Here is an 835,505-nt window from a genome sequence, read left to right on the forward strand (position 1 = left end):
GACATTCCTAGAATACTCCTTGTGCTGGGGGTATAGTGCTACACAGTCCACCTGTGGGATAGAGACATTCCTAGAATACTCCTTGTGCTGGGGGTATAGTGCTACTCAGTTCACCTGTAAGACAGACACATTCCTAGAATACTCCTTGTGCTGGGGTATAGTGCTACTCAGTTCACCTGTGGGGCAGACACATTCCTAGAATACTCCTTGTGCTGGGGGTATAGTGCTACACAGTTCACCTGTAGGACAGACACATTCCTAGAATACTCCTTGTGCTGGGGTATAGTGCTACTCAGTTCACCTGTGGGGCAGACACATTCCTAGAATACTCCTTGTGCTGGGGGTATAGTGCTACAGAGTCCACTTTTGGGACAGAGCCATTTCTAGAAAACCTCCATATGCTAGGGGACTAGTGCTACACAGTCCACCTCTGGGCTAGGCACATTCCTAGAAACCTTCATTGTGCTGGGAATATAGTGCTACACGATCCATCTCTGGGACAACCCTCCTTGTGTTGGAGGTATAACACTAGGAAAACAAATGCTGATATAGAAGCATCAACTGCACCTCCCCTTATCACTGGAATGCTTTTTCTGAGTCACTTATGGCAGCCACGCTACTCTCCATTTCCTGGTAAATGTCATCTTTTGCTCATTTGAATTCAGACCTGAGGAAGAGAGTACTAGCTCGCTGAAGTAAGTGAAGAAATTACCAAGTTAGTCCCATAAAAAAGTATAACCTTATATATATATATATATATACAGTTTGGGAGCTGTTTTGTTTCTATTTGTTAACCTTTGATTTTTATGCGGTGTTGTAAGGTTACATAATCAAATATTTTGCTGAAAGTATTACAGGAGACTACAAATGACTTTTGTGGGGCAGTCATGAAAATAAAGACTTCCACTCACACACTTTCAGGGTCATTCATTATTCTGCGATGGGCCGTTATCATGACCATGCCATGCAAATTAAGGGAAGGGGAGGAGTGGGGGTGGGGTGGGATTTTCCCCATTAAGGCCGGCAGCACCGCGGGAAATAACCACCTTTTCCCGTGGCACAGCTGCACTGGAGCGCTGCGGCTGGCTGCCTACTTTTGTCCCCCCCCTCCCCCGCTCCTTTTTTTTTTTCACGACTCATAAATATAGCAGAACGATGAATCTAGGGGTTTATTTGTATGCTGCAGAATTTATACTGAAATTATTTGAACTGTTCTGTATCCCATTTTGAAATTTCTCACAGGGGAACAGGACTGAAAGCAAGTACATACAATGAAAAGGCTTAAAACGCTCTGCCCTGCCTAAATATTTCGTGAGCGCCTTTAAAATCAGAAGCAAAACGGTATTACCTGCTTTTTAGCAGGGGAGGGAAGGCAGAGGGGCTAGGAGCAGAAGGCTGACTTCTGGCTTCTGATGGGAGAGCCAATCAGCTCTCAGCCCTGGGTCTGCTGAATGCCACCAACTCCCCCGCTGGATAGTGAAACCACGGACTGAATGCTTCCCAGTCCCTGCATGGTGGTAACGCTTCCCGATGCAATAATCCGAGCATTAAAAAAACTGGGCGCTGGTTTCCAGTGCACATTTTTAATGTTCAGGTACATTTCCTTTTTTTAAATCCCGATGCAATAAGCTAATGATATGCTAATGCACTGGGAGTTAAAAATGCTAATGCACTGGGAGTTAAAAATGCATAAAAGATGTAAAAATTGAGTTTGGCACAGGCCGAACACACATGTTAACACAGGGAGGGAGGAGCTGTCTATACAAGTAGCGGCAGCCACTGCTGCCACACAGTTGGATAAATACCAACTTATCTGGCTTAAATGACAATGGGAAGCAGCTGCCAGAAAGCCAGATAAATTGGTACTTATCCTGGTGCGGGTCAACGCTCATAGCCAGATAAAGTACTTATCTGGCTCTGTAGTGGTGACCCGCCACCAGATAGCTGGATAAGTACCAACGTGTCTGGCTATCTGGCAGCTGCTTCCCACCGCTACATACACGACTAGTTGGTACTTTTCTGGTTAGGTGGCAGCAGCAGCTACTGACACTTATCCGCCCAGAGATTTTTTTTTTCCCTTTGTAATTATTTTTTTCTATAGCGCTGGAAACTTGACTCCAGCTTTGGCCCAGGCATTGTTTCCAGCGCTAAAGAAGGCGCGCTGGCCCGATGAGGTTCCTCTTCATCGGGAAGTAATACTTAATGCTGACATTTGCATGGGATTTTCATGCGAGGGCGCTAGGTACTACTTGCCTTGAGGTACGCACATTTTCTGCACGCAAAACCACTTTCTGCGTTGGGAGTAGGTTTTTCCCATAGAAAAGGCGTGCACAAAATGCAGACTGAAAGGCGCACTCCACTGAGCGCACCTTTCTGCATCTGCCTCTCTGGCTGTGTTGTGCTCCTCAAGGGGGTCGACCCAAACCCAAAACTGGAATTAACCATTATTTGAACATCTCTGTTGAACCCAAAAGAGAAAAATTTTTTTTCTGGTTACTGGGTCAGAATAAGGATTCAGAAGAAAGTCAGCCACTGCAGAAATTGCACTGCATCTCAGGAAAGAAGCGAAGCAAGCCTGGTGGTGATGCGGGTTCTTCGTCGGCACAGGGCTCTGCTGCTAATGCTGGGTACCTGTAAGAGAGCGAGATATCCTTCCAGAGGCTTGTCGGTCTGCCCCCATCTGTCTCCACCTCCGCTGCCCTACTGGCAGAACTAAAGTCCAAGGAAGGAGGGGGGGACAGTTGGGGGATCTGGGAACACTGGGAGGGAGGTGGCAGCAGGGGGATTTATTTCAGTGAATCTAAGGAGGAGGCAGAGGGCAACAGGGAACATTAACCTGTGTTAACGAAGCCCAGGGCTACCTTGCACAGAGGGGCAATTCAGCCCACTATAGTAGTGAGATGTCTGTATTGTGCTTCCAAAAAAGGCTTGGGAAGAGGGGTGAGCTGCACGGAGTGGCAGTTACAAACCCACACAGCGGCAGCTACAACCCTAAACAGAAGGCATGAGGGTAATCTGCATGCACACAGTGGTTACAACCCTTCATTTCTTTCAGGGGAGACTGGATGGACTATTTTGGTCTTTGTCATCATTTACTATATTGCTATGTTATTATGGTTCAGGAGCAGACATCTTCTTTTCATCTCTGTATCTAAGGTCAGCTTGATTCTGCAGTTCCCCAGAGGAAGAGGAATGCATCACTGAGCTGTTAATAATTGTATTTACAGACACGCTGTCCACCTTAGAATAGCCCCTAAACGTTGGCTCAGACCACTAACAACAGTCCAAATAGATGCTGAAAAATCAGAAAATGCATGCAAGATCATTTTCCGCTATTAAGATCTGAAGGCAGGATTCCATTTGCTGGGCCCTGCGTTTCAATGGCTAGTGAGGAGCCGTACAGCAGACTTTGGTTTTTGGCTCTTCATTAGTTCACCACCTTCATCACCCTTACACAATGGTCCAACACCATTCCATGGAAACCAGTTTCCACTTCTATCTCCCACCCCCCACAAGTCATCAGTGTCTCCAAAAGCCATGGATATCATGACCATGCATTAGTGACATCGACATAGGCGCTGCACCTTGAGCAGTTGATAGTATGAGCACCTGATTCCTCAGTACTGAGAATCTTCCCCAAGTAAAGTCAGGTTGAGAGGTTTAAGCACAGAATTTCTGCAATGGTTTTAGATGAAATACCGAACATTTATCATGTCATCTTCTGTCTTCACATCTTTAATCTAGATGGAAGAGAGAGCTGCGACTCATTTGTACAGGGGACTGACCCATTCTCTCTACCAGCAGCATCAATGTTGGTGTAGCACTGGGTTGGTTGAGGGATGGCCCCACGACCATTCACCCTAGGACATCACTGCTTCCCTTCCACCAACGCCAGCACTGCTGCACGCTGTTCTCCAGGGCATGCGTACATGCCACTGGCTGCACTAAGAAGGCCCCACGGTGGGAGCAGCAGTAGTGCCACTCCCTGATAACGCCAGCATGGCTGGATAGTTAAATTCCAGCTGTGCTCCCAGCCGGCACCTCAGCAACAGGTCCTCCTGCCATGCCTTAGCTAGCAGTACGTGTTGCCTGCTCTCTGCTCCTGCCTACCTTACCTCTGCCCCAGTTGCTCCAGTCCTCCTCTTCTCCTTCTTCTCCCTTGGCCTTGCTCTCATCCTTCCCAACTGCCTTCTCCAACTGCCTCTTGGATCTAACTTTGCCTGGATTCTGATGCTGCTTGCTTTCCACCTGCCCTGACCCCTTGCCTGGATACTGATGCTGCTTGTTTTCTACCTGTCCTATTCCTCTGGCCTGGATACTGACGCTGCTTGCCCTCCACCTGCCCTGACCTCGGCCTTGTTACTGATTCTGCCTGCCCACGCCTATAGGGACCCTCGCCTAAGTCCCCTAACTCACCCTGCAGGGAAGAGGCTGGTATAGGTGAGGCTCAGTTTTGGTCCCCAAGAGTCCCCCTCCTATCAGTAAGGACCCAGTTGGGTAGCGTCAACCTTACCGCAGCACAAAGGCTCACATACTGTGATAGCTGGATCCATTTGCATACCGGTTATGACATGTGCCAATGGCGAGGCTGCGTTTGCAAAGACTAATCTTCATGATTTCACGGCACAGCTCAAGAGTCAACACAAAATCATTTATGACTGCTATGACAGCTGTAGAAAAGGCTGTAGAAAAGATTTTAAAAGTTTCTGTTTACTGGGGACTAATGGCTGTAATAGATAAAGGACGAATGTAAGGATAGTCAGATGGAAGAGAAATTGACAGCAGTATGTCTGTCTTTTTAGTTCTGTGTAGAATTTTGTATGTTGTTTTATGTACCCCATTTTGGAATTTGCAGGTAAGAAATCTTTTAAAATAAAATAAATAAAACATACATTCTGACAGCAAAGATGTAGCAACTACTAATGAAATTCAGATTTCAGGCCATACAATTTGTTTTGTAAAAGTGGCATGCTTGATTACGTAACATAATATGGGTGAAACTCATTAGAACAAAATCCATGCCCTGGTTCAATGTTATTCTTTACCCGCGAGGACTGGAATGTTCTAGAATCTGACAATCAGTCGACAGACATCCGCACCAGTTCCACAGACAGCTCTACACACTGTCAGCCTGATGGACTCAGCATTTTTCCCATAGACACAAAATAGGAAAAACCCTTTAGAACATCTGGCCCTATGTACTTAGCAATGTTTAAGAAAGCCACACAATCCTGCATTGATTAAACATGCTACTTTAAAGCTGCTATAATTGAAATGCTTGGAAAAACCCCACCTCCCTGAGTTCCTGGGAGTCGCCATATTCAGAACAGTGTCACAAATGACATCACATAGTAAAGCAGGCTCTAAGCTCTCTCCCCCGTAACCCTTATCAAAGAATGGGAGAAAATGGTATTGTATTGGCTCATGCTATGATGAAACGCCATGGCCACTGTGTTATAATGGGAGAAGTTTTTTCAGTGGCAAAAACATGTATGTATTTTGAGTTAGTTAACTTTCTCAGATGCTGGGCATTAATAGGCATCTTTATTAATATCATTTGTTTATTTTGTAGAAGAATATACTATTTAAGCCCCTGAGGAAGATGTCAAAACATGCACTGTGTCGGGCAATACAGAGCATATGAACAGTGTCGCTATGACAAACAAATGATAAGTGTCTTTTGCTTAATATTGGGTTTCTTAAGCAAATATTTTAAACAGTGGTGTGTAATAAAAAAGCAAGTTTGCTTACCATAAACGGTGTTTCCGTAGATAGCAGGATGAATTAGCCATGCTGTCTGGGAAGCGTTGTGACCCCAAGTAGGCGGAGTTTCCTCAGTCATAGAGCTTTGACTCTGCGCGGCTGTGTGGTGGTGTTCCTGCGCGATTCCCTCTCCTCTTCAGTTTCTTTGTAGCCAAGCAAGAGGTAATAAATAGGATGTGTCCGTTGTGGGACTGTCTAGGGAGGAGGGAGGGATCGCATGGCTAATTCATCCTGCTATCTACGGAAACACCGTTTACAGTAAGCAAATTTATCAATGCATTCCTCTCAAAAAAGAGTAGAGAAGAGAAAGCATTCTCATGAGTCACCAAGGGATCCAAGTAAAAACCCAGATATTGACATGGAGATTCTGTCTACTCCAGAATCTCACTTTTCAGGTCACACGTTATTAAGTGAACGCTCTTATTTCAGTCTCTCCTCAGTGTCTCGATCCAAGAGACTATATCCTTCATTGCAAATTCTGTTAACTAAACGTTTTCGACCATCTCCGGTCATCCAACCACGACCTCAGCTCAAAAGAACATTGCCCGAGGATATCTTGTTGGCGGCCATTCCAACAAAGACACCTACTACACGTCTACGTATACCACCTCAAGGTACCTTAGCGGCTTCTGCAATGACAAATTTCTGAGGTTTTTAGTTCCTTCTTTAAGGATCTAGAGCAAACAAGGGAAATTCCACCATAAGATTCCCCTCAGGTCTCTCCACCTCTATCACCGATTCCTGGACCATCAGATGCAGACATACTGTATACACCAGTCCCACCACTGAGCCCTAGTTCTCAGTTATCTACCTTTTCATCGAAGCTTTCCACAGGACTACCATCTGACCCTTGTTTAAATTGTTTTTCAACAGATTTTTGATGCTGAATAGCAACATTTTTTTGCTAAATGTTTAATCAGCAAAAAAGGGACTGTTGCCATAACCTTTTATTATCACAATGAGGTACCCATTTGTGTACTGGGGATAAATCCTGTACCGCAGGGTTCAGTGTCAACGCTTAAAATTCAATTTCTTAAAATTTTAAGGAGGATTTAGAAAAATGTGACTTTTAGGGTTGATTGTGTAATGTTTCTGATGCAAGTGCAGAATAGTGTATGGTGAACTGTGTGCACAGTTTGGAGTATGTCACATGGGTTTGCCTGGTGGCAGCCCTTCAGCAAAAGGAAAATTATCAACTACATTATCTTACCTTTTAATTTGTTTGCTAAGGAAGGTCTACCGGAGCCATATTCTCCCCCAGAGGACCTAACCTATGCAAAATTGGAAAAGTGCCTGATCCTAGAAAAGAAATGATGGGGATCCTACGAATCTTCGAAACACCCCCTGAACCAACTGCATTACCACCCCACTTCGTCCTAGACAACGTTTTGCACAAAATCTGGGAGATGCCTTTTTCTACAATGGCCGCCTCTAGAAAAATAGACATAAAGTACAAGATACGTAACTCACCCATCTATGAAACTTCCCAGCTCCCTCATGACTCCATAGTGGTGGAATCAGCATGCCAGGCATTTACTTTCACGGCCCGGCGGGGAGTTGGCATGTAATTTGGTACGTTTTGCCTCTGATAATGCTGATTCCACCACTATGGAGTGATGAGGGAGCTGGGAAGTTTCATAGATGGGTGAGTTACGTATTTCTGATGCATCGTGTGATGACATTTCTCTTGAGATGATGTTGAGTGCATCGGTTGTGTGTCCTGCTTCGGCCGTGTGTCATTCTTTTTTTGTGTGCCTTGCGCCAATGATGCGCTGTGTGCGGATCCTTGCCCTAATGGTGCGCCCTTGATGCACCGTGGGCCGATCCCTGCATCGTTCTTCCTGATCCCTGCACCATTAGTGCGCCGTGCATCGTTGGGGCATCATGTGCCATCTTGTTTTATGCTTCTTTTACATCGATGATGTTGGCGCCGAAGAACGGGGTTGACCGGACCCAGAACCCTGTGACTCGGTCAAGGCATCCCCCAATCTTTTTGTACGCGGTACCGCTGCTGGAGCCCCATCTTGTTTGGAAGGCCTTAAGGGTGTAGAGACCCTGGCCAGGTACCTGTCACGGCGTGCTTCAGCTCGGTGGGTCCCAGGGAGGAAGCTCTTTTGACCTGGGCCTTACCCTTCTTCAACGGTCCCGGCAAAGAGTGAGCTGAAGTCAGTGGGGCATAGGAGCCCGTCCTCAGGTGCTCCATTTTGGCTGCTCGCTGACGTTGGGCCTTAGGAGACATGCAGCCGCAGTCTCTGCATGATGCCTGGTCGTGATCTGGGCCTAGGCAAATGTAACAATAATTATGTCCATCAGTGATGGACATAATTTTGCCACATTGGCAGTATTTAAAGCCAGATGGCTTTGGAGCCATCTGGGATCAAATATGCTAGAAATAATTGCGAAAAACCGCGCCAATGGTATGCAGTAAAAAAGCACGTGAAAGTACCCCACGACCTACCATGCGCCAAAATGGGAGATGCCTGGGAGTGGGGACTAGCCAAATGGCTGCTCAGCCTGCTGTGCCTGCACTCTCTCCTCACCTCACGGAACTCCCTAAAGATGTGAGCAGGACAGCCGAGGAAACAGTCCCTTCTCCTGCTGTTTTTCTGTCACTGACTTTTATTTTTTTTTAAGTTATAAACTTTTACCTGAGCTCAGCCCTCCCTGGCTGACAGCAGGAACAGGACGCGGCTATGGGGGGAAAGGGCTAAAGCCTTTACCGCTGAGCCCCTCTCGGTCTGCAACCGCCAATTGGAATTTAGGTCCACGAAAGTCAAGACTACTGGACTGAAGCCACTCTACTGAGGGAGGGACCGCACAGTATCACCTCAGGAGGCAAGTGGTGCTACATAGACATCTCCTTTCCAACTTTTTTTTCCTTTTCCTCATTTTTTTTTTTTAACTCACAAGCAATCCCTCGAAGGGAAATACATGTCCACCATCTGCTGGAGACGGAGAATATTGGTGGGCTGATGTCGGGGCGGGACTATATAGCTGTGATGTCAGCTTTTGCTCCGTCTCCATCTGCTGGCAGAGGTGCATAACTACTCGTTAGGATTGACCTACCCGAATGCTAAGGAATGACTCAGTTCTCTTCAAAGTTTTGTTAAGTTATAGTGTGGAAGAGTTCATAGATAAAGATTTGTCTTTTTGCAGCTGATGCAAAGACTGCAAGAAACTCCTGAAAGAGCAGGCTGAATGATGTGGGATCCAAGAAAGCTCGAGGAGTGGTAAAGCAATGCAAAAAAATGCAGTGTCATAAGCTTGGGATGCAGAAATACATGGGGACCAGCAGTATTATGATGGATAGAGGGGGAGATAACATGCACCAATCAGGAGAGAAACATCAGTGGCATCCTTCTCTAATGATTTTAAGGTTGCACAACACTACAATAAGGCAGTGACCAGAGCCACAGGGATGCTTGAGTGCTTCTGTTTCTATATTACCAGTTGAAACAAAAAGGAGGTGATGATGGCTCTGAATAGGTCATTGGTGAGACTTTGTCTGGAACATTGTGTCTAGCTCTGGAGGCTGAAACCTCCAAAGGCAGTCCAGAGAAGGGCTACCCAAGCATGATGAATTAAGATTTAAGGGGGCAATTTTCAACTGCTTTTATGCACAGAAATGGAGTTTTATAAAAATCCCTGCCTGATGTGTGGGTAAACTTATGTGTGTAAGTCATGTTCACATTATGCAGAGGCATTTCTGGGGTTAGGTTTGAGGCAGATTTTTTGCTTAAACACATACTTTTCAATTTTACAATGTGTGTATGTTTACATGGGAAATTTACACACTCCAATAATTTATGCGCATACATTTGGTGGAATAATTTTTAATGTGAAAGTAGACGTTTATGTTCCCTTTGAATACTGGTGTAATTTGTATGCATATTGGCCACACAGATTGCTTGCGATGTTACAAAATTACCAATGTCGGATCTAAATATGTATACCTTAAGGGAGACAAAAGCAGGGGTATGAGAGAGACATTCTAAAATCTCAAAGGTATACATAGTGCACAAAGCAGCCTCCCGGGGAGATGATGGAAGCAAAAACAGTAACAGAATTCAAGAAAACCAGGAATAAGCAAAGGATCCCCAATTGTAAAGTAATGATGAGAAAGCCTGAGATCACTGGAGGTTTGGATATTACAACAAGGAATGAATTAGGCAGACTGGATGGGCCTTATCATCCTTATCGACCTTTTGCAGCCCACAATCCCAGGCATGATCCCAGAAGAGTGCGGGGGCCCAGGGCAACTCAGCCAAAGCAGCTCCTCCTCTCCCAGATGTTGAAGAACAGAAGGGATTCCCCGTCTTTAGGATATTAAAGAGCAGAGAGTTGGGGAAGTAAAAGAGTGGGGGAAGGAAACTCTCTCCTGGCCCCAGGGTTGAAATCTCCACTTGGCCAGCCCCAGTGCTGCAGCTCCTGGCCCACTGGTGCTCCCCTGTTATGTCAGACATCGGGGTGAGCTACTGGGGCCTAAGGCAATCACCCTTACTCCCCCCCCGCCACCCCTTCATAATCCCAAATACCTAATCACAATTAGCAAACAAATTAAAAGGTAAGATAATGTAGTTGATAATTTTCCTTTTGCTGAAGGGCTGCCACCAGGCAAACCCATGTGACATACTCCAAACTGTGCACACAGTTCACCATACACTATTCTGCACTTGCATCAGAAACATTACACAATCAACCCTAAAAGTCACATTTTTCTAAATCCTCCTTAAAATTTTAAGAAATTGAATTTTAAGCGTTGACACTGAACCCTGCGGTACAGGATTTATCCCCAGTACACAAATGGGTACCTCATTGTGATAATAAAAGGTTATGGCAACAGTCCCTTTTTTGCTGATTAAACATTTAGCAAAAAAATGTTGCTATTCAGCATCAAAAATCTGTTGAAAAACAATTTAAACAAGTTTACACAGTTGGAAAGAAACTAGGCATATCGTTTTCAATAAATTGAAACCTTATTCAAGAGCCTGGCCTCTCTTCAGGATCTGCTCTATTAGTTTTGGCTAATCAATATGGAAGAGAATGCCTCAAAACTCATGTGCAATTGTTATCCTTATTACTTATGTTGGGGCAGGCTTTTGCCCCACTGCCTGACTCCTTCTGGAGGATACCAAAGTGAGGTGTGTGCAGCCCCGGAGGCTATACAGAGAGCTAGAGAAGAGATTTTGAAGTCCAGGCCATTTCAATGGAGGGGAGAGGAACTATATATGATTTAATGTTTTTTAGTAGATAACTTGCTGCTTTAAATGCTCAAAGATGTTTTATCTGTGTTATTAAAAAAGAATGACCAATGAAAAGAGGAAGGACATAAAAGGTTCAAGCAATGTTCATAAAGTTCAAAGTTTTATTATATTCAAGGCAAGCAAACTGTTCAAAATATCAGCATCAAGCCAAAGCATTCATGTCAGTGATTTCATGGTTCCCCTACACAGGTCGTGTTTCGAAAAGACTGTGTCAGGAGGGAGCCTAACAAAACAGTAAAAATTTGAAATCAGAAAAATTAAAACAAGGACATGTCCATCTGGAGATACACTAATATAGATATATATAGGTGGACAGATATAAAATATATAAAATATTAGACATATAGACAGGATAGTCAATGTAAGAGAGAAATTGCATAAAGTGGTCCATAATGAATTATGTCTATGCATGGGAAAGGGTTTACATTAATAAGAGTATTTTCTATGTTTGCTTCAAAAATTGTTTCTAAAGGTATCCATAGGCGTGAAAGAAGGATTAAATGTTGTGCATAACATGTAGTAAAGCAAAAATAGCCTTAAAAGTTCACAGACTTACCTACAAATGACACATATAAGATATGAGAAAAGTAGTGGTCTGAGCACTGAATCTGAAACATCATAAAGAATAAATAAATGAAGGACTATTAACACGGATTGTACATGAGAAATAGAAAGGAAATGTAATGAACATGAAAATGAAAACAACGTACCCCCCAAAAGAAAAGAAGAACATCCAGAAAACTTTCTAAAACAGGTTGTTGGATAATGTATTGCAATGGTGGACCCCTTAGCCAAGACGAGGTTGACACTACCTGAAGAGAAGATCCAACAGGTCCTTATCGTAGGGAGGTGGATCACGGAGCTGTGGTGATTCGGGCCCAAGGCAGGGGTAAACAACGGAGTCTGGTGGACAGTCCAAGGATCGAGGCAGGCAGCAGAACCCAGTGAACAGTCCAAGGGTCAAGACAGGCGGCAGAACCCAAGGGTCAAGACAGGTGGGCAGGCAGCAGAATCCAGTGAACAGTCCAAGGGTCAAGGCCAGAAATTAGTCCGAGGGAGACAGGACCAGGATGTCGGGGAGCAACGAAGAGAAAGGGACCAGGAAGCAGGAAAATATGGTCAGGAAGAACACCAGGATAGGAACACAAGATGGAACAAGGAATCAGGAACGCAAGCAGAAGAAGCAGTTTCTCCAAGGAGATGGCCTGTTGCAGAGGTAAGGCTGAAGAGCAGGGACTAGGTTAAAGTAGTCCCTGCTTGATGACATCAGATGGAACCGCGGGAAATTCTCCCACCGCAGTCCCTTTAAGAGCCGGAGAGAGGTGTGCGGGCGCGCCTAAGCTGCTGCTGGGTGTCAGGTGCTGGCGGCGTTCCTTGCTGCAGTGAAGAGGCACAATGGTGGTGGTGATGGTTTCCTGCTGCCACAGAGGAGGAGGGAACAGTCCCGAGGCCCCGACGGGTGAGGGAAGCTGGCTATGGGACTCTGCGGCTGGCGAGCACAACAGTACCCCCTCTTCTATGCCCTCCTCCAGGAGGTTTGGGCTTCTTGGGATGATGGGCATGAAACTGCTTAAGTTTTTTTATCCAATATGCTTGAGGCAGGTTCCCAAGTTTTGTCTTCCGGCCCATATCCTTCTCAAGATATCAAATACTCCCACCTTCTGTTCTGTTGGTGGATGTCCAGGATATTTATTTTATTTATTTTTATTTTAAACATTTCCATACCGTTTTACCAGTAATGTTACTGTTCACAGCGGTTTACAATAATAACATAAAATGGGAGTAAAATTAGGTAATAATAAAAGCCGAAAAACCAGAAATCAAAAGTTACACACAAAAATAAAAACAAGAAAGCTATAAAGTAAGAATAAAAATTACAACAGGGGAAGTTATCAATAATATAACTTATCGTGGTATAAAAGAAAACTGGCGTCTATTTTATAAAAACACAAAGAGTAGAAAAACATAGGAAAAATAATTGACTTAAAACATTTATGTAACTAAACAAATATTAAATATACAATATTCGTCTGAAATTGTTATTCCGGACTAAGAGTGGCCATATCTTTAAAAGCTATCTGAAATAGATGAGTTTTCAGTGCTTTTTTAAACTCCTTTGCGCTATGTATTTGCCTTAGAGGGTTCGGCAAAGCGTTCCAGAGTGTGGGTCCTACCACTAAGAAAGCTCGGTTTCTGGTTATATTTAATGTAGCATTTTTTGGTGATGGTACTTCCAACAGGTTTTGTCCTGCTGACCTGAGATTTCTCTGGGGTTTATAAACTCTTAACAAGGAACACAGCCAAATGGAGTCTGTATTATTTAGTAATGAGTGTACCAAGGACAGAATTTTAAACTGAATTCGATATTTGATTGGCAACCAGTGTAAGTGAAACAATACTGGGGTGATGTGTTCTTTTCGAGAAGTGCCTGTAAGTAGTCTAGCTGCAGAATTCATGATTAATTGCAAAGGTATAGTGGTGTTCTCCGGTAAACCAACATATAAACTGTTGCAATAATCCAGTCCAGTCAAAATCAATGCTTGTAAAATGGATTGATAATCACGAAAAAATAAAAGTGGACGTAAGCGTTTCAGCACGTGAAGTTTGAAAAACGAATTCTTCACTGTTTTTGAGATGTGTTGGGATAGAGATAAGTTGGTGTCCAACCACACACCTAAGTTTTGTGCCAGTTTCGTGACTGGAATTTCATCGTTGCCTAATTTGATACTGGTAGGGGGAGCATTTGTAGAGTCAGATATAAAACTGAGGTAGAGGAGTTCTGTTTTCTTTGGGGGTAATTTTCAAAAGGAGTTACATGCGTAAATGTAGCTACTATTGTAGCAATTTTCAAAAGCCATTTACTCAAGTAAAGTGCACTTATGTGAGTAAATCCTATAGACAAGTCAATGGCATATATTGTAGCAATTTTCAAAAACCCACTTACTCAAGTAAAGTGAATTTACTCCAGTAAACCTGGTTTTTACTCGAGTAAATGCTTTTTAAAATCAGGCCCTTTCTGTTTAATTTCAGCCGATTGTGGGCCATCCATTGCTCAATTGTAGTCATATACAATTGAATTATTGCAACTGTGTCCGTCCAAGAGGATTTATAGGGGATGAACAATTGTATGTCATCTGCATACAGTTTGAAATGAGCATTCAGGGATGCCAAAATTTTACACAACGGAAGGAGATAAATGTTGAATAATATGGGGGAAAGTGATGAACCTTGTGGAACACCTGTGGACTGTGAGTATTTTTGAGAAGAGCAGGGGCCTATGTTAATTTGACATATTCGGTTGGAAAGGAAACTTTTGAACCATTTCAAAACAGTAGATTTAATACCTATTAGTTGAAGGTCTGAAAGTAATATTTTATGGTCTAGCGTGTCAAACGCTGCAGAGATGTCTAAGAAAATTATAATATAATCTGTGTAGGAATCGAATCCTCTAAGAAAGGTGTCAAATGATGATAACAAAAGAGTCTCGGTCGAGTGCCCTTTCCTAAATCCATGTTGGTTTGGGCTTAAAATCTCATGTTCGGCGAGGTAGTCTTTAAGTTGGTAAAGGACTACTGATTCCAAAACTTTTGCTATGGTGCATAATGATGCAATTGGTCTAAAAGTAGAGAAATCTAAAAAAGAAGATGATTTGTTCTTTAGTATGGGTAGAACTGAGGTCTGCTTTAACAAGTAAGGACATTGCCCAGACTTTAGAGATTGGTTGATTATTGAACATAGTTCGTCTGGATATTGTTCAATGAGCGATCTCAGTAAAAAACCAGCACATGGATTTAAAGGGGAGGTTGATATTTTTTGCTTGCTAACGATTTTCTGGATCGCTAGAGAGGAAGTAGAGTCGAATTCTGTCCATTCTGAGTTTACTGCCTGTGAGTCATAATTTGGATAAGGTAGGGAAGCGAATTCTTGGGATATAGTTTCGATTTTTTGTTGGAAAAATTTTGAAATTTGGTCACAAGTATCATTTTGTTATGTCTGAATGAACTGTTGAACGGTCAGAGGTTAGGGATTTTACTATATTAAACAATGTTGAGGGATTATTATTGGCAAGCGCTATTTGGTCTGCATAATAGTGTTTCCTTGCCTGGTTTACCTGGTTTATCCTTTACTTGATACAGTAAGGGCTCTGGAATTTTTTGGGTGGGCCAAGATAACATCGGGGGTTTTAGGAGGGAGATGTGAAAGACGTTGTGTACCCTTAGGGCAGCTGGTAGACATAACTGGTATGTGATGGGGACTATCTGCCAGATAATGAGAAAAGGTCCAATGTAACGAGGTGCTAGCCTCATAGAGGATACCCTGAGCCGGATGTATCAGGTACTTAGCCAGACTTTGTCTCCAGGCTTGAGTTGCGGAGCTGTGTGACGATGTTTACCAGTGATCTTCTTGGCTCTAAGGGCAGCCTTCTGTATCACAGACTCAGTGTGAACCCATAGGTTTTGGAGTTCCTGAGCTGTCAGGGGAGGACACTGACAATGGCAGGGGCAGCAGCGGAGTAGGCTGTCATCCATAGACTACTTGTAATGGGGAGGCCCTAGTAGCAACATTGAAATGGAAGTTATGAGAAAATTCAGCCCAGGTTAAAAGAGCTGCCCAATTGTGCTGATGCTCATTGACAAATGCTCGCAGGAACGTCTTTAGTGTTCGATTAGTGCGCTCCGTTTGGCCGTTGGCCAAACGGAGCGCACTAAGCCGTAGTAAAATCCGTTATGTTGTATTTCTTACAGAGTGACCGCCAATATTTTGCCGTGAATTGAGTTCCTCTATCCGAGAGGATGTGTCGCCATAATCCATGTAAATAAAAGATGTGCAATAACTTGGCTAATTCTGGAGCAGTAGGAAGATCGAGGAGAACCACAAAGTGATCAATAACCACCCAGACAACTCGACAGCCATCTGAAAAGGGGAGGTCTACCACAAAATTGGTGGATAGATGAGTCCATGGCTCTTTGGGGGTTGGTAGAAGTTGAAAAAGCCCTTAGGGTCAACCTACCATCGTTTTTTGTTGAGTGCAAATGGGGCAAGAGTCCACGTAATCCCTGATGTCCTTTTTCACCTGCGGTCTCCAGTAAAATCGCTGAAGCAGATTCAGTGTCCGTGCTTGACCTGGATGACCTGTGATATGAGAATCATGTGCCCATTCTAGCACCTTCTGACAGAGATGGCATGGAACTACCGTCTTCCCAGGTAGATCAGTCATAGAGGCAGTCAGGGCATTCATGTGGGATCGATAATGTGGCCCAGGGGTTCCAGAGTATCCTCTACTTCAAAAGATCGGGAGAGGGCATCAGCATGGATGTTCTTGTGAGCTGGTCTATATTTCACCTCAAAATCATAACAGGCAAAAAACAATGACCATCGAGCCTGACGGGCATTTAAGCATTGCGCATTATGGAGATGTTCTAGGTTTTTATGGTCCAAATATACTGTAATACAATGTTGCACCCCTTCTAACCAGTGCTGCCATTCTTCAAAAGCCAATTGTTGGCTAGCAGTTCCTTGTCCCTGATTCCATAGTTTTGTTTGGCTGGCGAAAACGTCTTAGAGAAATATGAACAGAGCCGGAGAACCTCCTTGTTAGAGGTTTGGCTTAACAAAGCTCTCACTCCTTCCAAAGAAGCGTCAACTTCGAGGATGAAGGGACGAATAGGGTCCAGGTGGCGGAGACATGGTTCTTTGAGGAAGTCTTGTTTCAGATTTGAGAAGGTTGTGATTGCTTCTGGGGATCAATCCTTTGTGTTTGCCTTTCTAGGTAAGAGCCGTGAGGGGAGCTACCATCTGAGAATAATTGGGAATAAAAGACGGTAAAAATTTGTGAATCCTAGAAATCTCTGCAGAGGGCAGAGGCTGGAAGATTGTGGCCAATTTAAAATGCATTTCATTGTCTCGGGGTCCATGTGGAAACCTTTGCTGGGGATTGTGTATCCCAGGAAGGGCAAATTATCTTTCTCAAATAAGCATTTCTCCAATTTGGCGTACAATTTGTGGGCTTGAAATCTCTGGAGCACTCGACAAACATCTCGATGATGAGAGGACAGGTCCTTGGAGAAAACGAGAATGTCGTCCAGATAGACCATTACACTATTATACAGGAGGTCTCTGAAATTTCATTTATCATGCCTTGGAAAACTGCTGCAGTGCTATATAGACGAAAGGCATAACCAGGTATTCATAGTGTCCATCTCATGTATTAAATGCAGTTTTCAATTCATCTCCACTCTAAATGAGGACCAAATTGTATGCCCCACGCAGGTTCAGTTTAATAAAGATCTTGGCTCCTTGAAGTTGATCAAATAGTTCTGGAATGAGTGGAAGAGGGTATCAGTCCTTTTTAGTTATGGCATTTAGCCCCCTGTAATCGATATAGGGGCACAGCGTCCCATTTTTTTTGGTTACAAAGAAGAACTCTGCAACTGCAGGGGATGTGGAAGGCCTAATAAATCCTTTATCGAGATTCCCTCGAACATACTGAGCCAAGGCCTTGGTCTCTGGGAGAGGGAATATACCCTTCCATTGGGGTGGCATAGTTCCTGGAATCAGGTTTATGCACAGTCAAAAGGACGGTGTTCCAGTAGGATATCAGCTGCCTGTTTGGAGAACACATTTGCAAAGGTGGCGTCTTGGGAAACAGGCAGTGGAGGTCTTACAGGACAGTAGGCATGATGAAAGGCAATGAGAATTCCATCTGGACAGTTGAAGGGATTTCCAATTGAAACTAGGGGAGTGGGTTTGTACCCATGGTAGCCCTAGAACAATGGGATGTACAGCCTTCTTGATGACATGGAAAACTATTTCTTCTAAATGGAGGAGGCTGATCCTGAGGAGCAGGGGTTCAGTCATGGTGGTGATTTGTCCAGGCAAAGGATCACCATAGATGGAAGAGATGAGAAGCAGTGACTCTCTAGGAACTGTTGGAAGTTTAAGATGGTCCATCAAGGACTTCATGATAAAATTTCCCCCTGCTCCGGAGTCCACTAATGCAAGGGTAGAAAATTCATGGGCAACAGCAGTTATGGTCACGGGCAGGGTAAGCTGGGGAGAGGGAAACGCACAGCCCAGGGTCAACTCCCCTTCTAGGCTTGGGTGTTTCCCGACTTCAAAGGGCATTGAGCTCATAGGTACCCCTGTCCTGCGCAGTAGAAGCACAGACCCAGAGAGCACTGTCAAAGTCTCTCCTCTGATGAAAGGTGGCTCTGCCTGAGCTGCATAGGCTCCTCCTGATTCATCGATCCTGATGAGGCTGCAGATGATGGAGTGAGGGGACATGAAAAAGAAGGAGCCAGCTGCACAGATCTTTGTGGACCTCGTAGTTCTCGTTCCCTTTACTGGAGTCGCTGGTCAATCCTCCCGGCCAGAATGATGAGGGCGTCAAAGGATTCGGGGAGCTCTCGGGTGGACAACTCATCTTTTATTGGTGAGGATAGCCCTTCTAAGAAAATGCTCCAGAGGCTATCCTCCCTCCAGTTTAATTCCGAGGCTACAGTACGGAACTCTATGGCTTACTCTGCCAGGGTCTTCGTACCGTGGCATAGTTTTAACAGGTCAGACCCCATGGTATCCCGACGGCCGGACTCGAAGACTTACTTGAATGGCTTGACAAATTGCTGCAGGTCTTGAAGCAGGCCATCTCCTTGCTCCCACAGAGGCGATGCCCAGGCCAGGGCTTTCCCATCGAGGAGGGAGAGGATAAAGGTTGTCTTGATGGAATCATTGAAGAATTGCATGGGTTGCAGAGAAAAGTGCATAAAGCACTGACTCAAGAATCCTCGACACAACTTAGGATCCCCTGAATACCTGGGGGGAGTCGGAAGGTGGATGGTGGTTGCTGCTGGGGAAGCCATAGGAGTGGCAGTGGATGCGTTGCTCATCGAAGCAGTGGTGGCATCTAGATGGGCGCTGAGCCACTCCATTGAACCTGCTAGGGCTTCCAAAAATTGTTGCTGTTGCTGGAACTTTTGAGCAAGTCCCGGAATGGCCTGGAGACTGGAGAGATCCACAAGGTCCATGGCCTCTGCAAGCTATTGTGACAGTGGACCCCTGAGCCAAGACGAGGTTGACACTCCTTGAAGAGAAGATCCAACAGGTCCTTATCATAGGGAGGTGGATCACGGAGCTGTGGTGATTCGGACCTAAGGCAGGGGTAAACAACGGAGTCCGATGGACAGTCCAAGGATCGAGGCAGGTGGCAGAATCCAGAGTACGGTCCAAGGTTCAACACAGGCAGCAGGCAGCAGAATCCAGAGAATGGTCCAAGAGTCAAAACAGGTGGCAGACAGCAGAATCCAGAGAAAGGTCCAAGAGTCAAGATAGGTGGCAAGCAGCAGAATCCAGTGAACAGTCCAAGGGTCGAGGCCAGAAATCAGTCAGAGGAAGACAGGACCAGGATGTTGTGCAGCAACGGAGAGAATGGGACCAGGAAGCAGGAAAACACGGTCAGGAAGAACACTAGGACAGGAGCACAAGGCGGAACACAGAATCAGGAACGCAAGCAGAACAAGCAGTTTCTCCAAGGAGATGACCTGTTGCAGAGGCAAGGCTGGAGAGCAGGGACTAGGTTAAAGTAGTCCCTGCTTGATGACATCAGATAGGAACTGCGGTAAATTCTCCTGCCGCGGTCCCTTTAAGCGCCTGGGAGAGGCGCACATTCACACCTAAGCTGCTGCCAGGTGTCAGGTGCTGGCGGCATTCCTTGCCGTGGTGAAGGGATGCAATAGCGGTGGTGGTTTCCTTCCACCGCGGAGGTGGAGGGAACAGTCCCGAGGCCCCGATAGGCAAGGGAAGCCGGCTGCGGGACTCCGCGGCCAGTGAGCGCAACATAATGGCTTGGTTCTAGCAAAAGAGAATCCCCAAAAACATTTTTATTCTTTAAAAGTATGTAAATATAACAGAGCAGGAATGTAAAATATCAACTCTCAACAGCACAAAGACCCCGTCAAAGACACTGGTCAAAGTACTAGTGGGAAGGAGAGGGCAAGAGACAACAGATTAAGCAAATATAAAAGTGAAAAAATATATCAAGGATTAAGCCGATTGATACGAACCTGAAGGGGATTATGAAACTGGATAATCATCTGTGCAGAGTTGCCGGTCAGAAAAGTGAAGAGGTGCAGTAAACAAAGAATTAATGGTTAAAAGTCAGCATGGAACAAAAGCTTTTTCCCAATGCAGTCTTTTCGAAACATGGCCCGTATCGGGGGACCGTGAAATCACTGACATGAATACTTTGGCTTGATGCTGACATTTTGAACATTTTGCTTGCATTGAATATAATAAAACTTTGAACTTTATGGATATTGCTTGAACCATTTATGTCCTTCCTCTTTTCATTGGTCATTCATCTTTGATGGTTGGACTTTCGCCTATTACCTTTTTGCTTATTGAAAAAGAAGCCACCAGTGCTCTTTTGAGGACATGGGCATACCTGTACGATTTCTTCTTGAACCTTGGAACCTAACATTAAAATGTCAGTAGGGCAGTGATCACCATATGTGTTCCTGTTTGTTGCTTTAAGTGCCTGTACAAACAAGCAGGAGAGAATGTGGAATATTGATTGAAATGGTGCTGATAGGGCAAAAATAGAGAAAAAGAATACTCAAGTCAGCTTTTGTGCTGAAATTGACTTGGCTCAGCTTGTGCATACCGTGTGTCTGTCGCTGTCATTCCATACTTCCAGCATATTGTAGGTTGGAGCAGCTTGTCTTTGGCATTTACAGTAAACATACAGCATGATCAAAATATGACGAATAGGGTGCTGGTGTAAGATGGGCTAGGATGTGCAGAGGAGCCTGTAAAGAACTGGTGCAGAAAGACACAGACAGGAACCCCTCCAATATTCCGCATTCTCTCCTGCTTGTTTGTACAGGCACTTAAAGCAACAAACAGGAACACATATGGTGCTCACTGCCCTACTGACATTTTAATGTTAGGTTCCAAGGTTCAAGAAGAAAGTCACTTTTGGCAAAGGAGATGCACTTCATTTACTTTCTCAAATATCTAACTTAGGATTGATCCTCAGGCCCTGCAACCTTCCCTGTGATGTTTCCTCGCGCTCAGGGATCCCTGTGGCTATGTGAATGAATCAGGACACACAAAGCTCCAAGAGAGAAGTTCACTTTTTCCATGCTAGAGTTTCAATATGGTTACTTGGGAAGATGCATCAACTAGCAAGGAGGTGGAGAAAAACCCAGAAATTTATGAGGGAGGGAAGGGAATGGCGTTCAAGCTTTCCCTTTGAACAAGCCTGTTCATAAATGCCATTCATTGTCCCGTGCCATGTATTTGAAATCAGGCTGTGCAACCCAGATCAGATGCAGCTGCCCTAGCGTCCCTGGAAGACGAGTATACCGGCATCGTACAGGTATGCCCATGTTCTTAACACTGCTGAGATTTATTAAAGGGATTTCCCTTTAGAAACTGAGGATATTGAAGTTTCAGATTTTTTTTTGCCGGCAGGTGCCGTTCCTTGTGTGATTTATTATTGCAAGAAACCAGCAGCAAGTCTGGTACTTTTTTGGCCTACAGTGGTTTTCTCTGTCATACAAAAAATTTGGCACCCTCCAGGGAGCTATGATTTCTGTCTCTCCAAATATGAAGTAGCTGACCTACCCTGCATGACAGAGTTCTCTCAAAGCGTAACTCTTCTGTCTCTTACCAAAAGAGGTTTTTAAATGTATCTTAATATTGCTGAACCTAAGCAGGAAATTGGCCCCTTTTGGTTTCCTTGGCAAACTTGTTGCAGTAAGATTGGTCGGCAGCCCACTCTGTGCTCATAAAAGTAGTGCTTCAGTTTTGTTTCAAGCTACAGGGGAGCTGGGCATATCTGATTTCCTATAAGAGATGCAGCAGTAAATTGTGTTGTTGTTGTTGTCCTATATGTTGTTCATGGTTTAAAACAGTGGCTGCTTTTACATTTCAGTTCTAACTTGGGAAAGAACCTTTAACTTCCGAGATCCAGTTCCAAATGCCTGCTTTAAAGTGTAAAACAGTGACTCATGGCGGGCAAAGATCCAAGTTAAGGCAGCTGGTTCCTTATCTCCTTGTGACGAGACCCACCCCCCTCCCCCTCTGCCCACAAAACATCCTCACTCTTCCGCTGGGGCTTGGGAATATTGCGGCGGCTGGGACTGGCCAGTAGGCAATGCTATCTGACTTTCTCCAGGATGTCCCACCGAGGCCGATCATCAGTTGCCTTTACCAGCACTCTGACTGAAATGAAGCTACTTCTCTCACCAAGATCCAGTTTACAAATATACAGTGTGGAGGCAGCCTGGTGGCTCAGAGGCTTGCAGACACGCTGCTCTCCCTCAGTCACGCTCATCTTCTGTATACAAAATTAAGCACCGATGAATGAAAACCGAATGTTGAGTCCATTTCTTTTAATCGATAAAAACATAAAACCAGGTGCCCCAAGGATGACTGGATCTTTTTTTTTTTGTTTTGTTTTTTTTAGCACTGACCTAGTCCTCATACTTAAATGTTAAAGTTGTTTGATATTCTTAATTTTTCTGTAACATTAAAGAATCAGCTGGGTAGTTAAACTTCAACACTTATTTTTCAATTCAGAATTTCTGACTGTGTCTGCTTTTGCCTGTGTTGATTTTTATAATTACTCCCTCTCTTTTGGAAAGTTCAGAATACAAAATTTGTCATATCACCACCAAGGAAAGTTTTCTTTGTAATTCACCCATATCAGTAGGTCCTGGCCTAGTAATTGGTGCAAGAGGGACTGGAACATGAATATTGCCCTGAATACATTTCCCGAGCATACAAACAGCATTTAATTAGAGGAACTACCTAAAAAACAGATCATGGGTGCTCAAACCTTTACAGTCATGGTCTCAGCAGGCTCTCCAGCATTCAGAAAATCATCCCCCAGCCACGATGTCATGGGACTGGGACCCTACGTACTAAGACGGATGCCTCATGTTCAGCTCTTCTCTGTTTTGTTTCAGTGATTCAGAAAGAAACAGCCTGTGACTGAGATACCATGAAGGCAAAGCTTTACAATGGTAAATTCTTCTTTAACTGAAGGCAATGGTGTTCTCTTGCGCTCCTTTTTGACATTTAGGAAAGCATGTTTGGAATTCTTCCTTCGACGCTGACACATCATAAGCCTGATGGCTGGCACCTTTAAACACTGTGATACCTTTCATTGGATCAACACAAGAATTATCCACAGAGGCCACATTACTTCTTGAGGTGGTATTTGAAAGCCAAGCTGAGGGCAGCCTGCAGTTTATCCTGCCGGGAAAGAGCAGGTGGAGATGGATGGATGGAAAAATGCATCAACTGACCTTTGCATGAGATGGGACCAGAATAAAGCTCGGTTAAGGCGGAGCTAAATGAGAGAAGAAACATATCCTTACTATTTTTCTCGCGCCTGATATTGAAAGCGCGTTTGGCGCTCGTTAGCCGGTTAAGTAGGACTCATCTGGGCTATCTAGCTGTCCACTGAAAATCAGCAGCTGCTAGATAGCCGGGTAAGTCATATCCAGCTAAGTTACTTACCCGGCCAGCGCTGAATATTGGGCTCCTCGGGTCTTAGAAAGTTTGAGCATCACTTGATCCAACGCAGGCATTGTGAAGAATGTGAAAGATTAAATTTGAGGGCGTTTCTTAGGCTTCCTTTTAGGACTGAGCAGTGGTTTGGGAAGCATGAATACAAGAGAGTGGAGAGCTTGCCAGGCACCTTGGAATGCTCTCTGAACAGGTCTGCACTGCACATGGCTCAGAATATACTCTGCGGACATAAGCTCCTCCAGGACTATTAATGTCAGAAGGCAATATTTCTAGCAAGAAGTAATCTACCGCAACCCCCTCTTATCTAAGCGCTAGTGCCAGCATTTTTTGGATGTTACTTTCCAGTAATGGCAGCTTTCCATGTATAAAAACAAACACAACCAGCCCACTGCTTGCTATCTTTGATTTATAAAGCAGGTCTCTGCACTCCACATTTCTTAGGACGTAACCATCCTTTCTCCCATCTGCCCAATTACTTGGGTACGGCAAACAATCTGACTGTAACAGAGTTCTCCTTAGTGTAAGGGAAAGCCACTCATTCTAGACAAGAGCACTATATTAAGGGGCCTTGTCAGTGGTTTGTCCTCCATGGGTGCAATAAAGAAACACCCATAAACATAAGAAGGAAAGAGTTTTAATCTTCACACTGTAAGTGGTTGCCATAATCACTGTTTATCCTCCCCTCTTTCCTCTGCAAGTCTTCAGGCACCAGAAATATGTTGCTAGGACATCCACCCCAAAGGTGGCAATGTGCATATTGCTGAAGTGTTGAAGATGAAAGCTGCAATATAAATTCAAATTAGTAATAGTATTCAGTTTAAAAAAATATACTTGCAACTGAGGCAGCTCTAGATGCTTCTGATTAAAATTCAGCTGAGAACAGTTTTTAAGCGGTACTTTATCTGTGGAAACGGGCTTTTAGAGAGCTGCCATCCGTGGGTGGTGCCACACTGAGAAAAGGTATTCCCAATGACAGGGTTGGGGAGAGGCTGGCACTCACCCAACACAATGCTGCTCGGGAAAATGTCCTGCACCAATTAGCAGGTATAAACGTGTGCAGGAAGTTTTCCTGAATACTGGAGGGTAAAAAATACCTCCAGACTTTGCGCCAATGCAGGAAGTTACAACATTACCCCTAAATCTGTTCCCTGAGCAGTCAGGTTTATTGAGGTTCTATCTGCTGCTGACCCAAAGCATTACTGGAAACAGAAAGAATTTTTTCTTAAGCCAGAAAACATAATAAGCTTAAATACTGTAAGTTATTTTTCCTTCCCCAGGATAACCATAAGCAATTACCCAAACCTGAGTCCATCTGAAGAGTGTTGAAGTTGATGAGCTTTCAATCAAGGGAGCAAAACATGCCAGCAGAACATAATTTCAGTATCCAAGCTTCAGTGCAAGGTTGCTACCGCTATGTCCAAGGAGCACGTCTTTCCTCTGAGCAAGTCTAATATCCACAGTTCCTTCTTCCCCTCCCCTCCCCTCCCCTACACCCTCCGAAGGTACATAATATGATACTAGAAATATAGGATTCTCCTGCAACGGAGACGTGGCTGCACTGATCATAAATACACATTTATTTATATCATTAGAAATGCGTAATTACAGCTTTTAGTAGCATTCTTTTCCTAGAAAAGTTAAGTAAGAATGCAAAGAAAATTGTTAGTAGTCCTCTGTAACAAATTCAAACTCTATCTTAATAAGCTGAACAGAAAACCACTAGCAAAAGGCTCTTCATACTCCCACATACAGTTTTTGTTTTTGGTTTTTTTTTTGACATTTTTAGTTTTGGTTTTCTTATAAAGACTATCGCAAAAAAAAAAAAAGCCATTCAAAGAGTGGAGAATATTTAAACGTGATTATCTTTTGCCTATACACTGTAAAGTAAAATGGCCTTACCTCAAGGTTACAACTGACAGACAGTTACACTTAACAAAGGAACTTGTCAGTTATCAAATAATCCTGTTTTGCTAAAACCAGATTCACAGATCGACTAATGTTCTTGTGGAGGTTTTGTGCCAAGCAGAAAAAACAGAAAGCCCAGGTCTGTGTGAGGGTGAAGTGGAGAAGGCGCAAGCTCTTGCTATAGAGACACTGTAGGATGCTTCCTTACTGGAGACCCTTCTTTCCTTGAACTGCTGTACGGAATTATACAATCCATTTTAGACAGGGTAATGTTCACTGGGAGGAGAGTGGCTTCTTCACGTCTGCCCTATTGTATTTGGATGGCTTCGTGTTCAATCTGCATTTCTGGTTGGAGAGCCGACTGAAGAGTCTCCGCACTCTAAAGCAAAGAAACAGACATTGATGCAGAAATGTCAAACACCCACACCAAATTTCCCAATATACTCTATGCAGTTTAATCTTAATTAATGGGTAAATAAACATTCAGGGAAAGTGTTCTTGTCACTGATAATAGATAACGTTAAGTGATAGCCTCTTCTCATCCTTTCAGCCCTATCATTCCCAACAGGCTGGGGCAGTCTGAAAGCCACTACTTTTTAGTGACTGTTATTTTTAGGTATATGTTCGGTTGTTCAGTTTTATAATGCTTTTGTTATGTGGGTTATAAGTCATATTTTTATTTTGATTAAGTATGTACTCTAAGGAATCTGCTTTGAATAGCTGTGCTGATATGAGCAAGTTTAAATAAATAAATAAATAAATATTTTCCTTAGTGAACATCTCATTTTCCATTTCCTGTCATCCCAAGGACATCTCTGCAACACAAGCTTACTTATCTACCTTTCACATGCAAAATACCCAAATCCTGCCAGGGTAACAGACAGGATGACCAGCACCATAGCTCCGGTGTAACAGCACACTGTGGTACTGAGAGTCATTGGGAATGCGCTAGGGACATTTAGGCCCAGTCTTCAAAAGGATTTCCACCCGTAAAACACGGTTTTATGCATGCAAATGGGCTTCTGAAAACTGCACAGTGGTTGTGTGCATAAAAGTAGGGACAGAGGTACGTTTATGGGCACTAGAAAGAGGCAGTCCGGGGCATAGAGTTGGGGCTTACCAGTAATGCACAGTCTTTCAATTTTCACAAGTAGTTCTGTAAATCTTCAGGCATACAGTTATAGCTGCTAACGAGCATATTCAACACTGGGCTTCAAAGTGAGCTTAGGCACATAAATCTGCTTTGAAAATCTGGGCTAAAGTCTGGGGGTATTTTGTAAAGAAAATCTTTAGCCTTACATGGATCGTTGAAAATTACCTTCCCAATGTTATTTGCTAAACTCAAAACAAATAAAAAGAAAACAGAGATCAAGCAAACTTTCCACTCAAAATTACAAAATAATCAGGGATTTATGTCTCTTAGAAACATTCAAGATGCTATAAAAATCCATCAATATTAAATGGAGGATATATATAAAACTATCTGAAGGTGGTTATATCCAAAATGTAATCATATCCCCTTAATGCAGTCTGTTTCTCTTATACCAAAATATCTTTAAATCCGTCATTGAAAAGACTCAAAAGTGAAAAATCAAAAAAGTAAATATCACCTGGCAACAGCTATTATTTCAGTATCATCTATTCAGTATCAAAGATCTCTCAACCATCTTAAAAACCTTTAAGGTAAATTTTAGAAGCCCTGCATACACCAAAATTGGGAGATGCGTGTGCTCGCCTTATTTTAAATGCCACCTACAAGCATGCGTATCTCATTGTGCACACATCTCACTCAAAATAAAAATGGGGCGTGGTTTGGGTTTGCTATGGGCAGGGCATAAACATTTTGGGGAGAGGCCAAGAGATGTGCACACAAATGATTATGCTTCTGAGTGAACACCCAGGTCTAGTGCCGCATAAATTTACTTCTGCTATGGAGGAGGTGTAAGTTTAAAAAACAAAAAAAAAAGCCATTTCTTTTTTTTTTTTAAACTCGTCTTTATTAGGTCAATGAAAGCACGACCAGGTACAATAACAAAACCAAAACAAGCATGACAATCCTTCAAGTAAACAATACAAACCAAATGACCCCCTTTTTCAACATTTCTCCTGACCACCATTCCTTGTACATGCATTCCCACTCACAAACACACACACACACATCCATAAGACCATACAATTACACACCCATCAAGGACAGTCCATAATCAGATAAAACACACAGTGCACAAGAAGCCAGAAGCACTTTATCCCAAAGGGAGAAATAACTCTTCAAGAAGATAAGCGACCTCTGGCCAGCTATGTCTCTTTTCCGGAATAATTCCAGGTTTGCCATGTGAAGCATGTCTTTCCACTGAGCATATGAGGGCACCTCCTCCAATTTCCAGCACATTAAAATAACCTTCTTGGCAAGGAGGGTGGCCACAGCAAGAAATCTTCTCCCCCATTGAGGTATCGAGCACCCTTTGTCCCAAAAACAAAAGTATACAGAAAGCCCTGACCAAGAAACAGAACATCCCAACAGCTTGTCTAAATAAGCCGTAATCCGGCTCCAAAAAGGTTGGAGTTTAGAGCATCCCGTGAACATATGACCGAAGTCTCCTGGGACCACTTTGCATTTCATACAGATGTCAGAGTCCCATAATTTCATCAAATCACCCTGTACCAGGTAATATACGTTCTATGTAAGATCTTAAACTGGATTTCCCTCATACTGGCAGCAAGATAGTTTCTAGAAATTGCCAAGAAAGCATGGGATAGCAAATCCAAGGAGACTTCAGTGCCAAGATCCACACTCCATTTTTCAGCTAAGAGAGTCATGTGGGGACTAGGTAAAGCTGAAGTAAGCTGCTTCGACCAATTAGCAATTTTGTTAAATTTGGGTGGAGTCTCCAAAAAACTCTCTTTATCATCCATGGGTATAATAAGGGAAATATTGTTCTTAGAGATGCTAAGACAATAATGCACAGCTTGTTCTGAAAAGGCTCAAAACCCTCCTCCATTTCCAGGATTTTAGGACTGTCCTCCAAACCACGCTCTTCTCCAAGACTGACTACTGAAATGCTCTCTTCCTTGGGCTCCCCATCTCCTCCACCAAACCTCCAAAGATGCTCCAGAACACAGCAACTAGAATCTTAACCAACACCAACCGGGGAGCACACATCACTCCCATCCTCTGGAACCTGCATTGGCTGCCAATAAAATACAGAATCTTGCACAAGTCCCTCACCACAATCCACAAATCCATCCACAATCAGCTACAACTAGATCTTCAGATCCCTCTCAAACTATACACATCCTCAAGACCCATCAGAGAAGCGTATAAAGGAAATCTGCAAGTCCCCCCTACTAAAGCCACGCGTCTATCAACTACCAAAGAACGAGCATTCTCCACAGTGGGTCCTACCATTTGGAATAACATGCCTACAGACCTCAGACTGGAACATTGCCCTCTAACCTTTCGAAAAAAACTTAAGACTTGGCTTTTCCTTCAAGCCTTCCCTTAACTTTCTAAACCGTCGATATACTACCTAATCAGACTCCGCTTACCTGACTAGATGCCCCGCCTAGTTTCGGCATTATGTTTTCTCGTTAGTTCTGTTGTCCTTTGTCTCCGGCTACCCTAGCCCCCAAGTTCTATCTCCCTGTTCTATGTAACTTTGCCTCTTGTTAAATGGTTTATTAAGTTTGACCCCTTGTTCCATGTAAACCGATTTGATATGAATCTATTCATGAAGGTCGGTATAGAAAAGTGTTAAATAAATAAATAAATATCCCCATCCTCCTGCAACTGCTCAAAAGAATATAAGCAGGAGGAATCAGAGTCTACCAAATGAACCAGATTATGAATTCTCTTTGAAGCCCATCCCCAAAAAATGGGGCCATTTAGGCTGGGAAAAAAGTCTTGGTTGCCGTTATTCTCCACCACCAGAACCAGGCCTTGGGAAGGGCTGTGAACCAAAAAGCAGAACGCTTCAAAGAGACTGATTTACCAGGGCTCAAATGGTCCAGATTTATTGGAGAATAAGAGGCTGACCAATCAGACCTTAAGCCCTCCACATCAAATTTAGGTCGGTGAGATACCCATTTCTGCAGATGGCAAAAGAGACAAGAGGTATTTTAGTCATAAATCTTGGAGAGGAACCCCCACCAAACTTCTGGTCCAACCATAACACATCAAAACTCACCCGCGCTCTTCTATTGCACCATATAATGGAGCTTACCATACAGCGGTATATTTGAATAGTTGAGGATTTAACCCACAGTAAGAGCATTTGCAATAGGTAAAGAAATTTGGGGAGGACTATCATCTTAACCAAGGCGCATCTACCTAGTACAGAAAGTGGAAGGGCTTTCCAATGTGCCAATAAGGCCTGAACATTGCATAAGGTAGAATCAATATTCAGGGCGTAAAGCACCTCTACTGTGCGAGCCACCTGAATCCCCAGATATCTAAAATGAGACCCATCCTACATAAACGGAAAAGGGCCATTCCAGTAAAATTGAAAAGTGGGATATAGAGGAAATAGCAACAGATTTTCCATGTTATAAAATCGGGCGTACATTTGCGCACGCCGCATAGTGCGCACAAATGTACCCCGCGCGCGTGTTTAAAAATCCAGCCCTGTATGTGTATCTTCATGTTGTTGAAATGTCCTCACGAAAAATACTTAGAAGGAACACTAGGTCAACAATAATAATCCAACAAAGGCCTACAGTTAAATGAATCAAAACTCATAAAAAGAAATGCATGTTTCTAATGACCTTTTAATGTCTAGACATTAATCAATGATTTATTAATGTACTATCACAATGAGAAAGAGAGTTCAGCATTCAACTGTTCTGCCCTTCTGGACATTAAAGGCGCATTATGTGGTAAGGCTGTATTCACAATCAAATCTATGACAACTGGACTCATGGGACTGCCACTGGATGATGTGAGCCACAACGAAATGCTGAAGCTGCTCTTTAATCTGTATCTCAGAAGGTGGATCAGTATGTAGAGTTTTCCTCATTTCTCTTTCATTGCTATAATATTTACTTCTTTGGATCACTGCTTAATAAGTACGTGCATACATCACTCTACTGTCACAACAACATACGCTCGCAAAGGTTTTTATGACTGCTGAGAGATCTCTTATGATACCAAAATAACAGCTGCTGTCAGGTGATATTTACTTTTTGATTTTTCACTTTTGGGTGTTTTTCAGAAAGGATTTAAAAATATTTTGCTATGAGTAAAGGACTACATTAAATGGATATGATTAAAGGATAGTGCGCTTCAAAGAAACAGAATCTTGAGATGGGCATGATGACCTCTAGTATTATTACAATTATATATAAACTCCATTTACTATTGATGCTTTTGATGTAGTGTGGTTGCTAAATTAGTCCAAGTGAATGTGTGGAAATAAGTCAACGAACATAAAAAAATCATAAACGGATGCCATTTTATTGGATTAACTTGATCCATTTCTTGACCAGCTTTCAGGTGAAAACAAAGAAATACAGGGGGAAATTTTCAAAAGCATTTCCATGCATAAAACAGCTTTTTGAAAATTACCCCGAGGATTGTACACAGAAAAGTACACATGGAAGCAATTTCGGGTCTACAAAAAGGTGTTTCTAGAGGTGGAAGAAATCATTTCCACACAAACTTTTGATTTTTAAGAGAATGCAGATAAATGTTCGCATCTATGCTGCACTAAGGTGTGTGCAGTCTTACTAATTTTCAAAGTGGTCATATGTGCATAAGTACACTTTGAAAATTAAAGTCTGAAGTCTGCATGTACAGACTTCAGCCCTATGCAGACTGTTAGAAAACTGGGCTCATAGTTTTTAGTAACTGTTTTAAGAAAATTTAAAAAATTATAATCACCAAATTATTTGGTATATCCAACTCAGAGTATCAATATCCAGTTCTAGTATCAATGAAAATATGAGCTGCGTCATAAAACACTCAGAATGAATACATGAACTCATAACAAAATGGAGCTTAAACCAGATGTTGCCTATACAGCAGATAAAGTGAAACAAAAAACACCAGATCTGAATAAGCAGAATAGAACAGTTAGAAAGGAAACCACTGACCTGAAGAGCTTACAGTTTAACAAAAAGGATAGCATGGATGGGATAAAAAGGGTTTGGGGATAGGAGGTTAGACTGGTGACTGGGAGAGGGATACCAGAATTGGGGAGTATGGTAACAGCAGAATGACTATAAAACCCACTGACAGCATTAGATCATAAGAATCACCATGCTGGGTCAGGCCAAGATCCACTGGGCCCAGCATCCTGGTCTCTGACAGTGGCCAACCCAGATCCCAGGTACCTGATAGATCCCAAAAAGCCGATCTATTTCTTGTTATGCACTCTTGGGAATAGCAATAGCTTTCTTTAGTCTACCTGGCTAATAATGTTTATAGACTGTCCGAATCTCTTTTAAACCCTGCTATGCTCTTTGCCTTGATCACGTCCTCTGGCAACAGATTCCACAGCTTGATAGTGAAAAAATACTTTCTATGATCTGTTTTAAATCTGCTGGTTATTAGCTTCATGGAATGTTCCCTTGTTTAATACTACTTGAAAGAGTAAATAACTGACCTTTATTTACCCATCCCACCCCACTCATGATTTTATAAACTTCTATCATGTCCCCTCTCTGATGTCTCTTTTACAAGCTGAAGAGCCCTTGCCTCCGTAGCCTCTCCTCATAAATGTTCCATCTCCTTTATCATTTTGGTCACCCTTCTCTGCACCTTTTCTACTTCTGCTATGCTTTTCTGCACACAATACTCAAGGAGCAGTCACACCATAACTCGATACAGAGGCAATAGGATATATTTCATTTTGTTCTTCATTTCTTTTTGGATAATTCCTAATCTTCTATTTGTTTTTTTGATTGCTGCTGTATTTCAATGTATTGACTTCAAGGACATCAAGGTCCTTTTCCTGGGTGATGACTGTTAATATAGAACCCAGCAGTGTGTTGCTTTAGTTTAAACAATTTTATTGGTTTTTCAAATAAACACAAACATCCAAACAACAGAGGAAGGTTGGTTCCTGACCTACCCTCTGAGATCAAACAACCAACTTACAGAATACATCATCTCCTTCCACCCTCCCCAACCCCCCCTTTCTTCCCTAACCCTCGTCGTCCTGGTCAATGGAATGTCCACAGTGAACATAACTATGTTATCAATATGGGATGGTCCATCAGTCATTCAGAACCAAGCTCCGAGCCCGGTGTGGCAGTTGTTGTAAATAGAGCATCCAGGTTTTAAGAAACATCTTCCGCCTGCGAGGAGTGACATGTGAAGACAGGTTTTCCATGGTCATCAATGCATGGAATTGATTCTGCCACGCCCAGAATGATGGGGGGGTCGTCGAACACCAAACTGACAAAATTATCTTTTTTCCAACTAGGGTAGCCTTGTGTAATAATAGGCGAGAGCCAGGATCCCGGATCTGAATAGGGGAAATACAGCCAAATAGAAGCCATAAAGGAGAAATGGGGAAGGCCACATCTAGGACATCAGCCATGTAGTCAGCTATCTTGCCCAAAATCTACGTAATGGGGGGCAAGACCAAAAAGCATGAGAAAGAGTGCCCACCAAAGTTTGACACCTCTGACACAGCTCAGAGCTTGTTATAGATTGCTGAAAAGCGATTTGGGGGGAGACATAAGCTCGGCTTAGGAACTTATACTGCATTTCCCGGTAGTATTGGTTACCAGAGATCCTGGCTATCCGTCGGAAACATACCCGCACTATTTGGCAAGTGACCATAAATTCCCCATCTCGGTTCCAACGGGTAACCAAGTGTTGACTTACATCCAGTTGGCCTTTTTTCCTTAGGAGAGCATGATAAGCAGACAGAGACGGGACCTTAGCCTGGGCAAAATGCAACACCTCATCCAACGCCTCATACTCCGAAGGCAATTTAGACGGCTCGGGTAATGAGGTGATATAATGGCGAATTTGTAAGTATGGGAAGATATGAGATTTCCCCAGCCCTGAAATTTGACCATATTCCGTAAAGGTCAGGATCTTCCCCTCCCTAGACAGTAATTGCCCCAACCAGTATAATCCTTGGGTTTCCCATTCCTGAAAAGAACCGTTTTGGGAACCTGGTGTAAAGTCTACATTCCCCTTTATCGGTAGAAAGTAAGCACATACGCGTGAGATTTAAAAAATTCTGGCCAACCGTTGCCAGGTGAGCCTAAGCGGTTTAATCACCGCCGCCTGGGATAAAAAGGGAGGGAGAGATGTGGCCTGCGACTAGGACATAAGAAAGCGCCAGGGGATGGGTCATCGCTCTGTTCGCTGCCTGTACATCATCCTGCTTTGTGTCTAGCAACCATGCACGGAGCACCCGTAAGTTACATGCCAAATTATACAGTGCTAAATCAGGAAGACTCAGACCTCCATCCCCCCATCTTATCTGGAGCCAGGCCAGGGGAAGCCTCGACTTCCCACCCCGCCAAATGAACCTACGAATAGTACTATTCAGCAGATTAAGATCTTTCTTTTTCAGCCAGAGTGGTATATTTTGCAAAAGATAAAGCCATTTAGACAGTATAGCCATTTTAAATAGGTTGATATGGTCCCCCAAGGAGAGCGGCAGAGCACCCCATAACTTCAAACTTGCCCCGGTCCGCTGCAGCAAACCAGGAACATTCGCCCCATATAACCGTTCCGGATCCGAAGGGAGAAATACCCCCAAGTATCGAAGCCTACCCTCTGCCCACTGTAAGGGGAACATGTCAGGCCATTGGTGTTTTAATGTCTCCGGATATGCCAGAGCTTGAGATTTAGATTCATTCAGTTTAAATCCTGAAAAGACTCCAAAAGTCCAAATTAACCGCAGTAAGGAGGGCAGCGACCGTTGAGGGTCAGTGATAAAAACTAAAAGGTCATCAGCGAAGGCAACACACTTAAAAATAGTCTGATCCATCCAAATCCCCCGAATACCAGCGCTATTTTCAATGGCCAGCAAAAGGGGCTCCAACTGTAAAATGAACAGCAAGGGGGACAACGGGCAACCCTGTCGGGTGCCTCTCGTGATTGGAAAAATGTCAGATAAGGCGCCATTGGCTATAATCTGGGCTCGTGGGTCCGCATATAACAAATGCAACGCCTGGAAAAACCACCCCTCAAAACCCATCTTCTGCAACATATGAAATAGGTAAGGCCACTCCACCCTGTCAAAGGCCTTTTCCGCATCAAAACTAATGGTCAGGTATGGGGTTTCCATTTGCTGGCTCATTGTCATAGCAGCTAATATCTTACGAATGTTAGCCCAGGCATATCTGTGACGGATAAACCCTACCTGGTGAGTACCAATCAAATTGGGAAGAACGAGTGTGAGTCTGTCCGCCAGAATTTTCGCTAACAATTTCTGGTCGTAATTTAACAGAGAGATAGGGCGGTATGATTCAGGCGCTAAGGGATCCTTGCCTTCTTTGGAGATAAGAGTGATGTGGGCAAGGTTCATATTTACTGGGAAGGTCCCCTGCTGTACCAATGCCGAAAATACCCTTGCCAGCGGTTGAGACACCTGATTGCCCAGGAGTTTAAAAAATTCTGCAGTATAATCATCCGGGCCAGGGGCCTTGAAGCATTTGGAGCATTGGATGGCCCTCTGGACTTCCTCCACTGTGATGGGTTGATTTAGCTCATACTGTTGCACGGTGGTTAACCTTGGAAGAGAAACTCGGGTACAAAACTCCTCGCAAGCTACTGCATGCCAACCCTCGGTGGAATAAAGGGAAGTGAAAAAATCTTTAAAACTATTCAAGATTCCCGAAGTATCATTCAAAATCTGACCGGACAGCCTCCATATTGCCAGGACATAGCGGCTTGCCCTTGAAGTTGCAATCAAGTTAGACATCAATTTTCCTGCCTTATTACCGTATTGATAAAATTTGAATTTATAATACAATAAGCTCTTTTTCTCTCTCTGATGAAGCAGGGAGTTTAGAGCATACTGTTGGGAGAAATATTGGGCCCTCACCTCCTTCCTCTCTGATGCCGCCAATTGGCGACAAGTTTTACATAATTGAGCACTGAGAGAAAGGATGCGATGGTTAAGAATTTTCCTACGCTGAGCTACGTAAGAGATAATTTCCCCCCGTAGCACCACTTTCGCGGTATACCAAAACAGGATAGACTCCGACTCATGCTCTTTGTTAAGTTGAACGTACTCTGCCCATTTGGCCCTAATGTATTCCCAAAATTTCTCATCAGTAGCGAGAAAATAAGGGTAGCGCCAAATCCGGGCACGGGGACCCTGGACAGTAAAACTAAAATCTACCCAAACTGGCGCATGGTCAGAAATTACAATATTATCTATGCCCGCAGACATCACTTGAGTAAAGTCATGGGTGCTTAGAAGGAAATAGTCCAAGCGAGCACTGGTAGCATGCACTCGGGACACATGTGTGAAGTCTTTTTCTGTCGGGTGTAGCATCCTCCAAACATCTAACAAGTACAGCCCGTTCCCCAGCATTGCAGGACCTCGACCTTGACCCGGTTCCCGGCTGCTGCCCCGTTGATGCATCCAGGAGAGGGTCCTGGATGGTGTTAAAGTCTCCCCCAACCAGCAGAGTCTCAGATGCATAAGGTATCAGGTGAGCGTAGAGCCCTTTAAAGAAATTGGCATCATACACATTGGGGGCATAGACATTACACAATACAGCTTTTTGATGAAAGATTTCGGTAACCAGGATAAGATACCGTCCTTTCGCCACAAACGTTCCAGGATATCAGACGGGTGGACTTAGCCAGCACTCCCCGACAGGGAATATAATGTAAAGAATTGTATAGAAATTATAATCCTGGTGACCCTCCCAGCCAAGGCCACCAGCCATTGAAATTCCAGCTCGAGCCTTAGACCTGGCCCTAACACAACAAATTTGACCCATCCCATGAACCAACAACATTGACTCAGGACTACCCCAGCGACCCCTCCACCCCTACCTTCCCCCCCTCCCCCTCCCCTGCCCCCCTCCCAAACACCCCCTGAGACCCTTCCCCCCTTCTTCCAAGAACCTGTGTCATAGCCTTCCTATGGGAGGCTTAGAGATCCGGCCCGATGTGTCCAGGCCCACTCTATTACAACAAAGGTGCATATAAACAAGGTACCAGACAGTAACATTGGATAAAGAAAAAAATCGACCCTGTATGACTTCCTGCAGTTCCAAAGTAAAGCGGCAGTAAACAGTCCTTTTCTGCTGCCTCTGGGAGCCTCGAGCATGAGCCTCAGTTCTCCAGGATGGGTCTATTCCCCATTGGCGTCAGGGCTTCCGGTACGGCAACAAAGAGAGAAAAAGAAAAAAAAACTGAAGCGAGAAGAAAAAAAAGGAAGGAAAGAAAAGGCCGCCAGCGACATATCCCCGTCTCCCCAAAGCAGGCCCAGATGCGGCCATAGCGTTCCGTGGAGGTTGCAGCGCGTCTTGTCTTGGGGGAACTGCGGGATTAGCCGAACCAGCGTGAGAGATTTCAAGAAGCCATAGTAAAGTCTGCCATCGAGTTTTGAGGTCCCGGATAGTATAGACGAGAGTGCAGGTGGCACCCGCGTTAAAGTCCGCTGTAGTCATCCCCTTAGATCTGGGTTACGACCACATGAGTTCCCTCTGGGTGGTCCTCCCTGGTCGAGCATGGGCCACTGGATAAATTAGTGTCCAGGCCCGCCAAGTTGAGCAGTCCAGGGCTGATCAAGTGGCCATTTTATCCACAAAAATTTGGGCTCCATCCGGGCTATCAAACACATGGACCTTATCGGAGGCCCAGATACGCAGACGAGCAGGAAATAGTAAAGAAAATTTTATTCCTCGCTGATGCAGAAGGGTGCAAATCGGTGAGAAACTCTTCCGGGCTGCAGAAACCGAGGCCGAAAAATCTTGGAAGACTCTAATCTGGTGTTCTTGGTAAGTAAGAGTAGTAGCGTTGCGGGTGGCACGCCAAATCATGGATTTATGGGCCAAATTTAAATTTTGCGATAATGAGGCGCAGCCTCCCAGCATTGTTATGGCGCACCCCAAGACGATGGGCTCTCTCGATCACCAATTTCCCTTGCAACTGGGGAAAACTAAGCGCTTTTGGCAGCCACTCCGCCAACACATCACTTAGGGTGTTTTCTGCCACGTCCTCGGGGAAGCCCATAAATCAGAGGTTATCCCTCCGCGCTCTATTCTCCAGGTCATCTACTTTCGCTTGGAGCGCTGCTATTTGTTTCTCTTGCGATGCGCAAGCCACCGATCAGGAGGCCGCGCCATCTTCTAGAGCTAAATTTCTGAGTTCCGCCTGTTCCAAACGGGGGTTCAGAGCGGACAGCGTTTCTCTTACCTCCCCCAGCTGAGAGTTAATTTGCTCCCATTATTCATCCAGGGCATCTCGGATGGTGTCTTTAATGCCGTGACAATAAGTGCCGTGCCAGGGGAGGGAGATTCACTATTGCTAGATGCCGCCATCTTCCCCTCCGGGGCACGTGGTTTCTCCTTCTCTCTGCACCCACTTTTGGCAGCCATTCCGGGCGAATTTCAGCACCAGGATTTAATAGAGGTCATATACCGTCTCGATCCTCGGTCCCGCAGGTTAAGGGCAGCTTTGTACGTGGTGATGGGCCTAGATATAAGGAGTAGGTCTAGGAGCTAGAGAGCTGTGCTTCCTCTCTGCTCAGCACATCACGTGATCTCCTCCAGTGTGTTGCTTTAAATGGAATAATTTTTCCAAATATGCTTCACTTTGCACTTGTCCAAAAATTTCATCTGCTATTTAAATACCCAGTCTCTTAGTCTTACGAGGTCCTTCTGCAGTTCCTCACAATCTGCTTCTGTATGGACAACTTTGAATAATTTTGCATCTTCTGCAAATTTGAACATATCACTCATTCCCTTTTCCAGATCATTTATGAATATGTTAAACAGCACAGGGCCCAGTTCTGATCCCTGTGGTACTCCACTAATGGCCTTTCTCCATTTGGAAAAGTGTTATATTCTCAAACCTCTATGCATGGCTAAATGAGCTTTATTTCTTTTCCGTTGATAAGCGAGTGATTGAGCCATGCTGATTGGGTGCAACAGCTCGGAACTTCTCCAATAGCAGAGCTTTGCGGTCTGCCCATGCACGGATGTTCCTATGCAATTACCTCAGTCGTCATCTACGTTAGTCTTCAGTTGCGTTTTTTTCCCATGTCTCATGCAGACACAAATCTTCTCTCCTCAGTCGCTCCTTCAAATTGGGAGTATATCAAAAAAGCTCCAGGTTTCAAGTATTGCTCCTATGGGCATATCATGTCTGCAACAGACGGACACAATTATTGTTACTTATGCCTGGGCCTGGAGTATGACCAGGCTGTGTGCAGGGCCTGCGGCTGCATGTCTTCTCAGGCCTGGAGGCAGAGGCCCGAAAAAATCGCCAGGCTACATGAAGAAGCAGGTTTCTCACCAACAGGCAGCTATGCGCCCTCCCTGTGGCACTCAACCCAGTCTTCACTGGGCCCGAAGCCATAACTGTTATGTTTTGATGGAAGTTGTGAACCTCGGGCCAAGGTGAGAGATGTCTCCGCCCACAGGGAGGAGCCCTGTGGGCCTCACTGTCGGTGGGCGTGGTCTCAGCAAAGTAGGACACAGCTGTGAAAGAGACTTTATTAGGGAAAAAAGAGAAAGCATAACCCGAGGAACGGGAAATGCGATAACACAGTCCTTGAATAAATACATAGTCAAAATGGTATTGTAGATGAGAAGATCTGGTAATGGCCCGCAGCGCGGGGTATGCCGAGGAAACTGTACTGTAGATGCCAAGGAGGCAGAGGTCTGTGGTACAGGAATCAGGTAGAGGATCTTGTGTAGACGTAGCGATATCCTGTAGCACAGGATGAGTAGAGTCGATATGCTGAAGAGCGGTAGTGGCCCAAGATACACTGTGGAGGCTTCAGCAAAGTTGAAGGAATAGAAGAAGATACTCACACAAGGAAGTTCCAGCAGAGATACCCGAGGTTCGGGTCAGGATAAGTACAAGGCAGAAAGACCCTCCGAGGAGCAGCTAGCCAAGATGCAGAAGGGCCCCCATGGAGCGGGTACCCAGAGTGTCTGAATGCCACGAGGAGAATCTGGAACAGAAGATCCAAGCTAGAGCGGATTTAACAACTTGCAAGTCAGTTTAAGTATACTAGCGAGTTGACATCATTGGGAGGGGACGCCCCCGTGGTTCCCGCATGACGTTTACATAAGGAGGCCCTGCGCACGTGCGCGCCTAAGTGATGCCAGAAGTAGGATGGCGGTCAGCAGTGCCCACGCCATCCCGGGAATGCTGGGGAGGTCGGCGTTGGTTGGCGGAGGCCGCCATTCTCCCAATGATTGATGGTGCAGGGAAAAAAGAGGTGAGCATGAGAGGTTGCAGCTGTCTGTGACCGACGGGCGCAACAGTATCCCCCCCCTTAGGGCCCCTCCCCGGGGGTTTTGGCTTCCTGTGGTGAGCCAGATGAAATTGCCTGATTAGGTCTTTGTCAATAATGTTACTTGCGGGTTCCCAGCTATTTTCTTCTGGTCCAAATCCTTCCCAGGAGATAAGGTACTCCCATCGTCTCCCATGTTTCCGCACATCAAGGTTGTCATCTACCTGGAAGGTTTTTTCGTCCTCAGCAGAGAGGGGTTTCAACTCAGGTGTCTTCTTCGAAAACTTGGATAAGTTTAGCGGTTTGAGAAGGGAGATGTGGAAGGCGTTGTGGATTTTTAGTGATGATGGTAACTGTAAGCTGTACGTGACTGGACCCAGGCGACGTAGTATAGGAAATGGTCCTATATACCAAGGTGCAAATCGAACTGAAGGTAATTTGAGACGAATGAAACAGGTACTTAGCCATACCTTATCCCTGGGCTGTAGTTGTGGAGCTTCTCTGGGATGGGCATCATAAAACTTCTTAGCTTGTTGTCCAGCTTTTTGAAGAAGCCCTTTAGTGTGTTCCCACAGCTGATGCAATTCCTGTGCTGAAACTTGGGCAGCCGGAGAGGTTACTGATAAGGGCATCGATAACGGAGGTAAAGGCTGGCAACCATATACAAGTTGAAAGGGCGAAGAGCCTGTGGAAGTTGAAGGGTGTGAATTCAGTGCGAACTCTGCCCAGGGGAGCAGTTCGGCCCAATCGTTTTGTCTGGAGTTGATGTAAGCCCGGAGAAACTGCTTTAATATGTGATTCATCCTTTCAGTCTGTCCATTGGCTTGCGGATGATAGCCAGAAGTCAGATCTAGAGAAATATCAAATATCTTACAGAGAGATCTCCAGAACTTGGCTGTGAATTGTACTCCTCGGTCAGAGAGTATGTGTTTAGGCATGCCATGTAAATGAAAGATATGACGGATGAAAGGTTTTGCAAGTTCAGGAGCAGAGGGTAGTCCGGGTAATGCCACAATATGTGCCATTTTGGAAAACCGGTCAACAGTGACCCATATGGTATTGTTACCACTAGACACAGGGAAGTCAATGATAAAGTCCGTGGATAAGTGTGTCCACGGTTCGCTAGGAGCAGGCAAAGGTTGGAGAAGACCCCAGGGACAGCCGGCAGGTGGTTTCTGTCTGGTGTACGTGGAGCATGATTCCACATAAGTCCGGAAGTCTTCCTTCATCAAAGGCCACCAATAGTATCTCTCCAAGGTGGACAGAGTTCTGGATTGTCCAGGGTGACCTGCAAGACATGAATCGGGAGCCCATCTGAGGATCTTCTTCCTGAGTGCCCGGGGTATCACGGTTTTCCCGATCGGGACTGTGTGTGTGGCTGAGAGGAGCAACAGAGTAGGGTCAATGATATGCCTTGGAGTATCTGGAACATCTTCTGGTGTAAACGAGCAGGAAAGAGCATCCGCGCGGGTGTTCTTGTCTGCTGGGCAGTACCTTAAAAGGAAGTTGAATCTGTTGAGAAACAACGACCGGTGAGCTTGTCTGTGGTTCAAGCGTTGTGCATGACGCAAATATTCGAGGTTTTAATGGTCAGTAAAAACCGTTATCTGGTGTTGAGCACCTTCGAGCCATGGGCGCCACTCCTCGAATGCCAACTTCATTGCAAGTAACTCTTTATCTCCTATTCCATAGTTTCGCTCGGCAGGGGAGAAACACCGAGAGAAAAAAGAGCATGGGGGGAGAGTATGAGTGTCACTGTGCTGGCTGATGACAGCATCAACTCCGACGTCCGAAGCATCTACCTCGACTACAAAAGGTCTTCGAGGATTAGGGTGGCGAAGACATGGCTGCTGAAGAAATACTTTTTTGAGTTCCTGAAAGGCAGTTACAGCTTCAGAGGACCACTGAGAGGGATTGGTTCCCTTGCATGTCATGGCGTTGAGAGGCGCAGTCAATGTGGAGAAATGATGAATGAATGACCTATAGTAGTTGGTGAATCCTAGAAAATGGCGTAGGGCCTTTAGACCAGTAGGTTGAGGCCAGTCCCAAATGCTCTTTGATTTTTGCGGATCCTTCTGGAAACCCTGGCTGGACACTACGTATCCTAAAAATGGAACAGATTCCTGGTGGAAGGCACACTTCTCTAGTCTGGCATATAGATGGTTATCTCTGAGTCTCTGAAGAACCTTGGAAACGTCCAAATGGTGAGTCTGGAGATTCTGAGAAAAGACCAGTATATTGTCCAAATATACTACCTCACAGTCATACATCATGTATCTGAAGATTTCATTCATCATGTTTTGGAATACTGCCGGGGCATTACAAAGGCTAGGCATGACCAAGTATTCAAAATGGCTGTCGCAGATATTGAATGCTGTTTTCCATTCATCGCCCCAGCGTTTGCAAACAAGATTATATGCTCCTCTGAGATCCAGCGTTGTGAATATTCTGGCTCCTTGGAGCCGATCAAAAGGTTTGGAGATAACGGCAGTGAGTAGCGGTCCTTCATGGTGATTTCATTCAATCCACGGTATTCTATACATGGGCAAAGGGATCCATCCTTCTTGCCCACGAAAAAGAATTTGGCATCGGCTGGAGACTTTGAAGGCCATATGAAGCCCTTTGCCAAGTTCTCCTGGATGTAGGTAGACTTAGCCTTTTTCTCGGATAAGGAAAGTGGGTACACCCTTCCTTTAGGAGGGTCGGACCCTGGTACTAAGTTGATGGTGCAGTCAAATGATCGGTGAGGTGACAAAGTATCCGTCGATTGTTAGAAAACATCTTAATAGAACTGGTACTGTGGAGGTAGGCCTGGAAGAGAGGTGGTTGTAGTCAGGCAAGGCATAGGAGTCACTGCCTCTAGGCATCTTCCATGGCAGGCTTTTCCCCATTGGGAGAGTTCAAGGGTACTCCAATCAAACTGGGGCGAGAGAAATTGAAGCCATGGTATTCCGAGTACCACTGGAAGTATAGCTATGTCCAGGACTAAAAATGTAATGGTCTCAGAGTGCAGAGACCCTGTGCGGAGATGAAACAGTTGAGTAGTAAAAGAAACCTCACCAAGTAAAGGCTCGCCGTGTATGGATGATAGTAGTAGTGGAGTGGGTGTCCGAACAGTAGGGATTCTTAGGTGCTCTACGAGTTGACGGAGTATGAAATTCCCACCGGCCCTGGAATCTACGAGGGTTAGCGTGTGGAATTTGAGGGCATCCGAAATAATAGAGACTGGAAGTGTCAGTGGAGGAGACAGAGAAGTTAGACCTAGGAAGAGTCCTCTGGCGGATCCTAGGTCTGCAAGTTTCCCGGACATATAGGACAGGAAGGTATCGTGTGGCCAGGTTGTCCGCAGTACATGCAGAGGCCAAGTCTCTTTCGATAACGTCTCTCCTTTGACGTAAGGTGGCTCTGTCCTAGCTGCATTGGTTCCTCCTCCTCTGAATTGGGTGTAGGAGTGTCTGAGTAACTGGCATTGGATGAGGCTGAGAAACTCCCAATGACATCTTCCTAGAACTCTTTATCTCTTGAGAGCATTCACAGAGTCGACAATCGATTCATCCAATGAGATCAATGAGGGAGTCCAGGGTATTGGGGAAGTCACGTGCCGCTAGTTTGTCTTTGATGCGAGGGTTAAGACCCTCCAGGAAGACAGCCTGTAGGCAACCCAGGTCCCAATGTAGTTCCGAGGACAAGGTTTTAAACTCAATAACATAGTCAGTCAATGGTTTGGTACCTTGTTGTAAGTGCAGGAGAGTGGAAAACTGCCCTTAATCTTTTTGGGCCTGATTTCAGATGCTTTTTGGTGTTTATGTTTTTTTGGATGGCCCAATACTATTGGGTCGTCCAATGAGGACCCTCCAGAGCATACATCCCCTCCAGAGGACCTCACGTATCCGAAGTTTGTGGAAAAGATAGGAGCTGCGCTAAATGTAGAGATCAGGAAGATCCCAGACCCCCGTAAAGAAGTTTTCGGAATCTTAAAAATTTTGGACATTCCTTCCTTGCTGGCAGCCTTGCCTTCTCACTCGGTGTTGATTGGACTCAGCCCTCCTCAAATCTTGGAAGTCCCCTCACTCTAACTTGCTGGTGGCTAGAAATTTCAGTGTTATGGCCCAGTTCACCACCCACATGCTTCAGTAGTGGTCGAGTCGGCCATGAAGAGGGCAAAAAAGTTGAAGCTTCATGCAAACTCCCCCCCCAGGCAAAGGTAATAAAATCCTGGATGACTTCGCAAAGAAAATATTTCAAAGTTCCATGCTTACCTCACGCATTCAACATCAGTTTTATATGGTGCAGTATGTGTACAAATGTTTTCAACTCCTAAAACCCTTTGTGCGCTCCGACACGGGTGAGAAAATCATGCCTCAACCACTGCAAGACCTGGAGGAAGAAATATATCATCTCCTCTGCTCGGTTTACAAATTCTTTGAAAGCTCCTTTAGGGAAGATGTACACAAAAAACTGACAGATCTCCCTTGCTTGGGAGATAATTTGTTTGGGGACAGTAGCACAAATAAAGGAACAAAATGTGGCAGTGCAATCCCTCACTCTACCAGCCGTCCAGCCCAGTGCATTAAAATGCCAATTCTCACAGTACAAGAGACCTTTCTACCAATGGAAACCCTACAAACAGAACACACAATATAGGGCTCCCAGTTACCAAAAGCCTCACCCACAACCTCCGCAAGCAGTGCAGAGATAATGTCAGCAAGATTGTAGACCCCCCAAAACCCCTCCAACAAACAACCCCAAAGAACTAGCAGGGTTTTTGAGGATAGCTGAGCCATAGCCGATAACGCCTGTCGAGGGCAGGGTCACAAATCATTTTGCATCTTGGGCCAGGATAACTTCCGACTGATGGGCTTTATAAATAATCCAACAGGGTTACCACTTACAATTCAAGGCTCCCCCTCAGTTGCCTCGACTACCTCCACCCATAAGACACCTCAAACAAATTCCCCTATTAAAACAGGAAGTTGAGAGCAACCGGAGAGGTACTTGCTTAACCGGAGGACTACCTTCAATATCTGACTTACTTTACTTACATAGAAACATAGAAACATAGAAATGACGGCAGAAGAAGACCAAAAAGGCCCATCCAGTCTGCCCAGCAAGCTTCACACATTTTTTTTCTCATACTTATGTTTCTCTTAGCTCTTTGGTTCTATTTCCCTTCCACCCCCACCATTAATGTAGAGAGCAGTGATGGAGCTGCATCCAAGTGAAATATCAAGCTTGATTAGTTAGGGGTAGTAGGGGTAGTAACCGCCGCAATAAGCAAGCTACACCCATGCTTATTTGTTTTACCCAGACTATGTTATTCAGCCCTTATTGGTTGTTTTTCTTCTCCCCTGCCGTTGAAGCAGGGAGCTATGCTGGATGTGCGTGAAGTATCAGTTTTTCTTCTCCCCTGCCGTTGAAGCAGACAGCTATGCTGGATATGCGTGAAGTATCAGTTTTTCTTCTCCCCTGCCGTTGAAGCAGAGAGCTATGCTGGATATGCGTGAAGTATCAGTTTTTCTTCTCTCCTGCCGTTGAAGCAGACAGCTATGCTGGATGTGCGTGAAGTATCAGTTTTTCTTCTCCCCTGCCATTGAAGCAGAGAGCTATGCTGGATATGCGTGAAGTATCAGTTTTTCTTCTCCCCTGCCGTTGAAGCAGAGAGCTATGCTGGATATGCGTGAAGTATCAGTTTTTCTTCTCTCCTGCCGTTGAAGCAGACAGCTATGCTGGATATGCGTGAAGTATCAGTTTTTCTTCTCCCCTGCCATTGAAGCAGAGAGCTATGTTGGATATGCATTGAAAGTGAAGTATCAGGCTTATTTGGTTTGGGGTAGTAACCGCCGTAACAAGCCAGCTACTCCCCGCTTTGTGAGTGCCACTTACTTACTTACTTAATGGCCACTCACACAGGCCATTAAGGAACTTAAAAAGTATTACAGTGGGCTCTGGTAGAATAAGACCTGTGTTCCGGAGACACACACTGTATCAAGTGCAACAAGTACAAAATACCTTCTCTGTATTAAATTCTGAAGAAGTCCTTGAGAAAAAGATTGAAGTGTTATCGGAAAGGAGAGAAAAAACCCAATGCATACAGAAATTCCAGATCAGAAACCAAAGGAAAAAGCTCACGGTGATGGATGACTCTGTCATCAGAGGCATTAATCTCTTCCCTTGCACAAATGCAAAGAGAAAAGTGGATAACAAAACTCAACTAAATAGGTCACAAAAGGAGTCCAGGAACAGCAGTAACCTGAAGAAGAAAGCTGGAAAGCTATGTGCACAAATGCTCGTAGTTTGGGTAATAAAATCCCAGAGCTGCAAGCCCTAATGGTGGAGGCGGACTTGGACGTTGTTGCTGTCACGGAAACGTGGTTTACGGAATCTCATGACTGGGATACGGGAATACCAGGCTATAACTTGTTAAGGAAGGACAGAGAGGATAGGAAAGGGGGAGGAGTGGCTCTTTATGTCAGAAACAATATCCAAGCATCTGAGCTGCAAGGAAGATGGGGCAAAGAAGAAGCACTATGGGCAGACTTAAAAAAAGATGGGGCATCCATTTTTATTGGAGTGGTTTATAGGCCTCCAAACCAAAAGGAAGAGCTGGACAGAGATCTGGTTGAAGACATCCACAGGATAGCAAAGAAAGGAGAAGTGGTGATCGTTGGAGATTTTAACATGCCAGATGTAGACTGGAGAATCCCATCTGCAGAATCTAATAATAGTAGAGAAATAGTAGATGCCCTGCAAGTAGCTTTGTTCAAACAAATGGTAATGGAACCCACGAGAGAAGGAGCTATACTCGACTTAGTGCTCACTAATGGAGATAATGTCTCAGACGTCCAGGTGGGTGCCCACCTCAGCACCAGTGATCAACAAACGGTATGGTTTAATATCACAAAAAGGACACGGAAAAGAAGCAGAAAAACCCAAGTTTTGATGTTAAAAAACACAGACTTTGATGAAATGGGGAAGTACCTGGAGGAAGAACTAAAAGGCTGGGAGAACGAGAGAGATGTGGATCAACAGTGGACCAATCTAAAAGGAGCAATTACCAAGCCAACTAATCTATATGTTAGAAAAGTAAAGAAAAGCAAAAGAAAAATGAAACCTATCTGGTTCTCAAAGGAGGTGGCTGACAAAATAAAGGCTAAAAGAACAGCGTTCAAGAAATATAAAAGATCCCAAAAGGAGGAGCACAAAGAAGAATATCTGGTAGAACTGAGGGAGACAAAGAAATTAATCAAGATGGCAAAAAGTCAAGCGGAAGAGAGGATTGCCAAAGAGGTAAAGAGTGGTAACAAAACATTTTTCAGATACATCAGTGAAAAGAGAAAAGTTCAAAGTGGTATATTGAAATTGAAAGGATCAATGTGTGGAGAGAGACGAAGAAATGGCAGAAATATTAAATGAATACTTCAGTTCTGTGTTCACTAAAGAGGACCCTGGAGAAGGGCCGTCACTAGTTAACAAGAAACTGGAGGGGAATGGAGTAGATGTAACTCCATTTACAGTAGAAAATGTATGGGAAGAGCTGGTGAAACTGAAAGTGGACAAAGCCATGGGGCCTGATGAAGTTCATCCCAGAATACTGAGGGAGCTCAGAGATGTGCTGGCGGGTCCGCTGTGTTTTTTTTTTGTGTGATTACCTTTCGGGACCTAAGGAGCCGAGCACCCGACGTCGGAGGGAGGGGCCAGAGGGGGTTTAAACCTGCACTCCTGCGGTGAGACATCAGAGCAACTGGAGAGGTACTTGCTTAATTTCCTGCTTAACCAGAGGACTACCTTTAATATCTGACTTACTTTACCTTTTGGGACCTGAGGAGCTGAGCATCTGACGTCGGAGGGAGGGGCCAGAGGGGGTTTAAACCTGCACTCCTGCGGCTTGCCGCAGCTGCCAGCGCGGCTTTGCTCGGATTTGCCTGGATTGTCCGACTGCAGAATATTTTCTTTACACTTGTTTAATTCTCTCCGTAACTGAGATAATAACAGCATAGCGTTAAGAAGTGTCGCAGTTGCTTGAAATTTTCCTGTGAATAAATTATGCCACCAAAGAGGAAAGGGAAAATTAGGGTTTTTCCCACGGAACCTTTACCCTCGCTGACGCAGCTTGAAATCGATCGTTTCTTAACACAATTGGAGACTGAGGCTGCTGGAAACTCTATTGGAGGATCCCGTGGAGGAGAATGGGAGGCACCTTAGATGAGGCATCCTTAACCCCTAACTTGCGACCGCCTCCTGCACAACGCGGCACCGGAGAAGAAGCTGCCCAATCGCTCTCCCAAGATATGGTAGGTGTGACGGGGCTAGTGGGAACACTCTCCGAGATTGTATCTGGGGAAAGGTTTTCTGTTGAAGTGGTGGGAGTGCCCACAGTAAGTTGCGAAACATCAGAAAGAGGGAACCAGGAACCTAACTCCCCAGATCAGATAAGTCAACCGCCGTTTGTTATAACAAGACCAGAGAAGGTTACACTTGAAACTATTTGGGACGTTGTATCTGGACTGAGCTTGGCCATTAATAGGCTTGAGAATAAAATAGATCAATTTTCAAAGATTAATGATATACAACAACAAATGGCTGATTCTGTTCTTAGGGTGAATGAGAATGAAAAAGGTATTAAATCATGTCAAAAATTAAATGCTGTATTTGTGAAAGATCAAATTTTTTGTTCAAGACGTCTTGAAACAATTGAGAATCGAATTAGGCACCTTAATGTTAGAATATTAAATTTTCCCAAAATGGCTGGTGACATTTTTTTTGTTACTTTAAAAAGGTTTCTTAAAGAAGCTTTATGTTAGGATCTACTCCTCAAGAAGGGAGGAGTTAGCCATCTGTTATGCTCTACTCCTCAAGAAGGGAGGAGTTAGCAATCTGTTATGAATCGGCTCCTGTGGAGGAAGGAGTTAACAATCTGTTATGATCAGCTCCTGTAGAGGGAGTAGTAAACAATCTGTTAGGTTTTAGACTACGGAGTAGCAATCTGTTATGAATCTGTTGCTGAAGACTCCTGATGAAGAAGGAGTAGCAATCTATTACCAGCGGAGTGCTTGGAGAGGGCACTTAGCTGTAGAGGAATGTAGATAGGTGGATCCTTGGGCCGATGGCAGATGACTGAGCCCCCAGGAGGATATCCTGAGAGGAACCACCGGCTAGGCTTGGGTACAGAGACGGACACAGATAATTCTTTTATTATACAGGTTAGTAGAACCACCAGAGGTGGCAGTAATGAGCTGATATGTCCGGCAGGGCTGAAGTAGGTAGTGGAACAGCGATCCCAGGGTTGCTGAGCTGTAGAGATACTATAGATAATGAGTAGACAGGGTATGCTGTGTTCATAGCCAGAACTAGATGACAAAACTCACATAAGGTCTTTAGGAAGCTCAGTAGCTGGAAAGGGTTAGGCCCTCAAGGAGCGAGTACCTGGTTCCAGGGAAATCTCTGCGAGAGCGATGGTAACTCACAAATGTCTGTATCTGCAATAGCTTCCAGGCAGTAAAGAATCTTCAGAGTGTTCAGGAACATGGGCCCTCGAGGAGCGAGTACCGGTTCCTTTCTGAAATAAAGAAAAGATAGCGAGGCCCCCGAGGAGCAGGTACCCCTGGTAAGTCCGAGGAGGCAGAGTAGCTTGGGAGTAAAGCCGAAGCAATCCCCTTGCTAACTCGATCCATTAGCGAATACTAAGACCTTTTATATTGGAAGTGGATGACGTCATCTCAGGGGGATGCCCCCGAGGGTGCTGGTACATCAATCGGAGCGTGCGCCCTATGTCATCAGGAACATGGCGGATCCGCAATGTCGTGCCGGTCTGGGGATGCCAGAGGGAGATGGTAAGAAGACGCCGCGACAGCTAACCGTCCATCAGACCCGGAGGGAGTCGCCACAGATGTAAAGAGGGCGGAGTAAGGGCGGAGTGAGGGCGTCGAGCAGCGACGGACGCAACACTTTATCTTTTACAGATGAAGATATTCCCTTAGTTAATACTTGTTTTCCGTTAAGTAAAAAATCTTCTGTTCCGCAATCAATTCCTGCCAATTTAACCAGCTTTTTAGAAAGCTCGAGTACAGATGACCTAGACAGGATTACCTTAATAGTTCATTCATAACGCTACAAGATATAAACAAATTAATAGGTAGATATTTTCAGAAATTTCCAATACAATTCTATGGCCAACCCATAAACATGTACCCTGATTTGGCTCCTGTAACAAGGACAAGAAGAAAGGAATTCTTAGCAACAAGGACAAAGGTCTTGTCTCTGGGATTCACATTCTTCTTGCGTTATCCTTGCCGATGTGAAATAAAAAGAGGTGATCAAATGTTTGTTTTTCTACAAGTAGAACAACTTCAGCAATTTTTGGAGGCCCGGGTGCCTGTTACGTTGTCCCCGATGTTTTCAAATGATTGGGGTATATATAGAAATACCAGTTGTTGCTATACTAATGTCTAAACTATATCATTTCATGTGATTTTCTCCTCACTTATTTCTATGTCTTAGTTTGCTCTAATATTTCCTTATAATTTAAAATATACTTATTTGATTTTACAAATGTGAAGTTATTTCTATGGAAGAAGAATGATATGTGGAAAATGATTCCTTATTATTCTCTATTTAATTTTTGAAGAAATGGAGATTTGTGATTATATTTGATTTATATAAACAAAATGTTACTTTTTACATTAGTAATTGAAAAAAACTGATAAAGAATGAAAAAAAAAACAGGAAGTAAAAAGGTTGCTAGCACAAAAAGCGATTCAGAGGGTTCCACCTTCCCGCTACAACACGGGATTCAACTCCCAATACTTCCTCATCCCCAAACACACGGGAGATTTGCATCCGATGCTAGATCTCCATCCACTCAACAAAACACTGAAGAGGGAAAAATTCAAGATGACAACACTGAAGACTATTTTGCCCTTCATTCAGCAGGGCGATTGGATGTGCTTGATCGATCTGAAAGATGTTTATGCTCATATCTCAATTCACTGCTCATGCTGGAGCTACCTTTGCTTCCAAATAGACAATGCACATTACCAGTACAAAGTTCTTTCTTTTGGACTCTCTTCTGCCCCCAGGTCTTCACAAAGTGTGGCTGTGGCACACCTTCACTGCAAAGGGTAGTGAATCTTCCTGTAGCTAGACAACTAGCTGATTGTTTCGCCCAATTCTTGGGATCTTCAAAGGGACCTTCAAGTCACCGATCAATGCCTAGACGACCTAGTTTTCTTCGTCAATTACGAGAAGTCGATCCTCCAGCCAGCACAAATCCTACAATTTATAGGAGCAAGGATAGACTCCGTTCGGGAGAGAGCATTCCTACCCAAGGAAAGAGTCAAACACCTGCGACTTCTGGCACTACACTAAAAAACAAAAACAAAACAATCATGTATGTGCTGTTAAAACTACTGTCAACAGCTATCCATGTGGCACCCCTGCAACATTGTCCTCAATTCATACCATCACATCTCATTATTGTCTAGACAAGCTTTATCAGAGTCGGACAGTTCGGTGGGAAGAGTAGTTTGAACACAGTAGCAAAATAGCTAGAGCCTGCCACTTAGGTGATTGGGTTGCATATTACAGTAGCAAGAGCTCTGATTAGATATTCTGCATGAGTCTTCCTCGTGGAAAGAAGAGCCCTCAGCTTGGGATTCCCCAAACAGTATGGCTCATTCACTCGCTTATTGATGGAAAAAAGCAAGTTTGCTTACCGTAAACTGTGTTTTCCGTAGATAGCAGAGTGAATGAGCCATGCAAACCCACCTCCTTGGCAAACTCTAGAGACTTTTGGCAGACGTAGTCAGTAATCTTTCATACCAACTGAAGACTAACGTTGATGACGATGGAAGTAATCACACAGGAACATTTACGCATGGGAAGACTGCAAAGCTCTACTACTGGGGAAGGTTCCGAGCCGCACCACCGAAGGGCGTTGCACCCAATCAGCATGGCTCATTCACTCTGCTATCTATGGAAAACACTGTTTACGGTACGCAAACTTGCTTTTATATTAACAGAAAGTGTGCAGGCTGGCAGTATTATTTCCACGAGAATCTCTCTGTAATGACTGTACTTAATCTCATCATATTTTCTGAAAACCTTTCTTTCTAAACATTGGGACTGTCGAACTTAATTTCTCTCTTTCTTCTGTGATCTGTTGCCAATGAGCCATGATTTTCTTCCCATAGAACTTTACAGGTCATTCACTGTGATTTCTCATTCGCTCCATATAATTTTGCCAAATATTTGCTCCAGCATTCACAGCTTACTCAGAACTCTGGTATTTACCGGCCACTCAAGGAGCATCAGACAGCTTCTTGAGCACAGTGGGGCTGTGTCTTCCAGCATGCTGAATTTCGAATTCATGATACTGCTGTTTAAATTTTTTGAAGTAACAAAAAAAAAATCCGTATAAATTGTATGGTATAGAAATTATTTAAACTTCAGGTGGATTGCTGTGATTTCAAGACATTCACTGCAGTAGGGCTCCAATGCTATAAGTCACTGCAGAAAAATGTGACCTCTGGGTTGCCTCTTGCTGGCTGTTTTTTGACTTTCAGATCCTTTCTGCTCAGTTTAATAGTTTTAGATCATTATTTTTGTTTTTACATGTCGAGTTACCGCACAGTGAGAGCCGAGTGGGGCTCTTTCCTGTCTGACTGCATCACACAATGATTCTCCTGTTGTCTGGTGGTGTCAGCTCCTCTGGGACTCACGCTCATGCCATGACTTTTATCCCTAGAGTGCCACTCTCAAGCACAATTTCTACAAGAAGACTAGAAATGCAGCACATTTACAGCACTGGCTAATAGGCTTTCTGATTACAAAGACATGCTGGCATATAAAACATTTTAACTTGTATCTTCCACTCCCCTCCAAAAAAAGTAACAGTCCTAGAGTTTGATATATGTACAACATAAGGCAGGGTTCCTGGAGCATGTTTATGGTAAATAATAACTTGAATTTCTACAGCACATCTCATTCTCACAGGATGCAATCTCCTCCATCGTGGCTAGTCGTAACTAGTTGCCAGGTTTAGTGCTCATCTATGAAAGTGCAGAAATAGTGCCATTATTTTAATATCATAACTCTAATACAGTTGGGCAAAATGAAAAAAAACTTGACCGGGGTCAAACACAGTTTTGTGTGTGTTCAAAATCACATTTCAGGAGGTCCTCTGGCTCAAGCTGAGGTTTGCTCTCTAATCACTAGACCATATGGTCTGTCCTTCCTAGCTGAAAAGTTTGACTTGCATATGCAGGATTTTGTTTTATTTTCCTGTCTCATCTAGCAACTGTACACTGACAGTGACTTCAGTGCCACTCACCAGTGGCTCCAATATAGCACAGGATTTCACTGCCCATCAGGTACAGACTTGGGGCTGTAGAGCAACAGGATGTTATCTGTCTTCTGTACACAAAAGATAAACAAGGACCTAAGAACCTACAGGCTGGCCAGCTTCCTGTTTACACTATGGACTTTTAACCAAGGTGCAGCTCAACTGCCTGGCTACAATATGAGATTTAACAAACTTAAACCAGCTTCCTCATCTGGGCCTTCCAAAGGCCATATATATATATATGATATATATATATATATATGATATATATATATATATATATATATATATATATATATATATATATATATAATAGGATTAAACTAATGGAATGAATAAAACAATGCATCCAGTTGTACAGATTGTGATTAAATATACAACTCTCTGCAAGTGCCCTATTCTGCAAACATCGTGGAAAATGGACGTGACTAGAGAGAAGCCTCACAATATCCTGCATTTTCTAATACACTGGAGTAACTTCAGTTTATTCATGAGGTTAGCAAAGGCTTTGCCGCAGACTCTAATAAAGCACAGAACGGTGGAAGGAGTTCTTCAAGCTTAACACATTTTACAAAGTTGTGACAGCAGAAAAGTCATACAAGGGAACTGAAGAAACAGCACAGACAGGAAGGTGTTTAGATAGGAGAAACAGATATAGCTGTATAAATGCTGACATTTTAATGATGATATGATGCACTGGACTGCAGAGGTTAGGCAGAAATTAATATCTGACCACCTTCTAGTAGTCAAATGGCACAGATGAGCCAGCGCTGCCCGGTTTCAATGACTCTCCTCCAGGCTCTAGATCTGCAGGGTAGGGAGCTCTTCCCCAGCTCCTGCCTCCCACAGTTGGCTCCTGGAAAACTGCATGGGCCGGTTTTTACTTAGCAAAGTGCAAATCCAGGGAATGCAAAAGCCTTCTTATTTACTGAGTGCAAAGTTCTTAATCCACCTCTGTAACGTGCCATGGTTTGAGCCTCTCCACACGTGCACAAGTGGTTGACTTTATGGCCCTAGAGGTGAAGGCTGGCTGCATAGTGCTCTTTGCTGGCCTTGAACCTGTTTAGCAGGGACCATCTTGTCGTGCTCCTTCAAGGCCAGCAAGTTGGAGAGTGGGGTTGGACATAAGAAATTTGTGCTGGCCTCTGATGGACAGAACACAGCAGCTTCTTGTGAAGCGTGGGGGTGGGGATTGTGGCCCGTTTGTGCTCATGCTCCCTTTAACAAGAACTTGACAGCAGAAGAAAGGGGCAGGGGCAGGCTGCCATGGACATTTTCAGCGCAGGGCCTCCACTTCATATCAAGCTGCTCCAGCTACTGCCACTTTGTGAGAACAATTTATGCTCTTAAGAGTGATATTATTTGCATCAGATTTCTCAGTTTTATGGCTCGGAAAGTGAATGGGCATAATCATTTAGTACAACAGGTTCTCATAAAGTGTTATTAATAAACAATTATTTCAACACTATGGAAAACATAACATTTTAATTGAGCTCTTTCTTATTTACTTAAGTATCCCTTTCCTGATAGAAGTCACTTCAAACCTCCTATGTGGGTGGCAGCTTTGCGGCTTTCAGCTCACACAGTACCTGCTCAGATTACTTGCTTAACATCACTTTTATAAACATTCGTCTTTTTAAGTTCGACTAATTATGGACATTTAGGAGCTCTTTAGCACACCATGACATTTAGATTTGATCCATTTTCTTGGGTCACTCCTTTTCCGTTTATCTTTAGCCTGCTAATCCTGTGGCTAACCACAATATTACAAGCTAACATAAAGCTTGGGGGTCTGAAGTAAACCTGTCCTGCCTCCTGTGCTGCCTCATGACTTCGGCATGGGAGGACAGGTAGTAAGATACTGATCAGCAGCTTTGCACTGTAGCTCAAGAGACCCACTCCAGAGCCAAGAATAAAGAGTTACGCAATGCCGTGTTTTGAAGGCAGTTCTTCTGGATAATCGGGCCCATGTGTTTCTTTTTGGGGGTGTCACCCTGCATGTACTGCTACTCAGTAATTATGCTGTAACGCAGTAGAAAATATGGTTGTAAAATATAATGAAAGCCTGTGAAATTATTTACAGCTTATATTTTTTAGTAAACCAGCGTGGGAAGAGAATGTGCTTGTGAATGGACACCACTAGCGCCTTGTATTTTGCTCTCCAAACCGAAAATTTCCCTGCAAGATCTCAGAAAATGATTTAATTTTATGAATGGAGGCTACAGTTGGATGATAGACCCTTCGGGACTATCTGGTCTTGTCTTGTCTATAAACCCCCGTTACCCCAGGTCCTGTATTGGGTCATCAGTCTTGTAGGTCCTGTCAAGCTTGCCCCCTGTCACTTGTCTACCAAGGAATTCTAGCATCCGACTACTAACAGAATATTGTCCGAATTTTTCTTCCAATTGTGATTCCCCTAATGTTGTCTATGTGATACTGTGTCCCTGCCCACGTTTATACGTAGGTAAGACCAAAGCGCAAGATTAAAACTCGTATAAACATTGTAACTGTACCCAGCGTTCCCATACAGAGACACTAGTAGTGACACGTTGGCAGCAGGCACAACATGATGCTATGGATCTTTGTCTTTCTGTAATCGAGTTGGTTCCCCAATCAATAAGAGGAGGGAATCATGATAGTGTTTTACTCCAACACGAACAGCACTGGATATTCAGATTGCAGCTTTTGCAACCCGCAGGGCTGAAGTGCGACATTGAGTGGCCCACGTTTGTCTGATTTTTTTAATTTTTTTCCTTTACTATTGCTTGCTTGCTTGCTGTCATGTGGTTTTTTTTTTGTGCTGTTTTCTTGAAACTTTGTATTATCAAATTAATTGTACATAAGAGCACTTGCCTCCAATACACTGTAAATAAGTTTATATGCTAAGTTTACAAGTGCACACACACGCCTCCTGAAGATTGTTTATGCATATTTAATCTTACATGGATACCCAATTATCCATGTCGTTCAACTAAGTTGTACCCTTGCTCGTTAACTCTCTTTCCTTGTACTTCCATTTTTTTATCCAGCTTAGTATACTATCCAACTATTTCCCAGTTAGCCCCCCATCCTCGTTCATTGTAATTTCCTTTCTCAGTTACTTGTGAACCGACATGATGTGTCCTACGAATGCCGGTATATAAAAATGTTAAACAAACAAACAAACAAACAAATAAATAAATAAATTATCCCTGGCTGGCTTCGTTATGCTGTGACACCTCACTCTGCATATGATGATGTTATGAAGATTCAAGAATGTGATTTATTTCCTTGAATGGCTGATATTTTTAGGTCCCTTTTTAAGTTTTTCACTCATATTGTATATGTTTTTATTGACAGACATTTCCATCCCAATGCAGTGTATTCCACTACACACGATTTGGGTTGGGGGACGCACTGTGCTTGTTTGATCTGAAGAAGTTCTCTGAAGATTTAATAAATATTTCTTTTAAAAAAAATCGCCTCATTAATGGCATAATCCACACTTCTGATCTTCTCTTCCTTTCAGAGGTCAATTTTCACCCTGCCCACCTATGTGCAAACTGCACAGGTACCCACACACTTTCTACCTCGTTTTCCAAGAAGAAGTACCAATGTGCCTTTCCTTCCAAAATAGCCCCGGGGGGGTAAAGTGTCCATGGCCTCTGCACCTGCTTTGTGTGCTGCCAAAAGTTTACTACCATCCGTGCATGTTTATTTCCTCACCCTGCGCAAAGCATGCCACCCAAAATGCCTCCCCTCAATCCGGCTAAAGGTCCTGGGTGGCCTTTGAAGAATGTCCTCGTGCTATTTCTATATGACAGAAGAGAACCCAATACTTCCCATGCCAACATAATGGACAACAGGACCAGACTGTGTGCACCACCAGAAAGGAGGCGGTGCACACTTTTCCTCTTTTCTTTACAGTTGTTCCTTTCTTTCTTTTAAGCCTACTCAAAATACAAGTAAGATAAAAAAAAAAAAAAGTCATCCAGATATTCTTCTGTAACTGGATCAGTGACTTCACCCCAGACCTTCAGAACCCCCTGGCTTTCCTCAGTATTCAGGTTCTCTTGGATTACTCCCATCAAACTCAAGGGATTTCAGGCAGCTCTTTAGGCAAATACTTTCTATTTCTACTAGTTTGCTCATGGGACATGGGGAAATGCACAGTCTGATCTTAAAATACAAACCTGTGTAGTAGAAGAAGGGTCGGTCACCGGTGCTAACTGAACATACTGGACTTGGATATCATTTCCTTGCAGAGGGGACCCATCTACTCCTCCAGCTGTAGGATCAGCTGAGGCGACAGCGATCAGCTGCGCACCCTGTAACACCTGCAAACAAAGTGAGACAATTATTGGGACTCCACTTCCGACATAAGCTGCTCTGTAAACATCTGGGAACGGAGAACAGCTGTGGAAGCAACGTTCGGGAGAGAATGTGCACGAGTTTCCAAATATATCTGTCATTTATAAAATATAAAGCAGTTAACAGTTTTCAAGGACTCAGATGCCTGGGCTAGTTAACTGTAGCTGGTGTCAAGTCCACTACAAACAGGATGAGATGTCACCTTGTTTTACAAATTACTTTGCCCTGCTGCTGCTGCCAGTTGAAAATAGGGAGAGGATCTTTGTTTTCGTTTTTTTTAAATTATATTTTCCCTGGAAAAGTGATGTCTTTTTTTCCTACCGATTTATCTTCTCCTGTTTTTATTCTTGCCGTAATAAATATTGATAATTCTCAGGAAAAATACAAAAAAATTTTTAAAAATTAAAAACAAAGGTCTCTAACAAATGGGTATCCAGGGCAGAGTTAGTTCAAAATGATGAGATTCCAGAGCTGAACTGCTTTGAGTGTTGAGATCTGAGCCTTCACTAAAGCGGTTAACGGTCACTACCATAGCCAGAAGCCTCCAGCTCACCTGTGGCCCTAGCACACCCCTCCAGTCTCAAAATATCAGGACTACAAAAGGAGAAAGGGCAAACCGGGGACTTAAAAGAATATTTTGGGCTCCCTTTTCTTCTTAAATTATAACTGAGCACATTTCAATTTCCTTCCAATATTAACCATAGGCCCTGCACTATTTAAAGAGCAATTGTGTCCAAAGTGGAACCTTTAGGGCTAGATTCACGGCTCCACTCTGGGTGCAGGGGAAAGACCGGGATGAAGCCGGCCCTTAGTGCTTTACTGCCCACATTTGGACATTTTTTTGTTACCAACGATCACCCTGGCATTTTAACAAACAATTTCTCAACAAATTTGAGTTGTGCGGCTGCTACGTTAGACCACTTTAACAAACTGTAGGTGAGTCGTTTTTACAGGACTAATCTAATACATGTATGTACTGACCCAAAGAAGGGATTATAACCAGGGCATTATGTTAGTTTACCTGGTTATCTGGACAGGGTTACTCCTGAAACCTGCTTACCAGGCTCTTTGGAGTCTACCCGGAGCAATGCGAGGCAGCAATGCCAGATAGCTTTAACAGAACATGACTGACATGGAATTAAGTAGGGTTAGATTTATAAATCATCGGATAAGAGTGAGCATATGTGGAGTGGATGATATATTAGTTAATTCACTGGTTTATTATTATTGTCTAGGATATGGAGGGAGGGATGCTTTGTGGTTTTTAAGTTCCTACTATGTCATTTTTTTAAAACTAGTTTCTATGGTTTATTCTCATTTGCTTGGAGTTTGTTGGATAAAGTGGACTATTAAATCAAATCTAAATAAATACATAAGTATGTCTGCTTTGATCCTAAATGCTCAGCCTTGCTATAGATTTCACGTTTTGCAGCAAGTAGGAAGCACTAGGGCTTTAAGTGAGACCTCACATTGCAGCTGAAAACCCAGGGTTGGCAAGAAAGTGCGGTTAAGTAATCAACTGAGCAAGACATAGCTCTTCATCTCCTGCGGCCTCGATTTCAGAAGCGTAGGCATTTCTGCAGTGCAATCCTAGACAATTCCCAGTGCCTTCCACATGCAGCAAGAGTTCACTGCTGTGACGTACAGCTGTCACTTAAAAGGATCCGCTTACATTATAACTTAACTGAGCTTTACTTTCTTTCCCTCGGTCTATTTAAAAAACATCTTCATGCATTCATAAGAAAAGGAGAGGCCACGAACAAAGATTTGTTTCCTTACTTTCTAGAGGGTAATTTTCAGCAGTCCGCATACAGCGAAAGTCTTTGGCCAAAACTTTCAGAACAGACTAATGTGCATAGGTTCACTTTAAAAATCCCAGGTGTAACTTTCAGTGGGTGCATTTACACGCATATTTTAGAAAATCAAAACTACGCACGCAAATGCTTTCCCTGCCCCAACTCTGTCCCCACACAACCCCACAACTCGCATAGCCGGTAACTTTCAAAGGAGTGCGCGGGCGCATAGGCACGCATGCGTTGGCGTGTGCCCAGAGACCGGGAGAATTTATAACATACGTGTTAATACACTCGGGTATGTTAGAAAACAGCCTAGGCGCGCGTATGTGTGAGCCCAGTTTTGCAAGTGGGTGTGGCACAGCCGCGCAAAGTCAGGTTTGAGCCGTGCAAATGGGATCGTTTTATAACGATCAGGCTGGGGTCCACACCATGAACAGCTGCACCAGTTTGTCCAGTTTAGAGCTAGGTCCACCAACCCCTCCTGGATCTTTAGCCTGCACTCTCCTCAGTTACCGCGACCCCTCAAAACCCCTCACAGATGCCTGTTGATTTTTTTTAAACCTACACCTCCTCCATATCAGAAATATACTTACGTGGCAACAGTCCTGGGTGCATCCCGGGCGAGCACATGGAATACCCATGCCCACCCCACCCCCACGCTCCTTTTTCATTCCAAGTGAGATATTTGTGTTTTCAGGAGATGGACACGTGCGTGTCCTACATGCACACACATTTCCCAATTTTGGTGCCTGCCCGGCTTTTAACATGCACCTCATGGTGCGCACTAGAAAGTTAAATTTAAGACCCGCATGCGTGCGCACATGGTCGCACCAATTTTATAGCAAATAAGCGCGTATATGCGCGGTTATAAAATGGGCTATCCGCGCATACATGTGCACACTATTTTTCAATGATACGTGCACATGTATGCGAATGCAGTCTCGAGCACGTAAAGGGGGAGGGGTTAGTAGGTATGCGCAGCCACGCAATAGGTCTTGCTCCCAGTTCACCTTAGTAAAGGAGAGGACTCCCTAAACCACCTAACTTGCCTCCCTTTTACCCTATTAGCCTTGAGCCTTAAAACCCCGCTGATTAACAGAAGGAAAGTTATGCAGGATTGGATCCCGGCATGTGCTCGTGCGCGGAACCTACTCACCACGCCTACTACTGACTTTATGGCGCAGTCCTGGCCCGCCCATGGCCCACCCCTGCCACACCCCTTCTTTAAACAAAACTTGTTTTATGCCCGTAAGGTGGCCGCCGGTTCAAGTCACGCACGGATCACCTGGTTTTGGAGCACGTAAACCATCAAACTCAAAACAGTGTGCGCTAAATGAAAACCAGAAAAAAAACCCCCTAACAAAACCAAAAAAGGGGGGAGACGAAGACAATTAAGCAAAATGAAACAAAACAACTATTGATGGACCCCCCTACAAAATAGCAGTGCTGGCGGCACGTGGCTGGAGAGCTGAGGCTGTGCACGAGGCTACCAATTTTCCTTCAGCTTGCACTGCAATTCCTGCTCGTTCTACTCCAAAGAATGCCTCTAGGAAAGGGATGCCACATTTCCTCATTTGCTCCCGGCTATTCTATGGGACGTTTCTTTTACAAATGACTTTTTCTTTTCTGGTCAAAATGTTGACCCTTCTAAAAAGAATAAACATTACTTTAAATAGTAAAATGTTTGCCTTTTTCTTTTTAATCGGTATAAAATCTCTGTGCTCTATGCTGCCTGCTCTTCCTGTTCTGAAGTTACGTATTGGTGTCTCTTTGCTATCAAAAGGTCATATCTGAAGAAAAGAATTTTTGCTTTCAGAAAACCTAAGTCCAACTTTCAAACTGATTCTCAACCCAGCAGGCAGAAACAGAGAAAATGTGGTGTTTGCTTTCTTATTTTTCCCTTTGGTGAGCACAGTGCTAATATCCATACAGCCTGCATTTAAACCTTCACTCCTCTCCCCCTAAATCCCGGCACAAGCTCACGGGTCCTGCTGGGCACAACCCTACTTTGGTGAAGGCTGTGGCATCCCAGATTTCTAAAGACAAATGGAACAGCATTCAGATTTACAGTGCCCAAGTATAAACAGCGCTCTAGGAAATAAAATGGAGATTGAAGGTTGGATGTTGACTGGACTATTATTAGGAAGGAATTAACGGCAGGAAACTCTAAGGTCAACATTCAGTTTCTCCAGCTACGTTCAGGGCTTAGCTTGGCAAACTGCTGGTTTTACATTTCCCATTGCTCTGAATGGCTTCAGTTTGCTGGGCTGTTTAGCAGGATAAAAGTTAGCTGGATTCCTGGGCCAAACTAAGTTAGCTGGATAACTCATCCAGCTAAGTCTGGTTGTACTGGCGAGCAGTCCTAAAGTTAACCAGGTAACTAGGACTTTATCTAGATATATTCAGCAGAGTCCCTCATCGGTAGCATTCTGCTGAATATCAGTGACAATTTATCTAGCTACGTTTAGCTGGCTTAACTGTCTGCCTGCCACGCTGCTGAATACTGATCTCTATATATAATAATTAGAGAGATGCCAAGGTACATACATTTTCTTTGACCTAGCAGTTCTCCTGCTGCTACTTTGGGTTTCCAGTTCAGTTGGACCTGGCCTCTATTGGGTTATGGCACCATGAGTCTTCATTTGCAAATAGCCGCCCAGAAGTGTTGATAGTGCGCGTTACAAATTTTTTAATACTAGCCTCCCCCACCTCCCATTGTATTGCCGCTCGTCAGCTGGGGGCCACACACCAGGGCTCCTTCCAGAACCATGTAATCGTGGACTCTGTGACCAGCCAGTAGGAGTCACTGTTGCGCACTGACTGCGACTTGGCTGCCTCTGCAAAATCCCCAGCCTTGGCCAAACCAAACTATTACTATACTCTCCTCCTCCTCCACCTCGTGGCTGTTGACCCCTCCCCCAGCTGGAAGACTGCCCTGCTTCTAACGAATGTGCTTTTAAATCTCCGTACAGGTACTTGCCTTTCTTTTCTCTGCTCTGCAAGCCAGGATCCAGGGCTTGGATTGAGCTGTTTCCTGCACCCAGCCCTCCATTGGACCCTCTCCTCCTCCTCCACCTCGTGGCTGTTGACCCCTCCCCCAGCTGGAAGACTGCCCTGCTTCTAACGACTCCGCTTTTAAATCTCTGTGCTGGATGCTAAGACCCATATTGATGACATCACTTTTGAGCGACACAAAAAGAGTCATCTATAAAAATCTAACCTGGTCAAGCGTCACGCGCCTAGCGTCACGCGACAAAGGGGCCTGCCCCTTTGTTTCGCCCCTTCGTGTCGCCCCTCGCTCTCCCCGAGCAGTACCCCACAAGCACCGTACCAGTGCTAACCCAGCGCTCATCCTGCAGCAACCACCCAGCGCTCATCCTGCAACAACCACCCAGCGCTCATCCTGCAACAACCACCCAGCGCTCATCCTGCAACAACCACCCAGCGCTCATCCTGCAACAACCATCCAGCGCTCATCCTGCAGCAACCATCCAGCGCTCATCCTGCAGCAACCATCCTGCGCTCATCCTGCAGCAACCACCCAGCGCTCATCCTGCAACAACCATCCAGCGCTCATCCTGCTAGCAACCACCCAGCTAACCATCCAAAATGTATCCAGCTCTTCCAATACCAATTTTGCAACACCACCTCCTACCTAAAAGACCATCTGCCAGACAAGCCCTTCACTACAACTTGAAAACACTCACCCCTATTCTGATTGCACCAATCACCCAGCTTTTAGGCCTCACCCTCTTTTCACTTTCACTCTTCAATGCACAATCCCTAACAAAAAAATCTCTAATTTTCAATGATTACCTCACCGACGCCAAGCCAGATATTTGCGCTGTAACCGAAACATGGCTCAAGCCCTCAGATACAGCTTTAATAAACCAACTCCCTACGCTGACCTATGACTTCTTCTCACTCCCAAGACTGAAAAAAAGAGGAGGGGGAATCCTTCTGGCTACCAAAAAAAGCCTTAACTTCTCCCAACACCCATTCAGTTCTAACACAAAACTGGAAGTCGGTCTCTTCACATCACAACATCTTCAAATCCTTCTTGTCTACGCCCCCCCAGGGCTCCTAGAATCCGATGTCTCCCCCATCCTTGAAATCACCACTACGCTCATCAACCTGGATTCTCCAGCAATCATCTTAGGAGATTTCAATCTGCACATAGACAATCCTTCACCTTCTAACAGCTGCGTAACCCTCCTCACAGCCCTGTCAGCAATGGGATTCCAACAATTAGTCAACGAACCCACACACAAAGCGGGTCACACTCTGGACTTGATTTTCATCAACAAAGGCATTACTACTACATCCAATTTGAAGAACATAAAGGTCCCATGGTCGGATCACACTCTCATCTCTACCTCTTTCGCTCTGAAAGAAACCAACTCTCCTAATATCCGCTCACCTTCATTCCAATACAGGAGGCGATGCCCCCCAGAAGACCTTCACAACCAGCTGGATTCACAGCTCCCTCTATTAGATTTCACCGACCCGAACACTGCCATTCGTTCCTGGAACAACATAACAGAAAACATAGCTAACAAGCTCTGCCCTTCAACTATAAAAAAATCTCACACCAACGCCTCCAACAGACAGCCTTGGTTCACCAATGAACTTAGAAAACTAAAACAAAGCTTAAGAAAGAAAGAAGCGACTTGGCGTAAAACCCCTTGTGACAGCACCATTTCTTCATACAAATCCACACTATATCAGTACAAAGCCCTCACCTCAAAATCAAAAAAAGATTATTTTGCATCTAAGATTCACAACCTGGTCTTTGATGCTAAAGCTCTCTTCGCTTATGTCTCCAGCCTCACTCAAACCATACCGCGAGAAATCCCCTGCGACATGGCACAGTCTAAAGCTGATGAACTCGCTCAGTTTTTCCAAAATAAAATCATCAATCTTTTAACTCAACTGCCTTCCAATACCGCTGACGCCTTTCCATTATATCAACACCCAACCTTCAAAAACTCCAGCCTAAACACTTTTGAGCCCGTCTCTTCCACTGAGATACATGCCATCTTGAGAAGAATGAAACCTTCGTCTCACCCCGCAGACCACATCCCTACCAAACTACTTCTATCCATTCCAGACACAATAGCCACATCATTGACAAACATCATTAACTGCTCTCTAGCCCAAGGATCCTTCCCAGATGATCTCAAAATGGCTTCAATCTCACCACTCCTAAAGAAACCCAACCTTGATCCGAAGGACCCTAACAACTTCCGCCCCATAGCTAACCTTCCATTCATCGCCAAGATCATGGAAAGACTAGTCAACTCTCAACTTTCAAACTACATCGAAGACAACAATCTTCTCTTCGCCCCACAACACGGATTCCGAAAAAATCGAGGCACAGAATCCCTCCTTATCTCTTTGACAGACCATATCCTACTGGGCCTTGACAAAGGAAATTCATACCTATTGATCTTGCTGGACCTGTCCGCAGCGTTCGACACGGTCAACCACGCTATCCTCCTTAACCAGTTGTCAGCCATAGGAATCAGCGGCACCGTCCTTTCCTGGTTTAAAACCTTTCTCAACAATAGAGGTTACAAAGTTAAACTCCAAAACAAGGAATCCTCAAGATTCAACTCTGCCATAGGAGTCCCACAAGGTTCGTCTTTATCTCCGACTCTATTCAATATTTACCTTCTTCCTCTCTGCCAACTTCTCACCGACCTCAATCTAAAGTTTTTCCTATACGCAGATGATATTCAAATCATCATCCCTATCAAAGACACATACTCTAATACTCTTGACTACTGGGAATCATGCCACAAAAAAATCAAACAACTACTCAACAGCCTACACCTCATCTTAAATTCCTCTAAGACTGAACTCCTACTCATCTCTCCTGAGAACAACACCTCCAACAGTTCTCTTCCTACCAATCTGCCTACCACACAAGCTAGAGACCTAGGAGTAATAATAGACAACCGGCTAAACTTCAAGGCACACATCAACAAAACAACCAAAGACTGCTTCTATAAACTTCAGGTCCTGAAAAGGATAAGACCTCTTTTCCACGCTCAAGACTTCAGAACGATCATCCAAGCAGTCATTTTTTCGAAACTAGACTATTGCAATTCCCTATTGCTAGGTCTACCATCATCATACTCCAAACCCCTACAGATGGTTCAAAATTCAGCAGCCCGAATCTTGACAGGCGCAAGGAAAAGAGACCACATATCCCCCGTCCTGAAAGAGCTTCACTGGTTACCAGTCTACTTCCGCATCATGTACAAAGCCATAACCATCACCTACAAAACTATACATCAACTTACCACTCTCGATCTTCAATTCCCTCTCCAAACACATAATTCTACCAGACCTACTAGAGATGCTTATAGAGGCTCCCTCCAAGTTCCCCCAGCGAAAACGACCAGACACATCACCATAAGAGATCGCGCCACCTCCACAGCTGGCCCTCTTTTGTGGAATTCCATTCCTACAGACCTCAGACAGGAGCCCTGCCTCCCAACTTTTAGGAAAAAAACTTAAGACTTGGTTATTCAAACAAGCATTTCCGGACACAACCCAATGACGCATTCCAATGACTCCTAAAACACCACTCCTCTTGTATATAACATTTATTCTGTATACTATATTTAAATTGTATATTGTTTAACCATCTCTTTTCTCTCCTCTCTTCTTCCTTCTCCAAGTTCGGCTACCCTTGTTAAATGTAACTGTACTTTCGGACACCACAGTTCTAGTTTTTGTTTATAATGCACTCCTGTTCGATGTAAACCAGCAAGATATGTTTTCATGATTGCCGGTATATAAAAACTCTAAATAAAAAATAAATAAATTATCTTGAATCTCTTTTACCAGCTTCCTCTTGCTCTTTTTGAATTCCAGCTCGCTTAGAATCGGCTTCACTTGAGCACTGGCGTCATGAACCTTCATTTGTAGCCACCCTGGGTTTTCTCCCAACTAGTATCCCCTCCCCCATATCGCACAGGCCAGCTGTTGCAGGGATGGTCCATTGTCCTTCCAGAATTTAGCAGGTATACCCTTCACTCTTTACACCACTAGCAGGTGTTATTGTTATGGGGGGGGGGGGGATGGTGCCTCACAGGGGCTGTAAAAGCTGTCAGCCCAAAGAGCAGAATCTGGGTCTGGGATTTGAACTCAGCCATCAACTGCTATTGCTACTGAGCCATCAGGCTGGCCTTATGTATATTTCGTAGTGCTCTGGGAGTCTTTCCTTCGATTACTGCTCACTGGCCTGGTTTCACAGAGATATGAATGAGGAGGCCATAAAATGCCCCACCCCTGCTGCTGGAATCTAGCATATCAAACTCAGTTCATGGCAGCTTCAGTGCCAATGCAATAACAAATGGAGCGCTCAAGTACCCTAGGAAGCTTTGCTTATGGAACAAATCAGCTTTGTACTGTACAGTGGTGCGGTTTTCGCCTTCACAGAGATTCATCTGAAATATATTAACCATTGTGCGAAGGTGAACAAAGAAAAAAGTGTAGGGAAGCAAGTTGTCTGTCATGCTTGAAACAAAATCGTTACCACTGAAACTGCCGCCAAAGCAATAACAGCAATGAGTGTGAATAAAAGGAAATGGGGCAGAACTTCTGATCACCATCCAAAATGCAGACAATAGCTCTGGTGGAAGGTTTCTACCTCACTGACTGCTTTGGCCCCCCTCGCTTTTCTGTTCACATCAATGCAAAACACATGCCACCACTCTAACATGTTCTCAGAACGGGGAGTTTTCCTTGGCGTGTGATGGGCAAAGCTGCTGCCTAGCAACATAATTAATTGGAATCCTCCGTAGATTGGATAAAATCTCAACCAAATGTATCTGTATTGTTAATCTAGGGAGGCAGGTAGATGTAAAGCATTGAGGGTCCGATTTGCCGAGGCTTTTCTCCCCTGCTGTTTCTATGGTACACGTGAAAGAGGTGATGGGCGCACGAGAAATGGGGCTCTAACCCCAGGTCTGAAACATACGACCCATAACAGCCTGGGCAAGGCTGGGCCTCTGCTTTCCCAGCTAGTATGTAGATATTGCTCCTTCTCCTGTCTTTCGTTGCCAAAATCTGCCACTGCTAAAGTCAGCAGCTATGATATCCACTCCAGAGATGGCTGCAGGGTACTGCAGAAGTTTATATGACTGCTCAAGCATTTTTCATATAATAAATCCAAATTGTTATTATTGTGTATGAGAGCTGTCTCTCTACTTAATCTGTTTGCAGATAGGACGAAATAAAGTCTAATTATAAATAATATAAAAGCAGAACATAAAATTAGCTTAAGTCTTCCCTCTCAATATTCTTAGGGCATGAACACATTCAACAGTCACCCCAGTGCAAAGGTAAAAACCCAGAAATATCCTGCACAGTTCCTGGAACGGAAAAATACAGTGCCCTGTTACCAAAAGCAAACGGTGGAATTTAACATTTTGTTGCTCCAGCAGTGCATAGTATAATCCAGGGGAGAGATTTGGAGATGGCTGCAGATAACTCCTGGCTGTTCCCCTCAACAGAGCTGGCACAGCCGACCCTGGAGGCTCATGCCCATGCACAGCTTTATGGACCTTTCTGCGTTACTGATGGTATTTCATCTAATTGTCTTCGTGTATATTATTCTTTCTGATGTAGCTGGCATATCTGTGTTAAAAACAAGAAGCATCAGCGAGCAGTAAGAGCCCTAGTGAGCATGGGTATAATCCCAATGCATCAAGCCATTTATGGGGGAGTTACAGCGCACCGCTCTCTGGAAATCATATAGGACACATTTGTTTTTACATACAGAGGGGCCGATACAATACAGTGCGCTCAGCCCTGTACAGAAAATGTCATAATGCCTCTGTATCGCTCTATGGTGAGACCGCACCTTGAGTACTGTGTACAGTTCTGGTCACTGCATCTCAAAAAAGATATAGTTGCGATGGAGAAGGTACAGAGAAGGGCGACCAAAATGATAAAGGGGATGGAACAGCTCCCCTATGAGGAAAGACTAAAGAGGTTAGGACTTTTCAGCTTGGAGAAAAGATGGCTGAGGGGGGATATGATAGAGGTCTTTAAGATCATGAGAGGTCTGAAAACAGTAGATGTGAATCAGTTATTTACACTTTCGAATAACAGAAGGACGGCTGAGGGGATATGATAGACATTTTTAAAATCATGAGAGGTCTAGAACGGGTAGATGTGAATTGGTTATTTACACTTTCGTATAATAGAAGGACTAGGGGGCACTCCATGAAGTTAACAAGTAGCACAATTAAAACTAATTGGAGAAAGTTATTTTTCACAACGCACAATTAAGCTCTGGAATTTGTTGCCAGAGGATGTGATTAGTGCAGTTAGTGTAGCTGTGTTTAAAAAAGGTTTGGATAAGTTCCATTCCATTACTATCTTGTTTCCAGCACCTCCATGGGGAGATCACATGAAGAAATATTTTCTACCATTGCTCCTGAGTCTACCTCCTTGGAACCTTGTACTGTGGCCTTGTATTCCAGAGTATTTGTTCCTATAGGAAAGGTTTTCTTCTTGTACATTATTTATACCTTTAAATATCTCTATCATATGTCCTGACTCTCTTTTCCTCTAGCATATACATATGAGTAAGTAGCACATTTAAGACTCATCGGAGAAAATTCTTTTTCACTCAACGCACAATAAAGCTCTGGAATTTGTTGCCAGAGGATGTGGTTAGTGCAGTTAGTGTAGCTGGGTTCAAAAAAGGTTTGGGTAAGTTCTTGGAGGAGAAGTCCATTAACAGCTATTAATCAAGTTTACTTAGGGAATAGCCACTGCTATTAATTGCATCAGTAGCATGGGATCTTCTTAGTGTTTGGGTAATTGCCAGGTTCTTGTGGCCTGGATTGGCCAATGTTGGAAACAAGATGCTGGGCTTGATGGACCCTTGGTCTGACCCAGCATGCCGGTTACTTATGTTCTTATTTAGGTCCTTCAGTCTCATTTCATAAGACTTTTGGTGCAGATCTTGCACCATTTTGATAGCCCTTCTCAGTACTGGCTTTACCATTTCTATATCCTTTTAGGAGTGGCCTCCAGAATTGGACACCATATTCTAGATGAAGTCTCGCCAACGACCTGTACAGAGGCATTATCATGTCTTATTTTTCTACTGGTTATGCCTTTGCAGTCTAGCAACCCTCTGGCTCTGACCATCACTACCTCACTAACTTAAGGTCACCCCGAGGCCACTCTGCATGTTAATGCACATCAGTTTTTTATCTCCCTCAAATTTCTGGATGCAAAATGCATGATTCTGCACTTTTTTTGCATTGAATCTTAACTGCCAAGCTTAACCTCAAGCTTTCTTAGATCACTTCTCATTCTGTGATTTTCCTCAGGGGTGTCCAATCTGTTGCAGGTCTTAGTGTTATCTGAAAAAAGGAAAACTTCCTTCTAACCCATCTACAACATTGCTCACAAATATAATGAATAGAACTGGCCCCAGGACAGATCCCTCAGGCACTCCACGAATCACCCTTCTTTCCACAGAGTAAATTCCATTAACTACCACCCTCATTCAACCAGTTTCTAATTCAGTCCATCACCTAGGGACCCACTCCCAAAAGCAGGGCTGTGGGTGAAAAATGTTGCTTTTTCAAATGAACTATTGTGTTGGTAAACAAAAGCAGCCATAAAATGCAAACTGAGGAAATATGTGGCTTGGGTGAACTAATTAATTTAGTAGGATCCATGAAATGATCTTCTTTACAAAACTACAGCAAACCTCTATAGAAAATTACTTGTTGGTAAAATAATCGAAGTGTACACAGGAAAACCGGTACACAAAACCACACATTGGTATAGAGGACAACTTGTATACAAAATGATCTGGATATACATGGCACCTTGATTCCAAACAGAATTCCTTCAGAAGCATATAAGTCGCCACCTCTGGGAAGGAAGGCCCGGCAGAACCTTTGTGGCTTTTAAATTATATGAATATGTTCAAAGGATACCGAAGTAAAACAGCACTGATAAAGGGCACATGGCTATTAATGACCCCCATGGGATATGTCAAAATATTTGCTGAAAACATTTATTTCATACTTGCCAAACAAAAGCACTTATTCATTAAGGACAAACGTTCATGGACTATGAGTGATTTTAACTATTAGCACATCAATACTGCACTATTAACAAATCAGTCCATCAGCTAGCTATGCCTCTGCTCAATTAACACTATGAGGTTGATATTTAAAGGGTTTGTTTGGGTAACTTTTTGGCAAGTTGTAAATTTCCTGCCCTGCCAAGCGCATGCATTTTAGCCGAGGAAGACAGGGAGGGGGGCATTTCAGGGGCATGGCTAAAATGTATTCAACTAGCACCTGATTCAGCACCGCCACAAAAACGTAGCCCGGTAGGTCTGGTTGGAGAAAATGCTGTGCTTACCCGGGGGGACATTCCCATTCCCCAGCTTGCTTATACAGAGGGAGAACAGGGCAGACAGCTGTCCATCAAAGAAATGCTGTATGGCAAATGCTGAAAACTGGGGCTTGCTGGAATTTTTAAAATCAAAATTATGGAGTCACTTTAAAGGGGCTTTTTTTCATGCTGCAGGAGCTTCACTGAAAAATAATCCCAGAGCAAAAATATTAATAAGATCTCTATTCAAATTCAAATCAAATCCACAAGGAAGAGGGAACAGTGCCTTCCCTAAACTGGCATCATGCAAACAGCTGAGAGGGGAGATTCCAGCCTAGCCAAACTACCTAAGATGTCAGGCTCAGCTATAAAATGTATTATCTAAAAGGCAGGACAAAAAAACTCTCTTTGTATTGCGGGGAATGCCACTTTCTTAATTCTCACCGTGATATATTTACACACCTTGCCACACATGACTGATGTACTGCCGAGCCACAGTAATAACATAAAATGTGAGTGCTGCTGCTGATTCATTAGTGTGTTCTTTGTACTGCACAATTAATAATTGAGATCATGTGTATTTATGTTAACTAACTCTCCTAATGTTAGAATTTATTTTTTTGTAATGTGAATGTGGCGGAGCGTGCCAGTCACACACACACAGAACACCTTAAAGGACCGGTCCCAGGACTCTGGTCCTGGTCCATCTTAAGGCAAAGCATTCTGGGTGCAGAGCGGCTCCTCTGAGCAGGGATATAGCTTAGACTCAGAGGAGAGCAAAGGGAGCTCCTGGGAAGACAAGGAAAAGGCAGTTCCAGTTAAATACTGATTTCTTGATGTTTTGTGAAGGTAAGCAGTTTCAGATTTATGTTAAATGCTGTGAAGAATAAAGATTTGTGCAAAGAAGAGTCAGAATCCTGCATGTATTTGGCCTCCTGCAGGCTGTAAACCGCTCATGCTGTATCACATATGGGGTCAGCTTGGGGTTTTCTGCACTACGCAACTGCACAGGCAGAAGCCCAAGCCTCCAGAAAGAGGAACGAGAGAGAGAATTTTGTTTCTCTGAGTGAAAACCTGTTTGCTCTAAAACAGTTAATACAGAGCAGAGACTGGTGTTACAGAAATCTCCGAGCGGCCCGGAGCAGTGCTCTATCCAGAAAAGAAGAAAGGAAAGAGACAGTTGAGAAATCTGGGCCACATGAGGCACTGGCCAGATAAACACAGTGGGGAAAGTACACACTGAGAAGAGAATTTCCCAGGGGCCTGGCTGCAGTCACAACCTAAAAGTCTGGCGTTATATTGGGCTAAGGCCCATGTAGATAGTATGCAGAAGTCAGTAAGCGCTGGATAAGCAAGGTGGCTTTTTTTGTGTTGCCTTTTTCCTTTCTGGGGGGAGAAAAGGCGAACGGTTTGCTGGGTGCATTCCTGAACAGGGCAGGGCCCTTAAGAAAACCCCATGTGCTGCCTCACTGCTTCCTTGAAGGCAAGGGAAAGGTCTGCACCTGTGGGAGAAGACAGGGCAGCCAAGAAAGCCACTGCCAGGATTCATGGAGGATATGGAAGCTCTGCGTCAATCCTTGCTGGAGTGAGAGCAGCTGGAACACTGCTTTAAACCCCACCAGCAAGCCTGGCAGAGGCAGATGCAGACCCTGAGAGAAGGGCAGCAAGAGATTACAGAGATTGATGCAGAAGCTGCCGCAAGAACAGCCAGTACCGCAGGTGGAGAAGCAGCTGGAAACAACAGAGAAGGTGGAGAGGACTAATGAGGTGGAGAAGCCAGAGGGGCCAACTCCAGTCTGGAGAGTTTCAGAATCCCTGCAGGTTGCAGGGAAATCACCCAGTGTGCAGAAGGAAGAGACTCAGGAGCAGTCGCCAGTTGAAACTGAGACTGAGCAAACCTTCAGAAAGAGGGAGTAAGTTAATCAAGGCTGCAGGGATATGAACCTCCAATAACGGTGACCTGGGTTCAGGGGGTTCGGCAGCAGTTCTCTAACCTGGATGAGCCACTTGCAAAGAAACAGATGGCAGAACTCCCTTGACAAGGATGACGGAGAAGATCCCAAGTACTACCAAGGAACTGGGACTGGTTATACACTCATGGGGGCAGGATCCCACAGAAGTCTAACTACAGGATGGGACTAATGAACTGGACAGTGTTGTGAGTGAGACTCTGGGAGTGCCCAAGGCTGAAAAGGAGTCTTGGCGGGAGGTCTTCCCTAGGGGGAGCCAGAGTGTGTTGGGAAAAGCTTAAAAAAAACCCCCAAAAAAGCAAAAGAGACATCCCCAGGGGAAGCGGATTATGTTAGTTTCCCAAAGGTCCAAAAAATTAAGTGGGTTTTGATAAAAAAAAAAAAAAAAAAAAAGCAAAGCTGGGATTTCACCAGGAACCCTTAGCAGAGATCCTAAAAGGGTGGGGAAAGGGAGTCCTCAGAAAACATGAACAGATCACACCCAGGCTTGGTTCCCAAAGACAGAATGGGGGCAAGTACAAGAGTTAAAGCAAGAGATACCCTATGCGTTAGGGGCTCAGACATAGCTAAAGAAAGAAATAAAGTAAGAAGAGGAAGCCCCAGGGGAGGGCACGAGAAAAGAACAGGAGTGGGAGGGACATAGCCCTAGTAGGAGCAGTCACTCAACCTAATAAGGCCGAGCTGAGGGGGAGGGTATCTTAAAAGTTTATATACCACTGACTACAAAGTTATGTTCTAAGCGGTGTAAATTATTTATCCAGATATCAATAATAAAACAATTTAAACAGCACATCACAAAAAATACATTAGTTGCATACAGACATATTACATATTAATGATCAGTGTTGGAAAGCTGGGTTTTGATCAGTCGAGCTAAATGATCTTGACACCAGAAGGAATTAGGATTGCATATAGCAAATGATCAATTGCCACTAAAATAAGACTACCCTGATATACTGCAGCCATCAGAAGCATTTTACAAACAGATGATTAATAATCGCCAAACCAGCAGAGATTGTTAGAATTCTACTGCACTCCCTGACTTTTGGGGCCATCCAAAGGCTCCTTCCCAGTGCCTCTTACTATAGTTTAAGTGAAGTTTTCATGACAGTGAAAGAAAGAAGAATCACTCTTTCCCGCTATTAGCACTAACAGCATACTAATTTCAGAAAACCGACAGGAATGAAAAAGAATTCTCATTTTGCGTATCATTATCTCTTCGAGTACGCTGTGAAACCTGTCAAGGCTTCTGCTTTCCTAGTGAGTGGTTTAATATACACCGAGCGAGTGCAGTATGGTCAGTCTCAGGTTTGTTCTCGGGCTTGCAGGGCTGCTTTGTCATCAGATACTGAGCAGGTATTAAATCACACAGATCAACTTAGTTGTATCCTGGACAGATTTAAATTGCGATTCCTGTTATTTTCAGTGGACTAAACCTGAAGATCCAAATCAGAAAATAACTCACTGAAACAGCAGGAATCGCAATTTTAATCTGTCCAGGATACAACTAAGTTGATCTGTGTGATTTAATACCTGCTCAGTATCTGATGACAAAGCAGCCCTCCAAGCCCGAGAACAAACCTGAGACTGACCGTACTGCACTAGCTCAGTGTATATTAAACCACTCACTAGGAAAGCAGAAGCTACAGCTATACCTGCTCAAACACATCCCTATTTTTTTCCTTTTCTTTTTAAGGGCCTGGTAAAGCTATGACAATTACTCTTCATAGCTTACTGATGGAAGTGGATGGTGCCCAGTCGACTTGTCGTATTATGTTTATGCGATTTCCTTTCAGAAACACAACTGTTATTTTACTGGTAAATATCACAGCATTTGTTAAACACTGAACATAACAGAGGTTCAATCATTCCTGTGGCCACCAAAGCAGGAAAGGAGCAATGTAGGAAAACAGGGAGCTGTGTGTGAGGACCTTGACAGGTGGTCTGTGGGCAAGAATGCTGGCTTTCACAGGGCCTCAGACCACAATTCCTGTTCTGTTAACTCTTAGCTGCCACTGATTTTAATACGGAAAGCAGTGTGCAAAACAGGGCAATACACCCTTAAACTTAACTTTTCTTTAGGGTACTGTATATTCTAATTCCAATGAACATACTTAGGGGCAGATTTTAAAAGGCGCGCACATACGTGCCAGATTTTATAATCTGTGTGCGAATGTGCGGGCGGCGCACACAAGGGGGGAAACATTTTGCAAATTTGCGTGGCGATGAGATTGGTTCCCTCAAAGTCCACTCCAATTTAGGAGCCGACTGGGAGGGAACTTTCCTACCCCCTACCCTAACCTCCCACCCTCTAAATCCCCCCCCCCCCCTTTTTTTTTTTTTTACCTTTTTTTCTTCAGGTTACTTCATTGCCAGACCTGAAGTAACTTGTGCGTGCCGACAGCTGCCGGCACACAAGGCTCTGGGAAAGCGATGAATTGCACTGTCCCAGCCTGCTCACCCCGCTCTGATCACCCCTACCCCTCTGCCCACCCATTTGTCAGGGCCCAGCACTTATGTGCGTATTGCCACTTACGCGTGTGGCCGGGTGCTTTTCAAAATGCACGCAGGGCCCGGTCATGCGCATAAGCGGTGATTTTTACGCACACGGCAGATTTAAAATCCGGCCGTTAATGTCCTTTCTAGTACTGGAAGACAGCACCTCTAAAATAACCCGAAGCATCTGTTTCAACAGAGTTAATTATCTCAGACGCTAAATTCATACTGGAATATTAATCCAGACAATGCACTTTGTCTTCTGTGAATGAAAACCTCAAAGTTTTGAGGCTCCCAATACAGCCTCACATCACACTGAAAAGTGAACTCTGATAAGTAATATTTGGAGATAAAATATGCCATAAAAAGCTATCTTGAGATTTAAAACCTGAAGAGTTGATTATAAGTATTTCTCTTCCCCTGATTTGAATACAAAATTGCAAGGGACTTGAGTCTGTCATTCCCTTTGCTATTTTATACAGTGTAATGGATTACTTGCATAAAAAGACAATATTTGAATTCTCTCATTTATTCACCAGGCAGTTTTCTCCTGCCCCTATAGACTTGGCAACTGGAGCCATGAGCCTTCATTCACAACCACCCATGAATTGTTTCCCCCTATTTCATATCCCCTTCTGACTCATTTTAATGCAGTCGCTGGAGCAACAATTCCTGGTCGGGGGTCTGAAATCATGAGCCCTAAATCAGGCCACTAAAAAGTCATCATTACACGATGACTAGGATTTCTCCACTTCTTGTAAACGTTACCTCTGCAGCCAAGGCCAACCGGGAGAGTGGAAGCCCTAAGTCGGGAATCAAAGCCAAGTCCCTCTACATGGCAGTACACAGTCCTGCTACTGGGCCGGCCCTTGATTTATTTTTAAAGCATTCTGATAATGCTCGATATGCACGATCTTCCAAAATGGGAATGGAACATGTTTAGATACCGTGAAAACGGGTTGTATTATACCCTGAACACACAAGAACTGTACAGTAACCATTGCAGTTTCCACTTACAATCACTGCTTGCCTGGACAGAAACAAAAGCAAAAGAAAAATGTCACATTGAGATCCCCTTACAAACATTTTGGGGGGTTTTTTTCTCCTAGGTAATGCAGAAAATGTTACTACCTTCATAAGACCATACAGGAGAAGCCATCCAAATGGCCTTTTTAGGAAAGTTGGCAACTCCGCAGGTATTTCCGACTGTGCAATCACAGAATGTTTTAAAAATTCTACTCATTCAACTGATATGAGCATCAAAGCTAAACTGTAGTCTCAACACAAGCCATAATGAGCATTTTTCTAGCATGTGTCAAAAAAAAAAAATAGAGAAAAGAAAGGATCCCATCGCATTCTATGTTTATTTCTACTCCTATCTTTTAGTGCTTAATTAGCTTTCAACTTAACAAAAAAATGAACGAGAGGCACGGTTTCTTGCCAAATCCTTCGAGCAGTCTTTCGATCCTGCTTTGCAATGTATTCCTCAAATCATTTCTAGTTTTTCTACGATTAGCAATTGTCTTTCTAGTTAATTAGTATATAATAAAAACCACTTCCTGAGAACTTTTCTCTGAAAGGTAAAAACAGTAGCAGGCCACTCTAAGAAAGTGCAAACCTTTTTCAGAGTGCTCCAAGGGTTCAGGGAAAGGGTGCTGGATGCCCGGAAGGACCCTGACAGGGGCAGAATTCAAGAGAGTCTGGGGATAAGCAAGGCAGATTCCTGGTTATGGCGAAATGCAAGAATGCTCTGTGACACTGCGGCAGGAAGGGAGCTGGGTGACTAGATGGATCCTGCAGTCCTTATCTGCCCTCAGTCATTCTGTGTTTGAATCTAATACTCCTTCTGTCAAATGCAAATCTTAAAATCTAAGATTCTTTTAACAGTGCCGTTTTCTCTTTTACGCACAAACATGCTAGAGATGTTTTCTTTCCTTAAAATAAAAAGCGCTCATTAACATCAAACTGTGAATGTGTTTTCTTTTCCCAAGTCTTCGTTTTATGTCTCACGTTGGAATGTATTTGAAGCTGTGCTTTAAAGAATGAGACCTTGAATTGTTTTCAGGATTGCAAACAATTTCCCTAACATAAGAATATTTAGAACTGACAATGCATCGGGGCAGCAAATGATATTTTGCCTCAGACAATGAGAATGATCACTACTGGCATGCCAATAACACATAAACATTATGTAAAAAAGGTTTGGAGCTACAGTTTAAAAGATGATGGCTGCTTTTGATGGTTCATGGAGTGCTGGGTTCAATCAGGAGAAGGATCTTTACAAACCATCTGCCCATTGAACCTATAAGACAGATTTTATTTAATTTTTTTCTGCAGGGGGGGGGGGGGGCAACAAATATTATAAACCTATTCAATGGTTCCGTTTCTTTAAGTCCTCTCAACAAGCACTAATAAATCTTTATTTAGTGACAAGACTACCCCCATTCATACGTTCTTTCGAGTGTTAGTGTTTATACATACATACTAATAGCAAACTCACGTTTGTTCACGGACGCCATTGTAGGACAATTGCTCTTGTTGCACAGATATGTTTAAGGTGTCAGAATGTGTGTGTTCAAAAATGGTAGTTTTGCCATAAATATCAGAAATTAGAAAAATGGACAAAACAAACAGGATAGCTGTTGGCTGTCAGAGCACTGGTTACCTAAGACTGATGGGGCGTGCACCAGCACAGTAAGTGAAAAACAGTGCAGAGCTGCTCAAACTCTCAGTGCAGGATTGGAGGGCTGCAACAAGAAAATTCCTGGGTGGTCCCAGTGCAGAAGTCCAAACCCCGGCTGTGGAGGTCAACATGGCTGTGCAGCAGGCCAAGTCGATAGGCTGGGCAAGCAGACGTGGAGCTCAGCCTCAGTTTCATGAGTGCGACATTTGTTCCTCTTCTCCTCACCTGCCCAAAGTTCCTCCGGAAACAGATCGTGTGTACTGAGAGAGGAGGAAGAGCAGCTGCAGGTGCCTGAGAGTTTATTCTCTCATTGTGTCCCTGGGCTTCTGGTCTGCTGACTCCATCTGTCTCCTGTGCTGACTTTCGGAGCACAGGGGACACAGATCTGAGGCTCCCAGGGGCAGAGACAAATAGGAGGAGCCAGGCGACCGAGGCTGACATGCCACAACTGGAGAAGTCTCAGGAGACAGATGTTGCTGGAGCTCTAGGGTGAGAGAGGGCAATGAAGGGGACTGATGGCAGGAGATGTCAGCGGGGCCAAGGAGAGGTGGTGGTGGTGAGGAAGGCAGTTGAGGGAGTAGGCACAGGAAGAGCCTAAAGAATGGAGGTTCAGAAGAGCAGTGGCAGACCGTGGGGAGGTTCAAGATGTAATTGTAGCAGGCAGTCAGGAGAGGGAGGATGAAGATGTAGCCTGGAAGGACTACATTTCCTGGACTGGTTTGGGAAGTTTCCTCATTGTCTGCTGACATATTCCCCCAATTCTGCTCACTTTTCACCTAACCATGGCAATCTTTCCATGAGTTTCTGAATTTCATTTATTTAAATTTGATATCCTGCTTATTACTGAAAACAATTAAGGCAGTTTAGAATTAAAAAAAAGTAAAACAAAACATATTGGGCAGGATTTTCAAAAGGTTAAGCGCGCCGGGCCTATTTTCAAAAGGCCCGGCGACGCGCGTAAAAGCCCCAGGACATGTGTAAGTCCCGGGGCTTGCAAAAAGGGGCGGTCCGGGGGCGGGGCCAGAGGCTCCCGGCACAGTGGCCATTTGCTGCTGTGCCGGGGATCGTGCGCCGGCAGTTGGCCAGCGCATGCAACTTACTTCAGCCCCAGGGCTGAAGTAAATTTTACAGCAAGAAAAAAAAAAAAAAAGAAAAAAGTAGGGGGGAAAGGGCGGGGGAGGTAGGGGAAGGGAAGGGAAGGTGGAGTGTGTGTGTGTGTGTGTGTGTGGGGGGGGGGGGGGGGTTAGGGAAGTTCCCTCCGAGGCCGCTTCCGATTTCAGAGCGGCCTAGGAGGGAACATGTACGCCCACACGCAGGTCTTAAAATCTACCCCATTATCTAGAATAAAACTAAATTAGCATATTTATAGTAAAGTCACACTGAGGTCCAGTTTTCACTCCAAAGTAGAATTACAATTAAATATGGGACAACATCATATTTAAAAGAATCCCTCAATATATAACACTTTTATTTAGAGGGTAAACTCATTTTTTTGTTTGGGTTTAGGAGATTTGATTTATCAAGGTTATTAATAGCATGTTCTGCTCTACCATCAACCTACCAAATTAGTGTAACCCTTTCTTGGTGGATGGCACATATCCTGAAGGAACAATCATTTTAACACAAGAGCCCAAGGTTTCCACTAATAATAACCACGATGCAAAGGAAATCGACATCAAAACTAAACCAATCTCATCTTACAGAAACTATTCTGCCTGTAACGCATCAGCAAGCCCGTTGGTGTGCCCTCTCAAACAACAGGGCTGCCCGGACTGCTACATCATTTGCGATAAAATGTCTTTTTTTCACTGTTTTCTTGTATGCAATTAAAACTTTATATCCATAACTATTGAACTCCAGTTCTTAGTGATCATGGCTCATCTACATATCCGGAAGGGCCATAAAAGAATTTATAACTGGGGTTGTCCTCACATCAAGGACCCAATGTGCTGGTCCGTTCTGTGGGGATGAAGGCTTCCTGGCCCAGGCAGTAGTGTTCTCCTGTGTATGTGTTAAAATAGCTCTTCATGGCAGGCACATTTACAAACCAGGCAGGAGTCATTGGATGGGTGCTCAAATTAAAGTTTACTTAATTCCTCTTAAAAGAATCAATAGATGCAAAACACAGAAAGGTCAATGCAATACGGACACGTTAAAAACGTGTGTCCAAACTGGACGAACGTTTTTTTTTAACACGCGCACAATCACCTCTCCTGGGAACCTGATGCAATAGACAAATGAGCTGCTGTGCTATAAAGGACATGCTAGAGATAAATTGTGCATCCCTAGAACGACCATGGCATGGGTGCCCATGAGATGTGGCTGTGGGCAGGTTAAGAAAATGGATGCTCAATTTACGAGCGTCTATTTCTTCCTGTGGTAGTTATTTTACTGGCACAATATGCACGCACAATATACATGGCTCAGAGCGTGTATATTGTGGGTGCACATTGTGCGCCCCCCAATTTTGTTTTAAGTCAAGACTTGACTTTACGCCTGCTCCAGATAAGCGTAAAATTTTACAGGTTAAAAAGTGCGCCTTGGGCGCACAGGGATTTTTTGCATTGCAGGGTAAAAGCTAATAGCCTCATCTACATGTCATTTATATGTGATGAGCACTATTAGCTTTGCCTTTGTTTGGACACGTGTTTTGGATGCACTGATTCCCTTATTGCATCAGGGGTTATGGATGTGCATCCAATACACACATCCAACCACTCGTTAAGCTGTGCGCTAGACTGGGCGCACTTTATTGCATCAAAATGTCTAGATATTTCCAGTGTTTCCAGATTTACATGAGACAGGATCTGAATGCTCTATAAGTCTGTGGAAACTTCCCTCCAGGCAGGGACTTGGAACAGGGGTATCCTCCATGGTAAGGAAAGATTAGACTCCCAAGGTGGTTGGGGAATCCTAACAGTGACTGGATCCCTTTCCACAGTACCTGAGGTTCACGGGGAACCCTGAACTTCACCTGACAGTGTCCTGTGGGCTGGATGAAAACTGCGGTTGGGGGTCTTCTGATATTTCTCCCTTGATGATTCCTCTTCAAAAGATGGAAGCTGGCCTCCCAGGAGGAAAGGCCTATGCTGGAAACAGCTACCAAAAGTCTCCAGTGCAAGGGAAAAGGAGGGGGAAGAAAAATTCCCCAAAGATGGAAAAATACAAACTTGCAAAAACTTGAATCAGGATCTCTTCTCACACAGGGTGCTGCAACCTACTCTTATGCTGGTCGAAAAGGTGTACAGTCATATGGGGGGGAGTGACGTCATTGGTCGAGATTGGCTAAGTCCATAGCTCCCAACCCGAATCCATCCCAATCCCTGCATTTCTCAGAAGCATCAAGCATTTATTTAGCCCTAATTGTGCTGAACATGGTTGTTTCGAGTGGTAGAATGATGTCAAAGAAGAAAAAAGTGGATCTGAAGCACTTCTCTTTTGTGAGCATGGCGGTGGCAAACATATTGGGGCCTGATGGCGATGTGGAAAAAGAGACTGCGACGTTGGAGGCAGGCCTCGACTAAGGTGAGAGATCAGCAGTCGGTGCACCAACATGAGCCAAAATCCAAAATTGGTTTAAAGATCTCCGTACAGATATGGCTAACTTTAAAAAGGAGATTGTAGAAACAGTGGCCGAAATGCATAGTGACTTAATATATATGGGCCAACGAATGGAAGAGACTGAGTCGAGACTAGAAGAGCAGGCTTCAGATACAGTAAAATGGAGGAAGACGCGTGACAAATTAATGCTGAATAATGAAGAGTTGTCTGCATGTATTGAGGACACTAAAAACAGATCTCTCAGAGCTAATCTGAGATTTAGAGGGGTCCCAGAGAGGACTGAATTCAGAGACTGTTTCCAGATTGTGTCGCATTTGCACAGTAGTTTTGGGTTTTGATGAGGAGGCGGTAGAAATGCCTGCGATTAAGATGGAGAGAGCACATTCAAGCCAATGCAATATTGGCACGCGTTAAACGGGTGCTCCCTTAACGCATCCTGATCCACCTCTCCTGGGCGCCTGATTTAATATTTAAATTGGGTGCCGCGGTAAAAAGGAGACAGTAGGGGAAATCGTACGCCCCTAGTGCCTCCTTGGCAGCGGGTGCCCAGGAGAGGTGGCTGTCAGCCGGTTAGGAAAAGAAATGCTCAGTTTTATGAGCGTTCCTTTTCCTAACCTGACCACTGGCACACTTTTTTTTTTTTTAAATTCTCCTATTTCGGTTCCTCCAACTTAATATCGCAACAATATTAAGTCAGAGGAACCGAAAAAAGGAACAGAAAAGCAGTATTTTCTGTTTTTCTGTAATTTGTTTGGGTTCTTCACGAATTAATGCCTGCTCTGGGCAGGTGTTAATTTTTGGGGGTTAAAATGTGCACATCGAAAGCACATTTTTTTTTTTGCCATGGGCGGAAATAGGCAATAGCTTCATCAACATAAATTTACATGTGATGAGCACTATTACCTACGCCCTAGACTGGACGCGCATTTTGGATGAACTAACCCCCGTTTTGCATCGGGGGTTGAGGATGTACGTCCAAAACGCGCATCCAATCATGTGTTGAGCTGTGCGGCCTGATAAAGCACTGGGGATTTCATGTAACAATCAGCTGAGGGACATTATCATATGCTTTCACAGCTTTCCCTTAAAAGAAAAAATTATGGCCAATATGAGGAAAAAAGGATAATTTATGCTGAGAGGCTATAAGATTGAAATTTACCAAGATTTGGCTATTTCTACAATCCAGAAGAGAAGGTAGTTCCGGGAAGTTGTGGCGCAGCTGCATAACCACAATGTGACATATAAGTGGCTATTCCACTTTGGCTTGAGTTTAAGCATTATCAGGGTGATTTCCTGGGTGAAAACTGTTCCCGAACGGTAGAGTTAATGAAGCCCGCGGGCATGGAGGTAATGCAGGTTAACATAGCAAAGACAGTGCAAGAAGGTGACAAGCTGCGTGGTGAAACTCCCAGATGGCAACGTGCGAGCAAAGGCAGCAAGAGACTGCGGTGCCATTCTGGTGGGTCGGCCTCTTCTGAGGAAGCCTCGATCTAATGGAAGGTGGTCAACGTGTCACTTTAATCAAGAGCTCTTAGTTTTGCTCTTATTCTTATTACTTTGCTTTACGCTTAGTTAATGAATCATTAATTGTATTATGCGAGGAAAGGGAGAGGAATCACTTAATTAAACTGTAGCTGTGTTTGGGTTGGGGGATGGTGATCTGGTGAGATGGCATTGTTCCCTATACAAGAAGGAGTCCACAGGAAAGGAAGGTGGATGCTGATTGGAAGGGGTTGGGAGGGAGGAGGGTTAGGAGGGGGATATTAGGAATGAGGGGATCAGATGGGGGAGGGGATAAAAAGAGTCAAGGCATAAGAGTAGGAGAATGTTGGTTTGTAAATGGGGGTTTAGCAGATATTAAGGGTGGTGGCAGGGGTCAGCGTGGAGAGTGGGAGATGTCCTGAGGAATGATTGGTAGGTTGAAAATTGTTTCCATCAATACTAAAGGGCTAAATTTGCTGGTCAAGAGAAGGTTGTTTCAAGAGGTGGTGGGATTGAGAGCCAATGTAATTTTTTGTCAAGAAACACATTTGACTAAATGTAAAGAGCGTTTGTTATGAGAAAAGTCATTTCCACAACAATATATTTATTCTGCAATTGTTAAGAGTAAATACTGTGGGGTGGGCATTCTGATTTCACAATACTTGGTGGTGGATGTGCGGGCAGTCTTGAGGGATATGGAAGGCAAGTATGTCATGGTAAAAGTTATGGTGGACAATGAGATGTTTACTATGATTAATCTCTATGCCCCAAATATGGAACAGGGTCCTTTTTCAGATGGTATCTCAGCACTTTTGGAGGAGTGGGAGAAGGACACCTTATTGAAGGGGAATATTTTAATATTACTAGGTAACCCTATCTTGATAACATGGGTACCGGGGTTGTGGGAGCAAGAAGGCAATAAAATGCTCTTAGGAATTTGATATCTGACCGAAGGTTGGTTGATATTTGGAGACTGAGGAATCCCACTACCTGGAAATATACCTATTTCTAGAGATGTGAATCGGAACCAGAATCGGTTCGGATTTCAGTTCTGATTCACATCTCTATAGATGTGAATCGGAACCAGAATCGGTTCGGATTTCAGTTCCGATTCACATCTCTACCTATTTCTTGCAAACACACAAGTCCTATTCAATTTTTGATTTTTTTTTGACCAATAAAACCTTAGTAGGCCAAAAGGAAGAAGCAGACATGAGAAATATTACATAGTCGGACCATGCTCCAGTTTGGTTATCTAAAAAAGAAAGTGTAGGAGTAGGGGCATGCATTACTGGTGGCTGAATAATAGTCTGTTAAATGACAAAACCTTTAATGAGGCACGCATGGAAGACATGTGAATATTAATAATACAGGGGATATTTCTCCAGTAACTATATGGGAGTGTCTGAAGGCAGTAGTAAGAGACAAGTTAATTTTGCGTGCCACGCATCTCAAAAAAGAAAGGAAGGGTAAGAGATGGCAAATTATGCAAAAAATAGCAAAATTAGTTGAGGCATAAAAGTGTCAAATTCTCAGATCTTGAAGAGGCTGGAAGCTGCAAAAAGGAAACTACAATCTTTAGATCTAGCTTAAGTAGCTTTTCAGCTTGATTTGGTAAAACAAATCCATTTTGAATTTGTTAACACGGCAGGAAGACTGCTTGTGAGGCGCCTAAAGGAAAGTGCTACTGAAAATCATATTACCAAGATAAAAGATAGCACAGGGAAATTTCTGTACGACTCGGGAGATATCAGTAAAAGTTTCATACAGTTTTATGAGGGATTGTAGTAAGTGTACTTGGGTTTAAAAAAGGTTTGGATAAATTCCTTGAGGATAAATCCATAAACTGCTATGACGGTAATGAATAAACAATAGTAGCTTGTGATCTATCTTATGTTTGGGTACTTGCCAGGTACTTGTGACTTGTATTGGCCACTGTTGGATACAGGATATTGGGCTTGATGGACCCTTGTTCTGACCCAGTATGGCATATCTTATGTATGAATTGGCTAAATCTGTTATGGAGCAAGATGCTGAACAGCATCTAGAAGGATTGAAATTCCTGGTTTTATCAGCTAGACATAGAGAAGCTCTCAATAAAGAGATTTTGGCAGAGGAGGTGTAGCAGTCATTAAAGATCTAAAAATGGGTACGTCGCTGAGGTTGGACGGCTATACCTCCAAGTTCTACAAAACATTCCACCTGATCATTGTTAAGCCATTAGTAAATATATTTAATTTTTTGAGGAATGGAGATTCACGCTCAGCAAATGCTACTTGGCTGGGATAACTATCCTAGCGAAGGGCAGGAGGGATCCCACACTTTGTGGTTCCTATAGGACAGGGCTGGTGCGACCCATTAGGCAAACTAGGCGGTCGCCTAGGGCACCAACTATTAGGGGGTGGCGAACAGCAGCCATGTGGGGCCACAAGCTTGCAGCCGAGAGAAGTAGAGACTAGGCGAGCAGTGAGCGGCACCCATCCTGCTCACAGCCCAGAGAAGCACAGAATTGGATGGCTGCGAGCAGTGCCCATCCTGCTTGTGGCCAAGAAAAGCAAGTAATTGAAGGGACACGAGTAGCATCTCAGTGAATGAGGTTGGGGCCAGGAGGGAGAGGGAGGGGACGGGCTGGCGCAAGGCAGAAGGTTCGCTTATGCTATAGGACCATATCCTTGATCAATACAGATTTGAAAATATTGGCTAAGATCTTGGCGATGAGGCTGGGTGCAGTTCTGGAACTGATCTGAAGGGTGCAACAGAAGAATATATTGGCTGTTTTGTTGACAGTCGATGCAGAAAAAGCCTTTAGCAGGGTGCACTGGCCGTTTCTCTTTAAAGTGCTAGAGAAAATGCAGCTGGGTAGGGACTTTGTTCAATGGGTTCAACTGTTATTATGAAGGGCATAAGCTTGTATAAAGATTAATGGAGGCTGTTCTGATACATTTGAGGTAAAGAGGGGAACCAGGTAGGGGTGATCCTTGTCACCACTGCTTTTCGATCTGTCCCTAGAGCTCTTTGCAGGGAAGATCAGGAGTAATTCTGAAGTTCAGGGGATAAAAGTAGGGGAATTCGATTTTAAGATGTCTTTATTTGCTGATGATCTTCTGTTGGGTTTCAGAGCAAGAGGCATCACTTGCAGGATGATGCAATACAGTGTGGGGAAAACGGGCATTCATGACTGAGTGCCCGCTTTCCCAACACGCACCAATTGACCTCTCCGGGGCACCTGATTTAATATTTAAATTGGGTGCCACGGTAAAAAGGAGGCGCAAGGGGAAACTGTGCGCCCCTAGTGCCTCCACGGCAGTGGGAGCCCAGGAAAGGTTAGCTATCAGCTGGTTAGGAAAACGGATGGTCAATTTTAAGAGCATCCGTTTACCTAACTGACTGCACAGTCACAGGTTAGGAAAATGGACGCTAGTTAATTAAGAGTCCATTTTTCTAACCTGACCAATGGCACATTATTTATTTATTTTTTAAGGATGTCCTCCTTTTTGTTCCTCTGGCTTAATATCGCCACAATATTAAGTCAAAGTACAGAAAAGCAGTATTTTCTGCTTTTCTGTATACCTTTTGGGCTCCTCCAAAATTAATGCCTGCTCCGGGGCAGGTGATAACTTTGGGCAGTAAAAATGTGCACGTTGGGTGCATTTTTTTGAATCGGTGGAGAATTGCTAATAGCCTCATCAACATGCATTTGCATGTGATGAGCACTATTAGTTTTTTTTTTTGGGGGGGGGGGGGTTGGATGCACATTTTGGATGTGCTAATCCCCTTATAGAATAAGGGGTTGTGAACGTGCATCCAAAACCCGCATCCAACCAGGGGTTAAACAGTGCGCTCAGCTGAGCGCCACTGTATTGCATCGGTCTGTTGAGGCCTTACTGGTGGAAATGAGAAATTTTGGGAAAGTCTCAGGATTTAAGGTCAATAAGGACAAATCGAAGATCCTAAATATTTTCATGCCCAAGGAACAATTTGAAAGTCTTGGAGGTCAGCTTCTGTTCAAAATAGCTAAGAAATGGGCAAAATACTTGGGGATTAGAATAGGTCCCAAAGAAGATCAGTTATTTGGATTTAATTATGATCCTTTAATTCAAGAGGTACAAGAGACTTAGATAAGTGGGCTAGAATAGATTTCTCTTGGATGGGAACAGTGGCCATTATTAAGATGAATATTCTGCCCCGATTCTGCTATTATTTTCAGACACTCCCAGTGGCTTTCCTGCATAAGATCCTAAAATTTTGGCAATGTAAGGTGCATGGGTTTATATGGAAAAGAAGGCTGCCAAGGATGTCAAGCAGGATACTCTATCAAGGGAAGATAAGGAGGGGTCTTACTGATCCAAACTCATTGTAGTATTACTTGGCTTCACATTTGAGAACTGTAATTTATTGGAATAAGATGGGGGAGTTCAAACCTTGGGTGAGGGAAATCCTCCTTTGGAGGAGAGAGTGTGGATAGGGAGGAAACCCTTATTAGATGGTTTATCTCCCTTTTCTAGGCTTTTAGAACTTTGGGGTAAGTGGAGATTGAGGTTGGTTGGAGCAGATTCGTTTATCACCACACACAACAACAAAGATTTTCTCCTCGGGACTGAGTCAAGGAAAATCGTGAGATGGAGAGAAGGATAACCAGACCGAGGCAGGTTTGGGATGGTCAGGGTTTGATCTCATTTAATACACTACAATAGGAATACTATTTTTCCAGCAAAGTATTTGCTGGAAAAATCTTTTTCCAGCAAATACTTTGCTGGAAAAAGATTGTTTATTCTTATAATCAGTTGGCTCATGTTTTCTGTAGGAAAAAGATTGGTTTTGAACTAAAGGACAAAATGTTATTTATAAATTTTTATGAACAAGTGGATAGGCTCAAAAGGCCTATCTCAAAGACATATGCATTATTGAATACCGAGCTGAAACTGAAAATGGTACACCAATTAGACTGGGAGGATGATCTGGGGGAGCCCTGGAAGAGAGTGAATGGGATCAATGTTTTATGACAATAGGCAGGAGCTCAGTGCCTATCTTGATAAAAGAAAATGGATATAAAATGTTACATAGGTGATATTTAACATCAGTTAGACTCTGCAAAATATTTATCTTGACAAGTGATAGATGTTGGAAGGGCTGTGGGGCAGTGGGCACATTCTTGCACTTGTGGTGGGAATGCCCAGAGGTTAATAGATTATGGGATGCAGTCTTTTATGTTTTTACTGATATGATGGGGATTCCCACCACTGAAGACTCTAAAACGTGTTTCTAAACATAACAACTGAGGTGGGGAATGATTGTTGATACAAATAGTGACGGCTGCAAGATATGAAATAACTTATTGGTGGCGTAGACCAATATGCCTTCCCTTCTGGAGGTATGCATCAGGAGTGAAAGAGTATATTATATGAGGAAGCTTACAGCCATGAAAAATGACAATGGATGGCTTTGAGAAAGTGTGGTGACTGTCTAAAGTGGAAGAACAAATGCTCAGGTATGACTAACTGGGGGGAGTGGTGGTGGTGGATTGGACTGGTAAGGCGGGGGAAGTGGAAGAGTATAGAATATTTTGCTTAACATAGAGTGAATTATTTGTAAGATGAGTATTGTTCATAAGATGTTTAAGTAATGGAATATAATATGATATTGTTCTCCAGCCTGTCAATGTACAGTTTAAGTCTTATGAAACAGATGTAGTGCGGATTTAAACATACAAAAGTCTTTAAAGGACAAGTCACAATTTTAAAGTTAATTCTGTAATAAAAACTGAGATAGAGACATGGACATGAGTAATTACATTTAACATTATTGATCACTATGTTACCGAACCTTATGGCACTCTTGTAAATGTGCAAATCACAGTGTCATTCATTTTATGTGCCTTGATGTAAACCGTTGTGACGGTCTCCTCCAAACGACGGTATAGAAAAGATTTAAAATAAATAAAATAAATAAACATTCTCAAGCAGCAGACACCGTTATTACAGATTGACGGTATATAAAAGCACTGAATAAATAAATAAATAAATATATTTTCTCGACTTTGTGATTTGCAAGCTGAAGGAAATCCTGGAACAGTTACGAGATTAAGGATCTCGGGGTGGGGGGGGAAGGGATGAAAATGAAAACACAAGTTTATATTACATTATGTTATATTGCATATTGTATGGTACTTTTGGTTATTGTATTTAACTGAGATATCTTTGTTCAGATATTGTAGATATAACCTGTTTGATCATACTGAGCAGGGAATTCTGCCTCCCAGGGATGGAGCAGGACAAAATTGTAGAAACCTGGAAAAACTGTAAAATTTCTTAATATCCCTCTTCCTTCCAGCCCTATTACAGAAACTGGCAAGGAATGTGCCTCTCTACTCCTGTGTCAAACTGGGGGCCTAACTCAAAGAGCACACATGAAACACAACCTTCCCTTCTGAAACCAAACTACATCTGCCCTACTCTCACCTAGACTAGCCTCCCCCCTTGTGCCTAAGGGAGGTACAATTCCAGACAAACTCTGGGGAAGATGCTGTAAAGAATGGTTTGTCCCACTACAGTTGACTACCCAAGGGCTAGGACTAGGGACATCTAGTGGAGATCCCAAGGGGGTCTCCACATTTGGTTTTATATCAAAGTCTAGGTACACCATGTGAAGGAGAACAAAACTAGAAGATATGCCACTGTTTTCAGAAAACAGATTTTTCTGCTATATTCTATGATAAGAAAGAGACTACACACCCAAACTCTCCTTTCCGAAAGGTTGACAATAGGTAAACTTTACTATTTAAGTGGAAATCATACCCATTTCAAATTAAAAGAAAAAGTACATGGATAAAGTATCTATTAGATATTCACAATATAAATAGTACAAATTCAACTCTCTCTTTAACATACTCTGGGATGGAATGGGTCAATGTGATTGAATAAATGAAGCATTTGTGTCATTTCCAAGACTATGCTGAAATCTAGGAAACAGCCGCGATATGAAGGGTGTACCAAGACTTCATTTCCTCTTTGCTTGAAGTCAGTAAAGTCTTTTATTTGGCACTGTTTACTTATAACAAGTCCTCTTTCATATTGTAAAAATGTTTTTTTGGAATTACTTACCACTACATCCAAACCGGTACATGAGCTTGATGAAAACTATGGCTTATGTCAACATAGCAGACAACATCTCTTTGTCTCAGATAACATGAATACCACCAAAACGTTTCTTTTTAAGTAATTCATCTGGTAGTTAGAACAAGCAAACACCTTCAAATTATTCTTTTTCTTACTGGCTTCAAGTTCCATCCTGTGGTGAAATCAACGTTTGAAGTTTTGAAAAGCACCTACTACTCAGTCCTTCTGCCCTTTGCAGGGATGCTGCTGGGTTCCTTGCCATCAAAAATGTGTACATGTGAACTGCAGGCTAAAAAGCTTAAGCTCTGAATCTAACTGCAATAAATATATAGCAACCCTTAACGGCATACAGTAAGAGACTGCAAACGTATTGGACATGATCTGAGTTACTCATCCACCCTACACGTAACCTCTGTTTGTACTTCCCTTCACTGCTTTTTCCTTCATTGGTTTGTTTTATAAGTAAACTGGCTCCCATATACCTCTGTGGCATCTAAAGGAGCTACAACTTTGGAAAAAGATATAAAGTGTTTGAGAACACAAATTCTGTTTTTCCCTTTTCCTAAATCAATCCAAGGTTTCTTTTTTTGATTTCTTTAAGTTCATCTGGTATGAAAACCAAGACTAAGCTGTACTCTCTCAAGAGGAATAACAGAAGTTTCCTTCTGAGAAATATTTCTAGAACTGCACTGTTTACTTGGCTATACAACTAAACCCCCAGATTATCTGTTTTAATTTAGCACACACTGTTACATTTCATTTATTCTGTAATGTCGATTTTGAGGTTTCATCAATGTACTTGTACAAACAAATGGTGAAATGCAAGAAAGGTGAACCACAGTCGTTCTGGGTAAGGATAAAAATCTACTGAACAATGCCCATTTTTGGCTCTTGTGGTCAGTTTGTGTTCGGTATTTTTCATAAACCATGGTATTCCGTGGCTAAATGTATTTAAACCATATGGGCTTCAAAGGAATATTAACATGCCTTTTTTTCAAATAAAGCTTCATTCTTTTTCCAGCTAGTGTGCCATGACAAGGCTTACTGTACACCAAGGGTCTGTCTGAAATGAAAGTGTGCAGAGGAGACACTAAGATAAATTGGCTGCTCAGCTGCATTTGTCTAGGTTATCAAATCTCATCCACAAAACACCAAAAAATAAATCTTAAATTGTTAGGTAAGAAAGATAGAATTACAGTCTTGTACTTGACTGTTTTGAGACTAAGAGCTACTGTAGGAAAATCAAATAATTATCAACACATGGTATGAGGTGACTAAGAAATATAAAAGTCAACATTTAAAAAAACAACAGGAGCAGATGACTGAAAGACTAAGAAGGACCAAAGTCGTCATTCTATATTTGCGAGCAATAAAACATTTACTTTCCCCTTGTTGGTTAGATTCCTGCACAGACTGCCTACACAAACTGGAATCCACAAATGAAGCCCCAGTGTTGAGCTGATTTCAAAAGTTTCTTCGGCTCCTGAAGAAGGACCATCTCATACTGATTTAACTGTCAGGAAGGTTGTACGAGTTTACTGTTCTCCCCTTTGGCATACAGTGGTTGCTCTCATTTAATAATGGCCTAAAGTTTTTGTCTTAACAATATTTGTATTTTATAAATGGGATGCCAAAATCACTGCTTATAATCAACTCTATAAACACAAAAGAAGAGACAAGCTGCCTTGTCGTACTGACAGATGTGCAATAATTTTGGAAAACCAAGGGGGCGAGCTGTGAGAAATTGGACGCTAGATGGGGAGAAACATTTATTTCTCCTTGCTGATTAGATTGCTTTCTTTCTCAATCATTTTGTGCCCTCTTAAAAATGATGTATCTTTATTAACACAGCTGTTGTGTTGAGTCATAGAAGAACTTCATAAGAACATGCCAAACCGGGTCAGACCAAGGGTCCATCAAGCCCAGCATCCTGTTTCCAACAGTGGCCAATCCAGGCCAAAAGAACCTGGCAAATACCCCAAAACTAAGTCTATTCCATGTTACCATTGCTAATAGCAGTGGCTATTTTCTAAGTCAACTTAATTAATAGCAGGTAATGGACTTCCCCTCCAAGAACTTATCCAATCTTTTTTTAAACACAGCTATACTAACTGCACTAACCACATCCTCTGGCAACAAATTCCAGAGTTTAATTGTGCGTTGAGTGAAAAAGAACTTTCTCTGATTAGTTTTAAATGTGCCACATGCTAACTTCATGGAGTGGCCCCTAGTCTATTATCTAAAAGAGTAAATAACCGATTCACATATACCCGTTCTAGACCTCTCATGATTTTAAACACCTCTATCATATCCCCCCCCTCGGCCGTCTTTTCTCCAAGCTGAAAAGTCCTAACCTCTTTAGTCTTTCCTCATAGGGGAGCTGTTCCATTCCCCTTATCATTTTGGTCACCCTTCTCTGTACTTCTTCATCGCAATTATATCTTTTTTGAGATGTGGCGACCAGAATTGTACACAGTATTCAAGGTGTGGTCTCACCATGAAGTGATACAGAGGCATTATGACATTTTCCGTTTTATTCACCATTCCCTTTCTAATAATTCCCAACATTCTGTTTGCTTTTTTGACTGCCGCAGTACACTAAACCGACAATTTCAATGTGTTATCCACTATGACGCCTAGATCTTTCTTGGGTAGTAGCACCTAACATGGAACCTACCATTGTGTAACTATTGCATGGATTATTTTTCCCTATATGCATCACCTTGCACTTATCCACATTAAATTTCATCTGCCATTTCGATGCCTAATTTTACAGTCTCACAAGGTCTTCCTGCAATTTATCACAATCCGCTTGTGATTTAACTACTCTGAATAATTTTGTGTCATCTGCAAATTTGATTACCTCACTTGTCGTATTCCTTTCCAGATCATTTATAAATATATTGAAAAGCATGGGTCCTAATACAGATCCCTGAGGCACTCCACTGCCCACTCCCCTCCACTGAGAAAATTGCCCATTTAATCCTACTCTGTTTCCTGTCTTTTAGCCAGTTTGAAATCCACGAAAGGACATCGCCGCCTATCCCATGACTTTTTACTTTTCCTAGAAGCCTCTCATGTTTTCTAAATCTTATTTTAAAACCATTATTCTTTTAACTACAAAATATTTAAGACTGATGCATTATGGCCAAAGGGATTTTCATGATGGATCTAGCTGCTTGTTACAAATCCTTTGCTTGTACAATCTGCAACCTCCTCTATTTCTTCATTGGCAGAGGTTATCAATTATAATCTTTAATACTCCCCTAACACCATCAGGTTACAGATAACACACATCTTGATGATCTCACTTTCCTATTGCTAGTATCAACACATTGGTTTTTCTTTTAAACTATTATAAAGTAATTTAATGTTGAAAAATATGAAAGGTAACCTGGCTTCCAAATAAAGGTATTAACTGTTTAATAGTAAAGTCATGAAAACATCAGAAGCTATTTTATAAATGCTTTGAGAAAATAGATTAATTTACACACTGCCATTTAAGATCCTCAATTCTTCCCTACAGTTGGCAGCTTTCCTACCATTGCTTGGAGTAGGTAACGTTTTGTTTTGTTATTTACTTGATAAGCAAGGATTTAAATTGAATTAGATACTCAAATTTGACAAAAAAGGAAATGCCTTGAAATGTAGTATTTGATCTCAGTATACAAATTATTCATAATTGAACATTCAGTCTGTTCTCTAGTCAAATTGAAAATGCAAAAGAGCAGTACTGAAGAATGCTTATATATGATAAACTGCTATCTCAATACTGGAAGAAAGAATATACAGAGGAAACATACAAAATAGGTAGAATGTAACTGTAATTTTAGCATCTAAAATTAATTACGATACATTTGATCTACTGAGATCACAAAATTAACTTCCTAAATACCCTGTGTATATCTCAACAATATAAAATATGGAATTATGATTTTAACTAATTTGACCTGAGGAAGTAATTCATCCACTGAATGAATGATGTTACATGCACTGAATCTTTCTGATATTTTAACAACCATTTATAAATATAATCTTATTACACACACGTACCCATACCAATAAGATAGTAAAAAAAAATGATTATTATTGGGATCACTGAGTTGTGTTTGATTACATCTTAATATTGATCTAAAAAATGCTCAACCTTAATATTTAATGGCAACTTGTTATATGAAAAGTAGTCACTGCTCAACTAATTTGGTTTAGAAAGCTCTAAGTCTTATTAAACAAGAAGAGCAGTCTACGCTGATAACAGTGGTATGACTTTAATGGAGAAGTCGTTAAAACAAAAGTATTATTATTAAGCATTATTATTGAGTCCTGACTGCTGAGTCACAGCTCACAAAGGGAGCTAACTGGAGAATATATCTGGAAATCTGCCGTAGTTTTACACACATGTAGGAATATGTCAACTAAGCCCCGGCGACAGTTGTGTTATATGGAAACCGACTTGATTTGATATATATATATATCAAGAAAGGCGGTATATAAAAACCCTAAATAAATAAATAAATAAATAAATAACTAAGTCAGGACTGAATAAAGAGGTCTAAGGAGATCTGGAGGAAGACCTTAAATTAGAGGTGTGGCTCAGAGAGATAATGGATGTAAAGTCAGAAATGTAATCTTGTGACCATGAAGCATAAAGGTTGAGAGAGAACGTGAACCTTCAATGAAAAGAATAATCTTTATCCTAAAGAGAAGGCTGAAATGAAGACTAGTAGTAATGTAGAATTAGTCCTCACTATCTCTAGGGGCAGTGCTATATTCCATGTCATGGGATCTCCTTTCTGCTCCCCACACTAAAGAGATCTCCTTTCATTTTTTTTACGAATTCCCTCTTGGCATGGAACAACCTCCCATCTGATATCCAAGAGGCACTTCCTTGGTTATTTTCAGATGGAAATTAAAAACTGCTTATTTTCATGAGCTCATCCAATCCCCCTATTTTCACTTGCCCAATCTTTTTCATCAAGCATTTTATTTTGTTACCACTATTGTTTGTATTGCACAGCGCCCTGCATAGGGGTCTATAAAATATTTTAAATAAAAACATGATTCCAAGGCTCTTTTATGGTTCTGGGATGGGTGACCCAGCAGCATATTTCTAGTATCTTCCACCTGAATGGCATGACAGCGCCCAGCAGAGACAGTAGAAAGAAATATATAAATCCTGCTCTTTGGGACAGATCAGAGGGAAGTGGCAAGGGCAGGGGAAAGAAGAGGCCAGAGATTAAGCAGGGTCTGCGGTGACAGATTAGGCAGAGTCAGCTGGGTAGACTATTCTTGTTTGCTGTTAATTACTGTGTTACATAATTACAAGCTACTTTGAGAAATAGGAGGTGAAGGGCCTTCCTTCTGCATTAAAGGACAGAAAAGAAACGTGGGGTGCAGTATACCTAATGTAAGAAAAAGGAAATAAGGACATCCCAGAGTGAGCAAGAACCTCATTACAGCTGATAAAGCATATCCACTGAATAATAAATGATGAGTCATGCAAATGTCTGCCGGGTGGAAAGTTTCTTTTGTGAAACTCTGCAGCCAAAAAGGAGATAATTACTAAACTTTCTGTGCCAGAAATATGTTCTCTTTTTACTTTTTGTCTCTTAAATTGCTAAGGTCTGCCAGCCACACATAAAGGTAGATTTTAAAAAGTCTGTGCTGGTGTCCATGTGCACACGTTTCCTGGCGCGCGCACATGGATGCGATCATTTTATAACATTTGCGCTTTGGCGCACGCATGTTATAAAATATGCACCGGGGGGGGGCAATTTTCTAAACCAACACGCGGCAACACAAGTAGGCCTTCCCCAGTTCCCTACACCCCTACTTAACCTTCCTACCCTTTTCCCCTCTCCTCCCCGACTCCTAATCCCTCCATTAGTTTTTTTTGTTTAATACTTACTTCAACTTCCGATTGAAGTAATCTCCAAGTGCCAGCCAGCTGGCGGCGCGCACTTCCCCAGGACAGCAGCTAATGGTGCTGTCCCGGACCGCCCCTCCCCGCCCCCAACCTGCCTTCATGCGAAGTTGGGCTCTTCTGAAAATGCATGCGGCGCACGCAAGCTGCGGCCATGCATGTAACCACCCGTTTTTACGTGCGCGGCCCTTTTAAAATTGGGCCTATAGTGTCAGTTTGATGCAAATTAGATTCTGATAGCAGGTTTGTTTAACGATCCAGGCAGTGAATTTTTGACTGGATCCATCTAAATAAGGAAACAGAAATTCAAGATTCTAACTGAAGGGCTGTAAACATTTAAGTCAGAGGCAAGGATTGCACATTTTGCCAAAATCGACCAACAACTTCAATAGAAAAACGTATGCGCTCATCAGTTGAATAAAATGGTGATTTCACTGGTAAACAAATTTCTGGGAACATTTTGTTTCCTCCACAACCTTCGGTGAAACAAGTAGATTTTAAGAAACTAAACCCAAATATGCATTTATGATGTCTGTATCACGTACCGTTTGCCAGAAAAGTGCAATATACTTTAAGGGGTAGATTTTCACCCCGAAAACCTACCCCTGCGCGTGCCGAGCCTATTTTGCATAGGCTCAGCGGTGCGCGCAAGCCCTGGGACGCGCATATGTCCTGGGGCTTCGCAAAAGGGGCGGGCCGCGTGCGTGGCAGCGGTCCGGGGGGCGGGGCCGAGTGCTCCGCCCCCATTGCTCCGCCCTTGATCTGTTGGTAAAAATTAGTCTTAAACATAAAGTAATTACATGTGAGAGCTATCCATGTCCCCCAGTCTAGCCTGCCTATATGTAGCCGACTTTGAGGAGCGGCATATTTATACATTAGCATGGCAATCGTTTATTGTTCACTGGTTTAGATACATTGACGATGTATTACTGATTTGGCAAGGAACGGATATCCAGTTCTTTATGTTTATTGATTGGTTGAATCAGCTAAATCCCAACTTACAGTTTTTGGATGTCCTCATCACATATCAGGATAATCAATTTCATACGTCCATCTATCATAAGGAGACTGATCGGAACACGTTATTAGCGGATGATAGTTTTCACCCGCATCACCTTAAGAACAATATTCCTACTGGCCAATTTCTAAGACTTAGACGTCTGTGCTCTACAAGGGTGGATTATGTTACCCAAGCTAAGCAAATGATGTTGAGGTTTCAACGGAGAGGGTACCCTGGTAGGGTATTAAAAAAAGGGACTTACTTTTTCTACCACACACCTGAGACACAACTCCCATGGTTAACTGTATTTTACCATTTTCCACTATCAGTAACGATATGTCAAAGATTATTTGGAGACATTGGGGAGCTTTGGCACTTGAGACACAATTACAGAGCACTCTCCGGTTCACATTTCGTCGGGGCACAAACGTGCGAGTTAGGATAGTACATTCTTATTTCATACAGCAGGACACTAGACATAAGAGGGGTTTACATAAACCATGCGATCACTGTTCAGTATGTAAACACACCTCTGTCATGTCTGAGTTTACACATCCGGTCACTGGTAAAACTTTTGTTCTGTATGGTAATTCGGACTGCGATTCTCAAGGAGTAGTATATGTCATAATCTGTCTATGCAAGAAATTATACGTGGGGAAAATGTCACGAAAAATTAAAACGTGAATTATAGAGCATAAATCCAACATTAAGATGGGAAGAGATAAAGCTCTGTTGGTAGCTCATTGGACACAAACACCTCACTCAGTGGCTGAATTACAATTTTTTGTTATCGATGTGGAATCGCCTCCAGCTTGAGGTGGTGATTTTTCTACAATTCTCATTAAAAAGGAGCAAAAATGGATTTATATTTTGGATACAGTAGCCCCTAAAGGTCTGAATGCTGAGCTCGAATGGTATTATTTTATTTAAGTATGGGTGTGACGTCATGGGTAGTGACCGGTGATTGGATTGTGGGTTGTGTCTGTGATCGGCACGGTTTCGCGCCAAAACATCCTGTTTGGGTTTAAATTCCGTCATTTGGGACCGCACTTTGTGCTCCTGAACACCATATAAGATCTCTTATGACACAGGTATGTGAAATCTTGAGTTAGTCTGTCCTCGCTTGGCCTAGAGATTCTGTATTGGTCAGATTTTAAATCTTTTTTTGTTCACAGATCGTTGTTAAAAAATCCCCCCGAAGCAGCCAAACTGGCGAAACACGGGTCCATGTTGGGGACTACTGTTGAATACTGTGTATTACTGAAAGGAGTCACCGTGTTAAAATAAAAAACTTTGTTACCAAACCTTGCCCAAGTAAAGTTTGGCGTGTGCTTTTGGTGTTTACAATTACTTGTGCAAAGTGCACTTGTGCTCCAGCGCTTCATATTATAATTTTTGGACATCTATCATGATGTTAATACGTTTTGCTAAAGTACAAATATACAGCAAGAGTCCTACAGGTTGGTCAAAATTCATAACTGTAATATAGTAGATGCCAGTAGATAAAGATGGTTTGGTTCCCCTGGTTTACCTAGTTACTTCAGCCCCTATCTTATTGCTGGTCTTTACCCTCCCTTGTCCTTTTATCACTCTCTCTGAATCTGTCCCAAGGAGTCTTGAATTATGTCACTCTTTTGGTTATGAGGTTAGTAGACTATTCCAGGCACCCAGCAACCTCATTATAAAGCACTATTTCCTCACAGCTCACTCCTTTCAACTTATTACTTTTTCATATGAAATATTTATTGATTTTAAATAAATAAAACAAATGATTGTTGGTCACACTGCTTTCAATACATTATTTACAATAACTGGTAGGATCCTGTCATATAAACCTAATGATAGTAAAAGAAGGCCTTTAACTACCCTTCTTCCTCCTTTTCACACTCACAACTATTAAAATGAACTGTCAGCATTTGCATCCTCTCATAATATCCCGTGATTACATATCTGAACATGACATCACAGTGCATTTCTATCATATCACAGGATAAAGTAGTATGGCCGTTGAGCTGGTTCCCTTGAACAGACGTATCTTGCACTTTATTGAAGCCTGCTAGGTATATAACATATTTCTTTTCCTTCTTTCAATTTCACTATTCATATTTCTAAACAGTTATACTGATGAAGATTCTTGGGATTTTCACTGTCAACCATCTGACTTGGAGCCAGTGACACTCCCAGCAAGCCACTGACCATTTTTATTCCAGAAATAAAACATCAGAAGTAACCAAAATAACAACATTGACCAAATTTTGTATAATAGCTTTCCTAGAAACAGAATCCTAATAAGCTTTACAAACACACATATAGCCATCTCTGAGCTGGCCGTTAGCATACTGTGTGACACACTGAATATGAGAAGGAATATTATTACTGTGGAATTCCTGCTGGATACGTGTATATGGAAACACAGGAATATAATATAGCTTACTCAAATCTCAGACTTTCATTAGTGGAACCAACTCTAACAGCCAAGAGTCCTAATTCGCTCAAGACACTGGAAGGCCATTGCCAATTATTAGCGAGAGCTCATGGAGAATAGAGAAAAGTCCCAGAGGACTGGATAGGGAAATCTTTCAATATGGAAAAAGAAGGATCCAAGAAATTACAATCAGCTTAACTTTGATACAAGCAAATAAAGTGGAACAGATTAATCCATTTGTGAGAACTTTAATGGTATCAAAGTGCAAAACAACCAACATGGACTTATGAAGAAGAAACCACGCCAAATCAACCTTATGCTTTCTATGCCAGAATAAGCAACCTTGTAAGTGAAGAGAAACAGATGGGATTTATCTTGATATAATACCTGCGTGCTAAAGAAAGTCTGCAAAGTTAATCTACTGAAAATGTGTTGTGTTAAGGTGGTGATTTTCCTTCTAAGGGAAATGCTATAGGATGGGAAGGTTCCAGTGACTAAAGGTCATCTTTTGATCAGAAGGTATTAAGCACACTTTTTGAAAGACAGTTTGGCACAGCCCCTATGGGTTTGGGTTTAGGAGAACGTTCTAAAAACCCTGATTACTTTTGGCCTGGGGCTTCTCCAGAATGGCTAGGCAAAGAGGAGGATGTAGCTGTGACCCTTTCCCAGGGTTACAGGGAGGAATAAGCAGGAGTCAGGCAGCGATAGTTATCCTCTGTCTCAGGAAGCCTGAGGGAAAATGAAGACACGCTGAAGACCCTCTCCCTCCGCCCCCCTCCCCCCTGGAACGAGGAGGGAGTCGCTGGCGCCACATCAGCTGCCTGCCCACCAACAATAACACTGCTGCAGTGATGCCGAAGGCGCTTGTACCTGTGCCGTGGGGTGTGCACGTGAAGGAGTTTGCCCCTTTGTGCAGACCTGAAGTGCTTTATTCCACTGAACCCTGAATATAATTATTTCAATCATGAATCAGATGTGCTTCATCGAGCCATTGCTAGGATGGGGCCTGTATGGGGAGTAAGGAGTGCTCCAAAAAAGAAGCAAAGAAGGATCGCAAACTTGGTCTTCCCTACGATAAATACTAACTCTTCCGCTATCTCTTCCTGCTTAATTTTTATTCTGCTTCTATTAAATGTTCAGTCTCTGTCAAACAAATTCCCTTAGATTAATGACTTGCTAGAGGAACTACCCCACCCTATTTTTTTGCATCTCTGAAACCTGGCTGAATGACAAAGATAATATTCTCTTAAACCAAATTTCCCACCCTAATTTGAAGAATTGCATTTTCCTAGACCTAAAAGAAAAAGTGGGGGTTTATTAATAATTGGAAAAAAAAGAACTGAAGCTAGTACCTTATAAAGTAGAGATCAACCCTCCATATGAAGTGGCAATTCTAAAATCTTCTCAACTAAACATAGGACTGGTCTATTGTCCTCCAGGTACGCTACAAAAAGATTGCTCACCACTGACTGAATTATTCGCTAAGGTGTTTCCATCACCAGACTCTACCTTAATTGTAGGAACCTTTAACCTCCATGTAGATAAAGCACCAAGAAATGCAGCCTGTGAAACATTTCTAGAGATGATGGAAGCTTTGGGATGGTCCCAATTTGTTTCCAAAGCAACTCATAAAGTGGGTCATATTCTAGAACTAATATTTGCCAATACCGGTAACTGTCTAATCAATACTTCTCACACCAGTTTACCCTGGTCTGATCAATTAATAAAAGCGGAAATAACCTTCCTCAACCCAACTCATAAAAGTATAGATAATAATCGTACCTTCACCTTCAGGAAAAAGATAAACATAGAGGTACTTGCAGAAGCAATAGAAAAGAAACTCCTTGAGCTACATCAAACCAATGCGCCCCCAGCATTTGATTCCTGGGATCAGATTGTCAATGACATAGCTGAAAACCTTAGTCCTATCCAGATGAAAACTATTAATGAAGAAAAGAATACCTCTAAACATAAGAAGCCCTGGTACAATGATGATTTAAGATGCACAAAACAGAACCTCAGAAAAGTAGAGAAATAATGCCCATCATCTGAATCCCCAGGAAAATACGAAACTCTCCTAATAAAATACCACGTACTAACCAATAAAGCTAAAAATGATTACTATGTTAAACAGATTCATGGGGGTCATACTTAATTCCAAATTACTATTTGATGTTGTTAAACATTTAATTAAGGACCCATCATCTTCCATCTTAAGAAACTATAACTTCTCAAAAGCTGCTTACAAAAAATATGCCAATCCCTTTTAGATAAAATCAATAAGCTAAAAAATCAATTCTTTATCTGGTCGCCCACAAAAGCACCTGATGATTTACATGGCCTGGTTAAGTGGACCACGTTTGATAGAAAAACTAATCCTGAAATCAGTAAATTCATTGCTAAAATGTATTTATTTATTTATTTATTTATTTAAGGAGTCTTCTATACCGATATTAGTCGAAACATCATATCGGTTTACATCGAACTATAAGAAGGAAATTACAAATAACAGGGGATGGAAAGAGGGTACAGCCTGCTACTCACCCACGTAACCCAGTTCCAGCCAGTTCCTTGAAACAAGTACACTGTATTATCACCCCAACAATCACAACCTTAATTAATCATTCTCTCTCAGAAGGAATTGTACCACATGGGTTAAAACAAGCTGTGATAAAGCCAATTCCTAAAAATAAAACTGGAAGACTTGATGATTGGGACAATTATCGACCAATACCCAACTTGCCCTTTGTAGCTAATATACTTGAAAAAACAGTATTATCCCAACTTGTAAATCATTTGGAAGACCAAGATATTCTCTGTTTACCAGCAGCTGAACAACATTGGAATTGAAGGAAGTGTTCTCAAATGGTTCTCTTCCTTTTTATCTAATAGAACATTCCAAGTCAAATTGGGCAATCACATATCTGATACTTTCCATATCGATACAGGTGTCTCTCAAGGCTCAGCACTCTCAGAAACACTATTCAACATTTATATGATCCCACTATGCAAATTACTGGTGGATTTAAGAATTATATTCTTCCTGTATGCTGACGGCATACAGTTTTACATTCCATTCTCCAAATCAGTAGAAAATGCAGTACTGACACTTTCAATCTATATGAAAGGAATACAGCAGGAACTATTGCAAATTAAACTAACATTAAACCCTAAAAAGACTGAAATCATTTGGTTAAGTAGAATTTCTTTGATTTTTTAATTTTTTTTTTATATTCCACTTTTCACAGTTCTTTCAGCACTTCAAAGCGCATTACATTCAGGTACTGTAGGTATCTCCCTATCCTCAGAGGGCTTACAATCTAACAGGCCGATACAGTAAAATCGGCGGGAGAGCCAGCGCTCCGAGGCGAGCGCCCGCTCTCCCAACACGCGCCCAGGCCACTCTCCTGGGTGCACAGTCCAGTTTTTAAATGAGGGCCCGCGGTAAAAGGAGCGGTGGCTGTCAGCGGGTTTGACAGCCGACGCTGGCTCTCAAACCCGCTGACAGCCAAGGGTTCGGAAAACGGACGCCGGCATAACTGAGAGTCCGTTTTCTGACCCGCGGGCCGCCGGCTGATTAAAATTTTTTTTAAATTTTGGGGCCTCCAACTTAATATCGCTATGATATTAAGTCGGAGGGTGTACAGAAAAGCAGTTTTTTCTGCTTTTCTGTACACGTTCCCTGTGCTGGCAGAAATTAACGCCAGCCTTTGGGCAGGCATTAATTTCTGAAAATAAAATGTGCGGCTTGGTCAGCGGTGGCAGCAGCGGTGATGTCAGTGGCCTCTGGGCCGTGAGGGAATTGTGGTGGTGGCGGCAGTGATGACCTCCATGCCGCGCTGCAGGTAAGGGGTGAGAGGCTGCTTGTGGGACTAGTTCACAAGCAGCATCGCAACACCCACAATATGAAGCACACACCTGATACATGTAAGAGATCGTGTGTTTTCAGCAGCAGGCCAAAAACTTTGGAATTCTTTACCTGAAATATGACATGACTGATTCCAGATAGAAAGAGATTTAAATGTGAACTAAAAACATGGCTATTCAAAAATGCATACAACCTAACTTAAAACATCAGAATGTAGAGATCTACAAGTAGGACAAGAGATACTATTTGATCCATGAGAAACAAATTAACGAGAGATTGTAAGAATCTCAAATCAACGCACAGAATAATAAGAGAAATGTGTTATTTTATTTATTTCTGTATTTCATGTCTTATGTCCTTGATCTTTAATATGTATTTAAACAATTCAATTGATAGCTATTAAAGCCTGTTTATGAATACCTCCTATTTAACCCGTCATTATTTGCTGACATACCTATGAATGTTATTATTGTAAACTGTTGTGATCTTTACATGGAAGGATGGTATATAAAATGTCTAAATAAATAAATAAATAAGATCTATAGTTGGTGTTTGAAGAGTGAAAGAAAAATGTACTTTAACTGTGGTGGGAACTTGCTTGGACCAGGAGGACTACTGTACCAGCAGTAACTTGCTATGGGCTCGGTTGATTCTTGTCTGCAGAAACAGAGGGATTTCTTCCCAGAGTTGCTCAGGACATTCAGGCCGAGCGCACCGTTTAGCCCCCATTTGCCCACGCGTTTTTGACATGCTATTATTAACCCTTATACTGTAGGGGTAATAGCCAAGCCGCACATTTTACTCTCAGAAATTAACGCAGGCGTTAATTTCAGACAGCACCGGGCAAGTGTACAGAAAAGCTGAAAAAACTGCTTTTCTGTACACCTTCCGACTTAATATAATAGCGATATTAAGTCGGAGGCCCCCCCCCACAAAAAAAATCTGCCCGCAGCCCGCGAGTTGGAAAACAGACGCTCAACTTTGCCAGCGTCCATTTTCCGAACCCCTGGCTGTCAGCGGGTTTGACAACCGACGCCAGTAAAATTAAGCATTGGCAGTCAGACCTGCTGACAGCTGCCGCTTCCGCCAATAAGGAGGTGGTAGGATGCGCTAGTGTCCCTAGCGCCTCTTTATTAATGCAGGCCCAAATTTAAATAAAGAATTGCGCCCCCAGGAGAGGTGCCTGGGCATGCGTCGGGAGAGTGGGCGCTCGCCTCGGAGCGCCGGCTCTCTCGCAGACTTTATTGAATGGGCCTGACTGTAACTAATTCTGGGTGTATGGACAGTAATAGGGCCTGGGCAGGCCGAAGAAAAAGGATTATACATGGGATATGAAGTTTTTGAAAGTGATGCAACAAGCAAAGAATTGTCAGACTGTATTTTACCCTACTGTTTTGTATTTTTTTTTGTTGATTGGAGAACTCTTTACAATAAATTATTTTTCTTGTTTGGAGCACAGTTTTTCAGGGTGGACAATGGACTTATTTGGTGTGAATGCATGTGTGCGTGTCCTTGGCCAGTTTGACCTTGCAGGTTATCCTGCCCCCAGCCCATGACCTAAGAATACTTTGTTTACCCTCCCTTTGGGTGGGTTCATCCCATGCCTCCAAAGCTGAGAAAGTGGGTCCCGAATGGACCTGGGGTTACCTTGATATTAGAAAGGCATCTGATTTTGTTTCACATGATAGTTTTATAAACAAACTAAGGAAATATGATTTTGACCACAGTACAATTAGATAGATACACAAATAGTTTTCAGACAAGACCAAGCAGCAGTTATTGACTCCATCTCAAACTGTATAGATTGTTTTTGGGCAGCACAGACACAGCATCATGTTTTCATAGTTTGTTTTTTATGTTTGTATGCTACATTTATTTCTATGTCTGTTTTTTAATATTATGTATGTTGCACTGTGCCCCACCACAAACATTTTTTGAATGTGTGCGGGTTACAATTATTTAAATAAAAACAAACTGGGAGGACATAGAAACACAGAAATGATGGCAGAAAAGAACCACTGCTCCATCCAGTCTGCCCAGCTAACTTCCCACGGTAGTATCTGCTGCGTCGTGCAGGTCACCCACATGTATCAGTCATATTGAGAAGGTTCTGCAGAGGTCAGTACTATGTCTGGTACTATTCAGTATTTTTATTAACGTGGATGATAGAATAGATCGTACACTTCTAAAACATGAAGATGATGCTAAATAGGGAGGATATGCAAGTATGTTGAAATGCAGGTTTAACATTCAAAAGGATCTTGGCATTTGGACAATAGCTCAAAAATAAAGAGATTGGAATAGAACATGGAAAAATGCAAGATACTACCCTAAGAAGACATCAAATATATAAATATAAAATGGGGAATAAGGTAGAAGACTGCAGGACTGTAGACAAAACTCCGGGGGTTATCATAGACAATAAGCTGCTATAAATAATCATGCTGGAATATATGTAAGACATATGAAAATATTTTCCCATTCCACTCAGTGGTAAGAGCTTTGTTAGAGTACTACATCCAGTTTTTGGCCCAACATAGAAAAATAGATGAAGTCCAGAGGCCTAGATAATATTAGCTACAAAGAAAGGAGGAAGGAGCCTGTAGTAAATTGATAGCAGTCATCAAATACATAAAAGGAAGTTACAGTAAGGATGGCAATCATTTCTTCTCCCGCTCTAGTCTAAAATGAACAAGAAGTAATGGGCTTAATTTATAGCAGGAGAGATTTAGGTTAGACATAAGGAAGAACTTGCTAACCGCAAGGGCAATTGAGAAATGGTACATGTTAAACCAGGGAATGAGTGAAATCTCCATCACTGGAGATTTTTAAGAGCAGACTAGGCAAACATTTGTTTGAGCTAGTATAGGTATTGGTTCCTTTCTGGAGGGGGTATAGATAGTTGACTTCTTGAAGATCCTGCCAGCCATGTCATTCCATGACTGGCTGTGACTATAACTATCCCTGGTCTATTTTAAGGTCTTTACATATTTGATAACTTTGCACTGGTTTCAATATGATGTTGCATCCAGAAATGTCATTCTTTTCCAAAGGTAAAGTAATAAAATAGAACTAAATTTACATTTCAGGCACGGCTGTTTGATTGAATTTTGTGCACAAAGATAATGGCCTGGATTTATCAAAATGCACTAAATATCGCATGCGATAGGAAAAGGGATGTGTTTTATGGTAATAGGCAGTTTATCGCAATTTGTGCTAATACCTATGCAAAGTGCTAAGAGCCTAGCTGTCAGGGCTGTTCTACAACCACAGGGAGGGGGGGGGGGGAAGGAAGGGAGGGAGGGAGGGAGAGAGAGAGAGAGAGAGAGAGAGAGAGACTAGCCATAATGCCCTCATCCTAGGTAGGTATTTATATCTCTATAGGAGACCCACCTAGTAACTCGAGGTGAGGTTTAGGTATTAGTGTAGGGGTTAGGGACCACTCTGACATTCAAAGTGAGATGTACGAACAGAACAGTGCTCTCTTGTGAAGATTTGATGACCTTCGGAGTGAGGAAACTCACCCAAAGATGAGATTTGTGCAATGTTCTCTCAACCTAGCTTGTTGGACGAGTTCCACTGTTGCTCCTTGTGACCTTGGGCAAGTCACTTTAACCTCCATTGCCTCAGGTACAAAACTTAGATTGTAAGCCCTCTGGGGATAGGGAAATACCTACAGTACCTGAATGTAAAACAATGTGATATCTCAGATCGAATGTCGGTATATAAAATTAATAAAAAATAATAATAAATAAATGGACTCTCTACCTGGGTATCATCAAGCTAGGTTGAGAGAACATTGCACAAATCTCATCTTTGGGTGAGTTTCCTCACTCCGAAGCTTATCAAATCTTCACAAGAAAGTACTGTTCTGTTCGTACGTCTCACTTTGAATGTCAAAGTGGCCCCTAACCCCTACACTAATACTTAACCTCACCTCGAGTTACTAGGTGGGCCTCCTATAGAGATATAAATACCTACCTAGGACGAGGGCATTATGGCTAGGCTCTTGCTCTCTCTCTCTTCTCCCCCCCCCCCCAGTGGTGGTAGGAGGGCCCTGACAGGTAGGCAGGCTCTCCAGGAGCTTAAAACTACTAAAAACAGCATTTGCGAAAACATCGCAATGCGCGATAAAGCCCTATCGCATGCCTTTACGCAAATTGATTGCCAAGAAAAGTTTGAAGTTAAAAATTTTACCCACTGAAATAGTACCAAACCATGAAATTGCACTATTTGAATCCAATGATTTGCAAATTTGTCTGGTGTACTGTCCTCCAGGACTGCTGGAATTAAACATCTCTCCTATTATTGAATTTTTAACGTCACATGTAAACCAGAAAAACCTTCTATTATTTTAGGGGATTTTAATTTACATATGGATACGGTACCACAATCTGTAGCCTGTGTAATGCTAGTTGATGCCCTTAATGCACTAGGTTATAAATTAATGTGTAAAGATCCCACCCACAAGCACAGGCATGCCCTGGATTTAATTTTTTATAATGAATCATTAAGGGCGGACTCAGTCCCAATTATTACCCCGGTCCCATGGTCAGACCATTCCTTAATTCAAGCTTGTTTTCACTATTCCATGGAATATGGAAAGAACCAACTATAGTAGAGTCTTTTAAATGGCGACCAGCATTTAAGTCAGAAGAATTAACTAAGGAACTTACTGGAAAATTAGCAAATATCGATCAATCATCAGCTCAAGTAGCTGTTGATTCATGGTTAAACATCACAGAGGAGATAGCGAATAGAATTAACCCAGTACGGGTCAGAGATGTTCTGGCGGGTCCGCTGTGTGACCTGTTCAATAGATCCCTAGAAACGGGAGTGGTGCCGAGAGATTGGAGAAGAGCGGTGGTGGTCCCGCTTCACAAGAGTGGGAACAGGGAGGAGGCTGGCAACTACAGGCCGGTTAGCCTCACTTCGGTGGTGGGAAAAGTAATGGAGTCTCTGCTGAAAGAGAGAATAGTGAACTATCTACAGTCCGGAGAATTGATGGACCAGAGGCAACATGGATTCACCAGGGGAAGATCCTGTCAGACAAATCTGATTGACTTTTTTGACTGGGTAACCAAGGAATTGGATCAAGGAAGAGCGCTCGATGTCATATACTTGGATTTCAGCAAAGCTTTTGATACGGTTCCGCACAGGAGACTGGTGAATAAAACGAGAAGCTTGGGAGTGAGTGACAAGGTGGTGACCTGGATTGCAAATTGGTTGACGGACAGAAGACAATGTGTGATGGTAAACGGAACCTTCTCTGAAGAGAGAGCGGTTTTAAGTGGTGTACCGCAAGGATCGGTGTTGGGACCGGTCCTGTTCAATATCTTTGTGAGCGACATTGCGGACGGGATAGAAGGTAAGGTTTGTCTTTTTGCGGATGACACTAAGATCTGCAACAGAGTGGACACGCCGGAAGGAGTGGAGAGAATGAGACGGGATCTAAGGAAAATGGAAGAGTGGTCGAAGATATGGCAGCTGAGATTCAATGCCAAGAAGTGCAAAGTCATGCATATGGGGAGCGGAAATCCGAATGAACTGTATTCGATGGGGGGAGAAAGGCTGATGTGCACGGAGCAGGAGAGGGACCTTGGGGTGATAGTGTCTAATGATATGAAGTCTGCGAAACAATGCGACAAGGCGATAGCAAAAGCCAGAAGAATGCTGGGCTGCATAGAGAGAGGAATATCGAGTAAGAAAAGGGAAGTGATTATTCCCTTGTACAGGTCCTTGGTGAGGCCTCACCTGGAGTACTGTGTTCAGTTCTGGAGACCGTATCTACAAAAAGACAAAGACAAGATGGAAGCGGTACAGAGAAGGGCAACCAGGAAGGTGGAGGATCTTCATCGCATGACGTACGAGGAGAGATTGAAGAATCTAAATATGTACACCCTGGAGGAAAGGAGGAGCAGAGGTGATATGATACAGACTTTCAGATACTAGAAAGGTTTTAATGATCCAAAGGCAACAACAAACCTTTACCATAAGAAAAAAATCAGCAGAACCAGGGGTCACGATTTGAAGCTCCAGGGAGGAAGATTCAGAACCAATGTCAGGAAGTATTTCTTCACGGAGAGGGTGGTGGATGCCTGGAATGCCCTTCCGGAGGAAGTGGTGAAGACCAGAACTGTGAAGGACTTCAAAGGGGCGTGGGATAAACACTGTGGATCCATAAAGTCAAGAGGCCGCCAATGAAGAGTAGGTGACTCGCCAGAATGATGGCTACTGCCTGGAGACAATACCCTTATTCAATAAACATACACATGGTTACTGTGACTCCAACATCACTCTAAGCTTCAACAGCAAGAGGAAATGTGGAAAAACGGATTTGCACTCACAAAGACGGGAGTAGCTGGCTTGTTACGGCGGTTACTACCCCAAACCAAATATCCAAATTACTACCTCCACCTTCCTCTATTCCTGATGCCTTTCAACTAGCTTGATCACTCCATTCTTATACTTCACTTTCAATGCATATCCAGCATAGTTCTCTGCTTCAACAGCAGGGGAGAAAAAAACTGTTACTTCACACATCCAGCAGAGCTCTCTGCTTAAACGGCAGGGGAGAAGAAAAAAGGGTTCGCACTCACAAAGCGGGGAGTAGCTGGCTTGTTACGGCGGTTACTACCCCAAACCAAATGTACCTGATACTTCACTCTCGACGCATATCCAGCATGGCTCTCTGCTTCAACGGCATGGGAGAAAGACTGATACATCACGGATTTCCAGCATAGCTCTCTGCTTCAACGGCAGGGGAAAAGAAAAACTGATACTTCACGCATATCCAGCATAACTTCAACAGCAGGGGAGAAGAAAAAAGGATTCACACTCACAAAGCGGGGAGTAGCTGGCTTGTTACGGCGGTTACTACCCCAAACCAAATGTGCCTGATACTTCACTTTCGATGCATATCCAGCATAGCTCTCTGCTTCAACGGCAGGGGAGAAGAAAAAAACGGATACCTCACGCATATCCAGCATAGCTCCCTGCTTCAACGGCAGGGGAGAAGATAAACAACCAATAAGGGCTGTATAACATAATCTGGGTAAAAACAAATAAGCATGGGTGTAGCTTGCTTATTGCGGCGGTTACTACCCCTACTACCTCTAACTAATCAAGCTAGATATTTCACTTGGATGCAGCTCCATCACCGCTCTCTACATTAATGGCGGGGGTGGAAGGGAATTAGAACCAAGAGCTAAGAGAAACAGATAAGTATGAGAGAAGAAATGAGGGAAGCTTGCTGGGCAGACTGGATGGGCCATTTGGTCTTCTTCTGCCGTCATTTCTATGTTTCTATGTTTCTATACGGATGAAGGCTTCCGTCAGAAATAGGAAGGGTAATCCATGGTACACTGATCAACTTAGGGATAAGAAAAAAATCCCTTAGGAAAAAAGAAAAAATTTGGAGAAAGTTTAAAACGACAGAAGCATTAGCAAATTATCGCATAACTTTATCACAATATAAAAAGCTAATTGAGACAACCAAAAAAGATTATTTTGGAAAAAAGATTCACAAATATTCCAATGATTAAAAGCAAACAGGGGAAGATCTTAATGAAGACGGTGTAATGAAATGGCAGGTTTCTTTAAAGAGAAAGTAGAAAAGTTACTAGCCAATTTTGATGACAATACACAACAGACAATAACTCTTGACACTAAAGAACTTCCCAAGTGGGACAGCTTTGACGATATTTCAGAAATGGAAACTGAATCTTTGTTGAAAGCTATGAATCCGGCAAGCCACCCTTTAGACTCTATCGGTATAACAGATTTAAAATTAATCTCGGAGGTGGCAGTACCAATAATCACAAAAATTATTAATACATGTTTAAAAGAAGGAAATCTCCCAACCAATCTGAAAGGTGCAATTGTGCGTCCTATTCTTAAGAAGAAAAGCTTAGATCCATCTATATTGAACAATTATCATCCGGTTTCTAACCTTTCTTTTCTGGCAAAGATGGTAGAAAAGGCAGTTTTGAAAACAATTAACATATCATCTGGAATCTAATGACATTTTATATCCATCACAATTTGGTTTTAGACGTCACTTTAGCACAGAAACATTGCTTTTATCTCTTTCAGACACGGTTTTAAGAGGGATGGATCATGGGAAAGCGTATCTGCTCATTCTTTTGGATTTATCCGCAGCATTTGATACCGTTAATCATAAATTTTTAATTAGGAGACTAGCGGAAATAGGAATTGAGGGAACTGTTTTAGAATGGTTCGAATCTTTCTTAACGAACGGTTTTTTTCAAGTTTAACTGAAAAATACATGCTCCAACAAAATTAGCCTTAACACAGGGGTTCCACAGGGCTCCTCATTGTCAGCCCCTTTGTTTAATATCTACATGTTACCAGTCTGCAGGCTACTGTCAGGGCTTGGATTGAAATATTTTTTATACGTGGATGATATTCAAATTTTGCTGCCAATAGAAACATCAGTAGAGAACACGTGCAAGCTTTTATCAGTATACATGAAGGCTATTAAACAGTTGCTTAGCCAGATGAGGCTTGTTCTTAATGCCGAAAAGACGGAGATTATCATGTTGGAAAGAAAGACCTCCCTAAGAGAAATAAAACAGATACACTTGCACGACAATATCATCTTACAATTCTCAGAATTTATCAGGGACTTAGGAGTGATAATTGACCCAGAATTCACATTTAAAAGACATATCTCAACAAAGGTAAAAGAGGGATATGCAAAATTGCTAATGCTTAGAAGGCTGAAACCATTATTAGACACAAATGATTTCCGTACAGTCTTGCAGGCACTCGTGTTTGGAAGTTTAGACTATTGCAACTCACTTTTGTTAGGACTGCCAGCATCTACAATTCATCCCTTGCAGGTACTACAGAATGTGGCAGCCAGAATCTTAACAGGGACTAGAAAGAATGATCACATCATGCCAGTCTTGGCTAAATTACACTGGCTACCGATCGAATACCGAGTCAAATTCAAGGCTATGTGTATTTTGCATAAATTGATTTTCGCTGACCAGGTAGATTGGTTAAGTGCAGCAATAAAATTGCATGTTTTGTAAACCGGCATGATGTAAAATTGCATGTTTTGTAAACCGGCATGATGTGCTTCACGAATGTCGGTAAATAAAAGTTAATAAATAAATAAATAAATAAATGTTCCATAGAGAAACTTGCTTTCAGCAAATAAGGGTCTCTTAACTTTACCAAATGTCCAGTCGGCTCATCTGAACCAGGTGAGGGATAGAGCATTGTCTTTAGCAGGCCCGGGAATTTGGAATTCGCTTCCAGGAGCCTTGAGGTTAGAGCCAAACCTAAAAAAGTTTAAATGAGAGCTTAAGACCTGTTTTTTTAGTAAAGCTTATTCGAGTCAATCTTAAGTCATCTTAGACCTGCTGCAATGAATTTTAAGGTACTAGATTTGTACTCACTTTTAGTTCTTATTTGAAAAGTTATTTTAGACAGTACTGACTTTTAGTTTTTACTTGAAAAGTTATTTTAGACTGTAACAAAATGCATTTTAACAAATTTTAATTAGTATAGGATCTTTAATGTACTATCTGAAGGATTCTATGATTTGAATTTATGTTTGATTTTAGGTATTTTATAGTTTTAGTTAGGAAATTTATGTTATGTATTTTTTAGAAGTTTACAATGTATTCTAGGTATTAGGAAAATGTTATTTTAACCTGTTGTGAACCGTTGCGATGGACCCTGAGCGACGGTATACAAAAAAAAAAAAAGCTAAATAAATAAATAAATAAATAGATAAATAAATGAAAAAGGTGTAGTTAAAATTCACGTTAAAGACATGCGATATGGCTTCTCAAAACTGTGAGCCCAGCCCACTTGGCCCCAAACTCCTATTTTTCTCATTTGCATCGCACTATGCGTTATGGTGCTTTCACATGCGTTAAAGGCATTTTCGCATGCGTTAAATGTGCTTAACGCATGCAAAAATGCCTTAACGCATGCAAAAATGCCATATAGCACTTTGATAAATGACCCCCAATGTTAGAACAGGGCAAAGGTTCCCACTATGGTTCTTTTCACAAATCTTTCTTTGTATATTTTCTTCCTTCCTTAAGTTGAAAAGATAAAATTCTTGTATTAAAAAAATGCAATTAAATCAAAACTGTTGAAGCAACTTTTGCCCGAATTTATATTTAGTCTATGAATTTTTTTTTCCATCTTTAATAAAGATGGGAGGAAAGTGCATCCAGAGGGGGGAAATACCTATTATCAACAATACTACGTTACCTGGTGAAGTCTGAAAGAAATATACACTTCCTCCAGCCTGATGAATTAGGAGTTTTTTGCTTCCTAAAACACCGTCTTAACTCTGTCCCCTTGCCGCTGTGAAGATATCACAGGAAAGCTTATCCAAACTTAGAAAATGTAATTGAGTAATGGTGTTTAGCACATTTAAATAATTCCTGAACTGTTTCTCATACATACGTGCGGTCAATGTGTTCATCAGACTTGGCAAAACAAGCTGATGCTGTTTAGGATATGACAAAACTCGGAGTATGACAGAAAATATACAGATGAACTTCTTAGCAGCAAGTGCAACTGTTAGTTTTTTTTGTCTTGTTCATTCAGTTGTTGATACAATGTATTTTTAATTTTTTTTATAATTTCTTTATTGTAATTTTTTATGTGATTTTTTGAGAGGAAAAGACCTCACCATTGGCTTTCAACTGAATGTTTCATCAGATCTTTATACCAGTTAGTGCAATCATAGGTCTAAAAAACCAGTGGAATTTTTGCCAGAGAGGCTTAGAACGAGAAACAGAAATGATGTTATCTTGAAAAAGAAAAATACAGCCCTGATGCAGCATCGGCGAAACGTTGTTAACGTCGGCGTCTCACTGGTAGCTGTCATGAGCACCAATTTTACAGTCTCTTTTCAAATGGAAATAATCTGTAATTGAGAGACAAGATTCTTATGGAAATCCTTGTACAAGATAATATCCACGTACAAAGATAAGTGAAAAACTTAATTTCCTTACGGGCGAACATGCTGTTATAAACGGAGAGAAAAGAAGAGTTTTATATATTCTGAGTGTGGTTTATTCATAAAATTGTTTTTTCAAATGAATACAAAAGAAATCACAAACCAGAAAAGAATTTTTTAAAAAGAGATAATTGGAATAAAAATAAAGAGAGACTTTTTTAGACCTATGATTGCACTAACTGGTATAAAGATCTGATGAAACATTCAGTTGAAAGCCAGTGCTGAGGTCTTTTCCTCCCCAAAAAAATCACATAAGAAAATTATAATAAAGAAATTATAAAAAAAAATGTAAAAATACATTCAGGCCGATACAGTAAGGGCGCATAAGAAAAAGTGCGGCAGTGCCGGGCGCCCGCTCGTTTGCCGTGCGCACTGTTCGGATCACATACCGCTCGATACAGTATTTAAATGGCATGCAAATGCAAGCCGCGTCCAAAGCGCGTCCATGAAACGCAATCCATTTTACTGTATAGAGCGCTATTACAGCGCCTATACAGTATCCTGGGTGCGCTGGTACCTGTCATTTCAAATGTCCATCCGGGCACTCAGGTCACGGCGTGCGCTCATGCGCCTTCGCTGCTTGAGCGCCCAAATTGGACGTGCGTTCATGCACCTTCGCTGGAGGGACTGCTGGAAGCCGCTTTCGCCACCGGCTGCCCCCGGGAGGCAGGGGAGCTGCGGTGGGAGCCGCGGTGGGCGACTCGGGAGGTGGGGAGAGAGGACTGGGGCTGCTGGAAGCATGCAGTAAGTTTACTTTTGTTACAATTTCTATTTGTTTTAATAACATGTCGAGTCGATTTTCGCCCTGCGCCTTGCTTCGGGAGGGGGGGGGGGGGGGGGGGGGGGAGAGAGGACTGGTAATCCCCGATGCCCGAGCGTAGGAGAACCAGGCCACACCATGTTACTCGCTTGCTCCAACCCACCCACTTATTTGACCGGAGCCTGCCTATTGCTGTCACATCCCTCTAACGCCAGGGTCAGTGTAGGCTGTAAATTAGCAGGTTAAACACGCGGCAAAACAGTTGGTTAAAAAGGCGATAATCGGGCCGCACGTTACTTTATGGGAGGGAATAGCTAATCCGATCGTTTACATATCATATACATGCCGCGGGCGGAAAGGGATACGCGTCGATTTAAAGAAGCGGTAAAGATTGGTAAAAACAGATAGTGAATCACGGGTTAGACTTACGCGGCCAAATTGTGGGTAGAAAGCGGGTTAGAAACAGGGTAACCGCGGCCGCACTTTACTGTATCGGCCTGATTGTTTGTAACAGCAGTAACATTTAGCACACCAGCTATTTTTTGTTTGATCATTCAGTTGTTGAACCAGGAATATGTTAAAGAAAAACAATGTTTTATGTCGCTTCTCTTGCTAAGAGCATAAGAAGTTGCCATACTGGGTCAGACCAAAGGTCCATCAAGCCCAGCATCCTGTTTCCAACAGTGGCCAAACCAGGCCCATGAACCTGGCAAGTACCCAAGCACCAAGAAGATCCCATGCTACTGATGCCAGTAATAGCAGAGGCCATTCCCTAAGTCAACTTGATTAATAGCAGTTAATGGACTTCTCCAAGAACTTATCCAAACCTTTTTTAAACCCAGCTATACTAACCAATGAGTTGCTAGCATATGATAAGTGATATCCATTTAGCACAGTAAAAGTAAGAGCATTTTCACCAAATAAGTCCACAGGGAGTGTTGCCTTCCACATTCTCCAAATACTTTTACAGCACATTTTCCAGGTTTTTTTTCCTTTTTCATCAAATATAAAATTAAAGTATGAATTAGTATAGAGTCCAAAGTGTCTCTAACAAATATCTTTTGTGACCCGAGGTCTTCTTCAGGCCTGTCCTTCCCAAAAAGGATATACAAAATGGCAACACTAGATCACAGTGCAACACTTCCTTTAAGAGAGTTTTAAAATAATAGCACCACATCCACAAATAAGATTTGACCATTAACGCTGGTGGACTAACGCCATACAAGTAAAATCCGCAAAGTGCTTTATGGCAGTATAGAGAGAAGAGTACTGTATACAGCAGCTCTCTCTGGTCAGTAGAATCTCCAGATACTGTCAAAGCTCACCAGAGATGTATCCACAAATGGAACTCATCCTTTCCACTGCAAAGCAATAAGACAAAACATCTGCTTTTCCTTCACTTGCAGGACAGGCATACAAACATTTATTGTACCCAAGAGAGAGCAGGAACTGGGGCTTCTTCCACAGTTTAACAATTTTGTAAACTTCATTTATCAGATTTCAGTTTTAAAGTGCGAATCAATCCCAGAAAATAGTCACTTTGGATATATCCTCAAGTTTTAAATATTAAGGTCTCAGACAACACTGCCATTTGTGAGAGTGATTCCTTATTTGTTTTTTGTCACAGTTTCTCAGGCTCACTGCTGCCAAACATTGATATTAATGGTTATGCAACCCTCTAAAAATGTGTGTGGTGACCTATACAATGTCAAACCAAGAAATCAAGTACAGTTACAAAATGCACAGTGTTTGGCAACTGAGCATTTTTCTCAGCCTGAAACCTCCAAGACGACAAAAACTTTATCAGAGTATGAAGCACATGGGGAGTTTCCTTTAGCTAAGCACATTCGGGCCGATAGAGAAAGAAGCGCGGGAGAGCCGGCGAGCACCGGCTGTCCTGGGCACACGATTCAGTATTGGCCCGCATGCAAATGAGGGCCCGCGGTAAAAGGAGGCACTAGGGACACTAGCGCGTCCCTAGCACCTCCTTTTTGACAGAAGTGGCGGCTGACAGCGGGTTTGATAGCCGACGCCCAATTTTACCGGTGTCGGTTCTTGAACCCGCTTACAGCCATGGGTTCGGAAAACGGATGCCGGCAAAATTGAGCATCCCTCTTCCGACCCGCGGGCAGATTTTTTTTTTTTTTTAATTTTTGATTCTTTTTTATTTTTGGGGCCTTCGACTTAATATCGCTATGATATTAAGTCGGAGGGTGTACAGAAAAGCAGTTTTTTCTGCTTTTCTGTACACTTTCCCGGTGCTGGCCGAAATTAAAATGTGCGGCTTTGCTGCACATTTTGCTTTCTGTATCGCGCGGGAATGACTAATAGGCCCATCTACATGCATTTTCATGTTGCGAGCACTATTAGTTTCGGGAGGATTGGCCGCACGTTTTCGATGCATTATTACCCCTTACTGTATAAGGGGTAAAAATAGCGCGTCGAAAACACGTGGCCAAATGCGGGCTAACAGTGCGCTCCGGTGGCTGTCAGCCCCAGAGAAGGAAGATACGATTCGCTACCGACTGGCTCAAGGACCACTCATGGGGCTGGAACGCTCGACTGAGCCCATTCGTTATCACGTTGTCCATTCCGGTAATCCAGGGCAATGACAGAGAAAGCAGGAAAGCAGAGCTGCTTACCTGCAACAGGTGTTCTCCTAGAACAGCAGGATGTTAGACGTTACACATGGGTGACATCATCAGATGGAGCCCGGCACGGAAGCACACTGAGCATGCTAAGCATGCCCTAATCCACACATCCACGTGGGGTCCCTCTTCAGTCTCGAAACACAGAATTACGAAAAAATAAAATAACAAATATAGACGAAACCCAACTCTGCGGGGTGGCGGGCGGGTTTCGTGAGGACTAACATCCTGTTGTCCCAGGAGAACACCTGTTACAGGAAAGCAACTCTGCTTTCTTCTAGAACAAGCAGGACGGTAGTCCTCACACATGGGTGAATCCCTAGCTACAGACTGTCCCGGAAGATAAAACGACCAACAGACACCTAACCACGTACCAACGAACACAACAGTGGCGCTGTTGGTAACTGAGGGAGATAGCCTGAACCCGAAAACAGGGCTCTAGGCAGATAGAGGTGAATTTAGAACTGAAAGAGATTCCGGAGGACAGACTGGCCGAACCTACTGTCGCGTCAGCCATCCCCATCCAGACAATAGTGAGAGGCAAACGTATGCAGGGAACTCCACGTCATAGCCTTGCAGATCTCTTCCATAGGCACAGCCCTTAAGTGTGCCACTGAAATCACCATGGCTCTGACAGAATGAGTTTGACATGACCCCCAAGCTGCAGCCCCACCTGTGTATAACAGAATGAGATGCAGTTCATTAACCAGTTGGACAGTGTCTGCTTATCAACAGCAACCCCAAATCTATTTTTGTCAAAAGAGACAAAGAGTTGCATGGATTGCCTATGACCTTCTGTCTGCTGTAGATAGAAGGCTAAAGCTCTCTTGCAATCCAGACTGTACAGAGCCCGCTTGCCTGGGTGCAAGTGAGACTTGGGGAAAAAGGTTGGAAGGACCTCAGACTGGTTAAGATGGAACTCAATCACCACCTTGGATAGGAACTTGGGGTGTGTTCAGAGAACCACCTGGTCATGAAAAAACGTTGTGTATAGAGGGTACGTCACCAGCGCCTGAAGCTCACTGACTCTGCACGCTGAAATGACTGCCACCAAAAAGATGACCTTCCAGGTCAGGAGTTTCAGGTCCCAGGAGCTCAGCGACTCGAAAGGAGCCTTCATCAGCTGAGCCAACACCACGTTGAGGTCCCAAGACACAGCAGGAGGCTTCAGGGAAGGTTTCAACTGAAGCAGGCCTCGCATGAAGTGACCCACCAAAGGTTACCTGATGGTAAGCTCTGATCACGCTCAAATGCACCCTAATGGAGTTGGTTTTTAAACCAGCTTCTGATAGGTAGAAAAGATAATCAACCAGCTTGTGAATGGAGCAAGAAAAATGATCTAGACAATATTGCTCACACCACACCAAAAAGCTCTTCCACTTCAATCCATAAGACTTCCTAGTGGAAGGCTTTCTGGAAGCCACCAGGACCCGAGAAACATCCTCCGAGAGGTCAAGGGGCCACAGAATCAGCCTCCCAACATCCAGGGCCTGGATGTTGGGATGCCGCAGCTTGCCCTGATCCTGAGTGATGAGATCCAGGGAAGTCCCCAGGCAGATCGGTTCCCGGAGGGAGAGATCCTGCAGGAGCGCGAACTAGATCAGCCTTGGCCAATGTGGGGCCACCAGGATCATGGTCCCCTGGTCCTGGTGAAGCTTCAATAGAGTCTTCATCAGTAGAGGGATTGGAGGATACGTGTACAGAAGGCTCTGGCTCCAGCTGCAGGCAAAGGCATCCAAGGCTGGAACACCATCCACTCGATTCAGAGAGCAGAACTGAGACACCTTGCTGTTGCAGGCGGATGCAAATAGATCCACGTCCGGGGAGCCCCAGAGATGGAAGAAACGATTCGCTACCGACTGGCTCAAGGACCACTCATGGGGCTGGAACTCTCGACTGAGCCCATTCGTTATCACGTTGTCCATTCCAGCCAAGTACATTTATTTATTTAGATTTTTATATTCCGCTTTTCAGTACTTCAAAGTGTACATCAAAGCGGATTACATTCTGGTACTGTAGGTATTTCCCTATCCCCACAGGGCTTACTATCTAATTTTGTACCTGAGGCAATGGAGGGTAAAGTGACTTGCCCAAGGTCACAAAGAGCAACGGCGGAATTTGAACTCTGGTTTCCCTGGGTTATAACCCGCTCAGAGCACCATTCCTTGGGACAAGGCCCAAGACCAGACCTAAACTGCCTCCTGGCACAAGAGGAATGATCTTGTGCCCCCTACTTGTTAATATACCACATCGCGACCTGGTTGTTGGCCTGGATCAGGATCATCCTTCCAGGCATCCAATCCCGGAAAACAGAGAGGATGTACCTGATCATTCAAAGTTCCAGGAAGTTGATCTGGCATTGTGCTTCCTGGGCGGCCCAAAGGCCTTGAGTATGAAGCCCCTCCACATGGGCTCTCCACCCCAGATGGGAGACATCCGTGATGAGTACAGCCTGCACAGGGGGAGATTGAAATGACACCCCACGGTCCAGGTCGAAGAGGGTCCCCCACCAGGATAGTGTGTCTCGGAGAGACTGCATAACCTGGATGCGGACCCCGAGGCTCTGAGTGGCCTGATGCCACTAAGACCTCAGAGTCCATTGGGGCCTGCGCATATGCAAGTGGGCAAGGCGAGTAACATGGACGGTAGCGGCCATGTTTCCAAGCAGCCTCAACATTTGCCTGGTGGAGACTCGCTGGCTTTGCTGCACCACTCCTGCCAGGGATGCCAGCAACAGTGCTCTACACTGTGAGGTAGAAAGATCTTTGCCTGTATCGTGTCCAGCAGGGCTCCGATGACGTCCAACTGCATCAATGTGCTCAGGTGAGACTTTGGGTAGTTGATAATGAAACCCAAAGACTCCAGCACCCGGATGGTTAAGCTCAGGGAACGCGTCGCCCTCACCTGAGTAGTGCTTTTGACTAGCCAATTGTTCAGGTAGGGGAAAACGTGCACTCCCAACCTGCAGGTACGCCCCCATCATGGCGAGACACCACAAACTGGAGATACTTTATGTGACCTCAGAAGATCTTCACGTGGGTATAGGCATCTTTTAAGTCAAGTCCCCTTTTTGCAAGAGGGGAATCAGGGTGCCCAGAGAGACCATCTTGAATCTTTCTCTTTTTAGAAACCTGTTCAAGGCTCTCAGATCCAGGATGGGATGGAGGCCCCCAGTTTTATTTTGAATCAGAAAATACCAGGAGTAGAAACCTTGTCCCAACTGTCCTGGGGGGACAGGCTCGACTGCCTTGGCTGTTACTAGGGCAGAGAGCTGCTTTGGCGGAGAATCTGGTGGGGCATCCAACAGATTCAGCTGGTAACCCTGTCATACTATGGACAGAGCCCACTTGTCTGAGGTGACCTCTAGCCAATGATCCATAAAGAATCGTAACCAACTTCCGACTGGGGGGGGGGGGGGTGTCCCACGGCACGGGGATGGGCGGCTGGCTCCTACTCCCTCCCCACCATTCAAAACCCTGTAGTGGGGCTCGGCTGAAGAGCTAGCTGTGGCTTGGGTGCTTGCTGCTGCCTGGAACGGCCCTGAGAGTTCACTCTCCGCAGGCGGGAGCGAGACGCAGGCAGGTAATACTTCTGCTGACATTAGATTGATTGTTGTGGCCCTTGCCTCGTTGACCTCCTGTCCGAAGACGGAGGGTCAGAGGTACTGGTGGAAAGATGCGGGAGAGTCTCATGGTGGTCCCGCAACTGAGCCACCGCATCCCTCACCTTATCACCAAAAAGATTTTTGCCAGTACATGGCAAGTCGGTGAGCATCTTCTGTGCCTCCGGCTGGAAGTCTGAAGCTTGAAGCCAAGCCATCCTGCGGGCACCAATCCCGGCAGCCGCAACTCTTTCCGCCCTCTCAAAGACATTGTAAGTGGAGTGCATTCAAAACCCTGATGCACGACCACTAAAAGAGCGTCTTGCTGCTGTTGGGGCAGATGATCGGCCACCTCCTCAACCTGTTTCCAGAGATTACTGAGTCATATAGAGCTGATAAGAGGCTATTTGGGCTATCAGCATGGCATCCTGAAAGACCTTCCTACCCAGTGCATCCAGCGCCCTATGTTCCCTCCATGGGAGAGCCGAGGTGTGGGTCCGGGAGTGCTTGGCCTTTTTCAGTGCGGACTCAACCACCACTGATTGGTGGGGGAGCTGATGCTTTTCAAAACCAGTGGTATACGGGACCAGGTACACCGCATCCGCCTTCCTATTTACAGGCAGAACCATGAGGGGGTGCTCCCAAATCTTGAGGAGCAGCTCCTTGAAGATGTCATAGATTAGAACAGCCACAATCTTCTTTGGGGCATCCACAAACTGGAGGGCCTCTAGCATCTTGTGCCTAGCGTCCTCCTCCGTCAGCAGCTGGAACAGAATGGTCCACCATGGCCCGCACAAAACCTGCAAAGGTTAAGTCTTCAGGCAGGGACCTCTGCCATTCCTCTGGGGGAGACAGGTCCAAGAGAAGGCCCTCAGAATCAGAGGAGGAATCAGAGGTTTCATCAACCCAGGGGTCATAAGGGACATTGTCCTCTCTAAACTGAGCCTGGGACGAAAGCCCAGGCAGGCCCTGAGGTCTAGGCATCGTGGGCACCAACAGCCCTAATGGACCCACGGGCAAACCCAGTAGGGACAGCTGAGGAGCGGGAAAGCGCGGTGGCGCCACCAGCCTTGAAGGGGCTTCCTCTTCTGAGGAGCCATGAATGAGGACGGCAACGGGTTGAAGGAGTAACGGTGCCCCGGAGCACTGGAGTCAGCTGAGTAGGGAGGATGCTGAGAAGAACATCAAAGCACTCCAACAGCGGCTTCAGCAGGGAGACTGCGGCCACTGGGGCCAGTGGCAGCACGACTCGATATCCTGCAGGGCTCAATCCACCACCAACTGCACCCTGTGCTCTAGCTCCTCATCGAAGATTGCAGACACCAGACCCGGCTGCGCTGGAGAGGTGGCATGATCCTTTTCGGAGCCTTGAGGGAGGTCGGTACCCGGCACCGGAATCGGTGGAGCCCACCCCAGTATCGATGGAGGGTGTAACCTCTTCACCTTGGGGACACTTCAGGGGCATCGTGGCAAGAAACGGTGCCATCCCAAACCCTGCTCTGTGCGCTGATGGTGACCGATATTGATGCTTTCTCGACTTCCCATGGTGCATGACCCGGTCTTTCCCCAGCACCGAGGTAGAAGGTGAAGATCCAGACGTCCTCAACCTAGAATAGACCGAAGAGGCTCGATCCCCTGCCCCCCCCCCCCCACCCCCCAGGGTCACCCAGGAAGGATTGATGCCCATCGGTTTCTCCTGATCCTTCAGTGTGGATGACACAGATACCGACATCAAAGGTCCAGACCTCTTAGGGCCAAACAGCTTCTCCATCTTGTTGAGGCGGACCCGGGCTCCCTTGCGGATCCATCTGGTGACAGAGGTGGAACAAATGAAGACTGTGGGATGCTCCCAGGCAGAGGATGCACACGTCGTGTGGATCCGTAATCAACATAGTTCGAGGGCACCGATGAAAACTGACGATGCCATGCAAAAATAAGGCCAACGAATGGATGTTGGCCTGCGGGCCCCGCAGGACACTTCTATGGGGAACCAACTGCGAACAAGAACTTACTGCGCCGCAAGACTGACTAAGGCCAGGTGGAATCGAAAGGGACCCGGCGCAGGAACAAGGCAACAAATAGCCGAAAAATATATTAGTTTCCAGAAAAAAAGCATGAGCTCCACGACCATGAGATGACAGCTCTGCGGGAAAAAAAAAGAGACTGAAGAGGGATCCTGCGTGGACGTGTGGAATAGGGCATACTGAGCATGTTCAGTATGTCAGTCAAAGTTCTAGAAACTTTTCCATGCTTTCCATGTTTTCCATGCTGGGCTCCATCTGATGATGTCACCCATGTGTGAGGACTACCATCCTGCTTGTCCTAGGAGAAACCTGGGTTCTTCCGCCTATGCCAACCACCTTCCCTTCGGATTGAGCCCTCAGGCTCTGATGGTCGGCTGGTATGAGATAAGGGGTAAACCCTAATATCAGCAAGGAGTAAGAATCTTGGAATCAGAGAGAGGGACTGGAGCACACCAGGAATACAGGGAGGAGAACAGGCAGCAGCATTGAATGTAGAATCAGGAGATGAAGAAGTCTTCTGGATACAGGAACAGAAACAGAGTATGAGGATCGGAAAGTAGGACCAAGGTTTGGCAAGTGACTGAAGAGACTGCCTCAGTATAAATAAAGTCTATACAGTAAAAAAAGATGGCCACCAGGGGGAAAGTTAGGGGCACAGAGCTGGGAGTACTGGATAGATAATCCAAGCAGTTCACAGCGCCACCTGAAGGCTGGAGGAGAATTCAGCAATGGATTCTTACATTGCCTAAGATCAAGTTTCAGCCATGAGCTGAGGACAATTCCTTCTTAGCCTTTTGGCTTAGAGTGATAAAATATACAATACAGCCACTGGGATGAAAGTGCTAGGACCAGGGTCAAAACAGGAGGATTACATTTTCATATTGTGTGTATCTCACTGCAATCCATGGAATCAAATAGGTTGGTATAGTATGGATCCAGCAGCAACAATTCTTTCTTCTCCTAGAGGCCCATGTTCCTAATTAGTTTTCTTTTTCACTGTCTTGCTTGTTCACTGAGGACAGTTAAACTTCAAAATCTTTTTACTTGAGTATTTTTGAATTTTTTTTAACAGGAAGATACTAAAACTTACTGCACAGTATGTGTAAATTGATGCAGAGTTTTGGAAGCAAAAATGCTTACTCAAGTCTGGAATGCAACATTACTCACAAATATGCAATAGCAGACTACAGTGTATTTACTAGGATAACATAAATATTCTTCTAGTTTAATTAAAATTGTAAGTTCCTTTTTTTTTTTCACAGATAGGGGTGGTGCTGGTATGTGATGAAAACGCAAGCTGTTTTCTGACCACCCAAGTAGAATCAACCTTAATCAAAGGCACATTGAAAAAGTATTTTTTCCTTCATGAGTTCTGAATGGCCATATCTCAACACTTTCAGAGAGATCTGTCAAAATAATACAAGTGGCATTTTGCAAATAATTTGCAGAGGGGATTCCCATGTCTACGGCAAATCCTGTCTCTGTGTTAGCCCTGAGGAGGAGCGTACTGGGCCAGGCCCCAGATAGGGAATCCCCTTACCTACATGGACTCTGCTCTGCTCTCTGTCTCCAGGAAGGAGATCTTTAACCCTGTACCAAGTTTCCTCTCATCCTGCAGCCTGGATTTCCCAGCCCCAGGCTCACACTCTCTGGCCCCATACTGACCATGCACAAGCAAGCCTGACTGCATCACAAACTGACCATCTTGACAGTGGCTGCCGTAACAGTCACCTTCTTTTGGGTTCTATGATAGATTGTGTATCTCTTTCTTTTCTTATAAACAATATTTTTCAGCTAAACTATGGCTTTTACTTTTTCCATAGACAAATCAATCATGTATCATTATGTCCACATAACATGATGGGGATCAATATTCAGAGGCATTTAGAAGGATAATTCACAAGATATTTAGATAAATGCTGGTTTTTCAATATTTCCTCCATTTATCCGGCTAAAGTTTAGTCAGCTAATTCATAATGCAGCTAAAATTTAGCAGAAATATGTAGGGGCATTCCAGGGTGGAGTTAAGTTAGCCTGCTAACTCTGATATTAAGATAACTTATCCAGCTAATTCTAGTCATGCCATAGAGGAATTCAAAAGATAGCTGGTTATATTCAATAGTGTGGCTGACCACTGAATATCCCTCCAGAGTTAGCCAGATAAGTTTATCCAACTAACTTTGCAATCTGGCCAGTGACTGCATATTACTTCTGATAAATTTACTACTACTATCAACAGTGCCCATTCTTTGCTCTGTACTGGATTAATCAGTGAATCCTTGTAAAAGAGGTGTCTTTCGAAAATTGAATAAAGACATTTTAAGAGTCAGACCTGTTGCAGCACTACAAATCCAGGTTTGGATCTTCCATCAACTGGGGGCAGCCAGGCCTGGACACACTGCAGAAGTGGCACATTGAGGAACTAGGGGAAGGAGGGAAAGTTGATGGCTCCCTGCCAGTCAATGAGTAGCACAGAATGATTTGATGCTGGGAAGGACATCATGGTCATTGTTTAAGGGTGACACCTAGTAGCCAATTTAGGGCTCATGATTGCAGGGTTCCAGAAGGAGCTCTAGAGCTTGGCTCTTGCTCAGGACTGGACTGGGAGGGGATATAAACTAGGGGCGAAAACACCTAGTTAATTGCAAATGAAGGCTCCTGGTGCCAGATCCTAGTTGAGCTTGCAAGAACAAAGAAGCAGGAAGATACTGCCAGGTCAAACCCAAACAATATGCTAACAGCATCCTCTTTACCTGTGGCTATGAAGTATAAGCACATCTCTGATTCCAGGCAGAAAGGAATGATATTATTGTCCCCCCTTAAAGTCCCAATCTTCAAAGCTTGACAAGACAAGGACTCTCCCCCATCACTATAAGAACATAAGAAATTGCTGTACTGGGTCAGACCAAGCCTCCATCAAGTCTAGCATCCTGTTTGCAACAGAGGCCAATCCAAGTCACAAGTACCTGGCAAGTACCCAAACATTAAGTAGATCCCATGCTACTGATGCAATTAATAGCAGCGACTATTCCCTAAGTCAACCTGATTAATAGCAGTTAATGGACTTCTCCTCCAAGAACTTTGTGCTAGGCTCCTGCTCGTGCTGCTGAGGCTGATTCAGAAAGTAGCTCATTTCTTTCATCCCCTCTAGCCTGCAGACACACCCCTCGCTGGGAACCTGAAGAGTCTGGGACTATATACCTGGATGGGAACTAGGCTCTCCCATGCCAGTCAAATTCATGGGCCAGCCAAAGTTCTCCTTTCCTAGCTGCAAGAGCCAGAGACTGCCTAAGCAGTTAAACTTTCCAATCATCACCTTTAATTTTCTTTGTTCTTTTCTGGTTTTTACAGTTTTTGGACAAGACTCAATTCTCTTCAAGGGAAGGAGAGACTAATGTGGAGTGTGAATTTAAAGCAGACCTCTATGAAAGCTTTGAGCCTGAAAGTATTATTTTTACAGAGTAAACATCTGTTTTTCTGTTCTATAATTGCTTACTACCCTGCTGGGATAATGTAAAACGGGTGCATAACCCCAGAAAAAAATTTAGGCAGCACAGCTACCTATCCACTGAAACCTGACAAAGACTGAAGTCACTTATTCTGCAAGGAGAGAATACTTAAGTATAAGAGAGAAACTGAAATTCAAAACCATATTCCCAAAAAATGATGGCGCAGCCAAACAATAACACCGCAAACAAAGCCCTGTAACTTCAATTGCAGATCTCCTTTCTTTAAAGCAGCGCCATTGCACGGAAGCTCGGATAGTTTTTGTTTCAATATCCTGCTCTGAAAGATGCAAGCTTTCCTCACACATGGGCCCTGCCCCACCACAGGACAGGTGGAGCACAGTACACAGTGAACATGTATTCTCTTTGTTTATATCAAAGTTGTCTCTTAGGACTTGATTTTCAAAGTGCCTTACAGGCTTATGTTAAGTGGCGCTTTGAAAAGCAATTAGAGGGTTGCGCATAACCCTTCCCCCCACACTACCAAGTGGCAGGGCTCATACTTTTGATATTTGAAGTCAGGCGTGTAGATGCACCCACAGAAAGTTGCACGCTTCTGTACATGCCAGAAAGTTACTCAGGAACAGGTGTAACTTTCTGGCGCCTACTGGGCCCACCCATGAATTTTCAAAGTAGACTTGGGAACAGGGGGTCCAGTGTGAAAATTTGGGTTGATAGAAAACTACCCTCTTGATGCCAACTATCAACATGTCCACGTGGAACTAGATAAATTCTCCAGTTCATTTTTTTTTTTTAAAAAGGTCACGAAACATCCCTTAGATAGTAATACATTTTGGTCACAAATGAACTGGACCACATTTAATATGATGATCTGTATCTTTGCACTATGTTATCTAGTGCAAGAGATGAAAGTCTATGTTCACATGTTCACCTGAGTCATCCTTTGATCCTAGAGATGAAGCACTTGCAAGTTCTCTGCCAATCTACTAGGCCATCTAGAATTGCATTTTTTTAAAATAGTAAAGTGCTCCAAGGCAGAAGATTGTGAAAGATATCATTGCTTCTTTGCTGGATAAAGAAGCTCATTACTTAGCCCCATGAGGCATAAAACTAAACACTGCTTGTTATTCCTTATTATTTAATTAGCCTTCAGGATCCATGTATCCTGACAACCATTTGTACTGTAAGACTATTTGTCAGTTCAGTTTATTAAAATTAAATAAAGGTAAACTGAAGTGGTAGGTGATACCTATTTATTGGTCTAACAATATATTTGTGACTAGCTTTAGAGTACTGTGCTCCCTTCATCAGGTCAGTGTAGGAGGAGTGAAAGATGATGTCCACTCTGCATTGACCTGATGAAGGGAGCATAGTCCGTCTATGTTAATCACCTTTGATTTTCATGCTGTCCTTGGTTAAGTTGTACCTATAGACTTGCAAGCTTTTTCAAAGGGAAGTACTCCTACACTTTTACATCTGCCGTGAAGCAGCTGCAAAGTATGCATGTTAAGGTGCAAGTGGCTGTACATTATTTCCCAGCGTAATTCCTCCACTTTTTACCTGCGGTAAGGAGGAAGCAATATTAACCTCCATTTTTACGTGGCTAAACATGCATTTAGTCAGAGAAAGCTTTTAAATATTGCCCCCTAAGTTACTATATATATAAAAAAAAGGCAGATCACCTGCATACAGCTTATTTGTTAACCTTTATTTCTTTGAATCCAATTGGACTTATTAAAACATCTGAATAAAAGCTTAAACTGGAAGATATATGGTCCTCATGTTAGCTTCTATTTTGGATCCTGATTTACTGTCTGAGACGATTCTTAGGATGCCACTGGAAATGTGACGAGCCAGGATGAGGTTGCTATCGAGTATGATTTCATACTGCATGATAGAATGTAGTTTATACTTCATTTGTGTTGAAGACAAACAATGTCAAGTGAAGGAAGAAACAATCTGCTTGTCAAACATGCCTGATGTGGACAGTCTGGAAGAGAAATCTGCATTTCCTGTTATCCTTTCCCTTCCTTCCAAATCAGTTTCCCCAGGAATCCATCCTACCCTTGGCACGGCAATGCTGAGAGCTTTAATTGGTTACATCTTGCTATAATCCAAGTAGGAGCCAAAGAAAGAGCTCCAACATTTACAACGAACGAACCGCAGAGGGCCAGGCTCTTCGGTGGAGAAAGACAAATAATTTCCACCACTTCTCTGAACCCCTTACAATACGGGAAAGTTAGCAGACAAGGAAATAACGGATCCAAATCTCTCATGCAGGAATTGGAAGGCATGAAAGAAAAGTGAAACAGGAAAATCAGCTGCTCCATGTCTGCAAAGATCTCCAGTCACTCGTTTCACCTTTCTGTGACTGCCCCACGTGCATAAATTATTTTCACTCTCCCCCATACAGGGCCAGAGCGACTAAGCATTTTATCCCCAGGCACACAAAATGGGACTCTTTATTTAGTACATATCTGGGTTATGGGCAGGAGTTTGAATCTCTGCTCTGCCACCCTGAAAAAAAATTCACTTCACCTGTCTGTGCTTCAACCCACACAACCAGAACTGGATAATAAGATTCTTATGCCTATCTGCCACATGCATCCGCAAACTATGGGAGGCAGATCTTCCCATTTTAAAGGTATCAGCACCTATTATTTCTAAATGACTGCAATTACCAGTGGAGTTGCGACAGTAGTAATATCATTTACAAGGACAAATAGCCATTCATGCATATAAATTGTCTATCTGGAAATGGATATCCTTCAATACAGCTCAAAGTACGGGTACTGTGAAACAATGTGCCCGCCCTTAGCTGCATTTAAAGGAGGTGCCCTCGGAGCATCTTTTGGGCAGGATTATAAAATAACGTGAAGATTGTGTTTTGAAATGTATGTGCGCGATTTTACATACAAAAAGCAGCTGCAAATGCCCATGTGTACTGCATACTCACACCAGTCTGAAAGGGAAAAGACAAACATACTCCCCCTCTTTGAAAATTGTTGCAAAGTCTATGGCTAACCAGTCCCAAAGCTGAAAAGTGCTCCCATACTGTAAAAAGGAGGCCAGGCACAGGGAGACAAATGTGCCAATCTGTTAATCTGAAAACAAAATTGCAAGCCTCATCTGTTTTGCTCCTAGTCTTATACAGACAGATCTTTCCTGGTTATATCATGATCCTTGCAAGGAAAAGTCATAAAAAGTGCTTCAACATTCATTTCAAACGATTTGGAACTTTTAACCCTTGGAAGGCATGGATTTTCTACAGAGATTATTGGGGCCAAGCATTCTGCTGGTCTTGGGGTCAGAGCAAAGGCACTCTGCCTCTTGGCTATTAGGAAGGCCAGACAGTGAGGAATCAGGGGCCCCACTAGCTGCAAAAGAACCTACAAGGTTACAAGGATTTATAAGACCAGCTCTGCCTAGTGGATGACTGCTACCCCGTATCTCCCTCGACAAGCCTGGCATGCTGGTATGGCAGTTGCTCTACTGTGGAGTTTTGTGCCTGACATAAGTCTAAGTTTTACACTTTACGCGCCCATTGCTTGTGTCTCTGTTGAATGTGCGTGCGGGCCTGGATGCGGATTTGATTCTGTGCTTTGGGAGTGCTCCTCTACAGCATGAAGCAAAGGCATGTGCTGTCTGTATGAAGAGTAAATGACCTGCCCGAGGCATTATTTCCCTTTTCCATATTTGTCTATGAATATGCATGGTATTGTTTCACCCTTGTATCTTCCTTTCATTCTTTTTTCCACTAAATACACAAACACTGCAGCTGTCTCTGGAATGAGAGAGATTTCTCTGCTCCAGGTTTGCATCCATACTTGCTGTAGGGGTTGCCCTTTTACAGTGGGAGCTGAATGTGTTGACTTTTGTCTTGCTTTGCACTTCCTTTGGTTCTGGTACGACTAGGATAAGTCCTATCTGATTGACTTGCTCTCTTATTCAGCATCAGCGTGACATATTCTTGTTGCAGCTATAGAAGCAGCCAAAGGCACAAGCAGCACCCCCCTGAATAAAGGAGAGAGATCTCGCTCTCACTCACGAGAAAATGCCACTAGACACCCAGCAAAAGTGGAGGAGGCAGCCTCGATTCCTCACCCCCCAAAAAATCACCCCCCACAAATCAAATCTAAAATATATTTTAAGCAGCAAATATTTAACATGTTGTCTAATTTTGCTGTCCTGTGTCTTTTTATTAATAGATTCTGGGGTGTGTGAATCGGATAGATGGATGTGATTGCATGTATACAGAGTAGCTGCAGGTAGTGAGAGAGAATGTGCAGATAATGTATACTTATGATAAGGACGCGTATACATGACTAGTGAGACTGTTGGGATTTTCTTAAGAGGTAATTGCTTTTCCATTATATCAGTGTGTCCCCAACAAAGCTGGATGGCAGGGCATGAGCCCCCCATTTCGTGTAGGTCCTCAGTTCATAGTTTGTGGCATGTATTTATTTATTTATTTGTATTTATTAATTGTCTAATTAAAAAAGGCTCTAGGCCGCTTATAATTTAAACATACATAGTCAATAAAAGACAGAACAAAAACATAAAACCTAGGAAAAAAAATATTCTAAAACCCTAATCTCATTCACTGAAAAGATAAAAATCAAATTTTGCTGTACTTGGATATTAGCCAAAAGAAGATTTGTGGACCCTTGCTGCTGTGGTTAGACTGACGCAGTCTACAGAGCAGGCCCCACAGGGTCTCGCCAACAGCTGGTGGAGGTACGCAAGGAACAGACTTGACAGGAGCTTCACTTAGACTAACCCCTTTCTCCGTGGGTTGAGCCCTCGGGTTCCGGGGGCGAGAGTCTCTATGGAAGCACAGAATGCGTAGATTCAGGGTCAGGCTAAGATTGGAGGCAAGCGGCAAGCAAGAATGGTCAACGTTTAGGCAAGGGTCAATGGCAGGCGACAAGCAAGAATGTCCAGGTGAGAATCAAATTCAGAAGTCAGTCAGGCTGGGGAGATGAGGAGAAGGACTGACACAGCAGGATAGGCAGGAGAGTAAGGGTTAGATAAGATGAGGCAGGGCAGGTTGAGAGATGAGGCAGGCTGAGCTGGAGAGACAAGGCAAGGAGCAGGACCAGAACATAAGAAATGCCATACTGGTTCAGACCAAGGGTCCATATCAAGCCCAGTATCCTGTTTCCAACAGTGGCCAATGCAAGTCACAAGTACCTGGCAAGTACCTAAACAGTAGACAGATAACAAGCTACTATTGCTAATTACTATAATAGCAGTTTATGGATTTATTCTTTAGGAACTTATCCAAATTTTTATTAAACCCAGTTACACTAACTGCTGTAACCACATCCTCTGGCAATGAATTCCAGAGCTTAACTATGAGCTGAGTGAAAAAAGTTTTTTTTCTTAGATTTGTTTTAAATGAACTACTTGCTAACGTCATGGAGTACCCGCTAGTCCTTCTATTATCTGACAGAATAAATAACTAATTTACATTTACTTGTTTAAGTCCTTTCATGATTTTGTAGACTTCTATCATATCGCCCCTCAGTAGTTTCTTCTCCAAACTGAACAGCCCTAACGTCCTTAGTCTTTCCTCATAGGGCAGCCTTTCCATGCCTCTTATCATTTTGGTAGCCCTTTTCTGCACTTTCTCCAGTGCAGCTATATCTAGTGAGATGCGGTGACCAGAATTGCACACAGTATTCAAGTTGCGGTCTCACCATGGAGCCATACAGAGGCATTATGACATCCTCCATTTTATTTTCCATTCCTTCCTAATAATTCCTAATATTCTGTTTGCTTTTTTGTTTGGCACAGCACACTAGGCCAATGATTTCAAAGTATTATCCACTATGATGCCTATATCTCTGTCCTGGGTGGCAACTCCTAAGATAGAACCTAACATTGTGTAACTACAACAAGGGTTATTTTTCCCTATATGCATCACTTTGCATTTGTCCACAGTAAATTTCATCTGCCATTTGGAAGTCCAGTCTTCCAATCTTGCAAGGTCCTCCTGAAATTCATCACAATCCACTTGAGATTTAGCTACACTACATAATTTTGTGTCATCCGCAAATCTGATCACCTCACTCGTCGTACCACATTCCAGATCATTTATAAATATATTAAAAAGCATCGGTCCAAGTACAAATCCCCGAGGCACTCTACTGTTTACCTTTTTCCACTGTGAAAACTGACCATTTAATCCTACTCTGTTTCCTGTCTTTTAACCAACTTGCAATCCACAAAAGGACCTCCTATCCCATAACGTTTTAGTTTTCCTAGAAGCCTTTCATGCGGGACTTTGTTGAATGCCTTCTGAAAATCCAAATATACCACATCTACCAGTTAATCTTTGACCACAATTTTATTCACCCCTTCAAAAAAATGTAAGAGATTTGTGAGGCAAGACTTTCCTTGGGTAAATCCATGTTGGCTGTGCCCCATCAAACAATGTCTATCTAAATGTTTTGTGATTTTTTTTCTTTATAACAGTTTCCACAATTTTTTCCGGCACTAAAGAGGCTCACCAATTTATAGTTTCCCAGATCGCCCCTGGATCCCTTTTTAAATATAGGGGTTACATTGGCCATCTTCCAGTCTTCAGGTACATCGGATGATTTTAATGATAGGTTACAAATTTTTACTAATAGTTCTGAAATTTCTTTTTCAGTTCTTTCAGAACCCTGGGGTTTTTACCATCTGGTCCAGGTGATGTACTACTCTTCAGTTTGTCAATCAGGCCTAACACATCTTCCAGGTTCACTGTGATTTGATTCAGTTGATCTGAATCATCACCCATGAAAACCTTCTCCGGAATGGGTATCTCTCCAACATCCTCTTCAGTAAACACTAAAGCAAAGAAATCATTTAATCTTTCCGCGATGGCCTTATCTTCTCTAAGTACCCCTTTAACCTCTTGATCATCCAATGGTCCAACCGACTCCCTTGCAGGCTATGAAGATCTTTTGGCTAAAATAGCCTCTTTCACCTCACCTTTAACCATGCTGGTAATCGTTTTGCTGTCCTTCCACCTTTCTTAATGCATGGAATACATCTGGTCTATGTTTCTAGGATGGTATTTTTTTTTTTTAACAATGTCCATGCCTGTTGCACACTTTTTACCTTTGTAGCTGCACCTTTCAGTTTTTTCCTAATTATTTTTCTCATTTTATCAAAGTTTCCCTTTTGAAGGTTTAGCACTAGAGCCATGGATTTACTTACTGTCCCCCTGCCAGTCATTAATTCAAATTTGATCATATTATGATCACTACAGCCAAGCGGCCCCACCACAGTTACCTCTTTCACCAAATCCTGCACTCCACTGAAAATTAGATCTAAAATTGTCCCTCTCTCGTCTGAACCAATTGCTCCATAAAATTATAGTTTATTCCATCCAGGAACTTTATCTCTCTAGCATGTCCTGATGTTACACTTACCCAGTCAATATTGGGGTAATTGAAATCTCCCATTATTACTGCACTCCCAATTTGGTTAACTTCCCTAATTTCTCTTAGCATTTCACTGTCTGTCTCACCATCTTGGCCAGGTGGACAGTAGTATACTCCTATCATTATTCTCTTCCCCAGCACACAAGGGATTTCTACCCATAAAGATTCGATTGTACATTTAGTCTCTAGGGATGTGCATTCGTTTGCGACAAAATAGAAAATATAGACGATATTTCCTATTTTGTCGCGGTTCGGGGATTCCTGAAAATGATAGCAAAACCCCACGAAATTTCGTGTGGTTTTCTTATCATTTTCAGGGGGGGTGGGGGGAGAAAGGGCACATAAAAAAACCCCAAACCCACTCCAACCCTTCAGATTTAATTAATTACAATCTCCTACCCTCCCGATCCCCCCAAAACTTGCCTAAAACAAAACAAAAAAAACACCCCACCCCAACCTTCAGATTTAATTAATTACAATCCCCCACCCTCCCGACCCCCTCATTTTAAGATGGCGCCAGTCGTCCATTGCTCCTACCATGTGACAGAGGCCGGCCAATGGCACTGATAGCCCCTGTCACATGGTAAGGGCAAAGGGCCACCGGAACCATTTTGTTTACTGGCAGCCGACGGCACGAGAGCGGGAGATTGCTACAGGGACCCCGCTGGACCACCAGGGACTTTAGGCAAGTTTTGGGGAGGGGGTCAGGAGGGAGGGGGATTGTAATTAATTAAATCTGAAGGGTTGGGGTGGGGGGGGGGGTGTTTGTTTTGTTTTTTTTTACGAAATAGCACGATAAAAGTTTTCCCATCCGGGGAGTGGACCGAAATGGCCCTCCCCAGACCCAAAAACAAAACGGGGACGAAATAAATTGTATGTACACCCCTATTAGTCTCATGTAGGGTCTTTATCCTGTTGGACTCTATGCCAACACGGACATAAAGCGCCATTCTGACAACAAGATGCTCCTGTCTGTCATTGCAATATAATTTGTATCCCAGTATAGCACTGTCCCATTGGTTATCCTCCTTCTATCATGTCTCTGAGATGCCAATTAAGTCTATGTCATCATTCACTGCTATACACTCTAATTCTTCCATCTTACTTCTTAAACTTCTGGTGTTAGCATACAAACAATTCAAAGTGTGTTTTTTGTTTGTATTTACAGTCTGCTTTTCAGTTGACAGGGATCAATTGGAATCTTTTAGCTCAGGTGAGTTTTTAATTATAGGCACTTGGACTACTTTTCTTATTATTGGATCCTCTCTGTTGGGATGCTCTAACTCTAATGCTTCATTAGCATCTTTTGAAGATACCTCCCTCTGAACCATGTGCTGCTGAGTGACCGTCGGCTTGAGAAAGAAGCAGCAACACACACTACACTCTAGGATGTAGGAGACCTGTTGCTGAGGTAAGATGAGAGAATCAGAGGGGCCCTTTATAGGGTTGAGGCACCAACATCATCACTGGACGCTGTTGCCCTTTTCCCGCCACGGGCCCTTGAAAGTTGAGGACTTGGCGCACACATGTGTCTAAGGAGAGCAGAGGGAGGTGTTAGGACGGCGGCATCCATGCCACGCAGGAGAGGCCTAGCTGTCCATGGGGGCCCAACCATGAAATGTCGCTGCAGGCGTCAGGAGTAAGTGCACTGGCTCTTGGTGGCTTTGCCGGAGAGCTGACAATCATAACAACTAAGATGCTTGCATAGCTTTTAGGACTTGGCAAGATGCATTTAAATAGATTAATACTGTAATCTCTGGCACAGAAAACAGCAAGAAAGACCCACAGAACAGGATCCTTGCTGATCTCTCTCCAAGTCATTTTTTCCTATTCAATATTAATGGAATATGATAAAATCAAAGAAAATAAGATGGCACAGACTATCTCCCAGGATTTTCCATGGGATAAAGAGAAAATTAATACATTTTCTTCTATAGAAAATAATGGTTTCTGTGTGGAAAAAAGGAAAGTCCAGAATATTTTTCCTGCTCTGAGTTGGAGGAAATCTATTTAGGGTGGAGGATCCAGGGCAGTAATAAAAGTTGAATAAGAATGGGGGAAATAAGTCCCTGGTGTATTAGTATAGGGCAGTGTACCCCTATTTTCTTTTATCAAAATATAGCAAATTTATATTTTCCTACCCGAATATCTCCCTTTACAACAAATTAGTATTAAGTAGTAGCAGCAGTAGTAAGAAAACTCATATTCAGCAAGCCCTGAATCTCTGCCGCTGTTCACCAAGCAGAGGCCCCTTTGGCAGAGCTGAACTGAGTCCTCAGTTCTTTATTATACATTTCGGTGGAGTGAAAACCTTGCCCTAGTAAATAACTTGCTTATTATACTGTATTATCATGGAGCACAACACAGTTAAATGTTTAAGAAGATAGATGAAATCATTTCCTACGTTGCTAAGCCATCCTATTAGCAAATTACCTAGAGAAAAATACAAGAGCATCAACCTTACTTATATCAAGATATAACATTTTCTGGGTGAAATACTGCAGGTTAAATGCCCAGGGCATCAAAGTCTCTCTTATTAATGTATTCACTAATAGCAGTTATGGAATAATCATATTATGCTCTAAAATGTCATGAGGCAAGCAGAGAAAAATCCCTTAGTCCTGAGGTAAAGGAAAAAATGTATCATATGCATTATTTACAAAGGGTATGCTATGGTACAAACTTCAAGCCACCCTTGACATTTCAGTCCTGAGCTTCAGTTGTGCCACAGGGTTAAGTGGCACTGTTGTAATGTTTGTCATATTACTCATACAACTGGCCTTATAATGACATTTCTTTGGACACATAAAATACTGCTGTGTTCTGCTCAGTGGCCCACGCAAACCTATTCTATGCCCATTACAAGCCTGACCTACAAAGAAGCCCTTATAGATTAAAGCTGCTCTTGCTAATCATTTCAAGTTGGTGAGATTGCCTTATCCAGAACTGGGCTGCAATGTTTGACATCAATTGTTGACAGAAAAGATGTGTGACATTTTAAATCTACCGGAAAGCTTTTTCTCTGATGCTCATCCCATCATGGCCCCAATTTTCAAACTTCCCACCTATGTGGAAAATCTGCAGATACCAATCTTGCGCTTAATATTCAAACTGCAGGAATACAAAGTAACTGCCGACTTTTACATTTGTTTTGGGGCTGGGTAACATTTCACTAGAAAAGCATGCGTGCAGATATGAAAATACAATTTACATGCACTACTTTCTGATCTTGCCCAAAACATGCCTGTGGGAATGCCTCCCAAAATTCGGCTACGAGTATGTCCACTGTGAGACAACATGCACACTTATAGCCACATATGGTGGGTGGGAGGACGTTCAAAGCTGGCATTTTAGATGTTAAATAGGTTTTTACCCATATAAATGCCTTTGAAAACCATCCTCCATATTACTTTGTCTGAGACTGAGAGAACAATCGAGATGCATTCATTCATGGATCTTGAAAAAAAAGAGATGGTGTTTTCAATAGGCTTTGTATAACACAAGCCTTTAATATGGCAGTGAATATACATTCACTCCAAACTCACTGCAGGGAATGGAGCGTGGAGACGGAATTCCATTTTAATTCTAGAGCAATTAATGTTACCCTGAATTAATTATTCCAAGAGAAACAAATACTAGATTTTCAAAAGCATTTATGCATATAAACCCCTCACCATGGAAATGCAGAGCACCAAGGCAGTAAGGACCTCCATTATACACCTACGCCAGGCCCGCTAACTGCACAAATACTTTGATGAACACAATCTCGCTACTGTAATCCCTGCATTAATCACCAGTGAAATGATTATTGCAACTTTTTATTTGGTGTTTACTCCAATATTAATTGCACACATACACACAAAAACTAAAAACGAATCCATGTTTAATCCTGGGGTAGTTAGCCAGTATGAACAGAACCAGGGAAAAGCCAGATAGCACAGTTGCTTACCTGTAACAGGTGTTCTCCGAAGACAGCAGGATGTTAGTCCTCACATCATCAGATGGAGCTCTGACACTGAAAATTTATGTCAACATTTCTAGAACTTTGACTTGCAACAATGGGCATGCCCAGCATGCCCTATACCACACATCCACGCGGGGTCCCTCTTCAGTCTTCTAACATAGAATTAGATATAAATAAAAAAATAGGTAAAACTCAACTCTGCAGGGTGATGGGCGTGTTTCATGAGGACTACCATCCTGTTGTCCTCAGAGAACACCTGTTGCAGGTAAGCAACTCTGCTTTCTCCGAGAACAAGCAGGATGGTAGTCCTCACACATGGGTGAATCCTTAGCTAAAGGTAGCCCCCCAACATAAAAGGGGACCAAGAGACACACAGATCAGGTGCCAATAGTGCTATTGGCAACAGAAGGGGAGACAGCCTGAACCCAAACAATGGGCCCTAGGCAGGTGAGAATTGTGTTCTACACCTCAAACAGAATCCAAAGGACAGATTGGCCAAACCTACTGTCATGTCAGCCATCCCTATCCAAGCAATAGTGAGATGTGAATGTGTTGAGATAACTCCATGTTGCAGCCTTGCAGATCTCCTCCATGGAAACTGCTAGCAAGTGGGCCACCGATGCTGCCATGGCTCGGACAGAGTGAGCCTTGGCATGACACCCAAGATGCAGTCCTGATAGGCATAACAGAAAGAGGTGCGAACTGCTAGCCTATTCAATATTGTCTGTTTGGCAACCGCAATGCCCAACTTATTCCTATCAAAAGAAACAAAAAGTTGAGTGGACTGTCTATGAGCTTCTGTCCACTCCAGATAGAAGGCTAAGGCTCGCTTGCAGTCCAAACTGTTCAGGGCTTGTTTGCCGTGGTGCGAACGGGGCCTGAGAAAGAATGTTGGCAGGATGATGGACTGGTTAAGTTGAAAGTCTGTCACTAGCTTAGGCAGGAACTTAAAATGTGTATGCAAGACCATGCTATCATGATAAAACTTAGTGTAAGGTGGATAAGTCACTAAGGCCTGGAGCTCGTAGACCCTGTGTGCTGAAGTGACCGCCACAAAAAATATGGCATTCCAGGTCAGGTACTTCAGGTTACAGGTGCGCAGCAGCTCAAAAGGAGCTTTCACCAGCTGAGCTAACACCATGTTGAAGTCCCAAGACACAGCAGAAGGCCTTGGGGGAGACTTCAGTTGAAGCAGGCCCTGCATGAAATGTACAACTTTAGGCTGTACAAAGATGGGCGTACCATCTACACCCTGGTGGTATGTGCCAATTGCAGTCGGATGAACTAATGAGTTGGTTTCTAGTGGAAAGCTTTCTAGAAACCACCAGGACCCGAGACACATCTTCTGAAAGATCGAGTGGTTGCAAAACTAACCTCTCAACATCCAGGCTGTGAGCAGCAGGGCCTGGAGGGTGGAATGTGATCTTGTGTAATGAGATTGATCGGCCTCCAGATGGACAATTCCCGCAGGAGTAGAAACTTAGTATGCAAAGGCAGGACCATGCTGTCATGATAAAACTTAGTGTAAGGTGGTTAAGTCCCTAAGGCCAATAAGGGGCTACAAGTATCGTAGTCCCCTTATCCTCGTGAAGCTTGAAGAGAGTCTTCACTACTAAGGGAATCAGAGGATACGCATACAGAAGACCTTTGCCCCAATGTCGGGCAAAGGCATCTGAGGTTGGTTTGCTATCTGTCCTGTACAGGAAGCAGAACCAAGGCACCTTCCTGTTGCAAGGGGATGTGAAGAGATCCATGTCCTGGCTCTCCAGAGACAGAATATCCAATTCACAACCCCTTGGTCCAAAGACCACTCATAGGGTCTGATGGCACGACTCAGTCTGTCTGCTAACATGTTTATTTTATTTATTTAACATTTTTTACTATACTGGTGTATGGACCTAATCTTCACATTGGTTTACAATCTTAAAAACATAAAACAATTTCATATATAAAAAATAATTAGTAACATTATCAAAATGCAGAGTTTCTTGTAACAAGATAGCAAATCTACCAGTCGAGCCACACATCAATCATAATTTTCATTTGCTTCTTAAACACTTTGGGCCAGATTTTTAAACTTTTGCGTGGGTGTAGATTTATTCGCGCAGTTGGTCAATAAGTATTGGTGTTATATGGTCATGTTTACAGTCACGCGCATGTTATAAAATCTGGGATTGGAGGGTGCAAGGGGGTGCACACTTGTGCACCTTGCATGCGCTGAGCCCAAGGGAGCCCCGATGGCTTTTCCCGTTCCCTCCAGGCCGAAATTGGAGCGGCCTTGGAGGGAACTTTTTTTGAGATCCCGCCCACCCCCGGCCCTAACTAAAACCCCCTCTACCTTTTATTTCCGAAGTTACGCCTGCCAGCTCGCCTTCCCCGGCACAGGCTGCTGTACCGGAGGACTCGGGATCGCCCCCCAGACTGCTCCCGAACCTCTGCCACGCTCCCAGACCCACCCCTTCCTGCCCCTTTTTCGAAGCCCTGGGACATACGCATGCGCCACTGAGCCTATGCAAGATAGGCTCTGGGCAGCTTTTCGGGGGTTACATGCGTATCTTACACGCATGTAGGTCAATAAGTATTGGTGTTATATGGTCATGTTTACGGATTCCAGTCCGTACCCTAGCTGCTGAATTCTGGAGAATTTGCAAAGGTCTCAATGTAGAATGCGGTAGTCCAAGTAAAAGGGCATTGCAGTAATCAATGCTGCTAAAGATCAGGGCTTGTAACACTGTTCTAAATTCTTTTTTGTTCAGAAGTGGTTTTAATCTCCTTAGCATTAATAATTTGAAAACCCCATTTTTCATTTTTGTTTCTATATACTTTTTAAAGTTCAGTTCAGGGTCTAACACAACTCCAAGATCTTTAATTTTTATAGCCAATGTAATCTGATTATTTTCATATCTAAACTGATTGTTCTCATTACTCATTCCTCTTTTCCTTTCTAATAGCATTATTTCTGTTTTTTCAATGTTAAGACTTAATTTCATCTGTGATAATTACTGCTTTAATATATTCAAATACATTTCTGTTATTTGAAAGGCTTTCTCTAACTTATCTTTGACTGGTATTAGTATCTGAATGTCATCTGCGTATAAATAATACGACAATCCAAGGCCTGACAAAAGATGACACTTTTGTGTTACCGACCTGACTGGCATTGGTTCCCAGGTTGGCATCAGTGCCCACTGTGGCATCGCAGCCTCTCCTGCAAATATGGTGTTCATGGCAGGTTCCTCAGAGGAGGAAGCTCCACCTAGGCCTGCTGAGATGCCGAGGCCTGCAGCCCACCATCCAGCTTTACTGGTGCCTGCACCTCCTGGATGAAAGCCGAGCGTTTAGGGCCCTATCCCCTGCCACTTTCAGTGAGGATGAGGGCCCCTATGACCCTGGGGGATGACAGCACGAAGTCCACCTCCAATGGCTCTGAAGCTCTCCCATCAGAACCTTCTCCTCCAGAGGAGCAAAGGAAGCCTCCGTCTATAGACTTAACCTTCGCAGGGTTTGTGAGAGTAATGGCGGCAGCTACCCCTTTTCAGTTATTGACAGAGGAGGATGCCAGGCACAAAATGCTTGAAATCCTTCAGTTCGTGGAGCCTTCTAGGGAGATCATGGTGGTCCCGGTACACAACATCCTTAAGGAGTTACTGCTGAGGATGTGGGAACACCCCCTCACAGGGTCTCCTGTGAATAAGAAGGCTGACAGGGTTTACCTCATCCAGAAGGCTCCCCGATTTGATAAGCGACAGCTTTCCCACCAGTCGGTGGTAGTCTAATCCGCTCTCAAGAAAGCCAAGCAATCTCAGATCCATTCCTCAGTGCCCCGGGGAAGGATCACAGAGCAATGGACGCTCTTGGGAGAAAAGTTTTTCATGGAGCTATGCTCATTGTCCGCATAGCTTCCTACCAGCTGTACATGAGCTTGTACTCACAGGACAACTGGAAGTAGGTGCAGGAGGTGGCTGAGCAGTTGCCTTAGCAGCAGCAACACACCCTCATGACGCTGGTGCAAAAGAGCCTGGAGTGTAGAAAACACGAGGTCCGAGCGACCTACAGACTTTTTGAGTGGCATCGAGGGTCTCTGCAGCGGGAATCGGTGCTTGCAGAATGACATAGCTGCGGGCCTCAGCTCTCTGACCAGGTACAGGAAACACTCACTGATGTGCCATATACTGGGGGGAATCTCTTCGGAGATAGGGTGAGGGATGCCGTGGTACAGCTCTGGAACCACCATGAAACCCTCCAACAACTCTTCACCAGCACTCCGGACCTGTCCTCCTCTGCTAGGAGGTCGGAAAGATTGGGGCAAAAGTCTTTCTTTTTCCAGAGGAATTACTATCCTCTGCCCCTTTGCTCCCACAGCCATCCCAGGCAGCAGAGAGTCCCCAAGACCCAGCCAGTGCCTCAGTCAACTCAAAGGACGGGGTTTTAACTGGGTTGTAGGGAGCATGGTCCAGTTACCCATACCCAGGGCTATGGATCCACCGGTTGGGAACAAGCTGCAGTTCTTGGTGAACCAGTGGCCAGTATAACCTCAGAGCAGTGGGTTCTTTCCATCGTCCATCAAGGGTACCAATTGAATCTATTGGGTGTCCTGCCAAATTGCCCTCTGAGCAAGAGGAGGAGTTCTCCCTCCTCTTAATGGCCAGGGCAGTCAAGCCTGTTCCACCAGGGCAAAGAGGGCGGTGATTTTACTCCAGGTACTTCCTGATTCCAAAGAAAACAGGAGGACTCCATCCCATCCTAGACCTAAGGGCCTTGAACAGATTTATCAAAAATGAAAAGTTCAAGATGGTTTCCCTGGGCACCGTGATCTGCCTTTTACAAAAAGGGGATTAGCTATGCTCCCTCAGTCTGAAGGATGCGTACACAAACATCAAGATTTTCCCAAGTGACCAGAAGTATCTGATTTGTGGTGAGAAAACAGCACCCAGTATCAGGTGTTGCCAATATCAGGTGTCCCATGGGTCTTCACAAAATGCCTGGCCGTGGTGGCAGCACACCTCCGCAGGCTGGGGATGTATGTTTTCCCTTATCTGACGATTGGCTGTTCAAGAACACATCTCATGTGGGGGCTGTCAGATCCATGCACTTGACCATCCGGGTGTTGGCATCACTAGGGTTCATCTTCAAGTACCCGAAGTCCCATCTTAGCTCATCACTTCAATTGGACTTCATAGGAGCCCTGCTAAACATGGCTCAGGCCAAGGCCTTCCTGCCTCGTCAAAGGACCATCACTTTGATGACCACTGCGGCAGAGATTCAGCAGAGCCAGCAGGTGTCAGCCTGGCACACTTTGAAATTGTTGGGCCACATAGACCCAACTGTCCATGTCATTCCCTTGGCACAATTGCACATGCGTAAGGCCCACTGGACCCTGAGTTCACAGCGGCGCCAGGTCATCGCATCCAGAACTCTTTGTTCTGGTGGTGGGTACTTTTGAATCTGGAACGGGGGATCTCTTTTCAAGGTCCTCCTATCCAAATTGTCCTAACCACGGGTGCATCCATACTGGGCTGGAAAGCTCATGTAGATGGGCTCAGCACCCAGGGTCTCTAGTCTACCCAGGAAAGCTGTTGCCAAATCATTTTCCTGGAGCTCTGGGATATCATGTTTCTGCTGTCAGCTTTCAGAGATTAGCTGTCCAACAAAATTGACCTGATTCAAACCGACAACCAAGTGGCAATGTGGTATGTCAACAAGCAGGGAGGTACAAAGTCATACTTCCTGTGTCAGGAATCTGTTCAGATCTGGTCATGAGCGCTATCCCATGGGATGGTGCTCAGAGCCATGGACCTGGACGGAACGGAGAAAAAAATCAATAATTGTGGACAAAACCCAAAGGCACTCTTCACTCTAGTGAAGAATCAGACCACAGAAAATGCACAATCAAATAATGATATAAATGTGAACCTCTGCCAAGAATTAGCTATATTCTTCAAAAATAAAATTGACACTTTAAATATAAAATTAGATAAGGTGATAACGCAAGATATAACAATGATTAAAAAAGAAATATCAAGCTGGAGAAGTTTAGTTACTTCTATCAGAAGTAACTAAATTAATTCAAAATTTAAATTCTGCAAAGCATACAATAGATGTAATTCCAGTTCAAACCCTAAAACAATTAAATCATATAATAGCACCAACATTGACACTAATCATCAATAAATCCCTAGAAGAGGGCATATTACCAGAACAGCTAAAACATGCTAACATTAAGCCAATCCTAAAAAAGATACCAAAATATTAAACAACTATAGGCCAATATCAATCTGCCTAGCATTGCAAAATTGATTGAAAAAGTGGTACTCAAACAACTGAATGAACATCTGGAACAAAATGATCTAGTATATGTCACACAGTACTGAAACACTGTTACTATCATTGCAAGATACAGTTTTGAGAGGGTTCGACTCAGGCAAAGATTTCTATTAGTAATGTTGGACTTATCAGATGCCTTTGATACGATCAATCATAATATCATGTTCACTAGACTATTAGAAATAGGAATAAAGGGAAAATCACTAGAATGGTTCAAATCTTTCCTGAGCAATAGAATGTATCAAGTACATATAAACAATTCCTTATCAGATAGTGTAAAGCTGGAAACAGGGGTACCACAAGACTCCGCACTATCTGCAACTTTGTTTAATATACATATTAAACTACTGCTCATCGCCTCAGAGAACAACCCCATTACCTCTGCACAGCAAGCCCCGCCAACAATCACACAAGTGAGAGACCTAGGAGTCCTAGTTGATAATCGCCTGAATTTCAAAGCCACTATTAACAAAACCACCAAAGACTGTTTCTATCAATTACAAGTTCTGAAAAGAATTAGACCTCTTTTCTATGCCCAAGATTTCAGAACCATTCTGCAAGCAATCATTTTTTCAAAATTAGACTATTGTAACACCATCCTACTTGGCCTTCCCGCTTCATACACCAAACCGCTTCAGATGGTGCAAAATGCAGCTGCACGAATTCTGACAAATACCAGGAGAAGGGACCACATAACCCCTATTCTAAAGAACCTCCATTGGCTACCGATACACTTTAGAATAATATACAAGGCCATTCTCACCACATATAAAAACATCTACCAAATGGCTCCCATTGACCTACAGATCCCTCTCCGACTACACAATTCGTCAAGACCGACAAGAGATGCATACAAGGGTTCGCTACAGGTTCCACCGCCCAAATCTACCAGACACAGCACACTAAGAGACCGAGCTTTCTCTACAGCCATCCCACCGTTATGGAACTCCATACCCTCAAATCTTAGAATAGAACCATGCATCTCAACCTTCAAAAAAAGACTAAAGACCTGGATATTCATACAAGCCTTCCCAGACGTCAATTGATCTAATACTTACAAGCCACCCCTAATCTCCATCTACACTATGGTCGACCTTATCTCCTATCGTTTACTTGTGTAAATTAATAACCTGTCCTTTCTCTTCCTCTAAGCCAAGTTCTTATCACCTTGTTATATGTAACTGCCTTTTCAGCACTTTGTTATTGTTATGTTTACTTTGCACCCCTGTTTTATGTGAACCAGCATGATGTGACTGCTGTCTCGAATGCCGGTATATAAAAAATCTAAATAAATAAATAAATAAATAAATATGACACCACTGTGGTCCTTGGATATCGATGCTGCCAATAGCTCAGTCTTCTTTGACCCTAAGAGGCGCTCCATCTTATCGAGCCGAAGATGATGGCCTTTCGAGGTCATCTGAGCGTATTTGCAGCAACCCTGGACATCATGCGATGCCCTCAGGCAGAGGACACATTCATCATGGGATCTGTGATGGACATGGTTCTTCGGAACCAAGGGCATCGCTTAAATCTAGACATGGCCATGACGGGATGAAATAAATGGAAGCAAGATAAAAATCAATGGCGATGGACATCAATGGCCGGTGGGCACTGATGCATCGATGCCACAGGAAATCGAGTGCGATAGGAAACTTACCAATAAGTGTTGAAAACCCTGAATAGGAACACTACGGGGAGGACCGAGGGGGTCCTGGTGTCGAATGCAGCAAAGAAAATCACATTAGAAATTTGCAAAAATGGAAAGTTTTCCAAGTGATGCTAAAAAGCCAAAGTGAGCTCACTCATCATGAAGCCGCAGCACCGTGGAAAAAGAGAGACTGAAGAGGGACCCTGTATAGTTGCTTGGAAGAGGGCATGCCTAGTGTGGCAAGTCAAAGTTCTAGAAACTTTGACATAAGTTGTCTGTGTCAAGGCTTCATCTAATAATGTCACCCATGTGTGATGTCTACCATCCTGATTGTGCTCGGAGAATAGATAACTCAGAATGCAATACCACAGTAAATAATCCAGAAGTGGAAGGGTGTGTGCAAGAAAATAGTATAAAAGAAGGACTCATTAAGCTGCTTTCTAAAGCAGGTCACTCACTGTCTTGGAAAGTTTAATGTTCACAGGGCATGCACTACAATGATAAATCATGAAATACTATAAAACTATATATGAAATTCAACATACTGTATATTTTGCACCTTCATGAATTATCTATATTCTTCTGCTGAATTTTTGCTCCTCCATTCTGAGCACCCTGTAAACTCCTGTAACAGCTATATGGAGACTGTCGAATGGTGCAGTTATGGTAATTTGTCTTTTCAATGTGCATACCTGTTCTCTGGGAAGTGAGGCCAACTCACACAACATACTGTAGCCTACTGGAGATGCCACTTTACTTTTCTCCTTATAAAAAAGACAGGAAATAGAAAGAAGAGACTAGTGACAAATTGGACTATTATCACTGAATTCTTTCCTCAGACATCATAATGAATGGTCTTAGGTCGCTAATTAGTAAGGGGCTTCTTTTCTAGGGACATGGGGATTCTTAGTAAGTAAAATTCATATTTCTCTTGCTTTAGTAAGGACTCCTGAAAAGCTTCAACAAAATCATGGGATCCACCACAAAATGAAATCCCTCCAAACATCGCTTTTTATAATTGCAGTACTCCTCTGTTTGCATGGTACAATTACAAGTTCTCAGGTTTTAGGCACATTACAGCTAGACCTTAACTAAGCTAATTAAGAACATAAGAACATAAGAAATTGCCATGCTGGGTCAGACCAAGGGTCCATCAAGTCCAGCATCCTGTTTCCAACAGAGGCCAAACCAGGCCACAAGAACCTGCCAATTACCCAAACACTAAGAAGATCCCATTCTACTGATGCAATTAATAGCAGTGGCTATTCCCTAACTAAATTTGATTAATAACCAAGAACTTATCCAATCCTTTTTTAAGCACAACTATACTAACTGCACTAACCACATCCTCTGGCAACAAATTCCAGAGTTTAATTGTGCGTTGAGTGAAAAAGAACTTTCTACGATTAGTTTTAAATGTGCTACATGCTAACTTCATGGAGTGCCCCCTAGTCTTTCTATTATCTGAAAGAGTAAATAACCGATTCACATCTACCTGTTCTAGACCTCTCATGATTTTAAACACCTCTATCATATCCCCCCTCAGCCGTCTCTTCTCCAAGCTGAAAAGTCCTAACCTCTTTAGTCTTTCCTCATAGGGGAGCTGTTCCATTCCCCTTATCATTTTGGTCGCCCTTCTCTGTACCTTCTCCATCGCAATTATTAGAGATGAGCTTCGTTTTTTTCTACCGTGTCGTTTTTTTAACTTTTAGCTTTCAATTATCTTCCTAGTACAGTATCTTTCGACTCACTTGCACATCTGCTTAAACTCATGAGTGGGCAATGACCAACATTTTTGGAACCATTTCATCTCCAGTATTCTATGCTATTAATCTGACTATGGTGGGTAAGTTTCAATGCTGCAAAGAAATGGTTTTACTATTGGATGAAATAATGAACATGCTGTATTGAATGCTGATTTTCTTCAATCTGCAGTCGGTATGAAAACGACAGACAGCTTATATAGGCATGATCTATGGAGTAGGCCTTGGATATTGTTATGAGAACACTAGAGGCGGTCCCATCTCTGGGAGTTTGTGTACCCTTGGGCCACGACACCGCCGCAGAGGAGCTCCGGCAAGCGCCGTGGCAGGCGAGGAGTGTCCAAGCACGGGCTGAAGGTTCAGGGATGCTGGACCCAGACCACTGCCAAATCTGTACGCAGCAGAGAGAGTCCCAAACAACACAATGTTGGTCTCAAAAGTAGTCCTCCGATCACTTGATAGCCCTTTCGGAACCGCCACAAGGGAGCAGCGACTGCGACAGGACAGACAGTGGTTGAAGGATGAAGACATCAAATGAAGACGAGGACTTGAAGAATAGAAACGTGAGGGCGTCACGAAGACTTGGTTACTGGAGGATTGAGATGAAGACTCAGGTTGATTGAAGAGAACTGAATCGGTACTGCCACATCAAGAGCCCTACACTACCAAGCAAGGCAGGTCACGGACCATGCTTGAGGTCTCTCAAAACAAGTTACTTGAAAGTTCAGGAAAAGATATGATGAGAAGAACATCAGGAACATCAGGATCTGGACAAGACACAGGATCCGATGAGGGACCTTACTAAAGACAAGGACATGGAATTCCAACGAAGAACATGGAACGGAGTGCCAACAAGAAGCTGAAGATGAGAAGTCCTAAGGAGGACTGGCTCCTTGCGAAGGCAAGGATGACGTGAAGCCAGGCCCTTTTTATAGGGCTGAAGAGGAGACTCCCTTGATGACATCAGAGGTGAACCACTCCCACGCTGTCCCTTTAAGAAGGGAGAAGAGGTGTGGCTTTGCTGCTTAGGAGAAGGGGCAGGACCTTGGACAGCGGCTCTGCTGCGATGAAGACTGCAGGAGCAGGAACTAGGCCTCGAAGCAGGCCTCGAGGTGAGTGGCAGCATCCAAGCTGCTGAAGAGCAGCTGAGGGTGGCTCCGTGCCCCAGGGGAGATCGGGGATGCAGGCCTTCTCCCCACGGAGGGCTCAGGTAAGGTCAGTGGCCTCCGGGCTACTTAGGAATGCTGTCGGTGGCCTCTAGGCCACAGAGAGTAGCGACGCGGCTCCAGTCGCGTGAGGAGCGGGACGGCGGCCTCCGAGCCGCTCAGAAGGAAGTAGCACGGCTCTTGCTGGTGATGGACGTGCTGGCGGCCTCCGGGCCGAATGAAGTGTACTTCAGCGGCCTCCGAGCTGCTTGGAAAGTGCAGCGCAGTTCCAGCCGCAAGGAGAGGGTGACACAGCGCGGCTTCAGCCGCGTGAAGATAGCGTCGGTTGCCCCAGGCCGCAGGAAAAGCTGTAGCAGCGCGGCTCCAGCTGTGCTGAGAGGTGGCAGAAAAGGGGGGGAAAAAAAAAGAGGTGAGATACTGCCCAAACAGGGCAGAATCGCAACAGATATAAATTGGTGCCATTCCCACTGCTGCAGATATTAAAATGCCCTACTTTTGTAGAAAATGTTCAGTAGTAGGTGAAGGGCTGTGCTATGGCATCAATCATGACACTCACTGAGTGGAAAATCAATATGACCCACAGGTGCAGCTGAAAAACAGAATACTTCAAATTATCAATATTCAGCTGGAAAAGAGCTCATAAATAGGTATATCTAGCAACCGTCATAAATGGCCTCAATGCATTTGTGGCTTATTGATAAAGCCTATGATACTTAAGGCTAGTATAATCATGGGTTGCAGATAGATTTGTTTATGCACCAACCGGTGCGATAAGGCTGAGGCACAATCACTGTATGCTTTAAGTCACTAGTGTGTGCACTTACCGTGCAAGCCAGCTCTCTCTACGTGGCATTTAAGATAAGTGCACACTCACTGAGTGGGCCATCTCCTTATTTTTGCAGAGGCAAGCAGATACATTATGCCTCAGACAATTCCTAAAACAAAACAGCTCATCCTTATATCTGCTTCTTGATTGCCATCAAAATCATTTTGATGTATTTATTTTTAGATTTAGCTCAGGCCTTTTCCTTGACAGCTTAAAGCGTGTTACATCCAGGTACATAGAAACATAGAAATGACGGCAGAAGAAGACCAAATGGCCCATCCAGTCTGCCCAGCAAGCTTCACACATTTTTTCTCTCATACTTATCTGTTTCTCTTAGCTCTTGGTTCTATTTCCCTTCCACCCCCACCTTTAATGTAGAGAGCAGTGATGGAGCTGCATCCAAGTGAAATATCTAGCTTGATCAGTTAGGGGTAGTAGCCGCCGCAATAAGCAAGCTACACCCATGCTTATTTGTTTTACCCAGACTATGTTATACAGCCCTTATCGGTTGTTTTTCTTCTCCCCTGCCAATAAGCAAGCTTCTCCCCTGCCAATAAGCAAGCTACACCCATGCTTATTTGTTTTACCCAGACTATGTTATACAGCCCTTATCGGTTGTTTTTCTTCTCCCCTGCCAATAAGCAAGCTTCTCCCCTGCCAATAAGCAAGCTACACCCATGCTTATTTGTTTTACCCAGACTATGTTATACAGCCCTTATTGGTTGTTTTTCTTCTCCCCTGCCGTTGAAGCAGAGAGCTATGCCGGATATGCGTGAAGTATCAGTTTTCTTTTTTTCTCCCCTGCCGTTGAAGCAGAGAGCTATGCTGGATATGCGTGAAGTATCAGTCTTCTCCCATGCTGTTGAAGCAGAGAGCCATGCTGGATATGCATCGAAAGTGAAGTATCAGGCACATTTGGTTTGGGGTAGTAACCGCCGTAACAAGCCAGCTACTCCCCTCTTTGTGAGTGCGAACCCTTTTTTCTTCTACCCTGCCGTTGAAGCAGAGAGCTCTGCTGGATGTGTGAAGTATCAGTTATTCTTCTCCCCTGCCGTTGAAGCAGAGAACTATGCTGTATATGCATTGAAAGTGAAGTATCAGGCTTATTTGATTTGGGGTAGTAACCGCCGTAACAAGCCAGCTACTCCCCTCTTTGTGAGTGTGAATCCTTTTTTCCACATTTCCTCTTGCTGTTGAAGCGTAGAGCGATGTTGGCGTCACAGTAAGCATGTGTATGTTTATTTAATAAGGGTATTGTCTCCAGGCAGTAGCCATCATTCTGGCGAGTCACCCACTCTTCATTGGCGGCCTCTTGACTTTATGGATCCACAGTGTTTATCCCACGCCCCTTTGAAGTCCTTCACAGTTCTGGTCTTCACCACATCCTCCGGAAGGGCATTCCAGGCATCCACCACCCTCTCCGTGAAGAAATACTTCCTGACATTGGTTCTGAATCTTCCTCCCTGGAGTTTCAAATTGTGACCCCTGGTTCTGCTGATTTTTTTCCTACGGAAAAGGTTTGTCATTGTCTTTGGATCATTAACACCTTTCAAGTATCTGAAAGTCTGTATCATATCACCTCTGCTCCTCCTTTCCTCCAGGGTGTACATATTTAGATTCTTCAATCTCTCCTCGTACGTCATCCGATGAAGATCCTCCACCTTCCTGGTCGCCCTTCTCTGTACCGCCTCCATCTTGTCTTTTTGAAGATACGGTCTCCAGAACTGAACACAGTACTCCAGGTGAGGCCTCACCAAGGGAATAATCACTTCCCTTTTCTTACTCGATATTCCTCTCTCTATGCAGCCCAGCATTCTTCTGGCTTTAGCTATCGCCTTGTCACATTGTTTCGCCGACTTCAGATCATTAGACACTATCACCCCAAGGTCCCTCTCCTGCTCCGTGCACATCAGCCTTTCCCCCCCATCGAATACAGTTCATTCGGATTTCCACTCCCCATATGCATGACTTTGCACTTCTTGGCATTGAATCTCAGCTGCCATATCTTCGACCACTCTTCCAGTTTCCTTAGATCTCGTCTCATTCTCTCCACTCCTTCCGGCGTGTCCACTCTGTTGCAGATCTTAGTGTCATCCGCAAAAAGACAAACCTTACCTTCTATCCCGTCCGCAATGTCGCTCACAAAGATATTGAACAGGACCGGTCCCAACACCGATCCTTGCGGTACACCACTTAAAACCGCTCTCTCTTCAGAGAAGGTTCCATTTACCATCACACATTGTCTTCTGTCCGTCAACCAATTTGCACTCCAGGTCACTACCTCGGCACTCACTCCTAAGCTTCTCGTTTTATTCACCAGTCTCCTGTGCGGAACCGTATCAAAAGCTTTGCTGAAATCCAAGTATATGATATCGAGTGCTCTTCCTTGATCCAATTCCTTGGTTACCCAGTCAAAAAAGTCAATCAGATTTGTCTGACAGGATCTTCCTCTGTACGGTAGATACTTTCCTGTTCCCAGAAGGCTCACAATCTAAGGGGGTCATTTACCAAGCTGTGGTAGCATGCACCACATGGTAAATGCCTTAATGTAGCAATATCGCGTGATATTTTAATTATTGCATGTTATTTCCTCCTGGCACCACAAGTATAGTATTGAGCCAATTAGCATGCAAAACCATGTAAATTAAATAATGCGCTATAACACTTAAATTGTAGCTAACATTCCCTGGAAGCACCAGGTTCTAACATGCATCCTGGGGCCATGATAAAGGGGCCAATGGCCCGAATACCCCCCGAAGTGTGCAGACATAATTTTGTGTCATCTGTTCCACACATCCACCCTCCCCTCCACCCCTGGCCACTCCCTGGGGCAGCCAAAGTGGGGAAAAAAAAGAAAAAGTTTTAAGTTTAAGATCCGGTACAGGCCCTGTCTCTTGCCCCCTAGCTCAGTAGCCTTGACGGTCCAGTGAGGTCATAAGAACATAACAACATAAGAAATGCCATACCGAGTCAGACCAAGGGTCCATCAAGCCCAGTATCCTATTTCCAATAGTGGCCAATCCAAGTCACAAGTACCTGGCAAGTACCCATACATTAGATAGATTGCTTATTAATTACCATAATAGCAGTTTATGGATTTAACCTCTATTTATTTATTTATTTTATTTATACAATTTTTGTATTTATTTATTTTTATTTATTCAACTTTATATACCGACTTTCAAATAAATTTCAAGGCGGTTTACATTAGATTGAGTTGCAGTAGCGACACTCAAAATACATATACATATATAGGAAACATATCCTTGCACATCTTACATCATCAAAATTAAATTAAAACTAAAAACCATATTAAGTACAATCATAAATAAAACCCCACCATGGTAATTCCATTGGCATGGTTCACATAGAATAACACATAAAATTGATACAAAATATATAACAATGAAATTCAAACTATTAAAATACTAAAATTAATATTACAAACAATTATAAAAATCTTTAAATTACTTCTAACATCACAAACACTAAACTGACATATTATACTAATAATATGGAACTCAGACTCCTTCTGCTGTCACTCTCGTATGCCTTATGAAACAACCATATTTTTAATTCCTTCCTGAACTTCTTTATCTCTTGCTGAAGCCTCAATCCAAACCATTTTTAAACCCAGTAACACTAACTGCTGAAATCACATCCTCTGGCAATGAATTCCAGAATTTAATTATGCGCTGATTGAAAAAAGAATGTTCTTCGATTTGTTTTAAATGAGCTACTTTCTAACTTCATAGATCCTGGGCCTTCTATTATCTGAAAGAGTAAATAACCGATTTACATTAACTTGTTCAAGTCCTTTCATGATTTTGTTGATTTCTATCGTAATCCTCCTCAATCATCTCTTCTCTGAATAGCCCTAACTTCTTTAGCCTTTCCTCTCAGGGCAGCCTTTCCATGCCCCTTATCATTTTGGTTGTCCTTCTCTGCACTTTCACCAGTGCAGTATATCCGTTTTGAGATGCGGTGACCAGAATTGCACACAGTATTCAAGATGTGGTCTCACCATGGAGCGATACAGAGGCATAATGACCTCCTCCGTTTTATTTTCCATTCCCTTCCTAATAATTCCAACATTCTATTTGCTTGATTGCCACAGCACACTGGGCTAAGAATTTCAATGTATTATCCACTATGACGCCTAGATCTCTTTCCTGGGTAGTAACTCCTAAGATAGAACCTAACATCATGTAACTATAGCAAAGGTTATTTTTCCCTATATGCACTTGTCCACGTTAAATTTCATCTGCCATGTGTAAGCCCAGTCTTTAGCCTCACAAGGTCCTCCTGCAATTCATCACAATCTGCTTGAGATTTAACCACTCTCCATAATTTTGTGTCATCCACAAATGCGATCATCTCACGCGTCCTACCCCTATTGCGCGCCACGCACAGGCCTGCTCACCTCGCTAGCTCCTCTGCAGGTCACGGGTCAGCCTCCCCAGCGGCAACTGCGAGCACCTCCAGGCCTCGGCGTCCTGTGGCGGCGGTTGCCGGGCCTTCCACTGCGCACCAGGCCTCACGCTGGAGTTCGGTGTCTTCAGTGGCTTTGGCCACGCCCCTACACGTGCGCGCAGATCTCCCGGCTTCTTGTAGGACATGGGGTGGGTCCTAGCTCCGCGGCATGCCCTGATTGAATGTACGATATAAGGAAGTCCCTGCCTGCACTTCCTTGCCTTGGCAATCGGGTTGGCACTGTAAGTGTACTAGTTTGCCTCCGCGTTCACAGTCTTGTTCCAGCGTCCTACTATTTGAGCCTTGTCCAGCATCCTTCTGTTCCAGCATCTGTCTGTCCTGTCTCCCCAGGTAGTATCCTCGGACTGTCTCTCTGATATTGACCTCGGCCTGTTCCTTGACCATTCTACTCGCTGCCTCGATCCTGACCTCTGCCTGCCTTGTGACCTCGTCTGACCTCTGGAACCTGACCCTTGTTTCGTTGACTACTCCTCGGACTGATCCTCAGATTCTGACCCCGGCTGCCATTGACCACATCTCCTGATTCTGGCTTTGTCCCTTGCCTTATCATCGCCTACTCTGTACTGGCCTTCCTTGGTTCTCCAGACCTACAGCCTAGTGACCAACCACGTTCCCTTGCTGCACGTGGGCACACATCTCTACTACTTCTCCAGGAGACCCTGCAAGGCCCACCTAAGTCCAAGTGGCCAGGGTCCGTACGGGCTCCACCCGGGGGGGGACCACGGGCTTCCAGTGGTGAAGCTCATCCTAGCCTCTGTTTCCTCCAGTGCTCCGCCACCTGGGGGCAGGTGCTTCCTGGTCCCTACCAGGGATCCGTTCTCCACTGCTCCAGGACAAGGGTCTACCTCCAAGCACAACAACCCCTTTCCAGATCATTTCTAAATATATTAAAAATAACTGGTCCAAGTCAGATCCCTGAGGCACTCCACCATTTATCTTTTTCCATTGTGAAAATGGACCATTTAATCCTACTCTCTGTTTCCTGTTTTTTAACCAACTTGCAATCCACAAAAGGACATCGCCTCCTATCCCATGACTTTTTAGTTTTCTTAGAAGCCTCTCATGCAGGACTTTGTTGAACGCCTTCTGGAAATCCAAATATACCACATCTACCTGTTCACCTTTGTCCATGTTTATTCACTCCTCCAAAAAAATGTAGATTTGTGAGGCAAGACTTCCCTTGGGTAAATCCATGTTGGCTGTGTCCCATCAAACCATGTCTATCTAAATGTTTTGTGATTTTATTCGTTATAACAGTTTCCACGATTTTTCTCAGCACTGAAGTCAGGATCACTGGTCTATAGTTTCCCGGATCATCCCTGGATACCTTTTTAAATATTGGTGTTACACTGGCCATCTTCAGGTACATCGGATGATTTTAATGATAGGTAACAAATTTTAACTAATAGTTCTGAATTTTCAGCATAGTGCAGATCAGCTAATAGCTCCTATCACATGACAGTAGTAAAGGCGTACTATTGATCTACCAATGCCATTTTGGAAATGGACAATTCGGGCACTCACTGGACCACCAGGGCTACTGAGTAGGGGCCAGATGTTGGGGATTGTCAAATGGGAGGAGTTTGGGGGTAAGGAGGTGAGGCCTACACTAGACCTTAAACTTTACAACTTTGCAATATTTTACTTTAGCCACCTCAAAGAGTGGATGGGGAGGGGTCTTGGCACACTTGGAGGGGGAAGGTTTTTATGGCCAACTAACAGCCTCTCAGCCCAGGGCAATAGAGGGTGAAGTGACTTGCCCAAAATCAGTGGGATCTTAACCCTGACTTCACTGGTTCTCAGCCTGCTGCTCTAACCACTAGGATACTTCTCCACTCGTGTGTGCAAGACATCAAGCTCTATTGTGGGCAATATAATGATGAAGTCATGGACTGAGCCTGGTGATGTCTGTGCAGGCAGGATCAATCAGGTAGAGAAGACACATGGGAGAAATAGCTGGTTTAAATACAAATATATTTTTTAAATTTGCAAAAGTGCTAAGAAATTTTGCCTGACGCACACAAAGAAGCCATCTACATTTTAAAATTTCTTTGCTCAGAAAGTCCCTTTTTGAGACAAATTTAAAAAATGACATGTTGATTCAAATCCTTGGAAAGCCTGTCTTTTCCACATCCTGAGTCCAATAATGACAAGCAGCAAGTGCTAAGAAAGGAAGTGTATAAGAACAGGGCACTTGTAGAGTGCTCCATCCCTTGTCATCGTGTAGGGATGCAGTGAATCCTGGATGACATCCTCAACTGTTTTGTTTTATAGCATATCTTCCTTAATAATGATACTTCTTGTGTCTCTTTCTTCACAAATTACATTTCTTGCCTCCCTCATGCTAGCCTGAGACAGTGTGGGAGAAAAAGCCACTATTCCCACAGACTCCTGTTAACATGATACTCATTGCTCAGCTGTGAGCCAGATGAGCATGCACGCATAACCACCAAGAGACTGAGGTATTTTCCCTTTGATACTTAAACACCCCTCATCCTGTGAAGCTTCTACAGTACACAGATGTGCTAGATCTCTAGGAAGTAAGGTCTTACTCTTAAATCATTAGGTTTTTTTCCAAGTAGCACTAGAATGGAGTGGACACACAGTTTATAACTTCTGGCTTGGGAAAAGTGTTGACTTCCATTAAGAACAGATTTACCATACTGAGCACCACACATGTACGAACTGCCACACAAAAATGAGCTAATGCTTACGCATATTATGGCCTTTGCATGGTGCTCCTGTTCCTATCCAGATTGTAATTTATCAAATTTGGAACATTCTCTAGTTTATAAAAGGGCATTTATCTTAATTGTAAAAGGCATGCCCACAAACTCTGCGTTACTGCAACACCCCCTTAAAGACAGACACTACTGATATGCAATCAAACTTGTATTTCATCCATTATTTCCCCTCCAAATAAACAGGAAAGTGTTTTTATTTTCTGATTATTTGTATTCAAGAATAATCTTCTAATACTAAATGAAAAATATAAAAAAAATTATTTTACATTTGTTAAAAACTAATCAAGACTTTAAAAATTAGGGTTAATCTGTGCATAGCTTGCAGAGGGATACAGGAAACAAACAAGAGATTGGATGCACTTAAGATCTGATCACATGAAAAATCCAGAGACAAAGAAAGAGATGCAAGCAGCACCCCTGGGAATCCTAAATATTTTAATATCTTTAATTAGTCTGTTATTACTAAGAAATGAACTATTTGACACAAGGCTTTAGTCTGTTGGTGAGCACTGTCACCAACAAAAGTGATTGTGTACCTGGCCACAGAAAAATGAAGTGGCTCTCTGATGGAAAAGAAACGGGGCAAGAATATAGAAAGGAGAATGGCACGTAGATCTTTCCAAGATTTTACATACTATTTTACTGCCAGGAAGCTAAACATTCTGAAAAATCTTAGTGTTAGAACTTCGATTTCCTTTCAAAATTCACAACAAAAACACCAAAATAGCTAAAAGCCACAAACCATTTCAAAGTCAATGGTTCTCACAGAATAAGTTTAAGATTATAACACATTCTGAGTTTCTTCAAAGGGCATTTAAGAGGCTCACTGGCAGCAAAATGTCAGGGGAACATCAAATCATACAGTCCTACATGAAACAAAGTCTTTCACAATGATGTGCACTTGCTCTTAAATGGTCATTTAAACATAATGCCTTTCCTTCCTTGGCAAAAGGAACTTCCAGATGATGAGACTGTCTGTTTCTTATTACATGGATTACTTATGGGCCAAAATCCATATGACATTGTAAGAAATTAAAAAGAATGTAATGTCTTTAGTTAGTGTTTATAAACACACAGAAGCAAATATTCAAAAAATCAGAAAACAAATAACTTATTAGGCTAAAGTTAGCTAGATAAGTCATCAGGAATATTCAGTGAGATAAATGTCCCACTGAATAGCCTCAAATATATTAATCCAGATATATAGTGCCTGAGAAATCTAATTGGCTATGTTTGAATATCGCCAGTTAGGTTTAAAGTTCACCAGGAATGTGTTCCTGGATAATTTTATCTTAACCAGCTATATTCAAATAATATAGCTGGTTAACTAGCGACCCAAAATTTAAAAAAAAATCTAGAGGGTTTATTGGCCCGATCCCTTTCCTCCTCCCCCCCAAAACAAATGATGTGCATTGTACCCCCATCTCCCACTTCCCCCAATATATACAAAAAATGTAGCAGGTCTACAGGCATGAAAAGCCTCCCTTCTTCTGAATTTGCAAAATGTATTTTGAATACAGGCCCCGCCCTCCTGAATCTCACCCCCATCCAGCACCTCCCCAAATCCCTTACTGCTGTTGGGAGCTCAGTATTAACTCCCTGCACATTCAACATTGATTTGACAGTAATGATGGCAGTGTACGCATAAGCCTGTTCTTAGGGCTGTCCAGACATTGCAGAATAACTTATTTGTAGAAAAGTTATTTGGCTATCCAATCCGGAATGCCTCCAGTGTATCCAGATGTTACCAAGTTAATGACATAGCCAGATAAGATTTATCTGGATAAGGGCCTGATTTGCAAAAGCATTAACACACTTAAAATTGGGTTTAACCCTATATCCATGTTAAGTGCACTTAACACAGGTAAATGGCTTTTGAAAACTACTATGATAGTATGTTACATTTACATACATAGCTCCTTTGAAAATTCACCTGTCATGGTTTATCCGGATAACTCAAAAGTTATTCTTCCTGCTACAGTGCTGCAGACTACCCTATTACATCTTCACACACTTGAATCTGTGCTTATTCCAGGCTTTCCTGAATTCCGATACACTTTTGTCTCCACTACCTCCCTTAGGAGATTTTTTCATTTATCCAGCAGTCTTTCTGCTAAGAAATATTTCCTTATGTTGCTCTTGGAGCCTCATATTGTGACCCCCTTGTTTTAGAACTGCCTTTCTGCTGGGAAAAGTTTCCTTCTTATCCACTGGAAAATGACGCTGGTGTGGCCCCAAGGCTGATGCCTTTCTGCCAGATTCTAAGAGACTCTGTTTGCAAGACTGCCAATGACGCTGATGCACCAGCTGCAGCTCTGCGATCCAGCGTTGCCTGGATCTTCTTCTCCAACTTCTCCTCAAAAATTGCCAACGCCAATACAGCATGGGAGGCAGGAGAAGTGGTTACATCTTCCTGAAACATTTGAGGACGATTAGTGGCTGGAATCCGAGCCTTTGCAGGCTGTTGCGATTTCAGAAACTGATATGAGGGTAAGCTGCCTTCTCTGTGGAAATGCTTTGGGAGATTTATGATTGGAGCTAGAATCTCTGTGCTCCTGGCATTGCTCGCTGATGGGTTCTTAGACTTTACCAAATGCCCAGCATCTGTACTCAATGTTGGGGGCAGTTAGACAATGGTTTGTCTCCTTGGCCTCTGCTGGTCCTCAAGGAAGACTGATGCTTTCTCGATGTCAATACACTTCCAGTGTCCAATATAGCTCCTGGGTCTTTGGAGCCTTTTTCAATGTCTCCGCGCTTCTCTTAATTCTCTCAAACAGCTTCTTCATGAGCTCCAGGCAGGAACGTCGTCTTCTAGGAGAAATCGTCCTATATGTGGAATACTCTGAGACAGCAAACATCTGTTATAGGAATCCATGTAAGACATTATGGGTTTGCCCGAAGGACAACTTGTTGAAGCCTCAAACCCTTTTCTCTTTCTGAGGCATCAGCTGAAAAATTAATGAAGTGAAATTAAATGATTCAATTTTACAAAACCTCCGATGCTGCTTGATGCACCAATACCAACGTGCATGGTGGATAAAGAAAAATGAAAGAAAACGTTAACTCAGATGAGAAAACCTACCTAATGAATCTAAGGAGAGTGAAGGAAGGCAAACCAAGAGGCCCTGTGACGAAAACATACAAACCAGAAACAATGTCTTTACAGAAATAAAGTCACACAACTGTTTGATTCCAAGAAAAAATTAAAACTGAAGGAGACCCTTGCGACATTTGTGATGTGAGACGGCACACACATGCTCAGCAGAGCATGCCAAAAGCTCCTAGAAGCTTTGAACTAATCTTCACTGGCTGGGCTCAGTTGGATGATGTCACCCACCTGCGAGGACCACTCGTCTTGTTTGTCCTTGGAGAAAAAGTGTTTAACACGTTAGTTATTAGAGATGTGCTTCGTTTTTTTCTACCGGGTCGTTTTTTGACTCGGATACTTCGTGGTAAAGTTCGGTTTTTCTCGTTTAATTTTTTTGAAATCCGAAAAAAAACGAAATGGGGAAAACCGAAACCAGCCCAAAAAACGACTCAGGAAAATGAAGCTAAAAAAGCCCCACCCCAAGCATTTAAATTCATTTTAATATATTACATACACCCCCCCCCACCATCCCGATCCCTCCCCAAGACTTATCAACATCCCTGGTGGTCCAGCGGGGTCCCGCAAGCCATTTGTCCCTCCGTGCCAGCCTCGCTCAAAATGGTGCCGATAGCCTCTGAACTACTATGTCACAGAGGCTACCGGCGTCATTGGTCAGCCCCTGTCACATGGCCATTGGCGCCATCTTGTGCTCCTACCATGTGACAGGGGCTGACCAATGGCGCCGGTAGCCCCTGTGACATAGTATGGGCAAAGGCTATCAGCGCCATTTTGATTACTGGCAGCCGACAACGAAATCGCTCCCGGACCCCCGCTGGACCCCCAGGGACTTTTGGCAAGTCTTGGGGGGGTCAGGAGGCCCCCCAAGCTGGCCAAAAGTCCCTGGGGGTCCAGCGGGGGTCCGGGAGCGATCTCCTGCCCTAGGGCCGTCGGCTGCCAGTAATCAAAATGGCGCCAATAGCCTTTGCTCATACTATGTCACAGGGGCTACCGGTGCCATTGGTCAGCCCCTGTCACATGGTAGGAGCAACCGACCAATGGCGCCGATAGTCCCTGTGACATAGAATGGGCAAAGGCTATCGGCGCCATTTTGATTACTGGCAGCCGACGGCCCGAGGGCAGGAGATCGCTCCCAGACCCCCGCTGGTCCCCAGGGACTTTTGGCCAGCTTGGGGGGGGCCTCCTGACCCCCCCAAGACTTGCCAAAAGTCCCTGGGGGTCCAGCGGGGGTCCGAGAGCGATGTCATTGACGGCTGCCAGTAATCAAAATGGCGCCGATAGCCTTTGCCCATACTATGTCACAGGGGCTACCGGCGCCATTGGTCAGCCCCTGTCACATGGTAGGAGCACAAGATGGCGCCGATGGCCATGTGACAGGGGCTGACCAATGGCGCCGGTAGCCCCTGTGACATAGTAGTTCAGAGGCTATCGGCACCATTTTGAGCAAGGCTGGCACGCCGGGCACAGAGGGACAAATGGCTCCCTGGACCCCGCTGGACCACCAGGGATGTTAGTAAGTCTTGGGGAGGGATAGGGATCGGGATGGGGGTGGTGGGGGTTGTATAGTTAATCTTAATGCTTGGGGTGGTTTTTAATTTTAAAAAAAAAAAATGTGCGCCTCTCCCCATACAAACCCGAAAAACGGATTTTCCCTGAAGTACGGGGAAAATCCTTTTTGGGGTTCGGGGCCCCCGACCCACGACGAATTAGGCAATTTAGTTGTAATTGCCTAATTCGTGATAAACGATTGCACATCTCTATTAGTTATATGAAAATCGCCCTCCCTCAATGTGGCTAATAGTCTATATAGACATTCAGCTGTGTTCCCAGGAGCATGTTTAGCTCAGAGGAGGGAAAGTACATATATAGATTTCATTTTCATATCTTCATATGTACTTTTCCAGCAAAAATCTACCTGCAGAAAAAGTAGGTACAAGTGACTGCACCTCCTTTGTACTCACAAGAAGTTTCAAAGCAAATGTACATGTGTACCTTTGGGTTGAAAACTGGTGTAAAGCCCGCAGTTAAAATGTTGGTGTGGTCTTTGCCCCCAAAATGAGGTGTTACGCTCTCCTTCTCCAGAGGGGAGGAGCTAGCAATCTGTTACGCTCGCCTCCTCCAGAAGGGAGGAGTTAGTAATCTGCTGTCGCTCACTCCGCTAGGAGGGCGGAGTTAGCCAGCTGTTCTGCTGTTCTCCTGAAAGGGGATGGAGTAGCGATATGACATGACCTGCTCCTCCAGAGGAGAGGAGTTAGCTATCTGTAGATCTGTTAGCGAACTGCTGTTAGATGCTCCTGTAAGGAAAGGAAGTAGCAAGCTGTTACCAATCTGCTAAGGAGTAACAATCTGTTATGGATCAACTCTCCAAGGAAGAGAAGTTGGCAATAGATATCTAATACTTCGCTACTGAGATAGCAATCTATCATGCCCCCCACTACGGAGTAGCAATCTGTATATATATATATATATATATATATATATATATAAGCTGCTGGCAAGTCTCAGAGAAAGAGGAGTAGCTGTCTATATAATACTTCTGTGAGCAGAGTCAGTGGTCTGTAGTGGTTGGCTCCCACAAGGAGACAACAGTGAAAGGAATGACCACTTGGAGGAAACGGTGAATCCCTGGGCCGATGGCAGATGACAGCGTCCCCAGGAGGAGAGCCTGAGAGGAACCACCGGCTAGGCTGGAATATGAGATAAACACAATGGGCCGGATTTTAAAAGCCCTGCGCGCGTAAATCTGGCCGGATTTACGCACGCAGGGCACTCGCGCACCGGCACGCCTATTTTGCATAGGACGCCGGTGTGCATAGCCCCGGGACACGCGTAAGTCCCGGGACTTCGTACAAGGGGCGGGAGGGGGCATGTCAGGGGCGTGGCGCCGGCCCGGGGGCGCCACGCCCCTGACATGCCCCCTCCCGGACCAGCCCCTGATTTGGGTGATGGCGCGCCAGCAGCCACTGGCGTGCGCAGATTTACACCTGCCTCGGGTAGGCGTAAATCTGCCGACAAAGGTAGGGGGGGGGTTTAGATAGAGCCGGGGGGGTGGGTTAGGTAGGGGAAGGGAGGGGAAGGTGAGGGGAGGCAGAAGGAAAGTTCCCTCCGAGGCCGCTCCGATTTTGGAGCGGCCTCGGAAGGAACAGGCAGCACGTGCCGGGCTTGGCGTGCGCAGGTTGCACAAATGTGCACCCCCTTGCATGCGCCGACCCCGGATTTTATAAGATACGCGCGGCGCGTGGTGCACAAACAAAAGTACGCGCGCGGTTTTTGAAAATGTACCCCAATAGTTCTTTATTAGACTGGAAGCTGGACCACCAGAGGTGGCACTAGTGAGTCACTGTGTCCGGCAAGGCTGAAGTCCTTCTGATACTGGAATATAATCTCTGGGTCGCTGAGCTGTAGAGAGAGACTAGAAGTAGTGAGTAGACAGGGTATACTGGATACAAGATGGTACACTCACAATAGTAGATGTCTGCAATGGTCTCTACGCCACAGAGAGTCTTCAGTACATTCAGGAACAGGAGTCATAGGCGAGCACTGGTTCCTATGAACAGTCTGTAATAAGAACTCACAATTGCTGTATATGAAATGGCTTCTAGAGTAGAAGAGAGTCTGTATAAGATTCTAGGAACATGGGCCCTCGTGGAGCGAGTACCGGTTCCTATCTGCAATCTTGCCAATGTAACTCTTGATCTCTGTACCTGCGATAACGTCTTGGATGGAAGGGAGTCTTCGGAGCTATAGGAATGTAGGCCCTCGTGGAGCGAGTACCGATTCCTATGTAATAGAACTCACTGTGTTCACGTCCGAGATCGCTTCCAGGAAATGAGGAGTCTTCCGAGTGTTCTGGCAATCTGAAATCAAGAAGAGAGAGCAGAGCCCCCATGGAGCGGGTACTCCTGGTAAGTTTGAAAAGACCGAGCAGTGGAGACGGATTCCCTGGCTGACTCAGATCGTTATTGCAAGTATGTTGGACTGCCGAAGCAAATCCCGTTGGAGTTCCTTGCTAACTTGTTAGAGGTTAGCAAACGAAGACCTTTTAAAGTGTAAATGGATGACGTCACTACGGGGGAATGCCCCCGAGGTTCGCGCCCTTGCTGGTACAAAGTCTGGAGCGTGCGCGCACCCTTACGTCATCGGGAACATGGCGGATCCGTAGCGTCAGGCCAGCCCGGGTGAACCGGGACCAAGAGGCCTCCGCTGCACTGTCCGTCAGAGCCCAGGTAGAGCCCAGGTAGAGAGGGTGGAGCGAGGGGCGAGAAGAGGCACGAATGCAACAGTAAGAAATAAAGCACTGGCTTTAAAGCATACTTTAAAGCCTTCGGTGTGTACTTTATCCCTTGAGGCTGTTTTTTTTTTAGAGCACAGACTGAAGATGAACTCTTCTGTTACAGATCCTTAGTGAATTAACCCAATTAACCAAGGCCTCTGCTAAAATTTTGGAATTGAGGATATGACCAAATATCTAAAGATATTTTGTTTATAACTTTTTTCTCATCCTGCAAAACAACATATTCAGGCCCATGTGAAAGTTATTCAGTTTCTCCCACTGAGATTAACTACTGTGCATAACTTTTTGTACATCTCCAAATGTTGCAGAGTAGAGACTTAAACATTTTACCCCTTTTGAAGCAAGCTCTGGAGATTTTTCAGACTGAATACCATTGATCCAGCTGTTGATTATTGTTAAATTTTAGGTGCCAGTTCCCACCACATGATTATACTCTATTCCACTGGAGTACTCAAGAGTTAATTCTTGCATTTTCATCACTAATTACCAATACAAGGTACCAACTAAGCATGCTCACGAGTTCCTTGATCTTGGATCTAGGGGAGAAGAGGATGATAGTATCATGGCAGGCTTTGGCACCATTTGCCTCTCTAAATTTGGACTTAGCCGGACAAATAAGAGGATTTGAAAATCCTGCCGCCCTGACTGGGCTCTAGGTAGCCAGATTATTTGTCCAGCCAAACCAGGGGCTGGACAGGAGGGCTCGGGGGCAGTGTTGGCTATCCAGCTATGTTAGCCAGATAAATGTCAAATTTTCAGCCAAAGAGCTGTCCTAAACTTATTTGGCTATCTTTAAGTTGCTGGGGATATTCAGCAGTGCACCCACACCACTGACTATCCCTGCAGAGTTAGCCAGATAATGTTATCCTGTTAACATTGCTAGCTGACCACTGACTAAATATGGATCTCAGAGTTCTTAAGGGTGGAAGCTGTTTAACCGTTTGATAAATCAGGCATTTCACGACCTGAAATAAAAACTGTGATTTCAGTTGGCCCCCTTTGGTTTGTAGACTTCAGTTTTATTTTCGCAGTGCTAGTATCCTGTGGTTGTGTGGTGGAATCCATTTCTCAACTTTGCTCCATTCAGCAATTCTCTTACATTTACCCCTTTAATACAGTATCCATTATTATACTAACCAAAATAATCACAGCTGTACTTTCAAACCCCAAAGCTGGGAGACATGTAATTTTTTTCTGTGTCGATGTAGCCATAAAATCTTTCTACCTATCCAAGCTAGCCAATAATAAATTATTCAGACCTTGCAGAAGCATAATTGTCTATTTCAGCTGCGACCAAGCTGTACTCCTTCCTTGCCAGGACAAAAATGATCTCATCTTAAGTTGTTAGCGCTAGCTGAGCTCTTCCTTTGTTGTTCAGAAATCCAGAAAATAAGGTCAATATTCATTTGTATTCTGCAAGCTGTACTGTAAAAATATTGACTGGGTGCTAACCCACTCAACTATGTCATATGTAGAGTCCTTCATTTTCAGTTTAAACCGATTTTCACCCATAAATTCCTGGATTTTTTTTAAAGGTGACAATCGGTTTAAACTGATTTTCATCCTCATTTTAGACTGTTCAAAAAGCTGCTCCATAGCTACAGATGCAGTGTTTCAAGGCCTCCAGCCATTGCTGGAAGTCAGTGTGGGCCAAAGCAAATGCTGTATTTCAAGTTCTACCCCCCACCAGTGAAAGTGCTCACTCTCCAGTGCCGTCCATGCCATGTTTCACGTCTCACTTCCTCACCCCCTAAGCAGCCAAAGTGCTGCTGTCTGGTGCCATGAATGCATTTCAAGCAGGCCCTGTCCACCAGAAGCACTTTCCGGCAGGCTCCCTGGCCCTGCATAAAGGTAGAGTGTGGCAGCCTTAGTAAGCATGCTGCTGAAGAAGAGAGGAAAAGCCTGGAGCCACCACCAGTAAGGTGGTGGCTCCAGGCTTACTGGTGGTGGCTCCAGGCTAAAACAATGTCAAAAAAACCTTCTATGCCACAAAATTCACCAATACCAGTTCAATCCACGAGCCCTCTTGAATACGTTTCCTCGCTCACCAAAATAACCCCAGCTGCCATCCCAGAAGAAGAAGCCAAAGTTAAATGCAAGGAGCATGCACTCTTTTTCCAGGATAAAACCCATAAATTGCTAACACGCTTTTCATCTATCCCCCTCACCCCCCAGAAAACCTCCCCCTCCTCTTCAAATAACCCCCCTGCAAAACTTGCATATTTGGAGTTCATCACGGCTCTCGAAATCAAATCCATACTTAAGAAAGCCAAGCCATCCTCCACCCATCAGACACTATCCCCACCAAACTCCTCATCACCATCCCCAATGAAATAGCACAACCCATTGCTAACATAATTAATGCCGCCATCAAAGCAGGAGAAGTACCCAGCCCACTTAAACAAGCAATAGTAAAACCCATTCTAAAAAAACCTAAGCTCGACCCCACTGACCTATCCAACTACCGCCCCATTTCCAATCTTCCGTTCATCTCGAAAATCCTAGAGAAAACCATCAATCGGCAACTCACCGACTACCTAGACGACCATCAAATCCTCTCTCCTTCTCAATACGGATTTCGTAAATACCATAGTACGGAAACCCTCCTCTTAGCCTTGACCGACTACCTCATCAAAGGTCTAGATAAGGGACAGTCCTACATTCTAGCCATTGTAGACATTTCGGCAGCTTTTGACACAGTCAGCCACAGTATCCTCCCTCCAGCGGTCTTAAAGAGATTGGAATTTCAGGACTTGCCCATAGCTGTTCACTTCATACTTCAGTAACAGAAACTTCAAAGTCAAAATTGGTAACCATGAGTCCAAAAAAATCCCCCTAAACCAAGGTGTTCCCCAAGGCTCTTCCCTTTCATCTATTCTCTTCAATATATACCTCCTACCGCTCTGCCATCTATTATCCAATCTCAAGCTTCCACACTTTCTCTACGCAGACGATGTACAAATTCTCATACCCATCACTGACTCTCTACCCAAAGCCCTCAACACTTGAGATTCCACACTACAGTCTATCAATAAGCTTTTAAGTAGCATCCATCTAGCCCTTAACACCTCTAAAACTGAGCTTATGCTTATTACTCCTACAACCTACTCCCACGCACTCTCCCCACAACACACCCTTCCACCCTTCCACCCCACATCTCCTTTTCCCAACAGGTACAGGACTTAGGGGTCACCCTAGACGATCAAATACATTTTAAGAAATTTATCAACTCAACACTCAAAGAATGCTTTTACAAGATACATACCCTAAAGAAACTTAAACCCTTGCTTCATTTCTCTGACTTTCGCACAGTCCTACAAGCTATGCTCTTCTCCAAAATCGATTACTGTAACTCGCTCCTCATAGGCTTACCCAAAAATGCCATCCACCCCCTACAAATTCTGCAAAATACTGCCGCCCGGATCCTCACCAATACACGCAGCAACGAACACATTACTCCTGTTTTAAAAGAGCTCCACTGGCTACCAATTTCCTCCCGCATACAATACAAGACTCTTTCAATCATTCATAAAGCACTACACAACTCTGACATGAACTGGTTCAAAGACTCCCTCCAATTCCACATTTCTTCCAGACCGACAAGAAACCAATACCTTGCCACCATACGCACCCCCTCTCCTAAACTCACCAATCTTGCCTCCACCAAAGCCCGAGCCTTCTCCTTAGCCAGTCCCGTCTTATGGAATACAATGCCCGCAGATCTGCGCCAAGAACTAAGCCCAAAAAATTTTAAGCAAAAACTCAAAACTTGGCTATTCTCTCAAGCTTACTCCTAATATCTACACCTTGGCCCTCTACTCTCCGCACGCACACATCCTCTTTGCCTATCCTCCCTCAATCCCCCTTTAGCTAACTCCCTTCTTTGATTCCCTCCCTCCCCCCTTTTAATCCCCCCTTGCAGTCCCAATGCATCCAGCTGTGTTTCTTAAATTGTATATATTATATAGTATTGTTTTGCCGTTATATATCTTATATAGCTTATACTACCTTGTTTTTCTCCTATGTTACACTATTCACTGAAGACTAAACTCATTTATGCTCTCATGTTTATTGTCAAACACCTACGGCGCCATACTCTTGTTCAATGTACACCGACGTGATATATAAAAACCGTTAATTAATTAAATAAATAAATAAATAAGGAGGAGTGCTGATGATATTTACCCAGAAAAATAACGAGTCATTTTTTTTCAACTGATTTTCTCCTGTTTTTGTTCTTGTCATAATAAATCCTGATAAATTATCAGGAAAAATAAACTATAAAAACCGAAAATGAAGGTCCCTATTCATATGTAATACTGCTATGTATATCTAATAACTGTATGACTTTAATCTACTGTAAATTAATTGTTTTGAAGAAGAAAATAAGATATCGGAAGTTACAAATTGTAGACTTTAAATTTCTTCCCTCTTAGATAACCGATTAGTATTAGTACTAAGAAACAAAGGAATGTCTTGAGAAGAAACAAGGCCCAAGAAATACAGGTATTGTACCAAGAAAAAGAAGTGTCTGTGGGGTTTGCATCCACTGCATCTCCTTAGATGTGCATAGGAAGGCAGCTCTGCAATGAGGAGTGAGCTGTGAGAAAGGAGGAAATGCAGACTGATAAATACAAAAAGAGAGACTCAAACGGCCAGAGGGAGCAAGAACAATTTTACCTTCCTGTAGAATATCTGCCCTCCTCAAAGCATTACGCAAGACCACCTATAACTTTTTCTGAGAGAATGGAGTTTCCTGTTAGCCTCAGATGGATGGACCTCGGTGAAAGGAAACTACATTACAATGGGATCTAGACTAGCCCATCATCGTCAGAACAGAAATAAGAAAAAGGAGTGTCATATAAGGTCGAGGATGATACATTCAGCAAAACTTCATTAACCATCAAGGAGAAGCTCTCTTTTGTTTCTCCATGGCAAAAAGCAGATTCCTAATGAGGATGCAGCTGGTGGCATATGCAGACGCTCTGATCAGTTGCTAGAAGCATAAAATAAAATAATTCTTTTTTCAGTAAGCCACATATAGTTACATACCCTAGACTGCCAAGATTTAATGCTGACTGAAAAAAAATAGTTTGCACAACCCACTTGATCATTAAGAACTGAATCCCCAGTGAATGCTACAGAAAGACAATTACTGTGTGTAGTTGTTAATAAATGCGGCATTAAATCATAAAACCAGAAAACTAAAAACCTAGGAGAAAACCGGGAAAACCGAATGTCTGCATTAATGTATAAATATTTACAGATGCAATAGCTGTATATGTTACACTGCCTGTCATTATTTAGTTTACTTAGCAATATATTAAAAGGAGTTAGTGCAGTCAGAATTTATTAGGGGAAATTTCAACCTTAATCAATCTGCAGGAGGGTCAGTACCAAGGGGTTCTTATTTACACAGACATTTTGGTTTGAATACTTTGCAGATCTTTCCATAATTTATTAAAACTGGGCATAGCATTTAAGTAATGGAACTAAGGTTTCTTTTTAAATTGATAACTTGTCTCCCAATCAGTCTCATGTAGAAAAGTTTTCAAGTCTTATTTTTCCTAGTTTAACTTCTGTAATAGACAAATTGCATTGTCATTCATGAGAAAAAAAAATAGATTTAACAGCTTTAAATTCAGTCATTTCTTCTCATTTCTGCAGTCAGGATCCCTATCTCACTGTATCCAGATGACAGAATATGGGAACTTTATCACTTATTAGTGATGGCAGCATCATGCATCCAATTGACTCTACCGGGATATCAGGAACAGCAGAATTCTGTCTGTACTTCACCTAAATGCCTATTAATTATATTTCACCTCCAGTAATCTAGTTGTGGGAGGCCCTTTGAGTTCATTAGGAAGAACTGTTGTCATGTCTTATGTTACAAGAATTCCTCTTCCTCATCTTGAGCCTAACACAAGGGCAACATGGTACAGTCCAGCATGCTACATTTTAATAAATATTTGAAAAATCCCTCCCAGATCATCAGAATAAAGCAGAATTGCTTACCTGCAACAGGTGTTCTCTGAGGACAGCAGGATATCAGTTCTCACACATGGGTGACATCATCCAATGGAGCCCGGCTCACAAAAACTATGTCAAAGTTTCCAGAACTTTGACCTTTACTGGGCATGCCCAAGCATGCTATTATATCACGTGTCCACACAGGGTCCCTTCAGTCTTGTAATTTAGCAAAGAAAAATATTTGAGAAACCAACTCCATGGGATAGTGGGTGGGTTTTGCGAGAACTGACATCCTGCAATCCACAGAGAATACCTGCTATAGGTAAGCAACTCTGCTTTCTCCAAAGACAAGCAGGATGGCAGTTCTCACATGAGTAATCCCTAGCTACCGGCTGCCCCCAACGAAAAAAGAGGCAAGGGTTAAAACCGGTTGCCAACGGACACAACAGTGTTTCTGGTTTTTTTTTGTTTTTTTTTACTGGTAACAAGCCTTTTTTGTATTTTATTCTTAACCCATGGTGGCGGTAGTGGTGGGGGGCACAACCTGGAACAAAAAAACAACAGGCACTAAGCAGGAAAGAATTTGGTTCTGCACCTCAAACAAGTTTCCGAAAGACAGACTGTCCAAACCTGCTGCCACATCAGCAATCCCCATCCAAACAATAAGATATGAATAAGTGGCGAGAACTCCACGTTGCAGCCTTGCAGATCTCTTCCATGGGAACTGTTCGCAGGTGAGCCCTGACATAGCCCACCAGATTTAACCCCCACCTGGGCATATCAAGGATATGCAGCCTGGTAGCCAATTAGATATAGTCTGTTTAGGAATAGCAATCCCCAGCTTGTTGGTATCAAAGGAAACAATAGGTTGGGTGGATTTTCTACAGGCTTCAGTCCGCTCTAGGTAGACGACCAAGACTCTTTTGCAGACTAAACCATTCAGTGCTTCTTCACCTTGGTGGACTTGTGGCCTCAGGAAAAATGTTGCTAGGACAGCTGACTGGTCAAGAAGGAATTCTGACACCCACTTTAGGAAAGAACTTAGGATAGGTGTGCAAGACCACCCTATCATGATAAAACTTGGTATAAGCTGGAAAGTAACTACAGCTTGAAGCTCACTAACAAACTACCAAAAACAAGATTAATCCAGGTCAAGTGTTTCCGATCACAGGAGTGCAATAGCTCAAAGGGAGTTGTCATCAGCTGGGACAAAACCATGATGGGGTCCCAGGACACAGCAGGAGGTTTCAAATTAAGCAGACCCTGCATGAATAGAGGCTGTACAGAGATGTATGGTGACAATAAGTTCCAATCGCACTAAGGTGGACTCTTACAGAGTTGGCCTTGAGACCAATCTCAGAAAGATGTAGAAGGTAATCAAGCAGTTTTTGTGTGGAGTAGTAGAAAGGATCTAGTGTCTTTTTCTCACACTACACAGCAAGTCCATAGGACTTCCTAATGGAAACATTTCTTGAAGCTAAAAGAATTTGACACATGCTCAGATAATTTAAGGGGTTTCAGAATATTCAATGCTGAGCGTTGGAATGGCACAACCTGCCTTAATGCTGAGTGATGAAATCCGGGGAAAACCCCAGCCTGATCAATTCCCTGGTGGACAACTCCCATAGGAGCGGAAACCAGACCTGTCTTGCCAAAAGTGAGCTATGAGAATCATGGTCCTCATTAAGCATCAATAAAGTTTTCACTAATAGCGATATTGGAGGATACATGTACAGAAGAGCCCTTGCCCCAATGTAGGGCAAAAGCATTCGAGGCTAGTTACTGCATGCCCTCCGTCTGAAACAGAAGGGGTGGGATCTTCCTGTTCTAAGAGGATGCAAACAGATTCACCGCTGGATTTCTCCAGCAGTGGAGGATCTGGATCTCTACCCTCTGGTTCAGGGATTGACAGTCTGTCAGCTAGCATGTTCTTCACTCTGGTCAGATATGTGGCTCTGAGAACCATTGCTTGAGAGATGGCTTAGCCCTGCAGCTGGACAATCTCCTGACACAAAAGTTATGAGCTTGTACCTCCCACATGGATGTCCATCTAGACAAGGATAAATTGTTGGACAACTAATCTCTGAAAGCCTCTAGAGAGTACCGATATCTGGACATCCAGGAAGTTTATCTGTTACAACCTTTCCAGGGCAGACCATGAGTCCTGGGTGCAGAGTCCATCTACATGAGCTCCCCAACCCAGAATGGATGGATCTATTGCGAAGACAATTTGGACTGGAAAAATTTGGAAGGGGATTCTACTGACCAGATTGGAATTATCTCACCATCAAGTCAGAGTATCACTGAGTGGCTGAGTGATCCAAATTCTGTCCCACAGATGTTGAGTAGCCTGCAGCTACCAAGATCTTAAAGTCCATTGGGATCTTCTTGTAAAAAGGCATGCTATTGGAATTACATGCACCTTTGATGCCATAAGGCCCAACAACCTCAACATGTGCCAGGAGTCTACTGACTCATTTGAATCTCTGCCACTGTGGCCATCAAAGTGGTGGCCCATTGTGTGTGGAAGAAGTGCTTCCTCTGATCCAATCTCGGGTATCTCCTAGCTGGGTCTGGAGTGGCAGAAGAGAGCTGTTGGAGTGTTGCACAGTGATCAAGAATTGTGTTATTGAATTCTTGACTTTGTCTCTGAAGAAATTCTTTCCCATACATGGCATGTCAGCAAGTCTTTCGAGCACTACTGGATGGAGATCTGAGACTCGCATCCAGGTGAGTCTGCATGCCCCTATCCCTATAGTAAAGGCTCTTGATGCTGCCTCAAAAATATTGTAGGTCAAACGGACCCAGTGTTTTCAACACTCCAACCCTTTGTTCACCAGTAACTGGAGGGTATCGTGCTGCTTTTGAGAAAGCTGCTCGGCCATCCCCTGCACCTGCTTCAGGATGTCCTACATATATTGGCTCATGAAGAGGATGCTATGCAGGAAATGAGCTATAGTAGCCTGAAAATATTTCTTCCCAATAATATCCATAGCTCTAGAATCCCTCTCCAAACGTGCCAAGGAGTGGGTTCTAGATCTCGTGGCCTTTTTGTGAGCAGATTTGACAACCACAGATTGGTGTGGCAGCTGCTGCTTGTCAAATCTGGGAGCCTTTTGGATGAGATAGACCTCAACTGCCTTTCTATTCCCGGGAGCCACACAGATGAGGTTCTCCCATATCCGTATCTGCATATCCTGAAGGATCTCGTGCATTAGGACTATCACGATCTTCTTAGGGGGATCCACGGAGGATTCCAGCATCTTGATCCTAGACTCTTCCTTCATCTGAGATGTAAATGGAATGGCTTCTGCCATTTTCCTCACAAGACTGGTGGAGACATTCCTCAGTTAGGGACTTCCTTCTGTCTTGTAGAAGAGAGTGATTGGAGAAACCTGTAGACATCTCTTCTTCAAAGTAGTCTGCAATCATAACAGTACCCAATGAAAACTGAGAGCCCAAGTCACTGTGGTCTGCAGGTGAGGTTTCTCTTGGTGCTCTGTCCTCAGCCAATGGCTCTTGGACCGGTGTAGCTGGCTGTTTCGGCCTGGACCCGAGGAACTTCGACATGTTGGGGAACGCTTCCTCTCCTGAGAAGCTGGAGATCAGCAGCAGGCCAGCAGCCATTGACCCAGATACCCTTCGGTGATGGAAAGGGGGACTGAGGCATCCCCCAGTGAGCACCTAGTGTCATGCAGTGGCTCAAGGATAGTCTGTGCTTGCCTCAGTGCTTTTGATGCTCCGGCACTGAGGCCTTAAGTGCCTTCTCCAAGGCCTGCTGTATCTTTTTCTCCAGTTCCTCCTCAAAAATCAGTGATGTCAACACTGACTGGGAGGTAGGAGGTGTGGCCACACTCTCTTTGAAACTGAGAGGTGGATTAGTGGCAGACACCAGGACTTATGGAGACTGTCACACATTTCTGGCATGTCTAGAGGATGAGATCTCCTTGCTGTGGGACGGGTTGGGGTGTTCTTGGCTGGAGTTGGACTGTCTCCACTTCTGGCATTGTATATCAGGTGGAGGCTGATGCCAGTGCTTCTTCAGTTTCTCTTGATGTTCGGCATGGGATTTCCTTGATGTGGAAGTCAAAGAGACAAACCTTGATGCTTTCTTCAAGTGGGAGGAGTTAGATAATGGTCATTTTCTGGGTTGCCTACTGGCCACTGACATCAAGGGAACTGATGGCCCCCAATGCTTATAGCTTTCCTGCCATCGGTGCAGCTCCGGGGTCCTTTGTTGTCAATACCTCTGATGTTGATGGATCAGTCTTCCAGGACCGAACAGATGTTCTATATGATCAATTTGGGACCACTGTCCTTTTGGGGTCATTACCGCACACTTGTAGCACCCATAGACATCATGCGATGCTCCCTAGCACAGGTTACATCTATTATTGTGCTTTATGATAGACATGGCCCTGCCACATTGAGGGCACACTGTAACCCGCTAGACATGCTGGAGTGAAATAAAAGGGACACAAAATCAAATTTGATGTTGGTGGCAGGTCAATGGCAAGCAGGTACCAAAGGCCTTACTGCCATGGGAAATGATAGCATATAAAACTTACAGAACCATCAAAAACCTTACCTATGGAATTTATAATGAATGAGACTGTACGACCCTGTGACAAACAGCTTGACCTGAGCGGGAAAAAAAAAAACCACATAAGAAAAAACTCAGAAAGAAGAGAGGCAAGAATCGCAACCAATGGGCTCCACAGAAAAATAGAGACTGAAGGAACCCACGTGGATGAGTGGTATAATGGCAGATGTGGGCATGACTTGTGAGGCTCAGTCAGAGTTTTGGAAACTCTGACATAGTTTTTTTGTGCTGGGCTCCAACAGATGATGTCTCTCATGCGTGTGTACTGCCATCTTGCTTGTTCTTGGAAAAGTAAGAAACATGTAAAACTATCTCATCATAAGATTATATATGAACTGTTCTGGTCTGGGCTAAGGATCGCATAACACATACACTGTCTGCATTCTAAGCATGCCAACATTGTGAACATAATAATAATATCAGGGACACTGGAGTAGGGAAAAGCAGACATGTCATAACCTCCATTAATATAAAGACTTTTTTTTGGCAAGACAAGCTAACCAAAATAAAAGACTGGCTCTCTTAAAGAGAGACAACAGCAATTTGTGACCTGCATAAGCAACATGTTGAGCAGATAAGGACCTTTCAGCTAGTGATCTGTTCCACTCAGAACTGTGAAACATAGCATATTCCAAACTGCTAGACCACCTGTATTTTTACTATGGCAGTTGGTTACAGGCAACACTGTAAAATAAGCACTTCACTTGTAATAGCATTCTACACTGGAAAACTATGGCTAATGTAATATTTGGAAAGTAACTTAGGGAACTGAGTCCCCTAGAAAGTACTGGAGTGGCGTAATCTAGTGGTTACAGCAATGGGCTATAAACCAGGGTTCAAATCCTACAGCTGTTCTTTGAGATGTTGGGAAAATCCATTGCCTCGGGTACAGATTTAGATTATGAACTCTCTGGGAGACAGGGAAATAGCTAAGTACCTGAATGTACTTTGATGTGCCGAAAAGTAGAATATGAATAAATACCTTTAGTACAGTAGAGATTCTGTTGGTTGTATTACTGTCAATCTTAAATTCAGTCTGTGTCTTTCTAAATGTTCTGCTACACAATGTAGTAAACCTCTTTTTATATATATTTAAGAAAATTATGGGCAATTTCAGGGCTTGCTTCCAGATGCCAGGCACCTGGCAGTTCCTGCACTGTGTAACTCCCGGACAGGCTCCAGAGGGAAAGGAACAGTTGTTCTCTTGTCAAAAGCCAGAAGAATAAGATTTAAACTCCAGTTATTTTCTCCTTACTTGGATGTATAGCACTACATTTCAGCACTATACCACTCTCAGCCCCCACTAGCATTTCAATCCAGTTAGTCTGGATGAAATACCCTTTGAAGACAAGACAATATTTGCTTCTTCTAGTAATGCTATTTCCCTTTCATAAAATAGCATACACTCCAAAACTTTTATTGTTTGGGGCTGAAAGGTTGAAACTTTCAATTTTGATAAAAGAAAAATATAAGGAGAAAAATAAATTCCTTGAGCAAACCCAGATTTAGCGGTAATAATGACAGAAAGTTTCAAATAGTGCTTCACAACCGCCTCCCTGAAACAGATGCTTCCTATGAAAGCTCTAATGAAAATGTCTTGTGTTCTGTTCATAACAAGTTCTTCTGGGCCAACTACTTAAAAGGTACAGGACATGGATTCCAAGTATGCTTTTACCTAGCATTGTAATAAGTTGAGTGCAGTACTCTTGGATGATACTGTGTCATCATAGCTGGAAGCCAGCTCGGAAAAATGTCAATTTCAGTAAATGTCAAATTTTCAACAAAAATAGAAACAAAATGAAACTAATGAAAGTGAGCAAAGTTAATAAAATAAAAAAAATAAGAAGCCTCCCCTTACAGCTGATGCTGTTTTTCCATTTAAACACAGGTTATCTTACTGTGACAATACAGAAACTGGCAGACGAGAAACACACTTTTGGAGCTAAAAATGTTTATCATTAATGCCAGTTTACACAGAAGTTCAATTGTGTGAATATTTGGTTTAAGTAATGTGATAAGATGGTTGATAATGAAAGTTCTTACTGGATCTGCTTATCATACGGGTCACAATTCTCTATATATTACCAGTCAATTAGAAGAATATATGCAATCAACTTGAAACATACATAGTTGAATAAAATAATGAGCTTGAAGTAGCTGCCATATTTTAAGTGTCATGTGGGTGTAGCCTGGATTCCGAGTGAACCTTTGCAGGAGTAGGGCAGGTTGGCAGGACAAGGTTTGGGTTTATCTTCTGCCTAGCCAGCACCCTCCACCACAGTTTGAGCCCTTGGGTTCTGGGGACTGATAGGACTTGTTCAACAGAACATCATGGTGAGTCTCGCTGGAAGAAGCAGGACAGGCTGGATGAGGCTAGACACTGGGATAGAGACAGGCTGGAAGCTGAGGACTGGATACTGAAGCAGGCTGCAGCAAGCTGGAATGGCACAGGCTGGAACTGAGGACTGGATACTGGGAATGGGCTAGGACAGGATATAGACTCAGGCTGGCAACTGGATGCAGACAGATTGGGGACAGGATACAGGTTCAGGCTGGGGATTGGTTATAGGCTCAGGCAGGGGTTTGGATATAGTGTACAAGCTGAAACAGGGACAAGGGTAAGGACTGGGAAACAAACAAGAAACCGGACAGGGCGTCACAAGTCAAAACAAGGATTGGACAGGGCAGTGCAAAACAGAACAATGACTGGACAGGACTGGAATAGACAAGGACAAGCAAAAATGAACAGGGAAGCACAAGGCTGGGTATGAGAACCTAGCAAACCCAGAGGCCATAAAGTAAAGCACAGAGGCCCAGGGGGCCAGAGAGCAAAGCAAGGAGCCCTGGGAGGACAGAGACCAAGGCAAGGAGGCCTGGGAGGCAACAGGATGAAGCAGGAGGTCAAGAGAGGCCACTGGGCAAGGCAAAAAGCCTGGGTAGGCTGCAAAGCAAGACAGAAGGCCTGGGTAGGCCGCAAGAAAAAACAGGAGGCCTATTAGGCTGCAAGACAAGACAGGAGTTCTAGGTAGGCCGCAATACAAGACAGGGGTTCTAGGTAGGCAGCAAGGCAAGAAAGGAATAAAAGAACAAGGTAGCCACGTCAGGAAGCTAAGGTGACTCAATGAAGAGGTCAACAGTCAATGACAAGGCAGGGTTAAATGGGTCTGAGGTTTGGGTGTGGTGTAACCAATGAAGAGGTCCTTGGCAAGGCTATAGTTAAGGTTCACTGAGAACGTCTGGTGGAGGGAAGACTCTGCAGCATAGAGAGCCAGTGTAAAGGCGAAACTGTGACATTAAGTATCTGGTTTTGCTCTTTCATAGTCAATATGAATTTAAGAATTAAGACAGATACTACCATAAGCTTGCTGGGCAGACTGGATGGACCATTTGGTCCTTTTCTGTCATTTAGCGCAGTTGCTTACCTGTAACAGCTGTTCTCCTAGGACAATAGGATGTTAGTCCTCACATGTGAGTGACATCATCGGATGGAGCCTGGCACGGAAAACTTTTGTCAAAGTTTCTAGAAGCTTTGACCAGCACACTGATCATGCCCAGTTTGCTGCTATCCGCGCGTCCACGCGAGGTCTCCCTTAAGTCTCGTAACATAGAGAAAAATCCGAGTGAAAAAATAAAACAACATACTGGAAGGAGAACCTAACTCCATGAGGAGGTGGGCGGGATTCCTGAGGACTAACATCCTGCTGTCCTAGGAGAACACCTGTTACAGGTAAGCAACTGCGCTTTCTCCTAGGACAAGCAGGATGTGGGTGAGTACCAAGCTCCAGACTGTTCTCGTCTACAGGAGAGACCAACAGCGACTGAAGAAGGTGCCAACGGGCACAACAACAACTGTAGCGCTGTTGGTTGACCAAGGACTGTCTGGTTCCCACAAAAGGCATGATCAGGAGAGTTGGATTCATGTCTGGAACAGGCTGCACAGGTCAGATTGACCGAAGACATTGTCCTGATGTCCATTCTTGTCCAGGCAGTAATGAGCCGCAAACATGTGAAGAGAGCTACAGGTTGCGGCTCAACAGATTTCGACAATGGGGATTGCACACAAATGAGCCACTAATGTTGCCATAGCCCGCAGAGAATGAGTCTTTACTCTGCCGGCTAGCTGAAGGCCTGCCTATGCATAGCAAAAGGCAATGCAGTTCGCCAGCCAGTTAGACCATGCACCAGGTAGAAAATCTTTTCCACTTCAAGCTGTAGGACTTCCTGGTGGAAGGTTTCCGAGAAGCCACCAGGACCTTGGAGACACAGTCCGAGAGTGCCAAGGGCTGGAGAACTACGCGCTCAACATCCAAGCTGTCAGGGCCAATGCCCAGAGGTTTGGATGGCGCAGGGCACCCAGATTCTGCAAAATGAGATTGGGCGCCGTCCCCAGCTGAATGGGTGCCTGCACCGACAGGTCCTGCAGAAATGGGAACCACACCTGTTGGGGCTAGGAAGGCGCCAAGAGTATTATGGTCCCCCTGTCCTGCTGAAGCTTCAGCAGTGTCCTCAAGAGGAGCGGTAGAGGGGGGTATGCGTACAGCAGGCCTCTTCCCCATTGGAGAAAGAAGGCATCGCAGGACGGATAACCGTCCTCCGACACCAGGGAGCAGAACCTGCTTACCTTGTGGTTGTGCGGGGAGGCAAAGAAGTCCATATCTGGTGTACCCCATCGGCGAAACAGCTCGGTCACTACCTCCGGGTTGAGGGACCACTCGGGTGGCTGGAAGGATCGACTCAAACAGTCCACCATCACATTGAGGCGACCCAGAGGTTATGTCACACTCAGAGACATCCCCTGTGAAAGGGCCCAGGCCTACACCTGCACTATTTCGTGGCAGAGGAGGAATGAACCCGAGCCATCCTACTTGTTGATATAACACATCACTACCTGGTTGTCTATCCGGATGAGGACTTTCTTGTGCAACAACCGGTCTCTGAATGCCCACAAGGTGTAATGTATCGCCTAAAGCTCCAGGAAGTTTATTTGACAGCGGTATTCGCGGGCGGTCCAGAGACCCTGCGTGTGGATACCGACCACATGGGCTCCCCAGCTCTGAGGAGAGGCATTGGTGGTTAGGATCACCTGAGGCAGAGCAGTCTGAAAGGGGAGTCCCTTCTCCAAGTTGGAGAGGTCTTCCCACCAGGATAGAGACATTTATAGAGGATCCGTGACTGCGACAGGAGTCTCGAGGTACTGGGAGGCCTGTGCCATTGCGACCATAAGGTCCATTGAGCCCTCTTCATGCACAGGCAAGTGAAAGGGGTAATATGGATGGTCGCTGCCATGTGACCCAACAGGCAGAAGAGGAAGTGGGCAGACACCTGCCGGCTGCTGTGGATGTAGGTGGCCAGCGAGGAGAGGGAAAAAGCCCGCTGGGAGACAGGGACTGGCTCTATCGTGCTGCTGTTAGAAGGGCAGAGAGCTCTGTCTGAAGTATGACCTGCTGTGGGGACGAACCCTACGATGGACATAGGGGAGAGGTTCCTGGGAGCCAGCTGAAGTTGAGTCGATACCCCTGACGGATGACAGAGAGGACCCATCGGTCTGAAGTGATCTCCTTCCAACGATGGTCGAAGCCGAGAAGCTTGCCTCCCCTACTGGAGGACCTGGCATCGTGGGTACGGTCAACTGACTTCTGCTCCCTAACCGTCAGTCAAAAGCCCGTGGTCAGGGCTTGCTGGGGGGCTGGATGGGGTCTAGGTGCTCGCTGCTGGTGAGGACGGCCCCTAGAAACAGAGCGTCGCATATGAGTTCAGGAGGCTGGAATATAATATTTCCGCTGTTTGTAAAAGGGTTTCTGGGATCCCGGCCTGGAGGATTTCCTGGGGGAGGACAGGCCTTCAGAGGCACTGTTGGTGTCATGATGATCCTTCAGTTGTGCCACCGCATCCTGGACCTTATCCCCGAAGAGGTTTTTACCTGTGCAGGGGAGATCGGCCAACCTTTCCTGGACCTGCAGACGGAAGTTAGAGGCTCAGAGCCAGGCCATCATCCGAGCACCAATGCCCACCGAGGCCACGCAGGCTGCTGTCTCGAAGACATTATAGTTGGACCACACCTTATGCTTGCCAGCATCTAGGCCCAGAAGAACAATGGCCAAAAGAGCCTCTTGCCATTGTTGAGGCAGGCCCTCTGCAAAGTCTTGGACTCATTTCCAGAGGTTGCATACTGGGTCATATATAGCTGATAGTCAGAGATGCGGGCCACCAGCATAACGCCCTAGAAGACCTTCCTGCCCAAGGCATCAAGCTCCCTGTGTTCTCTTCCCGGGGGGGGGGGGGGGGGGCGGAGGGCATGGGTGCGGGAGCATTAGGCCTTTTTCAGGGCAGACTCCATGATCACCGACTGGTGGGGGAGGTGCCGCTTCTCGAACCCCATGGCCTGCTGCACCAGATAGGTAGCATCAGCCTTTCTGTTGACAGGGGAGATAGAAATAGGGTGCTCCCACATCTGGAGGAGGAGGTCCTTGAAGATGTCGTGGATGGGAACCGTCATAATCTCCTTAGGAGTGTCGACAAACTGGAGTACTTCCAGCATTTTGTGTCGCGCATCCTCCTATGTGAGCAACTGAAAAGGGATGGCTGCAGCCATAGCCCTTATAAACCCTGCATAGGACAGATCCTCGGGGGGTGATCAACGCTGTTCTTCTGGTGAGGAGGGCTCCAAGAGGAGTCATCCACTCAGAGGATGACTCCTTAGAATCATCTCCCCAAGGCCCTTCTTCCTCACTAGGGCCAACATGGTGCGGATGAGGCCCGTGAGGGGTATCAGCTCTGGGCTACGAGGCCCTCAGAGGCCTCAAGGGTATCACTGGAATCAACGGCTCCCCTGGCATCGAAGGGACTGGGCGCGGAAGACCGGATGGACCTGGCAGGGGTTCGGGAAATCGTGGTCAAGGATACAATGGCACCGCCCATCTCTTCCTCCTCGGTGGACCCGAGGATCAGGATTACTCTGATGGAGGGCATCAGTGGCCGTTGAGAAATCAAAGTTCTCTCGGGCATCGGTTGCGTCGGTAGGGTGCCTAAAAGGATGTCCAGATGCTCCAGCAAGGGTGCTAAAATGGACAGTGGGGGCTTGGGCACCGGTATGGGTGCCAGTGGAACCAGCAGCTCAACGCTCCGAAGCGCCTTGAGCACCGTGGACTGCATCCTGCAGTCCAGCTCTTCCTGAAAGTGCGGTGTAGCCAGGACTGAGGGAGGGGGACGAGGCATCACCGGCTCATCTTTGGAGCCCCGAGGAGGCATGGTGCCCGGCACAGAAATCAGTGGGGAATGCCTAGGACTACCGGGGCCATCGGTGGATAGGGCCTCCGATGACCAGTATTACTTCGGTGGCAGCCCAACAACTGCCGGTGCCGCACCAGAACCGGAGCTGTGTGCCGATGGTGACCGGTGACAATGCTTACGTGATCTCCCTTGGTGCTCGGACCAGTCTTTCCCCAGTGCTGAGGAAACAGAGGATCTCGATGTCTGGGAGAGAGGTGAGATCATCAAAGCTCACTCACCGTCCCCGCAATCCTTCGAAGGACCGGCGAGAGGAATAGTGAGGGGAAGCATATCAAGGGGCTCCCTGCGACCTCTCAGAGTCAAGGGATCCGAAGCAGGTGTAGATGGAGCAGACTTGGGTGCCCCGAAAAGTTTTTCCATCTTATCGCGGTGCGCTCGACAGCCCGGTCATATGGTCACACAGATGACACCCATGGATGTCGTGTGAGGCCCCCAGGCAGAGGATACAGACCTCATGTGAATCCGTGATGGACATGGTCCGCGGGCACTGGGGACACAGACGAAAACCGGTAGACACCATGAGGAAAAAACACTGGGCATGTGGTCGATGGTAGTCACTGTGCAGTGAAACGCCGGGGATCGACTGCAAGCTGAAGGAGGGACCCGATGAGGAAGTCGAGAAAAACCCGAACTTTATCGAGAAAAGAAGAAACAAATGGAGCTCTACAAATCATGAGCAACTGCACCGCGGAAAAGAGACTGAAGGGGGACCTCGCGTGGACGTGCGGATAGCGGCATGCTCAGTGTGCTGGTCAAAGCTTCTAGAAACTTTGACAAAAGTTTTCCATGCCTGGCTCCATCTGATGATGTCACCCATATGTGAGGACTACCATCCTACTTGTCCCAGAACTATGTTTCTATGTAAGAATGTTTGGTGTTCAGTTTGTAAAAACAAAGTGAAAACTAGCCAGCACCATTGTGAAAATATGCTATACAAGAAAATGGTGCTGGCCTCAAGTAACACTCTATTGGTGTTACACTGAGCAAAACACAAGGTAAAAATCTCTAGTTCTCTGCCTCTCAATCTTTCTTTGCAGGATTGTAATGGCTACTGTCATTTCTTGTGGTATATAAAGAACTTTTGGGATAATGTTTCTGCCACAGGTACTGCATAAAACCCAACTCTTGTTCCCAGTTTCATTTTTATTGAGATTCTTTATGGACAGCAAAAGAATCAGTATTCTTTGATGATCTGTGCATTTTAAGATTAGAAACTACAGCATGTAATCCTAAAAGAAATCGGTGATCTCATTTTCTATAGCATGTGTTTCATATTAAGAAGATTAGAAATCTCTTCAACCTAAGCTTTTAAGTAGACCTTTTTGATAAGTTTTAAACAGTAGTAAGTCTGATTCCTTTTCAGGCATTCTTTACAGTAAATACTCTTAAGTACTGGAATGCTATGTGCTTGACTGTGTCTATTTGTGTTGTTTTTCATCTGCACGTGCAAGAAAAGTTACACGAGTAATATGGAAGTTATGCTCATAAATTTTCCTGCATACCTAGATGAAAAATGAGAGCCTGGAAACTGCAGAAGCCAGTAGAATGATCAGTGGGGCTGGTGGAGTTCTCCAGGCCCTGCTAGCCAAAGAGATATTAGAGGAGTCATTGGGCTGATCAGCAGAGGGAGCCAATGGCCAAAGAAAGATGCAGTTTAGAATGTCCTGCTGCCTGATGATGTGGCAACAGATGTCAAAATCTTGCTGTTACCTGGGCTGCCTCACCTGATGTTATGGCCATGGAGGCTGAAGACAAGTGCTGCCTGGCTAGAGGAACACAGCATCATACATGGTTGTGCATATAGGAGAGTGAGCGGATTAAAAAAAAGAAGAGAGAGTGATGGGGGAAGTGGTTTTTGAGGGACAAGATAGTGAGGGACAAGATAGTGAGAGAGAAGTGGACAAAGATCAGCTGCATGGGGATGGAGTCAGTGGTCTGTATGCAACAGGGGAGAAAGCAGAGTTGCTTACCTGTAACAGGTGTTCTCCCAGGACAGCAGGATGTAGTCCTCACATATGGGTGACATCACTGGACAGAGCCCTGTCATGTAAAACTTTTCTGTCAAAGTTTCTAGAAATCTTTGACTGGAACACTGAGCACACTGAGCATGTTCAGCATGCCATGATCCCTGTGTCCACAGGGGTCTCCCTTCAGTCTCGTTTGTAGCACAAAAAGTGCGAGCGAAAATTAAAATAACAAAACGTAAGCGGACCCAACTCCGCGGGGTGGCGGGTGGGTTCGTGAGGACTACATCCTGCTGCCCTGGGAGAACACCTGTTACAGGTAAGCAACTCTGCTTTCTCCCAGGACAAGCAGGATGGTAGTCCTCACATATGGGTGATTGGCAAGCTACAGGCTGTCTCGTATTACAACAGACCAATAGCAGACAACTCGTGCAGATGCACAATAATTGGGGTGCTATTGGCAATGATGAGGCAGCCTGAAATCACAGCAGGAGGTTGTGGAAGGAGTTGGGGATTGTACTGGAAGAAAACCTATCAACAGGTTGGCCAAAGGCAGAGTCTTGACAGCAGTAAGCAGTAGAGGCTGCGAATGTGCGACGAGAGCTCCATGTCGCAGCCTAGGAAATGTCGGCAATTGGTACTGATCGATAATGTGCTATCGATGTTGCCATGGCCGTTACAGAAAGTGCCTGAGTCACCCCTAGAGAGGAAGGTCTGCTGCCTCACAGCAGAATTCGATACAGTCTGCTAGGCACTTGGAGAAAGTTTGTTTGCCCACTGGAATTTGCAGCTTGTCTTTGTCAAAGAAGGAAAGAGTTTGGTGTATTTCCTATGGCGTGCAGAGCGGTCTAGATAGAATGCAAGTGCACGCTTATAGTCCAAGGTGTGGAAAATCCTCTCGCCCTGATGAGAGAGAGAAGCCTTGGGAAACAGTGGGCAGATTATATTCTGAGTAAGGTGAGAGGCTGTGTCTACCTTAAGAATATTAGGGTGAGTACGGAGGACCACTTGGTCACGGAGGAACCTAGTGCTGGGTGAGTATGCAACAAGGCTTGTAACTCACTGACCCTTGTAGCAGAAGTGATGGGCAGGAGGGAAAGAATTTTCCATGTCAGAATCTTAAAGTTATGGGAATGCAAAGGCTCGAACTGGGAACGTATGAGCTTTGTAAGTACTACATGTAGGCCCCATTCCATAACTGGTGATTGTAGAGGAGGCTTAATTGGTAGAGAACCCATGATAAGCCGATTGATAAGGGGTTGAGCCGTTAATTGGGCATCCCCCTACTCCCAGGTGGCTCGCTGAAGTGGAACTGAGGTGTACCCGTGCGGAGGATGTCTGGGACCAGAATCCGAAAGGTATCCTAGATAGTCTAATATAGATGAAGTGGTGCAGAAAAAAGGGGGCAATATCCTTTTGTGCACACCATGTGGTAACTTGCCCATTTCGAATGGTAAGATTTACGTGTGGAAGGTAGTCGTGAAGCTACAAGTACCTGAGAATATCAGTGAGTCTGTTTTATGAGACTGACCTGTGGGCAGGCAAATTGGTTACTAGAGTGATAGGTTGAGAAGTATGGGGGAAGCATACTTGTTGAGGCCAGGACGTGGTTATGAGAATCATTGGGAACCTGTCCTGCTGTAGCATCAGAAGAGTTTTGGCTATGAGCGGCATTGGAAGAGACGCATATAAGAGGCCCTTGTGCAAGGCGAGCAAGGGCGTCCATTGGGAACGCATCTCAATGCATGTATAGGGAGTAGAATCTGTCCACTCTGTGGTTTGATTCAGATGCAGAGGTCAAGGGTTGGTTGATCTCAGCGCTAGAAGATTTTGCTCTACACATGGATTCAGAGACCACTCGTGAGGATGGAGACATAGATTGAGATGGTCTGCTAGCACGTTCGGTATGCCTGTTAGATATGTGGCCCGTAGATGCATGGAGTGTGTAAGGGCCCAGGCGCAGAACTGCGCGGCCTCTTGGCAGAGCAGAGAAGAGCCTGTGCATCCCTGTTTGTTCAAATACTACATTGCCACTATATTGTCTATCTGCATCCACAAAGTTTTGTGAGAGAGGCAGTGTTTGAAGGCATAAAGGGCATAACTCATGGCTTGAAACTCCAGGAAGTTGATCTGAGACTTTTCGTGGAGCGGAGTAGATGCATTTTGGATTTGGAGGGTGTGGATTCACGCTTTCCAACCCAAGTTGGATGCGATCGTGGCCAAGATCATCTGAGGATTTGGTACTGGATCGATAATGTGGATCAGGGACGAAAGCAGTTGAACGGCTTAGAATCACTGAAATTTGAAATCCACTGAGTTCTTCTCATGGCTGGTCTGGTCTTAGGAGTGACCTGGATAGTCGAAACCATGTGGCCCAGTAATGAAAGAATTGATGGGCTGAGGCTAAGTTGCATGTGCGCAGAGATGTGGACAATTTGAAAGGATGTCTGCGCGGTTTGTGGGCAGGAAGGCCATTGTGACTGTAGTGCCCAGAACTGTTCCATACGGGATTATGGTGGTTGATCAGAAATCCCAGCCAAATGTAGTTGATTTATAGTGAGAGAATTTAGAGCTCCTTGCTTGGATTGACTCCTTATTAGGCAGTCGTCCAGGTAAGGAAAGGCGTGAGTGCTATTGTTCTTTGTAGATAAGCGGCAGTCACTGCTAGGCATCTGGTGAAATACACAAGTTGTCGACGCTAGTTCGAACAGCAGAACTTGGTATTGAAAATGCTGTTGACTCACTATAAAGCATATGGAAAGTCCAGAGGATAGAGGCAACCCACTTGTTGTAGTAAGGGAAGCATGGTGCCAAGAGACACCATTCTGAACTTTTCTTTCTGAAGAAATTTGTTGAGATTTCTGAGATCTGGATGGGCAGAGGTCGCCTGCTTTCTCTTGAAAGAAGGAAATAGTGGGATTAAAATCCTCCGCCTTGTTGCATCCGGGGAACGGTATCCTGAGCCCTGGTCCTCAGTGGGGTGGCCGCTCTGTTGTCTGGCAAGGTTGAAAAATCCAGGAGCCTGCCCGACTGGCAGAGCTGGTGTAATCTGGATATCAGTTGGTCTCACGCAGGAGCGGTAAAAGTCATTTCCGCATCCCTCTCTGCTGTGCAAGAAATGTAGAGAGCTGTCGCAGGGTCTCGTGGTGGTCTTGCAATTGAGGCACTGTCTGCTGGACCTTGTATATGGCAGATCAGCTAGTGTATCTTGGACTTCAGGCTGTAATCAGAGTCCGGAAGCCAGGCTACTATTGAGTACGTAGTCCTGTTGCTGGCAACGGGAGGACGTCTTGAAGCAATCCCATGTTGCTGGCAGAGAGGGTTCCCTGGAGCTGTGTCAACATACCTGGTAATCTCAATATGTGACAGCAATATGGTTCTTGGAAGATGTGACGACCTATAACCTTCCAAAAACTTCTGATCCGTTTTAGTGACCAGGTTTCGATGGGATCGGTGTCGAAGTGGGATTAGAGTGCCCATCGCTCTTCGTGGTGGAGGCTCAGAAGGACAAGTCGGCAGTGATGACTTAGGCTATTGTTGGTAGATGCTACAACGAGGCGGTGCCACAATGGTGGAAATATCGATGGCTTCGGTGTAAGTGGATTCCGTAAGGCATCGAAGACAGCCTGAGGGACGAAGACATCCAACTCCTCCCTGAAAGCTGGTATGGGTAGTGCAGCTACAGGGGGAGACAGGCTAGGCGTTACTGGCACTTCCACATTAATTTATGGTGGTTCAGTACCCGGCACCGGTGTTGGTGGGGAATGCCTTGGCACCTCGGGTGCAGAGAAGCATAGAGTCTCATGTACCCGGACCTGCTTCAGAACTGGCTCAATGGATATTGATGCCGGTGCAGTATCAGTGCCGGCACTGAACGTGGAACCATGTCGGTGCTGGCTCAGTGCTCAGCCAGTCATTCTCCATCACCGAGGTAACTACAACAGACGTACAGAACGGCATCGGCGATGGATGGTTACCATGGCAGTAACTTTATTTCCCTCGGTGCTCGGCCCAGTCATTCTCCAGCACCGAGGAAGATGCCACCGATGTCATGGATGGCATCTGTCACTGTGCCGGTGATTCCCATGGTGCTTGGCCCAGTCATTCTCCCGCACCGAGGAAGATGTCACCAATGCCATGGATGGCGTCGGTGATGGACGTTCACCGTGCTGGTGACGATGATTCCCACGGTGCTCGGCCCGGTCATTCTACAGCACCGAGGAAGATACCCTCGCTGTCTCGGATGGCATTGGTGAGGGGCTGTCACAGTGCCTCCACTGCTCCTGGCATTGTTTGTCGCCCAAGGATTCACGGGGCTCTGGTTTAGAACCCGAAGTATGGAGCTTTTTTTTTTTACTTGAGGGCATTGATTGAGGTATAGATGCTTCAGTAGTATCAACGGCATTGATGGTGGCATTGAAGGCACATCAAAGGCATCGGCGAAGGTATCGATGGAAGCATCAATGCCTTGAGACCAGTGGCATCGACGGAGCACCAATGGCATTGACAGAGGCATCTATAGAATTGATGGGGCATCGATGGCACCAGTGGGATCGATGCCGGCATCAACGGGATCGATGCCGGCATCAACGGGATCGATGCCGGCATCAACGGGATCGAAGAGGCCATCGATGCCACCAATGGAATTGACGGGAGCATCGATGGAATCAACGTGGGCATCGATGCCATGGACGGAACCGATGGGGGCATCAACGGCATCGATGGGGGCATTGAGGGATTCGATGGAGGCACCGATGGAATCGATATGAGCATCGATGGCATCAACAGTGGCCCTGGTGGCAGCGGGAACCGTGACGTCCCAAGCCCTCTAGCCCCAGTGGAGGTTCACAGGAAGGACACTCAAGGGTATCGTGGGGCAGCCGGAGGGTGAAAAGAAGGCCGCAGTTTGGTTGGTAACCCGGGGGAACCGTTAGTGAGGTGACAGGAACTGACCGAAAATCAGGGCATAGTACTCACCGAGCGTCGATGAAATGTACGCGAAGGGAGACCCGTGTAGGGAAAAATTATTTGTGAAGTAAAACTTCATGTGTTTCCATGAGAAAAATCTCACAGAGCTCCTAAATGCAAGGCAAACTGCATCGCAGAAAAAAAAAGAGACTGAAGGGAGACCCCTGTGGACACAGGGATCATGGCATGCTGAGCATGCTCAGTGTGCCAGTCAAAGCTTTCTAGAAACTTTGACAGAAAAGTTTTCCGTGATAGGGCTCCGACCAGTGACATCATCCATATGTGAGGACTACCATCCTGCTTGTCCTGGAAGAAATGCAGTTAGCATGTACTCCTGCCAAACCCGAATTCCCCTCAAAAAAAACTATTAGGATGGGAGCAGATGCTGAGTATATTTCATTCCTGTTAAGTAAGTGCTCGAGGTAAAGAATGCCTTTGGAAATTGTGTACGTCATGGAATTCACCTTCCCAATCTTGATAATTTATGTAATATATTTCTTTTTTTGTTGCAGCCCCAGAGGAATCCGATATTTGCCTTGAATGTGTCAATACCGTGCTGGCCGGTTGCAGGGTAACGCCTAAGACATGAGTAGGCTGGAGCCAGAAACGCATCTTCTGCCTGACCAACCACCTCCCCCTCGGGTGGGTGGCTGGCAGGCTGGAGGTATACTAGCGACAAGACGACACACCTAAGGCAGGACTAGCTGCTGGGAAAGACAAGAAAGGTGCCCACAACCAAACACACAAGACAGAGGTACACCATAGAACAGACCGGCAAACAGACAAACAGAACAAAACTCACAGACTGGACAGGACCAAAACTAAGGCTAAACAAAGCAAATGAACAGAGGGCCAAAACTAAGGTCACCAACAAACAAGAATAAAACAAAACACAAGCAGGAACACAGCATAGAAAGGAGGCCGCGATAATGGGACCAACACTTAAGACAAGGACAAGGCAGAGACTAGAAAAGCTTAGGTCACAACTAGAGTTAAGAAACCAAGCTGAGGTAGGGAGCTTCCTGTGAGGCAGGCTTAAATGGGAGTGGCAGTACTAAATTATTGCCAACATGGCTGCCAGCAAGACCTCCAAGCCATAGGAGCTTGGAGGACTGAGGCAGCATGGAACATAGCCCACTGAGGGCCCCTGCTGGCAGGAGGGCTGCACTGCAGCCAGGATCCTCTGGAGTTGAAAAATGTGATAAAAAAAAAGGGTAGTAAAGCAGAGTTGCTTACTTGTAACAGGTGTTCTTCTAGGACAACAGGATGTTAATCCTCACATGTGGGTGACATCATCAGATGGAGCCCAGCACGGAAAACGTTTGACAAAGTTTCTAGAAACTGACTGGCACACTGAGCATGCCCATGCGTCCATGCAAGCTCACTCTTCAGTCTCGTAACAGAATTCACAAGCAAAAAATAAAACAACAAAAAGCAGGAGAACCCAACTCCTTGGGGTGGTGGGCGGGTTTCCTGAGGACTATCATTCTGCTGTTCTAGGAGAACACATGTTACAGGTATGCAGCTCTGTTTTCTCCTAGGACAAGCAGGATGTTAGTCCTCACATATGGGTGAATATCAAGCTACAGGCTTCTCCCGGATACAACGACCAACAGCACCTGACTGGGTGCCAATGGGCACAAGAAACTACGGTGCTGTTGGTAACAGAGGGAGGCAGCCTGAACCCTAACAATGAGCCCTAGGCAGGAAGAGTTGGGTTTAAGGCTGGAAGAGATTGCAAAGGACAGATTGGCAAAAGCTACTGTCGTGCCAACCATCCTTGTCCAAGTAGTAGTGGGCAGCCTTGCAGATTTTGGTGACAGGAACTGCTCGCAAGTGGGCTACCAATGCCGCCATAGCTCTCACAGAGTGAGCCTTGACACGGCCTCCAAGCTGAAGGCCCTCCTGCGCATAGCAGAAGGAGATACAATCCACCAGCCAATTTGACAGTTTGCTTGCCCACCGCAACTCCCAATCTATTTCTATCGAAAGCTAACGATCTGAGGTTTGGATGGCGCAGCCTGCCCCGATCCTGCATAATCAGATCGGGGGAGGTCCCCAGCCTGATAGGGTCTCTGATCAACATGTCTTGCAGGAGCGGGAACCAGACCTGTCTTGGCCAATAAGGAGCAATGTACCTAGCAAAGACAGAGAATGCTGGAGCTTCAAGAGGGTCTTCATTACCAGCGGAAGAAGAGGATATGCATACAGAAGCCCCTTGCCCCAATGGCAGGCAAAGGCATCCGAGACTGGTAGTCCATCTGCCATGAACAGGGAGCAGAAGTGGCTCACTGTGCTGTTGCAAGGGGAGGCAAAGAGGTCCATGTATAGGCGGATGACTCATTCCACCACTGCTGGATTCAGCTCCCACTCGTGTGGTTGGAACATCCAACTCACGCGGTCTGCAACCACATTCTCTGTCCCTGCCAGGTACATTGCTCACAGGAGCATGCCTTGGGACAGAGCCCAAGCCCATATCTGTACCGCTTCTTGACAGAGGAGGGATGAGCCAGTGCCCCCCTGTTTGTTTATGTACCACATCGCCACCTGATTGTCTGTCTGAATCAGGAACGCTTTGTGGGACAAGTGATCCTGAAATGCCCAAAGAGTGTAGCGGATCGCCCGAAGCTCCAGGAAGGTGACCTGGCATTGATACTCTTGAGCCGACCAATGACCTTGTGTGCGGAGGCTGTCTACATGTGCCTCCCAACCCAGGGGGGGGGGGGGCATCGGTGGTCAGTACAACCTGGGGCAGGGGGTCTTGAAATGGAACCCCCAGCTCCAGATTGGACAGATCCTCCCACCAAGTCAGGGAGAGCTGGAGAGGCTGCATAATGCAGAGACGTGCACTGAAGTCCTGGGTTGTCCTTGCCCCCTGAGACCGCAGTGTTCACTGCGCTCTGCACATGCACAGACAGGCTAAGGGGTAACATGGACAGATGCTGCCATGTAACCCAGAAGACAAAGCAACAGGCGAGCCAAAACCTGCTGGTGTTGGCAGACCAAACTCGCAAGGGACAACAGGGCAAGTGCTCGATTGTGAGGCAAAATGCCCTGGCTTGAGCTGTGTCTAGTCTGGCCCCAATGTAGCCCTGGTGTGTCGATGGGCTGAGATGGGACTTGGGGTAATTAATGACAAACCCCAGAGACTGCAGCACCCCGATGGTCAGACTGAGAGTGTGGAGTGCATCCTGCTGAGTGTCACTCTTGACCAGCCAGTCGTTCATGCAGGGGAACACATGAATGCCCTGCAATTGCCAGGCACTTGGTGAAAACCCGAGGAGCTGACGCAAGGCCGAATGGCAATACTCTGTACTGAAAGTGTTCCCTGCCCACAACAAATCTGAAATATTTTGTGTGACCAGGGAAGATCTCGATGTGGGTATTAGCATCTTTTAAGTCGAGGGAGCACAGCCAGTCTCCTCTTTGCAAGAGTGGGATCAGAGTGCCCAAAGAGACCATCTTGAACTTTTCTTTTTGAAGAAACTTGTTCAAGGCAAGTCGAGAATAGGCTGGAGGCCCACTGTTTTCTTTGGTATCAGGAAATACTGAGAGTAGAACCCTCAACCCCACTGGCGCAGAGGGACAGGCTTGACCGCTCCAGCCTTTAGAAGGCGGAGAACTCTGTCCACAGTATTTCCTGATGAGCAGACGAGGCCCACGATGGACATGGGGGAGAGTACACGGGATATCCCTGAAGTTTAGCCTGTAACCTTGGTGAACGATGGAGAGAACCCACTGGTCCGAGGTAACGTGGGGCCAATAGTCTGTAAAAAGACACAGCCTGTCCCCAACTGGAAGGCAGGGCGCCAAGGGTATGGCAGCCTAGCTCAGGCTCCCCCGCTCCCAGTCAGAACCCCCCTAGTGCGGCTCTGCTGGGGGGCTGGTTGAGTCCTGGGGGTGTGCTGTTGCCTGGGGCAACCCCGGGAGGCCATGCGCGGCATGACAGCCCTCAAGGCAGAAGGGTAATATTTCCTCTGGTGATCGGACTTCCTAGAGCCCTGTCGTGAGGATTTTCTATCGTGAGGATAGAGGAGGAGGAGGAGAAGGAGGCGGCATTACAAAGCCTCCTCGGGGCACCTGTCCCAGTGCTGTGTAGAGATGGTGACCGGTGACTATGCTTGCGGGACTTCCCTCAATGCTCGGCCCAGTCCTTCCCCAGCACCAAGGAAAGTGAAGATCCCAATGTTTTGGAATGCGAGGACACTGGAAATGTCCCCCCCCCTCTCTCTTGAGAGGGTTACGATGGAAAAGTGGAAAGGGACGGCACAACTAATGGCTCCCCCCGACCTCCCGGTGTCAATGCCCCCGATGCCAGAGTAGATGGATCAGAGTTTTTGGACCCAAAAAGCTTCTCCATCTTATCCAGCCAGGCATGACGGCCTTTGGGGGTCATCCGATCACAGAGAGTGCACCCCCAGAAGTCATGCGATGCCCCAGGCAAAGGTTATAAACTTCATGCAGATCAGTGATAGACACGGTCCGCAGTCATTGGGGCATTGTTGAAAACTGGACGATGCCATAAAAAGCAGCCGGAGAACGGTTAATGGCTGGTGGCCACCAGAGAGTGGCATCCCGGGGATTGACCGCAACAAGAAAGAATTTTACACCTACAGCACTGTGGGAAGGATACAGACTGGTGAAGAGGGACCGGGCGCAGAAATGGACAAAAGCGAGTGGAAAATACTTTGAAAAAAAGGAATGAAGAGCAGAGCTCCACTACGTGAGGCAAAAACTTCACAGAAAAATAGAGACTGAAGAGGGTCCCCACATGGACACATGAATAGTGGCATGCTGGGCATGCTCAGTGTGCCAATCAAAGTTTTCCATGCCGGGCTCCATTTAATGATGTCACCCACACGTGAGGACTACCATCCTGCTTGTCCTAGGAGAATCAAAATTAGGCTGCAATCTAAACTATATAAACTACTCCTTGACAGTTGACAATGAAAAATTCTTCAGAATAATAAATAAAAGTAATGAAAGGCACTGTGAGAGGATCCAGTTATCTTGTAGACTTTGGAATGGAACATTAACAAAGCTATAATCTGTTCTACTATTACCTCCATGACATCTTAACTTGTACCTTATACAGCTTTCGGCTGTGACAATATGTCTAAGATAATAAAAAATGTTTAACCATCAATTTTATGCCATCTGGAAGAAAAAAGAAGTGCATTTTCTCATTTAAAATAGTAACAGTAGAAGATTACCCAACCGACCCTATAACCTGAAGGATTGTTTAGCTTTATAAAACACTTTTGCCACTTAGTAAGATATGCTTCAGACAGACTCATCATACACAGCCGTCACCACAAATTAAGAGTAAATCCTACTTATGATAACCTTTGATTTCAATGTCTCAGTGAAAACTAGCTGGAACTGTGAAGAATTTTTTCCTAAGCAATAGAGAACTGAATGTCTCTTTGCAAGTGTTAATTGCTAGTTTTGGTCTTAAACACAAAGTCCATAATGTTACAATAAAAATATAGTAATGCAGTTGCTGTGTTGGTCCATTTAGATACCTAGAAATAAAGCTAAATGAGCAAGCAGTAGGGGAGACATTTTTATTGGACTAACTTAAAACATATGGGCCAGATTTTTAAAAGCATTTACACACAAAAAACTGGGTTTTATTCAAGTAAATGCACTTTACGAGAGTAAATGGCTTTTGAAAATTGCTACGACAGTATGTTACATTTACATGCGTAACTCCTTGTGAGCAATTTTAGAGAATTATTCTTTCATTAGGTCAGTACAAAGCTGGTCACAAATGTATGAAGTTGTTTCAATAAAACAATATCACCCACAACTTCTTTGCTGACTTCTGCATCTACAACAAAAACACGGGGAAACTGTCTTTTAAACTTTTTTTTTTTCCATGCTAATGAAGACTAAATAGTCACCGAGTAAAAGATTGCAATCTGTTCCCAAAACAATGCATATCCTTAATCTTCTGCCATTCTCACAAGAGATCCAATGTACAAGAAACATAAATCTAGGTTTCCTGGATTATGATGGTCATGACTCCCAGCAAACCAAATCCAAAGACCGACAATATAGGCATCACACGAAGAACTTTCTTTGTGCCAGGAAATTAAATCTTATAATCTTCATTTTAAATCACAAGAAAGTTTATAAAACAAGGACCTTGGAGTTTTTGGATAATATGTTAAAATCCTCAGCTCAGTGCATGGCAGCAGTCAAAAAAGCAACTAGAATGTTAGGAATGATATGAACAGGAATGGAGAATAAAATGGAAAATATCATATTGCCTCTGTAATGTTTCTTTACTGCTGAAATGAGGATGGCAACTGAGAGACAAACTTAATAACAATCTTACTAATTCTTGTAGTCTATTTCTATTTATTTAGGAACACTTATAATTCACTTTACAGTGAAAGCGATGTGCATCAAACAGAACATTCGGATATCAAACTGGAAAAGCTATTTAAAGAACCATTAAGCAAGGGTTAAAAACCAGGACAAGTAAACAGGACAGTAACACACTCATGAAGAAGTGGCCTGATATTGGTTGGCTCAGTGACAGATTAGGTGGATACCTGAGTTCTGAAGGCTTTTATTCATATTTTAGTTTATACTTAATATTCACCATCCTGAGACAGGTTCCCAATTGGAAAGAGATTAAGAGCGATTGGGGCAAACAGAATAAGGTCCTGGAGGCTACATGTCTTCTCTTCGAGTGGATTTGCTGTTGTGGGGAATGGACAGGAATTAAATTCCTTACGACAGGGGTCCTAGCTGGTAGGATTGGCATAATAGATTAGACTTGATGGCAGGACTGATTGAACAGCCGTGAAGGGTACTAGCTGGTAAGAATTGAACAGCCATGCTTTAGTTTTCTTCCGGAAGGTGAGGTAACATGTTTCAAGGCAAATGGGCTATGGAACCTCATCCCAGAGTTTGGCATCATAGCTAAAAGTTTTCTGTCTTGTGTTGAACAGTTTAGCAGCAATCAGGGGAGGGAAGACAAGAAGTACCATCTGTGAAAAGTGGAGGTTTCTAAAAGGGGTGTAGGGTATCAGGAGCTGTGAGAGATACTCCGGGGCCGGTTTGTTTATACACTTGAAGATGAGACAGAGAATCCTGAATTTTATCCTGGCTTCCAGGGAAGCCAGTGTGGATCATATAGGATGGGCCTTATATGGTCTGAAGTTTTGACTCCTTCCAAGAATCTAGCAGCGGTGTTTTGTATGATATTGCATTTTGGTCTTAGAGATACCATTTAGTAGGGCACTGCAGTTATCTAGTTGACTGGTTATTAAAGCATGGATGATTGAAGCTAAGTTATTGCAACTGAAGTAGTGGCATAGTTGTCTAATCCGGTGGAGGTGCATGAAGGAGTATCTCACTACATTGGTAATATGTGACATCATCAACAGGATCGGGTCAAGTTGGACCCCCAGGTTGCGGATTTTTTTGGTTTGATGGGGCTGTTTGCTAGGGACAGTAAGGAGGGTAGAGGGTGACCCCCATCGGCTCAGCCAAAGGAGTTCCAATTTAGAGGGGTTGAGTCTGAATTTGTGCCTATTGAGCCATTAGACTACTGCTAAGAGACAATTGTTGAGATTGGTGATAGGAGAATTTTGGTTGGTTCCAATGTTGACACAAAGTTGAATATTGTTGGCGAACAAGTGGCATCTGATGTTAAAGGTCTGGATGAGATCACAAATTGGGTGCACATAGATTTGAACAGAATTAGAGAAAGGATGGAGCCTTGTGGGATCAGGAGATAGGGACCACTGATAGGGTAATGCAATCAATGTCAATGTTTTTAGAATGATACATTAGGTCTAAAGAATGACTATGTTTGTGAGTACCATGATTAAATGAGTGAAACCAAGATCCGCCATGTTGCACTGGAAGACAGCTGTGATACCACTGGGAGGTTTTTCCATGTGGAACTTAAAGTCTTCAAGGACTAAGAATTTGTGGGACTTGGTGGTCAGGTCACAGATGAACTTGGATAGTTTCAGAAAGGAGTCAGTGTGGGAGTTGTGAGGTCAGTAGAATAGGGTGATCTTTGTTTTTGAAGCTTAAGGGTCTCCCAAATCTGCCCTTACTAGTATGGCAGCAGTAGCTTCAACAAATCTGATTGCCAGTAGTGATGTCAGTATAGGTATGTGTGTATGTGCATCTTGGCACACCCCAGTGTGTCCATTTTGAGAGAGTCAGAGAGTTCCAGAGAAAGGAAGGCATTTGAAGTCAGCCTTAGTACAGGGCTGAGGCTGTGTCCTTCCTTGTGGAGAGCACTTGTTTTTTCCCTCTAGGAACTGACCTAGAGGAATTGCACTCTCTCAAACTGAGGAATGCTGTGCTGGAGTCGTGTTCCTGTCAAAGGAAGGTGGCTGGGGCCCAAGGTCAAGGGTCCCAGGTCTTAAGGGACCCAAGGTCAAGGGTCCCAGGTCTTAAGGGAAGGAAGAGGTCTTGGGTTTCAAGACAGTGACTTCCTGAGAAGCGTTATTGTGAGAATTCTGAGTTCTGGAGGACCAAGGATCAGGGATTTCTTCAGACAAGGAGAATATTGGAAAAGTGTGGAGAATAAGAGGACTGTCTATTGGGAAGTTCAAAGATTAACTGCCTGTCAGAGGAAGGTCCTACAGAATTGTTGACTGGTCAAGAGATTCAGCCAGGGCTTATCTGATTTAAGGAGAAGTAACAGAAAAGGAAAGGAGAATGGCATCCTAACACATGTACTGGGGAAATAGCAGGACAGGAGAGGGTCCTTGTACCTTAGAGCAGTGGTTCTCAACCAGTTTGTCGCCAAGAACACGCAGGTGCATCGCCACACTTCCCAGTCCCCCGCTGACCCAGCTGCTCCCCGGTCCTCCTTCGCCCGGGCTTAAAATGCTGTCAGCCTGGGCGGAACGTGGCAGGACAGCTGGAGTCAGCGGCATCAGCATGGTCTCTTCTTCCCGCCTCCCCCTCCCCCCCCCGGCCCGGAAGAGGAAGTGGTGAGCAGCGGGTGCGTGCGCGGGAAGAAGAGACCATGCTAGTGTGGTCAGCATCGGCCCGAAGAACAGAAGAGAGACGCGGCCGGAGGAATGAGCAGCGCGGCTCAGAGAAAAATTAAGAAGAACTTCAACCCCCGCGGCCCATGGGACTCCTTTCTCTGCGCGAGGGCTGAAAATGAAGGAGGTTAGGGTTGGGAGGAGGCTGCTGCTGCCGCTAGTTCCGGGGAGGGAGGGAGAAAGCGTGAATGAGCAAGCGTGTGTTTGAGATCCTGTGTGTGTATGTGTGTGAGTGAGAGATTGCATGTATGTGAATGACTGAGAGCCTATATATGTGAAAGAGAGTATGTCTGTGATTGAGAGCCTGCCTGTGTGAGAGAGAGCATGAATGCAAGTTTACGAATGGGAACCTGTATGTGTAAGTTTGTGAATGAAAACCTGTTTGTGTGAAAGGGTATGTGTGTATGATTGAGATCCTTTGTGTGTGACAGAGATCATGTGTATGTATGATTAAGAGCCTGAGAGATGGTTTAGGTGAGGGAGCATGTGAGTATGTGATTGAGAGCCTGTGTATAAATGAGAGAGAGAGCGAGCATGTTTGTAAGCATGTGAATGAGAGTCTGTGTGTGAGAGAAAAAGACAGCATGTATGTGTGTGACTGAAAGCCTATGTGTGTGACTGAAAGCCTGTGTGTGTAAGTGTGAAAAGATAGACAGCATGTGTGTAAATGTGTAATTAAGAGCCTATATAAGTGAGAGAAAAAGTATGTGTATATGTGAGTGACTGAGAGCATGAGTGTATAGGTGTGTCATTGAGAGCCAGTGTGAGAGAGAGCGCTGGTATGTGACTGAGAGAGGAGAAAGTTCCAAGCAAACCACCCCACCTCCTGCTAATTCAGAACAATCTCAGGACACCTGGATATTAAATGCTCCCAGGTATGCAGAGCAAAAAAAGTTTTGTATCCTTATTTTTCATTAGTGGGTCTTTGTGTCTGCTATTTTGAAAAACTTTATTGGTATCTAGAAATTTTTTATATGAGTTTTTAATTATTGGATATTCCACTCATCAGCTGTTTCGAAATATGTTCTTTTTGTTAGTATGGTTTTACTGCTACTGATATTATATTTCTTGATTTGTTTTATAAGGATGGGTGATGTTTCTTTTTTCCTTTATTACACTGCATACAGAGACCCTGGCTTGTTGCAGTTTCCAATTCAGTTTTTGCCTGCAGGCTTCTAGTTATGCGTTTTGGTCTCTTTATTCTATGTTAGGTGAGGGACAGCACATGTGATTCAGGTGAGGTTTTCTGCTGCGTGTAGTTTCTGTGTAGGGCTCTATAGCAGCCTAACTTGGTCTGTTTTCTTAATAGGAAATGTATTGGTGTCTTAAGGCCTGGTGTAATATTTCAGTGTTGCCTTTTCTTAGGTAAGGTGGTTACTGTGTAAGTGCTGGAAATTGGTGCTGTTTTGGTGTGGGATGTTTACTATTTATGCAGTTTCTGTTTAGACAGAATACGTATCTTTTCCTTGTGTCATTTTAAACAATAAAAATAATTACCGGACCTTTACTTTTTATTTCCACTGTGAATTGTAATGAGCAGTGTGTCACACATGTGAGCGTGGCCTGTCAGGTGTGTCACGATGGGAAAAAGGTTGAGAACCACTGGCATAGAGCTTGCCTGCCAAGGTTGTTCAGCCCTGAGATAGGGTAAGAGATAGATAGTTTTCTTTGTGTTTTAGTCTTTATGTTTTCTGAACTGTTTGGTGCACTCTCCATTGCTGTATCTGTTTGGCACTTTCTTTTACCTGTCATCAATGCCAATAAGAACTTTTATTTTAAATAGCACTGGAGTCAGAGTGGTGATTTTTGAAGTGACTGTACTGGTGTGCAGAAGAGTCCCTGAACCAGAAAACCCTATAGGCCTTAAAGACAGTAATCCTTTACCTGCCTGGGAGGGAACCCAGTAAGTCATGGGGCCTGAGATGAGCCAGGATGCTCCCAGTGAGACCCCGTACCTAAAAGCTGACTGGGACTGGGGCTACAGCTGTTTGTCACAGAAATTATGTTTTTGTGTACTGTAAAGAAAAAAACCCAAAAAACTACTGCAATGAAGATCTCATTCTATGAGAAAGAGCATTGTAGCATTCTGGAAAAATTGTTTAAACATACAGAGTTTCTGAGTAACTGCTACTTTGAGGAATCTGATCCAAGACCAAGATGATGAAAATTTCAGACAGTTTCAGTAAAGTTTTTTCAGGCACTTAAATAGTTTCAAGTGGTATAAATAACCTTAGATGTTATTAGCAGAGCTGTAGTCAAGTAATGGCAGTGCGCTGGCTGTTTTTAGGACTATGCTATGAACAGCATCTGCTCAGAAATCTAGTAAACCACACAAACATACTTCATGTAAAATTCAGGGCCAGAAGTTTAGGCAGTCTGAAAGTTAGAGAAAGAGGAAAGGGAGAGGAAAATCACAGCATGATGTATCTGGTGATCTGACAGCCTCAAAACAGTGACACAATACAATAGCAAAAAAACAGAGAAATATTAGGGTGTATAGGAAGAGGATTTACCAGTAGAAAAATGAGGTGATAATGTCTCTGAACAAATTATTTGGCGAGGCCTCATCCTGGAGTACTGTGCCTAATTCTTTTTATGTCATCACCTCAGGCTGCTCTTTTCTCTTCCACGACCTTCAGTACTAAATCAGCTAACTTGCCGCCACAGTCTCTGAGTCTTTGACCAGCAAATCTCATTTTTCTTCTTCAGCCAGGTCTTCTACCAGGATTCTTCCACCTCACCTCATGACATTCATTTAAAAAAATGTATGACACACCAGAGCCGGTGCTTCCATTAGGCAAACAAGAAAGTCGCCTAGAGCACCAACATTTTGGAGTGGCAAAATCTTGTTAGCATGAGGCCCAGAGGGGTACTGTGCCAGCAGAGCTGTAGCCAGGCCAGTTGGCATCTAGGGCCATATCAAAAAGTGCACCCTCAGCCTGAACAACATACAACACCACGAACTGGGAGACACTGTTAAATGTAGGGGGCTTTGTTTGTATTTTTATTGTGACCCAGAGGTTTTCCCCTGCTCCTTTGGGCTTCCAGCTCAGTTGGAACAGCACAGAGATCCTGGTGCCATGGGCCTTCAGTCACAATTACTGGGGATCTTTTTTCCCCTCCCAACTTTCTTTACTCTATCATTGCAGTGTCAGCTCTGGGCTGCAATCATGGGCCCCCAATCCAACCACTAGGTGCCACCCCCTCTCCCGATCACGCCCTCCCCACGCACAACAAAAATAAATTATGCATTCTTAATACTAAATTTTACATGGAAAGGACATTCTTAGGTAAAAAAAAAAAAAATAAATCACTTACAGCAAAATGTTTATTATGTTTACATGCATTACTGTGGTGCCAAACAGAAAACCCTGCAGAGCAGACACTTGGAGCCCATATGGTATTAGGCCTATGGTAGCGCATGTTAGGTGTATTTATTTAATTAAAAAATGTGTTGCTGGCCACTCCAATGATAGTAACAGGATACAGATAAAACATACATAATAAAAAAGTGGTTTGGCTTGGCCCTCAGAAAGCTAAGGGTACACAATTACAACATACTAAATCGTCCCATACCAAAACAACACTAACTGCCAGCACTCAAAAAGTAAGGAGCTACCTATGAAAGGGCAACCCTACAAATATTACACAAGGCCCTAAACACACCTCCTATTAGGAAAACAGAACAAACCAGGCTGTTACAGATCCACACAGACACTACATGCCAGCAGAACACCTCACCTTGTTCATACATGCTAAACACAGACACACTCTCACTAAATACTGAATAGAGAGACCATAACAGAGAAACAGAGGTAGAAAAGGATTAAATGATCTCACCCAGTCTGCCCACTGTGCAGGTTACCCCCATGCTTATCAATTTCCCAGACCGTAAAAGTCAGGGCCCTCGGGTGCTGTTTGAATCCAGTTTCCCTTAACGCTTGCCGTGGAAGCAGAGAGCAATGATGGAGCTGCATCAAAAGTATCAGGCTTAGTGATTAAGGGTAGTAAAAGCCGCATCAGCAAGTTTCCCCCTTGTTTGTTTGTTCCCCAGATCGTAAAGGTCGGGGCCCTCATTGGTTGCTGTCTGAATCCAATTCCCCTTTTCTTACTGCTGTTGAATGAGAGCAATGATGGAGTTGCATTAACAATATCAAGGCTTAATTGTTACGGGTAGCAACTGCCACACCAGCAAGTTACCCCCATGTACACTTTTCTTCATTCCCATCCTCTAGCCTTTAGGGCTCCACAGTGTTTCCCATGCCCCTTTGAATTCCTTCACTGATTTCGTCTTCACCACCTTTTCCAGAAGGGCATTCCAGGCAAATAGAAACATGCAGACAAAATCTGAACTGGAAACCACAACAAGCCAGATTCTGTATGCAGTGCAACTATGGAAAAACAGAAACATCACCATCCCTCATAAAACAAACAAGATCAAGAAATAGAAATCATAATATTAAAACCATACTAACAACAATTATAAATATTTCAATAAACTGACAAATAGAACATCCAATAATTAAAAACTCATTTCTATCCATTTCCAAATGGCAATAAAATATTTCAAAATAGCTGTTACATCAAATTAGAACTAATAAGGATAAAAAAAATTCCCTGCAGTCCATACTGGAAATTTTGATTTCCAGATGATTTGAGATTGTCATAGATTAGAAGGGAGAGGGGTGGGGGTTGTTGTATACAAACTTTCTCTCATACTTTCTCAGTCATACACATACACATACACACACACACACATGCTTGTCTGCTCTCTCATGCTCAATAATATATACACACAAGCACGCACTCGCTCTCTCTCACTCTTAATCATATACACACACACATACTTGCTCATTCAGCCTCTCTCGTGCTCAGTCACAAACACACTCATGTACTCTCTCATTTGCTCAATCACACACATGCTTATATGGTCGTTCACATGTTCAGTCATACACACACATGCTCATACATTCTTTCATATGCTCTAACACAAGCTCAATGATATATACACATGTTTGTTCGCTCTTTCATGCTCAACCATATACATATATGCTCATTCGTGCTCTCATGATCAACCACACACACATGTTCATACTCTTAGATGTTTAATTATACACAGACATGCTCTCTCATGTTCAATCATACCCACACATACTCATATGCTCTCATGTTCAATACACACACTCATATGTTCAGTCATACACACACACGTTCATAAGCTCTCTCTCACATGCTCAGTCATATATACCTGCTCATACCTCTCTTTCACATGCTCAGTTATACACATGTTCATACATCTCTCACATGCTCAATCTTACACACACATATTCATACACTCATCTCACATGTTCAATCATACACACACACACATTCATACGCTGTCTCTCACAAGTTAAATCATACACACACATTCATATGCTGTCTCTCACAAGTTAAATCATACACACACACTCTTATGCTCTCACATGTTCAATAATATACACATGTTTATATGATGTCTCACTTGCTCAATCATACAAACATGCTGATACCTCTCTCTTTATCTAGCCTCCAGATGTGCTGCAGCATGGGGAAGACGGCCATTGCTTCTTGGCTTCAGATGTTCTTCATTGCTGCTCCTTGAGGCCCTGATGCACTACTCCTCACAACCAGACTGGGAGGAGGAGGCCAATGCACTTTGCGGCCTTCTGGGCCATGCTGCTGTGCACTATCAGGGAGGCAGGGAGGGAAGAGGAGGCAGCTGATGTTTCTCAGGGCCCCACAGACTGCGCTCCTCTTCATTGCTGGGGCATAGATGGATTAGGAGTGTAGGCCGCACTCCTCTGCACTACTGGGGTAGGCAGGAGACTGAGGTATTTTTGTGGCGCTGTTCTTCATTGCCGGGGCAGGGAGGGATCAGGAGTGTGGACCGCGTTATTCTTCATTGTTGGGGCAGCATGAGGGAAGAGGGAACTGATAGTTTTTGCAGCTCTATGGACTGTACTACTCTTTACTGCAGGGTATGGGGAGGGAGGAGGAGGCAGATAGTTTTCACATGATGGCACCCCTGGTGGATGGCGCCTATGGCCGAGGCCATATCAGCCATAGGCTAGCTACGGCTCTGTGTGCCAGAGTCAATACTACCAAAGAAGGAAATGCGAGGCTGGAGCTGCCGCCAATAAGTAAGTTGGGAGAGGAAGGAGCACAACTGAAGGTGCACCAGACCTGTGACACACTTTACTAATGAGATACTCAAAGCAAGTTACAGCAGCAAATGAACATAGAAGACAGAAAATATAGACTTTATGAATAGACATGCGAAAAATATTGTGTTGGCACTGCATACACTGCATGAAAGAAGACCTCTTAGGCCTTAAGAAAAATTTCAAACCATATCTGAGAGGAGGAAGATTCATGAATCCCATATTGAGACAGGAGGCAGCTCAAAGAAAGACAAAATAATACAAACAGCTGCAGCTGAACTCCCCTTCATCTGACCCACAGGCATAGATGGAGGGGGTGGCATTTAGGAAACAAAGGCTTGGTGGAACAGCCAGCCTTTGGCTTGCCAGTGAAAGGTCAGGGAGAGTTTGGCTTCCTTTGGTAAAGAGCTCCAGAGCATGGAGGAAAAAGAAGAGATATGCTTTTGCGTCCTGCCCAGTCCAGCCTCCTTAAGGGCTGGTTATTGGAGGAGTGTTTCATTTTAAATCTTAAGGAACAGGATGGTTTGTGAAGCTGAAGATGTTTCTTGAGCCATTTAGGGTCTTAAAGGGCAACACAAAGGGCTTTGAATTGAGCTCTGTAGAAAACTGGGAGCCAATGTAATGTTCTGAGGACTGGGTTGATGTGTTCCCGATATCCACAGTCAGATAAAACACATGATGTGGCATTCTGAACCAACTGGAGACACTTTAATAACTTTTGTGAGAGTCTCACATACAAGAAGTTGCAACAATCTATATAAGACATTACAAACATGGCCAGGTCAGCTGTGGTAATATGCAGCATTAGTTGCTGCACTTGGTGAAGTTGGAAGTATGCATTTCTACACACTGTAGTAACAAGGGATTCCAAAGTCATCAACAGGGTGTCTAGGGCAACACCTAAACTGCACACCTTGGATTTAAAAGAAAGGGAAACATCCTTCAGTACCAGCTTTTGGTCTTCTAACTGGTTGCTGATTGATAGAACCACTGTTTTACTGAGACTCAGCTTAAATTTGTTGGAGAAGGTCCAGTTCCAAACCTCTGCAAGGTAATTATTCATTTCATGCACCCTTTCATTTGAGATCATGTCCCTCTAGCTAATCTTTAAAATTCTTCTGTAACCCCACATTTGAAATGCATGTATTTTCTTCATGATCTCTTTACTGTAAATCCATGCTTCATATGCCCATATCCTACCACTGAAATATACATGTGGTCAGTAGGCTCTTCTTTAGTAATAGTTTTATCTTATTTCCTGAGAGTGTGTAACACACTAGTAGTGAGCACCTTTGCAGATCTGGTTTGGAATTGTGTATTGATCACTCTCCATTCTACAATGTCTTGATGGATCCCTGGCTGTAAATTGAGCAATCATTGGCGTCTGCTACTGATTGTGACTGCTTAGGAAAACAACAGCAGCAGCTTTGTAAATGCTTGGTGTAGCAGAGACACAATTGTGCCCAAAACTATATATATATATATGCTTTTTACTATATATATATATAACTTTTTTTTTTAGCAAGAGCAATGCGGAAGAGATATCATAAGACTGGAGGGGGAAACTTTTTTTCCTACCATACAGTCTACATAATGTGATTGACCAAAGTGGCTTTGCAACATCTTTTTCTTTAAAGAACTGTTTGAAGGCTGGAAAGGTTGATGCTTATATGTGTGGAAGTTTTGGAGTTAGTTGGAGGTGATCATTCACCTGAACTGCTACAATTGTCTTTTGTTAAAATGTTACCTAATACCCCTGCTGCATGCTTCCACATGGCTATCTGCACTGCTTATTACTGTTTATGCTGTTAATGTTTTTTTGTCTAAGTCTTGAAATGTTGTTTGCATGTTTCGGCTGCAATCCACTGAGAAGTCTTTAGGCTCAGCCTAAGATAAGTGCTAATGAATAAATAAATATATAATGAAAGCATATTAGTTTGAGGAAAGGGGTAGGCAGTGAATGCTCCTCTTAACTTCTTGTCAATTGCACCATCTTAGTGCTGCACTTAATTATAGGAAAGATGTCCAAACTGTAATGATACTGATCAGCCTTAAACTGCTACGATTGTCTGCTTTTGTTTATAGAAGATGGTTTTACTTTGCTCTCAACAGCAAAGTCAGCTGGTCAGTAAGCATGAGTGGGAGTGGGAATAACTGGCAAGCACACAAAGGCATGGAAGAAAGAGCTTTTGTTGTTGTTGGGGGTTTTTTTTTTTTGTCTTCCTTCTTTTTTCTGCTGCTTTGATGTTTGGATTTGGAGTTACATTTGATGACCAGAAGATTCAAATATTTTGCAATTTATGAGCATCCCTAAAGTAAGGGTGAGAAAGCGTAGGCTAACAGTTTTCAAACTTCATGAGTATGCACTGTAATTTACTAATGTGTAAAGTTCATCAGTTTGTTTAATGCTGTTCTCTCTCTCAATATACAGTATATATATAGTGTGCAAACTTTTCAAGAACATGCAGCAAGCTGTGAATATTTGTGCAAGCCATGACTGTCATCAATGAAGTCAATTGGAACTGCCATTTTTGAATGATGATTTGCCTAGGACTTGCTGAGGGTAAAGAGGAGGGGACTAGGCTGTGCTATAAAACTTAAGATATGACTTCCCTTCCATTATTATTATTATTATTATTTTTTACCAAAAAATCAAAATCTAACTGGCAGTAATTATGAAAACTATAAACACACAAAAGGTCAATATTCAAAATGTAGGTACTACTTATTCAGATAAAAGGCGACACAGCCAGATAAATAATCCTTATCCAGCTACAGGGTTTTGGTTTTTTTATTAGTGGTAGCGGCTTACCCAAATATCGTAGATGAATGGTGCCATTTAGCTGGATTAAAAAAAGCATTTTGGAGCATGGCCAAAACATAGCTGGATAAGTCAGAGGCACCTTACTCTGCCATATATCTGGCTAAACTTAGGACAGTGGGCATTTCAAAATACACAAATAACTGTATCTGAATAGCATTTTAAACAGCTGTAGCAGCATAACTTCTGGTTGTAGGCTTGCAAAAAGGGTGGTGGTGGTGAAGGAGACGGCGCAGCAGCAGGGACAGCAGACAAGGAAGAGACACCACCCACAAGGAGTCCCGGTACAGAATGAACTATTTTGACCATTCAGAAGAGCAAGAGTTCTCTAGGTATCATTTTAACAAGCAAATATTTTGAATACTGGAAGCTTGGTCAGAGGGGATCTAGAGAATGCCATGCAGAGAAGCCATGCTTTGCCAGTATACATAAAAGTCACGGCTGCCACCAGCAGTTTCCAAACCATTGTAGGTGACACTACTGACATAACGCAGGCAGCCCCGTCTCATTGTATACAACAATGTATTAATGCTCCGCTTCAAAGAATGAATGACTATATATCCTTCCATATGCAAGACAGCAGAGAGAAGAAACCGATAAAGGGTTCTTTGACATAGTGATTGGCATTATTGACTGCACACATTTGGCTCTAAGGCCTCCAGTGGAGCATGAAAGAGCTTATAGGATCAGGAAAGGTTTTCACTCTATGAATATGCAGGTAGTTTGTAATTCCAGATGTCCTAGCCAAGTATCCTGGATCCTGCTGTGATGCTTTTACTCTCGCACAGTCTGGACTGGCAGAGGAGTTTGAGAGAAGTTAAGTCAGAGCTCCCAAAATTGCTTACTTCCAAGGTTATTGTATGACTTGGCTTTTAATAGTCTGAGATGTGACCCTGGGAATAATCCAGAAAACACAGAACATTAACCTCTCTCCTTAGCATTTACCCCATGACCCTCCTTTTCCCTTGTGCACAACTAAGGGGTATACTGTTTGGGTCAAGCACATAACCCTTTCTAAACTATGCAGGAGCTTAGTGCACCATGTAGACAGACATGCCTGATACCGGGGGCACCTCCTTTCATCCACTCTGCACCATGCTTGTCTCCTTGAACATTACACCTGCTGTATTCTCTCTCTCTTGCTCCCCACTGCACAGATGATAGAGGCTACCCTCAAAAAACATGGCTGTTCACCCCCCTTAGAAATCCACAGACTCCAGCAGAAGAAAGGTACAATAGATCTCACCAATGCACCTTATCAGTCATAGAGTGAACCTTTGGTATTTTGGTGTGTGGATAAGGCAGAAGAAGTCTTACTATATTATAGCCCAGACAAGGTCTGTCACATCCTGCTGTATTCTCTACGGCAAAGACTGGAGAACACTGTGACTTTGATGCTGACTCAGAGCCTGATGTACCAGACATACAAAATCAGGCACCTGCTGCTGGCCAATATCTAAGCTCAATAAAGGAACATTTCTAGGTAAATATTTGCTCTGCATTCACAGTATAAGGCAATGTAAAAGACAGGAATGGTGCACTGAATATAACTATGGTTTACACCCCCTGCTATTTCACATGTCGGTCTTAGTGTGTTAAAGCTGTTGCTGTTCATCATCAGCAGACTGTAAGTACAGAAAAAATTATCCTATGCTTATTTCCTGCCCATGTTGCCAAACTTTGGGAAGCAAATAGGAATATGAAGTTAACGTTTGAAAAGGATGGCTATCTCCTTTTTAATGAGATGATAGCCGAATAGTCTGCGTTTAAAAAAGGATTGGATAAGTTCTTGGAGGAGAAGTCCATTACCTGATATTAATTAAGTTGACTTAGAAAATAGCCACCTCTATTACTAGCAACAGTAACATGGAATAGACTTAGTTTTTGGGTCCTTGCCAGGTTCTTATGGCCTGGATTGGCCACTGTTGGAAACAGGATGCTGGGCTTGATGGACCCTTGGTCTGACTCAGTATGGCATGTTCTTATGTTCTAGTCATTACCTAGCCGGATATATTTTATCCAGTTAGAAACTGAAAATATCAGTATTGCTTATGTGGATAAAGAGTTTCTATATGCTTAAGGCACTTAGGCGATTATATTGAAAACCTATCTGGACAAGTATGTTGAGCAGCTTTTTTGAAGACAGAATTGCAGATCTGCTGGTAAAGAAAAATTAAATGGTCCCTTCAACAAAATCATTGAATAGCCACTAGAGGTGAGGCACTTTATACAGCATACCCATCCTCCTGTTAATGAAACAGATTTGGAGTGTTTGATTTACTTGGCATGTAATTATAGCTCTTTCAGGTACTGGTGTTTGACAGGCATCTGGTGGGGGCTATAAGCCTGGTTAAACAGAAAGGCTTTTATTGTTGAGAGATGTATGCACAATTCCAAAGTAGGTATTAGCCCTGTGAAATCTGCATAGGAACTATTTTACATGGATCCTAAAAAGAAGACATGTATCTGGATCTCAGAAAGCATTTGACAAAGTCCCTCATGAGAGGAAATTAAAGAGTCATGGGATAGGGGGCAGTCCTATTGTGGATTGCAAACTGGTTAAAAGAAAACAGAGAATAGGGCTAAATGGTAAATTTTCCCACTGAAGAAAGGTGAATAGTGGCATGCCTAAGGAATCTGTTCTGGGACCACTGCTTTTTAATATATTTATAAATGACCTGGAGATGGGAATAATGAGTGAAGTGATCAAATTTGATGATGACACAAAATTATTCAAAGTTGATAAATTACAAGAGGATTGTGAGAAATTGCAAGAGGACATTGCAAAACTGGGAGACTGGGTATGCAAATGGAAAATTTTATATGGACAACTGCAAAGTGATGCACTTAGGGAAAAGTAACCCAAATTATAACTATACAATGCAAGGTTCCACATTAGGAGTCACCATTCAGGAAAAGGATCTGGGCGTCATCATTGATATACGTTGAAATTTTCTGCTCAGTGTGAGCAGCAGTCAAGAAAACAAATAGAATTCTAGGAATTATTAGGAAAGGAATGAAGAATAAAGCAGAGAATATCATAATGCCTCTGATTGTTCCATGGTGCGACCTCATCTTGAGTATTGTGTTCAGTTCTGGTCACCACATCACAAGAAAGATATAGCAGAATTAGAAAAGGTACAGAGAAGGGCGACCAAGATGTAAATGGGATGAAACAAATGCCCTGTGAAGAAAGACTAAAGAGGTTAGGACTCTTCAGCTTGGAGATAGAGATCTATAAAAAAAAAAAGAGTGAAGTGGAATCAATAAATGTGAATCAGTTGTTTACTCTTTCAAAAAGTACAAAGACCAGTGGGCACACAATGAAGTTACTAAGTGATGCATTTAAAACTATTAGAAGTATGTTTTACTCAACGCATATTTAAGCTCTGGACTTTGTTGCCAGAGGATGTGGTGGAAGTGTAGCTGCGTTTAAAAAGGGTTTGGACAAGTTCCTGGAAGAAAAGTCTATAAACCATTACTAAGGTGGTGATGCAGAAATCCACTTCTTATCCTTAGATTCCAAGCTGCTTATCCCATCTACTTTTGGGGTTCCTGTGAGGTACCTGTGACCTGGCTTGGCCACTGTTGGAAACAGGATACTGGGTTTAATGGATCTTTGGTCTGACCCAGTAAGCCAAGTCTTATATAAGAAAAAACAATTCATTTGTTAGGTGCATTGGATAGGAAGGAGATCAGAACTGCGCAGGTTACACAATGTCATGCAACATCCTACAGACACATGCCAGTGTTCTGTAGGGGCAACTGTGCAATACGAGGCACAATGTAAAGGCATCATGTCTGTGCCTCTTTACTGAGACCTTGCAGCAGATTGGGACTACGTGACCACAGTGCAGCTTGTTCAGAGGAGTTGTACCCAAGAACACCACAGGTGGTTCAGGAGGCTGTGGTGCTGTACACTACTGAAACACAAACCCTATAAATATTTGTGGGATGTACATAAGCCTTCAGATCACTGTCTGGTTGGTAATGCCTTACCTATAGCATAGAGCTGTATTTTTTTGTAGTACAAGCAGGCATTCTAGTGCAGGGGTGGCTGCTTCTGTTATCAATCCATTGCATACTCGTTTTTCTGCTCCAGCTTGCGTCGCCTATAACCTAGGTATGCCCACATTACATATTACTCTATGTATAACGTGGGAAACAGCTGACTGCTAGAGCTACATAGCTGCCTCTGGCACATAGCAAATTGAATGTGCATGCGACCAGTTTCCTGCACAGAGTGGTTCCTGCTCCCAATGTCCTCAGAACCATTACCTTACAGAAACAGGCTGCCTTGATTAGACTCCGTAATGTGGCAGCACAAGAACCACATGGCTGTAAGTGGATTGTATATTATAAGTCTGAGGTGCTTCTGTCTTTAAAGAAAAATGGAGGCAATTTTTTAGATGACGCATTGTGTTCCTGCTAGCTTTACTTTTCTAAAGGCACATGTATATATTCATAAGGTAGATTACCGTGGTCCTATAGTAGAAGTATAATACATATCAAAAAATAAAACAAACTCCTCCGTAAAATTCCTATCTGTGCAATCTTTTCAGCTGATGCTCCTATATCCTTAATAAGCATTAATTGTTGAAAACGCACTACTGTGAAATACAGCACTTACACTGTGATATCAGAACCTTCATAATGACAGGCTATATGCACTGCCTCCGGCTAAGTAGTGATATTCATATATAAGATTGACTGTCTTTATTTCTAGCTGGCTACACTCTATTTAGACTTAGCCGGACAAGTTTTTTGATGTTTGAAAATTCCCACTCTTTTGTGTTTGTTTATCTTTAGCTGGCTATATTGGCACTAGCCAGCTTAATGAATATTGACCTCACAGTTGTTTAGTCTCTCACTATACTTTACAACACATATTACTAGACACAAGCTTGTGCAATCCTGCAGTGCAAGTAAGCTATATGCATCATCAGTTTTTCTTTTAACCACATGACAGCATGTACACTCAGTTATTTGGTATTATATATAAGCATACATATATTATTTTGGAAATTAGCACCCTAAGCCATGGTACTTTAAAACAAATTATATACAGGTACAATGAGTACTGGTCCCAGAGAGTTTACAGTCTATGTAGGTACCTGAGGGACATTGAGTACCCGCAAGCAATGGGAAATAAAAGTGATTTGCCCAAGGTCACAGCAAGGGCTTGAACTCATCACCTGCTTCTCAGTTCATATATATTTTTATTTCATTAGCTGTAATTACTTGTATTTGTAAGATATAATGAAGGCATGAGTTACATTTAAAGTCATTATGCATGAAATAAAAATATGTAACTCCTTGAATTAACATTTTGCATTTGCAATGTGTGGGGTATGACATATGAGCATTTCTCAATGACACAGACGATAGATATGTCAAAAGGCACCACCGCTGGGCTCTATGTTTTAAAACACCAAATGATACAATGCCTAAACTCCCACAAAGACAATTAGGGCTCCTGCATCAGCATCCTAATCGATGCTTTGGAGCAGATGGTACCTGTAATTTCCAGTTAGAAATTGTTAATCTATCCCTTTTTTTCGAACAGCCCTGTTCTACATTCCCTGTTGTAATGTAACTTTTCGCTTTCAGTGTTAACTGGTTTACCCCCTAGTTTACTGTAAACCGGTACGATAAGACTTGGTCTTGAGCATCGGTATATGAAAAGAATTTAAATAAATAAATAAATTAAATAAATACCTAGAAGCAAGACCAAAATAAGGAGAAAGAAAAGGTTAAATGCAGTACAACTCTGGGACGTATTACATCCTCTTCATATTTTTGGGTCTCTCCAGCTCTCTCCCACTTTTCACAAAGCTTTATGCAGATAAAAAGGAAAGGAAATAATATTAATTATCCGCTCTCCCTTGTGTCCTACTTGTCTTGTCTTTGTTTATTCAGCAGTTCCCAGCTGGATCCCTAAAGGTTGTTATCAGACAAGCATCTGAGGTCAGCCAGTAGTTAAAGCTCATTTTCCTGAAATAAACTGCTCCTTTGAATTTGGAGTATAATTCTTCTGCCAGTCCTAAGAAATGACCAGCAGGGATTTCAGAAGGAAGGACCTCACAGACATTTGGTAACATTCTCAATGTAGACATTTAAAGGAGATTTTTTTTAGTGAAAGAAAAAAAACCCCAAGAAAAACCATGGAAACACTAGCCCAAAGCTTAAACTCTTCCAAAGGCGGCATATGTGCCCAGTTTAAAGCTGTGCTTTAACAGAAAGAACTAATAAACTGTCCGGCTGCAGAAATGCAGTGTGGATTATTATTCATTATCTGCACTAAGCTGTATAAAGTTTGCTGTCCATTTTCTAGGGATGTACAGGAGAAATATTTTTGATTTGCATTATTTCATTTGCTTTTGGCCCATTTTTTTGACAAAATTTCATTTCTGGATTGTTTTTATTCATTTTTTTAAATTTTATTTGCATTTTTTGTTTCAACAAATAGCATGCACTAGTTACCGAAACAAAAAAAAAAAATCAAACAAATTTGGGGTTTTTGAAGTCATTTTTGATTCGTTTAGTATTTAGTGAAACAAAACCGGCCTCATTCAGTTCAGAATGAACATTTGTTTTAAACAAATGCACATCGCTTTTATTTACCATATATAGCTCTGAACAAAAGGAAAAGTTATTTCTATTTTCTCTCTGGTACAGCAGAGAATGTCTCTTTTTCTTCACTGCTTCTCCGGGCAAACGCAGCTCTTGCTCCATTCACGCAGTGCTCCACGTCTCAGATGAGCCTGTCTAAAAGTCACATGCACCCATAGAGGCTCTCTAATAGGCCCAGTGAAAAGTCAGAGGAAAACCAGAAAAAAAGCTTTCAATCATGGAGAAATAAATAGTTCCTCTGTCCGAGAGTATACAGCAAAGCATTTTAGCATCATACCTAGCTCGTCAATTTTTAAGTTAGTGATGTTAAAATGTCCGTTAGAGTAACACTTCAACACATGAGAACAGTTTGTCTAGTTGGTTTCTAACACATAAGGGCAGATTTTTAATGCCCTGCGTGCGTAAATCCCAGCCTTTACGCGCATGGCCGGGCCTCTTGGAAGGGGCGGGCCGGAGGGCATGTTTTGGGCGGGGAGGGGTGGGCCGGTGCACGCAAGTTACTTCAGGTCGGGTCCTGAAGTAACTTGTAAAAAAAAAAAAAAAAAGGTAAAAACATTTAAAATTGGTTTTTAGAGGGCGGGGAGGAGAGGAAAAGGGGAAGGGAGGTTAAGATAGGGGGGTAGGAAAGTTCCCTCCTAGTCCACTCTAAATTGGAGCGGACTGGGAGGGAATTGGGGAAGGACCCGGTCGTCGCTGCACGAAAATAGCAAAAATGTACCCCTCTTGCGTGCGCCGCCCCTGATTTTGTAACGTGTGCGCCGGCGCGCGCATGTTATAAAATCACGCGTCCATGTGCATGCGCTGGGTAGCGTGCGCACATGGACGCGTGCACATATTTTTTAAAAATCTACCCCTAAATGTCTGCACCCATCAAATAGTAAATAATAGTATAATCTCTTTTTGCAATTTTGAGGCTAACATGTAAACCTTGTTTCCCTTTCTGGTGAGACTGGAACTCAGTGAGGGACTTGGGCTACAGTATAGTGCTACGCATGTCCAACAGCACTTTTCAAAGTGATAAGTAGTAGATATGTAGGTGCAGCTATCTGATGGACCCCATCGGAAGGGGTGTGAAAGAGCAGCTGGGAGTACTAAACATAGATCTGAAAAATACAGACAAATAACTCAGAAAGAAAAACTATTCGCTCTTTTGAAAGGTACACAATGTCAGAATTTTATCGTGATATGCTGAAAGTTGAGCACTTTAGCATAGCCAACTTTGAGAAGGGCACCAATAGCATATCGGGTGCCCGGAGTAATATGGGCAACCAGGCATGATTCGTGCTGGCTCCGAGGGGGAGGGGTGAGCTGCTGAGTGCTGAAGGGGACGTCGGCACTCAGCAGGGAAGCCCATTGGCTGCCGAAATGACTAGGTTTGATTTCAAACCTCTGGGGAAAAAAGCGGGAACCTACTGGTTCCCTTGCCGTTGTTGCCCAGATGGTAGGAGTTTGCAGGGAATTATGAGGGGGGGGAGAAATGGTCAGAATCACTCGTCTGCCGTTGCTCCCTGAAGCCGCTACCCTCCCACCCACCCTCACAAGTATAGTTGTATTCGGGGTACAAGTTTATGGCAAAGGGGAGTGTGTTGTCGCAGCTTGGAGGGGGCGGGTTGCCCGAGCCAATAAGGTGGCAGAGTGGTCTTCTTGTACGGTACGGCAACCTGACAGGTGTCAGGTCCAAAAGGCGAGCAGGACAATTGGGTGCAGTTGACCTGCGGGAGGCTCCTTGCTGGCCGGTGGCGGGAGCTGGTTTAACGACCCCTTGCTGGGACGTGGCGGGGGTGGAAGGGGAAGCATATGAATTATGCTATTGGTACAAGACTGGCAGGCCTGGACATGTGTGCCTTGCTGAGGTGTGGCTGGTGCATTATGGGGCCTAGGTATATAAGGGTTTACTTGAGCTCGGGCACCTGGAGTTATTGTTAATAAAGCTGTGGCCTGTTTGATCCCAAACTGGAGTCTGTGTTTTATTGTGGATGTAAGAAGTCGGGTGAAGGGAGAAGAGTGAGTCCTGGCTACCCATATTATGGTTAGACAGCATGGAATATTGTTCTAGGAACATTACTAGAACATTACTAGAACATTTACTAGAACATTACTAGAACATTACTAGAACATTACTAGAACATTTGACAAAGGAAACTCATTCCTATTGATCTTGTTAGACCTCTCAGCAGCGTTCGACACGGTCAACCACGCCATCCTCCTAAACCAACTCTCGTCTATAGGAATCAGCGGCACCGTCCTATCCTGGTTCAAAACCTCTCAATAACAGAGGTTACAAAGTTAAAATCCAAAACAAGGAATCCTCTAGATTTGACTCTGTCATAGGAGTCCCTCAAGGTTCTTCATTATCTCCGACCCTATTTAATATCTATCTCTTCCTCTCTGCCAACTTCTCACCAACCTCAATCTAAAGTACTTCCTTTATGCAGACGATATCCAAATCATCATCCCCATCAAAGATACATATTCTGAAACTCTTGACTACTGGGAATCATGCCACCTGAAAATCAAACAACTACTAAACAACCTACACCTCATCTTAAACTCTTCTAAGACAGAAATCCTTCTCATTTCTCTGGAAACCAACATCTCCAACACTACTCTTCCCACCAACCTACCTACCACACAAGTTCGAGACTTAGGAGTGATAATAGACAACCGGCTAAACTTCAAGGCCCATATCAACAAAACAACCAAAGACTGCTTCTATAAACTCCAGGTTCTGAAGAGGATAAGACCTCTTTTCCATGCCCAAGACTTCAGAACGATCATCCAAGCAGTCATTTTTGCAAAATTAGACTACTGCAATTCCCTATTGCTAGGTCTGCCCTCTTCCTACTCCAAACCACTACAGATGGTTCAAAATTCAGCAGCTCGATTACTAACAGGCGCAAGAAAGAGAGACCACATATCCCTCATTCTGAAAGAGTTACATTGGCTACCCGTCCACTTCCGTATCATGTACAAAGCCATTTGTGTCATCTTCAAAACTATTCATCAACGCATCTCCCTCGATCTACAAATCCCCCTCCAAGTATACAACTCGACAAGACCTACCAGAAATGTCTACCGAGGCGCCCTCAAAGTTCCCCCTGCGAAAATGACCAAACACATCACTCTAAGAGATCGTGCCACCTCCACTGCTGGCCCTTCTCTGTGGAATTCCATTCCCACAGATCTCAGACTGGAACCTTGCCTCTTAACTTTCAGGAAAGGACTTAAGACTTGGTTATTCAAGCAAGCTTTCCCAGACACAATCTAATATCACGTCATAGATACAAACCAAGGACTTCAAATATTCAGCCATTAATCATGCCATTTTTACATAGCATTTAATTTATTTGTATACCGTTCAACCATTTATTCTTTCCTATCTCTTCCTTCTTATCCAAGTTCTGCTACCCTTGTTATTTGTAACTGCTCCTTCGATCACCACAGTTCTAGTTGATGTATTTAATGCACTCCCGTTTCATGTAAACCAGCAAGATATGTGCTCATGATTGCCGGTATATAAAAACCTTAAATAAATAAATAAATAAAATAAATAAATAAATACTAGCAAATGGTTATCCTACTATGAGCTTGATTTTAGAGGTAAATATTAGGTAAAAGTAACAAATCATATAATGAGCTCCAGGTGAATTGTGGGAGACCTCTGGAGGTCCACCATTTGAAAATTGAAGAGTTGTCAGAAATGACCTAGCAGTCAGTTGAGTGAATTCAATGAAACAAGTTCTATTTGTATTTATTCATAAAAAATAACAGACCGACAAGCATATAAAATCTGGTATGGGTGCCAAACATTTTAGTATGAAACCAGTGAGTTATTAACTCTCACGCAATAATTTTAAACTACAAGTTACATAATGTTTTCAGAAGTCCTTAACACTGTAATTATTGATAAACCGCAGCCATGTTGGGCATATGATGAACTGCTTTTAAATGCTTAAATATGTACACCTTCTATAAGGGAAAGGGCAAATCTCTGTTTACTTTTACGAGTTGTTGGATCCTGCCATGCTAATGCAGTCAGGGCTGTCCGTAAGCAGGGCTGCCCCCAAATTAGAAAGATTGCCCTGGTCTCTGCCCACTGGCAACGTCTGGCCAGTGTGCTGCCTGCCCGCAGCAAAGTCCTTCCTTGCTATGCTGTTGACAAATGGTAGCCTCTACCAACCTCCCTCCAGACATGATCCTCTCCTTCTCCCTCCTGGCAGCAGCAGAACAGCATTCATCATCTGTATCTGTCTCCTCCTCTGCTGGTTTCACTCTCAAGTCTGAAAAAGCAGGGCACCATAGATACTGCACGTGGGATTTCAGAGTGAAACTGGCGAGAGGAAGAAACAGATACAGGTAAAACGAGTGGCTCTTCTGCCACTGTGAAGGTAGTGGGGGGGGGGGGGGGGGAGGTTCACTCCAGTGGTAGAGGGGGAAAGAAGAGGAGGACGCGAGAGATGAGAGAGGAGAATCAGACGGTTTATTTTAACCTGGGCGTTGCACTCTGCTAGGGTCAGCCTTGAATACAACTAGCAAGTACATCATAATTGATCAATCCCTTATGGATATTTATGAGTAGGTGTTTAAAATGTTTAGATTTTTTATATTAATTTTTGTGATGGTGCTTTGAAAAAAAAAATTGGTTTGATCTCTTTTAGTATTACTTCATAAATTTACATATTCTGAACAAACAGGCAGTGGCCATTTCTAATGCATTCGCTAACAGAACAGACTTCTGCCCGGGAATATGAGTGAGTATCTGCAAGAGAGGCAAAGAAGAACAAAAGCTATAAGGCAGTAAGGAAAGAGCATGCATAAATCATAAGATATAGCCAATGTGGTCCTACCATTTGGATCCTAAATTCAAATCAGTGCTTTAAATCAACGGCAGCTTATAGCCACAATTACTGGACTAGAAAATGAGAGTGGGTTGAGAAGAATTTGAGCAGTTTCAGTTGACCATGAAGTAAGTCTTAGCAGCAAAATGAGATTTAAGGGAGACTGGACAAATATGAGTGAAATCTCTGAGAACTTAGAAACAATTCTCCTTGACACTGTGTGGCAGATTTTGGTGAGCAGAAAGTGAAGTTGAAGAGGATAGCAAAGCCATAGTCAATCAACCCAATTAGCCAGGAGAGAAAGAAGCTGTCATGGGAAACAAGAAAATGCTCAAACAAATATCTAGAGGAAAATTCTATTGCGTTAGAAGCATGGAACCTACGACAAACTGGGAATGAATCACTCTCTCCAAATCAGAACTGTGAAAAAATCTGCAATGTCCAGTCTGCTCCAAATTGCCTGCATTTTAGTCTGACCTAGAAGCCACAGCAATGAAGAGCTCATGAGACAAAAGGCTTCCCACAATCTCTGGGAGAACAGCATGTCACACACTTGTAACCACAAACCAGCCTTTGTTTACTCTCTTGTGAAATCCTGCATGATCTGATCAATTCTGTGGTTAGATGCCATTTAATGAATCAAATCTGTTGGAGAGATAATTTATCAAGACAAGCTGCTGCAGTGGTAGACAACTGTATCTGGGCAGGCTCATTTCTGTTAGTATACAGTATATCACCATGACATAAACATAACATCCTGCAAAGTTTGCAAGGTCGCATTACGACAATTTGGTGCTTCACTCATGCTGGCCAAACATTTCTCCACTGCTCCCTAATTCTACAATTCTCTGCATGGTTTTGCAAATTCAAACCTCATTCTTTCTCATCCCAAACCAATTTGTTTGATGAAATAAAGCTATTCTCCCACATCGTCCTGATATTCCTTTTCCCACTTTCACATCCCTGATCCTCTTGTTGCCACTCCTCACTCTGAGGACTCATGTCCAGCCATACTGTGAATAACTGAGGGTGCTAGAGAGCTCATTGTTGGATAGACCTGAGAGAGAGAGAGCACTCTAAAGAAAAACACAAACATCTGCAACCCTGCAATTAAAATGGCTGACTCTTCCAAATATTTATTCCGAGCAAAAACTATCACGGCCAGTGATAAATCGGGTCAACAGATGCAGCTTTTGCGATGTCACAAAGTGTCAAAAGGCATACACAAAAAATGGCCGCTGGCAAGGAAACTGAAATTTCTCTGCCCCTGAAGGAGCTGCAACCTCTGAAGGCATGGACGACAGAGGATCCTGGTGCAACTAAAGAAATTAAAACAGAGGTGGTTTCTTTATTTTAAAAGAGAGAGGATGGATTGGAGAAAAGGACTTCCTTGTTGGAAGATACTGTGACATTGCTGCAGGAGAAAGTCAAAATCCTTGCTGAAATGAAAAGGAACTTCATAGATGCACATTATAAAAGTCAGAGAAACAATCTGAGAATTCTGGGAATTCTAAAGGGAATGGAAGATGATGATCCAATGAGATACATCTGCCAAAATTACTAGAAATATAGTTTATGATGGATTTTGAAACCCAACACATGCCTAGAGTGCTTGACCATAACACCATTAACAAAAATTACTTGAATCCAGTAGTAATTCATATCTTGAGCTACCTGCAACTATTGGAAATTCTGAAAAGAGACGAGAGTCAAGGTATGGGCACCTGCACTGTGGGAAGGAAATAAAAATGATTGCCTACATACCTAGATAAAGTCAAAGGTCAGAAAAATAAGAATTATGGAAGCCTGGTTTTGAACAGCAGAATCCAGCGAGGATGAATAATAATAGTATTTATTTTATTTATTTATTTAAACAGTTTTATATACTGTTGAATAGACAAGAAGTCCATCTCTACGGTTCACAATTTATACATCAATTAACATAGAAAAAAGAAAAAAATACAATTTCTCATAAATGTAAAAAAACCCTAAAAAAATAATTATTTATAGAAAAGTAAGAACTTCTAAAAATTACATATCTAGATATAAATTATAAAATATCCCACGAATATATACAATTAAAAGTTAAATTAAGAGATTAAAAACTAAAAACAAAATTAGAAAATGGAAGTAAAAAACAGGATAAAAGTAACGACTTTCTAGAGGGGCACTATTATTATGAATAATAAAATCAAAACATGTGAGGACAAGGTCATATTGATTCTCTTTCAGAAAACAAAATGAAGACTCAGTGACATATATGCAGAATGAGAGAAATGAAGACATTGAGTTTTATATTTTGTAATTCTGGGTAAGAGACAACTTGGTGATGTTTTATTTGTACTATTATAATTACAAATAAGAGTCTGTAGATGGGTTCTGATTTATGTAAGATTCCTGATTATAACAGACAGAGGATAACCTTCACAGAACTCCATGCGGCCCCATAGATGCACGTATATGACTGCACAGAAATCTATTACAATATTTTTTAACCTGCACGTATCGCATAGGTGCAGATTGTAAAATATGCATATCTACCCCCAACATACGCATATATTTATTTTATTTATTTATTTGTATTTTTTTTTATACCGAAGTTTGGTGCTGGCCTTCACTCCGGTTTACAGGTATAACAACGATTTACATGAAAAATCGAATTATAAAAACATTGATAACTGCTAGATAATATTGATAAAAGCTAACTTGGTAACATTGGTAACTGATTAATACCTTTGGTAACTGAGTGTGATGGCGCATGCCTTCACTCCGTATGGCAAGTATAACGGTTTATATAAATGGTCAAACACGGTTTGATTATGCGAGAATATCTGCAATACATTAAAAGTGTGATCTTTTCCAATTTTATAAACATATGCACGTATATTTTATGCATGAAAAATATAACTTGCTCACTTAAAATGTGCATTATTGAAATCACCAGTTTACCGATACCTCCACCAGCTCATCGAGACCTTACTGGTTCTTAACCCTGAACTCTCCCCAACAAATAGCAGACAACAGACGAATCAGATATCAATTTAAAGAGCTAATTAGCAGGTGTAAAATTGCACAAATAAGTTGCCAGATATATTCATGTAAGTCTCATAAAATAGCAACTAGAAGGGGAATCTACCATTTTCCCCTTCGCTTCCCGGAACACCGTTGAACCGGAGGCCCCCAGCTGTGAGCGACGCCTTTGGGACGGAGCCAACTGCACTATAAGAAGTGGTGCCCTGCAGTGCGCCACTGGCGTGCCAAAGCCATGCAACCCCTAGGTGCCCTTTTTTTTTTTTCTTTCTTCTCAAATTTTGCAGGGTTTTTGTATTGAACTCTCAAAGTGTTGTTCTGCTCCATTTCTTATTTTGATTTATGGTCAAGAGGAGAGGCCAGATTAGTTCCTCGGGCCAGCCCTTTTCCCTTCTCAGTTAACTATTCCTTGTGTTTTTTCAGCTGTGGAGCAGTTACAATCAGGAGTATCACTTATTGCAGATCCTGGGTTGGAGGCAGAGCCAGGTCAGCCAGAACTGGAAACCACCTTGAGTCCCAATGATTGTCTACCTCCATCTTTATTGTCAACCACAAGGTACAGTATCGGCTCCATATCTGATGTGGGAGTTTACTCTCAGTCTTTGATGTCCTCTCAACAGTATCCTGAAGATTCCTGGACATCTTGCTAGACAAAACCTGCTGTCATTACTCTTGAGGATGTGTGGAAAGCGATTACATTTTTAGAGAAAACTGAAAGTAGAAGACTTGATGATGTTAACACTTCTATTGATGTGGTTAAAGCCAATTAGCTGTAGTTTAATCTAATACCATCAATCATGGTGCTAAAATGCAGGCTTTGGAGTCGCAGAATTCATCCTTTCAGGACTTTAAAATAGCTGTTGTAAAAGACAGTGCTTTAATCCATTGATGCTTGGAAATGTTTGAGAATAGATATTGTTTACTCAATTTGCATATTCTTAATTTTCCTAAGACCCTCTTATCACCCTTAGAGTTAATTAAGACATTTTGATGGAAGGTCTTGGCCTTTCCAAAGAATCTCTCCCACATTTACTTAAGGCTTATTATTTACCCTTTAAGGGTAAGGAAGAGCTTGGGGGAAGAGAATCTCCCTCCCCTACAAATAGCCTTAATATTACTAATTTCTTGAAACAGTCTTCTGAAGAGATAAAGGAAAGAGCCACCTTACTGATTACATGTTCCTCTGAAGCGGAAAAGAACCTAATTTTGAGGTTATTTTTCTGTAATCGTAATTATTCTTCCATGGGTCATAAAGTATGGATTTTTCCTGATGTGTGTAAACAAACTCAGGTTAGGAGAAAAGCTTTTCTTCAATTCAGAGATACTATTTTAACAATCCAGCTAAATGCAATGTTGTTCTTTCAGGTCAAAATTAATTATTTTTTTAACCTAGTCAGTTATTAGCCTTGCTTGACAACAGAATTGTGAATCCTCCCACATCTACACCCTGAGTTAAACGATTAGACGACCAATATATATTATAATTAGCACACAGAACAGTGTTTTTCCTTTTTGCCATTTTCTTGATTGTATCTGCCTCTTGGCTCACCTTCTGTATTGTGGACTAAATTTGGGTTTTTCTGTTGTAAAATTTCCAGATTTTTCTTGTATTTAATATGTTTCTGACATTCCTATTTCTGTACAGCAGAGTTTCTTACCTGTAACAGGTGTTCTCCAAGGACAGCAGGATGTTAGTACTCACACATGGGTGACATCATCAGATGGAGCCTGGCACGGAAAACTTTTGTCATAGCTTCTCGAAACTTTGACAAACACACTGAGCATGCCCAGCATGCCACCATCCACACGGGGTCCCTCTTCAGTCTTATAATATAGAATTCATGGAAAAATAAAATAAATCGAAAGAAACCCAACTTCGTGGGGTGGTGGGTGGGTTTTGTGCTAACATCCTGCTGTCCTTGGAGAACACCTGTTACAGGTAAGCAACTCTGCATTCTCCAAGAACAAGCAGGAAGGTAGCCCCCACACATGGGTGAATATGTAGCTACAGGCTACTCCCAACATAGGCAGCATTTAACAGGTGGAAACGTGCACAACAATTAGAGCTGCTAGAACATGGGGAGCAAGTCTGCACCCAAAAAAAGGGCCCAAGGCAGGAAGAGTTGGGTTTTCATGGCTGAAATAGATTACGGAGGACCAACTGACCAAAATGACTGTCACGTTGTCCATCTTTGTCCAGAAACAATGAGAGGTGAATGTGTGGAGAGAACTCCAGGTCGCCGCCCTGTGTATCTTGTGAATGGGTACCGCATGCAAGTGAGCCACCAAAACTGACATGACCCGAACCGAATGAGCCCTGATGTGGCCTTCAAGTTGAAGTCCCGCTTGAGCATAGCAGAAAGAAATACAGTATGCTAGCCAATGGGATAAGGTCTGTTTGGACACTGTGACTCCCAACCTGTTTCTGTCGAAAGAGATAGCGTTGAGTGGACAGATGGTGAGGTACTGTTCATTCTAGGTTCGTTCCAGGGCCCTTTTACAATGCAGAGTGTACAGGGCATGCTCACCCTGGTGAGCATGCTTTCTTGGAAAAAAGGTATGGACCCAAAAAGCAAAGCGGAAGCCAATCCAATATTGCTGAGTAGCAAAAAAACAAAGAAGATTGGTGTATCAAGGGACTTTTATTAGAACTTGCCCGACTCTGGCTGAGTTTCGCTCACACAGGAGCTGCCTCAGGGCTGTATGGAAGCACTCTTAAATACAAAACTTCAGTGCGAGGTAAACATAATATGCACATAACGATTCTTAATGCTGTCCATTTCAGTCAGTCCCGCGGATATGTTTATATCAAGATTTCAATACCAACTTTAGTTGCACTAACCGACCACATTCAGATTGTGCGATGCCGTGTGTTAAGTCAAACGTGAAAACAACTCATTGAGTCTGAACCATGGCTGTAAACTCAGGCATATTATGTGCATATTATGTTTACCTCGTACTGAAGTTTTGTATTTAAGAGTGCTTCCATACAGCCCCTGAGGCAGCTCCTGTGTGAGCGAAACTCGGCCAGAGTCAGGTAAGTTCTAATAAAAGTCCCTTGATACACCGATCTTCTTTGTTTTTTCGCTACTTGGAAAAAAGGTAGACAATACAATGGATTGATTGAGATGGAATTCTGTGATCACCTTTGGAAGGAACTTCAGGTATGTACACAAGACCACCTTAACATGACAAAATTTTATATAAGGTGGATATGACACCAAAGCCTGAAGCTCACTGAACCTGCGCACTGAGGTGACCGCCACTAAGAAGATGACATTCCAGAATAGGTACTTCACATCACAAGATTGCAGGGGCTCAAACGGAGCCCTCATGAGATGGGCTAAGACCACATTGAGGTCCCAAGTGACCGATGGGTCATGTCGGAGGCTTAACTTGCAACAAGCCTAGCATGAAATGTCCTACAAGTGGATGGGCGGAAATGGAAGCGCCATCCATCCCCTGATGATATGTCCCGATGGCACATAGAAACATAGAAATGATGGCAGAAAAAGACCAATCGGCCCGTCTAGTCTGCCCAGCAGGCTTCCACACTTATTTTCCAATACTTTTCTGTTTCACCAACCACCAACTTCAGGGCTCTTGTTGTAACTGTTTGATTCAAATTTCCAGCCATCCCGTCATTGGTGCAGAGATTAATGTTGGATTGCATCAAAGGTGAGCATAAGGCTTATGGTTAAGGGTTGTAACCGCCGCATCAAGCAAGTTACCCCGATGCTTGTTTACCCAGATTGCAAAGATCGATGCCTTGTTGGATGATGTCTGAATGTAAATCCTGTTTTCCTCACTTCCCCCTACCGTTGAAGCAGATAGCAAAGCTGTATATGCTTTCAAAGTCATGTATCAGGCTTAATTGGTTTAGGGTATTAACTGCTGTAATAGGCAGCTAACCCCACAATTATTTGTTTACCCAGATTGTGAAGTTCAGTCCTTGTTGGTTGTTGCCTGAATGCTAATCCTCTTTTCCACATTTCCCCCTGCCGTAGAAGCAGAGAGCAGCACGGTATATGTATTCAAAATGATGTATCAGGCTTAACTGGTTTAGGGTAGTATCCGCCGTAGTAAGCAAGCTACCGCCACACTTATTTGTTTACCCAGATTGTGAAGTTTACCCAGATTGTGAACCCATTTTTGGTTGTTGCCTGAATGCAAATCCTCTTTTCCACATTTCCCTTTGCCGTTGAATCAGAGAGCAATGTTGGGGTTGCATTAACCATGCAAGGGATTTTTTGAGTAAGGGTAGTAATCACCAGGTAGTAGTTAACATTCCAGCAAGCCACCCCCATGGCTCAACTCTTCATTCCCATCACGGAGGGGAACTCTCATCAAAGTGGTTTTCAAGCCAGCCTCGGACAGGTGCAACAGGTAGTTTAAAAGCTTTGGTGGGGAACATGAGAACAGATCCAGACCATGCCCTTCACACCAAATTGAGAACCTCTTCCACTTGCGCGCGCCTAAGGGGCGGAGCCTGGAGCAGGAAGTCGGCGGCATCTCCCTTGTGAAGAGAACACCGCGGGAAGGCCCTGCTGTGGTCCGGAGCCGGGGTTCACAACAATGACTTGGCTGTTAGTTATTTCTTTGGCAACAAAAGCAGAATGCACATCATTAAATGCAAGTTAAAAACATAAGCTTTATTTAGACATAAGCAGAGTTGCTGACGGCAGAAATGGTTAAAAGTACCTAAATGTGTTCTTCACTGTCATTTCTTCGTGTGGAATTGAATGAAGTTTTTACATTTTTTTTATGTTTACCTGCATTTAATTGTGTGCACGCTGACATTTCATTGTTTCTCTATATGCTGTGCTACAGGTTGTTTCTCACTTTACTGCTTTTCCATCTAGCTGTTGGCTCCACTGACCAGGTTCCCATGATGGTTTACGATTGCTGTGCATCTGCTTCTCCATGCTTGATACTGTACTCAATGAGTGTGCATTGGTTCTCTGTACCTACACCTATGCTCATGGTTTTCTCATTCTGTGTCCATATTCACTGCTTTCTGTTTATTGTGCTCCAAAGAGAAACAAAAATATTTTATGAAAATCTTTTGGAAAAATCCACCTGTCCTAACCATATACAGCAAAGTAAAACAGTGTATTGATTTTCTATTTATACAGAGTACCTGGAATTTTTGTTTCTTTACTATGTATTTATTTAATTACAAACATTTGATATTCTGCTTTTGCCATGATTGGTCTCAAAGCGGAATTAAGACTTAGGTATAACAAGGTTAATGTAGTTAACGCTGAGTACCATTGTATAGCGTAAGGACTATGTATGGGGAAAAACTTTAATATTCCTAATGAGCCAGTTGGGCAAAAGTCTGAGTGAAGAGCTTCTTTCTGGAAAGAGAAGCAGTTTGGTTCCTGGCAGACAGGTAAAGGAATCTCATTCCAGATCTTGAGAACATAGGAGCTGAAGGCTCTTAGTCTTGTGCAGTTCAGTTTGGCAGAAGTAAGGGGTGGGGAGAAAAGAAGGTCTTTTTGTGAGGATCGAAGCTCTCTAGCTGGGGAGTAGAAGGCAAGGAGATGGGTGAGATACTCCAGGGCCTGTTTGTCCACACTTTTGAAGAAGGAGTAGAGGGCATCTGGCTGCCCTTTCATATCAGCTTGATGAGACTCTTCTAATTCTTTCAGATCTAGCTGTGCTTCATGTGATGTTTTCTGAGATTCCTGTGCCTTGTATCCCAAAATGCTGAACTGCACACTCAGCAAATTCAAAGTATTAAGAGAAAAAACATTAAATAGAAATTGAATCAGTTGTTTTTTTGTTGTTGTTATGCCTAACCACGTTTATTTTTTGGCAAAGGATTTAGCCTAGGCTATGCATTCCAATGGAAAAATGTTAGTAATCTGTATAAGATCATTGTGCATTACAGTGTAATTTTAAAAAAATTCCTGTATGCTGAACCCCCCTTCAAAAAAAAAACCAACCAAAAAACAAATGTCTTCAAGGAAAGAAAGACCCAATAAGAATGCATTTTTACACACTTAAATTAGTAGCAGATTTCTGGTTTTGATGTGAATTCATCTAGCTAGGAGTTTTAATGTCACATAATTCTCACAATGCATGTGACTTAAGCTGACTACTTACTGATGCAGACTATTTGTTTCTGCCTGCTTCAGAATGCAATACAATTTTTTGTTTTTATGCTTTCTAACATACAGATGGTTGGAAAGAATTATGTAAAAGGGATCAGTGTCCATCTGTCTGTCCATAGGAACAATTAACTCTCCATAAAAGGGATGCAAATTCATCAAATTTGGTATGCATTAAAAACTACAAATAACTCAAAGTTTGAAAACCAGAAATAGCAGATCGGTATTTTCAGAGAATCAAATCTCCCCCAAAAAATCTCCATTGCTTTCAATGGGAAAAAAAATCAGTATTGCGTTCTATGGGAAACTGTTAGAATGTTGAGCAGCCCTCCATTTCAAAGGCACCCTCCCCCCCCCCCCCCCCCAACCCAAAAAAAAAATCTACCAGCACTTTGCCACAAAGAAACACAAGCAGACAGAGGACCAAGACAAGGAAAACAATTGAAGCAACTGGCAAAGGATAAGAATGAAATGTGCTACAAAGTATATACAATCAACTGTCCCAGACATATACCCAACCACACACACATCTCCATAGCTGCTCCTAGCATACCCACATATATAAGTCCCCACAGAGAGGGGGGAAATAAATGATGCAGCTTTTCAATTTACCCGCTCACATGCACACACTTTGCCCAATCACACTCTCCACCTACATATATACAGCTATACCCCACAACCACCATTATACACTCAACCCTGCCACATGAACCTACCCAAACACACATCTATCCCCCAACATATATTCTGACAACTACACCCATACCCTCCAGATACCTTCATGCACACAACCCTTCCACACACATCCAACTTCCACAAAGCCCTCACATACCTAACATTCCCACCAACAAACACTTCCTTACAACCACATCTGCTACCTACAAACACAGAGCCATTTCCCCACAGCTATGCCGCCAGACTTACCCAACACCTCTTCAAACTCCTCCCATCCAAAACAACATACACACATCCCACACATTATCCCCTCATACATATACTTACACAAAAGACAGCCTTATAGCTTCCACATACATGACCCCACAACCCCAAACATACACTTCCACTCATTCATGCACACATACCAATATCCGCTGACACACAAACCCAACCAATCCCATACACACTCCTCCCCAAAAATCCCATCTATAATCCCATATCCTCCATTTTCCGAAAACACAGCTCCAACAAGCCTCCCCTCCCATAGCACACCACACACAACTGCCTTCCTACAAATCTATTTTAGAAAGCATTCTTGAACTCATGCCTCTGCATGCTTTCACTAATTCTTTTTAACAAGTGAGATCCATATCTATGTCTTCTCTGAGATTAAACATGTTATATTTATAGCTGAAGGATTTTCAGAATTCTCGAGACCATTTAAGTAGCCTCAAAAGCTGTATAACTGAAGCCCTGCTTGTGGCACATGGGAATGAAAAGGGCCAAACAATGGATGATTTAAAATTTTCATTGCTAATACAATTTTCCTAGTCAAAGAAGGGAGGTGATTTTTCTAAGTTTCTTTTACAAAAAGAACAAGCATTTAGGTTTAGATAGAATATTGTTATACTTAATGGGTTCAACAAAGAAGCTGAATGGGCAGCCTTTTATTAATAGAAAAATACTGTGCATGCTAGATATGTATTCTGATTGTTTAGCATGATCGGCTAGTAGACTTCTAAATAGACAATTTACGTAAGATCTCATTAGACCCACTATTTATTTTATTTTTTTTTAAGGAGAATGAAACATGCCGGTTCGTAGTAAGTTTTGTTTCACATTCATTGTACTTCATTAGTTCTACATTTACAAGTTAGTAGAAGAGCTCTGTCTGTTTCCTCTTTTAGAAAGTTGCAATCCCTCCGTTTCTCTGATGCAGGCACTTTGATGCCAAAAAGTCGTAGTGTCAAGAGAGGGAGAAATGTGATATAATGCGAGAAAAAGCGGGAAGAAGACCTCACAATAGAGTTTGCTCTACAATATGAAATGTTGTGGATCCAATGGAAGAGATTAACAGACTTACCTTAGAACGGAAATTGGAGCGAAGACAACTGACGAGTGGTCAGCGAGCATAATCAAACTGGCGACTAAGACAAGCAGCTAACAGTCCCATCCAGAATCAGACAGAATGCCGGGGCAGGCAGCAAACAATCCAAGACCAGAATCCAGCAATGGGTCGATGCAGCGAAGGGAAGCCCAAGGACAGAACTCACACACAACCAGAACTCACAAGGCAGGACCAGGAAGTGGAGGGGAACACAAGAAGCAGGACAATCAGCACAATCCAGGAGAAGCAGCAAAACATCTTCTCACCAAGCCTGGTGCCGAGGTGAAGAGCTGCAGGACACTGCTGCTTAAATGCTGTTTCTGACCTCTTCTGTGAGGACTTCCGGTGGGGACATTCAGCATGGCGGGAAGGAGGGGTCAAAATGGAGCGCGCCTCACGTTGTGCTCCTCTTAGAGGGAGCCACTGCTGATGGCTGCCATCTCCGCGCCGAGGAAATGCCGCGGACATCATATTATAATGTATTCGATCATGTTGTTCTACAGTTAAAAATGTGAAACATTCCATTTGGAGAGATTTACTTTGGATGGTCCAAGTGACTTTTTGCTTGAAGAATAATGGAGTATTACCATTCCAGGACTGTTTTTTTACAAACTTTCAACAGATCTACGCTTTTTTCTTTTTTTGTCTTCAAGGGCTTGGTAGGAATGCCATGTTGTTATAATTAGTGAGGCTTGGCTGGATCCTTGGACACTGTGGCAGCTGACCACGCCCACGGGGGGAAGTCCCGTGAGAGGCCACAGTTCAGGCTCAGCTTAGGACATTCAAACACAGACAGGCCGATACAGTACAGTGCGCTCCGACAGAGCGCACTGTTAACCCGCGATTGGACGCGCGTTTTTGATGCGCTAGCTTTACCCCTTATTCAGAAAGGGGTAACAGTGCATCGAAAACGAGTGTCCAACCCCCCCGAACCTAATAGCGCCCGCAACACGCAAATGCATGTTGATGGCCCTATTAGGTATTCCCGCGCAATTCAGTAAGTAAAATGTGCAGCCAAGCCGCACATTTTACTTTAAGAAATTAGTGCGTAGGCATTAATTTCTGCCGGCGTCGGGGAAGTGCACAGAAAAGCAGTAAAAACTGCTTTTCTGTGCACCCTCCGACTTAAAATCATGGCGATATTAAGTCGGAGGTCCCGAAAGTTAAAAAAATTTGAAATAGGCCCGTGGCTTGAAAACCGGACACTCAATTTTGCCGGCGTCCGGTTTCCAAACCCGTGGCTGTCAGCAAGCTCGAGAACTGACGCCGGCAAAATTGAGCGTCGGCTGTCAAACCCGCTGACAGTCAACGCACCTGTCCAAAAAGAGGCACTAGGGACGCGCTAGTGTCCCTAGCGCCTCTTTTTACCGCCAGCCTTAATTTAAATAAATTAAATTACTGTATCGCGCGCACAGGAGAGCGGGCACTCACCCGCTCTCCCACGAGTTTTACTGTATCGGTCCGTTAGATTGATCTTTTATTAGACAATGTGGTGAAGCCACCAGAGGTGGCAGTGGTGAGCAGCAGAAGTAGCCCGGCTGGGCTAGTATCCCTCAGGTGCTGGAATAGCGACTCCTCCGGTAGTAGTGCTGTAGTGGGAAGAACTGAGAATGAGTCCAGTGGAATATGCACAAAGCCCCAGTATGGAGAACCCCAGGATAGGGAGAGCAGGCCCTCGAGGAGCGAATACCTGATCCCTGAGAGCTGAGAGGCTTGAAGGTAATGTACTCACACAGCAGTTCCACATAGGAGATGGCACTAGGGCTGGAACAGAGGCAGGCCCTCGAGGAGCGAGTACCTGGTTCCAGGGAACAGCTCTGAGGTGAAGATGGTAGTACTCACTGGTGTTGAAGATAGCAAATCCTTCCAGGCAGAAGAGAAGGTAGGAGCAGGCAGCGAGTCAGGGAACATGGGCCCTCGAGGAGCGAGTACCAGTTTCCTGATAGCGACCTGAAAAGCAAGTGAGGCCCCCGAAGAGCGGTTACCCCATTAGCGTTAAGAGTCCAATGAAAGATTGGAGAGGTAGAGTAGCTGGGTACGGAGAGCGAATCACATCCGTAAGATTACCCCTTGCTAACTCAAAGGCTAGCAAACATCGTAGGCTTTAAATATCCGGGCAGTGTGACATCATCACAGGGGGATGCCCCTGAGGTTCACGCCAAGTAGGAAATAAGAGTGAGGGCCGAGCAGTGCGCGCGCCCTAAGGTACCAGTGGAGCATGGCGGGAGGCAGCGCCCAAGCCGGTCCAGGGACGCCGGAGAGGACGGCAGGCAGACGCCGTGGCAGCCAGGTGTCCTTCCATAGCGAAAGGAGGTGCAAAGAAAGAAAGGTAGGCGGAGTGAAGCCATCGGGAAGGGATGGTTGCAACACATGTTGGCATCACAATGCCTCATCAATGAAACTTCCAGCTGTGCCTGTGTCCAGGAAGGCCTGCAGATAAATATAGGCATTGCCAAGAGCCAGACACACTGGTAGTAGAATCTGGGGAGAGGTATAATGTCAACCTAGGGTGACCTCTCCTACCAGCTCCTAGACCTGAGAATTTCCTGGCTTAATGGGGCAATTGGTTGCAAAATGCCCAGATCCAGCACAATATAAGCACGGATTGCATTGCTGATGTTCTTCAGGAAAGAGATGTAGGCAATCCATCTGCATGGGTTCTTCAGGTGGTTCCCGAGACTTTGTCACCTTGACTGGAGTTATTGGATGCTGGAATTGGGGTGCCAGATATATGGGGCGTTGGGCTTCACCTCGTTCCTTAGCCTCCTGGAAATGGAGGTCCAACCGGATGGCAAGTCTGATAAAGTCTTCCAAGTTATCCGGTGGATCCTGTCCGGCCAACTCATCCTTAATGGGCTCCAATAAATCCTGTCAGAAGATAGCAATTAGGCTATTGTCTCGCTACTGAAGCTCTGAGGCCAATGTCCTTAAGTGGACGGCATATTCCCTGCCAGTCTAGGATCCCTGATGGATCTGCAGTAGTTCTGAGGCTGTTGACAAGACCCACCCAGGCTAAAAAAAATGAGCCAGAATTTCTTGAAGAAGTGGTCTAGATCGTCTAATATTGGGTCATCTTGTTCCCAAAGGGGAGATGGCTCAGGCCTAGGCAGAGTCTCCCAGTAGGGACACAATAAATGTGACCTTGGCTTTGTCTGGAGGGAAGAGTGTGGCTTGCAGTATAAAGTGCATCTGGTATTGGTTAATGAATCCTTGGAATTCTGGGGGGTCCCCATGATAACATGGCAGAAGGGACAGGCGAGGTACCAGTGAAACAGGGGAAATCGGCAGAGGCAATGCTCCTGGAGGTGTAAGAGGAGTCACAAGAGCATCCATATGGACAGCAAGCTTTTCTAGGACCCCCTGTTACTTGATCCAAGATGTTCTGTTGCTGCTTATTCATCAGGCCATATCAGGAATGGCCTGTAAAGCAGCCAGCTCTGCAGCCTCGGCAAACTATTAGGAAAGTGGACCCTTGGGCTGTAGTGTGGTTGGTGCAGCTGGTCAGGCAAGTCCATGTGGCCCACACAGACAGCTTGAGGACATACCCCGGTGGGACTAGCTGGAGCTTCACTTATAACAACTCTCCCTCCTGCAGGTTGACCCCTTGGGTTCTGATGGCCTGCAGGTCTTAGGAGGTCCCTGGGGTAATAGCAGTAAAATGGGAATCCAAGAACAGGCAACGGTTGGGGCAGGCAGCAGACAGTGAAATCCAGTAATAGTCCAGAGGTCAGGGCAGGCAGCAGACAGACATAGGTCAGGTCCAGAAGGTAATCAGGAGGGTCAGAGCATAAGCCGAGGTCAAAACCAGGAAGTCAAGCCAAGGGAAGCAGGGTGAGACAAAGGCAAGAACAGGGACAACCACAAAAGGAGAGGAACAGGATCAGGCAAGGAAGACAGACCAGAACACAGAACCACAGCAGGAAGTAGGAACAAAGGAACATGGGCAGACAACGCAGAAAGGAGAAACACGTCCTGAGAAGATCACGCAGGAGTCCTATTGCCAAGGCAAGGTGTGGGGCAGAGTGGACTTAAATGCTTAAAGGCATGACATCTTCCAAGAGCAACTCCTGCACTTTCCTGCCTTGGTGCATATATTATGTGTGTACTAGGATGAGCGCATGCATAAGGCATCCATTGCTGGGTCACTGCTGTGTGCTTGTAATGGAAGTGTTCTGCCACAAAGATGGAGCAGGATGCCGGTAAGTCTCTTGGCTGGAAGAGAGCAGCTGGGGACCATGGGTTCTAACACCCAGCACGTGACAGGTTATGTGACCAACGATATAGCTCTACAGGGGGTATATATTTAGGGAAAAGAAGGAAGAAGAGTATAAAAACAGAAATGCACACAATAGCAGCAGACAACTTGTGGTAGGGAATGATGATTTCATCTTCTCACAATATGGTCTGTCACAGTTACAAAGTCACGAGTAAAGGTTACAAGATCATTTTGAGTTTTATTCCTCCTTCAGTTACATATCTTGTCTCTGTCAAAATTTCTGTTTTTCAGAATGGACCCAGTTCAAACCTTAGCTCTCTTCTTATATTGCCTACAGACAGGAGCTTAATGTGCCACAAAATTACTGCTAGATCATTCTACCTGAAGATTTTAAAAAGCCCAAAAATGAATAAAATGTTCTGAGCTATTTTTCACATTTGTAATATTTAGGTTGCTTTTAATTGCTTATTCAGCTTAGAAATGAAAAATCATAAGTAATGAATAAAGAGGATTTAATACTTATGCAAAGTTAATTTCCAATCAAAATTACGTCTATATTAAAGAACATGTTGGGACTGCTAAAAGATGCTTTTAACATTTTAGTTAAAATCTATATACTTTGAGAGGCAGGTTAAAAACATGTGACAGAGGGATTCAGACTGAAACAAAAATCACGCTGAGACCTTATAAGAGTGGTATGTAGAATCTGCCAACTATGTTGCCTGTATTATAACTAAAATTGTCTCAGTACCATATTTCCACTACTCACTTTCCATAGGAAAATAACTCTCTTTATAAGGTGAAAAGCTTAGTGAAGTATACATAGTCTGCTAATATAATTAATATGACAAATATTTTAATAATATTGATTTCAGACTGCAGGAAAAATTTCTGCTTGGTGGGAAAAACAGTGTGACCTAATGTCTAAAATTCGTTGGAGACGCAAAAACTAGCTTTCAGTTATTATCACAGACTTTCGACTATATAAATCAGGGTAACCAAGAATTCCCCAAAATTTCAGGTTTGTTCCCAAAATAATTTTTTACCTGCATCACTCTTCAAGATAGCTTAAGAAATTATGAAGACTGTGCCAAATTCTGGTCATCTATTATTAATTTAAAATATTGTTTGAATAAGCCTACAAGAGGATAATACTATACAATTTTCAATTGGTTTTGTAAACTGAATATAAATTAATGACAATGACAAGGATAATTTGATAAGTGTGAGTGGTAGAATTTATATTTTGTGCATGGAATTTATCAGCTATTCTAGTAATGTTGGCCAGTGACCCACTCCTAGTCGTCAGAACTGGCAACTCACTGGGTGTAACAGTCTGCTATCTGACTTTGTGAAGTAACTTACTTGGATGCTATGTAAATCCATGCTTCCATATGTTATCCATTCGGTTTTATTTTTTACTTTCTCAGTTCTAGCTTAATAAAAATTGTTTGTAAAATTCAACCTATGTTCTCATTGCTCAGGCCATAAGAACATAAGATGTGCCATGTAGGGGCAGACCAAATGTCCACTGAGACCAGCATCTTGTCTCCAACAGTGGCCAATCTGGAAGTACATGGCAGAGCCCAAAGTGTAGATCCAATCTCCTGTTGCTCATTTTCAGAGATAAGCTATGGCTGTCATGGGGTTAGGATTCACCCGTATGAATGGCCATTCAATATTAATACAGAATACAAGAAAGCATACCTTATGTGTTCATCCTGGAGCGCATCGGCTCGTACATTAAGTCACTTATTAAAAGAAGCAGTTTGGCGCCAAGGACAGGAAATATCGCGATAGTATCACAAACAATCGCGATAGAATCACAGATCACAAATCAGCATACAACCACGCCCCCACTGTAGGCAATTCAGCTGAACAAGAACCACTCGATTTCTTTATTAAGACCTTTTGGATGGACAGAAGACAGTTTGAAAATCCATTTTTGTTCCCGTCTACCTAGGATTTCAGAATAGTCCCCTCCCCGAAACGGGGGTGTCACAACCTCCAAAACTGAAAATCTTAAATCAGTGATGCAATGATGATGTTGAACCCAGTGTGTGACAAGGGGTTCATCCATCCTAAGTAGACGGATATTCGAACAATGTTCTATAATACGGGTCTTGACCATCCTCGAGGTCTTACCCACATATAGTAAGGGGCAGGGACACTGTACAGCATATACCACACCCCGGGTGGTACAGTCCGAGCTATTCCGTAACTTAAACCTGAACCCAGTGTTTGGATGAATAAAAGAGTCTGACAGGGCAGTGTGGCTGCACATAGTACAATGACCACATGGACCATGTTGACCCTCCCTGCTCTCCACTATTGGTCTGTTGAAACTGGCATGTACTAGCTGGTCCCGGAGATTATTCCCTCGCCTGAAAGTGAACCGCAGCGGTCCCTGAAAAAGCGATGATAAGGACAGATTTTCCCAATGTCTACGGATCATTGCTGCAATAGCTTTGCTAGCAGTAGAAAAAGGTAAAATACAATTAAAGCACTGATCCTCATCAGCCACAGGGGGAAGAAATAACCAATCACGATTGGTGTACAAAGCTCTTTTAAAAGCCTTTTTCACCACGCGGAGAGGATAGCCTCTATCCAAAAACCACTGAGACATCAGCTTAGATTGTTCAACAAAATCAGTACGGGATGAGCACAAACGCTTTAATCTTAAAAATTGCCCCGTGGGAATATTATCCTTCAAAGGTTTAGGGTGACAGCTAGAATATGCCAGTAACGTATTCCTATCAGTTTCCTTTCTAAATAGGGTGGTCACATATTGGTCCTCTTCTACGGAAATGATAATATCAAGAAATGCAATTTTTTCGGGATGAATACAGAAATTAAACTGAATGTGTGGGTTCAGAGAATTTAACCAGTCAAAAAACATCAAAAATTGAATATCTGTCCCTTTCCAGATGATTAAAATGTCATCGATGTACCGTAACCATAAATCAATAAAGGAGAACCATTCAGAAGGATACACCAGTGAAGACTCATACTGATCCATATATAGGCAGGCGAGCGAGGGGGCCATAGTGGCCCCCATTGCCGTCCCTTTGATCTGCTGATAATAATGCTGATCAAACATAAAGAAATTTTTTGTAAGAGCAAGAGTGGCTAATTGTACCAAAAAGTGAGTAGTCAGCCGGCAAGGGGCCGGACGTTGGTCCAAAATGGTTTCAATAAGCTGAAGAGCTTCTGACTGAGGAATATTGGAATATAATGAAATGACATCCAGGGTAACAAAGAAAAAGCCAGACGGAGGGACAGTTGAGTTTGACAATCTTGTGATAAGGTGTGCAGTATCTTTCACATAAGATCTAATATTGGCAACAAATGGTTTTAAAAAAATGTCAATAAACTGTGATAATGGCTCTAATAGAGAGTTAATTCCTGAAACTATGGGTCGACCTGGGGGGGAAACCAATGTTTTATGAATTTTAGGCAGAAGATAAAACAGGGGCATAATCGGGGAAGAGTTGACCAGAAATTTAGCTTCCTTACTTGTAAGCATTTTGCAGTCAGAGGCTTCTTGGACAAGCTCTTTAATGATTTTTAATAAATCTGGTGTCGGGTCTTCTGCAAGGGGTTTATAGAAGGAGGTGTCGCTAAGTTGACGCAACACCTCCGCTTCATAGTCTGCCTTGCCCCACACAACGATCCCTCCACCCTTGTCAGCTGGTTTAATAACAACGGAAGAATCTCTGGACAAACCCCTCATTGCTGTAGCCTCTTGTTGAGATAAGTTATATTGTATAAATTGTTTCTTAGTAGCTAACAATTGAGCATCTATACTTACGAGACGTTCAAAAGCTCCCAGTAGAGGGTTGATAGGGCCCGGAGGGGTCCATCTAGATTTTTTTGAAATAACTGAATTGTCTACAGTGGATGGGTACTTTCGGACAATGTACAACCTTATACCTCTGCCTCTTCACGGTATTCCTCGATAGCGGTGTCTTTTTTAGACTCCGGTCAACCTCCCAGGGACATACGAATAACACGTTCCCGCACAGGTCCAATTCCACCGGGACAGAAAATGCCACGGACACCGCGTCCTCCCTCGCGCCTTCCAGAGGCATGGCAGTAAGTTCAGAGACTGTGTTTAATCTTTCCACCCGTGTTTTGTCTGATGTTGAAATGAGTTCTTTGCAGAAAGGTCTATCATTTGTACCAATTACCCGTTGTGATCCGTTTGATCTACAGGTGCACCTTTATCGTTTTTTTCGCATTTTGAAACTAAAATTGTTTTTTGCTGACTCCCCATCCACTGTAGACAATTCAGTTATTTCAAAAAAATCTAGATGGACCCCTCCGGGCCCTATCAACCCTCTACTGGGAGCTTTTGAACGTCTCGTAAGTATAGATGCTCAATTGTTAGCTACTAAGAAACAATTTATACAATATAACTTATCTCAACAAGAGGCTACAGCAATGAGGGGTTTGTCCAGAGATTCTTCCGTTGTTATTAAACCAGCTGACAAGGGTGGAGGGATCGTTGTGTGGGGCAAGGCAGACTATGAAGCGGAGGTGTTGCGTCAACTTAGCGACACCTCCTTCTATAAACCCCTTGCAGAAGACCCGACACCAGATTTATTAAAAATCATTAAAGAGCTTGTCCAAGAAGCCTCTGACTGCAAAATGCTTACAAGTAAGGAAGCTAAATTTCTGGTCAACTCTTCCCCGATTATGCCCCTGTTTTATCTTCTGCCTAAAATTCATAAAACATTGGTTTCCCCCCCAGGTCGACCCATAGTTTCAGGAATTAACTCTCTATTAGAGCCATTATCACAGTTTATTGACATTTTTTTAAAACCATTTGTTGCCAATATTAGATCTTATGTGAAAGATACTGCACACCTTATCACAAGATTGTCAAACTCAACTGTCCCTCCGTCTGGCTTTTTCTTTGTTACCCTGGATGTCATTTCATTATATTCCAATATTCCTCAGTCAGAAGCTCTTCAGCTTATTGAAACCATTTTGGACCAACGTCCGGCCCCTTGCCGGCTGACTACTCACTTTTTGGTACAATTAGCCACTCTTGCTCTTACAAAAAATTTCTTTATGTTTGATCAGCATTATTATCAGCAGATCAAAGGGACGGCAATGGGGGCCACTATGGCCCCCTCGCTCGCCTGCCTATATATGGATCAGTATGAGTCTTCACTGGTGTATCCTTCTGAATGGTTCTCCTTTATTGATTTATGGTTACGGTACATCGATGACATTTTAATCATCTGGAAAGGGACAGATATTCAATTTTTGATGTTTTTTGACTGGTTAAATTCTCTGAACCCACACATTCAGTTTAATTTCTGTATTCATCCCGAAAAAATTGCATTTCTTGATATTATCATTTCCGTAGAAGAGGACCAATATGTGACCACCCTATTTAGAAAGGAAACTGATAGGAATACGTTACTGGCATATTCTAGCTGTCACCCTAAACCTTTGAAGGATAATATTCCCACGGGGCAATTTTTAAGATTAAAGCGTTTGTGCTCATCCCGTACTGATTTTGTTGAACAATCTAAGCTGATGTCTCAGCGGTTTTTGGATAGAGGCTATCCTCTCCGCGTGGTGAAAAAGGCTTTTAAAAGAGCTTTGTACACCAATCGTGATTGGTTATTTCTTCCCCCTGTGGCTGATGAGGATCAGTGCTTTAATTGTATTTTACCTTTTTCTACTGCTAGCAAAGCTATTGCAGCAATGATCCGTAGACATTGGGAAAATCTGTCCTTATCATCGCTTTTTCAGGGACCGCTGCGGTTCACTTTCAGGCGAGGGAATAATCTCCGGGACCAGCTAGTACATGCCAGTTTCAACAGACCAATAGTGGAGAGCAGGGAGGGTCAACATGGTCCGTGTGGTCATTGTACTATGTGCAGCCACACTGCCCTGTCAGACTCTTTTATTCATCCAAACACTGGGTTCAGGTTTAAGTTACGGAATAGCTCGGACTGTACCACCCGGGGTGTGGTATATGCTGTACAGTGTCCCTGCCCCTTACTATATGTGGGTAAGACCTCGAGGATGGTCAAGACCCGTATTATAGAACATTGTTCGAATATCCGTCTACTTAGGATGGATGAACCCCTTGTCACACACTGGGTTCAACATCATCATTGCATCACTGATTTAAGATTTTCAGTTTTGGAGGTTGTGACACCCCCGTTTCGGGGAGGGGACTATTCTGAAATCCTAGGTAGACGGGAACAAAAATGGATTTTCAAACTGTCTTCTGTCCATCCAAAAGGTCTTAATAAAGAAATCGAGTGGTTCTTGTTCAGCTGAATTGCCTACAGTGGGGGCGTGGTTGTATGCTGATTTGTGATCTGTGATTCTATCGCGATTGTTTGTGATACTATCGCGATATTTCCTGTCCTTGGCGCCAAACTGCTTCTTCAAATAAGTGACTTAATGTACGAGCCGATGCGCTCCAGGATGAACACATAAGGTATGCTTTCTTGTATTCTGTATTAATATTGAATGGCCATTCATACGGTTCATCGTCTATCACTCTTTATATGTTGTAGATGAAACTAATTCTGTGGGTCCCTCCCGATGCAGCGACCGCGAAACACGGACCGTGTCGGGGGACTCTTTCACTTGTATCCTTGAAGATATATGGAGTTGCCATGAATAATAGTTGAGATCTTGGTTCAATTAAAAATCTATTATAAAATTATTGATGAACTTTATTATTGTTTCTTGCACGCTGGACTTGCTGATTTGATTGTTGTGCAAGCTCCCTTTGCTTCATGTTTCTGCTTTGTTAGGATTCACCCCCCATAGGACAGGACTGTAGGGCTGGTCTTCTGTCTAGTCAGCCCCTTCTCCCACAGGTTGTGCCCTTGGGCAGCGGCGGATTCACGATATCGGACCGGCCTGGGTATTCGCCGCCCAGGCTGGCCCAGGACACATCACGTGGTCTGCCGAGCGCGGCTCTGTCACGGCCGCTCACGGCAGACCACGTGACTGGAGCGATTGGCCCACCGGGGGATGCCCGATCCTCCGATAGGCCAATCCGCCCCTGGTTCTGGGGGCCAGTAGGGCTTGGCTTCGGGGAAGAACATCATGGCTGGTCATGGCTGGAAGCTGGGCTGGTTTTCAACCTAGTCTGCTCCCTCCCCTGCAGGTTGAGCCCTTGGGTTCTGGGGGCCAGTAGAGCTTGGCTGGAGCTGGATAAGCTGGACAAGGTAGGACAAGTTGAACAAGGCAAGGCAGGCACAAGCTGGAGCTGAGGTCAGACACCAGGCTGGATGAGGTGGACAGAGACAGACTGGAAGCAGAGATCTGGGTACTGGAACAGGCAGGGTGCTGAGGACTAGATACTGGAACAGACTGGACAAGATTGGACAGGATACTAAGCAGGGACTAAGACTGGCTAACAATTGTTTATGGACTTTTCCTCCAGGAACTTGTCAAACCCCGTTATGGTAGATATCAGCAATAAAGTCCACAGATGAATTGTGCAATGAGTGAAAAAATACATTCTCCAATTTGTTTTACATCTGCTACCTGCTAGTTTCATGGGATGTCCCCTACTCCTAGTACTACAGTAATGAAAAGGGTAAATAACTGTTCCCTACTTATCTGTTCCATGCCATTTATGAATTTATAAACCTCTATCATATTTCCTCTCCATCATCCCTTTTCCAAGCTGACGAGCCCTAACCTGATTAATCTTTCTTCATAAGTTTCCCATTCCCTTTATCATTTTTGTTGCCCTTCTCTGTAACTTTTCTAGTTCTGCTATGTCTTTCTTGAGATGGGGGTGACCAGAACTGTACAAAGTGCAGCTGCAGCATAGATTTATACAGAGCCCTTATGATATTCATCTGAGTAATTCCTAACATTCTATTTGCTTTTTCAACTACCACTGCACACTGAGAGGAGGATTTCAACCTACTGTCCATAGTGACTCCAAGATTCTTTTCCCGGGTGGCAACTCCTAATATGAAACCTAGCACCGTGTACCTATAATTTGCATAACTTTACAATAGTCATGATTTCGCCTTAAGTTGTCAAAGCAGAAAAACAGTGTGGCTGGGAAAAAGTGATTGCTATTGTAATGGAACAGGTGTTAAATGAAAATGCTGTCAGCCACAGAAAATGATAAGAGAAAGATGGGTGGACAAATAGATTAGATGGTCACCACCTACATATCATCTAAGGACTATCAGATACAATGTATATACTGGAGATATTTTATTAATTTTGCTGGAAATTTGCCAATTGCGATGGAGGCTCAGATATACTAAATTGATTCTCAGATACTGAATATGCTGGAAACATCTTATGCAGCAGCAGGACACTTGGGAGAAAATGCTGGAAACTTGGAAGGTAGGTAAATAATACTTTATCACTACTATCTTTGGTTTTCAGTCTCCTTGCCAGAGATAGCAGAGGATTTGGAAACAAAGTGTAGCCACACTTTAAAGGTTTTTCTTTTCTTCTGGAAGAGCAGCAAGATCATAGGTCAGACACAACAATCCTTTAGAAGTGGAGTTAATATTCTTTGTTCTAGCGTACCATTATTAACAACAGGAGTGGATAAGTAGCCTACAGTCAGAGCATCAGGTAAAGAACCAGGGAATTCAGGGCTCAAATCATGTCGATACTCCTTGTGACCTTGAGCAAATCCCTTCACCCTCCCACTGTCTCAGGTATCAACTTGGGGGTCATTTACGAAGCATTTTCCTACAGATACAGATTAGGAAATAAGCCCCTTAGGTTGCGAGTCCTCTGGGATAGGGAAATGCCCAGAGTTACCTGAATGTAATCCACTTTGAAGTGTCAAAAGGCGGAATATAAATCAAATAAAAAATCAATGAAAAGGCATGAGATAAATCTAAATAAATACGTGAATAAAAAAGGGACCAAAACAAATGAGAATGAGCAGTTTTCTAAGCAAATGGAGTGGAGTAGTAGCCTTCTGGTTAGAGCAATGGGCCCTGAACCAGGGAAAACCAAGGGTCAGTTCCCACTCTGGTACCTTGGGCAAATTACTTCTCCCTCTAGAGCAAGAAAAAATCAAGAATATCCTCAATTGGATGGGATGGGCAGATTAGACGGGCCATATGGTCTTTTTCTGTCATCATGATTCTATGTCAACACCAACTTAACATAAATTGCTTAATTTACATTGACCTTTTTTTTTTTTTTGCCCCTGGTAGTTTGCACTTGTTCCTTTTGCCTTCCAGTTCAATCCTGAGCTGGGATCTGACATCAGGAGCCTTCATTCACAACTATTCCTGGGCCTTTTCCTATTTTCCATTGCCATCCAACTTGCTTTAGTGTAGTCATTGCAGTGAGTCCTTAGCTAGAGACCAGGCACCTGGACCATAATCCAGCCTTTAAGCATTGCTATTATGCGATGACTCTTCCCTCAGGAGCTATGAACGCTGCCTCAGCTGGCCCGGTGAGCCAGGGATCGAAGTTGGGTCTGTCCTTAAGATGGTGCCACTGAGACAGACCTAGTCTGAAATGTTGGGGGTAATTTTTTTTACATCACACAAAATTACATCAATTTCAAAGTGGACTTCTGCACTTTGAAAATTATCCAAATAACTCCTAACATTCCATTTGCTTTTTTCAACTGCTGTTGCACACTGAGCTGAAAATGTCAAAGTATTATTTCCAAGGACTCCAAGGTCCTTTTCTTGAGTGGTGATTTCTAATACAGAATCCAGCATTGTTTACCTGTAGTTGGGATTATTTTTCCCTATGTATATCACTTTGCACTTGTCCATGCTAAATTTCATCTGCCATTCAGATGCCCAGTCTGCTAGTTTCACAAGGCATTTTGGCAGTTCCTCACAATCCCTCACTCATCTTTTCCTTTTGCACATCACTATGCTTCTTTTGTATATGCTTTTATTATTTTGTATTTCTGCGTTGGGCCTCAGGAAAGGTGGCATGTAAGTTTGATAAAATAAAATAAAGATAATTATTTAACACTCTCATTGTGTAGAAATAGGAGACATTCTAGTGTTCAGTACAACTTACATTAAGCATACCTGTACAGGTAGAGCAAGGCTTCTTCTCCTGGTGACCCCACAGTCAGCTGGGTGTTCAGGATATCTGCAATGAATATGCATGAGATACATTTGCATATACGGTCTCCAAGAATATACAATTATCTCATGCATATTTACTGCGGATATCCTGAAAACCCAGCTGGATGTAGGGTCACCAGGCCAGAGTCGGGAAGCCCTGGGTTAAAGACCCTTTTTATGCCTTTGCAGGTAAAGGAAAGGCTCAAACAAAGTAAAAACTGGCATGGCTCACATTTATGCATCGGGTTTTTAAAATATTTTTTGAAGAAAAGTGAATTAAAAAGCAGGGGAAAAGTTGTAAAAAAAGCTCTTGCTTGAACAGAGCTACCACTGACAAAAGCAAAGAAACTCTACTGTAGAAATATTCTAGAGTGAATTGTTTTCCTGCCAGGTACTTGGGACCTGGATTGGCCAGTGTTGCAAACAGGATACTGGGCTTGGTGGACCCTTGGTTTGGCCCAGGGTGGCAGTTCTTATGTACTTTAAGGTTTTCTTTATTTATTTGCAATATTTACCTTTCTAGGCAGGTTTCAACTTTACATTATCAAACTAACATGTTGGCAAAGAGGCAGCTAGCTACCCAGATCACCAAACGCCTGCCGAAATAGAAATGCTTTTATTAGATTCTTGAAACATAAGAGTGATAACTCAGCTTTCAAATCATTAGGCAAAGTGTTTCACATACTTGGGCCAACCACCCTAAAGAGCCTCTCTAGATTCAGTTAAATGGATCTGCCTGATGGACGGTGGCCCCTAAGATGCTCTGAGACTCAGACCTAAATGCACATGAAGGCCAATAGATTTGAAGCCAAACCATGAATAGCTCTAAACAGAATCACGATTTGCTTAAGGAAACTGGTAATCAATGAAGTTTGACTAAGACAGGAGAAATATGTTCTTGTAATTATACAGCAAAGACAATACATGAAGCTTCATTTTACACAATCTGTAATGTCCTCCGTATGGCATAGCATAACCCTACATATAAAGTATTGCAGTAGTCAAGTAATGATGCTACCAATGTTTCTCAATTGCTTTGGGCATGAGCTCTAGCGATTTACATAACGTACATAATGTGTGAGATTCTGATCTCACATCGTATTTTGATAGAAAACTTTTCAGATGATGCATGTGCAGCTTATAAAAGCAGATCGCAGTACATTTTCTGACTTGTGGATGAAGAGACAGAGAGGTATCGAGTATAAATCCCAAGTCATACACTTCTTTTGAGATAGCAATCTTCATATCACCAAAGATTAAATCATTTGGGATGTCTGAGATGGGAATCCAAGTGAAGTATAGTATAAAACTTCAGTTTTCATAATATTCAATGATACTCTAAAATCACTCATCCAATTAGAGTTAGCATCAAGAGAATTTGTGATCTTAATTATAATAGCTGAAACATTGGGAGAAACATGCACAAAGAACTGTATAACATCAGTGTAAATCCTATATCCAACACCTAAACTGGACATTAGTTGACAAACAGGAAAAATGTAGATGTTGAATAATGTCGCAGAATGCACAGACCTATACAGTACTCCAGACAAAATAGGAAATCTGGAAGAACAAGAACCACTCATTACTATACTAAAATCAACCTGATAAAAAGAAGACACAAACCAAGCGAGGACCTGCGAGGACAGAACTATATTTTTTAAACGTTGAATTAGAATTGAATGATTAAGGGGGGTGGGGATGACGATGACATCACGGTGAGCAGATGCTCCTGGGACTTGGCTCCCTAGGAATCAGTGGTAATCCAATAATATGCCTCAGAAATTGCAACTTTTTCTTCAAAAATCACATACCCTGCGAGTGTAGGAGTTAATGAACAATTTTATCATCAAAAAGTGGGAGAAATGGCTGGCAAATAGTGGAGATTAGGCCTGAATAAAGCTATCGGTACAGAAGACAAAATGGTGCCTGATACCAGCTCCTCTGAAGAAGGCCTCTGTGATGCGCTTTGAGCAATAACCCATGCTGTTTCGGCTACACTCAGATAAATTACAGAAAATTCAATCTTCCATCGATGAGTTCAGTACTAAAGTGGAAGCTTATAATGCGTCGCTAGCTGGCATTAATTACAAGCCTTCAGAGCATGACGACAGTATTGCCACCGTCACTACTTGACAGATGAACTTTGGGAAAAAAATAAGCAACTGGAAACCAAACTTGAAGATTTAGAAAATCAAAGCAGGTGAAATAATTTGCAGATTGTAGGAGTTCCAGACTCGATACAAGGTGAGTAGCTTATTAAATTTTGTGAGTGGTGGCTGCTGGAAGCGTTAGAAGTAAGTGGTGCATGAGAGGAAGATATTGGCAGAACAGGCTCACCGCTTGGGAGCTGGAGGCCCAGATCTCGCTAGGCCGCGCCAGGGGATCATGAAATATTTGAACTACACTGATAAGGAAAAAATATTGATGGCCTTTCATAAAATTACTGAAGTGAAATATGGAAACAAACTGTTGATATTTCCGGATTTCTCTGCTAAAGTGCAAGCCGCCATAAAAGAATTTACTCTGTATTGCTTACAATTGTTTCGCAAAGGAGTGAAATTCTAGTTGCAGTTCCCTGCCCGATTGAATATATTTCATCAGGGTCAAACAAAACAGTTTGTTACTGGCAGGGAAGCAAAAGCTTTTGCAGAGTCGCTGGACTGACAATGACAAGTTATCATTTATAAAGCGCTTGCTCGAGTGATATTGTGAGTTATCAAAGGTTGCTATTTTTGGCTTGCAATGATTTGGTACAAAGCCTTTTTCCTGTCAAAAGCTAGAATCGTTGTTTACGGCAAGATTTATAGCGTTATCACCATTACACTTTTATAATGAAGAACACGCAGCTGTGAAAGTCCTATTTGAAAGCTAAGGATATGGAAGCTGACCTATTATTTTGATAGAGACTAAGGAAACACTTAACCTGTCATGTTTTGTTTTGTTTAATGGCTATAAGTTGATAGTTGCTTGTTTATATAGCCTTTATCCTTATATAGGTTTGCTTGCGAGGCTGTAAAGTGCTTACAATTAATCGAGAATGAGCCGTCATCTTCACATTTTTTCTGGGACTTTCGTTTTGTTTATTGAAAATGGAGAAGTTTGTTAGACTGTGAAATTGATTTAAATGCGACATATTGTGATCTATTCTGTTGATTTCAGGAGACCCGAATGTTGAGGATGCCACATTACACGGCACGGAGAGAAGAACCCACCTCTGCAACGAAATGGTGGTGTGGAGTGGTCACTTCAGGGATAACAGACTGCATCTTGGGGTGCCAGAAGGCAGATTTTAGAATAGGGGAGGGGTAGAAGGAATTTCCATACCTTTGGTGTGGGTGTTAGTATGCATAAGAATTCCAGAATGCACGTGGGTGCGTTGAAGGAAGTATGTTGGAAGGCTTGCTATGTCTTAAGAATCAAGAAGAAAAGAATGCGTAACACATATCTACGATCATTAATTCTGTGTGTCCCTTTTTTCTTATTTGAGAAGAGGGAGGAGCTTAGGCTGGGGAGCTCCCTTTAGAAGGCAAGGTTTGAAAGTGTTTTAGAAACATTATGGCTCACATGACCTTATGCTCCCTAAATGTTGATGAACTGCATTCTCTGATTAAGAGGAAAAAGAGTTAGATGGAGCTGAAAAAATGTAAAACTAATATTGCTTTTTTTGCAGGAAACGCATTTCGATAATGCTGAACATTCTAAGCTCTGACGAGAATGGGTGGGACATTGTTTCTTCTCTTCATACTCATCTAGACAGAGAGGAGTGGCAATTTTGCTCCATAAAGGCACCCATTTGAATTTCAAAAATAGATAAGGGATCAGGATGGCCACTTCATTATTCTTGCTGGCACTCTCTGTGGAACCAAAGTATGTTCATAAACATTTATGCACCTAATCAGTACTCTCATACATTTTTCTCCTCATTAGTAATCAGATTACTTCCCTGGGAATAGTACACTCTTATCATGGGAAGTGATTTTAGTATACTAGACTACTCATTAGTGGACTGTCAACCTGCCAAAACCCCTAAGAAAAGGCAGGCAGATATTGGGATAGGATTTTTGTGTCAAGAATTGGGTTTGGTAGATGGCTGGCGATTCCTTCATTTGGAAGACAAAGAATTTTTTTTCTGTTCCTATGTCCACAATGTTTACACTTGTATAGATTATTTTTTACTCGCTGAACAATGGTTTAACAAATTACAGTCATGTAACACATATGATGTGCCTTTTTCAGATCATTCAATAATTGTATCCATATTATCTTCTGACCCTTGGGGTTGTAGACCTTATTGGAAAATGAATGGACTATTATATCATGACAAAACTTTTGTACAATATTTGCATAAATGTTGGAAGGAGTATAAAGAGTTTAATTCTACCCCTGATATCAATGCAACAAGGTATTGGAATACTGCAAAAACAGTTATGAGACAGCAGATTGTAGCCTATCAAGTGCGTAAAAGGATGGAATGGTCTCAAAAAGTGCTTGAACTTAATAAAGATATTTGTTTGAAGAGGTTACATATGTCCAAACGTTCACAGCCAATCTTAAATAGCAAATAAGTGCAGTGCGCTGGTTTTGTTGTTAGGATATAAGGCGAAATATAATATACTATATTTCCAATACAAGATGTTTCAATGGGGGAATAAATCCAGCAAGCTCTTAGTTAATTTATTTTAAAAAGAAAGGCCTAAATCCTTTGTCTTCAGATTGACATATCAAAATAAGGAATATCAGGGCACCTCAAGAATACTGTCAGCTTTTGAAAACTTTTTAAAGAAATGGGTATAGAATTTTTTGAGAATTGTGCACTTTGGGGTAGATTTTTAAAAAATATGTGCGCTCGGCCATGAGGGCGCGCTACCTGGCAAGCACACACGGACGTGCAATTTTATAACATGTGAGTGCCGGTGCGCGCATGTTATAAAATTGTGGGTGGCGCGTGCAAGGGGGGTTTAAATTTGGCTAATTTCGCTTGGCGATGCATCGCGGCCTTCCCCAGATCCCTACCCTAGTCTCCCATCCCTTTCTCCTCTCATCCGGGTCATCCCCACCCCCTAAACCAAATCTGCCTTACCTGTTTGTTTTTTTTCTTTAAGTTGCTGCTCCTCAGGAGCAGAAGCAACTTGCGCACACCGGCCGACTGCCAGCACGTGCTCCCCCCGCACAGCGGCAAATGGCCGCTGTTCCGGTGCCTCCAGCCCCGCCCCCCCCCAGACCACCCCTCTGGTCCGCCCCCTTTTCAGGCCCCGGCACTTACTTGCGTCCCAGGGTTTTAAAATCTAGCCATTTATGAGCAAAGGCAATTTTTTCGAGGAATAACGCTTCCTTAGTTATCGTTAGAAGATAAATTAAACCTGGATGCTCCTATCCATGAGGCAGAAATACAGGTGGTAATAAAAAATCTAAAATTAGGTAAATCTCCAGGACCTGATAGATTTGGACCTGAATTCTACAAGTTTCTGGGTGAAAGAGTACTGACATCTTTGAAAGAAATGTTTGCTGCAACCCAACTCTCCGGGCACTTGGAGGAGGGCCATAATTCAGTGGTCTTGATTTTGAAGCCTGTTAAGTATTCTATTCATCAAGAGTCTTATAGACCTATATCATTTTTAAATCAGGATATTAAGATCCTAGCAGCTGTATTGGCTAACACAGTCAATCAAGTCATTCAATCTCTTGTTCCAGATGACCAAACTGGATTCATCTCTGGCAGATGTTCTTTTCATTTGTGGAAGGCACTTTTAGTACTGTCTACTAACAAAAAGTAACACGGAAATGGTTTACTGGTGGGCTTAGATACCGAAAAGGCCTTTGATCATGCGAAGTGGTCATACATTTGGTGGGTCTTACAGTAATTTAACTTTGGGGAGCCCTTTTTACAATGGGTAAAAGTATTGTGTAATAAGCCTATAGCTCAAAAATTGATGAATGGAGTCCTCTCTGAATCCTTTGAGTTGGGACGGGGAAAGAAGACAAGGCTGTCCTCTATTACTACTGCTATATGTGCTAGCCATAGAACCATTAGCCATTAAGTTGTGCAGTATAGCAGAGTTGCTTACTCTAACAGGTGTTATCCCAGGACAGCAGGATGTAGTCCTCACATATGGGTGACATCATCGAAGGAGCCTTATCACGGAAAAACTTCTGTCAAAGTTTCTAGAAACTTTTGACTGGCACACTGAGCCCACTGAGCATGCCCAGCATGCCATGATCCTTGCAGCCACAGGGGTCTCCCTTCAGTCTCGTTTTTAGCAATGAGTGCGAGCGAAAAAATAAAATAATAATAAAACGTTTCGGACCCAACTCCGCGGGGTGGCAGGTGGGTTTTGTGAGGACTAGATCCTGCTGTCCTGGGAGAACACCTGTTACAGGTAAGCAACTCTGCTTTATCCCAGGACAAGCAGAATGGTAGTCCTCACATATGGGTGATTAGCAAGCTACAGGCTGACTCATCCTTTAACAGGTCAATGGCACGTAACGCGTGCAACAGGCACAACAACTGAGGTGCCATTGACTAAGATGAGGCAGCCTGAATCACTGCAGGTGGTAGTGGAAGGAGTTGGGTATTATACTGGAAATTTTTCAAGACAGATTGTCCAAAGGCAGAGTCCTGTCTTCCTTCCTTATCCAAGCAGTAATGAGCTGCAAATGTATGCAGAGAACTCCAAGTTGCAGCTTTGCAGATGTCAGCAATAGGTACGGAACGATAGTGTGCTATGGATGTTGACATAGCCCTTACTGACGGGCCGATACAGTAAAAACGCGGGCGAGCGCCCGCTCTCCCAGCACACGCACAGGCCACTCTCCTGTGCGCGCGATATAGTATTTTAATTTATTTTAATTAGGGCCGGTGGTAAAAAGAGGCGCTAGGGACACTAGCACGTGCCTAGTGCCTCTTTTTTGACAGGAGCGGTGGCTATCAGCGAGTTTGACAGCCAACGCTCAATTTTGCCGGCGTCAGTTCTCAAGTCCGCTGACAGCCACGGGTTCGGAAACCGGACGCCGGCAAAATTGAGCGTCCGGTTTTCGAGCCACGGGCCTATTTCAATTTTTTTTTTATTTTTTAACTTTCGGGACCTCCAACTTAATATCGCCATGATATTAAGTCGGAGGGTGCACAGAAAATCAGTTTTTACTGCTTTTCTGTGCACTTTCCTGATGCCCGGAGAAATTAGCGCCTACCTTTGGGTAGGCGCTAATTTCTGAAAGTAAAATGTGCGGCTTGGCTGCACATTTTACTTTCTGTATCGCGCGGGAATACCTAATAGGGCCATCAACATGCATTTGCATGTTGCGAGCGCTATTAGGTTCAGGGGGGTTGGATACGCGCACTGAACTGTATCAGCCTGTGAGTGTGCCTTTACTCACCCCTGAAGATGAAGGCCTGCTTTCTCATAGCAAAATTCGATACAATCTGCTAGCCAGTTGGATAGAGTTTGTTTGCCCACTGCAACTCCTGGTCTATTTTTGTTAAAAGAAACGAAGAGCTGGGTGGACTTCCTATGGATTGCAGTGCGTTCTAGATAAAATGTAAGTGCACGTTTACAGTCCAAGGTATGCAAAACCCTCTCGCCCTGGTGAGAGTGGGGTCTTGGGAAGAAAGTGGGCAAGACTATGGATTGGTTAAGGTGAAAATCCATTACCACTTTAGGCAGAAATTTGGTGTGAGTGCGGAGGACCACGCGGTCATGCAGGAACCTTGTGTAGGGTAAGTATGTGACAAGGGCTTGTAACTCATTGACCCTTCTAGCAGATGTAATGGCTACTAGGAAAAGGACTTTCCATGTAAGAAATTTTACTTATTTTGCTATTTTACCTATATTGCTATTTGAGTTTTCAAGTGGCCAGGAAAGTCCCTCTCCAAGATTGGAACCTGGAGAGGCTGAGTTTTGGAGTCCAGCGGCCAGAGGAAGTATCATAATAGGGTATAAATGTGGTATGAATGGATGGAAATCATGTTGAGGAAGTGGGTGTGCATTCGGGGACTTTAAATAAAACTGGTGATGTTATGATGTTGGTCATCTTATTTTTCAATCACAGTTTTATCAGCTGTATGCAATGTTTTGTTTATAACAACTCACATAATAAAAATTATTTGGGGGGAAAAAAAGAATTGAGTGTTTAAGGACATCAAATGCTGATGAGATGTCTAATAACAATTAGAAAGAACTATGTACCACTATCAAAGCCTCTATGAAAAATCTCCAAAGTGAACAACAATAAAGTTTTTTGGTGCTATGAGCAGCACGAAAACCAACTGAAAATCATTGCGCAAATTCTGTTCTTCAATAAATGTGTGTAGCTGCTTCATTATAACCTTCTCTGTAATTTTTGCAAAAAAATGGCAGAGAAAAGATGGGATGATAATTGTTAAAACCAAAAGGCCGGATTTTAAAAGGACTGCTTGCGTAGCTTTTGGGGGTTACACATGTGGCTGGGCCTTGTGTGCGCCGTGCATATTTTAGATCAGCCTCGGCCATCTAATGTATCATGAAGCGATCTATGAAAAATCAAGACTGCCACAACAACATTATTGATGTCCTTACATTGTGGTATCAAAGAAGTTCAATGTTCACCAGTATCAAGCTAACCCATCTCCTCTGTGGGCAGTGACTCTCCTGCTGTCGATGACTAAGGGCCTGATTTTCAGAAGCATTTATACACTTACAACTGGGTTTTTCATGTGCAAATGCATTTTACCTGTGTAAATGGGTTTTTGAAAATTCACTTGTGTGTATTTTGCAGTTTCTGACATTTTAAATGCAGGGCCACTAGATATTATACACAGGAGCAGCACATAGAAAGAGCCCTCTTCCTACCGAGTCTTCTAAAATGGGTCTTGAACCTATTTGGCTAGTCTTCCTGGGTTAAGAGGGAAGGTAGAGTTTAAATAAATGAGATGGAATCAAATTAGTTTTTTAGAATTTCAAAATTTTAAATTTATTTTCTAAACAATTTATAGAAAGTTGGCAACAACTGAATTTATAAAAGAACAACCTGAATTAAAATGCAAGACAAACAAACTAATAAGAGCTCTTTTCTTATCTCTGTATAGATACATAGAACTGATTCTGTAACCTGAAAGTTAATCTATCAGATAAATAGTGTATTCTTTTTTAATTTGTACATTAGCAAAACTGTTAACCTGTTATACAATGTTATAAAAGAATTTGATTCTTTCCATGAATTTGTGGGTTGTTTTTTTTACTGAAACCCCTACTCCACCTAAATGACTTCCATACAGTCCTCCAAGCCACTATCCTATCCAAGCTCGATTATTGCAATTCGATGCTCCTTGGCCTCCCTAAATGCGCCCTACGTCCACTGCAGGTACTCCAAAACTCAGCAGCACGTATCCTCACCAATGCCCACCGATGTGATCACATCACCCCAGTACTCAAACACCTACACTGGTTGCCCATCAACGCCCGAATCATATACAAATCACTAACTATCGTGCACAAAACCATCTACAACGAAGATATGCCCTGGTTCAAAGAACATCAAAGAACATCTACGATTCCGTTCCTCTGACAGACCTATCAGAGCACAATACTGTGCCATGCTATGCACTCCCGCTCCTAAAATTGCAAAGTATAAATCTACCAAAGAACGCGCTCTCGCGTTAGCTGGTCCCTCCATTTGGAACAAGATGCCCCCTTACCTCCGACTGGAACCTTGCCCAAAAAGATTTAAACAGAATTTAAAAACGTGGCTCTTTCGACACACATACTCCTTAACCTCCTCACTTTCCCATGCCCCCTAGTTCCTCTCATCCCCCCTCTTCCTTCCCCTGAAATTTGTAAATTTCTTGTAAATAAATGTAATTACTTGTTAATACCCCCATTATTCTCAGTTAACCATCCCTTTAACTTGTTTCCTGTTGATGCCTCCAGTTAAGTGTTCTCTGTGAAGCCTCTTGCTACGTTTTAGTTCTCTGTAAACCGAGATGATGTTCCCAACGTATCTCCGTATATAAAATGCTTAAAAAAAAAAATTAATAAATACAGATGTTACTGACATTCACAAGCTGGAATGGAAGGTATGGTATTTGTTTTGTAATATCTTGTTCTTTTATGTTTATTCTATTCCTTTCTTGTGTGTCTTATTTTTGTATGTTCTCCTTTCTCAGTTTTCTTTCTTTTCCTCTTTCTATTTCTCTCTCTGGTTGTGTGGTTTTTTTTCCTATATCTTTGACTTTGTTTCTGAGTCTGTCTTTGTTTACCTAGATTCTCCTTGTGACTTTGTTTGTGTGTTCACACTTAAAGGTAGATTCTAAAAGGGCTGCGTGAGTGCCTATAAACGCGCATATCTCGCCGCACACAAAAATACACGCTATTTTATAACCTATGCTAGTAGGTTATAAAATATTCTCCATGTGTGCATATCTGGAGCTGTATGCAAATGTGCACCACTCTGCTACTGTTCCTTGTTAGGTGCAGTTGTCCGAAGAACACTGGGGGAGGGGGGAGAGAGAGCGAGAGCTCCTACTTATAGAGCTCAGTCTGATACTCTATATATCGACCATTCTAAGGGGGCACTTTGATTCGGGGTGAGTTTTCGGGAGGTGGGTTGTGGTTGGCGTGTGTTGTTACAGCCACATTCAGAGGTATCCATTGTAACATTGACCTCATTAAAGAATTTTTTACCTTAAGTGATGAAAAGGAGTTGATTTGTACAATGCAATCTCTAATCGACTCCTTTTCATCACTTATAAGGTAAAAAATTATTTAATGAGGTCAATTTTACAATGGTTACCTTTGAATGTGTCTGTAACTCACCTCGATTCAAAGTGCCCCCTTACAATGGTCCACATATATAGTATCAGACTGAGCCCTATAAAGAGGCTCTCTCTCACTCTCTCTCTCCCTTCCCCCTCCCCCTCAAGACTCCTGCACCTAACAAGGAGTAGTAGCAAAGTGGTGCGTGTATGATACGTGTGCTGGCTGAGGAAAATTAGAGGCTATGTGCATCAGTGCTGGCTCCACTTCTGCAACACCCATGCCCTGGCCCTTTTCTGCCCACTTTTTCTAGTTGTGCATACATTAATGTATGTGCGCCCTTCCCTGGCAGCCAACGGCCCGAGTGCAGGAGATCGCTCCCGGACCCCCACTGGACCACCAGGGACTTTTGGCAGGTCTTGGGGGGTCAGGAGGGTGGGGGGTTGTAGTTAATTAAATTTGAAGAGTTGGGATGGGGTTTTTTGGAGGGATTTTTTCTTTTCTCACAGAAAGAGAACGATTAAAGTTTTCTGATCTGGGGAGTGGACAGAAATGGCCCTCCTCAGACCCAAAAACGAAAAGGTGACAAAAAAAAAATGTATGCACTCCCCTAATTTGCTCCATAAGACGCACAAATGCCTGGGAACATAGCTGGTTTTTTAAATTTTCCCCTTCTGAATCCTAGGTGCGTCTTATGGTCAGGTGCGTCTTATGAAGCTAAAAATACGGTAATTAAAACAGGATACTCCCAGCTTTGAATATTACAGCAACTGAAACCTTTACTATCAATATAGGACTTCCGTACCATTCTACAATCTCTAATATTTTCCAACATAGATTACTGCAACTTCCTATTACTAGGCTTACCCTAATGGACTCATAAAACCTTTACAACTACTACAAAACGCCTCAGCCAGACTGCTACTAGGGACAAGGAAATTTGACCACATCACCCCCTTGCTGATAGCACTGCATTTGCTTCCTGCGCAATACAGAATCCACTATAAAGTATTGACTCTAATTTTTAATATCATCAACAACATTAACCCATGCCTATTAGGAGTGACTCTTCAACCATACACACCGCAAAGAGCCCTAAGGTCGCAAGCCAAAGGCTTGCTAAAAATGCCAACGCAGAGCACACACAACGCAAATAAGAGACAGCATGTTTCCGTAGTGGGTCCCAAGTTATGGAACTCTCTCCCAGAGCCTCTATGTCTGATAACAGAAAGAAAGAGTTTCAAATGAGAACTGACCACACTTTAGAAAGGCCTATAATCTAACATAAAGGCCAATAAACTGACAACGTCACTTCCGGATCTTTAAAAAAATATTAGTAAATTGAGTAAAAAGAATTGAACAATATAAAAATGTAAAAGACTACATTATGAGTATGGCACATAGGATAATGAAATGAAATAGCACCTTAATTAACGCATACTTGATGATGTAGTATTGACCTAGAATTAGTATTTAGAATTGTAAGAAACTAGATAATGCATAAACATGAACTTGACTATGTATTAGCTGTTTGTAGTAACCCAGATTATGAATGTTGATCTAAAATGAGAATGCTGACCCAGAAACCTAACGATGACTTTGTAAAGTGCTGTGACCTTACCTTGGAACGACGGTATATAAAACTCCTAAATTAAATAAAATAAATAAATAAACAGACTTTGCTTTACTAATTAAAACAAAACAGATAAACAATTTTTCCCTAATCTAAAATGCTCCAGAAGGAACAAGTAACATTATATGGTAGTGTAATAGATAAGCACATGAACACACTTGCTCTCTCTCTTTATACTACTGCAGCCCGGTGTGTTTACTACAGCTCTTTCCTAATAAATACTTTAATGATGGAGTCTTCCCTTCATCCTTAAATATAACCCAAGGGATTTTAGTTATCTTTGCTCTTTCAGGAGAATCTGCCACTCTCTCCTTATTTCACTCCAAGTATATAAATTCCAATTGGGGAAACTATTCAAAGCTTATGAAAGCTGAGATACCTTTTTGCTCCAATTTTATTCCTGTGCTGAAAGTAATAACACAAACAGGTTTTTCTCAGCACTTATTATACTTGTACACTGAGCTCTTCCTTATGTTGAGCCTGTACCTTATTATGGCTCTAACCAAATGAAGGGATATGAGCTTGGTGTATCGGTATTATTTCACAGTATACGTTATGCACTTATATCACAGCAATTTTTCATTCACTACACTGCTTCTTACCATTAAAGTTTCCTCTTTAGGAAAACAGAAAACTTTAAATAGCTTACACACTTACAATTGAGTGTACCTAACAATTCCCTTTGTTTTTTTTTACTTTAAATATGACATTTTATTTTACTATAAATATGACACTGAGCAATCTCTGTGGCAGTGCACTGTGAAGCACTTCTGCTCACTGCAGAATCAACTGCAAGACTCTCCCTATATTCTATAACTGGAACAATCTTTTCTTATAATAGAATCCATACTCTACTGATGTCACAGAAAAAGTAGCAAAAGAGGTAGCAGAGTGTAGAGAAATTGAGTAGTCCTTACAGCTTTATAGCAATTTATCTGTAAGGACTACTCAATTTCTCTACACTCTGCTAACTCTTTTGATGTACTATTGAGTGTGGACTTAGTCTCCGTTTCTTTCTGTGGACAGAAAAAGGAGCACCACCAATGCTCTCTGGTATTCCATTTATAGCACTCTGTACCCATTGGCACCCCCTGTTACAGGTGGAAACTGTAAAAAATGTTTATGTCTTTAAATTAGATTAAAATGCCCTCAGAAATTTCAGGGGAGCTGGTCACAGCATTATCCTGATGTTCTTGCATTAGCTGCTTCATCCTGTTTTCCATGTCTGTGCCTTGAAGCTGCTTGGTTGCCACAGCAACAGCTTCTCTGTTTGAGCCATGCTTCCAAGTTGGAGAAAACCCAGACTGGACTAGCAGTTTGTGACAAATTGGAGTCATTTTCAAATATTGCTTGTTTTCTTAAAATTTCTTGATTACTAAAGTTGTTCTCTAGCGCCAAGGGCTTATCCTGGTGACTCTGCCCCTTGTTTTGCCCAAATTTACATTTTTTTTCCTTCAAAAATCTAGTGATTTTGCTTCCCTGCTACATTTTTTATGTGGTGGGGGTTTATTTAGGGATTCCCCTATCATGTACAGGTGTCCCATTACCTTTATTTTTATTTAGCTTGTTTTAATTTTTCCTGTGCTGGGTCTGAAATTGCTTCTCTCCATGCCTTGTCTATTTTGGTGATGTGATGACTCAGCGAACTCCAGAGCAGATGGCATTTTCTTGAAGTCTGGGACCATGATATACAGAGCTTGGAGTTATAATTACTAATGGACATGGTAGAATTCCCAAGGGTTGGGAGGGTGGCGGGAAAGCTCTAGAGAGGATGATACTATTTGGGGGAAAAATGTTCTTTGTTCCATACAGATATGTAGCTGAGAGTACATCAGAAACACAGTACACTTGTTTGATCATTTTGCTAAAACAAGTTTAAGTATAAAAGTCCACAGCGATCTGTTTCGACCCCCTTGAACTCTAGCCATGTGTCACCTAAAGATATTTTTGTTTAAACAAACATTTTTAAACTTATTTTATTTTATTCAAATGGGCTCTATGGCCCATATGTAATATCATGCTAACGTCAATGAAAATATGGCCTATGCCTGAGCCTAGCACCGGGGGCTTTCCCATGGCCCACGGATGCTTGCAGCTGCCACTCAGGAGAAAACTGCAATTACGGAAGCCATCTCATGCCACCGCTGAGGCTGGGAGGAAGCCACAGCTGCAGCATTAATAATCTCTCACTCCATCCCCCTGCCTGTACCGAAAGAGCACAACCTGCTGGAAGCCGCAGAAGGAAGGGCAACGCGCTCCTGCCGTTTGGCTGCAGCCTGATACTGCCTTCTCCTTGCAGTCATGGGTCCCGAGTCACTGGCCCAATTTTTTTTTTTTTTTAATTTTATTTTTCTGCAATTTACCTACTATCACAAGAATCTCTTGTACTAGAAACAGAGGTTGTAAGACATAAAGAAAATTTTATATATAGTAAACGATGTAAAAGGAAAAGAATTGCATCCAAACATTAAAATAAAAGGAAAAGGTGGGAGGCCAAGAAAGAAAATGAGTCAAAATAACCAAGTAAATAAAAGAAAATGAGGAAAACAATTGCCGCAGTATATCAAATTTAGCCGATTCTACAATGAGTAACTTTTATGTATGTGTATCCAGGAAGGCCCTAAGCTGTGAAGGTTAAAAAAAAACATAACTGACATTAAGATGTTTCACTAAACACTTACAGGGACAATGCAATGTAAATTGAGCTCCCTTTGACAAAGCCTCAGATCTCATAGACAAAATTCTTTTCCTACGATCTTGAGTCGTCCTAGTGATAGCAGGATAAATCCACAATTTCTGGCCATAAAACATAAGTAGCCTATTACGGAGAAAATACCTAAATACAGTATTCCTATCTACCAGGAAAGCAAAAGATAGAAGCAGTGTACCTCTTTGGGTAATCTAGTCTCTTGTGTTAATTCAAGAATATTGGTCAAATCAAGGGATAAATCCTGTAAGTGTTTAGTGAAACACAAAGATCCTCACTTTGTGCTAAATAATATGCCTTAGTTATTAACAGGCATTGCAGCTAAAGGGATTTCCAAAACATTAGATATATAATTCTTGAAAAGTTCTATGGGAGTTAATTTAGTATAAGGAAAGTTTTGAACTCTGAGATTGAGGCTTCTGAGGGAATTTTCAAAATTTTTGAGCTTCTTCGAGTAGATCAGCTCAGACTGAACCAATCCACTTTGAATTTTTTCAACAGAGGCAATATGAGAGCCTAAAACATCTATTTTAGCTTCCTGAAAATGAGCTTGTTTTTCAATTGTCAAAGTCTAACAATTAGTATCCAAGGAAATCTTCGTTAAAGAAGAGACAGAAGTTTCAAGGGAAACCAATACATCCCATACCGTGTCCAGTGTTTTTACAGAAGGTTTGGAGAACGCTGATTTCACAACCAGGCTTTCCTACACCACTTCACCTAAACTCGATGCAGTGTCACCTCCCAAATTCCCGAGGGGGGCTGGAGTCAAGGCCCTGGCCAGAGGATCCACCGCTCGAGATGCTCCAGAAAGAGGGGAATTCTCCTTACCAGCAGTAGCCAAATCTGTCGACGCAGAAAGGAAAGTGAGTCTGCCTACCTCCTCCACGGCTGCTCTTTCTAAAACCGGGAGTCCCAGACTCACGCCGGGAGAAACCAACTGTAGCTCCAAATGGTCCAATCGGCCCCAGGGAGGGGGGGAGATGGCATAATAGGTGCTCTGGGGCTCAAAGAGATCTCCTTGGTCTGCAGGTTCGGCATTCACTCCACGTTGAGTCCCGTAGCGGCAATCACTCATGGACCAAAGATTGGCGTTGTGGCAAAATACCACTCAATCCGTGGCTGATGTAAATCGGGTAGGGAAGAACTGGAAATGTTCTCCCTCACCTTAGCCTTGCGCTTAGTATGAGGCACTAAGAAAGTAATCCTAAAGGAAAATTGTGAAAATGGGAGAGAGGGCTCTTGCACTGATTCCTCATGCAGCAGTCATCTTGGTCTCCCCTGAGCTACAATTGTATGGCCCAATTTCAATGTTGTGGAATGAAATGACAAATACTCCCGCAGTCCAGCAGCAGCCTGACATTGCCTTCCTGCTCCTCGACTCCAGGCTTGGCCTCCCCGAAGCCTTAGGCGTCTGCCAGAATCCCAAACAAACAAAAAAACCTTCACTGTCCTGCCATAGCAGGTGCAGCCCTCACAATGGGTCTCCAGCACTACTCCTCCACCTGAACACACCAACAAACTCTGCCAGCTATGTCAACTGGGGCAAAGAGGACTCTTTCTCTGTCAGGTAATTTTTTTTATTTTAATCCTGCTATTTTACCCTATATTATATCAATAAGACCTCAAGTCATTTTTTTCCCTTTTTTAAAGAGCTGGCCTTAGAATTCACTAATATATTAGGAATAGAGAATTCAAATCTAATTATGTAATGATCTGACCATAAGACTCCATTGACAAAATACTTGTTAAATGAGTTTGAATAGAAGTTATGCCTCAAAAAATCTAAATCCAACATATGACCTGATTTGTGACTAGATTGATTAATTGATCGATCCCAACCTAGGACCGTCCTTATATTCAAAATATTTCACAACTATCCAACTGAGGAATGGCATCTATGTGTAAGTTAAAATCCCTCAAAATCATAAAGTTTTTACAATGGGCTTTAAGGGATAACAAAACATCAACTAAGGCAGTAGGAGACATATTTAAAAAAATAGGGGGACTATAAACCAAACATACATCCCATGAAACTGTAGATACAGCTAAAATGTCCTAACTCGCACCTTGTTCAACATGAACATGAACCAAGTATAGAAATGATTTTGCAATAATCAGAAGCCCTCTTCCCCTTTGAGCAATCCTATACTCAGAAAATAAACAATAAGATGGACGTGCTAAGTGGTTCAATAACATATTATCCGTTTCTAAAAGTCCTATCTCTATAATACACCGTAAATCTGGTTTCTTCCCTTTTAATAAGTAAAAGAATGACTGGCAGTTTGTTTTGAATCAACTAGACATTAATTAAAATGACATTTAGAGATATAAAAGGGGACACTGTGCATCTGGTATATAACGGCATAGTAGATAAAAATCTTACAGCAGACCATGGAGAGAAATCCTTGTGTGAAAATCTCCTTTTTCTGCTAGTTGCCCTTTCATGCAATATGACTCATGCTTTACTTGCCTAAACCAAAATTCAGATGACTAGTCAAATACCTTTGATATTGAGGTTGCAACGAGTCAAATCACTACGCACGCCAATGAGTCATCTATTTCTCACTGGGAAAATGACGGTGGAAATAAGAGAAATTGCAACAAACTGTGACTCATCTTAGTCATATTTGCAGAGTAATAGACAGAACATGATAGGGATAAGGCTAAACAGGGAAAACTGTGTTTTAAATCAGAAAGCCCACATGGACCATAAAATTAGGAAAAACATCTGCATTGCTTGCTGGCTGTTCCACTAAGCAGACAAAAAAAATAAAACAGAACACAAAATCCATGGATTTTTCCAGACCCCCTCCAGTAAGAGTCCCCGGATGCTCCATCAGATCTACTACCATTCCCCTAAAGTTCTGTTTGCAAACCGCTATAGGGGTAATCCAACAGTACTAATTCTGACCTTACCTAACCTATCACCTAGATCACTGCACTAATGCAGTATATCTACATTGAACTGCTTGATGATTTCAGCTGAATAGCAGGTTCCATTATGTTTTCAAATGTAATTCTCTAAGAGGACAGAGTTTCCCTCACAATAATGATCCTATTTAAATATATTGCTTAGTCCAGAGATGCCCAGATGTAAATATGCCAAAGATGCTCTAGATACAGACATATTAGAACCCCTTGAATGAAAACCTGTGAATCTCCTGCATCCCAAACTGTGCTCAATAATCCCTTATTCTTTGCAGGTTCCAATAACTCTTACTAAACCAGCATAAAATTATCCAAAGATGATGTGCTACATGAGTTTTCGAGACCCCAGAGGTCCCGTCTTCAGATGTCAGATGCTATTATCCTAAACCTTCAAATCCAATAGACCAACATCCGGGCTCCTGCAGTTGCAGACTAACACTTAGTAAACAAAACACTTCATGCTATCATTCACTTTGATTTAAAGCCATAGAAATATATAATTTAGAGATAATATTCCAATTACTGGTAGTCTAAGCTTTGTGCACTGGGGTGTCTAAAGGCTAGTTAAAGTTCTTTCAGGGTAAATGAGAACAGGAGATATACTTTCTATACTAATGACATTATTATGGAGAATATGCTCAGCAGTTTCTACTTTGATAATCCAATAAATGATGAAAACACCAGATAGTTGGGATTTTGTGTCTTCTGCTCACATTATGCAGCTCAATGTACATTCACAACTTATTCTTTACTGCAATTATGCAAAGGCAGCAAAATAAGATAAACATAAGTAGAATAATGCTATAATTATGTTTGGGGACAAAAAGGATAACAAATATAAACTGTCCTGAATTCAGACCAACTCTGCCTCCATCTCCAGCTAGATGTCCAGTTGGTACAGAAAACTTCTAAAAAGTGAATATGTTTCGGATAAAATCACTAACTTCTAATTCACCCTAGATTCCAAGTACCCACTTTCATACTTTTCAAGGCAAGACTGTATTTATAAATGCAAACTACAGGCCTAGCCAAAGGAATCAAGGTAATAGTGCACACCATATGGGGTGATTGAAATTTAATTCTAGTTCTCGGTCCTTTTTCTGACTGTGGTTCCAGTGTACAATTATACTGGGTTCTCTTTGGAGCTCCAGTTTTTGATCAAAATATAGCTTTCATGATAACCTTGACTGAATTTGGGAAGGTGGGTAAGCAAGGAGAAAAAAATAAACTCGATATCATGTATAAAAGTTAATAATAATTCTGACTTAGGATTCTCTCAGCAGCATAGTTCTATGTGCAACTGAAATTGATTCTAACTGGGATAAATGGCTACAGAAACAGTTATAAACAAAATTACTTTAGTTTTGTGATATCCATAAAGTGGACTTCTCTTCTACCTTCTCATGAGTATGTGAACAGAATGGCTTAAGGGAAATGTCACAGTGCTACAGAACCTTGCACGTTTGGGTTGCTGGTTCAAATCCAGCTCAATCTAGTTCCAGGCGCCACAGCAGAAACATATTACAGCCCCTCTTACATTACTACAAATCTGTGCATGCTGCTATACACCATGTCATCATGATTTGTGACAAGGCCAGTACTGGGAAAGGTGATTATTGCTGTTCTACCTCATACCACAGTATGACTGTAACACTGTCAAAGGAAGTGGACCGCTGTGATTGGCGCCACATAGTGAACTCGCAAGGCTCACACCCAGCTGGAGCTTCACCTATACCAGCCGCTTCCTCTGCAGGTTGAGCCCCTGGGTTTTGGTGGCCAGCAGGACAAGTGAGTCACTAGGGCTATGCTGAGTGACAGACTGATCTGAGCAAGGGTTGTGGCAGACAGCAGAGTGGGTAACAGGCCAGAGGTCAAGGCAGGCAGGGGACAGCAGAAGGTCAGGGCCTGGGTCAGGGTCCAGATAGTCTAAAACAAACAGGACAGGACCAATAGGACAAGCAAGGAAGGGAACAAACAGGAACTGGAACAAGAGCAGATGGACAAGGAACTGGATAATGAACAGAGCACAGGGGAGCTAGAGAAAAGGCAAGGAATACAGAACAAAGCAGGAATAAGACGAGGATAGCACCACACACTGGAACACCAGAAGACCTGTTGCTGAGGCACTGGCTGGTTGCAAAACACTTCCTTAGATACTCCTGGAGGATGTGACATCATCAGGAAGTCCCAGCTAGGGGACCAATAAAGGCAGTCCAGAGTTGGAGGAAGTTCTACTGCAGGTCCTTGGAACAGCATGCTACCAGAAGCTATGCCGCAATCATTCTGGATCAGAGGTGAGAGATGTAACAGTGAGGGAGAACAGTAATCAAACACTGTTACACATAAGCTCTCAGTATTATCCTTGGCACAGAGCAGTAGTCTGGTGTGTATTATAGGAAAAGAAATAAAAACAGTGAGAGAAGAAACTAGACAATGAATGACAAAATGTGAGAATTTTGGAATAATTTGTAAAGACCCTCTCTCTTTGTTTTGTGAAATTGTGATTATACGACCCTTGTTATATTTCCTATTCTTTTGAGAAATCTCTGAACAAGTGTTATGATCTCAGTACCATATTCCTAATCCTCTGAAACATCATAAAGACATTAGAAAGTAGTAATAGTGACAAGAATGACTGGGTGTGGCAATACTAATGGACTGCAACTGTAAGCAAAATATGTTTTAAAATATGTAAAAGCTCTTGTTCTCTTTAAAGCCAACATAAAAAGATGCTAATTAAAACCACTAAATCGGAGTACAAAGAACTGGTCTGGGTAAGCTTTGAACCTTTTTCTTCACATTTTTATTTCTTAATACATTTGTCAGAATGTTTTCTTTGTGGAAAAAATTTGTTGTATATAATTAATCTTCAAATGCTGAAGCAAAGCAAAGCAGTATGTTGTTTTGGCATGCAACAAGCAGGGCCACTGCAAGGCATTGGCAAGAAGGGCATCTACCCTGGGTACCAAGCTGGGGAGGGTGGGGAAGGGTGCCTGTTCACTCTTTCAAGTCATTCTGTGAATCTGCACATCCAAAATGGAAGGGGGATGCTGAAAGCAACCTTTGGCCAAGATGCCATTTTGTCCAGCAACTGCCCTGGTGTCAAGAGACAAAAGCAGAGATATGTGATAGTAATCTTTAGTTTGCATTAACTCCTGTGCCCATCAGTCTACACTACGCAAAGTAGAACTATCAGTTCATCACTTTTACAAAGCACCTTTCATGTATATGGTCTTTCTAACAGAGTGAATGCTCTCAGGTTGCATAAATATTCTTGATAAATTAGTTCAATATTATGAAGAAACCAAATAAAATAACACTTGATGTCTTGAAGATTTTCCCCTCGAAGGGGAACAATGGAATGATGTTCATGTCATGTTCCCTGTGAGAATCTAGCTAAACAAGATCAGATCTGGACAGTAGCTGAATGGGAGACCAAGCAAACAGAATTCACAAATGTGAATCTCCATCATCCTGCCAACTAACCGAGTATTAATTGCATACACTTAAAAAAACCCAACAAACTCAAAGTCAAAAATAGATGAGCTAAATGACAGATTAAAGCCCAAATCCCTCTTCCTTAAGCACTCTAATCAGTCATCTTGAATCCCTTCTGTTATATTTAGTCATGAGTCAGAACCTAACCATCAGCAAGAATGTATCATTTTATTCCACAAAGATTACGGTACTGCAGACTACATGACTTCCCCAAACAGTTCATTTCCACAACCAAAATCCTTAATCCAGAACATATTGTTTACATCAGCTGGAAAACAATGTCCCTGGTAATTACATTTCAGACAGTCTAAGCACATGCCTGGCTTGCAAAGGAAGGGAAAAGACAAGATCTAAGGTTACATAAACTCTATCAATACCAGGAAATTATTAGCATGGTAACTTGCCTTTCTTCTCGCCACCTTGAAATGGCATCCCCTCATGTGCTAGAACAATTAGAATGAAAGCAGTTTCAATCTAAACACTTGAGGGATACGGCTTCAAGGTATTCTAAAGAGACACTCTACCCATGATGATGTATCGATTTGGTCAAGTCAGCACTATTTAGTTAAAAAATGGGGCCGTAACAGAAAACCATGTTGTTAAGTATAAAGTCCAACAGAACAAGGAAAACTGGACAATAGGAATGAGACATGTCAGATGCAATGATGATGAACCTAAAAAATGTGAAGAAATAAACTGGACTAAAATGTATTGGTGAGTCATAGGTATAGTTGCCTCACTGCTTTGGGAGGTTACAGGTTATCAACAAATTAAGAGGAAAAAACACTAACGAGTTTAGAGATGAGTAAAATGATCACAGTGCTCATGATAATTATCCCCTCCAATTCAAGTATTGGCAGTAGGCACGACAATGGGGATTTCAAATTCCAATTGCAATAATATGAATACCATAGAAATCACAAAATCCTCAAAATAGGAAGACTTTGATCTTTTTACCTCAATTTATGTTTTGTTTTGTTTTTATTATGGATACCCAATAAACCAGGAAATCAGGTAATACCAAGATTAGAGGAGGGGTTACTATCACAATCATTTTGCCCAGCTCACATCTGTTAAACCATAAATTAGGGTCTAATACATGAAGAAACCATTATTATAACAATATTTCTCACAATAAACAAAAATGAATACAGTTTATGTTACCATAATTTTATCATAATTTGAGGATTAGGAAGTAGAAATAAAATGAAATAAAGATAACGGCCTAAGTAGGATGTTAGCTGCTTTCTTTAGATGTCCTGATTTCTGATAACATTTTTCTTTTGCACATATGGGCAAGCACAACGGAAAAAACCTTTTTACCTGAAGATGGCCGCGCCTGAAAGTGTAGGGTCTCTGGTTACCTCAACATCCGTGTCTAATCTCAGCAGGTTGGAGTCCGACATCCCAGACTTTTGGCCTATTGCTCTCAGCCAAGATTCCTTGTCTGATGTGCTCTGGAAGACCCACACAGCAATTGCTGAAGCTGGTCAAGATTCCAAGGATGATGAGGAGCGCCAGCAAAAAGATCTCTTGATTAATCATCAAAGTGCAACTTGTATGAGCGCATGAGGGAGGCCTGTGATTCCATCAACTAAACAGCTTGCATTGGGGGACCACTGAAAACAAGAGGAGGGAATGCCTACTGAAGTTGATGAAGCAGAGAGCACTCTAAGAATGAGGTAAGTCATAAGAACATAAGAACATAAGAAATTGCTATGCTGGGTCAGACCAAGGGTCCATCAAGCCCAGCATCCTGTTTCCAACAGAGGCCAAAACCAGGCCACAAGAACCTAGCAATTACCCAAACACTAAGAAGAACCCATGCTACTGATGCAATTAATAGCAGTGGCTATTCCCTAAGTAAAATTGATTAATAGCCATTAATGGACTTCTCCTCCAAGAACTTATCCAAACCTTTTTTGAACCCAGCTACACTAACTGCACTAACCACATCCTCTGGCAACAAATTCCAGAGTTTGTGCTTTGAGTAAAAAAGAATTTTCTCCGATTAGTCTTAAATGTGCTACTTGCTAACTTCATGGAATGCCCCCTAGTCCTTCTATTATTCGAAAGTGTAAATAACCAAGTCACATCTACTCGTTCAAGACCTCTCATGATCTTAAAGACCTCTATCATATCCCCCCTCAGCCGTCTCTTCTCCAAGCTAAAAAGTCCTAACCTCTTTAGTCTTTCCTCATAGGGGAGCTGTTCCATTCCCCTTATCATTTTGGTAGCCCTTCTCTGCACCTTCTCCATCGCAATTATATCTTTTTTGAGATGTGGCGACCAGAATTGTACACAGTATTCAAGGTGTGGTCTCACCATGGAGCGATACAGAGGCATTATGACATTTTCCGTTCTATTAACCATTCCCTTCCTAATAATTCCTAACATTCTATTTGCTCTTTTGACTGCTGCAGCACACTGAGCCGACGATTTTAAAGTATTATCCACTATGATGCCTAGATCTTTTTCCTGGGTGGTAGCTCCTAATATGGAACCTAACATCGTGTAACTACAGCAAGGGTTATTTTTCCCTATATGCAACACCTTGCACTTGTCCACATTAAATTTCATCTGCCATTTGGATGCCCAATCTTCTAGTCTTGCAAGGTCCTCCTGTAATGTATCACAATCTGCTTGTGATTGAACTACTCTGAATAATTTTGTATCATCCGCAAATTTGATAACCTCACTCGTCGTATTCCTTTCCAGATCATTTATATATATATTGAAAAGCACCGGTCCAAGAACAGATCCCTGAGGCACTCCACTGTTTACCCTTTTCCACTGAGAAAATTGACCATTTAATCCTACTCTCTGTTTCCTATCTTTTAACCAGTTTGTAATCCACGAAAGGACATCGCCTCCTATCCCATGACTTTTTAGTTTTCGTAGAAGCCTCTCATGAGGGACTTTTTCAAACGCCTTCTGAAAATCCAAATACACTACATCTACCGATTCACCTTTATCCACATGTTTATTAACCCCTTCAAAAAAAATGATGCAGATTTGTTAGGCAAGACTTCCCTTGCATAAATCCATGTTGACTGTGTCCCATTAAATCATGTCTTTCTATATGCTCTACGATTTTGATCTTGAGAATAGTTTCCACTATTTTTCCTGGCACTGAAGTCAGGCTCACTGGTCTATAGATTTCGGAGCGGCCTCGAAGGGAACGGAGGCAGGCTGCGTGGCTCGGCGCGCGCAGGCTGCCCAAAATCGGCAGCCATGTGTGCGCCGATCCCGGATTTTAATGGCTACGCGTGTATCTATTGAAATCCCGCGTACTCTTGTTCGTGCCTGGTGCGCGAACAAAAGTACACGCTCGCACAAAATTATAAAATCTACCCCTATGCTATTCTGGACATAAGAACATAAGAATATGCCATACTGGGTCAGACCAAGGGTCCATCAAGCCCAACATCCTGTTTCCAACAGTGGCCAATCCAGGCCATAAGAACCTGGCAAGTACCCAAAAACTAAGTCTAGTCCATGTTACCGTTGCTAATAATAGTGGTGGTTATTATATAAGTCAACTTAATTAATAGCAGGTAATGGACTTCTTGTCCAAGAACTTATGCAATCCTTTTTTAAACACAGCTATACTAACTGCACTAACCACATCATACTAACTGCACTAACCACATAAAGCGCCATTCCACCTCCAGGATGCTCCTCTCTGTCATTGCAATATAAATTGTACCCCGGTATAGCACTATCACATTGGTTATCCTCCTTCCACCATGTCTCTGAGATGCTATACATTCTAATTCTCCCATCTTACTTCTTAGACTTCTGGCATTAGCATACAAACATTTCAAAGTCAGTGTTTTGTTTATATTTACATTCTGTTTTTCAGTTGACAGGGATAAATTGGAATATTCTAGCTCAGGTAGAAGAGTTTTTAATTATAGGCACTTGGACTACGTTTCTTATTATTGGAACCTCTCTGTTGGGATGCCCTAACTCTAATGTTTCATTCGTATCCTTTGAAGATACCTCTCTCCAAACCATGTGCTGCTGAGCAACTGTTAGCTTTCCCCTTTGTTCTAGTTTAAAAACTGCTCTATCTCCTTTTTAAAGGTTAGTGCCAGAAGCCTGGTTCCACCCTGGTTAAGGCGGAGCCCATTCCTTCGGAAAAGACTCCCCCTTCCCCTAAAGGTTCCCCAGTTCTTACAAAAATGAATCCTTCTTCCCTGCACCATCGTCTCATCCACACATTGAGACTCCGGCCTCTGGGGACCTGCATGTGGAACAGGGAGCATTTCAGAGAATCCTACCCTGGAGGTTCTGGATTTAAGCTTTCTACCTAAGAGCCTAAATTTGGCTTTCAGAACCTCCCTCCCACATTTTCCTATGTCGTTGGTGCCCACATGTACCATGACAGCTGGCTCCTCCCCAGCACTGTCTAAAATCCTATCTAGGTAAAGGGTGAGGTCCGCCACCTTCGCACCAGGTAGGCATGTTACCAAGCGGTCCTCATGCCCACCAGCCACCCAGCTGTCTACATTCCTAATAAGTGAATCACCAACTATGATGGCCAACCTAACCCTTCTCTCCTTGGTAGAAGCCATGGGAGAGACATCCTCAGTGCGAGAGGACGATGCATCACCTGAAGAGCAGGTCCTTGCTTCAGGATCATTCCTGCTCCACCAGGTTGCTGCTCTCCGATCATGAGAACATCCTCTTCCAAGACAGCACCAGAGATGCCAGAGTGGAGTTGGGACTTGGCTACTATGTCCCTGAAGGTCTCATATATATACCTCTCTGTCTCCCTCAGCTCCTTCAGGTCTGCCATTCTACCCTCCAGAGATCGGACTCATTCTCTGAGAGTCAGGAGCTCTTTTGCATCGGATGCACACAGATAACTTCTCACCGGCAGGTAAAAAAGTCACACATGTGATACGCGATGCAAAAGATTGGGAGGCCCCCTTCTTGCTGCTGGACTGCTGCCTTCATCTTAAATTTGTTCAGCTCTTAGTTAAGTTTTAGGTTGCTATGGGTGTAGGATTGCATACAATTAGGATCATTTAAATGTATGTGTATTCACTATATATCTGGTAGTGACCTACAAGGGAATTATCAAACTCTTGATAAGGTGTGGGGAATTTCTGAGATTAAGTTAAAAGAATGATTTTTATTTATTTATTTATTTATTTTTAAGTATGAAAGTGACACCTGCCTATAAATTAAAGGTTGAGCTAGGGATGGGTGAGAGAGGGGTGGGAGGGTTGAGGAAAAACAAATACACAAAACTTCTGTTTGTTGCCTGAATTTCTGACTACCTATTTAAAACAAAACACACAAACTTCTGTTTGTTGCCTAACTTTCTGACTACCTATTTAAAACAAATCACACTAAATAAAATACCCCAATAGTTTACTTCTCCCCAATAATTTTAAATTTAAAAAATTTCTCCAAGCAGTACTTACTGATTCTTTCCAGCCACCAGCAAGATGAGCCTCTCCCTCTCAGTGCTCCCACTGGATTGTGAAATAATGCATGGTAAAATATTACGAAAATGTATTATAAACAGGACTCCTTTGTTTCTGAAACTGCACACTCTGATTGAAATACTGCTTATCTGATGAAGATCCACAACATTATACTTAGAAACAGGTTTCAAAAAAAGATCTGCAATTTTTAGTTTTCAAAACAAAGATGTAGCCTTTTTATTTATTTTTTTTTAACATCATCTGAGTGAAAAATGTCTAAAATGAGTACAGGTCAACTTTATGACAGGGTCTGCGATCACTGGTACGGGATGAATTTAAAAGATGTCCTACAAAATGGATAGCACACGTTTCATAGCACTGCTATGGATATCATGCGGGGTGGAAGAAGGCAAAAGGTGCTGATTGAATCATTTGAAAAATACGCTTCTAAGGGAGATTTTATTTGTAGAAAATGAGAGAACTTCAGTGAAAAGTAAAACTTAATAACACACAGACGACATTGCACTGGCAATGGGAAAGCTCTCAGATTCTGCACTTACTCTTTCACCACATAGGAAGCCAAATTCAGCAATGGAAAAAGTATACATAAGTAATACATAGTCTGTCATTTAGGGGGCAAAAATCTGATGTTTTATGCTTATAAACCCATATTTTCCCCACTTAAAAATCTGGTCTAATTCATGCATGCTGTTGTTTTACTCAGTTATTTTCTCCATTCAATTTGATTGCAGTTTCTTCCTCCTCCCTTTGGGATTGTAGCTCAGACTGGAACTGGCCTTTAGTGGGCTACTGCAGAAGTGAGCAAACCTTTCAAGCCAAGGCCCCCTTCCATCTATGCAATTGGTTAGGGCCCCCGAAGTTGGGTTACATCATCATATTTATTTCCATTTTATATTCTGCCTTTTCTTACACACACACACACACACACGAACGGTATCCTGGATTCCTGGCTTGCTGTGAAATTCTCTTGCCAACCAATCGTCTCTTGAACCAGTTGCCAAGCCAGCAGGGAGTCATACTGGTAGCCTAGTGACTCAAAGCCCCCGTTTTGTTTCTCTTCAAGATGCTAAAAGGAACAATCACAAGTACACACATGGACACAGAGAGGCAAGACACCCCACACCTAGACAGAGACAGATGGAAAAAGATATCTCACACCCAGACAGACACTGCAATTCCAAACACAAGCAGACCCGAACACAGAGTCGCAGACAGACAGACTGCACCGCACAAATACAGACACACATATTCCACACCCATACATTCACAGACTCAGACCCAGAAAGATACACCACAGGCAATGGGAAAGGGTGATACGTTTTTCAAACAATTTGGGAGCCAGCCAAAATTTTTAGAAGCTGGGAAAAACTATCCCAGCCTATTTTTGTATTTTTTTTCTTAATGTGCTCCTCTTTTTTGTCATGATTATTTAACTTTTTAAAAATACTTTGTACCTTTATTCTCCCCTCCACACTTCATCACTCTCACCCCTCTATCTCCTTCCATTCTCTGCCCATTCCTCTTCCCTGCCTCGCCACCATTTTCCCCCTGGCAGGCAGTACCTGCCATCTCTCTCTTCCCTGGGTAGGGAACCAGCGGCAAAAGAAACTTCTGGGCTGGGGCCTGAGAGTGGCAGCTCTTGCTGCGGCTCCTCCCATGCCTAGGAAGCAGTTCCTTTCCCTGGCCTGCCACAGTGAAAGTGACTCTTCTCCTGGGCCCACTGAAAGAGACAGGTGGCTAAGCTCTAATATGCATATGATGATGTCACTACGCGCCCTCCCTCCTGAGCTTGCAGTGCCTCTGCAGTGCTAAGACCTGGACAACAGAGTTATTTTTTAATTTCTCAATCAGCCATCTGGCATGCTCTCCTTTGGCAATGTTAATGCTCCCCTGCGCCCCCCCCCCCCTTCCATTTGCTTACCCCTGGGCTAAAGCATCATAAGTCTTCATCTTCAACAACCTATGAATATTTCCTTATTTTTATATCCTCATCCAACTTAGCCCAACCACTGCAGCGAGAGTCCTTGACAAGGGGATCACAAACCACAGCTCCTTCTGGAACCAAGGAACCTGGACCCCCCAAGTCTGGCCACTAGGTGTTGCCACTGAGCAATGACTGAGACTCCCCTCTCCCCAAGGACTGAGCTCACAACACTGAGACAGCTCTACTGGTCTTAGTAAATGGTATTAGATTAAATCTGAATTCAGGAAATGTCACCCTGACAGTCTTTTTAGGTATGAGTGTGGCCTTTGATACAGCAAACCAAGTTTTACTTATTGAGCATCTTAAGGAAATTGGCCTATTGCTTTAAACTGCTTCATTTCCTATCTTTCAGCAAGATCCTTTCAGGTGGAATGAAACCAGCAGGTTTCTGATCCAATTTCTTTGACTTTTGGAGTCCTACAAGATTCAATAGTCACCTTTTATTATTATTATTTTTTTTTTTTTGGTCATCATCAGCAACTTTAATACAAGATTGTGGTTATCATCCTTCATTTTACATTTATGAATTCCAAATCGGCTTTGGATTTCCTTCAATGTCTGGACGTGTTTGGCATTACATGCATGGGTAGTATGATGGTCTTTCACTCTACAAAACAAGCAATTTTGAAATAGTCTGTGAATGCTTTATTTTTTTTTGTCATATTTATGGAAGGTGCATTCGCGAATTGAATCTTGTTAATTGCAGAGAGATACTCATGCCAAAAATGATATTCAAAGCTGATGATTCAGCAGAAATGAAACAAATCTCAGTGCATCTAGAAGATGTAATAGGGCAAATTGATAAACTAAAGAGTAGCAAACCACCTGGGATAGATGGTATACATCCCAGAGTGCTGAAAAATGAAATTATGGACCTGCTATTAGTAATTTGTAAATTATCAATAAAATTGTTTATAGTACCTGAAGACTGGAGGGTTGCCAACATAATGCCAATTTTTTAAAAAGGGATCAAGGGGTGATCCAGGAAACTACAAACCAGTGGGTCTGACGTCTGTGCCATGCAAAATCAGAGAGTTTATCATAAAGAAAAAAACTATGCTAATCTATATGTTCAGCATTTTAATGGGAGAAAGTCAACATGGATTTAACCAAGAGATGTCTTGCCTCACCAATCTGCTGCATTTTTTCAGAGCATAAATAAACATGTGGCTAAAGGTGAGTCAGTTGATATAGTGTACCTGGATTTCCAGAAACCATTTGACAAAGTCCCTCTTGAGTGACCTCTTAGGAAATTAAAAAGTCATGGGATTGTGGGCAATGTCCTATTCTGGATTAGGAACTGGTTAAAAGATAGAAAACAGAGCATAGGTCTAGATGGTAAATTTTCCCAATGGAGAAAGGTAAATAGTGAAGGGACCCATGAATCCGTTCTAGGACCACTGCTTTTTAATATATTTATAAATGACCTGGAAATGGGAACATTTGCCGATGACACAAAATTATTTAAAGTTGTTAAACCACAAGAAGATTGTGAGAAATTGCAAGAGGACCTTGCAAAACAGGGGGACTGGGCATGTAAATGACAAATGAAATTTAATGTGGACAAGTGCAAAGTGATGCACTTAAGGAAGAGTAAACCAAATTATAGCTACACATGCAAGGTTCCACATTAAGAATTACCATTCAGGAAAAGGATCTAGGCATCATCGTTGATAACACATTGAAATCTTCTGCTCAGTGTGCAGTAGCAGCCGAGAAAGCAAACAGAATGCTGGGGATTATTAGAAAAGGAATGGAGAATAAAACAAAAAATATCAAAATGCCTCTGTATCACTCCATGGTGCGACCTAATCTTTAGTACTGTGTGCAGTTCAGGTCACCACATCTTAAAAATGATACCGCATACAAGAATTAGAAAAGGTACAGAGAAGGGTGACAAAATGAAAAAGGGGATGGCATGATTCCCCTACGAGGAAAGGCTAAAGAGGTTAGAACTCTTCAGCCTGGAGAAGAGCCAGCTGAAGAGAAATATGATAGAGGTCTATAAAATAATGAGTGGAATGGAACAAGTAAGTTAATCAATTGTTTACTCTTTCAAAGCGTAGAAAGACTAGGGACACACAAAAAGGTACTAGATGATATATTTAAAACTAATGAGAGAAAATATTTTTTACTCAACACATAATTAAGTTCTGGAATTCATTACCAGAGGAAGTGGTGACAGCTATTCATGTAGCTGCATTTAAAAAGATTTAGACAAGTTCCTGGAGGAAAAGTCCATTAACCATTATTAAGGTGGAGTTGTAGAAATCCAACTTTTTATCACTGGGATAAGCAGCAAGGAATCTATCTACACTTGGGATCTTGTCAGGTACTTGTAACCTGGATTGGCCACTGTTGGAAACAGGACCTTGGGATTGATGAACCTTTGGTCTGACCTAGTATCAAATCTTATGAACTTATATAACCTTCCTGTTCCAAGGAGCCACAAACAGATCTACCTCTGTGGTTCACCAGGACCATATCTCGACTGCCTAGCTCGTACTTCCTAGTTTGTTGATGTCACTTGGTTGTCCATCTGGATCAACACATTTTTGTTCGACAACCAATGTCTGAAAGCTCATAGAGTGAATCAGATCGCCCAGAGCTCCAGGAAGTCAATTTAACAAAGATGTTCCTGGGCGGACCAATGACCCTGGGTGCTGAGCCTATCTACATGGGCTCTCTAGCCCTGGGTGGACACATCCATGGTTAGGACAATTTGAACTCGAGGAATTTGGAAGAGTATCCCCCCATTCCAGGTTGGAAATTTCCCATTACTTGGAAATGGAGTTCTAGAGAAATGGAGTGATTGGATGCAGTCCTATAGATCCTGAGTGGCCTGAAGCCACTGAGATTGTAAGGTCCATTCGACGCTTTGCATATGCATGTGTACCCGAGGAGTAACATCTACTGTGGTGGTCATGTGGCCGAACAGTCTCAACATGTGCTGAGCTGATACCTGCTGGTTCTGTTGAATCTCCATTGTGATGGACATCAGAGTGATGGCCCGTTGCCATAGCAATAAGGCCTTGGCCTGAGCGGTGTCTAGCAGGGCTCCTATGAAGTCCAATTGAGGTGACAGGCTGAGATGGGACTTGGAGTAGTTGATGACAAACGACAAACCCTAGTGACCATAACACCCAGATGGTTGAGCGTGTGGACCTTTCAGCCCCTGCCCGAGAGGCACTGTTGACCAGCCACTCATCAAGATAGGGGAAAACATGGACACCCAGTCTGCAAAGAACTGTGGGTCAGATGCCAGCCCAAATGGCATAACGTGGTACTGTAAGTGCTGTTTCTCTACCACAAATTGGAGATACGTCTGGGAGCTGGAGAAGATCTCGATGTGAGTGTATGCATCTTTCAGATCGAGAGAGCATAGCCAGTCCCCTTTTTGCAGGAAAGGGATCAAGGTGCCCAGGGAAACCATCTTGAACTTTTCTCTTTTCAGAAACTTGTTCCTTATATCTAGGCTAGGACGGAGTCCCCCTGTTTTCTTTGAAATCAGTAAATACCGGGAGCCCGTTCTAGCAGGGCCTTCTTTGCTCAATCACTCTGCTGTTGAGAGGTAGGACAAGCACCTGCTGATGTGGTACTGGTCCCCAAAATGGACTTGAGGAAGCAATTTGACAGGGCACTCAGATTTAATTTGTACCCTCTGCAGACAATGGCAAGGACCCACTGGTCCGAGGTTATTTTGGGCCACTGTCTCATGTAGAATGCAGCCTGCCTTTGATCGGAAGCGGGTACAATGGACTTGGCTATGCTCCCTTTGATCCAGTCAAGCCCCATCCCAGGAGTTGACTGGGGTGCTGGCTAGGGCTTTGTGTCCCTCTATTGCCTTAGATGGCTACGAGGGGCCAGTTGTGGCTGACGGGGCCGAGGTGACATGGGATAGTATCTCCTTGGGTGGAAGAAAGACTTCCTGTGGCTAGACCTCAAAAGACTGCTGGATGAGGAAGCAGGTCTTGAGTACTAGCGGAGAGCTGCTGGAGTGTCTCATGGTGGTCCCAAATTTGGGCCACTGCGTCCTTCACCTTATCTATGAAGAGATTCTCTCCTGTACACAGCACGTCAGCAAGTCTTTCCTGCACTTCCTGATGGAGATCTGAGGCCCACAGCCAGGAGAGCCTGCGATCACCAATCCTTGCTGCCCCCTCAAAAATATCGTAGGTCGATTGAACTTCATGTTTCCTGCACTCCAGACCCTTGTGCATCAGCGACTGGAGTGTACTGCTGCTGTTGATGCAGCTGCTCAGACATGTCTTGCACCTGCTTCAGGTTGTCCAACATGTATTGGATCATAAAGAGCTGGTAGGCTGCTATGTGGGCAATGAACATAGCACCCTAAATCACCTTTCTCCCAAGAGCATCCATGGCCCTCTGATCCTTCCCTGGGGAGCTGAGGAATGGGTCCGACTGCACATGACCTTCTTGAAAGTAGATTTGATTCAACTGGTTGGTGTGCAACTGTCATTTGTCGAAACCGGGGGCTTTATAGACAAGATATATTGCATCCATCTTCCTATTTATGGGAGACACTAAGACGAGTTTTTCCTATATCCTCATCAGTAACTCCATAAGGATTTAATGCACTGGGAATAACTCGATCTCCTTAGGAGCCTCCATTTAATGGAGAATATCCAGCATCTTGTGCAGGGTATCCTCCTCTGTTTGCAACTGAAATAGGATGGCTTCTGCCATCAACCTGATGAAACCTGCAAAGGAGAAGTCTTCTAGGGGAGACAAGTCAGAGGGGAGACCGTCCAACGCATTGTCTGAAACATCTGAAGAGCCATCCCTCTCAGGGGTCGTAGAGGTCCTTGTCCTCACTGCTGTAGATAGGGCATAGGTCCTGAGCCCTTCGGTCCCTGGCTAGCAGTATAGGAACTAACACGATTGAAGTGCGGGTCTGGACCCCAAGACCACCCCTGTTACTTTGGAAGCTTCTTGCTCAGAGTAAACATGGACAATCACTGAACTGGTTGGGTACAATCTCGATGCCCTGAGTGCCAAAGCCGCCTCAGGCACAGACACCGGTGAAGATGTGGGTAGTACTCCGATGAGCATGTGTAGGGATTCAAGCAATGGCTCGAGGAGAGATAGTGTCAGGCCCAGTACTGCTGGTGCCATGACTCCAAGGTCCTGCAAAGCTTCGTCCACGGCCAGCTGCACATGCTTCTACAGCTTCTCCTCGTAGATTGCCAATGCCAGGACTGACTTGGATCCAGGAGGCATAATCAAATCCTCTTAGAGAGGATCTGTGGCAGATATCGGGACTGGTGGAAGCCATGATGAACCCCTGTGAACCATGGAGGACTGGCACTCCTCATCACAGGGTCGCTTTTGGGGCATTACAGCCGGAGCTGGTGCATTTCCATGCCCGGCACTATGCACTGATGGGAATTGATGCCTTTGCTTCTTCGGCTTCCTTTGATACTCGGATTGGTCCTTCCCCGGTGCTGAGGCCGAAGATGACGAACCCAACGTCTTCGACCTAGAAAAGGCAAGTGATGGCTTGTCTCTGGCATACATGGAAGCCGTCAATGCCGATGAAGCCAATGGCCCCACCGATGTTGATGGCTCGGTGGCCATCAATGCGGTTTCAAGGTCCCTTGATGTCAATGCCTCTGATGCTGATGCCAATGGATCAGTCTTCCCTGGCTTGAGGAGATGGTCCATCTTGTTGAGTCAGGCCCTGTGTCCTTTTGGGATTATCTGGGTGCATTTGCTGCAACTCTGGACGTCATACAATGCTTCCAAGCAGAGGACACATCTATCATGGGAGTCTGTGATAGACATGGCTCTTGTGCACTGAGGGCATCACTAAAAAAGGTCAATGTCAAGTCATCGCAAAAGAAAAAGGATGTGATGTCAAAATCGATGGTGGTGGCTAGCAGACCAAATGCACCACTGCCCGGGGGATCGACTGCAAAAGAAATTTATTGAAATATCAAAAACCCCGACTGAGACCGCATTATTCTGATGTATTAAAATTATTTGAAAACACAAAATATTTCCAAGGAAGTAGAGAAAAAGGAGAGGCTAAACTTTGCTGTGAGACTGTGGGCTCTGCAGAAAAGAAGAGACTGAAAGGATCCTGTATGGATGCGTAGTATATTCTTTGCCAGAGGATGGTCAGTCAAAGTTCTAGAAACTTTAACATATGTTTTCCATCCTGGGCTACATTGGAGGATGACACCCATGTGTGAGGACTGCCATCTTGCTTGTTCTTAGAGAATCCAATTAACTGACTTTTTTGAAGAAAACAACTGCTATGATCGTCAGCAGCCTGGTTTCAGACAGGACCAAGGTACTAAGATATATTACAAGGGTAATGATAGTCTTCTGATTTTGTTGGACCTTGCATCTGCATTTGACTCCCTGGAACATCAGATCCTGGTTGCTTGCCTGGCATCATTAGGTATTGGGGGGGAAGTCTTCTACTGGTTCTCATCATTTCTCACAAATCAAACTCAAATTGTGATAATGGATTCCCCAAGGTTCTGTTATTTCTCCTTTATTGTTTAACTTGTATCTACTGCCATCAAGCCCGGCTCCTTCGGGTGTGTAAACTGTGCAATTGCACAGGACGGCACACTCAAGGGGCAGCGTCAGAAGCAGGGAGAGACCCGTGCAGCGGCCAATGGACTCGATCCTACTGACAGCAGAAGTAATAGGTCTGCGCTCTGTGACTTAGTATATGAAGCCAGTCTCGCAGCTCCTCATTGCCCAGCCCCGGGGTACTCAACACTCGTGGTGTTAGCACTTCCTTTGCTCATCTCACGATGCAGGAGATGAGCATACAGGAGGTGCTAGCACTGCAAGTATTGAATACTGCAGGACAGGCACAGAGGAAGAGCCACAGAATAGGCTCCTGCTCTACAGTAATTCCTGCTTTTCCCAACGATGGAGGCACAGGGTGGCAGCAGCAACGGATGAGACATAAACGGCCCCATAGATTCTGCCTGCCTGGATATTGTGTGTGTGTATGTAACTTCTGGAAAGGGTGTGTGTGTATGGGGGAAGGAATGGGAGCCTGCCTGGGATGGGTTGGTGTGTGGATGGAACCTGCCTGGGATGGGTGGGTGTGAATGGGAGTCTGACTGGAATTTGGATGGATATGAATGGGTTTTAATGGGTGTGTGTGTGTGTGTGAAAGAATGGCGCTGCAGATTGATCCCAACTGCCAGCAGCTGAAATGAAGAGCCCGGGGTTGCTAGAAGACCTCAACCAAAGAAGAGCTGGAGATACCTGGGTGTGTATGAGAGGGTGAGCATGTGTGGGTTTGAGTATATGTTTGTGTGTGTGTGTATGTGATGTACAACCAGCTCGGGGGCAGGAAAACCTGGGTTGGATTAAGGCTGGAAGAACCAAGACCCGAGTTAGGCAGCAGGGGGCCTATTTCAGACCGTACAGAAAAATGCCCGGGAGAGGGGCACCAGCCCACTCTCCCACCGAAATACGAGACAAAGAACTGTGCCCTGCAGCCCGCAGGGGACACAGAAGAAAAGGTCTGAACAAAGTCACAAAATGTGACACAGCTGGCTAAAGATGTACCATGTGCAGAGGCTTGGGAGAAAGGTGAGGGGAAGGGGGGGGGAAGGGGGGGCCACTGCCAGGCTTGCACCTGTAAGACTCAAAATGACATGGATGGGAAAGAGGGAAGGGGAAACCGTAACCCTGGCGGGGGGGTTAGGCAGCAGGGGGTGCCTGAGGCCGCAGAAGAACTACAACTCCCAGGTTCACAGAGGCACAGCTGAGCCAATGATGCTGATTAGGCAGCTGAGCTCCAGTGAATCGGACACACCCGAACCAATGGTGGTAGAGGAGGAAGGCATGCCAGAGTGGTTCGTGTGGCCTGAAAAGCAGAGCTCCTCAGGGAATGAGGAGGAGATGGACCTTGATTCCTCAGCGGAGGGACCCTTGGACTCCAGCATGGAAACGGAGTGAGTGATACTGTTGAAGGAGGGGGAATTTAATGTGTTTTGGGGAATGTTTTTACTTTAGTTTGGCTACACCATGTTTTTCTGTTTATTGGAGTGGGAAGGCTGCAACCTGCTGCAGAACCGAGGGCAGGGCGGTTTGTTGGCTGGAGAAGCCAGACGGTGTGTCCCTGTGCAAGGGGGAGTTTTGTGGCCCTTCTGCGGTTGGCAGTGGGAGCTCTAGAAAAGTAAAAGACTGATACATTTTGACCATGAACTGTTTTTGTGTTTATTCATTGGGAGCTTGGCTGGACTGGCTGCCAGGCAGTTTCCTAGCACAAAGGCAGGCTCTGCAGAGGCCTGGAGGCCCACAGCGAGGTCTGGAGAAGAGAAGGGCAGCTGAGCCCAGCAGTGGAGATCCCTGTAAAAGGGAGAGTGGGGGACAGTGTGGTGCTGGAATACCTTCCTGTGAGTGACATCAGAGGTGACCCATGACAATATATAGATAGATAGATAGATAGATATCTAAGAGAGGAGAAAGTTTCTGCACCCCACTCTCACTAATCCACAACAATCTCAGAGTGACTGGAAATCAAAAGTTCTTTTAAAATTCATCCAAGACACTGGCCCAGAGTATTTAAGTTGATGGTTAATACTATACATCCTAGTTCATATCGTTCCTCACAGTCCTCACTGCTAGGAAAGGGCCTTTAGCAGTGCTGGTTCAGTTATCTGCAGTGACCTACCTCCTGAAGCCCAGAGTGAGGATTACCTCATTCCATGAAATAGTTAAAAGTGTTTCAGCAGGCCTTCAGTAAAGAGGGCATATGCCACCTCCTCTTTTTAGATTGTTTTAATTGGACTCCAATTATATAAAACAGGATTATATAAATTTCAACTCACATTTAGTTGCCAAGTCTTGTGACAATATTATTCTCATGAATCCATTGATATTAGAGTGGCTGTAAATTACAAGTGCAGTCATGTAACTTGGCTTTTTTAAAATTTAGTTTCAAATGTCTATTGTAGGATTACTGTATGTGTAAAGTTTTAATAGGATTAATACCTTAGAAGTTGCTTTATTTTATTATTCATGAGGTCCATATTCAGCTGTTGTATGGTTGGACTAGTTAGATAAGTTTGTCTGGCTAATTTGGCCTACATATTCAGCGGTGCGGCCATCTGGCTATCTGGGCCAAGAAATTGGTTAAATTTATACTTTTGGATATGATACAGCAAAGTGGACAATTTTTCTAATATATGAATGAGTTCTCATAGAATACTCTAAGACTTGTGGAGAAATTTATTGCACTATTCAAGTATTTCGTTTACCAAACACTGAATTGATATGAATTACAAAAAAAGCACGGATGCCTTTACAAAAAGTTTAAAAAAACAATGACCATTGATTAGATATTAGCAGAGTTTGAAATGTGTCTTTACACAAAACGATGATGCCCAGTATGATGGTCATTATCTCTGAACAGGGAGATATAAATGTGGTGGGTTAGTTATTACTATTGCTGTGGATTCTCCTAATTTAGCCAGATAAGTGTTCAAATCTCCATTTCACTAGATAACTTCTAAATTATATGGCTAAATGCTTCTGAATATGGACCTCCTGATTGTTACCAATAAAAGTTGAATTTAAATAAATATGTTTCATATACCTGCATCCCATGAAATCAATGGTATGACAATCAAGACTAGTGCTCTACTGCACACAAGGAGGCAGTTAACAGGTTAAAATCAAACTACTTATTACCACCATTCCTCAAAAAGCAAGATCTATATAAATGCTTCAAAGTCCACAATTTAAAAAAAATCCTAAAATATGGTTTTTTTCAAACCAAGTGTAACAGATTCCTACTTCCAGCTGTAGTATGTTTACTCTCTCTTTTATTTTAACTTTTTCTTCTAGCAGTCTTGTTTGTTTTCATCTGTTGATTATTTGAAGCAGATGGACTGCATTAGAAAATCACTCCACTCCACAAATGACGTGGAAGCGAGGAACGTGATGAATTAGAGAAAGGGGCTCTCTGACAGAGAAGTTTGCATTCTTCCTCTGGGTGTCCATGGTGACAGTTCAGAAGGGTACTGGGGCTCAAATTCCTACCTCCTCCTCAGCTCTTCCCACCACTGCCCTCTGCTGTCCGGAACAGAGGCAGACTTTGCCAGTGAATGGTTCAGTATCATATAAACGATTCTCCAATAATAGAAGTGATTTACAAAGTTTAGTATATTTGCAGGTGAATTTTCAACATAATTATAACAATTTTCAAAAGGCATTTTTTCGCTTAAAGTGCACTTACAAGTGACTATCATATGAACAATTCAATGGCATATCTTGTAGCAATTTTCAAAAGCCCATTTACATGGGTAAAGTGTATTAACATGTGTAAAACCCAGTTTAAAGCATATAAATACTTTTGAAAATCAGACTCTAAATCTGTTTGGTTCTGCTCAGATGTCATTAAAAAAAAACCCTGTGTTTCACATTAAATAGTCATCTAAAATTCAAAATCAGAGGGAGGACAATGTAGGAGATTATAAAAGTGTAATTTAGAGAAAGCACTTTCAGCTCTGAGTACTGGCTCCCTACTTGCTTAGTTGCTGCACGTAATTTTTTTTTTTTTAATTTTTATTTTAAAACAAAAAGGCAGCACAACACACACCAAATTCAACATCTTACAATGGTATCGAATATTAGCTTGCAAGATACATATCCTAGATAAGGATACATTTAATCCCCCATAAAATTCCCTAAAAATATTGACCCCTGAGTGAGGATAATTACATAAAAACACCTACATATTGTTCTTGCTCTAATAATCCCAGTACCCCTTCCAAATCGTATTGTAAATTGCTTCTCTGTGTTTCAATTTGTAGGTTAATTGTTCTATTAGAGCAATCTCATGTATATGTCTACTTCAGACAGGCATAGTGGGAGTATGCGTCCACAACAGCGCTATTCTAAATTTCTCAGTGTGTATTAAGTGATCAGCCAGTATCCTCTTGGAAGTGGGAAGGATCTGTTCAGCTCACAACCCCATGTCAGTGTGAAAGCCATCTACACTCCCAGAATCTAACAAACTATTCCTCTGAGATTCTTCCAAAAAAGCATCAACTCATAGGGCACAACCACCACATATACAGTTAGGATCCTTACAACCTACAACCCTGCCAGCATAAGCGGGATGACCCAGGAGAAAAAGCAACATATTAAATAGGATATCTATAGGTATGGTGAAGCAATTTAACCATTAATTCCACCCTCCTATAGCAAACAGATAATTTATGTGCCAAACGTATTTCCAAGCCTCTTTTCCTAACTGCAAGTGGAAGTCTCTATTCCATTTCTCTATGCATGATAGGGGGCTATCAATCAGAGTTAGATGTTCACAGAGAGCCTTATAAAGCACATGTTCTTTTAAAAAGGATCTTTCCAAAACAGATAGAGAAATAGCTATATGCCTCCTCTCACAATGAACCCCAAATGCCCTCAAATTTAAGCTGTAGAAATCCTGAGACCCTCTATAACCTGACTGATTTTTTTGATTGGGTGACTAGAGAACTGGATCAAGGAAGAGCACTAGATGTGATCTACTTCGATTTCAACAAAGTTTTTGATATGGTCCTGCATAGGAGGCTTGTGAATAAAATGAGAAGCTTGGGAGTGAGCACCAAGGTGGTGGCGTGGATTACAAACTGGTTGACTGATAGGAGAGTCTGAAGAGAGAGCCATGTTAAGCAGAATACCACAGGAATTGGTGTTGGCACTGGTTCTGTTCAATATCTTTGTGAGCGACATTGCAGAAAGGATAGAAGGTAAAATATGTCTGTTTGCAGATGATACTAAGATCTGCAACAGAGTGGACATGCCTGAATGAGAAGAGAGAATGAAAAAAGATTTAAGAAAGCTTGAAGAGTGGTCAAAGATCTGGAACTGGGAATCAATGCCAAGAAGTGCAGGAAGTGGTAATCCAAAGAGCTGTATGTGATGGGGGGTGAAAGACTGATGTGCACGGACCAAGAAAGGGATCTTGGGGTGATAGTGTCTAATGATCTGAAGATGGCGAAGCAATGCGACAAGGCGATAGCTAAAGCCAGAAGAATGCTGGGCTGCACAGAAAGAGGAATAACCAGTAAGAAAAAGGAGGTAATGATGCCCTAGTACAGGTCTTTCGTGAGGCCTCCCCTGAAGTATTGTGTTCAGTTCTGGAGCCCATATGTCAAAAAGGATAGAGACAAGATGGAGGAGGTCCAGAAAAGAGCGATGGAAATAGTGTGTGGTCTGTATCGGAAGACCTATGAGGAGGGGCTGAAATATCTGAATATGTATACTCTGGAAGAAAGGAGGTGCTTGGGAGATATGGTACAGACCTTCAGATACCTAAATGGTTTCAATGATGCATGGACTTTGAACCTTTTCTGTTATAAAGAAAACAATAGAACTAGGGGTCATGAAATTAAACTCCAGGTGGGATGACTCAGAACCAACGTCAGGAAGTATTTCTTCACAGAGAGAGTGGTGGAGGCCTGGAATGCCTTTCCGGAGGAGGTGGTGAAGAAAAAAACAGTCAAAGAATTCAAAGGAACATGGGATAAACACTGTGGATCCCTAAAGACTAAAGGATGGAAATGAGATATGCATGCAGGGGAATAACTTGCTGGTATGGCGGTTACTACCCTTAGCAGAAGGCATGGAGATTACTACCCTTAACCAACATACTTTGAGGCTTTTACTGCAACATTGTTAAAGACGCCCTCAGGAAGATAATAGGGAACATGTTGAAAAAGGTAAATTAAACTGGGGAGTACATTCATAACTACGCTGATTTGTCTGGACCAGACTAACAAGTGGTCATCCCAGTCTCGGCAATCCCTCTGAATCTTGGTTAGCATAGGCTCATAATTATATTTATAAAAAGCCAATAGGTCCTTGGATACTTGAATTCCCAAAATAGGTAATATTGTTCTTGGCCACCTTGAAAGGCAGAAAGCAATGCGGAATGTCCTGTTCAGTTGCCACCCCTATTGGGAATATTTCCAATTTATGAAAATTGACTTTGTAACCAGACATCTGCCCATACTCCTATAGGAGGTTTAATAGCCGTGGACCAGAATGTCTGGAATTTGACAGGAGTAATAACGTCATCCACGTGTATGGAAATGATATGCTCCTCTCTCCTTGTATAAAAACCTGATATAGTTGGGTGTAACCTAACTTTCATGGCCAAAATCACAATCACTAAATCAAAAAGTAATGCTAACAATGGACAACCCTGTCGAGTTCCGCTCAATATTAAGAACGGATCCAAGCATTGCCCAATTGTTAGTACCCTGGCCATGGGTCTGTAATAGGGCGCCTTTACCCATACCCGAAATTCTGCTGGGAGACCAAACCTTTCCATCACAAGAAAAAGAATGGGCCATCTAAGTCTATCAAAAGCTTTCCTGGCATCAAGGGCTATCACTGCCCCTACAATCTTGTCCCATTTAGCCAATGACATGATATTAAATAACCATCTGGTATTAGAGATGGAAACCTGGCTTTTTATAAAGCCTGTCTGGTCAGGGTGAACTAAGTCTTTCATGACTTCTCCAGCCTCAAATGAATATCTTGGCCAGAATTTTTACATTACAGTTAGCAAAGAAATAGGCCTATATGAGACAGGATCTGCAGCATCTCATCCCTTTCTATGAATTAATACTATATTGGTCTCCAGCAAAGTAATTTCGGTCTCTGGACTGTGTTGCAAGAGAGCGAAAGCTTCTAACATAAGAGAGCGAAAGCTTCTAACATAATTCTCTCAAGGGCTGTCCTGAGGACAGCCCTTGAGAGAATTTTTTTTAAAAATTCAAGAGCGAAACCATCTGGCCCTGGACATGTTCTGTTAGGGAGCTCCATCATAGCCTTGTGCAGCTCACCCCCAGTTACTGGCCTAGCTCTGTTAGCTCTGGAATAGACAGGTTACTCAAATACTCATACAGTTCTTCTAGACTGCAATCCTCACAACCAGAAGAAAGATTGGTGAAAAACTCTTTAAAACTCGATTTATTCCTAAGGGATCGCATGTCACTATGCCATTTGTCCCCCAAACCCCCTGTATGAGAGTTTTAAGGGCATGTTTCCGTAGTACTCTGGCCAGGAGGGCACCAGTTTTATTCCTGTGTTCATAAAATTTCTGATGGGAAAATGTAATTGATCTATCCATAGAAGAAATCTGAAGGCGGTGCAGCTCTTCCCTTTTCTGCATCAATTCCATATACACTTTAGGGGAGTATGTAGACTTATGTCAAGTCTCTAGTTGGTGAATTTCCCTCTCCAGAGAGCACGCCTTTCCTTTCCTGACTTTATTTAGTTGACTGGCAAAACTTATAATCCGACCTCGCATTACCACCATTTGCACTTCCCATAAGACCACAGGGGACTGTGCGGCCCCTTCATGCACCTCTCTGTATTATTACACTCAACATCATTTCACAGAACTGCTCATTGCCCAAAAGGGATGCGTTGAAATGCCATTGCTTATTAAAGTCTGCTACTGGCACCACATTTAGTGAGAAAAACACTGGGTGGTGATCAGAAATGCAGCAAGTCAATATAATCCAGGTGCATGGCCAGTTTCACCAAATTCACCCACAAAGAGAAAATAGTCTATGTAGCTTAGGTCCCGTGTCTCAGGGAAAAGTAAGTGTAATCTCAACTTATGGCATACTGTCAGAGATCCACAAGACCTAGTTGCTGCATAAGAAAATGCAGACCTAGAGCCTGTCCTCTATCCACAGCAGATCATGAAGATCAGTCTTTTTCTAGATCAAGACAGGTTCCAATCCCCGCCCAATATGTAAGGATAAGATGAAAACCCTACAGGGTGAAAGTCAATTCCCTGTAGTATACTATCAATCCTTCATTCGACCCATACACATTAACTAATACAAACTTCAGCTCACAGCGCACTCTAGGACTATGAATCTTCCCTCAGGGCTGGATATTTATTTATTTATTTATTTTTATTTGTGGCTTTGATATACCGACATTCGTTTAGTAACATCACATTGTTTTACAATTAATGTAACATCTAGCAATGGTGCTTTATACATGAACAATTGAACTGGCTAGAAATAATAACAATACTAGTTACATCTAAGGAACAGTTAAAGAAGTACAAACTAGATAAATCAGAGATTAAGAAGTAAGTAAGTGATTTGGTATTAATCAGGGGAAAACTTTATGGATCAGAATGCACACCCCTCTGCTCTTAGAGTTGTAAGAAGATGTGTAAACCTATCCCACCCATTCGCAATTTAATTTCAGATGTTCTGCTGGGGATAAGTGTGTTTCCTGCAGTAGTGCCACCATGGTCCCCTTAGCTTTCAGATAGGATAATATCCTTTTTCTTTTCATCAGGGTTTCTATATCCCTAACATTGAGGGATATAAATTTTGCTATCTTGCAAACTGTAGGGAACATTAAAACACAAGCAGATCTCATTTGTGTAATGCTGCACCAGCCCCATTTTTAACCAATAAAAGCTCCCCATCCCACCCTTTTTCCTCCTGCCCATAACGTGGAACAAACCCCTAAACTTTAGCGGCCATAAGAAAAGGAGGGAGATCGTTACTTTCCTAACTAATGCTGCCCCCTCCAGTTCTAAACCACTATATCTTGCCCAACATCCTCCCAACTGAACCATCAGTGTATCTGGGTGTATGAATTCCTGAGACCCAGTAGCTCGTCCATGCAAAACTAATACCCTGTTCCTCCTACAACTTCCCTTCTTATACTATGAATAACCATCTACATCCACCCCCCCCCCACCCCTGCTGTCAATATCACTATCTCCCTCCCCATCCCTTCCCACACCATGCCCTGATGCACAATTCTGGCCCTTGCATAGTCCAATACTGCAGTGCTGTGAAATTCACCATCTCACGATTGGAAAACGGATCCAACAGAAGAAAATAGGATAATGCATAAGCGTTGGCAAGTTAAATGTAAGACATTGATAAGACAGGCTAAGAGAGAATTTGAAAAGAAGTGGGCCATAGAGGCAAAAACTCACAGTAAAAACCTTTTAAAATATATCCGAAGCAGAAAGCCTGTGAGGGAGTCAGTTGGACCGTTAGATGATCGAGGGGTTAAAGGGGCATTTAAAGAAGATAAGGCTATTGCGGAAAGATTAAATGATTTCTTTGCTTTGGTGTTAACTGAAGAGGATGTTGGGGAGGTAACCGTACCGGAGAAGGTTTTCATGGGTAATGATTCAGATGGACTAAACCAAATCACGGTGAACCTAGAAGATGTGGTAGGCCTGATTGACAAACTGAAGAGTAGTAAATCACCTGGACCGGATGGTACACATCCCAGAGTTCTGAAGGAACTGAAAAATGAAATTTCAGACCTATTAGTAAAAATTTGTAACCTATCATTAAAATCATCCGTTTTACCTGAAGACTGGAGGATAGCTAATGTAATGCCAATATTTAAAAAGGGCTTCAGGGGCAATCCGGGAAACTACAGACCAGTTAGCCTGATTTCAGTGCCAGGAAGAATAGTGGAAAGTGTTCTAAATATCAAAATCACAGAACATATAGAAAGACATGGTTTAATGGAACAAAGTCAGCATGGCTTTACCCAAGGCAAGTCTTGCTTCACAAATCTGCTTCACTTTTTTGAAGGAGTTAATAAAGATGTGGATAAAGGTGAACCGGTAGATGTAGTGTACTTGGATTTTCAAAAGGCGTTTGAGAAAGTTCCTCATGAGAGGCTTTTAGGAAAAGTACCAAGTCATGGGATAGGTGGCGATGTCCTTTCGTGGATTACAAACTGGCTAAAAGACAGGAAACAGAGTAGGATTGAATGGACAATTTTCTCAGTGGAAGGGAGTGGGCAGTGGAGTGCCTCAGGGATCTGTATTGGGACCCTTACTTTTCAATATATTTTCAATATATTTATAAATGATCTGGAAAGAAATATGAGTGAGGTAATCAAATTTGCAGATGATACAAAATTGTTCAGAGTAGTTAAATCACAAGCAGATTGTGATAAATTGCAGGAAGACCTTGTGTGACTGGAAAATTGGGTATCGAAATGGCAAATGAAATTTAATGTGGATAAGTGCAAGGTGATGCATATAGGGAAAAATAACCCATGCCATGGTTACATAATGTTAGGTTCCATGTTAGGTGCTACCACCCAAGAAAGAGATCTAGTCATCATAGTGGATAACACACTGAAATTGTCGGTTCAGTGTGCTGCGGCAGTCAAAAAAGCAAACAGGATGTTGGGAATTATTAGAAAGGGAATGGTGAATAAAACGGAAAATGTCATAATGTCTCTGTATCGCTCCATGGTGAGACCGCACCTTGAATACTGTGTACAATTCTGGTCGCCGGATCTCAAAAAAGATATAGCTGCGATGGAGAAAGTACAGAGAAGGGCAACCAAAATGATAAGGGGAACGGAACAGCTCCCCTATAAGGAAAGACTAAAGAGGTTAGGACTTTTCAGCTTGGAGAAGAGACGGCTGAGGGGGGATATGATAGAGGTGTTTAAAATCATGAGAGGTCTAGAACAGGTAGATGTGAATCTGTTATTTACTCTTTCAGATAATAGACTAGGGGGCACTCCATGAAGTTAGCATGTGGCACGTCTAATCGGAGAAAGTTCTTTTTCACTCAACGCACAATTAAACTCTGGAATTTGTTGCCAGAGGATGTGGTTAGTGCATTTAGTGTAGCTGGTTTAAAAAAGGATTGGATAAGTTCTTGGAGGAGAAGTCATTTACCTGCTATTAATTAAGTTGACTTAGAAAATAGCCACTGCTATTACTAGCAACAGTAACATGGAATAGACTTGGTTTTTGGATAGTTGCCAGATTCTTGTGGCCTGGATTGGTCACTGTTGGAAACAGGATGCTGGGCTTGATGGACCCTTGGTCTGACCCAGTATGGCATGTTCTTATGTTCTTTGGTACTGGACCTCTTTCATCTTCCTGCTTGCTTCCAGTTTTCAGGCCTTGTCATCATAGTGGTGGACCTTCATTGTCATAGCTTTGGGGTGACAGCTATTAGCCATGGGTGCCGGTGCCAATGTTCTGTAGGCCCTATCTATCTTCAGCTTGCCCTGTTTGCAATCCAGGTGCAAGGCCTCGGGTATCCAGCGTGTCAAAAAAATGGTGTGATCAGCATCCTCCATCTTTTCTGGCAGGTTGATTATTCGCAGAATGTTGCGGTGACTTCTGTTTTCCATATCGTCGAGTTTTTCTGCCACTTGCTTTTGATTCCTTTCCAATACTTCCAATTGCTGTCGAGTCAAAGTAAGAGAAATCTCTAGCTCCTCCATACATATGTCCATATTATCTAGCCTTCCGTTCATTTTGCTGATATTAGAGAATAGCTGGCCCATTTGATTTACCACTGATTTGAGCATGGAGTCAAGACTTGAGTGAATTTTATCAGCAAGTTCCTGCATTATAGATTTCATTGCCTCCAACATCTCACTCGGCCGCATGGTCTACTAGAGTCCTCTTCCTCCGCCACCATTTCTTCTGGAGCTATCGTTTTTTCAGCCGTGGAGTTTTTACCAAATAGTATCAATCTCAGCGCCTGATCTCCCCAGAACATCGGCAAGGCTTTTTTGGTGCCTTTATCAACCATCAGGAGCCCATAGAAAATATAAAAAGGGGCTAAGAGTATGCGATTATCAAGATGAGAGCAGGAGTGAGTTTAACTAGCAACCTGTTATCGCTGCAGCAACACATGACCCCCCACAGAAAATGATTTTAAGTTTTGTCCCATGCTGAATGCTGTGCAAACACATCTCCTGCCAATAAAGTCTGCAGCCCTAAAGCAGAGTTAAAATATCTGGCAAATAATGTTTACTCTGTGTAATGGAAACTTTTATTTTTGATTATTTTCTGATTAAATAAAAATCATTAATATGCATTTATAATTCTCTCCCAGTTTCACTATACTTGAGTGATGACTTGCAAGCTAGCCAGGTCCAGGGAACAAGAATACTGGAACAAAACAAAAATGTCCTACCCTGAGCCTGAATGTGAACAAAAGCTCTGTTATACAATTATAAGGCATGTGAGAACACACTAAACACATTATAACGCTCCCTGAGCAATTTATTTTTAGTTTATATGAATTTAAAATACAAAAACATCCTGCATCACCACCCACATGCAGCTGCAATGAAATGGCCTTCTCATGGCTCTCCTCTCCCTGTGTGCAGAATTACACAGCCAGCCAGACAAATATATACTGCATGTAGTATCTACTGAAGAAAATCAAACCTTCTACACTTCCCCATACTGAAATTTTGAAGTACAGGATTTCTGCTCCCATTTGCCATCAGCAATACAAAAATTCCACAGTTTAAGACAGGGTTGTTTAGCCCATCTAAAAAGATGTTAAAAGATCAGTTCCTTAATGTATGGAGAGGCATTAAAGAGAGAAGTTTGCATGTACTGAGTCTTTAGAACATAGAGATTTTGTCCCTGAAAAGAGTGAATTTAAACATTTCACTATTATTTGTTGTTTACAGGTCTTTTTAACTGGGGGAAGAAGACTGAATTTTTGACTGTTCTGAATGTTGCAGGAACTGTGAGCTGTTGCACAACGTATGCTAAGTGTTGTGTTGAGGAGTCGCTGTTTGTGCCTTAATGAAGGGGACAGAATAACCTTGCTAAAGAGAGGCTAGAAACCAGCTCATTAGTAAATAGAGGGGGGGGTCCTACAAACACAGGATCAAAGCATTTTGCATGGCATCTTAAGAGCCAGCTTTTCTAAATGATTGGGGCTGCTAAACTATACGAATTACCCTCCCTGGACACAGTGAAGGAGTTTGCTCAGCACTGTGTGCGCGCAATCATCCATTGCACTCACAGAGCTGGCACCTTTGCATGACTTTGCTAAGGCGGCACTAAATCTGATGTTGGCAATGGAGAAAATTAAAGATATGGTGTGTCAGAGCATTACTTAAGAGGAGCTGCATCTGCTGTCATTGGTGGGTTTCAATGGAAGCAGTGGAATAAGAAAAGCCGAAGCCAAGATTTAAGCTAGAAATGAAAACTCTAAATCATTCTTGACGGCTTTTAGCCCCATGCCAGAATGTGAAGCATCGAAAAAAAAAAAACAAAAAACTAAGCTAACATTTGAAAGATATTTTGCAGCAGTCCTGCTTACTCGTTGCAACATTTAGATTTCTATCAAGTAGGAGACTTGAGGCATTGACAAAAACAATCCAGAGAGGCAAACATACATAAAAAAAATCAAAGAGACCTGCTGAAAGTTTGCTTTTACCTAATGCTCTACGTCTGCTACTTAATGCAAATTTCTATTTGGCAGCAGAAACTGCTGCTTTATGCATATTAGGCCAGGTAACCTTTTTAGAGGAACAAAGTTAACACTTTTCATCCTAAGAAAAGGTTGGCAATCATACAACAAAAAGCTGTTTTTAAGAGGTATCTGGAGTATCAAACAGCATTGCTGGAAGACACACAAACAGATATTGCTTTTTTTCATCAAAGCCAAATGCTCCAGCAATGGTTGAGAAAGTGGATTAAAAATGAGGGCAATTCATTTTTATGACAAAAGTCTTTCAGAGAAGCTATCAAGTAGAGAAAGCAGAACAACAAAAAAAACAAAAAACCCCAAGCACTATTTCCTCTTGAGATCAAAGTGAGCTTAAAATAAAGCAGACTTTGATAACTTCCAGCAGAAGTTACTATTTTTAAATCATCCAAGAGACCCTCTCAGTTTTCTTGCTTAATATTCCGAGATGAGTATTCTCCTGAGGACCAAAATATCAGTTGTGCTAAAGAATACTAAATCCAGCTTGAATCTAAACATAAATCAGAGCCAATCCTTAAAGCTTTCTGACATACTGAAGATTTTTAGAAAACCTTCCAAGAGATATAATTCTGAGTAATTTCTTTCTAAACAAGGAAATCTGCCTTTTTGCTGAAGCTAATCAGATGTGCACTGCCAATGGAGTCTATTACACAGAAACTGGCAACAAATTAAAACATTAGGGGCCTCCTCACTAAGGGGGTCATTTATCAAAGTGCTATATGGTGTTCTCGCATGCGTAAGCACCATAACGCATGGTGCGATGCAAATCAGAAAAAGGAGAGGAGTTTGGTGCGAGATTTGTGCGTCAGAAATAGCATTTTAAGCTGCTGGAGAGACAGCCTAGCTATATATATATATATATATTTGAGAGAGAGAAAGAAAAAATGAATGAATGAATATATACTAGGTAGGTATTTATACCTCTATAGGAGGCCCACCTAGTTACTCGAAGTGAGGTTTAGGAGGGCCACTTTGACATTCAGAGTGTGACATACGAACAGAACAGTGCTCTCTTGTGAAGATTTGATGACCTTCGGAGTGAGGAAACTCACCCAACGATGAGATTTGTGCAATGTTCTCTCAACTTAGCTTGATGGACTCTCTACCTGGGTAACATCAAGCTAGGTTGAGAGAACACTGCACAAATCTCATCGTTGGGTGAGTTTCCTCACTCCGAAGGTCATCAAATCTTCGAGCACTGTTCTGTTCGTATGTCTCACTCTGAATGTCAAAGTGGCCCCTAATCCCTACACTAATACCTGAACCTCACTTCGAGTAACTAGGTGGGCCTCATATAGAGGTATAAATACCGACCTAGTATGAGGGCATTATGGCTAGGCTAGGCTAGGCTCTCCCCCCCCCCCCCCCCAGTGATTGTAGGTAGGAATTACAACAATTCTGGCACTTACGGCAAACTGCAAAAACGTTAAGCATTTTGTGATAAACAGCCAATTACCATAAAACACGCCCCTTTTCCTATCGCATACGATATTTAGTGCATTTTGATAAATCCAGGCCTAAGAGATTTACTGATTGCTCCTTGTTTCAGTGCATGGAAAGGAAACAGAACAAAACTAAAATTTAAGGTTGCTTGTACCATCTTACTTGAAATACCTTTGTGTATATTTTCCTTATCTGCTATCATGACCACTTTTGGATAGTTAATTTTTTGCCGCTTCAAAAGAAAAAAAAACCCCCAAAATCTAATGGTCATTCTTCATGCACTTTGTCTCCTGTTGATGTTGTCTTCCTTTTCCCAAACAAATGAACTGAGCCATATCTTTCTCCTCTTTACTTTATAGGCAGTACTCACATGCTTGGCTCAGTGCATGGTTATCAGTGCAGATGAGGCGTGGTCATTCTGTAAAAAGTACCAGCTAATAAACCTGTCAAGAATGATGGCAGCACTCAATACATTTTTCATAAATGCTTTTATATTTTGCAGCAATCTTTCTTGGTTTTCTTTGCTAGCCAACATAACTTTTCAGGTTGTCCTTATCTTTTGTTGTCAGCCACACATATGGCTGTCCATGTGCAAACACTGGCACCTCTAAAAGTGCTCAATTAAATGTCTGTCTCTGCAATTTATTTCTTGCAGTCACAAAACCAGGAATCATAGGAAACTGTATCCTCTTCAAAACTAAAGGTACATTTCTTTCATTGGTGCTAATGATCTGTTCTCCCCTGTTAAACTTACTGCCAAAATCTCAGCATCAATCAAGTGCTGATGAAGTGCTTCCACATATTGTTCCATTCAGCAATCTCTTCTTTGGGTTCAAATTTGTAATCAGCATTATGAATGCTCAAACATTTTATATTAGTAATTAGATAAGGTTAGTTCTTCCTGAAAATGCATGCTACAAAAGTGTCGAGTCAAAAATGCTATCTGGAGGGGCATCAAAAAGTCAGTTGCACTCTCCATAGTACACTTTATTTCTTTTAAGTGTCAAAATAATTATGCCCCTCTCTCAAAAAAATCATATAATTAAAAATCACAAAAAACTGAAGAGCATGCAAAATTGTTGTGTGTGTCCTTACTGTGAATCTGACATGAGTTAACTGGGATCCGGGCATCTAGCTTCAAGCATATTTCTGTGGCGGCAATCATCTTTCCCTGCTTCTTAGTAACAAAGGAAACTAGCAAGGAAATTGTGGCAGTTTTCTTAAATACAATGCAGGAAGTAGTCACATTTGCCAGCAAAGGATTACTGGTACCCTGGATCCTGTTATGAAAAGAACTTCCCAGAGACAGACTGGAGAAAGACTTTCCGGCCGATGCAATAGCAGCGCACATTAAACAGGAGATCATGATTGAGTGCCCGCTCCCTTAACGCACACCGATTGACCTCTCCCGGGTGCCCTATTTAATATTTGAAGTGGGTGCCACGGTAAAATGGAGGCACATGGGGAAATTGCATGCCGCTAGCGCCTCCTTGACAGCGGGGGCCTGGGAGAGGTGGCTGTCAGCCGGTTAGGAAAATGGACATTTGTTAATAGAGCGCCCTGTTTCCTAACATGACTGCCGGCACACTCTTTTTTTTTTTTTTAATTCTGCTATTTCGGGAGTTAAGGATGCGTGTCCAATCATGTGCTGAGCCATGTGTGGTATTGCATTGGCCTGCTTATGAGAGTCTCCTGGTCTAATAATTAGGGCTTCTGTTTTTAGGTTTTTAACTGATCAACACCCCTCTTTGCCCACTCTCGGAAAGCAAAATTTGGTTTTTAATGGACAAACAGCAGAAAAACACCATTGGCTCAACAGCAAGCTGGTGGCAAGAGAATAAGCAAGGGTGGGAAGTGGCAGAGTGGTAGAGACAGAGATGGGGAAACCGTTCAGGATAGGCTTGTGAGGCTGGGGCTGTGGGGGAGAGAAATTCTAAATAGCGGGGGTAAGTGCTGGTAAGCTGAGGAAATATGAGTGCTGGTGCTGGTTAATGAAGGAAATATGAGTATTCTTTTCTTATGGCAGTCAGTTGTGTTATGGAAATGTACATATTTGATTCACCTGGAAAAGGTACACAGCAATAGTACCTGCACTGCAAAACATCTTCCTTTACAAGTTATAAACACTTAAAGATGGAAGCACTAATAATAATATATTACACACCATTGCATCTTCAATTTGAGAAGTTCTGCTCACGAAGGATTTATTCAGTGTCATTGTTTTGGACTTGTATAATATTACTACGTGGCATGCCAGACAGTGCAATGTCTTCATACATGTACTATAATTGTTTATTGTATATTTTATAGGATTGGTAATACAATTTTAAATCAATGAATACAAAACGGAAAATAATTTACTTATCTTCTTGCACAGTATCCCCTAAAGAAAGCAGGTATGGAAGGACAGACTGCTAGCAGACCTTCAGAACAGCTGCAGAATTATGTTTTATTGAAATACGGAAAGCATTATTACCTAGAAGTTGTATACATTTCTACTTTCAGCTGATTGAAAATATGTATTGGCCAAGCTGAACTACTGCTGATTTAATCAGGTTACTGACCAAATCCTGTTGGGGTAATGGGTGTACAGGTGCCAGTGACATCACAAGGCAAAAATCTACACACATACTCACACACTAAACATTCACATTTGGGAAAATAGGATTAAGTTTTCTTATATTGAAATTTCTCCTGTGCACTGCAGACATTTAATACCCTCAGGGCTATTGGACACCCTTCAAGTTCAGGAAAAAGATAAATGGGGAAGAAAAGATGCAAAAGGTGGGAGGCATCTGGAGATTCAATCTGTCACTGCCATATGGGGAAAACTCTAAGCAATCTGAACACATCGAGCTTTAGCCAATGTGCAGAAGCCTAATCATTTTTACAGTTTGGGTCTATTTCTACCAAATGTGCACTGAAATATAAAGCTTGGAAGGTAATAGAACCCATGTGTAGATAGAGCAAGTTCTTCTGGCAAGGCTTAGTTCATTCCATGGACAATCACGCCAAAAAAGCAAGACCTAAATTCAGTTCAATGCAACTACCAGGACTAGAAATTCAAAGATGAAAAAACAGCTGCTGATCTCATGCAGCACAAGTTCATATTCCTGGTCTTCACCGCATTTAATGCTGAAGTATCAGCTTGCAAAGTTCAACATACATTTCACAGATAAAGCATATTGAAAAATTACAATTTTTGTTCTTCTCCCCTTTTGGTGTGAATAATATCCTGCTGTTTGCATCTGTATGACTGCTGCACAAGTTAACAATTTGCAACTTTTGAGGAATGAAGAGGATCCTGCTGGTCTGGCCATTACCTGCAGCCCTGACACTGAGAATAAAATATCCTGACCTTCATAACAAAGGGCTAGAACAAGCAATCTTACAGTCTGCTGGTGGAAGTTAAAACAGAGAAAATCACTAAGCTCCACTTTTTACATCCTGATGTCTGAATGTAGCAGGAAGAAGTGAGAAGCAGATTTGAGGAAAGAGGTTTTTCCAGAGGACATGGCCCTCACTGAAGGTGCACATCTTGTATTCCAAAACATATAAAATCATAAGAATTAAAATGTTACAAGAAAAAAGAAAACAGACCTAGGAACTGGCTCCAGAGGGGAAGCAACAGTGCTAAGAAACAAGCAAAATAATATTTTGAGGAATACAGGTAGTACTGGTGCTTTAAGAAGACAATGTAAGTAAATTGCAAACTTTCCAAACTATATGTGTGGTATACAGATACTTTAATTCCACAGCTACATCATCTGCATCAAATATTTCATGTATATTACAGGTGTTCAAAGGAAGCCCCTTCTTGCACACCCCTGAAAAATGGATTCATACTATTCATCCAATGGCCAGTTGGGTTTCAAGAGCAATACTGATAGAGTCTTGGCTGAAAAGGTTAGAAGTATTTCCTACCTGTCCATCTTGTCCAACGTGAACCTGATGTATCTGCAAGTTACCCTGTAAAATAAGGCAGTACATGGGAAGCTTAGGAATTAGCCAAACAATTGTGCTTCCTTAGGCAACACTAAAGAATGCAAGACTTCTTCCTGTTTGTTTACGTAACAATTTATTTCAGTTTACTTAAGGAGGATACTCGTTATAAAGTAATGCTAGTTTTTGGCAATAAAACATTGTGCATATGGTGCTATGCTGAAAATACTTAACACCAGGGAAGGATGCCTTGCAACTTGGAACCTTAATGGCTTTTCAGCATTTTTTTCTAAAGGGGAAATAATTTCACTTATTCTAGGAAGTATAACTTGAAGAATTTATTGTATAGATATTTAGAGCAAAGTTAGGCTGAATATTTCCTGTCTCACATTTCTGATCTTTTAATTGCGCTCATATATTATCCAAGCCATTTGTCATCCTAAAGCTAGCAATGCGGCACATGGCTGGCATGGATTGGACTAATGAATATAATCTCTGCTATTACAAAGCAATCATTCTTGTTCTACTAGCTGCTACTTCATCAAAACTCGACTCCGATAAGAACAAAGAACCTTAATATTGGAATCAGAAAGGCAACTCTTGAAAAAGCTTCTGAACACTATAAGCTATATAAGCAAGAGGAATTCGGCTATGAAAACTGGAAACAAGACATCTTTGTCAACATAAAAAGTGCCACTGCCAGGGAGATTACAAATACCCATCGAAAAGAATTTCTGAAAGCAAAACAAATTTATCTGTCCTACTTTAAAGGGCGAGTAAACCTTTCTGGTGAACTTTGTACACTTAAAAAGGTTGACTTCCAAAGTATCCTTTTCTGGAACTGGTGATGGCTTTAATCCATCTCTCTGCAGAAGTGAGCTACACAATTTTGGGTCTCAGTGGCCTCCTCAAATAAATTTTATGAAGTCATGCTATCATCAGGATTGTCTGCAAAGGAAAATATACATAAAACAGATTTATACATTCTAATATTTAAAACAGATCACTTTCATTCAATGGTCTCCCACAATTATGGGAGTCGGCTGGTAAGACTGAATCCAGCTTCTAAAAATGAACTAGTGCAACCTGCATGGCGCAGTGGTTATAACCCTAAGAAGAGTGATATGGTTGTATCGGGCTTGTAAAAAAGCTGGAATAACCTGCATAACGTATCCAAACTCAAATGAGCAAGGGGAAGCTGGATGCTTTGGACAATAGTCATGCTAGTTTAGTGGCTCTGTAGATTGTTAGAAAGTAGGATGCTAATACATAGAGGGAAACCTCGGTATTGGATTTAGAATCAAAGCGGAAGAGAAGCCCTGAAGTGGATTACCAGCCGAGGTGGTGATGGCCACTACTTTTACAGATGTTGAGTATGCTTGGGACTGATATGGAAGGCAGTGGTAGGAGAAGGGTTGAAGGTTTAGGTAAAAGACATGAGGGATGGGGAAACTAGTTGTGTATAAGTATTCTCTATTAATCTACCCAAAATGAAAGAATCTCAACTGGGCAGAAAGGATGATACCAAAATCTGCAACAGGGTAGACACCCAAGAAGGTTTGGAAAAAATGCAGAGGGATCTAACAAACCTTGAGGAATGGTCTAGAATCTGGCAACTGTGATTTAATAGTAATAAATTCAGAGTAATGCATTTAGGCTGCAAAAATCCAAGGGAGAAGTACATTCTTCTAAGCATTTATTTATTTATTTATTTATTTATTTATTTAACAACTTTATTTATTTATTTAACAACTATTTAACAACATTTATTTAAACATATTTTAAATAAATTAAAAATAAACATATTTATTTAACAACTTATTTAACAACATTTATTTATTTAACAACTAAGCATGAAAGAAGAGCGAGATCTGGGGGTGATCATATCTGATAATCTTAATGTGGATAAAGCGATGGCTGCACAGGGAGAAGAATGGTCAGCAGAAAAAGGGAGGTGATATTGCCTCTGTATAGGTCCCTGATGAGACCTCACCTGGAATACTGTGTACAATGCTGGAGACCTTTAAAAGGATATAAACAGGATGGAGTCAGTCCAGAGGGAGGCTACTAAAATGGTCAGTGGACTTAAAGATCTACACATGTATTCTCTAGAGACATTCAAATATCTCAAAGGTTTCCATGAATAGGAGCGAGCGTTTTTCAATGGAAAAGAGGATCTAGAAGGACGGGTCAAGGGATGAAGGTGAATGGTTGTAAACGCAGAAGTAATGTAAGGAAATATTTCTTTACAGAGGGTAGTGGAAGCATGGAACAGTCTCCTAGTGGAGATGGTGGAAACAAGAACAGTATCTGAATTCAAGAAACACAGAAGATCTCTGAGGGAGTGGTAGGGATGGAAAAGTGTATTTATTATTTATTTTTCTGTTTTGTTTATATTCTGCTTTTTAAAACTTCAAAGTAGATTGCATTCAGGTTTAATTAGTTGGTATAGCTAGGCTGTATGTTTTTTTCTGCCATCATATTTCGACGTTTCTATGTAAACCTCTGGCTAAAGCAACGGGTAGTGGACTTTTCCTCTATGGCACAGTTGATGGGATTACCCTTTGAAGTTAATCATTTATCTGACATATATGGTTACAATAATGAAAGACTGGCAAAGAATAAGAAAAATCTGTCGCAATAATGAAAGCCTTTTCTTGAAAACCTTTTCAGAGGGACTTCATAAGAAGTTTCATTTCAAACTCTACAGAAAATGCCAGTCTTGTTACTCCCTTTTCAGATTCAAGGGAAGGGACGATGATGGCAACCAGCAGCACTCCTGACCCGGGTAGGATCAGAGAAGGGGGAGGAGACTTCAGTGGTATATGCCAAGCATAAGAAAAGAAAGTTACAGAACAGAATTTTGATCCTTGACCCGACCAAGGTATTTTTTTTCCCAAGGTTCCAAAAGGAAAGGAGAAGAAAGAGGCACTGATGGGGACAATAAGGCATAAAATTATTTTGCAGTGTTAAAGAAGTCAGTGATGCATTTCAAGAGACTGAACACAACTGTGGTACAGAACACATTTTACATAGAATCCTTGTCTCTCATCGTTCAGGCAACTAGCTTAAAAGGATTTTGTGTGTTCCTTGGATCTGCATATTCCCACCACTCGGTCTCATCAGAAAGACCTCTGCCTTGTGGTGGAGAATCAGCATTTCCAGCACAAAGCCAAAGCTGCTTGCAAAGGTGCTACTTACCCTAGTAGCAACAATTTGCAAGTAAGGACGGTATACATATAAGAGCTGCAACAATAGAGGCCAGAGACAGGGTTGTGAAATTCCAGCTAAACCATAAATCAGGAAATGTCATGGCCCAGTCAATGATAGATATCATACCCTAGGCTAAGTTCCATAAGAAACCATGACTAAATCTGTTGCTAATGCAATGAAAAATACTGAGAGAGGATCCTAAGTTAGGTGCCTATTTTTACCTGAAAAGTCACATATATTTATGGCTGCTATTTATTTGCTTAGATTTGGGCTCCTAATCTGAAAATCAGTGCTAAACTCTAATTTTATTTCCCTGTCCTAAATCTGCCCCCATAGCCACCCACTTTTTAGGATTCTAAATGTAGTGAAACTATGAACAGAAATGTAGGCACTCAACCCTAGTAAATTTTGAAAAGGCCAATTTACAAGCCTAACTCCAAAAGTTAGGAGCCTAAACTCTTTCAAAATTGACCCCAGATTTTTCAGCTGTCCAGTCTTTGACCTAGTAGACTTTGGCAGATAATTTAGGAAATATTCTTACTGAGAAAAGAACACGGATATTCATTTTAATGAAAACAAGTTTGCTCAGACGGTTAAGCTAGTATGTTAGGGTTTCTCAACTCAAGGAGTTTGGTTCCCAGAAAAAAGAAAGCTACAACTGAATATAAACTGGGGAATGCTCATTGTCTTCCTGCAAAAGATTGTGTAAAAGGAGGTTTACATTAAATCAGAGACATTTGAAATGGTAATGCACTTAAACAAGAGAGCACAAGCCATCCCAAGATGACATTATTCACTGCAAAGAAAAATCTCCTCAGTATATCAGCAGTTCACATAGCAGAGAAGGTAAATTTAGAAGTGAACTGACTGGAGAAACACAAGAGGAAAGCACACACTGTGAAGTATTCCTGTCCATATGCAAGAGGTGCACTCCTGACATAGATCACTTAGTGTTGAACAGAAATTTTCCCACTCATAGAGTCATTAGTGATATCTAGAAAATTACATTTTCCGAAATGGAGGAACTCAGGATAAAATTACTCCAGAATGAGATATCTTTTTAGAGAAATCTTTATAATTGTACAAAGTTCACCATAGGCTCTCTTGCACACGACTGTCCAACAGGGATATTTAACATCTCCATTCTAGTACAATGTTTCTTTATTTTTTGATACTGGATTTGTCTATGCATCTATTTCTGATAAAACAACAGTATCAAATACTTATAAAATATAGAAAGAGTTGGGGCACTGGACAAAACATTTTGCCAGATCCATTTTACAAAACAGACCTGTAAAGCTTACCCTTTCCCTATACCCCCGCCACCTTCCCACCGTGCTCCACTGTAACCCAGTTAAAACTTACAACCTATATGTCGAAATCAAGACTCCGTTATTACCTGCTGTAACTGCTGTAAATAAGCTAATACTTTATATATATGTGTTTAATTGTTTAATAAGTTATCTATATAATCCACCATAACTGCTGTAATTAAGCTTTAATATATATCATTATATAATCTATTTATTCCTCATTAACCGCTGTAAAAAATCAACCTTGTTCTAACCTCATTAAGCAACCTATCCTGTAAATACTGATATGTTCCTTGTACCTTTCTCAGCTGCTGTCTTTCCTCCTTTACCTCTCTCCCCCCTCTTCCCCCCCCCTCTTTTCGCTCCTGCTCCACTCCCCCACTCCCTGTTTTTTGTAATTTCCTCCTTTCTCAAGTTTATTGTAAACCGGCGTGATGTGCTTGCACGAACACCGGTATATTAAAAGCTGTTAAATAAATAAATAAAAAATAAAAATAAAATAAAGCATTAAAAAGAAATCTATAAACCAGGATCTGAAAAAATGCCTAGCAGCTTACCATTGCATTCCTTAGCTCCACTTACTTCTCTTCTATGACTTGTCGTGGGCCAAGCTGCTGCTCCACGAGCCTGCGTCATACTTCAAGAATCACACCATAAAATATTCACTTCAAGTTACAAAATTCTCCTGTATTACATTACAGTCCCATTATAGGATTTGCCCAAGGCATCTTGGCAGCACGTGCAAAATAATGTATCAGACAACTGAAGGCTATTAGAAGTAGCATTGGTTTTGAAGTTCTTTCCTAAGGTAATGGCATATTCCAGTAGTCAGATCATAAAATATCTCGGGGATACCACTGTTCTGTGCTACTTTTGTGCCATGTTAAAAATATATGCACTGCAATATCACAGCACTCTTACTAACCTTGCTGGCAGATACAAAGCAATGACCAAGGCAACTCAGGGCTACGAGAATCTTGACTTCTGATTCTTTGTTTATTGCCCCTGCTTTTTAATCTCTATGCTCCCTAAACTCCTGCGTAGAGGTAGATTTCTCATTTCATGATGCTTGGACATGTTACAAGGTACCACTAGCTTCTCTGAACAAGTCTGCAGCTATATTTTTTCCTGTTTGGTAGCAGAACAGAGGTTATAGGTACTTCAAATAAAAACCAGAGCCAAAGACTACACATGTAGCAATTTTCAAAGTCACACTTAAGTTCATGCATTCTGAAAAGAGACAGCGCTAACTGCAGAGAAGAGCGCCATCAAAGATAAAATGCACAATAAACAAGAGGGGGGTCAAATTGTATTTATTTACTTTGGGATCCTGGATGAAATGTTGCTGCTCTCCAATTAAAATGGGGGTAAAAAAAAAAAATAAGACACTAATCAGACTGAGGACTTTGCTTCACCACAAGTTCCTCTGATCGCTATAATTGAATCGAGGAACATGTGCCAAAAAAAAAAAAGGCCACGCTGGAAATTATGCGGATGGAAGTCCGCTTTTTGGAAATTGCAATTGTTTCTTGGTTCTTTCAGCTCGTGCTGATGTTCACAGAAATGTCAACGTAAGCCCCCTCTGCCCACTGCAGCGACAGCACGTTCAGAGCACTCACCTCACTGTCCTGAGTGATCTGCACTTGCTCTCCTTGTGGCACCTGAGCTATGTGAAGATGACCCTGGGGAATCCACAGCAATAAAACAAAAACAAGAAGCATCAGAAGAAAACCAAAGCAAGGGTCTTAGCTTAACTGCTTGAAGGAGTCACATTCCAACACATACTTTCATGTTAGGCAGATGCCCCGACAAACACATCCCCATTAATTCGCAAACATACAGCTGTAAAAACTGAAATGTGATATTAAGGAATTTGATTGGCCAAAGGGCAATAAGAGCCATGTAACTGCCACACCAATTATGAAGGTGTGGCACAATAGATCAGGCAAAAATCAGAAAAATAGAAGTCCATGCAGCTGTTTGCAAGAACAATTTTGAAACAGCAAATTTCTGCAAAAGAACTGCAGGTCTTTTACCCTTAGAGGAAATATTAAATAATCAGGCAAATGTCACCTAGTGCACTTTACACAAAATTTTACTTGCACTATTTATTCCCCCCTCCAACAAATATGGACAATGTTAATTGCCTTGCCAAAATTGTGCCGGCAATCTGACATAGTCTCTGTGCTTTTTTGTCCCCATTTTACCCAAAACCTAAATCTGTGACACTACCATCCAACACAGCTCAGACAGAAAGTAGTTTAACACAACTTTTAACAATGCAGATGGTGTTAGCTCTAGGCTAGCGTAGGTAGCATATGATGAAATCAAGTATGGTAAAGGAATTCAAAAGACATGATCTAAATGCAGAGCACCATTAGTGGCCAAGGGATAAAAATGCTAACTTTTGGAGTAATATTTTTGTAGGGGGGATAAGCTGCACGGAGCAGCAGTTACAACCCCAAACAAACTGCTGAGCAGAATGGAGGGACCGTTTGGGTCTTCATCTCCCGTCATTTACTAAGTTACTGCCCAACAATTACATTTCCCGGATATTAGAATTTGCACCTTATTTCAGGCCTTCAAGGGCCACTGTCAAAGCCACAGAATTATTTGTACTACCGTAGTAGTTAATGCACGACTCGGCTCTCCTCCATAGCAGTGACTTCAATAGCAAGAAAAATCAAGCTTGGATAAGAAATGAGCATGCACCCGAGACAGCTGCCCCCCTGCTCTTCCACCTTTATTTTTATTGCTAGCAAGTCTGACCGCAAGCAAGCAACGTTTGGTTCTGTGGCTGGCTTTGTTTTATTTTTAATATGCATATTAAAAGAATTTTGTGAAAGGATTTGTTTTATAGAAGAAGAACAATTGCTTGTGGATTTGAAAGAAGTACAGATCCCTCTATTTCAAAGTTTCATTTCCTCTGGAAGGAAACTGTCTATTTATTGAAGGAAAAAAAAACTCATCTGCTAAGTATTAGACTGGCAATAGAGACTGTACGCCCAATCTCAATCACAATGACGCTTATAAAGACATTGAAGAGAGCTGGACCTAGTACTGCTCCTTCTGGCACCCCTCTGATCACTTTCCCTTCTTCAGAGTGGACCCTCTGAATAGCATTTGAGTTCTGTTGCTCAACCAATTTCTCACTTTGTTTCAGCTCGCAGACTTCCAGGTGGAAAAGTATTAAAGGCTTTACTGAAGCCAAGATAGGCCAATATACTCCGCTGAATAAAATCTTTCAAATTTGTTTGGCAAGATTTTCCCCTTGTATAGCCATGTTGCCTATGATCCTGTAACTCCTACCTTCAAAGTACTGCATTCTTGTGATTTTATCTTACCCAACACTGATGTTAAGCTAACAGGTCTTCAGTTTTCCAGTCCCTCTTTGTTGAGTGTTACTACATTTGCCCTTCTCCTACATAGAAACATAGAAATGACGGCAGAAGAAGACCAAACGACCCATCCAGTCTGCCCAGCAAGCTTTGCACATTTTTTTTCTCATACTTATCTGTTACTCTTGGCTCTTAGTAACCTTTTGCTTCTATTTCCCTTCCACCCCCACCATTAATGCAGACAGCAGTGTTGGAACTGCATCTATGTGAAATATTTAGCTTATTTAGTTAGGGGTAGTAACTGCCGCAATAAGCAAGCTACACCCATGCTTATTTGTTTTCCCAGACTATGTAATTCAGTCCTTTTTGGTTGTTGTCTGTATATAGATCCTCTTTTCTTCATTCTCCCTGCCGTTGAAGCAGAGAGTTATGCTGGACATGCATTGAAAGTGAAGCATCAGACTTTCTCCCCTGCCATTGAAGCAGAGAGCTATGCTGGATGTGTATGAAGCATCAGTCTTTCTCCCCTGCCGTTGAAGCAGAGAGCTATGCTGGATGTGTGTGAAGTATCAGTCTTTCTCCCTTGCCGTTGAAGCAGAGAGCTATGCTGGATATGCATTGAAAGTGAAGTATCAGGCTTATTTGGTTTGGGGTAGTAACCACCGTAACAAGCAAGCTACTCCCTGCTATTTTGTGAATGCAAATCCTTTTTTCCACATTCATTCACGTCCTCTAGACTTTATGGATCCACAGTGTTTATCCCATGCTCCTTTGAAGTCCTTCACAGTTCTCCTGTCGCTTGGTACCTCTTCTGCTTCAAGGGATAAACTGGAGAGAGCTGAGAGGGGTACAGTCTCTCTTCTTTAATTATTTCAATAATCTGGGATACCTCATAGGAATTCATAACCTTATTTATTTCTAATTGTGTCAGGACAAAAAATGCCACCTCCTCAGTATATGGCAATGTGTTCATCTCACTGCCCCTTGTCCTTGCCTTTGTTATTTCTATTGCTTACTTTCCTTTCACTGAGATACAGGAATAATTGTTTAAAATATCTGCTTTCTTCTAATCCTAATCTTCACTAAATCCATCCTCCTCTTATTATTTCTCTTTGGGTTTTTCTCCTTCCACTTCCACATCAGAGCTGGAGGCTGACAGGAGAAAGAACGGGTGAATGGTACCAGCGGAGGGGAGATAAGGAAGGAGAAGGGTGAGTGATAGAGCGTAGAAAGTAACAAGGATTAGCAACCTGACTGCAGGAAGAGAGACGTAACTAAGTAAAGTACAGTTGCTTACCTGTTACAGGACAGCAGGATGTCAGTCCTCACATGTAGGGTGACATCATCAGATGGAGCCCGGCCTGAACTCAACTTTTGACTGTGCCTCACTGAGCATGACTAGCATGCCATCATACCACGCATCTACTCGGAGGCCTCGTCAGTCTTTTTCCTTAGCATGACAAGGAAAAGCCAATTCCATGGGGAGGTGGGCAGGTTTCCTGAGGACTGATGCCCTGCTGTCCTTGGAGAACACCTGCAAACAAATCTGCTTTCTCTGAGGACAAGAAGGATGGCAGTGCTCACATTTGGGAATCCTCAGCTAAAGACTGCCCCAAATGAAAAAAGGGGAAACAACAACAAATTGCCAATGGGTACAATTTTTGTTGGCAAAAAAGCTTTTTTCCATTTTTTCCTTATCTTTGTAGGGCAACCTGGAACAAAAACAATGGGCACTGGAGGGAGTGGAGTTGGGTTCTACACCGCAAACAAATTCCGCAGGACAGACTGGCCAAGCCTACTGTTGTGTTGGAAATTCCTGTCCAAACTGTAGTGAGATGAGAATGTGTGGAGAAAACTCCACGTCACAGCCCTACAGATCTCCTTCATGGGAACTGCTTGCAGGTGAGCCATCGACGCTGCCATGGCTCATAGAGTGTGAGCCTTGACATGTCCCACTAGATTCAGTCCTGCCTGAGTATTAAAACCTAACAATCTAGAGCCACTAAGCCATGATGTTTTTTCACGGGTTGGGTCCTGCTATTACAGGCTGATGTCGCCACGATAGTGGGACCCCTTCCCCGATAAAACATCACAGCTATATGGCATGTGCTTTTGTCTCATGGCCTAGGTCCGATCCACGAACCATGCCCCATCATGTGATGGGGCAAGGTCAGATTGGCAGCATTTTGAAAAATGGTATCGACTGGGTTGGGTGCTAGGGGGTGCCCTGGCCTCCTCATGGAGCCTTTTTCTACTTTTTATAGTTTGGGGGGGGGGGTAGGAGGGAAACATGAACATTAATGACTTATTTTGATACCTTGGGACGGGGGGAGTTACTCAAATGAACCTCCAATTACTTTTTTGGATACTTTGGGGAGGGAAGAGGGGGTAGCCGGAGGTGGACACTATACCCCAGCAACTTTAATTTAATATTGGGGTGGGAGGCACCCTGAACCACTATGCTTATTATTTTAACCTTTGGGGCCATTGCCACATGTGAAATAACTTTTTTTTTTTTTTTTGCTGCCGCAATTTTTTTTTCTGGCTTTTTAAACGTAGCACAGGAGCTTAGGGACCCACATTAGGGTCTTGGGGCTTTAACATTACATTTAATGAATTTTGTAAAGGTGTTATTTTATCGCAGCTTACTATTTTCTCAGTCAGCCATAATAAAATATTAGTATTAAATTGCCTAGTAATGAACTGCTTTGTATGCATTTGCATTATTCATATATGCAAATCACATGCAAAGCAGCTCACTGTAATAGGGGAGTCAACATGGATGGGCCAATGCATATCACATGATATACACTGTTTAACACGCATTACAGCACTACTCCAGTTTGATGCATCACCCAGTAAGTTTGTACCTGAGATGTAATATGCTAGCCAATTGGATAAAGTCTGTGTCAAAAGAAACAAAAAGCTAAGTGAACTTTCTACGGACTTCAGTCCGCCCTTTTTCTGGAACAGAAGATCAGAACCTTCCTGTTCTGAGGGGATACATAAAGATCTATCATGAGTGTGCCCCACTTGTGGAATATCCGGTTTGCTACCCCCAGTTCAGGGACCATTCATGAGGTTCCATGGTTCAATTTAATCTGTCCGCTAGGACATTCTCTACACTTGCCAGATATATGGCCTCAAGAACTATCCATTGAGAGATAGCCCTGTCCCATAACTAGAGAGATTCCTGACACAGGAGGAATGACCCCATCTCTCTCTCTTGTTGATGCTGAACATTGCAACTTGGTTGTCCATCTGGACCAGGACTACTCTGCTGGCCAAACGATCTCTGAAAACCTTCAGAGCATGCCAAATCACCCTTAGCTCCAGGGCTGTTCAGCTTGGAGAAGAGACGGCTGAGGGGGGATATGATAGAGGTCTTTAAGATCATGAGAGGTCTTGAATGAGTAGATGTGAATCGGTTATTTACACTTTCAAATAATAGAAGGACTAGGGGGCATTCCATGAAGTTAGCAAGTAGCACATTTAAGACTAATCGGAGAAAATTCTTTTTCACGCAATGCACAATAAAGCTCTGGAATTTGTTGCCAGAAGATGTGGTTAGTACAGTTAGTGTAGCTGGGTTCAAAAAAGGTTTGGATAAGTTCTTGGAGGAGAAGTCCATTAATGGCTATTAATCAAGTTTACTTAGGGAATAGCCACTGCTATTAATTGCATCAGTAGCATGGGATCTTCTTAGGGTTTGGATAATTGCCAGGTTCTTGTGGCCTGGTTTGGCCTCTGTTGGAAACAGGATGCTGGGCTTGATGGACCCTTGCTCTGACCCAGCATGGCAATTTCTTATGTTCTTATTATCTGATAACATTTCTCCAGTGCAAACCATAGACATCAGATGCACAACTCCTCTAATGAGCTCCCCACTCTAAGTTGTATGAATCTGTGGTGATGACAATTTGAACTGGAGAAATTTGAAAGGGCACAACCCTGGTCAGATTGGTACTGCCACCACAACAGAGAATCCATGAGTGGCTGTGTGACATGAATGCTGTCATACAGATCTTGAGTGGCTTGAACTCAGTGTGATCTGAAGGAACAAGGGGCTCTCCTCATATGGAGATGTGCCAAGGGAGTGAAATGGAAAGTCGAAATCATAAGGTCCAACATCCTGAACATTTCCCATGCTGATATCTGCTGACTCCTTTATATTCTTTCCACTTTGGACATCAAGGTGATAGCCCTCTGTTGTGGAAGGAAGATTTTTGCCTGAATTATGTCTAGCAGAGCTCCGCTAAACTCTGATTGAGAAGATAGTATCGTGGGACTTGGGGTAATTCATGAAGAACCCTAGTAACTCCAACAGCAGAATGGGTCTTGTGCATCAATTTTGTGGCACTCGCCTGGGATGTGCTCTTGACTAACCAATTATCCAGATAAGAATACACATGCACCCCCAGTCTGCAAAGCAGCACAGCTACCACTGTCAGACATTTGTGAAGACATGAGGGTGTTGCCAGGCCAAACAGTAGTACACGTTACTGGAGGTGATGGTCTCCTATGACAAATCTGAGATATTTCTTGTCTCGGGGGAATATTTCTAAATGGTTGTAGACATCCTTGAGGACAACAAAGCATAGCCAGTCCCCTTGAGAATGAAAGTGATTTAAGAAAGTTTGAAGAATGGTGTGGCAAAACCGGGGCTTTGCATGTTTTGTAGTTTATTTTTCTGCCCTATGACACTTTTCCCCAAAAAGCTCATTTCCTACATGTTGGCCTGCAGGTGATGTTTGACCTTTGCACTGTAGTTCGAGCAGAGACTTTGGATGCTGCCTAGACTGAAGGTAATTTGATCAGCATACATATCCCAGCAGTGATGTAACACTGAAACACCCTGGAGTGCCATTGGCCAGAAAGCTAACTGTTAATACTGTGTGCCCTAATTGCCCTAGAGACAGAGAACTTGCCCTGAGGGTTCTGGAATTCTCTAGTCTCAGCTGGTAGTACAGAGGGAGCAGATCTCTATGCTGAGGCCCTGTTCAGCTCCTTGAACAGCCTTTTTCCTGACCTTCCCAGGCACTGTTTAAGTAGTGAAAAGTATTCAGCTAACTTTTGCTGTATAAGCCTTGTTTACCCATTTCTATTTGCAATTTAAATCTTTTATACTTTCACTTATTAGTTTGTTAGTTCTGCCTGTCTTGGACTAACAATCTTAGTATTGTGTATATTTGGTTGCTGGGTGTATTTCTAGGAACTGTATGACCCTTGGTTGTGAGGGGTCTCAGTGTCCCTAGAAACCACCAGGGGATAGCTTGTGGGTGGAGAACTTGCCCAGAGGTAAGCAGGAACCCAGTTGGCAGGTTGCCAGTTTAGAAGCATGTGCACATGTGCAGGTGGGCCTGGGCAGTGATTGGCAGGACCCTCCAAGTGACCACAGGGTTACCCTGCATGGGTGTTAGGGGTGGCACTGCGGTATTATGTGACAAGTGGTCTAAAGTTTGGTAGCTGGAATTCAATGCCAAGAAGTGCAGAGTCAGGCATCTGGAGTGTGGCAATCCAAAAGAGCTGAATGCGATCAGTGGGTGAAAGACTCATGTGCACAGACTGGGAGAGGGACCGTAGGGTGATAGGGTCTGGTGATATGAAGGCAGCGAAGCGATGTGATAAGGCGATAGCTAAAGCCAGAAGAATTCTGGGCTGCATAGAGAGAGGAATAACTAGTAAGAAAAAGGAGATGATAATGCCATTGTGCAGGTCCTTGGTGAGGCCTCATCTGGAGTACTGCGTTCAGATAAAGGATAGAGATGCACGATCCTCTAATGTCTTCTACTGGAAAGCAAGCAGTAGAACTAGGGGTCATGAAATGAAAAACTCCAGAAAGGACAACTCAGAACCATCAGGAAATATTTCTTTATGTGGTGGATGCCTTTCTGGAAGATGTGGTGAAGAAAAAAAAGTAAACAAATTAAAAAATGCACTGTGAATCCCTAAAGGCTAGAGGTGGAAATGAAGAAGCATACTTGGAGCGACAGCTACTACCCCTAACAGAAGGCATGGGAATTACTATCCTTAACCAATTAGCTTCCATGATTTTGATGCAACTGCAGCATTGCTCTCTGCTTCGACGGTGGGGGAGTGGGGGAATCAGAGCCCTGACTCTTACAGTCTGGGGTACTGATATGCAAACATTAGGGAAAAAGTGCAATACTGCTTCTATGGCCAAGTCCAAAAGCAAGCATTGTCTGAATTATCAAGAAGGCTATTCACCCTGTAAAAATGTTGATAGCAGTAATTTTGATATGAGTTTCACAGTGCTTGATTTCCATTGTTAATATTACTACCATTAACAGAAGACTTGACAGTAAACTGCATGGAGTAGCTGCTATTACCCTTAACAGAAACATGGAGGCAACCTACACGGAGCAGCAATTATTTCGAAAGAAACTTGCTGGGCAAACGGAATGGACCATTTGGTCTTGTCCTGCAATCAATACTATGTTACTTTTTGAAGAAAGGCAATTAATGTGCCTAGGGAAACCATCTTGAACTTTTCTCTTTTTAGAAATTTGTTCAAGGCCGGGATGGAGTCCACTTGTATTCTTTACTATCAAGAAGTACTTGGAATAAAATACCCAACCCCTTTCACCTGGCAGAACAGACTCAACCGCATTAAGGACATAATAAGTTGCCATACCAGGTCAGACTGAGGGTCCATCAAGTCCAGCATCATGTTTCCGTCAGTGGCCAAGCCAGGATACAAGTACCTGACAAGTACCCAAACATTAAATAGATCCCATGCTACTAATGCTGGTAATAAGCAGTGGCTATTTCCTATGTCTTGAAGAACAGAGGTTCATGAACTTCTCTTTGAACTTGTCTAAACCTGTTTTAAATTCAGATAAGCTAACTGCCTTAACAACATCGTCTGGCAATGAATTCCAGAGCTTAATTATGCTTTGAGTGAAAAAGAATTTTTTTTCAATTTGTTTTTAATGTGCTACTTGCTAACTTCATGGTATGCCCCCTACTCCTTTTATTATCCGAAAGAGTAAACAACTGATTTACATTAACCCATTCTAGTCCTCTCATGATTTTATAGACCTCCATCATATACCCCCTCAACTGTCTCTTCTCCAAGCTGGACAGCTCTACCTATTTAACCTTTCCTCATAGGGGAGCCATTCCATCCTTTTTATCATTTTGCTTGCCCTCCCTTCTGTACCTTCTCCAGTGCATCAATACCTTTTTTTGAGATGTGGCAACCAGAATGGAACACATCCTCAAGGTGCGGTCTCACCATGGAATGATACAGAGACAATATGACAATATCCATTTTATTCACCATCCATTCCTAATAATTCCTAACATTCTGTTTGCTTTTCTAACTGCTGTAGTACACTGAGCCGATGATTTTAATATATTATTCACTATGATGCCTAGATCTCTTTACTGGAAGGTAACTCTTAGCATGAAACCTAACATCATGTAATTACAGCATGGGTTATTTTTCTCTATATGCATCATCTTGCTCTTGTCCATATTAAATTTAATCTGCCATTTGGACACCCAATCTTCCAGTCTCACAAGGTCCTCTTGAAATTTATCACTATTCGCCTGTCATTTATTCTGAATAATTTTGTCATTGTGCAAATTCTCACTCAACATTCCCCCTTCCAGATAATTTATAAAAATATTAAAAAGCACCAGTCCAAGTACAGATCCTTGAGGCACTCCACTGTTTACCTCTCTCCACTGAGAAAACTGACCTTTTAATTCAACTCTCTGTTTCCTGTCTTTTAACCAGCATTGATCTCTAAGAAGGAGAGTTTCTTTATTATTTATTTATGCAATTTTCTAATTTTTCAGAAAACAATCTATAACAGAAAAGGAAAAGACAAAAAAGAAAAACAAATAAAAATAGAAAAATGAGGAATACAATCATTCTTTAGTTCCATAAATCCACAATAAGGAATCCAATATCACAAATTCAAAGAAACCTCTTAAGGGGGAATAAGGAAAAAGAAAAAGCAGTGCTAATATAGCGAGTTGTACAATTTAAGGGTGCTCATCCTTCTAAAGGAGGAATGGAGTATACTAACTCATCCCCTGCAGGTTGCAAGATCGGTTTATCACTAATTGAGAAAGAGTAAGAAAAGAGTAAGAAAAACATACGAAAACCCCTAATATTTTAGAAGACATTTGCAAGGAAACTTTAGGACAAAAAAGCCTCAATCTGTATAACTCTGGGTCGCATCAATAAGAATTATTGCCTCCTCTTCTGTCTTTGTCTGGAAATATCAGGGTATACCCTAATTTTAAAGTGAAGAAAAAGTTCAGAACGGTGCGTGAAGAATAATCTCAGGATCCAATCACGATCAAGTTGAAAGGCAAAGGTGACACCATCGAGGTCGCTTCCACAATAGCACTGTCCGATGTTTCCAGAAGTTGAGATGTATCCAAATTTGACATTAAGGAATCCATACCCTGGGAACCTGCTTGATTTTCTTGCCTCTTGAAAGGAGGTATATAATACGATTTAGACAGTCGAGGTATCACCATCTCTGGAACCTTGAGAAAGCACAGTTGCTTACCTGTAACAGGTGTTCTCCTAGGACAGCAGGATGTTAGTCCTCACATGTGGGTGATATCATCGGATGGAGCCCGGCACGGAAAACTTTTGTCAAAGTTTCTAGAAGCTTTGACCAGCACACTGAGCATGCTGCTATGCATGCATCCACACGAGGTCCCCCTTCAGTCTCGTAATATAGAAAAATAAGAGCGAAAAATAAAACAAACCAGAGGAGAACCCAATGCCATTGGGAGGTGGGCGGGATTTCTGAGGACTAACATCCTGCTGTCCTAGGAGAACACCTGTTCTGGTAAGCAACTGCGCTTTCTCCTAGGAAAAGTAAGATGGTAGTCCTCACATGCGGGTGAGTACCAAGCTCCAGACTGTCCGATTGAACAGTGAAGCCCAACAGCGATTGAACAAGATGCCAATGGGCACAACAAAAACTGCAACGCTGTAGGTCAGCTGAGGACTGTCTGGTTCCCACAGAAGCACAGACAGGAAGAGTTGGGTTCAAGTCTGGAACAGGATGCACAGGACGGATTGGCAGAAAGCACTGTCCCGATGCCCGTCTTTGCCAAACAGTAATGAGCCACAAATGTATGACGGGAACTCCAGGTTGCAGCTCGGCAAATTTTGACAATGGGTACTGCACACAAATGAGCCACCAACGTTGCCATAGCCTGCACAGAGTGAGCCTTTACTCTGCTGGCAAGTGGAAGGCCTACCTGCACATAGCAAAAAGCAATGCAATCCACCAGCCAATTCGACAAGGTTTGTTTACCCACCGCCACGCCCAGCCTGTTGGAATCAAAGGATACGAAGAGTTGGGTGGACTGCCTGTGACAGGCCGTGCGGTCTAGATAGAAAGCCAAGGCCCTCTTACAGTCCAAGGTATGCAGAGCCCGGGAAAGAAGGTGGGTAGAACAATGGACTGATTGAGGTGGAAATCGGTTACAACCTTGGGCAGAAACTTAGGATGCGTACGCAAGACCACACGCTCATGGAAGAACCTCGTGTAGGGCAGGTACGTCACCAGAGCCTGCAGCTCACTGATCCTGCGAACAAAGTAATTGCCACCAGAAATATAACTTTCCAGGAGAGGAACTTCAGGTCGCAGGACTGCAGCGGCTCAAAGGGAGAGCGCATGAGCCGTGCCAGGACAACGTTGAGATCCCAAGATGCTACAGGAGGCCAAAGGGGGGGCCTTAGTTGGAGGAGACCCCGCATGAAAAGGCCAACTAAAGGCTGCACTGAAACAGGTGTGCCAGCGACACCCCTATGGTACGCGCTGCAGCACTAAGGTGGACCCTGACTGAGCTGGTTTGAAGCCCAGGCTCAGAGGTGCCGCAGGTAGTCAGTAGCCGAGGGAGGGGGCATGAGAAAGGATCCAAGTCATGCCCCGCACACCAGACGGAAAACCTTTTCCACTTGAAACTGTAGGACTTCCTGGTGGAAGGCTTCCGAGATGCCACCAGAACTTGGGAGACATAGTCCGAGAGCGCCAGGGGCTGAAGGACTACACACTCAACATCCATGCGTCAGTGCCCGGAGGTTCGAGTGGTGCAGGGTACCCTGATTCTGAGAGATGAAATCAAGTGCTGTCCCCAACCGGATGGGTGGCCGTACCGATAGGTCCTGCAGAAGCGGAAACCAGACCTGTTGGGGCCAAAACAGTGCCACAAGTATCATGGTCCATTTGTCCTGTTGAAGTTTCAGTAACGTCTTCAAGAACATAAGAAATTGCCATGCTGGGTCAGACCAAGGGTCCATCCCGTTTCCAACAGAGGCCAAAGCAGGCCACAAGAACCTGCAATTACCCAAACACTAAGAAGATCCCATGCCACTGATGCAATTAATAGCAGTGGCTATTCCCTAAGTAAATTTGATTAATAGCCATTAATGGACTTCTCCTCCAAGAACTTATCCAAACCTTTTTTGAACCCAGCTACACTAAGTGCACTAACCACATCCTCTGGCAACAAATTCCAGAGCTTTATTGTGCGTTGAGTGAAAAAGAATTTTCTCTGATTAGTCTTAAATGTGCTACTTGCTAACTTCATGGAATGCCCCCTAGTCCTTCTATTATTCGAAAGCGTAAATAATCGATTCACATCTACTCGTTCAAGACCTCTCATGATCTTAAAGACCTCTATCATATCCCCCCTCAGCCGTCTCTTCTCCAAGCTGAACAGCCCTAACCTCTTCAGCCTTTCCTCATAGGGGAACTGTTCCATCCCCTCTATCATTTTGGTTGCCCTTCTTTGTACCTTCTCTATCGCAACTATATCTTTTTTGAGATGCAACGACCAGAATTGTACACAGTGTTCCAGGTGTGGTCTCACCATGAAGCGATATAGAGGCATTATGACATTTTCTGTTTTATTAACCATTCCCTTCCTAATAATTCCTAACATTGTTTGCTTTTTTGACTGCTGCAGCACACTGAGCCAACAATTTTAAAGTATTATCCACTATGATGCCTAGATCCTTTTCCTGGGTGGTAGCTCCTAATATGGAACCTAACATCGTGTAACTACAGCAAGGGTTATTTTTCCCTATATGCAACACCTTGCACTTGTCCACATTAAATTTCATCTGCCAGAAGAAGCAAAGGAGGGTTGGCATATAGCAGGCCCTTCCCCCAGTGAAGGGCAAAGGCATCGCAGGCCGGCTGCCCCCCCCCCCCCCCAACAGGGAGCACAATTTGCTTATCTTGTGATTGTGGGGTGAGGCTAACAGGTCCACATCCGGTGTGCCCCACCGGTGGAACAGCTTGGCCGCTACCTCCGGATTGAGGGACCACTTGTGAGGCTGGAAGGAGCGGCTTAGGCGGTCCACCAACACATTCAGTTGTCTCAGCAGGTACGTGGCTCACAGGGACATCCCTTGTGACAAAGCCCAGGTCCACACATGTACCGCCTCCAGATAGAGCAGGAGCGAGCCTGTGCCACCCTGCTTGTTGATGTACCACATCGTGACTTGGTTGTCCATCTGAATCAGGTCCGCCTTGTGCAACAACTGATCTCTGAACACCCACAAGGTGTAACAGATCGCCCGAAGCTCCAAGATGTTTATTTGACAGCGGGCTTCGGAGGCAGTCCAGAGACCCTGCGTGTGGCTACCAATCACATGGACTCCCCAGCCCTGAGGGAAGGCATCGGTGATGAGGACCACCTGAGGCGGAGCAGCTTGGAAGGGGAGCCCCTTTCCAAATTGGAGAGATTTTCCCACCAGGACAGTGACCCTCGCAGAGGCCGTGACCGCTACATGAGTCTCGAGGTCCTGGGAGGCCTATTACCATTGGGACCGCAGGGTCCATTGAGCTCTCCACATGCACAAGCGGGCGAGAGGGGTCACATGGATGGAAGCCCTATATTCATCATGCTGCACTTATCCATGCTAAATTTCATCTGTCATTTGGAAGTCCTATCTTTCTGTCTCGCAAGATCCTCCTGCAATTCATCACAATCTGCTTTAGATTTAAGTACTCTGCATAATTTAGTGTCATCCGCAAATTTGATCATTTCACTCGTCGTACCTCTTTCCAGAACATTTATAAATACATTAAAAAACACTGGTCCAAGTACAGATCCCTGGCGCACTCCACTGTTTACCTTTTTCCAGTGTGAAAACTGACCATTTATTTATTTATTTATTTATTTATTTAACAGTTTTTTTATACCGACCTTCATAGTAAATTACCATATCGGATCGGTTTACAGATTAACAAAAGGGAAAAACAACAATTTAGTCCTACTCTCTGTTTTCTCTCTTTCAACCAACTTGCAATCCACAAAAGACATCACCTCCTATCCCATGACTTTTTAGTTTTCTTAGAAGCCTCTCATGGAGGACTTTGTCAAAAGCCTTCTGAAAATCCAAATACACCACAACTACTGGTTCACCTTTGTCCACATATTTATTCACCCCTTCAAAAAAATGTAGATTTGTGAGGCAAGACTTCCTTTGGGTAAATTCATGCTGGCTGTGTCCCATCAAAACCATATCTATCTAAATGTTTTGTAATTTTATTCTTTATAATAGTTTCCAGAGTCAAGCGGACCATGTGTTTTCCACACTCCATTCCCTTTTCCACCAGTGACGTGTCGTGCTGATACTGAGGAAGCTGCTTGGAGTACTGGCCCATAAAGAGCTGGTAGGAGGCTATGCAAGCATTAAGCATAGCCCCCTGAAACGCTTTTCTCTCAAGAGTGTTACAAGTGCCACCCGCGGCATGGCCCCATCACCTTTCTACAGTGACTCCAGCCTCTGGATCCTCCTCGCTGGCAGCGGTGGGCCATCAGCTGCATCCTCGGGCCTCCCCCGGTGCCTCCGGCTCTGCCACAGTCCCCGGCGTCCCCGGTCCTGCTTCCACTTCTCATCAGGCCTCTCCGTATGGCCTGCAGAGAGACACTGCTATTCGCGCATCACTGATTCTTAAGTAGGAACTGCGGTGGGAACCTAGCCGCGGCCCCGGATGATGACATCAACCTAACCATAGTATTTAAGCTCAGGCACCGCTGCTCCCTAGCGTTGCCTTTGCAACAGGTCTCCTCACTGGTCAAGTACTCGTTGCTTCCTAGATATTAGACACAACCCTGCATTCCTGTTCCTCGTTGTTCCTGGTTCCTGTCTCTTTGTTCCTACCCTGCTTATGCTTCGGATTGACTACATGGACTTTGACTTTGCTTTGCCTGATATTGCCATTGATTATCTCCAGATCCAGACCTCCGCTTCGCCTGACTACGCTACTGCCTGTCTCCAGACCCAGACCTCCGCTTCGCCTGACTACGCTACTGCCTATCTCCAGATCCAGACCTCCGCTTCCCCTGACTACGCCACTGCCTATCTCCAGACCCAGACCTCTGCTTCGTCCGACTACACACTGCCTCTCTCCAGACCCAAAACTTCGCCTTGCTTGACTACGCTTTTGACTATCGCCATGATCAGACCTCAGCTTTGCTTGACTACGCTATTGACCATCTCCGTGATCAGACCTCAGCCTTGCTTGCCACTGCCTTCGGATCACTGCCAGCCCTGACTCAAGCATACATTTGGACGCCTCTTCTGCTTACTCCCTGAACATGGTTTCTTCAGGCTTCGGCCTACTTTTGCTAGAGTGCCCCCTGTCTGCCTTCGTTCCATTGGCGCCTGAGTTTCCAGGACATGTTGGGGAGGTACCCGTAATGGAGAAGGTTTTCATGGGTAATGATTCAGATGGACTGAATCAAATCACGGTGAACCTAGAAGATGTGGTAGGCCTGATTGACAAACTGAAGAGTAGCAAATCACCTGGACCGGATGGTATACACCCCAGAGTTCTGAAGGAACTAAAAAATGAAATTTCAGACCTATTGGTAAAATTTGTAACTTATCATTAAAATCATCCATTGTACCTGAAGACTGGAGGATAGCAAATGTAACCCCAATATTTAAAAAGGGCTCCAGGGGCGATCCGGGAAACTACAGACCGGTTAGCCTGACTTCAGTGCCAGGAAAAATAGTGGAAAATGTTCTAAACATCAAAATCACAGAACATATAGAAAGACATGGTTTAATGGAACAAAGTCAGCATGGCTTTACCCAGGGCAAGTCTTGCCTCACAAATCTGCTTCACTTTTTTGAAGGAGTTAATAAACATGTGGATAAAGGTGAAACAGTAGATATAGTATACTTGGATTTTCAGAAGGCATTTGACAAAGTTCCTCATGAGAGGCTTCTAGGAAAAGTAAAAAGTCATGGGATAGGTGGTGATGTCCTTTCGTGGATTGCAAACTGGCTAAAAGACAGGAAACAGAGAGTAGGATTAAATGGACAATTTTCTCAGTGGAAGGAAGTGGACAGTGGAGTGCCTCAGGGATCTGTATTGGGACCCTTACTTTTCAATATATTTATAAATGATCTGGAAAGAAATACGACGAGTGAGATAATCAAATTCGCACATGACACAAAATTGTTCAGAGTAGTTAAATCACAAGCAGATTGTGATAAACTGCAGGAAGACCTTGTGAGACTGGAAAATTGGGCATCCAAATGGCAGATGAAATTTAATGTGGATAAGTGCAAGGTGATGCATATAGGGAAAAATAACCCATGCTATAATTACACAATGTTGGGTTCCATATTAGGTGCTACAACCCAAGAAAGAGATCTAGGTGTCATAGTGGATAACACATTGAAATCGTCGGTTCAGTGTGCTGCGGCAGTCAAAAAAGCAAACAGAATGTTGGGAATTATTAGAAAGGGAATGTGAATAAAATGGAAAATGTCATAATGCCTCTGTATCGCTCCATGGTAAGACTGCACCTTGAATACTGTGTACAATTCTGGTCGCCGCATCTTAAAAAAGATATAATTGCGATGGAGAAGGTACAGAGAACGGCTACCAAAATGATAAGGGGAATGGAACAACTCCCCTATGAGGAAAGACTAAAGAGGTTAGGACTTTTCAGCTTGGAGAAGAGACGACTGAGGGGGGATATGATAGAGATGTTTAAAATCATGAGAGGTCTAGAACGGGTAGATGTGAATCGGTTATTTACTCTTTCGGATAGTAGAAAGACTAGGGGGCACTCCATGAAGTTAGCATGGGGCACATATAAAACTAATTGGAGAAAGTTCTTTTTTACTCAACGCACAATTAAACTCTGGAATTTGTTACCAGAGGATGTGGTTAGTGCAGTTAGTATAGCTGTGTTTAAAAAAGGATTGGATAAGTTCTTGGAGGAGAAGTCCATTACCTGCTATTAAGTTCACTTAGAGAATAGCCACTGCCATTAGCAATGGTAACATGGAATAGACTTAGTTTTTGGGTACTTGCCAGGTTCTTATGGCCTGGATTGGCCACTGTTGGAAACAGGATGCTGGGCTTGATGGACCCTTGGACTGACCCAGTATGGCATTTTCTTATATTCTTATTACCCAGACCGAAGTAAGACTGTACCATCTCTCATCTGCTGTCTCTGGGCTGAACCAACTCCTACTGCAACCTTATACCGAGGCCCACCTAAGTCCTGCCGGTTCTGGTACCCAAAGGCTCAACCCGCGGGAAATGAGGGCTGGTACTGCTGAAGCTCCAGCGGCCTCTGCCTATCAGCCCACTCCATCTGCCGACAGTGGGGTCCCGTAGGTCCTTACCTACAGGTTGCGTCAACCCCACCTCAGCCCAAGGGTGCACCTCCAACGCAACAGGTTGCAAAGGCCATGGACTCGGTGGAGCCACGTGCCCTCCAGGCCATTCCAGGCATGGCATCCAAGGTACAAGAACAGCAGCAGTTTCTTTAGGCATTGGCTTCCTCCATGGACCGTCTTCACACCCGGCTTGATGCCCTCACCAGTAATTCGGTTTCTATACCGGCTCCTCCTCATCCACAGCCATCACCATCGATTCCTCGAGCCTTGCTGGCCCTACCAGCGCCCCCATGCTTCAACGGTGACTCCAGACTCTGCAGAGGGTTCATTAACCAATGCTATATGCAATTTGCTCTGCAGCCCTCCATCTTCCAGGACGAATTCACTAAAGTCACCTTCATCCTATCTCGTCTTGAAGAGAAGGCGCTGGCTTGGGCTTCCCTCCTGTGGGAACGCTCGGACTCCCTCCTAAGGGAGTTGTCTCAGTTCGTGGCTGTGTTTCAATGGACTTTCGATGATCCCGAGCGGCATGCCTTGACAAGCACCAGCTTATTACATCTTCGTCAAGGTCAAAAAAGTCTCTTCGACTATACCATCGAGTTTTGGACTTTGGCTTACGAACTCGCCTGGCAGGAGGACTGCCTACGAGCTATCTACCTGGATGGACTTTCCTCACAGCTGAAGGATGAGCTGGCTGCAAGGGAGCTCCCTTCCTCTCTCGAGGACCTTATAGACTTGACAGGCCGAATCGATCACCATCTCCAATAGCATCACTGGGAGAGTCAGATGCCCAAGAAGCCCTCTCGGGTTCGATCCCATTTGCCACCGACCACCAGCCCTGCCTCGAGCAGGGTCACTACTGTGACTAAGACGGAAGAGCCCATACAGTTAGGTCGTGGGTGGCTGACAACGGAAGAACGCCTCCGGCGGAGACAAACCGGTCTGTGTCTGTATTGCGGAGCACCTGGCCATCATCCTGTCCGACCGGGAAACTTCCCACCTCAGTTCAGTAGGGGTCCTGAACTTGGTCACGACCTCTCTGACCTCTCAATTATCTGTACCGGTCACCTTGATCTGGGATTTTCGGTCCTTTCCAGTTCTTGCTCTGGTGGATTCCGGAGCAGGAGGTAATTTCATTCTCAAGGATCTCGTCCAGCTCCTGGGTATAAACACAAGCTCGCCAGAGACCGCCTTGTGTATAGCACCTATTTATGGAGAGCCATTACCTGGCCGAATCTTCCTTACCACGGAACCAGTCCAGCTGCGCACTGGCACTCTACTTACAGAAGAACTTGAATTGTTAGTATTGAAGAAATCCATCCATCTGGTAGTCCTCGGACTCCCCTGGCTACAAAAGCACTCTCCCCAATTTACTTGGGGCTCGTCGCAACTGGTGAAGTGGGGTCCCGCCTACCACCAGTCCTATTTTCAGAAAGTGGTACCGCCATCCGTGGTTCCTTTGGCTGCCACTTCTTCTGGTATACTCACTCCTTATGCAGATTTCGAAGATGTATTTTCCATGCAAAAAGCAGACCTTCTTCCGTCTCTTCGGAGGTTCGATTGTCCTATTGATCTTCTTCCAGGGACCACGCATCTTCTTCCAGTGCATCCCCGAGGTTGCACCTACCCTCTGTCTCTACCCTAGACATAAGCTATGACGGAGTACATCCAAGAAAACTTTGCGAAGGGATTCATCTGCCCCTCAACCTCTCCTGCTGGGGCGGGATTCTTTTTTGTGACCAAGAAAGCTGGGTCACTTAGGCCGTGTATTGACTATCATGGCCTAAACGCCATCACCCGCAAAGACAAATATCCTCTGCCACTGATCTCAGAATTATTGGATCATCTACAGGGAGCATCTATATTATCAAAATTGGACCTACGTGGAGCGTATAACTTGGTACGGATCCGTCCTGACGACATTTGGAAGACTGCTTTTAATACCCGGGACAGGCATTACGAATACCTAGTGATGCCTTTCGGCCTCTGTAATGCGCCCGCAGTTTCCAATGAATGATGAACGAAATTTTCAGAGATTTGCTGTACACCAAGGTTGTGGCCTACTTGGAAGATATTCTTGTCTTTTCTAAAGACCTGGCCACACTTCGCACTGATGTCCGTACCGTCCTCCAACACCTTCGCGAGAATCACTTGTTTGCAAAATTGGACAAATGCTTGTTCGAGAAATCCAGCCTGCCTTTCCTCAGATATATTATCTCCCAACAAGGATTTTCTATGGACCCTGCTAAATTGAAAGGAATCCAGGATTGGCTGCAGCCCGTGGGTCTTAAAGCCCTCCAGTGCTTCCTGGGATTTCTAAACTACTATTGTCATTTCATCCCACATTATTCCACTCTGGATGCTCCTTTGACAGCCCTAACTCGTAAGGGCCAAGATACTCGAAATTGGACTCTGGAAGCCGTCGCAGCCTTCCACCGCCTTAAAGAAGCCTTCCAGGCGGGGTCTTGCCTACATCACCCAGACCCGAACCGCCCATTTCAAGTGGAAGTGGATGCCTCCGCTATTGGGGCTGGGGTGGTCCTGAGTCAACGCACTGCTTCCGGTATTACAGTCCCATGTTCATTCTACTCCAGCAAACTCTCATCTGCAAAGCAGAACTACAGTATAGGAGATTGCGAGTTACTTGCCATAAAATTGGCCCTTGTGGAATGGCGCCTGTGGCTAGAGGGTGCACAACATAAGTTCATTGTGTTCATCGATCATAAGAACCTGGAACATCTGAGCCATGCCCAGCGTCTCAACGCCGTCAAGCCTGATGGGCTCTGTTCTTTTCCAGGTTCAATTCCGAGCTCCGTTACCATCCAGCCAATAAAAACCTCCGGGCAGATGCCCTATCACGCTCTTTCGAGCCTGAAGACACTCCGGAAGAACCCAGCCATATTATAGACCCAGTTTGTATCTGTTTGTCTGCTACTCACCCAGTCCCTGCTGGGAAGACTGTCGTGCCCAGACGACTCTGAGAAAGAGTCCTCCGTTGGGCGCATGATTCTAAGTTTGCCGGTCACCCAGGATGAACACGACCCTTGGCACTACTCCAGCGGTTCTTCTGGTGGCCTACTATGGTCTCTGATGCTAAAGCATATGTCGAATCCTGTAACACATGTGCACAGCAAAAGCCTCCGGTTGGTCAACCTTGGGGTCTCCTGCAACCACTTCCAGCTCCCGAGGAACCATGGACACACCTGTCTATGGATTTCATCATGAATTTACCTCCATCTAAGGGTCATACCGTGATATGGGTAACCATAGACTGATTTTCAAAAATGGCCCATTTTGTCCCTCTACCGGGACTACCATCTGCTCCAGAATTGTCACGCCTGTTTTTCAACCACATCTTCAGGTTGCATGGCCTACCCAAGGTCATTGTCTCTGATAGAGGGCCACAGTTCGTTGCTAGATATTGGCGCACTCTTTGCCGAAAATTTGGTATTAATATCAGTTTAACAACTGCTTATCACCCCCAAGCCAACGGACAAGCCAAGCGAATGAATCGCTTTTTGAAGGCCTTCCTGCGTGCCTACATCAACGACCGCCAAGACAATTGGTCCGAACTTTTATCTTGGGCGGAGTTTTCTTACAACTCCCACATCGCCACTGCTACAGGCACATCACTGTTCTCTGTCTATGGAAAACAATCACGACCTCCGCTGCCTATACCTTTGTCAGTGCTGTCCCCTGCAGCGCAGGCTACTGCGGATGCCCTCAAGACTTTATGGGAACAGACGAATCTTCACTTATATCAAGCCACTTCTCAGGCCAAGAGAACTGCTGACAGTCACCGATGCTCGGCTCACGGGAATGACGGCTACTGCCTGGAGATAATACCCTTATTCAATAAACACTCACACAGTTAATGCGACTCCAACAATGCTCTAAGCTTCAACGGCAAGAGGAAATGTGGAAAAAAGGATTTGCATTCACAAAAAAGTGGGGAGTAGCTTGCTTGTTACGGCGGTTACTACCCCAAACCAAATAAGCCTGATACTTCACTTTTAATACATATCCAGCATAGCTTTCTGCTTCAACGGCAGGGGAGAGACCGATACTTCACGCATATCCAGCATAGCTCTCTGCTTCAATGGCAGGGGGAATGAAGAAAAGTGGATCTATATCCAGACAACAACCAACAAGGACTGAATTACATAGTCTGAGTAAACAAAGGCATGGGTGTAGCTTGCTTATTGCGGTGGTTACTACCCTTACCTAAGCTAGATATTCATTTAGATGCAGTTCCAACACTGCTCTCTACATTAATGGTGGGGGTGGAAGGGAAATAGAACCAAAAGGTTACTAAGAGCCAAGACTAACAGAAGTATGAGAAAAAAAGTGCAAAGCTTACTGGGCAGACTGGATGGGCCATTTGGTCTTCTTCTGCCGTCGTTTCTATGTTCCCTGAATTCCTTCCTGGCCAGAAAGTCTGGTTAAGTACTCAGTATATTCGACTTAGAACACCTTCTCACAGGTTCGCTCCAAGGAATATTGGACCAGTTACATACCAGCTTCGGCTGCCACCTACGCTGGGAATACATAATACATTTCACGTATCTCTTTTAAAACCTGTGGTCCTATCCTGGCCTGCCCGAAAGGCTCCTGAACCACCTCCACTCATGGCTGAAACTGATACGATGTACAAGGTACATGAGGTCCTCGACATCTGCTGTAGGGGCCGCCGGTGGGAATACCTCCTTTCTTGGGAGGGTTATGGACCCGAAGAAAATTCTTGGGAACCAGCTCAGAACAACCTGGACAAAACCCTCCTCCTGAACTTTCACCATGCCCATCCAGGCAAACTCCGAACTCCAAGAGGGGGGCATAAAGGGGGGTACTGTTACACATGCTGTCCGCGGCAGACCCGCGGCACGGCCCCCCTCACCTTTCTACAGTGACTCCACCCTCTAGTTCCTCTGGGCCATCAGCTGCGTCCTCGGGCCTCCCCTGGTGCCTCCAGCTCTGCCACAGTCCCCGGCGTCCCCGGTCCTGCTTCCACTTCTTGTCGGGCCTCTCCGCATGGCCAGTGGAGAGACGCCGCTACTCGCACCACACCCCTCCCTAGGCGCATGCGTGCACATCATTGACTCTTAAGTAGGGACCGCGACAGGAACCTAGCCGTGGCCCCGGATGATGACGTCAACCTAACCATAGTATTTAAGCTCAGGCACCGCTCCCTAGCGTTGCCTTTGCAACAGGTCTCCTCGCTGGTCGAGTACTCGTTGCTTCCTAGAGATTCGTCTCAACCCTGCATTCCTGTTCCTCATTGTTCCTGGTTCCTATCTCTTTGTTCCTACCTTGCTTATGCTTCGGATTGACTACATGGACTTTGACTTTGCTTTGCCTGATGTTGCCATTGATTATCTCCAGACTCAAACCTCCGCTTCGCCTGACTACGCTACTGCCTATCTCCAGACCCAGACCTCCGATTCGCCTGACTACGCTACTGCCTATCTCCAGACTCAGACCTCTGCTTCGTCCGACTATGCATTGCCTATTTCCAGACCCAGACCTCTGCTTCGTCCAACTATGCATTGCCTATCTCCAGACCCAGAACTTTGGCTTGCTTGACTACGCTATTGACTATCTCCGTGATCAGACCTCAGCTTTGCTTGACAATAATATTGACCGCTCCGTGATCAGACCTCAGCCTTGTATGTCACTGCCTTCAGATCGCCGCCAGCCCTGACTCAAGCCTACATTTGGACGCCTCTTCTGCTTACTCCCTGGACATGGTTTCTTCAGGCTTCGGCCTACTTTTGCTCGAGCACCCCCATCTGCCTTCGTTCCATTGACGCCTGAGTTTCCAGGACATTACCCAGTCCAGAGTAAAACTGTACCATCTCTCATCTGCTGTCTCTGGGCTAAACCAACTCCTACTGCAACTATATACAGAGGCCCACCTAAGTCCTGTCGGCCCCAGCACACAAAGGCTCAACCCGCAGGAATGAGGGCTGGTATAGGTAAAGCTCCAGCAGCCTCTGCCTATCAGCCCAATCCACCTGCCGACAGTGGGGACCCGTAGGACCTTATCTATGGGTTACGTCAACCCCACCTCGGCCCAAGGGTCCACCTCCGATGCAACAAAAGAGTGTCCAGGGTTCTAAACTCTTTCCCCTGGGGCACTGAGATACCGGTCCTAGACTTCTTGGCTTTTTTGAGAATGGATTTGACCACGACACATTGGTGTGGTAGCTGTCTTTTTCAGTCTTTTGATGAGATAAATAAATTGCGTCCACATTCTTATTTACAAAAGCTACAGAGAGGGGGTTCTCTCACATCCTTATCTGTACCTGCTGAAATATGTCATGAACAGGGACTGCCATGAATTTCTTAGGGGACTCCACGAACTGGAGGATGTCCAGCATCTTGTTTCTAGTCTCATTCTCAATCAGCAAAGTAAAAGGGATTGCCTACATCTTCCTTCTAACGAAACCCGTGAAGGGGTGGTCCTCAAGTGGGGGACTTTCTTTTCTGGGAAGAAGAAGAAGAAGAAGAGTCAGAGGGGCGACTTATTGATCCCTCCTCTTTAGAAATATCTGTAGATCTATAGCTATACCTCCTGGAAAATTCAGAATCAGACCCCCGACTGGTAGGCTGGAGTTGTAGATGTGGACTGTGTCCATAACACAGACAAGGCCTCAGAGGGGGGAACACTAGTCTGGGTCTAGAACCCAAGGAACTCTGGCGCCTCAAAGAATCTTCTTCTGACAAGCTGGAGATCTCCATCGGGCAGCTGATATAGACTCCAGTTCCCCTTCGGGAACTGGAATTGGCACCTGCAAAGACATCAATGCAAGGCCACTGGGCAGCTGAAGGAACTCAAACAGTAGGTTGACTTGTCCAAGGCCTGCTAGAACTTTTTTTCCAACTCTCCTCAAAAATTGCAGATGTCAACACCGACTGGGAGGCAGGAGTGGTGGCCACATCTTCCTGGTAACCGAGAGGTATATCAAGTTACTGACACCTGGACCTCTGGAGACTGATGTGGTTCCTGGGCCATCAGTAAGGATGAGTTCTTCTCTCCACAGGACTGCTTTGGGAGGTTCTCAGCTACTGCCTACGCCCTTGTTCCCAGCATTTGCATCAACAGAGACCAATGCAGGTGATCTTAATCTTCACTTGATATCAGTGTCAAAGTGGCGGACCCCCATTGTCTTCTCTGGTTGGGAACAGCTAGGCGAGGGCCGACCCTTGGGTCCCTATAGACACCCATTGTCGAGAAAGAGAATTATTCCCTCAATGCAGCTGCATCATCCTTATCTGGTGCAGCTCTGAGGGCCCTCAATGTTGATGCCTCTGATGTTAATGCATCAGTTTTCCAGTACTCAAAATGTTTTTCCATGAGTTTCAGTCAGGACTATGACTCCCTTGAAGTTATGGTTGTGCACAGGTGACATCTCCCAACATCGTGCAATGCCCCCAGGCACAGAATACATCTATCATGGGGATTCGTGATAGATATGACCCTAGTGCATCGAGGGCATTGCTGAAAACTGTTCAACATGGCCGACCAGAAAACAAGATAGGCAAAGTTGAACTTGATGGCAGTGGAAAATCGATGCCTACTGGGCACCGATGAAGCACCAACCTCCCAGAGATGGAAAGGAAACATTAAAAAATGACCAAAAAAACAGAACTACTGGAAGACGAAACAAGACTGTGGGGCCCTGCAACCGATGATCCTGCAAAGCTACTCAAACACAAAGAGAATTAGAAGCAGGAGAATAAGAAACTGCAACTGATGGGCTCCGCAGAAAATAAGATATTGAAGGGCCCCCACATGGACGCATGCTCAATGAGGCATAGTCAAAGTTCTAGAAACTTTAACATAAAAATCTGGGCCAGGCTTCATCAAATGATGTCATCCCACATGTGAGAACTGACATCCTGCTTGCAGGAGAGTAAGGAGGAGGAGGAGTGGGTGTTGTATCAGTGCAAGGATTGGTGGGAGGGAAGCAGGTTGGATGTAGGTTTAGTACCACAGAAGATAGAAAGGAGGAGAGCTTCACGGAAGAACAGAATGGGAGGGAAGAAAAGTATGTGGTGTGTCAGTGTAGTGGAATGGTAGGTGAGATAAGCAGTATGTTAGTAGGTGTGAGGGAGCAAGAGTGAATGGAGCTTCAGATTAAGGGGTAGAGAGGAAGCAGTAGGTTGTGCTTCAGTGTGGGAGTTGGGTAGGGTTTCAATTTGTGGACATTTAGGAAGCATCACTGCAAGAATATTAGGGGTGTAGAGAGAAGAGGGAAGGAAAGGATGGGTGGTGCTTTAGTACTGGTTTGGAGGAGGTGGGGGTGGTGCTTTAGTGTGGCAGGGAGGTCAGTGGTGGCAGGGAAGGAAGAAGCAGGGCAGAAGAATGCTATGTACATTTGAAATACTATAAAAATGATAGTAAGAGGAGGAGGATTATCTCTTCCATTCCACTGCCAATTTTCTGTCTCCATCCCTGTCTACTGGTAAATAGAGAAGTGTATTCGCCCTCCACAAATGCTCAGAGCTTACTGGAGTCAGACACAGGTGTGTTGGTATATAATGCTTCAAGGCTTTACCTTCAGGATGCTAACAAAGAGGATTCGTTTTTAAAAGTTTGAAAAGAATGAAGGACAATATGTGAATATAAACTAGAAGATGGGTTATTAATTAATCAAGGAAGTAACCAGGTTTCATGTATGAAAACCATATTGCTGATTATTTACAATGCCCATGTATTTTAATAAGAAAAATACAAACAACACAACCTACGAATAAATTCAATTGTTTCAGAGCACAGAAAACACTGGAACTGATCAATGGAAACTGAAAGGCAGTGTATTTTGCCTTTTCACATAGAAAAAGATGAAAGAAGATATGAGCACATACTACTTGGACTTGTCCGTCTTCTCCGATTTGATGGATCTGGACCTGTTGAGCGTTGGCCAGTGCGTAGTGCAGTGCCTGAGGCTGGGTCTGCTGGAGCTCATTAGACGCCGACACTGTGCTCTGAACACACTCTGAAACACATGGACAGAGTCCTGCATTATTGTATGTGAACACTATCATGCCAAATGTCTAGCAACAAAGAACTTGTCATACTGTGGAACAGAAATCCTTAGTCCAGGTTAGCTGTTTAAATATGCTTTAGCATTAATATTACAAAGTCGTTTACTGATTAAACAAAGGGCTTTATGAAACAGCCATATATTTTCAGTTTCTTTTGTTCAAGGAATATAAAATAATGTTCATATTATTGCTAAGGCATTCTCTTTCTTTCGGTTTCTTATGTTGTAGAAGTTTATTATATTTTTAACATACTCAGTTTTCAAATTATTTTCTCCCTTTCTTCTTCCCCACTCTTCATATTTTGTCCTAGTGATAACTCTTTAATAAAATAAATATTCAGCTTAAGTTGCATTAAGTCAACCTAATTCTGCTGTAATGACTTCATGATGCATGGCATTTTGTTACCTCATCAAGTAAGATTTCTGACCAACTTTTTTCTCCAACAATAATTTACTGCAAATTATTTGCTATTAAAATGAATGAAACATTCTGAAAGTTTAAGCATCTTTTCTCTGAAAACCTGAAGCCTGCATTTAACTTTTTATTCTCAGCATTTTTTATTCTCAGCATATGCAAGTCAGCTAGGTTGAAATACTCTCCATAAGTACAGAGAGAGCCATACAATCATAAGAGGAAGAAATTACTTTTAGACTAAAAGTTATTCATGTCATGATTTCTGGGCTTACCGTCAGGTACTGCATGCCCAGCTGCCTTCTCATCTACTATAGGAGGGTGTAACTCCTGGATTAGCTGTGCAGGGGGCTGGATCAGCAAGGGGGATGGGGGAAGGAAAGAAATAGGTTTGTGGTACATATAGAGTACTGAATTAAAAAAAATAAAATACCATTTGTTTTAAATGCTATTTTCTTTTATAGGTGCAGTGCGCTCTATTTTGGTGCTAAACACCCAGTGGAGCCATTTCTACATACTAGAACTTTAGAGTCAGCTAGCATGAAAGACTTCCTAAAACTGCACAAAGTAACTTTGTCCTCTAGGTCAAGATTTCCAATGGGATTTATGATCACATGGTTAGACATGTGTCCCATTTAAAGTCAGATAGAATACTACCCAGCATAACTTATTCCTGGATATGTACAAGAGCCAGAGAGCACAAGCACAATTAATCATGGCAAATTGTGCTATGTCCCCACTCAGAAGGCACATGAACAAAATGAGAAGCCTGGGAGTGAGTTCCAAGGTGGTAGAATAGATTACAAACGGGTTGACTGACAGATGACAGCAAGTGGTGGTGAATGAAACCTATTCTGAGAAGAGAAGATTGATACGTGGAGTGCCTCAAGGATTGGTTCTGGGGCCGATTTTGTTCAATATCTTTGTGAGCAACATAGCAGAAAGTTTAGAAGGAAAGGTTTATCTTTTTGCAGATCACTAAGATTTGCAAGAATGAACATGCCTGAAGGAGTGGAGAGCATGAAAAGTGATCTAAGAAAGCTTGAGAGTGGTCAAAAGTTTGGCAGTTGGATTCAGTACCAACAAGAAATGCTTTTGGGGTATAGAAATGCAAAGGAGCTGTACATGATGGGAGGTGAGATGCATAGACCAGGAAAGAGTCCTTGGGGGTGATGGTGTTGGATGATCTGAAAGCAGCAAAGCAATGTAACAAGGGTGGCTAAGACCAAAACAATGCTGACTACACAGAGAGAGGAATAACCAGCAGGAAAAAGGAGGTGGTGATGCCCCTGTACAGGTCCTTGGCGAGGCCTCATCTGGAGAACCGTGTTCCATTCTGGAGACCGTATCTTAAAAAGAATAGAGTCAGGATCTCAGAGGTCCAATGAAAGGCAACCAAAATGGTACGGGGTCTGCATCAAAAGCCATATGCGACCTAAATATGTATACCCTGGAAATACCATCAGTAAAACTAGCACACTTGGAATTGACATGTAAACGCGCTTTTTCAATTACCGGCCCTACCCTCTGGAATGCTATTCCAGAAGAAATTCGCTTAATGGCAAATATTAAAGAATTCAAAAAGGCACCATATATTTTTACCATAGCTTATAATATCACTTAACAAATCTCTATCATAAGTGTTATTAGCCTCAATAGCAATATTAGCAAATTGACTGCTATATGTTTTTTAGTGTCTTGAAGAGTAATATTATGTTTTTTAGTGCTTATGAAGTGTAATTTTTAATAATGTATATTGTTCTGTTTATATTGTTCACTTTTTAATTATGTATGTTTTTATTTTTGTAAACCGTTTAGCCAGTCAGGTCTCTGCCCAGTTTTGCGGTATATAAATCCTTTAAATAAATAAAAAATAAATAAAATAAAAATAAAGAGAAGGGACAGGGTGATATGATGCAGTCATTTAAATACTTGAAGTGTATTAATGATGCATGGGAATAAAGCCTTTTCCAAAGGAAAAGAGCTGTAGAACTAGGGGACATAAGAAGAAGCTTCAAAGGGGGAGACTCAGGAACAACCGGGCGCGCCATCACCCGACCCGGGGGCTGGTCCGGAGGCCTCGACCACACCCCCGGGCTGGTGCCACGCCCCCGGGCCCGCCCCCGAAAAGCTCCATCACGCCCCCGAAATGCCGCGTCATTTAGGGAACGCCCCCGACGTTCCCTGACAGTCCCCTTTTACAAAGCCCTGGAACTTACGTGCGTCCCGGGGCTCTGTGCGCACCGGCGGCCTATGCAAAATAGGCGTGCCGGCGCATGAGGGCCCTGCGCGCGTAAATCCGGCCAGATTTATGCGTGCAGGGCATTTAAAATCCGGCCCACAATGCATATGCTGTTTGAATATGGCCAGTGACACATGTTCCCCAATGTATAACTTCCCTCTTAAACCAAAAAAGAATACAATTAGGGCCTGATTTTAAAAAGCATTTACTCGAGTAAAAACCAGGTTTACTGGAGTAAATTCACTTTACTTGAGTAAGTGGGTTTTGAAAATTGCTACAATATATGCCATTGACTTGTCTATAGGATTTACTCACATAAGTGCACTTTACTTGAGTAAATGGCTTTTGAAAATTGCTACAATAGTAGCTACATTTACGCATGTAACTCCTTTTGAAAATTACCCCCTTAGCGTCTGCACCATTACTGATATTTAATTTACCTGCTAGCCGTGCCAGAAATTCCCACAAAAGATGGTTTGACTGAACACAGAGCTGAATTAAAGCCAACTGATACCCTAAGCACAGCCCAATAATGGTGCCCCTCAGCCCTTCCATTGCTTAATTGACAAGAAATTAAGACTCAATAAGTGCTAAAGGTGGAACAAGAGATTAAAAATTCAGTTTTCTTCCAGGTCATCCCCCAGACCAGACCTCACTACTATATTAAATATGATTTTTAAAAAAATCTTATTTAACACTAAATAGTAAACAATATAAGAAAATTATTTATTTATAACTAGGGGGCAACAGAAAAAATGCAATTTTTCAGCACTCTGAGGTGCCCCTTTCCCTTGGTGCCCTAGGCATGTGCTTATTTTGCTTAATGGTGAGGCCAGCCCAGTGGTCATGTGGAGGCACCTAGGCTTGAGTCCCAGCTGAGGTCTCCGTTCCCCAGATTGGTCAGGGGGCTGCCACATAGGGAGTCATATTGGCTGCAACTGGTGACACTTGGTGGCCAGATTTGGGTCCATGATTGCAGTTTTCTGGAGAAAGTGGACTGACTAATCTAAGTTAGAAGGGAATATAAAATAGTGAAAAAATCCACGGCTAGTTGTGAATGGCTTCAGACCCCAGCCCTGGTTCCATGTGACCTGGAAACCCAAATGAGCAGGAACAATCTGCTAGATCCAAAGGAAAAGAAAGAAAGAAAAAAAAATCAGTATGTGAGGCTAGTGCAGGAAATCAGCATACTGTCGAAGGTGATAGAGTAGAAAAGTACACAGGCAATGAATGCCTTTTCCAAGCACGTCATCATTCTTATGTATACCAGACTAAAGGTGAATGATGGGCTATGGCATCTGCTCCATGTAGAAATTTAAATGTAATTTGAAGTACATTTCCTGTAACACTACATTTGAGAATACCTCTTGGGAACATGCTTGTAGTGGGGATTATCTGCTGACCCGTAACTCAAAAGAATCTGTGATTTTAATGTGGTCTGCTAGGTAGTCAAGGATTAATGAAAAAGGATTGTTACTGAAGGCTACAACGAACTTACTATTTGTTGAACACCAGCTGTTGTTTTACAGATGTGGCTGAGAAAACCTTATGTATTAACAGAGTTAGACAGTGAGCCAGAGTGAGGTGCAAATGTTAGCCTTATGAAGGCATCTTTTGAGACACAAGCTAGTTATTAAATAGACTCAATTTTTGTTTTTCATTATAAGGCCTACCGGTATTCACAGAGAAAACAACCAGAAAATAAGTTTCAGCAGTGTATAAAACAAAACATTCTTTATACATAATTTCTCTTTGTGTTCTCTCCCACATCCTACAAGTCCAAGTAAGCAAAAGTACTATTTGGCCATTTTTAAACATTCTCCATAAAAAACAAACACAATCATGAAGAGAGCACAGCTTGAAGGGAGGATACATCAACAGTTATAAATCACAGTAACGTAAACGATCTGGCTTCACATTTACAATTGTGATATATTAGAGCTTCCCTGGCTCGCAGGGCTGAGAAATTGCCCAGCTGAACTTTTGTGTTTAAACTTTCTGTTGCATTATTTAGACAGAGGTAGAGAGTGGGGGAAAGAGACCACTTCCACATAATTTGAATACTTATTTTAATATTGCCACTCTCCACAGGTGATCTGCTTTAGTTTCTCACAACAGCCACTGTAAACCAGTTGCATATGTGCAAGCGTTGCACGTATGTCTGTCCCAAGAAAGTTGGCTCTCTCAGTAGTTGGAGAGTGGACATGTGTGTTAGAGTTATTGCTGTCTTTATCCTAGCAGACAGCAATAACTGTAATGCATTGTGTCTGTCATAAAAAGCATAAATAAGGCTCCTTTGATATTGCTTTTTATTGCTAAAAGCCACAGAGCAGCTAAGCACTTTGCTTTGCACAGCAGTGACTTTTGATGACTCTGGTTCCTTGATATTATGAAAGCTTACACTGTGATAGTACTGAATGGAATGGCAGTCAATCAAATCAAAATCATAATAATTCAGTGGTGCCCCTCAGCCAATTTTCCAACCTGATTTGATTTGAGCCTGCAGCCTTCCTGACTCTACCTCCGAGCTAAAAGAGCAACTGCCCTAGCTGAGCCAGTATGGGAGCCCTACATATCTGAGCCTGCTTCCTTGTCTCTTCCCCCTTATCACGCTATCCACTTACAGGCTTGCTGAGGTGAGGCTGATAGCAAGAAAGAAGAAAGAAAAACACACCCTCCACTCATGAATAACATATACCCATTCATTTTATAAAACATCAGGTTCAACAATAACGCAAACATTATATAAACATAAAATTACACACATCAGAAAGCTACAACGTACTTTATTTCTAGGCCTGTTGAAAAAAATGGTGCTTAAACTTTTTCCTAAATTTCATAGAATCATTCTATTTTTGCAACTCTACAGTGCTGTTAGTATTTCAACTAACATAATGCCACCTTACCAAAATCATTTTATTTATATTCCGCCTTTTGTGACATTTCAAAGTGGATTGCATTCAGGTACTGAGGGTAGATATTCTAACACATAGCACCCTCGGTTCTCAGGTGTCCTGTGAAGCACAGTATATAGGGATCAAAGCACCCATTTTGAAGCAGCAAAAGAAGCTGAGGCAAACAGCCATTCAGGCTGGCCAAAGAATAAAAGTTTTTGCTCTTCAGAGCATATGCGAAGGCTGTGCAAGAAGTTGAATAGGAGCAAATATGATGAAAATGCGTTATTTAATGAGGAATTTCAAGTCTCTCCTACTCTAAATCCCACAACACATTAATTGCCTTATTTCCCTATGCATAACCCTGATTATCCCCTTTATTTTATTTGTTTAAATTTATTGCAAGCTCAATTGACTAACAGACCTCTAAGAGAGGGACAATAAAAATAAGAATCAGTATGTGACAATATCCCTCTATCAATTAAAAGCAGTTTAAAAAAGGCCAGAAAACCACATTAAGCATGCCCACACCATGCTGTCTGCACAACCAAAGGACAAAAGCACAAAATGCTTGCCCATGCTTACCTCCACATTGCCTCATTTGCATACTCTCTGAACAACTTATTGCTTTGTCTCCATAGGAATCAATAGGGAAAACACTACTCCTCTCACACATCCCAAAAATAAAGTCAGAAAAACAAAACACCAATGGCTTATCAAGCTGCCAGACGTGAAAGCATTTCCTCCAAGGTCTGGAAATCATGTCCCTATGGTACTGAAGAATGAGTCTTGAACTGCTTCATCCTTTTCAGGGTGCATATAACAAGCGCAGAATGATGTGCCAACTGGATGTTGTTAAATGTTGGAGCTGTCTGAAAATTATATTTAGTATCTGCCTTCTTCCAAAAGGAAGACTAATTGTGTAGCAATAGGAGACATTCTAGTGTTCAGTGCAAGTTACATTAAGCATACCTGTACAGGTTAAAGCAAGGCTTCTTCTCCTGGTGACCCCCACAGTCAGCTGGGTGTTCAGGATATCCACACGAGATACATTTGCATGTACTGGGTCTCCAATGTACATACAATTATCTCATGCATATTTACTGTGGATATCCTCAAGAATCCAACTGGATGTAGGGTCACTAGGACAGTTTTGGGCAGGCCTGGGTTAAAGACCCTTTTCATGCCTTTGCAGGAAAAGGAAAGCCTCAAATTCAAAGTAAAAGCTGGCATGGGTCACATTTATGCATTGGGTGTTATTCCCTATGGGCATCACTGTGCACTTTTCCACATTAACTTTCATCTGCCATTCAGAGGATCAATCTCCCAGTCTCATAAGACTTTCTGCAGTTCCTCACAATCTAGTGTGGTTTTAACAACTTTGAATAATTTCATGTCATCTGCAAATTTAATCAGCTCACTCATTGTTCTCTTTTCCACATCATTTACAAATATTTTAAAGAGCCCATGTCCCAGTACCCGTGGCACTCCACTACTGACCTTTTTCCACTGGGAAAAGTGCCCATATAGTCCTGCCTGCTGTTTTCCGTCTTTTAGCCAGTTACTTATCCACAACAGGACACTGCCTCCTATCCTATGACTAAAGGAATTTATTAGGACAAGGAGTAGAAGCAGCCGACTGAGGAGGCTCAATAGTGAAGAAAAGGAATATTTCTCAGTGGGAGAAACTTGTCCAACTTGTACTATGGACATAGAAGGCCTGAGTGGGCTCCGTAAGGTGGTGCAAGGGTGGAAATTCCCACCCATAACTGCGGAAAACTTTCTGTAATTATCTGGGAAACCGTCCCGTGCTGTCAGATGACATCACCCACTTCATGCAGCTGATCCACCCTGCTTGTCCTTGGAGAATTAATATTTTCTGGGTATTTATTTAGTGATCTAGTAATGTGAATTTGTCAAGCCCAAGCATCCACATGTAATATTTATTTATTTATTTTTAATTTTTATATACCGGAGTTCCTCTTTAAGATACAAATCACTTTGGTTTACATTTAACAGAAATGAAACACTGTGGGCTTTGTATGGGTGCCCTAGGCTTTACATAGAACATGGAACAAGGTGCTAATACAATGAGCATATAATATAATATAATATAATATAAAATATGAAAAATAATATAATAATAATAAACATATTATAAGGCATATAATAAAAAGCATATAGTAGAAACATAGGTAGCAACCAGAATAAACTTATTTACAGACTTGTTCTTTATATCAGTTGAGAAGTTGGTTCTGTGCTTCTTCTCGGGAATTTTACATGTTGCCAGGGGGTTTTGAATAGAGCATTTAAGATCATTGTGGTTAGTGATGTTGGAGTGGGTTTGAGATTTTTAAAGGGCTAGGTAGGGGCGAGATATAGTTGGGGTTGGTTTATGTGTCTGTGAATGCTTGGCTGAAGAGCCAGGTTTTAAGTCTTTTCTTGAATTCAAGGTGGTTTGGTTCAAGTCTTAGGTCCGGAGGGAGCATATTCCATTGGTGGGATCCTGCCACAGATAAAGCTCGCTTTCCGAAGGAGGTTTTTATGGGTGGGGTGTACAGTGTGCCTTTATAGGCGTTTCTGATGGGTCTTGTGGATGTGTACGGATAAAGTTGTGTCTTCATATTGATGGGAGCGATGTTATGAATGGCCTTATGAATAATGATCAGGACTTTGAAGAGGATCCTGTGTTTGATGGGTAGCCAGTGTAAGTTACGGAGGATGGGGGTGATGTGGTCCCTTTTGTTTGCGTTTGTAAGGATTCTGGCAGCGGCGTTTTGAACCATCTGTAAAGGTTTGATTGAATTCGTGGGGAGTCCGAATAGGAGGGAGTTGCAGTAGTCGAGTTTTGTTAGGATAATGGATTGTAATTCAAGTCGGAAGTCGTTAAAGTGGAGTAGGGGTTTTAGCTTTTTGAGTACTTGCAGTTTATAAAAGCCGTCCTTGGTGGTGGTGTTTATAAATATTTTTAGGTTTAGTTGAGTGTCCAGCCATGTTCCTAGATATCTGACGTCTGTTGAGATCTCAACATGGACATGACAATTTCTGAGTGCCCACATAATGCTTGCCAAACATATACCAACATAAAATGAATTCTTATAGGATTCCTATTACAAGCCCAAGCCCTTTCTGGTGTTCTGAAAGCAAGCTTCAGCTCGTCAGATCCCTTCAGCCAGTCACTGTTTCAGACACATTTACTGGATACCTTTCAGCTGAAATAAATCTGAACATTCCTCACCCAGAGGGTAAACTCCTGGCTTCTTTCCATTTCATACAATCGCATCCACACCTCGAATCAATCACTGTTGAAATCTCTTTCTGCATTTTTGTACACTTGTTTCTTTCATGATTATTATTTTAACAGCTAAGATGTGTGACTTCGGGATATGTATTCTTGTTTTTATCTACACAAGCATTTGAAACAGCTACAAATGCTGAGTAAAAATTAATAACCAATTCCATCAAGATAAAGCAAGCATTCTAACATTTAATTATATTCTGCTGGACAAAATACAGTCTGTCTAAAATGACATAAGATGTAAGGTGAAACATTCAGCTGTAAATAATAATAAATTTGATTTATATAGTGTCATTTATCTAAACAAGATTTCAATTTGCATTACTATGTAATATTTTAGAAACATTCAAGCAGCCTCCTAGGGATATGACTTGCCAACATATTCATGGCACCCAGACAGTAAAAGCATTCAAAAGGGAAAAAGGAGAGGCAATATTATTATTACAAAACTGCAGCTAGATAAACTGAACAGGGAGATAAAACTAATATATCCAGGATTGCAAGAACAGTCAGTGAAAGAAGGGAAATTCTGACTTTTGGTCCTGGATTCTCCTGACTCATACAGCAGAGCTGCTTACCTGTAACAGGTATTCTCAGAGGACAGCAGGATGTCAGTCCTCACACATGGGTGACAACATCAGATGGAGTCTGGCATGGAAAACTTATGTCAAAGTTTCTAGAACTTTGACTGAGTCTCTTTATTAAAATTTATGAATCGCTTAAGGAATCTAAATGATGTACATCAAACAATCATAAAGATTCAAAATGCACAGAATAAATACAATACATAAATCTCTGCATCAAAATTTACATGCTGCTCTGATCTTAATCATCTGACTTCCTGACAAAATTAATAATATGCTTACTTAAATAAAAATATTTTTAACAAAGACTTAAAAGTTTTCAAGCTGTCTGACAAGCGCAATACCTCAGGTAAGGAGTTCCAGAAGATCAGGACTGCAACTGTAAAGGCACAGTCCCCTGTTTTACTGAGCCACAATTGTTGTAATGATGGAATATCCAGAAGACCTCTCCATGAGCTGGTGGGGAAGGCAGTACACTTGTAACAAGGCATTATTCCAAGGGGAGACTGAGGAAGAAATCAACCTGAAAATTGTAGTGCCAGTCTTGTACAGTATCAGTTGATTAATTGGTAGTCAAAGAAGATCGATTAGAACTGGCGTGATATGGTCCCTCTGCTGTTACCAGATATTAAGCGGGCAACTGCGTTCAATAAGAGCTGCAACGATTTTAGTGTCTTTGCAGGGAGGCCTAAATAGACAGAATTACAATAATCAACAAAGGGTAGAATACATGCCTGGACGACTGGCCAGAAGTCAGATTTATCCAGCAGATGCTTCAACCGCATAAAACTCATAGTTTGTAAAATCCTGATTTAATGACTGCTTTGACTTGAAAAGTTAAAGAAGAGTTAAGAAATACACCTAAATTTGTTATATTCTTACTCAAAGGGAAACATGTTTTCTATGGTAATGGTTGTAGGTCTCTGGATTAATAGAAACTGAGTTTTGGAAATGTTTAGAGCCGGTTTATTGCAGAAAAGCCATTTCTGAATGGTTGAGAAGCAAATCTGTACAAGTTCTATTGTTTCTGACCAGGATTGGGTGAATGTGGACAAAAACTTGAATATCGTCAATGCAAAGTTTGCATCCATCACAATGGCTGGCAAGAATTTTACATAGCAGAGCTAAGTAACGATTGAAGAGCATTGCCGATAAAGTAGAACCTTGTGAAACCCCTATAACAATGTCTGACCATTTTGAACAATGATTATTAAATTCAACTTGCTGAGTACGCTGAGAAAGAAAAAAACTGAATCAAAGTAAGACAGAGCTAGCTATACCGCATTCTCTTAGACGGTACATTAAGACGGAGTAGTCTATAGTATCAAAGGCTGTGGAAATGTCTAAAGAGACTAGAAGCTAGCTATGTCCTTATCAAGGCTTTTACGTAGGACTGTGAGATTTTCTAAACCAGTGCAGGTGTAGGTCAAGAAACTGTTTTTCTCCAATGAATGAACTGAATCAATACCATGGTTTCAATTAGCTTAGCCAAGAATGACAATGAAAAGATTGGTCGGTAATTGTTAGGATCGGACACGTCACTGCAATAATTTTTTAACAGAGGTCTTACAATGGCTCTTTTAAGTACAGCTGATACATTATCTTGGGATAATGATAGATTAAAAAAGCACTCAAAGCTGGCACAAGTGTCCTTGGCTATTTTTAGAATTGAAACACTACAAGGGTTCAAGAAACAGAATGAGGGATTTAACTTTGAAATGTTTTGAGAAGTCTCCATGATGAAAGTGTTGTCAAACTCATTCAAAATGGAAATTTGATCAGCATTCCCATTTACGTACCAGGCAGGGACTGATGCAAAGCTGGCAATAAGCTCTGAAACCCAAGTAGTGGCAACCTAACTCTGTGGGGTGGTGGACAGAATTCATGAGAACTAACATCCTGCTTATCCTCAGACAACACCTGTTACAGTTAACCAACTCTGCTTTCTACGAGGACAAGCAGGATGGTAGTCCTCACATATGGGTGAATCCCTAGCTACAAACAGACCCCAAAGAAAAAGGGGACCAACAAAACACCCAAAATAGGTGCCAACGAGCAAAACAACTGGTTTTGTTGGTAATGGGGTGGGGGGGGGCGTAGCCTGAACACAAATAATGGGCCCTAGATGGGAATAGAGTTGGGTTCTACACCTCAAACAAGTTCCGAAGGACAGATTGGACAAATCTACTGTCACATCGGTCATCTCTAACCAAACAACAATGTGATGTGAATGGGTGAAGAGAACTCCACGTTGCAGCTCTTCTCCATGGGAACTGGTCGCAATTGGGCCACCAATGTTGCCATGGTTCAAGCAGAATGGGCTTTGATATGGCCCTCAAGATGCAGTCCCTCCTGGGCACAACAGAAGGAGATGCTGCTTGCTAGACAATTAGAAAGTGTCTGTTTAGCAACGGCAATGCCCAATTTATTCCTATCAAAAGAAACAAAAGCTGAGAGGACTATCTATGGGCTTCTGTCCACTCCAGACAGGAGTCCAAACGTGCAGGGCTTGTTTACCTTGGTGCAAATGGGGCCTGGAAAAGAATGTCAGCAGGACAACTGACTGGTTAAGTTGGAAGTCTGATACTACCTTAGGCAGGAACTTAGGGTGCATACACAAGTCCTCCCTATCATGGAAAAACTTAGTGTAAGGTGAATAAGTCTCTAAGGCCTGGAGCTTGCTGACCCTGTGTGCTGAAGTGACCACCACCAAAAATAAAACCTTCCAGATCAGGTGCTTCAGGTCACAGGAGCTTATCGGCTCAAAGGGAGCTTTCATCAGCTGAGCTAACACCACACTGAGGTCCCAAGACACAGCAGGAGGCCTTAGGGGAAGCTTCAACTGAAGCAGGCCCCGCATGAAATGTACAACTATAGGCTGTACAGAGATGGGTGTACCATTACACCATGGTGGTAGATGCCAATTGCACTCAGATGAACTCTAATGGAGTTGGTCTTCAAGCCAGCTTCTGATAAGTGTAGAATGTAGTCAAGCAGTTTTTGTATGGAGCAGAAGAAAGGATCTAGGGCCTTCTGTTCACACCACAAAGAAAACCTCCTCCACTTCAGTCCATAGGACTTTCTAGTGAAAGGCTTTCTAGCAGCCTCCAGGACCCGAGACACATCTTCCGACAAATTAAGCGGTTGCAATATTACCTTATCTCTGAAGAGATTCTCTTCAGAGCATGGCATGTCAGTGAGTCGCCTGTACCTCTGGTCTGAGATCCAAGGCCCACTCCATGCAAGTCTGTGGGCACAGATTCGTGCTGCAGAGAACCTAGATGCCGTTTTGAAAACATTGTAGGTCGAGTGGACCTCGTGTTTTCAGCACTCCAGGACCTTAGGCACCAGCAATAGGAGTGTGTCTTCCTGCTGCTGAGGCAGTTGCTCAGCAACATCCTGCACCTGCTTCCAGATGTCCCACATATACGGTTTCATATAGAGCTGGTAGGCAGCTATGTGGGCAATAAGCATATCCCCTTAGAACCAAGGGCGTCCAGTGCTGTGATCTTTCCCTGCGGGTGCCAAGGAATGGGTTTGAGAACACTTGGCCTTTTTGAGAGCAGATCTGACTACCACTGTTTGGTGGGGCAGCTGACGCTTGTCGAATCCGAGAGCCTTCTGGATGAGATAAATTGCGTCTGCCTTCTTGTTCACGGGAGTCACTGTGAGGGTGTGTTCTCCCACATCCCCACAGTAATCCCACAAGGATCTTGTGTACTGGGACTGCCATGATCTCCTTGAGAGGCTCCACAAACTGGAGGATATTGAGAATTTTGTGCTTGGTATCCTCTTCAGTCATTAACTGAAAGGGGATGGTTTCCACCATCAACCAGACAAAACCTGTGAAGGAGAAGTCCTCTGGCAGGGACTTCCTTCGCTCCTCTGGAGGGGAGACCATCAGATGCATCATCAGATGAGTCATCACCCCAGGGGTCACAGGTACCCTCCTCCCCACTGTCATCGACCAGGGATGGGGCCCTGGGGGCTCTGCCTTAGCCCAGCGGTGCAAGCACCGATGGAACTGGAGGTAGGACCGTAGGCCCCACACCTTTGCCGGTCTGTATGGAGCTTCCTCCTGAGGAAACTTCAATGACTGGATTGGCAGGGAGAGGCGGCGATGCCCCACAGGGCACTGATGATGTCCCGGGAACTGACACTGGGAGGGTCAGTAACACCAGATCAGCACATGGCAATGACTCCCACAGTGGCTCGAGAAGTGACGTGTCAGTGGCTTTGGTGCCACAACGCTGTGCATCACCTTCTTGACGGCTAGCTGCACTCGCCTCTCCAGTTTCTTCTTGAACACTGATGATGCCAACAAAGACTGGGATGGAGAAGGTGTAACCAGATCTTCTTCAGAACCAAGAGGAGGATCGGTGTCTGGCATCGGGACCAATGGAGTCTGTGACGCACCCCTGGCATCGATGGAAGACTGGCTCTTCTCACCACAGGGTTGCTTCGAGAGCATCAAAGCAGAAGCTGGTGCTCAATGTAAACAGGGATTCAAAAATTCATATATGACTTACTTGCCAGGGAAGAAATGTACTGTACACTCCTGTTTCTTCACCACCTCCCTTGCAGCTTTCTCATTCTTCTCTCGCCTTCCTTCCCAATCTTTCCTGGTTATTTCACTCTCTTCCCTACCCTGCTTCCCCCCTCGATCCCAACTTACAGCTCTTGCTCTCCTCCTCTGCTCCAAACCCTGTAGCCATTTCAGTTCTCGGTACCTCCCACTCGCCCCTCTGAAGCTCTGCTGCTGCAAACTGTGGTTTCCTGCTGCTCTAAGTGCCAAACATGGCTGAAGACACTGCCTTTATCTGGCCCATTCAGCTCTGCACATCTGCAATGAAAACCTACTCATCCTAGGCAAGTGAATTTTTTAAAAAACTTTGTTCTTCAAATATATTTTGGTTTAATTATGTATTAATTACATAACATAGGTAAATTTTAGTGTTTGTGAAAGTGGCTACAGGAAATTGTTATGCATTCTTATCTAAGTGAATCCTGCAATCACATCACAACTTTTCCTTGCAATATTATGTTGAATATGCTGGTTCAGCCTTGTGCCTATCCTGACAAATTTGTTGAAAATACTAAGGCTGGTTTTCTAATGTGGACAGATGACAACTAAAGAATAGGTTGAGTTGGCCATATTCACTACCATTTGGGACTAAAACCAATTTATAACTGCTATCTTTTGATATGAAATATTTATGCATTAAGGTCCTCAAGTAAGTAAAACATGAAACACTTGTATAGAAATGGGAATAAAGGGCGGTCTCTGAAAGCTATGTATACTAATGCCCAAAGATTGGGAAATAAAGTCCCGCATGTAGAAGCAGTCATGGAGGAGGCCAACTTGGATTTAGTGGTTATCATGGAAATGAGGTATATGGAAAACCACAGCCCATATATAGTTATACCTGGCTACAATCTATTCAGGAAGGACAGGGTGAGGCAAAATAGTAGTTTCACTGTACATGTTTGTCATTTAAAACTCCTACTAGACAAGCAGGTTCACAGACACAAGCAGCTGATGCTGAAGGAATTATCCTCAGCCAGAGCCAGCTAATGACTTCACTGCTGCTGCTGCCGTGGAGACTGGAAGGAGGAAGTGATGGCTGGCAGCATCTGGAAGCAAGGGAAAGAGATATACAGCTGGAGTGGTCCTGCAAGAGTTACTAGAACTACCACTGTTTAGGTTAGAGCAGTGCTTAGTCTGCAGTTCAGTTCAATAGGAAGTAATCAATGTTATGTAGTCCCTTTTTCTTTTCCCTGCTTGCTGCAATGCAGATTTTTATGTTATCTCTTTCGTTCACTGTTCCTTCTTGTTTTTTTTCCAAACATGTTCATTTAATTTTTAGAAACAATGAGTCATGTTACAATTGCAACTCATAACATAAGAAAACAACCATACATTATTATGTAGCACTTTCAGTTTCCCTTCCCTCCCCTTTGTCGAAAGTCTCTTTTTTTTTTAATTTAGATTTTTATATTCTGCTTTTCACACTTTTTTAAACATTTCAAAGCAGATTCAGGTACTGTAGGTTTTTCCCTATCCCCAGAGGGCTTACAATCTAAGGGAGTCATTTATCAAAGTGCTATATGGCGTTTTTGCATAGTGCAATGCAAATCAGAAAAAGGGGAGGAGTTTGGGGCGGGATTTGTGGCCAAGTGGACTGGTTTCAACATTTTGCAAAGCCATATCGCATGGCTTTAACTACACCTTTTTCATTTGCGTTAAACCATGCGATGAGAGTGTGAGAGTGTGAGAGAGAGAGAGAGAGAGAGACTAGCCATAATGCCCTCATACTAGGTAGGTATTTATACCTCTATAGGAGGCCCACCTAGTTACTCGAGGTGAAGTTTAGGTATTAGTGTAGTGATTAGGGATCACTTTGACTTTCAGAGTGAGACATGCAAACAGAACAGTGCTCTCTTGTGAAGATTTGATGACCTTCGGAGTGAGGAAACTCAACCAAAGATGAGATTTGTGCAATGTTCTCTAAACCTAGCTTGATGGACTCTCTACCTGGGTAACATCAAGCTAGGTTGAGATTATGGGTAGTCTCTCTTCTCACTCTCATATGTGGGCCCTGATAGCTAGGCCGGCTCACCAGCAGCTTAAAATACTAAAAATGGTCCCCCAGTGGTTGTACATAGGAAATACAACAATTCTGGCACTTATCGCAAAGTGCGAAAAAATTATTGCAGTTTGCCCTAATACCTATGCGAAGCGCTAACATAGCATTTTGCAATAAACTGCTTATTACCATAAATTAAGCCCCTTTTCCTATCGCATGTGATATTTAGTGCATTTTGATAAATCCAGACCTAAGTTTGTATCTGAGGCAATGGAGGATAAAATGACTTGCACAGGGTCACAAGGAGCGACATTGTGACTTCAACCCTGGTCTCCTGGTTCATAGCCCACTGCTCTAACCATTAGGCTACTCCTCCACTCCATTTAACTTTTTGACTTATTACCTTGCACCTATGTTCACTATAATTATAAATACATCTATTTGGAGAATTGTGGGATCCTCATAGTTGTACCCCGCTCTGCGGACCATTACCGTATCACCTCTACTGTGGAACCCTTATCGTTGTACCCCGCTCTGCGGACCATTACCGTATCACCTCTACTGTGGAACCCTCATCGTTATTCCCCCGCTCTGCGGACCATTACCGTATCACCTCTACTGTGGAACCCTCATCGTTGTACCCCGCTCTGCGGACCATTACCGTATCACCTCTACTGTGGAACCCTATTTGTTGTACCCCGCTCTGCGGACCATTACCGTATCACCTCTACTGTGGAACCCTCATCGTTGGACCCCGCTCTGCGGACCATTACCGTATCACCTCTACTGTGGAACCCTCATCGTTGTACCCCGCTCTGCAGACCATTACCGTATCACCTCTACTGTGGAACCCTCATCGTTGTACCCCCGCTCTGCGGACCATTACCGTATCACCTCTACTGTGGAACCCTCATCGTTGTACCCCGCTCTGCGGACCATTACCGTATCACCTCTACTGTGTAACCCTCATCGTTGTACCCTGCTCTGCGGACCATTACTGTATCACCTCTACTGTGGAACCCTCATTGATGTACCCCGCTCTTCAGACCACTGCCATTTCATCTCTAATGAGGAACCCTCATGGGTGTACCCCGCTCCGCGGACCATTGCCATGTCATCTCCACTGAGGAACATCATTGGTGTACCCCGCTCCGTGGACCACTGCAGTATCATCCCTACTGAGGAGCCCTCATCGTAGTAGCCCGCTCTGCGGACCATTGCTGTATCATCCCTACTGAAGTATTCCACTTGGGTATGCCCCATTTCATAGACTCCATGGCACATCGGTGTCTGTGAGACTTTTTCTCCTGCACTCCCCGCTCCGCGGGCAGTGCCGCTCTGCTTCTCTAATAAAAGAGTCTTTATTAGAGAAGCAGAGTGGCACTGTGCTGTGTCTGACGTCAGCTGAGACCTCGCCTCCCGACGGAGAGGCTCACAGGGCTCCTCCCCATGGGTGGTACTATCTCTAACCTCGGCCCAGGGCCCACAATCCCACAAATCCTAACAGTTAAATTCTTTCCCTTTGGAAGATACAGAGAGGGAGTAGTCTTGAAAGATTCAAACCGTATTATCTTCGTATTTCAGATCTTTTCTTTTCTGAAAAGCCTGCATCACCAATTCCTTATGTGCAAAGTAAAAAATTTTAGCTATAGTGATGCGTGGATGGGAGTCTCCTTCCCACTTATTGCCCAGGTGGTGTGCATGCTCCATTTTCATAATGCATTGCAGCTCTGCCATATTTAAGCTCTCCAGAAAGCTCAGTAAATTATGTTCAGGAATACTTTCTGGTAATCCAACTACTCAGATGTTATTTCTTTGCACACGGGTCTCAAAATCATCAATTTTCTCTCTTTGCTGTTTTATCATTTTCTTGAGTGTAACAATTCTGTTCTCATGCGTCACTGCTTCATCCTCTATTACCGAAATCCTCCCTTCTACAATTTCTATTCACGAGCCAAGTTCTGAAATGGTTGATATTAAGTCCACTATTTGTTCTGAAATAGAGGTCAATTTTGCATTCACGGCATTTATCACCACTGTTGTTGTGGAGCGCTAGGAGAGCGATCCCACTCCTGGGAGATGTGTGTGCCCTTGGGCCACGGCTCAACGCCAGAGGGGTCTGGAGAGGTGCCACGGGAGGCGTGGCATGCCCGAGCATGGGCTGGACGAAGGCAAGCTGGAGTGAAAACTGGAAGACAGGCCCTCCTCCGGACCTGCACGCTTCGGAAGACCCAACAACGCAATGTTGGTCTTGTGAACAGTCCTCCGACCGTTCCCAGCCCTTTCGGACCTGCTGCAGAGTACGGCACGAAGCGGCAGGCCAGATGGAGGCCAGGGCAGCGAAGACTGGAACATGGATTCAGACGAGACTCAGGAATGACATGGACTCAGGCATAGACGTGGAGGATCCTTAGACGTGGACTCAGGCAACGACGTGGACTCAGGAACGAGGTGCAGGATGCATAGACGTGGACTCAGGCACAGACGTGGACTCAGGACGAGGTACTGGATGCACAGAGGTGGACTTAGGAGCAGACGTGGACTCAGGACGAGGTACTGGATGCACAGAGGTGGGTTCAGGAACGAGGGCTGAAGGAAGACATGGGCACTGTCCCTCAGGGCGCCCTACTCAGACCACCCGCGGGACTGAGTCGCGGACCACCCTGTCCCATGCGCGCCCTACTCAGCCCAGGAAGGCTGGTCGCGGACCACGCTGAGAGCGGGAGAGCACAGGAAAGAGGAAGCAGGTTTGCTGCACTCCTGGCAGCTCAAGGCAAGGAAACGCTGCACTCCTGGCAGCTCAAGGCAAGGAAACGCTGCACTCCTGGCAGCTCAAGGCAAGGATACGCTGCACTCCTGGCAGCTCAAGGCAAGGATACGCTGCACTCCTGGCAGCTCAAGGCAAGGAAACGCTGCACTCCTGGCAGCTCAAGGCAAGGATACGCTGCACTCCTGGCAGCTCAAGGCAGGTTAAAGCATCAGGATCAGGAACAAGGATAAGACATACCTCAGGGCTGGAACAAGGACATCTGGAACAGCAGGTAAGATCAGGACTGGAACACGGATACTGGAACAGGAGACACACCTCAGGGCTGGAACATGGACATCTGGAACAGCAGGAACATCAGGACTGGAACACAAGTACTGGATCAAGAGACAGACCTTGGGACTGGAACGGCAGGCAGACATTAGGACTGGACGAGGAGCTCCGACAGGTAACAAGAAACATAGGACCTTGCAGAAGTGCTGGAACACGGACGACTTCCTGGAGCGAAGGATCTCAGGAGTGACCAACTCCTTGCGAAGGCAAAGACAGACTGAACGCTGAGCCCTTTAGTAGAGCTGAGGTGGACAACGCCCAGGGAGGGGTCAGCAGGGGGCCACACCTGGCTGGCCCTTGAAGAGGAGCAGAGAGGCGCGCGCCCGCGCCCTAGGGAGCTGGAGAGAAGAGCTGGAAGCTGGTGGCGTCCTCAGCCACGTGGAAGGCCCAAGGAAGCCGCAGAGCAGCCCTGGACTGGAGCTGGGTGAAGGCAGGTCACTGGAGCAGCTCCCAGCTGCAAGGACTGAAGCAGGAAGAAGCAGAGAGAGGTAAGACTGCAGGCAGAGTAGAGAGCTGTAGCAGGCTGCAGGCACCGGCAGGGACGGCTTCCCTGCCAGGCAAGGACCCGGGCTGAAGCAGGCACCGGCAAGGACGGCCTCCCTGCTGGCTGAAAGGTCCCGGGATCGCAGCAGTACATCGGAGGAAGGCAGAAACAGGAGCAGAGGAGCCGGCCGCATGGCAACAGCTGCGGGGACAGCCCCAGCTGATTCAGGGAGAAAGAGAAGCAGCAGCGTCAGCAGCCTGACTGGCTGTGAAGGTAAGAGCCTGCCCACGCTCCTCGCGGGCAGGATCACAACAACTGTTGCTAATTCTGCAATCAGTTCATTGTGTAAAGCACAATCTGATATGCTCACTGTTATGGCAGGCCATCTTCCCCTCTCCCACACATTTTTTTCTTGCCCCTTTAAATGGGCATAATTCCCGGTGATTTCTGCATGAAATGGTCAATCAACAAATTCTTCTCAGTAAATCTGTACGATTTCTGCAGTGCTGGAAGCAGGATTGAGGGCGATGGTGGGGGATGGCACCTGGAGCACTGAGAAAAGCATCTTCCCAGGCTCACCACATCATGTGACCTCTCCTCCTTGTTACTAATAAACGCGTTAGTTTATTACCGCTGTGCTTGAGAATGATTTGGAGTTCCAGGTAAGTGACAAGCTGGATGATCCCGGTGTTTTGCATACACGGTCTTTGAGCGGTTCTCCCCAAACTGTGAAGTCACAGTGTCCCCGAGAAAAACCCTCAGGCAATAGCTTTGTGGGCAAGGTAATTGTCCAAAAGCAAGTTGAACCTTAGTTGATGGATGGGTGGGTGGGTGGTTGCCAGGAGAGAGCCCACGTGTAGATGCAGGTGAGACCTGTACAGTGCCTACGGTTTAAGCCCTGGTGGATGTTAAGGGAAGTGCAAAGATGTTATATGAAGAAAGGGAGGAGTGGCGGTAATATATAAAAAAAAATTATTATTAAAGCAACTGATCTTCAGGGCTTACGAAGTAAGGCGGCAGCACTGAGGTTAATCAGAAGAAATGGACAGATTTAATGACGGATATTCACTAAATTGCTATAAAAGGAGAGGTGCTGGGCCTTCACTGAAAGCTGATTATCTGGCTCAGACTAGGCAAAGGACATTCTCTATTGTAGGTCCCTCTTTGTGGAGCTCAATTCCACAACAGCCAAGAGCAGAAACATATCTGTCAACTTTTTAAAAACTTCTCAAGACAATTTTGTTTTCAGTAGCAGCTTTATTATTCCGGCACTTCTAGTTGGGTAAAGATTGGGGTTGCACTAATGAGTCCCTCATAGGGAATATTGATTCCTGTGTGTTTTAATATCTGGGTATCAATGTACCATCTCAATTTAAATGTTGTTATGAATTAGCTGAAGGGTGTTGTATTGTCTCAAATGGTTTTAATGTTGTTATGGTTATTTTGCACACCGCATAGATCAGTGGATAGTGTGGTTTATACATTTAAAAATAAATAAATAGTTGATTTCAATTTGCCAGATATTGATTGGGACATGCCAGCTGTGGTTTCTTCTTAAAGCATGGAGATCATGGATTCTCTGCATGGATAACTGTTCCATCAACTGGTAATAGAACTCACATGAGGGGCGTGGGGGCAATATTGCACCTAGTGCTTATCAATGGGGACCCTGTTCCTGATATTGATGTTCATCTAGGATTCAGTGATGACCGGATGATGTGGCTAAGTATTAGAGAACAGGCAGTGACCATTTATTCAAAGATGAGGATTCTAGACTTCAGGAAAGCTAACTTTGTTACAATGGAGAAAGTCTCTCAAAGAATCATTAGATGGATGGGAAAATCTAGGGAAAGTAGAAGAGCAGTGGGCAAAACTAAAAAGATTTTATAAAGGCAAATAACTATTTTGTTAGGAAAGTAAATAAAGTAAGAGAAAAAAGAAGCCACTATCTAAAAAGATAAGGAAAAATGGTTATCATTCATAAACTAAAAAGATCACAGAAAGAGGAAGACAGGCAAATAGCTAAGAGAAATTAGGAAAATAACCAGGACAGTAAAGATGCAAATGGAAGAAAAAATTACAGTAAAACAAGGGGACAAGGCTTGCTTTTTTTTTTTTTTTTTAAAGCAATGTTAGTGATAGGAAGATATACAAAAGTGGCATTGTGAGAGGTGAAGGGGAGGAATATGTAGAGGCTGATGAGGAAAAGGCGGCATTGCTTAACACATTTTTCTGTTTGGTATTCACTGAGGAGATAGGACCACAGAAAATGGACACAAACAGGATTGGGAATGAAGCAAACCTCAATTTTCAGAAGGCTTTTAGTTCATAGGAGCTAGATAAACTACAGGTAGATAAAGTGATGGGGGCTGAACAGGCAAGTTCTGGCAGTGCTGGGTGACCTAGCAAAGCTTTTTCAGAGTCGGGAGTAGGTCCAGAGGAGTGGAGACACGTGGATGTGCTTCCCCTTCAAAAAAGAGAAAGTAAGGAGGAATCACTGTTAAAACAGAGGATAGCGCGGGTTCTGGAATCCAATGGATTACAAGATCCAAGGCAGCATTGTTTTACCAGAGATAAGTCTTCTCAGATAAATCTGATTATTTTTTTTGCCAAGGTGACCAGAAAATTGGCTTAGGGGAGATTGTTAGATATAGTTTACTTTCATTTCAGTAAGGTTTTGCACTATTCCGCATAGGCAAGTTATAAATAAATTGAGTGCCCTTGTTATGGGCTCAAAAGTGACTGACTGGGTTAGAAACTAGTTGAATGGGAAGCAATAGAGGGAGTGGTAAATGGAGTTCACTCCAAGGAGAAAGGCATTACTAGCAGTATGCCGCAGGCTCCTTGGACCAGTTCTTTTCAATGTTTTTGAACATGATATTGCAGAAGGACTATCGGGAAAGGTTTGTCTGTTTGCCAAAGATACTAAAATCTGCAACTGAACAGGCATTCAAGAAAGTGTAATAAAAATGAGGATGGATCTAACGAAGCTTAAAGAATGGTCTAGAGTCTGCCAGCTAAGATTTAATACAAAAAATTGGAGTCATGCATTTAGGCTACAGAAACCTATGGGAGATACAGTATGGGGGGTGTGAAAGTCTTTTATTATCAAAACAAGAGAGGGATCTGGGGGTGATCATATCTGATGATCTGAAGATGCCCAAACAGATGGATAAGGTGGTTAAAGCCAGAAAGATGCTTGGCTGCATAGGGAAAGGAATGGTCAGCAGAATAAGAGAGGTGAAATTGCCCCTGGTGAGACCTCATTTGGAATACTCTATACAATTCTGGAGACCATACCTTCAAAAGGATATAATTTGGATGGAGTTGGTCTAGAGGCTGGCTACTAAAATAGTCAGTGGTCTTTATGGTAAGTCATGTAGGGCCAGACTTAAATATCTAAACATAAATACCCTAGAGTAGTGCTTCTCAAGCTGTGGGATGAGATCCCAAATGGGGGTCACAAAATCTGCAGCTGAGGTCACAAGTGCCTCAAAGGGCAGAGCTATTCAGGCACCAGCAGCAGCATTAGTAGTGGAAGTCACTGTGGGATCTGTGAACCAGGACATGCTCTCAGGCTCTGCCCTTGCATGAGTTTCTGAAGTACTGCGTGAGGAGAGATTGGACCTGTTGCAAGGCCTATGAGCTTACCCTGGCTCAGAGGCTCTGCACGGACTTTCAGCACTAAAGCTACTGCCACTTGCAGATCACTGTTGGGCTTTGGACCAGCCATGAGAGGATGGGTAGGCTGAGTGGGCACAGGACTTTGAGGGGACCTCTCCTTACTTAAAACTGAACCTACCCAAGAGAAAAACATTGTCCCTGTTATTAGCCTGCTGCTCTTTCCACCAGTGGTCATCCAACTTTAGCCTGTGGCCCAAAGGAAAACCTTGCTGTGGACTCTGGTCAGGAGATGTTTGGAGGAGTTGCTATTTGAAGGGTGATCAGATGCAGGAAAGGTTTGAGGGCTGGATCAGCTGGATCGGGATTGGTTGTAGAGGGTACAGGGTGGCATGGCAGATGATTTGTTTTAAAACAAGTTGAAGAAAAAATTATTTTTCACTCAGTGAATATTTAAGCTCTGGAACTCATTGCCAGAGGATGTGGTTACGGCAGTTAGTGTAACTGGGTTTAAAAAGGTTTTGGATAAGTTCCTAGAGGAAAAATCCATAAACTGCCATTGATCAATAAGGAATAGTAGCTTGAGATCTATTTAATGTTTGGGTACTTGCTAGGTACTTGTGACTTGGATTGGCCACTGTTGGAAACAGGATGCTGGGCTTGATGGACCTTGGTCTGACCCAGTATAGTATCATCTTATGTTGGAAATGGGTTATCAAAATGGCCTTTTTCTGCCATCATGATTCTTGTCTGTACGTTTTCTAATTCCACTATCTTTTTTGAGGTGAGGCAACCAGAACGGCATTCAATACTCGTCGCACCATGGAACGATACAGAGGCATTATGATATTCTCTGTTTTATTCTGCATTCCTCTCCAAATAATTACTAGCATTCTGTTTGTTTTTTGTGTCAAATAACTTTAGTTGTTTAACCTATGTTGAAAGGATTAGCACTGGCATTTTCATTTTTAGCCTACAGAGGGTACGCTAATGTGATGCTCCCTCTTACCTTCTCCCCATTGCTTTTATGTCCATTAAAAAAGGTAAATGGAGTTCACTCCAAGGAAGTTCACATCTAATATTGTTTTCTGTTTTGTTTTGGAAAAGTAGATTCCATTGGCCATAAATTGGGGAAGGTGACAATGCAAACACCTTTGATAATGGACATAAAAGCAATGGGGAGAAGGTAAGGGGGAACACTGCATTAGTATACCCTCTGAAGCTGAAAATATCAGTGCTAACCAATTAAACTCATATGAGAAAAAGCAAACAGAATGTTAGCAATTATTAGGAAAGGAATGGAGAATATAACGGAGAATATCATAATGCCTCTGTATTAATCCATGGACCGACCCTCACCTTGAGTATTGCATAGAGTTATGGTTGCTTCACCTGAAAAAAGGGATAGTGGAACTAGAAAAGGCAACAACAATGATAAAGGGGATGGGAGAGCTCCCTTATGAACAAAGGCTAAACAAGTTAGGGCTTGGAAAAGAGACTGGGAGGGAATATGATACAGGTTTATAAGTTCATAAGTGGGGTGGAATGGGTGAATAGGGAACAGTTATTTATTTGCCCTTTCAAATAATATTAAAACAAGAGGATCGGCCATGAAATTAACAATCAGCAGATTTAAAACAAATCATAGAAAGCATCTTTTTGCTATGGAATTTGTTGTCAGAGGACATGGTTGAGGTGACGAGCACAGCAGAGTTTAAAAAAGGTTAGGAAAAGTTGCTGTAGGAAAAATCAATAACCAATTATTAGCCAGGCAGTCTTCGAAAAGTCATCACTTCACCCTGGGGGAGAGCAACAAGAAATAGATCTGCTTCTTGGGATCTACCGGATACCTGTGACCCAAAGTGGCCACTGTTGGAGACAAGATGCTGGGCTCAATAACCCTTGGCCTGACCCAGAATGGCACGCCTTATGTTCTTGACAACACCACTTATAGCCCTGGCCAGGAAAAAGAAATCTCATACTGAATATTAAACGTGTTTCTTTTTTCAGAAGAGCCCTACAGACCACTGCATTCAATATCTCCAGTACAATAACAAGTACTATTTGAGATCTCAGATGTCAAATGAAATACAGGATAACAACTAGATCCCAACAATTTGCTTTTAACCTTGCACAAGCCCTGTACTGTTCATCTTTCGGCTGCTCGAAAGGAACAAACATAATCCAATGCAGATTCCTATATTTTAGAGGGGAGGGAACCTGCATAAGTTAGCTAGTAGTCTTCTAGTTTTGACATTACATTGCTTGATTACACATCATTTTCTAGGTGATTTGTATTCCACAGCTAAAAATATAAAATTCACTGCTGGGTCATTTATCACACCTTGCTCTAAAGGGCAGATTTTAAAACATGCGCACACTACCTGGCGCGCGCACATGGAAGCACACCGGCGCGCGCATTTTATAAAATATGTGGGCCATGCGCACATACGCGCCGGACTTTATAATCCGCGCGCGTATGTGCGGGTGGTGCACGTAAGGGGCGGGGGGGGGGGGAGGTAACATTTAGCAAATTTGCCCTGTGACGAGATCGGGGCTCCCCCGGTTCCCTCCCAATTTAGGAGCGGACTGGGAGGAAACTTTCCTAGCCCCTACCCTAACTTTCCTTCCCCTTTCCCTCTCCTCCACACCCTCTAAAACTCCTTTCTTTTTTTTACCTTTTATTCGGCAAGTTACTTCAGGGCCCGACCCTGAAGTAACTTGTGCACGCTGGCAGCCGGCTGGCACGCGAGACTCCAGGACAGCAAGGAATGGCGCTGTCCCGGCCCACTCCACGCCCAGGACCGCCCCTTCGGAGAGGCCTGGCTCGTATGTGTAACGGGGGTTACGCGTGCGGCCGGCCTTCTTCTAAAATGCATGCACGTAACCCCCGTTTTTTATGTGCCGGGGGGGGGGGTGTTAAAATCAGCCCATAAGTGACTGGCATAGTTCTTAACAACAATCTAAAGTTATCAAGGTTCATCAATTGCTTGCTTCCCCCTTTTATTGCATATTTTAAGGCTTTGCACATTCCTTTCATAATGAAATATTCATACAGTTTTACAAAAATGTTCAAAGTTTTCAAAAAAAAAAAAGAAGATAACATGATAGCCAACAAACTGAAGGACCTCTCTCAATATTTCAGCCCATTAGCATACGCTACCACATCACGGTCCAAGGCCGGGTATTATATATTTTTTTTCCAATATAATACAGCGTACAGGGTGCTTCAAAACTATTTCAAGCAAACTGAACATGGTGATGGGGCATAAAGGGTTAATAAATGGAAAAATTAAATCATAGAAAATACTTTTGCACTCAATACACAATCAAGCTGTGGAATCTACTGCCAGAGGATATGGTCAAGGCGACTAGCATAGTGGGATCTGGACAAGTTCCTGGAGGAAAAGTTCATAAAATATTATTAACCAGGTAGACTAGGTAAAGTTATTGCTACCCGTGGAAATAACAAGTAATCGATCTGATTTGGGATCTCCCAGGTACTTGTGACCTGAATTGGCCACTGTCGGAGAGACGGGATGCTGGGCTTGATGGTCTGACCCAGCATGGCATTTCTTATGCTCTTTCTGGGGGGGTAGGCCAGCATTCCTTGCCATCCTGGAGCGCAGAAGCTGGCCCCATAGGTATTTTTAATCAAAGGAAAATACAAATATATAAAGGCACCAAGCCTTTACCACTCAAAAATCTAGAAACTTCATTTTATTAATCTGTTTCCAACCTCAGCCAGGGCTGATCTGTCAGTTTTCATTCAGTTTTAAACTGATCTGAAAGGTAATAAAAAATGCCCATTGACCAGAAAATGTGTAAGCCCTGCTGAATGGAAACAGGTCTTGCCTAATGAAGATTAATCAGGCCACTGTGACATCTGATACAAAACATCACTGCACACTCATTATGCAGTTTGACATTTTGCATTTTCAGGCATTTCTTCCCTTCATAGCTTTCAGTCGCTTAAAACTCAGACCATGATGCAAAGTTCCTGGAGAATTACAGAAATAAAAAAAAAAAAACACAGCAAGAGCACAACAGAGCAAGAAAGAGCAGCTAAAATGGCGCTACTGGCTGCTTTAGTTTCTCAGCCACACCTAGAAACGAAACACTGTCACAGCATTTCTCAGGAGTTTAATGTAATAATGCATTAATCACCATTAGAGAAAACCAATCACAGCAATATATAACAGAGTTCTGAAGCACCTTGAAGAAAAGAGCAGCACCTGTATGTTTACTGAAAAACTTCCATGGAGCTTAGAGGTAATAAGCATGCCAGACAGCCTGCAGATTTCCTTCACATACTATACATGACAATTCAGCCACATCACAAAATGCCCTGGTAACCGGTTAACAAGATGTGTGTTACAACTGAGTGCTAACACATTCTCTTTATGCATATACGAAAAATAAATGTACTCCCAATGCAATAAACTAATGGCATGCAAATTACTGCAGCGTTAATTTAAAAACATTGCGCCAACTCAAAACTGTATGCACAAAAATATGTATATTGCGCAGAAAACATTTCTGCAGCATAAAACATGATTTGTGCACACAAAATAACTGGCAGGCGCACTAGGCAGGCATAAAGTTAAAAAAGCACTTCTCTTTGGGATAGCATAACTGTCACCACTGTGTGCAAAACCGTTGCATGTGATTATGTAAGCTCTTTGGGGAAGTTACCTCATGCTTCGCTGGTTCGCTACATAAGAACATTACAGGGCTGTCATGCAGCTCCTACTGCCAGAGGTCTTACGCAAACAGAGAGAAACAGAAGGCAAAAGGAATAGGTGTACATATAGTGGGTGCTGCATGATAGTGACAGCTTTCTTACTTTAAGTGCCTTCCCCAAAGAGGTTACATGATGATAGACAGGCGCACATGCAACCACTCTGAGTCTATGGCTCGGAATCTGTTTTTAGGCTTGGAAATTCAACTTCTGGGGTAGAAGTGGAGTAAAGTTAACTTACATTTCTGAGGCTATTGCCAGCATCTTGTTATGCCAGTATGGTCCCGACCTCAGCACCCAGGAACTCCAGGTCTGGGATCACACGTACACAGAACCATAGACTAAATACCAACACCCAAAATGTTAGCTAACCCTACTCCACCTCAGAACCTGCATTAAATTTACAGCCTTCAGGGCTTTAATTCATCTCCCTGCATTGGAAATCAACAGCAAATGCTTTTGTTAACATTGGATTTGCATGTAAGTGCGCTAACATGTCTGCATGATTTTACATGCACATTTCTTGTGCACAAAACTCCTTGTGCGCAGAGCACCTTATGACATCAGCCTTTAAAAGACAGGAAATAGAGAATAGGACTAAATGGGCAGTTATCTCTATGGAGAGTGATAAATAGTGAAGTGCCCAAGGATTTGTACTGGGACCAGTATTGATTAACTTATTCATTCATGATCTGGAAAAGGGAGCAATGAGTGAGGTGACACAAAATTATCCAAAGTAGTTCAAACACAAGCAGAGTGTAAGGAATTACAGGAGGACCTTGTCAGACTGGGCAACTGGACATCTAAATGGCAAATGAAATTGAATGTGGACAAGTGCAAAGTGATGTGCATAGGAGAAATAATCCCAACTACAGATACACGGATGCTGGGTTCTGCATCAGGAGTTCTCACTCAGGAAAATCATCTTGAAATCACTGTAGACAGTACATTGAAATCCTCAGCTCGGTGTGTGACAGCCGTAAAAAAAAAAAAAAAAAAGCAACTAGAACATCAGGAATTATTCAGAAAGGAATGGAGAATAACCTAATACTTCTCTTTAAATCCAAGACACAATCACACCTTGATTACTGTGCGCAGTTCTGATCATCCCCCTCCCCCCTCTCAGAAAAAGTACCAAGAAGAGTAACAAAAATGATTAAGGTGTGAAACAGCTCCCTTATGGAAAAAAAAGTTAGGTCTCTTCAATTTGGAGGAGACAACAGAGAGGAGATATGATAGAGACGAATAAAGTCAGCTGCAGCCTTTTTCGTTGGCAGAGGGGGCCAAGCAAATTAACCAAGCTCCACTCCCAACTCCCACTGCTTATTTCTTACTTTTCAATGCTATAGAAATAGACCCAGTTGTATGGGTACCATTAGCCTAATTAAAAAGAGCTCCAAACAGCCTGTATATAGTAAATACAGCATACATGCTCTGGAAGGGAACTATAGCAAAATGCAAATATTAGGAAGAGGACTAGCAGTAAATTTGAGAGATTTAGATCAGACTAAAGATACTCTGGTTTACAAATGAAGTTCAATCTTGTCATGGTATGAGGAAGAGAAAGACTATAAACGTTCTGCATTGACAGACCTCCATCACCCCACATCCCTCAGGGACCCTTGCACCTGAACAATCCTGCTGAAATCTGACATCATTACTATCACTTCGGTAAGATACTGTTACCAAATTTCAATGAGATCTGTCAAGTAGAACTGCTCTGAAAGCATTGTGGCATGCCCTAGAACACCAATACACTTCCTATTAAGGAGGTACAGACTGGAAAACAGAACAACCGGGACTGCCACAGTATTACAGATCCCTACACAGAAACTACATTCTAGCAGAATACATCATCTTGGTCATATATGCAAAATGACCATCACCAAATACAAAATAAGTAATCACAGTCATTGTTCTTGTGGGGAATGGGGGCTGTTATCGTATATAACACCCCACACAAGAAAAATAGCAAAGTCTTGTAATCCCAGCATAATACCTACCCACAAAAACAATGATGAAAGCTCTATTGTCTCCCCTCAGCTCCTCCTCTCTTTTCCTGCCCATAGTCCCCTCCCTCTCTCTCCCGTCCCCTCCTCTCCCCACTCTTGCTATCCCCCTGCCCCAACACCCTTCTCTCCCCACCCTTGCTCTCCTTGTCCCCTCCTCTCTCTGTCTCTGCCCCTCTTCACTACCCCTACCACCATCTTGTTCCCCTTCAGACCCCATTCCCTGCCCCCAACCAGCTTTCCTCTCTATCCTTTGTTCAGGATGACTTACTAGTCTCCAAGTACAGGTGGACCACAGTGCAACTCACCCCTAGATCTCCTAGAAGCACTGCAGGTCCAGCAGTGGCCAAGTTAAGGAAAGGCAGGTCCGGCGGCAAGATATGACCGCAGCAGTGGCTGCAGTGACAAGAGAGAGCAGGTCCTACGAGGTGCGTGGCAAGAAACAGGCTAGGTCTGCCAGTAATGGCAGTAAGAGAAAGGCCAGGTCCAGTAACGGTAACGAGAGACTGACTAGCTCTGGTGAGGCCCGAGGCAAGAGAGAGGCTATGTCTGCCAGCGGCAGAGGGGGGTGACCTGGGCAGCCTGGTTGGGTGGTAACAGCAGAAGCAATAGAGAAGCCAGGTCTAGCATTAAACATTAGCTTGTATGTGTTGCTGCTCTTTTTTATGTGCAGCTTGATCATGGCAGAATTGCTCTACTATAACTTTCTCCGCGAGAAAGCCACATGGGGAAGGATCACAGCTTTCTGCATCAAGCAGTTGGAAGGGTTGGAAGAGTGGGGAGCTGTTGCCTTGTATTGGATTGGAAGAATTTTAGCTTCTTCTACTCATTTGCCCCTGTGGCCTTTGTATAAAATTATGAGTGGTATGGAACAAGTTACTACAGAACAGTTATTTACCCTTTCAAACAGTATTAGGCCTAAGGAACACTCTAAGAAACCAACTAAAATACATGTAAAAAAGTGTTTTTTTTTCAGTCAATACATAATTAAGTGGTGGTATTTGTTGCTAATAGTAAAGCTGGGTTTTAAAAAAAGGTTTGGACAAGTTCCTGGAACAGGTCAATTAGTAATTAATAGCATACAACAGGGACTAGAACTCTCCATTAGGATCTGCTGGGTACTCGCAAGGATTCAGATTGGCTACGGTCACAGATAAGATGAACTAGCATGGCACTTATGTTCTTATGCACAAATATGATTCACCTTCAGATTATTCTGCCCTATATATATATGTTATGAAAGTGAGTGAAATATTACATTGCTTTCTTTTCCATATCAAATCAGCTTTAGTAAAACATGATTGGTCTAGAAGAAAAAGATCTTTTAATTTTTAGAAACGTGTCCCACTACTTCTCCCAAACAGCCTGCATTTTTAAGGCAATCAGGTTGCCATCTTTCTTAATGTGCTGTATATCTAGCAGATTAACAGCGAGGAAGAGGTAGGTCCTGAAATTACTTATTATTTTGGGGAAAACACACTATTAATGACTTAAGCCAAAGTGCTGGTCTTCAAAGAGGTCACAACAATGCAGAAGAGATTAATCCCAATGATAAACACTCCCTCTTCCAGTTTAAATCCTATGTGACACACTGTGAACAAAACATATAGCATCACTGCTTGCAAACATATTGTTTGCCATTAAGATTAACATCATTAACATTAGTTTACAGCACTAGCAGCTGTTAGCAATAGCATTACTGTTGCAGCATGCAACCAGCATGCATTCAGTTTGTCAAATTCTGATCATCACAGCAAAGGGATTAAGACAAGAATGTTCTGTGTCTACAGAAGAAGAAAACTTGAGCAATATGATACAGCTAGCAAGGTCTGATGAGGAGCTGCTCTGGAGAGACGGCGAAGCACAGAGAGTGAAAAACCATATTTTGGTGCTTTTTGGTCCTGGGCTCCTTTAGCCTGGCGACTCCAGATTTTACTTGTAGAGTGCACTCTAATTTCCTCTGTGCTCTGACGAATTTTCATCATTTGTTGGGACAGAGCTCATTCTATCTTCCAGTGCACCTTGGGAATGAAATGCACGACTTGTAATTGTTCCCTCAAGTACACTGGCTGACTGGTCCATAATGGCGATTATCTCACAACTGGCGTGACACACATTGCATGAATCACTCAGATGCTATTCCATGTGTGGCAGTGTTCTGAAGATGGCTCCTCGCTGGGAAATATAGCAATGAGCTCAAAGAATTTAAAAACAAATTATTTTGCGGTAAAAAGTGGTTTAAATGATGTTAGGTAAGCTATACTGTTGAAAAAAAAAGTACTTTTAAAATACTGTACAGTATAGAAATGGTACAACTTACTTAAAAAAAAACTATCCATATATGAAAATGGGCTGGGGGTGGTTTTTGCGGGTATGAACATTTGTGTGTTAGCAATGTTTAAAAAAAATGGTATACCCTGGTCCTGAGCCTTTCAAATTGTGCTTGCCTTCCTATTCCTCAAAAATCTGAAAGATCCTGTACACAGCATGCTCTCAAAATGTACTTACAGCCCAAATTAGCTTTTAATGATAAAAATAAAATAAGCTGTCCAGGTATAACAAACGTTAATAAAAATAAAGAGAACAGATGACGTTGCAGGACCAGACCGAGAAACATTGCAACCCGTATGAAGACACACAGGTCATCGCAATCACCATCATTTACTGGTTGTGGAGTTACCTTCTTCTGAATGCAATTCTACCAGATTTATCAGGCCCCCGGCTGTATTTCAAAACTGAATCAAATCTAAGGAAAACAGATTTCTTATGAACTAACTGTTCATTTTCCATACCAAAATTGGTCACAGCAAAGGTTGTCATGCTTGGTTCCAGATTTCTTCCCAGCTGAATTTATCACAGCAACAGTTTTGTGAGTTGGAGGACAAATGTATCTTGGGCAGTAAAATCAACGATTAATAAAATTAGAAATGGACAGAGTCTAATAGCTACCTGTAAGATATCCAAACAAGGGTTGACCATAACAGGCAAAAGGGCGTGCTAACCCAGGACTTTGCAATGTTTTTGTAACTTTTTTTTTTTTTTTTTTTTACAAATCTCCATTCTTGCTGACAGCTCGCTGGCATGTGAAATGGTTGGCCCTGTGCCAGTCTTACATAAGTTTCCTCAGAAAATCCTACAGTCAATTTTGGGAACGAGATTTCTGTAATATAGTATTTTATTTGCCTTTTGTTTTATAAACTGTTAAGAAAATGTTCTTTAGCCATTAAAACAGCGATGCAGTTAACAGAGCACTTAGTATTGCTTGTTGCACCCCACTTAGGGTCTGATTCATCAAGGTCTTTTCTCAGGCACAGAATGGGAGAAGTCTTAATGAAGGAGGCTCTTAAGTGGGATTACATAAAGTTGACATCTGTTATGCACTATATATATTGTGACAGTCTGAGATACTCGCTTCACATTTTCCAATAATTATCCTCTCTGTCTTACAAAATAAATTTGTATTTCTGAGTTTGGTATTTTCTTTTTTCATCAAAAGACAGACAGAGCTGCTCAATTATCAGCAATGCAATTCGGAAGGTTAACAATGCTGGGGAACAAATTCTTGCCAGAAAGGCAGAGCCACAGGGGCTCAGTGGCAGAGATGCAGAAGCACCTTACTATTTCTGATGGGTATCTAACTACATCACCAACAATTAGAAGGCATGTAAGGAGAAATACTGGCAGACAGAAATGAAACATTTGCTTTGAACGACACAAAAAGGCATTTTCTACAGGCCCACTGCTGTAGCACAGAAATTGACTAATGAAAACATTTCAGTGGATTTTATGCATACAAAATCCAAAACAGTCAGTTTGAGGAATGTTTTAAAAGGTGATACATGTTTTTTAAAATTATTTATTGCACTTAATATTTTGCAATTTCCTAGAAAAGCACAATGCAAATTCTGTAAAATCAGTATACAAATATTAATCATTAATGGACAAGTCACACAACTATCAACAATCAGAAAGCAAAGCAATTGAAATGCTACAGAGCAGGTGTTTGACTAAGTGCAAGGAGCAGACTGTAAGTCCGCAATAAAAGATGGTGCCTGTAATCTCCCAAGATAATACAATGCTCACATTCAAGTTAGTTCAATAATATATTTAAGCTATGGAACTTTGTTCTAATTCTTTTTACAGTATGGCTATTTTGTACAATTCTTCAATAACCAATCTCAACCAGGTTTTAATGCTTCACTTTGGGATCATATTGTCTGACCACTGTATGCTTTACCAAGATCATATTTGCCACTGATCACTGACCCTTTTACTAATTTCTTCCTACCTTCACTTGCAGTCATTTTCAGGTCATGTACTCATACTTATTCTGGACATTGACAAGCATAGCAGGAGACCCTCAAAGATTCCATACCTTTTGAATGGTACCCCACATTTAAAAAAACCTCCAACACACACTATGCAGGGGCATAACAAGGAAAACACTGAAATTCACTGACTCATTGTGAATATCAGTAGAGAGAACATGCTCACAAATGGGGAGCACCCAGCACAATGAACAGGCTGCAAAATACAGTAATAACCAAATATCCTAGCAAGAACACAGGCGTTCATGTAGCCAGATCTATCTGGCAGGCAGCTCAGTCCTCATGTTGACCAGGTCAGTGTATTGGTTTGTTGGTGGCAGGGAGGGCGACCATCTGAAAATGCCACAGGGACCTAGGAAACCAGATATTTGGGCAACAGTCACACTGGTTTTGGTGGCTGATAGATTTATTGTGGGACTTGTGGTTAGTCATAGAGGGAAAGGGTACCCAGGTGCGAATAAATAGGGGATTTTGTATGATCATTTACCCAGGAGGGTGACATGCAAAGGAGAAAGACAGCAAAAAATGTCTTGGTTAAGGAATGTTATCCTATAAGAGATTAGACCCTATGGATGACAGCTGGTATAGATCCTTAGCACTGTGCAGGAATAATTGGGCAGATGGATGGACCAATCAATCTTTTTCTACCATCATCTAAGTTAGTATGTAATGATGTGGTCTAAGAGAACTTCCAAACTGTGGCCTCTCCAGCTCTTTGGGGTAGATTTTCAAAGGGTTGCGCACGTAGGATATGCGCGCAACCCCCGAAAACCTCCCCCTGCTTCCCCCTGCGTGCGCCGAGCCTATCTTGCATAGGCTCGGCGCGCATGCAAGCCCCGGGATGTGCGTAAGTCCCGGGGCTTGAAAAAATGGGCGTTCTGGGGGCAGGGGCCGGGGGTGGGGTGCCGGCCTGGGGGCGGGACCGAGGCTTCCGGAACAGCCATCAGCCCGGGGGATGGAGAGCCAGCGAGAGGCAGGCGTAACTTCTCCAACAAAGGTCAGGCAGGGGGTGGGGGGAGTTTAGCTAGGGCTGGGGGGGGGGGCGGGTTAGATAGGGGAAGGTGTTGGGGGGGGGGGGGGCGGAAGGAAAGTTCCCTCCGAGGCCGTTCTGATTTTGGAGCGGCATCGGAGGGAACGGAGGAAGGCTGCTTGGCTCGGTGCACGCAAGTTGCACAACTGTGCACCCCCTTGCGCGCGCCGACCCTGGATTTTATAACATGTGCGCGGCTGCACACGCATGTTATAAAATCGGGCATAGATTTGTTTGTGCCTGGTTGCGCGAACAAATCTACGCCCGCGCGCATGTTATAAAATCTGGCCCTTTGTCTCTCTGCATGGCGATATAACGCAGCATTGCCTTCTAAAGTGCAGGCAAAATATAAACATGCAGATTATGAATATTCCTTTAAAAATAAAGGGTGCATTTGGAGGAGGGCGTGGCCACTCGGTGAAGATGGCCGCCTGAGCTCGATCTCTGCTCTTCCCTGAGGGATTTTGCTAAATAAAATAGTAATCCCCGCGTTGATTTTCCCGTCAAGTATGAATTAACGTGTGAGACAGCGTCATCAATGGCAGCAAAGAAGAAAAACATGGATCTCTGGAAATTTTCTTATGTCAAAAACCTTGAAGATGCGCTGGGCATGGTCTACTGGAGGACAGAGAGGAGCTGGAGAATCCTGAAATAGCGGCAGCCCCTGCAGGGGACCGTGCCAAGACATCATCACCAGATCTCCTGACTCGCGCCGAATTTTGGCAGTCGTTTTGTGACCTGTGCAAGGATGTACGTGACACAAAAAATGAGTTGATGGGCCTCATAGCTGAAATTAAAGAAGAAATTTCGGAAATGGGCCGGAGCATAGATGATTGTGACACGCGCCTAGACACAATATGCGCTGAACGTTCGTTGGAAAATAAAGCTTTAAATGCTAAAGTGGAGGATCTGGAGAATAGAGGACTCCGGTGCAACCTAAGATTTTGCGGTGTGCGTGAAACTGAAGAATATTCAGATTGCCATGCGGTGGTGAGGAAAATATGTTTATTTCATCTGATTCAAAATCCAAACATAGAAGATCAGCAGAGCGATGCAGAGATAGAACTGGAAAGAGCACACTGCACGCTGGGACCTAAAATTGGAAATAAACCACGAGATATAGTGGTTTATGAACAAGGGGTACATGAACAAGTGTAAGCTGGATAGCTTACACTTGTTCATGTACCCCTTTTAAATGCTTTCACCGCTTTAAATGCATGTACCCCTTTTAAATGCTTTCACCGCTTCCCTGTAAAAGAAAAAATTCTGAACCCAGCAAGAAAACAACAAACATGGACCTGGGAAACTCACATCATCTCTGTATTTGCAGATCTGTCCACTATCAATAGGAAAAAAAGAGCAGATTTCAGAGAAATAACTGCAGTGATGAGGAAAGAGGGGATTAGGTACCATTGGTTGTTTCCCTTTGGACTGGCTTTGACCATATGTGCCAAGACAGCAAAGGGGTCCAGGGAGGCTCTACTAGTAGAAGCTGGCTACATGACAAAGAAGACCGGATCACAAAGTAGACCCGCAGCGCCTTCGAAGTTGGACATCCTAAGATGGCAGACGAATGGGGAAAAATGGTCAAAGATTTAGGAGACATTCAGGAGACTTCCTCTCCTCTAAAGACAGTAGGGAAGGATGATACTTTTTTCTATAATCTTATCAGATTCCTTTCCTATATCTTGCTGATGAAGGTCAGATAAGAAACTTATGGTTCAACTAGGAGTTTATTATCCTATTATTATATTTTGAGGGGAAAAATGGTTTTTGTACTGTTTTTGTGTATTAAAGGTATTTATTATCTCATATGTTGAGTTCGGGGTTGGGAGCATGGATCTTGTGTCCAGAATGCTCCCCCTCTTGCTGTAAAGGCAGTTCTGCTATGGCTTAATAACAGCTGGGTTAGGGGTGGGGCTGGGGAGGGGAGTCAGAAAGCTTATATAGGGCCTAAAGGATGGGATGTAGATATTACTTGCAGCTATGATGGATTTTGTGCAGGGATTCGTTCCTGGATAGCTTACACTTGTTCATGTACCCCTTTTAAATATCTAAGAAGTGGGAATAAGATGACTCTATTATATTTGGCTTATATGCTTACCACCCCTTTTTTATGAAAATGATGGATTATATTTCAATAATGTCTTTAAACATTAAGGGGCTAAATATCCCCCCAGAAACAATTACTTAAATCTGAAACATTAAGTGGGGGAGCAACAATTGTACTATTACAAGAAACACATATTAAAAAATGATGAGTCATTATTACAGTGGTCGCTGTACCCCATGCAATATTTTGCAGCTGCAACGAAGCAGGAGAAATAAACAGGAGTGGCAATTTTCTTTCATAAAGATTTTAAGGGCATAATTTAAAAAATGCTATAGCAAACCATCTGGCAGATTTATGATGATAAAACTTGAATTAGAGGACATGCGATATTCCTTAGTTAATGTTTAAGCTTTTGTAGTAGGCCAGGCTATTTTCTATTCTGATTTGAGAAAATTCTTAACAGAGGGTCAATCGTGGCAGGAGACATCAATTTAAACCTAAGGTAGATAACTCTGGGGGAAGCAGCTCTGGTTCATGTGATTAAGGAACTTAAAGTGAATAAAGCACCTGGCCTAGACGGCTTTACAGTTCTATTCTATAAAAAAATTCTCATCCGAGATTGTACCTTTATTACTAAAATGGTTTAATTCTCTTAAAGCTGATAATTCCTTATCAGCTAATGCCAATGTTGTGGGGATTTCTATACTAGCTAAACCTGGTGGTGATCTGACCCAATGTAGATCTTATAAGCCCATTTCACTGATCAATGTTAATCTAAATATTTTGGCCAAGGTATTAGCAAACCACATGAAACGAGTGATGGCCAGATTAATGCATCCAGACTAAGCAGGATTTATCTCAGGTCGAATGACTGCAGATAATGTGTGAAAAATCATTGACCTAGCCTGGGGGGTCAAAGAGCGAAATACTCCTGCAGTGTTCCTTTCTATTTTTGCCGAAAAGGCATTTGATATGGTCCACTGGCCCTATCTTTTTCATCTACTGGATAAAATGAATTTTGATTCCCCCTTTTAGTCTTGGATTCGAAACCTTTATTTGAATCCAAAGGCAAGAGTAAAGCTAAATGGTACATATTCCGACCCTTTATGCATACAACGTGGAACACGTCAGGGATGTCCACTATCACCCTACTATTTGTTTTATTTTTGGAGCAGTTGGCGATAAATATTAGAGGTTTGGAGGGGATACAAGGGGTCCGGGTAGGGAGTGAAGAGTACAAAATCTCTCTTTTTGTTGATGAAATTCTATTCACCCTGATGAACCCTGAGTCCTCATTGAAAGAGGCAATTGGGGTGCTGAAAGATTTTAGTCAGGTTTCAGGATTTAAATTAAATCTTGATAAATCGGAAGTACTTCACCTAACAGTTAAGAAGGAACAAGTACCCAGGTTACAAACTATATTCCCCTTTAAATGGGCTAAAAGTAGTATTAAATATTTGGGGATCCGGATTAGTAACTGTTATGATGCCCCCCTGTGGCAAGCATTACTTAGGGACCTGGACACTTGGGATTCTTATACAATGTCTTGATTTGGCCGAATAGCTTTGGTCAAAATGAATATTCTCCCCAAGCTAAACAATTTCTTTTAATCACTCCCAATTCCTATCTCCACTTCTATTTTAAGGAGTTGGCAAAGACGTATTTTTTCCTATATTTGGAAACGAAAACCCCCAAGGATAGCATGCTCAGTGATGTATCAACATAAACTACAGGGGGGTTTGAGAGTACCCAACCTTAGCTGGTATTATGTGACTGCTCATTTGCGGGCAATATTAGATTGGCATAGGGAAAAAGAACCAAAAATTTGGGTTAAGGTCGAGCTGGTGGAGTGTTTACCCCCAACTACCAAGCATACTTTGCTTATGTGGAATCATTGGAGGGTTCATATTGTAGGAATACTTCGACATTTTTACAGTACAGCGATTAACTACAATACTAAATTTCCCGCCGGGCTTCCTCTACAACAGTATAAGCCTTGGATAACTAAAGGAATAACTCCTTTTGATATACTATGGGGGCTTCAGAGGCCTCTCTCATTTCGGGAGCTACAAGATAAATATAACCTATGTGAGGGGAATTTTTTTACTATATGCAAATACATAATTTTATGGCAGCAGAAAAAGTAGAGGATGACCTAAAGAAGGATAAAACACAACTCGAACATTGGTGTGATAAAGCTGATATAATGAGTGGTATGATCTCTAATCTGTATGGGTTTCTCAGCAACACCCTAAGCTCGCAGGCTCCTTATGTAGCGGCTTGGGAAACAGATTTGGGAAAGCATCTTTCCAGTGAAAAGTGGGACTTAATATTCCAAAATATGAAGTGGAGCTCCATTTCAGCGCTCATGACAGAAAATAGTTACAAGGTATTAATGAGATGGCACCTCATGCCAGTTAGATTAAATAAAATATACCCAAATACAGGAGATTTATGTTGGAAAGAATGCAGGGGTAGGGGTACTTTCTACCATATGTGGTGGGATGCCCTAGAATAGCTCAATTTTGGGCAGAAGTAGTCTCTGTAATGGATGAGGTTTTAGGACAAAGATTGCCGTTGTCTCCAGAATAGATATTATTAAATCTACCTCTTGATAACCCTATTACTAATTGGTTATTGGTACAAATTGAAAGACATTCCCACCAAGCTAAATATTATAGAAAGGATAGAGAAGACCTTCTACTTATATAAACTAACAGCAATAAAAAACCATCAGCTTTCTAAATTTTACAGGGTATGGGATCCCTTTATGAAGTGGAAGGCCAGGAATGCTCATAATGCATAGCACAGCAAGGTTCACGAACGTCCGCTTCATTATCTTTTATTTGTGCTGCGGGTTATATGACTATGTAAGATTGTGAAAAGATTATGTGGTCCTATTGATGGTGATTTGTATGACTCCTGGGAGGTGGGGAGGGGTGATTTTGTATATTGTAAATTTTGCTTATGATTTGCATATTACTTCAATATGTAAAGTTTGAATGATGGTTTTGCTAAAGTCATTGTTATGTATTTTATTGAAAATAAAAATTGCAATAAAAATAAATAAATGGCACATTTATAATTTAGAGACTTTCAAAAATACATTCTTTCAAACTGAACCTCAGAGTCCAAGTATCCTTATTGGTACTGGACATAACTGGATTATTTGGAAGTTGCAATATCTTTTATTGGACCATATAATGATTACTCAAAACAGGATGATGCACGTGAACTTTTGAGACCACACAAATCTCTTCTTTGTATGTATACATCTGGAATAAATCATAATCTGAATGGACTATGTGCATCTCATATGCCTCATCCCAGCCACAAGTGAATGAAATTCCTCATTGCTTTGGAGGCAGGAATTCAGCAAAGGTTTGTATCTCATTCCATAAGGTGTGCAAGTAGCTGACCACATACATCTAATACTTAGCTATACAGGAAGAGAGCACAGCATTTATCCAAAAAGTCCAAAGACATAGAACATATGCACGCATCTTAGGCTTTTTAGACCTCCTGAATTTTATCACCCTGCTCTGATGTGGAAGTTGAATATACATTCTGAAGCAGCTTCAATGCAGCATTTCATGTTCATTTTTTTATTTACAGGAAGAACCAAGCATGGGTATTCCTACATAACTGTTGTGGTATCATGCAGTAGAGCTGAATTAAGCACTGCCTCCAACTCCTTAGTTACAGCAATGTATGTCAGGAGGTAGTCAAGGTACCTACTGTTTTCTTGATACATGTAAATCTAAAGAGAAGGTCTCAATCATTTTTTGCACAAAGTAAAGAAAGGCAATATCCTTCAGTGGGAAGTGGTTTCCTGATGGCTATGGAGAGGATTATGAGGAGAAGTATGGACAATGGTCTTCTTCAAATTCACTTTGAAGAAATCTATCAGTTTCAAAGCCTGCAGACGGATCCTTCTCTGACTCTTCAACATGCTAAAAACATAAGAACATAATGCCATGCTGGGTCAGACCAAGGTCCAGTGAGCCCAGCAACCACCTCCATTAGTGGCCAGTCGAGGTCACAAATACCCAACAGAGCCTATGAACTGGGACCTTCATTTTTGTTTTCTATTTTTATTATTTTCTTTCTGGGAATGTATTAGTGGAACCTGCTCTGAAGAGAGAACCATATTAAGTGGAGTGCCACAGGGATCGATTTTGGGACCAGTTCTGTTCAATATCTTTGTGAGCGACCTGGCAGAAGGTATAGAAGATCAAATTTGTCTGTTTGCAGATAATACCAAGATCTGCAACAGAGTGGACACACCTGAAGGAGTAGAGAGAATGAAAAGTGATAAAGAAAGCTTGAAGAGTGGTTGAGGACTTGGCAGATGGGTTCAATGCCACAAAGTGCATAGTGATTTATCTGAGATGTGGCAATCCAAAAGAGCTTTATGGGATGGGGAGTGAAAGACTAATGTGCACAGACTGGGAGAGGGACATTGGGGTGATCTTATCCAATGATCTGAAGGCGGCGAAGCAATGTGACAAGGTGATAGCTAAAGCCAGAAGAATGCTGGGCTGCACAGAGAGGGGCATAACCAGTAAGAAAAAGGAGGTGTTAATGCTCTTTTATAGGTCCTTGGTGAGAGCCTCACCTGGAGTACCTTGTTTAGTTCTGAAGACCAAATCTCAAAAGGGATAGAGACAGGATGGAGGCGGTCCAGAGAAAGGTGACAAAAATGGTGTGGGGTCTGTATCAGAAGACCTAGGAGGAGAGGCTGAAGGACCTAAATATGAATACCCTGCAAGAGAAGAGGTGCAAGGGAGATATGATACAGACCTTCAGATACCTGAAAGGTTTTAATGATGTACAAACTTCAAATATTTACCTTTGGAAAAGAAACAGCAGAACTAGGGATCACAAAATGAAATTTCAGGGGGGATGACTTAGAACCAACATCAGGAAATATTTCTTCACAGAGAAGGTGATAGAATGCCCTTTTGGAGGAGGTGAAGACAAATGCAGTAAACAAATTCAAAAAGGCATTTGATAAACACTGTGGATCTCTAAAGCCTAGAGTTGGAAATTAAGAAAAGGGTGCATTGGGGTAACCAGTATGGAGCAGTAGCTCCACAGCAGCAGCAGAAGGCATAGGTATTACTACCCTTAACCAAGTAACTTACATGATTTAGACGCATGGGGATTACTACCCTTAACCAATTAGTTTACATGATTTTGTTGCATGGGGATTACTTCCCTTAACCAATTAGTTTACATGATTTTGTTGCATGGGGATTACTTCCCTTAACCAATTAGCTTACATGATTTTGTTGCATGGGGATTACTTCCCTTAACCAATTAGCTTACATGATTTTGTTGCATGGGGATTACTTCCCTTAACCAATTAGCTTACATGATTTTGATGCAACTGCAGCATCCCGCTCTGCTTCAATGGTAGGGGATGGAGAAAAGGGGAACTGGACTTCGATGACAACCAAAGCTGGGCCCTGACTTTTACAGTCCCTGGTACTGATATGCAGACATTTTGGAAAAAGCGCAGGACTGCTTCTATGGCCAAGTCCTAAAGCAAAGCACATTCAAGCAGCAGCATTGCATGAATTATCAGGAAGGCTGCTCACCCTGTAAAAATGTTGCTAGCAGTAATTTTGTTGTGGGCTTGACAGCTGCTTGGTTTTGATTTTTAACATTACTGCCCTTAACATAAGGCTTGGAGGTAACCTGCACGGGGTGGCAGTTAGTACCATAAAAAAAACTTGCTGGGCAGACTGGATGGACCATTTGGTCTCTTTTTTTCCATCATTAATATATTACTGTTACAACAAGAACAAAAAAGCAAGAAAGCCAGTGGAAAAAATTGGCTTATTTTTCTAAGTTAATATCAAATTATTTTTGTAAATATTATCACAATAGAATCCTACTGCCAGGATTCCCAAACCTTTTATGAAAAGGGCCAAATAACCTGAAAAATTATTGCCATGAGTTAGATGAAAATTTTCATTACCTCTTTTCCCAGCATCTCCCCTTTTCTCTCCTCCTCTCCTTCAATATCTCCTCACAATTCTTACCCTCTTCCAGCATCTCTCTCATTATCTCCCCTCCCCCCTCCAGCATTTCACCATGGTCATGTGAACATGTTTCTTCACAGTGACACATGAAAAGAGAAGAAATTATAGGAAAGGCTGTAATACAATTTTTGGAATCTGGCAAGATCAAGCGTGCCAAGAACCTTCATTTACAACTACCCACAGGGTTACCCTTATTTTACATCCCTCTCCCAACTCAACCTAGGCATCGCAATGACAGTCATTGGTCAATGGCCACAAAAACTGCAGCTCCCTCTGGAGCCCGGCAAATGTGACCCCTAAGGCTGACCACAAGGTGTCGCTATCAAGTGATAGCTGAGGCTGCCTCATATCCCCTCGGTGGGGGGCAGGGCATGCGAACGCTGCTTCTGCAGCATTCGAAGTCCTGGCTGGACCAAGGAGCAGAAGCCGTGCCCAGGAATCAAAGCCACGTCCTCCACATGGGATGGCAGCCAGTGCACAGTACTTGCCACCAAGTCATGAGACTGGACCCAAAATGAATACTTTAAAAGATGTCCTCAATACCGAAAACGGCTTATCTATCACTGTCACTCATCCATCATGGCAGTTTTTTATTTATCGTGCTCTAATTTGGAGAGGAGGGGAATGGAAGCACTGAGACATTGGAGAATGAAACAGCTGCTTCAGCCACTGAGTATCCGTGGCTAGTGGTTATAATTATAATACAGGCTTTTTTTCAAGTTGTGAGTTTTGGAAATGAATCTCATTTAGAGAATTGGCTTTTTCCACTGACAAAAGATTCTGGCATCTCACTATACGACACTGGTGGTTATTGCTAATATGTAGCCAAGAGTTTTATGCAGGAGAATAAATCTGCTTCCTTCTCCTTGGGCTACCCTCCAAAATGCTGCTTTTAATCTAAGATGCACAGCTCTTCCACAACACTCCCTTCAGCAAAAGAGAGAGAGCCAGAAGTGCCCATGAAAACAATTCTAAGGCCAATAGGATTCCATTTTACTAGCAGCATAGATGCTTTTACCTGTACACAGCTAGAGAATTACTTTCCAGGTTTCTTAGCAGCTGTGTATTACTATGAACACAAAGTCTTAGCAAAGCACAATATCATCTTATAAGTGGTTGAACTAGAAAAGATGTTATAAAGTTTTACTACTGAGTTTGTATTACTACTAATAAAATATTATATTTTGCCTTGTGTCGAAATAGTACCCCAAAGCACTTTGGAAGCAGGACACCTCAAACAGTTATTGGAATAGATAACGTAGCTATCACCAGGAACTGGACAAGTACCAGAGAGGGAGAAAATGTAAAATATTATCATTGCTTCTGTAAAGTGAGGCACAGGAGAAAAAGAGATTTGCCTTCATTTATACACAAAGTCGGTGGAGGATAAGAACCTAGGATTCATGAATACCTTTCAATCGAGGGGCATAAACAATGGCTGCATTGCCTTACCTGTATAAAGATGTTTCCTCCACTGATTCTACAGAGGCATTTTAGGCTCGACCACGAATCCACTCTCATGAAATCATGTGTAGATTGCTGCTGATTTAATGTACTGGGCCAAATCACTATACAATTACAATGCTTGGCCAGATTAGTACACAACTTCAAAAAAGAGGGCTCCATTTTATAACAATATGCCTAGACATTTTTTGGTTTCACTTTGAAAATCTATAAATATAGTACTTCCCAGATTTTGGTATAAGTGATGAAAGATAGGAAAATGGGTTCTTACCTGCTAATTTTCGTTCCTGTAATACCACAGATCAGTCCAGACAAGCAGGTTTTATTCATCCCTACCAGCAGATAGAGATAGAGAACAAAACTTTGGGCACTGCCACAAATACGAGAGTGCCACCTGCAGTCAGTCCCCCAGTATTAATCGATACCCAAGTGAAGATAAGAAAATATAAAGAGCGAACGAGACTCCCAACACGGATACCCCTGACCAACTAGATAATCATGCAGAAAACGCTAAACTTCAAAAAAGAGGGCTCCATTTTATAACAATATGCCTAGACATTTTTTGGTTTCACTTTGAAAATCTATAAATATAGTACTTCCCAGATTTTGGTATAAGTGATGAAAGATAGGAAAATGGGTTCTTACCTGCTAAACCTAGAAATTGAAGCCAAAAAATAATAAATACAGCAGTAGACCAAGCAGTCTTTCGGCAGAGATCCTCAGGGCGGGCCTCTGGACTGATCTGTGGTATTACAGGAACCAATTTTTCTTTCCTGAATATACCCAGATCAGTCCAGACAAGCGGGATGTACCAAAGCCCTCTTATACTGGGTGGGAACCCGAAAGACCTGCTTGAAGAATACTCTCTTCAAAAGGGGCTGCCTCCAGGGCCCGCACATCCAGATGGTAATGCATGGTAAAAGTGTGCAATGAAGACCACACCGCGGCTCTACAGATCTCTTGGGGAGACACCAGCTGACACTCAGCCCAGGACGTCGCCTGAGCTCAAGTCGAATGTGCTCTAAGACCCACTGGAACCGCTCTTCCTTTTGATACATAAGCTGCAGAGATCGTCTCTTTCAACCAACGAGACAAAGAAGCCTTAGACGCCTTTTCGCCCTTTTTTGCTCCCCTGAACAAGACGAACAAAAGATCAGAATGACGAAAAGCATTAGTGACTTTCAAGTAACGTAATACCACACGTCTCACATCCAAAAGGTGACGTTCTCGTCCCATCGAGGGATCTCGAGCCCAATCCGGAAACCCGGGTAACTCTACTGATTGGTTCACATGAAAAACCGACACCACCTTAGGAAGAAATGAAGGTACCATACACAAGGACAGCATATTGGACGATATCCGGAGAAAAGGACCACAGCATGAAAGCGCCTGCAATTCCAAAATCCTTCTAGCCGAACAGATAGCTACCAAAAAGACCGTCTTCAGAGTCCTGATCTTCAAACATACCCGATTCAGAGGCTTGAATGGTTCCTCACAAAGGATCCGTAGCACGAGATTAAGATTCCATTCCGGACAAATGCGACGCAGAAGTGGACGGAGATGTTTGACTCCTCTTAGAAAATGCACCACATCTGGATGGGATGCCAAGGCCTTCCCCTGGGCTCTCCCTCTGAGACAACCCAAAGCGGAAACCTGGACCTGAAGGGAACTATGGGCTAATCCTCTGGATAAACCCACCTGCAAAAAAGAGAAAATATGGGACACGACACCTGAAGAGGGTCCAATCCCTGTTGTCCACACCAGGTCTCAAACACCTTCCATACCCTGGAATAGGCTAAAGAGGTAGCAGGGCATCTCGCTTGGAGCACCGTGGTAACTACTGGTTCCGAATAGCCCTTCACGCGCAATCGCCTCCTCTCAAAAGCCAAGCCGCAAGACAAAAGCGATCCTCCCGATCGGAAAATATAGGACCTTGACACAGGAGATCCAGTAAATGGGACAGGTGTAGCGGTTCGTCCACTGCCAGCCGCACCAGATCCGCGAACCACGGATGGTGAGGCCATTCCGGAGCTACCAGAATCACTGATCCCGCGTGGCCCTCTACACACCTGAGTACCTTTGCTATCAGCGGCCATGGAGGAAAGATGTGCAGGAGGACTCCGGTCAGCCACGGACATACGAGGGCATCGATCCCCACTGCACCGGACTCCCTCCGGCAGCTGAAGAAGCTTTGTGTCTTGATTTTGAGACTCGTTGCCATGAGATCGAACTGTGGGGCTCCCCACCATTCACAGAGAAGCTCCCAGGCCCTCTGAGAGAGTTCCCACTCCCCTGGATCCAACTGCTGCCGGCTGAGATAATCCGCCTGGACGTTGTCAACTCCTGCGACAAGGGAGGCGGTGATTCCTTTGAGATGAAGCTCTGCCCACTCGAACAGCAGCTGAGCCTCCTACACTACCATGGGACTCTTGGTTCCCCCCTGGCGGGGGGCAGGTGGCACTCTCATGTTTCTGGCAGTGCCCAAAGTTTTGTTCTCTACCTCCATCTGCTGGTAGGGATGAATAAAACCCGCTTGTCTGGACTGATCTGGGTATGTTCAGGAATTATACAGTTGTTTTACAAAAAAACCCAACTTTGGCTATTTTTATTTATTTATTTATTTATTTTTAATTTTTATATACCGAAGTTCTAGTAGGGACTACAAATCACTCCGGTTTACATAAAACGAAGAACTGCTCAACAGATAGCGGAGCTTTACATGGAACCGTATAACATATGGAACAGTATAACTGGTTGACAATTTAACATAGTGCTGAATAAAGTGATAATATTTTAACTGGTAATAAATAAAGAAATATAATATTTTATATAAGAAGTATAACTATTTAACGTAGCAATAAATATAAATATAGGCAATGCCTAATATATATATGAAATAAAGTGAATTTTTTTTTTTTTAAAGTGAATTTTTGAGCTCACAGATAATTGTCCAGTTGCAGATTCTTAAAAGTAGTACTTTATACAGTGTCCATAGTTAAGGGATGGAAGTCTGTCAGTCATAGTAAGATTAAGCGTCTGGGAAAGCTTGTTGGAAGAGAAAAGTTTTCAGTCTTTTTTTGAATTCTTGATAACTGGGTTCTAGTCTAAGATCTGGGGGAAGCGTGTTCCACTGGTGTGGGCCTGCTGAAGATAGCGCACGTTTGCTCAATGATGATTTTATTTGCGGAGCATGCAGTGTTCCTCTGTATGCGCTTCTGATTGGTCTGGAGGAAGTGTGCGGTTGGAGTTGAGAGCTTAATGTGATGGGGGCTAGATTGTTTGTCGCTTTGTGGATGATAGTGAATACCTTATAGAGTATCCTTTGTTTAATGGGGAGCCAATGTAAGCTCCGAAGGATTGGGGTGATATGGTCTTTTTTGTTAGTGCTAGTTAGAATTCTAGCCGCTGAATTCTGAACCATCTGTAATGGCTTGATAGTGTTGGCGGGAATACCTAGTAGCAGGGAGTTGCAGTAGTCGAGCTTGGAAAGAATGATGGATTGCAGTACTAGCCTGAAGTCGGAGAAGTGAAGGAGGGGTTTAAGTTTTTTAAGGACTTGCAGTTTGTAAAAGCAGTCCTTTGTAGTATTGTTTACGAACTTTTTTAGGTTTAGATGATTATCTAGCCATGCTCCAAGGTCTCTGACGTCAGATGAGAACGAGTTGTTTGTGTTAGGTAGAGAAAGGCTGGAAGAGATTGTGCGTGGATCCTGGGAGACAATGAGCATTTCGGTTTTATTAGCATTTAATACTAAGTTAAGGCTTGAGAGTAGGTTTTTGATGGGCTGTAGGCATTCGTTCCAGTACGTGATGGTTTTTTGAAGGGATTCTGTGATCGGAAGGAGGATTTGTATGTCGTCTGCATAGAGGTAATGGGTAAGCTTAAGGTTTGAGAGTAGATGGCAGAGAGGGAGGAGGTAGATATTGAAGAGGGTGGGTGAAAGTGATGATCCTTGTGGGACTCCTTGCTCTGTCAGGATTGGGTGCGATTCTTTGTTGTTTATCCTTACTTTGTAGTATCTGTTGCTTAAGAAGGAATGGAACCATCTAAGGGCTGTGCCTTTGATCCCTATGTTGGCTAGTTGGTCTAGTAGAGTAGAGTGTTTTACCGTATCAAATGCAGCGGAAAGATCCAAAAGAATGAGCAGGTAAGATTGTTTATTCTCCAGATTAACGAGGATTGTGTCAGTGAGAGATAGTAAGAGCGATTCGGTGTTTAGGCGTTTTCGGAATCCATATTGGGCTGGGGATAGAATGTTATGATCTTCCAGATAATCTGACAGTTGCTTGTTGACAATTTTTTCCATCAGTTTGGCGATAAGTGGTAAGTTTGCGATGGGTCTAAAATTAGCTGGGTCTGATGGGCATGCGTTTGGTTTCTTTAGTAAAGGTTTTAGTATTGCCAATTTTAACTGGTTAGGAACTAAACCTTGAGAAAGGGATGTGTTGATAATTTCTGCAATTGGTTTTGAGATGGTGTTTGGTATGGCGATGAGGAGATTTGTTGGTATTGGGTCAGATGGGTGGGAGGAAGGTTTGAATTTTTTGAGTGTGTTTTCAATCTCCAGTGAAGAAGTGAGCTCGAATGAATCCAGGTTTGTGGTTTGTTGCGGCAAGGATGTGAGATGGTGTGTTAGGGTAAGGCTGTTGGATGTGATTGATTGAGTAAGGTTGGTGATTTTTGTTTTGAAGTAGCTGGCTAGTTCGTTTGCTTTGTTGAGAGCTTGGTGGTCTGGGATAGTAGGAGGAGATGGTTTGGTTAAAGAGGAGACGTAGGAGAAAAGAGCTTTTGAATCGAATATGAAGTGGTGTATTTTTTTTCCGTAGAATTCTTTCTTTGTTCTAAGGATTGTATTCCTATAGTTGTTGAGGATGGATTTGTAGATGGCATGTGTTGAAGTGGTTGGGTTTTTTCTCCAGCTTTGTTCTTTTTTTCTAAGAGATTGTTTAAGGGATTTAAGTTCGGGTGTAAACCAAGGTTTCCTATTGTCTAGTGTGGGTTGTATGGTTTTGGTTGTAGTTGGGCAGATTTGATCTGCAATTTTATTGTTAATATTGATCCAAGAGGTAGTTGCAGTTGTTGCGTCTGTGAGATCAGACATATTTTGAGGTCCATATTCAAAAGTATTTAGCCGGCTAACTCAGAAGATAGCTGGCTAAATGAATATTTGGGCGTTTATCCGGAAAAATTCTAGCCAGCTAATAAGAAAACCGGTTAGAATTTAACTGGTTAAGTTCCAAGGGTATAACTGGGAGGAGTTGAAGTAGCCAGTTAAATTAGCCGGCTAACTCCAATATTCAGAATTAGCTGGATGACTCAGCTGGTTAAGTCTGGTCTGGCCACAGAGCTGCCCTAAAGTTAGCTGGCTATAGTTAGGAGGCTAATTTTAAGAAAGGCATCTATATTCAATATAGTGTGCTCCAAAGCTAGCCGGATAAGTATACACCCTGTGTAGTCAATACATTTTAATTTGAAATTTCTAGAGTACAGTATTTACCTGATCCATTGTAAGACGAGGAGGATGGTGTTCTTCTGGAGAAACTTTTTACTGCTAGGCTCTGTCCTCGTTGCTTTCGGCGCCATGCAGTCCTACATTTGGAATCGATGCTCTGCTTAATTCGATACCAGTCTGACTCTGTGATTCCAAATTTATAAAAAAGATGACCTGACATAAAAGAACAAAGAAGTAGGCTAGACAAATTCAGATTCCAGACCCTCATTGGCATGCTTTGCTATTGTTAAACAATTGTATTTGCATCTGTTTAATGTTGTATTGTTACCATCATTTTCCTCAATTGATAAATTTATCTGTTATTGAGCAGGAAACCCAATTCACTGAAAGAGGGGCTCAGTGGCAAGCGCTGCCATGAGGGAAGACCTGAGTTTAATTACCAGGCCAGGCCTCTGTTCTCTAGGTTGGACGCAGGCAGAATTCACAGTTATCTGTGCTTATCCTATGCTTTCTTGAATTCCAGCAAGCAGAGTTGCTTACCTGTAACAGGTGTTCTCCTAGGACAGCAGGATGTTAGTTCTCACATGTGGGTGACATCATCAAGATGGAGCCCAATCACGGAACATTTTTGTCAAAGTTTCTAGAACTTTGACTGGCACACTGAGCATGCCCAGTATGCCACCATCCCTGCATCTAGCAGGAGTCCCCCTTCAGTCTTGTTTGTAGCAAAAAGTACAAGTGAAAAATAAAATAATAAAGCATAAGCGAACCCAACTCTGTGGGTGGAGGGTGGGTTTTGTGAGGACTAACATCCTGCTGTCCTGGAAGAACACCTGTTACAGGTAAGCAACTCTGCTTTCTCCCAGGACAAGCAGGATGTTAGTCCTCACATGTGGGTAAATAGCGAGCTACAGGATGCCCTAATACAATGAACGAAAAATACCCAACGACATGCAACAGGTACAACAACTGGGGTGGTTTTGGGTATGAGGGTAGCCTGAGTTTCTTAGTGGGTCGTAGGCAGGAAGTTGGATTATTAAACTGGAAATAAATTACGTAAGACAGACTGGCCAAAGATGGAATCTTGGCGGCCAGCCTTGTCGAGACAATAATGAGCTGCAAATGTGTGGAGAGAGCTCCATGTGGCAGCTCTGCAGATGTCAGCAAGAGGTACAAAACGGAGGTGCGCTACTGACGTTGCCATGGCTCTTACCGAATGTGCTTTCACGCGTCCCTGTAGCAGAAGGCCTGCTTGTTGGTAGCAGAAGGAAATGCAGTCCGCCAGCCAGGTGGACAGGGTCTGCTTGCCCACCAGAACTCCCAATTTGGTTTTATCAAAGGAGACAAACATTTGGGTGGACTTCCTATGGGCTGCAGTGTGGTCCAGATAAAAGACAAGCACACGTTTACAGTCTAAGGAATGCAGAGCCCGCTCACCTGGTTGTGAGTGAGGCCTTTGGAAAAAAGGTAGGAAGTATTATGGACTGATTTAAGTGGAAATCAGAAACTACTTTTGGCAAGAATTTAGGGTGAGTGCAGAGAACCACACGATCGTGAAGAAATTTGGTATACGGTGGGTATGTTACGAGTGCCTGACTCTGCGAGCTGATGTTATAACAACTAGAAAGATCACTTTCCAAGTGAGATGTCGAAGCTCACAGGCGTATAGAGGCTCGAACGAAGGTCGCATGAGCTGCGCTAGAACAACATTGAGGTCCCATGACGGAACCGGACGACGCAGTGGAGGCTTTAGCTGGAGCAAGCCTCTCATAAAGTGCCCTACCAGGGGTTGCGCCGAGATCGGGGCATCACCTCTACCTTTGTGGTAAGCGGCTATGGCACTGACATGCACTCAGAAGGAGGAAGTTTGTAGGCCAGACTCCGAGAGGTGCTAGAGGTAGTCCAGGAAACTTGTTGTGGGGCATGAAAAGGGATCTAATTCTTTTTTGGTGCACCACAAGATGAAGCTTTTCCATTTGGAACAATAAGATCTCCTAGTAGAAGGCTTTTGTGAAGCTATGAGGACCTGGGATACACTGTCAGATAGATTAAGAGATTGTAGCATTAGCCTTTCAATATCCAAGCTGTCAGAGACAGGGAGTGAAGGTTTGGAATACACAACAGGCCATTGTTCTGTGTTATCAGAGTTGGATCTGTGCCCAGGTGAATTGGTTGCTGGACTGAGAGGTCCCGTAGGATGGGAAACCAAGCCTGACGTGGCCAGTGAGGGGCTATAAGGATCATTGTGCCCCCGCCCTGCTGTAACTTCACAAGAGTCTTGCTGATGAGTGGAAGTGGAGGGTAGGCATATAGAAGACCTGTTACCCATGAGTGGGCGAAGGCATCTCGTGGCGGTGTGTCGTGGCTGCGGTGTAAAGAGCAGAAATTGTCCACTTTGTGGTTGTGAATTGACGCATAGAGGTCTATGTGTGGGCGGCCCCACTGGTGAAATATTTGGTTTGCTACAGTGGGATCTAGGGACCATTCGTGGGGATGAAAGGTCCCAGCTGAGGTCGTCCGCCATCACATTGTCCACGCCTGCCAGATAGGTCGCTCTCAGTAGCATGGAATGGAAGAGAGCCCAGGTCCAGATCTGCGCCGCCTCCTGGCATAGCAGGTAAGAGCCAGTGCCCCCTTGCTTGTTGAGGTACCACATCGCTTCTTGGTTGTCTATTTGAATTAGGATTATCTTGTTGGAGAGGCAATCCTGAAAAGCAAAGAGGGTGTATTGAACTGCCTGGAGCTCCAGAAAATGTATCTGGTGCTTTGCTTCCTCTGTGGTTCAGGTTCCCTGGGCTTGGAGGTTGTTGACATGGGCTCCCCAACCCAGGTTGGATGCGTCTATTGTTAAGAGTAATTTGAGATTGCAGAGGTTGGAAGGGTAGTCCTATCTAAAGATTGGACTCCTGTATCCTCCAAGCTAGTGAGAGACAAAGCTGGCTGGTGACGTGAGCAATGTGGGACATGTGTTGATTTAATTGGGACCATACCTTGAGGGACCAGCTGATATCCTAAGAGAGTTTCTAGATATAACTTTCAGGATTGTTCTTCATATACAACTTTCAATACTTATACACCGCAAGTGACGAGTAGTCCGGGCAGCAAGTGATTTGCACTGCCGCCGTCAGGCTTGCTGATGCGGTTACATTTCAATTTATGAAAATTTGCGATCTATTAAAAGTTTGCACAGCAGTGGAGATTATTCTATCTCGTCTTTTTGACGTTTGGTTTTGATTGGTAAGACGAGTGCCGCAGTTCTTTGTTACATTGATTTAATTGGGACCACTGTGACTTTAAAGTCCATTGTATTATTCTCATGGCTAGTCAAGCCATTGGGGTTACATGAACCGTGGACGCCATGTGACCTAGTAAGGTTAGTAGATGACGAGCTGTAGTGGTTCAATGAGTCTGCACTGCTTTGGCCAAGATTGATAATGTGCGTGCTCGGTCCTTTGGGAGAAACGCTTTGGTCTGGACTATGTTTAGATCTGCTCCGATGAACGAGAGAGTGCGAGATGGAGTCAGATGTGACTTGGGATAGTTTATTAGAAACCCCAAGGATTGCAGTAGGTTGATGGTGAAATGGAGGGAATGTAGTACTACCTCTTGTGATTAGACTTCTGAGGAGCCAATCATCTAAATACAGAAAGACGTGGATGTTGGGTTGTCGCAAGTAAGCTGCGACAACTGCCAAGCATTTCGTAAATACGCGGGGTGCTGATGCTAGGCCGAATGGTAGTACTCTGTATTGGAAATGATTGTGGCCTACTATAAATCTGAGGTATTTTCGAAGAGGGGGGTATATGGCAATGTGGGCATAAGCCTCTTGAAGATCTGGAGAGCAGAGCCAATCTCCCCATTGGAGGAGAGGGAGCATGGTGCCCAAGGTTACCATTCTGAACTTTTCTTTGCGGAGATGTTTGTTTAGGGCACGGAGGTCCAAAATAGGATGAATGCCGCCTGACATTTTTGGAATTAGAAAATACCGAGAGTAGAACCCTTGACCCCACTGCAGTCGAGGTACCGGTTCCACAGCATTGGACTGCAGAAGGGTCGATAGCTCTGCCTCGAGAAGTGGAGAGTGGCTGGTTAGACCCCACACCGGACATAGTGAAGTGTTTGGTAGTAGTGTGAGGAAGTTCAGATGGTAACCGTGGGAGACCATGGATAGGACCCATTGGTCTGTTGCAATTGTGTGCCATATGCTGGCAAAATGGCACAAGCAGCCTCCCACAGGAATGGGTGTGGTAGGCGGGGGGTGATTTCTGCCCTCTAGAAAGGAGTCAAAACCCCCATGCTGGACCAGTCTGCGGGGCTGGTTGGGCCTTTGGGGCCATTTGTTGACGAGACTGACCTCTTTGAGAGGGTCTAGGCTGTCGAGTACGGGATGGAGGTGGGTAATACCTACATCGCTTATATGATAGCCTCCTAGGATTTCATCGAAAAGTCCGAGGGGAGAGGGACAGCTGATGCAGGGTGTCATGGTGATCTTTTAGGTACGCCACTGTTTCCTGAATTTTGTCACCAAATAAATTGTCCCCTGTACATGAGAGGTCTGCCAACCTTTCTTGGACTTCCTGGTGACTAGCGTTTATGCCTGCTGCTGAAACTCTTGAGGCAGTTTCAAAGATGTCGTATGCTGCCCTCACTTCATGCTTTCCAGCATAGAATCCTTTTTGAAGGATTGCGGTGAGTCCTTCTTGATATTCGTCTGGTAGGGTCTGAGAGAATTCTTGGACTTTCTTTCAAAGATTCCTTGAGTACTGAGTCATGTATAGCTGGTAGACTGCTATACGTGCCATCAGCATAGAACCATGGAACACTCTTCGTCCGAAGGCGTCTAAGGATTTCTTTTTTTTACCTGGAGGGGCAGAAGAATGAGGCCTGGATCTCTTGGCTTACTTCTGGGCAGACTCAACGACTAGAGATTGATGGGGCAGTTGGCTTTTGTGAAACCCCGGAGCTGACTGGACCAGATAGGTGGCATCAGTTTTTCTGATCACTGGTGGAACTGTTCCAGGGTGCTCCCAGGTGCGTTATAACAAATCAAGGAGCACTTCATGTACTGAAACTGCCATCACTTCCTTAGAGGCATCAACAAATTGCAAGACCTCAAGCAACTTGTGCCTGACATCCTCCTCCATTTGTAGTTTAAAAGGGATGGTGTCAGACATCTCCTTAATGAAATTGGCAAATGTGAAGTCTTCAGGAGGGGAGTGGTGGCGTTCTTCGGGGGGTGAAGGTTCTGACAGGAGTTCCTCCGAGTCTTGAGTGTCAGAAGAATCATCACCCCAGGGATCATATGGCGTATCTCCAGTACCATGCGGGCCTTTCGATGGAGGTAAGGGTCCAAATCCAGCCAGATCTGGAGGTGGCACCGATGGGAAGGCTGGAAGTACCGATGCCAGCAGAGGACGGCAATGGCATCAGCGCTTTTGATGGACGTCGGGGTGGAAATAGACCTGACGGTCCTGGAACAGGCTCCGGCATCGGTAAAGTTTGTTCCTCATCCAAGGACAATGGAATAGGAATCGGTGTCGGTGGTCTTGGAGATGCTGATGGCATGGAAGGAACAGGCACTGATGGTAATGCACCGATTAAGATATCTAGGCGCTCGAGGAGTGGAGCCAGCATGGTAGGCACTGGATCGGGTGTCGGCATGGGAATCTGTGCCGGTGGCGATTGGAATCCCCGAAGAGCCTGAATTACTGCCTCTTGGACCATCCGGTCCAATTCCTCCCAGAAGGCTGGTGAGGGCAAAACAGCAACCAGGGTTGGAGACTCAGAAGACGTTGCCGGAGGGTCCACATGTATTAGTGGAGTCTCGGCTCCCAGCACCGGTGCTGGTGGGGAATGCCTTGGTGTCCCGGGTCCAGAGGGGAATGGGGCCCCTTCTCCCCGGGACTTCTTGGCCGGTGGTTCTGTCAATGCCGTTGTCTTGCCGGTGCCGGCATCGGAAGAAGGCTCACGTCGATGGCGGTGACGGTGTTTTTCCCGATGCTCGGTCTGGTCCTTCTCCGGCACCGAGGAAGAAGATGTCGATGCCTTCAAATGTGAAGAAGCCGGTGAAGGACAGTCACCAGGGTCTCGATAGCGATGGAGTCGATGAAGATGAAGGCTTTCGACCCGATGTAGGCTTCGCTGGAGTCGACGGAGACACTCGCTTAAAAAGGTGCTCCATCTTTTCCAAGCAGGCCCTACGGCCTTTCTCCAATTAGTCTTAAATGTGCTTCATTGAATGCCCCCTAGTCCTTCTATTATTCGAAAGTGTAAATAACAGAGTCACATCTACTCGTTCAAGATCTCTCATGATCTTAAAGACCTCTATCATATCCCCCCTCAGCCGTCTCTTCTCCAAGCTGAAAAGTCCTAACCTCTTCAGCCTTTCCTCATAGGGGAGCTGTTCCATCCCCTTTATCATTTTGGTTGCCCTTCTCTGTACCTTTTCCATCGCAACTATATCTTTTTTGAGATGCGGTGACCAGAATTGTACACAGTATTCAAAGTGCAGCCTCACCATGGAGCGATACAGAGGCATTATGACATTTACTGTTTTATTAACCATTCCCTTCCTAATAATTCCTAACATTCTGTTTGCTTTTTTGACTGCTGCAGCACACTGAGCCGATGATTTTAAAGTATTATCCACTATGATGCCTAGATCTTTTTCCTGGGTGGTAGCTCCTAATATGGAACCTTAATTTGTGTAACTACAGCAAGGGTTATTTTTCCCTATATGCAACACTTTGCACTTGTCCACAATAAATTTCATCTGCCATTTGGATGCCCAATCTTCCAGTCTTGCAAGGTCCTCCTGTAATGTATCACAGTCTACTTGTGATTTAACTACTCTGAATAATTTTGTATCATCCACAAATTTGATAACCTCACTCGTCGTATTCCTTTCCAGATCATTTATATATATATTGAAAAGCACCGGTCCAAGTACAGATCCCTGAGGTGCTCCACTGTTTACTCTTTTCCACTGAGAAAATTGACCATTTAATCATACTCTCTGTTTCCTGTCTTTTAACCAGTTTGAGATACACGAAAGGACATTGCCTCCTATCCCATGACTTTTTAGTTTTCGTAGAAGCCTCTCATGAGGGACTTTGTCAAACGCCTTCTGAAAATCCAAATATACTACATCTACCGGTTCACCTTTATCCACATGTTTATTAACCCCTTCAAAAAAATGAAGCAGTTTTGTTAGGCAAGACTTCCCTTGGGTAAATCTATGTTGACTGTGTTCCATTAAACCAAGTCTTTCTATATGCTCTACGATTTTGATCTTGAGAATAGTTTCCACTATTTTTCCTGGCACTGAAGTCAGACTCACTGGTCTATAGTTACCCGGATTGCCCCTGGAGCCTTTTTTAAATATTGGGGGTTATATTGGCCACCCTCCAGTCTTCAGGTACAATGGATGATTTTAATGAACTAATAGTTCAGAAATTTCATTTTTGAGTTCCTTCAGTACCCTAGGATGCATACCATCTGGTCCAGGTGATTTGCTACTCTTTAGTTTATCAATCTGACCTACTACATCTTCCAGGTTCACAGTGATTTCGTTCAGTTCGTCTGATTCATCACCCCTGAAAACCATCTCCGGAACAGGTATCTCCCCAACATCCTCATTAGTAAATACTGAAGTAAAGAATTCATTTAGTCTTTCTGCAATGGCTTTATCTTCCCTAAGAGCCCCTTTAACCCCTCGGTAATCTAATGGTCCAACCTACTCCCTCACAGGTTTCTTGCTTCAGATATATTTAAAAAAGTTTTTATTATGAGTTTTTGTCTCTATTGCCAACTTCATTTCAAATTCTCTCTTCACCTGTCTCATCAATGTTTTACACTTAACTTGAAAATGCTTATGTTTTATCCTATTTTCTTCAGATGGATCCTTCTTCCAATTTTTGAAGGATTTTTTTTGGCGTTCCACTAAGAATTAAATCTAAAATAGCTCCCTCAGGAACTTTATGTCTCTAGCAAGTCCTGATGTTACATTTACCCAGTCAATATTGGGGTAATTGAAATCTACAATGTATCCGTGTCAATTAATCCGGTACACAACGAACATAACCATATACTAGAACCAATCACGTTGTGTTAGTAAAATATTTAGCTTTTGTGAAAATAAATTCATAGATTAATTTATCTTAGTATATTGGACCATCATACTACCCACGGTTTGCAAATATGTGCTTGCAATATTTACCGCTATGGGTTTTATTTAATTATTGGTCCATAACCTTTTTTTTTTGTTTTTTCTGGGTCTTTGCAATTTTTTTGAAACTGTTCTGGATTTGCTAGGGAGTTAGCAATCTGTTCTGAATCTGATGCTTGATGGGAGGAGCAATCAGATAGTAGTTAGCAATCCGATCGGGATTTGTAGTTATATATGAGAGTTGAGGGTGGATCCTTGGACCAGTGGCAGATGACCACGCCCCTGGGGAATGATCCCGAGAGGGACCATCAGTCAGGCTCAGAGTTAGGAGACAAACACACACTAGTTCTTTATTAGACAGTATACTGAACCACCAGAGATGGCAGTAGTGAGCTGGTATGCCTGGCTGGGCTGTAGTCCCTCAGATACTGGAACAGCGATCCCTGGAGGCTGAGCTGAAGAGAGACTGAGATATAGTGAGTAGTGTATCTATTAGTTCCACATAACTTCCCAAATTTTATTCCAGGTCCAATTTATTTATTCCGACCTTGCCACCATTTACTCTTACCGGCGTTTGAGCCGGTAATAGATACACTCCACCCGATAAGCAGTAACCGGAGAATATTGTACACCGCAGTCCCTGAAGCAGCAACCACGCGAAACATGGACACGTCGGACTGGCATTCTCTAACTCCGGACTTTTGAAGCGCCACAGCGCTATCAAAGGGAAGCACCTTTTCTACATATTTATGAAAAAATAAGAAGTTTCAAAAAAACTGCAAAGACCCAGAAAAAAAAAAAAAGGTTATGGACCGATGATTAAATAAAACCCATAGCGGTAATTGAAATCTCCCATTATTATTGCACTGCCAAATTGGTTTGCTTCCCTGGTTTCTCTTAGGATTTCATCATCTGTCTGACCATTTTGTCCAGGTGGACGGTAGTATACTCCTATCACTATACTCTTACCCAACACACATGGGATTTCTACCCATATAGATTCTACTGAGCATTTAGTCTTTTGTATGATCTTTATCCTGTTAGACTCTATTCCCTCCCGGACATAGAGTGCCACACCCCCACCAAGTTGATCCTCCCTATCATTGCGATATAATCTGTACCCTGATATAGCCCTGTCCCATTGGTTATCCTCCTTCCACCAAGTCTCTGTGCTGCCAATTATGTCAATCTCATCATTTGCTGCTATACACTCTAACTCTCCCATCTTACTTCTTAGACTTCTGGCATTGGCATACAGACATTTCAAAGTGTGTTTTTTATTTGTTTTAACAACCTGCCTGTCAGTTATTTGGGATAATTCGGAAATCATTAGCTTCAGTGATTTTTTACATATAGGCATATGGACTATGTTTGCTTTTAATGGAACCTCTCTGTTGGGATGCCCTAACACTCCTGTTTCATTAGTATCCTTCAAGGATACATTTCACCGAACCATGCACTGCTGAGTGACTGTCAGCTTTCCCCTTTATTCTAGTTTAAAAGCTGTTTTACCTCCTTTTTGAAAGTTAGTGCCAGCAGCTTGGTTCCACTCTGGTTAAGGTGGAGCCAATCCTTTCGGAAAAGTCTCCGTTTCCCCAAACGTTTCCCCAGGTCCTTACAAAGCTGAATCCCTCTTCCCTGCACCATCGTCTCATCCATGCATTGAAACTCTGGAGCTCTGCCTGCCTCTGGAGACCTGCACGTGGAACAGGAAGCATTTCAGAGAATGCCACCCTGGAGGTTCTGGATTTCAGCTTCCTACCTAAAATCCTAAATTTGGCTTCCAGAACCTCTCTCCCACATTTTCCTATGTTGTTGGTGCCCACATGTACCATGACAGCTGGCCCTCCCCAGCACTGTCTATAATCCTATCTAGGTGACGCGTGAGGTCTGCCACCTTCGCACCAGTCAGGCAAGTTACCAGGTGGTCCTCACATCCACCAGACACCCTGCTATCTACATTTCTAATAACTGAATCACCAACTATGATGGCCGGCCTAACCCTTCCCTCCTGGGCAGTAGCCCTGGGAGACTTGTCCTCAGTGCGAGAGGACAATACATCACCTGGAGAGCAGGTCCTTGCTACAGGATAAGTTCCTGCTACACCAGGGTGATGTTCTCCTACTGGAAGACCTTTCTGATCCAAGGCAGCACTAGGGCTATCAGACTGGATTTGGGATTTGGCTACTATGTCCCTGAAGGTCTCATCAAGGTACCTCTCTGTCTCCCTCAGCTCCTCCAAGTCTGCTACTCTAGCTTCCAGAGATCGAACTCGTTCTCTGAGAGCCAGGAGCTCTTTGCACTGAGTGCACACATACAATCTCTCACCAGCGGGTAAAAAATCATACATGTGACACTCAATGCAAAAGGCTGGAAAGCCCCCCTCAATATCCTCTATTGCCATCTGCTCAACATATTTCTTACCCTGTTTACCATCTTAAGACCCACCCCTAGGCTGCTTGGCATTCTAAGTCTCCTGTGCATAACAGCCTCATATTGTAACCCTTGTACTAGAACGGTCCTTTCACTGAAAAATGATTATTTCTTGTACATTATTTATACCTTTGTAGTACTTGATTGTGACTAGTCCTTACCCATAATTATATTATATTACTTGTGCCAAATAATAATGTCTGATATTCATGTATCAGTTCAGACATGTACTTGCTGAATACACAACCAATGCTGTTGTTATACGCTAAGTTGATTGATGTATAGATTAAACACTTTTGCAGTCAGAATTTAAAATTGTTAGGTATGTTCCAAGTATGGTTCAACTAACATTTTTGAATATAAACAGTACAGGGAAAAGTACAGAATAACTGGCATTGACAAGACTTTAATAGCAGAAACAACTTCATACCAGGTTATGAAGAGACCTAACAGATTTCACTGACAGTTAACTAAAGCAAATGTGTTACTTTGCTATTATTTTATAGTTGTGTGTTCATTGTAGAAAACCGTTTAAAGGCAAACAAATTGTAGAATTAGATTATTTTTAGCTGAGAATATATCCTACCCTAGTCTGCATGCATGGGTCTCAGCTATTAAAGAGACCCTATTTGTAATAGACGGGATCTATTTACAGCCTTGTCTGAATTCCAGTGAGATGAGCGAACTTCACATTTCCCCAACTAGGCATTATTTATTATGGCAATGCAGTCATGCAGGGTAGTACACACTAGAAATGGAAGAGACCCATCCTACCGTAAGAATAAGCTGGAAGAACATTCTCTCAGAGTAAGTTCAGCTTTTCTAAACTTAAAGGGACATCACTAGATTTGTCATGGAGAATTTGTTGTCTGTGGGCTGCTGTGCTGGAAAGAAAAGCAAGTTTCTGAGATGGACGGATGGATTGCTTCTCATCCCAAAAACAACATCCCAACAAAGACCTCAACCTCTCACAGCATTTTACGATTCTGCCATGCAAGCCACTTCGATTCTCCATTCTTCACACCGTATGTAGCTGTGTTTGGAGTTCCCATTGCTGATCCACAGCTGTGGCACTTGTATTTATAATGGCTCTGACATTACAGTGGAGTTGAGGGGCAAAGGCTAAAAATGTTGTTTTCACAACTAGGTCATATTGTTAAACAAACAAACAGTTTTTTTGTAGGCTGAAGAAACAATTCTGACTGTTTAATAAACAGTCTTTTTTTCTTTTGCTGTCAGTTTGTTTCACTTACTCTCTGTTCCTATAGCAGCAAAGCTTTACCTTTGTCAACAACCACATTTAAAGACAATACAAATTCAACTCTCTCTATAGAAACCTGACATGTTATGTGCAAAGTAAGCCCACTATTTATATATCAGACCAATGGCATTACAAGTAGATCCATTATATGCAAATTGTGTATGCTAAAATTTACTTGTTTAACATCTTAAGACTAGAAAATGAATGTTTTAATTAACAACAGCTGTGCCCATCTTATTTGATTTACAGAAGCAAAAACCCTGTCCTTTTCCTTAAAAAAAAAAGCTTCTTCCCAACCATATGACAGGTTCAGTGGTATAATTCTTATCTGCTATGCAAGAGATCTAATTCCCAACTAATATACTAAAGAGTTTTAATACAAAAACTTTAGAGTCATACATTTGAGGTGCAAAGGTGCAAATATCCAAGACAGAAGCACGCATAAAGTACTGATGTGCAGCAAATAGGGGAACAATCTCAGAGTGATCATATTGGATGATCCCAAGTCTGCAAAAACAAAATGTACCAAAGCCAGAGAAAACTGAGATGGATAGCGAGGTGATAATGCCTCTGTACAGATCACTGGTAAGATCTCATTTGAAGTATTAAGTTCAGTTTTGAAGGCCATACTATTAAAAGAATATAGATGCTAGAAGCAGTCCATGAAGGGCTACCAAAATGGTATAGCTTCTACATTAGCTTTACCAAATGAAATTTAAGGACTTAAGTATATGTACCTTAAAAAAAAAAAAAGAACAAGAGATAATATGATTGAGATAGTAATGTACTTCAAAGAAATAAACAGCAGCAAAGCATTTTTCAGGGGAAAGGAAGTTTCAGAACAAAGAGTGATGCTATGAGGCTCAAAGGGGGAAGACTTAGAAACAACATAAAGGCATTATATTTTTATTTTATTCAAAAACATATCCCGCGTTATACAAAAAATTTTGTTCAAAAAGGGAGTTGCTTACCTGTAACAGGTGTTCTCCTAGAACAGCAGGATGTTAGTCCTCACACACGGGTGACATCATCAGAAGGAGCCCGGCATGGAAAACTTCTGTCAAAGTTTCGAGAGCTTTGACTAGGCACACTGAGCATGCCCATCATGCCACTATCCATGCGTCCACGTGGGGTCCCTCTTCAGTCTCGTAACATAGAATTACAAAAAAATAAAATAACAAACGTAGTAGAAACCCAACTTCACGGGGAGGTGGGCGGGTTTCCTGTCCTAGGAGAACACCTAGGTAAGCAACTCTGCTTTCTCCTAGCAGGATGGTAGTCCTCACACATAGGTAAATACCAAGCTGCAGGCTGCTCCCGAATTTAACAAAGATCCACAGACATCGAACCTGGCGCCAACGGGCGCAACCACTGCAGTGGTGTGGAAAAACCCAGGGGGACAGCCTGCCTTGAAAAATTGGGCCCTAGGCAGGAAGAGTTTATTTATTTCTTTATTTAAAAGATTCTTATATACCGCATATACATACAATGGTGGATGTAGGCGGTTTACAAAATTAAAACGCACATAAAATCAGTTTAAAATTATATAGAGAAAGAACAAGTATATAAAGAAAGACTAGAAATAATATAACAGAACAAACAAATTAGCTTAACAGTCGTTTACAAGAAATTAACTCTGGGGTGTTGGGAAGGCCAAGGAAAATAAGTAGGTTTTTATTGCTTTTTTGAAGTCATGTTTGGTAGAAAGTTGATGGATATGATTGGGTATGGAATTCCATAATTTGGGGCTGGCGACAGAGAAAGCATGATTTCAAGTTAAATCTAGGCGAGTTGGGTTGTTTCTCACTGAAAGAGTTTCCACAGGACAGCCTGACCAAAGTTGCTGTCCCTATGGCCATTTCTATTAAACAGTAATGGGCCACAAACATGTGACGAGAACCCCTCGTCGCAGCCTTGCAGGTATCGGCCACGGGAACCACATGCAAATGGGCTACCAAAGCTGCCATGGCACGGACGGAATGAGCCTTGATGTGGCCTCCAAGCTGAAGGTCCACCTGCATATAGCAGAAAGAAATGTAATCCACCAGCCAGTTGGATAACATGTGCTTGGTGACTGCAACTCCCAATCTGTTTTTATTGAAGGAGATGAAGAGTTGCGTGGACTGTCAGAGGCCTGCTGTTCATTCCAGATAGAAAGCCAAGGCTCTTTTGCAGTCCAGGCTGTGTAGAGCCTGCACATCATGGTGAGAATGCGGTCTGGGAAAATATGTAGGTAGGACAATTGACTGGTTGAGATGAAAATCTGTCACCATCTTAGGCAGAAACTTAGGGTGGGTGTGAAGCACCACCCTGTCGTGGGAAAATTTTGTGTAAGGTGGATATGTCACCAACGCCTGAAGTTCACTGACTCTCACTGACTCTGTGTGCTGAAGTAACTACAACCAAGAAGATAACCTTCTACGTCAGGGTCTTCAACTCACAGGAACGCAGTGGCTCGAAGGGATCTCTCATGAGAAAAGCCAGTACCACATTGAGATCCCAGGACATAACAGGAGGCTGCAGAAGAGTTTCACCTGAAGCAAACCCCTGCATGAACCAGCTGACCACAGGATGCATGGAAATAAGCAACCCATCCACCTTGTGGTGGTAGGCTCTGATAGCACTGAGGTGCACTCTGACCAAGTTAGTTTTCGACCAGCACTGAAAAGAGATAACAAGTAATCTAACAACTTGGGAGTAGGAGAAGAGAATGGATCCAAGCCATGACTCTCACACCAAATGGAAAGCCTCTTCCACTTCAGAGTGTATGACTTCCTGGTTAAAGGTTTTCGATAAGCTACCAGGCCCCAAGACACGGCCTCAGAGAGGTCAAGAGGCTGCAGGGCTAACCTCTCAATATTCAGGCCGTCAGAGTCAGTGCCCAGAGGTTGGGATGGCGCAGCCTGCCTCGATCCTGCATGAACAGGTCGGGGGAGGTCCCTAGATTGATCAGTTCCCTGTAGGAGAGATCCCAAAGGACTGGGAACCAAACCTGTCTCAGCCACTGGGAGGCCCATGAGAATCATGGTCCCCCTGTCCTGCCAGAGCTTCAGGAGAGTCTTCATCACCAGCGGAAGCGGAGGACATGCATAACAAAGGTCCTTGTCCCAATGGCAGGCAAAGGTATCTGTGGCTGGTCTCCCAGTCCCCCTGTGTAGGGAGCAGAAATTACTCACCTTGCTGTTGCAGGCAAAGAAATCTATGTCTGGAACCCCCAGAGGCAGAAAAGGGGATTCACACCACCAGGTCCCAGGGACCACTCATCGGGATGGAATACTCGATTCACAATCCACCACCACATTCTCCGACCCCACTAGGTATACAGCCTAGAGCAGAATTCCCTGGGACTGGGCCCAGGACCAAATTTGGACAGCATCCTGACAGAAGAGGAGCGATCCGGTACCTCTCTGCTTGTTGATGTACCAAATCGCTGCCTGGTTTTCATTCTGGACCAGGACTGCTTGACTGAACAGGCATTCCTGAAATGCCCAGAATGTATACCTGATTGCCCGCAGCTCCATGAAGTTGATCTGGCATACAGCTTCCTGGGCCGACCAGCAACCCTGTGTGTGGAGGTCGTCCCCATGCGCCCCCCAGCCCAGGATAGAAGCATCTGTAGAGAACAACCTGGTACAGAGGGGATCTGAAAGGGAACCCTCCACTCCAGGTTGGGCAGAATTTCCCACCAGGACATGGAGTCCTTGAGGTGACATGCATCCGTACACTGAGGTCCTGGGAGGCGTGTCGCCACTGAGCATGTATAAGCGGGCCGAGGGGGTGACATGGACAGAGGCGGTCATGTGACCCAAAAACCAAAGCATAAGGCAGGCCAGCACCCGTCGGCTGCAGCGGTCCAAGCTCGCCAGAAACACTAGAGCAAGCAAGGTCTGGTCCTGGATTGTATCCAGGTGGGCCCCAATAAAGTCCAAATGAGCCAATGGAACAAGATGGGACTTCGGATAGTTGATGACAAACCCAAAGGATTCCAAGCTGAGGGAACAAAGCTCCCCTTCGTGTGTGGCTGCCTTGACCAGCCAATTGTCCAAGTAAGGGAGGATGTGCACCTCTAGTCAGTGGAGATGTGCACCCACTACTGCCAAGCACTTGGTGAAGACACATGAGGTTGAGGCCAGGCCGAATGAATCAAAATAAAAGCCTAAATTGCGATTATTTTTTTTTAATGATTTCATAATCACATTGAAATTAATCCCTGTCAAACCAGGAGGACTTGGGGCCCTGGAGATCCAAAGGACCTCCGTTTTTACAGCATTTAAAACCAAACCAATCTTGTACTGCTGATAAACAAGATAAAATTTCCATTACAAAAGATGGCAAGTTATTGGTAATAGGAAAATATAAATGCAGATCATCAGCATATATTTTAAAATTATCTTAATACCCTCAAGTAAATTTCAAAGGGGAAGCATGTAAATATTAAAAAGTATAGGTATAACATTGAACCCTGAGGAACTCCAACCTTAAGAGAAAACCAGTTTGACAAAACATTCCGATATTAACCTGCTGTTTCCTTTCTGATAAAAAAGAACCAAACCACTGAAGAACGTTTCCTCCTAAGCCTATTTTAGATAGCCTAGATAATAAAATCATATGGTTAACTGAATCAAAAGCAGAACTTATATCCAAATAAACAGCAATCACTGCATCCCAACATGCATAACGTTCAGCACATAGGGCCGGATTTTCAAAAGGTTACACGTGCCGGGCCTATTTTCAAAAGGCCTGGCGACGCGCGTAAAGCTCCGGGACGAGTGTAAGTCCCAGGGCTTGCAAAAGGGGCGGGGAGGGGGTGGGGCGGGGCAGGGTCAGAGGCTCCAGGCACAGCGGCCATTTGCTGCTTGGCCGGCACGCACAACTTACTTCAGCCCCAAGGCTGAAGTAAGTTTTAAAACAAAAAAACAAGAAGAAAAAGGTAGGGGGGAAAGGGCGGGGGAGGTAGGGGAAGGGAAGGTGGGGTGGGGGGTAAGGAATGGGGGAAGGCAGTGTGGCTTGGCGCACACAAGTTGCACAATTATGCATCCCCTTGTGTGCGCCGACCCCTGATTTTATAACTTGCGATTGCCTGCACGCACAAGTTATAAAATCGGGCGTACATGTGTGCGCGCGCCGGGTAGCACACGCACATGTACACCCGCGCGCTGGTTTGAAAATCTACCCCAAAATTATTTATAGAGACTAATAAAGTTTCAGTACTGTGCTGTGTTCTAAATTCATGCTGGTTTTGATGCAGAATTTTGTGGTCATTTAAAAATGAATTCAACTGTACTATAATAACCCTTTCTAAGTTTACCCATTGTAATCAAATTTGAAATTGGGCAAATTTCGAAGAATCTGCAGGAAGTTTCCTTTGCTTTTTAACTGGGTGGATTACTTATTTTTTTAAATTGGCAGGGGCAATACCTTCCTTGAGCAATAAATTGGTCAATTCAGAAGCCACCTCAATAAAGGAGTCTCCAATTGCACCCACAAAACCTATTGGGCATGAATCCAAAGCACAAATAGAAGATTATTACCTAAGTAAATAGCTTTCTATCTCTATTCTAGAGACATGTTCAAATACTTCCCAACAAGTATTAACATTTCTTGCAACTAAATCACAAATCAAGCATCTAAAGCTAATATCCTTTGTTCAAACGTCTGTACACAGTAATCAGCAGAACTTTGAGAACCATCCTCCAATGGAAATTCCTGCCTAGATGGTTGTAACAACTTGTTTACCTCCGTAAATAATTGATGAGAGTGATTTATTGCTAATTGCAGTTTAGTTCTGAAATAATCCTTTTGAACACTTAGAAACTGAATTCTATATTCCAATTTATTTTTCCAATAATGGACCAAATTATCTGAATCTGGGGTTTTTCGCCATCTTTGCTCAGCTACCCATAAAGCCCATCTTTTTGTCCTAAGCTCTTGATTAAACCAAGGAACCCTCCCATGACTACATCTAACTTAAGAAATCTTTTCTGGAGCAATTTTATAAGTAACTAATGACAGTGTGGAGAGCAAAGTGTTAGTTAAGAAATTTACAGTCATAAGAAATATTTTCTCTAGCACCAAGCCATGACATTCTAAATTCTGCAATATTTATTAAACCACACTGTACTTAAAGGTTTCAGGGCAGAAAATGTGTTTATTGTGGGAATCTAAACAATGTAAAGCAGAGTTGCTTACCTGTAACAGATGTTCTCCCAGGACAGCAGGATGTAGTTCTCATATGTGGGTGATGTCAGCAGATGGAGCCCTATCACGGAAAACTTTTCTGTCAAAGTTTCTAGAACTTTTGACTGGCACACTGAGCATGCTATAATCCCTGTAGTCACAGGGATCTCCCTTCAGTCTCGTTTGTAGCAAAAGGTGCGCACAAAAAATAAAATAATAAAACGTTTCGGACCCAACTCTGTGGGGTGGCGGGTGGGTTTTGTGAGGACTACATCCTGCTGTCTTGTGAGAACACCTGTTACAGATAAGCAACTCTGCTTTCTCCTAGGACAAGCAGGATGGTAGTCCTCACATGTGGGTGATTAGCAAGCTACAGGCTGTCTCATATTTGTTTTGGACCAACAGCGTACAAATTGTGCAACAGGCACAACAACTGGTGTACTGTTGGGAAAAATAAGGTAGCCTGAAAATCACAGTAGATGGATGGGGAAGGTGTTGGGATTATACTGGAAATAAGTTCTTCAAGACGGATTGGTCAAAGGCAGAGTCTTGACGTCCTTCTTTGTCCAGGCAGTAATGTGCTGCAAATGTGTGAAGAGAGCTCCATGTTGCAGCTTTACAGATCTCAGCAATCAGTACTGAATGATAGTGTGCTACTGAGGTTGCCATGGCTCTCACTGAGTGCACCTTCACTTGTCCCTGGAGAGGAAGACCTGCTTTGTCATAGCAGAATTCGATAGTCTGCTAGGCAATTGGAGAGAGTTTGTTTGCCCACTGCAATTCCCGGTTTGTTTTTATCGAAAGAAACAAAGAGTTGGGTGGATTTCCTATGGACTGCAGTGCGGTCTAGGTATAATGCACGTTTACAGTCCAAGGTGTGTAAAACCTTCTCGCCCTGGTGAGAGTGAGGTCTTGGTAAAAATGTGGGCAAGACTATAGACTGATTCAAGTGAAAGTCAGTAACCACCTTGGGAAGGAATTTAGGGTGAGTATGTAGGACCACTCGGTCATGTAGGAACCTTGCACAGGGTGAGTATGTGACAAGTGCTTGTAACTCACTAACCCTTTGAGCAGATGTAATGGCTACTAGGAAGGGAACTTTCCATGTAAAAAATGTAACATCGTAGGAGTGCAAAGGCTCAAATGGGGAGCGCATGAGTCTTGTAAGTACTACATTTAGGTCCCATTCAGTGACTGGTGGCCGTAGAGGGGCCTTAAGTTGTAGTAGGCCCCTCATGAACCGATTCACCAGGGGTTGCACTGTTATCGGGGCATCCCCTACCCCCTTGTGGTACGCTGAGATGGCAAGTCTGGAGAAAGTCTGGAGACCAGTCTGAAAGATGCCAGAGATAGTCTAAAAGAGATGGAGTGGGGAAGGAAAAAGGATTGATACCTTTTTGCGTGCACCATATGGTAAATCTATTCCACTTAGAATGATAAGATTTTCGTGTGGAAGGCTTTCGTGAAGCTACAAACATTCGAGAGACATCAGTTGAAAGGTTGAGTGGTTGCAGGATCAAGCTTTCAAAATCCAGGCTGTGAGGGATAGGGTCAGAAGGTTCGGGTGGTGTAACATGCCTTGGTTCTGAGTTATGAGAGTGGGCACTGTGCCCAGGCGAATGGGTTCTCTGATCGAGAGATCGAAAAGCATGGGAAACCATACTTGTTGAGGCCAATATGGGTCTATGAGTATCACTGACCCTTTGCCCTGTTGTAGTTTCACGAGAGTTTTGGCTATCAGCGGTATCGGTGGATAGGCGTATAGGAGGCCTGTGTTCCAGGGGCCAGCGAAGGCGTCCATGGCTAACGTGTTTTGTTGTCTGTACAGTGAGTCTGTCCACTTTGTGATTCAGTTCGGATGCAAAGAGGTTGATTGTTGGTTGACCCCAGCACTGGAAGATTCTCCTTGTTACTACAGGATTGAGAGGCCACTCGTGGGGATGCAACTGTCAACTGAGGCGATCTGCCACTATATTTTGTATGCCTGGAAGATAAGTGGCTCGGAGATTCATGGAATGTGCAAAAGTCCAGGCCCAGATCTGCACGGCTTCTTGGCAGAGGAGATAAGAGCCTGTTCCTCCTTGTTTGTTTAAGTACCACATTGCAACTGTGTTATCTGTCTATATGAGAATAGTCTTTTGTGAGAGGCAGTCCTTGAACGCATAGAGAGTATAACGTGTAGCTCGAAGTTCTAAGAAGTTGATTTGATACTTTGCTTCGAATTGTGTCCAAGTACCTTGAGTTTGAAGGTGTTCACATGAGCTCCCCAATCCAGGTTGGATGCGTCTGTGGTTAAGGTCACTTGTGGAATTGGTTGCTGGAAGGGTAAACCTGTCAGCAAGTTGGCTTTGTTTGACCACCAGAGAAGCGATAGATGTAGCTGGTGGGTTTCATGAATCTGGGATGAAAGAGGTTGAGTGGCTTGGAGCCACTGAGATTTCAAAGTCCATTGAGGTATTCTCATGGCCAGTCTGGCCATAGGAGTGACGTGGACCGTGGAAGCCATGTGAGCCAGCAACACTAAGAATTGATGGGCTGAGGCTATTTCTTTTGTGTGCAGAGACTAAGATAGCTTGGAGAGTGTGTCTGCGTGGTCGTCGGGCAGGAAGGCCTTTGCGACTGTGGTGTCCAAATCTGCTCCAATGAAAGTAAGGAGGTAAGATGGAGTCAAGTGGGATTTTTGGTAGTTGATGAGAAATCCCAACGAGTGTAGTAGATTGATAGTGAGCTTGAGAGCTCCTTGCTTGGATTGGCTCTTGATTAGCCAGTCATCCAGGTAAGGAAACACGTATATGCTTTTCTTGCATAGATGGGCCGCAGCCACTGCTAAGCACTTTGTAAATACACGGGGTGCCAAGGCAAGTCCGAAAGGCAGAACCCGGTACTGAAAATGTTGATGTCCCACTATAAAACGCAGGTATTTGCGGTGCTGTGGGGATATTGGAATGTGAGCATAAGCGAAGATCCAGAGAACAGAGCCAATCTTCTTTTTGCAGAAGGGGAAGCATGAGGGACACCGATGAGAGACACCATCCTGAATTTTTCTTTCTGTAGAAATTTGTTGAGATTGTGGAGGTCTAGGATGGGGCGGAGACCACCTGATTTCTTTGGAATGAGAAAACAGCGGGAGTAGAACCCTCTGCCCTGCTGTGCCTGGGGAACAGCTTCCACAGCCCTGGCGCTCAGAAGGGTGTTCAGCTCTGACTCTAGAAGGGTTGTGTGATATTTTTGCATCCACAGTGGATTGGGTGGTGAATCCGGGGGTACCATGAGGAAATTTATAATGGATATAACCCATTGGTCTGTGGTAATGCTGAGCCAGTTTGTTATGAAGTGGTGAATCCGACCTCCTACAGGCAAGAGGGAGGAGGAATAGCCTAGTGGTTAGAGCAGTGGGCTATGAACCAAGAGACCAGGGTTCGAGTCCCGCTGTCGCTCTGTGTGACCTTGGGCAAGTCACTTTACCCTACATTGCCTCAGGTACAAACTTAGATTGTAAGCCCTCTGGGGATAGGAAAATACCTACAGTACCTGAATGTAAACCAATGTGATATCTCAGATCGAATGTCGGTATAAATAAATAAATAAGTCTGGATTTGGATTTGTGGATAGATTTCAAAATCCAGGTTTGCAAACAGGTTGGTCTCATGCGAGATGTAGGTGGTGACAAAATGGTCTTCTGGGGGTCCTTCTTGCAGAGGAGGGAGCCTCCGTAGTAACTGTGGTCTTTCAGTCGAGTCACTGCGTCCTGTATCTCGTCGCCGAATACACGGTACACAGCAGATCAGAGGACTTCAGTTCGCAAGTCAGATGCCTTAAGCCAGGCCCACCTTCTGGCGCTGATTCCTGTTGCTGATAAGCGAGCAGCAGTCTCAAAGGAATCATAAGCAGCCCTTACTTCATGCTTTCCAGCCTCAAGGCCTTTCTGTAGTATGGCGTTGAGGTTATCTTGTTGTTGTGGTTTGGGAAGAGAGTCAGCTATTCCCTGAACTTGCTTCCAGATATTCCTCTGATATTGTGTCATGTATAGTTGATATGTAACTATGCGTGACACTAGCATGGAGCCCTGAAAGACTTTTCAACCCAAAATATCCAGGAATGTTTGGTCTTTTCCAGGGGGAGATGAAGAGTGAGGGCGCAGTCTCCTGGCCTTTTTATGTGCGGATTCAACTACCGCTGATTGGTGGGATAGTTGTGGCTTTTGGAATCCTGGAGTATGCTGGACCAGATACATTGTATCTGTCTTCCTATTTACTGGTGGGACAGTGCAAGGCTACTCCCATAGACGATGTTGGAGATTTAAGAGTACCTCGTGGACGGGAATAGCCATAATTTCTTTGTGAGCATCAACAAATTGGAGGTCTTTCAATGTTTTATGACTTGTGCCTTCCTCTGTGATCAGGTCAAAAAGGATTGTCTCTGGCATTTCCTTTACAAAATTAGCAAAGGAGAGGTCTTCTGGGGGAGACCGTCTCCTTTCTTCCGGAGGAGATGGTTCTGATAGTATGTCCTCTGTAGTAGTGTCAGTGTCAACATCCTCCCATGGGTCATATGGGGTCTCTGGCTGAGATCCCGAGGGAGGGAAAAAAACTGGTACTGCAGGACATGTTGGCATCGACGGATCCCTCGATGGCCTCGATGGAGGATGCAGTGGCACAGATGAAGATTTCGGCAGCATCGATGGCATCGAGGGGAATCGTGGGCGTCTCGGTCCTGAGAGCCCTGACGGACCAGGAACCAGTTCCGGCATTGGTGGAATCAGTGCTGGGAGAGGACTGGAGTCCATGCCTTCATCTTCTGAGGACCCCAGAATGGGTATCGGGGGTTTCAGGGACTCAATAGGTTGTTTTGGCATCGGCGGCCCAGGCTGTCGGAGTATATCCAGGCGGTCAAGCAGCGGTGTAAATATCGATGGCTCCGGTGTCAGTGTCAGTGCTGGTGTGCGGGCCGGCATCGATGGCAGCTGTAGGTTCCGGAGGGCATCGAGGACTGCCTGTCGGACAAGTATGTCCAGATCCTCCCTGGAAGCTGGTATCAGTAACACAGCTGCAGGGGGAGCAGGCTAGGCGCTATTGGCACATCCACAGGAGTTTGTGGGGGCTCAGTACCCAGCACCGATATCGGTGGGGATCGCCTCGGTATCTCGGGTGAAGAGGAGGTTGGAGGCTCCTCTACCCGTGTCCTCTTCGCAGTTGGTTCGACAGCCATCGAGGCCGATGTGGTGTTGATGCCGGCACCAGGATTGGAATCGTGTCGGTGTCGGTGCCAGTGACGATGTTTCCCTCGGTGCTCGGTCCGGTCTTTCTCTGGCACCGAGGAAGACGATGCTGATGCCTTAGATGTTGTCAGTAACGGATGGTCACCGCTGCCTGTATCCAACCAATTAGAAAACTAAGATCAGACAGGAAAAAAAATAATAATAATTGTTAGTGACTGGCATATGTTATCTTTGGGAATGTGCAAGAGTAGCACTTTCTCTATATCCATCTTGCAACGTATGACATCAGCATGGAAGAACTGGAAGCCCACAAATGTTTAATACCCCTGGGCCCGCACAAAGGAGGCAGCAGAACGGGCTTCAGTGCCAGTAGCAGCAATTGGCACCTCCCCAATAGCAACGCGGCAGCAATGACAGCAGTAGCAGAGGAATGAGAGAGGCTTAGAGGTTGCTGGAAAAAGAGGGGATCTGCCTTCAGTGTATGCATGTGTATGAATGGGAGTCTGCCTGGGGGGGGGGGGGTATGTGTGTGAATGCATGGGTGCCTGCCTGAGGGTGTGACTGTGCATGAGAATGAATGGATGTCTTCCAGGGGTCTGTCTGTGTGAGAACAGGTGCCTGCCTGTGTGTGTGTGTATGTGTGTGTGCGTGTGATAATGAATTGGTGCCTGCCTGGGGGTCTGAGTGTGTGAGAATGAATGTGTGTATGCCTGGGAGGGTGGAATGGGAAACTACCTGGGTGTGTGTGTGTGTGTGTGAGAGAGAGAGAGAGAATGACTGGGAGCTTGTCTGGGTGTATGTGTTTGTGTGTATGTGAGGAAGCCAGTGAGAATGTGTGTGTGTGTGTATGAGAGAACCTAGGGGAGTAAGAGCTTGTGTGTGGGGAGGGGGTGGGCGGGGGAAGATAGGGTCTTAGAGCCTGAGTGTGTCTGTGTGTGTGAGAGAGATATTATGGTGGGTATAAGAGCATGTATGTCTGTCTATGTGACAATGTATGTGTGAAAGAGAATGGACATGTGTGTGTGAGAGAGAGAGGATAAAGTTTGTGTGCTCCCCTAATCCTTGACAATCTCAGGGTGACTGGAAATCAAGCGTTCCCAGGTATGGACAGCACGGGCTTTTTAAAATCCTTATTAGTTTTATTTATTGGGTGATTATTGATATATGTGCTGTTTTGAAATATTGTATTGGTGCTTGGGAAATTTTTAAAAAAATGTATATAATTTTAATTAATAGAAATTATTCTAATTATCAGTAGTTTTAAAATAATCTTTTGGTGAGGGTCTGTCTGCTCTGTGGGGTAGATTTTAAAAGCTTGTGCGTGGGCGTACATGTGCGGGCGCTACCTGGCGCACACACATGTACACCCAATTTTATAACTTGTGTGCGCAGACGCGTGCAAGTTATAAAATTGGGGGTCAGCGCGCGCAAGGGGATGCACAATTGTGCACCTTGCACGCGCCGAGCCGCGCAGCCTTCTCCCGTTCCCTACCCCCCCACCCCACCTTCCCTTCCCGCCCCCGCTCTTGCCTCCCTACCTTTTCCTTCTTTGTTCTTTTATCGCGAAACTTTCTTCAGCCCTGGGGCTGAAGTAAGTTGTGCGCGCCGGCCAACTGCTGGCGCGCGATCCCCGGCACAGTGGAAAATATGGCCGCTTTACCGGGAGTCGGGCCCAAACCCCACCCCACCCCGCCCACACCCCCTTCCTTTAGTAAAGCCCCGGGACTTACACGTGTCCTGGGGCTTTACGCGCGTCGCCGGGCCTTTTAAAACTAGGCCCGGCACGCGTAACCCTTTTAAAATCCAGCTTATTGCATGTGACCAAGATAAGAGATTCTGCTAGCATGTAGTCTCTCTGTAGGGATCTACAGAATTTGGATTTGTTTTGTTTCCCCAGTAGGTGGTATATTGGTATTCTAGGACCCAGTGTAATATTTACCTATGCTTTTCACAGGTAGGGTTCCTGTTGTTTGAGTCTTTGGCGTTACCTCTGTTACGTTATGATAGGTTTACTCTATAGATTTTCAGTATGTTTTTTGCGAGGTTCGTGTTAGTTCACATGTCTGGCAGTAGAAGGTGTTTGTGCTGCTATTACTGTGAGGTGATACCAGAATTTGAAAATATTTTTATGCATAATGACCTGTAAGGGAAACATCCAAGCTCCATTGTTGAGGGAATTTCTGTGGATATATGTGCTGTTTTGAAATATTGTATTGGTGCTTGGGAAATTTTTTAAAAAATGTATATAATTTTAATTAATAGATTTCCTTGTTATATGTAACTGATTTTCTGCACTATTGTTCAAATTGTAAAGTTTTATTATAACTGCACCCCTGTTCCTTGTGAACCAGCATGATGGGACTACTGTCTTGAATGTTGGTATATAAAAAACTTAAATAAATAAATAAATAAATAAATAAATAAATAAGTGGATGCACAGTGAGTTACAGAACTGGAGGGGCAGAATTTATATTGACATTCTGTCCCTTCCTGTATACATTCCAGAGTTCACTTTCACAGCCATATAGAATTAGTTGAATGAAGCTGTCAAATCATTTTAATAGTAGTTTTACTATAAGTGTGAAACTAGCCAGCTTTTTAAAGTTACGCAGAAGACTCTTTGGACTTTCTTATTAAGAATTTTTTTTTTTTATAGCCAATTTTAAAGCAGGGGCCATGCTATGGAGGTGGGTTTGATGAGGAAATGTCATTTGGCTCCCCCCTTCCCCCCCCCCTTCAAATTCTTCTATCTAGATACGCCACTGATTTTCTGTGACCTTAAGCATTAGTACAAGAAGGATGGGGGCCGGGGAACTGGAGAGGCACACAAATGGATTGGCCCCTGGGTGCTGGAGACCCTTGGTATGCCACTGGATGGAATGGAAAAGGATTTGAATGACTGGGTAATGGTAGCAGATAGAATGGCTACATTGTGACTCACTCAAGCATTAGGATTCGTGCCCTTCAAATGGCAAAAGAAGAAAAATATTCAGTGATCGAAGGTCTGAAAGAATTCACAGCATCGTCTGGTTGGTGTTTGCAGTTCATGAACCGATATGGATTGTGCCTTCGTCAGTGCACAAAGATTTCACAGAAACTGCCTAAAGAGCTTGATGAAAAGATCTGTTCTTTCCACAAATTCATTATTCAGCAGAGAATAAAGAATCATTTCGATATGAATAACATTGGTAATATGGACAAAAACCCCAACAACATTTGATATGCCTGGCAATCCCACTGTAGCTGGCATTGGTGAGAAGACTGTGCTTGTAAAAACAAATGGTCATGAAAAGACCCATTGCATGGTGGTCCTGTCTTGCCTGTCAGATGGCACAAAACTGCATCTGGTGGTAATATTCAAGAGGAAAACGATGCCTAAGAACCTAAAAATTCCAGCAGGTATAACTGTTCGGGTTCATCCTAAAGCCTGGATGGATGAGGAGGGAATGAAATGGGGGCTGTGCGATGTGTGGGGTAGGCGACCAGGCGCTGAGCTAAGAAAACGACCGTCACTATTAGTGTGGGATATGTTCCGTGCCCATATAACAAAGGATGTGAAAGAAAATGCAAAGAAAATGGTGACCACGTTAGCATTGATTCCAGGAGGTCTGACATCAATGCTCCAGCCATTAGATGTCTGTCTCAACAAGTCTTTCAAGGACCAATTGCGGCATATGTGGCAACAGTGGATGTGTTCTGGTCAAGCAAAGTTAATGCAAGGAGGGAACCTAATGAAGCCAGACATTGATTTGGTAGCAAAATGGGTAAAGGATGCCTGGGAATCAATTCTTGAAATGCAGCATTAGTAATGCTATGGATGGATCAGAAGATGACGCCAACTATGAAGACAAAAACGAATCAGCATCGGGTGATGATTCAACAGATGGAGACAGTGAAGACTACGTTTATGCTGATGACATCAACAAAGAACAGTTCCATGATTTATTCAGACATTCCAACGATGAATCGGACTTGGAAAGATTTGAATGAGGCACTTTAATCTTTGTTTAATAACTAAATAAAAGAGATTTTCTTAAGTTGTTAAATGATAAATGTTTCTTATGAGACACCTTATTTGCTTTTAAAAAATAAATAAAAGCAATTTTCTTAAGTTAATGGTTTGTTTCATAGTATGATTTCACCATTTCATAAGCTCCCTAGATTTTACCGTTGACTTATCCACGGGTCACAGATAATTTTTAATTTGGGGGCCCAAAAAATACCCTTGACTTATACACGAGTATATATGGTAATTCTAATGCAAGAGAAGAAATTTGAATAGGTTCTGCAGGAAAGGAAAATGGGCAGATAGGTCTTCATCTGTCATCACATTCTATGTTTTTATATAGCAGAGCACACCCCACTCTGTGGGCCTCTTTCAACAAAAAAATAAAATACAGTATACAAATCAATCCTTCAATTTTTTGTTCTTATGAAGCAATTCAATTTGCAAATATAACTATGACGTACATCATGAATAGCACAAGGTGTCTGTTTATACAAATCCTATAAGATAAGAAGAGGCACTGTCACTCTATTATTTTGGCACATACCAACACAATGAGACTGCACTGATCATATTTCAGTATAATGTGCATCCCAAGTAACATTTGACTTTACATCTCGGACCATGGATCCAAGAAAATGGAGTGTATACAACAAAGAATCAAAGACTATTTTATTTCTCAGGAAAAGTGTTAACTAGAAAGAACAGTGTCAATATTAGCAATGTTAAAGTCTAAAGGTAGAGCTTTGTAGCACCTGTTACAAAAATGAGCTTTGCCATGATCCTCTGCAAATGTACAGTCTTAAATTCTCATCTCCAGATGTTGTTTACAGATGAAGCACATCCTCCTCTTCATTTTATACAATACAGATCCTTATATTCGCGCCCTTCTGCTCCCGGCATCGGCCGCTCCACTTCACCTCCTCTGCTGGGGCTCACGAGGCCCAATCGGGGCAGGAACCCGCTCGCCAAAAAATCGGCGAGCCGTGCAGAGGAGGCAAACGGGAACAGAAAAGAAAAAAAAGGAAGAAGAGAGAGAAAGAGAGAAAAAGGGAAGCCGCAGAACTCACACGGTGAGTCAGCCGCGCCCCCTGAGAGGCACCAGGCCTATCAAAGGGCGCGGAGAAGGTCTTTAAATCTTTGCGCCTCCCAGCGGCGTCCCTCTTCGCGCCCTCCCGCTCCCGGCATCGACCGCTCCACTTCACCTCCTCTGCTGGGGCTCACGAGGCCCAATTGGGGTAGGAGCCCGCTCACCAAAAAATCGGCGAGCCGTGCAGAGGAGGCAAACGGGAACAGAAAAGAAAAAAAAGGAAGAAGAGAGAGAAAGAGAGAAAAAGGGAAGCCGCAGAACTCACACGGTGAGTTAGCTGCGCCCCCTGAGAGGCGCCAGGCCTATCAGAGGGCGCCGAGAAGGTCTTTAAATCTTTGCGCCTCCCAGCGGCGTCGCGCGTCCAAAGGAGCGCGACCTAAGGGGCCTGCCCCTTAGCGTGCCTCTTGGAGAGCCCCAGGACCGGGGCCTCTCCCCTTCGCAGACAGCCTTACCAACACCGCCTCAAATGTCCAAACTCCAGCATTAACAAAACCTTCTTCTGAATTCATCCAGCCTCTTCAAACATCCATCCAGCTTCCGCCAACAATCACCCAACCTCCTAAAGCATCCTCCTGCACTCATCCTGACCTCATCATGCATATTCCAGCACTCATCCTGATCTCATCAAACGTCCTCCAGCACTAATCCTGATCTTTCTAAGCATACTCCAGCACATATCAGGATCTCTTCAAACCTCATCCAACAGCACTCATCCTGATCTCATCAAACACCCTCCAGCACTCATTCTGATCACATCAAACACCATCCAGCACGCATCCGGATCTCATCAAACTTCATCCTTCAGCAATCACATCAAACACCATCCAGCACGCATCCGATCTCATCAAGCATACACCAGCACGCATCCGGATCTCATCAAACTTCATCCTTCAGCAATCATCCTAATCTAACACAGCATTCAGACCGATCTCGTACAGCTCCCACATCTCTAACAACATCCCCCAACACTCTTCCTGCTCTCAACTAGCTTACGCCAGCTAAACCTTAAAACATCAACGAAATTCATCAGACATACCAAAGATGGCGACATCGACTAACACGCTTCATCAGATAAGACACAGATACCTAATAAGTAACTCTGTTACCTGAACCTTGGTATAAAAAGTTATAAATAAATAAAATAAATAAATAAACATACCACTAATGAAAAATATCAAAAACATACTATGTCTCACCTTCCTTCTCATAAATGCTCAATCCTTAACCAAAAAAATACATGTTAATATCTGACATACTACAAGAAAAAACCCCCGATTTCATCGCCATAACAGAAACCTGGTTCAAAAATACCGATCAAGTCTTAATGAACCAAATAGACAACAGTGCATATGACACATTTTCAATCCCTCGCAAGTACCGAAGAGGAGGAGGACTACTCCTTATTATAAAAAAACATTTCTCAATGAAAGTGATTCCACACAATCTCCCAAAACAATTTGAAATATCTCTCTTTGACTCACAAAACCTACAAATATGCCTAGAATACTGCCCGCCCAAACTTCTAGATAACGATATCTCTCCGCTACTGGAATTCCTAATAACAAACATCAGTATGAAAAAACCTACTATCATCCTTGGCGACTTCAATCTTCACACAGATACCAGTCCCAGATCACAAAATTGCCAAACCCTACTAGACATGCTATCAAGTCTAAATTGTAACCTACAAGTGAACAACCCCACACATAAAGCGGGACATACACTGGACCTGATTTTCACTAATAACTATTTCTCAGACACATCTATTACATACAGACCAGTCCCCTGGTCCGATCACTACCTCTTACAATGCAAGACGAAAGCAAACATCAACAACACGACAAAAACAAACGAATCACAACGATCCTTCAAATACCGACCACCTTTCCAAACCAACCTTCTTCAACAAGAACTTGGAAAACAACTAGCAAATCTGGACCTCTCAAATATAAATAACGCTATCAAATGCTGGTTCCAAATTACAGAAGACACCGCAAATAATATAAACCCTGAGAAATTTAAACAGCTAAAAAATCACAGAGAACAACAGAACCCATAGTTCAACTCTCAACTAAGAAACATGAAATCCAACCTTAGGAAATGTGAAAAAGAATGGCAAAAAGACAAGTGTCCCATGACACTGCAGAGATATCGCACGCAACTAGCCGCTTATAAAAAATGATTCTGAATACTAAACCTGATTACTACAGTCAAAAGATCAAAAACTCCTCCAATAACTCCAAATCCCTTTACAACATAACCTCATTTCTGAAAACATCAACTCCAACACAACCGAATCCAAAATTTAAGCCAAGACTTAGCTACGTCCTTCAAGAACAAAATAACCAAAATAACGGATGCCTTCAACATCTCCTCGATTGAAGAAAACCAAATATCCACATCAAGTATAACACCATGGTCTAATTTCGAACCGATCTCCTCCACGGAAACAGAAAAAATGCTAAGAAAAATAAACCCAGCTCGCCATGACCTAGACACCATCCCCACACGAGAGCTAAAGGAAATTGCCCATTCCATAGCCCCAATAGTAGCAGCAATTATCAATAAATCTCTCGAAGAAGGTGAACTACCAGTCAAGTTAAAAATCGCAACAATCAAACCAATACTAAAGAGAAAGAACCTGAACCCAGACGACTTGAACAACTACTGTCCAATATCAAACCTACCCCTACTTGCAAAAATGACAGAGAAAGCGGTCCTGAAACAACTCAATGAGCACCTCGAGAACTACAAAATACTACATCCCACCCAACACAGCTTTAGGAAAAACCTCAGCACGGAAATTCTACTGCTCATCCTAACAATATACTAAGAGGCTTTGATAACAAAATAGGCCACTTACTAATCATTCTCGACCTTTCTGCTGCATTTGACACAGTTGACCACAAAAGGCTAATATCAAGACTAGCAAACATAGGGCTCTCAGGCAAAACTCTTTACTGGTTCACTTCTTTCCTAAAAGACAGATATTTCAAAGTCTCCATCAACAACAACGCATCAGAAGCCATCCCCCTTGAAACAGGAGTGCCACAAGGGTCCGCTCTTTTGGCCACACTCTTTAATATTTATTTACTTCCTCTATGCCAACTCCTATCAAGCCTAGGCGTAACTTACTACATGTATGCTGATGACATACAACTCCTCATTCCAATTACATCCACCACCGAAGATGCACTGATACTAGCTGCCTCTCACCTTAATTCGATTAAACATATGCTAAACCACCTAAAATTATGTCTAAACATGAGCAAAACTGAATGCATCCTAATCGAAAGAAAAAACTCAGGATCAAAAACCACCCCATCCTTCCAAATAGACAACATCCATATACAACTTAAAGACAACATAAAAGACCTTGGTATCTGGATTGACAGTGAACTAACCTACAAAAAGCACATCACAACAAAAACAAAAGAAGGTTTCCATAAACTCCAAATACTTAAACATCTAAAACCGATGCTTCACCACCAAGATTTCAGAACCGTCTTACAATCTCTCATCTTCACCAGCCTTGACTACTGCAATTCTCTCTTGATAGGCCTACCTAAAGTAACCTTAAAACCACTTCAATTACTACAGAATGCAGCAGTGAGAGTCCTAACTGGCAAAAAGAAATCAGACCACATCACACCCGTGCTCAACAGTCTACACTGGCTACCAGTAGAAAAAAGAATTGAGTTCAAAATACTAACAATCCTACACAACGCAATATACAAAGCAGATAACATGGTCCTTGACAATGTCATACATATACACAGATCGCAATGTACGACTAGAACAACAAGTAAATTACAGCTAGAAATACTATCACTCCCATTAGCCAAGCTATCCACCGCAAGGAACAGAGCCATATCCATCACTGGTCCGAAATTATGGAACTCACTACCAGAACACTTGAGCTCACAAAGCAACATTAAATCATTTAAAAGAGAGCTCAAAACATGGAAATTCAGTCAAACATTCAAAGATAGTATTGGTTAATATCACATAACATATCTCATGCATAACCTTTTTTGGATATGCAATGGCACTACTAAGACTATGACACAAAACGTTTTAAGCTAGAACATACATGGTTTGATCACAGATATACCCTGTTATAAACGTTGAAACTGCTTGTAATAAGTTAGTTTTCTGTTTTTCAGTTTACTGTTAAATGTAATAGGTTGTTGTAATTGTAAACCGAAGTGAAGGCTGCTAGCTATACCTCGGTATAAAAAAACTCTTAAATAAATAAATAAAAATAAATATATTCATTTTCTCTTGGTATATCATCTTTAAAAGTAGGAAAAATGGTCAAGCATGTCAATATATAAAGTATGCATGAATAAGACAAAACATAGAAATGACGGCAGAAGAAGACCAATCAGCCCATCCAGTCTGCCCAGCAAGCTTCACACTTATCTGTTTCTCTTGGCTCTTAGTAACCTTTGGTTCTATTTCCCTTTCACCCCCACCATTAATGTAGAGAGCAGTGATGGAGCTGCATCCAAGTGAAATATCAAGCTTTATTAGTTAGGGGTAGTAACCGCCGTAATAAGCAAGCTACACCCATACTTATTTGTTTACCCAGACTATGTTATTCAGCCCTTATTGGTTGTTTTTCTTCTCCCCTGCCATTGAAGCAGAGAGCTATGCTGGATATGCATGAAGTATTAGTTTTTCTTGTCCCTTGCCGTTGAAGCAGAGAGCTATGCTGGGTATGCGTGAAGTATTAGTTTTACTTCTCCCCTGCCGTTGAAGCAGAGAGCTATGCTGGATATGCGTGAAGTATGTTTTTCTTCTCCTCTGCTGTTGAAGCAGAGAGCTATGCTGTATATGCATTGAAAGTGAAGTATGCATTGAAAGCCACATTAACTATCAACAAATATTGAATAAGCCTAATAATTGGTAATACCTATAGCCTTTGAACTCTCCGTTAATTTTACATACTCTTACCCACCCCTGGGTTTGGGGTTTTTTTTAATTTGGAGATGGCAGCCCTCCATCCTTCCGCTCCATGAAGGTGGAACACCAACCACTGGCATCCCGCTCCGTGAATGCCTCTGTGGCTACTGCTGCTCCGTGCAGTGTTTTGCTGCCTCCTCTTTATACATCTCCTCTAGACCTGATGGACCTTATCTGTTACTCTTGGCTCTTAGTAACCTTTTGATTCTATTTCCCTTCTACCCCCACCATTAATGTAGAGAGCAGTGTTGGAACTGCCTCTAAGTGAAATATCTAGCTTAATTAGTTAGGGGTAGTAACCGCCGCAATAAGCAAGCTATACCCATGTTTATTTGTTTACCAAGACTAAATAGTTCAGACCTTGTTGGTTTTTTTCTGTATATAGATCTACTTTTCTTCATTCCCCCTGCTGTTGAAGCAGAGAGTTATGCTGGATATGCATTGAAAGTTAACTATGAGACTTTCTCCCCTGCCGTTGAAGCAGAGAGCTATGCTGGATATGCGTGATGTATCCGTCTTTCTCCCATGCCGTTGAAGCAGAGAGCTATGCTGGATATGCATTGAAAGTGAAGTATCTGACTTTCTCCCCTGCCGTTGAAGCAGAGAGCTATGCTGGATATGCATTGAAGACCAACTAAATTCTCCTGAAAATTAATGTATAAAATTATCCTGCTGCCCCACAAGTTCACATGTATTAACACTAAATATAGCAGTTACACTGCAGACTAATAAAAAGCTACAGATTTCTTTAGCAATCCATGGGTAGTTCTGTACAAAGTAATTGAGGTACCTGTGAGGGTTTGCCATATATTGCCTGTTGTATTCTGGAACAACCCTAGCTCTCTGCATGGTTTATAGAGGCACCTAACCTGACTAAACTAGATCATATTCCTCTTGCTTCAGTGGACACTAACAGATTTTATCATATTCAAGAAAATAAGGAACTTAACATAATAAATTGTTTGGATGATAGATTCCCTATTGTGAAGTATGGCAAATTTGATGATTCAGAATCCTGGATAAATAACAGAAACATTTGAAGTAAGGTAAATGAGAGGGGAAAAGGACAGGAACCGTCAAGTCTTAACACTACCAACATAACAATCAACATATTATTCTCATCACAGACCTGACTGATCCTTTCACTGAAATCCAAACATGACAAAGAAGAGAGACTTTGTGAGTTTCACATTAAGGACCTGATTTACTGAGCCTTTATTCCTATTCTATGTCAATGGAGGGGGAAAAAGTTTATTAAATGAGGCCTTAAATTCTATTAACTTAGAAAACTAGCACTGTAAGTTTTTCTTTTGTTCAGCTACTAATAACTTTTACAACTTTTTGGGGTGACAATAAGTTTCATTCAGCCCTTGAGGTAACAATAGCCAAAACAATCAAGGAGGGTGGTATAAAAATATAAAATGTAATATAGTCAGAATGCCTCCTCACTAAGGTTAAAACTTTACATTCAATAAAATTCTGGAGAGAAAGGAATGGGTTTTTTTTCCCCATTATTTGGACCTGTCACAGAATGTATTTTGTAATTCTTTCACTGCTGTGCTCTGTGTAGCTTCCTTGCATTTTGTTTTCCAATATGACAAAGAGCAATAGTAAAGCAAAGATTTTTTTTTACAAGCTGCACACACTCCCCACTGTTACAGTTTGTTATTCTGATCAGTGAATCATGTGCATTTCCTTCCCCTTGTAACAGAGGATGGACTGTCTTAAGGAGTCTGTTTGGACATCTTTCAAGAGGCTCACTGGAAAGTCTTAAAAGACTGCCTATGGTGCATTTTTCATTCAACTGCTATTATTGATATTTGAAATGGTATTGTTGGGAAATACTTCATTGGTACCCAGTTCTCCCTTTCTTTTGAAAAAGTCATCAATTGCATGCAGCTTTACAATTCCGTTCCTTACTTGTAACAAGTAAGCTTGTAGAGTCAAGTACCACTGAGTGATGCTAGTGTCTCATCTGCTGAAATTATTTTAGAAAGAGATAGTCAGTGATAAAAATGTTATCCTGGAGATAATATTGGAATGCTGCAACTACTCATTTTATAATAAGACACTCCATTTTTACCACAAGTAATTCTTTTCCCAAGAAAAATTTCCTGCTGAGAAACAGTATATTATGTTCTTGAATTCTTAAGAAAGAACTTCTCTCAGGCCACTTTCTGATGTGTTGATTAAAGAATGAAATGTTCATTGACTATGGAAGTGATCTACTACAAAGGGATTTCTTTACAGCTTTATTTTATTTATTTATTTTAAAATTGTCTCAAATACTGGTGATTATGTGACTACACCTAGCACTGACTTGTGTGTGCCATTTTACAGGAGATGCTGGGATTTAAACAATTTAGAATAAAGTTCTTGTAAGCCCCAGAAATGACCTGACTTTTCTTTGTGGCTGGGACAGACAGTGTAGTTGGACAATTATTTACAAGAAGTTTAATTGTGCCCTCCCAGTTAGAAATCCAAATAATATTTTCTGTGTCCTCAATTGTACATGGTTAGATTTGCATCTATGTAGGCTTTTCTCAGTGACTACAGAATTGCTGCCATCAGTGTTTTAATTAGTCAGTCTTCACGCTATGTCATAAAATTTCTATTTTAAAAGCTGATCCATAAGCTGTTGGAATGTCATAGGTGCTCCGGGAAGGCCAAATGGAAGTGTAGTAAATTTGTAAAGTACAAAGTGCTTGGCAAAGGCAGATTTTCCTGGACTTTTAGTCAGCCCTAGGACCTGGCTCAAACCAAGTAAATCATATACCATGGGCATTGAGTAAGCATCAAGGAAGCAATTTTCAATGGGCTGCTCAGTTTCAGAGTATGTGTATACCATTAATGCAGTTAATTTTCAAAGAGAGATTAACAAGCATGTATACATGTACAAAAGGCATGCTCATTTTGTATCTGTTATTTCTGCAGGCAGCTCAGAGGTCATGCATACTTTTGAAAATCCTATGTATACATGCTGTTTTACTCTCTTGGCAGAAAAATACCCTGGGAAATGCCTCTTTTTAACCCAGCTATAAGTTTACAAGTTATAGAAGCTCACATATACTTTTAGCTGCTCTGAAAAGGTTGCTTTTCAGACTAGCCAATTTACCCAGGAAAATTAGCATAGATAAGAATGACTTACCCATGAGTGGACTTCACCAAGGAAGGTGTAAGGAGAGACAAGAGAAGAGAGGTAATGAGATGCTACAGAATTAATTCACTTGTAGATGTGCAAGAGAAGCCTGAACTGTATGTGGAAAAGGATAGGAAACCAATGAAGTGACAAGAAGAGGGATTACATGGGTGGTATAGCAACATTGGCAGAGCACATTATTTTATTATTTGTTGGACTTTATATACCACTTATAAAACAAGTTATCTAAATGGTTTACACAATAAGATTAGAGAGCAGTTACTCACACATCCCAATATAGGATGGAAGGCTATGTGGAGGCAATGCAGAAAGCAGAGTTGCTTACCTGTAACAGGTGTTCTCACAGGACAGCAGGATGTTAGTCCTCACATATGGGTGACATCATCAAGATGGAGCCAATCACGGAATACTTTTGTCAAAGTTTCTAGAACTTTGACTGGCACCTACAGGGCATGCCCAGCATGGCACTAACCCTGTATCCAGCAGGGGTCTCCCTTCAGTCTTATGTATAGCAAAAAGAGCGTGCGAAAAATAACATAATAAATCGTAAGCATACCCAACTCCGCGGGGTGGTGGGTGGGTTCTGTGAGGACTACCATCCTGCTGTCCTGTGAGAACACCTGTTACAGGAAGCAACTCTGCTTTCTCACAGGACAAGCAGGATGGTAGTCCTCACATATGGGTGAATAATAAGCTGAGGATGCCCGCGCATGTACCAAAAACACTCAAAGACGTGCAACAGGTACAACAACAGGGGTGATTCTTTGGATAACGGGCAGCCTGAATATCCCAACAGGTGCAGAAGGAAGTTGGATATTACGCTGAGAATAGATTGCTTAGAACAGACTGGCCAAAGATAGAATCTTGTGCACCAGCTTTGTCTATGCAGTAGTGGGCTGCAAAGGTATGGAGAGAACTCCAGGTTGCAGCTTTACAGATATCAATAAGAGGTACAGAACGAAGGTGTGCAACCGACGTTGCCATTGCCCTAATGGAGTGTGCCTTAACTCGTCCCTGAAGTGGAAGGCCTGCTTGCTGATAGCAGAAGGAAATACAGTCCGCCAGCCAGGAGGACAGGGTCTGCTTTTTGACCGGGAGCCCCAGCTTAAGCTTATCAAAGGAAACAAAAAGCTGGGTGGATTTCCTATGGCTTGCAGTGCGTTCCAAATAAAAGGCAAGCGCACGTTTGCAGTCCAAGGAATGCAGAGCCTGCTCAGCAGGAAGTGAGTGGGGTTTTGGAAAGAAAGTAGGTAGTACTATGGATTTATTTAAATAAAACTCAGCTACCACTTTCAGAAGGAATTTAGGATGAGTGCGAAGGACTATTCGATAATGTAGAAATTTCGTGTAAGGGGAATATGTAACCAGCACCTGTAGCTCACTGATCCTGCGAGCAGATGTTAACGCCAGAAGGAAAGGACCTTCCAAGTGATATGCCACAACTCGCAGGAATGAAGAGGCTCAACGGAGGTTTCATGAGCTGCGCTAAAACCACATTAAGGTCCCAAGATGGGGCTGGTGGACGGAGAGGAGGTTTCAGGTGAAGCAATCCCTTCATAAAGCGCACCACCAGGGGTTGTGTCGAGATAGCAAATGTTGCTTACCTGATGTAACAGGTGTTCTCACAGGACAGCAGGATGTTAGTCCTCACAAATGGGTGACATCGAGGATGGAGCCCTGTACGGAAAACTTTTCTGTCAAAGTTTCAACAAGCTTTGACTGACACTGGCACACTGGGTGCACTGAGCATGCCCAGCCTGCAATTATCCCTGTGAGCCACAGGTGTCTCCCTCAGTCTCGTCTTATAGCTAAAAAGCGCAAGCGAAACTAAAATAAAAGTATACAGACCCAACTCCGCAGGGTGGCGGGCGGGTTTCGTGAGGACTAACATCCTGCTGTCCTGTGAGAACACCTGTTACATCAGGTAAGCAACATTTGCTTTCTCACAGGACAAGCAGGATGGTAGTCCTCACAAATGGGTGAGTACCGAGCTGAGGATGCCCGGGAATGCACCAGATACACCGCAGATGCGCAAAGGCGTAACGACTGAGGTGGAAATGGGAACGGAGGGCATCCGCAACACCATAATGGGTTCGTGGAAGGATGTTGGGTAGTGAATTGAAAAAAGTAAGAGTAGGCGGACTGGCCAAACATGGAGCATGCCGGCTAGTCAAATGTAAGCAATAATAGGCTGCGAAGGTATGGAGAGGACTCCAGGCTGCAACCTGATAAAAAAGTACAAGCAGCAGTAACCAAAGGGAAGCTGTTAAGGCTAAGACGGACACAACAGTATGTGGATACCCACAGTGTTGTAGTGAAATGTCTGCTTGTTGGTAGGAAAGGAAATATAGACCACTTAATCAGAAGGATTAGGTCTGTGTGGCCACTGGAAGTAGCAGCTTGACCCTTGCATGAAGGAAAGAGTCAAGTGGAATTCACATGGAATGCAGTGCAATGTAGATAGAATGTAAGCGCAGCATTACTGTCCAGGAATGTGGAAAACCCAGTCTCTCCCTAGGGCGAGAGAGAGAGGTTAGGAAAAATTAATAGAGTATTTCCTGAGGAAAGGAGATACAACATCTACCTGAAAAGGATAGAAAGTTGAATGCGTAGAACTACTCAGTGGCAGAGGAACGGAGTCAGGTGAGTATGGAAAGAGTGCATAACTCACGGACCCTGCTGGCAGGAATGACATTAAGAGGGAAAGAAGTTCCCTTGCCAAACTGTGGAAGAGAGGAATGGAAAGGCTCAAACGTAGAATGTATGAGACTTATAAGGAGAATATATATGTTCATTCCGTGATTAGAGAAATAGAGGCGGCTTGATCAGTGGATAATCCATGGTAAGCCGACTCAGAGAGGATTACCGAAAACGGGAACCCAACTCCCAAAACGATACACCTCCTAAGAGAAAGGTGTATCTATGTGGAGGATGTCTGGAGAACAGAATCCGAGGGAGTAAGAAAAAATGGTGGAAAAGTAAAAGGGGTAATACCTCTTTTTTTTTTTTTTTTTTTTTTAGCGTCAGGAGGTAAAGCCTGCCATATTAAACGGCAAGATTTATGTTTAGAAGGTTTTGTGACGCTACCAGAACCTAAGAACATCAGTAAGTCTATGATTTGGGACTGACTGGTGAGAGAATAAAAGGTTACTGATATGATGGATTGAGAAGTATGGGAAAGCATACTGATCTCAGTCAGGGAGTGGGGAAAAGAATACTGAACCCCATCCCAGTTCAACATTAGAAGAATGCTGGCTACGAGAGGCAGCAGAAGAGATATATTGAAGAGGCCTTTGATGGAAGAAAAGGCATCTAAGGGAACGCATAGGAAACATGTGCAGGGAGCAGAACCTGTGCATCGTATGGAATGATGCAAACGCCGAGGAAAGTTTAGTTAAACTCAGCGTTAAAAGATTTGCCCTGTACACATGTAATTGAGACCATTCGAGAGGATAGAACCTACGTGGAGAAGGTCTGATAGAGGGTTCATTAAATCTCTTAGATATGTGGCCCAAGGACGCATGAAGTGAACAAGGGCCAAGGGTAGAGCTGCGCAGCTGTCTAGCAGAGCAGCTAAGAGGTAATGCGTGCTTATGAGTTGGAAAGCACATTGTCCCTATGCTGTCTGTCTGTATGCACAAAGAATTGTTGCAAAAGCAGTATTGGAAGGCATAAGGGCATAACTCATGGGTGCAACGTCCAGGAAGTTTATGAGAAACTATGCTGGAGTGCAATAGATGCATAATGGGTTGACAGCTTTCAGGAGAAACTTTATAACCCTAAGGAATTGCGAGCATGAGTCGAAGGAGACTAGGTCCTAGTTCGAACTGGGATAAGAATCAGGGACGAAAGCAATGAAACCACTTAGGTCCATTGAGTATAGAATGTCACTGAATATAACCCATAGCAGTTTTGAATTATGAGAAAAATGCATAGTGGGAAGAAACCCCATAGCCCAACCATGAAAAGTTGAAAGGCTGAGGTTATGGAAAATATGCGCAGGGACATATAACAATGTATCAGAATGTCTGTGCGCATGCTGGACAAGAGGGTCTTAAGACTGTGGTGTCCAGAAGTGTTACAGAAGGGATTTATGGCAGTGACAGTAATCCCAGTTAGTAAATGTATAGTGAGTCCTGAAAAAAGTGAGAGCTCCTTGCATGTACTGAAAGTGGTTAGCAGTAGTCTATGCAAGGAAAGTGAATGATGTTACACTCCGCAGAGAAAACAGCATTCACCAACAGTGATGCAAGAGACAGTTCACTTACCGAAGCTGGTGCCAGCGGCAGAGCTTGGGGTTGTAATGTTGACTCACCATAAAGCACATAGAAACATTAAAATAATGTACTTACTGCAGTATGAAGTGATGGTAACCAAAGATACCATTGTACCTGTGACGTCTAAAGAAAGTTGGATTTTCTTAGGTCCAGGATGTGCGGAGAGTAACTATTTTCTGTTAAAAGAAAGAATAGTGCAATTAAAACTCCCCAACCCCCCTCCCTTCTCCCCTCTGCACTTCGTAGCGCCTGGGGGAGTGTACCGGGACTTTGGTACAAGGTGGGGTGGCCGCTCTGATATCTGACCAGATGGGAGACCAGGAGGTGTCCCAATGGAGGATATCATGTAGGCTCCTGCAGGTGTGTGAGCGGTAAGTGGTACCCGCATTTCTGTATGCTGTACAAGGAGACACTGAGACCTGTGGCCAGGCCTCAAGGTGGACTTGTACATGGGGCAATGGTTGCTGAATCTCATGTTTAGCAGATCAGCCAATGCAGCTGGACCTTGGTTGGGAGGGAACCAAGAGTCAGAGCATTGGTCGGCACAGGGACTTGTTACTGACAAGAGAAGAAGCCCTGCTGCAATCCCAAGAAGATAGAGGGGTTCTCCTGATATTGTGGCTAACATAGCTAACATAGCGTTATGTGACACTAATACAGTTCTAAAAGGCACATGACCCAGAACTTTTCGAACCACGGTCCGAATGGGAGAACACAACTCTATGGGAATGCCGCCGAAGCAGGTACTTACCATCCGACGTGGATCGCCGCAAGACGAGCCGGTGAAGATTGTTGACTCCGACGGTCTCCGGAGTCCTCGAGGGTAAGGCCGGGGACGTAAACGTCCATCTCGCTCTGAAACCCGGTATGGTGGCACAGGTACAGAGGAGACAGGCCAGGCGTGAGTGGTGTTTAGACTGCTAAGTGTAACAGATGGCCATAGTCCCACACCACTTGACGGTGGGGCACGCCAGGAACAGAGGAGCCCTAACGGAACTCATGTTCCCTTCCCTCGTCACAGCGGCTCGATGTGTCGTGACGCCAATGCAGAAGCTGTCGGACCTGGATCCGGAAGTTCTGGATCACCAAGGACTGCCAAAACTGTAGGAACAGTGCTGATGGCAGTGGTGATGTCGCTCTGCCCGAGCGTTGTCCAGCCTGGAGAAGGATGGCACCGATGTGCTGGATGGCGTCAGCGGCGGACGATCACGATGTCGGCGATGATGGGTGCCACGGTGCTCGGCCCGGTCTTTCCCCAGCGCCGAGATGGAAGCCCTCGTCGTCCTGGAAGGCGATCGATGACGAACTGTCAGCACGCCTGCTCTGCTCCTGACACAATGGAGTGTCTTAAGCTAATACGGGGCTTAAAAAAGAACCCAAAGCGTGGAGCAATGTGAGGAGGCGAGGGTATTATGTGGCGGTGCTATGTCGGTATTGACGATATTGAAGGCAACCTAAGGGGCTTCGAGGATATCATCAAAATGGGTATGAAAAATCGTCGATGACTGGCCAGGAGAATGATGACAGTGACGGGCACTGACAGCAGTGGCATAGGTATCTTTGAAACGATGTGGAATCGAATAATCGAAAAACATTGCCGTTATTGAAAAAGATACCGGCATCGACTGAGTCGAAGTCGAATCAATAGGGCGTCAAGGACACCGAAGGAAAACGGAGCTGTCGAGGGCATCGATGCATGGAGGCGGGCATTTATGCCGTTTGTGGCATGGCCACGGGCATCAACTATAGGGCCACAGACGTTGACGGTATCGATTTGGACAGACTCAGATTTCCAAGTGTACATGGCATCGGTGCCCCAGACACGTGTGTCGGTGGCATCGATATGGACACATATGGAATCGATGGCATGGATCTCCCAGTCGATGAATTCCATCCCGGCATCAACGCCAGTCCTGGAATCGGCATGGGCGTCGATGCCAGCCATAAGGCTGGCATTGGCATCAACGCCCATCCACGGAATCGAGCCGGCATGGATACCCACCGATGGGACCCACCTGGGCATCGAATTTCACCGATGGGAGCAGCCTGGCATCGACTGTCCTCGATGGATGCATTCTAACATAGATGCCCATGGATGAAACACCTGGGCATCGGTGTCCATCGATGCAAAAGGACCTGGCACCGATGCCATCGGACGGCCATCCGGCACCAATGCCATCGACGGACAAGCCATCCGGCACCGATGTCCATCGATGGGAACCATCCGGCACCGATGTCCACCAATGGGGACCATCCGGCATCGATGCCCACCGACGAATCGATGTGGCACCGATGCCCACCGATGGAAAAGGGCTGGACATCGGTGGGGAGGATGGGGCATCGATGGCATCCCCAAAAGGGGGGGGTGGCATCGATGAAGTGACCCTGGGATCGTTAAAAAGTGTCTCGGGCAGCGGTGGCGGCGACCCGAGTATGCATGGCAGTGACTAACAGCGTGTGCGTGAATGGCATGCATCCGGGTAGGGACGGCACCGAGGAAGCCCAAGGAAAAAAACAGTGCGTAGGAGGAAAAAGCCTGGTAGCACTGAAAAGCAAAAAACATGGATAAAGGCATCAGGGCACCGTGGGGGGAGGGGCGCTGATGACATATAAAAGCCCAGGGCGGTTTAGGAGGGTCCCGGTGTAGCGATAGGGTATCGACTGCGTGAGGGTACCAGGGAACGAAGGACTTGAAGCTACAGAGGTCCTAAAGTTAAGGAAAAAATCCCTACCCCACTAGCATAAGCAAGCAGAGTGTCACAGAGATACTCGCAAGCTGTTTAAAGCTAACTGAAAAATGGGGGAAGGGAAGGCTTCAGTCAGTTAACAGCCTTAAGATAGTGACAGGAACCGACCGAAAAATAAGAATAGTACTCACCGAGCGTCGTAAAAACGTACGCGGAGGGAGACCTGTGCAGGGAAAAGTGTTTTTTGAAGTGAAAAGTTAAGTGTTTCCATGAGGTAATTAGTTAAAAAATCCTCACAGAGCTCCAACCGCTATGCTGACTGCAGAGCGGAAAAAAGAAGACTGAGGGAGACACCTGTGGCTCACAGGGATAATTGCAGGCTGGGCATGCTCAGTGCACCCAGTGTGCCAGTGTCAGTCAAAGCTTGTTGAAACTTTGACAGAAAAGTTTTCCGTACAGGGCTCCATCCTCGATGTCACCCATTTGTGAGGACTACCATCCTGCTTGTCCTGTGAGAAAGAGACATCCCCCGTACCCCTATGAAAGGCGGCCACCGCACTGACATGCACTCTGATGGAAGAGATTTGTAAACCCGACTCTGAGAGATGCCAGAGGTAGTATAAAAACTGATTTGTGGGGCAGGTAAAAGGATCTAACTCCTTTGAAGTGCACCATGACTATCTGACCTCATGTTTTCCAGCGTCAAAGCCTTTTTTAATGATGGAGTTCAGCTGTTCTTGAAGCTGCTCTGGGAGGGACTCACCAAAGTCCTGTAGTTGCTTAAACAGGTTTCGGTGGTACTGTGTCATATATAGTTGATATGACGCAATACGTGAGATGAGCATAGTCCATGAAATACCCTGCGGCCTAAAGCATCAAGAAACTTCTGCTCCTTCCCAGGCAGTGCCAAGGAATGGGGCTTTGGACGCTTGGCCCTTTTCTGGGTGGACTCCACCACCACCGACTGATGAGCCAATTGTGTCTTTTGGAAGCCCAGGGAAGGCTGGACTAGGTAGATTGCGTCCGTCTTACGGTTCACTGGAGGAACCATTCCAGGATGCTCCCAGTTTCGCTACAGCAAATCCTGTAGAATCTCATGGACTGGGAAGGACATGATTTCCTTTGGAGGATCTAGGAATTGAAGTACTTCTAGCATTTTATGCCTGGAATCCTCCTCCGTCTGCAGTGTGAAGGGAATAGTCTCCGCCATCTCCTTGATAAAGCTAATAAAGGAGAGATCTTCTGGCGGAGACTTGCACTTTTCCTCTGGAGGTTACGGCCCCGACAGGATCTCAGTTGAGTCCTGGGATTCAGATGAATTGTCTATCCATGGATCATAAGGTTGATCCCCTGCATCCATCAGTGGTCTTTTTGGAAAAACTGGAACTCCTCTGTCCGGAGGAGGTCTTGGCATCAAAGGTATCGGTGCCGACATCGATGGACCTGGCCTTGGCATCGATAAATCAAGGTCCGGTATTGGTACCGGGCGCAATGGCACTGATGGCATCGGGGACTTCACTGGTGTCCTCGGTGCGGGAACTTCTGAAGGCCTTGGAACAGGCTCCGGCCTCAATGCATCCTCTTCTCCCAATGAAAGTGGCATGGGCGTCGATGGAGCCATGGGGATCAGTGATTTTCTCAGTGCACCCGGTAGGGCACCGATAAACAAATCAAGCTTATCCAGGAGAGGAAGCAGCAGCGATGGATAGCCTGGACCACTGTCTCTTGCACCATCCGGTGCAATTCTGCTCAGAGCGCTGGGGTGGTGAGCCCTAGGTCCAGAGTGGGAGGCATGGCGGGCAATACTGGAGGGTCCACCGGTCCCAGTGGAGTCTCAGTAGCCGTGCCCACCGAAGGCGAGGGATGCCTCGGTGCATCCAGCTTCGAGGGCAATTTATGCTCCTCAGCCTGGGTCTTCTTCTTTGGTGGCTCGCTCAATGATGCCACCAGTGTTGTGGAAGTCAAAGGCACTGGTCTCTGATGTTTGTGTCGGTGCTTCTCCCGGTGCTCCGCTTTACCAGACTCCGGCATCAATGAAGGAGACGCTGAAGATTGAGACACCGATCGGGACTCTTCGACCTCGGAGCGACGCCAATGCTTCGCCGGGGATGGAGACGATGGCGCCTGTGGAGATGGACGCTGAAATAAAAGCGCCATTTTTTCCAGCCGTGCCTGATGTCCCTTTGGGGTCATTTGGGCACAACTGGTACATGTCTCCACGTCGTGCGACGGCCCGAGACATAATACACAGACCAGATGAGGGTCCGTGATCGACACAGTCCTCGGACAGTCAGGGCACCAACAAAAACCCATTGCCATCGTGGCTGTCGAAAAAATTTAGGCCGGTCGCGGACGGTGCTGACAAGGCCCACAGCGGTCCCCGCCGGGAACAGACTGAAAAATGGGGCAAACTTACCGTACAACTCGGCAATCGACTGCGGAGAAGGGAGACCCCTAGGGGGTATAAACTTTTGCAAGTTTTGAAGTAAATTTCCTGAGGAGAAAATTCCTGTCAGGAACTGTGAAGAGCTCCAAAAATCCACGTGGCTATAGCTGCGTGGAAAAAAAGAGACTGAAGGGAGACCCCTGCTGGATGCAGGGTTATTGCCATGCTGGGCATGCCCAGTAGGTGCCAGTCAAAGTTCTAGAAACTTTGACAAAAGTATTCCGTGATTGGCTCCATCTTGATGATGTCACCCATATGTGAGGACTACCGTACCATCCTGCTTGTCCTGTGAGAATGACAATACAATAGGGACAAGAACAGGCAATCGCATGGGTTGCACATTTACATGCTGTGAAGGTTGGGTTGGGTGAAGGAGAGGGTCAGGAGCATGCTGATGGTGAGGACAATGGGCCATGAATAAATAACACTATGAACTCCTATATCCCCTTTGGAATATAGCTTTTTCAACTTGTTGAATTGGAATATGAAATCTATCTGCAGCAGATCCTTGACTTAATAAAAGAGATATGGGCATAACAGACCCCCAAAGAGATATGGGCATAACAGACCCCCAAAGGGATGAATGCATGAGAATCTAGAAACAATGAGTGGTTTTGTCCAAGAAAATGTTAAACAAGCCCAACATACTCAATAGCAGCACTATAACAAATAGGCCAAACTTAGAGAATTCTAATTAGATGATAAAGTCTCTGTATTTCTCCCTAGCTCAGAATGTATTTATGGGAATAGCCATATGACTATGTGGTCAGTCAACCTGGCAGAAAAAAAAAAAAGATTTTTCACATAAGTCTGTTAAAATAGAGGAAAAAGATGCAGAACTTGTTTCCTTAGAAATTACTTATCCAGAATCAGGCCATCAGATGCTCATTGCAAAGTTTCCCATAGGATACATATTGTATAGGAACTCCCTGCTGATCAATAGGGTGAAGCAGAAAATCTGCTTTGCCAATTTTCAGATGTTTTCTTTATCTTAGAAGAAAAAAAATATTTTTGTGATCACCATATTGAGGCTACTTAAAAGGATACAAATATGGAAAAGAGCTAAGTGTATTGCTAAGAAAATCATAGAAACTGACAGACAGGAACTATAAAAAAAATGGTGGAACGGGGGGTAGTGCTGGAGTTTCACAGAACATAGTGGAATCCATTAGCATTAGTTCTTAAACAGGAGAACTTGATTAGGCTTGTTGTAGACTACGAAAAAGCTAACCGTCTCTAAATTTGGAGGACACTTTTCAAAGTCATTTACCCAAGTCAATACCATTCTCCTCCACCACAAATTCCAAACTACATGCTTTCTACTTTGCTGTGCTGAACACCTGAAATTTACTTCCTGAGTCAGTGTGTCATGCTCCCTCTCTTGCCTTATTCAAATCCAGCCAAAACTCCCCCTTTTTTAAGGCTGGTTATCCTTATTATACCCTTATTGGTTTTAACCATTTTCCATAATAAATGGAACTCCCTTCCCTTATTTGTTCTGTTTGTCTGTCTTGAATAGATTGCAAGCTCTTCAGAGCAGGGGCAGCCTCTAATGTGTAATTGTACAGCTTTGCATATGACTAGTAGTGCTTAGAAATGGTAAGTAGTAGCAATAGTAGATTGCCATCATGCACAATGGCTATAGCCCCTGTCCTCCACCGCCACAGTACGCCCTCCACCCCGTAGGCTGCGCTAACATTCTTTTCCTGTACGTGTCTCCCACTACTCAAAGCAGCCCATAGCACAGCAAACCTTGCACGCAGACATTTGTAACTTAGCAACAGAGTTCCTCGATATCATCAGCAGCTACTCACTGGGTTTCACAGGAATCCATCCACCTATTGCTCTGCAAAGAGGAGTATCACAGACAGATGGGTGGACGAGAAAGAATCTGTTGAATACTGAGGGTACTCAAACACCCACTGCACCCACAGAGCTGGCACCTATGATTAGAGATGCTGTTGGCCTGGAAATCTGCCACCACACAACAACCCCTGATAAATAAATAAATGGCTACAAGCTACCCTAAATGTCCAATAAATTGGACAGCCCAGGCAAGTTTAAATACCTCTAATTAATTGGGCTTGGGAAGAATCATCTTGGTTTGACAACCTTTAACTACTCCATTATAAGAATTCCTCTCTGAATTTCTAAGTAAGAAAACCCAATTAGTTCACTGGGCGTCTATTACTTGGCCATTTACTTCTGATAAGAGATGAGAGGTTGGATTTTGAGTTTCATTGTTGCTTTTTTATTTATTTTATTTATTTAGAGTTTTTATATACCGGCAATCATGAAAACATATCTTGCTGGTTTACATAGAACGGGGGTGCAATAAATACATAGAACTTAAAAACAAAGAACCAATGAGTAGCTCAGGTAATCTCATACTGGAACTGCTTCAGGTAATCTCATACTGGAACTGCTTCCTAATATGAGTTTTAGAAAGCCTCCAGGTTACAGTGAAGGGTCCATTTTTCAGCTGGGTAGCCAGCGGAAGCCCGCGAGCAATCCAGCTGCCAGCGTCCGTCCGCCGGTTAGGGAAACGGACGCTGAATTTATCAGCGTCCGTTTTCCTAATCGGCGCACAGCCACAGGTTCAGGAAATGGAGCGCCAACTTCCCGAACCTGTCTGCCAGCACTATTTTTTAAACATTTTTTTTTTTTTAACTTTTTCAAAGTTTTCCTTCCTCCTACTTAATATCACAACGATATTAAGTAGGAGGATGTGCAGAAAAGCAGTATTTTGGGAATGTTCAGAAATTAATGCCTGCAGGCGTTAATTTCTGAGCACAAAACTGTACGTTTTAGACGCACATTTCTTTTTTGCATTTTGGGTGATTAACTAATAGTCTCATCAACATGCATTTGCATGTGATGAGTGCTATTAGTTTCACCGCGCATTGGACGAGGGTTGTGGAGTTGCCTGCACAACCTGCGTCCAAATGCGGGTTAAACAGTGCACTCGGCTGAGCACACTGAATTGCATCGGCCCCTTTAGTATTTCCTATGTCCTGCCCTTTGTCATGGGCTGAGCTTTCACAGTGCTCTACCTTTCATGGGGCTCTGCAAGCGTACATTTAAAGCATACTAAATAGCCTCAGCAGTTCCTGAAGTTCACCCTTTATATGCAGGATCCTGCTGGACAGCGCAGGTTGCAAACTTCAACCTTGTCACGGGTCTCCACAAGAGTCCACTTTCAAAGATGAAGAGAGTAAAGCAAGTCACAGACTTACATCAGCTACTCAGCAGGGCAGAATAAAGCTAGCATGTCTTCATATGCTGTACAGTAGATCTCAGTAGTTTTCCTGCATTTTGTTTTCCCAGCCCACTCCTCGCTAATCAATACTGCTAATCAGGGACAGCTGGAACTCCCTGCAGCAAGCACAGCCTTTGGCAAGCAGTTTTGCTCATCAAGAATGAACATTTTCTGCTATAGAGGGGGTATGAGGTTCACTCACTCATACCACAGGCATTTATTTGTCTTTGTAGCGTGTGCATCAGTTAATATTATCCTTTTTCAAACATAACCACTAGAATCTAGGTATCACAGAGAATGCTATGCCTGAGCGACATCAGAGAGGCTGAAGGAGCTGGATATGTATACCCTGGAAGAGAGGAGATGCAGGGGAGACATGATACAGACCTCCAGGTTTCAATGATATATGAACTTCAAACCTTTTCCGTTGGAAAGAAAACAACAGAACTAGGGGTCATGAAATGAAACTCCAGAGGGGAAGACTCAGACCAATGTCAGGAAATATTTCTTGACGGAGAGTGTGGTGGAAGCCTGGAATTCCTTACAGGAGAAGGTGGTGAAGAAGAAAACAAAGAATTCAAAGGGGCATGGGATAAAAACTGCGGATCTCTAAAGGCTGAGGATGGGAATGAAGAAAAGAGTGCATTGGGTAATTACTGGTATGGTGGTTACTACCCTTAGCAGAAGGCATGGAGATTACTACCCTTAACCAATATACTTTAATGCTTTTAATCCAACTGCAACATTGTTCCCAGCTTAAATGGCAGGTGGTAAGAGGAATTTGAATCAGATGACAACTGAGAGCTCAGACTTCCATAGTCTGGGATACTGTTACGCAGACATTAGGGAAAAAGCACAGGACTTTTTCTATGGCCAGGTCCTATTGGAAACAAAGAAAGTGTGCATGGAGGTAACTTGCTGGTGTGGTGGTTACTATCCTTAACCAATAAACCTTGATTCTTTTGATGCACCTCCAACCTTGCTCTCTGCTTCAACGGCAGGGGAAAAGGGGAATTGGATTTAGACAGCAACCATCAAGGGTCCTGACTTTTACGGTCTGCGTAACCGATGAGCTTGGGGGTAACCAGCACAGAGCAGTGGTTACTAGAGATGTGCATCGGGTGCCTGATCGTTTCCGCTTTCGGGTTCGTGTGGCCACGGGAAAATCTCGTATTCCCGCGTATCGGCATTTTTTTTTGTGAAATATCGTTTTGCGGATTAGTGCGCACTAACCAAAACTAACAAAAAGTAACGGTTTTTGTTAGCACGCACTAAGCCGAAAAACGAATTTTTACGAAAATTCGGGGAAAGTGCAATCGTTTTATTAGTTTCCCGATCCATGACGATTTAGGAAATATCGTACGAATTTCCTAATCATCAAAAAATGATTGCACATCCCTAGCGGTTACTACCCTTAACAGAAGCATGGGATTACTACCCTTAACGCTTTTGATGCAACTACAACATCGCTCTCTGCTTCGAAGGAGGGGGGTAAAAGGAAAGAGAAATTTGGATTCAGGGACAAGCAACACGAGCCATGACCTTTTTTTACAGTCTGGGGTACTGATGCTCAGACATTAAGGAAAAAAACTCAGGACAGCTTTTACAGACAAATCCATAAGCAAAGCGCGTCAAGTAAAACTGACTGATACATGGGGGTAACCTGCACAGCGCGGCAGATACTACCATGGTAAGCTTGCTGGGCAGACTGAACAGACCATTGGTGCTTTTCTGCCGTCATTTTGATGTTTCTATATCTGCAGCCAAATACGACTGTGTCCCTGGTTACCTAGATCTGAGACCTTTGAGTGCTGCATACAGAGAGAGTCCCATCTAATGCATGAAGTAGGGGCTGGTCTAGGAAGTGATTTAAGGTCTCCTGCAAAATAGGAACTATCAATGTCACTTTTTCCAAGAGTTAAACTCCGAAAACTGCTTACACTTCCAGGTATCTCGTGAGCTATTAATGCCCATTAGGGTGCCCAAGCAGTTTACAGAAACTCTTTCCACAATGCAGGACTCAATGCTGAACTGGAAACACTGCCTATAAAAAGACAGCTTCAAATTAGGTGAATGGTTTATGAAATGATGACAATGCTACATAAATAGAATTCTAAGTGTTTACTAAACAACATGAGGCTTTTCTCAGGCGATAACAAAAGTCAGATTATTCTATCAAAACAAGCCATCAATTTGATTATTTTCTGAATATATACAACATCAGCAGAAAAACATTTCTATTTCAAGTAATATACAAAATTGTTTAAGTAAATCACACCCTGTTCTGTAGTTATCCTGGATTCTTCACTTCAGCCACTTGTCAAATCATCTCTAAACACAGTGTTTACCCAAGCTATATATGTAGACAGTAAGTCCTTATTTCATGCCCATTTCCAGCAGTGCAAGTATTTGCACCCGCTGTAAATGTTGCAGGACCCACATTAGCTATCAAAAAGCAATAGGTCACCTTGGCTATAAATATCTACAATCAAGTGAAACTAACAGAGTCTGTGTGGCCAGCCAAGAATAACACCCTGTCTCCCCCTTCCCGGTTCCTACTGCCCTCTTGCACCCCAGCTCAGAAACGCCTAAATGTACGGTTCCACAAAGGAACAACGAATAGTTGTTTAACTGGGAAACACTGGAAAGCAACAGAAACACACGGGAGAATTATATTTGAAACTTTTAAAACATACAACTAGCACGGTCAGTTTCATTTAATAAAAAACTGGTAAACATCAGTGCAGGGAACAGTAGATCCCTGTGACATTGTGCATGCTTTTAGAGCTCTGACAGTGCTAGCTGTATGCACCGTGGATGCTTTTAGAGCTCTGACAGAGCTAGCTGTATGCACCGTGGATGCTTTTAGAGCTCTGACAGTGCTAGCTGTATGCACCGTGGATGCTTTTAGAGCTCCGACAGTGCTAGCTGTATGCACCGTGGATGCTTTTAGAGCTCCGACAGTGCTAGCTGTATGCACCGTGGATGCTTTTAGAGCTCTCACAGTGCTAGCTGTATGCACCGTGGATGCTTTTAGAGCTCTCACAGTGCTAGCTGTATGCACCGTTGATGCTTTTAGAGCTCTGACAGTGCTAGCTGTATGCACCGTGGATGCTTTTAGAGCTCTGACAGTGCTAGCTGTATGCACCGTGGATGCTTTTAGAGCTCTCACAGAGCTAGCTGTATGCACCGTGGATGCTTTTAGAGCTCCGACAGTGCTAGCTGTATGCACCGTGGATGCTTTTAGAGCTCCGACAGTGCTAGCTGTATGCACCGTGGATGCTTTTAGAGCTCCGACAGAGCTAGCTGTATGCACCGTGGATGCTTTTAGAGCTCCGACAGAGCTAGCTGTATGCACCGTGGATGCTTTTAGAGCTCCGACAGAGCTAGCTGTATGCACCGTGGATGCTTTTAGAGCTCCGACAGAGCTAGCTGTATGCACCGTGGATGCTTTTAGAGCTCTGACCGTGCTAGCTGTATGCACCGTGGATGCTTTTAGCGCTCTCACAGTGCTAGCTGTATGCACCGTGGATGCTTTTAGGGCTCTGACAGTGCTAGCTGTATGCACCGTGGATGCTTTTAGACCTTTCACAGTGCTAGCTGTATGCACCGTGGATGCTTTTAGGGCTCTGACAGTGCTAGCTGTATGCACCGTGGATGCTTTTAGGGCTCTGACAGTGCTAGCTGTATGCACCGTGGATGCTTTTAGAGCTCTGACAGTGGATGCTTTTAGAGCTCTAACAGAGCTAGCTGTATGCACCGTGGATGCTTTTAGAGCTCCGACAGTGCTAGCTGTATGCACCGTGGATGCTTTTAGAGCTCCGACAGAGCTAGCTGTATGCACCGTGGATGCTTTTAGAGCTCCGACAGTGCTAGCTGTATGCACCGTGGATGCTTTTAGAGCTCCGACAGTGCTAGCTGTATGCACCGTGGATGCTTTTAGAGCTCCGACAGTGCTAGCTGTATGCACCGTGCATGCTTTTAGAGCTCCGACAGTGCTAGCTGTATGCACCGTGGATGCTTTTAGAGCTCCGACAGTGCTAGCTGTATGCACCGTGCATGCTTTTAGAGCTCCGACAGTGCTAGCTGTATGCACCGTGCATGCTTTTAGAGCTCCGACAGTGCTAGCTGTATGCACCGTGCATGCTTTTAGAGCTCCGACAGTGCTAGCTGAATGCACCGTGGATGCTTTTAGAGCTCCGACAGTGCTAGCTGTGTGCACCGTGGATGCTTTTAGAGCTCCGACAGTGCTAGCTGTATGCACCGTGCATGCTTTTAGAGCTCCGACAGTGCTAGCTGTATGCACCGTGGATGCTTTTAGAGCTCCGACAGAGCTAGCTGTATGCACCGTGGATGCTTTTAGAGCTCCGACAGAGCTAGCTGTATGCACCGTGGATGCTTTTAGAGCTCCGACAGAGCTAGCTGTATGCACCGTGGATGCTTTTAGAGCTCCGACAGAGCTAGCTGTATGCACCGTGGATGCTTTTAGAGCTCCGACAGAGCTAGCTGTATGCACCGTGGATGCTTTTAGAGCTCCGACAGAGCTAGCTGTATGCACCGTGGATGCTTTTAGAGCTCTGACCGTGCTAGCTGTATGCACCGTGGATGCTTTTAGAGCTCTGACCGTGCTAGCTGTATGCACCGTGGATGCTTTTAGAGCTCTCACAGTGCTAGCTGTATGCACCGTGGATGCTTTTAGGGCTCTGACAGTGCTAGCTGTATGCACCGTGGATGCTTTTAGACCTCTCACAGTGCTAGCTGTATGCACCGTGGATGCTTTTAGAGCTCTGACAGTGCTAGCTGTATGCACCGTGGATGCTTTTAGGGCTCTGACAGTGCTAGCTGTATGCACCGTGGATGCTTTTAGAGCTCTGACAGTGGATGCTTTTAGAGCTCTGACAGAGCTAGCTGTATGCACCGTGGATGCTTTTAGAGCTCTCACAGTGCTAGCTGTATGCACCGTGGATGCTTTTAGAGCTCTGACAGTGCTAGCTGTATGCACCGTGGATGCTTTTAGAGCTCTGACAGTGCTAGCTGTATGCACCGTGGATGCTTTTAGAGCTCTGACAGTGCTAGCTGTATGCACCGTGGATGCTTTTAGAGCTCTGACAGAGCTAGCTGTATGCACCGTGGATGCTTTTAGAGCTCTGACCGTGCTAGCTGTATGCACCGTGGAGCTGTATGCACCGAGGATGCTTTTAGAGCTCTGACAGTGCTAGCTGTATGCACCGTGGATGCTTTTAGAGCTCTGACAGTGCTAGCTGTATGCACCGTGGATGCTTTTAGAGCTCTGACAGTGCTAGCTGTATGCACCGTGGATGCTTTTAGAGCTCTGACAGTGCTAGCTGTATGCACCGTGGATGCTTTTAGAGCTCTGACAGTGCTAGCTGTATGCACCGTGGATGCTTTTAGAGCTCTGACAGAGCTAGCTGTATGCACCGTGGATGCTTTTAGAGCTCTGACAGAGCTAGCTGTATGCACCGTGGATGCTTTTAGAGCTCTGACAGTGCTAGCTGTATGCACCGTGGATGCTTTTAGAGCTCTCACAGTGCTAGCTGTATGCACCGTGGATGCTTTTAGAGCTCTGACAGTGCTAGCTGTATGCACCGTGGATGCTTTTAGAGCTCTGACAGTGCTAGCTGTATGCACCGTGGATGCTTTTAGAGCTCTGGCAGTGCTAGCTGTATGCACCGTGGATGCTTTTAGAGCTCTGACAGAGCTAGCTGTATGCACCGTGGATGCTTTTAGAGCTCTGACAGTGCTAGCTGTATGCACCGTGGATGCTTTTAGAGCTCTGACAATGCTAGCTGTATGCACCGTGGATGCTTTTAGAGCTCTGACAGAGCTAGCTGTATGCACCGTGGATGCTTTTAGAGCTCTCACAGTGCTAGCTGTATGCACCGTGGATGCTTTTAGAGCTCTGACAGTGCTAGCTGTATGCACCGTGGATGCTTTTAGAGCTCTGACAGAGCTAGCTGTATGCACCGTGGATGCTTTTAGAGCTCTGACAGTGCTAGCTGTATGCACCGTGGATGCTTTTAGAGCTCTGACAATGCTAGCTGTATGCACCGTGGATGCTTTTAGAGCTCTGACAGTGCTAGCTGTATGCACCGTGGATGCTTTTAGAGCTGACAGTGCTAGCTGTATGCACCATGGATGCTTTTAGAGCTCTGACATTTGTATGTTTAAAAAGTATCAAATTTAATTCTCCAGTGTATTTATGCTGCCTTCCAATATTTATGTAGTTAAATAACCATACATTGTTCTTATGTATGTGTGTGTGTACACATATACATATTGTACACATATAGATATCTACACACATAGATATACTGTATACATATACAATACTTTTAATGTAGCTAGAAAAGTTACACACAGGTATGAAAATATTTTGGCTAACGTAAAGTACTGATTTAAGACAAATCCACTGACTAAGCTAATTCCCAATTCTAGGTCTTCATAAATACCAAAGCATGCACAACAGAAATTTAGAACGTCCTAAAATCAGGTGTTGATTTGGGACAACTAAATGTTGCATGACATTTTATAAGATATTTATTTTATTTAACACCTTTTCTATACCGGTGTTAGTGTGTACATCACATCGGTTTACATCATAATAAAAGCTTGGAAAATACATTTTAACAGGGAATAACATGATACGGGCCGGGGAATGCAGACAGCGGCATAGAAATATAGAGCAACTGGCAAAAGGTTTTGAACCTAAGTAATGTAAGTTCTTAGCGTAGGTTCATAACATAGTGAACTATTGGTACATATGATGCTATATAACATCATATTTGCTTATTATTATATACATTATGTACAGGAGTGCAAAGCGTTACAGGTTACAACAGTAAGAGATGATATCAGGCTATGGGCTGGGGGAAGGCAGATTGTAGCTAGTCAGGGAATGTGTGTAAACAACCATGCTCTTATCATGAACATTATATAGTTCATTAACATTTCTAGTGTTAAATTACGCTACAGGTTGAACATGTATTTTTTGGTTAATTTATTACATTTGTAATAGCAGCAACCAAACAACAACCAGAGAGACTACTGGCTACATCATACCCATCATAAACTGATGAAAGCAAAACAGGTCCACAGCACATCTTTACATTTCAAACTCTCTATATGATATTCAAGTTTTGTTCAGTCTTTCTAATGTATGGAAATTCCGCGTCTTCAATGGGCTGACAACATTGGCATCAAGAATGAGATTCTCAAGCATGTTTGTCCTACATACCACAATGATTTAACTTACATCTCAGGTCCTGCAACTAGTCATGAATCACTTTAGAGACGTAGATACAGTCAGATTCTTTTTTTTACAGAGGTAATTGATGGGCAAATTAAAACTACTTTTACTGATACTAGTGCTGGAACTGCAAACTGCTCTCAGCCGGAGAAGTCTCTGAAGAGCAAACTGGCTTTCAGAAAATGGCAGGTGACAGTGAAAGAAAGAAAAGAAGAAAGGCACTTATGCCAGCACCGTAAGGGCTCATGGATTATTTCTTTTATGCTAACACATTCAGTTCAGCTCCCTCACAAGACATTCCAGCTATGGGAAGGGGCTAGCTGTAAGATTCGGAAGAAATGTAAGTATAAGTCATGTGAGTGGCTTCTCTGCCCAATCTTTTGGACCTGGGGGCAATTTTTCATAGCTCGCCTAGCTGCAAGATATACACACTGTAGCTAATCTTCAGAGGGAAAAGTACTGAACATGCAGGTATATCAACATTGCAGGTTCTAGACAGGCAATGGGGGCAAGAGAGTGCGTAGACATGTGATAATCAAATGTACACGTGGGGGGTTTTACCCCTCACCTACAACCCAATCTCCTCCTAGGAATGCCTTTTTTTAATCTGGCTAAAAGTATGTCATTTGGGCATGTCCACAGGAACTTTTAGCAACTCCAAAGAGGGCAATTTCTTTTCAATCAGGGCAATCTATTCAGGTCCTCACTGTCTCCTATGATGAAATTGGATAGATCTTTAGCCTTCCAGCTCTAAGAAAAATGCCATTTTGCTCTCTGCAAGTAAAATACGGTATATTTTTAGACTGCTTGCTGTTCAGAGTTAGCAGCAGAATTATTTTTAGGAAATATGATAAATATATACAGAGGTCCATATTCAGACACAGCCCATATAGCAAAGTTAGTTAATCTTATCCAGCTGTTAGGATTCATGGGTTTAGTGGACCCTTGGCCCGAGGTGAGTGTTGTTACAGCCTGAGGGGAAGAGACCCACAGGTCCTCATCATTGGGAGGCGTGGTCAGCAGTAGCCGACAGTCATAACAATACCACCCTTCCTAGGCCCCCCCCCCCCGGGGGTTTGGGTTTTTGAGGATGTGTGGCATGGAACTGCCTGATGAGATCCTTATCAAGGATATTGGTGGCAAGCTCCCAGCTGTTCTCTTCCAGTCCAAAACCTCCCAAGACAGGAGGTACTCCCACCTTTTTTCACGTTTCCTCACATCAAGGACGTCTTGAACTTGGTATGTCACATCGGCCTCCGATGACAGTGGAGAAGTCGGACAATACCAAGGGTTTCAACAATGAAATGTGGAAGGCATTGTGGATTTTGAGAGAGGAGGGTAACTGGAGTTTGGAGGTGACCGGACCCAATCGGCGGAGCAGCGGAAAAGGGCCAATGTACCTGGGAGCAAAGCGAGCCGATGGCAGTTTGAGTCAGATAAACCGAGTGCTGAGCCACACCTTGTCACCCGGTTTAAACTGGGGAGCTTCACGACCGTGCACATCAAATAATTTCTTTGACCTTTGGGCTGCTTGTTGTAGTAGCTACTTCGTGGTATTCCACAATTTGTGCAGTTCCCTGGGCGGTCGACTGGGTTTCTGGGGAAGGAACGGATAGTGGAAGCAGAAGTGGTGGCAGAGGCTGACGTCCGTAAACCACTTGGAACGGGGATGAGCCAGTGGATGCAGACTGATGAGAATTTAGGGTGAACTCTGCCCAGGGAAGAAGGTCAGCCCAATCATTCTGTTGTAGATTCATGTATGCCCGTAGAAATTGTTTCAAAGTCCTATTGGTTCTCTCTGTTTGTCCATTGGCTTGGGGGTGATAAGCAGAGAGATCTCCAAAACCGAGCAGTAAATTGGACTCCACGGTCCGAGAGGATATGTTTAGGAAGCCCGTGGAGATGGAACACGTGGCGGATAAACAATTTTGCCAGCTGCGGTGCTGAAGGAAGTCCAGGTGGAGCCACGAAGTGGGCTATCTTTGAAAAACTGTTGACAGTGACCCAAATGGTGTTGTTACCAGCAGAGGAAGGAAGATCCATGATGAAATATGTCGCGATATGGGTCCATGGCTCACTGGGAACGGGCAGGGGTTGCAAGAGTCCCCACGAACGCCCCACCGGAGGCTTATGGCGGGAACCGGGGGGGGGGGAGGGGATTAGGACTCGACATAGGCCTATGTGTCTTTCTTCAAGGTAGGCCACCAGTAGAACTGCTGGAGAGTGGAGAGCATTCTACACTACCCTGGGTGTCTGGTAGTCAGGGAGTCATGAGCCCAATGGAGAACCTTCCAGCGCAATTGACAAGGGACCACCATCTTTCCCAAATGGCACCAGAAAGGTGGCACAAAGGAGGACCTTGGCAGGGTCAATTATGTCAGGATGAACAAAGAGGATAGATGCCAGATGTCTTGTAAATTCCTTTAATGATGTGGAGACACAAAATTTGCCCGACTCAGGCCGAGTATCGCCGTTTGAAAACGGCTGCCTCAGGGGCTTATATTCTCTCTGATTCACAATTAAGGTTATCTGTATGTCAAAGGTCACATAGATGACTATGTAACCAACAGCATTATTGAATCTCATAAGCGTATTCATGATAAAATCTCCACTTGAACAGTCAAACATGTTTGACTGTTCAAGTGGAGACATGTTTGACTGTTCAAGTGGAGATTTTATCGTGAATACGCTTATGAGATTCAATAATGCTGTTGGTTACATAGTCATCTATGTGACCTTTGACATACAGATAACCTTAATTGTGAATCAGAGAGAATATAAGCCCCTGAGGCAGCCGTTTTCAAACGGCGAAACTCGGCCTGAGTCAGGCAAATTTTGTGTCTCCACATCATTAAAGGAATTTACAAGACATCTGGCATCTATCCTCTTTGTTCATCCTGACGGCTTTTATAGATCGCCTTCCTTTGTGTTTTTTAGGGTCAATTATGTGCCATGCCGTGCAGTGTCGGAAACATTCTCTGGAACGAAGGACCTGAGAGAGCATCGGCTTTGCAACTTTTGTTGACTGGTCGGTAGCGCAGTAGGAAATTGAAGCGGGCAAAAAAGCAGGCCCAACAGGCCTGGTGATGGTTTAGGCGTTGAGCATGATATAAATACTCGAGATTTTTGTGGTCACCATGATCTGGTGTTGGGCTCCTTCAAGCCAGGGGCGCCATTCTTCAAAGGCTAACTTGACAGCTAACAACTCCTATTCCCCTATCATGTAGCTCCGTTCTGCTGGGGAAAAGCGTTGGGAATAAAAGGAGCATGGATGTAAGGTATGGGTGGTTGAGTATTGACTTAGAACTGCCCCTACTCCCAAGTCAGAGGCATCGACCTGGATGATGAATGGTCGCCTGGGATCCGGATGGCAGAGACATGGCTCCCGGAGAAAGGCGTCCTTGAGATCCTGGAAGGCGGTCATGGCTTTGGCAGACCACAGAAAAGGGTTGGCCCCCTTGTGAGTCATGGCTGTAAGTGGTGTGGTCAGCATGGAATAATGGTGAATAAACGACCGATAATAATTGGCAAAACCAAGGAATCTCTGTAAGGCCTTAAGGCCTGTAGGTTGAGGCCAGTCGCGAATACTTTTCAACTTCTGGGGATCCATTCTGAAACCTTGATTGGAAAACATGTAGCCCAGGAAAGGAACAGTCTCCTGCTCGAAAGAGCACTTTTCAAGTTTGGCATAGAGCTGATTGTCCCATAGATGCTGGAGGACGCGAGTGACGTTGTGGCAATGACTCTGTAAGTCCTTGGAGAGCACCAAGATGTCGTCAAGTTACACCACCACGCATTGGTACAACATATTCCTGAAGACCTCGTTCATCAAATTCTGGAATACCGCAGGGGCGTTGCAAAGGCCAAATGGCATCACAAGGTATTCAAAGTGACCGACTCGGGTATTAAACGCAGTCTTCCATTCATCACCTTTGTGGATACGAACCAAATTATAGGCACCTCTGAGGTCCAATTTGGAGAAGATCTTAGCCCCTTGAAGTCTGTCAAAGAGTTCCGAGATCAAAGGCAGAGGGTAGCGATCCTTTAGGGTGATCTCGTTTAGACCCTGGTAGTCAATGCAGGGGCAGAGAGAGCCGTCTTTCTTTCCTACAAAGAAAAAACCCGCTCCAGTGGGAGACTTGGAGGGTCGAATGAAGCCTTTTGCCAGGTTCTCGTGAATGTATTCCGACATGGCCTGAGTCTCTGTAAGTGACAATGGGTACATCCTACCCTGAGGAGGTTCCGTGTTAGGCAACAAGTTGTTTGCGCAATCATAGGAACGATGCGGGGGCAAGGTATCCGCATCCTTTTTAGAGAACACGTCAGCATTTGGTTAAATCTTTTGGTTAAAATAATATTTTTGATTCATATAGTCATATATGTTCACTACATCAAATACTAGTAGAATCAGGTCTAATTTGTAAATAACGCGATACCTTATAGACACGCCCCCCTTTTTTTGATTGACACAGCTTTTGGCGCGTTTTTCCATTCACTTCAAAAGCAGTACGCCGGCGCTGATGTTTCAATGTTTTCGGAAGAGACTGCAGTGATTTGCTTTACTGAGATCCTGAATACTTGATCGGTTTAAATGTCTGTTGCATACCAGGTCAGCATCTGAATTCTGTAAGTAACATCGCTAAAAATCACCCGATCATTGTGTTTTTTTGTTTTGTCAGCATCTGTATTCTATAAGTAATATTGCTAAAAATTATCCGATCACTTTTTCGCTTCTTGTTTTGTTCATTTTAAAATTTATGGTACATTTTTCTTTTCTTTTGGGTTTTTATTTTTTTCTTTGTTCTTTTCCCCATCAATATTCATCTCTTCACTTGTTGCCAAAATCCACCAGATTACTGTTTTTTCATGCACACTAAGTTAATGTCTGAATTCTGTAAGGAACATTGCTAAATATTACTTGACCACAGGCTGTTTCTTTGATTCATGTATAGTATTCATTTTTATGGCATTTTTTCATTTTTTTCATTTTTTCATTTTTGTCATTTTTCCGTTCTGTCTTCTCCCTTTTTGCACTAATAGCTAGAAATCACCAGATCACTGTTTTTCTTTTTGATTTATTCAATCATGCACATCGAGTCAACATCTCAATTCTGTAAAGTAACACCGTTGAAAATCACCTGATCACTGTTTCTGTATTTGTACATTCATGCATGGCACTCATATTCATGGCATTTTTTTCATTTTTTGGTGTATCTTCAATTGGGATGTTCATCTTATTTATCAAATACGTCAGCTCTTTGTATTCATTCTTTTGTGTTTATCTCATCCCTTTTGGTTTTCCTTTTTTTTTTTTTCTTTTTCTCATTAATATTCATCTCTTCACTCGTTGCCAAAATCCACCAGATTACTGTTTTTTCATGCACACTGAGTTAATGTCCGAATTCTGTTACGAACATCGCTAAACATTACTTGATCACAGGCTTTTTCTTTGATTTATCTATAGTATTCACTTTGATGGCATTTTTTTCATTTTTTCATTTTTGTCATTTGTCCGTTTTGTCTCTTTTTTGCACTAATAGCTAGAAATCACCAGATCACTGTCTCTCTTTTTGATTTGTTTAATCATGCACACCGAGTCAACATTTGAATCCTGTAAAGTAACATCGTTGAAAATCACCTGATCACTGTTTCTTCACTTGTTCATTCATGTGTAGCACTCATATTCATGGCATTTTTTGTTTTTTAAATTTTTTAATTTTTTGGTTTTATCTTCAATCTGGATGCTCTTCCTATTTATCAATACGCCAGCATTTTTCATTTATTCTGTTGTCATTTGGATTATATTTTTTAACGTATAGCAATCTATTATATTTTCAAGGTAGATTGCATCCATAGGCTACCTACATGTTTCAAGTACATAAATTCACTATTTTGATCTCTCTATCTACTCCATAGGTACTTTTCACAGGTTTTACTTACAACTCCTTGATGAAGATTTAGGATTATCATATGCAAATTGTAAGCATTGAGTTTTTTAAACAGTTCCTGTTGTATCATGTCACAACAATTCCATTTTTCACACATATGTATTTAAGTAATTTTTTATTTTATTTTATTTCTTTTCTATTTTCTTTTTAATCACTTGGAGAGTATTTTATTGGGCATTTATATTGATTATATATAATAATTTTAAGGCAATATCCAATTTTTAGGTACTTGTCATTTTTAGATTTTTTTGCTGGTTTTACTGCATATGCTACTTTAATTATTTCTTTTAATGCATACCTTCATATTCATGATATATTACTAATGTTTTCAATTAGCTCCATGTTCACACCACAAATTTCCATGTTACCATTTGACTTGTTCATTTTATATGTTCATTTTGAATGTCTGTGTATTTTATGTTTTTATCAGTTTTTAACAATTTATTGTTACATCATTTAATGTCATTTATTGTATGTTTTTAGCCCCTGATGCAGCCCTACTGAAAAAGGGTGAAACTCGGCTGGAGTCGGGCTTATTGCATAATTTGATTCTACGTAATAAATTTGATATTGTTGGACATTAGGCTGCTTATTGCGTATTTCTGCTTCCACGGCTTTATTAAGCAGCCTTCCTTGCTGTTTTGTTAGTCCTTGGAGAGCACCAAGATGTCGTCAAGTTACACCACCACACATTGGTACAACATATTCCTGAAGACCTCGTTCATCAAATTCTGGAATACCGCAGGGGCGTTGCAAAGGCCAAATGGCATCACAAGGTATTCAAAGTGACCGACTCGGGTATTAAACGCAGTCTTCCATTCATCACCTTTGTGGATACGAACCAAATTATAGGCACCTCTGAGGTCCAATTTGGAGAAGATCTTAGCCCCTTGAAGTCTGTCAAAGAGCTCCGAGATCAAAGGCAGAGGGTAGCGATCCTTTAGGGTGATCTCGTTTAGACCCTGGTAGTCAATGCAGGGGCAGAGAGAGCCGTCTTTCTTTCCTACAAAGAAAAAACCCGCTCCAGCAGGAGACTTGGAGGGTCGAATGAAGCCTTTTGCCAGGTTCTCGTGAATGTATTCCGACATGGCCTGAGTCTCTGTAAGTGACAATGGGTAGATCCTACCCTGAGGAGGTTCCGTGTTAGGCAACAAGTTGTTTGCGCAATCATAGGAACGATGCGGGGGCAAGGTATCCGCATCCTTTTTAGAGAACACGTCAGCAAATGATGCATATTGCGGAGGAAGGCCGGGAGGTGAAAGTGAAGAGGTCAGGCAATGCAGAGGCGATATGGACTCCAGACAGTTGGCATGGCAGGCAGAGCCACAGCGGGAGAGTTGTAAGGTGGCCCAGTCAAGCTGCGGGGTATGCTAGAGAGGTAGACCTATCACCACTGGATGTATGGCTTTGTCCAGAATACGGAAGGAAATGGACTCAACGTGCAGTGACCTCGTGTGGAGCCGAATAGGAGCAGTGGTGTGAGTGACATCACCAGGCAGTGGTTCTCCGTGGATGGATGAGAGAAGTAAAGGCACCGGGGAGCGATGCCTTTACTTCCCGGGGTGGGAATTTTGAGATACTCAGTCAATTGTTTAAGGATAAAGATCCCACCAGCCCCCGAGTCCACTAAGGCCAGGGTATGGAACTCCTGGTTATCTAATTTGATAGAGACGGGTAGTGTCAACGGAGGAGAAGGCGAAGTCAGGCCCAGGAGCAGTCCACCTGCTGAACCTAGGCCCGAGAGTTTCCCGGACAGACTGGACATGTAGCTATGGCATGTCTGGGTTGACCGCAGTATAAGCAGAGGCCTGATTGCTGGTGGCAGAGTCATTCCTTGGGAGAGAGTCTGCTCTGGCCCATCTGTCTGGGCTCATCTTCCATTTTGCTTGGAGCCACGTCCAGCCTGGCAGAAGACTAGCGTTGACTTCGAGATGAGCTTGGCATAGATTTTTTGAACGCTCTAGACTCTTGTGAACGCTCCTGCAGCCAGCAGTTGATGCGACCAGCAAGGTCTATCAACGAATCCAGGGATGCAGGCAGTTCCTGAGCCGCGAACTCATCTTTGATCCGGGGACCCAGTCCCTCGAGGAAAATGGACTGTAAGCAATCTGAGTCCCAATGGAGTTCGGACAACAAGGTCCAGAATTCAATGACGTAGTCTGTTATCAGCCGGGTGCCTTGTTGAAGGCGGAGAAGAGTGGATCCGGAAGCGGATTTCCTACAGGGATCGTCGAAGATGGAGCGGAATAGGGCCAAAAACCTGGGCAGGTCCCATAGGACTGGGTCGGCACACTCCTAGAGGGGTAATGCCCAGGCTAAGGCCTTACCATCCAGGAGTGAAAGGATGTGGGTAGTCTTGGTAATCACATCTGGGAAATAAGCTGGTTGCAGGCAGAAGTGCATATTACACTGATTCAGGAACCCCCTGCACACAAGAGGATTCCCAGAAAAATGTGGAGGTGCCAGCAAGAGCACGGTAGGCCGGGGAACCAGTATAGAGGTGGAAGTGTTGAGCTTGGGAGATGTCGAAGTAGTAATCACTGCAACATCCAAACGAGTGCTCAAGTTATCAATAGCTGCTGTGTTTCCAGAAACTTTTGTTGCTCACTGATTCATTGTGTCAGACCAGGGATGGCCTGAATAGCTTAGAGCTCTGCCGGGTCCATGGATTTGGCAATCTGTTAGGATTCATGGGTTTAGTGGACCCTTGGCCTGAGGTGAGTGTTGTTACAGCCTGAGGGGAGGAGCCCCACAGGTCCTCACCATTGGGAGGCGTGGTCAGCAGTAGTAGGAGACACAACTGTAGTGCAGCGTAGTAACAGTCTCTCTGGTATGGTGACATAGGGGCTGCCCCAGGGAGCAGGGAAGCGCAGAGTCAGTCTTAGAAGCAGTGACGCAAGCTGCCCCGAGGAGCGGGGAAGTGCAAAGTCTGATTTAGCAGTAGCAATGGAGACTGCCCCAAGAAGCGGGGAAGCAGGACTTGAGTAAAGATGTAGATGCGGCCCCGGGGAGCAGGGAAGCGCAGAGTCAGTCTTAGCAGCAGTGACGCAGGCTGCGCCGAGAAGCGGGGAAGTGCAAAGTCAGATTTAGCAGTAACAATGGAGACTGCCCCGAGAAGCGGGGAAGCAGGAGCAAAATCACTCGAATAGAGATATAGATGCAGCCCCGAGGAGCGGGGAGGCATGTAGAAGTTGCTGATGTAGCGACGTAGACCCTACCCCGAGGAGCGGGGAAGAGTGGAGCAAGTCGCTGGTGTGGAGACGTAGGCACTGCCCCGAGCAGCGGGAAATGCAAGCAAGTTGCTGGCGTAGAGACATAGGCACGGCCCTGAGGAGAGGGGAAGTGCAAAGCAAGTTGCTGGTGTAGAGACGTAGGGACTGCCCCGAGGAGCGGGGAAGTACGGAGCAAGTGTCTCTGTAAGGTGTTCCAGGGTGACCCCGAGAAGAGGGGAGGCCAACAGGCAGGAGCTCTGGAGAGGCACAGGGACCACCCCAAGGAGCGGGGAGGGCTGGAAACAAGTCTCTTGAGAAGCGCACACAGGGCCCCAAGGAGCGGGTACCCGAGCCAGGGTCCAGGAATCGAGGTAGAGATCCAAAGCAGGAATAGATGTCTGGGCAGACAGGCACAAGCACCAGTAGCGAAGGGTTGCCAAGTCGATTAGTGCAGGCCCAGGGCAGTGCTTATGAATCTCGGCTGGTGATGTCATCAATATGAGACGCCCCTGAGGTTCCCGCCATAGCGTCCTTAAAGGTAGACTCAGTAGCGTGAGCACCTAGGAAGGCCCGGAGGAGGCATGGAGGTCGGCTGCGTTCCAGCCGCCATGAGAAGTCCCAGGAGATAGACGGCATGCATCGGGAGTGGCTAGCCACAGCTGCGAGTTCGCCTGGAGAGGAGAGCAGGGCAGCACATGACGTGAGTTGGGTTGGCTGCGGGCGGCCGCAGCCGACATTCATAATACTAACTTTGGATGTATATTCAACAGTGAATCCGTACTCTTAAATATAGCTGGCTACGGCGCTTTATGTCCGGGATGGCATAGAGTCCAACAGGATAAACATCCTGCATGAGACTAAGTGCACAATTGAATCTTTATGGGTAGAAATCCCTTGTGTGTCGGGGAAGACTATAGTGATAGGAGTATACTACCGTCCACCTGATCAAGATGGTGAGACGGACAGTGAAATGCTAAGAGAAATTAGGGAAGCTAACCAAATTGGTAATGCGGTAATAATGGGAGAATTCAATTACCCCAATATTGACTGGGTAAATGTATCATTGGGACACGCTAGAGAGATAAAGTTCCTGGATGGAATAAATGATAGCTTTATGGAGCAATTGATTCAGGAACCTATGACACAGGGAGCAATTTTAGATCTAATTCTCAGTGGAGCACAGGATTTGGTGAGAGAGATAATGGTGGTGGGGCCACTTGCTAATAGTGATCATAATATGATCAAATTTGATTTAATGACTGGAAGGGGGACAGTAAGCAAATCCACGGCTCTCGTGCTAAACTTTCAAAAGGGAAACTTTGATAAAATGAGAAAGATATTTAGAAAAAAACTGAAAGGAGCGGCTACAAAAATAAAAAGTGTGCAAGAGGTGTGGACATTGTTAAAAAATACCATCCTAGAAGCACAGTCCAGATGTATTCTACACATTAAGAAAGGTGAAAAGAAGGCAAAACGATTACCGGCATGCTTAAAAGGGGAGGTGAAAGAAGCTATTTTAGCCAAAAGATCTTCATTCAAAAATTGGAAGAAGGATCCAACAGAAGAAAATAGGATAATGCATAAACGTTGGCAAGTTAAATGTAAGACATTGATAAGACAGGCTAAGAGAGAATTTGAAAAGAAGTTGGCCATAGAGGCAAAAACTCACAGTAAAAACTTTGTAAAATACATCCGAAGCAGAAAGCCTGTGAGGGAGTCAGTTGGACCGTTATTTATTTATTTATTTATTTTTAACTTTTCTATGCCGATGTTCCTGTAAGAATACAAATCACACCGGTTTACAATGTAACTGTAAAAATTCGCTTAGGAGCGTTACATAGAACAGGGAAGGCAATTAACTATGGAATGAGCTATAACTTGACAAATCGTAACATTTCGTAACATAACAAAGGCGTCTTAGAAGAGCGCGTATGAAAAATAACTGAGAAACATAACTTAACAAGACATATCGTAACATAACAAGGCGTCTTAGAGGAACGCATGGGAAAGATGACTAAGAAACATAACAGGAGCAAATTGACAGACTGTGTCGACTGGCTGAGGTGTCAGATCGAAAGAAAGAGAGGAGGAATTAAGAGTCTGAGATAGCTAGAGTCTGTAGTCTGAAAAGGACAGAATTAAGAGTTAGGGAAGGTTAGGCTGAATAGCCATGTTTTAAGTCTTTTTTTGAAAGAAGATGGGCAATGCTCTTGCCTGAGGTCCAGGGGTAATGCATTCCATTGATGTGGGCCGGCTGTAGAAAGGGCCCTCTTTCTTAAGAATGATTTTGCTTGTGGGGCATACAGGGTGTCTTTGTAGGCACTTCTAATTGGTCTGGATGAGGTATGTGGTGTGAATTGAATAGTGATGTTGAGGGATGTGAGGTTGTGTTTGGCTTTATGGATGATCGTGAGGACTTTGAAGAGGATCCTGAACTTGATGGGTAGCCAGTGGAGGTACTGAAGAGTGGGGGTGATATGATCTCTTTTTTTGGTGTTGGTGAGGATCCTGGCTGCTGAGTTTTGAACCATTTGAAGAGGTTTTATGGTGTTGGCTGGGAGCCCGAGAAGGAGGGAGTTAAAGTAGTCCAGTTTTGACAGGATGATAGATTGCAGCACCAATCTGAAATCTTGGAAGTGAAGGAGAGGTTTTAAGTTTCTGAGGACTTGCAATTTGAAGAAGCAATCTTTCGTGGTGGTGTTCACAAAATTCTTTAGGTTAAGCTGGTTATCTAGGATCACGCCTAGATCTCTGACGAAAGGAGAGTGTTTAATAGTTGAGTTGATAGATTGGGAGGAGGGTGGTGGAGTTGGCGGTGTGGTGAGGATTTCCTTTGAGATGATAAGAATCTCGGTTTTGTCGCTGTTCAGGACCAGGTTGAGAGTGGAAAGTAGTTGGTTGATTTCTTGGAGGCAGGTGGTCCAGTGGTTAAAAGTTTTTTGTAGAGAGTCTTTGATCGGGATGAGTATTTGGACATCATCCGCGTAAAGATAGTGGGATAGTTTTAGCTTTGTGAGTAGATGGCAGAGTGGTAGAAGGTAGATGTTGAAGAGTGTAGGAGATAGAGAAGATCCTTGTGGGACACCCAGGTTGGAGCGGACGGGAGGAGATTCTTTATTGTTGATCCTGACTTTGTAGAACCTGTTGGACAGGAAGGATCTGAACCAACAGAGCGCAGGACCTTTGACGCCAATGTCTGTTAGTCGTTCAAGAAGGATGTTATGGTTCACAGTGTCAAAGGCGGCAGACAGATCGAGGAGAGCGAGAAGATAAGTTTGTCCTTTTTCCATGTTTATTAGGATAGTGTCTGCTAGGGATATGAGCAAGGTTTCTGTGCTTAGTGTTTTTCAAAATCCGTGTTGCGTGGGGGAGAGAATGTTGTGCTCCTCGAGATAATCTGACAGCTGTTTGTTGACTATTTTTTCCATGATTTTTGCAATCATGGGAAGGTTAGCTATTGGGCGGAAGCTAGACGGGTCAGTAGGAGATAAGTTCAGCTTTTTTAGAATAGGTTTAAGAATGGTGAGCTTGAGAGGGTCTGGCACTGATCCTTGGGATAAAGACAGGTTAATGATGTCTGAGATTGGCTTTGAGATGGTGTTTGGGATGTTGAAAAGCAGGTTAGGCGGTATTGGGTCCAAAGGATGTGAGGCTGGTTTCAGTTTTTTGAGGATATGTTCTACTTCCAGTGATGATGTTGGTTCAAACACTTCAAGCCTTGAGTTTAGTTTCGGTGAATAGGGAAGAGCGAGTGGAGGTGTTCCAGGGTGTGTGTAAAATGAAGCGGTTAGGTTATTGATTTTTTCTCGAAGAATTGTGCAAGTTCTGTGGCTTTGTTGAGTGCTAGGTCATCAGGAATGGAGGGGGGGGGGATGGTTTGGTGAGTGCAGAGACATATGTGGAGAGCTTTCGAGTCAAAGATGAAATGGTGGATTTTCTTAGCAAAGAAGTCTTTCTTCATTCTGAGGATGGCGATCCTGTAAGCATTAAGAAGGGATTTGTAGGCTGAGAGTGTAGTGGTGGATGGATTTTTACGCCAGCTGTGTTCTTTCCTCCTAAGGTCTTGTTTGAGGGTCTTTAGGTCTGGGGTGAACCATGGTTTTCTGTTCTGGAAGGAGGGGCAGAGGACTTTGGAGGAGGTAGGGCAAACTTGATCTGCGACTTTTGTGGTGATATTGATCCATGATGTGATGGCCGCATCTGCGTCTGAGAGGTTGAGAGGAATTAGTTCCTTAGAGAGATGGTAGTTGAGGTGGTCAGAGGAGCAGGGTTTTCTAAATTGTATGGTAGTTTTAGGGAAGGATTGTGGGGGGGTGCTCTTTGATCTTCATCGATGTGGAGATGATTCGGTGGTATGACCAAGGGACTAGAGAGCTATCAGGCTTGGAGGAGATAGAGATGCTGTCATTGAAGAAAATGAGGTCAAGGGTGTGGCCCGCTGTGTGTGTGGGGCAGGTAACTATTTGAGAGAAGCCTAGGTAGTTGAGTGAAGAGAGTAGCGTTTCGCAGTTGTTAGATTGTGGGGAAACGTCCACATGCAAATTAAAGTCTCCCAGTATAATAGCTGGTTTGGTTGCGTTAATGTGTTTCGTTATGAGTTCAATGATGGGAGAAGGGTTGGATTCAAGGATTCCTGGAGGAGCGTAGATAAGACAGATTTGGAGGTGAGGTGATTTGAAAAGGGCCACTTCTATGTTGTAAGAGTCGGAAAGTTGTAAGGTGATGCCTAACCCTTTTTTTGCCGCTAATAGAAGACCACCTCCTCTTTTCTTAAGTCTGGGTATGGAAAAGAGATCGTAAAGATGAGTGGGAAGTTCGTTTGTGATGACTATGTCCGTGGGTTTCAGCCATGTTTCCATAATGGCACAGATGTCAGGACTGACTTCTAAGAGGTAGTCGTTGAGGATGTGTGATTTTTTGGTGAGTGATTGGGCGTTGAAAAGTGAGAGAGTGAAGAGTGAGAGACCCAATAGCTGTGTGAATGGAGAAATCATAATTGGTATAAGTCTCTGTTGTCGGGTGGAGGGAGGGGCGATTATTCTAGCATGATTTTTGCTGTTTTTCAGGTGGTATTTAGATGATCTAGGGGGTTAAAGGGGCACTTAGAGAAGATAAGGCCATCGTGGAAAGATTAAATGATTTCTTTGCTTCGGTGTTTACTGAAGAGGATGTTGGGGTGGTACCCGTACTGGAGAAGGTTTTCATGGGTAATGATTCAGATGGACTGAACCAAATCACAGTGAACCTAAAAGATGTGATAGAAGGGGGGACGGGGATAGCTAATGGTGTTTTTTTTTTCTGTATCGAAATACCAGTGGATTGCATCCTGTTGTTTCTTTGTAACATGTTGGACACTGAAGAGTGCCTGTGTCCGGCATGTGGTATGTTTCTAGTTGATGTGTGCTTACTGCAATAAAAAATTGTTAAACAAAAAAAAAAAAAAAAAAAGATGTGATAGACCTGACTGACAAACTGAAGAGTAGTAAATCACCTGGACCGGATGGTATACACCCCAGAGTTCTGAAGGAACTAAAAAAATGAAATTTCAGAACTATTAGTAAAAAATTGTAACCCATCATTAAAATCATCCATTGTACCTGAAGACTGGAAGATAGCTAATGTAACCCCAATATTTGAAAAGGGCTCCAGGGACGATCCAGGAAACTACAGACCGGTTAGCCTGACTTCAGTGCCAGGAAAAATAGTGGAAAGTGTTGTAAACATCAAAATCACAGAACATATAGAAAGACATGGTTTAATGGAACAAAGTCAGCATGGCTTTACCCAAGGCAAGTCTTGCCTCACAAATCTGCTTTACCTTTTTGAAGGAGTTAATAAACATGTGGATAAAGGTGAACCAGTAGATGTAGTATACTTGGATTTTCAGTTCCTCATGAGAGGCTTCTAGGAAAAATAAAAAGTCATGGGATAGGTGGTGATGTCCTTTTGTGGATTACAAACTGGCTAAAAGACAGGAAACAGAGAGTAGGATTAAATGGACAATTTTCTCAGTGGAAGGGAGAGGACAGTGGAGTGCCTCAGGGATCTGTATTGGGACCCTTACGTTTCAATATATTTATAAATGATCTGGAAAGAAATACGACTAGTGAGGTAATCAAATTTGCAAATGATACAAAATTGTTCAGAGTAGTTAAATCACAAGCAGATTGTGATAAATTGCAGGAAGACCTTGTGAGACTGGAAAATTGGACATCAAAATGGCAGATGAAATTTAATGGAGATAAGTGCAAGGTGATGCACATAGGGAAAAATAACCCATGCCATAGTTACACAATGTTAGGTTCCATATTAGGTGCTACTACCCAAGAAAGAAATCTAGGCGTCATAGTGGATAACACATTGAAATCATCGGTTCAGTGTGCTGCGGCAGTCAAAAAAGCAAACAGAATGTTGGGAATTATTAGAAAGGGAATGGTGAATAAAACAGAAAATGTCATAATGCCTCTGTATTGCTCCATGGTGAGATCGCATCTTGAATACTGTGTACAATTCTGGTCGCCGCATCTCAAAAAAGATGTAATTGTGATGGAGAAGGTACAGAGAAGAACTACCAAAATGATAAGCGGAATGGAACAGCTCCGCTATGAGGAAAGACTAAAGAGGTTAGGACTTTTCAGCTTGGAGAAGAGACGGCTGAGGGGGGATATGATAGAGGTGTTTAAAATCATGAGAGTTCTAGAACGGATAGATGAGAATTGGTTATTTACGCTTTTGGATAATAGAAAGACTAGGGGGCACTCCATGAAGTTAGCATGTGGCACATTTAAAACTAATCGGAGAAAGTTCTTTTTCACTCAACGCACAATTAAACTCTGGAATTTGTTGCCAGAAGATGTGGTTAGTGCAGTTAGTATAGCTGTGTTTAAAAAAGGATTGGATAAGTTCTTGGAGGATAAGTCTATTACCTGCTATTAATTAAGTTGACTTAGAAATTAGCCACTGCTATTACTAACAATGGTAACATGGAACAGACTTAGTTTTTGGGTCCTTGCCAGGTTCTTATGGCCTGGACTGGCAACTGTTGGAAACAGGATGCTGGACTTGATGGACCCTTGGTCTGACCCAGTATGGCATGTTCTTATGTTCTTATCTTAAAGTTAGCCAGTTAACTATAGCTCCCTAACTTTAAAACAGAATTTTGGCTTGACCAGTCTTAGCCAGCTGAGTCAGCAGGTTAACTTAGCCGACTAACTCAACTCCTCCCAGTTATACCCCCAGAACCCCCCTAACTTAGCCAGCTAAATTGTAGCTTCTTAATATGGCCCATATATTCATTTAGCTGGCTAACTTCTGATACATAAACCACCTGTGGGCCCCTCTTGAACCTGATCAATTTTAAATTATGTTTTTTTCAAAATGACCCAAAATACTGATGCTGACACAGGCATATTCCTGGTTCCAATCTCATATATTACTACTACTGTGGCACACAGGGCTGTAAAATATTCATTAACTAACTGTCCCTGATTGCAGCCACAGTAATTTTGTCCAAGCATGGTGATGATGAAATCTAAATTCACATGGGGCCCGATATTGAAAGCGCATTTAGCGCTGGATAGCCAGATAAGTAGGCTTTATCTATCTCGGGGTCTGCTGAAAATCAGGGGCGCAAGATAGCTGGATAAGTCACTTATCCAGCTATCTTTTAGCTGGCCAATTTGTGGGTGGGCAGTGAGCAGATATGGGTGGTGCTACTTATCTGGTTAACTTAACCGAATGAGTAGCGGTATTCTTTCTTATCCAGTTAAGTTAATCAGATAAGTTAGATCAGAATATCTTTTGTAACTTAGCCGGATAAATCATTTCCGGCTAAGTTATTTAAACAGCCAGAGCTGAATATAGGACCCATGATGTTTTAACAGCCTCGTTAAATCTTATTTTGTTTTGAGGTACTGAATGTGATTTTAAGTATCTTTTGATTTTATGTATCTTGTTTATGTTATTTTATGGATGTTAGGCAGGTCCTTCTGGGAGGCAATTAAATATTGGACATGCTGGTTAAAAAATGTTTAAATAAATAAATAAATGTGTTTTATGTTGGTAATGATTTATTGATCTCTGTACACAAATCACCTTTTTATTTTTCTCCAGTAATTTATTTTTGTATTAGACTCAGAATAAAAAATGTGGCATATTATACTGCACAGGGTACCCTATATTTTTTAAATTGAAGCCAGCTGTTTAGCAATAGTGGTATCTAAAACAAAGATTTCTAGTGAAAATAACATTTTTTCTGATTCAAAAGTCCTTAATTAGAAGACTTGGCACAACATCTACTGGGAATCTAAAAACAAAACTGGCAGAATTTTACTGGGCAGACCAAAGCTGGCAGTCCAGCTGATGCAAGAACTGATATATACATGTGCGCATATGAACACACATACATACAGTATATACTTATCTATACAGATCCTCCTTGCAGGACTCTTTCCTATAGCATTTCAGAGTTCCATCTGGCTAAGACAAAAAAAAAAAAAAAGACAAGCATATGCTGCCAAGAAAAATGAGCTTAAAAAATAAAGGAGCTTGTGGGTTTTGGAAATGATTGGCCTGACAAAAACCCGAAGATCACGTCTATTTATTTACACTGGTACCCGGCAACAAAAGCTGTCATTTTTATGGCATCCTACTCAAACTCCTGCAAGAAAAAGAAAAACGGTTCAAACTGGACAGAGAAGCATACAAGCTTTTGGAATTCAGTTTAGGATTGGCCTGAAATCAGCTTTTTTTTCCAGGAAGCAGCCAAATTTTATGTTAATTCACCCAGGCTGGATTACTAGGTGGACTGGGTTTTCTTTTCAAAGGTTTCTATTTTATATAACGTCTCTTTCTTTTTCAAGCTTGCATCGTCTTTGGATTTTTGCAAGTCTTGAAGGCTTTTTTTTTTTTTAATGTGACAAAAGGTTTCACCAAAACATTTTGGGCTTTACATGGAAAATTTATAAATACAGAGAATTTTTTTTTTTCACAGTATACTACACAAAACGTTATTTAAACTATTGCAATAAATCCAATAAAAGCTTGTGATGTGAAGAAAATAATCAACCAACTCTCTGCTCCTCTGATTCCTTCACCAATGTCATCTAAATCCACAGCAAACCTTCCTGCATCCCACCGCTTTCACCAGTGTTGCCAAAATCAGCTCCGAAGGAAAATGGAACTCAGCACAACTTAAACAAACACACTTTTTCTTTGTTTAGCCAAAACTTAAACCCACAATGTTTTAATTAATTCCAAATTTAGCAAAATGTGTTCTCCTGGTAGTTATGTCAGGCATACTGACATATGGGCTTCAGAATCTCACCAACTAAGCTGGGAACAGGCAGCTACAAGAGCATTTTATAATGCTGCCATATTCATTTACAGATCTTCTGCTTTCCACAGTTATTCACTGCACAGGCAGTCAAGCAAATCAGTAACACAGGGCCCAGCAATTCACAAACGAACTCCTGCTAAAAAGAGGAGGAACAGACCATGTCGTCAAGTGCGACCAAGAAGAGAAGGTGCTACAGTACAGAAAGGGAGCAGAAGATGAATGCAGGGATGACAGGCAACAGACATTACACAAACCCCCATATATTGTGCATCAAAATCCAGTGCGCTACTACATCAAACTGCAGGCAGGGACTTCAAAGAAGAAAAATAGCCCCAATATCTTTAAATGATAGCTAAAATTAATTAGGACTGTAATGTACTTTTCCCAATGCCTTTTGAAAATGAAATTACATTAAAATACATTCAAATTAGTGTCATTTCTGTAAAATGTATACTGTATGTATACTATGATCTACTTAAAGACTAAGAGAAATCACTAGGTGTCACTTATAATCCATAATAGCTATATAACGAGGCATTTTTTGTCCTGTCACAGCCCAGTAAATGCTTGCTTATCCCATGATGTTTATATCAGAATCACGCAACCATCACTTGTCTATGTCAAAATGCTATTCTACTTACCTTTAGTCACAGTACTCATGGGACAATCAGTCTACATCCAGCTTTCCTGCCTACCCATGGCACCTCTCCTGGTGGCAGTGCCTTTCCCCTCATCATTCCAAGGTCCTTTTCTCTCTCTTGTCAGTGGCTCCCACCCAATATACTAGGATCAGAGCAGTCTATATATTTTATACAGCAATAACCTACTTAGTATTGGTATTTCAAAGTTCTGTAGATGTTCTTTCATGGTTTAGTGAATCACTCAATACCAGTAACTAGCCATATGTGGATGGTACCTATCCACTATTCAGTGCTTCTCAACCCAGTCCTCAGGGCACACTTAACAAGTCAGTTTTCCAGAATATTCACAATGGATATGTGCATGAGATAGGTTTGCATGAACAGCTTTCACTGTATGCAAATCATCTCATGCATATGCATTGTGGATATCCTGAAAACATGACTGGCTAGATGTGCCCCGAGGACTAGGATGAGAAGCACTGCACTGTTCTCTACATTATGGGTATAAAAAAGCAGCTGAAACTATAACAACAGTTTGATCTCCAATAAGGAAACCGTCATCTTAAAAACACTCCCTCTAAATCCAGGGTCATGAGACACAGAGTCACCAGTGGAACATATGAAGGCTCTCAGCCTGAGAAAAGAGCACTTTTAGTAAGAATTGAGTATTATTATAATTTAACATGAAGAGATACCAATACAGGGACTGCTAAAGGGATGTTTTCTATCTTCTTATTGCCCAATCCAAGGAAGCGATTGCTTTGATTTCCAATCCTTCTGGAGAATATTTTCATTTCAAAAGTGAACAGTAAAAGAAATAATTAGGAATCTGTTCAACTTTCCAAGTTATGCCACTACAGGCTTTTTCGTGGCAAGTTTATGGGCAACATAATGGGACGGGGACTGGGTTACTGCAAGCAGTGGCAGGAAACAATGAGCTTCCATTTCTATAGAACTCCTGCTATAAAGGCATTCTGCTTATAAGATCACTTTTTCACATTGCAAAATATAATTCCAAGATGCAGTTATTGTTATATGAGCAATCTGCGCCTATAATCCAATCTCAGCATGTTCCTCCCTACATAGTAAACCATTCCTACTATAAGAGTATTTGTATCTAGTCACAAAGCCAATCAGATAAGAAAATAAAATTGTATGGACCTCCTTTACTAAGCATTTTCCCCATAGACACAGAACGGGAGAAAAGGATTAGTAAATCAGGGCCCCCTGAGAATAGCACTGTCAAGAGGTAACATAACACACTTTAGCTTGAAAAGGACCATGTGCTTCTGTCACACGGAACCTCCTATAAGACTGCATCTTCAACATCCCAACGGGGATATCAATTAAAGAACCAATCAAATAAACAACTGTCAAACAACAAGGAAGTTAGCCGAGTACACAATTATTGGGCATTATGTGTGCAGCAAAAGCACGAGAATCTTTTTTCCCCCAGCAATTTCTTCCTTATTAGTTGAAACTGGCCTCTACTGAGCTATGATGCTTTGAGCCTTCATTCAGAACTCCTGGGGCTTTTCCCCCCTTATTCTGTCTCCCAACTTGCAGGGGGCATTGCAGTGAGAACCCTCAGCTCAGGGCCAAACTCCCAGTCCCTTCCAGGACTTGGCGAATGTGGACCATACGTCTGGCCTATAGGTGTCACCACTGAGCAGTGGCTCCATAGCAGCCCCAGTCCAGGATGGCTGAAAAAGCTTAACCCCGGATACAGGTCCTCTGCCTGACAGAGCGCAATGGTTGCCAGCCCAGCATGAGATTCCTCTCAGAAGCAATAAAACTGCACGTTTTTTTCTTGTTTACTTTCTAAGTTCAGCATTTATGTTTCTTCACAAAAATAAAGTATGAAGCTATTTTTAATGCTATGCACACTTGCAAGAACACTTTCAGCTATCTGAAAACAAAATTCTCTAATGTGAATTGGTGCATGGACAATCTCCCAGTGAAAGAGGCGAGTTTTAAAAAGACTACTGTGAATTTGTTTCCTGTCTATTGGAATATATTCCAGTATAAAACAGGGATTGTTCCACAAGTCATTTCATCTCTTTCACCAACATTTTATTAGGATGAAGTGGCAGACTAAACAGAGACAAGGCTTGTGTGCCATTTTTCTTCCTAAATATTGCACCTTAGCTATAACATGGACCAAAGACTCATTCATATGCTGCTACAACTCTGTGCATCAGTGTTTCTAAAGCAGGGTGCCTGGCAATCACACAGACAGCATCAGTGACCAGAAATTCAAGGAAATAGAAAAAGGTCAAATGGAGAAGTAAATGCTCCTTGGAACATGAGTGAAGCACAAATATTCATTAAAAGAAAACACGAAATCTGTAGAAACAGAGGAAAACAATTGTCTTCACTTTGAGCACAAAATATGCAATGAGTATTTTTAGTACTGAGAACCTAACAAATCAAACTAGAGGGTACCTGAAGAACAATCCAAACTGAAGTGTATCGAAAAACCGAAACGGAACAACTTAGAGAACATAATAAATTAAAATTAATTTTAGACTTAGCCCATGCCTTTCCATTGGTAGCTCAAGGTGAATTACAATTGGGTACAGGAGGTAGATCCCTGTCCTCAGAAAGCTTACAATCATTTACTAAAGGATTTCTTCCATTCTGTGTGTATGGGGGAAAGGTTTAGTAAATAGAGCCCTAATTTTGCATTTAAGGCAATGGAAAATGAAATGAATTCCCCAAGGTCACAAGGAGCCAGTAGTATTTGAACCCTGGCTACCCTGATTCTCAGCCTGCTGCTCTAATCAGTAATCTTTTCTTCCACTCCTCTGCAGAAATATTTGGACTTTAAAATCAAAGGGACACTGATCTATTTTAACCTTATGCTAAAAGGAGGGAGTGTGGATAAGATCATGCAAAGGTGTCTGACTGGGGATCCATCATGCAGGAATGCTGTAAAGGCAGCAGGAGCAATGACAATGACAGAGAAAAGGCAGAGAAAAGCCCAGGGCAGCTGTGAACATCATCAATATCCAGGGCATTGACTGAAGAATGTATATAAGGGACGTGCTTCTATCTGTTGTATAATACGAATGAACATGTTACTTGTTCTGCTGCTGTACAAAACTATGTATTTATTTCTGAAAATGTATATGCCATTGCTTACAAATAAAACATTCATAATATCAAATACAAAACATAAAATACTGCATCATACAAAAAACAAAAACATCAAATTAAAAAAGAAAAATTACAGAGTCCTATTTACACAGATTTATACCACTGCTGGTATGATTTTAAGAACTTTCCCACGGTAAGAACAGGCCTCAGAAATCAGAGAAAGCCTGTTGAAATATTAGGGGGGTTTTTTTGTATTTCCACCTACAGGAATCTATTACACAACAAGATCCAGGCAACTGGCACATAAGGGAGCCTGTAAACATGAGTAAGAGGCAGGGGCCACAGATAGGTAATGGGGGCGAGGTGTGGGGAGATGTGGCATATTCATAGGCTAGAAAAGAGGAATGACCCGAAAAAAAAGCGAAAGAAACCCTGGAACTTGGGAGGGCTAGGTTAAGAGGTGGGAGATTAAAGGCTCAATGTCACTGGGAAAGGGGACGGAGCTTAAGAGAGCTCTAAGGGACATACTCGCCATCTTTGTAGGGCTGGGGCTCAGCGTGCAGAGCCCTTTTTTGTTCCTGGACCATCAATTTTGCCTACTCTGGTGGGATGCGGGGACAAAAGTGTTGGTCCTGTCACAGCATATTGTGCGAGTGACCAGCTTGCATGAGTTAAGCTGCAAATTCGGGGCTAGTGACAAGGTACGGAGAACAATTATGAAATACTTTGCATTGGCAACCCAAGTAGCCATGATGCTTTTGACACAACTGCAACATTACTCTCTGCTTTGATGGCAGGGGAATCAGAGTCTAACGACAGTCAGCCCTGGGGCGCCAGCTTTTATGGATTGGTGTACTGCTCCGCAGATATTTGGACAAAAGCATTACGTAGAACAGGACTGCTTCTACAGCCAAGTCCTAAAGCATGTTTAAGCAGCAATGTTCGAAATACCGAGAATGCTGGTCACCTAATATAATTTTGCTAGAGGTGTTTTGGGTATTGTTTGACAATTTGGTTTTGATGGTAATCTTTTGACGATGTCATGCTGCGGCCATATTATTTCCATAAAGCAAAGGTTCTTCTTACAGACTTACATCTGCATCTTTTATTCGTGAAATTATATGATGTGCAAGTGGGTCATGGGGGCAGCGGTCTCACTGCACGTATTGAACTGTTCTACAGCATGTGATTTGTTTGCCAATAGCTGCCATTTCTGAGGCATACAAATGTTGTAAGGATGACACATCTTATAGTGACATAGTACGAGAGTAAACATAGAGATAAAGTAGGATAAAAGAAGTGCTGCCCAATTAGATCTGCTATCCCCTGCAGGGGTTCCACAAAGAGTATTCTCAGCCAGGGTCAGTGCTTCCAAGAGGAAAACTTAAGTGTTTGCCTAAGAGCGCTAAAGTTTGCAGGAGCGGCAAAATCCAACCAGCAGGCGGCCAAAGAAGGGAGTGCTGCGCTGTAGCTGCCATCAATTGGTAAGTTGGGGATGCAGAACTGAAGGTTCACATAGGGTGCCAAATACTCTTGCACTGGCTCCGATCCCAGCGTCTCTCTTTCACCCAGGAATGTGTTAGGGTGAAGGAGGTTCCCTAGGAAAAAGACAAACTAGGGCAGTAATTGTGTGTCAGGACGCATTTATTTAGAAAATGTCTACACTACAGGGAATACCAGTCTTGGACCGGTTTCACAGATGGACCCCAAGAAGAGTCTGAGAGGCTTCCACAAGTCTGTTCTATCTGTAGGTACATCCAAAACTGGCTTGATATTTATTACTTGATTTATATTCCACTTTTCAGCAAGCAGATTACATTCAGATACTGTTCCCCTATTCCCAGCGGGCTCGCAATCTAAAATTGTAAGAACATAAGAATATGCCATACTGGGTCAGACCAAGGGTCCATCAAGCCCAGCATCCTGTTTCCTGTACCTGAGGCAATGGAGGGTAAAGTGACTTGCAATGTGATTTGAACCCTGACTCGTAGCTTGCGGCTTTAACCACTAGGCTACTCCACTGGTTCAATCTCCTGTGCTTCTGACCCAAGTATTTCCTGGGTTGTGAGAACCGCTAAGGAGAATTTTGTTGGTTGGCCAGGATAAATACCTCATTGCAGGAAGGTCAGTTTTCTGACTTATTGGAAGTGGAAATAGATAAGCCATTGTTAAAACAACCATCTTAAATGTCGCAAATTACCATCTTATTTCAAACAGAAAAAAATGTTTTTCTTAAACGCCAAGATTTTTAACATGAGGCTAGCTTCAGAATGTACCATAGCACTGAGACAATTTTGGTGGCCCTTTTAGATAACTTTAGAAGATGGTTTTCTGGCAGTCTACAAATAGATTTGTATACTGCTTTTGATACTGTAAATCCTGATATACAGAGGCTAGAATCTATGGTGATCTGTGGTATAGTTTTAAAATGGTTTTCATCTTTTATATAGTAGAAAGAAATTTGTACATCCGGATATATCTCGATCTGACCCATATTTGTTGACTTGTGGTGTGCCTCAGGGGTCCTTATTGTCTCCTGTTCTTTTTAACATGTATTTGCCACCATTCTGTAAGATCATTCAGAATCTTGGGCTCTCCTATTTCACAGCTGGCTTTAAAAAGGGTGTGGACCACTTCCTGGGAAAAAAGTCAATAAACTATTATTAGCCAGGCAGACGGGGAAAAAACACTGCTTAACCCTGAGAGCGTGCAATGGAATGGATCTGCCAGGTAATTCCTGATGATTTGGATTGGCCCCTGTCAGAGACAGGATACTGGGCTCAGTGGATCCCTGGTCCTACCCTGCATGGCATGTCATGCCGATATACCTAAGTGTACTTTACTTTGAATAAAAATGTTTCAGAAGATATGAAATGGTTAACCAATGCTATACTGCTATCACTAGCTGGCTGGAAGTCAAAAGGCAAAAATTTTATTGTGAAAAATCAGAGGCTTTCTTAGCAGCCAGAAACCATGTTTCTGATATTTATTATGTATTTATTACTTGGAGTTATATAGCTCCCTTAGATGGGGTGTTACTGCCTGTTAGCCCTGAAATTCAAAATTTAGGGATCAAGTTTGACACCATATTATTTCTGACCTCACAAATTAAATTCGGTCATCAGGCTGCCTTTGGAAAAGTGAATTTCCTGTTGCAACTGAAACCTTTCTTAACCGTCTGTGATTGGTACTGGTTACTTCAAAGCTGGATTATAGTAATGCAGTATACATCAGCCTTCCACAGAAATTTCTGCAAAAACTACAGCGCATTCACACGTGCAGCTGTGAGAATCTGAACAAATAAAAAGACCAAGAAGCATATTGCCCACTTGTACAAAAAACACACTGGTTACCTATATTGTTTAGAATTTAAAATGTTAGTACTTGTTTTTAAACCTTCACATCAGTTGTGCTTTTCCCAGGAAACACTGTTATGTATTCTATATATGTCAGAAGCTAAATTAGTGGGAACTAGAGAACAAGCTTTTTCTATTATTGCTCCTTGCTGGTGAAATTTGCTGTCAGTAGAGATCCACTGCTGCCAACATCTGATGGATTATAGAAAAGGAGTACAGTTTTCTAAGAAAAGTTTTGAGGTACAATTAGAGCTTTGTTAGATATGGTTAACAGTATTTAAGGTTGCTTTGGGTTATAGTTGAAATTACCCTGTTTTACATTGTATGTTGAGTTTTTAAAAACATTTTGATATACATCGTCTTGTGAACACATTTTATTAGTTTGTTAAATAAATATTGAAATAAATAAATGACAACAGATAAAAGCCAATATGGCCCATTCAGTCTGCCCAGTAGCAATCTGTCAACTTTGTATACAACTTCCCATTTAGCAACCAACATCCATTCCGCCTTCCCCATGTCCCTCACCCAAACTTTCAAAGCACTTCCACTGCCTTAAACCATACCTTGCCCATGCCTCTCATATAATAAAAATTTTGCAAACATGAGGAATGAAGACAACTGTATTCCACTTTGCTGGACTTAACTCAAATGAGTGAAGTTATACAAAGCTAGTTTGATTAACCGTCATGAAACTTTATCACCGAGGTGGATGGACATCTGGAATAGACATCCACAGTATGTAAGAGATACTAATTGGTGGCCGAATTCAAGAAACCTGGGGACAGACACAAAAACACCTTAGTTGCAGGAGAAGGCAAGGGAAGGAGAAGACTTGGCAATAGTGATCACAACATAAGCAAATTTGATTTAATAACTAGAGGGAGGTCACTAAAGAAATCTACTCAGACAGCAATTATCTTTCAGAAGGGTGACTATGATAAAATGAGGAAACTATTTAGGAAAAAACTTAAAGGAGCAGATGCAAAAGTTAAGAGGCATGGACAGTATTTAAAAATACCATCTTGGAAGCCCAAACCAGATGTATTCCATGCATTAGAAAAGGTAGAAAGAAAGCTAAATGACTATCGGCATGGTTAAAAGATAAAATAAGAGAGGCTATAATAGCTAAAAGAACATCTTTCAAGAAACGGAAAAAGGATCTGAATGAAGAAAATAAGAAACTACATAAGAACTGGCAAGTCAGATGCAAAGCATCGATAAGGAAGGCAAAGACAGAATTTGAAAAGATGCTTGCCATGGAAGTAAAAAGCCTGCATGGGAGTCAATCAGACCGCAGATGTTCAAGGGATAAAAAAGGCAAACGGGGATGACAAAGTCATAGCACAGAGACTAAATGAATTCTTTGCTTGGGTCTGCACTAAGGAAGATGTAAGAGAGTTACCCATGCCAGAAATGATATTCAAAGGCGATGATTCTGTACAACTGAAACAAATCTCAGTGAACCTGGAAGATGTATTAGGGCAAACTGACAAAGTAAAGAGTAGCAAATCACCTGGACCAGATGGTATGCTGAAAGAACTAAAAAATGAAATTGTGGACCTGCTATTAGTAATCTGTAAATGATCATTAAAATTGTTTATGATATCTGAAGACTGGAGGGTTGCCAATGTTATGCCAATTTTTAAAAAGGAATCAAGGGGTGATCCAAGAAACTGTAAGCCCGTGAGTCTGACCTCTGTGCAATGCAAAATGGTAGAAACTATCAAAAAGAACAAAATTGCTGAACATATAGTTAAGTATGGGACAAAGCCAACATGGATTTAGTCAAGGGAAGTCTTGCCTCACTAATCTGCTACATTTTCTGAGGGTGTAAATAAACATGTGGATAAAGGTGAGCCAATTGATATAGTGTATCTGGACTTCCAGAGAGACTTCTCAGGAAATTAAAAGTAATGGGATGAAGGGCAGTGTCCTGTTGTGGATTGGGAACTTGTTAAAAGCTAAAAAACAGAGAGTAGAACTAAATGGAAGATTTTCCCAATGGAGAAATGAGAACAGTGGAGTGCCACATGAATCTATACTGGGACCACTGCTTTTTAATATATTTATAAATGACCTAGAAATGGGAATGAGTGAGGTGATCAAATCTGCTGATGACATACAATTATTCAAAGTTGTTAAATCACAAGAGGACTGTGAGAAATTGCAAGAGGACCTTGCAAAACTGGGAGACTGGGCATGCAAATGACAAATGAAATTTAATGTAGGCGAGTGTAAAGTGATGCATTTAGAGAAGAGTAACCCAAATTATAGCTACAAAATGCAGGGTTCCACATTAGGAGTAACCATTCAGGATCTAGGCACCATCGTTGATAATATGTTGATGAAATCTTCTGCCCAGTGTGTAGCAGCAGCCAAGAAAGCAAATAGAATGCTAAGAATAATTAGGAAAGGAATGGAGAATAAAAGGGAGATTATTATAATGCCACTGTATAGCTCCATAGCATGACCTTATCATGATACTGTATGCAGTTCTGGTCCCCATATCTCAAAACAGATATAGCAGAATTAGAAAAAGTACAGAGAAGGTCAACCAAAATAATAAAGGGGATGAAACGATTTCCTTATGAGCAAAGGCTAAAGAGATTAGGACTCTTAGGCCTGGAGAAGAGACGACTAAGGGGTGATATGATAGAGGTCTATTAAATAAGGAGTGCAGTGAAACGAGTAAACATTAATCAGTTTACTCTTTCAAAGAGCACAAAAACTAGGGGGAAGACAATGAAGATACTAGGTGATACATTTAAAACTAATAAGAGAAAATATTTGTTTACTCAATTTATAATTAAGCTATAGAATTCATTGCCAGAGTATGTGGTGAAAGCTGTAAGTGTAACTGTATTTAAAAAGGTTTTGGACAAGTTTCTGAAGGACAAGTCATAAGTACATAAGAAGCTGTCATACTGGGTCAGACCATAGGTCCACCAAGCCCAGCATCCTGTTTCCAACAGTGGCCAATTCAGGTTACAAGTGTCTGGCAACAACTCAAAACATTAAGTAGATCTCATGCTACTAATACCAATAGCAGTAGTGGCTATTCCCTAGGTCAACTTGATTAATGGCAGTTAATGGTCTTCTCCAATGACTTACCTAAACCTTTTTTTTAACCCAGCTACACTAACTGCCCTAACCACATCCACTGTCAACAAATTACAGGGTTTAACTGTGCACTGAGTGGAAAATAATTTTCTCCGATTAGTTTTAAATGTGCTACTTGCTAACTGTATAGAGTGCTCCCTAGTCCTTCTATTATCTGAAACAGTAAATAACAGAGTAAATAACCAATTCACATTTACCCGTTCTAGACCTCTCATGATTTTAAACACCTCTGTCACATTCCACCTCAGTCGTCTCTTCTACAAGCTGAACAACTCTAACCTCTTTAGCTTTTCTCCTAGGTGAGCGGTTCCATTAGTATCCTTCGAAGATACCTTCCTTCAAGTCATGTACTGCTGAGTGACTGTCACTTTTTGCCCTTGTTCTAGTTTAAAAGCTGCTCTATCTCCTTTTTAAAAGCTAGCTCCATCAGCCCGGTTCCATTCTGGTTAAGGTGGAGCCCGTCCTTTTGGAAAATTCCCCCTTCCCCAAAAGATTGTCCAGTTCCTTACAATACTGAATCCTTGTTCCCTGCACCATTGTCTCATCCACGCATTGAGACTCTGGAACTCTGCCACTTTGGAAACCTGCACAAGGAGCAGGAAGCTGGATTTCAGCTTTCTACCTAAAATCCTAAATTTGGCTTTTAGAACCTCCCCCCATTTTCCTATTTCGTTGGTGCCCACATATGTCATGACAGCCGGCTCCTCCCCAGCACTGTCTAAAATCCTATCAAGGTGATGCGTGAGATCCGCCACTTTCGCACCAGGCAAGCAAGTTACTAGTCAGCCCTCATGTCTACCAGCCATCCAGCTATCTGCATTTCTAATAATTGAATCACCAACTATGACAGCTGACCTAACCCTTCCCTCCTGGGCAGCAGCCCTGGGAGATTCATCCTTTGTGCAAGAGGACAATGCATCACCTGGAGAGCAGGTCCTTGCTAGAGGATCACTTCTTGCTACACTAGGGTGGATGCTCTCTAACTGGGAGACCTTTCTAATCCAAGGCAGAACCGGGACTGCCAGGCTGGATTTGGGACTTGGCTACTATAACCCTGAAGGTCTCATCAATGTTCCTCTCTGTCTGCCTCAGCTCCTCCAGGTCTACCACTCTAGTCTCCAGAGATCAGACTTGTTCTCTGAGAGCCAGGAGCTATTTACACCGGGTGCACACATACAACCTCTCACCGGTGGGTAAATAAAATCATACATGTGACAGCGATGCAAAACACTGGAAAGCCCCCCTTCTTGCTGCTGGATTACTGCCTTCATCTTAATTTTGTTGCATTCCTAGTTAAGTTTAGGTTGCTATGGAAATTGGAATGTGTTCAATTAAGAGTCCTTTAAATTTATAGGTATATTCATCACTAATTAATCTGGTAGTGACCTACAAGAGGATGATTAAACTCTCAATAAAGGCTGGTACAATAGTATGATTTAGATAAGAGTCTGATTGATTTTTAATGAGAAAGTGTCTCTTGCCTATAAATCAAGGGATGAGTGAGGGGTGGTGGGAGGGAAAATAGACATTAGAATTAATTCCTTCTGCCTTGCTTATTTTCTCAGCCAACACAAACTCTAAAAATATATACCCCACTATTTCACTTCTCTTCAAACTTTTTTTAAGTCCTAAGATTTCCCAATGCTATACTTACCGATCCTCTTCATCTACCAGCAAGTTGATCTTCTCTCAGAGAATGGAAAGGATTAAGTTTAGTGCACCGTTAGGTGCATGCTTCCGGTCTTCTTCTATTGCAAATGGTGTGGGGCCTCTGAAAGCTGGGGCTATGGAGTTTGAAGCCTGGATCGCTCACTGTGACCTCTGGAGTCCTCTCCTGGGGGATGCTGGGAACAGTATGTAGATGAGCCTTCCGGTCCTCTTCTACTGCAAAGGGTATGGGGCCTCTGGAAGCTGTGGCTGTGTAGTTCGAAGCTTGGCTCGCTCGCTGTGATCTCTAAAGTCCTCTCCTGGAGGATGCTGGGAACAATATGCAGATGAGCCTTCCGGTCCTCTTCTACTGCAAAAGGTAGAGGGCATCTGGAAGCTGGGGCTGTGTAGCTCGAAGTCTGGATCACTCGCTTTGACCTCTCGAGTCCTCTCCCAGGGGATGCTGGGAATTGTATACAGATGAGCCTTCCAGTCCTCTTCTACTGCCATAAATCACTGGTAAGGTGGAGTTGCAGAAATCCACTTCTTATCCCTGGGATAAACATCATGGAATCTATCTACCCCTTGGGGATCCTGCCAGGTATTGTGACCTGGATTATCCACTGTTTTAAAATAGGATATTGGTCTAACCCAGTATAGCAAATTTTATATACTAAGACCAAAGATGAATAAACAGAGTGACAGTAAAGTAAGGCAGGTAAAATGGACAAAGTGAGTGGACCAATTGGTCTGTATCTGATGCCATCTCTGATTCTATACATTTAAAGAAATAAGCTGTCAAGGCAATTTTGGTGCCTTCCTCGAACACTGGCTAAAAAATACACACTTTATACTTTCTGAGTTATTTTCTAGAAATCACAGGCAATTCCATTTAGCGCTCTGTTTTGAAACAATTTGTTTTATTTGGGGGAAGGAGAGCTAAAACAGTACTACTCCTTTTCTACAATTTGAGGCAGATGAGTCTTAAGATTTTTTTATATTCCATACGACTGTGACATATCTTTCAAGCAGACAGTCTCATGCGTTGGTTATATTGCACACTGTGTATCTGCAAATAATTGTGTAACAACCATTCAATGTTGAACCTGCATTTTAATTTACACAAAGACATGTATTTGTTATTTATTTGTTTTATCTTCTGCTTTTCAGACACTTCAAAGTGGATTACATTCAGGAACTGTAGGTACTCCCCTGTCCCAGAGGGCTCACAAAATAAATTTGAACCTGATGCAATGGAGGGTGAAATGACTTGCCCAAGGTCACAAGGAGCAGCAGTGGGATTTGAACCCTGGCTTCTGAGGTTTGCAACCTACTGTTCTAGCCCCTAGGCTACTCCTTCACTCCGATTTACTCAAATTGATGCCACTTCTAGATTATGTTTCACCAGGAACTCCCTGTATTATTTTGTGTAATTACAACAATGAGCTACTTATAGCCATAAGTTTAAAAAAATGTGGCTAGTTGCCTAAAATATGTCTCCAACCACCACACACAAGCAAACGTAAGAGAATACCTCAAAAGATAAAAACTTTCTTTTTTGTGGTATAATGTATGCCGTATATCATGAGAGCATTTTTTATATAAACATACACCCCTTCATTTGGAAAAAGTGATACTTACAGGCTTCTGGGTAATACACTTTTCAAAATATCTTCAAATTAAATACAGATTTGTTTTCTTTCTCCAAAATAGAAAGGGAGGGAAATATTTCCACTAAAAAAAGCCAAATGGGAAACTTGAACCAAATCTCTCGCCATAATGACCTGAATTCTTCTGCTTGTGATTGGCAGACATCTGCATGATAACATCTGATTTCTTTTACATAATGTTTTTGGCTCAGCTCAAGTTATTGATGTGTCAGTGTGTAATTGTAAAAAGCAACAGTAAACCAGGCACTTTCAGGAGGATGATATGATTCTTTTCCCACTTCAACCCCTTTACTGAGCTGGGGAAAGACATGCAAAATTACTTTTTGGCAAAAGTTGTGAACCCACGCATCAGCAACAAAAGACTGCTGGTTTCCACACCAGTTGCATCCAAGAAACTTAATAAGGCATGGCTGATGCAGCTTAGACTGTCAGCTGGCAGTCCATGGCAGACTCATTTTAATATGCGAGCAAGCACCCTTCCAACATCACATCCTCTAAAAAAAAAAAAAGCAAATAAAAATGCATTAACATAAGAGTTTATTTCACTACACTTTTATCATAAAAGAATTATGGAAATATTCCAAAAGTAATTAAGAATAAAAAGGCAAAAAGTCTTGATTGTATAAATCTTCATACCCCTTGACTCAAAACTTGGTGGAAGCTCCTTTTGCAGCAACTTTAGCTATGAGTTGTTTAGGAAACGTGTCTACCAGCTTTGCACAGTTGATGGTGCAGTTTTACACATTCTTTTAAGTTGGTTGGGATTGTCTAAGGACTTCAAATCTTGCAAGAGATTTTCAACTGGATTCATGTCTGGGCTTTTGATTGGGCCACTCAAGGACATACTCGTTTTTTCTGCTGAATCATTTCATTGTTGCTTTGGCTTTGTGCTTGGGATTGTTGTCCTGCTGAAAGCTGAATCTTGTCCCTAATTCCAAGCCTGTAGCAGACTGGAACAGGTTTTCCTCCACGACCTGTCAGTACTTTGCACCATCCATCTTTCCTTCAATCTCACTATCCCTGCTGCTGCAAAGTATCCCACAATATAATGCTATTACCATCAAGCTTTACTGTAGAGATAGCATTAGCAGGGCAATGTTAGAAGGGTGACCAAAATAATAAAGAGCATGGAACAGCTCCCTTATGAGGAAAGTCTGAAGAGGTTAGGGCTGTTCAGCTTGCAGAAGAGATGGCTGAGGGAGAATATGATAGAGGTCTACAAAATCATGAAAGGACTTGAATGGGCAAATGTGAATTGGTTATTTACTCTTTCGGATAACACCTTGAATACTGTGTACAATTCTAGTCGCCACATCTCAGAAAAGATATAGTTGCAATGGAGAAAGTACAGAGAAGGGCAACCAAAATGATAAAGGGAATGGAACAGTTCCCCTATGAGCAAAGGCTGAAGAAGTTGGGACTGTTCAGCTTGGAGAAGAGACAGCTGAGGGGGGATATGATAGAAGTCTTTACACTTTACAGATAATAGAAGGACCAGGGGGCATTCCATGAATTTAGCAAGTAGCACATTTAAAACAAATCAGAGAAAATTATTTTTCAATCAAAGCACAATTAAGCTCTGGAATTCATTTCCAGAGGATGTAGGTAAGGCAGTTAGTGCAACTGGGTTTAAAAAAGGTTTGGATAAGTTCCTGGAGAAGTCCATAAACTGCTATTAATCAATAGGGAATAGCCACTGCTTATTGCTGGCATAAGCAGCATGGGATCTATTAAGAACATAAGAAATTGCCATTCTGGGTCAGATCAAGGGTCCATCAAGCCCAGCATCCTGTTTCCAACAGAGGCCAAACCAGGTCACAAGAACCTGGCAAGTACCCAAACACCAAGAAGATTCCATGCTACTGATGCAATTAATAGCAGTGGCTATTAGCTAAGTAAACTTGATTAATAGCAGTCAATGGACTTCGCCTGCAAGAACTTATCCAAAACTTTTTTGAACCCAGCTACACTAACTGCACTAACCACGTCCTCTGGCAACAAATTCCAGAGCTTAATTGTGTGTTGAAAGAAAAAGAATTTTCTCCAATTAGTCTTAAATGACCTACTTGCTAATTTCATGGAATGCCCCCTGGTCCTTCTATTATCTGTAAAGTGTAAAGACTTCTATCATATCCCCCCTCAGCCGTCTCTTCTCCAAGCTGAACAGTCCCAACTTCTTCAGCCTTTGCTCATAGGGGAACTGTTCCATTCCCTTTATCATTTTGGTTGCCCTTCTCTGTACTTTCTCCATTGCAACTATATCTTTTCTGAGATGTGGCGACTAGAATTGTACACAGTATTCAAGGTGTGGTCTCACCATGGAGCGATACAGAGGCATTATGACATTTTCCATTTTATTAACCATTCCCTTCCTAATAATTCCTAACATTCTGTTTGCTTTTTTGACTGCTGCAGCACACTGAGCTGACGATTTCAAAGTATTATCCACTATGATGCTTAGATCTTTCTCCTGGGTAGTAGCTCCTAATATGGAATCTAACATCGTGTAACTACAACAAGGGTTGTTTTTCCCTATATGCAACACCTTTCACTTGTCCACATTAAATTTCATCTGCCATTTGGATACCCAATCTTCCAGACTTGCAAGGGCCTCCTGTAATGTATCACAATCCTCTTGTGATTTAACACTAATTTTGTATCATCTGCAAATTTGATAACCTCACTCGTCATATTCCTTTCCAGATCATTTATAAATATATTGAAAAGCACCGGTCCAAGTACAGATCCCTGAGGCACTCCACTATTTACCCTTTTCCACTGAGAAAATTGATCATTTAATCCTACTCTCCGTTTCCTGTCTTTTAACCAGTTTGTAATCCACAAAAGGACATCGCCTCCTATCCCTTGACTTTTTAGTTTTCTAAGAAGTCTCTCATGAAGGACTTTGTCAAACGCCTTCTGAAATTCCAAATACACTACATCTACTGGTTCACCTTTATCCACATGTTTATTAACCCCTTCAAAAAAATGAAGATTTGTTAGGCAAGAATTCCCATGAGTAAATCCATGTTGACTGTGTTCCATTAAACCATGTCTTTCTATATGCTCTACGATTTTGATCTTTAGAATAGTTTCCACCATTTTTCCCGGCACTGAAGTCAGGCTAACTTGGCTATAGTTTCCTGGATCGCCCCTGGAGCCCTTTTTAAATATTGGGGTTACATTGGCAACTCTCCAGTCTTCAGGTACAATAGATGATTTTAATGATAAGTTACAAATTTTAACTAATAGATCAGAAATTTCATTTTTTAGTTCCTTCAGTACCCTAGGATGCATATCATCCTGTCCAGGTGATTTGCTACTCTGTCAAGCTGGCCTACATCTTCCAGGTTCACAGTGATTTGGTTCAGTTCGTCTGACTTATCACCCTTGAAAACCATCTCCGGAACTGGTATTTTATTTATTTATTTATTTATTTAGGGGTTTCTTATATACCGAGGCACGTTTGCAAAACATCACCTCGGTTCACAATGTAACATAACTTAGCAACAGGCTTTACAATATCAATAAATGGTATCTCCCCAAAATCCTCATTAGTAAACACAGAAGCAAAGAATTCATTTAGTCTTTCTGCAATGGCCTTAGCTTCCCCAAGAGCCCCTTTAACCCCTCCGTCATCTAACGTCCAATCGACTCCCTCACAGGATTCTTGCTTCAGATACATTTTAAAAAAGTTTTTATTATGAGTTTTTGCCTCTATGGCCAACTTTATTTCAAATTCTCTCTTCGCCTGTCTTATCAATGTTTTACACTTAACTGAATGCTTTGGAAGTTGCCAGGTACTTGTGACTTGGATTGGCCACTGTTAGAAACAGGATACAGGGCATGATGGACCCTTGGTCTAACCCATTATGGCAAATTTTATGTTCTTTTGTTTGTTTTACGCTATACATATCGCTTCGCATTGAGACCAAAATATTCCACTTTGGTCTCATCAGACCACAAAACCTTCTCCTACATGCACGCAGTACACATTGCTTCTTTATAAATGCTATGCTAACATCATATGGCTTTTCTTCAGCAATGGCTTCCTTCTTGCCTCCCTCCCATACAGACCATATTTGTGGAGTAACCTTGAAATTAACAGTCAAAATTTTCCACAGTCTCAGCCAGTGTGGAAAGTAACAGGGAGTTATTTAAAATAGACTGGAAGAACTTTGTCACGTGACAGGTGGGAATATTAGTGAAACAATGGTAATCACCAATAAATGTAGATCAATAAATATTGCTCAAAACTTAGCATAAGACTTTTTATAACATGATTGTGTCACATGCTGGTTTTTTTCCCCCTTAGTCTGTTTAAGTGACAAGCCAGAATAGGAACAGGAAACATCTACTGACTGCCTGATAAGGCCAGTATCTAACTGTCTGGGAGTCATGCAGCAACAGGATGTCTCAAAGCAAAACCACAGCTTATGGCATAAATCTGCTGAAATTGTGAATTCTAAACAGAACAACTGAACTTGCAAAACCTGGATTAGAGCCAGAAATTAGGGTATAAACTGTAATTAACAGTGTCCACTCAGATCATCAGATTAAGATCACCTTAACTATTTCATGTGATCTCCGGGCCTGTATGTCTCTCAGTTTTCCCCAGATACATTAACTCACAAAAGGGAAACTGTGGGGGAAGTATCTTTGTACAAATCTTTTATGCATAGCCTTGTTGCTGCAATGCTGTTTGCCTTTAATAATTTGTGCAATTTTTGCTGTGATGCTGTTTGCCTTTGTTGATATTCAAAATATTTACATATATAGTAAACTAAGTATTTGCTTTTACGAGTTGTGCTTGTGTGTTCTATGACATAATACACCACCACTCATTCCATTGTTTACAGAGACCTCTGTAGTTCTTGCAAAGTAATTGTAGGCCTCACAATGACCTTCTACAACAGTTTCCTTAACCCACAGCTAATGCCTTTGGAGGGATGGCCTAATTGCGATAGTGTCTTGGAGGTGCCAAACTATTTCCACTTAATAATAAAGGAGCTGACAGTGCCAAAAGAGCTATTCAAACAGAATGAAATTTTCTTATAGCTATCCCCAATCTCTACTTTTGAATACTGTTAATGCGACTCCAACATTGCTCTAAGCATCAATGGCAATGAGGAAATGTGGAAAAAAGGATTTGCATTCACAAAAAAGCGGGGAGTAGCTTGCTTGTTACGGCGGTTACTACCCCAAACCAAATAAGCCTGATACTTCACTTTCAATGCATATCCAGCATAGCTCTCTGCTTCAACGGCAGGGGAGAAAGTCTGATACTTCACGCATATCCAGCATAGCTCTCTGCTTAAACGGCAGGGGAGAAAGTTTGACATGTCACGTATATCTAGCATAGCTCTCTGCTTCAATGGCAGGGGAGCAAGACTGATACTTCACTTTCAATGCATAGCCAGCATGGCTCTCTGCTTCAACGGCAGGGGAGAATGAAGAAAGGTGGATCTTGCAAATTTCACTATGTCACGGAGCAACGGTCGCTCCCTGTGACATAGTGAGGGCAAAGGCGATCGGCGCCATTTTGAAACCTCCAGCACCGGCGGTATGATTGAAGAGATGGCTCCCGGACCCCCCGCTAGACCACCAGGTACATGCAAAAGGTTTTTTGGGGGGTCGGGAGGGTGGGAGAAGCAAAGGGGTAATTTGTAAAGGGTCGGGGTGGGGTTTTTTTTATCAGGCCATCGGCGCCATTTTTATCAGTGGTAGCCAAAATGGCGCCGATGGCCCAAGAGCGGGAGATCGCGCCGGGACCCCCCCCCCCCCACTGGACCACCAGGTAACTTAACATTTTGGGGGGGTTCGGGAGGGTAAGGAATTGGTTTTAAAGGGTCGGGGTGGGTTTAGGGGTTGTTTTGGTGTGCTGGTTTTCCCGCCCTCCCCCAAATAATTCCCGTGCCCTATTTAACGATACAATACAAATGCCCCTGACGATAAATCGGGGGCATTTGTATTGTATCGTGCACTCTAACGATTTAGAACGATTTTAAAATTACCTGACGATAATTTTAATCGTTCAAAAACGATTCACATCCCTAGTATCCACTAAACGTCGGGAATTCTCACCTATATGTGCAGATATCTTCAACAGAAAAATGAAGTTCACACTCCAATACCCTGCTCGGCTCCGGTTGGAGTATAAAGGGACCTGGCGCAGTTTTGAATCAGTGGAGGAGGTGAAACAGTTTCTCACTGAAACTTTGGACTTAAACTGAATCCATTCTCAGAAGTTCTCAGTGTAGTACTCTGTTGTATTGGATCCCCAGTAAAAAGTTCAAAAATTTTGCAATCACAGAGACTGCATAAGGCAAAAATAGTGTTTCTACAGGAGACTCACTTATCCGCTGTGGAAAGTACAAAATTAACCAGAGACTGGGTAGATAGGGTTTACTATTCACCGGCCTTACACAAGAAAGCAGGAGTAGCCATCTTGATTGGGAAAAACACCGTATTTGAGGAGGCACATATGATTTCTGACACTGAGGGACGATGTGTTCTAGTATTGGGGAAATTATTCGGCATGGAAGTCACTCTATGCAGTGTTTTCGCACCAAATCATTACCAACACAGTTTTTTCACCAATCTGGTACAATTTATTACATTACATAAAAAGGATTTATTACTTCTAGCGGGTGATTTCAACCAAGTGCTGGATCGAAGCCTTGACCGATCCAATCCAGGGCCTCATTCAAGGGTCGGGGCACACAGGGGCCTACCGTATCTTTGCCAACAATTACAGGTAGTAGACCCCTGGCAGGTCCTACATTCTGAGGCAAAAGATTACACTCACGTTGCACGTGCACACCTCTCTATGTCCCGCATAGATTACATTTTAGTATCCCCTCAATGCTTCAATAAGATTGGGACAGCAGAAATAGGGCCTGAAGAGTGCTCTGACCATGCTATGATCTGGGTTGACACAGGTCTGGGGGTCCCAGGCAGGCTCAGCCTAGATGGCGCTTCCCAGCACACCTTTCTGAGGATAAAGGCTTTCGGGCCTATCTTCAAGACAAATGGAGGGAATACACCCAACATAATTCGCAGCACCAGGACAATCCAACCATCTTTTGGGAGGCCAGCAAGACCACGATAAGAGGGGACATCATTGCGTATGTAATAAGGCAGAAAAAAATGGCCAGCAAACAGATAATAGAATTGGGAAAAGACGTCCAAAAAGCCAAGCGTAGGTTGATTGCCCAACCCACTAGTCAAACTAAGCAGAATTATCATGATCTATTGCATACGCTAAACTGCTATATTCATCGCCGAACGCAACAGGATATACTATATTATTCCCATAAACTGTATAGATTCGGAAACAAAATGGGCAAGCTCCTAGCAAATCAGGTCCGAACACACCGTGGCACAGCGTTCATTGCGGCACTCAAGGACAATCAGGGGGCAAGGAAATTCTATGGGAATCTATATGCTGCTGAATCTCAGACTCAAGCAGTAACAGTGGAACACCATTTCTTCCGGAATCTCTCATTGCCCACACTTTCTAAAGAGCAGATAATATTCTTGAATGCCCCGATTACCACGCAGAAAATTTGGGAGAGTATCAAATCCAGACAATCCCACAAAGCACCGGGTCCTGATGGGTTAAATGCTGACTATCGCACATCACGGAACTACTTCTCGGCTGTTTCCCAGGAAGGGTTTACCAAAGAAGCCACCACGGCATACATTACAGTTCTCCCAAAAAGTGGCAAACATCCGCTAAGTCCTGCCTCTTACCAACCCATATCTTTATTAAATTATGATATGAAACTGTTTGCGAGAATTCTCGCCACGAGAATGAGCGGGATCTTACCTCATTTAATATCTGACATAGGTGGGATTCGTACAAGGTAGAAAGGCTAGTAGGCATCTGCTCAGTCTCTGGGTGGCAATGACGCACTGCAAATCTTGCAATATCCCAGCTCTGGCAGTTGGATTTGATGCCGAAAAAGCCTTCGACTGGGTAGCTTGGGATTATTTGTTTTCTGTATTGCAAAGATTCGGGTTCCATGGACCTATACTACAGAATATTATGAAACTTTATCAGAATCCACATCCAATAATTGTAGCTAATGGCTTGCTGTCTGCTCCGTTTGCGATATACCGAGGTGTTAGACAGGGGTGTCCTCTCTCCCCGTTACTCTATATTTTAACATTAGATCACCTTCTAAGAGCCATAAGCGCAAGCAAGGAAATAGCAGGTCTGACGGTGGGTCAAACACAATTTAAGATTGCAGCATTTGCTGATGATGTGCTCGTTTTTGTGGTAGACCCTATTACTTCATTATACAGAGTCTTGGACCTACAAGCACAATTTGGCATATTCTCTGGTTTAAAAATTAATCAAGATAAATCACGCTATAGACATCACTGGTCAAGTGCGCACATGCTGGCCCGGAGCCTTCCTGCTACGCTGGGTTACTTCTACAATGAAGTACTTGGGTATCCACATACCGATTGATATAAGCAATCTGAATTCTGTCAATATCACCCCGTTGCTCGCCAAGACAAAACAGAAGTTGCAGGACTGGGTGAATTTGCCCTTATCCTTGTCCGGGCGGATACAGCTTTTTAAAATGATTGAACTGCCAAAATGGCTGTATGTCCTGCATATGTTACCGGTCTGGATAGACAGTACGCAAATCACAGAGCTGCACACAGCGCTCCAAAGATACCTATGGAGTAATAAAAAAGCCAGAATTGGACTCGCAATGCTAATCCACCCAATATCTGAAGGAGGACTAACCTGTCCTAATATATACCGATACAATGTAGCTCATCTGCTGTTTCTCATCAGGGACTGGCTGGGACCCATGGATGTTTTAATACCAAGGACTGGTGTACACCACTGGAATTGAGCAATCTTCTGGTGGCCCCGAGATCTTTCCTACCGGTACATGTCCGTGATTCTCCATATTTTGTACCCTGTCGTACTGCGTGGAAATGATTATGCTTGCAATTGCACATCTCATGGAGGACACTAACCTTTGCACCTATCATGAGACTACCAACTTTTTCTCCCAGTTGGGAAAATCCAGCGTTCTTTCATTGGAAAGAAGCAGGTCTCACTCACATATCCCAATTACTAGACGCTTCTGGAAATCACTTATGCTCCTTTGCAGAATTACAAGCAACGTTTGGGATATCACATAGGAGTTTTTTTGCATACCTCCAAATACGACACTTTCTGCACATATGGGAAGGACATCTGATGACAGTTTTCAATCAAGACATCTTAGAAAAATTCTTCGCGCCCCGACAACAACGGGTATCCTGCGCCTTTATGGTATAAGCACTACTCCCTCTAGAAACGTCTGACAGGCTAACGAAATTAGCTCACATGTGGACCCAACATCTGACTAGCCCATCACTACATCCCTACTGGCAGGATGTTTTAAGCAATTGCAAAAAGTGTAGAACATGTACAACTGTGAGAAACCCAATACAAGCTGTTTCACAGAATACACATTGCTCCGAATGTGGCCTGCAAATGGAAGTTAACAATGTCAGCGTCCTGTTTGAAATGTGCGGCTATGTTGCAACTTTTCGTCATAACTTCTGGGACTGTGATGCCATTCAACAATTCTGGATGAAAGTTCTAGGCTACCTCAGGCGCCTTCTCGCACTGGACTTGCCTATGGACCCAAAACTGTGTCTATTACATTTAATTCGAGAATCAACACCAGGAATTCGTCATCAGGCACAATGTAGCTTTCTTAGTAAAGCACTTTTACTGGCCAAACAAACAATCTTAGCACAGTGGCTAGCCAAGGCACCTCCGACACTCATACAATGGAGATTGAAACTGCATAAACTAGCCGTATATGACAGCTATCGCCTAAGACCTCGTCCTCAGTCAAGAGATATGATCTGTTCCTAGAGGTCTGGAAACCATATCTACTATCTCTCAATCCTCGGGCTAGAAGTAAAATTCTGGACTTAACAGCAAAGCTCCAAGATCTCTTTAACGCCATGACGTCTGATGACGCACTGAGTCTACAACAGAAACTGGCTTAAATACCCTGTATACCTCTGGGCTTGTTGCTATCCCGTCTTCCACAATTCAGTGATCATGCATTAAGGAGAATATCAGCACATCACGAACACCTGAAGTATTCAAGCCCTTGGCATTTAGCTTTCCTCCTTCCAAGGGGCCCAGCATCAGTCTATTGACACCAACTGTTTTCTACTTTGGCTGCTAGGATGGATGTCAGGATCCTTGACATCTCATTCCAGGACACTGCGATCTGCACATATATAGTGCCAAAGTTGAGGGCTGACAGACTCACAATCATTATAAAATGACAACTTTACAACTCAAGACATCACAGACATGCCATCTCATAGCCTTATGATCCTAATGGCTCCAAAATATCAATGACTAATGCTCATACTTCTGACTAAGGCAAGGAATCTCTGCCTCCATGGGACAATGCTAACGACCACTGTGAACAGCGCATTCGGGATGAGGGAGGGGGAAAGGGAGGGGGGAGGAATGAGGGTAGTATGGGGGAAGATTTGTTCAGTTTATAATTATCCATATATCTATGCTTTGTTGTTTGTCCGATGCATGGTATGTCATTCCACTGCTCCCAGTGCTATCTCCTGGAGTCTCTCATATGATCTTTGTACCTGTATCTTGTCATGTTGATGTTTATATTTGTTATTTGAAAATTAAGAAATAAATATGTCAAAAAAAAAAAAGAAAGCTGCTTCTGCTTGGAGACTCAGTCATCAGAGGAACCAATTTGGGAGCACATTTTGATGGTGATACAACAGTTAAATGCCTTCCAGGATCCTCTGCTAGTAGAAATGCAAACCAGATAGTCCAAGTGATTGAAGAAGAAAGCAGGAACTTTGATATTAGTGTTATAATCCATCTGGGAATCAATGACCTCAATAGAAATGATATCCATAAAGTACAAAAAGATTTCCAACATGTAGGAAAGATGATAAGACACACTGCAAAGACTATTCCCTTTTTGGAAATATTATCTGCTCATGGAAAGGGAAATGAGAAGCTATGCCATATAGAAAATTTCAATTCCTGGCTCAAAACCTGGTGTACAGAAAGTGGTTTTGGATACATTGGAAGCTGGGGTTGTGTATGGAGCAGTAAAAGGCTTTATGGAAGGGATGGCCTACATTTATCTTTAGCAGGAAGGAGAAGGCTAAGTGAAAAATTTGTATCATACAATATCAGGCATTTAAACTAAAAATTGGGGGTGGCAGAAGGCGGCCAATGAAATTGACGTCACCCCCAAGCAATACAGGAAGTGGGAGGAGAAAATAACAAAATCAATCAGCTCAAAAAAGCAGAAAAGGGGTCTAGAAAGTGCAACAAATCAAGGGAGAAAAAATGAAAAGCTATGACTGCAAATGCTTGTAGCTTGGGCAATAAAATCCCAGACTTGCAGGCCTAATGGTGCAGGTGGACTTGGAGATTGTTGCGGGTACAGAGAGACATGGTTCACAGATTCTCATGATTGGGATATAGCCATACTGGGCTATAATTTATTAACGGGCCGATTCAGTATGGTGCACTCGGCCGAGAACACCTTTAGCCCCGGTTTGGCTGCGCGTTTTCAATGCGCTATTTTTATCCCTTATAGAGTAAGGGGTAATAGTGAGTCGAAAACGTGCTGCCAACCCTCCCCCCTCCCCCCGAAACTAATAGCGCTCGCAACATGCAAATGCATGTTGATGGGCCTATTAGTTATTCCCACGCGATACAGAAAGTAAAATGTGCAGTGAAGCCGCACATTTTACTTTCAGAAATTAAAGCCTGCCCAAAGGCAGAAGTTAATTTCGGCCGGCACAGGGAAAGTGTACAGAAAAGCAGAAAAAACTGCTTTTCTGTACATCCTCCGACTTAATAACATAGCGATATTAAGTCGGAGGCCCCAAAATTAAAAAAAATGTAAAATCTGCCCGCGGGTTGGAAGATGGACACTCAATGTAGCCGGCATCCGTTTTCCGAACCCGTGGCTGTCAGCAGGTTTGAGAACCAATGCCGGTAAAATTGAGCGTCAGCTGTCAAACCAGCTGACAGCCACCGCTTTTGTCAAAAAGGAGACGCTAGGGATGTGCTAGTGTCCCTAGCGACTCCTTTTACCGCGGGCCCTCTTTTAAATACTCAATCACGCGCCCAGGAGAGTGGGCGCTTGCCTCAGAGCGCCGGCTCTCCCGCGGTTTTTACTGTATCGGCCCGTAAGGAAGGACAGAGAGGTCAGACAAGGGGGAGAAGTAGCTCTTTATGTCAAAAACAATACCCAAGCAACTGAACTGCAAGGAATAATGGGTAAAGAAGAAGCAGCATTATGGGCCATCCTAAAAAAGATGATGGTGCCTCCATTATTTCTGGTGGTTTACAGGCCTCCAACTCAAACAGAAGAACTATTCAAAGATCTGGTCGAAGACATCCAAAAGGTGGGAAAGAAAGGAGAAGTGTTGATTGTTGGAGATTTTAATCTGCCGGACATAGACTGGAGAATCTCTTCTGCAGAATCTACCAGAAGTAGAAAGATAGTGGATGCCCTTCAAGGGGCTCTGTTCAAACAAATGGTAATGGAACCCACGAGGGACTAAGTACTAAGGTACTCACTAACGGGAATAATGTCTCTAATGTCTGGGTTGGTGCCCACCTCAGCACCAGTGATCCTCAAACAGTATGGTTTGATATCGCAAATAGGATACAGAGAAGTCACACGAAGACCCAGGTTTTGAATTTAAAAAATACGGACTTTGTCGAAATGGGGACGTACCTGGAGCTAGAACTAGAAAACTGGGAGAAAATGGGAGAGGTGGAACAACAGTGGATCAAACTAAAAGGAGCAATTGCAAAGGCAACAAATCTATATGTTAGAAAAGTAAACAAAAGTAAGAGAAATAAGAAACCAATCTAGCTCTCAAACGAGGTGGCTTATAAAATAAAAGCAAACAGAACAGCATTCAAGAAATATAAAAGATCCCAAAATGAGGAACACAGGGAAGAATATCTGGTGAAACTGAGGGAGGCGAAGAAAGAAATCAAGAAAGCTAAAAGTCAGGCAGGATTGCCAAAGAGGTAAAGAGAGGTGACAAAACATTTTTCAGATATATCAGAGAAAGGAGAAGGTCCAAAGTAGTACAGTTAAACTGAAAGGTGACAAAGGTCAATGAAGAAATGGCAGAAATATTAAGCAAATACTTCAGTTCGGTGTTCACTAAAGAAGACCCTGGAGAAAGAACATCGCTAGTTAATAAGACTGTGGATGGGGATTGAGTAGATGAAACTCCATTTACAGAAGAGAATGTATGGGAAGAGCTTGGAAAACAAAGTGGGCAAGGCCATGGGGCCGGATGAGGTACATCCCACGATACTGTGGGAACTCAGCGATGTGCTGGTGAGTTCACTTAAGGACCTGTTCAATAGATCCCTGGAAATAGGAGTGGTGCCACAAGACTGGAGAAGAGCGGTGGTGGTCCCACTTCACAAGAATGGGAGCAGAAAGGAGGCTGGAAACTACAGGCTAGTTAGCCTCATCTCAGTGGTGGGAAAATTAATGGAGACTCTGCTGAAGGAAAGGTTAGTGAACTATCTACAATCTGGTGGGTTGCTCAATCCGAGGCAGCATGGATTCACCAGGGGAAGATCCCGTCAGACCAATCTAATCGATTTTTTTGATTGGGTGACTAGAGAATTGGATCAGGGAAGAGCACTCAATGTAATTTACTTGGATTTTAGTAAAGCTTTTGATACGGTCCCGCATAGAATACTTGTGAATAAAATGAGAAGCTTGGGTGTGAGCACCAAGGTAGTGGCATGGATTACAAACTGGTTGACAGATAGAAGACTGTGTGTGATGGTAAATGGCACCTACTCTGAAGAGAGAACAGTGTTAAATGGAGTGCCACAGGGATCGGTATTGGGACTGGTAGTATTCAACATCTTTGTGAGCAACACTGTGGAAGGGACAGAAAGTAAAGTTTATTTATTTGTAGATGATACTACAATCTGCAATAGGGTAGACACGCCGGAAGAAGTAGAGAGAATGAGACATGATTTAAGGAAGCTTGAACAGTGGTCAAAGATATGGCAGCTGGGATTCAATGCCAAGAAGTGCAGAGTCATGCATCCTGGGGTGCGGTAATCCAAAAGAGCTGTATGCAATGGGGGGTGAAGGGCACAGAGCAAGAGAGAGACCTTGGGGTGATAGTGTCCTAGCAATCTGAAGATGGCAAAGCAATGTGACAAAGCGATAGCTAAAGCCAGAAGAATGCTAGGCTGCATACAGAGAGGAATAACCAATAAGAAAAAAGTGATAATTCCCTTGTACAGGTCCTTTGTGAGCCCTCACCTGGAGTGCTGAATTCAGTTCTGAGACTGAATCTCAAAAGGGACTGAGACAGGATTGAGGCGGTCCAGAGAAGGCAACCAAAATGGTGGGTTGTCTCCAAATGACTTATGAGGAGAGGTTGAAAGACCTAAATATGTATAGCCTGGAAGAGAGGAGGTGCAGGGGTGATATGATACAGACATTCAGATATCTGAAAGGTTTTAATGATGCACAATCAACAACAAACCTTTACCACTGCAAAGAAATCAGTAGAACTAGGGGTCATGAAATGAAACTCCAGGGAGGATGACTCAAAACCAATGTCAGGAAATATTTCTTCATGAAGAGGGTGGTGGATGCCTGGAATACTCTTCCGGAGGAGGTGGTGAAGACAAAAACAGTAAAAGATTTCAAAGGGGCATGGGATAAACACTGTGGATCCCTAAAGGCTAGAGAATGAAGAAAAGAGTGCATGGGGGTAACTTGCTGGGTTATTACCCTTAACCAATAAGCCTTCATACTGTTGATGCAGCTCCATCATTGTTCTCTGCTTCAACAGCAGGGGGAAAAGGGAAATTAGATTCAGACAACAACCAACAAGGACATTGAATTTTACAGTATGGGAAAACAAAACTAATAAGCATGAGGGTAACTTGCTGATGCGGCTGTTACTATCCTTAACCAATAAGCCTGATAATTTTGATGCAACTCCAACATTGCTTTCTGCTTCAACAGCAAGAGGTAACAGGAAATTGGATTCAAACAGCAACCAATAAGGGCCCTGACCTTGACGGTTTGTGAATACGATAAGTATAAGGGTGACTTGTATGGTACAGCAGATACTACTATAAGCTTGCTGGGCAGACTGGATGGACCATTTGGTCCTTTTCTGTCGTCATTTCTATGTTTCTATTATGCTGCACTCAAGGGCTCACTGATAAAACCAAAAAAATCCTGCTTTCTGTGATTCCTCCTATTAGTATCATCATGATACTAAGTAGGATGAACCACAGAAAGCAAAAAAAAAAAAAAGCAAAAGTATTGTGAAAAAAAATAATTCTGGGGGTTCGATATACACGGTCCAGGCCATTTATCTTGTATATGTATATTGTGCTGGTAGCGGCAGAAAATGAACACTTGTATTGAGCATCCGTTTTCCCAACTTGCATTGACAGCCACCTCTCCAGTGTGCCCGATGCCGAGGAGACACTAGTGACGCACAGTTTTCTCTAGCGCCTCCTTTTAAGCATGACCCCACATTGAAATATTGCATTGCGTGCCCAGGAAAGGTGGCTGGGCACACGTTAGGAAAGCGGGTGCTCCGTTTTCTACGAACAAATATTACATCGGCCTTACAGTGATTTGAGGAAATGCAGGCTAAGAGAATTTACATGCAGCCTAGATGTAAGCCCAGCGATCCCGCCTCTGAAGAGCCAGTTTGGCCCTTGGTGCTTTAAAACAGATAAATGCACATAAGTTTACCTGCACATCAGGTGGGCAATTTTATAACACGGAATTTCTGAAGATAAAACACTGCTTCTGCCAGTGGAAATACCTTTGAAATTACTCTCCCTATGCACAAATCACTTGCAGTAAGTGATTAAAAAGTTGGGCTGAGGATACAGAGTTCTTGCTGTCAGCACCCATTCACAAATCCATCAGAACATTAAGTACCTCTGAAATAAAAAAGGATGCTCTCTATGGCAATTACTCTGGCATGACAAAATTAAGCTAAACAGAATTTAAATGAATGATTTATCTTTATTTAAGATTTAAAATATATGCTGGAAGGTTTACAATACTAACAATGAGTTGTAGAGTAGGGCATATCCTGTTGTGGCCAAAAGGTAAAAGATAATAAGCAAACTTCATTATCATTGATTGATAGGGAATATCTTTCTTGTCATCATTATTGATTAAATACTTTTATTTTCATACAGTTCCGAAATTATACAGTTATCATAAAAGCAAATTCATGCACATCTGATCATATAATAGTTTGTTTCTCTGTATCTATTTGCATATGTTCAGATAACACTGTAGAGCTCTCTCACAAGCAAAAGCTGATACGTATTTGCTAGAATTTATACTCAGCATAGCAAATATTGCTTACCTGTAACAGGTGTTCTTCAAAGGACAGCAGGATGAAAGTCCTCACATGTGAGGTGATGTCATCTTTTGGCATGCATGGTTGAGAATGAGCAGCATGACCCATGTCACTGCATTCTTCAGTACTTCTATAGCTATTTATTCATAAATGTGAAGAACCAACTACAAAGGGAACTTATATCCTGCTGTCCTTGGAGACCACAAGTTACAGGTAAGCAACTTTTGCTTTCCCTGAGGACAAACAAGAGGTAAAGTCCTCAAATGAGGGGAATCCCTAGCTACTGATTGCCCCAATCCAAAAAATAAGGAAAAATACAACTAGAGAACAGTTGCCAACAGGCAAATCTATTTTTCGTGGCAACTTGCCATTTTCTTTACTTTTGACCTTTTTTGAGGGCAGGAGGCAGCCTGAAGAGAAAGCTAATAGGTCCTAGGGGAGCTAGAGTTGGGTTCTAACCTTCAAACAGACTCCATAGGACAGACAAATCAAACCTACTATTGTGTTGAGAGTCACTATCCAAACAGAAATGAAATGTGAATGTGTGTATTGAATTCCATGTCACAGTTTTGCAAATCTCAGGTAGGCCCCCAATGCCACCATGGCTCTAATGAGCTTGACATATCCAACAAGATTCAGGCTTGCTTGGACAAAACAGAAGATGCAATCCACTATCCAACAAGAAAGGGTGTGCTTGGCAATGGCAGTTCCAGGTTTCTTGGGGTCAAAAGGAAAAAAAAGCTGAGTGAATTATCTAAGGACTTCAGTCCATTCCAGGTAGAAGGCTAAAGTTCTTTTGCAATCCAAACTGCACAACACTTGTTCACCCTTGTGGACATATTGCTTGCAGATGAATCTTGGAAAGTCAATTCACTGACAAAGTGGAAGTCTGATAGGAACTTAGGATGTAATCTGCTTTGAAGTGCCAAAAAGTGGAATATAAAAACCAGATAAATAAAATAAATAAATGTGTGCATAAAACCATCCTACTTGTTAATCAATTTTGTCTAAGGTGGATATGTCGCTAAGACCTAGAGCTCATAAACTGTGTGGTGAAATGACTGGCACCAAAAATATGACCTTCCAGATCAGCTCACAGGAGTCCAATGGCTCAAAGGGAGCTTTCATCAGTTGGGTCAATACCACACTAAAGTCCCATAATACAGTAAGAAGTTTGATAGGAGATTTCAAATGACGTAAGTCCTGCATAAACCAAATAACTAAAAGTTGCACAGAGCTGAATTTATTTTCTGTTTGGTAGTGATAAGTGATAATTGCTCTGAGATGAACTCTAACAGTGGTAGTCTCTAAAATATGAAGAAGGAATTCAAACAGTTTCTGTGTGGAACAGATAAAAGGGTCTATTGCCTTTCCCCTCACACCAAAAGGCAAACCTCTTCCATTTTAAACCATAAATTACCTTGTGGAATTCTTCCTAAAAACCAGAAGAATATGAGACACATCCTCAAATAGGTTACGGGAATACAGTGCATCCCTCTGAACATCCAAGCTGTGAGGACTAGGGACCTGGTATTATAATGATGCAACATTTCCCAAGTTTGAGTGATGAGAGATGAGGAATTCCCCAACCTGATCAGATTCCTGATTGATATCTCCCATAGGAGTAGAAACCAAATTTCTCTCAATAAAAAAGAAAATATAATGATGATCATGATTCTCCCATCTCAGAGGGGTTCTTGCCACCAGAAGAACTGAAGGATAAACATAGACTAGACCCTTCAGAAGACAGTTGTACCACACTTATGGAATATCTGATTTACTACTCCCATGTTCAGGGATCATTCGTGAGATTCCAGAACCTGAATCAATCTGTTCACCAGGTCATTTTCCTTGCTTGTCATATACATGGCAGGTATGAACCTGTTTCTCTATGTAGAATATTGCTACCTGTCTGTTTAAATGAGGATAATTTTGTTGGCCAACCAAGCTCCATATCACCCTTAATTCTAGGTAGTTTATCTGATGGAGGCCATGGGCACAAAGCTGTTCCTCGTGAGCTCCCCAGCACAGGCTGGATGTATCCATGACTAAGACAATTTGCACTGGAGGAACCTGGAAGGAGATTCTTTTAGCCAGACTTGACTGGATCAGCCACCATGACTGAGTTGCTGGATGATGCAGATGCTGTCTCAGGGATCCAGAATGGCCTGGATCCGCTGTGATCTTAGGGTTCATTGGGCTTGTTTCAAATTAAGGTATGCCTGGAAGTGACATGTATTGTTGATGCCATGAAGCCCAACAGCCTCAACATGCCCTATGCTGATGTCTGTTAACATTTATATTTCTTCTATTGCAGACATCAGTAGAATGATCCTTTCTTGTGGAAGAAAGTTTTTCACATGAGTTGTGTCCAGCAGAGTTCCTATAAACTCCAATTAAGATGATGGGCTAAAATGGGACTTGGGGTAATTTATGACAAACCCATGCAATTCTACATGGATGGTTTTGTTTATAAATTTTATGGCACCTTCTTGACCAGCCAGTCATTCAGGTAAGGGACACATGCTCCCCCTATCTGTGCAATTGCACAGCAAGACTTCTTATGAACACACGTGGCACTGACACCAGACTGAAGATCAGTACGCCATTTTGGAGATGGTGTTTCCATATTAAAATCTGAAATATTTCATATGACCTTGGAACATCTCTATGTGGATGCAAGTATCCTTTAGATCCAGGGAGCATAGCCAGTCTCCTTTTTCTAAGAAAGATATTAAGGTGCTCAGGGAAACCTTGAACTGTTCCTTTACTAGGAATTTGTTCAAAGTTCTTAGGTCTAGCATAGGGTGGAAAAGGCATGAGCTAAATTTAAATAAATAAATCCCCTTGTTTTCTTTGGGATCAGGAAGTGCTTAGAATAAAATCCCTGCTCCTTTTCCCCTGGTGGAACGGGATTGACCACATTGATCTTTATAGGATCAAGAGTATCTCTGTGGGAAATTTGGTGAGTTTTCCAATACATGTAATTTGTATCTATTCTTGATTATGCTGAGAACCCATGTGTCTAAAATTATTCCGGGCCAACAGTTTAAATAAAACCTCACGCTTCCCCTAACAGGAAGGTCCCCTGGCTTGGATATTGGGATCTTGGCTATGTTCTTCTAGATATAGTCAAAACCCTAGCTGTAGCTTTGGGGCCCTGTGCTGTCTGGGATGAAACAAGGCCAATACTATCGAAAAGTACAAAGAGGAGGTGGATAACATCTCCTCAGTGGACAGAAAAGTCTTCTCAGTGTTCCACTCGTACAGCTCCTAGATGAGGGAAGATGACAAGTCTAAAGTGGCAAAACTAAGGATCTGAAGCATAACACAATGGTCTTTTATTTCAGCCACCACTTCTTTAACCTTAATTCCAAAAAGATTCTTCCCACTGCAAGGCATATCAACAAGCCTGTTCTCGACATCCTGTCTGAGCTCACATCCATGCAAGTCTACAAGTGCCAATAACTACTGCAGAGACTCTCAATATCATCTTGAAAACATCAAAGGTTGACCAGACCATATGTTTTCCACACTCCATCAGCTTGTACACTAGTGACCGAAGGGCGCCACACTGCTCCAGAGTGAGATACTCTGATATCCCTTTGCATACTGCAGGATGTTTCACATGTACTGGCTCATGAAGAGTTGATAGAAAGCTGGGTTGGCATTTAGCATAACTCCCTGATAAACCTTTCTCCAAATAAGGTCAAGGATATAAGAATCCTTCCCTGAGGGTGCACTGAAGAGTGTGCTCTAGACCTCCTGAACATTTTAAGAGCAGATTCTCACTGATGAGGTAGTTGTTGCTTCTCAAATCCTAGAGCCTTCTGGCCATGATATATTGCATCCACCTTCTTATTCACCAGAGATATAGAGAGGGGATTCTTTCACATTCTCATCTGCATCTCCTTAAACATCTTATGGATGGGTGGTGCCACAGTTTCCTTGGAGGGAATCCATGAACTGGAGAATATCAAATATTTTTGCCCTGGACTCTTCCTCGTTCTGCAAATCAAATGGGATAGCACCTTTCATTCTCTTTATAAAGTCGATGAAGGAGGAATCCTTCTCCTTTCCTGTGGAGGTGCAGGCTCTGATGGGAATTCTGATGACCCCTCCTGATCAGAGAAGTTATCATATCTATAGGCATACTTCCAGGAAGACTCAGTCCACATCACTAACTTAACATTCTGGCTCAGATGAACTTCTGTGCCTCAGCGAAGCTTCCTCTCATGGTACACTAGAAACTAAAAAACTGGTGCAATGCTACCTGATGTTGATACCCCTTCAGGAATCTGCATTTAATCCACTCTGCCAAATGCTTTTAGATTTTCCAGCAGAAGATGGATCTCAGTCTGCAAGGTCACCAATGTTGTCTCATGCCAATACACCTATACCCACCATCTTGATGTCCAATGCTTCCTGGATCTGCCTATCCAACTTCTCCATAAAAACTGTCAGTTCCAAAGCATTGGTAGCAGAAAGAATTCACGTCTTTATGGGTCACTTGAGGAATATTGGTGGCTGACATTTGGACATTTGGAGTCTGTAGCAACTTCCAAGATTAATGTAAAGATAAGCAATTCTACGGGAACACTTCAGAGGATTTACAGAAGCTGCAAGAATTTCTATGCTCTCTGCATTGAGAGAGACTGATGTCGATGCTTCTTGGACTTCACTCGTCACATGTTATCTGTTCATCTTGATACTGGAACTGAAGTGGAACCCTTTGCTTTCTTTTGAAGGAAGGAGCTTAATGATGCCTTGTCTCCTAAGTCTCTATGGGTGCTCAATGCAGCTCCTTGGCTCCTCAGTGCCAATGGGCCAGATTTAACCTTCTCAAAATGGTTTTCTATTAGCTCCCGATGGGATCAGCATCCCTAGGGGTCCTCCCTCCCTTAGATGTCATTGTCCTCCCCAGGCAAGGCACACATCTATCATGAGAATCAGTGATAGATATGATGTGTTTGCATCAAGGGTACTTATTGAACTCATTGGCTTTCTTCAACTTCTGGGACACTGATTGAATAATCACTGAGATGAAATGAAATGGTTCAATTTTTACTCAAAAAATTCGGCCAGTACTATCCGGTGCACCAATATTGCTACATGCAGAAGTTGACAAAAAATAAAATAAACTTGACAATGATCACAAAACCTACCTAGTGAAACTAAGAGGAGTGTAGTCTGAGAACTGCGAAGCCCCACACTAAAAAACTGAAAAATTTTGACACTATGAAAAATCTTTCAGTCAGGAGAGATCGAAGGCCTCTGCAGAAAAACAAAACCTTAGACTGCCCACACAATGTGGGTCATGCTACTCATGCTTAACTAAGCATGCCAAAAGCTTATAGATGTTTTTGAGTAAATCTTTCACACCGGACTCTCTCAGATGATGCCATCCCACATGTGAGGACTTCACATCCTGCCTGTCCTAGGAGAACAGAATATAATTTTGCAAATCTATGCAGATAAGTACACAGGACAATATTATAAAATGTAAGATAGTTCTTTTCATTTGATTTGAATAGTGATTTTTTTCATTGATTTTATTTATGAAAGGACAGATATCATGCCACAGGACTTAAGCTAGGAATTTCAATCTACGCATAAGACTGTAAGAGGTGGTGCAATTTCTGAAATGCCAGACGATTATACTTACAGCGAATGCCATAGATCATAAGTGGGTCGAGCTGCTTTTTCCCATGCCTCCCTTGGCCCGAGAGGTTGGAGATTGCCTGGATTTCTCGATGGAAGAGGTAATCAAGCAGCGTCAATGCCATCTTCTCAGCTGTCCGACAGTTTGTGCTGATGTGCAGCATATCAGCTGCAGTGATTGGGCAACGCACTCGCATCTCAGGATTATTCTCATCACCCAACCATGTCCCATTAGGATAGTCCTCTAAAACATAAAGGAAAGCAAGTAGTTTAGAGTATGAGACCAGATGACGCCAGCACATAGAAGCACAACTTTGAACAATGGTTTAAGTAACTCCAACTGCAGATAACCAGAATAAATCTATGGCTTTTTCATTTCTTTAAGACATAGTATACCTAATCCACTAAGAGTTTTTCCCATAGACACAAAATGGGAGAAAAGCCTTAATGAATCTGGGTCGGTGTTTGTAGTGAATCATTCATTCCACTTACGTTTTACATTAGAGAATACACATGGGAATAGGGTTAATGAGCAGTGTTTTGAAAATTATCATTTTTTCAGCTGATCCATCCTGAGAATAAGAGCAGGTAGACTCACAATAACATAAAACATAAAATTTGTGAGGTTTGGGGTTTTTTTACATTAACGTGCTGTGAATTGTATCCTATAGCTGAACATATTTAGGGCACGAACACATAGAGGCCCATATTCAGACACAGTCCAGATAGCAAAGTTAGCTAGATAAACGTATCCAGCTAACACTGGATGTATGTTCAATAGTGTAGGCGCACTACTCAATATAACCAGCTATCTTAAAGTTAGCCGGCTAACTATAGCTGGCTAACTTTAGGACAGCTCTTTTGCCCAAAGAAACTTAGCCAGCTAAGTCATCCGTCTAACTCTGAATATTGGAGTTAGCTGGTTAACTTAGCTGGCTAACTCAACTCCGCCCAGTTATACCCCCCACAATGCCCCTAACTTATCCGGCTAAATTCTAGTCACCTAACTAATTAGCCAGCTAGAATTTAGCAGGATTTGTGTCCAAATATTCAATTAGCCGGCTAACTACTTAGTTAGCCGGATAATTCCATTTGTCAAGAGTGTGCCTGTCATTCTCATTGACCTTGCTTTTCTTATTTTTCTGCTGAAACAGTAATTTATCCCACTGGCCTATTTGAGCCACAAGTTTCATACTCCATTTTCTAACTGGTTATTTTCCCTTTCTTGATCAAGGGCCCTGACTAGTAATTATCTTAGGTCTGCATTAAACAAAATATGTAAAACATAGAACAAAAGCAACTTGTATAAAACTCTCAATGGATGTTTTTACGTTTCTGCTTGTTTACAACAGTTCTTTGATTCAATCCAAACATAAATCAGGTTGAATGTGTCACGCTATTGCATTTCTCTGTATTAGAGGGCTGCCTTTGAAATGAAACCCTTCCTGCCAGACTGACAGACATCTGGAAATGGTACCAAACTGCCCCAAGTGATGAACGATCAACGGGTTAAAACAGCTCTGAAGTTTTCATGAAGAAAGCAAGCTCTACAGAAAGACTTTCCCACCATGCTATGATTAAATAGGGCACACCAATTTAAGAAAAACATAAATATCTTCTTTTCTTTGTAAGATGGGTAAAAAGAAACCAGCCTACAGAACCTTTTGCTAAAGAAACTGTGCTGACTGTATGACATGGGGAGGTACATAAAACACTTATAGGTGAATCTTAAAAGCCCTAGAGGCTCCAAAGCCAGCATATATGTGTGTTTCTAGGGCCAGCGTGTGCCACGTGGATTTCAAGAAACACCCAATTAGGCGTGTATCTCCCGGTATGCACAGAAATCAGAAACTTAAAAAAGGCGTGGGGTATGGGCATGGTTGGGCGGAGCATGGAAGGGACATGGGAATTCAAGGTCTGTAAAATGAAATGTACCCATAAGTATTTACACATACAAGCATATGCTGTGGTCCCCTACTGCGTAAATTTACTTCTGCTATGGATAGCATCTATGTTTTAAAATAAAAAAAATCAGGGCCAGTCCGCGGGATTTGAAGGGTCGGGGCTAACAGGGTAACATAGAGGAAGGTTAATTAGGGGGATTAGGAAGTCGGGAGTTTTTACCTGGGCGAACTGGGAATGGACTTTGGAAACTGGTGATTGCGTCAGCATGCATATCGAATAAAATTCCCTCACTTATGCGGTAGAGATGGCTTTTGCAAGTGCACGTCCATACAAAATGGTGTGCACATTTATGTGCATGCATATATGCACATATGCTACAGAACTGACATGTCCATTCGTGCGAGCTGCCATACGCACATACATATACACCCGCATGGCTGTTTAAAAGTTGCCTTCACTGGAAGCAATTCTGAATTTCTGGTGTTTTTTGTGATGTGTAACAGCACTTTTGGCCTAAATATAACGCAGTCCATTTTCAAGGAGAAAAGCACGGCTGGCACCTGCCCTTTCCAAGGGCATTTGAGTAGGAGGTGAAATAGCATATGGACACTTGAACATTTGTGTATGCATGCAGTTTTACTCCTTCTAGAGTGCTTTTCTTTATCCGGGCTAACATGTGCATGCTGTGAAAGCTGGCTTGGGCTTTTACCTGGTAAAAGAATTTTAAACATTGCCCTCCTCATGTTGAATTCCAATCACTTCTAGTGATAGAGAGCACCACTGTCAAAAGAAAATAAAGCTTGCCATGGTGGATCAGACCAAGGATCCATCAAGGCCAGTATCCTGTTTCCAACAGAGGCCAAGCTAGGTCATAAGTCAGTCCAAGAAGCTTATCCCAAGAATAAGTAGTGGATTTCTGCAACTCTATCTTAATTGTTAATGGACATTTCCTCCAGGAACTTGCTAAACCTTTTTTAAATGCAGCTACACTAATAGCTTTCATCACATCCTCTGGCAACGAATTCCAGAGCTTAATAATGCATTGAGTAAAAAAAATTTTCTCTTATTAGTTTTAAATGTATTACCCAGTAACTTAATTTTGTCTCCCCTGGTCTTTGTACTTTTCGAAAGAGTAAACAACTGAATAACGTTTACACGTTCCATTCCACTCCTTATTTTATAGACCTCTATCATATCTCCCCTCAGCCATCTCTTCTCCAAGCTGAAAAGTCCACCTCTTTAGCCTTTCTTCATAAGGGAATTGTTTCATCCCCTTTATCATCTTAGCTACCCTTCTCTGTGACCAGAATTGAACACAATACTCATGATGAGGTCCACAGAGGCATTATGATATTCTCTGTTTTATTCTCCATTCCTTTCCTAATAATCCCTAGCATTCTATTTGCTTTCTTGGCTGCTGCTGCACACTGAGCAGAAGATTTCAACATATTTTCAACGATAGCACCTATTCTTTTCCGGAATGGTGACTCCTAATGTGGAACCTTGAATTTTGTAGCTATAATTTGGGCTACTCTTCCCTAAGTGTATCACTTTGAACTTCTCTACAAATTTCATTTTCTGTTTGCATGCCCAGTCTCCCAGTTTTGCAATGTCCTCTTGCAATTTCTCACAATCTTCTTGAGATTTGACAACTTTGAATAATATTGTGTCATTGGCAAATTTGATCATCTCACTTGTTGTTCCTATTTCCAGGTAATTTATAAATATATTAAAAAGCATCGGTCCCAAAACAGATCCCTGGGGCACTCCACTATTCACCTTTTTCCATTGGGAAAATGTACCATTTAGCCCTACTCTCTGTTTCCTAACTTTTAACCAGTTGGCAATCCACAATAGGACACTGCCACCTATCGCATGACTTTATAATTTCCTAAGAAGTCTCGCATGAGGGACTTTGTCAAATGCTTTCTGGAAATCCAGAAACACTATATCAACTGGCTCACTTTTATCCACGTTTATTTACATCCTCAAAAAACAATGTAGCAAATTTATGAGGCAAGATCTCCCTTGGCTAAATCCATGTTGGCTTTGTCCCATTAAACTATGCTTATCTTATGTTCAACAATTTTGTTCTTTATGATTGTGCCAGGCAAAATGGTAGAAACTGACATCAGACTCACTGGTCTGTAGTTTCCTGGATCACCCCTTGATCCCTTTTTAAAAATTGGTGTTACATTGGCAACCCTCCAATCTTCAGGTACCACAGATGATGTTATTGATAATTTACAAATTTCCACTATCAGATCCGCAATTTCATTTCTCAATTCTTTCAGCACTCTGGGATGTATACCATCTGATCCAAGTGACTTGCTACTCTTTAGTTTGTCAATTTTCCCTAGTACATTTTCCAGGTTCACTGAGTTTTGTTTCAGTTCCTCTGAATCATCACATTTGAATATCATTTCTGGCATGAGTATATCTTTTACATCTTCCTCAGTGAATACCAAAGCAAAGAATTAATTTAGTCTCTCTGCTATGGCTTTGTCATTCCTAAGTGACATCTAATGGTCCAACACACTCCTTTGCAGGCTTTTTACCTCAAAAGTACCTGAAAAAGTTTTTATTATGAGTTTTTGCTTCCATGCAACCTTATTTTCAAATTCTTTCTGTATCTTCCTTATCAATACATTGCATCTAACTTTCCAGTGTTTATGCTGTTTCCTGTTTTCTTCATTCGGATTCCTTTTCATTTTTTGAAAGATGTTCTTTTAGATATTATAGCCTCTCTCACCTTACCTTTCAACCATGCAAGTAGTCATTTAACCTTCTTTCCATCTTTTCTAATGTTGAGAACGGTTGTTTAGTGTGCCCATGGGCCTCAGCCCGACCCAGACCTTCCGGACCAAGCCAAGGGTTGACGGTGGCCCCGCATGGCTGACGGTCTACCCTCTGCCAGGCCGGCAAGCTTCTGTGGCCAACATCCAAGGATGATGGAAGGTGAATGGTCCTCCGACCATTCCGGGCCCTTTCGGACCTGCTGTGAGCAGCATGGAGCAGCAGGCCTGGCCTGAGGTTGAGGGCAGACGGGCCTTGATATGAAGACATGACTATGGAGTGATGCGACGGCACCCAGACGAAGACACGTGGCTGATGCAACGGCATCCAGGGACGAAGACACATGGCTGATGCAACGGCATCCAGGGACGAAGACACATGGCTGATGCAACGGCATCCAGGAGCGAGACTCTTGACATCCACAAAGGCAACACGAGGCATGGACATTGGCACTGTCTCTCAGGGCGCCCTACTCAGGCCACCCGCGGGACTGAGTCGCGGACCACCCTGTCCGTTATGCGCCCTACACAGCCCCAAAGGCTGGTCACGGACCACGACGGGAGTGGGACAGCACAGGAACACACATCTGGGACATGACGGCTCAGGAGCACAGGACAACCGTCCACCAGCAGGCTAGTCCACTCAGGAGTACTGCATCTGAGGGACCCCCGGCCTACCGGACCAGAAGGCTCGAGAGCGAAGACGAGGCATGGCGTAGGAAAGGACATCACGGAAGGCAGGAACACCAGGACGAAGGAGATCACGAAGACACCTGGACATGGACCTCAGGCACGAAGACTTGGACATGGAACAGCTGGACGAAACAAGGAGCTCCGAGAAGACCGGAAGACCTTACATGGACTCTGGCAGGCCGGAGCCTCCAGAGCAAAGACTCATGACTATGCAAGGCCAGGAACAACAGACGGAGCAGCCCTATATAGGGCTGGTACAGGAAACAGTCATCAAGGTGGGGCCCAGACACTTCCTGTGTCTGGCCCTTTAAATAAAGCAGGAAGACGTGGCTGTGCGCCTAGGGAGAGTGCAGGAACTGTGCAGGACCGCGGACAACGGCCTGCACCGACGTAGTCGCGTAGGACATAGGGCAGGGCCTGAGGAGCAGGCCCTGATGTCGGCAGCGGCTCCAGCTGCTGCGGGGAGCCCCGGGGGCGGCTCCAGCCGCCGGATGGCACCGGGACTTGTGGCCTAGCGCCGCAAAGAGGCAGATGACGTCGGGGGCACTCCCAGCCCCGAAGAGGGTGGAAAAGGCCGTGGCTCCGGCCGCAGTGAAGACTGGAAGCACCGGCGGCCTCCGGGCCGCGTGGGCAGGCCGACGCCGGCGTCCTGCTGTGTCGGCGAAGAAGGCAACATGGTGGTGAGTCAGAGCCTGCTTGCGGGGGGACCCGCGGGCAGCGCGATTCATAACATCTAATGTGTTCTAGGATTCCAAGCAGTATTTTTAAACAACATCCATGCCTGAGCTAAACTCTTAACCTTTGCAGTTGTTCCTTTCAGTTTTTTTCCTAACCATTTTCCTCATTTTATCATAGTTACCTTTCTGAAAGTTAAATGCTATCATAGCAGATTTCTTTTTTTGTGCTCCCTCCAGTTATTAAGCCAAATTTGATCATGTTGTGATCACTATTGCCAAGTGGCTCCAACCTATCACACCAAATCCTATGCTCCACTAAGGACCAGGTCTAAAATACTTTCTCCTCCTGTTGGTTTTTGTACCAGCTGCTCCATGAAGCAGTCATTTATTTCATCAAGGAACTTTACTTCTCTAGCATATCCTGATGTGACATTCACCCAGTCTATACTGGGGAAATTGAAATCACCCATTATTACTGTGCTGCTGATTTTGTTAGCTTCCCTAATTTCTTTTAGCATTTCATTGTCTCTTAGTTCATTCTGGCCAGGTGGGCAGTAATAAACCCCCATTACTATTTTATTCCCATTTTCACCTGGAATTTCTATCTATAAAGATTCAACATTGCATTTTTATTTCCTGCAGAACTTTTATCCTGTGTGACTCAATGCTCTCTTTAACATATAGTGCCACCCATCCACCATTTTGATCCATCCTATCTTTTCAATATAATTTGTACCCTGGTATCACAGTGACCCATTGGTTATCCTCCTTCCACCAGGTCTCAGAGATGCCAATTATATCTCCCTCTTCATCCCATGTTATAAACTCTAACTCTCCCATCTTATTTTTTAGACTTCTAGCATTTATATACAGACATTTCAAAGTATGTTTCTTGTTTGTATTAACAGCCTGCTCATCACTTGACAGGGGTAATTTGGAATATTTCTGCACTTTACTTAAAGGCACCTGGCCCTCTTTGGCATTTATTGCAACCACTCTACTGGGATGCCCTATTTTCTCATTCTCTTAGTAGCCTTCAAAGATGCATCATTCCCAACCATATGCTTCTGAGTGGCTATCGGCTTTCCCCTTCATCTAGTTTAAAAGCTGCGCTATCTCCTTTTTATGGTGCCAGCAGCCTGGTTCCACTCTGGTTTAGGAGGAGCCCATCTTTTCGGAAAAGGCCCCCCCCCCTCCTTCCCCAAAATGAAGTCCAGTTCCTAATAAACCTAAAACCCTCTTCCTTGCCCCATCATCTCATCCATGCATTTAGACTTTTGAACTCTGCCTGCCTCTGGGCTCCTGCATGTAGAATGGGGAGCATTTCTGAGAATGCTACCCTGGAAGTTCTGGATTTCAGCTTTCTACCTAAAACCCTAAATTTGGCTTCCAGAACCTCTCTCCTGCACTTTCCTATGTCATTGGTACCCACATGTACCAAGACGGCCAGCTTCTCCCCAACACTGTCTAAAATCCTAGCTATGTGATGTGTGAGGGCCGCCACCTTCGCACCAGGCAAGCAAGTTACCAAGTGATCCTCACGTCCACCAGCCACCCAGCTATCAATCTTCCTAATAATTGAATCACCTGCTATAATGGCTGTCTTAACCCTTCCTTCCTGGGCATGAGGCCCTGGAGACCTATCCTTGGTGCGAGAAGATACATCATCTTGATGGCAGGTCCTAGCTACAGGATTGTTTCCTGCCTCATCAAGCTGATTCCCTCCTTCTAGGTGATGTTTCTCCTTTAAAGCAGTGCAGGGGCTCCCAGATTGGAGGTGGGACTTCTGTATTATGTTCCTGAAGGTCTCCTCTATATACATCTCTGTTTCCCTTAGCTCCTCCAGATCTGCCACTCTAGCCTCCAGAGATCAGATTCATTCTCTGAAAGTTTGGAGCTCTTTGCACTTAGCGCACACATACAACCTCTCACCAGCTGGGAGATAAACATGCATGTGGCACTCAGTGCAAAAGACTGGAAAGCCTCCCTCTCACTGCTGGACTACTTCCTGCATCATAATTTTGTTGATTTGTTACCGATTTAAACTTTCTAAGGGAGCAGGGAATTAAAGCTAACCTAAAGTACTTTTAGTCTATGGATTTATTTTATGTGCCTGGGAATGACCCTCAACACACTACAATTAATCTACCTATATCTTCCTAGTTACCCAACTTATTGAGTCTTGTTTTCAATTAGATTCCTTCTTTATGTATAAAATCTGCAATAAAATCATCCAACCAAACACAATTACCATGTAAAATCACAACGTATAAAACCAAATAAAAACAGATACGGGCTAGTAAACAGATAAGGTATAGCAAGATAAATGGATAGAGTATAGTATGGAAGTCTGAGGTGCATGCACCTAAAGGCACGGGTTTCCAGTCCTCTTCTGCTGCAAGAGGTGTGGGTCCTCTGGAAGCTTGGACTGTAGAGTCTCGCTGTGATCTCTGGAGTCCTCTTCCGGGGGCTGTTGGGTAGAATATGCAGATGAGCCTTCCGGTCCTGTCTATAGGCTAATAGTGAACTTTCTGATTCTGTGTAGTCGCAATGGTAGCCCACTTGCTGTTGGATTAATGGTTCACGTGTTTCTCCAGAAAATAAAAGCACATTATATGTAGAGAAATAATTTTAGAAAACAAATTAAATTAATCAAAAAAGCACTGACTGTGTAGTACTACTCTTTGCAATACCAGCTGTCAGACTCAGATGTAAAAACTTCTCCCTCACAGGCATTATTTAACAGCTCCTCAACACCGAGCTACTTAATCACTCATGCTTCATAACTCTCTCAAAAGAAATCAGTGACTCACTCTTCACATCTTTCCAAACCCAGTCCTGTCTCATCATTCCCAGCAAAGTAACTCACTGCTCCAACAATTACCGAAGGTCATATGAGGAAAGGAGATAATCAAGTAAATGGCTTCTGTGGCACAAAGAGAGAGAGAGAACGCATAGAGATCCACAGAAGTGGGCTCCTGTGGTGTACAGTGGAAATAGAAGAGATCATGAGAGCAGATGACTACTGCAGCACACAGCAGGCAAAAAGGAGAAAACAATGGTGGCAGACTCTGCCAGCACATAGCAGGAAGGGAGGGTACACTGCCGTGGATGGTGCTGACCTGTGTGTAGCACATGGAGAGGAGAGAAATGTGGTGATCAAATCCTCAAGGTGCACTGCAGGAGCACTGGAGAGAACCACAGTGCATAGTTGCTACAAATGTGCCTGCTGTCTAAGAGCAGACACAAAACTTACTATCATAAGGCTTTTTCTCCAAAAGAATATTTCACAACACCCTTGAAACCACAGTATTTAATCATTCATTCTCCACAACTAAAAACAAATCACTGAATACCAAAGCTAGGAACTCTCTGGATTTCACCTGGAGATTCCAAGATCTTATTGCAATTACTTTGGCTCCAGAGACACAGCTGAAATATCCAAGTGCTGGCTAATGCCCTAAGGCAAGTTTGCACTCTCCTAAATAGCCTCATTCAAACGCAAACCCTGGAAAATGAGTTCAGTCCAAAAACAAGGAATGGTGGCTCCAATAATACCAATTTTATTCAACACAAGCTTAGGAAGTGTTCAGACATTTAAACTGCCCCAGGCTTCCACAGTAAGAGTTCAGACAGTAGCAGTACAATATATTCTTCAACATAGGGAATTCATCTCTGGAAAAATCCAGTACAGTTCTTTTGTAACAGTAGATTGTTCACTTAGTCGATTTAGAACTTGAGATATTAGATAACATTTCCAATAGATCTGCTCATCCTTGCTTCAGACCCACAATCTTCCCTGGGGTTCTTTCAAAACTAAGGCCTCAGATAAGAGTAGCTGGTTTACTTCCTCCATTGGAAAAATGAGAATCCACTGGCTTATGCACTAGGGAGCAAGGATATAGCGAACAGTAAAATCCCAAACAAGAAAAAGCGAAAAGCAAACACTCATTGCAAGTCTCACTTTTTACAGCCACTAGATGTCACCCGTGGCATCGCGGCTTGAAGGAACCTCCCACCCCTACCCCCAAATTCCAACTCCACTACTGAACAAATAATTCAATATAGGTATAGGTCAAGGTCACTGATACATATGAACCTAAGAATCACACTTTCAGGACCAGGGTAACATACACCACATACCACTCTAGTTGCCCAATACTATTCTATTTCAGCATATTCAGTCTATTTGGGGCTTCTCCTGCTTATCATTTCTTTGGTTTGTCTCCTTTTATAATGCAGAAAATAGAGGAAACGCATACAAGAGAATTCAATTGGTTCATTCTCCTCATATCTTCAACCTTTCTGCTGTGAATGCTACTTTCAGGGTATATCCTTGTGCCATGTACACTTCTCTACTATAAACAAAAGCTGCAAATTCCAGACTGGAAATAGTGCTTAGATGCAACAGTTTTCAATCCAACCTCTGCTGCCTTTTGAGTCAACACAGACTTTTGCACTTCAGCAGGACACATGTGGCAAGCAAAATTTAAGCAAACAGCACCATAACTAATATTTCATTATTATTAATAGCTATCCTGTTTATACTGCACGGTGTCCAGAGACTAATATTATATATTAAGACAATTTGCAGCAGTACTTTACAACACATTGCAGATGTGGCACATTATTAACTCCTATAATAGCTATTCTATATAAAATTAATTATGCTGAATTTCTTTTGGAATTACAAAAGATGCCCTATGTAAACACAGAAAAATTCCTTTGTAACTTGAAACGTAAAGTCACATTAATGTACAGTGTTGCCAGGGATCTTTGTTTTCAGCTTGTATTTTATTTTCCTTGGGAATTTATCAATATTTATCATAGCAAACAAAACTGAGAGAAAATCAGTGGGAAAAAAATGACTTTTTCATCCCGATTGTCTCCCATTTTTGTTCATTAAAATAAACGTCGATAAACACCCAGGAAAAATAAAATAAAAACTGAAATCTTCGGTGCCTAAGTGTTTCTCATGACAGACAACAGCCAGTAGCTCCACTATAATTAGAGCAATCCTCTGAAAATACTATTGAATTGAATCAATTTGAGTTCTTGGTGCTGTTCCTTCATTTTAACCTCATAATTGATCTTCCTTCTTTTCTACCCCAACCCCTTCCATATACATGAAAAAAAATTAAATTACTTCACTGTTATACCACAGAGGCATGTACCCAATATCAGACACACTTCCACATTATTTATATACATGGGTTTTAATGATCATAACAATGTATAAGATCTGTATTTAGGCATATGCACTGTACATAAAGATTTTATTGGGAGTATACAACCACTACTTAAACTTATCCAAGATCAGATAAGATCGGGCATAGGGCAGTGTGGCTGTAAGCTACTTACGTTTTCCTAGGTAGAATTCCCATATACTCCTACATACAAGGGTAGGAAGGAATAAGGGCATATATGTGTACTTTATCTATTCAAGCGTGTCCACTAAAGAGTTATTTTTATATACGAAAAGGGAGCTGATTCTTTTATTCCTTAGTGTAATTGGTTCACTCTGTTGGAATGGTTTCCCTTAACTAGCCTGCAATATGAGCAAAGCCAACAGGACAAGAGATGATGATTGTTCCCCGTCAACATGCAGTCAATCATCTCTTAAAATCACAAAAACAAGAACCTAGGCACATCGGTATTTCAGGAATACACTTTCAGAATGTGCTTAATCTACTAATAAAGCTGGGTGCAAACCGACCCCTCGAATGAGTTGCAAACTCCCAGTAGCTGCACTACCAAGCTTCAAAGCTGAATTAATATCATGAAAACAAACGAGTTCCTACTCTACAAAAATAAACCATGCCTCCAGAGCAATTAAATAATATTTTGGCAGATTTCTTAACAGAATTCTGCATTTATTGTTTTAAGTAAATTTCAACCAGTGAGCCAGAGATCTTTGACACTATAAAAGCTCAAAGAGCCAGTGAGAAATCAACCATAGAGTTTATTAACTGGAAAACCTTAGATAATAAGAAAAACAATTTTATATTTAAGCAGAAAATTCCAATAAGCAATAAAATGTTAACACCACTCAGATGTCTACTGTATGGAAACGTTATTCTTGTATACAGGATTGACAGTAAGCAAACAATACACATCTGCAAACAATCCTTTCAAGCACATAAGAATTAGCATTTTAGAAAAAGGAAATACTGCAGTGGTACTCATTCCCAGCCCTCGAGGGTGGCCAACAGGTCGTGTTTTCAGAACATCCCTAATGACTATGCATGAGATAGATCTACATACAAGGGAGCAAGGTGTATGACAATCTATCTCATGCATATTCATTAGATATCCTGAAAACCTGTTCTGTGGTAACCCTTGAGGGCTAGGGGTGAATACTAATGAAATATTGTAATGTTTTGGTTTATATAAGATCACATTTTCCTTTAATTTCTAAATTGTAAATAAAAGTAGCTGTCCACTACAATGTTGACCAAAGATGAGAACATCAGACTCCTTCTCTTCCCACCTGCCAGTCATTTTACAGGCTGATCTAGTCCTGATTTTGAAAACCCAATTACAATCTATTCCAAGACTTTTCATACAATAGGCAGGCCTACAGGCTCCAGAATATAGAGCAGTGGTTTTTATGAAAATCAAGATTGCCCCACTCTGACCTAGTGGCAAAACTAGTGTTCAGGAAAACTGAACAAAGTCTGACATCATCATCACAGAGCAAGCAGGAAGAAGAAGTTTATCAACGCCTTCAGCTGAAGGAAGTCAGACTCTCAATCATGATATTCACCACCACTAATTTCAGTGATGTCACCATCAGAACTACCCAAATTATCTCACTGTAAGTATTTAAAGTCTCACCTATTGCCCTCAGCAGGATGATGCATATTAATCCCTTCACAAGTCTTGAGGAAAGATGACTTTGTACTATTTAAACCCAGTGTAACTGTGCTGTTTCTTCATTAGCCTGATGAAAAGAGAAGAACTCTCGAAAGCTCATCACAGATGTATTAAGTCAGTCCAATAAAAAGGCATTACCTACAACTTATTAGTTGACCCTTAATTCCATATTCACAGATCTTAAATTTGGACTTACTGGAAATTAGAGCTACGTGGTTGCACACATAAATCAAATACAGGAACAATTGTAACAGGAACAAAGATACATGATCACATTACGCCAACTCTTACAGCACTACACTGGCTCCCAATAAAATATCGAATTGACTACAAAGTACTAACAATCCTTCATAAACTTATCATAGGACAACAATCCAACTGGCTAAGCAAAACCATCGAGCTCCATACGCCAAAACGAGACACGCTCAAAGAATAAAGGCCTCCTCAAAAACCCTCCAACCAGATCCACACTACTAAATACAACCTGCGATAGAGCGATATCCATCGCCAGCCCATCACTATGGAACTCAATCCCAACCGAACTAAGAACGCAACCCATCATGAAAACCTTCAAAAAAGAACTTAAAACCTGGTTGTTCACCAAAGCCTATGCAAACGCACATTATCAATCGCACTGCCAAAAACCATTGCACACCAACAACAAGAAACTACAGTCTACTACATGAACAATGACATTCCTAAGACCTCTCGAAATTCTAAGTCACTTATACCTAGCCTAAAATAGCATATTTAACTACATATTAGCTATATGCACAACCTGAAAGCTTGTTTCACTAACTAACTCGGCCGACTCATCCCACTTACTCTCCTACCCATCCACCTTACCATGTAACCCCACCTTACTTGTACTAGCACATGTTATACCAACTAACCAAAACTTTAAACGAATTAGTAATATATGATGACTTTATGCTGTAATTTGCTTTAACTAACACACCACACCTTCCAATTTCTGTAAACCGTTCTGATGGCAAAACCGAATGACTGTATACAAAACATGACAAATAAATAAATATAAATAAATAAATATAAATAAATATTTGATTTTCATTTCATTGTTATCAGGGAGGGTGATTTGCAAAGCCATTCCTGAGAATAGGACAGTGCCCACCCTAAAAGTGCATGGTAGAGCCACTATGCGTATCCTTTGACCTGCAATATGAGGAGGCAGTTCTGAGGTCGGGGTTGAGATGTGTTTGGGAACTCTGCATGCAGTGTTTTCCAGGAAAAGTCCCTGCGCACAGCTTAGCAGGGGCCAATGCGTTCGAGCACTTTTCCTTAGATTATTTTCATTTTGTGTATACTTTTACTTTGAAAATGAATGCAAAGTCCGCAAGTCAAATGTTCCTGCAGACTGCACTTATGCAGCCTTTTAATGAGCTAGGACTACTCTGCACAAATTAAAAAGGGTTAATTTACATTTTTTTGAACTATCATGTACCTTTTGAATTTCTTTTCATTATCTGCTTAATAATGAAAAGGGGTATGCATAACAAAAGCATTTCTCTGGAATCAGCCTCCTTCTGAATCTCCATAATTATGTCACTATCCAATCACTATATATGAAGCAATACAATTAGCATCCAGCGAATAGCTATATTATTTCCCCTATTTGTGAAATTCCTTTTGCTTTAAATTTGACATTCCATTTTGCAAACTCTGTCACAAAAAAAGGGAAAAAATGTATTTTGCGTTAGGGGAAAGCAAGTCCTGTAATTTGTTGTTCTTTTCTGACAACTTTCCATGTGAATATTAGGAGAGTAAGACAGGGAAGTCTTGCTCGATATGTAAACCGTTGTGATGCTACTACTAAACAACGGTATAGAAAAGCTGTCAAATAAATAAATAAATAAATTCTACCAGCATGTAGTAACATGGCTAGCCATGGCTTAGGAAGCAGCCATGAGAAATAAGGAGGCAGATTCTGGCTGTTTCCTTAGGTGCAGTTTATTTACAGTGAGAAAGCCAAAATCAAACAAATAATGCCGCTCACTTTAACTTCAGGTAACACACAAACATAGCAGGTCTTTGTATAGACTGGGTCTCTGCCTGCTCCCCAGGGCCCTGCCTTCTTATACTAGGCTGAAAGGATCCTTCCTGGGCCCAGAATCCTTGGCTGGGTTGGGACTTGAGGAAGACCAGGGCCAGATAGTTGTGAGCGGTCGCTTAAGCTGGTCTTATCTACTCAATCTAGTGCTGACCAGCAAAAATGAAATTTCCCATTAAGGCCTTCCAAAGTTTTTTTTTTTTTCTTTTCATTTTTATACTCAAAAGAAACAACAATTTGAATTATGTGATGACAACTGTTCAGTTTGTGTCTTTAATCACTAACAGGCAGACTTCAACATGCATTTTCTGCAGGCAAAACTTATTGCCAATGCAGCAGAGAGTTTTGCATGCAGAAAAGGTATGTTTCCAAATGGGAGTATTGCTTAGCACCCTCTCATGGAAATCCCATCAAATGAGAGCATTAAGCATTACCACCACCACCCCACCACCCCCCCATACCCACCTCCCTCCAATGCAGAGAGATTGCATCTGGCTATCTGGCTCCTGGTTAGAGCTAGAGTTAAGAGGCTGCCACTACTTATCCACCCCTGTCTCTAGGTAAAATTTGCATTCAACCTCTGCCAAATGCATATTATACAGTTTTTATGTGGTTTTTTTTAACCATTTTTATTCATGATGTAAAATACACAAGAAAAAAACAATACAGCATTGTAAAGACAGTAGGTGAAACATCAATTTTCCCCTCATATAAACACCCCTCCACCCCTGAATCCCAGCTCTTACCCTTATCCCCAACCACCCCCTTTGTCTGGATGAACTGCAAACCCAAATTTATAAATTATATATATATATATATATATATATATATATGTTCATAGTTACTTCTCAACAACCAGTAATGATAATGAAAGGCACGTCAAGTTCTCCCATGCTTCACAATCATGAGGGATCACTCCGGTTGGTCTCTTATCACGAGTCCCTATTGATTAAATTGCAATTTGAAGACAAAAGGTTTTTGATCTCCTTTAGGCAACTGTTAAGATATGGCATCCATATTTCTTGGAACAATTGACATTGTGAATTTGTTAATAAAGTTGTAGTACAAAATTCCAATTGAAACATACCATAACATAATAGTGGAGCTTTAGTGTCCAACCAATGTAAAAGTATACAATGCTGTGTTACTAACGCTGTTTTAAGCAAGAAAACTTTTGTGGGTATTTCAAAAACACATTTGACATTGATACCCAGTAGATAAAAAGAACTATGTTTAAGTACAGAAGAATGCAACATATTTCTCAAAGAGACAATCACTGAGCCCCAAAAGCGAGCAATTTCAAAGCAATCCCACAAGCAATGTAATAATGTGGCTGATTCATATGAACATTTTCTACAAACTGCAGATTCTGCAAACCCTGCTTGAATGCCTAGACTGGGGTTACAATTATTTTCTGTTTAAAGCAAAACTGGGTTTCACGATATATAACATTCTCAGAACTTCTGGATATCAGTAATAGGCTCTCTCTAATATCTTTAGGCAAGATATCACAATTTAATTCAATCCTCCAACTCCCAGCTAAGTCTACCAGTCTCGTATATGTAGAAATACTATGAATATACTTATACAACAAAGAGAAAGATAGTTGTTTCCTTTTATACAGATGGAGCAAAACTGTGAACTCTTTAGAATTTAGAGGAGATGATGTCTTCTTCATTAAAGAAGTGACGCAGTATTGAACTTGTACATAGAGAAAGAAGTCCATATTACTCAAACGCATCTTTTGTTTACATTCTACAAATGACTGCATTTATGTCTCCTCAATGTTGGCAAACTGAGAAATCGTCTGATAGGCCTGTAAATGGAGCTCCTGATATCTACCATACAGGTTCCCAGGAGGGAAATCAATATTGCCCACTAGCAGAAGAAACCCTGAAACATGAGGCGATAAAGACAACTTCCCTCGCATAAAGTTCCGAGCTTTCTGCATGGATATAACTAGGAGTGATATCAGCTTACCCTTTTCCTTTCCTACTGTTCTTTGATGCAAAGACAATCATAAGTTGAGAGGGTGCAACATCTGATTTTCAAAAATTACATCAGAATAGGAATTAGTGTGAAGCAATCAATCACCCAGCGGTCTCATTAAACAAGCCATATTATATAGTTTAAAAATTGGAAAGTTGGAGTCACGTAATGTGGTGATCTGGGGAAGACGTGTCTAACACGGCTCCAGGTGCCAGTCCCTGAATCTTCGATTTAATCAGACATCCGACTACATTTAATTGTCCTAACGCCTCCGGTGGACTCTGCCTATGAATATCGATCGCTATATGAACAAATCACCTGCCATGATGCCTGCCAAACTGGCAAAAAATGATAAAGACAAACCGAAGGCCAGTGAGGATAAAATGGCGGCCGAAACAGAAAAGAGTACGCCGGGCCTAACAGCAGCTCTAATTATTGCGGTGACAGCGGCACTTTCAAGCAAGCTGGATAAAATATCAGAGCACATCATGGAGTTGAAAACAGCATTCGCGGAACTACACCCCCACATTGACGTTCTAGAATTGCGAGTGTCGGCAACGGAGGATGAGGCCTTGTCAGCAGAGCACAGGATCCATAAATTGGAGCAACTGGTCAGCACACAGGACGATAAACTAGAAGAACTAGAAAATAGCTCCTGACACAACTTTCGATTTGTCGGGTTGCCGGAATCCATTCCCGATTATGATTTAGCTGATCAACTTGAACAATGGCTACCCGACGCTCTGGGTATAGCAGATCAACTGGGCTCCCTAAAAATTGAAAGAGCCCATCGGCTAGGCACTTGCTCCACACAAAATCAGAGGCCGCGGATTGTAATTGCTCGCATACTTGATTTTGCGGACCGTATCTGGCAAGCCTTGCGTAAAATTCAAGCGCTGACCCACAAAGAGATGTGCCGGTAAAGATCTTTCAGGACTTTTCAGCATGGGTGGCAGTGAAATAGAAAGAGTTTGGGCCGTTGTGCACTTCGCGCTTCAATACCCTGCCAAGCTATGTATTTGGCTCAACGGCCAAGCTCAGGCCTTTGACTCCTTGCTCGAGGCTCAAAAATATATTCAGGAATCCATAACTCTGTCAGAGTAAGATTGGGTGTAGCCACCACCGACAGAGTAGGCAGAAAGATAAATTTTCTTATTGCTCGGATGCCTGGCCTCCATTTACAAGGATTACCTGATTACTGGGCAGCTATGGAGATCCGTGACTCAGTGGGAATCTTGGCGATATAACTACCTAGATCGGGCTTTTTTATGTGGCTGAGAAGTGCTATTTACATTACATTCCATCAGACTTACACTGATGGTCAGGAATCAATCCATTAGGAAAGTCCCACCGGAATTTCTCCCAGGAAACCAGTCCTCCAGCAACTACATACCACAATCCTGCAGCTTTTCATAAGAGGACTGACACCTGAACACACCCTTATGACTCCAGTTCTCGCCTTGGAGAGCTTCATCAGGAGTGAGAATGGACTGAGCATGGGGTTTGGTCTTGGGGAAGGGGATGGATTGAGGGGAGGGGAAATTTTACCTAAGACTTGGAATGGGATATCTGGTATGTCAATGGGATAGATATTGATGTGGATTCTTTGTTTGGGTTGGATGTGTGCTAACAGAAGGGGAACTATATTGCCACTGGGGTGCTGTTTTATTAGGGAAAAATATCCTTGGCCTTGGACAATAGTGAAAGAATCATTTCGACACTCTAATTTTCTTTATGGGAGAAGGCAGGATATCATTGGCCTAGCAATACCACCACCCCCACCGATTATTAGGGACCACAAAATAGCAATTACTTGGAACAATGGGTACTAGAGTAAATTACATGACCTGGAATGTTGCAGGTATGGGCTCCCCCATAAAGAGAGAAAAAGTACATGCTCATTGCCATAAGTCTAAAGGGGAAATTGTATTTTTACAGGAAACACACATGTTGGATGGCGAACACCTTAAACTGAAAAATAAACGAGGTTACAATCAAGTCTATTTCTCATCGGGCACACACAAACGAAACGGGGTAGCCATTTTAATTCACAAATCTGTATCCTTTCAATTAGACACCCAATGGACAGTTACAGAGGGACGCATCATAATCATTAAAGGCTCTCTCCATGGTAAGCCAGTGCTACTTTCATCTGTGTATTGCCCCAACAAATATGACCACCATTTTTTTACCAGCCTAGTCACCCAACTATCTGAGTTTGGGCCACTACCAACTGTGGTAGCAGGGGATTTTAACTGCACGATGGACCCGACATTGGATAGGTGCTCAAGCACTCCCCCACAAATCTTGGGACCTGGGAAAGGTGTTTCCTTTTTGTGCAAAACATTGCAACTTCTAGATGTTTGGCGGGTGTTGCATCCATTGGAAAAGGATTACACCCATTATGCGAGGGCTTACCCGGCCAAGTCTAGAATTGATTATATCTTTCTATTGGAGTCTTTGTTTTCGATAGTAGATAAGGCAGATATAGATCATTTAGTTATATCAGATCACTGCCCAGTTTTCTGCACACTCGGTTAAGTGACAGTGCTGCTGTCCTTATTCCAGTGGCGACTGGTTGGCCACAGTTCCAGAGTTTGGGAAATACCTTGAACAGAAATGGAAACAGTATGATGAATTTAATATGCAACATGAGGATAATCTGGCACTGTATTGGGAGGCGGCCAAAGCTGTTCTATGGGGCGATATCCTTAAGTACACCATACGTTATGCATGCAGCTGGGCCGCTTCTAAAATTTGCGCAGCCCGCACAAGGCCCAGCCACGCGCGTAACCCCCATTTTTTTACGTGCAGGGGAGTTTAAAATCAGGCCTATATTTTCTCTTATTAGTTTTAAATGTATTAACTAGTAACTTCATTGTGTGTCCCCTGGTCTTTGAACTTTTCAAAAGAGTAAACAACCAATTAACGTTTACTCATTCTATTCCACTCATTATTTTATAAACCTCTATCATATCTCCCCTCAGCCTTCTCTTCTCCAAGCTGAAGAGTCCTAACCTCTTTAGCCTTTCTTCATAGAGGAATTGTTCCATCCATTTTATCATTTTGGTTGCCCTTGTTAGGAATCCCAGCCGCGCTGGACCACGGCCAGGTGCCCTCACTTGAGCCAGTCGGAGGCCCGGCTCTGCTGCCACTGCTCCTGGCCACCGACCCCATCTGTGGCCTGCTCTTGTGGCGCCCTGAACGCCGCCGACTCCAGCTCCTCTTGGTCTCCTCTCTAGGCATGCGCGCATGCCAAGTCACAGGATTTAAAGGGCCAGCAGTGGGAAAATTCCCCGCAGCCCGGGCTGATGACATCAGGCTAGGCGGGTATTTAAACCCTGTCTCTCTGCTTCCAATTCGCCTGCTCTTCAGGCGACAGGTCCTGCTCTTCAGAGAGTGTGAGTTGCTGTGTTCCTGCTCCCAGCATTCCTGTCTCTGCCTTGCTTTGTCCCTGAACTCTTCAATCACCTACAGAGCACCAGGATATTCACAAAATTGACCTCAGGGGTGCATACAACCATATTCGCATCATAGCTGGTGATGAATGGGAAACCCCATTTAACACTCGTGATGGACATTATGCAATGCCCTGGCGGTTTTCAGAAAAATGGTCAACAAGAACTTTCATGATCTGCTGAACACCTGCATGGTTGTATACTTGGATGATATAATGTTATTACAACGTTATTGTTAAATTTTGAACTTATGTACTCTGTTCCAAGTTTCATAACCTTGTTCTATGTAATGCCTTTTGGCAATTTTCATGTTCTGTTTCAATGTAAACCGATGTGATCTTTATTTCATATAGGAACACCGGTATATAAAAATCTAAAAATAAATAAAAAATAAATACAAAAAAAAGAGAGAGAAGAATCACCAGATTCTGATCTTTGAAAAAAAAAAAAGGCCTATTACAAGGCTCAATGGAATCGAAACAATAAAGATGTTTGGAAAGATAGATTCAGAAAGACGAAGGCGGTGCTAAATGATATTCTGCACCAAAAAGCTCTGGGGAATATGTTCTCTTTCAAGCACAAATTGTTTCTACATGGTAATAAACCTGGTCGGCTATTGGCTCGACTATCCAAAACCAAGCAACCATCTAAATATATCAGCCATATTAAAAAGCCAGATGGTACGTTTGCTGTTTCCACCTCTGAGATAGATCAAGTTTTTACACACTTTTATGAAACATTATATGCCTCTGATAGTTTACAGGAGCATAATCAGCAGAATTTTCTTGCTGATTTGCAACTTCCCCTGCTTACTAACCAACAATTGGATGGGCTAAATAGACCAATTTTACCGCAAGAAGTTATGACAGTCATATCAGACCTCAAACTCCATAAATTGCCTGGACCAGATGGCATGACCTCCCTATTTTATAAATCATTGCAGGAACAAGTGATCCCACCGCTGATGGCACTGTTTAACCATATGATTGCTAATGCCATTATACCTGACACTATGAAAGTAGCAGCTATTACCATCTTGCCCAAACCGAGAAGGGACCCGGCAGACCCGGGGTCGTACAGACCTATCTCGCTGCTCAATCAAGATGTAATTTATGCAAAGATATTGGCGAATAGGCTGAAATTTACATTGCCAGATTTAATATCTCCAGAGCATACTGGCATTGTGTATGGCAGATGGCCAGTCTCCAATATTAGGAGGTTGCTGGTGGCGTTGGAGAGTTGTCACTTGTATAAAACATTGGATCCCTTGTTAGTAAGCTTCGACGCCGAAAAGGCCTTCAACAGGGCTGGTCATACCTGTTTGAGGCCATGCACAGATTCGGTTTCGCAGGACCCTTTTTAACAGCCATCAAAGTACTGTATCAGGACCCTAAGGCGTTCATTTGTGTTAATGGTACAACAACCCCTCTATTCACACTAGGGAGAGGCACCAGGCAGGGTTGCCTCTTGTCCCCATTCCTCTATATTCTTTCTTTGGAACCGCTGATTTGTAAAATAAAACAATCCCCGTTGATTCCAGGCATTAAAGTAAGGAACACTGAGCAAAAGATGATGCTTTTTGCAGACGATATGTTAATGATAATTTCTGCAGCTCGCCAATCCCTACCATTATTACTTGATCTTATTCAAACCTTTGGCACGTTCTCTGGTCTCAAATTGAATTTAACAAAATCTGACGCCATGGATATTGCTGGACATCTGCATGACAATTGGCCTGATTTCCCATTGCTGTGGGCTGGCGATTCCATTAAATACCTAGGGATAAGAATACACAGTAACCCGCGGAAGTGGTACCACTATAACATCACCCTGTTACTAAAGATATTTCAAAAGAAGGTGGATAGTTGGGGCACTTTTCCTCTTTCCATATCAGGAAGGATTGTGTTAGTACAGATGATGTTAATACCCAAACTGCTGTATCTCTTACAGATGGCCTCCCTTTTACTTGCTAACTAGAGATATTCGGGCCATACAGAGAATATTTGGCAAATTTTTCTGGAGTTTTAAAAGGGTGAGACTAACTTTTTCCAAGCTGATGGTGCCTAAAGCAGATGGAGGGCTGGGGGTCGCTAATCTCCGGTACTACAATATAGCCTGCCTGCTGCCCACTATGCGAGAATGGCTGGGCTATGGGTGTAACTCTTTTGTGTTGCAGTTAGAAAGAGATTTAATGCAGCCCAGGGGCCTAGAGTTTCTTCTACATGTACCCCGTGAGGCCCTCCCACCTCACATTCGGACCAATACAGTACAGTGCACTCCAACGGAGCGCACTGTTAACCTGCCATTGGATGCGCGTTTTCCGTTACCCCTTATTCAGTAAGAGGCGGAAAACGCGCGTCCAACCCGCCGAACCTAATAGCGCCCTCAACATGCAAATGCATGTTGATGGCCCTATTAGGTATTCACACGCGATTCAGTAAGTAAAATGTGCAGCCAAGCCGCACATTTTACTTTCAGAAATTAGCGTAGGCACAGAAAAGCTGTAAAAACTGCTTTTCTGTGCACCCTCCGACTTAATATCATGGCGATATTAAGTCGGAGGGAGATGGGATACACTGTTTTGCTTGTTGGGCATTCAGGACAAACAGAACCAAATCTTTGGTGCAAATTCCCTACTGCTGCATAAAAGTCGACTAATTGCTCTGTGTTTGGTACTGCGCCAATGGTTATCTCCCTCTCCACCATCTTTGCGGGAATGGTCGGATTCTATGCTGGAACTATACTTGTTGGGAAAAAAAACTATGCCAACCAGCTCAAAGACAAAGCAACTATGATCCAAGACTACTTGGACAACATTTATGCGCACCCTGCCATCCGATGTAACCTCCAAGATCACTTAAGGCTCAGCATATGTCTCCTAATCGAAGGTATCGAATGTACCGTGTATCATATAATATCTTTTACCTGGCTTCATACTTTGCTATTGATCCCGAATGTTGATTCAGCGTCTGTATTTCCTATTGTACCATTGTCATCTCTGCTTGCCCCAGTATTGTTCTAACTTTCACTTTAAATTTGACTTTGATCAACACCCCATCCAAGCTAAGGGTGATGGGATGGGAGGAAGGGAAAGGGAGCGGTTGGGGAAGGAATAATAATAATGGAAAGTTAGGAGTGCAAAGGCTTGTACTCTTTTTGTTGTTGCTATAAGGGGTCCTCAATATAGTTTATTTGCAGTTTGACTGGAGATTTCAACTCTTCTTACTGTGTAAAAGCTCCATATTGCACTGTTGCTTGGTGAAGTTTCTTTGTAAAGCAGAGTTGCTTATCTGTAACAGGTGTTCTCACAGGACAGCAGAATGTTAGTCCTCACATATGGGTGACATCATCAGGATGGAGCCCAATCACGGAACACTTTTGTCAAAGTTTCTAGATCTTTGACTAGCACCTACTGGGCATGCCCAGCATAGCATCAACCCTGCAGCCAGCAAGGGTCCCCCTTCAGTCTCGTCTTATAGTAAAAAGTACATGCGAAAAATAAAATAAGAAAGTGTAAACGAACCTAACTCCGCGGGGTGGCGGGCGGGTTTCATGAGGACTAACATCCTGCTGTCCTGTGAGAACACCTGTTACAGGTAAGCAACTCTGCATTCTCACAGGACAAGCAGGATGGTAGTCCTCACATATGGGTGAGTACCGAGCTGAGGATGCCCAAGCAATGCACGAAATGTACCCAAAGACGTGCAACAGGCACCAGAACTGGAGTGGAATTTGGTAAAGAGCATCCTGAACCCTACCGGGTTGGCGGAAGGATGTTGGTACCTCAGTTCGCAAATAAGTTGCATAGCACAGACTGGCCGAAGATGGAATCTTATCTGCCAGCCTTGTCTAAACAATAATGGGCTGCGAAGGTGTGGAGAGAACTCTAGGTAGCAGCCTTACAGATGTCAGCAAGCGGCACCGAGCGTAGGTGCGCTACTGATGTTGCCATGGCCCTGACAGAGTGTGCTTTAACACGGTCTTGAAGTGGAATGCCTGCCTGTTGGTAACAAAAGGAAATACAGTCCACTAATCAGGAGGAGAGAGTCTGCTTACCCACAGGTTTTCCCAATTTGATGGGATTGAAGGAAACAAACAATTGAGTGCATTTCCTGTGGGCAACTGTACGGTCTAGATAAAATGCTAGAGCACGTTTACAGTCAAGGGTATGCAGAGCCTGTTCTCCTGGGTTTGAGTGGGGCCTGGGAAAGAAGGTGGGTAGGATTGACTGATATGAAACTTCGATACTACCTTTGGCAAAAACTTAGGGTGAGTGCGGAGTACTACCCTATCATGCAGAAGTTTAGTGTAAGGCGGATAGGTGACTAAGGCCTGTAACTCACTAACTCTGCGAACAGATGTGATCACCAAAAGAAAAATCACCTTCCAGGTGAGATGGCAGAGATCACAGGATTGGAGAGGCTCAAACGGCGGTTTCATGAGCCGCCCCAAAACCAAATTGAGGACCCAGGAAGGGGCTGGAGGGTGCAGTGGAGGTTTAAGGTGGAGCAAGCCCTTCAAAAAGAGTGTTACAATGGGTTGTACTGAAATAGGTACATCCCGACACCTTTATGGAAGGTGGCTACCGCACTGACATGTACCCTTATAGAAGAAGTTTGGAGACCTGACTCTGACAGGTGCCAGAGGTAGTCCAAAAACTTCAGTGTGGAACAAGTGAAGGGATCGATGGACATGGAAGTACACCATACTGCAAACCTGTTCCATTTGTAATGATAAGACTGCCTTGTGGAAGGCTTTCGTGAAGCTACTAGGACACGGGAAACCGGCTCTGAAAGGTTAAGAGGTTGAAGTATTAACCTTTCAACATCCAGGCAGTCAGGGAGAGGGCCTGGAGGTTTGGGTGACGAAGGCTGCCGTTGTTCTGAGTGATCAGAAGCAGATCCTTCCCCAGAGGAATGTGCCGGTGCACTGATAGGTCGTGGAGAATTGGAAACCAGACCTGGCATGGCCAATGAGGGGCTATGAGAATCATTAGTCCCTTGTCCCTTCGCAACTTCACGAGAGTCTTTGAAATGAGTAGAAGTGGAGGGTACACATAAAGGAGACTGCTGGCCCACGAGAGGGAGAAAGCGTCTCTTGGCTGAAAGTGTTGGCTGTGTGTGAGAGAGCAGAAGTTCCCTACTTTGCGGTTGTGAATTGACGCACAGAGGTCTATGTGAGAGTAACCCCAAAGTTGGAATATTGAGTTCGCTACAGTGGAGTTGAGGGACGACTCGTGTGGTTGAAAAGTGCAATTCAGCTTGTCTGCCAACACATTGTCCACTCCCAGCAAGTAGGTGGCCCTGAGGTACATCAAGTGGGAAAGGGCTTCCGCCTATATCTGTGCAGCTTCCTGACACAGGAGGTAGGAGCCTGTTCCCCCTTGCTTGTTGATGTACCACATGGCCACCTGGTTGTCTGTTTGAATCAGGATGACCTGGTTGGAAAGGTGATCCTGAAAAGTCCTCAGAGCATATCTGATTGCACAAAGCTCCAGGAAATGTATTTGATGTTTAGCTTCCTCTGGAGACCAAATGCCCTGAGATTGCATGTTTGCAACATGTGCACCCCAGCCGAGGTTGGAGGCATCTGTTGTCAAGGTTATTTGAGGTTCTGGAGCCTGAAATGGAAGGCCTTGAAGCAGATTTGATTGGTTTATCCACCAAGCCAGCGATAAGCGGAGCTGGTTGGTGATGTGGACAATGGTGGACTGAAGACTGAATTCACTGTGATCTTAGAGTCCACTGCACTACTCTCATGGCCAGGCGGGCCATGGGAGTGACATGCGCCGAGGAGGCCATATGACCCAGTAAGATCAGAAAGTGACGTGTAATTGAGTGTTGTCGAGACTGCAGTTGATGGGCCAGAGAGGTGAGAGTAAAACCTCGATCCTGAGGTAGGAAGGCTTTCACCTTTAGAGTGTCCAAGTCGGCCCCTATGAACGATAGGGTTTGAGAGGGAACTAGCCTGGATTTTGGATAGTTTATGAGAAATCCTAGGGAGATCAGTGCAGTTTGCTGAGAAGGAGCCCTGATCAACCAATCATCGAGATAAGGGTAGACATGGACACTTTAACTCCTGAGAAAGGCAGCTACCACTAAGAGGCACTTGGTGAAGACTGGTGGGGCAGATGCTAGTCCGAATGGTAACATTCGATATTGGAAGTGTTTTGGGCCTACTAGGAACCGCAGGAATCTGTGTTGTGACGGAGTAATGGAAATGTGTGTTAGGTGTCCTGGAGGTCTAGAGAGCACAGCCAGTCTTCCCTTTGGAGAAGGGGAAGAAGAGAACCCAAGGTCACCATCTTGAACTTTTCTCTTTGAAGGTATTTGTTTAAGGTGCGAAGGTCCAATATTGGGCGAACACCACCTGACTTTTTTGGTATCAGGAAATACCGGGAATAGAAACCCTGCCCCTGTTGGGAGAGGGGCACTGGTTCTATTGCTCGGGACTGGAGGAGGAGGGAGACCTCCTGCTCCAGGAGCGGTGAGTGGTCGGATGTTCCTCACATCAGCCAAGGTGGGGAATCCGGTGGAACAGAGAGAAAGTTGAGGTGGTAACCTTGGGTTATTACAGCGAGTACCCACTGATCTGTGGTGATTGTGTACCATGGTTTGCAGAAGTGGCACAACCGGCCTCCAACGGGAATAGTTGGAAGTGGAGGATGGGTACTGCTCTCTAGGAAGGAGTCAAAAGCCAGACGCTGTGACTTCTGTACTTGAGGTTGCTTGGATTGGCCTTTTTCATAAGGCTTAGAAGCTTGAGCCCTGGACGCCGGGGGATAGAATCTCCTTTGCCGGTAGAATTGTCTCTTGGAGTCTCTTCTAAAAGAAAGTTTGGAAGAGGAAGAGAGATCAGAAGGCAGTAAGGAGAGCTGGCGCAGAGTCTCTTGGTGGTCCTTGAGCTGCGCCACGGCTTCTTGAATCTTTTCTCTGAAAAGATTATCCCCAGCACAGGGCAAATCAGCTAACCTGTCCTATACTTCTGGTCTGAGGTCTGAAGACTTTAGCCAGGCCCATCTCCTCGCACTAATTCCTGCTGCTGAAACTCTGGAGGCGGTGTCGAAGATGTCATATGCCGAACGTACTTCATATTTGGCAGCATCTAGACCCTTTTGTGCTAGGGCATGAAGTTGGTCCTGGAATTGCAGAGGTAAGGCTTCAGCAAATTCCTGAATCTTCGTAAACAGGGCCCTATTGTACTGGGTCATATATAATTGATAGGAAGCAATGCAAGAGATGAGCATTGACCCATGAAATTCTCGTCTTCCAAACGCATCCAGAAATTTCTGTTCCTTTCCTGAGGGAATGGAAGAGTGGGATTTGGAGCATCGTGCCCTCTTCTGGACTGATTCCACAACCACTGAGTGATGGTCTGAGTTCTCTGGAAGCCAGGGGATGGTTGAACTAGATAGGTGGCATCTGCCTTACGGTTAACAGGTGCCACAGAGCCAGGGTGCTCCCAATTTCTCTTTAAAAGGTCCAAAAGGATATCATGAATAAGAATAGACATGATTTCCTTAGGAGCATCGAGAAACTGGAGAAGTTGTAACATCTGATGCCTAGAGTCCTCTTCAGTCTGAAGCTGGAATGGAACTGTTTCAGAAATTTCCTTAACAAAGTTGATAAAGGACAAGTCCTCTGGAGGAGAACGTTTCCTTTCATCAGGAGGAGAGGGCTGTGAAGGCAGATCGTCTGAATCCTGGGATGAATCATTGGTTCAGGGATTGTATGGCTCATCACCAGCTCCCATATGTTCATCAGAAGGGAGTAACAGTGTTATTCCGGAAGGTCGGGCCTAGGCATCGATGGCATTGGAAGTGGGACTGGAGGCATCGATGGAATCGGTGACATCGATGGATGTGGCAGTGGTAGCACTCCAGAGGGCGGAATGGAGATCGGTGATTCTTCTTCTTCTTCCATTGACAAGGGTATCGTTGAGGAAGGAATCGGGGCTATCGGTTCTCTCGGATGCATTGGTGAAAGGGCACCAATTAACTTGCCCATTCTTACCAATAGCGGTACAAGCGCCATGAGTATTGGATCGGTGGCCAGCTCAGGAACCGGCACCGGCATCGATGGAAGATTGAACCCCTGCAGTGCTTTTCCGATGGCCTCTTGGATCATCCGATCCAATTCCTCATGGAAACCTGGGGCATGGATACCCGGTTCCGGAGTAGGAGGCAGCACAGGCGTAGCCGGAAGATCCACCGGTGAAGGTGGAATCACGGATCCCGCCACCTGTCCAGGTGGGGAACGCCTTGGTGACCCAGAGACAGAAGAGGATCGAGCCTTTTCTGTTCGGGACTTCTTTGTCGGTGGCTCAGCGACGTCGATGCTGAGGGCTTGCCTGTATTAGTCGCCTGAGCTTTACGGTGGCGGTGTCGATGTTTTTCTCAATGTTCCCCTCAGTCTTTCTCCTGAGGAGGAACAGAGGGGGTTGACAACCGGGGAGTCGTCGAAGCCGGTTGGGCAACAGCGGTTTCCCGGTGCTGGTGCGAAGTAGACGGTACTGGTTCAGACGACGTCGAAGCCATCGATGGCGTCGGGGTTTTTGGCCGAAAGAGAAGCCCTATCTTCTCCAGCCTAGCCTTGCAACCCTTTGGTGTCATTTGGATACATTTGGTGCAAGTAAGGACATCATGGTCGGACCTCACACACATTACACAGACCGTGTGAGGGTCAGTGATGGACATTGTTCGAGTGCAGTCAGGGCACCGACGGAAACCCGACGCCATGGCCTCGACAAAATTTAGCCGCGGTGTGGTCGATGGCTGGTAGACCGCGAGAGAAAAACTCGACGGGAATCGACCGCAAGCAAGTAAAAAACTTACCGTTCGACCGCGGAGCAAAGATATCGATAAGGGGACCCCTGTGGGGTAAAATCTTTTGAAATTTATGAAGAAATTCCGTGAGGAAAAATTCCTGTCAGGAATCTCTGAAGACCTCCTTAACTCACGTGGCTACTGCTGCGCAGAAAAAAGAAGACTGAAGAGGGACCCCTGCTGGCTGCAGGGTTGGTGCTATGCTGGGCATGCCCAGTAGGTGCCAAAGTTCTAGAAGCTTTGACAAAAGTATTCCGTGATTGGGCTCCATCCTGATGATGTCACCCATATGTGAGGACTACCATCCCTCTTGTCATGTGAGAATGTTTATACTTCAGAGAATTAATAAAAAAAAGGATTACAAACAAAAAAAAAATTGGAAAGTTTAATCCTTCCTCTTTTAGCAACATGAATTTAACCAAAGATAACCTAAGTTTTTTTCCCCTTCCAGATAAAAAGGGAACAAGCTCCATTCGATACTTTAACATTTGCTGGGGAGAGAATCACTGGAAGCATGTGTTGCACATAGAGTAATTTAGTTTATAATACCATATTGATTAAAATTATACAAGCCTGGATGGAAAGAGGAAGATTTAACCATCCTAACAATTTTTGTTGGAAATTGTCTAGAATAGGCTTAATGTTTATGGGATACCATTGGGAAGGGTCTTGATGGAACTGCATTCCCAAGTACTTAAGGGACTTACATTGAAGTGGAAAATTTGACCAAGAATCATGTAAGTTACCTAGAATGTCCAGAGCCTCTGATTTATCTAAATTTAACTTTAATCCAGAAAAGGACCTATACTCTACACAAATTTGTAACACTGCAGGCAAAGATATCCGTGAATTAAAGACGGTCATTTATATATCATCTGCAAATGGCAGAATTTTTAAACAAGCCAAGCCCCTCCTCCCAACACCTGTTATGCGAGGATGATGAAGCACAGAATATACTAAGGGCTCCAATGTTAGTACAAATAGTAAAGGGAATAGGAGATACCCTTGTCAGCTCGAAGCGATCTGATAGGGTCCCATTCATCAGAATTTGTGCAGTGGTATTACAATATAAAGTACCAATATAATCAAATATACGACCAGTTGAGCCCATGAACTGTAAGATATATTTGAAAAAAGACCAGGAAACTCTGTCGAACATATTTTCAGCGTCAAATCTCACTATTAGAGAGTCTGGTATGGATCCCTTGTAACATTAACTCTAACACCAATAACAACTTACACATGTTAATACTGAATTTTCTTCCATATGCACAGCCAGCCTGGCCTTTATTGACTAAAGTAGGCAAATATATTTTAATCTATTAGCCAATACAGAGGCATAAATTAAAATATTGATATTCAAAATTGATATTTGCCTATAGGAGTCAGCCAAAGTCGGGTCTTTACCAGATTTAGCTAGGACCACGATCACTGTGTTCCATATAGATTCAGGCATAGAGACACTATTTGCCATACTTTCAAACAAAGCCTTTGAGTCTTCAACAAATAAGTCCTTCAAAAATTTATAATAATGGTATCCAGCCCATCAGGTCTGGGAGTCTTAAAACATTTCAAAGAATGTATAACATGTAGGATTTCCATACTGGTAAATGGGGCATTTAATCTACAGGCATCGGTTTCAGAAACATGAGGGAGATGAACATTTTTCATAAATTCCTCCCTACAAAGAGAATTTTCCTTTTCCACAGAGTATAGAGTAGCATAGAAATCTCTACATACAGAACAAATATCTTTGGGAGAAGAAGGCAACTGACCCCCTGAGTTTTTAATACCTGCAATATATCGTGATCCCTGTTGGACCTTAATAAGATTTGATAGCATCCTGTTAGCTTTATTCCCATAAAAATAAAATTTGTGTCTAAGAGATTGAATAGAATATCCTGCTTTACAGTGCAGCAAATCATTCCATTTGTATTGGGCAAGAAAGTATTCTTGCTTATGTAGGGGGGAGTGTGACTTTAGCCAAAGTAACTTTTCACTCCTGACTTGTTTATCTAAAGCTAATATATCAGCATTCAGGTTTCTTTTCTTTTTAATTAGACAACTTATTATGTTGCCTCTCATTATGGCTTTCCCTGCCTCCCAATACAGTCTGGGATTGTCCTTGTGAATAGCATCGTGAATCTCATAATCCTGCCAGCACTTTTGTAAAAATTTAGGAAACCCCTTATCTAAAGATAAGGGAGGAGGCAAAGAGGAGTCTGCACCACTAGACATTACACAGGAGACAGGGCTATGATCAGAGATGACCATGTTCTCAATTTTGGAGATGTTAAATCTACTGAACAGTATCTCTGAGCATAAAATATAGTCAAAACGGGTACATGTATCGTGGGTCCTGGCCTGGTGAGTGTAATCTTTGTAGGTAGGACTTAAAATTCTCCATAAATCAAGGAGCCTCAAATGTGAGCACAAGAAGGGTATTCCTTTATAAGGATTCATAGATTCATCTCTTCGTATCGGAAATCTGTCCATTCCAGGGTCCACAATGCAGTTCAAGTCTCTGCCCAATATGGGGCCGATGAAATACAGTGCGCGCTCAGCCGAGCGAACTGTATAACCCACACTCCGACGTGGGATAAATAGGTGCTAATCCACCCCCTAATGCAATAGGGGGATTAGCACCTATTTAACCCGCGGACGTGGAGTGAATGTAATAGTGCTCATCACATGCAAATGCATGTGGATGAGGCTATTTCTCATTCACTCCGCATGCAAAAAAATAAATGTGCGTCTCAGACACACATTTATCGCTCAGCTATTAATGCCTGCCTGGAGCAGGTAAAGGAAGTACAGAAAACAAGTACATCGAAATCCTGGCTTCCGCACTGTCCATCCGTCTGCCGAAATCCGATATCGAATCCTTCAACTCTGTAATGTTTTGATTAATTTTATCCAACTTCTGATCCAAGGCAATTACCACCGCTGAGGATAGTGTAACGATAACTGCATCATCAAGCACTAGAGGACTCAGTGAGTCCTGTCCGTCAGTCATTTTGTCCTCTGCTTGTTTCGGTTTGTCTTTTTCCTTCTTTTATCCACGATTAGACATCTCTGGGTCAATTTGGTAAGCAAACTGATGAGAAAATCAGTGACAGTGAGCATTATAAAGAAAGATTAGGTAAGATATTGTAAGGGTGGCACCCACAACTCTTCTGCAAGACAACCGCTCAGCTCACTGCATCACATGACCCCTTATGTGTTTTTTTATTCACGATGCATTAGCATATCATTAGCTTACTACATCAGGAGTCAAAAAAATAATAATCTTGGCAAAAAAAATGTATGCTGAAAACCAGCACACATTTTATTAGCACTATGATTATTGCAGTTTCAGATCTAAGGAGGAATTTTCTGCAAACAAGGAGTTGCATCCTTTGCGCATCTCAGTCAAAGTCTCAGACAATTTCTTTCTTCAGAGTTATTTCAAAGTCTTGGCTTTAGATTTAAACACTGAAAAGTAATGCCTGGGGCTAGGGCTGGGGAAACAGTTCAGAGGAAGGTTCAGAGGTAACATGAGAGGGTGGTAGATGCCTACAGCCAGCAGAAGTGACATAATCTAAGCATGCTTGGGACAGACACAGTACTGAAACAAGGTCAGAAAATTGCAAATATTGCAAACAACTCAACTACAAGGGGGTGACTGGACAAGCTGAAATGTTGAGATAAGTAAAAGACTTAATTGCATAAAATGCATAAAAAATGCTACAAAAAATTATTCTTGGGCACTGTTAGAAAATGCCATATGATTAATGAAAAAGCAATGAAGGTGGTAGTGCCTATTATGGTGGCAGATAATTTGACAATACATGTATATTGAGGAGGTGCGATTCATTGCTTCCTTCACTCAATTTTGTATACCACTATATGACTTAAGAGAAAAATAATACCATCCCAGACAACCTCTCTGCAGGGTGTCTCAAATACACAGCCCCACACTGCAGCAGCTAAAATACTCCTTATAATGGTGGGGGGAAGAGGTTCGACTAACAGGGATAACTTAGTGAGCTCTCTTGGGACAGCGTAATACCTATAGTATCTGAATGTAATCTGCTTTGACGTGCCTGAAAGGCAGAATATAAATTAAATAAATAAATACATTATATAATGAAAAAATGCTAGGGATGTACCACCCCAATATTTTGTTTTGCTTCGGAGAGGTTTATTTTTTCAGCATGGTTTTGTTTTTGTTTTTTTTGGTTTGGTTCATTTACCAAATTGAAAAAACATTAAACACAGAAAAAGCAAAATAAAACAAACAAAAAAAGGAACCTCTTATCATTGAGGATCCTGGAAGTGTGTAAACTCCCAGCACCTTTACATGGGGTGGAGATTTTTTTTTTTTGAGCTGGAAGAGGAGGTTTTAAAAGGTTGGGGAAGGCCAGCTGGGCAGGCCCGGGTCCTGGGTTTAGGTTTTCCAGGGTAGGAAAGGGGTGTCCAAGAGGGGGAGATAAATGCCACAAATACAAAAATACCTAAAAATATTTGGGTATTTTTATAGAAGGCCATTTTCTGTTTGTTCAAGAATGTCCTCATTCATTGCATTTTGTGCACTTGTTTCAAACAAATACACATACCTAAAAAATACATAATCAGATTCATTCTCTGATTTTTTAACCATTCTGGATGTAAAATGTTTTGTTGCAGTCTGCACTTGGTAAGCTGTAGTCTTTATTTTTCCTTTAATTATACACAAAAAAAGAAACCAATAATACAAACAGCGCAACAAACTGAAAACATGCTGTATTATCTCATCATTCTAATGAAAAACTACAGGAAGAAAGGAAAGAATGGGCCAAATAAAATGGGGACCAGTCAAGGAGAACCAGACTGTTTCAAGAGACAGAGAAAAAAACAATGCTATTATTTATTTATTTATTTTTAGTGACGTAGTTATATATCTGCTTTAATTGAAAGAGAATAATTCTATTGTTAACCAAAAGGTCACTGTAGAAGATAATTAAGAAAAAAAGCAGAGAAATGCCATGATATATGTAGCCAGTTCTGCAAAACAGGAAAACCAAAAGAAAGAAAAATCTTCCAGTCCATTAAATTTGATTACCAACACATCCATAAGAACATAAGACTTGCCATACTGTATTAGACCAAAGTTCCATCAAGCCCAACAGTGGCTAAGCCAGGTCACAGGTACCTGGCAGGATCCCAAAGGGTAGATTCCATGCTGCTTATCCCAGGGATAAGAAATGGATTTCTGTAACCTCACGTTAGTAATGTTTTATCGACTTTTCCTCCAGAAACTTGTCCAAACCTTTTTAGCTTCACCACATCCTCTGGCAACAAATTCCAGAGCTTAATTATGCATTGAGTAAAAAAAATATTTATTCGTTTTAAATGTATCACCTAGTAAATTCACTGTGTGTCCCTAGTCTTTTTACTCTTTGAAAGAGTAAACTACTGATTAACTCATTCCACTCCACTCATTATTTTATAGACCTCTATCATATCTACCCTCAGCCGACTCTTCTCCAAGCTGAAGAGTCCTAACCTCTTTAGCCTTCCTCAGAGAGATTGTTCCACCCCCTTTTATCATTTTGATTGAGCTTCTCTGTACCTTTTCTAATTCTGTTATATCTTTTTTGAGATGTGGTAACCAAAACTGCACACAAATCTCAAGATGAGGTCGCACCATGGAGTGATACAGATGCATTATGATATTCTTTGTTTTATTCTCCATTCCTTTCCTAAAAATTCCTAGAATTCTATTTACTTTCTTCGCTGCTGCTGCTCACTGAACAGAAGATTTCAACTTATTATCAATGATGACGCCCAGATCCTTTTCCTGATTGGTGACGCCTAATGCAGAACATCACTATATGTAGCTATAAATTTGGGTTACTCTTCCATAAGTGCATCACTTTGCACGTGACCACATTAAATTTCATTTGTCATTTGCATGCCCAGTCTCTCAGTTTTGCAATGTCCTCTTGCAATTTCTCACAATATACTTGTGATTTAACAACTATGAATAATTTTGTGTCATCAGCAGATTTGATCTCCTCACTCACTGTTCCCATTTTCAGGTCGTTTATAAATATATCAAAAAGTAGTGGTCCCAGAACAGATCCCAGGGGCACTCCACTATTCACATTTCTCCACTGAGAAAATTTACCATTTAGTCCTACTCTCTGTTTTCTATCTTTTAACAATTTCCAAATCCACAATAGGACACTGCCCCCTATCCCATGACTTTTTAATTTCCTAAGAAGTCTCTCATAAGGGACTTTGTCAAATGCTTTCTGGAAATCAAGATATATTATATCAACTGGCTCAGCTTTATCCATATATTTATGTCCTCAAAAAATGTAGCAGATTGGTGAGGTAAGACTTCCCTTGGCTAAATCCATGTTAGCTTTATCCCATTAAACTATGCCTATCTATATGTTCAGCAATTTTATTCTTTATGATAGTTTCTACCATTTTACATAGCACAGAGGTCAGACTCAATGGTCTAAAGTTTCTTTGATCACCCCTTGATCCCTTTTTAAAAATTAGCATTACATTGGCAACACTCCAGTCTTCAAGTGCCAGGACAATTTTAATGATAGTTTACAAATTACTAACAGCAAGTCTGCAATTAAATTTTTCAGTTCTTTCAGCATACCATCTGGTCCAGGTGATCTGCATCTCTTTAGTTTGTCAATTTGCTCTATTAAATCTTCCAGGTACACTGAGATTTATTTCAGTTCTGCTGAATCATGACCTCTGAATATTATTTCTGGCATGGGTATATCTCTTACATCTTCTTCAGTGAATACCGAAGCAAAGAATTCATTTAGTCTCTCTGCTATGGCTTTGTCATCCCTAAGTGCCCCTTTTATCTCTTACAGTCGTGATAGGGAACCCAATGATAGTGTAACAGTCTTACCTTGGTTTGAACCAGGATCACGGCAGGCAGCTGGTTAGGGGTCAAGGGGGCAATCCGGTCCCCAGAGGCAGGCAGCCAATAAGAGAAGGTCCAAGGCACAATTCGGGTCAGAGAGGCAGGCAGCGCGCAAGAGAAGGTCCACGGCACAATCCGGGTCAGAGAGGCAGGCAGCAAGCAAGAGAAGGTCCAAGGCACAATCTGGTCAGAAAGGTAGCAAGCGAATCCAAGGAGCAGCATCAGCACAAGCAAGACTGTAGCCGAGGCAATGCTGTGCTGAAGAGTTGCGTTTAAATAGTCCCAGTTCCCCCAGACTGATCAGTTTCCGGATGGATAACTCCCTCTGGAGTGGAAACCAGACCTGTCTCGGCCAATAAGGGGCTATGAGGATCATAGTTCCTTTGTCCTTGCGAAGCTTCAAGAGAGTCTTTGCCCCAGTGAAGTAGAAGAAAACAAGTACAGAAGACCCTTTCCCCAATATCGGGCGAGGGCATCTGAGGCTGGTTTGCTGCCTGTCCTGTACAGGGAGCAGAACTGAGGGACCTTCCTGTTCCAACTGACTGTGAAGAGATCAACATCCGGGCTTCCCTAGAGGTGGAAGATCTGATCTGCAACCCCTTGGTCTAGAAACCATTCATGGGGATTGAAGGCATGACTCAATCTGTCCACTAACACATTCTCCGTTCTGGCCAGGTATGTGGTCCTGAGTACCATCCCATGGGACAGGGCCCATGACCACAACTGAACTGCTTCCTGACACAAGAGGTATGAACCTGCACCCCAACTGCTTGTTGACATACCACTTCGCTACTTGGTTGTCGCTATAAATCAGGACAACTTTGTTGGAGAGCTGATTTCTGAAAGCCCATAGTATGTACCTGATCAATGGGAGCTCCAGGAAATTTATTTGGCAACATCATTCCTGGGCAGACCAGATCCCCTGAGTGCTGAGCCCATTTACATGAGCTCCTCAGCCCAGGGTAGATGCATCTGGAGTTAGGACAATCTGGGTCAGAGAACTTTGAAAAGAAATTCCCCATTCCAGATTTGAAAGTACCCGCCACCAGGACAAGGAGTCCTGGAGGGGGCGAGGTGACTTGTATACATTCCTGGATGTTCTGCGTGGCCTGAAGCCACAGCAACCTCAGGGTCCATTGGGCCTTTCGCATGAACTGATGCAGCCATTTGGCCCAACAACCTCAACATGTGCCAAGCTGACACCTGCTGGCTCTGTTGAATCTCAGCCGTTATGCTCATCAGATTGATGGCCCTTTGTCGAGGCAGGAAGGCCTTGTCCTGAGCCATGTCTAGCAGAATTCCAATGAAGTCCAACTGAAGTGACGGGCTGACATGGGACTTGGGATAGTTGATGACGAACCCTAGTGACTCCAACACCTGGATGGTCAAGCACATGGACCTGATGGCCCCTGTCTGAGTGATGCTGTTGACCAGCCAATCGTCCAGATAAAGGAAAACATGCACTCCCATCCTGCGGAGGTGTGCCTCCACCACGCCCAGGCTTTTTGTAAACACATATAGGACTGACGTGAGCCCAAACAGCAAAACGCGGTACTGTAAGTGCTGTTTTCCCACTATGAATCTGGGATACGTCCAGTGACTTGCGAAGATCTCAATCTGGGTGTATACATCCTTCAGATCAAGGGAGCATAGCCTTTTTGCAAATAATGGATCAAGTTGCCCAGGGAAACCATCTAGAACTTTTATTTTTTAAGAAAACTGTTCAAGGCCCTTAGGTCTAGAATGGGACAGAGTCCTCTTATTCTCTTTGGAATCAGGAAGTCCCTGGAGTAAAATTGCCACTCTCTTTGCCCAGGTGGAAAGGCTCAACCACTTTGGCTGTAAAGAGGGAGGACAGCTCCATTACCAGTACTTCCTGATGCACTAACTGGCCCCAAAACAGGCTCGGGGGGCAATTTAGCGATATCCAAAAGGTCTAATTGATACCCTTTGACAGATGATGGAAAGAACCCACTAGTCCGAGGTTACACCGGACAACTGGTTTGATAAGAGCTGCAGCCTTCCTACGACTGGTGGATCCATCACCCTGGGTATGGGTTTCTGGGCTATGCTCCCTTCCTAGAGTTGACTGAGGGACTGGTTGGGATCAGAGAGAGAGAAAGCTGAGGGGCTTGCTGGGGGTGGGGAGCAGAGGGTATTTTTGCTTGGGATTGGGGAAACATAACTGGGAAGAAGGCAGTCTGAACCTGAGGGAATAAAGAGAGCTAACTGTGGGTCTTCCTGGGAGGTGGGCATGAGAGAGATGGAGAGATCTGGGAGGGAGGCTGAGCCTTATGTGACAAAGAGAAAAAGCTTTGAGAGAGGTTGATCTTGGTGGGAAAGGAGATAGCAAGTGAATTGTGGGATTGACCCTACAGGAAAAGAGACAAGAGATTGCTTGGAGAAGGTGTTCAAGGAAAGAGGGGAGTAAACCCTAGGGGGAAAGAGCCAGGGAGAGCTGAGTCAGGGGCAGGGTAAGAGTGATCTGGAGGGCAGGGGACAGGCCTTATGATAGGTACATTCTGCACAAAAAATATAGAAATTTTGCATCTCTGAGTAATAACTTTTTTCTATATTGCATTATAAATTAGTATTCTAAGATGGTGATTATATTGTGTTATGCAAACAAATAAAGGACCAGATTAGTTAAGGTTTTTCTCCCATTTTGTGTCTAATGGAAAAACCTAGGTCTAGTCTGCAGATTTTTAAAATATTGTGCACAGAATTGTTTTATGCAGAATTCCTCCAGAAGTAAACTATGGCATTTAAGTTCTAGTTTTTTTAATTTTTTAAGATGTTTTTCACTAGGTTGAAGCATTTGTAAACAATTTCACAATTAACAAAATGTCCATGATTGGCCAGTGATGTGTGGGATACCATCTGTGACACTTGCACTAACCAGACCTCTTCCAACATGCAAGCGATGATAATTATACCATTCGTGCCAAAAATGTTGGTTCCCACAAATGTTGCTTAATATATTAACTTAAAAGTACAATTTTTAGTTTTACATATTAATAATAGTACATGTGACATTTTGAAACACTGGGCCTTAATAAACTCCATATTATTTCTATTAATATCTAGGATGAAAATGTATTATTTTAAAAGAAGGACTGGTACAAGCTTGACATGTCCAGGAGCTTTTATCATTCAAAGTCAACAATTTTTATTGCTTTTAAAGAGTAGCAAACAGCATATCCAAAGCAGCGTAAGAGAGCCAGGTAGATGGTCCCCTAATATGGATTATCTTTCTCGTTTACAGCATTGGAAGGGACCAAAAATCTAACGGCCAGATTTTAAAACTTAGGCGCCGGATTTTATAACATGCATGCGCATCCGAGCCCTAGGGGAGCTCCGATGGCTTTCCCTGTTCCCTCCGAGGCCGCTCCGAAATCGGAGCGGCCTCGGAGGAAACTTTCTTTCCGCCACCCCCACCTTCTCCTCCCCTAACCTGCCCCCCAGCCCTATCTAAACCCCCCTTTACCTTTGTTTGCGAAGTTGCGCCTCTCTCCGAGCAGGTGTAGGATGTGCGCGACGGCCGGCCCACGATCCTGGGCACAGCGGCAAATGGCCGCTGTGCCTGGAGGCTCCAGCCCCGCCTCACCCTTGGACCGCCCCGCCCCCGCTTTCAACCCCCGGGACATACATGCGTCCCGGTGCTTGCGCGTGTCACCGAGCCTATGCAAAATAGGCTCGGCACGCACAGGAGCGGGTTTTCGAGATTACACGCGTAACCCTTTGAAAATCAGCCCCTAAGCTTAGACAATATGGAGAAATTTTAGTGGCCACATGGAAAACATTTGATTTTGTTTAGGATTATAATCCTGCTAATTTATTTATTGTAAAATAACTGTGTATTCTCTTCATCCTAAATTGTATGTTACACAAACATAAATTCTACAAACTGGTTCAGACATAAATCACTAACAAAAATAAATAAGAAAAGCAACAATATTAACTCAGAATGAAATATTGCTAAAGACAGAGATATCTAGAATGAAATATTTGCCTGGGTTGAAACAAAGTAGAGGATACCTTTGGAGACTGGTGGAAAAATGTGTCATAACAACATAAGACTTGCCATACTGAGTCAGACCAAAGGTCCATCAAGCCCAATATCCTGTATCCAACAGTGATCAATCCAGGTCAAAAGTACTTGGCAGGATCCAAAACAGTAGAGAGATGCCATGGCTAATAACATCTAGGGATAAGTAGTGGCTTTCCCCAAGATTATCTAGTTAATAACAGTTTACGGACGTCTCCAAATATTTGTCCAAATCTTTTTTAATCCCAGCTACACTAACAGCTTTCACCACATCCTCCAGCAAGAAATTCCAGAGTTTAATTATGCATTGGGTAAAAAAATACTTTCCCCTGTTTCTCTTATATCTAGTAACTTCATTGAATGTCTCCTAGTCTTTATTCTTTTTGAAAGAGTAAACAACCAAATCACGTATACCCATTCCACTCCACTCATTACTTTATAGACCTCTATCATATTTCCACTCAGTCGTCTCTTCTCCAAATGGAAGAGCCCTAACCTCTTTAACCTTTCCTCATAAGGGAATCGTTTTATTCTCTTTATTATTTTGGTCACCTTTCTCTGCACCTATTCTAATTCCGCTATAGGTTTTTTGCACTCAATACTCAAGGTGCAGTCGCACTACAGAGCGATACAGAGACATTATGATATTCTCTGTTTTACTCTCCATTCCTTTCCTAATAATTCCTAGAATTCTATCTGCTTTCTTGGCCAACACTGCACACTGAACAGAGGATTTCAACATATTATCCATGAAGACGCCTAGATCCTTTTCCTAGGTGGTGACTCCCAATGTGGAACCTTGCATTATGTAGCTACAAATTGGGTTACTCTTCCCTCTGCATCATTTTCAATTTGTCCACATTAAATGTCATGCCATTTGGATACCCAGTCTCTCAGTCTTGCAAGGTCCTTCTGCAATTTCTCACAATAATCTTTGTGATTTAACGTTGAATAATTTTGTATCATCAACATATTTGATCATCTTGCTCATCGTTCCCAATATAAATATGTTAAAAAGCAATGGTTCCAATATAGATCCCTGGGGCTCACCATTATTCACCTTTCCCCATAGAGAAAATTGACCATTTAGCCCTACTCTTTGTTTGCTATCTTTTAACTAGTTCTCAATCCATAATAGAAATTGTCTCCTATCCCATGACTTTTTCATTTTCTCAAGTCTCTCATGAGGTACTTTTCAAACACTTTTGAAAACCCAGATACACTATACCAATTGGCTCATCTTTATCCAAGTTTATTTACGCCCTCAAAAAATGTAGCAGATTAGTGAGACAAGACTTCCTTTGGCTAAATCCATGTTAGCTTTGTCCCATTAAACTAGGTCATAGTTTTAACCATTTTACCTTGCACTGACATCAAGCTCATCAGTCTGTAGTTTCCCTGGATCACCTCTGGAACCTTTTTAAAATCAGTGTTACACTGGCTACCTTCCAATCTTCAGGTACCATAGCTGATTTTAATGATAATTTCCTGATTGCTAACAATAGGTCTACAATTTCATTTTTCAGTTCTTTCAGAACTCTGGCATGCATACTGTATGGTCCAAGTGATTTGCTACTCTTTAGTTTGTCAATTTGTCCTAGTATATCTTCCAGTTTCACTGAGATTTGTTTCATTTCTTCTGAATTATGACCTTTAAATATCACTTCTGGCATGGGTATCTGTCTTACATCTTCCTCAGTAAAGGCCGAAGCAAATAATTTATTTAATTTCTTTGCTATGGCCTTGCTCTCCCTTAGCACCCCTCTTACCCCTCGATCATCTGATGGTCCAACTGACTCCTTCACAGGCCTTTTGCTTCAAATATACCTGAAAAAGTTTTTATTATGAGTCTGCTTCCACAGCAAGCTTCTTTTCAAATTCTGTCTTTGCCTTCCTTATCAATGCTTTGTATCTAACTTGCCAGTGCTTATGCTATTTCCCATTTTCTTCATGCAAATCCTTTTCCATTTTTTTTTAAAGATGTTCTTTTGCTAGAATAGTCTCTCTCACCTCACCTTTTAACCATGCAGGCAGTCGTTTGGCCTTCCTTCCACCTTTTTAATGTGTGGAATGTATCTGGTCTGGGCTTCCAAGATGGTATTTTTAAATACCCTCTTGACCTTTGCAGCTGCTCCTTTCAGTTTTTTCCTAAACATTTTTCTCATTTTATCATGGTCTCCCTTTTAAAAGTTAAATGCTGTTGCAGGTGATTTCCTTAGTGTCTCCCTCCAGTTATAAAGTCAGATTTGATCATGTTATGATCACTATTGCCAAGAAGCCCTAATATCATTACCTCTTGCACCAATTCAAGCATTCCTCTAAGGATTGGGTCTAAATAGATCTCCCCCCCCCCCCCCCCCTTGTCAGTTCTTGTAACTGCTGCTCCATTAAGCAATATTTATTTCATCTAGAAACTTTACCTCCTTAGCATGTTCTGATGTGACATTTACTCAGTCAATACTGGGGTAATTGAAATCACCCATTATCATTGTACTGCTAATTTTGGTAGCTTCCCTAATTTTAACATTTCATCATCTGTCTGTTCATTCTGGCCAAGTATATGGTAGACAATAATATGCATGTCCTCCAAAACCTCAGTAAATACTATCATGATTTGAGGGTTAAGTAGTGGTATGTGAGAGTTCATTATAATGTTTTCACATTTGTAAAATTAATAGGTCCACCATTACTATAAAATAAAGGATTGGATTTAATAAAGTATGAGTTATGATATAGTATTTATCGATTTACCTCTGATTGTTTGTGATAGCAAGTACATGGTAGCACACCCCCACTGTTATTCTATTCCCCTTCTCAAATGGTATTTCTATCTATAAAGATTCTACAGTGCATGTGGTTTCCTGTAGAACTTTTATCCTGTTTCACTCTAGGTCTCTTTAACGTATGGTCCCACTGCTCCACCAATTTGATTATTCCTATCATTGTGATATAATTTGTACCCTGGTATACAATGTTCCATTTGTTTTCCTCCTTCCACCAGATCTCAGATGCCAATTAAATTTACCTCTTCATTAAGTGCTATGTATTCTAACTCTCCCATTTTATTTTATAGACTTCTACCATTTGAATACACACTTTTCAAAGTATGTGTTGTGACCGTCGGTCGCAGACGGCTTAAACCTGTGTGCATCACATTTCGCTCTGCTCTCCCCGCTAGCCTTGGGAGGATGGCTACCGTCGCGTCTGCATGCTGCTCTCTCCGGCATCCCCAGAACGGCTATGGCAAGGCATTCCGCAATGTTTTTCCTGAGCGCCTCCTAGGATGAGCACGCGCATGCCACCCACGTCTTTATTCATGTCATGGCGCGAACCTTGGAGGCAGCCCCCTCGAGTGACATCACGTCATCCGGGTATTTAGCCTACCCTTCGTTTGCTAACAAATCGAGTTAGCAAGTATTGGAATGCCTCCGGTCTGTTGCTGGTGAAGAAGAACCTATGCAATTAGGCCGCAGTCATTTGGCTTCTAAAGACAGAAGAACACAAAAGAGGTTGGGACTATGCATGTATTGTGATCAAGCTAGTCATGCTGTACAAACATGCCCTATATGTCTGGGAAACTGGCAGACCTAAGTCCTGTGGGAGGACTCTTCTTAGGTCTCCTCCACTCTCTCTTCCTGTATCCTTAATCTGTGGACCTCTTGAATACCAGACCCTTGCCTTGGTGGACTCTGGGGCAGGGGGAAATTTCATTTTGAAACGTCTAGTGGAACATTTGTGAATCCCCACCACTACCATGACATCTCCACTACTACTGTCTTCTATTCATGGGGAGCCCTTACCAGGTGAAGTTACCCTACTCACTGACCCAGTGAGCTTACATACCGGTGCTCTTCATGCAGAGACTATTTCCTTCTTTGTGCTAGAGAAGGCCATGCACCCCTTGGTACTTGGGTTACCGTGGATGCAAAAACATATGCCACAATTCAACTAGGCCACGTTGGAGCTTTCACGCTGGGGTCCAGATTGTCATGGCAAATGCCTGATGGAAATCACTCTATACCCTGCATGCCAACTACCCCATTGTTGCCTGGGTTACCGCCTCAATATGCATCTTTTCAATATGTATTTTCCAAAGAAGCTGCTGATGTCTTACCTCCACACAGATCATACGACTGCGCCAACAACTTGAAGCCTAACACAGAACCACCCAAAGGAAGGGTTTATCTTCTCTCCGTAGTAGAAAATAAAGCGATGTCAGAGTACATCCAGGAGAATTTTCAGAAAGGCTTTATAAAAGTCTCCTGCCAGCGCAGGCTTCTTCTTCGTGGGGAAGAAGGACGGAACATTACGTCCATGCATTGACTACAGAGGTCTAAACGAGATCACTGTGAAGGATCGCTATCCCTTACCACTCATCTCGGAGCTATTCGATAGACTATAGGGAGCCAAGATATTCTCCAAGCTCGATCTTAAAGGAGCCTATAACCTGGTTCACATCCACTCTGGCGATGAATGGAAGACAGCGTTTAATACTAGGGATGGACACTTTGAATACCTAGTGATGCCCTTCTGCCTGTGCAACGCCCCGGCTGTCTTCCAAAACATGATGAACAATATTCTGCGTGATCTACTCTACCAATGTGTCATTGTGCACTTAGACGACATCTTGATATTTTCCCAGGACATGAACACCCATCTGGAAGATGTCAAACGAGTACTGCAGAGGCTTCACGAGAACTGCTTATATGCCAAGTTGCCTAAATGCGAATTCCACAAGGAATCTGTGCCCTTCTTAGGGTACATTGTTTCGAACAAAGATTTCCAGATGGACCCTCAAAAGCAAGTATTCAAAAATGGACACAGCCCACTGGTCTAAAAGCTCTTAGACGATTTCTGGGATTTACCAACTACTACAGAACCTTAATCAAGAATTACTCTTCACCGACTGTTCCCTTAACAGCGATGACTAAGAAAGGTGCCAACGTCGCCAACTGGTCTATGGAAGCTGTGACAGCATTTCAGAAACTAAAAGACGCCTTCTCAAGTAAGCCATGCCTTCGCCATTCGGACCCTGCGCGGCCCTTCATCGTGGAAGTCGATGCCTCGGATGTAGGCATAGGAGCAGTGCTAAGTCAGACCAGTGACTCAAAAATCTTGCATCCATGTTCTTTCTTCTCCCGACGTTTCTCACCAGCGGAGAAGAACTACGGCACTGGGGATAAAGAACTACTGGCAATAAAGATGGCATTCGAAGAGTGGCACCCCTGGCTTGAAGGTGCACAACATCAGATCACTGTTTACACTGATCACAAAAATCTGGAGTACCTCCTTCTCGCCCAGCGCCTTAACCACAGACAGGCGAGATGGTCCCTGTTCTTCAACAGATTTTATTTTGTGCTAAAATACCGCCCTGGAGATAAGAACGTCAGAGCAGATGCCCTATCTCGCTCCTTTCTCTCTGAAGACGTACCTGATGAACCCTAGCATAACATTGACCCAAAGAGAGTTATTCTGACAGCTACTCACCCGGTACCTCCGGGCAAGACAATTGACCCTGTAACCTAAGAAAGAAGTTGATAGCATGGGCTCACGATTTGAAACTGGCTGGACATCCTGGTCAACGAAGAACTCTGGCTAAGCTGCAGAAGTACTACTGGTGGCCCACCATGAAGGAAGACACTTTTGTGTACGTAGCTTCCTGTTCCAATTGTGCCAGACAGAAACCTCCGCCCGGACATCCTTGGGGCCTGCTGCATCCCTTGCCAGTACCAGATGAACCCTGCACCCACATTGCTACAGACTTTGTACTGGACTTACCACTTTCTGGAGGTAACAATACCATCTGGGTTACAGTGGATCATTTCTCGAAGATGGCTCACTTTGTGGCTCTCCCTGGCTTGCTAAATTATTCATCACCCACTGCCTATAGGGCATGCCGAAACAAATTGTCTCTGACAGAGGAGCTCAATTTACAGCCAAGTTCTGGAAGGCTTTGTGTAAGAAGTTCAATATCACACTTGACTTCACCTCTGCATACCATCCTCAGTCAAATGGCCAAACTGAGAGAATGAATAGAACACTGAAGCAGTTCCTATGTACCTATGTTGGTTCACGTCAGAATGACTGGGCTGAACTGTTGCCCTGGGCTGAATTTGCCATCAACTCTCATCCAGCATCAACTGGATCTACATCTTTTGAAGTGGTCTACGGACGACAACCCTTACCATTTTTACCACTTCCACTTTCAGTGTCGACCCAGGCAGCTCAATCTACTGCCAAAGACATCCAACAACTCTGGAGAAAGACTAAAGAGATGCTCCAAAAAGCTGGACAAAGAGCTAAGAAGGACTATGACGCTCACCATAGGAAAGCTCCAGAATTAAAGCCTGGTGACAAGGTCTGGCTGTCTGCCAACATCTGAGACTCAAGCTACCATCAGCTCGTTTAGCTCCATGCTTTGTCGGACCCTTTCCCATCCTCCGATGATTGGGGACACTCACGTATAGACTGAAACGTCCACCAGCAATGAAGATTCATAATGTGTTCCATGTCTCGCTACTGAAACCGCTTGTCCTTAGCGAGTTTTCCAAGACACCTAAACCTACTCCTATTGATGCAGAAGAAGACATGTGAGTACAAGGTTGATGCCATCCTTGATGTATGAAAGAGAGGCAGTGTTTGGAAATACCTCCTGTCATGTGAGGGTTATGGACCTGAAGAAAACTCTTGGGAACCTTTGAATAATATCATGGATAAAGAGATGCTTCGTCAATACCACCGATCGCATCCTCAAAAACCAAGACCAGATAGAGGGTCTGGAGGGGGCCACTGTTGTGTCCATCGGTCTCGGGCGGCTTCGACCTCTGTGCCTCACCTTTCTCTCTGCTCTCCCCGCTAGCCTTGGGAAGATGGCTACTGCCGCGTCTGCATGCCGCTCTCTCCTGCATCCCCGGAATGGCTATGGCAAGGCATTCCACCATGTTTCTCCTGAGGGCCTCCTAGGGTGCGCGTGCATGCCCGCCACTCACGTCTTTATTCACGTCATGGCACGAACCTCGGGGGCGGCCCCCTCAAGTAACGTCACGCCATCCGGGTATTTAGCCTGCCCTTCGTTTGCTAACAAATCGAGTTAGCAAGGATTGGAATGCCTCCGGTCTGAGCTACTCTGCCGCTTCCGTGCTGCGCTGGAAGGTCTCTCTGCCCTTCAGGGTATTTCTTCTAACCTGGGTACCCGCTCCTCAGGGGCCCTTTGCTTTATTTCAGGTACCTCTCTGGGACCAGGTATTTGCTCTTCGAGGACCTGCTCTCCCTGCCTTGGTGCCTGCATCTAACTACTTCTGCCTGCTGGGATTTCCAACTATACAGCTAAGATCTGAGTGAGTAATGGAGAAATTACTTACCTGATAATTTCATTTTCCTTAGTGTAGACAGATGGACACAGGACCAATGGGTATAGTGTACTCCTGATAGCAGTTGGAGACGGATCAGATTTAAATCTGAAGTCAGCCCTAGTGCATATACCCCTGCAGGAAGTGCAGCTCTTCAGTATTCTCCTCGAAAAGCATTGTGGATATATGTATGACTGAATAACTTGAATAACTTGGTTAACTTTATAACTTGGATAACTTAATTAATTTGAACCAGTTGAATTGGTTATAGCTGAAGACCGCCAGTGCCCTCAACTGAGAAACGTCGACACCCGGTAGGATGGGTGTCCTAGCTGAAGGAAAGCATGGCTTACCCGTTAATCACTCGCTCTCGGGGATGTCACCCGAGAATTCTATGAGTAATGGCAGCCGTGGGTGGGATGCTGAGTCCATCTGTCTACACTAAAGAAAACAAAATTATCAGGTAAGTAATTTCTCCATTTCCTAGCGTGTAGCAGATGGACTCAGGACCAATGGGATGTATAAAAGCTACTCCTGAACTGGGTGGGAGGCTGTCCGTGACCCATTTACTACTGCCCTTGCAAATGATGTGTCCTCCAGAGCCTGAACATCCAGGCGGTAAAACCTAGAGAAGCTGTGGATGGAGGACCATGTCGCCGCCCGGCAAATCTTGGCAGGTAACAGCATCTTGGATTCCGCCCAGGACACTGCCTAGGCCAGACCTGGGCAAGGGGTGGCCCGCGGGCTGAATCCGGCCCGCCTACGGTCTGTGACCGGCCCGCCCACTGCTGAGAGCAGACGGGGAATGAGGCACGCTGCCTTCCCTTGCAGAGGGAAGGCAGCAGTTCATTCTTCGCTCCCTCGCTCCCCGATTGGCCGGCCAATCGGGGAGCGAGGGAGCGAAGAATGAACTGGTTTTTTTTTTTACAGCGTCCGGTGGGGGGGAGGGAGTGATTCAAGCGAAGGCACGCTGCCCGATTGGCCGGTGCTGGGCAAGGCTTGCCCAGCACCGGCCAATCGGACAGCGTGCCTTCGCTCAAGTTTCTTTCCTACATATGTCACAGTTCCGCCTTTCGTGGTCTTTTTTCAGGGGTCCCCAACCACCGGTCCGCGGTGCGCGCTCCCGGTCTCTCCCGCTGCCGTTGCCGCTGGGCTGTCAGCACGTTCAAGCCCAGTGGTAACGGCAGCGGTGTTAGAAGACGACGTAGCCACGGGTGGGCCTGGGTGGGCAGGTGCCCACCCAACTTAGACCCAGGCCCACCCAACTGGCACCGGAACTGCAAGGCTGTCGCGGGATCCCATCCCCGCGACAGCGAACAAGAGAACCCACGCCTCGCGCGCCATCACGGCACACATGGGGAAGCGCTGCTGCGGTCGTATGGCCAACCGGTCTTCCTGTTGAGGGGGGGGGGGGAGCGGAAGCGCCGCGCGCAGCTTCCGCTTCCTCCCCCCCAATGCAGGAAGATCAGCTGCCTCTCCTGCTGCCACCCGTTCTCCGGCTATCTTCGGGCCCGCCGAACTACCTGTTTGGGGGTGGGGAGCGGAAGCGCCGCGCACAGCTTCCGCTTTCTCCCCCAAACAGGAAGATCAGCTGGCCTCTCCTGCTGCCACGGCCTCCTGCTATCTTCGGGCGTCGGGCCCTATGGCCCGCCGATCTTCCTGCTTGGGGGGGGAGGGAGGAAGCGGACGTTGTGCGCTGTGCTTCCGCTCCCCCCCCCCCCGACAGGAAGTTCGGCGGGCCATACCGCCCGACGCCCGAAGATAGCAGGAGTCCGGTGGCAGCAGGAGAGACAGCTGATCTTCCTGCTTTTGGGGGAGGAAGCGGAAGCTGTGCACGTGCTTGAATGTGTATGTGTGGATGAGAATGGGAGTGTGTGTGGGTGAAAACTGGAGCCTGGGTGTGTATGTGGATGAGAATGGAAGCTTGAATATGTGGGTGAATGGGAGCTTGAATGTGTGTATGTGTGGGTGAGAATGAGAGCCTGGGTTTGTGTGGGTGGGTGAGAATGGAAGCTTGAATATGTGGATATGAATGGGTGCTTGAATGTGTGTATGTGTGGGTGAGAATAGGACCTTAAATGTGTATATGTATGGATGAGAATGGGAGCTTGAATATGTGTGGGTGAGACTGGGAGCATGGGTTTGTGGGTGAGAATGGGAGTCTGGGTTTATGTGTGTGGGTGAGAATGGGTGCCTGGATGTGCGTCTGTGTGTGCATAAGAATATAAGCCTGGGGAGGGGTGAGAAAGTGAGAACTTGTATGTGTGTCTGCAGAGAATGTGAGCTTGGGGGGGGAGAGCATATGAGAGTGAGAGCTTGAGTGTGTGAGAGGGAGTCTGTGAGAGAAAGTGTGTGTGTGTGTGTGGAAGGGAAGAAGACAGTAATAGAAGAAAGACACTGAAAAGGAATTAGGAAATGAGCTATAAGGGAAAAAATGGGAAAAAGAGACCAGGACCAACTGATTAGAAACATACAAGGATCAGACAACAAAGGTAAAAATATATATCTATATTTTGAGATGTTAGCAATTTAAATATAAGCAACACAACCGCTCTCTCAAAATTTATGGACAGGTAGGAGCCGTGTATAAAATCGCAATAATAAGAAGGCTAAAGTACCACAAATCACCGTGAATTATGTTTGTATCATTATGTAAACCTCATACTTAGGCGTAAATGTGAATGCTATGCTGCATAATTTGGCATTATTTATCAGTAAAAAAACAACTAGTAGACCTGCATGCCTACAACCCACCCATGTTAACCTTGTGCCCACCCAAAAAATCAATTCTGGCTACACCACTGATGTGAAGAGAGTGAGCATGAGAGTGAGAAACCTGGGTGTGTGTGAGACACAGCATGGGAGGGAGAAGCCTGTATATCTGAAAGAGAACTTGGGAGTGGGAAGCCTGTGTGTGTGTATGCATGAGTGAGATCAGGTGACTGGTGTGTGTGTGTGTGTGTGTGAGAGAGAGAAAGAAAGTGATTATGGGAATGAGAAGCCTGTGCATGTGGAGAGAACAAGCATGGGAGTGAGAGACTGGTGAGTGAGTGTGTGTGTGAGAGAGAGAGACAGAGAAAGTGATTATGAGAGTGAGAAGCCCATATATGTAAGTAGAACACGGGAGTGGGAAGCCTGTGTGTATCTGTGTATGGCATGAGAGAAACTGTTCAGGAAGGTGACTGGTGTGTGTGTGCCAAAGACTGTTTGGGAGATGATTGGTGTGTGAGAGACAGAAACTGGTCATGGGGGCATGACTGGTATGGTGTGTGTGTGAGAGACATGGGCACTAAGGAAGAGGACCATAAGTATAGAACTTAGCTTCTACTGCTGCTTCTGGTGTGTGCCACGGCCTGCAGGGAAGGGGAGTGGGAGAGCTGCTGGAGGGGGTAAGTAAAGGTGGCTTTAAGTTTATTTTTCTTGACTGCCATTTTAATTGTGTGATGTCTGCTTTTTTGAAATATTTTATTGGTGTTTGGAAAATGTTTAATAGTTTTTATGAGTTTTTAATTGTTGGATGTTATTCTGTTCATAGCTGTTTTTGAAACATTTATTCTGCTTATTAGTATAGTTTTACAATTATTTCTGTGTGGGGATCTATAGTGCTTGCTAGTTCTGTTTTCCTAATAAGAGGTGTATTGGTTTTTAGTACCTGATTTAATATTTGTAGTGTTGCCTTTTCATAGATAGGGTTGCTCCTGTTTGAGTGTATTCCATAATACAGGTGTAACTGTGTGCGGATTAGTTTATGTGCATTACTACAGATCCTGGGAGTATGTTAAGTCGGTTCTGTGTCTGTTACCGAGATGAGATATTTTGCTAGCATGTAAGCGTTTGTATTGGTCTTATTTGTTGTGTTTTCTCAGAGGACATGCATTGGTGGTGAACTGCTGTCTTTTCATAAGTAGGGCTATTGAGAACTGAGTTAATTATATTAGTCCTGCCCTCTAAAACCATCCCAATTTCTCATGCGGCCCCATGGGAAAATTAATTGCCCACCCCTGGCCTAGGCTCTAGTAGAATGGGCCTTGACTTGTAAAGGCGGCAGCTTGCTTGCTTCTACGTAGGCCACCTTGATGACTTCTTTGATCCAGCGGGCTATGGTTGCTCGCAAGGCCGCTTCCCCTTGCTTCTTCCCGCTGTGAAGGACGAATAGATGGTACGTCTTTCGTATGGATGCCGACCTTTCCAGGTATCGGACTAGGAGTCTACCGACGTTGAGATGGCATAGGCTGCGAGACTCTTCCAAATTCTTATGCTCATCTGGCAATGGTAGCGAGATGGTTTGGTTGAGATGGAAGTGAGACACCACTTTGGGGAGGAATGACGGTACTGTGCGTAACTGGATGGTTCCCGGGGTAAGTCTGAGGAATGGCTCCCGGCAGGACAGTGCTTGTAGCTCAGAGATACGTTGGGCCGAACAGACCGCCACCAGGAAGGCTGTCTTCAATGTGAATAGTCGGAGAGAAAGGCTGCGAAGGGGTCTGAAGGAAGCTCCTGCTAAGAAATCTAGGACCAAGTTGAGGTTCCAAAGAGGCACCGGCCACTTTAGGGGTGGTCGGATCTGCTTGACTCCTTTCAGAAAGCGACAGACATCCGGGTGAGAGGCTATGCTGCTGCTCTCACTCATGGTTCCGTAGCATGAAAATGCGGCCACCTGTACCTTGATGGAGTTGAGAGACAATCCCTTCTGTAGGCTGTTCTGTAGGAATTCCAGAACCGCAGGAATTTTGACTGGAACGATGTCGTGGTCCTCGCACCAGGCTTCGAATACTGTCCAAATCCTTATGTATGTTAGGGATGTGGAGAACTTGCGTGCTCGGAATAGGGTGTCAATTACTGCCCCCGAGCATCCGCTCTTCCTCAGGCGAGTCCTCTCAATGGCCAGACCGTAAGAGAGAATCGAGCTGGATCCTCGTGGAGGATCGGTCCTTGTTGGAGCAGGTCTCTGTGTGGAGGTAGAGGGAGGGGGCTCCCTGTCAACAGACTTTGAATGTCTGCGTACCACGGTCTTCTTGGCCAGTCTGGGGCCACTAGAAGTACTGGTCCCCTGTGGTCTATCTTGTGGATGATTGTGCCCAATAGGGGCCATGGCGGGAAGGCGTATAACAGAGTTTCCTGTGGCCAGGTCTGTACCAGGGTATCGATTCCCTGGGACTGGAGTTCCTGCCTGCGGCTGAAGAAGCTGGGCACTTGGGTATTGCACCGGCTTGCCAGGAGGTCCATGGTTGCTGTTCCCCAACAGTTTACTATCAATTGGAATGCTGTGGTTGATAGCCTCCATTCTCCTGGGTCTAGACTTTCTCTGCTGAGGTAATCCGCAGCGACGCTGTCTTTCCCCGCAATGTGGACGGCCGAGATCTCATGACATTAGGGGGTCTATTTCCAGAGACACCTGTTGGCTTCTAGTTCCTCCCTGACAGTTGATGTAGGCTACTGTTGTGGCATTGTCCGACATTACTCTGACTGACTTGTCTCTGAATCTGTGACCGAACCGTAGGCAGGCTAGTCTGACTGCCCGAGCCTCTAGGCGATTGATGTTCCACCCCGACTCTTCTTTGTTCCATTGTCCCTGAGCGGTCAGCTCCAGTGTGCTCCCCATCCTCGTAGGCAGGCATCCGTGGTGAGCAGGATCCAGGATGGTGAGGATAGTCTCGCTCCCTGGCTCAGATGGTCTTCTTGTAGCTACCATTGTAGTTAGGTCCGGACTTTGTCTGGGAGCTGAAAGTGTATGCTGTATTTCTGGGACAGTGGATTCCATCATGTTAGTAGTGAGCACTGTAGGGGTCTCATATGAGCTCTTGCCCATGGCACTACTTCCAGTGTGGATTCCATGAGGCCGAGGACCTGTAGGTAGTCCCATGCTGTGGGGCGAAGCTCGCTCAACAGGGTTCACAACTGGGTCATCAATTTCGATCTCCTTGTTGGTGTCAGGGTGACCTTGTTTTGTTTGGTGTCGAACCAGACTCCCAAGTATTCTAAAGACTGGGAGGGCTGCAGACAGCTCTTGTTTGTGTTGACCACCCACCCGAGGCTCTCCAATAGAGTTTTGACTCTGTTGGTTGCCTGGTGGCTCTCCTCTGGGGATTTCGCCCTGATCAGCCAATCGTCTCGGATAAGGGTGTACCCGGATTCCTTCCTTCCTCAGTGTTGCTGCCACTACCACTATGATCTTGGTGAACGTCCGTGGTGCTGTGGCTAACCTGAATGGTAGTGCCCGGAACTGGTAGTGACGGTCCAGGATCGTAAAGTGTAGAAAACGCGGATGCTCTTGATGGATCGGAATGTGTAGGTAGGCTTCCGATAGATCCAGGGATGTAAGGAACTCTCCCAGTTGTATCGCCCTTATTCCCGAGCGTAGGGTTTCCATGCGGAAGCGAGGAATCTTCGGTGACGGTTGACCGACTTGAGGTCCAAGATGGGCCTGAATTTTCCTTCTTTCTTGGGAACGATAAAATAGATGGAATAATGTCCAGTATTTACTTGTTGTGGAGGCACCAGTGTTATAGCCTCTAAGGCTAGTAATCTGATCAGTGTTGCTTCCACTGCCATCCTCTTGGAAGAGCCGTGGTAGGGGGATTCCACAAACCTGTCCGGAGGGAGGTGGTGGAAATCCAGGTAATATCCCTCTCGAATGATGGCTAGGACCCACTTGTCCGAAGTTATCTCGACCTATCTTTGGTAGAACAGGGCAAGCCTGCCCCCTATGGCTTCCTCCTTTGGATGGGTCACCCGATTTTCATTTTGGGATGCAGCTGGGGCCTGGGCCCGAGTTGGCTCCCCTTTTGTTGTGCTTGTTCCGAAAGGACTGGCTCCGGCCTGCGGGGCGGGTCGCTTGATATGTGCTTCTATATGGGTTGAAGTGCTGTGATCCTCTGCCTTTGGAAGTTCCTCACCAACAAAGAGATGAAATACCTTTCAGTTGATCATCCAGTGATGCCAACAATCTATATTTTACCTATATCTTTGACAGACCCCCCAGGAAGACTGATTATATCAGCTAATGGTTCCCTTTTAGAACCCCTATCAAAATTCATTGATCTTTTCCTCAGACCGGCAGTCCCATTGCTCCCATCCTATGTAAGGGATTCCTCTCATATTATCACCATGCTGCAAGATTTACCTGAAATGACCGATAACATCACCCTTGTTACATTTGACGCTGAGGCATTATACACCAACATTCCACAAGAAGGTGCATTAAAGCTCATAAAAGAACAACTACATAATAGGAAAACACATCCACGTATACCATCACAATTCATTATTGAACTGGCGACATTAGCTTTACGTAATAATTTTTTCGCGTTCAATAAATGTTTTTATATTCAGACAAAAGGTGTTGCCATGGGGTCATCGATGGCCCCCTCGATTGCCAATCTATATATGGCTGAATATGAAACAACATATTTGACCAATCACGAATTTGCAGGATACATTGTTGTCTGGAAAAGATATATAGATGACATTTTTATGATATGGGCAGGGGAAGAGCAGCAATTGTATTCATTCAGAGACTAGCTTAATAGACTGGATACTAACCTGAAATTTAACATGACACATGACCGTAATACCATTCCATTTTTAGACATACTTATTACGTACACACAAAAAGGGTTCACGACAGATATTTACAGGAAGCCAGACACTAACAAGTTATTAAGAAATGACAGTTGCCACAGCAGACCACTACTTCATAATTTACCATATACGCAATTTTTAAGATTGAAAAGACTCTGTATAGAAGAGAACACATTTCAGTATAGATTATCCGAAATGAAGACGTGTTTTATAGCACAACGTTACCCAGAGACTTTTATTGATAGTGGTTATGCTCGGGCAACTGGCTGTGATCGTTCTACAATCTTAATCCATAAAGTTAAACCTAAAAACACCAAAATTGTCTGCCCTTTGACCTTCACATGTCTGACAAATGATATTAGCAAAACTTTGAAAAAACATTGGCACATCCTTCAGACCCTACCAGTATTCAAGGAGAGAGAAGTGATGATAGCCAATAGGCGAGATAGAAATGTAATTCTTTCACCATCTTCCCTACCAATACAATACAGTAAAGATATTAGGCCAGCGGGCCATAGACCCTGTGGACGTTGCAGCGTATGCAACGTAAATATGAAAGTTAAAAGCACTGAAATTGGCTCATCTGGTAAAGAATATATTTTGGGGTGATATATGTTGCCATTGGCCCATGCAAAAAAATGTATGTGGGAAAAACTATTCGACCCTTGAACAAGAGAATCTTTGAACATAAGAGCGCAGTTAAAAGAAAGGCAGATGGCAAACCACTAGTGGCTCATAGTATTGAGGCAGGACACAGTTTTGAAGAATATAGATTTTGTGCTATAAAGAAACTTAATAAGAGTTGGAGAGGTGGTAATTTTGATAACAACATTCTGAGACTCGAACAAAAATTCATATATGATTTTAATATCCTGTTACCTAATGGTCTTAATCAGGAAATAGATTTTTTCTGTTTTTTTATAACCAATATTGTACATAAAAATTTCATCGATAACAACACTGATCATGTACAGTGTGACAAAACAACCTCCCATAGTCAACAATCCAATTTTCTACCATCCAATTATTAACCCTCCTCGTCATAAGGTACCTGTTATTCAACTTAATAATTTAAATATGTTTTAAACATTTTATGTCCTCTCATTTTGGTTTTATTATCGTTTTCATATAGTCATTTTTTTGTTAATTTTAAATGTCCCCCTTTTTTTTACATCTTAAGTATGTCCGTCACGTCTGTATTTTGAGCTATGCAACTCTACAGTATTAAACTGATTCGAAAGCTTTCTTACTAACCGTGCCTGTCAAATTAATATCCATTCCTGTTCTTCAAAACCTACACTCAGTCAACAGGTGTTCCCCAAGGTTCGTCTCTATCTCCTAACATATTCAATATATATCTTCTACCTCTCTATCAAATCCTATCATCACTAAATGTGCAATATAAAATTTATGCAGATGACATTCAACTATTTGTTCCCTATAAATCATCTTGGTCTGAGACTTTCTCTTTGATTCAACTTTACATCAAAATTATAGAACAATGGATGGCTCATAATCGTTTAAAATTGAACACAAAAAACGGAAATACTATTTCTCAGTTATATAGTTAATCCTAGCAACGCCCCTCCTGCAAACATAACTTTAGGCAAAGATGCTATTCCAATCACTAGCACGAAACTTAGGTGTTTGGATTGATACCAACTTAACATTAACTCAACACATATCTAAAACAGTTAAAAATTCATTTTTCAAACTACATGTACTAAAGCGACTTTGTACTCTTCTGTTTTTTCGTGATTACCGATTAGTATTACAGACACTGATTTTTTCGGGTTTAGATTACTGCAACGGGCTTTATCTGGGTTTACCCAAACTGTGATCAGACCTCTTCAGTTGATCCAGAACTCGGCGGCAAGGCTTCTTACGGCTACTCCCATGAGACATCACATTTCCCCCATTTTACAAAAATTGCATTGGTTACCCGTCAGATTCAAAATCCAGTTCAAAATTCTCATGACAATAAACTCTCTATTTTGGCTATGTTCTACACTAAGGGGCGGATTTTAAAAGGGTTACACGCGTAACCCTTAAAAAACCCCCCCTGCGCGCGCCAAGCCTATTTTGCATAGGCTCGGCGGCGCACACAAGCCCCGGGACACGCGTAAGTCCCGGGGCTTTGATAAAGGAGCATGTCGGGGGGGCATGTCGACAGCGGCGCGACGTTCGGGGCATTCTGGGGGGCGTTCTGGGGGGTGTGGTGCCGGCCCGGGGGCGTTCCAGGGGGGCGTGGCCGAGGCCTCCGGACCAGCCTCCGGGTCGGGTGATGGTGCGTCAGCGGACCACCAGTGCACGTGAGTTACGCCTGCTTCGGGCAAGCGTAACTTTTGCGATAAAGGTGGGGGGGTTAGATAGGGCTGGGAGGGTGGGTTAGGTAGGGGAAGGGAGGGGAAGATGGAGGGAGGTGAAAGGAAACTTCCCTCCGAGGCCGCTCCGATTTTGGAGCGGCCTCGGAGGGAACAGGCAGCGCGCGCAGGGCTCGGCACATGCAAGGTGCACAAATGTGCAACCCCTTGCGCGCGCCGACCCCAGATTTTAAAAGATACACGCGCCATGCATATCTATTGAAATCCGGCGTACTTTTGCTTGCGCCTGGTGCGCAAACAAAAGTACGCGCTTGCGCTTTTTTTTAAAAATGTACCCCTAAGGATATATAAACCTACCAGAGAACTTAGATCTGCGCCAAAAAACTTATCAGAAATTCCATCAATTAAAAAGGCTGCTTTAAGTATTTGGCAAAGAGCCTTTTCAGTGGCCGGCCCATTCTGTGGAATTCGTTGCCTGACCCCCTAAGACAAATTTCCAACAGAAATGAATTCAAAAAAGCGCTAAAAACCTATTTATTTACGGAAGCATTTGGGAAGATCGATTCCACTTAGTAGTCACTAGCCCAGCTTCATATATGGGTACTTAAACTTCAATTAATATCAGGAGATTACCATCTTGATAATTATATTTGTGTATCTCTTCATTTCTTTCTATACTTTTATTTAAAATAAGTTAATTATTTTAATGTTCTTCGTTTGTTATAATTTTTAAAATATTTTATTTATATTGATCATGAATTAGACTGTATTTTTATTCTACCTTTGTTTTATTATTTTTAACTTATTTGAATTTTTATGTTACTACCATTGTAAACCGCTTTGGTCAATCTTGTATTGGTAAAACGGTATACAAATATTTTAAATAAATAAATAAATATTTTTTTTAAATCAATTGGTACTCTGTCTTTACAATATCCTTTTTTTGATTCAATATTCTGGATTTTTGAATCTCGCGAATAAAGCCATCTTAGTTCCCAACCAGGTCCATGACACTAGGTTTTAGTGCGAAAAATACAGATTTAAATGGCAGACTGCATACGCAACCCTGCAATATATATCTGGTTGACCTGCAATGGTCACAGAACGTTTTGCTCACAGAATTATAAGGTATTTGTGAAACAAACTAACTAGGTATTGAGACTTTTAGATTGTGTTTGCAATAATTTTTTTACCCGCGTCTCATAACGTGTGCACTCATTGTTTATCTGAACACAGCGCATTTTTCAAAGTTTTCCTATTGTTTTATAATATGACATTGGCCTCAAATACAGTTGATTTACCAACTTATTATTTTTTAAAGGTCTCTTTTGTTTGAATATGCCTTGGCCACAGAAGTAGTGAGGGTGTATACTAGATGATTTTTATTATAGACTCTGGGTGCAAAGCTCCCGCAGTTAGCATTTTAAGTTTGTTCTTCGGCTGTTCCCTCAGTGGTTGTTATTCAGCCCATTTTAATTTCTTTTTAATTTCTTTTTAGTTTAATTGTTAAATGTTGCCTCTTTTTTACATTTTTATTATGCCCACCACGCCAATATACCTTCTGTTTATTTTTTTTATCATTTTTTATCATATTTTATCAACTGGTGTTTTATTTTTTATAATTTGTAATCTTTTAATATGTCCTGGTTTTTGAATTATGAGAATAAAAGTCGTATCAGTTTTCAACCAGGTCCATAATGCTATTTTTGGTGGGAAATAACTGATTTAAATGGCAGACAGCATACGCATGCTTATAGTATATATTTGGCTGAATTGCAATGGTCACAGAACGTTTTGTTAACAGAATCATAAAGGCATTGTTGTTCCTGGTACATACTATTTGTCAAAATAGATATTGAGACTCCCAGCGCCTCACTCCAAATACAGCATTTTTTATATAGGTTGCCTTGTATCCTTTTAAATATAGTTGACTTGCTGATTTAATTTGTTTTTCACCGCTTAATTGTTTGCTTTTAATAGGCGGGGGTAAATATGTAATGGCCTCAGATATAGCGTGGTTATGTGCTGAATGTTTTTAAACCATAGGCTCTGGGCATGATGTTACCGGAGTGAGTTCAACAAGGTAGTTTTCAGTTGGCCCCGCAATGGTTCCATACAGCTTGCTACTGCGAGCCTATGGTTTTTATTTTGTTTTTTATTTTATTTTGTTTTTAGCCTTCACATTTTTATCCAATTTACATAATAGTTGTTTTTTAGTTTCACAGCAAGGAATCTGTGGGGACAGTTGATAATACACTACTCCGGCTTTGTTTAAAAACCTGCTTGAACAGGTAAATACAGTTGTTTTCCAGAGTTAGATCCATGAATAATTGTCTCTTTTCTTTTATTTATATATGTTTTTCTCTGTTTTTTAAGAGCTTTTTAACATAGTATATGGACTCTAAGGACATTGTATCTGCATGAGTGCTGCAAACACCGCTTTCAATATTAGCAGGTAGTTAATGTATACTTTTATATTACTTTTTATTTTTATTTTTATTGCTATTCATTTTTACAAATTTTATTAGGTACCAATTATAGATATTGCTGATATTTTGATTATTTTTTAATCTTTTATATTTTTTATTTTTTAATCTTTCATTTTTATCATGTTTTAAAATATGAGAGAATATCTTGTTTTATTATTGATATATCAAACCTTGTTTTTTATGAGCTTATTAATATACAGTAAGCTGTTTTAAAAAAAAAAAACATAAGATTTTTAGAAGACAAGTAAAGTTAAAATCAATTATGCATCACCTGTCTCATCACATTGGCTAACAAATATACCACTCCTGTTTTGACTCAATGCTGTTCTTTTTAATATATGATCGGTGAAAAAACAGCCTTTATTGGCTATTTTTTCACCGATCAGCTTGTTTTCCTTTGCTTGTCAGCACTTTGGATCGGCTTCCGATTTGTTTCCTGGGTCCTTTTTAATATATGATCACTAGTTGACCAGTTTAGATTCAGTTTCTTAGTCTTTGGCTCAATTTTGTACTGCTGAACCCATCATATCTGTGTATTTATGTGTTGTCAGTTTTATTCAATATCTTTATATAATTTATTTTTTGTGCAGCATGGTTGTATATATGTATGTTTATTTATGCTTATATATGTTTTTTATGTTGGTTTCACTTGTTTTTATGTAGCCCCTGAAGCAGCTCTGAATAGAGCGAAACTCGGCCTGAGTCAGGCTTTTTAACAATAAAGTCCTTGGTGTTTACCGATCTTTTTCGTCTGGTCGCTACTTGCAATATTGGATCAGTTTCCGGTTTGTTTCTTTGGACCTGGAAGTTCGGGGGAAGGGTTGCTGGTTTCTCTTATTCCTGTCCTCTGGTAGCCGCGGCAGTGGGGACTCGCCCCATTTGTTGGCTAGTTTCTCTAGTTCGCTTCCGAACAGGAGGGTTCCCTTGAAGGGCATCCTTGTGAGTCTCGTTTTAGAAGATGCGTCGGCCGACTAGTTTTGGAGCCAGAGTTGTCTTCTAGCTGCCACGGCGGATGACACTCCTCTAGCTGCGGTGCGCACCAGATCAGAAGCGACATCTGAGAGGAATGATACTGCTGGTTCCAGGGCTTCCCCAGGAGTATTGTTCCTGGTCTGTGAAAAGCAGGCGCATGTCACCACGGCACAGCAGGCCGCGATCTGTAGAGACATAGCAGAGACGTCAAAGGACTGTTGAGGATAGATTCCAGACATCTGTCTTGAGCATCCTTGAGTGCTGCTCCTCCCTCCACTGGGATAGTAGTGCGCTTCGAAACCGCGCAGACCATGGCATCCACTCTCGGTCATTTATTTATTTATAACTTTTCTATACCGAAGTTCAAATAACAGAGTTACTTATCACTACGGTTTACATTTCAACCTTAAAATAGACAGTAACAAATAATTGTCTTACAATGAAACAAGGAGGAAATACAAATTGTCTTACAATGAAACAAGGAGGTCACGCCAGGAGATCTTTGGCTGCTGGGTCCAGAGGGTACATGGCTGCCAGAGCCCACCCCCCTTTCAACGTAGTTTCCAGGGCATCCCATTCCAGGTCAATTAGTTGCTGGACGGCTTGTAATAGTGGGAAATAACGGGAGGTCTCACGGAGTCCCTCTAGTAGGGGGTTCGTCTTAGGTTCCCCTGAGGCACTTGTGCCCGGGATTGCAAGCTCTTTTAAGCTGTGTGTGACCAGGTCTGGAAGCTCGTCCTTGGTGAAGAAGCGTCTCATGATTTGGTGGGGCTCTGTCCCCGGAGGGGGTTCTGAATCCTCATCCGAGTTGTCCGTGTCCCCGAAGGTGGGGCTTCTGGGTGGTGGGATCACTTTCCTGGGCATAGAGGGTCCCGGGATGTTGAGGTCCTCTGGTGGAGCTTGTGGCCATATTATAGGAGGCCCCGGTTGCTTGTGGACGAAGGTATGCAGACCTTTGAAGAATTCCACCCAGGATATAGATGCTGGGTCTAGACTAAGGGGCACCTTGTCCCTGGGGAGCCCCGTTTGAGGGAGGGTGCCACTGTGCTATGCTAGGTCTGGCGTACTGTTCGAGAGGCTGGAACCCGGTACCGGCTGGGGAGGGCCAAGAGTTGGATCCCCTAGGGCCTCTTCGCACTGTATACACAGGGTCGTGGCCTCCTCATGCTGTGCAGCTCTAATGTGGCATGCTGGGCAAAGGCCCTGAGCCTTGAGTTTCTTTTCGGTGGTGCCATGGCTTGTGCGTGTAAAATACAGTTTTGCGCTCTGGTGCGTCGAAGTTGTGCGCATAGGTTTGGTGTGCGCTGTTGTGCGCACAGATCAAAGTTAAATGCCCGGCACAGTAAGCGTGTGGCTATGCGCTTCACTTGGGCGTGTGACGTTGTACGCACAAGGAATATGTGCGCACGGCTCGCCTCTGTGCACACGGATCGGAACTGCGGACAGGGCGGCGAATAGATCAAAATGGTGACGGCGACCACGTGGACAATATGGCAACCACCTCGGTCTCCACGTGGGAGGACCCTCGGATCTGACCGGGGTCTAGCCCTGCTAGGGCAGATCAACCCGGTGGCACTGGTCCAGCTGGCGACCTGTGCGACTCCTCGAGCTTCGGAGACCGGAGACTTTTAAATAGATTTCTACCTTACCATGTCTCGGCGCTTCCCGGTCTCGTTCCGAGCGGTCTCCGGCTGCGGGGGGAGAGGGAAAATACCTTCATCACCGCGCTTGAGGTTGCACCTGCTGCCTCTCAGCCTCACCCGATGTCGGGGGCTAGGTCCCCGCCGAGGGTCAGCCGCCGGTCCGAGGCTTACTTCCGAGGGATCGCGGAAATCACCTCGGGAATTCTCAACTGGGGGAGGGACCCAATGGGTGTCACCACAGGAGAGCGGGGCTCGTCTGTAGAGGTAAGATTTCTTCTTATTTTGGTTTTCTTTGGTAAAATTACTCTAATGCTGTGCGAGCGTGCATAGAGTCCCTAACTGCTATGGAGACGGAAAATACTGGAGAGCTGCACTTCCTGCAGGGGTATATGTACTACGGTTCCATGTAAAGCTCCGCTCTCTGTTGAGCAGTTATTCGTTTTATGTAAACCGGAGTGATTTGTAGTCCCTACAAGAACTTCGGTATATAAAAATTAAAAATAAATAAATAAATAAATAAATGTACTAGGGCTGACGTCAGATTGAAATCTGATCCGTCTCCAACTGCTATCAGGAGTACACTATACCCATTGGTCCTGAGTCCATCTGCTACACGCTAGGAAATCTAACTTTTGTCAGTCTGTCTTATCTACAGCGCTACACTGGGAACCTGCATCCGGAACTCCCTATACTATCGTGTGCTGTTAACATCTGCCGTTGTGAGACTCATCTCCTCTGCCGAGGATCCCTGGACTGCTCTTACTGGATCATCTCACTACTGCCACCTCTGGTGGTACCATCCAGCTGTATAATAAAAGACAAAACCTCTGTGTTTGCGTGTCTCGAGTCTAGCCTAGTACTGCGGTTCCTCACAGGGCTCCTCCCCGTGGTCGTGGCCATCCCCGCAGTACCCAAGAATCCACTCCAACACCTCAAAACCATAACAGTACGTATTTTGTTTCTATTAACAACCTGCTTATCAGTTGAGAGGTAATTTGGAATCTTTCTGCTCTGGCTGCTCCTTACTTAAAGGCACCTGAGCTACTTTAGCATTTATCGCAACCTCTATTGGGATGCCCTAACTGCCCTATTTTGTTAGTATCCTTCAAAGATACATCATTCTGAATAATGTACTGAGTGACTGTCTGCTTTCCTCATCATCTAGTTTAAAAGCTGCTCTCTCTCTTAGTCTGGTTCCACTCTAGTTAAGGTGGAGCCTATCCCGCCGGAACAGTTTTCCCCTTCCCTAGAATGTTCCCCAGTTCCTAGCAAATCAGCAATAAAGCCAATCATAATGTCTTGAATGTTGCCTTTGACAGAGCTAAAATTGCCCTACAGAGCAATCAACAGACTATATATGCTACACTCAGCTGTTGTTCATCTGAATACAATACAATGGTATAAGGGATTGTTTCCCCGTGTGCACAATTTATATCGTATGGGTCAAATAATAGCTTATCAGCGTAACACTCGCCAAATTTGAAAAAATTTGGTCACCTTATGCCTGATGGCATGCATATCAATCTTCAACAGGGATTCCCGGGAATAAATAAATTCTCTGAGGCTTTTATAGTGCTTTGTTTTATTCTGATGTCTTCTTAGTTTGCTCTCTGGTTTGACTTATACTGCTGGCCTAGGGTGGGGGTGGGGGTGAATTGTGTGTGTGTATGGGGGGGTTAATCAAGATGGCAGTTATTGGATATGGGCACATCTCAGTTTTTTGATGTAATTATGATTACCTTAATTGTACAACTGTCATATTGCTACTTTGATTTCTGTATGCTGAATACACATGACACAATGTATATTTGTTTACAGGTCTGCCTTTAATAAAAATGATCAATTAAAAAAAATAAATCAAGTTAATCAAGATTAGGAGGGAAATTTTGCAAAGATTTTAACCTGGATAAAATGTGGAGCTGAAAATCACTCTCCCTTCTCTTTGCTCTTTAAGCTCTGCTGCAAAGGGGCAGGCCAAGAGGGTGTGGAATGACAGAGGTGACAAAAATGTGCAGGGATCTACTCTTGAAAGCCCCACACATTATTAAAGGCACAGACTTTGCATCTGCTCTAAAACAAGTACAAAATCACCCATGGGCGCTAGCCAGCCTTGCATTTTCACACTGAAAATGCACTTGCAGGTTGACCTGCAGCCTCCCCAGGCAGTTTGATTATTGGCCCCTATATTCTTTCTCCAATGAGGAGACATACTTTCTAAACTAAGTAACAACAACATTTATTCTATGTACATACAAACTATTTCATCAGAGATAGAAGACAACTGTTGGTAAACTAGGGAACTTGAGACCGCAATGAACTACAGTGGAGTATTAAGCAGAAAATTTCAATCTAAGACATCGACCCCTTCCAGCCACTTTCCCCCTGCATGCTATCATTGGAATGCATTTTAAGATTCACATGCATTTTCTGGCATTGACATTTTTTCTGTTCATTATGTTCAGAGCTGAGAAAGGGAATGTCAGCTCTCAAAAGTGAGTCAAGAAACATCTTGTTAGTCCATATTTTTATTTGATTGTTAAACTTTATTTCCATGCTTTCTCATGGACTAACATGGCAACGGCACTATTTTATCTAGTTAATAACTAGAATTTCCAAACTTCTCACTTCAGGCAATGGCTGAAGTATCCTTATAGAAACAACTGCAATTCTTTGCCATTTACAGAATATACTAGTTCAAATATTAACTGAAAGTAAAATACCAAATTGCATATTGAATGGCAGTAATTATGAAGTACTAAATTCAGACTGTTCCATTCTTGCAGAAAATCTTTTCATGGGTTTCTAGAGAGGTCACTGAGCTAACACCACCCACCAGCTTTTTACCTCCAGAAATAGAGAACCTTTTAATTTTTCTCAGCTGTGATTAACCCACACAGCTGCTCAATTTGCTTATAGAGCAGTATGTGGTGTAGTTAAGGGAGGAGTAAGAAAGTTAGGGTAGCTTGCTGATATTTTTATTTCCTAACTCGTTTATTGCAATTGGCATTTTCTGCTGTGCAAAAGTCTACAATAATGTCTGGCGTAATGTTAAAAATACTCAAACATAACCGAGAAATGGTTTCAATGATCATTTTGAGCTCAAAAGGAAAAGTAGAGAACAATGTGAAAAAATAGAGCAATGTGCAGGAACAATTAGCAGTAATCTTGATTTGGTTTTTTATATTCCCTATATCTTCAGCCACCTTAAAGAAGCATTAGTGGAATTAAGTGCAAAAAACACTAACAATAAAAATTTTTTTTTAAGAAAAATAAATGTTTCTTGTTCTTTCCAGAAATAACTAACAACAATTAAAAAATAAATAAATACAGTTGCCTAACATGAAAACCACTTGAGATACAGCCTTTGCACGTTGTGTATGTATAAGGACCAGTATAGAACCTTAGACAAAGTTACAGACACATTGCTGGTAGCTGATGTGGATAATCTTGGGCAGCGATTCCACGCTTGGATTTTTCAAGTGATCTGTTACTGTCATGTTTTATTCTGTACGGTTCCGACATGTAATATTGCTTTATATATTTATTATGATTTTTATTGTGTTTTATGTTTTGTAATCCTGCTTTTAGGACTATAGGGAATGGTGGAATACAAATATGAATTGTACCTGAAGACTGGAGGATAGCTAATGTAACCCCCATATTTAAAAAGGGCTCCAGGGGCGATCCGGGAAACTACAGACTGGTTAGCCTGACTTCAGTGCCAGAAAAATAGTGGAAAGTGTTCTAAACATCAAAATCACAGAACATATAGAAAGACATGGTTTAATGGAACAAAGTCAACATGGCTTTACCCAGGGCAAGTCTTGCGTCACAAATCTGCTTTACTTTTTTGAAGGAGTTAATAAAACATGTGGATAAAGGTGAACCGGTAGATGTAGTATACTTGGAATTTCAGAAGGCGTTTGACAAAGTTCCTCATGAGAGGCTTCTAGGAAAAGTAAAAAGTCATGGGATAGGTGGCGATGTCCTTTCGTGGATTGCAAACTGGCTAAAAGACAGGAAACAGAGAGTAGGATTAAATGGACAATTTTCTCAGTGGAAGGGAGTGGACAGTGGAGTGCCTCAGGGATCTGTATTGGGACCCTTACTTTTCAATATATTTATAAATGATCTGGAAAGAATACGATGAGTGAGGATATCAAATTTGCAGAAGATACAAAATTGTTCAGAGTAGTTAAATCACAAGCAGATTGTGATAGATTACAGGAGGACCTTGTGAGACTGGAAAATTGGGCATCCAAATGGCAGATGAAATTTAATGTGGACAAGTGCAAGGTGATGCATATAGGGAAAAATAACCCTTGCTGAATTATTTATTTATTTATTTATTTATTTAGCATTTTTCTATACCGAACTTCATGGTTAAATACCATATCAGATCGGTTTACATCGAACGGGTGATAGAGAACTTGTAACAAAAAATGGAACAGTACATTATAATCAGAAGGAGAGCAATAAAGTTACATTAAACAAGGACTATAAACTTGGAGGCTTTACAGCTTGGAAGTAAGTAGAATAAAAGGCCCAAGAAGGGCAATAACTTAAACACAAAAGTTGTAATGAATTCGGATTAAACAGGAAAGATTATTATCTGAGGTATTAGGATAATAGGCAACTCAAATAGTAGCATGGTTCCGTAGCTCGTGAATAGGTTGTTTGTCTATTGTGAGTCTGAAGGATCCGAGAAGGCTTGTCGGAACAGCCAAGTCTTAAGTTTTTTCTTGAATGTTAGTAGGCATGGTTCCAGCCTGAGGTCTGCGGGGAGGCTATTCCAGATGTTTGGACCTGCTAAAGAAAAAGCTCGGACCCTGGTCGAGACGAGGCAAATAGCTTTGGTTGGAGGGGATTGTAGCGCTCCTTTGTGGATTTCTCTAATTGGTCTGTTGGAAGTATGGAGTTTGAGAGGGAATTCAAGGTCAAGATGAAGATGGTTATGGATGGACTTGTGTATCAGGGTGAGAGATTTGTGAAGGACTCTGTGGTAGACTGGTAACCAGTGTATGTTTCGGAGAGTGGGAGTAATATGTTCTCTTCGGTTGGTGTTGGTTAAAATTCTGGCCGCGGCATTTTGTATCATCTGAAGTGGTTTGATGGATGAGCTGGGTAGGCCAGTGAGAAGAGCGCTGCAGTAATCTATTTTTGCAAATATTAAGGATTGAAGAACAGTCCTAAAGTCGTGGAAATAAAGGAGGGGTTTGAGTCTTTTCAACACCTGTTAGGTTTCATATTAGGAGCTACCACTCAGGAAAAAGATCTAGGCATCATAGTGGATAATACTTTAAAATTGTCGGCTCAGTGTGCTGCAGCAATCAAAAAAGCAAACAGAATGTTAGGAATTATTAGGAAGGGAATGGTTCATAAAACGGAAAATGTCATAATGCCTCTGTAGCGCTCCATGGTGACACCGCACCTTGAATACTTTTTACAGTTCGGGTCGCCGCATCTCAAAAAAGATATAGTTGCGATGGAGAAGGTACAGAGAAGGGCAACCAAAATGATAAAGTGGATGGAACAGCTCCCCTATGAGGAAGGGCTGAAGAGGTTAGGGCTGTTCAGCTTGGAGAAGAGACGGCTGAGGGGGGGATACAATAGAGGTCTTTAAGATCATGAGAGGTCTTGAATGAGTAGATGTGAATCGGTTATTTACACTTTCGGATAATAGAAGGACTAGGGGGCATTTCATGAAGTTAGCAAGTAGCACATTTAAGACTAATTGGAGAAAATTCTTTTTCACTCAACACACAATTAAGCTCTGGAATTTGCCAGAGGATGTGGTTAGTGCAGTTAGTGTAGCTGGGTTCAAAAAAGGTTTGGATAAGTTCTTGGAGGAGAAGTCCATTACCTGCTATTAAGTTGACTTAGAAATTAGCCACTGCTATTACTAGCAACGGTAACATGGAATAGACTTACGTTTTTGGGTACTTGCCAGGTTCTTATGGCCTGGATTGGCCAGTGTTGGAAAAGAATATTAAGTATGAGACAGTTATCCTATTAACGATGGTGATTTATCTTCTTTCATATGTCAATATCGGATTTTCTGTCAAGATTTTTGTCTTGCTTGTATTGTATAAACATAAATTTAAAAAAAAAAAAAAGATATAGATGCGATGAAGAAGGTACCAAGAAGGGCGATCAAAATGATAAAGGGGATGGAACAGCTCCCCTATCAGGAAAGACTGAAGAGGTTAGGAATTTTCAACTTGGAGAAGAGACGGCTGAGGGGGGATATGGTAGAGGTGTTTAAAATCATGAGAGGTCTAGAACATGTAAATGTGAATCGGTTATTTACTCTTTCGGATAATAGAAGGACTAGGGGGCACACCATGAAGTTAGCATGTGGCACATTTAAAACAAATCAGAGAAAGTTCTTTTTCACTCAACGCACAATTAAACTCTGGAATTTGTTGCCAGGGGATGTGGTTAGTGCAGTCAGTGTAGCCGGGTTTAAAAAAGGATTGGATACGTTCTTGGAGGAGAAGTCCATTACCTGCTATTAATTAAGTTGACTTAGAAAATAGCCACTGCTATTACTAACAACAGTAACATGGGATAGACTTAGTTTTTGGGAACTTGCCAGGTTCCTATGGCCTGGATTGGCCACTGTTAGAGACAGGATGCTGGGCTTGATAGATCTTTGGTCTGACCCAATATGGCATGTTCTTATGTTCTTATGATTTATGCTTGTGTTTTGTAAACTGCGCTGAATTCAAATTTTGTTGGAAGTTTGCAGTATACAAGCTTTTAAATAAATAAATAAATAAATAAATAAATGCTCGAACTTATGTTCTGTGGAGCCTTATATGCTGAGAGCCTGTTTTGTCACCGCAGGGTCTTTTCCCACTGAAGCCTCAAGTACCAGCGTGCGATACGTACATGCGCCTATGGGGCCTCGAAGGGGGAGCTAGATGACGACAGCATACTGGTGGTATCTGAGCTGCATCGAAGGCTGGGGCCTGCATGGTTGTGGTGGTGTCAAGGTTAAGTGAAGCAGCTCGTGGTACCAACCTCCAAGCCACAAATCTTAACATGTATAATAGGGATGAATATTTCTTTGACACAATTAAGGAATACAAACTTAAATGGGCATTTTCAGTTCTGATTGTTTCAAATAGAATGAATCTTACCTGCCTAAGAAAACTCCAAGACATTTTCAGGTGTGTTTGTTTCAGGAAATAATGCATGCTGTTAGTAAATAGAATGCACTATTTGCCAAGAAAAGATCAAAATTAAAATAAGCGGTCACCACCACTAAGCTGGGGCCTACCCAGTTGGGCTGAGCCAAGCCCACCGGAATCTCCTAGACCCACTCTGATCCTCCACCCCTCTTAAAATGAGCCAGGGCTCTCCCTGGGCTCCATCTATCCCTTCTATGGGTATCCTGTAGCAAGAAAGGGGCAGAAACGGTGCTGTAGTAACTTTAAAAATGGCAGCGGCCAGCCCTGAGACCAATGCCAAAGTTTTGTCAAAATGACACTGGTCTCCGCACGGATTGGTGCCATTTTTTTGTACGGTCATACAAGCTACATGTTTCTTAGATGCAACAAACATATGTTACAATGAATGTGTCTAGCTGAGAAGAATGTAATTCCAGGCAGACAAAGACACTTTCAGAAATCTAATGTCAGTTAGCCCTTCCTCTGGGACTCAAAAGTGAACAGGGCACTTCGTTGAAAAATGGGACGAATCCCTTTCTCTGATATATTAACCTTCAGTGTAATGAAAAATGTGAAATGACAGTAACCACAATATGTTAGTTCTAAACAAAAATTATTTGGTTTTGCACAGACAAAAGAAGTGGTGCGACCTCATCTTGAGTATAATATGCAATTCTGGTACCACATCTCAAGAAAGATATAACAGAATTAGAAAAGGTACAGAGAAGGGTGACCAAGATGATAAAGTGGATGGAACGATTCCCCTATGAAGAAAGGCTGAAGAGGTTAGGACTCTTCAGCTTGGAGAAGAGATGTCTGAGGGGGGATATGATATTGGTCTATAAAATGAGTGGAATGGAACAAGTAAATGTTAATCAGTTGCTTACTCTTTTGAAAAGTACAAAGACCAGGGGACACACAATAAAGTTAAGGGGTAATACATTTAAAACTAATCAGAGAAAATATTTTTTTACTTAACGCATAATTAAGCTCTGGAATTTGTTGCCACAGGATATGGGTAAAGCTATTAGTGTAGCTGCGTTTAAAAATGGTTTAGAGAAGTTTCTGGAGGAAAAGTCCATAAAGGGAGAGTTGCAGAAATCCACTGCATATCTTTGAGATAAGCAGCTTGGAATCTAACTACCCCTTGGGATCCTGCCAGGTACTTGTGACCTGGCTTGGCCACTGTTGGAAACAGGATACTGGGCTTGATGGACCCTTGGTCTGATCCATCATAGCAAGTCTTTGGTTCTTATGTGAATTGTAGGTGAATAGCGATTAAGAGCATTTGAAGAAATAATCCCCTCAGAAACCCTGAATAAAATTTTTTTTGAATACCATCTCAACTTCAGTCTTAGAAATGAGCAGGGAGACCCTGCCCTGATATCTTTCTTTTGTCTCCCCATTAGTAATGCATCCAAAGAATTCCAAAGTGCTAGTGAGGCATGCACCCCTTCCACCAGAAATGGGCCCCCTAACAATAATCAATAGGCACACATGTACTAGATTAAAAATATCCATAAAGGAAGGCAAATAGTTGGCAGGGTAAGAGACAGTCCATCAGGAAAAGGGGAAAGTTAATTAGCCTCAACTTCTAGCAGAAAGAAATGCAGTATGGAAAAGAACAGCAAATTAAATAAATGATTGAGAAATAAGCATTGTCTTTATATTCTTTCCATAAGATCCAAGTATCAATAATGACAAGAGACAACCACTTGATTAAGCAAAGATGTAAGGAATGGTAAGCTCAGTGAAAGAGTAGCAAGCCAGGGTTCAAATCCCACTGACACTTCTTGTGACTCTGGTCAAATCACTTCACCCTCCATTGCATCAGAAATGTAAAACTTAGCATATACGTGCGTAAGAAGCACCTGCTCGTGTATATGCCATTTTATAAACATCAAACATATGTGCATCTTTTCGCTGTCGTGTGCACATATATATTCTTATATAAAGGGAGCAGACTAGGGATGTTCCAGGGCAGGGCCAATATTTCCATGCTTAAGTTGCTATTTGAAAAGATGCTTAGCCACATTGATTTGCCAACTTACCCGTGTAACTTTTCACCTGCTAATTATCTTGCATAAGAGATATTAAATGTGTTTATAGTGTACCTTCTGGCCAGGTGGGAGGCCTGGGTGAACAGGGGGAAGTTCAGGCTGAAGATCCAGGAGGGTTCTGATGACTTGGAAAAGGACTGGGCAAAGTGCTGGAGTAATTGGCAGAGCTGGTAATGCCAATTGTGCGCACATGTTTTAAAATATAACACTTTACATGAATAAGTTCTACTCTATTTTCATGCATCAAATGTGTGTGTCTATTTTAAAAATAGATAGGAAAAGTAGGTGCTTTCAATGCATTGTGTGTGCTCACTCGTAAGTTGCAGGGCAGAGAAAAATGTGGGTTATAAAATGCTATCATAAATCTCCACGTGGCCATGCACTCGTTCATATGCTGCTGTACGCACTTGTTTGAAAGTTAGCGTTTCTGATTGCGAGCCCTCTGAGGCAGGGAAATATCTGTACCTGAATGTATTCTGCTTTGAAGTGGCTGACCAGTCATGAAAGGCATAATATAAATAAAATATAAAAATGTAAAATTAAGTTTTAAATAATAACCTAAACTGATGACCAAACTAAGAAGAAACTAAGACCTATTAAACACTGTAAAATAACTTCTCCACATCTTCAGTGCCAATGGAAGAAATGTTTGCCTTACTTCAGTGTCAGAAATAAAGATACTCAACTCGAAGGAAAGAAGAGACATACATAGAATTAAGAGCGGGCAGTGGTTATAATAATAGACTTGAAAATAGAAGATCTGGGATCAAATCCTGCTTCTGACACTAACACTCGTTATGACCTTGGAGTAAGTCACTTTAAATCCCACTGCCTGAGGTACCCATTTAGTACTAGGGAAGGGATTCCGTGTTGTGAAGCACCTTGTTTTGGAGCTCTATAAAAATACCAAAAATATAATTATTATAGTGCCTAACGAAGAAAAACAAACAACTATGTCCTGAACAGTTACTAGTTTGTGCTTAAAGAAAACAAATGAGGTTGTACACGGTCTCTTAGAGAATGGGTTACTATACCTGTTCCATGGATAAATGGTTTTCAGCGCTATCAATCCCGCACCTTTCAGAAGCACATGGGCATGTGGTGGGCTACTCCAGCTGACAACAGCTTATCACTGGGACGCAAATTGCTGTTATGAGGAACAGAGTACACTGCAACATGAAGCAAAGTAAGAAATACGTACCATTTACAGAAATCAGCATGCCTCAAAAATAAAAAAGGAAGAAAAAGAGGGGGAAAAGTAGTATAAAACAGCACAGGCTATGGCATGAAAATGAAAATACAAAGAGAAAAGAGCAGGCATCTGGTTCAGGACAGCCAGAGAACAAAAGAGAGAACAGCCAAGACACAGAAAGGACGATAATATAAAATTATGCAAAACTAGAAAAGATGGGATTTTGAATTAGATTCACATGATTTAACTAGCCCAGACACTAGCAGAATAAAAAAAAAATCAATTACAGACCTACCAATGAGGTCCCTATTCTTCATGCACCTTGAGAATTAAACATAAAAATGGTATGTTTGTTCAATTCATGGAAAAGATTTTTGTACATGAGGGAAAATCTACAAATTCAGGGCCAGATTCACTAAAGCTTCTCTCCCATTCTGTGCTTATGGCAAAAGACCTTGATGAAATAAGCCCTAAACAAGTAGGCTCCTTCCAACTCTCTCCTACAGAATTTCTTTAAAACTTTGTGACTCCAAAATAGGGCAAGACCTCTGATCCAAACACCAGTTGTATAAATTCATTTAATCCTGGAGAAGATCCCTACGGACTAAAAAGTGGCTATCAAAATGTCTATATTTAAGAGGGCCTAGGAAACCACACACCAGTTAGTTTGGCTTCAGTTTTAGGGAAAAGTTTGAGGAATGATTTAAGGGGGGCCATAGCTTCTGGAAAATCAGCATTACTAAAAAGACGTTAGGAAGGGAAGTGTATGTCTCACTAGCACTTTGGAATTAGCAAAATTGCTTACCTTGTAATAGGTGTTATCCCAGGACAGCAGGATGTAGTCCTCACATATGGGTGACATCATCAGATGGAGCCCTGGTACGGAAAACGTCTGTCAAAAGTTTCTAGAAACTTTTGGCTGGCACTCTGAGCCTACTGAGCATGCCATGATATTCTCAGCCACAGGGGTCTCCCTTCAGTCTCGTTTGTAGCAGTATGCGTGAGCTAAAAAAATAAAATAATAAAACGTATCGGACCCAACTCCGCGAGGAGGTGGGTGGGTTCTGTGAGGACTACATCCTGCTGTCCTGGGATAACACCTATTACAAGGTAAGCAATTTTGCTTTATCCCAGGACAAGCAGGATGATAGACCTCACATATGGGTGATTAGCAAGCTACAGGCTGAGTCATTCTTACATTAAACCAACAGCATACAACTTGTGCAACAGGCACAACAACTGGTGTACTGCTGGAAAAGAAATGAGGAAGCCTGAAAATCACAGCAGGATGGATGTAGAAGTAGTTGGTGTTATACTGAAAATAAGTTCTTTAAGACAGATTGTCCAAAGGCTGAATTTTGTCATCCTTCTTTATCCAAGCAGTAATGAGCTGCAAAGATGTGAAGAGAACTCCATGTTGCAGCTTTACATATGTCAAGAATGGGCACTGAACGATAGTGTGCTACTGATGTAGACATAGCCCTTACTGAATGTGCTTTTACTCGCCCCTGGAGTGGAATTTTTATTTTTTCATAACAGAATTCGATACAGTCTGCTAGCCAGTTGGAGAGAGTCTGTTTTCCTACCGCAACTCCTGGTTTATTTTTGTCGAAAGAAACAAAGAGTTGGGTGGATTTCCTATGGACCGCCGTGTGGTTCAGGTAAAAGGCTAGCGCACATTTACAGTCTAAGGTGTGTAAGACTCTCTCTCCCTGGTAAGAATGAGGTCTTGGAAAGAAAGTAGGCAAGACTATTGACTGATTAATGTGAAAATCCGTTACTACTTTCGATAGGAATTTGGGGTGAGTGTGAAGGACTACTCTGTCATGCAAGAACCTTGTGTAGGGTGAGTATGTAATGAGAGCTTGCAACTCACTGACCCTCCTAGCCAATGTAATGGCCACTAAGAAAAATACTTTCCATGTAAGAAATTTTTCATCACAGGAATGTAGAGGCTCGAATGGTGACCGCACGAGTCTAGTCAGTACTATATTGAGGTCCCATTCAGTGGCTGCAGGTCGAATGGGAGGCTTAAGGTGAAGTAGGCCTCTCATAAACCGACTTACTAGGAGTTGCGCTGTTATTGGCGCATCCCCTATTCCCTTGTGGTATGCCGCTATGGCACGTAGGTGTACCCTTACAGAGGATGTCTGGAGACCAGAATCCGAAAGGTAGCATAGGTAATCTAGTAAAGAAGGAGTGGAGCAGGAGAAAAGGTCTATACCTTTTTGTGTGCACCACACACAAAAAGGTATAGACCTTTTTGTGTGTGGTGCACACACGTAAATATTACCACTACTTAAAGTGGTAATATTTACGTGTGGAAAGCTTTCGTGAAGCTACAAGAACTTTAGAGACTTGTGTCGAAAGATTAAGTGGTTGCAGAATTAAGCTTTCAACATCCAAGCTGTAAGGGCAAGAGTTATCAGGTTGGGATGACGCAACTTGCCCTGATTCTGAGTTACGAGAGTGGGTTCTGTACCTAGGCGGATTGGTTGTGAGATCGAGAGGTCGAGGAGTATGGGAAACCATACTTGTCGAGGCCAATACGGGGTTATGAGGATCATTGTTCCTCTGTCCTGCTGTAGCTTCACGAGAGTTTTGGCTATGAGCGGAATTGGAGGATACGCATATAGAAGTCCTGTGTTCCAGGAGCGAGCAAAGGCGTCCCTGGGGAATGCTTGTCGACGGCCGTGGAGGGAGCAGAACCTTTCCACTTTGTGGTTCAGTTTGGACGCAAAGAGGTCTATGGTTGGGCAACCCCAGCGTTGAAAGAGTTTGCTCGCTACTCGCGGATTCAGCGACCATTCGTGGGGACTGAAATGTCAACTGAGATCAACCGCTAGGACGTTTTGTACGCTCGCTAGATAAGTTTCTCGGAGATGCATGGAGTGCTCTAGAGCCCAAGCCCAAATCTGCACCGCATCCTGGCAAAGCAGATGAGCCTGTGCCTCCCTGTTTGTTTATGTACCACATTGCTACTGTGTTTTCCGTTTGTATCAGCACAGTCTTGTTTGAGAGGCAGTCTTTGAAGGCATAAAGGGTATATCGCATCGCTTGAAGTTCTAAGAAGTTTATCTGACACTGCTTCTCGAGCGTAGTCCACGTCCCTTGTGTTTGAAGGTTGTTGATGTGAGCTCCCCATCCAAGGTTGGAGGCATCTGTGGTCAGGATGACTTGCGGATTTGCCTGTTGGAATGGGAGGCCAGTTTTCAATGCTGTTTGATTTGTCCACCAGTGGAGTGATAGACGTAACTGGTGGGTGATTTGAACTGTGTACGACAGTGGTTGGAAAGCTTGTAGCCATTGAGATTTCAAAGTCCATTGAGTTCTTCTCATGGCTAACTTTGCCATAGGTGTAACATGTACTGTCGAGGCCATGTGTCCTAGTAGGACTAGAATTTGATGGGCAGATGCGAACTGGTGATGAATTATGGTGTTTGCCAAGCGTGCCAGATTGTTGGCACGGTCGCTTGGAAGGGAAGTTCGCCACTGTGGTGTCGAGGTCTGCTCCAATAAATGTGAGGAGTTGAGACAGCTCGATGTGGGATTTTGGATAGTTGATGAGAAATCCCAGGGAGTGTAATAATGTTATGTGGTCTTCAAGGCAGAAAGAGCTCCCTGCCTGGATGGACTTCTGATTAGCCAATCGTCTAGGTATGGGAAAACATGAATGCTGTTTTTTCTTAGATGTGCGGCAACCACTGCTAGACATTTTGGGGTAGATTTTATAAGATACGCGCATAGCCGCGCGTATCTTATAAAATCATGGATCGGCGCGCGCAAGGCTGCCGATTTTGGGCAGCCTGCGTGCGCCGAGCCGCGCAGCCTGCCTCCGTTCCCTCCGAGGCCGCTCCGAAATCGGAGCGGCCTCGGAGGGAACTTTCTTTCGCCCTCCCCTCACCTTCCCCTCCCTTCCCCTCCCTAACCCACCACCCCGGCCCTATCTAAACCCCCCCCCCCTTACCTTTGTCCCTCAATTTACGCCTGCTAGAAGCAGACGTAAATCTACGCGCACCAGCAGACTGCTGGTGCGCCGTCATCCGACCCGGGGGCTGGTCCGGAGGCCTCGACCACACCCCTGGTCCCACCCCCGAAACGCCACGTCATTCGGCCCCGCCCCCAACACACCCCCTTCAAAAAACCCTGGGACTTACGCGCATCCCGGGCACTGCGCGTGCCGCCGGCCTATGCAAAATAGGCGCGCCGGCGCGCGAGGGCCCTGCTCGCGTAAATCCGGGCGGATTTATGCGAGCAGGGCATTTAAAATCCGCCCGTTTGTGAATACTCGAGGAGCAGAGGCCAGTCCGAATGGTAGGACTCGATACTGGTAATGATTTTTTCCCACGACGAATCGTAGATATTTGCGATGTTGTGTGGAAATTGGTATGTGTGCATAAGTATCTTGAAGATCTAGAGAACAGAGCCAATCTCCCCACTGAAGCAAAGGAAGGATGGTCCACAGACACACCATCCAGAATTTTTATTTTTGCAGAAATTTGTTGAGATTGCGGAGATCTAAGATAGGGCGAAGGCCGCCTGTTTTCTTGGAATGAGGAAATAGCGGGAATAGAACCCCTTGCCTTGTTGAGACCGGGACACTGGTTCGATAGCCCTGGCAATCAGCAAAGTAGACAGTTCTACTTGAAGTTGATGTGTGATGACCATGCTTGTCCAAAGTGGAATGGGTGGAGAATGCGGGGGTATTGTTTTGAATTTTAGACGGTATCCCCGATTTAGTATGGCTAATACCCATTGGTGGGTGAAATAATGAAGTCGACCTCCTACTGGCAGGGAGGGAATAGGGTTGATAGAAAGGTTTCTGTTCTCTTGATTCGGTTCAAAAACCCACTGCTGAACCAGTTCGTGGTGATGGTTGGGTTTTTTGTTGTTTTGGCTGACGTGGACGACCTCTTTGTGGTGGACGGTACAGACACACTGAAGAAGCAGGTGGGCAATACCTTCTAGGTCTATAGAAGGGTCTTCTTGTGTCCCTTCGAGATGATTTTCTTAGGGAGGATGGCTGGTCTGCTGGCAGTTTGGAGAGCTGGCATAGTGTCTCATGATGATCTTTTAACTGAGATACTGTAGCCTGAATCTTTTCCCCAAAAATATTGTCTCCAGTACAAGGGAGATCTGCCAGTCTTTCCTGGGCTTCTTGCCTGAGGTAAGAGGCCTTAAGCCAAGCCCACCTTCTTGCATTAATTGCTGACGCTGATAAACGAGTTGATGTTTCAAAAGCATTATAAACTGCTCGTACCTCGTGTTTACCAGATTCCAATCCCTTTGCAATAAGTGTATTCAAAGCCAGTTGTTGCTGAGGAAGATCATCGGCAATACCTTGTACTTGTTTCCACAAGTTTCTTTGGTACTGTGTCATATAAAGCTGGTATGCTGCAATGCGAGATACCAGCATGGATCCCTGATAAACTTTTCTTCCCAAGGTATCTAAGAACCTTTGCTCCTTTCCTGGTGGGACAGAAGAGTGAGGTTTCTGCTTTCGGGCTTTTTTCTGAGCCGATTCCACGACTACCGAATGATGAGGCAGTTGAGGTTTTTGGAAACCTGGAGCATGCTGCACCAAGTATGTGGCATCTGTTCTTCAATTCACTGTCTGTACTGAGCAGGGACGTTCCCACATTCTTTGTTGAAGTTCTAAAAGGACTTCATGGATTGGGATTGCCATTATTTCCTTTGGTGCATCCACGAATTGAAGGACTTCTAGGGCCTTGTGTCTGGTATCCTCCTCCATCATTAATTCAAAGGGAATTGTGCCCGCCATTTCTTTAATGAAATTTGTAAAGGATAAATCTTCAGGAGGGGATTTTCTCCTCTCTTCTGGTGGAGAAGGCTCAGATTGTAATTCCTCTGACTCCATTATCAGTATCTACATCCTTCCAGGGAGTATATTGAGGATGATAAGGCGAATCGGGATCCTCTGGCTGTATGTGATGCTTTGCTTTAAAAGCAGATTTGGATGGAATCTGCTTTGGCTTCATTGGAGGTAGTGAGGGCATCGATGGAGAATCAATGGGCTTCTATAGCATCGACGGGAATCGGTGCCCGGTGTCACCTGATGAACCTGGACGCATTGGCATCGAGGGATCTTTGATTGGCATCGATGATTTTTTTGAATTCGATGCCGATGAAGGCCCGATGGCCCTGGGACAGAATCCGAGTCCCTACCGTCTTCATCCGATGACCCCGGAATCGAAGTGGAAGGAGTCACCGGCAGGTGCATTGGCATCGATGGAACCAGTGTCGTCAGTGCCGATGGAAAAATTCCTATCAAGGCGTCGATTCTGTTCAGCAAAGGCTGAAATATCGACTGGTCCGATGCCGATATCGGGGACGGTGTCGGTACCGATGGTACTGTCGGAGGCTGGATGTTTCACAGAGCCTCGACGATGGCCTGTTGGACCATAGTAGTCACCTCTTCCCTGGAAACTGGGACTGGGTCCACTGTCACTGGGGAAGGTAAGACTGGCGCTATTGGCACTTTCACGATTAAGCGTGGTGGCACATTCTCTAACACCGAGCCAGGAGGAGAGCGCCTCTGTTCCTCGGGTACGGTCGGTCGTGTTGGCTCCAGTACCCGGACTCTTTTTGGCATCGGTTCGATGTCCTTCAACGTCGATGCCTGTGTTTTTCCATCCGATGGATCGATGTCAATGGCGTCTTTTCTCCCGATGTTCCTTCGAAGCAGAGGAAGACACTATCGAGGACGCCGATGGAGACGGTGATGGACGGTCATCGGTCCTTTTTTCTCCTCAATGTTTTGCCATCGAGGGAGATGTTATTCTCGGAGACGATGCCGACGATGACGATGGGGTTTTCTTGAATTCCTCCATCTTATCCAAACGGGCACGCCTGCCCTTTGGTGTCATCTGGGCACAGGTTGTACAAGCCCGGACATCGTGGCCTGATCCCAGGCACAGAACATAGACATTGTGGGGGTCGGTAGTCGACATAGTCCGGTTACAATCCGGACATTTTTTGAAACCGGAGGCCATGATGAAAATTAGGCTGAATAACGATCGATGACCGGCGGGTACCGTTAGTGAGGTGACCGGAATCGACTGAAATCTATTCAAAAAATGTACTCACCGAGACTATGTCGAAGGGAGACCCGATGACAATGAAAAGGTAACTGAAAAAGCTTTCTTCCCTGAGGAAAAAAGTGAGGGAAAATTTCCCAGAGCTCCTAATCTGCTTTGCTTACAGCAAAGCGGAAAAAAAGAGACTGAAGGGAGACCCCTGTCGCTGAGAATATCATGGCAAGCTGGGCACGCTCAGTAGGCTCAGAGTGCCAACCAAAAGTTTCTAGAAACTTTTGACAGAGGTTTTCCGTACCAGGGCTCCATCTGATGATGTCACCCATATGTGAGGACTATCATCCTGCTTGTCCTGGGATAACTTCATATACATTACTACTGGGGAGACAAAAGAAATACAGGTGGCATTATTGGGACAGAGAGAGCAGAGACTGGAAATGAATTGAGAGGCTGAGTAAAAGACATGAAAAGGTGATGGTGTTGGTTTAAATAAGGAATTTACAAGCTTATCTACCCAAAGTAGTAGAGGATGACAACTAGGCAGACTGGATGGACTAATTGGTCTTTATCTACCATCATCTGCTATGTTACTATGCTATCACTTCATATTATTTATTTATTTATTTATAATTTTTATATACCGACATTCTTACATTAAAATGCAAATCATACCGGTTTACATAAAACAGAAAAAGCAGGAAAAAATATTTCCATTGTCAAATACAGAGAACATTTATAATAAAATTGTTAACAAAGGCATAAGGTAGGAACTTGAAAAAAGGTTACTTAACAGAAAACGTAAAAGAAAAAATAGTAAATGAAGCACAAAGAGTTGACGTCGGGGGAGGGGCATATACTCTGCTTTGTCCCAGTTACATATCAGAAGGTTATGTGCAAGATGGAGAGTTGTAAAATCGAAATGTATCTATGACCTGAGGGCTATAAGCATACAGCTGAGCAGCTGCTAGGTCACTATTTGGAGCAGCACAGATAAGGGTCAGGTCACCGTTTTTGTTTTTTTTTCATAACTTCCCTTAAAAAAAAAAAAAAAAATGTAATATCTTCAACTCTGCAGCAGAAACAAATATTGTCAAAGCCCAGGATCATAATATCCAAGCTACCATAGAACAATGCCGTTCAGCAGGGATACATCAAAACTGAGTCCTGAAGCATAGGAACAAGAGAGAGAGATACATCTGGTACATCAACAGGTGCTGTAGCACAGTGAAAGTGGGCTCTCTTTTTAATTTAAAAATACTCCCTAAAGCTTTCTGCTAAACGCACAGCTGTACTAAAGCAGGAAAACAGGATGCTGGCTTTCACTACCAGAACAGAACTGTATAAATCAAAGGATGCTCACAACAGGCACTAAACTATCAATGGCACAGAAGGAAATGTAATAGGGAAGAAAGAAGTGCATTTTCATTAAATTAAGTCCTTTGGATTGTAAAAAAACAAAACTTAAAAGTTATATATATATATATATCATCTGTACAGTATATTTATACCACAAGAAAATTTTCCTGGATGAACTGTGAGATATGTGGCAGAGATGAGTGCCTTCAAACCCCCATGAAATACAGTTTCCACTCTGAACAAACTCCCAAGTGTGTAATCACACTACTTCCACCTCTTAAACCAAAAGAAAGGAACAAGGTTTTGTGCTTGCTTAATTTACAATTCAGTTATTTTTGCCGTCCTAGGAGGTCCCATCCATCAGTATAATGGATGAGTTTTGCCCATCATATTTCAGTCTCTCAGATCTACAGTAAGCTGGCTAAGAAGAAACAGTAGTATCAGATACATACAGTGTCTACAATATAGGACCCGAATCAGTAAAATAACATTTCTATCTTAGGGTTTTACTGACACAAACTTTGCTCTTGTGGATTATGATCTACCACAATGCCTAAATATATTCATTCATTACATCAGAACAATGGACAGAAGCCACTGAAGTATTATTGTTGGTGCAAAACAAAAGGACAGATATAAAGACGATATAAGGAAAGATTGAGCTACTTAAGGAGACTGCAAAGCAGAGGAGCACGAGGCATACGTTACAAATGCTACAGTAGCTAATGAGCATTTTGATAAATAAAAATGTTTATAAAGTGTACATTAAAATTTTCAGATGTCAAAAACATCAAAAATAAATATTATACATATCATAAGGTCTATATCAAAATGTCTACTTCTAAGTACACCACCCGGCTTGTATTTTTTTTGTCACTTTTTTTTTGTTTTTATCATTTTTGAATTTTTTAAGTGTTTTGAATATTTTTAGAAAAGACAATATTGTCGATTTTTGAGCTGTTTAATAAAAGATTACGGAAACTTGATGGAATGATAGATGATTGATTAAGTGCGCTTTTTTGCAGGGAAAATCTATAGCCCACTGCAGGCAAAAGACAGCAGATTGATTTCTAAGCACTTTTATTATGCTGATGCCACTCCTTTTAGGAGTTGTGGTCTTTTTGTTATTTTGGAGGAGTCTGGTACATGGTATTATTCCTGTGGTAGTTTTATATAATATACATGACATATAACAGCTCAGGCATATACTACATCAAATACAAAAACTTCATGCTTGCAAAAAAAAAAAAAAAATGGAACAACTAGGAACATGATATAAACAGTAAAAGATTGGAAACAAAAACAGTTTGGCAAACATATGGAAAAGTTTACCAAGAAGGGCCACTGAAAGACGTATCAAGTGTCTTCATTAAACAACCAGAAGAGAGCGCTTCATCACATAATACAAGACGAAAAAGAACGCGGCAGGTAAGAACCATGTGCTCTGACTAATAGGGTACAGGGATGTGCGGGCGTTTCAATTCTTTTCTTTGCTGTGCCCCTATTTACTTATTTTACTCCCCTTTAAATCAATAGATATCAGGGTGAGTTTCATATCACAGTTACATATAACAGGCACAACTTTTTCACATGCATGCAATTAAACTGAAGCGTGCAATTGTACATGGGTAAAGTAGCAAATCAAATGGAAACAGGAGAAAACACACAAAGGGAACAAAATGAAAGAAATGACCATAAGAACATGCCATGCTGGGTCAGCCCAAGGGGCCATCAAGCCCAGCATCCTGGTTCCAGCAATGGCCAAGCCAGGTCCCAAGTACCCGGCAGCAGGCCTGGATTTGGCAGTAGGTACAGCAGGCCCGTGCTAGGGCGGCAGCAGGCTGGCTGATAATCTGCTGCTTTTCAGCTGTGCTGAATATCACTGAGCAGAGAACAACACTCTGTTTCCTTATCCAGCTCAGGATGCAGGGAACAGGAGACCAGGAGAGAGGAGGAGTGAGCCTGCAGCAGACAGAGCCAAAGGAGATTATTTTGTGAGATTAGGAGCATCTGAAAAGAGATCATCGGAGAGTGGGGAGTATAGGTCTGGGATGGGGGATGGGGGGAGCAAGGGTAGGGAGCAGTGTTTTGTGTGCGAGAGAGAAGGGATTGATGCTAAGTGTGTATAAGTATATGTCATAATGGGTGGGATATTAGAGAGGGAATGAAAGGAGGAACAGCACCACTGCAAGGTAGCGACACTTCCCTCCTCTCCTCCCCACCCACTGCAATTCAAATCCTCCCTCCCCTTGATCTTGGATTCTATTCCCCAGGTCCTGGAACCTCTCTTCCTTCCTTCCCTCCCATCTCTCTCTTCTCACCAAACCCTGGAACCCACTCCCTCTTCCCTTTCCTCAATTCAAGGACCACCCTCGTTCTCCCTCTTCTTCCAAATCCCAGATTTCCTAATCTTCCCCATCTCCCATCTTCCCAGTCCCTAGTCCTCTTTCCTTCTCACTCTCCTCCCCCATTTTCCTCCCCCATAATTGATCCTCCTCCTTTCTTCTCCCTATCCCTATCACTGGGTGATTCACTGTAAAGCTAATTTATTTTTAGAATGTAATATACAAGATGGAAATGTTTGCTAGTTTGCTTCAGAATTTTTAACATTTTTGCCAGAGAATCTATCCCGAAGCTGCCATAAGAAACTAGGGGATTGTGCCTTAGAACTTTCTGCTACCTGTTGTCCAACCTCCGGGGGAGAGGCGGTAACAGAGGCTGATAGCATCGATAGTGCCTAGGGGCACCAAAACCCTAAATCTGTCTCTGCTTGGCAGGATCCCAAGGGGTAGACAGATTCCAAGCTGCCTATCCCAAGAATAAGCAGTGGATTTCTGCAACTCCACCTTAACAATGGTTAATGGACTTTTCCGCCAGGAACTTGTCCAAACCTTTTTTAAATGCAGCTACACTAACAGCTTTCACCACATCCTGTGGCAACAAATTCCAGAGCTTAATTATGCATTGAGTAAAAAATATGTTCTCTTATTAGTTTTAAATGTATTACTTAGTAACTTCATTTGTCCCCCTGGTCTTTGTACTCTTTGAAAGAGTAAACAACCAATTCACGTTTACTCGTTATTATTGTACAGACCTCCATCATATCTCCAAGCTAAAGAGTCCTAATCTAATTCTGCTAAATCTTTCTTGAGATGTGGTGACCAGAACTGCACACAATACTCAAGATGAGGTTGCACCATGGAGTGATACAGAGACATTATGATAATCTCTGTTTTATTCTCCATTCCTTTCCTAATAATCCCCAGCATTCTATTTGCTTTCTTGGCTGCTGCTGCTGCCCACTAAGCAGAAGATTTCAACATATTATCAATGGCTATGTCTAGATCCTTTTTTTTGAATGGTGACTCCAAATGTTGAACCTTGCATTTTGTAGCTATAATTTGGGGTACTCTTCCCTAAGTGCATCACTTTGCACTTGTCCACAATAAATTTCATTTGTCATTTGCATGCCCAGGCTCCTAATTTTGGAAGATCCTCTTGTAATTTCTCACAATCCTCTTGTGTTTTAACAACTTTGAATAATTTTAGGTCACTGGCAAATTTGATCACCTCACTCATTGTTCCCATTTCCAAGTCATTTATAAATATATTGAAAAGCAGTAGTCCCAGAGCAGTCCTATTCTGTTTTCTATCTTTTAACCAGTTCACAATCCACAACAGGACACTGCCTCCTATCTTATGACCAGAAGAATATTTTCTCTATGCACACCTCTACTATGATGCCACAGATATTACCCCACTTGTGGTCTTCTCCCTTCCTTCTGTTGCCACTAAGGATCCTTTGTGTCTATTCCTGCTATGCAAAAGGTCCCCAGTTTAACCCCAAGTGAGGTCTTCTGCTGTTCAGGTTGACTGAAGCTGGGGAAGCAATGTTCACAGCCCCCAAATGAGATGAGTTGTAGTGAGGGAGAAAGTCAGGGTCGTCACTCAAGGGCGATACCTCATGATCAAATTCACTACCCATGATTGCAGGCCTCTGGAGGGTGCTCTGGCTCATGGTCCCCAGATGAAAGACTGTAACTGCAAAGGTGCTTTCTAGTACCTTATTGAAGCCTATTACAAATTTAAATGCTTGCATCATCTCCTCTTTTCCTTCTTTCTTCTGGAAAGAACGTCCTTAGCTCTCTTAGCTTCTCCATGTATGGCTTTCAGTGCAGACCATGCACCATTCTAGTGGCCCTCCTCTGACTTGTCTCGGGCTTACTAATATCCTTTTGTAGATGCGGTCTCCAGAATGGCACACAGTACTCAAGGTGGGGTCTCACCACAGACCTGTACACAAGTACTTTACCTTCCCTCTTTCTACTAGTGTTACCCATACTTGAGTGTAGAAAGAGAGGTATCAATAGTAGAAAGAGAGAAGCAACAGTGCCTTTCTGTGGCGAGACCCCCACCTAAGAAGCTTTCCCAAATGCTTTGCCACTCTGACTGGCTAAATGGAAAAAGGAAACCGGGAAAGCAAACAAAAGTAGGCACAATGAGTATAATGGGCTGTTCCTCATTTTCTTATTTCTTAGGTTTGCCGAACAACTACACCCCGAAGAGCAAACACTGCTTTTTATTTGGTGAAAACTAAACTAGCACATCATAGCGCAGGGAGTGGCTGAATGCCTGAGGCTATTTTTGACCTTTTTGTTTCATATGGCATTACTCAACACTAAAAAGCACGAATCTTTGGGGGATGTTTGGGTGTAGGCAAACATAAGGGGTTTAACTCAAGGCCCACACCATTGCTCCTTTACTTGCCAGACAAAACAGATTGAATGCAAGCCTCCTTGTGCTCTTTGGCACTCTACAATTATGTAGTACTTCCTACACAGAATCCATCACCTTCTGGGGAAGGAGAAAGCGGAAGACTTCTATAATGCTTAGAAAGTCTTCACAGGCATACTCTTTTAAATTTAATTTTAATCTCTTAAAAGTAAAATAAAAAAAGAAATAAAACATGGCAACACACCAAGGGTATCACTACAAATAATTTCAAAATAACCTCATAGTTACACTGAACAAGGACACGTCTACATCAGCTGTAGTATTCGTCTGAGCTATGTAGTTTGTGCTACACTTGCATGCGCATTCTTATCTAAAAATATGTTCAGTCTGCTCTTGAACTCTTCTGTCAAATCTAATGTAGAATATTCCATGTCTTTCCTGTCCTATCTGAGAAGAAAAGAAAAATTAAATAAGTACTGTACTCTGTGGAGGGATGAAAAATGTTTCGTTTATGTGCCAAGAACTACGCAGGACGTTCAATGCTCTCATAATGATGCAAAGTCAGAGCTATGGTATTGCCTTTTCTCAGTGGAATAGTAAATGGAAGTTTCTGGAACAACATACAGATGATGTAATTATCAGGTCTGTCATTAGTATTAGTTGGTACAAATACCTTAATTTCTACAAGATTAAATTGTAAAGAACCAATTTTATAGATGGTCAACTTTCATTTCATGAAGTCAATCCAATACACTATTCATGCATTGTTCTTGATAATTTGAGCCAGATTAAAGCTTTAAAAAAAAAAAATGTACAAGCTGGTTTGCTTGCCCAATTTTGAAATCATCCATATTTTGCCCAAGGAAATCATTTTCTGCATCTTCAGGAAGGGAAAGGGGAAAAAAAAAATCCACATTCAAAAGGTAGAAGCAAAAAAAAAAAAAGAACCTCTGCAGGACAGAAGACTTTAAAACAGTAGCATGTTTTCTAAAAGCTTTTAATTGTACAAAATTTCTTTTGTGGAAACTTATCTTCCAGAAGCTGCAGGAATTTAAATTCTTGGCCAAAAGACGCGCGACTGCAGAACTGTGTAAGCAAGCTGACTTTTTGCTATTCTTTTTGCCCTGCTTTGCCCAAAATTGGAATCCAGCTCTTTCACTTGTGCATTCCAGGAATTTCCTTGCAGATATTGCTAACAAACTCTTCCTAACAATCACAAGCTTTCTGAAAAACAGATTTCTGGATCTTCAGAAAGTTTCTATAGTTGCCAAGTTACTGTTTACTCAGGTGAAAGCCAATCTATATTGCATGAAGGTTAATGCAGCAAAAAAAAAAAACCCAAATACTTGGCATTAATCTGTGGACTGGAGATAACCTGCAACTGCTTGTTTTCTGCACGTGACAATCTAAGAAATCACATTTTTTTTCTCATGTCTGTAATCAACTGCTGGACAGATACATGACACAGTATATCAACAGTGTTCTTTAAACTCAGTGAGTTATAACTCAGGAAATGTACATTGAAGTCTGATGTATTTAAACCTGATAATGCATGCCATTCATTTAAAAACTAGACTACACATGCAGTTGAATGCTCCGAACACTATGTGATTTGTTTTCTTTGCTGCTATAGTACTGATGCGAAAATGGACAGGAATATGGCACTCGCATGATAAAAAGCATCTGTTCTCATTCTGCTGAGGATTACTTTACAAATACATTTTCCAAGCTAACGGAGTGATGTGCACTTTCATTACGTACATATGTACTTTACAATATTTCTAAATGTTTTTCAAAAATAAATGCAGAAGAGAGTTAATCCATGAAGGAAAGCCTGAAGGGACAGAGGACGGAAGAAGGGAGAGTCAGGTTATGCTTCCTCCGTTGACCCTGACCAGAGATGTCTTACGATAATCTGTCTCACACTGTGATCATATGAGCAATATAGTGCTACTCTTGCAGCCAATAGTTAATATGACCATATCATTTTTGCCCTATTTTCTTTTAACATTACAGTACATTTTCACTAAAAAAAATAAAACTGCCACTTTAGCTTGTTAGCATAAAACTGTTAGTCTGTTGTGTAAAAAAAAAAAAAAAAACACCTCAATCTCCAGATGTAAAATACTGTTTAGTCCTGGCAAGAGATTTTTTGCAGAAGATTATGTACCATTCTGAATGTCAAATATGCACATGGACAAATATTAAAAACACCCAGAAATATTAAGTCCATTGTAGGGCATACGATACTTTGAAATTCTAAGTCATGTACATTAGTATAAAGTATAATTATCATGTCCTAGAAATAGGCTATGAGGAAGTAAAAAGGTTTTTCTAACTGGCACAAATTACAAACAAGGAGCTATGTGAACATTTCATGGTGCTTAGCTTCCTTCTTTGGTACGTACATTTGCATATGGTTATGATTAATAAGCAATGGGGTTTGTGTTTATGCATCCAGATGGACACATAGGCTTTATAACAATGTAGGCTCGATTCAGTATGAGGGACAGTATTTACAGTCCTGCTGCTTGAATCGTTTTTGCGCTGACTGGCTTTTATAGGGGATGTTACTTTACTCAGCCCTCTGACGGTCTTTTCGGCATCTCCTCCTATTGGAGGGGAGGTTTTCGTAACAAACAGCAAGAAAGCCTTCAAAATGCTTGATGTCAACCAACAGCAAGACAGGGTTCAAAATACTTAACATCACAATATCCTCTGACCTCTCTGAAATTTCTACTGAACTGAACTGGCTTGGGTCCTTATAGGAAAGAAAAATGAACCAGGAGTGTAACTGCTGGGGCTTCAAACGCACATGAAAAGCATGAGCTGGGGGTCACCGAACACTCTACTATCAGTGGCAGAAATTTTTAAAGAAAGTGGATGACTGGTTCAAAAGTTTATAGTGGGAGAACAACTTGTCAGCTAGGGGGAGAAGAGACAGAAATCTAAGGCCAATTTCTATATAGGAAATTGGGCTGAAAAAAAGGTAGAAAGCCCATAAAGTGTTTTGAAAATCATGCTCCTGTTCTACCAGGTGCTTGCATCTTTCAGCCTGAAATGTCAATTCCTTTGCCTCCTTCAGTGCAGAGGAGTGCAGCATTCTGCTCTTATTGCTGGGCACAAGCCAGATGTGCCTTGTGCAATGACGACGTCAATTTACCTGCAAACCTTCTGTGCCTTGTCATATTTGGCAAACCATCACATCTTGTTGTCTAACAGAGCACGCTGTGGACTGACTGTCTTTATAATCATTTACTACAATATCTGAAAAACATTTAGACTGCCACCACACTGTTCTTCATTCTACAGCACAACATCCTGGCACGCACAGCAGCATCCCTTTCACCTCTAAGAGTTCTAAAGCTGGAAATTTCGCCAGACTATAACCTCCTTTTTACAGCCAGTGATCATCTGAACTGATAAAAGATTTTACAGTAAAATATTTTTATATGACCTATGCTCAAATTTGTCTTTGATCCTAAGTGAAATAAGTTTCGTGACCTCAAGTTCTAAGCCTTGCTGTAAAAGAGCTTGTATACATTCCTAATGTTTATTTATTCCACTTTATTATCCACTATTTCCACATTCTCCAACATGGAGTACAATGTTTTTACTTGTATTGTTTTGTATCAACCTAAGAGCCTAGCATTCCAAAACTAATTCAAGTAAAGGAAATAGCTTATGCATATTTTCTCGCTATAAGTTTGTATTTATGCTCATATTTTATTGAAAAAAAGAGCAAATTGTATTTATTCAATCAAGAATTGTCTGTGACAGGGCGGTCCAATAGCCTAGTGGAAGTGTGTATACAGTCATGCAGAACATTTGATTTTAATTCTTAAGGCCAGGTCAGGCTGATCAGGACTGGGGATTCTGCACAGTCCTGCAACCATAGCCTACTACCTTTTGTCATCTCCCACTCAACCACTCAATAATCCATGCAGATTAGGCTTTATCAAAGGCAGACAATTATCAGACAATGTGAGAAGGATAACTGATGTAATACATGTAGTACTAAAAATAAAATTATTTACTTGATTGAAATATCATACAAATATAAATCAAAGCGATGTACAAAACCTATTTAATCAAATAACAAAAATAACAAAATACACAGCATATTATGCACATGTAAATCAAAGCAATGAACAAAACAATGTAAAATCTACTTAACTTAAAAATAACAGAACCAAACAAAATAAAACAGCATATTAACAACATGACAAGAAAGAAAAGTAAAACTAAACTAAAATGATAAAAGAAAACCAATTCAATAAAAATTTTAACAATATTCATAGAAACATAGAAATGATGGCAGAAGAAGATCACAGGCCCATCCAGTCTGCCCAGCAAACTCTCACACTTATTTTCCCATACCTTTCTGTTACCCGGACCGCTGAGTTCAGGGCCCTTATTGGCAACTTTTTTATTCCAATTTCCTTCCAACCCTGCCAATGATGCAGAGAGCACTGTTGGAGCTGCATCAAATTGAAGAATAAGGCTTAATGTTTGAGGGCAGTAACCTTCGTAACGAGAAGTTACCCTGATGTTTGTATACTCATACTGCTCAGATCAATGCCTTGATAGTTGTTGTCTGGATGTAAATCCTCTTTTCCTCATTCCCCTCCTACCGCTGAAGCAGAGAGCCATGCTGGATATGCATTCAAGGTGCAGTATTAGGCTTGATTGGTTTAAGGTAGTAACTGCCTCAACAAGCAAGCTACTCCCACATTTATTTGTTTAACCAAACTGTGCAATTTAGTCCTTGTTGGTTGCTGTCTGAATATAAATCATCTTTTCTTAATTCCCTCTGCCATTGAAGCAGTGAGTTAAGCTGGATATGCATTCAAATTGAAGCATCTGGCTTAATTGGTTCAGGGTAGTAACAGCTGCAACACCACACTATTCCCACATTTATGTGTTAAACCAGACTGTGCAATTCAGTCCATGTTGGATGTTGTCTGAATGTAAATCCTATTTCTTCATTCCCCCCTGCCGTTGAAGAAGTGAGATACGCTGGATATGCATTCAAAGTGAAATATCAGGCTTAATTGGTTTGGGGTAGTAACCGCCGCAACAAGCAAGCTACTCCCACGCTTATTTGTTTACCCAGACTGTGCAGCTTTGTTGGTTGATGCCTGAATGCAAGTCCTCTTTTCCACATTTCCTCTTGCCGTTGAAGCATAGAGAAATGTTGGAGTTGCATTAACCAAGTGAACATTTATTGAAAAAGGGTATAAATCCCCAGGTTGTAGCTATCATTCCCGCAAGCCACCCCCATGCCTCTACTCTTCATTCCCATCTTCTAGGCTTTATGGATCCACAGTGTTTATCCCACGCCCCTTTGAAATCCTTCACAGTTTTGGTCTTCACCACTTCCTCCGGAAGGGCGTCCAGGCATCCACCACTCTCTCCATGAAGAAATACTTCCTGACATTGGTTCTGAGTCTTCCTCCCTGGAGTTTTAAATTGTGACCCCTGGTTCTGCTGATTTTTTTCCAACGGCAAAGGTTTGTCGTTGACTTTGGATATTTAAAACCTTTCAAGTAGCTGAACATCTATATCATATCACCCCTGCTCCTCCTTTCCTCCAGGGTATACATATTTAGAAGAATGAGCAAGAAATAAATAAAAAGTCTGAATGGTATATACCCTATAAAACAATCATCAAGAAGGTAAGTTACCATAGAACTAACTGGTCTGAAAGGCCTTTGAAAAATGAAATGCCTTCAAGGCCTTCCTGAATTTAAGGTAGCCCCTTTCTCAATGAATAGCCAAGGTAGGGAGATTTACTAACTAGATAAGCTATGAAAAGCTAATTTTTCTTGTTCTATTTAGCCTGATTTCTCTTGGTGATGGTAAAACTAATAATTCCTGTTGTGTTGATCTGCATGAATGATTAGAACAGTGGAGAACAAGACAAGCAAGATATAAGGGAGTACCCCACTATAAAGCCTTAAAGATGAGGCAACCAATTTTGAATTGAATGTGTAATGAGATGAGAAGCCAGTGTAAGTTTAGCATCAGTGGGGTAACATGTTCATACTTGTGCTGCCCAAAGATTAATTTTGCTGCCATATTTTGCACCAATTGGAGTCTCCTTGATTGCTGTGAAGAAAGACCATATAGCAAGGTACTGAAGTAAACAAGGTGACTTAAGTGAGTTGTCTTAGAGGTTTAAGATCATCAGAGTCCAGAAAGGGCCTTAGAAAAAAATAAGAACTTTGCACTGTACTAAAAATGTGAGCTGAGAAATTTAATGAAGAATCAAGGCACACCCCTAGCATGGCAATTGTTTCTTTGATTAGAACAGGAATACCTTCTATGGCGGGGAAAGAAAGGTGACCATGGTAATTTTTCCTTGTCATAAAAGGGTGATGCGTGTAAACAGATAATAGGTGTCCACAAAAAAACAAATCAGGAATTCTCAAAACATAATTTGAAATTTATTCCAGAGCTTCCAAGGGTGCAGAATTAAAGACAGTTCATATGAGCAGTGAGCTGCACCCTTGGAAGCTCTGGAATGAAGTTCAAATTATATTTTGAGAATTCCTCACTTGTTTTTCTGTGGACACGTATTATCTATTTACACCCAAACCTCACCTTGAGTTTCTAGCTGGCCCTCCTATAGCAGTATAAATAGTTGACTACTATATGTGCCACCCCAGAGGTTCTCTCTCTCTCTCTACTCCACTCCGCAAGCGTTATGGCAGGCGTTAGGGCCCTAACGTCTGCGATAACGCCATAACGCATTTTGATAAATGATCCTGTGAGTAACTAGAAATCAAAAGTTTCCAGGTATGGAGAGCGTGAATTATTTTATCCTTATTAGTTTTAATTTTTGGATGCTGTTTGATGTGTCTGCTCTTTTGAAATATTTTATTGGTGTTTGAGAAATTTAAAACAAATTGTTTGAGTTTTTAATTATTGGATCTTCCACTCACCAGCTGTTTTGAAATATTATTTTATTAGTATGTTTATACTATTATGATTAATGTATTTATTATATTTCTTGATTTTAATGGCTGAGGATTGGTGGCTTCTGTTTTTCATTGCTGCATTGCTTAGAGTCTGACTTGTTGCGGTTTTCCTATTCAGTTTTTACCTGCGTGTTTTTATTTATATTTTATGGTTTCTTTCTCCTGTATTTGGTGAGGGTCTGCCTGTGTTCTGCATGTGTGATGTGGAGGAGTATTCTGTTAGCATGTAGGAATCTATAGCAGCTTGGATTCTTCTATTTTCCTAATAGGAGGTGTATTGGTGTTTTAAGACCTAGTGTAGGGTTGTTACTTTTTTAAGTGCTGGCAGTTAGTGCTGTTTTGGTGTAGGAGGTTTATTATATTGTAATTGTAATTTACTCAAGGCTTTCTGAGGGTCACACCCACACCTAACACGCATTACAGTAGCCATAATACCATGGCTCCAAGTGTTTTTTGTTTGTAGGATTTTCTAGTTGGAACCATAGAAGTGCATGCAAATACTTTTGCATGCAAAATCTATTATAAATGCATAATTTTTAACCGTGTACGTGGAGAGAGCAGGAGGCAGGGTGCAAGGGTATAAGACTTGCTAGTGCACCTAATACTCTTGCACCAGCAATGGGTTCCCGGGGAGGGGGTGAAGATCCGGAGAGTAGAGGTTGACAGTTTTTAAAGTTTAGGTTGCTGGAATGAGCTGATTTTTTTTGCCAGGCCCGAGACAGAGAACAAATGGAGTGTGTGTGTGTGTGTGGGGGGGGGGGGGGGGGGGGGGGGGGGGGGAGGCAGCACAATAATTGTTCGCATAGGGCAGCAAAAAAGCTAGCACTGGCCCTGATTAAAGCCCTTTAACCAAAATGACATGTGGAAGGTTCTTGCTGACAGACATAGGTCTACAAAAGTACTAGGCAGACATGCATTTTCTCTCACCGTAGCTCTGGATCCCTTCACATGTAAAGTATATATAAATGAGAATATAGGACCAGTACGAATCGGAAACAGATTATAAAATTTCAATGAATGTGGATGGTACAATAATTTTTGTGCAACAGGCCTGGATTTCAATATCACATTTGCTCCAGAAAACTGAATGCCTCTTTGTACAGTCTGGCTTTAAAGTAAGCACAGATAAAGCCACAGCATTACTGATTGGGATTAACACTGGAGATATGCAAGACGTGATACCATTCAAAATAATGGATCAAACAATAAACTTTCCCTTGGATAATCTAATTTCTAATCTCTAGACATGAACAGAAATGAGGTCATTTGAATGTGAGCTGGTTGGGTAGAATAGCTGCAATAACAATTCTCCCTAGATTAATCTACTTGTTTACTGCATTATAAAAGTTCCACCCAGCTACTTCAGTAAAATAACCAATTAAACTGATGTATTTGATATAGGATCAAAGCAAGGATTAAATGGATGAGACTGGTGATGCTGGTACAGGAGGGTAACAAAGTGATGTTATTTCTATGAATCATCAACAACTTGGGCATGGGTTTCAGTAGAGCAAAATGAGCTTGGTCCTGGGTCTTTCTTGGATACCCAACTGCTGGGTTGGTCAGTATGAAAATAAAATAACTCTTATGGATGTTAATCACATCCCTGTCTTACTCTCCTAATATTCACTTGGAAAGTTGTCAGAAAAGAACAACAAATTACAGGACTTGCTTTCCCCTAACGCAAAATACATTTTTCCCTTTTTTTGTGGCAGAATTTGCAAAATGGAATGTCAAACTTAAAGCAAAAGGAATTTCACAAATGTATAATTTATTTTTAGATAATGTATCCATGTTTATCAGCATACAGGAAAAAACCCCAGGCATTTGGTTACCCCTTTTTTCATTATTTTCTGCTCAGATGCTTTGAGCAAGTTCCAAATTATAAGAGAAATATCTTACAAACACTTCCCCAGTTGGAAACAAGCCTATTATCAAAAATATGAATGTCACTCCTAATTTTATTTAGATTTGAATTTGATAATTGAATTATTGAATTTGGATGTAGACAGCATCCACATGTGTTTTTGTCCATGCAGCTCAGTATGCTGGAGAGGCTGTGGTTGTGAAGGACTTTTGTTTTCATATGTGGTGGGAGTATGTATATTTTTTAAATTACTGGATTATAATTATTGAAGCTGAAGGAATATTAAACTCCAGACTTTCTTCTTGGATATGTAGATTGCAGATGTACATGGGAGAGCTGTAAACAATTGGTTATGCACTTTTTATTAACAGCAAAACAATGGAAAATGCAAGAGGGTACATATTATGAGTGGGTAACTAAAGTACGGACATAATGAAGTACGAGAAAATCACAAGGTCACAGAAAGAGAAGATATTTGTATCCATTTGGTCACTGTCTACTAACATGTTTCTATTGATACTTCTATAGTACTACTCAACATACACAGCACTGTACAAAAAACACGAGACAGTCCTTTCTCAATAGAGCTTACAATCTAATCAAGACAAACATGCAGAACAAAAGAGACTGGGAATTTCATTTATTAAGACAATGGTTAAAAATTAAATGAGGCTGTAAGTAGGACAATCAGGGGATAAAATTTAAAAGCAGCCTCAAAATGGAGAAATTACTTACCTGATAATTTTGTTTCCCTTAGTGTAGACAGATGGACTCAGGACCAGAGGGTTTATGCTCCCCTGCCAGCAGATGGAGATAGAGCAAGCTGATGTCACAGTATATATAGCCCTGCAGTGACCTCAGCCTGCCAGTATTCTCTTCAAAAGCAACTATGGACAGACTAGTAAAAAACTTCATTAAAAACAGTCAACCATAACTGTACTCAACCAACAATAACAGGGGTGGTTCTCTAATGAGGCAGGGTGAGGCGGCTGCTTCAGGTGGCAGAATTTTGAAGCAGCAAAAAGTGCCCCTTCAAAATTCTACCCAGCCCCCGCCTCATATCGCATTACCCTCCCGACCCCCTTCTCCCCCAAGACTCACAAAAACCCCTGGTGGTCCAGCAGGGGGCTTGGGGGCGATCTGCCACTCCCGGGCCATTGGCTGCCACTAACCAAATGGCACCAGTGGCCTTTAGCCCCTACCATGTGACAGGGGCTACAGGTGACATTGGCCGGCCCCTGTCACATGGTAGGGGCAATGGACAGCCCGTGCCTTTTTTAAAATTTTAAAATTGCCGCTACCATGTGACAGCAGCTGGCCAATGACACTGGTAACTCCCGTGCCCCCTGCGTGACTCTTGGGGGGGGGGGGGTGTTATTTTATTTAAATTTGAGAGGGTGGTGGCATGTGGTCCCTGCCTCAGGTGGCATATTGCCTTGAGCCGCTCCTGAACAATAAACACTGAATTTGAATAAAAATATAGGTATCCTAGGGACTGGATGAACATTTACCAGTAATCCCTTAGGATCCGTATCCCCACAGGAGGACCATGAACACAAGCAGTCGGCAGCCAAGGGCGGGAAGCTGAGTCCATCTGTCTACACTAAAGAAAACAAAATTATCAGGTAAGTAATTTCTCCATTTCCTAGCGTGTAGACAGATGGACCAAAGCTACTCCCGAACAAGGCGGAAGGCTGCACGTGGTCCAGTCAATACCACATGTGCAAAGGCTATGTCCTCCCAGGACTGCACATTCAGATGATAAAACATGGAAAAGGTATGTAAGGAGGACTACGTCACAGCTCGGCAGATCTCGACAGGAGACAACAAACGAACCTCTGCCCATGACACTGCCTATGCCCTAGTAGAATGAGCCTTAACCTGAACAGGCAACAGCTTCTCAGCATCCAGATATATAGCCGTGACCACCTCCTTAATCCAGCAATCTATCGTAGCCCGCAGAGCTGGTTCGCTCTGCTTCTTTCCACTATGAAGGCCAAACAGGTGATCTGACCTCCAAAAAAGCTCAAAAATCTCCAGATATCGTACAACAAGCCTCTTAACATCCAAGGAACACAGAAGGAGATTCTCCTCTGCGTCCCTGACCTTATCCAGATACGGCAAGGAAATGGACTTATTCAGATGAAATTCCAAAACCACCTTCCGAGCGTGGAGCAAGGTAGTAATTACCGCAGAAGAATATACACGCTTCAACAGGCAAACCCTCTCAAGGGCCAAACCGTAAGACAGAACAGAGCCAGATTCTGGTGAATAACTAGCTCCTGTTGCAACAGATCCATGTGCGACAGAAGACGAAGAGGGTCCTCTACCAGGAGCCTCCACAAGTCTACATACCACGAACGCCTGGGCCAATCCGGAGCCACCAGGAGTACTAGCCCTCTGTGTACCTTGATCCTGTGAATGACCCGGCCCAGCAAGGGCCATGGAAGAAAGGCACAAAGCAACTCATCTTCCGGCCAAACCTGTATGACAGCATTGATGCACAGGGACCACTGATCTCTCCTGCGACTGAAGAAGCAAGGAACCTTCGCAATGCAAGAATTCGCTAGCAGGTCTAGGGACAGAAGGCCCCAGTGATCCACTATCAGCTGAAATGGTTCTGGGGACAACATCCATTTTTCGGGGTCCAGACTCTCCCTGCTAAGAACATCTGCTCTTACATTGTCTTTTCCTGCAATGTGGGAGGCCGAGAGCATCTGAAGATGTCCTTCCACCCATCCCATAAGTTGGTCTATTTCCTGCAACACTTGCTGGCTCTTGGTTCCTCCCTAAGAAACATAGAAATGACGGCAGAAGAAGACCAATCGGCCCATCCAGTCTGCCCAGCAAGCTTCACACTTCTTTCCTTTCATACTTATCTGTTTCTCTTGGCTCTTAGCAACCCTTGGTTCATTTCCCTTTCACCCCCACTCCCTGACGATTGACGTAGGCCACAGTCGTGGCATTGTCCAACATCACGTGGACTGCCTGACCCAGAAGTCTGTGACTGAACTACAAGCAAGCCAACCTGACCATCCGGACTTCCAGGCGATTGATGTTCCAGAAACCCTCTTCAGCCGTCCAAAGCCCCTGAGCCATTAGTTCCTGACAGTGAGCTCCCCAACCTTGGAGATTCACATCTGTTGTGAGAACCAACCAGTGTGGGGAGGACAAGGACACTCCCCGCCTCAGATGAATCTCCTGCATCAAACATTGGAGGTGACAACAGATCTCCATCGGCAAGTGGAGGTGAACTGAATAGTCCTGGGACTGCGGGTTCCAACAAGACAGCAGTGAGCGCTGAAGAGGATGCATATGGTGCCCTCACCCACGGCAACACTTCCAGAGTTGCCGCCATCAAACCAAGCACCTATAGATAGTTCCAAGCTGTCGGGCAGATAGTGTTCACCAACTGGCACACCTGAGACATCAAGGTTTGGATTCTTGCGTATGGCAGAAAGACCTTGCCCAGCCTTATTTCAAATTGAACTCCCAGATACTCTGACTGAGAAGGTCTGAGACTGCTCTTGGCCATATTTTCTATCCAACCGAACTCCTGCAGCAGGGAGATCACCCTGTTGGTCACCCGGCTGTTCTCATCCAAAGATTTGGCTCGAAATCAGCCAGTCGTCCAAGTATGGGTGCACCAGGATCCCATCTTTTCTGAACGCCACCACAACAACCAGCATGACCTTGGAAAATGTTATTGGGGCAGTGGCCAGACCAAAGGGCAGCGCCTGAAACTAATAATGGCGAACCAGCACTGCTAAGTACAGAAAATGTTGGTGTTCCAAACAGATGGGAATGTGTAGGTAAGCTCAGACAAATCCAAGGAGGTCAGAAATTCTCCCGATTGTATGGCCATTATCACAGAGCGCAAGGTTTCCATATGAAAATGAGTCACCCGCAGATGACTGTTGACACTCTTTGAGGTCAGGGATGGGACGAAAGGAACCTTCCTTCTAAGGCACAACAAAATAAATGGAATAGTGCCCCATGTTTTCCTGAAATGCAGGCACAGGATCCACAGCTCACAATTGCAAGAACCTCAGAAGCATAGACTCCACTGCCTTCTTCTTCTGCAGGGAGTGACAAGGAGACACCATGAACATATCCTGAGAAATGCTGCAAAATTCCAGCGCATAGCCTTCCCATATTACTTCCAGGACTCATTGATCTGATATAATCTCGACCCACCTCTGATAAAAGAGAGTTAGGCATCCCCGTCTCCTCCTTAATTCTCCCAAGCCCATTCCTCTCTTGGACTGATGGGGACGAAAGGACTGAGTCCTACCAAAAGGCCGAGTCAAATTCCTGTAAGGATGGAAATGCTTCGAGCCTCTGAGATGGCCCCTTACAGAAAAAGGGCGCTGTAATTGTTTCTTATCCTCCGGTAACCAGGAAACTGGAGATTCACCTCACTTACTAGCCAGCTTTTCAAACTTACTCCCAAACAAGATTGAGCCTTTAAAGGGAATTTTCATAACATTAGCCTTGGAGGCTGCATCAGCTGACCAATTCCGCAACTATAGCTGACATTTGGCTGCTACCACCGAAGCCACTCCTCTGGCCGAGGTATGGACCAAATCACAGCCCACGTCTGCCAAAAAGGCAGCCATGGGATCCATAATGGCTCTGGAATGTACCACCAAATCATCCACCTCCTGAGAAAGAAACAAGCAAGAATATGCCACAAGAGCATAACATAAAGCAATCTACAAGGTCATAGCCATTGCACCAAAGGCCTGCATAAGGATAGACTCAATCCACCTATTATGCACATCCTTCAAGACCGCTCCTCCCTTCACAGAGATAGTCGTCTGTTTAGAGACTGCGCAGACAAGTGCATCCATTTTGGGAAAATGCAAATGTTCCTTCACAGCTGGATCCAGAGGGTATAGGCCTTTCAATGCCTGACCCCCTTTGAAACTTGCCTTTGGGGTGTCCCATTCAAGATCAATCAATTCTTGAATGGCCTCTGTAACAGGAAAAAAGAGACTTTACGTAAGGAAGCCAAAATAAGATTCTTCCTTGGTTCTGACAGACTCTGTCCCAGGTACTCCCAGCATCTTCAAGGTCTGGGAAATCAGGGCCGGTAGTTCATCTTTGTGAAAGAACTGCAACATGGTTCAATACGGCTCCAAACCAGGAGGAATTTCCCCATCTTCCAATCAGGATCCACCTCATCATCTGTGCCATCTAGGTCGCCATTTGGGATACCTGTGGCGAACCTAGACGTGCCACAGCGCTTAACCGTAAGATTGGAAGAGGGAGGGGCCACCAGCTGAGTCTGATCTGATAGGAGTGGGCGACGTGGAGGACTGCGCCTGTACAAAGGCTTGTAAACCCTGAATAGACTCCACCCACGAAAAGCAGCCTGATTTAGACCAAACCCAGAAGATACTGGAGCAGGCCCAACTTAATCGCCATCTCCTGTGGAAGAGCCAGTCAAGGGAGTACCAAGATCTGGCACATTGCCAGCCAACGCTGGAACCAGGCCATCATCAGAGTGGGAAGATCCATGCTTAGCAAAATTCGAGCAAGACAACTCTCCCTGAACATCCGAACAGCGCTGACACATGATGGAAGAAAGGTCAGGCTGAGAAGCCCTAATATGACAGGCAACACAAAGAGAAAGGCTCTTAGGCTTCTTATTTATCGGCGCCATGAGCAGCAGTAACTGTGCATTTAAACAGTTTGCGTTTGAAAAATTGAACGCACAAATGTTAGGCGCCCCTGAAGTAAGCGCAGCAAGACACACGCCAACTAGTGTGCCTAGCTAGAGCGGATTACCATGCTCAAAAAAGTTATGCGCATAAAAGTAGCGCCTAACGCAGTATGCACTGTGCCCACAGACGTCCTATAGAGGACAGTAAGACATGCACAGGAGTGCGCGAAAACGCTGCCATAGCCTACCACATGGTGCGCAGAGAAAAGCCTGAACGCGGGGCCTAGTCCACCAAGACCGCTCAACCCGCCACGTTGCTCAGGTCCCTTAACCCCAATGGGAGTGGGAACGATGTCGGTATGGCGTGCCAAGCACAGAAATCAAAGGAAGGCCTAAAACCCCCTAATTGTCTCTGTAAGAAAAGCTTCCTTTTTTTTTTTTTTTTTTAACTTACAGGAGCTGAGCACTTACCCACTGAGTACAGAAACGGCTCCGGCTATGGAGGGAGAGGGCAACTGCCATCACCGCCAGGCTCTGCCTCTTGCATCCTCTGGCTTTCAGCCACACAAGCAGCTAAGTCCATGCAGGGAACCGGCTACCGGATCAAGGCACACCTCTGAGGGACTCTCAGGAATTTCTCAACTGGGGGAGGGACCTTTAGGTGTCACCGCAGGAGAGTGGGGCTTTAGTTTCTCAATTTAAAATTCTCCTTCCAAAATTCCCAGCAATTCCCATAGGGAGATGCATGTCCACCATCTGCTGGAGATGGAGAATACTAGCAGACTGGTGTCACTGCAGGGGTGTATATTCTGTGACGTTAACTTGCTCTGTCTCCATCTACTGGCAGGAGAGCATAACTCACTGGTCCTGAGTCCATCTGTCTTCATGCTAAGAAAAGGTAGGTTTTTAGACGGGATTTAATTAACGCAAGAGGGGGAGCATGACTCACCAGCACGGTAGTTTATTCCAAGCATATGGCACAGCCAGGTGGAAAGCACAGAGTTGGGAATTGGCAGTAGAGGAGAAGGGCACAGGTAGAAGTGACTTGCCTGATGAGAACAGTGCACAAGGAGGGGTGTAGAGAGAGGAGGTAGAGAGGAGCTGTAGAGTGAAAGCAGAGAATCCCCCGGCCTCCTTCCGATACAACCCACCCCCAAAGGGCCAAGACTTCAACCCACCATCCCCCACAAAACAAATTTTAAAAAAAATGTTCAGGCCCCCGCACCCCCTCCAGAACCCTACTTTACCTTTACTTGGATCACGCGTCAGGGCCAAGTGCCCCAGCCATGTGATCAGATCGGGGGAGGGGGGGCCTAGGGGTAGGGGGATTCTCTGTCAGGTGGGCTGGGGGATTTTCCAGGGAGGGGCTGTAGGATTCTCTGCCTCAGTAGAGGCAGGTGGTGGGGGGATTGATATAGGCATTTCAAGGGTGAGTATGGGGAAGGAGCACTGGGGTGCAACATTTATTGTTTATTAAGGTGGGGGCTACTGCCATGCGCATACATTTATTACTTTTAACTTTTTCAGGGCGTTGGGGCCGCCTCGACCAGCGGCCCCAGGTTGAAACAGTATCAGGAATGATACCCGCTCAACCACCCCGTTTTGCCATGGGTTTTGTTTTTTGGGCCAGCGATCCTTTAAGCCAATAGGGCCACTATTGCATTAAAGGGCCACTTGCCGCATTCTTTTGTGTCACGGTGTTTGGCAGAAACACAGAAGAACACAACATACAGCCACGATGTATTTTGGGGGGAGGGAATCCACTGTTGCAGCGATACCCCCTGCGATAGTGGGACCCCTTCCTGCGAAAATACATCGCGGCTTGATGAATCTAGGATTTAGGTAGGAAACTGAAATCTAGAACCTCCAAGGTTGCATTCTCAGAAATGCTCCCTGTTCCTCATGCAGGATCCCAGAGGCAGGCTGAGCAACAGCGTCTCAATGCATGGATAAGACAATGGTACAGAGAAGAGGGTTTTAGGTCTGTGAAGAACTGGGGAACATTCTGAGATAGAGGAGCCTATTCTGACGGGATAGGCTCCACCACAAGTAAAGTGGAACAAGGCTGCTGGCACTAACATTTAAAAAGGAGATAGAGCAGATCAGACCATAGGAGAAAGCCAACAGTCATTCAGAAGCACATGATTCAGAGGGATATACTTACAGAACATGGACATTACAATATCCCAGTAGAGAGGATGCGTTTAAGGCTGAAGTAAACCAGATGGACATAGACAAAGAGCACCCATTTGTGAATGACTCTAATTGCCTGTACCATCTGCTAACAAGCAGATTGTGAACACAAAGAGAAATGAAAGTACAAATTGAAAACATACTTTAAAATGTCTGTATGCAAATGCCAAAAGTCTGAATAGTAAGATTGATGAGTTATAATGTACAGCATGATACGAGGATATAGGCATTATAGGAATTTTTGAAACATGGTGGAAGGAGGATAACCAATGGGACACTTTATATACCATGGTATAAATTATATCATCATGACAGGGCAGATCAAATTGGTGGAGGGGTGTACTATATGAAAAGATAAATTACAGTCATGCATGATAAAAATCTTGCAGGAAACTTAAAGGGCATCATTCAAAAAATGGAAAGCAGCACCTAATAATGAACATAGGCAAGAACATAAGCACTGGCAAGTTAAATGTAAAACAGAAGTTCAACAGGCCAAGAGAGACTTTGAGAAAAGTTTGCCAGTGAGGCAAAAACTAATAGAAACTTTCAAGTATATTCAAAGTAAAAAAACCTGTGTGAGAGTCAGTTGGGCCACTAGATGACTGAAGGGCAAAAGGGGTGCACAAGAAGGACAAAGAAATAGCAGAAAAATTGAATGAATTCTTTGCCTTGATCTTTATAGAGGAAGATATGAGGAATATACCTGCATCTGAAATATTCTTTAGTGGAAATTCTGAGCAACTAAAACAAATTTCTGAGATAATGGAGGATGTAACAGATCAGATTGACAACCTAAAGAGTAACACATTTGGTAAATTTATCTTGGGGGGTTTTTTTGTGTTTTTATTATGTATGTTAATTCTATTTATTTATTGAATTTTTTTATACATATATCAAGAATCCACCTAGAGAGAATTAAGCAAATTATAATAATTCTGAAATACAATCGAAACCAATAGTAATAATTCTGAAATACAATCTGAAGCAATAAAATAAACATAAGTATATCTCATTCCTAGTCCTCAATACAAGGAGATCCTAAACTCAGTCTTAGCAAAAAGAACAAATATATACATTGTTCTCAAATTAAGGCAATGCTATCTTAGAGGCAATGCATAAGACATATTTGAATGGTTCATATCTGGACACGAGAGGACAGCTAGTAGATACCGGAGAGGAACCCAACACAGATGATCTTTCACTCAGAAATGAAGAAAGTTGAGAAAGTTGAAAAAAAGACAAGAGGCATTATGATATTTTATGAGGCATTTACAAGGAAATTTAAAAATAAAGAATGCATCCATATCTAATACTCTAAGGCTCAATAAAAGAAATTGCTTTCTCTTCTGAGTTTGTCTAGCAAGATCCGGGAAAATTTGAACTTTTCATTTTAGGAAAGTCTCTGACCGGTGACGAAAAAACAGCTTCAGAACCCAGTCTTAACCTGACTCCAGGAGGAATGTAACAATAAGAGCTGCCGGACTACCCAAATGACTCTGAGAAGTCTCAAGAACCACAGTAAGATTCAGACTAGTTGGTTTAATTAGTGACAAACCTGCATATCTTTTCCATCTGGTAAATCTTTTTCATAAGGTGGTAAATAATAAACCCTTGAAACCAGGGGTAAAGTTTACTCAGAAATTTTTAAAATATCCCATCATGTATTTCTTCTACATCTCTTTAGGGAACACAAGAGGATCTTTTGGGAAATTAATAAAGCGAAGACTTTTCCCCCTTATTCGATTTTCCATTTGCTCTAATCAATTGGAAAAAATTGATTTTCTTTTAATAAAGCTTGCTGAAGAGCAGAGGAACTTTCCAAATTTACCTTAAGCGTTTCTGAAGCATTTTTATAGCTTTATTTTCACTTTCCAGTGTTTTCACATGGACATCCAAAATATTTATAAGGTGCACCACTGGATTAATTTGTAGTGAAATATTGTTTTTAAGAGATTTAATGGCCTCCCTTAACTTTTACAAAGTAAATGTGCTAGGTCTTACCAATTCGCAAGTCTGTAGCAACAATAATTCTTCCGACTGTGTGAAGGCTCCTCCATGCTGCCATTGAACCTCTCCTCCAGAAGATCTCTCTTCATCGCCAAGAATATTATACAGCTCTGGGGAGACTCCAGCTAGGCCCACAGCCTCAGAACGGGGTTCAATGTTGGGAAAGTCATCATCCAGCACTGTACCTCAACATGGCTCCAGCTCAATCACCTCAGCAAGATTCATAGGAGCATGGCATTCCTCCAGGGACAGAAATATCAACAATTGATTCTCTGCAACACATGGGCATCCATTGACACAACTACGGAGCTTGTGAGAAAGGTAGCTGAGGTATCCCTCTCTCTGGCCCTCCATTTGCATCCAGAATGCAGCATAATTTACCAAGGTAAGCAAGAAAAAGAAAGAAAGCCTCAGACATACATTGCTGGTTCAGCCATCCTGGAGCTCCCAGAATCCGAGTATATCAGGATCATGTATGTTCATTCTGATGACCACCTCAGGCTATGCATTGACGGTATAAATATTTTAATAAAATGAAATTGAAATAAATCACCAGGACTGGATGGCATCCACACCAGATTTCTAAAAGAACTAAACATTAAATTGTTAACCTATTACTAGTAATTTGTAACCTTTCATTTAAAACAGCCACGATTCCTGAAGACTAGAAGGTAGCCAATGTGACTCCAATTTTTAAAAAAGGCTTCAGGGGTCATCTGGGAAACTATAGACCAGTGAGAACGACATTGATGACAGGCAAAATGGTAAAAGCCATTCCTAAAAACAAAATTATTGGTCATATAGATAGACATGGCTTAATGAGGAAGAGTCAATAGCAAGGGGAAATGTGGAAAAGAGGATTTGCATTCAGACAACAAGCAACAAGGACTGAACTACACAGTCTGGGTAAACAAATAAGCATGGGGGTAGCTTGCTTATTGCGGTGGTTGCTACCCTAAACCAATTAAGCCTGATACTAGGCATTGTTCTGTGCAGTCTGGGTAAACAAGCATCGGGGTAACTTGTTTGATGCGGCAGTTACTACCCTTAACCATTAAGCCTTATGCTTCACCTTTGATGCAACTCCAACTTTGCTCTCTGAATCAATGGCAGGGGGTGGCAGGAAATTCAAATCAAACAGTTACCAACAAGGGCCTGAACTTGGTAGTCGGTGAAACAGATAAGTATGGGAAAATAAGTGTGGGAGCTTGCTGGGCAGACTGGATGGGTTGTTTGGTCTTTTTCTGCCGTCATTTCTATGTTTCTATGTATGTTTCTATGTTTTAGCAAGGGGAAGTCTTATCTTACCAATCTTTTAGAATTGTTTGAAGGTGTAAATAAACATGTAGATAAAGATGAACCAATTGATATGGTATATTTGGACTATCAGAAAGCATTTCACAAAGCCTCCAATGAGAGACTTCTCAGGAAATTACAAAGTCATAGGATAGGAGGTACTGTTCTAGTTTGGATTGGTAACTGATTAAAAAGCCAGAAACAGAGGGTAGGACTAAATGGTCAGTTTTCTAAATGAAGAAAGATCGTTAGAGTACTACAGGGATAAGTACTGGGACCTATGCTGTTTAACATATTCGTAAATATATGGAAAAGGGAACAAAGCTAAAGGCAATCGAATTTGTAGATGACACAAAATTATTCAAATTTGTTAAAACAGCTACAGATTTGGAGGAACTGTAGAAGGATTAGCATAGACTAGGAGACTGGGCAACTGAATAGAAGATGAAATTTCCTGTAAAAAAGTGCAAAGTGATGCACATAGGTAAAAAATAATCCAAACTACAAGTACACGATGCTGGGTTCTGTATTCGGTGTCACTACTCAGGAAAAGGACCTTGAAGTCCTTGTGGACAATACTTTTAAATTATTGATTCAGTGTGCAGCAGTGTTCAAAAAAGCATACAGAATGTTAGGAATGAGCCAAAAAGGAATGGAAAATAAAATGGAAAATATCATATTGTCTCTGTATTGTGCTATAGTGTGACCATACCTTGAGTACTGTGTGCTGTTCTGGTCACCCCATCTCAAGAAAGACATAGCGGAAGTAGAAAAGGTACAGAGGAGGGCAGCAAAAATGATAAAGGGAATGGAATGTCTTTCCTATGATGAGAGGCTATGTAGGCTAGGGTTCATCCTGGAAGAGAGATAGCTGAGAGAGGACATGATAGAAGTTTATAAAATCATGAGTGGAGTGGAATGGGTAAATAAAGGACAATTATTTACAATTTCATATAATACTAAAACAAGGGGACACTCCAGGAAGCTAACAGGCAGATTCAAAACAAATCATAGAAAGTACTTTTTCACTCAGTGCACTATCAAGCTGTGGAATCTGTTGCCAGAGAGCATGATCAAGGCAACTAATATGGCAGGGTTTAAAAGAGGTCTGAACATGTTCCTGGAAGAAAAGTCCAAAACACATTACTAGCAAGGTAGATTAAATAAAGTTATTGCTATCCCTGAGTACAAGTAAGAGAAATTAGATCTAATTTATGGGATCTTCCAGATACTTGTGACCTGGCTTGGCCATCAGAGACAGGATGCTGGGCTCGATGGATCTTGGTCTGACACAGCATGGCACTTCTTATGTTTTAACATATGCATCAGTATTTGCAGTTAATTTAATTTTTCTTTTAAAAAAAAATTTTCTTCTGTAATTTTTCTAGCTATGAAAAGTTTTGCCTAATTGGAATGAGAGAACAGATTGTTAATCCATTTCTCAAAATGCTCATAAATCTCCTAGACATTGTTCTAAATGATTACAATGATCATCCAAAGTCAATCTGAGTCAAGTAACTTTAATGGATTAGCTGTTTTCTCGACATTTACATATATATATATGAATACATATAAAGGCCAACATCTGTCTCCGCAATAACCTGTGCCAAATAAACATGTCAGGCAGGAACAGATGATAGAAAATATTCTCTTTGCATCAGAAAATTTGAAATAGCAGTACCACAGGAAAAAGGTTGGCAAATCCACAAAATATTTTGTCAACCAATGAAGTGCTGGTGTAAAACAGATTGATGGCTCTGTGTTCAATGCTGTGGGTTGTTAAGAAGACCTCGGTTTTCATTCTCTGCTCAGGCAATGTTCTTCAGGCTGTTGAAACAGCATTTCTTGCTAGTCTCAGAGAAAGCATTGATGAAAGCAATAATTCTATCATGATATGAGTGAGTGGTAAAAAACAAGTTTCATGAAAGTCAAAATAGTGAGGGGAAAAAAACAAAACAAGAAGGCATCAAAGGATCTCTAAGGAAAGAAGCAAAAATCACAGGCTAACACCATGGAGGCCTTTCAGGGCTTCTCCAGGCATTGTGGAATGGCTTCAATATAAAATCAATAGCAGTCTGGTCCTCACACTCACTGCTAGCTCAGGTGTCAAGCTTAGATGATGGTGAGGGAGGTCCTCATAGTGGAAGAACAAAGTGAAGATGAATGGCAAAGAAAGCTATAAGGTTTATTCAATTAAAAAATAACTATTTACTTAAATTGGCTGATCTTACTTTAATTTAGATCACTTCCTCTGACATTACACATAGCCATGATTCTTCTAATCTCAAAGAATACACAAAACATTTTCAAGTGTGGTATTAAACAATAAAATGGCTCTCAAATGAAGGCTTTCTGTACATCTTCTATTTCCTCTCAAAAGATATTTGAAGTTATTCCAAAAGATAATAAATAGTGTGAAGTTATACATAAGGGGATCAGGGAAAATGAGAGCTGTGAGCTATTGTTTTCAGATACAACACTGAACTTCCAAGTTTTTTACAAAGAAAGCCTTCTTTCTCAGGAAACTTCAAAAAGAAAGAGAATACAAATCCATGGTCTTTGAAAACTACTCAACTTAACAGATCCATTTTCAGTTTGTGTTAGGTAACAGGCATTCACGTAGTTACTGCAACCACGCATAAGAAAATAAACCCATGTACCTCCAGTAACAAAAATAAACTACTCAGTCAGAAGACACGTTTTGTCACCAATTGGTGTTACAAGTTGGAAATGTCAAGAAGTACTCCATAAGTAATTATCCACATAATCAGCATCTGTCAGGATGAAATAAGCTTTTATTGGACATTAGCTGCATCTGCAATCTTTATAGACTGTATAGACATCTTGATTCCTGAGCCATTCTTCTCCCTCTCTGCTACATTCATGGTCATGCGAGGTTGAAGAAAATAATCTGAGAGGAAATGAGGTGTTTATTCACATAAGCACATCAATACCTTCTAGCACTCTGCCTGGACCCTTCAGATGTAGGTAATATCTGCCCCATAGCTCTGGGTTGGGTTTTTTTTTTAGCTAAAAGTATGGAGAAATTAGTGCTAAGCAAGTACAGCAGTTTACCAACGACAACAATCTCCTTGACAACTATGAATTGGAATTCCGAGCTGCTCACAACACTGAAACTTTACTTTCATCGTTTCAACATGTTTCACTGTGGGTTTGATTCATATGCTAAATTTTTCCTGGTTCCACTTGACATTTCTGCAGCATTTGACACTTTGAATCATAATGTCTTATTGATGTAGCTCCAAGCCATGGGCATTTCTACCGGGGCGCTTCATTGGTTTTCATCTTTTTTTTACAAAACCAGCCTCAGAGGATTGTTCTAGGTGGTTCAAGTTCAACTCCATTTCCATTACACACGTGTTCCTCAGAGCTCGGCCCTATCAGCAACTTTATTTAACATACACATTTTTCCATTGTATTAGGTCTTAGCTAACCTTGACATAGGATACAAACTCTATGTGCTGCGTCAAAGGTGGACTCTTGGGCCGAGGTGGGGTTGATGCAACCCGTAGGGTAAGGTAATGCTGTTTTAATTCTGTTCTAAAAATATACTGTCCCCCTCATCCTTTACGATCCTCATTCTGTAATTTGTTTAATGCACCATCCTCTGCTTTTCGAAGATTGGCTGAATCTCTTGAATTGTTGATTGTTTGGGATGGCTGGCCCAGTTCTCTGGATTCTTTTGCAGAGGTTCTAAATTTGAATCGTCCTTGCCTCGATTTAAAAAATAGTTGAAGGCTCATCTGTTCACATTCTCGTATTTAATGAACATTGAAAAGTCTAATGAATGGCTTTGTGTACTGATATATGACAGTTATTATAACATCGGTATTAATATGTTCTCTGAGTGACACAGAAATATCAGGATATGGCACTGAAATAAGAGCTATTTGCAGGCACTATACCAGCGGGTTTGTTTAATGCTCTCCAGTTCTATAATTGTTGTCTTTTTTGTTTTATCACATCTGATTCATGTCTTTGGTTTTATGTAAAAAATTATTTCTAAATTTTCACTTAGTTACCTGCCTAGAATTGTGGATAGAGCGGGATACAAATTTTTAAGTAAATAAATCTAGGAGTTCATATTCAGAGGCATTTAGCCAGATAACTCAGACGTTATCTGGCTAAATGCCAACTTTTGAATATTTTAGGCACTTATCCAGCTAAATAATAATGACGTGGTGGTCCAGGTGTTTTTCTGGGAAGTTAGGCTAACCGGGTACGTTATGTAGCTGATATTCAGCTTGATTGAATATGGGTGAGGACAGAAAACAGTTGGATTGGCAGAAGGAATAAAAAGTATAGTTAGAAATTATTTTAAAGCAGATCATTTTACCCTATCGGCCCAAAAATCCAAAATGTTAACACATGCATATGAGAAAAAAAGCTTTAAATAAAGTTTATTTACCCCATGATTTGGGGTTTGGTCCATTTCAGGAAGTGCTAGTTTGTACTGTAACAGCTTTTCAGTCCTGTTATAGGGCGCCACACTCCCAGGAGAATTACAGTACTTAGGAGTATGGTACTAATAAAGTCGACATATTAAAAACAACAGAAAACAAACTTTGCTGGAATTTTCTCATGGCAGCATCTCACGCCTATCTTGAAATCCTTATATTGGCTTCCCATGGTATGGCATGTAAAATGTAAGATTTTACTATTGATTTTTAAGATGTTCCTGCCTATATCAGAGCTGAAACCCCCCTAGTCTCAGTACCGCCCACCCCCCACCCACCCTATACCCCCCCCCCACCATACACTTTACCGCACCCCTTCTACCTTACAACCTGTTCAATCTGCATGTTAAAAGTCAAAATTAATTGTCTTTCTTCACCTGCCATAACTGCTGTAAATAAGCTATTATACATATATATATATGTTTCTTTCAAATGTTAGATAAGTTACCTCTCATAACTTGCCATAACTACTGTAAATAAGCCTCCATATATATCCTCCATACAATCCATATATCCTTCATTATCCGCTGTAACTTTGCGACAATGTTTATCCCTCGTTTATTGCCTCTCATGTAAATAATGTTACGTTCCTTTTAATTTCTCAGCTGCTATCTTCTTCCTCCTTTACTTCCCCCCCCCCCTTTTTCTCGAGCCTGCTCCATCTCCCACTCCCTGTTTTTTGTAATTTCCTCCTTTCTCAAGTTTATTGTAAACCGGCGTGATGTGCTCGCACGAACACCGGTATATTAAAAGCTGTTAAATAAATAAATAAATAAATTTATACTTTGTCACAATGTTTGAGATCTCAGGGAAAACTTTTTTTTTTAAGAAGTTTCATCTGTTAAATTGGTTTATTTGTGTGAGATTCAAGAGCAAATGTTTACAGTATCTGGACCTTCCTGTTGATATCAGGTCAGAGATCTGTATAAAATCTTTCAGGAAGAAGGTAAAGGGGTTTTTTTTTATTCCAACAAGCATTTAGCGAGGTACAAGCCAGTATTTTCAGGGAGGTTTGTGTATTTTACAATTTGGTTTTCACTGTCCTGTGGTTATGTTGTTTTTAGAAGGTTGTCTGTATATGTTCTTCTGTTTTTACAGTTATAGAGAGTCATGTGTTTTAGATGATTATGTTTTTAGAAGATTCTCCATCATTATTTTTATTTGATTGTTTTAATTCTATACAAAGTCATGTGTTTTAAATTAAATTAGTATATGTTTTTATTGTACACAGTCTAGGAAGATTTATAGGTGAGTTATAAATCTTATAAAGAAATAAATGAAATTAAAATGTTATTTACTCTATATCATTGGTTGACTCCCATCTGTAAAATGATTGGAGTTGAAAGCTTGTAGAAAACCTTTCTACAATTTGCATACTGGTCTAAGAAAATGCGTCAAACTATGAATGAGCCTGCCAAATTTAAATACATATTTGGGCAAAGAGAACAAGGAGTTTCTCTAGGATCCAACCATGACCAAATGGTGAATAATGCAAGAACAGAGCAATGCTCTTCAGCTTTCCCAAATATCTCCAATAGACATCAATGACAACTGTCTCCAGTGAGCTACAAACCAGTGAACTTGGCCTCAACATGCCATTTTATTTTAGTAAGAGCAGCAGATACCTAGAAGAATTTAAAGTCCTAAGCACTGAAAAATACATAATAAAAAAAAGATTACACAGTAAATAAGTCTAAGGGAGAATAGAAATCAATAAACAAATAAATATCTAAAAGACGGAAACAAGGATTTCATCCCAAAAGGTTAAATCTCTGAAAGTAGCATATTAGCCTTCCATCTTCCAGAACTGAAGCTCTAATATTCTTACAAATGGATTGACTTTATCCTTAATAATCAGATAGTTTTCAAGAATTCATGTTTGAAAGACTGGAGGTAATTAGCGCATCTATCAAAGCCAAGGAAATTGACTGCTTAAGGAGCAATTGCTTTAATAAAGCAAAGTTGCTTACCTGTAACAGGTGTTCTCTAAGGACAGCAGTTCAGCACTCACACAAATGGGTGATGTTACCTCAATGGCACTGGCGCTGGAGATCCTCCTGGGCAAGCGAGGTCATTCCTGCACTCCTGCAACATTCTTCAGCTCTGTAATTAAACTAATGAGCACAGTTCCAGAAGGGGAGGAAGGAGGATTTGTGTGCCTGGGGAATTGCTTTCATCAAAGAACCTCCATTACAAGTAAGCAGCTTTCCTTTCTCTGTAGACAAACAAGTCACTGTAAGTCATACATATGAGCCTCCCTAGCTAAGGATTGTCGTCAACATAAAAATTAGAAAACAAGAACAATCCTGCCACCAAGGAAAAACAAACTGTTTTTGTTAGAGTTGGGTTTTTTTTTAAACTGGAAGACAAAAAGGGGCTCTATCAGGGCTAGAGTTCAACCCCAACCTTCAAAAAGACACTGAACAATGAACTGCCTAAACCTGCTGTTGCCTAGGGGTCAATATTAAGATAATAATGGGAGGTGATTGTGTAGACTGAACTTCGCATCACAGCCTTACATCTCTCTTCTACAGAGGTTGAACTTTGATAGACCACCAATGTGCCCACTCCTTTGAAACATTAGCTTCAGCATACCCCAGAGTGATATATAAAAGACCATGTTTCCCGGCTACAGTCCCTCCTGAAGAAGCCGCACGGTAAAACATGGCTATGTCAGGGGACTATAAGGTTTGACAAGTCTACATGGGATACAGTGTTAATATCAAATTTAATGAAGTCTTAGTTTGGAATAAAATAAAACTGAATTAGAATAAAGACAATAATAAGCATCAGTATATATGTTTATTGACTGGATACATAAAGACAATTTTCCTCACTTTTCATATGGTCTTTTAAATTAGAATTGCAACATAAAAGAAATCCTGTGCCGGGGATGAGGATTAAGCTGGAATCCTTGAGGAATGAATTAAAGTTGGACGAAGAGACCATTATCTTACACTTGGACAAACTGAAGCAGGAATAATTTAATCCTGGGGGAATTCTGCGCTACTGTGAAGTGCAGAATCCCCACCCCCCACCCCCACCCCGTGCAGATTTGCCATTTTCTCCACAGAAGTGCAACTTTCTGTGCAGAATTTGGCAAGGAGCTCATCCCACTTACAGCTAGCGTACCATGAGCAGTGCATGTCCGCTCGCAGCGAAGGTAATGGCCCCGATGAAGACGAAGGCCCCAGTGAGAGTGAGTGTCTGTAGAGGTGTGTGCGTGTAAGACTGCGAGCCGGGATGGGGGGTAGTGAGAGATGCTGTGGTGAGGGTACATGAGTGTGAATGCCAGAGAGAGGGAGCCTATGTGAGGAGATTGTGAAGGAGTGTGTATATGTGTGAGAGACTGGGAGCTGGTGTGTGTGAAAAAGGGATTATGTGTATATGAGGGTGCTTGCTGGTTTGTGAGAGAGGGAGCCTGTGTGAAGGGGTATGTGAGAGAGAGACATAGGTAGCCTATGTGAGGGTGTTTGCGTGAGAGAGAAAGAAAACCTGTGTGGGTGTGTATGCAAGAGAGTGAGAAACCCTTTATGAGGGGATGTGTGTGTGCGAGAGAGAGAGAAAGGGACTCTGTATGAGGGGATGTATGGGTGTGGAAGAGAGAAGGACTCTATATGAGGGGATGTGTGTGTGCAAGAGAGAGGGAGTCTGTATGAGGGTGTGTGTGTGAGAGAGTGAGGGAGCCAGTATGAGGAGGTGTGTGTATGTGCACTAGAGAGAGGAAGCCTGTGTATGTGAGAGAGACAGAGAGAAAAAGAGAGAGACAGAAGAATCCTGTGCGAAGGACAGAACTGAGAGAGGAGTCAAACTCTAGTAGTGGAGATAGAATGGAAGGAGCTGAGGATAAAGGAAGGAGGGGAGCGATACTGGCAGGTGGATGAGTTGGAGCCTGAGAGGGCAAAGTGGCCAGGGGAATAGGGAGAGAAAGTGGAAGGGACACTCTAACAGTGAACTTCTAGGGAATTTCTGTTCAAATTATTTAAAATTCTGTATCTTTACGTAATACAATATAAAACCTTATCCCTCATCCACAAAGCATTATACAATAACAAAACGGAATGGATGAATGTCGTACTTCACTTCCAAAATCCACAAAGGAATCTATGCTCCACAAACACCGGTCTTTTCACAACTCCCTTCCCAAAACTAACCCACAGCAACTCAACCAGAGAACGTGCTTTCTCCGTAGCAGGACCCCCTATGGAACACCCTCCCCACCGACCTAAGACTTGAGCCAACGTCACAAACTTTCAAAAAGAAACTAAAAACTTGGCTCTTCAAAAAGGCATTCACAACATCATGAGAACAATCACCACTCAACTCACTCACACTCACTTCTCCCCCCCCCCTATCCTATCTCCCTTTCAATCACCCACTAACCCCCTACTACACTCACCAACCCATCTCCTCCACGAAATACCCAGTCTCCAATTCCCCCCTATCCATCCAACGCACTCCTACATCAATCCTATGTGACTAAAATAACACAGAATGCCTATCCTCTGCATACTTAAATGAACATAAAAGAACCCCCCCTCTCAAGTTTTTCTTTACCTGATTTATTTGCTTCTTAAACTTATCTTTATTTGCCTTATCTATCTACTAAATCTCTCTCCCCCTGTTTTGCTCTCCAACTTACTACACCCTGTTTTTTTAACTTGTTCTATGTAAACCGATGTGATAACATATGTTGAATGTCGGTATATAAAAACAAACAAACAAATAAATAAATAATAACTTTTTTCTGTATTACATTTTAAATTCATTACTTAAAGACTGTCATGTGGACTTCCGGTGTCCTGGTTGACGGGTAGGACGCATTCCTACTCAGCTCCATCCTCCCTCCCTCCAGACCGCTTTATTTTTGAGTAATTTTTTACTCTCCCCACTTCTTTTTGACTTCACATCAAGTATAAGACCTTGTCGTGCCTGGTCCTTTACATTTGGGGAACTCTGCGACTCTATTACGCTGTGAATGGCGGCGAAACCCCAGCGACGGGGCCCGGACAAATACTGGCAGACAGAGCTTAAGATGGCGCCGGCTGCCGGTTCACCTTCCTCTCCGGAGCAGCAAGACGGGAAGGTAACAGAGCTAGTAAAGGCAGTAGTGTCCGCATTGGACGTTAAATTTGATAAATTATATAAAAAATTTGAGGAAATGAGCCAGCTGCTGGCTGATTCTATGATCTGCATCCACGAAGCGGAATCACGGATATCTACGACAGAAGACCGGGTCACCCAGCTGGAGGCACAGGTCCTAGAATTGAAAGCCAACAATGAAAAGCAAATTAAAAAAATCGATGACCTCGAGAATAGAAGCAGACGAGGCAACTTGCGGTTCATTGGCTTCCCGGAAACCGTTCAGGACGTTGATCTGGCAGGTATTTTGGAAACCTGGCTTATGCAGGCCCTCGATCTTACCCCAAAACACGGCGCGCTGAGAATAGAACAGGCCCACTGCCTGGGTCAAAAGTAAGCCAATACGCTTCGACCCCAACCAGTTATAGCAAAGTTCTTAAACTCTGCAAATGGAAGTGCTGCTTGCCTACAGGAAAAAACGCACCGTGGACTACAAGGGAGCTTCTATATTAATCTTTCAAGATTACTCAGCCCTGGTGGTGGCACAATGCAAGGCCTTCACCCCGCTGTGCACAAAGCTGATTCAACATAAAGTGGCCTTCATGCTCCAATTCCCGGCTAGACTCCGGATCACCTGGCACAATGAAACTCGATTTTTTGAATTGGTGGAAACGGCAACACAATTTGTGGATAATCTGGGTCTGCAATCTGGCGAGTGACTTGTTTTACAGGGACAAAACAATTTTTCTTTTTTCTACCTCCACAAGTCTGATGACCAGGTTTTTGGTCACCACAATTTGGCTCTCAGAATTGCTGACTCCTCTTTTTCTATCTGTTGTTGAGGACAGGCAACTGGAACTTATTTTTTTCTCCTGATGTCTGTATGTTTATTTTTCTTTTCTCAGGGGGCACTCCACACATACTTGACAGTTGCTTGGATTCGGGGTTCGACAACCTTTGTTTTTTGCCAGCTGCGATGCAATAAGGTTGTTTGCGTCAGTTCATTTCTGGCCTTCTGATTTAACTTTCTATGCCTCATGCTCTTTACACAGTGCTGTTGCCCCAAATTGGACCGTTCTGGAAAAGACCTCTTGTCTTTTTGTTCTGCTTTTTGCTATTCCCTTTTTTCTTTCTTTTCCCTTTCCCCCTGGTCCTGGAGGGAGGGAGTGCTTCATGATATAAGGTGGTTTATTTCTCTATGTATAGAGGAAGGGATGCTAATGTAGGGACAAGGTTGGAGGGGAGAGGGTGGGAATGGGGATGGGTTGAGGGATTGTGTTTTCTATTCAATAACTGAGAATTCAATGACTTATGACTGTAGCACCTTGCTCACTAAGGGCTTGGGTTCAGGCTGGGGAACCCGCGCTCTGGCCATGGGTATCACTCTTGCTGTACTTTTCCCTATTTTTCTAGTAATAACATGTCACAAAATGTAATACGCTTTGGTTCCTGGAATGTCTCAGGAATTGGTTCTGTATTCAAAAGATATAAGATTTTGCAGTATCTGCAACGTCACCGCATACATATTGCTCTCTTGCAAGAGACAAAACTGGATGCGGTAGAACACCAGAAACCTCGCCGCTTGTGGGTTAATCAAGTATATTCAGCGCAAACATCTTGTAAGATGGCTGGGGTGGCTATCTTAATTGGTAAACAACTCCCCATCCAGCTAGAACGTCTCTTGTCTGATGATGATGGTCGATATCTTATCTTAATTGGGCAGATCCATGGGATAACTTTCACCATTTGCAATATATATGCCCCTAATGTGTATTCCCACGGTTTTTCACGCATCTGGTCATTTTACTTGCCAATCATGCCAAGGGCCATCTTATGATTGGAGGGGATTTCAATTGTGTATTAGACCCTGCACAAGATAGAACCACCAAACATGCGGGACCCAGTGACTCTCCCGTTAAGGGGGTCTCCTGGGTATGTCACGCGCTGGGTATGAGCGATGTGTGGAGGACGCTTCACCCCCATGATATTGAATACACTCACATCTCTCGAGCGCATGGCACGGGGTCTCGTATTGATTACATTCTCACTCAAGACACTGATTTTGCACGCATACTTCGCACTGACTTGGGTCCTTTAGAGATCACGGATCATGCCTTAGTGATGGCGGATTTTCAGGTAGGCAACTCAACACTTACTCCCATGATATGGCGATTCCCTCGCCATTTGTATGGCAATGTCCCGTAATTTTCTTGCTCAGAAATGGGAGGCTTACACGGACAATAACGCACAGCATAAATCTCAACCTTTGCTGTTTTGGGCAACAGCGAAAGCTGTCCTTAGGGGAGACATCATAGCTTATACGGCTAACAAAAATAAGGCACAACTGAGACAGATCCATCATCTCGAGGCTCAATTGCGCAACGCTAAGCATCGTTTTGAAATGACACCCTCTGGGGCGAATAGATCCTCCCTTAATGCTGTTATATACAAACTAAATTCTCTATTACTTGTGAGGGCGAAAAAGTCCGCACTCTATTTCAAATCAAAATATTATCATTATGGCAGTAAGTCAGGATGACTGTTAGCTAATATGACAAAAAATTGGGGGGAGGGGGGTTAGACACACATTGCAATGATGAATTCCTCTGCAGGAACCCTTGTCACTGATGACCGAGACATGGGGAAGGTGTTTTGCGATTATTATCAATGGCTGTATCAAGCTGAACCGGTGGACCAGGTGGCTATAGAAGATTACCTGGCCCACACTGGGATACCTCGCTTATCACCAGATCAATTAGACTACCTTAACCAGCCAATCCATGACTTGGAAATCCAGGCCATACTCAAAGCCGCTACACCTTTAAAGACCCCGGGCCCTGACGGGTACCCGGCTGAGTTCTATAAAATCCTCATGCCCCATATAGTGGTGCCATTACGAGATATGCTCAATGACCTTACTGCTTGTCCCCATTCTCCCTTGTACCGTAATCTGATCTATATCACAGTTATACCCAAGGCAAATAAGGACCCTACTTTACCTGAGACTTATAGATCAATTTCTCTTTTAAATTTCGAAGTCAAATTGCTGGCTAAAATAATGGGAATAGGTTATCTCGTTTCTTGCCTGCCCTGATTGGAGAAGATCAAGTTGGCTTTGTTAAAGATTGTAGCTCTTCCACCAATGTACGAAAAATCCTGTCAACTTTGGAAACGTGTCACTGGCAAGACATACCCTCTATGCTTATCAGCTTTGATGCTGAAAAAGCCTTCAATAGAGTCGGGTGGCCATTTATGTTCACTGTCCTTGAATCATTGGGTATAACTGGATACTTCCGTTCGGTCATTTAAGCTCTCTATTGTCACCCAACTGCCTCTGTTATGGTCAATAGCACGTTAACGGTGCCTTTTCCCATCAATAGGGGAACATGTCAAGGTTGCCCGCTTTCCCCTCTCCTCTTTGTCCTCACTTTGGAGCCTTTATTAACTCATATCCGCTCCAATAGTTTAATTACAGGGATATCCCCCCGGCCCGGTGAACCAGCACCGTATAAACTGGTGGCTTTTGCAGATGATCTACCTGTACACCTGAGTTCCCTGCAGACTTCTTGGGAGGCTTTGATACAAGAAATAAATACCTACGGCTCCTTGATGGGTTTTAAATTAAATCTAGGGAAATCGGCTGTTTTGTTTACTATGCCGAACTCACAGCCTTGGATTCCCCCGGATTTCTCTATCCCACAAGCCAATCACTATGTCCAGTATCTTGGGGTTCTTTTACCTTGTATACCGGCCTTGACACAATCCCTTAATTTTAAAGCCATTCTTCGGAAAACAAATATTTTGGTTCAGCGCTGGCAAGCTCTGCCACTGACCTTGGTGAGTAGAATTGCACTTTACCAAATGATGATTCTCCCCCAATGGTTATATGCGATGCAGTTGCTCCCAGTCTTCTGGTCGAAGTATGAATTATGGAACATAGATGTCCAAATGCGTATGCTTCTCTGGCAGGGTAAAAAACCCCGTATAGCTCTCAAATTGCTTCATTTGCCAAAGAAACAAGGGGGTTGGAGCTTACCTGACATAAAAACTTATAATGTGGCCTGTCAGTTACAACATGCAGCGGATTGGCTTATGGACACTACGTATTATATCCCCCTGTGGATAGAACACCTCCAGATTAGGCCGCTACGGCTTTATCTCCTTCACAAAACGCCCCTGGTACTCCCTTTTCATCTACGCCATAATGTGCTGATTAAACCGACATATCTGGCTTGGCGCTGGGCATGCCATCGACTACAATTCTCGAGGAGTGTAACCCATTTTTTGCCTTTTCTAGGCAATAAAGATTTTCCACCGGGAATACACAATCGCCTTTTTAGGGAGTGGTATGCAAAAGGTATCAAATCTTTGGTACATCTAGTTGATGACTCTTTTCACAGTTTGCAGGAAAAATATGCCCTTCCGCCTCAACATTTTTATGCTTATTTACAGGCCTGCACTATATCTGCTCCTTATCCTTGCCCGACCCACACGACCATGTTTGGGAACTCTTATCGGATTATTTAGATATGGATGACCCAACTCATCATAGGCTCTCTTTTTGGTATAAATTGCTAGGTAGATATCAACCTCCCCCGAGTTGGGATACTATGGTGGCTGGATGGAATAGGGATTTGGGAACCTCTATGACTTCGCCTTATTATAAGCAAAGTTTTGCCAGGGCATAGTCTTTGTCTTTGCCGACCCCCCTCCAAGAACTACAATTTAAATTTTTACATCATTTTTATATGGCTTCGGCACAGGCTAGTAAGTTGGGCCATGGGAAATGGTTGTTGTCCTAAATATGCGACCCCTCGTAGTACGCTGGGGCATCAATTTTGGACCTGCCCACGCATAGCACGGTTTTGGCGACAGGTTCATGGATATCTCCAAACTCAGTGCGACATCCATTTTGCATACCATATAAATGTTTTCCTCTGGGATGATAGTAGGGGCATCTCCTTTCGTAGTACATATGTTAAATGGTAGTTCCACTTAGTGATTATTTTAGCAAAAAAATGTATTTTACAGAAATGGCTGTCACAAGAGCCTCCTACCCTTACACAATGGCATAATATGGTTCACTACACTTGCATACTAGGCAAAGTTATTGCAAAAATAGAATGGTTTCAACCTAAACGATTGTTTCTGAAATGTTGGAAGCTATATCTTTCCTCACTTTCACCTAAGGCACATGCTCTCATACTTAATGATTTGCCTATAGGGTGAACTTGTAGTCCTTTTCTATCTCCTGAGACTCAAGGTGTGTTGCTCTTCAGAATTAAGGTGCTTTTTGGTGCTTACGGTTTATAACTGGATTCATCTATATATGATTTTACTTATGGCTTGAATTCTCGATTATTGTAGGTGGGGGGAGGTGGGGAATGCTAGTCTGCCTGTAGTTTCTTTCATGTTGTTCTTATTTAGGTCCTACCAGAAAGCAGAACCACTTCTGGGGGCCACTTTTTTAAATGTCTAAATTTTACTTTTAATTTGTATATGATATGCGAGCAACTAGCTTGTTAATACAAAATGTGACTATATGTTCTCTTGTTCTGCTGTCAACCTAATGTTGGTCAATAAAAATATTAAAATTAAAAAAAAAAACCTGTCATGTACATTGTGTTATTTTTAACCAATATAAAAATATGTAGAATTTTGCAGAATTTTAAGTTTTTGTGCGCAGAATTTTAAATTTGTGTGTGCAGAATTTTAAAAGTTTTTGCGCAGAATTCCCCCAGGAGTAATATTTTGAAGGTAGCAACAAGGCCGGTCACCTATTGGTGAGAAGATGTCGCAAAACCAAATTTTGATAATTAAGGACAGAGCTGGGAAAATGGTGTATTATAATGAGAGCACTGGAGCACGGTTTTCCCAGTTCTATAAAGAATTATATGCTAAACAGGCAGCTATAAATAAGGGTGATATAAATAATTACCTAGAAGGTATTAACCTACCTAAAGCTGATTCATAAAAAGATTACTTCCTTCAAGGTGGAGCAGGCAATAAAAGACCTTCAGAAGAGAAAGGCCTCCAGATTGGATGGCTTCTCTGCAAGCTTTTATAAGGAAATGTGTTCAGTGATTGCTCCCTCTTTGGCGACTATGTTTAATTCTCTGTTGGGAAATAATTTTATAACAGAGGATTCCAAAAGGGCGGGGATTACAGTATTGGCAAAATACTGAAGGGATGCGACCCTGTGTGGCTCCTATAGGCCTATATCTCTTATTGTAGATTTAAAAATATTAGCAAAAATATTGGCAGCTCGATTGGGCCCAATTTTATCAAAACTGGCTCATTCAGATCAGACGGGATTTACCCCTGGGAGATTAGCAGCAGATAATGTGCTATTAACTGTCAATGCAAAAAGGCATTCAATATGGTGCATTGGAAATATCTTCTTGCAATCTTAGATAATGTGGGCCTGGGGTACATTTTTCTTCTTGGCTTAGAAAATTATATATGAAGCCTAGTGCATGTTTAAAAATAAATGGGGGCTATGCACAATCTTTTCCGACAGAGAGGGGCACTAGACAAGGGTTCGGGAACTGACATCAATTGAGGAAGTTCGAATAGGTGATCAGGAATATAAATTATCCATGCTTGCAGATGATGTTCTCTTTACTCTGGGTAACCCGGAGACATCTCTCTCCAGTTACTGAGTGAACTGGAGAAATTTGGGACAGTATCAGTATATAAAATGAAAGTAGATAAATCTGAATTTATGAATATATCTTTGCCAGAGACCCAGATGGTGTATATTAAAGAAAGGTTTCCTTTTAAGATGGTTAAGACAGGGGTTACAAATTTGGGAGTGATGACTGGCACCAATTTGGCATATTTAAGTTGAATTATGAGGGTACATGGAAGAAAACAGAATTGAACCTTCAGAGATGGGATAGAGGGGACCTTACATGGCTGGGACAGATAGCAACACTAAAAATGAACATTTTACCTCACTTATGCCATTTTTTTCAAACTGTGCCCATAGCTATAACTGAGAAGTATTTTGCAGGGTGGCAGCATAAATTGATGAGGTTTATATGGACACGCAGACCCCCAAGGGTTGCAGGGCGAGTATTATATCTGCCTAAGGCCAGGGGGAAACTGGGGGTACCATGTTTATTGTGGTACTATGTTGCGTCTCAGTTAAGGGTGATCTTGGACTGGCATAAAGGAGGGGGAAATAAAAGGTGGGTATCTTTGGAACCAGTTCTTGCTAAATGATGTCTCACCAGATGTTATGGTATGGTTACCTAAAGAAGAGCAAATTATGCCTATCGATGTTTCTCCAGTAATAGGATTGACATTGGAAATTATGGGATAAGTGGAAATCACAATTAGCGGGAGATAGAGGATATTACTTTAGTACATCCTTCCACTTTAATAAGGAGTTCCAGCCAGGGATTGATAGTCCCTCAGCTAAGCATTGGAGGGACAAGGGTTGTTCCAGGTTGGAGCATGTATGGGATGGAAAGGGAGTGCATGCATTTGAGACAGTCCAACAGATTTTTCATCTTCCTAAAGAGGATGGCTTTTACTACATTCAGATTTGTCATTATTTGAGAGGATGGGGAGTGTTGGGAGAAATAAAAAAGGGAAAGTCTCTCTTTGAAGGCTATTGTGAACTTGCTAGTCAAATATCGGGTGGCATTTCCAAGATATATGGATTATTGAATGGGGTACGAGAAACAGTACCTGCGTACATGTTGGCATGGGAACGAGATCTGGGGAGGCCGCTGGGATATAAGGTTTGGGACATATGCTCCCATCATATGAAAAGGAGCTCCATCTCAGCTCTTCTTGTAGAGAATAGTTATAAGGTATTGTTTCGGTAGTATCTCACACCAGCTCATCTGCATAAGATATTTCCCAAGGTGGGAGATGGCTGTTGGAGGCAGTGTGGCATGAGGGGATCTTTTATTCATATTTGGTGGGAGTGCCCAAAATAGCATTGTATTGGGATCAGGTTATACAACTGATGTATGAATTAATGGGTAGGAGGGTAACTAAGGAGCCTTTATTTTTCCTATTAAATGTGTCGGATTCTGAGTGGGATAAATCTGTAAGGTTTCTTATGCAACAAATAATGACTGCAGCATGATGTGAATTAGCATGTTGCTGGAGGAAATTGTTAGCTGCTGAATTAGGGAGGTTACAGCAAAGATTGGGAAAAATGGATTGAGTCATTTGACAATGTTTGAGGATTATTGGAGACCATATGTAAACTGGGAAAAGGGATTAAGGACCCAGAGATGGTTTGAATAATTGTTGGTATATTGTAGTTGAATAAGTGTTTTGGTATGTAACTGTTTCTCGAAGTACTAAGTATATATGCCATGTGATTTATTATTTGTTTTGCATTCCAATGAAAACTGTGGAATATTATGGAGATGTTTGTTATCTGTGGGTATACTTGTGGGGGGATGGTGAGGAGGAAGGGGGGGGGGGGGAACATCAGGATAGGAGAGGAAATGGTTCTTTTGCTAGTTTCTGATTATTATTATTATTCCAGAGTGCTGAATATTCGCTCGCTGAGGCAGAGCCATCCTCTCTAAGGGAGATGCAGAGAGCGGCATGAAATAATCAAGTGGAAGTTAAGAAATTAAGTTAGGATCTACTTTTATAAGCTGTTTCAAAATGTTTGTTTGCTACAATCCCCAGATATACCCTATACGAGAACAGATTGTTGCACACTCTACATTTATTAAATATTAAGGTGGAATGACTATCCTGGAATTTGTTTTCTCTCTCATGGAATTGAACAACAAAGCCAAAATATAGCCTTATTTATAAGGCTTTATCACTGCTGTTTCTAGCTCGTGTTGGCAGTTTCTTGAATGGTCCTTAATTGGGCAGAGCCCAGCAAGTTATAATGGCGGCATTGTTTCCCTCACAGTGCTGTTCTTTGAAATGCAATGTTTATTTCTATTAGCTTGCCTTCTCTTTGCACAATTTATGAAGGCTTAACTGCTGTTCACTTTGGTGGATCTAACTTGGAACTGTAACAGATTTCCAACTGTTGTGTTTATGCCTTTCAGTCTTTGTGGGAGGGAGAGGGCACCCAAACGTGTCAAAGTAGTGTCTTTGCAGAGTGATGGTTTGTATAGGGTTGCTTTGATGGGATAAGGGAAGGGAAGGCGGGATGGAGATAAACAGAGTACAGCAACTATGAGCTGCTCATTTTCAATATCAGGGGAGGGGGGAGGGATGAGAGAATTGTTGGGGTTTTTATTAGCTATTTAAGCATGTGGCAGTGTTCAAGTCATAGTTATTTTACATACACAATAAGATTTTGATGATTATCCAGGTGAGGGAAGCTTCCTGCTTGTTCAGGGATGCAGGGCACTTCAAAACGTTTTGATTCAGTTTGGGAAACTTTATCATATGTTTCAGATGTGGCATGGGGAGCTTTATTAAAAATTACAGTGATAACAATTATGGAGGTAAAATATTCAGGGTAGGTTGTCATATGGGATTTGTTGCACGTTGTATTGTTTTAATTGATTATGTGCTTTTATTTTATTTTAAATTGTAATTATTTTATTTTTTGTGTGTGTAAATTTTTGTTTAATTTTGTAAATCGCTTTGGATGATAAATTTTTATCGGTAAAGCATTTAATAAATGCCGATAAATAATTAAATAAATAAGTATTAAATGCGTCACATGGAATGTGGCTGGATTAGGCACCCCAGGTCAAATGTGAAAAGGTTCTGGCTAATCTGAACAGACTCAAAGGCACAATTATTTTTCTGCAAGAAACCCATATGTCAAATAAAGAGCACTTTAAATTAAAAAGAAAGCCAAGTTAGCACCACAGCCTAACCACACCATACCATGTCTAGAATTGTGTGGAGCGGTGCTAGCAGAGGAAATAGTGGAGTTAATAACAGCGGTTAATTAGGTGTATGCAGCACAGGGATTCTCCAAAAGTCGTGGAGTTGTCATTTTAATTCAGAAGTCTATCTCATTTCAATGGTAAAAATCCATAATCAATCCAGGAGGTAGATACATTATCGCATTAGGTGCTCTGTATGGGAAAACCTACTATCTTGGCTTCTGTTTATGGACCAAAACAATACGACCATGGTTTTTTCCACTGAAGTCACTTCTCACATTCTTTCTCTTGGCTCTGTTCCTATTATATTGGGAGGGGATCCAATCTCGTAATCTCTGTAAACTTTTGGATCTCTAAGGGAGTACAGTTTATGTGTAATATCTTGCAAGTACTGGATGTTTGGAGAATTCTCAATCCATGCACAGATTACAGACATTGCACTCGCTCCCATGGTTCTAAGACTCGGATAGATTAATTGTTTATTAAAAAAAAAAAAAAAAAACCTCTCTCTGATTCAAAATTCTACTATTGAACCATTGCTTATTTCGGATCATTGCCTGGTAACATGCTTAGTCACAACTGGGAGTTTACAACATTTATTCCAACTGGAAGTTACTTGTATGGATAAAAAAAGTTACTTGTATGGATAAAAATTTTAAAGAATATTTACAATCAAAATGGCAGGAATATGAGACACATTGGGATAGATTTTAAAAGGTTGCACGCGGGTGTACATGTGTGCATGCTACCCGGCACCTTGCTCGTGCCGAGCAGCGCTGCCTTCCCCTGTTCCCTCTCCCCTAATCTGACCTTTCCACCCCTTCCCCTAACCTTTCCTTCCCCTAGCCCTACTCTAACACCCCCCAAAATTTTTATTTTACCTTTTGCGCCTGCCTCTGGGCAGGCGAAAGTTGCACACACTAGCAGCCTGCCAGCACGCGATCCTCTGACACATCGGCAATGACCATTCTGTCGGAGGCGTCTGGCCCCGCCCCACCCTGCCTCCGGACCGCCCCGTCCCACTCCCGGACCGCCCCTTTTGTAAAGCCCCGGGACTTACATGCATCCCAGGTCTTTACGCACGTCGCCGGACCTTTTTAAAATCTGTTCAACATAAAGCTAATCCAATACTCTCCTGGGAAACAGCTAAGGCTGCACGTAGAGGAGATATTATCAACTATGCTATATCTAAGAAGAGAAAGTTGGACAAATGAGTCTTAAAACTAACTCATCAACTGAATACAAATAAAGAGAAGTGGAATGAGAAGAACACAGGTGAGACTCAGAAAATGTTTGGCTAACACAAAAATGCTAAATGACAAGCTTTACCAGAGGGCAACTTCATCATTGTTTAACTTGAGGTATAGGTTAGTTCTTTTTGGGAACAAAACAGGGAAAATGTTAACTAATTTGATGAGGGGCACAAACAAAACATTCATTTCAGGTTTAAAAAAACAGTTTGGTATTGTAAGAAGAACATAAGAACATGCCATACTGGGTCAGACCAAGGGTCCATCAAGCCCAGCATCCTGTTTCCAAAAGTGGCCAATCCAGGCCATAAGAACCTGGCAAGTTCCATCTTCCTCAGGAATCAGTGAACTCTTCCAAGAATACTACAAAAAATTATAAACAGTGGAAGCAGAGGACAATAGGGAAAGAGATAAGTTTCTCAAGGAAGTCACTCTGCCCTCACTGCTCCCACAAAAACTAGAATAGTTACCGTAAACGTCCCATACAGACATCTGAAATTTCATAAGTGATTAAGAAATTAAAAAATGTTAAGGCATCAGGTCTAGATGGCATGACTGCTCTACTTTATAAATTGATAAACATGTTAACATTGTCAAGTCTCGCGAAACCTGGCCAAGATTCACAAATACCATCTTCATAAAGGCCCATCTCTTCACTGAATGAATGAAGAAAAGAGGATTTATATTAAGACAACCAACAAGGACAAAATTGCAAAGGCTGGGTAAACAAATAAGCGTGGGAGTAGTTTGCTTATTGTGGCGGTTACTACCCCTAACCAATTAGGCTTGATACTTCACTTTTATGCAGCTCCAGCACTGCTCTCTACATCAATAGCAGGGGTGGAAGGAAATTAGAACCAAAAAGTTACCAATAAGGGCCCTGACCTCAGCGGTCAGAGTAACAGATAAGTAAGAGAAAAAATAACTGGGAAAGCTTGCTGGGCAGACTGGATGGGCCGTTTGGTCTTCTTGCTGTCATTTCTATGTTTCTATGAATCACTACATAAAAATCTTAGCCACTAGACTTTAGCCCATACTTCGCACTTTAATATCACTAGGGCAAGCAGGGTATGTCAGACGGAGAAGATCGCATATAAATGTCAGGCTTGTTAGAACTGTATGCAAGATTTCAAGTTAAAGATCCACCACTGGTGGGATTTAATACAAAGAATGCCCTTGACAGGATCTCTTGGTCTTTCTTTCAGTCAATCTTAGATAAATTTGGGTTCTGTGGATTTATTAGACAGGCGATTCAAATTTTATATTCAAACCCAAATTTCAATTAACTAGAGGGACTAGGCAAGGATGTCCGTCTTCTCCCTTTTATTTATACTTACCTTAGAACCACTGGTGTACGTTTTGGATAGAATATTGAAAAAATATACAATACTTATGAATTTTCATCTTTTATCTACTCTGTTATTTGCAGATGACATATTATTTATCCCAGAAGCAAAGCTGGATTTAAAGAGAATTTTAGATGTTTTTCAAACATTTTGGTAGTTTTTCGGAATTAAAACTAAATCTAAAGAAGTACGAAGCATAAGATATTATGAGACACTTGAAAGATGGTTGGGGGGACTTTCCTTTACAATATGCAGGAGAGTCAATTAAATGCCTGGGAATTAAAATACATAGGTTAACAGAGGAATGGTATCATTCAAATATTCCAGCTATTATTCTGGAATTTAAAGCCAAAACACGGAGCTGGAAGCAATTTCCAATCTCTGTATTAGGTCACATTGCTCTGATTAAAATGTGTTTCCCAAACTACTATACATATTACAAATGCAGCCATTTGTGCTAAAGAGGGCAGATATTAAGAACATAATAACATGCCATACTGGGTCAGACCCAGGGTCCATCAAGCCCAGCATCATGTTTCCAACAGTGGCCAATCCAGGCCATAAGAACCTGGCAACTACCCAAAAACTAAGTCTATTCCATGTTACCATTCCTAGTAATAGCAGTTGCTATTTTCTAAGTCAGCTTAATTAATAGCAGGTAATGGACTTCTCCTCCAAGAACTTATCCAATCCTTTTTTAAACACAGCTATACTAACTGCACTAACCACATCCTCTGGCAACAAATTCCAGTTTAATTGTGCGTTGAGTGAAAAAGAACTTTCTCCGATTAGTTTTAAATGTGCCACACGCTCAGGGGCAGATTGAGGGAAAATAGTGGCCCGGGGGATTTTTCTCCATACTGGCCCATGGGTACCCAATTACATATACAATATAATTTACATATATAATTTACATATATATGTACACACACCTATATTTCGGCATGGTACTCCCATATCAACACAGTACTATTTGCCAAAACTCAAAGAATAACAACCCCACCTATGAAAAAGAATACCACAAATATTACACCAGAATCTAAAATATCAATACACCTATCAGGAAAACAGAACAGGCCAAGCTACTACAGATCCCTATAGAGAAACCACATGCTAAAAGAATGCTTCATCTCAATCTCACATGCAAAACACAGACCCTCATCAAATACAGAATAAAGCCACATAAAGTATAAATAGAAATGTGCAGACAAAAACTAAACTGTAAAATGTATCATGCCAGACTCTATACAGTGCAACAATGGAAAAACAAAAATGTCACTATTCCTCATGAAACAATCAATAAAATCAAGATATATAAATCATGAATCATAATTATAAAATCATACTAATAAAATAATTTCAAAACAGCTGATGAATAGAATATCTATTAAAGACTCAAGCAAATTTTGAAACCTTTACCAAACACCAATAAAATATTTCAAACAGCAGACACATCACATACTACCCAATAATTAAAATTGTAGTCAATCAAGAAAAATGAACTTAAAAAGCCACCTTTACTTACCATCTCCAGCAGTTCTCCTACTCCTTTCCCTTGCAGGCCACACCAGATGCAGCAGTAGGTGCTGAAACTGTCCTCACGGTCCTCTTCCTTAGGGACCACAACCAATCTCTTCTCTCTCACTCACACACACACACACCAGTCATACCCTCAAGACAGTTTCTGTCTCTCACACACCAATCATCTCCCCAACCAGTCTCTCTCTCACACACACAAGCACACACATACCAGTCATCTCCCTGATCAGTCTCACACATACACACGTCACCTATCTGGCCAATCTCTCGATCACACAATGCTCTCGCTCTCTCTTACACAAAGGCTTTCAATCACACACAAGCTTTCAATCACACACATGTTCTATCTCATTTACAAACAGGCTCAATCACACACATGCCCTCTCTCACAGCCACAAGCCAGCCAAAAACATGCTCCATCTCTCTTGCGCACACACATTGACACACAGAAGCACCCTCCCTGTCTCACATACGCATTACACTCTCACAGAAGCACCTTGCTTTCAGACTTGCAGCATTTTTCACTTTTACTAAAAGTGAAAGTGATGATCCCAACCATTAAAATAAGAAAACCACATTCCTATCAGAAGGCGAAATGACACCTTCCTTCAGGTTCTGTCCTCCCAAGGGACAGCCACCCACACCATACAGCTTCTCTTCTTTTGCACTTTCAGGCAATAAAGCAAGTGTCTTTCTTCAAACTATCAGTCAGATGATTATTCATTTGGGAGATATGGAACCGACATCCTTAGTCAACTTCCCTTTTAAATGGGAAGATTCCAGTCTTAGTCATTTAAAAATATACATTTTCTAAAGGCTTAAAAAAAATAGCAAAACCATTTCAGATTGGAACTATCCTAGTCTTCATGCTTAAATAATGCTTAAAAAAAAACAAAAAAACCCACCTGGCATCAGTATCTTAAATTTGTGATTTTGCTGAGATGAACATTTTAAATAGTTTAATTTTTTTTGCTTTAGTATTTGTCTCTACCCACTTTGCTAAATTTTATTTTCCAGAAGAGGGATGCTTAACATTCAGTAATTTAATCTTTAATCCAATTTTTCAAAAGTTGCACTACCAGCACAAAAGTTGAGGTATATGTATTATTACATTTCATTTTTTTTTAAACTGGCAGATTCCTTTCTCACATACATAACACACACACACACACACACACACAAGCACCATTCCTTTCTCACACTCACACACACACATATATACACACACACACACACACACACAGAGAAGCACGTTCCTTTCTCACACACAAAAGCACCCTTCCGATCCAAGGCCCCCGCTGAACAGCTGGTCTCAGGCGGTGGTTAGCAGCACCGGTGTTCACTTCTTCGGCCTCTGCCGGCCTCAGTTTTAATTTCTTCGGCCCTCTTGGTCTCCGGCGGGGGCCGAAGAAGTGAACACCGGTGCTGCTAGCCGCCGCCGGAGACCAGCTGTTCAGCGGGGGCCTCGATTCTAATTTCTTCGGTCCCTGCCGGCCTCGATTTTAATTTCTTCGGCCCCCCCCCCGGCTTAGTCTCCGGGGGGGCCGAAGAAATTAAAATCGAGGCCGGCGGGGGCCGAAGAAAAGAAGATAGGCGCCGCCCAGCCAGCCCCCGCTTGAGGCTGGCTGGGAGGCGCCCATCTTCTTTTCTTCAGCTGTCGCCGGCCTCGATTTTAATTTAGTCGGCCCCCATCTTCATTTCTTTGGCCGCCACCGCCGGCCTCGATTTTAATTTAGTCGGCCCCCTGCCGGCGTGGTCTTCCTCGGGGGGCTGGCTAATCTTCTTTTCATCGGCCCACGCTGGCTTGGTCTAATGGCGGGGGCTGGCTGGGAGGCGCTGAGGCTGGGCTGAGGAAGAGCCACGCGGTCGAGACCACGTGACCAGCTAGACCGGCCCACTGGGGGATGCCTGATCCCCCGATAGGGCAATCCGCCCCTGCACACACTAACTTCATGGAGTGCCCCCTAGTCTTTCTATTATCCGAAAGAGTAAATAACCAATTCACATCTACCTGTTCTAGACCTCTCATGATTTTAAACACCTCTATCATATCCCCCCTCAGCCGTCTCTTCTCCAAGCTGAAAAGTGCTAACCTCTTTAGTCTTTCCTCATAGGGAAAGGAACTGTTCCATTTCCTTTATCATTTTGGTTGCCCTTCTCTGTACCTTCTCCAACACAACTATATATTTTTTGAGATGCGGCGACCAGAATTATACACAGTATTCAAGGTGCGGTCTCACCATGGAGTGATACAGAGGCATTATGACATTTTCCGTTTTATTAACCATTCCCTTTCTAATAATTCCCAACATTCTGTTTGCTTTTTTGACTGCCGCAACACACTGAACCGATGATTTCAATGTGTTATCTACTATGACGCCTAGATCCTTCTTGGGTGGTAGCTCATAATATGGAACCTGACATTGTGTAACTATAGCATGGGTTATTTTTCCCTATATGCATCACCTTGCACTTATCCACATTAAATTTCACCTGCCATTTGGATGCCCAATTTTCCTGTCTCAGAAGGTCTTCCTGCAATTTATCTACTCTGCTTGTGATTTAACTACTCTGAACAATTTTGTGTCATCTGCAAATTTGATTATCTCACTCGTTGTATTTCTTTCCAGATCATTTATAAATATATTGAAAAGTACGGGTCCCAATACAGATCCCTGAGGCACTCCACCGCCCAATCCTTTCCACCGAAAAAAATGTCCATTTAATCCTACTCTCTGTTTCCTGTCTTTTAGCCAGTTTGTAATTCACGAAAGGACATCGCCACCTACCCCATGATTTTTTACTTTTCCTAGAAGCCTCTCAGGAGGAACTTTGTCAAACGCCTTCTGAAAATCCAAATATACTACATCTACCGGTTCACCTTTATCTACATGTTTATTAACTCCTTCAAAAAAGTGAAGCAGATTTTTGAGGCAAGACTTGCCTTGGGTAAAGCCATGCTGACTCTGTTCCATTAAACCATGTCTTTCTATATGTTCTGTGATTTTGATATTTAGAACACTTTCCACTATTTTTCCTGGCACCGAAGTCAGGCTAACTGGTCTGTAGTTTCCCGGATCGCCCCTGGAGCCCTTTTTAAATATTGGGGTTACATTAGCCATCCTCCAGTCTTCAGGTACAATAGATGATTTTAATGATAAGGTACAAATTTTTACTAATAGATCTGAAATTTCACTTTTGAGTTCCTTCAGAACCCTGGGGTGTATACCATCTGGTCCAGGTGATTTACTACTCTTCAGTTTGTCAATCAGGCCTACCACTTCTTCTAGGTTCACCGTGATTTGGTTCAGTCCATCTGAATCATTACCCATGAAAACCTTCTCCGATACGGGTATCTCCCCAACATCCTCTTCAGTAAACCCTGAAGCAAAAAAATAATTTCATCTTTCCGCGATGGCCTTATCTTCTCTACTTGCCCTTTAACTGCTCGATCATCTAACGGTCCAACTGACTCCCTCACAGGCTTGCTGCTTCTGATATAGTTTAAAAAGTTTTTACTGTGAGTTTTTGCCTCTATGGCCAAATTCTTTTCAAATTCTCTCTTAACTTGTCTTATCAATGTCTTACATTTAACTTGCCAACGCTTATGCATTACCCTATTTTCTTCTGTTGGATCCTTCTTCCAATTTTTGAATGAAGATCTTTTATCTAAAATAGCTTCTTTTATCTCCCCTTTTAACCGTGCCGGTGATCGTTTTGCCTTCTTTCCACCTTTCTTAATGTGTGGAATACATCTGGACTGTGCTTCTAGGATATTTTGTTTTTGTTTTTTTTAACAAATACCATGCCTCTTGCACACCTTTTACCTTTGTAGCTACTCTTTTCAGTTTTTTCTAACTATTTTTCTCATTTTATCAAAGTTTCCCTTTTGAAAGTTTAGCACAAGAGCTGTGGATTTGCTAACTGTCCCCCTTCCAGCCATTAATTCAAATTTGATCATATTATGATCACTATTGTCAAGCAGCCCCACCACCGTTACCTTTCTCACCAAATCCTGTGCTCTTCTGAGAATTAGATCTAAAATTGCTCCCTCTCTTGTCGGTTCCTGAACCAATTGCTCCATAAAGCTGTCATTTATTCCATCCAGGAACTTTATCTCTCTAGCATGTCCCGATGATACATTTACCCAGTCAATATTGGGGTTATTGAAATCTCCCATTATTACCGCACTACCAATTTGGTTAGCTTCCCTAATTTCTCTTAGCATTTCACTGTCTGTCTCACCATCTTGACCAGGTGGACAGTAGAATACTCCTATCACTATAGTCTTCCCCAACACACAAGGGATTTCTACCCATAAAGATTCGATTGTACATTAATCTCATGCAGGATGTTTATCCTGTTGGATTCTATGCCATCCCAGACATAAAGCGCCACACCGCCTCCCGGGTGCTCTTCTCTGTCATTGCGATATAATTTGTACCCTGGTATAGCACTGTCCCATTGGTTATCCTCCTTCCACCATGTCTCTGAGATGCCAATTAAGTCTATGTCATCATTCACTGCTATACATTCTAATTCTCCCATCTTACTTCTTAGACTTCTGGCTTTAGCATACAAACATTTCAAAGTTTGTTTTTTGTTTGCATTTCGTCTAACAATTCCTCCCATCAGAGATGCTCACCTATCAACCACAAGAGATAGAGCATTCTCAATTGCCTGCCCGAAAATATGGAACTCCCTACCACCTGATTTGAGAGTACAAACCAACATCAAAACATTCAAGAAAGATCTAAAAACATTGCTTTTCCACAAAGTCTACATTGACAATCAGTTAAATCAATGATCTAACAACAATCAGTACCACCAACCAAACCCATGCAAGAATGAAACAGCAACCAACATCAACCAGTGCCATACCACTATGGACTTAAAAGAAACAACACAAACAGACTGTCTATAAGATGAATAAATCTCAATACCTTTACTATTCTCCTTTCTTCCCCCCCCCCCCATCCCGTCATCCCTCCCACTGTTATTTTTGCAATGATCAGCATTGTTTAATTATCTGTATTCTGTTTGAATCTTGTAAACCATTGTGATAACTGCACCGAATGACGGTATATAAAACTCAACAAATAAATAAATAAATATTTTCATTCTGCTTTTTAATTGATAGGGATAAGTTAGAATTTTTGAGCTCAGGTGAGTTTTTAGTTACAGGCACTTGGACTATTTTTCTAATTATTGGAACCTCACTGTCGGGATGCCCTAATTCTAATGCATCATTAGTATCCTTTAAAGATACCTCCCTCCGAACCATGCGCTGCTGAGCGACTGTCGGCTTTCCTCTTTGTTCTAGTTTAAAAGCTGCTCTAGCTCCTTTTTAAAGGTTAGCGCCAGCAGTTGGTTCCACCCTGGTTAAGGTGGAGCCCATCCCTTCGGAAGAGACTCCCCCTTCCCCAAAAGTTTCCCCAGTTCCTTACAAAACTGAGTTCCTCTTCCTTGCACCATTGTCTCATCCACGCATTGAGACTCCGGAGCTCTGCCTGCCTCTGGGGACCTGCGCATGGATCAGGGAGCATTTCAGAGAATTCTACTTTGGAGGTTCTGGATTTAAGCTTTCTACCTAAGAGCCTAAATTTGGCTTCCAGAACCTCCCTCCCACATTTTCCTATGTCGTTGGTGCCCACATGTACCACGACAGCTGGCTCCTCCCCAGCACTGTCTAAAATCCTATCTAGGTGATTCGTGACATTATTGTATGGTATTTGTTCCAAATTCTTATGGAGAGGATGTAAAGCAAGAGCTTCTGTTGCTAAACTTAGGATTCCCACTACAGAAGGAGGGTAGGGGGTTTCCAAATCTGAAATACTAACACTTGGCATGCCTCCTGAGAGCACTAGGTGATTGGCTGTGGAAAATCAACCACGTTTCAGATAGTATTTTAGAACAGATCCTCACATATCCATATGAGTTACGGTTCTTGCTGCATTCAAACAGTAGAGATATACCAGAATCTATTTCCAATAATTTATTAAGGAAAGCTATGCATCAGAGATGAAGAAATATCCATCAGCTAGTGTCCCTCTCTTAGGAATTGTCTCCTTGGTTGCCAATTAGCGGCTATTCTTGGTTTCCACTTGGGGATTCTTGTAGATTTGTAAAACATTGACACAAAAAAGAATGGAAACCTTTCAATTTTTATTTTTTTCTTTTAACAATCAAACCAGAAAAATGCATTCATTAGCTTATTTCCAAGAGGAAAATAGTTAGAAAAAAACTGAAAGGTGCACCTGCAAAGGTTAAAAGTGTTCAACAGGCTTGGACATTGTTTAAAAATACAATCCTAGAGGCGCAGTCCAGATGTATTCCACGCATTAAGAAAGGTGAAAGGAAGGCAAAACAATTACCGTCATGGTTAAAAGGTGTGGTGAAAGAGGCTATTTTAGCCAAAAAGCGTCCTTCAAAAATTGGAAGGATCCATCTGAAGAAAATAGGATAAAAAATAAGCAATGTCAAGCTAAGTGTAAAACATTGATAACACAGGCGAAGAGAGAATTTGAAATGAAGTTAGCCATAGAGGCAAAAACTCATAATAAAACCTTTTCAAACTATATCCGAAGCAAGAAACCTGTTCTTATGACATATCACCAGTTGTCTAGCTTTCTCTGTTCAAAGCTGAGAATTAAAACACAGAATTATGCTTCAAGGTCTTTCCAAAGACTACTTCAGATTTTTAAAGGGGACAAAATGTCTGCATTTTATAAATTTCTCCACTCAGTGACTTCTTGTAAAACTCTCTCTGTGTTGGCAGAGTTCTGATCTAAAAATTACAATTGAGGAAGATGATTTGTATACTAGCATTCCATCAGTTTTAATGAGAGAACAGAAATTATGAATTATACATAAATTGGATATCTCAGCCTGTAGACCATTCCAGATGGGTTATATCTCTAAATCATCATGTTTAAGATGCTTGGCTGCAGATGCAACTCAAGCCATATAGGAATGGCGTTTAATACAATATTTTTAGAGGGAAATCTTGCAGTTCATATCCTGAAAACTCAAATTCCTGTTTCACCATCCCTGATGGGTATCATACCAAATTACATTAATTGTTTAAAATTTGAACTATTTGTAATAAAAGGAATGTGTTGCTAAAAAAATGCATACCCGCTAAATGAGTTTCCAATGATAATCCTAGCTTAAATTTTTGGCTAGCAGAAATGATTTATCTTCTTAATTTGGACTTTAAAACATGGCCTTTGAGGCCACCAACTTGGATCTCATCATTTCACAAAATTTGGGATGCCTACATCAGGACTTTACTTATCTATCTATAGGACAAATAATTCTCACAGGGTACACACTGAAATCAGGGATGCTACTGGTTATGGACCTATATGCTTGATCTATGCTGAAGAGGCACTGAAAATGGAGGTTAGTTTAGAGTTTTGTTATTAGTTGTTATTGTTCATTACTGGAAAATTAAAAATATATTACAAAAAAAAAATCTTTTATATACTACCTCCTCCAAATCTTAGTTCCGTGCGGTTTACATTCAAACAGGCCGATACAGTACAGTGCGCTCCGATGGAGCCAAACGTGGGCTAACAGTGCGCTCCGATGGAGCGCACTGTTAGCCCACGTTTGGCCGCACGTTTTTGACGCGTTATTTTTACCTCTTATTCAGTAAGGGGTAATAGCGCGTCGAAAATGCGCAGCCAACCCCCCCGAAACTAATAGCGCCCGCAACATGCAAATGCATGTTGATGGCCCTATTAGTTATTCCCGCACAATTCAGAAAGTAAAATGTGCAGCCAAGCCACACATTTTACTTTCAGAAATTAACGCCTGCCAAAGGCTGGCGTTAATTTCGGTCAGCACCGGGAAAGTGTACACCCTCCGGACTTAATATCATGGCGATATTAAGTCGGAAGCCCCAAAATTAAAAAAAAAAATTAAAAATCTGCCCGCTGGTTGGAAGACGGTCGCTCAATTTAGCCGGCGTCCATTTTCCGAACCCGTGGCTGTCAGTGGATCCGAGAACCGTCGCTGGTAAAATTGAGCGTCGGCTGTCAAACCCACTAACAGCCGCCGCTTCTGTCAAAAAAGAGGCGCAAGGGACTCGCTAGTGTCCCTAGCGCCTCCTTTTACCGCGGGCCCTCATTTACATAAATTTATTTGCTGGATCGCGCACCCAGGAGAGTGGCCTGGGCTCTCCCGCGAAGTTTTCTATATCGGCCCGAAAATGCATTCATAAATAAAACACAAAACAAACAATTTTTAACATACCATGGTGTTCATGCGTGGTATGTGATGTGGTGTAGGGGTGTGGGTGGGTGTGTACTTTATAAGTGTGGGAAATTGCTTTTAAGGTTGCTTTTGTTGCCCCCTTTCACCAACTCCTTCAGTTAATATTCCCTGTCTGCTGCCTATGTTGCTCTTCGCCAAAGTGCAGGAAGAGTGCAGGGAGGATGCTTTTGGAATGGAGTCTGCACCATCTACAGTTCCCCACAGAAAGCAATAGGGATTTTTTTGGAGGCTAATGATTGTAGTTTTCAAATTCAGTCATGATATTCACATTTTATTTCTGCATGACAGATTTGGTGAGTTTCTGTCCCCTTTTTTTTTTTTGAACGTTATTGAACCTATAAATGGGCAGACAGACATTGATACTTTTTATATAATTCTCTCCACCATTTCATGTATTGGAGAGAATTATATATATATATATATATATTGCTGTAATGTAATAAATGAGATTTTATGTACATTTTATTTTAATTTTATTATTATTTTATGGATGTTATATTGTTCTTTGCAGGGGGCAATTCCTATTGGACTTGTCGGTTATAAATGCTCTAAAATCCATTAATAAAATAAATAAATGTTGAAAAATATAAAAAATGCTTTGATCAGGAGACTCTCAGAAACCACAGAAAGAAGTGAAGATACCAACTTGATAACATCACCCATATGTCTGACGATGGTCAACTACTGGTCTTCAGAGAGTAGTATTGACAAGAAATAAAATATAGATAATTGCTTCCAGTCTTCCTTAGGCTGTGAAGCTGATGCTTGGTGTCACATCCTAACATTTTGCAGGGAATAAAATACCTGAAAAAAATGCTTAGGTACCTGTTCTTCCAAATACATTTTGTTTAAATATATCTTTTGTTCCTAGATATGCAGGCCTACCTTCAGAGTTCAATGTGATAAGGGTAACATTGTTCCCAATGTTCTGGCTTCCTGACTGGCCACTGTTGGAAACAGAATCACTGGCCTCAGATCCACTCTCCCCGTCTTCATTGTGGCTGTCTTCAGGCCCTGGCACCTTGACTACTATAGTGTTTTGCCTGCGACCAGGAACCGCACTAAAGGGAAAAAAGTCAGTTTAGTCAACATTATGGGAGCAGGATCGGTTTACTGAATTCAGTTCTTTAGTATCTGGGTACAATTTTTCTACCACTGATATGTTGTCTATGGTTTTGTGCTAATCATCTAAACTCTGTATGAAAACAATATCTATTGGAAAAAAATTAGCAATGTCACCCCCTCCATATTTATAACAAGATCTTTAGTTATTACATACATCAAAACCTGTTACATAGTGGATGGTGGCAGAATAGGACCAAATGGCCCTCCCAGTCTGCACAGCTGCATTTGTCTGGCTCTGGTCATCATCACTTTTGCTTGCTCTTACCATTGCCGCCTGTGCTAAAGGAGACCTCCCAGCTGTCAGGAGTGCAAGCTTGACTGTGAGTAGAATATTGTTCCTTAATTTTTTGCAGTTAGCAGTTTAACCATCCTCCCTCTTTTTAATATCTTTACAAAGCACAGGACTTAAGGTGGGGTTTCACCTGCATCCTGCAAGAGTACAAGATGAACTTCTTTTCTCCCCTTATGCACCCGAGCTTACCGTTTGACTTTCTCTACTGCTTTATCACACTAACTGGAGACCTCCCAGTCATCACAGATGATTACTCCCAAGTCCTTCTCTTGACTCTCAGATGTAAGTGCTTGCTCTCCTGGTAGGTGGCTTGTGGATACTTGTGCCCTTGAATGCATGATTTTATCCATTCTTCACCTTTCATTTGTTCTACTCTCACTCCTGGTGTAGCTACCCTCCTACATATTTTTGTATTATCTGGAGAGATATGTGAATAACTGTAAAACACTATTTCTCCTGAATATTTGTATTATTATTAATCCAACCGCTGGGCCTAATTCTTATATAAATGGGTAAGCAGGACCATCATAGCAAAAGATCCTGAGGAATAGCCTAGTGGTTAGAACAGGGGGCTACGAACCAAGAGACCAGGGTTCGAGTCCCGCTGTCGCTCCTTGTGACCTTGGGCAAGTCACTTTACCCTCCATTGCCTCAGGTACAAAACCCTTTGGACATAGGGAAATACCTACAGTACCTGAATGTAAACCGATGTGAGATCTCAGATTGAATGTCGGCATATAAAAATAATAAATAAATAAATAAATAAAAATATATTGACAAGGTCCAACATTATAATCATTGGTCCACCTTGGCAACCAACACTGAGACACAATTTTTTTGTGGATTTTATAATATGATAAATATAAAGTTATCTTTCATAATCTTGTTTCAATCTGCTTCTCACATTGCGGTACTCATCTGTCCCGACACGGTCTGTGTTTCCAAGGAACATCTGCGTCAAGGGAAAACCATCATGCCACTTCATATTCATTCTCGGCTGGCGTGAGAAGCAGATTGAAACAAGATTATAGAAGATAAGCTTATTTTTATTTTATGTTGGACCTTGTTAACATGCAAGATCTTTTGCTGTGATGCTCTCGCTTCACTGGTTTTATAAGATTTAGGCACAGTGGTTGGATTAATAATAAAATATAAATATTTGGAAGAAGTAGTATTTTAGAGTGATTGCTTTTCTTTTCTCGGTTCTTGAGGTTTTTTGTGTGGAATATAAGGGGCGGATTTTCAGAGCCCTGCTCGCCTAAATCCGCCCAAAACCGGGCGGATTTACGCGAGCAGGGCCCTGCGCGCCGGTAAGCCTATTTTACATAGGCCTACCGGCGCGCGCAGAGCCCCCGGACTCGCGTAAGTCCCAGGGTTCTCCGAGGGGGGCGTGTCGGGGGCGGTCCCGGTCGTCGCGGCATTTTCGGGGCGTGTCGGCAGCGTTTTGGGGGCGGGTACGGGGGCGTGGCTACGGCCCGGGGCGGTCCGGGGCGTGGCCGCGCCCTCCGTACCCGCCCCCAGGTCGAGGCCCGGCGCGCAAGAGGCCCGCTGGCGCGCGAGGATTTACGCCTCCCTCTGGGAGGCTCCCGACAAAGGTAAGGTGGGGGCTTAGACAGGGCCGGGTGGGTGGGTTAGGTAGGGGAAGGTGAGGGGAGGGCAAAAGGAAGTTCCCTCCGAGGCCGCTCCGATTTCGGAGCGGCCTCGGAGGGAATGGGGGTAGGCTGCGCGGCTCGGCGCGCGCCGGCTATACAAAATCGATAGCCTTGCGCGCGCCGATCCAGGTTTTTAGCAGATACGCGCGGCTCCGCGCGTATCTACTAAAATCCAGCGTACTTTTGTTTGCGCCTGGAGCGCAAACAAAAATGAAAATCCGCCCCTATGTGAATAAGTCATAACAATCTCTCCCAACACTGACACATTGTGTTATATAATCTTGACATGTTTCCTAACCAAACCTTTGTTGATTTGTTTCCTTTCTTGTACTGAACCTATTCCTGTGGGAGACTGGGAATGAAGAAACATCCCCATTTCTTTTGTTCTTTTCTTATACAGCGATAGTGGGATAGTGTTTCTTCACATTATTTGAACACCTGGATCAGAATGTACTTCTCTGGAATATTTTACATGTTTTCTTCAAAGCTTCAGAAGTGCTTATGGATATCCTTGCACAGCTATCTTACTAATGGAAAACAGCACTACAATCAGAAGGTTTCACCAAAGATGCTACGCAGAAGAAACGTGCCAATAAAGCGCAGAAGGCAGCGGCGTAATGATTCTGCTTAAAGAGAAAAGGAGCTGCTTTGCTTTAGCTCTTTAAAATCACCAAAAACAAACAGTCATCATTGACTTTAGCCAACTCATGTTCACTGTTCTCTGCAGTTTGCAATTTGAGCTACACCGCTGGTGAAAGGCACGCTTGTTTCAACTGTCACTACAACAGGAGAAAGGACTAGCAGGAAAATGTACTGACTTGCTTAAAATATTTTCCAAGGAGTCTGCTGCTCTGTTCAGTGGTTCTTCCTGTCCAACCATCTTGGCTACCACAGAGTTCTGTCTTTCGTTGTTCAGTATCACTGTGGTCTGAGGAACAACACTATGAATAAAAAGAAAACAAAAAAGATTTAACAGAACACTAGCACAAGTCTTTTAGGTTAATAAACTCTCAAGGTAAACATAAAACTGCTAAAGGTGAGGTTCTACCCCCTTGTTAGGTTTTGATATACTGCAAAAAATCTAAGGAGGCTTTGCAGTCCTTCATCAATATTGTCTCTACCAAAACTGTTAATTCTTTCTGGGCAGAATCGATTGCTGAGGAAGCGAAAGTTGCTTATCTGTAACAGGTGTTCTCCGAGGACAGCGGGATATCAGTCCTAAGGTAGGTGACGTCATCTGATGGAGCCCAGGTCAGTGCAATAACTGCACGGCTTCAAGAGTTTTTATTTCATGCTATCCTGAGTGTGTGCAGGCTGTCTCATGTCACAGCCATCACACAGAGCCCCCCCACTACCACCACCACCACTACTCAGGTCAGGATATAGCTATATAAAGAGAAGCCAACTCCAAAGGGAGGTGGGTGGGTTCCATGAGAACTGATATCCTGCTGCCTTTAGAGAACAGCAGTTACAAGTAAGCAACTTTTGCTTTGTCCACGGGCAAATAGGATATTCTGTCCTACCAGGCAACCTAGCTACAGCTTACCCCAAACAAAAAAAGGGGATAAAGTAGTGGGGCTGCCCTGTTAGCCCACATGAATACACAGAATTAAAGGCTGTCATAGTGGATAACACATTGAAATCGTCGGCTCAGTGTGCTGCAGCAGTCAAAAAAGCAAACAGAATGTTGGGAATTATTAGAAAGGAAATGGTGAATGAAATGGAAAATGTCATAATGTCTCTGTATCGCTCCATGGTGAGACCGCAGCTTGAATACTGTGTACAATTCTGGTCGCCGCATCTCAAAAAAGATATAATTGCGATGGAGAAGGTACAGAAAAGGGCAACCAAAATGATAAGGAGAATGGAACAACTCCCCTATGAGGAAAGACTAAAGAGGTTAGGACTTTTCAGCTTGGAGAAGAGACGGCTGAGGGGGGATATGTTAGAAGTGTTTAAAATCATGAGAGGTCTAGAACGGGTAGATGTGAATCGGTTATTTAATCTTTCGGACAGTAGAAAGACTAGGGGGCACTCCATGAAGTTAGCATGGGGCACATTTAAAACTAATCAGAGAAAGTTCTTTTTTACTCAACGCACAATTAAACTCTGGAATTTGTTGCCAGAGGATATGGTTAGTGCAGTTAGTATAGCTGTGTTTAAAAAAGGATTGGATAAGTTCTTGGAGAAGTCCATTACCTGCTATTAAGTTCACTTAGCGGCGGATTTTCAGAGCCCTGCTCGCCTAAATCCGCCTAAATCCGGGCGGATTTAGGCGAGCAGGGCCCTGCGCGCCGGTGCGCCTATGTTCAATAGGCCTACCGGCGCGCGCAGACCCCGGGACTCACGTAAGTCCCGGGGTTTTCCAAGGGGGGCGTGCCGGGGGCGTGTCGAGGGGGCGGGCCCGATCCGCGCAGCATTTTCAGGGCGGGTCTGGGGGCGTGGTTACGGCCCAGGGCGGTCCGGGGGTGTGGCCGCACCCTCCGGACCCGCCCCCAGGTTGCATCCCGGCGTGCTAGCGACCCGCTGGCGCGCGGGGATTTACGTCTCCCTCCGGGAGGCGTAAATCCCCCGACAAAGGTAAGGGGGGGTTTTAGACAGGGCCGGGCGGGTGGGGTTAGGTAGGGGAAGGGAGGGGAAGGTGAGGGGAGGGCAAAAGAAAGTTCCCTCCGAGGCCGCTCCGATGTCGGAGCGGCCTCGGAGGGAACAGAGGTAGGCTGCGCGGCTCGGCACGCGCCGGCTATACAGAATCGATAGCCTTGCGCGCGCCGATCCCAGATTTGCGTGGCTACGCGCGTATCTACTAAAATCCAGCGTACTTTTGTTGGCGCCTGATGCGCCAACAAAAGTACGCCAAATCGCGCTATTTGAAAATCTACCCCTTAGAGAATAGCCACTGCCATTAGCAATGGTAACATGGAATAGACTCATGGGCGGATTTTAAATGCCCTGCTCGCGTAAATCCGCCCGGATTTACGCGAGCAGGGCCCTCGCGCGCCTATTTTGCATAGGCCGCCGGCGCGTGCAGAGCCCTGGGACGCGCGCAAGTCCCAGGGTTTTTAAGGGGGCGTGTCAGGGGCGGGGCCGAATGACGCAGCGTTTCGGGGGCGGGGCCAAATGATGCAGCGTTTCGGGGGCGGGACCGGGGGCGTGGTGCCGGCCCGGGGGCGTGGTCGAGGCCTCCGGACCAGCCCCCGGGTCGGATGATGGCGCGCCAGCAGTCCGCTGGCGCGCGTAGATTTACATCTGCTTCTAGCAGGCGTAAATCGAGGGACAAAGGTAAGGGGGGGGGGTAGATAGGGCCGGGGGGGGTGGGGTTAGGGAGGGGAAGGGAGGGGAAGGTGAAGGGAGGGCGAAAGAAAGTTCCCTCTGAGGCCGCTCCGATTTCGGAGCGGCCTCGGAGGGAACGGAGGCAGGCTGGGCGGCTCGGCGCGCACAGGCTGCCCAAAATCGGCAGCCTTGCGCGCGCCAACCCTGGATTTTATAAGATACGCGCGTATCTTATAAAATCCAGCGTATTTTTGTTCGCGCCTGGTGCGCGAACAAAAGTACGCGATCGCGCAAGTATTTAAAATCTACCCCTTAGTTTTTGGGTACTTGCCAAGTTCTTATGGCCTGGATTGGCCACTGTTGGCAACAGGATGCTGGGCTTGATGGACCCTTGATCTGACCCAGTATGGCATTTTCTTATGTTCTTATGTTCTTATTATCTTAATATATTTCTTGACTAGCTCTTTTCCCTCAGGTCAGAATAGAATGAGCAAAAGATAACATTACGAGGAAATATAAGTGAATCATAAAAGGCCTTCAAATGATAGGGTGACGGGGAAGGGGGCAGGGGGTTATGGGGAGATTGATGAGTGAACAGAAGGTGATAAGCAGTATAATATTATGGCCTGACACACTCCTGGTAACAAGGGGAAAATTAACAGCAACAACAGTATCAACAGACCAAAATATTTTTGGTGTCAACAGGCCATTTTTATATTTTTGTGCCCTTTTTTTTTTGTTGTTTAAATATAAATGCAGCCTTGAAATAATAAAAATGGGCCTTAGTAGGGAATGGAGTTGTCATCTAAACCTCAAAGAAATCTTTCAGGACAGATTGGGCAAACTTTCTGTCGCATTAGGAGTCCCTATCCAAACAGTGATGGGATATGAATGTGTGGCCTGAACTCCATGTCACAGTCTTGCAAATTTCTTTCAGGATGGCTGATCTCAGGTGGGCTACCGACACCGCCATAGGTCTAACACAAGGAGGCTTGACATGCCTCTCTAGAGTCAGCCTGCCTGGGCATCAAAAGAAACAAAAAGCTGGGCTGAATTTCTTCTGATTTCTTAGGATGCATGCGCAGAACCACCCTATTATAGAAACACTTTGTATAGGGCCTGGAATTCACCGACTCAGCATGCCGAAGTGACTGACACTAAAAATATGATCTTCCAGATCAGGTACTTCAAGCTCACAGGAGTCCAATAGCTCAAACAGAGCATTCATCAGCTAGGCCAATAGACACTGAGAACCCAAGACACAGCAGGAAGCTTGATGGGAGGCTTCCTCAGAAGCAAACCCTCCACTTGAAGGCCTAATGGAGTTTTTCATACAAGTTGGAAGAACACAAGCTCCATCATCAGGAAGACTCGGAAATTAAATACTACCCTGAGAGGGCTAGGGAACTGACCCCGTACTCAGAGATTAAGGCAGCATTCCTCCGAAGAGCAGGGATTATCATAGAGTCCTACCAGCTAAGGTTCTGGGAGGGAATTTTACAGGCTGGAGAGAATTCTTGGGACCTGATCCACCATCTTAAAAGTGCCACCTGGAAATGGCTACAACCGGAAGACAAAACTGGGGAGGAGGTGGCAAAAGCAATTTTGATGGAGCAGTTCCAGGACAGTCTCAGCCCACCCATGCGGCAATGGGTTTTGCAGGCATCTGGACCTGACCTCAGAAAAGGCCCTGGAAGTAGCAGAAGTGTACTACCAGGCCCAGACTATACCTGCATCTATATCCTGCCAAGGAAAACCCCTCAGTATGAAAAAGGAATGATGGACCTGGGAGCAGGCCCAACTGGGTCAGGCACCACAGCAATCACCTTCAGCAGACGATGTGCTTCCACTGTGGTGAGTGAGGACACTTTGCGAGAGACTGTTCCCACGGGGAACTGGAGGTCATGGACACTAACCTGGTAACTGACTATGATTGCAATTTGGTGGATGTCCCCAGCCAGAGGGCTCCTAAATGGGTGATACCAGTGGAGCTGAATGGCATTCCCACTCTGGTAGAGTAAAAACACTGGTACGGAGTATTGTGCTGTGGAGACCCCGAGTCAAAGGGGGAAAAATGGTGACAGTGACATATGTTCACGGGGACCACTACCAGTGTCCCACCACCCGTGTATGCCTAAAGACACTGACCAGTCAAGGGATGATGGAGGTCGGAGTACTGCCACGGCTTGTCCTATTCCATGATCATTGGACAGGATTGCCCAGATTTCAAGGCTCTTTTGGGCCCGTATACAATGGAGCTGTCGAGACACAACCCTGAGGTGCCGGTGGTTCGGGAGCCATTTCCATTTGAGGACCTGGACCTCTTCCAGAAGGACGTGAAGCCTCGTAAGCCCTGGCGGCAATGCCGTCAGGACAACTACACTCTGATATGGGGTAAGGTTTGTCCACAGAATCGGAAAGACGAGGTAGTTACCCGGATACCGCTCCTGCAGAGGAAAGCGGAACCTCACAGATATCTACGGCTAAAAGAAGCACCAAAGAAAGCCTGCGAGGAGGCAAGGAACTTGGAGTTGCACGTTTGGACAAAAACATTCGTGGGCCTATATTAGCCGGGAGCCAAGGCCACAGAAAAGATAATACTCCATAGGGGGTTCCCTGTCAAGAGGGGTGTCCCTTGGATAGAGGAAAACTCAGCCTGACAAGGCTGAGCTGAGGAGGAGGGTATGTGAGGGGGTGCGTAGACAACTCCCTCAATCTACCTTAACAGACCAGGCTCAGGTAACCCACCCAGCTGGGGCGCCCCAAGGAATTATGGAAGAAGGGAGGAACCCAGCCTTGGAGCATAAAATCTGAGGCATAGCCAGCTTAGTGGAGCCCCTGGGAGGAGAGCAAGAGTTCCCATATGCCCAGACATGTTATCTGTGAGGTGGGTGAACTTATGTAAGGACTATTTGGACTTGAATGTGTTTCTTTCTTGAACTGGGAACTAGTCAGTCTTGGGTTACTTTAAAGTGCACTGTTATACTAAAGTGAAAGCTAGATGCCATTTTATGTTGAACATCACTTCCACTGTAAATAAAAGTCACTATTGCACAGCTAGAAGCTTCCTCAGGACTGTATAATGTAGATTTTGACCACTCAGCCATACCACAAGGATGAATATGGAAAGATATTCTTTTTGCCAGATTTGATTGGACCAGATACCAGGACAGAGACCCCTTGAGCTGGTGGGTCAGATGCTGTCTCTTAGATCTTGGGTGGCTTATATCCACTGGGATTGTAGGGGCCATTGGGCTTGCCTGATGTGGAGACATGCTAAGGATGTTACATGTACTGTTGATGCCATAGGGCACAACATCCTCAACATGTCCCATGCTGTATACTTGTTCCTTTTATTTCTTCCACTGTGGACATCAGGGTGCTGATGCTTTCTTGTGGAAGAAAGGCTTTTGCCTGAGTAGTGTCTGATAGGCCTCCTATAAATTCCAGTTGAGATAACAGGCTCATGTTGGATTAGGGATAATTTATGACAAACCCTAGCAACTCCATCACCTAGATAGTTTTGCTCATTGAGTCTTTCGTACCTTCCTGAAAAGTACTTTTGACCAGCCAAACATCTAGAAAAGAAAACACACACTCCCAATTTGTGCAGTTGCACAGCTATCCTGTTAGATATTTTAGAGTCCATATTCAAAGGTATTTAGCTGGATAACTTCTGAGTTATCCAGTTAAAAGCCAAATTTTGAATATCTAGGACACATATTCGGCTAAATCATTATCCAGCTATAATTTGGCTGCATAAAAAGGAGGCATTTCAGGGTGGAGTAAAGTTGTCTAGCGAACTTAGCCAATATTACCACGTATTTTGCTAATTTAGCCAGAAAACGTTAGGGCTGCTTCAGAACAATCCTAAAGTTATCCAGCCTTATGTGAAAGGATAACTTGAGATTTAATTGGCCATTTACAAATAAAATGTTGTTCACAGATCTCCTGGTCCAATACCCAGGCACCAGCCTGCTCCCCCTCCCCCCCCCCCAAACACACAAAATATTTTTAAAAAAAGAGTCTCCTGACAACTGAGCTCTCCCCAAACCCCTCCAACTGTTATTTTAAAAAATAGCAATTTCACTTTAGGTAGTGGCCTCCCTCTCTCCCACCTGGTAAATCTTATCCTTAGAAGAAGTCTCCCACCTCCCACCTCCCACGTCACCTCCCAATCCCATCCCTCCCACCATTCAGTAACTTATTTAACCATGAGGCTCCCATCTCTAGTGCAGGGATCATGATGGGCTGTGATCCCAGGTGCTTCCAATTGCCAATGAAGCAGAATCCTTCAATGTCTCAGACACGTGGAGCTTAGCCTCTGTCGATGATCGACCTTGAATATGATACTTCCTTGACTTAGATGCATGTGCCAGTGTCTGGTGCAGCTTCTGGGCCCTTCAGTATCTATGCCTTCTGTGCAGAAGCAAATGAACCAGACTTAACCATTTCAAAGAGCTTTTCCAGGAATGACAGCCTCTGAGAATCTTCTTCTTACATGTGGAGCATTCAAAGATGTTGTAGTCAACCCCTAGGCAAATCACATGGGGATAATGTGACAGACATAATATGTCTGAACTGAGGTCACTTGCTGAAGTCACTGGTTCTCTTTTCCTTGCCAGACATCAGATGAAAAATAGCCACTGTGAAATCTAATGACTCTGTTTTAATAAAAACCCAACCAATGCTGCTCGATGCACTGTTATCAATGTACTATGTGACCGTGAAAAAATGAAAGAAACTTCTGAGATGATGAAAACCCTGTCTGAGTTTAACCAAAGAAACCAACACAAAAACATTCAAATTTCTTCAGTAAGAATGCTCGGTGCAGAAAAACAAAATAATTAACCTCCACAGAAAAAATGTAACTGAGAAGAGCCCCATGCTTCAACTGTGATGCAGGACAGCCCATACACACTCAGTAGAGCATTAAGAAAGCTCTGGAAGTCATGAGATTACCATACCAACCCATCAGATGACATCACTCACCAGTGAGGTCAGACTATTCTGCTTATCTGTGGAGAAATTATGCAACAACTTTTAATCTCTGGTAAAATAGTACAGAGTCTCAGGGTTATTTTCTTTAGAAATATGATAAACATTTTATCAAATCGATTTTATCCAGAACTTAATTTTAAAAAGGTAACAAATTCTAGGATACTAGTATAAAGATGCTTTGAGGGTGTTCTCTGTGAAGATGGTGGTAAAAAAGCAAAAAGATAATGACAGCACAATAAGAATAAACTGATCAAACTTATGGAAATAGCCAAGGCTGTAGGAATGTTAAAGTATGCTAAGGATTAGACAGAATGCTAAAGTATGTCAAAGGTCAGCATTAAATTTCACTTCTACCTTCTAGGCGCAACTTACAAGAAATCATGAGGTCCATATTAAGTCACTATCCAGACAGAAAAATTAGCAAACTAAACTTATCCAGCTAAATTTGGAGGTAAATTAAATAGTGCAGCCACACTATTGAAAACAGCCAACTATTTTAAAGTTAGCCAGCTAACTTCATCTAGCTACAACACCAAACCCCTAACTTAGCCAGATAACATTAGCTGGCTAGATTTTAGCCAAATAGGTGCCCAAATCTTCATTTAGCTGGATAAATTATGAGTTATCCGACTAAATGCTTTTGAATGTGGACCACCATATTACTTTCAAACATACAATATTATTAGCATATAAAAGAAAAATGTTATGCTGACAAAAAAACTAATCCACTGTAAATAAAAGGATTCAGGCAACAGTTATATCTTAGTCTCCTTAGAAATCACAGCCACATTTGAGACGGTAGACCACGTTATTCTTTTACATCGATTACGTGAAAGCACAGTTGCTTACCTGTAACAGGTGTTCTCCTAGGACAGCAGGATGTTAGTCCTCACATGTGGGTGACATCATCAGATGCAGCCTGGCACGGAAAACTTTTGACAAAGTTTCTAGAAACTGACTGGCAGACTGAGCATGCCCAGCCTTCCGCTATCCGCACGAGGTCCCCCTACAGTCTTGTAACATAGCAGAAAATACGAGCGAGAAAAATAACACAACAAACCGAAGGTGAACCCAACACCGTGGGGAGGCAGAGGACTAACCGTGGGGATTCCTGAGGACTAACATACTGATGTCCTAGGAGAACACCTGTTACAGATAAGCAACTGTGCTTTCTCCTAGGACAAGCAGGATGGTAGTCCTCACATGTGGGTGATTACAGAGCTCCAGACTGCCCCCTATGAACAGAGGGTCCCACAGTAGCCGAACAAGGTGCCAATGGGCACAACACAACTGCTGCGCTGTGGGAGAAACAGGGACAGTCTGGCCCCACAGAAAGCACGATGAAAACAGTTGGGTTCAAGATTGGAATAGATTGCGGAGGACAGACTGGCCAAAAGCACTGTCCTGCAGACTATCCCTGTTGAGACAGTAGTGAGCCGCAAATATGTGGAGAGAACTTCAGGTCACAGCCCTGCAGATTTTGGGGTCAGGGATCGCACACAGATGGGCCACTGACGCCACCATAGCCCGCAAAGAGTGAGCCTTCACTCTGCCAGCCAGCTGAAGGCTTGCCTGCTCATAGCAGAAGGCAATACAATCCGCTAGTCTGTTGGATAGGGTCTGCTTCCCCACTGCTGCTCCCAGTCTATTAATGTCGAAGGACACAAAGAGCTGGGTAGACTGTCTATGACTCGCTGTACGGTCCAAGTGGAAAGTGAGCTCCCGCTTGCAATCCAGGGTGTGAAGAGCACATTACCCTGGGTGTGAATGAGGCCGTGGAAAGAACATGGGAAGGATGATTGACCGGTTGATGTGGAAAGCAGTCACTACCTTCAGCAGAAATTTTGGATGCGTATGCAGCACCACACAATCATGTAAGAATTTCGTGTAGGGAGCATACGTAACCAGGGCCTGGATCTCACTAACCCTGCCAGCGGAAGTGATCACCACCAGGAACATAACTTTCCAGGTGAGGAACTTCAGGTCACAGGATTTGAGAGGCTCAAATTGGTGCCGCATGAGCCTCACCAGGACAAGGTTGAGATCCCACAAGGGTCGCCAGCGGGCGAAGCAGGGGTTTCAGTTGAACCAGGCCCCTCATGAACCGCCCGACCAGAGGCTGGACTGAAATGGGCGCTAAGCTGTACTCGAACCAAGCTGGTTTGGAGGCCAGACTCAGGCAGGTGCCACAGATAATCCAGCAGGCGGGGGAGCAGACAGGAGAAAGGGTCAAGTCTGTGGCCGCCACACCAGGTGGAGAAATGCTTCCATTTCGAGCTGTAAGATTTCCGGGATTCAATCAAGACCCTGGAGACATCATCCAAGAGCTGTAAGGGCAGGAGGATCATGCGCTCAACATCCACACTATGAGGACCAGGGCCTGGAGGTTCAGGTGACGCAGGATTCCTGGTTCTGCGATAGGTGGTCGGGAGCCATCCCCAGCGGAACTGGTGCACTCATGGGACTGGTCCTGGAACAGAGGGAACTGCGCCTGCCTTGGCCAGGAGGGTGCCACCAGGATCAGGGTCCCCCCGTCCTCTTGCAGCTTCGTCAGAGTACTTAAGAGAAGTGGGATGGGGGGTACATGTACATGAGACCTTGTCCCTAGTGAAGGGAGAACGCGTCGCAGGCCAGGTGGTCCTTCCCCAGAATCAGGGAGCAGAAGATGCTCACCTTGTGATTGTGGGGAGAGGCGAACAGGTCCATGTCCGGCGTGTCCCAGCGATGGAATAGGTTGGCTGCCACCGCTGGGTTCAGGGACCACTCGTGTGGCTGGAAGGACCGGCTGAGGCGGTCTACCAGCGTGTTTAGGTGGCCCAGGAGGTATGTGGCCCGTAGATACATCCCCTTGGAGAGGGTCCAATCCCAGACCTGTATCGCTTCCTGGAAGAGAGGGATGGAGCCCGTATCGCCCTGCTTGTTGATGTACCACATCACCACCTGGTTGTCTGTTCTGATGAGGACGACTTTGGAGAACAGCCTATCCTGAAAGGCCCACAAGGCGTACAGGATCACCCACAACTCCAGAAAATTTATCTGAAAGTGGGACTCGGTCACACTCCAAAGGCTCTGGGTATGCAGGCCTTCTGTATGGGCCCCCCACCCCTAAGGCGAGGCAGCAGTGGTGAGGGTCACCCGGGGTGGTGTAGGCTAGAATGGGAGTCCGAGATCCAGATTGGATTGGGCCTCCCACCATTGTAGGGAGAGACGGAGAGGGTCCATGACCATCACCGGCGCTTCCAGAACATGGGATGCCTGCCGCCACTGGAACCGCAAGACCCACTGCAGGTCCCTCAAGCAGAGGCAGGCCAAGGGGGTCACGTGGACTGAGGCCGCCATGTGGTCCAGCAGGCGGAACCGCAGACGGGCCAGTACCTTCTTTCTGTTGTGAACGAGGGTAGCCAGCGAGGAGAGGGCAACCGCTCAATCCTTGGGCAGAAAAGCTTTCACCTGTGCATATCCGGATTGAGATGTGACTTGGGGAAGTTGATAACGAATCCCAAGGTCTGTAAGGTCTGAACCATCAAGGCTAGAGGATTCATGGCCCCAGAGTATGATTCACTCCGGATCAGCCAATCATCCAGGTGTGGAAATACATGGACCGAGCGATGCCTGAGGTAGGTAGCCACCACCGCCAAGCATTTTGTGAAGCTGCGTGGGGCTGAAGCCAGCCCAAAGGGCAGCACTTTGTACTGAAAATGTGCTGTCCCCACCAGAAAGTGGAGGTACCTCCTGTGGTTGGGGACAATTGCAATATGAGCGTAAGCCTCCTTTAAGTCGAGGGAGTAGAGCCAGTCTCCTCTTCAGAGGAGCAGGATCAGCATGCCCAGAGAGACCATCTTGAATTTTTCTCATATGAGAAAACGGTTTAATGCCCTGAGGTTGAGAATGGGGCACGAGCCGCCATTCCTCTTTGGAATGAGGAAGTACCTCGAGTAGAAGCCATGGACCCACTGCTCACGGGGAACTGGTTCTACCGAATCTGCCGCCAGAAGGGCAGAAAGTTCCAATTGAAAGATGACCTGGGGAGCGGCCATACCCCACGATGGACATGGGAGAATGGTCTCTGGGCACCTGCTCAGGCGATAGACCTGGCAGAAAATGGAGAAGACCCAACAGTCCGAAGTGATCGCCTCCCAATGGCGGGCAAAGCAAAGAAGCCTGCTGCCAACTGGGGGATCGGCCGCCAGGGGAACCGGCGCTTGGCTTGTGCCCCCTCATCATCAGTCAAAAGCCAGCAGACAGGGCCTGGTTGGGCCCTTGTAACTCACTGCTGCCGGCCACAGCATCTAGGGCTGAGCAGAGGCGAGCAGCCGGAGGGAAGTATTTCCTTGACCAGTAGAAAGGCTTGCGAGAGCTTGGCCTGGAGGACTTCCTGGCGGCGGAAGGGCCTTCTGAAGGGCTGATGGAAAGTTGCTGGAGTATCATGCTGATCTTTCAGCTGCGCCATGATCTTTCACCTTATCCTCAAACAGGTTCTCTCCTGTACAGGGGAGGTCCGCGAGCCTGTCCTGAACCTCCGGGCAGAGGTTGGAGGCCCAGAGCCAAGCTAGCCATCTGGCACCGATGCCTCCGGCAGCTAGGCAGGCTGCAGTTTCGAAAATGTCATAGGTAGACCTGACCTCGTGATTACCCGCCTCAAGTCCCAAGCAAGGCAATGGCAGCAAGGGACTCCTGCTGTTGTGGGGAAGGCCCTCCGCAAACTCCTGGACTTGCTTCCATAGCTTGCGGTCATAATGGGTCATGTACAGCTAGTAGGCCGCAATACGGGCCACAAGCATAGCCCTCTAGAACATTTTCCTCCCTATGCCGTTGAGCTCCCTGTGCTCGCGCCCCAGAGAAGCAAAAGTGTGTGTCCGGGAGCGTCTGGCTTTCTTAAATGCGGATTCCACCACCACAGACTGGTGGGGTATGTGCCGTCATTCAAAGCCCATGGCCTGTTAAACCAGATAAGTTGCAACGCTTTCCTGTTCACCGGGGCAACCGACACCAGATGTTCCCAAGTACAGAGGAGGAGCTCTTTAAAGATGTTGTGGACCGGTACTGCAACGACCTCTTTGCAATCGACGATGACCTGGAGGACCTCCAAAATCTTATGACGGGAATCCTCCTCCGACAGGAGCTGGAAGGGAATGGCCTCTGCCATGGCCCTCAGAAAGCTGGCAAAAGACAAATCCTTGGGCTGAGATCGACGCCACTGCTCCGGAGGGGAAGGCTCCGAGAGGGGGGTCGTCTGAGAACTTGGAGGACGCGTCCAGGGAGTCATCGCCCCACGGGTCATAGGGACCCTCCTGCTCACTGGGGTCTGGACACCAAGGGCGGGGACCAGGAGGAACGGTAGGCCTGGGCCCCAAGGGCACCGAAAGCCGTGGGGGCACCAGCGGCATCGATGGACCCCCAGACAATGAGGGGGGGATTGGCAGCGGAACGATGTGAGGAACCGGTGGTGGCCCAGGGAACCATGGGCGTGGGTGCCCGGTCCCCTAGGCCTCATCCTCCTCAGAGGACCTAGGAATCAGGATCGCTCCCAGTGGAGGGCGTCGGTAAACGAGGAGGCATCGGTGGCCTCTTGGGCACTGCTTGCGTCGGTAGGACACCAAGAAGGACATCCAGATGATCCAGCAGAGGTGCGAACAGTGAAGGCTCCGGCTTCGGTATGGGGGCCGGTGGCACCAGCAACTCAATGCTCTGAAGCGCTTTGAGCACCACCGATTGCACCCTGCAGTCCAACTCATCCTGAAAGTCCTGGGTAGTAAAGACTGATGGAAGGGGACAAGACATCGCGGGAAAACATCCTCAGAAGGATCACGAGGAGGCACAGCGCCCAGCACTGTTGCCGGTGGGGAACACCTTGGGCTATCAGGGGCACCGGAGGATGGGGCCTCCGGTGGTTGGTGCCACTTCGTGGTGGTTTGGCAGCCGCTGATGCCGCTCCAGAACCAGAACCATGTTAGGACGGTGACCGGTGTTAATGCTTCCTGGGTTTCCGGTTCTCGGCCCAGGCTTTCCCTGGCGCCGAGGACGAAGACGATCCCGAGGTTAAGGGAGGGAAGAGACCACCGAGGATCAATCTCCCTCTCCTCGATCCTTAAGGGTACTGGAGAGTGGGACTGCCAGGGGAAGTGATGAAGACGGTTCCCCGCTGTTCTTAGTCGTGGAGGACACCGACGCCGAAGTGGAAGGTTTTGGAGAGCCAAAAACTTCTCCATTTTATCTAGGCACGCATGACGCCCTTTGGGGGTCATTTGATCTCACAAACGATACCCTTGAACATCTTGCGAGGCCCCATGCAGAGGATACACACCTCATGCGGATCTGTGATGGACATGGTCCGCGGGCACTGGGGGCACAGTCGAAAACCTGACAACACCAATGGAAAAAAGAGGCCAGCGCACGGTCGATGACTGACAGGATCCCAAGGTGGGAGTCAGGAATCGACCGAGAAGACCGATGGCAAAAGCCACAGGTACCTACCGAAGGAACCAAATGCAAAGGGGGACCCGAAGCAGAAAACCCCCCCAAAAAATTGCAAAATAATGCTTTCAAGGGTTTGCAGTTCCACAACCGCGAGGCTATGCACCGCGGAAAAGAAGAGACTGAAGGGGGACCTCGCAGGCTGGGCATGCTCAGTTTTCCATGCCGAGCTCCATCTGATGATGTTACCCACATGTGAGGACTACCACCTTGCTTGTCCTAGGAGAATGCAGTATTTCTGGTCCAGTTCCTTTCTTTCACATCGGTACCGTGTTGAGTATGACAATAAATACTCACACTGGTCTGATACTGTGACTGCCGCAAGGGTCGGCCCTTTCAGCTATGCTTTTTAATCTTTACTTAGTTCCCGTGTAAACTTTTGGCTGCCCTGTGTGATGGGTACCAACATTACACAGACGACATTCGATTTTTTGTATGGGTTTGACTGTCCTGGAAAGACATGATGGAACTGGTCAATTTGTGCCTGTCTACCGTTAAGAGGTGGTTATTCTTCAATAAATTATCTCTTAATATTTCCAAAACCCAGTGTGTGTTAGTTCAGAGTTCTCTTTCTAAGATCCATCAGAACTTGATTGTGATTAGGAATATCTCTTTTGCAGTTAACTCCTGCATACAGAATCTCGGTGTCCTAATTGACCTTTCACTTTCATTTCGCCCTCATGTTAAAAGTATACTAAAGTTGAGTGTTTTTTAAGCTTCGCGTTTTATGTGGTCTCAAACATTTGTTGGATAAGTCTGATTTTCGGACTGTGGTCCAAGCTTCTATTCTTCCAATCATCGATTACTGCAATTCCATCCTTGGTTTACCTGCAGTTACATTAAAACCTCTTCAACTACTGCTCAATGCTGCTGCCCGATTTATCTCCAGCACTAAAATTTGTGATCACATTACCTCTGTGCTTATAGACCTGCACTGGCTCCCTATCACCGAATGCATTAAGTACAAAGTTGCAGTCATTTCTTTCAAACTGATTTACTCTTCCATCTCTCCCCATGGTGTAATGCCTTGTTGCACTTTTACTATTCTACTCAACAATTGTGTTCCTCTCAAAAGGGTCTTCTGGGATGTACCCTTGCCACGTCATGCTAGGCTTTGTAGCACCAGAGACTGTGCTTTCTCTATTGCAGCCCCTGTCCTCTGGAACTCATTTCCTGAATCGTTGTGCCTGGCGGTCTGAAAACATTCAAGACTTTACTAAAAACACTGCTGTTGAAACAGGCATTTTACTAGCTTACTGGACTGTTTTTCAAGCATTTCCTGTTGACATCTTTCAATAGTTTCAATTTTGCTTCAAATATCTATGTTATATACAATTTTAGATTTTATGTATGGTTTTTTTGTACATCGCCTAGTGTCTTTTTTAGGTGATTAATACATTCAAATAAAGATAAAGATAACCCATTGGTGTGTAAGTTTAGGGGGTGGGGGTGACATACATAACCCAATGTAAAATCTAAAGATATCTGAGTTCTGAATTTGCTATGGTGATCTGCAGTTATACAAAGATAATTTGCTAATAAAGATTTTTCACTTTGCTGGCTGGTATTAAGTGCTCATTTCAATGCCCACAACAGTGGACGCACACTATACTGACCATTTAAAGATACTGAACTTCTGATGCATTTCATTTTTGGGATAGAGCAAAGCGTCAAGAAAATCAAAAAGTTTTATTTGAACATGGGAGAAGACCAATATAAACAACAAACAGGTGGGGTTCTGGATACTCCCTTTATCTTTAAACCTCTAATTAATAGGAAATTACTAAAAAATGGTTTAAGAATAAAATTAATCTGTAATAAGTCAACAAGAGTAAGAGGAAAAAGAAATCAATCTGGTGCTCAAAGGAGTTGGCTGAAAAAAATGAAGGCAAAAAGAACAGCATTCAAGAATTAAAAAGGATCCCAAAAAAAGAACACAAGGAAGAATATCTGTTAAAACTGAGGGGACAAAGAAAGAAATCAGGAAAGCAAAAGGTCAAGCAGAAGAAAGGATTGCCAAAGAGGTAAAGCGAGGTGACAAAACATTTTTCAGATATATCAAAGAAAGAAGGAAGGCTCGAAGTGATATATTGAAATTGAAAAGTGACGAGGAGCACTGTGTAGATAGAGATGAAGAAATGGCAGAAACAAATATTTTGGTTTGGTGTTCATTAAAGAAGACCATGGAGGTTGCTGGTTGACAAGACCATAGATGGGGATGGGGTAAACCAAACTCCATTTACATAATAGAATTTATGGGAAGAGCTAGGAAAATTGAAAGTGAACAAGGTCATGGGGCCAATGAGGTTCATCTCAGGATATTGAGAGAGTTCAGAGATGTGCTGGTGGGTCTGCTGAATGGCCTGTTCAACAGACCCCTGGAAATGGGAGTGGTGCCATGTGATTGGAGAAGAGCGATGGTGGTCCCACTTCACAAGAGTAGTAGCAGAGAGGAGGATGAAAAATACAGGCCGGTGGTGGGAAAATTAATGGAGTCTCTGCTGAAGGAAAGACAGTGAATTATCGACAATCAGGAGGGTTGCTAGACCCAAGACAGCATGTATTCACCAGGGGAAGTCCTCTCTGACAAATATGATTGATTTTTTTGATTGTGTGACTATAGAATTGGATCAAGGCTCGATGTGACTTGATGGTTTTCAGCTTTTGATACAATCCAGCATAGGAGGCCTGTGAATAAAATGAAAAGCTTGGCAGTAAGTGCTAAGATAGAGGCATGGATTACAAACTGGTTGACAGATAGAAGCTTGTAATGTTGACATGGGGACATACCTGGGGGAAGAACTAGAAGCCTGGGAGAAAATGGGAGAGGTGGAGCAACAGTGGGCCAAACTAAAAGGAGCAATTACAAAGGCAACTAATCTATATGTTAGAAAAGTAAACAAAAGTAAGAGGAATAAGAAATCAATCTGGTTCTCAAAGGAGGTGACTGAAAAAGGCAAAATGAACAGCATTCAAGAAGTATAAAGGATCCCAAAAAGAAGAGCACAGGTAAAAATATCTAGTGAAACTGAGGGAGACGAAGAAAGAAATCAAGAAAGCAAAAGGTTAAGCGGAAGAAAGGATTGCCATAGAGGTAAAGCGAGGTGCCAAATCATTTTTCCGATACATCAGAAAAAGGAGAAAGTTCCAAAGTGGGATAGTGAATTGAAAGGTGGCAAAGAGAAATGTGTAGAGAGAGATGACAAAATGGCAGAAGTATTAAACAAATACTAAAGAAGACCCTGGAGAAGGACTGTTGCTGCTTGATAAGTCCATGGATGGGGGTGGAGTAGATGAAACTCCATTTGCACAAGAGAAAGTATGGGAAGAGCTACAAAAACAAAGTGGACAAGGCCATGGGGCTGAATGAAGTACATCCCAGGATACTGAAGCAGCTCAGAGATATGTTGGCAGGTCCACTGAAAGACTTGTTCAATAGATGCCTGGAAATGGGAGGGGTACCACAAGAATGGAGAAGAGCAGTGGTGGTCCTGCTTCACAAGAGTGGGAGCAGAGAGGAGGCTCAAAATTACAGGCCGGTTAGCTTCACCACGGTGGTGGGAAAATTAATGGAAACTCCACTGAAGGAAAGGATAGTGAACTATTTACAATCCGGTGGATTGCTGGACCCGAGACAGCATGGATTCACCAGGGGAAAGTCCTGTCAGACACATCTTATATTTTTGATTGGGTGACTAGAAATAGGATTAGGTAAGTATACTTGATGTGATTTGCTTGGATTTTAGTAAAGCTTTTGATACGATCCCACATAAGAGACTCATGAACAAAATGAGAAGCTTGGGAGTGGGTGCCAAGGTAGTGGCATGGATTGCAAACTGGTTGACGGACAGGAGACAGCGAGTAATGGTAAATGAAACCTACTCTGAAGAGAGAACGGGGTTAAGTTGGGGGCCACCTGCTTGTCAGAGTACATAGGCCAGCTTTCATTGTTTTTTCAATGTCAGGCTCACTGTGCTCAGCATAGCCTGCATAACAAATGCTCCACAGGTGTAGTTACTTGGGTGTCTCTCAACTCTCCGATGAAGTATGATCTCTGGTCCTAATAGCATCTCCCACTGGCAGTGCAGTTTGCCAATAATTTTTAAGTATCTGGCACAGAAACTCAGGCGTGAAAAACAAAAACAAACCCCTGTTTAAAAAATCTATCAAAGTTCTTTCTTACAGAGAAAAGTACTATCTGAATGTTGGATGAACATACAGACAGCTTATACCACGAACACAGAGAATAGCAACTAAGACCCAATACAACTGCATCAGTTCAGACTTTATCATGTATTCCAGAAACAAAATAATGGCATCTGCAAGTACTATGAAACCAAGTATTAACTAAGTGTATCATAAAAATATTTCATCATGAAAGTGAGTTATTTCATTTCAGTTAGAGACATATTGCTTCATAAAACAAATAAAAACAGAAAGCATGAAGACAGAGCTTATGCATAAACTCTAAGCACTTCAGTCCATAAAATGAAAAGTTGAAGGGGTCTTTCTGTTGCACAGAATGTGATGGTTTTCCCTCCACCTGGTCAGAGCATGTACAGTTCTCTCAAGACAGCATTCTCGAAGCTTGTCATTAAAGCAAAACTTTTGCACTCCCATCATTAAGTCAGATGCATGTGTATGAATTAATACCTGATATGAAATAAATAAAAATTAAAATTAAGTAAAAGAAACTATATGATAGGAAGAAATCTTTCTCTATAATTTCTGAAGCAAAAAGCAATAAGAAGGAAGCATCTCTCATCTCTGATATCAAACCTCTGTATAAACAGCTACAAACATCTGCTTTGTTCAAAGATCAAGGCACTCAGAAAACTAACTGCATGTTTCAACTCATTCTGCCATACAGGTTCTTTCACTAAATAAACAGTATCTATAATATTTCATTACATATAACAGGGATAAAAAAAATAAAATCTTATGAAAACAGTCATGTGAAGGCGTTCCGGTCTGTTGATTCAGGACCAGAAGAATTTTCTTTTAAACTTGTCTCCCCTTTCTTGTAGCGGGATCTTCGCTATCAGACATACAGACTACATTGCACGCCTAATGCAGAAATGAAAAAGAAAGTTTAAATAGACAAGACAGCTGCTCTCTCTCCCTATTTCCAGATCAGAACCATAAAGCCATGCTGATCCATTTCACACAAGCATTTACCTTATTCTTAAAGAAACCAAACCTTATTAGCTTCTGTACAACTTCAATGCTAGTCATTAGGAGGGGTATACATTCCCTGTTTTGACAAAATACAGATTTCACTTCACTGCAAACAAAATTAAACATTCTTGCTAAATGAAGTTCATTTTCTGCAAATATCTTTAATTCCCCAGTCTGTTCATAACTTTTAAACTGAACAATCAATACATTTAAACGAGTTTTCTCCTCCATTTGTATTTGCGTATGAGAAACACTTTCTTGCATCCCCCACTCACCCCTCTTTCTCGCTGCTGTTAACCCATTAACTCCCTGTGTCTTTTCAAGTTCTAAAACTTTACAACTATTAATTGCTTCTACAGCAACCAAATTGTCAATATCACCAATAGAGGAGCCCCTGTGTTCCTCCATGACCCTATTCTGAATCCCTATACAATTGTGAGTGTCTTCTACAAGTGTAAATTGAGACTGGGCTGTGGTTCCTGGATCTGGAGCTGCTCCCTGTTCTGGGAATTGGGCAGACAGCAGTTCTTCACTGCAATGATAGTCAAAACCATAATGACAATCAGATAAAAGAATATGACCTGATTCCAAACAGTTCCTTGCCAACCTTCGCTGAAAAAGACAGTTAATCTCTGAAATCAAATCAGAATTTTGTCCTAAAGCTACAAATTCCCTTAAATCTGCAGTGTCTATTTGGCTCAGTAATTGTGCTGTAATAGTAAAGTGTTCGTAACTAACCCAGCCAGACATGCTATCAAAAGTCTGGTCACCGGGAGTAGTACTAGACTTACACATGATCCCAGTATTAACAGCAAAAAGGACACGTTTTTTTTTTGTCACTTTCTGAATATGTCTAATACTCTGGAACACAATCAATCACTAAGCCGACCCCCAATATTGTATTACAATGACATTATTTATTTATTTATTTATTTAACATTTTTATATACCGATAGCCGTTTACACATCGTACCGGTTTACATGGAACAAAATGGGAGGCCACAAAAGGGCGTATCCTTTACATAAAACATAGAACAGTGATAAACAAAATAAATACTGATAAACAGAAATAAACACAGATAAACAAAATAAAAATAAAAACATCAAAGGCTAACTTAGATTCATCATTTAAACCAGGAAGATAGTAAATATATATACAGCATATATAAGTTTGAATAGCATAATTACATTGCGAATAATTAGCAAGGGGTTCAAGCGGAAATAAATAAATAAAGAGTAAGATGTAAGATTTGGAGAAGGGAAGCAAAGCTAATAGGTGAACAACTGAAACAGGTTGGGAAAGGGCGCTTGGGAAGCTGGGGTGGGCAGAGGTAGGTCTATTGACAATAGCCAAGGCGTTGAGTAATTTAGGTGAAGGCCTGCTGAAACAGCCAGGTTTTTGTTTTTTTTTTAAACTTGGGTGTAAAGGATTCAGTGCGGAGTTCGTGCAGCATAGAGTTCCAGAGGGTAGGGCCGGCCAGAGTTAACGCTCTTTTAGTAGTAGAGGTAAGTTTGATGAATTTCAGGGAGGGTAGTGCAACGTTCCTTGAAGGATAGTCCGAATGGGTCTTGTTGAGACGTAAGGAAGGAAGAGGGGATTGAGCCAGTGCGTGTTTTCATTTACAATAGGTTTATGAATGAGGGAGAGAACCTTGTATTGTATTCTTGAATTGATTGGTAGCCAATGCAACTCTTTTAGGATGGGTGTGATGTGGTCCCTCTTTTTGGCGTTTGTAAGGATGCGGGCGGAGGCATTCTGCAGGAGTTGTAGAGGTTTGATAATCGAGGAGGGGAGGCCAAGTAACAGAGCGTTACAGTAGTCTAATTTGGAGAAAATAATAGCCTGGAGTACCGTACGAAAATCGGAGCCATGTAGTAGGGGTCTAAGTTTTTTAATTGTGAGCAGTTTAAAATAGCAGTCCTTGAGAATTGAGTTTATGAAAGGTTTTAGGGAAAGATGATTATCGATTATGGTTCCGAGTGTGAGATGAGAAAATAGTAGGGGGAGTAGAAGAGGGGATGTTAGGGGCGGAATGGAGAGAGATGATGATAAGCTCAGTTTTTTGGGGGTTTAGAGCGAGGTGCATGTCAGTAGGAGTTGATTGATGGAAGACAAACACGAGTCCCAGGTTTGGAGAGCTTTCTGAAGTGAGTCTGTGAAGGGGATGAGAATTTGAACATCATCTGCGTAGATGAAGTGGTCAAATCCCAAATTTGTGAGGAGGTTGGCTAGAGGGAGCATGTATATATTAAACAGTGAAGAAGAAAGCGAGGAGCCTTGGGGAACGCCTCAGTCTAGGTTGATAGGGTCTGACTCCTGGTTGCCAAAGGACACAGTGTAGTGTTGGTTTTGCAGATAAGATTGTAGCCAAGCGAGGGCAGTTCCAGTGATCCCAATGTTAACAAGAAGATTTGTTAGGATGTTATGATTGACAGTGTCGAACGCTGCAGAAATGTCAAGCATAGCTAGGATATAGGATTTGCCACTGTCGATCCCTTTGAGAAGGGTATCAGTTAGTGAAAGAAGCAGGGTTTCTGTGCTTAAGTGTTTTCGAAAACCGAATTGTGAGGGGGAGAGAATATTATGCTGGTCAAGATAATCGGTGAGGCGCACATTTACTAGTCTTTCTAGTACTCTGGAAAGAAAAGGCAGATTTGAGATGGGCCTTAAATTGGAGAAGATGGCGGGGTCTAGGTTGGGTTTTTTAAGGATAGGCTTAACAATTGCTTGCTTCAGAATGGTGGGAACGATGCCTTGTTCAAGAGAGCAATTGAGAATGTTAGAGAGTGGTTTAGATATTACTTTTGGGATGGCAAGGAGAAGTTTGGAGGGTATGGTTTCAGCTGGGTGTGATGAGGGTTTCATTTTCTTTAGAATATTTTCTATTTCAAGCGAAGAAGAAGCTTCCAGTGAATCGAGCGAGGTGGATGGGATAGGGAGGAGAAAATTAATTGTGTTGGAGTTTGTGGCGAATTTTGCTGTAAGGGAGGTAATCTTGTTTTGAAAGAAAAGGGCAAGGTCATTGCACTGGGATTTGCAGGAAGGGCTTTGTGTGAGGGGGGATGGGAATTTAGTTAGAGTAGTGATAATGGCAAACACAGCTTTGGCGTTGTATTGGAGATTGTGAATTTTATGAGTATAGTAGTCTCGTTTGGTTTGTTGAATGGAGTTCCTGTATTTGTGCATAAGCTGGTAGTAAAGGGTTTTTTGTAGCAGGTATGGGATGTTTACGCCAATTCCTTTCGGCATTTCTAAGGAGGTTCTTCTGAGACCTGAGGTCAGGGGTATACCAAGGTTTTTTACTGGAACGGGCAGGGTTGATGGTTTTTGAAGTTATGGGACAATTTTGGTTGGCGATATTAAGTGTGGAATTGATCCAAGAGGAGATGGCTTTTTCAGCTGATGAAAGGTCAATTTCATTGGTGATGTTTGAGCAAGCTGTTGTGAGTACATCTAATGGGCAAGTTTTGCGATATTTGAAGGTGTGAGTGTTGGATGCCGGAGAGAAAACATAATGCTTTGGAGAAAGGGTAGTTTTTATGAGATATTGATCAGACCAAGGTACCAAGAGACAGGACGGGGAATCTAGTGTAAGCAGGCCGGGACTAGTGAAGATGAGGTCGAGGGTATGGCCAGCCCTATGTGTAGGGGAGTGTATAATCTGAGAAAATCCCATAGCATCGAGGGTAGTTAAGAAGGCTTCACAGGAGGGGGATTGAGGGTGAGAATCCACGTGGAGGTTAAAATCGCCAAGGAGGATGGTGGGAAGTTCAGAGGATAGAGAATCAGCAAAGAATTCTATTAAAGGTGAGGGGTCGTTTTCTAGGAGACCTGGGGGGGGGGGAGTAAATTATATGTATATAATCCTGTTGTGATGCCAAATGTGCATGGAGGCTGTATGGGTATTATCTTATATTATGTCACATAACATTCTAACACAATCTGGTAAAACAAAACTTAGTTTACTAAATGTTGTAAATATATGGATAATAAATCAGCAAAGAAAAGTAATATCAACATTGAATATAGTATCACAGTAAGCTGTACATAAATAGGTAAATAGGAAACAGAAATAAAGATAGAATGTTAATCATAGGTCACGTCCCTTATATGTCTTCCATCTATAAGATAGTATCCTTGGTAACCTGCAAGACTGCGAGCTTGGGGACCCTAAAAAGAACCAGCTGATTCACTCTTTGCTCCTTTCAGATCATCAAACTAATATAAGCAAATGTAATGCCTTATATATTCCTCTGCAAGTTAGGTGTTTCAATTTGCACTTTATCCAAGAAAGTATTTCAGTACTAGTCTCATCCCCCATTTGTTAAGAGAACCAAATGTCTTAACTCATTATTAGCTCATTGGTATCAGTACTAGTCGCTAGCATATGATCTTCCCAGGTGTTAAGAGACACCAGATGTCTTAGTCTTTGATCTCCCCAGAGTCACCAGATGTTCCCTGGGGCCATCCCAGCTCTTTATCAGCTCACTGTTGCCAGAATGTCTCAGGAACAAAGAGAACAATGAGAGCGGCAGTATCATGCCTTTATACAATCTTTGTACTTAAATTATATGCAATATATTGAGCCATACTCAATCATTAGAGCCTGTTCTGATCCATCACAAAGTCTTCCAGGGATCTAGCTAATTGCATGGACTACCCTTAAGAGAAACTTGGGGATGGCCTACACAGAGCAGCAGAAATTACCATAAGAAGCTTGCTGGGCAGATTGGATGGAACATTTGGTCCTTTCTTGCCGTCATTACTATGTTACTTCACCCCCCTCCCCCACACTCATCACAAAGTTTCCCATTGGTTTAAATTGGTTGGATAACAAGTGCAAATATCTGAAACATTTAGTAGTGCAAATACTAGTGAGGCTTAAGTCATCTTAACCACTCTAACAGAGAAAGATCTTTCACCAGCTGCTTTAAAGTTTACATAGGATTAATTAATGCAGACAAACAATAAAACAGATTTCCAGCATAGCTTCTAAACCATTCTAAACAAGGAATCACTTTTGTAGGAGCTTAAGTTTACATGGAATCAATTACTGCAGACAAACATTCAAGCACTTTCCCAACTCATATTTTAAACAAGGAATCACTTTTCCAGCAGAGGCAAAGTTTAGTGCTCAATAGTGAACTTAGTAACTTTAAATTACCTCCTAGTAGACTCAAGGTAAATCTCTTACATAGATTACTACAGCTCTTAAATTCACAAATCAAAATACAAAACACAGGGAAGCACTAGACACCCTCATCTATATTTTATGCCCTTTCCATTTCCCTTTTAGCTATAATAGGTGAAAACGAAACAGATACAACTCTAACTTAACTCTGTGTGAGGGCCCTGCCCGAAGATAGCTCCCTTTCTGCCTCTGCCTCTCCTTCCATGGATTTTGGTAGTGGAACTGCTGCTGGCTCTGGACCTGGCTCTTCTGTGGAACCAAACTCTAGAACCCCTTCATGTCAGGGAACACCCTCATTTATAGCAACAGGCCACCAATTGTGGGAAACCTGCTGAGTCATTCTGGCCCAGGCTCTCTCAGGCACTGGGTACCAAGAATTCTGGGAACTGAAGTCCCTTTTGGCAGCCATCTTAGCTTTTCTTTACTTTGACAGATAGCTAGATCCAGTCTACCAGTACATTATTTGCGCAGGGACTATCATCAATACTACTAATCCATCACAGTAGCATACACATGGCACCCAGCTCATCTTTCCCATCCTGAGCTTATTTTTGAGTCTTTCAGCTTCTCATCTCCAGACTGAGTGAGCACCAAGCACTGAATGTGACTCATTCTGAGTGTTGGGAGCAACACAGTGGAAGAGATCTGGCAGCCACATAACTAACTGAGCTAGTTGCCTGCACCACACAGACTTATTCTTTCTCCTGCATGTGTGTATACAGGAAGCTGGTCCATCATGTATGTCCATCATGTATTCATGTATGTCCCCACCCCCTCATTCCCTTGGTTTTAATATTTGGACGAACTGGTGAGGTTTTCAATGCTTTCCTAGCTCTACTTTTGGATATATGGGTCCTCTTCATGTCCTCTCTTCCTGCTTGGTGGAGACAGGTGTGCCACACAACATTTATGTTAATGTAGTATGTCTTAGGTTTGAAAATGTTGGGAAACACTGAACCAAATCTTAGCCACTCTATTTCTTCCCTCCCTCTTACCCCTCCCCACCCACACACTTTCAGGGTTTATCGTGCTAAAAAATAACCCTCATCTTTTCTCTGCCTCTGCCAAAAAACTATGGTGTTCATGTACTATTCTTCTTTACTTTCCTCCTATATCAGCCCCCTGCTCTTCCCTCAGCTTCACAATAACCCTTTTCCCTCCCTCCTTATCTAAGTCCTTTTTAGATTTGACTATTGTAATGACCAGTGGGCTGGTCTACTGATGTTTTTCCTTCAATTCCTTTCAGGTCTTTCAAACTTCTGCTGCTCGCTTTTTGTTTCAGGTTCATCAATACTCCCATGCCATTCTCCTATTCTACAGACTTGCTATACCAAAACTGAATGCCAATTATGTTATTTTGTAAGGATAAAGAAACCATATAAATATCACAAATAATTCAACATAATTGAACCATTGTGAAAAGCTCCAAGTTCTAGAGCTGCAGCTAGCTAGATTTGTGTGATGTCTGTTAGAAGTATGGACACTGAAGAAAGGTTGGCGCCACCTAGTGAACAAGCCCACTATGTCCACCCCATCAGCTGGCAGAGATATCCTGTGGCAGGATGGACTAGGGCTTCGCCTATACCAGCCCCATTCCCCACAGGTTGAGCCCTTGGGCTCCAGGGGCCAACAGGACTTAGGAAGGTCTCTAGGGCAATCCAACGAAGTGAATCCAGGTGAGCGTGTGTCTAGGCAGGCAGCAAGCACCAGGGTCAGTGGCAGACAGCAATCCAGAGTAGTCTGTGTCCAGGCAAGGAGTCAGTGGCAGGCAGCAATCCAGAGTAGTCTGTGTCCAGGCAAGGAGTCAATACCAGTAGTCAATCCGAAGAGAAGTCAAGGATGAAGTAGGACAGACTAGAGCAGGGGTGGGCAAGTCCGGTCCTCGAGGGCTGCAAACCAGTCGGGTTTTCAGGATACCCCTAATGAATATGCATGAAATAGATTTGCATACAACTGAGGCAGTGTGTATGCAGGTCTCTCTCATGCATATTCATTAAGGATATCCTGAAAACCCGACTGGTTTGCAGCCCTCGAGGACCGGAATTGCCCACCCCTGGAATAGAGGGTGGAGGCATGGCAGGACAAAACAAGGCAGGCTGGAAGGATAAGGCAAAGCTGGGCGAAATAGGGACAAGCAACATGCACTACACTAGGTAGAACCTGTTGCTGAGGTAAGGTGCAGAGGTCTGAGGAGCCCTTCATAGGGCTAAGTCCAGTGACTATATCCAAGGGCACCGTGGCCAATCCCACCGCGAGCCCTTTAAGAATAGGGATGTCAGCGCACATGCATTTAGAGATAGTGGAAGAGAGTGGTGTTCTTGGTGGCATCCTACCACAGGAAGCAACTGGCTGCTGGCGTCGGCTGCCGCAAGAAGGGGCCAGCTGTTGGCAATGTCAGAGTGAGTGCAGCAGTTCACAGGGTCATCCCACAAGCCGCCAATTGTAACAATTTGCTCTTGGCTGAACATTGAACAATTGCATAGTAAAGGGCAGTGTCAAACCCAATGCTTTTTTTTCTAGAAAGAAAGGTACCAGTACTCAAATGCAGGGCTATCCTTTGGGAAGGGAGGGGGAAATCAGGGCAATTGTCCACTAGTGCCATCTCCACCAAGGGAGCCCAGCTCCCTCATCAAGCTACAGGGTTCAGTCATATTATAATCCTCTCTCCTGCAGATAGAAAGCATAAGAGAGGAGCAGCTTTACCTGCTGTACCTCCTCTGCCATCGCCATGGCATGGGAAAAGCACCAGTGAAAGGAAGAGATAAAAAGAGAGAGAGAAGCACTACTGGTGCTTTTCTCAAATTTAGACTCCGAAAACTTTAATAAGTCAAAGCTTGTACCCGTATTGCCAATTAAATACATAAAGTGGATAAAAGAAGAAAAAATGTAATAGTAATTAAAATTACAGGGTACAGAATGGTTACAAAGTTGTAGTGCTGCTCTATCTTATCCCTGGTCACAGTACAGAATGGTTACAAGGTTGTAGTGCTGCTCTATCTTATCCCTGGTCACAGTACAGAATGGTTACAAGGTTGTAGTGCTGCTCTATCTTATCCCTGGTCACAGTACAGAATGGTTACAAGGTTGTAGTGCTGCTCTATCTTATCCCTGGTCACAGTACAGAATGGTTACAAGGTTGTAGTGCTGCTCTATCTTATCCCTGGTCACAGTACAGAATGGTTACAAGGTTGTAGTGCTGCTCTATCTTATCCCTGGTCACAGTACAGAATGGTTACAAGGTTGTAGTGCTGCTCTATCTTATCCCTGGTCACAGTACAGAATGGTTACAAGGTTGTAGTGCTGCTCTATCTTATCCCCGGTCACAGTACAGAATGGTTACAAGGTTGTAGTGCTGCTCTATCTTATCCCTGGTCACAGTACAGAATGGTTACAAGGTTGTAGTGCTGCTCTATCTTATCCCTGGTCACAGTACAGAATGGTTACAAGGTTGTAGTGCTGCTCTATCTTATCCCCGGTCACAGTACAGAATGGTTACAAGGTTGTAGTGCTGCTCTATCTTATCCCTGGTCACAGCATAGAGGACTGGTGCCCTGCAGAGAACAGACTTGGAGCACTCTGCTCCCTAATCCAGCCCCTCCCCCTCCAGTCATTTCCCAGGGGCTAATGCAGAGGGGGCAGAAGGTGCTGGTAGTCAAGCACTGGCAGAAAAAAAAAAAAGCCCTGATGAAACCATTCGCAAATATTTGTATTGTATAGTGAGGCAGATCAAGCTGAAGAAGGGAGGGACAGGACAAAAAGCTCTTCCGACAATTTTCATTCAGAAATTTTCATCAGCCAACAGAAAAAAAGATATTGGGTATCACATCTGAACTACAGTCAGACAAATACCTTGACTTCCCCCCCACACACAAACACACACGATGTGAACATATTTGTCTTTTGGTTTAGAGCTCAACTGCTGTTTCAGAAAAACAGGGTAAAAGAGTAAATATGGAAAGCATCACAGCTAACAAGACTAGGTAACAGCCAAGACCATTAACTTTTCGTAGGATCCCAATACAGTACTTTTTGCCTTGATTACAAGCAAAGGTTACAAAAAAAAAATGCATCTTATGGCAGATAATTACAGGCAATGTCAGCGAAATCTGGCAGTTGTAAAGAATCAATCCTCCTACATTTCCATCATCATAAGAAACTAAATGAAGCAGCAGATCCCATAAAGACCATGATGAACAATGAAATAGTTGTGTGTCAACATCTACTCCTCATCAAGCAATAAGAAATATATTATGGGCAGCTTCTGCCACAGGTACGACTCAATAAGACATCTTGATACCACATATAAGACTATCTTTGATTGGAAGCGACTATTACAGAAATATTAGTGGTCTCTTCTCTGTGCACCAAAAGCCAAAGCAGTGCACAGTTTTTACTGAGATTATAAGGATCTGTGCCAGTAACAATAACATCTCCTTCATACTACTCCATGAGCAATCTACTTGAAAAATTCCATTGCAAAGGCCATTTTCAGTCAGATGTAAAATACTGCGGTGCTGAGTCAGTGTCCAGATTTTAATGCAGGGCAGGGAATCCTTGAAATAAAGGGCAAGGGAATCTTAAGAGGAAAGTGAACTGAAAGGACAGAAAGGGAATAACCCGGTTTCTTAAAACAAAGTCAGCCAATAAAGAAAGAAAGATTAGGAACAGAATTTTTTGACTCAATACTGTTCTTCACACTTCAGTTTGGAACAAAAAGAGACTTTGACTAAATGATACATAAAAATGCATAAATATTACAGAGATGAATGATGCACTCCAAACAGCCAAAGGAAACCGAACACACGCTGAGTTTATCCATTTCTGTAAACAGATGGTGAAAAATGGATGAGAAGTGAGTTGTAAAGAAAAATTACTCTCATTAGTATTGTCCTGATTAAGAACTTACAGCAGTGTATGGTACCCACAAAATTCAAATTTAAAAATAAAAGCACTCAAATCAGTATTTCAGCTTCATCTTAATCATCGATGTTTCAAATAATAAATGAGATGATTAACCACTTGAGACCTATTTTAAGAACCATAGCAAACTCCTGATTAAGAAACGACGTAGCTAATAGCAGTTGGCTCGGAAAACAGGACTGAGCACAGTTCAAACCTCGGTCAGTTGGAAAGGCTTTCAAAGAGGAACTGGGCCGCATGTGTGCAAGAATTATTCAAGCCCTTTCTCGTGCAAGTGATGGTGCTAGGCTCTTAGCTGATCCCTGTGAAACTCCACACTAAACTCGCATATAAGAATTTGTATGTTTTTTCTGGACCTGTAATATCCTGACACCAAATTACCGAATACTTGGCCCCTTAACATCTTAGTGCAAGAATAGTGGAATGTGGAACCCCAGGGAGAAGGCTGCTCTACACATTTCTTCTTAATCCTCTACAAGCTATACTCCATTACTTGTCATGTTGGAGTGCTAAACACAATAAAGGTCCAAGCAACCCACCACTATTATGTTATTTCAGTTTGCATCCAGCAGCCAGTAAGAAATGGATTTATGGAAAAATACCTCTGCTAATACAGAGTGATTCATACTAAATATTTCTATTTCAGCTTAGGAGTGTCTTTCTGAGAACCACTACAAAGCTGCCAAATGTCCTTGTATAAAAGGAGCCACCCTTTTCTTCCTCTACAAAAGCAGTGGGAAATTAAAGTATTTAATGTTTTCCTTCCTCAAAACTCCCACTTAGCATTAAAATGTTGACATGCGTACCTTCACTAATGGTTTCTGTAGCTGCAGTAAAACCTTTGCATACGAGAAATCTTTAAAATGTCCATTACCATACTCACAACCACCTGCATTACAAAAATGTTCATCCCCTTAAACCTTTTTTCATTTATCATTTCATTTTATTTTTTATTGCAGTTTTACATATTTAATTTTATGGATGATTTATTGTAATTTATTATTTAATTTACTGTGTACTTTTATAATTTTTTACTGTTAAATTCTGAATTGTGGTTTTTATATTATTCATTCACTGTTGTATTTTTGAGCTTCTGAAAAAAAAGCAGGTGATAAATTATTATTATTATTATTATTATTAACAACATATTCATGCATACATTTAACTGTAGCAGTACTTATATGTTCCTGATTCCACATATTCCATGATGCTGAAGTACAATCATATTTTAGTTTTGTTTTTATGTGATTTTTTTAATTTTATGCATGGATTATTGTTAACCACTTTAAACCTGGTCTAGGCAGTATACAAAGCTTTTAAATAAATTAGAAAAAAAATAAAATAAGCAATGAAATTCTATAATAAGCAAGCTGCTTAATATTTTCTATTTTCTCCGTATATTCTTTGTTGGATTATGGCATATTGTTTCTTTTTTGATTACTTCTAAATTATACCATAATTCAGCCTTCTGCTGTATTCGCTTCTCCATCTTTCTTTCAGAGACTGGAGAGAAGTAAGTTGTAACCATCACTACTGCAAGCAATGGAAAGAAAGAGTTGTTGGCATGTCATTTTCTTCAAGCTTCTGTATCATGAGTCTTCTGGTATAATTCAGTCCTTCCACACAGACTTGACTTTTCCCAGTACTGGAGCCTTTACCGAATTTTAGTAATGTACCACAATATTTATTTATTTATTTAAGGTTTTTCTATGCCGATATTCGTTTTTGGACATCATATCGGTTTACAGGCAACATGGAGTCAGCAACAGAGCTTTACAGTGTAACCAATATAACAGCTTTTACAGAGTAACTATAATAACAATTTAAAAGTGTTCCAAGTCAATCTTGATTTGGAACACCTGCTGTTATTCCAATGCTATGCACTTACACTCTGCTAATGCACCTCAGTCCCAATCTGAAACATCCCCTGCTATTCCAATACTTAGTACTGTGATCCAACAATATTCTCTGCTGCACAGTTGCTTAGTTTTGATTGTTAATATTACTGCCCTTAACATAAGGCATGGGTGGACATGAATACTGTTGCTATTACAGAAGCATGATTCAATGAGTCTCATGAATGGGATATGGCCATCCTGGGCTGTAATCTGTTTAGGAAGGATAAAGAAGAGAAGGGGGAGAAGTTTGTCAAAGTAACTCAAATGCAGAGGGGTTGGGGTAAGGAGGAGAGACAGAGTGGACCATTTTGGAAAAAAGGAGATGTCACTGCCATGCATCCCTGTGTGGTACACAGACCTCTGATTTTGGTCAAAGACATCCAAAAGGGGAGAATAAAGGAAGAGGTGTTGGTTGTTCCCTGTCTTATCAATGTTTTACACTTAACTTGACAATGCTTATGTTTTAACCTATTTTCTTCAAAAATTGGAAGAAGGATCCATCTGAAGAAAATAGGTTAAAACATAAGCATTGTCAAGTTAAGTGTAAAACATTGATAAGACAGGCGAAGAGAGAATTTGAAATGAAGTTGGCCATAGAGGCAAAAACTCATAATAAAAATGTTTTTAAATACATCCGAAGCAAGAAACCTGTGAGGGAGTCGGTTGGACCATTAGATGACCGAGGGGTTAAAGGGGCTCTTAGGGAAGATAAGGCCATTGCAGAAAGACTAAATGAATTCTTTGCTTCCGTGTTTACTAATGAGGATGTTGGGGAGATACTAGTTCCGGAGATGGTTTTCAGGGTGTGATGAGTCAGACGAACTGAACAAAATCACTGTGAACCTGGAAGATGTAGTAGGCCAGATTGACAAACTACAGAGTAGCAAATCACCTGGACCAGATGGTATGCATCCTAAGGTACTGAAGGAACTAAAAAATGAAATTTCTGATCTATTAGTTAAAATTTGTAACCTATCATTAAAATCATCCATTGTACCTGAAGACTGGAGGGTGGCCAATGTAATCCCAATATTTAAAAAAGGCTCCAGGGGCATTCTGGGCAACTATAGACCAGTGAGCCTGACTTCAGTGCCAGGAAAAATAGCGGAAACTATTCTCAAGATCAAAATCGTAGAGCATATAAAAAGACATGGTTTAATGGAACACAGTCAACATGGATTTACCCAAGGGACGTCTTGCCTAACAAATCTGCTTCATTTTTTTGAAGGGGTTAATAAACATGTGGATAAAGGTGAACCGGTAGATGTAGTATATTTGGATTTTCAGAATGCGTTTGACAAAGTCCCTCATGAGAGGCTTCTAAGAAAACTAAAAAGTCATGGGATAGGAGGTGATGTCCTTGCATGGATTACAAACTGGTTAAAAGACAGGAAATAGAGAGTAGGATTAAATGGTCAATTTTCTCAGTGGAAAAGGGTAAACAGTGGAGTGCCTCAGGGATTTGTACTTGGACCAGTGCTTTTCAATATATTTATTTATTTATTTATTTCAGATTTTTATATACCGGCATTCGAGACAGCAGTCACATCATGCTGGTTCACATAGAACAGGGGTGCATAGTAAACATAACTATAACAATGGTGCTGAAAAGGCAGTTACATATAACAGGGTGATAAGAACTTGGCTGAGAAGGAAGAGAAAGGACAGGTTATTAATTCACACAGGTAAACGATAGAAGATATGGTTAAACAAGGTGTAGTTGGAGATTAGTTGACCATGTTGGCGTCCGGGAAAGCTTGTATGAATATCCAGGTCTTTAGTCTTTTTTTGAAGGTTGAGATGCATGGTTCTGTTCTGAGATTTGAGGGGATGGAGTTCCATAACGGAGGAATGGCTGTAGAGAAAGCCCGGTCTCTTAGTGTGCAGTGTCTAGTAGATTTGGACGGTGGTAGCTGTAGCGATCCCTTGTATGCATCTCTTGTCGGTCTTGACGAATTGTGTAGTCGGAGAGGGATCTGTAGGTCAATGGGAGCCAGTTGGTGGATGATTTTGTATGTGGTAAGAATGGCCTTGTATATTATTTTAAAGTGTATAGGTAGCCAATGGAGGCTCTTTAGAATCGGGGTTATGTGGTCCCTTCTCCTGGTATTTGTCAGAATTCGTGCAGCTGCATTTTGCACCATCTGAAGTGGTTTGGTGTATGAAGCGGGAAGGCCGAGTAGGATGGTGTTACAATAGTCTAATTTTGAAAAAATGATTGCTTGTAGAATGGTTCTGAAATCTTGGGCATGGAAAAGAGGTCTAATTCTTTTCAGCACTTGTAGTTGGTAGAAACAGTCTTTGGTGGTTTTGTTAATGGTGGCTTTGAAATTCAGGCGATTATCAATTAGGACTCCTAGGTCTCTCACTTGTGTGATTGTTGGCGTGGCTTGTTGTGCAGAGGTGATGGTGCTATTTTCTGAGGCGATGAGCAGGAGTTCAGTTTTGCTGGAATTTAATACCAGGTTTAGGCTGGTGAGGAGGAGTTTAATTTTTTGAAGGCATGTATCCCAGTAAGCCAGAGTTTTTGCGAAGGAATCCTTAATGGGTATCAGGACCTGTATATCGTCCGCGTAAAGGAAGTGTTTGAGGTTAAGGTCGGTGAGAAGTTGGCATAACGGTATAAGGTAAATGTTAAATAAAGTAGGAGACAGGGAGGACCCCTGTGGGACTCCTACTGACGACGGATGTTGAGAGGATTCTTTGTTCTGTATCTTGACCTTGTATCCTCTATTGCTGAGAAATGATATGAACCAAGATAGTGCTGTGCCTGAGATACCTATGGAGGCTAACTGGTGTATGAGTAAGGAATGATTGACGGTGTCAAAGGCGGAAGATAGGTCCAGTAGGATCAGTAAGAAGGCTTGACCTTTATCGAGGCCCAGGATGAGGTGATCTGTTAAGGAAATGAGGAGGGACTCCGTGCTTAGTGTTTTGCGGAAACCGTATTGTGATGGGAATAGGAGGTTGTTTTCTTCAATGTAGTTTGAGAGTCGGGTGTTTACCAGTTTCTCCATAATCTTAGCTATGAAGGGGAGGTTGGCGATCGGTCGGTAGTTGTTTGGGTCATTAGGATCTAGATTAGGTTTCTTGAGTAATGGTTTGAGAGAGGCCAATTTTAGGTCATCTGGGTAAGATCCTTGTGTTATTGAGCAATTTATGATGTCTGACAGGGATTTGGAGATGGAGTCAGGAATTGATAGAAGCAATTTCGAGGGGATGTGGTCCGAAGGGTGAGAAGATGGTTTCATTTTCCGTAGAATGCCTTGGATCTCAATGGAATATATATATATATATAAATGATCTGGAAAGGAATACGACGAGTGAGGTTATCAAATTTGTGGATGACACAAAATTATTCAGAGTAGTTAAATCTCAAGCGGATTGTGATACATTACAGGAGGATCTTGCAAGACTGGAAGATTGGGCATCCAAACGGCAGATGAAATTTAATGTGGACAAGTTGTTGCATATATGGAAAAATAACCCTTGCTGTAGTTACACGATGTTAGGGTCCATATTAGGAGCTACCACCCAGGAAAAAGAACTAGGCATCATAGTGGATAATACTTTAAAAACGTCGGCTCAGTGTGCTGCAGCAGTCAAAAAAGCAAACAGAATGTTGGGAATTATTGTAAAGGGAATGGTTATTAAAACAGAAAATGTCATAATGCCTCTATATCGCTCCATGGTGAGACCGCACCTTGAATACTGTGTACAATTCTGGTCACCGGATCTCAAAAAAGATATAGTTGCGATGGAGAAAGTACAGAGAAGGGCAACCAAAATGATAAAGGGGATGGAACAGCTCCCCTATGAGGAAGGGCTGAAGAGGTTAGGGCTGTTCAACCTGAAGAAGAGACGGCTGAGGCGGGATATGACAGAGGTCTTTACGATCATGAGAGGTCTTGAATGAGTAGATGTGAATTGGTTACTTACACTTTTGAATAATAGAAGAACTAGGGGGCATTCCATGAAGTTAGCAAGTAGCACATTTAAGACTAATCGGAGAAAATTGTTTTTCTCTCAACGCACAATAAAGCTCTGGAATTTGTTTCCAGAGGATGTGGTTAGTGCAGTTAGAGGTGTTCAAAAAAGGTTTGGATAAGTTCTTGGAGGAGAAGTCCATTAACTGCTATTAATCAAGTTTACTTAGGGAATAACCACTGCTATTAATTGCATCAGTAGCATGGGATCTTCTTATTGTTTGGGTACTTGCCAGGTTCTTATGGTCTGGTTTGGCCTCTGTTGGAAACAGGATGCTGGGCTTGATGGACCCTTGGTCTGACCCAGCATGGCAATTTCTTATGTTCTTATGTAGGCGATTTTAACCTGCCAAATGTGGACTGGAGCATCCTGTCTGCAGAATCAGTCAGAAGTAGAAGGATGGTGGATGCTCTTTAAGTAACTCTGCTCAAACAAATGAGGATGGAACCCATGAGGAAAGGAGCAATATGAGAGTTGGTATGCACAAAGGCAGTATCTCTAATGTCTGGGCACCAGTGATAATCAGACAGTATGGTTTGATATAATGGCCAAGGCAGAGAGAAGTCACAGAAAATTCAAAGTCTTGGATTTTAAAAATACTAACTTTGATAAAATGGGGAAGTACCTTGAGGAGGAGCTCAGGCTGAGAAGAGATAGGTGAAGTGGAAGAACAGCGGGCCAGACTAAAAGGAACTATAATAGTGGCAACAAATCCTTTTGTGGAAAAAGTAAATATAAGAAAGAGAAAAGGAAATGGATCTTGAACTCCAAAGGGGTGGATGCAAAAAGATCAACATTGAAAAAGCAAAGGGAAAACTATCTGGTAAAGCTGAAAGAAATCAGAACAGCCTTCCAGTGGAGAAGGTAGAGGGAAAAATTCAAGAAAGCATGGTATAAATGGGGAATATAATTCCATGGCAAGATTAACAGCAATTCAACATGAAGGTTTGGAAACTTTCAAGAAATCATGGCAACTGGACAAAATCTTTCCTGTCTTGTTAGTAGGGGAGGGTTGTGTGGGATACTGGGGAGGGTGGGTGAAGTACAAAAATGTTAGTTCTCTTGGTTGTTAAACAATACACTTTAGGAAATTATAGCGGCATATGTTGATGTTTTCAAATATTGCTCAATAAACATTTAATTAAAAACAAAGAAAGCAAGGTATTCATACAGGGGATCTCTGAGGGAGTGATGGGAGTAGCTAGATAAAGTGGATGGATGGGCCATATCGTCTTTCGGCCCTCATGTTTCTAAAAGCAAGAAATGAAAAAAAACAATTAAAGAGGTAAATCGAAGTGACAAAACATTTTTCCAGAGGTGGCACTGTTAGACTGAAAGGAGATGATGAGTAATATGTGGAGAGAAACCAGGAAAATGAAGAAATGTTAAACAATTCCTTTTGTTCGGTGTTCACTGAATACCTTACAGAAGGACCACTGCATACATACGGAAGTAGGCAGATATCACATCAGTTCATGAAGAAAGTGCATCTGTGGATCTAACAAAACAAAGTGGACAAAGCCACATCCTAGGATGCTGAGAGAGCTCAAAAGTGCTGGCAGGTCCATTGAAGGATTTATTCAACAGATCCTGGAATCAGGAGTGATGCCGCAAGATTGGAGAAGGGCAGTTGTGGTTACTCTTTACAAAAGTGATAAGGGAGAAGGCTGGAAGCTGCAAGCTGATTAGCCTTACTTCAGTGGTGGAAAAATTGATGGAGACTCTGCTGAAAGAATGAATAGCAAACTATCTACAATCCGATGCATTTCAGGTTCCAAGGCAGCATGGTTTTACCTGAAGAAGATCGTGTCAAACAAACCTGATCAATTTTTTCAATTCAGTGACTAGAGAATTTGATCAACAGCATGAGCTGAATGTAATTTTCTTGGATTTCAGCAAAACATTTCATACTGTCCTGCATAAGATGCTCATGAATAAAATCAGCAGCTTAGGAGTGGGTCCCAAGGTGAAAGACTGGATTAGAAATTGATTGACTGATAGACAGAGGGTAGTGGTAAATGGAATTCACTCAGAAGAGAGAAAGGTGATCAGTGGAGGACCTCAGGGATCAATTCTGGGGCTAGTTCTGATCAATATCTTTGTGAGTGATATTGCAGAGGGGTTAGAAGGAAAATGATTTTTTTGCAGATCTTCAACAGAGTGGACACCCCTGAAGTAGTAGACAGAATAAGAAGTGATCTCAGAAAACTGGAAGAGTGTTCAAATACTTGACAGTTAAGATTCAATGCTAAAAAGAACAGAGTCATGAATTTAGGGCGCAGAAATCCAAAACAGCTGTACGTGATGGGGGGTAAGAGAGGGATTGCACAGACTGGGAGAGAGATCTTGAGGTGTCTGTTGATCTGAAAGTAGAAAAGCAGTATGAGACGGCAGTGAGCAGCGCCAGAGGGATACTGGGCTGCACAGAGAGAGGTACAATCATCAGGAAAAAGGAGGTAATCATGTCCTGGTCCAGTTCACTGGTGAGGCCTCACTTGGAGTTCTGTGTTCACTTCTGGAGGCTGTTTCTCAAAAAAAGAAAGAGATATGACAGAAGTGGTCAAGAGAAAAGCAACTAAAATGGTGTAGGGTCTGCATCAAAAGACAATTTAGATGAGACTGGAGACCCACACATGTATTCCCTAAAGGAGCAAAGAAACACAGGGATCTGTTACAAATTATTAAATATCTGAAAGTTATTAAAAATGCAAAGGAAATTAAGTTTTCCAGTGAAAAAGAAGCTATAGATATGAAGCTTCAGGGGGGCAGGTTCAGGAACAACATCAGGAAATATTTCTTCACAGAAAGGGTGGTGGATGCTTGGAATACCTTCCCAGAGGAGGGCAACCAAAATGATAGAGGGGATGGAACAGCTCCCCTATGAGGAAAGGCTGAAGAGGTTAGGGCTGTTCAGCTTGGAGAAGAGATGGCTGAGGGGGGATATGATAGAGGTCTTTAAGATCATGAGAGGTCTTGAACAAGTAGATGTGAATTGGTTATTTACACTTTCGGATAATAGAAGGACTAGGGGGCATTCCATGAAGTTAGCAAGTAGCACATTTAAGACTAATCGGAGAAAGTTCTTTTTCATTCAATGCACAATTAAGCTCTGGAATTTGTTGCCAGAGGATGTGGTTAGTGCAGTTAGTGTAGCTGGGTTCAAAAAAGGTTTGGATAAGTTCTTGAAGGAGTCCAGTAACTGCTATTAATCAAGTTTACTTAAAGAATAGCCACTGCTATTAATTGCATCAGTAGCATGGGATCTTCTTAGTGTTTGGGAAATTGCCAAGTTCTTGAGGCCTGCTTTGGCCTCTGTTGGAAACAGGATGCTGGGTTTCATGGACCCTTGGTCTGACCCAGCATGGCAATTTCTTATGTTCTTATGTGATGAAGATAAAAATGACAACAGAATTTAAAAGGGCATGAGATACATACAGAAGATCCCCAGTGGCAGGAAGATGAAAATGAAGCACTGAAGTAATCTATGGTAACTTTTCTGCATGGGGGTAGCCTGTACAGTGTGACAGTTCCAGTCTTAAAAAAAGAAGGCAATGCACAAAGTGGTGGTTACAACCCTAAACCAAAGGCGTGAAAGAAAAGTGCATGAAGCGGTTGTTACAACCCTAAAAAGAAGGCGTGGAAGTAACCTACACGGAGTGGCTGTTAAATGGAATGACAATTACAACCCTGAACACCTTGCTGGGCAGACTCGATGGGCAATTTTGGTTTTTATCTGCTATCATTTACCATGATAATATGTTTTATAAGGTACCACATGACATGTCTATCTACAGATTTTACTTTTCATTCTTGGAATTTAACAGACTCATAAGTCTAAGGTTCAGGGTCTTGGCTTGACGAATAGATTTTTTTCTACTGAACTGCAGCTTGGAAAAAAAAAGGTTCCCCATAGCATTTTCTGAAAAGAACCATACGAAGTTTGAGTTGGCAGGTTGGCTACCGCCTTGGGAAAGCTACTGGCACTGAGGACTGTTGGGAGTCTGCATGTAAGGAAATAAAATGGGGGAATGCAGCCAGCTGACATCTGGAGAGACTGCGCCATGGTAAATGCTTTCATCTGCTGAACTTGAAGAGGAAACCAGGGATGTATCAGTCAAAGAAAAGCAAAAGAAAATAGAAGTCCATTGTCTGCTATCTGAGCGCATCACAAAGTTGTCATTGCTTTTCAGGTGACCATTTTAAAGGGTTCATTTGTTCTGATCTGTTTAACTTGTTCCACAATAATTTGCTTACTTGGAGTATTTTTCTGTTGATTCTAGTAATGAATGAAGTAAACTACTCATAAAACCAAGAATACACAAATATTCTTTGTGGCAAGCAGATATTAAGTTAGGAAGCATGCCACATCACTGGTAAACAGTTAATTAGGAACCCTATATGTGCAAAGTTACAAATGGGCTGGTCTTACTGTCCCCTAAGTTCACTTTGTCTCCCTTGCCTCAGATAAATGCACTTGTAAAATCTCTGCATTAGCCAAACTTCCCTGTAGGTAGCACAGCACAGGGTGCAGATTCAAAGAGGCATCCACGCTAATTCAGGCAATTCATGCAGGCTGAGACAGAATATCTTAAGAAATGACTGTATATTTCCCAGCTCGGTAATAAGCGATGGAAGTGCCCCGTCTCAAGTTTTGAGATGAAGACCAGGTTGTTATAACAGAGAATTTCTCTCTGGGTTAAGCGGCAAATACTCCTGCCATGCTTTAAGTGTGCCATTCTTTGGACACACATGCTCTTGCACTTCTTTTGCTGACATGGCACCATTGGAAGACTGCCCACTTAAACCACTTGGGGGCTCTCTTTTTGGGGGAGAAGGGCGGCACAGAAGTATTAATCAGGTAACGTAAAAAATGCAAACGGTACGAGAAAAGGCTGCAACTACCAGGAGGGACACTTGGCTTCTTAGAAGTCAACTTTATTCTAAGAACTGCTGCCTGAAGAGATATTTTTCATCTGAAATCAACAACATGCTTTGCAAAGTGCCATACTGAATTATTTTTACTATCATGCATCAGAAAAACCAACCTCAGAATAACACTTTGATGTGTCCAGCAGCTTTCAGCTCTATCAACTACAAACATAATCAAGTTGCAAATGCCAACATCCTACTGATTCATTTGCAAAAAAAACTTATTCTGAAATTCCTGTTCCATTCTGTTAATGAACACCACTTTTAAAAGCTGGATGGAACCCATGAACTGGCAGAAAGAGATGACTAATATCAGTAAGTCAATTATTAACATTGGTTGGAGAGCACAAACAGAAAGACAGGCTCAAACAGTCTTACACTGCAGTAGTTCCAGCAATGAGTTTCTGGAATAGGATATTGCCAGCGTATTACAAACCTGGCTGACTCACATCTAACACTGTATTAACACAATCTGCAAAGATCCATACCCAGAAAATATAGTATCAAGAAGTGAAGAACGCTCCAATTTCTGGTTCATGTCATCAGTCATCAGTCATCATGTCAAAAGCAAATAAAAAGATACAAAACTTAAAAGAAAGGCCCCCAGTCTTAAAACAGTGCAATAGCAGCAGTGGTAAAGACGGCAAGGGTTTCTGCTTCCCTATCCTGCATGCCAGACAACGGAGAGGGGCTCCAGCAGCAGCCTGGTCCGTGATCCCGGAGGTCTTTCTGAAGGGGGTCAGTTGAGTTGGGACCTGAGGTTTCACATGGCTGCAGATCTAGAGCAGTGTTTAGTCTATAGCACCTCCACCTTCCTGTGGACTGACACGGTTTCCATAAAGGGAAAGATTCCGTTTAGCTCATTTTCATCTTCTCCTTCCATTTGAAAACTTGATCCTTCTTCAACCCCTGCCCTCTCCGTTTCTATGACAGGCACACACAGCCTAGAGGCACTTGATACTTAGAAACCCGCACGCAACAGACCGCGTTTACTGTTGAAAAAGGTACAGTTTTAGGATAGTACTCCCAATAGCTGAGAATCCGAACCACAAAAGGCTACAAAACAACTGTTTTGTAGCCTTTTGTGTAATTTCCTAAAAGGATCCTTTTGTGTAATTTCCTAAAAGGAATTCCCATTTGTTTTATGAACATACTCTGTGCTTCTGCTGACACTTTGGGAGTGAATTGGTGCTGGGGGGGGGGGGGGGGAGAGAGACAGGGGTGGTTTTTCTCCTGCTTGTTTGGTCTTTCAGCTCATTTGGAAATGACCTTTACTGGACCAATGACTCCATACGTCTTCACACCCAGCTGGCATCTGGGAATTTTCAGTATTGCAGCAGCCTAAACCCCTTCTAGTTCACGCAATGGCCACGGGCCCTGACTCCCCTCCAGCGATCAAGCAGCATCACTAGCCCCCGCTGGCTAGCAATCAAGCCTTATTCTTATTTCCATCTCCCTAGAGCACCGAGTGCAAGCGGTTTGTGTTCTACACACTGATGCTTGGGTAGAGCGGGCTGGCCTCCTGGCACTGAAGCCAGCAACTGCAGGGTGGACTGATGCTCCTTGGTCAGCAACATTCCCTTTTGCTAGGAACATTTACAAACTGCCTATGTCACACCAACAGCAGGTTCCTCAAGATATCAACACAAAAACTGTGAAAAATCATTCATAACTTTAGCAGACCTACACATTGTCACAAAAGTGTTAAAAACAAAGCTTACTTATCTGCATGATGCAGTCGTACTAGATGGAATCGAGACAGCTGGACAAATTCTTTACCAATATGGATTTTCATTTATTTTCCTCCCTCTCCCAGCTTATAAATGTGACGCAGTTGTCCTAGACCCCATAGAGACTGAAATAATAAAATCACACATCTCCATGTAAGTCCATCTGGAGACTTGTTCCACATCACTGAGATGTCAGAAAAACCAAAGGCTAAGGGGATCCCATGAGCAGATTGCTCAAGGGTCTCACTTTGAGCATGTCGACCTATGTGATGGTGCAAAGTTGGACTTTAAATAAATCTCACCTAAAAGTGATTAAAAAGTCAATCTTCAAAGCACATCATTTCCCACAAGAAAGCCAAATTCAGTTACACAAGCAAGTAAACGTAATTCTTATGTTTTGCCTGCTATAGCCACTTTAAACAGTTAAATTATCCCCATTCAAAATCCTAGGAGTCTTTTATAATTAATGGCAGGAATTCAAGAGAGAGAACCAGAAACAGATGAGTTTGCAATGCTGACAAGACAAGTAGGATACCGCTGTAGAGTGCAACAGCATCTGGCCGACGTGCCTCAGCTAAGTGCACACAATGTTTTTCTTACAGAGATAAACTGTGGTACCATTGTAGTGGCAGGGGGAAGCGACAAAAGGAAGAGCAAGAGAATCTGAAAATGTGTTTCCAAAATGCCAGCTGACAGTGCCAGGGATAAAAAAAAACACACTTGCAATGAACAGATGTGATACAAGACAACCACTGCTGGTTTTATTTATAAATCGTCAATAAGTTGAAAGAAGTTATGCGAGTTGGCAAATCAGGAATTTAGTGATACCCTGTATCAATGCTAAAGGGAGTCAACCATTCACTAAGCAGGGTCAGCACTGACTGTGAACCCTTTCTCAGGAAACGAGACTGGTATACAGCTGACAGCTCATCACCCTCTCTCCTGTGGAAGTTTTATTACAGCCAAACTGGGACTTTCAAAAAAAAATCCCGTTTGTTGGCTAAATGAAGGATTTGTGTTAGAGGCAGCTCTCATAGCTAAGGCTGTAATATTGCCAAGTCAAATTTTCTTGAAAAAATAGAGAGAAATTCAAATGAATATGATACACACGTCGTCTCAAATTCGGTGTAATCTATTCAAAATTTGAAAGGAAATCCTAGGAAAGTGTGACTGAAAAGTCATAAGTATCAGAGTCTCGCAAGATCTTTAGTTTGACATACCATTGTACAAAATGAATGCATAATTATGAAAAGTATCATGTGTGATCAGTCCCAAGACATGCAGAAATAAACTCTGGGGAAATGAGGGCTGAAGAAAGTATGTACATGTAAGTCTGTTGGGACAGGCAATGTTTTTCTGATAAGCTAAGGATACTCAGAGTCATTTTCTATTTTTGTGCTGCCAGATAGAAAACATTTTTTTCTATTCAGTCCTCATTTCTGCTCTCACGCAAACACTTCGGAAAGCTATTATATAGGTTTCCATTATAATATGACTTCCCAGCTACGCTAGCCTGGGAGAGCCTGGCTTGGTTAGCCCTCAGAAGCTAAACAGGATCAGGCCTGGCTAATATCTGGATGAGAGAACACTAGAATAGACTAAGTGCTGTGGGCTGTTGAAGACACTGGCAATGTCTGCGATATTCTGCCAAGAAAAGATCTTGGGCACCATGGTGGGGCTGTGATCACCCTACCCTCAACACCCAAAAATGTGCAGAAAGAGGATACGTGTCTTTATCCAAATGAGCTTCCCTTTTCTCTTTAAGCTGAAGAACTGAAATATCAGAAAAAATACGTGGGGCTATTTTTCCCTTACAATGAAATGTAAAAGATAAAGTGAACTAACACTGCTCACCTGGCTTATGCTCTCAAACAACAGGCTAGTAATCCCTGAAACCCATTAGAACCATCAGATGGTAATTTTTTTCATTCCTAAATTAGAGAGAGGAGATACTGAATACAATTAAGCAGAATAAAGAGTAGAAATGCAGGTCAGATAGGATCCTTGGTTACCCAGATCTGCCTCAGGAGATTCAATATGAACACTGACAACTCCTGGATTTAAAAACTAGTAGCAGCGGAAGATTACTGAGAACACTATTCAGTGATTCGGCAGGTGACAAATTTATCCAGGGAAAGTCACGATCCTAACAAGTGCCAGATATTCAGCGGGACTTACGTACAAATCTCCCACTGAATAAACTTGGATAAAATTCACGCATAAATGTATCCAGATAAAGTGAGGAGTGGTAACTGATCGACCACATACACGCACGGAGCTTAACCTGGACAGCACAGAACATGTGCACATATGCTACATGACACTCCTTTTCTGTCCACATAAATGCTGTGCACACAAAATGTATGTGTTCAGCAGGGAGAAATATTTGAAACTGAATTTTTATACATAAAACTCTAAAGCTATGTGCACAAAAGCTTTTGAATATTGACCTCTCTGTTTTTAAGGAAACTTTGGGCTAGCTAAAGATATACAATGAATCTCAAGTGGGAGACTGAATGGGTCAATTTGGTCTTGCTCTGCCATTATTTACTATCTTACTCTGAAAGCAGCCGTAGTATTGGGAATTTAGCCAGATTCCAATAGTCAACTTATCTTCCACAAACTCAGTACCCTCTGCAATCAGTGTGATTAGTGAACACAGGAGTAAAACCCTGAATAACACTAACTCAGATGATAAAATCAGAAGCTGGAACCAAGGTAGGCGCAGGACCATACTGCAATCAGAATAACTGGCTTCCTTAGCCTGTGTTCACCTTTAACATAATTAATTTATTCACCAAAAAAGACTGAAAACTCTAATATCAATTAGTGTACACCTGGTATAAGTGCTGAAATAACTTTTTCAAATTTTTAAAATTTTTCAAATTTTATGTGAAACCGCATCAGCAAGCCTGACGACGGCCGTGATACCACTTGCCGTCCGGACCTCTCGTCATGTGCGGTGGTTGATACTTTTATACTGTCCAAAATTGTTTAAACATTATCTGTTCTCCTATAAACAATTCATTAGCCCGACAGCGGCCGGTGTTTCGCGATCGGTATCGCTTCTTCAGGAGTCAATTGCGATATCTTGGAACAGATGCTGTATAAAGAAAATAATGAAATCTTGACATAAAAAGAATTGTATCTTAAAGAGTACTTAGCTTAGGTGTCACAACTCGCCAACCTTTATCCCGGACGATTCCGTCTCTCCTGTCTACAAATTTCGGCGGGACAGAATAACGCTGAAAAACTCTTCCTTTTAAAAAGCCCGCGATTTTCAGCACGTTGTGACGTCAGAACGTCAATTGAAGGATCTCAAACAGCTGTGAAAAAGAGCTCTAGACGAAAAACTAACGTGAGGACGTTATTAAGAATGATTGTGGCAAGGTCAAAGATGTTACATTCAAATAATTAGAAGTGGGTCACTGTTGTTAAATTATAGAAAAACTTGATACTCTAATGCTGAATTCAGGCCGTGTGGCTCCACTGTATTTAAACGATGTATCCAGCGTTGTTCAGCGCGTAGTAACCGCGTGTTAAAATCTCCTCCTCGCCAACTGGGGGACAATTGCTCCAATACTACAAATTTTAATTCATCAAAATTATGATGTTGTAGAAGACAATGGGATGTTAATGGGGCAGTCAATTTACCAGTGGTGATGCAGGATCGATGTTCGATTAGCCTGGTTTTCAAGGCTCGTTGAGTCTTTCCCACGTACCAAAGATTGCACGGACATTGTATTAAATATATCAGGCCTGAAGAACGACAAGTTGTAAACTGCCTAAGAGTCCAAGTAAAATCAACTTTAGAAAAGTACAGGGAAGATGTGTCTATCATCACATGGCATACAGTGCATGCTCCACATGGAGTGTGTGCGCCTATCTGAACCCTGGGCGGAGGGATCTTAGTGTCCGAATGAACTAATAAGTCCTTAAAACTAGAATTTCTCGTGAAGGCAAAACGTGGGATATCTTGAAATTCATCGTACAGCTGTAATAGATGCCAATTTTGAGATATGATACGTTTCATGACAGAAGTCATTGATGAGAATGGTAAAACGCAAGTGAGCACTTCTGTCTCTTCTATCGATTTTGGTAAAAATAGCCAATCTCTGTGAGTGAATTTTGCTCGTGTGTATGCGCGCTTGATACAACATGAAGGATATCCCCGTTTCAAAAAACGGTCTGTCAAAAGCGCCGCCTGAGAGCGGAACTCTTCCGGAGTAGTGCATAATCTCCTGAGCCTAAAGAATTGGCTCACAGGTAGATTCTCCTTTAGAAATCGCGGATGAGCGCTGGAAAAATGCAGGAAGGTGTTAGAAGCTATTTCTTTCCTGTAAATGGATGTCTCAAAACCAGTGGGTTTCTTCATGATTTTAATGTCCAAAAAATTAATGACTTGAGAGTCGGTCTCTGATGTAAATCTAAGGTGGGAATTACATGTATTGAGCCAACTGATAAATGCCAAAAATTCTGAAGTAGAGCCAGTCCATAGTAGCAGTACGTCATCTATGTACCTCTTCCATATTTTGATATATTGACCAAAGGGATTGTTGTTGTATATCCATTTCTCTTCGAAGACAGCCATGTAAAGATTTGCCAAATCTGGAGCCATGGTGGCCCCCATGGCAGTCCCACAGATCTGTTGGTAATATGTGCCCTCAAAAGCGAAAAATTTTTTTGTTAGGGCTATGTCTAATAATGTAGACAAAAAACCAGAAGGAATCCTGTGAGGACGCGGTCTCTTATCAAAAAATTCTTCAGCAATAAGCAACATTTCATCTTGCGGAATGGATGTATAAAGTGCTTCAACGTCAAGGGTTGCTAATAGCAGTTGTGTGGTGTCTTCTTGAAAAGTTTCCAAAAACTGTATGATTTGTTGTGAATCTTTAATGTAAGATGGCTGGATATTAACAAAAGGTGCTAGAAAAAAGTCTATGAACCTAGATAAAGGTTCTAATAGTGAGCCTCTGCTAGAGACTATGGGTCTCCCTGGTGGGTTAGTCTTGTTTTTGTGAATTTTCGGTAGGTGGTAAAAAACCGGAACTACTGGATGTTTGTTCACTAAAAATGTGGTTTCATGGGGTGTGAGAAACCCTTGAGCAGTCCCTTGTTGAACAACCTGTGTTATAATGTCTTGAAGTTGTTTGGTTGGATCTAACGTCAGAATTTTGTAGAACTGGCTATTTGTGAGTTGACGTTGGGCTTCTGCTATGTATTTGTCGCGGTCCATGATGACCGTCTTCCCGCCTTTGTCAGCGGGTTTGATCACCAGATCGTAGTTCGATTGTAAATCCCGCAGAGCCAACAGCTCTGTTTTCATCAAATTGGAAAAAGACCGTTCAGTGGTGAATACTGATCTTAATTCACGTAAAACTGTTTGAAAAAAAGTAAAAATGATGGGATCTGCTGGTCCCGGAGGAATCCATTTCGACTTATTCCTGAGAATGGATATATCATAAGATGGTGGTACGTCTACAAAAAAGTGTTTAATGTAAAGCTTACGGGTAAATTTAAACAATGCCACCTCTAGTTGCAGAAGGTCCGCTTTAGGCGTTGGTGTAAATGTCAACCCTTTTTCTAATGTATTGATTTGTAATGTTGTCAAATGTGTGGATGAGAGATTCAAAATCAATGACTCTGTTGTGACTGGGATCGGGTTTGTCTGGTGTGACTGGATCCTCCTTTCCAACGTGCGCCTCGCGTTCGTGGAGGGCGTCGAGATCCTCTGCCTTGCGCTAAAAAACGGTCATCTCCTGAAGAATCTCTAGTTGTTGTCAATTCAACATTTGAAAGCAAATCATCTCCCGATGAATTGTCACTGCCAGACAAACCCGATCCCAGTCACAACAGAGTCATTGATTTTGAATCTCTCATCCACACATTTGACAACATTACAAATCAATACATTAGAAAAAGGGTTGACATTTACACCAACGCCTAAAGCGGACCTTCTGCAACTAGAGGTGGCATTGTTTAAATTTACCCGTAAGCTTTACATTAAACACTTTTTTGTAGACGTACCACCATCTTATGATATATCCATTCTCAGGAATAAGTCGAAATGGATTCCTCCGGGACCAGCAGATCCCATCATTTTTACTTTTTTTCAAACAGTTTTACGTGAATTAAGATCAGTATTCACCACTGAACGGTCTTTTTCCAATTTGATGAAAACAGAGCTGTTGGCTCTGCGGGATTTACAATCGAACTACGATCTGGTGATCAAACCCGCTGACAAAGGCGGGAAGACGGTCATCATGGACCGCGACAAATACATAGCAGAAGCCCAACGTCAACTCACAAATAGCCAGTTCTACAAAATTCTGACGTTAGATCCAACCAAACAACTTCAAGACATTATAACACAGGTTGTTCAACAAGGGACTGCTCAAGGGTTTCTCACACCCCATGAAACCACATTTTTAGTGAACAAACATCCAGTAGTTCCGGTTTTTTACCACCTACCGAAAATTCACAAAAACAAGACTAACCCACCAGGGAGACCCATAGTCTCTAGCAGAGGCTCACTATTAGAACCTTTATCTAGGTTCATAGACTTTTTTCTAGCACCTTTTGTTAATATCCAGCCATCTTACATTAAAGATTCACAACAAATCATACAGTTTTTGGAAACTTTTCAAGAAGACACCACACAACTGCTATTAGCAACCCTTGACGTTGAAGCACTTTATACATCCATTCCACAAGATGAAATGTTGCTTATTGCTGAAGAATTTTTTGATAAGAGACCGCGTCCTCACAGGATTCCTTCTGGTTTTTTGTCTACATTATTAGACATAGCCCTAACAAAAAATTTTTTCGCTTTTGAGGGCACATATTACCAACAGATCTGTGGGACTGCCATGGGGGCCACCATGGCTCCAGATTTGGCAAATCTTTACATGGCTGTCTTCGAAGAGAAATGGATATACAACAACAATCCCTTTGGTCAATATATCAAAATATGGAAGAGGTACATAGATGACGTACTGCTACTATGGACTGGCTCTACTTCAGAATTTTTGGCATTTATCAGTTGGCTCAATACATGTAATTCCCACCTTAGATTTACATCAGAGACCGACTCTCAAGTCATTAATTTTTTGGACATTAAAATCATGAAGAAACCCACTGGTTTTGAGACATCCATTTACAGGAAAGAAATAGCTTCTAACACCTTCCTGCATTTTTCCAGCGCTCATCCGCGATTTCTAAAGGAGAATCTACCTGTGAGCCAATTCTTTAGGCTCAGGAGATTATGCACTACTCCGGAAGAGTTCCGCTCTCAGGCGGCGCTTTTGACAGACCGTTTTTTGAAACGGGGATATCCTTCATGTTGTATCAAGCGCGCATACACACGAGCAAAATTCACTCACAGAGATTGGCTATTTTTACCAAAATCGATAGAAGAGACAGAAGTGCTCACTTGCGTTTTACCATTCTCATCAATGACTTCTGTCATGAAACGTATCATATCTCAAAATTGGCATCTATTACAGCTGTACGATGAATTTCAAGATATCCCACGTTTTGCCTTCACGAGAAATTCTAGTTTTAAGGACTTATTAGTTCATTCGGACACTAAGATCCCTCCGCCCAGGGTTCAGATAGGCGCACACACTCCATGTGGAGCATGCACTGTATGCCATGTGATGATAGACACATCTTCCCTGTACTTTTCTAAAGTTGATTTTACTTGGACTCTTAGGCAGTTTACAACTTGTCGTTCTTCAGGCCTGATATATTTAATACAATGTCCGTGCAATCTTTGGTACGTGGGAAAGACTCAACGAGCCTTGAAAACCAGGCTAATCGAACATCGATCCTGCATCACCACTGGTAAATTGACTGCCCCATTAACATCCCATTGTCTTCAACAACATCATAATTTTGATGAATTAAAATTTGTAGTATTGGAGCAATTGTCCCCCAGTTGGCGAGGAGGAGATTTTAACACGCGGTTACTACGCGCTGAACAACGCTGGATACATCGTTTAAATACAGTGGAGCCACACGGCCTGAATTCAGCATTAGAGTATCAAGTTTTTCTATAATTTAACAACAGTGACCCACTTCTAATTATTTGAATGTAACATCTTTGACCTTGCCACAATCATTCTTAATAACGTCCTCACGTTAGTTTTTCGTCTAGAGCTCTTTTTCACAGCTGTTTGAGATCCTTCAATTGACGTTCTGACGTCACAACGTGCTGAAAATCGCGGGCTTTTTAAAAGGAAGAGTTTTTCAGCGTTATTCTGTCCCGCCGAAATTTGTAGACAGGAGAGACGGAATCGTCCGGGATAAAGGTTGGCGAGTTGTGACACCTAAGCTAAGTACTCTTTAAGATACAATTCTTTTTATGTCAAGATTTCATTATTTTCTTTATACAGCATCTGTTCCAAGATATCGCAATTGACTCCTGAAGAAGCGATACCGATCGCGAAACACCGGCCGCTGTCGGGCTAATGAATTGTTTATAGGAGAACAGATAATGTTTAAACAATTTTGGACAGTATAAAAGTATCAACCACCGCACATGACGAGAGGTCCGGACGGCAAGTGGTATCACGGCCGTCGTCAGGCTTGCTGATGCGGTTTCACATAAAATTTGAAAAATTTGAAAAATTTGAAAAAGTTATTTCAGCACTTATACCAGGTGTACACTAATTGATATTAGAGTTTTCAGTCTTTTTTGGTGAATTGTTTACGGTGACAAGACTGTCTTGGGTTCTTTTGTTTGTTAACACCTTTAACATAAAACATGATATCAGATAAGGACTGTAAGGCCCATCTTGTCTTGCCAATTTCCTTTCCTCTTGCAATACCACAGACTCCACTTGATCTCTGGTTTCATTTTCACTTCCTCACAGCTAAGGATCCTCTGTGCTTATTCCAGGCTTTATCCCTCACTCCCCCACAGCTAAGGATCCTCTGTGCTTATCCCAGGCTTCACCCCTCGCCCCCCCCCCCCCCCCCCCACAGCTAAGGATCCTCTTTGCTTATCCCAGGCTTTACCCCTCGCCCCCCCACAGCTAAGGATCCTCTGTGCTTATCCCAGGCTTTACCCCTCGCCCCCCCACAGCTAAGGATCCTCTGTGCTTATCCCAGGCTTTACCCCTCACTCCCCCACAGCTAAGGATCCTCTGTGCTTATCCCAGGCTTTACCCCTCACTCCCCCACAGCTAAGGATCCTCTGTGCGTATCCCAGGCTTCACCCCTCACTCCCCCACCGCTAAGGATCCTCTGTGCTTATCCCAGGCTTTACCCCTCACTCTCCCACAGCTAAGGATCCTCTGTGCTTATTCCAGGCTTTTTCCCTCACTCTCCCACAGCTAAGGATCCTCTGTGCTTATTCCAGGCTTTTTCCCTCACTCTCCCACAGCTAAGGATCCTCTATGTTTATCCCAGGCTTTTTCCGTCGATAAGCAGGGCATTTAGCTATGCATACTGGGTGACGTCATCCGTGATGTCATGAAGGCGGAGCTTTTTCTCTAAGCTCGAAGAGCTTTGAAGTGAGCATGATTTCGGCTTCCCGCACTCCTCGAGCTTCCCCTCAGTTTTTGTTATCCGCGGCATTGCACGGACATGTGGAACTCTCTCTTTCACCCCTCAGAAGACAAAAAACTTTCAATTCAACAGGAAGAAAGAAGAAAAGATGCCTAGAAGCCCAGGATTCAAATACTGCTCATGCGGTAAGATCATGTCGGTGACCGACTGGCATAATTATTGTTATTTATGCCTTGGTCCCGATCATGATCAGGCCACATGCAGGGGGCAGAGAAAATGGAGAAGCTGAGGCACACACATGCCCCCTCTTCGGCGGATAAAAGATCAACAAAGTCCTCCCCGGGTAAGCAAAAACCCCAGTCTGAGACTTCTCGACGCGCACATTTGGCTTCGGAGAGCCGTGCAACGCAAACTGCATCGGCAACCACTCAGATTACGTCGAGTGCTGCGTCGGATATGACGCATGCGCCGTCAAAACCTGCATCGAGTCACCCTACTCTGCCTTGTACAACGCCTTCGATGCATGCGTCGACCTCATTGAAATTGTCAAAAGCCACGACAAATTATGACACATCTAATAAGGCTACAATGCATCACGACGCATCTAATTAGGCTACGATGCAGTCTACTCAAAAACATAAGAAGACTACTCATACTTCTGCAGATAAGCCAAAGACAGTCCCTGGACTGCCTGAAAAACCATGAAAATCAACATCAAAAACAAAGCATGTTACGCTGCAATCTGGAGTATCATCTTCAGCCAGATCTGCTCTGCAACACTCTGCATCCCTACACGGAGATCACCACTCTCCTTCCTCGGTATTATCCGACCTTATAATTGATGAACCGGCTGGAGGTTGGGACTCATCACCGGATATGGTTTATCAGCCTCATTGTCCCAGAAAGAGACCAAAATCTCCATTACTAAAAACACTGGTCAAGCGACTAAAAAAATCCACAAGACCACCTGACCATCCTTTCCGCCCAACGGCTGAGGAGACAATGTCTCACATCACTTCTCTATTACACATTTTTTTCCAGGGGTTACCTCCGGATCCAAATATTCTTCCATAGGATCCTCCAGATCCTGCATTGCGCATATTTCTCCTTCTTCACCTCCAAATCTACCGTCTCAGACACATTCCAATTCTCCTGTGTCATCCACACACTCGATTTCTCAAGTGCTCTCTCCCCTGTCATCTCCGGGGAGTTCAACGGGTATTCCTTCAGACCCTCCACAAGAGCAACCTCAGCCAACGTCACCTCCTGAAGATCTTACGCTAAATTTCTGGAGAAGCTAGTTTTAGCTCTTAACATAGAGACTCGAAAACTTCCAGACCCGAGATCGGAGATAATGGGAATTCTGCAAATGCTAGATGTTCCATCTGAGGCCACTGCTCTACCTCCACATCAAATTCTAGAGGGTCTGATGGATAAGGCATGGGATACTCCACTCCTTCTCACCCCGGTTTCCAAAAAACTGGATTTAAAATATAGAATGCAAAAGACATCCTACTACTCGAATGTTCAAGTCCCTCACAATTCAATAGTAGTTGAATCGGCAATGAAAACAGCCAAGAAAAACAGGTTTTACTCTAACAAGCCTCCAGGAAGAGATAATAAACTGTTAGATCTTTTTTGCAAAATCATCCATCAAAATTCAATGCTGAATTCTCGCATTAATCATCATCAGTTTTATATTATCCAATATCTATTCAACTGTACGCAAAAACTACAGCCCTTACTACACACCTCACAAGGAGATTCTTCCTTAGCTCAGCCATTCCTAGATTTGCAGAGGTGACTATAAGCTGCTCTTGGCCAAGGGCACCACCCAGCCTAACTTTTGCAGAAATGAGTCCACCTCGCAAGAATCCAGGTGACTCTCTTCCACGCTTCAGGCCCGCATTAATCAGTCATCCAGATACAGGTGAACAAAGATGCCATCCCTGCAGAAGGAAGCCTCTATTGCCACCATGACCTTAGCGAAGGTCCTGGACACAGCAGCCAGCCAGAAGATAGGGTCTGAAACTGAAAATGACTTTCCAAAATGGCAAACTGCAAGAACCGTTGATGTTCTTGGTGAAGGGAATATATAGAAATGCCTCCATCAGATCTAGAGATGGGATAATTCCCCTGATTGCTCTGCCAATTTTAAAGAGCACAGAGTTTCCATACAGAAATGAGTCACTCGCAAATTGACAAATGACTCCTTGGAGATCCAGGAGGGGCTAAAAAGACTCCTTTTGGTTTTGTTTTGGTTTTTTTGGGGGGGCGGGGGGTTTACACAAAATGGAATAGCGACCCCTATATTCTAGCAAATTACGGCCTTCAAGTTCAACAGCCTCTTAAGGAAGTTTCCACTGCCACCCCCTTCTGTAAGGAGTTACAAGGCAAGACCACAAGGCATCCAGAGGAATGTGAAGAAACTCCAGAGCATAGCCTTCTCTTAACCCTTCCAGGACCCATGGGTTTGACATGATTCGGCCTAGCTCTGATAAAAGTGAGATAGACGAAGTGATCCGCTCCCAGAGCCTGCATTCTTCTGAGGCTTCCTGTAGCAAAAGGACTGAGACTTACCAAAAAGTCGAGACCTCTGAGTACTCGGTCCCCTATAGAGACAATACCCATAACCTCTAGCCCAATGGACGCAATGCCAGTGTTGGGAAACCCAGCCGCGGGCAGCCGCAACCAGGCCCCCCTATCACTTACCCGCGGAAGTGGGGACTGCTGGCCGGCTTTTCCCTGCTCTTTATCCCCACGGCGAGGCTTCCCGGCGGCGTTCTCTCGCCACGAGGGAGACGCCGCCGAACAGGGTGGGGGACTCCACCCCTAGGCGCGTGCGCGCGCGCGGCATCACAAGTGTTCTAGTCCCAGTCCGGTGGCTTCTGTGCACCTACCAGCTCCTCCCCGGTACTCGAGCGAAGATAAGCAATGCTGAGGTTTCCTCAATCATTGCTACATAAGTTTTGCTCTCCAGCCAACACAGTTTCCATCCGATCAGGTGAAAACCACTTTGCTGGATGGAAGGGCCCTGGCCTGGGCCTCTCCGTTATCGAACGCAATGACCCACTGCTGGGGAATCTTCAACTATTTGTAAACAGTTTCAAGCAAGTATTTGACGAACCAGCTCACCAATCCACTGAGGCTGCTGAACTTCTGCATCTGCGCCAAGGCTCCCGACCACTGGCTGATTATGTGGTCAAGTTCCACACGTTGGTGGACCAAGCTGGGCTGGCTGGAGGACAGTCTCCGCAGCATTTTCTTGGAAGGACTGTCATCTCGCATTAAAGACGAGTTAGCGGCAAGGGACTGTCATCTCGCATTAAAGACAAGTTAGCGGCAAGGGACCTTCCTGATGACCTTGAAAGCCTGATTGATCTAGCAGGAAGGGTCGATCGCAGGCTCCAGCAACAGGCTCGAGAAGTTAAAATGACACTGGCTCTGGCCTTCTCTCGACCTATGTCTTCATCACTAGCCTCTCCGAGCAACCAGGGTGATGAACCTATGCAACTGGGGCGAAGTCCTCTTACCCCGGAAGAAAGGAGATGGCGACGCTCGCTAGGCCTTTGTTTATACTGCAGAAGCAAAGGTCATTTGCTAGCTCAATGCAGCGAACGGCCGGAAAACTCCAGGGCCTAGGCGTCATGGGGGAACTGTCCCTAGGCTGCATCAATTCTGCTCCTCAATGTACAGTATCAGTGACTCTTGAATATCCTGGAGGAACTTTCTCTACTCTTGCCTTTATTGACTCCGGAGCAGGAGGGAATTTTATCCTGGCAGAGCTGGTCCAACAATTGTAACTCTCTGTGCTTCCCGCAAACCTCCATTACGAATTGCATCAATTCAGGGCACTTTACTCCCAGGGTGCGTCTCAGCTACCACAACACCCTTGACTCTTCGCACTGGAGTGCTCCACTCAGAAGAGATCTCCTTTCTGGTCTTGGAGAAATCCATTCATCCTATCGTGCTTGGTCTACCCTGGCTTCAAAAGCACTCTCCACTAATTAACTGGGAGACCCATCAAATCACAGCATAGAGTCCTACTTGTTTCTCGAACTGTATACTCACTTTGCCACAACCCAGCTTGTCTCTAGCCACCACAACAGTATCTCTGCCAATGCCTTACATGGAATTTGCTGATGTCTTTTCCAAAGAACAAGCGGAGATACTCCCCGAGCACTGGTCCTTCGACTGTGCTATAGAGCTACTGCCGGGAACGACGCCCCCCCCCCCCCCCCCCCCCGGGGATACATGTACCCGCTATCACTCCCAGAGACACAAGCCATGACACAGTACATCAAGGAAAACCCGGACAGAGGATTTATCCGGCCTTCAACGTCCCCAGCTGGAGCTGGGTTCTTTTTCGTCACTAAAAAAGACGGAACCCTCAGACCCTGCATCGACTACCGAGGGCTTAATGCCATTACACCATTCATTCCGGAGCTCCTGGATCGAATGTAGGGAGCTAAGCTCTTTACTAAGCTGGACTTAAGGGGAGCATATAACCTAGTACTAATCAAAGCCGGCGACGAATGGAAAACCGCCTTCAACACGCAGAATGGGCATTACGAATACCTAGTAATGCCCTTTGGGTATGTAATGCCTCAGAGGTTTTTCAAAACCTCATGAATGAAGTACTTAGAGACATGCTCCAGTCCTCAGTAATTGTGTACCTGGATGATGTACTCATATATTCCAAGGACCTCTCCACTCATAGGCAAGACGTACGTAAGGTACTAAAACGTCTCTGAGAGAATCGCCTTTTTGCTAAATCTGAGAAATGTGTATTTGAACAAGAATCCCTGCCGTTTCTAGGGTACATAGTATCCTCAACTGGATTTCACATGGACTCCGAGAAGGTCTCTGCTATCCAAGACTGGCCACAGCCAACTGGAATTAAGGCTCTGCAATGCTTCCTCGGCTTTGCAAACTTTTATTGCCATTTTATATCTCATAACTCTTCTATGGTAGCACCACTTACTGCCTTAACAAGAAAGGGAGCTAATGCCAGGGACTGGTCACCAGAGGCTATCCAAGCCTTTGAAGGGTTGAAGCAAGCCTTTCTTCTCAACGCGTGCCTCCGACATCCCGATCCTTCACGACTCTTCATAGTGGAGGTAGACGCCTCCGACTTAGCGGAGGGTGCAGTCCTTAGTCAATTTTCCAATAAGAGCACTCTCCTTCCTTGCTCCTACTTCTCATGAAAGTTCTCCCCTGCGGAGAGGAATTATGGCATAGGAGATGAGGAGCTCTTAGCCATTAAAATGGCTTTCGAGGAATGGCGACAGTGGCTGGAGAGAGCTCAACACTCCATAGTGGTATACACCGACCACAAAAATTTGGAATATCTGTGTAAAGCTCAACGCCTGAATCCTTGACAAGCACGCTGGTCGCTGTTTTTCAGCCGCTTTAATTTCACACTCCGATATCGTCCGGCATCCAAGAATATTACAGTGGATGCTCTCTCCCGGACCACAGAGCTCGAAGATGCACCGACAATCCCACAATTTATTCTAGACCCAGCTAAGGTCCTGTTGTTCGCTACTGACCTCGTTCCTGCAGGCAAGACAGTCATTCCTCTGCGCCATCGCAGGAGAGTGCTAGCGTGGGCACGTGATTCCTTAACAGCTGGACACCCAGGAAAAGCCAGAACACTAGAACTCATTACTCGCCATTATTGGTGGCCACAAGCCTCCCAAGACGGTCAGGCCTACGTCAGTTCTTGCCCCACGTGCGCCCAGCGCAAACCATTACCGGTCGTCCCTGGGGTCTATTACAGCCCCTGCCCGTTCCGATGGAGCCATGGACCCATATTTCCACTGACTTTCTAGTAGATTTGCCACTATCAGAGGGAAAGAGGGTCATTTGGGTCACAGTGGCTAGGTCCTCTAAGATGGCACACTTCGTGCCTCTCTCCAAGCTTCCTACGGCACCAGAACTTGGTAACCTCTTCACGCAACATATTTTTCGCTTGCATGGCCTCCCACAGCACATTGCCTCAGACAGAGGACCACAGTTCACTGCAAAGTATTGGAGAGCACTCTGCAAAATGTTTGGGGTTCGCCTAGACTTTACTTTAGCCTTCCACCCACAAGGCAATGGCCAAGCTGAGCGAAACAACCGCTCCTTGAAGACGTTCCTTCGTATCTTTGTAAGTGAAAGACAAAATGACTAGGAAGCCCTGTTACCATGGGCTGAATTTTCTTACAATCATCACGTACATTCCGCAACCAAGGCTTCACCTTTTCAAGTGGAGTTTGGAAAGCAACCTAAACCACCCTTGCCTGTTCCATTGACTGTACCATCACCGGCAATCCAGCTTTATGCCTGACAACTCCATTCCCTCTGGGAGTCCACGCAAAGCAACTTACTACAAGCGGCGTAGGTTGCTAAAAAGGATACTGACAGACGTCATCGCAAGGCTCCACTCTTTAACCCCGGGGAGCGGGTTTAGCTAAGTACACGCCACATCCATCTTTGCATCCCATCTATGCGTTTAGCTCCTAAGTACATTAGGCCTTTTGTGATCGCTGACAGATTGGGTCCAGTAACTTACCATCTACATCTACCTGCTAGTCTGCTAATACACAATGTTTTCCACTTCTCGCTGCTTAAACCAGTGATTCTTTCACGTTTTCACCGTCTTACACCAAAGACTCCAGAGGTGGTCCCTGACGAAGAGACTATCTATCAAGTGCATGAGGTCCTTGACATTCAGTTCTATCATCGCAGATGGGTGATCTTGTGGGAAGGGTTCGGACCCGAGGAAAACACCTGGGAACCTGCCTCCAACATTCTTGATAAGTCACTACTACTCTAATTTCACCATCCCACTAAGCCTAGACCCCCGGGAAGGGGGTGTAGAGGGGGGCTATTGTTGGGAAACACAGCTGCGGGCAGCTGCGACCGGGCCTCCCATCACTTACCCGGGGAAGCGGAGACTGCTGGCCGGCTCTTCCGTGCTCTTTCTCCCCGTGGCGAGGCTTCCCGGTGGCGTTCTCTCGCCACGAGGGAGACGCCGGGGAACAGGGTGGGGGACTCCACCCCTAGGCACGCGCGGCATCACTCAATTTAAAGGAGCCGTGGCGGGAAACCTTGGCCCGGTCCCCAACAAGACATCAGCACCTCTGGCCTATATATAGGCCACTGAAGCCCTTCCTGCCTTGCCTTTGCAACAGGTCTGACTCTCACGAGTAGCTAGTTGCAGCTTCATTCATCCTGCACTCCTGTGTTCCAGTTCCTGCTCCGCTCCTGTGTTCCAATTCCTATTCCGCTCCTTATTCCAGTTTCTGCTCAGCTTGATTCTCTGGCTCTCGACTTCGGCTTGTCTCCTGATTCTACTGGTCCGCTGCCCATCCTGATGCTTGGCTTGTCTCCGGTCTCTGCCAGCCTGCTGCCTGCCCAGACTCCTGTTCCATTTCCACGTTTTGCTTCTCTGCTGCCTGCCACGACCTCTGGACTGTCTTCATTACCTCTTCTGCGCTGCCTGCCCTGACTCGGACTTCTCTCAGGATTCCTCTTTTCCTGACTCAGTTCTGCCTCCCAGCTACAGGCCTTCCTTCAGCAGATTCTCCACTAACCATTAGCCGGCCCAAGGGTCCTCGTTTCCAACAGCCAGATTCTTATCCTCTGGCAAACGAAGGACCTGGGATTCCCTTCATCTATGAACCATGTGCCACTTTCACACACAAAAAACCCCCAAAAAACAGACTTAACTTCACTTCATGATTTCCCCACACCTTATTGAGAGTTTGATCTTTCCCCTGTAGATCACTACCAAACATACTGGGGTAGATTTTAAAAGAAGCACGCGCGCACATGTACGCCTGATTTTAGAACATGCGCGCGCATGTTATAAAATTGGGGGTTGGCGCGCGCAAGGGGGTGCACAATTGTGCACCTTGCGCACGCAGAGCTGCGCTACCTCCCCCCGTTCCCTACCCCTCCTTCTCCACCCTTTCCACCCGACCTTTTCCTTTGCTTTTTTTTTTTTTTTTTATCTCCAAACTTACTTCAGCCCTGGGGCTGAAGTAAGTTGCGCGCGCCGACCAACTACCGGCGGGCGATCCCCGGCACAGTGGCAAATATGGCCGCTGTGCAGGGACCCTGATCCCGCCCCCGCCTCCTCCCTTTTTTGCAAGCCCCAGGACTTACACGCGTCACGAGGCTTTATGCGCATCGCTGGGCCTTTTTAAAATCCGGCCCATAGTGAATTCACTAATACATTTAAAGGACGCTAATTAGACATATTCCTACTCCCATAGCAACCTAAAACTTAACTAGGAACTGAACAAATTTGAGATGAAGGCAGCAGTCCAGCAGCAAGAGGGGGGCTTCCCAGTCTTTTGCATCGAGTGTCACATGTATGATTTTTTACCCGCTGGTGAGAAACTGTACATGTGCATGCGATGCAAAGAGCTCCTGGCTCTCAGAGAACGAGACCGATCTCTGGAGGCGAGAGTGGCAGACCTGGAGGAGCTCAGGAAGACAGAGAGGTATATAGATGAGACCTTCAGGGACATAGTAGACAAGTCCCAACTTCAGACTGGCAGCCCTGGTGCTGCCTTGGAGGAAGAAGGTCTCGTGATCGGAGAGCATCAACCTGGTGCAGCAGGAAAAGATCCTGTAGCAAGGACCTGCTCTCCAAGTGGTGCATTGTCCTTTCGCACTGAGGATGTGTCTCCAAGGCCTACTGCCCAGGAGGGAAGGGTTAGGTCGGCTGTCATAGTTGGTGATTCAATTATTAGGAATGTAGACAGCTGGGTGACTGGTGGGCGTGAGGATCACCTGGTAACATGCCTATCTGTGCGAAGGTGGCGGATCTCCCGCGTCACCTAGATAGGATTTTAGACAGTGCTGGGGAGGAGTCAGCTGTTGTGGTACATGTGGGCACCAACGACATAGGAAAATGTGGGAGGGAGATTCTAGAAGCCAAATTTAGGCTCTAAGATAGAAATCTTAAATCCAGAACCTCCAGGGTAGCATTCTCTGAATTTCTCCATGGTTCGGAGGGAGGTATCTTCAAAGGATACTAATGATGCATTCGAATTAGAGCATCCCAACAGTGAGGTTCCAATAATAAGAAAATCAGTCCAAGTGCCTGTAATTAAACACTCACCTGAGCTAGAAAATTCTAACTTACCCCTATCAAGTAAAAAGCAGAATGAAAATACAAACTAAAAACAAAGTTTGAAATGTTTGTATGCTAATGCCAGAAGTCTAGAAGTAAGATGGGAGAATTAGAATGTATAGCAGTGAATGATGAGATAGACTTAATTGGTATCTCAGAGATGGTGGAAGGAGGATAACCAATGGGACAGTGCTATACCGGAGTACAAATTATATCTCAATGACAGAGAGGAGGTGGTGTGGCTTCAAATACATCAACTTCAAATACATCAACTTCAAATACAAATACATCAACTTCAGATGTATTTGAAGTTATGATTTCTCCAAAACCTTCTAAATCCGAAACAAAAAGAAAACCCCTAAAGCATTAACAGTTCCCTACCCCACCCCGCCTCCCCCATGCGCTTCATCCCCCACCCCCGCGCTACCCCCCACTTTGTCGTCTCTTGTATATAATTAATTTATGTCCAACCTGGTTAACCACATGTAATCTCATTTAATAACTGTGGCGCCCGTTGGCTCTACAGTAAAGTTGTCACCTTTTAACTTCCTATCCTTCCTCCTTCTATCATTGTAATTTCCTTTCTCAGTTGTCTGTAAACCGACATGATGTTTTTTTTTACGAATGCCGGTATATAAAAGTTATAAATAAATAAATAAAATAAATAGTGAAGAGAGAAAGTAAGGCTCAATGATTATCCACTAAGATTTACTCCTCTCACCTGGAAACTCTCCCCCTTCCGGACACTGTCCAGCAAAGCTTAGAGCTGAGCCTTTTTAATTCATAAATGTTCAGTGTTCTGGAATGGTTTGGACATAAACAAAAGGAAGCTGAAAACAATCCATGCATGGTGGCCCACAATTAAACACCAGCTCTTCTCTCACTAAAGCTTTAATAACAGCAGGGGCTTAGATGCAAGAAGACAGGCACGTGCAGCAAATCTTGGCGGCAGGGTTCAAATGATATACAATTACATTTCATTAAAAGCAAAATACTCCTACACATCGAAAGTGTTCAAAGGTCAGCCTAGAATATCAGTTCAAAACAAACAGAGCCGGCCTCCTGCAGGACTATATTCAAAACTTCCAGCCACTGAACTACAGATACACTTTGGATTTACGTCATTATAATGTACATTTGATGAGATTTTTCCAAAGCAAAAATGAATCCGTCTGGTTTAGGCCAGCATGAAATTTGAAAATAATTATAAGTTGCCCATGCCCCAGTGTGATGTGTTTAGTCTCAGTCTAACTGCAGTTCACATCATGTGCCGGAAGGCAATTTACTTCCAAGGGAAAACAAATCTACACTTAGAAAATACAAAGCTCCTGAAGTCATTCATTTATTTAGAATGCAAAGATATTTTTCTTAGGCAAAGGTTGGGATTTTTGAGAATCTGGTAATACTGTTGATCACTGTGACAGTAGGGAATGAACAGAAAGAGTCAGAGTCAGGCAGAATGTTGGCAAAAAACAGGAAAGCTTCTGTCAACGGGTATCACTGCTAACCTCCATTATAACTGCTATTTCAGTCTCCGGCACTGCATAGCTTTGAAATGGTTTTGTAATTAAGGTAATTACAAGAACTAGACTGAGACCTGCAATCTTCTTGCTTGGAATCGATACTGGGATTTTGACGCACATTTTTTGATGAATAGGTCAACGATCGAAGCGTTCTAACATCCCCAACCCCACTGCATACAGTATTGTTTGGTTTTGCAAGTTCACGTGGCTTCTTCTTACCATCGTACTTTATTCCATGTCTGCGTGGCACCCAGTGGAGATCCAGCCACCATTGGAACTTGGATGGGACTTTGCTGTTTGTTCATAACAAGGTCAAGTTTTTCTTCCAGTGATTTGCAGGTGGCCTCCAGAGCCTGGAGTTTTGCCTCAATGCTGTCTAATCGTAGGCATATCGTCTGGTTAATGGAAAACAGGAACGACTAGAAGGAAATAACAGGGTTTTTAAAAAATATATATAGTGCATACCACTTAATGAAGAGTCTTGTCTGTACCCAGTTTTCACCCCTGTCTTTCAGTAGTGCACCATGTATTTATATCTGTGCTTTGTTTAAAGGGACACAGGAAAACTTCTTTTTATGGAAGTTGGTCCTCATCCTGGAGACATAAAAGAATGTAGCAGCCCCATGCAGGAAAAAGAAAAATGTGAAAAGCAACTTTTAAAGTTTGTGGGATGCAGTTATCAGCCAGGAGTTCTATACTCAAGGCACTGATATAATAGGGATGTGATCAATGCAAGATTTGTAAAAATTCAATGCACAGGGATGAAGTTTAACGTCCCCTGGATGCTTTAAAGACAATTTAGATTTAATGCGCTTTGCACACACATCATTCTTCTGTGATGCTGCTATGACTGTATTTTTGTTATTTAAAGTTGTAGAAAAAAAATAAACACATTATGTGATTTATTTGTCGATAAATTACAATCTCTTATAGTGGCAAATTGATGTGATGTAAAGTTTAAAACAAGGATTAATGCTAATACAAAGTTCATCTAAAAAAAGCAAACCTTAATTGTGCAGTAATAATGTAAACTTAGGATAATAAAATAAACATCATACACTATAAAATAAATAAAAACAAAAATCAAAATGTCAAACCTAATACAACATAAAAACCGTCAATGATATTGTACAGGCAATAAAATGCTGATTTCATAAAGTCGATCAACCAAAAGTTGGTGATTGACTGTATCAAAAGCAACGCTCATATCAAGACTGATAAGTAACACATTGTGTATCTTATCTAGATGGTAACCGATTTCTGTTGTGAGAGCTGTGAGTGCTGTCTTTGTACTGTAGCCTCTTCTATAGCCAGACTGCTTGGGATGTAATAATAGTATTTTCTCTAAGAATCATCTTGTTGGTGAAAAATAGTAGTGACTCAACTATTTGCAGAAAACGTAAACTTAAAAGTTCTTTCAGAATTTTCCAGATTCTCTTTCATTCATCAAAATACGACTATGTGCAGAAGGTATGTGCTCTGTGGTTGCTCATCTGCCTAGTTCAGGAGAGCTCATAGTATTCTGCTCCTTTTCTTTATTGGAGAATGGAGACTGAAAAGTCTATGGCCACTTTTCAGACATTTTTCTCAATATTTCATTGGAAAAAAATGATTTTCTAATATGCTGTTCTTTATAAAATTATACATCTTTGATCACTGGGGAAACTGGTACATATTATGGTTCCTTGTGATGGATTGTAGTAATGATACTTTTAAACAATGAAGCATGTATGGGCTATTCCCATTAAAAAAAATTCACAATGCTCCAGGACGCTACTTTTTTTTTGAGCATGCATCGGTTCGATATCCTCTGAAATACTTTGCACTTCTGTCTTCCTCTCACCAGCAGAGTCAGTTTCCTCTGAGCTTTAATTGTACATCACGCTTCTGGTTGGTAAGAGCTGAAAAACTTCCACCTCAATATTCTTTCAAGAGCCCTCAACATCACCAGGTTCACAAGCAAACCCAGCCAGATCTTTCCCAAATCATTTACTTTCACTTCTGTGTATGAGCTGTAAGAAAAGTAGAGCTGTACTACCATTTCCAAACGTCTATACCTAACATTAACAATGTGTCTTTCATTAACTTCAAATAATAACCCAGGATTGAGCTAAACCTTCGTCTTTCGGACAGGTACATACAAAACGTAAAAGTATAAACAGACTTCAGAGATCAGTGGAACTTGATATTCTCTCACACAGAAATGTATTCTAATCCTGAAAAAGGTTGAGTTATAGTTGCATTTACACTAAATCTTATCTTATTATCGAATTATCAGGTTAAATGAAATATACATTAAAAGATCAGTAAAATCACTGCCTATGTGCTGACAGTGCTGAAAACATACAACGAACTCTGACAAGTCTTGCTGCAAGAGAGAGCAAGAGTGCCATCTAGTGCCCCATGTGCACAACACAAACCACAGGTCCAGCAAAGCCACCCGCTAGTAAGCTGCTGAGGATGAAAACAGCTGTGGCAGAAAACAATTTGGCTTCTGTCGCTGCTGCTGCACTTTGTGTACAACTGAACTTCTAAAAGAGAAGGGGCTGCTTGCATCATTCCTCCGCTATAAGAGGTATCGTCAGTCTCCTAGCGAGCACCACCCATCATGAAGATGGGTAAAAGTAAAGGTTAGCTTTAGGTCGTCTATTTACACGCCTGAATTTGTGAAATTCAACCAAAGCAGATTAGCTTCACCACCCAGAGACCAAAATGTCAGGAATGACATCAAAGTTTAATAAATATTCTGGTGTTTTATTAGCAATTACATAACGTAGGAGTCTGAGATCAAAATAAAAAGACTAAAGTACTTTGTGACCACCAAATATGCATCTACATCTGAGTTCAAAAAGTAATTACTATCTGCAATGTAGCAGCTCCCAATCCCATACTCTTTTTCCTCCCTCAATAACTTGTGTTAAACTTTCACTGTATCCCTGTACTGACTCAGGTTTACTCTGTGCAGCACTACATATATGGGTAGCATTATGAAAAACATAAAACAAAACAAAAAAAGTAGAATAATAATACAGCAAAAACAAAACAGTAAAAGCAGCAACTATTCAGAAGCACCAAGTGGGTAACTGGAAACGAATCAGGAGAGGAATGGTAACGGGGAGAGAAAGGGAAACTACTAGAGCAAAGGTGTTCTACACATCAGTACACGAAGGAACAAAACAGCAATAAGCTAAACCTTAATGAATGGATCCTGGCAGTTTATTTCTATTCGCTGTCGTTTCAGAGCTGGCCCCACATCGTCTTCTGTTACTTCATGATTCTCCAATATAACTGCAAAGGGAAAAAAAAAATCATGAAAATCCCGCAAAGGTCCGTTTGAGAAATCTAGCACAGAAGCTCAAGGCTACTAAGTTTTCACACAGCTTGTGGGAAGACAAACGTGACACAAGCTGCTCATGTTCTCAGCTATGAGGAAATTCTTACAACCATATGAAAGGAAGTATTCAGAGCCATGATTCCAATTAGGACACTGTGACAGAGCAAGTACCTGAGTTAGCAGTGATTTCCTCTGAACCATATAATCAAGGTTCTGGTAGGGAAACCAAGGCACCAAGGAGGAAGATTGAAAGGGAAATGATGATTCAGGCAGCCATACCCAACTGTCCCCTAGAAAAGCCAAAGGGGAAGGACCTCTGCAGAGCAGCTATGCCAAACTCAGGTAAGGCAGTTTTAATTAATAAAAAGGGGATCTTTCCTGGCCTAAAAATCCCTCTTAGTGTAACTGTGTCTTGTATAGAACTTGAATGGGTGCTCCCTCTCTCTCTCTCTGGGACAGCTTGAGCTCCGCAGGGCTCCTGAAGCTATTTTAGTAAACAAAAACAAAAAAAACTCAGACACCTGTGCTATTTTGTAACAGCCCAGCCCTAGTATCCAAGGAAAGGACTGTACTGGATCTGTTCAAACCTCTGGATACTGTTTCTGCATTATTTCAAGGAAAAGGGCTGTACTGGAGATACACAGCTCTTCAACGCCTGTAAAGCATATACAGTACTGAGAAAAAGTTTGTGAATCCCCTAGGATGGTCTGTATCTTGACACAATTTATTCTCAAAACATTATTACAGCCTAAGCTAAACCCAGAAAAGAGAGAAAGACAATCCCATTGAATACATTCCTGAAACAAAAAGGAAATAATATGATTATTTATTCAGCAAGAAGAATCCTTGTCTGAAAAGGAATGTGAACTTTTCATTTAGTAACTGGTGGCACCTCCTTCAGCCTCTCACACTGACCTAGGGAAAGTTTGGCGCATTCATCCATACAGCACCATTACCACTCTGTGACAATTGAGGGCTTCCTTGCATAAACACAGGTCATTTCAGGACTTGTCACAACATTTCAATAGACCTTCGGTCAGGACTCTGACTTGGCCAATCCATAACACAAAATCTTTTCTTCCTCTGCCATTCTGTAATAGATTTACTTAAATATTCAAGGTCATTATCTTCCGTTCACAGATGGATGGCCTGACCTTCTCCTCTAGAATTTTCTGATATAAAGCAGAATCCATGCTTCAATCAAAGACGGCAAGCCTGATGTAGCAAAGAAGGCCCCCCCCCCCCCCCCACCATGTTCCCTGTACGTACCCGGATCAGTCCAGACAGTGGGTTATGTCCCCCTTCCAGCAGATGGAATAAGAGAAAAACTCGAAAGGCGCCCCCTATATAAGCAGGTGCACCTTCTGCGTCCCTCCAGTATTCCTCTGACTCCAGCAGACTGAGAGTGGTATAACCTGCGGTTCCCCCTCTTCTGTTTACTACAAGATAGAACATTAGTTTTCTATTTCTCTTTGGCTTTGTTTTTTTCTCCGGATGGATCAGGTTTAATACAAAAAAAAAAAAGTGTAAGCATTTTTAGGAGTTCTCAGTGCCTCGGCACAAAGAAACTTGCAGGCAGAACTGTCCTCATATTTAACCTTGTATTGTGTTCAGGGTAAGTTCTGTCTTCTATTTCTTCACAGATTTTATTGTTTTCTCATTCTTTGGGGTGATAGTTAGTGGTCCAACCACTCCCCCTTTCTCCAACGACACGCTGCCCTGAGAAGCCGTTCTTTCCTTGGGACAGCACTAGCAGAGAGGTGTCATTCCTCTGCTCAAAAAAAATATAGATATATATATATATTGGAGAAATTACTTACCTGATAATTTCGTTTTCCTTAGTGTAGACAGATGGACTCAGGACCAATGGGTATTGTGTACTCCTGATAGCAGATGGGAGACGGAGTCAGATTTCAATCTGATGTCAGCCCTAGTACATATACCCCCTGCAGGAAGTGCAGCTCTTCAGTATTCTCCTCGAAAAGCATTGTGGATATATGCATGACTGAATAATTTGAATAACTTGATTAACTTTATAACTTGTATAACTTGATTAACTTTATAACTTGGTTAACTTAATTAATTGAACCGGTTGAATTGGCTATAACTGGAGACTGCCAGTGCCCTCAACCGAGAAACGTCGACACCCAGTAGGATGGGTGTCCTAGATGAAGGAAAGTATGGCTTACCCATGAATCACTCGCTCCCAGGGATGTCCCCCGAGAAATCCATGCGTAACAGCAGCTATGGGTGGGATGCTGAGTCCATCTGTCTACACTAAGGAAAACGAAATTATCAGGTAAGTAATTTCTCCATTTCCTAGCGTGTAGCAGATGGATTCAGGAAAAATGGGATGTATAAAAGCTACTCCCGAATCGGGTGGGAGGCTGCCCGTGACCCACTTAGTACTGCCCTTGCAAATGCTGTGTCCTCCCGAGCCTGAACATCCAGGCAGTAAAACCTGGAGAAGGTGTGTTTGGAGGACCATGTCGCCGCCCTGCAGATCTCGGCGGGTGACAGCATCTTGGTTTCCACCCAGGACACTGCCTGGGCTCTAGTGGAATGGGCCTTGACTTGTAAAGGTGGTGGCTTGCCTGCTTCTACGTAGGCCGCCTTGATGACTTCTTTGATCCAGTGGGGCTATGGTCGCTTGCAGGGCCGCTTCCCCTTGCTTCTTACCGCTGTGAAGGACGAATAGATGGTCTGTCTTTCGTATGGATTCCGACCTTGAGATGGCATAGACTTCGAGCCTCTTCCGAATTCTTATGCTCATCTGGCGATGGTAGCGAGATGGTTTGGTTGAGATGGAAGTGAGACACCACTTTGGGGAGGAACGACGGAACTGTGCATAACTGGATGGTTCCCGGGGTGAGTCTGAGAAATGGCTCTCGGCAGGTCAGTGCTTGTAGCTCGGATATACGACGGGCCGAACAGACTGCCAGCAGGAAGGCTGTCTTCAGTGTTAATAGTCGTAGTCGGAGAGATAGGCCGCGGAGAGGTCTGAAGGAGGTTCCTGCTAGGAAATCTAGGACCAGGTTGAGGTTCCAAAGGGGCACCGGCCACTTCAGGGGTGGTCGGATCTGCTTGACTCCTTTCAGAAAGCGGGAGACATCCGGTTGAGAGGCTATGCTGCCGCTCTTGCTCTTGGTTCCGTAGCATGACAATGCAGCCACCTGTACCTTGATGGAGTTGAGAGACAATCCATTCTGTAGGCCGTTCTGCAGGAATTCCAAAATCGCAGGAATTTTGACTGAGCGTGGTATGATGTCGCGGTCCTCGCACCAGGCTTCGAATACTCTCCAAATCCTTAAGTATGTTAGGGATGTGGAGAACTTGCATGCTCGGAGTAGGGTGTCAATTACTGCCCCCGAGTATCCGCTCTTTCTTAGGTGAGTCCTCTCAATGGCCAGACCGTAAGAGAGAATCGAGCTGGATCCTCGTGGAGGATCTGTCCCTGCTGGAGCATGTCTCTGTGTGGAGGTAGCAGAAGGGGGCTCCCTGTCCGCAGTCTTCGCATGTCTGCGTACCACGGTCTTCTTGGCCAGTCCGAGGCCACTAAAAGTACTGGTCCCCTGTAGTGTTCTATCTTGTGGATGATTGCGCCCAATAAGGGCCACGGCGGGAAGGTGTATAACAGAGTCTCCTGTGGCTAGGTCTGAACCAGGGTATCGATTCCCTGGGACTGGGGTTCCCGCCTGCGGCTGAAGAAACTGGGTACTTGGGCTTTGGACCGGTTTGCCAGGAGGTCCATGGTTGGTGTTCCCCAACGGTTTACTATCAATTGGAATGCTGTGGTCGACAGCCTCCATTCCCCTGGATCTAGACTTTCTCTGCTGAGGTAGTCCGCAGAGACATTGTCTTTCCCAGCGATGTGGACGGCCGAGATCTCTTGAAGATTCACTTCCGCCCATGACATTAGGAGGTCTATTTCCAGAGACACCTGTTGGCTTCTGGTTCCTCCCTGACGGTTGATGTAGGCCACTGTTGTAGCATTGTCCGACAGTACTCTGACCGCTTTGTCTCGGAGTCTGTGACCGAACCTTAGGCAGGCTAGTCTGATTGACTGGGCTTCTTCTAGGCGATTGATGTTCCATCCTGACTCTTCTTCGTTCCATTGCCCTTAGGCGGTTAGCTCCTAGCAGTGTGCTCCCCATCCTCATAGGCTGGCATCCGTGGTGAGTAGGATCCAGGTTGGTGAGGATAGTCTTGTTCCCTGGCTCAGATGGGCTTCTTGTAGCCACCATCGTAGTTGGGCCCAAACTCTATTCGGGAGCTGAAGATGTACGGTGTAGTTCTGGGACAGTAGATTCCATCGTGATAGTAGTGAGCATTGTAGGGGTCTCATGTGAGCTCGTGCCCATGGCACTACTTCCAGTGTGGATGTCATGAGGCCGAGGACTTGTAGGTAATTCCATGCTGTGGGGCGACGTTAGCTCAACAGGGTTCATAACTGGGTCATCAGTTTTGATCTCCTTGTCAGTGTCAGGATGACCTTTGTCTTGTTTGGTGTCGAACTGGACTCCCAAGTATTCTAGAGATTGGGAGGGCTGCAGGCAGCTCTTGTTTGTGTTGACCACCCACCCGAGGCTCTCCAGTAGAGTTTTAACTCTGTTGGTTGCCTGGTGGCTTTCTTCTGGGGATTTCGCCCTGATCAGCCAATCGTCTAAGATAAGGGTGTACGCGGATTCCTTCCTTCCTCAGTGTTGCTACCACCACCACTATGATCTTGGTGAACGTCCAGGGTGCAGTGGCTAACCCGAAAGGTAGTGCCTGGAACTCGTAGTGATGGTCCAGGATCGAGAAGCATAGAAAACGCTGATGCTCTTGATGGATCGGAATGTGTAGGTAGGCTTCCGACAGATCCAGGGATGTAAGGAACTCTCCCGGTTGTATCGCCCTTATTACCGAGCTTAGGGTTTCCATGCGGAAGCGAGGAATCTTCAGGTGACAGTTGACCGCCTTGAGGTCCAGGATGGGTCTGAACGTCCCTTCTTTCTTGGGGACGATAAAATAGATGGAATAATGTCCAGTATTTATTTGTTGTGGAGGCACCGGTGTTATAGCCTCTAAGGCTAGCAATCTGGTCAGTGTAGCTTCCACTGCCATCCTCTTGGAAGGATCATGGCAGGGAGATTGCACAAACTTGTCCGGAGGGAAGTGGTGGAAATCCAGGTAATATCCCTCTCGAATGATGGTTAGGACCCACTTGACCGAAGTTATCTCGACCCATCTTTGGTAGAATAGGGCAAGTCTGCCCCCTATGGCTTCTTCCTTTGGACAGGTCGCCTGATTTTCATTGTGGGGTGTGGCTGGGGCCTGGGCCCGAGCTGGATCCCCTTTTGTTATGCTTGTTCCGAAAGGACTGGCTCTGGCCTGTGGGACGGGCTGCTTAATATGTGCTTCTATATGGGTTGAAGTGCTGTGATCCTCTGCCCCTGGAGGTTCAGCGAAAGGATCGCTGGTTTCTCTAATTCCTGTCCTCCGGTAGCCGTGGCAGTGGGGACTCGCCCCATTTGTTGGCTAGTTTCTCTAGTTCGCTTCCGGACAGGAGTGTTCCCTTGAAAGGCATCCTTGTGAGTCTCGCTTTGGAGGATGCGTCGGCCGACCAGTTTTGGAGTCAGATTTGTCTTCTGGCTGCCACAGCAGATGACACTCCTCTAGCTGCGGTGCGTACCAGATCAGGAGCGGCATCCGCGAGGGATGATACTGCTGGTTCCAGTGCCTCCCCAGGAGTGTTGTTCCTGGTCCGTGCTAAGCAGGCCACGATCTGTAAAGACATAGCGGAGATGTCAAAGGACTGTTTGAGGATAGATTCCAGACGTCTGTCTTGAGCATCCTTGAGTGCTACTCCTCCCTCCACCGGGATAGCAGTGTGCTTCAAGACTGTGCAGACCATGGCATCCACTTTCGGACATGCCAGGAGATCTTTGGCGGCTGGGTCCAGAGGGTACATGGCTGCCAGAGCCCGGCCCCCTTTGAATGTAGTTTCTGGGGCATCCCATTCCAGGTCAATTAGTTGCTGGACGGCTTGTAATAGTGGGAAATGGCAGGAGGTCTGACGGAGTCCCTCTAGTAGTGGGTTCGTCTTAGGTTCCCCCGAGGCATTTGTGCCTGGGATAGCAAGCTCTTTTAAGCTGTGTGTGACCAGGTCTGGAAGCTTGGTGAAGAAGCGTTTCATGGTTCGGTGGGGGCTCTGTCCGTGGAGGGAATTCGCCTTCCTCCAGGGGTTCTGAATCCTCATCTGAGTTGTCCGTGTCCCCGAAGGTGGAGCTTCTGGGTGGTGGGATCGCTTCCCTGGGCATAGAGGGTCCCGGGATGTTGAGGTCCTCTGGTGGAGCCTGTGGCCGTATTATATGAGGCCCCGGTTGCATGTGGACGAAGGTATGCAGACCTTTGAAGAATTCCACCCAGGAGATAGATGCTGGGTCTAGACTAAGGGGCGTCGTGTCCCTGGGGAGCTCCGTTTGAGGGAGGTCCCGCTGTGCAATGCTAGGTCCGGCGTACTGCTCGAGAGGCTGGAACCCAGTACCGGCTGGGGAGGGCCATGAGTTGGATCCCCTAGGGCCTCTTTGCGCTGTATACACAGGGCCATGGCCTCCTCATGCTGTGCAGCTCTAATGTGGCATGCTGGGCAAAGGCCCTGAGCTTTGAGTTTCTTTTCTGGTGGTGCCATGGCTTGTGCATGTAAGATACAGTTGTGCGCTCTGGTGCTTCGAAGTTGTGCACTTAGGTTTAGTGCGCGCTGTTATGCGCACAGATCGAAGTTATGCGCCCGGCACAGTAAGCGTGTAGCTATGCGCGTCGCTTGTGCGCACAAGGTATTTGTGCGCATGGATCGGAACAACGGACAGGGCGGCAAACAGATCAAAATGGTGACGGCGACCACGCGGACAATATGGCGACCAACTCGGAGGGTCTCCACGTGGGAGGACCCTTGGATCTGACCGGGGTCTAGCCCTGCTAGAGCAGATCAACCTGGTGACACTGGTGCCGGCTGGTGACCTGTGCGATTCCTCGAGCTTCGGAGACCGGAGACTTTTAAATAAATTTCTACCTTACCTTGTCTCGGCGCATCCTGGTCTCGTTCCGGGTGGTCTCCGGCTGTGGAGGGAGAGGGAAAATACCTTCACCACTGTGCTTGAAGTTGCACCCGCTGCCTCTCAGCCTCACCCGATGTTGGGGGCTAGGTCCCCACCGAGGGTCGGCCGCCGGACCGAGGTTTACCTCCGAGGGATCGCGGAAATCACCTCGGGAATTCTCAACTGGGGAAGGGACCCAATGGGTGTCACCGCAGGAGAGCGGGGCTCGTCTGTAGAGGTAAGATTTCTTCTTATTTTGGTTTTCTTTGGTAAAATTACTCTAACGCTGTGCGAGCGTGCATAGAGTCCCTAACTGCTATGGAGATGGAAAATACTGGAGAGCTGCACTTCCTGCAGGGGTATATGTACTAAGGCTGACGTCTGCTTGTCTAATATTTTCTTATTGCTTGCCTGATCTCGGGCATGCAGTCTTGCAGTCTTAGCTGCCAAGTTCAATTGGTTTTTTGTCCCTCATCCTCTGCTCATTGTGGGGTTTGGAGATACCGTTCTTAAGTTCTTGGTTATTCAGTTGTTGGTTTTTTTTGCTTGGGTACTGATCAATACTGAAGAGAAGCAGGTGGCACACTGGACTAAGAGGGGGTCCTCTCAAAGTTTTCTCTGTCTCCATCTGCTGGAAGGGAAGCAAAACCCAGGTGTCTGGACTGATCTGTGGTACTACAGAATGAAAATTAGCAGGTAAGAACCAATTTTCCTATGATTACAGCAGGTTAGGTAAATATACAATAGCTTAACGGCCCACAAGTTTTGAAACTGTATATAAACACTTGCACCTTTAAATTTTAGCAACAGACTCGTTTCAACTGCAGACGTATGCAGATAATGTTGTTTGATAATACTTTGGTATAAATATTTATCCAATCCTTTCACTTAGCCACACCCATGAAAGAGTTTGCTAGTAAGCCTTTATTTTGAAATGTTATATCTGAAGGCATATTGGCACATACCAGCTATGTGCAGTAGGAGCATGCAAAAAGAAATAAAAGCCATCAGGAAAGACAGAAAAGGTTATATTAAAGCGATTCAAGAGCCATTAATCATTTCTTAAACTAATAATATTGGGAGAAAGAACTGCATAGCCTGTGATTTCATCACACTTTTTGTAACTGATTTACAATTTTACATTTCACCAGAGCAGGTCCAATAGTTTAGTGGTAGTGTTAGGTACTGTCATGTGGAAGACCTGCTGCATGGGGCTGGCTAGGGCAGCTCTTGGGGGGGGGGGGGGGGGGGGGGGGGAATCTCAGTGGCCAGGGTGCATGCATTCCGGGTTCCAGAGGGATCTGCAGCTTGTGGTCCCTGGCTAAGGATGGTCGCTGCAATGGCTGGGCCTAGTTGAGAGGGGGATATAAAAATAAGGGAAAAATCCCCAAGCTGTTCTGAATGAAGGCTCTTAGCGTTACTGACCAGTAGAGCCCAGGATTTTAGGAAACAAAACAAAACAAAAAAAAAAAGATTCCACACCCAGTCCTTCACTGGTTTCACTTTGGCTGCCCACAACCTGTGGCATCGGTGTCACAGCATGACAAAATAAAACCACATGCACGTCTCAATACATAAAACGCGCTAAAAATATATCATTCAAGCACTGGCGTTATTTGCCATCTAGATCGGGCTGAATATTCTAGCTGGTTCTATGACAGACAGCTGAAAGCTGGTTCTGAATGGCCAGCAGCAACATGGTATTCATGTTGTAATAGCTAAAATAATCCAAAAGCAAGCAGTCAACAAAAGCTTTTTAAAGCCAATTTATTTTTATATATAAAAGACAAGGAACCTTTAACCTTTTGGCAGCACTCACCTGGGTGATCAGGGTTCAGGTCTTCTACTGCTATCTGAACCACTTCTGCTAAATCTTGCTCTGACATCATTTGGAGTCATGGGGTAAGGACAGCAGAAATGGCCGATAAGAAGACTCCCACTTCACAGGGTCGGTCAATGCTTGGTGAACTGTACAGAAGGAAAAAAAATAACTGAATTAGAGATCTGTTTGGCTATTTTAAGCAATGGATTTACATTTGTAGGGCTGCACATCTCCGCATGGGATAATTATGCATGTTAAGAAACCTAAGTATCTGATAATGCTATGGAGGCAGTGTTCACAGCCCTTGAGGGAGGGTGGAGGTGGAAAAGGGGAGTCAATCATGTTGCAATGACAACACCTAGAGGCCATGATTAAAGGATTCTAGGAGGAGTCTTAGAGTATAGCCCGTACCCCAAGATTGTTGCTGATAAACTGGGCTGGGATATAAAATTAGGTATAAAAAATTCCTCAGATGGTTGTGAACAAAGGCTCATCGTTCCAGCCTAAGGGAACAGGATAAACCTCTGAGCTATTCCCCTGCCTCCCCAAAAAGTTAAAAGAAATTTGCTGATAGTCCCCTAATGCCCACTGTCAAGAACAGTTGTTTGCTGATTGGCTAAACACAGTCAAAACTCCTTTTACAGCAGATGTTCCGATTTCAGGAAATTCAGCATGAACCCGTTCACTCAGATTTTCTTCCATTCTACTTTTGAAGAAGCAGATCTTGAACCAGATGAGCAGTTTTTCAACAAAACCAGTTAAAATTACTTGAAAAATAACACCTATCTGGCTCTACTAACATTTTTATTTTACTGTTTTGCCTATTTTTTCCTTCCTTTGTACTTAGGTAAGAAATAAAACCAGGCAGGTAGAAGTCATTTGAAAAGGTACAACAAAATGCTTTGTGTTTAGCAGAAGCTCTTGAATTTGACCTCAGCAGCAGCAGCAGGTTATTAATGTCATGAACTATTTCGAAACGAGGGCATTATACAACTACAGCTATTTATCCAATAGATTTCAGAGCCAACATGAAATGTCTTCCATTGGTCCGTACTGTTGGTACAGACCAATGGAAGTCCGTACTGTTGGTACAGAAGTGCAATCTATGGAAAAGGCCCTAAGACAGTTGGTAACAGATGAATCCATGGATTTGCCATATCTCAGCATAATAAAACAACTGTGTTAGGCTTAATATTTCAAACTGTCACTAAATGCAAGGAGTTGTGTACAGCCTTGCCCATGCTTGAACAATGAAGCCTGAAAAAAAAGCTTATCCATTTAAAACGCACTCCTGTACCAAATTACCATCAGTGGACAGGCAACAGTGAAAAAAAACATTCTATAGCAGGCAATCTGAAGATAAAAAGTAAAGAGCTTATCATAAGACCAAGAGTGGAGGAATGTGCAGTGGAGAACAAAAAGCGAGCTGAAATGTTAAACAAATATTTTTGTTTGCTATTCACTAGAGAAGGACCACAGAGTTGGAAGGGGTATGTATGGTGGTTCTGCAAATGCCACATCATTTACAGAGCAGAGTGTTTGCACAGAACTAGCAAAACTGAAAGTGGACAAAGATATGGGGCCAGATGGGACATCCTAGAATATTAAGGGAGCTCAGAGATTATTATTATTATTATTATTATTATTTAAGGCTTTTATATACCGAATTTCTTGATACAGATCAAATCAACTCGGTTTACATCGAACTAAGCAATTAATTAACAGAAACAACAAGAGACAAATTTGAGGAAGCATAAAGTTACATTGTAACACAGGGCACGTAAACTGGGGAAAAGAAATAAAGAGAGGAGAACAAAGATAAATTACTATATACAAATGAAGATGTAGGAGGGGGGCAGAGGATCTACCCTCGTTGAGACATATTTGTATGCTTTAGAATTAGTTCATTTACAGAGGCGATGAGAATAATTCTGAGTTAAGTTGTAGGGCTAGGAATAGGGAATAGAGATGTTCTGGTGGGTCCGCTGATAGATCTGTTCAATCAAACTTTGCATATGGAAGTGGCTGTGTGGGATCAAAGAAAGGCAGATGTTGTCCCTCTTCATAAGAGAGGTAATAAGGAGGAGGAGAGAAACAACAGGCTCATTAGCCTCACCTCAATGATAGGAAAACTAAAGGAAAGGATAGGGAACTATCTTGAATCCAGTGGGTGCAGGATCTAAGGCAGCATGATTTTACTAGAGAAAGATCATGTCATTTGGTCTAATTGGCTTCAATTCATCAAACAATCTGCTTATTGGGAGATTGAGTTGGGAGGAGCACGCTATTCTCTGATTGAGATGTGAAGGGTATATCTATGATGTACGACTCTAGTATAACAATGGATCCTTTGTTTTGTTTTGTTTGTTTCTTCTGTTTCAAATTATACTTAAAAATTTAATAAAGAAATATGTTTTAAAAAAAGAGGAGGAAGAATGTGTAAGACAAATCTGATCAATTATTTTGATCAGGTGACCACAGTAGTAGTAGCAGCGGTAGAATTATATCAGGGGCATGAGCTGCAAGTGGTATATTGAAGAAATTACTTACCTGATAATTTCATTTTTCTTAGTGTAGACAAATGCACTCAGGACCAGTGGGTTTATGCTCCCCTGCCAGCAGATGGAGACAGAGCAAGGTTGTTCACATGTGCTCCCCAACCTATGGTGGACGCATCCGTGGTGAGAACAACCTATGTCGGGGGAACCTGGAAGGGAATCTCCTGCTCCAAATCCGCAAGACTTTCCCACCAGGACAGAGAAACCTGGAGAGGTGGCGTGATGCAAATGATCAAACAGAGGTCCTGAATGGTTTGATGCCACCATGACCGCAGTGTCCACTGCGCCATGCGCATGTGCAAGCGAGCCCATGGGGTCACATGGACAGATGCAGCCATGTGGCCCAATAGACGAAGCAAGAGGTGGGCCGACACGAGCCAGCTTCGATGGACGAGGCACACAAGAGATGACAAGGTAAGTGCCCGATCACAAGGCAGAAATGCTCTGGCCTGTGCCGTGTCCAGCCAGGCATCTATGAAACTCAATTGAGGTGACAGGCTGAGATGAGACTTCAGGAAGCTGATGACAAACCCAAGAGACTGCAGCACCTGGATGGTCAAGTTCAAAGAGCTCCCTCCTGGGTGGCACCCTTGACCAGCCAGTCGTCCAAGTAGGGAAACACGTGCACCCCCAATACTGCCAGGCGCTTGGTGAAGATCCTTGGGGCCGAGGCAAGGCCAAACAGCAACACTGTGTACTGGAAGTACCTCCCTCCCATGACGAATCGTAGAAAAGTCCTGTGACTCGGGAAGATCTCGATGTGGGCGTAGGCATCTTTCTGATAGAGGAAGCAAAGCCAATCTCCAATTTGCAGGAGTAGGATCAGGGTGCCCAAAGAGATCATCTTGAACTTTTCTCTTTGAAGAAATTTGTTCAAAGCTCTCCGTTCAGAATAGGGCAGAGCCCCCCATTCTCTTTGGTATCAGGAAATAATGAGAGTAGAAACCGCAGCCTCGCTGGCGCCATGGAACTGGTTCGACCGCTTCGGCCATTAAGAGGGCAGAGAGCTCTGTCAAAAGTATTTCCTGCTGTGAGGACATGCCCCAAGAAGGAAAAGGGGGAGAGTCCGCAGGGACATCCCTGAAATTCAGCTGGTACCCTCGGCAAATGATTGAAAGAACCCACTCTTCCGAGGTAACTTGAGCCCAGTGGTCCACAAAGAGACGCAGCATGCCCCTGAAAGGAGGGCAGGGTGTCGAGAGTATGGTGATTCGGCTTATGCTCCCCCACCACCGGTTAAAACCCCATAGCGGGGCTCTGCTGGGGGGCTGGCTGAGATCTAGGGGTCCACTGCTGCCGAGAGTGACCCCGGGAACTCACGTGGGGCATGCACCCCCGCGAGGCAGGAAGATAGTATTTTCTATGGCGACAGAAGGACTTTTTGGTGCCCTAGCGTGAGGATTTCCTGACCGAGGATAGCGGGTCAGAATAGTGGCTGAAAGGTGCTGGAGGGTCTCATGGTGATCCTTCAACTGAGCCACCACATCACTGACTTTATCTCCGAATAAATTCTCGCCAGTACAAGGCAGGTCTGTGAGTTTCTCCTGGACCTCCGGCTGGAGGTCTGATGCTTGGAGACAAGCCATCCTGCGGGCTCCAATGCACGCTGCTGCCATCCTAGCCACTGTCTCAAACACGCTATAGGTGGATTTCACCTCGTGTTTACCAGCTTCTAGGCCTTGCTGAACCACCGCCAAAAACGCATCCTGCTGCTGTTGGGGCAGGCACTCTGCCAGTTCTTGAACCTGTTTCCATAGGTTCCAGTTATAGTGGGTCATGTTCAGCTGGTAGGATGCTATACAGCTATATAACATAGCGCCCTGATACACTTTTTTCCCCAGGGCATCCAACGCTCTATGCTCCCGACCTGGAGGAGCTGAAGCATGGGTGCGGGAACGCTTGGCTTTCTTGAGAGCGGACTCCATCACAACGGACTGGTGTGGAAGCTGACGTCCCTCAAATCCCAAGGGTTGTTGTACCAGATAGACAGCATCCGCTTTTCGACTGACTGATGGAACAGAAACAGGGTGCACCCAGATCCTAAGGAGTAACTCCTTAAAAATATGGGAACAGCCAGAACCTCCTTCGGGGTGTCCATGAATTGGAGGACTTCCAGCATCAGATGACGGGCGTCCTTCGGGAGTTTGAACAGGATAGCCTCCGCCATAGCCCGGACAAAGCCCACAAAGGTGAGGTCCTCCAGTGGGGACCTATGTCTCTTGTCAGGAAGAGACAGGTCTGACAGAAGGTCCCCGGAGTCATCCACAAAAGACTCAGAGGTATCTTTCCCCCCATGGGTCATATGCAGCATCCTCCTCACTAAGGTCCTCTGGGGGCTGTCGTGGAGGGTCCCTGACCAGGCATCTCAGCTTAGGCACCAAGGACATCGAAGGCATTGACAGTACCGGAGGTATCAAGGCCCCAGATGGCCCAGGACCCGGTCCGGAAAATACCAGTCACGGGACCAAGGGTCTGGACGGTGCCATCGGCCAGATCAACTCTTCCTCCTTGGAGGAACCCACAATGGGAATCGCTCTGGAAGAAGGAAACATTGGTGGCTGCTGGGGAATCGACGGTCCCCCGGGCACCGGCTGCATCAGCAGTATGCCTAGAAGGATGTCCAGACACTCTAGCAGGGGCACCAACATGGAAGATGCTGGCTCCGACACCAGCATGGGAGCCAGTGGCTCAAGACCCTGCAGGGGCTTGGAGCACCACCAGCTGTACCCTGCAATCCAGCTCCTCCTGAAAATCCTCCAAAGATAGGATGGATTGAGGAGGAGGTGGAGAAGGAGTCACCATAACTCCCTTGGAGCCCTAAAGGAGCTTGGTGCCCAGCACCAGCATGGCTGTGGAATGCCTGGAACTCCCACGTCCGATGGAGGTCAAGGCCTTCTCCCCAAGGGATCACGGCAGCCGCAACGACACAGGAGATGGCCTATCCCTGGCCCCGAGAGAGAGAGAGAGAGAGAGAGAGAGGGGGGAGCCCAACAAAGGGGTGGACATCGACAGCATGTCCAAAGATTCCCCGCAGCCTCTGGGTGTCGATGCTCCCAATGCCGGAGTCAATGGATCAGACTTTTTGGATGGCCTTTGGGGGTCATTTGATCGCAAAATCTGAACTCCCGGATGTCGTGCGAAGCCCCCAGGCAGAGGATGCAAACCTCATGCGGATCTGTAAGAGACATGGTTCATGGGCACTGGGGGTGGCCAAAACCAGACAATGCCATGAAAAACTGCCGACGAGCAATCGATGACCGGCGGCCATCGAGGAGTGACACACCAGGAATCAACCATGAGGAAGGTAAAACTTATTGCGCCGTCTTACTGGTACACCAACCGTGAGAAGAGGGACTCTGTGCAGAAAAGGCCAGTAACCGACCAAGAAAAAACTTTAAAAGAACTTTGAAAAGAGCAGAGCTCCACAAAAGTGAGGCAAACACTTCACGGAAAAAAAGAGACTGAAGAGGGACCCTGCGTGGACGCGTAGATAGTGGGATGCTGGGCATGCTCAGTGTGCTAGTCAAAGTTCTAGAAACTTTGACAAAAGTTTTCCTTGCCAGGCTTCATCTGAGGATGTCACCTATATGTGATGACTACCATCCTGCTTGTCCTAGAAGAAGGTCCCAGCAATCCAAAATCAGCTGAAATGCCTCGGCTGACAACACCCACTCTCCTGGGTCGACTCTCCCTGCTGAGAAAGTCCACTCTTATGTTGTCTTTTCCTGCAATATGAGAGGCCAAGATCATCTGCAGATAACCTTCTGCTCATTCCATCAGCTGGTCTATTTCCTGCGACACTTGCTGGTGCTTGGTTCCTCCCTGGTGATCGATATAGGCCATCGTCGTTGCGTTGTCCGACATCACGTGAACTGCTTTATTCTGCAGCCTGTGGCTGAACTGCAAGCATGCCAGTTATACCACCCGGGCCTTCAGGCGATTGATGCTCTAGCGGGACTCTTTAGCATTCCAGTGCCCCTCGGCTGTTAACTCCAGACAATGAGCCCCCCAACCTTGGAGACTCACATCTGTTGTGAGTACCAACCAGACTGGAGAGGATAAGGGAACTCCGTTTCTCAGATGATTCTCCTGCAATCACCACTGGAGGTGGGAGCAGATTTCCATCGGCAAGTGTAGCTAAACCACATAATCCTGATACTGCGGGTTCCAACGATATAGCAGAGAGCGCTGAAGAGGATGCATGTGCGCTCTTGCCCACGGCACCACTTCCAGGATAGCTGCCGTCAAGCCGAGTACCTGTAGGTAGGACCACACCATCGGGCGTATGGTGTTTATCAACTGATGCACTTGAGACATCAATCTCTGGGTCCGATCTTCCGGTAGGAAAACTGCGTTGAACCAGACCCCCAGATACTCCAATGACTGGGATGACTGAAGATTGCTCTTGGTCAGGTTCACCACCCAACTGAGCTCTTGCACCTTATGTGTCACCAGGCAGCTCTCTTCCTGAGACTTGGCTTGAATCAGCCAGTCATCCAATTATAGGTGCACCAGGTTTCCTTCTTTTCGCAAGGCCACCGCTACCACCACCATAATCTTGGAAAATGTTCTGGGAGCAGTGACTAGATTAAAAGGCAGCGCCCGAATCTGATAATGGCGCCCCAACACCACAAAATGTAGAAAGTTTTGGTGTTCCAATCAGATGGGAATATGAAAATAAGCCTTTGACAGATCCAAGGTGGTCAGAAATTCCGAATGCACCGAGTGTAAGATTTCCATTCGAAAATGGGTCACCTTCAAGTGACAGTTGACCCTCTTAAGATACAAAATAGGACGAAAGGCACCCTCCTTCTTGGGCACAACAAAATAAATGGAATATTGCCCCATACTTTCTTGATACATGGGCACCAGAACCACAGCCCTCAGTCTGAGGAGCCTTTGAAGCATGAACTTCACTGCCTGCTTTGGACGCGCATTTTGAGCGCGTAAGGCGGACCCGCGATTCAGTATCGGCTTTTACGTGTCCTTATCGCTTGCCGAAAAAGACGCGTATCCCTTTCCACCCGCCGCATGTATATGATATGTGTTACCTCCCATTTGAGTCGGCGTTCTCCTGACGCTGGTGTCTCCTGCGGCGCGGCTCCGCGCGATTCGGAGCCTTAGCCACTACCCCTTTTGACGTCAGACGCCGACGGAGCCGTCGGGCAGCGCGGGAGATTTGGTCTATTTAAGGGAGCTTCTCCTCTTCTGTGTTGCTTCAGCCACTATTGCGTTTGGAGAGTTCTTGCTGTGTTCCTGCTACTTGTTGATTGCCAGACCCAGACTGCCCTTTGGATTACTCTGCCTGCTGCCTGCCTTCGGATTTGTTGCCTTGGTTCCTGCTTGTTTGCTGCCTGCCTTGACCTGGACTGTTATTGGATTATTCTGCCTGCCGCCTGCCTTCGGATTTGTTGCCTTGGTTCCTGCTTGTTTGCTGCCTGCCTTGACCTGGACTGTTATTGGATTATTCTGCCTGCCGCCTGCCTTCGGATTTGTTGCCTTGGTTCCTGCTTGCTTGCCGCCTGCCTCGAACCGGACTGTGACTGGATGCGCTACTCTCAGCCTGACCCTTGGATCACCCTGCCTGGATCCAGTCTCGCTGTTGGTCTACCTGGACTATCTGAAGTCTTCTACCCAACGTACTCGCTGAGCCTACAGTTCCGAGAACCTCTACTCAAGGTAAGCGGCCGTCGGCCTTGGTTCCACATACCGGCATAACAATATGTTAATGATTGGATTAGCTATTCCCTCCGATACAGTAACATGCGCCCAAATTATCACCTTTTTAACCAGCTTATTTACCGCGTCTTTAACCTGAATATTTACAGTCTACTCTGACCCTGGTGTTAGTGTGGTGTTCAGTCAGCTTCGTACCGGACAGCGCCATGGACAACATGCATATATTGGCTCTGGTGATATTTTTCATTCGGTTGAGAAGCAGAATGAGAAATGCTCGAATACAGGCAGCGGGGCATTTCAGTCATGGACGTCCGGATACAGGCGGGAAGGTCCATGAACGGAAGCCCCGACCTTGGACGTCCGGCCGGGCGCTCAAGGCAGCGGGGCCTCCGATCATGGACGCCCGGATACAGGCGGGAAGGTCCATGAACGGAAGCCCCGACCTTGGATGTCCGGCCGGGCGCTCAAGGCAGCGGGGCCTCCGATCATCGATGCCCGGATACAAGCGGGAAGATCCATGAATGGAAGCCCCAACCTTGGACGTCCGGCCGGGTGCTCAAGGCAGCAGGGCCTCCGATCATGGACGCCCGGAAGGTGGGAAGGACCATGCGGGGTCTGTAGAAAAGAACCATCCACTTACCTGGTGGAATGACATTTCAAATGACATTTCAAATGACAGGTACCAGCGCACCCTGGATACTGTATAGGCGCTGTATACCGCTCTATACAGTAAAAAAGGATTGCGAACGCCTACCGCTTCATTGACGCGCTTTGGACCGCCGCTTGGATTTGCGTCTAATTTGAATACTGAATCGAGCGGCTTATGAACCAAAATGTGCGCGTGTCAAACGAGCGGGCACCCAGCACTGCTGCACTTTTTCTTACGCGTCCTTACTGTGTCGGCCCGACACTACGCACACCAATGGCCTATGGAGCGCAGCAGAACATGCACAAGAGCGCGTTAAAATAGCCGTTGTAGCCTACCACACGGTGTGCAAGAAAAAAGCCTAAGTGTGTGGCCTAGCCCACTGGGGGCCACTCAACTCGCCAGGCTGCTCAGTTCCCTAACCCCAGCGAAAGCAGGAACAAACGGTACGGTGCCGAGAACGGAGACCCCTCTGTCTCTGATTCACGAAAAATGTTCTCCTTTTTTTTTTTTTTTTTTTTAACCTTACCTTGAGCTCAGCGCTTACCAGCTGAGTACGGAGACGGTCTCCAGTTGTGGGGGGAGAGGGCATCTGCCATCACCTCTGCACTTGGCCTTCTGCACCCGATGCCTTTCAGCTGAACTAGCAGCTAACTCCACGCCGGGAAACCCAGCTACCGGATCAAGGCACACCTCTGAAGGACCACGGAAATCACCTCAGGAATTCTCAACTGAGGGAGGGACCTTTAGGCATCACCGCAGGAGAGCGGGGCCTTCTTTTCCTGAATTTAGAACTTCAAATTTCTCCTTTCAGAAAGCTCAAAGCAATCCCCATAGGGAGATGCACATTAACCATCTCTGGAGATGGAGAATACTGGCAGGCTGGGGTCACTGCAGTGTTACATATACTGTGATGTCAGCTTGCTCCGTCTCCATCTGCTGACAGGGGAGCATAAATCCATTGGTCCTGAGTCCATCTGTCTATACGCTAGGAAATTTCATATCATACTCTCTCACATAGAAGGTTCATAAATAAACTGAGCAGACCCAAGGTCGTGAACTGGATTAGAAATTGGTTTAGGGACAGTAATGGAGAGTGGGGGTAAATGGGTTTCCCTCTGAGAAAGAAGGGTGATTAGTAAAGTGGATAAAGGTGAACCGGTAGATGTAGTGTATTTGGATTTTCAGAAGGCGTTTGACAAAGTCCCTCATGAGAGACTTCTAAGAAAACTAAAAAGTCATGGGATAGGAGGCGATGTCCTTTCGTACAAACTGGTTAAAAGACAGGAAACAGAGAGTAGGATTAAATGGTCAATTTTCTCAGTGGAAAAGGGTAAACAGTGGAGTGCCTCAGGGATTAAAAAAAAATTTTTTTTTAATTTTTATGCAGATCTAGGCATCATAGTGGATAATACTTTAAAATTGTCAGCTCAGTGTGCTGCAGCAGTCAAAAAAGCAAACAGAATGTTAGGAATTATTAGGAAAGGAATGGTTAATAAAACGGAAAATGTCATAATGCCTCTATATCGCTTCATGGTGAGACCGCACCTTGAATACTGTGTACAATTCTGGTTGCCGCATCTCAAAACAGATATAGTTGCGATGGACAAAGATACAGAGAAGGGCAACCAAAATGATAAAGGGGATGGAACAGCTCCCCTATGAGGAAAGGCTGAAGAGGTTAGGGCTGTTCAGCTTGGAGAAGAGACGGCTGAGGGGGGATATGATAGAGGTCTTTAAGATCATGAGAGGTCTTGAGCGAGTAGATGTGAATCGGTTATTTACACTTTCGAATAATAGAAGGACTAGGGGGCATTCCATGAAGTTAGCAAGTAACACATTTAAGACTAATCGGAGAAAATTCTTTTTCACTCAACGCACAATAAAGCTCTGGAATTTGTTTCCAGAGGATGTGGTTAGTGAAGTTAGTGTAGCTGGGTTCAAAAAAGGTTTGGATAAGTTCTTAGAGGAGAAGTCCATTAACGGCTATTAATCAAGTTTACTTAGGGAATAGCCACTGCTATTAATTGCATCAGTAGCATGGGATCATCTTAGTGTTTGGGTAATTGCCAGGTTCTTGTGGCCTGGTTTGGCCTCTATTGGAAACGGTATCCTGGGCTTGAAGGACCCTTGGTCTGACCCAGTATGGCAATTTCTTATGTTCTTATGTCCTGAGATTGGTTCTGTTCAATATCTCTGTCAGCAATACTGCAGAGGAGTTAGAAGGTAAAGTTTAGCTTTATGCAGGTGACACAAAGATCTGCAACAGAATGGATACATCTGAGGAAACAAGCAGAATGAGATGAGATCTAAGAAAGCTCAAGGAGTAGTCGAGAGTTAAGATTTAATACAAAAAAGTACAGAATCATGCAATAGGGTTGCAGAAATCTGAGAAGGCAGTATACAATGGGAGGGGATGAGAAACGATGTGCACTAACCAGGACAGATAATTTTTTATGACCTCTGAGTAATGGAATATTGTGATAATGTGGTGGCCAGAGTCAGAGGGATCCTAGACGACACAGGGGAGAGGCATAGCCAGCAGAAAAGACTGGGGCAATGGTGACAACACATCTAGAATCAGAAGAGTCATTTCAAACAGCCCACATTGGCTAAAGTCTGCAGGTACTTTTTACCCGCAAACTTTAGCCAGAATTTCAAATGGATTTATGCAAATAAATTAACTTTAAAAATTTGCAGATGTGCATAGAACGAGAATAGGTGTAACTTTGTGCGTGACTCCCATTCTTTAGAGTGTGCATAAAAGTATGTATGCAATCAGGTTTGCATGTATCTTTCTTTATGTACATACCAAGAAGGACAATATTCAATTAGTATTATGTATGGAAGTGCCTTTGCAAATTACTCCCAGTATGTTCAATTCCAGATGTTGTCCCTCTGAAACAAAACAGAAGGGCTGAAGCAATAAGCCGCACATAAAAGCATGTGTCCAAACTTGGTGCCTGTATTTTTATCGTGTGCACAGCCATGTCTCCTGGGCACCCGATGCAGTATGGTAATGAGGTGCCGTGCTGAAAAGGACACACTAGGGATCAATTGTGCGTCCTTAGTGCATCCTTGGCATTGGCTGCCCAGGAGACATGGCTGTGCGAACAGCCAAAGGTTAGGAAAATGGACACTGGTAAATTGTGGCATCTATTTTCCTAAGCTGGTCATGGTCAAGACTTTGTTTTTTTTATGTTGCTGCTTTCTGTGGTTCTTTGTACTTAGTATCGTGACAATACTAAAAGTAGGAGGAACCACAGAAAGCAGGATTTTTTGTTTTTTAGTGAGCCCCTGATGCTCGGCAAGACTTAACGCCAGCTCTGGGGCTGGCATCAAATTTGTCGTGCTAAAAAGTGTACGTTGGGTGTACAGCAATAGCCTCATCTACATGGCATTTACATGTGATAAGCGCTATTAGCTACATGCAAGTTTGGACATGCGTTTTGGATGCACTCCCCTTTTTGCATTGGGAGTTAGCCTAGTGCATCCAAAACACACATCCAATTGCTGATTAGGCTATGCACTAGCCTGAGAGCACAATATTACATCAGCCCCATAAAGGGCAGAGGTGGTCCAAAGAAAAGCTTGGAGAGCCTACACCAAAAGCTCTATAAGATGAGATTTAAGAACCTAGGTAGTGTGTTTATTTTTAAAAGTCTGTAAGGCAGCTAGCAAGCAGAACTGAGTGTTTGCATTTAAAAAACAAAACAAAAAAAAAAAAAGTAGCCAGGAGCAGTGTATACCTAAGTAAAAAGGTTGTAAAGTTCAGTCCAGTTACTCACCTTTGAAAGGTGTTGAGGTAGTGTGACTTGGTTTGAATAGGTACTAACAATTGTTAATCAAGAGAGCAGTGAGTCACTCTGGCTGACTAACTGAAATTAGACTGTTTGGATTTCCCAGCCCACCCACCTCTAGCTCATCCTTTAATTTATAGGCAGGTGCCACATTCATAAAAAAAAAAACAAACCAACAACAAAAACTTTATTGAGAATTTGATCAGACCCCTGAAGGCCACTATCAGACATATAGTGAATTCACTAATACATTTGAAGGACGTTAATTAGACACATTCCTACTCCCATAGCAACCTAAAACTTAACTAGGAACTGATTAAAATTGAGATGAAGGCAGCAGTCCAGCAGCAAGAGGGGGGCTTCCCAGTCTTTTGCATCGAGTGTCACATGTATGAATTTTTACCCACCGGTGAGAAGTTGTACATGTGCATGCGATGCAAAGAGCTCCTGACTCTCAGAGAACGAGTCCGATCTCTGGAGGCTAGAGTGGCAGACCTGGAGGAGCTGAGGCAGACAGAGAGGTATATAGATGAGACCTTCAGGGACATAGTAGCCAAGTCCCAACTTCAGACTGGCAGCCCTGGTGCTGCCTTGGAGGAAGAAGGTCTCATGATTGGAGAGCATCAACCTGGTGTAGCAGGAAAGGATCCTGTAGCAAGGACCTGCTCTCCAGGTGATGCACTATCCTTTCGTACAGAGGATATCTCCCCAAGGCCTACTGCCCAAGAGGGAAGGGTTAGGTCGGCCATCATAGTTGGTGATTCAATTATTAGGAATGTAGACAGCTGGGTGGCTGGTGGGCGTGATGATCGCCTGGTAACATGCCTACCTGGTGCGAAGGTGGCGGACCTCACGCGTCACCTAGATAGGATTTTAGACAGTGCTGGGGAGGAGCCGGCTGTCGTGGTACATGTGGGCACAAACGACATAGGAACATGTGGGAGGGAGGTTCTGGAAGCCAAATTTAGGCTCTTAGATAGAAAGCTTAAATCCAGAGCCTACAGGGTAGCATTCTCTGAAATGATCCCTGTTCCACGCGCAGGTCACCAGAGGCAGGCAGAGCTCCGGAGTCTCAATGCGTGGATGAGACGATGGTGCAAGGAAGAGGGATTCAGTTTTGTTAGGAACTGGGGAACCTTTTGGGGAAGGGGGAGTCTCTTCCGAAGGGAACCAGACTGCTGGCGCTAACCTTTAAAAAGGAGATAGAGCAGCTTTTAAACTAGAACAAAGGGGAAAGCCGACAGTCGCTCAGCAGCGCATGCTTCGGAGAGAGGTATCTTCAAAGGATACTAATGATGCATTAGAATTAGGGCGTCCCAACAGTGAGGTTCCAATAATTAGAAAAATAGTCCAAGTGCCTGTAACTAAAAACTCACCTGAGCTAAAAAATTTTAACTTATCCCTATCAATTAAAAAGCAGAATGAAAATACAAACAAAGTAAGGGTCCCAATACAGATCCCTCAGGCACTCCACTGCCCACTCCCTTCCACTGAGAAAATTGTCCATTTAATCCTACTCTCTGTTTCCTGTCTTTTAGCCAGTTTGTAATCCATGAAAAGACATCGCCACCTATCCCATGACTTTTTACTTTTCCTAGAAGCCTCTCATAAGGAACTTTGTCAAATGCCTTCTAAAAATCTAAATACACTAAATCTACCAGCTCACCTTTATCGTCATGTTTATTAAACCCTTCAAAAAAAGTAGCAGATTTCTGAGGCAAGACTTCCCTTGGGTAAATCCATGCTGTGTTCCATTAAACCATAGCTTTCTATATGTTCTGTGATTTTGTTCTTTAGAACAGTTTCCACGATTTTTCCCAGCACTGACATCAGACTTATCAATCTATAGTTTCCTAGATCACCCATGAAATCCTTTAAAAAAAAAAAAAAAAAAAATTGGTATCACATTGGCCACCTTCCAATCTTCAGGAATCATGGCTGTTTTAAATGATACGTTGCAGATTATTAGTTCCAGGTTAGCGATTTCCTGTTTTTTTGGGGTTTTTTTAGAACTCTGGGGAGGATACCAGGTGATTATGTCCAATTTCTGCATAATATTTAATACAAAAGAAAATTAGGTCTTACCTTAGTTAATTTTCGTTCCTGTAGTACCACGGATCAGTCCAGACTCCTGGGTTTTGCCCCCCCTCTAGCAGATGGAGACAGAAGTTTACAAATAAAACTCCGCCTTATCTAGGCTGGTGCCACCTACAGTCTGGCAGTCTTACTTAATGTCAAAGCAGATGAAGCCCCAATATTATAACAAACGAACTATATACAGGAACCTACCAACCAAAACCACTGGCTCAACTATCCCCCAAATGGGACCAGAACCCGAGCCATCGATAATGAAGAAACAGAAACAGAGACAGAGACAGAACGGACAGAGAGAAAAAAGTCCCACTACCGGACTCTCCCTCTTCACAGCAGACTCGACGGGTGGGACTCTGGACTGATCCGTGGTACTACAGGAACGAAAATTAACTAAGGTAAGACCTAATTTTCTTTTCCCTGTACGTACCCGGATCAGTCTAGACTCCTGGGATGTACCTGAGCAACCTTAAATAGGGTGGGAACCGGAGAGTCCCGCTCTTAGCACCCCTGCTCCGAAACTGCCGATACCTGGAGCATGAACATCCAGACGATAATGACGAGCAAAGGTATGCAACGATTTCCAGGTTGCCGCTCTGCAAATTTCGTCCGCAGACACCTGGCTGCACTCTGCCCAGGAGGCTGCTTGAGAACGCGTAGAATGGGCCTTTAGCCCCGCAGGGATAGACTTGCCCTGCAGCAGATACGCGGAACCAATTGCCTCCTTTAACCAACGGGCAATAGTAGCCTTGGAAGCCGCTTGACCGCGCCGAGGACCGCCCCACAGCACAAAAAGATGATCCGACATCCGAAAGGCATTCGTCACTTCCAGATAACATAACAGGGCTCTCCTCACGTCCAGCTGACGCAAGTCCCGATAATTCGGAAGCGACTTATCCGACTCTGGAAAAGAAGGCAAGTCCACCGTCTGATTAAGATGAAACGCCGACACCACCTTAGGCAAGAAGGAAGGCACAGTACGAAGCGAAACTCCCGATTCTGTAATTCTTAAAAAAGGTTCCCGACAGGACAAGGCTTGGAGCTCCGACACCCTTCTTGCCGACACAACAGCCATCAGAAAGACCACTTTCAGCGTCAGGTCCTTCACTGTAGCCTTGCGGATAGGCTCGAAGGGAGCGGTACACAAAGCCTTCAGAACCAGGTTCAGATTCCAGGATGGACAAGGGGAACGGAATGGAGGACGTAAGTGCTTAGGCCCCTCAGAGGAAGCGAACGACATCCGGGTGCGAAGATAAGGCCACTCCTTGGACCTGACCTCGCAACAAGGCAAGAGCCGCCACTTGCACCCGAAGAGAACTGCAAGACAAGCCCTTAGCCAAACCATCTTGGAGAAAACGCAACACTTCGGGCACCGAGGCCTGAGTGGGCCGAATCTCCTGTGCCAAGCACCACGTCTCAAAAACCTTCCAGACTCGCACATACGCCAGGAACATGAAAGTCTTGCGAGAACGTAACAGGGTTGCGACCACCGCATCCGAGTAACCCCGTTTCTTCAGCCTACGCCTCTCAAAAGCCATGCCACTAGACAAAAGCATTCGACCTGGTCGAAACAAACGGGACCCTGATGTAAAAGGTCCGGCACGTATGGGAACCGGATGGGATCCTCCAACGTCAAGTTCTGAAGATCCGCGAACCAAGGACGACGCAGCCATTCGGGTGCGACTAGTATCACCGGCGACGGATGAAGCTCTATGCGCCGCAGCGTCCGTCCGATGAGTGGCCACGGAGGAAAGACATAGAGGAGCACCCCCGTCAGCCAAGGCAACGCGAGAGCGTCGACTCCTTCCGCCCCCGTTTCCCGGCGGCGGGCAAAGAATCGCGGAGCCTTGGCATTCTTGAATGTCGCCATCAGATCTAGGACCGGTGTTCCCCACCTGGCGCAAATGATCTGAAACGCTACGTCCGCGAGCTCCCACCTGCCGGGATCCAGCCAATTGCGACTTAGGAAGTCCGCCTGAACGTTCTCCACTCCTGCAATGTGCGATGCCACTATGCATTGAAGATGTCGCTCGGCCCATGCCATTAGCTGTCGCGCCTCGGTGGCCACCGGTAGACTTCTGGTGCCGCCTTGCCGGTTAATGTACGCCACCGTCGTTGCATTGTCCGACAGAATCCTGACCGCCTTGCCTCGGACCAACGGCCAGAGCTCCCGAAGGGCTAACCTCACTGCCCTGGTCTCCAATCGATTGATGGACCACGCCGCTTCCTTCGGGGACCATGTGCCCTGCACTGACTTCCGGAGACACACCGCCCCCCAGCAATACAGACTGGCATCCGTGGTGACCACCGTCCATGAGGGCACTGCCAGCGAGATTCCAGTGGTCAAGTTGCCTGTACAAAGCCACCAGGCCATGCTGGAACGGGCCGATTGCGGTAGTGGCAACGGAAGGTGGAACTGCTCCGACACCGGGTTCCAGCGGGAGAGTAAGGCAAATTGTAAGGGCCGCATATGCGCGAACGCCCAGGGAACCAATTCCCGCGTGGAAGTCATAGACCCCACCATCTGCAGATAGTCCCAGACTACCGGCATGGTCTTGGCTAACAACTGCCTGGCCTGACTCTGCAACTTGTCTCTGCGCTCCTGCATCAGATACACCATGCCCTTCCGAGTGTCGAACAAAGCTCCCAAAAACTCCAGAGATTGCGATGGCTCCAGTTGACTCTTGGCACGATTGATTACCCAGCCGAGGCTCTGCAGCAAACCGACCACTCGTTGCACCGCTATCCGACAGAGACGTTCGGACTTCGCCCGAATCAGCCAATCGTCCAGATACGGATGGACCAGAAACCCTTCCTTGCGAAGGTGATCAGCTACCACCACCATGATCTTCGTGAAGGTCCGCGGTGCTGTAGCCAAACCGAACGGTAGTGCTTGAAACTGGAAGTGCTGCCCCAACACGGCGAACCTGAGGTAGCGTTGGTGGTCCGCGCGGATTCCGATGTGTAGATACGCCTCCGTGAGATCCAGGGACGCGAGAAACTCCCCCTGCCTCACCGACGTGATGACCGATCTTAGCGTCTCCATGTGAAATCTTGGGACCCGCAAACACTTGTTTACGCCCTTGAGATCGAGGATCGGATGAAAGGTGCCTTCTTTCTTTGGCACCAGGAAGTAAATTGAATACCGGCCGCAGCGCACCTCGTGGAATGGTACTGGAACGATCGCGCCTAGCTTCTGCAGATGCAGAATTGTGCCCCGTAACGCCCGCCGTTTCTCGGAGAACCCGCACGGCGACACCATGAAACAGGGAAGGGGCCGCTGTGCAAAATCTAACGCGTAGCCGCGACTTATCACGTCCAGCACCCACTGATCCGAAGTAATTCTGGCCCACTCCCCGGCGAACAGCGCCAGTCTGCCGCCTATCACCGGGACCGGGGAGTGGACCGGCCGCCCATCATTGGGAGGGCTTACCGACCGGGGTCCCGGCCCCGGCCCCTGGTCTGCCAAACCTGCGCCCGCGAAAGGACTGCGTGTACGATTGCTGTCTGGATGCATTGTGGCAAAAAGAGGATAGCGACCCTCGCGCATTACAGGATCTGCGGCCGCCACGGAATCAACCCCTAGAGGCCGGAGCCCCTCTAGACCGCGGCCTGTCCTCTGGCAGGCGATGGACCTTGTTCTCGCCTAAAGACTCAATCAAATCCTCCAGTTCCTTACCAAAAAGCAACTTACCTTTAAACGGGAGTGAACCTAAACGAGCCTTCGACGATACGTCCGCCGCCCAATGACGCAGCCATAACAAACACCGCGCCGACACCGCAGAAACCATTGCCCGCGCCGAGGTACGGAGCAAATCATAAAACGCCATCCGCGCTATAGGCAATCACCGCTTCCAAGTGAGCAGCCTGCAGCAACTCTCCCTGCGAAAGCACTTCATTAGCGGAAAGTTGCTGGGCCCACCTGAGCCCTGCCCGCAGTGAAAAATTGCTACAGATCGCCGCTCTCACTCCGAGCGCGGAGACCTCAAAAATCTTCTTAAGCTGAACCTCCAGCTTCGGACCTGTAAGAACATAAGAACATAAGAAAATGCCATACTGGGTCAGACCAAGGGTCCATCAAGCCCAGCATCCTGTTTCCAACAGTGGCCAATCCAGGCCATAAGAACCTGGCAAGTACCCAAAAACTAAGTCTATTCCATGTAACCATTGCTAATGGCAGTGGCTATTCTCTAAGTGAACTTAATAGCAGGTAATGGACTTCTCCTCCAAGAACTTATCCAATCCTTTTTTAAACACAGCTATACTAACTGCACGAACCACATTCTCTGGAACAAATTCCAGAGTTTAATTGTGCGTTGAGTAAAAAAGAACTTTCTCCGATTAGTTTTAAATGTGCCCCATGCTAACTTCATGGAGTGTCCCCTAGTCCTTCTACTATCCGAAAGAGTAAATAACCGATTCACATCTACCCGTTCTAGACCTCTCATGATTTTAAACACCTCTATCATATCCCCCCTCAGTCGTCTCTTCTCCAAGCTGAAAAGTCCTAACCTCTTTAGTCTTTCCTCATAGGGGAGTTGTTCCATTCCCCTTATCATTTTGGTAGCCCTTCTCTGTACCTTCTCCATCGCAATTATATCTTTTTTGAGATGCGGCGACCAGAATTGTACACAGTATTCAAGGTGCGGTCTCACCATGGAGCGATACAGAGGCATTATGACATTTTCCGTTTTATTCATCATTCCTTTTCTAATAATTCCCAACATTCTGTTTGCTTTTTTGACTGCCGCAGCACACTGAACCGACGATTTCAATGTGTTATCCACTATGACACCTAGATCTCTTTCTTGGGTTGTAGCACCTAATATGGAACCCAACATCGTGTAATTATAGCATGGGTTATTTTTCCCTATATGCATCACCTTGCACTTATCCACATTAAATTTCATCTGCCATTTGGATGCCCAATTTTCCAGTCTCACAAGGTCTTCCTGCAATTTATCACAATCTGCTTGTGATTTAACTACTCTGCACAATTTTGTGTCATCTGCAAATTTGATTATCTCACTCGTCGTATTTCTTTCCAGATCATTTATAAATATATTGAACAGTAAGGGTCCCAATACAGATCCCTGAGGCACTCCACTGTCCACTCCCTTCCACTGAGAAAATTGCCCATTTAATCCTACTCTCTGTTTCCTGTCTTTTAGCCAGTTTGCAATCCACGAAAGGACATCGCCACCTATCCCATGACTTTTTACTTTTCCTAGAAGCCTCTCATGAGGAACTTTGTCAAACGCCTTCTGAAAATCCAAGTATACTATATCTACCGGTTCACCTTTATCCACATGTTTATTAACTCCTTCAAAAAAGTGAAGCAGATTTGTGAGACAAGACTTGCCCTGGGTAAAGCCATGCTGACTTTGTTCCATTAAACCATGTCTTTCTATATGTTCTGTGATTTTGATGTTTAGAACACTTTCCACTATTTTTCCTGGCACTGAAGTCAGGCTAACCGGTCTGTAGTTTCCTGGATCGCCCCTGGAGCCCTTTTTAAATATTGGGGTTACATTTGCTATCCTCCAGTCTTCAGGTACAATGGATGATTTTAATGATAAGTTACAAATTTTTACTAATAGGTCTGAAATTTCATTTTTTAGTTCCTTCAGAACTCTGGGGTGTATACCATCCGGTCCAGGTGATTTACTACTCTTCAGTCTGTCAATCAGGCCTACCACATCTTCTAGGTTCACCGTGATTTGATTCAGTCCATCTGAATCATTACCCATGAAAACCTTCTCCATTATGGGTACCTCCCCAACATCCTCTTCAGTAAACACCGAAGCAAAGAAATCATTTAATCTTTCCGCGATGGCCTTATCTTCTCTAAGTGCCCCTTTAACCCCTCGATCATCTAACGGTCCAACTGACTCCCTCACAGGCTTTCTGCTTCGGATATATTTTAAAAAGTTTTTACTGTGAGTTTTTGCCTCTACAGCCAACTTCTTTTCAAATTCTCTCTTAGCCTGTCTTATCAATGTCTTACATTTAACTTGCCAATGTTTATGCTTTATCCTATTTTCTTCTGTTGGATCCTTCTTCCAATTTTTGAATGAAGATCTTTTGGCTAAAATAGCTTCTTTCACCTCCCCTTTTAACCATGCCGGTAATCGTTTTGCCTTCTTTCCACCTTTCTTAATGTGTAAATCCTTAAGAGCTGTCCCCCCCGTTACCGGGATGGTGGTCCTCTTTGTGACCGCCACCACCGCCGAATCTATTCTCGGGACCTTGAACAGCTCGAGCGCGTCCTCCGTCAGGGGATAGAGCTTGTCCATGGCCTTGGCCACCTTCAGCCCCAGATCAGGAGTGTCCCACTCCTTAAAAAGTAAATCGGACGCCGAAAAATGCAACGGAAAAGCCGTCGGCGGTCGCCTCAGCCCCAACACCACGGGGTCCGTGCGCCCTAGACGGGATTCCTGCTGCGGCAATTCTATTGCCAACTCACCGAGGATAGCCGGAATCAATGGCGCCAATTCATCGCGCCTAAATAATCGCACTACCTTGGGGTCATCCCCATCCGTCGTGTGGAGACCGCTCGACCCACTAGCTCCCTGATCACCTTCCCCGTCAATGCCACGCGGTTGTGACTGTGGATCCAGCTCATCCGGATCCCCGGATTCGGTCTCCGTCTCGGGATCCCCCCGCGGAGCCCCCAGCCGAAGCGGGCGTGCACCCCACGGAGGATCCGAGACCTGAACGGACCGGGCCCGCTTTTTTGGCTCCGACCCCCGATCCAAATCCGGTGTTCCCCGCGATCGCTTTCTGGCCTGCCTGCGTGCCTTAAAGGCCTTGTGCATGACTAGCACAAACTCAGACGTAAAGGAACCAGAGGAGCTGTGATCCGGATCCCCTTCCGGATCGCTATGGTCAGGAGATTGGTCCCCCTCGGAGACCCTCCATTGTGGGGACAGAGCAGGAGGCACATCCTCCGTTCCCCTAGTCGCCGGGGGCGCCGTGAGACCGGGCCCTGAAAGGAACAAAATGGCGGGTCTTCCCGCTGCCGACCCCAGAGCCTCCAAAATGGCGCCCGTTCCTGCGCTCCGCGGGAACGGACCTGCCACTGCCCCTGACTTGCTCGCCGGAGCCGCTGGCTGCGACTGCCGCTCCGAGGCAGGGCCTGCTGAAACGCCCTCCCCTCCCGAGATGCAGCCAGAGCAAAGGCTGTCCCGGGAGAGGCGACGGGCCGCCCCGCAGGCCCTGCATACCGGCCGCCGCAGCATGCCCTCACAAAACCAAGAAGAGAGAAGAGAACAAAAAATAAAAGCAACCGCGGCACCGCTCGCGTTCCCCCCCCGCGAACAAACGAGCCCGGACAGGGAGAGAGAGAGGCAACGGATAGAGACACCAAAGAAAATACAAACAACTTTTTTTTTTTTTTTTTTACCGTTCGCCGCCGGCTTCGGGCCCACCTGGGGGGAGTGAACCGAGCTCCCCGGTATCACCCCCAGGCTAGGGACAAACACTAGCGCTGGCAAGGGCCCCTCAGCCCACCCTCAGCGACCTCAACTCCCAGGGGGGATGGCCCCAGCGGGACCTCACCACTCCCCGGGAGGAGACAAGTCTGGACCTGCAGGCAGACAACTGCGGTTCCAGCTTCAACCGTGCTATCCTTCCTAAGAAAGCCCTAACTTACTTTCAACCTATTAATTTTTTTATTTTTTTTTAAATTAGGCCTCAGCTCAGACTGCAGGTTTTGCACCCTCTCCACCTGCTAGGAGACAGAAGAAGACTGCCAGACTGTAGGTGGCACCAGCCTAGATAAGGCGGAGTTTTATTTGTAAACTTCTGTCTCCATCTGCTAGAGGGGGGGCAAAACCCAGGAGTCTGGACTGATCCGGGTACGTACAGGGAATACATTTTTGCTTCTGTTCTCCGCTGGTTGATGGATTTTTTGTAGCTACAGTTGAACAACAGGCGAGATTGGTGCTATTCTCTAGAAAAAAATGTCCAGTACTGAGATGTAATATGGTGTCCTCTTTGCAAGCCTCTTGAGATTCAGCCCCCAGCTTGTGTTCTCCATCCATATAATGCTTTCCTTCCCATTCCCCCATGCTCTCTGTCCTCCAGTTCTTCTCTAACCTTTTGCTGCTTAGAAGTTGACTGGCAGCAGCACCCTGCAATTCCTTCAATCAACTCAGTGTAAAAGAGCACGGGCGTGCACACTTCCTGTTTCATGGAATCCCTGCCCTATGAATTTGCGCAGTAAAAATAAAATTTCATTGCTGGATGCCAGTTAGTTGAGCTTTCTAGCCGGCAAAGTGCTGGATAATGGAGCTTTTACTGTAAAATTTCAATCTAATTACTAGGTCATTATGAGTTAGATATTGCTGCTTTTTACCTAACTCTGAGCATCTGATGCATAAAGATTCAACTTACATGTCTTGGCTACCAATCTAGGGCAGAAAGATAGGCTTTCTAAGTTGAAAGTCCATGCCTCTGAAAGTCCATCACAGGACAGCTAAGACAAAATTAGAAACTGATGGCATGTGGTTGTTATAAGGATCCTTTAATATTGTTTGTTATAGCAACAACTATACTTTATCTCAGTATGAATGGAAGCTTGCTTGGTGCCTTAATACTTAATGTAAAAATGCATGTATTCTAAATTAACTAAATAAACTACAGAGAAACAATAAAAAATGATGTCCTGTCAAATTTGAAAGATCTTTCAGCTAGCTGTATTATTTTACAAAAAATATTAATTGAGCACTTGCCTAATTATTAGCAAAAATAATCTGTAGGGGAGCCTAAAGCAAAATGGCTTACTTGAACAAATTTAATAAAAATGTATTTGCATCTGAAATAAGCAAATCTTAAACTTTTTAAGCACTTTACCAACTAGCTTTCCAACAACTTACTGCTAGGGAGCTGCTCATCCTGTCCTACCAATCCGAGTTACTATGAGTTATTAAATTATTGCTTAATACACAAACACTACAAAGAGAAATAAACAGAAAAAAAAGAAGGCATCTAAGGACAGAACATGGTTTCTGTCACTTATTGGATCTGATGCAAATACTTACAACAGTGAATGCCTGACACTGTACTTGATATATAAGTATGGGTGTGGGGAAATGTTCTCATTACCATCTCTGGCCTTCTGCCAAAAGGTTAAACAAATTCCTAGTACAGTGGTTTCCCAAAGCCTACAGTAACCGTAACTGCTTTCAACAAATATAACCAGAAGGTTGTATACTATAAGTCGGGAGCTTGTATGGATAATAGGAGCTACTGTTTCCAGACCCACGTGAAGGCGGCCAATGGCCCACATGAAGGAGGCAATGCCTGGAATCTCTGGAAGGCATTCCAGCCTTCTTAGCAACCTCCATCTGAAAAACATAGCTTGAATAATCATTGGCTCCACTAGGTGGTCTCGCCAGTGGCATCCATTACGGTCAAGGACGTACATGTACTGTGGTATGTGAAAGAAGTAGGTGGGAAGAGCTTGTTCAAAATAACCCAGCATCACTCCTCAGCTTATGCATCATGAGTGTGGCATGAAGAACGCCACAGCAGGAGAACAGTTCGTCATACCTTAGAATTTAATTTCTGTCTAAATGTGAATGAAAGTATTCAAAATGGTACAAAAGCCTACTATGTGCCACAGGAAAAAAAAAAAAGGTAATGCAATAAGTTCAGTTTAGCAATATGACTCAAAAGCTGGATGTTGATCAGAAATAATTGTTTGTTCACAGCAATCCAAAAACATTCTGTCGTTAGTTTCAGGTGAGACTATTAAGCTTTAATTAAATTACCAATATGGACTGAGGCGGTCTTTAGACTGAAAAAAGATTTGTATTTCTAGCAGCTGCATTTCAGATTTTTCTGAACAGAGTATAAGAATTGCACAGAAACATCTTAAAGTGCTTCAACAATGGTAATTTAAACATTTAATTGTTAATCAATAACTATATAATACATAGGACTACCTGCTGTGTAAAAAATTAACAATACACAGTAGATAGGGTTTCCTTTCATAGGATTTAGGCTTAGCATGAAAGAATGGTAATTTCCATTACTAATGAAATTGAATGTTTGATTTTAGTTCTTAAAACACGAGTACAATATTTTGAAATGCCCTAAGATGTAGCTGTATCAGTGTTACATACTATATATACACACACGATAAAAAAAACTATCAATTTAAACATTTACTTCTATAATTTCAGGTTTGGGCCTAATGCTCTCTGCTACCACCTTTCAGGGAACTGTTGGCATGTAAGCCTTTGACAGGACTCAACAAGGACTAGAGATGGAAATTATAGTTACTGACAATCATTAGCCCTGACATAATTCTAAATAACTTTTGTAATCTGGCTAGCCTTTTGTGGCTGATTACTGCCACTTATGACAAATAGGGTCTGAAGAACAGGCACCTCGAGTCTTCATTTATAGCAATATATCTTCGACCCCTGGTGAGGCTTATTGCTCTATATGGGGTCAATTTAGGATTTATGTCGAGGATATCCATCTCATGGAGGGCTTCTCATTCTTACCAAGTCATGTTGAAAAAAGAAACCTTAAAACCCAATGCTATCTCATGCATATTTTCTTAACTAATGCCCCGAATGTCTGAAGTGCTGTGTCATCTGTTCATGATGGAATCTGTCTAGAAGGTTTAACCACTAGAGAGTCACCATCACTAGTTTGTACTGTGTTAGGAAAAAAAAGTCTCAATCATAGAAGTCTAAAAATGTTTGCAAGTGGAGTTCCATCTCGAAAGAATAATACATGATCGTAGGTGCAAAGGATCTTCTGAAGTATTGCTAAGTGTATCGATGTCACGATTTTGTTTGATCACTGAAGATTCTTAAATATCCAAGATTTGATTTAAGCATGATTGCGGGGTCTGAGTTTAAATTGGGCTTATTTCTGACATTGACCTCAATTTTGGTCATCCACTGATCAACTGTAGTTACTTCTTTGATTAGATCAGGAAAGAGCAAGATCTAAAAAAGTCTCGTCATGTTTTATTTCTCACTTCAACACTCAATTTCCAGTTGTCACTTGATCGATCATAACTTCATTTGCAATTTGAACAAAATAAAACAGATTCTAGGACAGGCTCTTGTTGCATAGTTCGTGTCATTTAATCACCTAAAGAGTCATCAGAAGTATCTTCAAACATGACTTTATTCTTTCAAGAATGGAAGAAATTGATGTTCATCCAAGGATATATTGAACCCCTTTTATAATAAGCTTCACCATGTAAAAAAAATGTTTACATTACCACAATATTCACTCGTTTTCTTCTGAAACTCCTCCAGTTGTTTCTCATATGTTTCTACAGCACTTTTTAATTTTAAGAAAATGAGTAAATCATCTACCTCTGAATTTAATGGCTGAGATACTGTCATAGTTTGTTCTATGACCAAAATCATTAGATCCAGAGAACACTTATTTAATATCTGATTCCATTTTTGAACAAAGGTTATATCTTCAATACACAGTTGTGATTCCTTATTAAACCGCAAGCCCTGTATAATTCATTGTGCTCTGCAGTATTCAACAAAGATGCCTACATGTAATTCAGTCCTAATGAGTCTCTTCTTTAGCTGAATAACAGAGCTCCATTTAACCTCATTTGTGACATCTATATGCTCTCAAAACAATGGGAGTGCTTCCAGAAGCTCTTGAAGTAAAGCGTCTGGAAAACTCAAGATCTGATCCTATGCAGAATAAACCACACCAAAAGTAAGTCAATTCTATATTCTAACTTCACAAAAATGTAGAATTACAAAACAATCAAAAAGAAGCATGAAACCCACAGAAAAAAATTCAATAACAAACATTTAGAAACTGAGGTTAACTATATACAACAGAACAAAAAAGGTTATACTGTTCATAATATACAGTTATGTCATGAACAGAAATGAATCTGTACAGTACAGCCCATGGTTTGAATAAGTTTGATTGGTTAGTATTTTGAGATATCATACTGTTGTGTCTAGATAGGCTCTTTATAACAAACAAATGTTGGATATGAATTCAAGTTTTAAGTTTCCTGCATTTTTTTCCATTATTCAGGAGATACATTGTAATTTGAACTGATTTCTTGATTGGATGCTGATTTGGATTGTTGATTAAATCAACTACATGGGGTTTAAATAAATAGAAGCTGATCCCCCATAGCGATCTGATGATGGGAGACATTTTGTCTGGATGAATTAAAAAAAAATACATCTTCAACAATGACTATTGTTTGACAAATATCACTACAGAGTCATTGTCAGTAATGACCTAAATCAATTATTCAACTATTGCATATTCTTCTAAATATGATATCATTAGTCAATAGTACAGTTTTAGTGCTTATGTATATGGTTAACTTCAGTTTCTACATTTTTGTGTTGATTTTTTTCTAAGGGTTTTATACTTCTTTTTTTGATTGTTTTATAAAAGTAAAAATTTTCTATAACTTTATTAGGTATTTTCCACAGATCTGCAATATCCCAGAAAGGAAGAAACATCTGATGACTTTGCCACTTTCTTCAGAGACAAAATACTCAACCTCATCATGAACATACCAACAATTAATGAAGATACTACATCCCTTCCAAAAATACCCAATTCAAATGGTCACTTTTTGATACTACATCTACTGAAGTTCAAAATATCATCCAAAAAATGAATCCCGCATCACATCCAATTGATGCCATCCCAATAAAAATACTCAAACTAACTTCCAACATCATCGCTAGGCCAATTGCAAACATAATAAATCTCTCATTAAATGAAGGCATTTCCCTGACAAATTGAAATGTGCTGTGATTAAGCCAACGCTCAAGAAATCTCACCTGGATCAATCTGACATCACCAACTTCAGACCTGTTTCCAATCTCCCTTTCATAGCTAAAATACTTGAAAAAATTGTCAACAACTTTCAGAACATTTAGAAAAACATAACATACTTTTCCCGGCACAGCATGGATTTAGAAACACTCTTAGCACAGAAACTCTTTTAATATCTCTCTCCAACGCAATCTTAAGAGGACTAGATAGTGGCCAAACATTCATCCTCATACTCCTTGATATATCGGCAGCATTTGATACCATAAACCACAAGATCCTACTGAAATGATTAAAGGAAATCGGTCTATGTGACATCACCATCAGTTGGTTCACTTCATACCTATCCAACAGGTCATACATGGTAAGAACCAATTACAAAGAATGCACTAAAGATCTGGGATACTGCTCTGGTGGATATTTAAAAATTACTTACTGAAAACTTCCTGGCTATAAACACTACCAAGACAGAGCTCCTAATCATCACATCCAACAATAACATCCTCTCGAACATCTCTCAACATTCACCACAGGATTATCTCAAACTCCAGCAAGTCCGCGGTCTTGGTGTTATCATTGACCTTGGGATACACATTAGACGTTATCTACTCACGATCAATTATACCTCCCCTCCTCTGATTACCTGGACAGCATGGATACCAACTCTAACATGTGGACTAACTCTAATCTGAACTATCTCTAGTCCGGAATTTATTTCTCCTTTTAACTTAACTTTATCTTTTTTCTTCAAGCTACCTAAGCTTCCAAGTTCACGGTCCTCGTTTAATGTAACTTTGTCTCTTCCTTTACCTAGTGTTTTTTACCCCTGTTCGATGTAAACCGTCCTGATATGGTATTTAACCATGAAGGTCGGTATAGAAAAATGTTATAAATAAATAAATAAATTGACCAGCAATTTTCATTAAAGAAATTCATCTCTGCTACTATCAAAAACGGTTTTTTCAAGCTACATACGCTAAAAAGAATCAAACCTCTTCTACATCCACATGACTTCCGGACAGTTGTACAAGCTACAGTATTATCAAAATTAGATTACTGTAATGCCATATTACTTGGTCTCCCTAAAAACACCATTCAACCTCTTCAGATGTTACAAAATGCTGCAGCACGCTTACTCACGAACACGCACCGCCATGAACACATTACTCCTGCGCTCATGTTCCTTCACTGGCTTCCTGTTGCATCTAGAATTTTATTCAAAGTTCTTACTCTCATTCACAAGTCAATTTACAACTAAGATATGCAATGGTTCTCTGATCATTTCATATTCCGTACATCAAAAAGACCGATAAGGAAAATGCACCAAGCCAAACTCGCCTCCTCTGCATTTAAACACATCAAACACGTTGCCACCAGAGAACGCTCATTCACTATTGCCGGAACTGACATTTGGAACAAAATGCCCACTGACTTGCGTCTAGAACTCTGCCACAAAAAATTCAAGCAGAACCTTAAAACCTGGCTGTTTGAACAAGCTTTTTCACTATGAACACCCGTATTGAAAGCCCCAATCACTCAATCCTGTTATACTGATACATGATCTCTCGTATATTCATTTCTCTTTATAAGTTGACTTTTTACCATATATTGCTGCGATGCTTGACTTCCATGCTCTATTACCTTACTTCCTTTTAAATGGCCATTAACATTCAATTATTATTGTCTTTAATTTAATTTTTCTGTGTTGTTAATTATTTTTATGTTCTTAATGGATATTTAAATTGTTCACATTAGTTCATTATCTGTAAAGCCTGTTGCTAATGTTATTGTTTTTTGTAAACCGAGGTGATGTTATTTACGTGCCGCGGTATAGAAAAAATCTCTAAATAAATAAATAAATAAATAAATAAAATAGACCAATATCACTTCCACATGGAGTTCCTCAAGGATCCTCACTATCATCTATGCTTTTCGACATTTATTTACTACCGCTATGTAAACTACTCTCAGATCTTGAATTATCTCATTACATTTATGCTGATGATGTTCAAATTCTTATCCTGTTTAATGATAACTTAACTAGTACACTAAACCTTTGGAACACTCACCTCACTGCAATCCAACAGTTATTAGCACAAATGGCTCTCACTCTAAATCACAATAAAACAGAAATTCTCTATATATGCAACAAATCCTCACCTGTATTTGACCTCCATCTTTTTTTTTTTTTTTAATTCTTTATTTCTCATTTTCAAAAATGTTACAAGTATAGGAACTTTTATTCCAAGTCAATATCATACTTCACCATTCACCATACAATAAGAAAAATAAAGGTTTTTCATTTATACAAAGTATGTAATAAAAGAAGAATTTTTAGGAAATAGTAGTTCCCCTCGATAACAATGACATAAAGAAAATTGGAGATCCAATATTTTACTAATAGGACATCACATACAATTAAATTACTAGAAGAAAAAGAGGGAGGATTAATGTTTCTAACTAATCATACTAGAGATAGGTTCCTCAGCCAGATACTGTGCGACTGTCCAGCAGTTGTTTCAATTGGGTCGGGTCAAAGAAAATATATTTATTTTCTCCTAATCTCAAATTACATTTACACGGGTATCGAATAATCATTTGACCCCCCATATTCCTAACCGCCTGGCTCATATTTAGAAACTCTTTTCTACGTTTTTGTGTATCTTTTGTAAGGTCTGGATAAATCCAGACCTTCTGCCCTAGATACAACTTCTCATGGTTATGAAAAAACATTTTTAAGATATTATCTCTGTCTGAAGAAAACATGAAAGTTACCAATAAAGTCCCAAAAAATTCCACTTGATCCTCCATTGATGTTTCTAGAAATTGTGTTAGATCACCTCCAGCAAGTTGATCCGGTGGTGTTTGAAATTGTTGGTTTTTTTTCCTTGGTGTCGTAGCAAAATATATGTTTGAAGTAGGTGGCAATACTTCGTTAGGAATTTGCAATATCTCAGTCATATATTTTTTAAACTGTTCTTGAGGAGATAACATTTTAACACATGGAAAATTCAAAACTCTCAGGTTAAGATATCTTGATTTATTTTCCAGATTTTCAATTTTCCTTACAACCATATCCTCAGCTTGAATCATTTTAACCTGGATATCTTTAACAGTCGAGACCTCCTTTGTAATTTCTTGTATCTTTTTCTCATGATCTTTTTTTTGCGATTCAAGTTCCATTATTATATTTTGTGAGGAATTCACAGCAACCACAAGAGTGGAAATAGTTTTTTCAAGCATTACAATTGCAGACCAAATAGAGTCAAGCGTGGTAACTTTTGGCCGGACAAGTTTCTGCACAGACAAGGTCTGACTCACCATTCCTTGCTGACAGACCTCTGCAATCCTGTTGGACTCATCTGTCGGCGTCTCTCTACTCCTCTGCAAGCTGACATTACTGCTGGGCCCCGGTGCGATGTCCTCCGCCATACTCGGGGAATTTTCTCCTCCCTCCGATCTGGCCTTAGCAGTTGCAGGTATTGAAACCTCGGAATTCTCACCCGTATGATCCTCCAATACCACTCTCCCTTCGGTATCCAAACCTTGTGGGGGCGTGTAATCAGTCGGGCTTGCTCCTTGGTTAGGAGGCGAGTGAGTCTCTAGTTGCCTCGGGGACAATGATATTTCGTCCAGGAGAGCCGGAACGTGTCCTTCGCCCAGACTCTCAGCGGACTCCAACCCGGGGCTGGAAACAAAAGTCGGAGCAAAAAAACCCTCGATACGTGGCTGAGAGGAGGTAGGTGTAGAGGGTAAGGAGGAATCCACTCTCACCTTCCCCTTTCCCTTCGTATGGGGCATTATTTCTGAGGCAATAAGGTTCGATCGAGGAGCTCAAAAAACGCCGACCTCTCCCTCAGCGGCCATATTGGATCCTGACCTCCATCTTAACAATTACATAACTGACAAAAAAATGATATTCAATGTAAGAGACCTAGGAATTAATTTGGACTCTGAACTAAACTTTAAGAAACACATTAACAACATAATAAAAGAGGGATTCTACAAACTTCAAGTACTAAAAAGGATCAAACCTCTCCTTCACCATCAAGATTATCGTACAGCCTTACAATCCCTCTTATTTTCCAAATTAGATTATTGCAGTGCAATTCTCATTGGCTTACCCGCTTCCACTATCAAACCTCTTCAACTTCTCCAAAATGCTGCAGCAAGATCACTCAGCAACAGCAAAAGATCAGCTCATATCACCCCAGTTCTCAAAGAACTGCATTGGCTCCCAATTGCATATAGAGTTCAGTATAAAACTTTATCCCTTATTCATAAGGCCTTATACAACGACGAGACAAAATGGATGGATATGATACTTCATTTCAAAGTCCAAAGAGAAATCTGCGCTCCACTAACACTGGTCTCCTAGCAATTATCTCCCCAAAATTAACTCACCTCAACTCAACGAGAACGTGCTTTCTCATTGGCCGGGCCTCTTTTATGGAACACCCCCCCCCCCCCCCCCCCCCACTGAACTAAGAATTGAGCCATCATCACAAACTTTTTAAAAAAAATTAAAAACATGGCTCTTTGAGAAAGCATACCCAACATATGGGCCGATACAGTAAAAGTCGCGGGAGAGCGGGCGAGCCTCGCCCAGCGTGAGTGCACAGGCCACTCTCCTGTGTGCGCGATTTAGTATTCAAATGAGGGCCCGTGGTAAAAAAAAAGGCACTAGGGACAACAGCGCGTCCCTAGCGCCTCTTTTTTGACAGGAGCTGCGGCTGTCAACGAGCTTGACAGCTGACGCTCAATTTTGCTGGCGTCAGTTCTCAACCGGATGCCGGCAAAATTGAGCGTCCGGTTTTCAACCCGCGAGCCGCAGGCTGATTTAAATTTTTTTTTTTTTAATTATTTTTTACTTTTGGGACCTCCGACTTAATACACTTTCCCGGTGCCGGCAGAAATTAACGCCTACCTTTGGGTACGCGCTAATTTCCGAAAGTAAAATGTGCGGCTTGGCTGCATATTTTACTTACTGAATCGCGTGGGAATAACTAATAGGGCCATCAACATGCATTTGCATGTTGCAGGCGCTATTAGTTTCGGGGAGGTTGGCTGCGCGTCCAAACGCGGGTTAACAGTGCGCTCTGCCGTATTGGGATAACATCAATGACATATTGGGATGGGCCAGCATGGAAAATCCATTCACTGTGCCCATGCTACCAACATAAAATGTAAAAATCTACAGAGCTTTCAACCACAGTTATGTTAAATGTGCAGGTGCTTTCAAACTAATTACTCCTGGGGGAATTCTGCACAAAAAAATTTTAAATTCTGCAAATTTCTGCAAATTTATATTGGTCAAAATAACATAATTTACATGACAGTCTTTAAGTAATTACATTTCAAATTAAAATAGAAAAAGTTATTATTTAAAGATGCAGAATTTTAAATACACTGAGCAGAATTTCCCTAGAAATTCACAGTAAGAGTGGCCCTTCCACTCACTCCCTAGTCCCCTGGCCACTTTGCCCTCTCAGGCCCCAACTCCTCCACCTCTAGACTCAACCCCTTCCACTCTATTGCCAGTTCCAGAGTTTGACCCCGTTCTCAGTACTGCTCCTCACACAGGCTCCCTCTGTTCCTCCTTCACTTACACACATGCTCCCTTCTCTCTAGTACACATACACACATCCTCATACAGGCTCCCTCTGTCCTTTCTCTCTCACACATACATCCTCACACAGGCTACCTATGTCTCTCTCTCATGCACCCCTTCACACAGGCTCTGTCTCACACATACACAATCCCTTCGCACATGCTAGCACCCTCACATACACATGAGCTCCCAATCTCTCACGTACATACACTCTCCTTTCACAATCTCCTCATATAGGCTCCTTCTCTCTGAAAACCACACTCAAGCAAGCCCCCCCCTCTCTTACCTCCCAAGCTCTCTCTCACACCCTCCTGCTCTCTCACCCTCCCCTCCCCCACACCGCCTCCCCTCATATAGGCTCCCTCTCTCTGAAATCCACACTCAAACATCCCCTCCCGCTCTCTTATCTCCCATGCTCTCTGTCATTCCCTCCTGCTCTCTCACCCTCCCCTCCCCTCATATAGGCTCCCTCTCTTTGAAATCCACACTCAAGCATCCCCCCCACCCCGCTCTCTTACCTCCCATGCTCTCTCTCACACTCTCCCCTCTTCCTCTCCTGTCTCACACACACACACACACACATTCTCTCTCACCGGGGCCTTCCATCTTTGCCGCGAGCGGAGAACACTCCGTTCGCGGCACATGGGGACCTTCCAACTTCGTTGCGAACAGTGCACCGGGGCCTTCATCTTCGCCGCAAACGGAGCACGTCCCGTGGCACATGCGGGACGCGCTCCGTTTGCAGCATGCCAGGGTCTCCTCTGCTATTTTCTGCAAGAAAATGGCAATTCTGTGCAGGAGGGAATTCTGTGCAAATTCTGCACTCTGCAGTAGCGCAGAATTCCCCCAGGGCTAACTAATATATCTAAGTCATTTGGAGGTCAATAGGAATGCATTTCACAGTTCTCATTCTTTCTCCATTGTGCCCATCACCTCCAAACTTCTATCCTATATTTTACCCTTATATTCTGTTTTCCTCACTGATTTACACACATTACATTCTTGCCTTCACCCAGATTGTCCCTGTCACTTCCCCTTATTCATATCTTATGTCACCATTTTACATCCTCTTTATCCCTCTCTCATATTTCCTTTATCATCTGTCTTCTTCATTTTCTTTTAGTGCCGTCTCCCAGATGGTGTCCCCACCTAGTGCCCCTTCCTACACTCCTCCTCCTTCTTTGTCTTTCTCTCTGTAGGATAAACACCAGTGAATCTAAACAAGGATGTGCATCATTGAACTTGAAGTCTGCTGCTATGCACATAGACTGAACCAAAAGGTGCAGGCTAAGCAACACAAAGATGGAGTCTTCAGTCACGTGATGATCTTGGCAACTTCATATGAGACTGTGATTCACACAGAAGACGCTGCGATAGTTCTTCCATATCATACATTTATCATCACCTCACTCTCAGGGCCATTCATCAAAATGCGTTATGGCATTAACGCATGCAATAACGTGTTAACGCATGCATTAATGCCATAGCGCATACGATAATAATGCTATCGCACGGCACAGATGCAAATTTCAGGAAGAGGCAGGATAAGGGAGGAATTTGGGTGGAATTATTAAAATAAGGGGCAATATCGCACCATGCAGTAGCATAACGCATGCTATCACATGGTTTTAGCGCCGGAAATAACTACACCTTTTTTTCCTGGCATTAAGCTGTGCGATATGCCCAAAATGGCCGTAATGCAATTCACAATAAATTTTTAGAATTGCATTTCGGCCATTTCTGGGCTTGGGAGGGAAGAAGGGGAGAGGGGGAGAGGGGAGAAGGAGAGGAGAGAAGTGGAGTGGAGAGAAAGAGACACTCTCTGGGAAGGCCCTCAAAGTGTTCAACTATTTATATGCTTATAGGAGGGTCATCTAATAGCTTGAGGTGGCGGTGGTTTAGGGGCCATTCATGTAGAGTGAGTCATACGAACAGCACAGTATACCTTGATGAAGATTTGATGTCATTTGGAGTGAGGAAAGTCTCACAAAGACAAAATTTTGTACTATGTTATTTCACCCTAGCTTGATGGTACCCTGTTGTAGAGTCCATCAAGCTAGGGTGAGAGAACATAGTAGAAATGTCATCTTTGTGAGACTTTCCTCACTCCAAATGACATCAAATCTTCACCGAGGTGTACTGTGCTATACGTATGTCTCATTCTACATGAAAAACTGGCCCCTAAACCCTAAACCACCAACACATCACCTTATAGAAATGACGGCAGAAGAAGACCAACGGCCCATCCAGTCTGCCCAGCAAGCTTTCGCACTTTTATTTTTTTCTCAAACTTATCTGTTACTCTTGGCCCTTAGTAACCTTTTGGTTCTGTTTCCCTTCCCCCCTCCATTAATGTAGAGAGCAGTGTTGTAATTGCATCTAAGTGAAATATCTAGCTTAATTAGTTAGGGATAGTAACCGCCGCAATAAGCAAGCTACACCCATGCTTGTTTACCCCGACTATGTAATTCAGTCCTTGTTGGTTGTTGTCTATATAGATCCACTTTTCTTCATTCCCCCTGCCATTGAAGCAGAAAGCCATGCCGGATATGCATTGAAAGTGAAGTATCAGACTTTCTCCCTTGACGTTGAATCAGAGAGTAATATGCATTGAAAGTGAAGTATCAGGCTTATTTGGTTTGTAGTAGTATCCGTTGTAACAAGCAAGCTACTCCCTGCTTTTTTGTGAATGGAAATCCTTTTCTTTTTTTCCCACATTACCTCTTGCCGTTGAAGCTTAGAGCAATGTTTGAGTCGCATAACTGTGTATGTTTATTGAATAAGGGTATTATCTCCGGTAGTAGCCATCATTCCTGCAAGCCACCCACTCTCCATACACATCCTCTAGACTTTATGGATCCACAGTGTTTATTCCATGCCCCTTTGAAGTCCTTCACAGTTCTGGTCTTCATCACTTCCTCCAGAAGGGCATTCCAGGCATCCACCACCCTCTCCGTGAAGAAATACTTCCTGATATTGGTTCTAAATCTTCCTCCCTGGAGTTTTAAATCGTGACCCCTGGTTCTGCTGATTTTTTTCCGACGGAAAAGGTTTGCCATTATCTTTGGATCATTAAAACCTTGGATCATTAAAACCTTTTCAAGTATGACCTTGAGCTATTAGATGGCCCTCCTATAGAGATATAAATACTTTACTACTATGAAGGCCTTGTAGATAAGCGTTCTCTCTCTCTCTCTCTCTCTCTCCCCCCCCCCCCCCCCGGTAAGATGTGAAATAGGAATTATTGTGGGGCGTGAAAAGTTTACTGCGATACTACTAATGCAAAGCGGTATGTTATCGCGTGGTGCAATAATTCTAAAATTACCCTAAACACACCCCTTTTTGTTATCGCGAGCATTATCCATGCATTAATAACGCATTTTGATGAATCCAAGAGAATTTAACTTGAGAATCTTACATAATAATATAAGACTTGCCATACTGGGTCAGATCAAGGGCCCATCAAGTCCAGTATCCTGTTTCCGGCAGTGGCCAATCCAGGATACCAGTACCTGGCAGGATCCCAAGGGTTAGATAGATTCCAAGCTGCTTATCGCAGGGAAAAGTAGTGAATATCTGCAACTCTGCCTTAATAATGGTTTATAGACTTTTCCTCTGGAACTTATCCAAACCGTTTTTAAATGCAGATACACTAACATCTTTCACCACATCCTCTGGCAATGAATTCTAGAGCTTATGTGTTGAGTAAAATAAAAAACAAAACTTTGGACAGAACTGTGCACATGTTCTTGGTGAAAACTTTGTATCCAACCATGAGACCAGCTATGAAATGGGTATAATTTCGCACATATCTGCTAAAGAACTTTATGAATTTCATTAACCCGCAATGGGAATATTAAAATACATCTAGACTTAGATGACATCAGTTGCATTCCACCAATCCTATTTCTATACAAGGTGGTAGCATCCAATCGAGATCAACGTTGGATCCCATGGAACTGATTATGCAATGAGGTTCCAAACAGAGAAAAAACTCTGAATTATACAGACAATGGCTTTTCTCCATGGATTACCACAGAGCTTTGCTTCCAGAACTTTAATGCTATAGTTCACTTTACTTGTGAAACGGCAAGTAAGACCAGAGTCCTTTACTCAGTACCATCTGCTCCATAACTATGAAGCAGGAGTCTGGCCAATAATCCCTTTAGAGAACTAAAGCTAAGACCTTTTATAGCCTACTTCTGCTGTCATATATCTCATGGAGATGTCTGTGAGACCTTTGGGTCTGTCATCTGCCTATATGGGGGTTTTGCAAGATTTTCCTGTGGTGTGCTGAGACATAAACCTGGACTTCTATAGAAGTGACTTAGAATGTGGTGTGCTGAGACATAAACCTGGACTTCTATAGAAGTGACTTAGAATGGCAAAGGGTGAGAATGAACGTACATTCATCAAAAATCATAACTAAGTGAATTGCTATTGCATCAGACCTGTTTACTCCCTTAGATATACTAGACTGTATTCATAAGAGTTGATGTTATAATTGGTTGCATTGTTGTCTGTTTTTTTAGTTAATCTGTTGATCTGTAAAGCGATTGCTAAGTTTTTGTTATCTGTAAACCGAGGTGATGTGCTTCACATGCCCTGGCATATAAAAACTTTTAAATAAATAAATAAATAAATAAATCGCCCTACCCAACCTCCCAAACCTGTTCCTGCCTGCCTTCTGTATCCATCCCAAGCGTGTTAAATTCCATTACAGTGATGGCCTCCAACACCATCACTGGTAGGGTATTTCAAGGCCTTGTCGCGTTCCTCTCTGGTTCTTACAATTCCCATTTTTAATCCAGCATCAGGAATCCTCCCATGTTTTACCACCAAATTTTGCAATAGCTCCAACAGCCATGGAAATTAAGTGAAGCTGTTGTCCAAAACATCCTGTACTTGTTGACATTAGTGGTATAACCATGGCTGCTCTGTGCAGGTAAAGCCAGCCTTCTTAGAAGCCTGAGGCAGTCGTACTGCTGCTGCTTGGATTATAACCACGGCCATGCCATGCAGATTACTCCAGCTTCTTGGAAACCTGTAAGCCATACCTCCCATGATAGAATTTTAACCATGGCTGCTCTATGCAAGGTATTCCAGCCTTCTTGGAAGCCTAATGCACCCACATCACCACTTACTGAATGACGACTTGTATTCTCCCCTTTTTGCTTGTTCAGTCATATGGAACTTGAAAGGGCAACTCAATCAAACCCCTTCCCTCATTTCTTCTGCTACCCTATATTTCCAAGTAGTGGTTAGAGCAGCGGGCTACGAACTGGGGAGACCAGGGTTCAAGTCCCACTGTCGCTCTTTGTGACCTGGGGCAAGTCACTTTACCCTCCATTGCCTCAGGTACAAACTTAGGCCTGGATTCATCATTCCACTATAAATATAGCTCCTCCCCGTGACAAAAAAAGGAGGAGAGGGCAATAGTGAGCAGGCAACCACATCGCGGCAGTGCATTTTCACCTACTCTGCACACTATCGCCCCCATAGCGCCAATGAAATAGCTACAGCTATTTCTGGCACTACTGCAGGCGATAATGTGCGATACATTATCATCCGCAGCACTACAGGCCCCTAATTTCCCTAAACGCCACCCAAACACCTCCCCATTCCCTAATATAAATGTTCAAATCGCGATAACAGCCCATCGCAATTTGATGAATGACCCTGTTAGATTGTAAGCCCTCTGGGGCTAGGGAAATACCTACAGTACCTGAATGTAATCCACTTTGAAGTGCCGAAAAGCAGAATATAAAAATCTTAAATAAATAAAAAATCTTAAATAAATACTACTACAGCTCAGTTATCAAAATCAGTGTTTTTTTGCAAGCAGTTATTTGCTTGCTTATGCCTAGCATTTTATCTTGATGCATTTTAGTAATTGCTATTCTGCTCTAGAGCTAAAATGAACAAATTCTAGAATTCAATTAAATATCCAATGTCCTGTCTGCCAAACAAGAGTCACCTTAACAGTCATGAATGCATGAAGAACTATGAAAAACATTTGTTTGTTTTCAGGCCATTTTTCATGCACTAGAATAAAAAGAAGCAGTATTCAAGAGGCTGGGCAGTTTTGTTCAGCATAAAATGCATGCAAACATTTCAGAGGACACTGCCTCATTTATAACTGCAAACTATAATTTATGTATTTATTTTTAAATATTACTTGCTTTATCTAAAATCCTAGATGATTTATAATCTTACATACATAAAATCATAATGCAAGCATACTATCCTAAAGACAGACATCAAATTTCACAGCATGCCCATTAAAAAAAATGACAGAAAAAAAAAACAATTTCAAAATGAGCTCGATTTACATTCTTTACCAAAACATGAACAGATTTTCATGCTTCTTTCAGGTTCATTTAACAGACTTAATGGGGGAAAAGGTGAAGTAAAAGTATAATGGCCCCTCCCTGCGACTGTTGTAGGAAGTCAAGCAATTTAAGTATTCCAAGCAAGGTACTCTTTTCCCAGTATACAGATTCTTACTCATCACAGCACTGATCTTCATTATTTTTCAAGCAGGTGCCAATTTGGCAAAAAACTTCAATGTAAGAACCAAAACCATTGCCAAAATAGCCAATTCCCTGGCCAGGAGGGGAAGGATGACCCCACCTCCAATCATGCGGCCTGCCCATCTGCTCAAGTACATTCAGCGCGGCTCATAATTAAAATTAAATTTGCTCCACTATACTTCCTCTCCTCTAATCCACCTCCACCCCATTCTCTCTCTTCTCCCACATACTCTTCCTTCAGTTCATCTCCCACCAAATCCTCTCCTTCACACCTCAATCCCAGCCAGTCTCAACCCCTACCTAGCTTGCTGGGATATAGCTTAAACAAAGAGCATTCCTCCCTAAAATTTGCTCCTGGGGAAACCCATTACAGATTAATCAGATCCTTCACCGCCTTATGCAGTAGAAAAGACTTAGAGGGCTTTTGTATGTTGACCATAATAGGATCCTCTGAAGGATTCCTCCCTTTTTTCCTCAGCAATAGTAATGCCTGAGAAATCAGTGAAGATAGCTCTTCCCTACAAAAAAGATGAACCATGGAAGAACCATCATCCCCTTCCAGAGGTACAGAGAAGGGCTTCCAAAATGATAAGGGGAATGGAACAGCTCCCCTATGAGGAAAGACTAAAGAGGTTAGGACTTTTCAGCTTGGAAGAAGAGATGACTGAGGGGGGATATGATAGAGATGTTTAAAATCATGAGAGGTCTAGAACAGGTTAATGTGAATCGGTTATTTACTCTTTCGGATAGTAGAAAGACTAGGAGGCACTCCATGAAGTTAGTGTGTGGCACATTTAAAACTAATCGGAGAAAGTTTTTTTTCACTCAACGCACAATTAAACTCTGGAATTTGTTGCCAGAGGATGTGGTTAGTGCAGTTAGTGTACTTGTGTTTAAAAAAGGATTGGATAAGTTCTTGGAGGAGAAGTCCATTACCTGCTATTAAGTTCACTTAGAGAATAGCCACTGCCATTAGCAATGGTTACATGGAATAGACTTAGTTTTTGGGTACTTGCCAGGTTCTTATGGCCTGGATTGGCCACTGTTGGAAACAGGATGCTGGGCTTGATGGACCCTTGTTCTGACCCAGTATGGCATGTTCTTATGTTTTTAGGTAATTTGCCTTCCTCTAACTCCTTCTATGTGCCCTTAGATCTTCCATGGAATCCTCTGACTCAGTGCCATCCTCATCCATTTCCAAATGCCAATCCACCCCTTTCCTAGCACTTTTTCTATTTCTTCAATCTGGCAGAGGAGCAGAAAAACCAGGAGTGGAATGTGGGCCTGAACTCTGCCCCATGCAAAAAGCATGACTCAAAGAGTGAACAAACTCTTTGGACATCTAGTCGAATGTTTTCTCTAAGCTGTGCGCATGCACGGCTGCGTATAGCTTTTACCACCCCCTGCTAAGGAAGACTGGCGAGGCCATGCTGGAGGTCATCCCATCGTGGCCCGTAGCAAAGAAGAGACCCCCAAAACTCCAGGTGCTCCTCCTCCTTCTTGCCCACATGGCCCTGGAAGAAAAAAATTGCCAGAGCGATGCAGACAGGAAGGAGGAAGAGAGTCAGTCTGCATGCAGACGAGGAGCAGCGTCTGTGGCAGGGCCACCATGGATTCCATCTCATGGGAGCCGAGGAGCCCCGGTAGCAGGGCTGCCATGGATCTCATCTCGTGGTCCTGCGAGAAGATCAAGGCAGCCGCGGAGCCCATCCCACAGTGACCAGCAAAGAAAAGGCCCAAAGGAAAGAGGAAGGCTGAAGCCCTGTAGAGTGTGTGTGTGTGTATGTGTGAGAAAGTGAGTTGAGAGACTGTGTGTTTGTGTGTGACAGACAGCATGTGAGTGTAAGCACCTCTGTGTGTGTTTGAGAGAGAGAAAACATGTGGGAGTGAGAGCCTGTGTGTGAGTGTAACAGACAGAGAGACTGCATGTGAGAGCCTCTGTGTGTGCAAGTGTGTGTGTTTGTGTGAGAGAGCATGAGAGTGACAGCCTGTGTGTGAGACAGAGCACGTGTGTGTGTGATGGTATGTGACAGTAAGAGTGCACGCATGTGTGTGTATGTGTGTGAGAGAGTGAAACTGCATGTAAGAGAGAGAGCCGGTGTGTATGTACAAGAGACAGACATGTGAAAGTTAGCTGTGTGTGTATAAGAGACATCATGTGAGATTGGGAGACTGTGTGTATGTGACAGAGCATGTGAGAGTGACAGTATGTGAGAATGAGAGCTTGAGTATGTGTTTGAGGGAGAAAGGGAAGAAGACATAGAAAAAAGAAACAAAGAAAAAAAAGAGATACTGTAAAAAGAATTGGGATAAAACAGAGAAAGGGAGCGTGAAAAAAAAAAAGCCTGGGTCCAACTGATTTGAAAAATAAGATCAGACAACAAAGGTAAAAAGAAAATGTAATTTTAATTTATTTTTGATTAGCATATATTATCTTTGGGAATGTGCATAATTGTATTTTGTTCTTTCTTCAGTTCAAAGTCTTGTTTCTCTGTTCAGATTCTGGTTTCTCAGGCATTCCATATTATTTTTGTCTGCATGTTCCTTATTCTCTAGTAGGTAAGGGGTAGATTTTCAAACGGCCCAGCCATGCGCATAAACCCCAGGACGCGTGTAAGTCCTGGGGCTTGAAAAAGGGGCGGGATGGTGCGGGGGGCAGGGCGGGGCTAGAGGCGCCGGGCACAGCAGCCATTTGCCACTGTGCCGGCAGGAGCAAAAGGTGAAATATTAAAAATCAGGCTAGTTAAGATAGGAATAGGGGGAGGGCAGGACAGGGGAAAGGGAAGGGAGGATAGACTAGAGGGTTGGGAAGTTCCCTCCCAGTCCGCTCCTTAATTGGAGTGGACTGGGAGGGAAGGCCCCAATGTGTCGCCGTGCATAATTGCTAAAATTGACCCCCCCCTTGCGTGCACCAACCCGGCATTTTATAACATGCGCGCCAACACACGCATGTTATAAAATCACATGTCCATATGTGCACATCGGGTAGCGCGCGCGCATGGACACGCGCATGTAGGTTTTGAAAATCTATGCTTAAGGGTCTGTTTGTATTTTGCAAGTGTAACTGAGGTGCAATATTTCTGCTAGCGTATAGTTTTTCTGTAAGGCTTTGTAGGACTTCGGCTTTTTCTGTTAACCCCAGTAGGTGGTGCATTAGTGTTCTAGGGCATGGTATAATATTTGCATTGCTGCCATGTCATAGATGCTGCTGCTGTTTGAGTTCTGAGATAGTGCTGGTATGGTATGGCAAGGTTCTAGGTGTCTTTTTTTTTTCAGCAGTAGTTTGTGTTACTTCTCAAAGGGTTTGCAGTTACTGAAATGAGTGCGTGCGCGTGTGTGTGTGTGTGTAGGAGAACTGAATGAATGTGCATAAGAGCCTGGGGAGTGAATACGAGGAATGAAAGTGAGTGTCTGGTATGTTTGCGAGAATGAGCATGTTTGTGTGAGAGAATATGACAGTATTTTATGTGGCATGAGTCCAAAGGTTCAAAGGGAGAAGCCATGAGTTGTTCGAGCACAATGTTCAGATCCCATGGTACAGAAGGCTTCGTTATTGGTGGTCTTCAATGTTGTATGCCTCGCATGAATCTAGAGATTAACGGGTGATTAGAAATTGGAAGACCCTGATGACAGTGGTGAAACGCTGCAATGGCGCTAATATGTACGCGAACTGAAGAGTACACTAGACCGAAGAGGCAGAGCATATGAAGGTGTTCCAGAAGTTGGGTCGAAGTGGATGAAAAAGGATCTAGGTGCCATGGTTGGCACCATGGTGTATAACTATGCCATTTTCCCGCATAGTTACGTCTAGTCGAGGGTTTACTAGACGCGAGCAGTATGTCTTCTAATTTTGAAGAGAGGCCCAAGTGGCTTAATACTTGCCTTTCAACCTCCGTGCTGTCAGATGGAGGGATTCGTTCATTGGATGGAGGAGGGAGCCCCCTTCCTGAGGTGTGGATGGTATTCCAGGGGAATGGGTGGGCATATGGAGAGTCGCATAAGATACGCATACCATGGTTGCCTTGGCCAAGCTGGAGCTATTAAGATCAAGTCCGCTATGTCCTGAATGCATTTCTGAATCGTTCTGGAGATGAGCGGAATGGGTGGATAGGCATACAGCAAGCCTTCCGTCCATGGAATGAGGAAGGTGTCCGGAGCGTAACGAAGTTTGCTCGGGTAAATGGAGCAAAAGGTTTGTGTTTGTCGATTGCTTTGAGTTGCAAAGAGATCGATTGTTGGGAAGCCCCATTGTTGAAAGATATCATGAGCCACCTTTCGTGTGGATGAAAAATCTTGCTGAGTCGATCTGCTGTGACATTGTCCAGCCCCGGTGGGTAAGTGGCGTGAAGTGTTACTCCATTTGCATTTGCCCAAAAAGGTATGTGAAGGGCTTCCCGACATAGGGTCCATGAACCGGACCCTCCTTCCTTGTTTATGTAGAACATCGCAACTAGGTTGTCGGTGTATATCATGAGGCTTTTGTGCCAGACTTGAGGAGAGAAGGTCTGGAGTGCTCTCCAGATTCCGCGCAGTTCCAGGAGGTTGATATGGTATGTAGTCTCTTGACGTGACCAGCAACCTTGAGTTGTTAGGTCTAACAGATGGGCTCCCCAACCTTTTTTGGATGCAACCGTCGTTAGCGTTAGTTGATGTGGAGGCATTTGAAAGGGAGCTCCCAAGGATAGGTTTGCGGAGGATATCCACCAGTGCATATCCATGCGCATTTGTTTGGTGATTTGGATCTTGGTAGAGAGGGGTTGCAGAAACTGTGACCATTGAGTTTTTAGACCCCCATTGTACATGTCGCATGTGTAGTCTTGTAAATGGGACTACATGGATTGCCACTGCCATGTGACCAAGTAATTGGAGAACTTGACGTGCCGGAGCATGGGATTGATTGAGTAGTCTGTGAGCTAGGGTCGAGAGATTTTGAATACTGTCCTTTGGAAAGTAAGCTCTCTCTTCTCTTGTGCCGAGGAGGGCCCCGATGAACTGAACTGGCTGTAGATTGGACATGTAATTTATTAGGAAACCTAATATCTGTAGACAATTTATCATCTGGACCATGTGTGTACATAGAGTGGTTGGATCCGAAGCCACTAACAGCCAATCGTCCAGATAGGGAACGATCTGGATTGATAATTTTCTGAGGTGAGCCACCACCATCGCTAAACATTTCGTGAAAACTCTTGGGGCTGAAGAAAGGCCAAAGGGCAGGACCTTGTATTGGTAGTGTGCATTCAGGGCCTGGAAACAAAGGTATCGCCACAAAGAAGGGTGCATGGGTATATGAGAGTAAGCATCCTTCAGGTCTATGGAACATAGCCAGTCGGTGGGTTGTAGAAGGGGTAGTATGTTTTTGAGAGAGGTCATCTTGAACTTTTCTCTTTGAATGTGTTTGTTGAGATTCCTTAAATCCAAGATTGGATGAAGGCCTCTGGATTTTTTTGGAATGAGAAAGTAATGGGAGTAGAATCCCTGATTTCGTTTTGATAGAGGACGTTTTTGAATGGAGTGTTGGAGACGTAAGTTTCTTATTTCTTCTTGAAGAAAGGAGGCATGGAATGATGTTCCCCTGAGAGGGGGCACATGGGGAATTTCTGGAGGAGTTATAAAATTTAGACGATAACCTTGTCTGATGATATCTAACACCCAGCGATCGGTAGTGATTGCTATCCAGTTAGTATAGAAATGCTGTAGGCGACTTCCTATGAATAGTGGTGGGGGTGGCTCGGGACAGCTCAAAAAGCTGGTGGTTGTTTCTGAGGAGCCTTAGTGGCTTGCTTTTGCAGACGTTGTTGTCGAGAGCGTCCACGAGACTGATGAGGTTGAGACTGGAATCTTGGTTGAGTATATTGTTGAGGATGATAAGGATGGAAAGGTCTGAACGATGTCCTTGGGTATGTACACCTTCTAAAGTTAGGGTAGAATTTTTTGTAGGACGTGTGGGGATCTGTTGGTGCTGTAAGTGACAGCACTGCAGAATTTTGTTCTTTTAGATGTGCAACGGTTTCAGCAGATTTATCGCCAAATAGGTTGTCTCCTATGCAGGGGATATCAGCCAATTTTTCATGAACATCTTTTCGTGCGGGAAAATGCCTAGATGAATCAGGCCCTAAGTTTGCACCTGAGGCAACAAGGGCATAAATGACTTGCCCAAGGTCACAAGGAGTGGGATTTGAACCTTGGTTTCCCCGGTTCATAGCCCGCTGCTTTAACCACAAGGCTTCGCCTCCACTTCACTTAACTTGATTAAGTTAAGAAATTGCAAAAAAAAAAAAAAAAAAACAACAAACCTGAATGTCATGAAACTGCTGTCTTCATTTTAAACACTACAAACAATTAAAATATTTTCAATCACCATCAGCAATTTCATTTCCTAGCGTAAAATTCTATCTTATTTTTGGCTTTTCTGTATACGTTTAGTAGCACTATAAAATATGCACTAAGCTTTAACTTAACTCATGATTAATACCAGAATGAGTGTGTTTTGTCACTGTCAAGATGAAATTAGTTTCCCAGGTTGAGATTCTGCATTGATTAGCATTCTTCATTGTATGTAACCCCAAAAGTCTGCTGCCCTACATTCTCTTCTAGTTCAGTTCATGTGTCTTATTAGAAATGAAAGCATAGAATTAATCCTCAATGGAATAAAAAGAAACACCCACAGAAAGTTTAGGAAAGCTTTTCCCACATTTTTCAGAAATTATTTTCAATTGAAATTTCAAGCGTGCACAAGTATAAGCCAATTCCTACACTACATAAGTAAAACTTGAGCCAAGAGCAACAGGCTTAATGGAAGCTTTTTCAGAGCTAAGCAGTAAAAAACATGGATTTTTAACAAGTGTTAAACAAAAACTTGCTGCCAGAAAAATTCTCCACTTTTGGCTGAATGAAACAGGAGGGGAATATTTAGTTACAAGGAACTCTTCTAACCTTAGTACATCACAGCAGTTCAAGTCCAAGTTTAAGACTAGATAATATCTAATTGCTGCTGAAGATGGAAAGAAGCAAATATTGATATTTTAATTCTCACTAAGTTGTATCACATGGTTAAAAGTAAAGCACAGGTAAAGGACAGAGAAAGCAGAGAGTACTAAGAGAACAAAGCAAGAAAATTAAATTAAGTTACAAAGAATTCGTATGAAGGGTCAACAATATAACAAAAACTGCAGGTTAAAATGGTGGGAGTCAGAAATAGCATGAAAAACATTACATGATCGGAAGGCTTGCTGCAAAATGAAATAACAGAAGTCCTACGACAAACACAGGTAAGTAAGCAGCTGGGTCTATCTGGCAGGCTGCAATTACAGTAACAACCAGAAACCCTAACAGCAACACAGGTGTTTACGTAGCTGGCTCTGTCTGACAGGCTGCCTAGGGGATTAGAAGGGTGGATGTTTAGACAACGGCCTCGCTAGAATTGCTGGATATTTAAACTACAACAAAGCCTTGTGGTTATGCATGGCAAGGGAGGGGTGCTGGGTATGCTTACATGCCTTACATGCCTGAGATGGTAGAGTACACGAGAAAAAAGACCAAAACTGTCTTAGATAAGAAGTGATATCTTATCAGTCAGACATTCTTATAATACTGTAAATAATTGCTCTTACCGTTAAGTTCCTTTAGACTTTCCTCCACCCAGTTTTAGCATCCTGTTTTATTGTAACTTCAGAGTTTTTTTCATTACACTTGTTACAGTTCTGTTTAGTTATTTATTTTACACCCCCTTGTTTAATGTAAACCAGCATGATGTGATACTAATCTTGAATGCCGGCATAGAAAAACGCTAAATAAAATAAATATAAATAAATAAATATCTTACAAGCGGTCTGCTCTAAGATGTAATATTCATGCCGCTGCTTCATCAAACCCACAAAAATTATATATTTTTTTTTCAATATTAAAAAACTGCCCAAAAGACTTCAATTTCTGTATACAGCCCGCCAGAAGAGAAAATTAGCTGGATCATGATGAAGCAGCGGCATGAATATTACATCTTAATCCAGCTAAGTTTCTGTTCTGGCGGGCTGTATACAGAAATTGAAAAGTCTTTTGGGCAGTTTTTTAATATTGAAAAAAAATAATATAATTTTTGTCACGTTATAAGTGCACTTTAACAATGTATGAATTTCACGGTGTTTTCACGCAATTTACTAAAAAAAAGCGGTGGAAGGAGAGTTGGTTGATGATTAAAACAAAAGGACAGGACAACCTGGATGGTTCCTGCCAAAAAAAATATATGAAACCTCCACTTTACATAATTTTTAAGAAAGAATTGCCCTGTGAAATTTATAAACAGTTTACACGAGGTTCCTTTTTTTTGACTTATTAAACATTTGCTGGAGACAGAGAATACTGACTGGCTGATTTTGGGGCAGGTCTATATGTCCGTGACGTCAGCTTTATTCCATCTCCATCTTCTGGTAGAGGTGCATAACCCACTGGTGTGGATCGGCCTACTTGAGTGCAGAGGAAGAATATTTATTTATTTATTTATAGTTTTTTATATACCGCAGCACGTAATGCACATCACCTCGGTTTACAGCAAACAGTAATTCAGCCAAAGGCTTTACAATGAACATACGTGGAATAAGTAAAGTGCTAATTTAACAGAAAAACTAGGAGTATACATATATATATATAATATAGAGAACTATGGAATACATGTGCTAATGACAAAATATAGCCAAGTTATACTGCATAGCATCAAAAGATAACAAATCATTTATGAACATTTGATATTCCATCTTTTCCCAAGTTACGATGACATTAAAAATAAATAACATTCAGTATCAATATAGATGCAATCTAAAGATATGAAGTAATGTACTACTGTGATGAAGAATGGAGGAATCTGAATGGGGTTGAGTGTGGCGGAGCGGAATGAGGAATTTGGACAACTAAACCACAAAGCTGAGCCAGTAATTGTTGAAATAAGATCTGAAAGCTTATGTGTATACATTGTGTATTAAGAATTACTCAAGTTGTATATTGCATTGATTCTAAGATTAGATAATAAAAATGCTAGAATTTGAGGTTTTTTGCACTCTTACTTGAACAGTTGCTGGAATACTTTTTTTTTTTTTAAGGGATTAGCAAATGACATGATCTTTATAATCAGTGACCTTAGGTTTCAGTTGTTATCTTATTTTCCATGGGAATTTCTCAGTGTTCTTTGTAACAAACAAAACACAAGAAAATCTGTGGGAAAAATAAAACGGTCCTTAGTTATAATAAAATTTTGCATGATTTAAAGATGACTGCAAGTCAACACATATGATTTTGCCTAAATATTTTAAAAAATGTGTGTTTTAGAGTGCTCCAGCATTTTTCTGATTTTTTGTTTTGTTTTCAGGTTTTCCTTTTTTAGAAGTATAATCCTCATTTTGATTTTTGTTTCTTTTTTTTTATATATTGACTTAGCATACTGGTGACAGTTTATGCCCAAAACATAGAAACATGATAACAGACTAAGATGTATGACCTCTCTAGTCTGTCCATCCTACCAAATAACTTATCTTTATAATTCCCATCATTCCCTCAGACATTCCCTGCATTTATCCCATGTTTTCTTGAATTCAGATACAGGCCGATACAGTACAGTGTGCTCCGGTGGAGCTCCAGTGGAGCGCACTGTTAGCCCAGGTTTGGACATGCTTTACCCCTTATACAGTAAGGGGTAAAAGCGCGTTGAAAATGCGCGTCCAACCCCCCCGAAACTAATAGCACCCGGAACATGCAAATGCATGTTGATGGCCCTATTAGTTATTCCCACACGAAACAGAAAGTAACGCCTGCCCAAAGGCTGGCGTTAATTTCGGCCGGCACCGGGGAAGTGCACAGAAAAGCAGAAAAAAATGCTTTTCTGTACAGCCTCTGACTTAATATCATAGCGATATTAAGTCGGAGGCCCCAAAAGTAAAAAAAAAAAGTAAAAATTAAAAAAAAAATGTTTAAATCGGCCCGCAGGTCAGAAGATGGACACTCAATTATGCCGGCGTCTGTTTTCCGAACCCGTGGCTGTCAGCGGGTTTGAGAACTGACGCCGGCAAAATTGAGCGTCGGCTGACAAACCCATTGACAGCCGCCGCTCCTTTTACCGCGGGCCCTAATTTGCATAGGCCACCCTCCTGAATCGGGCGCCCAGGAGAGTGGCCTGTGCGCGCGCTGGAAGAGCGGGTGCTCGCCAGCTCTCCCGCGTGTTTTTCTGTATCGGCCTGATACTGTTTTCATCTTCACAATCTCCACTGGGAGACCATTCTATGCATCCACCACCCTCTCTGTAAAGAAATATTTCCTTAGACTACTCCCGAGTCTACTCCCTTTCACCCTCATCCCATGACCCCCTCGTTCTATAGCCTCCTTTCCATTGAAAGAGACTCCCACCTCCTCTGCATGGAAACCTTTGAGCTATTTGAATGTCTTAATCATATCTCGCCTTTCCTCTAGGATGTACTTGCTCAGGTCTTTAAGTCTATCCCCATATGCTTTAGAACAGTGGTTCTCAACCTTTTTTCGGCCAGGACACACCTGACAGATGGTTCTCACATGCGTGACACACTGAACATGTGACCATCACGGGACAAAATGTAAATATACATTCTGCATCCTCAGGAACCACGTCGACCCCCAAAAATGGGTGCAGAGCAGAACTAGGGCATTACCCGTACAGCTCACCATACAAAAAATAGATATTCTGGATCTGATGACATCTCAGTAAAAGCAAAGCAAACTCTCTTTACTGGCAAGCACAATACCCCTCCTTATGAAAAGACAGTAATTAACCAGGCCCTAAACACTAATACACCTCCTATTGGGAAAACAGAGCAAGCCAAGCTGCTATAGATACCCACTTAGAAATAATTGTAAAACTATACTAATAAATGTTACAAAACAGCTGATGAACAGAATAACATCCAACAATTAAAAACTCATAAAAATTATTAAAAATTGTCTAAATATCAAAATATTTCAAAACAGCAGACACATCACATAACACCCAATAATTAAAATGGCAATCAATCAAGAAAAATAAACTTAAAAGCTGCCTTTACTTACCCTCTCCAGCAACTCTCCTACTCCTTTCCCTTGCAGACCAATAGCACTCACCAGAAGCAGCAAGGGCTGCTGAAGCTCTGTCCTCAAAGTCCTCTTCCTTAGGGCCCACAACCAGTCACTCACACACAGTCTCTGTCTCACACAGACCAGTAACTTCCCTAACTAGTATCTCTTCCTCACACACACACCAGTCACCTCCCTGACCAGTCTCTCTCAATCACACACATGCTGTCACTTACATACAAGCTCACACATACTCTGTCACTTACAACCACACACACTGCCACTTATGCACCCATTGTACCACACACACAAGCTCTCACTCATGCACCCAAGCACCCATTCTACCACACACACACACTGCCACTCATGCACCCATTGTACCGCACACACACAAGCTCTCACTCATGCACCCAGGCACCCATTCTACCACATACACACACACACTACCACTCATGCAACCAGGCATGCATTCTAACACACACACACACAAAGCTGCCACTCACGTACCCAGGCACCCATTCTACCACAGGCACACAAGCTCTCACTCATGCAATCAGGCATACATTCTAACACACACACACACACACACACACAAAGCTGCCACTCACCACCCAGGCACCCATTCTACCACAGGCACACAAGCTCTCACTCATGCAATCAGGCATGCATTCTAACACACACACAAAGCTGCCACTCACGCACCCAGGCATGCATTCCAACACACACACACACACACACACAAAGCTGCCACTCACCACCCAGGCACCCATTCTACCACAGGAACACAAGCTCTCACTCATGCAATCAGGCATGCATTCTAACACACACACACACACACACACAAAGCTGCCACTCACGCACCCAGGCATGCATTCTAACACACACACACAAAGCTCCCACTCATGCACCCATTCTACAACAGGCACACAAGCTGTCACTCATGCACCCAGGCACCCATTCTACCACACACACACACGCACACAAGCTCTCTCATGCACCCAGGCACCCATTCTAACACACACACACACACACACACACACACAAGCTCTTACTCATGCACCCAGGCACCCATTCTAACACACACACACACACAAGCTCTCACTCACGCACCCAGGCACCCATTCTACCACAGGCACACAAGCTGTCACTCATGCACCCAGGCACCCATTCTACCACACACACACACGCACACAAGCTCTCACTCATGCACCCAGGCACCCATTCTACCACAAGCACACAAGCTCACATGGAGCCTCTTCTCATTGTTTGGCCTCCACTTCTCAGCCACCTCTGGCCTGACCTCCCGCGGTACGCAACGTCTCTCCAGCCGCCTCCCGCAGTGTGCAGGGTCTCTCCGCTCTTCAGCCGCCGGCAGCAGCGCACAGCGTCTCTTTGTTCTTCGGCCCCGCCGCTGGTGATGCACAGGTCTCTCTGCTCTTCAGCTGCTGGCGGCGCGCAGCGTCTCTTCGTTCTTCGGCCCCGCTGACGTCGGCGCGCAGGTATTTTCGTTCTTCGGCCCCGCTGGCGTTGGCGCGCAGCGTCTCTTCATTCTTCGGCCCCGCTGGCGTTGGCACGCAGCGTCTCTTCATTCTTTGGCCCCGCTGACGTCGGCGCGCAGGTCTTTTCGTTCTTCGGCCCCGCTGGCGTTGGCGCGCAGCGTCTCTTCATTCTTTGGCCCCGCTGGCGTTGGCGCGCAGCGTCTCTTCATTCTTCGGCCCTGCCCCTAGGGAGAAGGGAAGCACAAGCGAGGCAGTGGAACACCGGGAGCTGCGACACACCTGCTGGAGCTTGGCGACACACCGGTTGAGAACCACTGCTTTAGAATGAAGACCACTGACCATTTTAGCAGCCTCCCTCTGGACCGACTCCATCCTGTTTATATCCTTTTGAAGGTGCGGGCTCCAGAACTGCACACAGCAATCCAAGTGAGGTCTCACCAAAGACCTGTACAGGGGTAATATCACCTCCCTTTTTCTGCTGACCATTCCTCTTCCTATGCAGCCAAGCATCTTTCTGGTTTTACCATTGCTTTATCCATCTGTATGGCCACCTTAAGATCATCAGATACAATCACTCACACTTCCCTTGTGCATAGAAGGAAGAGTGGGATAGAGGGAAAAATACAACAAAATAACATCTCTCATAATTCCCTTTATTTTTTATATCTGATGATCTTAAGGTGGCCATACAGGTGGATAAAGCAATGGTAAAACCAGAAAGATGCTTGGCTGCATAGGGAGAGGAATGGTCGGCAGTAAAAGGGAGGTGATATTACCCTTGAACAGGTCCCTGGTGAGAGATGTTATTTTGTTGTATTTTTCCCTCTATCCCACTCTTCCTTCTATGCATAAAGGAAGCTTGAGTGATTGTATGTATATATATATATATATATATATATATATATATAAACATTTGATAGTCCGCCTTTTCCCAAAGTTGGTCTCAAGGCGGATTACAATAAGCGTAAATGAACAGAGGCAATACAACAGCTTAATAGAATATGCCCTTAAAGTAGCACTGGATCCCGCATGGGAAATCCGTTTGTGAATAGTTTCTAGACCCAATTTACAGCTGCAAATTTAGACTCAGAGAATGTAGTCAGAAAGATTCTGGAAATTATGGAAGATGAGACCAAACAAGGCTTCTGGGTTGAATGGCATTCAATTGGCTCCTCTTTTAGTACTTTTTCTATGTTGTTCCTGCCACTTCAGAACCCAATAAGGTGATGTTTTCTATCCTTCCAAATCCTAAATGAATACTACTATCAAAAACCTTTTGTGTATAAAGACAATAATCATCATTATTAAACCTAGTTATCTGTTCTGCATTTTGGTTTCAGATTAAATGGTATATACAATAGCATTACTGTTTCTAGCAAAACAATAGCACTTAAGGCACTAGTCAGTGTACTTTATCTCCCCCTGCCTCAAGTACCCGCTTAGATTGTAAGCTCTTTGGGGAAGGGATTTACTGTACCTGCATACTTACAGCACAGCATATGTAGTTTTGTAAAAATGATAAGTATTATTATTACTGGTAGTAATACATTTGTGAAAGAAGGTACAACATTTTCAGTCACAGCTGCAACCCCACATCAGCACTCTGTTTACAGAAAAATAGCAGGGAACATAAAACCTGGAGAAGTATCAGCAAACACATTGTCCTCTGGGACTGGATAAATGAGCTGGATTCAGTCACTCCAGCACAAGCTCAGTGATGTTTGAAAGGCTGGAATAATAAATGGATTCTGATGCCCACAGACATACTTACTATTTTCAGCATACTGACTAAAACTAGCTGTGATAATCAGACACACTATATATGTAAAAAAAAAAATGTTGCTACTTAGGGAACAGGTTGCTAAAGCACAACACTCTGTAAATAAAGGATTGATCAGAATTCCCAACAATGGAGCTGTTCCTACTGCCCATACAGCAAGCATAAGCCTGGCCAGCCTGGGTGGCTCACAGTGGCCAGCCTTGTGCAACAGTGTCACCTAGTGGCCAGACAGAGCACAGGCCTACCAGGTTCAGAGGGAGCCACAGTCTGCACTGCAATGAGCAGAGGTGGGGGGACAAATACAAAACTATGGAAAGTAAAGCTCTGGCCAGCCCAAATAGCAGAGTCTGGGCCCAGAAACCAAACCAGATCCTCTGCATGACAGCGCACAGCACTTGCCGCTGAGCCAGCCCTTGAGACTCCTTTTATGAAATAAATCCATTTCAAAAACAATAACACCTCCTAGCAAAATATTTGACAAACTGAAAACGTATGCAGCCACATCACTAGATCAGTCTGGCACGTTACAAACCTGTGGTCTATTGAATTCTAGATATGTTCCCTATATAGATTACTGCAAAAATGAATGAGTCATGTAAAAGCAAGTTTGCTTACCGTAAACGGTGTTTCCGTAGATAGCAGGATGAAGTAGCCATGCTGACTGGGAGCGCTCGCAACCCAAAGTAGGCAAAGTTTCCTCAGTGAGTCACAGAACTTTGACTCTGTGCGGCTGCGCGGTGATCTTCCCGCGCGTTTCCCCTCTTCTCCTCAGTTTCTTTGTAGCCAAGCGAGAGGTAATAAAAAGGTGTCCTCTGTGGGACTGTCTAGGGAGGAGGGAGGGATCGCATGGCTAATTCATCCTGCTATCTACAGAAATACCGTTTACGGTAAGCAAACTTACTTTTTCCTGTTGACAGCAGGGCTGAATTAGCCATGCTGTCTGGGAGTCCCAAGCTCCTGGATTGTGTCCATTTTATATGTTTTGTAGCTCAGGACAGCAACCCATATGGTAGTAGACAGTCTCATCGGTTTTGAAGAGTCGACAAGACTGCTGTGCCCAGCGCTGCATCAGAGGTCGCTTGCTGTTGTAGACAATAGTGTGACGTGAAGGTATGGATAGACGACCAAGTTGCCGCTTTGCAGATATCCAGTAATGGAACCTTGTTCAAGTGGGCAACTGATGCTGCAGTGGCGCGTATTTGGTAAGTCTGCGGCTCCTTGTGAAGTTTGATTGATCGTTTGTTGTAACAAAATAGAATGCACTGTTATAATCAACTGGCGATGGTTCTCTTACAGACGGGTTGACTAGGATCATTTGGATTAAAGGAAAGGAAGAGCTGAGAAGATCTCATAGGAGACTGAGTCCTTTGTTTATAGGAGCCCATTTACAGTCCAGCGAGTGCAGAAGTTTTTCACGATCATTGTTATGAGGCTTTGGCATGAAAATGGGCAGAGTGATGGTTTGATTAAGATGGAAAGCGGAGACCACCTTAGGAAGAAAGGTGGGGTGAGGACAAAGGGTAACTTTGTTGTGGTAGAATTCTAAATAAGGAGAGTAGTGAACTAAGGCTTGTAACTCACCAGTGGTTCTCAACCCTGTCCTGGGGACCCCCCAGCCAGTCGGGTTTTCATGATATCCACAATGAATATGCATGAGAGAAAATTTGCATGTTATGGAGGCAGTGCATGCAAATTTTCTCTCATGCATATTCATTGTGGATATCATGAAAACCCGACTGGCTGGGGGGTCCCCAGGACAGGGTTGAGAACCACTAGCTGATGTGATGGCCACCAGGAATACTGTTTTCCATGTTAGGTATTTTATGTGTCTGGTGTCTAATGGTTTAAAGGGGGGCAGCATTAGCTGCTCCAAGACAATGTTCAGGTCCCATGGTACAGGTGGCTTTGCCCCCGGTGGTCTGAGGCGAAGCATGCCCTTCATGAATCTGGAGATCAAAGGATGGTTAGAGATAGGCAGGCCATTATGAGAGTGATGAAAAGCTGCGATAGCGCTGATATGTACTCGAACTGACATAGTGGCCAAACCCGCTTGGTAAAGTGTATGAAGATACTCCAGTAGCTGTATGGCAGTGGAGGAGAACGGATCTAGGTTCCGTGGCTTACACCACGTCTGATAGCGATGCCATTTGCCAGCATAGTTACATCTGGTTGAAGGCTTCCTGGATGCAATAAGGATATCTTCTATTTGCAAAGATAGGCCTAGGTGGTTTAATATTTGCCTTTCAATCTCCACGCCGTGAGATGGAGGGATTGATTCATTGGATGGAGGAGGGAGCCTCCTTGTGTTAACAGTCTTGGATGGTTCTCCAGTGGTATTGGTGGGCGTATGGAAAGTCGCATGAGATACGCATACCATAGTTGTCTCGGCCATGCTGGAGCTACAAGGATCATGTCCGCTATGTCTTGAATGAATTTCTGAATTGTCCTTGATATCAGTGGAATGGGAGGGTAGGCATACAGTAAGCCTGTCGTCCATGGGATAAGGAAGGCATCCAGGGCGTAACAAAGTTTGCTTGGGTAGATTGAGCAAAAGATCCGCATCTGACAGTTGATTTCTGTGGCAAAGAGGTCGATTGTTGGGAAGCCCCTCTGTTGGAAGATGGTGAGGGCCACATCTTGATTTAAAGTCAATTCGAGTGGGTGAAAAACCCTGCTTAGGCGATCCACTGTTACGTTGTCCAGACCCGAAGGTAAGTGGCCTGGAAGGATACCTGGGCTGTATTTGCCCATTGGAGTATTCGAATCGCTTCTCGACACAGTGTCCATGAACCGGACCCTCCTTCTTTGTTTATGTAAAACATGTCGGTGTACACCATAAGACGTTTTCCATGGACTTGAGAAGAGAAGGTTTGAAGCACTCTCCAGATTGCGCGTAACTCTAGGAGATTTATTTGGTATGTGGATTCTTGGGGAGACCAAAGTCCCTGAGTTTTTAGGTCGTCGAGATGGGCTCCGCAACCTTTCCTGGAGGCATCCATTGTGGGCATTAGCTGATGAGGGGGCAACTTGAAGGGAGCTCCTGAGGATAGGTTGCTGGGAGAGATCCACCATTAAATGTCTGCTTTCATTGGTTTGGTGAGTTGAATTCTGGAGTTGAGGGGCTGTAGGAACTGTGACCATTGAGTTTTGAGGCCCCACTGAAAGCAGCGCATGTGCAGTCTCGTGTGGGGAACTACACGGATGGCTGCCGCCATGTAGCCTAGAAGTTGAAGAACCTGGCGTGCTGCTGCTTGATTTTGGCCGAATAAGTTCTGCACTATGCCGGAAAGCATTTGCATTCTGTCCTGGGGAAGGCAGGCTCTCTCCTCTACGGTATTGATGAGAGTTCCTATGAATTGCAGAGTTTGCATAGGTTGTAGGTGTGATTTCTTGCAATTGATGAAAAACCCCAGTGTCTGGAGACAGTTGATTGTGTGTACCATGTGTGCTTGTAGTGTATTTGGATCCAATACCACTAGCAACCAGTCGTCTAGATAAGGGAATATTTGGATTGATAGCTGTCTGAGATAAGCCACCACCACTGATAGGCATTTACTGAATACTCTTGGGGCTGAGGACAGGCCAAACGGCAGAACTTTGTATTGGTAGTGCATGTTCTGAACATGAAAGCAGAGGTAGCGCCACAAAAATGGGTGCATGGGTATATAAGAGTACACATCCTTCAGGTCAATAGAGCATAGCCAATCATTGGACTGTAACAGCTGTAATATGGTCTTGAGAGAGGTCATCTTGAACTTCTCTGTTGTGCCCGTTGGTCACAGGCAGCTGCGACCTTTGCTGCTCACCTCCTTTCTCTATGCAGCTCCGAGTCTGGGGAGAAGGGCGACCTCTGCTTCCACACTCCGACCCTCATGGCATGCCCGGGACGGTGTGGGCGCTCCCAGCAGCCATTTTACATCCGGGGTTACCTAGGCACGTGCACGTGCACCTGCCCCCTTCCTAAATGTGTCATGACGGAAACTTCGGGGGCCTCCCCACCACATGACGGAAACTTCGGGGGCGTCCCCACTGCATGACGTCATCCGACTACCATACTTAAACCCAGCTGACTTCTAGCACTTCGAGTTAGCAAGGATTCCTGTCCTGCTAGTTCCACCACACTGGGACTCTATCTCGTTCCTACTGGGTGACCTAGTTACCCGCTCCTCGGGGGCCTTGGCACACTCAGGGCTATCTGCTCCTCAGAGAGCCATTACTTGTCGCTTCTCTATTCCAATGAGTTCCTGCATTGTCCTCGGACGACCCTGGCTGTTCCTATCTGGACCTCCTTGGTGCCTGATCTTCATTCTACACCTACAGTACAGGTGTGAGTACAGAACCTGCTCTTCTACCTTTGTGGCACGGATCCTCGGGTTACCCCACTTGCGGGCCACTACCGGATACCGTCAGCCCTGTGTGACCTTTCATCGGCTTCCAGCCTACCCCGTGCTGTGGACCACTAACGGACTTGCCAGCACAAGCTACGCCTAGAGAAGGTATTCACCCGACTACTCCACACTAAGGATTACTACTCGGACCAGTTGCAGGTCTCTCTCTCTGGACTGATTCTATTGATCCGCTCCTCGGATCACCATTGGCTATATAATAAAGTTGTTTCCTCTGTTGTCCATCACTGCTAAGACCTTGCCTGTTGTGGAAAGGGCCCACAGAGCTCTTCCCTGTGGGCGGAGTCTTCACTCGCCACGACCCAAGGGCCCACTAGTAGTTCAAAGGCACTCAGAATATAACAGATTGCTAACTCCATGGACCCGGCTCAGCTCTCAGCCTTGCAGGCCTCCCTGGTCTGGCCCAACGGATTATAGAGCAACAAAGGTCTCTCGACAAATTGGCTACCGCCTTTAAACAGCTGAATTCCAGACTGAAGGATTCTTCTATCTCCAGCGAGAATGCATCACCTCCGGTGGTGACTGGGCGAACTACAGTTCCTCTAACAGCCCCCATACGTTTCACAGGAGACTCCCTGTTATGTAGTGGCTTCCTCAATCCATGCTGTATACATGTCACTCTACAACCAGCTTACTTTTCCTACAGCAACTGGCTTCACCCCTTTGGGAATGCAATGACCCAATCCTAAATTACTTGCCTGGGTTTCTGGTTCTCTTTAAGTCAGTTTTTGATGATCCTGCTCGCCAGTCCGTTACCAGTTCAGCACTCCTGGGTCTACAACAGGGAACCAAACCACTCCCGGACTACGTGATTGAATTCAAGATCCTGTCTTCCGAACTCCTATGGGATTCAGGTTGCCTAAGAGCTATATTTCTACGAGGACTCAATTCCCGCATCAAAGATGAACTTGCCGCTCGGGAATTACCTGACACTTTAAGCTCATTAATGGACCTTGCTGGGTGAATTGAGCACCGTATACGCGAACGCTCAACTGAGGTAAAACCTCTGAAGAAGCATGTATCCAGTGGTATCCATTCACAGAATCTGCCGCCCACTCCAGTCCAGGCTGCTCCTAGCCCAGAAGAAGAAGATGAACCTATGCAATTAGGCCGTAGTCACCTAAAAGCCAAGGAGAGGTATTTTTTCAAAAAGATGGGCCTGTGCATGTATTGCGGGAAGACCGGCCATGCAGTTCAAACTTGCTCTATCTGTCAGGGAAACACGCAGACCTAGGATCCGCTGGAGGACTCTTCCTAGGTCTAACTAGTCCTTCTCCTCCACTGACTCTTCCTGAACCATCATCTCTGGGCCTCTCGAATTCGCCACTCAAGCCCTGGTCGACTCGGGTGCAGGTGGGAACTTTATTCTCAAAAGGTTGTTAGCACACCTACGACTTCCTACTGAGCCAGTACCCACACTGCTGCTCCTCATCTATTCATGGCGAACCCTTGCCTGGAGAAGTTACAATCACTACACAGCCTGTTTGCCTCCGCATAGGATCTTTGCATACAGAGTCCATCACGTTCCTGGTTCTCGAAAAGGCCATCCACCCTATAGTGCTTGGCATACCCTGGCTACAAGAGCACTCTCCTCAATTTAATTGGTCATCTATGGAGCTGTCTCAATGGGGCCCTGACTGCCATAACAGATGTCTAAAAAAAAAATAACTCCACTGCCGTGTATGGCTACTACTTCCGCTCCTCCTGGTCTACCACCACAGTACGCTCCCTTTCAAGATGTATTCTCAAAGCAAGCTGCAGATGTGCTTCCACCGCACAGACCCTTTGACTGTGCAATCAACTTAAAGACCAACTCCGAGCCACCCAGAGGAAGAGTTTATCCATTCCCCTTGTCAGAAACTGAGGCCATGTCAGCTTATATCCAAGAAAATCTGCAGAAAGGGTTTATTAGACCCTCCAATTCTCCAGCAGGAGCTGGATTCTTTTTTGTCGGCAAGAAAGATGGATCCCTTCACCCTTGCATTGACTGGCCTGAACGAGATCACCATCAAAGACCGGTACCCCTTACCGTTAATTTCTGAATTATTTGATCGGCTCCAGGGGGCAACGATTTTCACAAAATTGGATATGAAAGAACCCTACAACCTCATTCGTATCCGACATGGTGAAGAGTGGAAAACGGCCTTTAATACTCGCGATGGCCACTTCGAATATTTGGTGATGCCTTTTGGCCTCTGTAATGCCCCGGCCATATTCCAAAATATGATGAACGACATTTTGTGTGACTTACTGTACAAATGTGTGGTCGTTTATCTAGATGACATCCTCATTTTTTTGCCGTGATGTGCAAACCCACTAAACTGATGTCATTACTGTCTTACAGCGGCTTCGGGATAACCGCCTGTACACTAAGCTCGAAAAGTGTGCCTTTCATCAAGAGTCTGTTCCATTCCTTGGGTACATCGTATCCAACAAGGGATTTCAGATGGACCCCCAGAAGACAAAAAGCATACAAGACTGGCCTCAACCAACCGGTATCAAGGCTCTACACCGCTTTCTTGGCTTTACAAATTATTATCACACCTTTATCAAGGACTACTCTACCTCGACTGCTCCTCTCACCGCTATGATGAAAAAAGGGGCTAACCCCTCAAACTGGTCTCCAGAGGCCAACTCTGCATTTCAACTGCTCAAAAAGGCCTTCCTTCAGAAACCCTGCTTACGACATCCTGATCCTCACAAACCGTTCATTGTCGAAGTGGACGCCTCAGACATCGGCGTTGGGGCCATACTTAGCCAGCACAGTGATACACTTGTTCTACATCCCTGCTCGTTCTTCTCAAGATGCTTCACACCAGCAGAGAGGAATTACGGCATTGGCGATAAGGAACTGCTTGCCATCAAGCTAGCTTTTGAAGAATGGCGCCCTTGGCTAGAAGGTGCCCAGCATCAGATAACCGTGTTCATTGACCACAAGAACCTGGAATATCTTAGCCATGCTCAAAAGCTCAATCATTGCCAAGCTAGATGGTCACTGTTTTTCAACAGATTCAACTTCCTCCTCAAATATCGTCCTGCTGAAAAGAATGTTCGGGCAGACGCTCTTCCCCGGTCCTTCACTCCTCATGATGTCCCAGACAAACCACGTCACATCACTGACCCTGAGAAGTTAATGCTAGCCGCGACCCATTCAGTTCCCGCCAGTAAAACGGTGGTTCCATTGTCTCTAAGGAAGAAACTGTTGAATTGGGCTCATGACTCTAAGTTAGCAGATCACCCTGGGCAAGCCCATACCCTTGCTACTCTACAGCGATATTATTGGTGGCTGTCTATGAGAAAAGACATGCAAGTGTACGTGGAATCCTGCACCTCCGGTGCCAGGCAAAAGCCTCCTACCGGTCACCCATGGGGCCTGCTCCAACCTTTGCCAATTGCTGATGAACCCTGGACATATATTGCAACCGACTTTGTGGTCGATCTACCTCCTTCTAGCGGGAACAATACAATATGGGTTACCGTGGACCGGTTCTCGAAAATGGCACATTTTGTTGCTCTACCGGGACTGCCATCTGCCTCAGAGTTAGCCAAGCTATTTGTGCAGCATATCTTTCGCTTACATGCCGAAACACACTGTATCGGACAGAGGAGTCCAGTTCACCACCAAGTTTTGAAGTGCACTGTGTCGAAAGTTCGATATTTCTTTGGATTTGACTTCTGTCTATCACCCCCAATCTAACTGACAAACAGAAAGGATGAACAGAACTCTTAAACAGTTCATCCGTGCCTATGTCAATTCTAGGCAAAATGATTGGGCAGAGTTACAAGCCTGGGCTGAGTTCGCCTTGAATTCACATCCGGCATCCGCCACAGGATCCACGCCGTTTCAGATTGTGTATGGCCGTCAGCCACTTCCACCACTTCCTATACCATTGACTGGTACGTCTCCGGCTGCCCAAGCCACTGCGGACGAGATTCATCCTCTGGATTCAGACCAAGGAGCTTCTCCTTAAGGCTGGACAGCTCGCCAAAAGATTCTATGATGTTCATCATCAAGCAGCTCCCCAGTTTAAGCCCAGAGATAAAGTATGGCTCAGTACCAAATATATCAGGCTCAAGCTACCTTCGGTTCAATTCGCTCCGTGGTACATTGGACCCTTCACCGTCCTCCAACATTTGGGACCTTTGACTTACAGCTTGAAGTTGCCCCTCAATGAAAATAAACAACCCTTTAAAAGTTTCACTCCTGAAACCACTCATCCTCTCGGAGCTTTCTCAGAAGACCCCTGATCCACAACCCCTCGATGCTGAAGATGACATCGCGTACAAGGTGGATGACATTTTGGATGTCCGCAAGAGAGGAAAGCACTGGGAGTACCTCATTTCCTGGGAAGGGTATGGAACAGAAGAAAATAGCTGGGAACCGGCTGCCAACATACTGGACAAAGAGATGCTACATCGCTTCCACCTTGCTCATCCTAGGAAGCCGAAACCCCCGAGGAGGGGCCCTAAGAAGGGGGGTACTGTTGTGCCCGTCGGTCGCAGGTGGCTGTGACCTTTACTGCTCACCTCCTTTCTCTATGCAGCTCCGAGACTGGGGAGAAGGGCGGCCTCCGCTTCCACACGCCGACCCTCATGGTGTGCCCAGAACGGCGTGGGTGATCCCGGCAGCCATCTTACATCCGGGGTTACCTAGGCACGCGCATGCACGCCTGCCCCCTTCTTAAACGCGTCATGGCGGAAACCTCGGGGGCATCCCCACCGCATGACGTCATCCGCCTACCATACTTAAACCCAGCTGACTTCTAGCACTTCGAGTTAGCAAGGATTCCTGTCCTGCCAGATCCTCCACACTGGGACTCCATCGCGTTCCTACTGGGTGAACTAGGTTCCTGCTCCTCGGGGGCCTTGCCGCACTCAGGGCTATCTGCTCCTGAGAGAGCCATTGCTTGTCGCTTCTCTATTCCAGTGAGATCCTGCATCGTCCTCGGATGACCCTGGCTATTTCTAGCCGGACCTCCTCGGTGCCTGATCTTCAATCTACACCTACAGTACCGGTGTGAGTACAAAACCTGCTCTTCTACCTTTGTGGCACGGTTCCTCGGGTTACCCCGCTTGCGGGCCACTACCAGATCCCATCAGCCTTGTGCGACCTTCCATCAGCTTCCAGCCTACCCTGCGCTGCGGACCACTACCGGACTTGCCAGCACAAGCTACGCCTAGAAAAGGTATTCACCGGACTACTCCACACTGAGGATTACTACTCGGACCAACTGCAGGTCTCTCTCTCTGGACTGATTCTATTGATCTGCTCTTCGGATCACCATTGGCTGTATAATAAAGTTGTTTCCTCTGTTGTCCATCACTGCTGAGACTTTGGCTGTTGTGGTAGGGGCCCACAGGCCTCCTCCCTGTGGGCGGAGTCTTCACTCACCACGACCCAAGGGCCCACTAATAGTTCAAAGACACTCAAAACATAATATTCTCTTTCTGGATATGTTTGTTGAGTTTTCGTAAATCCAGAATGGGGCGAAGACCCCCCAACTTCTTTGGGATGAGGAAGTATTGGGATTAGAAACCCTGATTTTGAAGAGGGATTGATTGAATAGATTTCTGAATATGCAGATTCGTAACCTCTGCGTTGAGGGATGATAAGTGGGAAGTTGTACTCCGTAGAGGAGGTATGTGGAGAAGAAATGGGAGGGTCAAGAAGTTCAAGCGATAACCTTCCTTGATTATGTTGAGCACCCATTGATCTGTTGTGATGGACTCCCAGTTGCTGAAAAAGAAGCGCAGACGTCCTCCTATAAATGCTGGTGGGGGTAGCTCTCTGGCACTCAAAAAACAGACGGTTGCTTTTGCGGAGGTGCAGCTGTCTGTTTCGGTTGTCGCTGTTGACGAGACCTGCCCCTTGATTGAGTGGGTTGCGACTAAGGTCTTGGTTGACCATATTGCTGAGACCGTAAGGTATGAACAGTCTGGAGGGTGGTCTTTGGTAGGACCTCCTGTGTTGGGGAAGGATAGAATCTTTGATGGGCCTTGTGCATGTCAGAGGGGGTGGTGAGAAAGAGTACCGCTGTGCTCTGCTCTTTTAGATGGGGCATTGTTTCCCTGAACTTATCACCAAATAAGTTATCACCCACGCATGGGATATCTGCCAATTTTTCATGAATGTCGTCACGAATCGCACTTGCTTTTAGCCAAGCAAGTCACCTGGCTGCTATGGCCATTGAGGAAGCTCTTGCAGAAGATTCAAAAGCATCATAGACTGATCTAAGTAAGTGTCGGAGACCTTCTCTGATGTCTAGGAAGGCCTGTGGGAGGGTGTTATACTTAGCTAAGCAAATGGGGCGCAGTTTTTGAAGACACTCATATAGATATTGTGTCATGTAAAACTGATGTAGTATTTTTGTAGACAATATTGTGGAATGGTACATTCTTCAGCCAAAATTGTCCAAGCATTTGTTATCCCGTCCCGGGGGTGCATTTGCATGTATCTTGGAACACTTTGCCTTTGCTAATGCCGACTCAACAACGATGGAGTTATGTGGAAGTTTAGTGGATTCATAGATGGCAGAATTTCTCATTCTGTATTTTAAATCTGTTTTACAAGATGCGGCGGTGGTGGAAAAAGGGTTTCCCACATCTTGTGCAGGACCCCATCAAGGACTGAATGAGGGGTAAGGCCGTCTGTTCTGGTGGCATCTCGAATATTTTAAGAATTCCCAGCATCTCAGCTTTGGGATCAGGAATTTCATCTGTCTCCACTTGAAGAAGATTCCCCACTTTCTCAATGAATTTAGCGTATGAGAGGTCCTCCGGCGGTGAATACGGTTCTGGTAAACCTTCCGGCGGGTCAGAGGGCATTCCCGTGGAGGAATTTGGGGAGGATGAAGTTATTTGTGAATCCGGACTGCATGAGAGAGCTGGTGATGGAAAGTCAGCTGGATCAGGAGGTCTAGCAGCAGGCGATGAAGGTGGAGAATGGTGAGGAGACTCTACCGGTGGATCCGATTTCGCATGTTCAAGATCCTCAAAAAATGAACTTAAAGCCTGCAAACTTTTTATGATGGCCGAGGATACCAGGGTTTCTGGTTGTGGTGGAAAGTGCCCTGGCGTTGGGGATGGTCTTGTAGGTAATGCAGCCAACAAGATATCTTGTGGAGTCATTCTTCTGACTGAGGCGTAGGTGGAATGACCGGTGATGGTCTGTGCCTTTTTACAAGGGGTATTTGCAGTTGAGGAGATAACCTTTTGCTGCGATACCGAAGACAAATCTGAAAAGAATCTCCACTGATTGATGCCTCCTTCGAGGACTGGGAATCCAGGTCAGAAAGGAGCTCAATATCTATACCTGGACTGTCACATGGACATTTAGGTGTTGTAGAGCATCCAGATTGAGTGGATGAGACTCTATAGGTGTGTTTGTCTTTATGAGACATTTTGTGGAGCAGTAGTTATTGTTCCTGACCTGGTTGCATCAGTGACCTCGAAGCGTGCGTCATAGTTTGCATCGGACGCTTGGGGTGCGTCGTAGGCGTCGAATGTTTCTTATGCATTGTATGCTCAGGTCGCTCCGTGTATTTCGAGTGAGTCGATGGAGTCGAGTGAGAAGGTGCGCCGTGCTTTGGTTTTTTTCTTATGCTTCAAATGCGTCGAGTCCTTCGGCGCCGGGGAGCAGGACAGAGCCCTGTGGCCCGATCGACGCACCCGCGACTCTTTTTCACTGAGGTACCTCTGCCGGCACCCCAGTTTTTTTGGGGGGCTCTAAGGTCTGTCGAACCCGGGCCCGGTACCTGGATCGGCGCGGCACATCTAAATCGGTCCAAGGCAGGAGGCCCTCTTCACGGACGCTTTACCCTTCTTCGCCAGTCCCGGCAAAGAATGAGTGGAGGCTGATGGGGCATAAGAGCCCGTTCAGAGCTGCTCCATCTTTTCAGCATGCTGGCGCTGGGTCCTCGGAGTCATCCAACCACAGTCTCTACATGAAGTTTGGTCGTGGTCCAGGCCTAAACAAATGTAACAATAGTTATGTCCATCGGTGATGGACATAACTTTGCCACACTGGCAGTATTTAAATCCAGATGGCTTTGGAGCCATCTCGGATCGAAAAAGTTTGAAAAAAAATCGCCAAAAAGATTTCCTGACAGGAAAAAAGGGCTGAGAGGAAAAGCCCCGTATACGACTGGCTCACGGAAAAAAGAAACTGAGGAGAAGAGGGGAAATGAGCGGAAAGATCACCGCTCAGCCGCACAGAGTCAAAGCTCTGTGACTCACTGAGGAAACTCTGCCTACTTCGGGTCGTGAGCGCTCCCCGACAGTATGGCTAATTCAGCCCTGCTAGCGACGGGAAAAACAGTGTACTACTTTCGCATCTTTCAGTCCTACTTGTCACTAGTAAAATGTGAAACACTGAGTAGATTCAAATACAAATATTGAGGGACATTCAACCAAACTGGCTGATAAGCTGACAAGCCCCATTTCAAATGGTCATTTGCCATCATCCCCTATTATCAATCAACAGGACCTTTTCGCTACTGCCTTTTCTTTATTTTACTTTCACTGTTGCCAGAGAATGTGGTTCGTGCAGGTAGTATAGCTGTGTTTAAAAAAGGATGGATAAGTTCTTGGAGGAGAAGTCCATTACCTGCTATTAGGTTCACTTAGAGAATAGCCACTGCCATTAGCAATGGTTACATGGAATAGACTTAGTTTTTGGGTACTTGCCAGGTTCTTATGGCCTGGATTGGCCACTGTTGGAAACAGGATGCTGGGCTTGATGGACCCTTGGTCTGACCCAGTATGGCATTTTCTTATGTTCTTATGTTCTAAGAGACATTGTGGAAAATACTATCAGGGCGATACAGTACAGTACACGCATTTGGACGTGCGTTTTCAACACGCTGGCTTTACCCCTTATTCAGTAAGGGGTAATAGCGCGTCGAAAACGCATGGCCAAACCCCCCCCCCCCAAAACTAATAGCGCCCGCAACATGCAAATGCATGTTGATGGCCCTATTAGCTATTCTCATGCGATTCAGTAAGTAAAATGTGCAGCCAAACCGCACATTTTACTTTCAGAAATTAGCACCTACCCAAAGGTAGGCATTAATTTCTGCTGGCACCGGGAAAATATACGACTTAATATAATGGCGATATTAAGTCAGGGGTCCCAAAAGTAAAAAATAATTAAAAATAAAAAAATTTAAAAACAGCCTGCGGCTCACGGGTTGAAAACCGGACGCTCAATTTTGCCGGTGTCCGGTTTCCGAACCCGTGGCTGTCAGCGGGCTCGAGAACTGACGCCAGAAAAATTGAGCGTCGGCTGTCAAACCCACTGACAGCCCCCGCTCCTGTCAAAAAGGAGGCGCTAGGGACGCGCTAGTGTCCCTAGCATCTCCTTTTACAGCGGGCCCTAATTAGCATATTTTTCTTTACTGGATCGCGCGCCCAGGACACTGGCCTGTGCGCTCGCCCGCTCTCCCGCGTTTCTTTCTGTATCGGCCTGTATGTGCCTACAGGCCATTTTACAATGCAAATTACCCCATAATGTACCAGGGGGTCATAGTGCTAGCAGCCCGATGTAATGAAATGATTTGCGTGAAGGCAAGGTACTGGAAAACCTTTATTATTAAAAAAATATATTTTTTTAAAATACAGGCTGGTTTGAGGTATTCCCAAGCTCATCTTTCCCCTATCTTTTAAGGAAGAAGGGTGAAAGAGCCAAGTATTAAAACCAGGAACCCAGTTTTCCCTTACTCATAAGCAATGAAAATAAAGGATTTCCCTAACTCACAAAAGGGAAAGCCACAAAGTCCAAAAAAAAAAAAAGTTATTCAGGCCAATGCAATAACGTGCGCTCAGGCTAGCACACAAGTTAACCCGCGGTTGGACTTGCGTCCATAACCCGTGATGCAATAAGGGGATGAGTGCATCCAAACCAGCGCATAGCTTATAGCGCTCATCATGTGTAAATGCCATATTGATAAGGCTATTACCTAATATTTATTTATTTATTTATTTTATTATTTTCTATACCGGCTTTCACGACCAGAGGTTGCATCAAGTCGGTTTACATTTAACAAGTTGTGCATTGAACATAGAACTAGAGGTATTGAACTGGTGCGGAAAATAATAGTTACAATGAACGGGGAAGTTAACAACTGGGATAGGAGGAAAAGAGAGAGGGACAGGAATATTTACATAGTAAAAATGCATTTACAGTTAATATTTACATAGTATGCTATAATGGTATATAATGGTATATAATGGTTGAGGGTATATAATACCCTCAACATGCACATGTAAACCCTCAAAAATTAATACCAGCCCCAGAGCTGGCGTTAAGTCTTGAGGCACCCCAAAACCTGAACAGAAAAGCAGAAAACACTGCTTTTCTGTAGCTCCTCTGACTTAATATCATTGCAATTCTAAGTAGGAGGAACCAAAGAAAGCAGCAACATGAAAGAATAAAATAAAGTCTTGACAGTGGTCAGATTAGGAAAACTGACGCTCAGTTTACAAGCATCCATTTTCCTAAACCATGGCTGTGCACAGGTTAGGAAAACAGATGTTCGTAAAATTGAACGTCCATTTTCCTAACCCACACACAGCCATGTCTCCTGGGCACCTGATGCCATGGACATGCTAGGGATGCAAAATGTATCCCTAGCACGGCAGCTCATTTACCTATTGCACTGAACACCCAAGAGAAGTGAATGTGTGCAGGCCAGTTTAGACACACGTTTTTTACACTCACTTTATTGCATCTGCCTGTATGTAAGGCTTCCAAAGCAGTTTCAGGTTCAATGAAAGTGGGTTTTGTTTTGATGGGTGCAGTTTATGCAGGGAACTATCTTCAATGAGGTACATGGTTTCTATGTTCTCAACCAGTTAGGGACCCTCATTTTCTGTTTTTAATTTTCCCTGGGACTATATCAGTGTTTATTAAAACAAACAAACAGAAGAAAAATCAGTGGGAAAAAATTGCATCTTTCCTCACTGTTTTTTCTTCTATTTTTGTGTTTTATAATAAAATTTAATAAAAATCAGATAAAATCACCACAAAAAAAAATAAAACAAACTGAAAACGAAGGTCCCCTATCAATAGTGCATCAATATTTCAAATGTGAGAAATACATTTGCAAACCTTCTCAAAAGTGATATATTTTTTATTTTACTTAACTGCAATATGCAATAGATAAATAATGTACATATTTTCCCTATAACATGGGGAAATACATGCACACTTTTCATATTGGTACAGCATGCATTAAAAAATACTTTACTGTAATGGTGTATCTACATATGAAATATTTTACATTTTTGTACTAAATAATGAATATTAATTAAACTGTTAGTCATGAACTAGACTCCTCTCTTTCACGGATTCTGTGTGATCTTGGGCAAATCACTGTTTTAATCTGACTTTCTGAAATCAAGGATCAGAAAGGGTTTTGTTTTGGTTTTTTTTTTTAAACCCATTCTGCATCTGTAGGGCGCATTCACAGCATCTTTGGGCCTGAAACGCATCAAGGGGCCTCATTTGGTAAGCATTTTCTCCAAAGACACAGAATGGGCCGAAAAGTCTTAGTAAATGAGGCCCTAAGAAAAGGGATCGTGCCCCCCCCCGAGCTAAGCGCCCCCTCTGGCGGCCGGGCGTGACAGTGCGGGAGAGGAGATGTCAGCCGGGAGTAAACAAATAAAGGAAGGATCGCCTGGCAGGCAGCCTGTAATGGTGAGAGTAAGTGCATGCATCTCCCTGCCGACGTGCAATACTGCGAGACCTCCAGCCCCCCCCCCCTCCCGCAGAGGCGGCGAGAGGCGCGGGCACCCACCCCACTCCCCCGGCCTGCGTTTTGGCCAGAACATTTCCTCTCCGACGGCACCCCCCCCACCCCAGAAGAGAAAGCTAAATATGAGGGGGAAGGGAGACTGAAATGAGCTCTCACGCCGATTCCCCTTTAGCCAAAACCAAGTCACGGAGACGGACAAAGACAGGGGGAATGGGTGGCCGCGGCGTTAGCTTTATTCGTCATTAGTTATTTATTTGCCTTGACCCTCTCCCGAGGCCGGAGGGGGTGTCCCTGGCCTAGCCCTCCCCGTAGGCCCCGGACCCCGCCGCAGCCCCCAGTCGCCGCCACCGCCGCCTCCTCCCTTGCGACAGCCAGCGAGAAGCTGCCGAGAAACCGCTGCCCCCCGCCGCAGCCGCGAGTAGGGCACGGCAGAGCGGAGCCGAGACGGGGAAGGAGGGGGACAGACGGCACTAGCATGGCGGCAGGCACCGGCCACAGCTTTGAATTACCGTGTTGGGGCGAATTCTCGTGTTGTTTGTGGCGGAGCTGCGATAATGGCGTCCTTCCTCGCGAGACAAGGCCGGCTTCCCCCTCAGCCGCTGCCTCGGCCGGGCCTGGCGCATGGCGCTGCTGGGCTGGGCAGGGAGGAGACGCCTAGAGACGAGGGCCCCCTGCCGGATCAGCGCCGCCACTGCACAAAATGGCGGCCGCGAGAGGGAGACGGAAAGAGGGAAGTGGCGGCGGCGGTGGCGGCGGAATGAAGCCCCTAGGGAAGGAGAGGAACAGAGACTACGTGAAAACGGCGGTGGGAGGCCTGGCAGGGAGAGAGGGAAGGCCGGGGATGGAAAGCCGGAGACAGCCGACTGTACAGTGGCGGCGGGAGAGAGCGACTCGGGGAAGGGGTAATGGAGGAGAAGACGAAGGCGCCAGCTCGCTGAATGTTTTGGGAACCCCTAATATTAAGCAAACTCCTCTGTCCACAGGATAGTAATTTATTTTGAGTTTAACATTCTCATTCGTTTCTAAAAGTTGTCTCCAATGGCAGGAGGTGCCCCCATGGGGTAATGGAGGCAGGCGTTGCCCCGGGTGAGGGCAACTCGGAGGTAGGAAATACCCGGAGGCGGGCGACTCAGAGACTGCTCGGAGGTAGGAGGTGCCCTGGGGGATGTGAGGGTATCTTGGCATCAGGAAGTGCCCTGGTGCTGATGGGAGCTCAGTAATGGGATAATGGAGGCAAGAAGTGTTGAGGGCAGCTCGGCAGCAGGAGGTGCCCAGGAACTGTGAGGGCAACTCAGCGATGGGGTAATGGAAACAGGGGGGGAGATGAAGGCAGCTCAGTGATGCGGTAATGGAGGAACAAGGTTCCCTGAGGGAGGAGGGTATGTGAGTAGCTCAGTGATAGGGAAGTGGAGGCCAGAGGTGATTTGGTGAGTGACCATAGTGCAGTGACAGGGGCAATGGAGGTAGGAGGTGCCCCAGAGAGTGTGAGGGCAGCTTTGAGGCAGGAGGTGCTCAATAATAGCAAATGATGTCAGAAAACAACCAAAAATTGCCCCTTTCAGTCTGCCTAGCACACAGATAATGACATCTGATCCCCCTTCCCCATTATCCTTCAACCAACCTCTCAAACTGTACTGCTGCCTTTTTTGAGCTGTAACTGCAGCTTACTTTATTGCCATCCTCTTAGGATCCTTTGTGTTTATCCCATGCCTTTATTTGTATTCCTTTACCAATTTTATTGACCCTACCTCCACTGGGAGGATTTTCCAGGTATCCACTATCCTTTCCAAGAAAAAAATATTTTCTGAAGTTTGTCCTGAGTCTACTCCTTGGAGTTGTAGAACCTTTTGTCCATAGAGAAAGGTTTACATATTATATCTGTACCCCCCCCCATCCTCTCTAGAGGATGCACATTTAGATCGTCAAGTCTCATATGGCTTCTGATGCTGATCCCAAATCACTTTGGTTGCCCTTTTCTGGACAGTTTCTAATCCCTATCCTTTTTGAGATGTGGCCTGGAGAACTGAACACAGCATTCTAGGTGAGGCCTCATCAATGACCTATAAAGGGGCATGATCACTCCTTTTTTTTCTCCCTACGCATTTCAGCATTCTTATGACTGTAACCACTGCCTTGTTACACTGTTTCAGCCTTGTGGGCTATGGGCCTTTCCCCTTGCTTGCCTTGTGGTTTATGGGTCTTTTTGCTCCTAGTACCTTGCTCTGTGGCCTATTCTGGCCTTTCTCTGCTCTTGCTCTATGGCCTATCCTAGGCCTACCCTTGCCTTGTGGTCTTCAGGCCTGCTCTTTCCTTTCAGCTTGCCTTGTGGCCTATCCAGGCCTCTCTCTGAACATAGTGGTCTATGGGTCTTTAGCCTTGCTGCCTTCAGACATCTTTGTTCCTTGTTCTGTGTTGTCTTGTTTTGTCCTTGACTGGTCCTGTCCTACCCTGTCATGTCCAGTTCTGTTTCTATGTGGTCTTGTCCCAGCCTTTATATAACATCTTACATGCACTCAGATCCTGTTCCTGTTCCATTTCTAGTCTGTACCTGCACCCAGACTGCCCAGCCTATAGAGACCCACCATGATGTACTGCCACCGCAGCCAAGCCCTGACCTCTAGAACCCAAGGGCCCAACCTGTGGGGAAGGGGGCTAGCTAGTCGAAAGACCAGTCCAAGCCTTTTCCTACAGTCCTCTGCCACTCTTAGGGTGGTGTTCCCTGCACCCAGCCAGGACCTGGGTCATGACTTCCTCTTTCTGGACATAATTAAGGTTTGCATTTTTTATTTTCCCATGGCAGGGCCATTTTCACATTCTGATTGGTTGGATGAAATTGTAAACCTTGATAGGTAGAGGATAATCATGTGAACCACATTTATACCAGATTAGCTCTTTGACTGATTGGCTCTTTTTTGGTTGACTATGGTTTTGGCACGTTTATTTCTAGCAGTACCTTTGCAGAAGCCATTCCTTTGTCGATAACCTACCACATGAAGTAATGCCTTACAAATCTACTTTTTTTGAAGGGGTTAATAAACATGTGGACAAAGGTGAATCGGTAGATGGGGTGTATTTGGATTTTCAGAAGGCGTTCAACAAAGTCCCTCATCGGAGGCTCCTAAGAAAACTAAAAAGTCATAGGATAGGAGGTGATGTCCTTGTGTGGATTGCAAGCTGGTAAAAAGACAGGAAACAGTAGGATTAAATGGTCAGTTTTCAGAGGGAAAAAGGTAAACAGTGGAGTGCCTCAGGGATCTTTATTTTGACCAGTGCTTTTTAATCTACTAGATAAGGGAGCCCTGACCGACGTGCCGCAAATGCGCAGTAGAGAGCAGCTCTACCGCGCATGCGCGGGCGAGCACGTCGGCCAGGTTTGCCTATTTACAAAAATGGCACTGGGAGGACTCGTAGCGGCAGCGAGGACCCGTAGCGGCAGCGAGGACCTGTAGCGGCGGCGGCGGCGCACGCGCGCCATCCGAAGGGGTTGTGAATGAGGAGGGGAGTGACTGAGGGAGGGAGGTGGGAGGGAGAATAGGGGAGGGGAGGGAGAGGTGGAAGGGAGAATGAGGGGAAGGTGGAGAGGAGGGGGAGGGAGAATGAGGGGGGAGGTGGAAGGGAGAATGAGAGGGAGGGGAAGGTCGAAGGGAGAATGAGGGGAAGGGAGAATGAGAGGGAGGGGAAGGTCGAAGGGAGAATGAGGGGGAGGTGGAAGGGAGAATGAGGGGGAAGGAAATGGACTGAAAAAAATTTTTAAATGTAGCCCGTTGTTACGGGCTTAACAGCTAGTATATCTATAAATGATCTGGAAAGGAGTACGACGAGTGAGGTGATCAAATTTGTGGATGAGAACATTTATGCAGAGTAGTTAAATCTCAAGTGGATTGTGATAAATTGCAGGAGGTCCTTGCGAGACTGAAAGATTGGGCTTCCAAATGGCAGATGAAATTTAACATGGACAAGTGCAAAGTGATGCATATAGGGAAAAATAACCCTTGCCGTAGTTACACAATGTTAGGTTCTATCTTAGGAATTACCACCCAGGACAGAGATCTATTCATCATAGTGGATAATCCATTGAAATTGTTGGCTAAGTGTGCTGTGGCGATCAAAAAAGCAAACAATGTTAGGAATTATTAAAGAGGGAATGGCAAATAAAATAATAATGTCATAATGCCTCTATCGCTCCATAGAGAGACCACATCTTGACTACTGTGTGCAGTTTTGGTCGCCGCATCTCAAAAAAGATATAGTTGCACTTGAGAAAGTGCAGAAGTAAGGTGACCAAAATAAGTGGCATGGAATGGCTGCCCTATGAGGTAAGCCTAAGGAATTTAGGGCTGTTCAGTTTGGAGAAGAGACGACTGAGGAGGATTTGATAGAGATCTACAAAATCATGAAAGGACTAACAAGTTAATGTGAATCGGTTATTTTCTCAGATAATAGAACGACTAGGGGGCACTCTATGAAGTTAGCAAGTAGCTCATTTAAAACAAATCGAAGAAAATTCTTTTTCAATTAGTGCATAGTTAAGCTCTGGAATTCATTGCCAGAGAATGTGGTTACAGCAGTTAGTGTAGCTGGGTTTAAAAAAGGTTTGGATAGGTTCCTAGAGGAAAAATCCATAAACTGCAATTAATTATGAAGCAATAGTAACTTGAGATTTATTTAATGTTTGGGTACTTGCCAGGTACTTATGACTTGGATTGGCCACAGGATACTGGGCTTGATGGACCCTTGGTCTGACCCAGTATGGCAATTCTTATGTTCCCTTTTTTGATTTTGTATCTTGAATGTCTTCGTGGATCAGTAAGACTGTTGAATCCAACTCTTTATTATTGACTGAATTTTTTAAATGCCCTTACTGACCTCCACCTTTTCTCTGGGCCTTATGTACCAAAATGTGATAAAGCTGGAGAAGCATGAGGTGAAAGCATACCCCAATGAGCTTACAGAACAATAGTCAGTTGCACATACAATAATGCTGCATCTGTGAATCAGGAATCTGGGAGCTGAATCCCTCTGGCTCAGGATCTTGGGATGGTGAGTATTTAGCTTGGGTACCCCAGTCTGTTATTTTTAGGCTTGGTAATTTAAATCTTGGCTCAGATATGAAATAAAAGTCAGCCCACGTAGTTCTGGACCTAGGGTTCCTAGCTGCAGTGGTCCACCCTGGAACTGGCAGACCTGAATCGAGGATCCCCACACCTGGAATGCCAGGTTCATGATCATACTGGGACACAGCACTATAGGCTTAGAGCAGCCCAGAAATGCGAATTAACTTTGCTTCTTCTCTGACTAGGAGTTACATTTCAAGCATTAAAAAATATCGCATTAAGCCTTCAGGCCTTTTACACACTTCTGTGCATTGGGAAGTAATAGGTAATGCCTTTATTATGAAGGTGTCTTACAGTGCTTATCCCCATGTGTACAGATAAACAGACTCAGTACTCAGTCAGGTTAGAAGCATTTATTGGTATGCAAAATAAGACAGAGTATCGGGAGAGAGAGACAAATGACCTGACAGTCACTGTCGGAGCTCCTTCAGTTTTCTGCTTGCACATCAGCTACTTATATAGAAAATTTCTTTCTCCTGGGAATTTCCTCGTAGTACAATTAAAAGGTACTTTACTGAAATACTGGAATTTCCTTTACAAGAAACCCCACCCCTGGATAAGGTATACATTTTGCTAAATAAGAACAGACAGAATGTACAAGAAACCCCAAGAGACTTTGCCAACCTGACAGAGTTCTTAGAATCTTCGGGATTTGAAATAATTGAAAGAAGCACTTTATTGATTACATTTTACAATGAGAAAGACCTTACAGATATAATGAGAGCATATTTCAAAAAGTTGGAGACATTGTTATGGGTGCAAAATTGAGAATATATCCGGATTTGACGAAGACCACACAGATAAAAAGAAAAAGCTTCCTGGCATTGAAGCAAGAAACACTGGCGTTAGGAGCCTCATTTTTCCTGAGATTCCCCTGCAAGTGTGCAGTGAAATACAATCAAGACAGTTACATCTTCTTTCAGCCAGAACAGTTGAAGGATTTTATACAATCGAAAAGAGCCCAGTTGATACTTGAGAACTAATAGGCTCATCATTTTGCTAATTAGGGTATTATAGGGCAGCCTATTCTTTGTTTTAGAAAATTACCTGTATTTTTCTTCTGTTCTATGCATCCCCCACCGTGATAGTGGTCTAAAGGGTAACAATAAGTGATTATTTCTGAAATATATATTTCTGATTCTGTATAATTATTGCGAGTATGATGCCATGTTTCTGTACAAAGTGAAATACTTTGATGTTTATTTTTGAAAAGTTAATAAATAAATAAATAAAAAAAGAACATTTCTTTCTCCTAGGACAAGCAGGATGGTAGTCCACACAGATGGGTGACATCATCAGATGGAGCCCGGCACAGAAAACCTTTTTCAGAGTTTTTAGAACTTTGACTGGCACACTGAGCATGCCCAGCATGCCACTATCCGTGTGTCCACACTGGGGTCCCCCTTCAGTCTCTTTTTTTTTCCGCGGTGTTAGTTGCCTTGTGGTGGTGGAGCTCTGCTCTTATAGTATTTTTTTCTTCAACTTTCTTACTCCGTTTTCTGGTGTTTTCAGCATCTGTTCCCTCTTCTCCAGTCTGTGTCCCTCCGGTGGCATGGTAGATTTGCTTTTGCTTTTCGTTGCAGTCGATTCCCGGCATGTTGCTTCTCAGCCGCCGGCCATCGACCACTTGCTGGCTGTTTTTCATGGTGTCGTCTGGTTTTCGACTGTGCCTGCGGACTATGTCTATCACCAATCCGCATGAGGTGTGCACCCTCTGCCTGGGGGCATCACTCGACATCCGTGATTTCAACTGTGCTACACATGACCCACAAGGGCCGTTGTACCTGGCTAGATAAAATGGAGAAACTCTTTGTCCCCAAAAAGTCTGCTCCATCCACTCCGGCATCGGAGGTGTCAATACCTAGGGGCTGGAGGGAACCGCTGGACATGCTGTCCCTATCCACAGCCCCTGCAGGTTCGTCCAGGGAGAGAGGGAGCCGGTGATAGGACATCTCTGGTGTCTACATTCTTGAAGAAATTGGGCTCTTCAGCTTCCTCTGTGCCAGGGAAAGACCGGGCCGAGCATTGCGAAAAGTCCTGCAAGCACAGTCGCCATCAGCACATGGCTCCGGAACCGGTGCAACACCAGCAACCGCTGTGCCGCCACCGAAGCGACCCCCGTGGAGAAGAGGCGTCATCCTCTGGCAAACCCGGGAGTCCCAGGCATTCCCCACCGATATCCGTGCCAGGCACCGAGCCTCCTTGGGGCTCTGAGGAGGCTCCGGTGATGCTTCTTCCTCCTCCTCCTCCATCAGGCCTAGCTTCACCAGACTTCCAGGAGGAGTTGGACCACAGGGTCCAGATGGTGGTGTTCCGAGCCCTGCGGGGTATCGAGCTGCCCCTGACACCAACCTACATACCAGTACCAGAGCCTGTGCCATCTCTTTTCGCGCCCCTGCTAGAGCATCTGGACGTCCTATTCGGTGATTTTTCGGTGCCCGGGGGACCCTCTGTTCCCCAGTGGCCACTGATGCCCCTCTCCGGAGCAATTCCCATTATTGGGTCCTCCAAGGAAGAAGATTTGCTGCAGCCACTAGCACCGTCGGGCCTGCTAGTCCTGTGACCGGAGTTCCCTGATCCTGTTCTTGGGCCATCGGGAGCCTCAGTGCCTTTGCCGCCCTTGAGACCATCTATGCCCAGACAGAGGAGCTTAGACAGGTCTATCCAAGCAGGCCCCCAAGGGACCTTTGCAAGGAAGAAGGCCCGTATGACCCCAGGGGAGATGATACCTTGGAGTCTTCTTCTGAGGACTCCAGTGATTTCCTGTCAGAACGTTTGCCACCAGATGAGAGGCATAGGACTCCCCCAGAAGATCTTTCTTTTGCAGGTTTTATCCAGGCTATAGCTGAAGCCATCCTAGTTCAGCTCCTCACAGAGGAGGACGCTCGACATAAGATGCTGGAAGTCCTCCAGTTCGTCAATGCCCCAAAGGAGATAGTGGCTATCCCAGTTCATGATATCTTTAAGAAACTTCTCTTTAGGATTTGAGAACATCTGGTGTCAGTTTCTCTGGTTAACAGGAAGGCAGATGCCATCTATCTGGTCCAACAGGCTTTGGGATTTGAGAGGTGCAGTCCGCTCTCAAAAAAGCCAAGCGCTCCCGCAACCATACTTCGGGCTCGGGATCACAGGGCGCTGGATGTCCTAGGTAGAAAGGTATATCAGGGTGCTATGCTTATCGCCCCCTACCAATTCTTTATGACTCGATACAACTGGAATCTGCGGAAACAGGTCCAGGAGCTATTGGAACGCCTGCCTCAACAGCAACAAGATTTATTTATTTATTTAAAATTTTTATATACCGGCATTCATGATACAATCCCATCATGCCGGTTTACATAGAACAGGGGTGTACAAAGAACAAATGAGTAACCTATTAGTGAGGAGGAAGCAGTTACAAATAACAAGGTACTAGAACTGGGAGTAGAGAAGAAAGGGAGAGGATAACATTAGATAAAGATATTTACATTAAATTAACATTTTTACAATGGGAGGTAGTTCAACAGGCTGCAAGGGTTAATCAGTGTCCGGGAATGCTTTTTTGAACAGCCAGGTCTTAAGTCTTTTCCTGAAGATTGGGAGGCTGGGTTCTTGTCTGAGGTCAGGTGGGATGGAGTTCCATAAAAGGGGGCCGGCTGTTGAGAAGGCCCGATCTGTTAGAGTGATGTGTTTAGTAGTTTTGGCTGGGGGTACATGGAGGGATCCTCTGAGTGCGTCTCTGGTTGGTCTGGAGGAGTTATAATTTTGGAAAGGGACTTGTAAGTCGAGTGGGGAGTGTTGATGAATGGTTTTATGTATTATGGAAAGAGATTTGTAGAGGATTCTAAAATGAATCGGCAACCAATGGAGATCTTTTAGGATTGGAGTAATATGGTCCTTCCTCCTGGAATTTGTCAGTAATCTTGCCGTAGCGTTTTGTAACATCTGTAGGGGTTTAGTGTAGGAGGAGGGAAGGCCCAGAAGGATAGAGTTACAGTAATCAATCTTAGAGAAAATGACAGCTTGAAGAATGGTTCTGAAATCTTGAGTGTGGAAGAGTGGTCTAATTCTTTTCAGAACTTGAAGTTTATAGAAACAATCTTTGGTGGTTCTGTTGATGGAAGCTTTAAGGTTCATCCGGTTGTCTGTTAACACTTCTAGATCTTTCACATGTGTAGTAGTGGGGGTGGTTGGAAGATTAGGGATGGAGTTGTTGTTATCTGAGGAGATGAATAGTAGTTCTGTTTTAGAGGAGTTTAGAACTAGGTTTAGGTTAGATAGGAGGCGTTTAATTTCGAAGAGACAGTTTTCCCAGTGATTCAGTGTTTTTGTGTAAGACTCTTTAATGGGTATCACGATCTGGATGTCATCGGCGTAAAGGAAATGTTTGAGGTTGAGGTTGGAGAGGAGTTGGCAGATTGGTAAGAGATAGATGTTAAAGAGGGTAGGTGACAGGGAGGAGCCCTGAGGGACTCCTATGGGAGCGTCCATTCTTGAAGATTCTTTGTCCTGTATCTTAACCTTGAAACCTCTGTTGGAAAGAAAAGATTTAAACCACGAGAGTGCGGTGCTTGAGATGCCTATAGAAGCCAGAATGGAAATGAGAGTGTAATGGTTGACCGTATCAAAGGCAGCTGATAGGTCCAGTAGAATCAGGAGGAAGGATTGGCCTTTGTCAAGGCCCATTAATATGAAGTCAGACATAGAGATGAGGAGGGACTCTGTGCTCAATGATTTGCGAAATCCGTATTGTGATGGGAATAGGATTTTATTTTCTTCAATGTAGTCTGAGAGTTGAGTGTTGACAACTTTTTCTAGAATCTTGGCTATAAATGGTAGATTGGCGATGGGTCGGAAAATTGTTAGGGTCTTTGGGGTCCAAGTTGGGTTTTTTAAGTAGAGGTTTGATGGAGGCCAATTTGAGGTTGTCAGGATATAGACCTTGGGAGAGTGAGCAATTTATGATGTCCGTTAAAGATTTTGCAATGGAGTCAGGGATAGCCAGGAGCAGTTTGGTGGGGATGGTATCCAAAGGATGGGAGGAAGGTTTCATTCTTCTTAAAAGAGTTTGTAACTCTAAGATAGAGATGGGTTCAAGTGTTTCCAGACCATTGTTATTGATGGATGACTGTTGAAGAGACTGGTACAAAGTGGGGTTGGTGGGGATTGTGGGCAGTTGTGTTAAAAGGCTGTTGACTTTATTGTGAAAGTGAAGAGCCAGTTCTTCAGCTTTGGGTTGTGCTAGGTCAGGGGTCGGGAACCTTTTTGGCTGAGAGAGCCATGAACGCCACATATTTTAAAATGTAATTCCGTGAGAGCCATACTACATACAACCCCCCACCTCCTGACTCCCCCAAGACCTACCAAATTAATTTACTACAACCCCCCATCCTCCTAAACCTCCCTCCCCCCTCCCAAGACCTGCCAAAAGTCCCTGGTGATCCAGTGGGGGTCCAGGGCTCGCAGACAAATCTTTAATAAAAAAGTAAAAATCTAACAAAACCGCCCACCCTCCTGACGCCCCCCAAGACCTCCAAAATTAATTTACTACAACCCCCACCCTCCTGACCCCCCCCCCCCCCCAAGACCTGCCAAAAGTCCCTGGTGGTCCAGCGGGGGTCCGGGAGCGATCTCCTGGACTTGGGCTGTCAGCTGCCAGCAGTCAAAATGGCACCGACGGCCCTTTGCCCTCACTATGTCACTGGGGTCGACCAATGGCGGCGGTAGCCCCTGTGACATAGTAAGGGCAAAGGGCCGTCGGCTGCCAGTAATCAAAATGGCGTCGACGGCCCTTTGCCCTTACTATGTCACAGGGGCTACCGCCGCCATTGGTCGACCCCAGTGACATAGTGAGGGCAAAGGGCCGTCGGCGCCATTTTGACTACTGGCAGCCAACACCCCAAGTCCAGGAGATCGCTCCCGGACCCCCGCTGGACCACCAGGGACTTTTGGCAGGTCTTGGGGGGGGGGGGGTCAGGAGGGTAGGAGTTGTAGTAAATACATTTTGGAGGTCTTGAGGGGCGTCAGGAGGGTGGGGGATTTTATTAGATTTTTACTTTTTTATTAAAGATTTGTCTGCGAGCCAGATGCAGCCATCAAAAGAGCCATATCTGGCTCCCGAGCCATAGGTTCCTGACCCCTGTGCTAGGTTGTTTGGAATCTCCTGTGGGTTGATTTTGGTGAGATTGGAGACATAGGCGAAGAGGGCTTTTGCGTCGAAGATTAAGTGATGTATCTTGGATGCATTTAGAGGTAGTAGACTTGTACTGGTGGAGTGAGGCTTTGTAGATGGATCGTGAATGGGTGCTAGGGGATTTGCGCCAGTCGCTCTCTTTCTGTCTTAGACTTTGCTTTAGTTTTCTTAGTTCTTCTGTAAACCATGGTTGCCTATTGGATGCGTTTGGCAATGGTTTTTTGGTTGCTAGTGGACATACCTTGTTAGCTATGGAATCAGTGATGGTGTTCCAAGAGCGGAGAGCTGTGTTCGGATTTGAAAGATCGATGGATGGTAGTTGAGAGGCTAGGTGTGAGCTAAGGTCCTCTGTAGAACAGGATCTTCTGTATGGGAAGGATGGTAAGGGCCCCTTGGGGGTGGAGGATTTTTTCAATGAGAATGAAGTTGAGATAAGTGAGTGATCAGACCAGGGGACCTTCTTGCTCTTGAGGTGTGAAGAGTTTGATGCTTGAATTAATGAAGATAAGATCCAGCGTGTGTCCCGCTTTGTGTGTGGGTTTGTTAACTATCTGTTTAAAACCCAGGGCTGAGAGGGCTGTGAGAAAGGATTCGCAACTGGGTGAGAGGATGGGATTGTCCACATGCAGATTAAAATCTCCTAGGATGATTGCTGGAGCGTCCAGTTTGATTAGGGTTGTGATAATTTCTACTAGGGGGGAGGGGTCTGTCTCAAGGAAGCCTGGAGGTGCGTAGACAAGTAGTATTTGTAATTGTTCCGAGGTGAAGAAACCAATTTCTAGTTTAGACTTTGAAGTGAATGGGTGTAGGGTGAGTCTGAGGTCTTTTTTAGATGCAAGTAGGAGTCGTCCTACTTGCATCTTGTAGGGTCTGGAGGTAGGAAAACATGAGATGAGGTCCACCTATGATGTTTTTGAGACAGCAGCGAGAGTAGCTGCAGTGGGCATTGGCACCTGCAGGATGGCCTGGCTCCGCGCCTCGGACCTCCGGCCGGATGTCCAGGAGAAGCTGGTTGATATGCCTTGCACGGGAGAGAATCACTTCGGGGACAAGATCAGGGATGCGGTAGCCCAATTGAAGGACCACCATGAGACCCTTCTGCAGCTATTAGCTAGTTCTTCCGATCTACCATCCTCAGTCAGGAAGTCATCGGGACAAGGCTCGAGGAAATCCTTCTATCGTCAAAGAAGTATTCCCTCCGGCCTCGCGGGCTCACATATCCCGCACTGGTTCCAGGGATCATTTCTGCCAGCAACTGCCCCCCAGTCCTCAGCTAGCCCCCCCAGCAGATCCCTACCACAGGGTTTTGACTGGGAGCGAGGGCACGTGAGTCAGCTCGCCATACCCCTGGCATCCTGCCCTTCAGTTGGGGGCAGGCTGCTTAGCTTTGCCCACCACTGGCCCCTAATTATGTTGGACCGGTGGGTTCTCACAATCATCCGCCAGGGGTATCAATTGAATTTCAGGGACGTCCCTGCAGATTTTTCCCCCATGTCCATCGTGGGGTTCGTCCATTCCACAGGAAATACTTGTGACAGAGCTCTCCACCCTTCTAATGGCAGGAGTAGTAGAACCGGTTCCCTTCCGCCAGCAGGGCCGAAGTTTCTATTCAAGGTATTTAATGATACCAAAGAGAACTTGGGCCCTATGCCCTTTTCTCAGTCTCAGAGACTTGAACATAAGAAATTGCCATGCTGGGTCAGACCAAGTGTCCATCAAGCCCAGCATCCTGTTTCCAACTGTGGCCAAACCAGGCCACAAGAACCTGATAAGTACCTAAACACTAAGAAGATCCCATGCTACTGATGCCAGTAATAGCAGAGGCCATTCCCTAAGTCAACTTGATTAATAGCAGTTAATGGATTTCTCCTTCAAGAACTTATCCAAGCCTTTTTTTAAACCCAGCTACACTAACTGCACTAACCACATCCTCAGGAACAAATTGCAGAGCTTAATTGTGCATTGAGTGAAAAATAATTTTCTCTGATTAGTCTTAAATGTGCTACTTGCTAACTTCATGGAGTGCTCCCTAGTCCTCCTATTATCCAAAAGTGTAAATAACCGATTCACATCTACTCATTCAAGACCTCTCATGATCTTAAAGACCTCTATCATATCCCCCCTCAGCCATCTCTTCTCCAAGCTGAACAGCCCTAACCTCTTCAGCCTTTCCTCATAGGGGAGCTGTTCCATCCCCTTTATCATTTTGGTCACTCTTCTCTGTACCTTCTCCATCGCAACTATATCTATATCGCAACTATATCACAAGCCTTCGCCTGACAAATCGTCTCCCCAACCACTATTGAAAGGAACTGTTATGCTTGAACTACTCATTTAATTACCCATGCTAATCAATGGTGTACTATATCATTTTACTCTTAGGAGAGCTTTGTTAAACTAATTCTTCCTCTTTCAATTGTCCTGTATTGTAATGCCTGTTCATTGTAACTTTCTTTCTTCTGGTTATTGGTTTTTTCCCCTGGTTATACTGTAAACCAGTTCGATAAGACTTTGTCTTGAGCATCGGTATATTAAAAGAATTTAAATAAATAAATAAATCTTTATTGAGATGCGGCAACCAGAATTGTACACAGTATTCAAGGTCCAGTCTCTCACCATGGAGTGATACAGAGGCATTATGACACTTTTTTCGTTTTTTTAACCATTCCCTTCCTAATAATTCCTAACATTCTGTTTGCTTCTTTGACTGCTGCAGCACACTGAGCCGACAATTTCAAAGTATTATCCATTATAATGCCTAGATCTTTTTCCTAGGAACCTAACATTGTGTAACTACAGCAAGGGTTATTTATCCCTATATGCAACACCTTGCACTTGTCCACATTAAATTTCATCTGCCATTTGGATGCCCAATCTTCCAGTCATGCAATGTATCACAATCCACTTGTGATTTAACTTCTCTGAATAATTGTGTATCATCTGCAAATTTAATAACCTTACTCGTATTCCTTTCCAGATCATTTATAAATATATTGAAAAGCACGGTCCAAGTACAGATCCCTGAGACACTCCACTATTTAGCCTTTTTCACTGAGAAAATTGACCATTTAATCCTACTCTGTGTTTCCTGTCTTTTAACCGGTTTGTAATCCATGAAAGGACATCGCCTCCTATCCCATGACTTTTTAGTTTTCTTAGAAGCCTCTCATGAGGGACTTTGTCAAATGCCTTCTGAAAATCCAAATACACTACATCTACCGGTTCACCTTTATCCACATGTTTATTAACCCCTTAAAAAAAATGAAGCAGATTTGTGAGGCAAGACTTCCCTTGGGTAAATCCATGTTGACTGTGTTCCATTAAACCATGTCTTTCTATATGCTCTACGATTTTGATCTTGAGAATAGTTTCCGCTATTTTTCCCGGCACTGAAGTCAGGCTCACTGGTCTAGTTTCCCGGATTGCCCCTGGAGCTCTTTTTAAATATTGGGGTTACATTGGCCATCCTCCAGTATTCAGGTACAATGGATGATTTTAATGATAGGTAACAAATTTTAACTAATAGATCAGAAATGTTATTTTTGAGTTCCTTCAGAACCCTAGGATGCATACCATCCGGTTCAAGTGACTTATTTATTTATTATTTATTTATTTAAATGTTTTTATATACCGCGGCACGTTCCAAACATCACCTCGGTTACTCTTTAGTTTGCCAATCTGGCCTACTACATCTTCCAGGATCACAGTGATTTGGTTCAGTTCATCTAACTCATCACCCTTGAAAACAGTCTCCGGAACTGGTATCTCCCCACATTCTCATTAGTAAACACAGAAGCAAAGAATTAATTTAGTCTTTCTGCAATGGCCTTATCTTCCCTAAGAGTCCCTTTAACCCCTCGGTCATCTTTAATGGTCCAACCGACACCCTCACAGGTTTCTTGCTTTGTGTATATATTTTTAAAAGTTTTTATTATGAGTTTTGCATCTGTGGCCACTTTCAAATTCAAATTCTCTCTTCACCTGTCTTATTAATGTTTTACATTTAACTTGACAATGCTTATGCTTTTTCCTATTTTCTTCAGATGGATCCTTCCAAATTTTGAAAGATTTTTTTTTTGGCTAAAATAGCCTCTTTTTTTTTAACCATGCCGGTATTCGTTTTGCCTTCCTTCCACCTTTTTTAATGCGTGGAATACATCTGGACTGTGCGTCTAGGATTGTATTTTTAAACAATGGCCATGCCTGTTGAACGTTTTTAACCTTTCCAGCTGCACCTTTCATTATTTTTCTAACCAGTTTCCTCATTTTATCAAAGTTTCCCTTTTGAAAATTTAGTGTTAGAGCTGTAGATTTACTTTTGTCCTCCTTCCAGTTATTAGTTTAAATTGGATCATAAGAAACATAAGAAAATGCCATACTGGGTCAGACCAAGGGTCCATCAAGCCCAGCATCCTGTTTCCAGCAGTGGCCAATCCAGGCCATAAGAACCTGGCAAGTACCCAAAAACTAAGTCTATTCCATGTAACCATTGCTAATGGCAGTGGCTATTCTCTAAGTGAACTTAATAGCAGGTAATGGACTTCTCCTCCAAGAACTTATCCAATCCTTTTTTAAACACAGCTATATTAACTGCACTAACCACATCCTCCGGCAACAAATTCCAGAGTCTAATTGTGCATTGAGTAAAAAAGAACTTTCTCCGATTAGTTTTAAATGTGTCCCATGCTAACTTCATGGAGTGCCCCCTAGTCTTTCTACTATCCAAAAGAGTAAATAACCGATTCACATCTACCCGTTCTAGACCTCTCATGATTTTAAACACCTCTATCATATCCCCCCTCAGTCGTCTCTTCTCCAAGCTGAAAAGTCCTAACCTCTTTAGTCTTTCCTCATAGGAGAGTTGTTCCATTCCCCTTATCATTTTGGTAGCCCTTCTCTGTACCTTCTCCATCGCAATTATATCTTTTTTGAGCTGCGGCGACCAGAATTGTACACAGTATTCAAGGTGCGGTCTCACCATGGAGCGATACAGAGGCATTATGACATTTTCCGTTTTATTCACCATTCCCTTTCTAATAATTCCCAACATTCTGTTTGCTTTTTTGACTGCCGCAGCACACTGTACCGACGATTTCAATGTGTTATCCACTATGACACCTAGATCTCTTTCTTGGGTTGTAGCACCTAATATGGAACCCAACATTGTGTAATTATAGCATGGGTTATTTTTCCCTATATGCATCACCTTGCACTTATCCACATTAAATTTCATCTGCCATTTGGATGCCCAATTTTCTAGTCTCACAAGGTCTTCCTGCAATTTATCACAATCTGCTTGTGATTTAACTACTCTGAACAATTTTGTGTCATCTGGAAATTTGATTATCTCACTCGTCGTATTTCTTTCCAGATCATTTATAAATATATTGAAAAGTAAGGGTCCCAATACAGATCCCTGAGGCACTCCACTGTCCATTCCCTTCCACTGAGAAAATTGCCCATTTAATCCTACTCTCTGTTTCCTGTCTTTTAGCCAGTTTGCAATCCACGAAAGGACATCGCCACCTATCCCATGACTTTTTACTTTTCCTAGAAGCCTCTCATGAGGAACTTTGTCAAACGCCTTCTGAAAATCCAAGTATACTATATCTACCGGTTCACCTTTATCCACATGTTTATTAACTCCTTCAAAAAAGTGAAGCAGATTTGTGAGGTAAGACTTGCCCTGGGTAAAGCCATGCTGACTTTGTTCCATTAAACCATGTCTTTCTATATGTTTTGTGATTTTGATGTTTAGAACACTTTCCACTATTTTTCCTGGCACTGAAGTCAGGCTAACCGGTCTGTAGTTTCCCGGATCGCCCCTGGAGCCCTTTTTAAATATTGGGGTTACATTTGCTATCCTCCAGTCTTCAGGTACAATGGATGATTTTAATGATAAGTTACAAATTTTTACTAATAGGTCTGAAATTTCATTTTTTAGTTCCTTCAGAACTCTGGGGTGTATACCATCCGGTCCAGGTGATTTACTACTCTTCAGTTTGTCAATCAGGCCTACCACATCTTCTAGGTTCACCGTGATTTGATTCAGTCCATCTGAATCATTACCCATGAAAACCTTCTCCATTACGGGTACCCTCCCCAACATCCTCTTCAGTAAACACCGAAGCAAAGAAATCATTTAATCTTTCCGCGATGGCCTTATCTTCTCTAAGTGCCCCTTTAACCCCTCGATCATCTAACGGTCCAACTGACTCCCTCACAGGCTTTCTGCTTCGGATATATTTAAAAAAGTTTTTACTGTGAGTTTTTGCCTCTACAGCCAACTTCTTTTCAAATTCTCTCTTAGCCTGTCTTATCAATGTCTTACATTTAACTTGCCAATGTTTATGCTTTACCCTATTTTCTTCTGTTGGATCCTTCTTCCAATTTTTGAATGAAGATCTTTTGGCTAAAATAGCTTCTTTCACCTCCCCTTTTAACCATGCTGATAATTGTTTTGCCTTCTTTCCACCTTTCTTAATGTGTGGAATACATCTGGACTGTGCTTCTAGAATGGTATTTTTTTAACAATGACCACGCCTCTTGGACATTTTTTACTTTTGTAGCTGCTCCTTTCAGTTTTTTTCTAACAATTTTTCTCATTTTATCAAAGTTTCCCTTTTGAAAGTTTAGCACGAGAGCCTTGGATTTGCACACTTCCTTTTCCAGTCATTAAATCAAATTTGATCATATTATGATCACTATTGCCAAGCGGCCCCATCACCGTTACCTCTCTCACCAAGTCCTGTGCTCCACTGAGAATTAGATCTAAAATTGCTCCCTCTCTCGTCTGTTCCTGAACCAATTGCTCCATAAAGCTATCATTTATTCCATCCAGGAATGTTATCTCTCTAGCGTGATCCGATGATACATTTACCCAGTCTATATTGGGGTAATTGAAGTCTCCCATTATTACTGCACTACCAATTTGGTTAGCTTCCCTAATTTCTCTTAGCATTTCACTGTCCATCTCACCATCTTGACCAGGTGGATGGTAGTATACCCCTATCACTATAGTCTTCCCCGACACACAAGGGATTTCTACCCATAAAGATTCAATTTTGTATTTAGTCTCATGCAGGATGTTTATCCTGTTGGACTGTATGCCATCCCGGACATAAAGTGCCACACCTCCTCCCGAGTGCTCCTCTCTGTCATTGCGATATAATTTGTACCCCGGTATAGCACTGTCCCATTGGTTATCCTCTTTCCACCATGTCTCTGAGATGACAATTAAGTCTATTACCAAGTGTTCCCGCCACCGTTACCTCTCTCACCAAATCCTGCATTCCACTAAAAATTAAATCTAAAATAGCTCCCTCTCTCATTGGTTCCTGATCCATTTGCTCCATGAAGCTATCGAAAATTACATCCAGGAACTTTGTCTCTAACATGTCCTGATGTTATATTTATCCAGTCAATATTGGGGGTAATTGAAATCTCCCATTATTACTGCACTGCCAAATTGGTTAGCTTCCCTGATTTCTCTTAGCATTTCATCATCTGTTATTTTCTCCAGGTCGACGGTAGTATACTCCTATCACTATACCCTTACCCAACACACATGGGATTTCTACCCATAAAGATTCTACTAAGCATTTAGTCTCTTGTATGAGCTTTATCCTGTTGGACTCTATACCCTCCCGGACATAAAGTGCCACACCCCCACCAAGTTGATTCTATCATTGTGATATAATTTGTACCCTGATATAGCACTATCCCATTTGTTATCCTCCTTCTACCAGGTCTGTGTGATGCCATTCTCATTATTTACTGCTATACACTCTAACTCTCCCATCTTTCTTCTTAGACTTCTGGCATCGGCATACAGCCATTTAAAAGTGTGTTTTTTGTTTGTATTAACAACCTGCTTTTCAGCTGATAGGGATAATTTGGAAAACTTTAGCTCAGGTGATTTTTTACATTTAGGCACATCGACTACGTTTGCTTTTATTGGAACCTCTCCTGTTTCGTTAGTATCCTTCAAGGATACATTCCTCTGAACCTTGCACTGCTGAGTGACTGTCGGCTTTCCCCCTTGTTTTAGTATAAAAGCTGCTCTATCTCCTTTTTAAAAGTTAGTGCCAGCAGCTTGGTTCCACTCTGGTTAAGGTGGAGCCCATCCTTTCGGAAAAGTCTCCCCCTTCCCCAAATGTTTCCCCCAGTTCCTTACAAAACTGAATCCCTCTTCCCTGCACCATCATCTCATCCACACATTGAAACTCCGGAGCTCTGCCTGCCTCTGGGCACTTGCACGTGGAACAGGAAACATTTCAGAGAATGCCACCCCAGATGTTCTGGATTTCAGCTATCTACCTAAAATCCTAAATTTGGCTTCCAGAGCCTCTCTCCCAAATTTTCCTATGTCGTTGGTGCCCACTTGTACCACGACAGCTGACTCCTCTCCAGCACTGTCTATAATCCTATCTAGGTGATGCATGAGATCTGCCACCTTCGCACCAGGCAGGCAAGTTACCAGGCGGTCCTCATGTCCACCAGCCACCCTGCTATCTACATTTATAATAATTGTATCACCAACTATGATGGCCAGCCTAACCCTTCCCTCATGGGCAGTAGCCCTGGGAAACGTCTTCAGTGCGAGAGGACAATACATCACCTGGAGAGCAGGTCCTTGCTACAGGATCACTTCCTGCTACACCAGGGTGATGTTCTCCAACTGGGAGACCTTTCTGATCCAAGGCAGCACTGAGGCTGACAGATTGGATTTGGGACTTGGCTACTATGTCCCTGAAGGTCTCATCAATGTACCTCTCTGTCTGCCTCAACTCCTCCAAGTCTGCCACTGTAGTAACCTCCAGAGATCGGACTCATTCCCTGAGAGCCAGGAGCTCTTTTTACACATACAATCTCTCACCGGCAGGTAAAAAATCATACATGACACTCAATGCAAAAGACTGGAAAGCCCCCCTCTTGCTGCTGGACTGCTGCCTTCATCTTAATTTTGTTGAGTTCCTAGTTAAATTTAGGATACTAAGGTAGTTGGAATTAGAGTACTTTAAATTTACAGGTGAATTTACTAATTAATTAGCTAGTTTCCTACAAGGGAAAAGTTCAAAATGGTCTCTCTGGGCACCCTGATCCCACTCCTCAGAAGAGGAGACTGGCTCTGCTCCCTCAGCCTGAAGGATGCCTATGCCCACATTGCGATCTTCCCAAGTTACAGGAAGTATCTTCACTTTGTGATAGGAGAAGCTCATTACCAGTATCAAGTACTGCCGTTTGGCCTGACCTCAGCCCCTTGGGTCTTCAAGTGCCTGGCAGTGGTGGGGGCACACCTCAGACATCAGGGGGTGCATGGGTTACCCTACTTGGATGACTGGCTGGTCAAAAGTGCTTCCCAGCAGGGAGCACTGCATTCTTTGTCTGTCCATCAAATTGCTGCAATCAGGGGTTTGTCAGCAATTACCCCAAGTCCCACCTCTGGCCGTCACCCCATCTGGCCTTCATCAGAGCCAGACTGGACATGATTCAGGCCAAGGCGTTTCTGCCCCGTGATTTCTCGCTTGCCGTGTCATCACTGGCGGGGTTGGTCCGCAGCTATCGTCAGGTTTCTGCTCGACTGTTGCTTCATCTTTTGGGTCACATGGCTGCGTCTGTTCATGTCACCCTGTTTGTTTGCCTCTGCATGCGCAGAGCGCAATGGACATTGCAGACGCAGTGGCAGCAGGCGTTCCAGGACCTAGAGGCACATGTGTACATCACGCCACCTCTGCAGGTCTCCCTGTCCTGGTGGGAGAATCTGTCCAACCCGGAGCAGGGAGTCCCTTTTCAGGCTGCCCCGCCTAAGGTAGTACTTACCTGATGCCTCCCCCCCCTCAGTTGCGGGGCACATGTGGATGACCTCCTAATGCAGGGTCAGTGGACAGCTCAGGAATCTCTATACCAGATAAACATCCTGGAGCTTCTGGCGATTCGTTATGCTCTTTGGGCCGTGTCCCACAAGGCAGTCCTGATTCGAAAAGACAATCGGGTGGCAATGTGGTACATCAACAAGCAGGGAGGTACGGGGTCGTTCCTCCTCGTCAAGAGGCAGTACAGATTTGGCCTGGGCTCTATCGTAGGGCATGTTCTGAGAGCGATGTATCTAGCCAGAGCAATGAATCATCTAAGCAGTATAGGAGTGGTCACTGAATCCAGCAGTGGCAGCCTGGATTTTCAGCCAGTGGGGAACTCTGGATGTGGCTCTCTTTGAGTCCCCCTGCAACTGAAAGGTGAGCAAATTCTGCTCCCTGTTCAGGACGGATGGACTTCCAACCTTGGATGCCTTTGCCCAGCATTGGGGCACAGGTCTTCTGTACGCATATCCTCCTCTTCTGCTGGTCAAGAAGACTCTTGAAGCTCTAGCAAGACCGGGACACCATGATTCTCATGGCCTTGTTCTGGCCCAGATAGGTGTGGTTCCTGCTCCTTCGGGATGTCGGTCAGAGAGCCTATCAGTCTTTAGATTGTGCCTGATCTGATAACGCAGGATCAGGGCAGACTGCACCATCCAAACCTCCGAGCGTTAGCCTTGACGGCCTGGATGTTGAGCGCTTAGTCTTTCAGCCCCTGGACCTCTCTGACGACGTGTCTCAGGTGCTGGTAGCTTCCAGGAAGTCTTATCGACTGAAGTGGGGGAGGTTCTCTGTCTTCTGTGAGAGTCATGGCTTAGATCTATTCACCTACACCACTCCAAAGTTGCTGGACCATTTCTGGCACCTCTCCGAGGCTGCCAGAAATAACACCTCGGTCAGGGACTATCTGAGCGCTGTCAGCGCTTATCATCAGGGTATTGCTGGCACACTCATCTCTGTGCAGGCCATAGAAGGACACTTTATGCGGGGCCTACTTCAACTGAAGCCCCCCCCCCCCCCCCCTTTCCTTTCGAGCCTATGTGCTCCTGCGATCTGACATTCCTCGCTTGGAAGGTGCTCTTCCTGGTGGTGGTTACTTCAGCTCGCAGGGTTAGTGAGCTTCATGCCTTGGTTACATATCCATCCTACACAAAATTCTTTCAGGATTGGGTGGTCCTGCGGATGCATCCCAAGTTCCTGCCTAAGGTGTTGACTGATTTTCACCTCAATCAGTCCATCGTTCTACCCACCTTTTTTCCGAGGCTCCATTCTCACCAGGGTAAATGGGCTCTGCACATGTTGGTTTGCAAGAGGGCCTTAGCTTTCTCTTTAGAATGCACAGCAGGCCACAGACAGTCCACGCAACTATTCATATCTTTCGACAAGAATAGATTGGGAGTTGTGGTGGGCATGCAAACTCTGTCCAGTTGGCTAGCAGATTCTATCTCCTGTTATGCACAAGCGGGCCTTCAGCTTGGAGGCCAGGTTAAGGCTCACTCTGTGAGGGCTATGGCAGTGTCAGTAGCCCACTTGCGGGTAGTTCCCGTCGCCGAAATCTGCAGGGCTATGACATGGAGCTCTCTACACATATTCACTGCCCACTATTGCTTGGACAAGGATCTGTTCTTCGCAACCTCTTCCAGGCTTAAACCCAACTTTCCCTATCTAACACCCATGATTTGGATCGTTGTTTTTGTGCCCGTTTGCACCTGTTTTTGGTGCAGGTTGATCATGTTCATTGCAGGGAGCAGCCTGTAGCTTGGTATTCACCCATCTGTGAGGACTACCATCCTGCTTGTCCTAGGAGAAAGCAGAGTTGCTTACCTGTAACATGTGTTTTCCTAGGAAAGCATGTTAGTCCTCAGGAAACCCGCCCGCCATCCCGCGGAGTTGGGTTCTCCTGCGTTTTATTTTATTTTTTCGCTCGTGAATTCTATGTTACGAGACTGAAGGGGGAGCTCGCGTAGATACTGAGCATGCCCAGCATGCCACTATGCCAGTCAAAGTTCTAGAAACTTTGACAAAAGTTTTCCTTGCTGGGCTCTATCTGATGTCACCCGTAAGGACTAACATCCTGCTGTCCTAGAAGAACACCTGTTACAGGTAAACAACTCTGCTTTGTTTACCAGTTTCCTCTTATCTCAGAACATCATGACAGATCTGTTTCTTTTCATATTACCTAGCCCATTATTGTTGCCCCCTGTTCCTATGGGTTGTTACCTTCCTTCTGAGTTTCAGCCTTACCAGGCACCAGTGATTTCCATCATGAGTCCCTTTTGTCTGCTTATCAGATCGCCCTGCTGGCAATATTTTTTTCTGATATGAATCATGAGCACTAGAGCTGCAGTTCTGTGCATACACATCATGACTGCTAGAGCTGTCTCTTGCTCTGCAGATATACAATTATGAAATTAGCATTGAGGCGTGCTAACATGAACACACATTATCCCAGGACAAGCAGGATGCTAGTCCTCACATATGGGTGACGTCATCCACGGAGCCCTTAAGCGGGAAAAACTTCTGGCAAGTTTCTAGAAGTTTTAACTGGCTGCCTGAGGCTACTGAGCATGCCCGGCATGCCATGATATTCCCTGCCACAGGGGTCTCACTCCAGTCTTCTTTTTTCCGCGCTGCTAGCTGCATCGCGGTTTCCAGGAGCCCCGTGAGTTACCTCACAACGACTAACTTTAATTCTCAACTTTTTACCCTTTACGGGTCTCGCTCGGTTTGTCACCGGCTGGTGACAAACTTCATACTCTTTTTTGACAAAAAGGAATCCGAATTCATCGACGGATGTCGACGGAGAAAACCTCCGGATTCAAAAAATGTCCGGCCTGCAACCGGACTATGTCCATCACCGACCCGCACGTGGAGTGCGTCCGTTGTTTGGGAGGAGACCACGACATCGCTTCTTGTGCCCAATGTCAAGAAATGACGGCGAAAGGTAGGAAGCTTCGCCATGAAAGAATGGCTCAGATTTTTCAAATCAGAGCACCGACATCGCCGTCGACCTCGACTAGATCTTCCCCGATAGGCGTATCGAAGAAGATACTTCTAAAGAAAGTCCAACAAGGTTCGGGAGATGCTTCCTCGCCAACCCCGTCATCGTCCAGATCCGTTTCTGAGATCCGTCCCAAACATAAACACCGGAGACATCATGCGATTCCTCCGTTGCCATCGCCGGAAGAACCAAGGGCTAAACAGCGGAAGTTGTCATCGACCTCGGTAATCCCTTCAGAGGAATCGACACCGTCGACGTCCGTGGCGGACTTAACAACCTTGATTAAGAAGCTTGTCGCCGATGCCATGAAAGAAGCCATCCCGGCTGCATCTCCAATACCGGCCCTGGTAGGACCGATGCCGACCTACGGGTCGATGCCGACTCCCCAGTCGATGCCGGCCATCGGGCCGATGCCGATGACTCCATCGATGCCGGCCATCGGGCCGATGCCGATGTCTCCATCGATGCCGACTATCGAGTCGATGCCGGTACCATCGTCCACATCGATGCCAGTGCCGATGCCAACGTCATCGTCCATACCGATGCCAATCTCGGTGCCGATGACTGCTGCAGCTCTATCTATTCCGATGGACGTGCCTATCTGCGCTCCAACGATGCCTGCTGCTCCATCGATGTCAACAGCCTCATCTTCGATGCAAATTGCACATCCTTCGATGGAATCGACGAGTGTACATTCTACAATGTCCACAAGTGCTTCCAGACCAATCTCCTCATTGATTCCCATCTCCATGTTTTCCTTTCTCACTACATCACTTTCTACGGCGGCACAACCACCTCCACATTACACTGTAGCTCCTTCTGCAGCTTCAAGCCGGGGAAAAAAGGCAACAGGAAAGTCCAAACATCCAGAGATTCCCTCTGAGAAAAGATTACATGCTATCCTCACTAAAAGATATCATGATCTTTTATCTTCCTTGCCTTCATACCCGGCGGAAAACAGTGATACCAGTGATGGGGCACCGGACATCCAGGATCCTTTACCAGGACCCTCGGGGGTTCCTCCATCTACAATTCCAAGCCATCCTTCATATCCTCAACCAGAGGATACATGGTCTGACACACAATCGGAGTATTCTTCAGAAGAATTTTTATCAGAAGGTACTCCGCCACAAACCAAGAAGCAATCCCCTCCTGAGGATTTATCCTTTGCTTCTTTCGTTCAAGAGATGTCGGAATCCATCCCTTTTCAACTTCAGGCAGAGAAAGATGACAGACAGCAAACACTGGAGATTCTACAATTTGTAGATCCTCCAAAACATAACCTAGCAATTCCAGTTCATGAAGTACTACTCCAACTTCAGCAACGGATTTGGGAGCACCCATGTACAACACCGGGAGTTAATCGTAGAATTGATTCTACATATTTAGTCCAAGCGGCCCCAGGCTTTGAGAAGCCACAACTACCACACAGTTCATTAGTTGTGGAATCTGCGCAAAAGAAATCAAGAAGGTCAAGAACTCACGCTTCTATCCCTCCTGGGAAAGATAACAGATTCCTAGACCTTATGGGGCGTAAGATCTACCAGGGAGCGATGCTAAATGCGAAAATTGCTGCGTACCAACTGTATATAACACAGCATCAAAGAAACCTGTGGAAGCAGATTGAGGAATTTCTTCCCTCTCTCCCTCAACAGCAGCAGGAGGCAGCACAACACATTGTGCAGAAAGGTCTGGATGCGGGCAAGCATGAGGTGCGAGCGGCGTACGACGCATTTGAGACTTCTTCCAGAACGGCAGCTTCAGGCATCAGTGCTCGAAGATGGGCCTGGTTGAAGGCGTCTGACCTACGTCCAGAGGTCCAGGATAAACTAGTGGACTTGCCTTGCCTGGGCGACAACTTGTTCGGAACAAAAGTACAAGATGCCGTAACGCAGCTTAGAGAGCACTCGGAAACATTAAAACAGCTCTCTACGTTGTCCCACGATGCTCCTACTCACCCTGCCCGCAGGCCGCCACGGCGAGACACCAGACGGCCTTTCTTTAGACCAAGAAGGTATTACCCCCAGACCTCAAGGCCACGCTCTACAAGGCCTCCACAGCGCCCTCAGCAGAGACAGCAGAGAGCTGCAAGGCCACAGCCTCCGCCCCAAACTGCTTCCACCTCTGGCTTTTGAAAGCAGTCCCGGAGAACAAAGCCAACCCAACCCCTTTCCGAACTTGCCAGTGGGGGGAAGGATTTCCCACTTTTACAACGATTGGGAAAATATCACCACAGATCAATGGGTCTTATCCATAGTTCATCAGGGTTACCACCTAGACTTCACAGCTCCCCCGCCGGAGTGTCCACCACAAAACTCCCATCTCGATCACATACTTCAATTACAAATGGAATTATCTACTCTTCTGAAAGCAAGAGCGGTGGAACACGTACCACGCTCACAGAAGGGAAGAGGATTCTATTCCCGGTATTTCCTCATTCCAAAGAAAACCGGAGGACTGCGTCCAATTCTAGATCTCAGAAATCTCAACAAATTTCTAAGAAAAGAAAAATTCAGAATGGTATCCTTGGGCACCATTCTTCCTCTCATACAAAAGGGGGATTGGCTTTGTTCTCTGGATCTCCAAGACGCTTATACTCACATACCTATTTTCCCACCTCATCGCAAGTACCTAAGATTCAAGGTGGGACGCCAGCATTTCCAATACAGAGTCCTACCATTCGGCCTAGCCTCAGCTCCCAGAGTATTCACAAAATGCCTAGCGGTAATAGCAGGACATTTGCACAAACAAGGTGTTCATGTCTTCCCTTATCTAGACGATTGGCTTATAAAAAGTCAATCTCAACAAGGGGCGCTTACTTCTCTACATTACACAATAAAGGTACTGCACACGCTGGGATTTCTCATCAATTATCAAAAATCCCACCTGCAACCATCTCATCTACTCCAATACATAGGAGCAGAATTAGACACAAACCTCGCACAAGCTTTTCTTCCAGAAGACCGTGCACATACACTGTCCCAGTTAGCGTACACCATGTCCACACAACTGCAAGTGACAGCTCATCAGTTCCTAATCTTACTGGGCCACATGGCATCAACGGTTCATGTCACTCCGATGGCACGACTTGCCATGCGACTTACGCAATGGACTCTCCGGTCGCAATGGATCCAAGCTATTCAACCGCTTCATTCTCCCATCCAAGTAACCCACCAACTTCGCTCATCGCTAAACTGGTGGACAATCAAAGACAATTTACGCAAGGGCCTACCTTTCCAAAAGCCGATCCCTCAAATAACGTTAACTACAGATGCATCCACCTTGGGATGGGGAGCTCATGTACACTCTCTTCAAACTCAAGGAACTTGGACAAAACTCGAAGCCACATATCAAATCAATTTTCTGGAACTTCGAGCTATACGCTATGCGCTGCATGCGTTCAAGGACTGCCTTTCACACAAGACTGTGTTAATCCAAACGGACAATACGGTGGCCATGTGGTACATCAACAAACAGGGAGGTACGGGCTCGTATCTCCTTTGTCAAGAAGCTGCGCAAATTTGGGACTGGGCCTTGAATCACTCAATGTTACTACAGGCCACTTATCTAGCAGGAATTCAAAATGTACTAGCAGACCGACTCAGTCGGCAATTCCAACCACACGAGTGGTCTCTGAATCCCTCGATAGCGACCAAAATATTCCAATGTTGGGGACAGCCAACAACAGACCTCTTTGCGTCGCACCTCAACCACAAGGTGACCAACTTCTGTTCCCTGCACCAACAGAAGCACCAACCAGCCAAGGACGCCTTTGCTCGCCCTTGGAACTCAGGCCTACTATATGCATATCCTCCAATACCGCTTATCACCAAGACACTGGTGAAGCTACAACAGGACAAGGGGTCCATGATTCTCATAGCCCCATATTGGCCTCGACAAGTATGGTTTCCCACACTGCTAGACCTGTCAGTCAAGGATCCAATTCGCCTGGGAGTAGCTCCCAATCTCATCACTCAGGATCAGGGCCGGTTGCGCCATCCCAACCTTCAATCCCTATCCTTGACAGCATGGATGTTGAAAGCTTGATCTTACAATCACTTAACCTCTCAACTAATGTATCTCAAGTGCTTATAGCTTCCCGCAAACCTTCCACAAGAAAGAATTATTCTTTCAAGTGGAAACGATTCACTTCCTGGTGCAAGCAAAACAATACAGATCCTTTCACTTGCCCCACAACTACTCTGCTAGATTATCTGTGCTATCTTTCAGACTCTGGACTTCAGACATCGTCAATCAGAGTACATTTGAGTGCAATCTCAGCTTATCATGACAAGATAGGAGATGCACCTATCTCCACACAACCTCTCGTCAGTAGATTCATGAGAGGTCTAACTCAACTTAAACCACCAATTCGGCCCCCAGCTACGCAATGGGACCTGAATCTGGTCTTAACAGGTCTAATGCGTTCTCCCTTTGAACCCATAGATACCTGTGACCTTAAATTTCTCACATGGAAAACTATTTTCCTCATAGCCATTACATCAGCTAGGAGGGTTAGTGAATTACAAGCACTTGTCACATACGAACCTTACACAAAGTTCCTCCATGACAGAGTGGTTCTCCGAACACATCCAAAATTCCTTCCCAAGGTAGTTACGGAATTCCACTTAAATCAAACTATAGTTCTACCCACATTCTTTCCAAAGCCTCACTCTCATCAAGGCGAAAGAGCTTTACACACTTTGGACTGTAAACGTGCTTTGTCCTTTTACTTGAATCGCACGACGTCCCTCAGAAAATCCAATCAGCTTTTCGTCTCCTATGACCCAAATAAGCCTGGTAAAGCAGTGGGAAAGCATACTCTATCCAATTGGTTAGCAGACTGCATACAATTTTGCTATACAAAAGCAGGCCTTCCTCTCCAAGGGCGAGTAAAGGCACATTCAGTAAGAGCAATGTCAACTTCAATAGCGCATTTTCGTTCAGTGCCAATCGTTGACATTTGTAAAGCAGCAACATGGACTTCTCTCCACACTTTTGCAGCTCACTACTGTTTAGACAAGGAAGGACGACAGGATTCAGCCTATGGACAATCTGTCTTAAAGAACTTGTTTCCAGTTTAATCCCAACTCCTTCTACATCCAACCTGCTGTGTACTTCGGCTGCATCATTTCCACAACAACGCATCACTGCTACATGCACGGACAATGACTCAGCCTCTAGCTTGCTAATCACCCATATGTGAGGACTAGCATCCTGCTTGTCCTGGGATAAAGCAAAATTGCTTACCTTGTAATAGGTGTTATCCCAGGACAGCAGGATGTAGTCCTCACGGAACCCACCCGCCACCCCGCGGAGTTGGGCCTCAGACTTTATTATTATATTTTTGCTTACGCTTATTGCTACATACAAGACTGGAGTGAGACCCCTGTGGCAGGGAATATCATGGCATGCCGGGCATGCTCAGTAGCCTCAGGCAGCCAGTTAAAACTTCTAGAAACTTGCCAGAAGTTTTTCCCGCTTAAGGGCTCCGTGGATGACGTCACCCATATGTGAGGACTACATCCTGCTGTCCTGGGATAACACCTATTACAAGGTAAGCAATTTTGCTTTATTTGCACAAAACTCCTTATTAAATCGAAAGTATAGTCGCATGCACAAAATGCGCACGCCACCATGCATTAACATGTAAACAGCCTTGCATACCCTATTACATCCAGGGCCACTATTTTTCAGCCTTGAGGTAATTGGACTTGATCACTAGCTGTCACCTAGGTAAGCTCTGGTATTACACACTATCACTGGTGAAGTGAATAAGCAGGACCTCAAAGAGAGACAATATTGTGCATTTTTCTGTGGCAAGGTTTTGCCAGTCACAGACATTGCCTCCAAGTATTTTTCTAGAAAGGGGGCAGTAGGAATGTTTTTTGATATCTAGGATTCCTCCCGTTGCCAAACCTCCACCTTTTTTGTGGGAAATCTTGTGTGGGATATAAATATCCCCATGAGTATGCTCCGTTTTGAGTGGGAAGGCGATAGAGGAAGGATTAGGAAAGCAGCTAGAGATCATCCCTGGATCTCAAGCAAGTGGGTTGGAGAGAGGAGATATCAGGATTTCTGAAAGGCAATTTGAGCATTCAGGCAAGATTTTGAGGAAAGAGATTTGAGAAACATTTGAATTGATTAGTGCCAGAGGGAAGAGCATACCCCTGGTCAGTTAACAGCGTGGATGAAGAGAAGAACTAAGACTTTTGAGCCAAGAACTCAGTAGACTTGAAGATTTTGCAGTTGGATCACAGTTTAAGAGTTTTGACCCATGATGGGATTTTTCTGATGTTTTTGTACTTGGGAATGTTCCCTTCACTTTTTGTGCTTGGGAAAGTTTTTCTATCTTTTTGCAGACTATCTGGAATCCCATTCCATTCACTCAACCTTCCAAGCAGAGGAGATTTTCCACATGGATAATGGTGCACGAGAGCTTAGAAGGGAAGGAACACCTAGGATGGACAGCCTATCTCTTGTTTTTATTGCTATCTTTTTGATTTTTGGAATACTGATTTGAATCATTTTATTTAAGTTGCAGTAAAGATTTTGATTTGAACACCAATCTGGTCTTCAGTTTGATTTTTTTCCTACTTTTCCCAGTACTCTGATTGTATGGAGAGACTTGAGTGTGAGTATTGGCTTTATCTTAAGTTTCCCTTACTCTCTTATGGGACATCTTTGCCCCAAATGGAGGTTTTGATTGTGGACAGTGACCCTCCGATAGTGAAAGTGACTGACGGTGCCAGGGACCCCGGAAGGCAATCTTTCTCCCCATCCAGACTTGGATCCAGACCTGTAGCACCCCTGGATGAGGCTAAACTACCCAAACAAGGGACCGGTTATATTTCTAAACTACTTTTGTTCAGTGCTTTACACCATTGCTGATTGGGATTGATTGTATGTACTTGACTAGCTAAAAGTAATTAAGGTAACTAAAGCATTTCTATCTGTTACATCAGTGCTGTGCTGCAGCATTCAGCTGGTTGGTAACCTATTTAAAAGAGGCCTACAATGGTTAGAAGTTCAATAATGACAGTGGAGTTGATATCCAAAGCCTTAGCGCCAGCACTAAAGTTAGCGCTTTTAGTGTATGAAAAGCACTAACTGGCAGAGCACGTAAAACAGCAGTGGATGCTCTTAAAGGCACCAAAATGCAGCAGCTAGCCCTACACCTTCATTTTAATGTTCAAGAAGAAGGCAGGACAAAGCGGTAATGATGGAGAAAGAGATAAAATATATAATTAGAAGCTGCAGTAAGGAATTTCTCAAAAGGAAATGCAGCTCAAGGAAGGGGATTAGCAACAGAAAATTACCAACAAGGACAGGGTGGTGCATACCAGCAAGCTCTTAGTTTAAAAATTTTTAAACTCCATTAAAAGCCCAATGACTAGATTCATACACAAAACACATTCCTTTGTTTTTTACGTTTTCAATAACATTTACAGATTAAATGTAAGAAATAATTTTTGTAAGGTTTCATCAGCCCCTTTATCATCAAGCAAGTTTGCACAAATGTACAGATCTCTAATGTCTGAGAGAATTCTTTCTGGATTTTGTAATTTTTCAGAAATAAAGGTAAACTAAATATATATATACACTGTATAATTCTACTTTATGCTGATGTCACATCATCTGTTACAAATACATTTCTGTAGGTACATAACAAAGCAAACTCCTTACCTATCTAATCTAACAATTTACATTTTCATTTCAAATGATATGAAATACCAGTTTTGCACTTGGGTGTTCTATCACTTCTCTTTATAAGAGCATAAGAAGTTTCCATACTCCCAAGCATCCTACTGCGATAGCCCTCTGGGTACTTACACAACTTCTTTAAAAGAACCCTGAATTGGCAGGCCCTCAATAGATTAATGTTAAATTACTCATGTCAACTATTTTTGTGCAGCGCTGGCATGAATCCTCCGCCCCCTTGTCTTTTGTGTGTGTGCGTATGTTTTGAAGGAAGTGCATGAACTTTTTCCACTGACTGAGATACATCATTTCCAAATAAAGAAATCCCTGAAGATTATTTCTTATATGTATGGCCATAGCTTATACGTGAGGATCATAGTTTATCGCTTTCACCAATTATGTCACTGAGCCGAGATAAAGTAAAATCAGAAGGAAGCATTTTTCTTCTACTGGCTTACAAGAATGGTAGAAGCAATGGTATGTAGGAAATGTTTATCTCTAATGTTAGCCACTAGAGGGTAGCATCGGAAATGCAAATATTATAGATCCCCACCAAAAAGAAAAAAAATGATGCTTTATAGCATATAGTTGTTTATAGGTAGATTCCAGGAAAAGATTATTGCATTTATTCCTGGATTTGGAATCTTTCAGGCTGATGATGAGTCTTCAGGTAAGCGTAATAGGGCCAAACATATTCCAAATTGTGATCTCTTCAGTCCTAGATATACAGATAGATACAGACCCACACAGAGTAAAATCTATAGAGAGCATGGGTTGTACTTTCTGCTGCTTTTAAAATATGAATGACAGCTGGGATTCCCAGAAATAAACGTGAGAGAAATGGGGAGAGGGGGGGCGGCGTTGTTGCATGTTCATGGAGACAGATGTTCCTCTGCCACCTTGAGCTAATCCCCCCTAATATCTCTTTTAACAGAAGCATTGGATGCTTTTATAAGAGGTAAAAAAAAAACCCCTCAAAACCCCAGAACGTAACTGAGGTACAGACTATTTGTCAGGTTGGGATAGGCTTTGAAAAGATCAGTATCCAGCGCATGAGGAGCTCCCAGGACAAGCCTATTTTCACGTAGATATTGTATGGGTACGTCTTCCATGCCACTAGGTGGTGGAGCTCTCAAAGTCTAGCAAAGTCTTTTAGCTAGGTATTCCCGCCCTCCTGTATCCTGACAGGATCACTTCAGGCTCCCCAGTCAAAAATATTTTCACCTTCTCCTCACAATTTACTTAACATATATACCAGAACAAAGGATATCAAAAATGAAAAAGAAGAAAAGAAAATGTTTACCTCAGTCGACCTGCCCTCACGAGACAGTTATAAACGTCTTAGGGCACCCCTTCCTCTCAGCTGATTAAAAGCTTCATCTCCTCGGCAGACCTCCCCGGTTCACCCGGGCTGGCACCGAGTGGAGCCCGGGGGAGGGGCGTTAACGATGTAGTGAGTCCACTCACCAGCGGCTTAAGTTCCTGACTCCATCCGCCGGCACACCGAAGAAATTCCAAAAAAAAAAATAAATTATTTTTTTTTGCCCTCACGAGAACGACATTTATTTATTTTATTTAACAGCTTTTCTATACCGATATTAGTCGGCACATCATATCGGTTTACATCAACAAAAGGTGGAAATTACATAGAACAGGGTTGGGGCAGAGGATATTACAATTATAAGGCAAGGTAGTCCCTAGAAATAGAAGATAACTGTGAGGTTACAGATTAACATTCTGTAACCTCATAATCTTCTCGGGGCAAGCCCCCCCCCCCCCCCCACACACACACAATCGTTGGAGATCTTCAACTTCCGTCTCCTCGGTGGCCCTCCCGATTTACCCGGACAGGCACCACGTAGAGCCCAGAGGGCAGGGCGCTATCTTCGCCTACCGGCACATCGAGGATCTAGGCTCCAATCCATCTGCCAGTGCGTTGACTCGACGCATCAATCGTGCTCCGGTGTACCGAGTCATCGACTCGCGCAAAGGCATAGACCCACGCTCCGATACACTGAAGCTCTGATGCGTGCCGGCCGCCGAGTCATCGACGCGACTTCCGGGCACACAGAGGCATGAAATCGACCTCCGGGAGACACGAGACTTGCACGCAACCACCGGGTGCGCTGAGGCATAGACGCTACCTCCAAGCACGAAGAACCATGTACATAACCTCTGGCTGCACCGAGCCATCTGCGCACACGCTGGCGCAGAATCATCCACGCAAGCTATGGCGCTCCAAGACATTCCACACGGGCGTAGGACTTATTGATGAATGCAGATGCGCATGCTGGGCATTTGAGCCACGGGTGCGGGTTCGCCAAGAAGCTAACAAAAGCGCTTAGGCACTGATGCAGGCGTACTTAACACCGAAGCTACAACCCAGGTACGAGCGCCTCTTAACATTAGGCGTGCCCAAAGACCGCAAAAACCCCGTCATTGCCATGAATGCACTGAAACTCCAATAAGAGAGCGGGGGAACAGAGGCTTTAAAGAGGGCGCACACCCCCCAAACCACGGACGAGTGCCCGGGGACACCACCAACGCATAAATGGTCCAACGTCACGCCACCTTCGTCGGTGATCCAAAACATGAGCGCATCTGAGACTTCCGGGCGTGCTCACAATGGGGCCTACATGTCCCCACTTGTAATATGACGCATCCACGATTGCACCTCCACGCTGTCACGTCTGCCGACTACCCAGCCCATTGGTGCGCACTGACGCGGGACTGTTCAACTCGACTGTCGGCCCTACATTCCTGTGACAGCACGCATGCCATAGCATGATCAAGTGCCACATCGTGTACGATACAATTGCACCGCCCATGTTTCATGGGCTAACAGTGGATGCCCGTGGATCCTACTTAAAAAAAAAACAAAAACTATGAACACTGGCAAGGTTCATAGATCATGAACACTTATATAAGGGCATGTATGGCCTTCGGGCCTCATGCGACACGAAAGGGTTACAAATACTTCAGCAGCCCATGACGTGTCTTCATTAACCCATTTACCAACCTTCTGCAGCCATCGCCGTCTGCCCATACAGACATCATCTCCAAGCATTCCTAGCTGCAGTGCCATATTCTCCAACAGTACTACTCACACCTTGCTGCACTACATGCTAACTTGCATGAAAAAAAAAAATTTCCAGACACTGGGCTTTGCCCGCTGCAAGAACCACGCGGAGGATGCTCCCCTTCCTACAGACGAATGGCTTCCTTTCAATTTTTCAAAAAAAAAAAAATCTGACCTTCTCCAGGTCTCAGCCTTTCAACCAAAAGGGATCTCCATACAAGTTACTAAACCTCTCTTCCAGAACACTGGAAACTTCATGACACCTTCTTAGTGAAATCCACGGCCAACACCATAATTGTTAGATCCTGACCTTTCTCTGAGGACAAGCACGGTGTGATATTAAATGCCGAACCATCCTATCTCACGGCATTCTTCTGGATAACACTGGCAAAAACATTGCCAAACGCAATGGCACGTTACATACGATGAACAACCTTTCACCTGTAAAAACGGAGAATAAAGATCATGTCTCTGCCCGTAGCTGATTCATCTAATTATTATAACAGCAGTGGTGTTATAGTAGTGAGCTGGGCTGCCTTCCAAGCAGTTGACCCGGGTTCGATAATTGTGGGTGGATCCTTGGGCCGGTGGCAGATGACCGCAGGGGAAGATCCGGAGAGGGCCACCAGTCAGGCTCAGAGTTGGGAGACAGACACACACTAGATCTTTTATTAAACTGTATAGTGAACCACCAGAGGTGGCAGTAGTGAGCTGGAAAAGCACAGCTGGGCTGTAGTTCCTCAGGCACTGGAACAGCGATCCCAGGATGGCTGAACTGTAGAGAAACTGAATACAGTGAGTTGGCAGAGTATGCAGAGTTCAGGAACAGAACCTTGATGGTAACACTCACACCATAGTCTCTTGAAGCAGCCCAGAGGCTGGAATGAAGTAGGCCCTCGAGGAGCGAGTACCTGGTTCCAGGGAAAGCTCTGAGAGAGAGATGGTAACTCACTGGTGTTGTAGGCAGCGGTGACTTCCTGGCAGAAGTTGTATTCGGTAGCAGGTCCTGGAACGTGGGCCCTCGAGTAGTGAGTACCGGTTCCAGACTGCGACCTGAAAAGCAAGAGAGAGAGCGAGGCCCCCGAGGAGTGGGTACCCCTGGTAAAGTCCGAGGAGGCAGAGTAGCAAGGTATGCAGAGAGCAAATCCCATCTGCAGCAATACCTGGAGAAAGCCCTTGCTAACTTGAATAGCTAGCAAAACGAAAGACCTTAAGTATCCGGTGAGGGTGACGTCATCTCAGGGGGACGCCGGAGAACGTCGGCAAGATGACGCCGCGGCAGCCAAACTTCCATCAACCAAAGAGGGAGTCGCAAAAGAGGTAAGGTGGGTGGAGTGGAGATGTCGGGCAGTGACAGTCACAACAGACACACAAACACACAGGCCTTACAGTTCATTGTAACCGATCTTTGAATCATTCAAGGCAGATTCCTCCGTTTAAACCGAATGTAAGAGCGACTACCAAGGACCTCGACACAATGAGTCCTCTTCATTCTCGTTCACAGGACATCTTCATTCTATCTTGTATCTCCTATGATTCCGCAGGTGTTATTCATACCTGGTCTACTACTCTACTTCACAGTACTACAGTGACAATTCGCCAGGCCCTAACTGTTCTGGGGCACATAAGGCAACCATCTACGTAGTTCCGCATACGCGCCTTCATATCCGCCACCTGCAATGCAGCCTCAAGCACAAATAATACTCACTGCAGCATCTGAATGAATTTCAGACACAAGCTCTATCGACTTTGTACAAACTAACACTGCACAAAACCTTCATGATCCCCTACAAGGGAAAGATAGTCATGATTCACACGGAATCCGACTTCCATTGTTCTCTTTAAACAAAAAAAGATAATCCGATTCATGGAACCTCTAGGACGAGGCAGTTCAGATACTGGATCACGCTCACAGAATATCCATCTCACTTCAATCAACTTATCTGCCCGGAATTCACGGTCCCAGACCGGAAAAACTCAAGACTTAGTCTTACCAAGACGTCTCACTACGGTGGATCTCTTGCAACACTGTACAACAAAAAAATGGAGAACTTTGTTCGTTTTCCCTGAGCTCACTCAGACTCCAGGCGCCTTTCACATCGATTGGTCACAACAAATATTTCATACAATCCCTTCGATACCACTCATCTCTCTAACACTCCAGAAATGCATAGAAGTCCAGGCGAATCTGCCATAATCACGGATATGCAAAAAAAAAACAAACCCCAAAAAAACAAGCGGCTCTGTTCCTCATCGTGCCAGCATATCCAAAACATCCATGGTACAGTTACCTACGGCGCCTTTCGATCCGCAACCCATTTCACCTGGGCGCCAGCTCATAGCTTCTTCCCTAGGACAAAAGAACATCCTCTCCATGCCTCCCTACACCTTATGGCATGGAAATTGACGAGCTCGCTATGAATTTTTTTCTCCTATCCTCAGGATAACTATCCATCACATTCAAGTACCAGGAAGGTTGTTTCGTTGTGCTTCAGAGTGTTCATCACCAGGTATAGCCCCCTTAACTGGCCCACCTAGCCGACTTCTGTACTACCTCCATCTATTATGCAGAAAGGGCATTGTGACTCCTCGCTACGAGTTCCTGTAAGCACCATAACAGCTTATCTCCATCATCTAGATGGAGGACCTGTTTCATGTTATTCCTTAGTATACAGATTCATGTAGGGCCTATTGCATCTACATCCACCTTTACAAAAACCACTGGTGCAGTGGCACATTAACATGGTTCTCGAGCAGCTAATGCTTTCATCCCTTGCACCACTAGACACTTGTCACCTTCACTACCTCTCATGGAAGGTGCTTTTCCTTGTCGCTTTAACTCCTGCAAGGAGACCAACAGGCCGATACAGTAAGGAGCGGTAGGAAGAACTGCGTTAGTGCCAGGCGCATCCGCGGTTGCTGCACGCACAGTCCGGCTCACCTACCGCTCGATACCGTATTGAAATGTCATGCAAATGCAAGAAGCATCCGTGAAGCGTTAGGCCCGCGCAACCCATTTTATTGTATAGAGCGCTATACAGTATCCTGGGTGCGCGGGCCTAACGCTTCACGGACACGCTGGTATCTGTCATTTCAAATGACATTTGAAATGACAGGTACCAGGAAGTGGACGGTTCTCCTACGCTCGGGATTGCCAGTCCTCTCTCCCCTCCTCCCGAAGCAAGGCGCAGGGAGGGGGGGACCGCGGCTCCCCTGCCTCCCAGGGGGCAGCCGGCAGCGAAAGTGGCCCCACCGGCAAAGATGGATGCCTGCATGGGCGAAAGCGGCCCCTGTGCGTGCAATTTGGCCGCTCAAGATGTGACGTCACATGCCGTTATGCCAAACATCGTGACGTCACATGCCTTGACGCCAAACGTCTTGACGTCACGCCTTGAGCGGCCAAATTGCACGCACAGGGGCTGCTTTGCCCGTGCAGGCATCCATCTTTGCCGGCAGCTGCCTCCGGGAGGCAGGGGAGCTGCGGTCCGTCTCCGGAGGAGGGCTGCAAGAAAAGTAAGTTGCTTCGTTGCTTTACGCTTTACATGTCGTTTCACCAGTCCTCTCTCCCCCCCCTCCCTGCGCCTTGCTTTGTTGCTACTTTTTTTTTTTTTCACTTTTTCGATTTTTCCGGAGATCAGCACCCATGGACGCGGCCAGGGCAGGTGAGCGGGGGCTGGGGGAAAGTTTGCCGCCTACCCTTACCCCTGCCTCTAATGCAGGGGTAAGGGTAGGCGGTAAGTTAGCAGGTTAAACGCGCAGCAAAACTGCAGGTTAAAAAAGCGATAGTCGGGGCGCGCGTTACTGTATGGGAGGGAATAGCTAATTCGATCGTTTACTTCTAATATACATGCCGCGGGCGGAAGGGGTTACCTGGTGATTTAAAGAGGCGGTAAGAATGGGTTAAAGGGGGATAGTGTATCGTGGGTTGGACTAACGCAGCCGAAAAGTGAGTAGAAAGCGGGTTAGAAGCAGGGTAACCGCGGCCGCACTTTACTGTATTGACCTGCAAGTGAGTTACAAGCATTAGTTCACTACCCTCTTTATCTTCAATTTCACCATGGCAGAGTGACCTTGTGCACTTACCCGAAATTTCTACTAACGGTAATGTCCAGTTTCTACATTAACCAAACCATCACCTTACCCACATTCCATCCAAAACTTTGAGACAGTTACATACCTTTGATTGTAAACGTGTGCTGGCATACTACAAACAACGCACTCTGTCACCCAGTCGACCCTCACAACGGATTCTTTCGTCAATCAAAACGCACGAGGGAGTCCAGTAACAAAAACAACTTTATCCACAGAGAGATCCAATTATATCCATTTTCAGCTATAACAAGAAGTTGCACACACTATCTGCAACCCTAGGAACACATCATGTGCATGAAATGGCAACCTTGACTGCCTCTCTCTCCATCAAGTACCTCTCATAGGCATCTGTGAAGCGGCGACAGTCATCGCTACACACTTTTCACATCCCACCAGTGTTTACACAAACAGACGGTGGATGATCCCTTTGCAATGGACTATCCTACAGAAGTGCAAAAAATTCCAAACAAATACAGCCTTCATAGGAACTGTCCGCCACTATTATCGTATTGAGCAAAAAAAATGACACATACTAACTGCTCAAAACGTCAGCTGGGGACTCCCATACAGCATGGCTAATTCAGCTGCTTATATACGTGAAAAGAGCAAATTTGCTTACCGTAAACGTTTTTTTCCGTAGATAGCAGATGAATTAGCCATACTGACCCGCCCACCTCCCCGGACAGTTCTAGCATATAAGAACATAAGAAAATGCCATACTGGGTCAGACCAAGGGTCCATCAAGCCCAGCATCCTGCTTCCAACAGTGGCCAATCCAGGCCACAAGAACCTGGCAAGTACCCAAAAACTAAATCTATTCCATGTTACCATTGCTAATGGCAATGGCTATTCTCTAGGTGAACTTAATAGCAGGTAATGGACTTCTCTTCCAAGAACTTATCCAATCCTTTTTTAAACACAGCTATACTAACTGCACTAACCACATCCTCTGGCAACAAATTCCAGAGTTTAATTGTACGTTGAGTAAAAAAGAACTTTCTCCGATTAGTCTTAAATGTGCCACATGCTAACTTCATGGAATGCCCCCTAGTCTTTCTATTATCCGAAAGAGTAAATAACCGATTCACATCTACCCGTTCTAGACCTCTCATGATTTTAAACACCTCTATCATATCCCCCCTCAGTCGTCTCTTCTCCAAGCTGAAAAGTCCTAACCTCTTTAGTCTTTCCTCATAGGGGAGTTGTTCCATTCCCCTTATCATTTTGGTAGCCCTTCTCTGTACCTTCTCCATCGCAATTATATCTTTTTTGAGATGTGGCGACCAGAATTGTACACAGTATTCAAGGTGCGGTCTCACCATGGAGCAATACAGAGGCATTATGACATTTTCCGTTTTATTCACCATTCCCTTTCTAATAATTCCCAACATTCTGTTTGCTTTTTTGACTGCCGCAGCACACTGAACCGACGATTTCAATGTGTTATCCACTATGACACCTAGATCTCTTTCTTGGGTTGTAGCACCTAATATGGAACCCAACATTGTGTAATTATAGCATGGGTTATTTTTCCCTATGTGCATCACCTTGCACTTATCCACATTAAATTTCATCTGCCATTTGGATGCCCAATTTTCCAGTCTCACAAGGTCTTCCTGCAATTTATCACAATCTGCTTGTGATTTAACTACTCTGAACAATTTTGTGTCATCTGCAAATTTGATTATCTCACTGGGGAGCCTGAGGTAATCCTGTCAGGATACAAGAGGGGAGGGAGTATCTTTGCTAGACTTTGAGAGCTCTGCCACCTAGTGGCACGGAGGATGTACCCATACAGCATGGCTAATTCATCTGCTATCTACGGAAAACACCGTTTATGGTAAGCAAACTTGCTCTTACAGCCTGAGGACTGGGAGCAAGGAAAAACCGGCAAGTACAGATGGTCTGCTGTAGTTGCATAGGATATAATGGCTCGGATATTTGCTGAAATAAGGGGCCTTCGTGCCAAGATGACGGTAGATGTTGGCTTAATGAACACAGTGGTCAGTTAAATTAAGACCCAGATAGAATCCATATGCCCGAGAGTGGAGGAATTATAGCACTGCGGGTCAATGGTAGAAGATTGGGAGTTGATGGTGTCAAATAGCTTTGCTGCACTAAAAAAAAACAAGTTAAAGCCCTCGAAGTTAAAGTGGTATACCTGCAGGAAGGTCATGCCAGACCAAGGTTCATGTACTGTGGATTTTGGAGAAGCTGGAGCAGTGATGGCAAACTACAGTCCTCGAGTGCCACAAACAGGCCAGGTTTTCAGGATATCCACAATGAATATGCATGAGAGATTTGCATACAACGGAGACTGCATGCAAATCTTTCTCATGTGCATTCATTGTAGATATCCTGAAAACCTGGCCTGTTTGTGGCACTCGAGGACTGGAATTCGCTATCACTGAACTAGAGGTACAGAATGTGATAGGGGAAGCGTTGGCAAACTCTATTCCTGAATGTCTTTCTTGGTTCAAGCTTTCTAGAGCCGGGTTCAGATATATGGGGATATTCATTCCCAAAAAATGGAAGGACCTATACAAACATAACTGTGGTCCTTTATGTAAAAAACTTGCCAGAGACATGCAGGGATGGTCAGGGATATTGATTTCATGGGCTGGCAGAACAGGAGTGCTTGGGGTACACTATAAGTTATACACTGATGATATTCAGTTCTTTTTCTTTGCAAAACATCTTGGACCCTGACTGAGGAATTCCTTACACACTGTCTTTCAAGTATTCAAAATTGGCTCTCCGTTTCTCCCATATATGGCAATTTGAAAATATCAAGTTGCACTTTCTCCCCATTGGTTAAAAGCTGGAAGGAACATGGTCTGATAACTGTGGCTCAGTTGTGGGGGGACAATGGTATGGAAACCTTTCAGACATTAGTGAATGATTATGAAATTCCCTGTATGTACCCGGATCAGTCCAGACTCCTGGGTTTTGCCTCCCCTCCAGCAGATGGAGACAGAGACGTTTTGAACGGACTCTGCCCTATACCCTGAGGTGCCACCTAGAGTCTGTATTTCTCTGTCTCCAGCAGATGGTGGAGGTGCAAATCCCTTCAGTCGGGATTAGCTAGAAATCTTTCAATTAGTTAAAAAAAAAAGGGAACGATTTGGAGGGAAACATTTAGAGTCTAGAATATATAAAAAAAAAAAAAAAATAGAAGAAGAAGAAAAGAAGACTGAGGAACTTTAAGCCTCCCAGGGGGATGGCAGGTCCTGGTGGGATCATCCCCCCCTGGTATTTGAGGCTGAGGAGCAGAGCATTGAGAACCCTGTAACCAGCCCTCTTGGCAGTTACTAAGGGTGATACTGGGGAGCTCGGTTCACTCACCCTCTGAGGGGGACAAGTCCTGATTTTTTGTTTAAAAAAAACCACAAAAAAACACGAAGTACAGCAAGGAGCAGCGAGGTAATCTAATTTTCATTTGCCTTTCTGCCCGACGGCCTCTCTGTTCCTCTCATGCCGCTGACTGCCTGCCGGCTTACCGCAGCCATTCCTCCCACCGAGCTCCCCTTTCTAAAATTAGCGCTGCTCATCATGCCGCGTGGTATGGCCTGCAGCGCCTGTGTGAGTGCGTGCGTACAGTTCTCCAGAGCCGGTATTTCTTGCCAGTGCCTCCCCGGGAGTGGGGGGGGGGGGCACCTCAGGGACTACTGAAAATGCGGTTTCCCACAGTGGCGATTCCTGTGGACACCAAGAACCTGGGATTTTTGATCGGCCACGTCAACCTTCAGACCCATTCCTGCTGAGCGTGGGATCAGCAGCCATTTTGGAGGTTTTCAGATCACAGGAGCAGGCTGCTTGGGGGAAGGGAATTCCGCACCACCGCTATCGCCGCAACCTGGAGTGATATGCAGGCTGATCGGGAGAACTCGGGGGAGGGCCCCTGGGGGCCTCTGATTCTTCTTCGTTCTCTGATTTTGTTTTACTCCTCCACAAGGCCTTTAAGGCTCAGAAGGCAGCTAGAAAACATGGTAGCAAGGCTCCTCGTTCAGCCCCATCACCCTTGGCTAGGGACAAAGAAGATATTTTGACCCACAGGCGTCCCAAGCCCCCAGGGAGGGGGTTGTGTTCAGTAAACCCTAAACGGCCGCTCAGATCTGTATCTTGCCCACAGACAGTTCGTCTTTGGAGGCTTCGAATGTAGATGAGACCCATCCACTGGATCCTCAGGGTCCAGATGCAGATCCAGACAGTCAGACTCGGCCTTCCAAGCAGAAGGGCACACCGATGGTCGAAGGTGATGACCTGGTGGTGCGTTTGTTCCGAAAGGATGAGTTGGGGCCACTTATTCCCGTTATTCCGGAGGAATTAGGAATAGAGGTTCTTCAGGAGGACTCACGGCTGGGAACCGTGGATCCGGTGATGCTCGGTCTCAGAGGTCCAGCTCGTTCTTTCTCCTTTCATATGTCAGTTACTGACCTATTGTTTTGGGAGTGGGACATTTATTTTATTTATTTATTTATTTAAAGCTTTTCTATACCGGCATTCATGATACAATCATATCATGCCGGTTTACAAATAACAGGGGGGTGCAATAACTTTGTTCTTTTTAACCAGTGCAGAGGAAGCAAAAAGTTACAATATAACAAGGTTGTTGAAACTGGGGTAGGAAGAAGACAAGAATAGACAAGAATAAATATAAATCTTTACAGAGGTAGATTATTTACATTGTGCAGTAATGTCTCTTTATGGATTTAATTAAATTGTGCAGTAAGGTCTCTTAATGGATAATAGACTCTGGAATAATAGACATCTTAATGGATAATAGATGGATTATAATAATATATAATAATAGACATTATTATATATATATAATAGAGATTATAATAATAGACATCTTAATGGATAATAGACATCCGGACTTGGGCTTGAAAGTCAGCCGAGCTACGGACAAATTGTACACCCTGGACGTCCTCAAGGTGCCCAAGGTGGATGCGACGGTCTCAGCAGTGACAAAAAAGACCACCATCCCAGTGACGGGAGCCACAGCCCTTAAGGATTTGCAGGATCGCAAATTGGAGTTGCAGCTCAAGAAGATTTTTGAAGTGTCAGCTCTGGGTGTCCGTGCTGCCATATGCAGTAGTTTTGCGCTGAGAGCCAGCATCCGCTGGGTGCAGCACTTATAATCGGTAGCATTCCTTTCTGACGCAGAAGCTGTTCAGGCCGATCAGCTGGAGACTACGGTCGCTTACAGTGCAGATGCGCTTTATGATCTCCTTTGTACTTCGGGCATGACTATGGTTTCGGCTGTCCCTGCCTGCAGACTCCTATGGCTCAGGAACTGGTCCGCGGATGTTTCTTCAAAAGCCCATCTGGGATCCTTGCCCTTTAAGGGAAAGCTGCTCTTTGGCCAAGAATTGGAGGACGTGATTAAGTCTCTGGGAGAGACTTAATCATAAGGTCCATAAGTTACCGGAGGATAAGCCCAGGATGAGGGGATCCTTTCCCCAGCGATCAAGATTCCAGGGGAATTGCTGTTTTTGATCCTCTAGATCCTCGTCTCGCCAGGGTTCGAGTTGGCAACATACTTGGAATCAGTCCTTTCGAGGCCGCCGTCCTGGCAGAGACGGGGATCCATGGGGACATGGAGGTCTCAAGTTCGCACAATGAAGCAATGCTGGTTCACTCCTCCATACCGAAGATAGGGTCAGGTTGTCCCTTTTCCTAGAGGAGTTGACCAATTTGGCATTGGACCAGTGGATCCTCAACATAATAGAACATGGTTACGCTTTAGATTTTGTTTGGCCGCTCCGGGAGAGATTTCTGGTTTCCCCATGCTCTTACAAGCAAAAACGTCTGGCTGTGTACGAAACCCTAGGGCGGCTGCAGTAGTTAGGTGCCATAGTACCAGTACCCCCAGGAGAGCTCAGGCGGGGTCGCTACTCCATTTACTTCGTGGTACCAAAGAAGGAAGGCACATTCCAGTCCATCCAGTCAATCGGTCTCTAAGGGTGCCTCAATTTTGCATGGAAACTCTTCGGTCTGTGATAGCGTCCATTCACAGGGGAGAGTTTTTGGCATCTCTAGATCTGACCGAGGCATACTTGCACATAGTCATCCGTCCCAACCATCAAAGATATCTGCAGTTCACAATCCTCGGGCATCACTTCCAATTCTGTGCCCTGCCCTTCATACTGGCAACGGCGCCCAGAGTCTTTCTTCCCCAAAGTAATTTTGGTCATAGCAGTGGCTCTCCGGAGAGAGGGTGTTCTGGTGCATCTTTATCTGGATGACTAGCTGATTCGATCGAAATCGGAAGACCTTTGTCGGAAGGCGGTGCAACAGGTCTTAGAGTTGCTGAGCTCTCTGGGCTGAGTGGTCAATCCAGACAAGAGTCATCTGGTTCCCTTCCAGTCCTTGGAGTTTTTGGGAGCTCGGTTCGATACCTGCTTGGGCAAGGTTTTCCTTACCGAGGAGTGACTCGCCAAGGTGCAGACTCAAGTGGATGCTTTGTGATCCATGCCTCATCCCAGAGTTTGGCATTATTTGCAGGTTCTCTGTTCGATGGCTTCCACTCTCGATCTAGTCCCATGGGCTTTTGCTATATGAGGCCTCTTCAGTCAGCATTACTCTCCCATTGGGATCCACTGTCTAAACAGTTTCACCTTCTTCTACCTCTACGGACTCTGCACATTCCAGTCTTGTTTGGTGGCTTCTCCCAGACAATTTATGCCGGGGAGTAGACTTGAAAATGCCCTCTTGGACAGTGGTCACCACCGATGCAAGTCTCTCCAGTTGGGGAGCGGTCTGTCAGGAGAGAACGGTGGAAGGCCAGTGGTCAATAACAGAGTCCTCCTGGTCGATCAATCGGTTGGAGACCAGAGCAGTTTGGTTAGCTCTGCAGGCCCTCTTTCCCTTGGTAATGGGAACTTCAGTAAGAGTGCTCTCCGACAATGTGACGTCGGTGGCCTACATCAATCGTCAAGGCGGAAACAAGAGTCGACTGGTGGAAATGGAGGCCCAGCAGTTGATCAGCTAGGCGGAGCAGCACCTGCACAGGATAGCCTCTCACATAGCCGGAGTGGACAAGGTGCAAGCTGATTTTATCAGCCGCCACCAGCTGGACCCGGGGGAGTGAAAGCTCTCCGACGAGGCTTTTCATCTTCTATGTGACCACTGGACCACGCCCTCCATGGACTTGATGGTGACATTCCGCAATGCCAAGGCTCCCTGGTTCTTCAGTCGGCACCGGGAGCCAGGTATAGAGGGCGTGGATGCTCTGGTCCTTCCCTGGCCAAAGGACATTCTGTTGTATGTATTTCCACTTTGGCCATTGGTTGGCAAGGTGCTGCATTGCATCGAAGCTCATCCGGGTGAAGTAGTGCTACTTGCGCCAGAGGGATGCGTCATCCATGATTTGTGGACCTCGTGAATCTAGCAGTGGACGGACCCCTGAGGTTTCTCCGTCTCCAAATCTTCTGCACCAAGGCCTCGTTTGTTTGCAAGATGCAGATCACTTCTATCTAGCAGCATGGCATTTGAAAGGTGGAGTTTGAAGAGTAAGGGTTACTCAGATGCAGTAATTGCACACTTCTACAGTCTCACAAGCCCTCAACCTCCATGGCGTATGTCAGAGTTTGGAGTATCTTTGAGGCCTGGTGTCTGGACCACGAGGTGGAACCGTCCAGGGCTTCGGTTGCAGATGTTTTGGTCTTTTTACAACCATACACTCAGAGAATTTTCTTGAATTTTAAATACACTATTGTGCAATAATTTTTATTAACATCCACAAAAAATGTAAACATGTGCACAATTAAAATTCATGAATAAACAATCATACCAAACACCGGAAGTTTTGAAACAACTCGCTGATCAACAGTTTTATATTCAAAGAGATGGAAGATGGGTTCAGTCTGTAGATTCCCGGATAAATGAAATACTTGAGTTAGCTATGAAAAATAATATTATCTCTCAAAAGGAATGTCGTTATTTGCATGTTGCATACCCTAAACGAGCATATTTTTATATCTTGCCAAAAATTCATAAAACCTTAGTTAAGCCCCCTGGCAGACCAATTGTGGCAGGCATTGGGACCACTCTTGAACCCCTTGCCAAAATGATTGATTTTTATCTTCAACCATATGTAGCAAAGACTACTTCATACATCAAGGATTCTACTGATTTCATAAATAAATTATCAGAGTTACCTAGGTCTTCTAAGGATTGGATATTAGTAACGGCCGATATTACCTCATTATATACTAACGTCCCTCAAATGGAGGCTTTCCAGGTCATCAAGTGTCAACTTATGAAATTGGATGTTTCTGCTAGAAGATTACAATTTTTGTTACAGTTGACAGAGATTGTGCTGACATGTAACACTTTTAGTTTTGATACTAATATGTATTTGCAGATAAAAGGAATCCCGATGGGGTCTCCTGTAGCCCCGAGCACGGCATGCTTGTATGTATCAAAGGTAAACAACACACAGGGATATATGTTCAAAAATTTCTCCACAAACTGAATACAACCATACACTCAGAGAATTTTCTTGAATTTTAAATACACTATTGTACAATAATTTTTATTAACATCCACAAAAAATGTAAACATGTACACAATTAAAATTCATGAATAAACAATCATACCAAACATTCACACACTAAAATCTGAAAACCTAATGACACATTGTAATACTTCTTACAGTACATCTGATTAAAGTGCAAAACAGCAAGACATTTCAAATGTTTATAATGCAAAAATACTTTGCTTCATAAGATTTCCAATATTATCCAACTCGTTTCTTCGTATCCGTTTCCTCTCCCTTTCCCGGGACCCAAATTATTTTAATATATGCGTGTGCTGAGTCTCTGTAAATTGCACCGGCACCACTGTTTGCACCAATCCACAGCTTATCAAATCAGCTTATATCTGGGGCAAACTGCCCTCCAACCTCCATCCAAATTACCCACTCCCGACTCGGGGAGGTAGTGACGAAAAATAACAATACAGGACTCTTTTGAGGCCCTGTAATTGGAATGAGTACACTTTAAATCCTTTAATGAGCATCCATTGGAGGGCAAGTCTGGTGCCAGCAGCTGCGGTAATTCCAGCTCAAATAGCGTATATTAAAGTTGCTACAGTTAAAAAGCTCGTAGTTGGATCTTGGGATCGAGCTGGCGGTCCGCCGCGAGGCGAGCTACCGCCTGTCCCAGCCCCTGTCTCTCGGCACCTCCTTGATGCTCTGTCTTCCTTCGACCACGAATGGGGCCTGGCATCCCGCAGCCTCCCGTACCGCGACGGAGGTCACCCGGGATCCCAGCCCGCCTTGGGTCTCGCGCTGTCTCTGACTCTCTCTCTCTCCCACCCGCCCCTCTGGCGGAGGGGGGGGGGCGGTCGGGGCGGGGGGGTTGAGAGGGACGCGCCCGAGAAACGGATGGATCCATGACACTTAGCAGTGGATCACTCGGCTCGTGCGTCGATGAAGAACGCAGCTAGCTGCGAGAATTAGCGTGAATTGCAGGACACATTGATCATCGACACTTCGAACACACCTTGCGGCCCCAGGTTCCTCCTGGGGCTACGCCTAAGGGTCGCCTGTACATCAATCGCCTTGGTAGTTCCCCCCCCCCCCCCCCACCTCTTTTAACGCCAAGCACACGGCTGGGGTCCGTTCGCAAGGTGCCCTTGTGGGATATCCTTCGTCCCCTCAAGCACAGACTGCCGGGGTGCCCGCCTCGGGGACCTCTGACAGTGCGGAGGATCGACGTGGCTCCCGTGCCTCCCAGGTCGGGAACCGGGCGGAGGCCATCCGGCCTCCCCCGCCCCTCCCCATGTGGCTGTCTTTGGTGATTCATGGCTGCCTGCGCCGCCGCGTCCTCCCGCCAATATGTCCTCTCTGCCCTTTCGGGGGCCTTGCCCTCCCCACCGCCGCTGGCACGGGGTCGGACAGAGCGCGGAAGGGGGAAGCAGCAGCGGCAGCATTGCCGCCACCTCCAACCTCCCACCCCACTTCCTCTCTGACTACGACCTCAGATCAGACGTGGAGACCCGCTGAATTTAAACATATTACTAAGCAGAGGAAAAGGAACTAACCGGGATTCTCTCAGTAACCGCAAGTGAAGAGGGAAGAGCCCAGCACAGAATCCTCACCTGTCCGGCGGGCGCAGGAAATGTGGCGTACAGAAGATCGCCTCCCCAGCACCGCTCAGGGGCCCAAGTTCTTCTGATCAAGGCTCAGCCCGCGGATGGTATTAGGCCAGTAGTGGCCACCGGCTCGCCGGGACCAGGGCTTCTCAGAGTCGGGTTGTTTGGGAATGCTGCCCAAAGCGGGAGGTAAACTCCATCTAAGGCTAAATACTGGCAGGAAAGTTGAAAAGAACTTTGAAGAGAGAGTTCAAGAGGGCATGAATCCATTAAGAGGTAAACGGGTGGGGTCCGATCAGTCCGCCCGGAGGATTCAACCTGGCGGGATGGTTGGTGGGACTGGGGCGGCAGATTCCCCACCCCCTTTCCGGGGTAGGGAATGCCTCCCGGATTGCCCTGGTCCCCGCAGGGCGCATTTCCTCTGCGGCGGTGCGCCATGACTGGCTCCAGGTCGGCTGCGAAGGCCCGGGGGGGGGCAGTTTCCCTGCGGCACCAGCGCCGTATGTTATAGCCACCCCCCGCAGCAGCTTCGCCATTTCCCCCGGGGCCGAGGGAGATGACTGCTGCCGCGTCCTCCTCCGGAACCCTCTCCCCCTCGCGAGGAGGTGGGGGGGAAGGGGGATGGGGCCCCCCGCTCCTGGCGCCACTGTCAACTGAGGCGGACTGTTCTCAGCGCACCCCAATCGCGTCGTGCCACCGGGTGGGGAGGCCCACGCCATGCACCAGGGTTCCGCGGCGATGTCGGTGACCCACCCGACCCGTCTTGAAACACGGACCAAGGATTCTAACACGCATGCTAGTCGGAGGGCCCGCCGAAACCCTGTGGCGCAATGAAAGTGAAGGCTGGCACGCGCCAAGCCAAGCCGCACATTTTACTTTAAGAAATTAGCGCCTACCCAAAGGTTTCTGCTGGCACCGGCTTAATATCATGGCGATATTAAGTCGGAGGTCCCGAAGGGTAAAAAAAGTAAAACAAAGAAAAAAAAAATTTTAAATGGGCCGGCGGCTGTCAGGCTGAAAACCGGATGCTCAATTTTGCCAGTGTCCGGTTTCCAAGCCCGTGGCTGTCAGCGGGCTCGAGAACCGACGTCGGCAAAATTGAGCGTCGGCTGTCAAACCCGCTGACAGCTGCCACTCCGGGTTAAAAGGAGGCGCTAGGGACGTGCTAGTGTCCCTAGTGCCTCCTTTTGCCCGTTTCTACGGCATCACCTAATTTAAATACAGAATTGCGCGCACAGATGAGTGGCCTGTGCGCACGCCGGGAGAGCGGGCATTCGTCCGCTCTCCCGCGGACTTTACTGAATCCAATTGGACTTGGACTTGTATGGACTCGTTCTGTTCCTGTCTACACTACTCTGCCGCTTCCATGCTGCTGCTGGAAGCTCTTTCTCTCTGCCCTTCGGGGTAACTGCTAACCTGGGTACCTGCTCCTTGGGGGCCCTCTGCTTTATTTCAGGTGCCTTACAGGGAACAGGTACTCACTCCTCGAGGGCCTGCTCTCCCTGCCTCAGTGCCTGCTTTCAATTCTACAACCTGGTGGAATCGCCTATCTACAGCAAACACCTAGTGAATACACTAATTCTCATTCTATCTCATCCACAGTATTTCCTTGCTGGGAAACCTGCTTTAGAACCTCCCATTACCAACGGGGTGAGAAGGGCTCCCTCTGCCGAGGTTCCTGAGACTGCAACTACCAGACTGCCTCACTACTGCCACCTCTGGTGGTACTCTTCAAAGCTGTTTAATAAAGAACTAACTGTGTTTGTGCGTCTGAGTCTAGCCTAGTACTGTGGCTCCTCACAGGGCTCCTCCCTGTGGGCGTGGTCATCTGCCACAGTACCCAAGGATCCACCCAAACACCACTCATTCATAACACCCAGCAAGTTAAAGGGTATCCAGGAATGGCCCTGGCCTGTGGGCCTTCGGGCGCTCCAAAGGTTCCTAGGATTCACCAACTACTATTGCCACTTCATAGCAAATTACACCCTGTTGGTGGCGCCCCCCACGCCCATGATCCGTAAAGGCAGCAATACCAAAAACTGGTCTCCTGAAACCCTCACAGCCTTCCAGAGCCTAAAGGATGCCTTCCTCTCAGGTCCTTGCCTGCGCCACCTAGATCCAAACCGACTCTTCGTCGTGAAAGTAGATGCCTCTGCCATAGGAACTGGGGCGGTTCTGAGTCAACACTCGACCAAAAGAGTTCTCCATGCATGCTCATTCTACTCCCGCAAATTCTCCCCCACCAAACAAAATTACAGCATAGGGGATAGGGAACTGCTCACTATCAAGCTCGCCCTCGAAGAGTGGCGTTCCTGGTTGGAGAGCGCACGATTCAAGTTTATGATCTTCACCAATCATAAAAATCTTGAGCATCTCCAACATGCCCAGCGTGTCAATGCTCGCCAGGCCCGCTGATCATTATTCTTTTCCCGATTCAACTTCGATCTTTGCTATTGTCCGGCGGAGAAGAACCTCCAAGCGGACGCCTTATCCCGCTCCTTCGAGCCTGAAGACACCCAAGACGAGCCATGTCACGTCATAGATCCTGCTCGCATGTCTGTCTGTTACCATGACGGTTCCAGCCAGGAAGACTGTGGTACCTCGCCAGCTCCGAGAGAAGGTCTTGCGCTGGGTGCATGACTCTAAGTTAGTTGGCCATCGAGGATATGCCCGAACTCTGTCACTCCTCCAACGTTACTACTGGTGGCCCACCATGTCCTCTGAAACCCGTGCCTATGTGGACTCCTGTCCAACATGTGCCCAACAGAAGCCACCAGTAGGTCGACCTTGGGGACTACTCAACCTCTGCCAGCACCCAAAGATCCTTGAATCCACTTATCCACAGACTTTGTGGTGGACCTTCCAGTATCTAAGGGGAGTATGGTCATCTGGGTCATCGTGGACCAATTCTACAAAATGGCTCATTTTGTTCCTTTGCCTGCCTTACCATCGGCCCCGGAGCTAGCACGCCTCTTCTTTCTACAAGTATTTTGCCTGCACGGCCTGAACATGGACATTGCCTCTGATAGAGGTCCTCAGTTCATCACCCGCTACTGGTGCTCCCTATGTAAGAAGTTTGGGATCACCATCAGCTTGACTACCGAGTACCATCCTCAAGCCAACGGCCAAGCTGAGCAGATGAACTGCTCCCTCAAATGTTTCCCTGGGTAGAATTCTCCCATAAATCCCACATTGCAGCAGCCACCGGAGTCTCTCCCTTTTCACTTGTGTATGGCAGACAACCCCAGCTTCCTTTGTCGATTCTTCTCACGGTACCCTCACATGCAGCCCAGGCCATGGCAGATGCCCTCCCCTTTGAACTCATACCAACCTCTGTCTGCACCAGGCTGCTGCACGAGCTAAGAAGTCCACTGATGCTCATCGCCGACTGGCTCCAGAGTTCCAGCCGGGCCAAAAGGTTTGGCTGAGTACCCGCTACATCAACTTAAGCTCCCTTTGCAAAGGTTCGCTCCCAGATACATCAGACCTTTTCTGGTCACCCGACGCATTGGACCAGTGACATACCAACTTCGTTTACCACTGACCTTGGGAATACATAATAAGAACATGCCATGCTGGGTCAGACCAAGGGTCCATCAAGCCCAGCATCCTGTTTCCAACAGTGGCCAATCCAGGCCATAAGAACCTGGCAAGTACCCAAAACTAAGTCTATTCCATGTTACTGTTGCTAGTAATAGCAGTGGCTATTTTCTAAGTCAACTTAATTAATAGCAGGTAATGGACTTCTCCTCCAAGAACTTATCCATTCCTTTTTTAAACACAGCTATACTAACTGCACTAACCACATCCTCTGGCAACAAATTCCAGAGTTTAATTGTGCGTTGAGTGAAAAAGAACTTTCTCCGATTAGTTTTAAATGTGCCGCATGCTAATTTCATGCATTCCATGTTTCTCTGCTTAAACCGCTGGTACTGTCTTGGCCTTCACTCAAGGTTTCTGAACCTTCCCAAGTTGCCTCAGAGTCCGATACGGTCTATCAAGTCCATAAGGTTCTGGATGTCCGGAGAAGAGGCCGCCGTTGGGAGTACCTTCTCTCATGGGAAGGCTTCAGTCCCGAGGAGAACTCCTGGGAGCCAGCAAGCAACATCCTCGACAAAGGACTCCTTCTCCAATTCCACAAGGTGGGCGAAAAGGAGGGGGTACTGTTGCATGTCCCGGCTGCGGCAGGCCGAAGACCGAGCCTACTCACCTCCGGCTCCCGGACCTGGCCCATCCTCATTGGTGGCAGTAGGCAGCCGTCTGCACTCCCGCACCCCTGCTGCCTCCTCAGGCACTCCCAGTCCCTCTATGGGCCTCTCCGGCTCCCGGTGGGTCTCCCTGCATGTGCCACAGGGAGATGCCGCCGTTCAGCATCCTGTCTCTTCCTAGGCATGCATGCACGTGCCTTGTCACCCTTTAAAGGGGTCGCGGCGGGAAACTAACCTGCAGCCCCAAATGATGACATCATCGGACCCTGCTACTTAAGGCAGGGCCCGCTACTCATTCCTTACTTTGGCAACAGGTCTCCACGCTAGTCATGTGCTTCGTTGCTTGTCTTGTTCCTGATTGCGTTCCTGGTTGCTGTTCCTGACTCCATTCCTGGTTCCTACCTAGCCTTTCCTTGGACTACTGGCTTTGACGCCTACTTTGTTGGACCTCGCTCAGGACTGGCTTTTGACCCTCGCTTCATTGGACCACGCTCAGGACTGATAACCGGCCTTGACTCTTGCTCTGCTGTACCTAGTCTAGCTCTGCCGCTTGCCCTGACTCCAGCCTGTTCCTGACCTCGCCTCTGGACTTGGCCTTGTCAGGCTTTGGCCTTCTGCTGCCTGGGGATCACCTACTCTTGCTTCTAGCCCATCCTTGCCGCCCGAGCCTCTGGATCCCTGCCTCGTCCGGACCTGCCTCCATCCCTCCAATACCTCTACTGGTCCCTGGCTACCTGCTACAACATCCATTGGGGGTCATCTGATGGAGGTCCTCCTAAGACTAGCCGGCCCCAGCACCCAAGGGCTCAACCTGCGGCGAACAAGGGCTGGTATTGGAGAAGCTCCAGTCAGCCTCTGTCTCTTGGTCTGCTCCGCCTCCCAATGGTGGGGACCCATGGGGTTTGCCCTACGGGTAGCGTCAACCCCACCTCGGGCCAAGGGTCCATCACTAGCGCAACAAATGGAAAATTTTTCTCCTCATATGAATCTCAGAATTTTGATTTTTCCCAAGATTTTGGGTGAACGTCCGTTGGTCACCTTAAGAAGATATTTCAATTTAGTTCTTGGTATTCCACATGAAGAATTTCCTTCTATAAATAAGTGAACTTTTTTGCCATCATCTGCTTCCGTGAATCCTCCATCTGGGAATCAATTTCCTCCTTTGAATCTCACTGAATTTCTTGAGTCATCTGATCAGGAAGTATTAGATCGGGCCACTTTGCATGTTTCTTTTGTATCCGAATTGGATCTTTCTAAAGTTATGTCCTTATACTTTAGAAATTTAAATTCTTCTTTTCGTAGGCAAAATCTGCAAATTTTTCCTGATATTTCTAGGTCTACCCAGCTGAGGAGGAAAGGTTTTGTAGCTTTTAGAAAAGATACCCTGGATTTAGGAGCCTCTTTCATATTACGATATCCTTGTAAATGCATTGACGTTTTGGTCCGACACCTTTGTTTTCTTTGCTCCTGAACAGCTACAATCTTTCCTCAATGCTAGGAAAATGATCACTTCTTCTTCAGTCCCACTTGATCCTTAGTTAGTTATTTGAGTCTTTAGTTATTTATATTGGGGGTCCTTATATGCTATTTACCTTTTTTTATATATGTTTTTCTTATTCTCTCCCTTGTATCACATCCCTTCCTTTTCTTATGCTTCATTTTTATTTAGGGGAAGATATTATTGATATTCTATGTTTGTTTATGCATGCCTTGTATGATTCTGTTAGAAATAGGGGTTTAGTGTGCCCTTGGGCCTCAGCCCGACCCCAGACGGATCCAGGACCGAACCGAGGGTGACGGCGTGTTCCACCATGGCAGACGGTCTGACCCTCTGCCAGGCCTGCAAGCTCCTAAGGCCAACAACAGAATGATGTTGGAATGTGAATGGTCCTCCGACTATTCCGAGCCCTTTCGGACCTGCCGCTTGGATCGGCATGGAGCAGCAGGCCTGGCCTGAGGTCGCGGGCAGACGGGCCTTGACACGAAGACATGGCAGACTTGAGTTGATGCAACGGCATCACAGACGAAGACTTGGGATGATGCGACGGCATCACAGACGAAGACTTGGGTTGATGCGACGGCATCACAGATATGACGAGGAACTTGAAATCCAAACAAGGCAAGACGCAAGGCAGGAGGACATTGGCACTGTCTCTCAGGGCGCCCTACTCAGTCCACCCACGGGACTGAGTCGCGGACCACCCTGTCCCACTGCGCGCCCTACACAGCCCGAGGAGACTGGTCACGGACCACGCTGGGAGCGGGACAAGCACAGGAAGGATCCAGTCAAGGTGGGACTCCGACGATGGGGCCGATGTCATCCAAAGCACCAACACGGCTGGCAGGACAAGACTGCTCAGGACACCAGTCCACCTGCAGGCCTCTCCAACCCGGGAAAGACGTCGTCCGAGGGAGGAGGACCGACAGGACCAGAAGGCTCAGGAGCACAGACGTGAACACCAAAGAGGGCAAGACACTAGGAGGCGAAACACCAGGAGACGAACACCAGGACACCTGGACGAGGACCTCAGGCATGAAGACATAGCATGAAGACATAACTTGACATGGCGAGACGAAACGAAGAGGAGCTCCACGAAGAAGACCTGGCGGAGCTCTGGCAGGCAGGAGCCTCCAGAGTGAAGTAACTCCGATGCAAGGCGAAGACTGAAGTGACGGAGCAGCCCTATATAGGGCTGGAACAGGAAGTCCACTCCCTAGGTGGGGCCAGCACACTTCCTGTGTCAGCATCTGACGTCATCCAGGGGCACCCCAGGTCCTTTAAATCAAGCAGTGTTGGGAACGTATATGCCTAAGGGGAAGCGTTAGTAGTTTTGATGCCGTTTCACCATGTTGGATCCCGGTGTTGTGCCGCAGGAAGAGCAGGAAGGTCCCTGGTATGACAGGGCCCAGGAAGGTGAGTGTCGCGGTCCACTGGAACAACCCGTGGACTGCCAAATGCAAAGTAAGCAAGGGACTTTTTAGAATCATTTATAAATTCAAAACTTTTGCTTCCTTTGCTCAGCAATTCCTAAGTTAAAAGAAAAAAATGATAACGAAGCAGTTCCTTGAAATCTTTCTTTTGTCAGTTACAGAAGAATACAAATGTCAAATATTCCTTTTGAAAGTCAAAAGAAGGGTCATAACATCTGCATGTTATATTTCTTGTCTTCCTGATGTCCCTTGGAAAAGTATGCTGTCCTATTGGCAAAGCTATTTGCTGCTTAACAGAGACACCAAGTGGATATTACTAGATAAAGGAATATATTTCCTAGTCAGTTCATAGATCACTATTTTAAATAGGAAAGGACCAATTGTAGGCTTTTGCACTGGAACTGGAGCAAATGAGGGGTAGATGATCAATTACTAATAAACATTTTTAATTAAGTATAAAAGCTGAGATTTCCATTGTTTTTGGTAGAAATAGAGGGATATAGTCATGAAGTGAGGCTTTAACT

The 835,505-nt window shown here is 43.6% G+C and overlaps 1 protein-coding gene and 1 non-coding gene across 5 annotated transcripts; one reads left to right on the top strand and one right to left on the bottom strand.

Moving 5' to 3' along the window:
* Positions 1 to 24,219: 24,219 nt before the first annotated feature.
* Positions 24,220 to 779,374, bottom strand: BANP (BTG3 associated nuclear protein). Of its 4 annotated transcripts, XR_003857728.1 has the most exons (14): positions 779,232 to 779,374; positions 708,490 to 708,638; positions 699,451 to 699,545; positions 696,477 to 696,676; positions 634,328 to 634,450; positions 631,326 to 631,501; positions 492,429 to 492,668; positions 381,917 to 382,084; positions 331,344 to 331,474; positions 305,093 to 305,164; positions 298,930 to 298,974; positions 57,374 to 57,517; positions 25,464 to 25,848; positions 24,220 to 24,345 (listed from the first exon to the last, which is right to left on the bottom strand). XR_003857728.1 is itself a non-coding variant. In XM_029608651.1 (13 exons), the coding sequence occupies exons 2-13, from the start codon at positions 708,557 to 708,559 to the stop codon at positions 25,777 to 25,779; spliced, it is 1,527 nt and encodes a 508-aa protein (XP_029464511.1). In that variant the 5' UTR covers positions 708,560 to 708,638; positions 779,232 to 779,374; the 3' UTR covers positions 25,119 to 25,776. The 4 variants fall into 4 exon arrangements, 3 of the variants coding, with proteins under 3 accessions (XP_029464511.1, XP_029464510.1, XP_029464512.1); XM_029608651.1 differs by lacking the exon at positions 24,220 to 24,345 and having other exon boundaries at positions 25,119 to 25,848; positions 305,093 to 305,155; XM_029608650.1 differs by lacking the exon at positions 24,220 to 24,345 and having other exon boundaries at positions 25,119 to 25,848.
* A 47,768-nt stretch (positions 779,375 to 827,142) lies between these two features.
* Positions 827,143 to 827,292, top strand: LOC115096285. Its single transcript, XR_003858022.1, has one exon. It is a non-coding gene; the product is annotated as a 5.8S ribosomal RNA (ribosomal RNA).
* The last annotated feature ends 8,213 nt before the right edge of the window (positions 827,293 to 835,505 follow it).

The sequence above is a fragment of the Rhinatrema bivittatum genome, chromosome 7 (genome assembly GCF_901001135.1).
Source record: "Rhinatrema bivittatum chromosome 7, aRhiBiv1.1, whole genome shotgun sequence".
In the NCBI taxonomy this organism is placed as follows: Eukaryota; Metazoa; Chordata; class Amphibia; order Gymnophiona; family Rhinatrematidae; genus Rhinatrema; species Rhinatrema bivittatum.

Excerpts from the sequence above, each read along its gene's own strand:
- BANP (XM_029608650.1), bottom strand. The coding sequence starts at position 708,559 with ATGATGTCAGAGCAAGATTTAGCAGAAGTGGTTCAGATAGCAGTAGAA. Across the intron at positions 382,085-492,428 it reads TATGATCTATGGCATTCGCT|GTCATCTTTTTTATAAATTT; the intron begins GTAAGTATAATC and ends CTTTTATGTCAG. Across the intron at positions 298,975-305,092 it reads AGATCACTCAGGACAGTGAG|GGTAACTTGCAGATACATCA; the intron begins GTGAGTGCTCTG and ends CTTATTTTACAG.